The sequence below is a fragment of the Halichoerus grypus genome, chromosome 8 (genome assembly GCF_964656455.1).
Source record: "Halichoerus grypus chromosome 8, mHalGry1.hap1.1, whole genome shotgun sequence".
Classification (NCBI taxonomy): domain Eukaryota; kingdom Metazoa; phylum Chordata; class Mammalia; order Carnivora; family Phocidae; genus Halichoerus; species Halichoerus grypus.
The window spans coordinates 33,844,289-34,849,394 of NC_135719.1; the positions used below are offsets into that span (position 1 = coordinate 33,844,289).

General features: G+C 39.8%; 2 protein-coding genes, 1 long non-coding RNA gene, 1 other non-coding gene and 1 pseudogene across 10 annotated transcripts; all 5 read right to left on the reverse strand.

Annotated features, from left to right (window-relative positions):
* Positions 1-58,442: 58,442 nt before the first annotated feature.
* On the reverse strand, positions 58,443-58,584 carry LOC144378909 (U4 spliceosomal RNA). The gene has a single exon (XR_013440865.1). It is a non-coding gene; the product is annotated as a U4 spliceosomal RNA (small nuclear RNA).
* Positions 58,585-89,148: 30,564 nt separating this feature from the next.
* Positions 89,149-94,742, reverse strand: LOC118553006 (uncharacterized). Its single transcript, XR_004925774.2, has 3 exons — positions 94,482-94,742; positions 93,812-93,929; positions 89,149-89,416 (listed from the first exon to the last, which is right to left on the reverse strand). It is a non-coding gene; the product is annotated as an uncharacterized LOC118553006 (long non-coding RNA).
* Positions 94,743-205,556: 110,814 nt separating this feature from the next.
* Positions 205,557-721,685, reverse strand: OCA2 (OCA2 melanosomal transmembrane protein). The gene is made up of 24 exons (XM_078078703.1): positions 721,573-721,685; positions 687,835-688,103; positions 617,574-617,672; positions 613,899-614,087; positions 609,342-609,399; positions 607,413-607,485; positions 599,209-599,369; positions 597,370-597,452; positions 595,959-596,112; positions 543,750-543,821; positions 542,263-542,328; positions 539,409-539,465; positions 538,207-538,331; positions 535,035-535,173; positions 527,871-528,003; positions 503,594-503,741; positions 501,236-501,293; positions 497,984-498,092; positions 440,094-440,221; positions 406,268-406,327; positions 405,569-405,673; positions 388,462-388,555; positions 371,758-371,851; positions 205,557-206,100 (listed from the first exon to the last, which is right to left on the reverse strand). The coding sequence occupies exons 2-24, from the start codon at positions 688,080-688,082 to the stop codon at positions 206,016-206,018; spliced, it is 2,538 nt and encodes an 845-aa protein (XP_077934829.1). The 5' UTR covers positions 688,083-688,103; positions 721,573-721,685; the 3' UTR covers positions 205,557-206,015.
* Positions 227,096-228,082, reverse strand: LOC118529314 (RWD domain-containing protein 1 pseudogene; annotated as a pseudogene).
* A 7,656-nt stretch (positions 721,686-729,341) lies between the features above and the next one.
* On the reverse strand, positions 729,342-974,553 carry HERC2 (HECT and RLD domain containing E3 ubiquitin protein ligase 2). 7 transcript variants are annotated; one of them, XM_078079011.1, is made up of 93 exons: positions 974,427-974,553; positions 973,703-973,805; positions 961,973-962,087; positions 931,768-931,905; positions 919,512-919,731; positions 915,933-916,033; positions 915,298-915,454; positions 913,592-913,702; positions 912,732-912,903; positions 910,562-910,735; positions 908,915-909,103; positions 908,188-908,339; positions 905,950-906,107; positions 905,747-905,860; positions 896,618-896,869; positions 890,613-890,806; positions 885,104-885,304; positions 881,012-881,240; positions 880,781-880,905; positions 875,493-875,671; positions 869,109-869,293; positions 867,752-867,907; positions 866,873-867,058; positions 861,550-861,705; positions 861,061-861,164; positions 859,896-860,046; positions 857,150-857,364; positions 856,741-856,873; positions 856,513-856,640; positions 856,229-856,424; positions 853,814-853,947; positions 853,080-853,253; positions 852,865-853,001; positions 852,596-852,747; positions 851,658-851,849; positions 846,416-846,603; positions 845,036-845,228; positions 843,525-843,707; positions 841,449-841,630; positions 840,740-840,887; positions 840,465-840,661; positions 840,001-840,231; positions 838,971-839,109; positions 837,306-837,449; positions 834,164-834,306; positions 829,585-829,852; positions 829,304-829,440; positions 828,708-828,806; positions 826,832-827,000; positions 826,608-826,733; positions 824,880-824,988; positions 824,607-824,746; positions 817,542-817,732; positions 816,718-816,823; positions 816,541-816,632; positions 813,277-813,452; positions 809,388-809,499; positions 807,852-807,933; positions 807,600-807,743; positions 806,002-806,092; positions 805,535-805,712; positions 805,267-805,348; positions 805,011-805,182; positions 803,951-804,095; positions 802,871-803,096; positions 799,472-799,643; positions 797,808-797,997; positions 797,097-797,237; positions 793,981-794,172; positions 790,817-790,970; positions 774,470-774,577; positions 773,509-773,640; positions 772,702-772,860; positions 772,498-772,616; positions 771,775-771,900; positions 771,159-771,314; positions 770,629-770,744; positions 770,331-770,529; positions 766,124-766,338; positions 758,404-758,581; positions 757,181-757,342; positions 754,950-755,041; positions 754,542-754,681; positions 743,473-743,660; positions 742,748-742,945; positions 738,976-739,059; positions 735,032-735,173; positions 734,670-734,864; positions 733,918-734,030; positions 733,117-733,307; positions 732,082-732,187; positions 731,479-731,691; positions 729,342-730,369 (listed from the first exon to the last, which is right to left on the reverse strand). In XM_078079011.1, the coding sequence occupies exons 2-93, from the start codon at positions 973,772-973,774 to the stop codon at positions 730,097-730,099; spliced, it is 14,499 nt and encodes a 4,832-aa protein (XP_077935137.1). In that variant the 5' UTR covers positions 973,775-973,805; positions 974,427-974,553; the 3' UTR covers positions 729,342-730,096. The 7 variants fall into 7 exon arrangements, 6 of the variants coding, with proteins under 6 accessions (XP_077935137.1, XP_077935136.1, XP_035928776.2 ...); XM_078079010.1 differs by having other exon boundaries at positions 843,525-843,704; positions 861,550-861,720; XM_036072883.2 differs by having other exon boundaries at positions 861,550-861,720.
* Positions 974,554-1,005,106: the final 30,553 nt, after the last annotated feature.

Genomic DNA, 1,005,106 nt, shown 5'->3' on the forward strand with positions numbered 1-1,005,106 from the left:
TGTGTATTGTCTGTGTTCCTTTCTGGTCTATGTTGCTTTTAGGCTCTCTCTTTGCTTAGAGGACCCCTTTCAAGATTTCTTGTACTGCTGGTTTCGTGTTTGCAAATTTCTCTAGTTTTCGTTTGTCCTGGTAGCTTTTTATCTCTCCTTCTACTTTCAGTGACTGCCTATCTGGATATAGTATTCTTGGCTGCATATTTTTTCTCATTTAGTGCTCTGAATATATCCTGCCAGTCCTTTCTGGCCTGCCAGGTCTCTGTGGATAGGTCTGTTGCCAATCAAATGTTTCTACCATTATAGGTTACATATCTCTTCTCCCGAGCTGCTTTCAGTATTTCCTTTTTGTCTCTGAGACTCGTAAGTTTTACTATTAGATGTCGGGGTGTTGACCTATTTTTGTTGATTTTGAGGGGTGTTCTCTGTGCCTCCTGGATTTTGGTGCCTGTTTCCTTCCCCAAATTAGGGAAGTTCTCTGTTATAATTTGCTCCAATATACCTCTGCCCCTCTCTCTCTTTCTTCTTTTGGGATCCCAATTATTCTAATATTGTTTTGTCTTATGGTATCACTTATCTCTCAAATTCTGCCCTCATGATTCAGTAGTTGTTTATCTCTCTTTTCTCAGCTTCTTTATTCTCCATCATTTGGTCTTCTATATCACTGATTCTTTCTTCTGCCTCATTTATCCTAGCAGTTAGGCCTCCATTTTTTATTGCACCTCATTAATAGCCTTTTTGATTTTGACTTTGTCAGATTTTAGTTTTCTTATTTTCCAGAAAGGGATTCTCTATTATCTTCCATGCTTTTTCAAGCCCAGCTAGTACCTTTATAATCGTCTCTGGACTCTAGTTCTGACATCTTACTAATGTCTGTATTGATTTTGTCCCTGGCAGTCAGTACTGCCTCTTGTTCTTTTTTTGAGGTGAGTTTTTCTATCTTGTCATTTTGTCCAGAGGAGAATAGATGAATGAGAGAACAAAATGTTAAAAGTGTAACAATGACCCCAGAAAAATATACACTAAATAAATCAGAAGAGACTCAAAACTGAGGGGAAAAGAAAGAAAAAAAAAAAAAGAATATGAGCAGGTTGGTGAATAGAACAGAGCCACACACTAGATTTTGGGTGTATTTTGGTCTGTTGGAAGAAACTGCCTCCCAAAATTTTAAAGACAGAAAATATATATATATATACCAAAATAAGGTAAATATGATAAAGGGATGGAATATGACTGTAAGGATGAAAATTAAAAAAGATTTTTAAGGGCGCCTGGGTGGCTCAGTTGGTTAAGCAACTGCCTTTGGCTCAGGTCATGATCCTGGAGTCCCTGGATCCAGTCCCGCATCAGGCTCCCTGCTCAGCGAGGAGCCTGCTTCTCCCTCTAACCCTCCCCCCTCTCATGTACTCTCTCTCTCTCATTCTCGCTCTCTCAAGTGAGTAAATAAATCTTAAAAAAAAAAGATTTTTAAAAAAGCAATTGATAAGAAGTTGCTTGAAAAAAGAAAAAATAAAAATAAAAAATAAAAAGAAGGAGAGAATGTGATCTGGCGGGAGACTAGAACAAACCATACACTAGATTTAGGGTATATTTTGGTCTGTTAGAAGAAACTGTATCCCAAAATTTTAAAGAAAGAAATACTTTATATATACAAAACAAAACAAAGCAAAACAAAAACGTTAACTACAATGAAGGGATAGAATATGACTGTAAAAATGAGAATTAAAAAAGATTTTAAAAAAGGAATTGATAAGATGTTGGTTGAAGAAGGAAAGAAGAAAATTTCAACAAAAAAAATAGAAAAAGAAGAAAATAAAGAAAATTAAAAAAAATTAACTTTGAAAGACTAAAGAGTCCTGGGAAAAAAGCCATGAATTCTATTAGCTATGTTCCCCTAGCACTGGGGTTTTCCCATCCTCATTGATCAGTAAACTTGGTCTTGGTTGGCTGTTCTTGCTGATCTTCTGGGGGAGGCGACTGTTGCAGTGATTCTCAAATGTCTTTGCCCCGGGGGAATTGCAGGGGCCATGCTAATATAATCTGCTCAGATTTCCTCTCGGTAGCTTTTGCTCCCTGCAAGCTTTCCATACAGCTTTGGAGGATGAGAGTAAAAAATGGCCTCCCAATCTCTGGTCCTGAGGGAGCCAAGAGCTCGGGGACCCAATCCTCAGTGAGCCCTCATAGAAAAGCAGTCAATCACTCCTGTCTCCTTGGTCTCTGGCCGCATTCTGTGCTCACCCAGCCTGTGACAGCATTTCTATCTCTGGCACACGACCCCGTTTGGAGTCTCCAAACCCAACAAATTCTTGGGGCAGGCTCCCGCACCACTCCTCCTGGGGGAGGAAGGGGGTCTCCCCGGATCTGCTGCTTTTTGGGTCCCTGCTCAAAGAGTAGTGGCCCAACTGTGCCGTGGATCACATTATGGCAACCCCAAGGTGAGAGCCCACTCCTTGGCTCTGTCTTTGCAGCTGGCTTCCCTGCTCTGATACCTGGGAGCTCTGCCACACTCAGGCACCCCCAGTCTTTCTGTGACCCTGAGGGTCCTGAGACCACACTGTCCCAGTGAGGGTTCCATCCCCCGCTTAGCCACTAAAGTTCTGACTTTGTGCTCTGCTATTATAACTTGCCAGTAGCCAGCTGGCAGAGGCTCCCTCCCCCCATGGTTTATCTTCTAAATATCTCCTTGGATTCACTTTTCCACATGTCCTACCTTCCAGAAAGTGGTCGCTTTTCTGGTCATAGAATTGCTGCTATTCTTTTCTTGGATCTCCTGTTGAGTTTGTAGGTGTTCAGAATGGTTTGATAACTATCTAGCTGAATTCCTGGGACCAGATGAAATTTAGGTCCCTACTCCTCTGCCCTCTTGCTCCTCCTCTGAAAACTCAACTAATCTTTAATACTCAACCTTATTAAAATCTGGGCAAAAGAACTAAAACATCTTGTCCAAGGTGTACAGATGGCAAAAAAAGAAGATGAAAAGAAACTCAACATCATTTCTCAACTGCAAATTAAAACAGCAGTGGATTACCCATACACATCCATTATAATAGTTAAAAAAAAAAAAAAACTCATAGGGTATTTGTCTTTCTCTGATTGACTTATTTCACTTAGCATAATACTCTCTAGATCCATCCACATCATTGCAAACAGCAAGATTTCATTTTTTTTATGACTGAATAATATTCGATTATTATCTTCTTTATCCATTCATCAATCAATGGACATTTGGGCTCTTTCCATAATTTGGCTACTGTTGATAGTGCAGCTATAAACATTGGAGTGCATGTGCCCCTTCAAAGCAGTATTTTTTATCTTTTGGGTAAATACCTAGTAGTGCAACTGCTAATCATTGGGTAGTTCTATTTAAATTTAAGGAACTTCCATACTATTTTCCAGAATGGCTGCACCAGTTTGCATTCCCACCAAGAGTGTAAGAGGGTTCCCCTTTCTCCACATCCTTGCCAACCTCTCTGTTGTTTCCTGTGTTGTTAATTTTAGCCATTCTAACAGGTGTGAGATATTTCATTGTAGTTTTGATTTGTATTTCCCTGATGAGGAGTGATGTTGAGTATCTTTTAATCTGTCTGTTGGCTATCTGTATTTCTTCTTTGGAAAAATGTCTATTCCTGTCTTCTTCCCATTTTTTAACTGGATTATTTGGGTTTTGGGGGGGGTGTTGAGTTTGATAAGATCTTTATATGTTTTGGATACTAACCCTTTATCAGATATGTCATTTGCAAATATCTTCTCCTATTCTGTAGATGCCTTTGAGTTTTGTTGATTGTTTCCTTCACTGTGCAGAAGTTATTAATTCTCAGTAGTTCATTTTTGCTTTGTTTCCCTTTCCTCAGGAGACATATCTAGTAAGAAGTTACTATGGCTGATGTCAAAGAAGTTACTGCCTATTTTCTCCTCTAGGATTTTGATGGTTTTCTGTCTCATATTTAGATCTTTAATCCATTTTGAATTTATTTTGTGTATATGTGGAATTTAAGAGACAAAACAAATGATCATGGGGGTGGGGAAGAGAAAGGAAAACCAAGAAACAGACTCTTAACTATAGAGAACAAACTGATGGTTACCAGAGAGGAGGTCAGTGGGTAGGTGGGTTAAATAGGTGATGGAGATTAAGGAGTGCACTTGCTGTGATGAGCACCAGGTGTTGTATGGAAGTGTTGAATCACTAAATTGCACACCTAAAACTATAATATTGCATTCTATGTTAACTAACTGGAATTTAAATAAAAACTAAAAAAATTTCTTTAAATAACTAAGAAAATTATTTAAAAAGCTGACAATACCAATTGCTGGTGAGATTGTAGAGCAAGAGGCACCCTTATACACTGTTCATGGGAATACAAAATGTTACAGCTGCTTTTGAAGTACTTTAACAGTTTCTGATAAACAATGGTTTTACATATAATCTGGCAGCTGTACCGCTATGTATTTACCCAATCGATTTAAAAAGTTATGCCACACAAAATCTGCACACTAATGTTTATAGCAGCTTTATTTGCAATTGTCAAAACTGAAAACTCCCAAAATAACCTTCAATAGGTGAACAGATAAACTGTGGTAGATACATACAATGGAAAAATACTATTCAATTATTTTAAAAAGAGCTAGCAATCTTTGCAATAAAAAATACATGAATTTTAAATATTACTAAGTAAAAAGAGCCAGTCTGAAAATGCTACATACTATATGATTACATTTATATGACATTTTGGAAAAAGCAAACCTTTAGAGCAGAAAATAGATCAGTGGTTGCTAGAGCTTTGTGAAAGGGGGAAGACTGAATATGTAATGCACAAAAGATTTTTAGGATTGTGAAATTCTTGTATGGTGTTGTATTGTTGCATAGGTGACACTATCCATTTGCCAAAGCCCATAGAACTTTTTGGCATAAAGAGTAAACTTTTATGCATGTAAATTAAAGCAAACCCAACTAGATTGGCAGAGGATACCAGACAGAAATGCAGACTGTAATAAAAGAATTTAAATCTATTTAAAACATATGACATAATCTCACCAAGGACAGAGAGCTGAGGAGAAGAGCTGCTGAGCTAAGTAACTTGGGAAATAAGTAGAGATTGTAAGACTAAAGACAAAATAAACTACCATAAGCACTATACACTAGTTGGTAAAGTTGTTTCTCCACGATGCATGAGTTAATAATTCTAAAACTGTTGTATGTATATACTGAAAGTGAATAAGTGAATGGATGGTGGATGCTTGGGGCCAAGTTTCTCACTGGTGTTGTGGGAGGTTACAGAAAAGCAAAAAGAGTGCCCAGAATGGGCCACATGTGTGGGATTAGAGCTGGTGACAGCATTATGAATTTGCATGTTGTTTAATGTAGATATAAATGGGTATATATAGAAATACTAATAGATGTGCGTATAGATAGATTAACATGCCCACATATTCTTTCAAGCTCTGTCTGCTGAGCAAGCTCAGAAACAACCATGCCCCAGCCACAACAAGCTCACATAGCACCTAGGGCTTAGTTTCTGATACCGTTTGCAATGAAAGGAATCAGGACCCCTTGAGAAAGTGGTTCAATCTAGAGCTGGGGCAGGAAATATTCCAGACAACCCTAGAGCATCCTGTAGTTCCAGAAAATAAGGATATGCTGAAAAACAAAATGATGTGTTTTATTAGAAGGGTACTAGAGCCAACCTGCATGACCTCCCAATGGAGACAAAACCTAGAACAATTTGAGCAACCAAAATAATAATTAATAGTAATAATAATGTGGTGTTAGATCACAACCTAAAGTATAGTAAAATGAATATTCATGAGTGCTGATATAAATTATTAAATAAATAAGTTAATGAGGGAGAACAGACAAACCTCGTGTAGGAGGTGGAGCATGGGGTGGGAGGGAATAACTTCACAATGGAGAAACTTGATCAAAAATATCTCAGCCAGGGGGGCACCTAGGTGGCTCAGTCATTAAGTGTCTGCCTTTGCTCAGGTCATGATCCCAGGGTCCTGGGATCAAGCCCCACATCAGGCTCCTTGCTCAGCGGGGAGTCTGCTTCTCCCTCCCCCCCAAATGTGTTCCCTTTCTCACTGTGTTTCTCTCTGTCAAATAAATAAATAAAATCTTTAAAAAAAAAATATCTCAGCCAGGGATGTCTGGGTGGCTCAGTTGGTTAAGCATCTGCCTTCGGCTCAGGTCACGATCCCAGGGTCCAGGGATCAAGTCCCGCATGGGGCTCCTTGCTCGGCAGGGAGCCTGCTTCTCCCTCTGCTTGCTCTGCCTGCTGCTTCCCCTGCTGTGCTATCTCTCTCTCTCCTTCTCCAACAAATAAATAAATAAAATCGTTTTTTAAAAAAATCTCACCAGGTGATCAAGGTCAACATCATCAGTGATAAGTCATGTTGATAGTATGTACCCTTGATATGAGGTTATGAGAATGGCATTTTACCTTTGTGGGTCTTCCTACCTGAAACCCATATCCCCATTGTAATCCTGAAAAAGAAATCAGACAAAACCAAATTAAGAAGTATTATATAAATTACTTGTTGAACACTCCTCAAAACTGTCAGAGTCTTCAAAACAAGGAAGGTCTAAGAAAGTTTCACTCTAGCAGAGCCCAAAAAGACATGGTGGCTAAACACAATGTGTTATCCTGGATGGGATCTTAGGAAAGGAAAAGAACATTAGGTAAAAACTAAGGGGATCCATATAAAGTATGGACTCCAGTTAATAATAAAATATCAATATTGGTTCATTAGTTGTGATAAATGTATTAAACTAATATAACCTGCAATAAGAGTAACTAGGTATAGGGTATAAAAGAACTATCTGCATTAACATTGCAATTTTTCTATAAAACTTTTCTGGAAAAAAAAGTTTATTTAAAAAATAATTATTAGACAATGTAGTAAACACAATAATAGACATGTACAGTATTAGGGAAGTACAGAGGAGGGGCATTTATCCCAGGCTGTTTTTACATCTCAAATAATTTTGGAAATAAAATTTCAAACATTTATTTCCAATTTTAAAACATACATTTCCATAATAATTATTTATTAAATTGTTAATTATTAATTAAATTGTTAATTAAGAATTTTTAATCTTGGGTGCTTGGGTGGCTCAGGCAGTTAAGCGTCTGCCTTTGGCTCAGGTCATGATCCCAGGGTCCTGGGACTGAGTCCCACATCATGCTCCTTGCTCAGCAGGGAGCCTGCTTCTTCCTCTGCCTCTGTCTGCCACTCCCCCAGCTTGTGCTCTCTCTCTCGCTATCTCTCTCTGTGTCAAATAAATAAATAAATAAATACATAAATTTTTAAAAAAGAATTTTTAATCTTTTCTTTAAAGATATTAAGGGCATTTATAAGACAGTTCTTTGTAACATCACGGATTCCTCCATGTCATAAAAGGAGCCTCAAATGACATAATTCTTCAGTTTTCTAAGTATTTTCATTGTGAAATATAATATATACATGGAAAAATAACATAACAGGATGTACAGTTTAGCAATTTTATTTCAAAATAAGCCTCCCTCCTCCCTCCCTCCTCATGACATCTCTAGTCCCACTCTGAAATGCCCCTCCAAAACAGCTATGAATGCACAAACCACATACGCACAGATGTGACACTGGGAACTGAGCCATCTCCAGAGTTTCCCAGGGCCTGCCCCACCCAGCCTCCAAGACAAAGCACCCCTCTGCTCCTTGTTTTGTGTTTCATGTTTCCCTGTCCCCACCAGTGTTTCAAATTCTGTCCCTACATCTGATCTCCCCTTGGGTGAATTTGAGCCAAAATTTTGATATCCACCCCCAATTCCAACCCCCAAAACCCATTGCATTGGTGATTTGTTGAGTCCCCCAGCAGGGAGGAGCAGGGAGAGAAGGTGGCCATCTGTGTTCTGGGAACCATATTCTAAGGATTTTACTGTAATTTTTACTTTTTACATCTTTTTAAAAAATTTAATTTATTTAAATTCAATTGACATATAATGTATTACTAGTATCAGAGGTAGAGTTTAGTGATTCATCAGTTGCATTTAACACCCACTGCTCATTACATCAAGTGCCTCCTTAATTCCCATCACCCAGTTACCCCATCCCCTCACCCAAGACCCTCCAACAACCCTCAGTTTGTTCCCTATAGTTAAGAGTCTCTTGTGGTTTGTCTTCCTCTCTGGTTTCATCTTATTTTATTTTCCCTCCCTTCCCCTACGTTCTTCCGTTTTGTTTCTTAAATTCCACATTTGAGTGAAATTATATGCTTATTGTCTTTCTCTGACTGACTTATTTACTTAGCATAATACCCTCTAGTTCCATCCATGTCATTGCAAATGGTAAGATTTCATCTGTTTGATGGCTGAGTAATATTCCATTGTATATATCATGTCGTTATCCATTCATCTATGGATGGACATCTGGGCTCTTTCCATATTTTGGCTATTGTGGATATTGGTGCTATAAACATTGGGGTCAGGTGCCCCTTCATATCATTACATTTGTATCCTTTAGATAAATACATAGCAGCACAATTGCTGGGTCCTAGGGCTGCTCTATTTTTAACGTTTTGAGGAACCCCAAACTGTTTTCCAGAGTGGCTTGCATTCCCACCAACAGTGTAAGAGGGTTCCTCCACATCCACACCAACATCTGTCATTTCCTGACTTGTTAATATTAGCTATTTTGACCAGTGTGAGGTGGTATCTCATAGTGGTTTTGATTTGTATTTCCCTGATGCTCAGTGATGTTGAGCAGTTTTTCATGTGTCTGTTGGCCATTTGAATTTCTTATTTGGAAATGTGTCTGTTAATGTCTTCTGCCCATTTCTGGACTGGATTCTTTGTTTTTTGGGTGTTGAGTTTGATAAGTCCTTTACAGATCTTGGATATCTTCTCCCATTCCATTGGTTCTCTTTTACTTTTGTCAACTGTTTCCTTTGCTGTGCAAAATCTTTTTATCTTGATAAAGTCCCAAGTTCATTTTTGCTTTTCTTTCCCTTACCTTTGGAGACGTGTCTAGCAAGAACTTGCTGTGGTTGAGGCCAAAGAGGTTGCTGCTTGTGTTCTCCTGTCTCGCATTTAGGTCTTCCAACCATTTTGAATTTATCTTTGTGTGTGGTGTAAGAAAATGGTCATTTCATTCTTCTGCATGTGGCTGTCCAATTTTCCCAACACCATTTGTTGAAGAGACTGTCTTTTTTCCATTGGACATTCTTTCCTGCATTGTCAAAGATGAGTTGACCATAGAGCTGAGGGTCCACTTCTGGGTTCTCTATTCTGTTCCATTGATCTATGTGTCTGTTTTTGTGCCAGTACCATACTGTCTTGACAATGACAGCTTTGTAATAGAGCTTGAAGTCCGGAATTGTGATGCCACCAGCTTTGCTTTTCTTTTTCAACATTCCTCTGGCTATTGGGGGTGTTTTCTGGTTCCATATAAATTTTAGGATTATTTGTTCCAACTCTGTGAAAAATGTCAATGGTATTTTGATAGAGGTTGCATTGAACGTGTAGGTTGTTCTGGGTAACATAGACATTTTAACAATATTTGTTCTTCCAATCCATGAGCATGGAATATTTTTCAATTTCTTTGTGTCGTCCTCAATTTCTTTCAAAAGTTCTCTCTAGTTTTAGAGTACAGATCCTTTACCTCTTAGGTTAGATTTATTCCTAGGTATCTTATGGCTTTGGCTGCAATTGTAAATGAGATCAATTCCTTAATTGCATTTTTTTCTGTCTCACTGTTAGTGTATAGAAATGCAACTATTTTCTGTGCATTGATTTTATATCCTGCCACTTTGCTGAATTCCTTTATGAGTTCTAGCTATTTTGGGTTGGAGTCTTTTGGGTTTTCCACAAAAAGAAGTATCATGACATCTGAGAGTGAGAGTTTGACTTATTCTTTGCCAAATTGAATGCATTGTATTTCTTTTTGTGGTCTGATTGTTGAGGCTAGGACTTCTAGTACTATGTTAAACAACAGTGGTGATAGTGGACACCCCTGTTGTGTTCCTGACTTTGGGGAAAAGCTCTCAGGTTTTCCCTATTGAGAATGATATTCACTGTGGGCTTTTTGTACATAGCTTTTATGATATTGAGGTATGTTCCCTCTATCTGCACACTGTGAAGAGTTTTAATCAAGAAAGAATGCTGTATTTTGTCAAATGTTTTTAATGCATCTATAGAGGGAATGATATGGTTCTTGTCCTTTCTTTTATTAATGTAGTGTATCACATTGACTGATTTGTAGATATTGAACCACCCTTGCAGTCCGGGAATAAATCCCACTTCGTTGTGGTGAATAATCCTTTTAATGTACTGTTGGGTCCTATTGGCTAGTATCTCAGTGAAAATTTTTGCATCTATGTTCATAAGGGATATTGGTCTATAATTCTTTTTGGTGGAGTCTTTGCTTGGTTTTGGGACCAATGTAATACTGGCCTCATAAAAAGAGTTTGGAAGCTTTCCTTCCATTTCTGTTTTTTGGAACAGCTTCAGAAGAATAGGTATTAGTTCTTCTTTAAATATTTCATAGAATTCCCTTAGGAGGCCATCTGATCCTGGACTCTTGTTTTTTGGGGAGATTTGACTGCTGCTTCAATTTCCTTGTTGGTTATGGGTATGTTCAGGTTTTCTATTTCTTCCTGGTTCAGTTTTGGTAGTTTATATTTGTCTAGGAATGCATCCATTTCTTCCAGATTGCCTAATTTGTTGGCATATAGTTGCTCATAATATGTTTTTAATTGTTTGCCTTTCTTCAATGTTAGTTGTGCTCGCTCCCTTTCATTCATGATTTTATTTATTTGGGTCCTTTCTCTGTTCTTTTTGACAAGTCTGCTAGGGGTTTATCAATCTTATTAATTCTTTCAAAGAACCAGTTCCTAGTTTTGTTGATCTGTTCTACTGTTCTTTTGATTTCTATATCATTGATTTCTGCTCTCATCTTTATTAATTCTCTTCTGCTGAATTTAGGCTTTATTTGCTGTTCTTTCTCCAGCTCCTTTAGGTGTAAGTTTAGGTTATACGTTTGAGACTTTTCTGGTTTCTTGAGAAAGGCTTGTATGGCTATGTATTTCCCTGTTAAGAACACCTTTGCTGCATCCAAAAGGTTTTTAAAAGTTGTGTTTTCATTTTTATTTGTTTCCATGAAAATTTTTTTAAAATTCTTCTTTAATTTCCTGGTTGACCTATTCATTTTTTAGTAGGATGCTCTTTAATCTCTATGTATTTGTGTTCCTTCCAAATTTCCTCTTGTGATTGAGTTCATGTTTCAAAGGATTGTGGCCTTCCCAGGAAATAGAAGGATGGGACCATCTGTAGAAAATAATAAAATGAGTTAGAGTAAATGGTTAAGGCATGTTCCAGATTGAAGATGGCAGCATAAAGAAGTTTTCATTTCTTTTTTCTGGAAATTCCTCAAAAGAAATAAGGAGAACAAGAAACAGAATCACAAATGATAACTTCAAGGAAGGTACTAACCCTGCAAGCCACAAAATGTGATAGAGGACTACCAGAAGCAAAGGCAGTCAGACATAAGCATGTGTGGAGGGAAGCAGTAGGAAGAATGTATATTCAGTGCTTGTCTCAATAACGAGAGTCAAACAGCTAAGTTCGGGTGGTGTGCTCACTGGGATGGGAGCAGAGGCTGCCAGCAAAACCTCTCCTGGGCCTGGTTTGGTTCCAGAAAGCAGAAGAGAAGCTAAATGGTGAAACACAGAGAAAGCTCTTTGTCAATAGCATGGCTTTCCAGCAGGAAGGAAGAAAAGAGACCCTAATCTGATCAGTATTATTCTATTGGCTGGGAGGAAATAAAGACTATACAAACTCACAGAAAAAAAGAAGAAGAAGAAGAAAGGAAGAAAAGAAAGAAGAAAGAAGAAGAAGAAGAAGAAGAAGAAGAAGAAGAAGAAGAAGAAGAAAAGAAGAAGAAGAAGAAGAAGAAAAGAAGAAGAAGAAGAAAGAAAGAAAGGAAGGAAGAGAAAGAATGAAAGAAAGAAAGAAAGAAAGCCCTATGTTCCTATGTTATCAGGAAAATTCTTGCTAGACTGGAGCATGGTCTTGTTTCTTCCCCAACATGCTGTACCCTGGAAATAGCCTAGAAACATGGACTTCCTCAAATTTAGTCAAGTACAGAGGATCCAGAAAATAATCTCTACACAGAGAATCTACAAGAAAAAGAAAAGGAGGAAAAGAAGACCAGATCCATAAATGGCAGCTGAAAAACTTCACTAGAAAAATGTTTCCAGAAAGGTAATAAAAGTTATTTAAAATCACGTCTAAATTTTTAAATCAGACTGAATTAATCACCTCTATGTTTAAAGAGCAGAAAACAAAGATTTAAAAAAGAAAGTTCAGGGAAGGGCAAAAAAAATTAGGAGGTTATGAAATATAAGTTGGCAGAGCTCATTAAAGAAGGTTAAGAAAGAAACTGCACTTATTCTATAAAGGGAAATGAAACTGACAAATGCAAAAGAAAAAGAAAAGAGAAAGTCACTGCTGAAAACAAAGCATGGTCAGCACATATAGCCCACAGGAAATGAATGGTTTCAAATGGTTTATAAAACCGGGAATACCTGGGTGGCTCAGTCAGTTAAGGGTCTGCCTTCAGCTCAGGTCATGATCCCAGGGTCCTGGGATCAAGTCCCACTTCGGGCTCCTTGCTCAGCAGGGAGCTTGCTTCTCCCCCACTCCCCCTGCTTGTGCTCTCTCTTTCTCTGATAAATAAATAAACAGAATATTTTTAACAATGGTTTATAATAACAAACAAAAACAAAGCAGAATATGTAACAGAGAACAAATGTGCCCACAAAGTCTAAAATATTGATTATCTAGCCCTTTATAGAAAGCATAGAGATTAAAAGTGTGAAAAGAAGTTAATCCAGTATAAATGAATAAAGAATTTTAAAAGATTTAGAAATTAGGAATATGAGAGATTTAAGATTGAATACTCATAATTGGGGTTACCCTAGATGAAAATTAAATATGAAGCAGAACAAGCACTTAAAGGTATAATCCAAGAGAAATTAAACATGCATACATGCATCTACCAATTAAAGGGAGAATCTTGTCCAAGAAAAATAACCTAGATCAGTCAGCTCTAAAACAGAGATTATTAAAGCTGTAAGACTTCAAAGAGAATCCTCTGAAAAGAGAAGTGAAAGGGAAAGGAGATTCTTAAGGAGGGAAGACTTGATTAGCAGTCTCCAGTGCTAGGCACACAAAATTGGAGTTCAGAGTCTGTTGAGGAAGAGAAAGCCTTGTTAACTCCCAAGGGTTATAACTTAGATTAGAAGAAACTAAAATAATCAAGCTCTACAATGACAACACTCAATCTAGAATCAACCACACTATACTCTAGTTTTTCTTGAGGTCACATAAATCTTACCCCTAAGAATCAGCTAAACCATAAAAAGATTAAGGAAAATTGCCTGCCAAAAGCTAAAATAGATTTCCTGGGAGGATATTATTCTGAACATCTACAATTTTTCACACATAATTTCCAACATTCAATAAAAATTAACCAGGCACAGCAATAAATAGGGCTAAGAGGAAAATAGACAAAATAAACAAATCTACATACAATGCAGATATTAAAGTTTTGGGTTAAAACAGATGTTTTAAAAACCCTGGTAAATATATCTTTTTAAAAAGGGAGAGCAAGAGAGAACAAAATGGAGATCCTTTTTTACCAGAAGATAGAAATTGATGGAAAAGAATCAAATGGAAATTCTAGAACTGAAAAAAAATGAAATAAATAAATAAGAATTTCATCAAGACTTAATAGCTAACCAGATAAAACTGAAGAGAGAGTTGGTGAACCAAAAGAGAAGTCAGCAGGTATCATACATGTTGAAACAAAAAAAAAAAAAAAAAAAGAGGACAAAAGGACAGGAAGTACAGGGTGCCTGGATGGTTCAGTCAGTAAAGCATCTGACTCTTGGTTTTGGCTCAGGTCATGATCTAGCTCTACATCAGGCTCCCCACTCAGTGGGGAGTCTGCTTGTCCCTTCTTCCTCTGCCCCTCCTTTAGCTCACACTCTCTCTCTAAAATAAATATTTTTTTAAAAAGGAGAAGAAATAAATAAAAAAGAGAAAAGATATGATGTAAATTTCTAACATATATGTAATTGCCAGTCTACAAGAAGATGAAAGAGAGAGTGGGGCAAAAAGCAGTATTTTCAGAGGTAATGGTCATGGCTTCTACAGCCATATATAATGGAGTAACTTGTAGTAGATTTGTTCTACAGAAAACCAGAAAAAATATATGAAAGAGAGTGTGCTTTAGTTGGGAACCCATGATTGCCATTATTCTCTGCCTGCATTTTCCTGAATCTGGTTCAAAAACTGAAATCTGGTCATAGCATGATTGTAATGTTGAGAGAAGGATGTGTAGATCAGAATTCAGGACAAATGCCAGGCACAGCAGTGAAGGGGTACGCTATGTGTGTGGTAGGGGGAATCAGTGTGGGCATCTACCATGAGTCTTTGACTGAGAGCTGGGCCACACAAAATACTTTCAAACTTCCAGAGAGCAGTTACTCTGGTATTGAGAGAGAAGGAGTAATACCAGAGATTTAGTAGTGCAAGAAGATATTAGAGCCAGCCAATCAAATGTAAAACCGAGTAGTGACAAGACCACAAAGGAGACAATTTGGAGCAAGAGTCCCACCAAGAAAGGAGGATTTGGGAAATACCTTGGTTTTTACATAAGTTTTCCCTAACACAACACAAAACAAAGCCAATGAAAGTTCAGAGGAATGAGCCAATCATTAACTGCCTTCTAAGTTAACAATTAAGTTCTTGAGAGGATGCCATAAAAAAAAAAAATTAGAGTCTCTACATTTATCTTTCAAAATTCCCAAAATTACTAGAAATGTAACAAATTGAAAAATGTGGTCCATACTCAAGAAAAAAGAAAAGAGTCAGTAGAAATTATCCTAGAGATGGCCCCAATATTATATTTAGCAAAGACTTTAGAGCAGCTATATGAATACTATTTTAAAAAACTGGAGGGATGCCTGGGTGGCTCAGTTGATTAAGCATTTGACTTTGGCAGAAAGAAAGAAGGAAAGAAGGAACGAAAGAAAGAAAGAGAGAGAGAGGAAGAGAGAGGGAGGGAGGGAGGAAGGAAGGAAGGAAAGAAGGAAGGAAGGGAGGGAGGGAGAAACGAAAAGGAAAAAAGAGAGAGAAAGGAAGAGAAAGGAAGAAGAGACAATCTTGAAATCACAAGAAAAGACACATTATGTTGAGAGAGGGATGTTGCATATAATAGCTGCTAAAACTGAAAAAATGGAATCCAGAAGACAATAGAATGACTTCCTTAAAGTGCTTGAAAAAAAATAATCATCAACTCAGAATTTTGTACCCACTTAAAATATCCCTCAGAAACAAGAATTAAATAAATGCATTTTCAGATAAATGGCAGAATTCATCATCTGCAAGTCTGAAGGGCCAAAAATGTTGAGGGTTTTTCCAGAGAAAAGGGAAACTTGGATCTGTAAGAAGAAAGGAAGAGTGCTCAAATTTTTAAATAAGAAGTTAGATAAAAAATGACCATTTTTCCTTCCTGTAATTTTCTTAAAGACTAAAAACTAATCAATGAAATCATTAAAACAGGTTTATAATAAATTTTGAAGTAAAGAATATGAAAAAATAAAATAAGGAACAGAAGACGAAGAAGACAAATGGACTTAAAACTGTTTTATAGGTACAAACTGATGAAATGCGAGGAGTAAAGTGTGAAGTAGGCAGGAATGAAGTGGGAAGTGGAACATGAAGATTGATGTCTGTTGGGATAAAGTCAGAACAGAAACAAACTGCAAAATCCCGGGTGCAAAGTGATATATAGCACGATATTGACTCTAACTGTATACTTTGATAAGTTAAGGATAAAAATTGTTAGCCATACATGAATCATTATGGGAAAAAAAGTACGTGGATGTATAGCTAAGAAGACAAAAAAATGAAGAAAAAAGAAAGATTTGATTAACCAAAGGGAAGGTAAAAAAGGAGCGGTAGAGGAACAAAAAAATAGAAACGTAAATGCAAAACAATGGTAAGACAATAGATTTAAACTAAACTATGTCAATAATTACATTAAATGACAATGGAATGAAAAGCTAATTAGAAGGCAGGGATTGCCACACAGGGGAAAAAGAGCAAGATCAAATGACAGAATCTACAAACAAAAAATTTCACTTTAAATATAAGGACACGGAGGGGAGGAGCAAGATCAGGGAGGAGTAGGAGACCTAAATTTCATCTGGTCCCAGGAATTCAGCTAGATAGGAATAAAAACATTCTGAACACCTATAAACTCAACAGGAGGTCGAAAAAAAGAATAGCAGCAACTCTGAACAGAAAAGCGACCACTTTCTGGAAGGTAGGGCATGAGGAGAAGTGAATCCGAGGCGATATTCAGGAAGATAGACGGTGGAAAGAGGGAGCGTCCATCAGCCAGCTACCAGCAAGTGATAGAGCAGCGGAGCACAAAATCAGAACTTTTAGAAGTCTGCTCTGCTGAGGGATGTCGCTCCAGTGGCTAAGCAGGGGAGTGGAACCCTCGCTGGGACAGTGTGGTCTCAGGACCCTTGGGGTCACAGAAAGACTGGGGATGCCTGAGTGCAGCAGAGCTCCCAGGTTTGGGAGTGGGGAAATTGGCTGCAGAGACGGAGGCAAGGAGAGGGCTCTCAGCTTGGGGTTGCCATAAACCGTGATCCGAGGCACACTGCTCTTCCAGCAGGGACCCAACAAGCGGCAGATCCGGGGAGACTCCCCTTCCTCCCCCGGGAGGAGCAGCGCAGAAGTGCACCACAGGGATCTGCTGGGTTTGGAGACTACAAACGGGGTCATGTGCCAGAGATAGAAATGCTCTGTCACAGGCCAGGTCAGCACGGAGTGCGGCTGGAGACCAGGGAGACAGGAGTGATTGACTCCTGCCAATCAGTGATTGACTGAGGATTGGGGCCCCCGAGTTCTCGGCTCCTCTGGGCAGAGATTGGGAGGCCGCCATTTTAACTCTTGTCCTCCAAAGCTGTACGGAAAGCTTGCAGGGAACAAAAGCTACCAAGAGCAAACCCGAGCAGATTACTTAGCCCGGCCCCAGCAAGACTGGGGCAATTCCACCTCAGGCAAAGACATTTGAGAATCTCTGCAACAGGCCGCTGCCTCAGAAGATCAGCAAGAACAGCCAGCCAAGACCAAGTTTACCAATCAATGAGAATGGCAGAACGCCAGACTAGGGGAATACAGCACATAGAATTCATGGCTTTTTTCCAGCTGATTCTTTAGTCTTTCAAAGTTAATTTTTTTAATTTCCTTTTTTTCTTTTTCTTTTTTTTGAATTTTTCTTTTTCCCTTTTTCAATCAACATCTTATCAATCCCTTTTTTAAAAATCTTTTTTATTTTTCATTTTTAGAGTCATATTCTATTCCTTCATAGTAGCTAACCTTCTTTTTGGTATATGTATAAGTTGTTCCTCTCTTTAAAATTGGAGATACAGTTTCTTCCAACAGAACAAAATATACCCTAAATCTCTAGTGTATGGCTTTGTTCTAGTCTCCTGCCTGATCACATGCTCTCCTGTTTTGTTTTTTTTAATTCATCTTCTTTCTTTTTTCAACTAACTTCTTATCTTATCAATTCATTTTATAAAATCTTTTATAATTTTCATCTTTACAGTCATATTCCATCCCTTCACCATATTTACCCTTATTGTTGTACATATATAAGCTTTACTTTCTTTAAAATTTTGGGAGGCACTTTCTTCTAACAGACAAAAATACGTCTAAAATCTAGTGGGTAGCACTGATCTATGCACCAACCTGATCATATTTGATCATATTCTTTTTTTTTATCTTTTTCTTTTCCTTTTCTTTTTCTCTTTTCTTTCTTTCCCTTTCTTTTCCCCGGGTTTCTTGCCTATTCTGATTTGTTTAGTGTATATTTTTCTGGGGTTGTTGTTACCCTGTTAGCATTTTGTTCTCTCATTCATCTATTGTCCTCTGGACAAAATGACAAGACAGAAAAAAATCACCTCAAAAAAAAAAAAGAAGAGGCAGTACCGACTGCCAAGGACCTAATCAATACGGACATTAGTAAGATGTTGGAATTAGAGTTCAGAATGATGATTATAAAGTTACTAGCTGGGCTTGAATAAAGCATGGAAGATATTAGAGAAACCTTTTCAGGAGAAATAAAAGAAATAAAATCTAAATAAGTTGAAATCAAAAAGGCTATTAATGAGGTGCAATCAAAAATGGAGGTTCTACCTGTTAAAATAAATGAGGCAGAAGAGAGAACTAGTGATATAGAAGACCAAATGATGGAAAATAAAGAGGCTGAGAAAAAGAAAAACAACTACTGGATCACGAGGGCAAAATTCGAGAGATAAGCGATACTATAAGACGAAACGTTAGAATAATTGGTAACCTAGAAGAAGAAGAAGGAAGAAAGAGAGGGGCAGAAGGTATATTGGAGCAAATTATAGCAGAGAACTTCCCTAGTTTGGGGAAGGAAACAGGCATCAAAATCAAGGAGGCACAGAGAACCCCTCACAAAATCAATAAAAATAGGTCAATGCCCCAACACCTAAGAGTAAAACTTATGAGTCTCAGAGACAAAGAGAAAATCCTGAAAGCAGCTTGGGACAAGAAATCTGAAACCTACAATGGTAGAAACATTAGATTGGCAACACACATATCCACAGAGACCTGGAAGGCCAGAAAGGACTGGCAGGATATATTCAGAGCACTAAATGAGAAAAATAGGCAGCCAAGAATACTATATCCAGCTAGCTGTCCTTGAAAATTGACGGAGAAATAAAAAGCTTCCAGGACAAACAAAAAGTAAAAGAATTTGCAAACATGAAACCAGCCCTACAAGAAATATTGAAAGGGGTCCTCTAAGCAAAGAGAGAGCCTAAAAGCTCCTCCAGAAAGGAACACAGACAATATACAGTAACAGTCACCTTACAGGCAATACAATGGCACTAAATTCATATCTTTCAGTAGTTACCCTGAGTGTAAATGGGCTAAATGCCCCAATCAAAAGACACAGGCTATCAGATTGGATAAAAAAAACAAGACCCATTCATATGCTGTCTGCAAGAGGATCATTTTAAACCCAAAGACACCTCCAGATTGAAGGTGAGGGGGTGGAAAACCATTTACCATGTTAATGGACATCAAAAGAAAGCTGGGGTGGCAATCCTTATATCAGACAAATTAGATTTTAAACCAAAGACTATAATAAGAGATGAGGAAGGACACTATATCCTACTTAAAGTGTCTATCCAACAAGAAGATCTAACAATTGTAAATATCTATGCCCCTAACATGGGAGCAACCAATTCTATAAGCCAATTAATAACAAAAGCAAAGAAACACGTCGAAAACAATACAATAATAGTGGGGGACTTTAACACCCCCTCACTGAAATGGACAGATCGTCTAAGCAAAAGATCAACAAGGAAATAAAGACTTTAAATGACACACTGGACCAAATGGTCTTCACAGAAATATTCATCCCAAAGCAACAGAATACACATTCTTCTCTAGTGCCTATGGAACATTCTCCAGAACAGATCACATCCTAGGTCATAAATCAGGTCTCAACAAGTAACAGAAGATTGGGATCATTCCCTGCATATTTTCAGACCACAATGCTTTGAAACTAGAACTGAATCACAAGAGGAAAGTCGGAAAGAACTCAAATACATGGAGGCTAAAGAGCATCCTACTAAAGAACAAATGGGTCAACCAGGAAATTAAAGAAGAATTTAAAAAATTCATGGAAACCAATGAAAATGAAAACACAACTATTCAAAATCTTTGGGATGCAGGAAAGGCAGTCCTAAGAGGCAAGTATATAGCAATACAAGCCTTTCTCAAGAAACAAGAAAGGTCTCAAATACACAACCTAACCCTACACCTAAAGGAGCTGGAGAAAGAACAGCAAATAGAGCCTAAACCATGCAGGAGAAGAGAAATAATAAAGATCAGAGCAGAAATCAATGAACTAGAAACCAAAAGAACAGTAGAACAGATCAATGAAACTAGGAACTGGTTCTTCGAAAGAATTAACAAGATTGATTAACCCCTGGCCAGACTTATCAAAAAGAAGAGAGAACTGACCCAAATAAATAAAATCATGAATGAAAGAAGAGAGATCACAACCAACACCAAAGAAATACAAACAGTTACAAGAACATATTATGAGCAACTCTATGCCAGCAAATTAGATAATCTGGAAGAAATGGATGCATTCCTAGAGATGTATAAATTACCAAAACTAAACTAGGAAGAAATACAAAACCTGAACAGACCTATAACCACTAAGGAATTGAAGCAGTCATCAAAAATCTCCCAACAAACAAAAGCCCAGGGCCAGATGGATTTCCAGGGGAATTCTACCAAATATTTAAAGAAGAATTAATACCTATTCTTCTGAAACTGTTCCAAAAAATAGAAATGGAAGGAAAACTTCCAAACTCGTTTTATGAGGCCACCATTACCTTGATCCCAAAACCAGACAAAGACCCCATCAAAAAGGAGAATTACAGACTAATATCCCTGATGAACATGGATGCCAAATTCACACCAAAAATACTAGCCAATAGGATCCAACAGTACATTAAAAGGATAATTCACCACGACCATTGGGATTTATCTCTGGGCCGCAAGATGGTTCAACATCTGCAAATCAATCAACGTGACACAATTCATTAATAAAAGAAAGAACAAGAACCATATGATCCTCTCAATAGATGCAGAAAAAGCATTTGACAAAGTACAGCATCCTTTCTTGATCAAAACTTTTCAGAGTATAGGGATAGAGCGTACATACCTCAATATCATAAAAGCCATCTATGAAAATTCCAAAGTGCATATCATTCTCAATGGGGAAAAACTGAGAGCTTTCCCCCTAAGGTCAGGAATGGGGCAGGGATGTCTACTATCACCAGTGCTATTCAACATAGTATTAGAAGTGCTAGCCTCAACAGTCAGACAATAAAAAGAAATAAAATGCATCCGAATCGGCAAAGAAGAATTCAAACTCGAACATGTCTAAAGTAAGATATTTAATTTCCAAAAGGGTATTTCACTTTTAGTTCATATTTCAATTAATACCAATTTTACCTCTGATTATTCAGGCATTGGAGTTACTCTGGATTCTTCTCCTTCTCCTATATCCCACATACACTCTATTGGGAAGTTAACCACCTGCCAGTTCTATATCCAAAATACCAGTTGACCCTTGAATAACATAGGTTTGAACAGTGCAGGTCCACTTACATGCAGGTTTTTTTTTTTTTTTTTTTTTTTTTTTGATAAATAGAGTACTATAAATGTATTTTCTCTTTCTTGTGATTTTTAAATAACATTTTACTTTTTCTAGCATACTTTATTACAATAATACAGTATATAATACATATAACATACACAATATGTCTTAATCAACTGTTCATGTTATCCATAAGGCTTCCAGTCAACAGTAGGCTATTTGTAGTTAAGTTTTGGGAGTCAAAAGTTATATGTGGATTTTTGACTACAAAGGGTTTGGTGCCCCTAACTATGTATGGTTTAAGGGACAACTATACCTCTCAGTCAGAATATTTTTACCACTTTTCCTACTATTACCATAGTGTAATCCCCCACTAGGTATTACCTATATTACTGTAATGATCTTCTAACTGGTCTTCCTCTTTCACCTCTAGCCCCCTACACTTAATTCTCCATAGGACATTCAGAATAATTATTTATTTATTTATTTATTTATTTATTTATTTATTTATTTATTTATATATGAGAGAGAGCATGCACAAGCCAGGTGAGGGGCAGAGGGAGAAGCTGGCTCCCCACTGAGCAGGGAGCCTGATGCCAGCTGGATCCCAGGACTCTGGGATCATGACCTGAGCTGAAGGCAGACACTTAACCCACTGAACCACCCAGGCACCCCCAGAATAATGTTTTAATTATGTTAGTCAGACTATGTAATTCCTTATTATGTTGTACAAACCTCAACTCTGGGAGAGTTTAACACCCTTCCATCTATACTGGCTGATTTGCTATTCCTGCAACACACCAAACTTTCTCAGCTTTTTGGCACTTACTGTTCTCTTTGTCTGGAATGTTTTCTTCCCAAACTTTGTTATGACTTGCTAGTATTTCTTTCAGTTCCCTATTTATACATCACTGCTCTAAAGAGGCCTTCTGTGACCACTGATCTAAAACAGCCTCCAGTAACTTCTCATTAAACTCTATCCCTTACTTTGCTTTATTTGGTTTCCTGAAGTCTGTACTAGTACCTTATATTTATTCATTGACTTTTTATGTTGTGTCTCTTCAGTTAGAATGCCAAGGTCGCTAAACGTAAGTAGATCATTTGTCTTTATCACGGAATCCTCCATCCTTTTCAGCAGTACCTCAGCCATATAAATATCCAGTGAATGAATGAACAAATGAGGAGGGGGTCAGAGCCCCAGACAGGGGGAGTGGGGATTATAATAGGAAACAAAATGGTAATACGAAGTGAGGAACTCAGAATAGAGAGTAGTATATAAATATTTCTCAATACTTGTTACTTCTCATAATGCAATGAATATGTAGCACAAATCAAAAATTATTCAGGAAGTGAATAATTGTTGCAAGAGGCATAATATTTCTTTCATAGATATGTGCACATGCATAAATCTGCTGCTCAGTTTTTGATAAAAAGAATCAAATGTATGAATCTGAAGTCCTATCAATTAAAGTAAATAGCATGATCAAAATTCCCTACGCATTAAATAAAAGAAATAGTATGATATAGCGAGGCTAGAAACTAGCAAATAATTTTATATCTTATCAAGAGAGTAGAGCAAGCATTAATATTAAGCATTACATAAATGATATAAGATGAAGACTGAATGCCACTGGAATATTGCATAATATTATTTCTGTGTCTTTTCTGTAACATAGATAGTTAAGAATTTTCTCCAATATGGTACATTCATTTCTTTATCCATTAAAATTTCAATCCTAAACTTAAACATCAGCTCCAGAAAAAGCTTAAGCTCAGTGCTGGTTCATTCTTGGTTCAGTATCAGATGACTAGCTTCCTTTTTATTTAAAAATCAATAACTCAAAGTAGCCAAATAGGGTAAAGAATGTATGCAATTATGGGGGTTTGACCACAGGGCCTTCAATATGGCAAGTGGAACAAAAGTCATGTAGACAATCCATAGCAATGAGACTATTCACAAGAGTTTCTTGGTAGAGAACATGGATGTACTTGAGAGGGTCTTGAAGAACATAATCATCCAAGACAGGGTGAGTCTCTCCAAGCTATCCATATCAGTGGCCTTGGTTTTCACAACAGGATGATGACAATGTAGACTTTTGTACTCAAGTACATCTTGTCAGAGTATGATCATGAACCTGCTATGATTAGTAATTTTCAAACTCTTGAATATGAAAAAATCATATTTATAGAGGACTGCCTGAAAGGCAGTATACTATTCATTTCTCTAACCAATTAAAAGCTTAAAAGCTATCCTTAGGTTTGACTAGATCATAGGAGGGCCACACAGCTACTCTATATAGTTTTGAGCTCTCCAAACAACTACTTTTGCTCAATACACCCCAAGGTGATTTGATGAGAAAGAGCCCTGTACTTGCTATAAAAATGTTGCTAAGGGGACTGACCCCTACATTATACTACCTTCTCCCTATGCCTAATATTTGGAGGTGATTTGCTCTTGCCTCTAAACTAGAAATAGTTCTGTCAAGTGTGAATCTTGTAATTTATTTGGATTACAGGACTATTTTCTTATTTTTGACTGCCAGATAAATTTAAAGCAAATTCAAAGCTCATTTCCAGTAAGGACATAAAACTCTACAGTATTCAATTTATTGATTTCAATCAATATGGTCATCTTACTTTTCTTCTCATTTTTTATTTCTATTGAAAATTTTAGTAGGCAACATATAGTTTAAAAGTCAATATAAAATACATACAGAGAAAACATTTACTCTAAACTTTTCCTTAATAGTTACTTACAAGACTGGGGCACTTGGGTGGCTCAGTCGTTAAGTGTCTGCCTTTGGCTCAGGTCATGATCCCAGGGTCCTGGGATTGAGTCCCACATCATGCTCCTTGCTCAGTGGGGAGCTTGCTTCTCCCTCTCTCATTCCCCATGCTTGTGTTCCTTCTCTCACTGTGTCTCTCTCTGTCAAACTAAAAAAAAAAAAAGTTACTTACAAGACATCTGCAAAGAGAGAGAATTTGACTTCTTCTTTGCCAATTTGAATACATTTTATTTCTTTTTGTTGTCTGATTATTGATGCTAGGACTTCTAGTACTATGTTGAGCAATAGTGGCAAGAGTGGGCATCCTTGTCATGTTCCTGATCTTAAGGGAAAAGCTCTGAGCTTTTCCCCATTGAGAATAATATTCGCTGTGGACTTTTCATACATGGTTTTTATGAATTTGAGGAAAGTTCCCTCTATCTCTACACTCTGAAGAGTTTTAATCAGGAAAGGATGCTATATTTTGTCAAATACATTTTCTGCATCAATTGAGAGGGTCATGTGGTTCTTGTCTCTCCTCTTATTAATGTGTTCTATCACATTGATTGATTTGCAAATGTTGAACCACCCATGGATCCCAGGAATAAATCCCACCTGGTCATGATGGATAATCCTTTTAATGTACTGTTGAACACTATTGGCTAGGATCTTGTTGAGAATTTTGGCATCCATATTCATCAAGGATACTGGTCTGTAATTCTCCTTTTTTGATGGGCTCTTTCCCTGTTTTGGGGATCAAGGTAATGATGGCCTCATAGAACAAGTTTAGAAGTTTTCCTTCTTTTTCTATTTTTTGAAACAGCTTCAGGAGATAGGTATTATTTCTTCTTTAAATGTTTGGTAGAATTCCCCTAGGAATCCATCAGGCCCTGGACTCTTGTTTTTTGGGAGATTTTTTATTACTGCTTCAATTTTGTTACTGGTTATTGGTCTATTCAGATTGTCAATTTCTTCCTGTTTCGTCTTGGTAGTTTATAGGTTTCCAGGAAGGCATCCATTTCTCCCAGGTTGCTTAATTTATTGGCATATAGTTGCTGTAATCATTTCTAATAATTGTTTCTATATCCTTGGTGTTAGTCGTGATCTCTCCTCTTTCATTCATGCTTTTATTAATTTGAGTCCTTTCTCTTTTCTTTCGGATAAGTCTGGCCAGTGGTTTATCGATCTTATTAATTTACATTAGAACACTCATGAAAGAAATTGAGGAAGACACACAGAAATGGAAAAACATTCCATGCTCATGGATTGGGAGAATAAACATTGTTAAAATATCTATGCTGCCCAGAGCAATCTATATTTTCAATGCCATCCCAATCAAAATACTAATGGCATTTTTCAAAGAGCTGGAACAAACAATCCTAAAATTTGTATGGAACCAGAAAAGACCCCGAATCACCAAGGAAATGTTGAAGAAGAAAAACAAAGCTGGGGGCATCACATTGCCTGATTTCAAGCTATATTACAAAGCTGTGATCACCAAGACAGCAAGTTACTGGCACAAAAACAAACACATAGATCAATGGAACAAAATAGATAGCCCAGAAATGGACCCTCAACTCTATGGTCAAATAATCTTCAACAAAGCAGGAAAAAATATGCAATGGAAGAAAGACAGTCTCTTCAATAAATGGTGCTGGGAAAATTGGACAGCCATGTGCAGAAGAATGAAACTCAGCCATTCTCTTACACCATACACAAAGATAAACTCAAAATGGATGAAAGACCTCAATGTGAGACAGGAATCCATCAAAATCCTGGAGGAGAACATAGGCAATAACCTCTTTGACACAGGCCACAGCAACTTTTCTCAAGGCATGTCTCCAAAGGCAAGGGAAACAAAAGTGAAAATGAACTTTTGGGACTTCAGCAAAAGAAATAGTCAACAAAAGTAAGAGGCAACCCACGGAGTGGGAGAAGATATTTGCAAATGACATTACAGATAAAGGGCTGGCATCCAAGATCTACAAAGAACTTCTCAAACTCAACACCCAAAAGCAAATAATCAAGTCAAAAAATAGACAGAAGACATGAACAAACACTTCTCCAAAAAAGACATATGAATGGCTAACAGACACATGAAAAAATGTTCAACATCATTAGCCATCAGAGAAATTTAAATCAAAACCACACTGAGATACCACCTTACATCACTTAGAATGCCAAAAATTAACAAGGCAGGAAGCAACAAATGTCAGAGAGGATGTGGAGAAAGGGGAACCCTCTTACACTGTTGGTGGGAATGCAAGTTGGTACAGCCACTTTGCAAAGCAGTGTGGAGGTTACTGAAAAAGTTAAAAATAGAGCTACCCTATGACCCAGCAATTGCACTCCTGGGTATTTACCCCAAAGATACAGATGTGGTGAAAATAAGGGCCACATGCACCCCAATATTTATAGCAGCAATGTCCACAGTAACCAAACTGTGGAAGGAGCCAAGATATCCTTCAACAGATGAATGAACAAAGGAGATGTGTTCCACATACACAATGGAATATTACTCAGCCATCAGAAAGGATGAATACCCACCATTTGCATCGACATGGATGGAACTGGAGGGATTATGCTAAGTGAAATAAGTCAAGCAGAGAAAGACAATTATCATATGGTTTCACTCATATGTGGAACATAAGGAATAGCATGGACGACATTAGGAGAAGGAAGGGAAAAATGAAGGGGGAGAAATCAGAGGGGAGATGAACAATGAGAGACTATGGACTCTGGGAAATAAACTGAGGGTTTTGGAAGGGAGGGGGGTGAGGGAATGGGTTAGCCCAGTGATGGGTATTAAGGAGAGCACATATTGCAATGAGCACTGGGTGTTAAATGAATAAATGAATACAGAAAAAAAAAAAGTTACTTACAAGACAACTTCTCATTCTTTTTATATCAGAAGATCCTCAATTTCTTTCTAATGTGTTATATTTCATTTTATGACTGTTCTACAATTTACTTAATCAGTCCACTATTGAGGAACATTTGGGTTGTCAATAGTCATTTGCTTTTACAAACAATGCTGTAAGGCATAGTGTTGTATTTATGTCTTTACAAATATCTATTTGCACATCTCAGGATAAATTTTCAGAAGTAGGATTTTTGCCTCAAAGTATATATAAGCATGTTAATTTTTTATAGATATTACCAATTCTTTCCTTGCAAGTAATACATAAGAATGCTTACTTCTTTGTAGCTTGCTAAAAAGATTGTCATACATTAGGATTTTTAACAATTTATTGATAAAATGGTATTTTAGTAGTTTTGATTTATTGATTAACAGATATTCATATATGTATGCATCATTTGTATATCTTTAATTATCTCTCCTTTGATGAATTGTCTATTGGATTCTTAGTCATTGCTTTTAAGGGATCTTTATATATTAGAGATATGAGCACTTTGTGAGATGAATTGCAAATATTTTTTCTTGGTATGTTAGTGGTCTTTTTTAAGATTTTACTTATTTATTTGAGAGAGATCGAAAGCAAGAGAGATCACAGAGGGAGAGGGAGAGGGAGAAGCAGACTCCCAGCTGAGCAGATAGGCCCATGTGGGGCTCAATACCAGGCCCTGGGATCATGACCTCAGCCGAAGGCAGACACTCAACCAACTGAACTACCGAGGTGCACTGGTATGATAGTTTTTTTTAAAGGTGATTATCTTATTTTCTGCCTATGGTAGTTTTTGAGTTTTATGGTGTAAAAAAATATTTTTTATTTTATTTTACGGCTTCTGAACTAAGTTTTTTTTTTTTTTTTTTTAACAGAATAGAAGGCATTGCACACAGAATAAATATTGTTTCAGAGGCTAGGAATTGCATTTTAAATTTTAAATTTCACAGGTGACTTCGATTTTCTTTTCCCAATGCTATATATTTCTTGATTTCTTTCAGCATATCAAATGTATTAGTCCTCTCTCTAAACCTCAATTTTACAGGTTGCTGCTTATTTTTGTGTTTAATTATCATTCTTTTTCATTTTGACAGGCAACATGCTCAACATTACATATTGAATTAGTGTGACTTCTTTTGGCAACAGATTGACTTCCTGTTCTGCAATTACTTTCCATTTCCTCAATGCAACATCAAGTAATCTAAAAATGATGATTTGATGATCAATGCAAAATTTGAATGTATTTAATTTACTTTATTAAAATACTAAAGAACATTATATGAGAAGCATAGACACCCACATACGCTTTCATTTGATGATCTTTAGTGCAGTCCTGCACTGTGTCAGGACTGCCACAGGAGTGAGGATTTAGACAAAATCTTTGCCCTGGTAGAGTAAATAACCAATTGACAAAAATTTTTATGGTGTTTAACAGCTTGCATATTTTATTTTTATAAAACATTGCCAACATTGCAATCATAAGATCTTTATATATTTGACTTTGCATCCTGATGCAAATCTAAATATTCTATGGCAACCACATTCCCATCACCACATAATCTTTGTGTTGATTTTATAACATTTAGCCGCAAAATACTGTATCATACTGATTTGTTTATTTAAAATGAAGTTCTATTATAATATTGATATTAATATATTAATTAATTATATTTTAATTTATAGTGCTTAGGAAAATAATTTTTCCTATGATAACATTCAACTTAAGTTCACTCAAAAGTAACATAACACAATAGTCTTGAAATAATGATGGGTAGTTGAGGAAATTTTACATGAACATGGACACAAGCCTATTTTAAAGTTTAGAAGACAAAATAAGTAAATTTAATAACACCATATAAAACTTTTTAATTTTATTTTTCATTATCAAATTATCACTGCACTTACCTTTTAATTCTTTCTTACCTTTGTTTAGTCTTTCCCCTTTCCCTTCTGCCACCCCCCCAACCTACACACACACACACACACACACACACACACACACACACACACCCTTGATACTATGGGGCATGGGCTATTTTAAGTGACTAATTAGAGTATGAAGATGAGAAGAAGGAAGAGAAAGTCTGAGGGAGGGAGGGCATAGTGGTAGAGAAAGGCCAAACAGAAGATGGGCAGAGGAAAGAGAGCAAAGAGGTCTACAGAGAGTGCATAGATTATTTAGATTGCAATGTAATTCAAAACAATGCTGTTAAATTAATCATTTAATCGTTTTTCAACTTAATTCCTTTCCTTGATTAAACTTAACTTTAAAAATCTAATTCTTTGAAGTCAATTTTTATTTCTTCAACAATTATCTATACATGTTTTTGACAAAGGCTGTTTTAAGCAAAATTTCATCCTATAATCGAACTTATTTAAATTAAAAGATAAATGATACATTTTTGTTATACAATAACTTGTTGTATACCTTTGGAATGAAGCGATTTCATCTATATAGTCTAAACCTTTTCTTGGCTTTGACATAGACAGTACTGATGCATATATTTGCACATTGTTCTTAAATGCTAACAATTCATCTTGGAAGTTTCCATTGGAGCTACATGTGGGGAGAAGTAAAAGAAAACATGGATTCAACCTCTGTGAGGCCCAGGTTCCAAACTACAGAAAAGGATACCATCTCAAGAAAAAAAAAACACATTTCCAAATTTCAATATTTTCTTCATTATAAGAAAAATGAGGATGAATGCATATTAAAAACGTATTTGTTCTCTCTTACAAAACGTGTCAGGAAACACTTGGATGATGCCCCTCCTCTGTCATTATTACACCCACTGGTTAGGCTGCATTCCTCTTTGTTAATGATCACACAACTCTACAGCACCAACATTGGCCACTCCATCTAAATCAATCTCAAAAATTAATTGACCACAATAAACACACTACAATGAACATAAGTAAACAGAATTACCTAGCTATTGGCTCTTCAATTAATTAACATAGACACAACTTTAATTCAGGCACAGATAACATCTTTTAAAAATCAATGACTGAGCTTTTCTGACCTTCTACTCAATCCTACAGCTGAATGTAGACAGTGGTGAAGACACACACTCAGTTATTTATCCTGCAAGATGCTTTCCATCATTCATTTCTTGGTCGTTTTCATTATAGTTGAGTAGACACATATTAATACATTTATTTAATGCTCTGAAATAAAGTGTCTGTAAGAGTGATCAGGTTGTAAATGAGCCCTAACTCTGCTAATTAGGTTAATTGAATAAGAGAAAATGGGGGTTCTAAGGTTTAGGCAACAGTTTATGAAGTACATAAGATAAAATTACTTCATACATATTCACACACACACACAGAGTGAAGGGGAGAATAATGAAAAAAAAATGGGGCAAAATGGCAAGTCAGTCTGGTGGATATACAGAAGTTTTTCTACTCTAATGACAATGCTTTTCTAAATCTAAAATTATAACCAGATGAATATTTATAAGTAAAGAAACAATAAAGAAATATGCTAGGCATATAAAAAAGAAAATATATGTCAACAATTCTAAAAGTCAAGAGAAAGTAGAAAAATAGCTCAGGGATTCAGGCAATGGACCAGACATGGGCTTTAAAATGACCAAAATTATAATATTGAAAGAACTTGAAAATATTCAGATTTGAGGGGCGGAGCAAGATGGCGGAGGAGTAGGAGACCTGGATTTCCTCTGGTCTCAGGAATTCAGCTGGATAGGGATCAAACCATTCTGAACACCTACAAACTCAACAGGAGATCGAAGAAAAGAATAGCAACTGGTTAGGCTGCATTCCTCTCTGAACAGAAAAGCGACCACTTTCTGGAAGGTAGGACGTGCGGAGAAGTGAATCCAAGGCGATATTCGGGAGGATAGACGGCGGGGGAGGGGCCTCTGTCGGCCGCATCTGGCAAGTGATAGAACCATGGAGCACAAAATCGGAACTTTTAGAAGTCTGCTCTGCTGAGGGACGTCACTCCGGTGGCTAAGCGGGGGGTGGAACCCTTGTGGGAGAGTGTGGTCTCAGGACCCTCAGGGTCACAGAAAGACCGGGGGTGCCTGAGTGAGGCAGAGCTCCCAGGTTTCAGAGCGGGGAAGCCAGCTGCAGAGACGGAGCCGAGGCGCGGGCTCTCAGCTCGGGGTTGCCATAAACCGTGATCCGCGGCACAGTCGGGCCCCTGCTCCTCCAGCAGGGACCAAACAAGCGGCAGATCCGGGGAGACTCACCTTCTTCCCCCGGGAGGAGAGGTGTGGGAGCGCACCACGGGGATCCGCTGGGTTTGGAGACTCCACATGGGGTCGGTCACGTGCCAGAGATAGAAACCCGCGGTCACAGGCCGGGTAACACGGAGTGTGGCCGGAGACCGGGGAGACAGGAGTGACTGGCGGCTTTTGTCTGGGGGCTCACTGAGGACTGGGGCCTGAGTTCTCAGCTCCTCCGGGGCGGAGATTGGGAGGCCGCCATTTTCACTCTCGACCTCCAAAGCTGTACGGAAAGCTTGCAGGGAACAAAAGCTCCTGAGAGCAAACCCGAGCAGATTACTTAGCCGGGACGGGCAACGGCGGGGCAATTCCGCCTCCGGCAAAGACTTTTGGAAACCACGGCAACAGGCCCCTCCCCCAGAAGATCAGCAAGAACAGCCAGCCAAGACCAAGTTTACCGATCAATGAGAATGGCAGAACTCCAGCGCTAGGGGAATAATGGACATAGAATTCATGGCTTTTTTACCATGATTCTTTAGTATTTCAAAGTTAATTTTTTTTTTTAAACTGTCTTTTATTTTTTTTGAATTTTTCTTTTTCCCTTTTTCAAACAACATCTTATCAATCCCTTTTTTAAAAAAAACATTTTTAGTTTTCATTTTTATTTTTCATTTTTAGAGTCATATTCTATCCCTTCATCGTAGTTACCCATATTTTTGGCGTATATATATATAAGTTGTTCTCTCTATAAAATTTTGAGATAGTTTCTTCTAACAGATCAAAATATACCCTAAATCTCCATTGTATGTTTTTTTCTACTCCCCTGCCTGATCACATTCTCTCCCTTTTTTTTCCTCTCTTTTTTTTTAAATCTTCTTCTTTCTTTTATTAAACAACTTCTTATCAATTCCCTTTATAAAAATTTTTTATAATTTCCATCTTGACAGTCATATTCCATCCCTTCATCATATCAACCCTTATTTTTGTACACATATAAGTTTTTCTTTCTTTAAAATTTTGGGAGGCACTTTCTTCTAACAGACCAAATACACCCAAAATCTAGTGTGTGGCATTGATCTATATACCAGCCTGTTCATACTTGATCACATTCTGGGTTTTTCTGTTGTTTTTTTCTGTTTTTGTTTGTTTTTATCTTTATCTTTTTCTTTTCCTTTTTTTTTTTTTTTTTTTTCTTTTTCTCTTTTCTCTCTTTCCCTTTCCTTTCCCATTGCTTCAGGTCTTTTCTGATTTCTTTAGAGTATATTTTCTGGGAATGTTGTTACCCTGTTAGCATTTTGTTCTCTCATTAATCTATTCTCCTCTGGACAAAATGACAAGATGGAAAAAATCACCTCAACAAAAAGAACAAGAGGTAGTACCGACTGCCAGGGACCTACTCAATACGGACATTAGTACGATGTCAGATCTAGAGTTCAGAATCATCAATTGAAAGATACTAGCTGGGCTTGAAAAAAGCATGGAAGTTATTAGAGAAACCCTTTCTGGAGAAGTAAAACAACTAAAATCTAACCAAGTAAAAATCAAAACGGCTATTAATGAGGTGCAATCAAAAATGGGGGTGCTAACTGCTAGGATAAATGAGGCAGAAGAGGGAATCAGTGATATAGAAGACCAAATGATGGAAAATAAAGAAGCTGAGAAAAAGAGAGATAAACAACTACTGGATCACGAGGGCAGAATTCGAGAGATAAGTGATACCATAAGACGAAACAACATTAGAATAATTGGGATCCCAGAAGAAGAAGAAAGAGAGAGGGGCAGAAGGTATAATGGAGCAAATTATAGCAGAGAACTTCCCTAATTTGGGGAAGGAAACAGACATGAAAATCCAGGAAGCACAGAGAACCCCTCTCAAAATAAAAATAGGTCAACACCCCGACATCTAATAGTAAAACTTATGAGTCTCAGAGACAAAGAGAAAATCCTGAAAGCAGCTCGGGAGAAGAGATCTGTAACCTACAATGGTAGAAACATTAGAATGGCAACAGACCTATCCACAGAGACCTGGCAGGCAAGAAAAGACTGGCATGATATATTCAGAGCACTAAATGAGAAAAATATGCAGCCAAGAATACTATATCCAGCTAGGCTGTCCTTGAAAATTGAAGGAGAGATAAAAAGCTTTCAGGACAAACAAAAACTAATGGAATTTGCAAACACGAAACCAGCCCTACAAGAAATCTTGAAAGGGGTCCTCTAAGCAAAGAGAGAGCCTAAAAGCAGCATAGACCAGAAAGGAACACAGACAATATACAGTAACAGTCACCTTATAGGCAATACAATGGCACTAAATTCCTATCTTTCAATAGTTACCCTGAATGTAAACAGGCTAAATGCCCCAATCAAAAGGCACAGGCTATCAGATCGGATTAAAAAACAAGACCCATCAATATGCTGTCTGCAAGAGACTCATTTTAGACCCAGAGATACCCCCAGATTTAAAGTGAGGGGGTGGAAAACCATTTACCAAGCAAATGGACACCAAAAGAAAGCGGGGTGGCAATCCTTATATCAGACAAATTAGATTTTAAACCAAAGACTGTAATAAGAGATGAGGAAGGACACTATATCCCACTTAAAGGGTCTATCCAACAAGAAGATCTAACAATTGCAAATATCTATGCCCCTAACATGGGAGCAGCCAATTATATAAGGCAATTAATAACAAAAGCAAAGAAACACATCGACAACAATACAATAATAGTGGGGGACTTTAACACCCCCCTCACTGAAATGGACAGATCGTCTAAGCAAAAGATCAACAAGGAAATAAAGACTTTAAATGACACACTGGACCAAATGGACTTCACAGACATATTCAGAACATTCCATCCCAAAGCAACGGAATAAACATTCTTCTCTAGTGCCCATGGAACATTCTCCAGAATCTATCACATCCTACGTCATAAATCAGGTCTCAACCAGTACCAAAAGTTTGGGATCATTCCCTGCCTATTTTCAGACCACAATGCTTTGAAACTAGAACTGAATCACAAGAGGAAAGTCGGAAAGAACTCAAATACATGGAGGCTAAAGAGCATCCTACTGAAGAATGAATGGGTCAACCAGGAAATTAAAGAAGAATTAAAAAAATTCATGGAAACCAATGAAAATGAAAACACAACTGTTCAAAATCTTTGGGATGCAGCAAAGGCAGTCCTAAGAGGCAAGTATATAGCAATACAAGCCTTTCTCAAGAAACAAGAAAGGTCTCAAGTACACAACCTAACCCTACACCTAAAGGAGCTGGAGAAAGAACAGCAAATAGAGCCTAAACCGAGGAGGAGAAGAGAAATAATAAAGATCAGAGCAGAAATCAATGAACTAGAAACCAAAAGAACAGTAGAACAGATCAACGAAACTAGGAGCTGGTTCTTTGAAAGAATTAACAGGATCGATAAACCCCTGGCCAGACTTATCAAAAAGAAAAGAGAAATGACCCAAATCAACAAAATCATGAATGAAAGAGGAGAGATCACAACCAACACCAAAGAAATACAATCAATTATAAGAACATATTATGAGCAACTCTATGCCAGCAAATTAGATAATCTGGAAGAAATGGATGCATTCCTAGAGATGTATCAACTACCAAAACTGAACCAGGAAGAAATAGAAAACCTGAACAGACCTATAACCACTAAGGAAATTGAAGCAGTCATCAAAAATCTCCCAACAAACAAAAGCCCAGGGCCAGATGGCTTCCCAGGGGAATTCTACCAAACATTTCAAGAAGAATTAATACCTATTCTTCTGAAACTGTTCCAAAAAATAGAAATGGAAGGAAAACTTCCAAACTCATTTTATGAGGCCACCATTACCTTGATCCCCAAACCAGACAAAGACCCCATCAAAAAGGAGAACTACAGACCAATATCCCTGATGAACATGGATGCAAAAATTCTCACCAAAATACTAGCCAACAGGATCCAACAGTACATTAAAAGGATTATTCACCAGGACCAAGTGGGATTAAGCCCTGGGCTGCAAGGTTGGTTCACCATCCACAAATCAATCAACGTGATACAATACATTAACAAAAGAAAGAACAAGAATCATATGATCCTCTCAATAGATGCAGAAAAAGCATTTGACAAAGTACAGCATCCTTTCTTAATCAAAACTCTTCAGAGTACAGGCATAGAGGGTACATACCTCAATATCATAAAAGCCATCTATGAAAAACCTACAGCGAATATCATTCTAAATGGGGAAAAACTGAGAGCTTTCCCTCTAAGGTCAGGAATGCGGCAGGGATGTCCACTATCACCACTGCTATTCAACATAGTATTAGAAGTTCTAGCCACAGCAATCAGACAACAAAAAGAAATCAAAGGCATCCAAATTGGCAAAGAAGAAGTCAAACTCTCACTCTTTGCAGATGATATGATACTTTATGTGGAAAACCCAAAAGACTCCACCCCAAAACTGCTAGAACTCATACAGGAATTCAGTCAAGAGGCAGGATATAAAATCAATGCACAGAAGTCAGTGGCATTCCTATACACCAACAACAAGACAGAAGAAAGAGAACTGAAGGAGTCGATCCCATTTACAATTGCACCCAAAACCATAAGATACCTAGGCATAAATCTAACCAAAGAGGCAAAGGATCTGTACTCAGAAAACTATAAAATACTCATGAAAGAAATTGAGGAAGACACAAAGAAATGGAAAAACGTTCCATGCTCATGGATTGGAAGAATAAATATTGTGAAGATGTCAATGCTACCTAGAGCAATCTACACATTCAATGCAATCCCCATCAAAATACCATCCACTTTTTTCAAAGAAATGGAACAAATAATCCTAAAATTTGTATGGAACCAGAAAAGACCCCGAATAGCCAGAGGAATGTTGAAAAAGAAAAGCAAAGCTGGCGGCATCACAATTCCGGACTTCCAGCTCTACTACAAAACTGTCATCATCAAGACAGTATGGTACTGGCACAAAAACAGGCACATAGATCAATGGAACAGAATAGAGAGCCCAGAAATGGACCCTCAACTCTATGGTCAACTAATCTTTGACAAAGCAGGAAACAATGTCCAATGGAAAAAAGACAATCTCTTCAACAAATGGTGTTGGGAAAATTGGACAGCCACATGCAGAAGAATGAAACTGGACCATTTCCTTACACCACACACAAAAACAGACTCCAAATGGTTGAAAGACCTCAATGTGAGACAGGAGTCCATCCAAATCCTAAAGGAGAACACAGGCAGCAACCTCTTCGACCTCAGCCGCAGCAACTTCTTCCTAGAAACATCGTCAAAGGCAAGGGAAGCAAGGGCAAAAATGAACTATTGGGACCTCATCAAGATAAAAGCTTTTGCAAAGCAAAAGAAACAGTCAACAAAACCAAAAGACAACTGACAGAATGGGAGAAGATATTTGCAAATGACATATCAGATAAGGGGCTAGTATCCAAAATCTATAAAGAACTTATCAAACTCAACACCCAAAGAACAAAGAATCCAATCAAGAAATGGGCAGAAGACATGAACAGACATTTTTCCAAAGAAGACATCCAAATTGCCAGCAGACACATGAAAAAGAGTTCAATATCGCTCGGCATCAGGGAAATCCAAATCACAACCTCAATGAGATACCACCTCACACCAGTCAGAATGGCTATAATTAACAAGTCAGGAAATGACAGATGATGGCGGGGATGCGGAGAAAAGGGAACCCTCCTCCACTGTTGGTGGGAATGCAAGCTGGTGCAGCCACTCTGGAAAACAGTATGGAGGTTCCTCAAAAAGTTGAAAATAGAGCTACCATATGATCCAGCAATTGCACTACTGGGTATTTACCCCAAAGATACAAAAGTAGGGATCGAAAGGGTACGTGCACCCCGATGTTTATAGCAGCAATGTCCACAATAGCCAAACTGTGGAAAGAGCCAAGATGTCCATTGACAGATAAATGGATAAAGAAGAGGTGGTATATATATACAATGGAATATTATGCAGCCATCAAAAGGAATGAGATCTTGCCATTTGCAATGACGTGGATGGAACTGGAGGGTATTATGCTGAGCGAAATAAGTCAATCAGAGAAAGGCATGTATCATATGACCTCATTGATATGAGGAATTCTTAATCTCAGGAAACAAACTGAGGGTTGCTGGAGTGGGGGCTGGTGTGGGAGGGATGGGGTGTCTGGGTGATAGACACTGGGGAGGGTATATGCTCTGGTAAGTGCTGTGAATTGTGCAAGACTGTTGAATCTCAGATCTGTACCTCTGAAACAAATAATGCAATATATATTAAGAAAAAAAAAAGAAAGAAGAAGATAACAGGATGGGAAGAATGAAGGGGGGGAAATCAGAGGAGGAGAAGAACCATGAGAGACAATGGACTCTGAAAAACAAACTGAGGGTTCTAGAGGGGAGGGGGGTGGGAGGATGGGTTAGCCTGGTGATGGGTATTGAGGAGCGCACGTTCTGCATGGAGCACTGGGTGTTATGCACAAACAATGAATCATGGAACACTACATCTAAAACTAATGATGTAATGTATGGGGATTAACGTAACAATTAAAAAAATCTTTAAAAAAATTTCAGATTTGAGCATGGAACTTCAAGCTATAAAAAGAATGAAATATAAATTCTAAAAGTGAACAAGAGTCACTAAAATTAAGAACTAAACAGAATAGTCAGGAGGGCCATGGAAAAAAAATGTCAGGGTGCAGGAATTCCAGACTAAGGGGCAAGTGCACGGAGTTCTAGGCCCAGGGAGCCTGCTTCCTGCGGGTAGGGTGGCACATTAGTAAGGCTGTAGTGAATTGATCACTGGGCTGGAGCCCAGGATGTGATTGACTGAAGGACAGGATGTTCTGAGCACAGAAGGCTAGAGCACAGTGCTTCTTGCAGAGGTGCAACTTTGCAACTTTGAGGTGATGCTTTCTACATTCTTTGTCTTATTTTAAATTTTCATATTGGCTTGTAGGGGAATCTATCTCTCAACACCTCAGCAGGTAGTGGGGGTGGGGTCCTCCTGCCACATGAAGTGCAGCAGCAGGCATTGTCTGTGAGTGGGGGCCCTGTTCTATGGTGTGTGGCCACCCCTCAATCCACTCTCCTTCTTCAGAAGCACGGGGCCTGCCATGGGCACCAAGAGCTTTGAATCTCCTCCATAGAACCCCAAACTCTGTTAGCCTGAAGTAAATTTGTGCCCTGCTCCTCCATCACTGCCTTTGTTGATTTTTTTTTAATTTAAATTCAATTAGCTAACATATAGTACATCCTTAGTTTAAGATGCAGAATACAATAATTCATCAGTTGCATATAATACCCAGGGATCATCACATCACGTGCCCTTTTAAATGCCCATCAACCCTCCCTGATTACTTTCCATTCAGTTTCCCTTCCCTTATTATCCTCTGCACTGATTCTTATATTCCATGTATGAGTGAAACCATACGACAATTTTCTTTCTCTGACTTATTTTGCTCAGCATAATACCCTCCAGTTCCATGTGCATTGATGTAAATGGTAAGTATTCATCCTTTCTGATGGCTGAGTAATATTCCATTGTTTATGTATACCACATCTTCATCCATTCATCTGTAGATGGACAGTTTGGCTATTGTGGACATTGCTGCTATGAATATTGGGGTGCGGGTACCCCTTTGGATAACTACATTTGTATCTTTGGGGTAAATACCTACTAGTGCAACTGCTGGGTTGTGGGGTAGCTCTATTTTTAACTTCTTGAGAAACCTCCATACTGTTTTCCAGAGTGGCTGTACCAGCTTGCATTCCCACCAACAGTGTAAGAGGGTTCCCCTTCCTCTGCCAACATTTGCCTCTTCCTCACCAACATTTGCTGTTTCCTGACTTGTTAGTTTTAGCAATTCTGACTGGTGTGAGGTGGTATCTCATTGTGGTTTTGATTGGTATTTCCCTGATGCCGAGTGGTATTGAACTTTTTTTCATGTGTCTGTTGCCATTTGGATGTTTTCTTTGTAGAAATGTCTGTTCATGTGTTCTGCCCATTTCCTCACTGGATTATTTGGTTTTGGTGTGTTTGTAAAAATAATTCTTTATAGATCTTGGATATTAGCCTTTTATCTGCTATGTCATTTGCAAATACCTTGCAAAAACCCATGTTGCCTTTTAGTTTTGCTGACTATTTTCTTTGCTGTGCAGAAGCTTTTTATCTTGATGAAGTCCCAATAGTTCATTTTTGCTTTTCTTTCCCTTGCCTTTAAAGGGAGATGTGTCTAGCAAGAACTTGCTGTGACCTAGGCCAAAGAGGTTGCTGCCTGTGTTCTCCTCTAGGATTTTTTTTTTTTTTTCCCCTCTAGGATTTTGATGGATTCCTGTCTCACATTTAGGTCTTCCAACCATTTTGAATTTATCTTTGTGTATGGTGTAAGAAAATGGTCATTTCATTTTTCTGCATGTGGCTGCCTAATTTTCTCAACAGGATTTGTTGAAGAGACTGTCTTTTTTCCACCGGATATGCCTTCATGCATTGTCGAACATTAGTTGACCATAGAGTTGAGGGTCTATTTCTGGGTTCTCTATTCTGTTCCATTGATCTATGTGTCTGTTTTTGTGCCTTACCACACTGTCTTGATGATTACAGCTTTGTAATAGAGCTTGAAGTCTGGAATTGTGAAGTCTGGAAATACCAGCTTTGATATTTTTTTCAAAATTCCATACAAAAATTTAGGATTATTTGTTCCAACTCTGTGAAAAATGTCAATGGTATTTTGATAGGAATTGCATTGAATGTGTAGGTTGCTCTGGGTAGCACAAACATTTTAACAATATTTGTTCTTCTAATCCATGAGCATGGAATGTTTTTCTATTTCTGTGTGTCTTCCTCAATTTCTTTCATAAGTGCTCTCTAGTTTTCAGAGTACAGATCCTTTACCTCTTAGGTTAGATTTATTCCTAAGTATCTTACGGTTTTGGGTGCAATTGTTAAATGGGATTGACTCCTTAATTTCTCTTTCTTCTGTCTCATTGTTTGTGTATAGAAATGCAACTGATTTCTGTGCATTGATTTTATATCCTGCCACATTGCTGAATTCCTGTATGAGTTCTAGCAATTTTGGGGTGGAGTCTTTTGTGTTTTCCACCAAAAATATCATGACATCTGCAAAGAGTGAGAGTTTGACTTCTTTGCCAAATTGAATGCCCTTTATTTATTTTTGTGGTCTGATTGCTGAGACTAGGACTTGTCATGCTATGTTGAACAACAGTGCTGACAGTGGACATCCCTGTCCTGTTGCTGAGCTTTGGGGAAAAGCAGAAAATGATATTCATTGTGGGCTTTTTGTACATGGCTTTTGTGATATTGAGGTATGTTCTCTGTATCCCTACACTGTGGAGAGTTTTAATCAAGAAACGATGCAGTATTTTGTCAAATGCTTTTTCTGCATATGGCACTTGTCCTTTCTCTTTTTAATGTGATGTATTATGTTGATTGATTTGTGGATGTTGAACCACCCTTGCAGTCCAGGAACAAATCCCACTTGGTCGTGGTGAATAGTGCTTTTAATGTACTGTTGGATCCTATTGGCTAATATCTTGGTGAGAATTTTGGCATCCATGTTCATAAGGGATGTAAATGGTAAGTATTCAGTAAGTCTGTAATTCTCTTTTTGGTGGGGACTTTATGTGTTTTGAGACCAAGGTAATGTTGGCCTCATAGAACGAGTTTGGAAGTTTTCCTTCCATTTCTATTTTTTGAAACAGCTTCAGAAGAAGAGGTATTTGTTCTTCTTTAAATGTTTGGTAGAAGTCCCCTGGGAAACCATCCAGCCCTGGACTTTTGTTTGTTAGGAGATTTTTTTATTACTGCTTCACTTTCCTTACTGGTTATGGGTCTATTCACGTTATGGGTCTATTTCTTCCTGGTTCAGTTTTGGTAGTTTATAAGTTTCTAGGAATGCATCCATTTTTTCCAGATTGTCTAATTTGTCTAATTTGTTGGCATGTAGTTGCTCATAATATGTTCTTATAATTGTTTGTATTTCCTTCATGTTGGTCATGATCTCTCCTCTTGAATTCATAATTTTATTAATTTGAGTCCTTTCTCTATTCTTTTTGATAAGTCAGCTAGGGGTTTATCAATCTTATTAATTCTTTCAAAGAACCAGCACCTAGTCTCATTTATCTGTTTTACTGTTCTTTTAGTTTCTAGTTCATTAATTTCTGCTCTAATCTTTACTATTTCTCTTCTCCTGCTGGGTTTAGGCTCTATTTGCTGTTCTTTCTCCAGGTCCTTTAGGTGTAAGGTTAGGATGTGTGTTTGACACTTTTCTAGTTTCTTGAGAAAGGCTTATATTGCTATATACTTCCTCTTAGGACTGATTTTGCTGTATCCCAAAGATTTTGAACGGTTGTGTTTTCATTTTCATTTGTTTCCATGACTTTTTTAATTCTTCTTTAATTTCCTGGTTGACCCATTCATTCCTTAGTAGGATGTTCTTTAGCCTCCCTGTATTTAAGTTCTTTCTAAATTTCCTTTTGTGATTGAGTTCATGTTTCAAAGCTTTCAAAGCATTGTGGTCTGAAAATATGCAAGGAATAATCCCACTCTTTTAGTACCAGTTGAGATCCGATTCATGACCCAGAATGTGATGTATTCTGGAGAATGTTCCATGTGCAATTGACAAGAATGTGTATTCTGTTGCTCTGGGATGGAATGTTCTAAATATATCTGTGAAGTCCATCCAGTCCAGTGTGTTATTCAAAGCCCTTATTTCCTAGTTGATCTTCTGCTTAGATGATCTGTCCATTGCAGTTTGGGGGGGCAGTGTGTGTGTTAAAGTTCCCTACTATTATTGCATTATTATCAATGTGTTTCTTTGATCTTGTTATTAATTGGCTTATATAATTGTCTGATCCCATGTTAGGGGCATAAATATTTACAATTGTTAGATTTTGTTTGATAGACCCTTTAATTATGATATAGTGTCCTTCCTCATCTTTTATTACAGTTTTTGGTTTTAAATATAATTTGTCTGATAAAAGGAGTGCCACCCCAGCTTACTTTTGATACCCATTAGCATGATAAATGGTTTTCCACACCCTCACTTTAAATCTGGAGGTGTCTTTTGGTCTAAGATGAGTCTCTTGCAGACAGCATATCAATGGGTCTTGCTTTTTTTAACCAATCTTATACCCTGTGTCTTGATTGGATCATTTAACCCATTTACATTCAGAGAAACTATTGAAATATATGAATTTAGTGCCATTTTACTACTTGTAAAGTCACTGTTTCTGTAGATTGTCTCTGTTCCTTTCTGGTCTATGTTATGTTTGGGCTCTCTCTTTGCTTACAGGATCTCCTTTCATATTTCTTGCAGGGCTTTAGTGATCACAAATTCTTTTAATTTCTATTTGTCCTGGAAGCTTTTTATCTCTCCTTCCGTTATTGAATGATAGCCTTGCTGGATAAAGTATTCTTGGCTGCATGATTTTCTCATTTAGTACCCTGAATATATCATGCCAGCCCTTCCTGGCCTGCCAGGTCTCTGTGGATAGGTCTGCTGCCAGTAATGTTTCTATCCTTGTAGGTTAAGGAGCTCTTGTCTCAAGCTGCTTTTGGGATTTTCTCTTTATCTTTGAAATTTGCAATCTTCACTATTATATGTTTGGGGTTCATTCTATTTTTATTGCTTTTGAAGGGGGTTCTCTGTGCCCCCTGGACTTGAATGCCTGTTTCATTTCCCAGTTTAGGGAAATTCTCAGTTATGATATGCTCAAATATACCTTCTGTCCTTCTCTCTCTCTCTTTTTCTTCCTCTGGCACCCGAATAATTCTAATTTTGTTTCACCTATGGTATTGCTGATATCTAGAAATTTCCCTTCCTGGTCCATTAGTTGTTTTTCTCTCTTTTCCTCAACTTCTTCCTTTCTATCATTTTGTCCTCTATGTCACTGACTCTGTCTTCTGCCTCATTTATCCTAGCTTTTAAAGCATCCATTTTAGACTGAATCTCAGTTAAAGCATTTTTAATTTTGGTCTGATTAGATTTTATTTCTGCAGTAAGGGATTCTCTAGTGTCTTTTATGCTTTTTTTCAAACCCAGCTAGTAACTTTATAATTGTTATTCTGAATTCTACGTCTGACATTTTACTTACAACCATATCGATTAAATCTATGGCAGAGAGTATTACCTCTGGTTCTCTCTTTTGTTGTGAATTTCTCCTTCTAGTCATTTTTGCCGAGAGCAGAATAAATGAATGAGAGAACAAAATCAAAAATATCAACCACAATCCCAGTGAAGTATACACTAGACAAATCCGAAAAGATCAGAAGCCAAAAAAATGAAAAAAAAAAGGTGGGGAGGATATAATCTAACAGACACTTGATCCCAAAATTGTAAAGAAAGCAAAGCTTATGTATATATATATATATATATATATATACATATATGTATATACAGTTACAAAAATAAAATTGAATACAGTGAAAGGAAGCCAAATATGAATATATCCATAAAATGAAAATGTAAAAAGGAAAATTTTAAAAAAGACTTAAAGAAAGAGTTGATTAAATAAACTAGTTGAAAAAGGAAAAAAAAGGAAAAAGAAAATTTCAAACTGAAAGACTAAAGAATCATGAGAATAAAATCTCGAATTCTATATACTATTTTCCCCTAGCACAAGAGTTTTGTAGTTCTGTGTGATTCATAAATTTGGTATTCCTCTGATGTTCCTGCTGGTCTTCTGGAGGAGGGGCCTGTTGCACTGATTCTCAGGTGTCTTTGCCTGGATGGAGTTATACCACCCCTTACCAAGGGGCTGGGCTCAGTGTAAGCTGCTTGCATTTGCTCTATGTGGCTTTTGTTCCCTGAACACTTTCTGAGTAGCTTTAGAGGATGAAAAAAGTAAAAATAGCAGCACCCCAATCTCCAGCCCCAGAGCTGAGATGCCCACTCTCCAGTGCACCCTCAGGGAAAAACAATCAATCACTTTTGTTTGCACCAAATTCTGCAGACTTCTGTGGTTCACATCTGCACCAATCCTGGGTGGGGCGGTGTCTCACCGGGGCTCCACTGTTCACTGGGCCCCTGAGTGGTTGTTGGATCCTGCATGCACCTGCCTTGTTCCTCCCTGGGGAAGGAGGAGGGCCAGGCTTCTTGCTGGGCCCTTACTTTGAAAGCAATACCCCCATCTTCTGTGGTTTGTGGTTTATGGCAACACCTAGCTGGGAGCCCACTCCAGGGCTCACTATTGTATCTGGCTTACCTGCTCCAATACCTAGGAACTCTGTCACACTATGGCACCCCCATTCTTTCTGTGACCCTGGGGAATCCTGAGACCACATGGTCCCACCTAGGATTCTGTCCTGCTTTGCCACCTAAGCACCTTCCAGGCTGGGATGTCCCTCACAGGAGCAGATTTCTAAAAGTTACAATTTGGCACTCCATTGCTATATCACTTTCTGGCAGCCAGCCTCTGGAGACTCCCTCCCTGTGGTTTATCTTCTGATATATCCCCTCAGATTCACTTCTCCACACCTCCTACCTTGTAAAAAGTGATCACTTTTCAATTTGTAGACTTGCACCAATTCTTTTCTTAGATGCCAGGTTGAATTCACAGGTATTCAGAATGATTTGATAGATATCTAGCTGAATTCAAGGGACCAGATGAATCTAGGGTCCCCTATTCTTCCACCATCTTCCCTCCCTCCTCCAGATCTCCTTCACTGCCTTTTAACTTGGAGTAACCCCAATGCTATATCCAGCCTCTCAACCCCCACCTCTCTCTGGCTGGCATTTTGGCCTTTTAAAAATATTTTTCTCTTTGTTTGTCATTTACTGTAAAGCAGAACCTGAATTAAATAAATGCTCAATCTTCATTCTGATGCAACTTGTGTTTTCAACATCAAATCCATTTCAGTGACTCACTTGAGCTCTTAATAACCTTGACTGTAAGCCTCTCAAGTTCACCCTGTACCTTGAAGAAGCTAAACAGTATTTGCAGAACTTTTCAGCATTTTCCTCATAACTTGAAAGACCAGACTTCAGGCAACTGCTTACTTTTAGAGAGATGGGAAAATGTGGAATCAAAGATGCATGAGTGTTGAGGTTCAGGTATTGGGGGAACAGTGATGGTGTGCCACTAATGGAGAAAGGGGGTGTCAAGGGGAAAGGCAGCTCTGTCCTGGGAGCATTATAGACACATTCAGTTTGAGGCTCATTATTATGTAATCTGTCCCAAATGTGAATGAGATTTTTAATGTCATTTTTAATATTTCTTGAATTCTGGATAGTTTTGTTCCTAAAAACACAGCCAGAATTGGAGATTTCATTTGCCCTTTGTACATATATAAATTCAATTGGCTTTACCTTCTCACTAAGATTTTTGCTTTACTTAGGGTCCTCCCTTATTTTTAAATAGAGGCCAAGGCCACAATATGAATTTGCATAATGAATGCAAGCAATCGGAACTTGATCTCTGAAGATGGGTGGTATCTGTGCACAGGGGCCGGTTGAGCTCCCAGCTGGAGTTGGCAGGATTAATTTTCTGTGTTCAAGATGTATTATGGCTTGTGTGTGTCTCCCTGCAGGAGCTATTTTTATACCTTCACTGATTTCAAAAGCTTTTCTTTCTTTTCCTTTTAACCTTTAGATCAGTAGTTGGTTGCACAAAAATGTAATTCCACTGGGGGGAAAACTGTTAGAAGAAGGAAATGGTTTCCAACTCTAAGGATTAAAATGGGACAATAACCTGACTCCAGGGTGTTCTGGGCCACACTGAGCCCTGTGCAATGCTGAAAGCAGGAATCAGGTTCTTGTGATACACTTGGATGCTTAGCAAAAACAAGACTGGAATTGTCTCTCCAACCATTTCTGTCTTATTATCGCCTTAAAACTCCCAAATTCTTTTAAACATGATTACAAGGGTTGAGAACAAAAAACAGAAAAATTCAATCACAAATTGATCAAATGTGCTTATAGGACTATGTGTCAACAATGTATTATTTGCTTACAAACATTTCTAAACATTCTTAGCACCCTAAGAAATATCTTGGTGTATAAGGCTGCTTTCACAACACATTATATTTTCTCCTCCTCCTCCTCCTCCTCTTCCTCCTCCTTCCCCTCCCCCTCCTCCTCCTCCTTCTTCTTAGTGTTTTGAAGCTCTCTGTTAGTTTCTTTGCACCTGAAAAGTTCCTCATTTAAACTGAAGTGAGAGTTCTTGTGGCCCACTGATCTAAAGACTCCTTTGAAACATTGCATTGCATGGTGTGTGCTCCCCCAAGCAATCCCATTAAGAGAATATTAACTTTTTCTAATTTAGAACCAAGTACTTTATGTACAAATAAAATGGAAAAAAACTAATAAATACCTATTTTAAGATTGCACTGTGAGGCAAATCACAGATGCTGTAGATCTGCTTTTCATAAAACAATATCACTGTTCACTCAGCAACATGGTTCTAGTTTCCCTCTGATGATTCATTGAAAACAGAAGATCTTAACAAAATAGCCCCTTCTTTGTGGATTCCCCCCCTCAGCCATGGGCAAAGCTCCGGCTTCCTGCCTGCCTGGCTGAGATATACCTTCCCTCACAGAATGAGGACCAACAGCACAGCAAACTTTCCTCCTTATAGCACATTTTCCCAGCAGGTGGCATGGCAATGACTTATGGCCTTAATAATCTCTTACATTTATCTATAACACTTTATACTCCAAAGTGCTGCACTTGTTCATCTCTTTGAAACAGCAAAACCACTCTCCAGGGCCACATCTTCTTGCTTCAATAACAGACACAACCTCAGGAAGGCTTCTTGACTTATTTACAATCACGAAGATATATGTGGGAAACCTGGAGCTAACTGGAGCCAGAATCCAGGACTTCTTACCCTTAATATTTGTTCACTAAAATCTGCATCTATTTATTCTATTTATCTATTTATTTAGATTAGCTGTCTTTAAAAAGTTGTCCCTAACAGAAACAATAAAACACAGCTTGACAGATTTCCTGGGCCTTTCAGCCAAAAAAAAAAGGAGCATTTGGACATATTGACTTCCTCTTCTCCTTTAACTCTTACAAAACTAAACACACATATTAATCCAATGAAAAAGTATGTATTTTGCACCCAGTGTCCAGCTCTGTGTAAGGTGCTTTAAAACATGGCTTCCACTTTTCCTGAGGCAGCAGCTGGGGAAAGAGGGGGCATATGGTGTCCCAGGAAGATTCTACACTTATTGTGACATGGGTGCACTGTGGTTTGAGGGTTCCAAGCCACTGCTGGCACTTAACATCATATAAGTGAGTCAGGGCATGCACACTGTTATTGGGGAACCACCATGCAATAATAGTCAAAGACATGTTCATAGAAAGGGAGGTCTTGGGAAAAGAGGTGTCCAGCAGGGCTGGGGAGAGAGAAGGGTTAGCTGGCAAGAATGATATCTGGAAGGTAAGTCCTTGGGGTAAGACTACTGCCTGAAGACATCTAGTTTCAGTGAATATGGGGGGAAACCACTGAGCCCTCAATGGGGGAAAGCCTCCACCAACTCAAAGCGCCCTCACTGATCCCACTTTCAATGCTGTTAATGTTCCTGTTTTACTAACAGTAAAGCAGATGTAAATTGCTTGTATGACAGACTAGAGGGAAATTCAAATCTTAGTCTCAGACTTCTATCACAATGTGGTTTGGCATTTACCAGGATGACCAAAGATTGTGGGGACTCTGAAAGCCAGAGAAATTCACACCCAATTTTCATTTCTCTGGGGAAAATAATGTTCTATTTATTGGTGTAATTATTTCTCCTACTTTCTAAAATAAAGAGAAGAAACAAGCTCTAGTATCACCTCAGTGGTACCCATTACTTTATAATATTGAATACTCATACTACTATGAAAAATAGATTTTTTTATAGAAAACTAGAAGCTGTAATAAATACAAAGGAGTCTAAATCTGTAGCTCTCCAACCTGTCTACTGAGCAGGCATTATTCTTTAGGAGGGTGGGATGACTCAGGACTCACCACGAAGGGAGATTGACAGCTGAGAAGCTGGTAAGAACCTGCAGACTCAGAACATCTGTTGTCTTCCCAGTAATCAACATGACATTTTTGATTGCTGTTTCAAGAAAACAGAGTGTGTCAGCCACAGCATCTTTCTGTTTATTTTTGGTGCTTTTATTTTTTGAAATCATGAACCAGAATCAGTACATAGAATAAGAGATAAATACTCTTCATTGGTTCTGCCTTTAAAATAGTCTGCCCTTTGTTTTTGTTAATTTCCTGAATATAGACATAATAATCTATATAGCTCAAGTTATTATTGGCAAACCCAGTCAGTAATTCAAGATAAATCTTGAATTTAGGAATCTTCAGAATTACATATGCCATATTTTGATCAGATCTCTTTTTTTACTAATCTAGCTAATATAACATGAACCCTGAATTCAGGATTAAGAAGCACCTTTTGCAATATTCCAGTCGATTTAAAATGTATGGATTTATAAGCCAAATTGGTTTGAAATTTTTAATTATATTATAGTCCTTTCCTAGATCACAGTGAGCAATTAGTATGTTGTTTGTTTTTACTCTTAAAACAATAACAACAAACAAACAAACAAAAACAAGGTGGATCTCACACCTATGTGACCTCTTTGTGAAGTGGACTCCTCATTAACCCTCTGCTTACCCTGAAGCCCACTGCGGTCTGAGTTCCCTAGGCCAAGGACACTGAGAATAACTCCTGGAGTTTTAACATTACTTTAATTAACAATAGAAATCAAGTCCTGACTCAATAAAATAACTTCAAACTATTATTGAGAAATTAGCTTGTGATGTAACGACTTTATCAAATTATCTTCTTTAGTATTTCTAAGAGTGTTTTGTGCCTAAAATAAACTACAATGAGCTCCCACCTCACACTCATTAGGATGGCTACTATTAAAAAACAGAAAATAACAAGTGTTGGTGGGGATGTGGAGAAACTGGAGTGCTTGCATGTTGCTGGTGGGAATGTAAAATGATGTAGCCACTATGGAAAACAGTATAGTGGTTCCTAATAAAATTAAACATTGAGTTACCATATGGTAACACCATTAGGTTGTTTATTTGGGATCTTTCTCAAATGTGGGCATTTATTGCTATGAACTTCCCTGTTAGAACTGTTCTGTTACATCTCATAAGTTTTATTATGTTGTAGTTACTATTTCATTTGTCTCAAAACACTTTTTTATTTGTCCTTTAATTTTTTCTTTGATCCATTGGTTGTTCAGGAGAGTTTTAGTTTAATTTCCATGTATTTGTGAATTTCCTAGTTTTCCTCTTGTTATTGATTTCTCATTTTATACTATTGTGGTCATTTTAATCTTCTTGAAATTGCTAAGACTTGTTCTGTGGCCTAACATATGGTCTATCCTAGAAAGTGTTCCATGTGTGCTTGAAAATAATGTGTATTCTGATATTGTCAGATAGTATTTTCTGTACATGTGTTGCTCTGTGTTGTTCAAATCCACTGTTTATTGATTCTGTCTGGATGATCAATCCATTATTGAGAGAGGTGTACTAAATTTCCTAACTATAATTGTATTGTTTATTTCTCCTTTTAGATCTATTAGTTTTTGCTTTGCATTTTTAGGTGTTTCTATGTTGGGCACATAAATATTTACAATTTTTATATCTACTTGAGTATTTATTATTATATAATGACTTTCTTTGTCTCTCTTTTTTCTTTTTTCTTTTATTTTTTTATTTAAATTCAATTAGCCAACATACAGTACATCTCCAGTTTTTGATGTAGTGTTCAGTGATTCATCAGCTGCATACAATACCCAATGCTCATCACATCATGTGCTCTCCTTAATGCCCATCACCCAGTTACCCCATCCCCCCACCCACCTCCCTTTCTGCAACCGTCAGTTTGTTTCCCTAAGTCAAGAGTGTTTTGTGGCTTTGTCTCTTTTTTATCATTTTTAGTTTAAGGTCTGTTTTGTCTGACATAAACACAGCTATGCCTGTTTGTTGTTGTGGTGGTGGTGGTGGTGGTGGTGGTGGTTGTTGTTACCATTTGCTAGAAATAACTTTTCCCATTCATGCACTCTCAGGCTATGTATGTCTTTAAGGAATAAAGTGAGTCTCTTGTGGGCAGCATATTGTTGGATCTTGGTTTTATTAATAATCCAGTCAGCCATTCTCTGTCTTTATTAGAGGACTTAATCTCTTTATGTTTAAAGTAATTATTGATAAGTAAGGACTTACTGTTGCCATTTTGTTAATTGTTTTCTTGTTGTTTAGTAGGTCCATTGTTCCTTGTTTCTTATTCTGCTGTCTTTTTTCGTGTTTTAATGTCTTGTGGTATCAGTATGCTAGGACTTTGTCATTTTCTTTTTAATTACTTTCTTTTTAATTACTACAGATTTTCCTTTGTGGTTATGACAAAGCTTACATAAAACATCTTAAAATTATAACACCCTATTTTAAACTAATAATAATTTAACTTCAAAAGCATTTCTAAGCTTTAGACTTTTACTTCTCCCTCCCTTCACATGTTAGATTATTGATGTTATAATTTATGTATTTTTTTACATTGTGTAACTGATAGATTATTGCAGTTATGATTATACTTACTACATTTTTTAACTATGAAACCAGAGCTGTTATTACACACCACCATTTACCATAATACAGAATCCAAGTTTGCCTATGTACTAATCATTACCAGTGAGTTTTACATTGCCCTCTTTTTATGTTTTATGATGTTAATTAGTGCCCTTTTATTTCTACTCAAAGAACTCCTTTTAGCATTTCTTGTAAGACAGGTTTAGCGGTGATGAATTCCCTCAGCTTTTGTTTCTACAAGAAAACATTTATCTTTCCCTTATTTCTGAAAGAGATTTTTGCCAGAAATTGTATTCTCGATTAATAGTTTTTTTCTTTCAATATTTTTCATATATCACCCCATTCTCTTATGATCTGAAAGTTTCTGTTGAGAAATCTGCCTATAATCTTATGGGGGTTCACACAAATGTAAAGTCTCTCTTTCCTCTTGCTGCTTTTAAATTTCTTTGTCTTTGACTTTTGACAATTTATTTATAATTTGTCTCAGTGCATCTTTATTTAAGTTCAACCTATTTGGGATCCACTGGGCCTCTTGGGTCTGGATGATTATTTCTTTCCCAGGTTTGGAAAGTTTCCAGCCATTATTACTTTAAATATATTTTCTGTCCCTATCTCTTTCTCTTCTGGAATTCCCATAATAAAATTTCTTTTTTAAATTGTGTTCCATAATTCCTGTAGGCTTTCTTCACTCTTTTTTTTTTTTCTTTTTTTCTTTCTGCTCTTCTGACTGGATAGTTTCAAATGTCCTATCTTCTAGGTTGCTGATTCTTTCTTTTGCGTGGTCAAGTCTGCTTTTGAAGTGCTCTATTGAATTCTTCAGTTCAGTTATTATATTTTTTTAACTCTAGAATTTCTGGGGTTTTTTAAATATAGTTTCTGTTACTTTGTTGAATTTCTTGTTTTGTTTATACATTGTTTTCCTAATTTCATTTAGTTGTCTCTGTGTTGTGTTCTTAAAAGTTCACCAAAATTCTTTTTTTTTTAATCTTTTTTTTTTTTTAAAGATTTTATTTATTTATTTGAGAGAGAGAGAATGAGAGAGAGAGCACATGAGAGGGGGGAGGGTAAGAGGGAGAAGCAGACTCTCTGCTGAGCAGGGAGCCCGATGCGGGACTCGATCCAGGGACTCCAGGATCATGACCTGAGCCGAAAGCAGTCGCTTAACCAACTGAGCCACCCAGGCGCCCCAAGTTCACTAAAATTCTTTAAGAGGATTATTCTGAATTCTTTGTCTGACAATTCACAGATCTCCATTTCTTTGAGGTTAGTTAATACAGCTTTATGAGTTTCCTTCAGCAGTGTCATATTTACCTGGTTTTTCATGATTTTTGATCCCTTGCGTTGGTATCTGCACATTTGAGTAAGTGGTCTTTTTCAGACTTTGTATGTTTGCTTTGGCAGAGACAATTCTTTACCATTCAGCTCAGTTTGGGTTTCTAGACAAGTCTTCTGGAAACATCTCTGGGCAGATAAGGCCTGCTGTTAGGGTCAATTTTGGATGCAAGGTAACTGAGTTCTGAGGTTAGAGGTGGGGAGGGGAGTGTGCCACTGGCTGAGAAGAGCTTGATAGAACTGCCAGCTTGATTAAGCTGTAAGATGGACCTTCCAATTACCTGAAATCTCTCGTCAGGTGTAGTAGATGGTCAAGACTGGATACTATATTCAGCAGCAGATGAGGCTATGAATTAGTTTTCCTGTCCTGACTAGGGAACTGGACGAGACCCAAGGCCTGCACACCTCATTGTCTGGGGACCCAAATAAGGCAAAAGTATGCACTGAATATCCTGGTCAGGTGAGGCCACCAGTTTTGCTCTGCAGACAAATCCATGGGCTGTGCTCTCTGTTAAAATGCCACTGCAAGCAGGGCTGTTGGATGGGTGACTCAGCATCTGTGTGCTCTGGTAAAGTAGGTTAGGCAGTCTGAAGACTGTACTCAGCAATAAGTGGGGCTACAAATTAGTTTTCCTGTTTGGGTGCAGTGGGGGAAGCAGCTCCAAGGTCATTAATGCTCTTTGTTTGTGATCTTGACATGTCTCAAGTCCCTTTATTGAACAGGGCCACTGGCTTTGCTCTGAAGGTGATCAGCACTACCCACTTACCTCTTGGCTCGAGTTGCCAGATTATGCAGCTTCCAGCTCTTCTCACCAGCCCTCCCTTTCAAATGGGTCTGTGAACTTTTCTCTGCAGCAGGTAGGGTTATGACTCTGGCTTCTACTTCTGTGAAACTGGGAGGGTCCACTTCAGGCAAGTCTCAAATTTTCCCGAACAGGCTTTCTATTTGGGAGGAGCTGTGCCATGATCCATGTGGGTGGGGTTATGCCTGAGCTCTTATGTCTGGACATAGACAGACCACGTTCCAGGACCAAAGTACCTCTCATTTTGGGACCCAAATCAGGCAGACCTGTACCCTGCCAACTTCCCTGGTCAGATTGCACCCTTGGCTCAGTTCTGCAGATAAGCAAAACTGCTGGTTGGGATTATTACTTGGATTCTGCAGGTAAGAACTCAGTCTGCCAAGATTTGAGTTCTGGTTGTTGGAAGCCCCTCCCCAATTACTGGTCACAATTGGATTCCCAGTGGTTGAGCACCACAGATTCCCATGCAATTCCTATGCAGCAAAACCACAGTAGGAGCTACATGAAATAACCCACAAAACTGGGGATAGGGCTGAATATCACTCCTGGGTTCTCTTTTTCTACTCTAGTAACCACAGGCTCAGGGGAGACCTCTCACCATGCTGTTATGCTGGCCTGGGGGAGGAACAATTCAGTCTCTTACCTTTCTGATGTAGTCTCTCTTGGTCTCTGTTGTGCAGGAAGGATGCCCCAGCCTCATTCCTGTGTTCTAGGATTCTCTCAATAGTGTCTTATCCATAAATAGTTGTTAGTTGTTCTTGTGAGGGGGAGCAAAATCAGGAAAAACCTATGTCACCATCTTGGTGATGTCACTCCCTTTCATTCCTTCTTAAAAACCTCATTTATCTACATGAAATAGAAGTAGATTACATTCCTTTGACTTGGGCAACTATTTAAATTTGATCTCTTAAAGTCCACGGCCTTGGTGGTAGAGTGAAGAGGCTGGATTAGATCAGTACCTTAATCCCTTCCAGTTTTCACATTCTAAAATCCTGAACATAGTTTTATTTTGTATAAATTAAAAAGGACTTCTTGAGCATTTTATGTGTCCTTGTCTACACAATGGATTTCAGGGATTGAGGGAGCAAGTGTAGTTGCTAAGAGTCCAGAGGAGGGGGCAGTGTGCTCAGTGCAGAGGCTGACCTCACCATGTGCTGTCTTTGAAACCTTGACCAAGGAAGCCAGTCACTAATCCCCTTGAGCCTCAGGCACCTCATTTGCAAAGTGAAGATTATAAAGGTGCTTGCCTCCCAGGGTTGTTTTAAGACTTAAATTAGTTCATGATTATTTGAAAGCATTTAGAATAGTGTCTGGAAAAGAATGAGTGCTTTTAAGTTTATTAAGTAAATCTCACATATGGAACCAAATCTGGCAGAAGGATCCTACACATGGATTAAGGTAAGAAATTACATAGGAACCTTTTTTGGGAAAGGTTTAGCAAAGGCAACCGAGATTGTGAAAAAGATACAAATAACATGTTCTTATTAGATTCAGTGTGAATGGAAATTAGCAAGTGCAATACACCTACTTGGAAACAGCCTCAACATCAGGTTAGGAACGTTTTCTCTCTTAAATGGATCACTAGAATCTTTTCATAGGAAGATATTAGGTGAAACATTATAAATGACTAAGGTTTTTCACTTCTCAAGTTGAAGACAAACTGTCCTTCAAGAAATATCTACTAATCCATTGTGTTTGCTCTTCCCTTATTTAAATTACCAAAGCCAAGTATTCTGATGTATTTAGTTGTGTCCCTTGCAAATGAAAAGGTATTTTATTAATGAATTCTTTTTTTTAATTTTATTATGTTATGTTATACAGTACATCATTAGTTTTTGATATAGTGTTCCGTGATTCATTGTTTGCATATAACACCCACTGCTCCATGCAATACGTGTCCTTAATACCCACCACCAGGATAGCCCATCCCCCCCACCCCCCTCCCCTCTAAAACCATCTGTTTGTTTCTCGGAGTCCATAGTCCCTCATGGTTCATCTCCCCCTCTGATTTCCCCCCCTTCATATTTCCCTTCCTTCTCCTAATGTCTTCCATGCTATTCCTTACATTCCACAAATAAGTGAAACCATATGATAATTGACTTTCTCTGCTTGACTTATTTCACATAGCATAATCTCCTCCAGTCCCATCCTTGTGGATGCAAAAGTTGGGTAGTCATCCTTTCTGATGGCTGAGTAATAATCTATTGTATATATGGAACACATCTTCTTTATCCATTCAGCTGTTGTAGGGCATCTTGGCTCTTTCCACAGTTTGGCTATTGTGGGCATTGCTGCTATGGACATTGGGGTGCATATGGCCCTTGCTTTCACTACATCTCTGTCTGGGGTAAATACCCAGTAGTGCAATTGCTCGGTCATGGGGTAGCTCTATTTTTAATTTTTTGAGGAACCTCCACACTGTTTTCCAAAGTGGCTGTACCAACCTGCATTCCCACCAACAGTGTAAGAGTTTCCCCATTCTCCACAACCTCTCCAACATTTGTTGTTTCTTGCTTTGTCAATATTTGCCATTCTAACTGGTGTAAGGTGGTATCTCAATGTGGTTTTGATTTCAATTTCCCTGATGGCTAATGATGAACATTTTTTATGTGTCTGTTAGCCATTTGTATGTCTTCTTTGGAGAAGTGTTTGTTCATATCTTCTGCCCATTTTTTGACTTGATTATTTGTTTTTTGGGTGTCGAGTTTGAGAAGTTCTTTATAGATCATGGATATCAGCCCTTTGTAGTGTCATTTGCAAAAATCTTCTCCCATTCCGTGGGTTGCCTCTTTGTTTTGTTGACTGTTTCATTTGCTGTGCTTTTTATCTTGATGAAGTCCCAAAGGTTCATTTTCCCTTTGTGTCCTTTGCCTTTGGAGACGTGTCTTGAAAGAAGTTGCTGTGGCCAATGTCAAAGAGGCTACTGCCTGTGTTCTCCTGTAGGATTTTGATGGACTCCTGTCTCACATTGAGGTCTTTCATCCATTTTGAGTTTATCTTTGTGTATGGTGTGAGTTTCATTCTTCTGTATATGGCTGTCCAATTTTCCCAGCACCATTTATTGAAGAAACTCTCTTTTTTCCATTGTACGTTTTTTCCTGCTTTGTTGAAGATTATTTGACCATAGAGTTGAGGGTCCATATCTGGGCTCTCTATTCTGTTCCATTGGTCTATATGTCTGTTTTTGTGCCAGTACCATGCTGTCTTGGTGATCACAGCTTTGTAATAGAGCTTGAAATCAGGCAATGTGATGCCTCCAGCTTTGTTTTTCTTTTCCAACATTTCCTTGGTGATTTGAGGTCTTTTCTGGTTCCATAAAAATTTTAGGATTGTTTGTTCCAGCTCTTTGAAAAATGCCATTGGTATTTTGATCAGGATGGCATTGAAGGTATTGATTGCTCTGGGCAGCACAGACATTTTAACAATGTTTATTCTTGCAATCCATGAGCATGGAATGTTTTGCTATATTTTTGTGTGTTCTTCAATTTCTTTCATGAGTGTTCTGTATTTCCTTTACCTCTTTGGTTAGGTTTATTCCGAGGTATCTTATGGTTTTGGGTGCTATTGTAAATAGAATTGATTCTCTAATTTCTCTTTCTACAGTTACATTGTTAGTGTATAAGAAAGCAACTGATTTCTGTGCATTGATTTTGTATCCTGCCACATTACTGAATTGCTGAATGAGTTCTAGTAATTTGGGGGTGCAGTCTTTTGGGTTTTCCACATAAAGTATCATGTCCACTGTGAAGAAAGAGAGTTTGACTTCCTCTTTGCCAATTTGAATACATTTTATTTCTGTTCTGTTGTCTGATTGCTGTTGCTAGGACTTCTAGTACTATGTTGAACAATAGTGGCAAGAGTGGGCATCCTTGACATGTTCCTGATCTTAAGGGAAAGGCTCTCAGCTTTTCCCCATTGAGAATGATATTCGCTGTGGGTTTTTCATAGATGGATTTTATGAACTTGAGGAATGTTCCCTCTATCCCTATACTCTGAAGAGTTTTAATCAGGAAAGGATGCTGTATTTTGTCAAATGCTTTTTTTGCATCAAATGAGAGGACCATATGGTTTTTCTCTCTCCTCTTATTAATCTGTTCTATCACATTGATTGATTTGCAATGTTGAATGGCCCTTGCATCTCAAGGATAAATCCCACTTGGTCGTGGTGGATGATCCTTTTAATGTACTGTTGGATCTTATTAGCTAGGATTTTGTTGAGAATTTTGGACTCCATATTCATCAGGGATATTGGTCTGAAATTCTCCTTTTTGATGGGGTCTTTGCCTGGTTTGGGGATCAAGGTAATGCTGGCTTCATAGAATGAGTCTGGAAGCTTTCCCTTTGTTTCTATTATTTGAAACATCTTCAGGAGAATAGGTATTCTTTCTTCTTTGAATGTTTGGTAGAATTCCCCAAGGAATCCATCAGGCCCTGGACTCTTGTTTTTTGGGAGGTTTTTGATCACTGCTTCTTGTTGCTGGTTATTGGCCTATTCAGGTTGTCAATTTCTTCCTGTTTCAGTCTTGGTAGTTTATAGGTTTCCAGGAAGCCATCCATTTCTTTCAGGTTGCTCAATTTATTGGCATATAGTTGTTGATAATAATTTCTAATAATTGTTTCTATTTTCTTGGTGTTAGTCGTGATCTCTTCCCCTTCATTCATAACTTTATAAATTTGGGTCCTGTCTCTTTTAGATATGTCTGTCCAGTGGTTTATCGATCTTATTAATTCTTTCAAAGAACCAGCTTCTAGTTTCATTGATCTGCTCTACTGTATTTCTGGTTTCTAATTCATTGATCTCTGCTCTAATCTTAATTATTTCTCCTCTAATGTATGGCTTAGGCATCATTTGTTGCTTTTTCTCCAGTTCTTTAAAGTGTAAAGTTAGTTGGTGAATTTAGGATTTTTCTAATTTTTGAGTGAGGCTTCTATGGCTATGTATTTCCCCCTTAGGACCGCCTTTGCAGTATTCCATAGGTTTTGGACCAAAGTGTTTTCATTCTCATTGGTTTCCATGAATTGTTTAAGTTCTTCTTTGATTTCCTGGTTGACCCAAACATTCTTAAGCAAAGTGGTCTTTAGTTTCCAAGTATTTGAATTTAGTCCAAATTTTTTCTTGTGATTGAGTTCCAGTTTTAAATCATTATGGTCTGAGAATATGCAGGGAATAATCTCAGTCTTTTGGTATTGGTTGAGACATGATTTGTGACCCAGTATGTGGTCTATTCTGGAAAAAGTTCTGTGTGCACTGGAGAAGAATGAGTATTCTGTTGTTTTAGGGTGGAATGTTCTGTATATATCTCTGAGGTCCATCTGGTCTAGTGTGTCATTCAAAGCTCTTGTTTCTTTGTTGACTTTCTGCTTAGATGATCTGTCTATTGCTTCGTAAGCATTTGCCTTTCCTTCCTCCCAAGATGCCAATAAACTGATGCCAACAACTTTATGGAGAAAATAAAACTTTACTGAAAGACCTGTGTGAATAGCTAAGTGAATAGACCCAGAGATGATATTCATAGACATTCAAGAAGCAATGTGGGGGGGAAGATGTCATTTCTCCCCAAATGAATCTGCAGACTTAGTGCAATTCCAATTAGAAATCTACAGGGTCCTTAGCAGAAATTGATAAACTAAACCTAAAGCACGTGTTGATAGGTGTGTGGGTTAGTGGAGCTAAAACAATGTTGAAAATTAGCAATAATCACGCTCAGATAAACCTCATTTGCTACGATACTGCCACTGCGCAATGTTGAAATTAAAACAAAGATAGGAACTTAACTGTCTGAGACTTAAACCTATTAGAAATCCATGGAGATTAAACAATATAGTATTGACACAGAATTTGCAGGTTAGTGGAACAGGATAGCCCCCAAAGCTGTATGATTAATTCAGGAATTGAATGGTGGATGATAAAGATATCATTTAAAACCATGAAGAAAAAAGATTTTTCAGTAAATACAGGTACTAAAATTGAGTACCAATTTGTAAAGAAAATAGTGAGATAGATAATTCACATCATTTATAAGAGCAAGTCCCAGATTAATTTCAGAGTTAGTATGAAAATAAAGGCAACTTAGAGGGGCAGTCAGTTAAGAATCTGTCCTCAGCTCAGGTTGTGATCTCTGGGTCCTGGAATTGAGCACAACGTTGGGGTCCTAGCTCAGCAAGGAGTCTGCTTCTCCCTCTCCCTCTACTCCTTTCCCCTGCTCATGCTCTGTCTTTCTCTCTCAAATAAATAAATAAAATCTTAAAAGAAAAGAAAAGAAAGGCAACTTAGAAAAGATAGGCCATGTTTATGACTTTGGAGAAAGCAAGGCCGTCATATTCAATTAGTGATAGTCTTAGAGGAAGAGATTGAGATATCTTACTCCTTCAAAACTAAAAACTTATGTATGAATACAGATACCATAAATACATCATATTCAGATTATATAAAGAATACCTAACTACAAATAAGAAAAAAAAAAAAAAACCCAGTCAAAAATTTGGTTCAGTTGGTAGACTAGTGAAGGTTACTGAGTAATGCTAACAGCAAATCCAAAAATTTGCCAAAGGAGAACCATAGGCAGATTGCCGAAAAGAAAACACAAATGGCAAATAAGCATATAGATATGTTGAGACTCTGAGTTATCAATGAGCTACAAGAAAAGAAAAACTACCTGGTTGGATAGCAGCACATTGCCTCCTAACATCACAAAGGCCAAGCCACTGACCCACAGGGAAGGAAATGGAACTCAGGCCCGTGCCTTGGCTCTATATTTAACAGCCCTACCTAGTCATAATCATTTAAATGTTCTTAATGGTTTGCTTTGACAGACTCTAACAGACATAAGTATTTACCCAAGAGACTATACCAATATACATGTCATCAACATTCATATGGAGGCAAATATGAAAGGAAAATTGGAGGGAAAAATAAGGATATGAATATCCTTCTCTACATTAATGGGGTATGAGTAGAGAATGCTTTGTGTTGTTGGGATAAACATGAAGATTCATGCTAATGACTTAAGGGCACTAATGGCTCTCTACAACTAGAATGGTTAAGAGAGGTAGTGTTAGTGTGAAGGACACTAAAGTCTCTGATGTCATACTGAAGACTCAATATATATGACCTATGTAGATAAAGCACTGGCCTAAACATAATACCAGACTTGAGAAGATTACCAGCAGACATCTTCAAGCAGTTAGAAGTGCTTGCCTCTGGGAATAGACCCTGGAGTTGGGAGGACTCAGAAAGAGTCCTCATTACCTCTACCAGGAGACTTGGATATTCAGCTAAGCAAAATAAATTGATTTTTAGAAATAAAATGAAATAAAACAAAATGAAAAAATGGACTATAAGCCAACAATATGGTAAAATCTCCAAAAAGGCAATTTCCAAAAAGTTTTTACTTTAACAGTAAACTGTAAAATTCATGTGGGTTTACTTATATAATGAAATTTGTTAGGACTCTCACTTTATTTCCTTCCAAAGCAGAGTCAATTTTGACACTTATTACATCTATTTGTGGAAATAGTTTCTTTACCACTCTAAATTAAGACCCTAAATATATTCCAGTTGTTATCCCATTGACACTAATGGCCTCATCCAGTGGGGACTCATTTCTTCTCATTACCTTCCAGATGAGAGTGTGGGGGGCGTCCCAGAATCCCTCTCTCAAGTAATTTACCAAATCAAGTTGCCTTTGAGCGACACATGGCATCCCATTTATGTTTCTTTTTCTTATTTTGTGTGACTCTTAGAATTAAATATGAAGGAAAGAATTCATGAATTTGGAGAACATCATTCCTAAGGAAGTAAAGACACAATAATACTTCTCTATAGTTTAAAAGGGTTATCAAGTTATATGTGGAAGCAAGACAAAACAAGTGATCCTGGTCTGATAAGTCTTAGAGCCACCTGGGCAACAGAATTAGGGAGCAACATATAGTAGAGTGGCTTGAGACATTTTTACTGAAAATTTAGCACAATTATAATTTCTTACTTTGCAACAAAAACCAAGCTTTTAAAAAGTGGTGATAGTTTTGTTTGGTAACCAATAATGATTTCCACATAATAGAGACACAACTTTCTCTGGAGCTGTTAGATTCTACAAACTCAGTAACCTTAACTAGTCTACCAACTGATAACACTAAGTTCTCACATGCAACTAAAAGCCAAAAACCAAGAAACAAATGTAAAATAAAGATCAAAAGAGACTTCCACTTTTCTACTCCTCTTACCCATAATGCCATCCACTGTCTGAGACTCTCCTAAAAAAAAAAAAAAAAACTCAGCACCAAAAGTCCCAGCCAACCAGGAGTCTAACACCCCTTGTCTTGGCTGAGTCATCACAAATCTCCTTCTCTTTTCTTTTCAACCAGAATGTTACTTACCTTATCTGACTACCCATGCCTGCCCTAAATTTTCAAGTTCTCTTTCTACAGTGCCTATTCCCTTCAGTGCAGATTGGAGTCGTCTGTTTACCTACTGAAATCAGTTTTTACTTTTTTCTTATTCTTTTATCTTGAATTCTTTTGCTTTTCTCATGTGGAGAAAGAGAAGAAACTGTATTCACCAGGACTGCTTTAGGGGAATTGGCATTTGTTCAGAAGTAATTCCATGGTACTCAGTTTGTGATAGAAGTTAGGAGTTTAGGATGTCAGTTTAGGTGGGAACCACTCTGCATGGGACAAGAAAGTTGCATCCATTCCTCCACTGTGAAAGGAAGAAAAAAAAAGAGGGAGGAAGGAAGAGAGGGCACACATTCTCCCAAATATTCAGTAAAACTAATCAGATATTAGTCAGTTTATGTTTGAAACCAGTGAAGATGGTTTAAACCATGAAGATGACACATCATGTTAAGCATCATAGAGGTGAACAAAAAATATTTTTGAGGATGAGGGAGACAGAGGCAAAGGAAAATGTGGAGAAGGGACACAGCATATCTCAGAAACCCTGAGGTTGGCTCTAGAGTCTCTCTACATGGAATGAGTGAGGTGGGGGCCAACCCAGTGCCATAGGTCTTATTTCTGGTTTCACAATTATGATCTCACAAGTAAGAAGATTGGACAACACAGAAAACAGCTTTACTACCAAAACAGCAAGAAAAGAGAGAAAAGTCCAAGACAGTGAACAAGTAGGAGACCTTAATTTCGTTCAGCCAGTTAACTATCAAATCATTTTGAACACCTGCAAACTCAACTGGAGATCTAAGAAAAGAATAGCTGTAACTCTACCAATAGAAAAATGACCACTTTCTGCAAGTTAGGAGGTTCAGAGAAATGAATCTGAGGTGATATATGGGAAGATAGACCATGGGGGGGTGGGACCTTCCGTCAGCTAGCTACCAGCAAGTGATACAGCAGCAGAGCACAAAACCAGAACTTTTAGAAATCTGCTCTGGTGAGGGACATTGCTCAGGTGACTAAGCAGGGACAGAACCCGAGCTGGGACAGTGTGGTCTCAGGATTCTCAGGGTCACAGAAAGACTGGGGATGCCTGAGTGTGGCAGAGCTCCCAGGCATCAGAGTGGGGAAACTGGCTGCAATCAGTGAGCCCAGGAGTGGGCTCTCAGCTCGGGGTTGCCATAAACCACAAACCACGGCATGGCTGGGCCAGAGCTCTCTGAGCAGGGAGGGACCCAACAAGTGGCAGATCCAGTGACACGCCCTCTTCCCCCCCAGAAGGAGGGATAAGTGTGCCGCAGGAGTCTGCAGGGTTTGGAGACTTGAAATGGGGTCATGTGCCTGAGATAGAAACACTTGGTCACAGGCCGGGTGAGCACGGAGGGTGGCCAGAGACCAGGGAGAGAGGAATGATTTACTGCTTTTCTCTTAGGGCTCACTGAAACGTGGGGGCTCTGGGCTTTTGGCTCCAGGGCCAGAGATTGGGAGGCCGCCATTTTCATTCTCATCCTCTAAAGCTGTGCGGAAAGCCTCAGGGAACAAAAGCCACATTGAACAAACAGGAGCATATTATTTAGCCTGGCCCCCTGGCAAGGGCGGTACAATTCCGCCTGGGGCAAATACACTTGAGAATAAACACAACAGGCCCCTCCCACAGAATATCAGCAAGAACATTTAGCCAAGACCAAGTTTACCGATCAATGAGAACAGCAAAATTCCAGCGCTAGGGGAATACAGCACATAGAACACATGGCTTTTTTCTCCATGATTCTTTAGTCTTTCAACTTTATTTTTTTTTTAATTCTTTTCTTTCCTTTTTCAACCAATTTCTTATTTTATCAACTCCTTTTTAAAATTTTTTCAGTTTTATTTTTACAGTTACATTCTATCCCTTCATTGTATTTAATCTTACTTTTCTATATAAGTTTTTCTTTCTTTACAATTTGGGATGCAGTTTCTTCTAACAGACCAAAATGCACCCAAAATCTGGTGTATGACTCTGTTCTATTCACCTGCCTGATGACATTCTTTTTGTTGTTGTTATTGCTGTTGTTTTTCTTCTTCTTCCCTTTTTTGTTTTTTTGTTTTGTTTTGTTTTGTTAAAGCCTTTTTTTATTATTATGTTATGTTAGTCACCATACAGTACATCATTAGTTTTTGATGTAGTGTTCCATGATTCACTGTTTGCATATCGCATCCAGTGCTCCATGCAATATAGCTCTCCTTAATACCCATCACCGGGCTAACCCATCCCCCCACACCCCTCCCCTCTAAAACCATCAGTTTGTTTCTCGGAGTCCAGTCTGTCATGGTCATCTCTCCCTCCGATTTCCCCCCATTCATTTTTCCCTTCCTTCTCCTAATGTCCTCCATGCTGTTCCTTATGTTCCACAAATAAATGAAACCATGTGATAATTGACTTTCTCTGCTTGACTTATTTCACTTAACATAATCTCCTCCGGTCCCATCCATATTGATGCAAAAGTTGAGTATTCATTCTTTCTGATGGCTGAGTTATATTCCATTGTATATATGGACCACATCTTCTTTATCCAGATGTAGTGAAAAGAAGGGCCATATGCACCACAATGTGCATAGCAGCAATGTCCACAAAAGCCAAACTGTGGAAAGAGCAGAGATGTCCTTCAACAGATGAATGGATAAAGTCTTTTTTAATTTCCATTTTACAGTTACATTCTATCCTTTCATTGTATTTAATTTTATTTTTATATATATGTTTTTCTTCTTTACAATTTAGAGATGTAGTTTTTTCTAACAAACTGACCAAAATACACTCAAGAGATAGTGTATTGCTCTGTTCTGTTCACCTATCTGTTTATATCCATTCCTTTATTTTGTTGTCTTTTTTTTCTTTTGGTTTTTTCTTGTCTTTTAATTTTATTTTTACATTCTATCCTTTTATTGTATTTAATTTTATTTTTCTACATATAAATTTTTATTTTTCTTTACAATTTTGGGATCTAGTTTTCTAACAAACAGACCAAAATACACACAGAATCCAGTGTATTGCCCTATTCTGCTCATCTGTCTGATTATATTCTCTTTTATTTTTACTATTTTTCTCCTGGTTTTGGGTCTCTTCTGATTTGTTAGTGTATATTTCTCTGGGGTCATTGCTGCTGTTTTTAGTATTTTGTTCTCTCATTCAACTATCCTTCTCTGGACAGAATGACAAGACAGAAAAAAACTCATCTAAAGAAAAGAGGCAGAACTGACTGCCAGGGATCTAATCAATATTGACATAAGTAAGATGTTGGAACTAGAGTTCAGAATAATGATTTTAAAGATACTAGCTGGGCTTGAAAAAAAGCATAGAATATACTAGAGAATCCCTTTCCCAAGAAATAAAAGAACTAAATCTAACCAAGTTGAAATCAATTATTATTAATGAGATGCAATAAAAACTGGAGGCTCTACCTGCTATGATAAATGAGGCAGAGGAGAGACTTAGTTGATGGAGAAGACCAAATTATAAAGAATAAAGAAGCTGAGATAAACAACTACTGGATCATGAGGGGAGAATGTGAGACATAAATGATACCATAAAGTGAAACAATATTAGAATAATTGGGATCCCAGAAGAAGAAGAAAGAGAGAGAGGGGCAGAAGATATATTCTGATAAATTATAGTGGAGAACATCTATAATCTAGGGAAGGACACAGGCATCAAAATCTAGGAGGCACAGAGAGCCCATCTCAAAATCATTAAAAATAGGTCAACATCCTAACATATAATTGTGAAACTTACAAGTCTCATGGACAAACAGAAAATCCTGAAAGCAGCTCAGGACAAGAGGTCTGTGATGTACAAGGGTAAAAACATTAGATTGGCAGAAGACCTATCCACAGAGACCTGGCGGGCCAAAAAGGACTGGCATGATATATTCAGGGTGCTAAGTGAGAAAAATATGTAGCCAAGAATATTTTATCCAGTTGGATATCATTCAAAATAGAAGGAGTGATTAAAAACTTCCAGGATAAACAGAAACTAAAAGAATTTGTGATCACCAAACCAGCCTGACAAGAAATATTAAAAGGGATCCTCTAAGCAAAGATAGAGCCAAAAAGTAACATAGACCAGAAAGGAACAGAGACAAGATAATGTAACAGTCACTTTATAGGTAATACAATGGCACTAAATTCATATAATTAATAGTTACTCTGAATGTAAATGGGCTAAATGTGCCAATCAAAAGCACAGGGTATCAGTTTGGATAAAAAAGAAGACCCACTGATATGTTGTCCTCAAGAGACTCATTTTAGAACCAATAACACCTCCAGATTTAAAGTGAGGGTGTGGAAAATCATATATCACACTAATGGTTATCAAAAGTAAGCTGGGGTGGAAATCCTTATATCAGACAAATTAGATGTTAAACCAAATACTGTAATAAGAGATGAGGAAGGACACTATATCATAAATAAAGGGTCTATCCAACAAGATCTAACAATTGTAAATATTTATGCCCCTAACACGGGATCAGCCAATTATATAAGCCAATTAATAACAAAATCAAAGAAACACATTGATAATAATGCAATAATAGTAGGGGAATTTAACAACCTCCTCACTGAAATGGACAGATCATCTAAGCAGAAGATCAACAAGGAAATAAGGGCTTTGAATAACACACTGGACCAGATGGACTTCACAGATATATTCAGAACATTCCATCCCAAAGCAACAAAATACACATTCTTCTCTAGTGCAAATGGAACATTCTCCAGAACACATCACATTCTGGGTCACGAATCAGATGTTAACTGGTACCAAAAGACTGGGATTATTCACTGCATATATTCAGACCACAATGCTTTGAAACATGAACTAAATCACAAGAGGAAATTTAGCAAGAACTCAAATACACAGGGAGGGTAAAGAATATCCTACTAAAGAATGAATGAGTCAACCAGGAAATTAAAGAAGAATTAAAAACAATTTCATGGAAACCAACGAAAATGAAAACACAACTGTTCAAAAGCTTTGGGATGCAGCAAAGGCGGTCCTAAGAGGGAAGTATATAGCAAAACAAGCCTTTCAAAGAAACAAGAAAGGTCTCAAATACACACCCTAACCTTACACCTAACGGACCTGGAGAAAACAGCAAATAAAGCCTAAACTTGGCAGGAGAAGAGAAATAGTAACAATTAGAACAGAAATTAATGAAATCGAAAACAAAAGAACAGTAGAACAGATCAATGAAACTACCCACTTGTTCTTGGAAAGAATTAATAAGGTTATTAAACCCCTAGCAGACTTATCAAAAAGAAAAGGATCCAAATAAATAATATCATGAATGAAAGAGAGATCACAACCAACACCAAAAAATCACAAACAATTATAAGAACATATTAAGAGCACAAAACCAAAAGACAACCGACAGAATGGGAGAAGATATTTGCAAATGACATATCAGATAAAGGGCTAGTATCCAAAATCTATAAAGAACTTATCAAACTCAACACCCAAAGAACAACTAATCCAATGAAGAAATGGGCAGAGGACATGAACAGACATTTTTCCAAAGAAGACATCCAAATGGCCAACAGACACATGAAAAAGTGCTCAACATCGCTCGGCATCAGGGAAATCCAAATCAAAACCTCAATGAGATACCACCTCATACCAGTCAGAATGGCTAAAATTAACAAGTCAGGAAATGACCGATGTTGGTGGGGCTGCAGAGAAAGGGGAACCCTCCTCCACTGTTGGTGGGAATGCAAGCTGGTGCAGCCACTCTGGAAAACAGTATGGAGGTTCCTCAAAAAGTTGAAAATAGAGCTACCATATGACCCAGCAATTGCACTACTGGGTATTTACCCCAAAGATACAAATGTAGTGATCCGAAGGGGTATGTGCACCCTGATACGTATAGCAGCAATGTCCACAATAGCAAAACTGTGGAAAGAGCCAAGATGTCCATCAACAGATGAATGGATAAAGAAGAGGTGGTATATATATACAATGGAATATTATGCAGCCATCAAAAGGAACGAAATCTTGCCATTTGCAACAACGTGGATGGAACTGGAGGGTATTATGCTGAGCGAAATAAATCAATCATAGAAAGACATGTATCATATGACCTCACTGATATGGGGATTTCTTAATCTCAGGAAAAAAATTGTGGGTTGCTGGAGTGGTGGGGGTGGGAGGTATGGGGTGGCTACATGATAGACATTGGGGAAGGTATGTGCTATGTTGAGCACTGTGAAATGTGTAAGACTAATGAATCACAGACCTGTACCTCTGAAACAAATAATACATTACATGATAATAAAAAAAAAAAAGGTAGTAAGCAGGGAACAATGAAGGGGAAAATCGGAGGGGATGAAGAATCATGAGAGACAATGGACTCTGAGAAACAAACTGACGGTTTTAGGGGGGAGGTGGGTAGGGGTATGGTTTAGCCCGGTGATGGGTATTAAGGAGGGCACGTATTGAATGAAGCACTGGGTGTTATACGCAAACAATTAATCATGGAACAATACATGAAAAACTAATGATGTAATGAATGGTGACTAACATAACATAATAAAATAAAATTAAAAAAAAAAAAGACTATGCAGTAACTAAGCAGAAGAGCTAGAGTAATAACCTATGCCACTTGATGCCAAAGCCCAAGCTTGTGTCTCTCTATTATTCCAGTTGTCTGGATATTATGATGATTCATTTTATGGGTCATTTTGGCTAGGCCACCCAACTAGATGACACTGTGAAGGTAATTTTTTAATGAAATTCATATTTAAAACCCAGTGCCCTCTATGTGGGTGGGCCTTTAATAAGAAATAGAATGAAGTGTTCAAAAGAGAGTAAATTCTGCTTCCAGACTGCCTTTATTTTTTTTTAATTTTTTGTTATGTTAATCACCATACATTAAATTATTAGTTTTTGATGTAGTGTTCCATGATTCATTGTTTGAGCATAACACCCAGTGCTCCATGCAGAACGTGCCCTCTTTAATACCCATCACCAGGCTAACCCATCCTCTCTCCCCCCTCCCCTCTACAACCCTCAGTTTCTTTTTCAGAGTCCATCATCTCTCATGGTTCGTCTCCCCCTCCGATTTCCCCCCCTTCATTCTTCCCCTCCTGCTATCTTCTTATTTTTTTTTTCTTAACATATACTGTATTATTTGTTTCAAAGGTACAGATCTGTGATTCAACAGTCTTGCACAATTCACAGCACTCACCATAGCACATACCCTCCCCAATGTCTATCATCCAGCCACCCCAACCTTCCCACACCCCACAATCCAGCAATCCTCAGTTTGTATCCTAAGATTAAGAATTTATCAGTGAGGTCATATGATACAAGTCCTTCTCTGATTGACTTATTTCGCTCAGCATAATGGCAAGATCTCATTCCTTTTGATGGCTGCATAATATTCCATTGTATATATATACCACCTCTTCTTTATCCATTCATCTGTTGATGGACATCTTGGCTTTTTCCACAGTTTGGCTATTGTGGACTTTGCTGTTATAAACATAGGGGTGCACATACCCCCTCAGATCTCTACATTTGTATCTTTGGTGTAAATACCCAGTACTGCAATTGCTGGATTGTATGGTAGCTCTATTTTCAACTTTTTGAGGAACCTCCATACTGTTACCCAGAGTGGATGCACCAGCTTGCATTCCCACCAACAGTGGAGGAGGGTTCCCCTTTCTCTGCAGCCCCACCAACATCTTTTGTTTCCTGACTTGTTAATTTTAGCCATTCTGACTGGTGTGAGGTGGTATCTCATTGAGGTTGTGATTTGGATTTCCCTGATGCTGAGCGATGTTGAGCACTTTTTCTTGTGTCTGTTGGCCATTTGGATGTCTTCTTTGGAAAAATATCTGTTCATGTCCTCTGCCCATTTCTTCATTGGATTAGTTGTTCTTTGGGTGTTGAGTTTGATAAGTTCTTTATAGATTTTGGATACTAGCCCTTTATCTGATATGTCATTTGCAAATATCTTCTCCCATTCTGTCAGTTGTCTTTTGGTGCTATTGACTGTGTCCTTTGCTGTGCAAAAGCCTTTTATCTTGATGAAGTCCCAATAGTTCATTTTGACCCTTGCTTCCCTTGCCTTTGGCGATGTTTCTAGGAAGAAGTTGCTGTGGCTGAGGTAGAAGAGGTTGCTGCCTGTGTTCTCCTTTAGGATTTGGATGGACTCCTGTCTCACATTTAGGTCTTTCAACCATTTGGAGTCTATTTTTGTGTGTGGTGTAAGGAAATGGTCCAGTTTCATTCTTCTGCATGTGGCTGTCCAATTTTCCCAACACCATTTGTTGAAGACACTGTCTTTTTTCCATTGGACATTCTTTCCTGCTTTGTCAAAAATGAATTGACCATAGAATTGAGGGTCCATTTCTGGGCTCTCTATTCTGTTCCATTGATCTATGTGTCTGTTTTTGTGCCAGTACCATACTGTCCTGATGATGACAGCTTTGTAATACAGCTGGAAGTCCAGAATTGTGATGCCGCCAGCTTTGCTTTGCTTTTTTAACATTCCTCTGGCTATGCGGGGTCTTTTCTGGTTCCATACAAATTTTAGGATTATTTATTCCATTTCTTTGAAAAAAGTGGATGGTATTTTGATGGGGATTGCATTGAATGTGTAGATTGCTCTAGGTAGCATTGACATCTTCACAATATTTGTTCTTCCAATCCATGAGCATGGAACATTTTTCCATTTCTTTGTGTCTTCCTCAATTTCTTTCATGAGTATTTTATAGTTTTCTGAGTACATATTCTTTTCCTCTTTGGTAGATTTATTCCTAGGTATCTTATGGTTTTGGGTGCAATTGTAAATGGGATCAACTCCTTCAGTTCTCTTTCTTCTGTCTTGTTGCTGGTGTATAGGAATGCCACTGATTTCTGTGCACTGATTTTATATCCTGCCACTTTACTGAATTCCAGTATGAGTTCTAGCAGTTTTGGGGTGGAGTCTTTTGGGTTTTCCACATAAAGTGTCATATCGTCTGCAAACAGTGAGAGTTTGACTTCTTTGCCGATTCAGATGCCTTTTATTTCTTTTTGCTGTCTGATTGCTGTGGCTAGGACTTCTAATACTACGTTGAATAGCAGTGGTGATAGTGGACATCCCTGCTGTGTTCCTGACCTTAGGGGGAAAGCTCTCAGTTTTTCCCCATTGAGAATGATATTCGCTGTGGCTTTTTCTTAGATGGCTTTTATGATATTGAGGTATGTATCCTCTATCCCTATACCCTGAAGAGTTTTGATCCGAAAGGATGCTGTACTTTGTCAAATGCTTTTTCTGCATCTATTGAGAGGATCATATGATTCTTGTTCTTTCCTTTATTAATGTATTTTATCACGTTGATTGATTTGCAGATGTTGAACCACCCTTGCAGCCGAGGGCTTAATCCCACTTGGTCCTGGTGAAAAATCCTTTTAATGTACTGTTGGATCCTATTGGCTAGTATTTTGGTGAGAATTTTTGCATCCATGTTCATTAAGAATATTGGTCTATAATTCTCCTTTTGGGTGGGTTCTTTGTCTGGTTTGGGGATCAAGGTAATGGTGGACTCACAAAATGAGTTTGGAAGTTTTCCTTCCATTTCTATTTTTTGGAACAGTTTCAGAAGAATGGGTATTATTTTTTCTTCAAATGTTTGGTGGAATTCTTCTGGGAAGTCATCTGGCCCTGGGCTTTTGTTTGTTGGGAGATTTTTGATGACTGTGCCAATTTCCTTAGTGGTTATAGGTCTGTTCAGGTTTTCTATTTCGTCCTGGTTCAATTTTGGTAGTTGATACATCTCTAGGAATGCATCCATTTCTTCCATATTGTCTAATTTGCTTGCATAGAGTTGCTCATAATATGTACCTTTTTTTTTTTTAAGATTTTTTATTTATTTATTTGAGAGAGAGAGAATGAGAAAGAGCAAGCACATGAGAGGGGGGAGGGTCAGAGGGAGAAGCAGACTCCTTGCCGAGCAGGGAGCCCGATGCGGGACTCGATCCAGGGACTCCAGGATCATGACCTGAGCCGAAGGCAGTCGCTTAACCAACTGAGCCACCCAGGCGCCCTCATAATATGTTCTTATAATTGTTTTTATTTCCTTGGTGTTGGCTGTGATCTCTCCTCTTTCATTCATGATTTTTTTTTGATTTGGGTCCTTTCTCTTTTCTTTTTGATAAGTCTGGCCAGGAGTTTATCAATGTTATTATTTCTTTCAAAGAACCAGATCCTAGTTTCATTGATCTGTTCTACTGTTGTTATAGTTTCTATTTCATTGATTTCTGTTCTGATCTTTATTATTTCTCTTCTCCTGCTGGGTTTAGGCTTATTTGATGTTCTCTCTCCAGCTCCTTTAGGTGTAGGGTTAGGTTGTGTATTTGAGACCTTTCTTGTTTCTTGAGAAAGGCTTGTATTGCTATATACTTTCCTCTTTGAACTGCCTTTGCTGCATCCCAAAGATTTTGAACAGTTGTGTTTTCATTTTCATTGGTTTCAATGAATTTTTTAAATTCTTCTTTAATTTCCTGGTTGACCCATTCATTCTTTAGTAGGATGCTCTTTAGCCTCCATGTATTAGTTATTTCCGACTTTACTCTTGTGCTTGAGTTCTAGTTTCAAAGCATTATGGTCTGAAATTATGCAGGGAATAATCCCAATCTCTTGGTACCGGTTGAGACCTGATTTATGACCTAGGATGTGATCTATTCTGGAGAATGTTCCATGGGCACTAGAGAAGAATGTGTATTCTCTTGCTTTAGGATGGAAAGTTCTGAATATGTCTGTGAAGTCCATTTGGTCCAGTGTGTCATTTAAAGTCTTTATTTCCTTGTTGATCTTTTGCTTATATGATCTGTCCATTTCAGTGAGGGGGGTGTTAAAGTCCTTCTATTATTGTATTGTTGTCGATGTGTTTCTTTGCTTTTGTTATTAATTGGCTTATATAATTGGCTGCTCCCATGTTAGGGGCATAGATATTTACAATTGTTAGATCTTCTCATTGGATAGACCCTTTAAGTAGGATATAGTGTCCTTCCTCATCTCTTATTACAGTCTTTGGTTTAAAATCTAATTTGTCTGATATAAGGATTGCCACCCCAGTTTTCTTTTGGTGTCCATTAGCATGGTAAATGGTTTTCCACCCCCTCACTTTCAATCTGGGGGTGTCTTTGGGTCTAAAATGAGTCTCTTGCAGACAGCATATGGATGGGTCTTGTTTTTTAATCCAATCTGATAGCCTGTGTCTTTTGATTGGGGCATTTAGCCCATTCACATTCAGGGTAACTATGGAAAGATATGAATTTAGTGCCATTGTATTGCCTGTAAGGTGACTGTTACTGTATATTGTCTGTGTTCCTTTCTGGTCCTTGTTACTTTTAGGCTCTCTCTTTGCTTAGAGGACCCCTTTCAAGATTTCTTGTAGGGCTGGTTTCATGTATGCAAGTTCCTTTATTTTTTGTTTGTCCTGGAAGCTTTTTACCTCTCCTTCTATTTTCAATGACAGACTAGCTGGGTATATTATTCTTGGCTGCCTATTTTTCTCATTTAGTGCTCTGAATATATCATGCCAGTCTTTTCTGGCCTGCCAGGTCTCTGTGGATAGGTCTGTTGCCAATCAAATGTTTCTACCATTGTAGGTTACAGATCTCTTCTCCCGAGCTGCTTTCAGGATTTTCTCTTTGTCTCTGAGACTCGTATGTTTTACTATTAGATGTCGGGGTGTTGACCTATTTTTATTGATTTTGAGAGGGGTTCTCTCTGCTTCCTGGATTTTGATGTCTGTTTCCTTCCCCAAACTAGGGAAGTTCTGTGCTATAATTTGCTCCAATATACCTTCTGCCCCTCTCTCTCTTTCTTCTTCTTCTGGGATCCCAATTATTCTAATGTTGTTTTGTCTTATGGTATCGCTTATCTCTCGAATTCTGCCTTCATGATAACTTCCATGCTTTTTTCAAACCCAGCTAGTATCTTTAAAATCATGATTCTGAACTCTAGGTCCGACATCGTACTAATGTCCGTATTGAGTAGGTCCCTGGCAGTCGGTACTACCTCTTGTTCTTTTTGTTGAGGTGATTTTTCCCTCTTGTCATTTTGTCCAGAGGAGAATAGATGAATGAGAGAACAAATTGTTAACAGGGTAACAACGTCCCCAGACAATGTATTCTAAGCAAATCAGAAAAGACCTGAAACTGGGGGAAAAGTAAGGGAAAGAAAGCAAAAAGAAAACGGAAAAAAAAGGAAAAGATAAAGATAAAAACAAACAAAAACAGATCAAAAAAAAACCAGAATATGATCAAATATGATCAGGCTGGTGCATAGATCAGTGCCACATACTACATTTTGGGTGTATTTTGGTCTGTTAGAAGGAAGTGCCTCCCAAAATTTTAAAGAAAGAAGAACTTATACATGTACAAAAATAAGGGTTGATACGATGAAGGGATGGAATATGACTGTAAAGATGAAAATTATAAAAGATTTTATAAAAGGAATTGATAAGATAAGAAGCTGTTTGAAAAAAGAAAGAAGAGGATTTAAAAAAAAAAGGGGGAGAGAATGTGATCAAGCAGGAGACTAGAACAAATCCATACACTAGAGATTTAGGGTATATTTTGATCTGTTAGAAGAAACTGTATCTCAAAATTTTAAAGAGAGAACAACTTATATATATATGCCAAAAATAAGGGTAACTACTCTGAAGGGATAGAATATGACTCTAAAAATGAAAAATAAAAATGTTTTTTAAAAAAGGGACTGATTAGATGTTGGTTGAAAAAGGGAAAAAAGAAAAAAAAATAAAAGACAGTTAAAAGAAAATTAACTTTGAAAGACTAAAGAATCATGGAGTAGGGGCGGAGCAAGATGGTGGAGGAGTAGGAGACCTGGATTTCGTCTCCTCTCAGGAATTCAGCTGGATAGGGATCAAACCATTCTGAACACCTACAAACTCAACAGGAGATCGAAGAAAAGAATAGCAACAACTCTCTGAACAGAAAAGCGACCACTTTCTGGAAGGTAGGACGTGCGGAGAAGTGAATCCGAGGCGATATTCGGGAGGATAGACGGCGGGGGAGGGGCCTCCGTCGGCCGCTTCTGGCAAGTGATAGAACCACGGAGAGGCAAGGGTGGGGCAATTTTGCCTCCGGCAAAGACATTTGGGAACCACGGCAACAGGCCCCTCCCCCAGAAGATCAGCGAGAACAGCCCCCCAAGACCAAGTTTACCGATCAATGAGAACGGCAGAACTCCAGCGCTAGGGGAATACTGCACATAGAATTCATGGCTTTTTTACCATGATTCTTTAGTCTTTCAAAGTTAATTATTTTTTTTAACTGTCTTTTTTTCTTTTTTCCTTTTACTTTTTTTTTGAATTTTTTTTCCCTTTTTCAACCAACATCTTATCAATCCCTTTTTAAAAAAAAACATTTTTATTTTTCATTTTTAAAGTCATATTCTATCCCTTCATAGGTATTTTTGGCATATATATATAAGTTGTTCTCTCTTTAAAATCTTGAGATAGTTTCTTCTAACAGATCAAAATATACTCTAAATCTCTAGTGTATGGTTTTTTTCTACTCCCCTGCCTGATCACATTCTCTCCCTTTTTTCTTTCTTTTTTTTTTTTAATCCTCTTCTTTCTTTTTTCAAACAACTTATCAAATCCCTTTTTAAAATTTTTTATAATTTCCAACTTTACAGTCATATTCCATCCCTTCATCATATCAACCCTTATTTTTGTACATATATAAGTTTTTCTTTCTTTAAAATTTTGGGAGGGACTTTCTTTTAACAGACCAAAATACACCCAAAATCTAGTGTGTGGAATGATCTATAATCCAGCCTGATCATATTTGATCACATTCTGTTTTTGTTTTGTTTAGTTTTGTTCTGCTTTTGTTTGTTTTTATCTATCTTTTTCTTTTTTCTTTTTTTCTTTCCTTTTCTTTTTTCTCTCTTTCCCTTTCTTTTCCCACTGCTTCAGGTCTTTTCTGATTTGTTTAGAGTATATTTTCTGGGGACGTTGTTACCCTGCTAGCATTTTGTTCTCTCATTCATCTATTCTCCTCTGCACAAAATGACAAGATGGAAAAAATCACCTCAACAGAAAGAACAAGAGGTAGTGCCGACTGCCAGGGACCTACTCAATACGGACATTAGTACGATGTCAGATGTGGAGTTCAGAATCATCACTTGAAAGATACTAGCTGGGCTTGAAAAAAGCATGGAAGTTATTAGAGAAACCCTTTCTGGAGAAATAAAAGAACTAAAATCTAACCAAGTAGAAATCAAAACGGCTATTAATGAGGTGCAATCAAATATGGGGGCGCTAACTGCTAGGATAAATGAGGCAGAAGAAAGAATCAGTGAGATAGAAGACCAAATGATGGAAAATAAAGAAGCTGAGAAAAAGAGAGATAAACAACTACTGGATCACGAGGGCAGAATTCGAGAGATAAACGATACCATAAGACGAAACAACATTAGAATAATTGGGATCCCAGAAGAAGAAGAAAGAGAGAGAGGGGCAGAAGGTATAATGGAGCAAATTAGAGCAGAGAACTTCCCTAATTTGGGGAAGGAAACAGGCATCAAAATCCAGGAAGCACAGAGAACCCCTCTCAAAATCAATAAAAATAGGTCAACACCCCGACATCTAATAATAAAACTTACGAGTCTCAGAGACAAAGAGAAAATCCTGAAAGAAGCTCAGGAGAAGATATCTGTAACCTACAATGGTAGAAACATTAGATTGGCAACAGACTTATCCACAGAGACCTGGCAGGCCAGAAAGGACTGGCAGGACATATTCAGAGCACTAAATGAGAAAAATATGCAGCCAACAATACTATATCCAGCTAGGCTGTCATTGAAAATTGAAGGAGAGATAAAAAGCTTCCAGGACAAACAAAAACTAAAGGAATTTGCAAACACGAAACCAGCCCTACAAGAAATCTTGAAAGGGGTCCTCTAAGCAAAGAGAGAGCCTAAAAGCAACATAGACCAGAAAGGAACACAGACAATATACAGTAACAGTCACTTTACAGGCAATACAATGGCACTAAATTCCTATCTTTCAATAGTTACCCTGAATGTAAATGGGCTAAATGCCCCAATCAAAAGACACAGGCTATCAGATTGGATTAAAAAACAAGACCCATCCATATGCTGTCTGCAAGAGACTCATTTTAGACCCAAAGACACCCCCAGATTGAAAGTGAGGGGGTGGAAAACCATTTACCATGCTAATGGACACCAAAAGAAAGCTGGGGTGGCAATCCTTATATCAGACAAATTAGATTTTAAACCAAAGACTGTAATAAGAGATGAGGAAGGACACTATATCCTACTTAAAGGGTCTATCCAACGAGAAGATCTAACAATTGTAAATATCTATGCCCCTAACATGGGAGCAGGCAATTATATAAGGCAATTAATAACAAAAGCAAAGAAACACATTGACAACAATACAATAATAGTGGGGACTTTAACACCCCCCTCACTGAAATGGACAGATTGTCTAAGCAAAAGATCAACAAGGAAATAAAGACTTTAAATGACACACTGGACCAAATGGACTTCACAGACATATTCAGAACATTCCATCCCAAAGCAACGGAATACACATTCTTCTCTAGTGCCCATGGAACATTCTCCAGAATAGATCACATCCTAGTCATAATTCAGGTCTCAACTGGTACCAGAAGATTGGGATCATCCCCTGCATATTTTCAGACCACAATGCTTTGAAACTAGAACTCAATCACAAGAGGAAAGTTGGAAAGAACTCAAATACATGGAGGCTAAAGAGCATCCTACTGAAGAATGAATGGGTCAACCAGGAAATTAAAGAAGAATTAAAAAAATTCATGGAAACCAATGAAAATTAAAACAAACTGTTCAAAATCTTTGGGATACAGCAAAGGCAGTCCTAAGAGGAAAGTATATAGCAATACAAGCCTTTCTCAAGAAGCAAGAAAGGTCTCAAGTACACAACCTAACCCTACACCTAAAGGAGCTGGAGAAAGAACAGCAAATAAAGCCTAAACCCAGCAGGAGAAGAGAAATAATAAAGATCAGAGCAGAAATCAATGAAATAGAAGCCAAAAGAACAGTACAACAGATCAACGAAACTAGGAGCTGGTTCTTTGAAAGAATTAACAAGATTGATAAGCCCCTGGCCAGACTTATCAAAAAGAAAAGAGAAATGACCCAATCAACAAAATCGTGAATGAAAGAGGAGAAATCACAACCAACTCCAAAGAAATACAAACAATTATAAGAACATATTATGAGCAACTCTATGCCAGCAAATTAGATAACCTGGAAGTAATGGATGCATTCCTAGAGATGTATCAACTACCAAAACTGAACCAGGAAGAAATAGAAAACCTGAACAGACCTATAACCACTAAGGAAATAGAAGCAGTCATCAAAAATCTCCCAAAACACAAAAGCCCAGGGGCAGATGGCTTCCCAGGGGAATTCTACCAAACATTTCAAGAAGAGTTAATACCTATCCTTCTGAAACTGTTCCAAAAAATAGAAATGGAAGGAAAACTTCCAAACTCATTTTATGAGGCCAGCATTACCTTGATCCCAAAACCAGACAAAGACCCCATCAAAAAGGAGAACTACAGACCAATATCCCTGATGACCATGGATGCAAAAATTCTCACCAAAATACTAGCCAACAGGATCCAACAGTACATTAAAAGGATTATTCACCACGACCAAGTGGGATTTACCCCTGGGCTGCAAGGTTGGTTCACCATCCATAAATCAATCAACGTGATACAATACATTAACAAAAGAAAGAACAAGAATCATATGATCCTCTCAATAGATGCAGAAAAAGCATTTGACAAAGTACAGCATCCTTTCTTAATCAAAACTCTTCAGAGTACAGGCATAGAGGGTACATACCTCAATATCATAAAAGCCATCTATGAAAAACCTACAGCGAATATCATTCTCAATGGGGAAAAACAGAGAGCTTCCCCCCTAAGGTCAGGAACGCGGCAGGGATGTCCACTATCACCACTGCTATTCAACATAGTATTAGAAGTCCTAGCCACAGCAATCAGACAACAAAAAGAAATCAAAGGCATCCAAATTGGCAAAGAAGAAGTCAAACTCTCACTCTTTGCAGATGATATGATACTTTATGTGGAAAATCCCAAAGACTCCACCCCAAAACTGCTAGAACTCATACAGGAATTCAGTCAAGTGGCAGGATATAAAATCAATGCACAGAAGTCAGTGGCATTCCTATACACCAACAACAAGTCAGAAGAAAGAGAAATTAAGGAGTCGATCCCATTTACAATTGCATCCAAAACCATAAGATACCTAGGAATAAATCTAATCAAAGAGGCAAAGGATCTGTACTCAGAAAACTATAAAATACTCATGAAAGAAATTGAGGAAGACACAAAGAAATGGAAAAACGTTCCAGGCTCATGGATTGGAAGAACAAATATTGTGAAGATGTCAATGCTACCTAGAGCAATCTACACATTCAATGCAATCCCCATCAAAATACCATCCACTTTCTTCAAAGAAATGGAACAAATAATCCTAAAATTTGTATGGAACCAGAAAAGACCCTGCATAGCCAGAGGAATGTTGAAAAAGAAAAGCAAAGCTGGCGGCATCACAATTCCGGACTTCCAGCTCTACTACAAAGCTGTCATCATCAAGACAGTATGGTATTGGCACAAAAACAGACACATAGATCAATGGAACAGAATAGAGAGCCCAGAAAGGGACCCTCAACTCTATGGTCAACTCATCTTTGACAAAGCAGGAAAGAATGTCCAATGGAAAAAAGACAGTCTCTTCAACAAATGGTGTTGGGAAAATTGGACAGCCACATGCAGAAGAATGAAACTGGACCATTTCCTTACACCACACACAAAAATAGACTCCAAATGGTTGAAAGACCTCAATGTGAGACAGGAGTCCATCAAAATCCTAAAGGAGAACACAGGCAGCAACCTCTTCGACCTCAGCCGCAGCAGCTTCTTCCTAGAAACATCGCCAAAGGCAAGGGAAGCAAGGGCAAAAATGAACTATTGGGACTTGATCAAGATAAAAAGCTTTTGCAAGGCAAAGGAAACAGTCAACAAAACCAAAAGACAACTGACAGAATGGGAGAAGATATTTGCAAATGACATATCAGATAAGGGGCTAGTATCCAAAATCTATAAAGAACTCATCAAACTCAACACCAAAAGAACAAAGAATCCAATCAAGAAATGGGCAGAAGACATGAACAGACATTTTTCCAAAGAAGACATCCAAACGGCCAACAGACACATGAAAAAGTGTTCAATATCGCTCGGCATCAGGGAAATCCAAATCAAAACCTCAATGAGATACCACCTCACACCAGTCAGAATGGCTAAAATTAACAAGTCAGGAAATGACAGATGTTGGCGGGGATGCGGAGAAAGGGGATCCCTCCTCCACTGTTGGTGGGAATGCAAGCTGGTGCAGCCACTCTGGAAAACAGTATGGAGGTTCCTCAAAAAGTTGAAAATAGAGCTGCCATATGATCCAGCAATTGCACTCCTGGGTATTTACCCTAAAGATACAAAAGTAGGGACCCGAAAGGGTACGTGCACCCCGATGTTTATAGCAGCAATGTCCACAATAGCCAAACTGTGGATAGAGCCAAGATGTCCATCAACAGATGAATGGATAAAGAAGATGTGGCATATATATACAATGGAATATTATGCAGCCATCAAAAGGAATGAGATCTTGCCATTTGCAAGGACGTGGATGGAACTGGAGGGTATTATGCTGAGCGAAATAAGTCAAACAGAGAAAGACATGTATCATATGACCTCACTGATATGAGGAATTCTTAATCTCAGGAAACAAACTGAGGGCTGCTGGAGTGGGGGGTGGGGTGGGAGGGATGGGGTGACTGGGTGATGTACACTGGGGAGGGTATGTGCTCTGGTAAGCGCTGTGAATTGTGCAAGACTGTTGAATCTCAGATCTGTACCTCTGAAACAAATAATGCAATATATGTTAAGAAAGATAAAAGAAGAAGAAGAATGTAGCAGGAGGGGAAGAATGAAGGGGGAGAAATCGGAGGGGGAGAAGAACCATGAGAGACGATGGACTCTGAAAAACAAACTGAGGGTTCTAGAGGGGAGGGGGGTGGGAGGATGGGTTAGCCTGGTGATCGGTATTGAGGAGGGCACGTTCTGCATGGAGCACTGGGTGTTATGCAGAAACAATGAATCATGGAACACTATATCTAAAACTAATGATGTAATGTATGGGGATTAACAGAACAATAAAAAAATTAAAAAAAAATAAGTAAATAATATAGGACAATTTGTATAGCTGTGAGGTATGAGACATGAGAAAGAATTGATTAAGTATTATGAATGTTTCTATCTGAAAAATGAAACAAGTAGATAGTGATTAAATGAGGATAGCAAGCACATATTTATTAGATTAGATAATTTGGATTAGAATTTTATCTGACTTGAGCTTTTAATACTAGCATCTTTTCCCTGAATAGTATGGTAACTTAAGCATCAGGTAATCCATATAATTGTCTTAAGCATCAGGTAATCCATATAATTGTCAGTATTCATTGAAATTTTATGTCTGCTTGCACCCAGAACAACAAGGAATAAATAAGATACAATGAAATAATAACAACCCAAAGTTATTACTGCAGCTATGTATTTACTCCAGTTCAGCAGCACCAAGGAAGACCCATATTCATGGCTACGTTAACTGTCTGACCACATTTCTTTTGAGATAAATAGATCATAAGAATTAAACACAATTTGTATTTGGGTTATGTGATTTGATTGATTTTATGATTAAACATGTGTCCCTTCCTGGACTATAAACTCTATAAATATAGTCACGGATGCTGGGTATTTCCTTCCTGAGGGGCCAGCTCCTAGCACACCACAGGTGCAATAAATCGTTAAATACATGAGGAAGATTTTGTAAAATACATGCACACATGCATGTGTGTGTGTGTATATATATATGTGTGTGTGTATATATACATACATATATGGTAAATATAAATATATAAATATATAAATATAAAATAATTAAATATTTAAAAATGATTAAACAATTTCACAATACAATCCTATATACTTATGACCTAATTGCAAAGGCCAAGATTAGCAAAGCTAATGGGAATAGTTTGTAGAGAATTTGACCCAGTGATTCTTATGGAACAGATTTCCTGAAAAAATAATGGACCCAAACAAAACCTATCAGAATACTGTGTCTCTTGTCTCTTTTTGTTTCTATTGAGCTTCTTAGCTGCATTTTTCCCCCTAGGCATTGTGGCCTCCAATTTATGATATAAAAGGCAAAACACCTTTTCTCAATTTTCAATTTGAAAAACATTGTTAAGACTGACAGGGCTTAGGTCACCTGTTCTCACCTGAACCAATCCTATGGCAAGAGGGATGGGGCACGCTGACTGGCCTGACTCGGGTGAAAGCATGGCTCTGCAATGGGCAGCCCCAGCATAATCAAGGAAAGTGGAATTTGCCCAAAGGAGGAAGGTACGTGACAAGTTCCCAGAAAAACAGGTTCTACTATGTCCCACTCTGCAGCACCTGAGTGAGACAGAGTAACAACCCAGTGCACTGAAGTGCAAAATTCAAGAGAGTAAGGGGGTGTAAATGTTCACAGAGCAAGCTACAGTGAACATCTAACTGATCTACAATGAACACTGGACACACTGACTTGCACCTCCTGTCCAAATGAATGGCACCATGACCATTCTTAGCCCTCACCTCAGTCTTTCATCAAGTAAGCTAAAGAATATAATTACTCTCTTTATCAGCATTATCATTCCAGCCAGCCACACATCTGGGCAAGAGACCCATGTGGGAAAAGCTGTGGACACCCAGCATCTGTGTGTGTCCTGTACTGGGCAGACATGAAAAAACAAACCCATTTACTGTGTGTGTGTAAATAACCTGGTCACACCCAACACAGAAGGCTCAGGGTATGATCTGTATGATCTTTAAAATAACTGGGATGGATTCCCATATACACCTGTGTAAATAGATTTATTAACTTCATGTAATTTAAGAAAAGATAAAATTTGTAAGTAAACCGATTTATAAGTTTTAGAAATATGCTGCAGCCATCACCAATTTTCATTTGACTTAAGTAGGATGTGGTTTCCCTGAAGCTGCTCTTTTGACAGTGAGAAAATCTTGATCCCCAAAGATGGGATTTACACAAGCAGGTCTACACTGTCCTCTAATAGAGGCACAGAGACACATGCAGACTTGAGCACACAAGGGTGAAATAGTATAAGAAGTTCACACTCTTGATTGACTCCAGAATGGGAATTTCCACCAAGACAACTGTCTTATTATGAAAATGAATTTTAACAGGCTTATAATTTTGTTTTTAACAATTACATTTTACCAACTGTGAATTACAGACATACCCCAGAGATATTGTGGGTTCAGTTCTAAACCATTGCAATAAACTGAGTCAAATGAGTGTTTTGGTTTCCCAGTGTATACAAAAGTTATGTTTACACTATACTGTAGTCTATTAAGCATGCGATAGCATTATGTCTAAAAAAATGTACATACCTTAATTTAAAAATATTTTATTGCTAAAAAATGTAAACTATCATCTAAGCTCTCAGCAAATTGTAATCACTGATCACCATAACAAATATAATGATAATGAAAAGTTTGAAATATTGTGAGAATTACCAAAATGTGACAGAGCAAATACTGTTGGGAAAATGGTGCTGACACACTTGCTCAACTCAGGGTTGCCACAAACCTTCATTTTATGAAAAACACAGTATCTGCAAAGTGCAATAAAGGGAAGAGCAATAAAAAGAGGTATGCCTGTAATGAGCACATGCTTGTAAGGAAAGTGGAAATATGTACAGGACAATGTGTCAAAGGGAAGAAAGACATATCAGTGACAATTCTCTGTATACAGCAAATTAAACATGAATTTAGGGCTCAGGACACTCACAAACCCTGTCATTTGAGCAAATGACTCTTATTTCTGTCTTCTTTGTTTTGAATGGATCCTGTATGTTTTGGAACACTACTTCATTAGCTATTATGTCTCCACCAAATCACTGATTGATGCTGGTCATATAGGCTGGCATCCCTAGAAAGCAGCAAACCACTTGATGAAAACTTTCAGGAAAAAACAAAGTAGTGTCTGCTGAGAAAGCCCGTGAGTGCTCTAGGTTTTCATTGATGTATTTTTAATCTGGAAGATAGATGTGTTGATTCCAAACACCTTTCAAATTCTCTGCCAAGTTTTCACATTTGTCTGGCTGCCAAGGTCTGGGACACAGGAAGCAACAGAGCACAGAGGCACATGATCGTGGTGAAACAAGGGACAGACTTCTTTCTTGAAACAGAAACCACTCAGCCCTGCTGAGGCCCTCTTCCAGCCACATGCCCTAAAAGTTGGTGGGTAACTTAGGGTTCTTCACTTGACAGTCTGCATGACATCATGCTCTGCGCGAGCTATGGCTAGGACATGAGGAAGCCTGTTGTTGGCACTTATATCCCAGTCTCAGGCATCCTCAGTCTGCTCTTTGTAGATGAAAAGGAAAACGCTTTACACAGAATCTGAGTGGTCATTCAGCATCTGCCTGGTCAGGGCTTTGAGGACTGGTCTAATTCAACAAGATTGTCCCCTGATATACAGTATTTAATATAAAATCATGTTAGACAGTAAGAAAAAAATATCCTATGTAAAAAACATATTAAGTGAAAAATTATAGCATTAAATTTTATAATATTATTTATCCTATTTCATTTTGATTTAAGAGTCTAAAAGGTAGGTAGTTTGCAGGAAATGAGTGACAAGTAATCCATAATAAAGGATAATAGAAAACTAAAGAGGACTGAGAATTATTTTAAGATGTTCTCTTTTTGTGGAGAGGTGGCAGAGTTTATCCAGGATCATCTAAGAGAAAATATAGCTTTAGGAAAAAAAATGTAACTTCCAGCAATTAGTAGGTCTATTCAGGAAAGCAAGGCGTAATTGAAGAACCTGAATGTCAAAAGTTGTGATTTTGTAATTTATTTAAAAACATATATGTTTAAATTGTATAGTAGAAATGGTCCTCATTTAATGGATGTTGTGTCATTTGTAAATTTGGGTATCTATTATTTAGAATTTACAAGGAACAATTTTATTATAATTGGAAAAGTATAATGTACTTGCCACTAGGTGGCAATGTTCCTCATGTGTAACTGCCACCATGGGAGGCAGGCAATAGGTAAAGTGTTAATGGCGCAGCTCAATGAACCATTGAACAAATCAGCCTAGTTTTGTGATTTTTTTCTCGTGGGAGCATAAGTGGAGTGTGTTCTAGAGAAGGCCACCTAACATGAGGATCTTTGGTGGTATTGGTTAAGCTAGTGTGATGTAGATCAGATTTGATGGAAAGGATGGGCTAAAAGAGAAGTCTACATCTGACAGTTATCTCTGGATAATGGTCCAAGGAAGGAATGAAGGTGCAAAATCAAAATGATGGGGCCAGACTTGATGAAGATTATCAGTGCTGAGGCTCCTGTGCATGACATCACTGAGGGAGTTAGATAGACATGACTGTGAGTGGATAGAGGGTTATGGAATGCTAAAGACATTCTGGAATGTCATTATGGAATGGCAAGAAACATACTAAAAATGGGTGAAGGATGGTGAGAAAGATAACCAAAAAAGTCCAAATAAAAGAGGTTATTGGGAAGTAACAGAGGGCTAATGATCTGGAAGCAGGTGGAAGACAGTGTACCAACTTGCTTCTTGGGTTTGAGCAGAGGGTGATGAGGGAAAAGTAGCAATTCTAAGAAAGAGTGTCTTTTAAAAATGGCACAGTCAAAGGAAGATCCAGATCCCTTCTACTGAGAATAAGGAATGTAGGGGGGGAAAAAATCCATTCTAATAAATTAGAACTGTTTTCTCCCCCAAACTGTCCTATGAGATACTGGAGAAGTATTCCACGAGAAAAGAGATTCAATATTTAGAGTCACTCTGTAGTGGATCACCCAACCAAGATACTTTTGAAAGTGAAAGGAGAAGATGTTAATATGCCAGGCAACAGGACTCAAATGGGAAAAGAGATATACGACCATTATTCTTAGAGTCAAAAAGTTTGGGAAAATTGACCACTATACCCTTGGTATGAAGATTCCTAATGCACATAAGCATACTGAAGCATCTGATGCATTTCACAGCAAGGAATGTGCCTAATCTCGATAAATCTAACGTTGCAGATCTGTTTGATGATGAAAATTTCATTTCCATTTAGCAGATATTCACATGTCCAAGACCCAGTGCCCATGAGAACACAGTTTCAGAAACATGGCATGGTACTGCCTCCAGGAGAGTCAGACAGAAGCAAATGGAGCTGAGAGTATAGAAAGGACCAGTACTTAAATCAAAACACACTGTAGACCTAAATGTAAAATGTTGAAACTTTAAAACTTCTGGGAAAAAAAAAGGAGAAAATCTAGGAAAACCTTGGGCTTGGTCAACATCAAAAGCATGATCCATGAAAGAAAAATTATAAGTTGGACTTCATTAAAATTTAAAAATTTATTATTCAAAAGAATTTTTAAAAAATGAAAAGGCAAGCCACAGTTAGGTAGAAAATATTTGCAAAACACATATCTGATTTGTATCCAAAATATACAAAAAAAAAAAAAAAACTCTTAAAACCCAGTAATAAGAAACAATCCAATTTAAAAATAGGCCAAAAAATCTGAAAAGCCACATTACTGAAGATATACAAGTGGCAAATAACCTTAAGAAAGATGTTCAACCCTGACATTAGAGAATTTCAAATTAAAATGTAATGAGAAACCACTGCATCCTACAAGGGTGACCAAAATCCTCAAAACTGGCAATACCCATTGCTGAAAAGGATGCAAAACGCAACAGCCACACTGGAAGACAGTTAGGCAGTTTCATACAAAGCTAAATGTAGACTTACCATAAAATTCATCAGTTGTACTCCTAAGTATTTAACCAACTGACCTGAAAACTTATGCACACACAAAACATGCACATGAATGTTTATAGCAGCTTTATAGAGACTTTAAAAAGATCAGACTTTGTCAGGAATTTCAGGTGGGAAGTTGAATAGGCAAAGCATGGGGGATTTTTAGGGCAGTAAAACTATTCTGTACAATACTGTAATCATAGATACATGACGCTATCCATTTGCCAAAATGTCACAAACTTTAAAGCACAAAGAATGAATGTTAATTGTGCAAACTTAAAAAAAATAATTTAGGAGGTTGTGGAATCCCAGGATGGAATCTAGAATTTGCCAAGCAATCTAACTGTGCTACAAATATATGAAACAATCTCCCTGAAGGGGTGAGAGAAAGATGCTGACCTAAATAACTCTATAAATGTGTGATGTCTGTTAGACTAAAGGCAAAAGGAACTGCATGTAAGCACTGTTTGTATCCCAGGAGAGTATGGGTTCACAATTCTGATTCTGTAACACATGTATACCAGAGTTGAACAATGAATGAATGGCAGACAGTGGGAGCCAGTACTCTCACTGTTGGAGTGGGAGTTTACCAATAAGCAAGGGAAGGAGGGCTATAAGGATCCATGTAGTAATGGACCGGAGTTGTAGATATTAGTATAAACTCATGTTTAGCTTAATATAGATATGATTAATATGATTGTAGAAGTATTTATAGACGTGTATACACAGGCTAGTATATATACATACATCTCTTTGCTCTGTCTGCTGACAAGTCCTAGAATCAACCACCCTCCAGTATCAATGAGCACATTTAGCACCCAGATATTGATTTCTATTGCCATTCTGCAATAAAAGGAACAAGGACTCTGTGGAGAAATGGCTGGTGTGGGCATGGGGAAGCACACAAGATAAGCCTGGAATATCTTGTAGTGCCAGAAAGTAAGAAAGTGTTTTTTGTTTTTTGTTTTTTTAAAAAAATGATGGTGTATGCTGAAGGGACACAGGACACAGCAGCCAACTAAAAGAGCTCCCACCGCCCAAAGCTGGCAACATTTGAGCAACAAAATAAAGCAGTGTTGGATTATAACCCAAATTTAAATAAACACCCATGAGCCATAATGATATTAAGGACTGAATGAATCAATAAATAAATGGGGAAGAAAAGACAAATCCCCTTCGCAGAAAGATTTCTAATATTTATGTAGACACTCCACTGTCAAGCATGTGGAACATAGCTTCCCACCCCTTCAATATGGGCCACACGGAGTGCCTCCTTTGCAAAGACTGCAGTATGGAAATGAAGTGGGGAAGAGTAACTTTACAGTGGAGAACCCTGACAACCAGGACTTAAGGCAGACAGTCATGTCCACATCAACAATGGAGGGTCATCTGAAAGGCCCAAAGAGCAGACTCTGCCAGGGACTTGTTCCAAACCAATAAGCGTCTCCAACAAAAGAACAATTAGGAGCTATGGGGCTATAAGAAGTTCTAGTTAGTTTTCTTTCTTTAACCTTCTAAGAAGGTATATTGCCAATATACACAAACTATTAGGGAGGCTAGACCCCAGCAGAAGATGCAAAGATATTTAGTGACTTCCAGACTTTCTTAGCTCCCCATGGATATAAATAAGTGACCCCACTAACTACCAGCACTTTGTCTGCAGACAGTTATCTCATGCTTCTTGCCCCTAAGATGCATCTGCATCTCAGAGTCAGGGGGCAGGGGGATCCTGGGAGACCTGTTCAAGTTCCAGTATTACATCATTACCCCTATAACCCCCAAACATTCCAGAGGCTAATAATTACTGCCAAATATGCCCAAGGCATTTCTTGTTTTCAGCAAATTGTAAAACATCTTGATGTTATTGGTTCTGAGACCATGTTAAAAAATCCCAAAATTATAACTTACAGAAAATAAAAACAGAAAGACAAAGATCATTATTTCATGGTAAGACAGGCAAGTCATCCTTGTGGACATCATTTGTCCTCACTAATTATTTGTTCACAATATGGAGTGATAGTAATAGTAGCAGCATTTAACATTCCATATTGATATATCCATTTTGTGTTTTTCCAACACCACCAAACAATTAATTATCCACAGACACTGTCAGGGTGTCCCACAGATTCAACTTGATTCTGACACCATCTACCTGGAGACAGTATCAGATCCCACAGGTTAAGGGCTCAGCCCCCAAGACTGCCCCCACTTCAGGCACCAATCACAAGTCCAGGCTGTTACCTGTGCTTCTGACTAATTGGTGATAAATCAGAGGTTCCCATGTCCCCTTTCTTGAGTTTGACTAATTTTCTAGAGCATCTCACAGAACTGAGATTACCAGTTTATTACAAAGGATATTGAAGGATATGAATGATTACTAGATTACTAGTAAGATTACCAGTTTATTACAAAGGATATTGAAGGATATGAATGAATAGTCAGATGGAGGTATACATAAGAGCTGTTTCCATGAAGCTAGAGCTGTGCACAAGGATGTGTTCTGGTTCAGCAACCTGAAAGCTTTCCAAACCCCATCCTTTTGGGGATTTATGAAGACTTCATTACACAGACATTAAATCATTGGCTATTGGTGATTGGCTCAACTGCCAGCCCCTTTCCCGCCTCTGAGGTCAGGGGGTTGAGACTGAAAATGCCAACATTTAATCACATGGTTCATTTCCCCAGCAACAAGCTTCCATTCTATGGTTATCTAGGGGCTCTCCAAAAAAATCGCCTCATTAATATAAATTCAGGTGAGTTTGAAAAGGGTTTGTTATGAATATCAAGCACATTTATCACACTCATCATTTAGGAATTCCAATGATTTTAGGAGCTCTGGGCCAGAAATGGAGATTAAGACCAAATATGTACTTCTTGTTATAAATTACCATATCACAATATGTTGTGTTTTTTAATGTATTACTAACTGTACTTTTAGTCAGTTCTCACACACACACAAAAAAAACACACAAAGTAGACATACTCGATAAGCCCGTTTATAAATGATGAGACAGGCTCACACACCCGGTGAGTTTTGAGGCCAGGACTCAGGTCCAGGTATGTCTCCTTCCATAGAATCTCAGCCACTTCCTCTCCACTGCTATCCAACTGTCCCAGGTAGTCATCAGTGTTGGCAAGAGGATATTTCATCTTCTCAATGGTGGACACATCATCTTAGGTATATGTTTGGCTGATAATAATCAAAAATAAGAATAAAATTTTAATAAATGGATAAAAATAAAGATGTACATTGAAAACTTGCTCCATGTCGCACCCCAATTATCAAAAGTTGTATAACCAGTGAATGGAACTATTTATTTATCAGACAAATCATTTTCTACGATTTTTGTTAGCCAAATCTGGCACCAGATTTTCCAACCCAAAAGTATAAGAGAAGAGCAATAAAGGAGGAAAGTTATAGCTTTTTCAACCTCTCAGCTCCTGTGTGTTCCTCTGTTGGCAAGAGCAGGAGTCAGAGGTTCTCTGTGCGGAAATAAACAAAGGCCATCCAAATGAGAACAAGCAGAGGCTATTTATTCAGCACTTGCTAGAACAAGGAAGTCAGCCACCATCATTTGCACTTGGCTGAGACTCAAAGGCAGGGAGAGGAGAGGGAAAGCTTATAGGAAAAAAGGGAAAGTGTCATGATAAGAGGCTGTTGGCATGGGAGGCTGGGGGCAGGGGAACTAGAAGTGGGACATCCTGTGTGATTGGTTTGGCTTTTTCCAGTTGGTCCTGATTTGGGAGCAGGGGGCAAAACTCAGGGAAGCTAGCAGTCATTGACCAAGTCCTGACTACTCTTGGCTGATTCCTGCAGAGGTTGTGGTTTGGCTTTCCTGGCAGGTTGCTGCAGAGGTTGTACAGAGTTCTATTGGCATATGTGATCTGGCCCCACATGTATATTCAGTTTCTCATCCAGGTAACCTTAATTACAGATGACTATCTTTCACTTTGACAGTTGAGAGTGGGTGGGGTATGGGGGGTGCATAAAAAGGAAGTAGAAGACTGATCCTAGAAATTATGGAGTGAGACTAACACAAATATAGAAAAGAATAGGAACATGTGCATGCGAACACGTGCGTGTGCACACATACACACACACACACACAGATTGGCACTCCTGCCACTATGTTAGGGATAGCTGTCCTCTCATCACCAGAGGTCTCCTTAGAACATGTCTTAGACTTGCTTCCTACTTGATGACACACATAAAAGTAAGGTGACTGTCTGGAAGCCACGGACACTGCACAAAATTAGCTTTCTCTCCACCATTATTACCTTTTGCCAATAACTGTGTGGCATAGCAACTCATGTGATTTTCCCAGAGATATACCCATTTGCAAAAATGGGACATGAACCATATCCCTGTAATTAAAACTGGCTTCCATCTCAATCTTCTAGTGCATCTAATTGCAAATAATAATGATAAGGATCAGTCATCCCCAGGACCACACAGCTTCTTGGTAAATTTGCAGTCTTCAATTTAGTCAAATTCCAGATATTCTACCTTTCCTTCCTTCTAGGCATTGGGAGGCCTCAGCCTCAGTGAGAAAGGCCATTCAACTTTCTGCCACTGTCTTCTCTTGGTGATGTACAACTCTCTGTAGTGACCTGTGTCCATTTCCACTGTTGAACTTTCTGCACGAATGCTGCTTCTAAACCCTAAACATAAATAAGACACCATCTTATTTATATATATATATTATAACTCCATCTCCAGGGGCAGCAGAGGAGCCTTCCTGAACGAGAGTCTGAATTCTCTGTCCTTTCCCTGCTTGAGAGATCATATCTAGCTGTCCCCACCTGGAGGGGTAACTTTGTCAGCTAGTACACTTCCCAAATCTTTAGACCTAAACAGGTCAGCAAAATATGGCTCACAGCAACACCCCTTTTGTAAATAGAGCTTTGTTGGTACACAGTGCCCATTTGTGTGTGTATTGTCTGTGCTGCTTCCTGGGTACAAAAACCAACTAAGTAGTAGCAGTAGAACCTTAATGGCTAAATATTTGTTATCTGGCCCCTTAAGAAGAAGTTGCCAACCTCTAGTCTAAATATAGGTTTAAGCGTTGCAGTTTTGAACTGCTAAGTTACACTGATCCCTTTTCCCTTCACAGAGAGGAGACTGGCAGCAGCCCTGCTGATGGCCCCAGAGCTCTGGTGAATGAGTGCAATCCTGGGCACAGCCAGGCACACTCACAGGTAAAGCAAGATCCCTTCTCTCCCCGACAATGTGTGAACAGCTCACTCCACACACCCTAAGTCACCCTCACTTTGAGGAAGCCTGTTGCCCAGATGGATCGAGATCCCCTCTTCATGGCCTTCCTTGATTTGTCCTTCTTGGGCAGGCAGCATAGCCCCAGTCCAAACCATGGCTGAGCCATGGGACTCATTTTGGTTCCTGAGATGTTTGCAGGTAGGATGCAACAGAGGCTTGAACATGGGCCCTGTGGTGGCAAACTCACAATCCTATTGTGGCACTGGGACTGATGGAACCCACACCTCCTTCCTTCCGCATGACCCCTTTGCTTCTCACACTGCTTATGATGCCCTAAGGATCATCCTGTGCAGCCTTCACCAAAGAGCCAGTGCCCTCTTGGCACATCCACAGGAGCATGATGTGGATACAAAGAATTCTAACATCCAGAAATGTAAGAAGGGTTATGTTATAGAACAGGTCAAATATGAAAAGCAATTGCCTGGACTGTAGTCTGGACAAATGGATAGAAGTCTGTGTCCACAAATCAACTTTATCCCTTTGGGCAACAGAGACAAATCACGAATTGGCTTCAAATGGGTTTCTGCTCTAAGTTTAATCACCACAAGTTCCAGAAATGATCATAGAATGGTGAAGCTCTTAGGATGAAGAAGATAACTTTATTACCATTCAATAAAATAGAGGGTGATGTGTCATTACTGCTTCACTCCTAGGAAAGCAAGGTTGTTTGAAGCAGTTTCTGAGTCTCTAACAAAGGGTCTCCAGAGTGTGTTATTCAATGGCATTTACAAATGCCAAGTGTTTGCATGGCTCACGGGATCCCCAGAGCACTGCCTTCAAAACACTTCCCTGGATATGAGTGGGAAGGAAAGACAAGAAAATGGAAACCTGGCCAACTCTCCTGCATGCCTACTGGTGTGCTCATCCAAGAGCCAGGCCTTCCTCCACAAGGATGACTTCTAATTTTCCCTAGGGCCCTGCTCCAGAAGTTCCCTAGGACCTGAATAGGAACACTGGATCCCAAGCGTGGGCGCAAACATGCACACACACAAATATACACTTACACATGTACACCTTATAAGTACATGCATGTGCAGACACAGACACATATATACACACCCACATCCACCTACATACACACATGTATATGCACATTCACATGCTCATACTTTGTTGACTATGTGGACTTTTCCATTTTTTTGAAGGATGTTCACACTTAATTCTCCATTTCTATTCTGTCCCTTAGAAATAACTCATAAACCTGCTTTGGCAGCTCTGAAGCACATATTGTCGGCCACATCCCAGCAGCTTTAGAAATCATCTTAGGTGGAAATGCCATCTTAAAGGCGTATTTAATTGCTCATTGCACAAGCTAAGGGGATGTGAGGAAGAGTCATACAGAACCACAGGTGAACACGGAGATCTCTGAAGTGTTAGGAAGACCAGCCCTGGTGGACTGGGACCTTTCAAGCCAATTACTCTGAATTTTTTTTCCTTTTGTCCCAATATGTCTCTGGCAATCCTTTCATTTCTAATCTTTCAGTCTCTCTCTTTCTATCTCATATAAATACATAGATTTGAATTTTACTTTGTTAGCCAAACTGAAATTTTTTTTTTTTTGGTAAAAACTCAGTTAAGTCCATTTACATTATATATTTGATGTTAGTTCTGTCATAGTGTTTATCATATTTCATGGCATATTCATTATATCCTATTGTTTTATATTTCATATCTTTCAAGTCAAGCTAATACTTTTCACACAAAAGCATATTCTTGTGAAATTCAAAATTAAAGGGGAGAGGGGCACCTGGGTGGCTCAGTCGTTAAGCGTCTGCCCTCGGCTCAGGTCATGATCCCAGGGTCCTGGGAGCGAGTCCCACATCGGGCTCCTTGCTCAGCGGGGAGCCTGCTTCTCCCTCTGCCGTTCCCTGCCACTCTGCCTACTTGTGATTCCTCTCTCTCTCTCTCTCTCTGTGTCAAATAAATAAATTAAATCTTAAAAAAAAAAAATTAAAGGGCAGAATAGCCAACAAAAGAATAAATGAAACAATGAGCCATCGTGTCTCCATTGAGGTCTAATTTTTTTTAAATATTTTTTTATTAACATAGAACATATTATTTGTTTCAGGGGTACAGGTCTGTGACTCATCAGTCTTACACAATTCACAGCATAACACATACCCTCCCCAGTGTCTATCACCCAGCCACTCCATCCCTCCCACCCCCCCTTCCACTCCAGCAACCCTCAGTTTTTTTTTCTGAGATTAAGAGTCTCTTATGGTTTGTCTCCCTCTCTGTTTTCATCTGGTTTCATTTTTCCCTCTCTTCCCCTATTATCCTCTGTCTTGTTTCTCAAATTCCTGTGCATACCTTTGCTTAGTGAATTCTCCCAGAATGCTGAATGAGAAATTAGAGCCATGAGCCCACAACAAGGAATGGGTCAGAGAAGAGTGTGACTCTGACATGGGACCAAGTCCATGGCCCACACCTGAAAGACACAATAGTCAGGAGAGCATTCTGTAAAACATACAACATCACACAAACATAAGCAACAGTTATTATCATTGCCCTGAGCCCCAGGTGTGGAGTCCGTAACTTGATGAAAGTCATGGACTCCTTGGGAGTGTGACAAGAGCACCTCGGCTTGCCCACAGGTGAACCAGGCATCCCTCACCATGCGGTTAACCTTACAGCACTCCAGGGGTCATGTTCACAGCATAATATCAACTGGAACAATAATACTAGATTCCAGGGATGTTAGGAGGCCTGAAATTCTACACAGATTATCTGTGATACAATAGGATGCAAACCAGGAAAATTATACTCACCATTTTGGTTTGGTGTAAGGATAAGATATAATAAATGCAAGGTTTCTGTAACTGTCCTTGGCAATAATATACCCTCAGTAAACAGTAGTAGTTATTATTTTCCTTTTAGTTTGTTAAAGTAAAAAATTAATCTGTTATATACCCCTGCTCTGCATACATTATAGAGATGAAATACTGTAATAAGTCTCAAAATATTTAGAGAAGTTACTCACATTCAAAAAGTTCCTCTGATCCTTACTCAGTGTTCCTCTGATCTTTACTCAGACCTCGCCTCTGCCACATTCTTGGGGACATGACTATAGAACGAAGCTGTGTGGTTCTGAACAGCCAGGGTTGCAGCAGATGCATGGAGGGGTTATTACCCAACAGTTAAGGAGGTAATTACCCACTCCAACCTCATCCACAGAAGGAGAAGGATGGAATTTTTTTTGCTGAGGAGCTTCCAGAACTAACATTCTGTTATTCTACATCTCATAAACTGTTGAGTGAAGGAGTAGTGATGACAATGCTGATAGCAAGACTTCACAGTGCTCACTCATCACGTTCCCAGCAGAGGTGAGCTTACAGAACCAGGCTATGTTCTCAGTAGTCAGTACATGGGAAAGCACCGCTGCATGCCAGTCTCAGCCACCTCCCATGTCCCTCCCCCAAGCTGCTGAGATCTGGTAACAGATGGAGACTGAGGGTGGAATCCCAGCTGTTCCTAAAACCCTGGTTGCTAAGGCTGGACATGCTCACTGGGGAGGAAAGCTGGACAGGATTATTCCTCTCACTTGATGTCCCCACACAATTAAGGAGTAGTCCTTTATTCTTCTGGAATTCAGGCCAAATACCAAGGACATTTATGGCTCTGTCCAGCTTGAACTGCTTCTCGCATGGTTTCCTGATGTTCCTAAGCTGCCTTTTCTTGCTACTGTGGTCCCCGGGTGCACCATCACTTCAGGTCATTTTAACCCAATGAGGCCTTGGAACTGGCCTGCACTCTACTCTGACAAGTCCTGTTTGTTTATGGGGCAGCCCAAAAAGGATGTGTGAAAACACCTATTAAGGTAATCACACCTGGGCTATGAGAACTGCTCATGGCTCGAGGGCATTCTGCTCTCTCTCACCCCTGCCATTACTCCTACCTCCCCAGCTGTGATGCAGCTCACCTCTTACCTAGATGGAGAGGGTCTGAGATGGGCCTGTGCAGCTCAGCATTGCCTAACTACATGCCTGCTGATGTTCTCACCCTGCTTTTGCTTTATAGGCTCTGCAAACTGGGAAACCAGAGAGTCTGCACCAGCTTGCATGCCACCACTACAACCCAACTAAATAGCCCTGGAAGTGTGATGGACATTGCAACATTTCCCGAGAGTCTTCTTGTTTTTCTTCCTTCATTTTCCTTTAGCCCGATTTGTTCACTTCTTTTTTATTATTCCCCCATGTTCTATGCACTGATAAGAGTTCTTCCAAATGTGATTTTTGAATAAGGTCCTAAATTAACAAGTGGACATCTCACCATTGGACAATCAAATTGCTCCAGGCCCCAGAGGTTTCTACTACTCCGTCCAACCTCTTTGAAAACATGCTCGAAGCAATTTGATCTTCCTGCCTTCTATTGTTGAAAGACCCATGCTGGGCCTTATCTTCCTGCAAAGAGGAACCTACTAGGGTTCAGAACAGAGTCCAGGAGCCCTTACTTGTTTCCTTTTGTCTAGGACTCATTCATAGCCTGCTAGCTGCAGGCACCATGCAGGCACCATGCAGGCACCATGTATTCTTGACATTGCTTGCATAAGAGAGGAACAGCACCCCACCCTTAGGAGGAAAATACCAACTTTTAAGGTAGAAGGCTTGGTCAAAGGCTCAGGCTCTAAAACCCAGGAACCACCTTCCACTAACTGGAATGGTGAACCTGGGATCTTCCTCACAGGGGAGACCCAGGTCAAGGGGCATCTTGGCCAGGGAACAGGGAAGCCTGAGCCTTGTGGGCTTCATCACCATCCAACATGGCTTGGCTGGGGGTCCTGGGAAGCCATCCTCCTACTTTCCTGTGGCCTGCTAAGAAAACAAGATTCATTGAAACTCAACCAAAACTATGAGTCGTTTTTCCTCAATCTTATAAAAATCAATATAAGTTCCAGAACTGAGTGCTCGTCTAGTCACACAGACTCTAGTATTTGTGAAACTGGATTTATTTTAGCAGTTTGAATAATGTTTATTTTCTCAAGTTCTCACCCCCTCTTCTTCCTCTCTGTGCATTTAGTTGTGTACCCAAATATGGCAGTTGCTGAGATGCTGGAGATTAAAGCACTAATGACTCAGAATCAGTTTAGAGTTGACAAATAATGGGGCTTTATCCTGAATTCTTTATGGATCAATAAAAGGACAGATTCGAATAGACTTGTTCTATCAGGTCTACAAGGAGTACTAACACCCTAAGCTGGGCCACTAGGGCATTGTCAAACAAAGACCAAAATCATGATTCTCATACATTTATAAAATGAACATGTTAAAGAGTTTATTTAACTCATTATCAATGAGGGAACTAGTAAAATGTTACAGCCAGTTACAGTGAAGGAGAACTAAGAACAGACATATTAACAGATCAGGAATATTGACAGGAATGTATAAATGGAAGCAAAATGGCCTCTTCAACCATGGGGAGGAAGTTACTTGGACCTCCACAGCACTGCAGAGTTTACATGGCTACAGACAGGAAGTATTTTTCATTGCTGTGAGTTGTCTACAACTTACTGAGTTGTAAAATAGTTCCCTTAGAACCAGAATGGATACCCTGGAAAGGTGAGCTACAAACAGGGCCGTTTCCCCCAAAACACATCTTTTTGTATGGGAGTAGGCAGGCACCACATAGTTCCAGCACTGGGATCAATTGCTGGGGCCCCGGGTGTGCCTCTGCCAGAGGCCAGGCAGAGGCTGTGGCTGTGGATCTGTGTATTTCTATTTCTAAAAACAATTTCCCAGATGATGTGGTTGCACATTTAATTTGAGTGAAGAATTAATCTGCAATTTATATTCTCCACGGTCTCTCTTCCAATTAGCCTCTCTCTGAGACCACACTCAGGGCTCCTCAAAGCCACATGGACTACTAACAGGAGGGACATTTGGGATATGGCCAGCTGCTCAAAATCAAATCTGATCTAGGCACCATCATGCCTTCAGTTCCATCTGCAGAGTTTAATCAGCCATGTCTCTATAGTGGTCTATTTTTCAAATGAAATGTCCCTAAAATGCATTCATTTATTTGATGATGCTGATAATAATTTGAGTGACGAGTATTTAATGACCACATCATATTGTATGCTAAGCCCTTTCAGACATTATCTCATTAACGAATTACAACAATTTTAAGGAATGGTTATTATTATTATTCCCATTGTGTAGGTAATGAGGCCAAGATCCTGAGAGGTAAGACACAAGTGGGAGGTAAGACTGTGACTTCTATAGCCCTGGCCCCTGTAGAGTGCTCTGGATTTTCCTATTTTGAGGCACCAGTATTATAGGGGGGCCTCCAGAAGGTGCACTTGTGCTGAAGAGAAGAAAAGGAAAGAATGAGAAGTAGGAGGGAAGACACAGAAAGAAAGCAAGGATCCCCAAAGACAAGTCTTCTGTCTTACACCTTGGAACACAACTAACCTTTTGGGTGAGAAAGAGACTTTGTTCTCTTACTCTCTAATTGTTTATAAAAGGAAAATAACAGAGCAAATTGGCCATTAAACCAACCGAACATCAATTGAGCTACTCCATCCATGTGCAATCAGAGAAAGAGCAGCAGCTCCAGCAGCAGATCAAAGGCCCAAACAGCAAGTTGCTGAAACTCCACCTGCCTTTCAGGTCATTTGATCACCAAAGGCCAAAGGACTCATAGAAGCTGCAAGGTTTTAGCTGTGTCTATTTTCCAAAACAAATGTTCTTCTTAAACGTATGTTTTGAAATGACCTTTTCCTCAGTGATTCAGAAGAGAAGACAGACTAGACTGCCTCTCACACCCACCCCTGCCGCCCTGCCGCCACATACTAATTTATCCAAGCTAAGAGTATCCTTCTGAGAAACCAGGGAACACTGTTAGCAGAGGGTATTATGAGGCCCAGAAGCCTCAGTTCTCTAAGGAGCCACCAGGCCTCTGTTACAATGAAGCTGTCAAATATGGACTGTTCTGTGCTAAACACAGAACCAGATGGAAAAGGACACGTAAGAAGCTTTGGCCACAAAACAGGCACTCAACAAATATCTGTTGAAGTACTAGGAATTAATGACAATTGTGCCTACAGGCTAATCTTTACCCTACAGGAACAGAACAGATTACACTAATACCTTTTGTAGAAATGAATGGATAAAAGGCCTTTTCCTTTTTAATTCAAAATTCAGATTTTCTAAGTTCAAGGCTAAGAACTCAGAGTAGTATAACTCAAATAGAATCAGATCTCCTCTGCACACAGTATTTTCATGGTCTGTTCTTGAAGATTGATGTTAAATTCTAGGCATTCAGGCCATTATCTCTCCAAATGAAATGCTCTTAGAAGAAAACATAGTGGGTTTTCAGCAATTTCTCCTCCAATTTCAGCCAGAAATATATTTTTTAATGGACACAATGAATCCTTTAAATGAATTTTAATAATAAAAATGCTCTGCAGATACCCTCACTAAACTGCTGTTACCTGTCCCCCTGTGCACAGGGCAACCCACAAGATCGGGTCCGTGAAAAGAAATGGGGACACAGCAGCCAGCAAATTGCATTGGATTTGGTAATTTCCTAATATGCAGTGCTTGTCTAGCACAGTCCATTCAAGAAAGCATCTTTTTTCAGACTACTGTTAATCGTCTTATGACTATTATTATGATGACTCATCTTATAGCATCCCAGCACTGTCCCAGAGTTCCTTACCACAGCCCCACCATGCAGGAATCAATACCTCATGTTATGGCTGAGAAAGCTGAGACTTAGGGAAGCTTACTCTGCACTAAGGAGCAGACTTTTCAGACTCCAAAACCCAGGTATTTCAGCACCATTTATGCCATTGGCCACACTGAAGACTCCTTTCTGGCCTCCCTTTTGCCCTTCAGGGTAGGTAAGGCAGGACCTGGCATCTTCAAGATCTCATGGTCAGAGCATTCCCCCTATTGCAATAGCTCCTTCCCCTAAATGAAATAATACCCTAGAATAAAATCTGTCTTTACCTAAGTATAGATTCGTTATTTAACAGTACTATTATTTCCATTCATAAGTGAATAAACTGAGGCACAGGGAGGATGCAGAGCTCACTGAGGTATACAACTTAGATAGCAGTACCAGAGCCCTGTGCTCAACAGCTATGCTTTCTCCTGGTATGTGTTTCATACAGACTTTCCATCTATATGGAGGAAGAGCCTGCCCCAAAGAAAAGGGGATCTAAAAACGTTTCAAAGTAAAAAAAAAAAAAAGTTTCACAGTGTTAATAAAGGGAAATCTCACTAAGATGAAATTGGGAGGCCAGAAGGGGAACTGTAACACTCAGTGGCCAATTACAAACCCCACTGGGAGAATCCTCAATGGGAAAGAATCATCAGTTACAGGCCCCAACAGAGAAAGCTAGACATTGCATCTCCCACAAGAAATCAAACACCCCAGCAACATAGCCAATGAGAAACTATCATCAACCTGAACCCTTGCTTTTCTCCAATGGACTTTCCTTCAAAACAACCCCCCCAACTTCCTTCTTCTTCATAAAATAATGTTCCCTTGTTTGTTGGGCTTGCTTATGATTTTGCTTTCTTAAATCACAATTCTCTGTCAGTCTTGAATGGACTCATTTTTGCTGGTAAAGTAACTTTCATTTTTAAGGTTAGCAATAATCTGTCCTTCCTCACCTTCAAAGGAATTTCAAGGCTGATACATGAGAAATTATGAGAATTAAAACTATTCAAATTATGAGAATTACAATGGAATTTGGTTATGTGAAAAAGAGATGAAAATAACCCCTCCCCCCACCCCACTCTCATTCATAGCAAAATATGTCTCTGAGTTAAATATGTCACTTAGAGAATTTATTTTCTTAGAACTCTTTGGGGCCATCAGTTGTAAGTAATTGACATAATACAGTCGATCCTCATTATTTTTGGATTTCTTATTTGTGAATTCACCTGCTCACTAACAGTTATTTGTAACCTCAAATCAATACTCGCTGCCCTTTTCCAGTTATTCGGAGCATGGCAAAGAATTTGAATTGCTGATATATACATTCCCAGCTGAGGTATAATAAGGCAACACTCTGCCTTTTAATTTCAGCTTTCATGCTATAAACAAGTGTTCTTTTTGCAATCTATTTAGTATCATGTTTCTTTAATTTTTGTGATTTGTGTTGGTGATTTTACCATTTAGAATGACTCCCAAGCATAGTGGTGAAGTGCTGTCTAGTGTTCCTGTTACCAGATGGAAAAGGAAAGAAACCTCAGTTGAAACAAAAGTAAAACCGAGCAAAGTTTTATTAAAGTATGCTCCAAGGTAGGAGCAGGCCAGTCAAGAAAGAACAGCCCAGAAACTCTGGGTTGTGGACTTATGTCAGTTTTCATGTCAATAACATGGTGGATTTGTAAATATCATGAGAATATCCTATCTATATTTAGAACGAACAACAGGTGTTCTTATAAATATCATGAGAGCAAACAAGGTGTTCCCTTCTCTCTGGTTAATATCTCATCTATTTCTCCATATCTTGGATATCTGTGAGCTTTCCCAAGTGGCCCCTTACCGGTCTCTCCCTACCTAGCCTCACCTGTCCCTTACTCAGAACAACAAACACATCTAGAGATGTAGATCAAATAAGGACAAGTGCAACAAGCACAACAATCTTAACTCTTCCTCTGCTGGGATGTTGTAACCACAAACCTACTGCTAGATGGGTGGAATGCGGTGGTCTATGGGCTGTCGTTGGTTGGGGCTCTGTGACAGGACGTCTGAAGTCCATCCTCCTGTTGCTCATGCCTAGCCTCCTGCCTAACATTCCTAAGAGCCAAAGGTTGTGATGTGCCTTATGGAGAAAATATGTGTCAGATAAGCTTCATATTCAGGCATGAGTTTCAGTGCTATTGGGGATGGGTTCAATATAAATGATTCAACAATATATGTTTAAGTGTCTTTAAACAGAAATACACATCAAACAAGGTTCTATATTACTTGACAAACATGTGACCAGAGGTCACTGGGACCTAATATCCTGTATTTCACCTAGAAGCAAAGGTTCAGAATTCACTAATGCAGCATTCCAGGTGACTTCACACAACATTAATAACAACTGGGAAGAATAGCAAGAATCAGGATAGACTACATGCTGTGATAGCCTTTCTTTTGTAAACTGACTTCTCTGGTTTGCAAATTTCAAGGTAAGCAAGAGTTTACTTACCAGCTACTAAACCAGATTGTTTGTGTGGATGAGAGGGAGGCTTTAGAAAGAAGTGGCAGACACTTGGAAACTAGGAGGATTAGAAATGTGCAAACCACCCCCCAAATAATGCAACATTGTTCATTTTGATGCCTTAACATCTGTTCTGAGAAACAACAGGAGGTGGATCTCAGGGGAAGAGAAAAAATTTTCAGTGCTGGACCTTTCTGGGAATATTCTTTTGTAACCCCAGTTTTTACTCTAAATGTAATGCTGAGTATTCACAGAAGCCAAGTTTCTTGCAAGGAAGTCAGGCTCAGAATAAAAGCTGCATTTCCCACCTGCTGACTGTAATGCTCTAGCATAGGCACCAGCGCTGTAAGAAGCTCTCCAGCACCACCCCTGGCTTAAGATGCATTTGCAAAGTCCTCACTTGCACCTTCTGCCTGCCTGTCTTTTTATTAGTGCCTACTTACATCCATTTATCTCCCTTTTCACACTGTTCTGGAAATGTGGTTTTGGTCATGGTAGTGTTGCAGGGTTCTTGTCTCATGGAGTTGAAGAATGAATTTGAGGGACAAAAGGGTAAAGTGAAGTGAAAGGGTAAAGTGAAAAAGTTTAAGTGAAGGTGAGAATAGATAGGAAAGAAAAAAGCTCTCTGGAGTGAGGGGGATCCTGAATGTGTTGCCACTGAGGGCTTTTATGGTCAGTGTATATAGAAAACTGACCAGGGAACATGGTAAATTTCATGTCAATAACATGGTGGATTTGTAAATATCATGAGAATATCCTATCTATATTTAGAAGGAACAACAGGTGTTCTTATAAATACCATGAGAGCAAACAAGGTGTTCCCTTCTCTCTGGTTAATATCTCATCTATTTCTCCATATCTTGGATATCTGTGAGCTTTCTCAAGTGGCCCCCTACCTGTCTCTCCCTACCTAGCCTCACCTGTCCCTTACTCAGAACAACAAACACCAAACAACACCAATACCTATTCCCATCCCCACTCTGTGTCCTGCTGGTGTTTGCATCCTGGCCAGGCCACAGACCTCATATACACTGTAGATTTCATTGCATGTAATGTGATAAATAATGGTACGCTGCAGTAACAGGCATTGCTAAATCCTATCTGTGAGGTTTGATCCCACTTCCAACAAATAAAATTAGGTCCATCCATGTCAATTCCACCTAAACTTTGACAGCACATTTCTACCAAGAAGTTTTTAATTATTTGCCCTTAGGTCTGATCCTGTCATGCTTAACATTTGTTCCAGAGAAACCAGAGCCACTCGAGTTTTAAAAACTGTACATTCATGAGTGCTCTTGCTTGTAACAGGAAAAAATAGTATTCTTATAGACTAGAAAGACAAAGAAGAACTATAGATATTTATGTTTGCAGAAATAACAAAGGGAACAATATAGCAACATTTATAGAATATTAGAATGTTGAATAGATACCAATCTTACCCATTTCCTGGGCTCCTGACAGTGTTTACACTGCAGACTGTTTCAAGTGGAGTAATTCACACCAGAGGTTTATTTCTCAGACTGCATCATCCACATACACATCTTTCACAGTATTTTCAGATAATCTGCCATTAGTGGCATTCAATTTTATTTGAATATGAGAATCAGAAGGGAAAGTTTGTGTTGTTCCCCCCCCCCAGGCTGAAAAATGGACTCAATAAATGAGAATAGCAAATGGAATTTCAAAAAAAAAAAGATAAAATGACCAACTCTGAAATTCCAATTTGAAATGACCTAGCTGTCAAACTGGACAGATACCACATTACCTGTATCAGCTGTCTAAAAAAAAATCTTAGGCAGAGTGGGGGTGGGAAATAGCTGGAATCAGGCCACAAGGCTCTTAATTTCTTGTGCTTTTCTGCAAGGACCACCCCCTGCCGCCCCCAGGCTGGCACACAGCAGGGTATCTACTCCTAGGAGGCTTCTGGGGGCTCCCCTATGCAGTTTCAAAGTGTTTTCAGAGGCTACTCTTAAGCTAGATGGTTACAAACTGAGATGCAAAGTAGTTACTTAGAAGCAGAGCCAGGATATCTCCTGAGAAAATTAATAAAGGGAAACCTCACTGAAGTGGACTCTAGATGTTAGAAGGGGAAGCTGCAAGTGGCGAGCTATGCCACTCAACCTCAGTTAGAGGAAAAATTATCAATTACAGATCCCCACAGGAAAGATCAAGAGGAGAGAGTCATAAATTACAGGACCCCCACAGGGCAAGATGTATATTGCATCTCCTACAGGAAACTGACAACTCTTGCAACTCAGCCAATGAGAAACCCTCATCACCCTGAACTCTTACTTTCCTCCAACGAACTTTTGTTCAAAATAACCCCTCCCAACTTCCTTCTTCTTCTCCATAAAACAACTCCTCTCTTCTGTTTGTGGGACTTGCCTATGCCTTTGCCATAGCTTGCTTGTCCTGAATTGCAATTCCATTATTCATGAATACACATATTTTTGCTGGGGAAAAAAAATTTTTTTATTTTTAAAGTTAACACTTCCAAGATGGGTTTCCAGGACATAGAGTGGTGCCAACTTCTGTCTCCATGTGGAGGGCAGTGTGACCTGCCCAGGGATGGCCAGGCCTGCTGTCTGAGCCGTGTTGTCCTTGAACAAGCACCAGAGGTGGCCTTGGGCTTGTGTCTGAGTCTCCCACCCACAGCTGGAGGATGCCAAAGGCTTGGAGCTCACAATTAGTAAAACCAGAGTGATAAGCGTACATACCTTCTCCACACCGCTGACGAGGTTCCTTAAAATATGAGTATTCGGTTTGCTATGAATGATTAGAGAGGCTAGGTGATGACCCCAGGGCAGATGCAAGGGCTGGAGTAGTGGGTTCTGCACTGGGTTTAGTCATAGAGCCCTCAAATAAAAACAAGTGCACAAGCTGAACACATCAAAAAAAAAGCATGCTGTTTCAGTGGGAAGAAAATGGGAGAGCCACTGCCCACCTGTCTGCCCCTTAGCTCAATGGTGCCATAGGATTACTTGGTCCACAGTGAAACTGTCAAGCTCCCCCCCACCCCACCCCCGCCATATTCCCATCAGGATTGGAGAGTGGTTCTGAGCCTTGCCTATATCCCTACATTCTGAGTTTTGGCCATTACTGACCATTTGACTGTCCTTCCTTTCCTACCCAGCCCAGAAATTGCAGAGACAAATTCCAACTTCTTCCTCTTCTGGAGATGCATGCAGTCCCCTCTCCTTCCATCTATTCTGATAATGTTCCCGGGTCACCGGGTTCTTGTCTCATGGAGTCAAAGAATGAATCTCATGGACACAAAAGGGTAAAGTGAAGTAAAAGTTTATTAAGTGAAGGTGAGAACAGAAAAGAAAGAAAAAAAATCTCTCTAGAGTGAGAGGAGTCCCGAATGGGCTGCCACTGAGGGCTTTTATGGTGGGTCTTTTATAAAAAACTGACCAGGGAATTTGGTAAATATCTGGTGCATAACATTTAAGACAAACAAGGTGGATTTGTAACTATTGGGTAAATGTCTCATCTATATTTAGGATCATCAAGGTAGATTTGTTATGTTCCCTTCTCTCTGGTTAATATCTTGTCTATAACATTTTTCCACATCTGGAATTTCTGTGAGCCTGGTCATGTAGCCTCTGCATGAGCCTAGTCAGGGGAGTCAGGGGCCTCCTCTCTCTCTCTGACTATACCTTAACCCTTTCCTTACTCAATAGCATTGATTTGGGCAACACACCATTAGGGCAGCTTTCATCCAAGTAAGACCATCCCCCCAGCAGAAACTAGGAAGAAAACACTGGGACTTCCATGCTACATTTGATCTTACCAACATAGTAGCACATGTTTATAATTCAGATAATATATAAATAAGGATTCATGTTCAAAACCAGTTTACTGTTAGATGTCCTGAACCAAAAAAAAAATTTAGAATCCACTGAGTTCAACACACTTTAACTGGTTTTACCTAGTAACTTCCTTTAGAGTTTGAGCTTCATTCCAGTAGGCAAGTGGCTTGAAGAAATATAGTAAATATGCCCCCCACTTCTGCAAATGCATTCTTCATGTTCTGAAATCCAGGCAATCCTTGGCACTTCCCTTTTCCTAACCACCCTGTCCCCTCCATGTTCACCTACCTGTGGACCCCGCAGCCTGCTGCCCAGCCCATGCCTTCACCTTCTTCTCCCTAGACCTCTAAGCATTCCACACTATTTCCATCACCCTGTAGACATCTGTTGAGAGCCAGTTGTGTGCCAGCCATTCCTGTAGGCATGAAACAAAACGGCCCCACTCTCAAGGCTGGCACTCCATTGGAAACAGTCTCCTAACTGCCCCCAGCCCTTCCTGCACCCCGTCCTTAAAGTAGATTCCACACAACGCTTCCAGGGGTCCTCCTCAAAGTGAAAAAATAACCTTTCACACACCTCCATCCCTTTCTTACATCATGATCAGCTGCCATCACTCTTGAAATAGACTAAAACCCAAAGAGCCTGGGAGGAAGGCTGGGTAGTTAGTTGGTCCTGCCCACGCAGAGCCTTGCCTTTGGCATTCCAGCTACTCTTGAACACTCCTGGAAGCCACCCTGTTTCTCCATCCTCTCCTGCGACGGGGCCTGTGATGTACGGTTCTCTCCCCTGACACGCTCACATCATCGTGCAGCATACTTTCCCACTACCTGGCCCTTTTACCTCTTTCCTATGTTGATGAATTGCTCCCTTCCACATTTCTTGCAGCTGCAAAGTTGGCAGCTGTAGACTCTGCCTGCTGCAGCTTTCTGTGGCCACGTTGGCCATTGTCCCCAGCCTGTGACCTTTTAGCCTGATTCTCCTAACATCTTTTAACACATTTATTTTTTTCTTAAACTATCCAGAGGGGCCTCTACTATCTCAACAAAGAGGTCTCACAGATGTGCCATGCTTCCACAACATTCATCATGGTCATTATTTCTCATCTATCTCCTCCTCCAGGCTGTGAATTCCATGAGGCAAGGTCACTGATTTTGCTCACCATCTTGAGCCCATGACCAGGGCCTGGCATGTAGTGGCATCAGTATAAACCCTTAAGGAATAAGCAATTCATTCATGTGTGGAAAGCTTTACATGCTTATATTTGCTGTAAGCAATTACTGGTGTGGCGAGTGAGCTTCAAAGTTTCCCCATTAGAAAAATAGAAACCAGCTCTTTTTACTGTCACTGCTAGGCAGTATTAAAATAACTGGTTCACACTTGTGTCCATAAGAGAATGTGAAGCAGACTAGGCAGACACTGGTGCCCCCTAAGTTCCAGGCAGCCCTGTAGGTACTAACGACAAAGCTTATCCTCCAGGAGCTCACAACCTAAGATTCAAAAAGTATACTAATAAACTTCCATCATTGTTTTATGCTATTTTATTTATCCGTTTCCCAAATAGAAAAACAATTCAGTATTTTTCAATGTTAAGGTCTTTTCTCCTTCAGAATGTCCTTCTGGTTCCCCCTAGAAAATATTTGCAAATCATACCTCTGATAAGGGGTTAATATTTAGAACCAATAATATATAGAAAATTAATATAGAGAGAATTCCTACAACTCAACAACAAAACAACCAACATGATACAAAAATAAGCAAAGGGGGGGGCGGAGCAGGGTGGCAGAAGAGTAGGAGACCTGGATTTCAACTGGTCCCAGGAATTCAGCTGGATAGGGATCAAACCATTCTGAACACCTACAAACTCAATAGGAGATCGAAGAAAAGAATAGCAACAACTCTGAACAGAAAAGCGACCACTTTCTGGAAGGTAGGACGTGCAGAGAAGTGAATCTGAGGCGATATTCGGGAGGATAGATGGCGGGGAAGGGGGCCTCCGTTGGACGCTTCTGGCAAGTGATAGAGCAGCAGAGCACAAAATCGGAACTTTTAGAAGTCGGCTCAGCTGAGGGACATCACTCCAGTGGCTAAGCGGGGGTGGAACCCTCGCAGGACAGTGTGGTCTCAGGACGCTTGGGGTCAGAGAAAGACCAGGGGTGCCTGAGTGCGGCAGAGCTCCCAGGTATCGGAGTGGGGAAGCTGGCTGCAGAGACGGAGCCAAGGAGCAGGCTCTCAGCTCGGGGTTGCCATAAACCATGATCTGTGGTACAGTCAGGCCACTGCTCCTCCAGCAGGGACCCAACAAGCGGCAGATCCGGGGATACTCCCCATTCTCCCCCGGGAGGAGCAGCGCGGGAGCGCACCGCAGGGATCTGCTGGGTTTGGAGACTCCACACGGGGTCCAGCGCCAGAGATAGAAACGCTCAGTCACAGGCCAGGTGAGCATGGAGTGCGGCCAGAGACCGGGGAGATGGGAGTGATTGACTGCTTTTCTCTGGGGACGAACTGAGGAGTAGGGCCCCAAGTTCTCAGCTCCTCTGGGGCAGAGATTGGGAGACGCCATTTTCATTCTTGTCCTCCAAAGCCAAACGGAAAGCTTGCAGGGAAAAAAAGCTCCTGAGAGCAAACCCAGGCAGATTACTTAGCCCGGACCAGCAAGGGCGGGGCAATTCCGCCTCCAGCAAAGACATTTGGGAACCACAGCAACAGGCCCCTCCCCCAGAAGATCAGCAAGAACAGCCAACCAAGACCAAGTTTACCAATCAATAAGAATGGCAGAACTCCAGCGCTAGGGGAATACTGCACATGGAATCCATGGCTTTTTTACCATGGTTCTTCAGTCTTTCAGAGTTAATATTTTTTTAACTGTCTTTTTTTTTTTTTGAATTTTTCTTTTTCCCTTTTTCAACCAACATCTTATCAATCCTTTTTACAAAAACATTTTTATTTTTCATTTTTAGAGCCATATTCTATCCCTTCATAGTAGTTACCCTTATTTTAGGCATATATATATATAAGTTGTTCTCTCTTTAAAATTTTGAGATACAGTTTCTTCTAACAGATCAAAATATACCCTAAATCTCTAGTGTATGGATTTGTTCTAGTCTCCTGCCTGATCACATTCTCTCCCTTTTTTTTTCTTATTTTTTTTAATATCCTCTTCTTTTTTTTTCAAACAACTTCTTATCTTATCAATTCCTTTTATAAAATCTTTTACACTTTTAATCTTTACAGATGTATTCTATCCCTTCATCATATTAACCCTTATTTTTATACATATATAAGTTTTTCTTTCTTTAAAATTTTGGGAGACACTTTCTTCTAACAGACCAAAATACACCCAAAATCTAGTGTGTGGCACTGATCTATACACAGCCTGATCATATTTGATCATATTCTGGGTTATTTTGTTTTCTTCTGTTTTTATTTGTTTTTATCTTTTTATTTTTCTTTTCTTTTTTCTTTCTTTCCTTTTCTCTTCCCCCAGTTTCTGGTCTTTTCTGATTTGTTTAGAGTATATTTTCTGGGGACGTTGTTACCCTGTTAGCATTTTGTTCTCTCATTCATCTATTCTCCTCTGGACAAAATGACAAGAGGGAAAAAAATCACCTCAACAAAAAGAACAAGAGGCAGTACCGACTGCCAGGGACCTACTTAATATGGACATTAGTACGATTCAGAACTAGAGTTCAGAATGATGATTTTAAGGATACTAGCTGGGCTTGAAAAAAGCATGGAAGTTATTAGAGAAACCCTTTTTGGAGAAGTAAAAGAACTAAAATCTAACCAAGTCAAAATCAAAAGGCTATTAATGAGATGCAATCAAAAATGGGGGTGCTAACTGCTAGGATAAATGAGGCAGAAGAAAGAATCAGTGATATAGAAGACCAAATGATGGAAAATAAAAAAGCTGAGAAAAAGAGAGATAAACGACTACTGGAATACGAGGGCAGAATTCAAGAGCTGAGCGATACCATAAGATGAAACAACATTAGAATAATTGGGATCCCAGAAGAAGAAGAAAGAGAGAGGGGCAGAAGGTATATTGCAGCAAATTAGAGCAGAGAACTTCCCTAATTTGGGGAAGGAAACAGGAATCAAAATCCAGGAAGCACAGAGAACCCCTCTCAAAATCAACAAAAATAGGTCAACACCCCGACATCTAATAGTAAAACTTATGAGTCTCAGAGACAGAAAATCCTGAAAGCAGCTTGGGAGAAGAGATATGTAACCTACAATGGTAGAAACATTCGATTGGCAACAGACCTATCCACAGAGACCTGGAAGGCCAGAAAGGACTGGCAAGATATATCCAGAGCACTAAATGAGAAAAATATGCAGCCAAGAATACTATATCCAGCTAGGCTGTCCTTGAAAATAGAAAGAGAGATAAAAAGCTTCCAGGACAAACAAAAACTAAAGGAATTTGCAAACACGAAACCAGCCCTACAAGAAATCTTGAAAGGGGTCCTCTAAGCAAAGAGAGAGCTTAAAAGCAACATAGACCCGAAAGGAACACAGACAATATACAGTAACAGTCACCTTGCAGGCAATACAATGGCACTAAATTCATATCTTTCCATAGTTACCGTGAATGTAAATGGGCTAAGTGCCCCAATCAAAAGACACAGGCTATCAGATTGGATAAAAAAAACAAGACCGATTGATATGCTGTCTGCAAGAGACTCATTTTACAACCGAAGAAGCCCCCATATTGAAAGTGAGGGGTTGGAAAACCATTTACCATGCTAATGGACACCAAAAGAAAGCTGGGGTGGCAATCCTTATATCAGACAAATTAGATTTTAAACCAAAGACTGTAATAAGAGATGAGGAAGGACACTATATCCTACTTAAAGGGTCTATCCAACAAGAAGATCTAACTAGTGTAAATATCTATGCCCCTAACATGGGAGCACCAATTATATAAGGCAATTGATAATAAAAGCAAAGAAACACATCCACAACAATACAATAATAGTGGGGGACTTTAACACCCACCTCACTGAAATGGACAGATCATCTAAGCAAAACATCAACAAGGAAATAAAGACTTTAAATGACACACTGGACCAAATGGACTTCACAGATATATTAAGAACATTCCATCCCAAAGCAACGAAATACACATTCTTCTCTAGTGCCCATGGAACATTCTCCAGAACAGATCACATCCACGGTCACAAATCAGATCTCACCTGGTACCAAAAGATTGGGACCATTCCCTGCCTATTTTCAGACCACAGTGCTTTGAAACTAGAACTCAATCACAAGTGGAAAGTCAGAAAGGACTCAAATACACGGAGGTTTAAAGAGCATCCTACTAAAGAATGAATGGGTCAACCAGGAAATTAAGAATTAAAAAAATTCATGGAAACCAATGAAAATGAAAACACAACTATTCAAAATCTTTGGGATGCAGCAAAAGCAGTCCTAAGAGGCAAGTATATAGCAATACAAGCCTTTCTCAAGAAACAAGAAAGGTCTCAAGTACACAACCTAACCCTACACCTAAAGGAGCTAGAGAAAAAACAGCAAATAAAGCCTAAACCCAGCAGGAGAAGAGAAATAATAAAGACCAGAGCAGAAATCAATGAAATAGAAACCAAAAGAACAGTAGAACAGATCAACAAAACAGGGAGCTGGTTCTTTGAAAGAATTAACAAGATTGATAAACCCCTGGCCAGACTTATCAAAAAGAAAAGAGAAACGACCCAAATCAACAAAATCATGAATGAAAGAGGAGAGATCACAACCAACAGCAAAGAAATACAAACAATTATAAGAACATATTATGAGCAACTCTATGCCAGCAAATTAGATAACCTGGAAGAAATGGATGCATTCCTAGAGATGTATCAACTACCAAAACTGAACCAGGAAGAAATAGAAAACCTGAACAGACCTATAACCACTAAGGAAATTGAAGCAGTCATCAAAAATCTCCCAACAAACAAAAGCCCAGGGCCAGATGGCTTCCCAGGGGAAGTCTACCGAACATTTGAAGAAGAATTAATACCTATTCTTCTGAAACTGTTCCAAAAAATAGAAATAGAAGGAAAACTTCCAAACTCATTTTATGAGGCCACCATTACCTGGATCCGAAAACCAGACAAAGACCCCATCAAAAAGGAGAATTACAGACCAATATCCTTGATGAACATGGATGCAAAAATTCTCACCAAAATTCAGGCCAATAGGATCCAACAGTACATTAAAAGGATTATTCACCACGACCAAGTGGGATTTATCCCTGGGCTGCAAGGTTGGTTCAACATTTGCAAATCAGTCAATGTGATACAATACATTAATAAGAGAAAGAACAAGAACCATATGATCCTCTCAATAGATGCAGAAAAAGCATTTGACAAAGTACAACATCCTTTCTGGATCAAAACTTCAGAGTACAGGCATAGAGGGTGCATACCTCAATATCATAAAAGCCATCTATGAAAAACCCACAGCGAATATCATTCTCAATGGGAAAATACTGAGAGCTTTCCCCCTAAGGTCAGAAACACGGCAGGGATGTCCACTATCACCACTGCTATTCAACATAGTATTAGAAGTCCTAGCCACAGCAATCAGACAACAAAAAGAAATAAAAGACATCCAAGTCAGCAAAGAAGTCAAACTCTCACTGTTTGCAGATGATATGATATTTTATGTAGAAAACCCAAAAGACTCCACCCTAAGACTGCTAGAACTCATACAGGAATTCAGTCAAGTGGCAGGTTATAAAATCAATGCACAGAAATCAGTTGCATTCCTATACACCAACAACAAGACAGAAGAAACAGAAATGAAAGAGTCGATCCCATTTACAATTGCATCCAAAACCATAAGATACCTAGGAATAAATCTAACCAAAGAGGAAAAGAATCTGTACTCAGAAAACTATAAAATACTCATGAAAGAAATTGAGGAAGACAAAAAGAAATGGAAAAACGTTCCATGCTCATGGACTGGAATAACAACATTGTGAAGATGTCAATGCTACCTACAGCAATCTACACATTTAATGCAGTCCCCATCAAAATACCATCAACTTTTTTCAAAGAAATGGAACAAATAATCCTAAAATTTGTGTGGAACCAGAAAAGTCCCCGAATAGCCAGAGGAATATTGAAAAAGAAAAGCAAAGCTGGCGGCATCACAATTCTGGACTTCAAGCTCTATTACAAAGCTGTCATCATCAAGACAGTATGGTACTGGCATAAAAACAGACACATAGTTCAATGGAACAGAATAAAGAGCCCAGAAATGGACCCTCAACTCTATGGTCAACTCATCTTCGACAAAGCAGGAAAGAATGTCCAATGGAAAAAAGACAGTCTCTTCCACAGATGGTCTTGGGAAAATTGGACAGCCACATGCAGAAGAATGAAACTGGACCATTTCCTTACACCACACACAAAAACAGACTCCAAATGGCTGAAAGACCTAAATGTGAGACAGGAGTCCATCAAAATCCTAAAGGAGAATACAGGCAGCAACCTCTTCAACCTCAGCAGCAGCAACTTCTTCCTAGAAACATCGCCAAAGGCAAGGGAGGCAAGGGCAAAAATGAACTATTGGGAGTTCATCAACATAAAAAGCTTTTGCACAGCAAAAGAAACAGTCAACAAAACCAAAAGACAACTGACAGAATGGGAGAAGATATTTGCAAATGACATATCAGATAAAGGGCTAGTATCCAAAATCTATAAAGAACTTATCAAACTCAACACCCAAAGAACAAATGATCCAAACAAGAAATGGCCAAAGACATGAACAGACATTTTTCCAAAGAAGACATCCAAATGGCCAACAGACACATGAAAAAGTGCTCAACATCGCTCAGCATCAGGGAAATCCAAATCAAAACCTCAATGAGATACCACCTCACACCAGTCAGAATGGCTAAAATTAACAAGTCAGAAAACAACAGATGTTGGCAGGGATGCGGAGAAAGGGGAACCCTCCTCCACTGTTGGTGGGAATGCAAGCTGGTGCAGCCACTCTGCAAATCAGTATGGAGGTTCCTCAAGAAGTTGAAAATAGAGCTACCATACAATCCAGGAATTGCACTACTGGGTATTTACCCCAAAGATACAAATGTAGGGATCCAAAGGGGTACGTGCACCCTGATGTTTATAGCAGCAATGTCCACAATAGCCAAACTGTGGAAAGAGCCAAGATGTCCATTGACAGATGAATGGATAAAGAAGAAGTGGTATATATATACAATGGAATATTAAGCAGCCATCAAAAGGAATGAGATCTTGCCATTTGCAACGACGTGGATGGAACTGGAGGGTGTTATGCTGAGTGAAATAAGTCAATCAGAGAAAGACATGTATCATATGACCTCACTGATATGAGGAATTCTTAATCTCAGGAAACAATCTGAGGGTTGCTAGAGTGGTGGGGGCTGGGAGGGATGGGGTGACTGGGTGATAGACATTGGGGAAGGTGTGTGCTATGGTGAGCATTGTGAAGTGTGCAAGACTGTTGAATCACAGATCTGTACCTCTGAACTAAATAATACATTATATGTTAAAAAAAAGAAGAAGAAGAAGAAGAAGATAGCAGGAGGAGAAGAATAAAGGGGGGAAATCAGAAGGGGAGACCAACCATGAGAGACTATGGACTCTGAAAAACAAACTGAGGGTTCTAGAGGGGAGGGGGGTGGAAGGATGGGTTAGCCTGGTGATGGGTATTAAAGAGGGCACGTTCTGCATGGAGCACTGGTGTTATATGCAAACAATGAATCATGGAACACTACATCAAAAACTAATGATGTAATGTATGGGGATTAACATAACATAAAAAAATGACTGAAGAAAAATTTTTTAAAAAGCAAAGGATTAAATAAACATTTCTACAAAGAAAACCTGCAAATGGACTATTAATATATGAAAAGATGCTCAACATCACTAGTCATTGGGAAATGCAAAGCAAAAACACAGTGAGATATTACCAATTTAAGATGGTTACTATAGACGAAAACAAAATAAAATGAAACAAAACAAAAACCAAATAGAAATTCGTAGGTATTCGCAAGGATGTGGAGAAATATGAACTCATGTTCAGTGTTGCTGGGAACGTAAAGTGGTGCAATCATTGCGGAAAATAGAATGTTAGTTCCTCCCAAAATAAACACAGAATTACCATATGATCCAGCAACTCTACTTCTGGGTATATACCCCCAAGAATTGAAAGCAAAGACTCAAAGTGATATTTTGCACACTTCTGTTCTTAGAAGCACTGTTCACAACAGGTAGTGATAATCCAGGTGTCCATCAATGGATGAAAGAACAAACAAAATCTGTTATATATACACAATGAAATATTATTCAACATTAAAAAGGAAGTAAATCCTGACACATGCCACTACTTAGAACAATCTTGAGGACACTATGCTAAGTTGAACAAGCCAGTCACAAAAGGACAAATACTGTATGATTCCATGTCTATGAGGTACCCACAGTAGATATGTTCACAGAAAGAGAAAACAGAATGGAGGCTACCAGGGGCTGGGGGAGGGTGAATGAGGTGTTAGTGGTTAATGGACACAAAATTCCAGTTTGGGAAGATGAAAAAGTTCTAGAGCTTGATGGTGGTGATGGTTGCACAACAATGCAAAAGTACTTACCTCTGAAGTATACACTTAAAACTGGTTAGGATTGTAAACTTTATGCTATGTTTATTTTCTGCAATGAAAAATAAAATATAACAAAGGGAGATATGATATGATTCATGTTCTTATAACCTACCAGAAAGTATTAACTGCAACTGCCTATCCTCACTTTAAGCTGTCCAAAGATACATATTTTTTCAAGAATGTATATTTACTTATTACTATTTTATGATTCTTGAAAATGTTTCCAATCTGAAGGAATCGAGTCAGAGATGGGGAGGGAAAGGGACCAGCCACCACAGAGTACCACTGTGTGTGTCTGCCTCTGTGTTGAGCTCTAGACTTTTCCCCCAAGTCTTCTGTTCTGGTCATCTGCTCCCAAGGAAAGCCCAGTGTCACTGACAGCTCTGCCCTTGCAGAGTACTCTCAACTCTCGAAGATTTTTTGTATCAGTTATCTTAGGACATACTATGGCAAATATTCTTCCTTACTCTTCTTAAGGATCCTTATTAGACTGTCCTTTAGTGCTAATTACTTTTCCAGTCAGTCTGGGCCTTGCTCTTCTTGCCCTTGGATTTATTTGTTCTGTCCTACCTGTGGATTTTGAATAATAGGGACATTTTCATTCATGTTATACACTTTCAAATCATTGAAAATGGTTTTTCATATGCACCCCTGTTCTTCTTTCTCTAGCTAAGCTGAATTCTCCTTATCCAAGAGACTCCTTAAAACCTAGCTGACCTCAAAAGCTGAACATCAGTGTAACCGCTGCAAGAATTCTTACAGCACTGGGGAAGGCCTGACCCATCCCAGGCTGCTGGCTTTATGCCCATCTCCAGTGTCCTACAGAAACAGCTGCCCCTCCACCAGTCCTGGGTTTACCCTGGCCCAGATGCAAGATGGCAGCTGGGAGAACAGGTCCCAACAAGAAGGAGGTGGGCAAGGCAGGAGCCAGCAGTACCCAGCCCAGGGAACCAGCAACAGTGATTATGCCTGCTGTTGGGAGGGCAGCTTTAGACACCCCAGCCTGATTCACCACAAGGAGGGACAGGATGACATTTCCCATGTGATGGTGCCAGGAAAGTTTCTCAGAGTTCTCCTGCCATAGCCTGGCAAAGGTCTTCAGTAGCTTCAGGATGGGAGAGAGGTAGTGGGCTTCCTGTTCCACTCCTGTTTCAGGGGTCCATCTGTACCCCTGACACACCTGGGGATGAGTCCTAGCTCTACTGTGGTCCTTGACAAGCACTCAGACTCTGCACCTCTTTGCTCTCTTCCATTAAATGCCACACACAAACCCAGCTTGCAGGCTTCCTCTGCCTCCTCCCGCTGGATTAGCCACAGTAGAGTGCATGCTTCATGGCGTCACCCAGACATGGAACACTGTCCTTGTCTTTGATTTGAATTGATTTCACTTTTCCTTCACTATTGCAAGGAGGGGGGAAAAGCACCCAAACCCTTGATGTATATAGCAGATTTTTGCACTTTACAAAAGATCTGGAGAGATGGAGAAAATTAACAGTAATCTACCTAAAATTACATACTGGGTATACTGACTCTCATTGTCATTTCAACTATTCTCTTTCCTCTCCTCTCTCTTCCTCCCTCTCTTCCACTCTCCAATTTCTGATTTATTTTAGAGTAAATAAATTTTAGTCCCCCCCTTTTTTTTGTCTCCTCTGTCACTACCATGCCTATACATCTTATCTGCATCCCAGGCATTACTATGGTATTTTTCTAAGCCAAAACCATTCCCTCCATCAAAGGAATTGAGCTACATAAAAAGAAAAATCCTTAACAATTATTGGGAGTACAACTCATAAGCAAAAGCCTGACTCAGAAATGAACATAGAGTGATATATTGAACCAAATGCCTAAAATTGACCCTGGCCACATCTTGCCACAAGGGATCACTTGATGAATGAGTTTTGAAAGGCAGAGAGCTGGGTGCTCGTCTCATAGACTCGTCTCATAGACAGAATCACACCCACAAGGATGGGTGGGGTGTCATGGCATTGGGGTAGATGCTGCATATGTTCTTCAGTCAGTTTTCTCAAATAGAGTCCTAACAGTATTTGGAAACAAATAAGCATTGTGTGAAAATACTGTTTGGCTCATCTGAGTGTAAGAGTTTTGCCCACATGCAGACAATGCCTTTAACTGGAAGGACATTAACAGAGTGTTCATCAGGACATAGCTGAACACTGCACAAAAGACATCTGCCATGCTTGGTTTTTAGTGCTCCAACGGCCCTGGAGACAGGTTTGAATTATTTAATTCTTTTGCCAAATAGCCACTGTAAATCCATGCTCCCATGATGAAGCACAAGAATGTGCCATTTCTTGGCTATACAAGTGGAGATGGTCTATAATTAGCACATGGTTTTTCTTTGCTGTCAGCCAGTTGGTACATGAGCACTGAACCAGGTTTAGTAGTTAATAAAGCATAGCTGTCTGGAAGCTAAATCTTATTTTGTAAGGGAGGCTATCATGAAGTGTCCCTTCGTTAGCCTGGCCACTGGCTCTAGCTTGAAGGCCAGAAGACTTCTGTTAAAACAAAAATGTTACCTGGGTAGGTGTAATGGGTTCTGCAGCTCAGTTGAGGCAGGAGAAATTGTCACTTAATTGAAGTTGTCACTAAATGAGCAGCCTACCTAGTATACAGTGATCCCACATATCAGTCTGCAAGCCTGACAGTGTGCCCTCAGGGAAAGGTCTGGATAAAATAAGAATAAAAGAAGGGAGTTTGGTGGCAGTAAATTGCTCCCGGCTGGGAAAGACAAAACCAGAAGCACAGAGTCAGACAGGCTTTGATCACTGAATACTAACTGAGACCTACTGTGAGCCTGGAACCGGAAAGCAAGTGCACAGTGCAGGAAGGACCCAGAACTGCATGGGGAGCAGGGCTTGTGGGCATAGCAGCCCCAGCTTCCGTGATCTTTGCCAGACAAATCCAACCCACTGCCTGTTAGCATAGCCTCAAGCTAAGGATGATTTTCACACTTTCAGATGATTGAATAAATATCAAAAGAATAGTATTTCATGACACGGGAAAATTACATGAAATTCAAATTCCAGTGTCAAATAAAGTTTTATTGGAACACAGCCATATACATTCATTTACATCCATGATGCTCCTGCGTAACAGAATTGGGTAGTCGCGATGGAGACACAACTGGCCCACAGAGCCTAAAATACTTATTTTGTGGCCCTTCATACAAAGTGTGCTGATCCCTGTGCTAAGTTGCCTTCTGCAAACCAAGTTGTTACTTCTGTCCACAACTGGTAAATACTCCCAAGCTCTAAAGCAGCTCTGCTGCCTGTAAGCCAGCAACCGTGTAAGCAGCTTCACCACGGCTCTGCAGCAGCATCTGCGGGTTTGCATGTGGGCATGCACTTTTCCTCATTAGTTAATTCAAGTGACAGGGAGAAAAGGAAAAGGGAAGGACTGGTAGTGAAACAGAGTACTCAAACAAAATTAAATGATGAAAGAGACTGAAAGGTTTCAGCCGAATCCACCTGCAAAGATCCACAGACGGCAAATGCAGCCCAGTGACTCAGATGGCCCAAAGCTGAAGGGGCATGGGGAGGCCCAAGAGCTGCCCGCCCTGAACTGAGCAAATAGAGATATACTTGCTGAGTCTGTGGGAGAAATGTCATTTATTTGAATGGAAACCTGAGATTATTCTTTGTAAAACAGGAAAGGTTTCAATTACTGTAATTTCTCATTATTTGCTTTGCTACTCTGATTAATCCCAAATTCTCTCAGCCATTTAAAACCTCACATTTTATTTTTCTTCACCTTCTCTTGCTTCGTAGCTGCCTACAGTTTGGTTGGCTTTGAAATGGCTATTTTGGAAGAATATGCTGTCTTCCAATCCAAGAGAAAGAAAAAGAAAGTAAAATAATAGGCATTCACTTAAAATAATACAAGGATTTGATAGGAGAGCAAAATGAAATGCTTCAAAACCAATCTGTTCAAATGGAAATCTTTCTGCCCAATAACTGCTTTCAGAGTGCAGTTTTTCTTTTTTTAATCTCTTTAAATGTTGAAAGAGACCTAGTAAGTCACTGCTGCCATTTGGAAATGTCAGAATGTCTCTCACTTTGTTTCCCTGATCCTTGTAACTTGAAACACCACACCACACCACAAACCACAAATACACATACACCTCCCACATATATGCTACAAACACACATGTTGGGCAGGCACCCACACTCACACACTCACACACACACCCTCCACAGGTGGCATACCACACATACACAATTTGGGGTCCCATGAAATAAAAACAATCTTCTCTGAGGGCATTTGCTCTGCAGACATAGAAACAGACGGAGGATGACTTATCCACTGTGACACACAAGAGGATTTGCACAGTCTGTAAGAAATTATGCTTTTGGCTTGTCATTAAGGTTGGTGAGGGCATGTGTCTAAATCCTTTTCTAAAGACCCTCCTTTATTTTCTCACAGTATTAAATGCTTTTTTGTAGGCTTTTGAGAAGAACACTGCACAGAGGTGTTACAAAGAGAGGAGTAACATCAGTCTTAAGAAAGGGGAAAGGAAGGCCAGAGCCATATCTTAGGATGCCAGCCTCCAGAGAAGAGAGGGCACTTTTGAAAGCTGCCCTATCCCTTTTACCTGCCCTTGTTCATCCAACTACAGACTCACTGAGGTCTAAAAAGAGATGAGGTTTCTGCTCAGATATCGTGTCTTCTCAGAAGCTCCTGGTGACTAGCCATGCAGCATACTCCACCAAGCCTAGGTAGGAGCACCCCCTCTGGGCACGCATGCCCTTCCCATTCAGTGGTGGCAGGCACTGCCTTCCTGACCAGTAAAAGCTGATGGATGCATCTCCCTGACTGCTCTAAGTGACCTCCCACTTAAACTTCAAGTCCGTCTGAACAAAGGCTGAGTCTGCCCTATCTTTGAAATGCTGTGACCATCCTGCCCTCAACCCCAGCACCCAATGTGGGCAGTTGACCAGGGCTGGGCACTCAAGCTCAGTGGCTCCAGAGATGAGCCAAATGTGAGGGCACAGGGGCACAAGGCAAGGAGGATGAGCAGTTCCAGGTGCGAGCAGGATGCAGGGGGCACAAGGGCATGAGCATTCAGTGCAATGCAGGCGTCCAGCACTTGAAGAGGGGTGATGCCTGCACCTGGAAGAGCAACTTCCATATCCGAAATACAAAGAATGCAGTACAGGAAGGACTGCAAAATAAGGGAGAGTTCTTTGGAAACTATAAATCACGTGCAAACGTAGTCTTTCATGCCCTTACCCCTGCTGTTTTCTCCCATAACAAGTGTCCTTCGTAATCTCTCTTTTATTGAGAGCCTCCTCCTGCAGTGGAACGTAAGCCCCATGAAGACAGCATTTCTTCTTACTCAAACTGTGTCCTCAGTATGTATAACTATGCTTGGTACTTGGTAGGGGCTTAATAAGTACCTGTTGAGAGAAAGAAATGAGGGCATTATAATAAGAGAAAATTCCTCAGATGAAACGAACAGGCTCTGGGGAGGCTAAGCTTCCAGGCCCCCAAGCGAGCTCAGGGTGCCCTGGGAGGAACACATCTGACAGGCCCTGGAGGACCTGGGGATGCACTGGTTGCCAAGGTGACACCCCAGGCCACGATATACTTTGGGCAGCTGATATCTCCTGGGGACAGAACAGATGCACCATTTGCAAGAAAGTTTTCTTGAAAATCTCCTTACAAAAGAAACACAGAACTTCTTTGATTTTTTGGCCCCTTTGATATTGCAATGACTGCATGATTTTTCCTGGTGCTTTAGAGATCTGCACTATGCAGGCTGGGAATCCAGCAGTGTTTGCTAGACTGTTAAAAAGCCTCAGATTTGGCCATTTATAGGACACCCCCAACCTCCATTAGAATAAAGGCCTCCTTTCCATAAGCTGCCAGGTTTGCAATTCAGTGGGTTGTACACATAGCCTGGCCCTTGTGCTTAGATGGTTAAGGAAATTCATGTGTGGCAGGCAGGACCCTGCTCCGCTTGTATGGCCCTGGTGAAAACTAGCATTTGATGTCACACTAGAAACACAGGCTTTATCTGTAAGACCAGAGCAAGCAGGTCAATCACAGAGGAAAGTGCAGACAGGGAAGATATGTGCACTCCAACTCAAGGATGATTTCTTTCTATTCTGTTCTGTAAGTCCAGAAAGAGAACCAGGTAAGAATCTGGGGAGGTCTTCATGGAGAGAGGGGTAGATGCAGAATCAGGAGCCATCTTTGCTCCATTGGCTTTCTTCTCCAAACTGTTTAATGACACTTTTTAAAAAAATTTTTATTGTTATGTTAATCACCATACATTACATCATTAGTTTTTGATGTAGAGTTCCATGATTCATTGTTTGTGCATAACACCCAGTGCTCCATGCAGAACATGTCCTCTTTAATACCCATCACCAGGCTAACCCATCCTCCCACCCCCCTCCCCTCTAGAATCCTCAGTTTGTTTCTCAGAGCCCATAGTCTCTCATGGTTCATCTCCCCTTCTGATTTTCCCCCTTCATTCTTCCCCTCCTGCTATCTTCTTTTTTTTTTTTTCTTAACATATATTGCATTATTTGTTTCAGAGGTACAGATCTGTGATTCAACAGTCTTGTACAATTCACAGCGCTCACCATAGCACACACCCGCCCCAATGTCTATCACCCAGTCACCCCGTCCCTCCCACCCCATCCCCCATTCCAACAACCCTCAGTTTGTTTCCTGAGATCAAGAATTCCTCATATCAGTGAGGTCATATGATACAAGTGTTTCCCTGATTGACTTATTTCGCTCAGTATAACACCCTCCAGTTCCATCCACGTCGTTGCAAATGGCAAGATCTCATTCCTTTTGATGGCTGCATACTATTCCATTGTATATATATAGCACCTCTTCTTTATCCATTCATCAGTCGATGGACATCTTGGCTCTTTCCACAGTTTAGCTATTGTGGACATTGCTGCTATAAACATCAGGGTGCACATACCCCTTCGGATCCCTACATTTGTATCTTTAGGGTAAATACCCAGTAGTGCAATTGCTGGGTCATATGGTAGCTCTATTTTCAACTTTTTGAGGAACCTCCATACTGTTTTCCAGAGTGGTTGCACCAGCTTGCATTCCCACCAACAGTGTAGGAGGGTTCCCCTTTCCCTGCATCCTTGCCAACATCTGTCATTTCCTGACTTGTTAATTTCAGCCATTCTGACTGGTGTGAGGTGGTATCTCATTGAGGTTTTGATTTGGATTTCCCTGATGCCGAGCGATGTTGAGCACTTTTTCATGTGTCTGTTGGCCATCTGTATGTCTTCTTTGGAAAAATGTCTGTTCATGTCTTCTGCCTATTTCTTGATTGGATCATTAGTTCTTTGGGTGTTGAGTTTAAGAAGTTCTTTATAGATTTTGGATACTAGCCCTTTATCTGATATGTCATTTGCAAATATCTTCTACCATTCTATTGCTTGTCTTTGGTTTTGTTGACTGTTTCTTTTGCTGTGCAAAAGCTTTTTATGTTTGTGAAGTCCCAATAGCTCATTTTTGCCCTTGCTTCCCTTGCCTTTGGCGATGTTTCTAGGAAGAAGTTGCTGCGGCTGAGGTCGAAGAGGTTGCTGCCTGTATTCTCCTTTAGGATGTTGATGGACTCCTGTCTCACATTGAGGTCTTTCAACCATTTGGAGTCTGTTTTTGTGTGTGGTGTAAGGAAATGGTCCAGTTTCATTCTTCTGCATGTGGCTGTCCAATTTTCCCAAGACCATCTGTGGAAGAGACTGTCTTTTTTCCATTGGACATTCTTTCCTGCTTTGTCGAAGATGAGTTGACCATAGAGTTGAGGGTCCATTTCTGGGCTGTCGATTCTGTTCCATTGATCTATGTGTCTGTTTTTGTGCCAGTACCATACTGTCTTGATGATGACAGCTTTGTATTAGAGCTGGAAGTCCGGAATGGTGATGCCGCCAGCTTTGCTTTTCTTTTTCAACATTCCTCTGGCTATTTGGGGTCTTTTCTGGTTCCATACACATTTTAGGATTATTTGTTCCATTTCTTTGAAAAAAGTGGATGGTATTTTGATGGGGATTGCATTGAATGTGTAGATTGCTCTAGGTAGCATTGACATCTTCACAATATTTGTTCTTCCAATCCATGAGCATGAACGTTTTTCCATTTCTTTGCATCTTCCTCAATTTCTTTCATGAGTATTTTATAGTTTTCTGAGTACAGATCCTTTGCCTCTTTGGTTAGATTTATTCCTAGGTATCTTATGGTTTTGGATGCAATTGTAAATGGGATCGACTCCTTCATTTCTGTTTCTTCTGTCTTGTTGTTGGTGTATAGGAATGCCACTGATTTCTGTGCATTGATTTTATATCCTGCCATTTGACTGAATTCCTGTATGAGTTCTAGCTGTTTTCGGGTGGAGTCTTTTCGGTGTTCCACATAAAGTATCATATCATCTGCAAACAGTGAGAGTTTGACTTCTTTGCCTATTCAGATGCCTTTTATTTCTTTTTGTTGTCTGATTGCTGTGGCTAAGACTTCTAATACTATGTTGAATAGCAGTGGTGATAGTGGACATCCCTGCCGTGTTCCTGACCTTAGGGGGAAAGCTCTCAGTTTTCCCCACTGAGAATAATATTCGCTGTGGGTTTTTCATAGATGTCTTTTATGATATTGAGGTATGTACCCTCTATCCCTATACCCTGAAGAGTTTTGATCAAGAAAGTATGCTGTACTTTGTCAAATGCTTTTTCTGCATCTATTGAGAGGATCATATGATTCTTGTTCTTTCTTTTGTTAATGTATTGTATCACGTTGATTGATTTGCAGATGTTGAACCAACCTTGCAGCCCAGGGATAAATCCCACTTGGTCGTGGTGAATAATCCTTTTAATGTACTGTTGGATCCTATTGGCTAGTATTTTGGTGAGAAATTTTGCATCCACGTTCATCAAGGATATTGGTTTGTAATTCTCCTTTTGGATGGGGTATTTGTCTGGTTTGGGGATCAAGGTAATGGTGGCCTCATAAAACGAGTTTGGAAGTTTTCCTTCCATTTCTATTTTTTGGAACAGTTTCAGAAGAATAGGTATTAATTCTTCTTTAAATGTTCGGTAGAATTCCCCTGGGAAGCCATCTGGCCCTGGGCTTTTGTTTCTTGGGATTTTTGACGGCTGCTCAATTTCCCTAATGGTTATAGGTCTGTTCGGGTTTTCTATTTCTTCCTGGTTCAGTTTTGGTAGTTGATCATCTCTAGGAATGCATCCATTTCTTCCAGATTATCTAATTTGCTGGCGTAGAGTTGCTCATAATATGTTCTTATAATTGTTTTTATTTCTTTGGTGTTGGTTGTGATCTCTCCTCTTTCATTCACGATTTTGTTGATTTGGGTCATTTCTCTTTTCTTTTTGATAAGTCTGGCCAGGGGTTTATCAATCTTGTTAATTCTTTCAAAGAACTAGCTCCTAGTCTCATTGATCTGTTGTACTGTTCTTTTGGTTTCTAGTTCATTGATTTCTGCTCTGATCTTTATTATTTCTCTTCTCCTGCTGGGTTTAGGCTTTATTTGCTGTTTTTTCTCTAGTTCCTTTAGGTGTACGGTTAGGTTGTGTACTTGAGACCTTTCTTGTTTCTTGAGAAGGCTTGTACAGCCATATACTTTCCTCCTAGGACTGCCTTTGCTCCATCCCAAAGATTTTGAACAGTTGTGTTTTCATTTTCATTGGTTTCCATGAATTTTTTAAATTCATCTTTAATTTCCTGGTTGACCCATTCATTCTTTAGTAGGATGCTCTTTAGTCTCCATGTATTTGAGTTCTTTCTGACTTCCTCTTGTGATTCAGTTCTAGTTTCACAGCATTGTGGTCTGAAAATATGCAGGGAATGATCCCAATCTTTAGGTACCAGTTGAGATCTGATTTGTGACCTAGGATGTGATCTATTTTGGAGAATGTTCCATGGGAACTAGAGAAGAATGTGTATTCCGTTGTTTTGGGATGGAATGTTCTGAATATGTCTGTGAAGTCCATTTGGTCTAGTGTGTCACTTAAATTCTTTATTTCCTTGTTGATCTTTTGCTTAGATGATCTGTCCATTTCAGTGAGGGGGGTGTTAATGTCCCCCACTATTATTGTATTGTTGTCAATGTGTTTCTTTGCTTTTGTTATTAATTGCCTTATATAATTGGCTGCTCCCATGTTAGGGGCATAGATATTTACAATTGTTAGATCTTCTTGTTGGATAGACCCTTTAAGTAGGATATAGTGTCCTTCCTCATCTCTTATTACAGTCTTTGGTTTAAAATCTAATTTGTCTGATATAAGGATTGCCACCCCAGCTTTCTTTTGGTGTCCATTAGCATGGTAAATGGTTTACACCCCCTCACTTTCAATCTGGGGGTGTCTTTGGGTCTAAAATGAGTCTCTTGCAGACAGCATATCGATGGGTCTTGTTTTTTTATCCAATCTGATAGCCTGTGTCTTTTGACTGGGGCATTTAGCCCATTTACATTCAGGGTAACTATTGAAAGATATGAATTGAGTGCCATTGTATTGCCTGTAAGGGGACTGTTACTGTATATTGTCTGTGTTCCTTTCGGGTCTATGTTGCTTTTAGACTCTCTCTATGCTTAGAGGACCCCTTTCAAGATTTCTTGTAGGGCTGGTTTCGTGTTTGCAAATTCCTTTAGTTTTTGTTTGTCCTGGAAGCTTTTTATCTCTCTTTCTATTTTCAAGGACAGCCTAGCTGGATATAGTATTCTTGGCTGCATATTTTTCTCATTTAGTGCTCTGAATATATCATGCCAGTCCTTTCTGGCCTGCCAGGTCTCTGTGGATAGGTCTGTTGCCAGTCGAATGTTTCTACCATTGTAGGTTACATATCTCTTCTCCCGAGCTGCTTTCAGGATTTTCTCTTTGTCTCTGAGACCCATAAGTTTTACTATTAGAAGTCGGGGTCTTGACCTATTTTTGTTGATTTTGAGAGGGGTTCTCTGTGCTTCCTGGATTTTGATGCCTGTTTCCTTCCCCAAATTAGGGAAGTTCTCTGCTCTAATTTGCTCCATTATACCTTCTGCCCCTCTCTCTCTTTCTTCTTCTTCTGGGATCCCAATTATTCTAATGTTGTTTTGTCTTATGGTATCACTTAGCTCTTGAATTCTGCCCTCGTGATCCAGTAGTTGTTTATCTCTCTTTTTTCAGTTTCTTTATTTTCCATCATTTGGTCTTCTATATCACTGATTCTTTCTTCTGCCTCATTTATCCTAGCAGTTAGCACCCCCATTTTTGATTGCACCTCATTAATAGCCTTTTTGATTTCGACTTGGTTAGATTTTAGTTCTTTTATTTCTCCAGAAAGGGTTTCTCTAATATCTTCCATGCTTTTTTCAAGCCCAGCCAGTATCTTTAAAATCATCATTCTGAACTCTAGGTCTGACATTGTACTAATGTCCGTATTGAGTAGGTCCCTGGCAGTCGGTACTACCTCTTGTTCTTTTTGTTGAGGTGATTTTTTCCGTCTTGTCATTTTGTCCATAGGAGAATAGATGAGTGAGAGAACAAAATGCTAACAGGGTAATAACCCCCCACAAAATATACTCTAAACAATTCAGAAAAGACCTGAAACCGGGGGAAAAGAAAGGGAAAGAAAGAAAAAAGAAAAAGATAAAAAGAAACAAAAACAAAACAAAACAACAGAATATGATCAAATATTATCAGTCTGGTACATAGATCAGTGCCACTCACCAGATTTTGGGTGTATTTTGGTCTGTTAGAAGAAAGTGTCTCCCAAAATTTTAAAGAAAGAAAAGCTTATATATGTACAAAAATAAGGGTTGATACGATGAAGGGATGGAATATGACTGTAAAGATGAAAATTATAAAAGATTTTATAAAAGGAATTGATAAGAAGTTGTTTGAAAAAAGAAAGAAGAGGATATAAAAAAATAAGAAAAAAAAAAAGGGAGAGAATGTGATCAGGCAGGAGACTAGAACAAATCCATACACTAAAGATTTAAGGTATATTTTGATCTGTTAGAAGAAACTGTATCTCAAAATTTTAAAGAGAGAACAGCTTATATATATATGCCAAAAATAAGGGTAACTACTATGAAGGGATAGAATATGACTCTAAAAATGAAAAATAAAAATGTTTTTTAAAAAAGGAATTGATAAGATGTTGGTTGAAAAAGGGAAAAAGAAAAATTCAAAAAAAAAAAAAAAAGACAGTTAAAAAAAATTAACTTTGAAAGACTAAAGAATCATGGTAAAAAAGCCATGGACTCTATGTGTAGTATTCCCCTAGCTCTGGAGTTCTGTCATTCTGATTGATCGGTAAACTTGGTCTTGGCTGGCTGTTCTTGCTGATCTTCTGGGGGAGGGGCCTGTTGCCGTGGCTCCCAAATGTCTTTGCCAGAGGCGGAATTGCCCTGCCCTTGCCAGGTCCAGGCTACGTCATTTGCTCGTGTTTGCTCTAGGGAGCTTTTGTTCCCTGCAAGCTTTCCGTACAGCTTTGCAGGACGAGAGTGAAAATGGCGGCCTCCCAATCTCCGCCCCAGAGCAGTCGAGAACTCGGGCCTGCTCCTCAGTGAGCCCCCAGAGAAAAGCAGTCAATCACTCCCATCTCCCCGGTCTCCGGCCGCACTCCGTGCTCACCCGGCCTGTGACTGAGCGTTTCTATCTCTGGCACCCCACCCCATGTGGCATCTCCAAACCCAGCAGATCCCTGAGGTGCGCTCCCGCGCCGCTCCACCCGGGGGAGGAAGGGGAGTCTTCCTGGATCTGCCACTTGTTGAGTCCCTGCTGGAAGAGCAGTGGCCCGACTGTGCAGCGGATCACAGTTTATGGCAACCCCAAGCTGAGAGCCCGCGCCTCGGCTCCGTCTCTGCAGCCGGCTTCCCCGCTCCAATACCTGGGAGCTCTGCTGCACTCAGGCACCCCCGGTCTTTCTGTGACCCCAGGGGTCCTGAGACCACACTGTCCTGCGAGGGTTCCACCCCCCGCTTAGCCACTGGAATGACGTCCCTCAGCGGAGCTGACCTTTAACAGTTCTGATTTTGTGCTCCGTGGTTCTATCACTTGCCAGAAGCGGCCGATGGAGGCCCCCTCCCCCACCGTCTATCCTCCAGAATATTGCCTCGAATTCACTTCTCCGCACGTCCTACCTCCCAGAAAGTGGTCGCTTCTCTGTTCAGAGAGTTGTTGCTATTCTTTTCTTCGTTCTCCTATTGAGTTCGTAGGTGTTCAGAATGGTTTGATCCCTATCCAGCTGAATTCCCGAGGCCAGATGAAATCCAGGTCTCCTACTCCTCCGTCATCTTGCTCTGCCCCCTCCTAATGACCTTTTGTTTCTTTTTTCTTTTTCACCATTCATTCAGTATTGGTCACGTGACTGCTCAGAGTCAGGTGTTGACTCAAAGAAGAGCCACTGGTTCTCTGTTCATTCCACATGGCAGATGGGGGCAGCAGGAATGTGAGTCATTGCCAAGGATAGCATTGTGCTTGGTCACAGAGATCTGAGCAAAGGGCCCCTTGGAGGTTGGAACCTGCTCTTGAGAAGGGGAGGGGACCTCACTGGGCAACCCCAGCAGTAATACTTCAGACGTTCACAGCATGAGTCAAGGTGCAGCCAAATCTTCATCTTCCAGGCTGAGGACAGTTGCTGAGGACGGTTACTTGTGAGGAAGGGCTCTGCTATCATTGAAGGAGATCCAAAAAGGATCAAAAAGGTGCTTAACTGGCCGTCTGTCTAGAATAGTAGCAATAGAATTCCTATGCCTGGTGGTATGTCTACTGTGATAACTTAATGTTTATTTTAATGAGATATTTCTGCATGTGTTTCTACCCAAATTAAAACACGGGTTCATGGCAAAAAAAAAAAAAAAAAAAAAATTCAGATCTGTAGGATAACATATTCCAATGACTAGAGAAACAACTGTTAACATTTTGGGGTGAGTACATAATTTATTCTAAAAATGTTAAATTATACTCTATATTATTAAAACCCCTTTTTTAAAAAAACTACATTAAGAATTTTCTTTTCAATAAGCACTTATTTTAAGAGTTGCTTACGAGTTTATTGCATACATGCAATGCCATTTCTGTTGAATGTGTGGGTCATTTCCAGATTTCCCCTACCACCAACATAGTGGGCATCTTTGTTAACAATTCCTTGATCTCTACCTGATTGTTTCCTGGGAAAAGTTCTCAGAAGTGGTTTGCTGGATCAAGAGATTCATATTTCAATGTCTTTAATGTATTTTGCCAAGTTGTCCAAAAACGCATGCAATTATCTGCTCTCCAAACAGTGGAGAATACTATAATTCTTTGTAATCTCTGCCAATTTCACAAGATTTTTAAAAAGGCATTTCAGACTTGTTCTGTGAGATGTACAAGACTGATAACATTATCCTTTTCAGAGAGGAGAAAAACAAGAAGCCCAGAGAGGTTAAGTTACTTCATCAACATCACACAGCTCTGGAGCCTAAACCCATCCAAGCCTTATTCTTTCCACTTGAACTTGGGACAATCCCAAGGTTGGTTTTCTCGATTTGGATTTTGGCTGTTTTAACATTGACACATACCCCAAACCTTCCTTTGACTCTAAAGGGGTCACTATTCTTTTGTAACTCATTTCCTGCTTCTTTGGTCCTTCCCTTCTTCCCTTCATGTTCCCTTCTCTTAGAATATTCCAGCATGTTTCAATTGGAAGAAATAATAAGTGGAGCTGACATGTATTGAGTGCTTACTGTATGTCAGGCACGACACCATGCACTACACCTCTTTCCTATTTGGAGTGGATTCAAACATATTTTTTCACCTAATTATTAGATATTTATTTTTTTTATAAAAACAGTTCTTGCATCTTACCCATTTGATTTTTTTTTAATTTAATTTAATTTTATTATGTTATGTTAGTCACCGTACAATACATCATTAGTTTTTGATGTAGTGTTCCACGTTTCATTGTTTTCATATAACCCCCAGTGCTCCATGCAGTACATGCCCTCCTTAATACCCATCACTGGGCTAACCCATCTCCCAACCCCCTCCCCTCTAAAACCCTCAGTTTGTTTCCTGGAGTTCATAGTCTCTCATGGTTCATCTCCCCCTCCAATTTCCCCCCTTCATTTTTCCCTTCCTTCTCCTAGTGTCCTCCATACTATTCCTTATGTACCACAAATAAGTGAAACCATATGATAATTAACTTTCTCTGCTTGACTTATTTCATTTAGCATAATCTCCTCCAATCCCATCCATGTGGATGTAAAAGTTAGGTACTCATCCTTTCTGATGGCTGAGTAATATTCCATTGTATATATGGACCACATCTTCTTTATCCATTCAGCTGTTGAAGGACATCTTGGCTCTTTCCACAGTTTGGCTATTGCGGACATTGCTGCTATGAACATTGGGGTGCATATGGCCCTTCTTTTCACTACATCTGTGTCTTTGGGGTATATACCCAGAAGTGCAATTGCTGGGTCATAGGGTAGCTCTATTTTTAATTTATTGAGGAACCTCCACACTGTTTTCCATCATGGCTATACCAACTTGAATTCCCACCAACAGTGTAAGAGGGTTCCCCTCTCTAGACAACCTCTCCAACATTTGTTGTTTCTTGCCCTGTCCATTTTTGCCATTCTAACTGGTGTAAGGTGGTATCTCAATGTGGTTTTGATTTGAATTTCCCTGATGGCTAATGATGCTGAACATTTTTTCATGTGTCTGCTAGCCATTTGTATGTCTTCTTTGGAGAAGTGTCTTTTCATATCTTCTGCCCATTTTTTGACTTGATTATTTGTTTTTTGGGTGTTGAGTTTGAGAAGTTCTTTATAGATCTTGAATACCAGCCCTTTATCTGTACTGTCATTGCAAATATCTTCTCCCACTCTGTGGGTTGCCTATTTGTTTTGTTGACTGTTTCCTTTGCTGTGCAGAAGGTTTTTATCTTGATGAAGTCCCAAAAGTTCATTTTTGCTTTTGTTTCCCTTGCCTTTGGAGATGTATCTTGAAAGAAGTTGCTGTGGCCGATGTCAAAGCAGTTACTGCCTATGTTCTCCTGTAGGATTTTGATGGACTCCTGTCTCACATTGAGGTCTTTCATCCATTTTGAGTTTATCTTTGTGTATGGTGTTAGAGAATGGTCGAGTTTCATTCTTCTGTATATAGCTGTCCAATTTTCCCAGCACCATTTATTGAAGAGACTGTCTTTTCTCCATTTCATATTTTTTCCTGCTTTGTCGAAGATTATTTGACCATAGAGTTGAGGGTCCATATCTGGGTTCTCTATTCTGTTCCATTGGTCTATATGTCTGTTTTTGTGCCAGTACCATGCTGTCTTGGTGATCATTGCCTTGTAATATAGCTTGAAATCGGGCAACGTGATGTCCCCAGCTTTGTTTTCTTTTGCAACATTTCCTTGGTGATTCGGGGTCTTTTCTGATTCCATACAAATTTTAGGATTGTTTGTTCTAGCACTTTGAAAAATGTCATTGGAATTTTGATCGGGATGGCGTTGAAGGTATAGATTGTTCTGGGCAGCATAGACACTTTAACAAAGTTTATTCTTCCAATCCATGAGCATGGAATGTTTTTCTATCTTTTTGTGTCTTCTTCAATTTCTTTCATGAGTATTCTGTAGTTCCTAGAGTATAGATCCTTCACCTCTTTGATTAGGTTTATTCTGAGGTATCTTATGGGTTTTGGTGCTATATTAAATGGAATCCTTTCTCTAATTTCTCTTTCTACAGTTGCATTGTTAGTGTATAAGAAAGCAACTGATTTCTGTGCATTGATTTTGTATCCTGCCACATTACTGAATTGCTGAATGAGTTCTAGTAATTTGGGGGTGAAGTTTTTTTTTATTTTCCACATAAAGTATCATGTCTTCTGCAAAAAAAGAGAGTTTGACTTCTTCTTTGCCAATTTGAATACCTTTTATTTCTTTTTGTTGTCTGATTGCTGTTGCTAGGACTTCTAGTACTATGTTGAACAATAGTGGCAAGAGTGGGGATCTTTGACGTGTTCCTGATCTTAAGGGAAAGGCTCTCAGCTTTTCCCCATTGAGGATGTTATTCGCTGGGAGTTTTTCATAGATGGATTTTATGAACTTGAGGAATGTTCTCTCTATCCCTATACTCTGAAGAGTTTTAATCAGGAAAGGATGCTGTATTTTGTCAATGCTTTTTCTGCATCCATCGAGAGGACCATATCGTTCTTCTTTCTCCTCTTATTAGTGTGTTCTATCAGATTGATTGATTGCAAATGTTAAACGGCCCTTGCATCCTGGGTATAAATCCCACTTGGTCGTGGTGGATGATCCTTTTAATGTATTGTTGGATTCTATTAGCTAGGATTTTGTTGAGAATTTTGGAATCCATATTCATCAGGAATATTGGTCTGAAATTCTCCTTTTTGATGGGGTCTTTGCCTAGTTTGGGGACCAAGGTAATGCTGGCCTCATAGAATGAGTCTGGAAGCTTTCCCTTTGTTTCTATTATTTGAAACATCTTCAGGAGAATAGGCATTCTTTCTTCTTTGAATGTTTGGTAGAATTCCCCAGGGAATCCATCAAGCCCTGGACTCTTATTTTTTGGAAGATTTTTTGATCACTGCTTCAATCTCGTTACTGGTTATTGGCCTATTCAGGTTGTCAATTTCTTCCTGTTTCAGTTTTGGCAATTTATAGGTTTCCAGGAAGGCATCAATTTCTTCCAGGTTGCTTAATTTATTGGCATATAGTTGCTGATAATAATTTCTAATAATTGTTTCTATTTCCTTGGTGTTATTTGTGATCTCCCCCCTTTCTTTCATAACTTCATTAATTTGGGTCCTTTCTCTTTTCTTTCAGATAAGTCTGGCCAGTGGTTTATTGATCTTATTAATTATTTCAAGGAATGAGCTTCTAGTTTTGTTGATCTACTCTACTGTATTTCTGATTTCTAATTCATTGATCTGTGCTCTAATCTTAATTATTTCTCTTCTAATGCATGGCTTAGGCATCGTTTGTTGCTTTTTCTGTAGTTCTTTAAGGTATAAAATTAGTTGGTGAATTTGGGATTTTTCTATTTTTTTGAGTGAGGCCTGGATGGGTATGTTTTCCCCCTTAGGACTGCCTTTACAGTGTCCCATAGGTTTTGGACCAATGTGATTTCATTCTCATTGGTATCCATGCATTTTTTAAGTTCTTCTTTGATTTCCTGGTTGACCCACACATGCTTGAGCAGAGTAGTCTTTAGCTTCCAAGTGTTTGAATTTCTGCCAAATTTTTTCTTGTGATTGAGTTTCAGTTTTAGAGCATTGTGGCCTGAGAATATGCATGGAATAATCTCAGTCTTTTGGTATCAGTTGAGACCTGATTTGTGACCCAGTATGTAGTCTATTCTGGAGAAAGTTCCATGTGCACTCAAGAAGAATGAGTATTCTGTTGTTTTAGGGTGGAATGTTCTGTATATATCTATGAGGTCCATCTGGTCCAGTGTATCATTCAAAGCTCTTGTTTCCTTGTTGATTTTCTGCTTAGATGATCTGTCCATTGCTGAGAGTGGAGTATTGGGGTCTCCTACAATTAACGTACTGTTATCAATATGACTCTTTATTTTGGTTAACAATTGGCTTATGTAGATGGCTGCTCCCATGTTGGGGGTGTAGATATTTACAATTGTTCGATCTTCTTGTTGGATAGACCCTTTAAGAATGATATAGTGTCCTTCAGTGTCTCTTATTACAGACTTTAGTTTAAAATCTAATTTGCCTGATATAAGAATTGCTACTCTAGCTTTCTTTTGAGGTCCGCTGGCATGGAAGATTGATCTCCATCCTTTCACTTTCAGTCTGGGTGTATCTTTAGGTTCAAAATGAGTCTCTTGTAGACAGCATATGGATGGGTCCTGTCTTTTTATCCAATCTGCAACCCTGTGCCATTTTATGGGAGCATTTAGGCCGTTCACATTGAGAGTGATTATTGAAAGATATGAATTAATTGTCATCATGTTGCCTATGAGGACGTTGTTTCTATAGATTGTAAATTTCTGTTGTATATCACTCTTGGGGTCTTTCTCCTTTTATAGAACCCCCCTTAATATTTCTTGCAGGGCTGGCTTAGTGGTCACATATTCTTTCAGTTTCTGCCAGTCCTGGAAGCTCTGCATCTCTCCATCCTTTCTAAATGACAGCCTTGCCGGATAAAGTATTCTTGGCTGCATGTTCTTCTTGTTTAGTACCCTGAATATGTCTTGCCAGCCCTTTCTGGCTTGCCAGGTCTCTGTGGATAGGTCTGACGTTATTCTGATGATCCTCCCTTTGTATGTAAGGAATCTCTTCCCCCTAACTGCCCTTAAGATGGTTTCCTTTGTTAAGATTTGCGAGTTTTATTATTACATGCCAGGGCATTGGTCTGTTTTCCTTGATCTTGGGAGGGGTCCTCTCTGCCTCTAGGACACGAATGTTTGTTTCATTCCCCAGATTAGGGAAGTTCTCAGCTATGATTTGCTCAAATATATCTTCTAGTCCTCTCTCTCTCTCCACCCCCTCAGGGATCCCAATAATTCTGACATTGGAACATTTCATGGTGTCACTTATTTCTCTGATTCTATTTTCATGGACTTTGAGTTGTTTTTCCCTGGCCTCCTCTTTATCTTTTTTATCTATCAATTGGTCTTCTCGATCACTAATTCATTCTTCTGCCTCGTTTACCCTAACTGTTAGAGATTGGATCTCATTGATAGCATTTTTAAGTTCTGCCAGTTCAGCTTTCATTTCTGCCCTTAGAGACTCTATGTTGCCATTAATTGATTTCTCCATTCTAGCTATTGTCTTCACAATTGCTACCCTGTATTCCATCTCTGACATCTTGGTTATATATATATCCATTTGTAAATCTGTGGCAGAAGTCACAGTCTCTCTGAGTCTTTCCTGTTTTGGGGGTTCCTCCTCCTAGTCATTCTGTTGAGGGGGTGGTTGAGGGAATGTACAGAGTCTAAATTATTGACCACAACCCAAGCAAGATGCACCTGTTTTATAGAGACCTTACGGTTGCCGACCTCTTGTTCTCCCAGCCTGTCTTCTGGGGGAGGGGCCTGCTGCACTGTTACTCAGGCAACCCTATTTGGGCAGAGTTGCTCTGCCTCCTGTGGTGGGGGATGGGCTCATGAAAACTGATTTTTGGGGGCTTTTTTTCTCTGGCGGCTTTCTTGTCTCTTTGGAGAGTCAGAGCAGAAGAGACTGTTTCCAACCCTCTGCCTCAGAGCTGGGAGATCACAGTCTGTTCTTCAGTGAGCTCTCCAGGCCACACTATCTCCGTTTCTGTCTGTGCTGCTATAAACTGCAGCATCCTGGGTTGTGAGCCCCTCAGCAGCGCTCCCAGTCCTCGCCTCCAGGTCGGAGCAAGTCCCTGCCCTTTGTGCTTCTAAAACTGCCAGCCGCCTCCAGTTCACATGCACAGCCCCACCGCTCTGGTTTCAGTCCGGGGGCTGCCCTAAAGTCCTTTCCCTGCCACTACCAGACTGCAAGTCTGTGCCTCGTCCCCAGCGTGGGAGGTTTTTGGGCTCCTGTGTTATTTCACTTTCCCATCACCAGCGCTTATGGCAGCTCCCTCCCCCTTCAGTTTATCTTAGGATATGTGCCTGCGGAATCATGGCTCCCCGCTTCATACCTCGAAAACAACCGCCTGTGATACTCTGTTTGTAGAAATCCAGATCTATCTTCTTACATCTCAGGCTGATTTTGTGGGTGTTCAGAGTGGTCTGGTAGATATCCAGCTCAACCAGACTGGTTGGAATAGGGTCCCCTACTCCTCCACCATGTTTTCCTGAACCCCCTTGCCCATTTGATCTTTATCATAACTCTCTTGGAAGGTACTCTCAATACCCCCTGGGCTGTGGAGTGTGTGGGCTCCTGGGCTCCACCTTGCAGCCCTTTTGAGCTAGGGACAAGGGAGGAAACTCCATACTGCCCTCGTGTGTTTCTGGTTGTGGCCATAGGCATTTATGCTACATTTGGGGCCCAGTGAAAAACAGACTGTTTCTGCTCAAGGCCTGTCTGTGTCACTGGTACCCACTGAGAATCGGGTGTGCAAAATAAACATAAGATGTGACCCCGTCCTTAAAGATTTTCAGTCTTGTCCTGGAAGCAAGACTTCACTCCACCTAACCCTGGAGTAACAGTAGAGGCGTTACCTCATTAAGAACCCAAATGTAAGCATGCACAATAAATGTCCTACTTGGACCAGGTGAGGTGATGAAGCTGACCTCTGTCAGAGAAAGTTCTGGTGGATGCTCCCCCAGGGAGAGCAGAGAGCCTGGCCAGTGTAGAGGAGCAACCTTCTTGTATCCAGGTCTGGCCAGAGTGCAGGGAGGCAAGAGGGTGCAACAGCACAAACCAGGCAGCAGGGAAGGGATATTAGTTATTTTGTTAGACTGGAAGGACAGAAAGAGAAGGTGAGGTGCTAAAGGCAAATTCAGAGCAGGAGTGTGAGATTAAAATGCTGTTTTTGCTGCTTGCTGGGTGACTGGGGCATTTCTGGTATCTCTGAGCCTCAATGTCTTCATCTGTAGAATGACGTCAACCATGCCTGTAGAGGCTGTTTTTAGGCCACAGGCTTGAACAATGGAATGTCGAGCAAGGCAAAAGCGCTCACAGTGATGGCCTGGGTGAATACAAACATGAGGCAACCCACCTCAGAATAGGCCCTAACTAACCAGTGAGCTGCTTACAACCAGGCACGGTTACCAAAAAAGGGAAAATTCCATATATCCTCATACCTCCTCACCATCCCCCTTTAAATACAGCCTCCACCCACTGCCAGGTGGCAGACAGTCTCTCCTTTGCTGTCCTGTCCACTGCTCCCTTGTGGTGTATTCAATAAACTTCTACCTCCTTTGTCTACCTCAGATGAATTCTTTCACTGCTCATGCAACCCCGCATTTGGGGACCCCTATCCTGTCAGGGAGACACCACAATGCCCAGTTCACAGTGTTTGGGAAGAGTGTGAAGGGGAAGACATGAGCAGAAAGTATGCAGATGGCTGAGGGGTAGGGGATGTGCTCAGCCTATAATTGTTTTATTCCAACCTGTTAACCACACACAGGCCTAAGTTAGGCCTAAAGCAAATGTTTCAGAAACATGCACCTCCCCCCACTTCCAACAGGCCCAAGAAAGGTTTGGGTACCTCTGCATCTCTGTCACCTTTGTGCTTCCCTCTGTGGAAGCCCTTTCATGGCCTAGTTCCAGATGGGCCTAGGAGGCCTCTGGTGAATGGCTCAGCCTCTTACCAGGCAAGGGAAATACTGACACTAATCTCTGGGAATCCCAAAGTCCTGGCCATTCATAAGGCTTAACCAGCAAGGTCCATCCTGTCTGATATGGGATCTCACACATGCCTTCAGAGAATGATTAAGGCCAGAAGATAATCTAAAGCTAACTACTTTGTCGTCGGTGTTTTCCTTGCCAAATACTCCACGAGAAACCCTCACTCTTTGCAGCTGGTACAGGGAGGACAGAAATGCTGGCTGCCAGCAACAAAAAAAGCTGCCTTCTGCTTTATTATGCTGGAACAGGGAGGGGTTTCATGGAGGGGCACGTGGCTGTTAGTGCTGCCTGCTCCCATAGCAACCCAGCTTCTAGCTGGCCAGCCTGCAGGGTTTAGCTCTGTTCACTTTTGAAGAATTGAGAGACCTACCAGCCAGCATTAGCAATTATGAAAAAGCAGGTTATATTTTAAATACAGAGTGACAGCTAATTTGTGCAGACTGCCCACCACATGCTCCCCCCAGGACCCCACCCCTCCACACCTACCTCTGACCACCTGCTGAAGTTCATGAGTTACCTGTTTTCATGAGAGTTGTGTTATGAAAACTCTTATTCTTTTTTGGAATTATTTCTTTCTCTTGAGAGTTGTGTTATGAAAACTCATTCTTTTTTGGAATTATTTCTTTCTCTTGGATAAAATTTTAAAAATTAAAATTATGTCTAATGTTAGTGAAGTTTGTTGGAGTTTTCTTCTTCCTAAAAACTCCCCTGCACAGGTTTAAGTGGAACCTCAATGGCTATCTGGAAATTTTAATCAATGTTATCAGCTTTGATAATTAATTTAGAATATTTTTTAAGTTAAAACACACATATGGGCTATTTGTTAGTTGAATGATTTTGCTTAAACTATTCAGAACAACCTTGAAGTTAACTCTACCTACATGAACACTTACATAAATATTCATTATACCTGGAGTAAAAGAATGAACAGATATATGAATGAGTGCTTTCAACTGAACTACAAAGAGTCTTATCTTTAAGTATCTTCTGGCATATTGCTCAGATCCCTAGGGGGGATATTGCTGTAGAAAGGGAATTTCTTCAGAATTTCAGTTGGGGAAGATGAAAACTTTCTGGAGATGGATGGTGGTGATGGTTGTGTGATGATGTGAATGTACTTCATGCCACAGAAACTGTATACTTAAAAACGGTTAAGATGGCATATCTGTCAGGGTTCTCCAGAGAGACAAGACCAATAGGATGAATATAGAGATAGACAAAGATTTATGATAAGGAATTGGCCCATGTAATTTTGGAGGGTGACAAGTCCCAAGATCTGCAAGGGTGAGCCAGCAAGCTGGAGACCCAGGAGCACTGATGGTATAAGTTTTAGCCTGAAAGATGGCAGGCTCGAAACCTAAAAGAGCCTATGGTTCAGCTCAAGTTCAAAGATCAAAAAAGAACAATGTCCTAGCTCATTACAGTCAGACAAGAATTCTCTCTTACTCAGTCTTTTTGTTCTAGTCAGACTTTCAACTGACTGGGTGAGGCCCACCCACACTGGGGAGGGCCATCTGCTCTACTCAGTCCACCAGTTCAAATGTTATTCTTATCCAGAAACACCTGCACAGACACACCTAGAATAATGTTTGACTAAATATCTGGACACCCCTCTGGCCCAGTCAAGTTAACATTATGTATATTTTGTTATGTATATAACAAAATTTGTTTTATGTTATGTATATTATGTTATGTATATTTACCACAATAAAAAAAAAAGATGAAGAAGAAAAATGTATTTCTTTCAGAGCTCAAAGCACTGAAGCCTGGAAATTTTTCATTTACTCCTAAATATGAAAAGCAAGTTTTCTCAGTCTTCCCTACACTTGGCAGAAATTCTCCTGTCCCTGATTACCCTCAGTTGAACCCAATACAGGTTGTTGCTTTTCCACATGTAATGTTTCATTTGTGCAACATTAAACTTGGAAAGAACAGCCAAAACTCCCACCCTGTAATGTCGCCCCCATGTAGCATTTCTTGTGTCACGTTGGCTTTTCCCAGGGAAATCTAAGTTAAGTACCATGCATTTCAGCGTGGCCAACTGAGACAAGAGACTGAGGTCACAGGACAACTGATGCTGCTAGGCACTCACAACCCATGGGGACTATCATCCTAGTTTCTCAGAGGCACTCTGCTCCCCTCTACTTTCTGGTCTCCAAAGACACTCATGCTATAGAGCCAGGAGGCTGTACACAGCTTCCCTGTTAAGCAGACACACTTGCAGAAAGTGCGAGGTCAACACGGCTCCATGCAGGCTCATGGGCTCTGCCTGTCACTCTCCTGACTTGAATGGCCTGGGCCACTTTGCCTGTTTTTTGTACTTTACATAAATGGAATCATGCAGTAGGCGCTCTCTGTCTAGGGACTCGTCCACTTGGCATGTGTCTTTAGAGGTCATGTACTCTCATGGCTCTGTACTATTTCATTGTGTGACTATTTCACAATGTATTTACCCATTCTACTCTTGATGGACATTTGGGGAATTTCTAGCAGGGGCACATCTTGGAGAACATACACATGCAGTGCCATTTGCAATATTGGTAAACCTCCCTTGGTGGTGGTGGTGGTAGTATGGTTGTTATTTTTGTTTAAACAAGCTCAGTGTAGATTTTATTTGGATTTCTGTCCTTTTACTTGTGCTTTAGATAGTTGTGACCTGATTTTATCTTTCTTGGTTTCCTGCACTATTAAAAAGTAATGGTGTGCACTGAAACAACATTTTACAAAGTATATTTCTAGCAGTTCAATATTATATCTAAATATAAGTTTTTGAAACATGGAAATCAAGTACTAACTGAACAAATCCTAACAAACCATTTCCCCAGAGCATCTTGATCATGAACCTGTTCTCAGATACTTGATGAGGTCATCCAAGAGATGCTGTCCTCCAAATGGTGAATTAGTTGCAATGGTCAATCTGTGCTTCCCGCTGACTACCTCTGCTTAGCTGGCTTCAGTGGATGGCCAGGGAGACGCTAAGGGCTGCTGGAAACCTGTCTAAATGGGTATGGGTGATCGCCTAGTTACTTGGCTGGCTGTCAGGGAGGGAGGCTTCGGGCTGGGGGAAATGTTTCACCTTCCTCCTTGAACTTCATTATCCTCCACAGCAATGGAGGATTATGTGTCTGAGACTTTCATGTTTCTTGGCAGGGTACAGGCGTTCTCCCTGTGGTTTCAAAGAGCAGAGAAACCCTTTCTGCTGCCCCCTGCCTGGTCCTCTGCTTGAGCAGTCAATGCCAGCTTATCCCTGGGTACAGGGAGATGCTTTGGGTAGTCCCTGAGGTAGGGGGCTGTAAGGTTCTTAGCAGTGGCAGAGGGGCAGCACAAGACTAAGGAGTGCCCAGCTGCCTTCTGCCTGGGCCCTGCTTCTACACCAGCTAGTTCAGGCTCCTCAGCATGACCACAAACTCAGCGAGCTAATTTAGATGCACTCTCCCCCTCCCCAGCCCTTCACAACCCCTCCTCAACCTTAGCCAGCCTGACCCAGTGGGCAGACTGAACTGGCCACTACTGCTCCCTTTGTTACAAGACGTATTGCAGCCTGACCAGGACAGCCCTCAATGTGCTCAACACCACATTGATCTTGCTCCCCATAACATCCTCTAGCACTTTCTACTCACCCCAGCACTGCAAACCCCACTCCCCAAACCCCACCTTTTGTTTCAGCAAACTTGAGTTCAGTCTCTCTTTTCAGGCAAGAGCAGGAATAAAATCTTCTTGAGCAGTTCAACTTTGGTGCATTTTTTGCTTTGGCGGTGTCATAAGCTGTATCCCTTAAAGGAAATCCCCAAACACCTCTCTCTCCTGTCAGTTCATCAACAGGTCACCCCAGTTGGTCTGGAAGTTTCACAGTTTTGTACTGAATTTTATTAAATATAAGCCTTTGGCATCAATCGACCCATCTTTAACATCAGATAAAAACAGAAACACTTAGGAATAGTTCTGGATAGAGCACAGGGATGGAAGACAGCAAGAAAGTCCTTTGAGGGATAAACCAAGCTGCTGTGCAGCCTCCTGGTGGGCCTGGCATGCTCTGTGCACTCAGGCATGTGGATCAGAGCCGGGTCCCCCTGTTCCTGGGCAGGTCTTTAGCATTTCTGGGCCCTGGTGACTTCATCTGCAAATCAGACAGTGACTTAATGTAGACAGTTGCTGAAAAAACAATAAATTATGAAATCATAGAGAGTTGGACCTGTCCAAATACACACACACACACACACACACACACACACACATACACACACGTCTGCTCTCAATCATTTTGCATGCTGCCTGTTCTGCCTGTTCAGGAAATAGTGATCGTTGTCATCCACAGTGTGAGGGAGACAAGAAGTTTCATTTTAATACATGGCCACTGCATTAGGGAAGAAAGATACTGAATAGGAAAAGGGTTAAGGAATAGGCAGGGAGAGATAGGAGGCCCCTGACTAGGCTCCGGAACTACTGCTGACAGGCAGAGACTCTGAGACAGAGCCGAACAAGAGTGAAGGGAACAAATCAGACCACCTAGCCCTGGATGTTAGGGGATATATTTTTTTTTTTTATGGCACCTACATTGTAACCACAGAAAATGACCAGAACTCAAAGAAGAAGTAAGCTATTAAGGATGTTATCAATAGTCCTTGCTCAAACAAAGATGACACAAGAATCTCAGGCTACAAGCTTCCTAGTCAGTTTTCAATAAAAGACTGCCAATGAAAGCCCACAGTGGCAACCCATTCGGGACCCCTCTCACTCTAGAGAGCTTTCTTTCTTCTTTCTGTTCTCACCTTCACTTAATAAACTATCACTTCACCCCTCTGTGTCCACAAGATTCATTCTTCAACTCCACAAGAACCCTGTAACAATACTTTCCCTTCTTTGGGGAAGGATGACAGAATGCCTCTTACTTCTGGGGAGCATCTTGCCTCCCCACCCACCTATCTTTCTCTGAGCCCCAGTGGCCATACATACTTCCCATGTCATGACAAAGATGCCTGATACCCCATTGGACTCACAGATACCCGGTCACACTCTGCATCCCAAGGTTCCCTGATATGGTGAATGGCATTATCCCCCCAAAACTAAGGTCGTCTCTTGGTGCTCCTCAACACTTCTCTGCCCACTTCCAAACTTTTAGAAGGTCCTGTCAGTTCTGTTTCAGAATCTATCTGGTCCAACCTCCTTCTCACTACCAGCACTGCTCCGATCCACTGGGATTCCATCAACAACCTCTTAATCCATGTCACTCCTGCCCACAACAGGCACAATATCAGTCTGATTTATGAAGCCAGCATGCCTTCCCTAACTGGCGCTCTGGACTCGGTTCTCGCCCACTGGCCCACTGGGTACTGCTTCCCCAGGCCAGACAGCTGACCCCAGGTCTTCTTGTGGCTCCTTTTCCATCACATCTCTGGAATTATTTCTCACCATCAGTACTGAACCATATTCTGTCACTTCCTTTCCCTTGTATGCTCTACTTTCCTCAGCACACCTGTCCTGGTGACTGCACACGCCCAGCACCTGTGCACATTGTTTCCTCTTTACCTCCCAGTGACACAAAGCTCCATGAGGGCAGGAACATGGACTACCTGCTCCTCACAGGAGCCTCAGAATCTAGAATCATATCTGGCACAGAGTGGTCTCTGAATATCTTTTTAAATGATTTAACAGATTTCCATTCAATTAATGAGGAAACAAAGACTTAAGGAAGTGTTAATATCTACCCTATGGTGGAAAGAAACAAAGCTAGTCTGCTCTGAGATTCTCCTTTATCTCCATCCTAGATCAGCCCAACCTGGAATTCTTTTTCTCTTGGATCCCCTAGCACCATTCACGCCTTCAAAATGACTTACAAAGCACCTCTGTGGATCAAGAGATTTTCCTGACCCTGCAGACCCAAGATGAATAAGAAAAACTGCTCCTGGCTTCATGAATCTCACATCATCCCTAGAGCAGAAGCTAACAAAAGTAAACATAAAATGATATTAGGAAGAGGCAAACAGAGCCTAAGGGCTGGGTGAGCTGAGAAGGCTGCTCAGCCTGTAGGATGGGATTTTAAGGGTGGAAAGCGGGAGAAGGGGAGACCAGTGAGTAGTAACGCTAGTGTTTAGTTAGGGGTGACTGGGTCTGGGGCTGCCTTGGGAGCAGGGAAAGAGAGGGATCCCGGAGCATTAGATTTTACGAGGCACATGCAGGTAACTGTGAGGTATGTGGATATCCAGTTGTCCCAGCACCATTTTTGAATGGTATTGATATTTGTTGAAAATCAATAATTGTAGATATATGGGTTTATTTCTGATTCTCAGTTCTATCCCATTGGTCTGTATATCTATCCTATGCAAGTAACACACTCTTTTTTGATAAGTTTGTAATAAATTCTGAAGTCAGAAAATTTGAGTCCTCCTACTTTGTTCTTTTTCAAGATTATTTTGGTTATTCTTGGCCTCTTGCAATTTCATATGAATTTGAGGATTAGATTTTCCATTCCTGAAAAAGGTCTACTGAAATTTTGATCACTATCTTAAAAATATTGGGTCTTCAGATCTATGAAGACAGGTGGCTCAGATGGTTAAGTGTCTGCCTTCAGCTCAGGTCATGATCTCAGGGTCCTGGAACCGATCCCCACATCAGGCTCCCTGCTCAGCGGGAAGCCTGCTTCTCTCTCTCCCTCTACTACTCCTCCCTGCTTGTACTCTCTCACTCCCTCTGTCGAATAAATAAATAAAATCTTAAAAAAAAAAAAAAGACTTCTTTCTTTCAGGAATGTTTTGTCACTTTCAGGTATAACATTTTTATCTTGCTGATTAAATTTATTCCTAGATATTTTGTTCTTTTGGATGTTATTGTAAATGAAATTTTCTTTTTTTTTCTTTTTCAGATTCTTCATTGCTAGTGTATAAAAGCACAACTGATTGTTGTGTATTGATTTTGTATTCTGCAATTTTGCCAAATTTATTTATGACAGGTAATGTACTAGATGTCACAGCTTTTTTGTGGATTCTTTAGTATGTTCTTCATGTGAGTTCATCCCAGCTGCAAAGAGAGATAGTTTTACTTCTTCCTTTCCATTATGGATGCTCTGGCTAGCACTTCCAATACACAGTTGAATGTAAGTGGCAAAAGCAGGCGTCCTTATCATGTTACTGATTTTAGTAGGAAATATTTCAGTCTTTGAGCACTGAACATGATGTTAGCTGTGGGTTTTCATGATGGTCTTTATCAGGTTTAGGAAGCTCCCTCCTATTCTTTTTTTTTTTTTTTTTTTTGAAGTATAGTTGACACACAATGTTACATTAGTGTCAAGGGTATAACATACTACATTCAACAAGTCAATAAATTATGCTATGCTCACCACAAGTGTAGCTACTGGTTGTCACCACACCATTACAATACCGTTGACTATATTCCTTATGCTGCACCTTTCATCCCTGTGACTTACTCATTCCATAACTGGAAGCCTGTACTTCCCACCCCCCATCACTCATTTTGCCCATCCCCCATCCTCCTCCCCTCTGGCAACCATCAGTTTGTTCTCTGTATTTATGAGTCTGTTGTTGTTTTATGTTTGTTTTGTTTTTTGGTGTCTGTGTATAAGTGAAATCATATGGTATTTGTCTTTGACTCATTTCATTTAGCATAATACTCTCTAGCTCCATCCATGTTGTCGCAAATGGTAATCTCTCATCTTTTTTATTGTTATGTTAATCACCATACATTACATCATTGTTTTAGATGTAGTGTTCCATGATACATTGTTTGGGCATAACACCCAGTGCTCCATGCAGAACGTGCCCTCTTTAATACCTATCACCAGGCTAACACATCCGCCCACCCTCCTCCCCTCTAGAACCCTCAGTTTGTTTTTCAGAGTCCATCGTATCTCATGGTTCGTCTCCCCCTCCTATTCCCCCCTTCATTCTTCCCCTCCTGCTATCTTCTTCTTTTTTTTTTTCTTAACATATATTGCATTATTTGTTTCAGAGGTACAGATCTGAGATTCAACAGTCTTGCACAATTCACAGCTCTTACCAGAGCACATACCCTCCCCAGTCTCTATCACCCAGTCACCCCATCCCTCCCACCCCACACCCCACTCCAGCAACCCTCAGTTTGTTTCCTGAGATTAAGAATTCCTCATATCAGTGAGGTCATATGATACATGTCTTTCTCTGTTTGACTTATTTCGCTCAGCAAATACCCTCCAGTTCCATCCACGTCGTTGCAAATGGCAAGATCTCATTCCTTTTGATGGCTGCATAATATTCCATTGTATATATATATACCACTTCTTCTTTATCCATTCATCTGTCAATGGACATCTTGGCTCTTTCCACAGTTTGGCTATTGTGGACATTGCTGCTATAAACACTGGGGTGCACATACCCCTTCGGATCCCTACATTTGTATCTTTGGGGTAAATACCCAGAAGTGCAATTGCTGGATTGTATGGTAGCTCTATTTTCAACTTTTTGAGGAACCCTCCATACTGATTTCCAGAGTGGCTGCACCAGCTTGCATTCCCACCAACAGTGTAGGAGGGTTCCCCTTTCTCCGCATCCCTGCCAAGATCTGTCATTTCCTGACTTGTTAATTTTAGCCATTCTGACTGGTGTGAGGTGGTATCTCACTGAGGTTTTGATTTGGATTTCCCTGATGCCGAGCGATGTTGAGCACTTTTTCATGTGTCTGTTGGCCATCTGTATGTCTTCTTTGGAAAAATGTCTGTTCATGTCTTCTGCCCATTTCTTGATTGGATCATTTGTTCTTTGGGTGTTGAGTTTGATAAGTTCTTTATAGATTTTGGATACTAGCCCTTTATCTGATATGTCATTTGCAAATATCTTCTCCCATTCTGTCAATTGTCTTTTGGTTTTGTTGACTGTTTCTTTTGCTGTGCAAAAGCTTTTTATCTTGATCAAGTCCCAAGAGTTCATTTTTGCCCCTGCTTCCCTTGCCTTTGGCGATGTTTCTAGGAAGAAGTTGCTGCTGCTGAGGTCGAAGAGGCTGCTGCCTGTGTTCTCCTTTAGGATTTGGATGGACTCCTGTCTCACATTGAGGTCTTTCAACCATTTGGAGTCTATTTTTGTGTGTGGTGTAAGGAAATGGCCCAGTTTCATTCTTCTGCATGTGGCTGTCCAATTTTCCCAACACCATTTGTTGAAAAGATTGTCTTTTTTCCATTGGACATTCTTTCCTGCTTTGTCAAAGATGAGTTGACCATAGAGTTGAGGGTCCATTTCTGGGCTGTCGATTCTGTTCTATTGATCTATGTGTCTGTTTTTGTGCCAGTACCATACTGTCTTGATGATGACAGCTTTGTAATAGAGCTGGAAGTCCGGAATTGTGATGCCGCGAGCTTTGCTTTTGTTTTTCAACATTCCTCTGGCTATGCAGGGTCTTTTCTGGTTCCATACAAATTTTAGGATTATTTGTTCCATTTCTTTGAGAAAAGTGGATGTATTTTGATGGGGATTGCATTGAATGTGTAGATTGCTCTAGGTAGCATTGACATCTTCACAATATTTGTTCTTCCAATCCATGAGCATGGAAAGTTTTTCCATTTCTTTGTGTCTTCCTCAATTTCTTTCATGAGTATTTTATAGTTTTCTGAGTACAGATCCTTTGCCTCTTTGATTAGATTTATTCCTGGGTATCTTATGGTTTGGGGTGCAATTGTAAATGGGATCGACTCCTTCATTTCTGTTTCTTCTGTCTTGTTGTTGGTGTATAGGAATGCCACTGATTTCTGTGCATTGATTTTATATCCTGCCACTTTACTGAATTCCTGTATGAGTTCTAGCTGTTTTCGGGTGGAGTCTTTTGGGTTTTCCACATAAAGTATCATATCATCTGCAAAGAGTGAGAGTTTGACTTCTTTGCCAATTTGGATGCCTTTTATTTTTTTTTGCTGTCTGATTGCTGTGGCTAGGACTTTTAATACTATGTTGAATAGCAGGGGTGATAGTGGACATCCCTGCCGTGTTCCTGACCTTAGGGGGAAAGCTCTCAGTTTTTCCCCATTGAGAATGATATTCGCTGTGGGTTTTTCATAGATGGCTTTTATGATACTGAGGTATGTACCCTCTATCCCTATACTCTGAAGAGTTTTGATCAAGAAAGGATGCTGTACTTTGTCAAATGCTTTTTCTGCATCTATTGAGAGGATCATATGATTCTTGTTCTTTCTTTTGTTAATGTATTGTATCACGTTGATTGATTGCGGATGTTGAACCAGCCTTGCAGCCAAGGGATCAATCCCACTTGGTCGTGGTGAATAATCCTTTTAATGTACTGTTGGATCCTATTGGCTAGTATTTTGATGAGAAATTTTGGATCCATGTTCATCAAGAATATTGGTCTGTAATTCTCCTTTTTGATGGGGTCTTTGTCTGGTTCTGGCATCAAGGTAATGGTGGCCTCATAAAACGAGTTTGGAACTTTTCCATCCATTTCTATTTTTTGGAACAGTTTCAGAAGAATAGGTATTAATTCTTCTTGAAATGTTTGGTAGAATTCCCCTGGGAAGCCATCTGGCCCTGGGCTTTTGTTTGTTGGGAGATTTTTGATGACTGCTTCAATTTCCTTACTGGTTATAGGTCTGTTCAGGTTTTCTATTTCTTCCTGGTTCAGTTTTGGTAGTTGATACATCTCTAGGAATGCATCCATTTCTTCCAGGTTATCTAATTTGTTGGTATAGAGTTGCTTATAATATGTTCTTATCATTGTTTGTATTTCTTTGGTGTTGGTTGTGATTTCTCCTCTTTCATTCATGATTTTGTTGATTTGGGTCGTTTCTCTTTTCTTTTTCATAAGTCTGGCCAGGGGTTTATCAATCTTGTTAATTCTTTCAAGGAACCAGCTCCTAGTTTCGTTGATCTGTTCTACTGTTGCTTTAGTTTCTATTTCATTGATTTCTGTTCTTTTTTTAAAGATTTTTTTTTTTTTTTATTTGAGAGAGAGAGAATGAGAGACAGAGAGCATGAGAGGGAAGAGGGTCAGAGGGAGAAGCAGACTCCCTGCCGAGCAGTGAGCCCGATGCGGGACTCGATCCCGGGACTCCAGGATCATGACCTGAGCCGAAGGCAGTCGCTTAACCAACTGAGCCACCCAGGCGCCCCTCATTGATTTCTGTTCTGATCTTTATTATTTCTCTTCTCCTGCTGGGTTTAGGCTTTATTTGCTGCTCTCTCTCTAGCTCCTTTAGGTGTAGGGTTAGGTTGTGTACTTCAGACCTTTCTTGTTTCTTGAGAAAAGCTTGTATTGCTATATACTTTCCTCTTTGAACTGCCTTTGCTGCATCCCAAAGATTTTGAACAGTTGTGTTTTCATTTTCATTGGCTTCCATGAATTTTTTAAATTCTTCTTCAATTTCCTGGTTGACCCATTCATTCTTTAGTGGGATGCTCTTTAGCCTTCATGTATTTGAGTTCTTTCCGACTTTCCTCTTGTGATCGAGTTCTAGTTTCAAAGCACTGTGGTCTGAAAATAGGCAGAGAATGATCCCAATCTTTTGGTACTAGTTGAGACCTGATTTATGACCTAGGATGTGATCGATTCTGGAGAATGTTCCATGGGCACTAGAGAAGAATGTGTATTCCGTTGCTTTGGGATGGAATGTTCTGAATATGTCTGTGAAGTCCATTTGGTCCAGTGTGTCATTTAAAGTCTTTATTTCCTTGTTGATCTTTTGCTTAGATGATCTGTCCATTTCAGTGAGGGGGATGTTAAAGTCCCCCACTATTATTGTATTGTGGTCGATGTGTTTCTTTGCTTTTGTTATTATTTGCCTTATATAATTGGCTGCTCCCATGTTAGGGGCATAGATATTTACATTTGTTAGATCTTCTTGTTGGATAGACCCTTTAAGTAGGATATAGTGTCCTTCCTCATCTCTTATTACAGTCTTTGGTTTAAAATCTAATTTGTCTGATATAAGGATTGCCACCCCAGCTTTATTTTGGTGTCCATTAGCATGATAAATGGTTTTCCACCCCCTCACTTTCAATCTGGGTGTGTCTTTGGGTCTAAAATGAGTCTCTTGCAGACAGCATATCGATGGGTCTTGTTTTTTTAATCCAATCTGATAGCCTGTATCTTTTGATTGGGGCATTTAGCCCATTTACATTCAGGGTAACTATTGAAAGATATGTATTGAGTGCCATTGTATTGCCTGTAAGGGGACTGTTACTGTATATTGTCTGTGTTCCTTTCTGGTCTATGTTGCTTTTAGGCTCTCTCTTTGCTTAGAGGACCCCTTTCAAGATTTCTTGTAGGACTGGTTTCGTGTTTGCAAATTCCTTTAGTTTTTGTTTGTCCTGGAAGTTTTTTTCTCTCCTTCTATTTTCAATGACAGTGTAGCTGTATACAGTATTCTTGGCTGCATATTTTTCTCATTCAGTGCTCTGAATATATCATGCCAGTCTTTTCTGGCCTGCCAGGTCTCTGTGGATAAGTCTGTTGCCAATCGAATGTTTCTACCATTGTAGGTTACAGATCTCTTCTCCCAAGCTGCCTTCAGGATTTTCTCTTTGTCTTTGAGACTCGTAAGTTTTACTATTAGATGTCGGGGTGTTGACCTATTTTTATTGATTTTGAGAAGGGTTCTCTGTGCTTCCTGGATTTTGATGCCTGTTTCCTTCCCCAAATTAGGGGAGTTCTCTGCTATAATTTGCTCCAATATATCTTCTGCCCCTCTCTCTCTTTCTTCTTCTTCTGGGATCCCAATTATTCTTATGTTGTTTCATCCTATGGTATCACTTATCTCTTGAATTCTGCCCTCGTGATCCAGTAGTTGTTTATCTCTCTTTTTCTCAGCTTCTTTATTTTCCATCATTTGGTCTTCTATCTCACTGATTCTTTCTTCTGCCTCATTTATCCTAGCAGTTAGCACCCCCATTTTTTATTGCACGTCATTAATAGCCTTTTTGATTTCAACTTGGTTAGATTTTAGTTCTTTTATTTCTCCAGAAAGGGTTTCTCTAATAACTTCCATGCTTTTTTCAAGCCCAGCTAGTATCTTTAAAGTGATGATTCTGAACTCTAGATCCGACATCGTACTAATGTCCATATTGAGTAGGTCCCTGGCAGTTGGTACTACCTCTTGTTCTTTTTGTTGAGGTGATTTTTTCCGTCTTGTCATTTTGTCCAGAGGAGAATAGATTAATGAGAGCAAAATGTTAACAGGGTAACAATGTCCCAAGAAAATATACTCTGAACAAATCAGGAAAGACCTGAAGCAGGGGGAAAAGAAAGGGAAAGAGAGAAAAAAGAAAAAGAAAAAGATGAAGATAAAAACAAACAAAAACAGAACAAAACAAAAAAACCCAGAATATGATTAAATATGATCAGGCTAGTACATAGATCAGTGCCACACACTAGATTTTGGGTGTATTTTGGTCTGTTAAAAAAGAAGTGCCTCCCAAAATTTTAAAGAAAGAAAAACTTATATATGTACACAATAAGGGTGATATGATGAAGGGATGGAATATGACTGTAAAGATGAAAATTATAAAAAATTTTATAAAAGGAATTGATAAGAAGTTGTTTGAAAAAAGAAAGAAGAGGATTTAATAAAAAAAGAAAAAAATAAGAAAAAAAAGGGGGAGAATGTGATCAGGCAGGAGACTAGAACAAAACCATACACTAGAGATTTAGGGTATATTTTGATCTGTTAGAAGAAACTATCTCAAAATTTTAAAGAGAGAACAGCTTATATATATATGCCAAAAATAAGGGTAACTACTATGAAGGGATAGAATATGACTGTAAAAATGAAAAATAAAAATGTTTTTTAAAAAAGGGATTGATAAGATGTTGGTTGAAAAAGGGAAAAAGAAAAACTCAAAAAAAAAAGGCAGTTAAAAAAAAATTAAGTTTGAAAAACTAAAGCATCATGGTAAAAAATCCATGGATTCTATCTGCTGTATTCCCCTAGCGCTGGAGTTCTGCCCTTCTCATTGATCGGTAAACTTGGTCTTGGCTGGCTGTTCTTGCTGATCTTCTGGGGGAGGGGCCTGTTGCCGTGGCTCTCAAATGTCTTTGCTGGAGGCGGAATTGCCCTGCCCTTGCCCGCTCCGGGCTAAGTAATCTGCTCAGGTTTGCTCTTGGGAGCTTTTGTTCCTGCAAGCTTTCAGTACAGCTTTGGAGGCCAAGAGTGAAAGTGGCGGCCTCCCAATCTCCACTCCAGAGGAGCCAAGAACTCGGGCCCTGCTCCTTAGTGAGCCCCCAGAGAAAAGCAGTTAATCACTCCTCGCTCCCTGGTCTCCGGCCGCACTCTGCGCTCCCCTCGCCTGTGACCGAGCGTTTCTATCTCTGGCACCCGAACCCGTGTGGAGTCTCCAAATCCAGCAATCCCTGCGGTGCACTCCTGCGCCACTCCTCCCGGGGGAGGAAGGGGAGTCTCCCCGGATCTGCTACTTGTTGGGTCCCTGCTGGAGGAGCAGTATCCTGACTGTGCTGCGGTCACGGTTTATGGCAACCCCGAGCTGAGAGCCCACGCCTCAGCTCTGTCTCTGCAGCCGGCTTCCCTGCTCTGATACCTGGGAGCTCTGCCGCACTCAGGCACCCCTGGTCTTTCTGTGACCCTGAGGGTCCTGAGACCACACTGTCCCACGAGGGTTCCACCCCCCGCTTAGCCACCGGAGCGATGTCCCTCAGCAGAGCTGACTTCCAAAAGTTCCAATTTTGTGCTCCCCGGGTCTATCAGTTGCCAGAAGCGGCCAGCGGAGGCCCCTCCCCCGCCGTCTATCCTCCCGAATATCCCCTCGGATTCACTTCTCTGCACGTCCTACCTTCCAGAAAGTGGTCGCTTTCTGTTCAGAGAGTTGTTGCTATTCTTTTCTTCGATCTCCTGTTGAGTTCGTAGGTGTTCAGAATGGTTTGATCCCTATCCAGCTGAACTCCTGGGACCAGACGAAATCTAGGTCTCCTACTCTTCCTCCATCTTGCTCTGCCGCTTATTATCTCATCTTTTTTTATGACTGAGTAATCTTCCAATTGTGTGTATATATATCACATCTTCTTTATCCATTCATCTATTGATGGACACTTGGGCTGCTTCCATATGTTGATTATTATAAATAATGTTGCAGTAAACATAGGGGTGGCTCCCTTCTGTTCTCAGTTTATTTTTAATCATGAAAAAGGTATTGGCTTTATCAAACACACTGCTTAATTGAGATAATCATATAATTGTTTCCCTTCATTATATTAAGGTCATATATTATATTAATTTTCATAGATTAAATGGCCCTCACATTCTTAGGATAAATCCCATGTGGTCATAGTGTATAATCCTTCTAATATGCAGCTGGATTTGGTTTGCCAGTATTTTGTTAAGCATTTTTGCATCTATATCTATAAATGATACTGGTCTGCAGTTTCTTTTCTTATGATGTCCTTTTTGGCTTTGGTATTGGGTTGATGTTGGCCTCATACAAGGAGTTAGGAAGTACTCACTCCTAATTTTCAGGAGAGTTTGAGAAGTATCAGTATTAATTCATCTTTAAGCAATTGGCAGAATTAACAAGTTAAGACATCTGGTCCTATCCTGGGATTTTCAGTAAGTTATTTGCATCTTCTCTCTTTCTCCTTGTCCCTCTAGCTAGAGGTTCTCAATTTTTTGTCTTTTCAAAGAACAAACTTTTGATTTTATTAATTCTCTGTATGGTTATTCTATTCTCTATTTAGTGTATCTCCACTAATACTTATTATTACCTTCCTTTGGCCAGCTGGAGCTTAGTTTTCTCTTCCTTTTCTAGTTCCTTGAGATGTAAAGGTAGGTTACTGATTTGAGATCTTTTTTTCATGCATACATACATTTACTGCTATAAATTTCTGCCATAAATTTCTTTTTTTAAAATTTAATTTTATTTTATTATGTTATGTTAGTTTCTGCCATAAATTTCTGCTCTGTCACATCCAGTGCAGTTTGGTATGTTGTGTTTTAATTTTCACTCATTTCAAAATACTTTCTAACTTCCCTGTGATTTCCTCTTTGACCATTTGGATTTTTTAAAGTTTGTTGTTTAATTTGTACATATTTGTGAATTTTCCTATTTTCCTGATGTCATTGATTTCTAATTCATTCCATGGTGTTTTGAGAAGATGCTTTGTATGACACTACCCTTTTAGATTCATTAAGGCTTGCTTTATGGCTTAACATATTCTGGAGAATGTTCCATGTGTGCTGGAGGAGAATGTATATTCTCTTGTCATTGGTGGAGTGTTCTATACATGTCTTCTAGAAATAGCTAATTCATAGCACTCTTCAAGTCCTCTTTTTCTTATTGATCATTGATTTAGGGGTGGTATCCATTATTGATGCTGGGGAAGTCTCCCAACTGTTATTGTGGAATTGTTTATTTCTCCCTGCAGTTTGTCAGTGTTATCCTTCATATATTTTTTAGTCTCTGCCATTTGGTTCAAATTTGGGGTTAAACTTGTTATATCTTTTATATGAATTGATTCTTTTGTCAATTTATAATGACCTTCTCATGATCCCAGGGTCCTGGGATCGAGCCCCGCATCGGGCTCCCCACTCGGCGGGAGGCCTGCTTCTCCCTCTCCCACTCCCCCTGCTTGTGTTCCCTCTCTCGCTGTGTCTCTCTCTGTCAAATAAATAAATAAAATATTTTAAAAAAAAATTTATAATGACCTTCTTTGTCTCTTATAACAGTTCTTGACATAAAGTCTTTTTTGCCTGATGTTAGTATACTACTTCACCTGTCATTTGGTTACTATTTGCACAGAGTGTCTTTTTCCATCCTTAGAATTTCAACCTAATTTGTGTCTTTGGCTCTAAAGTGAATTACTTATAGACAGCATATAGTCAGATCATGTTTTTCTTTTTTTTATGTTGCATTCTTTCTATATCTTCTAATTGGAGAGTTTATTTCTTATTTGTTTGTTTGTTTATTTATTTTGAGAGAGAGAGAGAGCACGCACACAGGGTGCAAGGGCAGAGGGAAAGGGAGAGAAGGTCCCAAGCAGACTCTGCCTTGAGTGTGGAGCTTGATGTGGGGCTCAATCTCACAACCCTGAGATCACAACCTGAGCTGAAACCAAGAGTCAGACGCTTAACTGACCTCACCACCCAGGTGCCCCATGAGTTTATTTCATTTGCACTTAAAGTAATTACTAATAAGGGAAAACTTCTGCTATTTTTATTAACCTCCTGTCTTATCTTACTTTGTCCTCACTTCCTTCAATATTCTTCAATCAATTCAGAATTGATTGATATTTTTCTGGTCCAACATTTTGATTCCTTCCTCTTTCCTTTTCTGTATATTTTTTAGTTGTTTTCCTAGTGTTGCCATGAGGATAAATACCCTAAATTTATCACAATCTACTTTGACTTTGTCACCAATTTATCTTAAATAGCATTCGAAAACTGCTTCTATACAGACTCTCTCCCCAAACTCTCTCTTTGTTGCATTGTCACAGATTATACCTTTGCACATTGTGTGCCCATTAAAATAGGTTTATAATTATTACTTTATGAATTTGTCAAACCAAATGAATTTGGAAACCAAAATAGGAGTTACAAAACAGAAATACAATAATATTGGCTTTTATATTTGCTTATGTAGTTACTTTGACCATTGTTCTTGATTTGTTCTTATGACTTTGAGTTACTACCTATTGTCCCTTCATTTCGGCATGACAGACTCTTTTCGGCTTTTCTTATAGGTCTACTAGTGACAAACTCCTTCAGCTTCTCTTTATCTGAAAATTTCTTAATTTCTTCTTCATTTTGGAAGTATACTTTTGCTGGATATAGTATCCAGTTGACAGTTTTATTTTCTCAGCGCTTTAAATATGTCATTCCTCTGTCTTCTGGCCTCCATGGTTTCTATTGTGAAATCAGTTTTTAATCACATTGAGGATCCCTTGTGTGTGATGAGTCACTTCTCTCTTGCTACTTTCAAGATTCTCTTTTTGTCCTGGGCTTGTGACAGTTTGATTACTATATGTCCTATTATGGATCTCTTTATGTTTATCACTCTTAAAAATTCCCTGAGCTTCCAGGATATGCAAACTCATGTCTTTTATCAAATTTGGAAGGTTTGGACCATTATTTCTTCAAATATTCTTTCTGTCTCTTTCTCATTCTTTCTGGGACTTATTCTGTGTATGTAGGGAACTTTCATTTTAGCAGTTGTACTCCTCAGCTCCAGAATTTCTGGTTGGTTCCCTTGTACCCCTTTATCTCTTGACTAATATTCTCTACTTGATGAGACATTGTCCTCTGTTTCCTTTATCTCTTTGTCTAGGGTTTCCTTTAGGTCTTTGAGCATATTTAAAATAGTGAATTTAAAGGTGTTGTCTAGTAAATCCAATGTCTGTGCTTCCTCAGAGCACTTTCTTTTTTTTTTTTTTAAGATTTTATTTATTTATTTGACACAGAGAGAGAGAGACAGTGAGAGAGGGAACACAAGCAGGGGAAGTGGGAGAGGGAGAAGCAGGCTCTCTGCTGAGCAGGAAGCCCGATGTGGGGCTCGATCCCAGGACCCCGGGACCACGACCCGAGCCGAAGAGAGACGCTTAACGACTGAGCCACCCAGGTGCCCCCTCAGAGCACTTTCTGTTAACTTCTGTGATAAGCCATACTTTCTTGTTTCTCTGCATGCTTTCATGCTTATTTTCTCTGCTCACTCTGAGTTGTAGTTGTTTATTTATTGAGCTGTTTCTGAAATAACTGTATTTTTTTGTCATGCATGGTCTCTGACATCTCATTTCCTTAACTTGTGGTCATTGGGTGTTTTGATAGAGATTTCCTTGAATGTCTGGAGCCAAAAAACAACAACAACAAAACACTTCTCCTAGTTTTTATAGATTGGCTCTATGTTGAGACATGCCAACAATTAGCAGACCTTTTTAAACTCTGCCTTAGCCTTCACACTATCTGCTCAGGCTGAGGTGAAAACTCAGAGAGAGAGGTGAAAGGTTAGGGTCTTCTTGGGTCTGTTCTGAGCATGTGTCCTGCCTTGGGAAGGTATATGACTTTCTAGATTCCCTGGTACACACACTTTCTGGTAGTCTGATTCACCAAAGAATCTCTTTTCCTCCCAGACTTGGATATATCTGTTGTTTGCTTGCACTGTAATATTTTGCCCTGGTCAGCAGGGTTCATACGCCTTTCAATATTTTTGAAAAATGCCCTCTGCATAGCTAATTTTCCACCCTGGGAGAATTCTGAATTCTGCCTTGTGCCAGTCTTTTAGGTAGCCCCTGGACAGGTCAAAGATAGGTCTTCTCTGCTGTCTTTGGAGCCAACAACCAGGGCCCCAACATGGCAATGTGAGGTGCTGTCTTCGAGAGTGCTGCCCAGTTGGGAGAGAAGTGGGGCAAGGGAAAGTAGAAATTTAGCCAAGCTCTCCTATAACATTTATTGCCTCTTTCCTGATTCGGCCCTCACTTGACTGATAAACCTGTGACCATTTTCTAGGGGTCAAACAAAATTGATTCTGATCATTTTTCTCATTCTTTTAGTGTTTCTGTGGAGGGTTGAGCCCTTGTAGCTTCATACTCTGCCATTTTCACTGACATCATCCCAGCTGTTATTTTTGGTTGTGAATGCCTACTGCTTCCTCAGTACATTGTGGTAAGCAGACTAATGACCCTTTAAAGATGTCCATGCCTGATAACAAGAACCTATGAATATGTTACCTTATATGGCAAAAGGGATTTGAAGATCTGATTATGATTACAAATCGTGATATGGGGAGATTTTTAAGGATTCTCTTGTTGGACCCAATCTTTCCACATGAGAATGGCTTTCAGCTCACAGCCAGCAAGAAATAGATATCTCAGTCCTATAACTACAGGTAACTGAATATTGCCAAGAAACTAAATAAGCAAGGAAACCAGGCTTCCCTGGGAGCCTCCAGAAAGTAATGTGACCTTACCAACATCTTGATTTTAGCCTGGTAAAATTGATGTTGGACTTTTGACCTACAGAACTGAAAGACAATGCATCTGTGTTGTTTAAAGCCATTATGTTTATGGTAATTTGTTAGGGCAGCAATAGAAAATTAATGTATACATTTTCAGCATTACAAGCAAACAGCTTGGCAGTTACTTGTACTGTGTGTGTGCATAAAAGCTGGCCCCACCCAGTAAAATGAAAGCTTAATAAGCATAGTGTTTTCCTTTCTTATACTACAACTGCTTATAATTCATTGTTATACATGGCTGATTGTCTATCTGATAGAGACCCAAGATGTCCTTTTCTCTTCTCATATTCACTCATCTAACAGATTACTGTGTGCCTGCTGCAGGCCAGTGGTATGCTGAGTGCCACAGAGACTACAGTCAACCATATGGGAGTGGTTTTGCCACCTTTGGATGTCAGACATGAGAGGAAACAGACAACACAATTAAGCAATGATTTTTGCAATCATTCACATCCACTCTCTTTAAAATATCTTGACTTTATTACCTTCAGAATCACTTGTGAATTTCTGCGTTTTTAAATAATCCCACTACATAATCCCTATATGCCCAAATCTACATTTTCCTAATACTTTCCTCCACGATTCCTTTGTGATTTTAGTGGATCTCAAATTTTAGCATGCATTAGAATAATCTGAGGGCTTGGATGGTCCTTTCCCGTTTCTCATTCAGCAGGTCTGGGACAGGAGGCTAACAATGTGTTTTTCTAACAATTCCTAGGTGCTGCCAATGCTGAAAGTCTGGGAACCACATTCAGAGAACCACTGTTCTAATCACACACAACTGAACCAGACAGGCCACCATCTTACATATCCAAGTCAACTTGGTAGATACATCCCGATGGCAGCTTTCTCATTACTAAACATAGGATGAATCTAGCAAAACTGACACCTGTGAGTACTATGCATCCCATTTGCTGGGTGGCAGAGACTACCAGTTGGCCTCATTTGGCTTCCTCATTCATAGCAATAGGATTCCCTGTTTTTATCTGTTCCCCTCACCATTCACCATAATGACTCCTTTTCCTAATTCCTGCTGCTTGGTATGTCCATGTGACTCCATTCTGACCAATGATAAGAGTCATATCCTTTGGGCACCTACTGGCCCCCTTCTCTCTCTCTGCTGACTGGAATACGGGCATTGTAGAAATCCATTTTAAGGATGGCATAGACAGAAGCTAGATGGAGCTAGATCAGCCCTAGACCAGGCCACTACATAAGCGCAGGGTGGCCTTGCTGTGTACAGGCACACGAAAGATAAACCAACTTCTAATTTGTTTAACCTCTGAAATTTAGGGGCTCTGTTATAAGCAGATTAATCCAGTTTAATCTATCTATATTATAGAAACCAGTAAGTAAAAGAAACTTCACAATACACAGGGTCCAGTTTGAACTTGTTTTTTTTTAAGCTTACTGTTTGTTTGCTTTTTACATGAATATTCAGGAAAAGCAAACAACCTTTACTCTGATATTTAATGAAAAAGCACATTATAAAGGATTACTGAAGTTAACATTTTAGTAGTATCCACTGGGCCTTTGTGAGATTAATTTTTGTCCAGGGTGTGATGCAAGTATCAGATTTTCTTTTTTTTTTTAATTTTTTATTGTTATGTTAATCCCCATACATTACATCATTAGTTTTAGATGTAGTGTTCCATGATTCATTGTTTGTGCATAACACCCAGTGCTCCATGCAGAACGTGCCCTCCTCAATACCCATCACCAGGCTAACCCATCCTCCCACTCCCCTCCCCTCTAGAACCGTCAGTTTGTTTTTCAGAGTCCATCTCAGATTTTCTTTTAATTCTCAATGAGGAGCTAGCTGTCCCAGCACCATGTGCTGAACGTCAGTGTGTAATGGTAGCTCTTCCTTGTTGCTAGTTGGCATTATCCATAGGCCTGCTTTGGGCTTTCCATTGCACTCCTTTGGTCTGTCTTCCTATCTCCGTACTGATACTATACTGATTTAATATTCTGTAACTTTTCATTTTGAAATTATTATAGATTAACAGGAAGTTGCCAAAATAGTACAGACAGGTCTGGGTACCATTTACCCCATTTCTCCAGGGTAACGTCTTACATAATTATAGGACAGCCTCAAAACCAAGGCATTGACATTGGCACAATCCTCAGACCTTATTCAGATTTCATTAGTTTCATGTGCACTCATTTGTGTGCATGTGATTCTATGCACATTTAGTCACATGTGTAATTTGTGTAACTACCACATGGTTTCCCTGAGCTAGTTTTCTGTAGCCACACTTTCCCCTCCATCCTTAACCCCCAACAACCACTGATCTGTTCTCTATCTATATAATACAATGTCTCTTCCCTTATTTACATGATCTTTGATCTTTCATTATCATTTCACAATTTTTAATACACAGAATCCTGTCCATGTTTGCTAGATTTCATTTACTTTGGAGCAACTTCAAGCGGTAATGTGTTGTCAATTTTTCATTAGTATATAGAAATGCACTTAAATTTTTTTGTAGATCTTACATCCTGCAATATGTTAAACTCACTTATTTGTTCAAGGAGGGTTTTGGGGTTTTTTAGTTGTTTGTTTAGTTTTTGTAGATTATTTGGGGTTTTCTGCATAGACGGTCATGTCATTTGCAAACAGGTACAGTTTAACTTCTTCCTGTCCATTCTATATGAACTTTATACAGACTTTCTTTTCTTTTTCTTTTTCTTGACTTATGTCATTGCCTACACCTTTCAATACTATGTTGAATATGAGTAATAAAAGCAGACATTCTTGCTTTGTTCTTGTTTTTAAAATAAATTCATTCAGTCTTTCACCATTAAGTATGATGTTAACTATAAGATTTTTGTAGATGCTTTCTATGAAGTTAAGGAGGTTCCCCTCTGCTACTACTTTGTTGAGATATTTTATCATGCATAGTTGTGGTATATCATATGCTCTTTTGCACCTACTGATGTGATCATATTGCTTTTCTTTTTTAGACTGCTGTAGTGAACAATGTTGATTAATTTTGAATACTGAACCAGCTTTTTTATGCCTGGAATGAACTCCACTTGGTCATGGTATATAATTTTTTAAATAGCTACATTCCATTTGCTAATCTTTTTTTGAAGATTATTGTGTTTAAATTTCTATCAATCTATAGGGGTTTTTTTCTTGCATTATCTTTGTCTGGTTTTGGTATTTGCTAGTACTGGCCTTGTAACATGAGTTCGGAAGTATTCCTTTGTCTTCTGTTTTGTTTTTGTTTGTTTGTTTGTTTGTTTTTAGAGATTGTGTAAAGTTGGTGTTAATGCCTCAATAACTCTTTGGAAGAATTTTCCAGTGAAATCAGCTGGGCTTTGTTATCTCATTATGAAGAGCCTTTTAATTAAAATTTTAATTTATTTGATATTTTAGGACTATGAAATTACGTGATTCATGTTGGCTCAGTTCTGGCAGTTTTTGATTTTCAAGATACTTGTTTACTTCTTCACAGTTATCAGATTTATGAGTGCAAAGTTGTTCATGGTATTTCCTTATTATCCTTTGACTGGCTACAGGATCTGTTATGATAACTCTGTTTTCATTCCTGATAATTGTGATTTGTGTCTTCTTTTTATCTGTTTTAATCTTGCTAGAACTTCATCAGTTTTATTGAACTTTTTTGAAGATCAGCTTTTTGTTTCATTGATTTCCTCTTCTTTTTTTTTTTCTGTTTTCAACTTCATTGATTTTTGCTCCAATCTTTATTCTTTCCTTCTGCTTGCTTTCAATTTATTTTGCTCTTTTCTAGTTTCTTAAGGTTGGAATTTAGATTAAAGATTTGAGACCTTTTTTCTAATGTAAGCATTTAGTGTTATAAATTTCTGTCTAATTAATGCTATAGCTACATTCTATATATTTTTATATGTTCTATTTTCTCTTTTATTCAGTTGAAATATTATCTTTAAAACAAACATATAGCATTAACACATCAGCTCTGGGCATTTCAAAAACTTTCCGATTTTGAATATGTGGTCTGACCTAATGGGTTTTATCTCCTCATCTGTTTACTCAGACTGTCGGATGGTGCTATCATGATCACAACTCATTTCCAGACACCTGGGCCTCCTATCCAGGAAGCAGGGTGCCACTAAAATAAAGGGCTGGCCCTACATCAGTCAGTAACTACAACAGATGACCTTCACTAAGGAAGATGGGGTTAGAGGAGATCTTGTATCCTTCCACTCAACATAGAAGGTAAGACTTTTGTATTTTCTAGGAGTTGGCACAATGGCTAACAGTGACATTACAAATGTTTAGTAAACGTTGAGTGAACAAGGATTGAGTTATCACACAGAACGGTTAATCCCTGGTGAGCTGAACCTGTGAGCTGGGCAGAAATAGGATGGAAACAATTGAAAATAGCAGACTGTTATGGGGTATCATGTGAGCATGGCATGGGAATGCCAAGTTAGTGCTCTGTCACAGACAGAGGCTAACTGCTGTAGCAGGAGTTATGGTGTTGTCAGGACCTCCAAGTCCTCGAGGAACCACTGCTCTTCCCTGTGTCAGCATTACCCTTAGGCATCTCTGCAGGATCACTCCTCCAGTTTTGCCAGGACAAGGCCTCCTCTGGCCAACACTGGTATGAATGTACTGGGTCCACAGTATGAAATAACAACTGAAGAGCAAAGGGTGCATGTTTATTCTGTAGGAAAAGAGTTAAAACTCTCAATTACCAGAGGCTTATTACCTCATGAACCAAATAGAATAATGTATTCCTTAAGCAAATGGAATATCAGGCTTCTTACAAAAGCTGGCACTCATATTTGCTTCACTTCCTCCTTCTCCTGGAAGAAAGTCATTCCAGCCACAGACATCATTTCCACCCCCTGTCTGTGCCCCCAAACCTCAGTCATGGTCAGGTTCAGACCAGGTCCAAGTGGCAGTGAAGAAGTCTCATAGGGGACCTAGACATCAGAGAGCAAACGTTGATTATGAGTCATTAAGGGAAGTCATCATGGGAAATAATATAATCAAAGGGAATAGATTCTTTACCTTCCAACCATATTGTAAATGCATATGTATTGGTTTATCCCCCTTGTTAAAAAAATGCAGGTCATTAACATTTTATTGTATCCCAAGTGCCTAGGCCCAACATCTGACACAAAGCAGGGGCTCAAACATGTTTGGCATTAATTAAAGGTCTGCTCCTTATACACTTAGCCTTCTAATGCTCATGTAATGTAACATAATGTGTAGGGATTTATAGCATCCTTATACCTTGAGCCCTCTGTTTAAGCAGAAGCACAAATGACAGTGAGCACACTTCAGAGAAATTCCAGAGGAACTGGAGGGTATTATGCTAAGAGAAATAAGTCAGTCAGAGAAAGACAAATACCATATGATTTCACTCATATGTGGGATTTAAGAAACAAAACAGATGAACATAGGGGAAGGGAAGGAAAAATAAAATAAGACAAAATCAGAGAGGGAGACAAGCCATAAGAGACTCTCAACTATAGGAAACAAACTGAGGGTTGCTGGAGGGAACTTGGGTGGGGAGATGGGGTAATTGGGGGATGGACATTAAGGAGGACACTTAATGTAATGAGCATTGGGTGTTATATGCAACTGATGAATCACTAAATTCTACCCCTGAAACTAATAATACACTATATGTATTAATTTAATTTAAATTTAAAAATCTAAAAGAATAAATAAATTCCAGAGGATCAACGAAGCCCAGGTTTATTACCCAGTTCCCACTGTGCATATATATACATGCATGTATACATTCATGCATACACATATAAGTAGACATACATTCACACATGTGCTGCTGGGAATGGACACTGGTGTAACCACCTTGAAAAAATCCACCTATCATATAAGTCAGCCATTCTATTCCTAAGTACTTGTCCAAGATAAATGAAAAATATATCCACACAAATATGGATTTCATAGCATCTTTCTTTATAATAGCCCAAAGCTGTAAAAAATATCTAAATATCCACTGGTGGGTGAGTGAATAAACAAACTGTGATATATCCATTCAGTGGAGTAATACTCAGCAAAAAGAGAGAGAGGGAGCGAGAGCAAGAACAAGTTCTTAAGATATGTACACCCTACATGAGTCTTGAAATCTCTGGGCTGAGTTTTAAAAAAAAAAAGAGTACATGCTTTCTGATTTTACTATTATAAAACTCCAATAACAGAAATTCAGTCAGTGGTTGCCCTCAGAGAAGGGCAAAGGGAAGTAGGCAGCATTGGGGGCTGACAGACGTATTTGTTATCTTGATAGTGATGACATTTCACAGGTCTATGGACCTGCCAAGACTGATCAGATGGTACACTTTACATATGTGCAGTTCATTGTACATCACAAATACCTCAATAAGTTTGTAAAAAAAAAAAATGTACACTCTGTTTATCACAGCATCTCTGAGGGGAACTTGCCATGTGATGTATTTCCTTCCCAAAGAAAGACATAACCCGAATCCTGAGACTGAATCTCTGAACAAGCATGAAGAAGCTCCTCAGGACTTAGGTGCAGTGTTGGAATGAAAGCCCAGTTTCACATTATCTCAGCAACTGAAACTACTCAATGCATAGTTTTAATGTCACGATGAACTTTCTGGATCTTGTTTGATTTTAATAGCTTCTTTTTTGCAGCTTTATTGAGATGTAATTGACATATAACGTCGTGTTAGTTTAAGGTGTACAACCTATTGATTTGATACACGTAGCTAACACCTCCATCTTGTCACATAATTATCATTTTTTGTAGTGAAACATTTAAGTTCTACTCTCTAAGCAACTTTCAAGTATACAATACAGTATTATTAACTATAATCCCAATGTTGTACATTAGATCCCCAGAACTTACTCATCTTCTAACTGAAAGTTTGTAGCCTTTGACCAGCATCTATTTGTCTATGTTTTCTGTTAGTTGATCCTGGGAACTTTGAAGAGTGCTTTGTTTTGAGCTTAGTTTAGTTTGGCTTTTCTAAAGCTTAATCTGATTTCAAATCCATTTATTAAACAATTTGTAACATGCAATTTCAGTATGTCACATTGTATGTGACACTATGGAAAACTCTAGCAGAAAATAAATGAACCATATTATTTTAATGAGTAACACTAAAAATATAATTATTTCACTGGAAGAAAAATATTTTTATACACAATGGTTACACTTAATTTTAATGAATGTGAAATATTATTTCCATACTACCTTCAAATAATCAAATTCTCTGTGAAAACCTGGTGGAAATTAAAGTATAATCAGTATTTCCAAAGGACATTTACCACATTCATCAACTTTAAGTTCAAATTGCATTAAATCAAGTAAAAATGGCTCATGTCCAATGTAATGCCCTTTTGTCTTTTACACAAATCCATAAATGAGAGTGACAACAATTTTATTTGTAAAATGTGTGTCTCTATGGGTCATATGCTCAGCACATTATTTTTTTGTCATGCTTTAAAACCATAGAATCTTTTTTTTCTGATCAAAACATAATGTGTGTTCTTTACAGAAAATTTGGGAAATTAAAAAAAATGACAAAGACAAGAAAGAAAATCTGTCATTTAAACATCTATTTTTAAAAACCCAAGAGAGGACCTCTGTTAGCAAGCTGGTGCCTATGCAAACAGTGGTTTTCCTAAAATGAATTTACACATATTTGTATGTATTAAAATATCTGTACTAAAATTATTTCATCAGCTTCTTTCAACTTAATACTATATGGATATTTACCTTAATCATGAAATATACTTATCAGCATGAATGTACAATGTTTAATTCTGTAACTGAAATAATTTCTGAAGTGCTGCAGGGACCCAACAATGTGTGTTGTTCAGAGGATTTGCTTGCCATGTGCCTGCTGCACCAATCTCTAGGCTGGTCTCTGGAGTCACGTATCTATTTTTCAATGGTAAGTGACAGGAATGTGAAAACCTTAGCACATCAATCTTTGCCAATGTCTGTGGACATTCACTTAGAATAAATTCCTGGAATTGAATTGCTCAGGCAGAGATGGCATGTTTTCAGGGCCATGAGTCCAGGTTCCCACAAGCCATGTTCCATTTGCACACCTGGCAACATATGTCTGTGTGTCTCTCCTGAATGCAAGGTAGCTGTGGATGCTCTCATTAAATGTACTAGCTTCCATCTAATAGCTGCTCCAATTTCTTTTAGTATTCATGAGAAACCCACAAGACCCTAGAGGGCTACCTTCCCACCCCACCATCATTCTCTCTTACCTCCTTCACCTATTTTGTACCTCTTGGCCCTTCTCAACTTCTAAAATTTTATACCTATATTTGTTTTTCAAATTGTCTATCCACCAACCCCCCAATTTAAAAAAAAAGAGCAGAGATTTTGTTTTTTACTTGGTTTTCTCCACGTCCCCTTGTTTAGAATAATATCTGCCACATGGTAGGAGTGATTTTTTTTTTTTTCTTTAATGAATGGCTAACAAGCGAATGAATGCACATCCAAATATGCGTATGTTATGAATACGGCTGTGTGAGTCCATAGTTTCCCTTTCTAGAAATCTGGCCATATTCTCATAGACACTAAATGTGTCCCAAGTGCAGGGGAGGCCACACACACACACACCTGACCCAGAGACAGGGCACCCGCAGAGAGAAATCAGTGTGAAAAACAGAATTGAAGTAGGTCAAAAGTGGGGCCCTGAGGAAGACCAGGGGGAACCAGCTGACCTCCTGGATGGTTTCAATGGCTCATTCACATTTTCTTGTCCACCTCAGCCATCCTTGCATTTCATATTCCCATCCACCAAACTTGTCAGCCCAAGAATCTCTTGCAGGCCTCCCTGCTCCCTATCACATTGTCCAAACCCTTAGTCCAGTCTTCTCAACATTTCAGATGTAGAGGAATCTCCAGAGGTGCCTGTTACAAACCAGAATGTGAGTCACTTGGTTGGGAAGGGGCATTTCAGAGATGGGATATGGGAAATCACATGTTTAGAGGCACAGGTGGTTCACAGCTCCAAGCTGCACACAGAGCCTCCCATCTGTTTCAGCTCATATATGTCCATGTGGCTTCCTGGGCCTGCTGTAACAGAATACCATAAACCAGGCGGCTCAAACAAGCTCTTGGGGGATCTCCCAACTGAAACCCGCAGGAAAAGATGTCTGAAGGCTTTCTCAGAGCTATTGTCAGCTTCTGCAAGGATCATGTTTTAAATGTACATGCATTTGTCTCTAGGGCTGCTGTTAGCAAAGTACCACAGACTGGGTGCCTTAAGCAACAGAAGTTCATTGTCTCATAGTCCTGGAGACTGAAAGTCTAAAATCAAGATGTTGCCAGGGTTGGTTTCTTCTAGGAGCTATGAGGGAAGGGTCTGTTACAGGCCTCTGCCCTGGCTGCTGGTGTCCTCAGACATCTTTGGCTTAAAGATGGCATTCTCCCTGTATCTTCATGTTGTCTTCCCTCATTGTGTGGCTGTCTCTATGTCCAAATTCCCCCTTTTATAAAAGACACATAATACTGGATTAGGGCCCACCCTAATGATCTCATTTTAACTGGTCATCTCTGTAAAGACCTTATCTCCAAAAGGTCACATTCTGAGGTACTGGGAGTTAAAAGCTCCAATATATCAGGGCTCCTGGGTGGCTCAGTCATTAAGCATCTGCCTTCAGCTCAGGTCATGATCCCAGAGTCCTGGGATTGAGCCCACTTAGGGCTCCCTGCTCCGTGGGAAGCCTGCTTCTCCCTCTTCCACTCCCCCTGCTTGTGTTCCCTCTCTCACTGTCTCTCTCTCTGTGTCAAATAAATAAATAAAATCTTTAAAAAAAGTTCAACATATCTTTTTTGAGGGGATGCAATTCATCCCATGACAGGCCCCCAGGGGACTTTAATGGTACTGTGCATATTTCTATAATCCACTGTCCCTTGCTGGTTATCTAAGGTCCAGGACACCTGAGTCAGTCATAGGAATCCCGACTTCTTTAATGCCTAGTCTTACGAATAACTAAAAAGAACGGGAAGCTGTTTACTGTTTTTTTGTTTGTTTGTTTTCTTTGAGATACCTGATACCAAAAGCTCTGTGAGAAAGGCATTTTATCCCCAGTATACATATGAGAAAACTGAGGTCAAGTCAATCAGCAACTTGGTGTTATACTCAATTTCATACAGATTTCATCAACCTCAGTGTTCGAAACATTACCATCAATATCAGGTGTTGGTGAGGCTCTGAGTATAATCCGTCTTGGAGCAAAATTCCCCCCCATTTGTGGAGCTTTGAGACCAAAGGAACAAGTTGTCTGTTCCCAAAATACAGTGGGGGACAGGTACCAGTTAATAGTTGCAGACATTCCCATTCAAGGATAAAAGGTCCCAAGCCATTTGAAATCAAGGCAGGCAAATTCCATTAGGTCTGAAAGTCAGAACATAGTAGTAGGTGGTCTCAGCTTGGTGACTCTCCAAATTATCCTAACTTTTCCATGAAATACAGCACCTATGGGGGTGCCTGGGTGGTGCAGTCAGTTGAGTGTTGGACTCTTGGTTTCAGCTCAGGTCGTGATCTCAGGGTGGTGAGATCGAGCCCCACATCGGGCTCCACACTCAGCGTGGAGTCTGCTTCAGATTCTCTTTCTCCCTCTGCCCCTCCCACTACTGTGCTCTCTCTCTCTCCTTCTCTCTCTCAAATAAATAAATCTTCCAAAAAATGAAAGAAAGAAAGAAAGAGAAAAGAAGGAAGGAAGAAAGAAGATAGAAAGAAAGAAAAGAAATACAACACCTGTGTACAGCCAGTAGTTTTATCAGCCTGTTGCCTTCCAGTAGAATTGTGAGGGTCCAACAAATTTATTTTTATTCTTTCTATACTTTTAGTACAAGCTAGTACTGTTTCTGCTGATATAAAATTCTCAAGAAACTTGTGGGTCACACATGTATGTCATGGGGATTCACTCCATTGAATAAGAGACTTGACCACATATCACATCTCCATCTTTCCTTTGCTGAGATGATTGAGGGACAAGTCTTTAAGCTTCTTTGATGTGCTTTCTGGTTTGATTGAGGGCATCTGTGAATCACACTCAGTCTCTTCAAAAAGCCTTTTGTGTTACTCAATACTCTGAACTTTTGATCTTTCTAAGATATTTACAAAATGTTGAACAACCTTACATTCAGCCTTTTCTCCAGAGCACACTTTTCTGACAGTAAAGCTCTTAATTTTAGTGTCTTTTGCAACCTGGATAGGTTGAGGATTTCTCAAGCCATCAAGTCCTGGTTCCCTTTTGTTGGACAATTTTTCCTTTCGTTTATCTCTTTTCTTTTGTTTTTTTACTAAGCAAACAAGAAACCAGACAGCACTTTCAGCACTTGAAAGTCGCTTACAAGTTCTGTTTTCCACACCACAAGACATGCTAGCTTTCTGCCACTAGATCCCTCTTTTCCAATATCCAATAATACATTTCTGATTTTCTTCTAAGTCTTCGTCATCAGTGCCCATAATGTTCATATTTTTACTGATATTTTGCTCACAAACTTAGATACTCTCCAAGTTGCATACAGGTTACTCTACCATGCACCTCACTTCCTCCTGTTTCCTCCTCACTGGCAATGACATCTGTTGTTTGTTGTTTTTTTTTTTCTACTAATAGTTTGTTCAAGACAATTGAAGTTTTTCTACCATCTCAAAATTCTTCTAGTCTCTGCCTACTTTCCAACTTCAAAGCCCTTTCCACATTTTTAGTCATTTGTTATAGCAACACCCCTGGTTCCAAAAATATGTATTAGTTTTCTTTCTTTTTTTTAAAGATTTATTTATTTATTTGAGAGAGTGGTTGGGAAGAGACAGAAGCAGAGGGAGAAAATCTGAAGCAGACTGCTTGCCAGGTATGGAGCCTGACTCGGGGATCCATCCCAGGACCATGAGATCATGACCCAAGCCAAAATTAAGAGTTGGCTGCTTAACCAACTGAGCCACCCAGGCGCACCCAAAAATATGTATTAATTTTCTATTGCCACCATAACATATTACCACACTCTTACTGGCTTAAAACAACACAAATTCATTATCTTTTAGCTCTGTAGATCAGAAGTCCCATTCCAGTCTCACCAGCCTAAAATCAGGTTGTTGGAAGGGCCTTATTTCTTTGCAGAGACCCCAAAGGAGGACCTGTTTTCTTGTTTACTTGAACTGCTGGAAGAATTCCGTTCCTTACATGCAGAGCCTTCCATCTCAGAACCAGCTTTTGGAGGAGCAACTCCTCCTCACTGCCATCTTCCTCTCTGCCTACAGCCAAGAAAGGTTCTCTAGGGCTTCTGCTTTTAAAGACTTATATGTCTTCCAAATATTTAAGTTAACAGCCACTAAGACTGCAGATTTATAAAATGAAAAGTTCTCTATAAAGGAGATGCTTCCACACTCAGAAGTATTAGTTTAAAACAATCATATTTCAGAGTTCATATACATTACTGGTTTGCTAACTATGGACATGGGAGAGGGGTCGAATATAAAAAAAAAACAGTCCTTGAATCTCAAAAAAAAAAAAAAAGACTTACATGATTGGCATTAGGGTGATCTCTTAGTGGGGGGAGCATTATTGTGTCTACCACATGGACAAATGTAAAAATTCATTGAATTATAAACTTAAGAGTGTGGTGCTTTAGTGTTTTGTGATTTATTTTTCAATAAAAGTAAATTTTTAAAAATAGGTGGCATTAAGGCTTTGGGAATGGAACTGATGGATAACAACAAAAAAGACCCACACTCCCTCCACACAGCAGAAAACAGAGGCATGGAATGGAGAATAGAGTGAGTTTTAGGGTGTTTTTGAGCCATGGATCAACTAACTCAAAAGCCCACCTTTTCTCAAAAGCTCAGCATTTGCCCTAATATAAGTTAATAAATTTCCTTAGTTTTTAAATTAATTTGAATTAAATTTTCTATTGTTTCCAGGCAAAGTCATTGTAAGTGGAAGTGTATCCACTTCGTAAGTGGAAGGGCACTCCCAGCTCCTGTCACAACAATACCGTTACTATACCAGCTCTAAGGTGGCTTTACACACCGCCCATGCATATAACACTTTCTGGTTTTTTTAAAGGATTTTATTTATTTTTTTTCTCAGAGAGAGATTGAAAGCAAGCACAAGCAGGGGGAGCAGAAGGTAGAGGGAGAAGCAGGCTCCCTGCTGAGTAAGGAGCCTGATGCAGGACTGGATCCCAGGGCCCTGGGATCATGCCCTGAGCTGAAGGCAGACGCTTAACCGACTGAGCCACCCAGGCGTCCCAACACTTTCAACTGATTTTGCATTTGATTATAAAAACTACCTTAGAATTCAAAAAGCACTGATGGCTTTGTATGAAATGTCTTCAAAACTAGTCTCATAAACCTCATATACTTTGTCATTAAATTATAGTGGGTCTCTGAATTTACAGTACCTATTAGTTCTCGGTGGGGAGAAAATTATGTGTGTTAAATACTATTATGCAAGAATAGCTATTTTAGCTGTGACATGTGTATAACTTTCAAATTACATGTCTCTCTTTGAGAAGGAAATGTTGATGGTATTTTATTTTGTGGCAGATTCCTCTTATGTGGGATTTGGCCTCAGCCTGAATGTAGAAAGAAAAAAAGAACTCAAAGGAAATGAATACATTGTGATGTTAATGTTCAGCCATTTATAGATAGAAATGCTAAACTACATCTTTCTTTGATTTAATGAAGCATGAATAAGTTGCATAAACATACTTTCAATCCTCACTCCTTCAGACGTCCCTATCTGAGACCCTCAGAATCTCCTTAGGCTCTGATGGACCGACCATGGTCAGTCTGGGTAATAGGGCAGGAGGAAGGTAGCGGGTGCTATGCGCCCAGGGGAGAGAAAGAAAGGTTCTCCTTTAAAAAGATAGATTTCTGAGGGCAGACTCAAAAATGGCACATATGCTAACACTGCTTAACCTAACAGGATCCCCAGTGTGCTTTCTCCATTTCTGTCATATGTTTAGTCCACCTATAAAAATGTGTAATCTATTCCAGTACCGCTAAGAGGTTTAATCACTTTTCGCTCAACTTTGAGGCAAAAACCCTGGGTTATCACATATACAGTTGGGTGTCTGACAAGATATTGTCATGATGGATGTCCTGGAAATACAGTAAGGTGGACAGGCTAATAAGAACAAGCTTACTGACCAAAGATGATCTTATTTTAAATACCAATACATTGTACGCAATTATCATTTTCCATATCTGAATTAAAGAGTTTCTTCCAGAGGGGGCGGAGCAAGATGGCAGAGGAGTAGGAGACCTGGATTTCATTTCCTCTCAGGAATTCAGCTGGATAGGGATTAAACCATTCTGAACACCTACAAACTCAACAGGAGATCAAAGAAAAGAATAGCAACAACTCTCTGAACAGAAAAGCGACCACTTTCTGGAAGGTAGGACGTGCGGAGAAGTGAATCTGAGGCGATATTCGGGAGGATAGACGGCGGGGGAGGGGCCTCCGTCGGCGGCTTCTGGCAAGTGATAGAGCCACGGAGCACAAAATCGGAACTTTTAGAAGTCGGCTCCGCTGAGGGACGTCACTCTGGTAGCTAAGTAGGGGGTGGAACCCTCGCGGGACAGTGTGGTCTCAGGACCCTCGGGGTCACAGAAAGACCGGGGGTGCCTGAGTGCGGCAGAGCTCCCAGGTACCGGAGCAGGGAAGCCGGCTGCAGAGACGGAGCGGAGGCGCGGGCTCTCAGCTCGGGGTTGCCATAAACCGTGATCCGCGGCACAGTCGGGCCACTGCTCCTCCAGCAGGGACCCAACAAGCAGCAGATCCGGGGAGACTCACCTTCTTCCCCCGGGGAGGAGAGGTGCGGGAGTGCACCGCAGGGATCTGCTGGGTTTGGAGACTCCACCCAGGGTCGGGTGCCAGAGATAGAAACGCGTGGTCACAGGCCGGGTGAGCACGGAGTGTGGCCGGAGACCGGGGAGACGGGAGTGACTGACTGCTTTTCTCTGGGGGCTCACTGAGGAGCGGGGCCCTGAGTTCTCGGCTCCTCCGCGGCGGAGACTGGGAGGCCGCCATTTTCACTCTCCGCCTCCAAAGCTATACGGAAAGCTTGCAGGGAACAAAAGCTCCCGAGAGCAAACCCGAGCAGATTACTTAGCCCAACCGGGCAAGGGCGGGGCAATTCCGCCTCCGGCAAAGACATTTGGGAACCACGGCAACAGGCCCCTCTCCCAGAAGATCAGCGAGAACAGCCCGCCAAGATCAGGTTCACTGATCAGTGAGAACGGCAGAACTCCAGCGCTAGGGGAATACTGCACATAGAATTCATGGCTTTTTTACCATGATGCTTTAGTCTTTCAAAGTAAATTATTTTTTTTTAACTGTCTTTTTTTCTTTTTTTTTTTGAATTTTTCTTTTTCCCTTTTCAACCAACATCTTATCAATCCCTTTTTTAAAAAAACATTTTTATTTTTCATTTTTTAGAGTCATATTCTATCCCTTCATAGTAGTTACCCGTATTTTTGGCATATATATATAAGTTGTTCTTTCTTTAAAATTTTGAGATAGTTTCTTCTAACAGATCAAAATATACTCTAAATCTCTAGTGTATGGTTTTTTCCTACTCCCCTGCCTAATCACATTCTCCTCCTTTTTTCTTTTTTTTTTAAAGCCTCTTCTTTCTTTTTTCAAACAACTTATCAATTCCTTTTATAAAATTTTTTATAATTTCCATTTTTACAGTCATATTCCATCCCTTCATCATATCAACCCTTATTTTTGTACATATATAAGTTTTTCTTTCTTTAAAATTTTGGGAGGCACAGACCAAAATACACCCAAATCTAGTGTGTGGCACTGATCTATAAACCAGCCTGATCATATGTGATCACATTCTGTTTTTGTTTTGTTCTGTTTTTGTTTGTTTTTATCTTTATCTTTATCTTTTTCTCTTTTCTTTTTTTCTTTCTTTTTCTTTTTCTCTCTTTCCCTTTCTTTTCCCACTGCTTCAGGTCTTTTCTGATTTGTTTAGAGTATATTTTCTGGGGACGTTGTTACCCTGCTAGCATTTTGTTCTCTCATTAATCTATTCTCCTCTGCACAAAATGACAAGACGGAAAAAATCACCTCAACAAAAAGAACAAGAGGTAGTACCGACTGCCAGGGACCTACTCAATACGGACATTAGTACGATGTCAGATCTAGAGTTCAGAATCATCACTTTAAAGATACTAGCTGGGCTTGAAAAAACCATGGAAGTTATTAGAGAAACCCTTTCTGGAGAAGTAAAAGAACTAAAATCTAACCAAGTAGAAATCAAAAAGGCTATTAATGACGTGCAATCAAATATGGGGGCGCTAACTGCTAGGATAAATGAGGCAGAAGAAAGAATCAGTGAGATAGAAGACCAAATGATGGAAAATAAAGAAGCTGAGAAAAAGAGATATAAACAACTACTGGATCACGAGAGCAGAATTCGAGAGATAAACGATACCATAAGACGAAACAACATTAGAATAATTGGGATCCCAGAAGAAGAAAGAGAGAGAGGGGCAGAAGGTATAATGGAGCAAATTATAGCAGAGAACTTCCCTAATTTGGGGAAGGAAACAGACATCAAAATCCAGGAAGCACAGAGAACCCCTCTCAAAATCAATAAAAATAGGTCAACACCCCGACATCTAATAGTAAAACTCACGAGTCTCAGAGACAAAGAGAAAATCCTGAAAGCAGCTCGGGAGAGGAGATATGTAACCTACAATGGTAGAAACATTAGATTGGCAACGGACTTATCCACAGAGACCTGGCAGGCCAGAAAGGACTGGCAGGACATATTCAGAGCACTAAATGAGAAAAATATGCAGCCAAGAATACTATATCCAGCTAGGCTGTCATTGAAAATTGAAGGAGAGATAAAAAGCTTCCAGGACAAACAAAAACTAAAGGAATTTGCAAACACGAAACCAGCCCTACAAGAAATCTTGAAAGGGGTCCTCTAAGCAAAGAGAGAGCCTAAAAGCAACATAGACCAGAAAGGAACACAAACCGTATACAGTAACAGTCACTTTACAGGCAATACAATGGCACTAAATTCCTATCTTTCAATAGTTACCCTGAATGTAAATGGGCTAAATGCCCCAATCAAAAGACACAGGCTATCAGATTGGATTAAAAAACAAGACCCATCGATATGCTGTCTGCAAGAGACTCATTTTAGACCAAAAGACACCCCCAGATTGAAAGTGAGGGGGTGGAAAACCATTTACCATGCTAATGGACACCAAAAGAAAGCGGGGTGGCAATCCTTATATCAGACAAATTAGATTTTAAACCAAAGCCTGTAATAAGAGATGAGGAAGGACACTATATCATACTTAAAGGGTCTATCCAACAAGAAGATCTAACAATTGTAAATATCTATGCCCCTAACATGGGAGCAGCCAATTATATAAGGCAATTAATAACAAAAGCAAAGAAACACATCGACCACAATACAATAATAGTGGGGGACTTTAACACCCCCCTCACTGAAATGGACAGATCGTCTAAGCAAAAGATCAACAAGGAAATAAAGACTTTAAATGACACACTGGACCAAATGGACTTCACAGACACATTCAGAACATTCCATCCCAAAGCAATGGAATACACATTCTTCTCTAGTGCCCATGGAACATTCTCCAGAATAGATCACATCCTAGGTCATAAATCAGGTCTCAATCGGTACCCAAAGATTTGGATCATTCCCTGCATATTTTCAGACCACAATGCTTTGAAACTAGAACTCAATCACAAGAGGAAAGTCAGAAAGAACTCAAATACATGGAGGCTAAAGAGCATCCTACTGAAGAATGAATGGGTCAACCAGGAAATTAAAGAAGAATTAAAAAAAATCATGGAAACCAATGAAAATGAAAACACAACTATTCAAAATCTTTGGGATACAGCAAAGGCAGTCCTAAGAGGACAGTATAGAGCAATACAAGCCTTTCTCAAGAAACAAGAAAGGTCTCAAGTACACAACCTAACCCTACACCTAAAGGAGCTGGAGAAAGAACAGCAAATAAAGCCTAAACCTAGCAGGAGAAGAGAAATAATAAAGACCAGAGCAGAAATCAATGAAATAGAAACCAAAAGAACAGTACAACAGATCAACGAAACAAGGAGCTGGTTCTTTGAAAGAATTAACAAGATTGATAAACCCCTGGCCAGACTTATCAAAAAGAAAAGAGAAATGACCCAAATCAACAAAATCGTGAATGAAAGAGGAGAGATCACAACCAACACCAAAGAAATACAAACAATTATAAGAACATATTATGAGCAACTCTATGCCAGCAAATTAGATAACCTGGAAGAAATGGATGCATTCCTAGAGATGTATCAACTACCAAAACTGAACCAGGAAGAAATAGAAAACCTGAACAGACCTATAACCACTAAGGAAATTGAAGCAGTCATCAAAAATCTCCCCAAACACAAAAGCCCAGGGCCAGATGGCTTCCCAGGGGAATTTTACCAAACATTTCAAGAAGAATTAATACCTATTCTTCTGAAACTGTTCCAAAAAATAGAAATGGAAGGAAAACTTCCAAACTCATTTTATGAGGCCAGCATTACCTTGATCCCAAAACCAGACAAAGACCCCATCAAAAAGGAGAATTACAGACCAATATCCCTGATGAATGTGGATGCAAAAATTCTCACCAAAATACTAGCCAATAGGATCCAACAGTACATTAAAAGGATTATTCACCACGACCAAGTGGGATTTATCCCTGGGCTGCAAGGTTGGTTCAACATCTGCAAATCAATCAACGTGATACAATACATTAACAAAAGAAAGAACAAGAATCATATGATCCTCTCAATAGATGCAGAAAAAGCATTTGACAAAGTGCAGCATCCTTTCTTGATCAAAACTCTTCAGAGTATAGGGATAGAGGGTACATACCTCAATATCGTAAAAGCCATCTATGAAAATCCCAAAGCGAATATCATTCTCAATGGGGAAAAACTGAGAGCTTTCCCCCTAAGGTCAGGAACGCGGCAGGGATGTCCACTATCACCACTGCTATTCAACATAGTATTGGAAGTCCTAGCCACAGCAATCAGACAACAAAAAGAAATAAAAGGCATCCAAATCGGCAAAGAAGAAGTCAAACTCTCACTCTTTGCAGATGATATGATACTTTATGTGGAAAATCCCAAAGACTCCACCCCAAAACTGCTAGAACTCATACAGGAATTCAGTAAAGTGGCAGGATATAAAATCAATGCACAGAAGTCAGTGGCATTCCTATACACCAACAACAAGTCAGAAGAAAGAGAAATTAAGGAGTCGATCCCATTTACAATTGCACCCAAAACCATAAGATACCTAGGAATAAATCTAACCAAAGAGGCAAAGGATCTGTACTCAGAAAACTATAAAATACTCGTGAAAGAAATTGAGGAAGATACAAAGAAATGGAAAAATGTTCCATGCTCATGCATTGGAAGAACAAATATTGTGAAGATGTCAATGCTACCTAGAGCAATCTACACATTCAATGCAATCCCCATCAAAATACCATCCACTTTTTTCAAAGAAATGGAACAAATAATCCTAAAATTTGTATGGAACCAGAAAAGACCCCGCATAGCCAGAGGAATGTTGAAAAAGAAAAGCAAAGCTGGCGGCATCACAATTCCGGACTTCCAGCTCTACTACAAAGCTGTCATCATCAAGACAGTATGGTACTGGCACAAAAACAGACACATAGATCAATGGAACAGAATAGAGAGCCCAGAAATGGACCCTCAACTCTATGGTCAACTCATTTTTGACAAAGTAGGAAAGAATGTCCAATGGAAAAAAGACAGTCTCTTCAACAAATGGTGTTGGGAAAATTGGACAGCCACATGCAAAAGAATGAAACTTGACCATTTCCTTACACCACACACAAAAATAGACTCCAAATGGTTGAAAGACCTCAATGTGAGACAGGAGTCCATCAAAATCCTAAAGGAGAACACAGGCAGCAACCTCTTCGACCTCAGCCGCAGCAACTTCTTCCTAGAAACATCGCCAAAGGCAAGGGAAGCAAGGGCAAAAATGAACTATTGGGACTTCATCAACATAAAAAGCTTTTGCAAAGCAAAGGAAACAGTCAACAAAACCAAAAGACAACTGACAGAATGGGAGAAGATATTTGCAAATGACATATCAGATAAAGGGCTAGTATCCAAAATCTATAAAGAACTCATCAAACTCAACACCAAAAGAACAAAGAATCCAATCAAGAAATGGGCAGAAGACATGAACAGACATTTTTCTAAGGAAGACATCCAAATGGCCAACAGACTCAGGAAAAAGTGTTCAATATCGCTCGGCATCAGGGAAATCCAAATCAAAACCTCAATGAGATACCACCTCACACCAGTCAGAATGGCTAAAATTAACAAGTCAGGAAATGACAGATGTTGGCGGGGATGCGGAGAAAGGGGAACTCTCCTACACTGTTGGTGGGAATGCAAGCTGGTGCAGCCACTCTGGAAAACAGTATGGAGGTTCCTCAAAAAGTTGAAAATAGAGCTGCCATATGATCCAGCAATTGCACTCCTGGGTATTTACCCCAAAGATACAAAAGTAGGGACCCGAAAGGCTACGTGCACCCCGATGTTTATAGCAGCAATGTCCACAATAGCCAAACTGTGGAAAGAGCCAAGATGTCCATCAACAGATGAATGGATAAAGAAGAAGTGGTATATATATACAATGGAATATTATGCAGCCATCAAAAGGAATGAGATCTTGCCATTTGCAACGACGTGGATGGAACTGGAGGGTATTATGCTGAGCGAAATAAGTCAAACAGAGAAAGACATGTATCATATGACCTTACTGATATGAGGAATTCTTAATCTCAGGAAACAAACTGAGGGTTGCTGGAGTGGGGGGTGGGATTGGAGGGATGGGGTGACTGGGTGATGGACACTGGGGAGGGTATGTGTTCTGGTAAGCGCTGTGAATTGTGCAAGACTGTTGAATCTCAGATCTGTACCTCTGAAACAAATAATGCAATATATGTTAAGAAAGAAAAAAAGAAGAAGAAGAATGTAGCAGGAGGGGAAGAATGAAGGGGGGGAAATCGGAGGGGAAGAACCATGAGAGACGATGGACTCTGAAAAACAAACTGAGGGTTCTAGAGGGGAGGGGGGTGGGAGGATGGGTTAGCCTGGTGATGGGTATTGAGGAGGGCACGTTCTGCATGGAGCACTGGGTGTTATGCACAAACAATGAATCATGGAACACTATACCTAAAACTAATGATGTAATGTATGGGGATTAACATAACAATAAAAAAATTAAAAAAAAAAAAGAGTTTCTTCCAAAACTTAGACTTGAAAACAATGATATAAATCAGAAGCTGAAGACAGTGAGAATTCCATTGTGCATGAACATGGCAAGAGATGAGGATCTGTCTTTTCATAAACTGGGGGAAGAAGGAACAGAAACACTGTGTTCATGCATGGATGGTTTTCTACCTTCAACACCTGTCATGGGAATATACAAACACAGACGGGCACTGACACAAGGATAAGTGAGAGAGCCTCTCTGTCAGAGGAGACTCCAGTCTAAGGAGTCACCAGGGTGCATCCCAACACCACATTCACAATCATCCAAAGCCAAGTGGGAACCATGGAAAACAGAAGACCCAGGTAGGGAACCAGGATGACAGGAGCTCCCAACAAGATTTTGCAATTGATAGCAGAGGAAGGAGATAGGAAAATCCTGCATTTAAGAAACTGGCTAGAAGAGAAGGCAAATGTGGGGGGTGTGACCCTGGAGGCCAGACCCTCAGGATAATCTGTCCTTTCTGCTCACTGGGTGTAGGCCTGGTTCTCCCTAGACTGGTCAGTTCCCAGTGGACATTTCTGGCATTAGTCTACGATGAGATAACACTCTTCTCAGCTAGCACAGTGTCTGGGCTTTGGCGCCCCCCTCCACACACACTACATGAACAGGGATCTCTCCTTTTCTAACTATGTCCTCTCTCAGATGTTTCAGTGAACTAGAAGCTAATTTATGACTTTTGGAGATAATAATTTGTCAAATTAGGGTATGGGAAAATTGTCATTCATTGTTTTGGTTTTGTCCAACAGGAAGAAACAAATTTGATTACCATTTATATATTTTCTCAAATCAACCACATACAGCCTTCTTTGTCTGCCCATTACAGAAAATTGGGGCAAAGGATAATTACAACTATGTACCAAAAAGCAACACATGGATTAAAAAAGGATTCTTAGCATTAGGAATACTCATGACCCCAGAATCCATGAGTGTTCATCTCTGTTGAATGACTGCATTCTTTTAAACCAATCTGATTTGGTTAAAGTATAAACAGAATGCCTAAAAAGTTTTTGATTGATCTAGACTTTCAAAGGATAGAGGATATGGTCAAATTTAGAATAGGGTTTTTAAAAATTCTTCATATTTTCTTTCAGATGGAACTTTTTTTTCATTTGAAGATGTAAGTAAGATCCCATTATTCCTTCGATAGTGCAGAAGCTCCACATGTCACTGGCCCCGTGGTGCACACTCCTGTCCACCTCTGACCTGTGTCTTGTCTGCTGCTCTCATCCCAAGCCCTCTTGAGCATCAGGCCATCAGACTGGCAACCCACTGTCTGGAATGCTGTCTCCTCAACCAGCCTGGCTCAAATCCCCTTTCCAACGTCACCTTCCTTCCTGATGGTCCTAACCAGTCTGCTGGTTTAGAATTCCAGTAGGCTCTGCCCATCTGGCACTCCCAAGCCCTCCTTAGCCCTTCCCACAGGTTGACATAGTATGTTAATTTCTTGTGTCTGCTTCTGATAGAATATAAGCCCCTCCAGGGCAGAGATCTTTGTTCTGATGTGTCTCACTGAGCACTGAAAAGTTCCTAGCACATAGCAGGTGTTCAGTAAACATTTATTGAATGATTTTTAATTAATTAATAATGAGAACAATCCGTAAAACTGAATATCTCCATTTTAAATCATCATATTTTATGTATTTTAATTTAACTTAAAACATTAATATAGTAAAAATATTGTTCAAATATTACATTACTATTAAAATTATAAATTTTCATCTTATATTTATAAAACATTAAAATTATTATTTTAAAATTATATATCACATCTGCTAAATTTTGCATTTCCAGAACTTACTTCTGCTTATGGCAAATGTCAGATTCAGTTGTTTCTGACGAAATCTCTCCTGCAAAATAATGTAAAAGTTGGACATAATATTTTTGTTGAGAACCAGCAAGAATTCAAGGGGGCTACATCCCAAGAGAAAGGGGAGGCATAGAGAGGTGAGCCCAGGATTTCTTGGCACGTTTTATTCAAGTCATTCATAGGTTCTACAGAGACACCTGACAGGCTGACACAGAACAGAGGGAGTTGCCGAGACGCCAAGAAACCAAGTAGACTTTTCATTAGACTCATGGGGTTTGAAAGACAAAATTTGCAGGTGAGGGTCTCCAGAGAACAGGCCCAGTCTAGCCCGCTGAAAGCATTCTTAGGTAAGAACCTGTTACCTAACAGCCCCTAAAGGCCCCTGATTGTCTTCCAATTAGCAAATCCCATCAGTATATTTACAAGGAAGTCTGGTGGGAATAAAGAAATAATGGCCCAAGGGTCCCCACAAAAAATAGGCAATGAGTTCCCACCTGCTTTAAAAATCCTCCCCAGAAAAAAAAAAAAATCCTCCCCAGAGGGAATTTCCTTATCTGATAAAGATATAAAAATTCATAGCCAGCATTATATTTAACAGTGAATTATTGAAAGCTTTCTCTCTGAATTTGAGAATGAGATAAGGATGCCTGGTCCTGACCAGCACAACAATGCAAGAAATAGAATAAAAGAATAATGATTGGAAAGAAGGAAATGGAAAATGCCATTTTTGTGAATGGCTCAATTATTATGTAGAAAATACAGGAGTTTATTCAGATACATCATTGGAATTAATGAATTGACTTTAGCAAGGTTGCTAGGTAGAGGGACAAAATACAGAAACCAATTACTTCTCTTTATACCAGCAATAACTTAATAAGAAAGGAAAATTTAAACAGCTGTCATTTACAGTAGCCTCAAAAAGAATCACATTTTTAAGAATAAATCTAGTAAAAGACAGATAAGACCTTTCCACAAAAATACTTCAAAATCATGCCTCAGAGAAACTAAAAAAGAGCCTAAGTAAATGGAAGGATATATATAATACTCATTAGTTTGATTCTTCCCAAACTTATCTGTAGATTCAGTACAATCCCAATCAAAATCACAGCAGGTATTTTTGTGGAAATTAATGAGCAATGTATAAAATTTACATGAAAATGAAGAAGGCAAATAGCCAAGACAATCTTGAGAAAGGGACAAATTTAGAAGACTTAGACTTTAGCGCATCTAGACTTGTGACAACAAAGAATGCTGGTTCAAGGATAGCAAAATATATCAATGGCACAGAATGGTCCAGAAAAACAAAGAGAAATGTCTTTCTTCTTTTTAAGATTTTATTTATTCATTTGAGAGAGAGCACGCAGAGCGAGAGAGAGAGCAGAAGCAGGGGGAGGGGGAAGAGGAGGGGCAGAGGGATAGGAAGAAGCAGACTCCCTGCTGAGCAGGGAGCCTGACACTGGGCTCCATCCCAGGACCCTGAGATCATGACCTGAGCTGAAGGCAGATGCTTAACCGCTTAACCCACTGAGCCATCCAGGTGCCCTGAGAAGTGTCTTTCAATAAAGAGTGCTTTGTCAATTGAATACCCAGGCAGAACAACATGTCTCTTAAGTCCTACTCATACCATACATTAAAAAAAAAAAAAATCAATCCTAGATGACTTGTCAAGCAAAACTGGAAAGGTAAAGCAAAAAATTTCTAGCCAATACTATGAGAAAATATCATGTTTCAGAGATTGGCAAACATTACTTCTTTAGGGCACAAGAGATACTACTAACCATAAGGAAAATGAGTTGTCAATTGGACCGCATAGGAATCTGTGTTATATTCAAATATACCATTAAAAAAATACCAAGGCAGTCACAGAGGGGACAGAATAGTTCAATGCATATATCCAACACAGGATTCGAATCCAGAATATATAAGGAACTCCCATACAAAGAGACAGAAAGCGTAATAGGAGAAGGGACAAAGTAGGATATGTTCTACATTGTTAGTCATCAGAAAAATGCAAATTGCAACCATAGCGAAGTACCAGTACCATTAGAATGTCAGAATGCCTAATAACAAAACTTTCATAATATCACATACTGCTGAGGAGGGGAACAAAGGGAATCTGATCTTCCCCTGGTGAGAGTGTAAAGGAACATAATCACTTGGGAAAACTAATAATGTTGACCATATGTATACCCTAGGACTGAGAAATTTCATCACTAGGTATGTATCAGCTAGAAATATATATATATGTATACCAAAATAAAAACAGAAAACTATGCACAAGAGTATTCCTCGCATAATTATTAATAACTGCTAGAAATGGGAAACAGTCCAAACACCCGTCCATCAACAGCAGAGTAGGTACATAAACTATGGCACATTCACACAATAGAATATTCGCAGGAACAAAATGAGCAAACTCTGCTACTTGCAATTCCACAGATGGATCACACAAACATAATGTTGGGTGAGATAAGATAGACAGACAGACTCACAAAAATCACATGGTGTGCTTCCACTTAAGAAACCTTCAAAAGCAGACAAAACTAATCTATGATGTTAGATGTCAGTGGCTCCCTGAGGGCATGGAGGGAATTGGGCTTCTGGGGAGTGGGATTTTTGTGAAAATTCATCAAGCTGTGGATTTATGATTTATGATATAAGTGCATTATATGTCTATACAAATGTTTATTTTAAAATACAAAGTAGGGATGCCTGGGTGGCTCAGTCAGTTAAGCGTCTGCCTTCGGCTCAGGTCATGATCCCGGGGTCCTGGGATCGAGTCCCACATCGGGCTCCTTGCTTGGCAAGGAGTCTGCTTCTCCCTCTCCCTCTGCTGCTCCCCTTGCTTGTGCTTTCTCTCTCTCTGACAAATAAATAAAATCTAAAAAAAAAAAAAAAAATACAAAGTAGCCAGGGTTAAATATGTAATTGTAATATTTAGGATCTAAAAGAAAAGTTACAAAGCATCTTATTCAGTGGCTCTGTTCTGTGGGTCAAACACTGAGATGACCTGACTAAAGGGCACGTGTGTGGTTGAATCAGTGGAGGAACTGGAGTAGAATGGGGTCCCCGGTGCTTTCCAGGGCAGGAAGCCCTTTCCAGCTTTCCCTGTCAACATAAAACACTGGTGTTTTCTTCAGTTTAAGATGCCATGGCCATAAAACATGAGACATAAGAAGTCCTAGAAATAGAGTAGGGGGGCACCTGGGTGGCTCAGTCAGTTCAGCATCTGACTTTTGGTTTCGGCTCAGGTCATGATCTCGCAATCATGGGATTGAGCCCTGCACTGGGCTCTGTGCTCAGTGAGGATTCTGCTTCAGATTCTTTCTCCCTCTACCTCTAACCCTCCCTGCTCATGCACTCTCTCTCTCTCTCAAGTAAATAAATAAAATCTGTAAAAAAAAAAAAAAAATAGATGTAGGACAGTAATCCCTTAAAGAAACTTGCCAGACTGCACTGACACTTATGGGAAAGACTAAAATAAAACTCTCATTATGCATTCAACTCCAACACTCTGTAGTGTGAACCTCTGATACATATTCATCTTGCCTAGGTAAGGGATGACCAGGGTGGACATATTATTTCCAGATTTAAATTGTTCCTCAGAGAAGCAGTGGTGGTATGACTGCACGTTGATCATTATACTCGCTAATAATAACATTAATGTTTTCTCGACACATAAAACTCACAGCTCTTAACTGGAGACTTCCTCATGTCTAAATCCCACAACTTCCCATATCCCTCCATGCAGTGAGGATGAGTTCTTTTACTCAGCTAAGGAAGCTGCCTCTCCCAGAGAGTTGGCGAGTGCTCAGAAATCACTGTCCATGAAGGACATGATTCAGGAGAGCTAAGTTAAAGGGGAGATTTGCATTTCATGTAGTACTCCTTACAATGCTAATTTTAAGGCATATGCTTAATTATATGCTCATTGTTTTTATGGCCGAGTAATAAGAAAGTGAATTGGACAGTATCTTCTACTCGCCCATCTCAAGAACTGTTGTGTTCACAGATAGCATTTCTATTCACAGCTGCTTTTATGAACATGATTCATACCACCCAGTTTGCTGTGTCCACACATTTCTTTCAGCATATTATTTAGAATAAAAGGCCAATAAGGGTGGAATTTACTGAACTCTGTGCCCAGCCCTGTGCTTGGGTGTGATTCATGCCCGTTTCCAGCAAGGTTAACTTGGAGTGTTCTTGGGCACAGGACAGGAAAAGATAAGAAGCTCCAGCTCCTCACATTCCAGATTCCAGTCCCCAACCCCCATGCCCACTCTCCCAGTGCACAAGCAAGAGCCACCTTCCTCACCTTCACCACTGGTGGGAAGATAAAGAACATCCAGGTAGCTCTGGACCCACTCCTCCAGATAGTCCCCTCCTCTCACATTACATTACCAGGCTGCTATCTTGCTACCTTCTCCACCAGGAGAGAGGAAGGAGAGGTGAAGGGTAATTGAATCTAATTGAGTCAACAAAAACATATTCAGAACCAGCTATGGACTGTGTATTTTACCATGTGCAGGAGATGCAAAGTTGAGTCATGTGTGGTCCTTGTTTTCTAGGCCCACAGCTCATAGGACAAACAGGGCAATGAGTGCTTACCAAATATTTAATCATGATGAATGGAATCAACAGATTAATTCAGATCCTGCCTAAAGAAGCTCAAGCCTTCCTCCTGAGTATGGCTGATCTTGGTAGAGTAGAGGCTGGTACAAGACCTCAGTCAGCCATCTTTTTCCCAGGCTGGTGTGTACCTCTTGCTCTCTGCCCTCCACATCATGTTTTGATGCCAGACTGAAGACACCTCTGCAGTCAGCAGGCAGAAACAGCTCTTGCCCTCATCCCATGGGTCTCCAGCCTCCTGAAAAGGGCTATTTCTCTTCATCCATCCCCACTATCAATCTCAGAGCAGAGGATCTATGGGGACCTCCTGGAGCTCCCCAAGTCACATAATTTCAGCTGTGGGAGAAACAGGCCGCTGAAGGCCAAAGGACATTTCCAGGACAGTGATTACTAACAGACTAGGGGTGGGATGTGAAGGTTTCTGGTCCTGCATTATTTATACCATAGCTTTTATCTCATACGTATTTATGTCAGAGGCCTCTCATTGTCACCAAGACAAAATTTCTCTATTTTGAGTTATAGAAAATGTAATTACTCATCAGTTGGACCCTTCAAAATGGAGAATCCTTTATACAATATTTATGACTTCTACTGTCCCATAAAAAAGTAAACCCATGCCTAGGTGAGGAGAGACCTTATTCAATGGATTGTTGCAATTAGGGTGAGGCGACTTTGCAATAGAAGGAAGGGGCTAGTGCAATAGCAGAACACTGTGACCATCAGATCTGCAAGGCTCTCAAAGGTCAGGCAGAAAGAGACTTTCTGCTATAGAGAGGGGTGAGCAAGGCTAGAAGAACAGAGGGGGCAGGGAGAGGGTGACATGATCCCACAATTTAGCAGGAAATGGTCCCAGGCAGGCATTAAGGAGGGTTGTTCTGTGTTGCAATGCTCATGGGTGGGCCCAAGTTGAGGGGTCTGGGGAAAGGCATTTTGTCCAGATTGGTGAGTGGGGACAACCAGCTCAGCTAATCATTTATGAGGCAAGGAAGGGGAATTTGGAGTGTCTGGCCTTATTCTAGCTAAACAAGGGGGAGCATTTTTGTTTTACGTAAATCACATGGGACAGAGGTTTTTTTCTCAGCAAGTCACATCTAGGGACACAAAGGGTATGGTGTTTTTCTTAACTTACACTGTTTCTAGGAGCACAGACTCAGGAAGAGTTTAATATCATCCCTATAAATTGTGTCAAGTTACCTTTATTCAAATGTCTTATACAAATTGTTTTGAATAGCATATTTTTCATTATTACATGATAAACATTTATCATCATGTGGAGTAGCTCAGAGCCACTGCAGCAGCATCTTAACCAAAACGACTTTTCCAAGGGATGGGACATTTCAGCAATGATTTAACTTCTTCTTACTGAAAATTTATTTTGCCAAAAATGATGCTTTTAATAAATCCACACTGAATACTTATCTGGGCTGTTGAAGAAGGCCTTTGCCTGCAGGCAGGTGATGTTTCATAGTAGAGGATAGGTATGAGTGGGGCTTAGCAAGAGCAAAGAGGAGATGGAAAATGAAAGATGCTCGCCTTTCTGGCTGCAGATTGCTAGGTAAATGGCATTCTTAACTGTCCTAAAGCATGATGCTGACAAATGTGCAAAGCAGCTAGGAAGCTGTGCAGTAAACAACATACTGGGGAAGGGTCAGTCTCCAAAATTTTTGTCCCAAAGTCAGATTAGACCAGCCCTGACTGTGCATGTGCCAGATGAGGGGATGGGGTGGGGGTTAGGGACGTGGGAAATGGGGGCATTAGGGACATGTAAGATGAGGACAAGAGCCAGTCTCCTTCCACTCCAAAAGTTCTGGATAACACTTTCAAAGGCTGGACCCTGAGAGAAGGAAAGGAATGAGAGGGATGGTTGAGACCAGTAAGATTTACATGCAGTGGGAGATGCAGAACTGGACCACATAACCTACCTGTAAGGTTTGCCACTGTCTGCAAAAGAAAGCTGGGCAAAAACCGGGAGAGGACTGACTTCGGAATGCAGAGCAGGGAACACAGCTGGAACCTGGATTGCCACTAAAAGAGTTCTTCCAGACATCTAAGACTCTCCCTCTGCATGTAATAGGCTCTACAGTGATGTATTAATCCACAAACATGTTTATTGCTGTCTGGCTACATGCAAACCTCTCTGAGGAGTCTGTTTGGATTATAGGGCATGCTAGCACATGGTGGCAGCCTCAGGGAGAGATTGCTCTCACTGAGAAGAAAATTAGGAAATATGTAACATTTCGTGAAAGCTCTGGGAGGGCAGGGGCTGGCTGCCCCCTGTTTCTTCTGTACATACCTCATGAGGCTGTATTAGATTAGGCACTTAATTGGAAAGCTTGTTTTTAATTCACCCACAGTGTAAAATGTCATCAAGGTAGACATTCCAAAAGGGTCCTTTTGCCCCACTCAGTTCAGTTTCTTCCTGCTGCACGCCTGGGAAGGAAACGCCTTGGCACTGCCCATGGTGGCAAGAGGCAATTGAGAGGGCACATGTGCCCGGTCTAGATGGGCTGTGGGGGCTTGTGACAGGGGACTGAGCTGCTCCTTGCTGCAGAGACTAACCAGAAGAACCGACATTCTGCCATGCTTCCAAGAAGAGGGCAGGGACAGGCTTTATTCCAGTCAACTTCAGGCTGCCCTGAAGAACATCAGCTATACCCAATGAAACAACATGCTTTCAATCGTCCCTACTCCCTGTTTCTGAACACTAGGGCAGAGAGCCTCCTGACAGCCTTAGGTCAGACTTTCACCATTTGCCCTCCTCTGTCTTTTCATGAAGCTTATTCCAGAGAAGCAGCAATCAGTCCAGACACCCCAGATGCAAGTCTGAGCCTGTCACAGATGTCTGTTTGTGTTGGGTCTACAAGCACTTGGGGGTCCAGTGGGCTATAAGTTGGTGATTTGAGAAGCTAAGGTCTACTGTCCACAGGGCGAAGGCCAGGAGTCCCATCACCATACAGCAAGTGGATTCCATTAAAAAACCCTTGTTCTTCAGGCACAGATTAGGTCCTGATGGTGCCTGGTAAATGATTTCCATTGACCAAAGCAGGGGAAGGAGGCTGACTTCCCTTTGATCTCAGCAGGACTCCCTCCCCAAACCAGCAGCCCCTGCTCTCCTTCTAGACCCTTCAGCTTCTTTCTCCAGCCAGCCTGCTGAGTACACTACCTTCCCAACCTTCACACTGGTGCATGTCTCTCCTTTTGATCTTTCACCAGCTGCTTCCTTTTTCACAAATGCTTCCTCTAAAATCCATTTCACCCATGAAAGTTTTCATTGATTTTCTACCACTGTAGGATCCATAAAAGAGTGTGAGAAAGAGATTGAAGGTCAGTGAAAAGGCCAGTCCCCCTGCAGCTGGCCAAGCCCATTCACATAGCAACATCTGTGCTTCATTTTAGTCTCCCTTAGTGCTGAAAAAAGGCCTGTGTAACAGGGGCAAAAAATACTAAAAACAGTGATTAGTTCTAGCCTCTCCCCATCGAACCCTGGGCATCTAAGACTGTTTGGACTGTTTGCATTGCTGAGAGAGGGACCACCAGGGAGGGAGAAAGTGGTCTTTTAATAAGTTGATAAATCACTTAAAATAAGGTGTGAAAAAGAGCTGCAGGATTTAAAGAAAGCAAAGACAGGATTATGGAAATTGTACATTGAAAATGAAGACTGGCAAGGGGTTGAAGATGAATCTAGAGAGACTGGAAGTGAGTGGGAAGAGATGGGCTGGATGCAGAGCAAGTACTTTGGGCCCTGGGAGGAAGAGAGAGCCCAAGGGCCAGGCCGGTGCTGGTGACAGGGAAAGGGGCAGATAAAAAGGATTTGCTTCTCACGAGTTCTTCTGTGGATTTGCACTGTCTCTTTTTTGGTTTTCTTTTAAGATGCCTGTTGGGGAAGTAGCCATATTGTTCCTCCCCCTGGATGGGATCCATTGCTCCCTTCACTGCCCAGGGTCCAGAATATTTCCCTCAGATGGAAGCCAGGTATCAAGTTGTTGCTGATCTCGGATTCTCCTTCCTATTAGGAGAAATCATTGCCTGTTCTGGGGTGAATGCTGATCTTGCCGGGTCTGCTCTCCCTCTGTGAGTAAGGCATTGTTCCAACCAGCACTATGTGTGTCGATTTCTCCTTGGTGACGCCAAGCCAGTAAGTGTATGGATGAAGTTCTCAGTGAACTTCCTTGTTCTGCCTAAGTGTATATATCACGTGGTACCTGTTCAGCCCACTGGCATATCTGCCCCTGCAGGAAGGGAATGAGGTCCCTGCCTGCAGCAGGAGAGGGGAACATGCAGCCCATCATCCCAGATCAACTACCTGGAGACCCTGCTGACGTGAGAGACCAGCACACACTGCAGATGCTGATCTTGCCGGGTCTGCTCTCCCTCTGTGAGTAAGGCATTGTTCCAACCAGCACCTTCTGTCTGGTGACTCAGTTCCATGGGTGATGCGGTGATCTAAGGCTAGTGGTGGGCAGTTGTGCTCTTCACTGTCCTGCATGCAGTGGGGACCCTCACTGAGGGTTATTAGCTGGAATTTCTTGCTCCACAATGCAGGGAAAGATTTATATATATTTTGTATTGTTATTCTTAGCTACTTGAATGCTGCTGTATTGAGATAGGATGTCTTACAGCCCAACAATTATGTAATGGTAGCTGCCAAAGTCAAACACAGACCCTCCAACTTCCTGTTCTTCATTTCACGATTGATTAGTGAAGGTTAAAACTGTTTCTTGTGATTGATTGGCCAAGATGAGAACTATTTGTCCCCTGAAACTAGCTAAAGTTAAAATGAAAAACAGAGGCCAGTCTCAAAAATTCCCTGAGGAGACAAAACCAGTTCAGTCATACAAACAAAGCTTAAATTAGTTTTTTTATTCTTTTTTTTTTTTTTTTGCAAGACTAACTTGACCTAGGTTATTTCTTGGAAATATGTCTTTGGAATATCATAAGCAAAACTTAAACTGCTTCCCAATATTAGTATGAGATAACCAGTAACCAAATCCCTATCATTTAAGAAAATTTTACTGTAATAACCAATCACTGTGAAGACTAGACAGTCTCTGACTGCTCACTATATAAGTTCTTCTATGACAATATACCTCTGAGCCTCAGTCCATGTTTTAGTTTGAGTGTTCCAGGTTTGCAAACTTTTTGGTGTATGCACAGTAAACTTTTACTAATTACTACTTTTGACACTGACTACAAAGAAAAACATTCCCTTTCTGATAACTGAGTCTTGCCCTTTTTCAAACAGCCCCAACCTCAAATCATCCCATCTGCAGCTTGCTTACTCCCCACTAACTGTAGCATATCCATCCTTTTAAGACACTCTGATCTTTGGAGCTGGGTCATTCTCCCCATTGCAATAACCTAAATAAAATCAATCTCCTTACTTGCCCAGTTCTTATCTTTGACACAGAAATGGAGACAGCAACATGTTTCTAGGAAAGCTGGGATGTGACCCCCCTCCCTTCAACATTCCCCATTTATCCATCTAGTGTTTTTTTTTTTTTTTTTTTCAGTGAACAAATATCTAAAGTCTTACCCTTGGCCCACAGTCCTGCAGGGCCAGAACCTGGGTTCCTCTTCCCCCAGCTCACTCTGCTGGTACAATAACACCCAGCATATTCATGCCTTGGGGGTCTCATTTCTTGAGCACTTTATTGTGCTCCCTCTTTATCCAGACCCCTCTATGGCTGATCTCACTTTATGTCTCTGCTCAGATGTCCTATTTCCAACCAGCCTATCTAAAACCACTAGCTGCATTTTTCTTCCCAGAACTCACCACTGCCTGACATATTTACTTAATCTACTCTCTGCACCAGCTCAAGTAAGGCACAGTGGTGACAATGACACAGGGACCCAGGACCCCTGCTGGGGAGTAATGATACAAGAGAATTTCATTACATGAGGTGGAGCAAAAGTATCAAATCTATTTGTAGTTATCTCTAGTGAAGGGGGAGAAGGAGAGTGTTATCAGGAGTGGGGCAGAGAGGAGTTTTGGGTGATAGTATTTTTTTTCAAGTCAGCTGCTTAGTGCATACACAGATATTCATTATATATTTTTTTATTTCTGTATGCCTGACTTATTTATAGTAATAAAAAGAGAGTAAACTGAAGAAGAGAAAGTGTAAGTGGTACAGACAAAATTATTTCAGAAAGTTTTAGAAATGGGGTGGGAGCTGGAGGAAAATGATTTTTAAAACGGGCATTAAACATAAATTCCATGAAGCTAGAGTTATTCATTCATTCATTCATTCACTTGCTGTTCCATCTCTAGCATCTGGAAGTTGTCCAAAGCATATAAACATTAAGTTAATACAGGTTTTTCCAGCTATCCAAAAGCAGAGCATTCCTATGAAATTTTCATAAGCCAAAATGACATACCATTAATTTATATGGAAAATGTTTTGAGCATTCCCAGACCCAAAAAAATGCCCTCTCTCAGGCTTTCGTGGTACCTTAGGACACATCTTGCTAACAGACGCACAAAATGAATCCAGATAAAGCATAGATGCTCACAGACACAGTCCAAAGCTATGGCCACTTGATGCTGAGACGCTGGGTGCAAGTTCTGGGGAAGGATCTTGTGGGGCCACCTTCACTGCTCAGGCTGTGCACCACCTCTCTAGCAGCTCCCTGAAAAACCAACACTGAACATCATTTTTGCTTTTCACTCCTCCTCGTAAAAGCAAAAATCCTCTTCAGATTTCCTTTAGTTACCAAAAACAGGTACTAACGTAGGTCTTTTGTAAAAGTGAAGTGCCTAATGAGAACTTTTAAAAAGCAGGGCATACCTACACCTTCAAATGAATGAGTGAGTGAATGAGCGAACTCCACAAAATCATGTTTGTATGTGGGTGGGAATGATATGGTAGACGATGCAGAGAATCGTTTCTCATTGGAAACAGTGAAGCTTCTATGAGAAATGAGGGCTACAAGATTCAGAGCAAAAATGGAGAGACTGGCCTTTGATATGGTCACTGTTCTTATGTTATAAAGTAAAACAGAACTTTTGGGGCCAGATGCAAACAAACTTGTAAAGTTACTAATGACAGTGTTCTTCTCTGAGGGCTCTATGTTCTCAAAGAAGTAAAACTGGGGGTGGGGGAAAATGAGGTGTGAGGGCTTGGAGGAGAGGAAGGGTGAAAACTTCCCAGAGCAGAGGAAGGTGAACTTCCTTCTGACTTGCATCACCTCTCTCTAACCCACAGGCCTATCCGTCCTTTTCTATCCTGCTCCATGCTGGAAGCTGGCCCACACGGGCAGCATGGATGGTTTTCTATGCCCTATAATTCTCACTGGATTCAGACAATGGGAATCACTGGCAGGAGCTGGAGATGGGGAGATTGAGATCAGTATTTCTTTTCCTGATTCCCTCCTACAGGGACTAGTGGGCAGGCTGCAGCCCTGGGCCACAAGTCATAGGCCTCTTGGGAAGCTATCTTCACATAGCTGTAGGGATGATAATGCTATCTCCTTGTCATCAAACCCAGACACTTCTTTCCCCTTCATAGTTTCTTTTTTTTTTATGTTATGTTAGTCACCATACATTACATCATTAGTTTTTGATGTAGTGTTCCATGATTCATTGTTTGCGTATAACACCCAGTGCTCTGTTCAGTACGTGCCCTCTTTAATACCCATCACCGGGCTAACCCATCCCCCACCGTCTCCCCTCTAAAACCCTCATTTGTTTCTCATAGTCCATGGTCTCTCATGGTTCGTCTCCCCCTCCAACTTCCCCACCTTCATTCTTCCCCTCCTGCTATCTTTTTTTTTTTTAACATATAATGTATTATTTGTTTCAGAGGTACAGGTCTGTGATTCATCAGTCTTACACAATTCACAGCGCTCACCATAGCACATACCCTCCCCAATGTCTATCACCCAGCCACCCCATCCTGCCCAACCCTCACTACCCCAGCAACCCTCAATATGTTTCCTGAGATTAATAATTCCTCATATCAGTGAGATCATATGATACAGGTCTTTCTCTGATTGACTTATTTCGCTTAGCATAATACCCTCTAGTTCCATCCACATCATTGCAAATGGCAAGATTTCATTTTGTTTTGTTTTTTTATGGCTGCATAATATTCTATTGTATATATATACCACATTTTCTTTATCCATTCAGCTGTCGAAGGACATCTAGGCTCTTTCCATAGTTTGGCTATTGTGGACATTGCTACTATAAACATCGGGGTACACATACCCCTTCAGATCACTACATTTCTATCTTTGGGGTAAATACCCAGTAGTGCAATGGCTGGGCTGTATGGTAGCTCTATTTTCAATTTTTTGAGGAAACTCCATACAGTTTCCCAGAGTGGCTGCACCAGCTTGCATTCCACCAACAGTGGAGGAGGGTTCCCCTTTCTCTGCATCCCCGCCAACATCTGTCATTTCCTGACTTGTTAATTATAGCCATTCTGACTGGTGTGAGGTGGTATTTCATTGAGGTTTTGATTTGGATTTCCCTGATGCCGAGCGATGTTGAGCACTTTTTCATGTGTCTGTTGGCCATTTGGATGTCTTCTTTGGAAAAATGTCTGTTCATGTCTTCTGCCCATTTCTTAATTGGATTCTTTGTTCTTTGGGTGTTGAGTTTGATAAGTTCTTTATAAATTTTGGATACTAGCCCTTTATCTGATATGTCATTTGCAAATATCTTCTCCCATTCTGTCGGTTGTCTTTTGGTTTTGTTGACTGTTTCCTTTGCTGTGCAAAAGCTTATTATCTTGATGAAGTCCCAATAGTTCATTTTTGCCCTTGCTTCCCTTGCCTTTGGCAACGTGTCTAGGAAGAAGTTGCTGCAGCTGAGGTTGAAGAGGTTGCTGCCTGTGTTTAGGCAGCCAGTGTTTAGGATTTTGATGGACTCCTGTCTCATATTGAGGTCTTTCAACCATTTGGAGTCTATTTTTGTGTGTGGTGTAAGGAAATGGTCCAGTTTCATTCTTCTGCATGTGGCTGTCCAATTTTCCCAACACCATTTGTTGAAGAGACTGTCTTTTTTCCATTAGACATTCTTTCCTGCTTTGTCAAAGATTAGTTGACCATAGAGTTGAGGGTCCATTTCTGGGCTCTCTATTCTGTTCCATTGATCTATGTGTCTGTTTTTGTGCCAGTACCATACTGTCTTGATGATTACAGCTTTGTAATACAGCTGGAAGTCCGGAATTGTGATGCCGCCAGCTTTGCTTTGCTTTTTCAACATTCCTCTGGCTATTCGGGGTCTCTTCTGGTTCCATACAAATTTTAGGATTATTTGTTCCATTTCTTTGAAAAAAGTGGATGGTATTTTGATGGGGATTGCATTGAATGTGTAGATTGCTCTAGGTAGCGTTGACATCTTCACAATATTTGTTCTTCCAATCCATGAGCATGGAACGTTTTTCCATTTCTTTGTGTCTTCCTCAATTTCTTCCATGAGTATTTTATTGTTTTCTGAGTACAGATCCTTTGCCTCTTTGGTTAGATTTGTTCCTAGATATTTTATGGTTTTGGGTGCAATTGTAAATGGGAACCACTCCTTAATTTCTCTTTCTTCTGACTTGTTGTTGGTGTATAGGAATGCCACTGATTTCCGTGCATTGATTTTATATCCTGCCACTTTACTGGATTCCTGTACAAGTTCTAGCAGTTTTGGGGTGAGTCTTTTGGGTTTTCCACATAAAGTATCATATCATTGGCAAAGAGTGAGTTTTACTCCTTCTTTGCTGATTTGGATGCCTTTATTTCTTTTTGTTGTCTGATTGCAGTGGCTAGGACTTCTAGTACTATGTTGGATAGCAGTGGTGATAGTGGACATCCCTGCCATGTTCCTAACCTTAGGGTAAAGCTCTCAGTTTTTCCCCATTGAGAATAATATTCGCTGTGGGTTTTTCATACATGGCTTTTATGATATTGAGGTATGTAACCTCTATCCCTATACTCTGAAGAGTTTTAATCAAGAAAGAATGTTGTACTTTGTCAAATGCTTTTTCTGCATCTATTGAGAGGATCATATGGTTCTTGTTCTTTCTTTTATTAATGTATCACATTGATTGATTTGCAGATGTTAAACCAACCTTGCAGCCCAGGAATAAAACCCACTTGGTTGTCAGGAATAATCCTTTTAATGAACTTTTGGATCCTATTGGCTAGTATTTTGGAGAGAATTTTTGCATCCATGTTCATCAGGGATATTGGTCTGTAATTCTCCTTTTGAATGGCATCTTTGTCTGGTTTGGGGATCAAGGTAATGCTGCCCTCATAAAACGAATTTGGAAGTTTCCTTCCATTTCTATTATTTGGAACAGTTTCAGAAGAATAGGTATTATTTCTTCTTGAAATGTTTTCTACAATTCCCCTGGGAAGCCATCTGGCCCTGGGTTTTTGTTTGTTGGGAGATTTTTGATTACTGCTTCAATTTCCTTACTGGTTTTGGGTCTGATCAGGTTTTCTATTTCTTCCTGGTTCAGTTTTGGTATTTTATACATCTCTAGGAATGCACCCATTTCTTCCAGATTATCTAATTTGCTGGCATAGAGTTGCCCATAATATGTTCTTATAATTGTTTGTATTTCTTTGGTGTTGGTTGTGTTCTCTCCTCTTTCATTCATGATTTTGTTGATTTGGGTCTTTTTTTTTTTTTTTTTTTTTTTTAGATTTTATTTATTTATTTGACAGAGAGAGACACAGTGAGAGAGGGAACACAAGCAGGGGGAGTGGGAGAGGGAGAAGCAGGCTTCCCACTGAGCGGGGAGCCCGATGCGGGGCTCGATCCCAGGACCCTGGGATCATGACCTGAGCCGAAGGCATACGCTTAACGACTGAGCCACCCAGGCGCCCCTCTCTTTTCTTTTTGATAAGTCTGGCCAGTGGTTTTTCAATCTTATTAATTCTTTCAAAGAACCAGCTCCTAGTTTCATTGATCTGTTCTACTTTTCTTTTGATCTCTATTTCATTGATTTCTGCTCTGATCTTTATTATTTCTCTTCTCCTGCTGGGTTTAGGCTTTATTTGCTGTTCTTTCTCCAGCTCCTTTAGGTGTAGCGTTAGGTTGTGTATTTGAGACCTTTCTTGTTTCTTGAGAAAGGCTCGTATTGCTATATACTTTCCACTTAGGACAGCCTTTGCTGCATCCCAAAGATTTTGAACAGTTGTGTTTTCATTTTCATTTGTTTCCATGAATTTTTTAAATTCTTCTTTAATTTCCCAGTTGACCCATTCATTCTTTAGTAGGATGCTCTTTAGCCTCCATGTATTTGAGCTCTTTCTGACTTTCCTCTTGTGATTGAGTTCTAGTTTCAAAGCATTGTGGTCTGCAAATATGTAGGGAATAGTCCCAATCTTTTGGTACCGGTTGAGACCTGATTTGTGACCTAGAATGTGATCTATTCTGGAGAATGTTCCATGGGCACTAGAGAAGAATGTGTATTCTGTTGCTTTGGGATGGAATGTTCTGAATATATCTTTGAAGTCCATTGTCCATTTGGTCCAGTGTGTCATTTAGAGCCTTTATTTCCTTGTTGATCTTTTCCTTAGATGATCCGTCCTTTTCAGTGACGGGGGTGGGGGGGGTGTTAAAGTCACCTACTATTATTTTATTTTTGTTGATGTGTTTCTTTGACTTTGTTATTAATTGCCTTATATAATTGGCTGCTCCCATATTAGGGGCATAGATATTTGAAACTGTTAGATCTTTTTGTTGGATAGACCCTTTAAGTATGATGTAGTATCCTTCCTCATCTCTTATTATAGTCTTTGGTTTAAAATCTAATTTGTCTGATATAAGGATTGCCACCTCAGCTTTCTTTTGATGACCATTAGCATGGTAAATGTTTTCCACCCCCTCACTTTCAATCTGGGGGTGTCTTTTGGGTCTAAAATGAGTCTCTTGCACCCAGCATATCAATGGGTCTTATTTTTTTATCCAATCTGATAGCCTGTGTCTTTTGATTGGGGCATTAAGCCCATTTACATTCAGGGTAATTATTGAAAGATATGAATTTAGTGCCATTATATTGCCTGTAAGGTGACTGTTACTGTATATTGTCTGTGTTCCTTTCTGGTCTATGTTACTTTTAGGCTCTCTCTTAGCTTAGAGGACCTCTTTCAATATTTCTTGTAGGGCTGGTTTGACGTTTGCAAATTCTTTTAGTTTTTTTTTTTTTTTTTTTTTTTTTTTGTCCTAGAAGCTTTTTATCTCTCCTTCTATTTTCAATGACAGCCTAGCTGGATAGAGTATTCTTGGCTGCATATTTTTCTCATTTAGTGCTCTGAGTATATCATGCCAGTCCTCTCTGGCCTGCCAGGTCTCTGTGGCTAGGTCTGCTTCCAATCTAATGTTTCTACCATTGAAGGTTACAGACCTCTTGTCCCCAGCTGCTTTCAGGATTTTCTGTCTCTGAGACTGGTAAGTTTTACTATTAGATGTCTGAGTGTTGACCTATTTTTATTGATTTTTGAGGGGGGTTCTCTGCGCCTCCTGGATTTTGATGCTTGTTTCCTTCCCCAAATTAAGGACGTTCTCTGCTATAATTTGCTCCAATATGCCTTCTGCCCCTCTCTCTCTTTCTTCTTCTTCTGGAATCCCAATTATTCTAATATTGTTTCATCTTATGGTATCACTTATCTCTCAAATTCTGCCCTCATGATCCAGTAGTTGTTTATCTCTTTTTCTCAGCTTCTTTATTTTCCATCATTTGGTCTTCTATCTCACTGATTCTTTCTTCTGCCTCATTTGTCCTAGCAGTTAAAGCCTCCATTTTTTATTGCACCTCATTAATAGCCTTTTTGATTTCGACTTGGTTAGATTTTAGTTCTTATATCTCCAGAAATGGTTTCTCTAGTATCTCCATGCTTTTTTCAATCCCAACTAGTGTCTTTATAATCATCATTCTGAACTCTAGTCCAACATCTTATTAATGACTCTATCGATTAGGTCCCTGGCAGTTGGTACGGCCTCTTGCTCTCTTTTTTGGGGTGAGTTTTTCCATCTTGTCATTTTGTCCAGAGGAGAATAGATGAATGAGAAACAAAATGCTAACAGGGTAACAACGACCCCAGAAAAATATACACTAAACAAATCAGAAGAGACATGAAACTGGGGGGAAAAGAAAGGGAAAGAAAGAAGAAAACAAAGAATATGATCTCATATGATCAGGTTGGTGCATAGATCAGTGCTACACACTAGGTTTTGGGGCATATTTTGGTCTGTTAGAAGACACTGCTTCCCAAAATTTTAAAGAAAAAAAACTTGTATTTGTACAAAAATAAGGGTAAATACGATGAAGGGATGGAATATGACTGTGAAGATGAAAATTATAAAAGATTTTATAAAAGGAATTGATAGATAAGAAGTTGGTTGAAAAAAGAAAGAAGAGAAATTTTTTTAAAAATGGAGAGAATGTGATCAGGCAGGAGACTAGAACAAAGCCATACACTAGAGATTTAGGGTATATTTTGGTCCATTGGAAGAAACTGTATCCCAAAATTTTAAAGAGAGAACAACTTATATATATATATATATATACCAAAAATAAGATTAACTACAATGAAGGGATAGAATATGACTCTAAAAATGAAAAATAAAAAAATTTTTAAAAAGGGATTGATAAGATGTTGAAAGGGGAAACAGAAAACTTCAAAAAAAAAATAGAAAAAGAAAAAGAAAATTTAAAAAATTAACTTTGAAAGATTAAAGAATCATGGGGAAAAAAAGCCATGAATTCTATATGCTGTATTCCCCTAGTGCTGGAGTTCTGCTGTTCTTATTGATCAGTAAACTTGGTCTTGGCTGGCTGTTCTTGCTGATCTTCTGGGGGAGGGGCCTGTTGCAGTGATTATCAAATGTGTTTGCCCAAGGCTGAATTGCCCCGCCCTTGCCAGGGGCCGGGCTATTTAATCTGCTAGGGTTTGCTCTTGGGAGATTTTGTTCCCTGCAAGCTTTCTGTACAGCTTTGGAGGACGAGAGTGAAAATGGCGGCCTCCCAATTTCCACCCCGGAGGAGCCGAGATCTCAGGGCCCCACTCCTCAGTGAGCCCCCAGAGAAAAGCAGTCAATCACTCCTGTCTCCCGTCTCTGGCCACACTCCGTGCTCACCCAGCCTTTGACCATTTTTATCTCTGGCACACGACCCTGCTTGGAATCTCCAACCCCAGCAGATTCCTGCAGTGCACTCCTGTGCCACTCCTCTGAGGGGAGAAAGGGGAGTCTCCCTGGATCTGCCACTTGTTGCATCCCTGATGGAAGAGCAGTGGCCCAACTGTGCCACAGATCATGGTTTATGGCAACCCTGAGCTGAGAGCCCACCCCTTGGCTCCATCTTTGCAGCTGGCTTCCCTGCTCCGATAGCTGGGATCTCTGTCACACTCAGACACCCCCAGTCTTTCTGTGACCCCGAGGGTCCTGAGACCACACTGTCCCAGTGAAGGTTCCACCCCCCATTTAGCCACTGGAGTGACGACCCTCAGCGGAGCAGACTTCTAAAAGTTCTGATTTTGTGCTCTGCTGCTCTATCACTTGCTGGTAGCTGGCTGAGGAGGCTCCCTCCCCCGTGGTCCATCTTCCCATATATCACCTCGGATTCACTTCTCCGCATGTCCTATATGCCAGAAAGTGGTCACTTTTCTGTTCAAAGCATTGCTCTTATTCTTTTCTTTGAGCTCCTGTTGAGTTTGTAGGTGTTCAGAATGGTTTGATACCTATCTAGCTGAATTCCTGGGACCAGATGAAATTTAGGTCTCCTACTCTTCTGCCATCTTGCCCCTCCCCTCCTCCCCTTTGTAGTTTCTTAATATGCACCCATACTTTGCAGAGAGTCCCTTTATCAAGCTAGTCTCATATTTTGCAACTTGATCGTGCCCTCTGTTCCCTACCTAATCCATAACCTGAGTGACCCCAGGAAATAACCTCTCAAAATGAGAATTGGAATTATTTTCCTCATATCTCTGAGGAAGGCAGGAATAACTCTTGTTCCAGGGGAGAATGGGACCAAGGCTACTCATGACTGCAACAGCATCACTATCACTGAAGGTCACGGGGAAAACAAGACATCAGGCTCCAAGTGGCTATAGTGCTTAATCACCAAGGTGCGTGGGATCAGCTGGGGCTTTTCCTGATAGACCTAGAGACCATAAATTGTGGACAGGACACGAATTGAAAGCTGTGGATATTTATCCAGGTGAGAATATGAGTGGTTGATCAGAAAACTTTGAAGGCAGCTTGGAAGTAGTCCAGCAGATCTGGTTGAGGCCTGGGCCTAGGCCTGACTATGAAGATTGGTAAAGATGCTGGTGGAGAAAGAGCAGGACCATGAAAGTGCAGTGTGTGCCTCTGAGCAGACTCAGACATGACTGAGAAGTTTGAACCCCCACACTCTCCTGAGGATTCCCTCAGTAATAAACAGGAGAGCAGCTTTTCCTAACAGCCATTTCATGGCCACATCTGAGTCAGTTGCCTCCCAAGCTGAAGCGAATTTGCTTCAAGACCCATCCCCAATACCCTCAATTTTCTCCAGGAGTCTAACAAGATACCAGTATGTTTTGGATAGAGAAGTAGAAAGTCCACTTCAAGACAAACTATCCTGTTTATTGAAAATATCAAACTCCACTACTCTGTTTAGGGAGCATGTGAGGGATAGAAAGCTACAGATACCACACCAGGGAGGATGAGATATAAGGACCAAATTCTTGAGTCAGTGCACTCACGTGGAATTTGAGATTCCATGTGCTGGCTTGAACACTTGGAAGACACGTCAACTCTTTTTTTTTTTTTTTAAGATTTCAGTTATTTATTTGATAGAGAGAGACACAGCAAGAGAGGGAACACAAGCAGGGGGAGTGGGAGGAGAGGGAGAAGCAGGCCTCCCGCAGAGCAGGGAGCCTGATGTGGGGCTCAATCCCGGGACCCTGGGACCATGACCTGAGCCGAAGGCAGATGCTTAATGACTGAGTCACCCAGGCGCCCCCCCCTTTTTTTAGTGTTCAGTGATTCATTAGTTGCATATAACACCCAGTGCTCATCACAACACATCAATTCTATGCACAATTGGTTAATCCTTGGCATACAAACAAAAGAGTCCAAAGGCTCAGACTGATTATTCGTGACCTACCCACTAGCCCCAAGCACTCCCTGCAAGAGAACTCATTGGTCACTTCCTTCTTTGAGAGCAGGATGTGGAGAAGGACATCAGTGTGGCTGGAAACCCCTGGGATGGCTGTCCTCTGAAGACTGTTGATGATAGTAGGGGTCACAGTAATTGAATTGAGTCTTCTTTTTCCAATGGGAATAATGGGATCCCAAGACAGGAGAAGCCAAGGAAGTGCTTCATTGTTGCAGTCAGGTGGGTACAGTTTCCACAGTAAGCTTCAGAGACCTATACTAAAAGGCAAATTAATCATGGAGTTCATGGTAATGAATTATATGAGCAGCTTCCCATATAAAACTGGAAAAAAAATCTTCATCCCTAACTCAATTCAAGGATCATAAGAAGGATTAAAGTCCTCAGTTACTTCTCAGATCTAAATGTTTTCCTTGAAGGGAAGCTATGTTTCTTTGAGAAAGAACCCTGCAGCACAGGCAAGGATGTGTTTAGTGCTGTGCCCTCACACTTTCCTCAGAGGAATGCAGTGAAACAGCACAAGCCATTTTTGGCCATTTATCGGGGGAGTTGTGCATTGGTGAAAAGAATAACCTAGATTTTCATATGTAGGTGTTAATTTTCTGCAATCCTCAGTGACCCAGAATGCCCTCTGATTCACTAGACAAAGTAGAGGCCTATGGCCGGCAAGCAGTAGATGCATTCTTGAGCTAAGTCCATACAGTAGTTGATCCTGTAGAATATGGACCCATCCTGTGGTTGTTTCCCAGCTCCAGAATGAGTCCTGGGATAGATATGTCAAATAACTATTAGAGTCTCCAAGTGTGTTCCCTATTATGTTAGAAAGTTTACCCATTCACACCAAGATAGTAAAAAGAAAGAAATATAACATCCTGATGCAAATGGCAGAGGCTAGTGCCAATTGATTACTTAAAATTACTCTGCAAACTGAGAGACAAATTGTTGCACTAATCACACACACACAAAATACAAAATACAATTCTTCTTGGTCTACTTTTGATTTTATAGGCAACATAGATTGGAGAATCTACTCTAACCCTCATGAGGCTGCATGGTTTGAGGGGGACCAAAGCAAGCAAAAGCCCTTCAGCAGGGCCAGGTTGTAGTGCAAGCTGCCTTGCCACGTAGGCCTTCTGTAATGGCACAACACATTGAGGGGAGGTGTTGGCAAACCTCAATGGGAGAATCATAGTACAGACCCTGAGGATTTGGACAAAGTCCCTGCCTTCTTATTCTGACTACTTATCTCCACTAAAGGCAACTCTTAGCTGCCACTAGACCCTGGTACAGATTGAAGACCTGATTATGGGAAATAGTGTGACCAGGCAAATTGAGCTGTGTATCATGAACCAAGTGCCATCTGGCCAACCAATCCACAAAGTTGTTCTTCTGTAATGTGCCAGTTAGGAAACCGGACCCAAGCATGTCTAGAAGGCACACATAAATTGCAGGAGGAAGTTGCTCAGATTCCCATGGCAGCTGTGTCTGCTGTTTTGCCACCTCTTCCTCCACCCAAGCCTGCATGTGGCTTTGGGAGTATATGTAGGGCAAGGCACCTGTCAAAGGTAATACACAACTACCAATGCAAGTTCAGAATCCTCATATGCAGCAGAAGAGCAAATAGATTTTCATCTTGATTTTCATGGTGAATTCAGAATATAAAAGTATGTCCTCATGGTCCTTGTGGCCCTGAGGGGTTTATGCATGAGGTATCAGAACAACTCCAACAAGGATAACTGACCTATGGTGGTCCAACATTTATAGCAAAGCTACAGTTTGTCCCTTCAGTGTTGTCTTTTCCTATCATGGTGAAACAGGGTTTAAAGAGCATTGGATTATTTACCTATTAATTTTGGAGACAGTATCAGGAGGGAGTATAGACAAACTTGCATTGTCTCCTGATGACAAGAAAGCTGATGGCACTTTCAATGTTTCCTTTATTGCAGATGTGAACTTTTTATCTGCTGAAGAGCAAAACTGGTGGATGGAGTAGTGTATCTTTCACCTACTCCTTCAAACCCACTTTCCATGCTACTTGTCCTGCTCTGTGTCCACAGGAGCTCACTTATGTAAACAACGTCAACAGTTCCTCTTCCCTTCTGGCTTCTGGCTGGCTTCAGCCAATGGGAAGGACATTGGAAATCACAGGGAGGAAAGGGAGTGAAATCAAAAAAATTCCCATAGCCTCCTCCCAGCAAAGTGACTTTTGCTGGCTGCAACCAACTGCAGAAGATCACCTCTTCCATCAGGGGTCCCTTGCCATCCAGCTCCCTGCACCTCTAGGTTCTGCTAACTATTTCCCTCCTTCACCCTTTGACCAGTCTGAAGGACTGCACCATACTGGTTAAATTCCCTCTGAGTTACGCAATTTGATCAGCCATGTGTTTCTAGCCATGACTCTGACAGCTGCACTGGGAAAAGGCAAGAAATGAGTCAGGTAGCGTTGAGTGCCCGTTTGATGCTTGTGATCCCCAGTTTAAAGTAAAACCAGTCATCCAATCTCATGAATTACCTCAGCACTATTCAGGTGCTTAGACACAGGGCCAGAAAAGGGAGAGCAGTGGCAGTTCATTTAAGAGCGGTTTTGAATTTAGAGCAAAGGTAGAAACCTTAGCTAGGAAGGTACTGATGTGGGAGGTTAGCAAAGGGGAGCAGCTGATGAACTGGAGACATCAGTGGAGGAATGTGTTTGGGTGGTGATCTGGAGCAGATGATCAGACGTGTCAGAGAGAGATATGTGAGATGAAGAATTCAAGGGGCAGTTACTGAGGACCAAGTTCAGACATAATGAGGCCTGAATGTTGAATGGGGAATGCTGAGAAAGTGAGGGGGTAAAGAGGAGAGGACGAAATGAGTCAGGAGCCAAAGGTATTTAAGAATGAGAAGGAGTGACTGAGGACTGAGGATGACATCAATGAAGAGAGGTGGGAGGTGGAGAGACAGAGGCTGCAGCATCATGGGGGAGGAGATGTAGAGGAGGAAAGAAGAGCCGTGAATTAGAAGCAGCAGCTGGGCACAAGGAAGGAACCAACACCACCACCAGGCATGGAAATATGTGGGAGAAGAGAAGACAGTGCCTTTTAGTGAAAGACTTTGGGGAGATCTAGGCATCAGTAAGGCCATGTGAAAAGGGAACAGAGCTAGAACAGCTGTCAGGGCTCCTTCCCTGGGGTGGGGACTTCTCTGGAGCACTGAGTCAGGTGCACACAGCAGCTTCTGTGACCAAGACCAGATTTTAAAACAAATTGGGGCTTAGTGTCATCTTTGCTGTCAAAGAATTCAAAGATGGCTCATGAATCCAAAGGGCATATTCTCATAAACTCTCTCCCTACCTTTCAGGAAAGACACAGGTTGCCATTTAACAAATACAGATTCTAAACCATAGAAAGGACACATTCATCCTGAGAGTGCCAGGGACAGAAATGCAACTAGAAAGGTCTCCAATTTTCCAGTATTTAGTGCCCTGGGGATCTTAAACTTTTTGAAATCAAACACTTTATACAACTACCACTTCTGAGGAGAGTCCCCAGTAAACATTTTCATCTCAAGGAATCATACACAGTAGACCAAAAACTGAAGAAGAGGTCAGTTGTCTGGGGTATAACAATGCTACTGACCAAGCAAAGCAGATGAGACCCCAGACCCTCCTACTCTTTGCTCTCACTATCTTTGTCTCACATGTAACATTCCACAAAAGAACAGCATTTTTTCTTTATTTTATTTTATTTTATCATGTTATGTTAATCACCATACATTACATCTTTAGTTTTTGATGTAGTGTTCCATGATTCATTGTGTATAACACCCAGTGCTCCATTGAATACATGCCCTCTTTAATACCCATCACCAGGCTAACCCATCCCCCCACCCCCGTCCCTTCTAGAACCCTCAGTTTGTTTCTCAGAGTCCATAGTCTCACACTTTTGTATAATTGATGGAAATAGCATGTACCACCTTCTAAACTGAAGATTATTATTCTAGGCTGTTAAATATGTAAAATACTATTTAAAAAGCACTTATGACCTTCTTACAAGTCAAATTTCTGCCCTTGTAAGAAAATTAAAGATTTTCTTTATTTGAGAGAGAGAGCACAAGCGGAGGGAGGGGCAGAGGGAGAGGGAGAAGCAGACTCCCTCCTGAGCAGAGAGCCCAATGCAGGGCTAGATCCCAGGACCCTGAGATCATGACCTGAGCCGAAGGCAGACGCTTAACTGACTGAGCCACCTAGGCGCCCCCTGCACTTGTAATTGATGACTTAAAAACTCCAGAGAAAAACATAAATGGATAAAATGCAATTTTACACAATGTAAACTACTAAAAAATTAAGAGACTAACAAATTCTAAACCTTTTGTCAAGATACAGTTTATTTTTTTTTTAAGACATAAAATGTTTCCTTACAAATTGTCTTCCTTTTCCAAGGAAGAATATGTATTTGGAGATTATACAATTTGAATGCTGATTATTTTAACATGGAAAGTGATTACATGAAAAAACTCTAGAAGGCCTCAGGAAAGTGACAGTTAAATAGCACAAGCCATTTGGGTAGAATACTGCATTGTGTCTTTTCTTGCAGAGCATAGCAAGATGTGTTTGGAAATATACATATTTTCCTGTAGTGGAATCTTTAGTAAGTTATTTGTATTTCCCATGAGTTTCCAGCATTCACCTGAATGAGTATGGATGCCAAAATTCTCCATTCCAGAGCACCCCCATGATAAGCACCTTTTCTTGTCCCAAGAGTGGTCTTGGGGTAGTTTTCTACTGATGTTGGTGATGGGTCAAGTTTCCTTTAGTCTTCAAATGATGTATAACTATTAATTCCATCCCATCACGACATGAGCAACAAGGAGGTAACACATGCCAACTGTGCAGGAGACGACCATCATTGGGAAGCCCAATCTGAAACACAAAGAAAAGTGGATTGTGGTGTCTGGTATCTGGCAAGTACTATGAGATCTAGACTCATTATTACATTTGTCATTGCATCATTATATTTTTCATGACTTAGGAGCTTTCCGTATCTGCAAAGTCAATCACTTCTTATTTCTAGAAACTGAAGAGTTGGTTTTAGCCTAGATAATACAGATGCATGCCTTTATTAGATATCCCCCAATGTGTGACATTTTGAGATGTGCTTAAAATTTCTGCAAATTTTTAATTGACATTTTATAGCCTCAATTTGTTCATCTATAACACTGAAGTGTTGGTCTTGATAATGACACTTAAAACTGCCAATGTTATGTAACTGGACCATTATTTAAATCACTGCATCATCTTCCAATTGTCCTTCTGAGAAATCTGGTTTCCCAGAAAGGTCATATTTCCATAGACCCCTGAAGTTCCTAATGTTTAAAACTGAAGAGAGTTTCAGAAGTAGGATTGGGAAATAATATCTTGTCTTAGGAAGGGAAGAGGAAAGAACAGGAATTTCTTCTGTATTCAGTGAGATGAAATATATGAGTGAAAGTATGCACAAATACAAAAGAAGTCATGAGAAAATGAAAGTTTCCCTCACTATATGCCTTCCATAATGTACTTGTATTCCCACAAATCCCTATCCTGGCTAATAAATCCCAATTGATTCCCACTTTGCATTTGGAATTCATGCTTTGAAGACATTGCTTAGTGCTGAATTGTCACTGAGGGAAGTTACTGCAAAGATTAAAGGTTTTGTCCTGAAAAGACTTAAAAATTCACTGGCAAGAGCCTAGTGTGTGATAATAAGAATTATGACATTCTTCCTTTCCCTGGTCATGGGCATGGGGAGTGGCTACTCAGAAAGAGCCACAGCAAGGCTCTCTCCACAAAGCTGTAATTTAAACACAGAAACTGCATCCACAAGTGAAATAGTTCCTTAAATTCTAAACCAGAATTGGACATTTCAAGAAGGTGTTAGCTTCTATTCTGACCACATTTCTTTTATAAAACAGAAAAGCAAAACAACAGATTTCAGCAAAACTATCTAAATTTCTTGAGATTAGTAAACTTTGTTTTTTTAAGACAGCTGAACATGTTTGCAATAGGTCAACCCTGATTATTGAATTCTCGAAAAGTACACCCTAGGAACAGTGTCTGGTCAACTCCAGGCATCACAGATATCATCACAAGCTTTCATAGAAATGCAAACCCTTCCTTACACTGATTGTGTGAAATTGCATCAGTGTTGAGTAAGATGCTGAATACTTCAACCTGGGTGCTGGGACAGCTGGCTATGTTTCAGAAGCAAATCTGCCTTGCAAGGAATGGATCCCACAAAAAGAAGACATTACACTTGGGGAGTCCAAGGCCAGAGGAAGTTCCTTGTTGATGGTTCTGCTGTGCTTCCAACTAAGAGTTACTGGCGTCTCAGAGATGGCACCAATCCCAAGAAGGAGTATCATCTAGGGATTGGTGCAAGCATTCTGACACCATCAGAAAAATGATTGTTCACTTAGTGTCTAGACACAGTGGAAATCCTCACACAGATGACCGCATCAACTGCTCACATCACCTTTCAAGACTGGTATCATTGCACCACTGTACAGATGGGATTTGAAAAAGGAAGCAGACTTATCCAGGTGACTTGGCTAATCTGCTCTGGTGTAGACAATTCAAACCCCCTCAGTCTAACTCTGAAGTCCGTGCTCTTAATCACTATACATTCTGCTTCCCTGTAGGTATAAGTAAACCACACAATGACAATATACCACTCAAAGACAAGTGACTTACTGAACATCTGCTGTATGTTAAGGGTCTCATAGATGTAAGACATTGACATTTCCCAAACACAATAAGGTAGGTCATACATATTATCCCTATTTTATAGAAAAAGAAACTGAAGCTTAAATATATTAAGGAATTTTACAAAGTATGCCACCACTAATATGCAGACGATACTTTGGCATATTTTTCTGCCTTCAAAACCCGCATGCATTCCCACCACAACACATTAGTTAAGGGCCCTGCTCTTGTCCAGGTGCAGAGCTTGGGACAGCTCCATGACTCAATTTCTTCATTTTTGAAATGGGGGTAATAATAGTACCTATTTACTAAAGTTATTATGAAGATTATATGAGTTCATACCTATAAATGCCTTAGACCAGTGTCTGGTCACATAATGAGCCACCAGGAGAGACTGACAAGAGACCCCTTTGTGCCCATTTAACATGACAACGAGTCTCAGACAAGGTATCTTGGACTACAAAGGAGACATTTTAGTATTTGCTGAGCTTCAGGAGAATGGATCAACCTAAGCCTATCCTAATATCACCTACAATGCTCTAATTAAGGAACCCCACAGGTTACAAATTCTAGCCTAACCAGTGGGAAGAGAGAGATGGAGATAGAGACAAAAGCATAAACAGAGAGAAACAGACAGAGATAGAGACAGACAGGTGAGAGACACAGAAAGAGAGAGAGAAGGGGAAAAAGGAAAGGGAGAAGGGAGGGAGGTAAAGAATAAGGAAGGGAGAGATAGGGAGAAAGAGAGAGAAGGGAATTTACATCAGAAACCAGCTCTATTATTTTAGATTCCAGCTCCACCATTTGTTAGTTATGACATGCCAAAAAAAAAAAAAAAAAAGAAAGAAAGAAAAATACAAAGATATTTGCATGTACCATAAGATCTCTGAACCATAAACATGCATAGAGTAAGGATTCTATGAATGAAAAATGTGGTTTTCCAGTCCAAAGACTTTTTATAGATCAAGAAACAATAAACTACAGCCCCGAGGCTAATACTGGCCCACTGCCTGTTTCTGTAAATAGAGTTTTATTGGAACACATTCTCTCCCATTCATTTACTTATCATCAATGGCTGCTTTACCATCTGGGGTGGCTGAGTCTGCCACAGCACAGTACAGTTGAGTAGTTGCAACAGAGACCATGTGGTCCACAAAGCCTTAAAGACTTACCATCTGACCCTTTAAAAAATGTTTGCCACCCCTTATTATAGAAAAAGACACTCAGTCCTGGGAAGGTGAAGAAACTTGTCAAAATACAAGGTAGTCCCAGACCACCAACCAATAGAAAAGTACTGTGAGCCACCATGTAATTTCAAATTTCAAGTACCACATATTCAAAAAAAGTAAAAGGAAACAAATGAAATTAAATTTAATATTTTATTTATTCCAACATACCCAAATTATTATAACATATGATCAACATAACATTTCTAATGGAACATTTTACATTCATTTTTTATGCTTAATCTTCAAAATCCAGTGTAGATTTTCTATTCATAGAACACCTTACTTTGACTTGCCACATTTCAAGGTTCAAATGTGTCTAAGCAACTGGGGGCTGTGTGGTCCAATGCAGCTCTAGGAGGTCACAATTTCTGGCTGAAAACATTTATGAAAAGGCAGGTTTATGACCTTGAGTTGAGGCAGGGGATGCTGGCTCTGGATGGAACTTTCAGAGAGGATATGCTGAAGCGAGGCCTTTGCAGAGAAACCAGGTTGAGACAGGCTGGCAGGGGCTCTGCAACCCTCTACGCACATCTCCCCTAGGGGAGCAAGCTCATCAGGGTGGCCTTTTCCTTATACATTTTGGAAGTCACACGTACACACAAAGAATCCTATAATGTTAGGGTCAAGACAAATGATGAAGCTGTTTATTGGCAATCTGATGGTGGCACTGGCAACACTGGCTACACACCTGAGTATCTGATGGGTAAAGACAAGGATGAGGCAGCTTTTTTATAGAAACTGCTAGAGCTGGCATGTTCCTTCTTGGGGTGAGCCCCTGCTGCTTTTTCCTGTGGGAGTGCGGTTAGCTTGATTGGTGTTTCAATGCTTCACTCACTGCCCAGGCAGGAGTCTGACGGAAGGAGATTTATTTGAAGAGAGGGCAGTAATGACTTCCTGTCACTGCCAGCAGTTCTCTGAATATACACATTTATGCTCCACATTTACTAAGAGCAGTTCCATTTCCCAGAAGATCCATTTGTCTTGCTCCCCAAGCCTCTCAGAAAAGCAGTACCTTCACCAAAAGGCTTAGGAAAAGCATATTTACTCAAAATCCAGCATTGCATTATGCTTTCATTTCCCTCTGGGATTATTTTCAATCTATTCTGGCTCCAAATATCACATTCTGTTACAAAAGACAAAAACACTTGAATGTCAAAGCACAAATCAAGATGCAAAATGTCAGATGGATGCCCAGACAAATGCTGCATTCAGGTTTAGGTTAAAAACATAACTGTGATGACACACAGTACTCCAAGGAACTGAAGTTTCCAGATTGCTGGGAAACAAGCTGCCCCAGAACCATGCCATTTCCGAAGGAGGTCAGGCATTGCACTGAGAGCAGAGTTCCACACACTGAAGACAGACCTGGTTTTCAAAAGGAAATGTTTGCTAACGAAGTCTCCTACTTGAGTTTTAGACTGAAACCATTCTTCCTATTTATTTTTCCTTTCCAAAAGGCTTTATAACACACCATGACTATAGGTCTTAATCAAAAGCCATTTCATTGTTGCCTTCCTACAAAGGTAATGCATGTTTCTCAGGAGAACAACTTCTGCATCTACAGAACTGTGGGAGCTTATCACAAGGGTGTACAGCTTGCCCCACTTTCTGTAGACCATGGATACCTTGAGAGCCATACTCTTCAGCCCCTTACCTGTCCTCAGGTCATTCAAAACCCCAGGACAGGAATTGCTTTCTCATTCTCAGCCATCATTTGAAATTTGAACAGCCTCACACCTCATGTCCTGGATCTCTCCAGGTGACAATTAGCTAATCCTCTTCAGGAAGAAAGGCTGAATGAAGTTCCTGCATCTTGGAAATAAAGCCCCATCATTATATTTCCCACAGAGAGAGGAGTTCCTGGTAGGGTAGGATGTAGTGACCCAGAGGGAGAGCTACAGAAAAGAGAAGGCATATCTAAGTTAGGAGGGGTACTCGTGGTATCTTCAGAGCGTTCCCCATCACATTGTGTTGGTGACCAGCTGCAAGCAGCAGAGTTCACATGGCTAAAGACTAGAAAGGATGACAGAGGAACAGCATAGAAATCATGGTAAGGAGCAAAGCATCAAAGTGAAGAGGCAAAGCTTAGGGAAAAAAAGGGTTGTGATGATGAAATTACTGAAATTGTAATAATTTACTTTTTTCCCCATCAGAATAGACTCAAGTTTGGGTGGTTTCTTTTTCATGTGTTCAACCTTATGACATGTATGTACCATCTTTATAGCAAGCAAAAGAGAAAGAATTTGAGAAAATTATGTCTTGCTCTTTCTTCTTCTGAAAAAAGGCATTTTCTTTTTTTTTTTTTTTTTTTTTTTTTATTTTTAATTTTTTTATTGTTATGTTAATCCCCATACATTACATCATTAGTTTTAGATATAGTGTTCCATGATTCATTGTGCATAACACCCAGTGCTCCATGCAGAACGTGCCCTCCTCAATACCCATCACCAGGCTAACCCATTCTCCCTACCCCCTCCCCTCTAGAACCCTCAGTTTGTTTTTCAGAGTCCATTGTCTCTCATGGTTCTTCTCCCCCTCCGATTTCCCCCCCTTCATTCTTCCCCTCCTGCTACATTCTTCTTCTTCTTTTTTTCTTTCTTAACATATATTGCATTATTTGTTTCAGAGGTACAGATCTGAGATTCAACAGTCCTGCACAATTCACAGCACTTACCAGAACACATACCCTCCCCAGTGTCCATCACCCAGTCACCCCATCCCTCCCACCCCACCCCCCACTCCAACAACCCTCAGTTTGTTTCCTGAGATTAGGAATTCCTCATATCAGTGAGGTCATATGATACATGTCTTTCTCTGTTTGACTTATTTCGCTCAGCATAATACCCTCCAGTTCCATCCACGTCGTTGCAAATGGCAAGACCTTATTCCTTTTGATGGCTGCATAATATTCCATTGTATATATATACCACATCTTCTTTATCCATTCATCTGTTGATGGACATCTTGGCTCTTTCCACAGTTTGGCTATTGTGGACATTGCTGCTATAAACATCGGGGTGCACGTAGCCTTTCGGGTCCCTACTTTTGTATCTTTGGGGTAAATACCCAGGAGTGCAATTGCTGGATCATATGGTAGCTCTATTTTCAACTTTTTGAGGAACCTCCATACTGTTTTCCAGAGTGGCTGCACCAGCTTGCATTCCCACCAACAGTGTAGGAGGGTTCCCCTTTCTCCGCATCCCCGCCAACATCTGTCATTTCCTGACTTGTTAATTTTAGCCATTCTGACTGGTGTGAGGTGGTATCTCATTGAGGTTTTGATTTGGATTTCCCTGATGCCGAGCGATATTGAACACTTTTTCATGTGTCTGTTGGCCATTTGGATGTCTTCTTTGGAAAAATGTCTGTTCATGTCTTCTGCCCATTTCTTGATTGGATTCTTTGTTCTTTGGGTGTTGAGTTTGATGAGTTCTTTATAGATTTTGGATACTAGCCCTTTATCTGATATGTCATTTGCAAATATCTTCTCCCATTCTGTCAGTTGTCTTTTGGTTTTGTTGACTGTTTCCTTTGCTTTGCAAAAGCTTTTTATCTTGATGAAGTCCCAATAGTTCATTTTTGCCCTTGCTTCCCTTGCCTTTGGCGATGTTTCTAGGAAGAAGTTGCTGCGGCTGAGGTCAAAGAGGTTGCTGCCTGTGTTCTCCTTTAGGATTTTGATGGACTCCTGTCTCACATTGAGGTCTTTCAACCATTTGGAGTCTATTTTTGTGTGTGGTGTAAGGAAATGGTCCAGTTTCATTCTTCTGCATGTGGCTGTCCAATTTTCCCAACACCATTTGTTGAAGAGACTGTCTTTTTTCCATTGGACATTCTTTCCTGCTTTGTCAAAGATTAGTTGACCATAGAGTTGAGGGTCCATTTCTGGGCTCTCTATTCTGTTCCATTGATCTATGTGTCTGTTTTTGTGCCAGTACCATACTGTCTTGATGATGACAGCTTTGTAGTAGAGCTGGAAGTCTGGAATTGTGATGCCGCCAGCTTTGCTTTTCTTTTTCAACATTCCTCTGGCTATGCGGGGTCTTTTCTGGTTCCATACAAATTTTAGGATTATTTGTTCCATTTCTTTGAAGAAAGTGGATGGTATTTTGATGGGGATTGCATTGAATGTGTAGATTGCTCTAGGTAGGATTGACATCTTCACAATATTTGTTCTTCCAATCCATGAGCATGGAACGTTTTTCCATTTCTTTGTGTCTTCCTCAATTTCTTTCATGAGTATTCTATAGTTTTCTGAGTACAGATCCTTTGTCTCTTTGGTTAGATTTATTCCTAGGTATCTTATGGTTTTGGGTGCAATTGTAAATGGGATTGACTCCTTAATTTCTCTTTCTTCTGACTTGTTGTTGGTGTATAGGAATGCCACTGACTTCTGTGCATTGATTTTATATCCTGCCACTTTACTGAATTCCTGTATGAGTTCTAGCAGTTTTGGGGTGGAGTCTTTGGGATTTTCCACATAAAGTATCATATCATCTGCAAAGAGTGAGAGTTTGACTTCTTCTTTGCCGATTTGGATGCCTTTGATTTCTTTTTGTTGTCTGATTGCTGTGGCTAGGACTTCTAATACTATGTTGAATAGCAGTGGTGATAGTGGACATCCCTGCCGCGTTCCTGACCTTAGGGGGAAAGCTCTCAGTTTTTCCCCATTGAGAATGATATTCGCTGTAGGTTTTTCATAGATGGCTTTTATGATATTGAGGTATGTACCCTCTATCCCTATACTCTGAAGAGTTTTGATCAAGAAAGGATGCTGTACTTTGTCAAATGCTTTTTCTGCATCTATTGAGAGGATCATGTGATTCTTGTTTTTTCTTTTGTTAATGTATTGTATCACGTTGATTGATTTGCGGATGTTGAACCAACCTTGCAGCCCAGGGATAAATCCGACTTGGTCGTGGTGAATAATCCTTTTAATGTACTGTTGGATCCTATTGGCTAGTATTTTGGTGAGAATTTTTGCATCCATGTTCATCAGGGATATTGGTCTGTAATTCTCCTTTTTGATGGGGTCTTTGTCTGGTTTTGGGATCAAGGTAATGGTGGCCTCATAAAATGAGTTTGGAAGTTTTCCTTCCATTTCTATTTTTTGGAACAGTTTCAGAAGGATAGGTATTAATTCTTCTTGAAATGTTTGGTAGAATTCCCCTGGGAAGCCATCTGGCCCTGGGCTTTTGTGTTTTGGGAGATTTTTGATGACTGCTTCTATTTCCTTAGTGGTTATAGGTCTGTTCAGGTGTTCTATTTCTTCCTGGTTCAGTTTTGGTAGTTGATACATCTCTAGGAATGCATCCATTACTTCCAGGTTATTTAATTTGTTGGCATAGAGTTGCTCATAATATGTTCTTATAATTGTTTGTATTTCTTTGGTGTTGGTTGTGATTTCTCCTCTTTCATTCATGATTTTGTTGATTTGGGTCATTTCTCTTTTCTTTTTGATAAGTCTGGCCAGGGGTTTATCAATCTTGTTAATTCTTTCAAAGAACCAGCTCCTAGTTTCGTTGATCTGTTCTACTGTTCTTTTGGTTTCTATTTCATTGATTTCTGCTCTGATCTTTATTATTTCTCTTCTCCTGCTGGGTTTAGGCTTTATTTGCTGTTCTTTCTCCAGCTCTTTTAGATGTAGGGTTAGGTTGTGTACTTGAGACCTTTCTTGTTTCTTGAGAAAGGCTTGTATTGCTATATACTTTCCTCTTAGGACTGCCTTTGCTGTATCCCAAAGATTTTGAATAGTTGTGTTTTCATTTTCATTGGTTTCCATGAATTTTTTTAATTCTTCTTTAATTTCCTGGTTGACCCATTCATTCTTCAGTAGGATGCTCTTTAGCCTCCATGTATTTGAGTTCTTTCTGACTTTCCTCCTGTGATTGAATTCTAGTTTCAAAGCATTGTGGTCTGAAAATAGGCAGGGGATGATCCCAATCTTCTGGTACCGGTTGAGACCTGATTTATGACCTAGGATGTGATCTATTCTGGAGAATGTTCCATGGGCACTAGAGAAGAATGTGTATTCCGTTGCTTTTGGATGGAATGTTCTGAATATGTCTGTGAAGTCCATTTGGTCCAGTGTGTCATTTAAAGTCTTTATTTCCTTGTTGATCTTTTGCTTAGACGATCTGTCCATTTCAGTGAGGGGGGTGTTAAAGTCCCCCACTATTATTGTATTGTTGTCGATGTGTTTCTTTGCTTTTGTTATTAATTGCCTTATATAATTGGCTGCTCCCATGTTAGGGGCATAGATATTTACAATTGTTAGATCTTCTTGTTGGATAGACCCTTTAAGTAGGATATAGTGTCCTTCCTCATCTCTTATTACAGTCTTTGGTTTAAAATCTAATTTGTCTGATATAAGGATTGCCACCCCAGCTTTCTTTTGGTGTCCATTAGCATGGTAAATGGTTTTCCACCCCCTTACTTTCAATCTGGGGGTGTCTTTGGGTCTAAAATGAGTCTCTTGCAGACAACATATCGATGGGTCTTGTTTTTTAATCCAATCTGATAACCTGTGTCTTTTGATTGGGGCATTTAGCCCATTTACATTCAGGGTAACTATTGAAAGATAGGAGTTCAGTGCCATTGTATTGCCTGTAAAGTGACTGTTACTATATATTGTTTGTGTTCCTTTCTGGTCTATGTTGCTTTTAGGCTCTCTCTTTGCTTAGAGGACCCCTTTCAATATTTGTTGTAGGGCCGGTTTCGTGTTTGCAAATTCCTTTAGTTTTTGTTTGTCCTGGAAGCTTTTTATCTCTCCTTCAATTTTCAATGACAGCCTAGCTGGATATAGTATTCTTGGCTGCATATTTTTCTCATTTAGTGCTCTGAATATGTCCTGCCAGTCCTTTCTGGCCTGCCAGGTCTCTGTGGATAAGTCTGTTGCCAATCTAATGTTTCTACCATTGTAGGTTACATATCTCTTCTCCCGAGCTGCTTTCAGGATTTTCTCTTTGTCTCTGAGACTCGTAAGTTTTACTATTAGATGTCGGGGTGTTGACCTATTTTTATTGATTTTGAGAGGGGTTCTCTGTGCTTCCTGGATTTTGATGCCTGTTTCCTTCCCCAAATTAGGGAAGTTCTCTGCTATAATTTGCTCCATTATACCTTCTGCACCTCTCTCTCTTTCTTCTTCTTCTGGGATCCCAATTATTCTAATGTTGTTTCGTCTTATGGTATCGTTTATCTCTCGAATTCTGCCCTCGTGATCCAGTAGTTGTTTATCTCTCTTTTTCTCAGCTTCTTTATTTTCCATCATTTGGTCTTCTATCTCACTGATTCTTTCTTCTGCCTCATTTATCCTAGCAGTTAGCGCCCCCATATTTGATTGCACCTCATTGATAGCCTTTTTGATTTCTACTTGGTTCGATTTTAGTTCTTTTACTTCTCCAGAAAGGGTTTCTCTAATAACTTCCATGTTTTTTTCAAGCCCAGCTAGTATCTTTAAAGTGATGATTCTGAACTCTAGATCTGACATCGTACTAATGTCCGTATTGAGTAGGTCCCTGGCAGTCGGTACTACCTCTTGTTCTTTTTGTTGAGGTGATTTTTTCCGTCTTGTCATTTTGTGCAGAGGAGAATAGATTAATGAGAGAACAAAATGCTAGCAGGGTAACAACGTCCCCAGAAAATGTACTCTAAACAAATCAGAAAAGACCTGAAGCAGTGGGAAAAGAAAGGGAAAGAGAGAAAAAAGAAAAGGAAAGAAAAAAAGAAAAAAGAAAAAGATAAAGATAAAAACAAACAAAAGCAGAACAAAACAAAACAAAACAAAAACAGAATGTGATCAAATATGATCAGGCTGGATTATAGATCAGTGCCACACACTAGATTTTGGGTGTATTTTGGTCCGTTAAAAGAAAGTTCCTCCCAAAATTTTAAAGAAAGAAAAACTTATATATGTACAAAAATAAGGGTTGATATGATGAAGGGATGGAATATGACTGTAAAGATGGAAATTATAAAAAATTTTAAAAAAGGATTTGATAAGTTGTTTGAAAAAAGAAAGAAGAGGATTAAAAAAAAAAAAAAAAAGAAAGAAAAAAGGGAGAGAATGTGATCAGGTAGGGGAGTAGAAAAAAACCATACACTAGAGATTTAGAGTATATTTTGATCTGTTAGAAGAAACTATATCAAGATTTTAAAGAGAGAACAACTTATATATATATGCCAAAAATACGGGTAACTACTATGAAGGGATAGAATATGACTTTAAAAATGAAAAATAAAAATGTTTTTTTTTTAAAAAAGGGATTGATAAGATGTTGGTTGAAAAAGGGAAAAAGAAAAATTCAAAAAAAAAAAAGAAAAAAGGGAAAAAGAAAAAAAGACAGTTAAAAAAAATAATTAACTTTGAAAGACTAAAGAATCATGGTAAAAAAGCCATGAAGTCTATGTGCAGTGTTCCCCTAGCGCTGGAGTTCTGCCGTTCTCACTGATCGGTAAACTTGGTCTTGGCTGGCGGTTCTCGCTGATCTTCTGGGGGAGGGGCCTGTTGCCGTGGTTCCCAAATGTCTTTGCCGGAGGCAAAATTGCCCCGCCCTTGCCGGTCCGGGCTAAGTAACCTGCTCGGGTTTGCTCTCCGGAGCTTTTGTTCCCTGCAAGCTTTCCGTACAGCTTTGGAGGCGGAGAGTGAAAATGGCGGCCTCCCAGTCTCCGCCCCGGCGGAGCCGAGAACTCGGGGTCCCGCTCCTCAGCGAGCCCCCAGAGAAAAGCCGTCAGTCACTCCCGTCTCCCCGGTCTCCGGCCGCACTCCGCGCTCACACGGCCTGTGACCGCGGCTTTCTATCTGGCACCCGACCCCGGGTGGAGTCTCCAAACCCAGCAGATCCCCGCGGTGCACTCCCGCACCTCTCCTCCCGGGGGAAGAAGGTGAGTGTCCCCGGATCTGCCGCTTGTTGGGTCCCTGCTGGAGGAGCAGTGGCCCGACTGTGCCACGGATCACGGTTTATAGCAACCCCGAGCTGATAGCCCGCGCCTCCGCTCCGTCTCTGCAGCCGGCTTCCCTGCTCCGATACCTGGGAGCTCTGCCGCACTCAGGCACCCCCGGTCTTTCTGTGACCCCGAGGGTCCTGAGACCACACTGTCCCGCGAGGGTTCCACCCCCCACTTCACCACCAGAGTGACGTCCCTCAGCGGAGCAGACTTCTAAAAGTTCCGATTTTGTGCTCTGCTGCTCTATCACTTGCCAGAAGCGGCCGACGGAGGCCCCTCCCCCGCCGTCTATCCTCCCGAATATCGCCTCGGATTCACTTCTCCGCACGTCCTACCTTCCAGAAAGTGGTCGCTTTTCTGTTCAGAGAGTTGTTGCTCTTCTTTTCTTTGATCTCCTGTTGAGTTTGTAGGTGTTCAGAATGGTTTGATCCCTATCCAGCTGAATTCCTGAGAGGAGACGAAATCCAGGTCTCCTACTCCTCCGCCATCTTGCTCCGCCCCCCTGAAAAAAGGCATTTTCATTGCATACTTTGTGCCCACCTCTGCCAGCTCTCTCTGTCTTGACCAGCACCAGTGCTCTTGAGTCAGCTGTAGAGCTGGGACTCTTATCTTTCCCTCAATGATACCTGCAGCTAGCCAGCCTCTCCCTTCCATGCTGAGGAAGCCCCTTTACCCACTGAGGGTCTCTACTGAACAGAAATGGAAAGTCAGACAGCCCTGCAAACACTTGGCATCACGTGAAGACACCCTATAAATGTTCTGTTCAATTCCTTTGCTAAAACTTCCTGACTCCTCCCATATTCCCATATTTGGAATATGACCTTCCTTCTTTTTTTTATTTTTTATTTTTTTTAAAGATTTTATTTATTTATTTATTTGACAGAGAGAGAGATAGCGAGAGCAGGAACACAAGCAGGGGGAGTGGGAGAGGGAGAAGCAGGCCTCCCACTGAGCAGGGAGCCCGATGCGGTGCTCAATCCCAGGGCCCTGGGATCATGACCTGAGCCGAGGGCAGACACTTAACGACTGAGCCACCCAGGCGCCCCTACTTTTTTTTTTTTTTTAATTCCAGTGTAGTTGACATACAGTGTTATATTAGGTTCAGTTGTATAATATTGTGATTCAACAATTCTATACATTACTCAGTGCTCATCATGGTAAGTGTACTCTTAATCCCCATCACCTATTTCACCCATCCCCCCATACCCACCTCCCCTCTGGTAACCATCAGTTTGTTCTCTATAGTTAAGAGTCTGTTTTTTGGTCTGTCTCTCTCTTTTTTTTTCCTTTGCTCATTTGTTTTGTTTCTCAAATTCCACATGAGTGAAATCATATGGTATTTGTCTTTCTCTGCTTGACATATATCACTTAGCATTATACTCTCTGGCTCTACCCATGTTGTTACAAAAAAGAAGATTTCATTCTTTTTTATGGCTGAAAAATATTCCATTGTATGTATATACCTCATCTTCTTTATCCATTCAAGAAAAAAAATCAGAAAATGGGAATTTAACAGGCAAAAAAGAGGAGACTGGACATGAGAAATTTCAAAGAGAGCATCCATATGGATCCATTACTTAAAATAACCTTGATGATTTATATTTTTCCAGAAAAATATTAATTTTATAAAAATTCTTATTAGCAAATTTATATAATATCCTAATATAATTTTAATCTTTATCTCTGTAGTTTTTTTAAATCTTATTTTATTATGTTATGTTAATCACCATACATTACACCATTAATTTTTGATGTAGTGTTCAATGATTCATTGTTTGCATGTAACACCCAGTGCTCCATTCAATACATAACCTCCTTAATATGCATCACCAGGCTAACTCCTACCCCCACACCTGTCCCCTCTAGAACCCTCAGTTTGTTTCTCAGAGTTCATAGTCTCTCATGGTTCGTCTCCCCCTCTGATTCCCCCCCTTCATTTTTCCCTTCCTACTATCTTCTTCTTCTTTTTTTTTTTACATATAATGTATTATTTGTTTCAGAGGTACAGGTCTGTGATCCAACAGTCTTACACAATTCACAGCGCTCACCATAGCACATACCTTCCCCAATGTCTATCACCCAGCCAACCCATCCCTCCCACGCCCCACAACTCCAGCAACCCTCAGTTTGTTTCCTGAGATTAAGATTCCTCATATCAGTGAGATTGTATGATACATGTCTTCTCTGATTGACTTATTTCGCTCAGCATAATACCCTCCAGTTCCATCCACATCATTGCAAATGGCAAAATTTCGGAGTTTTTTGATGGCTGCATAATATTCCATTGTATATATATATCACATCTTCTTTATCCATTCAATTGTTGACGGACAGTTTGGCTCTTTCCATAGTTTGGCTATTGTGGACATTGCTACTATAAACATTGGGGTGCACGAACCCCTTCAGATCACTACATTTGTATCTTTGGGGTAAATACCCAGTAGTGCAATTTCTGGGTCGTATGGTAGCTCTATTTTCAACTTTTTGAGGAACCTCCATACTGTTTTCCAGAGTGGCTACACCAGCTTGCATTCCCACCAACAGTGTAGGAGGGTTCCCCTTTCTGTGCATCCTCGCGGACATCTGTCGTTTCCTGATTTGTTAATTTTATCCATCCTGACTGGTGTGAGATAGTAGGTTTTGATTTGGATTTCCCTGATGCCAAGCAATGTTGAGCAATTTTTCATGTGTCTATTGGCCATTTGGATGTCTTCTTTGGAAAAAATGTTCATGTCTTCTTCCCATTTCTTGATTGGATTATTTGTTCTTTGGGTGTTAAGTTTGATAAATTCTTTACAGATTTTGGATACTAGCCCTTTATCTGATATGTCATTTGCAAATATCTTCTCCCATTCTGTCCGTTGTCTTTTGGTTTTGTTGACTGTTTCCTCTGCTGTGCAAAAGCTTTTTATGTTGATGAAGTCCCAATAGTTCATTTTTGCCCTTGCTTCCCTTGCCTTTGGCGATGTTTCTAGGAAGAAGTTGCTGTGGCTGAGGTTGAAGAGGTTGCTGCCTGTGTTCTCCTCTAGGATTTTGATGGATTCCTGTCTCACATTTAGGTCTTTCAACCATTTGGAGTCTATTTTTGTGTGTGGTGTAAGGAAATGGTCCAGTTTCATTCTTCTGCATGTGGCTGTCCAATTTTCCCAACACCATTTGTGGAAGAGACTGTCTTTTTTCCACCGGACATTCTTTCCTGCTTTAGCGAAGATTAGTTGGCCATAGAGTTGAGGGCCCATTTGTCGATTCTGTTCCATTGATCTATGTGTCTGTTTTTGTGCCAGTACCATACTGTCTTGATGATGACAGCTTTGTAATAGAGGTTGAAGTCCATTGTGATGCCACCAGCTTTGCTTTTCTTTTTCAACATTCCTCTGGCTATTCAGGGACTTTTCTGGTTCCATACAAATTTACATACAGAGTAACTATTGAAAGATATGAATTAAGTGCCATTGTATTGCCTGTAGGGTTACTGTTACTTATATTGTCTGTGTTCCTTTCTGGTCTATGTTACTTTTAGGCTCTCTCTTTACTTAGAGGACCCCTTTCAATATTTCTTATAGGGCTGGTTTCATGTTTGCAAATTCCTTTAGTTTTTGTCCTGGAAGCTTTTTATCTCTCCTTCTATTTTAATGACAGCCTAGCTGGATATAGTATTCTTGGCTGCATATAAATTTTTCTCTTTTAGTGCTCTGAATATATCATGCTAGTCCTTTCTGGCCTGCCAGGTCTCTGTAGATAGGTCTGCCGCCAGTCTAATGTTTCTATCACTGTAGGTTACAGACCTCTTGTCCCAAGCTTCTTTCAGGATTTTCTCTTTGTCTCTGAGACTTGTAAGTTTTACTATTAAATGTCAGGGTGTTGACCTATTTTTATTGATTTTGAGGGGGCTTCTCTGTGCCTCTTGGATTTTGATGCCTGTTTCCTTCTCCAAATTAGGGAAGTTCTTTGCTATAATTTACTCCCATATACCTTCTGCCCCTTTCTCTCTTTCTTCTTCTGGGATCCCAATTATTCTAATATTGTTTCGTCTTATGGTATCACTTATCTCTCAAATTCTGCTCTCATGATCCAATAGTTTTTTCTCTCTCTTTTTCTCAGCTTCTTTATTTTCCATCATTTGGTATTCTATATCACTAATTCTCTCTTCTGCCTCATTTATCCTAGCAGTTAGAGGCTCCATTTTTGATTGCACCTCATTAATAGCCTTTTTGATTTTGACTTGTTTTGATTTTAGTTATTTTATTTCTCCAGAAAGGGTTTCTCTAGTATCTTCCATGCTTTTTTCAAGCCCAGCTAGTATCTTTATAATTGTCATTCTGAACTCTAGTTCTGACATCTTACTAATGTCCGTATTGATTAGGTCCCTGGCAGTCTGTACTGCCTCTTGTTCTTTTTTTTGAGGTGATTTTTTCCATCTTGTCATTTTGTCTAGAGGAGAATAGATGAATGAGAGAGCAAAATGCTAACTGGGTAACAACAACCCCAGAAAAATATACACTAAACAAATCAGAAGAGACCTGAAACTGGCAGAAAAGACAGGGAAAGAAAGAAAAAAGAAAAAAAGAAAAAGAAAAAGAAAAACATAAAAAAACAAAAGAATATGATCAAATATGATCAAGCTGTGTATAGATCAATGCCACACACTAGATTTTGGGTGTATTTTGGTCTGTTAGAAGAAAGTGCATCCCAAAATTTTAAAGAAAGAAGAACTTATATATGTATAAAAATAAGGGTAAATATACAATGAAATATACAATGAAGAATACATGGACCATGAAGATGAAGATTATAAAAGATTTTATAAAAGGAATTGATAAGATAAGAAGTTGGTTGAAAAAAGAAAGAAGTGGATTTTAAAAAAAAAGGAAAAAAAAAGGTAGAGAATGTGATCAGGCAGGAGACCAGAACAAAGCCATACACTAGAGATTTAGGGTATATTTTGGTCTGTTGGAAGAAACTGTATCCCAAAATTTTAAAGAGAGAACAACTTATATATATACCAAAAATAAGGTTAACTACTATGAAGGGGCAGAATATGACTCTAAAACTGAAAAATAAGATTTTTTAAAAAAAGGAATTGATAAGATGTTGGTTGAAAAAGGGAAAAAGAAAAATTCAAAAACAATACAAAAAGAAAAAAAAGAAAATTAAAAAAATTAACTTTGAAAGACTAAAGAATCAGGGGGAAAAAAGCCATGAATTCTGTGTGCTGTATTCCCCTAATGCTGGAGTTCTGCCGTTCTTATTGATCAGTAAACTTGGTCTTGGCTGGCTGTTCTTGCTGATCTTCTGGGGGAGGGGCCTGTTGCCCTGGTTCTCAAATGTCTTTGCCTGAGGTGGAATTGCCCCGCCCTTGCCCCAGGCTGGGCTAAGTAATCTGCTAGGGTTTGCTCTGGGGACCTTTTGTTCCCTGCAAGCTTTCCGTACAGCTTTGGAGGACAAGAGTGAAAATGGCAGCCTCCCAATCCCTGCCCCGGAGGAGCCGAGAACTTGGTGCCCCACTCCTCAGGGCGCCCCCAGAGAAAAGCAGTCAATCACTCCTGTCTCCCCAGTCTGCCGCACTCCGTGCTCACATGACCTGCGACTGAGCGTTTCTATCTCTGGCACATGCCCCCTTTTGGAGTCTACAAACCCAACAGATTCCTGCAGTGCGCCCCCGTGCTGCTCCTCCTGGGGGAGGAAGGGGAGTCTCCCTGGATCTGCCGCTTGTTGGGTCCCTGCTTGAAAAGTAGTGGCCCGACTCTGCTGCAGACCACGGTTTATGGCAACCCAGAGCTGAGAGCCCGCTCCTTGGCTCTATCTTTGCAGCTGGCTTCCCCACTCCAATACCTGGGAGCTCTGCTGCACTCAGGCACACCTGATCTCTCTGTGACCCCGAGGGTCCTGAGACCACACTGTCCCAGTGAGTGTTCCACACCTCCCCCCCACTCCCGCCCCACTCAGCTTCTCGAGTGATGTCCCTCAGTGGAGCAGACTTTTAAAAGTTCTGATTTTATGCTCTGCTGCTCTTATCACTTGCTGGTAGCCAGCTGATGGAGGCTCCCTCCCTCTGTGGTCTATCTTCCCAAATATCACCTCAGATTCACTTCTCCTCACATCCTACCTTCCAGAAAGTGGTTGCTTTTCTGTTCAGAGAGTTGCTGCTATTCTTTTCTTCGATCTCCTGTTGAGTTCATAACTGTTCAGAATGGTTTGATCCCTATCTAGCTGAATTCCTGGGACCAGACAAAATTTAGGTCTCCTACTCCTCCACCATCTTGATCCTCCCACCTATCTCTGTAGTTTTATTCCTTTTTTTAATACCTAATTTTTGCCTTCATTCTCTTTCTTCATTGATGCCAAAACTTTATCTATAATATCAAAAATGTTTATTTAAAAAATCACTTCTTGACTTATCAAATCTACTATTTATATTCTTCTTGTGTGTGTGTTGTGGGTTTTTTTGTTTGTTTGGTTTTTATTTAAATTCCAGTTAGTTAACATACAGTGTAATATTAGTTTCAGGTGTAGAATTTAGTGATTCAACACTTACATATAACACCTGGTGCTCATCCACAAGTGCACTCCTAAACCCCACCACCTATTTCACCCATCCCCCCACCCACCGTCCCTCCAGTGACCATCAATTTGTTCTCTATAGTTAAGAGTCTGTTTCTTGATTTGCTTCTCTCTTTTTTTCTCCCATGATCATTTGTTTTGTTTCTTAAACAATCAATCAATCAGCTGCCAGTAAGTCATAGCGTTGGGGGCCACGCAAAGCCTGGTGGTATGAATTGAATTTGCTGCATACCTTCAACAAGTAGCCAACCTCCCTGAGGTTAATCTTCCTATAAAATATTTTCTGCAAAGAAACTTAAAATATAGTACATAAAGCAATGATTTAGCTCTAGTACTTTATAAATGCTCTTGAAATAGTGAATACTAATTGTCATAGTTTTTGTTACTACTACCACAAATTCTATTAATACAATTACTATTACTTCTGTTATTATTAATTATTATTTTTATTATTACTTCTTTTGATTTATCTTTTATAAAGTGGATCACTTTTTTCCTCTTATTTTTAATTTACCATGCAATGCAAATCGTTCATGGTAGTCAGAAAGTGTGGCTTGTAAATATCCAGTTATTAAATCATGGAGATTGTCTTCACAGCTTAATATACAATGGATTTTTGTAGCTGTTTTGTGTACTCTTGAAAAGAAGGCATATTCTCCATAGAAAAGAGAATCATATATCTAATATTTCAATTCTCAGAAATGGATAGTGTCACATGAAAGTCTTCCACTACCAATGAAGTTTATATTAATTTCTCCTTTCATTTCAGACTGAACTTATTTTGATGCTATTATTTTTGGCAGTTAAAAAGTATTATATTGACTCTGTCCTATTGAATTTTAAAAAAAGACTTCTATATTTTACATTACACATGTTTCTACCTTTATTATCTTTTCAACAGACTTACTTTATTTACAGTTTTATTTTTAACCTTTCTATATTACCCTGATCTCTGTTTTTAAAGCAGAATCCAGCTAGAATTTGATTTTATTCTATTTATGATTCTCCACCTTTTTAAAAAGATTTATTTATTTATTTGAGAGAGGGGGAGGTGCATAGGAAGGAGAGAAAATCTTAAGCAGACTCCTTGCTGAGCACAGAGCCCAACATAGGGCTTGATCTCATGACCCTGAGATCAAGACTTGAGCCAAAACAAAGAGTCGGATTCTTAACCAACTGAGCCACCTAGGTGCCCTGATTCTTCACTTTTAATGCTATATTTGGCTCTCCTTATGTAATCTTGGTTTATGTTTCATGTTTTTAAATTTTTGTTTCCTTTTTTGTTGTTGTTTATTATACTTTTGGCTATATAAATTTTGTTGACTTGCCTTTATCAATACAGTGATTTAAAAATTAAATTCTACTAATAGATTCCACTAATAGTTACTTCTAAGTATTTAATAATAAAATGATAAATCCATATACCTCAAATACAAAAGACAAATAAACCAGTATCCTTTGACACTCTTATGAAAGACAAATAAAACAGGAAGTTTTAATTTCTATCCACAACACCTCAACACATTCCGTGGTCTTCATTAATTCAATATGAGATTGTAGACTCAAGTTACATTTCTTAAATTCTTACTATTTACAATATATATTTTCTGTTTAGGATAATTTTGGTTATTGATTCAGTTTGATTTAATAGTCTATTTATAAACATTATCTTATTTCTCTAAGTATGCATTGAATTGATTTTACTATTTATGATTAATCATTTTCTCACCACAAATTGCATAGCCTAAATGCTTCATTCTGGAATACATATTTCAATAATCACTTACAGGAAATTATAGCAGTGTTGTTGTTCCTGAATTGTGACTCACCTGTACACTGATGATGATGAAGAATAGGAGGACATTCTAATAATTACAACAACAGCAGATGACATCCATGAGTGATAACATATCAGACAACCAGATTTATATGCATTAGCTCAGCTAATCCTCACAAAATACTATGATAGGTAGTAGTATTCTCTACTTTTAAAGATAACAAGACTAAGGCCCAGAGAGGTTAAGTAACTACCCAAGATCACACAACTAGTTAGGAACAGAGACAGAAAGATTTCTGTAACTTTAGCAGATAGATGGAACTTGATCAGACTTGAAATTAGAACCCTGGGATCATAGCCATTTCCTATCCAAACTTTGTTATTGGGCACTTAATAATATTCAGGAGTTTGGGGTCCTCTTAGTTTTGTTTTCTATTTTTGTGCATAAGGTTCTTGGATTCTTATAGAAATATTATCTTTATCTTTGTTATTAAAAATACTGACAGTCTGTGTCATAGCATGAATATCATTCAGTTAATTTTATCTGTGCTATAGCATATTTTGGTGTACATTCCAAAATCAGTGTTTCTGTGTTTTTTTTAAATATTCAGGTATATTTCATTCAATTATGTTTTGATTATTGCTGCTGTTTCCTTCCTTTTTTTTTTTTTTTTTGAAACTTTAAGGTCAGTTTATTAAGTTCAATGACGAAAGCTATCAGAAGAATATTCTCCTGAAAATTATTTTTTCTTAGAAAAAAAGAAAGAAAAATCAACACGTCAGCACAGCCACAGATGCTGTGGCAGTCACACCTCTCTGCAGATGGGGATAGTCCACTAGTCAGTCAAATCACTCTCTGGGTCAGCAAGATTATAGTCGGGATCATCCTCATCATCCTCTAGCTCCAAGTCATCCATTTCTTGGAACAGAGATTCATCTACCTCCACATTGTTTCCAGCATCTTCCAAAAACTGGATATCAGATGTGTCAAGATTATGATCTGTTTCAAAGAGCTGTTTCCCACTTAATTTATTTTTTCCTGCTTGTTCTTCTTCTTTCATTCATTTCTTTTTAATTTCCAAGAGTTCTGCATCAAACTTGGCCTTCCAACTTAAGAAATTCTCAATTGTAACAGGAGTGCCATGAAATAATTGCTTTTCAGCTTCCTCTGCCTCTTTTTCTTTTTGTTTCTTTTCTTCTTCTCTTCTAGTTTTTATTTGATCTACTATTTCATTTAGTTTTTCTTGCACAGCTGTCACTAAAGTAAAGATCATCACCATACCAAGGTTTTCTTCTGCCTGTAATGCTAATAGTTTTAAGATGTCTGAGACATCATTATCTTCTAGATTTTCCTGGGAGAATATTTCATAAAGAGGAGCTTCATCTGGGTATTTTTCACTGTATGTAAACTTGAGGGTAGTCTGGACAGTTTCATCATTTTCTCCAGCCTCAGATGTCACAGTAATGGTGAAACTGGGTGGATTTTCTGATAATACTGTGAAGGAGTCGGGGTAAATGGACTCCAGAGCCTCCAGCTCGTTGCGCTGTTCCTCGCCGTAATCTGTCATCGTGGCCCTCGCTGCTGCCCATGGACCGCCCAGCCACCCAGGCGGCGCACTGCAGCTGGGACCGCGGCCGCGCCAGGGGAGCGGGCTCCTTCCTTTTTAATCACTTTATTTACAAAAAGTCCCCCAAGAGCTTGTTTTCAATGAACATTGTAGATTGTGATTTGCTATTCATATACATTGCAAAATGATCACCACAATAAGTCTGGCTACCATCTGTCAGTGTACAAAGTTGTAACAATATGATTGCCTATATTCCCAATGCTATACATTACATTCCTATGTCTTAATTTATTTTATAAGTAGGAGATTGTACATCTTAATTCACTTGACCTATTTTATTCATCCCCCCATCCCTCTGCTCTGGCAACCATCAGTTTGTTTTCTGTATCCATGAGTCTATTTCTGTTTTGGTTTTTTTATTCCTCATATAAGTGAAATAATATAGTTTTTGTCTTTGTCTGACTTATTTCATTTAGCATAATGACCTCTAGGTCCATCCATGTTGTTGCAAATGGCAAGATTTCATTCTTTTTTATGGCTCAGTTATATATATATACATATACATATATATATATATAACATATTCCATTGAATATGTTATATATATAGTATATATATAATATTTATATCTCACATCTTCTTTATCCATTCGTCTATCAATAGACATTTAGGCTGCTTCCATATATTGGATATTGTAAATAAGCTGTGATGAACGTAGGGGTGCATAGGTCTTTTTGAATTAATGTTTTCATTGTGTTCAGATAAATACCTAGAAGTGGAATTGCTAGATCATATGGTAGTTCTATTTATAATTTTTTGAGGAACCCTCATACTTTTCCACAGTGGCTGCAACAAATTACATTCCCGCCAACTGTACACAGTGGTTCCCATTTCTCCACATCCTCACCAACACTTACTGTTTCTTGTCTTTTTGATACCATTCTGACAGGTGTGAAGTGATATCTCACCTTGGTTTTGATTTGCATTTCCCTGATGATGAGTGACTCCATTTGTCTGTTGGCCATCTGTATGTCTTCACTGGAAAATGTCTATTCAGGTCCTCAGTCCATTTTTTTAATCAGATTTTTTTTATATTAAGTTGTATGAATTCTTTACATATTTTGAATGTTAAGCCCTTATTGGATACATCATTTGTGAATATCTTCTCCTATTCACTAGGTTGACTTTTCATTTTGTTGATGGTTCCTTCACTGTGCAAAAGCCTTTTGGTTTGATGTAGTCCCATTTTTTTATTTTTGTTTTTGTTATCCTTGGTTGAGGAGACAGATTCAAAAAAATATTGCTGAGATTGATGTCAGATGTCAAAGATCTTTGTCTATGTTTTCTTCTAGAAGTCTTAAGGCTTCAGGTCTTACATTTGAGTCTTTAATCCATTTTGAATTTATTTCAGTAAATGGTATAAAAAGGGGTCCAGTTTCATTCTTTTGCATGTAGTGGCCCAGTTTTCCCAGCACCATTTATTGAAGAGACTGTCTTTCCCCTATTGTATATCCTTGCCTCCTTTGCTTTAGATTAATTGACCATATAAGTGTGGTTTTATTCCTGGGCTCTCCACTTTGTTCCATTGATCTATGTGTCTGTTTTTGTGCCAGTACAATACCATTTGATTACTATAGTTTTGTAATATATTTTGAAATCCAGGAATATGATACCTCCAGCATTGTTCTTCTTTCTCAAAATTGCTTTATATATTTGGGGTCTTTTGTGGTTCCATTCAAATTTTAGTGTTATTTTTTCTAATACTGTGAAAAATACCATTGGTATTTTGATAAAGATTACACTGAATTTGTAGATTGCTTTGGGTAGGATGGACATTTTAATATTAGTTCTTCTACTCTATGATCACAGTATATCTTTCCATTTATCTGTGTCATATTCAATTTTTTTCATCAATGTCTTATACTTTTCAAAGTACAGGTCTTTTACCTACTTGGTTAATTTTATTCCAAGGTATTTTATTTCTTTGATGCAATTATTAATGGGGTTGTTCTCTTAATTTCTGATAGCTTATTTTTAGTATATAGAAATACAACAAATTTCTGTGTATTGATTTTGTATCCTACAAATTTATTGGTTTACTTACTAGTTCTAATAGTTCTTTGGTGGAAAGTTCAGGGTTTTCTATATATAACATCATATTATCTGCAAATAGTGATGGTTTTACTTCCTCGTTTTATTTTCTTTTTCTAATTGTTATGGCAAGGACTTTCAATACTATGTTGACTAAAGATTCCAAAGAGTGGACATCCTTGTCTTGTTCCTGATCTTAGAGGGAAAGTTTCAAGTTTTTCACTATTCAGTATGTTAGTTGTGGGTTTATCATATATGGCCTTTATTATCTGAGGTACATTCACTCTATCTCCACTTGGTTGACAGTTCTTATTATAAATGGATGTTGACTTTGGTCAAATGTTTTTCTGCATCTATTGAGATGATCATATGATTTTTATCTTTCATTTTCTTTATCCTTCATTTTGTTAATATGGTATATCATGTCAATTTGTGGATACTGAGCAATCTTTGCATCCCTGGAATAAATTCCACTTGATCATTGCGAATGATTCTTTAAATGTTGAATTTGGTTTCCTAATATTTTGTTGAGGATTTTTACAACACAGTTCATCAGGGATATTGGCCAGTAATTTCAATTTTTGGTAGTATCTTTGCCTGATTTAGGTATTAGGGTAATGCTTATATCATAGAATGAGTTTGGAAGAGTTCTTTCCTCTTTAATTTTTTTGAAATAGTTGGAGAAGAATCAGTATTAACTCTTCTTTAAATGTTTGGTAGGATTCACCTGTGAAGCAACCTTGGAACATTTTCCAGGATATATCACATGTTGGGCCACAGAACAAGTCTCTTTTAGTCTCTTTTAGTGGGGAGTGTTTGTTCCCATAAGTAGATATGGGAACCCCCTTTCTGGAGGGCATTTGTCTATTTACATTTAAAATAATTATTGAGGGTGGCTCAGAGAGTTCCTGTACTTTTGTTGAGAGATTTTTTTATTGATTCAATTTCATTACTAGTAATCTGTTCAGATATTCTATTTCTTTGTGATTCAGTCTTGGAAAGTTATGTTTCTAGGAATTTATCTATATCTTCTAGGTTGTCCAATTTGTTGATGTACAATTTTTCATAGTAGTCTCCTATAACCCTTTGTATTTATGTGGTATCAGTTGTAACTTCTCTTTCATTTCTAATTTTACTTATTTGGGTCCTCTCTCTTTTTTTTTGATGAGTCTTGCTAGAGATTTATCATTTGTTTATCTTTTCAAAGAACAAGCTCTTAGTTTCAATTATATTTTCTAGTGTTTTTGTTTTTGAGTCTCTATTTCATTTATTTCTGCTCTGGTCTTTATTATTTTCTTCCTTCTACTAATTTAGGGCTTTATTCATTCTTTCTTTAGTTCCTATAGATGTAAAGTTAGATTATTTATTTGGTGTTTTTCTTATGTCTTGTGGTAGGCTTCTATCATTATAAATTTCCCTCATAGAACTGTTTTTACTGCATCCCATAGACTGGAATGTTGTGTTTTCATTTTCATTTGTCTCCAGGAATTATTTGAATTCCTCTTTGATTTTTTCATTGACCCATTCATTGTTAGTAGCATGTTGCATAGTACACATGAGCTTGTGTTTTTTCCACTTTTCTTTTAACAATTGACTTCTAGTTTCATAGAAAAGGTGCTTAATATGATTTCACTCTTCTTAAAGTTATTGAGACTTGTTCTGTGGCCCAACATGTGATATATCCTGGAAAATGTTCCAAGTGCACTTGCAAAGAATGTGTATTCTGCTATTTGGGGATGGAATGTTCTATATATGTGTTAACTCCATCTGACACTGCTTCCTTACTGATTTTCTGCCTGGAGGATCCATCCATTGATATAAATGGAGTACTAAAGTCCCCTATTATTGTACTCCTATCAAATTCTCATTTTATGTCTATTAATATTTGCTTTATACACTTAGTTGTTCCTATGTTGGGTGCATAATTATTTATAAGTGTTACATCTTCTAGTTGGATTGAACCATTTATCATTATGTAATGCCCTTCTCTGTCTCTTGTACAGCCTTTGTTTTAAAGTCTATTTTGTCTGATATAAGTATTGCTACCTCAGCTTTCTTTTCATTTCTATTTGCATGGAATATCTTTTTTCTATCCCTTCATTTTCAGACTGTGTTTGTCTTATTTCTGAAGTGAGTCTTTTGTAGGTGGCATATATATGGGTCTTTTTTATTTTTTAATTCATTCAGACACCCTATGTATTGTGATTGGAGAATTGTCTATTTACATTTAAAATAATTATTGAGGGTGGCTCAGAGATGGTGAAATATTAGGGGGACACTGAAAGTGCCTCATCCTGGGAATACAACTAGATCAACCTTCAATGATTTTGAACAACTAGGAAAAGGATCGGAGTAGAACAGAAACCATCTGCACATTTGGAGTGAGTGAATTTGGCAGAAGCAAGGTTTGGAGCCCTGAACTGGGGGATTAGGGGGGCTACAGGGCCAGGAAGGGGAAGAAACCCAGAAGCCCAGTTCACAGAGCAAGGTCAGGAAGAGGTAGAAAGTTGGAAAGATTGCAGCAGATTGTGACCCCTCAATAAGCTGTGGCGAGTGGATCCTTGGGTTGCTCAGGGAAGGATTGCTCCCCTTTCTGGAGGGCATTTGAGGAGCATATTTGTCCTCTTCGGAGACAAAGAGACAGCCGGGGAGCCATTGAGAGGAGCCCGCAGCAGGCTCAGAGGGGCACAGAGAGTGGAGAAAAAACTCTTAACATTTTGGTGTGAGCCACAATAGGCTTGAACCTCTCTGTGTGCATCTTCATAGCCACTTTTCTGGGACTGGCTGCACACAGTGCAAAGGCTGGAGTGGATCGCAGATAACCTGGCCCCAGGTCTTTGCTCTGAGCCACAGTATCCTGGAACCTCTGTGCATACACCTTTACAGCTGCTTTTTGGGGACTGGCTGGGCACAATACAAAGACTGGAGTGGATCGCTAATAACATGGCCACCATTTTTCCTGTCTGCCGCAGTGCAGTCTAGCCTCTGTAATGGCTTTTCTGGGACAAAGGGGAGTAGGGGACTGAATCAAATGCAGATGGCTGATGGCCTGGCTCCAGCTTTTCACTGAGCATTACAATAAATTCTAGCCTCAGCACGTGCACTGTGTGAAGGCTTTTCAGGGACAGAACAATGCTGGGCATGCCCTGAGCCTCCCACCTGGGGAGAGGAATGGGTGCATATATTACCAGGCCCTTTAAAACTTGGAGTTTTGAATCCCAGCCACTGGCCAGAGATAAAATACAGGAGATCTGTGGATCTGGGCATGCTGGTTAGGCCAGGGAATTAACAAGAGCCTGGACCATAGGAGACTGCTTGTTTTTCTGGGAGGGCCTCCTGAGCAGTAGCTGCCAAGGGCAAGGGGATGAGGTGATGCCATAGTCTACCTCCTCAACCACCACCCCCTCCTCCTGCCCACCAGCACAGTCAGACTACAGAGAGAAACACAGTGCCTCTAGTGGAAGCTGGAATCCCTTACACTAAACCCCACCCCCTGACCTGGTAGGAGCATCTTTCTAAGAGTAAGTCAGTTTGTGACCCAGCACAGCAGGCCTCTCACTCAGAATACAAACACAAACCCCAGCATATACCAAGTCTACTGATTAAAGAAAAAAAAAAAGCTTCCACCTTAATGTCATAAACAAATCAAAGCATATCTACTTATGGGAACAAACACTCCCCACTAAAAGCAAGGTGGAACTCTGTAGAGGGAGGGGCAGTGGGAAAGAGCAGCCAATGTTGTTGTTCTTGATATTATTATTGCTGTTTTTGCTAGGATTTTTTTCCTTTTTTTTTTCTTTCTTTATTTTTCTTTCTCTTTCTTTCCTCCTTTGTTTTCTGGAAAAAATGACTAGGAGGAGAAGTTCACAAAAAAAGAAAGAGCCAGAGGCAATACTCTCTGCCTTAGATTTAATCGATATGGATATAAGTAAGATGTCCAAGCTAGAATTCAGAATAACGATTATAAACATACTAGCTGGGCTTGAAAAAAGCATAAAAGGCACCAGAGAATCCCTTAGTGCAGAAATAAAAGAAATAAAATCTAGTCAGGCTAAAACTAAAAATGCTATTACTGAGATGCAGTCTAAAATGGAGGCACTAACTGCTAGGGTAAATGAGGCAGAAGAGAGAGTCTGATATAAAAGACAAAATGATGGAAAGTAAGGAAGCTGAGAAAAATAGAGAAAAACAACTACTGGATCATAAGGGGAGGATTTGATATCAGTGATACCATAAAGTGAAACAATATTAGAATAATTGGTGTCCCAGAATATGGGGGGGGGGGGCAGAAGATTCATTTGAACAAATTATAGCTGATAACTTAAGGAAATAAACATTCAAGCCCAGGAGGCACAGAGAACCCTCCTCAAAATCAATAAAAATAGATCAACACCCCAACATATATTAGTGAAGTTTGCAAATTTCAGAGATAAAAGGAAATCCTAAAAGCAGCTGAGACAAGATGTCCTTAGCCTACAAGGTTAGAAACATTAGACTGGCAGCAGACCCATCCACAGAGACCTGACAGGCCAAAAAGGACTAGTATGATACATTCAGTGTGCTAAATGAAAAAAAAAATGCAGCCAAGAATAGTTTATCCAGCAAAGCTGTCATTCAGAATGGAAGGAGAAATAAAGAGCTTCCAGGACAAATAGAAAGTAAAAGAATTTGTGATCACTAAACCACCATACGACAAATAATAAAAGGAATTCTTTAAACAGAAAACCCAGAAGTAACATAGATCAGAAAAGAACACAGACAATCTACAGAAACAGTGACTTTACAGGTAATGGCACTAAATTCAATATCTTTCAATAGTTACTCTGAATGTAAAGGGGCTAAATGCTCCAATCAAAAGACAAAGAGAATGGCTAAAATTAACAAGTCAGGAAATGACAGATGTTGGCGAGGATGCAGAGAAAGGGGAACCCTCCTACACTGTTGGTGGGAATGCAAGCTGGTGCCACCACTCTGGAAAACAGTATGGAGGTTCCTCAAAAAGTTGAAAATAGAGCTGCCCTATGACCCAGCAATTGCACTACTGGGTATTTACCCCAAAGATACAAATGTAGGGATCCAAAGGGGTACGTGCAACCTGATGTTTATAGCAGCAATGTCCACAATAGCCAAACTGTGGAAAGAGCCAAGATGTCCAACGACAGATGAATGGATAAAGAAGAGGTGGTATATATATATAATGGAATATTACGCAGCCATCAAAAGGAATGAGATCTTGCCATTAGCAATGACGTGGATGGAACTGGAGGGTGTCATGCTGAGCGAAATAAGTCAGTCAGAGAAAGACATGTATCATATGACCTCACTGATATGAGGAATTCTTAATCTCAGGAAACAAACGGAGGGTTGCTGGAGTCGTGGGGGGTGGGAGGGATGGGGTGTCTGGGTGATAGACATTGGGGAGGGTATGTGCTATGGTGAGTGCTGTGAATTGTGTAATACTGTTGAATCACAGACCTGTACCTCTGAAACAAATAAGACAATATATGTTAAAAAAAAAAAAAAGAAGAAGAAGAAGAAGAAGATAGCAGAAGAGGAAGAATGAGAGGGGGGATTTGGAGGGGGAGACGAACCATGAGAGACAATGGGCTCTGAAAAACAAACTGAGGGTTCTAGAGGGGAGGGTGGTGGGGAGATGGGTTAGCCTGGTGATGGGTATTAAAGAGGGCACGGTCTGCATGGAGCATAGGGTGTTATACACAAACAATGAATCATGGAAAACTACATCAAAAACTAATGATGCAATGCATGGTGATTAACATAACATAATAATAAAAAAAAAAGAAGATGTGGTATATATATGCAATAGAATATTATGCAGTGGTATATATATGCAATGGAATATTATGCAGCCATCAAAAAAACCCCGAAATCTTGCCATTTGCAATGATGTGGATGGAACTGGAGGGTATTATGCCTAGTGAAATAAGTCAATCAGAGAAAAACATGTATCATATGATCTCACTGATATGAGGAATTCTTAATCTCAGGAAACAAACTGAGGGTTGCTGAAGTAGTGATGGGTGGGAGGGATGAGGTGGCTGAGTGATAGACATTGGGGAGGGTATGTGCTATGGTGAGCGCTGTGAATTGTGTAATACTGTTGAATCACAGACCTGTACCTCTGAAACAAATAATACATTGTATGTATGGGTATTAAAGAGGGCACATACTGAATGGAACACTGGGTGTTATACATAAACAATGAATCATGGAACACTACATCAAAAACTAATGATGTAATGTATGGTGATTATCATAACGTAATAAAATAAAAAGAAAAGAAAGAAAGAAAAAATGGTATTCACCACTTGGCATCAGGAAAATACAAATCAAAACCACAATGAGATACCACCTCACACGAGTTAGAATAGCTAAAATTAACAAGTCAGGAAACACCAAATGTTGTCGAGGACCACCATTTGGTCTCCATCTGGGACCCCTATAATAAGTGTTTCCTGACTTGTTAATTTTAGCTATTAAATATATCCTCTTAACATTGTTGGTGGGAATGCAAGCTGGTTCAGCCACTCTGGAAAACAGTATGGAGGTTTCTCAAAATGTTAAGAATAGAGCTACCCTATGACCCACTAATTGCACTACTAGATATTTACCCCAAAGATACAAATGTAGTGATCCAAAGGGGCACCTGTACCCCAATGTTTATAGCAGCAATGTCCACAATAGCCAAACTATGGAAGAGCCCAGATATACATCACCAGATGAATGGATAAAGAAGTGATATATATATTTATATATATATATGAGTATTACTCAGCCATCAAAAAGGATGAAATCTTACCATTTATATTGATGTGGATGGAACTGGAAGGTATTATACTGAGGGAAATAAGTCAATCAGAGAAAGACAATTATCGTATGGTTTCAGTCATATGTGGAATATAAGAAACAGTGCAGAGAATCATAGGGGAAGGGAGGGAAATCTGAATGGGAAGAAATGAGAGAAGGAGACAAACCATGAGAGACTCTTAACTATAGGAAACAAACTGAGAGTTGCTGGAATGCAGGTGGGTGGGGTGATATGGTTACTGGGTGATGGGCATTAAGGAAGGCACGTGATGTGATGAGCACTGGGTATTATACACAACTGATGATTAACTGAACCCTACATCTGAACTGATAATGTACTATACGTTGGCTAATTGAATTCAAATTTAAAAAAAGAAAAAATAATAATTATTGATAGTCATGTACTTATTGCCATTTTTAAAAATTGTTTTTTGGTGGCTTTGTGGCTTTTTTCTGCTCTTTTCTTCTCTCTCTCTCTCTCATCCCTATGATTTGATGACTTTCTTTAGTGTTAAGTTTGTATTCTTTTCTGTTTATTTCTTGTGTGTCTTACAGGTTTTTTCTTTGTGGTTATCACGAGTTCATATATTATAACCTATCTGCATAGCACTATATTTTTAGTTGCTGGTCACCTAAGTTCAAATCCATTCTAAAAGAACTATATTTTTACTTTCCCCCACATTTCATGTTTTTGATGTCATATTTCACATCTTTTTATTTTGTGTATCCCTTAATTATTATAGATATACTTGATTTTACTACTTTTGGTCTTTTAACAAAATACTAGTTTTTATTAAGTGTTTGATCTGTTGCCTCTACTATATGTTTGCCTTTACCAGTGAGATTTTTTCCCCATCACACATTTTCTTATTTCTATTTATGGCCTTTCTTTTTCTGCTTAAAGAAATCCCTTTAATATTTCTTATAAAGCTAGTTTAGTGGTGATGAACTCCTTTAGTTTTTGGTTGTCTGGGAAACTCTTTATATCCCCTTCAATTCTAATGATATCCTTGTTAGGTAGAGTATTTTGGTTGTATGTTTTTGTTATTTTTTTTTTTTCTCCTTTCAGCACTTAGAATATATCATGTCATGCCCTTCTGTCCTGTACAGTTTGTGCTGAAAAATTAGCTCATAGTCTATGGAGGTCCCCTTATATGTAACTAATTGCTTTTCTCTTGCTGCTTTTAACATTATTTCTTTATCTTTAATTTTTGCCATTTTAATAATAATGGGTTCTGGATCTCTTTGTGTTATCTTGTTTGGGACTCTGTACTTCCTTGATATGGGTGACTCTTTTCCTTCCCCAGATTAGGTAAGTTTTCAGCTATTATTCTTCAAATAAATTTTCTGTCCCTTTCTTTCTTCTCCATCTGGGACCCCTATAATAAGAATGTTAGTCCATGACTGTTTCAGGTGCACTGGTGGGTGGGGCTGGTTCTTGGCACAGGTGGTTGTAAGGCCCAGCAGCAGCACCTGTTATGGGCATGCTGGTGGGCGGAGTTATCTTCCTGTCAGCTGTGAGGCCCCACTGAGGCACAATGTTGTGTGGGGCTCCCATGAGATGTTCTTCCTGGCATTAGCAGTCTAGAGGCAGGATTCCAATACGTTGCCCTCCAGTGCTGGGATCAGCACAGCAGAACAAGTTAGGAAAAAATGGCTGCTATCAGTGTCACAGTCCCTGAGTTGAGGCCCAGTTGCCTCCTGCCTCTCTGGCAAGCGCTCCAAAATTAATAAGTGGATCTCCTTCACCTATGGTCTATGAACATTTCTATCTGGTGTTTTTGTGCTGATTTCTGGGACAAGTGTGTTTGCATGTAAACCCTTTAAGAGTGGGTTTTTCTTTCACCACAGCTCTATAGTTTTTTTCTGGATATACTTGTTGGTTTTCAAAGCCAGGTGTTTTGAGGGCTCATCTCTCCTGTGCAGGATCTAAGGGTCGGGGTGCCTGATGTGGAGCTCAAATCTCTTGCTGCTTGGGAAAAAAATTCATATCTTTGAGATCTCTCCTGACCATGGAGTGCTGTCCCTGGGGTGTAATTTCTTCCTTAGTAAGACCATATCTCTGCCTCTTCTACATGTTTAAGTGCTGTCCCTTGTTGTGGCTCTGTTCATCCAGTTTCTAGGTTCCCTTCACAGGGAATTAATTATTCCATAGGTAGTTGCAGGTTTGTTGTGCCCATCAGAGGAATTAAGCTCAGGATCTTCCTATGCCACTATCTTCCTTGCCATCACTTCTGTAAGTTATTTTTTTTCCTTTGCATTATTCATTAATAAGAAGTTGGGCCTCCTCATTAATAAGGTCAGGGTATTCTTAATGGTATTTATTTCTGTACCCAGGGATTGATAACCTTGATCTTATGCTAACCTGGATACTGATCTGCACTTGTTCTTTGGTTCACTGCAGCAGGATTAACTCCCTTCACATGTGTAATATGTCAGCTTGAATGTGGCCCCACAGTCAGAACTTTTTCTCTTCTTCACCTTCCATAGTTCCTTTGCTGAACCTCTCCTTTTATTACATGCTCTCCTTTCTTACAATTACAGGGACTCTGCTGTCCTGGCTGTCCTAGTCCTTGAATGACTTCTCTATGTCATTGATTTCTTTTTTTTTTTTTTTTTTTAAAGATTTTATTTATTTATTTGACAGAGAGAGAGATAGCGAGAGCAGGAACACAAGCAGGGGGAGTGGGAGAGGGAGAAGCAGGCTTCCCGCTGAGCAGGGAGCCCCATGTGGGGCTCGATCCCAGGACCCTGGGATCATGACCTGAGCCGAAGGCAGACGCTTAACGACTGAGCCACCCAGGCGCCCCAACTATGTCATTGATTTCTGCATTAAAATATATCTCACCATCTACTACAATACTAAAATGTATTAATATATTAAAGATGGAATAAATAAATTATTAAAGTAGATCCTCAATGTTTTATCTTCAGAACTTCTTTCCTCTTTCTCTGTTCCTCATCCTTTAGAAACCTATATGGTTTTAATCAGCTACCCCCTGCAGGTAGATTCTATTGAGGTCCACAGTCCTAAGGCTCCATCAACACACTGCCTAGCATCACCTCTGGATGGTCCTTTGAAGTCAGTATGTCTGTATTCATTTGCTAGGGCTGCCATAACACAGTCCCAAACTGGGTTGCTTAAACACCAAAAATTTATTCTCTCACAGTTCTAGAGGCTGGAAGTCCAAGATCAAGGTGTTGATAAAATTGGTTCTTCTCCCTCCCTGGCTTAACACTTAACCAACTGAGCCACCCAGGCATCCCAATATTCAATGTTATAAGTAAGTCTCATTTCTGATATTTTGAAGCCTAAGTCTTTGTTTCCATTTTGACATCTTAATACACTAGAATTCTATATTTAGTGAACTAATAATCCAAAATAAGGACAAAATAAATTAATTGTTCAAACACATAGAAAAAAGAACAGGATCTCAAGACCCTCTAGTCAAATCAATCTTGAAAAAAGAAAAGCAAAGCTGAGGTGACACAATTCTGACCTCAAGTTATATTACAAAACTGCAGTAATCAAAGCAGTTTGGTACTGGAACAAAAATAGACACATGGGTCAGTGGAACAGAATAGAAAACCCAGAAATAAACTCACAATTATATGGTCAATTAATGTTTGACAAAGCAGAAAAGAGTAACCACTGGGAAAAACATACTGTCTTCAACAAATGGTGTTGGGAAAACTGGTCAACTATATGCAAAAGAATGAAACTGACCACTTTCTTACACCATACACAAAGATAAACTCAAAATGGATGAAAGACTTCAATGTGAGACAGGAATCTGTCAAAATCCTAGAGGAGAACATAAGCAGTAACCTCTTCGACATCAGCCACAGCAACTTCTTTCAAGATACATCTCCAAAGGCAAGTGAAACAAAAGCAAAAATGAACTTTTGGGACTTCATCAAGATAAAAAGCTTCTGCACAGCAAAGGAAACAGTCAACAAAACTAAGTTGGCTTTTCAAACTTACTGAAATGAAGGTAAATTATTTAACCAATAAAGTGTTCAAAACAATGAATCATAAAGATGGTCACTGAGCTTGAGAGAAGAATGGATGAACAAAATGAGAATTTCAACAAAGAGCTAGAAAATATAAGAAAGTATTAAACAGAAGTCATAGAGCTGAAGAATAAAACAACCGCACTAAACAACACAGTAGAGGGTTGAAGAACAGACAAGATGGAGCAGAAGAAAAGATCAGTAACTTGAAAATAGGGCAATGGAACTCACCCAATCAGAATAGAAAAAGAGAAAGGAATGGGAAAAAGTGAAGATAGCTTAAAAAACTTATGAGAAAACATCAAGCAGACCAACATTCACATTACAAAGCACCCAGAAGGAGGAGAGAGATAAAAGGGCAGAAAACTTATTTGAAGAAATAATGGCTGAAACTTCCCTGCCCTGGGGAAGGAAACAGATATCTAGGTCCAGAAAGTACCGAATAAGATGAACTCAAAGAGAACCACATCAAGAAACATTATAAAGTGTCAAAAATTAAAGACAAGGACATAATCTTAAAAGTTGCAAGGGAAAAACAACTTGCTACATACAAGAAAACCACCATAAGACTATAAACATATTTTTCAGCAGAAAAGTTTCAGGCCAGAAAGCAGTGGCACAAAAGTGCTAAAAGAAAAAAAAACTTCTAACCAAGAATACTCCACCCAGCAAAGTTATCCCTCATAACTGAAGGAGATATAGTTTTCCAGGCAAACACAAGCTAAAGGAGTTCATTATCATTAGGTCAGTCTTAAAAGAAATGTTAAAGGTATTTTTCCAAGCTGTAATGAAAGCTGTAATGAAATGTTACTAATTTGGGGTTCCTGGGTAGCTCAGATGGTTAAGCGTCTGCCTTCAGCTCAGGTCATGATTTCTGGGTCCTGGGACTGAGCCCTGTGTCAGACTCCCAGCTCAGTGGGGAGTCTGCTTCTCTCTCTTCCTCTGCCTCTCCCCCTGCTCATGCTCTCTCTCTCTCTCTGTTATCTCTCTGCCTTAAATGAATAAATAAAATATTTAATTAAAAAAAAGAAATGTTACTAATTTGTAACAGGAAAACATATGAAAGTATAAATCGCACTGGTAAGGTAAGTATATAGTAAAATTCAGAATAATATAATGTAAAGGTGATGGGTTAATCCCTTTAAAGCTAGTATGAAGATTAGAAGACAAAAGCAGTAAAAATAATTGTAACAGATATATAGAATATTCTATCCAAAAGCAAGAGAATATATATTCTTCTTAAGCACACATGGAACATTACATGGGATCGATCACATATTAATAACTTTAAACAGACTGAAGTCATATCAAGCATCTCTTCTGACTACAATCATATGAAACTAGAAATCAATTACAAAAACAAAACTTTAAATTTCACACATATGTGGAGATTAAACAACATTAGTAAACTTGCAGGATACAAAAACCAATATATAAAAAATCTGTTTCATTTCTATACACTAATAATAATCAGAAAGAGAAATAAGGAAAATGTAGAAAAAATTACTAGAAGAAAATGACTCAATACATGCCCCATTTACATTTGCATCAAAAGGAATAAATGCCTAGGAATAAATTTAACCAAGGAGATGAAAGACCGGTACACTGAAAACTGTAAGACATTGATGAAAGAAATTGAAAAAGACACAAATAAAAGTAAGGATAGCCTGTGCTCATGGTTTAGAAGAACTAATATTATTAAAATATTCATACTCCCAAAGCAATCTACAGATTCAATGCAATCCCTATCAAAATTCCAATGTCATTTTTCACAGAAATAGAACTAACAATCCTAAAATTTGTATGCAACCACAAAGACCCCAAATATCCAAAAACAATCTTGAGAAAGAAGGACAAAACTGCAGTAATAACACTTCCTAATCAAACTATATTACAAAGCAATAGTAATCAAAAGAGTGTTGGCATAAAACAGACACACAGATTAATGGAACAGAATAGAGAGTCCAGAAATAAACCCATGTATATATGGCCAATTAGTTTACCACCAATGAGCTAAGCATACACATTGGGGAAAGGACAGTCTCCTCAATAAATGGTGTTGGAAAACTGGACAGCTGCATGCAAAAGAATTAAACTGGACCATTTTCTTACACCATGAACAAAAATTAATTCAAAATGGATTAAAGACTTGAACATAAGAACCACAAAACTTCTAGAGGAAAACAGACAATAAGCTCTTGACAGCAGCCTTGGGATGACTTTGTGGACTTGACAACAAAAGCAAAAAAATGAAAAATGAGACTATATCAAACTAAAAAGCTTCCACACAGGAGTACTTGGGTGGTTCAGTTGGTTAAGTATCTGCTTTTGGCTCAGGTCATGATCCCAGGGTCCTGGGATCGAGCCCCTCATGGGGCTCCCTGCTCAGTGGAGAGCCTGCTTCTCCCTCTGCTCCCTGCTCATGCTCTCTCTCTCTCTCTCAAATAAATAAATAAAATCTTTCAAAAAATTAAAAAAATTAAAAGCTTCTGCACAGCAAAGGAAACCATCAACAAAACGAAAAAGACAACTACCAAATGGGAGAAAATATTTGCAAATAATATATCTGATAAGGGGTTAATATAAAAAAATTAAAAATTTATATAACTCAAACAAACAAACAAACAACTAAAAAAGGCAGAGGATCTGAATAGACACTTTCCCAAACAAGACATACAGATGGCCAGAAGATAAATAAAAAGGTGGCTAACATCATTAATTACTAGGGAAATATGAATCAAAACCACAATGAGATATCACCTCATACCTATGAGAATGGCTATTATCAGAAGATAAGGAAATAAAGACTTCAAATGACACACTGGACCAAATGGACTTCACAGATACAGTCAAAACATTCCATCCCAAAGCAACAGAATAGACATTCTTCTCTAGTGCCCATGGAACATTCTCCAGAATCGATCACATCCTAGGTCACAAATCAGGTCTCAACCGGTACTAAAAGATTGGGATCATTCCCTACATATTTTCAGACCACAATGCTTTGAAACTAGAACTGAATCACAAGAGAAAAATTCGGAAAGAACTCAAACACATGGAGGCTAAAGAGCATCCTACTAAACAATAAATGGGTCAACCAGGAAAATAAGAAGAATTAAAAAAAATTCATGGAAACAAATGAAAATGAAAACACAACTGTTCAAAATCTTTGGGATGCAGCAAAGGTGGTTCTAAGAGGAAATGATATAGCAATACAAGCCTTTCTCAAGAAACAAGAAAGGTCTCAAATACACAACCTAACCCTACACCTAAAGAGCTGGAGAAAGAACAGCAAATAAAGCCTAAACTGAGGAGGAGAAGAGAAATAATAAAGATCAGAGCAGAAATCTATGAAATATAAACCAAAAGAACAGTAGAACAGATCGACAAGACTAGGAGCTGGTTCTTTGAAAGAATTAATAAGATTGATAAACCCCAGGCCAAACTTATCAAAAAGAAAAGAGAAACAACCCAAATCAACAAAATCATGAATGAAAGAAGAGAGATCACAACCAACACCAAAGAAATACAAACAATTATAAGAACATATTATGAGCACTCTATGCCAGCAAATTAGATAACCTGGAAGAAATGGATGCATTCCTAGAGATGTATCAACTACCAAAACTGAACCAGGAAGAAATAGAAAACCTGAACAGACCTATAACCACTAAGGAAATTGAAGCAGTCATCAAAAATCTCCCAACAAACAAAACCCCAGGGCCAGATGGCTTCCCAAGGGAATTCTACCAAACATTTAAAGAAGAATTAATACCTATTCTTCTGAAACTGTTCCAAAAAATAGAAATGGAAGCAAAACCTCCAAACTCGTTTTATGAGGCCACCATTACCTTGATCCCAAAACCAAAGACCCCATCAAAAAAGAGAATTACAGACCAATATGCTTGATGAACATGGATGCCAAAATTCTCACCAAAATACTAGCCAATAGGGTGCAACAGTACATTAAAAGGATTATTCACCAGGACCAAGTGGGATTGATCCCTGGGCTGCAAGGTTGGTTCAACATCCGCAAATCAATCAATGTGATACAATACATTAATAAAAGAAAGAACAAGAATCATATGATCCTCTCAATAGATGCAGAAAAAGCATTTGACAAAGTACAGCATCCTTTCTTGATCAAAACTCTTCAGAGTATAAGAATAGAGGGCACATACCTCAACATCATAAAAGCCATCTATGAAAAACCCACAGCAAATATCATTCTCAATGGGGAAAAACTGAGAGCTTTCCCACTAAGGTCAGGAATGCGGCAGGGATGTCTACTATCACCACTGCTATTCAACATAGTATTAGAAGTCCTAGCCACAACAATCAGACAACAAAAAGAAATCAAAGGCATCCGAATCGGCAAAGAAGAAGTCAAGCTCTCACTCTTTGCAGATGATATGATACCTTATGTGGAAAACCCAAAAGACTCCACCCCAAAACTGCTAGAACTCATACAGGAATTCAGTCAAGTGGCAGGATATAAAATCAATGAACAGAAATCAGTGGCACTCCTATACACCAACAACAAGATAGAAGAAAGAGAAATGAAGGAGTCGATCCCATTTACAACTGCACCCAAAACCATAAGATACCGAGGAATAAATCTAACCAAAGAGGCAAAGAATCTGTACTCAGAAAACTATAAAATACTCATGAAAGAATTTGAGGAAATCACAAAGAAATGGAAAAACGTTCCATGCTCATGGTTTGGAAGAACAAATATTCTGAAGATGTCAATGCTACCTAGAGCAATCTACACATTTAATGCAATCCCTATCAAAATACTGTCAACTTTTTTCATAGAAATGGAACAAATAATCCTAAAATTTGTATGGAACCAGAAAAGTGCCTGAATAGACAGAGGAATGTTGAAAAAGAAAACCAAAGCTGATGGCATCACAATTCCGGACTTCCAGCTGTCTTACAAAGCTGTCATCATCAAGACAGTATGGTACTGGCACAAAAAAACCCCACATAGGTCAATGGAACAGAATAGAGAGCCCAGAAATGGACCCTCAACTCTATGGTCAACTCATCTTCGACAAAGTAGGAAAGAATGTCCATGGGAAAAAAGACAGTCTCTTCAACAAATGGTGTTGGTAAAATTAGATAGTCACATGCAGAAGAATGAAACTAGACCATTTCCTTACACCACACACAAAAATAGACTCAAAATGGTTGAAAGATCTAAATGTGAGACAGGAGTCCATCAAAATCCTCAAGGAGAACACAGGCAGCAACCTCTTCAAACTCAGCTGCAGCAACTTCTTCCTAGACACATCACCAAAGGGAAGGGAAGCAAGGGCAAAAATGAACTATTGGGACTTCATCAAGATAATAAGCTTTTGCACAGCAAAAGAAACAGTCAACAAAACCAAAAGATAACTGACAGAATGGGAGAAGATATTTGCAAATGACGTATCAGATAAAGGGCTAGTATCAAAATCTATAAAGAACTTCTTAAACTCAACATACAAAGAACAATTAATCCAATCAAGAAATGGGCAGAAGACTTGAACAGACATTTTTCCAAAGAAGACATCCAAATGGCCCACAGACACATGAAAAAGTGCTCAACATCGCTCAGCATCAGGGAAATCCAAATCAAAACCTCAATGAGGTACCACCTCACACCAGTCAGAACGGCTAAAATTAACAAGTCAGGAAACAACAGATGTTGGCAGGGATGCAGAGAAAGGGGAACCCTCCTACACTGTTGGTGGGAATGCAAGCTGGTGCAGCCACTCTGGAAAACAGTATGGAAGTTCCTCAAAAAGTTGAAAATAGAGCTACCATACGACCCAGTCATTGCACTACTGGGTATTTACCCCAAAGATACAAATGTAGGGATCTGAAGGGGTACGTGCACCCCGATGTTTATAGCAGCAATGTCCACAATAGCCAAACTATGGAAAGAGCCAAGATGTCCATTGACAGATGAATGGATAAAGAAGATGTGGTGTATTTATACAATGGAATATATGTAGCCATCAAAAAACCCTGAAATCTTGCCATTTCCAACAACGTGGTTGGAACTGGAAGATATTATGCTGAGCAAAATAAATCAATCAGAGAAAGACATGTATCATATGATTTCACTAATATGAGTAATAATTAATCTCAGGAAACAAACTGAGGGTTTCTGGGGTTTTGGGGGCTGGAGGGATGGGGTGGCTGGGTGATAGACATTGGGGAGGGTATGTGGTATGGTGAGCGATGTGAATTGTGTAAGACTGATGAATCACAGACCTGTACCTCTGAAACAAGTAATACATTATATCTTTAAAAAAAAAAAAGAAGAAGATAGTAGGAAGGGAAAAATGAAGTGGGGGGGAAATTGGAGGGGGAACGAACCATGAGAGACTATGGAATCTGAGAAACAAACTGAGTGTTCTAGAGGGGAAGGGGGTGGGGGAATGGGTTAGCTGGGTGATGGGTATTAAAGAGGGCATGTACTGAAGGAAAAAAAAAAAAAAGAAATACCCAGATTGTGGCCATCAAACACATCATCATTTTATCAATGCTCTAATCTCAAACTAGACATGTACAGGATTCAAGAGTTAGCTGGCTGATAAAGCATTCCATCATGAGCTCTGATTGTCCTCCCTTTCATTGAGTTAAAAATCCCACTTGTACTTATAGGTCCCATTTCTATTCCTTGCAGCAATATGGAAATATTTCTCTCATCATGTACCAAGCCCCCTTCATATTCTCTTTTCCAGTATATCTAGTTCCTTCAACTCTTTCTCAGATTAAAGTATTCTTAAATCCTTGACCGTTTTCATTCTATGGAAGAGGGCTAGTTTTCAGTGTCCCTCCTACCTCAGATATTTAAAGCAGACTGTTCCTGTACCACCTATGTAGAGTACCCACCTCAGAGAGTTGGCTTCACTATTATTTTGTCACTCAAAGATTACAATATTTTTTTTACTTCCATTTTGCCATTACTTAGTATTGACTTCCTGAGATCTTCAAATCTCCAGAGATTTAACCTGTGATCCTTAAATCTATTTATTTCGTGTACTTTATCACCTTTAATAATGGCTCCATCCTTTCTTATATATCATATCAGAAAATAAGATAAATTTTAAAACCTAAAAAATAACTCATTGGACATTAAAATTATAATAAATTTCTAGACTTGTAAAGTTAAAAAATAACTTTGGAGGTAACCGTGTCTAAAACTTCATTTTACATGTGAAGAAACTAAAGCCTGAGTAGTAAAGGGATTTGCTATAGTCGATTCTTTTAATACATGTTTTTGAGCATTTACCTAATGTGCTCAACACTATTCCATGGCTAGAGATATTGCAGGGAAAAAAACCCAAAAGTCTCTGCTCTACTGTGACTTACATTCTATTTTGACAAAGAATTGAGAATTGAACCCAATTCTTTCTCTTGCTCAGTCTTTCTGTCTCTCTTATCCTTTTTAATATCAAGATAGCTCTATAAAATTTTCATATATATAATGTCCAAAACTGATGAAAGAACATTTATATTTAAATTAAAGCTGAATTATTTCCAACAGGTCCCAAACTCCAAAGTTTACCATTCCTTTTTCCCCCAGCCTTCCAAGGAACCCATTTTATGCCCATATAACCCTTTCCTTCAAGGTTTGTCAATTCATATCTAATTAGGAAATTATGCTTTGTCTGCAGTGAACCACCTTCCACAGACTGCAGACAAAAATACCACTCCCTGGGAGTTGGCTGTGCTCAGGTGAGTACACATTCCTCACAGGAGAGTGAGTTAGGGCCACACTTGGAAAGTCTGTATCCGGGGAACTGGGACTGATGGGGCAATCTCAATGAAATGAAATGGAAGAAAAGAAGGTAATTTGATCTTCCTGAGTACATGTTTCTGTAATAAAATACAGCTGTCTAAAGAAGAAAACATGTGTGGAAAGTATCCAAAAGAACATCACTAACATTTTCTAATGCAAGTTGAGGCAAGTTGAGAAGCACTCTATCGCAAATTTAGTTATCAGGGACATACTAGAACTTTTGTATTCTGTTATAAAAATTGAAAACCACAGCAAAATATCAACTCACATAGAAGTTGACATTTCTAAGAATAATCAATTCTTTATACATCTTTTGCTTATTGTATTGGTAACCAGCTATTCCATATAATATGCAAAGAAAACCTCCCACAGATTGATTTGCAGACACTGTGCTGAAGGGTCATGCCTTAGCAGAATAGGGACTGGAAAATGGTTGACCCTGGTAGTCTTTGTGGCACCTAATTCAGCATCCTTCCCCCTCTTCTCCACTTCATCATTTCCTTTTCTCCCTGCTTCCCCTAAAAGTGCCACTGAGTACCCATCTTTGAAGGCTTTTGTTTGTTCATTTAATAATATACATTGAAAGTCTACTATGCCCATAGGGACTGTAAAGTAAATAAGACAAATTTTGCCTTCAGTACCTCATAAATTTGTAAAGAAGATGGATCCATAAACAACCACTATAACACAATGTAATATGTTAAATTATTCTTAACTGGTCTGGCTAAGCCTTGTTCATTAAATCACTTATCAGAGTTTTAATTATGCTGGGGTCTAGGCTAGGTCTATGGGATTATAAGAAAATGCACACAGTGTTCTGGATAGTATGAGGCATAAGTAATCATGTCCTAAATGGGACCAGTTAGAAAACACACCCTGCTGTGATGTGCTATGAATATTTTATTAAGAAAGTGTTGTTCAAACTGGACTTTAAACAGTGAGTTGTTACTGGTACTCAGGGAGGATCTGGGTGAGCTTTCCAGGTGAGAAGCACCATGTGAACACAGGACCTAAAACATAAAAGTGAAGGTCATTCTGGAAAATATATGTGAACGTGAATTACTGGAATGTTATAAAGAAAGGATTTGGTCAGTTTTTGGAATTTGTTTCCCCACATTGTATACTTCGGTTTAATGAATATATCAGAGTGACTCCCATGCTGGTAAGTTAAATTTCCATGCCAGACTTCCAGTTAGAAGAAAGCAAAAAGAGCATCATTCTCAATCTTGTAGCAAAAAAAGATCCAGAAAAACTGCAAATCAAAAACTTCTCAAACCTCCCTAGAGCTGAGATGTTGGAGGAGCTAACTAACCTGAAGTCTAAGGAAAAGCATGCACCTGCAAGGAGAGATGGAGTGTGATCACTTGTAGACAGAGGCCAACCACTACTACAAACAACTCAGCCAACATCATTCAACAAATTGGCAAAAGCAGAAGGCAAAACAAGATAATACAGAGATCTTGTGGACTTCAGATAAAAGAGGAATCTGTACTCACTTGCAGCTTCTTCACCATGGACCTCATTGAGTGCTTACAGAAAAGACTGGCCAAGTCCTGAGAAAACATCCTTTGTGTGCTGGCCTGGCAGAGACTTCAGCACTTGCTGCTGGAAGGAATGACACCAAGCCCAGATCTTTCACCATGATCTCCTTAGGGACCAAAGCCTATAACTCCTGGGCAAAAGGCAACAAATACCATACCCCCATGGTACTGAGGAAAATCCATTTCAACCAGGGGAAAGGAACAGACATAAAGCCATAAGCCCAGGAGGTGAGGCAAGAACAGTGAATGGAATGAGAAGCACAGCTTGGGAGGGGCAGGAATCTAAAAGGCCACATAGTCAAAACTCAGAGACATAGTGCCTACTTGAGAAGAAAGTGTAATCCAAATAACAAAGACCCCCACCACACTCCCATCAGGTGAACAAGTGCTGAGCTACAAATAATAGTATTGTACTTAAAGAGCATGGAGAGAGATTCTCTGTAGCTCAGTACAAAGGAAAGACCTAAAAATGAGGATGGAAAAGGTATTGAAAAAAACTTTTTGACAAACCAGTTCCCTCCTTAAACACAAGATAACACTAAGGATTGAGAATTATGGAAGGTGATCAAGCAACAACAAGACACACACCAAGTCAACTAGTGACCAGACTGAATCAAATATCCACACGAAATGCCTAACAGAAGAAAAGGTGCATTCATGTCCAGGCATAAATGAATATTTGCCTTAGTTTCTATCATCCACCTTTCAACAAAAAATTTTAGACATATGAATAAGCAAGAATAAAACCAACATACTCAAGAGATAATGCAATTAATGAAGCCAGATTCAGGCATGACATTTTCAGATTAGAAATTTTAAATAACTGAGATTAACATGTTAAAGAGTCTAATGGAAAATGTGAACAACACAAAATCAATGGGTAATTTGAGAAGAGAGATGGAAATTATGAGAAAGAAACCAATGCAAATGCTCTATGAAAATCATATTAGCAAAAATGAAAAGTGCTTTTGACAGGCTCACCAGCAGACTTGACAAATCTGAGAAAGTAATTAGTGAATTTGAATACAGATCAATAAAAATCATCCACACTGAAACATGAAGAAAAAAGAAGAGAAAAAATAACAATGCATTCAAGTATTGTAGGACAATATCAAGTCATCTAATGTGTGTAACTAGAAAGAAAAAAAGAGAATGGGGCAGAAAAAATAATATCCAAGAATCTCAAACTAATGATACCAAATCACAAATCTAATGAGCATGGAAAACATCATGCTGAATATTGCTAAAAAACAAACCAACCAAAACCAAATCTTAGGTGTATCATATTCAAACCGCTGAAAACCAAAGACAGAGAAATTGTTAAGGTAGCCAGAGAAAACGACCACATTATATACAGAAAAACAAAGCAAAACAAAACAAAAACAAACAAACAAAAAAAGGTAGAATTCTTGACAGACTATGCAAACAAGAAGATGATGGGGAGGCATCTTTAGAGTGCTGGAAAGAAAAACATGTCCACATAAAATTCTATATCCAGCAAAAAAATATATTTTAAAAGTAAGGGAGACCCAGCAATTCTACAACTAGGAATATACACAAAAGAATTAAAAGCAGGTGGGGTGCCTGAGTGGCTCAGTTGGTTAAGCGTCTGCCTTCAGCTCAGGTCATGATGCCGGGGTCCTGGGATCGAACCCCACATCGGGCTCCCTGCTTCGTGGAGAGCCTGCTTCTCCCTCTCCCTCTGCCTGCCGCTCTGCCTGCTTGTGCTCTCTCTCTGTCAAATAAATAAATAAAATCTTAAAAAAAAAATTAAAAGCAGGGATTCAAACAAATCCCATGTATGTTCACACATGATCACAGCAGCACTATTTGCAATAGCAAGAATGTAGAAACAACACAAATGTCCATCAATGCATGAATGGATAAGTAAAAATTTGGTATATCTATACAATGGAATGTCATTCTACCATTACAAAAACAATGAAACAGAGCAAAATGGTGGACTAGGAAGCTCCCAGCCCTATTTCCCCCACAGAAACACTAAATAAACAACTAAGAACTAATCAAAGTAACTTTATAGGAGTTTTGGAAATCAAAGATCTACAGAAATAAAGTGAACAACCAATCAAAAAATGCCATATTCAAATAGTAAATAATTTCATGGTGTTTTTACTCACACTTGCCCCACACCCTCCCTGGTGTCATACATTTTGGGAGAAGCAGTGGACCAATGCCCAGATCCCTTCCATGAACCTGAGAGAGTAGAGAGGACAAAACTTGCAACATTTCTAGGAGTTGCTGAGGGATTGGTCTCCATGACACCTACCTTGAAATTCAAATGGTTAAAAGTGGCACAGCTCAGGTTCCAGGCTAGGGAAAACCACAGGAACTAGCAACTCAACTCCTGAAAGCCATAGGGGACTACAGACTCTAAGACACATGAGGTAAGAGATGACTGATAGAGGAATACAACTGAACAGCTAAGGATCCAAGAAAAAGCAGGGGTGAGACTCTTAGGGAATTAAAGCATTTAAGAGTGGTCATCTGTTTGGGGGAATTTTAAAAAAGTATACACACAGGCCCAGGGTAGATGCATGTCCAGAAAAAGCCTTAGAAGACAGTAAGCCTTCAAGTTAGGCTGATTAGTGAAAGTCTTCCCTTGCATGGAGCCAGTCAACAAACACTGGGAGAGGTGGCTGTCTTTTCAGATGCTCAGTTTTCAATTTTCAGATCACAAAGCATACAAAGAAATAGAACCCAGAAATAAACCCTCACATATATGGTCAAATGATTTCGGCAAAGGCACCAAGACCATTGAGTGAGAAAAGGAAAATCTTTCAACAACATGTTGAGAAAACTGGATATTGACATGCAAAAGAATAAGGTTAGACCCTTACCTCACACCATATACTAAAATAACTGAAAATGGATCAAAGACCTAAACATAAAAGCTAAAATATAAGACTATTAGAAGAAAACATTGGGAATACATTGGACTTGGCAATAATTTCTTAGATATGACAACAAAAGCACAGGCAACAAAGGAAAAATAGATAAATCAGACTTCATCAAAATTTAAAATGTGCATCAAATGATACAATAAATAGAATGAAAAGGCAATCTGTGGAATAAGAAAAAATATTTGTAAGTCATATATCTAATAAGAGGTTATTAACCAAAATATATTAAAAAATTCCTATAGCTCGACAAGGAAAAGATAAACATCCCTACTAAAGTACAGGCAAAGGACTTGAATGAACATTTGGTCCAAGAATACATACAAATGGCCAATAAGCACATGAAAAGATATTCATCACTCATATTAGGGAAGTGCAAATCAAAACAGTGAGATACCACTTCACACCCATCATCTTATATTTTAAAAAAGAAGTATTGGAGAGAATATAGAGAAATTGGAACCCTGTACACTGGTAGGAGGAATGTAATATTGTACAGCAACTATAAAAAACAATAGCAGATCTTCAAAAACTAAATATAGAATTACCAAATGATCCAGCAATTCTACTTCTGAGCATATACCCAAAAGAATTGAAAGCACAGACTTGAACAGATATTTGTACACTAATATTTACAGCAGCATTATTCACAATAGCAAAAATGTAGAAACAACCCAAGTGTCCATAGATAGATGAATGGATAGACAAATTGTGTACATACATACAATGGAATATCATTCTGTCATAAAAAGAAGTGAAGTACTGATACATGCTATAATATGGATGTCCCTCAAAAACATTACACTAAGTGAAAGAAGCCAGACATAAAAGGTCATATGTTGTATGATCCTGTTCATAGGAAATGTCTAGAATAGGTAAATCTATAGAAACAGAATGCAAATTAGTGGTTGTCAGGGGCTTGGAGAATAGGGAAATGAGGAGCAAATGCTTAAAGAGAATAGAGTTTTATTTTGGGATTATGAAAACATTTTGGAATTAGAGACAGGTAATGCTTGTACAATATCATCAATGTACTTAAAGCTACTCAGTTGTACACTTTATTTTTTTTTAAAAGATTTTATTTATTTATTTATTTGAGAGAATGAGATAAAGAGAGAGAGAGCATGAGGGGGGGAGGGTCAGAGGGAGAAGCAGACTCCCTGCTGAGCAGGAAGCCTGATGCGGGACTCAATCCCCGGACTCCAGAATCATGACCTGAGCCGAAGGCAGTCGCTTAACCACCTGAGCCACCCAGGTGCCCCAGTTGTACACTTTAAAGTGGCTAACTTTTTTTTAAAGATTTTATGTGTTTATTTGACAGAGAGAGAGATCTCGTAAGAGAGCACAAACAGGGGGAGCAGCAGAGGGAGAAAGAGAAGCAGTCTCTCCACTGAGCAGGGAGCCTGATGCAGGGCTTGATCCCAGGACCCCGGGATCATGACCTGAGCTGAAGGCAGACACTTAACTGACTGAGCCACCCAGGCACCCCTAAAATGGTTAACTTTTATTTCACTTCAATTTAAAAAATATTTTATGCTGAAAAACCGTCAAAACAAATAAGAACATTATATAATGCTAAAAAAGTCAACTAACCAGAAAAATATAACACTTATAAATATATAATGCACTTAACAGCAGAGCACCCTAATATATGAAACAAACACTGACAGAATTAAAGGGAGAAATAAAAAGTAACATAATAATGGTAGGATATTTCAATATCCCACTTTCAATAATAGATCAAACACACAGAAGAGCAATAAGGAAAACAGAAGACTTAACACTACTGACCAATTGTACCTAACAGACACAAACAAAACATTTTGCCCAGTAATAGGAGAATATACATCATTCTCAAGTGCACACGGAACATTCTCTAGGAGAGATCACATGTTAGGCCACAACACAAATCTTAATAATTTAAGTAGCCATTGTATTATACCAAAGATATTTTCTGACTACAATAGAATGAAACTAGACATCAACAGCAAAAATAAACTAGGAAGTTCACAAGTATGTGAAAATTAAACAACCTATTCTTGAACAACCAACAGGTCAAAGAAGAAATAACAGGGGAAATTAGAAAATATGCTGAGATTTTTTTTAATCCAATTATTTGTGGTTTTTTTGGTGTGGAATTATGTAAGTTCTTTATATATTTTCTATATTAACCCCTTATCAAATATTTGCAAATATCTTCTCCCATTCAGTAAATCATGATTTTGTTTTGTTGATTATTTCCTCCACTGTGTGAAAGCTTTTTATTTTGATGTAGTCCCAATAGAGTAATTTTACTTTTGTTTCCCTTGCCTGAGGAGACACATCTAGAAAAATGTTTCTATAGCCAATGTCAAAGAAATTACTGACTATGCTTTCCTCTAGAAATTTTATCATTTCAGATCTCATATTAGGTCTTTAATCCATTTGGGGTTTATTTTTATGTGTGGTATAAGAAAGTGGTCCAGTTTTGCATGTAACTATCCCGTTTGCCCAGCACCATTTGTTTAAAAAAATGGGCAGAGAACCTGAATAGACACTTTTCCAAAGAAAACATGCAGATGGACAACAGACACATGAAAAGATGCTCAACATCACAAATCATTAGGGAAATGCAAATTAAAAACCACAGTGAGATATCACTTTACACCTGTCAGAATGGCTAAAATAAAAAACACAAGAAATAACAAGTGTTGACTAAGATGTGGTGAAAAAGGAACACTTGTTCACTGTTGGTAGGAATGCAAATTGGTATGGCCACTGTAGAAAATAGTATGGAGGCTCCTCAAATAATTAAAAATAGAATTACCATATGATCCAGTAATACACTCCTGGGTATTCACCCAAAGAAAATGAAAACACTAATTCAAAAAGACATATGTACCCCTATGTTTACTGCAGCATTATTTACAATAGCCAAGATATGGAAGCAACACAAATGTCCATCCATAGATAAATGGATAAAGAAGGGTTGGTACATATATACAATGGAATATTATTCAGCCCTAAAAAGAATGAAATCTTGCCATTTACAACAACATGGGTGGACCTAGAGGATATATAATGCTAAGTGAAGTAAGTAGTCAAAGAAAGACAAATACCATATGATTTCAGTCATATGTGGAATTTAAGAAACAAAACAAACAAAGAAAGAAAAAAAGAGACAAAAGAAAAAATAGAGTCTTAAATATAGAGAAGAAATTGATAGTTGCCAGAGGGAATGTGGGTGGGAAGATGGGTAAAATAGATAAAGGGGATTAAGAGTACATTTATCTTGATGGGTACTGAGAAATGTATAGAATTGTTGAATCAGTATGTTGTATACCTGAAACTAACATAACACTGTATGTTAATTATACTTCAATTTTTAAAAATGTGACATATTGACCACACACACACACATACAAAATGTATTGAGACAATGAAAATGAAAATGCAATGTACCAAAATTTATGGGATGCAGTAAAAGAACTAAGAAGGCAGTTTATAGTAGCAAATGCCTACATTAAAATAGAAGAAAGAATTTAAATCAACAACTAATTTTTACACCTCAAGGAACTAGAAAAAAAGAAGAACAAACACAGAGTTAGCAGAAAGAAGAAAATAATAAAAATTAAAGCACAAGCAAATGAACAGAGAATAGAAAAACAATAGAAGAGCTGATTTTTTAAAAAGATTAATAAAACTGACAAACCCTTAGCTAGACTAAGATAAAAAAGAGAGAAGATTCAAATTTTAAAGATCATAAATGAAAGAAAAGACATTAAAACTGATGCTACAATAATTAAAAGGATCATAAGAAACTACTAAGAATACTTATAAACCAACAAATTAGAACCTAGAAAAAATTGATTAAATTTCTATAAATATACAATCTACCAAGACTGAATCATGAAGGAAAAAAATCTGGAGACCTTTAACTAGAAAGCAGATTGAATCAGTAATCAAAAACCTCCCAGCAAAGACCTTGGCCTGATGGTTTCACTGGTGAATTCTACTGAACATTTAAAGAAGAATTAACATCAATAATGCTCAATTCTTCCAAAAAAAAAAAAAAAAAAAACTGAAGAAGAGGGAACATTACCAAACCAACTTTAGGAGGCCCAGCATTAACCTGATACCAAAATCAAATGAAGACATTACAAGGAAAGAAAACAACAGACCAATTAGCCCTGGTAAATATTGATGCAAAAGTCCTCAATAAAATACTAGCAAACCAAATTCAGAAACACATTAATAGGATTTACACCATAACTAAGTGGAATTTATTCCTGGAATGTAAGGATGGTTTAGCATACAAAAATCATATTACAATCAATGTATTATATCACATTAACAGAATGAAAGGAAAAAAAAACACTATCATCTCAGTTGATGCAGAAAAAGCATTTGACAAAATTCAACACTCTTTGATGATGAAAACTTCCAGCAGACTAAGAATAGAAGAAAATTACCTCAGCATAATAAAGCCCATATATGAGAAGTCCACAGTTAACATCATAATCAATGCTGAAAAATTAAAGACTTTCCCTTTAAGATCAGGAACCAAACAAGGATGCTCTCTCTCACCACTTCTATTCAACATAGTACTAGAAGTCCTCCTAGACAGAGTAATTAGGCAAGAAAAAGAAATAAAAAGCATATAAGTTAGAAAGCAAGAAGTAGGGGGCGCCTGGGTGGCTCAGTTGTTAAGCGTCTGCCTTCTGCTCAGGTCATGATCCCAGGGTCCTGGGATCGAGTCCCGCATTGGGCTCCCTCCTCTGTGGGGAAGCCTGCTTCTCCCTCTCCTACTCCACCTGCTTGTGTTCCCTCTCTCGCTGTGTCTCTCTCTGTTGAATAAATAAATAAAATCTTAAGAAAAAAAAGCAAGGAGTAAAATTATCTCTGTTCAAGATGATGTCATGATTATCATGATGACATAATCATATACATAAAAACTCTAAAGTCACACACACACACAAACCGATTAAAATTAATAAATGAATTCAGCAAAGTTGCAGGATACAAAATCCACATGCAAAAATCACTTGCATTTCTAAACAGTAACAATGAACAATCTGGAAAGGAAATTATGAAACCAATTCCACTGACAATAGCATCAGAAAAAAATAAAATACTCAGAAATATACTTAACCAAGGAGGTGAAAGATTTGTACACAGAAAACCACATATGAGTGAAACCATATAATTGTCTTTCTAGCAGAGATTTCTTAAATATAACACAAAAAGCATGATCCACAGAAGATGAAATTCATAAGTTGGACTTTATCAGAATTTAAAACCTTTGCCTGAGAAAGATTTTATTACAAGAATGGGAAAACAAGAAAATTTTGCAAATCACGTATGTGACAAAGAACTTGTATCTTAAGAATATAAAAATCTCGGGGCACCTGAGTGGCTCAGTCATTAAGCGTCTGCCTTCGGCTCGGGTCATGGTCCCAGGGTCCTGGGATCGAGCCCCGCATCGGGCTCCCTGCTCCGCGGGAAGCCTGCTTCTCCCTCTCACCCTCCCCCTGCTTGTGTTCCTTCTCTTGCTGTGTCTCTGTCTGTCAAATAAATAAAAAATAAAAAATCTTAAAAAAAAAAAAAAAGAATATAAAAATCTCTCAAAACTTACTAAGAAAATAATCCAATTTTTAAAAGACAAGATCTTAATAGATACTTCACCAAAGGACATCAACAGATAAACACATGTTCAACATCATTAGTCATCAGTGAAATGTAAATTAAACCACCTACCACTACACACATGTTAGAATGAGTAAAAATCAAACCTGACTGGAACTTTCATACATTAATGGTGGAATTCAAAATGATACAGCAACTCCAAAAAGTTAAATGTACACAAACCACATGGCCATGCAATTCTATTGCTAAGTATCTTCCCAAGAGAAATGAAAACATATATGCACACGAAGACCTCTGGGCAAATTGTGGTACATCTATTCAGTGGTATACTACTCAGCAGTAAAAACAAAGACATTTAACTATTGATAAGTGCAAGAACATGACTGAATCTCAAAAGCATCATGTTAAGTCAAGGATCTATATTCCATTTTTATGAGATTCTGAAAAAAGTAAAACTATGGGGGCAACACCTCACCAAAGAAGATACACAGATGTCAAATAAGCATATAAAAAGATGCTCCACATTAGATGTCATTAGGGAAAAGCAAATTAAAACAACAATGACATACCACTACATACCTGTTAGACTAAAATCCCAAAACACTGACAACACAAATGCTGGTGAGGGTGTGGAGCAACAGAAACTCTCATTCATTGTTGGTGGGAATGCAAAATGGTGCAGCCACTTTGAAAGATAGTTTAGCAATATCTTACAAAGCCAAACATACTGTTACCATATGATTTAACCATTGCACTCCTTGGTTATTTACCCAAAGGAACAGAAAACTTACATCCACACAAAAATGTGCACATGGATGTTTATAGCAGCTTTATTCACACTTGCCAAAACTTGGCAGATGCCTCTCAGTAGGTGAATGGATAAATAAGCTGGTACATCCAGACAATGCAATATTATTCACTGCTAAAAAGAAATGAGCTATCAAGTCATGAAAAGACATGGAAGAACCTTAAATGCATATTACAAGTGAAAGAAGCCAAACTGAAAAGACTACATGCTGTGTGATTTCAGCTATAATACATTCTGGGAAAGGAAAAACCATGATGGCAGTAAAAAGATCAATGGTTGCCAGGGATTGGGGTGGGCAATGACAGAGGATTTTTAGGGCAGTAAAAATACTCTGTATGATACTATAATGATGGATACATGACATTTGTCTAAACTCATACAATGTACAATACCAAGAGTGACCCTTAAAGTAGACTATGGACTTTGGGTGATAATGATGTGTCAATGCAGGTTCATCAATTATAACAAATGCACCGCTCTGGTGGAGGGTTTTGATAATGGGGGAGGCTGTGCTTGAGTGGAGACAGGTGGCAAATCTCTACACCTTCCTCTCAATTTTGCTGTGAACCTAAAACCTCTATAAAAAATAAATTAAATATTTAAAATAATTTTTAAAAAAAAATCTCTAAGCTGAAAAAAACAAACAAAAAACCCAAAACCAAACAAACAAAAAAACAAAAACCTAAAACAAACTGAAACACTACATGGACAGAAATCAGATGAGTTCTTACCAGTAGGTAAGAGGTAGGTAGGAGAAGGAATTGAAGATAAAGGGGTACCAGGGAACCTTGGGGAGAAATATTATGTCTCAGTTGAGATGGTGGTTACATGACTATATATGTTTGTCCAAACTCATTGAACTATACATCTAAAAAGGGTCAAGTTTACTATATGAAATTATACCTCAATTACTCTCATTTTTTAAAAAATGAATTGAGATATGGGGTCTTTGTCACTAGACCCTTAAGTTGCATGCCACCTGTTCCCAGGCATGCTCAGTAGAAAATTTATGTTCACATGAAAACATGTACATGAGTGTTCGGAACAGCTCTATTCATATTTATCCAAAATTGAAAAAATAAAAATGACCTTCAACTGGTGAATAAACAAACTGCTGATCACTCATCAATGGAATAATCCACAGAAATACAAGGAACAAACTATTGATACATACAACAGCACTGATGAATCTCAAATGCATTTTGGTAAATTAAAGCAGCAGACCCAAAAGGCTTAACAAGGTACAGAGATTTCCCAACTACCTCTTGCTCCCATTCATGCTTAGCCTCCCCCATCATTCCACTTTTATGACATTCTGGTAAAGGCAAAACTATAGGATGGCAACTAAATCAGTGGTTGTCAGCGGTTACTGGTGGGGGAAGGGTTTATCTATAAAGGATCAGCATAAAGGAATTTTTTTTTCCAGGTGATAGAATTGATCTGTTTCTTGATCATGGTGCTAGATATGTAACAACAGATTCCTAAAAATTCATGGAACTCTACACCATAAGACTGAATTTTACGATACATATATTGAAATATAAATTATAAATTTAAATCTCTATGTAAAATTTGTGGAAAATGGATTCCTTGTATTTTGCATCAATTTCTTGGAATATGTATTTTGTTAAGTTCTCTGAATGCTATACCTTAAAATTTGTTTGCTCTTCTGTAGGTTTTCTTCTTATGAATTTCAATACTAAGAGAAAATTTGCCTAAGAAATATGCAAAATTTACATTCTAAAGTAAAGATTCTCCCATCCTTGGCAGAGCTCATTCAGGGCCTGGAGGATGTGCTGTTAGAGGTGGGTGGAAGTAGGGGTTCTTACATTGGCAACCCTAACCTCTAAAGTAATGGCTCCAAGAAGGTGAATGTGGGGCCTCTGCCTTATTCCCAGCCTGAGGGATAGACCAGGAGCATATCATCCCAGGCACATAAAAGGCAGAATGGTCGCCAAGTTTACACTACTGCATCTGAAATTCTCACTACATTCTATAGCTATAGTTAAATGACATTTTCACTATTCAATATTTTGGGTTAGCTAAATAGTTGGAACAGATTTCAAACTAGTTAATTTCTGATTTTTTCACTTAAATTTGTGACTCCTGAGATAGCCTTCTTTTTAAATATTTTTTATTTTTATTTATTTGAGAGAGAGAATGAGAGAGAGAGGACAGAGAGCGCATGAAGGGGGGAGGGTCAGAGGAAGCAGATTCCCCGCTGAGCAGGAAGCCCAGTGCAGGACTGGATCTCGATCCAGGAACTCCAGGATCATGACCTGAGCCGAAGGCAGTCGCTTAAGCAACTGAGCCACCCAGGCACCTGAGATAGCCTTCTTTTTAGAAACAAGTTCATTTTTTTGTTTGTTTTTTTGTTTTTGTTTTCCCAATGGTCATTTTCCTTTTTTATTATTATTTAAATTCAATTGGCCAACATATAGTACATCATTAGTTTCAGAAATAAGTTCGTTTTACTTTTTAAAAAAATTTTTTTAGAAATAAATTCATTTTGGGGCATCTGGGTGGCTCAGATGGTTAAGTGTCTGCCTTTGGCTCAGGTCATGATCTTGGGACCCAGCCCCACATGGTTGGGCTCCTGGCTCAGCAGAGAGTCTGCTTCTCCCTCTGCCTCTGCCTCTCCCCTGCTTGTGCTCTCTCTCTCTCTCTCTGTCTCAAATGAATAAATAAAATATTTTTTTAAAAAAAGAAATAAGTTCATTTTAAAAGCCTTCAAAAACAATGCTATAAATTTACTTTTGTGTTCTGCTTCCAGAGTGGCTCTACTCCATCCTGCACAACACTTTGTGGTAAACAACATAGCCACCATGTTGCAGAGGAGAAAACAGCATGTGGTGACTGCTGAAGCTGGAGACTGAGCCCAGAGGCCTTGACATCAGGGCTCTTTTCATCTTCAAGATGCTTTCAGTGCAATTATCTTCACGTCTTAGAGAAAACTGCCCCACTTTAATGTTTTGCACTTCTCTATATAGGAAATGGGTCATCAACATGGAGACTGTCTGGAACAGTTTTCTTTATCTGGGAACAAACTAAGTATTGAGGTCATGATAAAAATACTGAAAAAACAGAGAAACCTAAAAACATTTTCTGATACTTGCTACATCTGCAAATTAAAGTCTGTAAATAAATTTGAGCACAAAGAAAAGATGTCCACATTGAAGACAAGGAAAGATGTGAAAATCCAAGAGTGGGTAAATCCAACAGGTAAGAGACAGGTGGTCAATCAGGACATGGCCTCAGCAAAGGACTTTGAGCAGGGTATGAGGAATACCACAAGTTTGTTTTGGAGAACACAGAAAAGAGAAAGTGAAGAATTCCTTTACATCTCCATTTTTTTTTTTCCAAAAGGAGCAAACATCTGCAAATGTCCCATGGTGATGTGGAGCAAACTTTCTAATTTGAAGTTTCTTCGAGACCACTATGCCCCCTTTCCCTGTTGCTGCACTATGATTCATTTGAGGGGAGAGACGGTGACTAACATAAGCCCTGGGGTTGTACTGTGTCAGCTTCCTGTTGCCTCAACAGCTGAGGGTGAAAGTATTCAAGCTTAGTTCATGCATTTACTCATCATGCTCTGAGTGTTCATTATAGAAGCACAGAGCCAGGTGTCGATAAACAACCATGATAAACAGCCACAGCTTCCAAGGGCCTGAAGTATAGAAGAGTCTCATAGGAAATGTAAAAGGGGAATATTATTTCTCTCAGTCAAGTAATGCTTATCATGCACAAAAATGGTCCAAGCATTATGACATTTCAAAGAACCACAGAAAAAGCCTCACAGCTGGTCTCCTTGCCCAATCCACCTTTCCTTTTCCTACTTTATCTTTTATGTGGCAGTGGATATCTAATTGGGTTTTAGGGATGAAATCATCCAGTGGTTAATAAATGTAATTTCTCACCTGCAGTGAGGCTGTACAGTCCTGCCCGGCAGCCTGCCCACCACCCAGCCCCATCTCCCATGCAAGCCATATGTCTTCACTGCAACCATCCCTTCTTCTGTGTGGCTCTTCTGGAACTATCCATGCAATCTACACCTCCCCTAAACCTGCACCCACCACAGCTGAGTTAGGAGCTTTGGTTTTCCACAACTCTGCACATCTCTATCGTATACTGGGCTGCAATCACACTGGAGTCTGCCTGTCTTTCTTCATCAGAGTGCAAGTTCCTGTGCACCAAGGAAAGAAACTAATTTATTTCTGAGTCCCCAGTGGCCAATAAAACTTGGCTGGGTTCCCCTAAATTGGGAGGAGGAGTAGAATCTGCACTGAGGCCTAGAGGCTGGAGAGAAGGGCAGAGCAGAAGAGAGATGCCCTGTGCTGGCCCACGATCACACTGAGGTCCCAGGTGGGTCTGTGGCTGCGTGTGCTGGTGTCCAGCACAGCTCTCAGAGGAGGGGCATCCAGGGTGTTTGTCAGTCCTGGTATCTGCAGGTCTGACAACTCCCTGGGTTGTTTACAAAACTGGAAATCTCATTCTTATAATCACTGACAGTGCAGCTTTATTTCTTATCCAACCAGCTCTGAGTGAAGCAAAACCTGATGGAACTAATGGACTGACTAATAAGACACAGATCAGTGGGGCTCTGATACTCAAAGCTGGCATCTTATAATGTGGAATAGTTCTTCCAATTGGACCCAAAATTTATCACTTTGTGTAGCTCACCCGGGTTTTGAAAGTATAAAACTGATAGCAAATTAGCTATGTGACATCTTATGAGTGTTCCGTAAACTACTGCTAAAATCTGACAATGACAATGTTATCTATACTCTTCAGGGATGTTTACAATGCCCATCTAGTAAAAACAATGAGCTGGCCTAGCAAAAAATAATGTGAAAACAGCTTTTCACCTTTTTTTTTTTAAAGATTTTATTTATTTGACAGAGAGAGACATAGCGAGAGAGGGAACACAAGCAGGGGGAGTGGGAGAGAGAGAAGCAGGCTTCGCTCCGAGGAGAGAGCCTGATGTGGGACTCAATCCCAGGACCCTGGGACCATGACCTGAGCCGAAGGCAGACGCTTAACGACTGAGCCACCCAGGAGCCCCTGCTTTTCACCATTAAAAAAAAAAAAATAACTGCAGATGAATCTTAGCTGGAGATTTTCTCCTGTCAAGATGGTCAGGGTTTGGTTTTAAAAATAAAATACCGATTCTTCCTTCAGTTGCCGCTTTATTACTGAAAAAACTTCCGTGAGATTTTTATTTAGCTATGAAGCTTTGATAGGATTCCTTGCTTTACTTCTCCTGTGCATAGAGTCATAGAATTTGAGAAAAGGAAATCACCTCAAGCACTGTGTCATTCAGTCATTCATGCTCATTCACTCATTTGTTCATTCACTCAAAGAACTTTCATGGTTTACTCTAACCTGTCAGTCCTCCATGTGGTGGGAAAGAAGAACTACGTAATTTGGTGTGGAGGCCAGCTTCTGTGCCTCCATGGTGAAGAAGCTCTCCCCATGTTCCCATCTCGCTCCACAGCATCATTCCCTCAGATCTTCCTGTGCCTGTGAGTCTGACGCCAGCAGAGTCCCTCCACAGTGGACGCAATGGTTTCACTATACAGTACACCTTCAACTCCACCTCCAAGAAAGGAAGTCCCTGGAACACTCCGGAACAGACAAGAGTTCCACCGAAGCACAGCAGCCTGACGTCAGAGGTGGTAAGAACAGGGATGACAGAACCTCTAAGTTCCCACATCATGCCGCAGGATGCGTGGGCCTGCCTGCGAGGCAACCCCATGTAGCAGTACTCCTGGCTCATTCTAAGAGAGCCTCGTCCTTTGTGTATGCTTTCTTGTGGACTGTGTTGTTGAGAGGGCCTGAGACAGGCTCTCGTAGGCTGCACGAGGGGATGTGCCCTCCACAGCACTCAGGAAGGAGGACACACTGCCACGTTTAATCAGGGCCACACACTTGCTAGTTGGCCCTTCTGGCACCCCGTGCCACACATGGTGGGCTGTGGGATACACGGACTGCAGAGAGAGGGACCTGGCAGGGATGACGCCCCACCACCAAGGTGTGATTATACCCCCTTCCCACACACTGCTCTGAAGTTGCTTCTCTTAGGGCTGTCTGGTGAGTGCCTTGAGGGAGGTAGCAGGGAGCAAAATAAGCATGAGCTAAACCCTCAGTTCTGTTTCTGCCTCTTGTTTGATCTTGTGCAGATTATCTGACTATCTGACCTTTGATTCTCAGTGTTCCGGCTCAAATAATTACACATTTCTTGCATAGTGCCCACTCTGTGCCAGATGTGTCTTTATGAGTTCATATCATTATTTACCCTGTTTAGCCAATGTCTTTATTGAAAATGGTATCAAGGAAAAGCCTAGTCAGGGTCAAGCCCAGCACAGCACTATGCCTCCCAGCTCAGTGGATTATATGATTACATTATATCCATTCAGAAAAAGCAACAGAAAGCCTTGGCTTAAACTCCCAGAAATATATATAACATTGCACAATATACATCTGTTGTCCTTCTAAATACTAAGGAGGCAGGTGAAAGTATCAACCAGTGTGTGCTTATTACTTATCATGGAACCGGGTTTTCCAGCACAGTGGGCAAAGCCATGGGTGAGTGAGCCAGGGAGGCACCCTCAGTCTGGGCCTCTCACACACTTTCCATGCCCATTTTCTCTCACTGTTTTTGTGGAGCTGCTGAGTTCCTGGAAAAAGAACTCCGAAGTGGCCATGAAGGCTGGAGGTTAGTCAGATACAAGTATATCAGGTGGACCTGGGGGATTCATCAGGAGCCAAATAAAGGAAGAGCTTTCTGGGGGTCAGGACTCTGCTAGTTTCCTAGAGAAATTCCTCCCCAGGGAAGGAAGATCTTTGCTTAGTAGGTCAGACCTTCAAAGATCCTGCATCCAGGAGGAGGAACAAAAGTTATGTGTGCTGAAAGCTCAAAGACCTCATGCACCCCTGGACACAGCAGCTCTGCATTGGGACCCCTCCAAAAACCAGAAAGAAATCAGGTGGCTGGTCACCTTTTAGAGGCATGGCCAGCTGCCATCCTGAGTCCCAATGTGGACCACAGGCATCGTGTGGGGGCAGAGGCCACAGCTGTGATGACAGCCTGCCTGGGCTGTTCCCAAACCAGAGGGCCCCAGCGCAGGGGCTGAGGATCCTGTGGGAGGTCCACACCAGCTGATTCTCTCTGGGGCACATCCATCCTGCCCTTCTCCCCTTTTACTACCTTAAACTCCTACAGAAGCTTACACTTCTGTTATCTTCAATCTTGTGACATATGAACTATGACTTATTTTCTATTGGATAACAGGATCTCCAAACTAGATTCTTCCTATGGAAAACCATCCACTTTGGAGCATAGCTGGTTTAGAAACCATGTCTAGCGGTATCCAGATGCCACTCGCCATCCTGAAACTAGATAGCTCCACCCAGAACACACATGCGTGCATTGATGCTTCCGCACACGAATTAATAGGAGAGCTCCCTTTTCTTTTAGTATTGATGAAAGTAGAGGTAAACAGACAATACCTCCCATCCCTGCATGTGAGTGTCAGCAAGTGCTAGGGACACCTCCCTCGGCTCCCAGGAAACCACCCTTGCTCACGAAGCAGTCTCTGCTGGCCAGGGTTGGCCCACACTTGGGATGCTCTGAGTGTGCTGTGTTGGGACATCTGAAGCCCACACAGAATAGCCTAATGGCCACTTCTGCATCACACAGGAGCCACAGAAAGTACTGTAGTTACACCCTGCGCAGCCCCAAGTAGCCATCTGGTGTTGAGAGGGAATCCCATGTGGCTCGTGGTTGAGCGGCCATACTCTAGCAGCCATTCTTTATGCTCTAGGTGAGCTGGCAACACCCATCCTTTTGTAGGTTAAGAAAACAATTTAGAATTCCACACATTTCCCTCATCTCTGTGCTGATTCAAGAATGGGGCTACTGCTGCCATATTTAAATACCAGAAACACAGACAAAATGTGGGCAACTGTTTGAAGCATTGACTTAGTAGCTTTATCCACCTTGTTCTGGAGATGGTGGGGTCCACACCAACTTCAACACATGTGAAGGTCTCTCAAGGTCAGCTTCCCCTCGACCTTCACTGCTTGAGGCTGCATCTCCTGTCCTGCCACTCATTTCTAGGCTGTTTTCCATAAGGTCTCCTCCACTCTCCCCTGGAGGAACACAGCATGGTGTGACTGCAATGTCCCGCCCAAGCAGGTGCCGCAAGTCACAAGGTCAGCACCATTTCTGGACCTTTAGCTTTGTTGCATTTTAACATGCAGATTGAGGGTTAAGTCTAGAACAAACAGAGAACTAAAAGTTTTATAGCAAGTAAATGGATGGAAGGGATCTTTTATACCTAAATGAAGGGATCCAGGTTTCCATTCTAACAGGTAAAAAATGAGATGACACATGTCAGTGCCTGATACAGAGCCTGGAGCAAAGCAGGCACTGAACAAATGGTAGATGTTTTTAATATTAGAAGTTATATCTTCTAATAAATGACAAAGCATGATTTTTAGTGCATAAGAATTTATACACTAAGATTTTCGAGGGAGAAAATATTCTCCTTATACACTAAGAGTGCTGGTAAAAATAAGTGGTGCTAATACTCCCACCATGACTAATTACAAGCACAAATGTGACACCACTAAACATGGAGCTGGGGAGTGTTCACTGCAACACACTGTTATATAATATTTCTACCATACAGATCAAACAAATGCAAATAACCTCAAGGACATAGATAATAGCAAAATGTAGTAAACTAATTAGGAAGAGATGCATTTTGAATATTTATTACTTTGGTTTTAGTACACTTAATTGTAAGTTTACATAACTTAATTCTAATAACAACTATGTTTAACAACTGGGTGCCAAAAATTCTGAAAGTTTAGCAAGCAGCTCTCACAAGCCAGTTCTTGCACACACTTTAGTACCAGGGTATCCAAGTTTCTGTGATCCTCCAAGAAATTCCATGAACATGAGTGCAGCAGATTTGGGTAGTTCTGTCCCCTGGTGTGTTTGCACCCATCAGACATGTAAGTGTCAGATGAGAACCCTCTGTCCCACCATGTGGAAGGCACACAGCTCATTTGCCCAAGACGCATGTGAGGAAACCACACTCAGATTGGAGGAAGCCCTGGGGGACTAAATGCGAGTGTGAGTTCTAGAGCTGGAAATTTAGAGGTGAACTTTTACACATGGTTCTTCCTCATTCTGTTTAGGCAACACCTTCAAATGAGTTGGAGATATATCAATAAGTAGCAGAAGTATAGGCATGAACACCATTGACATTAATACTCCTGCTGGTCTAAAACCCAAGGAACCATGACTTAAGAAATTTCCAGTAAATAAATGTGTGCAAATGCTGGAAAGTGCATCCATCACCAGTCTCACCCTGAATGTTACATAAAAGGAAGTGTGCTACAGAGCCAGGAACTTAAAAGGAAAGTATACTCGGCACACATTTAAATATATATCCTCACTTCCAAGTGATGGTGTAGAAAATGCATTTATAAATAATATGGTCTTAAGACTCCATTCTTGTGGAAATGCCTACATCCTTCTTAAATGCCAATTTTTACCTTGAAGTTCCATATAGAAGGGCATATCTTGGAAGATCAATGAAAACAAAAATGCGTTCTTTGTCCTCAGCACAAATACCTTTACAATATTTTTGTCTTTTCAATTGCTAGTTCTTTTCAGATTATATAGCTTGAAAATAACTTTTTCAGGCAGTTTGTATATTGTATTGAGAAAAAGAACAGAGCAAACCATTTCTATGGCACTGGGAAGCAGATGGGAAATATTGCACAGGGAGTTGATTTCCAGCTTGTTAATCATTGAGGTGCTTCTTTTCATTTTATTCTGGGGGCGACTACACTTTAACCTAACGCAAGACAATGCCACCACCCATTGGGTTACTGGTGCCTAGGAAAAACTTCATTCTGGGTGAAATGAATTTAAATTAAGCACACTTCCATCATCTCAGACTGCTGTGCTCCACTTAGCTCAGAGCCCTTATCTGACGCGGGATTTTATGTAATTCACAGAGACATTGGCATTGTTCAGAGGGGACTGGCCTGTAACAATAACTGTCCTGGACAAATTCTTGTGTCTTTATTTTTGGCTGAATATTCAAGCCATTTAAAGTCATCCATCTAACATTAGAGCTCTCCTCTTTCAAGAAATGATACTGCTATTGACCCAGTCTCTCAGGCCACAAACTCAGAAGTCTCCTTGAATGTTCTCTTCTTCCCCCTCCCTTGTCCACACCACTAATTCCTCACAAGCTAGTTGGCTCCCGATCTCTCACGATCACTGTCCTCCAGCTAAGGCTCCACCCTAGACCAGTCTCATCTCTTCAACAACCATCTCTCTCCTTTCCCATGGCCTTCAAGGAGATCTTTTAAAAATTCGAACCAGGTCAAGTTTCCCAGATCTGAGAGAAGGGTGGTCACTGGAAGCAGAGCCGTGCCTGGAAGCACAACTTCACTGTTGGACCCTCCACAAGGCTCCAACGCTGCATTCTCTCATTGCTGCTCTTGGCAGCAGCATCTCCATACACATGCAGAACGTGACCTCTTTAATACCCATCACCAGGCTAACCCATCCTCCCACCCCCCTCCCCTCTAGAACCCTCAGTTTGTTTTTGAGTCCATCATCTCTCATAGTTCGTCTACCCCTCCGATTTCCCCCCCTTCATTCTTCCCCTCCTGCTATCTTCTTTTTTTTTTTCTTAACATATATTGCATTATTTGTTTCAGAGGTACAGATCTGTGATTCAACAGTCTTACACAATTCACAGCGCTCACCATAGCACATACCCTCCCCAGTGTCTATCACCCAGCCACCCCATCCCTCCCACCCCCCACCACTCCAGCAACCCTCAGTTTGTTTCCTGAGATTAAGAATTCCTCATATCAGTGAGGTCATATGATACATGTCTTTCTCTGATTGACTTATTTCGCTCAGCATAACACCCTCCAGTTCCATCCACGTCGTTGCAATGTATAACAATGACTTAAAAGAACATTGCAGGAGGTTATGATGGAGAAATGAACTCAGAAAACTGAGATGTCCTCAGTGAGGGAAGAAAGACTGTAAAGTGATCTCTCTACCTTCTTCAAGTTATGGAAGTCTTTCTGATTCTCTCTTACTGATTGGAAGAAAAAAATCTTTTGTCATCAAAATAAACATACAAAAAGCACCAGGCCCATTCAAGATGCCCCTTCATTTGTCACTACACAAACAGTGCATTTGGGTTTGGATGCTGATTCCAAAATTTATTTTTTTAAGATTTATTTATTTATTTGAGAAAGAGTGAGAGAGCACAAGTGGGGGGTGGGGACAGAGGGAAAGAGAGAGAGAATCTGAAGCAGACTCTGCACTGAGTGTACAGCCCAAAGCGGGGCTCAATCCCACGACCCTGAGATCTCCACCTGAGCTGAGAGACTGACCTGAGCCAAAGCCAAGAGTCAGATGCTTAACCAACTGCACCACCCAGGCACCCCCAATTCCAACATTTAAAATAACATTGATGGTTACAGGATTTTGTGTTCTTCTTTAAAATTATAAGCTTTTGGATTTACAAAGCATTTAACAAAGTTAGACCAGTAAGTACTGAGTCACAATGTAGCTATATAACAGCTTGATTTAAAAAAAAAAAAAAAAAAAAAAGAGGCTGCAGCTTTGAAGAATTCCATTTGGGATAAGGTTTTCTTAGAAGAACCCAGATGGGCTTTTTTTAGATAAAGAGACCAGCTGCATGCATTGTCAGATCTGCATTACAATTGGATCTTAAGAAAACCAAACAATGTTTTTCATTAAGCAAGAGAGCTCTTAATAAGCAGCTTTAAAAACCATGACTATTTCTCATTATTCTACAAAATGGAAGCCATTTTCTTTGCAGTTGTCAGGAAAACTCTATGGGTAAGGTAGAGGAGTGGATTTACAGAGAAGGACCAGGCTGAGCTAAACCTGGAGCAACCCCTCGGACTCAGTGGACAGGATTCATTCATTCACTCAATATGTATTAAACACCTACTATAAGTTGGTACCGTTCCCACCCTGGGCCCCTAACAGCAAGCACTTCAGGACCCCTGTTCTCAGTGGCCTTTTACTCCAGTTAGGAGAGAGAGACAGCAGAAAAATACATACGCACTGCACTCCATGAGATGGAAAGTGCTATGGATCAAAACATGGCAGGGAAGGTGTGGGGGCTCCTATTGTGGTTTGAGTGGTAGATGGCCTCTTTGCTAAAGTGACACTGAGCAGAACACTAAAAAAACTGAGGAGTCAGGCATGTGCCTGAATGCTGGACAAAAAACCCAGAGACAAAGACCTGGGGCAGCCATGGGCTTAGAATGTTCAAAACACAGTAAAAAGACTGGAGTGAAGAGGAGGAGAATGGTAGGAGATATGGTCAAACTGGAGGGGCCAGAACACATAAGACCTCACAGTTTCCTGTAAGAGAATACAAACTTTATTATCTGACCACATGAAATTAAATTAGGTATCAATGACAGGAAAATCCTTGGAAGATGCCCAAATATTTAATAACTAAACAATACATTTATAAATAACCTGTGTGTTAAAGAAGAAATAAAAAGAGAAATAGAAATTACTACAATTTGAACTGAATGAAAATGAAAACACAATATATCAGAATTTGTCAGACTATAAAGCAGTCGTAAGGAGGAAATGTATAGCACTAAAACACTTAAATTAGAAAAGTTTCAAATCAAAGACCTCAGCTTCTGCATTAAGAAACCAGAAGAAGGGCGCCTGGGTGGCTCAGTTGGTTAAGTGACTGCCTTTGGCTCAGGTCATGATCCTGGAGTCCCTGGATCGAGGCCCGCATCGGGCTCCCTGCTCGGCAGGGAGTCTGCTTCTCCCTCTGACCCTCCCCCCTCTCATGTACTCGCTCTTTCTCATTCTCTCTCTCTCAAATAAATAAATAAAATCTTTAAAAAAAAAAAAAAAAAAAAAGAAACCAGAAGAAGGGGTGCCTGGGTGGCTCAGTCATTAAGCATCCGCCTTCTGCTCAGGTCATGATCCCAGGGTCCTGGGATAGAGCCCAGCATCGGGCTCCCTGCTCAGCGGGAAGCCTGCTTCTCCCTCTCCCACTCCCCCTGCTTGTGTTCCCTCTCTCGCTGTCTTGCTCTCTGTCAAATAAATAAATAAAATCTTAAAAAAAAAGAAAGAAAGAAACCAGAAAAAGATGAAGAAAAAAAAGTAAGACAAACTTGGCAGAAGAAAGAAAATAATAAAGATTAGGGCAGAAATTAGTGAACTAGAAAACAGAAAAACAGTAAAGGAAATCAGTAAAATCAGAAGCAGGTTCTTGCAGAATATCAATAAAATTGTTAAACTCCTAGCCAAACTAATCAGGAAGAAAAGAGAGAAGACAGAAATGAGAGTGACAACACTACAGATTATATAGATATTAAAAGGATAATAAAATAATATAAACTATTTTATGTAAATAAATGTGACTATAGGTTAAATGAACAAATTCTTTGAAGATACAAATTGTCAAAATTCACTCAAGAAGAAAAAAGTAATACAAATAGCTCTGTATCTATTAAAGAAATTGAAATCATAGTAAAAATTATTCCCATAAGGAAAATCCCAGAACCAGATGGCTTTACTGGTGAGTTTTATCAAACATACAAGCATGGAATTAGAGTAATTCTACACAAACTCTTCCAAAAAATTGAATAAAAGACAATACTTCCCTACTTATGCAACGAGGCCAGAATTACACAGATACAAAAACCAGACAAAAAGATTAAAAGAAAACTACAAAACAATATACCTTATAAATACAGATGTAAAATTTCTTAACAAAACTTTTGCAAATCTAATGAAAAATATATTCAAAGGAAAATATATCATGACCAAGTAGAATTTATCCAGGATGCAAGAATAGTTTAATATTTGAAAATCAACCAATATAATTCACTACATTAACAAACTGAAAATATATATTGAATTATCTCAATAGACACAGAAGAAGCATCTGAAAAATCCAAAATTACTTCTTAATAAAAACTCTCAGGAAACCAGGAATAGAGGGTAAATTCCTCAAACCAACAAACAGCATCTAAACACACACACACACACACACACACACACACACACACAGCCAATGTCATACTTAATGGTGAAAGTCTAAGTGATTCCCCATTAAGATCAGGAACAAGACAAGATATTCTCTCCCACCACATCTATTCAACATTTTACTAGAGATTATGGTCAATGCAACCAGTCAAGGAAAAGAAGGAAAAGGAATACAAATTGGAAAGGAAGAAGTAAAATTGTGTTTATTTGATTATATACATCGTAAATTTGATGAAATCTACAAAAAGGCTACTAGAACTAATAAATAAGTTTAACAAGGCTGCAGGACCTGAGGCCAATATACATAACTCTACTATATTTCTATATAACAGTAATAAACAATCAGAAATTAAAATTTAAAGAAACATTTACAATAGCATCAAAAATATGAAATACTTTGCAATAAACCTGACAAAAGATACAAAACACTTGTACACTGAAAACTACACAATATTTCTGAGAGAAAAAAAAGACTAAATAAATGGAGAGATATACCTTGGCCAAGGTTGGAAGAATTCATAGTGTTAAGAAGTCAATTCTCTCCAAATTGTTCTATCAATTCAAAGCAATCCCAATAAAAGTTTCAGAAGGCTTTTTGTAGAGGTTGACAAACTGATTTTAAAATTCATATGGAAATGCAAATAACCTAGAATAGCCCAAACAATGCTGAAAAAGAAAAACAAAGAGGGAGAAATAACACTATCTTCTTTCAATAATCACTATAAATCTACAGTAATCAAGACAGTAGGGCATTGGTATAAAGATAGACAAATCAGAGTTTGGAGATAAACTCTCATAAATATGTACGACTGAATTTTGACAAAATCACAAAGGAAATGCAGTAGAAAAAGGATGCATTTTCAATAAATGCTGCTGGAATAATTGCATATCCATATGCAAAACAAAAATAAATAAACTTGGATCCATACCTCACAACATATTCAAAAATTAACTCAAGATGGATCGAAGACCTAAATGTAAAACATAAAACTGTAAAATGTGTAAAAGAAACAGAGTTAAGCAAATATTTCTTAGCTACAATACCAAAAGCATAATCCACAAAAAGTAGTTGATTAATTAAAATTTAAGACCTCAAAAATTTAAACCTCTCCTCTTCAAAAGACACTCTTAAAAGAATGAACAGAGAAGCCAGAAACAGGAGAAAATATTTGCAAAGTATGTATCTCATAAAGAACCTGTACCTAGACTATATAAAGAACTCCAAAAGTTCAATAATAAGAAGACATACAGCATACACAAAAATTTGCTAAATATCCGAACACTTTACCGAAGAGGAAATACAAACGGCAAATATGCACATAAAAAGAAGCTGAATGTGATCAGTCAATAGGATAGTGCAAGTTAAAACCACAATGAGACTGTACAATCTAGCAATTCCACTTCTGGGTATATACCCAAAAGAATTGAAAACAGGGACTAGAACAGATATTTGTATACCCATGTTCATAACAGCATCATTTACAATAGCCAAAAGGTGGAGACAACCCAAGTGTCCATTGATGGATGAGTGGATAAGCAAAATGTGATAGATAAATACAATGGAATATAATTCAACTTTAAAAAAGAAGGAAATTCTGACACGTGCTACAACACAGATAACTCCTGAGGACATTATATGTTAATGTCATAAAATGACAGTCACAAAATGACAAATGTATGATTCCACTTTTATGAGGTACCTAGAGTAGTCAAATTAATATAGAAAGTTCTGAGGTTGGGGGAGGGGAATGGGGAGCTAGTGTTTAATGGGTACAGAGTTTCAGTTTTGCAAGATGAAAAGAGTTCAGAAGATGGATAACAGTGATAGTTGCACAACAATGTGGATGTTAGTATCACTGAGCTATACACTTAAAAATGGTTAAGCTGGTAGATTTTATGCTATGTGTATTTTATTACAATTAAAAAAACACACAAGATAACATTTTATACCCACTCAATGACTGTAATAAATAAGACAGGCAATAACACATGTATGGTATGATATGTGGAGAAATGGGAATTCTTGTACATTGCTGGTGGGAATGTAAAATGATGCAACCATTTTGGGAAACAGTTTGGTGATTACTTAGAAACGTAACCACACACCTACCATATGATCCAATCGTTCCATTCTTAGGTATTTACTCAAAGAACAAATAAGTCCATACAAAAACTTGCGCTTGAATATCAGCAGCTTTATTTGTAATAGACAAATACAGGAAATAACCCTAATGTTCAAGAGAATGAATAAACGAACTGTGAAAAATCCTTAGAATGTAATACTACTCAGCAGTTAAAGGGAAGAATCATTGATCCACATGACAACATATGTGAATCTTAAAATAATTGTATTTAGTGTAAGAAACAAGGCAAACTAAGAATACATACTGGATAGTTCCACTTATACATAACTAGAAAGTGCAAACTAATCTTTAGTGACTAAAGGCAGATTAGTGGTTCTTTGGATATGGGAGGGGGAGGGGCAGGAGGAAATGTATATCTGGGGGAAATATGATGGGTACATTAACTATAACTACTGGATTGTGGGAAGTTTCACAGGTGTATATATATTAAAATTTAAATTTTATAATGTAAACATTTGCATTTTATTTTATATAAATTATACCTCAATAAAGCGATTTTTAAAAAGTAAAACGAGACTGGCAGAATATAGCAAAATGTTAAAAACAATTGCAGTAAAAACGTTTTGCTTTCTTAGTCTTTTTTTTTTTTCACAGATTTTATTTATTTGACAGAGAGAGACACAGTGAGAGAGGGAACACAACCAGGGGGAGTGGGAGAGGAAGAAGCAGGCTTCCCGCGGAGCAGGGAGCCTGATGCGGGGCTCGATCCCAGGACCCTGGGATCATGACCTGAGCTGAAAGCAGACGCTTAACGACTGAGCCACCCAGGTGCCCCTTGCTTTCTTAGTCTTTAAAAAGAAAGAATTCACTAACAAACTCACAGATATAATCTTCACCCAGAAATTGTTAGAAGAATGGTAAACTCTTACCCTTTATCTTTGTCCACTATAAAGAGTTTGGAAAACTAAACATTGATATTTTGCTCACTGATTGTGAATTTTAACCCAAACCACACTTAAGCAACATTTACACACAACGAATGAAAAATTAACCATATTAAAAATATTAGATTCCTTGTGCTTAAATTGTGAAACTTGAAACTTAAAAGAGAAAAGTCACCCAGATTGACTTTGTGAAGTAGAAAGCCAGAATGGCCCAATTTCATGTGGATGGAAATAGAATCATCTCTTAGGAATATAAAAAAGGAATTGCCTACAGCACTTTCAAATAGAATGTTCTTTTTTATTTTCATTATTTACACTGCAGTTTTATTTCCTGAGGGGTTTTGACAAAAATAGAATCATAAAATGCTAGCACCACAAAGGACTTCAGAAACCATATGGTTCAACCTCTTCTTTCTCAGGTGAGTAAACTGAAGCCCAGGGAAGATGGGAAGATGCTTGGGAAGACACCAGGGAGGAGGCCAGAAAGGCCCTGGGGTTGCACTCCTCCTTCCCTTGGCCAAGAAAGACAACAAAATCACCAGTACCCTTGGACTCACCAGTGTCCTGGAGCCTAATACTCCAGTCATCTTTGCTAGAACTAGGTTAGTTCCTTAAAAGAGTCGCTGCCTTCCTTCCTTCCCTTCTTTCCTTCCCTCCCTCCCTCCCTCCTTCCTTCCTTCCCTCCCTTTTTCCTTCCTTCCTTCCTTCCTTCCTTCCTTCCTTCCTTCCCTCCCTCCCTCCTTCCTTCCTTCCTTCCCTCCCTCCTTCCTTCCTTCCTTCTTTCTTTCCTTCCTTTTCTTCCTTCCTTCCATTTATCCATCTATATTTACTTAGTATCCAGGGTATATAAAGCCCTGTGTTAGGTTCTCTTTCAACCATGATCATGACCCAAAACCTCACTGAATTTGCATTCTAGCAAGACATACAGATATTAAACAACTCTCTGTACAATTATTTAACTGCAGTTTCCATCAGTGCCATGAAGAAGCACTTGTCCAGAAGCCTTGCCTTGGGAGCATGGTCAGGACTGAGAGGAGTTAGCAGAGCAGATGTGTGAGAGTGGGGAGGGATGGCCTGAGCTGAGGAGGTGCCTGAGCAAGGTGAGGGCAGGAGCTCTGCCTAGAATGTACCAGCACCAAGGCACAGGTGCATGAGGAGTGGTCATATCCACGCAGGGATAAAACAGGTTACCCACTTAGACATGATACTTAATACAATGCAAAGCTGTTTTTTAAATTGGCATTTTTACTGTTTGGTGACTAACATAACAATAAAATTTAAAAAATTAAAAATAAATAAATAAATTGGCATTTTGAAAATATTGTGTATACAGTGAGCACAGGGAGAAAAGAGTAGACTAGCAGTTACTTCCATCAACAGGGTAAAAACAGAGGAGCTTTGGGCCCAGCAGTAAGGAAGAGATAGGAGAAGTGGATGAGTGTTCCAGATTACTTCACAGGAAGACCCAGTAGGCAGCTGGCTATACAATGTGGGGACCCAGTACAAAATGAAAACTCAAGGCCCCTGGTTCAAAAATTACTAAGAACCTCAAGATGGCTAGTACAGAACACTGAACCCTGAGCAGAGCCCTGGGAGATCTGGGCCATGGACTACACTGGCAGCATGCCCAGAGAGTCACCCTGCCCAGAATTTGGCCATTGACTCGGCATGACGGAGGAAAGAAAGAAGGATGATGCCAATGTCCAGGGGTCTGCCTATGAATGGCAGAGCTGGGCTGGAGTGGGCTGCTCAGCAAATGCTCTGGACCAGCCTGGGAGCAGAGCCCAGGGCATCCATGTAGAGGTGTGGAGTAAGCAGGAAGGTTCCCAGTGACCACCTGGTCAGAGGGGACGCCTGTCTCCAGCATCCAGATGGAAACAGGAGGAGTGCACAGATGACCCAGGAACAACAGAGAAGCAGCCCAGGGAGGCTTTTGGGTGGCCAGATTCAAGGTTCACCAGAGGCAAGTGAGCTGGTGGTCACAGAGAACCAAGAAGTCAGGGGGGCTCCAGAGCCTTCATCATCATCTCTCCATGGCCACCTCTTAGACTGAATGGTTGAGCCTCATCCCCAAAGGGAAATTACAATGGAAGTTTTCTGAGGCTGTGGGAAAATGGTTAAAAAAAAAGACAGACTTTAGAAGATGCCCACTTTTGTGTGCTGCCTGGCTGAAGGGGCACAGTGGTGTTCTGACTATTCACAAAGCTGTAGGCTTTTCCACACCCTGATCTCCTGTTGGCTTTCCTCAGGGTGGGGAAAACACAGCTGAGAACTGAGAGCAGAGGGCTCATTTCTAGCTTTTGTCTCCAAATATAAGTTTTATACAATCCTAGACTTCCACAGAGAAAGGCTACAATTTTTGAGAGAAAAGACTGTTTTTATTGTGCTTTGTTTAAAGTTTCCAAAGTAGGAGCTCAAAAGAACATGATGCTTGTATCATGATTCACAGATGTGTAAAGAGTACACAAGTTGTAAAAACAGGTTTTCCCACCCAGAAGGATAAAATACTCTGAGGCAAGTTGGCAGAGTTTGGAGAGAAATCAGGGAATCAAATGTGAATGGCTCCACCTTCTTGGGCACACTCCCCATTGGAGAAGGGTCAGGATAGGATTCTCCTGGCAGTTTGGAAGTTCTGGGGTGTTAGAAGGCCATATTCTTTCCCCAACTCTCCTTGTCTCTTCCTGCTGACAAAAGCTGTGCCTCAGTAGGGCTCTATTCCTTAACTGACATAGCTCTACCCTGAGTGCGTAAGTACTGCTTTACCAAGACCTGTTTGTGTGTTCGTTCCTGTGTCATTAGATGGTCCTACTTGATCATGATGCTGTAACCAGCTGATTTTACCCACATAAAATCACTTTAACATAGTTCTCTGGATAGAAGAGGTATGAAAAAAGCTGTCCCCACCGTCTTACAATATTGGTGGGAATGCAAACTGGCACACCCACTCTGGAAAGCAGTATGGAAGTTCCTCAAAAAGTTAAAAATAGAGCTACCCTATAGCCCAGCAATTGCACAACTAGGTATTTATCCAAAGGATACAAACATAGTGATTTGAAGGGGCACATGCACCCCAATGTTTATGGCAGTGATGTCCACAGTGACCAAAATACGGAAAGAGCCCAGATGTCCAACAACAGATGAATAGATAAAGAAGTGGTGTATATTTATACATATAATGGTGTGTGTGTGTGTATGTGTGTGTGTGTAATGGAAAGTTATTCAGCCATCAAAAAGAATGAACTGTTGCCATCCAATGATGTGGATGGAACTTATGCTAAGTGAAATAAGTCATTCAGAGAAAGACAAACACGATATGATTTCACTTATATGTGGAATTTAAAAAACAAAACAGATGAACATAGTGGAAGGGAAGGGAAAATAAAATAAGATAAAAACAGAGAGGGAGGCAATCCATAAAAGACTCTTTAACCACAGGAAACAAACAGGGTTGCTGGAGGGGAGGTGGGTGGGGGATGGGGTAACTGGGTGATGGGCATTAAGGAGGGCACTTGGTGTAATGAGCACTGGGTGTTATAGGCAACTGATGAATCACTAAATTCTATCCCTAAAACTAATAATACACTATATGTTAACTAAATTGAATTTAAATACAATTTTTTAAAAAATAAAAATAAATAAAATAAAACCCTCCTCCCCTCCCCCACAAAAATAAGAAAGAAAGAAAAAGGCTGTCCCATAGGAAAGACAGTGTTTGCTAAAAAACAACAACAATAACAAAACAAACAAACAAACAAACAAACAAACAAAAAAACAGTATTCATTACAGTGGTGGCCCAGACTTTGGAGAGGACTTCTGGCTGCCTTAATAAAAGCTGACAGGTAGCAAACAAAATGTGTGTCACCAAGCCTGACTGGCTGTTTCACCAGCTTCTGCACACTTGTGCTTCAGTCTGTGTTCCTGCCCTCATCCACAATGGCCAAGGCCAAACCCGGAAATCATCCCTGATTGCTGTCCAGCCCTCAAACCCCACATCTGACACATTAGCGAATCCCCTCAGCCCTACCAGGAATATATGTCCCAGTTCACACCCAGCCCATGCCTTCCCCAGTCCAAACCACCAGCATTCCCAGTCTAGACAACTGGAATCACCCTAACTGGCTCTGGTTGCCACTCTGTCCATCTATACAGCAGCCAGAATGATACTGGCAAATGAGAATCTGATGAGACCACACCCTGCCCAAACCCTTCTGATGGCTTCCTGTAATACAGAAGCGATGCCCAAGTTCCTGACGGGGTCTGCAAGGCGATGTCTGGCCTGAGCTGCCCCTTAGCCCCCATGCTGCAGTGCCTTTCCACTGAGGGATCCTTTACCCAGTCCTTGCTCCCCACACATCTGCTGACTTACTCTCACTTCTTTCAGAACAAAGGGCATCTCAGAGAGTCTTTGCTGACCCACTCCTCAAAAGGAGCCCCAACCCAACCTGTACCAGGCACTTGCAAGCACTTCATTGTGACTTATTTTCCTCAGTATCACTTGTCACTACTTAGAAATGTAGATGAGTATGTACACACTTGTACACATATGTGCAAACACACATATGCACACACATGCATACACACACAATGCACACATGAATCCATGCAGTGATAAATGTTGTCAATGCACATGCAGTGAGGAATAAGAAAATAGAACCCTGCCCTCAGGGAACTCACAGACGTCCTCCTGTGGACAGCAAATACTTCCCTGTACTAGAAGAACCTTGCCTAACCTTATGTAACCAGATTAAAGGAACATTTGAAAAACTTCCCTCTAGAGAGTACTTCAGTAAGTTGGATGCCATGAGTGATTTTCTTTTCTGAAAATATCTTTTTTTTTTATATGAGAGAAAATTATTATTAAAGCCCATTTTCTTCAGGAGAGTGAAAAAGGCCAAGCAATAAATCCACAGCTCTGCCACTTATTTCAATGTAAGTCTCCAATCCATGCTTTGTTATACCCCTTCACTCAAAAGAGCAGATTTAGACCTCGTTTACCCAATAAAGGGAAGTGCAAGCAGTCTGGGGATGGGATGAAGGAGCCTCCCCTGATGATGGAAGTAATAAGAAAGCAAAGGCAATTGGTTTTCTTAACTCACTTAGGTAATTGCTTCACACCTGTCTGCACCAGCAGACATACTAGGCAAAGGAAATGGAATTCAGACACTGGCCCAATCCTTTGCACCAGCAGACATCCCTTTCTCCTCACTCTACATGGGGGTTAATGCAGAATCAGGCTTCATGAATGGAGGGATAGACTATAAAACAAGGAGGAAATGGTTCTTTTTCTGCTCTGGCAAGCCCACACTTTACAGAGGAAATGGAAGAACTCACACTGGCTCAGACAGGATGGACAAGGATGTGACCATCACCCAAGGATTTAGGTGGGAGAAGGGAAATCTTGGGAGGGGGGAGACTGGATATTTGCTATAGGCTAAATGTTTGTGTCTCCCCAAATTCATACATTAAGTCATAACCCCAATTTGAAGGTATTTGGAGGTGAGGCCTTTGGAAGCTGATTAGGTCATGAGGGTGGAACCTTCATGAATAGGATTAGTGCCCTTATAAAGGGGACCCCAGAGTGTTCTCTTGCTCTCTTTCCACTATGTGAGGACACATTGAGAAGTCAGTAGTGTGAGACCTGGAAGAGAACCTGACCATGCTGGAACCCTGATCTCAGACTTCCAGCCTCCAGAGCTGTGAGAAATAAATGTCTATTGTTTACAAGCCAACCAGTCTCTGGTACTTTGTTATAGTAGCCTGAACTGACCAAGTCACTGACCAGGGGAAGAAGTTAAAACCACTTTCCCTTTGGGCTGAGAATATTGCACTAGGACTTATGAGTAGAAAGCAAGGGAGAAGACCACTGGAGGCAGAATCCACTTCCTTATGAAGAAAAATTGTCCAACCGTAGAACTAAACCCAAAATGGGCATTCTTAGGAGCTGGAGGACATGTGAAATTGGGAAATGATGCATAGTTTTGAGTGAGGATTGGAGAATGATCTGAAAATTTCAGTACGGCATTGACATTCTATGACTCAGGTTTCTGGTCTGAATATTTATGAAATGTACCAGATTAACCAAAAAGGGGAGGACATGCCCTGAAGGAAGGGAAGGGGTAAGGTGTGTATTCAGGCAACAGGGCATCAGGGAGGATGGGCCTTAGAAAATTGGGTCTGGAGTCAAGTAGGAAACTGGAAGTGGGATTGGTGGGAAGTAGTGAGTGAGGAATCCAGATGGAGTGTTACTCCAAACCCAGAGTGGGTTTGCAGCTGTCATGTCCCAGGATAATAGATGTCCTGTTCCTGCCTCAGTATCTTCTAGACCTTCTCTCTCCTGGACTGAATGGACCCTCTTCACCTCAGTGCTCTTGTCTCTCCATCTAGCTCTAATTGTCACCTCTGGAAGAACAACCAGGTGTCCTCCACATCATTTGCTTGCTCCAGCCTCCTCCAGGATCCCCAACCTCCCAACCCCTTCCTCTTGGCCCTCTTTCTGCTTCACATGAACATGCCCATGCAGGCCTTTCTTCCTATCTTCCAATTTCCCAGATTTCTTTAATTTTTTATAAATTCCATTTTGGGTAATGCTGAATCTCACTGTTCTGGAGTGTTTCATTCACTGTGACAATGATCACATTTCCCCTCCCTCTTCTGTTGCTTCACATTTCAGTAGAACTATTCTAATTCAAAAAGTTATCAACTTTTGAAGTTTAGGAAACTCAGATCTATTGATTTTTTTTCAATTTATAAGTCAACCAAGAAAAGAAAATGGCTTAGTGCTGTTTCAAAGTCTTGAAACACCATGATAAAACCTCATCTTTTCTCTCTCTATATATAGGGAAATACGAAAACTGTGTGTCTGGGGTTGACAGCACCCACATCACCTGAGCAATAGGATGATGTAGCTTTGTCATCATGATCAAGTCACAGAAATCATGTCAGCCTCAGTTACCTACAAAATAAAACTAATAAGGCCTGGTTATCTAGATTACATGGTGACCAAATAAGAAAGGGCACCAAATGCCAAGCCCCACACCAGGTGCACAAGGCCTCCACAGATGTGAGCCCTTTGTCCCTGCACTGACCTTGTTGCCAGAGGGTTTGACAATGATTAAACAGGTTCAGGATCACTTCATTTTTACTTCAAACCACTTTATAAAAATGATCTCGAAGTTGGATTGGGGCATTCCATAAATAATTCCATAAATAATTTTCACAACATGTTGAGCATTTTTATTAAGTGATATTGCATGTATATGAAGTTGATGACTCAACCATGAGATAGATGTTGGAGTGAAGACCCACCATCAATCAGGCTAATTCCTGGATGAAAGTCTTCATTCATCAAAATCTCTACAACCTTCTACCCATAGAAATACCCAAATTCATTTTACCAACCACATATAGAATAACATACATCTAGACTTTAAGTATTCAATTTTTATTCAGTTATAAAATTATAAGAATTTTCCAAAAGAAAAATTCTTGAGAGAAAATATTTTCTTCTGTTGAGTTCCTAGCAAAAAGAGGAGAATTACATCTATTATGTAATGCGAAGGTAAGAAAATGCCCCTGTTTCCCTCATTAATCTCACTTAAACTGTTCACGATATAATGTAACAGAGTGGTGGCACTTAGGCTGGAAAGAATTTCATGACATGTTTTAGAACTGATAGGAAGAAGAATAGAACTTAAAAAAATCTTTCATTAAAAAAGATTAAAGACAATTATATGATAAACTACATTTTTGCCCGTGGAACTGCCATTTTAGTGAAGTTACTGTTCATTTCCCAGTTCAGGATCTAAAACTGTCAGCTTGCTTTTCCTTTTCTAAAGTGTCTAAACAATATCCAATTCCAATAAAAACAAAACAGAAAACCCTCTTTTACTTAGAGGAAGGAAGAAATGTGTGATGTAAAGAATTCTAGGTCCGCACCTCCCAACTAATAGCATCTGTCTCTCCTACTGTGACTTTCTAACTGTAACTGTCTAGTTAACTAGAGGTAAAACACGCAAGGCCATCCCTGCCTGTATTTTGCTTTGCCAAGGCCCTCATTAATACATGCCTGGTAGTCACCCCAGCCCGTCTACAACTGCTTCTGGTCATAAAAATACTTCTCTCCAAAACACGTTTTTCCCATACTCCCACTGCAGATGCTCAGGGGTTCCCTGGCATAAGAACTACTGTGTGTTCCGAGGTATCAGCAGGGGGCGCTGCAGAGAAGCAAATGTTTCTCTGAAGAGGGGAAAGAGAAGGGGCCGGCCTTGCCACAGGAATGTGAGAGCAAAGGTCAGAGTCCCTCGCCCAGCTCTCCCTACATCTGGATAAGAAGTGTGGGGCCAGGGGAACCTGGGTGGCTCAATCGGTTAAGCCTTCGACTTTGGCTCAAGTCATGATCTCAGGGTTGTGGGATGGAGCCCTACCCAGAGCCCCGCATCGAGCTCCGTGCTCCCTCTCAGGGAGGAGTCTGTTTCTCTCTCTTCCTCTCCCTCTGTCCCTCCCCCTGCTCATGCTCACTTTCTCTCTCTCTCTCAAATAAATAAACAAAATCTTAAAAAAAAAAGCGTGGGGCCAGCATCTCTTCAGGGTCCCAACCAAATGGGAAGGCCCTCTCCTCTCCTGCTCCCTCCTTACATCTTCTAAGCTCAGCAGGGGTTGAAGCCACTTCCAAGGACTTCTTTACCTACCTTCCCACACGCTATACACACACACTTACATGCACAACCTAAGAAGACAGCACGCTTAGTCAGGCTCAAGTAACACAGAAATTATAGAAAATGTCCTTAGTCTTCCAGGTCCCAACAAACCTTTATTTGAAAAATGGAAATAAGAGAATAGAAACCATCAGATATGCAAGATACTTGAGCTCATTAAAGGGGAATATTTCATCTTTTTTGTTCAAAGCTTTACCATGAGGATGATCTATCTATCAGATCACTAAGATTTGTAATTACAGTGGGGTGTAGTAGTACACTGAACTTCATGATGTAGAAGAAAGAGACTTCTCACACATATTTCATGCTCAAAAGTCTGGAAATAACAAATCCAGGGTATCATCAGAAAGCACTGATAAAAGATGATAAAGAAACCTCTTAAACCAGAGCTAAAGAAACAACAGTATGTTGCATCATTTAAAATCTATACATAAAAGATGAACATAGGGGAAAATCAGTTTACTTTGAAAAGACAAAAAAACAAAACAAAACAACTAAGCAAGAGGAACATAAGAAAGATCTTATCAGTGAAGAACGGGATATTAAATAAGCATGGAAAAGTGGTAAGACTGCAGAATATAAATATATAAAATGTACAGCAATACATAGAAAATGATTAAGAAATATTTAAGACATATGATGATGCCTGTGACAAAGACAGATGAAGCTGATGTAGAATATTTGACATATTTAGGATAGTAACACAATTACTAAAAAGTCTACATTCGTCCATTGACTATTCAAGGAAAAGCTGAAACATGAAAACAAATATAAATTTTAAAACATTAGTTAAGGGGTGCCTGGGTGGCTCAGTCATTAAGCATCTGCCTTTGGCTCAGGTCATGATCCCAGGGTCCTGGGATCGAGCCCCACATCGGGCTCCCTGCTCGGCAGGAAGCCTGCTTCTCCCTCTCCCACCTCCCCTGCTTGTGTTCCTGCTCTCCCTATCTCTCTCTCTGTCAAATCAATAAATAAAATCTTTATTTTAAAAAAAACAAACATTAGTTAAGTTTGGTTCAATTCATCTTTAAGATCATTGTGTTATTATACTAAGTACAGTTGTGCTCATATTAAAACAAAAATGTGGCTTTGCCCCACAGATAAATGAGGAAAGGATTATGGCCATCACAAAAGGAGTGTCCAGTATGCCCAGGGAAGCTCCACCCCCTGGGACAGGGCTCTTGCTGTGCCTTCTAGCTGCTGACATGGCAGGCAGAGATGGGAAAGACTGACCTCCAGCCAGCAATCCAAGTAAGGGACCACAGAATAAAATACTGAAATATTTGAGGAAACAATTTTAACTAAATGAATGGGGAGAGGTGGGAAACTCTTTCAATTTGCTCAAATGCCTCAGCCCATGGTGAAATCTGTGAGCACTGCAGCTAGGAGACTCACCCAACAGCTGGACTTTCCTGGCATGCATCAGGAGCAGGAGACATAGCTTGCAGGAAAGTCCTCATGTTGGCTGTGCCCAGACAATACACGTACAAAGGAAATAAACTCCCCCAAAGCAGTGCTTAAACTAAGGGATTATACAATGAGATAACATTTTTTATACATTAAATTGGCAAAGATAAAAAGATAGCATACAATATTGGTAAAGGTTTGAGAAATAAGCATTTCTCAATGCTTATTGGTAGAGAATAAGCATCCTCATACTTGTGGGATGAGGTAAATTAGTATAACTTATTGAGAGGGCAATTTGGCAAAACCCAGCAAATTATTAATAACCAAGAACACTTACCCTAGCATTCAACTTGTAAGACTGCATTCTAGAGACATGTACATGTCCCAAAGGCATCTATAACAGGCTAGCAAAATCTAGAAAAATATGTCCACCAACAGACAACATGTAAAGTAAATAATGATCCATCACATATTAATTCTGTCTTTTAAGCTTTATTGTTAAGTGGAAAAACAAACAAGTGCTACAGAATAGTGTATACAGTATGCTCTCATTTTTCATCTTTTAAAGGAATATATATATATGTAAAACATATGTATACACACATACATATGCAAATATGTATGTGTTTCTGTATGCATATATATATGTATACATACATGTGTACATAGTATGCATACTGGGAGCAAGGTCCCAGATATTTTGAGAAGTTTGTCAAGGAAGAGCACTCATTGGCAAGCTGTAATCTGCCTCCTTCCCCAAGTTCCCATAACTTATCTTTGCCTGTGCCTTCTGGCCCAAGGTCGGTGATGCCCTCCAGCTTACTAAATACTCCCATGTAAATATTTCTTGTAAAAAATTCTCCTCAGGGCAGCAGTTCTTTCTGAGCACAGGTCCTGTCCCCGTGCTTTCATAAAACCACCATTTTGCACCAAAGACATCTCAAGAATTCTTTCTTTTTTTTTTTTTTTAAGATTTTATTTATTTATTTAACTGACAGAGAGAGAGAGACAGCTAGAGAAAGAACACAAGCAGGGGGAGTGGGAGAGGGAGAAACAGGCTTCCCGCCAAGCAGGGAGCCCGATGCGGGGCTCGATCCCAGGACCCTGGGATCATGACCTGAGCTGAAGGCAGCCGCTTAACCAACTGAGCCACCCAGGTGCCCCTCAAGAATTCTTTCTTTTTTTTTTTTTTTTTTTAAAGATTTTTATTTATCTGACAGAGAGATAGAGAGAGAGCACAAGTAGGCAGAGAGGCAGGCAGAGGGAGAGGGAGAAGCAAACTCTCCACCGAGCAGGGAGCCCGACGTGGGGCTCGATCCCAGGACCCTGGGATCATGACCTGAGCCGAAGGCAGCCGCTTAACCGACTGAGCCACCCAGGTGCCCCTCAAGAATTCTTTCTTGATCATCGGCTCTGGACTTCACCCCACCAAATATCATCTGCATTCAAAAACTACATCATTTGGTGCTGGAATGTGGGGCTTCTGAGTCTTTACATCTGGACTTTGAGCTTCAGCGAAAAGTTGGCTAATCACTGCTTTAAAAAAAGAACAGGGGGGTGGAGCAAGATGGCGGAGGAGTAGGAGACATGGATTTCGTCTGGTCTCAGGAATTCAGCTGGGTAGGGATCAAACCATTCTGAACACCTACAAACTCAACAGGAGATCGAAGAAAAGAATAGCAACAACTCTCTGAACAGAAAAGCGACCACTTTCTGAAAGGTAGGACGTGGGGAGAAGTGAATCCAAGGCGATATTTGGGAGGATAGACGGCAGGGGAGGGAGCCTCCGGTGGCCACTTCTGGCAAGTGATAGAGCCTCCGAGCACAAAATCGGAACTTTTAGAAGTTGGCTCCACTGAGGGACGTCGCTCCGGTGGCTAAGTGGGGGGTGGAACTCTCGTGGGACAGTGTGGTCTCAGGACCCTCGGGGTCACAGAAAGACCAGGGGTGCCTGAGTGCGGCAGAGCTCCCAGGTATCGGAGCGGGGAAGCCGGCTGCAGAGACAGAGCCCAGGCGCGGGCTCTCAGCTCGGGGTTGCCATAAACCGTGATCCGCGGCACAGTCGGGCACTACTCATCCAGCAGGGACTCAACAAGTGGCAGATCCGGGGAGACTCTCCTTCCTCCCCCAGGAGGAGTGGCTCGGGAGCGCACCACAGGGATCTGCTGGGTTTGGAGACTCCACACCGAGTCGGGTGCCAGAGATAGAAACTCTTGGTCACAGGCCGGGGGAGCACGGAGTGCGGCCGGAGACCGGGGAGACAGGAGTGATTGACTGCTTTTCTCTGGGGGCTCACTGAGGAGTGGGGCCCCGAGTTCTCAGCTCCTCCAGGATGGAGACTGGGAGGCCACCATTTTCACTGTCCGCCTCCAAAGCTGCACAGAAAGCTTGCAGAGAACAAAAGCTCCTGAGAGCAAACCCGAGCAGATTACTTAGCCCTGACCGGCAAGGGTGGGGCAATTCCGCCTCCGGCAAAGACATTTGGGAACCGTGGCAACAGGCCCCTCCCCCAGAAGATCAGCAAGAACAGCCAGCCAAGACCAAGTTTACCGATCAATGAGAACGGCAGAACTCCAGTACTAGGGGAATACTGCACATAGAATCCATGGCTTTTTTTACAATGATTCTTTAGTCTTTGAAAGTTAATTTTTTTTAACTGCCTTTTTTTTTTTTTGAATTTTTCTTTTACCCTTTTTCTTTTTTTTTTAAATTTTTTTATTGTTCTGTTAATCCCCATACATTACATTATTAATTTTAGATGTAGTGTTCCATGATTCATTGTTTGGGCATAACACCCAGGGCTCCATGCAGAACATGCCCTCCTCAATACCCATCACCAGGATAACCCATCCTCCCACCCCCCTCCCCTCTAGAGCCCTCAGTTTGTTTTTCAGAGTCCATCGTCTCTCATGGTTCATCTAACCCTCCGATTTCCCCCCCTTCATTCTTCCCCTCCTGCTATCTTCTTCTTTTTTATTTTTTCTTAACATACACTGCATTATTTGTTTCGGAGGTACAGATCGGAGATTCAACAGTCTTGCACAATTCACAGCGCTTCCCAGAGCACATACCCTCCCCGGTGTCTATCACCCAGTCACCCCATCCCTCCCACCCCAGCCCCCACTCCAGCAACCCTCAGTTTGTTTCCTGAGATTAAGAATGCCTAATATCAGTGAGGTCATATGATACATGTCTTTCTCTGTTTGATTTATTTCGCTCAGCATAATACCCTCCAGTTCCATCCACGTTGTTGCAAATGACAAGATCTCATTCCTTTTGATGGCTGCATAATATTCCATTGTATATATATACCACTTCTTCTTTATCCATTCGTCTGTCGATAGACATCTTGGCTCTTTCCACAGCTTGGCTATTGTGGACATTGCTGCTATAAACATCGCGGTGCACGTACCCTTTCGGATCCCTACTTTTCTATCTTTGGGGTAAATACCCAGTAGTGCAATTGCTGGATCATATGGCAGCTCTATTTTCAACTTTTTGAGGAACCTCAATACTGTTTTCCAGAGTGGCTGCACCAGCTTGTATTCCCACCAACAGTGTAGGAGGGTTCCCCTTTCTCCGCATCCCCGCCAACATCTGTCATTTCCTGACTTGTTAATTTTAGCCCTTCTGACAGGTGTGAGGTGGTATCTCATTGAAGTTGTGATTTGGATTTCCCTGATGTCGAGCGATATTGAGCACTTTTTCATGTGTCTGATGGCCACTTGTATGTCCTCTTTGGAAAAATGTCTCTTCATGTCTTCTGCCCATTTCTTGATCGGATTCTTTGTTCTTTGGGTGTTGACTTTGATAAGTTCTTTATAAATTTTGGATACTAGCCCTTTATCTGATATGTCATTTGCAAATATCTTCTCCCATTCTGTCGGTTGTCTTTTGGTTTTGTTGACTGTTTCCTTTGCTGTGCAAAAGCTTATTATTTTGATGAAGTCCCAATCGTTCATTTTTGCCCTTGCTTCCCTTGCGTTTGGCGATGTGTCTAGGAAGAAGTTGCTGCAGCTGAGGTCGAAGAGGTTGCTGCCTGTGTTCTCCTTTAGGATTTGGATGGACTCCTGTCTCACATTGAGGTCTTTCAACCATTTGGAGTCTATTTTTGTATGTAGTATAAGGAAATGGTCCAGTTTCATTCTTCTGCATGTGGCTGTCCAATTTTCCCAACACCATTTGTTGAAGAGACTGTCTTTTTTCCATTGGACATTCTTTCCTGCTTTGTCAAAGATGAGTTGACCATAGAGTTGAGGGTCCATTTCTGGGCTTTCTATTCTGTTCCATTGATCCATGTGTCTGTTTTTGTGCCAGTACCATACTGTTGATGATGACAGCTTTGTAATAGAGCTTGGAGTCCAGAATGGTGATGCCGCCAGCTTTGCTTTTCTTTTTCAACATTCCTCTGGCTATTTGGGGTCTTTTCTGGTTACGTACAAATTTTAGGATTATTTGTTCCATTTCTTTGAAAAAAGTGGATGGCATTTTGATGCGGATTGCATTGAATGTGTAGATTGCTCTAGGTAGCACTGACATCTTCACAATATTTGTTCTTCCAATCCATGAGCATGGAACGTTTTTCCATTTCTTTGTGTCTTCCTCAATTTCTTTCATAAGAATTTTATAGTTTTCTGAGTACAGATCCTTTGCCTCTTTGGTTAGATTTATTCCTCGGTATCTTATGGTTTTGGGTGCAATTGTAAATGGGATCAACTCCTTAAATTCTCTTTCTTCTGACTTGTTGTTGGTGTATAGGAATGCCACTGACTTCTGTGCATTGGTTTTATATCCTGCCACTTTACTGAATTCCTCTATCAGTTCTAGCAGTTTTGAGGTGGTGTCTTTTGGGTTTTCCACATAAAGTATCATATCATCTGCAAAGAGTGAGAGTTTGACTTCTTCCTTGCCGATTCGGATGCGTTTTATTTCTTTTTGTTGTCTGATTGCTGAGGCTAGGACTTCTAAAACTATGTTGAATAGCAGTGGTGATAGTGGACATCCCTGCCACAGTCCTGACCTTAGGGGGGAAGCTCTCAGTTTTACCCTATTGAGAATGATATTCACTGTAGGTTTTTCATAGATGGCGTTTATGATATTGAGGTATGTACCCTCTATGCCTATACTCTGAAGAGTTTTGATCAAGAAAGGATGCTGTACTTTGTCAAACGCTTTTTCTGCATCTATTGATAGGATCATATGATTCTTGTTCTTTCGTTAATGTATTGTATCACATTGATTGATTTGCGGATGTTGAACCAACCTTGCAGCCCAGGGATAAATCCCACTTGGTGGTAGTGAATAATCCTTTTAATGTACTGTTGGATCCTGTTGGCTAATATTTTGGTGAGAATTTTTGCATCCATGTTCATCAAGGATATTGGTCTGTAATTCTCCTTTTTGATGGGGTCTTTGTCTGGTTTTGGGATCAAGATAATGGTGGCCTCAGAAAATGAGTTTAGAAGTTTTCCTTCCATTTCTATTTTTTGGAACAGTTTCAGAAGAATAGGTATTAATTCTTCTTTAAATGTTTGGTAGAATTCCCCTGGGAAGCCATCTGGCCCTGGGCTTTTGTGTTTTGGGAGATTTTTGATGACTGCTTCAATATCCTTAGTGGTTATAGGTGTGTTCAGGTTTTCTATTTCTTCCTGGTTCAGGTTTGGTAGTTGATACATCTCTAGGAATGCATCCATTTCTTTTTTGGCATATATATATAAGTTGTTCTCTCTTTAATATTTTGAGATACAGTTTCTTCTAACAGATCAAAATATACCCTAAATCTCTAGTGTATGGTTTTGTTCTACTCTCCTGCCTAATCACATTCTCTCCCTTTTTCGTTCTTTTTTTTTTTAAATCCACTTCTTTCTTTTTTCAACAACTTCTTATCAATTCCTTTTATAAAATTTTTTATAATTTTCATTTTTACATTCATATTCCATCCCTTCATCATATCAACCCTTATTTTTGTACATATATAAGCTTTTCTTTCTTTAAAATTTTGGGAGGCACTTTCTTCTAACAGACCAAAATACACCCAAAATCTAGTGTGGGGCACTGATCTATGCACCAGCCTGATCATATTTGATCATATTCTGTTTTTTTTGTTTTGTTCTGTTTTTGTTTGCTTTTATCTTTATCTTTTTCTTTATTTTTCTTTTTCTTTATTCTTTCTTTCCCTTTCTTTTCCCCAGGCTTCAGGTCTTTTCTGATTTGATTAGAGTATATTTTCTGGGGATGTTGTTACCCTTTTAGCATTTTGTTCTCTCATTAATCTATTCTCCTCTGGACAAAATGACAAGATGGAAAAAATCACCTCAACAAAAAGAACAAGAGATAGTACCGATTGCCAGGGACCTACTCAATATGGACATTAGTACAATGTCGGATCTAGAGTTCAGAATCATGACTTTGAAGATACTAGCTGGGTTGAAAAAAGCATGGAAGTTACTAGAGAAACCCTTTCTGGAGAAAGAAAGGAACTAAAATCTAACCAAGGTGAAATCAAAAAGGCTATTAATGAGGTGCAATAAAAAATGGGGGTGCTCACTGCTAGGATAAATGAGGCAGAAGAAAGAATCAGTGATATAGAAGACCAAATGATGGAAAACAAAGAAGCTGAGAAAAGAGAGATAAACAACTACTGGATCATGAGGGCAAAATTTGAGAGATAAGCGATACCATAAGATGAAACAACATTAGAATAATTGGGATCCCAGAAGAAGAAGAAAGAGAGAGAGGGACAGAAGGTATATTGGAGCAAATTATAGCAGAGAACTTCCCTAATTTGGGAAAGGAAACAGGCATCAAAATCCAGGAAGCACAGAGAACCCCTCTCAAAATCATAAAAATAGGTCAACATCCCGACATCTAATAGTAAAATTTACGAGTCTCAGAGACAAAGAGAATATCCTGAAAGCAGCTCGGGAGAAGAGATATGTAACCTACAATGGTAGAAACATTAGATTGGCAACAGACCTATCCACAGAGACCTGGCAGGCCAGAAAGGACTGGCATGATATACTCATAGCACTAAATGAGAAAAATATGCAGCCAAGAATACTCTATCCGGCTAGGCTGTCATTGAAAATAGAAGGAGAGATAAAAAGCTTCCAGGACAAACAAAAACTAAAGGAATTTGCAAACATGAAACCAGCCCTACAAGAAATCTTGAAAGGGGTTCTCTAAGCAAATAGAGAGCCTAAAAGCAACATAGACCAGAAAGGAACACAGACAATATACAGTAACAGTCACCTTACAGGCAATACAATGGCACTCAATTCATATCTTTCAATAGTTACCCTGAATGTAAGTGGGCTAAATGTCCCAATCAAAAGACACAGCCTATCAAATTGGATTTAAAAACAAGACCCATTGATATGCTGTCTGCAAGAGACTCATTTTAGACCCAAAGACACCCCCAGATTGAAAGTGAAGCGGTGGAAAACCATTTACCATGCTAATGGACACCAAAAGAAAGCTGGGTGGCAATCTTTATATCAGACAAATTAGATTTTAAACCAAAGACTGAAATAAGAGATGAGGAAGGACACTCTATCCTACTTAAAGGGTCTATCCAACGAGAAGATTTAACAACTGTAAATAACTATGCCCCTAACATGGGAGCGGCCAATTATATAAGGCAATTAAGAACATGAGCAAAGAAACACATTGACAACAACACAATAATAGTGGGGGACTTTAACACCCCCCTCACTGAAATGGACAGAGCATCTAAACAAAATTTCAACAAGGAAATAAAGACTTTAAATGACACAGTGGACCAAATGGACTTCACAGACATATTCAGAACATTCCATCTCAAAGCATGAGAATACACATTCTTCTCTAGTGCCCATGGAACATTCTCCAGAATAGATCACATCCTAGGTCATAAATCAGGTCTCAACCGGTACCAAAAGATTGGGATCATTCCCTGCCTATTTTCAGACCACAGTGTTTGAAACTAAAACTCAATGACAAGAGGAAAGTCAGAAAGAACTCAAATACATGGAGGCTAAAGAGCATCCTATTAAAGAATGAATGGGTCAACCAGGAAATTAAAGAAGAATTAAAAAAATTCATGGAAACTAATGAAAATGAAAACACAAGTGTTCAAAATCTTTGGGATGCAGCAAAGGCAGTCCTAAGAGGAAAGTATATAGCAATACAAGCCTTTCTCAAGTAACAAGAAAGGTCTCAAATACACAACCTAACCCTACACCTAAAGGAGCTGGAGAAAGAACAGCAAATAAAGCCTAAACCCAGCAGGGGAAGAGAAATAATAAAGATCAGAGCAGAAATCAATGAACTAGAAACCAAAAGAACAGTAGAACAGATCGACGAAACTAGGAGCTGGTTCTTTGAAAGAATTAACAAGATTGATAAACCCCTGGCCAGACTTATCAAAAAGAAAAGAGAAAGGACCCAATTCAACAAAATCATGAATGAAAGAGGAGAGATCACAACCAACACCAAAGAAATACAAACAATTATAAGAACATATTATGAGCAACTCTATGCCAGCAAATTAGAAAATCTGGAAGAAAGGGATGCATTCCTAGAGATGTATCAACTACCAAAACTGAACCAGGAAGAAATAGAAAACCTGGACAGACCTATAACCACTAAGGAAATTGAAGCAGTCATCAAAAGTCTCCCAACAAACAAAAGTCCAGGGCCAGATGGCTTCCCAGGAGAATTCTACCAAACATTTAAAGAAGAATTAATGCCTATTCTTCTGAATCTGTTCCAAATAATAGAAATGGAAGGAAAACTTCCAAACTCGTTTTATGAGGCCACCATTACCTTGATCCCCAAACCAGACAAAGACCCCATCAAAAAGGAGAATTACAGACCAATATCCTTGATGAACATGGATGCAAAAATTCGCACCAAAATACTAGCCAATAGGATCCAACAGTACATTAAAAGGATTATTCACCACGACCAAGTGGGATTTATCCTTGGGCTGCAAGGTGGTTCAACATCCACAAATCAATCAACGTGATACAATACGTTAACAAAAGAAAGAACAAAAATCATATGATCCTCTCAATAGATGCAGAAAAAGCATTTGACAAAGTGCAGCATCCTTTCTTGATCAAAACTCTTCAGAGTATAGGCATAGAGGGTACATACCTCAATATTATAAAAGCCATCTATGAAAAAACCCACAGCGAATATCATTGTCAATGGGGAAAAACTGAGAGCTTTCCCCCTAAGGTCAGGAACACGGCAGGGATGTCTACTATCACCACTGCTATTCAACATAGTTTTAGAAGTCCTAGCCACAGCAATTAGACAACAAAAAGAAATCAAAGGCATCGAAATTGGCAAAGAAGAAGTCAAACTCTCACTCTTTGCAGATGATATGATATTTTATGTGGAAAACCCAAAAGACACCGCCCCAAAACTGCTAGAACTGATAGAGGAATTCAGTAAAGTGGCAGGATATAAAATCAATGCACAGAAATCAGTGGCATTCCTATACACCAACAACAAGACAGAAGAAAGAGAAATTAGGGAGTCGATCCCACTTACAATTGCACCCAAAACCATAAGATACCTAGGAATAAATCTAACCAAAGAGGCAAAGGATCTGTACTCAGAAAACTATAAAATACTCATGAAAGAAATTGAGGAAGACACAAAGAAATGGAAAAACGTTCCATGCTCATAGATTAGAAGAACAAATGTTGTGAAGATGTCAATGCTACCTAGAGCAATCTACACATTTAATGCAATCCCCATCAAAATACCATCCACTTTTTTCAAAGAAATGGAACAAATAATCCTAAAATGTGTATGGAACCAGAAAAGACCCCGCATAGCCAGAGGAATGTTGAAAAAGAAAAGCAAAGCTGGTGGCATCACAATTCCGGACTTCAAGCTCTATTACAAAGCTGTCATCATCAACAGTATGGTATTGGCACAAAAACAGACACATAGATCAATGAAACAGAATAGAGAGCCCAGAAATGGACCCTCAACTCTATGGTCAACTCATCTTTGACAAAGCAGGAAAGAATGTCCAATGGAAAAAAGACAGTCTCTTCAACAAATGGTGTTGGGAAAATTGGACAGCCACATGCAGAAGAATGAAACTGGACCATTTCCTTACACCACACACAAAAATAGACTCCAAATGGTTGAAAGACCTCAATGTGAGACAGGAGTCCATCAAAATCCTGAAGGAGAACACAGGCAGCAACCTCTTCGACCTCAGCTGCAGCAACTTCTTCCTAGAAACATCACCAAAGGCAAGGGAAGCAAGGGCAAAAATGAACTATTGGGACTTCATCAAGATAAAAAACTTTTGCACGGGAAAAGAAGCAGTCAACAAAACCAAAAGACAACTGACAGAGTGGGAGAAGATATTTGCAAATGACATATCAGATAAAGGACTAGTATCCAAAATCTATAAAGAACTTCTTAAACTCAACACCCAAAGAACAAATTATCCAATCAAGAAATGGGCAGAAGACATGAACAGACATTTTTCCGAAGAAGACATCCAAATGGCCAACAGACACATGAAAAAGTGCTCAACATCGCTCAGCATCAGGGAAATCCAAATCAAAACCCCAATGAGATACCACCTCACACCAGTCAGAATGGCTAAAATTAACAAGTCAGGAAATGACAGATGTTGGTAGGGATGCAGAGAAAGGGGAACCCTCCTACACTGTTGGTGGGAAAGCAAGCTGGTGCAGCCACTCTGGAAAACCCTATGGAGGGTCCTCAAAAATTGAAAATAGAGCTACCATACAACCCAGCAATTCCACTACTGGATATTTACCCCAAAGATACAAATGTAGGGATCCGAAGGGGTACATTCGTCCCAATGTTTATAGCAGCAATGTCCACAGTAGCCAAAATGTGGAAAGAGCCAAGATGTCTATCGAAAGAGGAATGATTAAAGAAGAAGTGGTATATATATACAATGGAATATTACGCAGCCATCAAAAGGAATGAAATCTTGTCATTTGTAATGACGTGGATGGAACTGGAGGGTATTATGCTGAGCAAAATAAGTCAATCAGAGAAAGACATGTATCATATGACCTCACTGATACGAGGAATTCCTAATCTCAGGAAACAAACTGAGGTTTGCTGGAGTGGTGGGGGGTGGGAGGGATGGGGTGGCTGGGTGATAGACATTTGCGAGGGTATGTGCTATGGTGAGCACTGTGAAATGCGTAAGACTGTTGAATCACAGACTTGTACCTCTGAAACAAATAATACATTATATGTTAAAAAAAAAAAGAAGAAGATAGCAGGAAGGGAAGAATGAAGGGGGGATATCAGAGGGGGAGATGAACATGAGAGACTGTGGACTCTGAGAAACAAACTGAGTGTTCTAGAGGGGAGGTGGGTGGGGTTATGGGTTAGCCTGGTGATGGGTATTAAAGAGGGCAGGTACAGCATGGAGCACTGGGTGTTATACGCAAACAATGAATCATGGAACACTACATCAAAAACTAATGATGTAATGTATGGTGATTAACATAACATAATAAATATATATATATGTTCTCTCCTCCCAAGAAGTTCACTGTCTAATAGGAAAAAGGGCACATAAAAGAAGGCAAAATGTGATGAATGCCACGACAGAGTTGTCATTCTAAAGGAACTAACAAACCCCAGAGAACCTTAGATACTTCTGAACATAGCAGTGATGTAAGCAGATGTTTAAGTCTGATATAACCAGAGGGTGCTTTAGAAAGTTAGGTCAGGAATTAGTATTTAGCTAGACAAACTGAATGAAAGGCTGCTGAAGATCAGGAAGAAAGCTGTTGGGAAATGGCTCTCCACTGGGCACTTGCATTTCTGCATGTCTTATAAGCAGAAGAACTGACTGTCTTTGGTTCAGACTTACAGGTAAGGATCAATGAGGTTAAACGAGGTCATAAGTGTGAGACCCTAATCCAATATGGCTGGTTCCTTAAAAGAAGAAGGGACGCCCAGCACTCTCCCTTTGCCATGTGAGGACATGCAAGTAGGTGGCCATCTACCTGCAAGCCAAGAAGAGAGTCCTCACCAGGAAATAAATCAGCTGGCACCTTTGTCTTGGACTTCCCAGCCTCTAGAACTGTGAGAAACAAATTTCTGTTGTTTAAGCCACCTACTTTATGGTATTTTGTTACAGCAGCCCAAGCTAACTAATACAATTGGGGAAGAATATTTTTAAAAGTTTTTAATATTTAGGCCCTTTATCTCAGAAAGGCTTTAAATATTTAATGAAAATTTTCAAAATAATATTAACATTAACATTCCTGGCCATATATGAAAATTAATGTATGAAACTATGATCCTTTAAATTGATCATTCTCCCTAACATCAGGGTCTTAGGGAAATAATAGCAAAATTTTCCATTTATAACATTAATGTTACTGACATGCCTAAGATTCAAAGCCAAGAATGATATATTAATTATTGAATCATACTTCTCTTTAATTCTAAAATCTCACCGTTTAATCTAAACAACTTACACTTTATGCCTTGATCTCAGGTGATGACAAAACTTAGATTCCTGGGCACCTGGGTGGCTCAGTCGTTAAGCGTCTGCCTTCGGCTCAGGTCATGATCCCAGGGTCCTGGGATCGAGTCCCGCATCGGGCTCCCTGCTACATGGGAAGCCTGCTTCTCCCTCTCCCACTCCCCCTGCTTGTGTTCCTGCTCTCGCTATGTCTCTCTCTGTCAAATAAATAAATAAAATCTTAAAAAAAAAAAAAAACAACTTAGATTCCTGCCATATAAATGATAAAAGTTAAGCATATTTTTAAACCAACACTTGCAAAATTGTACAACCATTTTTGGAAGACAGTTTGGCAAGTTTTTACAAAGCTAAACATAGTCTCATGATACAACTCAGCAATCATGCTCCTAAGTATTTACTCAACTGATTTGAAAACTCATGCCCGCATAAAGAGCTGCATAATATAAACTTGTACATTTATAACAGTTTTATTCATAATTTATTCATAATTTCCAGTAACTGGAAGCCAACAAAATGCCCTTCAGTAGGTTAACGATAAACAAACTCTAGTATATCCATACAGTGAGATACTGTTCAGTGATAAAAAGCTATCCAATTAACTATCAAGCCAAGAAAAAACATTCATAAATCTTAAGTGCATACTGTTAAGTGAAAAAAAAAAAAAAAAGCCAGTCTTAAAAGGCTATAAACTATATGATTAGATTTATGGACATTCTAAAAAGGCAAAGCTATGGAGATAATAAAAAGATCAGTGATAGCCTGGGGCTGTGGGGAAGGGAAGGATAAACTAAATAGGTGAAGCACAGGGATTTTTTAAATTGGTGAATCAGCACAAAGAGTGAACCTTAATATATGCAAATCTCCAAAGATCATTTAAGAGGTAAGGGGATGCTAGACTGTGAAAAAATAATCTACTGCATTATAAATGTACAAAACAGCCCCACTGGCTGGTGGAAGGTTGCTGATCTAAATAACTGTAAATGAGTGTAGTTTGTAAGACTAAATGGAAAAGGAACTGTACAAAAGCTCTGGACCCTAGTAGATAAAGTTGTTGCCTTTGAGGGTACAATCTAAGAAATCTAATATTGTTATATATGTGTATTGGAATTGGACAATTAAGTGGATGGATGGCAGATGGTGAGAGTTACTCCTCACTGTTGGAAAGAGAGGTTACAGATAAGCAAGGGGTAGAGGCTAGGATTATCTATACGTTAATGGATTAGAGCTGGAGACATCAATATGAACTCCTGTTTAGCTTAGTATAGAAACAGATGGTCGCTTTAGAAATATATATAGATATCTGTGAGTATGTATATAGGTTAGTATACACACATATATTTCCATGTTCTATCTGCTGAGAGGATCTAAAATCAATGACATCCAGTATTGATGAGCACACTGAGGGCCTAGATCTTGTTATCTAATACCATTCTCCAATTTAAAAGATAATAAATTTTCTATTTCTTCCTGGTTCAGTTTTGGTGGTTTATACATCTCTAGGAATGCATCCATTTCATCCAGGTTATCTAATTTGCTGGCATATAGTTGCTCATAATATGTTCTCATAATTGTTTGTATTTCTCTGGTGTTGGTTGTGATCTCTCCTCTTTCATTCATGATTTTATTTATCTGGTTCATTTCTCTTTTCTTTTGGTAAGTCTGGCCAAAGGTTTTATAATCTTATTAATTCTTTCAAAGAACCAGCTCCTAGTTTCACTGATCTGTTCTACTGTTCTTTTGGTTGCTAGTTCATTGATTTCTGCTCTGATCTTTATTATTTCTCTTCTCTTGCTGGGTTTAGGCTTTATTTGCTGTTCTTTCTCCAGCTCCTTTAGGTGTAGGGTTAGGTTGTGTATTTGAGGCCTTTCTTGTTTCTTGAGAAAGGCTTGTATTGCTATATACTTTCCTCTTAGGACTGCCTTTGCTGCATCCCAAAGATTTTGAACACTTGTGTTTTCATTTTCATTAGTTTCCATGAAGTTTTTTAATTCTTCTTTAATTTCCTGGTTGACCCATTCATTCTTTAATAGGATGCTCTTTAGTCTCCATATATTTGAGTTCTTTCTGACTTTCCTCTTGTGATTGAGTTCTAGTTCCAAGCATTGTGGTCTGAAAATAGGCAGGGAATGATCCCAATCTTTTGGTACCAGTTGAGACCTGATTTGTGACCTAGGATGTGATCTATTCTGGAGAATGTTCCATGGGCACTAGAGAAGAATGTGTATTCTCATGCTTTGGGATGGAATGTTCTGAATATATCTATGAAGTCCATTTGGTCCAGTATGTCAGAAATACACATTCTTCTCTAGATACACGCTGGACCAAATCCAGAATCAGCAAAGAAGTCAAACTCTCACTCTTTGCAGGTGATATGATGCTTTATGTGGAAAACCCGAGAGACTCCACCCCAAAACTGCTAGAACTCATATAGGAATTCAGGAAAGTGGCAGGATATAAAATCAATGCACAGAAATCAGTGGCATTTCTATACACCAACAACAAGACAGAAGAAAGAGAAATTAAGGAGTCGACACCATTTACAATTGTACCCAAAGCCATAAGATACCTAGGAATAAATCTAACCTAAGAGGCAAAGAACTTGTACTCAAAAATACACATTCTTCTCTAGCTACAGCAATCAGACAGCAAAAAGAAATAAAAGTCTTTATTTCCTTGTTGATCTTTTGCTTAGATGATCTGTCCATTTCAGTGAGGGGGGTGTTAAAGTCCCCTACTATTATTGTATTGTTGTCGATGTGTTTCTTTTATTTTGTTATTAATTGGCTTATATAATTGGCTGCTCCCATGTTAGGGGCATAGATATTTACAATTGTTAGATCTTAAGGAAATTGAAGCAGTAATCAAAAATCTCCCAACAAACAAGAGCCTAAGCCACATGGCTTCCCAGGGGAATTCTACCAAACATTTAAAGAAGAATTAATACCCATTCTTCTGAAACTGTTCCAAATAATAGAAATGGAAGGAAAACTTCCAAACTCATTTGGTGAGGCCACAATTACCTTGATCCCCAAATCACACAAAGACCCCATCAGAAAGGAGAATTACAGACCAATATCCCTGGTGAATATGAATGCAAAAAATTCTTACCAAAATACTAGCCAATAAGATCCAACAGTACATTAAAAGGATTATTCACCACGACCAAGTGGGATTTACCTGGGCTACAAGGTTGGTTCAACATCCGCAAATAAATCAATGTGATACAATTCATTAATAAAAGAAAGAACAAGAACCATATAATCCTCTCAATAGATGCAGAAAAAGCATTTGACAAAGTACAGCATCCTTTCTTGATCAAAACTCTTCAGAGTGTAGGGATAGAGGGTACATACCTCAATACCATAAAAGCCATCTATGAAAAAACCCACAGCGAATATCATTGTCAATGGGGAAAAACTGAGAGCTTTCCCCCTAAGGTCAGGAACACAGAGGGGTGCCCACTATCACTACTGCTATTCAACATAGTACTAGAAGTCCTAGCTGCAGCAATCAGACAACAAAAAGAAATCAAAGGCATCTGATTCAGCAAAGAAGTCAAATTCTCACTCTTTGCAGATGATATGATACTTTATGTGGAAAACCCAAAAGACTCCCCCCCCAAAACTGCTAGAACTCATACAGGAATTCAGTAAAGTGGCAGGATATAAAATCAATGCACAGAAATCAGTGGCATTCCTATACACCAACAACAAGACAGGAGACAGAGAAATTAAGGAGTTGATCCCATTTACAATTGCACCCAAAACCATAAGATACCTAGGAATAAATCTAACCAAAGAGGCAAAGGATCTGTACTCAGAAAACTATAAAACACTCATGAAAGAAATTGAGGAAGACACAAAGAAATGGAAAAACGTTCCATGCTCATGGATTGGAAGAACAAATATTGTGAAGATGTCAATGCTACCTAGAGCAATCTACACATTCAATGCAATCCCCATCAAAATACCATCCACTTTTTTCAAAGAAATGGAACAAATAATCCTAAAATTTGTATGGAACCAGAAAAGACCCCGAATAGCCAGAGGAATGTTGAAAAAGAAAAGCAAGGCTGGTGGCATCACAATTCCAGACTTCCACTCTATTACAAAGCTGTCATCATCAACGCAGTATGGCTGGCACAAAAACAGACACATAGATCAATGGAACAGAACAGAGAGCCCAGAAATGGACCCTCAACTCTGTGGTCAACTAATGTTCGACAAAGCAGGAAAGAATGTCCAATGGAAAAAAGACATTCTCTTCAACAAATGTTGTTGGGTAAATTGGACAGCCACATGCAGAAGAATGATACTAGACCATTTCCTTACACCACACACAAAAATAGACTCCAAATGGTTGAAAGACCTCAATGTGAGACAGGAGTCCATCCAAATCCTAAAGGAGAACACAGGCAGCAACCTCTTCGACCTCAGCCACAGCAAGTTCTTCCTGGAAACATCACCAAAGGCAAGGGAAGCAAGGGCAAAAATGAACTATTGGGACTTGATCAAGATAAAAAGCTTTTGCACAGCAAGAGAAACAGTCAACAAAACCAAAAGACAACCGACAGAATGGGAGAAGATATTTGCAAATGACATATCAGATAAAGGGCTAGTATCCAAAATTTATAAAGAACTTATCAAACTCAACACCCAAAGAACAAATAATCCAATCAAGAAATGGGCAGAAGACATGAACAAACATTTTTCCAAAGAAGACATCCAAATGGCCAACAGACACATGAAAAATTGCTCAACATCACTTGGCATCAGGGAAATCCAAATCACAACCTCAATGAGATACCACCTCACACCAGTCAGAAGGGCTTAAATTAACAAGTCAGGAAACGACAGATGTTGGCAGGGATGCGGAGAAAGGGGAACCCTCCTACACTGTTGGTGGGAATGCAAGCTGGTGCAACCACTCTGGATAACAGTATGGAGGTTCCTCTAAAAGTTGAAAATATAGCTACCATACGATCCAGCAATTGCACTACTGGGTATTTACCCCAAAGATACAAATGTAGGGGGCGCCTGGGTGGCTCAGTTGGTTAAGCGACTGCCTTCGGCTCAGGTCATGATCCTGGAGTCCCTGGATTGAGTCCCGCATCGGGCTCCCTGCTCGGCAGGGAGCCTGCTTCTCCCTCTGACCCTCCCCCCTCTCATGTGCTCTCTCTCTCTCATTCTCTCTGTCTCAAATAAATAAATAAAAATCTTAAAAAGAAAAAAAAAGATACAAATGTAGGGATCCAAAGGGTACGTGCACCCCGATGTTTATAGCAGCAATGTCCACAATAGCCAAACTGTGGAAAGAGCCAAGATGTCCATCGACAGATGAATGGATAAAGAAGATCTTGTATATATACAATGGAATATTATGCAGCCATCAAAAGGAATGAGATCTTGTCATTTGCAATGACGTGGATGGAACTGGAGGGTGTTATGCTGAGCGAAATAAGTCAATCAGAGAAAGACATGTATCATATGACCTCACTGATATGAGGAATTCTTAATCTCAGGAAACAAACTGAGGGTTGCTGGAGTGGTGGGGGGTGGGAGGGATGGGGTGGCTGGGTGATAGACATTGGGGAGAGTATGTGCTATGATGAGGACTGTGAATTGTGCAAGACTGTTGAATCACAAATCTGTACCTCTGAAACAAATAATGCAATATATGTTAAAAAAATAAAAAAGAAGAAGATAGCAGGAGGGGAAGAATGAAGGTGGGGAAATCGGAGGGGGAGATGAACCATGAGAGACTATGAACTCTGAGAAACAAACTGAGTGTTCTAGAGGGGATGTGGGAGGGAGGATGGGTTAGCCTGGTGATGGGTATTAAAGAGGGCACGTCTGCATGGAGCACTGGGTGTTATGCACAAACAATGAATCATGGAACACTACATCAAAAACTAATGATGTAATGTATGGTGATTAACATAACAATAAAAAAATTTTAAAAAAAGATTTACATTCTCCCTTTCATGTTTAGATCTGAAATCCACATGGAAATGATTTTTGTGTATGATGTGAGGTAGTTAAGGTACATTTTCTTTCCCTATAGATAGCCAATTGACAGAGCATCATCTATTGTAAATAAAAATATTAATTACTAAGCTGCCATGTAAACTTTGTCATAAATCATAAATCATAAATTTGGGTTTGTCTCTGAGTTCTCCATTCCTTTCTATTTAATGCCACTGAACCGTTTTTCTAACGTTGCATCAATACCGCACTATTCTCTTTATTAGAGCTTAGTCCTTGATGTCTGCTAGTATTAGTCCTCAAGCATTGTTTTACTTACATGTTAATAAAAAAAGGAAGGAAGGAGGGGAGGGAAGGAAAACAGAAATAGAAACAAAAACAGAAGGGAGAGAGGAAGACAAATTTTAGACTTATTTGAATTAGTCATATACTGATAATAGTGATGATTTTATCTGCTATGGTAATGACAGTTATTTTCCCCAAAATAATAAATCTGTTATAAATAAAAATTATTTTAAGGCCACGTTTACCTAATGTTAAAACAATGAGTCAACCCAGGGAAAGTTTAACCATATAGCTAAAGATAAAAAAATATTTTAACTTGAATTTTTTCACTTTTTAATCAATTATCTTAGCATTTTCTGGATAACATCTCTATCATAAGCACAGTTAATTTTTAAAATGACTAATAAATGGTACTGAAAACCCTTTATTCAATTACAAAATGAATGAACTGAAAAACACCTTTATAATTATAGAATTAGCACTCTTTCTCCACAGATGTACACAAATCATCCCTAAATTCTATATTAGTTTATAATACTGCTAGTTATCTTTGAAACTTTTCATTAGTTCTAAAGCTACAACAATGAAAATAAAATGTATTGTTGACTTATTTCCTAATCAAGATGCTCATTTAAAAAGCATTTTGAAGCAATGAAATGATTTACAATGCAATATTAGACAGCCTGAAGTGTATATGAATTGAATTAGATAGGATAATGAAGCTCATCAATAGCTTTAGACTATAAATGGGAATCCAGGCATACTTCTTAAGCTCCATAAACTCATGGCCTAGAGCATAGGTTAGTACATAAAGATATGCTGAAATAAAGGGAGGGAATAATTTAAATAGAATGAATAAGTTATGTAAAATTAAATTGTCAAAACCTTAGGTTTTCTTGAATAAATAAAATTTCAATATAAAAAATTAGGTTGTTAAAAAATCAGTTCTTTTTTGGTTGGCAATTTCAGGTCTAAAAATTTAACAATGGAGTATCAAGTGTCTAACCAATTCTCTCTTTGTATGTAAAATAAGCTGTTGTCTGACTTCCCACTTGAAGTACTTTAATGTTTGAAGCAAAAGTGTTAGATTGAATGGTCCAAATAATTTCTCCTCTATAATTATCTGTACAACCAAATCTCACTAAAAATAACAGAACCACAATGAGATACCACTTCACACCCCTTAGGATGGCTATTATCAAGAACACAGAAAATAACAAGTGTTGGCGAGGATGTGGAGAAATTGAAACCCTTATACATTACCGGTAGGAAAATAAAATGGTGTGGCCACTGTAGAAAATGATATGGTGGGCGCTTGGGTGGTTCAGTCAGTTAGGCATCTGCCTTCAGCTCAGGTCATGATCCCAGGGTCCTGGCATCAATTCTTGCATCAGGCTCCCTGCTCAGCAGGGAGTCTTTTTCTCCCTCTGCTCCTCCCCCCACTTGTGCTCACTTACTTGCTCTTTCTTTCTCTCTCTTGCAAAAATAAATTAATTAAAAAAGAAAATAGTAAAAAAAAAAAAAAAAGAAAGAAAATAGTATGGCAATTTCTCAAAAAATTAAACATAGAATTACCATATGATGCAGTAATTCTACTTCTGGGTATATACCCAAAAGAAGGGAAAACAGAGACTATGTCACATATTCATACACCCATGTTCATAGCAGCATTATCCACAATAGCCAAAAAGTAGAAGCACCTAAAATGTCCATTGATGAATGAATGGATAAAACAAAATGTGATATCTTCATGCAATGGAGGAGTATTCAGCCTAAAAAAGAACTGAACCTTGAGGACATTATGCTAAGTGAAATAAGCCAGACACAAAAGAACAAATATGGCATGACTGCATTCATATGAGGTACCTAGAAGAGTCAAATTTATAGAGACATAAAGTAGAATAATGGTTGCCAGGGACAGGAGATAGGTCAGAAAGGGGAGTTATTATTTAATGAATACAGAGCTTAGTTTGATGTAATGAAGAGTTCTGAAGATAATGGTGGTAATGGTTGCACAACAATGTGGATATATTTAATGCCACTGAACTGCACACTTAAAATGTTTTTAAATGGTAAATTTTATATTATATATATTTTACCACAATAAAAAAGCAAATACATGCACCCACAAAGGCACACGCATACACACACACACACAGAGACACCCCAATTGGAGGGAATCTCTGAAAGTATTATTACTAACTTAAATATCTGAGACTCAAACTGTCTCAAGTAGTTATGTGTCAGGGGACCCCAAGACCACCTCCAGATTCAATGATTCGCTAGGGCAATTTAGCATGTAGTTATAGTCAGGGCTACATTTATTTTAGCAAAGCAAAATCAGCAATCAAAGGATGGAAGCAAAATCAGCAAGCTTCCAAGAGTCCTCTCTCAGTGGAGTCCCACGGAGTGTACTTAATTCCACCAGCAAAGAGTTGTGATAACACATGTGAAATGGTGTCTACCAGGGAAGCTCATTAGAGACTCAGTGCTCAGAGTTTTCATTGGCACAGGTCATATAGGCACCTTCACCTGGCATGTACCCAAGTTCCAGACCCTTGGAAGGAAGTAGGTGTCAACAGAGACTGCATTGCTCAGTTTAGGCACAGTAAGGTCTCTTGTCAGGGAATGATGGGAGCCCTCCTGACATGCAGGTTCCCAGAGGCCAGCCGATGGCAACCTTGCAAGCAGGCCTTTCTAAGCACAGCAGTCTCAGGGTGCTCTGTTAGCTCGTCTCTGCATGTAACACACTCACCTAAAAAGCTACACAATTTTTCTAAAGCCCACCTCACACACGAGTCAAGGTCTATCCCACAACTGAGCTCTATAAAAGGGTGATGCTCATAGCCTCTCTGTTGGAGGTGGGACCTCAATGGACTGTCAATAACATAACTGGTCAGCTCACCTACATGTGGCATTAATCACAGGTGACATGCACAAAAATCTCCATCTGTAAAGAAAACAATTATTCTCTACACTCATGAGTGGCCCTGTTGGGGACCAATTAGGAATTTAAGAATTTTAATTAAGACCTCATCTGTTTCTTAAATAATCAGCAATCATTACCTTGTCATTACATGACACAATCATTACATTAGACAACATTGAAAACTGACTCTAGATGATTCTCTTAATTGAGAAATGATTGCTTGGTGTCTTGATTCCTTGAGGAAGGCCAACATCCCTGCCCACATGGCCAGCACTAAAGAGGGCAGCCCCCGCATACCAGCTGTGGGCACCTTCTTCCTTCCCCATACTGGCTTGAGGCCCAGCTTATTGTGTACCCACGGTTGCCTGAGCACACATGTTAGGAGCCAAATGTAAATTCGATTTCCATGTTGAAGGGCCTCCTCCATCATGGGATGGGCCGGTTCTACTCTGTGTAACAAGAGACAACAGAAAGACTTGCCACTGCAAAGCACAGGAGTTGTCAGCTACCAGGGGCTTCTTGGGGGACACAAGCCTGCATCTGTTTCAAGGCTTACTAGCAGTGATGGAGGTGGGAAAGGAGCCAAGATCTGGCAGTGGATGGGGAAGGAACTCTAGGCAGACAGGTAGATGGGTATATGGGCACTGAGGTGTCCCCAGGGGGAGTGGAGGTGGAATGATGGAGTGGGCCACAGGTTGCTGTGGGCAGTGGCTGCAATGACAGAGCCCTGGGGCCCAAGGGAGTTCAGGCAGGAGAAGGGGAGCCACTGAGTCACTTCAGGGAGATGGCTTTGGCCAGGACAGCAGAAAATGAGAACCCATTTCTACTCCAGCCACAGAATGTGCCACCTGAATTTGTGTAATAGATTTGCCTTCTAAATTCTATTATATTTAAGGAAATAAAATTATTTTTTGTCTCTCTCTTTTTTTTCCTCTCTTTTTTAAAAGATATTATTTATTTATTTGACAGAGAGAGAGAGAGCACCAGCAGGGGGAGTGGCAGGCAGAGGCAGAGGGAGAAGCAGGCTCCCTACTGAGCAAGGAGCCTGATGCAGGACTTGATCCCAGGACCCTGGGATCATGACCTGAGCCAAAGGCAGACGCTTAACTGACTGAGCCACCCAGGCACCCCAATTTTCTGTCTCTCAATTCCAGACTACCAACTGGGTATGAGAGCTAAGATGATCACAGAGAAAGCCAGTCAGGACTGAGTGGACATACAATCTGCAAAAGACATCATCTAGACAAGGTTCTAGGCCTATAAAAATTTGTGCCAATTTTTGGGCAAAAATGGCAAGCAGTTACCTGCCCTTTACATGGCTTTTCCCAACTGGTGAGTCACAGTTATCTGGGAGAAAGTGGAAAGTGTCTCCCAGAAAAAGTATTCTTGTTTCATAAGGTGTGTTGTGGGACCAGGCAGTTTTCTGAGTGCTTTTCCCTAAACTAAAGAGTGATCATATTTCATGCTTGCCACAGCATGCTGAGACAGGAGTAGCTCCTAGGCCCATTTTGCAAATGAGGAGCTGTAGCACAGAGAAGTCGAGGAACCTCCTCACCCATACTCACTAGTAAATAGTAGGATGGGCGTTCAGGCCTGAAAAAGGGCCCTCAGCCACTAGACTGCACCACAGCCAACTGTGGTGCAGCCTAAGCATGAAGGGGTGTAGTGAAGAGGGTAAAAGAGGATCCCATGGGTCAGGGATACAGCTGGCACTCAGGGCAGACTGGAACTCAGACCTGAACTACCTCTGCCTCTCCTCTCAGTCCCTCTGTACACAACTCATTCCCCCTTTCTCAGCACATGAGAACACATGCATACCAAGCTCCTGCATTCATGCCTCCTTTGTGGCTCTCAGACTCAGGTCCAACATCACATTCCTAGGAAAGGAAATCAGAGGGGCCCAAATCTCCCTCACCAGTCAGTTGATGTCACCTGGCAAATGGGGGTGGTTTGGACAGTTCCCAAGGTTGTGGATGACAATTCTATCAAGATGTATCCTGAGTGGAGGGTGGGCGGAGCAAGATGGCGGAGGAGTAGGAGACCTGGATTTTGTCTGGTCTCAGGAATTCAGCTGGATGGGGATCAAACCATTCTGAACACCTACAAACTCAACAGGAGATCGAAGAAAAGAATAGCAACAACCCTCTGAACAGAAGAATGACACTTTCTGGAAGGTAGGACGGGCGGAGAGTTGAATCCGAGGTGATATTTGGGAGGATAGACGGCGGGGGGAGGGGGCCTCTGTCGGCTGCTTCTGGCAAGTGATAGAGCAGCAGAGCACAAAATCAGAACTTTCAGAAGTCTGCTCCGCTGAGGGACGTCGATCCAGTGGCTAAGCGGGGGTGGAACCCTCATGGGACGGTGTGGTCTCAGGACCCTCAGCATCACAGAAAGACCGGGGGTGCCTGAGTGTGGCAGAGCTCCCAGGTATCAGAGCAGGAAAGCCGGCTGCAGAGACGGAGCCAGGGCATGGGCTCTCAGCTCGGGGTGGCCATAAACCATGATCCACGGCACCAAAGACTGTAATAAGAGATGAGGAAGGACACTATATCCTACTTAAAGGGTCTATCCAATGAGAAGATCTAACAATTGTAAATATCTACGCCCCTAACATGGGAGCAGCCAATTATATAAGGCAATTAAGAACATGAGCAAAGAAACACACTGACAACAACACAATAATAGTGGGGGACTTGAACACCCCCCTCACTGAAATGGACAGAGCATCTAAACAAAAGATCAACAAGGAAATAAAGACTTTAAATGACACACTGGACAAAATGGACTTCACAGACATATTCAGAACATTCCATCCCAAAGCACGAGAATACACATTCTTCTCCAGTGCCCATGGAACATTCTCCAGAATAGATCACATCCTAGGTCACAAATCAGGTCTCAACCAGTACCAAGAGATTGGGATCACTCCCCGCCTATTTTCAGACCACAATGCTTTGAAACTAGAACTCAATCACAAGACGAAAGTCAGAAAGAACTCAAATACATGGAGACTAAAGAGCATCCTATTAAAGAATGAATGGGTCAACCAGGAAATTAAAGAAGAATTAAAAAAATTCATGGAAACCAATGAAAATGAAAACACAAGTGTTCAAAATCTTTGGGATGCAGCAAAGGCAGTCCTAAGAGGAAAATATATAGCAATACAAGTCCTTCTCAAGAAACAAGAAAGGCCTCAAATACACAACCTAACCCTACAGAAAAAGGAGTTAGAGAAAGAACAGCAAATAAAGCCTAAACCTAGCAGGAGAAGAGAAATAATAAAGATCAGAGCAGAAATCAATGAACTAGCAATGAAAAGAACAGTAGAACAGATCAACGAAACTAGGAGCTGGTTCTTTGAAAGAATTAACAAGATTGATAAACCCCTGGCCAGACTTATCAAAAAGAAAAGAGAAATGACCCAAATCAACAAAATCATGAATGAAAGAGGAGAGATCACAACCAACACCAAAGAAATACAAACAATTATAAGAACATATTATGAGCAACTCTATGCCAGCAAATTAGATAATCTGGAAGAAAGGGATGCATTCCTAGAGATGTATCAACTACCAAAACTGAACCAGGAAGAAATAGAAAACCTGAACAGACCTATAACCACTAAGGAAACTGAAGCACTCATCAAAAGTCTCCCAACAAAAAAAGCCCAGGGCCAGATGGCTTCCTAGGGGAATTCTACCAAACATCTAAAGAAGAATTAATGCCTATTCTTTTTTTTAAAATTTTTTTACTGTTATGTTAATCCCCATACATTACATCATTAGTTTTAGATATAGTGTTCCATGATTCATTGTTTGTGCATAACACCCAGTGCTCCATGCAGAATGTGCCCTCCGCAATATCCATCACCAGGCTAACCCATCCCCCCCCCCCTCCCCTCTAGAACCCTCAGTTTGTTTTTCAGAGTCCATGATCTCTCATGGTTCGTCTACCCCTCCGATTTCCCCCACTTCATTCTTCCCTCCTGCTACATTCTTCTTTTTTTTTTCTTTCTTAACGTATATTAAAGTAATGCCTATTTTTCTGAAACTGTTCCAAATAATAGAAATGGAAGGAAAACTTCCAAACTCGTTTTATGAGGCCACCATTACCTTGATCCCCAAACCAGACAAAGACCCCATCAAAAAGGAGAATTACAGACCAATATCCTTAATGAACATGGATGCAAAAATTCTCGCCAAAATACTAGCCAATAGGATCCAACAGTACATTAAAAGGATTATTCACCACGACCAAGTGGGATTTATCCCTGGGCTGCAAGGTTGGTTCAACATGGGCAAATCCATCAATGTGATACAATCCATTAATAAAGAACAAGAACCATATGATCCTCTCAATAGATGCAGAAAAAGCATTTGACAAAGTACAGCATCCTTTCTTGATCAAAACTCTACAGAGTATAGGCATAGAGGGTACATACCTCAATATCATAAAAGCCATCTATGAAAAACCTACAGCGAATATCATTCTCAATGAGGAAAAACTGAGCTTTCCTCCTAAGGTCAGGAACACGGCAGGGATGTCCACTATCACCACTGCTAGTCAACGTAGTATTAGAAGTCCTAGCCACAGCAATCAGACAACAAAAAGAAATCAAAGGCATCCAAATCGGCAAAGAAGAAGTCAAGCTCTCACTCTTTGCAGATGATATGATACTTTATGTGGAAAACCCAAGATACTCCACCCCAAAACTGCGAGAACTCATACAGGAATTCAGTCAAGTGGCAGGATATAAAATCAATGCACAGAAATCAGTGGCATTCCTATACACCAACAACAAGACAGAAGAAAGAGAAATGAAGGAGTCGATCCCATTTACAATTGCACCCAAAACCATAAGATACCTAGGAATAAATCTAACCAAAGAGGCAAAGGATCTGTACTCAGAAAACTATAAAATACTCATGAAAGAAATTGAGGAAGACACAAAGAAATGGAAAAACGTTCCATGCTCATGGATTGGAAGAACAAATATTGTGAAGATGTCAACGCTACCTAGAGCAATCTACACATTCAATGCAATCCCCATCAAAATACCATCCACTTTTTTCAAAGAAATGGAACAAATAATCCTAAAATGTGTATGGAACCAGAAAAGACCCCGCATAGCCAGAGGAATGTTGAAAAAGAAAAGCAAAGCTGGTGGCATCACAATTCCGGACTTCAAGCTCTATTACAAAGCTGTCATCATCAAGACAGTATGGTACTGGCACAAAAACAGACACATAGATCAATGGAACAGAATAGAGAGCCCAGAAATGGACCCTCAACTATATGGTCAACTCATCTTTGACAAAGCAGGAAAGAATGTCCAATGGGAAAAAGACAGTCTCTTCAACAAATGGTGTTGGGAAAATTGGACAGCCACATGCAGAAGAATGAAGCTGGGCCATTTCCTTACGCCACACACAAAAATAGACTCCAAATGGTTGAAAGACCTCAATGTGAGACAGGAGTCCATCCAAATCCTAAAAGAGAACACAGGCAGTAACCTCTTTGACCTCAGCTGCAGCAACTTCTTCCTAGAAACATCACCAAAGGAAAGGGAAGCAAGGGCAAAAATGAACTATTGGGACTTCATCAAGATAAAAAGCTTTTGCACAGGAAAAGAAAATGTCAACAAAACCAAAAGACAACTGACAGAATGGGAGAAGATATTTGCAAATGACATATCAGATAAAGGGCTAGTATCCAAAATCTATAAAGAACTTATCAAACTCAACACCCAAAGAACAAATAATCCAATCAAGAAATGGGCAGAAGACATGAACACACATTTTTCCAAAGAAGACATCCAAATGGCCAACAGACACATGAAAAATTGCTCAATAGCACTCAGCGTTGGGAAATCTATATCAAAACCTGAATGAGATACCACCTCACACCAGTCAGAAGGGCTTAAATTAACAAGTCAGGAAACGACAGATGTTGGCGGGGATATGGAGAAAGGGGAACCCTCCTACACTGTTGGTGGGAATGCAAGCTGGTGCAACCACTCTGGAAAACAGTATGGAGGTTCCTCAAAAAGTTGAAAATAGAGCTACCATACAATACAGCATTTGCACTACTGGGTATTTACCCCAAAAATACAAATGTAGGGATCCAAAGGGGTACGTGCACCCCGATGTTTATAGCAGCAATGTCCACAATAGCCAAACTGTGGAAAGAGCCAAGATGTCCATCAACAGATGAATTGATAAAGAAGAAGTTGCATATATATACAATGGAATATTATGCAGCCATCAAAAGGAATGAGATCTTGTCATTTGCAACGACATGGTTGGAACTGGAGGGTGTTATGCTGAGCGAAATAAGTCAAATAGAGAAAGACATGTATCATATGACCTCACTGATATGAAGAATTCTTAATCTCAGGAAACAAACTGAGGTTTGCTGGAGTGGGGGGTGGGGTGGGAGGGATGGGGTGGCTGGGTGATAGACATTGGGGAGGGTATGTGCTATGGTGAGCGCTGTGATTTGTGCAAGACTGTTGAATCTCAGATCTGTACCTCTGAAACAAATAATGCAATATATGTTAAGAAAAAAAAAAAAAGAAGATAGCAGGAGGGGAAGAATGAAGGGGGGGAAATCGGAAGGGGAGACAAACCATGAGAGACAGTGGACTCTGAAAAACAAACTGAGGGGACGGGGGTGGGAGGATGGGTTAGCCTGGTGATGGGTATTAAAGAGGGCATGTTCTGCATGGAGCACTGGGTGTTATGCACAAACAATGAATCATGGAACACTACATCAAAAACTAATGATGTAATGTATGGTGATTAATATAACAATAAAAAAATTTTTTTAAATGTACCCTGAGTGGTCTAATAGCTTGGGACATTCCGTATAGTTTAGTGTCCCCTTAAAGACTCACAAGCCATAATGCAATATATGTTAAGAAAGAAAAAAAGAAGAAGAATGTAGCAGGAGGGGAAGAATGAAGGGGGGAAATCGGAGGGGGAGAAGAACCATGAGAGACGATGGACTCTGAAAAACAAACTGAGGGTTCTAGAGGGGAGGGGGGTGGGAGGATGGGTTAGCCTGGTGATGGGTATTGGGAAGGGCACGTTCTGCATGGAGCACTGGGTGTTATGCACAAACAATGAATCATGGAACACTATATCTAAAACTAATGATGTAATGTATGGGGATTAACATAACAATAAAAAAAATTAAAAAAAAAAAGACTCACAAGCCATATTAGCATATTAAAAGCTGAGACACTTTGCAGTAAGAAAGTGTTTAGTTTTGTTTAACCAGATGTGTCCCAAACTTAAACATAAGACACTCACTTTGTGACTCTTCCATTAACATCTTACAGGAGAATTCAGCAGGACTCTCAGGAGCAAGCCCTGTGTGGCACGTCCTTCCCGGACAAGATTCCACGTTCTCAAGGAGGGAGGCTGCTGCATGTGGTTGGACAATCGTACAGAACCCAAACCAGCACAGGAGAGTAAGGGCCCTCTCAAGCATGGTTATCAGTATATTAGACCCAGCTCTATTCTATCTGGACGCTGAAACATATAAGACGACAAGAAGCCTGGCACATCTGATAATTACACAAACCTAGAAATTGAAAGTAGCTAGCTATGCAGAAATCACACAATGTTGAAGAAGCTGATGAATCAAGAACTGGAAAATCAAAGTCTGATTTAAATTTAAAAAAAAAGTTAAATGGCAAGAGATCTTGTAATTAATTCTCAAAGGTCGCTATTAAGCTGCATTTTGGAAGGAAGACCCTGATTCTCAAGTAAGTCTGAGTTTACTAGAATAAAAGCAAATTCAGGAAGATACCATCTTCCACAGAATGCAGACAGAGCTGGGGATTGTGATTAGCATACCACAAGTAGTTGTTCTACTGGGCACTTTGTTGATTCCTCGTAATTTTCATGAATCATTTAAGAAAAAAAATCAGTTGAGAAAAATACAAAGAAAACAATTAAGGTGCTGTGAATTTGTTCATAATACCCAGCTCACTGGAAGGTGCAAACAAAAACCATTTAAATTCTGAAAAGGGAGAATAGTTTATTTTAAACTTTGTGGAAAACTCACAAAATATTTAAAAACTGTGAAAGAGCTAAATATAGAGATATTTAAAATAAGCATAATTGTTTTGTTGTTGTTTTAATCAGGAGGAAAGTAAATCATCTTTTAAAAATGTAAATTCAGATTTCTGAAAGTTGTCCATTCACTTTTTTGCTTTTTACAAACTGATAGACTTTTCACAATCTTTTGTGAAACTAAGACACTTGAAAGTGTGGTTGGTCTCTGGGTAAGATGATCACCAGCACACGGCACTACTTTCATTGTCAATCCTCTAACTGTAAAGAGATTTTGCTGGGCTTGCCTTGTGACTTGAACTTGATTTTTTTTCTTAGGCCTTTCATATTGCTCTGTGTGAGTGGTAGAGTAGAAAATTAAGCTGCATGTAGGTAAAGTGAGGTTAGAGCAGTTGACAAATTCCAACTCTAGACTGGCATTAGGCCACTTCTGCCTCATCCCCTGTCTCACTCCATGTCCCACTCCCACTCCCTTCATGACCTTTCTCCACAGGCAAAGCACTGAAATCCATCCTCCTGTGAAGGATCCTCAGTGAGTGGTCTTTGCTAGGGACTTCCATACCAACATACCCAGTGGGTTCTCTTCACCGGTCCTGGGGCCCCTGCACACAGCCATGTTGGCTTGGCCCCTCCTAAAGCAGGCTCTCCTAGGGATAAGGGAATGCACACCCTGTGCATTTCTCACTTTTGTACTCCAAGCTTCACAGACCATCTCAGAAAGAGGCAGAGGGAGGAATTTACAGAGAAAAGCAATTTCTGCCCAAAACACTCAGCTATTCCTGGTAAGTTCTTGAAGTGCTGCCAAGTTTAGCTAGAGACTTGCATGGCCCAGATAATCACAATTTGGTAAAAATCACAGGCTTTGAAGTTGAATGTTATTTGACTCTTCTAGGTACCTCATATTTCCAGGTCTGGAAAGATGGTTGCTTAGAATAAACCCATTGTAAGCAAGAGAAGTTGGGAGTGCTTGGAAAGTCTGTCTGGAGTTGCATGCTTTAGGGAGAAGACATGCTTTAGGGTTCTCTGTAGCATCGGGTAATAGCAAAAGCCAAATGCTGGTGTTCTGCCACCCACTGAGGGTGCTGGAAGATCCCCCAAAATATATAAATTAGAGAAGGGCTACACTGGCCCACTTGCTGAGTGTTGTCTTGAAGACAAATCTGTCCTGCTGACAAGATTACTAATGGAACACAGAGATGGGCACTGCCCAAAAGAAATCGCAGCTCACATGTGAGGCAGTAACCTACGGAGAACAACCAACACAGCATGTGAATAGGCAGCTCCCACTGACTTAAAGTGAAGGAAGAATAAGATTTGCAACAAAGGAGACTTTAGAGAAGATAGATAAATAGACAAATCAGGACAAATGAAAGACAGTTTTTGGAATGCAAGTAATTGGAGCACATACCTGAGGACCCGGTCACTGTGAAAGATAGTTTTTGGAATGCAAGTAATTGGAGCACATACTTGAGGACCTGGTCACTGCCTCTCACCTAGAATTTGAAGTACCAGACACTCATTTCACAGACTTCCTTGCAGCTAAAACAAAGCACATGGCCTAAGCTTTGTTCATTAAATGCACCTGCCCAGAACTTTGAGCTCTAGATACACAGAGGCAGAGGCCAAAGAGGATCTATTCAGGGGGCTGGTCTCAGCATTTAGAGCAGTAGCAACATGAAGTGTCCAGAGGCAGATGGAAGATGTGAGCTATGGATAGGGCCAAACTTGCCTTTGTACCTGTACCTACATCCCCAGCATCATCCTTATTGAAATCAGTATTGATGATATTGATGATATTGATCAATGATATTGAATCAATATCAATGGTAGCATTTTCCATTAGCATTTCTTAGCTATAGATAATAGGTGCTAAAAGCACTTGCCTATCACATCCCCACTTAGCTCTCCATTTTGGTTTATGCAGAAGATGGATAGTTCCTGAAAACAGACAGTATATTATGAGTATCTTAATCAAAGGGTGAATCTAATTGAATTGCTCTTATATATGAGATTTTCTTACTGGAAAAAAAGTTGATAGTCTCTGGGATACAGCACACAGTATTTGAGCCTGCAAAGGTGTTTTTCTCTCATAAGCAGGGGAAATGCATAACTCTCACACCTTTAAGAAAAAAGTAAGCATCTCAGCCATGCCACAATTTAATCCTCAGAGAATTTGACCAACATGACTCCACAGGACCTCTGACTTTTAAAGACTTACAGAGCATAAAATAATAGGGGCTTTAGATGCTTTGATAAGACACAAGCATAACAGAGGGTGATGGGTAAGTGGATATTTGTGAATAAATCTCATAAATGTGCAGAAAATAAAGCTTCTATGGGTGGGGCAGTGAGCAAGGGCATGCACAGTACTAGAGACTGTACTTTACCTCCCGCATTCTAAGAAGGTGGCACAACATTTGGTATAGCATGCATGGTTTTGAAGGAAATATATACCATTTTGGGGTGGCTATTCTTACTTACTTGCCAGATGATTCAAAAGGCTATCTCTGAGTAGGATAATAGAGAATCAGTACTTTTTTAATCATACGAACCTAATTTGCACAACTATCTACAAATATATTTGAAAGCATGAAAGGAAATATAATTTAACAAAACTAAGGAAAAGATTGAAAATCTAAAGAAACTAATTTCCAAAGAAGGTATGGGAAAAGAAATTGTAAATAGATAACTTTTCCCCAAAAATAAAAGTGTCAGGTCCAAATAATTTCACAGGGAAAATTGTACCAAATCTTTGAAAAACAGATAAGTCCAATGCAATTCAAATTGTTCCAGAGAATAACTAACGAAAGAAATCTCTCAATTTTATGAAATATAACATTGGCTCCAAAATTTAACAAAGAGTATACAATAAAAACTACGTGTTAACTCAGTTATAAATATCAATATAAAAATCCTAAATGAATTATTAGCAGACTGAATCCAGATCACACTAAAAAGTATGCCATTACCAAATGACAAAGATATCCACTAACATCATTGCTATTTTAAACTTGTACTTTAGCTATTAACTAATTGAATTAGATGGAAGGGGAAAAAAAGCAAAATGTAAAAACTGGAAATAATAGGCAAAACTATCACCAAAAAATTAAATGGAAGAACAATAATTTAATAAAATATTAGCATATAAAATTAATAACCAAAAATCAAAAGCTTTAAAATATGAAATCACAAGCAGTTAGATGGTATAATGGAAAATATAATTCCATTTACCATTGATATTACATGAGCCAATATACTTTGTAATAAATTTACCATGACTGTGTAAATCAGACATGTGGAAAAATTTTAAATATAAATTATAATTGAACAACATGTTCTTTTATAGGAAGAACTTGATATTAAAAAGATGTTAACTTTCTTGAAGTTAATTTAAGATTTATTATAATCCTAATCAAAATAATAATTGTTTTTTTAAACTAATCTAAAGGAGTGGTTCTTTTTTTTTTTTAATTAACATATACTATATTATTTCAGGGGTACAGGTCTGTGATTCATCAGTTTTATATAATACCCAGTGCTCATTACAACACATACCTTCTATAATTCATCTGGAAAGATAAATAAATAAGAATAGCTAGAAAAACACTAAAAAGGAAAAGTATAAAGGGATATTTGCCCTACAACATAGTAAAACATTCCATAAAGTCTCAACAAAGTAAACCCATGGTATTGGCACAATGATCTCATAAAACACAATTGAATGTCCACTAACATATCCAAAACCCCACAGGAATTTTTTTCATTATAAAGGTGGTATATAAATCAGTGAGGTGAAGATAAACATTTTATTAAAGAATTTTGAGAGACCTGGATACCGATCTTGCAAAAGAGGAGTTGGATCCATTTCTTACACCATATAAAAGAATACATTCCAAATGGATCAATAATTTAAATGTGTAAAATGAAATCACAAAGGTTTTAGACGAAAAGAAGGGCAAAACACTTTATAACACTGGAGTAGACAGGCCTTTTCAACTATGATTTAAAACAAAACAAAAAAAAAAAACATGAATTTAACAGCATAAAGAAATGTAAGTACCTTTTGCATGACAAATTTAAAAAAGAGGTGGTGGTAGCAGGCAAAAGACAAAAGAAAACTATGAAAAATACTTGTAACTCAAATCACAGACAAAGGACTCACTTTCCTAATTTATAAAGAGCCTTTAAAACACAATTTAAAAAATAAAATAAAATAAATAAATAAATAAAACTCAATTTTAAGAGTCCAATACTGCCACAGAAAATGGAAAAAAAAAAAAAAAAAAAAACAGGAAGAGTTCAAAAGAAAAGAAATAAAATTGTACCCTAAGCTGTAAAACGGTATTCAACTTCATTAATTTTAATTAGAAAACATTCTCATATAATGCTAGTTAGAAAACAATGATAAGGGCGGAGCAAGATGGCGGAGGAGTAGGAGACCTGGATTTCGTCTCCTCTCAGGAATTCAGCTGGATAGGGATCAAACCATTCTGAACACCTACAAACTCAACAGGAGATCAAAGAAAAGAAGAGCAACAACTCTCTGAACAGAAAAGCGACCACTTTCTGGAAGGTAGGACGTGCGGAGAAGTGAATCCGAGGTGATATTCGGGAGGATAGACGGCAGGGGAGGGGGCCTCCATCAGCCGCTTCTGGCAAGTGATAGAGCCACGGAGCACAAAATCGGAACTTTTAAAAGTCTGCTCCGCTGAGGGACGTCACTCTGGTGGCGAAGTGGGGGGTGGAACCCTCGCGGGACAGTGTGGTCTCAGGACCCTCGGGATCACAGAAAGACCGGGGGTGCCTGAGTGCGGCAGAGCTCCCAGGTATCGGAGCAGGGAAGCCGGCTGCAGAGACGGAGCCCAGGCGCGGGCTCTCAGCTCGGGGTTGTCATAGACTGTGATCCGCAGCACAGTCGGGCCACTGCTCCTCCAGCAGGGACCCAACAAGCGGCAGATCCGGGGAGACTCACCTTCTTCCCCCAGGAGGAGAGGTGCGGGAACGCACCGCGGGGATCTGCTGGGTTTGGAGACTCCACCCGGGGTCGGGTGCCAGATAGAAAGGCGCGGTCACAGGCCGGGTGAGCACGGAGTGCGGCCGGAGACCGGGGAGATGGGAGTGACTGACTGCTTTTCTCTGGGGCTCGCTGAGGAGCGGGACCCTGAGTTCTCGGCTCCTCCGGGGCGGAGACTGGGAGGCCGCCATTTTCACTCTCCGCCTCCAAAGCTGTACGGAGAGCTTGCAGGGAACAAAAGCTCCGGAGAGCAAACCCGAGCAGATTACTTAGCCCGGACTGGCAAGGGCGGGGCAATTTTGCCTCCGGCAAAGACATTTGGGAACCACGGCAACAGGCCCCTCCCCCAGAAGATCAGCGAGAACAGCCGGCCAAGACCAAGTTTACCGATCAATGAGAACGGCAGAACTCCAGCGCTAGGGGAATACTGCACAGAGAATTCATGGCTTTTTTACCATGATTCTTTAGTCTTTCAAAGTTAATTATTTTTTTAACTGTCTTTTTTTCTTTTTTCCTTTTTTCTTTTTTTTTGAATTTTTCTTTTTCCCTTTTTCAACCAACATCTTATCAATCCCTTTTTTAAAAAAAAACATTTTTATTTTTCATTTTTAAAGTCATATTCTATCCCTTCATAGTAGTTACCCGTATTTTTGGCATATATATATAAGTTGTTCTCTCTTTAAAATCTTGAGATAGTTTCTTCTAACAGATCAAAATATACTCTAAATCTCTAGTGTATGGTTTTTTTCTACTCCCCTGCCTGATCACATTCTCTCCCTTTTTTCTTTCTTTTTTTTTTTTAATCCTCTTCTTTCTTTTTTCAAACAACTTATCAAATCCTTTTTTAAAATTTTTTATAATTTCCATCTTTACAGTCATATTCCATCCCTTCATCATATCAACCCTTATTTTTGTACATATATAAGTTTTTCTTTCTTTAAAATTTTGGGAGGGACTTTCTTTTAACAGACCAAAATACACCCAAAATCTAGTGTGTGGCACTGATCTATAATCCAGCCTGATCATATTTGATCACATTCTGTTTTTGTTTTGTTTTGTTTTGTTCTGCTTTTGTTTGTTTTTATCTTTATCTTTTTCTTTTTTCTTTTTTTCTTTCCTTTTCTTTTTTCTCTCTTTCCCTTTCTTTTCCCACTGCTTCAGGTCTTTTCTGATTTGTTTAGAGTATATTTTCTGGGGACGTTGTTACCCTGCTAGCATTTTGTTCTCTCATTAATCTATTCTCCTCTGCACAAAATGACAAGACGGAAAAAATCACCTCAACAAAAAGAACAAGAGGTAGTACCGACTGCCAGGGACCTACTCAATACGGATATTAGTACGATGTCAGATCTAGAGTTCAGAATCATCACTTTAAAGATACTAGCTGGGCTTGAAAAAAACATGGAAGTTATTAGAGAAACCCTTTCTGGAGAAGTAAAAGAACTAAAATCGAACCAAGTAGAAATCAAAAAGGCTATTAATGAGGTGCAATCAAATATGGGGGCACTAACTGCTAGGATAAATGAGGCAGAAGAAAGAATCAGTGAGATAGAAGACCAAATGATGGAAAATAAAGAAGCTGAGAAAAAGAGAGATAAACAACTACTGGATCACGAGGGCAGAATTCGAGAAATAAACGATACCATAAGACGAAACAACATTAGAATAATTGGGATCCCAGAAGAAGAAGAAAGAGACAGAGGTGCAGAAGGTATAATGGAGCAAATTATAGCAGAGAACTTCCCTAATTTGGGGAAGGAAACAGGCATCAAAATCCAGGAGGCACAGAGAACCCCTCTCAAAATCAATAAAAATAGGTCAACACCCCGACATCTAATAGTAAAACTTACGAGTCTCAGAGACAAAGAGAAAATCCTGAAAGCAGCTCGGGAGAAGAGATCTGTAACCTACAATGGTAGAAACATTAGATTGGCAACAGACTTATCCACAGAGACCTGGCAGGCCAGAAAGGACTGGCAGGACATATTCAGAGCACTAAATGAGAAAAATATGCAGCCAAGAATACTATATCCAGCTAGGCTGTCATTGAAAATTGAAGGAGAGATAAAAAGCTTCCAGGACAAACAAAAACTAAAGGAATTTGCAAACACGAAACCAGCCCTACAACAAATATTGAAAGGGGTCCTCTAAGCAAAGAGAGAGCCTAAAAGCAACATAGACCAGAAAGGAACACAAACAATATACAGTAACAGTCACTTTACAGGCAATACAATGGCACTGAACTCCTATCTTTCAATAGTTACCCTGAATGTAAATGGGCTAAATGCCCCAATCAAAAGACACAGGCTATCAGATTGGATTAAAAAACAAGACCCATCGATATGCTGTCTGCAAGAGACTCATTTTAGACCCAAAGACACCCCCAGATTGAAAGTGAGGGGGTGGAAAACCATTTACCATGCTAATGGACACCAAAAGAAAGCTGGGGTGGCAATCCTTATATCAGACAAATTAGATTTTAAACCAAAGACTGTAATAAGAGATGAGGAAGGACACTATATCCTACTTAAAGGGTCTATCCAACAAGAAGATCTAACAATTGTAAATATCTATGCCCCTAACATGGGAGCAGCCAATTATATAAGGCAATTAATAACAAAAGCAAAGAAACACATCGACAACAATACAATAATAGTGGGGGACTTTAACACCCCCCTCACTGAAATGGACAGATCATCTAAGCAAAAGATCAACAAGGAAATAAAGACTTTAAATGACACACTGGACCAAATGGACTTCACAGACATATTCAGAACATTCCATCCCAAAGCAACAGAATACACATTCTTCTCTAGTGCCCATGGAACATTCTCCAGAATAGATCACATCCTAGGTCATAAATCAGGTCTCAACCGGTACCAGAAGATTGGGATCATCCCCTGCCTATTTTCAGACCACAATGCTTTGAAACTAGAACTCAATCACAAGAGGAAAGTCAGAAAGAACTCAAATACATGGAGGCTAAAGAGCATCCTACTGAAGAACGAATGGGTCAACCAGGAAATTAAAGAAGAATTAAAAAAATTCATGGAAACCAATGAAAATGAAAACACAACTATTCAAAATCTTTGGGATACAGCAAAGGCAGTCCTAAGAGGAAAGTATAGAGCAATACAAGCCTTTCTCAAGAAACAAGAAAGGTCTCAAGTACACAACCTAACCCTACACCTAAAGGAGCTGGAGAAAGAACAGCAAATAAAGCCTAAACCCAGCAGGAGAAGAGAAATAATAAAGATCAGAGCAGAAATCAATGAAATAGAAACCAAAAGAACAGTAGAACAGATCAACGAAACTAGGAGCTGGTTCTTTGAAAGAATTAACAAGATTGATAAGCCCCTGGCCAGACTTATCAAAAAGAAAAGAGAAATGACCCAAATCAACAAAATCATGAATGAAAGAGGAGAAATCACAACCAACACCAAGGAAATACAAACAATTATAAGAACATATTATGAGCAACTCTATGCCAACAAATTAGATAACCTGGAAGTAATGGATGATTTCCTAGAGATGTATCAACTACCAAAACTGAACCAGGAAGAAATAGAACACCTGAACAGACCTATAACCACTAAGGAAATTGAAGCAGTCATCAAAAATCTCCCAAAACACAAAAGCCCAGGGCCAGATGGCTTCCCAGGGGAATTCTACCAAACATTTCAAGAAGAATTAATACCTATCCTTCTGAAACTGTTCCAAAAAATAGAAATGGAAGGAAAACTTCCAAACTCATTTTATGAGGCCAGCATTACCTTGATCCCAAAACCAGACAAAGACCCCATCAAAAAGGAGAATTACAGACCAATATCCCTGATGAACATGGATGCAAAAATTCTCACCAAAATACTAGCCAATAGGATCCAACAGTACATTAAAAGGATTATTCACCACGACCAAGTGGGATTTATCCCTGGGCTGCAAGGTTGGTTCAACATCCACAAATCAATCAACGTGATACAATACATTAACAAAAGAAAAAACAAGAATCACATGATCCTCTCAATAGATGCAGAAAAAGCATTTGACAAAGTACAGCATCCTTTCTTGATCAAAACTCTTCAGAGTATAGGGATAGAGGGTACATACCTCAATATCATAAAAGCCATCTATGAAAAACCTACAGCGAATATCATTCTCAATGGGGAAAAACTGAGAGCTTTCCCCCTAAGGTCAGGAACGCGGCAGGGATGTCCACTATCACCACTGCTATTCAACATAGTATTGGAAGTCCTAGCCACAGCAATCAGACAACAAAAAGAAATCAAAGGCATCCAAATTGGCAAAGAAGAAGTCAAACTCTCACTCTTTGCAGATGATATGATACTTTATGTGGAAAATCCCAAAGACTCCACCCCAAAACTGCTAGAACTCATACAGGAATTCAGTCAAGTGGCAGGATATAAAATCAATGCACAGAAGTCAGTGGCATTCCTATACACCAACAACAAGTCAGAAGAAAGAGAAATTAAGGAGTCGATCCCATTTACAATTGCACCCAAAACCATAAGATACCTAGGAATAAATCTAACCAAAGAGGCAAAGGATCTGTACTCAGAAAACTATAAAATACTCATGAAAGAAATTGAGGAAGACACAAAGAAATGGAAAAATGTTCCATGCTCATGGACTGGAAGAACAAATATTGTGAAGATGTCAATCCTACCTAGAGCAATCTACACATTCAATGCAATCCCCATCAAAATACCATCCACTTTCTTCAAAGAAATGGAACAAATAATCCTAAAATTTGTATGGAACCAGAAAAGACCCCGCATAGCCAGAGGAATGTTGAAAAAGAAAAGCAAAGCTGGCGGCATCACAATTCCAGACTTCCAGCTCTACTACAAAGCTGTCATCATCAAGACAGTATGGTACTGGCACAAAAACAGGCACATAGATCAGTGGAACAGAATAGAGAGCCCAGAAATGGACCCTCAACTCTATGGTCAACTAATCTTCGACAAAGCAGGAAAGAATGTCCAATGGAAAAAAGACAGTCTCTTCAACAAATGGTGTTGGGAAAATTGGACAGCCACATGCAGAAGAATGAAACTGGACCATTTCCTTACACCACACACAAAAATAGACTCCAAATGGTTGAAAGACCTCAATGTGAGACAGGAGTCCATCAAAATCCTAAAGGAGAACACAGGCAGCAACCTCTTCGACCTCAGCCGCAGCAACTTCTTCCTAGAAACATCGCCAAAGGCAAGGGAAGCAAGGGCAAAAATGAACTATTGGGACTTCATCAAGATAAAAAGCTTTTGCAAAGCAAAGGAAACAGTCAACAAAACCAAAAGACAACTGACAGAATGGGAGAAGATATTTGCAAATGACATATCAGATAAAGGGCTAGTATCCAAAATCTATAAAGAACTCATCAAACTCAACACCAAAAGAACAAAGAATCCAATCAAGAAATGGGCAGAAGACATGAACAGACATTTCTCCAAAGAAGACATCCAAATGGCCAACAGACACATGAAAAAGTGTTCAATATCGCTCGGCATCAGGGAAATCCAAATCAAAACCTCAATGAGATACCACCTCACACCAGTCAGAATGGCTAAAATTAACAAGTCAGGAAATGACAGATGTTGGCGGGGATGCGGAGAAAGGGGAACCCTCCTACACTGTTGGTGGGAATGCAAGCTGGTGCAGCCACTCTGGAAAACAGTATGGAGGTTCCTCAAAAAGTTGAAAATAGAGCTACCATATGATCCAGCAATTGCACTCCTGGGTATTTACCCCAAAGATACAAAAGTAGGGACCCGAAAGGCTACGTGCACCCCGATGTTTATAGCAGCAATGTCCACAATAGCCAAACTGTGTAAAGAGCCAAGATGTCCATCAACAGATGAATGGATAAAGAAGAGGTGGTATATATATACAATGGAATATTATGCAGCCATCAAAAGGAATAAGATCTTGCCATTTGCAACGACGTGGATGGAACTGGAGGGTATTATGCTGAGCGAAATAAGTCAAACAGAGAAAGACATGTATCATATGACCTCACTGATATGAGGAATTCTTAATCTCAGGAAACAAACTGAGGGTTGCTGGAGTGGGGGGTGGGGTGGGAGGGATGGGGTGACTGGGTGATGGACACTGGGGAGGGTATGTGTTCTGGTAAGCGCTGTGAATTGTGCAGGACTGTTGAATCTCAGATCTGTACCTCTGAAACAAATAATGCAATATATGTTAAGAAAGAAAAAAAGAAGAAGAAGAATGTAGCAGGAGGGGAAGAATGAAGGGGGGGAAATCGGAGGGGGAGAAGAACCATGAGAGACGATGGACTCTGAAAAACAAACTGAGGGTTCTAGAGGGGAGGGGGGTGGGAGGATGGGTTAGCCTGGTGATGGGTATTGAGGAGGGCACGTTCTGCATGGAGCACTGGGTGTTATGCACAAACAATGAATCATGGAACACTATATCTAAAACTAATGATGTAATGTATGGGGATTAACATAACAATAAAAAAAATTAAAAAAAAAAAAAATAAAGAAAACAATGATAAAACCATTATGCAGAACAATTTAACAATATTTATTAAATTATATACGTATTACCCTTTAATCCTGAAATTCCACTTCTGGGAATTGATATATGTGCAGAGTTACTCATTATAATGCTTTCTCCTTTTTTGCTTCTAAAGAGCAAAAGTTTGGAAATGACCTAAACACCTATCAATAGAAAATTATTTTTTTTACTTAAATTTTAGTTAGTGGACATACAGTGCAATATCGGTTTCTGGAGTAGAATTCAGTGATTCATCACTTACGTACAACACCCAGTGCTCATCACAACAAGTGCCCTCTCTAATATCCGTCACCCTTCTAGCATATCTCCCACCCACCTCCCTCCATCAAGCCTCAGTTTGTTCTCTATTGTTAAGAGTCTCTTATGGTTTGTTTCCCTCTCTCCTTTTTTTTTTCTTTTCCCCCTTCCCACATGTTCATCTGTTTTCTTTCTTAAATTCCACACGAGTGAGATCATATGGTATTTGTCTTTCTCTGACTGACTTATTTCACTTAATATACTCTAGTTCGTTCCACATCATTGCAAATGGCAAAATTTCATTCTTTTTGGTGGCTGAGTAGTATTTCATTATATATATATATATATATATATCACATCTTTGTTTTCAAGGATTTATTTATTTGAGAGAGAGAGTGGGGCAGAGGGAGAGGGAGAGGGAGAGAGAATCCCAAGCAAACTCCGCACTGAGCACAGAGCCCAACATGGGGCTTGATCCCATGACCCTGAGATCACAACCTGAGCCAAAACCAAGAGTCAGACACTCAACTGACTGTTCCATTAATCTGTGTCTGTTTTTGTGCCAGTATCATACTGTCTTGATGACTACATCTTCGTAATATAGCTTGAAATCTGGAATTGTGATGCCTCCAGGTTTGTTTTCCTTTTTCAGAATTGTTTTGGCTATCCAGGGTCTTTTGTGTTTCCATACAAATTTTAAGATTGTTTGGTCTAGCTCTGTGAAAAATGCTGGTGGTATTTTGATAGGGATTGCATTAAATGTGTAGGTTGCTTTGGGTGCTATAGACATTTTAACAATATTTGTTCTTCCAATCCATGAAAATTGAATGCTTTTCCATTTCTTTGTGTTCTCTTCAATTTCTTTCATAAGTGTTCTATAGTTTTCAGAGTACAGATCTTTTACCTGTTTAGTCAGGTTTATTCCTAGGTATCTTATGGGTTTTGGTGCAATTGCAAATTGGATCAATTCCTTGATTTCTTTTTCTGCTGCTTCGTTAGTACAACAGATTTCTGCACATTGATTTTATATCCTGCAACTTTGCTAAATTCATGTATGAGTTCTAACAATTTTTGGTGGAGTCCTTCAGGTTTTGTACATAAAGTATCATATTGTCTGCAAATAGTGGAAATTTGACTTCTTCCTTGTCAATCTGGATGCTTTTAATTTCCTCTTATTGTCTCATTGCTGAGGCTAAGACTTCCAATACTATGTTAAATAATAATGGTGAGAATAGAAATCCTTGTCATATATACAATGGAATATTACTCAGCCATCAGAAAGGATGAATACTTACCATTTGCATTGACATGGATGGAACTGGAGGGGTTTATGCTAAGTGAAATAAGTCAAGCAGAGAAAGGTAATTATCATATGGTTTCACTTATATGTGGAATATAAGAAATAATGCAAAGGATCATAGGGGAAGGGAAGAAAAACTGAATGGGAAGAAATCAGAGAAGGAGCCAAACCACAAGAGACTCTTGACTCCAGGAAACAAACTGAGGATTGAACAAAGGGAGGTAGGTGGGGGGATGGGATAACTGGGTGATGGGCATTAAGGAGGGCACATGATGTGATGAGCACTGGGTGTTATATGCAACAAATAAATCATTGAACACTATACCAAAAACTAATGATGTACTATATGTTGGCTAATTGAATTTAAATTAAAAAATTAAATTAAAAATTAAAAATATATACATATGGGACACTTAAAAAATAAAACTAATGATACACTATATGTTAACTAATTGAATTTAAAAAAAATAAGTTTAAAAAAGGGAAAGAAATCCTTTTCTTGTTCCTGACCATAGGGAAAAAGGCTCTCAGTTTTTCCCATTGAGGATGATAATAGCTGTGAGTCTTTAGCATATGGCCTTTATGATGTTGAGGTATGTTCCATCTATCCCTACTTTGTTGAGGGTTTTTATCAAGAAAGGTTGCTGTATTTTGTCAAATGCTTTTTCTGCATCTATTGACAAGATCATACAGTTCTTATTCTTTTTTTAATTAATGTGGTGTATCATGTTGTTTGATTTGCAGATATTGAACCACCCCTGCAGCCCAGGAATAAATTCCACTTGATCATGGTGAATAATTCTTTTAATGTACTGTTGAATTTGATTTGCTAGTATTTTGGTGAGAATTTTTGCATCCATGTTCATCAGGGATATTGGCCTGTAATTCTTTGTAGTGGGGTCTTTGTCTGGTTTCAGAATCAAGTAATGCTGGCTTTATAGAATGAATTTGGAAGTTTTCTTTCCATTTCTATTTTTGGGAACAGCTTCAGAAGGATAGGTATTAAGTCTTTAACTGTCTGGTAGAAATCCCCCAGGAAGCCATCTGGCCCAGGACTTTTGTTTGTTGGGAGACTTTTGATTACTGATTCAATTTCTTTGCCAGTTATGGGTCTGTTCAAATTTTCTATTTCTTCCTGTTTCAGTTTGTAGGTTTCTAGGAATTTTTCCATTTCTTCCAGGTTGCCCAGTTTGTTGGCATATAATTTTTCATAGCATTCTCTTGTAATTGTTTGTATTTCTTTAGTGTTGGTTGTGATCTCTCCTCTTTAATTTGTGATTTTATCTATTAGGGTCCTTTCCCTTTCTTTTTGATAAGTCTGGCTAGCAGTTTATCAATTTTATCAATTCTTTTTGAAGAACCAGCTCTTAGTTTTGTTAATCTGTTCTACTGTTGTTTTTTGTTTGTTTGTTTGTTTGGTTGGTTGTTTCTATATCATTTATTTTTGCTCTAATCTTTATTATTTCCCTTCTGCTGGCTTTATGCTTTAGTTGCTCTTCCTTTTCTAGCTCCTTTGGGTGTAAGGTTAGGTTGTGTATTTCAGATTTTCTTGCCTGTATTGCTATATACTTCCCTCTTAGGACTGCCTTTGCTGCATCCAAAAGGTTTTGGATTATTGTATTTTGATTATCATTTGCTTCCATGTATTTTTTTTTAATATCTTCTTTAATTTCCTGGTTAGCCCATTTAGTAGGATGTTCTTTAACTTCCATGTATTTGAGGTCTTTCCAAATTTTTTCCTCTGGTTGATGTCAAATTTTAAAGCACTGTGGTCTGAAAATATGCATGGTACAATCTCAATCCTTTTGTACTTTTTGAGGGCTGACTTGTGACCTAATATGTGATGTACTCTGGAGAATATTCCATGTATGCTTGAAAAGAATGTGTATACTGCTGCTTTAGGATGAAATGTTGTGAATATATCTATTAAGTCCATCTGGTCCAGTGTATCATTCAAAGCTCTTGTTTCCTTGTTGATATTCTGCTAAGATGATCTGTACATTTCTGTGAGTGGGGTGTTAAAGCCCCCTACTATTATTGTATTATTATCAATGAGTTTCTTTATGTTTATTATTAATTGATTTATATATTTGGGTGCTCCCAAGTTGGGGGCATAAATATTTATAATTGTTAGATCTTTTTGATAGATAGACCCCTTAATTATGATACAATGCCTTTCTTCATCTCTTGTTACAGTCTTTGATTTAAAATCTAGTTTGTCTAATGTAAGTATGGCTACTCTGGCTTTCTTTTGACATCTATCAGCATGAGAGATGGTTCTCCATCTCCTCACCTTCAATCTACAGGTCTCTTTTGGTCTACAGTGAGTTTCTTGTAGGCAGCATATAGGTGGATCTTGTTTTTTTTTTAATCCATTCTGATACCCTATGTCTTTTGATTGGAGCATTTAGTCCATTTACATTCAGAGTGATTATTGAAAGTTGTGAATTTAGTGCCATTGTGTTACCTGTAAAGTTGGTGTTTCTAGTGATGTTCTCTGGATCTTTCTAGTCTTTGTTGCTTTTGGTCTTTTTTTTTTCTCCACTCAAAGAGTCCCCCTTAAAATTTCTTGCAGGGCTGGTTTAGTGGTCACAAACTCCTTTAGTTTTTGTTTGTCTGGGAAATTCTTTATCTCTCCGTCTATTCTAAATGACAACTTTGTTGGATAAAGAATTCTTGGCTGCATATTTTTCTCATTCAGCACATTGAATATTTTCTGCCACTCTTCTCTGGCTTGCCACATTTCTGTGGATAGATCTGCTGTGAATCTGATCTGTTCTTTCCTTATAGGTTAAGGACTTTTTACCCCTTACTTCTTTCAGGATTCTTTCCCTGTCTGTGTATTTTGTGAATTTGAATATGATATTCCTTGGTGGTGGTAAGCTATTATTGAATTTAATGGGAGTTCCCTGTGCTTCTTGGATTTTCATGTCTGTGTTCTTTCCCAGATTAGGGAAGTTTTCAGCTATAATATGTTCAAATAAACTGTATGCCCCTTTTTATCTCTCTTGATTTTCTAGGACGCCTATGATATGAATGTTATTACATTATAATAAGTCACTGAGTTCCCTAGGTCTACCTTCATGGTCCATTACCTTTCTTTCCCTCTTCTTTTCAGCTTCAATTTTCCCCATAATTTTATATTCTCTATCACTGATTGACTCTTCTGTTTCATCCATCCCCATTTTACGGCCTCCATTTGGGATTGCATCCCAGTAATAGCATTTTTAATTTCAGCCTGACTAGATTTTAGTTCTTTTATCTCTGCAGTAAGGGATTCTTTAGTGTCTTCTATGCTTTCTTCAAGCCCAGCTAGTATCTTTATAACCATTACCTTAAATTCTAGTTCAGACATCTTACTTATATCTGTATTGATTAAATTCCTGGCCGTGAGTTCTACCTCTTGTTCTTTATTCTGGATGAATTTGTCCATCTCATCATTTTTTCCAGAAAAGAAAAGAAGAAAGAAGAAACAACAAACAAACAAAAACAATGAAACAAAACAAACAAACAAACAAAAACAAAGAAAAAAAACAGAAAAAATAGATACTGGGTGTGTTTTGGTCTGCTTATCAAAGGAATCTAGATCCCAAAATTAAAAAAAAAAAAGTTGCAACGAGCATTGGGTGTTATATGCAAATAATGAATCATGGAACACTACATCAAAAACTAATGATATACTGTATGGTGACTAACATAACATAATTTAAAAAAAGAAAAGAAAACTGAAAATAAAAAATTAAAAAATATATATAAAGTATATATAAAAATTAAAATTTAAAAAGTTAATAATAAAAAATTGAAAAATGAAATTGAAAAAATAAGAAAAATGAAAAAATAATAATAATAAATAAAGAATAAAAGTAAAGGAAGCTAGATCCTATTTCCCCTACAGCTAAAGCTTTGCAGAACTCCATGATCAGTAGACATCGTGGGCAAGTGAATTGTTTGTGCTGGTCTTCTGGGAGAAGGGCTTGCTGGGCTGATTCTCAGGCTGACTTGTTTCAGTGGAAATGTGCCTCCAGGGTGCAGGAGGGGTGAGACTTGGTGTAAGCGGCTAGAGCCTCCACTTGATGGTGCTATTTTGCTTCCTGAAGACTTTCAGTGCTGATGGGCAAGATGAATATGGTGGTCCCCACTCTCTAGCCACGAGCTGAAAGTTTGCACCCCCACTCTTTAGTGAGCCCTCACAGAAGAGCATTCAGTCACCCCACTTGTGTCTCCAGTTTCCCTCTGAACCCTGCATTCACCCTGCCTGTGTCAGAGCTTTTTTTTCTCAGGCATACCAGTGAGTTTAAAAACTCCAAATTTTAGGGACTCCCATGGCATGGACCTGTGCTGTTCCTCCATGGTAGGGTCCCACCAGGCTTTTGCTTTTTTCCAGCAGATCCCAGGAAAGTGGTCATATGGTTTGCAGTTTATGGCAAAACAGAACAGAAAACTGGCACCAAGACTCGCTTCTCTCAGCCAGCATCCCTGCTACTATCCCTGGGAAGAGCACAGCAGGTTGGTGCCACCCATTCTTCTTATGACACAGGGGATCCTCAGACCCAGCTGTGATTTCCAGGATTCTGCCCCACCTCACCACCCAAGCACCTTTAAGCCAGGAACATTCACCATGGTAGCAAACTTGTAAAATTTCAGATTTTGCACTCACTGCTTATAATACTTTGCAGTAGCCTCTGTAACCTGGCTCCCTCCCTGCCATGGTATCCACAGCTATATCTCCCCCAAGTCAACTCTGCGCACCTCCTACCTTCCAAAAGGTGGTTGCTTTTCTACTTGTAGACTTGCAGTTTTTCTTCTCTCAGACCTCCACTTGATTTGTTTGGTTTCAGAATAATTTGATAACTATCTAGCTGTGTTTGAGGGACAAAACAAGCTTAGGGGCCCCCTACTCCTCCACCATCTTAACTCCTCACTAGAAAATTATTTAAATAAATTATGTTCTATACACCATTCATTACTATACAGCTCTTAAAAACAAATACACAAAAAAGAATGAGGAAATTCTCTATTGAGAGGTCTTAGGATATAATAGTAAGAGGAAAAAGCAAAATGTAGAGGAGCACATGTAATGTGCTAACTTATGTGGAAGAAAGTTGGATGAAATAAGGATTTACATTTAGAGTTTCCTGTATCGGCAGAAAGGTAGACTGAAAAAAGTACATAAGAAAGTAATATAAGTAGACATAATGGGTGGAGAGAAAGTGAAGTAAGTGGTGATAGGCTGAGAATAAGACTTCTCAATATACTTTTTCTAATTTATTTAACAATCTAAATGTATTATCTATGAGACATAAAAAAGGAAAACAGCAATAAAATTGATTAAAATAACCTAGAATGAAATCTTGCCATTTGCAACGATGTGGATGGAACTGGAGGGTATTATGCTGAATGAAATAAGTCAATCAGAGAAAGACATGTATTATATGATCTCACTGATATGAAGAATTCTTAATCTCAGGAAATAAACTGAGGGTTGCTGGAGTGGTGGGGGGTGGGAGGGATGCGGTGGCTGGGTGATAGACATTGGAGAGGATATGTGCTATGGTTAGCGCTGTGAATTCTGTAAGACTGCTGAATCACAGACCTGTACCTCTGAAACAAATAATACATTATATGTTAAAAAAAAAAAAAAAAAAAAAAGAAGATAGCAGGAAGGGAAAAATGAAGGGGGGGAAATCAGAGGGGGAGACGAACCATGAGAGACTATGGACTCTGAGAAACAAACTGAGGGTTCTGGGGGGGGAGTGTATTAAAGAGAGCACGTACTGCATGGAGCACTGGGTGTTATATGCAAACAATGAATCATGGAACACTACATCAAAAATTAATGATGTAATGTATGGTGATTAACATAACATAATAAAAAATAAATAAATTTAAAAAAAATAAAACAACTTAGATAAAATTAAGAAATATTCTTCTAAATAACCCCTAAATAAAAAAAATCAAAATGAATGGCAAATAATATAGAAATGCTAAAATGAAAAACATTTAATATATTTCATGGGACATAGAAAAGTTGTACAAGGTGAAATATACAAACCTCTTCATTACTTTCTACCTGTAGAGAACTAAAAATAAATAAAATATTTAACATATAAGATAAAAAAAGAGCACAAAAAATATTGTTTAAACAAAAGTGGGGTCAATTAGGATAAAAAAACCTGAAAGTAATGTAGTACAGAAACAAACTAATTAGAGTAAAAGGCCAAAAGTCTATTTTCTGAAATCTCAAATATAAACTTCTGAGAAGTTTCAGTAAGGAAAAAAATAAAAAGAATACATGCATATATATATATTACATATATATGCATGTGTATACACATGCATATATATATAAAATGTCTTAGAATATTTTAAGATTATATGGGGTCAGTGGGTATGTGTGTTTCAGCAGAGAAGGGAGATATGACCATAGATATAAGGACTATGAAAAGTTTCAAGTTATTTCCTAGCAAGATATAAGACATCAGATCCAAATGGATTTACAATTCCACCATTCAAAGTTAAATACAGAAAGCTCCCTGATTCATTCAATGAAGCTAGTATAACTGTAAAACCTAATACAGCACACACACAAAAAAGCTGTGACCAAATTTACTTATGAATATAGGTACAACAACTCTGATTTAAAAAAAAAGAAACATTCTGAAGCAAAGGGAATGTACTAAATAGGACTTATTCCAGAAATACAAGAATTACCTCATATTAGAAAATCTAAAACATGATTCACTACATAAATGACATAAGGAGAAAAAAATCATAAAATTATATCAACGAATTCACTAATAGTGTGTAATAAAATGCAGTGATAACTGACAATAAAAGCATCACATGACTGGCTCGATCCCAGGACCCTGGGATCATGACCTGAGCCAAAGGCAGACACTTGACGACTGAGCCCCCCAGGCATGCAGGTTCTCTCAGTTTTTACTATGATGTATATTTTGGTGTGATAAATTACTTACTTATTACTAGTTACTGTATGCTTTTTAGAATATTTTTAAAAATAAAATTTATTCAGAAGGAAAAAAGATGGCGGAGGAGTAGGGGACCCTATTCCAACCAGTCCCTGGAATTGAGCTGGATATCTACCAGACCACTCTGAACATGCCCAAAATCAGCCTGAGATGTAAGAAGATAGATCTGGATCTCTACAAACAGAATATCACAGGTGGTTGGCTTCGAGGTACTAAGCTGGGAGCCGTGATTCCACGGGCAGATATCAGAAGATAAACGGAAGGGGGAGGGAGCCGTGGGGATCCTACACCGCCGGTGAGTGATAGCCTCCTGCGCTGGGGACAGGGCATAGACTTGCAGACTGGTAGCAATGGGGAAAGGACTTTAGCGCAAGCCCCAGACTGAAACCCAGAGCGGCAGGACCGCGCATGCAAATTGGGGCAGCTTGTGGTTTTAGAAGCACAAAGGGCAGAGACGTGCCCCGACCTGGAGGCGGGGACTGGGAGCACTGCTGAGGTGCACACAACACACGATGCTGCAGTTTATAGCAGAAACGGAGATAGTGTGGCCTGGAGAGCTCACTGAAGAACAGACTGTGATCTCTATCCTCTGAGGCAGAGGGTTGGAAATGATCTGTTTTGCTTTGACTCTCGGAAAAGACACAGAAAGCCGCCAGAGAACAAAAGCCCCAGAAAACCAGTTTTCACTGAACCCATTCCCCTGCCACAAGGGGCAGGGCAACTCTGCCCAAATAGGGTTGCCTGAGTAACAGTGCGGCAGGTCCCTTGCCCAGAAGACAAGCTGGGAGAACAAGAGGCCAGTAACCCTAAGGTCCCTAGAAAACAGGTGCACCTTGCTTGGGTTGTGGTCAATAATTTGGACTCTGTACATTCCCTCAACCACCCCTCAACAGAATGACTAGGAGGAGGAACACCCCAAAATAGAAAAGACTCAGAGACTGTGACTTATGCCATAGACTTACAAATGGATACAGATATAACCAAGATGTGAGAGATGGAATTCAGGGTAACAATTGTGAAGACAATAGCTAGAATGGAGAAATCGATTAATGGCAACATAGAGTCTCTAAGGGCAGAAATGAAGGCTGAATTGGCAGAACTTAAAAATGCTATCAATGAGATCCAATCTAATCCAGATACTCTAACAGCTAGGGTAAGCGAGGCAGAAAAACTAATTAGAGATCTAGAAGACCAACCAATAGACAAGAAGGAAAAAGAGAAGGCCAGGGAAAAACAACTCAGAATCCATGAAAATAGAATCAGAGAAATAAGTGACACCATGAAGCGATCCAATGTCAGAATTCTTGGAATCCCGGAGGGAGTGGAGAGAGAGAAAGGGGACTAGAAGATACATTTGAGCAAATCGTAGCTGAGAACTTCCCTAATCTGGGGGATGAAACAAACATTCATCCCCTAGATGCAGAGAGGACCCCTCCCAAGATCAAGAAAAACAGGCCAACACCCCAGCATGAAGTAGTAAAACTCGCAAATCTTAGAACCAAGGAAACCATCTTAAGGGCAGTTAGGGGGAAGAGATTCCTTACATACAGAGGGAGGAACATCAGAATAACGTCAGACCTATCCACAGAGACCTGGCAAGCCAGAAAGGGCTGGCAAGACATATTCAGGATACTAAACGAGAAGAACATGCAGCCAGGAATACTTTATCCAGCAGGCTGTCATTTAGAATGGATGGAGAGATGCAGAGCTTCCAAGACTGGCAGAAACTGAAAGAATATGTGACCACTAAGCCGGCCCTGCAGAAACATTAAGGGGGGGTTCTTTAAAAGGAGAAAGACCCCAAGAGTAATATAGAACAGAAATTTACAGGGACAATCTATAAAAACAAGGTCTTCACAGACAACATGATGACAATAAATTCTTATCTTTCAATAATCACCCTCAACATGAACGGCTTAAATGCTCCCATAAAATGGCACAAGGTTGCAGATTGGATAAAAAGATAGGACACACCCATATGCTGTCTTCAAGAGACTCATTTTGAACCTAAACTTCCATCCAGACTGAAAATGAAGGGATGGAGTTCCATCTTCCATGCCAACGGACCTCAAAAGAAAGCTGGAGTAGCAATTCTTATATAAGACAAATTAGATTTTAAGTTAGACTGTAGTTAGAGACACAAAGGACACTATATCATTCTTAAAGGGTCTATCCAACAAGAAGATCTAACAACTGTAAATATCTATGCACCCAACAAGGGAGTAGCCATCTACATAAGCCAACTGTTAACCAAAATAAAGAGTCATATTGATAATAATACGTTAATTGTAGGAGAACTCAATACTCCACTCTCAGCAATAGACAGATCATCTAGGCAGAAAATCAACAAAGAAACAAGAGCTTTGAATAAAACACTGGACCAGATGGACCTCACAGATATATACAGAACATTCCACCCTAAAACAACAGAATATTCATTCTTCTCGAGTGCACATGGAACTTTCTCCAGAATAGATCACATACTGGGTCACAAATCATGTCTCAACCGATACCAAAAGATTGAGATTATTCCCGCACATTCTCAGACCACAGTGCTTTAAAATTGGAACTCTATCACAAGAAAAAATTTGGAAGACATTCAAACACTTGGAAGCTAAAGACCACTCTGCTTAAGAATGTTTAGGTCAACCAGGAAATCAAAGAAGAACTTAAACATTTCATGGAAACCAATGAGAATGAAAACGCATTGGTCCAAAACCTACGGGATACTGTAAAAGTGGTCCTAAGGGGGAAATACATAGCCATCCAAGCCTCACTCAAAAAAATAGAAAAATCCCGAATTCATCAACTAACTCTACATCTTAAAGAGCTAGAGAAAAAGCAATAAATGATGTCTAAGCCATGCATTAGAAGAAAAATAATTAAGATTAGAGCAGAGATCAATGAATTAGAAACCAGAAACACAGTAGATCAGATCAACGAAACTAGAAGCTGGTTCTTTGAAAGAATTAATAAGATTGATAAACCACTGGCCAGACTTATCAAAAGAAAGGAGAAAGGAACCAAATTAATAAAATTATGAATGAAAGGGGAGAGATCACAACTAACACCAATGAAATAGTAACAATTATTAAAAATTATTATCAGGAACTATATGCCAATAAATTAAGCAACCTGGAAGAAATGGATGCCTTCCTGGGAAACCTATAAATTGCCAAGACTGAAACAGGAAGAAATTGAAAAACTGAATAGGCCAATAACCAGTAACAAAATGGAAGCAGTGATCAAAAACCTCCCAAAGTTAAAGAAGAATTAATACCTATTCTTCTGAAACTGTTCCAAAAAATAGAAATGGAAGGTAAACTTCCAAACTCATTTTTGAGGCCACCATTACCTTGATCCCCCAACCAGACAAATACCCCATCAAAAAGAATTTCAGACCAATATGACTGATGAACATGGATGCAAAAATTCTCACCAAAATACTAGCCAATAGGATCCAACAGTACATTAAAAGGATTATTCACCACGACCGTGGGATTTATCCCTGGGCTGCAAAGTTGGTTCAATATCCGCAAATCAATCAACGTGATACAATACATTAACAAAAGAAAGAACAAGAATCATATGATCCTCTCATTAGATGCAGAAAAAGCATTTGACAAAGTACAGCATCCTTTCTTGATCAAAACTCTTCAGAGTATAGGCATAGAGGGTACATACCTCAATAAAAAAGCCATCTATGAAAAACCCACAGCGAGTATCATTCTCAATGGGGAAAAACTGAGAGCTTTCCCCCTAAGGTCAGGAACGCAGCAACGATGTCCACTATCACCACTGCTAGTCAACATAGTATTAGAAGTCCTAGCCACAGCAATCAGACAACAAAAAGAAATCAAAGGCATCCAAATCGGCAAAGAAGAAGTCAAACTCTCACTCTTTGCAGATGATATGATACTTTATGTGGAAAACCTAAAAGACTCCACCCCAAAACTGCTAGAACTCATACAGGAATTCAGGAAAGTGGCAGGATATAAAATCAATGCACAGAAATCAGTGGCATTCCTATACATCAACAAGACAGAAGAAAGAGAAATGAAGGAGTCAATCCCATTTACAATTGCACCCGAAACCTTAAGATACCTAGGAAGAAATCTAACCAAAGAGGCAAAGGATCTGTACTCAGAAAACTATAAAATACTCATGAAAGAAATTAAGGAAGACACAAAGAAATGGAAAAACGTTCCATGCTCATGGATTGGAGGGACAAAGATTGTGAAGATGTCAATGCTACCTAGAGCAATCTACACATTCAATGCAATCCCCATCAAAATACCATCCACTTTTTTCAAAGAAATGGAACAAAGAATCCTAAAATTTGTATGGAACCAGAAAAGACCCCGAATAGCCAGAGGAATGTTGAAAAAGAAAAGCAAAGCTGGTGGCATCACAATTCCGACTTCAAACTCTATTACAAAGCTGTCATCATCAAGACAGTATGGTACTGGCACAAAAACAGACACATAGATCAATGGAACAGAATCAACAGCCCAGAAATGGACCCTCAACTCTATGACCAACTAATCTTCGACAAAGCAGGAAAGAATGTTCAATGGAAAAAAGACAGTCTCTTCAACAAATGGTGTTGGGAAAATTGGACAGCCACATGCAGAAGAATGAAACTGGACCATTTCCTTACACCACACACAAAAATAGACTCCAAATGGTTGAAAGACCTCAATGTGAGACAGGAGTCCATCAAAATCCTGAAGGAGAACACAGGCAGCAATCTCTTCAACCTCAGCCACAGCAACTTCTTCCTAGAAACATCGCCAAAGGCAAGGGAAGCAAGGGCAAAAATGAACTATTGGGACTTGATCAAGATAAAAAGCTTTTGAAAAGCCAAGGAAACAGTCAACAAAACCAAAAGACAACCGACAGATTGGGAGAAGATATTTGCAAATGACATATCAGATAAAGGGCTAGTATCCAAAATCTATAAAGAACTTATCAAACTCAACACCCAAAGAACAAAGAATCCAATCAAGAAATGGGTAGAAGACATGAACAGACATTTTTCCAAAGAAGACATCCACATGGCCAACAGACACATGAAAAAGTGCTCAACATCGCTCGGCACCAGGGAAATCCAAATCAAAACCTCAATGAGATACCACCTCACACCAGTCAGAATGGCTAAAATTAACAAGTCAGGAAAGGACAGATGTTGGTGGGGATGCGGAGAAAGGGGAACTCTCCTACACTGTTGGTGGGAATACAAGCTGGTGCAGCCACTCTGGAAAACAGTATGGAGGTTCCTCAAAAAGTTGAAAATAGAGCTACCGTATGATCCAGCAATTGCACTACTGGGTATTTACCCCAAAGATACAAATGTAGGGATCCGAAGGGGTACGTGCTCCCCGATGTTTATAGCAGCAATGTCCACAATAGCCAAACTGTGGAAAGAGCCAAGATGTTCATCAACAGATGAATGGATAAAGAAGAAGTGGTATATATATACAATGGAATATTATGCAGCCATCAAAAGGAATGAGATCTTGCCATTTGCAGTGATGTGGATGGAACTGGACGGTATTATGCTGAGCGAAATAAGTCAAACAGAGAAAGACATGTATCATATGACCTCACTGATATGAGGAATTCTTAATCTCAGGAAACAAACTGAGGGTTGCTGGAGTGGGGGGTGAGGTGGGAGGAATGGGGTGACTGGGCCTGATGGATTCCCTGGGGAATTCTACCAAACATTCAAAGAAGAAAAAATACCTATTCTACTGAAGCTGTTTCAAAAAATAGAAAAAGAAGGAAAACTTCCAAACTCATTCTATGAGGCCAGCATTACCTTAATCCCCAAACCAGGCAAAGACCCCATCAAAAAGGAGAATTTCAGACCGATATCCCTGATGAATATGGATTCCAAAATCCTCAACAAAATCCTAGCTAATAGGATCCAACAATACATCAAAAGGATCATCCACCACAACCAAGTGGGATTTATCCCCGCGATGCAAGGGTGGTTCAACATTCGCAAATCAACCAATGTGATAGAACACATTAATAAGAGGAGGGAGAAGAACCATATGGTCCTCTCAATGGATGCAGAAAAAGCATTTGACAAAATACAGCATCCTTTCCTGATGAAAACTCTTCAGAGTATAGGGACAGAGGGAACATTCCTCAAGTTCCTAAAATCCATCTGTGAATCACCCACAGCAAATATCATCCTCAATGGGGAAAAGCTGAGAGCCTTTCCCTTAAGATCAGGAACATGACAAGGATGCCCACTCTCGCCACTATTGTTCAACATAGTAGTAGAAGTCCTAGGAACAGCAATCAGACAACAAAAAGAAATAAAATGTATTCAAATTGGCAAAGAAGAAGTCAAAGTCTCTCTCTTCACAGATGACATGATACTTTATGTGGAAAATCCAAAAGACTCCACCCCCAAATTACTAGAACTCATCCAGCAATTCAGTAATGTGGCAGGATACAAAATCAATGCACAGAAATCAGTTGCTTTCCTCTACACTAATAATGCAACTGTAGAAAGAGAAATTAGAGAAAGGATTCCCTTTACAATAGCACCAAAAACCATAAGATACCTCGGAATAAACCTAACCAAAGAGGTAAAGGATCTATACTCTAGGAACTACAGAACACTCATGAAAGAAATTGAAGAAGACACAAAAAGATGGAAAAACATTCCATGCTCACGGATCAGAAGAATAAACATTGTTAAAATGTCTATGCTACCCAGAGTGATAAATACCTTCAACACCATCCCGATCAAAATCCCAATGACATTTTTCAAAGTGCTGGAACAAAGAATCCTAAAATTTGTATGGAATCAGAAAAGACCCCGAGTCACCAAGGAAATGTTGAAATAGAAAAACACAGCTGGGGGCATCACGTTGCCTGATTTCAAGCTATATTACAAAGCAGTGGTCACCAAGACAGCATGGTACTGGCACAAAAACAGACATATAGACCAATGGAATAGAATAGAGAGCCCAGATATGGACCCTGAACTCTATGGTCAAATAATCTTTGACAAAGCAGAAAAAAAATATGCAATGGAAAAAAGACAGTCTCTTCAATAAATGCTGCTGGGAAAATTGGGCAGCCACATGAAGAAGAATGAAACTCGACCATTCTCTAACACCATACACAAAGATAAACTCAAAATGGATGAAAGACCTCAATGTGAGACAGGAATCCATCAAAAGCCTAGAAGAGAACATAGGCAGTAACCTCTTTGACATCAGCCCCAGCAACTTCTTTCAAGATACAGCTCCAAAGGCTAGTGAAACAAAAGCAAAAATGGACTTTTGGGACTTCATCAAGATAAAAAGCCTCTGCACAGCAAAGGAAACAGTCAACAAAACAAATAGGCAACCCACAGAATGGGAGAAGATTTTGCAAATGACACTACGGATAAAGGGCTGGTATCCAAGATCTATAAAGAACTTCTCAAACTCAACACCCAAAAAACAAATAATCAAGTCAGAAAATGGGCAGAAGACATAAACACACACTTCTCCAAAGAAGACGTACAAATGGCTAACAGACACATGAAAAAAGTGTTCATCATCATTAGCCATCAGGGAAATTCAAATCAAAACCACATTGAGATACCACCTTACACCAGTTAGAGTGGCAAAAATGGACAAGGAAGAAACAACAAATGTTGGAGAGGTTGGGGAGAAAGGGGAACCCTCTTCCACTGTTGGTGGGAATGCAAGTTGGTACAGCCACTTTGGAAAACAGTGTGGAGGTGCCTCAAACAATTAAAAATAGAGCTACCCTGTGACCCAGCAATTGCACTTCTGGGTATTTACCCCAAAGACACAGATGTAGTGAAAAGAAGAGCCATATGCACCCCAATGTTCATAGCGGCAATGTCCACAATAGCCAAACTGTGGAAAGAGCTGAGATGTCCTTCAACAGCTGAATGGATAAAGAAGATGTGGTCCATATATACAATGGAATATTACTCAGCCATCAGAAAGGATGAATACCCAACTTTTACATCAACATGGATGGGACTGGAGGAGATTATGCTAAGTGAAATAAGTCAAGAAGAGAAAGTCAATTATCATATGATTTCACTTATTTGTGGAACATAATGAATAGCATGGAGGACATTAGGAAAAGGAAGGGGAAAATGAAGGGGGGGAATCAGAGGGAGAGACGAACCATGAGAGACTATGGACTCTGAGAAACAAACTGAAGGTTTTAGAGGGGAGGGGGTTGGGGGATGGGCTAGCCCAGTGATGGGTATTAAGGAGGGCACGTACTGCATGGAGCAACTGGTGTTATACGAAAACAATGAATCATGGATCACTACATCAAAAACTAATGATGTATTGTATGGTGACTAACATAACATAATAAAATTAAATTTAAAAAAAAGTATAACATGACTAAAAACTACCGACAAACCAGCAAAAACCAGCAGCAAATTAAACAGTAAAATGCACGGTCAATTTCCATTAAAAGCCGGAAAATAAGGATGTTTGCAATAACTGCTCTTTTTGCACACTGTTTTTGGAGATTCTGATAAAATATGAAAAGGATGTTTTTTTAAAGTATAGGTTTTGAAGAAGAAAGGAAAATCATATTTATAGATGATATGACTATGTTCCTAAGAAATACAAGAAAATTTAATTTTTAAAAAACATCAGAGAATCAAAAGTATCAGCCAGATTCAAGATAAACAGAAAAGCCACCAATCAGTTTTTCCAAGGCTGTGAATAAAGATTAAACAAAAGACATAATTAAAACAACCAAATTTACAAGAGCCAAACAAAAGGATAAAATATCTAGGAAAAAGTCATAAAAGTCCAAAACCTATATGAAGAAACAAAAAACCTTATTAAAGTAAGATAAAATATTTTATTAAAACAAGAGCTGAATAAACAGAAATAAATCAAGTTTTCCAAAGTAAGGATGTTTTATTAGTATAATGTCATTTTTAGTCAGAATCTCAATTTTTAATATAAGTAAAATGACAGAAGTTTCTTTGAAAAGTGAATGATTCAGAATGCACAATTATTTAAAAAAATAGTAAGTTGTCTTACAATATTTTTAAATTATTATAAAGCTAACTCTCTCTCTCTCTCTCTCTCTCTCAGTACTGGCTCTAGGAAGGTCAGTCAGTCCACCAAAATGGCAATGGATGGATCCAAATAGAGATTGGAACTTATCATATCAAAGGATGCATTGTGTCTCCATGGGGGAAAAAAGCTTATTTACTGTAAGGTGCTCAGGAAAGCAGGCTGGATCAAAGTGAGGGTCTGCCTTTCTGGTAAGGCTGGGAAACCCCAATAGAGAGCCGGGTTTCTGTAAGATTCTTCCAGGGAATATTGAGAGTAAAAGCATCAGCAATGTCAGTGCCTGGGGAGTCTGATGCTGAGGGGCAGATAGGGACTCCCCCAGTGCCCTGCTCACTTCCCATGCACATGGTGGATGCCTACTGTTTTGACTCCCCAACAGCATCCACTGCTCCCCCATGGTGAATGTGTTGCCACGGTGACTTGTAACAAGCACTAGATACACACTGAAAACAGCTAGGACTGGGTGCCACAACCCTTGGTCTAAGAGTCACACTTTACCTAAGTTAGACCATTTAGAGCCCTTCCCTGAGAATTTTGGAAAGGATGTTAAAGGGAGCCTATTTCAGTTCATCTCTGGAGCTGTGGATGGCCATTCCCTAGCATATGAAAGAAGCTACAGATGAAGCCCCAAACTGAATGAAGCAGTGATGAAAGTTGGGGAGAGCTGGCTCCTATTGCCTCTGAAGCCCCAGACACTGCTCATCCAGAATCGGTAGATTGCTGTTCCATTCTCCCCTTTGCCCAACATAATTTGATGAAGGCTTCTGTCACGCACAACCAAGAGTCCTGATTAGCAGTGCATCCTGCATTCTTTCTTCTTCTTCTCCCACAGCATCCATGGCTGATGTCAAATGCCCACTCCCAAGGTTTTTGCAAGCCCCCACCACCACCCCAGTTACATGTCTTCTCACCATCAAGCCCTGCTGATTCCATTTCCAAACTACCTCAAACCTGCTCCCTTTCCCCACCTTACAATCCTAAGGTAAACACCTTGCCCCCCACCTCAGCCTCTAACTAGTCTGCTGCTATTCTTGACTCCTCCAATCTGTTCATTTTACTGCTGTGAAAAGTGGTCTTTTCAAAATAAAAATCACATCACATTGCTTTCCTGTTTAAAGCCCTTCTGTGTGCTCCCACCACACCTGAAATAAACCCAGTCTCTCTCCATTGAGTCTATGTGTCAAGGTATGCAGCCTCTTTAAGGACTCTCCCTGTGCCAGAGTGATGGTAGTTGCTTGGTTTCCTCAGAGAAGATACTCAGTTTGCCTACTTGGGGCTATTTCTTATCTCAGAAAATTAGTATTTTTAGCATAGCAGCATTAGTTTACATTGTGGATAGTTCATGTAGTCTATGCCTATTTGTGTGTATTGGTCCTCACCTGACCAGACTCAAAGCTTACCAGGACCATGGCTGTCTGGTTTGCTTGTGCACCACTGGAGCCTACTACTTACAAATATGTGTTGACTGAACAGATGAACATAAATGAATGTTATTTATACAGTGAATATTCATGAAATATTGCCTGATTAAATATCTGATAAATTCTTTAGCTGTCCATAAATACATCACTTTATAAGTAAAGAATGTGAATATCTGTTAATATAAATGTCTAAATTCATAATTAAAAGTTTTTATTTTATTACTTTCTAAAATAGTATATTCTAGGGTGCCTGGGTGGCTCAGTTGGTTAAGCGACTGCCTTCGGCTCAGGTCATGATCCTGGAGTCCCTGGATCGAGTCCCGCATCGGGCTCCCTGCTCGGCAGGGAGTCTGTTTCTCCCTCTGACCCTCCCCCCTCTCATGTGCTGTCTCTCTCATTCTCTCTCTCTCAAATAAATAAATAAAATCTTTAAAAAAAAATAAAATAAAATAAAATAAAATAGCATATTCTAAGAGGAAAAGTTTAGACCAAGCTCCCTTTATTTCAAAAATTTAGCCAATAAGGGTGCCTGGGTAGCTCAGATGGTTGAGCATCTGCCTTTGGCTCAGGTCATGATCTCCAGGTCCTGGGATTGAGCCCCATGTCAGGCTCCCAGTTCAGCAGGAAGTCTGCTTCTCCCTCTCCCTCTGTTTCTCCCCTGCTTGTGTGCTCACTCTCTTTCTCTCTTTCAAATGAGTAAATAAAATCTTTAAAAAAATGTAGCCAATAAATGTGCTGTCATGAAAGGATACATAAGGAATGGACAGCATTTCTGCCATCCATAAGCACTGAACTGCATTCCGTTGTTTCCGGGAAGTTGCCAGATATGCATTTTGCTTGGAGGCTGTTTTAGAAAATGACAGGAGCTGTATTGGGACTAGTCCAGCCCCACCTCACCTTATCCCACTCCAAGACATTTACTTTTTCATACTTTTAAGTTTCTTATGCTTTTTTTAGTCATTTTAAATTATTTTAATTTGCACATTATTTCTGAATTCCATAATGGTTGGAAATAAGAATTCTCTGTCTTTCAATTAATAATATATTGAAAACAAGTTGCATAAATATAATCATTTAGGATACAAGTGGTCCCATTTGATTTCTTTTCAGCTGTAGGAAATTTGATCAATGCAAAGACAAATGGAAATTTTCCATTAGACAACTCATTTTCAATTTTATATTTTAGAGAAAAAGTTTTAATATATGAAGAAACACTGGCAGTGAATGGCTTTCTCAGCAAACATCTCATCCCTACTTTGGTGGACAGTCGATACAAAGCTGCACTGTCCTCTGTGAACACCCTCTTGATTACCATCACACAGAGCATGCCCTTTTCCTAGTGGTGAATAATTAGAAAGATATTTGGTCTCTGTTCCCAGTTCCTGGCACACAGGTCCTAAATTCCCTGGAATTTCATGAATGATAAAGGTGATAGGAGTGTCTTTGTTCTAATGAGGCATCTCTTGGTAGGCCTCTGGATAGCTTCAGGATGGGAGCTGGTCACCAGAAAGACTAAGACTTGATTAGAAACTTGAAAATTTCAGCCCCAACCTTTAGGGAGGGGAGAGAGGTTGGAGACTGAGTTAATCACCAATGGCCATAATTATGCCCACCTAATAAAACTCCCATAAGACCCCTTAGACAACAGGGTTCTGGGAACTACTGGGTTGGCAAACACATCCATGCACTAGGAGGATGGCATACCCCCACTCCACAGGAACAGAAGCACCAGTACTGGGGACTCCTCCAGACTTTGCCCTATGTACCTCTTCACCTGACTGTTCATTTGTATCCTTTAAAATAAAATGACAAATGTAATTAAAGTGCTTTCCTGAGTTCTGTGGGCTGTTGTAGAAAATTAGTGAACCCAAAAAGGGAGATTATAGAAACCTCCAACTTTGCAGAAGTTTGGGTAACCTGGGGACCTGATCCTTGCAACTGGTATCTGAAGGGGGGGCAGCCCTGTGGACTGAGCTCTTAACCTGTGAGTCTGTGCTAACTCCAGATAGTTAGAATTAAATTGAATTATAGAATACCCAGCTGGTGTCAGAGAGTTGGAGAACTGGTTGGTATGAGGACAAAAAAAAGAAACATTCACTGGTGGTGGCAGAATTTTGCTGAGTCAGCTTCTCCACTTGTCTTCCATAGTAACCAGTGGCTCCTGGCAAGGGTCAGGAGTATAGCCACAGTAGAGATACAGTACTGCACAGTACATTGTTCTGAGAAATACTAGTCCTACATGACTTGACAAGAACAAATTTGTGATCAAATCACTCACCTAATTAAGACAACTACACTAGTATGAGTTCTTGAAAATGAAAGTGGTGACATTTTGGGGGGCCTCTCTAATAGTTAGGACTCTTATAGTTACAAGTAACAGAAAATCCAACACAGAATGGCTAAAGTAAAAGGTGAGTTATGAGATGTTATGAGCTACAAGTCTGGGGATTGATAAAATGACATGGCACCTTGCATTTTCCAAATTTGGCTGCACCTGTATGGTCTATCCCATATGTTCTTACCATGTGACATGACTACTCCTCCATGAGGAGGTTCCTTTCTCCAAATTTGGGAGGGCCTGTGACATACAGTTACAGACTGATGCCTAGGACACCTCAGTCATTTCAGCCCCTCAGTCTTTGGATCTCCACAGCCCAGTCATCAGACATGTAAGTAAGCAAGTTTTACGTGATGATTCTAGTCTCCAGCCTTTGAGTAGCCCCTGATGATCCTGAGTGGAGCAGAAACAAGCTGGCTCTTTCAAGTTCTGCAAAGATGGTACAGCTAAAGGACAAAATAATTATTGCTGTTGCTTGAAGCCACTACATTTTGGGGTAACTTGTTATGCAGCCATAATGACAGGGACAGATGATGTTATCAAGATCCTTGTCCTGGATCTGGTTCCTCTAGGCTCAGAGCCCAGACTCAGGCTTCTAGTAATGGCATACAACATCTTTGGGGTTTCCATATTACCCTCATCTAGTGGACAGAATTTCCCTTCTCCAACAACTTAGCAGTTTTTGGCGCTGGTCATTCTGACTTGAGTTGTATGCCATCCTTCAATTATTCCTTAGTTGCTTTGTATCCTTCCCCCCATTCTGAGTCATGCCTTCCTGGGAAGTGCATTAGTGGGGGAAGGGTGGTTACTCCAAATCAAAACAGGGCCATTATTTCCATAAAAATGGAAAGCAAAATCAATAAATGCTTAGAACCCTTTTTGTACCACTCCTCATGGCATCCTCTGGCTGGATATCTTGGGCTCGTGTGGCTTCCTTGAACTTTTTGGAACTCTTTTATCTTTGAAGGTCTCAAATAGCCCTCCAATGCTCTGAACCTGCTCAACTCCTGTCCCCTTATAGTAGCCATACTCAGGACCATTGCTTAGAAGTGTTCAAGAATATGCTAATCTACTCAACTAGTTTCACTCTAAGACTGAAGATTCTCAGGGCAAAACCAACAGAAAATATTCCTTATGTTTGTACAAGGGTAGGAGAGTGAGGAGTGGGGGGCTTTGAGTAATCCTTTAGACACAAACAGGAACCACCTGCTCAGAGAAGCCTGAGGACCACTTCTGTTCTAAACACGAGAGAGCTACATGAAAATAACCCTTTTTTTCTTAGCAAACTTAATGTATGGATGAGACTGACTTGCAATTTACATTCAGAAAAATATTGATCTCATGTTCATGATTTTAACTCTCACAAGGAAATAAATTATTTGACTTCTGCTTCAGTGAGTTTACAGCATTATAATTAATATAGATATTAAACTAAAAAACATAATATTATGTTAGCATCAGTTTTGACCTTTGAGGAAATATAAATGTCTACATGTATATCCCTCAAAAAAAGATCTAGAATGAGCACTTCATAAAATATAGTGGCTAAAAAACTTTATCCTAATTTAATATTAATAATATTTGTGATCCTTCTGAATCACACTAAACAAAGGCAGGATATTTTCAAATGTTGCTTTTAGAATACTAATTTCTAAATAGTTTATTCTCTGGATATTTTTTCTCTTTCATTTAATTTGCCAACTTGTTCATTTTTTCCCCAACTTGTTCATTTTTTTAAAAAGCCTCACAATAGTTAGCTGTGTTCCAATAAACCTCAAAAGGAAACAAAAGAGAAAATGAAAAAAGTATGTGGACACTAATTTCCACAATAAAATTTATCTTATTGTGTCTCTAAATTTAAAGAAATAGTAAAAATCTGCATCATCAATTGATGAAACAACTTTTAGTTGATCCATGTGTATTGCCTAGTAGTGTTCAATGGAGGAATACCCTATGGAAGTGTGCCCTATGAAGGGGTGCTCCATGGAGGGGTGCCCCATAAAGAAGTGTCCCATGGAGGGTCGTCCCATGGAGGGGTGTCCCATGGAGACTATGTTCCTGCTCAGTGAGAGAATCCAACATGAGCATAATCATCATTCAGAAGATAATCCCCTCCAAAAAGAACAAGATAAAATTCTATTGTACCCCTGAAGTCATCACAGATCACAAGGGAGAAATGGGTGATACCACTATCTTCAGGAGAGCAGAGGATTTCTGGTGGCCAAGGTGACAACAGCCAGCAAAATCCAGAACTCTCCACACAGCTCACAATAAACTCTATAGATCAATAAGAAGTACAAATAAAACCACATAGATACCACGCCTTCAACATAACTAGAAGACAGAGAGCACCATAAACTTTATATTACTTGTCAGCAAAGAAATGAACACCAATTCCCAGCAGAGCTGGCTCTCAAGCCACTGCCCCAGGTCTTTACAAATTGCTGGAAGAATCAGAAAACTTCATGAAAAAAGAAAAGAAGCAATAAAATTCCTAGGGCTGAGTGAATAACAACAGCCATAAAAAGAAAGTCCAACCTAAGTGTTAAAATACTGAAAAATAATCCCACTCAATCAGAGAAGAGACAATGGATAAAGGATGCAAACATGCACAGGGTAATAGGTGACAACCTTGGCACTCATCCTTGCTAGAAGAGAAGACAGCAGAAAGGAAGGCAGGAGTGCTCATTAGAGTTTGGGAGGGGAAGGGGAAAGGCAGCAAGAGGAGGAAATACTCTTATAAGGTAAAAAAACAAAACAACAAAAATTGATAGACATCCCTTCACCTTCAAAAAAATAAATACAATAAAATCATCCTTTAAAAAAACTGTAGTCCATGGCACTGACCATAGAGGGTCCTCTTGAACTAGGAATCTTCAAACTGACCCCAATGGCCAAACCCATCCATGAAAGTGCATGGATGAAAGCAGATTTCACCTATACAAGGTTTTCATAAGAAAACAACAGAATATGAGAATCTAAATACTGAAATTGATGAAAATTTCTCCAAAAGGCTAAACATGAACTAGGGGGGGAAAAACCTGCATTACAATCTATACTGAATTATATATATTAAACAAGAACATGGAAATATGGAGGAAAAAACAGCAACAAAAAGAACACCTTAAATCAGAAACCCAAATGTTAAGAACAGAAATAGGAAAAACACTAAGAAATAAAATGATAAATCAAAGCAAAAGACCAAATCGTGTCAAAAATGAAGATTAAATTATAAAGCATTCCAGAAAAATACAATCAAATGAAAATTTAATAAGGGACATTGAAGAAAGAAGAAAAGCAAACAAAGGAGTAAAAATAAATTAAGTAATAACATCAGTCCAAGGGAAAGTGGTTGAACTGGAAGACAAACCACGAAGATCCAACATGAACAGATCCATGAAACAATGAATGTTAACACTTAAAACTGATCCAAGAAAACTTTCTGAAGCTTAAAAAAAAAAAAAAAAAGACTTGATTCTACATGCAAAAAGGGCCCATGAGATACCTGAGAAAATTGACATGAACAATCACTTCCAGGGCATATCTTAGTAAAACTATTACACTTCTTGATAATTTTTTTAAAGATTTTATTTATTTATTTGAGAGAGAGAGAATGAGAGAGAGAGCACATGAGAGGGGGGAGGGTCAGAGGGAGAAGCAGACTCCCTGCCAAGCAAGGAGCCCAATGCGGGACTCGATCCAGGGACTCCAGGATCATGACCTGAGCCGAAGGCAGTCGCTTAACCAGCTGAGCCACCCAGGCGCCCAAAACTATTACACTTCTAAGATAAATTAAAGGCACTCTGGCCTCAGCCCCTCACACGCTGCACTTGCAGCCCAGATCCCACGTGCGAGGAGTCCTGGTAGCAAGTGCTATCAGCAAGCCAGGCAACAGATAAAGGAGGAGGCATAGGCACTGAGATGCCAGGGCCATCTTTCATCCTGTTTTCCCAGAAGAGAAGGTGAAATCCCAGTGAAGGAAGCAACATGACCAACTTCCTACATTGATCAGTACAGAAGCAAAACTGGGAGGAGGAGCTCCTGACTGCCCACCTGGTGCTTTTCCTTCCAGCCACATTTCCTTTTCTCCAGTGGAGTAAAAATAAAAGTGCTTAGACTGAAAAATCTGTACTATATTGCATCAAATCAAAGATTGTGAAACACTTCATAATCTGCCATTTAGAAGGAAAAAATTCAAAGAGGCTGGGAAGAAAGTAGAGTAGGAGGACCCTAACCTCACCTCCTCCCAGGGATATAACCAGATAACACATCAGTCAGAAAACCACCCAAAGACTAGCAGAACAAAACCCTCTACAACTAAATGTAGAGAAGAGGCCACATCAAAGAGGGTCAGAAGGGCAAAGATGTGGTGGAGAGCTAAACAGACAGCAGGCTATCTGCCAGAGGGAGGAAACCCTGGGCACAGAATAGGAAGAGAAACAGACTATCACACTGGGGCTGCATGGAGAAGATGAATCCCCATAACACTTGGCTTTGAAAACCAGAAGGGTTGAATTTCGGGAGTTCTTACAACCAGTGGGACTTAAAACCTGGAATTTTAAAAACCAGTGAGCTGGGGTCCAGGAGAGCCTGGAGGGTGATAGGAAACTGAGTTCCTGCCCTTAAAGAGACAGCACAATAAACAGCCCACAGAGATACAGAAAAGAAGCAGCAGTTGAAAATGGGACATATGGGAGGTAAAATTAGTTACTCATCTCAGAGCATGTTCTGGAAGAACAGAGACCATTAAGAGAAAGGGAACCAGTAGGTGCTATTTCCCTACCCCATTCCCCAGCACAAACACAGGCCACCTGTGGGAACTAGTAGAGCACCAACATTTGCTAACTAACTTGATTATGTCCCTTCCCCATGCTTCAGCAGACCTGCCCCCACCAGCCAGGCCAGCATTAGTCCTGGCACTATAGGTCCCCTCCCCCAAAGGACCAGGCACACCTTGCTAAAACTGCATGCTTTGCCCCTGCACATGTGGATCTACCCCGTCCAACCTGGCTGGCCTTGGTCCTAGTCCTCTCACAGAGGACCAGCAGGAAAACCTTCCTAACACTGCATGCCGCACATGTACAGATCTCTCCCTTCTGATAAACTCTTTCCTGGAGCCCATCCAAAGCAGTGACACAAACCTAGCACATGCAAGCAGCCCCAAGGGCCAGAACCACTCCAAACTGACTTCTGCCCCAGGGAGAGGGAAAAATAAACACACATACAAGTCAGACTACAGCCCCAGCAGTGGGCTGGGGGCAGATAGCTGGTCTTATTGCAGGCCCTGCCCACCAACAAAAGCTTCTCAGGACAACACAGGGAAAGTAACAAGCAGTTTGGTGCTACTACATCTCTTGTGAACACCTGGGCTGACTCAACTCAAGCCCATGGTGGCTCCAGACTGGCCCATTAACACTGCAGGAACCATACACTGCCCACACCGGGCAAAAAGTGTCACTGCAGACAACATGACTGAAGGAAAAGCAGCTCAGCCACAATAGCAGGATGCATATAACACACATAGGACATACTCCTGAAGCACCAGGTTCCAGTAAACAGGGGATATTGCACTGCAGGGCACTACAGCACCTCTTTTTCATAAGGACAGCACTTTATCTTTTTTAATATTTATTTATTTACTTTAGAGAGAAAGAGAGAGCATGGGAGCAGAGAGAGGGACAGAGGGGAGAGTGAGAGAGAGACTCCACAAGCAGACTCCCCGCTGAGTGTGGAGCCCAATGTGGGACTCGATCCCAGGACCCCAAGATCATGACCTGAGCCAAAATCAAGAGCCAGCCGCCCAACCAAGTGAGCCACCCAGGCACCCCAGGACAGCACTTTCAAGAGCGGGAGACATAGTTGACTTTCCTAACACACAGAAACAGACAAAGAGAGTTAGACAAAATGAGGGGACAGAGAAAAATGTCCTGAATGAAAGAACACAACAAAATCACTGCAAGAGACCTAATAGAAATGGAAATAAGTAATATGCCTGATAGAGAATTAAAATACTGATCATAAAGATACACACTGGACTTGAGAAGAGAGTGGAAGACATCAGTGAGATCCTTAACAAAGAGATAAAAAGGAACCAGTCAGAGATGAAGAACACAATAAATGAAATTAAAAATACACTAAATGTAATAAATAGCAGACTAAAGGAAACAGAAGAACAAATCAGTGACCTTGAGGTCAGAGAATGGAAAGTAATCAAACTGAGCAGGTGAGAGGGAAAAAATTGTGTAAAATGAGAATAGACTTAAGGAACTTGGCAACTCCATCAAGAGTAATAACATTTGCATTATAGAGATCCCAGAAGGAGAAGAGAGAGAAAAGGGAAAAGATAATTTATTGGAAGAAATAATAACTGAAACACTTCCTAAACCTGGGAAAGGAAACAGAAATCCAGATCTAGGAGGCTCAGAGTGACCCCAACAAAATCAACCCAAGGAGGTCCACACCAAGACACAGAGTAATTTTAAAAAGTAGTGTTAAGAAAGAACTTTAAAAGCAGCAGGAGAAAATAAAAGTTAACTACAAGGAAACCCTGTAAGGCAATCAGCAGATTTCTCAGTAGAAACTTTGCAGGCCAGAAGATAGTGGCATGATATATTCAAAGTACTGAAAGGAAAAAATCTGCAGCCAAGAATACTCTGTCCAGCAAGGCTATCATTCCAAGTAGGAGAGATAAAGAATTTCCCAGACAAACAAAAGTTAAAGGAGTTCATGACCACTAAACCAGCCCTACAAGAAATGTTAAAGGGGACTCTTTTTTTTTTTTTTTAAGATTTTATTTATCCATTCAGTAGAGACAGAGAGAGAGAGAGAGAGGCAGAGGGAGAAGCAGGCTCCCAAGGAGCAGGGAGCCCGATGCGGGACTCGATCCCAGGACCCTGGGATCATGACCTGAGCCGAAGGCAGACGCTTAACCATCTGAGCCACCCAGGCACCCTAAAGGGGACTCTTTAAATGGAAAGGAAAGACCATAAGTAAGAGTAACAAAAGTAGAAAGCACAAAAGCAGAAAAATAAGTACATCTGTGAAAATCAGTGAAAGGACTCACAAAATATAACACCATATAACCTAAAATGTGCCAAGATGAGGAATTCAAAGGATGGGTTCAACTTAAGTGACCATCAACTTAATATAGACTTATATATGCAGAAGACTGCTATATACAAACCTAATGGTAACCACAAATCAAGAACCAGCAATAGATATGCAAAAATAAAGAGAAAGGAATCCAAGTATATCATGAAAGAAGGCCAGCTTATTGTGAGAGAAGAGGGCAAGAGAAGGAACAAAGAACTACAAAAACGACCATAAAACAAGTAACAAAATGTCAATAAATACATATCTTTCAATAATTACTCTGAATGTAAATGGACTAAAAACTCCAATCAAAGACATAGGGTGACGGAAAAAATAAGAAAGCAAGACCCATCTATATGCTGCCTATAAGAGACTCATTTTAGATGTAAAAAGAGCTGCAGATTGAAAGTGAGAAGATGGAGAAATATTTATCATGAAATGGAAGACAAAAGAAAAGCCAGAGTAGCAATACTTATATCAGAAAAAAATAGACTTTAAAACAAAGACTGTAACAAGAGCTAAAGAAGGACACTACATAATAATAAAGGGCACAATCCAACAAGAAGATACAACAATTGTAAATATTTATACACCCAACACAGGGCACCCAAATACACAAAGCAGTTAATAAAAAACATAAAGGAGGTAACTGATAGTAATACAATAAAAGTAAGGGACTGTAACACCTCATTTACATCAACAGACAGATCATCCACACAGAAAATCAATAAGGAAACAGTGGCTTTGAATGACACATTGGACCCATATGGATTTAACATATATATTTAGAACATTCCAACCTAAAACAGCAGAATACACATTCTTTTCAAGTGCACGTTGAACATTCTCCAGAATAGATCACATATTAGACCACAAAACAAGTCTCAACAAATTCAAAATGATCAAAGTCATACCAGGCATCTTTTCTGACCACAATGCTATGAAACTAGAAATCAGCCACAAGAAAAAACGTGGGAAGAGCACACATATATGGAGGTTAAACAACGTGCTACTAAACAATGAGTGTGTCAAATAAGAAATCAAAGAGGAAATTAAAAAATACATGGAGACAAATGAAAATGAAAATACAACAGTCCAAATCTTTGGGATGTAGCAAAAGCAGGGAGATTCTAAGAGGGTTCCATGATGGAAGTTTATCACCATATAGGCTTACCTCAAGAAGCAAGAAAATTTTCAAACAAACTAACCTTACACCTAAAGGAGCTAGAAAAAGAACAACAAACAAAACTCCAAAACAGTAGAAAGAAGGAAACAATAAATATCAGAGCAGAAATAAATGAAATAGAAACTAAAAATAAAATAGATCAATGACACCAGGAACCGATTGTGGAAAAGATCAACAAAATTGATAAGTCTTTAGCCAGATTCATAAAAAAAAAAAAAAAAAAAAAAGTGAGAGAGGGGGGCTCAAATAAACAAAATCAGAAATGAAAGAGGAGTAATAATAATCAACACCACAGAAATACAGAGGATTGTTAGAGAATATTATGAAAAATTATATACAAACAAATTGGACAACCTAGAAGAAATGGATAAATTCCTAGAAACATATGACTTCTCAAAACCAAACCAAGAAGAAATAGAAAATTTGAACAGACTGAGTACCAGCAATGAAATTGAGTCAGTAATCAAAAACCTCCCAAGAAAGAAACTCCAGGACCAGAGAGCTTCACAGGTGAATTCTACCAAACATGTAAAGGAGAGTTAATACTTATACTTTGCAAATTATTCCAAAAAAATAGAAGAGGAAGGCAAACTTCCAAATTCATTCTATGAAGCCAGCATTACTCTGATACCAAACCCAGATAAAGACACTAGAAAGAGAACTACAGGCCAATACCTCTGATGAACATACTTGCAAAAATCCTCAACAAAATACTAGCAAACTGAATCCAACAATACATTACAAAAACCAATCACCACAATCAAGTAGGATTTATCCCTGAGTTGCAAGGGTGGTTCAATATTCACAAATCAATCAATGTGCTACATCATAATGTGATCACATCAGTAAGAGAAAGCATTAAAAAATATCATTTCAGTAGACACAGAAAAAACATTTGACAAAGTAAAAAATCCATTCATGATAAAAGCCCTCAAAAGGTAGGTTCAGAGGAAAACAACCTCAACATAATAAAGGCCATACATGAAAAAAAAACCAGTGAAAATCATCCTCAATAGGGAAAAACCGAGAGCTTTCCTCCTAAGTTCAGGAGCAAGACAAGGATATCCACTCTTACCACTTTTATTCAACATAGTTCTGGAAGTCCTAGCCACAGCAGTCAGACAAAAATAAGAGCACCCAAATTGATAAGAAAGAAGTAAAACTTTCACTATTTGCAAATGACACAATACTCTTACATATAGAAAACCCTAAAAACACTCTACCAAAAAACCTAATAGAACTGATAAATGAATTCAGTGAAGTCACAGGATACAAAATCAATGTACAGAAATCTGTTGCATTTCTATACACTAATACTAAGGCCCCAGAAAGAGAAATTAAGAAAATAATCTCATTTATAATTGTACCAAAAAGTAAAAATACCTAGGAATAAACTTAACCAAGGAGGTGAAAGACATGTACTCTGAAAATTATAAAACACTGATAAAAGAAATTGAAGAGGACACAAACAATTAGAAAGACAGACATTCCATGCTCATGGATTGGAGAACACATAGATTGTTAAAATGCCCATACTTTCTTTTTTTATTATTATGTTATGTTAATCACCATACATTATATCATTAGTTTCTGATGTAGTGTTCCATGTTTCATTGTTTGCATATAAAACCCAGTGCTCCATGCAGTACATGCCCTCTTTAATACCCATCACCAGGCTAACCCATCCCCCTACCCCCCTCCCCTCTAGAAACCTCAGTTTGTTTCTCAGAGTCCATATTCTCTCATGGTTCATCTCTCCCTCCGATTTTGCCCCCTTCATTCTTTCCTTCCTGCTATCTTCTTCTTCTTTTTTAAAACATATAATGTATTATTTCTTTCAGAGATACAGGTCTGTGATTCAACAGTCTTACACAATTCACAGCAATCACCATAACAAATACCCTCCCCAATGTTTATCACCCAGCCACCCCATCCCTCCCACCCCCCACCACTCCAGCAACCCTCAGTTTGTTTCCTGAGATTAAGAATTCCTCATATCAGTGAGGTCATATGATACATGTCTTTCTCTGATTGACTTATTTTGCTCAGCATAATACCCTCCAGTTCCATCCACGTCATTGCAAATGGCAAGATCTCATTCCTTTTGATGGCTGCATAATATTCCATTGTATATATATACCACTTCTTCTTCATCCATTCATCTGTCAATGGACATCTTGGCTCTTTTCACAGTTTGGCTATTGTGGACATTGCTGCTATAAACATTGGGGTGCACGTACCCCTTTGGATCCCTACATTTGTATCTTTGGGGTAAATACCCAGTAGTGCAATGGCTGGGTCGTATGGTAGCTCTATTTTCAACTTTTTGAGGAACCTCCATACTGTTTTCCAGAGTGGCTGCACCAGCTTGTATTCCCACCAACAGTGTAGGAGGGTTCCCCTTTCTCCTCATCCCTGCCAACATCTGTCGTTTCCTGACTTGTTAATTTTAGCCATTCTGACTGGTGTAAGGTGGTATCTCATTCAGGTTTTGATATAGATTTCCCAACGCTGAGTGCTATTGAGCAATTTTTAATGTGTCTGTTGGCCATTTGGATGTCTTCTTTGGAAAAATGTCTGTTCATGTCTTAAGCCCATTTCTTGATTGGATCATTTGTTCTTTGGGTGTTGAGTTTGATAAGTTCTTTATAGATTTTGGATACTAGCCCTTTCTCTGATATGTCACTTGCAAATATCTTCTCCGGTTCCATCAGTTGTCTTTTGATTTTGTTGAGTGTTTCTTTTGCTGTGCAAAAGATTTTATCTTGATGAAGTCCCAATAGTTCACTTTTGCCCTTGCTTCCCATGCCTTTTGGGATTTTCTAGGAAGAAGTTGCTGCACCTGAGGTCGAAGAGGTTGCTGCCTGTGTTCTCCTTTAGGATTTGGATGGACTCCTGTCTCACATTGAGGTCTTTCAACCATTTGGAGTCTATTTTTGTGTGTGGTGTAAGGAAATAGTCCAGTTTCATTTTTGCATGTGGCTGTCCAATTTTCCCAACACCATTTGCTGAAGAGACTGTCTTTTTTCCATTGGACATTCTTTCCTGCTTTGTCAAAGATGAGTTGACCATAGAGTTGAGGGTCCATTTCTGGGCTCTCTGTTCCATTGATCTATGTGTCTGTTTTTGTGCCAGTATCATACTGTCTTGATGATGACAGCTTTGGAATAGAGCTGGAAGTCCGGAACTGTGATGCCACCAGCCTTGCTTTTCTTTTTCAACATTCCTCTGGCAAATTGGGGTCTTTTCTGGTTCCATACAAATTTTAGGATTATTTGTTCCATTTCTTTGAAAAAAGTTGACAGTATATTGATAGGGATTGCATTGAATGTCTAGAATTCTCTAGGTAGCATTGACATCTTCACAATATTTGTTCCTCCAATCCATGAGCATGGAACTTTCTTCCATTTCTGTGTGTCTTCCTCAATTTCTTTCATGAGTGTTTTATAGTTTTCTGAGTACAGATCCTTTGCTTCTTTGGTTAGATTTATTCCTAGGTATCTTATGGTTTTGGGTGCAATTGTAAATGGGATGAACTCCTTAATTTCTCTTTCTTCTGTCTTGTTGTTGGTGTATAGGAATGCCACTGATTTCTGTGCATTGATTTTATATCCTACCACTTTACTGAATTCCTGTATGAGTTCTAGCAGTTTTGGGGTAGAGTCTTTGGGTTTTCCACATAAAGTATCATATCATCTGCAAACAGTGAGAGTTTGACTTCTTTGCCGATTTGGATGCCTTTGATTTCTTTTTGTTGTCTGACTGCTGCACCTAGGACTTCTAATGCTATGTTGAATAGCAGTGGTGATAGTGGACATCCCTGCTGTGTTCCTGACCTTAGGGGGGAAAGCTCTGTTTCTCCCCATTGAGAATGATATTCGCTATGGGTTTTTCATAGATGGCTTTTATGATATTGAGGTATGTACCCTCTATCCCTATACTCTGAAGATTTTTGATCATGAAAGGATGGTGTACTTTGTCAAATGCCTTTTCTGCATCTATTGAGAGAATCATATGGTCTTGTTCTTTCTTTTATTAATGTACTGTATCACATTGATTGATTAGCGCATGTTGAACCAACCTTGCAGCCAAGGGATAAATCCCACTTGGTCGTGGTGAATAATCCTTTTAATGTACTCTTGGATCCTACTGGCTAGTGTTTTGGTGAGAATTTTTGCATCCATGGTCTTCAGGGATATTGCTCTGTAATTCTTTTTGATGTGGAATTTGTCTGCTTTTGGAATCAAGGTAATGGTGGCCTCTTAAAACGAGTTTGGAAGTTTTCCTTCCATTTCTATTTTTTTTGAACAGTTTCAGAAGAATCGGTATTAATTCTTCTTGAAATGTTTGGTAGAATTCCCCTGGGAAGCCATCTGGTCCTGGGCTTTTGTTTGTTGGGAGATTTTTGATGACTGCTTCAGTTTCCTTAGTGGTTATAGGACTGCTCAGGTTTTCTATTTCTTCCTGGTTCAGTTTTGGTAGTTGATACATCTCTAGGAATGCATCCATTTCTTCCAGGTTATCTAATTTGCTGGCATAGAGTTGCTCATAATATGTTCTTATAATTGATTGTATTTCTTGGTGTTTGTTGTGATCTTTCCTCTTTCATTCATGATTTTGTTGATTTGGGTCATTTCTCTTTTCTTTTTGATAAGTCTGGCCAGGGGTTTATCAATCTTGTTAATTCTTTCAAAGAACCAGCTCCTAGTTTCGTCAATCTGTTCTACTCTTCTTTTGGTTTCTATTTCATTGATTTCTGCTCTGATCTTTATTTCTCTTCTCCTGCTGGGTTTAGGCTTTATTTGCTGTTTTTTTTCCAGTTCCTTTAGGTGTAGGGTTAGGTTGTGTACTTGAGACCTTTCTTGTTTCTTGAGAAAGGCTTGCATTGCTATATAAATTCCTCTTAGGACTGCCTTTGCTGCATCCCAAAGATTTCGAACACTTGTGTTTTCATTTTCATTGGTTTCCATGAATTTTTTTAATTCTTTAATTTCCTGGTTGACCCATTCATTCTTTAATAGGATGCTCTTTAGCCTCCATGTATTTGAGTTCTTTCTGATTTTCCTCTTGTGATTGAGTTTTAGTTTCAAAGCATTATGGTCTGAAAATATGCAGGGAATGATCCCAATCTTTTGGTACCAGCTGAGACCTGATTTGTGACCTAGGATGTGATCTATTCTGGAGAATGTCCCATGGGCAGTAGAGAAGAATGTGTATTCCGTTGCTTTGGGATGGAATGTTCTGAATATGTCTGTGAAGTCCAATTGATCCAGTGTGTCATTTAAAGTCTTTATTTCCTTGTTGATCTTTTGCTCAGATGATCTGTCCATTTCAGTGAGGGGGGTGTTAAAGTCCCCCACTATTATTGTATTATTGTCGATGTGTTTCTTTGCTTTTGTTATTCATTGGCTATATAAGTGGCTGCTCCCTTGTTAGGGGCATAGATATTTACAATTGTTAGATCTTCTTGTTGGATAGACTCTTTAAGTAGGATATAGTGTCCTTCCTCATCTCTTATTATAGTCTTTGGTTTAAAATCTAATTTGTCTGATATAGGGATTGTCACCCCAGCTTTCTTTTGGTGTCCATTAGCATGGTAAATGGTTTTTTACCCCCTCACTTTCAATCTGGGGGTGTCTTTGGGTCTAAAATGAGTCTCTTGCAGACAGCATATTGTTGGGTCTTGTTTTTTAATACAATCTGATAGCCTGTGTCTTTTGATTGGGGCATTTAGCCCATTTACATTTAGAGTAACTATTGAAAGATATGAATTTAGTGCCATTGTATTGCCTGTAAGGTGACTGTTACTGTATATTGTCTGTGTTCCTTTCTGCTCCATGTTACATTTAGGCTTTCTCTTTGTTTAGAGGACCCTTTTCAATATTTCTTGGAGGGCTGGTTTCATGTTTGCAAATTCCTTTAGTTTTTGTTTGTCCTGGAAGCTTTTTATCTCTCCTTCTATTTTCAATGACAGCCTAGCTGGATATAGTATTCTTGGCTGCATACTTTTCTCATTTAGTGCTCTGAATATATCATGCCAGTCTTTTCTGTCCTGCCAGGTCTCTGTGGATAGGTCTGTTGCCAATCTAATGTTTCTACCATTGTAGGTTACAGATGTCTTCTCCCGAGCTGCTTTCAGGATTTTTCTCTTTGTCTCTGACACTTATAAGTTTTACTATTAGTTGTCAGGGTGTTGACCTATTTTTATTGATTTTGAGAGGTGTTCTCTCTGCCTCCTGGATTTTGATGCCTGTTTCCTTCCCCAAATTAGGGAAGTTCTCTGCTATAATTTGCTCCAATATACCTTCTGACCCTCTCTGTCTTTCTTCTTCCTCTGGGATATCAATTATTCTAATATTGTTTCATCTTATGGTATCACTTATCTCTCAAATTCTGCCCTCGTGATCCAGTAGTTGTTTATCTCTCTTTTTCTCAGCTTCTTTATTTTCCATCATTTGGTCTTCTATCTCACTGATTCTCTCTTCTGCCTCATTTATCCTAGCAGTTAGAGGCTCCATTTTTTATTGCACCTCATTAATAGCCTTTTTGATTTCGACTTGGTTAGATTTTAGTTCTTTTCTTTCTCCAGAAAGGGTTTTTCTAATATCGTCCATGCTTTTTTCAAGCCCAGCTAGTATCTTTCAAATCATCATTCTGAACTCTAGTTCCGACATCTTACTAATGTCCGTAGTGATTAGGTTGCTGGCAGTTGATATTGCCTATTGTTCTTTTTTTGAGGTGATTTTTTCCATCTTGTCATTTTGTCCAGAGGAGAACATATGAATGAGAGAACAAAATGCTAACAGGGTAACAATGACCCCAGAAAAATATGCACTAAACAAATCAGAAGAGACCTGAAATTGGGGGAAAAGAAAGGGAAAGAAAGAAGAAGGAAAAGAAAGACAAAGAATAAGAAAAACAATCAAACAGAAACAACAACAATAACAACAACAATAAAAAAAAAACAGAATATGATCAAATATGATCAGGCTGGTGCATAGATCAGGGCCACACACTAGATTTGGGGCGTATTTTGGTCTGTTAGTAGAAAGTGCCTCCCAAAATTTTAAAGAAAGATAAACTTATATATGTACAAAAACAAGGGTTAATACAATGAAGGGGTGGAATATGACTGTAAAGATGAAAAGTATAAAAGATTTTAAAAAAGGAATTGATAAGATAAGAAGTTGGTTGAAAAAAGAAAGAACAGGATTAAAAAAAAAAAGAGAGAGAATGTGATCAGGCAGGAGACTAGAACAAAGCCATACACTAGAGATTTAGGGTATATTTTGGTCTGTTAGAAGAAACTGTATCCCAAAATTTTAAAGAGGATATATATATCCTTATATATATACCAAAAATAAGGTTAACTACTATGAAGGGGCAGAATATGACTCTAAAACTGAAAAATAAAAAAGATTTTTTAAAAAAAGGGATTGATAAGATTTTGGTTGAAAAAGAGTAAAAGTAAAACTCAAAAAAAAAAAAAAGAAAGTTAAAAGAAAAAAATTATCTTTGAAGGTCCAAAGAATCATGGGGAAAAAAGCCATGAATTCTATGTGCAGTATTCCCCTAGCGCTGGAGTGCTACTGTTCTCATTGATCCGTAAACTTGGTCTTGGCTGGCTGTTCTTCCCGATCTTCTGGGGGAGGGGCCTGTTGCCGTGGGTCTCAAATGTCTTTGCCGGAGGCAGAATTGCCCCGCCCTTGCTGGGTCTGGGCTAAGTAATCTGCTCGGGTTTGCTCTCAGGAGCTTGTTCCCTGCAAGCTTTCCGTACAGCTTTGGAGGACGAGAGTGAAAATGGCAGCCTCCCAATCTCCGCCCCAGAGGAGCCGAGAACTTGGGGCCCCACTCCTCAGGGAGCCCCCAGAGAAAAGCAGTCAATCACTCCCGTCTCCCCAGTCTCCAGCCGCACTCTGTGCTCACCTGGCCTGTGACCGAGCATTTCTATCTCTGGCACACAACCCCATTTGGAGTCCCCAAACCCAGCAGGTTCCTGCTGTGCGCTCCCGGGCCGCTCCTCCTGGGGGAGGAAGGGGAGTCTCCCTGGATCTGCCACTTGTTGGGTCCCTGTTGGAAGAGCAGTGGCTCGACTGTGCTGCAGATCACGGTTTATGGCCACCCCAAGCTAAGAGCCCACTCCTTGGCTCCATCTTTTTAGCCAGCTTCCCTTTCCTGAAACCTGGGAACTCTGCTGCACTCAGGCACCCCTGGTCTTTCTGTGACCCCGAGGGTCCCGAGACCACACTGTTCCAGAGAGGGTTCCACCCCCGCTTAGCCACTGGAGCGAAGTCCCTCAGCAGAGCCAACTTCTAAAAGTTCCGATTTTGTGATCTGCTGCTCTATCACTTGCCAGTAGCGGCTGATGGAGGCCCCCTCCCCTGCCATCTATCTTCCCGAATATCGCCTCAGATTCACTCTTCCACACGTCCTACCTTCCAGAAAGTGGTTGCTTTTCTGTTCAGAGAGTTGCTGCTATTCTTTTCTTTGATCTCCTGTTGAGTTCGTAGGTGTTCAGAATGGTTTGATCCCTATGTAGCTGAATTCCTGAGACCAGATGAAATTTAGGTCTCCTACTCCTCCTCCATCTTCCTCCTCCCCCCTTAAAATGTCCATACTACCCAAATTTAATTCAATCCCTATCAAAATACCACCATCATTTTTCACAGAGCTAGAACAAACAATCCTAAAATTTATATGGAACCACAAAACACCCCAAATAGCCAAAGCATCCTCAAAAAAAAAAAAAAAAAAAAAGCTGGAGGTATCACAATTCCAAATTTCAAGTTATATTACAAAGCCGTAGTAACAAAAATAGTATGGCACTCAATGGAACATAGTAGAAAGCCCAGAAACTAACCTAAGATTATCCGGTCAATTACTCTTCAATGAAGGAAGCAAGAATATGGAATGGGAAAAAGATAAGTCTCTTCAACAATTGGTGTTGGGAAAACTGGACATCTACATGCAAAAGAATAAAACTGAACCACTTTTCTTACACCATCACAAAAATAAACTCAAAATGTGTTAAAGTCCTAAATGTGAGAACTGAAACCATAAAAATCCTAGAAGAAAACATAGGCAGTAATTTCTCTGACGTCAGCCATAACAACTTTTTCTACATATGTCTCCTAAGGCAAGGGAAGCAAAAGCAAAAATAAACTATTGGGGCTACATCAAAATAAAAAGTCTCTACACAGCAAAATCAACAAAATCAACAAAACTAGAAGACAACCTACTGAATGGCAAATGACATATCGGATAAAGCATTAGTATCCAAAATATAAAAAGAAATTATAAAACAACACCCAAAAACCAAACAATCCAATTAAAAATGGGCAGAAGACATGAACAGACATTTTTCCAAAGAAGACATACAGATGGCCAACAGACATGAAAAGATGCTCAACATCACTCATCGTCAGGGAAATGCAAATCAAAACCACAATGAGATATCACCTCACACCTACCAGAATGGCAAGAAACAAGAAACAAGTGTTGATGAGGTAGAGAAAAAGGAACACTCATGTACTTTTGGTGAGAATGCAAAGTGGTGCACTTCTGTGGAAGACAGTATGGAGGTTCCTCAAAAAATTAAAAATACAACAACCTTATGATCCACTAATCATACTCCTGAATATTTACCCAAAGAATGTAAGAACACTAAGTCAAAAGGATATGTGCACCTCTTTGTTTATTGCAGCATTATTTACAATAGCCATATATTGAAGTGGCATAAGTGCCCATTAATGATGGATGGATAAAAAAGATGTGGTATATATTCAGCCATAAAAAAAGAATGAAATCTTGTTATTTGCAATGATATGAATGGATCTAGGGAGTATAATGCTTAGTGAAATAAGTTAGTCAGAGAAAGACAAATATCATATGATTTCACTCTTATGTGGAATTTAAGAAAGAAAACAAATTAACATAGGGAAAAAAAGAGACAAACCAAGAAACTACAGAGAATAAACTGATGGTTACTGGAGGGGAGGTGAGTGGGGGTTATGAGTGAAATAGGTGTTTGGGATTAAAGAGTACACTTATCATGATGAGCATTGAGTAATGCATAAAATTGTTAAATCATTACATTATACACCTGAAACTAATAACACTGTATGTTAACTGTAATGGAATTAAAATGAAAAACTTAATTTAAAAAATTCACTTAACCCACAATTGTATGTTAGGAAATTTATCACTGATGAGCAAGAATAAAACAAAGTTTTATCTGTGAAGATATTCAAAACAGAATTGATTATGATAACAAAGAATAGGAAGCAACATACACGTCCAAAAAAGGTAAAATAGTGATATATCTACATGTTGTAGGTATAAATATATTCTATTTTGAAAGAATAACTAGTGGCCTGGTAAAATGTTCACAACATATTATGAAAAATGAAAGGTAAGACACAATGAGATTAAAATTTTTGTTAACAAGTATATATGTATCATGAGAGGAAGGGAAAATGTAAGAAAACACACCAAATTTTGATCAGTGGTTATTTCTGGGTAGCAAACTTACGAGTTACTTTTATATTTTATTCTTTTACTTTTATATTTCCCTTTGAATATATATTTATATAGTCAGAAAAATAGTAATTTTTAAAAAATAAAATGGGAAGTCAACATTTTGCACTGTGTATCACAGGAAGCCACCTTCTGTGAAAGAAATTTTGAAATGAGGTAGATTAAAGTCAATTTAGTGTATTTGCAACTGCAAACTAAGAATTTTATGCAAATAAGGGCTGAACATGTAGATGACCATTTTTTATTATGTTATGTTAATCACCGTACATTACATCATTAGTTTTTGATGTAGTGTTCCATGTTTCATTGTTTGCGTATAACACCCAGTGCTCCATTCAGTACGTGCCCTCTTTAATACCCATCACCAGGCTAACCCATCCCCCACCCCCTCCCCTCTAGAACCCTCAGTTTGTTTCTCAGAGTCCATAGTCTCTCATGGTTCATCTCCCCCTCCGATTTTCCCCCCTTCATTTTTCCCTTCCTACTATCTTCTTCTTCTTCTCTTAAGATATAATGTATTATTTGTTTCAGAGGTACAGTAGATGACCATTTTTTAAAAGATTTTATTTATTTGACAGAGAGAGAGAGCAAACACAAGCAGGGGGAGCAGCAGGGAGAGAGAGAAGCAGACTCCCCACTGAGCAGAGAGCCTGTCGTGGGGCTCAATCCCAGGACCCTTAACCGACTGAGCCACCCAGGTGCCCCTTGATGACCATTTGATGACCAAACTGCTCTGATTTCTGACATCAAGGACCTGACAAGAAGAATGATCAGAGGTGGAACCAGACAGAAATAAGATATGGCTCTTGAACACTACGAACCAGAGAGACATTTTTCCTTCATCTAAGAAGGTGGATGCAATTCTTAAGGCCACTAGCTAAAGAGGTTTTAGAAGAGATAACTGGCAGTCTTGCCCCAGTCTTTTTGAGGCCCCCAACTTACTGAATATTATCCTATCTTTCCCCACTGTAACTCTGCACACAAGGTGCACATATCAAATAGAAATACAAGGCCTACTTAATAAGTTCAGTGTGCACAATACATCACCCACTGGAGTTGAACCCTGAGCTCTGTGCATAATCTGAGTGGCTGCACACCAACCCTTTCAGTCAGGCAGATGTCCTGATGATGATGATTAGTTCCAGGGGTAGAATTTAGTGATTCATCAGTTGCATATATCACCCAGTACTCATCACATCACATGCCCTCCTTAATGCCCATCACCCAATTACCCCATCCCCCCACTCCTCTCCCCTCCAGCAAGCCTCAGTTTGTTTCCTAGAGTTAATAGTCTCTTATGTTTTGCCTCCCTCTCTATTTTCATCTAATTTTATTTTTCCTTCCCTTCCCCTATGTTCATCTGTTTTGTTTCTTAAATTCCACATATGAGTGAATTCATATGGTATTTGTTTCTCTCTGACTTATTTCACTTAGCATAATACCCTCTAGTTCCATCCACATCATTGCAAATGGCAAGATTTCATTCTTTTGGATGGCTGAGTAATACTCCATTGTGTATGTATATATATATATATATATATATACCACATCTTCTTTATCCATTCATCTGTTGATGGACATCTGGGCTTTTTCCATATTCCTGATTACTGTGTCAAAGTTACACTGGAGAAAATATCCAACCAGCATGTATTGTTGCCCTAAAAACCTTCTAATCTTTTATGATATTAATATCAGGCCTCTCAAGCCTACTTGTGAGACCAACCAGTGCTGTTAAATGGCCATGAGAGTCCCTGCTGTTGAGTCCAGCTAGGGCTGCCAACAGGTAGAGGGCCAGTGTATCATATGCTTGGCTAACCAAAGGAGGAGACCAGGGACAAGTGAATAACAGCCCTCCAGCTCTACAGAAATTGGCAATCCAGTCCAAATGAGGAAGCCCTGGAATTTGGGGGTGCAAGTCTATATCTCTTGTTGTTGCCCCTCTTAGGGCACTTGCCTCTGAACCCCCTTTCTTAGCTGTGCTCCAGGTATGAACCCTCACTGACTCTGCAGCAAAGATGAGATGATGAGGTGGGTATACTGCTGAGGCCACTGCTGAATTTGCTATAGTGAATGCTGTTCTCATTAAGAAAACTCTTGTTTAAGTGATAGGATTATTCCTTATATGTTTAGCAGAGGCTGATGATGTCTATCTAAACAGGCAGATAGTGGTCAATTGCTAAGTTTCAGATCCCGTCTCTTAGCTGTGGGGGAAGCAACGTGCCGGAGTCCTGCTGAGAGATGCACGTTCAGTGTCCCCACGGCTCACTGTCCAGTCTCATCCCTCCGTCCCATGCCCAAGTCTTCCAGGAGTATTTATTAATAAATGTTAGTGTCCCAAAAAAATTGTCAAGAATTATTAGCCACTCATGAACAACAGTAATGGTCAGCATAATAAGTCTTCCAAAATTCAGTGTTATATGTAGAGACTGATGTTGATTCTTACCTGGGTATGACAGCTGGGGTTTTCTCCCCTAGCCCAGCCCAGCCAAGTAGTACCCTGAAGAAGCCCGAGGTCACAGCCTCCACAGACTGCAGGTCACTCTGCCTCTCAGGCAGAGCTGCTGTTCCAAATCTTAAGCAGGGCTGGTTCTGAGAATCATCGCTATGTATACACGTGCTGTGAGTTTATAGTCCAAAAACTTTGACAGAAATCTTGTTCAACACCAAATGAATGTCAGTTCATTTTAGCAGCACCATTTTATGAGGATCACCAATGTCCATTCTGCCCATTCATCTGCTTCCAAAGTGCAATGGTGCCATATGAAAACAGGCAAGCTGGGAGTCAGGACCCCAGCAAGGGCCCTGCTCCCTTGGAGCAGGTTCTCCTTTGCAAGAGGAAGCACTGGCAGCTCTTCCCCATGCTGGGCCTCATCTCTGTACTGCCCTCCTGATAGGTGCCCACACATGAATGCCTGTTCCCTATCAGCAATATTCCTGGGTCCTTTCCAGTGCAGGCTTTTTCACTGGACAGCCTAGTAGGGGGTGTTCAGACTCTCATTAAGCACCCCAGTCATAGATAGTCAAAGCACAAATCACTGTTAGAATTTTCAAGAGAACAACATAAAACACCCAGCAAGCCCACAACAATTTCTTGACCCCTAGACTCAATCGGAATTATTCAGAATATCTGAATCATGCTCTGTGTTATGAAGCTAATCCCAGCAATAAATTTTTAATGTGTTTTTTTTTTAGCTAAGCTCACCGACACTAACGTCTAATTGCTAAAAATATGCTTATCCTAGTGCTTAACAGTTTGCATTGCTATTTTTTTTAATTAAGTGAGTTAAGGGATTAAACAAACAGAAATTTAAAATGAGTTTTAAAGTACCTGAAAAATTCCATGAAAGAGAATCCATATCCATGCTGCTCTGCAATTCCTGCACAAACAACATTTGCTGATGCTCCAATCAGTGTCCCATTGCCTGGAATCAAAATTTTAAAAGTAAAATAAAATCTCAGTTTATCTTGGTGGTAGGCTTCTGTTCTCTTTCGTTCTGTAATATTCGGATCATCTCACAGCCTTTTGATTTGATGATTACTTTACAGGTACTATCAAAGTGATTGCTTTGCAAATATCTACAGAAAACAAAACACTGACAACCAGAAAATAAATTTTCTGCTTGTAAGTACTGTAATTCACTTACAGATAAGACTATGACTGCTCTATGTGATAGAAAAGAGGAAATGCTAAGGAGAATTGGCAAATCACTGTGGCACATGATGGCATCTATCTTTTAGAGGAAAATGTAAGCCAGACAAACAACCATAGGAGAGAACAGGTGTTTTCAGAACAGGGGACTTGGGATCTCAGATAAGAACCACCTTCCTCAGGACTCCAGGCCTGGACACCCACCAGAAAACACTGTCTGTCTGTGGATGGAAGGATGGATGCAAACAAAGAGGATAATAAAATGCCTCTCTGTGTGAGCCTTTTTAACAGTGTATATGATCTGTGGGGAATCATAACCTGCACATGCATACATACTGTTGAGGCCTCATGGTAAGGGATGTGGCCCAAGGCCAGCCCCCAACATGGTGACTAATTCAGGGAAGGGTGAATTTGCTTGATGAAACCAATCAGCATCTGTTAACCCCCAACCACAGAGGTCAGGGTTCAGGAATAGGCACATGACCCAGGCTCAGCCAATTTTACTCAGCTCTGACATGTGTGCATAAACCACTAAGGAAAAGACTCTGTTTCCTAAGGACTGGTGAACTGTAAGACACAAATCTGGAGCTTCCTACTGCATGTTGACACAAGGGAGCAGCCTCCCTGAAATTGGACAATGAAAGTAACAGAGCAGGAGGAGGAGGACCCAGGGTGAAGTCCTGCGTGCATAAGCTGAGCCCCTAAGTGCTGCCTTTTCTGAGAACCCAGCACCATTTTATCTCTGGGTCTTCTGGAGCACTGAGCATGGAGAGAAGTGCAGAATAAATAATCTCAGAGCAACGTGGACTTCTGGATTTCTCCACTAGAGGAGGCACACAGCCTGGGGTCTATTCCTCAGGAGAGGCCCTTGCAGAGGAGATGTCAGTGCAAATAACACTCCACTGAACACATGCTCCTGCTCCCCTCCTTCTTCGTGGTCCTTACCTACTCCTTGAAACATGGCAGGAAACACAACCTCCTGACAGGTATGCAGCCCAGACTGCCTGTGCAAAGGCTCATGAAAGCAAGCTCAAGCCTCATCTTATTCTCTCTGCTTTTCATCCATAGAAGACTTAGACTGAGTTTTTTTTTCAGTGAAAACCTCTGAAATAGCATGCTGCATCCATTTATAAGCTTGCTCGAAGGATGAAATATAGTTGAGGAATCAAAATTATAAGACATTGGATCTTAAGAACTCAGTAAAAACCTCAGGGTCTCCCCAGCACCCTGCAGCCACTAAGCCCAAGCTTTGTGATGGCAATGCCTCCCTGAGGTTGGCCCACTCTGTTTGTGGTCACTGTGTTTCTGATGTCCCATTTTTTTGACAGTCCCACTGTTTCTCAGTGCACTTCAGAGTATATGGCCCTATCCAGAGAATCAGGAAGGGCAGTGGAGGATTTGCCCATTACCAAGGGGAAAGAAGAGCATGACAGGCTGACGCCAGGCTGTTGTGTGAAGGACAGATTTTAGGGTGGTGATAGAGGAAGCAGGGAGCCTAGCTGGGGGACACTTCAGGCTACAGGTGATACTAGCTTGCTCCAGGTGGTGTAGGAGGCAGATCAATGCTCCCTACACCAACTGCAAAGAAGTCCACGCCTTAATCCTTAGAACCTGTGGTTATGTCATTATGTTATGCTGTATGGCAAAGGAGACTTTGCAGAAGTAATTCAGGTTATGGACCCTGAGAGAGGGAGATTACCCTGGATTATCTGGGTGGACTACTGGATCACATGAACCCTTAAAAGCAGAAAACTTTCTCCGGCTGGAAGCAGAAGAGCAACCTTAAGGAGACAGTCAGAGAGATACCAAGGGGGTCAAAGAGAACCCAGTGAGGGTGAGGATAGTAGAAGAAATGGAGTGGGGAGAGTCAGAGAGATCACAGAGGGTCAGAGAGATGCTAGGAAATGAAATCTTGCCATTTGCAACAACACAGATGGAACTGGAGGGTATTATGCTGAGCGAAATAAGTCAATCAGAGAAAGACATATATCATATGACCTCACTGATATGAGGAATTCTTAATCTCAGGAAACAAACTGAGGGTTGCTAGACTGGTGGGGGGTGAGAGGGATGGGGTGGCTGGGTGATAGACATTGGGGAGGGTATGTACTATGGTGAGCACTGTAAATTGTGTAAGACTGTTGAATCACAGACCTGTACCTCTGAAACAAATAATACATTATATGTTAAAAAGAAGAAGAAGAAGAAGAAGATAGTAGGAAGGGAAGAATGAAGGGGAAAAAATCAGAGGGGGAGAGGAACCATGAGAGACTATGGACTCTGAGAAACAAACTGAGGGTTCTAGAGGGGAGGGGGGCGGGGGGATGGGTTAGCCTGGTGATGGATATTAAACAGGGCACAAACTCCATGGAGCACTGGGTGTTACACACACACAATGAATCATGGAACACGACATCAAAAACTAATGATGTGGGGAGGTGCAAGATGGCGGAGGAGTAGGAGACCTAAATTTCATCTGGTCTCAGGAATTCAGCTGGATAGGGATCAAACCATTCTGAACACCTACGAACTCAACAGGAGATCAAAGAAAAGAATAGCAACAACTCTCTGAACAGAAAAGCGACCACTTTCTGGAAGGTAGGACGTGCGGAGAAGTGAATCCAAGGTGATATTTGGGAAGATAGGCGGTGGGGGAGGAGGCCTCCGTCAGCCGCTACTGGCAAGTGATAGAGCAGCAGATCACAAAATCGGAACTTTTAGAAGTCGGCTCTGCTGAGGGACTTCGCTCCAGTGGCTAAGTGGGGGGTGGAGCCCTCTCTGGGACAGTGTGGTCTCAGGACCCTCAGGGTCACAGAAAGACCAGGGGTGCCTGAGTGCAGCAGAGATCCCAGGTATCGGAGCGGGTAAGCCGGCTGCAGAGACAGAGCCGAGGAGCGGGCTTTCAGCTCCGGGTTGCCATAAACCATGATCCGTGGCACAGTCGGGCCACTGCTCCTCCTGCAGGGACCCAACAAGTGGCAGATCCGGGGAGACTCACCTTCCTGCCCTGGGAGGAGCAGCATGGGAACGCACCACAGGGATCTGCTGGGTTCAGAGACTCCACACGGGTCATGTGCCAGAGATAGTCACAGACCGGGTGAGCACGGAGTGCGGTGGGAGACTGGAGAGACAGGAGTGACTGACTGCTTTTCTCTGGGGGCTCACTGAGGAGTGGGGCCCGGAGTTCTCAGCTTCTCCGGGGTGGAGATTGGGAGGCCGCCATTTTCACTCTCGTCCTCCAAAGCTGTACGGAAAACTTACACGAAACAAAGGCTCCCGAGAGCAAAACTGAGCAAATTACTTAGACCCAGCAAGGGTGGGGCAATTCTACCTCCAGCAAAGACATTTGGGAACCACGACAACAGACCCTTCCCCCAGAAGATCAGGAAGAAAAGCCAGCCAAGACCAAGTTTACCGATCAATGAGAACAGTAGAATTTCATCGCTAGGGGAATACTGCACATAGAATTCATGGCTTTTTTACCATGATTCCTTAGTCATTCAAAGTTAATTTTTTTTCAACTTTCTTTTTCTTTTCTTTTTTTTTTTGAATTTTTCTTTTTCCCTTTTCAACCAACATATTATCAATCCCTTTTGTAAAAAAATCTTTTTTATTTTTCATTTTTAGAGTCAACCTTATTTTTGGTATATATATATATACACATATATACCAAAGGTGACTGTAAGGTGACTGTTACTGTGTATTCTCTGTGTTCCTTTCTGGTCTATGTTGCTTTTAGGCTCTCTCTTTGCTTAGAGGACCCCTTTCAATATTTCTTGTAGGGCTGGTTTTGTGTTTGCAAATTCCTTTAGTTTTTGTTTGTCCTGGAAGCTTTTTATCTCTCCTTCTATTTTCAATGACAGCCTAGGTGGATATAGTATTCTTGGCTGCATACTTTTCTCATTTAGTGCTCTGAATATACCATGCCAGTCCTTTCTGGCCTGCCAGGTCTCTGTGGATAGGTCTGTTCCCAGTCTAATGTTTCAAATAAAGAAAAACTTATATATATATATATATATATATATATATATATATATATATATCTACATATATATATAATGTTGTTCTCTTTTTAAAATTTTGAGATACAGTTTCTTCTAACAGACCAAAATATACCCTAAATCTCTAGTGTATGGCTTTGTTCTAGTCTCCTGCCTGATCACATTCTCTCCATTTTTTTTTTTAAATCCTCTTCTTTCTTTTTTCAACCAACTTCTTATCTTATCAATTCCTTTTATAAAATCTTTTATACTTTTCATCTTTACAGTCAAATTCCATCCCTTCATTGTATTTACCCTTATTTTTGTACATATATAAGTTTTTCTTTATTTGAAATTTTGGGAAGCACTTTTTTCTAACAAACCAAAATACGCCAAAAATCTAGGGTGTGGCACGAATCTATGCACCAGCCTGATCATATTTGATCATATTCTGTTTTTTGTTTGTTTGCATCTTTTTTTTTTTCTTTTTTCTTTTCTTTTCTCTTTTTTCTTTCTTTCCCTTTCTTTTTCCCCAGTTTCAGGTCTCTTCTGATTTGTTTAGTGTATATTTTTCTGGGGTCATTGTTACCCTGTTAGCATTTTGTTCTCTCATTCATCTATTCTCCTCTGGACAAAATGACAAGACGGAAAATATCACCTCAACAAAAAGAATAAGAGGCAGTACTGACTGCCAGGGACCTACTCAATACGGACATTAGTATGATGTTGGAACTAGAGTTCGGAATGATGATTTTAAAGATACTAGATGGGCTTGAAAAAAGCATGGAAGATATTAGAGAAACCCTTTCTGGAGAAATAAAAGAACTAAAAACTAACCAAGTTGAAATAAAAAAGGCTATTAATGAGGACAATCAAAAATGGAGCCTCTAACTGCTAGGATAAATGAGGCAGAAGAGAGAATCAGTGAGATAGAAGACCAAATGATGGAAAATAAAGAAGCTGAGAAAAAGAGAGATAACTACTACTGGATCACGAGGGCAGAATTCAAGAGATAAGTGATATCATAACACAAAACAATATTAGAATAATTGGGTGCCAGTAGAAGAAAGAAAGAGGGGGCAGAAGGTATATTGGAGCAAATTATAGCAGAGAACTTCCCTAATTTGGGGAAGGAAACAGGCATCAAAATCCAAGAGGCAGAGAGAACCCCCCTCAAAATCAATAAAAATAGGTCAACAACCTGACATCTAATAGTAAAATTTAAAAGTCTCAGAGACAAAGAGAAAATCCTGAAAGAAGCTCGGGAGAAGAGATATGTAATCTACAATGTTAGAAACAATAGACTGGGAACAGACCTATCCACAGAGACCTGGCAGGCCAGAAAGGACTGGCATGGTATATTCAGAGCACTAAATGAGAAAAGTATGCAGCCAAGAATACTATATCCACCTAGGCTGTCATTGAAAATAGAAGGAGAGATAAAAAGCTTCCAGGACAAACAAAAACTAAAGGAATTTGCAAACACAAAACCAGCCCTACAAGAAATATTGAAAGGGGTCCTCTAAGCAAAGAGAGAGCCTAAAAGCAACATAGACCAGAAAGGAACACAGAGAATACACAGTAACAGTCACCTTACAGGCAATACAATGGCACTAAATTCATATCTTTCAACAGTTACCCTGAATGTAATGGGCTAAATGCCCCAATCAAAAGACACAAGCTATCAGATTGGATAAAAAAACAAGACCCATTGATATGCTGTCTGCAAGAGACTCATTTTAGACCCCAAGACACCCCCAATTGAAAGTGAGGGGGTGGAAAACCATTTACCATGCTAATGGACATCAAAAGAAAGCTGGGGTGGCAATCCTTATATCAGACAAATTAGATTTTAAACCAAAGACTATAATAAGAGATGAGGAAGGACACTATATTATACTTAAAGGGTCTATCCAACAAGAAGATCTAACAACTGTAAATATCTATGCCCCTAACAAGGGAGCAGCCACTTATATAAGCCAATTAATAATAAAAGCAAAGAAACACATCAACAACAACACAGTAATGGGGGATGTTAACACCCACCTCACTGAAATGGACAGATCATCTAAGCAAAAGATCAACAAGGAAATAAAGACTTTAAATGACACACTGGACCAAATGGACTTCACAGATGCATTCAGAACTTTCCATCCCAAAGCAACAGAATACACATTCTTCTCTACGGCCCATGGAACATTCTCCAGAATTGATCACATCCTAGGTCACATATCAGGTCTCAACTGGTACCAAAGATTGGGATCATTCCCTGCCTATTTTCAGACCACAATGCTTTGAAACGAGAACTCAATCACAAGAAGAAAGTCAGAAAGAACTCAGATACATGGAGGCTAAAGAGCATCCTATTAAAGAATGAATGGGTCAACCAGGAAATTAAAGAAGAATTTAAAAAATTCATGGAAACCAAAGAAAATGAAAACACAAGTGTTTGAAATCTTTGGGATGCAGCAAAGGCAGTCCTAAGAGGAACATATATAGCAATGCAAACCTTTCTCAAGAAACAAGAAAGGTCTCAAATACACAACCTAACCCTACACCTAAAGGAGCTGGAGAAAGAACAGCAAAAAAAGCCTAAACCAAGGAGGAGAAGAGAAATAATAAAGATCAGAGCAGAAATCAATGAAATAGAAACCAAAAGAACAGTAGAACAGATCAACAAAACCGGGAGCTGGTTCTTTGAAAGAATTAACAAGATTGATAAACCCCTGGCCAGACTTAACAAAAAGAAAAGAGAAACGACCCAAATCCACAAAATCATGAATGAAAGAGGAGAGATCACAACCAACACCAAAGAAATACAAACAATTATAAGAACATATTATGAGCAACTCTATGCCAGCAAATTAGATAACCTGGAAGAAATGGATGCATTCCTAGAGATGTATCAACTACCAAAACTGAACCAGGAAGAAATAGAAAACCTGAACAGACCTACAACCACTAAGGAAATAGAAGCAGTCATCAAAAATCTCCCAACAAACAAAAGCCCAGGGCCAGATGGCTTCCCAAGGGAATTCTACCAAACATTTAAAGAAGAATTAATACCTATTCTTCTGAAACTGTTCCAAAAAATAGAAATGGAAGGAAAACTTCCAAACTCATTTTATGAGGCCACCATTACCTTGATCCCAAAACCAGACAAAGACCCCATCAAAAAGGAGAATTACAGACCAATATCCTTGATGAACATGGATGCAAAAATTCTCACCAAAATACTAGCCAATAGGATCCAATAGTACATTAAAAAGATTTTTCACCACGACCAAGTGGGATTTATCGCTGGGCTGCAATGTTGGCTCAACATGTGCAAATCAATCAATATGAAACAATACATTAATAAAAGAAAGAACAAGAACCATATGATCCTCTCAATAGATGTAGAAAAAGCATTTGACAAAGTACAGCATCGTTTCTTGATTAAAACTCTTCAGAGTGTAGGGATAGAGGGTACATACCTCATTATCATAAAAGCCATCTATGAAAAACCCACAGTGAATATCATTCTCAATGGGAAAATACTGAGAGCTTTCCCCCTAAGGTCAGGAACACGGCAGGGATGTCCACTATCACCACTGCTATTCAACATAGTATTAGAAGTCCTAGCCACAGCAATCAGACAGCAAAAAGAAAGAAAAGGCATCTGAACTGGCAAAGAAGTCAAACTCTCACTGTTTGCAGATGATATGATAGTTTATGTGGAAAACTGGAAAGACTCCACCCGAAAACTGCTAGAACTCATACAGGAATTCAGTAAAGTGGTAGGATATAAAATCAATGCACAGAAATCAGTGGCATTCCTATACACCAACAACAAGACAGAAGAAAGAGAAATGAAGGAGTCGATCCCATCTACAATTGCACCCAAAACCATAAGATACCTAGGAATAAATCTAACCAAAGATGCAAAGAATCTGTACTCAGAAAACTATAAAATACTCATGGAAGAAATTGAGGAAGACACAAAGAAATGGAAAAATGTTCCACGCTCATGGATTGGAGGAAAACATATTGTGAAGATGTCAATGCTACCTAGAGCAATCTACACATTCAATGCAATCCCTATCAAAACACCATCAACTGTTTTCAAAGAAATGGAACAAATAATCCTAAAATTTGTTTGGAACCAGAAAAGACCCTGAATAGCCACAGGAATGTTGAAAAAGAAAAGCAAGGCTGGAGGCATCACAATTCCGGACTTCCAGCTCTATTACAAAGCTGTCATCATCAAGACAGTATGGTACTGGCACAAAAACAGACACATAGATCAATGGAACAGAATAGAGAGCCCAGAAATGGACCCTCAACTCTATGGTCAACTCATCTTCAACAAAGCAGGAAAGAATGTCCAGTGGAAAAGACAGTCTCTTCAACAAATGGTGTTGGGAAAATTGGACAGCCACATGCAGAAGAATGAAACTGGACCATTTCCTTACACCGCACACAAAAATAGACTCAAAATGGTTGAAAGACCTCAAAATCCTAGAGGAAACACAGGCAGCAACCTTTTCTACTCTAGCTGCAGCAACTTCTTCCTAGAAACATCGCCAAAGGCAAGGGAAGCAAAGACAAAAATGAACTATTGGGACCTCATCAACATAAAAAGCTTTTACACAGCAAAAGAAACAGTCAACAAAACCAAAAGACAACTGACAGAATGGGAGAACATTTTTGCAAATGACATATCAGATAAAGGGCTAGTATCTAAAATCTATAAAGAACTTATCAAACTCAACACCCAAAGAACAAATGATCCAATCAAGAAATGGGCTTAAGACATGAACAGACATTTTTCCAAAGAAGACATCCAAATGGCCAACAGACACATGAAAAAGTGTTCAACATCACTCGGCATTAGGGAAATCTAAATCAAAACCTCAATGAGATACCACCTCACACCAGTCAGAATGGCTAAAATTAACAAGTCAGGAAATGACAGATGTTGGCGGGGATGTGGAGAAAGGGGAATCCTCCTACACTGCTGGTGGGAACGTAAGCTGGTGCAGCCACTCTGGAAAACAGTATGGAGGTTCCTCAAAAAGTTGAAAATAGAGCTACCGTATGATCCAGCAATTGCACTTCTGGGTATTTACCCCAAAGATACAAATGGAGGGATCCGAAGGGGTACGTGCTCCCCGATGTTTAGAGCAGCAATGTCCACAATAGCCAAACTATGGAAAGAGCCAAGATGTCCATCAACAGATGAATGGATAAAGAAGAAGTGGTATATATATACAATGGAATATTATGCAGCCATCAAAAGGAATGAGATCTTGTCATTTGCAATGATGTGGATGGAACTGGAGCTATTCTGCTAAGTGAAATAAGTCAATCAGAGAAAGACATGTATCATATGACCTCACTGATATGAGGAATTCTTAATCTCAGGAAACAAACTGAGGGTTGCTGGAGTGGTGGGGGGTAGGAGGGATGGGGTGGCTGGTGATAGACATTGGGGAGCATATGTGCTATGGTGATTGCTGTGAATTGTGTAAGACTGTTGAATCACAGACCTGTACCTCTGAAACAAATAGTACATTATATGTTAAAAAAGAAGAAGAAGAAGATAGCAGGAAGGGAAAATTGAATCAGGGGAAATCGGAGGGGGAGACGAACCTTAGAGACTATGGACTCTGAGAAACAAACTGTGGGTTCTGGAGTGGATGGGAGTGGGGGTATGGGTTAGCCTGGTGATGGGTATTAAAGAAGGCATATACTGCATGGAGCACTGGGTGTAGTACGCAAACAATGAATCATGGAACACTACATCAAAAACTAATGATGTAATGTATGGTGATTAACATAATAAAAAGAAATAGCCAAGAAGAAAAAAAAAGAGAGAGAGAGAGAGAGAGATCCTAGGAGAGAACCCAAAGGGGAGTGGAGGTATCCCCACCATGAGCAGGATTCCACACTGTGTTGCTATCTCTGAGATTTGGGCCCAAGTGCCAGGACCAGAGAGTCCTTCGGAGCTAAAGGCAGCCCAGCTAACAGGCAGCAATGGATGGGGACCCACTCTTAGAGCTGCAAGGACCTAGATCCTAACAATAATCTGAGTGAGCTCAGAAGCAGACCCATCCCAGAGCTACCAGAAAGGAGCACAGCCTGGGGACACCTTGATCTTGGCCTCATGAGACTCTAAGTAGAGATGCAGCTGAGCCACCCTTACCTGGAAGACAAGAAACATGAGATAATAGATAAAGTTTGTCTATGTGTTATGGTAGTGATAGAAAGCTCATGCAGGTGTTCCCAGGATTCCAGGACCATTCTGAGACCTCTTGTCTCAGACACCCGCTAGAACTGAGTCTATATTTTCATCTCAATTCTGACATCTGTCTCTACCCCCCTCCCTGATATCCATTAGCTTCTTGCTAACTTCCCAACCCTAGGCAGCTCTCCTTTCCACCCCAGCAGGCTGCTCTCTGTGGACATATCAGCTCATGTCCTCTGGGGGCTCATGGGGAATCTATTCTTGGAGAGACAGGAGATGCATAGCAGGCATGAGGTCAGAGAGGCCAAGAGAAATGCTCAGAGGGCTGGGGTCACCAGGCCATGACCAGGTAGTAGGGTTTCCCCAAGGAAGAGGAGATTTAGGAGGCACCATGAGAATGAGAAGAAACAACCAGTTTCAACAAGGCATGGGGGCATATGCAGGCTGAGTGTGGGGTGATTTCTGCTGAAGGATTTGAGAAGGACAAGACCAGATGTCTGCTCAGTGTCTCCTTGGGGTCAGAGCACTGTGAATTGTGCAAGACTGTTGAATCACAGATCTGTACCTCTGAAACAAATAATACATTATATGTTAAAAAAAAAAAAAAAAGAAGAAGAAGAAGGGGTCAGAAGCATTCTAAAGGCTTGGCATCTCATCTTCACCATGACCCCTGAGATCCCCAGTGTCTCCATGAAGAAACTAAGGCACAGAAAGGCAACACACTGAAATGTCAGGGCTAGGAAGTGACAAGCCCAGGACTAGGATCAGCTGTTTTGACTCCAGAGGAGGATCAGAGAGGGCAAGATTCAATCTTTATGATATAGGCCCAAGGTCTTTCTATAGACAGTCATGCAGAGCATCTAAAGGTCTTGAGCAAGTGGTGATGTACAAATTCCACAGCAATGATGGCCCCAGACAGCCTCCTCTTGGTGCTGTCATACCAACATATCCATCCCTTGACCCTGCCAGCCAGCTGGCTCCTGCTCTGGGTGAGGAGACCTGCCAGTGAGGTTCTACACCTTGGTGAGCCATCATGCCGTGCAATTGTTTCCCAAAGTCTGCCAAGGCCCATGATCCTCAGATGGCCCTGCCCTGCCAGCCTCCATTGCAGAGCATGTCCCTCAGTGTCTGGGTGGTATCTGCCATGCCACCCACAAACAACGCTACTCCAGGACTTGACATGGAGAGCTCTGCTCCTGGACAGCACGGAGCTTAACACATGGCCCAGGGTCACATTCGGCAACCTGTGTGAGCTTTAAACTAAAAAGCAACACTTTACTTATCTCCTGTTAGGGATTAATGATTGAAAAATACCCCTTTCTTTCCAGTTGGTATGAATTCCTCAACTGCAATAGACCACTGGACAGAAAATGAAAGGCCCTTTCCATTTCCTGCCTCATGTTGCCAGGGTGCACTGGCTCATAGGTAAATTTGTTCCAGAGCACTTCTGGATTCAGGGAATGGAATGGGGAGATTTTCAAGGATCCAAGGGAAGGGGTAGCAGCTTGGTCTCCTGGCTTCATGACAACTCAGGCATTATGAGGAGGGGCTGGTGGGGAAAGAGGGGTAAAGTGAGGAGCCCCATTGCTCAAACTCTTTCCTTAGAGCGAAGACAAGGCAGAGAAATGAGCAAGGACTGGGCTGACTGCTCTCATGTAAGGCAGTTGTTCGGCTTTTGTACATCTGACTCCTAGCCACATTTTCAGGAATACAGCACAGATGGCATAATTGCTATTCCCCAAAAGCCTTTTCTACCCTGGGATATGTCCTCACAGCCTGACCGCCTTCCCCAAGACTTGCCTTTCAGTCACCCGTTTGCATGATGTCATTTGGCCTCCTGAACACCTCATAACCTGGGAAGTGGTGCATTAACTTATTAAGTTTCACTGAACACTGTTTCTTTTTTTTTTAATTCTTTATTTAAATTCAATTTAGGTAACATATAGTGTATTATTAATTTCAGGGGTAGAATTTAGTGATTCATCAGTTGCATATAACACCCAGTGCTCATTACATTAAATGCCCTCCTTAATGCCCATCATCCAATTACCCCATCTCCCCAGTCACCTCCACTCCAGCAACCCTGTTTGTTTCCTAGAGTTCAGCATCTCCTGTGGTTTGCCTCCCTCTCTATTTTCATCTTATTTTATTTTCCCTTCCTTTCCCCTATGTTCATCTGTTTTGTTTCTTAAATTCCACATATGAGTGAAATCATATGGTATGTGTCTTTCTCTGACTGATTTAGCTTAGTGTAATACCCTCTAGTTCCATCCACATCATTGCAAATGGCAAGATTTCATTCTTTTGAATGGCTGATTCTTTTAAAAATGTTTTTAGCTACAGGTAACAGAAAACCTGGATAACAGTGGTTTACACACAAAGGAAAATAATCTCCTCCCATGTAACAAGAAGTCTGGGGGTGGAGGGCTGCCAAGCATCAGGTCAGTGTCTTGTAAGTAATTTCAGAGGCGGATCTTCACAATTCTCTTGGCCTCTCCATCCCATCATAGATGGTTTCATGGTCACATCTAAGATAGGAAGCATGGAAAAGAACTGGTACCAATACATTTTCATCAGAAGGGCAAAATCTATGTCAAGAGGCTCCCAAACAGGTTTCCCTCATGTCTTATTAGTCAGCAAAATGAGACAAACAGTGTAGACCAGCCACCAGAGCAACTATTTTAGTTGAGGGACACGAAAGAGAAGAGAGTGTTGGTGTTGGGTTAGCCAGACAGCGGGTCCTGCACAAACACATTGGAAATAGAGTATATCAGCAGGTATAATGGAAAGAATGCTAGATTTGGATTCTGAAGACCTCCAAATGAAATAGAAAAGCTTGTCAAGGAAATTAACAACCATAGTATGTTTTACAAGTAGCTAAGACTTCCTGGGTTAGATATATGTTTGTTCCAACTGGGAAAACCAGTCAGCAACATTTACATCAACCAGACTATGTAAATGCCATCCCTGTAGGGCCAAGACATCCACCAGGACCAAGGTCCAATCAAGTCTCATTTCTTGTGTTCTATCATTTGCTTAAGATCATATCTCATTTTAATTTGCTTCAAATTTGAACACTAATATTTTTGTACCATTTTTTGCTGAACCTGGTATTTCTAATTACCTGTTTTCAACATAAAGAGAGCTTAGGAAAACAAACTCTGGAGCTGAACTGCTAGATACCCAGTTTTGAGATTTACTATTGTATGACAATTGGGCAAATTTCTAAGCCTCCATAGCGTTCTAAAATTTCACAAACATGGCATTAGGTATTAGGTATGTTGCTTCTATTCTGGAAAATTTGCTTCTATTATTTTTTTGGATAAATTCTTTCCTTCACTTCATTCTGTCCTTCCTGAGATTTTTCTTAGAAGTCAAATATTGGATTTCCCATAATGAACTTTTATGTATATTATTTTTCTTCTGTAATTTATTCTTTGACTTTTGCCTCTAGATTCTGGAGTATTTCCTTGACTTTATTTTTCAGTGAGGCAATCTATCCATATTTACTTAGTTTAGTAATTATGGATTTAATCAATAAGAACATTCTTCCCTCTGGCTTTTTGTTTTTCTATTATTGTAACTGAAGTTTTACTTTGAGGTAACTATACATTCACATGAAGTTGTAAGGAATAACATGAAGAGATTCCATGTACCATTTACCAGTTTCCCTCAAAGGTAATATAATTCAAAACCATAGTACTATGTCACAATCAGAATACTGACATTGATACAGTCAATATACAGAACATTTTCATCACCAAAATGATCCCTTCTATTGTCCTTTTACAGCCAGATACACTTCCTTCCACCTTGCCCTGTACTTAACCCCCCACTAACCACTAATCTATTCTGCATTTCTACAACTGCATCACTTCAAGAATATCATATAAATGGAATAATACAGTCTGTAACCTTTTGAGACTGACTTTTTTCACTCTACATAATTCCCTGGAGATTCATTAAGGTTGCCTTGTGTGTCAATACTTAATTTCTTTTTACTGTCAAGTAGCATTCCATGGTAGGGATGTATCACAGTTTGTTTAACTGTTTACTACTGAAGGACATCTGGTTTATTTCTACTTTTTGGCTATCACAAATAAAGCTTCCATCAACATTTGTATGTAGGTTTTGGGTGAACATAAGTTTTCATTTCTGTACAATAAATGCCCAGTTGTGCAATTGCTGGGTTTTATGGTAGTTGCAGGTTAAGTTTCTAAAGACAATGCCAAACTGTTTTCCAGAGCGATGGTACTCTTCTACAGCCCCAGTGATAATGTATAAGTGATCCAGTTTCCCCACATCCTTGTGAATATTTGGTGTTGTTACTATTTTTATTTTAGCCATTCTTATAGGTATGTGATGATATCTTACTGTACTTTTAATTTACATTTCTCTAATGGCTGCTAATGTTGTATAGCCTTAAAAGTGGTTAAAATTGTAAATTGTATGCCATGTACATTTTGCCACAATTTTTTTTTAATTTTACTATGTTTTGTTAATCACCATACATTACATCATTAGTTTTTGATGTAGTGTCCCATGATTCATTGTTTGCGTATAACACCCAGTGCTCCATGCAGAACGTGCCCTCTTTAATACCCATCACCAGGCTAACCCATCCCCCTACCCCCTCCCCTCTAGAACCCTCAGTTTGTTTCTCAGAGTCCATAGTCTCTCATGGCTTGTCTCCCCCTCCAATTGCCCCCCTTCATTTCTCCCTTCCTACTATCTTCTTTTTTTAAAACATATAATGTATTATTTGTTTCAGAGGTACAGGTCTGTGATTCAACAGCCTTGCCACAATTTTTAAAAAAGTAATTCCAAACTGAGTCAATGAAAGAGGGTCCCTGACAGAATAAGTGTAGAGTTAACACTCCGCACAACTGGGCATCTGCAATCCAGGAACAAGTGTCATTCAATGACCAGAGCTACTATTAAAAAGACCCCAAGGCTTAATACATTTATTATTCATTACAGCTGTATCCCTGCTTTCAAAAGGGCCTCAGTCAACAGGTGTTGATTTATATTTTAGGTTAGTAGCCATATATATGGTCCATGTTAACTTCTGTCTTTGATAACCCCATCCGTATTCATTCTACATGTTCTAGGGAATCAGCACTAGCCCAAGAGAAGCCTCTGAGACCCAGCTCAAAAGTTTCCTCTCTGGAGGACCTTCTCTGACTTTTCCTCTAGTCTCTCTCTGGTGCTCCTTAAGCACTCTGTGCATTCCACCATGAGAGGACATATCTGTTTAAGGTGTAACCTTAGCTTAGGTGACCATCTCCCCACTCAAAAGCACAATGTCAGGTTATAGCAGATGCTCAGAACTTGAGGTCTCAATTGCTGAATGAGGTGAATTAGCTGCCTCCAGAAATCACAGCAACTTCACTGAATAACATTAATCCCCCTTTATAAACAAAGAGATAAACTAAACAGAAAGTTATTGATTTAACAGAGATCAATCAAAGAACAAAGCAAGCTGGATTATCTAAGCATGCCTGGATTTAAGAATAAAAACTTAAAATGTATCTGGTATGTTTATCTAAGATTCTCCAAAACCTCTTGTGTTCCCAAAGGTGATTAGGCCTCCTAAATATGAGGACTCTAACTCTAACACACCTCCCTCAAAAGATTATCAAAGCCCTCTGTTTGCTCACCAGAGGTTAGTCTCTCCTGACACTTTCACTAATTCACTTCTCAAATTCTCTAAAGGACAATACCCCTCTCCAAAAAAGAAAAAAATTTAATCTTTCTTCTTACTCTTAGGTTAGGGTCTCTAGTTCTTTGTTTACCCATTCATCACTTCCCAACCCCTTATGGAGGGAATAAAAACTACAGCTGAGGATGGCTTCTGATTCGAAATCTGTTTCCAAACATAAGCCACATCTGTGGGTACAGTGTGGGTGTAGTGTGGGAGCACATTCACTTTGAGATGTCAGTAATGATCGTCCCCAGACTGTGGTCTTGGGATGTCAGGGGATGTTCTGCAGAGGGGGCAAGGGCCAGGCTTCACTTCTAGAATTGCTTCAGTCAAAGCTGAAGGTGGGTTTCTACTCAGGAAATCATCCAAACTCTCCTTAATTTACCTTCAATTAGGCATGTATAAACCATCAGTTTGGGGTCACTACAGTGTCAGTGGCCCCTTCCCTGCATGCATCAGCACCCCCTTACCTCCCAGGCAGGCACCAAGGGCCAGGGCATACATGAGTGGTGGTGCAGGCAGGCTGACCTCGGGGTCTTGGCTGAGGTTCAGGAGCACAGGAATCTGTAGAGGAAAAGAGCACTAAAATCACATCCATGGAAACCCAGAGGAGCTTCCCATACTGTAACTGATTTGCAAGATCCAAAGCACTTTTTCAGTAAAATCCTGTAGAACCTCCTGCAGTGGCTGGGACCATAACCATAACCATCTAGCCAGCATTTCTTAGCCCTGCAGTGCACCAAGTCCTATCCTAACTCCATGCACATACCATTTTATCTAATCCTCAAACATCCCTCAGGTGTATTTGTTATTCCTTCAATCAATAGATGAGGAAATCAAGGCATGGAGAGACACATATCTTATAAGTGACCAAACTGGAACCTGAACACAGTTCTCTGATTCCAAACTGCAAAATGGCAAACCTGTGCTAAACCACTTCTCACCACTGCCCTCTGTGCAGTCTTCCCGACCCTGCTGATGTTCTTATGATAACAGGTATCGATTCAATAACTAGAAAGTAGTGTTTTCTAGTAAGTCATGCTAGCATCCAGTGTATCTTTCTGACAGAGATGAATTTTACATTATTGTTATAAAAAAAATGTAGCAGTTGTGAAGCTTCTGTAAGAAATTTGTGTTCCAAAAGCATATCCCCTTGTGGCTCATGTTGCTAATGGAGGAGAATGTAGCCAGAGGGAGGATATAGCCATGAGGCCTGCTTCCAGCTGGCTTGGGGGGAATGTTGGTCTATATTGTCACTGCTGGGCACCTCAGGGCAGCCCACAAGATGTTAAGGAGGGACCCTTGAATCTGCTGCCTCAGGGAAGTTGCCTTGTGTGAACATCTCTAAAGAGCAGGGGGGGGGGGGCTCCAATGGTAATCCCTTCAGAAAGGATTTCCCAAAGTCACAAGAAGAAAGCTGAAACCAATGGGAAGATATGTGACATGTGATTTCATTTGCTGTAGAGAATCAGGGGACAGCAGAACAATGCTTTTCTGGAGAGCAGGTCACTTGATATCATAAAAAGTAATGCCTCGTTGTTTATCTAGGAAGATTGGATTACTCCCTAGTTCTTTATCCCTGCAGTAGGACTCTACATGCATGCCTCTGTGGTGGCCCCCAGTGGGGCAGAAAGATCCATTCCCCCACCCCACTGACATTGGGCTTAGCCAGTGACTTGCTTTGACCAATGAAAGGTAGGTGGACTAGAAAGAAGCATCCTATGTTACTGCAAGACTCTCTGGAGCTTCAGGTTCAGCCATAAGAAGGGTATGCCCTAGGAAATACTGCAGCCCTATGGGGTCCCCAGAGGGAGGACATGCTGAGGGGGCCCCAGCAGCCCCAGCAGAGACTGACCAGCAGGCTGCAGCCAACCTGCAGACCTATGCACCTACTGCACACACTCCTCTCTACCAGCCTACTGCACATGTTGCTCGGCCAGCCCTGCATACAGTCCTCCAGAGTTGCCTTGTAAGGTCTGACAAAGAGCCCTTACTATTTGTTGGGTCATAGGAGCATTTTAAAAAGCTCACTTTTTCATTTTTGGCAGCCCCAATTATTAACTGGAAGAAACAGAAACTCCTGGCACAGGAGCCCCTGAGCAGCCCTCATGGCTTATTTCAATCTTGGCTTTTGTTGTCTCATAATGAACCCAAATGTTGTCACAAAGGCAGTTTCAAACTTGAAGTTTTGGCTCTTTGGGGGAGCAAGAAAAGTGCAGCTTCACACAGCATTGGGCATCTGTCCTCTGGAACCTTCCCTGACTTTCCCAAAGTGGCTGATGTTTTATATCACATCATGCCCAGAACTTACTTCCATTGTTACATTTATTTTTTTAATTTTATTATGTTAATCACCATACATTATCACAATTCTGGACTTCAGCTCTATTACAAAGCTGTCATCATCAACACAGTATGGTACTGGCACAAAAAAAACCCACACAGGTCAATGGAACAGAATAGAGAGCCCAGAAATGGACACTCAACTCTATGGTCAACTAATCTTCAACAAAGCAGGAAAGAATGTCCAATGGAAAAGACAGTCTCTTCAACAAATGGTGTTGGGAAAATTGGACAGCCACATGCAGAAGAATGAAACTGGACCATTTCCTTACACCACACACAAAAATAGACTCCAAATGGTTGAAAGACCTCAATGTGAGACAGGAGTCCATCCAAATCCTAAAGGAGAACACAGGCAGCAACCTCTTCGACCTCAGCTGCAGCAACTTCTTCCTAGAAACATCACCATTGTTACATTTAATACACACCTTACTCCTCTACCAGGGTGGGACCTTATTACCTTGTCCATGTTCCTTTGTGTCTTAAAGCATTCAATAATTATTCATAAATGACCTATTGCTGCAGTACTTGTCTGTTAATGCTATGTGCACATAGCAGTTCCTATAAAAGACAAAATTCCCTGCCCTCACAGAGCTTACATTAGAGTAAGTGGAGAAAGAGAGAAAAAATTAAATAATAAATAAGGATGTCATAGAAGATAGCAGAATAGGAAGCTCCAGAAATCCACCCCTCCACCCAAACAATTATTAAAGACAACAACTATGAAGTAACTGTATAAATTTCCAAGGGCTGCCATAACAAAGTAGCTTGAAACAAGAGAAATACATTGTCTCACAGTTATGAAGTTTGAAATCCTGTTAGTAGGGCCATGTTTTCCCTGACAACTCTCGGGGAAGATCCTTCCTGCCTTTCCTAGCTTCTGGTGGTTGCCAACAATCCTTGCTTACAGGTGCCTTACTCCAGTGACATGGCCAACTTCTCTTTATGTGTCTTCATATGTTCTTCCTTCTTTGCATGCCTGCTTCTGCATCCAAACTCCCCCTTTTTATAAGAATACCAGTCATATTGGATTAGGGCCCATCCTAATGAACTAGTTTTAATTTCAAGATCTCTATAAAGACCCTATTTCCAAATAAGGTCACAATTTCAGGAACCTGGGATTAGGACTTTAACCTATCTTTTGGGGAGATACAATTCAAACCATAACAATACAGGTATACCTTCTTTATTGCACCTTCCTTTATGGTGCTTCACAAATACTGCATTGTTTACAAGTTGAAGGTCTGTGCAACCCTGCATGGAGCAAGTCAATTGGCACGCCATTTCTCCAACAGCATTTGCTCACTTTGGATCTCTGTGTCACATTTTGGTAATTTTCACAATATTTCAAGCTTTTTCATTATGATTACTTTTGTTATAGTGATGGTTTTTGAAAGAAATTAAAAGTGCTACTCCAGTGAACACATAAATGATAAGAAAGTAAAACAGCTTTATTGCTGATATGGAGAAAGTTTTAGTGATCTGGATAGAAGATCAAACCAGCCACAACATTCCCTTAAGCTAAAGTCTAATCCAGAGCAAGGCCCTGACTCTCTTCAATTCTATGAGGGCTGAGGGGTGAGGTAGCTGTAGAAGAAAAGTTTGAAGCTAGCAGAGGTTGGTTCATGAGATTTAAGGAAAGAAGCTGTCTCCATAAAATGAAAGTGCAAGGTGAAGCAGCAAGTGCTGATGTAGAAGCTGCAGCAAGTTATCCAGATCTGACTCAGATAATTAATGAAGGTGAGTACACTAAATAATAGATTTTTATGTAGACAAAACAGCCTTCTATTGGAAGAGGACGCCATCTAGGATTTTTATAGGTAAAGAGGAAAACTCAGTGCCTGGCTTCAAAGCTGCAAAGGATAGGCTGATTCTCTTCCTAGAGGGTAATGCAGCTGATGACTTTAAGTTGAAGCCAATGTTCATTTACTATTCTAAAAATCTGAGGGCCCTTAAGAATTATGTTAAATCTACTCTACCTGTGCTCTAAAAATGGAATAGCAAAGCCTAGGTGACAGCACATTTGTTTACAAAATGGTTTAGTGAATATTTTAAGCCCACTGTTAAGACTTACTGCTCAGAAAAAAAAAAAATTATTTCAAAATATTACTGTTCATGAACAATTCACCTGGTTATCCAAAAGCTCTGATGGAGATGTACAATGAGATTAATATTGTACTCGTGCCTGCTAACACAACATCCATTCTGTAGCCCATGGATCAAGAAATAATTTCAACTTGGGGGCGCCTGGGTGGCTCAGTCATTAAGCGTCTGCCTTCAGCTCAGGTCATGATCCCGGGGTCCTGAGATCAAGCCCAGCATCGGGCTCCTGCTCAGTGGGAAGCCTACTTCTCCCTCTCCAACTCCCCCTGCTCGTGTTCCCTCTCTTGCTATCTCTTTCTCTGTCAAATAAATAAATAAAATCTTTAAAAAAAAAAATTTAAAATTTAAAAAAATAATTTCAACTTTCAAGTCTTATTGTTTAGGAAAAAGTTTTTTTAATATTATAACTGCCATAGTGATTACTCTGATGGTTCTGGGCAAAGTCAATTGGAAACCTTCTGGAAAGGATTCACCATTCTAGATGCCATTAAGAACATTCATGATTCATGGGAAGATGTCCAAATATCAACATGAACAGGAGTTTGGAAGAAGCTGATTCCAGCCCTCATGGAGGACTTTGAGGGGTTCAAGATTTCAGTAGAGGAAGCAACTGCAGATGGGGTGGAAATAGCAAGAGAACTAGAATCAGAAGTGGAGCCTGAAGATGTGACTGAATTGCTGTCATCTCATGACGAAACTTTAACAGATGAGGAGTTGCTTCTTACAGATGAGCAAAGCAAGTGGTTTCCTGAGATGGAATCTACTCCTGGTGAAAAGGTTGTGAAGAGTGTTGAAATGACAACAAAGGACTTAGAATATTACATAAATTTAGCTGATAAAGAGCAGCAGATTTTGAGAGGACTGACTCCAATTTTGAAAGAAGTTCCACTGTGGGTAAAATGCTATCAAAGGGCATCACATGCTACAGGGAAATTGTTCATGAAAGGAAGAGTTCATAGATATGGAAAACTTCATTGTTTTCTTGTTTTAAGAAATTGCCACAGCCACCCCCACCTTCAGCAACTACCACCCTGATGAGTCAGCAACCATCAACATGAAGATAATTCCCTCCACCAGCAAAAAGATTATGGCTCGCTGAAAGCTCAGATGCTGGTTAGCATTTTTAGCAATAAAGTATTTTTAAATTAAATTAATGTATATTGTTTTTAGACATAATGCTATATTACACACTTAATAGGCTACAATATAGTGTAAACATAACTTTATATGCACTAAAAAACAAAAAAATGCATTTGACTCACTGAATTGCAATATTTGCTTTATTGTGTGGTCTAGAATCAAACCCACGATGTCTCGGAGGTATGCCTTTAACTATTCTGGAAACCTGGAGTGTGGACAAACACTTGCAGGAGCCAGGGAAGAGATTAAAAAAGAAGCTATTTAATTTTGGCCTTTCTTATACTGGTTACCATTCTCCATACTCCCAGCCCTGTGGCAGATAGCCACCTTTATGTGCAACTTGGTGCTAGCAAGGTGGACAAAAAGGATCTTGTCCTCCAAAAACTGGGTATGTGTGTTGATTACTGGCCACTGCTTTTGATCCCTGAGGGTCAGCCCAGATGCTGGCCATTGTTTTAATCCCTGAGGGATGAAACAGATCCCAGGAGACTTCATGAAACTATTTGTACCCACCCTTAAGAAATTTTTTTTCAAAATACTGCTTTACTATAGAAATAATAGAAGAGAAACACCAATGGCTGCACACAACAAAAAAAATGCACACTTTGCAAAAAAAAAAAAAATTTGGAAAAATCAGAAATGAATGGCTCTAGCCTTTCAGCAAGCAAGATTTAGCACTCCCTGAGGAATAGGGGAATTAAATCTCCAGGGTTATTACAACATAATACCGAAAATGCCCAGTTTTCAACAACAAAAAAAAATTACAAAACATACAAAGAGATAGGAATGTATGGCTCCTTTGCAGGTGAAAAAATTAAAAATAATTTGACATAAACCATCCCTGAAACCCAGACATTAGAATTATAAGTCAAATATGTTAAATCAACTGTCTTAAATGTGTTTAATGAGCAAAAGGAAACCAGAGACAAACCTTTAGCTAGACTAAGAAAAAAGGAAGACTCAAATAAATAGAAATGGAAAAGGAAACATCACAACTGATACCACAGAATTGCATAGGATCATAAGAGACTACTATAAACAGTTATATGACAACAAGTTAGACAACCGAGAAGGAATGGACGAATTCCTTGAAACACACAACCTGCCAAAACTGAATCACACAAAAAAAGACAATCTGAATAGACCCATTACTAGTAAGGAGATTGAATAAATAATGAAAAGTCTTAAAAAGAAAAAAAACAAAAAAAAGCCCAAGACCAGATAGTTTCACTGGTGAATTCTACTAAACATTTCAAGAATTAATGCCAATCCTTCTCAAAGTCTTCCAAAATATTTGTATTTCCCTGATGGCTAGTGATGCTGAACATTTTTTCATGTGTCTGTTAGCCATTTGTATGCACCAGTTAGAATGGTCAAAATTAACAATATAGGAAACAACAAATGTTGGCGAGGATGTGGAGAAAGGGGAACCCTCTTACACTGTTGGTGGGAATGCAAGATGGTACAGCCACTCTGGAAAACAGTAAGGAGGTTCCTCAAGACGTTAAAAATAGAGCTACCCTATGACCCAGTGATTGCACTCCTAGGTATTTACCCCAAAGATACAGATGTAGTAAAAAGAAGGGGCACATGCACCACAATGTTCATAGCAGCAATGTCCACAATAGCCAAACTGTGGAAGGAGCTGAGATGCCCTTCAACAAATGAATGGATAAAGAAGATGTGGTCCATATATACAATGAAATATTACTCAGCCATCAGAAACGATGAATACCCACCATTTGCACTGACATGGATGGAACTGGAGGGGATTATGCTAAGTGAAATAAGTCAAGCAAAGAAGGAAATTATCATATGGTTTCACTCATATGTTGAACATAAGGAATAGTGTGGAGGACCACAGGGGAAGAGAGGGAAAACTGAATGGGAAGAAATCAGAGAGGGAGACAAAGCATGAGAGACTCTGGACTCTGGAAACCAAACTGAGGGTTACAGAAGAGAGGGGGGTAGGGGGATAGGGTAACCAGGTGATGGGTATTAAGGAGGGCATGTGTGGTGATGAGCACTGAGTGCTATACGCAACTAATGAGTCAGTGAACACTAAACAAAAACTTATGATGTACTATATGCTGGCTAACTGAACATAATAAAAAAATATTGAAAAAATCTTCCAAAATATTGAAAAGGAGAGAACACTTCCAAACTGGTGAATTTTACAAAACATTTAAAACATTTAAGAAATGTTTTAACATTTTAAATTAAAAATATTTAAAGAAAAATTAACACCAATCCTTCTCAAACTATCCCCAAACCTAAAGAGGATGCAATACTTCCTTACTCATTCTATGAAGTCAGCATTACCTTGATACCAAAGCCAGGCAAAGACACTACAAGAAAACTATATACCAATATCCCTTATGAAATCTGGCACCAAAAGCCTGAACTTAAGGAAGTCATTGCCTCTCCAAACATGAGACAAATGGAAAGATGCTAGGACGCAGGCAAAAGAGGACAAGGCCACAGAAGGAGTAGAAACACAGATAACATCATTCAAGAAACAAAAAATAAAATTAAAAAGCAGCAAATGATGACAAAGTTTTCCACAAGAAAACGAGATGAGATGAAGGTTATATAAAAGTGTTATTTTTTAATAAGAATTCTAGATTGATTTAGCACTTTATATGAATGTGTAATTTGATTTAAAGGTAAACATTAAGCAACTAAACAGATCAAAACAAGTAAAATACACAATGTTAGGTGGAATTATGTGCTATGGAGAAAAAATAAGCACAAAGGAGATAAGGGGGGCATCACTTTAGCACTGGGCAATATTTTAAGAAAACTTAATATAAGATGAGGAGGCAAGACCAAGCTCCTAATGATCTGTGCAAAGAGTCTCAGGTAGAAAGAATAGAAAGTACAAAGACCTTAAGGCAGGAGCTTGTTGACATGTCCAAGGAAAGCTAAGAAGGCCAGTGTAGCTGGAGCTAAATGGACAAAGAGAAGAGTGATAGGAAGTGAAATCAGAGGTGATGGTTGCCAGATCGGTAAGGCATGTAGTCACTGCAAGACTCTGAGCTGTGCTGAGGGAAGTGGGATTCCTCAGTGGAGAATGGATGCTTGGGGGTGGAGCAAGAGTGGAAACAGAACAATTTGGAGGTGACTGCAATACACAGGTGGGGAATGTTGGCTAGGATTTAGGGGCAGTGGTAAAGACTATGGAAATTGGCCATATTTAAAAGTTTCAAAGGGCAGCTGGCTGTATGTTATAAGAAAGAGCAAGGGCTCAGGCTGGTTCTAAGATTTGGGGCCCTGAGAAACTGAGAAAATGAAATTTTTCTGGAAATGGGGAAGATTGGGGAAGGATGGAATCAGGATTTGGTTTGGGACATGTTAAGTTTGAGATGCCTCAATGGAGGCATCTCAGTGGAGAGGTGAGGGGGCAACTGGGATATCTGAGCCCCAAAGAAGCCCAGGAGTAGGTGGAATTTAGAGCATGAGCTTGGATGAGACCACTTGCAATGAGTCTAGGGAATGAAGTGGCCAGAACTGAGTCCAGTGTTTGGGAGCTGGAAGGTGAAGAGGGCCTATGGAAGGAGACCAAGGAGGAGTGGCTGCACAGATAAGAGAAGAATCTTGAGGAGCCAGACATGTAAAGGATCCCAAGGAGCAGAGAGGTTGCCTCCACCACGTGCTGCTGACAGGCCAGGTTAGAAGAGAACCAGGAGCATCACTGGATTTATCACAAGGGTGAATACCATGAGGTCTTGCAGTGGGGTCAAGAGGAAAATGAAGAGGGGTTACAGCAAGACAAGGATGGCAAGGATAGATAGTGCTTTCAAAGCGTTTGGTTGTTAAAGGAAGTAGAGGAAAGGGAAGGGAGTCACAGAGATGCATGGCTCACTGAGGGTCTTCATGAGAGAGAGATGGCAGCGTGTTTAGATCTTGATAAGAATGATGTAGTGGAGAGTGAAAAATAAATTATGCAGGAAAGAACTGTGGCTTTGGTGCCAGGTGGAGGGGCTGGCCTCCATTGAGAATAGGAATCCCCTCCCTATAACTGGAAGGAAGGTAGGATGCCCCAGGCAGCCACAATAGTCACTACTTATGTAACCTCCCACATGACTGCTTTTATCTTGTCACAAAGGGGAAGCAAGGTTATCAACTGCTAGGAAGGAAGGGAAGGGCACTGGAGGGTCAGAGATACGAGGTGTGCAGAAGTCGTCAAGAGTCTTGGGAGGATGAGGCCCAGGGAGAAGTTGTGTGGCAGGCAACAGTGACGGAAGTGCTATGGCTGGGGAGCAAGATGGCAAAAACACAGGTGCTTGCTGCTCGGCTCCTCTGTGCATGTGGGGTGGGGAGGCAGGGGACAGGCTCAACCTGGCAACGGGTGGTACTTAGCCAAAGGAAGACTGTGAAGCCAAACAGAGGCAAGGGAGTTGAGGATTAATACACAGAGATAATCTTAATAATAGCCATGACAGATAGGTGTTTAAGGAGGAAAGAGAGTGTAAAGGAGGGCTGGTCAGCTGGAAGGGCTGTTGACTTGGGTCACAAAGTTATCAGCAACAACAACCTCTAGAGCAGGGTCCAGAACTGGGTTAAATTTTCTTTGCGGGTACACAAAGACTTTAAGGGAGCTAAAGCACGTGGGTGGTATAAAGGAAATCAATTTCCAGATCTTCCATACATCATCAAAGTGAGCTGCTTTCAGTCCTAGACAATGGATGTCCTAGACAATGGAGGGCCCATGGAGAGAGACTAAGGAGGAGTGGATCCTGGATCATGGCCCGGTGGATGTTGAAAATCACACAGGTGTTGGGAAAGGCTCTGCTTGGACTGATCCCAGCTGAGCCCCAAGTGATCCCCAACACAGGGAGGAACACAGGTGAGGTTGGACTGCTGCCTACATCAAGGCCCATTGGGATGCCTGCCAGGGCTACACACACTGCCTGGTGTGCCGAACCCGGACACTCTGTGTTCCCCTGAGATTGCTGGTTTGGCTTTGGGTCTGCACAAAACAACTTCTTTTCTTGATATTGCTGAGGGTCATCCTAGGACAGCCATCACCTTACCCCATGAAACGTTACTTGCATCAGCCCAGCACACAGCACTGTACAAGAAGACCAGCTGAGTGCCCACCTCTGGGCTAGTCACTTCAGCTGTCCCCAAGGAATTCTGAAAAAAAAAAGTGGCTAGCTCATACATTTTAAGTTGATATGTAAAATTTGTCATCTTAATTTAAAATAGTTGCCAAGAATGTAATTGCTAGCATATATTGACATTATTAAACAAAAGCATTCCATCATTCTTTTAAATCTATACACTTATATTTAAATACTGTAGTATTAATTCATCTAAAAATACATATAAAGCTCTTTTTCAGATATCTGAGCAGGAGGACACATGTCTTGCTGCCTGACCTCTAACCCCTACAATGGGCATCTGATCCGGGACCCTGGGAAGGATGGCTCCTGACTGAGTGCAGGAGAATTAACAATTAAAGGGAGGCTGGCTAGGCTGTCCCTTATAGGAATGAAAGAGACACGAGGCAGGAGATGCACAGAGAGGGGCTGAGGTGGCCCAGGTAGGCAACAACAGGAAGCAGCAGTGATTCTCAGGGCAAGGGGCTGCTCTGGGGCACAGGGCAATGCCAAAGGGGCAGGCACAGCACTTTTCAGGTGGACAGCTGTCCTAGGACAACCCAGTGTAACCTCACAGTGAGTACCAAGAGGAGAGGCTGTTCTGTGAAAGAGAATGTAAAGTGCAGAAGCCAGCAGGGTCAGTTTTGAAATTTGAATTTATTATCAACATTTGAGAGTTGAGAATTTTTCATAGAAAAATAGTGATACCTGGTTTTTTTTTTTGGAAAAATCAAATAACTTCATACACCAAGCCTACTTCCCTGCAGGGAGAAGATGCATCGCAGCCAGACAGGTATTGCCCTCCCTCTGACCCAGTGCACCCTGCCCTCTCTCTATGCCCACAACCTGCCCTTCCTGCACCTACCACACCTGCTCTCCCTGGGCCCAGCACACCTGCTCTTCCTCTAATCCACCACACCTACCCTCCCTACCACCTGCCTTCCTTAAACCCACCACCACTGGGGTCAGTGTTCACTTATGCCCAACTAGCACTCTTGCTGGTTGTCATTTTGCTGCTGATGCCTGCCAACTGTCCCCAGGTGAGACATTAAATTTGGACACTCAACCTAGAGACTTGTCCCAGCCATCTCTGATAGATGGGAAAGTGCTTGGGCCTGTGAGGAATTACCCACTCCTGGTCAGATTCTTTTTATGTGAGATTTAATATGTGCCCCAGGCAAATACTAAGGACAGCTTGCATCTTCACAGGGGATCCTGAGAGTGGAGAGGGTGGGATTGTAGTTCTGCAGTGGCAGGCATATTGATAATGGTAGGGGAACACCCCTGGATGGAGACTTGGCCCAACCCAGCACATGTGCAGGTGGTCACCCAGCATCTTGTCCAGGTGCAGGTTCTGACTTGGCAGGTCTGGGTAGCCAAGGCATGCATTTGTACATGCCACCCAGACTCCACTCGAGATGGAGGGGCTGCTCATTGTCAATGCAATGCATTCCTTTTCTTCTTCCTGGAACTCCTATCATTGCTCCTATCATTCCATGCTTGGTCTCCTGGGTCTCACCAAATCTCTTATCTTTTTTCATGATTCTGTTCCTTTGTACTTTTGCTCTGTACTTTTAGTTAGCTCTTTCACTTGGCTTCAAACCCACTAACTCAGGCCTAACATTGACTTTTCTTCAATTCATTATTCAACATTTTTTAAAAGTTATGGGTTTTAGTTCCAGAAAGTATTTTTTGTTCAATGCTTAAAACCTCCCTGAGTGTTCTTACAATTTATTGTTTGTTTTCCTATGTCTCTCGGACATGCTGTGATCAACCTTCTCTGAGGCTATTGGTGCCCCAAATGTGTGACTTGTTTTTTTATGGAGTGCCATGGAGCTAGGATCTGGCAGTGTAGAGGTCAGTCCTTGGGTCATGGAAGGTGAAGGACCCTCAGCCTAGGCACTGCAGGGCCCCTCAGAGGCCATTCTCTTTGGGAAGGGGGAAGCCCCTCCCAAAGAAGTCGTGCACTGCCCCAAGGGGCTGACTTCCAACCTGATAGCCTGCCAGTACCACAGTGATCCAACTGCAGGAGCTCCGCCAATCCAATGGGGAAAACAGCATCTCTCTGCTGCTATCGTTTCTGTTTCTCTAACCCAGTGCATTCTCGGCTTGCACCAAGTCCAGACCCACCTTCTCCAGAACCTGAACTGTTAATTGCTACAAATGCTCATGTTATTAAACCCAACTGCAATCTGCTGGACCAGGTTCGACCCTCCACATTATTTTGATCCTGGATGTTTTAAGAAAAGATGAATGAAAACAAAATGAGATTATGTAAATAACAAAAGCAAATGTGAAATGCTTCTGACTTTTAATACCCTGCAAGAGCATTTTTCACTGTCAGGGGTTACAGCAGTCTGCCCTCTGCCCTAGCACCTCCTGCAGGGCAGCTAGCAGGGAGGATACTACAAAGACCTAAAGGAAAAAGGTACATGAGAACAAGCCATGAAAAACTGACTTTCATCAAGCCTGAATGATAATACAGATAATGATGAGGAGCCAAGAAGTCAGAGAAAACCCACAAAATTATGTGCATAAATTACCATCCTTTGAATTCAACATCCAGGACAAGAATAATCACATTTTAACTTGAAAATAGCCTGAGAATTCTTCCTGTTCAAGCAAAAGAGGCTGAAAAGATAAGGTTTAAAGGGAGAAAGGTTGTCAGGGACTTCTCAGTCATTAGCGATGTATTGCAGGTTTCCAATACAGTCTCTAGTACAGTGTACTGGGGAGACCTAAGAAGGTGCCTACAAAAGCAGGTCTGAGCTCATGTGTGGCTCCCACAGCTCCTTATCAACCATAGACAGGAAGGGGAAGGACGGTGAGGCACAGATGTTAATGGAATTACTGTGTATGGAAATATTTGTTAAGGTTGAGAAAGACAAATACCATATGATTTCACTCATAAATGGAATCTAAAACAACAACAACAAATGAATAAACAAACAAAAAGCAGAATCAGACTATAGGTCTGTATTTATAAAATTTATATAATACATTTATAAAATGTATTTATAAAATACAGAGAACAAACTGATGGTTGCCAGAGGGGAGGAGGGTAGGGGGTTGGGCAGAATGGGTGAAAGGGAGTGGGAGATACTGGCTTTCAGTTATGGAATGAATAAATCAAGGAAATAAAAGGCACAGCATAAAGGATACAGTTATGATATAATAATAGGAATGTATTGGGACAGATGGCAGTTACACTTGTGGTGAACACAGCATAATGTGTAAACTTGTCAAATCTCTATGTTTTACACCCGAAACTAATGTAACATTGTGTGTCAACTATACTAAAAAAAAAAAAAAAAAAAGAATACACTCAAAGCTATGAACATTGAGTAATGTATAGAATTGTTGAATCATTATATTGTATAAACTAACATAACACTGTATGTTAACTATACTTCAATTAAAAAAATAAAAATTAAAGGGGCTCCTGAGTGGCTCAGTCAGTTAAGTGTATGACTCTTGATCTAGGCTCAGGTCTTGCCTCTCATGGTCGTAAGTTCGAGCCCCATACTGGGCTCCATGCTGGGTGTGGAGCCTACTTAAAAATTAATTAATTAATTAATTAAAAATTAAAGACAAAACAAAAAGGAAATATTTCCAAACCAATTGATGGAGAACCACCATCCAAAACCCCCAGTGCCTCCCACGGCCTCAGCCCTTTGGGCCCCACTCTGCCCCAAGCAAGTGAGGAATTAACAATGACACACAGAGTTAAGAGGAGAGAGAGGGCTTCAAGCTTCCTGATTCAGAGGCTCCGTGTCTGTTCTGATTGCCCTAAACAATGATGGAATATCAATATTAAATTGACCTAATAATGTTTATAATTGTTTAATAGTATTATATATTATATATATATTATTATATATTATATATATAACAATTATATATATATAATTGTTTAATAGTATTACATTAAAGATTAGCAAAAGTCAAAGTGAAGGGGAGAGCCCAAGGAATAAGGAAAATTTAAAGGAGCAAATCTAATCCCAAAAACCCCTGGGGTGCTCTTCCAAAGCTTGGCTGTGCTCATGTTGTAATTTTCACTGAAGACCCATCCAGCCAAATTAGAGAGATAAGCCCATCTATGATCTAGTTCTTTTGACTCTGGATACTGTGAAATAAGCAAAAATTCAATAGCATGATCCTGCCAGTTAGAATTTAAGTCTTTTGCATTTCCTGAATTATTTGGTGTTCTTCTCTGACCATTGGAAGAAGAGAAATGCCATGAATAAATGTGAATAGTGCTTTCTACCTGCCGCTCTCAGCCCACGGTTAACAGTATGCCTACTGGAGGAATGCCCCCCCAACCTAAAGACACACTCCGGAGAGAAGACACCACCCAGGAAGAGATGGGCTTTGTTTTGTCTCTCCAACTCACTGCCTTGGAATGGAATCATGCTCATAATTTTCTAAAGAAACTGAGTAGATGCCTCACAACCTTGTCAGGCACAGCCTTGGTCTCCCTGCCAGCACGTCTGCCAGCATTCCTAGTCATTGGAAATGCTGAATGCATCGTCAGCTTTCTGACCCTTTTTAATGAAGTTTCCACACATGTTAAAATCTCCACAGACATGTGTCATGTTGACATGAAGGATGACTTTGGCCAGAGCGTGTTCTCACCGCAGAATGAGGCTGGGCTGAAACAGGGTGTCCTCTGCACACTGGGCAGCAGGGACCTGGCTTGCAGCTCCAGTGTGTTCACTGCGTATCTGATGGCCACAGGCAGGCAAACCTATCTCTACCCCTGTATTGACCCGACAGTATTTCCACAAAATTTTCTTGGGTCTTCTTGTTCAGCCCCCAGGAAAATAGCAAAGCTGAGAACATGGGAATGTCACCATCATAAAATTCCACCCACCAGCTAGACCTCTTAGGGTTCTCCAGACTAAGGTGGCTTCAGATCTGTTTGGGCCCTCCAGACTAAGGTGAAAACCTGGGTGGCTCTCCATGTTCTCCTCTGATGCAGCCACTGTGGACACCACCTGCGAACCTGCTGAGTCACAGAACGGATTTGGCAGTTTTAGAAAGCTGCCTGCCAATTTATGCAATAGCTGTATCCTTGGTCTCTCAGCATTTGGTGCTGTCCATGTTGACTCACAAAGCCAAGATCTTTCCCTTGGTCCCTTCCATAGTGGACCATCAAAGGAATGGATATGCCCCAGATTCATGGGGGTAGTCCTCTCAGTACAGGGAAGGATGGACATGATCCTGGAGGTTAAGGGATGGAACAGAGGGTGTCACGTTGATCTATGTTTTATTTCTTAAAAATAAAACAAACAAGAAAACCCGAGGCAAAAAGAATGAATGTTTGAATTTCCTCATTTTGGGTGGTTAGCATACAGATATTGGTTATACTATCCTCCGTGATTCTCTTGATTTTTTTAATTTAAATTTTAGGTAACAAAATTAATTGTTAAAATGAAAACATTGGAAGTGTCATATATTTAGAAAATGGAGGAGCTTAAATTTCTAACAATAGGTACCCTCTCATCCACTCCCAGAGAGGATCTGGGTCCTGAAACCTAGAAGCTTCCCCAGGAGGCAGGGTGTAGTAGCTTCATAACATGCAGAGCCCCAAGGGCAGATCAGGGTTTGGCAGTGGCCGCACTGTGTGGCCTCATGGGTTCACACACACTGGGTCTTCTGGAGACTACCTCATCTGAGAATGGAAGGCACATACAAGCTGACCTGGCATTTCAGAAGCCCAGGGCCCAGTTGCCTTAGTCCGCTCGAGAAATGCCGCTGCCCTTGGCCTTCTGTGGGTCCACAGCATCACAGCCACAGTTAATGATAGTGCCTGTTGAGCCCAAACCAGGACATTCTACAACATCGGTACAACTTCTCTAACTCAGGACTTCATGATAAAGTAATAACAGCCACAAAATCAGCTCAGAATTACCAAACCCAGACCATGGAAGAATAATAGCTAGGTAACTAGAGAGCCAACCTGCAGACAATCTCAGGCAATGAGTGAGTGACATCGACTGCCAGGTCAGCCTAAGGTCCTGTGGGAGAGAGAAGCACTGCCCTACTCCTCACTGCCAGGTTCTCTGCTCTACTCCCAAGGGTCCCAGGTGATTCCCAATGTGATACAAGGGGATGAATGTCATGGGAGCCCCCTTGCACAGGCTGTTGTGCAGGAGTATAGTTGGGCCCTCAACATCACAAGAACAGAGAAAATTCCCCTGTCCAGAATCCAGTCATGAGGAGTGTTCACACATGCCTAGCACACCTGGAACCTCAGGTGTTCGTGACAGGACCCCAGGTTCCTATATGCAAGCTCCCATTCCTGCCTTTACATTGTCACACCAGGGATTCACAATTCTGCCGTACACCTATCAGTGATGTCAGAAGACACAGCAGAAACGGGGCTCATCATCCTTGTATAAGTAAGGCTTTTAATGTGTATCCCAACCTCAGCTGCAGTCAGGACCACACAGAGAACTCAAAATCCTGCCCCAGCCAAGCACTCGAAGCCACACAGGCCAGTTAGAACAGCTTCTGTATTCATGGGGAATAAAGGATGAATGTCTTCAACCAGCCTGTCTTTGGTATCTTACAATTTTCTTTAAGAAAGAAAAAAATAAACAGATTGTCTTTTCCATGAGGTGTGGCAGCTCTCAGTTGGGCTAACCCTGAAACAACTAATTACTGATGCACTGCCCCCTGCAGCTGCAGGCCCATGGATTCCAGCCTGCAATGTGGACTCAGCACCCCTGGCCCAGCTGGCCCCAAGCTTTGCCATATCTCTCCTCTATAGCTATGAGCGCAGCAAAGGGACAAGGTTCATTCTCTGCTTCCTCTGGTGAGCCCAGATCATGTCCAGGCTGAAAGTCGGGTCCTTATCACATGGAGGAATGGTGCAACTCACCATTGTTGCGGTGAATGGGATGTTGTCAATCAAGGATGATGCAATGGCTGAAACCCAGACCACCAGGATGATGGCAGTTGTGAGGCGCTGATCCTCTGGGACCATCTGGAAAGGAGCAGATAATAGCAGTGCTATGTATCATAGCGGCACTGATAAATCACACACACTGAGGATGGTAGGACATGTGGGACTCACAGGGCTGTCAGTCCCTCCTTTCACATAGGAAAAAACCAAGGCAAACCCAGGTGTGCAAACAGAACCAGCCTGGGCTTTCCTGGCTAATATTGGGAGCCTCAGCTGGGTCTACAAGAAACTGAGGAGAGTGATTCACAGCCACCCCCAAGCCAACCAGCCTCTGGGGAGGGGAGAATGGTAGCCCCATTCTTGGTGGCAGCACACACTGGTTACACAGATCTTATCTCCCTGCAGAGCCCTCGGGCTGTGCATTCACTTACTAACACTGGTGTCTCTATTGCTCTCCTTAGATGGTTTTAACTGAAAGCTAATAGCAAAATTGCAGGCATCTGTAATTATTCTTTGGAAAAAGTCTCGCTTCATCTCTAGGCTACACAGGATAAAAAATATTCCCTGCTGTAATTTTTACATAATTTGTGACCTATTCTTACCAGATTTTTTTTTTTTTTTACAAAATCAAAGTAACAGTGGCTGAAGCACATTCTATTGCAGTATTTAATGTACCTTTATTAGCAACGCAGTCTGTTCTCCAACATATTCTATTAAGTGGAGATGTGCCAGTGCCTAGAAGAAATGGATATATGAAGAGAATCAGTTTAAAACTGAGACTACATGCAATTTTTTTCAAAGAAACATGTCTTTAAAATGAAAACAAGTGAACATAAGGCTGGTCCAGGCTCTCATGTCTTATAAAGGATCAGACTCAAATACACAGTCTATAAATAATTTACTATCAGATAGGCACAGATTCACTGAAAAGAAAGCACAATACCACAGGCAGGAATTTCTCATTGATTTGTGTTACTGTCCACATTAAATTTACATTCGAATGGAATACCATCTCCTTAGGATCGGTGTACAGGAGCACTGTTCAACTGTACATAATGAAATGTCACTCCACATAGAAGGTCTTTCAAGTAAATGCATTTCAAATTTCTTTTTGAAGTTCAACATCACAGTTAGAGTTTTAGAAGAATCAAAGAAAATGCATGGTTTTTAAAACTGTCAAAGAAAGAAAGAAAAGATCTCTTTAACTGCAGCATGTAACTATTTTCTCAGTACTACACAGATTGAGAAAATTGTGTCCAAGGAAAGGTAGGAAAGAAGATTAGATGAAGGAGATGTAAGTGCAAGAGCTATCCTGCTCAGGTGCCGCCTTGGTCCCAGCCAGGGAAGGGATGCTCTGCTGCCACGATGGATCCTGAAAGTAAGCACCAATACAGAACCAAACGTGGGCATGACACAGCTGCCTTGCACCTCTCAAATATGGCCTTTGCACTGTGATGTCACCATGCTGAATGACTATAAATATTGAAAACATCAGCTTGGCCATGTTTAAATATAAGTTTACAACTTCCCTATCCACATGTAGAGCCGTTGGTTAGCCTTCATTTAAAAGCTGTGAAACCCAAATGTTGGGTTTTTTTTTTTTAATCACAATTCTCAATCAAGTTTGCTATTATATCAAGAAAATCATTAGGATAAATCTATTTAGATAACTCTGTTCACAAATCTAGTCAGCAGTGTTGGCATTAGGAATTAAATCATTCTTTATTGTAGGGGCTGTCCTATACATTGTGGGATGTTTACCATCCCTGGCTTCCAGTCCCCAGTGTGACAACCAAAAATGTCTCCAAAAAGTTCCAATGGTGCCACAAAATCAGCCCTGACTGCCTGACAAGAATCACTGATTTATAATAATCCATAAATAAATAAAATTTTTAATTTGCAAAACACAATTAAATGTAGTCACACCTTTTATTTCACTCTATACTATTGATTGAAAGACATGTATCATATGATCTCACTGATATGAGGAATTCTCTTTTTTCTCCCCCTTTCTTTCCCTTCTTTTTTTATTGTTATGTTAATCACCATACATTACATCATTAGTTTTTGATGTAGTGTTCCATGATTCATTGTTTGTGCATAACACCCAGTGCTCCATGCAGAACGTGCCCTCTTTAATACCCATCACCAGGCTAACCCATCCTCCCAACCCCCTCCCCTCTAGAACCCTCAGTTTGTTTTTCAGAGTCCACCATCTCTCATGGTTCGTCTCCCCCTCCGATTTCCCCCCCTTCATTCTTCCCCTCCTACTATTGTCTTCTTCTTCTTTTTCTTTTTTTTCTTAACATATATTGCATTATTTGTTTCAGAGGTACAGATCTGTGATTCAACAGCCTTGCACAATTCACAGCGCTCACCATAGCACATACCCTCCCCAATGTCTATCACCCAGCCACCCCATCCCTCCCACCCCACCCCCCACTCCAGCAACCCTCAGGGAGGGATGGGGTGGCTGGGTGATAGACATTGGGGAGGGTATGTGCTATGGTGAGCGCTGTGAATTGTGTAAGACTGATGAATCACAGACCTGTACCTCTGAAAAAAATAATGCATTATATGTTAAAAAAAAAAAAAAGATAGCAGGAGGGGAAAAATGAAGGGGGGCGGGTAATCAGAGCAGGAGATGAACCATAAGAGACTATGAACTCTGAGAAACAAACTGAGGGTTCTAGAGGGGAGGGGGATGGGGGGATGGATTAGCCTGGTGATGGGCATTACAGAGGGCACGTACTGAATGGAGCACTGGGTGTTATATGCAAACAATGAATCATGGAACACTACATCAAAAACTAATGATGTGAAGTATGGTGATTAACATAACATAAAAAAAAAAAAAAGCCAGAGGTCTAAACCAGATTACAACTTCCTGCTAGATATCAGAGATGATTATATATGAGTATATACATACACATACATACATACACAGTATTATGTCCACACCTTGATGTGAACCTATAAACAACTATCTATTTATATATTAATATCATATAATTAACCCACATATCAACATTCATGGTATGCAGTGTAAGACAGCATAAAGGAAAATCTTCAAAATACTTGAACATTGTATCTACTAACTCGGTTCAAAGTAACTGATTTCTTAATTAAAAAAAGAAAGTCAAAATAGAACTATCTAATAAGAACTCTTTTATAAAATGGCAAATGAAATAAATATGTGACACTTAACCAACCCCTTCAGACTGGATGACATATATTGTTCTATTTTCAATTCACTGACCTTTCCTTCCTTTCCAATTCATTCTGTTATTGAACCCATAAAGTTTTTTTAATGAAAGTGTTATATTTTTTAAGCTCTGACCTTTGCATTTGCTTCTATTTTATAATTTCTGTTTCGTTGACTGTTTCTTTTGCTGTGCAAAAGCTTTTTACCTTGATCAAGTCCCAATAGTTCATTTTTACCCTTGCTTCCCTTGCCTTTGGTGATGTTTCTAGGAAGAAGTTGCTGCGGCTGAGGTAGATGAGGTTGCTGCCTGTGTTCTCCTTTAGGATTTGGATGGACTCCTGTCTCACATTTAGGTTTTTCAACCATTTGGAGTCTATTTTTGTGTGTGGTGTAAGGAAATGGTCCAGTTTCATTCTTCTGCATGTGGCTGTCCAATTTTCCCAACACCATTTGTTGAAGAGACTGTCTTTTTTCCATTGGACATTCTATAATTTCTGTTTCTCTCCTAAAGATTCCTATCTTTTCATTCATTTCAAATTCATTTTTCTTTACCTCATTGAGCATGTTATAATAGATACTTAAAATTCTTTGGTCATTTCAACATCTGGATCATGTTGGGATTAAGATCTATTTATTGTTTTTTTTCCTTTTAGAATTAATTACATATTCCTCATTCTTTGTATGTTGAGTTCTTTGGCATCGTCTCGTAGATATTGTCAATGTTAAGATATGTAGACTCCGGGTCCTGTTATAATCTTCTGGAGATTATTTTCTTTTTCAGTTAGAAATTAAGTTCAGACCACAATCTCTGTCTCACTTTCCATGGATAATGGTTCAAATTCATATTTCCCATGATAGTTTCAGTCTGTCTCACATATGCTGAGTTCAGCACTTGGAAACTTGTGCAGATGGTTCAAGTTTCTGTTGAGTTCTTTAAACCTTCCTATGTTGATTTGTGCCTGTCCAGCATACAGGAGTTAGAGACTTGTGTGAATGGTTCTAATCTCAAATAGTTCTCTAGGCCTTCACTAGGCTGGTTTGGGTCTGTACCACACATGCATTGTTCAGAATTGTACATTTTCATGCATGGAATTGGGGGTGTAGAACTCTCCTCTGAGATTCCCTCATTCTCTAGCCCACAGATGCTACTTTCCCTGGCTTCTCTGGGTGGAAAGGTGAGGATACTGTGGGAGTGCTAGGCATTTATGCCACCATGCTGTGCTATGACTGAAGCCTGCCTGTCCTGGAGGGAAATCCAGGAGAGAGAAAAAAAATCACCCCAAGAGGGTCACTTCTCCAAGTATGAATTCCCTTCCACAATCCACCTGGTTTTGTTTATTTCTCAGAGTCCATGGGTACTTGGTTTTTGTATTTTGTCCACAGTTTCAGTTGCAATCAGAGAGAGGAATAAACTTTAATAGGTTTATACCCCAAAGAACAGCTAGAATTCAATATTCTTTCTTATTATGTAACTCAGTTAAAATACTCTTCCTTCAGCTAACTTCTAGATTTAAAAAATAGATTAAATGTGCTATTTCTCCTCTGCCAGATCCTCTGCAATTGATCTGTGCGCCCATAATCACCACCCAGGGATCTGGACAGGGGCATAGCTAGACCTAGTGTCCATCCTAGAGCCCTCTGCGGGGTAACGGACGGAGGTCAGCATGAGTCACACAGCAACTCTGGATAAAGAGAGAAGGATGCTAGTCAACCCGAATCCTGTCAGAATTTGAAAGGAAATGCCTAAAAGTCCCATGACCATTAATTGAACCAAGGTGGAAGCACAAGTATGTCAGTATTCAAGAGGTCAAATAGAAAGTCATGTGCTCTTTGGGGTCCTTTTAACAGATAACCTCTGATCTACCTTTCCCTGCTGTCTTTTTTCCCCCCTTTTTCATGATATCTCATCTTATTTTAAAATCATCTCCATCAAAATCTGACCTGATCAAAACACACACACACACACACCCCACACACACACTCTGATTTTTAAAACCTCTAAAATATATTGAAAGTTCTGACATTTTAACAGCTGATACATTCAGCTATTTTCACAAACATCTGGAATACATTATAATTGAAATTATTCTAACAACTTAAATTACAGCACTATTTTTAGAGAATATCACAATTAGGTTAAAAACAGATTATTGAAATTGATAAAGAGCTCATTATAAATCCTTTTTGCTGCAAACATCCAAAAACGAAAATACCTATGTATCCATTTTTCCCCAGAATTATGCATGTTTCTTCCCAGTGAACTCACTAACAATATTGTTTGTAAATGACCCTCATGTTCAGGTGCCTGGCAGAAAAGCTAGACGACCACTCTCAATCTCTAAAAATAAACTTCTTATGTTGTTCACTTACACTGAATCAGAGATCCATTGAAGGCATTTATAATTTAAAAACTAATTCCAACTATTTTTATATTCCATGGAAGAGATACATTAGAAGAGACTTGAATACTTATTGAAAAACATTAAAGCAATAAAATTAAATAAAAAATTTTATTAACTGTTTTTGGTAGTAATAGTGCTGTGTTTTCCTCTGTTTTAATTTGCTATTTTTATTTTTTAAGGGGGTCATTTCTATATTTGTTATTTTTCCCCCAAAGGCAAGAAGAATGAGCCATTGGTATTTTTGAACTTGTAATCTGAATATATATTGGTGGTCAATCTCTGCCCCTCAGATGTAGGCAACTGTGCTCTCTGCCAGAACTCCTCAAAATTAATTTTTCCAGTGAATGAACACTCTTTCAGTCATTCACATTATGTTACTTCTCATTTGATCTTAACTTTTCTTAACACAGTTGAGAATATAAGAAACATATGACCTTTATGTTATAAACTTCAGGGCTTATGAATAAACGTAACTTATGCCAAAAAGTAACTTATATACAAGAAAATGATGGGTAGCCAAGGAGAACTCGGAATGTTGCAGTGAAGTTTGGTTTGGCATTTGGCATGAGTTATTAACCATTAACATGAAATCATTAAATGAAACCTACAAATTAGAGACTTTATCCCTCTTATTATTAGCACTATTACTATTTTCAGTGACAGACTCTTGGCATAGCTAAAGATGTCCCACTGACAAAGACACAAATAAATCTAGATGCACAGGAAGACTTTCCAAACATCCTGGACACCCAAAGAAGGAAATGGATACAAAGCATGAACATGCCTAAAAGGATAACTCATTGCTTAGGAACCAAGAAATCACCAAAGCTTCCAAGAAATCACCAAAGCCTAAAGATTACAATTTTTTTCTCTTTCTTCTCGGTTTAAGACTCTGATAAAACTATCCTCACAAGAAGCCTTCTTAGATGAATCCATCCAAGAACGACTCTCCATACAACACCGGTGATAATTATTGTGAATGACTATTATATCTCTGGACACACAGTTCCATTTATAAACATAAATATTTTATAAATGTAAAATCCTCATAAAGCAATATTCCAGATTGCTCAGTCCCATTCATTCCTTTATTCATTTGACAAATGTTTATTGAGTGCATATTATGTGCCAGGCACTGTTGGGCAGCCGGCAGCATGCTTAGGAGGAGCACCCAGGTAGAACTGACAAGTACAAATACACATTCACCTAGTAAGAAGGCCATTGGTCTGGATTCAGTGAACAAGTGAACATATGATGGAAAATAATGTATGAGTGGTAGCTGCAGCCAGATCATTCATGTTTAATAAGCTATGGTTGAGGTTTTGGGTTTCATTTCAAGTGCAACGAGGACAACACACTGCTGTGAAAACACCAAATGTTATTGTTCTTGCCAAACATTCTAAGAAAATGAATGGCATTTGCAGCGGTACAGAAGGATGTCTGCTGCTCAAATGTTTTTCCAGAAAGATTCAAGAAGTACTTGAAGGCTAACTTTTCAATATCACAGGGCAAAAGTGGAAACAGTGTCTCCTTCAAGATTTTCAAACAAAAGCCTACCACCTGAGAAGTCAATAAATCTACTTAATGTCTCTCAACTCCCTAAAACAGCTAATTCTTGTTTCATTCTTATGATTATGAAGATAGGTTTAGCTATTTTTTTAATGTTTAAGGTAATAAGAAAATACAAATATTATCTATAGCTTCAAAACACATGGGAAAATAGATATAAAGGCATTTTAACAATATACTTCATCAGTAGATGGGAAAAGGAAATACCAAGGAAATGCAACAATATATCAAATATAGGACATAACAGTGAATAGTTTAAAATTAGATCCAAATGTATGTTCTTTACTGGAAACCAACTAAAAACAAAATGACAGAGATTAAAAATAAGTGAATGAGCAATTTCAGGAGACTTCCAGTCCAAACAGAATGGTATAGACCCCCTTCTACTTGCTCATCTCTGCTAAGCACAACTATAAACCCTGGAAATAAACCAAGAGACAACTAAAGGAGAACTCTTAAAGGTGGTAATAGGAAAGTAAACTGGTTTGGTACCTCAGGATAGGAAGAATGATCAACAGGAGGACATCATCTGTCTCCCAGAACCAACATTTTCTGACCCCCCCCAACATAGCAAGAGAAGGCAGTCACATGGGCTTGTTCCTCCCCTGGGTGGAATGGGATCCTTCTGACAATACCAGGTGATTATGGCTCCCCTAACAAGGAATATCAGTAGAAGTCCTGCCAACAAAGGTGGCCAGGAAAGCTGTCCCTCCCCTGCTGAGAAATACCTGGTAGGCACTCAGATCCTACAGAGAGATGCCACCATAACACAAACCTGGGATCTCAGTCCTTTGGACACCGGGCCTGAAACCCCCTTCTCTGCCAAGAGATACCTAGGGCAGCTGTGGGACACTGGTTGGGGTATCCTATTAGAGTGCATGGCCCAAAAAATGTTCTGAGGCCCCCATGGAAAGGGGATCCCACTATAACAAACACCCACTCAGGAGGCCTCTTCATTCCTGCAGGCCTGAGACTCCTCTTCTCCAACATAGAAAAACCCAGGCAGCCCAACCTGGGGAAAACCCTTCTACCTCCTCTTTGAAAATTAAACCGTCATTAATACCATAGACCACAGGCCAGAACCTGAGGGCTAAACTTAAAACAGGATGACTGCCTGCTGATATAAAAGATTTCTGTATGATTCAAAGTCCCCTAAAATAATGGATAAAAAATTCAGGATGCAACCAAAAGTCACCTACTATATCAGAAACCAAAAAACAAAACAAAACAACAACAACAAAAAACAGCTTGAATGAAAAGGACAATCAAATTGACATAAACACTGAGATAAATCAGATGTTGGATTATCTAAACAGGATTTTAAAGCAGCCATCATAAAAGTGTCCCAATAATTAATTATAAATTCTCTTGAAAAAAGTTTAAAAAAATATAAAATCAGATGAAGAAATAGAGTTTATTTTTTTAAGGACCACATGGAAATTATAGAGCTAAAAAATAAAGTAACAAATCTTTAAAAAAAATTCTTAGTATGGGCTCATGGTAAGAGTGGATATAACAGAGGAAATAATCAGTGAATTTGAAGACAGATTAATAGAATTCACCCAATCTGAACAACAGAGAGAAACGTGTGTATACAACAAACTATTCTTTTCCTCATGGGTTTTATATATCATATTTTATAATTAAAACAAAAATTATAATATCTGATACTCAAGATAATGATATTTAAACACAGAGTAGGTTAAAGAAATCTCAACAGAAATGAGGTTTTCACACTTCACTCAAAGCAGTAAATGATAATACCAGTAAACTCTAATAAATCACAAATGTATATTGAACTCTCAGTGCAACCACTACAAAAACTATACAAAGAGATATACTCAAATATACTATAAATAAATCAAGATATAACCCAAAAAAGCTCAAGGAAGTCAAGGAAAGAGAAACATAAAAACTAGAAACCAAAGAAAGAAACAGAAAATAAATAAGTGGCAGATTTAAATCCTAATTTAAGTAAATTTTAAAAAATAACCTAACTACATGCTATTTGCAAAAAATTCATTTCTAAGTCAACAATATGGGAAGATTGAAAGTAGAATGGCAGGAAAAGATATATCACACACACAAAAACTAAGTGATTATATTAATATCAGCTAGATTTAAGAACAAAGAAAATTAGTAGAGACAAAGAAGATCCTTAAATAATGATAAATGTATCACTTCAGTGGGAAGACATAACAATCCTAAATGTGTACACAGGGAATAATAAAACAGCAAAAAACTGGTAGAGCTAAAAGAAAAAATAGACAAATCCATGCTTGTAGTAGGGGGCTTCGACAACCCCCTTTCAGCATCTAATAGAACTACTAGATATAAAAATTGTTGAAGATATAGAAAAACTGAACAACACTGGACCAAAAAGATTTTATTCACATATATGGAACATTCCAGCCAACAACAGAATACACTTCTTTTTCAAGTTCTCATAGAAGATTTGCCAAGAGACCATATTCTGGGTCATAAAACAAATCTCAACAAGTGTTAAAGAATGGAAATCATACAGACTGTGTTCTCCAACCATAATGATGGAATAAAAATAGAAATCAGTAATAGGAAGACAATAGAAAAACCTCTAAAACATATGAAAACTAAACAACATACTTCTAAATATTCCATGGGTCAATGAAGAAGGCTCAAAGTAAAATTTAAAATACAGATAACTGAATGGTAATAAAAATACAACATATCAAAATGCATAGGATGCAGTTGAAGCAGAACTGAAAGGAAATTTTATAGCACTAAATGTTAACATTAGAAAAGAGGAAAACTTTCAAATCAGTAATCTAAATTCCTACTTCATCCTGCAAGGCTTCAACCAGCCCCATCACTTATTAACTTACAGATTTCACTTTCCAATCCTTGCTTTCCTCCCCATTCCTTTGACAGGAATTCCTTCTGTTATTCCTGATGAAGGAAGTACATCATAACAGAATCCACTGGTCTTAACATGTGCTCCACTACCCAGAAGCACTGGACTTGATAGAATGGTGGCCTGCTGAAAGTTCAGCTGCGCTACCTGCTGCTGCAACCCCAAACTCTGAAAAGTTGGGGTGTCCTCCTACATTATGCAGTGTATGCTTTAAACAAATGAACAATATATGTATGTCACTATCTCCTGCATACCTACTGGAAAGCATGAGTGCAGGAACCAAGGGGTAGAGATGGGAGGGTTCCTCCTTGCTATTATACCCAGTAACCCAGTTAATGAATTTTTGCTCCCTGTCTCTACAGTCTTGAGCTCAGGGAATGCAGCTAACAGAGAACACAATGAAAGTGCTGTTATGTTGGAAGCTGAGAGCACTCTGTGGCCTTTTGGGATCCTCATATGCTGTAACCATCAAGCAGACAAGGAGTCCCTCTGCTATCCAGGATGACCAGTCCCAATTATCAGAGGGCGCTGGGCTGCTGTTCCCTCATAGGGGCAAGGAGCACTGTCCAGTGCATTCACGTAGGTGCATTCACGTAGGTGCTTCCTTGCATTGTCAGTCCTAATCCATGGACACCTGGGCACTCCAGTGAAGACATGACCACCAAGGACTCAGAACCTATAGGAATGAAGGTTTGGGTCACCTCCAACAGTGAATAAAATCCATGTACCTGAAGTGGTGGCAGGGTAAGGCAAAGATGGTATTAGAGAAGGAAGTTGATTAACAATCCAGGCTTCGTGTCAGCTATAGAAGCTGGGACCAAAGCAGATATGTGTTATGGTATTTCACTGCTTCTTCCCCCACCCCTGCCCTTTATTCTCCATTGCCATGTATGAAGAGCATATGACCTCACTGATATGAGGAATTCTTAATCTCAGGAAACAAACTGAGGGTTGCTGGAGTGGGGGGTGGGGTGGGAGGGATGGGGTGACTGGGTGATGGACACTGGGGAGGGTATGTGTTCTGGTAAGCGCTGTGAATTGTGCAAGACTGTTGAATCTCAGATCTGTACCTCTGAAACAAATAATGCAATATATGTTAAGAAAGAAAAAAAGAAGAAGAAGAATGTAGCAGGAGGGGAAGAATGAAGGGGGAGAAATCGGAGGGGGAGAAGAACCATGAGAGACAATGGACTCTGAAAAACAAACTGAGGGTTCTAGAGGGGAGGGGGTGGGAGGATGGGTTAGCCTGGTGATGGGTATTGAGGAGGGCACGTTCTGCATGGAGCACTGGGTGTTATGCACAAACAATGAATCATGGAACACTATATCTAAAACCAATGATGTAATGTATGGGGATTAACATAACAATAAAAAAATTAAAAAAAAAAAATGAAGAGCACTAGAGCAGCTAACACTTTAAGTTTACGGTATAACTGAATCAACATCACCCCACACCGCACAGTAGCTGATGGGATATTATGCAACTCTTGTACTGGGGACAGGTGGTTTTCTCCAGGACTAGGATAAAAATAGATCCTAACAGTCACAAGTGCAGGACTGAACTGGAACAGCCCACATTTGCCCCCAGCCCACTCTCTGCCTTCTCCTTGGCTCTGTGCACCTGGAAGCTGTGCTTCCTGCCCTACCTCAGTCAAGCTCTCCTATCTTCTGGTCTTGTCTGGATCTGGCCGATGGAACACACTGGCAAAACTCAAGAGTTGGGAGGAAGAGGGTCAGGGTATTTAGTCTTGTGGCTCCTTCCTGGCCAGGCTGCAGACTATTAGGCAGCATTCTGCTACAAACTAGGGCTGGGCAGCCCTCTCCAGAGCTGCAAATCCCAGCTCTCCCCTCACCCCTTTGGGCCATGCAGTCATGACTTCTGTTCCTATCCAGTGCAGAACTTCAACACACCATTCTTTCCCCAAACACTTGACCTTCAAGCACATAATCTCTTTCTTGCTGAGACCCTATGCAGCAAGAAGAGTCAGAAAGAGTCACCCAGTTTCAAACATGCTCTTTACAGAGCTGTTTCAGGTGGAAAATAAGTAGAAAATATCCAAAATGCCAGCTGAGCAGGGCACAGCCATATGATTATTTAAATGATATAGCAATACATTTACATGAAAAAAAAGACTTTACCAGCAAGTTATTAAAGAATCTGTATATTTGTGATGTGGAAAAATTTTAATTATATTTTTAATTATAAATTTATGCATGTGCATAAATGATCCTAATTTTTTTAAAAATTATTCTAATTTTGTTTTAATAAATATACATATAGAAAATAAAATAAAATAAAATAAAATATTGATTCTCAATGGTGCATAATGCATAGGTATTTTCTTCTTTTTATCTAAATTTTCTTTTATTTTTTATTTTTTTAATTTTATTATGTTATGTTAGTCACCATACAATACATCATTAGTTTTTGATGTAGTGATCCATGATCCATTGTTTTCGTATAACACCCAGTGCTCCATGCAACACGTGCCCCCCTTAATACCCATCACTGGGCTAACTCATCCCCCCACCACCCTCCCCTCTAAAACCCTGTTTGTTTCTCAGAGTCCATAGTCTCTCATGGTTCATCTCTCCCTCCGATTTCCCTCCCTTCATTTTTCCCTTCCTTCTCCTAATGTCCTCCATGCTATTCCTTATGTTCCACAAACAAGTGAAATCATATGATAATTGACTTTCTCTGCTTGACTTATTTCACTTAGCATAATCTCTTCCAGTCCCATCCATGTTGATGTAAAAGTTGGGTATTCATCCCTTCTGATGGCTGAGTAATATTCCATTGTATATATGGACCACATCTTCTTTATCCAATCAGCTGTTGAAGGGCATCTCGGCTCTTTCCACAGTTTGGTTATTGCAGACATTGCTGCTATGAACATTGGGGTGCATATGGCCCTTCTTTTCACTACATCTGTGTCTTTGGGGTAAATACCCAGGAGTGCAATTGCTGGGTCACAGGGTAGCTCTATTTTTAATTTTTTGAGGAACCTCCACACTGTTTTCCAAAGTGGCTGTACCAACTTGCATTCCCACCAACAGTGGAAGAGGGTTCCCCTTTCTCCACAACCTCTCCAACATTTGTTTCTTTCCCTGTCCATTTTTGCCATTCTAACTGGTGTAAGGCAGTATCTCAATGTGGTTTTGATTTGGATTTCCCTGATGGCTAATGATGATGAACATTTTTTCATGTGTCTGTTAGCCATTTGTACGTCTTCTTCAGAGAAGTGTCTGTTCATATCTTCTGCCCACTTTTTGACTGGATTATTTGTTTTTTGGGTGTTGAGTTTGAGTTCTTTATAGATCTTGGATACCAGCCCTTTATCTGTAGTGTCATTTGCAAATATCTTCTCCCATTCTGTGGGTTGCCTCTTTGTTTTGTTGACTGTTTCCTTTGCTGTGCAGAAGCTTTTTATCTTTATGAAGTCCCAAAAGTTCATGTTTGCTTTTGTTTCACTAGCTTTTGGAGATGTATCTTGAAAGAAGTTGCTGTGGCCAATGTCAAAGAGGTTACTACCTATGTTCTCCTCTACGATTTTGATAGATTCCTGTCTCACATTGAGGTCTTTCATCCATTTTGAGTTTATCTTTGTGTATGGTGTTAGAGAATGGTCGAGTTTCATTCTTCTGCAGGGAGCTGTCCAATTTTCCCAGCACCATTTATTGAAGAGACTGTCTTTTTTCCATTGCATGTTTTTTCCTGCTTTGTCAAAGATTATTTGACCATAGAGTTGAGGGTCCATATATGGGTTCTCTATTCTGTTCCATTGGTCTATATGTCTGTTTTTGTGCCACTACCATGCTGTCTTGATGATCACAGCTTTGTAATATAGCTTGAAATCGGGCAACGTGATGCCCCCAGCTTTGTTTTTCTTTTTCAACATTTCCTTGGCGATTCAGGGTCTTTTCTGATTCCATACAAATTTTAGGATTGTTTGTTCCAGCACTTTGAAAAATGTCAAAGTTTGATCGGGATGGCATTGAAGGTATAGATTGCTCTGGGTAGCATAGACATTTTAACAATGTTTATTCTTCCGATCCATGAGCATGGAATATTTTTCCGTCTTTTTGTGTCTTCTTCAATTTCTTTCATGAGTGTTCTGAGGTTCCTAGAGTATAGATCCTTTACCTCTTTGGTTAGGTTTATTCCGAGGTATCTTATGGTTTTTGGTGCTATTGTAAATGGAATTGTTTCTCTAATTTCTCTTTCTACAGTTGCATTGTTAGTGTATAAGAAAGCCACTGATTTCTATGCATTGATTTTGTATCCTGCCACATTACTGAATTGCTATATGAGTTCTAATAATTTGGGGGTGGAGTCTTTTGGGTTTTCCACATAAAGTATCATGTCATCTGTGAAAAGAGAGAGTTTGACTTCTTCTTTGCCAATTTGAATACCTTTTATTTCTTTTTGTTGTCTGATTGCTGTTGCTACGACTTCTAGTACTATGTTGCTGTTTCAAAAAATAGAAAGAGAAGGAAAACTTCCAAACTCATTCTATGAGGCCAGCATTACCTTAATCCCCAAACCAGGCAAAGACCCCATCAAAAAGGAGAATTTCAGACTGATATCCCTGATTCCAAAATCCTCAACAAAATCCTAGCTAATAGGATCCAACAATACATTAAAAGGATCATCCACCATGACCAAGTGGGATTTATCCCCGGGATGCAAGCATGGTTCAACATTCACAAATCAATCAATGTAATAGAACACATTAATAAGAGGAGGGAGAAGAACCATATGGTCCTCTCAATTGATGCGGAAAAAGCATTTGACAAAATACAGCATCCTTTCCTGATTAAAACTCTTCAGAGTATAGGGATAGAGGGAAAATTCCTCAAGTTCATAAAATCCATCTATGAAACACCCACAGCGAATATCATCCTCAATGGGGAAAAGCTGAAAACCTTTCCCTTAAGATCAGGAATACGTCAAGGATGCCCACTCTTGCCACTAAATTTTCTAACTTTAATAAGTGTGAGTAGTACCCTTTTTGTTAAAGTTAAAATTCTGAAATTTGAATTTTTTTCAAAGAAGCCACTAAGTTTTAAACACTTAAGGAAAACACTTCCACATTCATACTTTTTATTCTATATCTGGAAGATAAGGCCCTAGCAAAGATGATCTCAGAGAGAATCAAATGCAGCAGGTAGATGAGGCAATCAGGAAAGTTTTATCTTGCTTGGCTGGGATTTCAACATGTCACATGCATGCCACCGTGTGAACATGTACAACTGCATGTAAATAAATAATGAAACAAAAAATGAACAAGTAAACCTGGATATCCAATATCAGTAATCATCTCAGGAGGTTTAAAAAGTTGCATTTCTCATTTTGAAATCATTTTAATGGCAATAATCATAAAATTATGTAAAAATAGTTCCCTGTCCACACAAGAATATGTATCTCATAATTTAACAAGATGTAAGAAAAAATCATAGTTAGAGCATAAATTCACAATCTATGTTACTTAACTGTCAACAATGTCTAATATCAAATTTTAGTTACACTTAATTGCATTTGCAAATCCATAGTTGATAATATATAGAAATTATTATACAGTAAAGGAAATCAATTTAAGACTAAGTACTTAAATTTTAAAAATCCTATCACTTATTTGGCAGAGAAACTTGAATACAATGGATTAAATCTATGACACACATATCTTGCTAATGGCAAAAACTAATAACCACTGTCTTGTAGGATTTGGATCTTTCAAGATAAGGTCCTTTTGCAGAGTCACTGGAACTTAGCTCCAAGCTTTACATCCTAGGGTGATTGCAAATTCAAAAAAAAAAAAAAAAAATCCTCTACTGGCTGCACCATCAGAGGGAGAAGGAGGTTGAGGAGGAACCAGTCTGGCCCCACTTGACGCTGCAAAGGAAGCCTGCTACCTCAGCACCCTGTTTGTATAGAAGAATACAAGGCCGGCATTTGGCCAAGAGGAGGAATGAAGAGGAATGCTGACAGAAAGCGGGAGGGGGGGAGAAGAAACACTCACCTGGAGGTCAGCCAGGCATAGGGACAGCTTGGACGCTGCCTTCAGACCAAGGTCAGTGCCACAACTGCCAGACTAGACAGCACTTCAGAGTTGGTGGGGAGAGTGGAACAGAACACCAGGACATGTTTCCCCTGCCCACAGGGGACAGGGGCCTTGCTAAAGTTGACTTGGCTTCAGGACCAAGAAAGTTGTGCTCTGTAAATAGTCCCCTAAGAGAAGCTGCAGATGGTGGTGCAGGTCCCTCCCAAATGAACACACAAATCCTGGATATAAAACCCAGTGCAAGTATGAAAAAGTGTTCAATATCGCTCGGCATCAGGGAAATCCAAATCAAGACCTCAATGACATACCACCTCACACCAGTCAGAATGGCTAAAATTAACAAGTCAGGAAACGACAGATGTTGGCGGGGATGCGGAGAAAGGGGAACCCTCCTACACTGTTGGTGGGAATGCAAGCTGGTGCAGCCACTCTGGAAAACAGTATGGAGGTTCCTCAAAAAGTTGAAAATAGAGCTACCATATGATCCAGCAATTGCACTCCTGGGTATTTACCCCAAAGATACAAAAGTAGGGACCCAAAAGGGTACGTGCACCCCGATGTTTATAGCAGCAATGTCCACAATAGCCAAACTGTGGAAAGAGCCAAGATGTCCATCAACAGATGAATGGATAAAGAAGAAGTGGTATATATATACAATGGAATATTATGCAGCCATCAAAAGGAATGAGATCTTGCCATTTGCAACGACGTGGATGGAACTGGAGGGTATTATGCTGAGCGAAATAAGTCAAACAGAGAAAGACATGTATCATATGACCTCACTGATATGAGGAATTCTTAATCTCAGGAAACAAACTGAGGGTTGCTGGAGTGGGGGGTGGGGTGGGAGGGATGGGGTGACTGGGTGATGGACACTGGGGAGGGTATGTGTTCTGGTAAGCGCTGTGAATTGTGCAAGACTGTTGAATCTCAGATCTGTACCTCTGAAACAAATAATGCAATATATGTTAAGAAAGAAAAAAAGAAGAAGAAGAATGTAGCAGGAGGGGAAGAATGAAGGGGGGGAAATCGGAGGGGGAGAAGAACCATGAGAGACGATAGACTCTGAAAAACAAACTGAGGGTTCTAGAGGGGAGGGGGGTGGGAGGATGGGTTAGCCTGATGATGGGTATTGAGGAGGGCACGTTCTGCATGGAGCACTGGGTGTTATGCACAAACAATGAATCATGGAACACTATATCTAAAACTAATGATGTAATGTATGGGGATTAACATAACAATAAAAAAATTAAAAAAATAAAATAAAATAAAATAAAACCCAGTGCAAGCCTGGTGATGGGTTTTAAAGAGGGCGCGTTCTGCATGGAGCACTGGGTGTTATACGCAAATAATGAATTATGGAACACTACATCAAAAACTAATGATATAATGTATGGTGATTAACATAACATAAAAAAAAAAAACCCCAGTGCAGTAGCAGAATGTGGCTGTTTAGTCCACTCAGACCTGCCTACCAGGGGGTGGCACTCATGGGGTTGGGGGGCACAAGATTTACAATGAGTTCTCCCCAATGACTGAGGGGTATAGGAGGGGCAGGGAGCTGTCCAGAGCTGCCCAGTGAGAATCACTGTGCCCAGAAGTGTCCCAGGGAGTGCTATTTGATGTGTTTGATACCAGAGTTTTATTCATAAAATGAAAGGATTCAATTAAATAATCTCTAATATTTCCTGCAATGGAAATTCTATGATCTGTGAGATCCAGTGGACTCCTGGTGACACTGACTGCACACCTATGGAAAGCATGAGAACCCTTCTGAGTTCTACAAGCTATATAATATTGGCAAACTTTGAAATCATGAAAGAAAAACTGTTTTACTATTCTTTTGACAAATAGGGACTTCCAAGAAAAATTAAAATAGATGAAATGCTTTCTTTTTATGAAGCTTAGATGATTTCATAACTTTAGGAATATTAAAATGTATCTATGATTTGATTTATTCAACAAATCATCATACTTGACACATTACATTTAAATGGAACTTATTGAGGCCATAATTATAAATTGACTAATTATATTTACTTTTTTTTTTTTTAAGATTTTATTTATTTATGTATTAGAGAGCGAGCGAGAGAGAAACAGCATGAGAGGGGAGGTCAGAGGGAGAAGCAGGCTCGCCGCTGAGCTGGGAGCCCGATGTGGGACTCGATCCCAGGACTCCAGGATCATGACCTGAGCCGAAGGCAGTCGCTTAACCAACTGAGCCACCCAGGCGCCCTATATTTACTTTTTTAATGCTTTTCCCCCAAAATTGAAGTATAAACTGCTGAATTTTAAGAAATCTAGTTCTTAGTTTGCTTCAGTGAAATTATTTAAAAAATCCATGAAAAATCTATAAACAAAAGAAACTGTCAATCTTAAAGTAAATCTTTCACTCCTCAAATATTCCTAAGCATGTACTATGTCTGGGCTCCAAGAGCATATGGGCACACTCCCAACATTTACCATCCATCCCTGTGAAGTCAGACCTCACACAATAACTGGTTTAAAGACTCGCCAATAAAATAGACTATGAATTTGGTGACTGAGGGAGGACCTTAATCTGGGGAAGTGAGCTTAATCTGAAGGCCAGGAAGGGCATCCTGACTATGGGAAAAGCCAGCATACTGTGGATAAAGCCTCAACAGGGCATGTGGTGGAACCCCTGAGCAGGCACTGAGGCATCAAATCAAAATGTTTCTAGGTTGAGCATTTTTGCCAGGTCAAGCTGACAAACACACACATACACATTCATTTTCCAAAAACATCCGTTCCTCCCTTTGGAAGTCAGCCCTCCTCATTCCCTGTAAACTGTATACCTGGGGATACTTCCTCCCACCATTGTGGGCTCCTTCCTGGTGGATGGAGCATCAGAGCCCCTGGGAAGTAGATAAGATACTGGGAGAGGGTCTCTCTGAGATACTAGACTGTGGGCTGGGCTTCTCCACACCATCCTGGGAAGAGCCAGCTTGGAAATAAAGCTGAGCAGAGCCCAGATATTGGGGCGAGGTCAAGTGTCACAGTCCTGACAATATCCTTTGACCTCTTGATCCAATTGTACCTGGACTTAGCATCCATCCATTAGACTTCTCAAGAGTTTCTGCCATTTATTACCAACTGAGTCTACTCAACAAGTGCAATGATCACCTAGCCCTGAGACACTGCTGCTTCTTCATAAGTTTATTTAATTTAAATAACTTTTTCAAAGGACTTTATCAGTACTTCCTACCACCTTAATATTTTATCCCAACATCCTTTATTCTTGTTTCTTGAAGGAGGCAGAAATTATATGAGTGTCCACGGGCAAATATATATAGTTTGTCTCTTCTTCTACCCATAACAAAGACTACAGCCTAGACAAGGGTTTATGTCCTGAGGATGACATGAGCCCAAGATTACACCACCCCTAGTGCCAAGCACTTCAAATGCACTCAACCAGTACAGGTGAGACAGATGCCCTGAGCCCAGGAGGAGCTCTAGAATGGAGGGTGACCATGTTGGATGGCCAAAGAAAGAGAGCCTCTACCTCAGGACTGGCTGCTGCCCTATGCACAATAAACTTCTACTGATTACTACTTTGGTGATTACTGGTTTTATTTCTGCTATTTTTGAACTGTTGATAATTTTCCTCAGACTCTGAATCTTTGTGAAGATACCCTTCCTCTGGGAACCATAGCCAGTGACACCAGCTGGCAAGGGCACTGTACAAGTTCCCATGTTCATTCTTTCAATATCTTCCCACTTGAGCCCCAGGATGACCAAGCACAGGGCCCACTTCTAGGGAACAGGCAGGTGAGGCAGAAGCCCTGCCCTCCAGGCAGGGATGGTCTTTCAGGGAGACACTAGGAAGTCAGAGAATGAAAGCACTGCTTAGGATCAGAAAGGAGGGATCACTTGCCATCTTGGAACATAAAAGCTTGGGAAGTCTTCCCAAAAGAGATGCTTCAGATGTCTTTGAAAGATGGAAGAACTGCACAATGCAGAGTCTGGGATTCATCCAAGACCCAGAAACAGGGCGATTTCAGAGGACTCAGCTGGGGGTCAGTGGGAGTAAGGGCAAGCCAAGATTGGGGGTGCTAAGGTTGCCACAACCTCAACTCCCAGAGATGAGAAAGTGGAGCTCAGTCCTACAGGCAGATTGGGTGTGTGAGCTCAAGGTGGGGCATAGACAAGGGCATTAAGCATATGAAGCATGAAGGAAAGTGCCTCCCTGATCATCAGAGTGCAGTACATGTGAGTTTCAAGTCCTTCCAACTGCCAAGGACCCATCTCCCTATTCATGGGAACATCAAGTTGCTAAGTAAGAAGGACATGTCCAGGAGTCAAAACACTGACTCCTCATCCTCCCAGCCATTCCCCCAGTACACACTCCACCCTTCTATGTAGCCTGTTGGGGTAGGAACACTATGTAAAATCTCTGTACACCTGACCTGTGGCTGCCCCAGCATGGTGTTCATTGATTTACTTACAGTGGTTTCTTTTAGAAGTTGGATATATGATCTACAGTCAACTAACCTTCGACAAAGCAGGAAAGAATATCCAATGGAGAAAAGACAGTCGCTTCAACAAATGGTGTTGGGAAAATTGGACAGCCACATGTAGAATGAAAGTGGACCATTTCCTTACACCATACACAATGATAAACTCAAAATGGATGAAAGACCTAAATGTGAGACAGGAATCCATCAAAATCCTAGAGGAGAACACAAGCAACAACCCCTTCAACCTCAGCTGCAGCAACCTCTTGCTAGACACATCTCCAAAGACAAGGAAAATAAAAGCAAAAATGAACTATTGGGACTTCATCAAGATAAAAAGCTTTTGCACAGCAAAGGAAACAGTCAACAAAACCAAAAGACAACGTACAGAATGGGAAAAGATAACTGCAAATGTCTTATCAGATAAAGGGCTAGTATCCAAAATCTATAAAGAACTTATCAAACTCAACACCCCCAAAAAAAAATCCAGTCAAGAAATGAGCAGTAGACATGAACAGACATTGCTCCAAATGGCCAATAGACACATGAAAAAAAAATGCTCTATATCACTCAGGATCAGGGAAAAACAAATCAAGACCACAATGAGATACCACCTCACACCAGTCAGAATGGCTAAAATTAACAAGTCAGGAAACGACAGATGTTGGTGAGGATGTGGAGAAAGGAGAATCCTCTTAACACTGTTGGTGGGAATGCAAGGTGGTACAGCCAGTCTGGAAAACAGTATGGAGGTTCATCAAGAAGTTAAAAATAGAGCTATCCCACTGCCCACCAATTGCACTACTAGGTATTTACCCTAAAGATACAAATGTAATGTTCTGAAGGGGCACGTGCACCCCAATGTTTATAGCAGCAATGTCCACAGTAGTCAAACTATGCAAAGAGCCCAGATGTCTATCGACAGAGGAATGAATAAAGAAGATGTGGTATATATATACAATGGAATACTCCTCAGCCATCAAAAAGAATGAAATCTTGACATTTGCAATGACGTGGATGGAACTGGGGGTATTATGCTGAGCAAAATAAGTCAATCAGAGAAAGACAATTATCATATGGTTTCACTCATAGGTGGAATATAAGAAACAGTGCGAGGATCATAGGGGAAGTGAGAGAAAACTGAATGGGAAGTAATCAGAGAGGGGGACAAACCAAGAAAGACTCTAAACTATAGGAAACAAACTGAGGGTTGCTGGAAGGAAGGTGGGTGGGGGAATGGGGTAATTGGATGCTGGGCATTAAGTAGGGCATGAGATGTGATGAGCACTGGGTGTTACATGCAACTTATGAATTACTGAATTCTCCATCTGAAACTAATAATGTTGGCTAATTGAATTTAAATTTTTAAAAAAAGTTGGCAATGTGAATAGCTAAGGACAATAGGAGTGGTATAACTACCTATCTCACAAAATTTTCTCCTCAAAAGGTAAGATAAACAAGAAGAGAGAAGTAAAACTACAAAACCAGGACTTCCACATAACTTGAAGATAGAGAACACCAAATGTGCAAATTATCTATAAATAAAAAGAGAAAACAGCACCACTCTTACTATCGTCTTCCCTCCCTCCTGAGGCTTTACAAAGACAAACCAAAGGGGAGAAAGGGGGTTAGCAAAGGACCAGGGTGATGGTGCAGGGCCATGAGAAGCTACTATGGAGAAAGGGTTCCAGTGAGGCTCTGTGTAATGGGGCAGGAGCACTGATGGGGCCCTCCTGGGAATGCCTAACTTCTGGGGGAGAAAAGAGCACAGAGGACAGGAGAAGTTTCTTTTGGTAACTGAGTGGTCAAGGGAAAAAGAAGAAAACAAGGCAAAAATGGGGTCCCACAAATCACAAGTGCCCAAACTTTGCTCTGCCGACAGAAGAGGGCGCCATTAAATAGGAATCATTAAAACAAAACAAAACAACCAAACAAAAAGCACTGGGTATTACACGCAAACAATGAATCATGGAACACTCAAAAACTAATGATGTAATGTATGGTGATTAACATAACATAATAAAATAAAATTAAAAAAAAAACAAAGAAACAAGCAAATCCAATAGCATTAAATTTATAGGAGAAAAGTAAAGTCATACACAGAGCTAGCAAAAAAAAAAAATCAAGAGTTAAAATTTTACACATATCACTGGGGAAAATTCCTCTTTGAAAACATCTATGAAACAAAAGAAAACTGCATTAAACTGATTAAATATGCTCCAGCAGGCATTTAAAAATACAAACATCAGGGTGCCTGGGTGGTGCAGTTGGTTGAGGACTGACTGACTCTTGGTTTCAACTCATGTCTTGACCTCAGAGTTGTGAGATCAAGTCCCGCATCAGGCTCCTTGCTGAATGCAGAATTTACTTAAGACTCTCTCCCTCTCCTTTGCCCCCCCCCCGTTCCCTCTCTCTCTCTCTAAAATAATAAATAAGTCTTTTTAAAAAAATAAATAAATAAAAATACAAGCATCCATATTAAAATCCAGAAATTCAAAAACAGAACACATAAATAGACAAATAACAGGGAGAAACAGAGTTGAATGAACAAAGGAACAAAATAAAATACAAAGATTTCTCAGAAATTAGTAAAAATTACAAGATACCTAAGGGGCAGTAGACATAAATAAAAATGTAATATAGGGCAATGAAGAAAGACATCAAAACAACCAAGAGAATAAAAATTAAATAAATTAAATAATTAATTAATTAATAATAAATAAGTAAACCAAAAGGGTCACAGAGACAGTGATGGAAACAGAAAAAGGGAAACAAAGGAATATTTGTTTATTGGAGTCTCTGAAGAAGAAAAACAAAATAGTGAAATGGAACTGATATTTAAAACTAAAATCTCTGTGCCTTTTCATCAGCAGATCTTCAGGATTTCTACTAGTGACTGGGAGTTTAAAAGTGATATTGGGTTGTATAAAACAGAAAAAAAGAATAAGCTTGAAGGTGGAAAGTAGGAAATCTTATCAAATTACCTTTAACATTTGGTGTGGAGGGAGGACTTTAATGCCTGAAAGCTTTCTAATGGTATTCAAACTAGGGTTAATATTCCCACAGCACTTTCAAGAGGTAGTTTGTAATGGCCTCTCTAATGGAAAAATATTTTGTAGGAAACGATGAAATAAAAGGAAATATGCAACTCCAAAAAGTAATTATGCAAATATTGCCCTGAGAAACTTGTAAAAAATGCAGAAAAGTAGAAACAAAGCTAAAAGATGTTGCATCTGACATTTTTGGATCTTAGATTCTCTGCAGTTTTAAAATTAATGCCAAATGATTTCCCCCTTCTAATTCTCTGTTCCACTCATCTGCAATTTAAAATTCTGATATATCCAAAAACAGATTTTAAAAAAACTGTTAACTGCAATTTATTTTAGGAAAATGATGTGTGGAAAATACTACAACAAGTAAAATACAAATTGGTCTTAAGTACAATGACACAAAATAAGTACTGGTTCCTTCCCAAATAAGAAATCAAGTCTTCCAAGAAATGCTTTAAAGGATACAAGAATTAAAAAGCATTAACAAAGGCATACAGACAAAATACAGAAAATTAAATGTCAATATAAGACTACTTTGATATGACTGATGCTTTAGTTCTCTTTTTTTCATTTAAATGTAATGTTACTTTTGCCATATAATACATTCCTATAGTTTAAAACAAAACTGAATACAAACTGTATATTGAGAAATCTAACTTACACCTCTTCAGCATCTAACCCCCCCTCATAAATAATCATTTTTCTTGTCTCTAGTATATCCTTATCATATTTCTGCTAACAAATTGTAATGATGCTTTTTAAAAAGAATCAAAAACCACTATACCTCAGCTCATTCATCTTAGCTTTAAAAAAACTAAACTAAAAACTAAAAGCTGTAGTACATTCTAATAAAACTATTAGATTTCAAAGAATATAAAATCATCAAGGCCCATAGGCAAAAACAGAGTTTGGTTGACATTACACCTTTCAAAACCAACATACAAAACAAGGCAATAATGGAACATCTTCTTAAAAATCAGTGAGAGAAAGGGTAAACAAATGATGTAAATCCAGCCAAACTGTCTTTAAAATATCAAGACTATAGAAAAAAATTTTCAACATGTAAGAATTTAGGAATTTCAGCACACTTTTAGCCCTTTGTGTGGAATCATCTAGAGCAGGCATATGTTTTTTTGTAATAGGCCAGAAAGTAAATATTTTATGCTCTGTAGGCCAAAAGGTATCTATTGCAACTGTATAACTCTGCCAACATAGTACAAAATAGCCATAAAAAATAAATCAGTGAGTGTGACTTTGTTCCAATAAAGTTTTATTTGAAAAGCAGGCAGTATGCCAGATTTGGTCCACAGGCCATAGTTTACTGACCTTTGTGTTAGAGAATGAGTTTCATTTGACTCACTATTACTGGGAAAACTTCAGCAAAAGGACAAGTGGTTAGCATTTAACAATATATACATGTACATCTAAGGTTAAAGCAAATATATGGATTGAATGAAAGATGAAAATAGAGGGGTGCCTGGGTGGCTCAGTCGTTAAGCATCTGCCTTTGGCTTGGGTCATGATCCCAAGGTCCTGGGATCAAGTCCTGCATTGGGCTCCCTGCTCAGCAGGAAGCCTGCTTCTCCCTCTCCCACTCCCCCTGCTTGTGTTCCATCTCTTGCTGTCTCTCTCTGTCTGTCAAATAAATAAATAAAATCTTTAAAAAAAGAAAGATGAAAATAGAAAAAAAAATCTTACTACTGTATCAGCAATAGGTAGGCAATAAAAGATATTGGGGAAAAGACTGAAAAGCCAGATAGTAAAGGTTAAAAAGGAAACTGGGTATTAATGATATTTTAAAAGATTTAAACACAAAGGTAACCATTAGAATAAAAATACACACTTCTCAAGTACCAAAAAAAATTATCAATACGAGAACAAAGAACATACATCTTGAAGAGAAATGAACATAGCTAATACAACAAAATACACATACTTACAAATATGTCAGAATTAAGACTAAAATTGTCAGTCATATCAATAAATGTGAATGTACTTAACTCATCTATTAAAAGAAAGAGGCTTTCAATTTGGCAGAAAATGAGACCCCATTCCATGAGGTATACAAGAGACATGCCTAAAACAAGATGATTCTGAAAGACTAAAAATGAAAGAGTAGGTAAAGGTACACCAGGCAATACAAACACACAAACAAAAATGGAGGGATAGCTGACAAAGTAAATATAACAGAGAAGGAAATTTTTCATGCTCAAAGCCACAAATCACAATGCAGAGATAACACTTATGAATATTTAATGTACTAAATAACAGAGAAACAGACTTTATGAAGCAAAGCTACAGTATATGCAAAGATTCAAAACCCTAAACACAATAATTGAAGACACATACATCACATCTAGTATAGGCCAATCACATGGACAAAAAGTGAAGAGATAAAACATTTAAATAACATAATCTATAAAGAAATATTATGAACTTATATTTAACTCTATACCCTGAAATACAGAATACAAATTCTTCATCCAGGGATTCCCCAGCCTGCACCCACTTCAGCTTAGGTGTTGTGCCAGGGTACCCACTGCATTAGAGCCCAGGGGCCACACCAACCTGCACCCATGTCAGCTATACCTGCCCCTCCAAGGTGCCCACTGACAGCCACAGCTCCAGTCAGCCAGTGAAAGTCATCAAGCCCAACAGAGGGGATGACCATATACAAGACCATTCCTTCAAGTTTAGGAGAAGTAGATGTTCTGTCTAATCCATAGAAACAAACATAGAAGTCAAGCAAAATAAGGAGAAGCCAGAAGCCACACAGCACAAAAACTGGCTCCCTAACTTGCTTACACTAAGCCTCACACCCTGTACTTTCGTGGGACTGCCTTTCTCAGTCACTTTTGCCTCAGTCCCAGCATGATGAGTCCCTCCCCCAGAAGGTCAGCACAAACCCCTCCTGACACCATGTCTCCTGACCAGGGAGTTCTCCAGGGCCTCAGTTCTAATGGAGGTGGTGTCAGCTCTCATTTCACAAGCAGACCAGAGCACACCTAGTTCAAACTTGCCACATCAGGCCAGGGAACAAATACTGCCCACAGCAGGCAAGGAGATGATGACATACTACATATTGAAAACCTTAAATACACCACCAAAAAAATATTAGAAGTAATAAGTGAATTCAGTAAAGTTCAGAATAAAAAAATAACACCCAGAAAGTGGTAATGTTTTTATACACTAATAACAAAGCAGCACATGAGAAAGTAATAAAATAATTCCATTTATAATTGCACTAAAAAGAATGAAATACCTAGGAATAAACATAACCAAAGAGGTAAAAGACCCATGCCCTGAAAACTATAAAACACTGATGAAAGAAACTGAAGATGAAAATATTTCTTACATAATGCTGTCTTGAAGCTGTTAACCTGAATTGGAAGAGTCATCCCTGGACTACGGTTTGGTACCGAGACCCTACAATCCAGAAACTGCACTATTCGGTATTTACCCAAAGCATACCAAAATACAGATTTCAAGGGATACATGTACTTCAATGTTTAAAGCAGCATTATCAACAATAGCCAAACTGTGGAAAGAGCCCAAATCCATCAACTAATGAATGGATAAGAAAATGTGGTGTATATATACGATGGAATATTACTCACCATCAAAAAACAATAAAATCTTGAGAGGAGGAGAAAGATGGCATAGGAGTAGGAAACCTAAATTTTGTTTGGTCCCAGGAATTCACCTAGATAGGGATCAAATAAATAAATAAGGGTCTCTCTTTTTTCTGAACACCTATGAACTCAACAGGAGATCAAAGAAAAGAATAGCAACAACTCTCTGAACAGAAAAGCAAGCACTTTCTGGAAGGTAGGACATACGGAGAAGTGAATCCGAGGCTATATTCAGGAAGATAGACCACGGCGGGAGGAAGCCTCCGCCAGGCACTACCAGCAAGTGATAGAGCAGCGGAGCACAAAATTGGAACTTTTAGAAGTCGCTCCACTGAGGGACGTCACTCCAGTGGCTAAGCGAGGGGTGGAACCCTCGCTGGCACAGTGTGGTCTCAGGACCCTCAGGGTCACAGAGAGACCAGGGGTGCCTGAGTGTGGCAGAGCTCCCAGGTATCGGATCCGGGAAGCCGGCTGCAGAGACGGAGCTGAGGAGCAGGCTCTCAGTTCGGGCTTGCCATAAACTGTGATCTGTGGCACAGTCAGGCCACTGCTCTTCCAGCAGGGACCCAACAAGTGGCAGATCCGGGAAGACTCCCCTTCCTTCCCCAGGAGGAGAGGCATGGGAGCACACCACAGGAATCTGCTGGGTTTGGAGGGTCCACTCGGGGTCAGGTGCCAGAGATAGAAATGCTGGGTCACAGGCTGGGTGAGCACGGAGTGAGGACAGAGACAGGGGAGACAGGAGTGATTGACTGCTTTTCTCTGGGGGCGAATTGAGGAGTGGGGCCCTGAGTTCTCAGCTCCTCTGGGGCTGAGATTGGGAGGCTGCCATTTTCACTCTCCTCCTCCAAAGCTGTATGGAAAGTTTGCAGAGAACAAAAGCTACGGAGAGCAAAACTGAGCAGATTACTTAGCCTGCCCTGGCAAGGGCAGGGCAATTCCACATCAGGCAAAAACATTTGAGAATCACTGCAACAGACCCCTCCCCAAGAAGATCAGCAAGAACAGCTGTTTACCAATCAATGAGAAAGGCAGAACATGAGCACGAGGGAAATACAGCACATAGAATTCATGGCTTTTTTCCCCCCTGATTCTTTAGTCATTCAAAGTTAATTTTTTTAATTTTCTTTTTTTTTTTTTTAAATTTTTCTTTTTCCCTTTTTCAAACAACATCTTATCAACCCCGTATCAAAAATCTTTTTTATTTTTCATTTTTAGAGAAATATTCTATCCGTTCACCTTATTTTTGGTATATATATAACTTGTTCTCTCTTTAAAATTTTGGGATACAGTTTCTTCTAACAGACCAAATATATACACTAAATCTCTAGTGTATGGCTTTGTTCTACTCTCCTGCCTGATCACATTCTCTCTCCCTTTTTTTTTTTAATTTCTCTTCTTTCTTTTTTCAGCCAACTTCTTATCTTATCAATACCTTTTATAAAATCTTTTATAATTTTCATCTTTACACTCATATTCCATCCCTTCATCGTATTTACCTTATTTTTATACATATATAAGCTTTTCATTCTTGAAAATTTTCAGCGGCAGTTTCTTCTAACAGACAAAAATAAGCCCAAAATCTAGTGTGTGGCACTGATCTATTCACCAGCCTGATCAAATATGATCATATTCTTTTCCTTTTTTTTTTACCTTTTTCTTTTTCTTTCATTCTCTTTCCTTTCCCCTGGTTTCAGGTCTCTTCTGATTTGTTTAGTGTATTTTTTTGTGGGGTTGTTTTTACCCTGCTAGCATTTTGTTCTCTCATTCATCTATTCTCCTCTGGACAAAATGACAAGATGGAAAAAAATCACCTCAAAAAAAAGAACAAGAGGCAGTACAAACTACCAGGGACCTAATCAATACAGACATTAGTAAGATGTTGGGACTAGAGTTCAGAATAACGATTATAAAGATACAAGCTGGACTTGAAAAAAGCATGGAAGATACTAGAAAAACCCTTTCTAGAGAAATAAAAGAACTACAATCTAACCAAGTCGAAATCAAAAAGGCTATTAATGAGGTGCAATAAAAAATGGAGGCTCTAATTGCTAGCGTAAATGAGGCAGAAGACAAAATTAGTGATATAAAAGACTAAATGATGGAAAATAAAGAAGCTGAGAAAAAAAGAGACAAACGACTACTAGATCATGCGGGCAGAACACGAGAGGTAAGTGATACCATAAGACAAAACAATATTAGAATAATTGGGATCCCAGAAGAAGAAGAAAGAGAGAGAGGGGCAGAAGGTATATTGGAGCAAATTATACCAGAGAACTTCCCTAAATTGGGGAAGGAAACAGGCGTCAAAATCCAGGAGGCACAGAGAACCCCCCTCAAAATCAATAAAAATAGGTCAACACTCCAACATCTAATAGTAAAACTTACGAGTCTCAGAGACAAAGAGAAAATCCTGAAAACAGTTTGGGACAAGAGATCTGTAACTTACAGTGCTAGATTAGATTGCAACAGACCTATCCACAGAGACCTGCCAGGCCAGAAAGGACTGGCATGAATATTCAGAGCGCTAAATGAGAAAAATTTATATGCAGCCAAGAATACTATATCCAGCTAGTCTGTCATTGAAAATAGAAGGAGAGATAAAAAGCTTCGAGGACAAACAAAAACTAAAGGAATTTGCAAACACGAAACCAGCCCTACAAGAAATATTGAAAGGGGTCCTCTAAACAAAGAGAGAGCCTAAAAGCAACATAGACCAGAAAGGAACACAGACAATACACAGTAACAGTCCCCTTACAGGCAATACAATGGCACTAAATTCCTATCTTTCAATAGTTACCCTGAATGTAAATGGGCCAAATGCCCCAATCAAAAGACACAGGCTATCAGATTGATTAAAAAAACAAGACCCATCGATATGCTGCCTGCAAGAGACTCATTTTAGATGCAAAGACACCTCCAGATTGAAAATGAGGGGGTGGAAAACCATTTATCATGCTAATGGACACGAAAAGAAAGCTGGGTGGCAATCCTTATATCAGACAAATCAGATTTTAAACCAAAGATTATAATAAGAGATGAAGAAGGACACTATATCCTACTTAAAGGGTCTAACTAACATGAAGATCTAACAATTGTAAATATCTATGCCCCTAACATGGGAGCAGCCAATTATATAAGCCAATTAAACAGAAGAGCAAACAAACACATCAACAACAATACAATAATAGTAGGGGACTTTTATAAGCCCCTCACTGAAATGGACAGATCATCTAAGCAAAAGATCAACAAGGAAATAAAGACTTTAAATGACACAGATATATTCAGAACATTCCATCCCAAAGCAACAGAATACACATTCTTCTCTAGTGCCCATGGAACATTCTCCAGAAGAGATCACATTCTAGGTCACAAATCAGGTCTCAACTGGTACCAAAAGATTAGGATCATTCCCTGCGTATTTTCAGACCACAATGCTTTGAAACTAGAACTCAATCACAGGAGGAAAGTCAGAAAGGACTCAAATACATGGAGGCTAAAGAGCATCCTACTAAAGAACGAATGGGTCAACCAGGAAATTAAAGAAGAATTAACAATATTCATGGAAACAAATGAAAATGAAAACACAACTGTTCAAAATCTTTGGGATGCAGCAAAGGTGGTCCTAAGAGGAAAGTATATAGCAATACAAGCCTTCCTAAAGAAATAAGAAAGGTCTAAAATACACAACCTAACCCTACACCTAAAGGAGCTGGAGAAAGAACAGCAAATAAAGCCTAAACCCAGCAGGAGAAGAGAAATAATAAAGATCAGAGCAGAAATCAATGAAATAGAAACCAAAAGAACAGTAGAACAGACCAACGAAACTAGGAGCTGGTTCTCTGAAAGAATTAACAAGATTCATAAACCCCTGGCCAGACTTATCAAAAAGAAAAGAGAAATGACCCAAATCAACAAAATCATGAATGAAAGAGGAGAGATCACAACAAACACCAAAGAAATACAAACAATTATAAGAACATATTATGAGCAACTCTATGCCAGCAAATTAGATAACCTGGAAGAAATGGATACATTCCTAGAGATGTATCAACTACCAAAACTGAACCAGGAAGAAATAGAAAACCTGAACAGACCTATAACCACTAAGGAAATTGAAGCAGTCATCAAAAATCTCCCCCCACAAAAAAAAGCCCAGGGCGAGATGGCTTGCCAGGGGAAATCTACCAAACATTTAAAGAAGAATTAATACCTATTCTTCTGAATCTGTTCCAAAAAATAGAAATGGAAGAAAAACTTCCAAACTCATTTTATGAGGCCACCATTACCTTGATCCCAAAACCAGACAAAGACCCCATCAAAAAGGAGAACTACAGACCAATATCCCTGATGAACATGGATGCAAAAATTCTCACCAAATACTAGCCAATAGGATCCAACAGTACATTAAAAGGATTATTCACCACGACCAAGTGGGATTTATCTCTAGGCTGCAAGGTTGGTTCAACATCCGCAAATCAATCAACGTGATACAATATATTAACAAAAGAAAGAACAAGAATCATATGATCCTCTCAATAGATGCAGAAAAAGCATTTGACAAAGTACAGCATCCTTTCTTGATCAAAACTCTTCAGAGTATAGGCATAGAGGGTACATACCTCAATATCATAAACGCCATCTATGAAAAACATACAGCGAATATCATTCTCAATGGGGAAAAACTGAGAGTTTTCCCCCTAAGGTCAGGAACGCGCAGGGATGTCCACTATCACCACTGCTATTCAACATAGTATTAGAAGTCCTACCCACAGCAATCAGACAACAAAAAGAAATCAAAGGCATCCAAATTGGCAAAGAAGAAGTCAAACTCTCACTCTTTGCAGATGATACGATACTTTATGTGGAAAACCCAAAAGACTCCACCCCAAAACTGCTAGAACTCATACAGGAATTCAGTCAAGTGGCAGGATATAAAATCAATGCACAGAAGTCAGTGGCATTCCTATACACCAACAACAAGACAGAAGAAACAGAAATGAAGGAGTCGATCCCATTTACAATTGCACCCAAAACCATAAGATACCTAGGAATAAATCTAACCAAAGAGGCAAAGAATCTGCACTCAGAAAACTATAAAATACTCAGGAAAGAAATTGAGGAAGACACAAAGAAATGGAAAAACGTTCTGTGATCATGGATTGGAAGAACAAATATTGTGAAGATGTCAATTCTACCTAGAGCAATCTACACATTCAATGCAATCCCCATCAAAATACCATCCACTTTTTTCAAAGAAATGGAACAAATAATCCTAAAATTTGTATGGAACCAGAAAAGACCCCGAATAGCCAGAGGAATGTTGTAAAAGAAAAGCAAAGCTGGCGGCATCACAATTCCAGACTTCCAGCTCTATTACAAAGCTGTCATCATCAAGACAGTATGGTACTGGCACAAAAACAGACACATAGATCAATGGAACAGAATAGAGAGCCCAGAAATGGACCCTCAACTCTATGGTCAACTCATCTTTGACAAAGCAGGAAAGAATGTCCAATGGAAAAAAGACAGTCTCTTCAACAAATCATGTTAGGAAAATTGGACAGCCACATGCAGAAGAATGAAATTGGACCATTTCCTTACACCACACAAAAAAATAGACTCCAAATGGTTGAAAGACCTCAATGTGAGACAGGAGTTCATCAAAATCTTAAAGGAGAACACAGGCAGCAACCTCTTCGACCTCAGCCGCAGCAACTTCTTCTTAGAAACATTGCCAAAGGCAAGGGAAGCAAGGGCAAAAATGAACTATTGGGACTTCATCAAGATAAAAAGCTTTTGCACAGCAAAGGACACAGTCAACAAAACCAAAAGACGACTGACAGAATGGGAGAAGATATTTGCAAATGACATATCAGATAAAGGGCTAGTATCCAAAATCTATAAAGAACTTATCAAACTCAACACCCAAAGAACAAAGGATCCAATCAAGAAATGGGCAGAAGACATGAACAGACATTTCTGCAAAGACATCCAAATGGCCAAGAGACACATGAAAAAGAGCTCAATATCGCTTGGCATCAGGGAAATCCAAATCAAAACCTCAATGAGATACCACCTCACACTAGTCAGATGGCTAAAATTAACAAGTCAGGAAATGACAGATGTTGGCGGGGATGCATAGAAAGGGGAATCCTCCTACACTGTTGGTGGGAATGTAAGCTGGTGCAGCCACTCTGGAAAACAGTATGGAGGTTCCTCAAAAAGTTGAAAATAGAGCTACCATATGATCCAGCAATTGCACTACTGGGTATTTACCCCAAAGATACAAAAGTAGGGACCCGAAAGGGTATGTGCACCCCGATGTTTATAGCAGCAATGTCCACAATAGCCAAACTGTGGAAAGAGACAAGATGTCCATTGACAGATGAATGGATAAAGAAGAAGTGGTATATATATACAATGGAATTTTATGCAGCCATCAAAAGGAATGAGATCTTGCCATTTGCAACGACGTGGATGGAACTGGAGGGTATTATGCTGAGCGAAGTAAGTCAAACAGAGAAACACATGTATCATATGACCTCACTGATATGAGGAATTCTTAATCGCAGGAAACAAACTGAGGGTTGCTGGAGTGGGGGGTTGGGTGGGAGGGATGGGGTGACTGGGTGATAGACACTGGGGAGGGTATGTGCTCTGGTAAGCGCTGTGAATTGTGCAAGACTGTTGAATCTCAGATCTGTACCTCTGAAACAAATAATGCAATATATGTTAAGAAAAAAAAAAGAAGAAGAAGAAGATAGCAGGAGGGGAAGAATGAAGGGGGGGAAATCGGAGGGGGAGACAAACCATGAGAGATGATGGACTCTGAAAAACAAACTGAGGGTTCTAGAGGGGAGGGGGGTGGGAGGATGGGTTAGCCTGGTGATGGGTATTGAGGAGGGCACGTTCTGCATGGAGCACTGGGTGTTATGCACAAACAATGAATCATGGAACACTACATCTAAAACTAATGATGTAATGTATGGGGATTAACATAATAAAAAAAAGTAAAAAATAATTATCAGAAATATTTAGGTGGCTGAGATAAAAGCTGGTTTAACTTAAAATATTCTAATTACAAACTCCATCGTTTTCTCCTTGGTGAATATGTGGAAAGACTTATAGACTTGGGCTTTTTTCATTCACTCAGTAAAATATGAAATATAAAAGTCAGGTAAAAGATGACATTGCAAAAGTTCTAAAGTCTTACCTCCATCAGAACAAAGAGTGCTGCAAAGAATAGAAGAGTTGCCCATTCCACTCGGTGTAGAATTATCTCAAAATCATGAATATCAGCTAAAATTAGCAACCAGATGGCACCCAGAATAGCAATCCACCCTGAAAAACAAATAAGTGGACATATAGACATAGATGTAGTTCAATTGTTAACACACTGAGTTTTTATCTTATGATTGCTTTCTTTTTTGAAGAAAATTTATATTCTGCAAACTGAACATATTCAAAATGTACAATTTATATTTTGGCTAATGTATATACCCACAAAACGAATAATATAATCAAGACAATGAAAATAATCACTACCCCCAGCAATTTACTAATGTTTGCATTCTTGTATCCTCTCTATCTCCCCCTGTAACCCCACCCTACCCCCAGGAACTATTCATGTCTTTTTTTTTTTTTCACTATAGTTTATATTTTCTATATTTTCTATAAATGCAATCATACAGCATTCATTCTTTTGTCTGACAGCTTCCACTTCAACACAACTATTTTAAAATTCTGCAATATTGGTTTGTGGATCAATAGTTCATTACTTTTTATTGTTTAGTAATATGCCATAGTATGGCTATGGGATGATGTACATATCTATTCACTGTTGATGGGACATTTGGATTGCTTCCATTATTTGACTATTACAAACAAATGTGCTATCATATACAATTATCTATCTATGCATGTGTTTTCAGTTCCCTTGGATAAATACCTAGGAATGGAATAGTTGATCTTATGATAGGTTAATATTATAGAATATTTACGTTTTAAGAAACTGTGAAATTGTTTTCCAAAATGGTTGTAACATTATATAACACCACCAGCAGTATCAGAATTTTTTACCCCAGATTTTCAACACTGGGTCAGCCTTTTTTAATGTTTGACATTCCGATGAGTATGAAGGGTCTTTATTGTGGTTTCAAATTGCATTTCTCTAAAGGCTAATGATGTTGAGTGTTTTTCATGTACCTATTTGCCATCTACAGATATTCTTTTGTGAAGTTTTTGTTCAAACAGTCTGCTCATTTTTTTTAATGAGTAGGGCAAATAAGACCCAAAATAAGTACAAGAAAAGAAAGAGTAAGGATTGGAGCAGAAATCAGTGAAATAGGAAGTAGAAAAATAGTAGAGCAAAGCAATGGCACCAAAATTTGGTTCTTAGAGAAAATCAAGAAGGTTGATAAACCTTAGCCAATTTGAATAGGACAAAATATGAGAGGACAAAATTTAACAATATCAAGAAAAAGAACAGTGACATGACTATAAATTCTATAGACATAAAAAGAGTACTACTTTGGGGTGCCTGGGTGGCTCAGTCAGTTAAGTGTCCAACTCTTAATTTTGGCTCAGGTCATGATTTCAGGGTCATGCGATCAAGCCCCTCTTCAGGCTCCTCTTTCTCCCCCTGCCCTCCCCCCCACCAGCCCACCTGCTCTCTCTCTCTAAAATGAATACATAAATCTTCAAAAAAAAAAAAAGAGTACTGGAGCAAGATGGAGGAGGAGTAGGAGACCTGGATTTCGTCTGGTCCAAGGAATTCAGCTGGATAGGGATCAAACCATTCTGAACACCTACGAACTCAACAGGAGATTGAAGGAAAGAATAGCAACAACTCTCTGAACAGAAAAGCGACCACTTCCTGGAATGTAGGACTTGTGGAGAAGTGAATCCGAGGCGATATTCGGAAGGATAGACAGCGGGGGGAGGGGCCTCCATCAGCCGCTTCTGGCAAGTGATAGAGCAATGGCGGACCACAAAATCGGAACTTTTAGAAGTCGGCTCCGCTGAGGAACGTTGCTCCAGTGACTAAGCGGGGGGTGGAACCCTCGCTGGGACAGTGTGGTCTCAGGACCCTTGGGGTCACAGAAAGACCAGGGGTGCCTGAGTGCAGCAGAGCTCCCAGGTACAAGAGCGGGGAAGCCGGCTGCAGAGACAGAGACGAGGCGTGGGCTCTCAGCTCGGGGTTGCCATAAACCATGATCCAGGGCACAGTCGGGCCACTGCTACTCCAGCAGGAACCCAACAAGCGGCAGATCCGGGGAGACTCACCTTCCTCCCCCGGGAGGAGCGGCATGAGAGCGCACCACAGGGATCTGCTGGGTTTGGAGACTCCACACGAGTTGGGTGCCAGAGATAGAAATGCTGGGTCACAGGCCGGGTGAGCATGGAGGGCGGCCAGAGACCGGGGAGACAGGAGTGATTGATTGCTTTTCTCTGGGGGCTCACTGAGGAGCGGGGCCCCGAGTTCTCGGCTCCTCTGGGGCAGAGATTGGGAGGCCGCCATTTTCACTCTTCTCCTCCAAAGCTATACGGAAAGCTTGCAGGGAACAAAAGCTCCCGAGAGCAAACCCGAGCACATTACTTAGCCTGGACCCAGCAAGGGTGGGACAATTCCGCCTCTGGCAAAGACATCTGGGAACCATGGCAACAGGCCCCTCCCCCAGAAGATCAGCAAGAACAGCCAGCCAAGACCAAGTTTACCAATCAATGAGAATGGCAGAACTCCAGCGCTAGGGGAATACTGCGCAAAGAATCCATGGCTTTTTTACCATGATTCTTTAGTCTTTCAAAGTTAATTTTTTTTAACTGCCTTTTTTTTTTAATTTTTCTTTTTCCCTTTCTCAACCAACATCGTATCAATCCTTTTTTTAAAAAACATTTTTATTTTTCATTTTTAAAGTCATATTCTATCCCTTCATAGTAGTTACCCTTATTTTTGGCATATATAAATAAGTTGTTCTCTCTAAAATTTTGAGATACAGTTTCTTCTAACAGATCAAAATATACCCTAAATCTCTAGTGTACAGCTTTGTTCTAGTCTCCTGCCTGATCACATTCTCTCCATTTTTTTTTTAATCCTCTTCTTTCTTTTCTCAAACAACTTCTTATCAATTACTTTTATAAAATTTTTTTAATTTTCATATTTACAGTCATCTTCCATTCCTTCAGCCTATCAACCCTTCTTTTTGTACATATGTAAGTTTTTCTTTCTTTAAAATTTTGGGAGTCACTTTCTTCTAACAGACCAAAATACACCCAAGATCTAGTGTGTGGAACTGATCTATGTACCAGCCTGATCATATTTGATCATATTCTGGGTTTTTTTGTTTTGTTCTGTTTTTGTTTGTTTTTATCTTTTCCTTTTTCTTTTTTTTTTCTTTTTTCTTTCTTTCCCTTTCTTTTCCCCCGGCTTCAGGTCTTTTCTGATTTGTTTAGAGTATATTTTCTGGGGACGTTGTTACCGTTAGCATTTTGTTCTCTCATTCACCTATTCTCCTCTCGACAAAATGACAAGACGGAAAAAATCACCTCAACAAAAAGAACAAGAGGTAGTACCGACTGCCAGGGACCTACTCAATACGGACATTAGTACGATGTCGGATCTAGACTTCAGAATCATCACTTTAAAGATACTAGCTGGGCTTGAAAAAAGCATGGAACTTATTAGAGAAACCCTTTCTGGAGAAATAAAAGAACTAAAATCTAACCAAGTCGAAATAAAAAAGGCTATTAATGAGGTGCATTCAAAAATGGGGGCGCTAACTGCTAGGATAAACGAAGCAGAAGAGAGAATCAGTGATATGGAAGACCAAATGATGGAAAATAAAGGAGTTGAGAAAAAGAGAGATAAACAACTACTGGATCACGAGGGCAGAATTCAAGAGATAAGCGATACCATAAGGCAAAACAGCATTAGAATAATTGGGATCCCAGAAGAAGAAGAAAGAGAGAGAGGGGCAGAAGGTATATTGGAGCAAATTATAGCAGAGAACTTCCCTAATTTGGGGAAGGAAACAGACCACAAAATCCAGGAGGCACAGAGAACCCCTCTCAAATTCAATACAAATAAGTCAACACTCCAACATCTAATAGTAAAACTTATGAGGCTCAGAGACAAAGAGAAAATCCTGAAAGCAGCTCGGGAGAAGAGATCTGTAACCTACAATGGTAGAAACATTAGATTGGCAACAGACCTATCCACAGAGACCTGGCAGGCCAGAAAGGACTGGCATGGTATATTCAGAGCACTAAATGAGAAAAATATGCAGCCAAGAATACTATATCCAGCTAGGCTGTCATTGAAAATAGAAGGAGAGGGGCGCCTGGGTGGCTCAGATGGTTAAGCGTCTGCCTTTGGCTCAGGTCATGATCCCAGGATCCTGGGATCGAGCCCTACATTGGGCTGCCTGCTCAAGTGGGGAGCCTGCTTCTCCGTCTCCCTCTGCCATTCTCTCCACTTGTGCTCTCTGGCTCTATCTCTATGTCAAATAAATAAATAAAATCTTAAAAAAAAAAAAAGAAATAGAAGGAGAGATAAAAATATTCCAGGACAAACAAAAACTAAAGGAATTTGCAAACACGAAACTAGCCCTACAAGAAATCTTGAAAGGGGTCCGCTAAGCAAAGAGAGAGCCTAAAAACAACATAGACCACAAAGGAACACAGACAATATACAGTAACAGTCCCCTTACAGGCAATACAATGGCACTAAATTCATATCTTTCAATAGTTACCCTGAATACAAATGGGCTAAATGCCCCAATCAAAAGACACAGGCTATCAGATTGGAAAAATAAGAAGACCCATTGATATGCTGTCTGCAAGAGACTCATTTTAGACCCAAAGACACCCCCAGATTGAAAGTGAGGGGGTGGAAAACCATTTACCATGCTAATGGACATCAAAAGAAAGCTGGGGTGGCAATCCTTATATCAGACAAATTAGATTTTAAACCAAAGACTGTAATAAGAGATGAGGAAGGACACTATATCATACTTAAAGGGTCTATCCAACAAGAAGATCTAACACTTGTAAATATCTATGTCCCTAACATGGGAGCGGCCAATTATATGAGGCAATTAATAACAAAAGCAAAGAAACACATTGACAACATTACAATAATAGTGGGGGACTTTAATGGACAGATCATCTAAGCAAAAGATCAACAAGGAAATAAAGACTTAAAATGACACACTGGACCAAATGGACTTCAGAAACATATTCAGAACATTCCATCCCAAAGCAACGGAATACACATTCTTCTCTAGTGCCCATGGAACATTCTACAGAATAGATCACATCCTAGGTCACAAATCAGGTCTCAACCAGTACCAAAAGATTAGGATCATTCCCTGCCTATTTTCAGACCACAATGCTTTGAAACTAGAACTCAGTCACAAGAGGGAAGTCGGAAAGAACTCAAATACATGGAGGCTAAAGAGCATCCTACTAAAGAATGAATGGGTCAACCAGGAAATTAAAGAAGAATTAAAAAAAAATAATGGAAACAAATGAAAATGAAAACACAACTGTTCAAAATCTTTGGGATGCAGCAAAGGCAGTCCTAAGAGAAAAGTATATAGCAACATAAGCCTTCCTCAAGAAACAAGAAAGGTCTCAAATACACAACCTAACCCTATACCTAAAGGAGCTGGAGAAAGAACAGCAAATAAAGCCTAAACCCAGCAGAAGAAGAGAAATAATAAAGATCAGAGCAGAAATCAATGAAATAGAAACCAAAAGAACAGTAGAACAGATCAACAAAACCGGGAGCTGGTTCTTTGAAAGAATTAACAAGATTGATAAACTCTAGGCCAGACTTATCAAAAAGAAAAGAGAAAGGACCCAAATCAACAAAATCATGAATGAAAGAGGAGAGATCACAACCAACACCAAAGAAATACAAATAATTATAAGAACATATTATGAGCAACTCTATGCCAGCAAATTAGACAATCTGGAAGAAATGGATGCATTCCTAGAGATGTATCAACTACCAAAACTGAACCAGGAAGAAATAGAAAACCTGAACAGACCTATAACCACTAAGGAAATTGAAGCAGTCATCAAAAATCTCCCAACAAACAAAAGCCCAGGGCCAGATGGCTTCCCAGGGGAATTCTACCAAACATTTAGAGAAGAATTAATACCTATTCCTCTGAAAATGTTCCAAAAAATAGAAATGGAAGGAAAACTTCCAAACCCATTCTATGAGGCCACCATTACCTTGACCCCAAACCAGATAAATACCCCATCAAAAAGGAGAATTACAGAACAATATCCATGATGAACATGGATGCAAAAATTCTCACCAAAATACTAGCCAGTAGGATTCAACAGTAGCCAAAGGGATTATTTGGCTACAACAGTAGCCAAAAGGATTATTCACCACAACCAAGTGGGATTTATTCCTGCGCTGCAAGGTTGGTTCAACATGCGCAAGTCAATCAATGTGATACAATACATTAATAAAAGAAGAACAAGAACCATATGATCCTCTCAATAGATGCAGAAAAAGCATTTGACAAAGTACAGCATCCTTTCTTGATCAAAACTCTTCAGAGTATAGGGATAGAGGGTACATACCTCAATATCATAAAAGCCATCTGTGAAAAACCTACAGCGAACATCATTCTCAATGGGGAGAAACTGAGAGCTTTCCCCATAAGTTCAGGAACACAGCAGGGATGTCCACTATCACCACTGCTATTCAACACAGTGCAGGAATTCCTAGCCACAGCAATCAGACAGCAAAAAGAAATCAAAGGCATCCAAATCGGCAAAGAAGAAGTCAAAGTCTCACTCTTTGCAGATGATATGATACTTTATGTGGAAAACCCAAAAGACTCCACCCCAAAACTGCTAGAACTCATACAGGAATTCAGTCAAGTGGCAGGATATAAAACCAATGCACAGAAATCAGCGGTGTTCCTATACACCAACAACAAGACAGAAGACAGAGAAATTAAGGAGTCGATCCCATTTACAATTGCACCCCAAACCATAAGATACCTAGGAATAAATCTAACCAAAGAGGCAAAGAATCTGCACTCAGAAAACTATAAAATACTCAGGAAAGAAACTGAGGAAGACACAAAGAAATGGAAAAACGTTCTGTGATCATGGATTGGAAGAACAAATATTGTGAAGATGTTAATGCTACCTAGTGCAATCTACACATTCAGAGCAATCCCCAACAAAAGACCATCCACTATTTTCAAAAAAATGGAACAAATAATCCTAAAATTTGTATGGAACCAGGAAAGACCCCGAATAGCCAGAGGAATGTTGAAAAAGAAAAGCAAAGCTGGTGGCATCACAATTCCGGACTTCCAGCTCTATTACAAAGCTGTCATCATCAAGACAGTATGGTCCTGGCACAAAAACAGACACATAGATCAATGGAACAGAATAGAGAGCCCAGAAATGGACCCTCAACTCTATGGTCAACTCATCTTCGACAGAGCAGGAAAGAATGTCCAGTGGAAAAAAGACAGTCTCTTCAACAAATGGTGTTGGGAAAATTGGACAGCCACATGCAGAAGAATGAAACTGGACCATTTCCTTACACCACACACAAAAATAGACTCCAAATGGTTGAAAGACTTAAATGTGAGACAGGAGTCCATCAAAATCCTAAAGGAGAACACAAGCATCAACCTCTTCGACCTCAGCTGCAGCAACTTCTTCCTAGAAACATGGCCAAAGGCAAGGGAAGCAAGGGCAAAAATGAACTACTGGGACTTCATCAAGATAAAAAGCTTTTGCACAGCAAAAGAAACAGTCAACAACACCACAAGACAACTGACAGAATGGGAGAAGATATTTGCAAATGATATATCAGATAAAGAGCTAGTATCCAAAATCTATAAAGAACTTCTTAAACTCAACACCCAAAGAAAAAATGATCCAATCAAGAAATGGACAGACGACATGAAGAGACATTTCTGCAAAGAAGACATCCAAATGGCCAACAGACACAAGAAAAAGTGCTCAATGTCACCCGGCATTAGGGAAATCCAAATCAAAACCTCAATGAGATATCACCTCACACCAGTCAGAATGGCTAAAATTAACAAGTCAGGAAACGACAGATGTTGGCAGGGATGCGGAGAAAGGGGAACCCTCTTACACCGTTGGTGCGAATGCAAGCTGGTGCAGGCACTCTGGAAAACAGTATGGAGGTTACTCAAAAAGTTGAAAATAGAGCTACTGTACGATCCAGCAATTGCACCCCGATGTAGGGACCCGATGTGTACGTGCACCCCGATGTTTATAGCAGCAGTGTCCACAATAGCTAAACTGTGGAAAGAGCCAAGATATCTACCCACAGATGAATGGATAAAGAAGAAGTGGTATATATATACAATGGAATATTATGCAGCCATCAAAAGGAATGAGATCTTGTCATTTTCAACGACATTGATGGAACTGGAGGGTGTTATGCTGAGCGAAATAAGTCAATCAGAGAAAGACATGTATCATATGACCTCACTGATATGAGGAATTCTTAATCTCAGGAAACAAACTGAAAGTTGCTGGAGTGGTGGGGGGGTGGGAGGAATGGAGTGGCTGGGTGATAGACATTGGGGAGGGTATGTGCTATGGTGAGCGCTGGGAATTGTGCAAGACTGTTGAATCTCAGATCTGTACCCCTGAAACAAATAATACAATATATGTTTAAAAAAAGAAGAAGAAGAAGAAGATAGCAGGAGGGGAAGAATGAAGGGGGGAAATCGGAGGGGGAGATGAACCATGAGAGACGATGGACTCTGAAAAACAAACTGAGAGTTCTAGAGGGGAAGGGGGTAGGAGGATGGGTTAGCCTGGTGATGGGTATTAAAGAGGGCACGTTCTGCATGGAGCACTGGGTGTTATACACAAACAATGAATCATGGAACACTACATCAAAATCTAATGATGTAATGTATGGTGATTAACATAACAATTAAAACATTAAAGAAAAAAAAAGAGTACTATAATAATTTTCTATACCTGCCATAACAAATTACCACACATGTAGTGGCTTAAAATAAAACCTACTTCTTAAATCACAGTTTTCACAGGTCAGAAGTATGGTGGGCTCAGCTACATTTCTGACTAGAGCATCATTAAGGTAAAATCAATGTGGCGGCATTCCTGGTGCTGAATTCCTTTCTGGAGGCTCTAGGAAAGAATCTGCTTTCTTATTCATTCAAGTTGTTGACATAATTCAGTTCCTTGTAGCTGTAATCCTGAGGCCCCAATTTCCTCACTGGCTGTCACCCAGGAGTTTTTCTCTCTTCTAGAGGTCACCCCCATTCCCTGGGTCAAGACCCCCACCCTCATCTATCATCAAAGCCAGCCAATAGTAGGTCAAGTCCCTCTCATACTTCAAATCTCTTTTGCCTCTTCTTCTGTTTCATCTCTCTGACTGACTCTTCTGTCTTTCACTTCTACTTTTAGGGGCCCATGTGATTACACTGGGCACACCTAGATAATCAAGGAAAATCTTGTATTAAGGTTAATTCTATCTGCAAAGTCCCTTTGCCACACAACATAACACATACAAGCATTAACAACAGGAATTAGAGTATAGACACCTTTGAGGGGCCACATATGGATTAATTTGGAAAGAGCATTTTAACAATGTAGGGTCTTCTGATCTATGAACTTGTTATGTATCTCCATTTATTTAGGTCTTCTTTATAAAGGTTTTCCTAAGAATGTTCTGTGGAAATCCCAGCCATCTTTTGTGTTGAAATTAACAAACTGATTCTGAAATTCATATGGGAATGCAAAGGACCTAGAATAGCCAATACAACCTTGAAAAAGAAGAGAAAATTTGAAGAACACACATTATCTCACATTAAGACTTATTAGAAAGCTACAATAGTCAAAACAGTGTAGTATTGCATGAGTATAATCAATTTGATTAATGAAGAATCCAGAAATACACCTATACATTCCTGGCCAATTGATTTTCAACAAAGGTTCAGTGACAGTTCAGTGAAGAAATAGTAGTTTTTTATACAAATGTTGCTGGAGCAATTGGATATCCACATGCAAAAAAAAAAAAATTGTTTTACTTTGATTTGTTCATTGAATCACATACAAAAGTTAACTAAGTGGATCATATGCCTAATGGAAAATTTATAACTATAAAATGTTTAGAATAAAATATAGAAAAGTCTCTTTGACCCTGGGAAACTTTCTTGGATACAACACTAAAAGCATGATGTATAAAAGGAAATTTTCATTAATTGGACTCATGTTTCTCAAAAGTCACTGTTAAGTAAACACAAAGACAAGCCACAGACTAGGAGAAAAATTTGCAAATGATCTATCTCATAAAGGACTCAGCATACCTGAATATATTCCTCAAAATTCTCAAAACCCAACAATAACAAACAACTCCATTAAAATGGAGAATATTTTGAAAAGGCACTTCACCATAGAATATATAAGGATGGAATATAAGCACATGCAAATATGTTCAACATCACTGATCATCAGGAAAATGCAAAGCAAAACCATACCTTACTAAATACCTTAGAATGTGTAAAAATAAAAAGCCAGACCAAACTAAGTATGGACAAAGATATGGAGGAACTGGAAATCTCACATACTGCTAATGGATTTGTAAAATGTTACAACCACTTTGGAAAACAGCCTAGCAATCTTTAAAAACATTGCCCATAATCTACCAAATGATCCAACCATTCCACTTGTAGGTATTAACTCAAGAGAAATTAAAGCATACGATGAAAGAAGGAACTGAACACGAATGTTCATTGTAGTTTCAGTCATAATAGTAAAAAACTAGAAATGATCCAAATACACAACAGATGAATCGATATACGAATTGTGGCATATTCAACCCATAGTATACTATTCGGCCAATAAAAAGGAAGGAAATATTGATGTACACTACCACATGGATGAATCTCATAAGAATTATCCTGATAAAAGAAGTCAGACTTAAAAAATTACATATTATACAAACCTTTTACATAAAACTCTAGAAAATGCAAATAGCAGGGATTGATAAACTATAGCTCATGGGTCAAATCTGGCCCACTTCCTGTTTTTGTAAATAATTTTTTATTGGAACACATCCATAGTGATTCATGTATATATTTTCTGTGGCTGCTTTAGCACAACAGCAGCATTCAGTTTGTGGTAGTATTTGTGTATGGCCTGCATTGTTTCAAATATTTAATATCTCTGGCTCTTTTCAGAACAGTTTGCCAAACCCTGATCAATAGTGACAGAAAACAGATCAGATTGCCTGGGGAGAAACTGGTGAGGGGAAGATGGCAGCAAAGTAGGAGGACCCTACGCTTACATCATCCCACAAATACAACTAGATAACTATCAAATCATCCTAAATACCCCCAAAATCGACCTGAACACTGGCAGAACAAACTCCAAAACTAAAGATAGAGAAGAGGCCACATCAAAGAAGGTAGGAAGTGCAGAGACATGGCTTGGGAGAGAAGCGGATCACGGTGACTGAGATGGGAAGGGAGCCACAGTCATGGAAAAGGGCAAGAGACAGACTAGCACACAGGGGAACTCACATTGAGAAGAGGAATCCCCATAGCAATTGGCTTGAAAATGAGAGGGGCCGAGTTTTTTGAATTCTTGCAGACAGCGGGGCTTAAAGCCTGGAATTTTAAAAGTCAGTGGACTTGGTTGGGATTGAGCCTGGAGGGCACTGGGGCCACTCTTGGAAAGAAGGCCAGGCAAACATCCCACAGACATACAGTGTGGCAAAGACTATCTGAAGAGTGCCTGGGGCACAAAATGGAAAGGTTATTTGCTCAACTCAGAGCATGTCCCAAAGAGGCAGTGTTCATGGACAGACCCCTCTGGGAACAAAAAATTGGCAGGCCTCATTTTCCTTCCCCATCCCTCAGCATTAGTACAGAGCCATCTGCAGGAAGCAGAGCAGTACTGATACTCACCACCTCACTTGCTTACAACAAGCCCTGCCCCCAACTGTGCTGCAGTGGAACTGCCCTTCCCAGTCATGCTTGCCCCAGTCCCAGCACCGAGAGTCCCCTAACCCCAGAAGACTGGTACAAACCCCTGCATACACCATGTCTCCTGACCTGGGAATCTTGCAGGGCCTTGGTTCCAGCAGCAGTGGTAAGAGGTCCCATTTCACAAGCAGATCAGAGCACAACTAGTTAAAACTTGCCATATTCAGCTCAGGGACCAAACACTGCCCATAACAGAAAAAGACAGCTTCTGAATATGACTAGCCTAAAGGATAAAATAGCCAGGACACAAAAGCACAGTGCATGCAGCACACATTGGACACATTTACTGAAGCACCAAGCCCTGGGGAAGAGGGGACACTACAAGGTAGGGCAATACAGGACATCTTCTTCATAAGGCCATTACCCTCTAGAACAAGAGAAATATCTGACTTTTGCAGCACATAGAAACAGGCACAGAGACTTAGACAAAATGAGAAGATATAGAAAATTGTCCCAAATGAAAGAACAGGACAAGGCCATGGCCAGAGATCTAAGCAAAACAGATATAAGTAACATGCCTGATGGAGTATTTAAAGCAATGACCATAAGGATACTCACTGGACTTGATAAAAGAGTGGAAGACATCAGTGAGACTCTTAACACAGAGATAAAAAGGAATCAGAGATGAAGAGTGCAATACATTTATTGCACTTTTAGAATACATTTATTGCATATTTAGAAATATATTTGATACAATGAATAATAGGCTGGAAGAGGCAGAGGAATGAATTAATGACCTAGAAGACACAGTAATGGAAAGTAACCAAGCTGAACAAAAGACAGGAAAAAAGAATTATTCGAAGTGAGAATAGACTTAGAGAACTCAGTGACTCCATCAAATGTATTAACATTCATATTATAGGAGTCCCAGAAGAAGAAGAGAGAGAAGCAGGGAAGAAAATTTACTTAAAGAAATAATACCTGGGGGCACCTGGGTGGCTCAGTCATTAAGTGTCTGCCTTCGGCTCAGGTCATGATCCCAGGGTCCGGGGATTGAGCATCGCATCGGGCTCCTGCTCAGCGGGAAGCCTGCTTCTCCCTCTCCCACTCCCCCTGCTTGTGTTCCCTCTCTCACTGTCTCTCTCTCTCTCTCAAAAAATAAATAAAATCTTAAAAAAAAAAAAAAAAAGAAATAATAGCTGAAAACTCCCCTAATCTGGGGAAGGAAGCAGATATCCAAATCCGGGAGGCACAAAGAAACCCAACAAAAATCAATGGATAAATTCCTAGAAACATATAAACTACCAAAAGTGAAACAGGAAGAAATAGAAAACATGAGCAGACTGATAACCAGCAAACAATTGAATCAGTAATCAAAAAACTTCCCACAAACAAAAATCCAGGGCCAGATGGCTTCACAGGTGAATTCTACCAAACATTTAAAGAATAATTAATACCTATTCTTCTCAAACTATTCCAAAATAATAGAAAAGGAAGACTTCCAAATTCATTCATGAGGCCAGAATTACCCAGATACCAAACCAGATAAAGATTCCACTAAAAAAAGAGAAATACAGGCCAATATCCATTATTAACATGAATGCAAAATTTCTCAATTAAAATACCAGCAAACTGAACCTAACATTACATTAAAAAAATCATTCACCACGATCAAATGGGATTTATTCCTGGGTTTCAAGGGTGGTTCAATATTCACAAATCAATCAGTGTGATACACCACACAAATTAAAGAAATGATAAGAACCATACGATCATTTTGATAGATGCAGAAACAGCATTTGACAAAGTACATCCATTCATGATTAAAATAAAACAAAACAAAACAAAAAACCTTCAACAAAGAAGGTTTAGAGGGAATATACCTCAACATAATAAAGGCCATCCATGAAAAACCCACAGCTGAGATCATCCTAAATGGAGGAAAACTGAGATCTTTTCCACTCCAGTCAGTAACAAGACAAGGATGTCCACTCTCATTACTGTTATTTAACATAGTACTGGAAGTCTTAGCCACAGCAATCAGACAACAACAAGAAACAAAAGGCATCCAAATCAGCAAAGAAGAAGTAAAACTTTCACTATTTGCAGATGACAGCATGCTCTATGTAGAAAACTAAAAAGGCTCCAGCACAAAAATAGCTAGAACTGATACACAAATTCAGTAAACTCACAGGATAGAAAATCAATGTACAGAAACCTGTTACATTTCTTTACACCAATAATGAAGCAGCAGAAACAGAGGAATCAATCTCATTTACAATTGCACCAAAAACCGTAAGATACTTAGGAATAAACCTAACCAAAGAGGTGAAAGACCTGTACTGTGAGAACTATAAAACACTTATGAAAGAAATTGAAGATGACACAAAGAAATAGAAAGGCATTCCATGTTCATGGATTGGAAGAACAAACATTATTAAAATGTCTATATTCCAAAAGCAATCTACAGATTCAATACCAATAGCATTTTTCACAGAGCTAGAACAAACAACCCTAAAATTTGTGTGGAAACATAAAAACCCCAAATAGCCAAAGCCATCTTGAAAAAGCAAAGCAAAGCTGGAGGCACCACAATTCCGGACTTCAAGTTATATTACAAACCTACAGTAATTAATACAGTATGTGACACAATATATGTCATAAAAGTAGACACATAGATCAACAAAATAGAACAAAAACCCAAAAACAAACCCACAACTCTATGGTCATTTAACCTTCAACAAAGCAGGAAAGAATATGCAATGGAAAAAAGTCTCTTCAACAAATGGTGTTGGGAAAACTGGACAGCAACATGTAAAAGAATGAAACCAGACCACTTTCTTACACCATACACAAAAATAAATTCAAAATGGAGGAAAGCCCTAAATGTGAGACTTGAAACCATCAAAATCCAAGAGAACACAGGCTGTAAATTCTTTCCTATTGGCCATAGCAACTTTTTACTAGATATGTCTTCTGAGGCAAGGGAAACAAAAGTAAAAAGTAAACTATTGGGACTTCTTCAAAATAAAAAGCTTCTTCACCGTGAAGAAAACAATCAACAAAACTAAAAGGCAGCCTATGGAATGGGAGAAGATACTTGCAAATGACATATCTGATAAAGGGTTAGTAACCAAACCATATAAAGAACTTATAAAATTCAATACCCAAAAGTGAATAATCCAGTTAAAAAATGGGCATATATATGGTGGAATATTACTCAGTCATAAAAAGAATGAAATCTTGCCATTTACAATGACATGGATGGAGCTAGAGAACATTATGCTAAGCAAAATAAGTCAGCCAAAGAAAGACAAATACCATATGATTTCACTGATATGTGGAATTTAAGAAACAAAACAAGCAAAGGGAAATAAAAGAGAGAGGCAAATCAAGAAACGGACTCTTAACTATAGAGAACAAACCAATAGTTGTAGGAGAGGAGGGAGATGGTGGGGTGGGTTAAATGGGTGATGGGAATTAAGAAGTGTACTTGTGATGAGTACCAGGTAATATATGGAAGTGCTGAATCACTATTTTGTATATCTGAAACTATTATTACACTGTATGTTAACTGAGTTTTTAAATAAAAACTTTTTTTAAAGTTTATATGTGAATGTTGGAGAGGTTGTGGAGAAAGGGGAACCCTCTTCCACTGTTGGTGGGAATGCAAGTTGTTACAGCCACTTTGGAAAACAGTGTGGAGGTTCCTCAAAAATTTAAAAATAGAGCTATCCTATGACCCAGCAATTGCACTACTGGGTATTTACCCCAAAGACACAGATGTAGTGAAAAGAAGGGCCATATGCACCCCAATGTTCATAGCAGCACTGTCCACCATAGCCAAACTGTGGAAAGAGCTGAGATGCCCTTCAACAGCTGAATGGATAAAGAAGATGTGGTCCATATATACAATGGAATATTACTCAGCCATCAGAAAGGATGAATACCCAACTTTTACATCAACATGGATGGGACTGGAGGAGATTATGCTAAGTGAAATAAGTCAAGCAGAGAAAGTCAATTATCATATGGTTTTGCTTATTTGTGGAACATAAGGAATAGCATGGAGGACATTAGGAGAAGGAAGGGAAAAATGAGGTGGGGGGAATTGGAGGGAGAGATGAACCATGAGAGACTATGGACTCTGAGAAACAAACAGGGTTTTAGAGAGGAGGGGGGAGGGGGGATTGGTTAGCCCAGTGATGGGTATTAAGGAGGGCACGTACTGCATGGAGCACTGGGTGTTATACGAAAACAATGGATCGTGGATCACGACATCAAAAACTAATGATGTATTGTATGGTGACTAACATAACATAATAAAATAAAAAAAATAAAAAATAAAAAAAATAAAAGTTTATATGTGTTGATTGATTCCAATTCTTTCTATTACCCTTATCCTACCTTTGAGAGCTTTAGATAATTTTCTGGAAAATAACAATTATTGCATGTGACCTCTGGAATTTGAAGATATATCCTAACTACCTCTTGTGGTACCCTGTACCTATTATCCTTCCTTATATATGTCTTCCAAAATGTACCCACTTCTATAATCTTGCAAGATCAGTCTTCTCACAATGTCAGAGAAAAGTCCTATTCATCTGGTCCTGAGTGTCTTCTTAACCTGAACTCTTTTGTATGTCACTCTTGGATGCTTGCTCTATGCCAGGCTCTGAGCTTAAAGGTTATGGGTGGAAATGTAAGCAAGAAACCACTGTGAATTTTAAGGGATTCACCATCCTGCAGAGAACACACATAGTAAGCAAAGAGTTGTATATGATGTGTGTGTACATACAAATCATTAGGAAGCCCTCACAGTGAGGAACAAAATGTGGTGATTGAGAGATTTCACCAAAAAAAAGATGATATTCAGGCAAGATCTTAGAGGATGAGTAAGTTTTTCAGGTGAAGAGGGAAAGGGCATTCAAGGTAAAGGTAAAGCATATCTGAGGACAGAGCATCAAGAAGGAAGATGTCAAAGTGACATCAACAAAATGGTGGATGGGCAGCTCCAAGCTCTGGTCCTGTATCAAAAATCAAATAGAAATGGATGATGGATATTAAGGAGAGCACTTCTTAGGTTGAACACTGGGTGTTATATGTAAGTGATGAATCACTAAATTCTACTCCTGAAACCAATATTACACTATATGTTAATGAATTAGAATTTTTTTTTAATTTTTTTATTGTTATGTTAATCCCCATACATTACATCATTAGTTTTAGATATAGTGTTCCATGATTCATTGTTTGTGCATAACACCCAGTGCTCCATGCAGAACGTGCCCTCCTCAATACCCATCACCAGGCTAACCCATCCTCCCACCCCCTCCCCTCTAGAACCCTCAGTTTGTTTTTCAGAGTCCATCGTCTCTCATGGTTCTTCTCCCCCTCCGATTTCCCCCCCTTCATTCTTCCCCTCCTGCTACATTGTTCTTCTTTTTTTCTTTCTTAACATATATTGCATTATTTGTTTCAGAGGTACAGATCTGAGATTCAACAGTCTTGCACAATTCACAGCGCTTACCAGAGCACATACCCTCCCCAGTGTCCATCACCCAGTCACCCCATCCCTCCCATCCAACCCCCCACTCCAGCAACCCTCAGTTTGTTTCCTGAGATTAAGAATTCCTCATATCAGTGAGGTCATATGATACATGTCTTTCTCTGTTTGACTTACTTCGCTCAGCATAATACCCTCCAGTCCCGTCCACGTCGTTGCAAATGGCAAGATCTCATTCCTTTTGATGGCTGCATAATATTCCATTGTATATATATACCACTTCTTCTTTATCCATTCATCTGTTGATGGACATCTTGTCTCTTTCCACAGTTTGGCTATTGTGGACATTGCTGCTATAAACATCGGGGTGCACGTACCCTTTCGGGTCCCTACTTTTGTATCTTTGGGGTAAATACCCAGTAGTGCAATTGCTGTTATCAATCCCTTTTTTAAAAAACATTTTTATTTTTCATTTTTAGAGTCATATTCTATCCCTATATAGTAGTTACCCTCATTTTTGGCATATATATATAAGTTGTTCTCTCTTTAAAATTTTGAGATACAGTTTCTTCTAACAGATCAAAATATACCCTAAATCTCTAGTGTATGGCTTTGTTCCGGTCTCCTGCCTGATCACATTCTCTCCCTTTTTTTTTCTTTTTTTTTTTTTTAAATCCTATTCTTTCTTTTTTCAAACAACTCCTTATCTTATCAATTCCTTTTATAAAATCTTTTATAATTTTCATCTTTACAGTCATATTCCATCCCTTCATTGTATTAACCCTTATTTTTGTACATGTATAAGTTTTTCTTTCTTAAAATTTTGGGAGGCACTTTCTTCTAACAGACCAAACTGCAACCAAAATCAAGTGTGTGGCACCTATCTATGAATCAGCCTGATCATTTTGATCCTATGCTGTTTTTTTTTGTTTTGTTCTCATTTGTTTTTATCGTTTTCTCTCTTTTTTTTTTTCTTTTTCTTTTTTCTTTCTTTCCCTTTCTTTCCCCCCAGTTTCAGGTCTTTTCTGATTTCTTTAGAGTATATTTTCGGGGGACATTGGTACCCTGTTAGCATTTTGTTCTCTCATTCATCTATTCTCCTGTGGACAAAATGACAAGATGGAAAAAATCACCTCAAAAAAAAGAACAAGAGGCAGTACTGACTTCCAGGGACCTACTCAATATGGACATTACTACGATGTCGGATCTAGAGTTCAGAATGATGATTTGAAAGATACTAGCTGGGCTTGAAAAAAACATGGAAGTTATTAGAGAAATGCTTTCTGGAGAAATAAAAGAATTAAATCTAACCAAGTCGAAATCAAAAAGGCTATTAATGAGGTGCAATCAAAAATAGGGGCTCTAAGTGCTAGGATAAATGAGGCAGAAGAGAATCCGTGATATAGAAGACCAAATGATGGAAAATAAAGAAGCTGAGAAAAAGAGAGATAAACAACTACTGGATCAAGAGGGCAGAATTCGAGAGACAAGCAATACTATAAGACGAAACATTAGAATAATTGGAATCCCAGAAAAAAAGAAAGAGAGAGAGGGGCAGAAGGTATATTGGAGCAAATTATACCAGAGAAATTACCTAATTTGGGGAAGGAAAGAGGCATCAAAATCCAGGAGGCACAGAGAATCCCTCTCAAAATCAATAAAAATAGGTCAACACCCCGACATCTAATAGTAAAACATATGAGTCTCAGAGACAAAGAGAAAATCCTGAAAGCAGTTCAGGACAAGAGATCTATAACCTACACTGGTAGAAACATTAGATTGGCAACAGACCTATCCACAGAGACCTGGCAGGCCAGAAAGGACTGGCATGATATATTCAGAGCACTAAATGAGAAAAATATGCAGCCAAGAATACTATATCCAGCTAGTCTGTCATTGAAAATACAAGGAGAGATAAAAAGCTTCGAGGACAAACAAAAACTAAAGGAATTTGCAAACACGAAACCAGCCCTACAAGAAATACTGAAAGGGGTCCTCTAAGCAAAGAGAGAGCCTAAAAGTAACATAAACCAGAAAGGAACACAGACAATACATAGTAACAGTCCCCTTACAGGCAATACAATGGCACTAAATTCCTATCTTTCAATAGTTACCCTGAATGTAAATGGGCTAAATGCCCCAGTCAAAAGAAACAGGCTATCAGATTGGATAAAAAAACAAGACCCATCGATATGCTGTCTGCAAGAGACTCATTTTAGACCCAAAGACACCCCCAGATTGAAAGTGAGGGGGTGTAAACCATTTACCATGCTAATGGACACCAAAAGAAAGCTGGGATGGCAATCCTTAGACAAATTAGATTTTAAACCAAAGACTATAATAAGAGACGAGGAAGGACAGTACATCATATTTAAAGGGTCTATCCAACAAGAAGATCTAACAGTTTTAACTATCTATGCCCCTAACATGGGAGCACCCAATTATATAAGCCACTTAATAAGAAAATAAAAGAAACACATCGACATCAATTCAATAATAATGGGGGACTTTAACACCCCCCTGACTGGGGACAGATCACCTAAGCAAAAGATCAACAAGGAAATAAAGACTTTAAATGACACACTGGACAAAATGGACTTCACAGATACATTCAGAACATTCCATCCCAAAGCAACAGAATACACATTCTTCTCTAGTACCCAGGGAACATTCTCCAGAATAGATCACATCCTAGGTCACAAATCAGGTCTCAACCGATACCAAAAGATTGGGATCATTCCCTGCATATTTTAGACCACAGTGCTTTCAAACTAGAACTCAATCACAAGAGGAAAGTCGGAAAGGACTCAAATACATGGAGGCTAAAGAGCATCCTATTAAAGAATGAAGGGGTCAACCAGGAAATCAAAGAAGAATTTAAAAAATTCATGGAAACTAATGAAAATGAATACATAACTGTTCAAAATCTTTGGGATACAGCAAAGGCAGTCCTAAGAGGAAAGTATATAGCAATACAAGCCTTTTTCAAGAAACAAGAAAGGTCTCAAATACACAACCTAACCCTACACCTAAAGAGCTGGAGAAAAAACAGCAAATAAAGCCTAAACCCAGCAGGAGAAGAGAAATAATAAAGATCAGAGCAGAAATCAATGAAATAGAAACCAAAAGAACAGTAGAACAGATCAACAAAACTAGGAGCTGGTTCTTTGAAAGAATTAACAAGATTGATAAACCCCTGACCAGACTTACCAAAAAGATAAGAGAAAGGACCCAAATCAACAAAATCATGAATGAAAGAGGAGAGATCACAACCAACACCAAAGAAATAAAAACAATTATAAGAACATATTATGAGCAACTCTATGCCAGCAAATTAGATAACCTGGAAGTAATGGATGCATTCCTAGAGATGTATCAACTACCAAAACTGAACCAGGAAGAAATAGAAAACCTGAACAGTCCTATAACCACTAAGGAAATTGAAGCAGTCATCAAAAATCTCCCAAAAAACAAAAGCCCAGGACCAGATGGCTTCCCAGGGGAATTCTACCAAACATTTCAAGAAGAATTAATACCCATTCTTCTGAAACTGTTCAAAAAAAATAGAAATGGAAGGAAAACTTCCAAACTCGTTTTAAGAGGCCACCATTACCTTGATCCCAAAAGCAGACAAATTCCACATCAAAAAGGAGAATTACACAGCAATATCCCTGAAGACCATGGATGCAAAAATTCTCACCAAAATACTAGCCAATAGGATCCAAGAGTACATTAAAAGGATTATTCACCACGACCAAGTGGGATTTATCCCTGGTCTGCAAGGTTGGTTCAACATCCGCAAATCAATCAATCTGATACGATACATTAACAAAAGAAAGAACAAGAATCATATGATCCTCTCAATAGATGCAGAAAAAGCATTTGACAAAGTACAGCATCCTTTCTTGATCAAAACTCTTCAGAGTATAGGGATAGAGGGTACATACCTCAATATCATAAAAGCCATCTGTGAAAAACCTACAGCGAACATCATTCTCAATGGGGAAAAACAGAGCTTTCCCCCTAAGTCAGGAACATGGCAGGGATGTCCATTATCACCACTGCTTTTCAACATAGTATTAGAAGTCTTAGCCACAGCAATCAGACAACAAAAAGCAATAAAAGGCATCCAAATCGGCAAAGAAGAATTCAAACTCTCACTGTTTGCAGATGATATGATACTTTATGTGGAAAACCCCAAAGACTCCACCCCAAAACTGCTAGAACTCATACAGGAATTCAGGAAAGTGGCAGGATATAAAATCAATGCACAGAAGTCAGTGGCATTCCTATACACCAACAACAAGACAGAAGAAAGAAATTAAGGAGTCGATCTCATTTACAATTGCACCCAAAACCGTAAGATACCTAGGCATAAATCTAACCAAAGAGGAAAAGGATCTGCACTCAGAAAACTATAAAATACTCATGAAAGAAACTGAGGAAGACCCAAAGAAATGGAAAAACGTTCCATGCTCATGGATTGGAAGAACAAATATTGTGAAGGTGTCAATGCTACCTAGAGCATTCTACACATTCAATGCAATCCCCATCTAAATACCATCCACTTTTTTCAAAGAAATGGAACAAATAATCCTAAAATTTGTATGGAACCAGAAAAGACCCCGCATAGCCAGAGGAATGTTGAAAAAGAAAAGCAAAGCTGGCGGCATCACAATTCCAGACTTCAAGCTCTATTACAAAGCTGTCATCATCAAGACAGTATGGTACTGGCACAAAAACAGACACATAGATCAATGGAACAGAATACAGAGCCCAGAAATGGACCCTCAACTCTATGGTCAACTCATCTTTGACAAAGCAGAAAAGAATGTCCAATGGAAAAAAGACAGTCTCTTCAACAAATGGTGTTGGGAAAATTGGACAGCCACATGCAGAAGAATGAAACTGGACCATTTCCTTACACCACACACAAAAATAGACTCCAAAGGGTTGAAAGACCTCAATGTGAGACAGGAGTCCATCAAAATCCTAGAGGAGAACACAGGCAGAATCCTCTTCGACCTCAGCTGCAGCAACTTCTTCTTAGAAACATGGCCAAAGGCAAGGGAAGCAAGGGCAAAAATGAACTATTGGGACCTCAAGATAAAAAGCTTTTGCACAGCAAAAGAAACAGTCAACAAAACCAAAAGACAACTGACGGAACCGGAGAAGATATTGGCAAATGACATATTAGATAAAGGGCTAGTATCCAAAATCTGGTAAGAACTTCTTAAACTCAACACCCAAAGAACAAATGATCCAATCAAGAAATGGGCAGAAGACATGAACAGACATTTTTCCAAAGAAGACATACAAATGGCCAACAGATACATGAAAAAGTCCTCAACATCGCTCAGCTCAGGGAAATCCAAATCAAACCTCAATGAGATACCACCTCACACCAGTCAGGTGGCTAAAATTAACAAGTCAGGAAACGACAGATGTTGGCGGGGATGCGGAGAGAGGGGAATCCTCCTACACTGTTGGTGGTGCAGCCACTCTGGAAAACAGTATGGAGGTTCCTCAAAAAGTTGAGAATAGAGCTACCATATGACCTAGCAATTGCACTACTGGGTATTTACCCCAAAGATACAAATGGAGGGATCCAAAGGGGTACGTGCACCCCGATATTTATAGCAGCAATGTCCACAATAGCCAAACTGTGGAAAGAGCCAAGATGTCCATGGACAGATGAATGGATAAAGAAGATGTGGTGTATATATAAATGGAATATTATGCAGCCATCAAAAGGAATGAGATCTTGCCATGTGCAACGACGTGGATGGAACTGGAGAGTGTTATGCTTAGTGAAATGAGTCAATCAGAGAAAGACATGTATCATATGACCTCACTGATATGAGGAATTCTTAATCTCAGGAAACAAACTGAGGGTTGCTGGAGTGGGGGGGGGGTGGGAGGGATGGGGTGGCTGGGTGATAGACATTGGGGAGGGTATGTGCTATGGTGAGCGCTGTGAATTTTGCAAGACTGTTGAATCACAGATCTGTATCTCTGAAACAAATAATACATTATATGTTAAAAAAAAAAGATAGCAGGAGGGGAAGAATGAAGGAGGGGAAATCGGAGGGGGAGATGAACCATGAGAGACGATGGACTCTGGAAAACAAACTGAGGGTTCTAGAGGGGACGGGGGTGGGCGGATGGGTTAGCCTGGTGATGGGTATTAAAGAGGGCAGGTTCTGCATGGAGCACTGGGTGTTATACGCAAACAATGAATCATGGAACACTGCATCAAAACCTAATGATGTATGGTGATTAACATAACATAATAATAAAAAAAGAAGAAGAAGAAGAAAAAAAATTAGTAGGGGGACCCTGAGCTTGCCTCATCCCTCAAACACAGGTAGACCAACATCCAACTACTTTGAACAAGCAGGAATATGATCTGAGGATTAAGAAAACAATCTACACAGTTGGAGGGAGAGAACGTAGTAGATGTGAGGTTTGGAGCTGTGAACTGGGGGAGAGGTAAGTCCTGCAGCCTCGAAGGGGAGGGAATCCTTTTCATATAGCAAAGTCAGGGAGAGATCATAGTGGGTAGGGATCTCACAATAAGCCCTGGGTTGCACTGGGGGTGATCATTCCCCTTTCTGGAGTACATTTGGAAGAAGATATTTTGCCTCTCAAAGGACAAAAGGCCAGCTGGGAGCCATTGAGCAGTAAACAGCAGGGACAGAGGTGTGCACAGATGGCAGAAAACCTCTTAGCAGCTTTTCACTGAGCCACAATAAGCTTAAACCTCTGTGCACCAAGAAGCCTGCTTTTCTGGACAGAACTGAGCATAGAGCAGAGACATGGGCTGTCTGCTGATAACTTGGCTGCTTCTTTTTGCTGTCTGCCACAATAGATTCAAGCCTCTGGGAGATTGCTTTTCTGGGGCAGAAGGGAGTTAGGGACTGAGTTGCACACAGATGGCTCATAACCTGGTTGCAACTTTTCGCTGAGTGTTACAATAAACTCTAACCTATGAGTGAAAACTGTGCAACTGCTTTTCTGGAACAGGACAGTGCTGTGTGAACCACAAGGCTCTCCTCTGTGGGAGGTCCTTGCCAGATCCTTTAAAATTTGGAATTTTGAATCCCAACCACTGGCCAGAGATCTGTGGTACTGGGCACACCAATGGTCCAAGAACAGACAGGTTAAGGGCAGGAAACTGAGGAAAGCCTGGAACACAGGAGATTGTTTGCTTTTCTTTGAGGACCTCCTGAACAGCAGTGACCAGGGGTTCCTCTCCCCAGGGACAAGAGAGTGGGGTGACACCATATTCTTCCTCCTCCACCATCCCTCCTCCCACTGCCCACCAGCAAAGAAGGACTTCAGAGAGAAATACAGTGCCTCCAGTGGAGGCTGGAGTCCCCTACACTAAACCTCAACCCCTTGCACCTGGCAGGAGCATCTATACAAGGGCAAGTCAGCTTGTGAGCTAGCCCAATCAACCTCACCCTCAGAAGACCAACACAGGCCCCCCACATGTACCAAGTCCACTGATTAAAGAATTCTCCAAAACATCAGCTTCTGGTGGAAAAATGAGGCTTGCTCCTGTTTTTTCTTTTTCTTAATTTTTTGAATGTTTTAATTTTTTATATTTCTATTTCTTACTTTTTATTTTTTAGTCTTTTGTTTCTTTTTTCTTATTCTCTTTTCTCTATCTTTTTTTGGTATCAGGATTATAATTTTTTGTTCATTTGTTGATTTATTTGTTTCATTCTCTTATTTTTCAAATCAGACTGTTTATATTTTTTTTCTCTTTTCCTCTTTCCTTACTTTTTTTTCTTTCTTTCCTTCTTATTCTTTAGAAACAGGCTACAGTTGTTTGTTTGTTTGCATTTCTATTCCTTTTCCTTTTCTCTTGTTTTGGATCTTTTTCTTTCCTTTTCTCTTTTCCAGTCTTATCTTAACAAACAAAGCACACCAGTTAAATATCCAAACACCCCCCACTACAAGTGAGGAGCAACTCTGTAGAGGACAACCACTGGGAAAGAGCAGCCAAAATGCAACAACAGAGTGTACACAGTGTACACCAGAAATACTTCCTGAAGTAGTAGTTGTTGTTGTTGTTGTTGTTTTCTTTTTCTTTCTTCCTTTCTTTTCTGGACAATATAATGAGACAGAAAAATTCACCTCGCCCCCCCCCAAACAAAACAAAAACAGAAGGTAGTACTCACTGCCAGGGATTTAATAAATACAGATATAAGCAAGATGTCTGAACTAGAATTTAAAGTAATGATTATAAAGATACTACATGGACTTTTAAAAAAAGCATAGATGACACTAGAGAATCCCTCACTGTAGAGATAAAAGAACTAAAATCAATCTAGTCAGGCCAAAATAAAATGTGTTATTACCAAGATGCAGTCCAAAGTGGAAGTCATAAAAATGAGGATGAACGAATCAGAAGTGCAAATCAGTGATACAGAAGATAAAATTATTGAAAATAAGGAAGCTGAGAAGAAGAGGGAAAGAAAACTATTAGATCACAAAGTTAGGCTTAGGGAACTCAGTGATGCCATAAAGAGAAATGGCAACCATATTAAAGGAGTCCAAGAAGATGAGGAGTGAGGGGAAAGGGGACAGAAGGTTTATTTGAACAAATTATAGCTGAGAATTTCCCTAATCTGGAGAAGGAAACAAGCATTCAAGTCCAGGAGGCGTAGAGAACCCCCCTCAAAAAAAAAAAAAAATAAAGGTCAACACATCAACATATTATAGTGAAGCTTACAAATTACACAGATAAAGGGAAAATCCTGAAAGCAGCTCAGGAGAAGAGGTCCTTAATTTACAAGGGTAGATATATAAGGCTGGCAGCAGACCTGTCCACAGAGACCTGGCAGGCCAAAATGGACTGGCATGATATATTCAATGTGCTAAATGGGAAAAATATGCAGCCAAGAATACTTTACCCAGCAAGGCTGTCATTCAGAATACAAGGATAGATATAGAGTTTGCAGGACAAACAAAAACTAAAGGAATTCATGAACACTAACATCACACCTGCAAGAAATATTAATGGGGATCCTGTGATCAGAAAGAGAGCTCCAAAGTAATGAAGACCAAGGGGTGGAGCAAGATGGCGAAGGAGTAGGAGACCTGGATTTCATCTGGTCTCAGGAATTCAGCTGGATAGGGATCAAACCATTCTGAACACCTACAAACTCAACAGGAGATCGAAGAAAAGAATAGCAACAACTCTCTGAACAGAAAAGCGACCACTTTCTGGAAGGTAGGACGTGCGGAGAAGTGAATCCGAGGCGATATTCGGGAGGATAGACGGCGGGGGAGGGGCCTCCATCAGCCGCTTCTGGCAAGTGATAGAGCCACGGAGCACAAAATCGTAACTTTTAGAAGTCTGCTCCGCTGAGGGACGTCACTCTGGTGGCGAAGTGGGGGGTGGAACCCTCGCGGGACAGTGTGGTCTCAGGACCCTCGGGGTCACAGAAAGACCGGGGGTGCCTGAGTGCGGCAGAGCTCCCAGGTATTGGAGCAGGGAAGCCGGCTGCAGAGACGGAGCCCAGGCGCAGGCTCTCACATCGGGGTTGCTATAAACCGTGATCCGCGGCACAGTCAGGCCACTGCTCCTCCAGCAGGGACCCAACAAGCGGCAGATCCGGGGAGACTCACCTTCTTCCCCCGGGAGGAGAGGTGCGGGAGCGCACCGCGGGGATCTGCTGGGTTTGGAGACTCCACCCGGGGTCGGATGCCAGATAGAAAGGCGCGGTCACAGGCCGGGTGAGCGTGGAGTGCGGCCGGAGACCGGGGAGACGGGAGTGACTGACTGCTTTTCTCTGGGGGCTCGCTGAGGAGCGGGACCCCGAGTTCTCAGCTCCGCCGGGGCGGAGACTGGGAGGCCGCCATTTTCACTCTCCGCCTCCAAAGCTGTACGGAAAGCTTGCAGGGAACAAAAGCTCCGGAGAGCAAACCCGAGCAGATTACTTAGCCCGGACCGGCAAGGGTGGGGCAATTTTGCCTCCGGCAAAGACATTTGGGAACCACGGCAACAGGCCCCTCCCCCAGAAGATCAGCGAGAACAGCCAGCCAAGACCAAGTTTACCGATCAATGAGAACGACAGAACTCCAGCGCTAGGGGAATACTGCACATAGAATTCATGGCTTTTTTACCATGATTCTTTAGTCTTTCAAAGTTAATTATTTTTTTTAACTGTCTTTTTTTCTTTTTTCCTTTTTTCTTTTTTTTTGAATTTTTCTTTTTCCCTTTTTCAACCAACATCTTATCAATCCCTTTTTTAAAAAAAAACATTTTTATTTTTCATTTTTAAAGTCATATTCTATCCCTTCATAGTAGTTACCCATATTTTGGGCATATATATATAAGTTGTTCTCTCCTTAAAATCTTAAGATAGTTTCTTCTAACAGATCAAAATATACTCTAAATCTCTAGTGTATGGTTTTTTTCTACTCCCCTGCCTGATCACATTCTCTCCCTTTTTTTTCTTTCCTTTTTTTTTTTTTTAATCCTATTCTTTCTTTTTTCAAAAAACTTATCAAATCCTTTTTAAAAATTTTTTATAATTTCCATCTTTACAGTCATATTCCATCCCTTCATCATATCAACCCTTATTTTTGTACATATATAAGTTTTTCTTTCTTTAAAATTTTGGGAGGCACTTTCTTTTAACAGACCAAAATACACCCAAAATCTAGTGTGTGGCACTAATCTATAATCCAGCCTGATCATATTTCATCACATTCTGTTTTTGTTTTCTTTTGTTTTGTCCTGCTTTTGTTTGTTTTTATCTTTATCTTTTTCTTTTTTCTTTCTTTCTTTCTTTTTCTTTTTTCTCTCTTTCCCTTTCTTTTCCCACTGCTTCAGGTCTTTTCTGATTTGTTTAGAGTATATTTTCTGGGGACGTTGTTACCCTGCTAGCATTTTGTTCTCTCATTAATCTATTCTCCTCTGCACAAAATGACAAGACGGAAAAAATCACCTCAACAAAAAGAACAAGAGGTAGTACCGACTGCCAGGGACCTACTCAATACGGACATTAGTACGATGTCAGATCTAGAGTTCAGAATCATCACTTTAAAGATACTAGCTGGGCTTGAAAAAAACATGGAAGTTATTAGAGAAACCCTTTCTGGAGACGTAAAAGAACTAAAATCTAACGAAGTAGAAATCAAAAAGGCAATCAATGCGGTGCAATCAAATATGGGGGCACTAACTGCTAGGATAAATGAGGCAGAAGAAAGAATCAGTGAGATAGAAGACCAAATGATGGAAAATAAAGAAGCTGAGAAAAAGAGAGACAAACAACTACTGGATCACGAGGGCAGAATTCGAGAGATAAACGATACCATAAGACGAAACAACATTAGAATAATTGGGATCCCAGAAGAAGAAGAAAGAGAGAGAGGGGCAGAAGGTATATTGGAGCAAATTATAGCAGAGAACTTCCCTAATTTGGGGAAGGAAACAGGCATCAAAATCCAGGAAGCAGAGAGAACCCCTCTCAAAATCAATAAAAATAGGTCAACACCCCGACATCTAATAGTAAAACTTACGAGTCTCAGAGACAAAGAGAAACTCCTGAAAGCAGCTCGGGAGAAGAGATATGTAACCTACAATGGTAGAAACATTAGATTGGCAACAGACCTATCCACAGAGACCTGGCAGGCCAGAAAGGACTGGCAGGACATATTCAGAGCACTAAATGAGAAAAATATGCAGCCAAGAATACTATATCCAGCTAGGCTGTCATTGAAAATTGAAGGAGAGATAAAAAGCTTCCAGGACAAACAAAAACTAAAGGAATTTGCAAACACGAAACCAGCCCTACAACAAATATTAAAAGGGGTCCTCTAAGCAAAGAGAGAGCCTAAAAGCAACATAGACCAGAAAGGAACACAAACAATATACAGTAACAGTCACTTTACAGGCAATACAAGGCACTGAATTCCTATCTTTCAATAGTTACCCTGAATGTAAATGGGCTAAATGCCCCAATCAAAAGACACAGGCTATCAGATTGGATTAAAAAACAAGACCCATCAATATGCTGTCTGCAAGAGACTCATTTTAGACCCAAAGACACCCCCAGATTGAAAGTGAGGGGGTGGAAAACCATTTACCATGCTAATGGACACCAAAAGAAAGCTGGGGTGGCAATCCTTATATCAGACAAATTAGATTTTAAACCAAAGTCTGTAATAAGAGATGAGAAGGACACTATATCATACTTAAAGGGTCTATCCAACAAGAAGATCTAACAATTGTAAATATCTATGCCCCTAACATGGGAGCAGCCAATTATATAAGGCAATTAATAACAAAAGCAAAGAAACACATCAACAACAATACAATAATAGTGGGGGACTTTAACACCCCCCTCACTGAAATGGACAGATCGTCTAAGCAAAAGATCAACAAGGAAATAAAGACTTTAAATGACACACTGGACCAAATGGACTTCACAGACATATTCAGAACATTCCATCCCAAAGCAACGGAATACACATTCTTCTCTAGTGCCCATGGAACATTCTCCAGAATCGATCACATCCTAGGTCATAAATCAGGTCTCAACCGGTACCAGAAGATTGGGATCATCCCCTGCCTATTTTCAGACCACAATGCTTTGAAACTAGAACTCAATCACAAGAGCAAAGTCGGAAAGAACTCAAATACATGGAGGCTAAAGAGCATCCTACTGAAGAATGAATGGGTCAACCAGGAAATTAAAGAAGAATTAAAAAAATTCATGGAAACCAATGAAAATGAAAACACAACTATTCAAAATCTTTGGGATACAGCAAAGGCAGTCCTAAGAGGAAAGTATAGAGCAATACAAGCCTTTCTCAAGAAACAAGAAAGGTCTCAAGTACACAACCTAACCCTACACCTAAAGGAGCTGGAGAAAGAACAGCAAATAAAGCCTAAACCCAGCAGGAGAAGAGAAATAATAAAGATCAGAGCAGAAATCAATGAAATAGAAACCAAAAGAACAGTAGAACAGATCAACGAAACTAGGAGCTGGTTCTTTGAAAGAATTAACAAGATTGATAAGCCCCTGGCCAGACTTATCAAAAAGAAAAGAGAAATGACCCAAATCAACAAAATCATGAATGAAAGAGGAGAAATCACAACCAACACCAAAGAAATACAAACAATTATAAGAACATATTATGAGCAACTCTATGCCAGCAAATTAGATAACCTGGAAGTAATGGATGCATTCCTAGAGATGTATCAACTACCAAAACTGAACCAGGAAGAAATAGAAAACCTGAACACACCTATAACCACTAAGGAAATAGAAGCAGTCATCAAAAATCTCCCAAAACACAAAAGCCCAGGGCCAGATGGCTTCCCGGGGGAATTCTACCAAACATTTCAAGAATTAATACCTATTCTTCTGAAACTGTTCCAAAAAATAGAAATGGAAGGAAAACTTCCAAACTCATTTTATGAGGCCAGCATTACCTTGATCCCAAAACCAGACAAAGACCTCATCAAAAAGGAGAATTACAGACCAATATCCCTGATGAACATGGATGCAAAAATTCTCACCAAAATACTAGCCAATAGGATCCAACAGTACATTAAAAGGATTATTCACCACGACCAAGTGGGATTTATCCCTGGGCTGCAAGGTTGGTTCAACATCCACAAATCAATCAACGTGATACAATACATTAACAAAAGAAAGAACAAGAATCATATGATCCTCTCAATAGATGCAGAAAAAGCATTTGACAAAGTACAGCATCCTTTCTTGATCAAAACTCTTCAGAGTATAGGCATAGAGGGTACATACCTCACTATCATAAAAGCCATCTATGAAAAACCTACAGCGAATATCATTCTCAATGGGGAAAAACTGAGAGCGTTCCCCCTAAGGTCAGGAACGCGGCAGGGATGTCCACTATCACCACTGCTATTCAACATAGTATTGGAAATCCTAGCCACAGCAATCAGACAACAAAAAGAAATCAAAGGCATCCAAATCGGCAAAGAAGAAGTCAAACTCTCACTCTTTGCAGATGATATGATACTTTATGTGGAAAATCCCAAAGACTCCACCCCAAAACTGCTAGAACTCATACAGGAATTCAGGAAAGTGGCAGGATATAAAATCAATGCACAGAAGTCAGTGGCATTCCTATACACCAACAACAAGTCAGAAGAAAGAGAAATTAAGGAGTCGATCCCATTTACAATTGCACCCAAAACCATAAGATACCTAGGAATAAATCTAACCAAAGAGGCAAAGGATCTGTACTCAGAAAACTATAAAATACTCATGAAAGAAATTGAGGAAGACACAAAGAAATGGAAAAACGTTCCATGCTCATGGATTGGAAGAACAAATATTGTGAAGATGTCAATCCTACCTAGAGCAATCTACACATTCAATGCAATCCCCATCAAAATACCATCCACTTTCTTCAAAGAAATGGAACAAATAATCCTAAAATTTGTATGGAACCAGAAAAGACCCCGCATAGCCAGAGGAATGTTGAAAAAGAAAAGCAAAGCTGGCGGCATCACAATTCCGGACTTCCAGCTCTACTACAAAGCTGTCATCATCAAGACAGTATGGTACTGGCACAAAAACAGACACATAGATCAATGGAACAGAATACAGAGCCCAGAAATGGACCCTCAACTCTATGGTCAACTCATCTTCGACAAAGCAGGAAAGAATGTCCAATGGAAAAAAGACAGTCTCTTCAACAAATGGTGTTGGGAAAATTGGACAGCCACATGCAGAAGAATGAAACTGGACCATTTCCTTACGCCACACACAAAAATAGACTCCAAATGGTTGAACGACCTCAATGTGAGACAGGAGTCCATCAAAATCCTAAAGGAGAACACAGGCAGCAACCTCTTCGACCTCAGCCGCAGCAACTTCTTCCTAGAAACATCGCCAAAGGCAAGGGAAGCAAGGGCAAAAATGAACTATTGGGACTTCATCAAGATAAAAAGCTTTTGCACAGCAAAGGAAACAGTCAACAAAACCAAAAGACAACTGACAGAATGGGAGAAGATATTTGCAAATGACATATCAGATAAAGGGCTAGTATCCAAAATCTATAAAGAACTCATCAAACTCAACACCAAAAGAACAAAGAATCCAATCAAGAAATGGGCAGAAGACATGAACAGACATTTTTCCAAAGAAGACATCCAAATGGCCAACAGACACATGAAAAAGTGTTCAATATCGCTCGGCATTAGGGAAATCCAAATCAAAACCTCAATGAGATACCACCTCACACCAGTCAGAATGGCTAAAATTAACAAGTCAGGAAATGACAGATGTTGGCAGGGATGCGGAGAAAGGGGAACCCTCCTACACTGTTGGTGGGAATGCAAGCTGGTGCAGCCACTCTGGAAAACAGTATGGAGGTTCCTCAAAAAGTTGAAAATAGAGCTACCATACGATCCATCAATTGCACTACTGGGTATTTACCCCAAAGATGCAAAAGTAGGGACCCGAAAGGCTACGTGCACCCCGATGTTTATAGCAGCAATGTCCACAATAGCCAAACTGTGGAAAGAGCCAAGATGTCCAACAACAGATGAATGGATAAAGAAGAAGTGGTATATATATACAATGGAATATTATGCAGCCATCAAAAGGAATGAGATCTTGCCATTTGCAACGACGTGGATGGAACTGGAGGGTATTATGCTGAGCGAAATAAGTCAAACAGAGAAAGACATGTATCATATGACCTCACTGATATGAGGAATTCTTAATCTCAGGAAACAAACTGAGGGTTGCTGGAGTGGGGGTGGGTGGGAGGGATGGGGTGACTGGGTGATGGACACTGGGGAGGGTATGTGTTCTGGTAAGCGCTGTGAATTGTGCAAGACTGTTGAATCTCAGATCTGTACCTCTGAAACAAATAATGCAATATATGTTAAGAAAGAAAAAAAGAAGAAGAAGAATGTAGCAGGAGGGGAAGAATGAAGGGGGGGAATCGGAGGGGGAGAAGAACCATGAGAGACAATGGACTCTGAAAAACTAACTGAGGGTTCTAGAGGGGAGGGGGTTGGGAGGATGGGTTAGCCTGGTGATGGGTATTGAGGAGGGCACGTTCTGCATGGAGCATTGGGTGTTATGCACAAACAATGAATCATGGAACACTATATCTAAAACCAATGATGTAATGTATGGGGATTAACAATAAAAAAATTTAAATAAAAAAATTTTAAACAAAGTAATGAAGACCAAAAGGAACAGAGACAATCTAAATACAACTTTACGGCTAATACAATGGCACTAAAATAATAAATATCTTTCAATGATTACTCTGAATGTAAATGGACTAAACGCTCCACTCAAAAGACATAGAATATCAGAATGGATTAAAAAAAAAAAAGACCCATTGATGTGCTGCTTACAAGAGGCTCATTTTAGACCCAAAGAAACCTCCAGATTGAAATGAGGGGATGGAGAACCATTTATCATGCTAATGGACATGTAAAAAAATCTGGAGTGGCCATCTTTATATCAGACAAACCAGATTTTAAACCAGAGTGTGATAAGAGATAAAAAAGGACACTACATCATAATAAAAGGCTCTATCCAACAAGAAGTTCTAACAATTGCAAATATTTATGCCCCTAACTTGGGAGCAACCAAATATATAAACCAATTAATAAAATTAAAGAAAATCATTGATAATAATACAATAATAGTAGGGGACATTAATATCCCACCACAGCAACAGACAGGTCATCGAAGCAGAGAATTACCAAGGAAACAAGGGCTTTGAATGACACACTGGACCAGATAGACTTAACAGATATATTCAGAGCATTTCACCCTAAAGCAAAAGAATATACATTCTTCTCAATAGTACATGGAACATTCTCCAGAATAGATCACATACTGGGTCATAAACCAGGTTTCAACTGGTACAAAAAGACTGAGATCATACCATGTATATTTTCAGACCACAATGCTATGAATTTTGGAGTAAACCACAAGAAGAAATTTGGAAGGATCACAAATACATGGAGGTTAAAGAACAACCTACTAAAGAATGAATGGGTCAACCAAGAAATTAAGGAAGAATTTTAAAATTACATGGAAACAAATGAAAATGAAAATGAAAACACAACTGTTCAAAATCTTTGGGATGTAGCAAAGGTGGCCCTAAAAGGGAAGTATATAGCAATACAGGCCTTCCTCAAGAAACCTTATATCTAAAGGAGCTGGAAAAAGAACAGCAAATAAAGTCTAAATCCAGCAGAAGGGAAATGATAAAAGATTAGAGCAGAAATCAATGAAATAGAAAACAAAAGAGCAGAACAGATCAACAAAACTAGAAGCTGATTCTTTGAAAGAATTAATAAAATTGATAAACCCCTGGCCAGACTTATCAAAAAAAAAAGTGAAAGGACCCAAATAAATAAAATCATGAATGAAAGAGGAGAGATCACAACCAACAACGAAGAAATACAAACAATTTTAAGAACGTATTATGAGCAACTATATGCCAAAAATTGGGCCATCAGGAAGAAATAGATGCATTTCTAGAGTTGTATAAACCACCAAAACTGAAACAGGATGAAATAGAAAGCCTGAACAGACCCATAACTAGCAAGGAAAGTGAAGCAGTAATCAAAAATCTCCCAACAAACAAGAGCCCAGGGCCAGATGGTTTCCCAGGGGAATTCTACCAAACATTTCAAGAAGAATTAATACCTATTCTTCTGAGGCTGTTTCAAAAAGTAGAAATGTAAGGAAAATTTCCAAACTCTTCCTATGAGGCCAGCATTACCTTGATTCCAAAACCAAAGACCCCATCAAAAAGGAGAATTACAGACCAATATCCCTGATGAACATGGATGCAAAAATTCTCACCAAAATAGCCAACAGGATCCAACAGTACATTAAAAGGATTATTCACCATGACCAAGTGATATTTATTCCTGGGCTGCAAGGGTGGTTCAACATCTACAAATCAATCAGTGTGATACACAATATAAATAAAGGAAAGAACAAGAATCCTTTCATAGATGCAGCAAAAGCACTTCATAAAGTACAGCATGCTTTCTTGATTAAAACTTCACAGACTGCTTGGGAGGACCAGACACGGACTTGAGCCTGCAGAAAGGGGCCTGGAGGTGGCCGCCACCCACCACCTGCTGCTCAACACCAGAGAGGACCTGGCTTGGAACTGTGCCCATAGACCTGCAGGCCGACCACCACTCCTGCCACATCCCGGGCTGCCCAGTCCGGGATCACTCCCAGTTTTGGTGGCACAGGGGGCAGAGACAAGCAGGAGCCGGGGTCCACCACTGAGGTGATAGCTGGTGGCATGCACTGCCTGTGCGAGGCTGCGGTTTTCAGCGGGGCGTACTGAGGGGGAGACTGTGTGTCCTGGAGGATTCAGAGAGGAGCAGACTGTGGCTCCTCTCCTCTGGGACAGAGGTCTGGGTGCAGACATTTTCCTTTTTTCTGACCCTCCAAAAAGGCATGTAAGGCTGCCAGAGAACAAAAGCCCAAAAAAGGGTTTCCCCGGAGACCAGCCCCTAGATAGGGGGCAGGGCAACTCCGTCCAAGCAGGACTGACTGAAAAACAAGGCAGCAGGCCCCTCCTCCAGAAGACAAGCTGGAAGAACAAGAGGACAACAACTCCAGGGTCCCCATAAAACTATAAAACCCCAACATCAGGGGAAAATTAGTATATTAAGCTCCTGGTGTTGCCTCACAGCCTGTATATTTCTCAGATAACAACTATTCTCTCTCTTTTAATTCTTTCTCATGCTTCCTGTTTCTTTTCCTTTTTTTTTTTTACCTGCTTATCATTTCAACCAGATGTTTGATACAACATATTCCATAATAACTTTTTAACTTGAACTTTTTCACACATATACTTTTTTTCTTTTTCTTTTTTATACATATAGATATAAGCTTCAAAGTAGTCCTTTTTCGCTACTCAATACTGCCTTTATATATATATCAGTTTTAATTTCCTTGTATGTCTGGGAAGTACTGTTCTCTAACAAAGAGAACAAAATACACCCTGGAAGAGCTGAAACACTCTACCTTGCCCAGATAGAGGAATTATAGCCACCTTCCCTGCACCCCCCTTTTTTTGTTCTTGTTTTTTGGGGGTTTTTTGTCGGGTTTTTTTGGGGGGGTGAGGGTTTTGTTTATTTGTTTGTTTGCTTTTTGTACTTTATAAATCTTATTCTTGGGTTTCATTTTGGCTGGGTTTTTTGGTGGTAGTTTCCAATTGCTCCAAACTTTCCCAGGGTTCACCTTGCCTGGATTGTGGTTGATATTTTTGACTGTACATCCCCTCAACCACAATTCAACAGAGTGACTAGGAGGAGGAACTCCCAACAAAGAATAGACCCAGAGACAATGGCCTGTCCTGCAGACAGGATGGACATCGATATAAGCATGATGTCAGAAACAGACTTCAGGGTAACAGTTATGAAGACGATAGCTAGAATGGAGAAATCAATTAATGGCAACACAGAGTCTCTAAGGGCAAAATGAGAGCTGAACTGGCAGAACTTAAAAATGCTATCAATGAGAGCCAATCTAATCTAGATACTCTAACAGCTAGGGTAAACGAGAAAGAAGAATGAATTAGTGATCTAGAAGACAAACTGATAGAAAAGAAGGAAAATGAGGAGGCTTGGGAGAAACAGCTTAAAATCCATGAAAGCAGAATTAAATAAGGGACGCCAGGAAATGTTGCAATGTCAGAATTATTGGGATCCCAGAGGGGGTGGAGGGAGAGAGAGGACTAGAACATATATTTGAGCAAATCATAGCTGAGAACTTCCCTAATCTGGGGAATGAAACAAACATTCATGTCTTAGAGGCAGAGAGGACCATCCCCCCAGATCAAGGAGAACAGATCAACACCCCAGCATGTAGTAGTAAAACTCGCAAATCTTAGAACCAAGGAAACCATCTTAAGGGCAGTTAGGGGGAAGAGATTCCTTACGTACAGAGGGAGGAACATCAGAATAACGTCAGACCTATCCACAGAGATCTGGCAAGCCAGAAAGGCCTGGCAAGACATATTCAGGGTACTAAATGAGAAGAACATGCAGCCAAGAATACTTTATCTGGCAAGGCTGTCATTGAGAATGGATGGAGAGATGCAGAGCTTCCAAGACCCGCAGAAACTAAAAGAATATGTGACCACTAAGCCGGCCCTGCAAGAAATATTAAGAGGGGTTCTATAAAAGGAGAAATACCCCAAGAGTGATATACAACAGAAATTTACAGAGACAATCTATAAAAACAGAGTCTTCACAGGCAACATGATGACATTAAATTCACATCTTTCAATAATCACTCTCAACGTGAATGGCCTAAATGCTCCCATAAAATGGCACAGGGTTGCAGATTGGATAAAAAGACAGGACCCATCCATTTGCTGTCTTCAAGAGACTCATTTTGAACCTAAAGATACATCCAGACTGAAAGTGAAGAGATGGAGATCCATCTTCCATGCCAGCAGACCTCAAAAGAAAGCTGGGGTAGCAATTCTTATATCAGACAAATTAGATTTTAAACTAAAGACTATAGTTAGAGACACAGAAGGACATTATATCATTCTCAAAGGGTCTATCCAACAAGAATCTCTAACAATTTAAATATATATGCCGTGAACATGGGAGCAGCCATCTACATAAGTCAACTGTTAACCAAAATAAAGAGTCATATTGATAACAATATGTCAATTGTAGGAGACCTCAGTACTCCACTCTCAGCAACAGACAGATCATCTAAGCAGAAAATCAACAAAGAAACAAGAGCTTTGAATGACACACTGGACCAGATGGACCTCATAGATATATACAGAACATTCCACCTAAAACAACAGAATACTCATTCTTCTTAAGAGCACATGGAACTTTCTCCAGGAAGATACCACATACTGGGTCATGAATCAGGTCTCAACTGATACCAAAAGATTATTCCCTGCATATTCTCAGACTATAATGCTTTAAAACTGGAACTCAATCACAAGAAAAAATTTGGAAGAAATTCAAACACTTGGAAGCTAATGATCACTCACTTAAGAATGTCTGGGTCAACCAGGAAATCAAAGAACTTAAACAATTCATGGAAACCAATGGGAATGAAAACACATCAGTCCAAAACCTATGGGATACTGTAAAGGCAGTCCTAAGGGAGAAATACATAGCCATCCAAGCCTCACTCAAAAAAAAAAAAAAAAAAAAAAAAAGAAAAATCCTGAATTCACCAACTACCTTTACACCTTAAAGGACTGGAGAAAAAACAACAAACGATGCCTAAGCCACGCATTAGAAGAGAAATAATTAAGATTAGAGAAGAGATCAATGAATTAGAAACCAGAAACACAGTAGATCAGATCAAGGAAACTAGAAGTTGGTTCTTTGAAAGAATTAATAAGATCGATAAACCACTGGCCAGACTTATCCAAAAGAAAAGAGAAAGGACCCAAATTAATAAAATTATGAATGAAAGGGGAGAGATCATGACTAACACCAAGGAAATAGAAGCAATTATTAGAAATTGTTATCAACAATTATATGCCAATAAATTAAGCAACTTGGAAGAAATGAATGCCTCCTGGAAACCTATAAACTTCCAAGACTGAAACAGGAAGAAATTGACAACCTGAATAGACCAATAACCAGTAACGAGATTGAAGAGTGATCAAAAACAAAAAATAAGAGTCCAGTGCCTGATAGATTCCCTGGGGAATTCTACCAAACATTTAAAGAAGAAATAATACCTATTCTACTGAAGCTGTTTCAAAAAATAGAAACAGAAGGAAAGCTTCCAGACTCATTCTATGAAGCCAGCATTACCTTGATCCACAAACCAAAGATCCCATCAAAAAGGAGAATTTCATACCAATATCCCTAATGAATAGGGATTCCAAAATTCTCATCAAAATCCTAGCTAATAGGATCCAACAGTACATTAAAAGGATCATCCACCATGACCAAGTGGGATTTATCCCCGGGATGTAAGGGTGGTTCAATATTTGCAAATCAATGTGATAGAACACATTAATAAGAAGAGAGAGAAGAACCATATGGTCCTCTCAATTGATGCAGATAAAGCATCTGACAAAATACAGCATCCTTTCCTGATTAAAACTCTTCAGAGTATAGGGATAGAGGGAACATTGCTCAAGTTCATAAAATCTATCTATGAAAAACCCACAGTGAATATCATCCTCAATGGGGAAAAGCTGAGAGTCTTTCCCTTAAGATCAGGAACACAACAAGGATGCCCACTCTTGCCACTATTGTTCAACATAGTACTAGAAGTCCTAGCAACAGCAATCAGAAAACAAAAAGAAATAAAAGGTATTCAAATTGGCAAAGAAGAAGTCAAACTCTCTCTTTTCACAGATGACATGATACTTTATGTGGAAAACCCAAAAGACTCCACCCCCAAATTACTAGAACTCATACAGCAATTCAGTAATGTGGCAGGATACAAAATCAATGCACAGAAATCAGTTGCTTTCTTATACACTAACAATGTAACTATAGAAAGAGAAATTAGAGAATCGATTCCATTTACAATAGCACCAAAAACCATAAGATACCTCGGAATAAATCTAACCAAAGAGGTAAAGGATCTATACTCTAGGAACTACAAAACACTCATGAAAGAAATTGAAGAAGACACAAAAAGATGGAAAAATATTCGATGTTCATGGATTGGAAGAATAAACATTGTTAAAATGTCTATGCTACCCAGAGCAATCTATACCTTCAATGCCATCCCGATCAAAATTCCAATGATGGAATTGGAAGATGGAAATTGGAACAAACAATCTTAAAATTTGTATGGAATCATAAAAGACCCCAAATCGCCAAGGAAATGTTGAAAAAGAAAAACAAAGTTGGGGGCATCACATTGCCTGATTTCAAGCTATATTACAAAGCCGTGATCACCAAGACAGCATTGTACTGGCACAAAAACAGACACATAGACCAATGGAACAGAATAGAGAGCCCAGAAATGGATCCTCAACTCTGGTCAACTAATCTTCGACAAAGCAGGAAAGAATATCCAATGGAAAAAAAGACAGTCTCTTCAACAAATGGTGTTGGGAAAATTAGGCAGCCACATGCAGAAGAATGAAACTGGACCATTTCCTTGCACCATACACAATGATAAACTCAAAATGGATGGAAGACCTAAACGTGAGACAGGAATCTATCAAAATCCTAGAGAACACAGGCAGCAACCTCTGTGACCTCGGCCACAGCAACTTCTTGCTAGACACGTCTCCAAAGGCAAGGGAAACAAAGGCAAAAATGAACTATTGGGACTTCACCAAGATAAAAAGCTTTTGCAGAGCATAGGAAACAGTTGAATAAAATGAAGACAACTGACAGAATGGGAGAACATATTTGCAAATGACATATCAGATAAAGGGCTAGTATCTAAAATCTATAAAGAACTTATCAACTCAACACCCAAAGAATAATCCAATCAAGAAATGGGCAGAAGACATGAACAGACTTTTCTGCAAAGAAGACATACGAATGGGCAACAGACCCATGAAAAGTGCTCAATATCACCCAGCATCAGGGAAATACAAATCAAGACCACAATGAGATACCACCTCACACCAGTTAGAATGGCTAAAATTAACAACTCAGGAAACAACAGATGTTGGCGAGGGTGCATAAAAAGGGGAACCCTCCTACACTGTTGGTGGGAATGCAATCTGGTGCAGCCACTCTGGAAAACAGTATGGAGGTTCCTCAAAAAGTTGAAAATAGAGCTACCCTATGACCCAGCAATTACACTACTGGGTATTTATCCCAAAGATAAAAATGTAGTGATCCAAAGGGGCACCTGTACCTCAATGTTCATAGCAGCAATGTCCACATTATCCAAACTCGGGAAGAGCTCAGATGTCCATTGACAGATGAATGGATAAAGAAGATGTGGTATATATATATATGAAGATTACTCAGCCAACAGAAAGAATGAATACTTATCATTTACATAGAAGTGGTTGGAACTGGAGGGTATTATGCTGAGTGAAATAAGTCAATCAGAGAAAGACAATTATATGGTTTCACTCATATGTGGAATACAAGAAACAGCACAGAGAAATATAGGGGAAGGGAGGGGAAACTGAATGGGAAATCATCAGAGAGGGAAAAAACCATGAGAGACTTTTAATCATAGGAAACAAACTGAGGGTTTTTGGAGGGGAGGGAAGTGGCGGATAGGGTAAATGGGTGATAGACATTAAGGAGGGCACATGACGTAATGAGCACTGGGTATTATATAAGACTGATGAATCGTTGACCTCTACCTCTGAAACCAATAATACATTGTATTTTAAGTAATTGAATTTTAATAAAAAATGGGGGGAAAATATGAATGAAAAATTTCCCAAATGTAATGAAAAACATCCAAGAAGCTCAGTGAAACCCCAATAAAATAAATTCAAAGAAATCTACACCTAGACCTCTCTAAATCAAATAAAGCTGGATTGGCTATTAATAACCAGTAAAAACAGATTTTAAGACAAAAAAAATTCACTAGAGATATTTTATAATAATTAAAATTGTTGGTCAAGGAGACCTAACAATTTAAGTATATATGCACCTAAAAAGAGAGCCACAAAACACATGGAGGGTAACATGACCAAATTGAAAGGATACTAGACAATTCAATAAGAATAGTCAGAGAGTTCAGTACTTTACTTTCAATAATGGATAAACTAGAGCGAAGATCAACAAAGAAATGAAAGACTTGAACAACACCGTGAAACTAGACCAAATAGACATCTACAGAATGCTCCACCTAATAATAGCAAAGTACACATTTTTCTTAAAAGCACATATGGAGCAGTCTGTAGAGTAGACCATATGTTAGTCTATGAACAAGGCTAATTAAATGTAAAAGGAATGAAATCACACTAAATATCATCTCTGACCACAATTAAAAATCAATAACTAAAAAAATTGGAGAAATAACACAATATGTGGAAATTGAACAACACAGTCTTCGTATTTTTTAAAAGATTTTATTTATTTATTTGAGAGAATGAGAGCGAGAGAGCATGAGAGGGGGGAGGGCCAGAGGGAGAAGCAAACTCCCTGCTGAGCAGGGAGCCCGATGTGGGACTCAATCCTGGGACTCCATGATCATGAGCTGAGAAAAATATGTGTTATTCAAGAGGCCAGCAACCTGGAGAGAAGATGGGCTCTGGTCCAAAAGCCAATTCTGAGATTTCTGCTGGCCCAGAGATTTTTAAGTTTTTATTTTAATTCCAGTTAGTTAACATACAGTGTTAATCTCAGGTGTAGAATATAGTAATTCAACACTTCCATACATCACCCTGTGCCTATCACCACAAGTTCACTCCTCAATCCCAATCACCTATTTAGTCCATCCCCCCACCCACCACCCCTCTGGTAACCATCAGTTTGTCCTCTATAATTAAGAGTCTGTTTCTTGTTGTGCCTGGTGGCTCATTCAGATAAGCATCTGCCTTCAACCCGGGTCATGATCTCAGGGTCCTGGGATGGAGCCCAGGATCAGGCTCCCTCCTCAGCAGGGAGTCTGCTTCTCCTCTCCCTCTGCCCCCTCCGCTGCTCATGCTCTCTCTCTCTCTCAAATAAATAAATAAAATCTTAAATCTTTTTTTTTAAAGAGTCTGTTTCTTGATTTCCTTCTCTCTCATTTTTTTCCACTTGCTTGTTTGTTTTGTTTCTTAAATTCTACATATGAGTGAAGTCAGATGGTATTTGTCTTTCTCTGACTGACTTATTTCACTTAGTATAATACTCTCTAGCTCCATCCATGTTGTGGCAAAAGGCAAGATTTCATTCTTTTTTTATGGTTGAATGACATACCAGTGTGTGTGTGTGTGTGTGTATCACTTTTTCTTTATACATTCATCAATTGATGGACACAGGCTGCTTCCATATCCTGACTATAGTAAATAATGCTGCTATAAACATAGGGGTGAATGTATCCCTTTGAATTATTGTTCTTGTATTCTTTGGGTAAATATCCAGTAGTACAATTGCTGGATCATAAACTGGTTCTCTTTTTAACTTTCTGAGGAACCTCCATATGGTTTCCAGAGTGGCTGCACCAGTTTGCATTCCTACGAACAGTGAAAGAAGTTCCTTTTCCTCCACATTCTCACCAACACCTATTGTTTCTTGCATTGTTGTTTTTAACCATTCTGACAGGTGTGAGGTGATATCTCATTGTAGTTTTGATTTGCATTTCCCTGATGGTAAGTGATGATGTGCATCTTTTCATGTGTCTGTTGACCAGCTATATGTCTTTGGAATAATGTCTGTTCATGTCTTCTGCCCATATTTTATTTGGATTATTTATTTGGGGGGTATTAAATTTTATAAGTTCTTTATATATTTTATCAGATATGTCATTTGCAAATATCTTCTTCCATTCCAAAAGTTGTCTTTTAGCTTTGTTTATTGTTTCCTTTGTTATGCAGAGGCCTTTTATATTGATGTAGCCTGAATAGTTTATTTTTGCTTTTGTTTCCCTTGCCTCAGGAGACATATCTAGAAAGAAGTTTTTATGACCAATGCCAAAGAAGTTACTGCCTGTGTTCTTTTCTAGGATTTTGATGGTTTCAGGTATCACATTTAGGTCTTTATTCCATTGTGAATTTATTTGGGAGGATGGTGTAAGAAAGTGGTCTAGTTTCATTCTTCTGCGTGTTGTCCAGTTTCCCCAACCCATTTGTTGAAGAGACTGTCTTTTCCCCATTGGATATTCTTTCCTGCCTTCTTGAAGATTAATTGACTATGTAACTGTGGGTTTATTTCTGGGTTTTCTATTCTGTTCTGTTGATCTATGTGTCTATCTTTGTGCCAGTACCTTAATGTTTCAATTACTACAGCTTTGTAATATAACTTGAAATCTGGAATTGTGATGCCTCCAGCCTTACTCTCCTTTTTCAAGGTTGCTTTGGCTATTTTGTGTCTTTTGTGGTTCCATAAAAATTTTAGGATTCTTTGTTCTAGTTCTGTGAAAAATGCTGCTGGTATTTTGATAGGGATTGCATTAAATGTGTGGATTGCCTTGGGTAGTATAGAAATTGTAACAATGTTTGTTCTTCCAATCCATGAGCATGAAATATCTTTCTATTTGTGTCCTCTCCAATTCTTTCATCAGTGTTTTATAGTTTTCATAATACAAGTCTTTCACCTTTAGGTTAGGTTTATTCCTAGGTATCTTATGGTTTTTGGTGCAATTGTAAATGGGACTTATTCCTTGATTTCTCTTTCTGCTGCTTCATTATTGGTGTAAAAAAGTGCAACAGATTTCTGTACATTGATTTTTGTATCCTTCAAATTTACTGAATTTGTCAGTTCTAGTAGTTTTTTGGTGCAGTCTTTTTGGTTTTCTATATATAGAATTATGTCATCTGCACATAGTGAAAGTCTTACTTGTCCTTACTGATTTGGATGCCTTTTATTTATTTTTGTTGTCTGCTATAGTTAGGACTCATAATATTATATTGAATAAAAGTGGTCAGAGTGGACATCCTTATGTTGTTCCTGATCATAAAGGAAAAGCTCTCAGTTTTTCCCCATGAAGGATGATGTTGGCTGTGGATGTTTCATATATGGCCTTTATTGTGTTGGGTTATGCTCCCTCTAACCCTACTTTGTTGAGGGTTTTCTTTTTTTTTTATCATGAATGGATGCTGTACTTTTTCTGCATCTATTGAAATGATCATATGGTTATCATTTCTCTTATTGACAAGATGTATCACGTTGATTGATCTGCAAATAATCAATTACTCTTGCAACTCAGGAATAAATCTCACTTAATCCTGGTGAAACATTTTTTTTTTTTCATGTATTGTGAATTTGGTTTGCTAGTATTTTGTGGAGAGTTTTTGCATCTATGTTCATCATGGATATTGGCCAGTATTTCTCTTTTTTAGTGGTGTCTTTATGTTTTTGGTATCAGGATAATGCTGGCTTCAGAATAAATTTGGAAGTTTTCTTTTCTTTTGGAATAGGTATTAACTCTTCTTTAAATGTTTGGTAGAATTCATATATACAGCCATCTGGCCCTGGACTTTTGTTTGTCGGGAGTTTTGTTTTATTTTTTATTTATTTTTTTAATCACTGACTCAATTTCTTTGCTAGCTATTGGTCTGTTCAAATTTTCTATTTGTTCCTGTTCTGGGTTTGGTGGTTTGTATGTTTCTAGGAATTTATCCATTTCTTCAAGGTTGTCTAATTTGTTGGTATATAGTTTTTCATAATATTCACTTATGATTATTTACATTTCTATGGTGTTAGTTGATATTTCTTTTCTCTCATTTGTGATTTCATTTGAGTCCTTTATATTTTTTTCTTGATAAGTCTGGCTAGAGGTTTATAATTTTTATTGATTTTTCATAGAATCAGCTCTTTTTAGTTTCTATATAATTTATTTCTGCTCTAATCTTCATTATTTCCTTCCTTCTCCTGAATTTAGGTTTTGTTTGTCGTTCTTTTTCTAGCTCCTTTAAGGGCAAGGTTAGGTTGTTTGTTTGATATTTTTCTTGCTTATTGAGGTAGACCTGTATTGCTGTAAACTTCCCTCTTAGAACTGCTTTTGCTTCATCCCAGAAGTTTTGGACTGTTGTGTTTTCATTTTCATTTGTTTCCATGTACTTTTTTATTTCTTCTTTGATTTCCTGGTTGACCCATTCATTGTTTAGTAGTATGTTATTTAACTTCCATGTATTTGTGGTCTTTCCAGGTTTTCCTTATGGTTGATTCTAGTTTCATAGCATTACGGTCAGAAAAGATGCATGGTATGGTTTTGATCTTCTTGAATTTGTTGAGGATTGTTTTGTGGGCTAATATGTGATCTATTCTGGAGAATATTCCATGTGCCCTTGAAAGGAATGTGTATTCTACTGTTCTAGGATGGAATGTTCTGACTATGTCTGTTAAATCCATCTGGTCAAGTGTGTCATTCAAAGTAATTGTTCCTTGCTGATTTTCTCTTTAGATGATCTGCCCATTAATGTAAGTGAGTTGCTAAAGTCCCCTACTATTATTTTATTATTATCGATTAGTTCCTTCATCTTTGTTATTAAATGTTTTATGTATTTGGGTGCTCCCATGTTGGGTGCATAAATATTTACAATTGTTATATCTTCTTGTTAGGTTGTCCCCTTTATTATTATATAGTGTCCTTCTTTGTCTCTTGTTTTGTTTTTTTTTTTTTAAGATTTTATTTATTTATTTGACAGAGAGAGACACAGTGAGAGGGGGAACACAAGCAGAGGGAGTGGGAGAGGGAGAAGCAGGCTTCCCGCTGAGCAGGGAGCCCGATGCAGAGCTCAACCCAGGACCCTGAGATCATGAACTGAGCCGAAGGTGGATGCTTAACGACTGAGCCACCCAGGCGCCCCTTTTGTCTCTTGTTTTTGTTTTAAATTCTACTTTGCCTGATATATGTATTGCTACTCCAGCTTTCTTTTGATATCCATTTACACAATAAATGTTTCTCCATCCTCTCACTTTCAATCTGCAGGTTTCTTTAGATCTAAAATGGGTCTCTTGTAGGCAGTATGTAGATGGGTCTTGTTTTTTTTATCCATTCTCTCACCCTATGTCTTTTGATTGGAGCATTTAGTCCATTTACATTCAGAGTAATTACTAAAAGATATGCATTTAGTGCCATTTTGTTACTTGTATTGTGGTTATTTCTGAAGAGTTTCTCTTATTCTTTCTTGCCTTTCCCTTTTTCATGGTTTGTTGATTTTCTTTAGTGATATATTTGGATTTCCTTCCATATTTATTAGTGGTTTTTGATTTGTGGTTACCATTAGGTTTGTATATAACCTCTTCTACAAATAGCAGTCTATATTAAGTTGATGGTCATTTAAGTTTGAACCCACTGTTTACTCCTCTCCTCCCCACATTTTAGGTATATGTTATCATATTTTACATCCTTTCATCTTGTGAGTTCCTTGACTGATTTTTTACAGAAATACTCATTTTTATTATTTTTGTGCTTCCTACCTTTATATTCCTACTTTTGGTCTCTCCTTTCCACTCATAGTCCCCTTTAATATTTCTTGCAGGGCTGGTTTTATGGTCATGAACTCCTTTAGTTCTTGTTTGTCTGCGAGCCTATCTCTCCTTCTATTCTGAATGATAGCCTTGCTGGATAGAATAGTATTGACTAAAGACAACTGACAGAATGGGAGAAGATATTTGCAAATGACATATCAGATAAAGGACTAGTATCCAAAATCTATAAAGAACTTATCAAACTCAACAAACAAATAATCCAATCAAGAAATGGACAGAAAACATGCACAGACATTTTTCCAAAGAAGACATCCAAATGGCCAACAGACACATGAAAAAGTGCTCACATCGCTCAGCATCAGGGAAATCAAAATCAAAACCTCAATGAGATACCACCTCACACCAGTCAGAATGGCTATAATTAACAAGTCAGGAAACAACAGATGTTGGCAGGGATGCGGAGAAAGAGGAACCCTCCTACACTGTTGGTGGGAATGCAAGTGGTGCAACCACTCTGGAAAACAGTATGGAGGTTCCTCAAAAAGTTGAACACAGAGGTACCATACAACTCAGCAATTGCACTACTGGGTATTTACCCCAAAGATACAAATGTAGGGATCTGAAGGGGTACGTGTACCCCGATGTTTATAGCAGCAATGTCCACAATAGCCAAACTGTGGGAAGAGCCAAGATGTCCACGGACAGTTGAATGGATAAAGACGATGTGATATATATATATATATATATATATATATATATATATATATATATACAATGGAATATTATGCAGCCATCAAAAGGAATGAGATCATGCCATTTACAACAACGTGGATGGAACTGGAGGGTGTTATGCTGAGCGAAATAAGTCAATCAGAGAAAGACATGTATCATATGACCTCACTGATATGAGGAATTCTTAATCTCAGGAAACAAACTGAGGGTTGCTGGGGGGGGGGGTGGGAGGGATGGGGTGGCTGGGTGATAGACATTGGGGAGGGTATGTGCTATGGTGAGTGCTGTGAATTGTGCAAGACTGTTGAATCACAGATCTGTACCTCTGAAACAAATAATGCAATATATGTTAAGAAAGAAAAAAAAAGAAGATAGCAGGAGGGGAGGAATGAAGGGGGGGAATCAGAGGGGGAGACGAACCATGAGAGACGATGGACTCTGAAAACCAAACTGAGGGTTCTAGAGGGGAGGTGGGTGGGAGGATGTGTTAGCCTGGTGATGGGTATTAAAGAGGGCACATTCTGCATGGAGCACTGGGTGTTATGTACAAACAATGAATCATGGAACACTACATCAAAAAGTAATGATGTAATGTATGGTGATTAACATAACAATAAAAAATCAAAAAATAAAATAATAAAAAAATGGGTAAAATGCTGGGTATTATACACAAACAATGAATCATGGAACACTACATCAAAAACTAATGATATAATGTATGATGACTAACATAACATAATAAAATAACAATTTAATTAAATAAATAAATAAAAATGGGTAAAGTGTTTTAATAGACATTTCTCCAGAGAAGATACACAAATGGCCACAAGCACATGAAAAGATGCCCAACAATGTTAGCCATTAGCCATCTCATTAACGTAATGTGATACTCTTTTGCACCCCGAAGAAAGGAGATAATCAAAAATATAGACAATGACAAGTGTTGGTGAGGATGTGGAGAAATTGGAACCCTCATCCAATGCTGTTGGGAATGTAAAATTAAAGGTGCTATGGAGAACAATCTATCAGTTCCTCAAAAAGTTATGCAGAATTGCCATATGACCCAGCAATTCCATTCGTAGGCATATATCCAAGAGAACTGAAGACATATGTCCACACAAAAACTCATACACAAATGTTCAAAGTGGCATCATTCATAATAACCAAAAAGTGGAAAAAACAAAATGTCCATCAGTCAATTAATAGATAAACAAATTATGGCATAGCTTAGAAAATGGAATATTATTCAGCCATAAAAAGTAATGAAGTAGTAAACCATCCTGCAACATGGATGAATCTTGAAATCATTATGCTAAGATACAAAAGACCCCATGTGGAATAATTCAATTTATGTGGGATGTCCATAATAGGCAAGTCCATACAGGCAGAAAGTGGAATTATTGGAAGGAGGTGCAATGCAGGGTGTGAGGGGAAATGGTGACTGATAATAGGTGTGGGGTTATTTGAGGGTGAGGAAAATGTCCTGGAAGTGGCAATGGTTACACAACTTTGTGAATATACAAAAGAACACCGAACTATACACATTCAAAGGATGAAATTTATGGTATGTGAATTCTAGATCTCAATAAAAAAAATCAAATCCATTCTCTCTCTCTCTCTCTGTCTCTCCTTATCTCACCTGCTCCCTTTCTCTCTTCCTCTTCCTTCCTCTCCCTCACCTCTCTCTCTCTTGATTTCATTTCTTCGGTGTCATGGAGAATATGGTAATTTTACCCATGGTAAGATTAGTAAGGAAAACAGGCACTTTACTCTAATTGATTCTTAAAAGCCAAGACCTATTTGTTATATTTATTGTCATTCCAAAATAATCACGTGGATATTTACATTCATTTAAGATGAATACTTGATAAAAACTAGGAAGGAACTATCTAGGGATTTAAATGTTTCTATTATCAGGTTGACATTAACTTCATGTAACAATTGCCGTGTGTGTGTGTGTGTGTGTGTGTATCCTTACAACTCAGGTGACTGCCACCATTCCTTTAGGTCTACTTTGAGGCCATAGGAAAAAGCCTTTCTTTGAGGCAGCGGAGTCTTGAGAAGACCCTCAAAACTAGATCATCTCAGCCCTCACTGACAGGGTAGCCATGTGACTTAATTGAAGATTCAGTTCCTCATCTGTCATTCACAGGCACTCACAGCATGATGCTATGAAACACTCAAACCCTTTGACTAACCCCAAGATCCAAATATACTGTCCCCTCCACAGTTATAACACTTATTTCAAACTAATGCATTGGTCTCCTTGTTAAAATGTAACATTTCACAATATCAGTCTAAGTTTATGTTTTGATAACACAAGAGCTAGAAGACAACCTGGTCAAATCCTCTCAGCCATAAAAGAACAGATCCATTTTATGGGCTGGTGAGTGTCTGAGCTTACTTGGAATAACATTTCTGAACCACCTGCCCAGCATGAAGGGTGCTGCTGACCTACCTCTTGGGACACCATCATCCAGTTGCCAGGCATACACTATGGGTCACCATGGGCCAAATGTTTCTGGTTTTTTTACTGGAATTTCTACAAGGGTCACTTGCTGCCTTGTATTTGCTCAATTTCTTCCATCTGGGTGAAATCTTTAATCTCACCCCCAACCTTTGGAATCATATTCTTTTGTCAAAGTCCATGACAAATGCTGCCTCCTCCAAAAGGCATTTCCTTACCTTTTCAATTGGATGTGATCTCTTCCAACTCTTCCTCTTCCTGTTCCTCCCCTTCTCCTTCTTTTTCCTCCTCCTATTCCATTTCCTTCTCCCCTCCTATTTCTAACTCTTTAATTTTGACAGCAATAACAGTTCATCTGTCCCTTGATTATGGAAGTTATCATATTTGGCTTTATAACTTGGTACCCTTGTCCTGCCTCTACAATGAACTGTGAGAGTTCTGAAGATCTGTGTCTTAATTAGCTGTGTAGTTCTCATTGCACCTCATGTGAATCAATACAGACCTCCCCTCTATAATGGGAGACCAATGAGAGCACTGAAATAGTTTTTATGTTCACTACACTATACCCAGCCCCTACACCACCACTTGCATTTGTTGTACAAATGCATGAATGGATAACTGAATTAATAAATGAATGATGTAATTGTAATGAATTACTTACCAGAAATCAGAGTACCTGGGAAATATATTAGGAAGCTTTGGAGATGTCTGTCCAGCTCACAATGACCCTCTTCCTCTAAGAACTATACCTCCAGCCCCTCCATTATAAAACATGTGGCCCTTGTCCTGGTCATAATTTCTAGGTTAGAAAAGGAAGCTAATCCAATCTGGGCCAATCAGACTCTTCACCAGGGAATCTGGGATTCAAAATAACTTTTTCCCTCAAAATAAATAAATAAATAAATAACTTTTTCCCTCTGTGTTGCTGAAAGTGAGATTCTACAAATCAGGAAAGTAATGAGATCATCTCTGTTCTGCTGTGAACAGAAAAAAAGATGAGAAAATGGTGCATGGAGAAGCATGAGGCTATGAGAATAGAATGGAGAGTGTTTGGGAATCAGGAGCATGCTCTTTGTCTGGATGCCTTCCTTTTTCCTGAGTCTGCCCTCTGCCCAGGACCAATCATCCCTTGCAGTCTGCCAGTGAGCCAGGTATCCTTCAATAATCTTTATTTTGCTTAAGACTGATCAAGTAAGTTGCTTTATTTGTTCAACAACAGGACACAAAGGGACAGTAAAAACACTAGCAATTTTGAAACCATAATCAGGGAAATAATTACAGAAAAACCTCCAAAACTGAAATATAATCAAATATATTGTGAGAGAACTTAGGGGGACATTCTAAACTAATTATCAAAGAGGAGACCTAGAAAACTGCTGATCAAGGTTATAAATTGTAAGGCCAAAGACATTTTAAAGTTGGCTCACTGATTCTTACAGTTTCCTAATCAATTATCCACGATTCTGAAATCCTAAAGTTCAGATAAAGCAAAATTTTTATAAGTTTTATGTCAAAATTCAATAAAACCTGACTTGAACTAAAATGAGGCAATTTATGGTTTTAATTTATCCCACCTCGTGTAAGTATTCATGTTTCACTGCAGCAATATTAATGCTTAGATGACAAGGTGCTGGCTCTGAACCTCTTGGGGGTGTTACGTTATATACAATTCAGTACGTACATTGAATTCTCCTTGTAAAATACAAACAAAGATATCAGAATTTTGAAACATATCTGGTAGCAAGAGTTTCCTGTAGGCACTATGGACCTGTGTGTACCAACTGAGCAGACTAGAGTTAATTCTAACATATGTTGTGAGATAAAGATCCTTGCACACTGGGGAACTATCTCTTTGCCAGATGCACTTAAATTGTAACCAGGTCCCTTTTCTTTCTTCACTATTGTAGCACCTCTTGCACCTTTAGGTCCCTCAAAGTTCTCCTGTCTCTCACTTAAAGTCTGTGGCAGTAGCCAGCTCTATGTGGATGTGCCCTCATACAGATGTACCCTAACCGAATCTGTCCCTGAATCCACACACCTACTTCCCAACTGTAGCCTTTCTGCTGCTTGACCTTCATGCGTGTATCAGCTGTATACATGTGCAAGTTAGCGTTCCATAAAACTTGAACCAATGGCTAATGGAACCAATAGGTAAAGGCACCCTCTCCCATGCAACCCCATGGACAGACCTGAGACATATTCTATACTTCTTCTCAGACAATTCTATGGGATGGAGCCACCAGTGGCCCACATCAGAGGCCATATGGTGATGCTGTCTTGTTTTGGCTTGCTCTCTTCACTATTGTGCTTCCATGTTTCCACAGTGTAGTGGTTATCACATTCACCTGACACTACTCTGCCTCCTTATCCTTCACTTCTCTTCCCTGGAATCATACTTCCCAATGAAAAACCCACACACAAGCCTTCGCCCAGGCTTTGCTCTCTAGAGAACCTAGACTGAGTCAGCCACATCTAAAATTCTCATAATTAAGTTGGAATCTATAAGAATCAATAAGAAGACCTCACACCACTCAGAATGGCTAAAATCAACAAGTCAGGAAATGACAGATGTTGGCGAGGATGAGGAAAAGGGAAATCCTCCTACATTGTTGGTGGGAATGCAAGCTGGTGCAGCCACTCTGGAAAACAGTATGGAGGTTCCTCAAAAAGTTGAAAATAGAGCTACCCTATGACCCAGCAATTGCACTACTGGGTATTTACTCCAAAGATACAGATGTAGGGATCCGAAGGGGCACGTGCACAGCAATGTTTATAGCAGCAATGTCCACAATAGCCAAACTATGGAAAGAGCTTAGATGTCCATCGACAGATGAATGGATAAAGAATATGTGGTATTACATACAATGGAATATTATGCAGCCATCAAAAAAGCCCCAAATCTTGCCATTTGCAACAACGTGGATGGAACTAGAGGATATTATGCTAAGCCAAGTAAGTCAATCAGAGAAAGACAATTATCATATAATCTCACTGATATGCAGAATTTGAGAAACAAGACAGAGGATCATAGGGGAAGAGAGGAAAAAATGAAACAAGACGAGACCAGAAAGGGAGACAAACCATAAAAGACTCTTAATCTCAGGAAACAAACTGAGGGTTGCTGGAGTGGAGGGGGTGGGAGGGATGGGGTGGCTGGGTGATGGACATTGGGGAGGGTATGTGCTATGGTGAGCACTGTGAATTGTGTAAGACTGTTGAATCACAGACCTGTACCCCTGAAACAAATAATACATTATATGTTAATAAAAATAAATTAATTTTAGGGGCGCCTGGGTGGCTCAGTTGGTTAAGCGTCTGCCTTCAGCTCAGGTCATGATCCCTGGGTCCTGGGATCAAGCCCCACATTGGGATCACTGCTCAGCGTGGAGCCTGCTTCTCCCTCTCCCTCTGCCTGCTGCTCTCCTTGCTTGTGCTTGCTCTCTCTCTCTCTGTGTCATAAAACTTAATTAATTTTAAAAAATAAAGTATCACTAAAGCCTAAAAAAAAAGAAAAAGAAAAAAATGACAAACCAATAGAGAACATAGCAAAATATGTTAAAAATTCAAAGTACAGATGGTCAGTCACATGTGTACAAGGAAGTACATTGCAGTATCATGGTAATGGCATAAAAATTGAAAACAACTTAATTTTTAATAGGCGTCTCACTGAATTGTATATGGTGTATCCATACAATAGAGTACTGTGTAGTCATTAAAAGAGAATGAGGTAGGTCCCTACACTGATATGATCACATTTGTACAATACATAAATGGAAAAAAAGAGATGTAGTTCACTATAGACAATGTGACTATAGAAATCAGTGACATAGATACGTAGGTGACTGATAAATAATCTAGATACATAATGTAATATTACAAAATAGGGAAGAATATGGACAACACTGTGAACATTGTTTTTCTCTGAAAAGTAGACATAGTATTCTAATAGCAACTTTTATCTTTTTGATATTTTCTGCATTGTTTAAATTAAAAAAACCTATCGATAATTTAAAAAGAATCGTGCATCCTAGAACCCTATATCTTGTATCTATTAATGTGTGGGGCATTCATACAAGGCACTGGGGAGAGAAAAGTTTAGCAGACAAGGACCACGCCCTTGAGTCTAGCTAGGGCAAGGGGATATTAGGGGACAGAGACACAAACAAATGATTAGAATAACATGTGAGTTCTCGATCTAAGGTGCTTGGAACTCCAGGGGAGGGTATCTGACCATGTCAAATGTTGGCTCTACTCACAATCACCAAAAACTGGAACCAATCCAAATGTCCTTCAATGGGTGAATGGACAAACAAAATGTATCCATACCACGGAAGTCTACTGAGCAACAAAACAAATGAACTGTTGATACACACAGCAACTTGGATGAATCTGAAAGGTGTTATGCTGTGTAAGAAAAGCCAATCCCAAAGGTTGCAAAAAGTCTGATTACATGTGTTAGACATCGTCTAAAAGACAAAACTGTAGGGATAGAGAACAAATCAGGAGTTGCTGGGATTGAGGCAGGGGGTAACTACAAAGGGTAACACTGAAGTTTTTTGGGGCAATGGAATTGTTCTATATTCCAATTGTAGCGGTGGTTACATAAATTTACATCTTTGTTAAAATTCATAAAATTTTGTACCAAAAGGAAAAGTCAATTTTTCTCTATGATAACTTAAAAAAATAAAATAAGAAAGAAAAAGAGGATGAGAGTTAATGCTGTGTTTAGGTTATGATGTTTAAATGAAGGAATGTGTTAGGGGCGCCTGGGTGGCTCAGTCGTTAAGCGTCTGCCTTCAGCTCAGGTCATGGTCCCAGGGTCCTGGGATCGAGCCCCACATCAGGCTTCCTGCCGAAGGAAGGAAGGAAGGAAGGAAGCCTGCTTCTCCCTCTCCCACTCCCCCTGCTTGTGTTCCCTCTCTCGCTGTGTCTCGCTCTGTCAAATAAATAAATAAAATCTTTAAAAAGAAAAAAATGAAGGAATGTGTTATATGACGCTATGTTTTGTTACAAGGCATGATCTGATGTTATATGACACCACACTGTAATTATGTGATGTCACATTGTACACAGTGTTATATGACACGTTTATCATATGATATCATGCTGTTTTATATAATGTCATGTGTTTCATGATGTACATTGCGTGATGTGACATCGCCTCATGTTATATGACATCATATTGTATTATGCTCAATTTACACAGCACATTGCATTCAAAACAGCAATTCACCATAAATAAATGGTCACATCTACTGACTGAAGCCCTGGGGAGATCTTGTATCAGTTTTGTTCCTGTTCCCATCAGCAGGGTTACCGTAACTCTAAGGAAACTGTACTCCATTTTTTTTTTTTTTTTGTACTCCATTTCAAACATATGCTAATTGAACTTTTCTCCTAGTCAATCTAACTCTTCCATCGTGATGAGTGCAAATATCTGAGTTACGTATTCCAGGATCCCCAGATAAAATCATTTCTTCACAAACCCTAACTGAAAACATAAAATTTAGGGCAAAAAAGAAGCCCCTTGATCACACATGCAACAACCAAACAAAAAGAGAGGTAACATCTTAGTAAAAAGTGTCGACTTCTCAGGCTAAAATAACATGTTTTGCAGTAATCAAGATTTTTTAAAGTCCATATAGTTAAAGATATGACTAAATTTTTAAAGTATTGTTATTTATACAGTGATCACTTGCCAAATGCTAAAAAAATTGCATGCAAACTTCCATATATTTTTTAGTCTTTAAAATGCATGCTATGTTCATTTATAGTGTGATCCCAAATAAAATTAGAAACAAAATATCCCGTAAATACCCAAAAGAATTATCTAATGGAACCCTTCTGCCCACAAAACACCAGTTTTATTGTATTTGTTTAATTACCAATGGTGACCACCTCTTAAAGTTTTATAATGCTAAAATTACATTATGTCTGCAGTGTAATTCAAAATAATTACATTGCAACAATAATTTCTAGATGTAATACACCAAATAAAATTAAAATTCATGACATTTTTACCAGTCTAGCTTTGGCATTCTTTATTACATCAGGTTTCTATATGGATTGGCTCTCAGTTGTGGATAAAGAACACTTGTCAGCTTAGAACCCAGCCCAGGCTGCCTGGAAAATTGGATTTGAGATTATTTAAGGAAATAAATTATGAGAGGTTCTGAACACATGATATAAAGCTGGACACCCAGTCAAAAGCATGTACATCATGTACTATGTGTAAAGACTCTAGCAATGTGTCTTTCTACATATGATAGAAAAGGGAAATTAATCTACAATAAAGATTTCTGATGGTAGCCTAGATCCAAAGGAGCAATGCCATGGTGTGAATAACTGAAACTTGCTCATATTATCCATCATTTTACAAAGAGGCTTTGCTTTCTATAGAAGTTATATTCTTCAAATGTTGCAGTAAATCAAATTTTTATAAAAAGATTTTTAACATATCTTAATAGAGCTTCCTTTTGAAGGAAAACCATAAAGCTTTTTGGTTATAAAAAAAAATATTCCTTGAAAGGCCTTCAAATTTATCTTTCTCAAAGATCTATACATTCATGTGAGGTGCATTTTGGAAGTGGTTTGGGTTTTGTTTTGTTTTAAGTAATAACACCAATAGAGATAACTGCTAAATCAGTAAGAAAAACCTAAGGAATGTGGAAAATACTGATGAAGAGTGGAAGGATGTTGGGGTTAACAAGATATGTGGTGAGCCCAATCTGCAAGACAGCACATCTCAGGTGGGGACAGGCCCTGCAACCTTGACACAGGGCTTGAGAAAGTGGGAAGTGAGAGCCATAGCACCAGGAAAGCAAGAGAAGATAAACCTATGGGAGAGGGTTGGAGAAGGGGTTCTGCTCTGTGGGGAAAATGGATGCACCATGGGGGGCAGGGGGGTTTTGTAGACCTCTTGCACTCCTCTGGCCCTTTCAGTCCCTCATCTAATCCTCATGTCAAGTTGTACAAACTGCAAGACTATGACCTTGCTGATGGTACCTCCTGTCTCTTCTGGGGGTTCTTCTCAAGCAACAATTTACAGATCTGGTTATCAAGTATAATAGAGATGATAATATCTACTCTATATTTCTTCTAATGTTAAACCCTGGAGGGGCTGAGGACCCATGCACTGAGACACTAGGGGCTGGAGATGCATCTCCCTCTCTCTCTCTCTTTCCCTCTCCCTCTCTCCCAGAAAACAAAAAGAGAGGTAGTGGATAAAGGTTTCCTTCTTTCCATCAAAGGCTGGCCACACTCCACATCAGCCCTCCTCACCAATGTCTAGGAACAAGCTTTGAAATCTTCCCCTGCAGACTGTGATAGCAATTGCAAAGCCTATCAACAAAAGGTAACAAAAAATTAGACTCACCAAGATCAAGATGAACACCAGGGACAAACGAATTGAGAAAGAACATGAAGATAACAAATCCCAACACCATCAGGCATTTGGTGAGCAGAATCTTGTCTGATATCCTGTGCTGTGAGAGAAGAAAACACAACTCATTTACTGGGTACTATCTTCTGCTTCCTGCAATGTGTCCATCATCCTGCATGACTCGAATCACTACAAATTCTCCTTAAGATGAAAAATATAACATCTTGAACTTGAAAGAAGATTATAAGGTAATGCATTATAAAGAAGACTGTACAGACTTGGGATTACAGCATTCAAAAATCTTTATAAAAAATAAACTCAATAAATTTAAAATATAGTACATGGGGTGCCTGGATGGTTCAGTCTGTTAAGGTCTGCCTTCAGCTCAGGGTCCTGGGATCGAGCCCCACATTGGACCCCCTGCTCAGGGGGGAGTCTGCTTCTCCCTCTCCCTCTCCCCCTTCTCCCCACTCATGCTCTCTCTCTCTCTCTAAGTGAATAAAATCTTTAAATATATATATAGCACAATCCTTTTATAGAATGCCTGACTAAATAGCTTCTTAATGTGATGAAGAAAGTGCTCCCAGTCCCACCACAAGCATTAGGTGAGATGTTGGCAAAATCACTGGAGAAACAACACATAACTTCCAGGGCCCTGGTCATGAATTCCCACAGGTGCTACATGCTTTTACCCTTTCTTTTTTTTTTTTATGTCCAGTTAGCCACTGTGTAGTACATCATTAGTTTTTGATGTAGTGTTCAATGATTCATTAGTTACATATAACACCCAGTGCTCATTACAACATGTGCCCTCCTTAATACCCATCACCCTATTACCCCCTCCCCACTTAGCCCCCTCCCCTCTGAAACCCTCAGTTCATATCCTGGGGTCCATAGTCTCTCATGGTTCATCTTCCTCTCTGATTTCTCCCCCTTCAGATTTCCCTCCATTCCCCTATCCTTTTAATTCAACTTTCCTCCTATTACACAAATCCCTGCTCATAGTGGCGCTGAGGTTAACATGTCCTTGCAATAACATGACTCCTGCTGAGGTTCTTACTATACACTTTCATGATCACAGGGACCCTGGAAGGCACCTGACAGTGCCCTAATCACCAAGATGACACCTGTGGGAGCCTGACAAGTTGTTCAGGGGTGAGGGGAGGTGCCAGAAGGCTCTATAGTACCTTCATTAACCTCAGAGGTGCAGACCTTCTTCCAGTGGGCCTGAGCCACAGGGCAAGATGGGCAAGGTCCCCAGAGGGTGCTGTGCTCTGATGGCCATGGCTGTGTGGAGCTGGGGAAGGGAGCGAAGTCCCAGAAAACCTGTGCGGATGGGCACTGAGTTGTCTTGCCCCACCCAACCAGGCTCCTGTGTGAATCATGCTCCACCATGTGAACTGACAACTGTGTCATGTCCTTTCTTTTTTTTTTTTTTTTAAGATTTTATTTATTTATTCATGAGAGAGAGAGAGAGGCAGAGGGAGAAGCAGGCTCCCAAGGAGCAGGGAGCCCAATGCGGGACTTGATCCCAGGACCCTGAGATCATGACCTGAGCCGAAGGCAGACGCTTAACCATCTGAGCCACCCAGGCGCCCTGTCATGTCCTTTCTTAAGTGTGGTCCCACCAGCACATCTGTCTATCTGTCTATGTCTATATCTATCTAGAATTAGATAAAGTATAGATATGGGTATAAATATGGATATATAGAGAGAGACAGATACTTACGGGTATGTACATGGATAGAGATGGAGACAGAGGTAGAGATAGATGGTACAGGTACGGTACAGAGATAGAGAGACAGATCTGCATACAGGTATAGATTTTCTCTCTGGATTTCTCTGGTCATGCAGTTAGAGCTGTTGTCATAAAAACCACAAGCATATTCCTCCATGTTGCACTGGCTCTGGCTGCAGCCCTTGGCCCCCTGTTCACAGATCATGTGGGCCACCTCCCAAGCATCTGTCCTCCTTCCTCACCTACTGCCAAAGCCTGTGGCTGAGTTGGCCACAAGCCAACTCATCTTCCCCTTCCCACCTCCAAGGAAGGCCAGTTTTGCTGGATGAGTCTGTGATGGTGAATTAAGAGGAAAAGGGCATGGCACCCACCTGTTGTGAGGGGAGACACCACAAACCTTCTGTGCAGCCATGTTAACCATAGAAAGTAGGTATAACCGTGGGCATTTCCAGAATTGAAAATGGAGGGAGCAGGCAGGTCAAAGAACATTCCCAGCATCACTTGGCTGGTACATGTGGAGATGATCCAGAGTTTGTACTTATCTGTTATTTTTGGTGTCTATTAAATTTTCTTATTTTAGGTATCTGGAGATATCACAGTTGAGAACTCCTGGATTCAATACAAGCTCCTTGCTTGTCCCTTCCACCTCTCCTCAATCCTCATTCAACCAGGTACACAGAGAGGTACACAATCTCTTCCCTAACTCACAGCCAGCACTGCATGGTCTAGCAAAGCAGTCAGGGTCTGCATAAACCTGGGGCCTAGAAAAGTATCATAGCCACACCCTTCTTTCCTAACCCTAACCATCTCAGTGGGACAGAGACTGGGAAGAGAGACCCAAAGAACACATTACTCACCAGGACCCCCATGTCTAAATTTCCTTTAGAAAGAGATAAAATGTTCTGATCATAATAAGAAAGTGGGTACTCACCCGCCCCCCAGAAAAGAAACTACGGGGATTTGAAAGTTCACAAAGATACAGATGTCTCCAAGCAGGTCTGGAGAAGAGTTCTCTTGGCTAGGAGAGGGCACTAGGTGTGTCCACCAGAAGTGAGAGCCATATGACAGAAAGTACACACACACTCCATTTCTCTCCCTAACACTTCTCCATCTCACACAGCGCACCTCACCTGTCTCTACCTCCACCTCCTCATCCACACTATGGGAACCACGACACTTGCCTTTTAGGATCAAGAAGAGCCGCAAGAGCCAGAGGCACCCAGCCAACTTTCTCTGCAGCTACATTAACCATAGAAAGGGCCACAAAGGAAATATAAAAATTTTATATTTTTATCACAAAGGAAATATAAAAATTTTAACTTTTCAATTTCTGGACAAAATAATGATTTTGGAAAATGTCAGGAAAATGATTTTCCCCATTAACTCCTAGAAATAATTTATGTCTCTTGTGTACAGCTATAGGAATAAAAAGAGAAATCACTTTCAGTTTTAACTCTGTGTGAAGCAAGAGGTGAATCAGAAATCCCTGAGGGAAGAAACCACAATACCTTTTTTTGTAGTTCCTGGATATTGGTCTCCCAGTTTTTATCTTCCTGTGAGATTTGTCTAGAGGAGAAAAAGACAGACTCATTATTTTCCTGGTGACATTGAGCAGTGAGATCAGCAAGGCAGGAGTCAGCCGCACATTCAGCATGGACCTCTGGCCTGGATACCACCTACTGATACCTAATGTAGCCATGTAACGGCGCATACCTGGTCATGGAAGGTGACCGGTGGAGCTGGGTTTATGGATTGGGAAAAATGCTCCATCTATATTTCCAAAGAAAAGTAACATAGTGATAAGGAAACATCTGTGTCCTAAGATGGCTGACCAAAGCAGCAAGGGAGTCCCAGCCCCTGCCCCGGGGCTCCTCGGGGTTCTTCTCTCTGCTCTACTTCCCACGCGCGCGCCAAGAGTGCCCAGGATGCGGAAGTAGAAGTGCATAAATTACCCCCTCTGTTTGTGCTCGGGGCTCAGACCTTTGGAGACCACTCTCCTCTGAGCCTGCCGGCATTCCACCAACATTAAATAAACCTCTTATCCTCCAAGATCTCGGGGTGCCGCTGGGTTCTTCTGTCGGGCAGTCCAGTCCAGGTTCCGTAACAATAGGACATGAATGGAATGTTAATGAGGTGTGTGCAAGCATGTATACGTGTGAGTGTGAGCATAGGGAACGTCAGAAGAACACTGACCAAAACTTGAACAAGGGGAATGACAGTATAAATTTGTTTACCTCTTTTCACTTTCTACTTGTCTATACTTTTTCCACAATAAGGTTATGTTATATTTACAACTAAACTAACTAATGGCTTGCTTTGGTGGTGACTTTTATCAATCAGAACAGTGGAGAATTTAGTTTTAATGAGCACTCATGTCTCATAAGTATCAGAGGAGGCTGATCACGCAGCCAGAACATACCCTAAAGGAAATCAGAGCAGACCTAGGCAAATCCTGAGGACAATTTTTTTAAAGGCTATGTAAAAACAAGACCTGCAGAGCCAGGACTTGCCTTAGACCACCCTCATTCTAATCTGCTCCTCAGTGACTGTGTGGCCTTGCAAAGCCACTGCCCTCTCCAGGCCTCGGTTTTGCTATCTGTGAGCTGACAGAAACTTGGTGAACATCTGGGTCCATGTGGTTCTTCACATGTGTAACCCTGAGATACACTGAGTATATCTTTAACACCCCACAGTGTCAATGGATTAAATACATTTAGGGAAATTTACTCCTGCATCTTTAATTTACAAAGTTTCTCTTTTAAGATTTATGCCTGCTGTCGAAGCTGGGACCCAGCCTGCAATTCTGGGCCCTCCTGGAGCCGCAGGACCTGCTTCCCCAGCACCACCTCATGGAGGTGGGTCCTGGGCTGGGATGGAGCTGAGACAGTGCTTCACCCTGGGCTGCCTGTCTGAAGAGAGCGAGTCCCCACAGGCTCACATGTGGCCTTCCCCCCTCGCCCCTACTAATAGAACAGGCTGCAAGACAGCCACGCTGGATTACCCTCAAGGTTCGGTGTTGGTCCTCAGCCTGGGAACACAGGGCTGGTTTCAGCAAACTACAACATGCAAGATCATTTACACTACATTCACAAGGACTCACATTTCCCTTGCCTTGACAGATTTCTCATCTCCACCTAGTTCCCAGCTTGTGGCAGTAATGCTTCAATGTCCCTAAGGGATGGGCATGCTCCTGCTTTTCCCATCAGCACTCCCAAGGTGAAGACAGGTTGGAACTCAGCACCTCCAGAGTTGGGAGAAAATACTCACCACTCCATTGTTACCTTTTACATCTCAGCTTTGATTAGAAGCAAATGACAGGAAATGAATTGAGAAGGACTTAGGTATTCTTTGAGGTCCCTGGAAATCAACTACTGGGAGAGTATTTTGTTAGATTAATTTTTTATATTGTTTTTGATTCTTGCTATGCAACGTGTTATGTGTGGAAGTGTGACAGGAAGTGGTTGAGTGTGGATTCAATCCCTGGTGTAATTCTTTCCTTGCTGTAGAATCCTGGACAAATTGGTCAAATTCTCTGAACCTCAGTTTTTTCTTCCTTAAACTGGGGCTAGTACCAGCACACATTCCAAAGATCCAAGTAGGGGTTAGATAAAATAATGTTCCACAAGAGACTTATACGGTGTATGGTGCCCAAAACCTGCTCACTGGCATGAAGATAGAGTTACAAGTTTAGAGTACCATGAAGTATTCTGAAGACCCATCATTTTAACTTACTTGAATGGTACACTCTATGACATTTGGACACCATGGGGGTGGTAGTAAATAGGTTGTTGATACAATCCAACCACTGAGCACAACTTGTAAAGATGAAAACCAAGAGTAGCCTGAGCAGGGCCCTGGCTTGGTACCTGTGGAAGGTGTGCAGCCTTCGGGCCAGCAGATGCTCCAGTGCCCGCACCTTCCCCAGGAGCAGGCCCCGAACTGCTGTCTCCTCTCGGCTGGCTGGGCTGATGCGCTGCGCGGTCAGGCGCCAGACGTGGATCTCATGCTTCAGTTCTGCAGGAAAGGAAAGCTGAGCCCTGAGTCTCCCACAACCTCGGACACCAGCAGGCATTCCACTCCCCTCACCACTTTCCAAGACCAGGAAACACATACCTGGTGATGCACAGATAACCAAGGGCCAAATCAAAGCAGTGGCTTCTTGGCATCATGTCATCATGCCCATGTCAAAAAATTACCATGGATGTGAAATAATGTAATTTGGGTTAGGAATAAATTCTTGAATATACCTATCAGTGCTAGCCCCCAAGAAACTTTTCCCCTCCCAGGAAATTACTTCTTGCAGCCAGAAGTTTGGGTCTATTGGCAAAAATCCAGACATTGCCTAATCATTGAAATAGATCTAGTAAACATTGGAAATACAAGTGTAGTTCTCAGCAGGAGGGCATCTGGTAAGAGGCAGAGGTAGGGAATGTCTCCCCCTGACAAGGACTCCAAGCTGAGCTTGCGTCTATGAAAGAACACAGGTGAGAAAGATGTAGACAACCTTATGAAATGCTCTAATTAATAGAATGAGGCAAATTTCACCCATCAGTGAATTCAGACATCTTCTGGTATAGAATAGAGAGAAATGAATTGTCAATTCATTGGCTCTTTCAAAATCTTTTGTGAAAATTTACATTTAACCTCTATTTTACAGTTAAAGATACTACATAAATTTCTCAAAATATCCACCAAAAATATATAAGGAAGCATGTATTTTCATGAATCACCTCTTATGTGCAATGTACTATACCACATATCACAAGAATTCCAGATGAAATTAAAAGACAGAACCTTTCAAGCAGGACTAAAGCACTTGACAACTAGCTCAGAGCAGAGGCAAGGCAGGGCGATTATCCAAATACTGTGAAGCAGCCTGTACTTGTGGGTTTGATGACTAGGAAAATACCATCTTTTAAGACCCCTCGATTCAGTACACAAGTGTTGATCACCTACTAGGTGACAAACCTACTGCAAATGCTGAAAAAACAAGTATAAGCTAGGCATAGACACAGACTGTAAATAAAGTGTGTCAAGACTCAGAAAAGAGAATGGGTTGAGGACAGGGGCACTAACACCATTTCAGTTAACACATGGTTTTCTCCAAAGGCTCAGCCTTACAAAGAGGAAAACCCTTTAGAACTAAGATATGTAATGTGCTTTCATTCAGTACATATTGATACTTTGTAGCTTGCCAAAATGAAAAAAAAATTAAATACTTAGGTATAATTCAAAAGTCTCTTCAGAGAAACAATTTATAATTTCTTTTCAGAGAGCCTCACGCCTCATTAAACAACCTATGAAGTTACGATAGCATTAAAAGGAGGAGCAAGAGGAGGAGGAGAAAACTGAATAAACCAGCCTCCTGAAACACCGAGCACAAAAACGCCACGCAAGGATAGGAAAGGGGAGATGAGGCCATGCTGCCTCAGTGAAGGTCCACAGTGCCAGTGTTTCATCCAATGCTCTGAACCACATTACAGAGAAGACATCATTCAAAGCCCATCCATAAAGTACAGAGATTTTCCAGCAAGTCTTTCAAGGCATGCTGGTGATGGTCACTTTTTCTTTTCTTTTTTTTTTTTTTTAAGATTTTATTTATTTGACAGAGAGAGAGAGACAGTGAGAGAGGGAACACAAGCAGGGGGAGTGGGAAAGGGAGAAGCAGGCTTCCTGCCGAGCAGGGAGCCTGATGCGGGGCTCAATCCCAGGACCTTGGGATCACGACCCGAGCCGAAGGCAGACGCTTAATGACTGAGCCACCCAGGCGCCCTGATGGTCACTTTTTCAAGTGGTTGATCAACTTTAAAGAGCTAAACAAGAGCATGGTTAGTCTCTGGGGCTAGCCCATCGGGTGCAGGCTGGGAGTCCTCTCTCCATCTGTGTGTGGAGAAGCAGAGCCTGGGAGTCACTGTTGCATCTGTACAACTGCCCTTTCAGGTACCCCTGGCTCCTTTCTACAGGTGTCCTCTCCAGAGACAGCTTCAGCCCCCTCGTACATACCCAGAGCCTAGCTGCCTTCTAACCCATCAAATCAAACAGGTGGAGCTATTCTCCCCAGTTAAACCCATGCATTAATGCTCAGGTCATACACTTCTGTTCTCCTAATTTGGCAGCAGGTCACCAAAGTACTTAGAAGGAAATTTAGAGCACTGAACACCTGTATTAGAAAAGAAGGCATATATAAAATCAATAACCTCAACCTCTACTTTAAGAAACTAGCAAAAGAAGAATAAATCAGCCCAAAGTAAGCAGAAGAAAATAAATACCAGAGTAGAAATCATTAAAAGATTAAAAAATATAGAGAGAAAACATATATAATCAGAAGCTGGTTCCTTCATATCAATAAAATTAATAAAACTGTAACCAGACCAATCAGAAAAAAGCAAAGACACAAATTACCAATATCAGGAATGAGAGATTACATGATCAAAAAATCCATTCAAAGGATAATGAAAGAATATTATGAACAACTTCAGAATAATTATTTCAACAACTGAGATACAATAGATAAATTCCTTGAAAGATATAAAGTACCAGTAATCACTCAAGAAGAGATAACCAAAATTAACAAGTCAGGAAACGACAGATGTTGGCAGGGATGTGGAGAAAGGGGAACCCTCCTACACTGTTGGAGGGAATGCAAGCTGGTGCAACCACTCTGGAAAACAGTATGGAGGTTCCTCAAAAAGTTGAAAATACAGCTGCCCTATGACCCAGCAATTGCACTACTGGGTATTTACCCCAAAGATACAAATGTAGGGATCTGAAGGGGTACATGCAGCCCGATGTTTATAGCAGCACTGTCCACAACAGCCAAACTGTGGAAAGAGCCAAGATGTCCATCAACAGATGAATGGATAAAGAAGAAGTGGTATATATATACAATGGAATATTATGCAGCCATCAAAAGGAATGAGATCTTGCCATTTGCAACGACGTGGATGGAACTGGAGCGTGTTATGCTCAGCGAAATAAGTCAATCAGAGAAAGACATGTATCATATGACCTCACTGATACGAGGAATTCTTAATCTCAGGAAACAAACTGAGGGTTGCTGGAGTGGGGGGTGGGGTGGGAGGGATGGGGTGGCTGGGTGATAGACATTGGGGAGGGTATGTGCTATGGTGAGCACTGTGAATTGTGCAAGACTGTTGAATCTCAGATCTGTACCTCTGAAACAAATAATGCAATATATGTTAAGAAAAAAAAAATGAAGAAGAAGATAGCAGGAGGGGAAGAATGAAGGGGGGGAATCGGAGGGGGAGACGAACCGTGAGAGACGATGGACTCTGAAAAACAAACTGAGGGTTCTAGAGGGAAGGAGCATGGGAGGATGGGTTAGCCTGGTGATGGGTATTAAAGAGGGCACGTTCTGCATGGAGCACTGGGTGTTATGCACAAACAATGAATCATGGAACACTACATCAAAAACTAATGATGTAATGTATGGTGATTAACATAACAATAAAAAATTTTTTTAAAAAAAGAAGAAAGAGATAACCATAATAACCAGCCCTGTGTCTATGAAGGATTTTGAATTTGAATTTGTAGCGTAAACACACACACACACACACACACACACACACACACACACACACACATCCAAGCCTGTAAATGTCCTAGCAAACATTTAAGGGGACAGTACTAGCAATTCTACACCATCTCTTCCAAAAAAATTGAAGAGGAGAGTATGCTTCTGTACTTATTTTATGAGGATAGCAAAAAAGCCATTACAAGAAAGTAAACTCTACACCAATATCCCTAATGTACACAGACACAAAAATTCCATACAAAATATTAGCAAGAAGCAGCTTGAGCTGATATCTGATGATGAGGGCAGAACCTGGTGGTTATTTGTGCTTTTCACAAAGTAAGTCATTTTCTTTTCCATTCTGGGCACTTGCTAGGCTGACTCATCTTGTCCCCTGTGACCAGTGGGGCCTTGTGACAATCAGGATGACAAGCTATGAACAGAGGCATCCTATGTCAGTCAATAATGGGGTGGAACAAGGGGTTCTCTCTGCTTTGATGACCAAGAGCTGAAGGCTCTGAGAATTGAGGACAAGCAGGGTACTGCCAGTACACAGTGGGAATGAAGCCAAAGACAGGAAAAGAACAGAGCAGGGTTACTTTTTCACTGCAGCATAACCAAGCCTATTCGGACAGATGCTCTGGATGCCACTACAGACCTACTGAACCCAAATCTCTAGGATAGGGCTTGAGAATCTGTAGTTATAATAAGCATTCTAAAATTGGAGAGCCCTATAGCCCACAGTGGCCCAGAGCAATTGCCCTGACTCCACACAGCTCACTCTGTGCTGATTTATAGCTTGTCTTGGCATTGCCATAGGGTTTCAGAATCATCCAGGTCCCAGCCATCCCCTCCCTCTTCCCTCAGAGCTTTTTTCAGCTCCTTCCTCAGGAAGAGTGGAGGAGTTGATTATACAGATTTGTTTCATATCCTTCTAAATCTGTGTATCCTAAATTTATGTCAAGATATCATTCTCCAGAAGAGCTTATTAACAGCACAGAATTCCTGGGGGTGGGCCTGGTAACCTAAACATACAACAATTGTTCTCAGGTCATTCTGATCAACAGGGCGGTTAGGGAGAACCTGGCATAACTGGACAAGGCAACATTCTAACTCTCCACTGAGGTACAGCTACACCCACACAATCATCCATTGTGATCAGTTTCCTTAGCACTCCAATCTGGTGCAATTCTTTCCATCAGAAAGTTAAACCTAAATATTAAATTATCAAATTTTATGTATACTAGTTGATGATAAAACATTCTGAATATCTCGAACTGGTTGTTATGGGTTGAATTGTGTCCTCCCCCAACAAAATTCATGTGGTGAAGTCCTAATCCCCAGTACCTCAGAATGTGACCTAGTGTTGTTGGGGGAGGAGCAAGATGGCAGGAGTAAGAGATCTGGATTTTGTCTGGTCCCAGGAATTCAGCTAGATAAGGATCAAACCATTCTGAACACCTACAAACTCAACAGGAGGTCGAAGAAAAGAATAGCAGCAATGCTCTGAATAGAAAAGCGACCTCTTTCTGGAAGGTAGGACATGAGGAGAAGTGAATCTGAGGCGCTATTCGGGAAGATAGACGGCGGGGGAGGGGGCCTCCGTCAGCCGCTACTGGCAAGTGATAGAACAACGGAGCACAAAATCGGAACTTTTAGAAGTCGGCTCCGCTGAGGGACGTCGCTCCAGTGGCTAAGCGGGGGGTGGAGCCCTCTCTGGGACAGTGTGGTCTCAGGACCCTCGGGGTCACAGAAAGACCAGGGGTGCCTGAGTGCAGCAGAGTTCCCTGGTATCAGAGCAGGGAAGCCGGCTGCAGAGATGGAGCCAAGGAGTGGGCTCTCAGCTCAGGTTTGCCATAAACCGTGATCCATAGCACAGTCGGGTCACTGCTCTTCCAGCAGGAACCCAACAAGTGGCAGATCTGGGGAGACTCCCCTTCCTCCCCTGGGAGGAGCAGCGCAGGAGCACACTGCAGGGATCTGCTGGGTTTGGAGACTCCACATGGGGTCGTGCGTCAGAGACAGAAATGCTCGGTCACAGGCCGGGTGAGCACGGAGTGTGGCTGGAGACCGGGGAGACGGGAATGATTGACTGCTTTTCTCTGGGGGCTCACTAAAGAGTGGGACCCCGAGATCTCAGGTCCTCCGAGATGGAGATTGGGAGGCCGCCATTTTCACTCTCGGCCTCCAAAGCTGCACAGAAAGCTTGCAGGGAACAAAATCTCCCGAGAGCAAATCCGAGCAGATTACTTAGCCCAGCCCAGGCAAGGGCAGGGCAATTCCGCCTCCGGCAAAGACATTTGAGAACCACATCAACAGGCCCCTCCCCCAAAAAATCAGCAAGAACAGCCAGCCGAGACCAGGCTTACCGATCAACAAGAACAGCAGAACTCCAGCGCTAGGGGAATACTGCACATAGAATTCATGGTTTTTTCACCATGATTCTTTAGTCTTTCAAAATTAATTTTTTTAATTATCTTTTTTTTCTTTTTCTTTTGAGTTTTTCTTTTTCCCTTTTTCACCAACATCTTTATCAATCCATTTTTTAAAAAATCTTTTTTATTTTTCATTTTTAGAGTCATATTCTATCCCTTCATAGTACTTAACCTTATTTTGGTATATATATATATATAAGTTGTTCTATCTTTAAAATTTTGGGATACAGTTTTTTCTAACAGACCAAAATATACCCTAAATCTCTAGTGTATGGCTTTGTTCTAGTCTCCTGCCTGATCACATTCTCTCCCCCCACGTTTCTTTTTAAATCCTCTTCTTTCTTTTTTCAACCAACTTCTTATCAATTCCTTTTATAAAATCTTTCATAATTTTCATCTTCACAGTCATATTACATCACTTCATCATACTTACCCTTATTTTTGTACATATATAAGCTTTTCTTTCTTTAAAATTTTGGGAGGCACTTTCTTTTAAAAGACCAAAATACGCCCAAAATCTAGTGTGTGGCACTGATCTATGCACCAGCCTGATCATATCTGATCATATTCTGTTTTGTTCTGTTTTTTCTTTTTCTTTTTTTTTCTTTAATCTTTTTTCTTTCTTTCCCTTACTTTTCCCCCTGTTTCAGGTCTCTTCTGATTTTTTTAGTGTATATTTTTCTGGAGTCGTTGTTACCCTGTTACCATTTTGTTCTCTCAACATCTATTCTCCTCTGGACAAAATGACAAGAAGGAAAAAATCACCTCAAAAGAAAACAAAAACAAAAACAAGAGGCAGTACTGACTGCCAGGGACCTAATCAATACGGACATTAGTAAGATGTCAGAACTAGAGTTCAGAATGATGATTTTAAAGATACTACGTGGGCTTGAAAAAAGCATGGAAGATATTAGAGAAACCCTTTCTGGAGAAATAAAAGAACTAAAATCTAACCAAGTCGAAATCAAAAAGGCTATTAATGACATGCAATAAAAAATGGGGGCACTAACTGCTAGGATAAATGAGGCAGAAGAAAGAATCAGTGAGATAAAAGACCAAATGATGGAAAATAAAGAAGCTGAGAAAAAGAGAGATAAACAACTACTGGATCACGAGGGCAGAATTCAAGAGATAAACGATACCATAAGACGAAACAACATTAGAATAATTGGGATCCCAGAAGAAGAAAGAGAGAGAGGGGCAGAAGCTATATTGGAGCAAATTATAGCAGAGAACTTCCCTAGTTTGGGGAAGGAAACAGGCATCAAAATCCAGGAAGCACAGAGAACCCCCACCCTCAAAATCAATAAAAATAGGTCAACACCCCGACATCTAATAGTAAAACTTACGAATCTCAGAGACAAAGAGAAATTCCTGAAAGCAGCTCAGGAGAAGAGATATGTAACCTACAATGGTAGAAACATTAGATTGGCAACAGACCTATCCACAGAGACCTGGCAGGCCAGAAAGGACTGGCAGGACATATTCAGAGCACTAAATGAGAAAAATATGCAGCCAAGAATACTATATACAGCTAGGCTGTCATTGAAAATTGAAGGAGAGATAAAAAGCTTCCAGGACAAACAAAAACTAAAGGAATTTGCAAACACGAAACCAACCCTACAAGAAATCTTGAAAGGGGTCCTCTAAGCAAAGAGAGAGCCTAAAAGCAACATAGACCAGAAAGGAACACAAACAATATACAGTAACAGTCACTTTACAGGCAATACAATGGCACTAAATTCCTATCTTTCAATAGTTACCCTGAATGTAAATGGGCTAACTGCCCCAATCAAAAGACACAGGCTATCAGATTGGATTAAAAAACAAGACCCATCGATATGCTGTCTGCAAGAGACTCATTTTAGACCCAAAGACACCCCCAGATTGAAAGTGAGGGGGTGGAAAACCATTTACCATGCTAATGGACACCAAAAGAAAGCTGGGTGGCAATCCTTATATCAGACAAATTAGATTTTAAACCAAAGACTGAAATAAGAGATGAGGAAGGACACTATATCCTACTTAAAGGGTCTATCCAACAAGAAGATCTAACAATTGTAAATATCTATGCCCCTAACATGGGAGCAGCCAATTATATAAGCCAATTAATAACAAAAGCAAAGAAACACATTGACAACAATACAATAATAGTGGGGGACTTTAAAACCCCCCTCACGGAAATGGACAGATCGTCTAAGCAAAAGATCAACAAGGAAATAAAGACTTTAAATGACACACTGGACAAAATGGACTTCACAGACATATTCAGAACATTCCATCCCAAAGCAACGGAATACACATTCTTCTCTAGTGCCCATGGAACATTCTCCAGAATTGATCACATCCTAGGTCATAAATCAGGTCTCAACCGGTACCAGAAGATTGGGATCATCCCCTGCATATTTTCAGACCACAATGCTTTGAAACTAGAACTCAATCACAAGAGGAAAGTCGGAAAGAACTCAAATACATGGAGGCTAAAGAGCATCCTATTAAAGAATGAATGGGTCAACCAGGAAATTAAAGAAGAATTTAAAAAATTCATGAAAACCAATGAAAATGAAAACACAACTATTCAAAATCTTTGGGATACAGCACAGGCAGTCCTAAGAGGAAAGTATAGAGCAATACAAGCCTTTCTCAAGAAACAAGAAAGGTCTCAAGTACACAACCTTACCCTACACCTAAAGGAGCTGGAGAAAGAACAGCAAATAAAGCCTAAACCCAGCAGGAGAAGAGAAATAATAAAGATCAGAGCAGAAATCAATGAAATAGAAACCAAAAGAACAGTAGAACAGATCAACGAAACTAGGAGCTGGTTCTTTGAAAGAATTAACAAGATTGATAAGCCCCTGGCCAGACTTATCCAAAAGAAAAGAGAAATGACCCAAATCAACAAAATCATCAATGAAAGAGGAGAAATCACAACCAACACCAAAGAAATACAAACAATTATAAGAACATATTATGAGCAACTCTATGCCAGCAAATTAGATAACCTGGAAGTAATGGATGCATTCCTAGAGATGTATCAACTACCAAAACTGAACCAGGAAGAAATAGAAAACCTGAACAGACCTATAACCACTAAGGAAATTGAAGCAGTCATCAAAAATCTCCCAAAACACAAAAGCCCAGGGCCAGATGGCTTCCCAGGGGAATTCTACCAAACATTTCAAGAATTAATACCTATTCTTCTGAAACTGTTCCAAAAAATAGAAATGGAAGGAAAACTTCCAAACTCATTTTATGAGGCCAGCATTACCTTGATCCCAAAACCAGACAAAGACCTCATCAAAAAGGAGAATTACAGACCAATATCCCTGATGAACATGGATGCAAAAATTCTCACCAAAATACTAGCCAATAGGATCAAACAGTACATTAAAAGGATTATTCACCACGACCAAGTGGGATTTATCCCTGGGCTGCAAGGTTGGTTCAACATCCACAAATCAATCAACGTGATACAATACATTAACAAAAGAAAGAACAAGAATCATATGATCCTCTCAATAGATGCAGAAAAAGCATTTGACAAAGTACAGCATCCTTTCTTGATCAAAACTCTTCAGAGTATAGGGATAGAGCGTACATACCTCAATATCATAAAAGCCATCTATGAAAAACCTACAGCGAATATCATTCTCAATGGGGAAAAACTGAGAGCTTTCCCCCTAAGGTCAGGAACGCGGCAGGGATGTCCACTATCGCTACCGCTATTCAACATAGTATTGGAAATCCTAGCCACAGCAATCAGACAACAAAAAGAAATCAAAGGCATCCAAATTGGCAAAGAAGAAGTCAAACTCTCACTGTTTGCAGATGATATGATACTTTATGTGGAAAACCCCAAAGACTCCACCCCAAAACTGCTAGAACTCATACAGGAATTCAGTAAAGTGGCAGGATATAAAATCAATGCACAGAAATCAGTGGCATTCCTATACACCAACAACAAGTCAGAAGAAAGAGAAATTAAGGAGTCGATCCCATTTACAATTGCACCCAAAACCATAAGATACCTAGGAATAAATCTAACCAAAGAGGCAAAGGATCTGTACTCAGAAAACTATAAAATACTCATGAAAGAAATTGAGGAAGACACAAAGAAATGGAAAAACGTTCCATGCTCATGGATTGGAAGAACAAATATTGTGAAGATGTCAATCCTACCTAGAGCAATCTACACATTCAATGCAATCCCCATCAAAATGCCATCCACTTTCTTCAAAGAAATGGAACAAATAATCCTAAAATTTGTATGGAACCAGAAAAGACCCCGAATAGCCAGAGGAATGTTGAAAAAGAAAAGCAAAGCTGGCAGCATCACAATTCCGGACTTCCAGCTCTACTACAAAGCTGTCATCATCAAGACAGTATGGTACTGGCACAAAAACAGACACATAGATCAATGGAACAGAATAGAGAGCCCAGAAATGGACCCTCAACTCTATGGTCAACTCATCTTTGACAAAGCAGGAAAGAATGTCCAATGGAAAAAAGACAGTCTCTTCAACAAATGGTGTTGGGAAAATTGGACAGCCACATGCAGAAGAATGAAACTGGACCATTTCCTTACACCACACACAAAAATAGACTCCAAATGGTTGAAAGACCTCAATGTGAGACAGGAGTCCATCCAAATCCTAAAGGAGAACACAGGCAGCAACCTCTTCGACCTCAGCTGCAACAACTTCTTCCTGGAAACATCGCCAAAGGCAAAGGAAGCAAGGGCAAAAATGAACTATTGGGACTTCATCAAGATAAAAAGCTTTTGCAAAGCAAAGGAAACAGTCAACAAAACCAAAAGACAACTGACAGAATGGGAGAAGATATTTGCAAATGACATATCAGATAAAGGGCTAGTATCCAAAATCTATAAAGAACTCATCAAACTCAACACCAAAAGAACAAAGAATCCAATCAAGAAATGGGCAGAAGACATGAACAGACATTTTTCCAAAGAAGACATCCAAACGGCCAACAGACACATGAAAAAGTGTTCAATATCGCTTGGCATCAGGGAAATCCAAATCAAAACCTCAATGAGATACCACCTCACACCAGTCAGAATGGCTAAAATTAACAAGTCAGGAAATGACAGATGTTGGCGGGGATGCGGAGAAAGGGGAACCCTCCTCCACTGTTGGTGGGAATGCAAGCTGGTGCAGCCACTTTGCAAAACAGTATGGAGGTTCCTCAAAAAGTTGAAAATAGAGCTACCATATGATCCAGCAATTGCACTACTGGGTATTTACCCCAAAGATACAAAAGTAGGGACCCGAAAGGGTACGTGCAGCCCGATGTTTATAGCAGCAATGTCCACAATAGCCAAACTGTGGAAAGAGCCAAGATGTCCATCGACAGATGAATGGATAAAGAAGAAGTGGTATATATATACAATGGAATATTATGCAGCCATCAAAAGGAATGAGATCTTGCCATTTGCAACGACGTGGATGGAACTGGAGGGTATCATGCTGAGCGAAATAAGTCAAACAGAGAAAGACATGTATCATATGACCTCACTGATATGAGGAATTCTTAATCTCAGGAAACAAACTGAGGGTTGCTGGAGTGGGGGGTGGGGTGGGAGGGATGGGGCGACTGGGTGATGGACACTTGGAGGGTATGTGTTCTGGTAAGCGCTGTGAATTGTGCAAGACTGTTGAACCTCAGATCTGTACCTCTGAAACAAATAATGCAATATATGTTAAGAAAGAAAAAAAGAAGAAGAAGAATGTAGCAGGAGGGGAAGAATGAAGGGGGGGAATCAGAGGGGGAGAAGAACTATGAGAGACGATGGACTCTGAAAAACAAACTGAGGTTCTAGAGGGGAGGGGGGTGGGAGGATGGGTTAGCCTGGTGATGGGTATTGAGGAGGGCACGTTCTGCATGGAGCACTGGGTGTTATGCACAAACAATGAATCATGGAACACTATATCTAAAACTAATGATGTAATGTATGGGGATTAACATAACAATAAAAAAATTTTAAAAAATAAAAAAAAAGAAAAGAAATATTGAAAGGGGTCCTCTAAGCAAAGAGAGAGCCTAAAAGTAACATAGAAACATAGAAAGGAACACAGACAATACACAGTAACAGTCACCTTACAGGCAATACAATGGCACTAAATTCCTATCTTTCAATAGTTACCCTGAATGTAAATGGGCCAAATGCCCCAATCAAAAGACACAGGCTATCAGATTGGATAAAAAAACAAGACCCATCGATATGCTGTCTGCAAGAGACTCATTTTACACCTGAAGAAACCCCCAGATTGAAAGTGAGGGCGTATAAACAATTTACCATGCTAATGGACACCAAAAGAAAGCTGGGTGGCAATCCTTATATCAGACAAATCAGATTTTAAACCAAAGACTATAATAAGAGATGAGGAAGGACACTATATCCTACTTAAAGGGTCTATCCAACAAGAAGATCTAACAATTGTAAATATCTATGCCCCTAACATGGGAGCAGCCAATTATATAAGCCAATTAATAACAAAAGCAAAGAAACACATTGACAACAATATAATAATAGTGGGGGACTTTAACACTCCCCTCACTGAAATGGACAGATCTAAGCAAAAGATCAACAAGGAAATAAAGACTTTAAATGACACACTGGACCAAATGGACTTCACAGACATATTCAGAACATTCCATCCCAAAGCAACGGAATACACATTCTTCTCTAGTGCCCATGGAACATTCTCCAGAATAGATCACATCCTAGGTCACAAATCAGATCTCAACGGGTACCAAAAGATTGGAAACATGCCCTGCATATTTTCAGACCACAATGCGTTGAAACTAGAACTCAATCACAAGAGAAAAGTGGGAAAGAACTCAAATACATGGAGGCTAAAGAGCATCCTACTGAAGAATGAATGGGTCAACCAGGAAATTAAAGAAGAATAAAAAAAATTCATGGAAGGAAAACTTCCAAACTCGTTTTATGAGGGCACCATTACGTTGATCCCCAAACCAGACAAAGATCCCATCAAAAAGGAGAATTACAGACCAATATCCTTGATGAACATGGATGCAAAAATTCTCACCAAAATACTAGCCAACAGGATCCAACAGTACATTAACAGGATTATTCACCACGACCAAGTGGGATTTATCCCTGGGCTGCAAGTTTGGTTCAGCATGCACAAATCAATCAGTGCGATACAATACCTTAATAAAAGAAAGAAGAAGAACCATATGATCCTCTCAGTAGATGCAGAAAAAGCATTTGACAAAGTACAGCATCCTTTCTTGATCAAAACTCTTCAGAGTATAGGGATAGAGGGTACATACCCCAATATCATAAAAGCCATGTATGAAAAACCCACAGCGAATATCATTCTCAATGGGGAAAAACAGAGAGCTTTCCCCCTAAGGTCAGGAATGCAGCAGGGATGTCCACTATCACCACTGCTATTCAACATAGTAACTAGAAGTCCTAGACACAGCAATCAGACAACAAAAAGAAATAAAAGGCATTGAAATCAGCAAAGAAGAATGCAAACTCTCACTCTTTGCAGATGATATGATATTTTATGTGGAAAACCCAAAAGACTACCGCAAAACTGCTAGAACTCATATAGGAATTCAGTAAAGTGGCAGGATATAAAATCAATGCACAGAAATCAGTAGCATTCCTATACACCAACAACAAGACAGAAGAAAGAGAAATTAAGGAGTCAATCCCATTTATAATTGCAACCAAAGCCATAAGATACCTAGGAATAAATCTAACCAAAGAGGCAAAGAATCTGTACTTAGAAAACTTTAAAATACTCATGAAAGAAAGTGAGGAAGACACAAAGAAATGGAAAAACGTTCCATGCTCATGGATTGGAAGAACAAATATTGTGAAGGTGTCAGTGCTACCTAGAGCAATCTACACATTTAATGCAGTCCCTATCAAAATACCATCCACTTTTTTCAAAGAAATGGAACAAATAATCCTAAAATTTGTATGGAACCAGAAAAGACCCCGAATAGCCAGAGGAATGTTGAAAAAGAAAAGCAAAGCTGGCAGCATCACAATTCCGGACTTCCAGCTCTATTACAAAGCTGTCATCATCAAGACAGTATGGCACTGGCACAAAAACAGACACATAGATCAATGGAACAGAATAGAGAGCCCAGAAATGGACCCTCAACTATATGGTCAACTAATGCTCGACAAAGCAGGAAAGAATGTCCAATGGAAAAAAGACAGTCTCTTCAACAAATGGTGTTGGGAAAATTGGACAGCCACATGCAGAAGAATGAAATTGGACCATTTCCTCACACCACACACAAAAATTACTCCAAATGGTTGAAAGACCTAAATGTGAGACAGGAGTCCATCAAAATCCTAAAGGAGAACACAGGCAGCAACCTCTTCGACCTCAGCTGCAGCAACTTCTTCCTAGAAACATCGCCAAAGGCAAGGGAAGCAAGGGCAAAAATGAACTATTGGGACTTCATCAACATAAGACGCTTTTGCACAGCAAAAGATACAGTCAACAAAACCAAAAGACAACTGACAGAATGGGAGAAGATATTTGCAAATGGCATATCAGATAAAGGGCTAGTATGCAAAATCTATAAAGAACTTATCAGGGGAGCAGGGGAGGATGGCGGAGGAGTAGTGGACCCTATTTCAACTGGTCCTCAGAATTGAGCTGGATATCTACCAGACCACTGTGAGCACCCACGAAACCAGCCTGAGATGTAAGAAGATCTGGATCTCTACAAACAGAATATCGCAGACGGTTGGTTTTGAGGTATGAAGCAGGGAGCCATGATTCTGCGGGCAGATATCAGAGGATGAACGGCAGCAGGAGGGTGCCTGGCCGTGGGGATCCTACACTGCCGGTGAGGGACAGCCTCGCATGCTGCGGACAGGGCACAGACTCGCAGAGCGGTAGCGGCGGGGAAGGACTTTAGGGCAGCCCCCAGGGCGCAAACCCAGAGCGGCGGGGTCTCGCCTGAGAACTGCAATCCCCCCCTGCCCCAGGACGGAAACTGGGAGCGGCGGGGTCACGCGCACACGAACTGGGAGCGACTGGCAGTTTTAGAAGCACAAAGGGCAGAGACTTGCCCCGACCTGGAGGCAGGACTGGGAGCGCTGCAGAGGGGCACACAACCCAGGACGCTGCAGTTTATAGCAGCATGGACAGAAATGGAGACGGTGTGGCCTGGAGAGCTCACTGAAGAACAGACTGCAATCTCTCTGCTCTGAGGCAGAGGGGTGGAAACGGTCTCTTCTCTGACTCACAGAAGGGACGCGGAAAGCCAGCAGGGAAAGGTGCCAGAGAACAAAAGCCCCAAAAACTGATTCCCACTGAGCCCATCCCCCACCACAGGGGGGCAGGGCAACTCCTCCCGAACAGGGTTGCCTGAGTAACAGCGCAGCAGGCCCCTCCCGCAGAAGACAGGCTGGGAAAACAAGAGGCCAGCAACCCTAAGGTCCCAAGAAAACAGGTGCATCTTGCTTAGGTTCTGGTCAATAATTTGGACTCTATACATTCCCTCAAACACCCATCAACAGAATGACTAGGAAGAGGAGCCCCCAAAATAGAAAAGACTCAGAGATTATGACTTATGCTGCAGATTTACAAATGGATGCAGATATAACCAAGATGTCAGAGATGGAATTCAGGCTAGCAATTGTGAAGACAATGGCTAGAATGGAGAAATCAATTAATGGCAACATAGAGTCTCTAAGGGCAGAAATAAAAGGGGAATTGGCAGAACTTAAAAATGCTATCAATGAGAGCCAATCCAATCTAGATAATCTAACAGCTAGGGTAACTGAGGCAGAAGAGCGAATAAGCGACCTGGAAGACAATATAATAGATAAAAAGGGAAAAGAGGAGACCAGGGAAAAACAACTCAGAATCCATGAAAATAGAATCAGAGAAATAAGTGACACCATGAGGCGTTCCAAAGTCAGAATAATTGGAATTCCAGAGGGAGTGGAAAGAGAGAGAGGACTAGAAGATGTATTTGAGCAAATCGTACCTGAGAACTTCCCTAATCTGGGGAATGAAACAAACATTCGTGTCCTAGAGGCAGAGAGGACCCCTCCTAAGATCAAGGAAAACATGCGAACACCCCGGCATGTAATACTAAAACTTGCAAATCTTAGAACCAAGGAAACCATCTTAAGGGCAGTTAGGGGGAAGAGATTCCTTACGTACAGAGGGAGGAACATCAGAATAACGTCAGACCTATCCACAGAGACCTGGCAAGCCAGAAAGGGCTGGCAAGACATATTCAGGGTACTAAGTGAGAAGAACATGCAGCCAAGAATACTTTATCCGGCAAGCTTTCATTTAGAATGGATGGAGAGATGCAGAGCTTCCACGACTGGCAGAAGTGGAAAGAATATGTGACCACTAAGCCGGCCCTGCAAGAAATATTAAGGGGGATTCTATAAAAGGAGAAAGACCCCAAGAGTGATCTACGACAGAAATTTACAGAGACAATCTATAAAAACAACGTCTTCACAGGCAACATGATGACAATTAATTCATATCTTTCAATAATCACTCTCAATGTGAATGGCCTAAATGCTCCCATAAAACGGCACAGGGTTGCAGATTGGATAAAAAGACAGGACCCATCCATATGCTGCCTACAAGAGACTCATTTTGAACCTAAAGATACATCCAGACTGAAAGTGAAGGGATGGAGATCCATCTTCCATGCCAGCGGACCTCAAAAGAAAGCTGGGGTAGCAATTCTTATATCAGACAAATTAGATTTTTAAACTAAAGTCTGTAATAAGAGACACAGAAGGACACTATATCATTCTTAAAGGGTCTATCCAACAAGAAGATCTAACAATTGTAAATATCTATGCCCCCAACATGGAAGCAGCCATCTACATAAGCCAACTGTTAACCAAAATAAAGAGTCATATTGATAACAATACGTTAATTGTAGGAGACCTCAATACTCCACTCTCAGCAATGGACAGATCATCTAAGCAGAAAATCAACAAGGAAACAAGAGTTTTGAATGATACATTGGACCAGATGGACCTCATAGATATTTACAGAACATTCCACCCTAAAACAACAGAATACTCATTCTTCTCGAGCGCACATAGAACTTTCTCCAGAATAGACCATATACTGGGTCACAAATCAGGTCTCAACTGATACCAAAAGATTGAGATGATTCCCTGCATATTCTCAGACCACAATGCTCTAAAACTGGAACTCAATCACAAGAAAAAATTTGGCAGAAATTCAAACACTTGGAAGCTAAAGACCACTCCACTCAAGGAGGTTTGGGTCAACCAGGAAATCAAAGAAGAACTTAAACAATTCATGGAAATCAATGAGAACAAAAACACACCAGTGCAAAACCTATGGGATACTGCAAAGGCAGTTCTAAGGGGGAAATACATAGCCATCCAAGCCTCACTCAAAAAAATAGAAAAATTCCGAATTCACCAACTAACTCTACACCTTAAAGAACTAGAGAAAAAGCAACAAACGATGCCTAAGCCACACGTTAGAAGAGAAATAATTAAAATTAGAGCAGAAATCAATGAATTAGAAACCAGAAACACAGTAGATCAGATCAAGGAAACTAGAAGTTGGTCTTTGAAAGAATTAATATGATCAATAAACCACTGGCCAGACTTATCGAAAAGAAAAGAGAAAGGATCCAAATTAATAAAATTATGAATGAAAGGCGAGAGATCACGACTAACACCAAGGAAATAGAAACAATTATTAGAAATTATTATCAACAACTATATGCCAATAAACTGAGTAATCTGGATGAAAAGGAGACTTTCCTGGAAACCTATAAGCTGCCAAGACTGAAACAGGAAGAAATTGACAACCTGAAGAGGCCAAAAACCAGTAATGAGATTGAAGCAGTGATCAAAAACCTCCCAAAAAACAAGAGTCCAGGGCCTGATGCATTCCCTGGGGAATTCTACCAAACATTCAAAGAAGATATAATACCTATTCTACTGAAGCTGTTTCAAAAAATAGAAACAGAAGGAAAACTTCCAAACTCATTCTATGAGGCCAGCATTACCTTAATCCCCAAACCAGGCAAAGACCCCATCAAAAAGGAGAATTTCAGACTGATATCCCTGATGAATATGGATTCCAAAATCCTCAACAAAATCCTAGCTAATAGGATCCAACAATACATCAAAAGGATCATCCACCATGCCCAAGTGGGATTTATCCCCGGGATGCAAAGGGGGTTCAACATTCGCAAATCAATCAATGTGATAGAACACATTAATAAGAGGAGGGAGAAGAACCATATGGTCCTCTCAATTGATGCAGAAAAAGCATTCAACAAAATACAACATCCTTTCCTGATTAAAACTCTTCAGAGTATAGGGATAGAGGGAACATTCCTCAAGTTCATAAAATCCATCTATGAAAAACCCACAGTGAATATCATCCTCAATGGGGAAAAGCTGAGAGCCTTTCCCTTGAGATCAGGAACATGTCAAGGATGCCCACTCTCACCACTATTGTATAAACATAGTACTAGAAGTCCTAGCAACAGCAATCAGACAACAAAAAGAAATAAAACGTATTCAAATTGGCAAAGAAGAAGTCAAACTCTCTCTTTTCGCAGATGACATGATACTTTATGTGGAAAACCCAAAAGACTCCACCCCCAAATCACTAGAACTCATACAGCAATTCAGTAATGTGACAGGATACAAAATCAATGCACAGAAATCAGTTGCTTCCTTATACACTAACAACACAACTGTAGAAAGAGAAATTAGAGAAATGATTCCATTTACAATAGCACCAAAAACCATAAGATACCTTGGAATAAACCTAACCAAAGAGGTAAAGGATCTATACTCTAGGAACTACAAAACACTCATGAAAGAAATTGAAGAAGACACAAAAAGATGGAAAAATATTCCATGCTCATGGATCAGAAGAATAAACATTGTTAAAATGTCTATGCTACCCAGAGCAATCTATACCTTCAGTGCCATCCCGATCAAAATTCCAATGACATTTTTCAAAGTGCTGGAACAAACAATCCTAAAATTTGTATGGAATCAGAAAAGACCCCAAATCGCCAAGGAAAATTTTGAAAAAGAAAAACAAAGCTGGGGGCATCATGTTGCCCGATTTCAAGCTATATTACAAAGCTGTGATCACCAAGACAGCATGGTACTGGCACAAAAACAGACATATGGACCAATGGAACAGAATAGAGAACCCAGATATGGACCCTCAACTCTATGGTCAAATAATCTTTGACAAAGCAGGAAAAAACATGCAATGGAAAAAAGACAGTCTCTTCAATAAATGGTGCTGGGAAAATTGGACAGCTCCCTGCAGAAGAATGAAACTCGACCATTCTCTAACACCATTCACAAAGATAAACTCAAAGTGGATGAAAGACCTCAATGTGAGATAGGAATCCATCAAAATCCTAGAGGAGAACATAGGCAGTAACCTCTTTGACATCGGCCACAGCAACTTCTTTCAAGATACATCTCCAAAAGCTAGTGAAACAAAAGCAAACATGAACTTTTGGGACTTCATCAAGATAAAAAGCTTCTGCCCAGCAAAGGGAACAGTCAACAAAACAAAGAGGCAACCCACAGAATGGGAGAAGACATTTGCAAATGACACTACAGATAAAGGGCTGGTATCCAAGATCTATAAAGAACTTCTCAAACTCAACACCCAAAAAACAAATAATCAAGCCAAAAGTGGGCAGAAGAGATGAAAAGACACTTCTCTGAAGAAGACATACACATGGCTAACAGACACATGAAAAAATGTTCATCATCATTAGCCATCAGGGAAATCCAAATCAAAACCACATTGAAATACCACCTTACACCAGTTAGAATGGCAAAAATGGACAGGGAAAGAAACAACAAATGTTGGACAGGTTGTGGAGAAAGGGGAACCCTCTTACACTGTTGGTGGGAATGCAAGTTGGTACAGCCACTTTGGAAAACAGTGTGGAGGTGCCTCAAAAATTTAAAAATAGAACTACCCTATGACCCAGCAATTGCACTCCTGGGTATTTACCCCAAAGACACAGATGTAGTGAAAAGAAGGGCCATATGCACCCCAATGTTCATAGCAGCAATGTCCGCAATAGCCAAACTGTGGAAAGAGCCGAGATGCCCTTCAACAGATGAATGGATAAAGAAGATGTGGTCCATATATACAATGGAATATTACTCAGCCATCAGAAAAGATGTATACCCAACTTTTACATCAACATGGATGGGACTGGAAGAGATTATGCTAAGTGAAATAAGTCAAGCAGAGAAAATCAATTATCATATGGTTTCACTTATTTGTGGAATGTAAGGAATAGAATGGAGGACATTAGGGGAAGGAAGGGAAAAATTGGGGGGGGTGGGGAATTGGAAGGAGAGATGAACCATGAGAGACTATGGACTCTGAGAAACAAACAGGGTTTTAGAGGGGAGGGTGGTGGGGGGTTTGGTTAGCCTGGTGTTGGGTATTAAGGAGGACACGTACTGCATGGAGCACTGGGTGTTATACGAAAACAATGGAGCGTGGATCACCACATCAAAAACTAATGATGTATTGTATGGTGACTAACAACATAATAAAATTTTAAAAAAATAAAAATTAAATTAAAAAAATAAAAAAATAAAAATAAATTTAAAAAATAAAAAAAATAAAGTACTTATCAAACTCAACACCCAAAGAACAAATGATCCAATCAAGAAATGGGCAGAAGACATGAACAGACATTTTTCCAGAGAAGACATCCAAATGGCCAACAGATGCATGAAAAATTGCTCAACATCGCTTGGCATCAGGGAAATCCACATCAAAACCTCAATGAGATACCACCTCACACCAGTCAGAATGGCTAAAATTAACAAGTCAGGAAATGACAGATGTTGGCAGGGATGCGGAGAAAGGGGAATCCTCCTTCACTGTTGGTGGGAATGCAAGCTGGTGCAGCCACTCTGGAAAACAGTATGGAGGTTCCTCAAAAAGTTGAAAACAGAGCTACCGTATGATCCAGCAATTGCACTTCTGGGTATTTACCCCAAAGATACAAATGTAGGGATCCGAAGGGGTACGTGCACCCCAATGTTTATAGCAGCAATGTCCACAATAGCCAAACTATGGAAAAGGCCAAGATATCCATATATATATATATATATATATATATATATATATATATATATATATCCAATGGACTATTATACAGCCATCAAAAGGAATGAAATCTTGCCATTTGCAATGATGTGGATGGAACTGGAGGGTATTTTGCTGAGTGAAATAAGTCAATCAGAGAAAGACATGTATCATATGACCTCACTGATATGAGGAGTTCTTAATCTCAGGAAACAAACTGAGGGTTGCTGGAGTGGTGGGGGGCAGGAGGCATGGGGTGGCTGGGTGATAGACATTGGGGAGGGTATGTGCTATGGTGAACACTGTGAATTGTGTAAGACTGTTGAATCACAGACCTGTACCTCTGAAACAAATAATAAATTATATGTTAAAAAAAAGAAAAAGAAAGAAGAAGATAGCAGGAAGGGAAAAATGAAGCAGGGGAAATCAGAGGAGGAGACGAACCATGAGAGACTATGGACTCTGAGAAACGGACTGAGGGTTCTGGAGGGGAGAAGTGTGGGGGGATGGGTTGGCCTGGTGATGGGTATTAAAGAGGGCATGGTACTGAATGGAGTAGTGTGTGTTATACGCAAACAATGAATCATGGAACACTACATCAAAAACTAATGATGTAATGTATGGTGATTAACATAACATAATAAAATAAAATTTTAAAAAATGGGGTTGTTGTAGGTTTAATTAGTTAAGTTGAGGTCATTAGGGTGGCCCCAAATCCAAGATGACTGGTGTCCTTATAAATGGGGGAAATGTGGACACAGACACACACAAGGAGAAAGCCACATAAACACGAATATGGCCATCTAAAAGCCAAGGAGAGAGGCCTGGAACAGATCCTTCCTCAGAGCCAACCAACCTTGCAGGCAATTTGATTTTGGACTTCCAGCCTCCACAACTGTGAGGAAATAAGCCACCTGTTCTGGTTTATAAGTCCTCTTAGCATCTGTAGAAATAAGCCATCTGTTGTTTAAGCCACTCAGTACTTTGTTACTGCAGTCCTAGAAAACTAATATATTGGTCAGTGGCAAAAGTGGATCAAGGCATCTCACTGCCAGAAATATCGTTGTTTTTTTTTTTTTTAAAGCCAATATTGATTAAAGTTTTCTTCAAAACAGGGAAGTAATGGGATCATGTATAGTTGTTTCCCCCATTATAAAGCTGTAAGAGGACAGCAGGATCTGGGACTCTATTTTCTCAAGAAAGGCACATGGCCTGCTCTGTAGACTGCCAGAGATGAGGAATTATCAATGCTATCAAGAAAATACAGTCTTTCTCCAAAAGAAGTAAACTATGCTACATCAGCAGGAAGCTATCACAACCTTGCAGCCAAAAGGACTATTCTATTTGTCCCCCAACACCTGTGCCTGCACCCCCTCTTCCCTCCAGTCCCCCACCCTGGGCTTACCCCCCACATGCAGGTCCTGTTGGGTGGTACCCATGCCAATCCTACTGCCCCTTGAGCAGCTGAAGCACAGGGAATGTGCCCACTTGTCCTGCACTTACATCACCTTCACTTGGAGCTAGGTTGAGAGCACCCTTGAGCATGTTTAAAGTACCATTTCTATAGCCACAAGGACACTCCTGTGTTCTGTGCATGTGGTCAATAAGTATTTCCTAAAATAGAAATTTCTGCTTATCATTCCATTCCTCTGGGAGAGCTGGGTGGCTAAATTTTACTAAGAACAAGCTTATTTTACATAGATGACTCTTGAGAGGGTATATAAGACAATGTTTTCCAAACTAGAACAAAAATAGTCAAATTCTGAATACAAAAATCACTCATGAAAAAACGCCGATCTGCCTTGTACAGTCACCATCTGATGAGCAGGAGGACCGATAAGAATACACTTGGATCCTCAGCTTTTCATACAGAAATGGTATTTGTTTATCTTACTAAAAATAAAGAAAACCTGAAGTCCTGTACAACACAAGGACAGAGGAATAACAGGATGAGCTCTGTGAGGGCACCACGCCATCTGAAGCCACAAAGAAATGCACCTTTGTCACTCTGCTCCTGTCACCCAGATACGCTCTGTTACCCAGGCAACCTGCATGGTTCTGTCCTCTACAGGAGGACGGGCTGGCTGTTTCCCAAATAAATTATTGCTTCTGATATATCCTGATGGTAATGTTCTCAATAAACATTTACTAAAATTTTTAAGTAAGGAAAATGCAAAGTCATAAGATTGTCATGAGCCCTCTTTCTGCTGGCTGGTGCCTCATCAATACATTCTTGATTGACATAGTAGTGTCCTCTGTGCTGGATTATGTTGCTATTTTTGTAACCACATTTAATCTCAAAGTATGATTGAACACTACAGTCTCCATGCTATACTACTTGTGTTGTATACACGTGGTTTAATGATGTCATGACATGCAAACTATATACAGTGGCCACTGCTTCCCACATTTCACCCTAAAGAAAATTAAAGAGGAAAGGCCCATGAATTTAAAGCCCCTGAAAGCACAGAGCATACCAGGAGGCAGACGGGAACATACTGAGCATGCAGCATCCCAGTGACCGACACTTCCCTGATGTTTTGGGGTTTTTTAGACCAATATATTTTTTTAATTTAATTTTATTATGTTATGTTAATCACCATACATTACATCACTAGTTTTTGATGCAGTGTTCCATGATTCATTGTTTGCGCATAACACCCAGTGCTCCATGCAGAACGTGCCCTCTTTAATACCAATCACCAGGCTAACCCATCCTCCCACCCCCTCCCCTCTAGAACCCTCAGTTTGTTTTTCAGAGTCCACAGTCTCTCATGGTTTCTCCCCCCTCCAATTTCTGCCCCCCTTCATTTTTCCGTTTCTACTATCTTTTTTTTTAAACATATAATGTATTATTTGTTTCAGAGGTACAGGTCTGTGATTCATCAGTCTTACACAATTCACAGCGCTCTGATGTTCTACATGTAAGAAACCTCCTGCCTTTCTGTGGCAACTTCCTCTAGAAAATAATAATATGATAGTATACTCTGAGGCTACACGAGGAGGTGCTTATACTCACCAACAATCTCACTGGGTTCCTTGTTATAAAGCTTTTTGTTCCAGAAAAGGAGTCTGAAGAGTGGAAAGGAGAACAGGAGAATGAAGCAAATCCCAACGAACATGTGTGCAGTAAATCCTGCGAAGTCCAGGCCCTGGAAACAGGAAAGGGGAAATGAAATAACAGATGAGATTCTCCTCTGCATAGGCATAGGTCCCAATTTAGGACCCCCCCAAATGACAGATCCAGGGAGGGCTGAGCTCTGAGACCCAGCAGGGGCAGGCACGTCAGGGTGGTGGGTGTTAGCTCAAGGGTCACAGGGCCCCGCACAAAACCCACAGAACAGGTGCTCTTCTCTACAATTTTGAAAATGTTTAAGGTTTGTTTCTTTCATGTCAATAAACCAATCCCTACCGAATAACAAGCAACCTTAGGAGAAAACAAAAACAGTTATCACAGACAATCTCAACATTAACTGGGTCTACCTTCACCACTGGACTGACACATTCGTCCAGGGTGAAAAAAGACACAATGGGGGCAAAACATAAAACTATGTGGCAATATTTGTCCATTTCAAGGTAAGTTGGGTTTTTTAAATATTTCATTTAAGTCCCTGCTATCAATGTGAAAGAACTTCCTTGGCTGGAGAGCACAGCCCTCTGCAGGGCAGCCAATGGCCATCAGGACTGAGGTGGCCCAGAGCGTCCCTACTGGCCATTAGGGGCCCATGCAGGAGCTTCTCCCTCCCCTCACACTTCCTTTGCCTCTCTGCAGAACTATTTGCCATGGTCAGCTGCTGAGGATGTTTTGGGGTAAAATCCCCCACTAGGTTAATCTGTCAGGGAATAAGTTAGCAGCATCATTAGCTGGTTTTATCTGTCTTTTACTCTGTGCTTATACATTCAGCAGATATATACAGATGATCCCTGAAGGTAATTAATATTTTTTGAAGGAAGGTGCCCACTAAAGCAGAGGTACTTGTATCCTGAGTAATTCTGGATCCTCTTTTGCACATATTAACTATAAATTTTTGTCCTGTTAGAAATGATGGGACAATTGGAAAAAAAAGGTGAGGGGTAAATTAAAGAAAGAAAAGGACTAAGGAGTTCCTGGAAGGGGCTCCACAACAAAACAACACAGCTTTGAGTGGAAGTATTTGGTTGCTACTAGAGTTGTAATGGGTGGATTTATCAAGTGAGAACAAAGCAGAGCAGGAGAATCCCAGGTGAAAAATTTAAGAAATAATATAGGCAGATGCAATATATCATGGAATATAAATATTTTCACTAAGCTTATTAGGTGCATGTATCTGGGCTTCCTGCTGCTTTACACGCCTCTGTAATTTCCAACACTCTTCTCCTTAATGTCCTCAGTAACAAAACCACCCACTATTATACTTGCATCAATACAATGCTTAAATGCAGCCCTTTCTTATAGGGTGCTGGTTCTATTTTGCCCCTTTCAGTCTTGTTTTGTACTGTTTTGGTTTTGGCTCCACTCAGCTACTTTCTTCTTAGTTTTCCACAAAGTCTTCACTCAACAGTGGAAGTGGCCAAAATTTGAGGCATGTAAAACTATGAAAAAAGGATCCCCCCAGAATCAGATTAAGAACATCCACAGCCTCTTACACTACATATATTCAAGGAGGATCCAGCTGAGTAACTTTTGGCCCACCGGTATTTCTAGGACGCTTTCAGGCTAACTCTGGGACAAGTCGAAACAGTCAGTTGAGTTGTAAGGCTTAGCTGAATCTGCTGACTGTCTTAGTAAATATCGTGGTGTAATTTGAAGATAGAATCATGTCTGGAGACTCAACAAGAAGACTCCTAGTGCTATAGGAGAGGGTATGATGACAGGATCTGGTGTGGGACATCCTGCATGTGAGGGATACATTGAGTATGTAGAGAAGAAGTCATGACATACACATACATGGATCTGAGGGAGGTAAGAACCTTCCATGTTCTGCAGACATGTGGAAGTGGGTGATCCCAGTACATGGAAAACAGAGCAGGCCATGAGGGCATGAGCTCTGCTACAGAATGCTGACCCAAGAGGAAAGATGGTCAAAAAAGCAGAACCCCAAGGCCCACAGAAATTGAAGAGCCATGTGGAAGCAGAAAACCCGCAAAGGAGACAAAGAGGAAGTGACCAGAAAGGCAGAGCAGGAAGCAGCAGAGAGTGACACCATCTAAGCTATCAGTTGATGGAGTGGAAGAAATTGGTGGTGGAAGAGCAGCAAAAGAACACCCCAGCGGGCGCCTGGGTGGCTCAGTTGGTTAAGTGACTGCCTTCGGCTCAGGTCATGATCCTGGAGTCCCAGGATCGAGTCCCGCATCGGGCTCCCTGCTCAGCAGGGAGTCTGCTTCTCCCTCTGACCCTCCCCCCCTCTCATGCTCTCTCTCTATCTCATTCTCTCTCTCAAATAAATAAATAAAATCTTTAAAAAAAAAATTAAAAAAAAAAAGAAAAAGAACACCCCAGCATGCACAGCGCATGGTGGGAAAGCCCAGAGGAACATCCCAGTGTACACATCTCTGGGACACCATGAAGAAGGCCTTCTTCTGACCTGGGAGATGTCATTCAGAAGCACAGGGGACACAGCTCCTTTATACAGATTTTTCAACTGTTATTTAAAAGATAGTTAAGGGGCACCTGGGTGGCTCAGTCAGTTAAGTGTCCAACTCTTGATTTCAGCTCAGGTCATGATCTCAGGGTTGTAAGATCGAGCCCTATATGGGCTCCATGCTGGGCGTGGAGCCTGCTTAAGATTCTCTCTCCCTCTCCCTCTGCCCCTCCCCCCTCTTAAAAAAAAAATAGCCATGTTCACCACTGGTGAGTCTCCATAGAACAGGCATAAAGGAGTAAATGTAACCAGTGAAGGAGGATTATATCCCCATCAGCCTGTTGGGAGATAAAGGGACAACACACTGTTGCTCATGGAATCCCTACAGTGTAGGAGGACCCTGGAAGTCTTCCCTACCTAACTATTCAGCACTGGAAATCCCACCAACAGAGAGCCATCCCAAGAAATGGGGTAGGAGTGAACAATGTGTGGAAAGGGTATGGTAGAAGAACTTTCCTCATAACTTCCTGTAACTTCTTCCTAATGCTCAGAGAATGTGGAAGAATTTTCTCATGTGTTCCAAAGTCCAGTACTTTTTTTTTATTACTCCCCTAAGAGTTTTTTTATTACTCCCCTAAACTTCATATTGAGTATTAACTTTCTTCATGAGTATTTTAAAAATTAATTTCACAATTTTTATTTTATAAAAATAACTAAATAATGCAGAATAAATGTGCACACAAATGTATGGCTGTGCTGTCATTGATAATGAGTCTTTATAAATTAATCTCTGCTGAAGACACTATCCCTCAAACTATGAGTTCATTTGCATTCTCTATACAAATAAGTATTCCCTTATCTCTAAGCTTCTATAAAATAAATTGAAACCACTCTTGGTTATCCACAAAAGGACATTCGTTAGATACCTTTTCTGTGAAATACAGTTTAACCCCAAAATTCAAGTCATTAAGTGGAAGACAAGGAACTCCATCTTCAATAAAACAAGGAGAGCCCTAAGGCCATGTCTCCAGAGGATGTCACTTTGACACAAAGCTGTGTGAGGATCCTAGGCTGAGCCTCAGTGCAGAGAGGGAGCTCACCTCCAGGCCTGCTGTGTATTTTTGCAAAAACCTGACCTTTCTCCTTTACTGTTATATTTAAATTCTGGATATTTACAATAGCATGTCAGCATGTCATGGAGGAATGTGGGAATAGTCTGACAGACCACTCTTTCCATTTAGCTTTCTATATGACTTGGTAGAGGCCCAGCCTGTCTTGGGTCACATTCTACTGTTTAGTTCAGAGCATTCAGACCTAGGACTCTAAGGGAGGGCTTAAAATGTTGCAGAGTTAACTCAGTTTATGTCCAAGAAAGACATCATGCTCAGGATTTTACATTAATACTAATGTGATGCTGGCCAGGGGCAGCTAAGCTGTTGCGTTAACTCATTAATATGCTGTCTTAAGAAGAAGAAAAAAAGAAGAGACAAGTAACAGACACTGAAAGCCAAGTTCTAAAAAACAGTCTAATGAAATAAAGTAGCCATGTTCTCACTTGAACTATTTCTATACCCATTCTATTACAAATTGTTTTCTATTTGAACTTTTAAGGTTTTAGGGTTTACATTTGTGTATGTAAACTTTTTGTTTACATTTTGTGTATGTAACTTTTGAGTTAATTTTTGGGCAAAGTGGGAAGTGTGGATTGATGTTCATTTTTCCTACATATGGATATCCTTTTGTTCCAGGACCATTTGTGGGGGAAAAAAAAAAAAAACAATAATCCTTTCTTCACTGAATTGGTTTTCCTCCTTTGTTAAAAGCAATTATTCATTGATGTGGGGGTCTGTATCCAGACTCTCTACTTTTTACCTATTTACCTATTTACCGGTAATGATGCCAATACCATGATGTTTTGGTTATTGTGGTTTTATAGTAAGTCTTGGAGTTAGGTAGCATTAGCCCTCCCATTTTGTTCTTCCCATTAAGAGTTATTTTTGGCCATTCTGAACACTTTGAATTTCCATATAAATTTTGGAATCAGTTTATCAGTTTCTACCAAAAACAACAACGACCCTGCTATGGTTTTGACAGGGATTGCATAAATCTGTGGATCAATCTGTGAAGAATTGACATATTAACAATATTGGGTCTTCTGATCCATGAACAAAGTATCTCTCTCCATTTAATTAGATCTTCTTTAATTATTCTGCAATATTTTATAGTTTTCAGTATACAGGTCTTGCATATGTTTGGTCAGATTTACCCTAAAGTATTTTATATATTGATGCTAATTTCCAATTGTTTATTGCTAGAATATAGAAAACCACTAATTTTTCTATATTGATCTTATATTGCACACTTGTCAAATTTACTTATTATTTCTAGAATCTATGTTGCAGTCCTTCAGTCCTTCAGACTGCAACATAGATTCTAGAAATGTCCGTAACTAACAAGGACAGTTATGTCATATGCAGATAAAGACTTTTAATTCCTCCTTTCTGATATGGATGCCTTGTATTTCTTTTCTTGCCTTATTGTATCAGCTCGAGCCTCCAGTAAAATGATACACTGAAGTGGTGAGAACAGATATCTTTGTCTTACTTCTGATCTAAGAAAGAAGGCATTCAATTTTCACATTTAAGTAAGATGTGTTTTCATAGATGCTCCTTATTAGGCTGATGAAGTTCTCTTATTTTTCTAGTTATTGAGAGATTTTAATCAGTAATGAATGTTCTATTTTGCCAGTTATTTTTCCATTGAGATGATCATATGAATTTTCTCATTTAGTTTGTTAGTAAATTGCATTGATTGGCTTTTCAAATATTATAAATTCTACTTGGTTATGACATATTATCCATTTTATGTATTATTAAGTTGGATATGCTAATTTTTAAAAATTTACTTTTAAAAATTTACTTTTAAAAATTAAAAATCTATGTTCATAAGAAATACTTATTAATAGTTTTCTCATACTGGTTTTGTCCAGTTTAGGTATCAGGGCCTCATAGAATGAGTTGGAAAGTATTCTCTTTTCTTCAATTTGCTGTAAAGCTTTATGTAGAATTGGCATTATAGCATTATTTCTTCCTTAAATATATGTAGATTTCACCAAAGAAGCCATCTTAGCTTTGGTCTCTCCAGATTCTCAGTTCTATCCCCTCAACTCAGGGAGTCTGAAGGGCTCCACATGGGTTTTCCATCCCTGTACTACATCCTAGAAACTCTCTCAAGGCAGCAAACTGGGGCAATCACAGGGCTCACCTCATTTGTTTCCCCATTCTCAGGGATCACTGTCCTTTTTTTTTTTTTTTTTTTTTTTGCCTGATATCCAGTTTCTTGCTTATCACTGTCTGGTTTTGCTTTGTTTGGGGTTTTGTTTTTTGGATTTTCGTTAATTTTCTTTTGGGATATCTCAAGCAAGAGGGCAAATCCAGTCCCTGTTACTCTATCTTGGCCAGAGCAGAAGCTGTGTTATCTTTTTTTATCCACGTGTATCCACATACAAATGATCTGGGAGACTAGATTCACCAAAACATTAAGAGGATTTATCTCTGAGTGGGGAGATTATGGCAATTTTTAAATTTTGTATGTATGATTTATATTTTCTACAATAAAGGTATTACTGCAAAATAAAAATAAAACAGTATTTTTCTCTAAAAATAGTTCTCTCCAATGTGTATGAGGCCCATCCTGGATGATAGGTGCCCCTAGAACAGATTATAGGGCTCTGCCAACTTCTGATGTGCTCCAGGGTAACATGATAATGGGCATACTGCTCAGTTCATGAAGCAAGCCTGGTAAAGTGTTGCCAGCCAATTTCCCAGGGTAACTAGAGAGTATTACAGTTCAGACAAAGCATCTAAATTATACCCTGAATCTCTAGAATACGGTGGGTCTACAAAACGTCCATCAACATCTCAGAGCCATGCTCCCAAAAGCTTAAATATTTTTACAGAAGACAGCACGCATGCACAAACACACTGACACACTTCACAGACCCACACATAAACACATCATCTACAATAAATGATACCAATTTGGAAGCATTTTTGCTAATACTTCACAGAAGAAATATTGAGAAAATTCTAATGACCAAAGAATGTTAATTGGAAATTATATAATTTTAATTTTAATTCTTTTAATATAAATAAAATATCATTTTCACTCTCTAGTACTTTGTTTTTACTTTAGTGTACAAAGAAATTATATATTAATATTTATAAGAGCTTTCAAAAAACTCCTAAAGACCTTCATTTTATGATCCTTTTTAAAAAAAATCTTAAATTCTTCAGTAAATTCATCCACCACAGTTGAAAAATGCAAGGGGATAGATCATTTTATTCTTAATATTAGTTGGAAGAAACCTCAGTTCCCATTAATATAATACACTATGACTAAGTAGATAATGTTATCCATCATCAGACCACCTCACTCTACACTGCAGGATCAGTCACCTAACCTCCCCTCTCAAGATAACCAATAGCACTTAATATGAAGAAGTGATATGGAAGAGCTTAGTTTCTAATAAAAGCTTCCACATTGGGTAGAATGCTAAATGGGCAAGTAAGTTGGGATCTATATTTATTAAAAGCAACCCTGTTACACTGGTACATACATACCATCTTCCTCAACTCCTGGTTGGAAACAATAATGACATTTGGTGGGTCCCCAATGGCAGTGGCAGCTCCTCCAATATTTGTGAAGATCACTTCTGCAATCAGGACTTGTCTTGGATCAAGGTTGAGCACCTCACATAACCTGTCACAAATGGAGGAAAATAAAAGTAGCCATGCTATTCAATTGTGACAGGCCCATGTGCAACCTAAATATTTTCAAAGCACTTGCTTAATCAAGACAGGCGTGCACGTGCATGCGCACACACACACACCCCTATAAGAAATGCAATGCTGAGGAATAAACAAAGACAACAATATTTACAGAGCTACAGTTTACCCTCAGCATTGCATTTCTCTGAAAGTTAACTGACTACCCATCTGAACCATCAGTGTGAAAATGTACCCCCATCAGAACCCTCCCCCCCGCCCCTGTCTGGATCTGGAGGGAGCACAGTTCCCTGTGTGCAGGCCCTGGCACATGTAAATTGGTGCTGACCACCAGACTCCTCGGAGTCAAGGGTGGGGCAGCACACAAAGCACCAACAATCAGTAGCTCACATCAAGCCTACCAGCCTAATTCCTTACCCACCTTCCCTTTCTCAGATGCTGAGGCCCTAATGTGTCTCCTAGCCCCTTCCCTCTAACTACTACCTGTGGACCTCTTCCAGAGAGAAGGAGCACACACTCTACAGCTGTGGGTCCCTGCCTTGGCTGAACACTAGATTTGTCTGGGAACCTTTGAAAATCCTGCTGTCCGGCCCATGACAGACCAATCCCTGGGAGTGGGCTTGGGGAGCAGCATTCTACAGCTCCTTAGGTGGATCCAGTGAGCATGAAGTTGAAAAATGTTGCCTTAAAGAAAGTTTAGGAAACACATCACAGCCCACCGCACCTGTCCATCTGCAGCACCCACTTCCATATAGAAACCAGGCCTTGGGTCTCCAGGCTGCTGCAGTCAGGGGTCCTTCCCACCATCTCCCAGCTCAGAGCATAACCAATAGCACATCTGAGGGGGGTCAGCCTACAGAGCCATGCATGGAAGCTGAGGAGGGAATGGTATCCAGGGACCAGGGACAGGAACGAATCCAAAAAGAGGATCAGACCTCAAAGAGCAGCAGCAGCCGCAGCAGCAGCAGCTCTCAGCTGAGGGAGCTCCCAGGATCGGGCTCCAGCAAGAAAATAATTAGTGTACACTAATCAATAATGCTGGAGCAAGCATAGAGATGGCATCCTATGTAAATGGGTCTAACTCTTTAACTGTGAAGACTAATGCTACTCCAGACAAAGGCAGAAGAATGTGATTAAGCTCATAAAGTCATGAAGAATATGGTAATATAAACAGTGAATCTGAGCACACTAACGCTTGAATCTTGAAAGATGCAATTTTTATTCTAGTAAATGGAATTGCTACTCTCACAGAAAATTACAAACTTGGTTCCTGGAACAGTGAGGATATAAACAAATCCCAGCAAGGCTTGGGGATGCCAGGAATATGGATGCCCCCCTGGAAGCCCGCTCTCATTGGAGCTGCCATCAGAGAGTACAATGATACACTGGGACCTGGCACCTGTGGGTGATACTACTGTTTTCAAACCAGTGACAGCAGCAGAGTCGCCTTGGTAGGAGGGGGTGAGTATGGCCTGCCTCTTGCCCCCTGAGGTCTCCTCGAGGCAGAGTTTGGTATCTGCCATTAGTAGTACATGGTACAGTTTACAGCACCCTTGAAACACGTTCATTCCAGCCTTCATTTGCCCTCAGAAGAACCCCACATACAAGGAGGTGTTACACTCCCCTCACAGGAAGCCTGAGTCCAGTGTCCCTCACCCCAAATCCCTGCCTACATGCGGGGAGTGAAAGGGCAGCCAAGTTTGCAGGAGCTTGGCCAAGAGACCAACTCTCCACACTGTAGGCAGCACCCGTGGGGATGCTGCCTGCTCGCTGCTCCTCTCCCCAAACCCCTCCCCTCTGCTCCAATTCACTCCACCTCAGAGAGTCGCCATTCTTCAAATGCCAAAGGCATCACCTAGAATTAGTCCTGAGCCCTGGAAGTAGCCCCTTATTGATCACTTTGAACTTGCTATGTCTTATGTCTCGTGTCCAGGAGGGTCTCTTGTCCAGCAGAATCCTCAAAACACTAGCTTGGGTTAGTCCCTTTGATGGTACAACCCAGATCAGTGTAGCTAAAGTGACTTGTCTGGGGCCCTTCATTATGTAGCTTGGTCCCCTGAACCCCCAGGGGGTACCTGTTTCCCTAGGACCAGCCGAATACCAGGACATGAGAGGCCTAAGCAGGGAAGGACCACGATATGCTGGGGAACCATCTTCAAAATAAAGAACATCAAGTATGGATAAAAGGGGACACCTGGGTGGCTCATCGGTTGAGTGTCCAACTCTTGATTTCGGCTCAGGTCATGATCTCAGGGTTGTGAGATCGAGCCCCAAATCAGGCTCCATGCTCAGCATGGAGTCTGCTTGAGATTCTCTCTCTCCCTCTGCCCCTCTCCCCACTTGTGCTCTCTCTCAAATAAATAAATAAAATCTTTAAAAAAAAAAGTATGGATAAAAGTATAGGCCCATGGCCTTACAAGGAGCCTGCATGACTGGGTCTGAAGCTCAAGCTTCAGAAGATTCAGGGCAAATGGCGTCTGATGCTCAATAAATGTCTAATTAATGAAGTGGATGAAATTAAAAGGAATTAAATGGGGAATCAAAATGAATCTCTCTCTCCCAAAGTTACCCTGCAAAGCCTTGTCAGGCCAGGTCCTGCAACCCTCCAAGGAGCCTGGTGAGAGCAAGATGGCTGCCCCGCCTTCCCCAGCCCCTGGCTACATGCTCCTCCCCACGTGGCAGGAGCTCCCACACTGCTCTGTCACACCTGTGACCAGCCCAATGGACAAGAACTTCTGGCACCTAACAGTCTGTCCCCCACCCCTGGACAGCAAAGCCTGAGTCTTCTGACTCCCACAGGTGTTTCTGTGGCCACCACCGCTGCTGTCACAGCCACAGCCACAGCTGAAACCATAGCCTTAGCCAAGAGCACTGAGCACCACAGTCCCAAGGGATGCACAGGCTAGACCAGGGCACACCAGCAAAGGGAAAGTGGGGACTAGATTGAGCAGCAAGAATACACCACCATGAGCCTGGCCTAATGCCCATGCAGGGTCACTCTGCATACCTTATGGTCACAGGAGTAAAAAGCAGCAATGTGGTGACATTGTCCAGGAAGGCAGACAGGACAGCAGCAATGAGACACAACATGATGATCATGGCCCACACTCTTCCCCTAGACAGTCGGTACGTCTGAGATGCACGCACACAGAAAGGAACAAGCCAGGATCAGTGGGGTTGAAGAATAAATGTGACTTTTCATTAGGGATTCTAAGAACTAGGGGTCAAAAAAAAACACTGCATGGTGGATTAAAACTTAGGCCCACGAATTCCTAAATTTGCTAAGATGAGGAAGTGATATCTTGTACCTGAACATTCTGAACCCACATTGACCTACGTTCCTTCCTTCTGATTCTCCTTCTCACAGTGCCCTGTGATGGTTCACTGATTACAATGTTATAGCCCTCTATCCCTTTAACATTACCCAGTATTTTACAATCTCCTTTTGGTTAGACAGACTGGGCTGTGACCCTTAAGCCTGATGAGTGCTGGCAACTTAGATTTACGGACTTTTAGTACCAATATTGAGAGGAGACCAGATATTTGAAGGTGCAAGAGGGTACACAAAGCTGGCAAAAATCATAGCATAGTTCTATCATTCAGAGTTTGCAAAAGGGTTTGATGAGTAAATAATCTTTTAAAAGAACTTTCCAGTTCAAAAAAAAAAAAAAAAATCAAGCACAACATTAGCCTTTGCATTAGGAGAGTATGGCAAGATCTCCTCTCACCAACCCTGAGTGACAGCACCAGTGCAGAGTCTGGCTGTCAGAACTTGCTGGTGGATTCCTCAGGATTCCAGGTACAAAAGTGAATGTTTATATGTTCAATGATTAGAAAGTGATCATTGAAATTATTTCACCAAAAAGCAAGTAATCAGAAACTGATGACTTGAAATATTTAGATGGTCTAAAATGCAAAACAATATTTGATATGTAGCTTTCAACTTGCCAATTTAACTAATGTTACACAAACATTCAACTCAAATACTCTTTTCTTTGATCTCCTTCTTCAGTTTACTGAGAAGAAAGTGTTGCTCAGAGCCACCAACTCTGCACAGCAACTGTACCCAGGCTTACATCTGTGATTTTGAAAATGAGAATGAACTTTAAAATATTTGCTTTAAATGGTAGTTTTATTAACTGAATATGTCATGGCAAAAAATAAATTAATTAATTAATACATAAATATTAAATGTCACATCAAACCTACCTTTACAGCACAATAATCAAAAAATCCAGTTTCTGAAAATATGGCTACTAAGATCATCTGTGGGGAAAACAGAAAAAGGAGATAAGGAGAATCTTTTAGCAGTGCACCATCCTGAAAGGACATCAGAGTGATCAGTTACAGATCTCAGCTCTGGCCTCTGCATGACATCAAGCTTCTTGCTCTCTTGCTGAGTGTAATCCACTTATGAACTTCCTGAATGGAGCCTCTTGTTAACAGGTTTGTACCTCTATATTTTTGTCCAGGGATATACGTACCCAAGGTACATTATCATTCCACCTAATCTTCACAACAAACATCAGATATTATCATTACTCTCTGTTTTTTTTTTTAAAGGTTTTATTTATTTATGTTAAACAGAAAGAGAGAGCACGCACGAGCAGGGAGAGGGCCAGAGGGGAGGGACAAGCAGACTCTGTGCTGAGCTTGGAGCCTGACGGAGGCCCAATCCCATGATCCCGAGACCATGACCCAAGCTAAAACCAAGAGTTAGACGTTCAACCAACTGAGCCACCTGGGTGCCCGTCATTACTCTGTTATACCAGGAAACCAGGGGGCAGATTTGGGAGATGACTTGCTAACAGTCACAAAGCTAGAAGCAGGAAAGGAAATGAGCTAGAATATGGCCTTCTGTACCTACATGTCCACACAAGCAACAATTAAACATTTTAAGATTTTTAAACTGGGTTAAATTTTGTTTTCTAAAACAATGAAACAGATTTTCACCACCAATTTGATCAAGACATGCAAATAAGAGCAGTTACATTGGAATGATTATTCTCTGGGTTCTATATGAACCCAGAACTTGTGCTTCTTTCTAGTGATGACATAAGAGACAGTAACAAAAAGTAATGTCCCACTTACTCCAGATCTAATCAACCAGATATTTCAACCAGCCGGAACTTTCTGGATGATTCTGTATTATACCTCCTAAGATGGCAATATACCAATGCATTGAACTTGGAGCAAGAAGATGCAGGTTCAAGTACTAATTCTGCCACTTAGAAGTAGTTTAACCTTGTGCAAACAAAATTATTTAATCCTCTGTATTTCAGCTTTTTCCCCTCAACTTTAAATGTTTTATTCCTTGTAAGACTATTGTAGAAATTCAATAAAATTATGTAAATTAAAGTACTTAGAAAATAGTAGGCCCAATACTGTCTTTCAAATATACTGCATAAAATGAAAATTTCCAAAAATCAGTTTAGACTCAATAAAAATATCTATCTCATCTCTAGTGACCACTGATGTTTATCCTAACCCAAATGGCCACCTCCACCTGTTGCTGTCTGCAGAATGTGGTGCTTCACTCACCAGTAGATGCTTCACATGAACTGAATTGAATGGGTAGGTCCTGTGTGGTCTTCCATTGTTGTGGGGAAGCTGGCCCACACATTTGCTGCCAAAACTACCCAGAAGAGACTGAGACTCAGGGATTGGGGTAAGTAGCCCCATAGGTGGCTGACTGCCATGAAATAAAGAAGAAAAGGCAGGGGCCTGGATATATGAACTATCTTTCCACATCCAAAGTTTTAGAATCTTGCTGAACTGACATCAACTGAGAAAAAAACTAAACCATTTGTTATGGGCTCAATTGTGCTACTTTCCCCCACAAATTCCTATGGTGAAATCTTAACCCCAGTACCTCAGAATAAGTTAAAGTGAGGCCCTAATCCAGTATGACTGGTATCCTTATAAGAAGAGGAGATAGCACACAGACACACACAGAGGGAAGACCAGGTGACAATACAGGGGAAAGATGTCATCCACAAGTCAAGCAGAGGCCTCAGAAGGAACCAACCCTGCTGACACCTTGGTCTCAGAAATCCAGCCTCCAGAAGTGTGAGGAAATAAATTTATGCTTTTGAAGCCACCAATCTGTGGTACTTTATTATGGCAGCCCCAGCAAACTAATACACCATCCATTTAAGGTGTTTTTTTACAAACCATTTCAAATACTAACAAAATGATAAACACACACTTGCCTAAGGTTTTTTTTAAACTTATTTTATGAGACATCTGTTATGTCTTCTTTCTTCTTTCCAGATGTGCAGGCCCCACTATATATTTTTCAGGACCAACAGGATTATGAGTTTCTCTTTAAAGCCTAAGTTCAGAGAATTGCCCTGTCTCCTTACACTCTACTCAGAAAGGAGGCAGCTAGTTTGGATCACATTAAAGTCTAGAGTAGCATGGCCTTCTGTTATGACTACCCAGGAGGAATAAACATTACCAAGAAAAATGAGGAAATATAGTAACCTGCTTTATGCAAAGTAGGTCTTTTGTCCAGAAAGGGAAAACCCTCCTTCAGACCACGTAGCTGTTGTGGGTCTGTTCAAGAACACATGCAGCATTCCCACTGCCATCCAGGCCCTTATCAATTTTCACTTATTCTAGTTAAATCAGTTTATGACACATAAACTATTCCTTAGGGACAACTCCTTCCATTTTCCATGTAATCACAGGTGTTTTTCTAATCACCAAAACTTACATGGTTCACTTATTTAGAATATTCCATTTTATATTTTAAGAGCAGTAATTTTATACTTTAAAGCCATTTTAAAAATTTGCTAAATTTTTTAAATGGCAATATTATTTAACTATCAGACAGGCCTACGGCTGCAATTCTCTACCTAACTAACCAGAGCATCAATCATTCCATTCCTCCACAGGAGAAATTTTCTAGACCTGTACTAACACTTCTTAATCAAGCCCTAATTGTCAAGCAGTACAATGTCTTTAATATAATGAAAGATTATTAGCAGTAGCAACAAAAGAGAAGGTGCTGGGTTACAGCAGGCTGGGAGCCCTGTCCCACTGGGAGGACTGTAATTACCATGCCAAATAGCAGGGCCAAAGTCTCAAAATCAATCCACTCCACCACATGGGTCAGGCTGGGTCTCTGCAATCAAAGCACAAATTTCCCAATTAATCTTGTGCATCATCCTCTTGGTGACAAGCTGTAAAAAAAATGTGCTATTCTTTATGGCAAGCCCACTCATTGGGCCAGAGTCAAAAATCACACCATCCCCTTGCCTTTGAAATTAGAGTATATCATCAATGAAAACCACTTGTAACCCAAGGCATAATAATGTCAAGCCTATGCATTTAGTTATAAGAAAAGCAAATTTCTTAAATCCTGTCCTTGGCAACTCCATGAAGTCTATATCCTGAATTGCAGGATTGACCCTTGAGGTTGTGAGGTCCCCACATGCCTTCCTTGGTGTTGGAGCATGAGGCCAGGATGGCAATACTGAAGGACACACTTGTCCTACTCACCAGTTGTCCATCCACTCTCACTTCATCTTCTAACAACCCTGCAGATTAGGGAAGGCTGGAGTCATGGGGAAATGGGAACATGGAGTGTAAAGCGAGGGCACTTTGAGACTCTAGTTGTTGGGAAAGGACTGCACAGCGGCCCAGGATGCTAACCACAGCACTGGCTGTGTGCCACATTAACATTTTCTAAAACAAAATAACTACTACTATACTACTACTTAAGAGTTAATAAAAGTAACCGTGGCTTATGTATAAGTTTTAGGACTCTGGGACATTTTACCCTAGAGTTAGTATTTGTTTATACCAACTCTAGCCAAGAAAAATTAAATAAATAAATAAATAAATAAATAATAACTGAACATAGCTCCACATAGTTTTTTAAACCAGTTATTATTCTTTGGTTGACTGGATGGCCTATAGTAGTGCTTTGCAGAACGCTCCTCTGAATTCTATAGAGTTGTTTTCAAATCCACTTCTGTGTGCTGCCACCTTGTTGGGTTCCAGTACTGCTCCTCAAACAATGGCAGGCCTCCATCTTCAGTGGGTGCTTGGCCTCTCCTGCCTCCCTACATTCACTCCTTTGTTCCTGCCAGACAAGCCACACACAGACACTGATTATGTGCCATCAGCCCCCAGACACACATCTCTAGGGACCTCCTGGTGTCTGCAAGACAGCGCCAACCTCACCATTTATCACCTCTGCTCCAGGCAGGATGACCCCCTCTAGTTCCCAAAGGCTGACAGCACCAAGTCAACTCTAACACCACTCAGCTATATAGCCTGGGGCAAATGAGTGACCATGATGAGCCTTTCCTCAACCAAAATGGGGAATAAAAAATGTGTGTGTGATAAAGTCAAATGAAAAATACTCATCAATGTTGAAAGGTTTGTTAGTTCATGCTTCTAGCATGGTTCCTGAGGGAGAAATGTGGAAAGAGTATATGAAAGAATGAAAATCACCAGCTAACACCTAATTTCTAGACTGTCTTTAAATCTTATACCCTATGGAGTGGTAAGCCATTGATTCAAAATGTTACAACTTACATCTCCAATCACAGCCAGCGCTGCTAATGCCGCAAGGGAACCCAACATGGCTGCCAGGGTTCTGTGAACAATCTGGAAATGAACGTAGGAAATTATTTCATTCTGGTCCACAGGGGTTTAAAATGCACAAAAGCCTATATTGCTATTTGTATCCATTAATGTCAGCCATTCTGTACCATATCTATTAAGAAAATAAATAAATCATGGGTCTTGCTGTTTCAGTCACACACAAATAGCACCAGTCTGCCTTCTAAAGAAAGCTGATTTCATTTCCTGAATAATTAGATGACCCAGAAGTAGAAGCAGAAGGCTACAGTATGTTCTATAAAGAAGCCTGCAGTAAATTGTCATTAATTATTTACCATATGATTCCTAGGCAACTAGACCATTAGTTCCACAACATAAATCAATTCTGCCCCATTACTGAGACTGTTATTAAACCAAAGGTATATTGTCAAATACTTAATCTAATTGAGACTTCAGTGTTGTCACTGAATCATGAAAGTACTTTTTCTGTTTAATTATAATTCAAATGGACATGGAATTTCTGAGACAAAATATGAAGAAAGGCAAGGATGCAGAGAAATTGGAACCCTCCAACATTGCTGGTGGGAATGTAAAATGGTGCAGCCATCATGGAAAAGCTTGGCAGTTTCTCAGTAAATTAAATAATAAATTACCATATAATCAGAAATTCAACTCCTAGGAATTTACTCCAGAGAAATGAAAACATATGTCCTATTAAATTAATTAAATGAGGCCATTAAACTGAAGTGGCTCTAACACCTTAGCAGCCTACTAAGCAAACCAAAATCTAAGCCTATAATAAATGCCTCAAGGTTAAGAAATCAAAATCTAAGGACAACTCATCATAAACAGCCAACTAGACTTCCCAAATATGGCAAACACTTAGGCTATAGCTAAACAAATTATTTACTTGCTACGCTTTCCCCTTTTCCCTGTAAAAGTCTTTCCCATACCTCCTGTTGGTAGAGCACTCCTAAGCACTCCCAGTTTGGCACTGCCTAATTCAAACAAATTTTTGCTCAAATAAACTCTTAAAAATTTACTATGCCTTGATCTTTTAATAATTCACATAAAGCATAAATGTTCATAGCAACATTATTCAAAATAGACAAAAACTGGAAACATTCCAAATGTCTATCCATGGTAAGTGGATAAAGAAAAAGTAGTATATGTTACAACATGGAACTACTGATACATGCTATGTCATGAATGAACCCAAAATACCTTATGCAAAGTGAGAGAACTCAAACACAAAAGACTGCATATTGTGTCATTCCATTTATATGAACTGTCCAGAAAAGGTTAATTTAGAGAAACAGAAAGATCAGGGTTGCCTAAGGCTGGAGGTAACAATAGAGACTGATTGCAAATGGGCCCTAGGGGTCTTTATGGGGTGATGGAACATTCTAAAACTGTATCATGCTAATAGTTGCTGCTGTGGTCTGAATGTTTGTGTCCTCCCAAAATTCATATGTTGAAATTCTGATCCCTAAAATGATGGTATTAGAAGGTGGGCTTTTGGGAGATCATGAGGTCATGAGGGCGGATTCCTCATGAATGGGATTAGTGACCTTATAAAAGAGGATCCAGAGAGATCTCCTGCTTCTTCTACCACGTGAGGATACAATGGAAAGTCTGCAACCCATAAGAAGGCCCTCACCTAACGCCTCCAGAACTGTCATTTATAAGCCACTCAGTTTGTGGCATTTTGCTATAGCAGCCCTAAGAAACTAGTACTGAGAAGTGGAGACACTGCTATAATCCCTAAAAATGTGGAAGCAGCTTTGGAACTGGGTAATGGGTAGAAGGTGGAAGAGTCTGGAGGGGCACACCAAGAAAAGACTACATTGCTACTAACAGACCATTAAAAGCAATTCTGGTGAGGGCCCAGAAGGAGAGCTGTCTGAGGAGAAGCCTCAGTCTTCATAGAGAATACCTAAGTGGTTGTGAACACAAAATGTTGGTGAAATATCAATGGTAAAGGCCATTCTGAGGAGGTCTCAGACAGAATGAGGAACATGTTATTGAACAATGAGAATAGGTGATCCTTGTTATAAAGTGGCAAAGGACTTGGTTGAATTGTGTTTGTATCTTAGTTTGTGCAAGGTAGAACTTGTAAGGGATGAAATTGGCTAACTGGCTGAGGAGATTTTTAAGCAAAGAGATGAAAGTGCTGCCTGATTACTCCTCAGTGCTTGGAGTAAAATGAGAGAAGTGAGAAATTACTTAAAGATGGAATTGTTAATCAAAAAGGAAGCCAAACTTTAAAATTTGGAATTCTCAGCCTATCCAAACTGAAAGAAATGAGAAAGTTTATTTAGGAGAGAACACAAAGGGCATGGCCAAATTTGGTAAGGTTATCAGTTTGGATCTGACATCTCAACAGAAGCTAGGAGCTAGTCATCAAGACAATGGGGAGAATAGTCAGCTTCTAAACAGAAGCCAAGACCTGCCATCCAACACAGTGAAAGAATAGCCCAGAAGGTATTTCAGAGATCATCAGGGCTGCCTCTCCCATTCTAGGACCAGAGTGCAAAGGCCTACATGGCAGAAAGATTTCAAAGGGTGAGCCAATGCTGCTTGGCACTGCTTCACATTGTGGGCTCCAGTGGACCTAGGGCACCCAACAAAGCACAGGGGGCATGGCTTTCTCCACCTAGATTTTGAAGAATGGACCCCCTGGAGCCCTAGGCTTTGGACCCAGGCATAGGACCACCAAGAGCATAAGATCACAGCAGAAAGCCCCTACTAGGGCAATGCCCAGTACAGCAGTAGACCAGTAGAGCCATGGGCCTTTGATTCCAGCCTGCAGAATGGGGTGTGTCCAGCAAAGTCATGAGGGCAGGGCTACCTAAAGCAGTGAAGGCAGGACCCTCACTGGTTTTGAACTTGCCAGGGACCCATCAATCCTTTCATCTTTCCTATTTCTCCCTTCTGTAATGGGAATATCTATCCTATGCCTGTTCAACCATTGCATTTTGGAAGCACATCTGAGTTCACACATTCAACATCTTTGGTTCAGAGCTGGGAGAAATTTGTCTCCAGATATACATTCACTCTCATCCATATCTGATTTAGATGCTATTTAGATGAGACTGAGGACTTCAGACTTTTAAGTTAATGCTAGAATGAGTTAGGACTTCTAGGGTTATCGAAATGGAATGAATGTATTTTGCATTTAAGAAGGACATAAATTTTGGGAAGCCAGGGGTAGAATATTATAGTCTGAATGTTTCTGTGTCCCCAAAACTGTGAGAAATAAATTTGTTGTTGATGAGGCACCCAGTCAGTGGTATTGCATTACAGCAGCCAAAACAGACTGAGATAGGTGCTAAGGGTTGGTGAACACAGAATGGAGCCCCTCTGCCCTCAGCACAAGATGGACACTCCAGGCCCCAGGACATAGAAGGGAGCACCTCTGCCCAACAGTCAGGGACTCCTGAGATAAGAACCACCCCATCCCCTCACAGGACCCCTGGAGGAGTCTGGTGGTCCAAAATGAAATTCAAGTAAGGCTGCTTCCTATTCACATAACAGTCAAGGCACAATGTCCAGGCAGTGGCAGACAACTGTGCTCAGGGAATGGCCAGAACAAGCTGGAGGGAGAACAGTGGGACAGATGTTTCTCCCACAGAGTCCCGAAGGGGCTTTGGGGCTAGAAACAATGAGATTTCCCAGCACATCTAGGAGAATGGCTAAAATAAAAAGTAGAAACAACACCAAATGCAGGCGAGGATGCAGACTGGCTCACTCACATGTTCTTGTGGGAATGAAAATGGTCCAAAAAACTAAACAAGCAACTACCTTATAACCCATCAATTCCATCCCAGACATTTTATTCCAGAGAAATAAAAACCCATGTTCACAGAAAACCTGTACATGAATAATCATAGCAGCTTTATTTGTAACTGCCCCAAACTAGAAATAATCAGATGCTCTTCAAGAGGTGAGTGGTTAAACATCTATGTCATGGTGAAAAGGTACAAACCACTGATAGAAGCAACATTCTTGAAATGATAAAATTATAGAAATAGTGGGCAGATTAGTAATTGTCAGTGGGAAGGGGATTATAAGGAATGGAAGGAATTGGGTGTGGATACAAAAGGGTAACATGAGGGGTCCTTGTGGGAATGGAAATGTTCTATATCTTGAATGTGGTTACATTAATATGATGATTGTGATTTTCTACTATAGTTTTGTAAAGAGGAGCTGAATATGCCAGACCCAAAATACACCACTTTGGCATATTGATTTTTTTTTTTTGCATAGTTTTTTTTATTATGTTGTGTTAATCACCATACATTACATCATTAGTTTTTGATGCAGTGTTCCATGATTCACTGTTTGCGTATAACACCCAGTGCTCCATTCAATACGTGCCCTCTTTAATACCAATCACCAGGCTAACCCATCCTCCCACCCCCCTCCCCTCTAGAACCCTCAGTTTGTTTCTCAGAGTCCATAGTCTCTCATGGTTTGTCTCCCCCTCCAATTTCCCCCCCTTCATTTCTCCCTTCCTACTATCTTCTTCTTTTTTTCACATATATTATTTGTTTCAAAGGTACAGGTCTGTGATTCAACAGTCTTACACAATTCACAGTGCTCACCATAGCACATACCCTCCCCAATGTCTGTCACCCAGCCACCCCATGCCTCCTGCCCCCCACCACTCCAGCAACCCTCAGTTTGTTTCCTGAGATTAAGAATTGCTCATATCAGTGAGATCATATGAGACATGTCTTTCCCTGACTGACTTATTTCGCTCAGCATAATACCCTCCAGTTCTATCCACGTCGTTGCGAATGGCAAGATTTCATTCCTTTTGATGGATGCATAATATCCCATTATATATATATACCACATCTTCTTTATCCATTCATCTGTTGATGGGCATCTTGGCTCTTTCCATAGTTTGGCTATTGTGGACATTGCTGCTATAAACATCAGGGTGCATGTACCCCTTTGGATCCCTACATTTGTATCTTTGGGGTAAATACCCAGTAGTGCAATTGAAGGGTCATATGGTAGCTCTATATTCTACTTTTTGAGGAACCTCCCACTGTTTTCCAGAGTGGCTGCACCAGCTTGCATTCCCACCAACAGTGTAGGAGGGTTCCCCTTTCTCTGCATCCCCACCAAAATCTGTCGTTTCCTGACTTGTTAATTTTAGCCATTCTGACTGGTGTGAGGTGGTATCTCATTGAGGTTTTGATTTGGATTTCCCTGATGGCATATTGATTATTTTTAATTAAAGTTACTTGAGAGGGGCGCCTGGGTGGCTCAGTCATTAAGCATCTGCCTTCAGCTCAGGTCATGATCCCGGGGTCCTAGGATCGAACCCTGCACCAGGCTCCCTGCTCAGCAGGAATCCTGCTTCTCCCTCTCCCACTCCCCCTGCTTGTGTTCCCTCTCTCACTATGTCTCTCCCTGTCAAATAAATAAATAAAATATTTTTTAAAAATTTAAAAAATTAAAAAAATAAAGTTACTTGAGAAACAGCTGTTACAAAAAAGACACTCTAAACCTTTTATGTCCCCCTGAAAAGAAAAAATAAATAAATCTCCCATGTGAAATGTATTCTCCCTGGACTAATAGGGTAGATGCCATCCTCATCACCAGAAATAGGGCACTCAGGGCTGAGAAGGCTATATAAACAAGCCTTGTTACTTCACTAATTTACTACCCAAGCCCAAACCCCTTTGTCTTGTCAATTCTTCACAAATGTGTTGTTTTCTTATCTAGAAGATATAAAAGCTGCCTACTTTGGTCATTTCTTTGAGGCTCATATTTGGGGGGGGGGCTCCTATATGTACAAAATGAGTTTTTGTTTTCTCCTATTAATCTATCTTCTGCCAACTTAATTATCAAATCAACTGTGATATAATGATAAAAAATATATCTTTTGTCATTCAGATGACCAACATTTGTTTCTCAGATATACCTAATCTTCAACCACAGTTCCTGAAAACACTTCAGAGCTATAAAAGTGAAATGAGATTAAAGAGTACACTTGTGTTGATGAGCACCAGGTGTTGTATGGAAGTGTTGAATCACTAAATTGTACACCTGAAACTAATATGACACTATATGTTAACTAACTAGAATTTAAATAAAAACTTTAAGAAAAGGAGTGCACTTGTCATGATAAGCACCAGGTGTTGTATGGAAGTGTTGAATCACTATATGGTACACCTGAAACTAATATTACATTATATGTTAACTAACTGGAATTTAAATTAAAAATTTAAATAAGTAAGTAAATAAATATAAATAAATAAATAAATAAAATGGGTGTCTTGTCATTAATGAAGGTGACTTTTGGACCCCACTCAAGGGCAGTGGCTGGTTGCCAGGAGGACCAACCATGTGATTAGAGGATTAAAACTGTTAATTTCACTCCCCAACCTCCAGAGAGGGTAGAGGGGCTGCATCAACCAATAGCCAATGATTTATTTAATCATTACTATGTAATGAAGTCTCCATAAAAACAAACGAGGATAGCTTTTGGTCCTTATTTTCAGAGAGCTCCCATGCTTGAGGAACCAGAACACTTCCGCATGCCATCAAGCTGGGCCCCAAGCTCCATGACAACAGAAGCTCTTTTCTTGGGGACCTTGCCCTATGTATCTCTTCACATTCTTTAATAAACTGATAAACATAAGTAAGTGTTTCCCTGAGTTCCATGAGCCACTATAGCAAATTAATCAAACCTAAGGAGGAAGTTGTTGGAACCTCTAATCTGTTGCCAGTTGGTCAGAAGCCTGGGGCTTATGACTGGTTTCTGAAGTCAGGAGTGGGCACTGAATGCCTACCCTGTGGAATCTGATGCTATCACTGAGTAGTGTCATAATTGAGTTAAATTCTCAGGTGTCTGAGAATTGCTTGGTGTTGGTGGGGACTCCCATGCTGGAATTGACTCTGGGAACCCTAAAAGACCAGCCAAAGAATGTAGGCAAGAAAGAGGGAAATTTCTCCCATCCCCACAGTATTACCATTGGGGGAAAGTGGATAAAGAGTACAGGGAATCACTGTATGTCTTTCAACTACATGTGGATATGCAGCTATGTCAAAATTAAAACTTTAATTTAAAAAAAGGCATGCTTCTCTCCTCTAAGACATTGCTAAACTTAAATCAAGGACAGAATGTAGGATCCTATTCAGCATACAATTTACAATAAAAAAGCAAAACAAAATTTTTTTTAAAGAAAAAGAACATATGGGTTCAAATCAGATGACCCCAAGGATACTTTTCATTCCAGAATTCCATGGCAATATCTTCCTAAATTTGGAAAGCTGAAATTAATGCCATCAAAATATAAGCAGCTTTCACAACATGATGCTTACTTTAATTAAAAAATAGCAACAACAGTGCACTGGGCACTGCTCCCAGCATTGAGGACTCAGCAATAAAGAGACAGGAATGCCCTGGCTGTGTGGAGCCCAGTCCCTGTAAACAAGAAATGAGTGTTTGGTGAACAGAGTGAGGGATGTCATGGGACAGAGAGGCCTGAAAGTATGACACAGTCAGGACACAGGACACCCAGAGAAGGAGAGGAGACTCAGCTCCGAATAGGTGTCAGGGCCAAAAGGGGCTTCAGTGTCAGCGGCAGAAGGGAAGGAGAGGAGGGGCCAGCAGTCAGGGACAGGCAATTGGGCCACAGTCAGGAGAGGTTTGGGTTTAATTTCATCATTTCTCATTCAAAAACAAACCAAGTACTTGCCAAAAAAATTGCACGTCTTCCCTGCTTTGTATGTGTGTATATGAGAAAGAATGAAGAACAGTGAGAAAGAATTAAAGGAAAATGTTGCGGATCAACAAACTTCAAGAAAGCACGGAGCCTTGAGTGAATTCTAAGCAGTCTGAGTGTGTGTTAATTTCCCCTGCTTTTGTTTAATCCAATGAGGCAGGTTGCCAAGAAGCAAAGTTCTTTTCCTTCTCACCATGGTTCCAAGGCAGGTTACATTTGTCTTATTTTTTTCTATTTTTGAAAAGCATTACATAGAACATTTTTCTAATTGGTCAAAAGTGGTTTTTAACGCACTTGATATTAAAATCACTGAAAACTTCATGAAAGATTATAAATTAAAGCACTGTACATAATTTCATGAGTCTGCACATAAATGCATTCTGCTCAGAGGTTTCAAATCATTTTAGAAACAGCTTTCATGAACAACAATGTACCTCTATATTTTGCCTGCTATGTGTGATATACTACAGAAACCTAAAATTAAGTTCACAATCTACATTGAATTGCAACTTTTCTCAACAATGCTCACAGAGACCACTTTTATGTGATGCAATGCCCTTTTAACTATTATTTTTACAAATAACACAGGCAAAGCTGTTTCAAAATGTCAATAAATTATTCTGAGCAATGTAGGTTCCAACAACCTTGACAGGTGTCATACTAATTGCAGAGCCTCTGTTAATAAAGGCAACCACTTTCAAAGTATTATGCAGTAGATTGCAAAGGCGGTGATAAAGTTCCACTTTAACTGCATTCCTTATGATCTCATTAAGGGCTGAAATCAGTTATATTCAGTTATGTCAGTTATTCTATTACATAAAAAAATACTACATATTCTGCTATTATGACAATGTAGCCTTATACTAGTGCAAGAAGAAAGAAAAGAGGAAGGAGAAGAATGAGAAGAAGATAAGAGAGGGGGAGGGAAGAGGTGAAGGAGAGAGACAGAGAAAGTGACACTATCAAAGAACACCACAGTGATCCAGGTCTTCATTAGAACCAGTGCCTTGGAACCTAAACATTATCCTCATTTTGAATCAGTGTTCTTTGCCTTCTGCCTCACCCTGTCCTGAGACTAACCACATTGGGCTTGAATGATCCTTGGGCGCTTGGAACCAGCCATGACCTCTCACCCTGTACACCACTTGTCAGGCCCCCTTCTAACTAGCAGCACCTTCAGCCATTGCTCTGCTAAGTCTCACATAACAGAGAAGATGGATGGAACATTAAGTGCGTTCCAAAGATCTTCAGTTCCTTGAAGTGTTGATAATCTTAGCTCAACAGAAGACCCTGTGGGCCAACAGGCATGGGAGATGCTGGTTAAACATAGATTCACATATGCCTCTCTGCAATGTTTCCAAAACCATAATTGCTACTGGGATTCTCCTCTCAAGATGCATCCAGAAGGAAGAAATGAAAGAACATGCACCCTGGGAGGGGCCACAGGTTATCTGGGAGTCAATGCATAGCCCCACTAGTCCACTGAGGCCATATAAGCAGGCATGACAAATACCAGTCTGAGCAGAGCCTCAGAGGTGCTGTTCAGACAACAGTCCTGCCATCAAGTCCCAGCAGAGCAGAAAGCAGTGGGTTGTAAGTCACTGGGATATTTCGGTGAGCTGTGGACACAGAAAATGTTGACTAAGGAGGAGGAGCAAGATGGAGGCGGAGTAGGAGACCTAAATTTCGTCTAGTCCCAGGAATTCAGCTAGATAGGTATCAAACCATTCTGAACACCTACGAACTCAACAGGAGATCAAAGAAAAGAATGGCAGCAATACTCTACACAGAAAAGTGACCACTTTCTGGAAGGTAGGACGTGAGGAAAGGTGAATCCAAGGCGATATATGGGAAGATAGACCACAGGGGGAGGGAGCCTGTCAGCCAGCTACCAGCAGATAGAGCAGCAGAGCACAAAATCGGAACTTTTAGAAGTCGGCTCTGCTGAGGGATGTTGCTCCAGTGGCTAAGTGGGGGGTGGAACCCCTACTGGGACAGTGTGGTCTCAGGACCCTTGGGGTAACAGGAAGACCAGGGGTGCCTGAGTGCGGCAGAACTCCCAGGTATCAGAGCAGGGAAGCTGGCAGCAAAGAGGGAGCCAAGGAGTGGGCTCTCAGCTCGGGGTTGCCATAAACCATGATCCGCGGCACAGTTGGGCCACTGCTCTTCCAGCAGAGACCCAAAAAGCGGCAGATCCAGGGAGGCTCCCCTTCCTCTCCCGGGAGGAGCGGTGCGTTTGGGACTCCACACGGGGTTGTGTGCCAGAGATAGAAATGCTTGGTCACAGTCTGGGTGAGCATGGAGTGCAGCCGGAGACCGGGGAGACAGGAGTGACTGACTGCTTTTCTCTGGGGGCGCACTGAGGAGTGGGGCCCCGAGTTCTTGGCTCCTCTGGGGTGGAGATTGGGAGGCCGCCATTTCCAATCTCATCCTCCAAAGATGTACGGAAAGCTTGCAGGGAACAAAAGCTCCCAAGAACAAACCCGAGCAGATTACTTAGCCCAGACCCGGCAAGGGTGGGGCAATTCTGCCTCCGGCAAAGACATTTGGGAACCACGGGAATAGGCCCTTCCCCCAGAAGATCAGCAAGAACGGCCAGCCAAGACCAAGTTTACCAATCAATGAGAACGGCAGAACTCCAGCGCTAGGGGGATACAGCACATAGAATTCATGGGTTTTTTCCCCCTGATTCTTTAGTCTTTCAAAGTTAATTTTTTTTTCTTTTTCTATTTTTAAAAAATTTTTTCTTTTTCCCTTTTTCAACCAACATCTTATCAATCCCTTTTTTAAAAATCCTTTTTATTTTTCATTTTTTGAGTCATATTCTATCCCTTCATAGCAGTTAACCTTATTTTTGGTATATATATATATATATATATAATTATATATACTATATATATAATTTGTTCTCTCTTTAAAATTTTGGGATACAGTTTCTTCTAACAGACCAAAATATACCCTAAATCTCTAGTGTATGGCTTTGTTCTAATCTCCTGCCTGATCACATTCTCTCCCTTTCTTATTTTTTTTAATTTCTCATCTTTATTTCTTCAACCAACTTCTTACTTATTAATTCCTTTTATAAAATCTTTTATAATTTTAATCTTTACAGTCATATTCTATCACTTCATCATATTTACCCTTATTTTTGTACATATATAAGTTTTTCTTTGTTTAAAATTTTGGGAGGCACTTTCTTCTAACAGATCAAAATACACCCAAAATCTAGTGTGTGGCACTGATCTATTCACAAGCCTGATCATATTTGATCACATTCTTTTTTTTCTCTTTTTTCTTTCTTTCCCCCCCATTTCAGGTCTCTTCTGATTTGTTTAGTGTATATTTTTCTGGGGTCATTGTTACCCTGTTAGCATTTTGTTCTCTCATTCATCTATTCTCCTCTGTACAAAATGACAAGATGGAAAAAATCACCTCAACAAAAAGAACAAGAGGCAGTACCGACTGACAGGAACCTAATCAATACGGACATTAGTAAGATGTCGGAACTAGAGTTCAGAATGACAATTATAAAGATACAAGGTGGGCTTGAAAAAAGCATGGAAGTTATTACAAAAACCCTTTCTGGAGAAAAAAAGAACTAAAATATAACCAAGTCAAAATCAAAAAGGCTATTAATGAGGTGCAATAAAAAATGGAGGCTATAACTGCTAGGATAAACGAGGCAGAAGAGAGAATTAATGATATACAACAAAATGATGGAAAATAAAGAAGCTGAGAAAAAGAGAGCTAAACAACTACTGGATCACGAGGGCAGAATTCGAGAGATAAGTGATACCATAAGACAAAACAATATTAGAATAATTGGGATCCCAGAAGAAGAAGAAAGAGAGGGGCAGAAGGTATATTGGAGCAAATTATAGCAGAGACCTTCCCTAATTTGGGGAAGGAAACAGGCATCAAAATCCAGGAGGCAGAGAAACCCTCTCAAAATCAATAAAAATAGATTAATACCCAGATATCTAATAGTAAAACTTACAAGTCTCAGAGACAAACAGAAAATCCTGAAAGCAGCTTGGGACAAGAGGTCTGTAATGTACAATGGTAGAAATAGTAGATTGGCAACAGACCTATCCACAGAGACCTGGCAGGCCAGAAAGGACTGGCATGATATATTCAGAGCACTAAATGAGAAAAATAGGCAGCCAAGAATACTATATCCAGCTAGGCTGTCATTGAAAATAGAAGGAGAGATAAAAAGCTTCCAGGACAAACAAAAACTAAAGGAATTTGCAAACAGGAAACCAGCCCTACAAGAAATCTTGAAAGGGGTCCTCTAAGCAAAGAGAGAGCCTAAACGTAACATAGACCAGAAAGGAACACAGACAATACACAGTAACAGTCACCTTACAGGCAGTACAATGGCACTAAATTCATACCTTTCAATAGTTACCCTGAATGTAAATGGGCTAACTGCCCCAATCCAAAGACACAGGCTATCAGATTGGATTAAAAAACAAGACCCATCCATATACTGTCTGCAAGAGATTCATTTTAGACCCAAAGACACCCCCAGATTGAAAGTGAGGGGCTATAAACCATTTACCATGCTAATGGACACCAAAAGAAAGCTGGGGTGGCAATCCTTAGACAAATTAGATTTTAAACCAAAGACTATAATAAGAGATGAGGAAGGACACTATATCCTACTTAAAGGGTCTATCCAACAAGAAGATCTAACACTTGTAAATATCTATGCCCCTAACATGGGAGCAGCCAATCATATAAGCCAACTAATAACAAAAGCAAAGAAACACATTGACAACAATACAATATAATACAATACAATAATAGTGGGGGACTTTAACACCCCCCTCACTGAAATGGACAGATCATCTAAGCAAAAGATCAACAAGGAAATAAAGACTTCAAATGGCACACTGGACCAAATGGACTTCACAGATATATTCAGAACATTCCATCCCAAAGCAACAGAATACACATTCTTCTCTAGTGTCCATGGAACATTCTACAGAATAGATCACATCCTAGGTCACAAATCAGGTCTCAACTGGTACCAAAAGATTGGGATCATTCCCTGCCTATTTTCAGACCACAATGCCTTGAAATTAGAACTCAATCACAAGAGGAAAGTTGGAAAGGACTCAAATACTTGGAGGCTAAAGAACATCCTACTAAAGAATGAATGGGTCAACCAGGAAACTAAAGAAGAATTAACAATATTCATGGAAACAAATGAAAATGAAAACACAACTGTACAAAATCTTTTGGATGCCACAAAGGCTGTCCTAAGAGGAAAGTATATAGCAATACAAGCCTTTCTCAAGAAACAAGAAAGGTCTCAAATACACAACCTAACCCCACACCTAAAGGAGCTGGAGAAAGAACAGCAAATAAAGCCTAAACCCAGCAGGAGAAGAGAAATAATAAAGATCAGAGCAGAAATCAACGAAATAGAAACCAAAAGAACAGTAGAACAGACCAAAGAAACTAGGAGCTCGTTCTTTGAAAGAATTAACAAGATTGATAAACCCCTGGACAGACTTATCAAAAAGAAAAGAGAAAGGACCCAAATCAATAAAATCATGAATGAAAGAGGAGAGATCACAACAAACACCAAGAAATACAATCAATTATAAGAACATATTATGAGCAACTCTATGCCAGCAAATTAGATAATCTGGAAGAAATGGATGCATTCCTGAGATTTATAAACCACCAAAACTGAACCAGGAAGAAATAGAAAACCAGAACAGACCTATAACCACTAAGGAAATTGAAGCAGTAATCGAAAATCTCCCAACAAACAAGAGCCCAGGGCCAGATGGCTTGCCAGGGGAATTCTACCAAACATTTCAAGAAGAATTAATACCTATTTTTCTGAAACTGTTCCAAAAAATAGAAATAGAAGGAAAACTTCCAAACTCATTTTATGAGGCCAGCATTACCTTGATCCCAAAATCAGACAAAGACCCCATCAAGAAGGAGAATTACCAACCAATATCCCTGATGAACATGGATGCAAAAACTCTCACCAAAATATTAGCCAATAGGATCCAACAGTACATTAAAAGGATTATTCACCACGACCAAGTCGGATTTATCCCTGGGCTGCAAGGTTGGTTCAACATCCGCAAATCAATCAACGTGATACAATACATTAATAAAAGAGAACAAGAACCATATGATCCTGTCAATAGATGCAGAAGGGGGTGCAGCAAGATGGCGGAGGAGTAGGAGACCTGGATTTCGTCTCCTCTCAGGAATTCAGCTGGATAGGGATCAAACCATTCTGAACACCTACAAACTCAACAGGAGATCGAAGAAAAGAATAGCAACAACTCTCTGAACAGAAAAGCGACCACTTTCTGGAAGGTAGGACGTGTGGAGAAGTGAATCCGAGGCGATATTCAGGAGGATAGATGGCGGGGGAGGGGCCTCCATCAGCCGCTTCTGGCAAGTGATAGAGCCACGGAGCACAAAATCGGAACTTTTAGAAGTCTGCTCCGCTGAGGGACATCACTCTGGTGGCGAAGTGGGGGGTGGAACCCTCGCGGGACAGTGTGGTCTCAGGACCCTCGGGGTCACAGAAAGACCGGGGGTGCCTGAGTGCGGCAGAGCTCCCAGGTATCGGAGCAGGAAAGCCAGCTGCAGAGACGGAGCCCAGGTGCGGGCTCTCAGCTCGGGGTTGCTATAAACCGTGATCCGCGGCACAGTCGGGCCACTGCTCCTCCAGCAGGGACCCAACAAGGGGCAGATCCGGGGAGACTCACCTTCTTCCCCCGGGAGGAGAGGTGCGGGAGCGCACCGCGGGGATCTGCTGGGTTTGGAGACTCCACCCAGGGTCGGATGCCAGATAGAAAGGCGCGGTCACAGGCCGGGTGAGCGCGGAGTGCGGCCGGAGACCGGGGAGACGGGAGTGACTGACTGCTTTTCTCTGGGGGCTCGCTGAGGAGCGGGACCCTGAGTTCTCGGCTCCACCGGGGCGGAGACTGGGAGGCCGCCATTTTCACTCTCCGCCTCCAAAGCTGTACGGAAAGCTTGCAGGGAACAAAAGCTCCCGAGAGCAAACCCGAGCAGATTACTTAGCCCGGACCGGCAAGGGTGGGGCAATTTTGCCCCCGGCAAAGACATTTGGGAACCACGGCAACAGGCCCCTCCCCCAGAAGATCAGCGAGAACAGCCAGCCAAGACCAAGTTTACCGATCAATGAGAACGGCAGAATTCCAGCGCTAGGGGAATACTGCACATAGAATTCATGGCTTTTTTACCATGATTCTTTAGTCTTTCAAAGTTAATTATTTTTTTTTACTGTCTTTTTTTCTTTTTTCCTTTTTTCCTTTTTTTTGAATTTTTCTTTTTCCCTTTTTCAAACAACATCTTATCAATCCCTTTAAAAAAAAAAAAAACATTTTTATTTTTCATTTTTAAAGTTATATTCTATCCCTTCATAGTAGTTACCCATATTTTTGGCATATATATATAAGTTGTTCTCTCTTTAAAATCTTGAGATAGTTTCTTCTAACAGATCAAAATATACTCTAAATCTCTAGTGTATTGTTTTTTTCTACTCCCCTGCCTGATCACATTCTCTCCCTTTTTTCTTTCTTTCTTTTTTTTTTATCCTATTCTTTCTTTTTTCAAACAACTTATCAAATCCTTTTTAAAAATTTTTTATAATTTCCATATTTACAGTCATATTCCATCCCTTCATCATATCAACCCTTATTTTTGTACATATATAAGTTTTTCTTCCTTTAAAATTTTGGGAGGGACTTTCTTTTAACAGACCAAAATACACCCAAAATCTAGTGTGTGGCACTAATCTATAATCCAGCCTGATCATATTTGATCACATTCTGTTTTTGTTTTGTTTTGTTTTGTCCTGCTTTTGTTTGTTTTTATCTTTATCTTTTTCTTTTTTCTTTTTTTCTTTCTTTTTCTTTTTTCTCTCTTTCCCTTTCTTTTCCCACTGCTTCAGGTCTTTTCTGATTTGTTTAGAGTATATTTTCTGGGGACGTTGTTACCCTGCTAGCATTTTGTTCTCTCATTAATCTATTCTCCTCTGCACAAAATGACAAGACGGAAAAAATCACCTCAACAAAAAGAACAAGAGGTAGTACCGACTGCCAGGGACCTACTCAATACGGACATTAGTACGATGTCAGATCTAGAGTTCAGAATCATCACTTTAAAGATACTAGCTGGGCTTGAAAAAAACATGGAAGTTATTAGAGAAACCCTTTCTGGTGAAGTAAAAGAACTAAAATCTAACGAAGTAGAAATCAAAAAGGCTATCAATGAGGTGCAATCAAATATGGGGGCGCTAACTGCTAGGATAAATGAGGCAGAAGAAAGAATCAGTGAGATAGAAGACCAAATGATGGAAAATAAAGAAGCTGAGAAAAAGAGAGATAAACAACTACTGGATCACGAGGGCAGAATTCGAGAGATAAACGATACCATAAGATGAAACAACATTAGAATAATTGGGATCCCAGAAGAAGAAGAAAGAGAGAGAGGGGCAGAAGGTATATGGGAGCAAATTATAGCAGAGAAATTACCTAATTTGGGGAAGGAAACAGGCATCAAAATCCAGGAAGCACAGAGAACCCCTCTCAAAATCAATAAAAATAGGTCAACACCCCGACATCTAATAGTAAAACTTACGAGTCTCAGAGACAAAGAGAAAATCCTGAAAGCAGCTCGGGAGAAGAGATATGTAACCTACAATGGTAGAAACATTAGATTGGCAACAGACTTATCCACAGAGACCTGGCAGGCCAGAAAGGACTGGCAGGACATATTCAGAGCACTAAATGAGAAAAATATGCAGCCAAGAATACTATATCCAGCTAGGCTGTCATTGAAAATTGAAGGAGAGATAAAAAGCTTCCAGGACAAACAAAAACTAAAGGAATTTGCAAACACGAAACCAGCCCTACAACAAATATTGAAAGGGGTCCTCTAAGCAAAGAGAGAGCCTAAAAGCAACATAGACCAGAAAGGACCACAAACAACATACAGTAACAGTCACTTTACAGGCAATACAATGGCACTGAATCCTATCTTTCAATAGTTACCCTGAATGTAAATGGGCTAAATGCCCCAATCAAAAGACACAGGCTATCAGATTGGATTAAAAAACAAGACCCATCGATATGCTGTCTGCAAGAGACTCATTTTAGACCCAAAGACACCCCCAGATTGAAAGTGAGGGGGTGGAAAACCATTTACCATGCTAATGGACTCCAAAAGAAAGCTGGGGTGGCAATCCTTATATCAGACAAATTAGATTTTAAACCAAAGCCTGTAATAAGAGATGAGGAAGGACACTTAAAGGGTCTATCCAACAAGAAGATCTAACAATTGTAAATATCTATGCCCCTAACATGAGAGCAGCCAATTATATAAGGCAATTAATAACAAAAGCAAAGAAACACATCGACAACAATACAATAATAGTGGGGGACTTTAACACCCCCCTCACTGAAATGGACAGATCGTCTAAGCAAAAGATCAACAAGGAAATAAAGACTTTAAATGACACACTGGACCAAATGGACTTCACAGACATATTCAGAACATTCCATCCCAAAGCAACGGAATACACATTCTTCTCTAGTGCCCATGGAACATTCTCCAGAACAGATCACATCCTAGGTCATAAATCAGGTCTCAACCGGTACCAGAAGATTGAGATCATCCCCTGCATATTTTCAGACCACAATGCTTTGAAACTAGAACTCAATCACAAGAGGAAAGTCGGAAAGAACTCAAATACATGGAGGCTAAAGAGCATCCTACTGAAGAATGAATGCGTCAACCAGGAAATTAAAGAAGAATTAAAAAAATTCATGGAAACCAATGAAAATGAAAACACAACTATTCAAAATCTTTGGGATACAGCAAAGGCAGTCCTAAGAGGAAAGTATAGAGCAATACAAGCCTTTCTCAAGAAACAAGAAAGGTCTCAAGTACACAACCTAACCCTACACCTAAAGGAGCTGGAGAAAGAACAGCAAATAAAGCCTAAACCCAGCAGGAGAAGAGAAATAATAAAGATCAGAGCAGAAATCAATGAAATAGAAACCAAAAGAACAGTAGAACAGATCAATGAAACTAGGAGCTGGTTCTTTGAAAGAATTAACAAGATTGATAAGCCCCTGGCCAGACTTATCAAAAAGAAAAGAGAAATGACCCAAATCAACAAAATCATGAATGAAAGAGGAGAAATCACAACCAACACCAAAGAAATACAAACAATTATAAGAACATATTATGAGTAACTCTATGCCAGCAAATTAGATAACCTGGAAGTAATGGATGCATTCCTAGAGATGTATCAACTACCAAAACTGAACCAGGAAGAAATAGAACACCTGAACAGACCTATAACCACTAAGGAAATAGAAGCAGTCATCAAAAATCTCCCAAAACACAAAAGCCCAGGGCCAGATGGCTTCCCAGGGGAATTCTACCAAACATTTCAAGAAGAATTAATACCTATCCTTCTCAAACTGTTCCAAAAAATAGAAATGGAAGGAAAACTTCCAAACTCATTTCATGAGGCCAGCATTACCTTGATCCCAAAACCAGACAAAGACCCCATCAAAAAGGAGAATTACAGACCAATATCCCTGATGAACATGGATGCAAAAATACTCACCAAAATACTAGCCAATAGGATCCAACAGTACATTAAAAGGATCATTCACCACGACCAAGTCGGATTTATCCCTGGGCTGCAAGGTTGGTTCAACATCCGCAAATCAATCAATGTGATACAATACATTAACAAAAGAAAGAACAAGAATCATATGATCCTCTCAATAGATGCAGAAAAAGCATTTGACAAAGTACAGCATCCTTTCTTGATCAAAACTCTTCAGAGTATAGGGATAGAGCGTACATACCTCAATATCATAAAAGCCATCTATGAAAAACCTACAGCGAATATCATTCTCAATGGGGAAAAACTGAGAGCTTTCCCCCTAAGGTCAGGAACGCGGCAGGGATGTCCACTATCGCCACTGCTATTCAACATAGTATTGGAAGTCCTAGCCACAGCAATCAGACAACAAAAAGAAATCAAAGGCATCCAAATTGGCAAAGAAGAAGTCAAACTCTCACTCTTTGCAGATGATATGATACTTTATGTGGAAAATCCCAAAGACTCCACCCTAAAACTGCTAGAACTCATACAGGAATTCAGTAAAGTGGCAGGATATAAAATCAATGCACAGAAGTCAGTGGCATTCCTATACACCAACAACAAGTCAGAAGAAAGAGAAATTAAGGAGTCGATCCCATTTACAATTGCACCCAAAACCATAAGATACCTAGGAATAAATCTAACCAAAGAGGCAAAGGATCTGTACTCAGAAAACTATAAAATACTCATGAAAGAAATTGAGGAAGACACAAAGAAATGGAAAAACGTTCCATGCTCATGGATTGGAAGAACAAATATTGTGAAGATGTCAATCCTACCTAGAGCAATCTACACATTCAATGCAATCCCCATCAAAATACCATCCACTTTCTTCAAAGAAATGGAACAAATAATCCTAAAATTTGTATGGAACCAGAAAAGACCCCGAATAGCCAGAGGAATGTTGAAAAAGAAAAGCAAAGCTGGCAGCATCACAATTCCGGACTTCCAGCTCTACTACAAAGCTGTCATCATCAAGACAGTATGGTACTGGCACAAAAACAGACACATAGATCAATGGAACAGAATAGAGAGCCCAGAAATGGACCCTCAACTCTATGGTCAACTAATCTTTGACAAAGCAGGAAAGAATGTCCAATGGAAAAAAGACAGTCTCTTCAACAAATGGTGTTGGGAAAATTGGACAGCCACATGCAGAAGAATGAAACTGGACCATTTCCTTACACCACACACAAAAATAGACTCCAAATGGTTGAAAGACCTCAATGTGAGACAGGAGTCCATCAAAATCCTAAAGGAGAACACAGGCAGCAACCTCTTCGACCTCAGCCGCAGCAACTTCTTCCTAGAAACATCACCAAAGGCAAGGGAAGCAAGGGCAAAAATGAACTATTGGGACTTCATCAAGATAAAAAGCTTTTGCAAAGCAAAGGAAACAGTCAACAAAACCAAAAGACAACTGACAGAATGGGAGAAGATATTTGCAAATGACATATCAGATAAAGGGCTAGTATCCAAAATCTATAAAGAACTCATCAAACTCAACACCAAAAGAACAAAGAATCCAATCAAGAAATGGGCAGAAGACATGAACAGACATTTTTCCAAAGAAGACATCCAAATGGCCAACAGACACATGAAAAAATGTTCAATATCGCTCGGCATCAGGGAAATTCAAATCAAAACCTCAATGAGATACCACCTCACACCAGTCAGAATGGCTAAAATTAACAAGTCAGGAAATGACAGATGTTGGCGGGGATGCGGAGAAAGGGGAACCCTCCTACACTGTTGGTGGGAATGCAAGCTGGTGCAGCCACTCTGGAAAACAGTATGGAGGTTCCTCAAAAAGTTGAAAATAGAGCTACCATATGATCCATCAATTGCACTACTGGGTATTTACCCCAAAGATACAAAAGTAGGGACCCGAAAGGCTACGTGCACCCCAATGTTTATAGCAGCAATGTCCACAATAGCCAAACTGTGGAAAGAGTCAAGATGTCCATCAACAGATGAATGGATAAAGAAGAAGTGGTATATATATACAATGGAATATTATGCAGCCATCAAAAGGAATGAGATCTTGCCATTTGCAACGTCGTGGATGGAACTGGAGGGTATTATGCTGAGCGAAATAAGTCAAACAGAGAAAGACATGTATCATATGACCTCACTGATATGAGGAATTCTTAATCTCAGGAAACAAACTGAGGGTTGCTGGAGTGGGGGGTGGGGTGGGAGGGATGGGGTGACTGGGTGATGGACACTGGGGAGGGTATGTGTTCTGGTAAGCGCTGTGAATTGTGCAAGACTGTTGAATCTCAGATCTGTACCTCTGAAACAAATAATGCAATATATGTTAAGAAAGAAAAAAAGAAGAAGAAGAATGTAGCAGGAGGGGAAGAATGAAGGGGGGGAAATCGGAGGGGGAGAAGAACCATGAGAGACAATGGACTCTGAAAAACAAACTGAGGGTTCTAGAGGGGAGGGGGTTGGGAGGATGGGTTAGCCTGGTGATGGGTATTGAGGAGGGCACGTTCTGCATGGAGCACTGGGTGTTATGCACAAACAATGAATCATGGAACACTATATCTAAAACTAATGATGTAATGTATGGGGATTAACATAACAATAAAAAAATTTAAATAAAAAAATAGATGCAGAAAAAGCGTTTGACAAAGTACAGCATCCTTTCTTGATTAAAACTCTTCAGAGTGTAGGGGTAGAGGGTACATACCTCAATATCATAAAAGCCATCTATGAAAAACCCACAGCGAATATCATTCTCAATGGGGAAAAACTGAGAGCTTTCACCCTAAGATCAGGAACACGGCAGGGATGTCCACTATCACCACTGCTATTCAACATAGTACTAGAAGTCCTAGCCACAGCAATCAGACAACAAAAAGAAATCAAAGGCATCCAAATTGGCAAAGAAGAAGTCAAACTCTCACTCTTTGCAGATGATATGATACTTTATGTGGAAAACCCAAAAGACTCCACCCCAAAACTGCTAGAACTCATACAGGAATTCAGGAAAGTGGCAGGATATAAAATCAATGCACAGAAATCAGTGGCATTCCTATACACCAACAACATGACAGAAGAAAGAGAAATTAAGGAGTCGATCCCATTTACAATTGCACCCAGAATCATAAATACCTAGAAATAAATCTAACCAAAGAGGCAAAGAATCGGTACTCAGAAAACTATAAAATACTCAGGAAAGAAATTGAGGAAGACACAAAGAAATGGAAAAACGTTCCATGCTCATGGATTGGAAGAACAAATATTGTGAAGATGTCAATGCTACCTAGAGCAATCTACACATTTAATGCAATCCCCATCAAAATACCATCCACTTTTTTCAAAGAAATGGAACAAATAATCCTGAAATTTGTATGGAACCAGAAAAGACCCCAAATGTTGAAAAAGAAAAGCAAGTCTGGTGGCATCACAATTCTGGACTTCAAGCTCTATTACAAAGCTGTCATCATCAAGACAGTATGGTACTGGCACAAAAACAGACACATAGATCAATGGAACAGAATAGAGAGCCCAGAAATGGACCCTCAACTCTATGGTCAACTAATCTTCAACAAAGCAGGAGAGAATGTCCAATGGAAAAAAGACAGTCTCTTCAACAAATGGTGTTGGGAAAATTGGACAGCCACATGCAGAAGAATGATACTGGACCATTTCCTTACACCACACACAAAAATAAACTCAAAATGGATGAAAGACCTAAATGTGAGACAGGAAACCATCAAAATCCTAGAGGAGAACATGGGCAGCAACCTCTTCGACCTCAGCTGCAGCAACTTCTTCCTAGAAACCTGGCCAAAGGCAAGGAAAACAAGGGCAAAATGAACTATTGGGACTTCATCAAGATAAAAAGCTTTTGCACAGCAAAGGAAACAGTCAACAAAACCAAAAGACAACCAACAGAATGGGAGAAAATATTTGCAAATGACGTATCAGATAAAGGGCTAGTATCCAAAATCTGTAAAGAACTTATCAAACTCAACACCCAAAGAACAAATGATCCAATCAAGAAATGGACAGACGACATGAAGAGACATTTCTGCAAAGAAGACATCCAAGTGGCCAACAGACACATGAAAAAGTGCTCAGCATCGCTCAGCATCAGGGAAATCCAAATCAAAACCTCAATGAGATATCACCTCACACCAGTCAGAATGGCTAAAATTAAGAAGTCAGGAAACGACAGATGTTGGCGGGGATGCGGAGAAAGGGGAACCCTCCTACACTGTTGGTGGGAATGCAAGCTGGTGCAGCCACTCTGGAAAACAGTGTGGAGGTTCCTCAAAAAGTTGAAAATAGAGCTACCATACGATCCAGCAATTGCACTACTGGGTATTTACCCCAAAGATACAAATGTAGTGTTCTGAAGGGGTACATGCACCCCAATGTTTATAGCAGCAATGTCCACAATAGCCAAACTATGGAAAGAGCCAAGATATCCATCAACAGATGAATGGATAAAGAAGATGTGGTATATATATACACAATGGAATATTATGCAGCCATCAAAAAAAACCCCACAAAATCTTGCCATTTGCAACGATGTGGATGGAATTGGAGGGTATTATGCTAAGCGAAATAAGTCAGTCAGAGAAAGACACATATCATATGATCTCACTGATATGAGGAGTTCTTAATTTCAGGAAACAAACTGAGGGTTGCTGGAGTGGTGGGGTGGGACGGATGGAGTGGCTGTGTGATAGACATTGGGTAGGGTATGTGCTATGGTGAGTGCTGTGAATTGTGTAAGACTGATGAATCACAGACCTGTACCTCTGAAACAAATAATACATTATATGTTAAAAAAAAAAAAGAGAGAGAGAGAGAGAGAGAAGATAGTAGGAAGGGTAAAATGAAGGGGGGAAATCTGAGGGGTAGATGAACCATGAGAGTCTATGGACTCTGAAAAACAGAGGGTTCTAGAGGGGAGGGAGGTGGGGGGGATGAGTTAGTCTGGTGATGGGTATTAAAGAGGGCATGTATTGAATGGAGCACTGGGTGTTATATGCAAACAATGAATCATGGAACACTACATCAAAAACTAATGATGTAATGTATGGTGATTAACATAACATAATAAAATAAAATTTAAAAAAAAAGAAAAAAATAGAAGAACAGAAAATGTTGACTAATTTTGAAATAGGTCCAGAAGTAGGACACTACAGATACAAAAACCTAAAATACATAGCAAGGCTATCAAGGCTGGGAAGTAGTCCATAAAACACCTGACATAAAATTTGAGGGAAAATGGCAACTCAATTTATTTGGTAGAAAATATTCAATAAAAGGGTCACCTGTCATAAGATGCCAAAAATGTACCTGATGATTTTGGAGGTTTGGGCACATGCCTGAGGCAGATGCTAAAACACAGAAGCTGTGAGGTATGAGGTGAATGCTGGAACAAGGGGCTGTGTGGTGTGAGGTGGATGCTTGAAAGTGGGGCTGTGAGGTGAGAGGTAGATGCTGAAACATGGGGCTGTGAAGTGTGAGGTGGATGCTGGAACATGGGGCTGTGAGGTGTGATGGGAGTGTGAGGTGGATGCTGGAACACAGGGGTTTGTGAGGTGGATGCTAGAACATGGGGCTGTGAGGTGGATGCTGGAACATGGGGCTGTGAGGTGTGATGGGGGTGTGAGGTGGATGCTGGAACACAGGGGTTTGTGAGGTGGATGCTAGAACATGGGGCTGTGTGGTGGATGCTGGAACACAGGGCTGTGAGGTGTGAGGTGGATGCTGGAACATGGGGCTGTGAGGTGTGATGGGGGTGTGAGGTGTGAGGTGGATGCTGGAACACAGGGGTTTGTGAGGTGGATGCTAGAACATGGGGCTGTGAGGTGGATGCTGGAACACAGGGCTGTGAGGTGTGATGGGGGTGTGAGGTGGATGCTGAAACACAGGGCTGTGAGGTGTGGTGAGGTGGATGCTGCAACATGGGGTTGTGAGGTGTGATGGGGGTGTGAGGTGTGAGGTGGATGCTGGAACACAGGGGTTTGTGAGGTGGATGCTAGAACATGGGGCTGTGAGGTGGATGCTGAAACACAGGGCTGTGAGGTGTGGTGAGGTGGATGCTGCAACATGGGGCTGTGAGGTGTGATGGGGGTGTGAGGTGTGAGGTGGATGCTGGAACACAGGGGTTTGTGAGGTGGATGCTAGAACATGGGGCTGTGAGGTGGATGCTGGAATACAGGGCTGTGAGGTGTGATGGGGGTGTGAGGTGGATGCTGAAACACAGGGCTGTGAGGTGTGGTGAGGTGGATGCTGCAACATGGGGCTGTGAGGTGAGAGGTAGATGCTGGAACATGGGGCTGTGAAGTGTGAGGGAGACGCTGTGGAATGGGGGCTTTTAGGCAATGCCACCCTGCGTAGGTTCCCTGTAGGCCTGTGGGCTTCCTCACAGTGCCCTCCCAAGGTGAGAGGTGTTGTGTGTGGTCCCCATCTCACACTGGTTCACAATGTGAATGAGGGACAGAGAATTCCCACTCAAAGGTTGTAGCTCCTGGATTGGACCAGGAGGCTGAAAAGGGTGAGAACTTTAGGGCATCTTGGGAGAAGGTAGTATATTTGGGTGCAGAGGCAAACACTATGGCTGGTGGGTGAACTGGGGTGGATTGTGTTATATGTCCCCAGTCATCACCCCTGACCCCAGGCCCCCACCCTGCTTTGGCAGATAGCATGTGAGCAGATGGAAGCAATCTACTGCCTAGCACCCTGTCTCCAATACTTACTTTTTTCTGCCCTTATGTGTATGTTGTCAGTCCTGGCTGTTTGTTCTTGCTGATATTTTACCATTATTGTTATGTATATGATGTATTCCCTTTGCAAGGCCCATCATGCATTATGTGACCCAAGGAGAATGTATATGTACAAATCATATATTTTCTCTTTAGGTATTACCCAAATAGTACTGAGTTAATTTTCTGGCATGGCTTATGTTACACAAAATTATAGATCCTGGAGTTTAAAGGCACCTCAAGATGTCATCTGGCACAGTCTTCAAGCATATAAAACATACGGACTCTGATTTTAGAACTTAAACAAGGTCCCAGAGTTATGGGCTGTGAACATGTGGTCATGCCAAGGTCAGCCCAATCACCAATTGATCCTGTGTTGCCTAGGAAGACAGACTTTCTTCTCAAAAAGGAAAAAAAGAATAATTGTGTCACTGAATTTTCAGTGCTACGTTCATAAGGTACAAATTCCTATTGCATATTCCAAATATTTCTGCTAAGAAACTACAGAAGCTTGGCTACCACAGTGAAAGAAAATATGCCAGTTGTTAACTCTTCTACCTTTGGAGAATCACAATAGGTGGCCACAACTCCACAAATCCATTTAGAGAATTAGGATGTTACCAAAAACTTTTTTCATGTGACTATATCTTAAAGGTTGAAATAAAGATTAGAAAAATACATTCTGTTTGAAGTTTCCCACAACTTCCTTGCAACATTCTTCCAAAATGACTGCTCTTTGGCCACACATCATCAAATGGACATTACTCCCAGGGCAGGATGAAAATACCATGTTAGGTATGTCCATTTCCTTTTTCCCAACTCTAAAAGAAGCCAGGTGTACACAGGTGATCTCAATTGTTCACACCATCTTCCCATCCTGTCCCCTTGTCTTGGAGGACAGGCAGTGCTACAGAGTTGATCTGGAATCAGAAATGCCAACACAGCCCAGCTGGGGTGGGGCCTGCACCCTGTTCTGCCTCAGAGATGCATGAACACACCTGAGCTGGGGATTTTTATTTAGCAACATACAGCCACCTGCCAAATGAGACTAAGGTGGGAACACAACACTTGCTCTTGAAAAGAAAGTGGGTTTACTGAATCTTGTGTGAAGTATCCATGATGCTCAAACCTCAAAAGCAGTGATGGGACTGACTCCAGCGAGGTGGCAGCCCCCTGAACAAGGGGCAACAAAAAGTGTCTTGATGATTCCAGCCAGCCCCATGCTTCAGGCACAACTATCTGCCTCTTCTGTACACGGGAGACTCTGGAAAGGAGGAAAAGTCATGAGGGCATCAAGTAGCATGTGGGATGCGTGGGAAGAAGAGCAGACACCCTCATTGTCAGGCCCACCCAAGCCTATGAGGATGGTTCTGTCACCCTGAGAAGCTCTGAAATCACATGTCCTTCCTGGCTCACTCTGGCCCAGGAACACCAGGTAAGGCCCACAGGACCCAGGCCATCACCCCCTTCACCCCACACTGTCCAGCAAGCACACCCCCTTCCATTCTTTTCAGAATCTCTTAAGCAACCTTCTCCCCTTGACAAAAAGAAATGGTTCACATAGACATTTGCAGAACAGCATGCATGAGCTTGGAGAAAACTCTAGAACAGTGATGGATGCTGGAAATTCCCTCTGATGGCAGTGCCAATACATAAGAACTGGGAACAGCCAGTGTTTCCCCAAGGCAGGACCCCAGCTCAGCAAGAGTCATGAGATTCTCTCTAGTTATGAGAGAATCAGACTCAACAGGCTCTGGCACTGAGGGTAGATTGCACCACCCCTTCCAGTAGGGGCCTGACTGCTCTACATCTTCAGCTGGCCTCTTAATGCCTGCACAGCCACAATGCCAGCAGGCCTCTCCTCACTGTGGTTCCTCAATAACCCAGGCTTCTTCACACATGCCATCACTGAGGCAAGAAGGGGGTGTTGCTCTGCTGATAACCCAACCGCCAGGCACAAGGCAAGACCACACCTGACCACAGAGGGGAGGGTAGTCAGCCCACCATGCACGGAGTACCTTCACATCATGGGACAGAAGGATGCAGGCCCACCACCTATATAAAATGGCCACATCCTCTTCCTAAGAGACAAGGGAGGGTGGAAAGAAGACCCACCGGGCAGGCATTGCCACCGATAACAGTATCAGAACAAACATAGATGCAAGCCTGGCCCTGGCCTAGTAGGGGAGCTGTTATGACCTGAGTTACAAGGAAACACAGAAATATAATTCAGTGGAACCAGGAAAATAACACATGAACAAAATGAGAAATTTAACAAATGAATAAGAAATCATAAAAAAGAACCAAACAAATTCTGGAGCTGAAGAATTTAATGAATGAAATGAAAAATGCAACAAGAGAGCATCAGCAGCAAAGTAGATCAGGTGAAAGATAAAATAAGTGACCTAGTGAACAGAAACTTTGAAATGACCCAGTCAGAGAAGAACACAGAGAAAAGAATGAAAAAGAGCAAAGAAAGCCTACATGATCTATGAACCTCCCCCAAATGTTCATAACTGGGGGTTCCAGAAGAAGAAAGAGAAGGGAGGAAAAAGTTTATTTAAAGAAATAATAGCTGAGAGCATCCCAAACCTGGGGAGACATGGACATCTCAATGCAAAAGAACTCCAAGACACATTATAATGAAACTGTCAAAATTCAAAGATTTAAAGAGAATCCTAAAAGCTGTGAGAGAAAAAAAAGATTGTAACCTACAAAGGATCCCCCTTAGACTTTCAGAGGATCTCTCAGCAGAAACCCTGAAGGCCCGGAGAGAGTATAATGACATATTTAAAGTGTTAAAAAATATGAAAGAGAAACAAAAGCCAAAACAAAAGCTGAAGGAGTTCATCACTACTAGACCTGCCTTGCAAGAAATGCTGAAAACAGTTCTTCAATAACAACAAAAAACAACCTGATTTTATATGCAACTAAGGAATCATTGAACACTACATTCAAAACTAATGATGTACTACATATGTTGGCTAATTGAACATTTAAAAAAAAACTGATTTTAAAATGGGCAGAGGAGCTGAACAGACATTTCTCCAAAGAAGACATACAAATGGCCAAGAGGTACCTGGAAAAGTATGTTCAATATCACTAATCATCTGTGAAATGCAAATCAAAACCACCTTACACATTTTAGGGAACTCCTGTGCACTGTTGGTGGGAATGTAAATTGGTTCAGTCACTGTGGAAAAATAGTACGGAAGATCCACAAAAAATACAAATAGAACTATTACAGGATCCAGCAATTCCACTTCTGAGTATATATCTAAAAGAAATAAAAATAGGATCTCAAAAAGATATTTGCACCCCCATGTTTATTGCAGCATTATTCACAATGGCCAAAATATGGAAACAACCTAACCATCCATTAAAGGATAAAAGATAAAGAAGATGTGGTGTGTGTGTGTGTGTGTGTGTGTGATGGAATATTATCCAGCCATGATAAAAATGGAAATCCTGCCATTTATGACAACATGGATGGACCCTGAGGACATTATGCTAATGAGATAAGTCAGGCAGAGAAAGACAAATTACTGTATGATCTCACTTATACGTGGAATCTAAAAAAGCCAAACTTGTAGAAAAAGAGTAAAATGGTGGTTACCAAGGTCTGGGGGATGGGGAACTTGGGGAGATGTTTGAGGGTACAATCTTGGATCTAGAGGATAAATACATTTTGGAGACCTAATTAATGCATAGCATAGTGATTATAGTCAACAATAATGTATTATAAACTTCAAAGTTGCTAAGAGACTAGATCTTAATTGTTCTCACCACATAAAAGAATTGATAATTATGTAACTGTGATAGAGTTAAAGCTACAGTGGTAATCATATTACAATATATAAATGTATCAAGTCAACATGTTATACACTTTAAACTTACGCAATGATGAATGTCAATTAAATCTCAATTTAAAAAAAAATCTGTGCATTCTAGACCTTGGGTGCTCTAAAAATGGCAAAAATAAAAAAGAAAGAAAAAAGTATTCTGTAAAATACCAAAGCAGAATCTTTTACACATTGTCAGCAAATAAAATAACTTTCAAGAGAAACAACAAAAATGTACCATATTATCAAGAGACTTGCCCAAGCTAGACCATAAAAGCAGACCTGATGGGGGAGAGAAACACCCCACCATTCCCACCACTCTCTCTACCCCGGGCAGATCTGCCCTGATGCCACCTGCCCCTTGAGGCTCCCATCTCTCCCCAGGGTGGGATCAGGTCCCAAAGCACCAGGAGAAGGCCCAGGCCACTCCATATCCTCAGGTGGTAAAGGAAAGGAGATGAGCCAGTTCCTGTCCTCAGTGTGATGGCCTGGCATAGCAGTGCCTCCCGCACCCTGACTCTGGGCTCTTTCTCCTAGAGGAGGTCATGTGGGACAGGAATGGAACTCCAGCAAGGACTTGGGTGTGCACACTCCCTGTGTGGTCAGGATTCGTCTGCTCCCAATCCTGGGGGTACCTAGGCCTCTGGGGAACCAAATCTCCAAACTGTCAGACTCTCCAACCCCTGCCTCAGCACAGCCCAGTCATGGCACCAGAGGTGAGCCAGTGACATGAAGACGAAGTGGCACTGGGACCTATCTTGTGCATACACTCAACACACATTCAGTCTCACATTCATGTACCACACACACAATCACACACCCTCACTAACTCAAACACACACACACACACAGTCTTGTACACTCAAACACATCCACTCACAGTCTCACACTCACTTCTAGTCTCGCACACTCACACAGCATCAACAGTCTCACATACCCACACTTGTACACACAGACACACTCCACAGCCTCCTCACACTCTCACTCACACATAGTCTCACACATGCACACACACTCACCCCAAATGTCCTTCCAGTTGATCCCTCCAGCTCACAGCAGCCAGGTCTTTTGATTACAGACAAAGTCCTGACTGATCAAACTGGGTGATAAGGCAAGCCCCTGCCTATGAACTTCAGCTTTCTTCCCGTATATATACAAGGGCAGTCCACCCCCTGCATCACCCACATGTGCAAGACATTAGGGTCAAGAGGCAGCTGGGCTGGGGCACCTACTCTCAGCTGTGTACTAAAGCTCAGCAACCTCCACTCACCCTCCTCAGAGGAGGAGCTTGGCCATGGAAGAACATGGGTTCAGTCCTGCCTCTCCCACTTACCACAGCTGAGACCGGCATCAAGTTGTCCTCTCCATGGTTTCTCTAGCTATAAAACAGGAATGTTACACCTCCCTCATGGAGACCTACTATGTTAGTTTCCTAGGGCTGCTGTCACAATGTAGGTGGCTTAAAATAGCACAGATCTATTCTCTTATACTTTGATAGGTCAGAAACCCAACATAGTCAGCAGGGCAGTGTCCCTTCTAGTGCTCTATGGAAGAATCCATCTCCTCACCTATTCCAGCTTCTAAAGGCTGCCCATATTCCATTACCAGTGCCTGTCTTTTCCATTCTCAAACCCATCAACAGTGGGTCAAAAGTCCTCACATCACCTATTACCCTTATTCCATAGTTATGGCTCCCTCTAACCACAGCTGGGAAAGGTTCTCCACTTTCAGGCAATTGGGCCCACCTGGATAATCCAGGATAATCTCCCAAAGTCTAATTTAATCACATCTGCAAAGTTTCTTCTGCCTTACAAGGTCACATATTCACAGGTTCTAGAAATTAGGACATGAATGTCTGGAGTGGGGGTGGGGGAGCTATTCAACCTACCATATCTTTTTGCAATTAAATAATATAACATTTGCAAACACAAAACAGGACAATGATGGGTGCATAATATATATTCATTCACCCCTTATGTAGCTTTTCCTGCTCTGGCTGCAAATGTTTCCCTGCTCCTTGACAAGCAATGCAGCCTAGGGAGAAGCATGGATTCCAAAGACAGTCCCCTACTTCATCTTTACCAGCTCAGTGACTTTGAGCAAGCAATTTAACTTGAGCTTCAATTTCTTCACCTATAAAATGGGGATAATAATAAAGCCCACCTTGTGGGATTATGGTGGGAGTCCTATTAATACACACAAAATTTTCAGAACTGTGCCTGTCTCTCCACTATTGCTGAGTACCAAAAGCATAATTATTTTCTTTTAAGTCAAAACCCTCAGGTTATGCCCTGGCTTCCTTTGTCTCCACACCCGCCCCCCCCACCCCCCGCCCAGAACACTTCCAACACTAGATTACTAAATTACTAGATTTGTAGACAAATCTACATAATACTGGAATTTTTTGTAAGGAATTGCTCTAAGAAACCTTGAAATATCAAGTTTTGAGCTTGTCAGAAGAAATGTAGGCAGCATGGCCAAGTGTGTTTGGAAGAACTATGCCCCATCCCAACTCCTTCGATTATAAAAATGTCTTTGCAATTCAGCACTTTTGTCTGTTAAGTAAAGGGCTTGTATTACATAATCCACCAGCTCTCTTACAGTTCTGAAGTTTCTGATTTCAAAGAAGAAAAAGCACCTCTGTAACAAGGTAATGGAGCCTGCTAGACAAAGTCTGCCAGATGCTACTAAAAGCAATATGTTCTGTGAATCACAATACTAACTTCTCAGCAATAAGAAAAGACTTGCAGACAAAGGGAAATGAATTACAGGGCAGAGCAATTGGCCACAGCTATAATTTAAATTTCAGCCTTGCAAAATACAATAACCAAAATTAGGAAGGCTTGACTTGGAGGTTTCCATTGAAAATGGCACTGTGGTATGTACATTGCATTGTGAAATACAGCATCTTGCCTCTCTCCAAATGCACTTCCCATTTCTGGAAATTAGAGACCCCCTGGAAGAGTAAAGGTGTTCTCTATTCATCTGTTTTGAATTTCATTTCACAGTTAATTTTTAAACCAAATGCTTTATGAGCTCCTAGATTAAATATGAAAGGACCCAGGGCAATGACACATGATCTTACACAAAGGCTGCATCATTTTGTTTCAATTAGATAAAGTGAGTGAAAAGGAAAGAAAAGCCTGCTTGTTTCCAGAAGAAAGGAACCTGTGGTGGCAATCCTTCCTAAAACATAATTCCAGGCATTGAATGGAGGGCACATGGGGGAAAAGTGTTATTTCCTTTATATTGTGAAATATTTGTCATTAAGTTTGTGTCACACTGTTTTAATATGATTTTATACAGTATAAGGGCATAAAAGCCTTAGCTGTGATGATAGAATTTTTAGAATGCTGCTTTGGGAAATCTCCTAAAGCCCTATTAGAGATGCAAAGTTCAAGAATTAGGAAGATTGGTCCAATTTTGTTCTTTGGGGCTTTCAACAAGAGCTACTTTACAAGCATGAGAAATACAACTCCAAATCTTCAGGTAAGAAAGTGCCAATCAGGATTATCTGTAGGGAAAGAAGTTTAAATAACCTAAGAAATTTCCTGAAATGATTTCATCCCATCAAGCTATTAAAAAGCTGAAGAAAACCTTGGCCAATGCTTCATTCCCACACAGTCACTCAGGGGTCAAAGGTGGATGGTGCCCTGTTCCCAGGAGCCAGGTTAGACAAGACCCAGGTGGGACCTTGGTACCTAGTCATATACCTAAAGACACTCTGGAAACATTTTTGTTTAATAAATATTTATTGAGCACTTACTCTGTGCAAGGTGCTGTATGAGGCACCAGGAACCAACACAGAACAAAACTGCAGACAACATACAGCCCACATAATGAGTGAATTAGATGGCACAATAGAAAGTGATAAGTATGACACAGCTACAGCAGAGCAGGCCTAGAGGGATCAAGGAGGGTACAGCATGCAAGGAGAGTAGCTGGCAGCAGCAGAGAGAGGGCAGATGGGCAGATCTGCAGGCCACCCCAAGACTCACTGTCCCTGAATGAGGGTGCAGATGGCAGAAGCATGGCCTGAGCATGCCTGTCTACAGAGTCTAGAGACCTTAGGTTCTAGGAAAACAGCTCTACCCCAAGACTTAAGACAACTTCTGAGTCCTCACCTAAGGCAAACTCCACCCATAGAGTAGACTCCTACAGTAGATCCTAGAGTAGACTCCTAGTAGATCCTGGTGCCTACAATGTTGACTCTGCTTCCAGAAAGCCCACAGGGCTGGGTATGCATCCAGCTCTCTGCTCATACTGTGCAGATGCCCCAGTGGGATTCTGGAAGCACAAGAGTTTCAGAAACACAGGTCAAGCATACCATTTTCCTAACACCTCTGTAACATCCTCTACTTTCTTTTTTTCTTTTTTTAGTAGCACATGTTTTATTTTTTATTTAAGTTCAATTAGCCAAGATATAGTACATCATTGGTTTTATTTTTAAGATTTTATTTATTTATTTGAAAGAGAGAGAACAAGGCGGGGAGGGGTAGAGGGAGAGGAAGAAGGAGGCTCCACGCTGAGCAGGGGGTCCGATCCAGGGCTCAATCCCCGGACCCTGGGATTATGATCTGAGCTGAAGGCAGCCACCTAACCAACTAAGCCACCCAGGTGCCCCCCATTGGTTTTTTATGTGATGTTCAATGATTCATCAGTTCAGTATAACACCCAATGCTCATCACATCACATGATCCTCCACCTTCTATATCAAATTACAGACAGAACAAAACTGCAGTTTTGGAGTTTCACAAGTTATTGCTTGGCCTAAGAATATACAGTTTCTATTTACAAGTTACATTAGTGTTATAAAACAGGGGGGAAATCTTATTACTTCAAGCCCATGGAATATTCACCAAAATAGACCATAAACCTGGGGCATAAATCATTTTTTTTATAAGGAACTGAAGTCATATAGAGTAAGTTCTCTGACCATAAGTGAATCAAACTATAATTCAGTAACAGAAAAACAAGAAAATCTCCAAGCATTTGGAAATTAAAGAACACACTTCTAAATAATCTATGGGTCAAAGAGGGAGTTTCAAAGGGAGATATTTTAGAAATAAAATAAAAAATAGAACTAAGTGAAATTGAAAATACAACCTATCAGAATTTGTAGGATGCAGCCAAAGAAGTGCAGAGAGGGAAGGTTATACCAATAAATACTCACATTAGAAAAGAAAGATTTTTTTCTGGTATTCAAGGCTGTTCCAAAATTCTAAAATAAGTGAGTGTAATCTACCATATCAAACAGCTAAGGAAGAAAATCAATTAACACAAAAAAAGTCACTGCAAAAATTCAATACCCAATTATGGCAAAAACTCTCAGTATACCAGGAAAAGAAAGCAATTTTCTCAATCTCATAAACACCATCTACAAAACCTACAGCTAACATCATACTTAATGGTGAAAGACTGAATGCTTTCCCTTTAGCATCAGAAACAGACAAGGCTATCCACTCTCACTACTCTTGTTTCTGCTGCTGCAATAAAGCAAGAAAATTAAAGGCATACAGATTTGAAAAGAAAAAAAAAACTGTTCCTATTGCAAATGACATGATTATATACATAGAAGATACCACAGAATCTATAAAACACCTCCAAGAACTAATAAGTAAAAATATTATTAGTATTATTATTAACAATAAAGTAACGGACACAAGATCAACATACAAAAATCAATTGCATTTATATATGTTAACAATGAAAAAAATAAAAATTAAAATAAAAACACAATGCCATTTATAACTGCCCCCCAAAATAGAGGAAATACTTGGGTGTAAATTTAACAAAATATGTACACAATCTGTATGATGAAAAATTATAAAAGAAATCAGAGACCTAAATACATGAAGAAACACAGAATGTTCATGGACTAGAAGGCCTTTCTAAAATATATATGGAGAGAAAAAGGCCATAGAATAGTCAATACAATTTTGAAAATAAAAGTGAGAGGAATCATTAACCTCAGTGTCAGGACTTATGATATATCTGTAGTAATCAAGGTGCCATGGTATTGGTGGAAGAATACACACATAGATCAATGAAACAGAATAGAAAATTTAAAAATATATCCACAAAAATATGTCCAATTAATTTTTTTTTAAAGATTTTATTTATTTATTTGACAGAGAGAGAGATAGCGAGAGCAGGAACACAAGCAGGGGGAGTGGGAGAGGGGAAGCAGGCTTCCCGCCAAGCAGGGAGCCTGATGCGGGACTCGATCCCAGGACCCTAGGATCATGACCTGAGCCGAAGGCAGACGCTTAACGACTGAGCCACCCAGGCGCCCCATGTCCAATTAATTTTTAACAAAGGAGCAAAAGCAATTCAAAAAACAGTGCTGGAGGTCCATATGCTTAAAAAATGGTCCACAGATTAAAAAATTAATCTCCCCTAAACTTCTCACCTTAAACAGTGGCTAACTCAAAATGGATCATAGACTGAAATGTAAAAAGTAAGACAATATAAATTTTAGGAAAAGATCTTTGGGTCTAGGCAAAGAGTTCTTAAACTTGACATCAAAATCACAATCTATGAAAGAAAACATTTGTAAATTGAACTAAGAGAAACTATTTGAAAACTACATAACCAACAAAGCCCTTATATCTAGAATACATAAAGAATATTTAAAACTCAATATTAAAACATCACTAAAAGTTTTCAAAAAATATTTTTTAAAGTTCATAGCAGCTTTATTTATGATAGCCTAACACTGAAAAAAATTATTTTAGCCTTTCAAAAGATGAATGCTTAAACACACTATTCCATTCATATCACAGAATATTATTCAGTAATAAAAAGGAACAAGCTAGTGATATATGCAACACTTTGAATGAGCCTCAAGGAAATCATGCTGAGTGAAAAAAGCCTACCTCAAAAGGACACATGCTACATTATTCCATTATAAAGCATTGGTGAAATAACCAAATTATAGTTGCCAGGCCTTAGGGATGATGGGGAAGGGGATGACTGTGGCTACAGAGGGCTATCACAGGGACTCTGTGGTGATGGTACAGTTTGAGTATCTTTACTGCAGTGGTGGTTACACAAGGCTATACACATAAGATTGCATACAGCCATACATGCAAATACACACACACACACACACACACACTCACACACACAAACATGAAATCTAAATAAGCTCTATGGATTGTACCAATGCCAACTGCTTGGTCTTGATATTATTAAATCGTAGTTGTATAGCATGTTAATATTGAGGAAGGCTGGGGAAGTATGCACAGGACTTCCCTGTACATTTCTTTGCAACCCCCTGTGAATCTGTAATTATTTCAAAACAATAACCAAAAAAAAGGTTTTTAACAGATAATGTAGCCAGTACATTATAATATTAAGCAGCAGAGGAATAATGCCTTATGCTGAGGGGCACCAGTTCACCTGACTGACTTATACAGAGTCTGAGGGTGGAGGGTGGAGTTAAGATGGTGGAGGAGTAGGGGACCCTAAGTTTGGTCCCTTGAATATAGCTAGATAGTTATCAAATCATTCTGAACATCTGCAAAATCAATCAGAGATATGAGAAAAGAAAGCCTGCAATTCTACAAGTAGAAAAGGTACCACTTTTGGGGAGGTTGGAGGTGCAGAGACTTGAATCCAGGGTAATATATCTAAGGATACAGTGGAGGGGAGGGAGCCTGCTTAAGGAGGCTACTGCAAAGTAGTATTATAAGCAGCAGGATGCAAAATTGGAACTTTTAGAAGTCTGCTATAGTGGGGGACATCCCTTTTTTAAAGGTGCTCAGGTGGCAAAGTGGGATGGAATCCTGGGTGGGAAAACATGGTCTCAGGATCCCCAGGGGTCACAAAAAGAATAGGGGGTCATGAGTGCAGCAGAGTCCCCAGGCACAAGAGGGGAGAAGCCTGCTGAAAACAGTGAGCCTAGGTGCGGGCTTTCTGCTCTGTGTTGCCATAAACTGCGAAATCCTGCATGGTTGTGTAACTGCTTTCCTGGCAGGGGTCCACCAAAAGGCAGAAGCCTGGCAAGACCCCTGCCTCCCTCCTCTGGGAGGAACATCGTGGGGTCTGCGAGGCAGGAGTCCATAAAATTTGGAGTTTTGAAACTCAGTCGCCTGCCTGAGGTAAAAACACTAGGTCACAGGCTGGGTGCACAGAGTTTGGACATAACCACAGAGACAAGAGTAATTGACTGCCTTTCTGCCAAGGCTCATTGAAGAGTAGGGGGTGTGAACTTTTACCTCCCAGTCTAGAAAGTGGGGTGCCACCATATTCATCCCACCCATCGGTGCTGAGAGCCTTCAGGGAGCAAAACAGCACCACCTAGTGGAATCCAGAGCTGCTTACACTGAGCCCACCCTCCTGGCAAAGGAGGCACAATTACAATAGTTCAAGTGCACCTGAGAATCAGTGCAACAAGACCCTCCCCCAGAAGACCAGCACGAACAACTGGATAGCACCAAGTTTACAGATCATAGAGGGCTACAAAGCTTCAGTTCTTGGGGAAAACAGTATATAGCATATGTTGTTTTTTTTTTCTTTAGTCATTCAGTATTAAATATTCAGTTATTTTCTTATTTTTTCAACTCATTTTTATTCTTTTTTAATTTTATTTTTATATATATTACATATTTTTATATTTTGTTTTTTGTTTCCTTTCATTGTATTTTATTTTAATTCATTTTATTTTTGTGTATATATATAGATATGTTTTATACATATCTATGTATATATATAAGTTTTCTTTCTTTCCTATTTTGGGAATCTAGTTTATTTTAACAAGCACACCAAAACACACCCAGGATGTAGTTTTCTGTTTTGTTCTGTTTTGTTTCTTATTTACTTTTTCCTTCTTTGTTTTTGGTTTTTTTTTTTTTCTGATTTTGGTTTGTTTTGTTGTTGTGGTGGTGGTGGTGGTGGTGGTGGTTTTCTCTTTCTAGCTTCTATTCTTTTCTGGACAAAATGACAGGACAGAGAAAGTCACCCCAAAAGAAAGAACAGGAGGTAGTACTCACTGCCAGGGATTCAATCAATATGGATATAAGTAAGATGTCTAAACTAGAATTTAAAATGATTATAAAGATACTAGCTGGAATTGAAAAAAAAAAAAAAAACATGGAAGACACTAGAGAATCTCTTATTGTAGAAATAAAAGAACTAAAATCTAGTCAGGCTGAAATTAAAAATTATATTACCAAGTTACAGTCCCAAATAGAGGCTCTAAAAAGTGAGGGTGAATGAGGCAGAAGAGTCAGTGATATAGAAGATAAAATGATGGAAAATAAGGAAGCTGAAAAGAAAAGAGAAAGAAAACTATTGGATCACAAAGGAAGCCTTAGAAAACTCAGTGATTCCATAAAGTAAAATAATATCTGGATAATGGGGCCCCAGAATATGAGGAGAGGGAAAGAGGGACAGAGGTTTATTTGAATGAATTATAGCTGAGAATTTCCTTAATCTGGGGAAGGAAACAGGCATTCAAGTCCAGGAGGCACAGAGACCCCCCCTCAATTTCAATAAAAATAGGTCAACATCTCAACATATTACAGTGAAGCCTGCAAATTTCAAAGATAAAGAGAAAATCCTGAAAGCAGCTCAGGACAAGAGGTCCTTAACCTACAAGGGTAGAATCATAAGGCTGGCAGCAGACCTGTCCACAGAGACCTGGAAGGCCAGGAAGGGCTGATATGATATATTAAAGGTGCTAAATGGGAAAAATATGCAGCCAAGAATACTTTACCTAGCAAGGTTGTCATTCAAAATACAAGGAGATAATGATGTATTATATGGTGACTAACATAATGTAATAAAATAAAATTAAAAAAAAAATACAAGGAGAGATAAAGAGTTTCCAGAACAAACAAAAACAAGGAATTCGTGAACACTAACCCAGCCCTGCAAGAAATACTAATGGGGACCCTGTGAGCAGAGAAAGAACCCAAAAGTAACAAATACTGGAAAGGAACAGAGACAATCTAGAGGAACAGCAACTTTACAAGTAATAAAATGGCACTAGATGCATATATTTCAATAATTACTCTGAACGTAAATGGACTAAATGCTCCAATCAAAAGACATACAGTATTAGAATGGATTAAAAAAAAAAAAAAGACCCATCAATATGCTGCTTACAAGAGACTCATTTTAAACCCAAAGACACCTCCAGATTGAAAGTGAGGGGGTGGAGAAGCATTGATCATGTAAATGGACATCAAAAGAAAGCTGGAGTAGCCATCCTTCTATCACACAAACTAGATTTCAACCAAAGACTGTAATAAGAGATGAAGAAGGACACTACATCAAACTTAAAGAATCTATACAACAAGAAGATCTAACAATTGTAAATATGTATGCCCTCAATTTCGGAGCAGTCAAATATATAAACCAACTAATAAAAAAATTAAAGAAACTCATTGATAATTATACAATAATAGTAGGGGACTTTAACACCCCACTCACTGCAAGGGACAGATCATCTAAGCAGAATTCCAACAAGGAACAAGGGCTTTGAATGACACACTGGACCAGATGGACTTCACAGATATATTCAGAGCATTTCATCCTAAAGCAACAGAATACACATTCTTCTCAAGTGCACATGGAACATTCTCCAGAATAGATCACATGCTGGGTCATAAATCAGGCCTCAACCAGTACAAAAAGACTGACATGCATATTTTCAGACCACAGTACTTCAAAATTTGAAGTCAACCACAAGAAAAAATTTGAAAGGACTAAAAATACACAGAAGTTATAAGTTCCTATTAAAGAATGAAAGGGTCAACCAGGAAATCAAAGAAGAATTTTAAATGAGATACCACCTCACACCAGTCAGAATGGCTAAAATTAACAAGTCAGGAAATGACAGATGTTGGCGGGGATGCGGAGAAAGGGGAACCCTCCTACACTGTTGGTGGGAATGCAAGCTGGTGCAACCACTCTGGAAAACAGTATGGAGGTTCCTCAAAAAGTTGAAAATAGAGCTACCATATGATCCAGCAATTGCACTCCTGGGTATTTACCCCAAAGATACAAAAGTAGGGACCCGAAAGGGTACATGCACCCCGATGTTTATAGCAGCAATGTCCACAATAGCCAAACTGTGGAAAGAGCCAAGATGTCCATCAACAGATGAATGGATAAAGAAGAAGTGGTATATATATACAATGGAATATTATGCAGCCATCAAAAGGAATGAGATCTTGCCATTTGCAACGACGTAGATGGAACTGGAGGGTATTATGCTGAGCGAAATAAGTCAAACAGAGAAAGACATGTATCATATGACCTCACTGATATGAGGAATTCTTAATCTCAGGAAACAAACTGAGGGTTGCTGGAGTGCGGGGTGGGGTGGGAGGGATGGGGTGACTGGTGATGGACACTGGGGAGGGTATGTGTTCTGGTAAGCGCTGTGAATTGTGCAAGACTGTTGAATCTCAGATCTGTACCTCTGAAACAAATAATGCAATATATGTTAAGAAAAAAAAAAGAAGAAGAATGTAGCAGGAGGGGAAGAATGAAGGGGGGGAAATCGGAGGGGGAGAAGAACCATGAGGGACGAAGCACTCTGAAAAACAAACTGAGGGTTCTAGAGGGGAGGGGGGTGGGAGGATGGGTTAGCCTGGTGATGGGTATGGAGGAGGGCACGTTCTGCATGGAGCACTGGGTGTTATGCACAAACAATGAATCATGGAACACTATATCTAAAACTAATGATGTAATGTATGGGGATTAACATAACAATAAAAAAATTTTAAAAAAAAAGAAGAATTTTAAAAATACATAGAAACAAATGAAAATGAAAACACGACAGTTCAGAACCTTTGGGATGCAGCAAAGGCAGTCCTAAGAGGGAAGTAGCAACATAGGCCTTCCTCAAGAAACAAGAAAGTCTCATATACACAATGTAACCCTACACCTAAAGGAGCTGGAGAAAAAACAGCAAATAAAGCCTAAATCCAGCAGGAGAAAAGAAATAATAAAGATTAGAGGAAAAATCAATGATATAGAAATTAAAAAAAAAAAAAAACAGTAGAATAGATCAACGAAACTAGGAGCTGGTTCTTTGAAAGAATTAATAATATCAAAAAACCCCTAGCCAGACCTATCAAAAAGAAGAGAGAAAGGATCCAAATAAATAAAATCATGAATGAAAGAGGAGAGATCCACAACCAACACCAAGGAAATATAAACAATTATAAGAGAATATTATGAGCAATTATATGCCACCAAATTAGGCAATCTGGAAAAAATGGATACAGTCCTGGAACATAAAACCTACCAAAACTGAAACAGGAAGAAATAGAAACCCTGAACAGACCCATAACCAGCAAGGAAATTGAAGCAGTAATCAAAAATCTCCCAACAGGGTATTATGCTGAGCGAAATAAGTCAAACAGAGAAAGACATGTATCATATGACCTCACTGATATGAGGAATTCTTAATCTCAGGAAACAAACTGAGGGTTGCTGGAGTGGGGGGTGGGGTGGGAGGGATGGGGTGACTGGGTGATGGACACTGGGGAGGGTATGTGTTCTGGTAAGCGCTGTGAATTGTGCAAGACTGTTGAATCTCAGATCTGTACCTCTGAAACAAATAATGCAATATATGTTAAGAAAGAAAAAAAGAAGAAGAAGAATGTAGCAGGAGGGGAAGAATGAAGGGGGGGAAATCGGAGGGGGAGAAGAACCATGAGAGACAATGGACTCTGAAAAACAAACTGAGGGTTCTAGAGGGGAGGGGGGTGGGAGGATGGGTTAGCCTGGTGATGGGTATTGAGGAGGGCACGTTCTGCATGGAGCACTGGGTGTTATGCACAAACAATGAATCATGGAACACTATATCTAAAATTAATGATGTAATGTATGGGGATTAACATAACAATTAAAAAAAAAAAAAAATCTCCCAACAAACAGGAGTCCAGGGCCAGATGGCCTCCCAGCGGAATTCTACCAAATATTTAAAGAAGAATTAATACCTATTCTTCTGAAAAAGTTCCAAAAAATAGAAATGGAAAACTTCCAAACTCATTCTATGAGGCCAGCATTACCTTGATCCCAAAACCAGACAAAGACTCCACCAAAAAGGAGAATTACAGATCAATATCCCTGTTGAACATGGACGCAAAAATTCTCACCAAGATACTAGCTAATAGTATCCAACAGTACATTAAAAGCATCACTCACCATGCCCAAGTGGTATTTATTCCTGGGCTGCAAGGGCGGTTCAACATCCACAAATCAATCAATTTGATATACCACTTTAATAAAAGAATGGACAAGAACCATATGATTGTCTCAATAGATGGAGAAAAAGGCATTTGACAAAAAACAGCATCCTTTCTTGATAAAAACTCTCTGCAGTGTTGGGAAAGAGGGAAAATACCTCAATAACATAAAAGCCATATTTGAAAGACCCACAGCAAATATCATCCTCAATGAGGAAAAACCAAGAGCTTTTCCCCTAAGCTCAGGAAAATGATAGGGATGTCCACTCTCACCACTGTTGTTCAACATAGTACTGGAACTCCTAGGCTCAGCTGTCAGACAACAAAAAGAAACAAAAAGCATCCAAATTGGCAAAGAAGTCAAACTTTCACTCTTCACAGAAGACATGATACCCCATGTAGAAAAGCTGAATAACTCCACCCAAAAATTACTAGAACTGATACAGGAATTCAGCAAAGTTGAATGATATAAAATCAATGCACAGAAGTCACTTGCATTTCTATACACTGACAATGAAGCAAAAGAAAGGGAAATCAAGGAATTGATCCAATTTACAACTGCACCAAAAACCATAAGGTATCTAGGCATAAACATAACCAAAGAGGTAAAGGATCTGTACTCTGAAAACTATAAAAAACTTAAGAAAGAAATTGAAGAAGACATAAAAAGATGGAAGAACATTCCATGCTCATGAATTGGTAGAACAAATGTTCTTAAAATGTCTATGCTACCCAGAGCAATCTACACATTCAATGCAATTCCTATCAAAATACCATTGGCATTTTTCACAGAGCTGAAGAAAACAATCCTAAAATTTGTATGGATCTAAGGAAGAACCCCCCCCCCCCCCCGCAAATAGCCAAAGGAATGTTGAAAAAGAAAAGCAAAGCTGGCGGCATCACAAGTCTGGACTTCAAGCTCTATTACAAAGCTGTCATCATCAAGACAGTATGGTACCGGCACAAAAACAGACACATAGATCAATGGAACAGAATAGAGAACCCAGAAATGGAACCTCAACCCTATGACCAACTAATCTTCAACAAGGCAGGAAAGAATATCTGATGGAAAAAAGACAGCCTCTTCAACAAATGGTGTTGGGAAAATTGGACAACCACATGCAGAAGAATGAAAATAGACCACTTTCTTACACCATACACAAAAATAAACTCAAAATGGAGGAAAGACCTAAATGTGAGATAGAAATCATCAAAATCTTAGAGGAGAACACAGGGAGCAACGTCTTTGACCTCAGCCACAGCAACTTCTTTCTAGACACATCTCCAAAGAGAAGGGAAACAAAAGCAAAAATGAACTATTGGGACTTTATCAAGATAAAAAGCTTTTTTTTATGCTAAGTGAAATAAGTCAAGCAGAGAAAGTCAATTATCATATGGTTTCACTTACTTGTGGAATATAAGGAATAGCATGGAGGATATTAGGAGAAGGAAGGGAAAAATGAAGGGGGGGAAATCAGAGGGGGAGACGAACTATGAGAGACTATGGACTCCGGGAAACAAACTGAGGTTTTAGAGGGGAGGTGGGTGGGGGGGATCAGTTAGCCCAGTGATGGGTATTAAGTAGGGCACATATGGCATGGAGCACTGCGTGTTATACACAAACAACGAATCATGGAACACTACATCAAAAACTAAAGATGTAGTATGGTGACTAACATAACATAATAAAAAAAAAATTTTTTTTTTAAATTTTTTAAGATAAAAAGCTTTTGCACAGCAAGGGAAACAGTCAACAAAACTAAAAGGCAACCTATGGAATGGGAGAAGATATTTGCAAATGAATTATCAGATAAAAGACTAGTACCCAAAATCTATAAAGAACTTATCAAACTCAACACAGAAAAAACAAATAATCCAGTCAAGAAACAGACAGAAGACATGAACAGACATTTCTCCAAAGAAGACATACAAATGGCCAACAGAGTGATGACTGGGTGGCTCAGTTGGTTAAGTGTCTGCCTTAGACTCAGGTCATGATCCCAGGATCCTGGGATTGATCCCTGAGTCAGGCTCCCTGCTCAATGAGGAGTCTGCTTCTCTCGCTGCCCTTCCCCCTGCTCGTGTTCTCTCTCTCTCTCAAATAACTCTTACTCTCTCTCTCAAATAAATAAATAAAATCTAAAAAACAAACAAACAAACAAATGGCCAACAGACCCATGAAAAAATACTCCACATCACTTGGCATCAGGGAAATACAAATCAAAACCTCAGTGAGATACCACCTCACACCAGTCAGAATGGCTAAAATTAACAACTCAGGAAACAACAGATGTTGGTGAGGATGCAGAGAAAGGGGAACCCTCTTACACTGTTGGTGGGAATGCAAGCTGGTGCAGTCATTCTGTAAAACAGTAGGGAGGAGCCTCAAAAAGTTAAAAATAAAGCTACCCTACAACCCAGCAATTGCACTACTAGGTATTTATCCAAAGGGCACAAACATAGTGATTCAGAGGGGCACATGCACCCCAATGTTTATAGCAGCAATGTCCACAATTGCCAAACTATGGAAAGAGCCCAGATGTCCATCGACAGATGAATGGAGAAAGAAGTGGTATATATAGACAATGGAATATTATTCAGCTGTCAAAAAGAATGAAATCTTGCCATTTGCAATGATGTGGATGGAACTAGAGGGTATTATGCTAAGCAAAGTAACTCAGAGAAAGACAAGTATCAGATGATTTCACTCATATGTGGAATTTAAGAAACAAAACAGATGAACATATGGGAAGGGAAGGAAAAGTAAAATAAGATAAAAACAGAGAGGGAGACAGACCATAAGAGACTCTTAACTATAGGGAACAAACTGAGGGTTGCTGGAGGGGAGGTGGAAGGGGGGGAGGGATAACTGGGTGATGGGCATTAAGGAGGGCACTTGAAGTAATGAGCACTAGATGTTATATGCAACTGATGAATCACTAAATTCTACCTCTGAAACTAATAATATGCTATATTTAATTAATTGATTTTAAATTAAAAAAAAAAAAAGAAAAATCCCATTCTGGGGTTCTGTAGAATATCCTGTATCCTGTAACGGGCTAATGGGCTTTTCATGGGATTAATTTCTTATTCTAGTTCCTCTATTTCCTATGAACTACAATTTATATCTGAAGCCTTCAGGTTTTATTTTGGGACCCATGTACGTATGTCACAGGTATTCTGCAAGTTTGGATTGCAACAAGGAGGACTGTGATGTCTAGGTGTCCCCCTTTCAGGGATGCTGAGATTGCTTAGTGAGTTTAGGTGGTGGCAGTTTGGCCCAGTGATTATCAAGTTCCCTGTGACCTTTGCTCCTAATGGTTATAATATCCACCAGGAACCATTAGCATTTGCAATAAATTTTCTGATTCTGTCATTCTATCTGCATTTATAAATGATTCATTGTGTATTGAAGAACTTTCTCCCACCCAATTTCATTAATGTGAAACACACTTAATGCCAGAAACACAAGATAAATTATTTTTCTTTGATTATCAATTTTCATAGGAGTGAGTTGTTCCCTTAGCAACTTCCAGTGATGTCAACTGAGTTTATTTTGTGCCTGTCTCCCATTTTCTGAATATCATTTTGAACTTATGATTATGAACTTATGGGTTTAATAAAGTCAATGTACTTAAATCAGTTGCAGTCATTAGTAATTTAAAAAATTACAGTCCAATGCCAACTTATTTTTGAGGAGACTTCTCTATTATTCTAGAATCTGTCTTTTTTGTATAATTGTCCAAACTTTCAAAATTATATAATTTGTAAATATTTATTAATCTTTCATTAATTAATAGCAGTTATTAATAGCCATTCAGAAAAAACTTTTCCCTTCCTCTCAGCAGCTGTGGAGGTGATAAATTCCTGTAAAGAAGTTAATTCAACATGGCTTCTACACTGACAGAAACAAAAAGCGAACAATTGAGAAGAAACCAGAAAATTAGTTCATTGATATGGCTCATTGAGGGTACCCTCAGATTCTTTTTAAAAAATTTTTTTATTTAGCTGGGGGGAAAAGATGGCAGAGGAGTATGGGAACCTATTCCAACCGGTCCCTGGAATTGAGCTGGATATCTACCAGACCACTCTGAACACCCATGAAATCAGCATGAGATGTAAGAAGATAGATCTGGATCTCTACAAACAGAATATCGCAGGCAGTTTGTTTCAAGATATGAAGTAGGGAGCCGTAATTCCATGGACAGATATCGGAGGATAAATGGAAGGTGGAGGGAGCCTGGCTGTGGGGATCCTACACTGCCAGTGAGTGATAGCCTCCTGCGCTGGGGATGGGGCACAGACTCTCAGACCAGTAGTGGCAGGGAGAGGACATCAGGGCAGCCCCCTGTATATAGTGGCAGGGAGAGGACATCAGGGCAGCCCCCAGGGCCGCGCGAGTGAACTGGGGGCAGCTGGCAGTTTTAGAAGCACAAAGGGCAGAGACATGCCCTGACCTGGAGACGAGGACTGGGAGCACTGCTGAGGGGCACACAACATAGGACGCTGCAGTTTATAGCAGCACAGACAGAAATGGAGATAGTGTGGCCTGGAGAGCTCACTGAAGAACGACTGCAATCTCTCTGCTCTGAGGCAGAGGGTTGGAAACAGTCTCTTCTGCTGACTCTTGGAAGAGACACGGAAAGCCACCAGGGAAAGGTGCCAGAGAACAAAAGCCCCCAAAAACCGGTTTTCACTGAGCCCATCCCCTGCCACCGGAGGCAGGGAAACTGCCCAAACAGGGTTGCCCTGAGTAACAGCGTGGCAGGCCCCTCCCCCAGAAGATAGGCTGGGAAAACAAGAGGCCAGCAACCCTAAAGTCCCTAGATAACAGGTGCATCTTGCTTGGGTTGTGGTCAATAAGTTGGACTCTATACATTCCCTCAACCACTCCTCAACAGAATGACTAGGAAGAGGAACTCCCAAAATAGGAAAGACTCAGAGACTGTGACTTATGCCACAGATTTACAAATGGATTCAGATATAACCAAGATGTCAGAGATGGAATTCAGGCTAGCAATTGTGAAGACAATAGCTAGAATGGAGAAGTCAATCAATGGCAACATAGAGTCTCTAAGGGCAGAAATGAAAGCTGAACTGGCAGAACTTAAAAATGCTATCAATGAGAGCCAATCTAATCTAGATACTCTAACAGCTAGGGTACACGAGAAAGAAGAATGAATTAGTGATCTAGAAGACAAACTGATAGAAAAGAAGGAAAATGAGGAGGCTTGGGAGAAACAGCTTAAAATCCATGAAAACAGAATTAAATAAGGGATGCCATGAAATGTTGCAGTGTCAGAATTATTGGGATCCCGGAGGGGGTGGAGAGAGAGAGAGAGGACTAGAACATATATTTGAGCAAATCATAGCTGAGAACTTCCCTAATCTGGGGAATGAAACAAACATTCATGTCCTTGAGGCAGAGAGGACCACGCCCCCCAGATCAAGGAGAACAGATCAACACCCCAGCATGTAGTAGTAAAACTCGCAAATCTTAGAACCAAGGAAACCATCTTAAGGGCAGTTAGGGGGAAGAGATTCCTTACGTACAGAGGGAGGAACATCAGAATAATGTCAGACGTATTCACGGAGACTGGGCAAGCCAGAAAGGCCTGGCAAGACATATTCAGGGTACTAAATGAGAAGAACATGCAGCCAAGAATACTTTATCTGGCAAGGCTGTCATTGAGAATGGATGGAGAGATGCAGAGCTTCCAAGACCCAGAGAAACTGAAAGTATATGTGACTACTAAGCCAGCCCTGCAAGAAATATTAAGGGGGGGGGTCTATAAAAGAAGAAAGACCCCAAGAGTGATCTACAACAGAAGTTTACAGGGACAGTCTATAAAAACAAGTTCTTCACAGGCAACATGATGACAATTAATTCATATCTTTCAATAATCACACTCAACATGAATGGCCTAAACGCTCCCATAAAACGGCACAGGGTTGCAGATTGGATAAAAAGACAGGACCCATCCATATGCTATCTACAAGAGACTCATTTTGAACCTAAAGATACATCCAGACTGAAAGTGAAGGGATGGAGATTCATCTTCCATGCCAACGGACCTCAAAAAAAGCGGGGGTAGCAATTCTTACATCAGACAAATTAGATTTTAAACTAAAGACTGTAGTTAGAGACACAGAAGGACACTATATCATTCTTAAAGGGTCTATCCAACAAGAAGATCTAACAATTGTAAATATCTATGCCCCCAACATGGAAGCAGCCATCTACATAGGCCAACTGTTAACCCAAATAAAGAGTCATACTGATAGCAATACGTTAATTGTAGAAGACCTCAATACTCCACTCTCAGCAATAGACAAATCATCTAAGCAGAAAATCAACAAAGAAACAAGAGCTTTGAATGACACACTGAACCAGATGGACCTCATAGATATATACAGAACATTCCACCCTAAAACAACAGAATACTCATTCTTCTCGAGAGCACATGAACTTTCTCCAGAATAGACCACATATGGGGTCACAAATCAGGTCTCAGCTGATACCAAAAGATTGAGATTATTCCCTGCACATTCTCAGACCATAATGCTTTAAAACTGGAACTCAGTCACAAGAAAAAATTTGGCAGAAATTCAAACACTTGGAAGCTAAAGACCACTCTGCTCAAGAATGTTTGGGTCAACCGAGAAATCAAAGAAGAACTTAAACAATTCATGGAAACCAATGAGAACGAAAACACAGTGGTCCAAAACCTATGGGATACTGCAAAGGCGATCCTAAGGGGGAAATACATAGCCATTCAAGCCTCCCTCAAAAAAATAGAAAAATCCCAACTCTACACCTTAAAGAGCTAGAGAAAAAGCAACAAACAATGCCTAAGCCACGTATTAGAGGAGAAATAATTAAGATTAGAGCAGAGATCAATGAATTAGAAACCAGAAACAAGGTAGATCAGATCAAGAAAACTAGAAGCTGGTTCTTTGACAGAATTAATAAGAACAATAAACCACCAGCCAGACTTATCAGGAGAGATGAACCATGAGAGACTATGGACTCTGAGAAAGGAACTGAGGGTTCTGGAGGGGTTGGGGGTGGGGGATGGGTTAGCCCGGTGATGGATATTAAGGAGGGCACGTACTGCATGGAGCACTGGGTGTTATATGAAAATAATGAATCATGGATCACTACATCAAAAGCTAATGATATATTGTTTGGTGACTAACATAACATAATAAAATAAAATTAAAAAATTTATTTAAATTTATTTTTTTTATTTTTTATTTTTTTTTATTTTTTTTTTTTAAAGATTTTATTTATTTATTTGAGAGAGGATGAGAGGAGAGAGAGAGCACATGAGAGGGGGGAGGGTCAGAGGGAGAAGCAGACTCCCTGCCGAGCAGGGAGCCCGATGCGGAACTCGATCCCGGGACTCCAGGATCATGACCTGAGCCGAAGGCAGTCGCTTAACCAACTGAGCCACCCAGGCGCCCTAAAATTTATTTAAATTTAATTAACATTTACTGCATTATTAGTTTCAGAGGTAGAATTTAGTGATTCATCAGTTGCATATAACATCTAGTGCTCATTACTTCAAGTGCCCTCCTTAATGCCCATCACCCAGTTATCCCTCCCCCCCTTCCACCTCCCCTCCAGCAACCCTCAGTTTGTTCCCTATAGTTAAGAGTCTCTTATGGTCTGTCTCCCTCTCTGTTTTTATCTTATTTTACTTTTCCTTCCCTTCCCATATGTTCATCTGTTTTGTTTCTTAAATTCCACATATGAGTGAAATCATCTGATACTTGTCTTTCTCTGAGTTACTTTGCTTAGCATAATACCCTCTAGTTCCATCCACATCATTGCAAATGGCAAGATTTCATTCTTTTTGACAGCTGAATAATATTCCATTGTCTATATATACCACTTCTTTCTCCATTCATCTGTCGATGGACATCTGGGCTCTTTCCATAGTTTGGCAATTGTGGACATTGCTGCTATAAACATTGGGGTGCATGTGCCCCTCTGAATCACTATGTTTGTGCCCTTTGGATAAATACCTAGTAGTGCAATTGCTGGGTTGTAGGGTAGCTTTATTTTTAACTTTTTGAGGCTCCTCCCTACTGTTTTACAGAATGACTGCACCAGCTTGCATTCCCACCAACAGTGTAAGAGGGTTCCCCTTTCTCTGCATCCTCACCAACATCTGTTGTTTCCTGAGTTGTTAATTTTAGCCATTCTGACTGGTGTGAGGTGGTATCTCACTGAGGTTTTGATTTGTATTTCCCTGATGCCAAGTGATGTGGAGTATTTTTTCATGGGTCTGTTGGCTATTTGTATGTCTTCTTCGGAGAAATGTCTGTTCATGTCTTCTGTCCATTTCTTGACTGGATTATTTGTTTTTCTGTGTTGAGTTTGATAATTCTTTATAGATTTTGGATACTAGCCCTTTATCTGATAAGTCATTTGCAAATATCTTCTCCCAGAGAATGGGATTTTTCATCTAGATGGTGGTACAGTAAAGACTTAACCTGGCAGGCCTGAAATTGCCATCATTAGAAGGGCCTTTAGAAGATCCTGCTCTGGGGCTGGCCCTTGGCTGGCATCTGGGTACTTGGCTTTTGGAATGTTCCTTATGTTACAGAGTGATATGGTTGTTCTGTAGGCTTAGGGCATTGCATTAAGCTGTACTAACATGCGTAAACTCTTTGTATAAAAATGTGATTTGCTGTTAACACCTATTTTCTTTCTGGGAGGTTGGGACTTTGGTGGGCTGAGGGCACCTATATGACAAGCCCCCATCAAAAACCTTGGCTGAGTCTCAAGCAGGCTGCCATGGGCAGAAACACTACTATTGGAGGAAGAAGCATTTTCTATATGGCCCCCTTCTTGGAAAGGAGACCTTTCAGAACCCTGCTCCTGGACTCCTCCAGACTGCCTGATACGGCTTTCCCCACTGCTGGTCATGGTAATAAACCACAGCCCACACAGGGCACAGCTGCCTTTGAGTCTGTAAGTTCTTCTAGAAAATCACAGTGTGTAGGTAATCAAGGGAACCCTGAAACATGATAATATTGATTGAGAGGAAAACAGAAAAAGAACGGAGAGAATAGAGCTACTCTGGAATAAAGAAGACATAAGAGATATAACAACTAAACCAATGATTGGATCTTGTTGGAACTTGGGGCTCAACTTACTGGAGCAAACATTCCTCACCAGGTAGACTAGACAACCACGGGCAAACTTCTGGAACTTTCCTGGCCACTTCTGCTGCAGGCCATTTCCTTGACAACTCCAAGGTATTTCTCATACCTATCCTACACTCAAGAAGAAATACCTCTTCAGAGTCACATCCTCTACTGACATCCCATCAATGTGTTGCTGTATATCTGGTTTCATGATTAAATTAATAATGGACCAACCCATCCAGGCAGTGTCTGCACTTTGCTCCATGCTATTAAAGGTAGAGCCGAACTTAGTTTCCCAGAAACATGGAATTTATAAGACATGAGATCAATTGTGAAAAGGCTCATTAGCTGAGTTGATAAACATAACAGATAATAATCCCTCCCCCCACATAGCCCAAGGTCTCTCAAGTCCCTGTAATATACACAATCCTATGAAGCAAATGGGGGCATTCTAATATGCATCTCAGAGAGATTCAACACTTACTGCCTCAGCATCACACTTCAAGTGAACAGCAGAGTAAGGGTGAGAAACTCATGTACATATTCAGTTTTCTCAGGTAAACTTTTGCTGGGGCCTGCTAAAACTCATCTTGCATGTGTCAGTTGCCAAGATTCAGCAAATATTCCAGTACAGATCAATTTCTACCTAGAATGATGGCATCTTCCTTTTTAGGAAAGATGCCATTGCAGTTTGATTAAGATGCAGAACTGAGCCCAGCCAGAGCACCTTCATGTTGAAAGACACTTACTTGTGAGCACAGATAAATCTTAGAGAGCTGGCATGAAAGTTACCTCAAATATAATCAGCATGTAGACCCCAGCAAGGATGACCACAGCAATGGTCACTTGTGCTTCTATGCTTGCACGGAGGTATTGATGAGCCATCAAAAGAGGAACTGCCTGTGTCTGTTGGAGGGAGGCTCGAATGCTGATAGAAACAGTATCTCTGCAGAATGAAGCAAAAATATTACCACTAGTAAGGGAAACCACACTCTATGTCAACAATTAGTGCCTGCTTGCTTGGTGTCCTTCCCAACACAAGTCATCCATGGCCATAACCAGAGCCCAAACTGACCTCACAGTGATTTAGCCCAATGTCTGACCTGGCAGATGAGGCGCTCTGAGTGCATATGAGCAGTGTAAGATGCAGACACAGCCTCCCTATGGCCAGGTCCATCTGATGTAGGCCCCCTCATCTGGCAGTGTCTGCCTCGTGGCAGGTGCCACTCCAACAATTAACAGGGAGCAAGGACTTTCACATTGGTTCTAGCCATTTAATTTTCTCTCTCCTCATTACACACTGACTGCTTTACCTGCTAATAAATAGCAAAGCCAACCATTCTCACATGTGGGAGATTCAAAAAAGGGCCATGTGCAACCTGAGAACACGTAGACAGGTTGTCACAGATGGTGGGGAAAAGTACCTGGAACAAGAGGCATCCAAGTAATCAACAGTATGTGGCATGGTGAAATTAAAGCACTTTTCTAAAAGTTTAGTCAGTAACTATTCTGAGCTGAACTGTGTCCCCAAAATGTAGATGTTGACACCCTAACCCTCAAAACTTCAGAATGTGACTATATTTAGAGATAGAGTCTTTACAGAGGTGATTAAGTTAAAATGAGGTCACTGATGTGGTCCCTAATACAGTATGACTAGTGTCCTTACAAGAAGGGATTGGGACAAACACACACACACAGAAAAGTCCACAGAAAAACACAGGGAGACGAAGCCAAGGAGAGAGTACTCTGAAGAGACAAATCCTGCTGAACCCTTGAGGAAATAAATTTCTACTGTTTAAGTCATACACTCTGTGGTATTTGTTATGGCAGGCCTAGCAAACTCATATAGACATAATATGGAGTGGCATTAAAGAAAAAGAGAAATAATCCTAAAATTTCCTGGAATTCCCCATTGTGGAGCTTCATAATATTAATGAAATTAAAGCATCAACTATAAAATATCATTTGCTTCAAAATGGACCCTGCAATCAATCCTCATTTCCTGACACTCAGGGAGAGTGAGTGTTATGATGCCCTCCTACATCCTTCATGTTCCTAGTCTATACAGTTAGAGCATCCCATCCAAACCACATAACTGATCTGGCTATTTGTGCCAAAAATTGGAGTCCCACAGGTCAAACTTTTTAAGTGAAAATGTCCAGAGGAGACCTTCCCCCAAGATCCTTGATCACTTGAGACCCACCTGCTCAGTATCTCAAAGGTCCTGCTCACCACCAAGTGCTCACTTCTTCTTGGATTTAAAAATACTGTCCAATTCTGAGTGACCTGTAAAAGTTGAAATGTAATATCAGAGTAAGGCTTTGAACCTGAACCATCACCTGGGATTCAGTGCTATTCACTGTAGGTGTTAGTTTAGAATAAGAAAAGAAGAAAAAGAGGAACAGCAAGGACTTGTATACAGCTCCCACATCCCTGACACTAGAGCATATCCAAGCTGTGCAGAACTGGAAATTTCCACAACATAGAAGGCTTTAAGAAAAAAAAAAGAAAAAAAGAATACAGAAGTATAAATACAGAATTAGTATAAAGGGTACAAAGGTATAGAAGTAAATATGATTTATTATGAGAAAAAGAAATCACTGCACTTTATATGAGACTTGGGATCTTCTGAGCCCTCTGAGGCAATTCACAAGAAATGCTTGCTTAGAACTGCTTCCTGCTTGCAAATTGGAGGCAGAAAACCTTCACACCCATGTTACAGGAGTCCATGGGAGGTAGGACCCAAGGATGAAGCTTCCTTTGCTGCAGGCAAATCCACCCCATGTGTTCCTGTCCTAAGCAGGGCAGTGGAGAAACCAGCTGAGGGGGACCAGATGTGAGCAGAGAGGGAGGGGCTAGCTGGGGGAGCGAAAGGGCCAGGGAAACTTCAACAGGAGGACAGGAGCTTTGCTGCCCACAAATCACAAAGTAAATGAAAATAGGAACTCAGTATTTGGAAAGAGTATATCAGAAAAAATCCATTAGTAAAGATCTCGTGTTCTTCGTGTTTCTGAGCTGGATTTGTGTGTGACACTAGAGCAGAGTAGAGCCCCATGGGCAGGCAGCTGTGTCAGCAGGCTGCAAAAGGTCACATCTTCCCCCACACAAGGCCCACAGACAGAGCAGGCAGATGTGTGCCTACCCCGCCTTTAATGAGAAGGCCTTGCCAGCTGGTTGTACACCACACACGAGGAAGTGAAGTTTACATCCTAAGACCAAGGCCAAGGCAACCGGTTCAGAACACTGGTGCTGCACAGACCATCACCCATGAAACTGCAGCCTCATTCATTATGAGGCTTTTGCTCTGTGGACCCTGCTTTGCATGGCAGGAAAATGCGAGGGGTGCAGTAACCCATCAGATGCTCCATTTTGGATGACACAGCATTGTGCACCAGCAGGGTTTCCTCCTATTGATTATAATAGGGAAAACCCATGAACTTCATAGACAAGTCACCATGATAATCCCAGGGAGTCGTCAAGGCCAGGACTTGGGGTACAGGTCAGGATGCACAGAGAGGGGCCAGGCCTTGTCTGGGCTCTGGGCCATGGTGACAACACCACTGTTGGCTCTCCTTGCCTTCGAAGGACAGGAGCTAAAGGTTTTGTCTAGGAGACACTAAGCATAAGAGCCTATCACTTTAGAAGCAGAAGCTTTGGGAAACTATGCAAGTCTTAGGCAAGTGTCCCCAAACCCAAGAGAACTGTGGTGTTGAAATACCTTCTGTACCATGGGGTAAAGCCCAGGTTTAATTGTGCTTTAACAACAAAACTGCTTTCAAATATATAATGTTTCCCTGAATTGCCCAGTAAAATCATGTAAATTAAATAACTTGCAAGCCTCATTTTACTGAAATGGCAAGAGTTTTATAATTGTCTTAAACAAAAGGAAAAAAGAGTCAAAGACAAAGCAAAAGATAGGGTTTGCCTAATAATGGTGCCATTGCCTTATGACTTCCCATCAAATCCATTCAAAAGGAAACTCAATTTATAAAGAGATGAAATGAGTTTTTACAATTCCTTTCAAATAATTTATAAGTGTAACCTGCTGTGGCCGCCGCCGCCTGGAGCCTGGAACGTCAGCCTGGGTCACCTCCACCATGACATGTTCTTCTCTCCCGGTATGACTTGGGCCACCGGCCACCAGGGCCCCTGCCAGATCCACCTGGAGCAGTGTGGAGTCCATGTGGCTGGTGAGATTCGAAGCTGAGGCAAAGTCAAGGTGAACCACAAAGCAAGGAAGAGAGGCCTGAAGTCCCCTCACCACCCACCCAGTGAGCACCCTCCTTAGAAGGTGCACAGAGAAATACCTATCCAGGCTGTTTCTGCAACTGTACTGCAGACTTTGACCACTCCTTATCTCCTTAGCACTTCACTCCTGACATGCAGTTGGTTTTGCAATGTCTGATCGCATGTGTTTCAAATCCTCTGTTTTAACCTTTAAGTGGTATCTCCCCATTCTACCATGATCTCTGCTTCCACATTTTGCAGCCAGCATAAAACTCCTGCCCAAGTTCCTGGACCCACCATGAGCTAGTAGACAGGATGGCTGCATTAACGAACAGATAAACTGATCCACATCCATGTCCAAATCCTTAGGTGCCAGGTCTCTATTTTTAGAATGAGAAATCACAAAGAATTGAAAATAAGAATTCTGAAGCCAGCTAAATAAGTGACATGCACTGCAGTGAAAGGAGAGAAATTTCTTCAAAGCGTGTGAAGGACTCTTGATCAGGGAAAAATTATCAGGTAAAGAGGCTTTCCCCCCACAAAATATAATTCCCATGGCACTTAAGCCCCACTGTAGGCTTCCCCTTAGCACCAACATCCTGCATTTGGGTGTTGCACAAATGTAGGAGCCCGTGCTACTCAACCCTTCTCTCTCTGCTCTGGGCCAAGTCTTGCCTCTGCTGCAAGGTTCTGGGGGTCATGACATGGATTCTACACAGCGGCTAGCCTAGTTATTTTGATCCAGAGGAGAAAACTGTTGTAGGTGGAAAAATGAATCTCAAAATAGTCTAAGCTTTGTATGAGGTCTCAAAAGTCTTGGCAGCAGCTCACTGACTGTAGGAGGATTCAGTAGCCACTTCCCTTACTCTTCCTTAAAACCCTAGAAGAAACAGGCGGTTTATGGAACAGACTTAGGGAAAAGGCACAACGTCACTGTTGCCAGAGTGTACACAAGATTTACTGTGAGTATCAAGGGCCAGTGAATGGTTAATCTTTTTTCATTATCTATTTCCTCCAGCAAAATGCACTGGTTTAAAAAAACCAATTGTACAAAAAACATCCTGGTAAAGAAAGGGTTTTATCAGCACTGTTGCCCATATGAGAGCCCAGACTGAGCAGCAGTCCCCTGCACTTGGTTGGAAAGCCTCTCCACATACTTATGCTACTACTTGGGTTCCATCAAGGACAAATGGAAAACAGAAGTCACGCATGAGGCAGGATGTACCAAGAAAAGGCCCAAAGAGACACTGCTGCTTCTGCCAAAATTACTCGTGTCCTGGTCTTTCCCCAGGGCAAACACAAGATACACGGTGGGGAGAAATATTTCAGCTCAGAAAGGATTCCAAGAGACCTTGCAGAAACCCGGAAGGAACAGCACCACCTAGAGGCTAACATTAGAAAAGCAGTGCCTTCACCCTCAGATTTAATGAATGTTTGTGGAGCATTTATTGCGTTCCAAGAAATGAATGAATAAAACAAGACCTTTGTCCTGGGGGCCGGGGAGCATCTCATGCCCTGTTGGGGAGACAACCACGTAACAAAGCACCCTATTATTAACCAACCAAATTGAGTGCATACAAAATCACATAGACACAGGACCACGTGTACTTCCACCCTTCCTTTTCTCTGTCTTTCTAGATGCCCACCATGCACTTAGGATTCAAAGCCCACTGGGGTGCTCTGACTGTGTCAGAGTGACTGTGCTCAGACTGTGTCAGCTGTAACTTCCAGATCCCAGCAAACAGGAGCCTCTAATCGAGCCTCACCCCTGCAGGTAGCTTCAATCCTTGCCTCCCAGCCATGTTGAACTGTCCACCATGCTCCTAACACATAGTCCCCTGCCTTTGCCTCAAATGCCTCCCCAAATCTGCAGAACTTCTACCATCTTTCAAGTTCTCACTCAAGCTCTCCTCTCCTTAAATCTTTCCTTGTCATCCATGACTCCAGCAGATCCTCTGGCTTCCTCCAGTGTTCCTCTGTAGATTGGGCTCATGCCATACTGCAGTTTGCTTTAGACTTTTCTCCCCAACTGGTCTCACTCCTCAAGAGGAATAACTGCATCTTACTCATTTTGTTACTTCTTTAGAAACTAATGTGGTTCTCACCACATTAGATGCCCCAACAAATATACTTGTTTCACCAATAATATTTGTTTACAGCATCATCCTTGAGGTCCTCCAAACTTAGACCAAAGTCCCTGCCAGATGGGGCATGAAGAAGTCAGAGAGAAATCGCCTCCTTTTTCTAGCTGCATCAAAGTAGTCTCCTGCCTTTACCACTACCCCAGTCAAAGCCATCTTTCAAGAGCTAACTTGACATGCCTTCCATGAACCTTCTTCCCACTCTTTGAGCCCCCTAGACATCCCTCCTCTGAGTTCCTAGTTAATCATCTTCCTGTTGTACCTCTAATGAGTGTGACCATTGACTTTCTCTGGCTGTCCCAGTGTGGGCAGCTGTCTTGGCAGCCTATGCATGGTGGGGAGAAAGACACATGAACAAAGCACTTCTGAAGAGTGGGCAGTGTGCTGCCACAGGTCATGGAACAAATCCATGAGAGCCTGAAAGGGGCCTTCATTTCCACCTAAAATGTACAGTCCTCTTGGGCTTACCCTTCAGTTTGCTACAGAGCCTATCAAATGCCAGGTTCAGTTAACACTGGCCAGGAATCCCTCCTGGACCAAACTTAAGTCCTCTGAGCCCTCTTCTTGGTTAAGTTTCAATCTTGGCCTGGTGAGCCCAGTTTATTGAGAATCCCTTCACTCTTTTTCTTTTTCTTTCTTTCTTTTTTTTTTTAAGAATACCTTCACTTCACTCTTGATCCCCAGCCAAGTTCCCTTTGGTAATTTTCCATCCTCCCCCTCACCCTTCTGTAGATTCCCAGCTTAACCTGTTGTATTTGGAGTTGAGTTCAATCTCTTCCCTATTGCAATAGTCTTGGATAAAGTCTTCCTTACCTGTTTAACTGATACAATTTTTCTTTGACACAACTTTTGCTTAGTTGAATGGAGGTAAGAAAGTGGGGTTCCTTTAGACCCAACTTCTTGATAAAAATGGGAGCAATGTCATTTGATAAAGTATGAAACTTTTAAGACTGATCAATTCATAAAAATAATCTATCTAGTGCTAATGTATTTTCTCCAGCATTTGAGACCAAATGGATGAATGATTGTCCTTAATTTCTAGAGTGGTGCTGGCCAATAGAATTTTCTGTGGTGATAGAAGTGTTTTTATCTGTGCTGTCTGATATGGTAGCCACTAATCACATGTGGCTATTAAGCACTTGAAATGTGGCTGGTGTGAATGGGGAAGTGAAACTTTAATGTTATTTACTTCATTAATACAAATTTAAATGTCAAGAGCCACAAGTAACTAGTTGCTAGCATAATGGACATCACAATTATGAGGTTACTACCTAAGGAGCTTAGGATGTAAGAGAGGAAGAACAGGAGGGGACAAAATCTTTTAATATGTATAGTGTTTTCTTTATGTACTTTGAAAGCCCAGGACTACTATGAAGGGTGTGATGGAAAATGGACCATATGTCAAGAAACAAGGAAAAAAGATTGGAAGAGAGGGAGGGAGAGAAAGGGAAGGAGGGAAGGGAGGAAGGTCAGTGAGCAAGCCTAATTACCCTGCTTATATATAACCTGGCTTGCTGACCATTATTCACCTGTCTAATGACCTAGGAGCCTTGAACAGGTCTCCCCCATAATAAGCACAGAGAACAATTCAGGGACAAAGAACTTCACGTGCCTGCAATCACAGCCACTTCCTGTTTCACAAAGCTTCTAAAATAAGCCCTGCAATTACTGAGGTGACAAAGCCCGACTATTACAGAGAAAACATCATAGGGGAAAAGGTAGCTTTGTTATTCTCCAGTTAAAGGATAGTGAGGCTTTCTCCAAAAGCACTTCCCACCAAAACACACACCCTTGGGGTCTGGCCAGAAGTCAAGAAGGAATAACAGTGGGGCTCTTCACTCATGAGGACAACAACAAGAACACCACTACTGGCCTTTCAAAACCAGGCCTGCCTGAATCACTTCTTGCCCCAGACCGGCACAATAACACCCTTTTGCTGAGAATCACCTTCAAAGTTCCAAACTCTGCGGGCGCCTGGGTGGCTCAGTTGGTTAAGCGACTGCCTTCGGCTCAGGTCATGATCCTGGAGTCCCTGGATCGAGTCCCGCATCGGGCTCCCTGCTCGGCAGGGAGTCTGGTTCTCCCTCTGACCCTCCCCCCTCTCATGTACTCGCTCTCTCTCATTCTCTCTCTCTCAAATAAATAAATAAAATCTTTAAAAAAAAAAAAAAAAGTTCCAAACTCTGGTGCACAGTCTAGCCTGCCCTGACTCTGTCCCCATTTTTGTAGATACCAGCAGCAGTTGGCTCTCTGGGTGCATCTGAGGAGGACTTCTGACCTCTAATCTGTCCTTTCACAAACCACCACAGCAAGTTCTCAGCCTAAGGTCCTGGGAGAGGGTCTGTGAGCTTCCAGAAATGTATGGAAAATCTACTGAGAAAAATGTACATTTTCTAAGGAGCCCATGGGAAGCTTAAATCAGCCTTAATAATGGTTAATGATTGACAGAGTCTCTCTTTGGCCAAACCTTAGGTATGCTCCTTTGAACTCTCTTCTCTAAGACTAAGCCCTGACTTTGGGGCTTCTGTGTCCAGTTTTAGCAAGAATCCTGCTAGGTTAATTTAGGCAGAATCTTCATTCTCCATATCTAACCACACTCAATATCTGATCAGGTTCCTCATCCGCCTCCATCCCCCAGGTGATGTCTGGTCACTCTGGCCTGTCTTCAACAAGGATCCTGTGAAGTCAGTTTGGCCAGAATCTCCTCTTATCCATGATGTTTCCTCTTAGTAGTTTTTCATCCACTGCCCCCCACCCTGCTCCTTGGCCTTAAAGTCCCACTTTTCAAGTTCAATCTTTCTCCCCCACCGCAAGACCTCACTGCAGTGGTCTCTACAACTATCACTAAGTTCCCGAATAAAGTGTGACTTGCCATCTTTAACAAGTGTCACTGAAGACTTTTTTTTTCTTTAACAGATCCATAGACATGTAAGAACCATTCTGCAGCATTCCTATCATCCCACACAGCTCTCTTCATGTCTTCCACTTCTCTTTCTCTCTTCATCCAAGTACACACATGGCTCAGAGAACAGGAGAGAGACCTCCCGGTTACCCTTACTGCTGAGAAAAACCATTTGTCTGCCAGTCACTAGGATGGGTCTGGGTTCATTCAAGTCCCAGGAAAGGGCTACTGTACTTGAGCTGCTCTAGAAGGAAGACTGCACAATGCTGTGGAGCAAAAGTGACATGGTACAGTTCTCGGTGGGATGAACAGAAGACTCTTATTTGTCATTATCTGATTTTATCCTGTTATTATCCTTACTTATGATACTTACTTAGGATTTCTGCTGACTGATAAGGTTCACACAGGAGTTGCCACAGTACAGTAATCACTCAGCAACCTGCAAATATTTCCGCCTCCCTGTCTGGTTCTGGATAGGATCTCTCCAAGTTCTTGGCTCAGCCTGGGCAGTAGGTTATGATCATTTACAGTGAGGTCACATGAAGGGAAGGCAGGATCCCTCTCCTAGGGGCATCATGAAGTCAGGCCTCCACACTGACACTTGCTTTGAGAAGGCCCCAGGGGAAGCTGAGGAAAGCAGGAAGATGTCTTAGTGTTTTTAACCCATGGAGATGATACAGAGGTAAGGCATAAGAATGGGAAACAAAGCTCATTAAAATCACAGAGCTCTCCAGTTCTCTCACAGGGAGATACATCTTCACCTAAAACTGAGACACAATTTTAAAGTGGTGAAGCAAATACCAAGACTTTAGCAAGCTTTCAGATAGACTTCAGAGCTACCCTGTCCTGAGAGCAGGTACAGATGAGTGCTCTCATTCATTTAAGGGCAGGGATGCACCATGCACTGCCCACCAGAGCCATCTCATGAGCCCACCCGAAGACCTTGAGTGCCAGGTCTTTCTGGAATGTTGAGTGGCTCAGCTGAGTGAGAGGATGTTCTGGAAAGACACAGAGGGACTCCCCAAAAGAACCAGAGGAAATAAGAATATGCAAAAACTACTGGTGACTGCAAGGGAAACTACCCAATTTTCTAAAATTTCAGTTCACCCAAGCTTATCAGTTGAAGATACTGAAGAAAAAAAATCTGTGAATGATTTAACTCCTTTTTAAAAGGCAATGATCAGAAAAAAAGGTAATAATCAGAAATACTTGAGCTGGACACAGCTGCCTCCTTTTCTCCCTCCTCCTCCATTTGCTTCCTCTTCCTCCCCACTCCTTTCTCCTCCTTGCCCTCCTCTCCTCCCCGGCTTGCTTTCCAAGATGCTCCCTCTCCCAGGCCTGGGAGCTTTAGGGACTTTCATGCTTGATTATCCTCATCCAAATGTCTATTCAAGAGAGACTTTGGGCTCTGGACTTTCAGTTTCAGCTGGGATAAGTAGAGAGCTAGAAACACACCACTCCTACTCTCACAACCTGAAAAGCCTGGACAGATGTTAAGTTAATGACTTATTCTGTCAAGAATGAGGTTGCATCATAAACATCTAACTTGAAATCTAGAGTGAGACGGGTGACTGAGGGGAGGAATAGGGCCAAGCATTTGCTTCCCTGAGACAGGTGCTACCACCACACACAGAAGCAGGCAAGATTAAATCAGAAAATTTTTAAACTGCTCAAGGTCAAGTGTGGGCTAGCATGATAGTAGGGAGATCCTGGGAGCCACAGAATTGGGGTGTTCACATCTTCTAATAGGATTTTGCTTCAGGAACCCTAGCAGGTACTCACAAAGAAGATGGAGAAATTGAGGAGATTCATGAAAAAGCGTTAATTTGCTGGGGAAACATATCAAATCTGGCAGTCTAAGGGCACAGTGGAACCCCAGCAGCTGGGAGTGGTGGGTAAAAGGGGAAAGTAACTCTCCCCTGTGGAAGGAGTAGGAATAGTGCACAGCCTGGCAGACAGCAGGAGAGAAGCCAAGCAATTCCAAGTGTCTGGGATGCTAGAGGTTACATAGCAACCACACACTGCCACACAGCCAACCTCTGACTAGATTTACCCAGACCCCCAACTAAAACCCACAGTGCTATGGAATAAATGTTTATGTCCCCCACAAATTCATATGTTGAAGCCCGGCCGCCCAGTGTGGCTGTGTCTGGAGATGGGGCCTTTAAGGAAGTAACTGAGGTTACCTGAAGTCATAGGGTGGGGCCCTGATCTGAGAGGATTGTATCCTTATTAAGAACAGCCACCAGAGAATGCTCTCTCTCTCCACATACACACAGGCACACTGAGGAAAGGCCCTGTGAGGACATGGCAAGAAAGGCAGCCATCTGCAAGCCAGAAAGAGAGCTCTCACCAGATATCAAATTGGCAAGCACCTTGACTTTGGACGTCCAACCTCTAGCACTGTGAGTAATAAATATCTGTTAACCCCCAGGCTGTGGTATTTTGTTACAGCAGTCCGAGCTGACTAACACACTCAATATCTACTATCCTATACAACACATCTGGCTTTTACTGACAAACTATGAGGCCTACAAAAAGGCAAGAGAAAACACAGTATGAAGAAACCAAGCAATCATCATGCCCAGATGACACAGCCAAGGAAAAGAAGCAATGAACTTAAGAATAGGTCAGTAGAAACCACCCAGGCTGAAATGCAAAAGGAAGTGGGGATGGGGTACAAAACAGAGTATGCAAGAGCCCAGGGGAGCCAGGCCCTAACTGGAATGTGCCACCTGGTTGTCATCACCCCAGGGGGAACCTCACCACCAACCACCCATCATAGTTTCACTAGTGCTCCCCTCCCCTTCTGCTCTGGCCTCATCTTTCATCAAATGTCCTGAAGAAACAAAATAGGCATGGGAGGAACAGTGATCACCTACACTGCGGCCTTCAGCAACAGTTGTAATAGTTCTCTGGTGTCTTTTTGTGAATCTCAGCCATGGGCAACTATCCATCTCTGTATAGACTGGATACAGTAGCTTTGCAGGGGTGACACAGCCAACAACTGCCAGAACTTCCCTTGATCTGGATACAGGCTGAATAAAATCTGTAACAATCAGAAACATTGAATGATAGATTTGTGGCAGGAGAACAATAGGATTTAAATAATTTTGACAAAAGGTAAAAATATGGGTATAATAATGGTGTTGACTGATGTATCGAACATTCACCAGCTCACTCTAGTTTTTCTTAGATATTTAGAGATAAAATTCTGATTCATTATACTATTCTCCACTACAATGGGTCTTGATTACTGATATTTATTTGTTTTAAGGATTAACCACTCAGCTACAAAATTAAATCATCAGAGGAAGGTAAACATGGTTTTCCCATACTGGAGAAAAGGGGATACAACCCATGTGATGGTTAAAGTATGTGTTTGTGGAATTTGCACAATTTGCACCTTATACCTCATCAGAAAGTACATTGAAGTGGTTATAAGCGGTTATAAGATGACAGGTTATAGAAGTTCAAAACAAATTCCCCAAATCACCAAAACTTCAAATCCCAGAAGAAGGCTGAAGACTAGATACAGAGCTCAGGTCAGTCCTCAGGAGATCAGGTAAGCGCTGGCCCACCCTGACCTTCTGCTTGGAAATCCCAGTGTACCCACCTACCAGGCCCTGCGAAGCAGCCAGAGCTTCAGAGCCACACAGTTGTGAGAATAGGAGGTAGAGAAGCAAACTGGCAGCTAAAAAAGTAAAAGCATGAAGTTTTCAGAGTTCAATGTATTTGTCTCTTGTTTCATGCATAATTTCCTTTCTCTGGGCCACTGCTCCCCTCCCTTGTGGGCTTTCATAGAGTTGCAGGTATTCAATTCAATTCAGCCAGTATTGACTTCATGAACGACCCTCGCTGCTCAAGATGCAATAGTGCTCTCTATTCGCCACCCTGAGAAGAGGAGCCTCTTCTCACGCATAATCCCACGTGCACACACGCAGAGCCCCGAAACGCATGCCCACCTATGCAGATAATGAAAACCAAGTACTCACAGCCACATGTGGTCATGTGCAGTTTCCAGTCATGCAGGGTTCAGCCTGGCCGTAACCTCAGGATGCATAGAAGAGGCACAGCCACACATGTCCTGGAGTCCACACTGCCCAGGCATGAAAACACCACCCACACACCCCATCCTTGCTCACAATCTCACATGCAGTCACAGCAGCAGGCACCAGCCACCCACTGGAATCTCCCAACAATGGTGCAGACAAATTCTCTTATGCCAATGCTGAAAATTGGTACGCACCCAGAAACAAGACCCCAAGCACAGACACGACCTCAAAACGATCACAGACCACAAATGACCCACATGTCCCACACAGGCATGCAGACACACAAACACGCAGCAGGCACAGAGCACCTCACATCCACATGTGCACACACAGACACACACAGCCAGGCATGTACACACACATTTGTACACACACAGATATGCACACCTGAGCACAAAGAATCTCACACTCATTCATTTGGCAAAATACTGAGCACCTGCACTGTGATTCCAGCTAGGCTACATCAGGATACACACCACACAAATGCTGGCAGCAGGACACACTCTTGGGGCCACCCATGATGCTGAACATGCCCAAGACAAATAAAGAGTTTTATTGCGTGTGGTTGAAAACAGAATTGGTAAGCCACTTTCAGGTGGAAAGTCAGACCCAAGGATGAAGCTAACTGCCTTCTACAGAGCAAAGCCAAGTCCCCAAGGCTTCTGTTGTATCACAGCAGAGGAGCATTGCTAAGGGGAGGCCTCCCTCACCAACCTCAGCCCACAGTCCCACATGCCTTCAGCATCTCCTCCAAAGAAAGGTGTGAGCCCCATACCTTAGGTGCCTTGCTACCCAGCCCAAGGCACCCTGGGGCTCTGCTGACCCAACAGCAGAGCTCTGTGATACTCACAGAGCACACCACCACAAAGATAAACAGGCTTGCGACTTTCAGCCACCGTACACAGCGCCTGCAAGAGAAAAGGTAGGACCCAAGTCACACCAAAGCAGTCCTGTTTGCATGTGCCCAGACTGCCAAACCTCAGACACCTTTCTGAAGCTTTGGATAATACAATCACAAAGCACATGTTAGGAATTCTTTCCATAATATGGTATAAAGGAAGACACTGCTGACCTATAAATATATGGCCTCATGAAAAGCAGCTTGGTGAAGGTTACAGAGGAGAGCAAAGTTAACCTAGTGTTTGCACATGTTTCATGCTGGAGATGCTAAAATTCAAATTTGGAGGCTCTTCCCTAGCATTTTGAAGGCTGAATTTCCTGGAAACAGGCCTTATATGGGCTCTCAGATTCATATTTATCAATTATATTCCCCTAAGTTTTCTGGAAAGTGGGAATATGGATTTGATCATCAAATATAAAAACACTGAACTGAGATATAATCAAACAATTCAAAAAAGAAATTACAGTGCTGTCACTGGTTGTACTAGCAGAGTCTTTTAAGAATTGCTTCAGAGATAATTAACAATCAGGCCATGCTCTTGGCCCACTCTGCAGTCTCCTGATGGTGTCCTGACCCAGTCACCATTATACCTTTCTTAACTGTGGCTCTCAGGGCCCAGGTAAGTCTGAGTCTAGCCAACCCTTTGCAGTCTTTCCAGTCCCATCTCTGCTCCATCCCTGTATGTGAAGGGTGCTGGTCCATAGCCTGTGCTTGACATTTGTTTGTAGAATGCAGAAGGTCTATGTTAGGACATCTTTTTCAATACCTTTCTGATCTTTTCAAAATGGTAAAGTCTTATTTTGCATTCCCTTAGATTTAATGAATTTGATGGATAACCATTTCACACTTCCAAATTATGACTCAACAGCCCCTATTTAAATGGGAATCAAAGCTGGAGGTATCAGAATCCCAGATTTCAAGATATACTACAAAACTACAGTAATCAAAACAGTATGGTACTGGCACAAAAACAGACACATAGATTAATGGAACAGAATAGAGACTCCAGAAATAAACCCATGCTTATATGGTCAATTAATCTACAACAAAGGAGGCAAGAATACACAATAGGGAAAAGACAGTCTCTTCAATAAATGGTGCTGGGAAAACTGGACAGCTACAGGCAGAAGAATAAGCCTGGACTACTCTTCTGACACAATACATAAAGATAAGCTCAAAATGGATTAAAGACCTAAATGTGAGACTTGAAACCCTAAAACTCCTAGGCAGTAATTTCTTTGACATTGGCCATAGTATTTTTCTAGATATGTCTCCTAAGGCAAGTGAAACAGAAGCCAAAATAAACTACTGGGACTACATCAAACTAAAAAGCTTCTGCACAGTGAAGGAAACAATCAACAAAACAAAAGGCAACATATTGAAAGGGAAAAGACATTTGCAGACAATACATCTGATAAAGGGTTAATATCCAAAATATAGGAAGAGCTTACATAACACACACACACACACACACACACACAATTAGAAAATGGGCAGAAGACCTGAATAGATGTCCTCCAAAGAGGACATACAGATGGCCAACAGACACATGAAAAGATGCTCAACATCGTTCATCATCAGGGAAACACAAATCAAAACCACAATGAGATACTACCTATCAGAATGGCTAAAATCAAAAAGACAAGAAATAAGAAGTGTTGGTAAGGATGTGGAGAAAAATGAACCCTCATGCACTAATGGTAGAAAGTTAAATTGGTGCAGCCATTGTGGAAGACAGTATGGAGATCCCCCCAAAAAATTAAAAATAGAAATACCATATGATCCAATAATTCCACTACTGGGTATTTACCAAAAGAAAACAAAAGCATTAATTCAAAAAGATACATGCACCCTTTTGTTTACTGTAGCATTATTCACAATAGCCAAGATATGGAAGCAGCGCAAATGTCCATCAACAAAGGAATGGATAAAGAATGTGTGCATATGTGTGTGTGTGTGTGTGTGTGTGTGTGTGTGTGTGTTTATATTTACATTTACATATAATGGAATATTACTCAGCCAAAAAAAGGACAAGATCTTGCCATCTGTGACAACATGGATGGACCTAGAAGGTATTAGGCTAAGTGAAATAAGTCAAACAGAGAAAGACAAGTACCATATGATTTCACTCATATATGAAATCTAAAAAACAAAACAAATGAATAAACAAACAAAAATCAGACTCAGACCTATAAATACAGAGAATAAACTAATGGTTGCCAGAGGGGAGGGAGATAGAGGGATGGGCAAAATGGGTGAAGGGGAGTGGGAGATAGTCTTCTAGTTATTAAATGTACAAAACATAGGAATAAAAGGTACAGCATAGGGAATATAGTCAGTGGTATTTTAAGAGCATTGCATGGTGACAAATGGTAGCTACACTTGAAGATAGCATAACATATACATTTGTTGAAAAACTGTGTTGTATATCTGAAATTAATGTAACATTGTATGTCAACTATACTCAAATTAAAAAATAGTAATAAATAAATGGGAATCAAAATGATACTTCTTTTTTAAAGCATGAGGCATTGATTTAACTATTCCAAATACAAATTTTTTTCTACATAACAGACATATACAGCAGAGATGACAATCCAAAATACGTTTTACAAGTTTCCCAATGATCATACATGGTACATTTTAGACCTGTTAAAAAGAATGGCACTAAGTCTTTTAGTTCAGTGGCAAGCTCAATGCAACTATTCCATGAATCCTAGAAGATAAAGCAACTACAGAATGTAAAGTCTCAAATGTACTTGTTTAAATTTTTCTACGGTGTGGGACAGTTGAAGAACCTGGCATCCTCTCGAGCTGTGAACCAACCAGTTGAGGAAGGGTGTTAACAGTGTCAGAGCTCACCAACCTGGTGGTCTTTAGGGCCAGATCCCTATTCACACACTTTCACACAATTCACTTAATTTCATAGCAGATTCTGTGGCCAAATATTTGTCATATATATGCTGGCAGCTGAGACCAGTAATCACGAAAAAGCAACACAGGGCTGGGAAACATGTTGGGAAACATAATCCCCATGGTCAAGCACAGGTGGGGGATATGGAGGTCACATCCCTGCCGACCCCCCTCAGCTTACATGCTGCATGACCCCAGGCAAAATCCTTATCCTCCCTGAAGTCCCTTCCTTCATCTACCTCTCAAGATTCCTAGAAGGGTCAATAGAACAATGAGAGTGGGCCTCTCTGCACACAAACAGGTGCACTTTGGGCATGCAGATAGGTACATTTCTAATCAGGCCTTCAAACAGCTTCAGAAAAGACAGGTACCCTAATGTAGACAAACAATAATACAATTATTTTATAGCTACATAGTGTCTTCTCACCTATCCATGAGCTTTCCCACAGACCATCTTAGCAGGAGCCCTTGCAAGGCTGTGTAGTGAGGGAGATACAAGGTGACAAGGAAACAGCTTAACGGATGTGTCTGCCTCTGCTGGTCCCTCGGCTACCTCAGAGCATATCTGGAATGAGGACCTGGTGGTCCTGGTCCCCAAGCCTTATTCTGTACTTAGAGATGCCACTTCCAAACATGTCACTCTCAACAAAACCTTTCTTTTAAATAAATGTGCCTATGGAAGCACAGCAGACAAAGTAGGGAGAGCAAAAGTACTCCAGCTCTGGCTGGCCAGTTCGCATGGTCCAACATAATGCCCTCAGCTTTCCCACACACATGCATGCCTAAGTCCTCCTCTGCATGTGCAAGCATAGCTTTTCCACCACCACTACCACCAACCCCCTTCCTCACAGCCTTGGGGTCCCAGCTCACACCAGGCTGGACAACACAGCTTCCTGAAGGATGAGCCCTGGCGCAAGAGCCAACCCTTCTAATAACATGCTTCATCACCAACTACAAGGGATAATATCAGTATTAATATCAATAATAATATCATTTTAAAACACCACAGGGGGGACACCTGGGTGGCTCAGTCAGTTAAGCGTCTGCCTTCGGTTCAGGTCATGATCCCAGGGTCCTGGGATCGAGTCCCACATCCGGCTCCCTGCTCAGCAGGGAGTCTGCTTCTCCCTCTGCCTGCCACTTCCCCTGCTTGTGCTTTCTCTCTCTGTGTCAAATAAATAAATAAAATCTTGTCATAAATAAATAAATAAATAAAACACAACACTATACCACAGGGACTGCTGAAGTGAACTGATTCTATCTGCAAACTGAGGTCAAGCCATGAAGACCCCCACAACACAAACAAGGAGTGTAGGATGTCAGTCATTTGTTTGTAACTGGGCTTTCCTTACAGGCTCCACACTGATTAGCAGTGCCACCTTACATATATACCAGGGCCTGGAGAAAAGGTAGATAACCTTCCAGGAAAAGTGCAGCCTGGCCAAATGTGAAAACCCTTCTTCCTCACCTTCACTCTGTTGGTTGGGAAGGATGCAGTGAGGGTGAGAACCACCCCTAGCCTAGTCCCAGGCAAGTGGGATGCTCTGTGCAACCATCACCCTGTGCCAGTGCTAGCACTCCAAGTCCTCCTACCTCAGCTTCAAAAGACGGAACCTGATATGAGCGCTGTCCAGATGCTCCCCCTTCTCTTGGGAGGCAGATCCAGAGGAACCAGCCAAGTCTTTGCTCAACAGGGATCCTGCCTCCCACTCAGCTGAGCTCTTGCCCCAAGATTCTTCAGCAGTGATGAACTCTGGATGGCAAATAGGCATGCACCATGACCTGGAAAGCAAGGCTTTGTGGTTATTTTCACAGAAATAGTAGCATCTCCAAAATAAGATTTCATTTCAGTGGTAAGTATGAAATGTGGAATCAATTCTGGTTTTTAAAAGGACCACAGACATTTTAGTGCTGTCAAACTGGTGGGAATGGGTCTTTCTTGACATCACAGAACACTTAGCTTAAGGAAAATCATTTGGGGTCATGCATATGATTTGTGGACCTTCAAGAAACATCAGCTTGTTCTGAGTTTGGAACTTTCCAATAAAGCCGTTTCTGGCTCAGACTCACTCCAGTCCATTTCAGTATTTGCTTTCTCCTTGATTGTGCTGGAGTTCTCAATACCTAGTTGTTACACTTGTCCTGAAGCAGAATGAGGGGTGTAGGCCTACAATTATCTTTCTATAATAGAGCTATAGGGAAGATGGTCTACCTGGCTTTTTCACCCAGCCTATACATGAGCATGAGCAGGAGTGGAGAACATCAGTGCTGGACTAGATGGGCCCAAGAATGGAACCTCTATCTAGAAGGATGATTCAAAAGGAATCATAAACTTTTCTCAAAATTACATGTGGACTTCTTAATGAGGAATTCTTAATCTCAGGAAACAAACTGAGGGTGCTGGAGTGGTAGGGGGTGGGAGGGATGGAGTGGCTGGGTGATAGACATTGGGGAGGGTATGTGCTATGGTGACCGCTGTGAATTGTGCAAGACTGTTGAATCACAGATCTGTACCTCTGAAACAAATAATACAATGTATGTTTAAAAAAAGAAGAAGAAGAAGAAGATAGCAGGAAGGGAAGAATGAAGGGGGGGAAATTGGAGGGGGAGACGAACCATGAGAGACGATGGACTCTGAGAAACAAACCGAGGGTTCTAGAGGGGAGGGGGTGGGGGGATGGGTTAGCCCGGGATGGGTATTAAGGAGGGCACGTACTGCATGGAGCACTGGGTGTTATACACAAACAATGAATCATGGAACACTACATCAAAAACTAATGTATGGTGATTAACATAACATAATAATAATAAAAAAAGGGAAAAAACTAATGATGTATGGTGATTAACATAACATAATAAAATAAAATTTAAAAAAACAAAATTACATGTGGACACATCCATTTACTTTTGGTTGAATCTCTGGGCTTCTGAACAAACCCTCAGTTCAGATGCGTTTGACTCTAGTGAGGTTGCACCAAGCCCAGTATTTTCATGTATTGCTTGGAATATTCATGGGATCACCCTCTGACATAACGGGCCATGATCTTAGAGACCAATTTTGCCTCTCAAGCCCAACTAGCTCAACAGGGCATTGTGATTCACCTGAACACCTATAATTGCTTTCAAACTGGTTTACAACAAGAAAAAAAAAGTCTTATTCGTAAAGAGAAACCCAAAGATGCAAATTAGGCTGCATGGAACAAATATGTAACAATAGCAATCGATGCTGACAGTGCTGCAAACTAATCAATACTGAAAACAAAGAGTTCTGTGACTGGGAAATATTTATGTGTGAGGAATGATATCACGACCCCCTCCACTGGTGAACAAATACGACCGTAACAAAAACTGGAACTAAGGAAACTTCTTTTAGAAGTGGCAAGAAGAAAGCTAATGCCAGTATATCTAGAACAATGCTGTGCAATAGAATTCTCTGTGGTGATGGGCGTGTTCTCTCTCCTATCCAGTATGGTAGTCACACATGCTCATGGGCCACTTGCAGTGTGTAACTGAAGACTGAATTTTTAATTTTAATTAATTTTAATTAATTTAGCTTTGAATAATGCCTGTGACAAGTAGCTACTAGGCTGGTCAGTGCAGATGCACAGCATGCTCTGCTCCTAATACCATCAGCTGCATATTCCTGCCCTCAACACCTTGAAAAGAAGGAAAACGTTTTATAAGCAAACCTGACCCATGTTCTGCTCCTCTGTAGGTATGTAGTTTTTGACTTGAGGCACAGCTTGGCATCCCGGGGCATGTTTCTGTGCTCCATATGCCCAGGACAAATGCCCACACATTATGCTTTTCCAATGAAACATGAGTTCTAAAATAACCTTCATGATTTACCAAGTAATTCAAAGGAAAGCATTAAGGGAATTGATATTTGAAGTGTCTGTTTTCAAAGTTATTTATTAGGAGAAATGGAGAAAAATTAAGTTATCCTCCTGGCTGCAGGGACTGTGCTGGACACTAGGATGTGAGATGAAGAAGAGGCAGGCTGGCAGGCATAACCATGGAACATAAGGCATGTTCTAAAGTATGGGCATGAATGTGTATTTGAGAGCACAGAAGCATTGACTCTTGAGGGAGCTGTGGGGGACCAATGTTTCACAAAGGAGGTGACATTTGAGCCCCTTTGAAGTTGAGTGAGACCGTCCTGGAGAGCCAGAACAGGAGGAAGTTCGTCTAGTCAAAGGGCTCAGTGGGAACTTTTGCAGGAAGACACACCTTGTCATCAGAATCTCCTGGAGGGAGCCAGATTGTCCCTGCACCAGGAGGTGATTAAATCCACATTCTTACACCCTATCTAAATGGGGTGAGTCTTTGGCAAGTGAGGCTAGGAATCCACATGGCATACAAGTACCCCAAAGAATTCTGATACACTCTATAAAGTATGAAGTCCCATCCACATGGTTGCAGACAGGGCTGGAAAGAGGGTGGGCAGCTCCTCAGAGGATGGGAGGGAGGTAAGGGCAGGTAACACGGTAGCCTGCCTGCCAATGCAGGTGCGTGGGGTCAGAGGGTAGAAAAGGAAGAGTCCACGACAATGCCATCAAGTTTGTAATGTGCAGGGAGTCAGGGGATACTGAGCAGGTGGTTCAGGCTTCCGGAAGTTTGTCTGCAAAAAGAAGAAGAGATGAGCTTGGAAACCGGGGCAGGGCCCTTCATCCTAGGGGACAGAGTTATCCTCCAGATCAGCTCTGCTCAGAGATTCCAGAACCATCCTGTTTGTACCCAATAGGACCTCAAATTTGCAGGAAGTGGAGGTTCCTCTTAAATCATACATTTTTAAACCTTACCACTAATGACATCTGAGCCAGATAATTCTTTGTTGTGGGGAAGTGTCCCTTAACATCTGCAGGATGTTAAGCAGCATCCCTGGCCTTACCCTTAAATGCCAGTAGTACCCCTGCCCCAGCTATGACAACAAAAAAATCTCTCTGGATGATGCCTTCCTTACCCCTGGTTCAGAAGCCCTGGCCTGGTAAGACAGCCCATCAGAGCTGTGTATATGCATGAATGTGCACATGTGTTATTTAATCACTGCAGGGGTATGCTCAAGGTTATTTGGAAATTCATGAGCCACAGACTACAACTACTAGAATCATGAATATATCCTACACTGAACTGACAGGGATCTGGCAGAGACCAAACAACATGTCAGAGAAAAATTCACATCTCGGGAAGAAATTCTCCAGTATAAGTGCCAAGGGCAATGTTCAGAGCTTTCTTAATTTTATAAGAAGTGGGTGGGGGGAAACTCACCCTTTATCTTGTGAGGAATTTCTCAGCAAAGGAGTGTTTTCTGTAAAGCAGGGGTCTTTTGACCTGGAGTTGAAGAACTGAGGTAAAGAAGAGTGAGACCTGAAAGACACAATGAAGGAAAAAGGATCACCAACACAATGGTGGAGGTGTTCACTGGTAATTGGGGCTATATCCAAGAACACGCCTGAGATTCAGTGATAAATTTTACACTGAATTTTATATCTGAATTGTAAAAAGCTGGAGTTTTAGGAGAGACAATTAGAAACAGCTCTCCTCCCCAGCATAACCATGTTGGCAGTACAAAACAAAAACTCACATAAGGGACCAGATGCTGTAGGATTGATACTTTTAGGCTTTGCCATTCCATGCAGAACTTTTCATGGAGAAAACCATTCAGAGTCTGACGGGCCTTTCTATACTCAGAAAATTCTACTTCCTAAGATCACAGTATTTAAATATCACATATTGAAAATATCCTACTGGCTTCCCATCAAAGACCAAGCAGCAGAAGTCCAGGGCCCACGGGGTCAAAATGAAATGGTAAAATGGCAAGGAGGGGTCTCTCAGGGGGATGGGAGCCACAAGTGAAGCAAAGCAAAGGCTCACACTGTGTGGGAGCCCCTTCCACTGTGCTGGCCTGCACTAGAGGAAGGGCCACCATAAACTTATCCAAATCAGGAGCCTTTAAGATGGAAGTAATTGCACAGGCACAAGAGAACCCACAAGCATATATGGTCACCTCATTCAAGGACACATGACGTTTAAAAGCAACCAGCTCTTCATGGAAAGCTGCAGAAATCATTTTCATTCCTGTTGGGAATATGTCCTTTTATACACAAATACACTGCCTTTCCTTAAGGAGCCCAGGCCACACAGAGCTGCTGTGAATGCCATGAAACACTCACCTGGGCAATAATACTACTTCAAATCATAAACACAGAGAAAGGAAAGAAAAATATTCCCACCCCCTTTTCTCCTTCTCATTCCAACATGCACCTGTGACAACAGTCAATAAGACCCTGGTTTCATGGGTAAATGAAACCAGGGCCCTGAGCTGTGTCCAACAATACCCACCACTCCACACTGAAGCCAGGAAGAGAGTCTGTCTTGGGCCAGCAATGTGTCCTCTGAGTAGCACCTCTGGGCAGCCCTGTGCATTTTATAGGGGAACACAGATGTGAGAGGACTCTGTCCTCAGGAGCTTTAATAGCCAGGGAGACAAGCACAGCATAGAACAAGGTGTAGAACAGATGCCCTAACTAGCATGCATGAGAGCAGAGGTGGAAGATGAGTTCCACTTGAGGGATTTAATAGTTTCATGCACTTTAGCTGTTAGCTGTTCAAACTGGCTTAAACAATTAGTTGGGCTTTTAAATTTTTCATGTCTCATAACTGTAAATAAAGAAGGGCCTCGGGCACATTTAGATAAATGTCTCAATGAGTCAACTAATATCCAGTGTTTTCTGTTACTCCCTGGCGTGGTCTGTTACATAGTATTTCTGGGAAAGGTGACTGTTACCATGACCTCATTCACATTATTTAACCACTCTGAGCTTCCATTTTCTCATCTGTATAATGTGGATTTAAAGGAAAAACTCAGTAAAGTGAGTCACACTAAATTAGGAGATGTAAATGGTAAGCATAGTTCGGCTTCAATTCAATTCCATTATTTCTATTACACTGTGACCCTCTTATGAATGGCTGCCATGTTATTTCCATCTTGTTTTATCTGGTACCTTAACTGGTACCCAGTTAAATGTAGGTGCTTAAATACTTAATGAATTAGTTAAATCCCAGTAATCATAGCTTGTTTGCATGAGGTGTCTTTTTGACTCAATGGAACAGTTTTCTAAAGCATTATTAGATCAATAATGTGCTCAGAATCACCACTGACCCTCTGAAGAGCAGAAAATGTTCAAGAGAGTGGAGGTGCTGTTGCTCCTTAGAAAGCACTACCCACAGGTTCTCAGCACAGCTCACAGCAGCACCACATTGTGCAATGCTGAGAACTCACCTTATGGCCATGAAGGAGGAAAATTGGAAAGGGGGAAATGTCAAGAGTACATTTTATTTTCTCTGAGGTGTGCACATCTGGCTGATTTCATTATTTAACATTTCTAATTGCACTTTGTGTACACACAGTGTTTTATAATTGTAGATAAGTGTACAGGGAGCAGTTTCTAAGCTTTTTAATATTTAGTTGTGATTCTAAAGAGCCAAAAATAAAATTAAGTTTTGCTAGGAAATTACCCAGAGACTTCAGGCTATTCCAAATTTAAACTTAATCTGACACTGTCCAGACATTATTTTCCATCGTTCCAAGTCCATTTCTTTTTTGCAAAGAAGAGAAGCTCAGAGAGGGCTTTAGACCCTGTTACTTCACAGGATCCCTGATCTGCTGTCCTGGAAGATAGAAAACTCAGAAACTACATATAGAGAAGATCCAGGATTGCCCAAGAAACACATATTTCGGAGTCATTTTTCTTTCTGACTTAATTAAGGTAGAATATATTGATGAGATCTATATTATTCCTGACCTTTTCTCCTGAAAAAAGAAATCTCATTGACATTTCTCTGACTTCACATCTAAGCCCAGGTGTTTTCAAAATTCACGAAATTCAACAGTATCTATTTTCCCTAGTGTCTCAACAACTCTGTATACATGTGCAAATTTCATATATGCCTGTAAACTTATAAGCGGCAATACTTATTTGAATAATTTGGAAACTACAGAAGAGGATAACAGATAAAATGATTGTATATAATTCTGTATTTCAAAGATACCAGCTGTTAACATTTAAAGACTCTTAACTATAGAGAACAAACTGATGGTTACCAGAGGGGAGGTGGATGGGGGGATGGGTTAAATGGATGATGGGGATTAAGGAGTACACTTGTTGTGATGAGCACTGGGTGTTGTGTGGAAGTGTTGAATCACTATATTGTACACCTGAAACTAACATTACGCTGTATGTTAACTAACTGGAATTTAAATACTTTAAAAGAACTTCCTTTCGGGTTTTTTTTTTTCCTACATATAAACGAACAGTTTTAAAGTCAGCACTGGGTGTTATATGCAATGAATGAATCGTTGAACACTACATCAAAAACTAATGATGTACTATATGTTGGCTAATTGAACATAATAAAAAAATAATAATAAAGTCAGCTTCAAATATATACATGTCCAGACATACATTCAAACAAATAAATGGCTTCGTCCTCTAATTGTTTAACTTATCATTAGCATTTCTGTGTTATTAAATGTTCTTCTACAATGTGATTTACATGTTGGCATCATATTCCATTACATGGATCACCACATTAGGCTTAACCATCCATCTGTTGTTGGAAATTTAGGGAATTTCTAGTTCTTTACTAATATAAGTAACAAACATTATGAGAGTCCTAGTAGATAAGTCTTTGTGTGTGCCTCCAAAAGTTTCCTAGAACAGATTCCTAGAAGTGGAGTCACTGGGCAAAAAGTGTCTTGGTGTTTATAGTCCACAGAGAGCCTTACTATGCCTTTCAGTTATGGAAGGGAACAAATCCCTGTCCCCAAAGCCCTGCGTATTAGCCACATTTTAGATCCTTAAACAGTAATTTTAAACAGCTAGAATTGATTCAGATCCACCATTGTCAAGAAATCTTGCTGCTGTGATTGTAAATAAGCCAACCTGCAAGATGGTACAGTGTGTTGGCAATACCTCCCAGCCCTCCCCTGTCTATAGTTTTCTTAGCTCCAGACACCCTAGTTCTTTCTAGATCCAAACAGCAGTCTTATGGTGCTTATGTCATTTTATTAAGAAAAAAGTATCTTAAAAAAAAGAAAAAAGTATCTAAGAATGTTAAAAAATATTGAATACCTAATATATTAACACTTCTGAGAAGATTCACATTTCTAAAGGCCAGACAAGAGACAATGATTAGTGCAAAGGACACGCTGGAGAGGTAGTGGTTTGGTTATCAGTGGTAGAGGAAGAAGTTTGCTCTCATTCTTTCTCAAGCTCTGTATGATGTAGAGACCATCAATGCAGGACAGAAGCCAACTCTGCTTGGCAGGGAACCCAGAGCCAGTAACAAGGAGTGCAAAATGATTCCACTGCCTTCCTCCCTCTCTCCCTCTCTCTCTCTGACTCTTGTTTCTGGCATGTTTTCATACTGGATTCACTGGTCCAAGGTACCTTTCCAGAAGGAAAAAAGCAAACCAGCAGGCTGGGAAAAGCTGGGTTTGCCCCAAAAGTGATCACACAGAAAACAGTCAAGTGTGTCCATTGAGAGAAAGCAGATCTGAGGAAGGAAAGTGAGCAGGGAAGCTGCCACCCACTCATGTGCCATTTTTTAGAAGAGTTGGGAGGAGACTGTAATTCTTCACCCAAATATAGTCAGAACTTCAGAGTCTATCATTGTTCTGTCCAAGCATAGCCAGGCTTTTAAGTTTAATTAAGTGCAAAAAAGGGAGCCTATAGTCCAGGCTGCTCAGAGGCAATGTTTGTAATCAGTTGTGAGTGAAGAAGTAGAAAACATGATGGCAGTTTCCCACTTCTTCAACCTAACACCCCCACTAGTTATTTTCTGCAGGATTTAAAAAATAAATGCATAAAAATAATGATAAATCTATGCTAATAGGTACATAACATACAAAAATGTAATTTGTGATATCAATAACAAAGAGGGGCAAAACTATATAGAAATAGAGTTTTTGTATGCAGTTGAAGTTAAGTTGATATCAATTCAAATTTGGTTGTTATAACTTTAGAATGTCATATCTAATTGTCACTGTAAACACAAAGAAAATATAATAAAACATACACCAAAAAAATGAGAAGAGAATCAAAACATGTCACTACAAAAAGTCAACTAAACACAAAGGAAGGCAGTAAGGGAGGAAGGCAATAATGAAGGAAATGAGGGGCAAAAAGCCATAAAACATACAGAAAACATAAAACAAAATGCCAAAAGTAATTCTTTCTGTATGGATGATAACCTTAAATATCAATATACTAAACTCAATCAAAAGGCAGAGTTTGGGGGCACCTGGGTGGCTCAGTCATTAAGCATCTGCCTTTGGCTCAGGTCATGATCCCAGAGTCCTGGGATCGAGTCCTGCATTGGGCTCCCTGCTCAGCAGGAAGCCTGCTTCTCCCTCTTCCACTCTCCCTGCTTGTGTTCCTTCTCTCACTTTGTCTCTCTCTGTCAAATAAATAAATAAAATCTTTTTTTTTAAAAGGCAGAGTTTGGCAGAGGGATTAAAACAGAAACAAAACAAAACAAAAAACATGATTCAACTATATTCTACCAATAACAATTATAAATAATATGCACCAAACATCAGAGCTCCAAAAGATATGAGGCAGACACTGACATAATTGAAGGGATAGATAGTTCTACAATAATGGCTAGAGACTTCAATGCCGCACTCTCAATAATAGTTAGAAATCAAACAAAAGATACATATGGAACTAGAGGCCTTACACAACACTATAAACCAACTGGACTTAAAAGACCTACAGAGAACAATCTACCCAACAAGAGCAAAATTACACATTTCTCTCAAGTACACATGTAACGTTCTCCAGGATAGACCATATGTTATACCATAAAACAAGTTTTAATAAATTTTGAAAGCTTGAAATCATATAACATATCTTTTCCAATCACAATAGAATTAACTAGAAATCAATAACAAAAGGGAAATTGAAAAATTCACAAATATGTGGAAATTAAACAAAACACTCAACCAACCAATGGGTCAAAGAAGAAATCACAAGGGAAATTAGAAAATATCTTCTGTGAGCTGAATTGTGTACACCTCCAACCAAAAAAAACAAAAACAAAAACTCTCATCTGTTGAAGCCCTAACCCCCAGGACCTTATAATATGACTGTATTTGGAGATATCTTTAAAATAGGTGATTAAGTTAAATGAGGCCATTAGGGTGGGTTCTAGTCCAATTTGACTGGTATCCTTATAAGACGAGAAACACCAAAGATTCATGTACAATGACAGTGTAAAGGGGAAGTAGGAAGGTAGCCATCTAGGAAGGCAAGCATCTGCATGCCAAGGAGAGAGGCATTCGAGGTAACCAACCCTGCCAGCACCTTGATCTTGGACTTATAGCCTCCAAAACTATGAGGAAATAAATTTCTGTTGTTTAAAACACCCTGTCTGTGCTATTTTGTTATGGCAGCCCTAGCAAACTAATACAGTTTGAGACAAATGCCCTGAGAAAAATGACAATGAAAACACAACATACCAAAATTTATGGGATGAACCAAAAGCAGTACTAAGAGGGAAATCTATAGCTGTATTTACATTTAAACAGAAGAAAGATCTCAAATCAACAATCTAACTTTATACCTTAACAAACTAGATAAAGAAGAATAAACTAAACCCAAAAGCTAACAGAAGTAAGAAAATCAAGATTAGAGAGGTGACTAATAAAACAGAGATGAGAAAAACTATAGAGAAAATCAATGAAATCAAAAGTTGGTTCTTTGCAAAGATCAATAAAATTGATACATCTTTAGCTAGATTGACTAAGAAAAAAAGAGAAACTCAAATTACTAAAATCAGAAATGAAAACAGGAACATTACTATCAATTTTACAGAAATAAAAAGGATTATACAAGCATACTATGAATGATTATATGCTAATAAATTGGATAACCTATATAAAATGGGCAAATTCCTAACTATACACAACCTACCAACACTGATAATGAAGAAAAAGAAAATCTGAATAGACCTGCAACTATTAAGGAAATTGAATCAGTAATCAAAAACTTCCCAACAACAATAAAAAAAGCCCTGAACCAGATTGCTTAGCTGATGCACTCTACCAAATGTTTAAAGAACAATTAAAATCACCTCCTCAAACTCTCCTAAAAAACTGAAAAGGAGGGGACACTCATTCAATGAGATCAGCATTACCTTGATACCAAAACACTACAAGAGGAGAAAACCACAGACCAATATCCCTGATGAATACTGATGCAAAAAATCCTCAACAAAATACTAGCAAGTCAGTTCAGCAGCATATTAAAAGGATTATACACTATGACCAAGAGGAATTTATTCCTGGAATTCAAGGATGGTTCAAAATATGAAAATCAATCAATGAAACACCACATTAACAGAGCGAAGGAAAAAAACCACATGATCATCTATTGATGCAGAAAAGTATATGACAAAGTTCAAGACACTTTCATTATAAAAATATTCAGCAATTAGGAATAAAAGGAAACTACAACATAATAAAGGCCATATGAAAAACAGCTAACATCATACTCAAAGGTAAATAATGAAAGCTTTTCCTTTAAGATGAAGAACAATTTGAGGATACCTGTTTTGCTTCTAATCAATATAGTACTGGAAGCTCTAGCCAGATCAATTAGGCAAGAAAAAGAAATAAAATGCATTCAAATTGGAAAGAAACACAAAAATTATCCCTGTTCACAGATGACATGAGCTAATATGTGGAATATTCTGAAGATTACACACACACATGAATGCACACACACACTCACACACACACAATTGTTAGAACTAATAAAATCAAATTCAGTGAAGTTGAAAGATACAAAATCAACATGCACCAGGATATTCACACAAATAAAATTTTACACAGCAGTGAAACTGGAGGAACTACAGTTAAACAAAGCAATATGGGTAAGTGTTACAAACATAATGTTGAGTGAAGAAAGGAATTCATGGAAGAATACATACAAGATATAACTTTTATAAAGCTTAAAAACAAGCAACACTAAACAATACATTGTTTAGAATCCATTTACTTGGTTTCAGATAGAATAAATAGAGAGATGGGGAGAGAGAGAGAGAGAGAGAGAGAGAGATACACAAGCACACACAGGAATTATAAATACAAAATTCCAGAAAGTGGTCCCATATTAGAAAGCAAAGGGATAGGGCAAAACAGGTGCCAACTGGTTTATGAAAATTAAACTTCATAACTTACTGATATTCACTGATATGTGGAACATAAGAAATAGTGCAGAGGATCATAGGGGATTAAAAAAAAAACTTACCGGGAGGAGCAAGATTGGCAGAGGATAGGAGACCTAAATTTCGTCTGGTCCCAGCAATTCAGCTAGATATCAAACCATTCTGAACACCTACAAACTCAACAGGAGATCAAAGAAAAGAAGAGCAACAATTCTCTGAACAGAAAAGCGACCAATTTCTGGAAGGTAGGACGTGCGGAGAAGTGAATCTGAGGCGATATTTGGGAAGATAGACCGTGGGGGGAGGGAACCTCCATCAGCAAGCTACGAGCAAGTGATAGAGCAGCGGAGCACAAAATCGGAACATTTCTTCGAAGTCTGCTCTGCTGAGGGACGTCACTCCAGTGGCTAAGCAGTGGGTGGAACCCTCCCTGGGACGGTATGGTCTCAGGACCCTCAGGGTCACAGAAAGACCAGGGGTGACTGAGTGCGGCAAAGCTCCCAGGTATTGGAGTGGGGAAGCCAGCTGCAAAGACAAAGTCAAGGAGTGGGCTCTCAGCTCGGGCTTGCCATAAACTGTGATCTACAGCACAGTCGGGCCACTACTCTTCTTTGAGCAGGGGCCCAACAAGCAGCAGATACAGGGAGACTCCCCTTCCTCCCCCGGGGGGAGTGGCGCGGGACCGCACCACAGGGATCTGCTGGGTTTGGAAACTTCACGTGGGGTCGTGTGCCAGAGATAGAAACACTGGGTCACAGGCCAGGTGAGCACAGAGTGTGGCGGAGACCAGGGAGATGGGAGTGATTGATTGCTCTTCTCTGAGGGCTCACTGAGGAGTGGGGCCCTGAGATCTTGGCTCCTCGGCGGCCAGAGATTGGGAGGCTGCCATTTTCATTCTCGTCCTCCAAAGCTGTATGGAAAGCTTGCAGGGAACAAAAGCTACCTAGAGCAAACCCAAGCATATTACTCAGCCTGGCCCCTGGCAAGGGCGGTGCAATTCCGACTCAGGCAAAGACGTTTGAGAATCACTGCAACAGGCCCCTCCCCCAGAAGATCAGCAAGAACAGCCAGCCAAGACCAAGTTCACCATCAATGGGAACTGCAAAACTCCAGCGCTAGGGGAATACAGCACATAGAATTCATGGGGTTTTTTTCCCATGATTCTTTAGTCTTTCAAAGTTAATTTTTTTAATTTACTTTATTTTTTCTTTTTCTATTTCTTTTTTTTTAATTTTGCTTCTTTCCCTTTTCAACCAATATCTTACCAATTCCTTTTTAAAAATCTTTTTTAATTTTAATTTTTACAGTCATATTATATCCCTTCATTGTATTTAACCTTAATTTTTGTATATATATAAGTTTTTCTTTCTTTAAAATTTTGGATACAGTTTCTTCTAACAGACCAAAATATACCCTAAATCTAGTGTATGGCTTTGTTCTAGTCTCCTGCCTGATCACATTGTCTCCTTTTTTAAAAAACTTTTCTTCATTCTTTTTACAACCAAATTCTTATCAAATCCTTTTTTAAAATCTTTTTTAATTTTCATCTTTACATTCATATTCCATCCCTTCATTGTATTTACCCATATTTTTGTATATATACAAGTTATTCTTTCTTTAAAATTTTGGGAGGCAGTTTCTTCTAACAGACCAAAACACACCCAAAATCTAGTGTGTGGCTCTGTTCTATTCACCAGCCTGATCATATTTTTTTTTCTGCCTTTCTTTTCTCCCCGGGTTCAGGTTTCTTCCGATTTGCTTAGTGTACATTTTTCTGGGGTTATTGTTACCCTTTTAGCATTTTGTTCTCTCATTCATCTATTCTCCTCTGGACAAAATGACAAGATGGAAAAAATCACCTCAAAATAAAGAACAAGAAGCAGTACCGACTGCCAGAGACCTAATCAATATGAACATTAGTGAGATGTCGGAACTAGAGTTCAGAAAGACAATTATAAAGATACTAGCTGGGCTTGAAAAAAGCAAAGAAGATACCAGAGAATCCCTCTTTGTATAAATAAAAGAACTAAAATCTAACCAAGTTGAAATCGAAAAGGCTATTAATGAGGTACAATAAAAAATGGAGGCTCTAATTACTAGGACAAATGAGTCAGAAGAGAGAATTACTGATAAAGAAGACCAAATAATGGAGAATAAATAAACTGAGAAACAGGAAACAGAGGGTTGCTGGAGTGGGGGGTGAGGTGGAAGGGATGGGGTGGCTGGGTGATACACATTGGGGAGGGTATGTGCTATGGTGAGCACTGTGAATTGTGCAAGACTGTTGAAACAGATCTGTACCTCTAAAACAAATAATGCAATATATGTTAAGAAAAAAAAAGAAGAAAAAAATAGCAGGAGGGGAAGAATGAATGGGGGGAAATCAGAGAGGGGGAAGAACCATGAGAGACGATGGACTCTGAAAAACAAACTGAGGGTTCTAGAGGGAAGGGCGGTGGGAGGATGGGTTAGGCTAGTCATGGGTATTAAAGAGGGCACGTTCTGCATGGAGCACTGGGTGTTATGCACAAACAATGAAGCATGGAACACTACATCAAAAACTAAAGGTGTAATGTATGGTGATTAACATAACAATAAAAAATTAAAATTAAAATAAATGAATAAATCAAAACTTTAAAAAAAATAAAATAAAATAAACTGAGAAAAAGTGAGATAAACAACATTCACAAACAATGAATCATGGAACACTACATCAAGAACTAATGATGTAATGTATGGTGATTAACATAACAATAAAAATTAGAATTAAAATAAATAAATAAATAAAATCTTTTTAAAAAGTAAAATAAAATAAACTGAGAAAAAGTGAGATAAACAACTACTGGATCACGAGGGCAGAATTCGAGAGATAAGTGATACCATAAGATGAAACAAAATTAGAATAATTGGGATCCCAGAAGAAGAAGAAAGAGAGAGAGGGGCAGAAGGTATATTGGAGCAAATTATAGAAGAGAACTTCCCTAATTTGGGGAAGGAAACAGGCATCAAAATCCAGGAGGCACAGAGAACACCCCTCAAAATCAAGAAAAATAGGTCAACACCCTGACATCTAAGAGTAACACTTACAAGTATCAGAGACAAAGAGAAAATCCTGAAAGCAGCTTGGGACAAGAGGTCTGTAACCTACAATGGTAGAAACATTAGATTGGCAACAGACCTATCCATGGAGACCTGGCAGGCCAGAAAGGACTGGCATGACATATTCAGGACACTAAATGAGAAAAATATGTGGCCAAGAATACTATAACCAGCTAGTCTGTCATTGAAAATAGAAGGAGAGATAAAAAGCTTCCAGGACAAACAAAAACTAAAGGAATCTGCAAACACAAAACCAGCCCTACAGGAAATATTGAAAGGGGTCCTCTAAGCAAAGAGAGAGCCTAAAAGTAACATGGACAAGAAAGGAACACAGACAATATACAGTAACAGTCACCTTACAGGCAATACAATGGCACTAAATTCATATCTTTCAATAGTTACCCTGAATGTAAATGGGCTAAATGTCCCAATCAAAATACACAGGGTATCAGAATGGATAAAAAAACAAGACCCATCCATAGACTGTCTGGATATGGCTCCATCCATGTTAGACCCAAAGACACACCTAGATTGAAAGTTAGGGGGTGGAAAACCATTTACCAGGCTAATGGACACCAAAAGAAAGCTGGAGTGGCAATCCTTATAAGAGACAAATTAGGCGCACCTGGTGGCTCAGTCGTTAAGGATCTGACTTCGGCTCAGGTCATGATCCCAGGGTCCTGGGATTGAGCCCTGCACCAGGATCCCTGCTCCATGGGGAAGCCTGCTTCTCCCTCTCCTACTCCCCCTGCTTGTGTTCCCTCTCTTGTTGTGTCTCTCTGTCAAATAAATAAAATCTTTAAAAAAAAAAAAACAGACAAATTAGATTTTAAACCAAAGACTATAATAAGAGATGAGGAAGGACAGTACATCATACTTAAAGGGTCTATCCAACAAGAAGATCTAACAGTTTTAAATACCTATGCCCCTAACATGGGAGCACCCAATCATATAAGCCACTTAATAAGAAAATAAAAGAAACACATATACAACACTACAATAATAGTGGGGGACTTTAACACCCCCCTCACTGAAATGGACAGATCATCTAAGCAAAAGATCAACAAGGAAATAAAGACTTTAAATAACACACTGGACCAGATGGACGTCACAGATATATTCAGAACATTCAATCCAAAACCAACAGAATACACATTCTTCTCTAGTGCCCATGGAACATTCTCGAGAAGAGATCACATCCTGGGTCACATATCAGGTCTCAACTGATACAAAACGACTGGGATCATTCCCTGCCTATTTTCAGACCACAATGCTTTGAAACTAGAACTCAATCACAAGAGGAAAGTCAGAAAGAACTCAAATACATGGAGGCTAAAGAGCATCCTACTAAAGAATGAATGGATCAACCAGGAAATTAAAAAAGAATTTAAAAAATTAATGGAAACAAATGAAAACGAAAACACAACTGTTCAAAATCTCTGGGATGCAGCAAAGGCAGTCCTAAGAGGAAAGTATATAGTAATACAAGCCTTTCTCAAGAAACAAGAGAGATCTCAAATACACAACTTAACCCTACACCTAAAGGAACTGGAGAAAGAACAAGAAATAAAGCCTAAACCCAGGAGGAGAAGAGAAACAATAAAGATCAGAACAGAAATCAATGAAATAGAAAACAGAAGAACAGTAGAACACATCAATGAAACTAGGAGCTGGTTCTTTGAAAGAATTAATAAGATTGATAAACCCCTGGCCAGACTTAACAAAAAGAAAAGAGAAAGGACCCAAATAAATAAAATCATGAATGAAAGAAGAGAGATCACAACCAACACCAAAGAAATACAAACAATTATAAGAACATATTATGAGCAACTATATGCCAGCAAATTAGACAATCTGGAAGAAATGGATACATTCCTAGAGATGTATAAGCTACCAAAACTGAACCAAGAAGAAATAGGAAACCTGAGCAGACCCATAACCAGTAAGGAAATTGAAGCAGTAATCAAAAATCTCCTGAGAAATAAGAGCCCAGGGCCAGATGGCTTCCCAGGGGAATTCTACCAAACATTTCAAGAAGAATTAATACCTATTTTTCTGAAACTGTTCCAAAAAATAGAAATAGAAGGAAAACTTCCAAACTCATTTTATGAGGCCAGCATTACCTTGATCCCAAAACCAGACAAAGACCCCATCAAGAAGGAGAATTACAGACCCATATCCCTGATGAACATGGCTACAAAAATTCTCACCAAAATACTAGCCAATAGGATCCAACAGTACATTAAAAGGATTATTCACCACGACCAAGTGAGATTTATTCCTGGGCTGCAAGTGTGCTTCAACATCCACAAATCAATCAGTGTGATACAATACATTAATAAAAGAAAGAATGAGACCCATATGACCCTCTCAATAGATGCAGAAAAAGCATTTGAGAAAATACAGCATCCTTTCTTGATTAAAACTCTTCAGAGTGTACAGATAGAGGGTACCTACCTCAATATCATAAAAGCCATCTATGAAAAACCCACAGTGAATATTCTCAATGGGGAAAAACTGAGAGCTTTCACCCTAAGATCAGGAACACGGCAGGTATGTCCACTATCACCACTGCTATTTAACATAGTATTAGAAGTCCTAGCCTCAGCAATCAGACAACAAAAAGAAATAAAAGACATACAAATTGGCAAAGAAGAAGTCAAACTCTCACTCTTTGCAGATGATATGATACTTTATGTGGAAAACCCAAGAGACTCCACCCCAAAACTGCTAGAACTCATACAGGAATTCAGGAAAGTGGCAGGATATAAAATCAATGCACAGAAATCAGTGGCATTTCTATACACCAACAACATGATAGAAGAAAGAGAAATTAAGGAGTCAATCCCATTTACAATTGCACCCAAAACCATAACATACCTAGGAAGAAATCTAACCAAAGAAGCAAAGAATCTGTACTCAGAAAACTATAGAATACTCATGAAAGAAATTGAGGAGGACACAAAGAAATGGAAAAACTTTCCATGCTCATGGATTGGAAGAACAAATATTGTGAAGATGTCAATGCTACCTAGAGCAATCTACACATTCAATGCAATCCACATCAAAATACCATCCACTTTTGAGCCGGGAGCAAGATGGTGGAGGAGTAGGAGACCTGGATTTCGTCTGGTCTCAGGAATTCAGCTGGATAGGGATCAAACCATTCTGAACACCTACACACTCAACAGGAGATCAAAAAAAAGAATAGCAACAAATCTCTGAACACAAAAGCGACCACTTTCTGGAAGGTATGACATGCGGAGACGTGAATCCGAGGCGATATTCGGGAGGATAGATGGCAGGGGAGGGGCCTCTGTCGGCTGCCTCTGGCAAGTGATATAGCCGCGAAGCACAAAATCGGAACTTTTAGAAGTAGACTCCGCTGAGGGATGTCACTCCGATGGCTAAGCTGGGGGTGGAACCCTCGCAGGAGAGTGTGGTCTCAGGACCCTCGGGGTCAAAGAAAGACCGGGGGTGCCTGAGTGTGGCAGAGCTCCCAGGTATCAGAGCAGGGAAGCCGGCTGCAGAGACAGAGCTGAGGTGCGGGCTTTCAGCTCGGGGTTGTCATAAACCATGATCCGCGGCACAGTCGGGCCCCTGCTCCTACAGCAGGGACCCGACAAGCGGCAGATCCGGGGAGACCTACCTTCCTCCCCTGGGAGAAGTGGCACAGGAGCACACCGCAAGGATCTGCTGGGCTTGGAGACTCCACACGGGGTCGGGTGCCAGAGATAGAAAAACTCAGTCACAGGCCGGGTGAGCACGGAGTGCGGCCGGAGACCAGGGAGACGGGAGTGACTGACTGCTTTTCTCTGGGGGCTCACTGAGGAGCGGGGCCCGAGTTCTCGGCTCCTCCGGGGCAAAGACTGGGAGGCCGCCATTTTCACTCCCAGCCTCCAAAGCTGTAGGGAAAGCTTGCAGGGAACAAAAGCTCCGGAGAGCAAACCCCAGCAGATTACTTAGCCCGGACCGGCAAGGGCGGGGCAATTCCGCCTCCAGGCAAAGACATTTGGGAACCACGGCAACAGGCCCCTCCCCTAGAAGATCAGCGAGAACAGCCAGGCAAGACCAGGTTTACTCATCAATGAGAACGGCAGAAATCCAGCGCTAGGGGAATAATGCACATAGAATCCATGGCTTTTTTACGATGATTCTTTAGTCTTTCAAAGTTAATTTTTTTTTTAACTGTCTTTTTTTTTTCAATTTTTCTTTTTCCCTTTTCAACCAACATCTTATCAATCCCTTTTTTAAAAAAGATTTTTTTCATTTTTAGAGTCATATTCTATCCCTTCATAGTAGTTACCCGTATTTTTGGCATATATATATATATATATATATATATGTTGTTCTCTCTTTAAAATTTTGAGATAGTTTCTTCTAACAGATCAAAATATACCCTAAATCACTACTGTATGGTTTTGTTCTACTCTCCTGCCATATCACATTCTGTCCCTTTTTTTCTTTTTTTTTTAATCTTCTTCTTTCTTTTTTCAAACAACTTCTTATCAATTCCTTTTATAAAATTTTTGTAATTTTCATCTTTACAGTCATATTCCAAACTTTCATCATATCAACCCTTATTTTTGTACATATATGTTTTTCTTTCTTTAAAATTTTGGGAGGCACTTTCTTTTAACAGACCAAAATACACCCAAAATATAGTGTGTGGCACTGATCTATGTACCAGCCTAATCATATTTGATCATATTCTAGTTTTTTTTTGTTTTGTTCTGTTTTTGTTTGCTTTTATCTTTATCTTTTTCTTTTTCTTTTTTTTTTTCTTTTTTCTCTCTTTCCCTTTCTTTTCCCCCTGCTTCAGGTCTTTTCTGATTTGTTTAGAGTATATTTTCTGGGGACGTTGGTACCCTGTTAGCATTTTGTTCTCTCATTCACCTATTCTCCTCTGGACAAAATGACAAGATGGAAAAAATCACCTCAACAAAAAGAACAAGAGGTAGTACTGACTGCCAGGGACCTACTCAATACGGACATTAGTACGACGTTGGATCTAGAGTTCAGAATCATCACTTTAAAGGTACTAGCTGGGCTTGAAAAAAGCATGGAAGTGATTAGAGAAACCCTTTCTGGAGAAATAAAAGAACTAAAATCTAACCAAGTCGAAATCAAAAAGGCTATTAATGAGGTGCAATCAAATATGGGGGCGCTAACTGCTAGGATAAATGAGGCAGAAGAGAGAATCAGTGAGATAGAAGACCAAATGATGGAAAACAAAGAAGCTGAGAAAAAGAGAGATAAACAACTACTGGATAATGAGGGCAGAATTCGAGAGATAAGCGATACCATAAGACGAAACAAAATTAGAATAATTAGGATCCCAGAAGAAGAAGAGAGAGAGAGAGGGGCAGAAGGTATAATGGAGCAAATTATAGAAGAGAACTTCCCTAATTTGGGGAAGGAAACAGGCATCAAAATCCAGGAAGCACAGAGAATCCCTCTCAAAATCAATAAAAATAGGTCAACACCCTGACATCTAATAGTAAAACTTACGAGTCTCAGAGACAAAGAGAAAATCCTAAAAGCAGCTCGGGAGAAGAGATATGTAACCTACAATGGTAGAAACATTAGACTGGCAACAGACCTATCCACAGAGACCTGGCAGGCCAGAAAGGACTGGCATGATACATTCAGAGCACTGAATGAGAAAAATAGGCAGCCAAGAATACTCTATCCAGCTAGGCTGTCATTGAAAATAGAAGGAGAGATAAAAAGCTTCCAGGACAAACAAAAACTAAAGGAATTTGCAAACACGAAACCAGCCCTCCAAGAAATATTGAAAGGGGTCCTCTAAGCAAATAGAGAGCCTAAAAGCAACATAGACCAGAAAGGAACACAGACAATAAACAGTAATAGTCACCTTACAGGCAATACAATGGCACTAAATTCATATCTTTCAATAGTTACCCTGAATGTAAGTGGGCTAAATGCCCCAATCAAAAGACACAGGCTATCAAATTGGATTAAAAAACAAGACCCATCAATATGCTGTCTGCAAGAGACTCATTTTAGAACCAAAGACACCCCCAGATTGAAAGTGAGGGGGTGGAAAACCATTTACCATGCTAATGGACACCAAAAGAAAGCTGGGGTGGCAATCCTTATATCAGACAAATTAGATTTTAAACCAAAGACTGTAATAAGAGATGAGGAAGGACACTATATCCTACTTAAAGGGTCTATCCAACAAGAAGATCTAACAATTGTAAATATCTATGCCCCTAACATGGGAGCAGCCAATTATATAAGCCAATTAAACACAAGAGCAAAGAAACACATCAACAACAAAACAATAATAGTGGAGGCCTTTAACACCCCCTCACTGAAATGGACAGATCGTCTAAGCAAAAGATCAACAAGGAAATAAAGACTTTAAATGACACACTGGACCAAATGGACTTCACAGACATATTCAGAACATTCCATCCCAAAGCAACGGAATACACATTCTTCTCTAGTGCCCAGGGAACATTCTCCAGAATAGATCACATCCTAGGTCATAAATCAGGTCTCAACCAGTACCAAAAGACTGGGATCATTCCCTGCCTATGTTCAGACCACAATGCTTTGAAACTAGAACTCAATCACAAGACGACAGTCGGAAAGAACTCAAATACATGGAGGCTAAAGAGCATCCTACTGAAGAATGAAGGGGTCAACCAGGAAATTAAAGAAGAATTTAAAAAATTCATGGAAACCAATGAAAATGAAAACACAATTTTCAAAATCTTTGGGATGCAGCAAAGGCAGTCCTAAGAGGAAAGTATATAGCAATACAAGCCTTTTTCAAGAAACAAGAAAGGTCTCAAGTACACAACCTAACCCTACACCTAAAGGAGCTGGAGAAAGAACAGCAAATAAAGCCTAAACCCAGCAGGAGAAGAGAAATAATAAAGATCAGAGCAGAAATCAATGAAATAGAAACTAAAACAACAGTAGAACAGATCAATGAAACTAGGAGCTGGTTCTTTGAAAGAATTAAGAAGATTGATAAACCCCTGGCCAGACTTATCAAAAAGAAAAGAGAAATGACCCAAATCAACAAAATCATGAATGAAAGAGGAGAGATCATAACCAACACCAAAGAAATACAAACAATTATAAGAACATATTATGAGCAACCCTATGCCAGCAAATTAGATAATCTGGAAGAAATGGATGCATTCCTAGAGATGTATGAACTACCAAAACTGAACCAGGAAGAAATAGAACACCTGAACAGACCTATAACCACTAAGGAAATTGAAGCAGTAATCGAAAATCTCCCAACAAACAAGAGCCCAGGGCCAGATGGCTTCCCAGGGGAATTCTACCAAACATTTAAAGAAGAATTAATACCTATTCTTCTGAAACTGTTCCAAAAAATAGAAATGGAAGGAAAACTTCCAAACTCGTTTTATGAGGCCACACTTACCTTGATCCCCAAACAGACAAAGACCCCATCAAAAAGGAGAATGACAACTAATATCCCTGATGAACATGGATGCAAAAATTCTCACCAAAATACTAGCCAATAGGATCCAACAGTACATTAAAAGGATTATTCACCACGACCAAGTGGGATTTATCCCTGGGCTGCAGGGTTGATTCAACATCCGCAAATCAATCAACGTGATACAATACATTAACAAAAGAAAGAACAAGAATCATATGATCCTCTCAATAGATGCAGAAAAAGCATTTGACAAAGTACAGCATCCTTTCTTGATCAAAACTCTCAGAGTATAGGCATAGAGGGTACATACCTCAATATCATAAAAGCCATCTATGAAAAACCTACAGCGAATATCATTCTCAATGGGGAAAAACTGAGAGCTTTCCCACTAAGGTCAGGGACACGGCAGGGATGTCCACTATCACCACTGCTCTTCAACATAGTATTAGAAGTCCTAGCCTCAGCAATCAGACAACAAAAAGAAATCAAAGGCATCCAAATCGGCAAAGAAGAAGTCAAACTCTCACTGTTTGCAGATGATATGATACTTTATGTGGAAAACCCCAAAGACTCCACCCCAAAACTGCTAGAACTCATACAGGAATTCAGTAAAGTGGCAGGATATAAAATCAATGCACAGAAATCAGTGGCATTCCTATACACCAACAAGGAGACAGAAGAAAGAGAAATTAAGGAGTTGATCCCATTTACAATTGCACCCAAAACCATTAGAAACCTAGGAATAAATCTAACCAAAGAGGCAAAGTCTGTACTCAGAAAACTATAAAATACTCATGAAAGAAATTGAGGAAGACACAAAGAAATGGAAAAACGTTCCATGCTCATGGATTGGAAGAACAAAAATTGTGAAGATGTCAATGCTACTGAGAGCAATCTACACATTCAATGCAATCCCCATCAAAATACCATCCACTTCTTTCAAAGAAATGGAACAAAGAATCCTAAAATTTGTATGGAACCAGAAAAGACCCCGAATAGCCAGAGGAATATTGAAACAGAAAAGCAAAGCTGGTGGCATCACAATCCGGACTTCAAGCTCTATTACAAAGCTGTCATCATCAAGACAGTATAGTACTGGCACAAAAACAGACACATAGATCAATGGAACAGAATAGAGAGCCCAGAAATGGACCCTCAACTCTATGGTCAACTAATCTTTGACAAAGCAGGAAACCATGTCCAATGGAAAAAGACAGTCTCTTCAACAAATGATGTTGGGAACACTGGACAGCCACATGCAAAAGAATGATACTGGACCATTTCCTTACACCACACACAAAAATAGACTCCAAATGGTTGAAAGACCTCAATGTGAGACAGGAGTCCATCCAAATCCTAAAGGAGAACACAGGCAGCAACCTCTTTGACCTCAGCCACAGCAACTTCTTCCTAGAAACATCGCCAAAGGCAAGGGAAGCAAGGGCAAAAATGAACTATTGGGACTTCATCAAGATAAAAACTTTTGCACAGCGAAAGAAACCGTCAACAAAACCAAAAGACAACCAACAGAATGGGAGAAGATATTTGCAAATGACATATCAGATAAAGGGCTAGTATCCAAAATCTGTAAAGAACGTCTTAAACTCAACACCCAAAGAACAAATGATCCAATCAAGAAATGGACAGACGACATGAACAGACATTTTTCCAGGGAAGACATCCAAATGGCCAACAGACACATGAAAAAGTGCTCAGCATCACTCAGCATCAGGGAAATCCAAATCAAAACCTCAATGCGTTATCACCTCACACCAGTCAGAATGGCTAAAATTAACAAGTCAGGAAACGGCAGATGTTGGCAGGGATATGGAGAAAGGGGAACCCTCCTACACTGTTGGTGGGAATGCAAGCTGGTGCAGCCACTCTGGAAAACAGTATGAAGGTTCCTCAAAAAGTTGAAAATAGAGCTACCGTACAATCCAGCAATTGCACTCCTGGGTAATTACCCCAAAGATACAAATGTAGGGATCCAAAGGGGTACATGCACCCCAATGTTTATTGCAGCAATGTCCACAATAGCCAAACTGTGGAAAGAGCCAAGATGTCCATCGACAGATGAATGGATAAAGAAGATGTGGTATAGATATATACAATGGAATATTATGCAGCCATCAAAAGGAATGAAATCTTGTCATTTGCAACGACATGGATGGAACTGGAGGGTATTATGCTGAGTGAAATAAGTCAAACAGAGAAAGACATGTATCATATGACCTCACTGATATGAGGAATTCTTAATCTCAGGAAACAAACTAAGGGGTGCTGGAGTGGTGGGGGGTGGGAGGGGTGGCATGGCTGGGTGATAGACATTGGGGAGGGTATGTGCTATGGTGAGCACTGTGAATTGTGTAAGACTGTTGAATCACAGACCTGTACCTCTGAAGCAAATAATACATTATATGTTTTAAAAAGTAAATAAATAAGAAGATAGCAGGAGGGGAAGAATGAAGAGGGGAAATCGGAGGAGGAGATGAACCATGGGAGACTATGGACTCTGAAAAACAAACTGAGGGTTCTAGAGGGGAGGGGGGTGTGGGGATGGGTTAGCCTGGTGACGGGTATTAAAGAGGGCACATTCTGCATGGAGCGCTGAGTGTTATACGCAAACAGTGAATCATGGAACACTACATGAAAAACTAATGATGTAATGTATGGTGATTAAGATAACATAATAATAAAAAACGGAAAAAAATAAAACAATGAATCATGGTCACCACATCAAAAACTAATGATGTATTGTATGGTGACTAACATTACATAATAAAATAAAATTTAAAAAAATTTAAAAAATTAAAAAATATAAATAACTTACTTTATTTTACATATATTATTTTGTCTACATAAAATATTATATGCTGTTTTATTTTATTTTTTATTTAAATTCAATTAGCCAACATATAGTACATCATTAGTTTCAGATGTAGTGTTCAATAATTTCTCAGTTGCGTATAACTAATTTTTTAAAGTATTTTATTTATTTATTTATTTGACAGGGAGAGAGAGAGAGGAAGAAGCAGCAGAGGGAGAGGGAGAAGCAGACTCCCCACTGAGCAGGGAGCACGATATGGAACCAGATCCCAGGACCCCGGGTTCATGACCTGAGCTGAACGCAGATGCTTCACTGACTGAGCCGCCCAGTGCCCTTGTATAACCATTTTTTTTCCTTTCTTTTCTTTTTTTTAATTATTATGTTAATCACCATACATTACATCATTAGTTTTACATGTAGTGTTCCATGATTCATTGTTTGTGCATAACACCCAGTGCTCCATGCAGAACGTGCCCTCCTCAATACCCATCACCAGGCTAACCCATCCTCCCACCCCCCTCCCCTCTAGAACCCTCAGTTTGTTTTTCAGAGTCCATAGTCTCTCATGGTTCATCTCCCCCTCCGATTTCCCCCCCTTCATTCTTCCCCTCCTGCTATCTTCTTTTTTTTTTTCCTAACATATATTGCATGATTTGTTTCAGAGGTACAATTCTGCGATTCAACAGTCTTGCATAATTCACAGCGCTTACCAGAGCACATACCCTCCTTGTATAACTATTTTAAAGGAAGAATGAATTTATCATCTGTAACAGAAGGGAAGTTATACACAGAAAAGAAACAGCATAGAGATGATCAGATAGAAAACTGGAATTCAAAAAATGGTAAGATGGAAAGCTGTACTGAAATCCTGAAATAGAGGGTGAAAATAATATATTTTCATAATATATTTAAAATATGTATCTCATAATATTTTCAAATAACTGATTATTTCCACTTATCATTCCTAGTTAGTCTAGGAAATGAAGAAACATTTATTTTTAAAAGCCTCCTAAAATCAAGCAAGCAGAAGGGGAAAACAGGTATTACAGGACCACTTAAGTCTCAAATGAGGTACCAAACCAAGAGGTCCTGTGCATTATGCTGAAGTAGAAAAAAGGAATTTTAAAAATTCATTCTTTACAAATAAATAGTCCTTTGCCTCTCTGTTTGCCAACATAATAAAATCTTAATCACTTATATTCCACGAATCTTGGAAATAACCCCTGATTGAAAAAGATGTTGGGGTTCATGTTAACCTTTGTTTAAACAACTAGTTTTGTTACAGATGGTGTGACTCAATATTAAAACAAATTTCTAGATACTGTTTAAAATTTTTCCTGGAAGATGTGTAAGCACAGTTAACGCAAGAATTGTTCAATACGAATAGATATTACTAATCACACAAAAAAAGGCTAATAGTATACCCAAAGGCTTGGGGAAGTCTTTTTGACTGAGATTCACACAATTTTAGGATTTACTTGAATATAATAGCAATCAGATGTATTTAAGATCCAATTTGAATTATTTACCCCAAGGAAAATAGTTCAAATAGCTCGTTGGCCTAGTGGTGTTTACAGTTGAAGTTTACAGTTCAGGTTTATAATTCAAAAGGATGGGCTTGGAGCAGTCAGGTGGTGACTGGGCCCAGTGAGGCATATAAAGTAGACATATTGGTAATAAAGCCAAACATGCATGGTTGTCCTCAGCCAGCTTGCTGCAGAAGCTGGTGATTGTTCAGTATATGTCCCAAAAAATTCACAATAAAAAAGAGTGGTGCCCATTTTTTCCAGGGCTAACACAAAGGTAGTAAAAGTGTCGGCCTTAGGCTAAGCAATACTTTAGGCATAAAAGATGCAATCCCTTCTTTTCAAAGCAGATGACTGGAATGGGAAAGAGTCATGTTTGGAAAAATCACTGCACAGTAATAAACAAGTATTAAAATCTCAACCAAATAAGCAACAAAATCAGTATTGGAAAAGATTGTTTTTAATCAGAAAAAAAGCTGTGGGAGGAAATCCGACCAACATTCACTCCAGTTCGCTGGAAAACTCAGAAAATTAATCATTAACATTGGATAGGCTTATGACAGAGCTTGTTATTGAAAAGATAAATCATTTCTATTGCTCAAAAAACAAAAGTATACTCCTCCCAAAACAAACAAGATAGACTTATGTGTTTTCAAGGAAGATGATATAAGACTCTCCACATTAATGAAAGGTGTATGGCCCCTGAGCAAAAAGCTAGATTTTTTCCCTCATAGTCATCCTCTGCCAGACAGACTAATGAATGTGTGAGTCCAAGGATAAAAAATTCAGCATTGTTAATAGGAATACAGATGAACTGAAAGTGCCTTAATATATTACTGTATGAAACATAAGATCATTATTGTTTTGATGGGGTAGACAGCTCTCTGGAAGACCATTTTACACTTTTTGTTAATACTTTTCATATCATGTGTGCATGTATACCATATGCTCAGCAGTGATATTCCATATAAGAAAAAGGAAGTCTATTTTTAACAAACTTTTCTGACCTACTGCTAATTCAAAATCAGTAAGATGTTCAAGTGCACATGGCAGATTATCCCCTATTTCATGTTTCTAGATAGACTCTGCTGGCGACATATTTTGGTCTATTTCCTAAGCTCTTCTTGGAAACTGCCTGGATAGAGACGATACTCATCCTGGTGGCCTGGAGCAGACACATGGATTGGAGACACAAAGAATGATGGACTGTGCCAAATTTCTCTGTAAACCACAATTCTCTCCCCTGTGTGTTACATGCATTTGAATAAGTCCGGGCTTTGGGGGCTCCATCAACTGATGAGAGAAGGTCCTGAAATCTCCAACAATGATTTTGGGTTTGTCTATTTCTTCTTGTGTTCTATCACTTTTTGCTTCATATATTTTGTAGCTCTTCTTCTTAAGTCCATGAATATTAAGAATTATGCCCTTTTGGGGCACCTGGGTGGCTTTGTCGGTTAAGCATCTGTCTTCAACTCAGGTCGTGATCCCAGGGTCCTGGGATCGTGCCCTCATCGGGCTCCCTGCTCAGTGGGGAGCCTGTTTCTCCCTTTCCCTCTGCCCACTTGCTCTCTCTCTCTCTCTCAAATAAATAATAAAATCTATAAAAAATTACTATTTTTTATTTTTTTATTTATTTTAATTTTATTATGTTATGTTAGTCACCATACAGTACATCATTAGTTTTTGATGTAGTGTTCCATGATTCATTGTTAAAAAAGAATTATGCCTTTTTGATAAGATTGACCCCTTTATGACATGGCCATTTTATTCCTAGTAATATTCTTTGCTCTATAATCCACTTATTCTAATATTAATATAATCACTCCACTTTTCTTGTATCCATTTTAGCATTGTATGTCTTTTTCCATCTTTTTACTTTTAACCTATCTGTGCTTTTATATTTAAAGTGGGTTCCTTTAGGGGTGCCTGAGTGGCTCAGTTGGTTAAGCATCTGCCTTTGGCTCAGGTCATGATCTCAGGGTCCTGGGATGGAGCCCTGTGTTGGGCTCCTTGCTCAGTGGGGAATCTGCTTCTCCCTCTCCCTCTCCCTCTGTTCTCTCTCAAATAAATTAATTAATTAAATATTTAAAAAATAAAGTGAGTTCCTTTGTACATAAGGTATTCAGTCCATTCACATATAATGTGATTATTGTATTTAGGTTTAAATCTACCATCTTGCTACTTGTTTTCTATTTGCCCATCTATTCCTTGTTCCCCTTTTCCTCTTTTTCTGCCTTATTTTGCAGTAACAGAGTATTTTGAATGATCCATATTATCACCTTTGTAGCTAGTTTATTAGCTATAATTCTTTGTTAGTTTAGTTGTTGCTTAGGGTTTACAGTATACATCTTTAGCTTCTTACAATCTAACTTAAAATTATATTATACCTGTTCCTCTATAACATATAATAGTAATATATACATGCATATACATGCATATAACTCATACATCTATAGTGCACAAAGGTACACTTAATATAATGTGCTCCCGTTTCTCTCTTCCCAACCTTTGTGCTATGGTTGTCATACTTTAACAGGTGTTATAAAACACATACTGCAATTTTATTATTTTTTTAAATGATCAGTTATCTTTTAAATACAATAAGAAGAAATGTGTATATTGACTAAAAACATTTACATTCCTGGCACTCTTCGTTCCTTTGTGTAGATCCATTTTCCTCCAAGAGAGTTGGAGCTCACCCTCCCTCTGCCCTTGCTGTACCTTGCACTCACCTCTGTTGTGTCATTTATTGCACACTTTGCACACTTTATATATCTACCCCCTCAACTATATCATGAGACCAATACCCAGCATAGCACCAAGCAAAGGCAAGCTTAAGATGTAGGGATGAGATCAGCTATAACACCTCACATGATTAAACCTAGGAAAAGCCATCAAGTCCATGGGGTGAGAGAAGCTAGCATGTTTTTGCATCTCCCATGCACCAAGCACAATAGCTGGGATGCTGCCATAGCTGTCTCCCCACCCAGGATAGGCAACTATATAGCCTGGCCATGCTCGCACTTCAAATCAGCAAGCCTAAAAATGAATTCGTGTTCTCCTAAAATCTACGCACTGAAGATTTCCCTCTTGTCACCCTCTTTTTAAACTTTGGGGTCCTGGAATTATCAGGAAAATTCCAAGGGTGTTAGATTCCCGTTCTCAAGTCTACCAGCACATCCTCTGCCTGCCATTCTCATTTCATTCTCTCCTGCCATGGCAGTGGCTTCCAATTGTAAGCCTACAGTCAAATCCTCTGGGACCCTGCTTCAAGACAATTTCCCAGGACCCTATCCTATAGATCCTGATTCAGAAAAGTGTATAGCTCAGGGAGCTATATTTTTACAACACCCAGGAGATTTTGAAATAGTACCACACTGTGAGAAACACTGGCACAGAAGATGAATCTCAGACTCTCCAGCCTGGTATCAACATCTGCTCATGGTACCATCCTTGAATCTTTCCAACTACATCTCCTTTTAGCTTTAACAGTCTCTAGGGAACAACATGGTCTCAGCCACTGTCCTCCAGTGGTTATGTCTTCTTGTCATCTTCCATCTTAAGCACAAGTTCTCTGGGAAAAGGAAAAACACTCAGAAAACTAGGAATAGAGGGCATCTTCTCCAATATGATAAAGGGAATTTGTAAAAAAAAAAAAAAAAAACACAGCTAACATCATATTCAATGGTGTAAGACTGAAAGCTTCCCTGCTAAGATCAGGAATAAATCAAGAATGCCTGTTTTCACCACTGCTATTCAGCATTGTACTGGAAGTTCTAGCCAGAGCAGTTAGGCAAGAATTAAAAATATCCAAATTGGAAAGGAGAAAGTAAAACTATCTCCATTTGCAGATGACATGATCCCATGATCCTATATATAGAAAATCCCCCCAAAATTCATAAGAAATCTACTAGAGCTAACAAACGAATTTAGCAAGTTGCAGGTAAAAGAGCAACACAAAAATCTGTTGTATTTCCCTATACCAGCAATGAACAATCTGAAAAGCAAATTAAAATGATTCCATTTACAATAGTACCCAAAAGAATAAAATATCTTGAAATAAATTTAACCAAGGAAGTGAAAGATTTGTATACTGGAAACTTCAAAACATGGCTGAAAGAAATTAAAAAGACTTAAATAAGTGGAAAGACATCCCATGTTCATGGCTAGAAATACTTAATAATGCTAAAGTGTCAATACTACCTAAAGTTATCTACAGATTCAATGCAATCTCTATCAAAATTCCAATGGACATTTTTGCAGAAATGGAAAAGCCAATCCTCAAATTCATATTCAATTTTGAGGGGCCCCCAAAAACCCAAACCATCTTGAGAAAGAACAAGTTTTCAGCACTCACATTTCCTGATTTCAAAACTTACTACAAAGCTACAGTACTCTGAACAGTGTTGTACTGGCATAAGGATAGACATATAAACTTTATGGGATAAAATTAAGAATCCAGAAATAAACCCATACATTTTTTCTTTTTTTCCTGCTTTATTTGGTTTTTTTTTAATTTTTTATATTAACATATAATGTATTATTTGCTTCAAGGGTACAGGTCTGTGATTCATCAGTCTTACACAGTTCACAGCACTCACCATAGTACATACCCTCCCCAGTGTCCATCACCCAGCCACCCCATCCCTTCCACCCCCTCCACTCCAGCAACCCTCAGTTTGTTTCCTGAGATTAAGAGTCTCTTATGGTTTTTCTCCCTCTCTGGTTTCGTCTTGTTTCATTTTTCCTTCCCTTCCTCTATGATTCTCTGTCTTGTTTCTCAAATTTGTCATATCAGTGAGATCATATGATAATTGTCTTTCTCTGATTGACTTATTTCACTTAGCATAATACCCTCTAGTTCCATCCATGTCGTTGCAAATGGCATGATTTCATTTTTTTGATGGCTGCATAATATTCCATTGTATATATACACCACATCTTCTTTATCCTGGCCTTTTTATACCCATCTCCTAGATGAACAGATAATAGGTTAAGTAGCTTGCACAAGACTGAGTAGCTAAAAACGGGTGACGCTGAAAAATAAAGCAATGAGGCATTTCTGAGCTAAGGACTGAGATCCACGCCCATCACACAGATATGTTCAATGCAGATAAACATCTTGGGAGGTGCAGGAGAGGAGCAGTGCTGGAGACATAATGCAACTGATGCTGGCCCTGATCCCGGCCTTATCCAGCCCCATCCAGTTCCATCTCTCTCCCATCGCCACCCCCCCCCCCAATCCCTCTCCCATCCCGCCCCTAGCCCCGGGCCCATCCCCCATCCCGACAGGTCCTCGTTGGTGTCAATCCTGCAGAACCTGGCACAGCGGCTCCCAGCCCGGTGCAAGCTCAGCCCCGCACGTGGCGCGGTGACTTGAGCTCTGCCAAGCTCACGCCCAGAGGGGAGCGGACCTGCCCTGGAGGTAGCACAGCCGGCTGGGGCCTCTGCTAGAGGGGTTGAGGCGGGAGGGAGCCCGCTGTGGCCGCAGTGCGCCCACAGGAGGCACACATGACTTGAGGCAGGACAGTGTGGGGTCTATGGACTCGTGCAGAGTCTTCCCAGAAAGATGTGAGGTGATCAGGCAGGTCCTACACACAGAGAAAGTCATAGCAGTGTACTGACATCCGGAGGAAAGGGAGAACAGCTTAGACATCCTAACTCCCTGTCTGACAGCACGACCACTTTACAGTATGCTAAACTTTCTAGGCAAGTAACAAGTGTGGTTGAAAAATCTGCAAAGACATTTGCCCATCTCTCTCTCTCTATCTCTCTCTTTTTTTTTTTTTTTAATTTTTGATCTAGGAAGAAGGCTCCGCCTGGATCCTATCTTATTTTTAATTCAGATAAAGCAGATCTCAGAAGCAAATATCTTCCAGGACCTTCCTGGGAAGGAGGAGGCCAAGCTGGGTGGACAGAGAAGCTGGGTTTCTTTGGGCACGCACCAGCGGAGTGCATGCAGGGCCTGCTCATGTGAGGATTGCATGGTTTCCGTCAGCTCTGGTCCACGCATCCCCAGGTGTGACCCACGTTACCTTTCCCACAGCCCTGTACCCTCTGGTACACCGTTCTGCAGAATGTTCCAGAACGCATTTTGAGAATAAAAGCCAGAATTTTGTAGCTGTCTAACCCCTCTTACCTGATGGAGATGGAGAGAGACCTTTTATCTGATGCATGTCACTCCCCAGTGGCTCAACTGCGCTGGGACAGTTCTCAGGAACCGGATCTCAGATGCTGGCCCAGATGATGAATTGTCCTGACCATTCACACTCTCCTGCTCACCCTGAGTCCTGAGATTCTGCTTCCTGGAGCACAGTTACTACAAAGCAATCTCCTGCCCAGCTCAGCATCACCCTTCCTGCACTTCACTAAATTTCTTCTTTGAGCTCAGGCACCAAAACTCCCCTTGTGAATCCAGACTCCAAGTCTGCCACAGGCTTATAAAATCACAGGTATCAGGGATACTGTGGATTATACACCAGATGGACCCAATTAACTCCCCAACTAATGTGAGTGGGGAAGGAAATAGCTCATTAGACACTTGTAAACTACCAACTCTCACAGCTGTGTTCTAATTACAGTACATTCACTTAGAAAAATAATTAGGCCTTTGCTGATAGGCTGTTCATGACCCTTCTAAACTTGGAATCATACAGTGCCCAACTTCAGTCTAACTACCAGCACTGTTGGCCTTGGGGCTAATTGACCAAATGTAAATCTGCCAGTTAAAGATGGCAATCAGTAAGAGTTCATTGGAGAACATGAAAATAAATCCATAAACCCCCAAAATAATTCCACCCCATCATATACTTTATAAACTGTGGACAGATGCAAGGCAAATAATAATACTATAAAATGTTATAATACTATTTCTCCATTTTTCACAGATGTATATGCCTCAAATTAAGAAAGCTCACAAGCATAGACAAAATTCCAAACTAAGAAATGTTAAATTTTGGAATTCTATATTTCATAATAGCCTATAGTTCCTTTGTAAGTATTAACCCAGGCACTGTTCTGGGAAAGGGGATAATGAAAAGTGAGTTGGCTGTCCCATCCCCTAATCAAGCAGGTAAGGCTCCATCATAAACAAGCATAACACAAAGTAAAAGTTTTAAGAAAACAGACAGAGGGATAACAGAGGACTGCCCACAAGAACTGCTAGGTGAAGCTTCACACAAAGAATTCAAGGTTGGTCTTCAAAATAGAGTAAAATTTTAAGATATAGATAGGAATGAAAATTTTAAATGGAATTCCATTTTCAAAAATCAGGTCCAAAGGCAATTCTCATATAGCCTAAGTTAGCATGCATATGAAAGTATATTAACATCATAAAATCACCAAGGAGGGTTGGTTTGAGAGGCTTGTAGCCACAACTGCTTTGTTATCAGAATATCCCCTATCATCATTGGTACCGTTCATCCTCATAATGTGGAGTGTCCGCCTCTTGTGAGGAAGTATCACCAGGCAGTACCCACGCGGGTGAGCCAGGGAAAGCCCACCATGGCCACTAGCTCACCTTCACACTCCTGGGAAGGAGGATGCCTTGGGAGATATCAGAGGTCAGAAAGATAAGAAAGCACTGGCATTACTTCAGCAGCCTGACCTAGAGGAAGCCATGCTTCTTTCATCCCAAAGTAGTGTGACGCAACCCTCTCCCAGCCTGCGTGCCAGAAATTAGACCCTTTAAAGTAGCCTGGCTATTTCCAGATGTTTCTCATGGTATCTCCACACTGCCCAGAAGTGGTCACTGTGCTGGGCACAGTTGCTCTACTCAGAGCTGCTATAGCCACCTCCCTTCAACCTCCTGAAATAAGTCTGGGCTCTTTCTAGAAAGGTCTCCAGAGCCCAAACACACCACCTGCAGCCCATGAGGTTCTCCCCAAGAAAGAGAGGTCCCCCTCAGGACAAGATCATATTCATAACTCTTGCAATCAGCCAGGCCCATGCTGAGCACTTTGCTTGTGTCTCATAATGCTCATGGTAACCATCAGACAGGGATTACTGGTACATCGACCTTAAAATAAGGGTAAGGAGACTGAGACCTGGTGTAAGCAGCAGCCCCGGGTTTGATTCCAGGTTGCAGGGCACTGAGGACTGCTCTCAACCACCCCTCAGACAAGCAGACCATTTCTGGTCCACCCTCTTCTAAACTCGTAATTGTCCAGGCTAATAGAAACGACCATGCTCATGTGTGACATGTATAAATAAGTGTGTATGTATATATATGTGTGAATGTGTATGTGTGTAAATATGTGTATATATGTCTCTATTATATGTGTGTAAATGTGCATGTATATACTGCATACAAATGTGTATATATGTGAGCAATGTATGTATATGTGTATAAATATGTGCATATATGTGAATGTGTGTGCACATATGCATGTGTACGCAGGTATATGTCTAAGTGTATACATGTATATATAAATGTGTGCATGTGTATATATGTATCTACATGTATACAATGTATATGTGTATACATGTATAAATATATGTCTATATATGGATGCATGCAAGTGAGTGTGTATGTGTGTGTATATACATGTGTATACATGCAGGCATCCCCATATATATGGTGGCCCTCCAAAGGTGGCTGCAGCAGTCCCTGTGGGTTGAGCAGCATAGCTATGGCCAAGAGGGGGACATGCCCCTGTGTTTTTTGGGGGTTTTTTTGTTTTTAATTTTATTATGTTATGTTAGTCACCATACAATACATCATTAGTTTTTGATGTAGTGATCCACGATCCATTGTTTCCGTATAACACCCAGTGCTCCATGCAGTACATGCCCTCCTTAATACCCATCCCGGGCTAACCAATCCCCCCACCCCCCTCCCCTCTAAAACCCTGTTTGTTTCTCAGGTCCATAGTCTCTCATGGTTCATCTCTCCCTCCAATTCCCCCCGCCCATTTTTCCTTCCTTCTCCTAATGTCCTCCATGTTATTCCTTACATTCCACAAATAAGTGAAACCATATGATAATTGACTTTCTCTGCTTGACTTATTTTACTTAGCATAATCTCCTCCAGTCCCATCCATGTTGATGAAAAGTTCGGTATTCATCCTTTCTGATGGCTGAGTGATATTCCATTATATATATGGACCACATCTTCTTTATCCATTCATCTGTTGAAGGGCATCTCGGCTCCTTCCACAGTTTGGCTATTGCGGACATTGCTGCTATGAACATTGGGGTGCATATGGCCCTTCTTTTCACTACATCTGTGTCTTTGGGGTAAATACCCAGGACTGGACTGCAATTGCTGGGTCATAGGGTAGTTCTATTTTTAAATTTTTGAGGAACCTCCACACTGTTTTCCAAAGTGGCTGTACCAACTTGCATTCCCACCAACAGTAGAAGAGGGTTCCCCTTTCTCCACAACCTCTCCAACATTTGTTGTTTCTTTCCCTGTCCATTTTTGCCATTCTAACTGGAGTAAGGTGGTATCTCAGTGTGGTTTTGATTTGGATTTCCCTGATGGCTAATGATGATGAACATTTTTTCATGTGTCTGTTAGCCATTTGTATGTCTTCTTCAGAGGAGTGTCTTTTCATATCTTCTGCCCATTTTTTGACTGGATTATTTGTTTTTTGGGTGTTGAGTTTGAGAAGTTCTTTATAGATCTTGGATACCAGCCCTTTATCTGTAGTGTCATTTGCAAATATCTTCTCCCATTCTGTGGGTTGCCTCTTTGTTTTGTTGACTGTTTCCTTTGCTGTGCAGAAGCTTTTTATCTTTATGAAGTCCCAAAAGTTCATGTTTGCTTTTGTTTCACTAGCTTTTGGAGCTGTATCTTGAAAGAAGTTGCTGTGGCCGATGTCAAAGAGGTTACTGCCTATGTTCTCCTCTAGGATTTGGATGGATTCCTGTCTCACATTGAGGTCTTTCATCCACTTTGAGTTTATCTTTGTGAATGGTGTTAGAGAATGGTCCAGTTTCATTCTTCTGCATGTGGCTGTCCAATTTTCCCAGCACCATTTATTGAAGAGACTGTCTTTTTTCCATTGCATGTTTTTTCCTGCTTTGTCAAAGATTATTTGACCATAGAGTTGAGGGTCCATATCTGGGTTCTATTCTGTTCCATTGGTCCATATGTCTGTTTTTGTGCCAGTAACATGCTGTCTTGGTGATCACAGCTTTGTAATATAGCTTGAAATCGGGCAACGTGATGCCCCCAGCATTGTTTTCTTTTTCAACATCTCCTTGGCGATTCGGGGTCTTTTCTGATTCCATACAAATTTTAGGATTGTTTGTCCCAGCACTTTGAAAAATGTCATTGGAATTTTGATCGGGATGGCATTGAAGGTATAGATTGCTCTGGGTAGCATAGACATTTTAACAATGTTTATTCTTCCAATCCATGAGCATGGAATATTTTTCCATCTTTTTGTGTCTTCTTCAATTTCTTTCATGAGTGTTTTGTAGTTCCTAGAGTATAGATCCTTTACCTCTTTGGTTATGTTTATTCCGAGGTATCTTATGGTTTTTGGTGCTATTGTAAATGGAACTGTTTCTTTAATTTCTCTTTCTACAGTTGCGTTGTTACTGTATAAGAAAGCAACTGATTTCTGTGCATTGATTTTGTATCCTGCCACATTACTGAATTGCTGGATGAGTTCTAGTAATTTGGGGGTGGAGTCTTTTGGGTTTTCCACATAAAGTATCATGTCGTCTGCGAAAAGAGAGAGTTTGAATTCTTCTTTGCCAATTTGAATACCTTTTATTTCTTTTTGTTTTCTGATTGCTGTTGCTAGGACCTCTAGTACTATGGTGAACAACAGTGGTGAGAGTGGGCACCCTTGACGTGTTCCTGATCTTAAGGGAAAGGCTCTCAGTTTTTCCCCATTGAGGATGATATTCGCTGTGGGTTTTTCATAGATGGATTTTATGAGCTTGAGGAATGTTCCCTCTATCCCTATACTCTGGAGAGTTTTTATCAGGAAAGGATGCTGTATTTTGTCAAATGCTTTTTCTCCATCAATTGAGAGGACCATATGGTTCTTCTCCCTCCTCTTATTAATGTGTTCTATCACATTGATTGATGTGAATGTTGAACCACCCTTACATCCCGGGGATAAATCCCACTTGGTCGTGGTGGATGATCCTTTTAATGTATTGTTGGATCCTATTAGCTAGGATTTTGTTGAGGATTTTGGAATCCATGTTCATCAGGGATATCGGTCTGAAATTCTCCTTTTTGATGGGGTCTTTGCCTGGTTTGGGGATTAAGGTAATGCTGGACTCACAGAATGAGTTTGGAAGTTTTCCTTCTGTTTCTATTTTTTGAAACAGCTTCAGTAGAATAGGTATTATTTCTTCTTTGAATGTTTGGTAGAATTCCCCAGGGAATCCATCAGGCCCTGGACTCTTATTTTTTGGGAGGTTTTTGATCACTGCTTCAATCTCGTTACTGGTTATTGGCCTATTCAGGTTGTCAATTTCTTCCTGTTTCAGTCTTGGCAGCTTATAGGTTTCCAGGAAGGTCTCCATTTCATCCAGATTGCTCAGTTTATTGGCATATAGTTGTTGGTAATAATTTCTAATAATTGTTTCTATTTCCTTGGTGTTAGTCGTGATCTCTCCCCTTTCATTCATAATTTTATTAATTTGGGTCCTTTCTCATTTGTTTTGTAAGTCTGGCCAGTGGTTTATCAATCTTATTAATTCTTTCAAAAAACCAGCTTCTAGTTTCATTGATCTGATCTACTGTGTTTCTGGTTTCTAATTCATTGATTTCTGCTCTAATTTTAATTATTTCTCTCCTAATGCGTGGCTTAGGCGTCGTTTGTTGCTTTTTCTCTAGTTCTTTAAGGTGTAGAGTTAGTTGGTGAATTCGGGATTTTTCTATTTTTTTGAGTGAGGCTTGGATGGCTATGTATTTCCCCCTTAGGACCGCCTTTGCAGTATCCCATAGGTTTTGGACCGATGTGTTTTCGTTCTCATTGATTTCCATGAATTGTTTAAGTTCTTCTTTGATTTCTTGGTTGACCCAAATATTCTTGAGCAGAGTAGTCTTTAGCTTCCAAGTGTTTGAATTTCTGCCAAATTTTTTCTTGTGATTGAGTTCCAGTTTTAGAGCATTGTGGTCTGAGAATATGCAGGGAATAATCTCAATCTTTTGGTATCGGTTGAGACCTGATTTGTGACCCAGGATGTGGTCTATTCTGGAGAAAGTTCCATGTGCGCTCGAGAAGAATGAGTATTCTGTTGTTTTAGGGTGGAATGTTCTGTAAATATCTATGAGGTCCATCTGGTCCAATGTATCATTCAAAGCTCTTGTTTCCTTGTTGATTTTCTGCTTAGATGATCTGTCCATTGCTGAGAGTGGAGTATTGAGGTCTCCTACAATTAACGTATTGTTATCAATATGACTCTTTATTTTGGTTAACAGTTGGCTTATGTAGATGGCTGTTCCCATGTTGGGGGCATAGATATTTACAATTGTTAGATCTTCTTGTTGGATAGACCCTTTAAGAATGATATAGTGTCCTTCTGTGTCTCTAACTACAGACCTTAGTTTAAAATCTAATTTGTCTGATATAAGAATTGCTACCCCAGCTTTCTTTTGAGGTCCGCTGGCATGGAAGATGAATCTCCATCCCTTCACTTTCAGTCTGGATGTATCTTTAGGTTCAAAATGAGTCTCTTGTAGATAGCATATGGATGGGTCCTGTCTTTTTATCCAATCTGCAACCCTGTGCCGTTTTATGGGAGCGTTTAGGCCATTCATGTTGAGTGTGATTATTGAAAGATATGAATTAATTGTCATCATGTTGCCTGTGAAGACATTGTTTTTATAGATTGTTCCTGTAAATTTCTGTTGTAGATCACTCTTGGGGTCTTTCTCCTTTTATAGAACCCCCCTTAATATTTCTTGCAGGACCAGCTTAGTGGTCACATATTCTTTCAACTTCTGCTGGTCATAGAAGCTCTGCATCTCTCCACCCATTCTAAATGAAAGCCTTGCCGGATAAAGTATTCTTGGCTGCATGTTCTTCTCGTTTAGTACCCTGAATATGTCTTGCCAGGCCTTTCTGGCTTGCCAGGTCTCTGTGGATAGGTCTGACGTCATTCTGATGTTCCTCCCTCTGTACATAAGGAATCTCTTCCCCCTAACTGCCCTTAAGATGGTTTCCTTGGTTCTAAGATTTGCGAGTTTTACTATTACATGCCGGGGTGTTGGCCTGTTTTCCTTGATCTTAGGAGGGGTCCTCTCTGCCTCTAGGACTCGAATGTTTGTTTCATTCCCCAGATTAGGGAAGTTCTCAGCTACGATTTGCTCAAATACATCTTCTAGCCCCCCCCCTCTCTCCACTCCCTCCAGGATTCCAATTATTCTGACATTGGAACGCCTCATGGTGTCACTTATTTCTCTGATTCTATTTTCATGGATTCTGAGTTGTTTTTCCCTGTCCTCCTCTTTTCCCTTTTTATCTATTATATTGTCTTCCAGGTCGCTTATTCTCTCTTCTGTCTCAGTTACCCTAGCTGTTAGATTATCTAGATTGGATTGGATCTCATTGATAGCATTTTTAAGTTCTGCCAATTCCCCTTTTATTTCTGCCCTTAGAGACTCTATGTTGCCATTAATTGATTTCTCCATTCTAGCCATTGTCTTCACAATTGCTAGCCTGAATTCCATCTCTGACATCTTGGTTATATCTGCATCCATTTATAAATCTGCAGCATAAGTCATAATCTCTGAGTCTTTTCTGTTTTGGGGGCTCCTCCTCCTAGTCATTCTGTTGATGGGTGTTTGAGGGAATGTATAGAGTCCAAATTATTGACCAGAACCCAAGCAAGATGCACCTGTTTTCTTGGGACCTTAGGGTTGCTGGCCTCTTGTTTTCCCAGCCTGTCTTCTGCAGGAGGGCCCTGCCGCGCTGTTACTCAGGCAACCCTGTTTGGGCGGAGTTGCCCTGTGCCCCTGTGGTGGAGGATGGGCTTAGTGGGAATCAGTCTTTGGGGCTTTTGTTCTCTGGCGCCTTTCCCTGGTGGCTTTCCGCGTCTCTTCCGCGAGTCAGAGCAGAAGAGACTGTTTCCAACCCTCTGCCTCAAAGCAGAGAGATTGCAGTCTGCTCTTCAGTGAGCTCTCCAGGCCACATTTCTCCGTTTCTGTCCGTGCTGCTATAAACAGCAGTGTCCTGGGTTGTGCGCCCCTCCGCAGCGTTCCCAGTCCTGCCTCCAGGTTGGAGCACATCTCTGCCCTTTGTGCTTCTAAAACCACCAGCTGCCGCCGCTCCCAGTTCGCACACGTGACTCCGCCGCTCGGGGTTTCCACCCCGGGGGTTGCAGTTCACCGGCGCAACCCCGGCGCACTGGGTTTCCGTCTAGGAGGCTGCAGTTCGCGTGTGCGCGACCGTCCCTCCGGGTTTCTGTCTGGGGGGGCTGCAGTTGGCGTGCACGCGACCCCACCGGTCTGGTTTTCCACCCTGGGGGCTGCCCTAAAGTCCTTTCCTGATGCTACCGGTCTGCGAGTCTGTGCCCCCTCTGCAGCGCGCGAGGCTGTCAGTCACCGGCGGTGTAGGATCCCCACGGCCAGGCATCTTCCCGCTGCCGTTTATCCTCCGATATCTGCCCGCAGAATCACGGCTCTCCGCTTCGTACCTCAAAACCAACTGCCTGCGATATTCTGTTTGTAGAGATCCAGATCTTCTTACATCTCAGGCTGGTTTCGTGGGTGCTCAGAGTGGTCTGGTAGATATCCAGCTCAATTCCGGGGACCAGTTGAAATAGGGTCCTCTACTCCTCCTCCATCTTTCCCCCCATGCCCCTGTGTTTTTTGATGCCTATAGCACCTCCCACACCTATTTTGGTTGTTTTTTTTTAAGATTTCATTTATTTATTTATTTATTTATTTATTTATTTATTTATTTGAGAGAGAGAGAGAAACAGCATGAGAGGGGAGAGGGTCAGAGAGAGAAGCAGGCTCCCCGCTGAGCTGGGAGCCCGATGTGGGACTCGATCCCAGGATTCTGGGATCATGACCTGAGCCGAAGGCAGTCGTTCAACTAACTGAGCCACCCAGGCACCCTCCCACACCTATTTTGATTGACCCAATCCCTCATGACAGTGCTAAGGACATATGCTGACCCTTAGGGCAGATTCCTGCCCATATCCTGTCAATGGCCACCAATAGCCACTAATCCATGGCACACAGCCTGCCCATGTGCCTCCAAGGTACCACTGGCCCCACCTCTCATCCCAGGACTCCTGGGATGGCCTAAGGATGGGTGGAGCATCAGGGGCACCCGACTAGTGAGCACTGTATCACTGGGGCTTGTTCTCTACCTAAACTCATGTCCCTCCACAGACTTATACACTTGGGTCATGCTTGGTGGAAACTGAGCTGACCCCTGACTTATGAGATTGTCACCCTGCATGACATCTTCCTAAGAGGAGAATAACTTCTGCCACAAACAAAGCATGAATCCTGTCTTGAAAACATCTCTCATCAACACCCAATACAAACTCTCAGCAGAGTCAGGAGGACAGTGGCCTTCAGGTGGGCAACTGGAGAGAGGACATGCTCCATGCTCAAAATGAGTAGAGGATAGGGCAGAGGAAATGTGGCTGCCCCAGCGTGGCTGTCTGTCCCATGGTGGTGGGGAGCACCTCCCTCTCATCCCAATTCTTGGCTCTACCTCATGCCTTACTTCAACTAGACGGGGTGGAGGGTGTGAACACAGTCCAAGCCCTTCCTCCTTGAGTGAAACACCAGAAGGAAAAACAGCTCTTCCTGGGGGTTGGGGCAACTGGCCACCTGAACAGGACCATGATCTCAGACTTCCAGCCTCCAGAACTTTGAGAAATAAATGTCTATTGTTTGGGCCACCCAGTCTGTGGAATTTTGTTATAGCAGCCCAAGCTGACCAAAACAGAAGGTAAGATTGGGGTTATATGGTTCATTTGGGAGGTCACCCCAGGAGGCCAGCAAGGCAGTGAAGTTCTCATGAATCACAGTCATGCTGAACTGTGGCAGTGAAGCTCTGCTACCTGGAGGTTCTACAGTCCATCAGTGTCTGCCCTGGCTCCAGGCCCAGACATGGAGCCCTCAAGACACCCAGTTTCATGAAGTTAATCCTATGTTGCTGCCGTAGGTGTAGATACCTCAACCCAAAATTACGTATATATTTATTCATAGATACTTTTTCTAGTACTTTATGCTATTATTCTTTTTTTTTTTTTAAGATTTTATTCATTCATTTGAGAAAGAGAGTGAGCACACAAGCAGAGGGGAGAGGCAGAAGGAGAAGCAAACTCCCCACTGAGCTGGGAGCCCAATGTGGGGCTCAATGTGGGGCTCAATGTGGGGCTCAATCCCAGGACATGGAGATCACGACCCGAGCCAAAGGAAGACGCCTAACCATCTGAGCCACCCAGGCACCCCTTATGCTATTATTCTTTGCACTTAAATATGGAGTTTATTTTGGTGTAAGATTGAATTTAATTTTTTATTCCTCTTCAAATGTGTGTCCATTTTCATAACATGAATGATCCATACTTTATCCATTCACCTGAAATGTTAGGTCTGTCAAGTTAATTTTCACACATAATTTATGAGTTTAACTTTAATCTGTTGTTTCCTGTTATTCCTGCACTGGTACCAGATTACTGAAACTATGGTAGTTTACAAGACAAATTTCTCCTTGCTCTTTCTTATTTTTCATGTTTTTCCAGATGTCTTGCCTTGCACTTGGGGTTTTTTTCACATTTTCATCTGGAAAAAAAATTTTATCAGGTTGTAAAATGATTGTGTTGAGACTTTTCTTGGTATTGCTTTCATTTTTTTATTCATGTCAGTATGACTGACATCCTAACATCCATCTCAGTCTAACTGGAGAAGTTCAGGAGTTTCTAAAGCTTCCTAAAGTTTCTTAGAGTTTGCCTTTGGTGTAGGTCTTGAATATTCATAGGAAGTATATTTCTACATGGTTCATTTGGAGTGGTATTCTCAACAGGAAAATTCTTGTGTGTTTTCCAAGTGTGCATTGTGGAGAATCACTCCTCCAAAGACTTCCTCCACTCACAGTCAGAAGTCTATGCAAATCAGACGTCAGAGGCTGGGAGCCGGGATGGAGTGTGTGCCTGGAGTGTGTCCACTGCAGACACAACAGAAACCACAGTATGGGAAAGCCAGCACCACCAAGAAGTGCCAACCCAGATCACTGAGTTCTACACAGTCCTCCTCCCCTGAAATCCCATTTCAAATTTACCTCCCAAGTCTGGGTTCCTAAACTGTACCAAGAACACCAAGAAGGTGCTTGCCACTGTATGAAGACTAGGATACTTGGACCCTTAATAAATTCAAGATGCTGAATGCCTCACTCAGAGTCAGGGATGGGAAAGGGAAGGGGGACTGGAGCCTCCTGCCATCTGCATATCTCTGGTGCCCGTGTGTACTCGGCCAGCCCAGTGCCTTCTTGGACTCCCTTCTCTCCTGAGAAGCGACCAGCTCAGACAAGGAAGTCACTACACCTCTAGAAGAAAAGAGCCTGTGGAAATGCATGAGTTGGGGTTTTATTGCTTTTCTGAACACACTTCCTCTGTTGCAAGTGAATGACTAATGGTCCAAATGAAACACATGTTTCAGAAAGATAGAATTGGGCATAACAAGTCTGATTTCTAAGAGCTTCAAACAGGGAATGTATTTAGACTTTATATTTTACCAATACTTTGAAAAAGAAATCATTTTGAAACTTGAAACTCAAGTCTTTAGTGCTTTTGGTCCTCATTATTTTTAATCCACAGGAAAACCTACAGGAGATATGACCCAATGCTTGTAGAAACCATCTTTTATTTATTTATTTTTACTCTTTTTTTTTATTATTATGTTATGTTAATCACCATACATTACATCATTAGTTTTTGATGTAGTGTTCCATGATTCATTATTTGCATATAACACCCAGTGCTTCATGCAGAACGTGCCCTCTTTAACACCCATCACCAGGCTAACCCATCCCCCCCATGCCCCTCCCATCTAGAACCCTCAGTTTGTTTCTCAGAGTTCATAGTCTCTCATGGTTCGTCTCCCGCTCCGATTTCCCCCCTTCATTCTTCCCCTCCTGCTATCTTCTTCTTTTTCTTTTTTTTTTTAACATATAATGTATTATTTGTTTCAGAGGTACAGATCTGTGATTTAACAGTCTTACACAATTCACAGCACTCACCATAGCACATACCCTCCCCAATGCCTATCACCCAGCCACCCCATCCCTCCCACCCACCACCACTCCAGCAACCCTCAGTTTGTTTCCTGAGATTAAGAATTCCTCATATCAGTGAGGTCATATGATACATGTCTTTCTCTGTTTGACTTATTTCACTCAGCATAACACTCCCAGTTTCATCCACATCATTGCAAATGGCAAGATCTCATTCCTTTTGATGGCTACATAATATTCCATTGTATATATATATACCACTTCTTCTTTATCCATTCATCTGTCGATGGACATCTTGGCTCTTTCCACAGTTTGGCTATTGTGGACATTGTTGCTATAAACATCGGGGTGCACATACCCCTTCGGATCCCTACATTTGTATCTTTGGGGTAAATACCCAGTAGTGGAATTGCTGGATCGTATGGTAGCTCTATAGAAACCATATTTTAAAAGCAATGATTCAACTCCATGAAACTCAAAGACATTGCCCTGTGATGCTGCCTTGGCCCTCAATATCATAACAACAGCCCCTCTCTCTGGAATCCTCACCTCAAGAAGCTCCCTCCTGTCCTTGTCAGAACTCACTTGGCAGCTTGGCCCTCCTAAGACATTCTGGAGACCAGTGGGCCCCTCTTGCTGCCCAACTAGCATCACCACTGCAGTCTACTCTCGGCACATAAAAGGACCCCATGGATAATACTTCCTTCACTTTCAGAATACTTGCTTCCTGCCTGGAATTGCCCTGCTAGACACTCCCCAAAACAATTGGCTCAGAAATACATATACACATCTCTTCCATTCAAATATTTAACAAACATTTACTATGCCAGGTGAGTGGAGGGACAGACATGAATAAGACATGCTCCCTACTCCCAGAGAGAGGGAACCTTCCCTGGGGTATAAGTGATCTGAGAACAAGACAGAGGGTATAAATGGCCACTGCCACAAAAGCACAGGTCAGAAAGAAAACCATTATCCTGAAGAGGAGTGGGATTTTTTCTTGAGAAACTCAGAAGTAAAGTCAGAGGGAAAGTAGATTGTCCAACAAAATGACCCCTCCCCAGATAAATCTAACTGACATCTCCAGGGCAGGCCTTGAGACACAAATCTATAAATAGCTGCCATACATGGAGAGGCACTGTACCTCATCCTGGGGTGGAAGGGGATGAGGGTGTCACGTGGGGCCCCACCCAGAGCAGCAAAATGCCCTAACCCACAGAAGTCCCATCTGGCACCCCTTACTGGACCAACAGACATTTTCTTGGGGACCTACGAGGGCCTGAAGAACAAGGGAATCCTGATCTTCCAAGCCTGAGAGTCTGCCCAATGGTGAAAAAATGATCCTGGGAAAATGCTATTCACACACACACACACACATATATATATAGATATATATATATATATATATCCACTTATATGCCAAAGACAAACTCATGTGGTTAGGAGGGGGAGTACCCTGTCTCTCCATTAATCAGGGGCAGAGCTCCAGAGCTCATCCACCATGGCCCACCAAGAAGGAGTAGAAATCAGAAGCCAAACCTAGCCAGCTGCTGTCCTCACCTCTTTTGCACTTGTATTTCCTTTGAAAATCTTCCTTCTTCTGTGGTGAGGTCTTTATCCACTCTTTTCTGAGCTCACTCACTTTCATTTGCCTCTTACACAGAGAAGAAGAGGAGGAATGTTGCTGTGGGTTGCTGCCTCTGCATCTGCAGGCAGTGCATCTCCAAAGGCACAGGTAATATGGACTAAGGGCAAGCTGACCTCTAGAACCCCACTGGACCTGGCCATCCCCAGGTCCAGCACCCTTGTGCCTCTGCATTGCCACCCCTTGGACTCACATTCCAATCCCCCTTAAGAGCAAACTGGGACACTTGGTTCAGTGGAACAAGGCTAACCCCAGGGCTCTCCCCTGCATAAAAGGCCCACAGTGGTTGCCCTGGTTAAAAAATGCTATGCCACTTCTCTATTTTTTTAAAGATCAGTGCTTGTGATTTTAATTTTGTTGCTATTTTGGATATATAGTAATAGTCCTGGTGACCAAAATACTGTTGTCAAAAGCACATAGAAAAAAATGAAAATGTTGAGATTTAAAAACTGCTCCTCATCATGAAACTTGGAAGCCAAGTTTTTTTTATTGCTTTGTCTTACTCCAGAAAAGATTTAATGAAGCTTGCAAGACTATAGAAAGATATAATAAGATTGCAAATTTAAAATTGAATATTATTCAGCCCTAAAAAGGAAGGAAATTCTGCAATATGCTACGACATGAAGGTCAAGGACATCATACTAAGTGAAATAAGCCAATCACAAAGAGACAAATACCATATTATTCCACTTACATGCTGTACCGAGAGAAGTCAAAGTCATAGAGACAGAGCAGAATGGTGGTTGGCCAGAGATGAAGGAGGGACGGGAACTGGGAGTTGTTTAACGGGTACAGAGTCTATTTTACAAGATAAAAAGAGGTACGGGGATGGACAGTGGGGATAGCTGCACAACAATGTGAATGTATCTAATACTGTTAACCTGCACACTTAAAAATGGTTGAGATGGTAAATTTTCCGTTATGTGTGTTTGTAGTCTAAGTGCCTGAATTTAAGTTTTGATTGCTGAAGCATCTACTTCAAAGACACCTACCTCAAATAAATACACTGTCAGCTACAGAACTAGATAAAGAGCCAGGCAGCCTTATCCATCAAGTTCCCCTTTTAGAAAGCTATGGTTGATCTAGATAACTGATCATTTGACTAACCACTTGCTTTTCCCTTCCTTGCTTTCAGTCTTGCTCTTACATTTTAAATTTACCAATAAAGAGTGAACTTGTGTAACTCTAACACACCCGACTCTTGACTCTAATAAAGGCAGACCCCCAGGTCCACACTCCCTCCCTCTCTGTCTACATTCAACCTTGCTTTTTGGCTCCAGACATGCAGCACACCCTCCAGGACTTGTGAGTAATAAACCTTGCTCTTTCGATGGTTGTTGCTGAGGTGTATCTTGCAGTCCTAAGAACTACAAGGGCAGGTCCAGCCTCAACACTGCCTGCAATTAAGGAAATGTCTGTAGGGGCTGCCACAAGTAATAAGGAGCCAGGTGAGCGCCTCGAACATTGCTTGCTGATGCATCACTATCGATAAGCTGAGTCTGACACAAAACAGCATATTAACACAAGAAAAAAGAAGAAAAAAACTTTTAAAAAAATGGGACAAAAGGATAATATAAAAGTCGAGACAGAAAACAAGGACAGCTTAAAAACAAAGGTGAGAGATGTCAAAGCTCCACCTGCAGGTCACCTGCAGCTCTCCCACCCCCAGGATTCCCCCTAATCTTACTTGAGACTACAGGCCCTCTGGTGGTCCTGGTGGGCAAGTGCATCTCCAGCTTTGCACATCCAGTTTTCCAGCTATGCCCACTCAATCCACAGAAAATCCACATCTCTCCCAGACCTACCTCAAACCTGTGTTCCCAGCACAGCTCTTCCTCATTCCGCACAGCCTCCCACCCTGAAACTTTTCTGGCATAAGTCAGAAGTGTCCCTTCATTTCCCCAGAAGGTCACCCTTACACAGGACCCTCAGAGTCTCACCCCTGGCCCATCATTCACAGTGGCTTTGGCCCCTAGCAGGGTGAGGTAGGTGGGATTAGGTGCTGCGAACATCTCTCTATCCATGCCCTGCCCTAGGTGGCTGAGTTTTTCTCCTTGGGACCTCCAAAAAACTCCAAGATGAATGGATTTCAAAGCCTTTTATGACAATTAAATTACTATTCAAAGACATCAAGAGACAACAAACTTGCATATCTAGGAGGACCTTCAGGCATGCTCTCCAAACCCCCCTGCCAGTACCCCAAGCATCAGGGGCTGCTCACCAGGAAGGTGAGGAGCCAACAGCTCCCTCTCTTGTGAGGCCAGTGCAGTGTGTCTTTGGGAAGCTGAATAGGATCCAGATGGAGCCCAGGATAAAGGAGTCCACCCAACATGCAGGCCCACCCTCTGAAGCCCCCTAGAATCATAGCTGAGGAGCAGGCTATTCTACATGCCCTTACTGCTCAGTGTGGTTTAGCGGGGTCCTGAGGGTTGATGGCCAGGGACATGAACAATTGCACCAGCCCTTCCATAGAGTCCAGGCTCAGGCAGGTACATAGGAACTAGGAAGCTCCCAAGGGTGTCACCAAGCATCTGTATGAGGGGCTTGGTGAGGAAGAGTTGAATATCCAGCCAGAACACAGACACTCAAGACAGTGGGGAAGTGTGGTCACTCCCTAACAAGAATGAAAAGTCCTAGATTCACCCCTAGGAGTAATATCAAATACATAAGCCCAGGACAAGAAGGGCATAGTTCATTGACTGCCCAAGTGATGTGGACACAGAGCACTGGTTCCCACCAACCAGGGGACACAGGAAGAGCAGATAACATTTCAGAAGTGAATGAGGTTTAGAGATGGTCAAGACCCCAGAGGCAGGTGACACAGAGTGGCAAAGGTGAGGGAGGTGAAAGGTCCTAGTGCTGGAGCCTTGGCCAGCATGAGGACAGAAAGGACAGCAATGCCATTTTGCTGTGACCACTGCATATTGGACAGTGCTAGAACTCCTTCCTTGAATATAGGGGACTAATTCAGAGCCATACATTCTTAGAGAGAACAGAAAGGAGGACACAGACCTCCATGCCCCCAAAATGGCAATGAACAGCACCCCTCTTGCAGGCCAATGGGACTAGAAGAGGTAAGAAATGTAACATGCCAAAGCCCAGCCCAGCCTGGGCAGATGTTCATCAGAGTCCATGTAGTAGTTAAAGACTGTCCTGTGGTGACAAACCCCTGAGGAACTGATGTCTGAGGACAGCTCTGCTAGTACTGGATGAAAAGGCATGTTCCTATAGGATGCAGAGAAAGCATGGTGATGGCTGGCTGCCCTCCGTCAGGAAAGGGGAGCATGCGGGACATTAGAAGATCACATGTTTGTACAAAATGTACCTCCCTGTTTAGAAGTTGAAAAAATTGCAAGATTTCAGTTTTTTTGTGGCTGCATTTGCAACGACATGAATGGAACTAGAGGGTATTATGCTAAGCGAAATAAGTCAATCAGAGAAAGACATGTATTATATGATCTCACTGATATGAGGAATTCTTAATCTCAGGAAACAAACTGAGGGTTGCAGGAGTGGTGGGGGGTGGGAGGGATGGGGTGGCTGGGTGATAAACATGGGGGGGTATGTGCTATGGTGAGCACTGTGAATTGTGTAAGATTGATGAATCACAGATCTGTACCTCTGAAACAAATAATACATTATATGTTAATAAAAAAAAAGATGGTAGGAAGGGGAAAATGAAGGGGGGAAATTGGAGGGGGAGACGAACCATGGGAGACTATGGACTCTGAGAAACAAACTGAGGGTTTTAAAGGGGGGGGGATGGGGGGAAATGTTAGCCCAGTGACGGGTATTAAGGAGGGCACGTATTGCATGGGCTACTGGGTGTTATATGCAAACAATGAATCATGGAACACTACATCAAAAACTAATGATGTAATGTATGGTGATTAACATAACATAATAAAATTAAATTAAAAAAAAGAAGTTGAAAAAATTGACATCTCTGAAGATATTTGAAAGGAAGCATGGTCCATTTGAGCCCAGGTTCCTTCCTGTTCCCACAGATAGTGCAAAAGAGCAGAGGTGAAAGATTGGTCCCCAGGGCACCCTAAGGACACTGTTTTCAGAGTGATAGGGACCACACAGGGCTAGGGCAGCAGAGAGATGAAGCCAATCTGCATTTGGAGGACATTTAGGTAGCTCTAGGGAGGGTGGGGTCAGATCCAGCAGCCTTTTCTATAGGGCCAGGGGCCAAGCAACACCCTTCAGTGGAATTCCTCCTGACCCAGGACTGGGGACAGGGCAGTCAAAAACTTCCCCCCTGCTTCTACACCACCAGTAGAAATGATGCTGAAGCCACTGACTTGACTCATTAAGATAACAGAAAAGTACATATTGAATTGCCCAAATTTACACTGCCTTAATTTGCTGTGAGGAAAGACAGGAGCAAGCCCAAGGGCCAACTTCCATCCTCTACTGATGGCATTTCCCCTCACAAACCCCACCAAAGCCACTTGGCAAATCACAGGGAGGGAGCAGCAATCTTGCTGTGCTTGTTGCCATTACAGACATCCCTATGTACTTCACACCATAATCCTCACATGTGGAAAAGACAGGATCCAGTCCAGGTAGCAGCCCCCGGGGTGACAGGGCAGCCCTGCCACAGACAGGAGGGTAGGAGCTGTGGGTTGTGAGCTCAGAGTTGGAAGGATAACCCGAACTCTTCAGAGTCCAACCCCTCAGACTCACCAGCTTCATCCAGCATCAGCAGACAGTTTTGTGCACATAACTGAGACACAGAGTTGAGGGTGTTCAAGACTAGTGACCCAGATTTGCTCCCTGAAGTAGAAGATAGGGCTATTTGCTGGAAGACAGGAAGCATGGGAAAAGTGGGGAAGGTTTGGAATAGCTGTCATGGGTCATAAAATTGAGAGTACCGAATCAACTCACCCTGTGAGGCAGAAGTTTACAAGGTAAGGACTCTGTACTAGGCATCCTCTGCTAGTGCACTCAGCACACTGAGGGTCTGAGTGGGAGAGCCAATGCTGGGGTACAGCTGGGGGAGAAGGCACAGGTGGCAAGAGAAACAAAGTGACACAGCCCTGAGAACAGCCTGGAAGAGGAGGAAAACACACCCTGGGGCCAAAAGGAAAAAACAGCATGTGCATGAAAGAAGGCTGAGAAGCTTAAAGAGCTCAAGGAAATGTTGGACATAAGAGGATAAGAAGGCCAGAAGGGAAAAAAAATTAAAAAGAAAAAGAAAGGCAAAAGGGCAGGATGCCAAACAGCTCTGAGGCAGACACAAGCAAAGAGTCATGGGCATGAGCCAGTGACACTGAACATGGAGAAAAGGCACCAGGGGCAAGGAGGTTGAGGAAACTTCAGAGTTGGAATTGACCATGAGAGAGTGACTCATGAGAATGACCGCTAATGGAGAAACAAAGACTCAAGTGCCAAAATCCTCACAGAGATGCAGTGAATGACCAGAATACCGAAGATGCCAGCAAGGGAAAAGATGCTAATGAGCACTTAGATAATCTAGTACTACCATAAAAAAACAATTCAAACAAGAGGCATCAATAGATGCTAAAGCTATTGGGTGAAAAAAATCAGATGAAAACAAGACACTGATATTTCCACAAAGTATTAATTACAGAAGGGAAAAGAGCAACTTCACAGTGGGGAAGCCTGATGGACATCACCTCAATCAAGTGATCAAAGTGAAGAGCAAAAGTAATGGGACAAAGTGAAATCAAGCAACACCTAACAGGATGAAATGAGAAGGGCACAGCATTGATATTGCTGTGGGGGTTTTCCTGATGTGTCCTGATTGGATTCAGGTTACGCATTTTTGGCAGCAACATCAGAGATGTGTTATCAGGAAAATGAAAATGAGGAAAACTTTTATAAAATAACTAGACCCTAATCTTCAAAAGTTTCAACATCATGAAAGTCAAGAATAGATTGAAAAAATGTTCCAGACTGAAGGAGATAAAAGAAACATCACAACAAAATGCAGTATGTGCTTCTGAATTGGGTCCTTTGCTATAAAGGAGGGGCACTATTCAGACAGTTGACAAAACTTGACTGAAGTTTTTAGATGAAGGGTATACAGGAGTTTTTCATATTACTCTGTAACTTTTCTGTAAGATTAAAATTATTTCATAATAAAATAATAATTTGTGAAAATCTAGAACTAAGCCTAAAGTGAGCAAAAGAATAAGCTAAAACTCATGAATCTAAATAACTAATGAGATTAAATGATATTCTACATAAAATTATGTGAAAAAGAGACTAATTTTTAAAGACTTCCCCAATGTTTTTTGCTTCCCCGTAATAGTCTTTTGCAGATTTTCCATCATATTGACCCAAGGGAGGGAAGAGTAATACCATCTGAGAAGGAAGAATGTTTGAGCAGAGTTAGAATACCCACTATATCATTTCCATATGTTAAGTAATTAATTAACTCATGTTGTATAAGTGGGCCCCTCGTGCCTTTGATGAATGGGATGCCAGTTAGTAGTTGCTCAGCCTTCTATTTTAAACAGTCTATTTTTATGTGTACATTCATTCAATTGAAGGTTTAAACTCCTGATCAGGACAGTTGCTCCCCTTCAAAGAAATGCCACACACACACAATTGCACCCCATGATGGAAAGGTTATGAGAACAAGCACATACCCACATGCCCCTCATCCCAACTGTGCTGCTTCCACCACACCCTGGGGACACTGTGCAAACTTCTAGTGCTGTCTCTGTTATCTGTCCTACAAAGTCCTCATTTTTACCTTTCTGGTCCCTGTGAGACTCCTCAGGTATGCTGTCAAGGGGGAGTAGTAGGTCCTCAGCATGTCTGCCCAGATTGAAGACCAGGGTTCTATCTCAGACCACCCATGTGGGTGCTTTCTCAAGCAATGCTGACATAGCCTCTCAGTGGAGCATTGCAAGCAATGCTCAGCCAGACCAGCACTTCCCTGCCAGCCTTGCAAACCTATCACCCTGATGTTATGCATCTTTTTTTTAATTCTAGCTTGAAATACAAAAGTGAGCAATGACTTGTTTGTTCTAAGCCAAACCCAAACTACCTGTACCCTTCCAGGGACAGAAAAGTACTTCCACTTAGTATCTCAAAAATATTATCTTTATGAGATGAGATTTTCTTTCAAATAAAATCAACAGGAGGTAACAGTAGGAATGGCAGAGTAAGAACTGATAAAAATTTTCTTCTCCATAAAAGCAACAAAAATTCAGACAAAAATTGTCAAAATAATATTTTCAGAACTTTAGAAATTAACCAATCTGCAACAATCCAAAGAGCACTTATTGGGGGGAAAAAAGGCTGGATCTTTTTTCTCTTTTTTTAAGTATAGTTGACACACAATATTACATTAGTCTCAGGTGTACAACATTAGTGATTCAACAAGCTTATACATAATGCTATGCTTGTCACAAGTGTAGCTACCATCTGTTACCATGCAATGCTATTACAATGTCATTGACTCCATTCTTATGCTGTGCCTTTTATTCCCATGACTTATTCATTCCAGAACTAGAAGCCTGTAATTCCCACCCCCCTTCACCCATTTTGCCTTTCTTCAACCCCCCCTCCCCTCTGGCAACTATCAATTTGTTATAGGTCTGATTCTGCTTTTTGTTTGTTTATTCATTTGTTGTTTTTAGATTCCACATATGAGTGAAATCATATAGTATTTCTCTTTCTCAGTCTGACTTATTTTGCTTAGCACAATACCCTCTACGTCCATCCATGTTGTCACAAATGGCATAATCTCATCTTCTTCGGGGAAATATAATATATCCTCTGTCATATGTGGAATTTAAGAAAGAAAACAAATGAACATATGTGAAGGGGGAAAAGAAAAAAAAGGAGTAAAGAACTTCTGAAACTCAACACCCAAAAAACAAATAATGTAGTCAATAAATGTGCAGAAGACATGAACAGACACTTCTCCAAAGAAGACATACAAATGGCTAATAGACACATGTAAAAATCAACATCACTAGCCATCAGGAAAATACAAATCAAAACCACAATGAGATACCACCTTATACCAGTTAGAATGGCAAAAATTAACAAAACAGGAAACAACAAATATTGGTGAGGATGTGGAGAAAGGGGAACCTTCTTACACTACTGGTGGGAATGCAAGCTGGTACAGCCACCTGGGAAAACAGTATGGAGATTCCTCAAGATGTTAAAAATAGAGCTACCCTACAACCCAGCAATTACACTACTAGGTTTTTACCCCAAAGATACAGATGTAGTGAAAAGAAGGGTCACATGCACCCCAATGTTCAGAGCAGCAATGTCCACAATAGCCAAACTGTGGAAGGAGCCAAAATGCCTTTCAACAGATGAATGGATATAGAAGATGTGGTTCATATATACAATGGACTATTACTCAGCCATCAGAAAGGATGAATACCCATCATTTGCATCAACATGGATGGAACTGGAGGAGATTATGCTAAGTGAAACAAGCCAAGCAGAGAACGACAATTATCATATGGCTTCACTCATATGTGAAACATAAGGAATAGTGCAGAGGACCATAGGGGAAGGGAGGGAAAACTGAAGGGGGAGAAATCAGAGAGGGAGTCGAACCATGAGAGACTATGGACTCTGGGAAACAAACTGAGAGTTTCAGAGGGGAGAGGGGTGAAGGGATGGGGTTGCTGGGTGATGGGTATTAAGGAGGGCACGTATTGTGATGAGCACTGAGTGTTATACGAAACTAATGAATCATTGAACACTACATCAAAAATTAATGATGTACTATACAGTGGCTAACTTAACATAATTAAAAAAAAAAAGGATAGAAGTAAACAAACCATAAGTGACTCTTAAGAGCAGAGAATAAACTGAGGGTTGATGGAGGGAAGTGGGTGGGGGATGGGCTAGGTGGGTGATAGGTATTAAAGAAGGCATTTGCTGTGATGAGCACTGGGTGTTGTATGTAAGTGATGAATCACTGAATTCTACTCCAGAAACCTATATTGCACTATATGTTAACTAACAAAATTTAAATTAAAAAATTAAATTAATTAAATTAAATTTTTTAAAAAGGACATCTCTGTCAATTCACTAAGCTAACAGAACAGAGAATTCCATGGCAACGCACAATAAATAATACAGACTTAAAATTCATTCAGGAAAGTCACTAAACAACAGCAACAACAATAAACATTAGGAAGGGAGAAGAATATCCCCCTTAGGAAAGAACCTTAGGAAGAAACTCTGATTTCCAGAGTTTCCACATTATACCATTTAAAATGTCCAATTTCAACAAAAATTTATAAGACATGCAAAGGCATGTATGGCCCATATACAGGGGGAACATGGTTAATAGGCACCCTCCCTGAAGAAGGACAGACATTGGATTTCCTAGGCAAAAACTTTAAATCAGCAATTTTAAACATGTTCAAAGAACCAAAGGAAACCTTATTAATTTAGTTAGTTAGTGAGTTAGTTATTTTTAGAGAGAGAGAGGGAGTGTGTTGGGGGGGCAGAGGGAAAGGGAGAGAGAGAATCTTAAGCAGGCTTCACACCCAGTACAGAGCAGGACACAGGGCTTGACCTTGAGGTCTGGACCTGAGCCAAAATCAAGAATCAGACCCTAAACCAACTGAGCCACCCAGGCGCCCCAGGAAACCATATTTAACCATATTTAAAGAACTATATGAAAGTATGAGAAAGTATGTCTCGTAAAATAGAGAATATCAATAAAGAGAAAGTATTAAAAAGAACAAATAGAAATTCTATAATTTAAATTACAACAAATGAAATAATTCCAGTAGAGTGGCTCAACAGCATGTGCAGAAAGAAAGTCTATAAACTCATAATTCTACAGACAGTAAAGTGACTCTTCAGAATAAAGAAGAGAGAAAAATGGGAAGCTCTAAGCCTTCATTCCCCCCACAGAAACATAGAAAAGAGAGAGAGAGAGAGAGAAAGAGAAAGGAAGGAAGGAAGGAAGGAAGGAAGGAAGGAAGGAAGGAAGGAAGGAAGGAAGGAAGGAAGGAAGGAAGGAAGGAAGAAAGAAAGGAAGGAAAGAAGGAAGGAAGGAAGGAAGGAAGGAAGGAAGGAAGGAAGGAAGGAAGGAAGGAAGGAAGAACCAGAAGCTTTCTGAACCAAATTTGTAGGAGCTCTGGAAAACAGTCAAAGGTTTACAGCAATCAAGCAAAAGCCCAAACAGTAAAAAGCCATCTTCAAAAGGGTAGAAAAGTTTTGGGGCATTTTACTTGCCTTTGACCCACACCCTCCCTGGTGTGGAGGTGATCTGGGTCTTAAGCAGGTGGCAGTCTTGTTCTCAGTTCCCCCAACCCTACAAACTAAAGGGACAAGAAAGACTTCTTTTAAAATATATTGAGTATGTCCATTTTAAGTTGTCTGGGGGCTACTTGAAAGATTCATGCATGATGAAAAGTGCTCATCTCTGTTTCACATACCTCAGAGTGCAAGTGGGAAAAGCAGCAGGCACTGCTCATAAAACCTTCCGGGTGGACTACAAACCCACAAACACCTGGGGCAAGAGATTATAGGTAGAAATACACAATAGATCACCTAAGGCCAGAGAAGAAACTGGGGTAACTGTCTCTGAGAAATTAGGACATTCAAAAGTAGCCATGTATACAAGGGAATTTAGAAAGACACACACATACCCAGGCCAGACAAATGCTCAGAAAATTCCTGAGAAAAACTTAAACTTTTACCTCAAGCTGATCCATAACTCAGAGGAAGTCCAGCTCAGTGTAAAGAAAGAGGAGAAGGGCTGGAGATTGAATTCAATCACCAATGGCCAATGATTTAATCAATCATGCCTACATACTGGAACCTCTGTTTTAAAAACAAAACAAAACAAAACAAACAACAAAAAAAAAATGCTAAACTAAAAGACAGGAGAGCTTCCAAGTTGGTGAATGCTTCAAATTGCTGGGAAGGTGGTGCACCTGGAGAGTGCATAAAGCTCTGTGCCACTCCCATCCCCATATCTTGCCCTATGCATCCCTTCCATTTGGCTGTTCCTGAGTTGCATCCTTTACAATAAACCAGTAAGCATAAGTAAAGTCTATTCCTGAGTACTGTGAGTTATTCTAGCAAATTAGCAAACCTGAGGAGGGGGTCATGAGAACCTACAATTTACAGTCAATCAGATAGATGTACAGGAGGCCCAGTGAGGACAGTTCTGTGGGACTGAGCCCTTAACTTGTGGGATCTGACACTAACTCCAGATAGTGTCAGAATTGAACTGAATTGTTGGACATCCATTTGGTGTTTGCAAAGAATCAGAGAATTTGTTGGTGTCAAAAGGAAAAAAAACTTCATTTGGTGTCAGCAGTGTTATGAGTAAAATAGTGCACTTGACATCATTTCAAATCAGACTGTTATAACTTAAGGATGTTAGAGGTAATCCTGATGCAACCACAAAGAAAATGTCTATAAAAAATGGAAATGAAAAAGGAAATCAAAATGTGTCACTATAAAAAAAAAGAATTAAACACAGAAAAAGCAGTAATGGAGAAAATAAAGGACAGAAAATTACATAAGACATACAGAAAACAAATAGCAAATTGTCAGAAGCCCTTCCTTATCAGTAATTATTATAAATATACATGGATTAAATTCTCCAATAAAAAGACAAAGACTGGGGGAGGAGCAAGATGGCGGAGGAGTAGGAGACCTGCATTTCGTCTGGTCCCAGGATTTCAGCTGGATAGGGATCAAACCATTCTAAACACCTACAAACTCAACAGGAGATCGAAGAAAAGGATAGCAACAACTCTCTGAACAGAAAAGCAACCACTTTCTGGAAGGTAGGACGTGTGGAAAAGTGAATCCGAGGTGATATTGGGGAGGATAGACAGTGGGGAAGGGGGCCTCCGTTGACTGCTACCAGCAGGTAATAGAGCAGTGGAGCACAAAATCATAACTTTTAGAAGTCAGCGCTGCTGAGGGACGTCGCTCCAGTGGCTAAGCAGGGGGTGGAACCCTCGCTGGGACAGAGTGGTCTCAGGACCCTTGGGGTCACAGAAAGACTGGGGGTGCCTGAGTGCAGCACAGCTCCCAGGTATTGGAGTGGGGAAGCCAGCTGCAGACACAGAGCCAAGGAGTGGGCTCTCAGCTCGGGGTTGCCATAAACCGTGATCTGCGGCACAGTCGGGCCACTGCTCCTCCAGCAGGGACCCAACAAACAGCAGACCAGGGAGACTCCCCTTCCTCCCCTGGGAGGATCAGCACTGGAGCGCACCACAGGGATCTGCTGGGTTTGCAGACTCCACACAGGGTCGTGTGCCAGAGATAAAAATGCTCTGTCATAGTCCAGGTGAGCACGGAGTGCAGCCGGAGACCTGGAAGATGGGAGTGATTGACTGCTTTTCTCTGGGGCGCACTGAGGAGTGGGTGCCCAAGTTCTCAGCTCCTCCAGGGCGGAGATTGGGAGGCCACTATTTTCACTCTCCCCCTCCAAAGCTGTACGGAAAGCTTGCAGGGAACAAAAGTTCCTGAGAGCAAACCCAAGCACATTACTTAGCCCGGACCCAGCAAAGGCGGGGCAATTCTGCCTCCAGGAAAGACTTTTGGGAACCACAGCAACAGGCCCCTCCGCCAGAAGATCAGCAAGAACAGCCAGCCAAGACCAAGTTTGCCGATCAATGAGAACGGCAGAACTCCAGCACTAGGGGAATACTGCACATAGAATTCATGGCTTTTTTACCATGATTCTTTAGTTTTTCAAAGTTAATTTTTTTTACTTTCTTTTATTTTTTTTTAATTTTTTTAAATTTCTCTTTTTCCCCTTTTCAACCAACATCTTATCAATCCCTTTTTTAAATAATCTTTTTTATTTTTCATTTTTAGAGTCATATTCTATCCCTTCATAGTAGTTAACCTTATTTTTGGTATATATATATATATATATATATATAAGTTGTTCTATCATTAAAATTTTGGGATACAATTTCTTCTAACAGATCAAAATATACCCTAAATCTCTAGTGTATGGCTTTTTTCTAGGCTCCTGCCTGATCATATTCTCTCCTTTTTTTTTTTTAATCCTCTTCTTTCTTTTTTCAACCAACTTCTTATCAATTCCTTTTATAAAATCTTTTATAATTTTCATCTTTACAGTCATATTCTATCCCTTCATCGTATTACCTCTTATTTTTTGTACATACATAAGGTTTTCTTTCTTTAAAATTTTGGGAGGCACTTTCTACTAACAGACCAAAAACGCCCAAAATCTAGTGTGGCACTGATCTATGCACCAGCCTGATCATATTTGATCATATTCTGTTTTTTTTCTTTTTTTTGTTTTGTTTTTGTTTGTTTTTATCTTTTTCTTTTCTTTTTCTTTTTTCTTTCTTTCCCTTTCTTTTCCCCAAGTTTCAGGTCTTTTCTGATTGGTTTAGTGTATATTTTCTGGGGACATTGTTACCCTGTTAGCATTTTGTTCTCTCATTCATCTATTCTCCTCTGGACAAAATGACAAGACAGAAAAAATCACCTCAAAAAAAAGAACAAGAGGAAGTACCGACATGAACAGACATTTTTCCAAAGAAGACATCCAAATGGCCAACAGACACATGAAAAAGTGCTCAACATCGCTCGGCATCAGGAAAATCCAAATCAAAACCTCAATGAGATACCACCTCACGCCAGTCAGAATGGCTAAAATTAACAAGTCAGGAAACAACAGATGTTGGCAGGGATGCGGAGAAAGGGGAACCCTCCTACACTGTTGGTGGGAATGCAAGCTGGTGCAGCCACTCTGGAAAACAGCATGGAGGTTCCTCAAAAAGTTGAAAATAGAGCTGCCATACAATCCAGCAATTGCACTCCTAGGTGTTTACCCCAAAATACAAATGGAGGGATCCGAAGGGGTACATGCACCCCGATGTTTATAGCAGCAATGTCCACAATAGCCAAACTGTGGAAAGAGCCAAGATGTCCATCGACAGATGAATGGATAAAGAAGAAGTGGTATATATATACAATGGAATATTAAGCAGCCATTAAAAGGAATGAAATCTTGCCATTTGCAACGATGTGGATGGAACTGGAGGGTATTATGCTGAGCGAAATAAATCAATCAGAGAAAGACATGTATCATATGACCTCACTGATATGAGGAATTCTTAATCTCAGGAAACAAACTGAGGATTGCTGGAGTGGTGGGGGGTGGGAGGGATGGGTGGCTGGGTGATAGACATTGGGGAGGGTATGTGCTATGGTGAGCGCTGTGAATTGTGTAATACTGTTGAATCACAGACCTGTACCTCTAAAACAAATAATACATTATATGTAAAAAAAAAAAAAGAAGAAGAAGAAGAAGGGCGCCTGGGTGGCTCAGTTGGTTAAGCGACTGCCTTCGGCTCAGGTCATGATCCTGGAGTCCCAGGATTGAGTCCCACATCAGGCTCCCTCCTCAGCCCGGAGTCTGCTTCTCCCTCTGACCCTCCCCCCTCTCATGCTCTCTCTCTCTATCTCATTCTCTCTCTCAAAGAAATAAATAAAATCTTTAAAAAAAAAAGAAGAAGAAGAAGAAGGAGAAGAAGAAGATAGCAGGAGGGGAAGGGGAGGAAATAGGAGGGGGAGACAAACCATGAGAGACGATGGACTCTGAGAAACAAACTGAGGGTTCTAGAGGGGAGGGGGGTGGGGGATGGGTTAGCCTGGTGATGGGTACTAAAGAGGGCATGTTCTGCTTGGAGCACTGGGTGTTATACGCAAACAATGAATCATGGAACACTACATCAAAAACTAATGATGTATGGTGATTAACATAACATAATAAAAAATAATAATAATAACGCTGCAATAAACATAGGGGGACATATATCTTAAAAAAAAAAAGACAGAGACTTACAGGATAAATTAAAAAGCAAAATCCAAGTATATGCTGTATACAAGGTATTCACTTTAGACCTAAACACACAAATATGTTGAAAATAAAAAGGTAGAAAATAATATTCCATACAAATAATAGCTAAAAGAGAGCTGCAGACAAAATAATATTTAATTTAAAAATTGTTATAGGAGAAAAAAGAGGGCATTACATAGTAACGAAAGAGTCATTCTTCAGTAAGATATAAAAATTGTAAATAACTAATGCACCAAACATCACCCCCAAAATATATGAAGTAAATACTGACAGAATTAAAGGAAAAATAGTTCCAAAATAATAGTTGGGGATTTCAATATCCCACTTTCAAAAATGCTTAGAACATCTTCACAGAAAATCAGTAACAACATCATAAATATAGTGTACTCTACCAAACAATAGCAGAATACACACAGGAAAAAAAAAAACCAACAAGGAATCCAATTAAACAATGTACAAAGGACTTCAACAGACAGTTCTCAAAAAAGATATTCAAATGGCCAATAAGCCCATGAAAAGATATTCAACATCATTAGTCATTAAGAAAAGACAATTTGTAACAATTAATGTAATATGCAAAAACTATTAAATTGTATATTTTAAATGAGTGAATTGTTTGGTATGTAAATTATACCTCAATAAAGTTGGTCTTTTTAAAAACTTAGTACAAAGCTACAGTGATCAAGACAGTGTGGTACTGACATAAATACAGGCATATGGATCAATAGGACAGAATTGAGAGTACAGAAATAAATGCTTACATTTATGGTCAATTATCAAGAAACATGTCAAGGCAATTAAGTTGGGAAAGTCTTTTTTTTAATTCAAGTTAGTTCATGTATAGTGTAATGTTAGTTTTAGGGGTAGAATTTAGTGATTCAGTTGCATGTAACACCCAGTGCTCATTGCATTGAGTGCCCTCCTTAATGCACATCACCCCATTACCCCGTCCCCCCACCCAGCTCCCCTCCAGCAACCCTCGGTTTGTTTCCTAGAGTTCAGAGTCTATTATGGTTTGCCTCCCTCTTTGAAATATGTTTTCCTCTTATTTTATTTTTCCTTCCCTTCCCTTATATTCATCTGTTTTGTTTCTTAAATTTACATATGAGTGAAATCATATGGTGTCTTTCTCTGGCTGACTTACTTCACTTAGCATAATATCCTCTAGTTCCATCCACATCACTGGATGGCAAGATTTCATTCTTTTTGATGGCTGAGTAATATTCCATTATATACGTGTGTGTGTGTGTATATACACACACACACACACACACACACACACACATATACACACACCACATCTTCTTTACTCATTCACCTGTTGGTGGACATCTGGGCTCTTTCCATAGTTTGGCTATTGTGGACATTGCTGCTATAAATGCAGGGGAACATGTGCCCTTTTGAATCGCTATGTTTGTATCCTTTGGATAAATACCTAGTAGTGCAATTGCTGGGAAAGGGTCTTTTCAACAAATAATGTTGGGACAATTGGATATCCACAAACAAAATATTTCATTAGATCCTTACCTCATACCATACACAAAAATGGATCACAATCCTGTGTCCCACCCTATTCCCATTCTTTTTCTTAAGTGCCCATTGGAGGTTGATGGACAAGACCCTGAAAGTGTGTGCACACACTCCTGGCATCTGTGCTACCCAGGGGTTCTAAATTCTCATGCAAGCCCAGACTCGGGTTTTAGCAACTCATTAAGAAAATTAGTTTTTTTCTTACTATACCCCCATTGAAAACACACACACACAGACCCAAAATGGAGTCACTTATGCCAGGCCACATCACCAAACCAGGGCTTAATACCTAATTGCAGTTCCAACCTCCTCCAGAAATGCAGTCTTATCTGGCCAGTCAGGAATTTTCTGCTCAGTACAAATGAGGTAAACTGTCACATGGGCCCTCCATCCCCAAAGGAAGATTAGATAATCTACATGATAAGACCCCCTGCTCTGGGGTGCCTGGGTGGCTCAGTTGGTTAAGCCTCCGACTCTTGATTTCACTCAGGTGATGATCTCAGGGTTGTGGGATTGAGCCCTCTGTCGGGTTCTGTGCTCAGTATGGAGTCTTCTTGTCCTCCCTCTCTCTCTCTTTCCCAGTCTCTCTTTCTCTTTCTCAGATAAATAAATAAAATATTTTAAAAAAGACCCCCTGGGAAGAATGAAGGGGGGGAAATCAGAGGGGGAGTCGAACCATGAGAGACTATGGACTCTGAAAAACAAACTAAGGGTTTTAGAGAGGAGGCGGGGTGGGGGGATGGGTTAGCCTGGTGATGGGTATTAAGGAGGGCATGTTCTGCACGGAGCACTGGGTGTTATACGCAAACAATGAATCATGGAAACACTACATCAAAAACTAATGATGTAATGTACGGTGATTAACATAACATAAGAAAAAATAATAAAAAAAAAAGACCCCCTGCTTTTTCCCCTAAGGGAAAGTGACCTTGCCTGAAACAATCTTTTCTTTTACTAATAATTTCCTTCCCCACTCTCCTTCCTAGAAAAACCTTCCATTTTGTACAACTTCTATGAGCTCCCCTAATCACTTAGTAAATCCAATTAGATCTTCAAATTTATTCAGTTGAATTTTTCTTCCTTAATACCGTATTCCTCCTGTAGTCTGCCTAGGGTTAGAAAGTGCTAGTGCTCCATTTCTCATTGGAGGTACTGGTCTTTTCCTAGATTTTTGGCTAGTTAGTAGGCCTGTGACATTAGCTCTCTGATGTGTTCCAAAAAAGTGATTTCGAAGACCATCTGGTGTTTTCTCATTTTTATTTTCTTTTTCTCTTTTTTTAAGATTTTATTTATTTGAGAGAGAGAGAGAGCATGAGCAGGGGGAGGGGCAGAGGGAGAGGGAAAAGCAGTCTCCCCACTGAGCAGGGAGCCTGACGATGTGGGGCTCCATCCTGGGACTCCAGGATCATGACCCAAGCCAAAGGCAGACGCTTAACTTACTGAGCCAGCCAGGCGCCCCCTGTTTTCTCCACAAAGACTTACAGGATAAATTAAAAAGCAAAAACCAAGTATATGCTGTATACAAGGTATTCACTTTAGATCTAAACACACAAATATGTTGAAAATAAAAAGGTAGAAAATAATATTCCATGCAAATAGTAACTAAAAGAGAGCTGCAGACAAAATAATGAGTGTAAATGACAGTCTTGAAGCCAGATGTCAACATTGTTGTTTATAATGCCCATGGTATTTATTTTCATTAAATCTATAAATTACATTAATCTATACATTAATTTACAGAGAGGTTGTTTTTTTTTTTTACTTTGCCTTCTTATCTAAGTGTATAAACCTAACCTCCTATGCAACTCTTCTAATTTTATAATTTTATATTCTGATTAGTAAATGCCATATATCTTATTTAGTAAGAGCATTTCCAGACATGTTTATTTTGAATGAGATGCATTTTAAAAGAATACTTTCTTGCTCATTATTGCTGGTACATACTGTTACTTTACTGTATAGTTTCAGTATATTTTCAGTTAATTCCTGTGGACATTTTTGCAATAGTATTATAAATAATGATGACTGTATTGCCACTCTCTTAGTCAGTTCAGGACTGCTATAACAAAGTACCATAGACTGAGTTGTTCACAAACAACACAAATTTATTTCTCCCAGTTCTGAAGACTGGAAGTCTGAGATCAGGGTGCCGGCATGGTCTGGTTCTGGTAAGGAAGCTCCTCCAGGTTACAGACAGCCAACTTCTCATTGTGCCCTCACACAGCAGAAAGAAGGTCAGAGAACTTGCTGGGATCCTTTTTACAAAAGCATTAATCCCATTTGTGAGGGCAGAATCTCTTGTGATAGATTAATTTATAATAAATATATATTTTGTTCTTCATCCACAGTTCCAGGCTTACTATTCCTGAAACCCTTGGAATTTCCTAAGTGATAAGAGCATTGGGAGCATCTTGGTTTTTTGTTTTGTTTTGTTTTTGGTCTTTAGTCCTCAGTTCCTAAAATCATTTCAGAGCCATAAAAGTGAAATGAGTGTCTTATTATTCATAACAAGCCCCTTTCAACCACAAATAAACTTATGTTAATGAGATGACTTTTAGAAATCACCTAACGATCGGGGGGGTTGACTGCTAGGGGAAATAACCATGATTAGAGGGTTGCAACTTTCAGTCCCACTCCTTGACCTCTGGGGAGGGGAGAGGGACTAGAGTTTGAATTAGTCACCAATGGCCAATGATTTCATCCATCATGCCTTGAAGCCTCCATGAAAACCCAAAAGGACAGGGTTTGGAAAGACCCCAGGTTGGTGAACCATAATGCATCCCTGTTTGGGAGTCCCTAGACTCCATAGAGAAAGAAGCTCCTGCATTCAGGATCTTCTTCCTCATATGTCTTCATTCACATCCTTTAATAACCTTTGTAATTAGCAAGTAATCTGTAATTAATCTGGTTTCCTGTAAACTGGTCTAATCAAACCTGGGGCAGGGGAAGGATTGTGGAAACCTCCAATTTATAGCCAGTTGGTCAGAAGCACAGATAACCTGGACTTGTGACTGACATCTGAAGACTTTCAACAGTCTCATGGGACTGAGCCTTTAACCTGCGGGATCTGCTACTATCTCCACATAGTGTCAGAATTGAGTTAAATCTGTGGGATACCCAGTCAATGTCTGTAGAGTATTGGGGAATTGTTTGGTGTTGGGGGGAAAAAATATTCTAATTCCCAAAGACCCCATCTCCTAATACCATCACATTTAGGTTAAGAACACAAACATTCAGTTAATTGCAGCCACCAATTTAATATTCTTACTTATTGCTTTGGTTACAACAGCTGTGAATAATGTCAACCTACCCTAACTTCCTCCTGTTGTTTCAAATATGAGACATCACACACCTTGTACTTTTTTTTTTTTAGTGTACAATTCAGTGTCTTGTTGTCTATTCACAAAGTATTTCAACCATCGCCACTATCTAATTCTAGACTATCCTCAATCCCTCCAAAAGAAACCTCATACCCATTAGTGGTCACTCCTCATTCCTGCCTCCCCTCAGCCCTAGCAATTACTAATCTACTTTCTGTCTTTATGATACTGCATATATATGGGATCATAAAATGTATTGTCTTTAGTGACAATATATGTGCATATATGTTTATAATTGGTATAGCTTCTTGACAGATTGATCATTTAATAATCAGAAAATCTTCCTTGACTCTAGTAAAAATATTTTACTTAAAGACTATTTTGACTAATATTAGTATCACCTCTCCAATCTCTCTTTTGATTACTGTTTTGATGATATATCTTTTTCCATCCTTTTACTTTCAACCTATTTGTGTCTTTGATTTTAGTGTATCTCTTGTAGATAGGATATCCTTGCATCATTTATTATATCCTTTTCACCAATTTTGCCTTTTGATTGGAGTGTTTAATCCATTTACATTTAATGTTATTACTAAAATGTAGGATTTATCTGTCATGTTGGTATTTCTTGTCTATACATTTCATGCCTTTTTGTTCCTCAATTTCTCCATTACTGCATTCTTTTGAATCAAACAGATATTTTCTAGTGTACCCTCAGGATAATACTGGCTTCATGGAATGAATTTGGAAATTTTCCTTCCTCTTCTATTTTTTGGAATAGTTTGAGTAGAATAGGTGTTAATTCTTCTTTAAATGTTTGATAGAATTCACCTGTGAAGTCATCTGGTCCTCGACTTTTTTTGTTGGGAGTTTTTTCAATACTGATTCAATTTCATTGCTAGTAATCAGTCTGTTCAAATTTTACATTTTTCCCTGCTTCAGTTTTGGGAGGCTATATGTTTCCAGGGATTTATTCATCTCTTATAGATTGTCCAAGTTGTTACCATATAATTTTTCATAATATTATCATAATACTTTGTATTTCTATGGCATTGGTTATCGTCTCTCCTCCTTCATTTCTGATTTTATTTATTTGTGTCCTCTTTTTTGTTGATAAGTATGGCTAAAGTTTTATCTTTTCAGAGAACAGCTCATGGTTTCATTGACCTGTTCTATTGGTTTTTTAGTCTCTATTTCATTTATTTCTGCTCTAATTTTTATTATTTCCCTCTTTCTACTGGCTTTAGGTTTTGTTCTTCTTTTTCTAGCTCTTTTAGATGTAAGGTTAGGTTGTTTATTTGAGATTTTTCTTGCTTTTAAGGTAGGCCTGTCCTGCTATAAGCTTTCCTCTTAGAACTTCTTTTGTTGCATCCCAAAGATTTTGGACTGTTGTGTTTTCATTTTCATTTGTCTCCATGTATTTTCTTTAATTTCCTCTTTGATTTCTTGGTTAACCCATTCTTTGTTTAGTAGCATATTACTTATTCTCCATGTATTTATGTTCTTTCTAGATTCCAATATCATCTTAAAATAATCTAGTTAGAATTAGTATCAACTTAATTTCAATTATAAACAAAAATTTGTTCCTATATAAATGTTCCCTCAAGTATTTTATACTATTATGGGCTACATATTAGACTTTTATACATTGTATACCCTCCACCACAGATTTATAATTACTGCTTTATAAAATCATCATTTAAAGCTGATGAGAAAGAAATAAGTATTGGTGAGGACGTGGAGAAAAAGGAACACTTGTGCACTGCTGGTGGGAGTGCAAACTGGTGCAGCCACTGTGGACAACAGTATGGAGGTTCCTCAAAATAATTCAAATAGAACTACCATATGATCCAGTAATTCCACTACTGGATATTTACCCAAAGAATACAAAAACACTAATTTGAAAAGATACATGCAGCACTAGGTTTATTGCAGCATTATTTACAACAGCTAAATTATGAAAGCAGCCCAAGTGTCCACTGAGAGATTCGTAGATAAAGAAGTCCATCTATTACCCAGCCATAAAAAAAGAATGAAATCTTGCCATTTGCAACATGGATGTATATAGATAGCATAATGCTAAGTGAAATAATTCAGTCAGAGAAAGACAAATACTATATAATTTCACTCATATCTGGAATTTAAGAAACAAAACAACTGAAGGAAAAGACAAACCAAAAAAGATTTTTCCTGTAAACTGGTCTAAGATTTATTTATTTATTTGACAGAGAGGGGGAGAGCACAAGGGGAGCAGCAGAGTCTTTTTCCAAAGACTGTATTCCTACTTGTGCGTGATCACTAAAGTCTCTATTCCTTTAGCTCATGTTCAGTTAATGTTTTGACAGAGATTTCCTTGAATGCCAGGAACTTAAGTAAACAAACCAAAAAAGAAAAAGAAAGAAAAAATACACATACAAAAAACACTAACAGTTTTCTCAGTCTGCAGATTGGCTCTGTTCTGGGGTACTCCATCAACATTTAGCAAGTCTTCCACTGGAACTAGGGCTAAGCTTCAGATAAAAGTTCAGGGTCTTCTCTAGTCTTTTCTGGCATGCAACTTGCCCTGACTATGTGTGGCTTTCTAAATTCCCCCATATACATGTGTACTTTTGAATATCCTACTTTTCCAAAGACTCTCCCCAGGTTTTACACCTGGGGCATAGGCACTCTGTTGTACATCTCAACCAGTAAGCTTCTCCACCAGGCATCTGCAGTTTGTTAGATCCTCTTACAGTGTTTTCAAGCAATGCCCAACACTTTTACACACTGTTCCAGGTTAGGTAAAACGGATATGAGAAGCTCTGTCAGTCCTTCAGCTGGGCCCCAGATAGGTTGGAAGAGACACACACAATAATTTGCAATAAGGTCTGTTTTGCTCTATCTGGAACCAGGGACCAAGTTTTAAGATTGGTCTGCCATGGTTTTAAGACTGCCACCATGACTGAACTCTACCTTTGAAATTAACACACTATTTGTAAATTAATTTAATTTAATAAAAATTTTTAAAAATTAAAAAAAAAACCTGCCACCATGATGGGGAAGGAGTAGGGCAAGGTTAAGAAAAATGCCACAAAACTTTCTTACCATTTTCAAGTTGCCTTTTACTTGGTTTGGCATTTGCTTGGTTGCTATAATTTTTTTACTGATTTCTAGAGTTCTGACAATATCGGTTCTGAGTGTTTCTGCTTGTTTTTCAATGTTTCTGTGAGGGAACAAGAGCTAAGAACATCCTACTCTGCCATTTTACTGATATCATTCTTCTAAATCAAGTTCCGAAATTTAGAAGAAAAAGGTCTCTGAACTTCATTTTCTTTTTCAAGATTATTTTGCCTATTCTGGATTCTTTGCCTTTCCATATAAATTTTAGGATCAGCTCACTGATTTCTGCCCCTGAAAAAAAAAAAAGAAAAAAACCCTGCTGAGATTGTTTTAGGGATTGTGTTAAATCTATAGATCAATCTAGGAAAAATTATCATCTTAATAATATTGTTTTCCAATCAATGAACATTGAATGTCTCTCCATTTATCTAAATCTCCTTTAATTTCTCTCAGCAAAATCATTTGGTGTTCAGTTATAAGAATCTTGATAAATATAATCCTAAGAATTCTATTCTTTTTAATGCTTTTGTGAATGGAACTGTTTTCTTAATTTTATTTTCATTATTATTTTCATATTAATGAAAATTAATGAATTATTTCATTAATTTTATTTTCAGATTATTCATTACTGGTGAATAGAAAGACAATTGATTTTTATTGTTGATTTGTACAACTGTCTTTATTCACAGACATGATTATCTACTTAGAAAAGCCAAAAATTTGTAAACAAAAAATGTTACTAGAATAAATGAGTTTAGCAAAGATATAAGATCAATGCACAAAAATCAATTATATTTTATATATTAGCAATGAAGAAATATAAATTAATGTTTAAAAACACCATTTAAAAATATCAAAAATGTCCTATTTATAGATAAATCTAACAAAATATGTCCAGCACCTGTTCACTGAGAACTATAAAACATTGCTGAGATAAATAAGAACAAAATAAATGGAGAGATATACTATTTTCTTGGATCAGAAAACTCAATATTATTAAGATATCAATCCCCCCTAAACATCATATAGATTTAGTGCAGTTCCAATCAAAATGCCAGCAGAGTTTTTTGAATTGACCTGGTTATGATAGCATTTATATGGAAAGGCAAAGGGCATAGAATACCCAAAACAATATTGAGAAGAAACAAAGCTGGAGGACTCACACTATTTGATTTCAGAACTTTCTAAAAGCTACAGGATACAAAACAGGGTGGTATTAATGACATGATAGTCATGTTATCTATACCCTGCCTTGTTTCACAAAGATTTTAATAGTTTTAAGAAAACACTTACTAACCAGTTTGTACACAGGTGATGTAACTGATCTGAAAAACTGTCCCTAGACTTCCTGGAAGTCAAAGGACAAAAGGGGTGCAACAGCTACAAACCTCTGCCTGCTTCCCTTCTGTTCAGAATTAACAGCAAATGATCAGTTTGCAAGGGGACTGTTCTCGGAAAGTTAAAAAATATGAAATCCCAAATTACCTTTTCAGCACAATATTAAGCAGTGTATTTGTAGCATCTCATAGCATTCTTTAGTTTCATTCTCTTCATAAACAAACCTGTAATAGTTAGTAAGTTTTAAATCCTCTGAGGCTAAAGAGTTGGTTGTTTTTTGCATATCCCGTGATTTCCATCTTGCCTTACCTATATTAGGTTTAAAAGACCTCTATGTTTTATCACCAATATGAGCACGTCTCTTTTTATTTTATACTTATTTTCATGAAATAAGAAGTGCAAAATGTAGTGAAGCCCTCAAATAACCTTTAAAAAGATGCAATCTGGGGTGACCATACAACACCAGCACATGCCTGCTCAGGAGGAGCATGTTGGTTCAGGGCCTCATGTAAGTGCACATGTGTGGATAGCACTACACCCTCCATACTCACAGACACTCACACCAAGCTGGTCCTTCTCCTAAGGGCCCACATCATGGTAGGACTAGCCAAGAGCCATCCCCCTGGGTCTTTTGTGAGCTGTCCCTACAGGTTTCCTGGTTACTGTTGCTCCCTCTCCTGGAACAAGCTCAGCAGAAGTTGTGGCTCAAGAGTACTCATCTCTACTGGCCCTGGGACCTGTCTCCCCTATGGCCTTTGCCTCCTGGCTGCCATCTACTCTCAACCCCCTTGCTCCCAACCTGTGGACCTTCCCTGCACCACCCAGCCAGCAGGGCTGTCACAGGACATAACTATGGTCACCTTTGGCCCACAGGAGCTCTAGTTTCCAGAGAGGAGCATATCCTGAGCAACATGTGGTCAGATTTAGCAAATAAAAATAGAGTGCCCAGGCAAATTTGGTGTCAGATAAACTACAACTAATTTTTTAGTCTGAGAACTTCCCCCAAAATATTCATTTTTATCTGAAATTCACATTTGCAACCTACATTCTATCTGGTGACCCTCAGAGCACAAGATGTGACTCTGACCTTCAGTCTGCTGGTGAGATGTTAGCAAACATGAGGTGGCAGAAGCTTATGACCACCTCCGCTCCTGAGTGATGAAGCCTTTGGAAGGATGAGAGGCAGGTGGCCCATGGGGCCCCTAAGTCAGCTGGCAGCCACACCTGCACTGGCATAAGGGGTTAGACACCACCCTACAACCCATATGGTGTAGTTTGTATTTGGGGTCTGGCAAGAGATAGCTGATGTACCAGGTCAACACAGCTTCCAGAGAAGGTCTTCAGCCCCAGCTTCCCCACAGTCTGCCCTAATCCAATCCTACATAGAAATTCTGGAGGTATTCCTTCACCTTCCAAGGTGCCCTTAATTATTCATGCATTTCAGACCTAAAATTTTTATCAAAAGCAGTACTGGGTTTTGGGGTTTTTTTTTTTTTTTTTTTTGGTATGTATTATTATATTTTTAAGTACTAAAGAGGGAAAGATGAAAGAAGAGAGGGGAAGGAAAGGTGATTTAAAAATAAATTCCAGGTTGGTAAAAGAGCTAAATCTAAAGAGCAAAGTTTAAAACTTTTAGAAAACAGGAGACAATTTTTATGAAATCAGAGAGGAAATGGAGTTCTTAAAAATATCTGAGCTTAAAAATATTAACCCCAAAAAAGAGTACAAAACCATGAAAGATTTACAAATATAATCATATTGAATACTTTACTTAAAAAAAAAAAAACATAAATAGGGGCACCTGGGTGGCTCAGTGGGTTGAGCATCTGACTCTTGGTTTCGATTCAGGTTGTGATCTCAGGGTCGTGGGATCGAGTCCCACACTGGGCTCCATGCTCAGCATGGAGTCTGATTCAGATTCTCTCTCCCTCTGCCCCTCCCAACTGTGCTCTCTCTCTAAAATAATTAAATAAATCTTTTTTAAAAAATCATAACTAAAAAGAAAAGATGATCTTCTGGCTTGGAGAAGACCCTGCAACACAGGACCAAAGAGGGTTAATATGAAGAATTAAAAAAAAAAAAAAAAACCCACAACACAGAAAGAAAAATATTAACACCTCATTAGAAAATTGAGCAAAATGTATGAGGTTGTACATCATGAAAAACAAACCTAACTGTTTAGTAAACATGTGGGAAGAAGGTCTGCTTTCCTGGTCAACAAGGAAATGTAAATTTCCTTGCAAACCATGACATAGCACATCACATGTATCACATCTTCTCATGTTAAAGTCCCCCAGCACCAAATGTTGTAAAGGTGGGTGGGTAAATTGATACAATTATGAATCTGGTACATCTAGTAAATCCTAAGGTGCATACACTTTAGGAACCAACATTCGTTCTCAAGTAGAGAGATACTCTAGAGAATCCCCCCCACTTATACCCTAGAAAACCTATATGAGAAAATGTGTTGTAGGCAGTTTTTAATAGCAAAATACTAGGGAGTGGGGTAGACACTGAATAGCTACCTACAGGAGAAGACATATATTCATATACTGACATCTTATGTTAGCAATCCAAATGAATTAACAAAAACTACAGGCAGCCACACTGACAAATCCCAGAAACAAGTTGGACAAAAAGAGCAAAACAAGAGCATATACTATTTAGTGATACATAAACAAACAGTAAAAGTATGAACCTGCACATTGGTGAGATCAACAGTAAGCTGGAATAGGTCTTACCCTAGAGAAGAGGAGGGGACAGGATCATGGCAGGTGGTGGGGCTCTACACCACACTTGTATGCATTTCTGTGATGCTTTGCCTTTTTCAACATTAGACCACTGGTACTGTATGGGTCAGGTTCTGGCTGAGCAACTGCCCTGAGCAGGACTTAATGCCTGTGGGGACAAGGATACCCAGATCTGCAGGGTAAACAAGATGTCCCTACATGGGTATGAATAGACACTTATAGGATGCTTTTATATCTACTTATTGGCTTTACTTTGGTAAATATTTAAGGGTTTATCAAAAGTTCTTTTTTATGTAAATCTAGATTTTTCTAACATGAAAAACAATATTCAATTAATTCACTTGACATATTTGTAGGAATAAAGCATGTTCTAAGATATATATATGCATATTATATATATAAGCATGTAAATATATATCCTTTTTAAAGTCATGTAATAATTTTAATGCCTTAAAATAATCTAGTAAATGCAAATTTCATGCTAAAAATCTCTTTTTATTTTTATTACCTTTTGGAGTTATGTTAGCCACATTTTAGAAAGAGCATTCATTCAAAACAGGCCAGGAAAGTGCTAGAAAGATTCTTGCATTTCTTGCATAATACCTGAAAATTTTCTGACAAAAAATGGGGGAACTACTCACAGAAATCCAATATTTGTGAATTCCACATTTACAAGATAAAATTATTATAAACTCACCTCTGCTCTGTGAGGAATGAATCAAAATCTCGGTCCACAGAAGCCCAGCAGCTCTGCCCAGCTGCCCTGCTGGGGTAGGGGGTTGAGGGGTCTGCTTTGTTGACTCCCTGCTGTAGCCTGCAGTTGCTGGTGACAGGTCCTGCCAGTTCTGGCCTTCCCAGGCCAGCACACATGGGAGAAGATGTCTGATGTAGCTCCATCTCCAGCACACCAGAGGTCAGCCCACCATCTTTGTTCTCTAGATGCATGTTCCGTTCTCACTTTTCTCACTAGGTTAGCCAGAAAGAAACCACTGTTGATGAAAAGCAAATTGGGAATATTGTTTGCACCTTAGGGAACCCATATGGAATCCATTCAGTCTCTCTCTACCCTTGCTATTTTTTGGCCTCTTATAATGAGGCCTTTCCAGTGTTCCAGCATTCTAATATCATATGGGAAACAGTGTATGCTCATCTCCAAGGATGAACATTGTAGCACATTTCACACTAGCCATGACCTAAGTATTCAACAAGAAAGCATTAGTTAACTAAGTTGTAATATGTGCATAGTATGAAATACTATGCAACTAAAAATGATCTAAAGGGATACTGATTGGTAGTGGGAAATATTAAGGGTACAGAAAACAACATTGTTAGACTAGGATATTTTTCTTGAAATAAATATATACATAGCATATGCATAGAACAGAAGACCAAAAAGACCCAGCCTCCAAAATATTATTAACTCTGGGTGGTAAGGACTTTCTCCTTTGTTTCTGTCTTATGCTATGGTTTTATGGGTTTTTGCATCCCCCACTTTTTACATTTTTTTTAATTTTTTAATTTTATTCTTGTGTTTCATTTTGGCTTTGTTTTTTGGTTGTGGCTTCTGACCACTCCGGATTTTGCTAGGGTGCATCTTGCTTGGGTTGTGGTTGATATTTTGGCCTCTGCTCATTCACTCAACCATCCCTCAACAGAATTACTAGGAGGAGGAACTCTCAATAAGGAAAAGAAACAGAGACAATGTCCTCTGCCACAGAACAAATGGATATGGATATAAGCAAGATGTCAGAGATAGAATTCGGGATAGTAATCATAAAGTAAATAGCTAGGCTTGAAAAAAGCACTAGTGACAATATAGAATCTCTAAGAGCAGAAATGAGATCTAATCAGGCTGAACTAAAAAAATGCTATGAATGAGATACCATCTAAACTGGATACTCTAACAGCCAGGGCAAATGAGGCAGAAGAAAGAATTAGTGATCTAGAAGATAAGCTGGTGGAAAGGAAGTTGAGGAAAACAGAGATAGGCTGCTAGTAGCACAAGAGAAAAGGATTTGAGAGATTAATGATACCATTAAATGTTCCAATCTCAGAATTATTGGGACCCCCGAGGGGGTGGAGAAAGAAAGAGGGCTAGAAGGTATGTTTGAGCAAATCATAGCTGAGAACTTCCCTAATCTGGGGAAGGAAACAAGCATTAGAGTCCAAGAGGCAGAAAGGACCCCTCCCCAAATCAATAAAAATAGTCAACACACTGACACATAATAGTGAAGCTTGCTAATTTTACAGCCAAAGACACAATCCTGAGAATAGCCAGGGAGAGGAGGTTCCTGACATATGGAGGGAAGAATATCAGAATAACATCAGACCTGTCCACAGAAACCTGGCAAGCCAGAAAGGGCTGGCAAGACATATTCAGGGCACTAAATGAAAAGAACACGCAGCCAAGAACACTTTATCCAGCAAAGCTGTCATTCAGAATGGATGGAGAGATAAAGAGCTTTTAGGACAGGCAGAAACTGAAAGAATATGCAACCACCAAGCCAGCCCTGCAAGAAATATTAGGGAATTTTGGAAGGGAAGAGAGACTCCAAGAGTCACATAGACTAGAAAGAAACAGAGAAAATCTATAGAAACAGGGACGTTACAGGCAATACAATGGAACTACATTCATATCTTTCAGTAGTTACTCTGAATGTAAATGGGCTCAATGCTCCTATGAAAAGACACAGGGTTTCAGATTGGATTAAAAAAGCAGGACCCATCCATATGCTGTCTACAAGAGACCTGTTTTGAACCTAAAGATACCTCCAGATCAAAAGTGAGGGGATGGAGAACAATTTACCATGCTAATGGACCTCAAAAGAAAGCTGGGGTAGTAATCTTCATATCAGACAAATTAGATTTTAAACCAAAGACCATAATAAGAGAGGTAGAGGGACACTATATTATACTTAAAGGGTCTATCCAACAAGAAAATCTAACAGTTGTAAATATCTATGCCCCCAACATGGGAGCAGCCAATTATATAAACAAATTAATAACCAAAATAAACATATTGATAATAATACATTAATAGTAGGAGACCTCAAAACTCCACTCACAGCAATGGACAGATCATCTAAGCAGAGATCAACAAAGAAACAAGAGCTCTGAATCACACATTGGACCAGATGGACTTTGTAGATATATACAGAACATTCCATCCTAAAACAACAGAATACTCATTCTTCTCAAATGGACATGGAACTTTCTCTAGAACAGAGCACATACTGAATCACAAATCAGGTCTCAACTGATACCAAAAGATTGAGATTATTCCCTGCATATTTTCAGACCACAATGCTTTGAAACTGCAACTCAACCATAAGAAGAAATTTGCAAGGAACTCAAACACTTGGAAGTTAAAGAGCATCCTGCTAAAGAATGATTGGGTCAACCAGGAAATTCAAGAAGATTGTAAATAATTCATTGAAACTAATGAGAATGAAAACACATTGGTCCAAAACCTATGGGATACTGCAAAGGTGGTCCTAAGAGGGAAATACATAACCATCCAAGACTCTCTCAAAAAATTAGAAAAATCCCAAATGCACAAGCTAAACTTACATGTAAAGGACCTGGAGAAAGAACAGCAAATAAAGCCTAAACCAAGCAGGAGAAGAGAAATAATAAAGATTAGAACAGAAAACAAGGAAATATAAACCAGAACCAGTAGAACAGATCAATGAAACTAAAACCTGGTTCTTTGAAAGAATTAATAAGATCAATAAACCCCTGGCCAGACTTATCCAAAAGAAAAGAGAAAGGACCCAAATCAATAAAATCATGAATGAAAGGGGAGAGATCACGACCAATACCAAGGAAATAGAGACAATTATTAGAACTTATTACCAGCAGGCATATGCCAACAAACGAGGAAATGAGGAAGAAATGGATGCATTCTTGGACATTTATAAACTACCAAGACTGAAACAGGAAGAAATGGACAATCTGAATAGACCAATAACCAGTAAAGAAATTGAAGCAGTAATAAAAAACCTCCCAAAAAACAAGAGTCCAGGGCCAGATGGCTTCCCAGGGGAATTCTACCAATCATTTAAAGAAGAAATCATACCTATTCTACTGCAGCTGTTCCAAAAAATAGAAACGGAAGGGAAACATCCAAACGTGTTCCATGAGGCCAACATTACCCTGATCCCAAAACCAAAGACCCCATCAAAAAGGAGAATTACAGGCCACTATCCCTGATGAATATGGATGCCATAATACTTAACAAGATCCTAGCCAATAGGATCCAACAGTACATTAAAAGGATTATCCACCACTGACCAGATGGGATTTATTCCTGTGATGCAAGGGTGGTTCAACATTCGCAAATCAATCAACATGATAGAGCACATCAATAAAAGAAAAGACAAGAACCATATGATTCTCCCAATTGATGCAGAAAAAGCATTTGACAAAATACAGCATCTTTTCCTAATTAAAACTTTTCAGAGTGAGGGATAGAGGGAACATTCCTCAATTCATAAAAATATGAAAAGCCCACAGCAAATATCATTCTCAATGGGGAAAAGCTGAGGGCTTTTCCATTAAGGTCAGGAACATGACAGGATGCCCCCTCTCACCACTATTGTTCAACATAGTACTAGAGTTCTAGCCTCAGCAATCAGACAACAAAAAGAAATAAAAGGCATTCAAATTGGCAAGGAAGAAGTCAAACTCTCTCTCTTCCCAGATGATATGATACTTTGTGTGGAAAACCCAAAAGACTCCACCCCCAAATTACTAGAAGTCATACAGCAATTCAGCAACATGGCAAGATACAAAATCAATGCACAGAAATCAGTTGAATTTCTATACACTAACAATGTAACTGAAGATAGAGAAATTAAGGAATCAATTCCATTTACACTAGGACCAAAAACCATAAGGTACCTAGGAATAAACCTAACCAAAGAGATGAAGGATCTATACTCTAGAAACTACAGAACACTTATGAAAGAAATTGAGGAAGATGTAAAGAGATGGGAAAACATTCCATGCTCGTGGATTGGAAGAATAAACACTGTTATTTGTATGTAACAATCATATGTAACATATGGTTCACTCATATGCTACCCAGAGCAATCTACACTTTCAATGCCATCCCTATCAAATTACCATTGACATTTTTCACAGAGCTGGAACAAACAATCCTAAAATTTGTATGGGACCAGAAAAGACCCCGAATCGCCAAGGGAATGTTGAAAAAGAAAAACAAAGCTGGGGACATGGTGATGCCTGACTTCAAGTTATTACAAAGCTATGATCATCAAGACAGCCTGGTATTGGCACAAAAACAGACACATAGATCAATGGAACAGAATAGAGATCCAAGAAATGGACCCTCAACTCTATGGTCAACTAATCTTTGACAAATCTGGAAAGAATATCCAATGGAAAAAAAGTCTCTTCAGTAAATGGTGCTGGGAAAATTGGACAGCCACATGCAGAAGAATGAAACTGGACCATTCTCTTACACCATACACAAATATAAACTCAAAATGGATGAAAGACCTAAATGTGAGAGAGGAGTCCATCAAAATCCTAGAAGAGAACATAGGCAGTAACCTCTTTGACATGGGCCACAGCAACTTCTTTGAAGATACATCTCTAAAGGCAAGGGAAACAAAAGCAAAAATGAACTTTTGGGACTTATCAAGATAACAAGCTTCTGGGTGCCTGGGTGGCTCAGTTGGTTAAGCGTCTGCCTTTGCTCAGGTCATGATCCCGGGGTCCTGGGAGAAGTGGGGAGCCTGCTTCTCCCTCTCCCTCTGCCCTTCCCCCTGCTTGTGCTGTCTCTCTCTCTCTCTCAAATAAATAAATAAAATCTTTTTAAAAAGATAACAAGCTTCTTCACAGCAAAGGAAAGAGTCAACAAAACTAACAGGCAACCCACGGAATGGGAGAAGATATTTGCAAATGACATTACAGATAAAGGGATGATATCCAAGATATATAAAGAACTTCTGGAACTCAACATCCAAAAAAACAAATAATTCCATCAATAAATGGGTAGAAGACATGAACAGACACTTCTCCAAAGAAGACATACAAATGGCTAACAGACACATGTAAAAATGTTCATCATCACTAGCCATCAGGGAAATACAAATCAAAACCACAATGAGATACCACCTTATACCAGTTAGAGTGGCAAAAATTAACAAAACAGGAAACAACAAATGTTGGCGAGGATGTGGAGAAAGGGGAACCCTCTTATACTGTTGGTGGGAATGCAAGCTGGTACAGCCACTCTGGAAAACAGTATGGAGATTCCTCAAGATGTTAAAAATAGAGCTACACTACAACCCAGCAATTGCACTACTAGGTATTTACTCCAAAGATACAGATGTAGTGAAAAGAAGGGGCACATGCACCCCGATGTTCAGAGCAGCAATGTCCACAATAGCCAAACTGTGGAAGGAGACAAGATGCCCTTCAACAGATGAATGGATAAAGAAGATGTGGTACATATATACAATTGAATATTACTCAGCCATCAGAAAGTATGAATACCTACCATTTTCATCAATATGGATAGAACTGGAGGGGATTATGCTAAGTGAAATAAATCAAGCAAAGAAAGACAATTATCATATGGTTTCACTCATATGTAACATAAGGAATAATGCAGAGGACCATAGGGGAAGGGAGGGAAAACTGAATGGGAAGATCAGAGAAAGAGACAAACCATGAGAGACTCTGGACTCTGGGAAACAAACTGAGGGTTACAAAAGGGAGGGGGTTGGGGGAATGGGGTAACTGAGTGATGGGCATTAAGGAGGGCACGTGTTGTGATGAGTTCTGGGTGTTATATGTAACTAATGAATCATTGAACACTACATCAAAAAATAATGGTGTACTATATGTTGGCTAACTAACCATAATTTTTTTTAAAAAAGACAAATATCATATCAGACAAATGAGGTTTTAAACCAAAGACTATAACAAGATATGAGAAAGGGCATTATATCATAATTAAGGGGTCTATCCATGAAGAAGATCTAACAGTAGCACCTAAATGAATAAAATCAGTGAATAACAAACATAAACTCATTGAAAATAATACAATTATAGTAGAGGACTTTAACACCCCACTTACAGCAATGGACAGATCATCTAAGCAGAAAATCAACAAGAAAACAATGGCTTTGAATGATAATACACTGGACCACATGGACTTACAGACATATTCAGAACATTTCATCCTGAAGCAGCAGAATACAAATTCTTTCCCTTTTTTAAAGATTTATTTATTCATTTTAGAGAGAGAAAGAGAGAGCATGCATGGGGGAAGGGCAGAAGAGGAAGAGCGAGAATCTCAAGCAGACTCCCTGCTGACTGCAGAGCCCAACACTGGGCTCCATCCCACGATCCTGAGATCATGACCTAAGCCAAAATCAAGAGTCCAAGCCTAACAAATTTAGCCAACCACGTGCCCCTACACATTCTTTTCTAGTGCACATGGAACATTTTCCAGAATAGATTACATACTCAGTCAAAAATCAGCCCTCAACAAATACAAAAAGATCGAGATCATACTGTGCATATTATCAGACCACAGCATTATAAAACCTGAAGTCAACCACAAGAAAATATTTAGAAAGACCACAAATAAATGTAGGTTAAAGAACACCCTACTAAAGAATGAATGTGGGAAACGAGGTGTGGGCAGAAAGGGGGCCGCCCCCTCACCCGTCATGCAATGCATGTTCATGGGGAACCTGATGCTAAACCATTCGTAGACGACCTGCTTCTGGGTCGGGGTTTTGTACGTAGCAGGGCAGCTCCCTCAGTATGATCTATTGAAAGTCAGCCCTCCAAACAAGGGTTTATATCAGAAGAGGAAAAAAAAGGATGAATGGGTTAACCAGGAAATTAAAAAAGAAATGAAAAAATACATAGAAGAAAATAAAAACGAAAACACGACAGTCCAAACCGTTTGGAGGTAGCAAACACAGTCATAAAAGGGAAGAATATTGCAGTACTGGCCCACCTCAAGCAGCAATAAAAATCTCAAATACACAACTTAACCTCACAACTAAAGGAGCTAGACAAGGAACAAATAAAGTGTAAAGCCCTCAGAAGAAGGGAAATAATAAAGAGTAGAACAGATCAGTGATATAGAAATTAAAAACAAACAAACAAACAGTAGAACAGATCAGCAGGAGACGGTTCTTTGAAAGAATTAACAAAATTGACAAACCCCTAGCTAGACTTATGAAAAAGAAAAGAAGAAAGACCCAAATAGATAAAATCATGAAAGAAAGGGGAGAACCAACAGAAATAAAATTATTAGAGAATACTATGAAAAAGTATATGCCAAGAAACTGGGCAACAGGGAAGAAATGGAAAAATTCCTAGAGACCTACAAACTACCAAAACTGAAACAGGAAGAAATAGAAAATTTGAACAGACCTATAACCAGCAAAGAAATTGAATCAGTAATCAAAAATCTCCCAACAAACAAGAGTCCATGGCCAGATGGCTTTCTAGGAGAATTCTACCAAACCTTTAAAGAAGTAATATCTATTCTTCTAAAAAAGTTCCAAAAAAATAGAAAGGGAAGGAAAACTTCCAAACTCATTCTAAAAAGCCAGTATTGATTCCAAAACCAGGCAAAGACGCCACTACAAAGGAGAATTACAGGACAATATCTCTGATGAACATGGATGCAAAAATTCTCAATAAAATACTAGCAAATTGAATTCAACAGTACATTTTTTAAAAGATTTTATTTATTTATTTGAGTGAGAGAGAGAGAGCACAAGCAGGGGGAGGGACAGAGGGAAAAGCAGACACCAGACATGGGGCTCAATCGATCTCAGGACTCCAGGATCATGACCTGAGCTGAAGGCAGATGTTTAACCAACTGAGCCAACTAGGCACCCCAAGAATTCAACAGTACATTAAAAGAATTACTCATTGTGATCAAGTGGGATTTATTTCCGGGATCCTGAGGTGGTTCAACATTTGCAAATCAACCAATGTGATACACCACATTAATAAGAGAAAGAATAAGAACCATATGATCTTGTCAATAGATGCAGAAAAAGCATTTGACAAAATACAGCATCCTTTCTTGATTAAAACCCTCAACAAACTAGGGATAGATGGAATATACCTCAGTATCATAAAGGCCCTATACAAAAACCCACAGCTAATAATATTCTCAATGTGGAGAAACTGAGAGCCTCTCCCCAGCAGTCATGAACAAGACAAGGGTGTCCACTCTCACCATTACTATTTAACATAGTATTGGAAGTCAGCCTCAGCAATCAGATAACAAAAAGAAATCAAATTCATCCAAATTGGCAAGAAGTCAAACTTTCACTATTTGCAGATGATATGATACTCTATGTAGAAAACCCAAAAGACCCCACCAAAACAATCGCTAGAACTCATACATGAATTCAGCAAAATTGTAGGATATAAAATCAATGTGCAGAAATCTCTTGCATTTCTATACACCAATAATGAAACAGCAGAAAAAGAAATCAAGGAATTGCTCCCATTTGCAATTGCACCAAAAACCATAAGATACCTAGGAATAAACCTAACTAAAGAGGTAAAGGATCTGTACTCTGAAAACTACAGAACACTTATGAATGAAACTGAAGAGGACACAAAGAAACGAAAAGCATTCCGCGCTCATGGATTGGAAGAACAAACATTGCTAAAAATGTCTATACTACCCAAAACAATCTACAGATTTAAGGCAATCCCTATCAAAATACCATCAGCATTTTTCATAGAGCTAGAACAAACAATCTTAAAATTTGTACAGAACCACAAAAGACCCCAAATATGCAAAGCATTTCTGAAAAACAAAAACAAAACTGGATTTCACAATTCTGGATTTCAAGCTCTATTACAAAGCTGTAGTCATTAAGACAGTATGGTACTGGCACAAAAACAGACACATATATCAATGGAACAGAATACAGAACCCAGAAATGGACCCACAACTATATGGTCAACTAATCTTCAACAAAGCAGGAAAGAATATCCAATGGAAAAAGGGGTCTCTTCAACAAATGGTGTTGGGAAAACTGGTCAGCTACATGCAGAAGAATGAAACTGGACCACTTTCTTACACCATACACAAAAATAAACTCAAAATGGATGTAAAACCTAAATGATCATAAAGACCTAAATATGAATAGACATTTTTCCAAAGAAGATATTCAGAGGGCTGACAGACACATGAAAAGATGGTCAACACTCATCATTAGGGAAATGCAAATTAAAACCATGATGAGATACCACCTCACACCTGTCAGAATGGCTAAAATTAACAACACAAGAAACAACAGGTATTGGCAAGGATATGGAGAAAGACAATTATATGGTTTCACTCATATGTGGAATATGAGAAACAGCACGAAGGATCATAGGGGAAGGGAGGGAAAATGGAATGGAAAGAAATCAGAGAGGGAGACAAACCATGAGAGACTCTTAACTATAGGAAACAAACTGAGGGTTGCTGGAGGGGAGGTGGGGGGGATGGTGTAACTGGGTGAGGGGCATTAAGGAGGGCATGTGATGTGATGAGCACTGGGTGTTATATGCAACTGATGAATTGCTGAACTCTACATCCTAAACTAATAATGTACTATATGTTGGCTAATTGAATTTAAATAAAAAAATTTTTAAAAAAAATTTGTTATTTACCATACAGAGCAATATTGGTTTCTGGAGTAGAATTCAGTGATTCATTGCTTGCATACAACACCCAGTGCTCATCACAAGTGCCCTCTTTAATACCCATCACCCATCTAGCCCATCCATCAACCATCTCCCTCCATCAACCCTCAGTTTGTTCTCTATCATTAAGAGTCACTTATGGCTTGTTTACCTCTTTCCTTTTTTCTCTTCCCCCTTCCCATATGTTCATCTGTTTTGTTTCCTAAATTCCACATATGAGTGAGATTGTATGGTATTTGTCTTTCTCTGACTTATTACGCTTAGCATAAGACACTCTAGCTCTGTCCACATTGTTGCAAATGGCAAGGTTTCATTCTTTTTGATGGCTGAGTAATACTCCACTGTGTATATATGTGACATCTTCTTTATCTGTTCATTTGGACTCTCTCCAGTTTGGTTGTTGTTGACAATGCTGCTATAAACACCGGGTGCATGTACCCCTTCGAATCTATTTTTGTATTCTTTAAGCAAATAGCTAAGTAGTGCAATTAGTGGGTTGTAAGGTAGTTCTATTTTTAACTTTTTTTTAAAAGATTTTATTTATTTATTTGACAGAGAGAGAGACAGAGAGAGAGCGAATACAAGCAGGAGAAGTGGGTGAGGGAGAAGCAGGCTCCCCACTGAGCAGGGAGCCCAATGCGGGGCTTGATCCCAGAACTCTGGGATCATGACCTGAGCCGAAGGCAGCCGCTTAACCGACTGAGCCACACAGGCATCCCTATTTTTAACTTTTTGAGGAACCTCCAAACTGTTCTCCAGAGTGGCTGCACCAGTTTGCACTCCCACTTACAGTGCAAGAGGGTTTCCCTCTCTCGACACCCTTGCTAACATTTTAATTTAAAAAATTAAAAAGATAGGGGCTCCTTGTGTTGGGCTCCTTGCTCAGAGGGAAGGCTGCTTCTTCCTCTCCCTCTGCCCTGTTTGTGCTCTCTCTCACTCTCCTCTCTCAAATAAAATCTTTAAAAATAAATTAATTAATTAAAGTAATTTTTAAAAAGATGCATCTCAGGACTTTTGCTCCCAGGAAGACAGAGTAAACCTACTTTTCCCTCTTCCTCTTGCTAAATACAATGAAAAACCTGACATTTTGTATAAAACAACCATTAGAAGACTCTGAAAGGTAGAGAAGAAAGAAAACTGGTTAGGGACACAAGAAATGACACATCAGTGAAGCCCCTGAATTTTTATTTTGTCTCATATATCTCAGACAGGGTGCTGAAGAAGTTGGCAACCTGGAAACACCAACAAGCACAAACCAAGAAAAGCCTGCTTTTTCTAGCCAAAGGAGCAGTTAAGGCACAGCTTAGTAGAACAAAAAACTTGTAAGCAATAATTGCTTTACTGCAGCCAAATGCTGCAAATCCACATCCACCCAAGACAGCAAAGGCCAAGTGAGGTACCTAAACCTCTACCCTCCCCAGGCTAAAATAAGGGGCCCAGGCCTCCATCCCTACTGGTGTCAGAAAAGACTGATGAGGATCTGGGATGTTCATCTCTGCTGGGTGTTAGGGAGTCCCACCTCCTCCCTACACACCCCTCACCTCCCTGTGAGGGCAGAGATAACTTCCTGCAATAAAAGGAATCCTTCCCCCTTCTTGCTAAGGTGTCAGAGGAGGCCAAGTGGAAAGTCAGGACTTTAACCACTGCTTGGCAGTAATGAGGAAACCCCCAATGGTGTCATTAGAAGTAATAAGATGAACTACCCTCTTCCATGTGGGATGGTATAGCAGAGGCCCAGTGGGGAGCCAGAGTTCTCATCCTTGCCCAGCAATAATAGAGAATCCTTCCTCATCTTGACGCCAACTGAGGCCAAGTGAAAAACTTGGGCTTCTAACCCCACCTGGAAGCAATGAAGCAGTACCAGGCACTTCTGCTGGAGTGGTGTCAGAGGAAGCCAGTTAAACATGTACTAATAGGAATATAGAGTCTTATAATACCCAAAATGTGCAATGAAACTCATAAGGTTTCAATAAAAAAAAATCAGCTATCAACAGTGATAACCAGGAAAACCTCAACTTGACAGAAAATAGATAACAACACTGAGATGAGAGATGTTAGAATTATCTGACTGAGATTTTTAAGGCAATCAAAATAAAAACACATCAACAAAAAGTAACAGACACACTTGGAACATTGGGAAAAAATAGAAATTCTCAGCAAAGAAATAGTCTCAGAAAAGAAGAGCCAAATAGAAGTGAAAAACACAACAGCAAAATTAAAAATTCAATAGATGAGTTCAACAACAAGATGGGGGGGGTGAGAAAAGAACTCAGAACAACAGAAATCCAATCTGATAGAGTAAAAAAAAAAAAATTAACAGAACGTCAGAAACATGTGGGATAATAACAAGATTTAACATTCATGTAATCAGAATCCCAGAAGACAAAGATTATGAAAAAGTACTTGAAGGAGTTGAAAGTACTTGAAGTACCTGAAAGTACTTGAAAAAAGTACTTGAAAAATACTTGAAAAGTACTTGAAAAAGTACTTGAAATACTTGAATGGCTGAAAACTCCCCAAATTTGGCAAAACACATAAACCTACAGATCCAAGACACTTAACGATACTAAAAAAAGGATAAATCCAAAGAAACCCACATCAAGACATATCACAAACTTCTGAAAACTAAAGACAAAGAAAAAAATCTTGAAACCACTAACAGAAATGACAACATACTTATAAGGTAAAAATTATTCAAATGACAGAAACCATGGAGGCAGAAGAAGTGGCACCATATTTTTTCAAGAAATGAGACAAAAGAACTGTCAACATAGAATTATTTTGCATAGTGGGATGGATTAGCCTGGTGATGGGTATTAAAGAGGGCATGTATTGAATGGAGCACTGGTTGTTATACGCAAACAATGGATCATGGAACACTACATCAAAAACTAATGATATAATGTATGGTAATTAACATAACATAATAAAATAAAATTTTTAAAAATTTTTTAAAATTTGAAAAAATAAAATAGATAAGTTGGATAATCCTGTAACTATTAAGTAGACTGAATTTATATTTTTAAATTCCCAAAATACAAATCTCCAGACCCAGATGATTATTTGAAAAATGCTACCAAACATTTAAAGAAGAATTAACACCAATTCTACCCAATTTCTTCCAGAAAATAAAGATGAGGTACACTTCCGAGGTAATTTTATGAGGTTAGTGTTACCCTTATACCAAAATCAGACAGAGGCCTATAGGAAAGGGAAAGGGAAAGGCAAAAGGAAAGCAAGGGAAGGGAAGGGAGAAAGAGAAAAAGAAAAGAAGAAGGAAAGAAAGAAAGAAGAAAGAAAGAAAGAAAGAAAGAAAAGAAAGAAAGAAAGAAAGAAAGAAAGAAAGAAAGAAAGAAAGAAAGAAAGAAAGAAAGAAAGAAAGAAAAAGAAAGAAAGAAAGAAAGGAAGAAAGAAAGAAAGAAAGGGAAGAAAGAAAGAAAGAAAGGGAAGAAAGAGAAGGAAGGAAGGAAAGGGTGGAAGGAAGGAAAGGGTGGAAGGAAAAGAGAGACAGAGAGGGAGGGAGGGTGGGAAGGAGGAAGGAAGGGAGGGAGGGGAAGTGACGGAAGGAGGAAAAGAAAAATTACAACCCAAAAATCCTTAAAATATTAGCAAAGGAAATTCAGCAATATATAATATACACCATGACCAAGTATAGTTTATTCCAGAGATGCAAAACTAGTTCAGTATTCACAAATTGATCAATGTTAACTATACAGTTACTGTATGATTCAGTAATTCTACTTCTAGGTAGATAACCAAGAGAAATGGAACACCTGCCCACACAAAAACATGTACATTTTTTATAAAAGTATTATTCATAATACTCAAAAAGTAAAAACAACCCAAGTGTCCATCACTGATTAATGGATAAATAAAATGTGGTATATCCATATGATATAATACTATTCAACAATGAAAATAAATAGTGTAATGATACATACTATGACAGGGATGAACTTTAAAAACATTAAGTGAAAGAAGCCAGTCACAAAAGAGCACATGTTGCCTGATTCCATTTGTATATGAAATCTTCTGAATAGGCAAATCTATAGAGACAGAAAACAGATTAGTGTTTGTCATTAAGGGAGGAGAGAAAAATCCAAGGAAAATGAGTGACAATGCATATGGAGTTTCATTTTGGGTTAGTGAAAATGCTCTAAAATTGACTGTGGTGATGGTCATCCAATTGAGTAGATATAGTAAAAACCATTGAACTATACCTTTTAAATGGATGTATTATATGATGTTAATTATATATCAATAAAGCTAATAAAAACATCAATCAATATGATCTACCATATTAACAGGCAAAAGAGGAAAAATCATATGATCATATCAACTGATGCAGAAAAATATATGGCAAAATTCTACACCCACTCATGATAAAAACTTAAAGAAAATTGGGATAGAGGGGAAATTCCTCAACTTGAAAAATATATCTACAAAAAACAGTAAACAACATACTTAATGTAAAGAAACTTGAAGCTTTCCTTTATGATCAAGAATAAGGCAAGAGGGGAAAAGGAGCAAGATGGCAGAGGTAGGAGACCTAAATTTCGTCTCATTCCAGGAATTCAGCTAGATAGTTATCAAACCATTCTGAACACCTACAAACTCAAAAGGAGATCGAAGAAAAGAATAGCAGCAATCCTATGACCAGAAAAGCGACCAATTTCTGGAAGGTAGGATGTGCGGAGAAGTGAACCTGAGGCAATATTTGGGAAGTTAGACCAACTTCCCAAAGTTGGGAAGGAGGGAGGGAGGAGGGAGGGAGCCTCTGTCAGCCAGCTACCAGCAAGTGATAGAGCAGTGGAGCACAAAATCAGAACTTTTAGAAGTCTGTTCTGATGAGGGACGTTGCTCCAGTGGCTAAGTGGGGGTGGAACCCTCGCTGGGACAGTGTGGTCTCAGGACCCTCGGGGTCACAGAAAGACCGGGGGTTCCTGAGTGTGGCAGAGCTCCCAGGTATCAGAGTAGAGAAGCCAGTTGCAAAGACAGAGCCGAGGATTGGGCTCTCAGCTTGGGGTTGCCATAAACCATGATTCGCAGCACAGTCGGGCCACTACTCTTTGAGCAGGGACCCAACAAGCAGCAGATCTGGGGAGACTCCCCTTCCTCACCCAGGAGGAGCGGTGTGGTAGTGTACCACAGGAATCTGCTGGGTTTGGAGACCCCAAATGGGGTCATGTGCCAGAGAGAAACACTCGGTCACAGGCATCACAATTGCAGGCTTCAAGCTCTATTACAAAGCTGTCATCATCAAGACAGTATGGTACTGGCACAAAGACAGACATAGATCAATGGAACAGAATAGAGAGCCCAGAAATGGACCCTCAACTCTATGGTCAACTAATCTTTGACAAAGCAGGAAACAATGTCCAATGGAAAAAAGACAGTCTCTTCAACAAATGGCGTTGGGAAAAGTGGACAGCCACATGCAGAAGAATGAAACTGGACCATTTCCTTGCACCACACACAAAAATGGACTCAAAATGGATGAAAGACCTAAATGTGAGCCAGGAATCCATCAAAATCCTTGAGGAGAACACAGGCAGCAACCTCTTTGACCTCAGCTGCAGCAACTTCTTCCTGGAAACATCGCCAAAGGCAAGGGAAGCAAGGGTAAAAATGAACTATTGGGACTTCATCGAGGTAAAAACCTTTTGCACAGCAAAGGAAACAGTCAACAAAACCGAAAGACAACCGACAGAATGGGAGAAGATATTTGCAAATGACATATCAGATAAAGAGCTTGTATCCAAAATCTATAAAGAACTTATCAAACTCAACCAAAGAACAAATAATCCAATCAAGAAATGGGCAGAAGACATGAACAGACATTTCTCCAAAGAAGACATCCAAATGGCCAACAGACACATGAAAAAGTGCTCAACATCACTCGACATCAGGGAAATACAAATCAAAACCTCAGTGAGATACCATCTCACACCAGTCAGAATGGCTAAAATGAACAAGTCAGGAAACGACAGATGTTGGCAAGGATGCAGAGAAAGGGGAACCCTCCTACACTATTGGGAATGCAAGCTGGTGCAGCCACTCTGGAAAACAGTATGAAGGTTCCTCAAAAAGTTGAAAATAGAGCTACCCCATGACCCAGCAATTGCACTACAGGGTATTTACCCCAAAGATACCAATGTAGTGATCGGAAGGGGCACATGCACCCCAATGTTTATAGCAGCATTGTCCACAATAGCCAAACTATGGAAAGAGCTTAGATGTCCATCAACAGATGAATGGATAAAGAAGATGTGGTATATATATGATGGAATATTATGCAGCCATCAAAAAAAAGAAATCTTGCCATTTGCAATGACGTGGATGAACTAAAGATTATCATGCTAAGTGAATAAGTCAATTAGAGAAAGACAATTATCATATGATCTCACTGATATAAGGAATTTGAGAAACATGACAGAGGATCATAGGGTAAGGGAGGGAAAAAATGAAACAAGATGAAACCAGAGAGGGAGATAAACCATAAGAGACTCTTTTTTTTTTTTTTTTAAGATTTTATTTATTCATTTATTTGAGTGAGTGAGAGAGAGCACATGAGAGGGGGGAAGGTCAGAGGGAGAAGCAGACTCCCTGCCGAGCAGGGAGCCCGATGTGGGACTCAATCCCGGGACTCCAGGATCATGACCTGATCCGAAGGCAGTCGCTTAACCAACTGAGCCACCCAGGAGCCCACCATAAGAGACTCTTAATCTCAGGAAACAAACTGAGGTTTGCTGGAGTGGAAGGTGGTGAGAGGGATGGGGTGGCAAGGTGATGGACATTGGGGAGGGTATGTGCTATGGTGAGTGCTGTGAACTGTGTAAGACTGTTGAATCACAGACCTGTACCCCTGAAACAAAAAATACATACATACATACATACATAAAATTGCAAACTCCCCCCCCCAAAAAAAGAGAAAAAAGAATAAGGCAAGGGTGTCTACTCTCATCAATCCTATTCAACATGATACTGGAAGTTGTAGCCAGTGCAATAGGGCAAGAAAAGGGAAAAGGCATAGAGAGCAAAAAGGAAGAAATAAAACTGTCCCAATTTGCAGATGGTATGATTTTCTACATAATAAAATCCCAAGTAATCTATAAAAAAAAAAAAAAAAAAAAAAAAAAAACCTCATAGCCTGAGTTCATCAAAGTCACAGGATCCAAGATAAATATTTTAAAAATCTGTATTTCCATATACCATCAATGAACATGTTGACATCAAAATTAAAAATACAAAACAGGGGCGCCTGGGTGACTCAGTCATTAAGTGTCTGCCTTTGGCTCAGGTCATGATCCCAGGGTCCTGGGATTGAGCCCCACATCAGGCTCCCTGCTTGGCAGGAAGCCTGCTTCTCCCTCTCCCACTCTCCCTGCTTGTGTTCCCTCTCTCTGGGTCTCTCTCTCTCTCTCTGTCAAATAAATAAATAAAATCTTTTAAAAAAATAAAGTAAAACAAAACAAAACAATTTATAATTGCTAAAAAATTAAACATTTAAGTGTACATCTAATAAGACATGTACTGACCATATGCTGGAAACCATAAAACACTGATGAAAGCAATCAAATATCTAAATAAATGGAAGGATAAATCATGTTTATGGACTAGAAGACTCAACATAGTAAAGATGTCAATTCTCTCCAAATTTATATACAGATTGAATGCAATTCCTATCAAATGCCAGAATGATATTTTATAGATATAAATAAGATTATTCCATAATTTATATGGAAATGCAAATGATCTAGAATACCTAACACAATTTGAAAAAAGTGGGAGGACCAATCTACCAAATTGCAAGATTTACTCTATAGTTACAGTAACTAAGAGTGTGTGGTGTGAGCAGAGTCATACACACACAGATCAACAGAAGGGAGAACTCATAAATAGACTTATGCAAATATGCCCAGTGGATTTTGACAAAGGTGAAAAGGCAATTTAACATAAGAAAGACAACCTGTTCAACAAAGGGTGCTTGAGTAATTGGATATCCATAGGCAAAAGAAAAAGCACCTTTATCTATGTCTCATAACTTATATAAAAGTTAACTCAAAATGGATCACAGACTTAAATGTAAAATGTGAAACTATAGACTTTTTAAAAATAAACATAGGGAGAAATCTTCAGAATCTAGGGCTAGGCAAAAAGCCTTAAGCTTGACACCAAAAGTACAATCCATAAAAAGAAAAAAATGGTAAACTGGACTTAATCAACATTACAATTTTTTGCTCTGTAATAGACTGATAGGAGGATAAAAAGAACAAGCCATGAACTGTGAGAAAATACCTGCCAATCACATATCCAGAAAGGGACTGATATCCTGAATACATAAAGAACTGTCAGGGAAGGGAAGATGGCAACAGAGTAGGAAAACCTTAGGCTCAGCTTGTCCCACAAATACAACTAAATAACCATTAAATCATCCTAAAGACCACAGAAACCAACCTGAAGACTGGCAGAACAAACTCCACAACTAAAGGTAGAGAAGAGGCCACATCAAAGAAGGTAGGAAGTGCAGAGATCCAGTTTGGGAGAGAAATGGATCACGGTTGCTGCAGTGGGGATGGAACCATGGTCCTAGAGAAGGACACAAGACAGATTAATGCATAAGGGAGCCCACACAGGGAAGACAAATCCCCAAAGCAACTGGCTTGGAAAGCGAGAGGAGCCAAACTTCGTGAGTTTTTGCAAACAGTGGGACTTAAAGCCTGGAGTTTTAAAGGTCAGTAGCCTTGGCTCAGAGAGAGCCTGAAGAGCATTGGTCTGCTCTTAGAGAGAGGGCAGGGAAAATAGCATGTGGACATACAATGTGGAAAGAGCAATCTAAAAGTGCCTGGGGCCCACAGAAGGGAGGTTATTTGCTCATCTCAGAGCATGTCCCAGAGAGGCAGCACTCAAAGAGAGACCCCTCTAGGAACAAAGGAATTGGCAGGCACCATTTCCCTCCCCCTCCCCTCAGAATAAGCAGAGGGCCACCTGTGGGAACCAGTGCAGCACTGACACTTGCTACCTAACTTGCTTACACCAAGTCTTGTCCCCCAGGCTTTGGTGGAACCACCCTTCACAGTCATGTGTGCCTCAGTCCAGTGCAGCAGCCCCCTCTCCCAGAAGACCAACCAACCCCTGCTCACAACACATCTCCCAGCCCAGGAGTTTTGCAGGGTTTGGTTCTGGCAGTGGTGGCAATAGGTCTCAGTTCAAAAGTGGACTAGAGCACACCTAGTTAAAACTCAGCACATTCAGGCCAGGGACCAAACACTGCCCACAACAGACTGAGAGCCTCTGCGGATCACTGGCCTAAAGCATAAAGAGACCAGGACACAATAGCAGAGCACACAGCACACATTGGAGACACTCCCTGAAGAAACAGCTCTGGGGAACAAGGAACACTACACAGCAGGGCACTATAGGACCACTTCATAAAGCCATTACTCTCAAGAACAGGAGAGAGAGCTGACTTCCCTAACATAAAAACAGGCACAGAGACTTAAAATGAGAAGACAGAAGAATTTGAAAAAAATGAAAGAACAGGACAAGGCCATAACCAGAGATCTAAGCAAAACAGATATAAATAATAAGCCTGATAAAGAATTTAAAGTAATGATCATAAAGATACTCGTTGGACTTGAGAAAAGAGTGGAAATCATCCATAAAACCCTTAACACAGAGATAATGAATAGTATAGCAGAGATGAACAGTTCAATAAATGAAATGAGAGACATGTTTAATGGAATGAACAGCAGGCTGGAAGAAGCAGAAGAATAAATTAATGACCTAGAAGACAGAGTAATGGAAAGTAATCAAGCTGGACAGAAGAAAGACAAATGATGATAGACAGGGAACTCAGTGACTGCATGAAATGTAATAACATTCATATAATAAGAGTCCCAGAAGAAGAAGGGAGAGAAAGGGAGTAGGAAATTTATTTGAAAAAATAATAGCTGAAAACTTCCCTAATCTGGGGAAGGAAACAGATATCTAGATTCAGGAGGCACAGATAACTCCCAACAAAATCAACAAAAGCAGATCCACACATGACATATTATAATTAAAATGGCAAAATGTAGTTATAAAGAAAAAAAATTTTTAAGCAGCAAAACCAAAGAAGACAGTTACATACACAGAAAATCCTACATGGCAAAAGGCAGATTTTTCATAAGAAACTTTGCAAGCCAGAAGAGAGTGGCATGATATATTCAAAGTGCTGAATGGAAAAAGTATGCAGCCAATAGAAGGAGAGATAAAGAATTTCCCAAACAAAAACTAAAGGGGTTTATGACCACTAAATTTGCCCTGCAAGAAATATTAAAGGTGACTCTTTGAGTACAAAGGAAAAATCAGAAGTCAGAGTATGAAAGTAGCAAACACAAAAGCAGTAAAAAAAAAAAAAAAAAATCTGTAAAAAATCAGTCAAGGAACTCACAAAATAAAAGGATGTAAAATATATATATACCTAAAACATAGGAACTAAAGAAGTAAAGAAATGGGTTCAAACTTAAGTGAACATCAACTTAATATACACTGTTCTATGCAGAATGTGTTGTATACAAACCTAATGGTAACCACAATCAAAAAACACTAATAGAATAAAGAGAAAGAAATTCAAATATATCATTAATGAAAACCAGCAAACCATGAAAGAGAGAAAGAAGAGAGGATCAGAGAAAAACTTCAGAAACAACCACAAAATAAGTAATAAAATGGCAATAAATACATATCCAAGAATAATTACTTTGAAATATAAATGGGCTAAATGCTTCAATCAAAAAGACAGCATGGATAGAAAAAACCAGACCCATCTCTCTGCCACTACCTACAAGAGACTTACTTTAAGACACCTGCAGATTGAAAGTGAGGGGATAGAGAAACATTTATCATGCAAATGAATGTGACAAGAAAGCCAGTGTAGCAATACTTATATTGGACAAAATATATTTAAAACAAAGACTGTAACAACAAAGAAGGACACTACATAATTATAAATGGGACAATCCACCAAGAAGATCTAACAACTATAAGTACTTGTGCATGACACATGGGAGCACCCAAATACATGAAACAGTTAATAACAAACAAAAAGGAACTAACTGATAGTAATACAATAATAGTAGGGGACATTAACACCACACTTACATCAATGGACAGATCATCTAAAGAGAAAACAAACAAGGAAACAATGCTTTGAATGACACACTAGAACAGATGGATTTAACAGATATATTCAGAACATTCCATCCTAAAACAGCAGAATACACATTGTTTCCAGGTTCACATGGAATATTCTCTAGATACATCACATATTACAACACAAAACAGGCCGCAACAAATACAATAAGATTGAAGTCATACATGCACCTTTTCTGACCACAATGCTGTGAAACTAAAAGTCAACCACAAGAAAAAACCTGGAAAGACCACAAATACATGGATGTTAAATAACATGGGTTAACCAAGATATCAAAGAAGAAATCAAAAAGTACATAGAAACAAATGAAAATGAAAACACAACAGCCCAAAACCTTTGGGATGCAGCAAAATCAGTCTTAAGAGGGAAGTTCATAGCAATACAGGCCTATTTCAAGAAGCAAGAATAATCTCAAATAAACAGCCTAAACTTACACCTAAAGGAGCTAAAGAAAGAACAATAAATAAAACCCAAACCAGCAGAAAGAAGGAAATAATAAAGATTAGAGCAGAAATAAATGTATAGAAACTAAAAAATAGAACTGACATATGAAACCAGGAGCTGATTCTTTGAAAAGATAAAGAGAATTCATAAACCTCTAGCCAGACTTATCAAAAAAACAAAAGGAAACAAATAAATAAAATTACAAATGAAAGAGGAAAAACAAAAACCAATGCTGCAGCTATACAAACAATCATAAGAGAATATTATGAACAGGGGGGTGGAGCAAGATGGTGGAGGACTAGGAGACGTGGATTTCGTCTGGTCTCAGGAATTCAGCTGGATAGGGATCAAACTATTCTGAACACCTATAAACTCAACAGGAGATGGAAGAAAAGAATAGCAACAACTCTCTGAACAGAAAAGCAACCAGTTTCTGGAATGTAGGACGTGCGGAGAAGTGAATCCGAGGCGATATTTGGGAGGATAGATGGCGGGGGAGGGGCCTCCATCGGCCGCTTCTGGCAAGTGATAGAGCCCCGGAGCACAAAATCAGAACTTGTAGAAGTCGGCTCCGCTGAGGGACCTCACTCCAGTGGCTAAGCGGGGGGTGGAACCCTCGCAGGACAGTGTGGTCTCAGGACCCTCGGGGTCACAGAAAGACCGGGGGTGCCTGAGTGCGGCAGAGCTCCCAGGTATCGGAGCGGGGAAGCCGGCTGCAGAGGCAGATGCGGAGCCAGGGCGCGGGCTCTCAGCTCAGGGTTGCCATAAACCGTGACCGGGGCACAGACGGGCCACTGCTCCTCCAGCAGGGACCTAACAAGCGGCAGATCCGGGGATATTCCCCTTCCTCCCCCAGGAGGAGCGGCATGGGAGCGCACCGCAGGGATCAGCTGGGATTGGAGACTCCACACAGGGTCGAGTGCCAGAGGTAGAAATGCACCGTCACAGGCTGGGTGAGCACAAAGTGCCGCCAGAGACCAGAGAGACGGGAGTGATTGGCTGCTTTTCTCTGGGGGCTCACTGAGGAGTGGGCCCCGAGTTCTCAGCTCCTCCAGGGAGGAGACTGGGAGGCCGCCATTTTCACTCTCCGCCTCCAAAGCTGTACGGAAAGCTTGCAGGGAACAAAAGCTCCCGAGAGCAAACCTGAGCACATGACGTAGCCCGACCAGGCAAAGGCGGGGCAATTCCGCCTCCAGCAAAGACATTTGGGAACCACAGCAACAGGCCCCTCCTCCAGAAGATCAGCAAGAACAGCCAGCCAAGACCAAGTTTACCCATCAATGAGAACAGCAGAACTCCAGAGCTAGGGGAATACTGCACATAGAATTCATGGATTTTACCATGATTCTTTAGTCTTTCAAACTTAATTTTTTTTTAACTGTCCTTTTTTTTGAATTTTTCTTTTTCCCCTTTTCAACCAACATCTTATCAATCCCTTTTTTAAAAAAAATCTTTTTTATTTTTCAATTTTAGAGTCATATTCTATCCCTTCATAGTAGTTAACCTTATTTTTTGTATATATATATAAGTTGTTCTCTCTTTAAAATTTTGAGATACAGTTTCTTCTAACAGATCAAAATATACCCTAAATCTCTAGTGTATGGCTTTGTTCTAGTCTCCTGCCTGATCACATTCTCTCCTTTTATTTTTTTTAAATCCTCTTCCTTCTTTTTTCAAACAACTTATCTTATCAATTACTTTTATAAAATTTTTTATACTTTTCATCTTTACAGTCATATTCCAGCTTCATCTTATTAACCCCTATTTTTGTGCATATATAGGTATTTCTTTCTTTAAAATTTTGGGAGGCACTTTCTTCTAACAGAACAAAATACCCCCAAAATCTAGTGTGTGGCACTGATCTATGCACCAGCCTGATCATATTTGATCATATTCTGGTTTTTTTGTTTTGTTCTGTTTTTGTTTGTTTTTATCTTTTTCTTTTTCTTTTTTGTTTCCTTTTTTCTTTCTTTCCCTTTCTTTTCCCCCAGTTTCAGGTCTTTTCTGATTTGTTTAGTGTATATTTTCTGGCGACGTTGTTACTCTATTAGCATTTTGTTGCTCATTCATCTCTTCTCCTCTGGACAAAATGACAAGACAGAAAAAATCACCTCAACAAAAAGAACAAGAGGCAGTACCAGCTGCCAGGGACCTAATCAATATGGACATTAGTAAGATGTCAGAACTAGAGTTCAGAATGATGATTTTAAAGATACTAGCTGGGCTTGAAAAAAGCATGGAAAACATTAGAGAAACACTTTCTGGAGAAATAAAAGAACTAAAATCTAACCAAGTCGAAATCAAAAAGGCTATTAATGAGGTGCAATCAAAAATGGAGGCTCTACCTGCTAGGAAAAATGAGTCAGAAGAGAAAATTAGTGATATAGAAGACCAAATGATGGAAAATAAAGAAGCTGAGAAAAAGAGAGATAAACAACTACTGGATCACGAGGGCAGAATTCGAGAGATAAGATAAAACATTAGAATAATTGGGATCCAAGAAGAAGCAAGAGAGAGTGGGGCAGAGGGTATACTGGAGCAAATTATAGAAGAGAACTTCCCTAAATTGGGGAAGGAAACAGACATCAGAATCCAGGAGGCACAGAGAACCCCTCTCAAAATCAATAAAAATAGGTCAACAGCCCGACATCTAATAGTAAAACTTACGAGTTTCAGAGACAAAGAGAAAATCCTGAAAGCATCTCGGGAGAAGAGATCTGTAACCTACAGTGGTAGAAACATTAGATTGGCAACAGACCTATCCACAGAGACCTGGCAGGTCAGAAAGGACTGGCATGATATATTCAGAGCACTAAATGAGAAAAATACGCAGCCAAGAATACTATATCCAGCTAGGCTGTCACTGAAAATAGAAGGAGAGATAAAAAGCTTCCAGGACAAACAAAAACTAAAGGAATTTGCAAACACAAAACCAGCCCTACAAGAAATATTGAAAGGGGTCCTCTAAGCAAATAGAGAGCCTAAAAGCAACATAGACCAGAAAGGAACACAGACAATATACAGTAACAGTCACCTTACAGGCAATACAATGGCACTAAATTCATATCTTTCAATAGTTACCCTGAATGTAAATGGGCTAAATGTCCCAATCAAAAGACACAGGCTATCAGACTGGATAAAAAAACAAGACCCATCGATATGCTGTCTGCAAGAGACTCATTTTAGACCCAAAGACACCCCCAGATTGAAAGTGAAGGGGTGGAAAACCATTTACCATGCTAATGGACACCAAAAGAAAGCTGGGGTGGCAATCCTTATATCAGAAAAATTAGATTTTAAACCAAAGACTATAATAAGAGATGAGGAAGGACACTATATCCTACTTAAAGGGTCTATCCAACAAGTAGATCTAACAATTGTAAATATCTATGACCCTAACATGGAAGCAGCCACTTATATAAGCCAATTAATAACAAAAGCAAAGAAACACATCGACAACAATACAATAATAGTGGGGGACTTTATCACCCCCCTCACTGAAATGGACAGATCATCTAAGCAAAAGATCAACAAGGAAATAAAGACTTTAAATGACACACTGGACCAAATGGACTTCACAGATGTATTCAGAACATTCCATCCCAAAGCAACAGAATACACATTCTTCTCTAGTACCCAGGGAACATTCTCCAAAAGAGATCACATCCTGGGTCACAAATCAGGTCTCAACCGGTACCAAAAGATTGGGATCATTCCCTGTGTATATTCAGACCACAATGCTTTGAACTAGAACTCAATCACAAGAGGAAAGTCAGAAAGAACTCAAATACATGGAGGCTAAAGAGCATCCTACTAAAGAATGAATGGGTCAACCAGGAAATTAAAGAAGAATTAAAAAAATTCATGGAAACAAATGAAAATGAAAACACAACTATTCAAAATCTTTAGGATGCAGCAAAGGCAGTCCTAAGAGGAAAGTATATAGCAATACAAGCCTTTCTCAAGAAACAAGAAAGGTCTCAAATACACAATGTAACCCTACACCTAAAGGAGCTGGAGAGAGAACAGCAAAAAAAGCCTAAACCCAGCAGGAGAAGACAAATAATAAAGATCAGAGCAGAAATCAGCGAAATAGAAACCAAAAGAACAGTAGAAAAGATCAAAGAAACTAGGAGCTGGTTCTTTGAAAGAATTAACAAGATTGATAAGCCCCTGGCCAGACTTATCAAAAAGAAAAGAGAAAGGACCCAAATCAACAAAATCATGATTGAAAGAGGAGAGATTACAACCAACACCAAAGAAATACAAACAATTATAAGAACATATTATGAGCAACTCTATGCCAGCAAATTAGATAACCTGGAAGAAATGGATGCATTCCTAGAGATGTATCAACTACCAAAACTGAACCAGGAAGAAATAGAAAACCTGAACAGACCTATAACCACTAAGGAAATTGAAGCAGTCATCAAAAATCTCCCAAAAAACAAAAGCCCAGGGCCAGATGGCTTCCCAGAGGAATTCTACCAAACATTTCAAGAAGAATTAATACCTATCCTTCTGAAACTGTTCCAAAAAATAGAAATGGAAGGAAAACTTCCAAACTCGTTTTATGAGGCCAGCATTACCTTGATCCCCAAACCAGACAAAGACCCCATCAAAAAGGAGAATTACAGACCAATATCCTTGATGAACATGGATGCAAAAATTCTCACCAAAATACTAGCCAACAGGATCCAAGAGTACATTAAAAGGATTATTCACCACGACCAAGTTGGATTTATCCCTGGGCTGCAAGGTTGGTTCAGCATGCACAAATCAATCAGTGTGATACAATACATTAATATAAGAAAGAACAAGAACCATATGATCCTCTCAATAGATGCAGGAAAAGCATTTGACAAAGTACACCATACCTTCTTGATCAAAACTCTTCAGAGTATAGGGATAGAGGGTACATACCTCAATATCATAAAGCCATCTATGAAAAACCCACAGCGAGTATCATTCTCAATGGGCAAAAACTGAGAGCTTTCCCCCTAAGGTTAGGAACATGGCAGGGATGTCCACCATCACCACTGCTATTCAACATAGTATTAGAAGTCCTAGCCACAACAATCAGACAACAAAAAGAAATAAAAGGCATCCAAATTGGCAAAGAAGAAGTCAAAGTCTCACTCTTTGCAGATGATATGATACTTTATGTGGAAAACCCAAAAGACTCCACCCCCAAACCGCTAGAACTCATACAGGAATTCAGTAGAGTGGCAGGATATAAAATCAATGCACAGAAATCAGTGGCATTCCTATACACCAAAAACAAGACAGAAGAAAGAGAAATTAAGGAGTCAATCCCATTTACAATCGCACCCAAAGCCATAAGATACCTAGGAATAAATCTAACCAAAGAGGCAAAGTCTGTACTCAGAAAACTATAAAATACTCATGAAAGAAATTGAGGAAGACACAAAGAAATAGAAAAACGTTCGTGCTCATGGATTGGAAGAACAAATATTGTGAAGATGTCAATGCTACCTAGAGCAATCTACACATTTAATGCAATCTTCATTGAAATACCATCCACTTTTTTCAAAGAAATGGAACAAATAATCCTAAAATTTGTATGGAACCAGAAAAGACCCCGAATAGCCAGAGGAATGTTGAAGAAGAAAAGCAAATCTGGCGACATCACAATTCCAGACTTGAAACTCTATTACAAAGCTGTCATCATCAAGACAGTATGGTACTGGCACAAAAACAGGAACATAGGTCAATGGAACAGAATAGAGAGCCCAGAAATTGACCCTCAACTCTATGTCAACTAATCTTCAATAAAGTAGGAAAGAATGTCCAATGGAAAAAAGACAGTCTCTTCAACAAATGGTGTTGGGAAAATTGGACAGCCACATGCAGAAGAATGAAACTGGACCATTTCCTTACACCACACATAAAAATAGACTCCAAATGGTTGAAAGACCTAAATGTGATACAGGAGTCCATCAAAGTCCTAAAGGAGAACACAGACAGCAACCTCTTCGACCTCAGCCACAGCAACTTCTTCCTAGAAACATCGACAAAGGCAAGGGAAGCAAGGGCAAAAATGAACTATTGGGACTTCATCAAGATAAAAAGCTTTTGCACAGCAAAAGAAACCGTCAACAAAACCAAAAGACAACCGACAGAATGGGAGAAGATATTTGCAAATGACATATCAGATAAAGGGCTAGTATCCAAAACCTATAAAGAACTTCTTAAACTCAACACCCACAGAACAAATGATCCAAACAAGAAATGGGCAGAAGACATGAGCAGACATTTTTCCAAAGAAGACATCCAAATGGCCAACAGACACATGAAAAAGTGCTCAACATCGCTCAGCATCAGGGATGTCCAAATCAAACCCTCAATGAGATATCACCTCACACCAGTCAGAATGGCTAAAATTAACAAGTCAGGAAAAAGCAGATGTTGGTGGGGATGCGGAGAAAGGGGAACCCTCCTACACTGTTGGTGGGAATGCAAGCTGGTGCAGCCACTCCGGAAAATAGTACGGAGGTTCCTCAAAAAGTTGAAAATAGAGCTGCCATATGATCCAGCAATTGCATTACTGGGTATTTACCCCACAGATACAAATGGAGGGATCCGAAGGTGCATGTGCTCCCCGATGTTTATAGCAGCAATGTCCACAATAGCCAAACTGTGGAAAGAGCCCGTTGTCCATCGACAGATGAATGGATAAAGAAGAAGTGGTATATATATACAATGGAATATTATGCAGCCATCAAAAGGAATGAAATCTTGCCATTTGGAAAGACGTGGATGGCACTGGAGGGTGTTATGCTGAGCAAAATAAGTCAATCAGAGAAAGACATGTATCATGACCTCACTGATATGAGGAATTCTTAATCTCAGGAAACAAACTGAGGGTTGCTGGAATGGTGGGGGGTGGGAGGGATGGGGTGGCTGGGTGATAGACATTGGGCGGGTATGTGCTATGGTGAGTGCTGTGAATTGTGCAAGACTGTTGAATCACAGACCTGTACCTCTGAAACAAATAATACATTATATGTTAAAAAAGAAAGGAAGAAGAAGAAAAGAAGAAGAAGAAGAAGGAGAAGGAGAAGAAAAGGAGAAAAGGAGAAAAGGAGAAGAGAAGGAGAAGGAGAAGGAGAAGGAAGAAGAAGAAGAAGAAGAAGAAGAAGAAGAAGAAGAAGAAGAAGAAGAAGAAGAAGAAGAAGAAGAAGAAGAAAGAAGAAAGAAGAAAGAAGAAGAAAGAAGAAGAAAGAAGAAGATAGCAGGAGGGGAAGAATGAAGGGTGGGAAATCGGAGGGGGAGACGAACCATGAGAGACGATGGACTCTGAAAAACAAACTGAGGGTTCTAGAGGGGAGGGGTGTGGGAGGATGGGTTAGCCTTGTGATGGGTATTAAAGAGGGCACGTTCTGCATGGAGCACTGGGTGTTATAGGCAAACAATGAATCATGGAACACTGTATCAAAAACTAATGGTGTAATGTATGGTGATTAACATAACATTAAAAAAAAAAACTCTGGCCCTTTCTCAGGTTCTCAGCAGCCTTCCCCGCACTGCCTTCTCTTTTAGAACCCTGCCTTCTCAGGGTTCACTGAGGCTGTAGCTCTTCCTCATTCACCTTTGCTGGCTCCTTCCACTCTTCAGCCTCCACCTTAGGCCCACCATCCCTAGAAGATCTCAGGATTGGCTTTAAACACCAGCCACTCTCTGAAGATGTCTATATTTTGACCCAACTAGCTCTGAGCTGAGTCTCCCACTCACAGCGTCCTCTGCACCCTGGTTCAGCACTGCCCAGTGCCTCTGCTCTTGTTCAGCCCAGTTCCTGGCTACCTTCTCAAGGTCACAAAGGGCTCTGCTCACCCAGAGGTCTCTCTTTTTCTCTTACCTTTCTCATCCATTTCTTCTAAACATATCCCAAATCCTGCTGCTTGCACCTGGCCATTAATTTTCATGCAGGTGGCTGGAACACTCCAGTCCCACAGTCTGTCCTCTGGTGGGACCCCAACACCCCAGCCCATGGACCACTCTCTCGGAACACCTTCCAACACTCCAGCCCACAATCTGTCCTCTGAGGACCCCAATACCCCATGCCACTACCCTTCCTCTAGGAATGTCCCCCCAGTATCCCAGGCCACAGCCCATCCTCTGGGAGGACTCTCCCAACATCCTACCCACAGACTAACCTCTGGGAACACCTCCCAGCATCCCAGTCTGTGGCTGCACTTTTCTGGGGCCCACAGTCTCAGCCTGGCCTCTCCCCACTGAGCCCAATATGTCTGACCTGCAGAGAGATGCCTGGGGCTCACCCCTAAAGACTCCACAGAGGGGTGCCTGGGTGGCTTAGTCGTTAAGCGTCTGCCTTCAGCTCAGGTCATGACCCCAGGGTCCTGAGATTGAGCCCAGCATCGGGCTCCCCGCTCAGTAGGAAGTCTGCTTCTCCCTCTCCCACTCCCACTGCGTGTGTTCCCTCTCTCGCTGTGTCTCTCTCTGTCAAATAAATACAATCTTAAAAAAAAAAAAAGACTCCACAGAGCCTGCCCTGAGCATTGGGCTGAGCTCAGACTGGGACAGAACATCCGCAGTCAGCAGAAGAAGGGCTACACCCTTGAGACCCTGGGTGCAGTTGTGTCCTGAGCAGGGACAGAGGTGGGGTAGCCACTATGTGAGGTCTAAGTGGTAACAAAGGGGCAGTGCCCCTCTGCCAGCCCAGCCTCCACCATGGCTGAGCCCAGTCCTTTCCTTCTGAGCAAGATTCATACCAAAATGACCAAATTGCCACCAACTTTTAGAAAAATATAAATATTATGGCTGACATTTCAAACCCCATGGAATGCTCCTGTCTTCCCACCTGGTCCTGAATGTGTCCTCTGGCCCTGCTTCCTTCCCCAGTAGTCTTGTAGCAGTGCTTCCCCTCCAGGATCCCTCCAGGTCCTGCAAGAGCCCTGCTCACCTAGGCCCCTCCTGCTAAGGGCTTGGTCTGTCCTGCCACAGACTTGACCCCCTACCCATGCCTTGCCTAGAGGCAGAGCTGAAGCTCACCATCCCTGCTTCCGGTCATGCTGTTAGACCTTGCTGCTCCTCCTGCAAATGTGCCCACAGCCTGGGGAGGAACTCATTGGGAGGACAGGTCTGGATACAAGAGTGGCCAGAGGCCAGGGCTCAGGCACAGGGACAGGGCACCAGACACAGGCTCCGATACATGCCCCTACTGAGGAGGGAATGGAATTCTGCCTTTGGCCCCTTCTCAACGTGGTCCAGCAGTTGTTGTTAGTTGCTCTGACCTGAGGGGATGACCGGACAATTGAGGGGATGTAACAAAGGGGGGGATCTGTGAGTTGTCTTCTCAGATGCTAAAGCCAGGCCTGGGCACCCCCAGCCCCTTCTAATGGCTCTTGACAGCAGAACTTGGCTGGGGTTTTGTAGGCATAGTAGAGTTTGCTGGCATTATGGAGCAGAGCTCAGGTTTGGTGCAAATGGGTTGGCAGAGGCATGAGGGACAGGAAGCACGAGTACGACAGGGGTCCCAGGAACCTGTCCTCGGTGCCCCTCAGGCCAGCAAGCTGCACCTAAACAACTGTCTTTTTGGCGCACCGCGTTGCCTCCTGTCCTGGGGATTCGGTGCCGTCCCCTGCACAGGCATGCCAATTAAACAAACTGAATTACTGAATGAAGACCGACACGTTGGTTTTACAGTAGTGCATAAATCAGCAGCGACAATATACATCGTTTGGAATATAGTACCTTCGTAAATTTTAAGGACACTTTTCTTCAAGTTCTTTAATCAGTTGACATTATACAATAATGAAAAGAGAAAAAGAAAAATATATATTGGCTGCTGTGAAAATCTTATTAAAAAGAAATCGCTCCGCAGCTATTGCTTTCCTCCTGCGGACAGTCTAAGGTCCTAAGAAAACACTCCAGTCATCCAGTATTCCTTGCCACGTTAAGCACTACTCAGGCCCAAAGCTTCGCCGTCAGTTCAGAGCCGTCTAGGGGTGTGGCTGCCTGGGCAGGTAGGTAACGGCTCAGTTTGTAGGGGCGCGGCTGTAGTAGGGTCTGTGTCTGCAGGGGCGTGGCTGTCCGTGGGGGCGTGGCTGCGTCACAGGCGTCTGAGTCCACTGCACTTCTAGTTGATTAAGCCAGAAAAGGAACAGGCACAGCCCCTGGGGGGAGGGGGCCGGTACAGCCCAGGCCCGGGGGTCAGCCTCCTTCTCAGCTCGCCCCGCGAAGAGGTAGATGTGTCTCTGCAGTGAGTAGCCCAGCGCGGGCTATGCCTCTGCCCCACACCAGGCCAGTCTGACCGTGTATCCTTTCAGATGGGATTTGCAACATGTGAACTTGGGTAGAAGTTTCTAGAACGTGCAACCCAACAGCACTGTTTGCCCTTTTATGCTCTCGTTTTACGCAGTCTCCGATCCTGTGACGAGAGTTGCCCTTCCTGTGCTGTGCGCAGGGAAGGTAACGAGTGGGTTGTGCTCAGAAGCACGCCCAAGAGGCCTCCAGGGGCGGTGCCCCCCTGCTGCAGTCTGGAACTGGGCCGCCCTGGGCTGCCTCCTGCCCTCGGCAGGACCCACTCTTATGTCAGGCCCTGCCGCCAGCGCCCACGCGAGGAGAGGCCGTCTCTTCTACCTGCACTTCAAGCTGTTCCCCTTATTCCTGTGTTGCTATGTTGTTTTGGACTTTCGTCCATCCTGCAAACCAGTTTGAAACTGTCCTTTGCCCCTCAAAAAACAGACTTGCCCTGGGGCGAGTCCTCACTACCGTCTCCCGTGGAGCGTGCCTCCTGCTTCGCAGTGCATATCGGGTAGGGGGCACGGAAACCACAGCGGTGCGGCCAGAGCACCGACCTCACCACCGAGAGGCCAGAGAGGCCACCAAGCCGGGCCCCACCGCGCGTAGGACTGGGCCGCTCAGGTAGCACCAGTGCCCGGTGCATGGGCGACTGTATGAGAGAAGCCCGCTCTCTGAGGATGCGGCGGGGGCGCCCCAGGATGCACAAGAAAGGGCCTCCCCCAAGGTGGTGCAGCCGCCCACAGGAGCTAACCAGAGAGACCTGGTCTGTGGGGTGTCTTCCTCTATTTCCAGTATATAGGAAAGATTGGAAAACTCGCCGAGCTGCACAACGGCTCACGCCTCCTCTGCAGACCACCTCCTCTGAGCCTCTAAGCCTCTACCTTATCCTTCCCCTTTTCTGGCCTTACATGTCTCCACGGCAGGCCCAACTCCTCCTCTCCGCACCCCAACCCTCCGCCCAACCTCCCCCTCCCCCACACCCTGGAGTTAAAGGGCTCTACTCCTCTCCCCTTTCCCAAGAGGCTTAGATCTCTCTGATGGACAGGCGATGCCCCCAAGCTCCCCTCTGCAGCCTAGATCATGTGCAGCTGCCTCTTGTCTCCACTGACCTCTCAAAGGCTCACAAACCCAGAGTCTGAGGGCTGTCCTCACCCTGCAGACCCTTTACCTGTGCCGTGCCCCCAAGACCCTGGCTGTGCAGGACTTCACAAGCAGCCAGTCCTTTGTGGTGCAACGCCAGGCACCTGCTGAGCGCCTGGCCCAGGTCTGGGTCTGTAAACACAAAAATGTCCGCACACAGGGAAGCTTGCGCTTAATATCCATGTCCTTGGAAGGAGCTAGTGACATTAAATCCACTTATTCCGCTGTGTGTGGCCAGAGTGAAAAAAAAAAAAAAAAAAAAAAGAGGCTCTGGGGGATTTAATGTCCCCCCCCGGCGCATTCCATTGCACAGAAACGCCTGACTAGCGCTCACGTGTGTGAAGCCGGCCGTGGCAGCAGATGCCGCCCTGCAGTTCACGCAGAACGTTAGCTGTCTGACGCGTCCAAACTCCGCTCAATATCCCATGGCCCACCCCGGAATGAGGGACCCGGTTTGTCCTGGGAACCTGCCTCTTAGTGAGCTGCTCCCATCAAATCCAGAAAATGCTTGGTGTGGGAGTGAGCGCCCTATGCTCATGCCAACTACTCATTTTCCCACCGACGAACTTTCCCTGCTCCACAAAGGAACAACTGAACACAGGATTATTAAAACCCTACCTGCTTCCCAGAACAGACAGGTTAGTTCCTCACCTCCTTTCTCCCCACTGGCCTGAAGACGATCTTTCTCAACAAAAGTGAAGTTGTAAGGTCCAAACTGATAGCTCCGGAACGCTGAGTGGAGAGCAATACTCCGAGTAAAAAAACTGCAGGCGCAGGACGCGGGCCGGGGCAGCCCTCCTCCGCACCTCCCAGCCTGACCACGCCCACAGACGTCACCGCGGGCAACGCCCCCCGACCCAGGGCGGCCAGCAGGACTTGGCGAAGGGGGCTCCCTCACCCCAAGAGCTACAGGAGACTCAGGAAGTGGAGAAAAAAGGCTCTTGGTAAAAGGTCAGACCCTCTCTGAAAGCTGACAGGTCTGCTCGCTGTGCCCATTACAAGGTCTAGTTGATAGAAGGTAGCCCAGTATAGGTTTTTCCCTATGAACAAGAATTCGGAAAAAGTAAACTGAGGGACTATTTTGCCTCCTTTTTTTCTCTTCTGCATTTGAAGAGTTCTCAGCTATTGCTGATAAACCTGACCAGCATTCCTCTTATTTTCTCATTGCCTGTTCCCTCTCCAGCCTAGGGCTGTGGCCAATGTCATATTTGTGGAAAACTCACTCTTTCTCTCATACAACACACACAAAGAGACGTCAACACAGAGATACGCAAACACACGCACAGATGCATCAGACACAGACACACAAACTAAACACAGATACAGATAAGTACACACATAGACACACACACCACACAGAGACATAAATTGCATACACACACAAGGAAATACAGGCAGACATATAGACACACAAATACACACACAGAACAGAAACTACACCGAGACACACACATACCACAAGCATACACTATACACAGACATATTAACCTCCCACGGAAACAGGGACACACCGCAGTCCCAAGGCTGGCCACAACCACTAGGGAGCCCAAGTTGTCTGAGATAAGGTCCGGTACGGCATTTCAGACACCTCGTGTCCGATTACCGTGCACGTCATGCGTGGACACAGCTCACATGTGCTGTGCCTGGTGACTCCATCCACGTGGGGCAGGGCACTGTGGAGTCTGTGACCACAGCAGAAATGCTGACGTGTCTACGCTCATCCCTGAGCCTGAGCATCCTCCTCCAACACCTCAAGAAACAGCAATTCAGGAGAGTGTCACGGGGGCCCAGAGTATGAATGTGCAGGCACCCTCAATGGTTACTGCCATCCTTACAGAATAATATCCACACCTGGGGAGCCTTGGTGTGCAGGCCAACAGGTCCAAAGGAGGATCATGAAGCACAAGGAGGGCAACTATGGCCAAACACATAGTTTACTAATGCCTGTGTTACTAATGTTCACCTGTGGACTCAGCCGGATGCCTGTATTTCTAATGTTCACCTGCTGACCCAGCCTGGCCAGCAGGGCTGACTGCATGCTTCCTTCTTCCTCCTTCATCAAAAGCCCCTAATATTCTTTATGTAGCTGTTAAATATTTGTGGTAGGATCAACTATTCCTGCTCCAGGAGTGAGTGCACGTGGCCCAAATTATGGAAGAAATCCCACCCCTGCCAGGGATTGGCATCCACATGTCCCAACCCACATGGCAACAAAGCCCACACAGAGCAGGGTTCCATGCTGGACTAAGTTTCAAGCTCTCCATCTCTGGGCTCCTTAGTCATTGCTAACCCATCCTCTTGCTTGTTGAAGCCAGGTCCAATTAGGGATTCAGGCAGTTAAGAATGAGGATTGGGTGGAGATAATATTAGTGGAAACTACAGCATAATTCATGGTGTTGGTGCTGTACCATGGAGAAGTTCTGAATTTCTTCAGTCAGAAGTGATTGGGGACAGTCACAGAAATGATGTGGTGATCCTGAGCTGGGCAGGAAGACTTCACCAAAATCTAACCATAGAGTCACACTTTTCTTGGATGACTTGGGAAATTCCTGAGGGAAACTCTAAAATAGGAGCTTTCTAAATGGTCTTAGCAAAGAGGAGTATCATTGGAATCAGACATAAAGGCTAAATAAAGGTGGCTCTTTTCAAGTATACAGTGCTTGGATGTATAAATTCTGAAATACCTGTAATAAAATCCGTTTGCTTACATGATATAAGTAGTGGTGGGTTTTATATGGATGTGTGGATGTGCATATTTTATGTGTTTGTGGGTGATCCAGTGAAGTGCCCCTGGCTTCTCACCCTCAACAGACAGATGTGACTCAGAGCCATCTCCATCCCAGTCCTCCACCCCCACTTCACATGGAAGTCTGTCTACAGGTCTCCTTTGGATCCTACCTTCTCTCAGGGGTCCCTGTGACCACCCACTGTGCAGGCCTCTCTGGCCACCAGCCTTTGCCTGCTCTAACTGCATAGGCTACACATCCTGTTCACCCACTGCTGCCCACAGATGGTTCAACTCAGCCCAGCCTCACTGACCCCTAAGAAATGTAGGAGAGAGGGGACACTGGGCAGAGAGCCAGGGCAGCTTTCTTGTCTCTTAGTCCAGCCAAGAGAGTGACCTGAGAAAGAAAAATCAAATGCAGACTCACATGGGTGCCCTTTATCTACTGCTATGTAACTAACCACCCCAAGTTTAGTGGCAAAAATAACCATTTTATCATGCTCCCAGATGCCATGGGTCTGGAACTCAGGCACCATGGAAAGAGTTCATCTGAGCCCCAGTACAGTCAAGGTGGCACAAAGGGCAGGAAGCAACTTGAGACCGGGGACTGGAAGTATCGGGAGGTGCCCTCACTCATTTCTGTTGTGGGATCGCCTGCCCTCCCATGTGGCTTCTGCCCTGATTCTTGGACTTCCTCACAGCATGGTGGCAGGGGCCCAAGGGACAAGAATTGGAAGCTGCCAGTTCCTTCAGCCCTGTACCCAGGACTGGCACGTGTCACTTCCATCATACTCCATTGGTCAAGATATCACAGAGGCTAGGTTCAAAGGGAAGGACACAGTCTCCGGTTCTTGATGGGAAAAATGTCAAAGAACATTAGAGCCATATTTTAAATCACCACAGACTGCATCCTAGCCAAGGATGCAGCAAGGGAACAATGAAGGCATGATGCAAACGATGGGAGGAATTCTGGCCTTCAAGTCTGCACTTTAAAGGCAGTTTAAAATGTAATGAGCTGTGGAGCAATAGGAACTGCTCCTAATTGCTCTAAAAGTTTATTTTTTTAATGTAAGGAGCTAGAGGAAAATTCATTGCGTAGATGCAATTGTATATGGAAAAAAAATCTTTGAAAAGTGGCTGGGGTGAGGGGCGCCTGGGTGGCTCAGTTGGTTAAGTGGCTGCCTTTGGCTCAGGTCATGATCCCAGGGTCCTGATCGAGCCCCGCATCAGGCTCCTTGCTCAGCAGAGAGCCTGCTTCTCTCTCTCTCTCTGCCTTCCGCTTCCCCTGCTTGTGCTCTCTCTCTCTCTGTGTCAAATAAATAAATAAAAAATCTTAAAAAAAAAAAAAAAGTGGCTGGGGGGGGCCCACGAACCCAGGCTCCCTGTGGCTGGGAAGGGCCTGCTCCTCACACCTGCTCACCCATGAGAACAGTGTCCCTGAGGCTCCCCACCAGCAGTAGGTCTAGCCCACTCCAGCCCGGGTAAGTCAGGGGGCAATGCCCAGAGTCCTATACCTGTGCAGCTCCACTAGGACCAGTGTGTCAGCTTCAAGTTTCCCTGTGCCCTGTGCTGAGCCTGGGATGTTACTGCTTTGAGAAATTATGGTCCCTCCAAGGACCTCTTTCCATCCAAGCCAATTAAAGGAGGAGGGATAGCAAAGGGACCCGGGCACTGGTGCCTCCACTGGGCATGCACATGCACAGCAGAGTGTAAAGCTGGGGCTGGGGTCACAGCAATGCCACACAAGGAATTTCCCAGGGACAACAGTGACACCAAATGCCTGTGGCCACTATGACATGCCAGCAAGACCAAGCACAGGAGGCCAGGAACCACTCTTGGCCTGATGGCAGTTTACAGTATGTGGCCCATGTTGCACACAGCAGGGCTCACCTATCCACAGGCCAAAAGACCCCGCAGTGTAGCAGGGCTGGTGGAACCAGTTCTCAAACCTTCTTTGGTCTGCCCCCCCCTCAACCCCCATGTTCCTGCACTCAAGCAGACAGCTCACGGACCCACAGCATGCAGCCTGCAGCCTGCAGCCTGCAGCCAGGGAGTACTTGGACAGCATTTGGACATCTACCTGTGCCTTCTGAGCAGTGCCAGACTGCCCAGCCTGCAGGGTGGTGGGATAATTGGGTATCCCTGGGCGCTCCTGTGGCCACTTTATTCTCAGATGGACTCCCCATGAGTTAGAAGTCCCATGGTCGTGGACTCCCTTTCAGATTTGCAAAGGGGAAGAGGTTCACCGTGGGTAGCCCTGTGGTTGGAAGGACCTAGGGCTAATACCATGGGAGTGGGTAATCCTTCGTGGCCTATTCCTGAGGTCCTGAGTGACTGCACAAGCCCCGGCCAGCCTGCCTGGCACCCTGGAGGTCTGGCAGGGCAGAGCCTAGGCTCTCAGGGTGGAGGATCCGTGCCCCCAGCCCCTCCATGCCCAGGATTCATGTCCTTCTTACTGAGCCTATCGGGATTTCCAAGAGACATGTCCTAGCAGAGATCCTTGCTATAAAGTATTTACCTACAAAAAAGGGAGTGATTAATCAGCCTTGTCAGTGCTAAAGCCTGAGCTGTACTGAGATTAAGAGCTAGGATGGATCAGAAGACCCCAGTCCATGGAGCAGAATGAAACCCCAGAGGTCTCCCACTCCATGTTCCCTAGCTGCCCGGGCTAGCAGACCCAATGTGGAGGAAGCCCCAACCCCAGTGCCTGGCCCCACACTCGAATAGCCAGCATGTGGAAGCCCAGTTGCCCATACCTCAGACTTCTCTATTCTCTTCCACTGTCCCCAGATGAAAGTATCTTAGCTAGTTTTGCAAGTCAAGACAATTTACACGTACATGGACTTGAGAAGCTCTTTCTGATATACGTAGACTTCTAGTTAACCCAGATGTTTCTAGTTGACAACCTCAGAAGCCAGTGGTCACCTTGATGCTGGACAGTATGTCCTGCCTGATGAAAATGAATAACCCGCCTTAGCGTTCATTGTTGAACACCTGTCAGCCAGGTACTGCCTCTACATTCTCTCGTGCTCAAAAGGCCACTGGGGCAAGTGCTGCCATTTGTAGATGAGGTGTGTCTTCCGGAAGTGGACCTGTCAGAACTGGGCCCCGTGTCCAGCAACAACACAGAGGCAGCAGTCACTCCTGGTCATGAATCAAGTGGTGGAGCAGGGGCTACCTACTACACAACCACCCTGCACTGCTCTACAATCAGGCCTGGTCCCAGGGCTGGGACATGCTCAAGAAAACCAATCCCAGCCCCCGAAGTTTGTACCTGGGATCTGAAGGATGGAGTGTACCAAGTGAATAAACTGCAGAGCAAGGCAGATGGCCATGTGGTTGCATGGAGGGTGGACAAGTTCGAATAGAGGCACGAGAGGCTGGCAGCCCTGTAAGCAAACACTAGGGAAGGGCAGGCTATCAGACCCTGGGGGACAATATTGGAGGTGGTCTATGCTAAGAAAACCGAAAGAATTTGTCAGGGATTCTAAAGGTGAACACTAGTGTCAGGCACCATATTAAGTTTTTGTAAATCTAAACAGATGCAGTTTCATATGCATTATAAATGCACATCCACTACTTTTATTGGTAGAAAAACACACATGATGCATCACACCATCTAATTGCCTCAGAAGGGATTAATCCACAGTTTAAAATGTTCATGGAACCTGCTAATGAAATTAAGGAGTCTTCATCAGTGACTGAAGACTCCCACTCGTAGCACAGTTTGGGTCTGTCTTTCCTACGGTTTACCTTTCCATAGGTTCTGCTGCACTAATTTCAATCTGCCAAAATGAACTATAACTTCAGGCCTCATAAATCAGAGAAGATTAAAAAATCAAATTGAAGAGGACAAGTAACTGTTTTAGAGATTTGTCTTGGACAAAAATGAAGAAACAGTTACTATGAAAATCAAAGTCCCTATTTTTTTTTTTTTTTAGAGTGGAATAAATGTAGGAAAGAGATAATCCTCCAGCATTTCTGAAGTTAAAGAAAAAGAGCTCCTAACAAGTAGGTCTCAGGCAATTGCTTCTGAACAGTGCAAACACAGCAGAGACAAAGCCAGGTAGGTAGAAGGCATGGCTGTCCAAGCTGTTTGCAGTTCCCTGGACCACACTTCTGGTGATGACTTTGCAGTTCCCTCCTCTGCAGTAGTTTGACTCAGAATGCTTTTTCATTCAGTAATTTTTATCTAGGTTCTATCAATAATTACCATATTGGAAATTAAAATTAAAATGTTTTAAAATATTGATTCATTTTAAAATAAACCCATTACTTATTTTTGAGATTTGAGAGAGCGAGAAAGAGAGAGAGAGTGTGCACAAGCGGGAAGGGCAGATGAAGAGAAAGAGAATACCAAACAGACTCCATGCTGAGGGTTGAGCCCAGTGTGAGGCTCGATACCACAATCTGGGCTAAAACCAAGAGTCAGATGCCTAACCAACTGCACCATGCAAGTGTCCCCACAAACCCATTACTTATTAACATGAAAACTATTCTGAAAAACTATTTTCCAAAACTAAAAAATTTAGTGATTTAGTGAGAAGAGCACTAACATGTTTATTAATCTTTTTATCATCTGGCTTATGGGAAGATAGCTGGAATCTCATTTCTGTTTCTGCCATCCATATATTACAATACAGTTTTGGTTGCAGGATATGAAGAAAATTTAGCTTCATGTAGATATATAGTTGGAAAAGGAAGAACCCCATGGGACACCATGAAAGGGAAACCAAGGGGTCCTCGAACAAGATTTTGAGAACAGCTATTCTAGAGGCAAAAGACATTTGTCAGTCCACTTGGTTAGGGAGTTGGCCCTCAGAATGTGGGTGGAGGGACAGGTCAGTTCTGAGCATAGGCCTCACCTGTTTTCAACTGTTCTCTTGCCCTGGGTAGTCAGAAAGGCATGTGAAGCAGAGCCCTGCCTAACCCATTGTCTAGAGCCATTCAGCCAAGACTAGCCAATCCAGATACGTGAGAGAAACAAATGTTGCATCTTGTATGCCACCAAATTTAGGGGTAGTTTGTTATGCAGCAAAAGCTGACTGACAACAAAAGGGTTGGTGACTTAAAAAATACCTCACAGATTATGGAGATTTTGAGCCAAGGTAAAAATAAAAGACTAATCTGGGCATGCACAAATTTGGTCATGGATAAATTCCCAGAAACTTTCTCTCTTTGGATTTTCCAGTGCAAAACATTGTGTCCCTGAATAAAGAAACAGTCTCCCAACATAAAATATCTCCTTTTGCCTTCATCTAGTTTACCTCAAGTTTGAGCACACCAGGCCTGTTAGCCAACTTTCCTACCCTATTCTCAGTCCTTCCCTTTGCAGAGAACCTGCCATACACACAACTCCAGAACACACAGCTCTTAAATCCTACCCCATGGCCAAACGGACCAGAAACACATGCCTGACCTCAGGCCAATGGGATGGGAACCAGGACAGGCGGGGGTGGAGGACAGGGGAACTGATCCTGAAGGCTCCTGGTCCCCAGCTCCCAACACCAGCCACTCCCCTTGAAACTACCCATTCTTTTACCCATTCCTCCTTTGTCACTGGAGTGAGTTTGGTTTTTATAATCAAAAAAGTCTAAACTAGATTTGAATGGCTTTAACTAATGCTCTATCAAAGACTATTTTTTGGTTGTAGCACATCCACCAGTGCTAGTCTAACCAGATAAGAAAGTTCAGCTTACATTTTTATGACAGATGTTTTATTCATAGGGAATTAAAATTTAGGTATATACAGGACACAAACATTATATATAGTATACTTTCTATGATAGATACTGCTCACAGAAAGGCCTCAATTCAAGTTACATACTGCATATGCTAAAATGTGCACCTGGGGAGAAGAGGGAGACCAATGGCCTTTTTGTTTTGGTTTTGGTTTTGGTTTAAATAACCTCTAGATGCATTTAAGTAATACTAATCATTTAATGTTCAAAAAACTTTTAATAAACAAATTCAGGGTAATATTAATTGAAATATTTATAATACGATTTAATCATTACACAGTATTTCCAATGTACAATCAAGACAATGCACAACACTTGAAGAAAAAAGAAAAAAAAAAAACAATCTATTGCACCCACAAGTAAAAAGGCTTTTTATTCATTTTGGGGATGCTGCAATTCAGTATTTATATAAACATTTACACATTGTAGTAAACACAGAAGTCCTACATGTAATGCAGCATTATGGGTAAGACCCTCTTAAGTCTCAAAAATAAATGTTAGTGTCCACATAGTGCCCCACATGCAAGGCTGATTTTCCGATCATTATTCCATTCATTGTTCAATCATGAGTGATCAGTCTCCCTGCCCACCCCCATGCATTTTAGAGACCTAATATTTCTCATCAAACACACTACCTCCTGCACTCTAAATTGCAGCACTCTGCCTCCTTGCTTAGTCTCGTGGTGTCTTGCGATGGCATTTCTCCATCTCAGTGTCCTGTTAAATAATCCTGCGTAGAGTCTGAAGCAAATGAATCCACATCCTCATTCTCTGAGTCGTCACTGCTGTCATCGGCAGCTGGCTCTCCTGTAAGGGCTATGCGAGCATAATCATCTGTGTCTATCGATTTGCAAAAGTGGATGGCATATTTCAGTTTCTCCTCCAGCACCTGCTTACAGGAATATCTAGGCAACTTCAGCAAAAAGAAGCAAGTGTAGGACTCAGGAAGGAAGTGGTCAGGAGGGTTGTATTTATCCAATACCTATTGATGAAAAAATGTTAAGTAATCAGAGACTATATACAAGGACAGGTGGAACTGTTAATCTATTTTACTATGTTTACATTAGACTCTTGACTCTCACAAAAATCATAATATTTTTGGCTAAGAATAACCAAGTATAGAAAACAAATACTCTAGCCCATTTTAGAAATCAAAAGGAGCAACTCTATAATTCCTAGGACTTACAGTCAAAAATAGCAACTGGCTACTGTGGCAATTACTTTTGACAAATCAGTGCTGTGAACAGGGTCTGGCACAAGGCAGGCAGAGGACATAGGCTCAGCACACACCTACATGGGGAATTCTCCTTAAACCCATTAGCCCCTTTCAAATACTATAGATAAACACTATGAAGCCAGCAAGAACTGTGGACCCAGGAATTACATACTTTGGGAGAGAAAAACTACATGTTGCTCTCAAAGATCTCTCTGACAAATGACTACTATTTCACCCCCAGGCAGAGACTGGAGTCAGGCTGTGCTCAGGAAGGAGCCCATCCCCAAATCCTTTCAAACATGCAGGGAGAATGGACCCTCCACCCCAATCTGGCCCTCCAAGGAAGTCCGCCATCCCCCCAGTATTGCTACCTGGAAAGTCACACCTGTTGCCTCAGGGTAGAGGAGGGAGAGGAGGGTTAATTAACTTCACCCCATGACTCAGCAGATAAACAAAGCCTGTTTCTGACCACTGAACCACAGAGTTATAAATCAAAGAAAAACTCTTGTTCTCAATCTGATGGGTGCTCTTATTTTTCCCAGTAAGCAACATTACTTAATTTACCTAATTCAACAAGAGAATCAAATACATGCTTTAAATGACATGTGTGCTCAAAATCTCAAATATGCTGACATAATAGCAGTACCTTCTGGTGGTGGCCATATAAATTTTCCAGAAGTAGAAAGTGAGATTAAGACCTATAGTCATAAAATTTTGAGTGATCAAATCAAAGAAGTTGGGAGTGCTTTTTATTACTGTTTCCAGGAAGAAGGAAAAACCACAAACATGAGAGTCCCATTTTCTAATCTGCTGTAGGATCATGTGCAAGGAGCATGTCCCTACAGCTGACACCGTAAGATATGCAGGAACCGCACCTGGATGACGAAGTCTCTGCCCCGGAAGTCGGCGATGGTCCTGGGCAGTCTTGTCCGGCCCCACACAAAGCGAAGGAAGAGGGAACGCTCTGTGTTGGAGAAGGACTCCATCACCTCCCAGAACCACTGGATCAGGGATGCAGAAGGCTCGATTCCTTTGTATGTTGCCACTGACTTTAAGAGATGCAGAGGGATATCTGGGCTGCCACATACCTGCAGAGGGACATGCCATCAGGGCTGGCTGACACTTCTGACTTTTCACTTCAGTATAGAGTCAATCACTCTTTCTACCAAGGCTTGTTTCAGGCAGGACGTGTGTGAGAGCCAGAGTGGACAGTTGGGGGGACGGGTCCCATGTGTTCAGGTGGATGTGCACTTGACCCTGTGCTCCACCCTGGTGTGGGACAGGGGGCTGCAAGGGGAGGAAGGACGCAGGCAGGGAACACCCACTTTTCAAACATGTTTTCACTTCATCCACCAGGCATGAGCATAATTCAGATGTAAATTAAGTGCAAGATTTAACCAAGAAGTTAACTAGTGGCACTGATTTGGTGGCTCGATATGCAAAAGGCAGTTCTAGGGCAGCAGCACTCGGGGGCATACCATTGTCTCCAATTCATATCCAGTGAACAGAGAAAGAAGGGGGACAGGAACGACTCGGGCCATTCCCTCCCGAACGGCAGCCACCTGCTCATCAAATTCATGGAGTCTGAAAGAAAAAACTCACTTTGCATTTCTATCTTTGGTAACGTAGATCTTGTCCTGCTCATACCAAGCCTTACCACACAGATGACCAAGGCATGTACCTTATAAAAATGGCATCACAGAGCTTCTCACATACTGAGTTCACCTACACTGGCACATAGAAGATAACCTTAAAAACTACCTACAGCTTCCAAGACACAATCCCTAATATTTATTGCACACCCAGGAAGGAGCCAGAATTAGATGTGCATAATCAGAGAACCAGGCTCCACAGCACCCACAGTAAGAACCCTCTGGAAGCAAATACTGTGTTCAGGGCCTTCATGACTGGTGAGTTAGGGCATAAGGCAGAAATGAACACAAAGGGACAGCACAGCACACTTGCCGGGACCACCCACAACCAGAACTCAGCAAGCAAAGCCCACCCAATGTGCAATCTCACCAAGTACCTGGCCAGGTGTTTCTGGAGAACAAGGTCCACTGTGTGGACTTGTAATGTCAGGTGGAAGCAGCAAGGAGCAGCAGAAGCGAGATGGATGGCGTTGCTGACCTGCCGCACAGCAACCATGCGGAATGCTGGTGTGAGGGCCAGGCAGGGGTGGGACCACCCCTGACACCCTGCTGCCCAGGAGAGTTCACAGACCACAGAGGGGCACCCACAGGTCCTGTGACTTCTGCCGGGACAGCTCCCCAAACAGGACAATTCTATCCACCTTGGTTTTCTAGTCAGAGCCAGGAATCTCAGGCAAGAATGACGAATACTCGGACTTGGAGTACAAAATAAGCTTTGATGACTACAGATCAGCAATCGTTGGAACCAAGTCCACTAGCATTTTACTGTATGGTATTTCTGAAAAATGCAGCCATCCAAGCAAACTATTTCCTATTTTTGCTATTTACTGAATCAAAACAATGGAAGGCAGATGACCCCACCTGTAGTTTATTGCCAGCCGGACATACTCTGCACGGTTGTCCAGGGTGATGTGTGTGTACTTGGAGCTCAGCTGGATGTCCTGGCCACTTGCACTTGGCACAGTGAAGGGCAGGCTCATGGCCTCAAACTCCTCTGAGGTGGCTTCATTGTCACGGATGTACATGAGCCCAGGGATAAAATCTTTATCAACCTTTTAAGGGAAAAAACAGAGCCCACATGTCAAGTCAGGGTCTTTACCACACTTTTGACTGCAGTTCACACTTGAGGTGTTCAGCCACGAGGGGGTCTCAGTCTGCACCGGGCATACCTCAAGGCTGCTGGTGCATTATACATGCCAGGAAATAAGAGATCGGCAGTGAGAAAGTACTTCACACAGGGAGCTGAGGAAAGAGCTTGTAATTCCAGGAAGTCCTTAAAATTAACCACTAAGAGAGCAACAGCCACTGGTTGGAGATGGATCCTGCCCTACAGTCATGGTACCAAGGGAAGTATGGCCACAGGGAAGATGCTGGCTGTGGTTGGCCAGTCATGTCTCCCCACCTGAAAGCCAAAGCCACCACCCAGCCACTCTCAAGCTCTGCTCCTCCACAGGAAAATTGGTGAACTTTCTTACCTGACAAGATTTAAAGTTGCAAAGCATCACAAAACAGATGGGTCTATCAAGTTCTAGAAGCAAACTGGCCTAACATCCAGACCTTCTTTGCTACTAGAAGGTAGTCTGCAGCCAGGGGCGCCCCCTGCACTCTGTACCAGGTACGCTACGTGTCACATTTCCCCATCCCCGCCTTCCTGGTGGTTACCTCGCTGAGGTCTGCAATGGTGAGGCTCATCCCAGCCAGCTGCTTCCAGACAGGCTCGGCCAGGTTGAGGCTCAGGGGACTCCCAGTCCGGATAGCGATGCCCAGTAACACACCTGCTCATTCAAGGCAGAAGTAACAGGAGATACTTGAAATCAATGATAAAACATACAGTTCAATCAACACCACAGAATAGCTCTACACTGGACCTCAGTGCCTTCTAAACCAATGATACCCAAATTCATGGAGACAGGTCCATCCTTAAAACATTCTGTCCTATTCTAAATTCATTGTTTCCTTTTGTACCTATGGGCCTAGTTTCTAACTTTTCTCTTTCTACCAATAGGTATAAGCCACACAGAGGTCAATTTCCATTCCTTTGATGGCAAAACAAACAGATGGAGTTTCTCAAGGAAGGTGGGTGTAGTACCTGGAGAGGTACAGGCAGCAACAGGAGCACTCAGCACAGATACTTAATGGAATAGGAGGGAGGGACTGAACAACTACCAAAACCCCTCAGATCCGATCCCAAGTTTCAGATACATTTAAGCTATAGAAACATGGTATTTCAGATATTCTGTGTGCCAGACACTTTCTGGCCCTTAGCACCCAGCCACTCACTGATGGTTGGGCTCTGCATGTCCCTGCACCTGCACACTGAAAAAGCTAAAACCAAACACTCAAAGTATTTGTCATTCCCAAGACAGAGTAGACATTAAGTAACTGGGGCCTCATGCCCGTGCGAGAAGGCCCACCCAGAAAGCGGAACATGTTGGTGTGCACAGGCGCCCTGGCGGCAGGGCTGAACAGGTAGCAGTCACGGTTGGCCCCTGACTCGTCTCTCCCATTGGGCGTCACGATCAGAAGCGGGGTGAGTCCATTCTGCAGTTCTTCACAGATCTCGGCTATGGACTCACTGTAGCCTCCACCACAGTCATCCACAGATTCACCTTGAGGGAAAGGAGAGTCAGCAACTCATAGTCACACCAGCCAAGCCCTGCAAGGTGCAGCTAGATGGACTTCTCAGCTCTCCTTGTAATGCCCACTGCACTAGTGTCTGTACTCAGAACTGCCAACCCTCAGGACCATGGGCCTGCCAGTGCATGCAAGTTCTCACCCACAAACTTGACTTTCCAGACGCGGTGGGGGAGGAGGAGGCTGTCGGGACTAAACGAGCTCATCTTAGCACACATCTGCCCAAAGACAGACTTGGTCCCATCAGGGCCTGCTAGGCCGCCTTTACTCCTTGAACGTTTGACCTAGAGATGAGAAAAAGAAATAAGTATGAAGCAGCAACAGCAGCAGAAAGCACACAACTACTATCTTCCACAGCCCTGGGACATCTGTGGCAACAATGAGCCCTACAGCCATTTGCCCCCTTGTTACCCTTTATTCCTCTACCCTGGTCCCCAGGGTAGAAGTCCAGCCAGCACTCTGCTGCTGGACCTAAAGAGCTGTCACGAGTGGAGCCCACAGACAGCAGCATTCAGATGCTGCTGCAATCACCCAACAAAACAAAGCAAAACCCACAGAAAACATGTGTACGAGGCTGAAGAGCTTCTAGACTAAGCCTCATTTCTCTCTGACTGCTCCTCTTCCTCCCTCCTGCACACAAACCCTCTGAGCACCTCAAAGACTGGTCTCACACTCCTTTCCCCTCACTGGACACCACAGGTTTACTTGCTCAGGCCTCACACACAGGATGCCCGCTGGACGGCTGTGCTAATGGAAGCTCTGCTCTAATCATGGGAGGCATGGCCCCTGCTCCCCCGAGTGCATGCAGCATGTTGCCACAGCACATCACCCCTCAGGACTAGTGGTATCTGAGTAAACAGTCCCTGAAGAAATCACAGACCTCAGTTGGCCATTCACACAGGGTGGTGGCAGCCCATGTGGTCAGGAACTACAGTATGATTCATCCTCACACTTCATAATTTTAACCATGGCCAACCACTTTACCACAATGTCTCAGCCTCCATGAATAAGATGCCAGGAACTCCAAAAGCAGCCCTCCTTGGCAGACTATCAGGACTCTGAGCTTCAAATAAAATGGCTGAGAACAAACCTGGAGGCACCACAAGAATAGAACCTTCCTCCCCTCCCTTTACTCATCTGAATGTATCCTACTCCAACCCTTGGGGTCCCTGCATCTCCCCCAAGTACAATCACTTTTTCTACCTGTATTTCTAACCCTAAGCTAAGATTTTCAAACAGATCAGACCAAGAGCCCTCAAGGCCCTCACCTGGTGTGGACTCAGTAACCCTGCAGTTTTGTAGGCTACATAGTGCTTCAGAATCACCTGAGAAGCTCAGTCTAAAATAATGGCAAAATGAAAAGTTAAGGAAAAAAAATGTTCATGAAAATGCACTTTTCTGTTGCCTCCTCCAATTAAACTCTCACAATCCTTAACTTCTTAGTAAGTTCTAGGGTGAGTTTAAATAGCTAATTCTCACACACAAATAATCATAAACAAGACTTACAAATAATGACAATAATGATAATAGCTTCCTAAGGAACGAAATGTTCTTTGTGCCACACATTTGACTGTATGTTCACAAATGTGATTTCATTTAAATCTCACAGCAGTTCTTCAAGGTACCCAACATCCCTGGAGGAAACTGAGCTACAGAAAGAAGAGGGATGTATCCACCCATGAGAAACAAGATGCAGACCCAGCTTCCCACTCTCATGAATGTCACATCACCTCCATTTACAATACCAATTAACAGAGACTGATGCTCTTGGCTCCTCTGAAGGAACTGGCTATGAGAACACAGCTATGACTCTGCAAGGACAGGCACCTATGTACCTGTGGCTACTTCTGGACAGTAGGAATGTAAGTCATTTTAATTGCCTTTAATCTGAATTTTCCAAATTTTCAGAAATGAGCATGCTCATTAATTCTGCAATAAATTTTAAATTTAAAATGTTTATGTACACTGACTTTCAGATTCTGTTATAAAACTAAATTATATTCAAACAAACAAAGAAAAACCCTCCAGGAACATGCCTATGTTTTGGTGTCTCTAGAACACTTTGCAGACAGTATTAGAATATCTACAATGGCATTCCCATGGGAGAAGGCTGATGCCAACAGCAACCTGTAGCCACAGGAGAGCTGACACCACTTTTCTGGATCAACTGGTATGTTGAGCTCAACTCAAGATGAATGGAATACCTCCCACTCTCACCCCCTATTTGTACAATTCTATGTCCATCTTTGTGGAAGATCTTTCTAGCTTCAGGAGGGAAGTATGAAATCTGAACTGAAGAGGACCTAACTCTGGTACCAGAGGGCCACTAGGTATACTGGAGTATGAAATATGAACTGAGTACGAATACTCATATGAGTATGAAATAGTATGAAGTATGAAATCTGAGCTGAAGAGGACCTAACTCTGGTACCAGAGGGCCACTAGGTATACTGGAGGCAGCCATGGCATGCTGCACTGAACGTTGTTTATGTGCATTTATAAAATGCTAATATGAATTTGTCCTTTATCCATTCTATTTTTCAAACATGTACTGAACATTTTCATAACATAAGGCACTGTGCTGGAACATAAAGACAAGAAGGAAAGAGGTATTCAAACATGATGAACCCAAAATCTGAGATAAGAGAAAGACAGGAAAGACATGCCTAACCTGGGTTCCAGGTCACCGTGGCTCAATGATGCCAAAAGCCCCAGATTTGAATACCCGTATTAGGCCACTGGCCCTGACCAGGCACCTCTGTGTGTGGCTGGGGCAGGCATATGATCTAGGAATGCCCAACCATCTGTGTTAGTTGAGCTTTCCTCACTTACAAACTTCAGTGTTTAAGACCTAATAACGTAAAACAAACCAAAATGATCCTCCAAGGTGGGGAAATAAAACCTTTTTTTATGAACCTAATTAAACAGCCCATTTGTTTGTAGAGTGGGCTGACTGACCTCCAGCTTAGCATTAACAAGTCTGACGTCAGTGAAGGGACTACTTCCATCAGTGTGGTCACATGTATTCTCCAACAAATGACAAGAGTTTGTGTCTTAATTCAAAATGCCCCCAAGAACAACTCTGGAGAAACATCTAGTCATGCAACCAACATCAGGGTAAAAATCATGTGTTAATATAAAGGAACAAAGAATTTGTTCTTTGTAACTCTGTTTCTGTTCCAAGAAGCGGGACCATTTCATTTGCATGTTAAATGTCAAGTGCACACAATATCATAATCAGTGCTGGAGTTCTCTTGTTTTTATTTAATTTTTTAAACTGTAAGTTTATCTACACTTGGCAGCAGGATTAATTCAGAGATGGCCTACTTTTCATTTCTCCAATTATTATAGAACAGTATTAGTGATTCTGGTCTACTAAGAATGCAAAGAAAGCTTTCAGAGCCAGAAAGGGTGTGAGGCTGGTAAGAACAGGAATTGTCCCCACATACAATTTGATGTATGGAGGGCCTCTGACTGGCCCTGCTTCTCAGAAACTAACACAAGGAGGGCAACTGAAGACACATTTGTAGTTGGGGCTGTGCCGAGAAGCCCTGCTATATCCCAGAAAAGTGGGCACAGCTTTCTAGCCCCCTGCAGAGAAATCTGACAGAGAAAACGAAGAGAACATGGGGTAGGTGGTCAGCAAAAATAATCCCACAGTCTCACTGTAGGGCAAGGAGAGGTGCTTACAATGTAATAAGGGGAAAAAAACAGCAAGTTACAAAAGAGAGGCATCCAGTTTCAATTACGACAAACATACAAACACACCTCCAAATGTCAGTAGTAGTTATCACTATGTAGTGGAAGTATGGTCCTTTTTACTTTTCCCTCTTTGCTTATCTGTATGCATTCTTCTGGATTATCTGAAATAAATCTTTCTTACTTCTGTTACAAAGAAAACAATTTACATTCCCAACTCGAAGCCTCGGCACCACAGGACATCACAGACAGGTGGCACCTTACTCTCTAAAGCAAGGGCACATGAGAAAGTTTGCTCTTCCCCCAAGCTGTGGGGGGCCATGACTCCCAACCACGAAACCATCCCATCTGAGAAGTGTCAGACTAGGAACAATTTCCTCTTGTTACCTGAATCCGGTTCAGCTCTACCACAGGACCATGCTGGCGATCTCGCACCATAGTTGCTTGTACTACTTTTCGGAAAGCTGCCTCCTAAAACATGACACATGGACAAAATTAAGAATCTGCTATAGGAAATATTATAAATCATATATAAATCATGTCATAGTTTTGTTTTAAATATCCATGCTATTTTTCAAACATGTACTGAACATTTTTGTAACATAAGGCACTGTGCTAGAACATAAAGACAAGAAGGATAAATAATAGATAAATCATGTCATAGTTTTGTTTTAAATATCCTTTCCTAAAAGTCAAATTTTATTTTTTTCTTTTTATTAAGTTCAATTAGCCAACATTAGTTTTTGATATAGTGTTCAATGATTCATTAGTTGCATATGACACCCAGCGCTTATCACATCACGTGCCCTCCTTAATACCCATCACCCGGTTACCCCATCCCCCCACTCCCTCACTTCTGCAACCCTCAGTTTGTTTCCTGGAATCCAGAGTCTCTCATGGTTTGTCTCGCTCTCTGATTTCTTCCCATTCGGTTTTCCTTCCCTTCCCCCATGGTCCTCCATGCTATTCCTTATGTTCCACATATGAGTGAAACCATATAATTGTCTTTCACTGCTTGACTTATTTCACTTAGCATAATTCCCTCCAGTTCCATCCATGTCGATGCAAATGGTAGGTACTCATCCTTTCTGATGGCTGAGTAATATTCCAAAAAGTTAAATTTTCTTAACAGTAACTACAAACTCTTTTTGAACCGTGAGGTGGTATTGGGGGCACAGCCTGGAACCCACGCACAAACCTATGCAGAAGCCCACCATCTGGAGGCAAGAGGAGCCCACCACACTCTGGGAACAGAGTGGGGAGGGCCAGAGACTGGCACGTGTCTGCTCTGACTTAGGACAGAGGCCAGGCCCAGAGGATCGACTAGAAAATCAAGGGCTCCCAGACAAACCACAAGTCCACGAGTGGCAGGACTGACATTAAACACTATGCCTCAGTGTCATGGTCCTGACAAAACCACAAAACAGCAGGAGGGCCAGGGAGTCCTGTAGGTCAAGCAAGGCTTGGGGTGAGGATGGGGAGACCAATGAAGGAGGGAACATATAGACACCATACACTGAAAGAAACCTGGGATACCCAGGGCAAGACAGCAAGAAAAGAGAGTGGGGCCCAACGTCACCCAGGTAAAGGCAGGCCTGCCATGCTCATATGGACCAGGGCACAGGCAGCAGCAGTGGGGACAGGAGTAGGGAAGGAGACTCAAGAGACTTAAAGGAGGTAGAATCAGTGGGAGTCCCAGGTCTCTGCCAAATGGATGACCCTGCCCTTGTCCAGAGACGGGGTGGCTGGGGGAGCACAAGGTATCTGCAACAGGGTCTAGGTCCCTCTCCCAGGTCAGAACTCCAACCTCTGACAGCAGGAAGGGCAAGAGCCCTAAGCAGCCCAAGGAGGGACCTCAGACGTAAAAAAGATCAAGTGAGGGTGTCAGAGAGACAACCAGCCCACAGAGGCGAACCCATCACAGCACACAGGAGCTCACAGAGGTACACCCCTCACCACGCATGCACCCTTATATAACACCACCTACTTTTGCCCTCCACCCTGTCTAACCTCTGTTTTACTAACTGCTCAGCCCAGAACCAAGGGCAGTTCCTCCTCCACAGGAACATGCATTTCTCTTCTCTGAATGGCCCCACCCAGCCTTGCTCTCCTATGGTGCTCTCTCACTTTTGTGCTCTGAATTGCATCCTGGTAATAACTCTCCATGGTCACAAACAAACAACAACCACTCCCCAAATTTTCCAGCAGATATGATCCTTTCCTACCCAGGACCAGAACAGAGGCCGATTACACATTCCCTGCCACTGAGGGTACCTGCTGGACTCCCTCAGCACTCCTGCTGTCCCACCCCTGTGCTCACAGCCTTCAGAACACTCATGCAGTCCGTGTGGAGCACATCGTGCCTCTCACTTGGTTTTCTCCTATGAGGGAAGGTTTTTTTCCCCTAGCTGCCAATTATCACCTCTACTCTGACAGATAAAAAAAAAAATGGTAAAAGGGATCAAATTTCCTACTTTTTATTATTAGAAAATGGTTGAAGTTTCATATCTACGTTCGTATCAGGTAACACACTTTTTCTTGTTCCCCACCATCAGAGAGATGTTACCATTACCACAATCCTGATTATCAGTGTCCACTTGTCACTAAGCCACACATGAAAATAAAACGTGTGGAGATGCCTGGGGGGCTGAGTTAAGCATCTGCCTTGGGCTCAGGACATGATCCCAGGGTCCTAGGATCAAGTCCCGCATCAGACTCCCTGCTCGGCAGGGAGCCTGCTTCTCCCCCTGCCTGCCACTCCCCCTGCGCACTCTCACTCTCTCTCTGACAAATAAATAAACTCTTTAAAAAAAGAAAATGTGTGTACCAGTCCCCTTCAGCTAAGTGCAAACAAAGCCAATCCTAAGGAAAAAAAAATCTGCTTGGACAGGGCTCCAAAACATCTAGATTTTATTATCATTAAAAAAATATATATATGGGGCGCCTGGGTCTCAGTAGGTTGAGTGTCTAACTCTTGGTTTCGGCTCAGGTCATGATCTCATGGGATCAAGCCCTGCATCAGGCTCCATGCTCAGCAGGGAATCTGCTTGAGAGTCTCTCCCTCTGACTCCTCCCCCACTTGCATGCATGGGCGCTCTCTCTCTCTCTCTAATATATAAATAAATCTTAAAAAAAAATAAAATAAAAATTAGGGGCGCCTGGGTGGCTCAGTCAGTTAAGTGTCTGCCTTCGGGTCAGGTCATTATCCCAAGGTCCTGGGACTGAGTCCCGCATCGGGCTCCCTGCTGAGAAGCCTGTTTCTCCCTCTGCCTGCCACGCCCCCTGCTTATGCACTCTCTCTCTCTCTCTCTCTCTGTCAAATAAATAAATAAAAATCTTTTTTAAAAAATAAAAAAACAAGAAAATTAAATTAAATTAAAATTTAAAAAGACCATAATCTTTGATAACAAAATAGGCCACAATTAGGTCTCAGAATCAATAGACTCTTCAGAATTAGGAGCCCTCAAATCTGACCTCTATGCTTTTTTCGGCACAAATACTGCCCCTATCACACGTTGGTTCTTTTAGAAAATCCTGTCAACTTGCTTGCCAGAAACTTAACTCCTGAATCAGGCATCCTATTTCTAGAAAGTTCAAACTATTACAAACGTCGATGGGTCAAAATCTGTCTGGTGATTTTTATGTGCCCTCATTCATGATTCTATTCACAGCCTGTTAAATTATGCTTTGACAAGGAATCTCTACATATCCTGGTACAGAACTTTCATCTAAATCATCTAGACTATCTGGCACTCTCTGCTGGACATCCCTGGGGAAGAAATTAGCTCATTTTTTCTTCCTGCTACCAGTGGGGATTTGCTATAATGTCTCAAGGCTAGCCAAGCAGAGAACATTGCCAAGAAGGCTTAGTTTTGCAAACGACCCCACCCTTTTGGGGAGGTGGGAAGCAGAGATTACAATAGGAAAATGCCGCACCACACTATTAATTTTTAATGTAAGCTCTAAAAGAGAAGACATTTTTGTCTGTTTTTCATTGATGCATTCTGGGCACCCAGAACAAAGCCTGGCATATAGTAGGTGCTCAATGAACATCTGCTGAATAAGCTTTATTCTGTATATTTCCAGTTTGGGAATTTCTGTTGAATTAAAATTTAGTGAAAATACCAGTTTTGCTTACAACAAAGACTGTTAAGAGTACCTTTCCCTGGGATATCAGAATTCCTCGCAGAGTGTCAAACCCCACAGAAGGCCCAAGTCCAGTTTCATCAAGAGAGCCCTCCAGGTCGAACATGGGGATACAGGGGCAGAAGAGCTCTGAGATGTGATGTAGCAGAAGCAGCCGATTCCGCAGTGCTATTATGGGGATTTCCTGCAAGTGATTGTATTCCATGGGAACCTGAAACATTGAAACTGTATTAAGTCAACTTAGGTGTCAAATGCACAGATAACCCATAGTTTGTAGATGAATTCTGAAAATATTTTTTTCAAAAACAGAGAAGCACTGTTACTTCTGAGTCTGGCATAAATAATCTCATTGTTTTTAGAACCATATTCTGGCCAGCTTGACTGCTTGAGTCAAGTAATGTAAACCAAGGAAAATGCTAAAAAAATTAGTCTATAGAAATATATTTACTAAGGAATATGTGCAGCTTGTACTATCACAATGGATTTGTATAGTTTGTAAGATTTAGAATGAAGGTGACACACTGATATATATAGAATGTTGGTTAATGTGAATATTAAGGTTCTTAAAAGTACTGTTTTTCACATTATGAACCAGAAATATTTTCAACGGAACACCTCTGTAAATATACAGTGGAAAATGAAGTGTGAGTGTGGCTTACATGCATAATTCAATACACAGATAGTAACTTTGTCACTACTTGTACACCTCCTAGCCCCCCTGGCCCAATCAGTACTGACCTGTGCAGGAAGCTTCCCAGCGCTGGCAGGCTTGCTGGTTGACCAGGCAAGAGTATGTGCTGAGCCGCAGGCCACACGGTTGACCTTCTTACCCTGAAGGGCGGCTACCAACCGGGGCCTCTGGATGGCATTTGTAGTTCCATCTCCCAGTTGTCCCTCATCATTGTCGCCCCACGTATAAACTTCTCCTAAATGAAGTGAATTTAGAACAAGAACTTATATACTAGGGCTAATGAATGCACAACCACCAATATCTTCCCATCACAATCATACTCCCTTTAATGGGGTGTTGGTGGTCAACTGTCTGAATGTCAACTTCATGTGTGACCTACATGTCTCTAATCACAGCACCCAAAGAGGTAGCACGCTTCTCAGAACTCTTGACAGACCCTGCTGGCCAACATGCCTTTTCTAGTACTAAGCACATAACTGCAGTAGTTCTTAATCCAAATAAGTAACAGTAAAATAGATGGTAATATCCTTAATTGCCCAAGGTAATTTTTTATGTTAAATAGAGAGGAAAAAATCAGTTTTTTAAAAAACACAACCCGTTTTTAAGGGAAACACAGTTCTTCCTATAGTTGTTCATAACCTAAACATGAGATTCATCATTGATGAGAATATTTTTTAGTGTACCATGCTAAATCCCAACCATGAAACGCCACCAGAAAACTGTTCTAAGGGTAAGATCACTCGGTGACTAAAACAGAAATGAGGTTAGTTGCCATATCCACAAAGGCTCCTCAGGGAGCCACAAGCAGCACTCTGTAGAGTGTGACGCCTGCATGATCAAGGGCAATGTGCTTGTGTCCCGCCTCTTCCCATTATGGACAGTTTAGTCCTAAAGTCACTGTGTGGGTGTCACAGCACAACTAAGGAGAGGAGGACTTCTCAGCAGAGGGACAACTGGATGCAGAGACTGAGAGTCGACAAATGATAAACACTTCCATATAGGGGGTGTCCCAGTGTGGGGAACTGGCCCAAGCAGACAGACCAGTACCCCATGTGTGGGGGTGGCCCAGAGTGAGCAGTCACAGCCCGAGATGGGTGAGGATTCATTCAGGGGAGAGGGCAAAGGCAATGATGGGACACTGATCACATGCACGCAGAGTGACTGAATCACTGCATTAGGGATAATGAAATCCAGGATTCTCACCAAATCCTGGTGAGAAAGGAGTTAAAAGTATGGAAAGAAAGAAAACCAGAATGAACCCTGTGGTACAGAACCGGAATCTGGGGTCCAGGTGTGAATGTGTGGTATTCAATATACATATATAGATACAAAAATAACATAGATACAAATTTGTATATTATTTACATATGTATTCCCTGGCTCTATCCACTCAGAAGACCTGGGAGCAGTGACATCCCAAAAGCAATGAGCTCACCTATCGACCTGATCTGTCTTCTCAACACCATTCTCCTCTACAGACACCAGGACTCCTTGGGGAAATGGCCAATGCTAGGCTTGGGCCATGGGGAGTCAAGAAGATAGGGTGTCTTATTGTGCCAGAAAGCAAAGAAGTAGTCAGTGAATAATGGGCACACACCAGCAAATAAAGCTAGCCTAATAGGGCCAACTTGAGCATCAAAATTAGTAACAGTAACAGATTATATATAATCCATTGACAAAATTGGGAAACCATGAGTCCCACATAGATGTAAACGAAAAAAATAATTAAACATCTGATGAGAATAAAATATCCAAAGAGAAAAGGGATATTTTTTATTTTATTTTTTTTAAGATTTTATTTATTTATTTGAGAAAGAGAGAATGAGAGACAGAGAGCACGAGAGGGAAGAGGGTCAGAGGGAGAAGCAGACTCCCCGCTGAGCAGGGAGCCCGATGTGGGACTCGATCCCGGGACTCCAGGATCATGACCTGAGCCGAAGGCAGTCGCTTAACCAACTGAGCCACCCAGGCGCCCAGAGAAGGGATATTTAAATAGTTTCAAATATTCTCCCAAATACTTATTAGTTACAATGGATGTTCATAGTGGAAAAGTCTGGCAGCCACCACCTTAATCAAGTGATTGAAGTTAACACCACCAGTAATGGGACAAAGAGAAATTGCATGTCACCTGATGAATTAAGAATGAATTAAGAACACAGCAAGAATTAAGATCAAAGATGAGGGGCGCCTGGGTGGCTCAGTCGGTTAAACGGCTGCCTTCGGCTCAGGTCATGATCCCAGGGTCCTGGGATCGAGCCCCGTGTCGGGCTCCTGGCTCAGCGGGGAGCCTGCTTCTCCCTCTCCCTCTGCCTGCCTCTCTGCCCACTTGTGCTCTCTATCTCTCTGTCAAATAAATAAATAAAAATATTAAAAAAAACAAACAAAAAAAAAGATGAGCAACTTGAATCTACTGAGGAGATATGAGACAAATTCAAATTGAGGGATGTTCTACAAAAAAGTCTATAATCTTCAAAAGTGCCACAGTCCAAAAAACTCAGGGAGACTGAAGAAGTGTCAAAGAATCATGCTCACGGTCAACCGAGGATTGTCTCAGAGCAGAGGAGACAAGAAGAACATGTTTCAGCTAAATGTAGCCTGTGTTGTAGCATAAATGGGCGTGAAGATCAGGTGTAGTAATAACCAGGGTGAATTTCCCAAATGGACAGCCATGTTGGGATTGTTTAGTAGTGTCCCTGTTTGTAGGAAATAAACTCTCAAATGTTCAGGGTATGGGCAGTACCTGACTCTCACATGGATAAAAAAAAACGTCTTTGTACTACACTTCCAGCTGTTCACTAAGTGTGTGATTTGTTTCAAAAATTTAAAGAATGAAAACGAAGCAAATAAAAAATGTGTTCTAAGTTCTTAAGAACTACAATATCAGTCCACAATAGGCCATAAAAATTACTTATTCATATATGAAACTCTTCCATAAATGAAACAATTGAAGGGTACGGTACATGTTCATATAATTCACCAAAGGCTTTAAAAGGGAACAAAATGGGGAAATGGCCGTTTTAATGAAAGATGGTACACTAGTTTTCTATTATTACCATAACAAATTACCAGAACTTACTGGCTTAAACAGTTCTTTCAGTTCTGTAGGTCAGAAGTCCAACATGAGTGTGACTAGGCTAACGGCTAGATATCAGCAGGCTGCATCCTTTTTGGACCCTCTGGGGGAGAGAACCCATTTCCTTGCTCACCCAGGCTGTTCGAAGAATTAAGTTCTTTGGACGACCAAGGTCCTATTTCCTTGTGGGCTGTCAGCTGACAGCTGTTCCTACCTTCCAGAGGTCACCCACATTCCCTTTCCTCCATCTCTGTAGCCAACAATGGTGGATCAAGACCTTCTCACACTTCGAAAAATCTCTCCCACCTCTTCTCTGTCACATCTCTTTGACTGACTCTTCTGCCTCCTTTTCTGCTGTGAAGGGCCTGTGTAATTACATTAGCCCACCTAATAATCCAGAATAATTTCCATATTGTAATGTCAGTTGATTATCAACCTTAATTCCATCTGTACAGTCCCTTTTGCCATTGGGCTGGGGTCCCCAAGACCACCTTCAGGTTTGCTGATTCATTGGGTAAACTCCTAGGCCTCAGCATACAGTCATACGCAGCTATAATTACAGTGAAAGGACACGAAGAAAAATCAGCAAAGGGAAAAGGCACATGGGGTGAAGTCCAGAGGAAACCAGGTACAAGCTTCCAATGATCCCATGCCAATGGAGTTACACAGGACAAGCCTAATTCTTCTAGCAATGAGTTGTGACAACACATGTAAAGTGCTGTTTACTTCGGCGCCCGGGTTTTCACTAGGGTTGTCACATGGACAGTTCTGCCTGGCACATACCCACGTTTCAGGAAACAGGTTTCAGCAGAGACCACATTGTGCAGTTTAGGCACAGCAAGGCCTTTTGAAAGTAGGGAAGGGAGGGAGCCTTCCCAAAATCCAGGTTCCCAGGGGCCAGCTGAGGGCCACCTTGCAAGCAGCCCTTCCTAAGGACAGCAGTATCAGATGTGCTCTGTTAGCTCTTTCCAGCACAGCCGTGAAATATAACATATTCATAACTGTTAACACCAGGGAATGAAGATGACAAGAGCCAGAGCTCTTCAGCAAATTCTCAGCTATAATACAACTGCTCCCCACTCCTTACAGCTGCATATATTATTCCTGAGCAGACTTCTTAGTTTTCTCTTTTTTATGTTATGTTAATCACCACATATTACATCATTAGTTTTTGACGTAGTGTTCCATGATTCATTGTTTGCGTATAACACCCAGTGCTCCATGCAGTACGTGCCCTCTTTAATACCCATCACCAGGTTAACCCATCCCCCCAACACCCACCCCCTTCCCCTCTAGAACCCTCACTTTGTTTCTCAGAGTCCAAAGTCTCTCATTGTTCATCTCCCCATCTGATTCCCCCCCCCTTCATTCTTCCATTCCTGCTATCTTCTTCTTCCTTTTTTTTTTTTTTAAACATATAATGCATTATTTGTTTCAGAGGTACAGGTCTGTGATTCAACAGTATTACACAATTCACAGCGCTCACCATAGCACATACCCTCCCCAATGTCTATCACCCAGCCACCCCATCCCTCCCACCCCCCACCACTCCAGCAACCCTCAGTTTGTTTCCTGAGATTAAGAATTCCTCTTATCAGTGAGGTCATATGATACATGTCTTTCTCTGATTGACTTATTTCGCTCAGCATAACACCCTCCAGTTCCATCCACGTCTTTCCAAATGGCAAGATTTCATTCCTTTTGATGGCTGCATAATATTCCATTGTATATATATACCACTTCTTCTTTATCCATTCATCTGTCGATGGACAACGGGCTCGTTCCACAGTTTGGCTATTGTGGACATTGCTGCTATAAACATCGGGGTGCATGTACTCCTTTGGGTCCCTACATTTGTATCCTTGGGGTAAACACCCAGGAGTGCAATTGCTGGGTCATATGGTAGCCCTATTTTCAATTTTTTGAGGAACCTCCATACTGTTTTGAAGAGTGGTTGCACCAGCTTGCATTCCCACCAACAGTGTAGGAGGGCCCCCTTCTCCGCATCCCCGCCAACATCTGTCGTTTCCTGACTTATTAATTTTAGCCATTCTGACTGGTGTGAGGTGATATCTCATTGAGGTTTTGATTTGGACTTCCCTGATGCCGAGCGATGTTGAGAACTTTTTCATATGTCTGTTGGCCATTTGGATGCCTTCTTTGGAAAATGTCTGCTCATGTCTTCTGCCCATTTCTTGATTGGATCATTTGTTCTTTGGGTGTTGAGTTTAAGAAGTTCTTTATAGGTTTTGGATACTAGCCCTTTATCTGATATGTCATTTGCAAATACCTTCTCCCATTCTGTCAGCTGTCTTTTGGTTTTGTTGATGAAGTCCCAATAGTTCATTTTTGCCCTTGCTTCCCTTGCCTTTGGCGATGTTTCTAGGAAGAAGTTGCTGCAGCTGAGGTTGAAGAGGTTGCTGCCTGTGTTCTCCTTTAAGATTTTGATGGGACTCCTGTATCACATTTAGGTCTTTCAACCATTTTGAGTCTATTTTTGTGTGTGGTGTAAGGAAATGGTCCAGTTTCATTCTTCTGCATGTGGCTGTCCAATGGTCCCAACACCATTTGTTGAAGAGACTGTCTTTTTTCCATTGGACATTCTTTCCTGCTTTGTCGAAGATGAGTTGACCGTAGAGTTGAGGGTCCATTTCTGGGCTCTCTATTCTGTTTCATTGATCTATGTGTCTGTTTTTGTGCCACTACCATACTGCCTTGATGATGACAGCTTTGTAATAGAGCTTGAAGTCTGGAATTGTGATGCCGCCAGCTTTGCTTTTCTTTTTCAACAGTCCTCTGGCTGTTCGGGGTCTTTTCTGGTTCCATACAAATTTTAGGATTATTTATTCCATTTCTTTGAAAAAAGTGGATGGTATTTTGATGGGGACTGCATTAAATGTGTAGATTGCTGTAGGTAGCATTGACATCTTCACAATATTTGTTCTTCCAATCCATGAGCATGGAACGTTTTTCCATTTCTTTGTCTTCCTCAATTTCTTTCATGAGTATTTTATAGTTTTCTGAGTACAGATCCTTTGCCTCTTTGGTTAGATTTATTCCTAGGTACCTTACGGCTTAGGGTGCGATGGTAAATGGGATTGACTCCTTAATTTCTCTTTCTTCTGTCTTCTGTCTGTTGGTGTATAGGAATGCCACTGATTTCTGTGCATTGATTTTATATCCTGCCACTTGACTGAATTCCTGTATGAGTTCTAGCAGTTTTGGGGTGGAGTCTTCTGGGTTTTCCACATAAAGTATCATATCATCTGCAAACAGTGAGAGTTTGACTTCTTCTTTGCCGATTTGGATGCCTTTGATTTCTTTTTGTTGTCTGATTGCTGTGGCTAGGACTTCTAATACTATGTTGAATAGCAGTGGTGATAGTGGACATCCCTGCCGCATTCCTGACCTTAGGGGGAAAGCTCTCAGGTTTTCCCCATTGAGAATGATACTCGCTGTGGGTTTTCCATAGATGGCTTTTATGATACGAGGTATGTACCCTCTATCCCTATACTCTGAAGAGTTTTCATCAAGAAAGGATGCTGTACTTTGTCAAATGCTTTTTTTGCATCTACTGAGAGGATCATATGGTTCTTCTTCCTTTTATTAACGTATTGTATCACACTGATTGATTTGCGCATGCTGAACCAACCTTGAAGCCCAGGGATAAATCCCACTTGGTCGTGAATTATTCTGTTAATGTACTGTTGGATCCTGTTGGCTAGTATTTTGGCGAGAATTTTTGCATCCATGTTCATCAAGGATATTGGTCTGTAATTCTCCTTTTTAACGGGGTCTTTGTCTGGTTTTGGGATCAAGGTAATGGTGGCCTCATAAAACGAGTTTGGAAGTTCTCCTTCCATTTCTATTTTTTGGAACAGTTTCAGAAGAATAGGTATTAATTCTTCTTGAAATGTTTGGGAGAATTCTCCCGGGAAGCCATCTGGCCCTGGGCTTTTGTTTGTTGGGAGATTTTTGATGACTGCTTCAGTTTCCTTAGTGGTTATAGGTCTGTTCTGGTTTTCTATTTCTTCCTGGTTCAGTTTTGGTAGTTGATACATCCCTAGGAATGCATCCATTTCTTCCAGATTATCTAATTTGATGGCATAGAGTTGCTCATAATATGTTCTTATAATTGTATTTCTTTGATGTTGGTTGTGATCTCTCCTCGTTCATTCATGATTTTATTTATTTGGGACATTTCTCTTTTCTTTTTGATAAGTCTGGCCAGGGGTTTATCAATCTTGTTAATTCTTTCAAAGAACCAGCTCCTAGTTTCGTTGATCTGTTCTACTGTTCTTTTGGTTTTTAGTTCAGTGATCTTTATTATTTGTCTTCTCCTGCTGGGTTTAGACTTTATTTGCTGTTCTTTCTCCAGCTCCTTTAGGTATAGGGTTAGGTTGTGTATTTGAGACCTTTCCTGTTTCTTGAAGACGGCTTGAATTGCTATATACTCTCCTTTTAGGACTGCCTTTGCTGCATCCCAAAGATTTTGAATAGTTGTGTTTTCATTTTCATTGGTTTCCATGAATTTTTTAAGTTCTTCTTTAGTTTCCTGGTTGACCCCTTCATTCTTCAGTAGGATGCTCTTTAGCCTCCATGTATTTGAGTTCTTTCCGTTTTCCATCTTGTGATTGAGTTCTAGTTTCAAAGCATTGTGGTCTGAAAATAGGCAGGGAATGATCCCAATCTTTTGGTACCAGTTGAGACCTGATTTCTGACCTAGGATGTGATCAATTCTGGAGAATGTTCCATGGGCACTAGAGAAGAATGTGTATTCTGTTGCTTTGGGATGGAATGTTCTGAATATATCTGTGAAGTCCATTTGGTCCAGTGTGTCATTTAAAGTCTTTATTTCCTTGTTGATCTTTTGCTTAGATGATCTGTCCATTTCAGTGAGGGGGGTGATAAAGTCCCCCACTATTATTGTATTGTGGTCGATGTGTTTCTTTGCTTTTGTTATTAATTGGCTTATATAAGTGGCTGCTCCCATGTTAGGGACATAGATATTTACAATTGTTAGATCTTCTTATTGGATAGACCCTTTAAGTAGGATATAGTGTCCTTCCTCATCTCTTATTATAGTCTTTGGTTTAAAATCTAATTTGTCTGATATAAGGATTGCCACCCCAGCTTTCTTTTGATGTCCATTAGCATGGTAAATGGTTTTCCACCCCTTCACTTTCAATCTGGGGGTGTCTTTGGGTCTAAAATGAGTCTCTTGCAGACAGCATATCGATGGGTCTTGTTTTTTTATCCAGTCTGATAACCTGTGTCTTTTGATTGGGACATTTAGCCCATTTACATTCAGGGTAACTATTGAAAGATATGAATTTAGTGCCATTGTATTGCCTGTAAGGTGACTGTTACTGTATATTGTCTGTGTTCCTTTCTGGTCTATGTTGCTTTTAGGCTCTCTTTGCTTAGAGGACCCCTTTCAATATTTCTTGTAAGGCTGATTTTGTGTTTGCAAATTCCTTTAGTTTTTGTTTGTCCTGGAAGCTTTTTATCTCTCCTTCTATTTTCAATGACAGCCTAGGTGGATATAGTATTCTTGGCTGCGTATTTTTCTCATTTAGTGCTCTGAATATATCATGCCAGTCCTTTCTGGCCTGCCAGGTCCCTGGGGATAGGTCTGTTCCCAGTCTAATGTTTCTACCATTGTAGGTTACATATCTCTTCTCCCGAGCTGCTTTCAGGATTTTTCTTTGTCTCTGAAACTTGTAAGTTTTACTATTAGATGTCGGGGTGTTGACCTATTTTTATTGATTTTGAGAGGGGTTCTCTGTGCTTCCTGGATTTTGATGCCTGTTTCCTTCCCCAAATTAGGGAAGTTCTCTGCTATAATTTACTCCAATATACCTTCTGCCCCTCTCTCTCTTTCCTCTTCTTCTGGGATCCCAATTATTCTGATATTGTTTCGTCTTATGGTATCGCTTATCTCTCGAATTCTGCCCTCATGATCCAGTAGTTGTTTAGCTCTTTTTCTCAGCTTCTTTATTTTCCATCATTTGGTCTTCTATATCACTGATTCTCTCTTCCGCCTCATTTATCCTAGCAGTTAGAGCCTCCATTTTTTATTGCACCTCATTAATAGCCTTTTTGATTTCAACTGGGTTAGATTTTAGTTCTTTTATTTCTCCAGAAAGTGTTTCTCTAATGTCTTCCATGCTTTTTTCAAGCCCAGCTAGTATCTTTAAAATCATTATTCTGAACTCTGGTTCTGACATCTTACTAATGTCCGGATTGAGTAGGTCCCTGGGAGTCGGTACTGCCTCTTGTTCTTTTTGTTGAGGTGATTTTTTTCCGTCTTGTCATTTTGTCCAGAGGAGAACAGATGAATGAGAGAACAAAATGCTAACAAGGTAACAATGACCCCAGAAAAATATACACTAAACAAATCAGAAGAGACCTGAATGAAACCAGGGGAAAAGAAAGGGAAAGATTTTGGGCATATTTTGGTCTGTTAGAAGAAAGTGTCTCCCAAAATTTTAAAGAAAGGAAAACTTATATATGTACAAAAATAAGGGTAAATATGATGAAGGGATGGAATATGACTGTAAAGATGGAAATTATAAAAGATTTTATAAAAGGAATTGATAAGAAGTTGGTCGAAAAAAGAAAGAAGAGGATTTAAAAAAAAAGAAAAGGGAGAGAATGTAATCTGGCAGGAGACTAGAACAAAGCCATACACTAGAGATTTAGGGTGTATTTTGGTGTGTTAGAAGAAACTGTATCCCAAAATTTTAAAGGGAGAACAACTTATATACATATACAAAAATAAGGTTAACTACTATGAAGGGATAGAATATGAGTCTAAAAATGAGAAATAAAAAGGGATTAATAAGATGTTGGTTGAAAAAGGGAAAAAGAAAAATGCAAAAAAAAAAAAGACAGTTTAAAAAAAAATTAAGTTTGAAAGACTAAAGAATCATGGTAAAAAAGCCATGAATTCTATGTGCAGTATTCCCCTGGCGCTGGAGTTCTGCTGTTCTCATTGATCGGTAAACTTGGTCTTGGCTGGCTGTTCTCGCTGATCTTCTGGGGGAGGTGCCATCCTAGCGATTCTGAAATGTCTTTGCCTGAGGCGGAATTGCACTGTCCTTGCCAGTCCAGGCTAGGTAATCTGCTTGGGTTTGCTCTCGGGAGCTTTTGTTCCCTGCAAGCTTTCCGTACAGCTTTGGAGGACGAGAGTGAAAATGGCGGCCTCCCGATCTCCGCCCCAGAGAAGCCAAGAACTCGGGGCCCACTCCTCAGTGCGCCCCCAGAGAAAAGCAGTCAATCACTCCTGTCTCCCCGGTCTCCAGCCACACTCCATGCTCACCCAGCCTGTGACCAAGCGTTTCTACCTCTGGCACCCAACTCGGTGTGGAGTCTCCAAACCCAGCAGATCCCTGCGGTGCGCTCCTGCGCCACTCCTCCTGGGGGAGGAAGGGGCGTCTCCCTGGATCTGCCGCTTGTTGGGTCCCTGCTGGAGGAGCAGTGGCCCGACTGTGCCGCGGATCACGGTTTATGGCAACCCCAAGCTGAGAGCCCACTCCTCGGCTCCATCTCTGCAGCCGGCTTCCCCGCTCTGATACCTGGGAGCTCTGCCGCACTCAGGCACCCCCAGTCTACCTGTGACCCCGAGGGTCCTGAGACCACACTGTCCTGCGAGGGTTCCACCCCCCGTTTAGCCACTGGAGCGATGTCCCTCAGCGGAGCCGACTTCTAAAAGTTCTGATTTTGTGCTCCGCTGCTCTATCACTTGCCATAAGCGGCCGATGGAGGCCCCCTCCCCCGCCGTCTATCCTCCAGAATATCGCCTCAGATTCACTTCTCCGCACATCCTACCTTCCAGAAAGTGGTCACTTTTCTGTTCAGAGAGTTGATGCACTCTCTCTTGTTGAGTTTGTAGGTGTTCAGAATGGTTTGATCCCTATCTAGCTGAATTCCTGGGACCAGACGAAATTTAGATCTCCTACTCCTCTGCCATCTTGCTCCTCCCCCAGGCCTCTTAGATTTTAAAGGCCTCTGTGTTGTGACACTGGGCCTCCCACCTACCATCCTCAGTGCAGCACACACAGTGCAGGGAGCCAGTGGCAATAGCAATGACTTTCTTCCCCTGCAGCCCTTGGACCTGCCGAGGTCTTCTAACATGGTCATCGGATCCATGGCCCAGCCTGTGATAGTCACCTTTGCCCCTGCACAAAAGGAGATAGAGAAGCATGAGTGCAAGGCCCTATCATTTACCACCCTGCCCCACCCTCCTGGCTTAAGCACCATACTTCAGGACACATATCACAGCCTGCTATAGAAGTTACATGTCAATCTATGAGATGTCAGTTAATATAACTTCACATTAGTAAACCGGTTTTGGTGATAGTAAACAAACAGAATCTTACATACCAAGTATAAACAGCACGAGATTTGGGAAGGGCGATAGAAAACTGGGATCCACATTCTACATACCAAGTATAAACAGCACCAGATTTGGTAAGGGCGACAGAAAACTGGGATCCACATTCTACTTTAATCACTCCAAGGCCTGTAAGAGAATCAATCTAAAAGGGAAAAAGGTTCAATTAGACTGAATCAAGGTTTTTGCTGACTGCTGCAACCACACAGAGACTGAACTAAATCTAATAAGGAACTCTGAAAATCCTTACTCAGGTCAAATATTTCATACAACTTAAAATCCAACTCCACTTAACCAGGTAAGTGTTCTCAGGAGGAGCAGGAATGCCTGGCTTTGAAGGCACACGTGGTGACACTCAGCCATGGGCCCATGCTACTGCACAATGAGACCCAGCATGTGTCACTAAAAATGGACATGTCACAGTTGAAGGTCTCAGAATCCACTCTCCCAATTCCATTTCTCTTTGTGGTGTTCCGGCCCCACTCGCCAGTAAGCCCTGTACTTCTCCTCTGCCCTCCAGCCCTCTCAGATCCCACAGGCCCACAGGAGAGGAACAGCAAGCAATGGGGAGGAGGATTGGCCAAGAGGACCAGGGCTCTGGCCTTTAGACATGACCTAGCCATCTATCCAGGTTAATTAAATTAAATACGACCTTAGTCAGGCCAGTATTGGAACTCACCTCCACCCCTGAACACTTGGGGGGGGGTCCAGGCCCTTCACAGCCAATACCCAGAGGTCTCACTAGGGCTCACTAACCTAGTCATCACCTTTTCTCACCCAGCAAGCTATGCTCCTATTATCCGTGACTATTCTCAGACTTAAGTTCTCATATTTGATTTTAAATTTAAATTAATTAAAACAATCAATTCTCTCAGTTCTCCCCTCACCTTCACTTCTGTCATAATCACATCAGTAATGACCTCCATCCCCTCAATGTCCAACATCCTAATCCCTGAAGGTTCAAAGCCTGTGTCTAAGCTTTCCTAAGCATAATAAAGTTCAAAACAGACAGTTTTTTCATAAATCTGGAAACCCTAAGTAACCTGTAACATGGTTAAAATACCGTACACCTGCAAGAGAAAAGGAACAAGAGATGATAAGACTGAGGAGGAAGCCCTGAGCTTCTGGTTTTCCAGCAGTGCCCACCAGGGCACAGGGGTGCCTCCAGGCACATCTCCACCAGGCTTTGGCTGCAGGCAGCACCAGCCAAAACCACTCTCTGCAGTGATGGAAATGTGCTGTGTCCACAATGCCCAAATGGAAGCCACCAGACACATGCAGCTACTAAGCACATGAAATGCAGCCAGTGTGAGCGGGGAAGTGAATTTTAACTTTATCTACTCTTAATTGAGTTAAACTTAAACTTAAATAGCCATGTGTGGCCAACAGCTATTGTACCGGGCAGCACAGCTCTGGGAACAAAAGCTATGCAGTTCTAGCCTAGGCTCTTGTCCCATCTGAGGGGGCCTCTGGAAGAATGCTGCTGCCCAGGGCTGCCTGTGCCCCATGGGCGTCTCTATTCTGCACACACAGACCCAGATTCCTAATAAGACTGGACACCAGGCAGAGGACAGTTTCTAGTTTTCGTTCACAGCACACACACTCCCAAATCCACAGCAAAGCACCTCAACTAAACGGCCGGGTCGGGTTTATGCACACTGCAGGCAGCAGAGCACTCAGCACGTGGTCTGAACACATCGATGAGCTTAATCTCTGCCAACTGCCCATCCACAAGGGCAAGACAGTCTCACAAAGTTAAAAAGCTGCTCAGAATCATGCAGGTCACATGGAGAAAAGCAATCTGACCCCCAACCCAGGCCCGTAGCCTCTTAGCTTGTCACAGGATGCCCATTTAAAACAGCCTCTGGCTAAGCCAGATGCAACCCTTTCAGTACTATGACATTCATAGCTATAGAACTCTATAAATTGAAAAGACTGTGAACAATCTGTTATCCTTTTCCTCAAACAGGTCTACATACTACATAAAACCACAGGTCTTGCTAAATTACATAAATTTCCCAAGACAGCACAAATAGCACTTAAAATATCTCAATACCTTTGGGCCTTTCCCTCACTTTTTACTCAATTACCCATTATATTTTCTGCAAAGAAGGTAAGATGAGGTAAAATACTCCTGAAAAGCACACAGAGGGGGAGGTGGCAGCAAGCCTCTGTGCTCCTGGGAGGGCCCAGGGGGCTCTAAGAGCTCCAGAAAGACCTGGAACGTTCCCATCCCAGGATCGTTGGGAAAGGTGTTCTTCTCCCACTGCGCAGACACAAATACCTTCATGGGTACTTTACAGCCATCACTGCCTCCTCGGCCAAGCTTGCCGTAGTCCCCGTCCCCCCAGGACCAGACAGTATCATCATCAGTGAGGCAGAGGGTCTGGGCATCTCCACTGCCACAGGCGACATCAACCACGCGGTGGCCCTGCAGCGCCTCCACCTTCAGAGAAAAGGAACCAAGGTTATCTGACTGCAGTAGAAAGGAAGTCTACCTAAGGAAAGGCTTTATTTTTCTTAATTTTTTAAAAAGATTTATTTATGGGCACCTGGGTAGCTCAGCCAGTTAAGCATCTGCCTTCGGCTCAGGTCATGATCCTTCAGCCCCACATCGGGCTCCCTTCTCAGCGGGGAGCCTACTTTTCCCTCTCCCGTTGCCCCTGCTTGTGTGAGTGTGCTTGCTCTCTCTCTCTCTGTCAAATAAATAAATATTTTTTTAAAAAGATTTATTTATTTATTTGAATGAGAGAGACAGAGAAAGGAGGCGCCCGCTCAAGAGTGGGGGGAGGGGCAGAGGGAGAGAGAGAATCTCAAGCAGACTCCCCATTGAGTACGGAGCCTGATGCGGGGCTCAATCTCCCAACCCTGAGATCATGAACTGAACAGAAATCAAGAGTCAGACACTTAACCGAATGAGCCACCCAGGCACCCCAGGAAAGGCTTTAGAGTACTATGATGCTCCGTGTGTGTGGGGGGGGGGGGGGAGGGGGCTGTTTTAAGCCTTTGCAAAGAACGTGAAATTTTAATAATCCTGTAAGATAAGACAGAAACACCTTCATCTGTTTGAACCAAATAAATCTAAACTATAGGAGGCAGGAATCAGTGTCCCCAATGAGCCAGTCCTACCACACCAGGAAGTCTTATTTACTGCCTCACCCAAAATACAGTGGGCCTTCTAGAAGCCAAAGCATTTAGCTAGATGCCAAGTAATATTAATATATAAATATATATATAATATAAAGTATAAATAAAAGGGTATTTCAAATACTATCCTGTTTAAATGACCCACTGAATACAAACCTACTTGTAAATAATGAGGCTAAGGCCATCAACTCTAAAACAAAAGAAACTGGAAAAGGAAATACTTTTGGCTTTTAAAAATCATAATGGCATAATGACAATGGCATAATGACAATAGCAAGCTGCCTCCCCTACCACCTTCAACAGTGAGGGTCTGAAGAGCTGCCCCAGGCCTCTGAGCCCCTTTTCAAGGTGTCTTCTCACCAGCTTTGGCTTTAACTGGTCCTCACTGTCGCTGTGTCCCAGGCGGCCATACCGGCCTTTGCCCCAAGTGTAGAGATCCCCTGCTGCGGTGACGCAGGCACTGTGGGCTCCACCAGCAGCAACGTCAACCACTTCAATTCCTCTCAGAGACTCAATGACTCGAGGGCGGTCACATGGACTGCAAAAAGGTCACCAAAGATAACGGAAATAGTTTTATTCTTAAATATTTTAAAAGTATTAAATACTAGGCTTTTGGTTTGCTGTTCACTTGTTTAATGTATGCCTCTCAAATCAATTGTTAATTAAGAAGAATCATTCAGACCTGAACTCAAAATTTCACAATTTCCTAAATGTCTCCTTTTATAGCAGCTGCCCTAATGCCAGAGAGCAGGGACTTTCAGTCTAAATCAGAGGCCAGGAGACTAGTGCCCAAATGCAGGCCAATCTGGCCCATGGTCTGTTTTTGAAAGGCCAATTAGCCTAGAATGAATTTTATATTTTTAAAGGGCTGTTAAAAAAAAAAAAAAAACTGAAAAGAAGCAATATACAACAGACTGTCTGTGGCTGGCCTAAAATATTTATTACTACCTGGCTCTTTACCAAAACAAGTTGCCCACCCTTGCTATAAATCAACATTTCATTTAAGGATTTTTATCATTTGAATGTCAACTAACCTACAATGTGGCAAGCACTGATAGCAAACTTGTTTGTTTTCTTATTATTGAGTTTTGAAAGCTCTTTATAATAACCTTGAATATAAGACCTTAGCCAGATGTCTGATTACAAATGCTTTCTTGGTCTGTAGCATGTCTTTTCAATCTAACTTTCGAAAACCTGAAGTTCACATTTTTATGAAGTCCAATTTATCCTATTTTTCTTCACTGGATCATGTTTTTGGAGTTCTATCTAAAAATCCTCGTCTTACCTAAGTCACAAAGGTTTTCTCTCATGTTTTCTTCTAGAAGTTTTTGGATTTAGGTTTTACATTTATAACTACCAATCATTTTGAGTTAATTCTGGATATGGTGCAAGAAGTTCGCTGCTTGCTATATGGCAATCCAATTGTTCAAGACCATTTGTTGAAAAGGCTCTGTTCTCCAATTAAATGTCTGCATTTTTGTAAACTGTGCATTGGAAGTTCTAAGGGAGAAATCAAGCTTCATTTTTTTCACAGTCATTATTCAGTATTTGTGATACATTTTTAGACTCTATTCTGTTCCCCTGATATATTTCTCTCTTTTTACGACAATACTATACTGTCTTGATTACTATAGCTTTAAAGTGAGGCTTGAAGTATTGTCAGTCCTCCAACTTTGGTCCTTATTTTCAAAGTTGTTTTGATTATTCTAGGTACTCTGTATTTCCATATGAATTTTACAATCAGCTTGTCAATTTCTACAGACATTTTAATTGGGAAGGGGTAGAACCTATACATTAATTGGACAAAAACTGACAAAACAATATTGAGTCTTCTAATCCACAAACACAGAGCATACTCTCCTCCATGATTTTAGGTCTTTTAAAATTTCCCCCACCAATATTTTATAGTTTTCTGCCTATAAGTCGTCCAGGGTTTTTTTTTTCCCTTGGTCAAATTTGTCCCTTACTATTTCAATTCTGGGGGGAGGGTAATATAAATGGTATTTTTTAAACTTCAAATTCTGATTACATTTGCATATGTATAAAGACACACAATTGCCTTTTATTTACTGATCTATCCTGCAACCCTGCTAATCTCATTTATTAATTCTAGTAGCTTTTTTGTAGATACCACGGATTTTCTATATAAACAATTATACTACATGTAAATAGCTTTATTCTCTTTCCAATCTGAATGCCTTTTATTTCTTTACACTGCTATACTGTACTTGCTAATCTTGAAGTATAATACTGAATCTTGACAGCACATGTCCTTGTCTTGTTCCTGAAATTAGGGGAGGTTCAGTCTGTCACTAGTAAGTATTGTATTGGCTCTACGTGTAACAGAGATGCTCTTCATCAACTTACAGAAGTTCTCTTTTATTTCTAGATTGGTGAAAGTTGTTTGTCAGAAACAGATGTTGAAGTTTGTCAAATGCTTTTCCTTCCTTCATCTACAAGATGATCATATGGTTTTTCTTTTTTACTTGATTCATTTTCCAATGTTAAAAACCAATTCTGCAATTTCTGACCTAAAACTCACTTGGTCATGGTGTATTATCCTTTTATATTGTCAGATTTGATTTTCTAAAATGTTAAGAATTTTTACATCTACTTTCATGAAGGATATTGGTCTGTATTTCCCTATTAATTGTCTGAGTCTGGTTTTGGTATAAGACTAAAGCTGTACACAAAAGAGAGTTGGGGAGAATTCCCTCCTCAATTTTCTAAAATAGTTTGTTAAGAATTGGTATTATCTGTTACTTATACATGTGGCAGAAATCATATCACCTGTTTCTGGAGATTTCTTTGTGGGAAATTCAATTACTTAAATAGACACAAAGCTATCTGAGTCACCTATTTCTTCTTGAGTGAGCTTTCAAGAGTGTGTGTCCTTTGAGGAATTTGTCCATTTCATCTAAAAAGTTGCATTTGTTGGCATAAAGATGTTCATTATATTTCATTTTTTAATAGCTGTATATCCGCAGTGATGAAACTCCCTCATTCCTGATATTGCTATAATTTGTATAATCTTTTTTTTCTTGATCAGTCTAGAGGGAGGTTTTTATACTGACTTTCTCAAAAAACTTTTGTTTTCTTTGATTTTTCTCTCTTGTTCTATTTTCTATTTCATGGATTCTCACTCTGATCTTCCTTATTTCCTTTATTCTGTTTATTCTGTGTTGCATTTGTCCTTCTTATTCTAGTGTCTTAAGGTAGAAACCAAAGTCATTAAAAACCATGTTTCTTTTATAATTAAAAAAAAAGGCATTTCACGCTATAAATCTCCTAAGTACTGCCTTTGCTGGATCACATAAATTTTTATATTCTGTTTACATTTTCACTCAGGTCAAAGTCATTTCTAATTTCCTTCTGATTCCCTCTTTGACCAGTTATTTTAAAAGGTTTTATTTACCTTCCAGGTATTTGGAAGATTTCCCAGAGATTTTATTGTTATTGGTTTCTAATTAATTCCATTAGGGTCAGAGAATATACTTTATATGGCTTGAGTACTCTTGATGTATGTGATTTGTTTCTGGCCCAAATTATGGTCTATATTGGTAGTTGTTCCATATGTAGTTGAAAAGACAGTGCTTTTGCTAAATCGAGTGTTCATACTATAAATGGCTACTTGATGAAGCTGGTTGACTGAGTTAAGTCTTCTGACAGATTTTCTATCTACATGTTTTATCAGTTATTGAAGGAAGGGCATTAAAATCTCCAACTGTAACTGTGGATTTGTCTATTTCTCCCTGCAACTCTATCATTTTGTTTAATTTCATGTATTCAGAAGGTCTATCATTAGTTGTGTAAACATTTAGGATTATTATGTCCCCTTGATGACTGACCACTTCATCATTACTAATTGACCCTTTTTATCCCTCTCAATATTCTTTGCTGTGAAATCTACTTTGTATGATATTAATACAAGCATACCAACTTTGTTTTGATTAGTGTTAACATGGTATACATTTTTCCATCTTTTTACTTTTAATCTATTTGTCTAGTACTGAAAATTAGTTTTAAAAATATGTTTGATCTTGCTTTTATATCCATTCTGACAACCTCTGACTTTAACTGGAATGCTTAAACCATTTCTCTTTGATGTTATTGTTAATATATTTTGGCTTATATCTACATCTTGCTATCTTTTTCCTATTTGTCCCATCTGTTTACTCTATTTTTTCTTCTTTAGAGTATGTTTTACAATTTCACTTTAACTTCTTTGTTGGTTTATCAAGTAAAGCTTTTTGTTGCATTATATTAATGTTTGGTTTAGGGTGTGTAGAATACCTCTCCATTACAGTTTAATCTGAAGTCATATACTACATCATGTATAGTATAAGAACATCACAATGGCATACTTCTATTTCCTACCCCCAAGCCTCTGTGTTGCTGCTGCCTTCCCTTATATTACTGCTACATATTTTACTTCTATGTATCTCAATTCATCTTTATTATATCCTTGAAATATTCAATTATCTCTTGAAAATATTGATACAATAAGGAAAAAGTCATGATATTAATTAACCCATGTAGCAATTTCCTCATTCATTCGTATAGAATCCTAATTCCATCTGATATAACTTTCCTTCTATTTGCAGTAATTCCTTTAACATTTTTGTTGTGCAGGTCTGCAGGTGTTGAATTCTCTCAGCTTTTGTATGTCTGAATGAGTCGACTTCAATTTTATTCTTGAAAAAATATTTTCATAGAGTAAACAAATTCTAGGTTGACAGTTATTTTTACTTTCAGTACCTCTACTGTCTTCTAGCTTGCATTGTTTTCTGTAAGGAATTTGTTGTCATCCTTTATCTTTTTTCCTGTATATATATATTTTTCCCTCTAGCTGCTTTTATGATTTTTTTTTTCTCTTTATCAACAGTATTGAGCAATTTGATTATGATGTGCCTTGTTAAGTTTCCTTCATGTTCCTTTTGCTTGAAGTTCTTTGATCTTCTTGAATCTGTGAGTTTATAGTTTTCATCAAATTTGGACATTTTTCAGCCATTATGTCTCAAAATCCCCCCATCCTCCTCTGGTGACTCCAAATTATTCATATAATAGGCCACCTGAAGCTGTGTATCCACAATTCACTGATGCTATGTTAATTTTATGTATGTGTGTTTCATTTCTGTGTTTCAGTTTCTATTGTTAGGTCATCAAGTTCATTGATCTTTTCTTCTGCAATGTTTAATCTGTATTAAACACTGTATATAGGGACGCCTGGGTGGCTCAGTCGGTTAAAGCGGCTGCCTTCCACTCAGGTCATGATCCCAGGGTCCTGGGATCGAGTCCCACATTGGGCTCTCCGCTTGGCGGGGAGCCTGTTTCTCCCTCTGCCTGCCGTTCCCCTGCTTGTATGTTCCCTCTCTCTCTCTCTCTCAATCTGACAAATAAATAAATAAAATCTTTAAAAAAAAAAACCACTGTATATACATATACATTAATCTGTATTAAACAGATTATACATTAATCTGTATTAAACATGCACTGTACTTTCCATTTCAGACATATTTCTCATCATTAGGACTTTGATTAAACCATTTAAATATCTTTCAGTCTCTAACATGTTCAAGTTTTCCCTCAAGTTTCTTAAAGATCTAGGCATGTGGTTAAAATACTGTTTTAATATTCTTATCTAGTAATTCTATCACTGATATCATTTCTGGGTCAGTTTTAATTGATTTTTCTCCTTATATGGGCTGTATTTTCCTGCTCTTTTGTGTGTCTGATAATTTTTTTATAGCTTTGAGATATAACTGACATATAAAATTATATAAATTCAAGGTGTATGATGATTTGATACATGTATACATTACAAAATGATTACCACAGTAAGTTTAGTTAACAAATCCATTACCTAATAATTTTTTTGTGTGGTGAGAACATTTAAGATCTACTCTTTCTTAACAACTTTCAAGGATACAATAAAATGTATTGTTAACTATAGTCACTATGCTGTACATTAAATCCCCAGAACTTATTCACCTTGTAAGTGGAAGTTAGTACACTCTGTCAACATCTCCAAATCTCCAACCCTGAGCCCAGGGCAACTACCAATCTACTCTATTTCTATGAGTACAGCTTTTTTAGATTTCACATATAAGTGAGATCATAGTGTTTTGTCTTTCTCTGGTTCATTTCACTTAGGATAATGTCCTCAAGGTTCATCCAAGTTATCACAAATACCAGGATTTCTTTTTTTATGGCTGAATAATATTCACACACACACACACACACACACACACACACACACACACACCCCACCCCACATTTTTTTTTATTCATTCATGTACTGACGAACACTTAGGTTGTTTCCATGTCTTGGCTATTGTAAACAATGCCACACTGAACATGGGAGTGCAGATCCTTTTAAGACAATGATTTTATTTCCTTCAGATATATACCCAGAAGAGGGATTGCTGGATCAGATGGTAGTTCTTTTTTTTTTTTTTTTTACCTTTTTCTGTATTTTTCTATAGTGGCTGCAACGATTTATATTCCCACCAACAGTGTACAAAGTTTCCCTTTTCTCCACATCCTCACCAGCACTTCCTATTTCTTTTCTTTTTAATAACAGCCGTTCTAACAGATGTGAGGTAATATCTCATTGTGGGTTTGATTTGCATTTCCCTGATGATTAGTGATGTTGAGAAACTTTTCATGTACCTATGAGTCATATGTATGTATTCTTTGGAAAAAATGTCTTTTCAGGTCCTTTGCCCATTTGTTAATCAGGTTATTTTTTGCTATTGAGTTATATGAGTTCCTTACACATTTTCTCCATTAATTCCTTACCAGTTATAGGTTTGCAAATATTTTCTCTTATTCTACAGATTGCCTTTTCATTTTGTTGATTGTTTCTTTTGTTGTTTGATGCAGTCCTACTTGTTTATTTTTGCTTTGGGGGCTTACACTTTCAGTGTCATAGCCAAAAAATCATTGCAAACACCAATGTCAAGGAGCTTTTTACCTATGTTTTCTTCTAGGAGTTTTATAGCTTCGGGTCTTACATTTACATTTAAGTTTTTAATCCATTTTGAGTTCATTTTTGAAAGTGGTGTACACCAGGGATCCAATTTCATTCTTTTGCATTTGAATATACAATTTTCCCAACACTATTTATTAAAGAGACACATGCCTGATAATTTCTGATGGGATATAGAACACTGTAAAGTTAATCTTGCTGAATGCTTGATATGTTTGTATTCATAAAGATATTCTTGAGTTTATGGTTCCTTGTAAATACTATAATCCCTTCAGGTCTTGCTTTTAAGCTTTATTGGCAGGATCAGAGCAACACAATCTATGTTTAATTTTTTTCCCCACTTTTGTGCAACATCATTCTTAGTCCTCTAACCAATGCCCTGGGAATTATGAGGTTTTGGAAGCAAGGTCTATCATCTGCCCTCTGTGAGCTCTACGGACCATTCCTTCTAATCCTTTTGGGTGGTTTGTTCCTTGGCCTCTCAGTTATTCTCCTCATACGCAAGTGACTGTTTCAGTATTCACCTCTGCAGATCACTGTGTATATCTTTACTGCTTCTTATCCAATATCTTTAGGGCTGCGATTTTATATATTTAGTCTGGTGCTCTAAGTTATTTGTAATGAAGGTCCTTGTACTCCAACTGGGCAGGTAGTTCCCATCAATTTTTAAAAACTAGAGGGTCTGGTTGCTTTGTTTAAAAAATACTGTCATTTGTGTGTCCCCTTCCATTTCCTCTGTATTTACAGCTTTAGTATCACATATGTTACCAAAGTGCCTACTGTGATTCAGTGAATTACTCAGAATCAGAGGAAGGAAACTTGGGGAGAAGGGCAAAGAGAAGCTCAACATACTTAGTACTTAAAAGTCAAAAGTTCAGAATTGAATTTCCCCTCAAATAGGAGGTTCATGTAGGCAAGGCCACACATTGGAACACGAACTTATTTCTGCCAAATGAGTCATTAACATTTAACTTGAGTAGATTATTATAAACATTGTTCTGAAAAACAAAGTGCTAATACATTACACAAGAATTCAAACAAACAAGAAAAGGAAAGGATAACATCGAAAATGTTGTTTTCATATAATACCTTCTGTTGCCATGCCCCAACTTTCCATCTTCTGCCTCACCCCAAGAGTAAACTTCTCCTTCTGAAGAGAGGGCAAGACAGTGTTTTCCTCCTGAGTTCACAGCTACTTTCTTAATAAACACGTGCTGAATGGATTCAAGTAATGTTGGGGTAGATACCGACTCTGTCCCTCCAATTCCTAGTCTGCCACCTGCACCATATCCAGTGGCATACAGCTAAGACAAGAAAAATATAAATATCAGGTTTTTATCTAAATTTATCCCTATATTTTAGTAATCAACCAGCTCAATCAGTGCTCTAGACATTTTTACCACAGAGAAATGAAATTAAAAATTAAAAATCACAGGAATGTTTATAACATTTTTTGTGCTTTATTAAAACTCTAAAAATGAAAGAAATAATTATGACTATTAGAAATCCCAAATTTTTGAAAAGAAGATCTCTTCCCTGGAACAAATCCCTGATGATAACACTCATAGAAAAACTTAAATATATTTAGTATTTCAGCAAGGCAGCATATAAATCACACAGTAGAATACACTATTTTTCTTTCATTCTCGGTGGGAAATTATTTCAGGACACAAGGTTTATCTTTTTTTTTTTTTTTTTAAACAGACTGCCTTTTCCAAATGCATATCAAACATCCCTCCTATAAAAACTTAAATGTTGTTTCATACTGTTTCAAATGCATTGCTGCACTGACACAAGAGTAAGGAAACCTCAAGGACTAAAACAGGAAATGAAACCAAGAACTCGGGTTGATAGATGAGCCCTAAAGCCAGTGTCCCCTGGGAAGGTTTTGAGAATCTTTAGCACACAGGGTGTCAGGGGTAAAGTGCCAAAGCCTAAAAGGAGACTAGAAAGGTGAGGCTCCAGTGGGCCAACTGTGAACGAGAACTAAGAAGAAAACAACAAAGCAAGTTCCCTTTCTCAATCTTAGCACTGAATTAGATGGGGGAAATCTCTCCTGAGAATTCATCACCACAAAAGCTTGTCATTAGATTGGTTTTCAGCCTGAATTTATGCTACATTTGGCGTAAATTCCTTAAAGAATTTAATTTACAATGTCTTAGACTGGTAGTACCCCAGGGTTATAAATTCTCTTTTGACGAGTGATTTCAAACTAAGCCTTAAAGAATTTCTACATAAAATCTTCCAAGGAAAATGGTCAGCTCATAGTTGAAAGAAGATACCATCAGTGAGAGTCAGCAGAACCACAGTCCAATATTAAGTTTAGAGAAATAAAGCTGGAAGGTATCCCCCAAGGAATAAGAAAGTGCAAAATTACCCAAAGCAGGACTTCCAGGAATTAAAAAGATAGTAACTGAAATAAAAAACCCACATATATTTAACAGCAGATCATAAACAGGTGAAGAAGAGATTACAGAACGAGAAGATGGGTCTGAAGATATTCTCTAGCATACAGCACAGAAACACAAAGAAAAGAAGAAACATGAAAGAAGGTGTTAGAGATACAAAAGACAGACCCTTTGACTCAAACATCAATCAGAACTCACAGTTTCAGGTAGAGATCGCACAGAGAATATGAGAGAAGCAACACTGGGAAAAAAAAGTCTAAGAATTTACCAGAGTTACTGAAAATTCACTTCTCAAGAGCCAGAAAGCCCCCCTCTCCCATCCCTTATCACCTGGCAAAAACATAGTAAAATAAAAAAGGCAGAAAAAATAAAAATAAAAATATATCCTAGCAAAACTGTAGCTCACTAAAGAAAGATATTAAAAGCGGCCACAGAGAAAAGATTCATTACCTTCATTTGGGTAAAAATTAGTCTGACCGCTGACATCTCATTAGCAACAATGAAGGCCAAAAACCAGAAAAATTTAGCTTTTAACAGGAAGACTGAAAATAAGTCAACTGAAAATTTTATACTCTAGAACAGGGGTTAGCAAATTATGGCCCATGAGCCAAATCAGGTCCTACCATCTACTTTTGTAAATAAAGTTTTATTGGAACACAGACACATACATTCATTTACATATTGTTCACAGGCTGCTTATTGCAACAGAGACCATATGACCCATGTAGCTAAAAATACTACTGTGACCTTTACAGAAAATGTCTGCAACGCTTACTTTAGAAAAAGGACAAAATAAAGACATATTCAAGTAAACAAAAACAATCTGAGGATTAACCAACAAAAGACCCTCACTAAAGAAAACCGAAAATACATGCTTAAAGTAGAAGAAAAATGATTAAAGATGTAAGGTCTGAGACATAAGAAACAATGTGACAAAGATGTATACCACGTTGGGTAAATCTGGAAAAAAAACTTGGGTCTATATATAACAACAACAAAAATAATAACGCCTATCATTCCCTAATGGGTTTGCGCCAAAACACAGGATAACAAAAGATCAGTATTTGTATTATTTGGGAGGAGGACAGAAATACTAATTCACTTCAGATTTTACTAATGCATGTTAAAATAACCAGGAAACAACTAAAAGACACAGAATTCTCCAGAGAAGAGAAAGAGAAGGATATACTTCAACTCTTCTTAATGAGACTAGCACAATCTTGATACTCTTGGCAGGCAACTTCTGATGTGGTTCCCAGGGTCCCTGATTCCCACCCTGTGTAATCCCTTCTCCTTGAACATGGGCTACACCTAGTGACTCAATTCTAATGGACAGAACATGGCAACAGGAATGGACTGTCACTTTTGGATTAGGTCACATAAGACTGTGACTTGGAAAGAAAAAAAGAAGAAGAAGAATATAGCAGGAGGGGAAGAATGAAGGGGGGGAAATCGGAGGGGGAGAAGAACCATGAGAGACGATGGACTCTGAAAAACAAACTGAGGGTTCTAGAGGGGAGGGGGGTGGGAGGATGGGTTAGCCTGGTGATGGGTATTGAGGAGGGCACGTTCTGCATGGAGCACTGGGTGTTATGCACAAACAATGAATCATGGAACACTATATCTAAAACTAATGATGTAATGTATGGGGATTAACATAACAATAAAAAAATTAAAAAAAAAAAAAAGACTGTGACTTGGTCTTGCTATCACTCTCTCTTGCCCCATCCCCCTTGCTTGTTCTGATGAAGCCAGCTGCACACGTGAGGTGGCAAAGAACTGAAGACAGCCTCGACCAACCACTCATGAGGAACTGAATCCTCAGTACAGCCTTGAGGCAACTGCAGCCTGGTGAGAGATCCTGGGAGGGAGGATCAAGCTAAGTCACCTCCAGAGTCCTGCCCCAGAGAAACTGCAAGTTAATAAATGTGTATTTAAGTTAATTGTTGTAAGTTAAACAGATAAATAATAGAGTATCAAAACCAAACAAGGAGTGTATAAGACAGGAACATTATAATGATCGCATTCATGATCTTGGAGCTCCCAAAAATCCCAAACAAGATATTCACAAACACAAACCAAAAAATAAAACAAATCTTGACCAAGTTGGGTTTCTCCAAAGAATGCAAGGGGTTTACTATAAGAAAACCAATTAATCCAATTCACTACATGAATCCACTAAAGGAGAATACATAAATAGAAATGGTTTTTTAAATGTAGAAGGAGAAAGAAATTTCCTTAATCTCATACAAAGCATCCACCAAAATCTCATAGTAAGTGTGTGAAATATTCAATCAGCGTTTGCTTTGCAGCCTGGATTAAGACAAGAACAAGCCCACGACTACCAACCCTGCTCAATATTATACCACAACTCCTACCCAGCACAATGAGCTTCCTTTCCTCCACACAAAAGGAAAAAAAATAAAAGAGAAATGAACTGAAAAGGAACAAAATTTACAGATGACTCTCTATAAAGACGATACAAGAAATCCTGACATATAGGATATGAAAAAAGTAGAAGGTCACCAGACATAAAGTCAATATATAAATATCAACCATTTCATCATACTAACAGCAATTAATTTTTTAAAAGAGCATTACAATAGCTAACAAAAAAGGAGTACTCTAAGGTATTATTGATATGCAAACAGTACACTTTTTTATGTATGCTGTATTTCAAAATAAAAACTACGAAGTTATAGAACACATTGAAGATCATACAGAAATATTTAGAATGGTGACTGCCTCCAGCACACCATGAGTACTATTAACCTTGAGATAATGTTTCAATATAGAATCCTTATACATACCGTGGACCCAACGATGCACTCTAGCCATAGCAGTCTCTTAGTTTTAATGTCAGTATGACACAGAAAATGTACCCTTACCTTTCCATCAGCTGTCACTGCAAAGAGAGTCTGTTCTCCTCCAATTAGCTGCACAGGCCTGAGAGTTGCAAGGGCTTCACATGGAGTGGGAACTTTAACTTTTGCACCTTCGATGCCCCCAAGCTGTCCCCTGTGATTATGCCCCCATCCATAAATTGTTCCGCTGCCACCAGCAGAAAGAGTCCAGTCATCTGGTCGCCTACAACAAACATTAAGTGAACAACTGACGTGGGAAAGAAGTGCACATGAAACACCTTTCTCCAGTATACAACATTATTCTTGGTTCTGATATAATAACCTGTTCATCCACTGCACAAGTTGTTCATCTTGCTCTCTTTTAAAAATGTCGTGGCTCTCATGGAGAACATCCATGTGTTCGCTGTCTGCCATTAACTCACGAATTTTCTTAGCCACCTAGACAACATTATTATGAGATTATCAATCAAACACTCATCTCTCAAAAATAAAAGAAATAAGATAAAAAAACAGGAATAATCCCCATCTAACAATCTGAGAGAATGCCAACATCAACATTGTGATTTTTATAGTTAATAAGCAAAACTAATATGATTATATCAAGTCTAAGATATTTGAAAATATCTAACATATCTTTATAATACCATTATATCTTTAGTTTACTAAAAATAAACTTTAACTGAAATTCACAGTATCTGTTTATTCATTTTCACCTGTGTGCTTTTTTCTTTATGGTACTCCTTTGTAAGAGAATGTTGCTCTGTCTCATAATATTGGCATCTTTTTATACAACAGCTGAAAAAGGAAAATGTTTTTACATTCCAAAAGTGATTTAAAAATAACATGCAATACCTCATCAAGAAAAAGACGTGGCAATGGTGTTCTTTTGTCCAGGGCCACAGCAACACGGGAGGCCATGCAGTACCTTCGGAACCAAGCCCACTTGTGCGTCTCAGCACAGCAGGGGAGAGTGTCTAGTTCCAGGTCACAAGCAAGAGCGACCAGTACCTGCAGCAACCAAAAATTAGTAACACAAGGAAGCTCAGAAATGCAGCTAACATTCCACTTCTCCAGTACTGCATACTAAAGACAGACACCATTATAGGGTTTCTGTGAGTCCTCATTCAGGAACTCCTTATTCCAGGCTGACTGCCATGTGCAAAGCAAGTATTTCACCATCACCAGTGATGTGGATTATTCCTACCCAGCCCTTAGTGATGCACCTGACACACAGGACCTCAGATCTGACAACTGCTACAATACTTGCTGGCTAAGTCAAGCATCTCAAAGTACACTAATACTTGGTTAAAGTATTAAGGGCTTAAGTCACATAGTCATTTCTGGACATTTTTCATATTCAACTTCAGCAATACCTGTATCTGTCCTCAAGGGGGCCTGAAATGCAATGCACTACACAGGACCACTCTTGGTGGCTCTCCTCATCACTTGAAAGCAAGTCAAGCATTACCTTAAAGAATGGGCTGTGGAGCAGCTGCTTGCCACCTCTTACAATAGGATCTTCATATTCAAACTGCCTTTGCAAAGCTTCTGGAAGGCCTTTTACCAAAGCAGCAAGAGCACTACCTGTAAAACTCTAAAAAAAAAAAACAAAATTATTTCCTTTGGATAGCAAAGCAATCCAAAATGTAGGGGAAGTAGGTGTTTTGTTTCTATGAGCCAAATGTTTTGTTTTGTTGGTACTATTTGCCCTAAAAAAAGGTGTATTGGTATTTTTCAAATAGGTTTGATGAACACTAAAATTAAAAATAAAAGCTTGAAAATTCACCTCAGAATGCTTGGTCTCGATTTCAGTATAGCCACTTGCAGGAAACCAGTCCCTTTCCGGCTCACAAAGTCCCATCTCCTAAGATGGTTAAGATCAAGCATCCTTTCAACAGTAACTACCTCATACAGCAAAAACAAAGGGATGTTGTGAGCCAGACTTGTTGCAAAGTCTAACAGACACAATCCTATGCTCACAGCCATTGACACATCTCTGTCTCCAAAAATCACAAGCCAGTCTGCACTCAGTATATGGAGCAACATAAAGGGGTCTGGATGGGACAAAGGTGGCCTTATTCTTATGTAGAATTTCTCAACTCTTCTCAGTGATTTAAAAGTTTAAATTATTTAAGCAACATTATATTCCCAAAGGTCAAACATCTAGAAACTGTAATTTAATGTTCCATACCAAAGTTCTTGCTTCCCCATCGTTATCTCCAAGTAGCCTGTTTATGTTAATTGATTGCCCAAATTCAGTTGTGAGCAGTTTCCTCAGTCTTTGAAGGGCCCACATTCTGTGACTGGCAGCTAAAATGAGCAGACAGAACGTATCAGAAGCTTGGCCATTTTTCCCACCAAGTACAACAGACAAGATAATCAAGGTGCTATTTACCTAAGGCACTCAGCTGTGCACAGGCTGCCAGCGACGCTGCGAGGCGAGGGACAATGCTTCTGTTTGAGGTGAGGTTGAGGCGGAAGTCTAACAGACATGTCACCAAGTCCATGGATGGACAGGAGAGCACGCAGCGATCGGAAAGGAGGTCTTTAGGGCCTGAGAAATGAGCGCTGTAAATGTCCCTGTGTTGAACAGGATGAGGGCTATCCCACAAGGAGACCTACACAAATCTGAGCCAGTGGACGTTGTCTACCCGGACGCTGTGGTTACAGAGCTGCCATGGTCCTGCCACTGTCTGTGTCACAACTACACTCTGTACACTGACATTTTATCTGAAAATCAAACAGCTTAAGAAGTGCAACCAGCAGGGTGCCAGGGTGGCTCAGTCAGTTAAGTGTCTGCCTTCGGCTCAGGTCATGATCCCAGGCCTGGGTAGAGCCCTGTGTTGGGCTCTCTGCTAGCAGGGAGTCTATCTGTCCCTCTCCCACTGCCCCAGCCCCCACTCTTGCTCTCTTTCTCTCTCTCAAATAAACAAATGAAATCTTTAAAACAAACAAACAAACAAAAGAAGTGCAACCAGCAATAACTCCTTTCCCATTAGGTGATGGACTGCTAACACCCTAACCACTAGACTGCTGAGGTGGCTCTTTGGCAGTTCTGATCATCACTGCAGTGGGGCCTTGGGCAGGGCTGGCTCCCAACACATCAGGAGAAGGCAGACTATGAAGTACTAAATGAAAATGGTTTGTGTGTCCACCTTGCTTGAGTCATCAGGACTTGGATGCCGCCAGGCCCCCCCCTTACCTGCAGCTGGCATGATGGGATAGACTGTGAAGCGCCAGCCCCACCCATTCACAGACCCATCACTGATGAACTTCCACTTCAACTCATCCCCTGGGATGCGCAGCTCACTGGACCAGTCAGACCATTCTCGGCCTAGTAGAGAAAAGTAGGCCCTGGGGTTGGGTTCTCTCCATCATGTGATCAACACAAACTTCTTTAGATACAAAGCAAAATCATCTACACTGTATCTGAAGAACAGCTGGCTCCTCCAACCCAAGTTCTCCCAAATTTGAGTTCATACTACTCCTAGTGAGTAACATTTAATACATACTGTCCTTCCATACACCCTATACCAAATACTAGGGAAACTGCGGACAGGTAGGCACTGCCTGATGGAAACACACATACATAACTACAATATAGTGTGAGAGGACAGCAAAGTCAGCCAGCACACACACCAGGTCAAGGGCTTATAGGGAAGTTTCCAGGGGAAGGTCTTATATGATGGCAGTTCCCCAGGAAACAGGATAAAGAGCCCCAGCTTTCCCCAGAGAGGGTACAATTTTACAAAAAACCTGAGCCCAGCCCTCACTGAATCAATTATCAACTGAGTCCCTGTAGGCAGCTTTCTCATACATCAACCTCTACCTTGCACAAGCCTGGTACTCCCACATGTCTTACAGCACCATCTCTAACTATCTGGGTGAAACTGGGCTTCCCAGACTGCCTGTGTCCCAAGGACCCAACAGGAAACCTGTAATCCCACCCATCACTGGTGAGGTGCAGAAACAACTAGTGTAATTATCTTACTGAAAGTATCAGAAAGAGGCAGATAAAACCTACTGTATTTTGCAGCAAAATAGCTTATTGTCCCATCCTTAAGTGTCACATAAGAATGAAGCAGTAGCATTCTGTTTAGTAAGTTAACAGTTCTATTTTATGAAGGCAAGCAGACAGCGTCCTGCTCAACCCTCCTTCACACCTGACCGCACGGAGACAATCCTGTTGACACCGTCCATGACTGTGAGAGGGTCGTGGCGCCTCTCTGTAGAGCACTGCCGGTCAAACTCCACCCTGAGTCCTTCCGCCCCTGGAGGTCAAATGAGCACAAAACAGTGTTTACTCCCAACTGACGTACCACAGCCAAGGCCATAAGCCACAACACACCACACAGAAACAATGAGACTAAAATGATGTTTAACAGCTAATGAAAAGCAGAAAGGCAGAAAGAACTGACCTCAAAGACAAGAATCTAAGACTAACTGCCCCTTTCCCCTCACCCTGTCTCCCACAGAAGACTTCAACAGTGATGGAAAGGCCAAGAAGAAACTTCTGCTTGGCTAATTCATTTTATGCTCTCACTTCTGGGCAAATTTTCATTGGCAGACCAAGCTTTATTATTTCCCCCCACACACACACATTTAAAATGCCATTTGAAATATTCATCAAACGTTTAAGCTTCGATCTAGAGTCTTCTTTGGACAAATTAGCTTACAAAAGAATTAATGAAGGGCAGGACCTAGGTTATGGTAGAAAGAAGAGGTTAGCAAATCCTTCTTTCAAAGCAGCTATAAAAAACCACACAAAATTATAAAAGACAATGATCCCAGGGCTCTGAAAATAAAGGCAAACAACTAATTGAGAAGTGTTTATGAAAAAAACTGCCAAACATGGGTAGGGACAGTGAGTGTCTATGGTGTTCTTGCCTGGGTATGTTTTGTTTTTTAATTTTTTATTGTTATGTTAATCACCATACATTACATCATTAGTTTTTGATATAGTGTTCCATGATTCATTGTTTGTGCATAACACCCAGTGCTCCATGCAGAACGTGCCCTCCTCAATACCTATCACCAGGCTAACCCATCCTCCCACCCCCCTCCCCTCTAGAACCCTCAGTTCGTTTTTCAGAGTCCATCATCTCTCATGGTTCGTCTCCCCCTCCGATTTCCCCCCTTCATTCTTCCCCTCCTGCTATCTTCTTCTTTTTTTTAACATATAATGTATTATTTGTTTCAGAGGTACAGGTCTGTGATTCAACAGTCTTGCACAATTCACAGCGCTCACCATAGCACATACCCTCCCCAATGTCTATCACCCAGCCACCCCATCCCTCCCACCCCCCACCACTCCAGCAACCCTCAGTTTCTTTCCTGAGATTAAGAATTCCTCATATCAGTGAGATCATATGATACATGTCTTTCTCTGATTGACTTATTTCGCTCAGCGTAACACCCTCCAGTTCCATCCCCATCATTGCAAATGGCAAGATTTCATTCCTTTTGATGGCTGCATAATATTCCATTGGATATATATGGGTATGTTTTTATCCAAGCTGGAAGACAGTTCTACCAGGATGAGACTGCCTCCAGCAGAAGCTGACTGGTATAGAGTAGGAAGGAGAAAATGCATGCCAAGATCATTGCCAGTAAAAGGACCAACAAGAAAGCCTCCATCTCCACTGGCCTGAGAACAGTTTCACTAGATGTCAGATCTGAGAACTAGCTGGAAATTTAACAGGGAATGATAAAATACAGAGACCACAGAAGGGCTACTGAGGGCATCAGGGAGGCCTGGAAAAACTGGGATGCACACACACAGGAAAACTGCCAAGACACTGAATTCTATGCCCTCCCTGCTTCCATCCACATGTAGACCCATCAGCAGAAGGGGAGATCAGTAGGCTTGAGCATAAGCCAAGAAGATATAGAATAAACCCTATAAGTCAGGCTAGAAAACAGAAGAGTGAAGCCAAGACATCAGAGGCTGCATGCTATGGGGTAAACAGATTTCAGAGAGAATTCCAGGCATGATATAAAACAAGTACACAAAACAATCAAAATAACTATTATAAATCTTAAAAAAAAAAATCAGAAACCAGATGATACAATATATTATCTAGAATGTCTGTTTTTCAACAAAAATTATGAGACATGCAAAAACACTGAAAAGTGTGAGCCATACTCAGGAATAAAATCAGTCAATAAAAGTGGACTCTGATGGGCCAGATGCTAGATTTAGCAGACAACTTTTAAGAAATAAGTATGTTCAAAAATTAAAAAAACAAAACAAAACAGAAAAGATAACATAGGAAAACAAGATAACAATGATTTAACAAATATAGACTCTCACTAAAGAGAAACTATGAGGAAAGTACTAAAAAGAAATTTCTGAGTTGGCAAGTATAATAACCCCAAAATGAAAAATTCACTAGATGGGCAAAATGGCAGATTTAAAATGGCAGAGAAAAAGAATCAGTCAAATTGAAGACTGTATAATTTCCATCTTACTCTAACTGGAAAATAAGAGAAAAAAGATTGAGGAAAAATAAGCAAAGTCTCAAACACCTAGGAGACAACATCAAGGAATACAAACATATGAATAATGGCAATTTCCTCCCAAAAAAGAGGGAAGAGAAAAAAAAGGGACAGAAAAAGTAGTTAAACACATACAGCCAAACCCCCCAATTTGATGAAAAACAATCTACAGTTCCCAAAATTAATAAATCCCAAGTAAGATAAACAAAGAGATCCACACCCAGACACATTATACTGAAACTGTTGAAAACCAAAGACAAAGAGAAAATTATGAAAGCAGCAAGAGAGGAAAAAAAAAAAGACACATGACATCTAGGAGTACAAAATATCATTAATGGCTGACTTCTCCTGAGAAACAATGGAGGACAGAAACCAGTGAGATGACATGTTTAAAATAATATAAGAGAAAAAATCCTATCAACTAAGAATTCTATATCTAGCAAAACTATCCTTCAAAAAGTAAAGGCAAAATTAAAACATTCCCAGATAAACACATACTGATATGACATCAAATAGAAACATGAATCCATGGGAGGAAATAAAGAGCACTGGGAATGGGAAATACGTGTTTTAAAAGATAGGATAAGTTTTTTTTTTTCTTTCCTAAATATTTCTGAAAGACAAAAGATTACATAAAGCAAAGCTTAGGAAGCTATATTCCATGGGCCACATTTGTCCCACCCCTGTTTTTACATAGCCTGTGAGCTAAAAATGGTTTGTATATTTTCAAATGGTTGGGAAAAAAATTCAAAATAATATTTTGTGACATATGGAAGTTTGCCAATCCCTGGCATAATGCAATAATTATTATACCATATACATCACATGTAACACATATAGTTACGGATCTGTTGCACAGCTCTGTCACATGTAAATGTAGTATGTATGACAATAATAGCAAGAAGGAGGGAAGAGGAAATAGAACCATGTTGGAGCAAAGTTGCTATATTTTACCAGAATTAAGGTATTAGCATGAAGTAGATTATGATAAATTCAAATACATATTTTAATCCCTAGAGCAAACACTAAAAAAAGTGGCTGAAAATCAACAGAATTAAAATGGTACATTAAAAAAATTTTAATACAAAAGAAACCACTAAAAGAAGAAGCAAAAAAGAGACAAGGCATAGGGAAAACACAGCAAGATGGCAGATGTAAATCCAACCAAAGCCATAATTACACTAGATATGGATGGCTTAAGCATCTCAATCAAAAGGCAGAGACTGCTGGATTTAAAAAAAAAGAAAAAAAAGCAGGATCCAACTAAAAGGTGCATAACCAGAGACAAACCCTGGCTCAAAGTAAAAAGATGGAAAAAGGTCTAGCATGCAAAGAATAACCATAGGAGAAATGGACTGGCTATACTAATATTACACAAAATAGATTTTAAGGCAAGAAACGTTAATAGAGACAAAGAGGGATATTTCACATTGAAAAAAGAGTCAAACATCAGGAATATATAACAATTACAAAGGTATGCATATCTAACAACAAAGCTCCAAAACACATGAATGAAAAGCTGATAGAAATTAAAGAAGTAGACAAATCCACAATTAACAGCTAGAGATTTCAATACCGAATCTCAATAATTGATAGAATATGATAGAACAAGTGAACAGAAAATCAGTAAGACTACAGATTACAACAGGACTACCAACCATCTTAACCTTAGAGACAATTGCAAAACATTCCCCCTAACAAAGGAAGAATGCACATTCCTATTAAGCAAACATAAAACATTCTCTAGGATAGACCACATTCTATAAAACAAGTCTCAGCAAATTTAAAAGATCTGAAATCATTCAATATATGACTAACTACAATCATAACTGTATAACTAAAATGGAATTAAATCAGAAATCACAAACAGAAAGAAATTTGGGAAATCCCCAAATACTTAACACTTCTAAATAATCCATGGTTCAAAGAGATCTCAAAAATGAAACCAGAAAGTATTTTAGGCTGAACAAAAAATGAAAACACAGCACTATCATAATTTATGTGGTACAGCCAAAGCAGTGGTTGGAAGGAAATCTGTTACTTCAAACGCTATTAAGAAAGGAGGTCTCTTCTGGTAAGCGCTGTGAATTGTGCAAGACTGTTGAATCTCAGATCTGTACCTCTGAAACAAATAATGCAATATATGTTAAGAAAGAAAAAAAGAAGAAGAAGAATGTAGCAGGAGGGGAAGAATGAAGGGGGGGAAATCGGAGGGGGAGAAGAACCATGAGAGACGATGGACTCTGAAAAACAAACTGAGGTTTCTAGAGGGGAGGGGGGTGGGAGGATGGGTTAGCCTGGTGATGGGTATTGAAGAGGGCACGTTCTGCATGGAGCACTGGGTGTTATGCACAAACAATGAATCATGGAACACTATATCTAAAACTAATGATGTAATGTATGGTGATTAACATAACAATAAAAAATTAAAAAAAAAAAAAAAAAACCACTGATGAAGGAAACTGAAGACACCAAGAAATGTAAAGACATTCCATGCTTGGGGTGCCTGGATGGCTCAGTCGGTTAAGCAGCCGCCTTCGGCTCAGGGCATGATCCCAGGGACCTGGGATCGAGCCCCAGGTCGGGCTCCCTGCTCACCGGGGAGTCTGCTTCTCCCTCTTCCTCTGCTCCTCCCCCTGCTCCTGCTCTCTCTCTCAAATAAATAAATAATCTTAAAAAAAAAAAAAAAAAAGACCTAAACGTGAGACCTTAAACCATAAAAATCCTAGAAGGGAGCACAGGCTGTAATGTCTCTGACATCAGAAAAGCAAAATTTTTCAAGATGTCTCCTGAGGCAAGGGAAATAAAAGCAAAAATAAACTATTGGGACTTCACCAAGATAAAAAGCTCTGCACAGCGAAGGAAACAAAACTAAAAGGCAACCTACAGAATGGAGTAAGATATTTGCAAATGACATATCTGATAAAGGGTTAGTACCCAAAATATAAAGAACTTATAAAACTCAACATCCAAAAAACAAATAATCCAATTAAAAAATGGGCAAAAGACATAAAGACATTTCTCCAAAGAAGACATACAGATGGCCAACAGACACATGAAAGGATACTCATCATCAGGGAAAGACAAATCAAAACTATAGTGATATATCACCTCACACCTGTCAAAATGGCTAACATCAAAAACACAAGAAACAGCAAGTATTGGTGAGGATGTGGACAAAAAGGAACCTTCTTACACTACTGGTGGAAATGTAAACTGGTGCAGCCACTCTGGAAAACAGAATGGAGGTTCCTCAAAAGTTAAAAATTGGGGCACCTGGGTGGCTCAGTCGGTTAAGCATCTGCCTTCAGCTCAGGTCATGATTCCAAGGTCCTGGAATCGAGCCCCACGTCAGGCTCCCTGCTCGGTGGGGGTGGGGCACTGGCTGCTTCTCCGGCTCCCCCGCTTGTGTTCCCTCTCTCGCTATTTCTCTCTCTCTCAAATAAATAAATAAAATCTTAAAAAAAAAAAGTTAAAAACAGAGTTACCCTATGATCCAGTAATTGCACTATTGGGTATTTACCCCCAAAATATAAAAACACTAATTCAAAGGGATACATGCAGCCTGATGTTTATAACAGCATTATTTATAATAGCCAGGATATGGAAGCAGCCCAAGTATCCACTGATAGATGAATGGATGAAAATGTAGTATATATACACAATGGAATATTACTCAGCCATAAAAAAGAATGAAATCTTGCCATTGCAATAATGATGTGGATAGAGCTATAGAGTATAATGCTAAGTGAAACGAGTCAGTCGGAGAAAGACAAATACCATGACTGTACTCGTATGTGGCATTTAAGAAATAAAACAAATGAGCAAAGGGAAAAGAGAGAGAGAGAGAAACCAAGAAACAGACTCTTAACTATAGAAAACAAACTGATGGTTACCAGAGGGGAGGTGGGTGTGAGAGTAGGTGAAATAGGTGATGGGGATTAATGAGAGCACTTCTGATGAGCACCAGGTGATGTACGGAATTGCTGAATCACTATATTGTACACCTAAAACTAATATAACACTGTATGTTAACTATACTGGAATTAAAATTTTTTTAAAAATCAGAAATGATAGGATATGCTGGTGGAGTGGGTATGAAGTAAGAAACAAAAAAGATAAAGAAGGCCACCAGATTTCTGTGGTAGGCAAATGCTCAGTAGAAATACCTTTTGTTTTTTAATTTCTATCATGAAAGAGTAATAGCTTAAAGTTAAGAAAGCTTTTCTAAAAGCTATAAAAAAAATTTCACATAAAAATGAGCAAGATAAAAGTATCAAGGTCAAATCCAATACAAAGTTGTTCTTAGAAAAGAGAAAATAAAGGGGTGCCTGGGTGGCTCAGTCATTAAGCATCTGCCTTCGGCTCAGGTCATGATCCCAGGGTCCTGGGATCAAGCCCCGCATCGGGCTCCCTGCTCAGTGGGGAGCCTGCTTCTCCCTCTCCCTCTGCCCCTGCTTGTATTCCCTCTCTCGCTGTTTCTCTCTCTAATAAATAAATAAAATCTTAAAAAAAAGAAGAAAAAATAAGAAACAGAATAATATCCCTTCAATAAACACAGACTAGAAAGATATGCCTACAAAAAAGATCAAAACTATAATCTACTACTTCTAAAGAAGTTTTTAAAAATTAACAAAATTATCAAAATATGAAAGAAACAACATAAGTTAGAATTAGGACAACAAAAGTATTAAATAATAAAATTCAGTAAAAAATTACCAAAAAAATTACAAAATTCAGACTAAACTATAAAGAATATAGGAGTAAATGAACATAATAGATGGTGCTTTAAGACAAACAGTAGGAGGAAAGGAAGAAAAAGAAAGAGGTAGAAAGTATTTGAGAGATGAAGTAGTCAGCACTGACTCTAAAAGGTATCCAACACACAACGATGACCACGTACGTGTCCATGAAAGAGAGCTAAAGGATGCAAACAGCACAAACTGTAATACAGAGAAAAGACCTGAAACTACATTTTAAAGAAGCACACCCCTTATTGGTGAATATCACCTAGAGTAACCAACATGAAAACATATTCTAGTAAAATTACTGAAACAAAGCACAGCATATAAGGGGAAAAATAGGTTATCACCATCACACTTTCACAGAGGAAGAATATGTGATCCAAAGATTTACTACCAAGAAAAGCTAACTTTCAGGTTTGGGCACAAACTGTCATGGATAAGCTGATCCCAGGGCTGCCATCGTCTGAGCCCTGCAGAATAACCGACTAGAGAGTGAGCTTCAGACAACCATAATGAAAAAAGAGACAAAGGACTAGAAGTGAGCATTAAACAGAGTAAAACTAAGACTAAATGAAGACTGGAAGAAGTATGGTATGTAATAGCTATTATGCTTTGGTAGACATAGTATAATCATTTTAATAAAGTTGTGAGAAAGAAGATAGCATAAGCCAAAAAAAAAATTTTTTTAGCTATTTTCAGGAACTATATTCATGTTTGTATTAGAATTGAATCCTGAGTCCACTGCTTATGCAACGTGAGATAAAGCAAATGAATAATTATGAGATATTCTAATTCTGTCATCCCTGTCTAACCAGGATTTTCAGTATAGAAGAAAACAGATGCAACAGAAGAGGTTAAGTAGAAACCTTGCAGTTCTGAATTTGACTCTAATGTATCAGTATGGACTCAAAAGAAAGTCAGTCAGTGGACTGCCCAAACATTCATCCTATCTCTGTCTACTGAAAAGGTCTAGAAACAATGACAGCCCATTAATCTGAAATGCCATCTCCACTAAAAGACACCAAGGAAGATTCCAGGTGGAGAGCAGAAATTACATGACAAGCCTAAAGCATCTTGTCATATCATACTGCATGGAGGTTATCAATAGACCACCAAAGTGATTTCCAGAGACAAACTGAAGAGAATCCAGATATCTAGAGATGATATAATTTGAGCTTCAATAGGATCATAATCACAATTATTAAAGCCCATCATATATGTTTAAATTGATGAGTTCACAATGATATAAAAGAAAAAAAAAACTCTAACTGATCACCTTCAAAGAATGATAGGGAACCCATTCATTCTCTTAAAAATATAAATAGGAGGTGGGGAGGGGCAATATGGCGGAGGAGTAGGAGACCTAAATTTCGTCTGGTCCCAGGAATGAAGCTAGATAGGGATCAAACCATTCTGAACACCTACAAACTCAATAGGAGATCGAAGAAAAGAATAGCAGCCAACTCTCTGAACAGAAAAGCGACCACTTTCTGGAAGGAAGGACGTGTGGAGAAGTGAATCCGAGGCGATATTTGGGAAGATAGATGGTGGGGGAGGGGGCCTCTGTCAGCCACTACCGGCAAGTGATAGAGCAGCGGAGCACAATATTGGAACTTCTAGAAGTCGGCTCTGCTGAGGGACGTCACTCTGGAGGCAAAGTGGTGGGGAGGGGTGTGGAACCCTCGCTGGGACAGTGTGGACTCAGGACACTCAGGGTCACAGAAAGACCAGGGCTGCCTGAGTGCGGGAGAGCTTCCAGGTATCAGAGCGGGGAAGCCGGCTGCAGAGACAGAGCCGAGGTGCGGGCTCTCAGCTTGGGGTTGCCATAAACCGTAATCCGCGGCACAGTCGGGCCACTGCTTCTCCAGCAGGGATCCAACAAGCGGCAGATCCAGGGAGAGTCCCCTCCTCCCCCGGGAGGAGCGACGCGGGAGCACACCGCAGGGATCTGCTGGGTTTGGAGACTCCACACGGGGTCAGGTGCCAGAGACAGAAATGCTCCGTCATAGGCCGGGTGAGCATAGAGTGTGACCAGAGACCGGGGAGACGGGAGTGACTGACTGCTTTTCTCTGGGGGCTCACTGAGGAGTGGGGCCCCGGGTTCTCAGCTCCACCGAAGCGGAGATCAGAGGCCGCCATTTTCACTCTCATCCTTAAAAGCTGTATGGAAAGCTTGCAGGGAACAAAAGCTCCCGAGAGCAAACCCGAGCAGATTACTTAGCCCGGACCTGACAAGGGCAGGGCAATTCCGCCTCTGGCAAAGACATTTGGGAACCACAGCAACAGGCCCCTCCCCCAGGAGATCAGCAAGAACAGCCAGCCAAGACCAAGTTTACCGATCAATGAGAACAGCAGAACTCCAGCGCTAGGGGAATACTGCACATAGAATTCATGGATTTTTTACCATGATTCTTTAGTCTTTCAACGTTAATTGTTTTTTTAACTTTCTTTTTTTTTTGAATTTTTCTTTTTCCCTTTTTCAACCAACATCTTATCAATTCCTTTTTTAAAACATCTTTTTTATGTTTCATTTTTAGAGTCATATTCTACCCCTTCATAGTAGTTAACCTTATTTTTGGTATATGTATATAAGTTGTTCTCTCCTGAAAATTCTGGGATACAGCTTCTTCTAACAGACCAAAATATACCATAAATCTAGTCTATGGCTTTGTTCTAATCTCCGGTCTGATCACATTCTCTCCCTTTTTTTTTTTCTTAAATCCTCTTCTTTCTTTTCTCAACCAACTTCTTATCTTATCAATTCCTTTTATAATTTCCATCTTTACAGTGATATTCCATCCCTTCATCGTATTAACCCTTATTTTTATACATATATAAGTTTTTCTTTCTTTAAAATTTTGGGAGGCACTCTTCCTTCTAACAGACCAAAATACGCCCAAAATCTAGTGTGTGGCACTGATCTATTCACAAGCCTGATCATATTTGATCATACTCTGTTTTTCTTTTATGCTGTTGTTCTTTCCTTGTTTTTACCTCTTTTTCTTTTTTTCTTTCTCTTTTCTTTCTCTCCCTTTCTTTTACCCTGGTTTCAGGTCTCTTCTGATTTGTTTAGTGTATATTTTCTGGGGACGTTGTTACCCTATTAGCATTTTGTTCTCTCATTAATCTATTCTCCTCTGGACAAAATGACAAGATGGAAAACATCACCTCAAAAAAAAAACAAGAGGCAGTACCGACTGCCAGGGACCTACTCAATACGGATATTAGTACGATGTTGGAGCTAGAGTTCAGAATGATGATTTTAAAGATACTAGCTGGGCTTGAAAAAAGCATGGAAGACATTAGAGAAACGCTTTCTGGAGAAATAAAAGAACTAAAATCTAACCCAGTCGAAATCAAAAAGGCTATTAATGAGGTGCAATAAAAAATGGAGGCTCTAACTGCTAGGATAAATGAGGAGGAAGAGAAAATCAGTGATATAGAAGACCAAATGATGGAAAATAAAGAAGCTGAGAAAAAGAGAGATAAACAACTACTGGATCACAAGGGCAGAATTCAAGAGATAAGTGATACCATAAGACGAAACAATATCAGAATAATTGGGATCCCAGAAGAAGAGGAAAGAGAGAGAGGGGCAGAAGGTATATTGGAGCAAATTATAGCAGAGAACTTCCCTAATCTGGGGAAGGAAACAGGCATCAAAATCCAGGAAGCACAGAGAACCCCTCTCAAAATCAATAAAAATAGGTCAACACCCCGACATCTAATAGTAAAACTTATGAGTTTCAGAGACAAAGAAAAAAATCCTGAAAGCAGCTCGGGACAAGAGATATGTAAGCTACAATGGTAGAAACATTAGATTGGCAACAGACCTATCCACAGACACCTGGCAGGCCAGAAAGGACTGGCAGGATATATTCAGAGCACTAAATGAGAAAAATATGCAGCCAAGAATACTATATCCAGCTAGGCTGTCACTGAAAATACAAGGAGAGATAAAAAGCTTCCAGGACAAACAAAAACTAAAGGAATCTGCAAACACAAAACCAGCCCTACAAGAAATCTTGAAAGGGGTCCTCTAAGCAAAGAGAGAGCCAAAAAGCAACATAGACCAGAAAGGAACACAGACAATATACAGTAACAGTCACCTTACAGGCAATACAATGGCACTAAATTCATATCTTTCAATAGTTACCCTGAATGTAAATGGGCTAAATGCCCCAATCAAAAGACACAGGCTATCAGATTGGATAAAAAAACAAGACCCATCAATATGCTGTCTGCAAGAGACTCATTTTGGACCCAAAGACACCCCCAGATTGAAAGTGAGGGGGTGGAAAACCATTTACCATGCTAATGGACACCAAAAGAAAGCTGGGGTGGCAATCCTTATATCAGACAAATTAGATTTTAAACCAAAGACTATAATAAGAGATGAGGAAGGACACTATATCCTACTTAAAGGGTCTATCCAACAAGAAGATCTAACAATTGTAAATATCTATGTCCCTAACATGGGAGCACCCAGTCATATAAGCCAATTAATAACAAAAGCAAGGAAACACATCGACAACAATATAATAATAGTGGGGGACTTTAACACCCCCTCACTGAAATGGACAGATCATCTAAGCAAAAGATCAACAAGGAAATAAAGACTTTAAATGACACACTGGACCAAATGGACTTCACAGATATATTCAGAACATTTCATCCCAAAGCAACAGAATACACATTCTTCTCTAGTGCCCATGGAACATTCTCCAGAATATATCACATCCTAATTCACAAATCAGTCCTGAACAGGTACCAAAAGACTGGGATCATTCCCTGAATATTTTCGGGCCACAATGCATTGAAACTAGAACTCTATCACAAGAGGAAAATTGGACAGAACTCAAATACATGGAGGCTAAAGAGCATCCTATTAAAGAATGAATGGGTCAACCAAGAAATTAAAGAAGAATTTTAAAAATTCATGGAAACCAATGAAAATGAAAACACAACTGTTCAGAATCTTTGGGATGCAGCAAAGGCAGTCCTAAGAAAGTATATAGCAATACAAGCCTTTCTCAAGAAACAAGAAAGGTCTCAAATACATAACCTAACCCTACACCTAAAGGAGCTGGAGAAAGAACAGCAAATAAAGCCTTAACCAAGCAGGAGAAGAGAAATAATAAAGATCAGAGCGGAAATCAATGAAATAGAAACCAAAAGTACGATAGAACAGATCAACGAAACTAGGAGCTGGTTCTTTGAAAGAATTAACAAGATTGATAAACCCCTGGCCAGACTTATCAAAAAGAAAAGAGAAATGACCCAAATAAATAAAATCATGAAAGAGGAGAGATCACAACCAACACCAAAGAAATACAAACAATTATAAGAACATATTATGAGTAACTATATGCCAGCAAATTAGACAATCTGGAAGAAATGGATGCATTCCTAGAGATGTATCAACTACCAAAACTGAACCAGGAAGAAATAGAAAACCTGAACAGACCTATAACCACTAAGGAAATTGAAGCAGTCATCAAAAATCTCCCAACAAACAAAAGCCCAGGGCCAGATGGCTTCCCAGGGAAATTCTCCCAAACATTTAAAGAAGAATTAATACCTATTCTTCTGAAACTGTTCCAAAAAATAGAAATGGAAGGAAAACTTCCAAACTCGTTTTATGAGGCCACCATTACCTTGATCCCAAAACCAGACAAAGACCCCATCAAAAAGGAGAATTACAGACCAATATCCTTGATGAACATGGATGCAAAAATTCTCACCAAAATACTAGCCAACAGGATCCAAGAGTACATTAAAAGGATTATTCACCACGACCAAGTGGGATTTATCCCTGGACTGCAAGGTTGGTTCAGCATGCGCAAATCAATCAGTGTGATACAATACATTAATAAAAGAAAGAACAAGAACCATATGATCCTCTCAGTAGATGCAAAAAAAGCATGTGACAAAGGACAGCATCCTTTCTTGATGAAAACTCTTCAGAGTATAGGGATAGAGGGTACATACCTCAATATCATAAAAGCCATCTATGAAAAACCCACAGCGAATATCATTCTCAATGGGCAAAAACTGAGAGCTTTCCCCCTAAGGTCAGGAACGCGGCAGGGATGTCCACTATCACCACTGCTATTCAACATAGTATTAGAAGTCCTAGCCACAGCAATCAGACAACAAAAAGAAATCAAAGGCATCCAAAATCGGCAAAGAAGAAGTCAAACTCTCACTGTTTGCAGATGATATGATACTTTATGTGGAAAACCCAGAAGACTCCACCCCAAAACTGCTAGAACTCATACAGGAATTCAGTAAAGTGGCAGGATATAAAATCAATGCACAGAAGTCAGTGGCATTCCTATACACCAACAACAAGACAGAAGAATGAGAAATGAAGGAGTCAATCCCATTTACAATCACACCCAAAGCCATAAGATACCTAGGAATAAATCTAACCAGAGGCAAAGGTTCTGTACTCAGAAAACTATAAAATACTCATGAAAGAAATTGAGGAACACACAAAGAAATGGAAAAACGTTCCATGCTCATGGACTGGAAGAACAACATTGTGAAGATGTCAATGCTACCTACAGCAATCTACACATTTAATGCAGTCCCCATCAAAATACCATCAACTTTTTTCAAAGAAATGGAACAAATAATCCTAAAATTTGTATGGAACCAGAAAAGACCCCGAACAGCCAGAGGACTGTTGAAAAAGAAAAGCAAAGCTGGCGGCATCACAATTCCAGACTTCAAGCTCTATTACAAAGCTGTCATCATCAAGACAGTATGGTACTGGCACAAAAACAGACACATAGATCAATGGAACAGAATAGAGAGCCCAGAAATGGACCCTCAACTCTATGGTCAACTCATCTTCGACAAAGCAGGAAAGAATGTCCAATGGAAAAAAGACAGTCTCTTCAACAAATGGTGTTGGGAAAATTGGACAGCCACATGCAGAAGAATGAAACTGGACCATTTCCTTACACCACACACAAAAATAGACTCAAAATGGTGGAAAGACCTAAATGTGAGACAGGAATCCATCAAAATCCTAAAGGAGAACAAAGGCAGCAACCTCTTCGACCTCAGATGCAGGAATTTCTTCCTAGAAACATCGCCAAAGGCAAGGGAAGCAAGGGTCAAAAATGAACTATTGGGACTTCATCAACAAAACCAAAAGACAACCGACAGAATGGGAGAAGATATTTGCAAATGACATATCAAGATAAAGGGCTAGGATCCAAAATCTATAAAGAACTTCTTAAACTCAACACCCAAAGAACAAATGATCCAAACAAGAAATGGGCAGAAGACATGAACAGACATTTTTCCAAAGAAGACATCCAAATGGCCAACAGACACATGAAAACGACTCAACATCGCTCGGCATTAGAGAAATCCAAATCAAAACCTTATATTGAGATACCACCTCACACCAGTCAGAATGGCTAAAATTAACAAGTCAGGAAACAACAGATGTTGGCGGGGATGCGGAGAAAGGGGAACCCTCCTACACTGTTGGGGGGAATGCAAGCTGGTGCAGCCACTCTGGAAAACAGTATGGAGGTTCCTCAAAAAGTTGAAAATAGAGCTACCATACAACCCAGTAATTGCACTACTGGGTATTTACCCCAAAGATACAAATGTAGGGATCCGAAGGGGTACGTGTACCCCAATGTTTATAGCAGCAATGTCCACAATAGCCAAACTGTGGAAAGAGCCTAGATTTCCATCGACAGATGAATGGATAAAGAAGAAGTGGTATATATATACAATGGAATATTATGCAGCCATGAAAAGGAATGAAATCTTGCCTTTTGCAACGATGTGGATGGAACTGGAGGGTATTATGCTGAGCGAAATAAGTCAATCAGAGAAAGGCATGTATCATATGACCTCACTGATATGAGGAATTCTTAATCTCAGGAAACAAACTGAGGGTTGTTGGAGTGGTGGGGGGGTGGCAGGGATGGGGTGGCTGGGTGATAGACATTGGGGAGCGTATGTGCTATGGTGAGCACTGTGAATTGTGTAACACTGTTGAATCACAGACCTGTACCTCTGAAACAAATAATACATTATATGTTTAAAAAAAAAAAAAGGCATAAAGGGAAGAATGAACGGGGGGAAATCGGATGGGAAGACGAACCATGAGAGACTATGGACTCTGAGAAACAAACTGAGGGTTCTTGAGGGGCGGGGGGTGGGGGGATGGGTTAGCCTGGTGAGGGTTATTAAAGAAGGCATGTACTGCATGGAGTACTGGGTTCTATACGCAAACAATGAATCATGGAACACTACGTCAAGAACTTATGATGTTATGTATGTTGATTAACATAACACAATAAAAAAAAAATATATATATATATATATAAATAGGAGAAAGAAAAAAACACTCAAGCTTTTAATCCCTTGCTTATGCAAACAGCACCCCTGGGTAACCAATTAAAGGATGAGGGAAAATATCTCTTTATAAAGTATTCCAGCTAATAAGAAAGAAATGAGACAATTAGAATAGCATCATTTTGCAACCCCAGTGGATTAATGGCCTCAGGCTCTGAGCATTGGTAGCTGCTAACATCACATAAGGAAAGACAAGCAGGCACCAGGTACTTTCAGATGCTAGGACACAACCACCAATGGTCTTGCCAAAGGGGCTGAACTACTTGGAACTCTGAATCAAGGCAAATTTGCAGAAAGACAAGGTTGAAGACTAGGCTGAAGTACAGCAGGGGTATGCAAATCCAAGTTGCAGGGAAGCCCAAAGATTCAAAGGCCCAGGTTCCTCAGTAGGTACATTGTTGAAACAAATGGAAAAAGAAAATAAAGGAAGAAACTCAAGTTACAATAAGAAACTAAAAGATAAAAACTATTAATTAAAAAGAGACTTAAGAAGTGGAAGCACACTTGGGTAATAAAAACTGTCCAGAAATACAAGAACCCTTATCTCCAAATGAGGACAGCAATCAGTTTAGTGGGGACACACGAAGGGCTTCTAGAAACTGGCACAGGACCTCTTCTAGGTCTGAGTTTTGGTGACTAAGGCATCCACCTAACGATCATTAAGCTAAACATTCACTTTGTGTGGTTTTCTGTATCATATTTTGAAAAAAAAAAAGGTTTTTATTAGAAAAGTGGGAGAAATAATTCTAAAGCAATTCTGTAGCTTCTTTTCTATAAAATGGTGATGGTTACTTCTACTGATGCAATTACAGAAACGAAGCCATTCTATGGGCAGAGATTCCCCCCACCTCCTCCCCCTGGGCCAGCACTGAATACCTGGTATCTTGACTGTGCCACTGGAGGAAGTGTCGTCCGTGTAGGGATGGCTACTCTCTACCACCACCGGCTGAGAGGACAAGCGGCCGCTCTGCGAGTCCGTGGCTACGTCCTCCAGTTCGGTGACACAGAGCTCCAGCAACATATCTGCCACCTGGTGGAGGAAGCAGGGGCACAGATCAAGTCTTCAAGATACTACCCTGCCAGCCCTGCTCCAGGTCTTTCCGCAGGGACAGGGTGGCAGAGCGGAGCACTTGGGAATTTGAGAAATCTAGTTTAAAGAGCTCACAGAGGTGCCTATATATGTATGTATGAAGCTGGGAGGTGCCTGACATATATAAGACACTCAATACATCCCAAATGATGAAATTGTGATCACAACAGTTTCTTTTTACATCAAGACAAGATTACTTCCTAGGTAGGAAAAATCTTCCTCAGGAACAAAATATCAAGGGAAGGAGCAGAAAGGTGATAAAAATGACCAAAATCCAAGAAGACACCAGGGATCAAGCAGGAGTGGGCAGGAATAAAGAAGAATGATCAAGCCATCCAGGCCAAACAGCAGCAGAGTATCTGCAATGAGAGGCTATAAACACAAACATAAGTGGGAATTTCTCTTGACCCAGGACATTAAGAGGCAGCCCCCAGACCATATTCCTTCAACAATCCATAATGTCATTATTTCATTTTAAAATTTTAGTGATTCACACCACTGAAGTGGTCAACTCTGGTGATTATAAACTTCTTGCCTTCTATTTTTAGAAACAAATAAGAAAGGGCGCCTGGGTGGCTCAGTCGGTTAAGCATCTGCCTTCAGCTCAGGTCATGATCTCAGAGTCCTGGGATCAAGCCACGCTTCAGGCTCCCTGCTTGTGCTCTCTCTCGCTCTCTCTTGCCATCTCTCTCTCTCAAAGAAATAAATAAAATCTTTAAAAAAAAATATGTTATTATAGCAATAATGACCTGTAAATTTTCTACATTCAGAAAAAAAAACTATTCTCTATTCCATACTTTTCAGGAATGATTTTTTTCTCTATTTTTCCTCATATTTAGATAACAAACCGATTAACTTAGTAAACAGTTTTTTACTAATGACAAACTACTATCACTGCCATCTAGGTATTAGAACTATTAATTCACACATCTCTCTTTCAAGAGTTCCAGATAGTAGGTCAGGGTAGGACAAAGGACTAGCATCTTGCCACTGGTCAGGACAGTTTGAAGACAATCCTATCTCTGCTTCTGCATCTCCTTGAACCTGCTGTGGGTTTGTGTCACTGAGACACAGATGTTGGTGTCATCAAACACCTACTGCACAGCCCACCAGGGGTCTTCTGGGCTGCACAATCTTCCTCTGAAAAACCCATCATTCCCTCAGGAGGGTCCAATAAGCTTCTCAGGACACGATGACATAAGGGTCATAGATGTGGCTCTGCCCTCAGGGCAGCCAGGGTCCAACACCATTTCTCCCACCCACCAGCAACCTGAGTGTCCATGAGCCAGAAACAACCCCTCAGAGCCTCAGTTTCCTTATCTGTAAACAGAGAATACCAACACCTACCCTCGTACCAAGAGCGCACCAGAACTGGACCCGGCAGGGCTATGTGCAACAAATGCTGGGCATTATTACTTTAAATCCATGTCCTCGTTCATATCCTTTCCTCTCACAAATGCAATAAACTTATAAAAAAAAAATTAAGCTTTTGCTTGTGGCAATTCATCTTGATTCAATCTCTCAGAATTATGCCAAGTAACTTGCCTCAAAAAACTAGAAAGTAGGAAACCTACTTTCTGTTCTTCCTGAATACAATTAAGAAATAACAAGGCCCCAAACCATTTACTATCTACCAAACCATTTACTATGCTTTCAAGACCACTCAACCATACCTAAGTACCTTCTCGTTTGGGTGGTAGTGATATGGGGCCCAGAGAAACACAGATTACATATCTGTACAGAGCACATGGCATCAGACTTCCTGATGTGGCCAGCTGTAAAAAAAGGCAGAGCAAGGCCACTGATAAATAAGAGTCTTTAAGGAAGCCAAAAAACTTTAGGACTCATCAATCCAATTTCTAAGATATACTGATACACGATGCTGGCTTTATATCCTAAACTAGCCACATGTGGCTATGCAAATTTAAATTTATTAAAGTTAAATAAAATGAAAACTTCAGTTCCTCAGGTGCACTAGTCATTTTTGAAGTGGTCAACAGCTACACATGACTAGAGGCTATCACACTGAATGGCTTCAGCTACAGAACACTGCCACCATAGCAAAAAATCCTATTGGATCCAGTGTGACCAAATATTAAAACCTATTTAAAGCCATAATAGTTAAAACACTGTAGTATGAGACCATAAAGAGTTAGGTTAATGGAACAAGAGTCCATAAATAGACCCAAATATATACAGGAATTTAAAATATGATTAAAATAGTTTCTAAATCATTGAGAAAAGGATAGATTATTCAATAAACGGTGTTGGGCAACATGCTTGCCATCTAGGAAAAAATAAAGTTGGATCCCTACCTTATCCCTTACATTAAGATAAATCCCAGATGGGGCGCCTGGATGGCTCAGTCGGCTAAGTTTCCGACTCTTGGCTTCGGCTCAGGTCATGATCTCATGGGTTGTGAGATGGAGCCTCATGTTGTGCTTAGTGAGGAGTCTGCTTGAAGACTCTCTCCCTCTGGCCCTCTCCCCCACTCGCTCACACTCTCCCTTTCTCTCTCTCCAAAGAAATAAATAAATCTTAAAAAAAAAAAAAAAAAAAGATAAATCCCAGATGGCTAAAAGATGTAAATATAATAACTGAAATCATAAAAATAATTAGAAGAAACTTGAGAAAATTTCTTCAAATATGACTGTCATGTAGTAAGCATTTTTTCAGCATAATACAAAATCCAGAAGCCATCAATGAAAAAAACTGGTAGATCTGACTTCATAAAAATTAGAAATTTCTAAATGGCAAAAAGTACCAAAATGATGTCAAAAGGCACACTGAGAGGACAACTGCAGCACATATGACAGAGAAAGGACTTACTTACAAAGAGTCCTTCTAAACTGCTATCTACTAGAATAAAATCAAGCACAAGATAAGGTGTGATGTCAACAGTAGCATATTCCCTGGAGGGGAGGCCCACAGCACCCACTGTGTGGCTCACCTGTGGGTAGGCGGTACCCATGCCAGAGAGCACAGCTGAAAGCACGTCCCTGCCCTTGTCCCCTGCCCGGCTACACACGGACAGCTTGAGCAAGTCCACCATGACTCGGGTGTCATCCGCAACCAGCAGACTGGTGAATTCATCCAAGGACTGAGGTTCTGGGCCTGATGCTTTATTTTGGCTTTCAACATCCTAAAAAGTCCAACAATTAAAATGAGGAATGATACATTAAGAAATAGTCACCAGTTTACCTTATAAACTCAAAGGATACGCAACTACTACTGATGAATAAGGGGCTTTAGAAGGTCTTTAACACCATGAAATGCCAGATTAAGAAACGACAGACCCATAAAATTTCCATCACCATGTACACTATGCTTTCAAGACCAATTAACCATTTTTATTTATGAATCAAACCAAAACTGAAATGATAAGAATTTAGGGGTATAATAATCTGGATAATGCCTATGTCTCATAAATAAACTGGTAGGAAAGCAATGCCTCTTCTACCTAAAAGCAAAAATTTTGCATAATTCAGGATAATTTCTGCATTAAATCCTCACCCTAGGAGATCGCCAAGTATTAGAAGTTGAGTCTAGACACCTTATTTATAAATAGTAATTTTTTTATTACCAAAGACGGTTATGAGTAATTTCTATAGAACATATTTTTGTCAGCAGTAATAGCATAATAAACCAAGAGTTCCAAGTATAATTGAAAATAATGCATATTAAATAGATGATGGGGACTAAGGAGTGTACTTGTTATGATAAGCACCAGGTGTTGTATGGAAGTGCTAAATCACTATATTGTACACCTGAAACTAATATTACACTGTATGTTAACTGGAATTTAAATAAAAACTTAAAAAAAAAAAAGAATGCATATTTGTCCCCAAGGGGAATATGCTGGCAAGGGAGAGAGTGTTAGAAGGGTACAATGGTCTGGCATAGGGAGCACCTAAGTAGGCTGGGGAGGGTGTCCACATGTGGGGGTGGCCAGTGTGACAGAGCCATGCAAAGTAGAAGGTGTCCCTGCTTTGGCTGGACAGCATGGGAGGTGAGGGGGAGGTCACAAATCAAGCAGGTAAAAGGTCATCCCTGCAAAAGTTAGACTGGTTTTGAGCATCAGAAGCTGTGCAGAGAAAGGAGGGTACCCATGTGGGAAAGGAGTGGCAACCAGATGGGAGGCTGGCTACCTAAGGGGAACTAAATAAACTGCCAATAACAAGGGTCAGGTTTCTCACTTTCAGAGAAGAGTTATAAATACAGAGGGGGAGAAAAGAAGAATGAATCCTGCGCAATTAGAATTGATTGTATTGTTGTGAACCAGTGGTTTTCAAAATATGCACATTTATAATGAAATAAATACAAGTGTACTTCTCTATTGTGTGTATATATACACATACACATTTATTCCCTAGTTCTGTCCACTAAGAATGTTTGGGAACAGCAACATCCCAATAGCAATGAGCACTTGAAGATCTTGCCTTCTAAATACGATTCTCCACTAAAAAGAACCAAGACCTCCTAGAGAAACATCTGATTTCTAGGCTGGAGGATAAAATATTTTGTTGAGCTTAGCTAGAACTGTGTGTTGTGTCAGAAAGCAAGGAAACACTCAAAGAATGATGAGAACATGTTAAAGGGACAGATAAAATTCTATAAAATATTTAAAGAATTAACACTAATCCTTCAAACTCTTCTAAAAAAAACAGATGAAGGAACACTGCCCATTTTATTCTATGAGGACAGTATTACTCTGATACCCAAACCAGGCAAAGACATCACAAGAAAACTACAGATCAGTATCCCTTATGAACACTGGTATAAAAACCCTCAACAAAACAACAAATCAACCCAGCAACGTATAAAAGGATTATACACTCCAAACACAGAAAGGGACAGAGCAAGCATAAATTCTGTGGTGTTGGACTGAAACTGAAAATAGTGGTTTGAACTATTCATGGTTTTTATTATAAAGATAAGATGCTGAAGAAGAAAAAAATACACATATGTGTGCATGGTTGCTGAGAAGGTGTAAACCAAGGACATCTGGGAGCAATTAACTTACCAAGTTTCCAGATCTTGTTTCTAAATTCTATGATCCACTAAAAGGAACCAGGACTCCTTGGAGAAATGGATGATTCCAGAGCAGGGACAAGATAAGTGAAAGATAAGTCTGGAACACGTTGTTGTGCCAAAAAGTAAAGAAGTGCTCAAAGAATTATGGGGACATGTCAGAAGGACAAATGAACCAGCCAAAAAGGGATTCCAGTGCCCATGTCTGGGACATTTTAGGTGCCAAATGCTAACAGTAATGGATGTCATTATTTGAGTAAAGTAGGATCCCATGAATCTATACCAACATAGACGGATAGATGAAGACGAGAAGGGAAAGTTCTCACAGAAGAACAGCAACAATTATATTCAAAAAGGAATGATGAAATTTGAAAAATCACCATGTGACAACTACCACAGTAATAATGAATTCAGCTAGAATCATCAATAGATAGTAAAAACTGCTGGGTAAAAATATGAGGAGGAACAAGGTTCTTACAGGTATTTACAGTCTCGAAGTATCTCCCCATGAATACTTACTATCTCACTTTTATTAACTTCTGGTGGAGAAACCTGACAGATACTCTTAACCAAGCAATAAGAATTAATATCACCAGTAATGCAGCAAATCAACAATGCAAATACCCCAATGGGATGCACTGAAAAGAACTCCACATCCTTCCTGTGGTATCCATCAAAAGGAAGAATTAAAGAATGTTCCATATTAAATACTAAAGAGACAACACACAACCCTGAGTTGGGTTCTAGACCTATAAAGGATGCTATTAGGACAACGAGCAAAATCTGATTAGATCTGTGGATTAGAAAGTAATCCTGGATCACTGTTAATGCCCTGACACACTGAAGCCCTGAGGATGAATGGGGATTGTGCCCTGCAGCTCCCCACCAATGGTTCAGAAAGGCTAACAACTGGAGAACCTAGGTGAATAGTATATGAAAGTACAATGTGCTATATTTCTATGTACTACTTCTCCAACTTTTGTATGCATTTAAGATTATTTCAAAATAAAATGTTAAAGAAGAAAGCTCCTTGACCTCTTTGGTTTTTGTCATAGTTTCTGCAATGATGCTGGCAGCTCCTGGGTCATCCGTCACTGGGATAAATGGTCGAGAAGAAGCTGAGGAAGCAGATGGGGTCACTGCAGAGGGGGTCACAGCATCGTCAGAAGAGATCATCTAGTTTAAAAGTATACAGGAAGAGGAAAAACTCAGCAATGTGGCACACTTCCCACACAACTCCAAAAAGCCTTATCTCAAACCCCTTAGGCCATCTGGAATGTCCCAGACTTTATAGAGGTTAACAAGGTGCTTACACTACCAGCTCCAGTGGGGTACAGGGCAACCCTGCAAATCACACACATTCATATTCCCATGAAAACCTATTAATATTCACAAAGGATCACATGAAGAAGATTAAAATGAGTTCACATCTCTTCAAGTTGGGTTTTTCCCCAAAATAAGTTACAAAAACTCTTGGCTTTCAGAGCTTTAATGTTTCAGAATTGCAGATAAAGGACAGTGGACTTGCATTTCACAACTTTTTAAAAGAATAAATCTATTTCTATTTAAGCACTCAAAAGATCCTTTTTAAATTGAATATTTTTAATTCAAGCCAAAAATCAAAGCAGTAGGAACAAAAGCAGTCTGAATTAAGTGAAAGAAGGCCCTATACTTTCCTAAACACAAAGTAGCTACTTTTTCCTTTTTGATCTAATGTTGCTTTATTGCCGTACTATTTATTTTTACCTCTCCTCTCTTTTCTTGCCATGGATTTGGACTCAGTCTGTCTTCAATATCAACAGCTAGCACACATTCTTCTCCATTCACAGGACTGGCCAGAGCAGACACATCGGAAGGAGGTGCCGAGGAGGAGAATGAAGGACACTCCACCGGGGCAATCATGCCAGCTGGCATGAGCGCCCCAACCACCGCATCTCTGTCAGGAGAGAAAGCCAGGCCTGTGGTGAAATGCCCTTCACCATCGCAGGACACAAGAGTCAGGAGGAGGGACAAACACTTACTGAATGACTCCCTCATTTTTATAGGATACACATAAAGCAGTTCTGGGAAAATACTGAACTAATATTCCTCAGCTAAAAGCTACAATGTGTACTTATGATCTTATGACCTCAGTAATGACAGGTGAAAAAATACCAAATATAAGAATCAGACCAGAATAAACCCCCAGACTCCCCTGAAGAATCTTCTAGGATCGTTGTTAGAGCCTGAGGATAATTTTTTGTTTACTGAAAGCTGTGGACCAAGGGTGCCTCACACAAGGCAGCAAAGACTAAATGTCCTCTCAGTGACAGAGTTGGCCTTTGGTATGAAACTAATGTTCCTGTGTAATTTTCATCAGGTCCATAACCATGATAGATGGGCAACTAACTCAGACTGAGAAAAGAGCAGCAAAATGTTGGAAAAGATAGCGTTATCAAAACTCTGTTTATCAGGCACCTGGGTGGCTCAGATGGTTAAGCGTCTGCCTTAGGCTCAGGTCGTGATCCCAGGGTCCTGGGATCAAGTCCTGCATCGGGCTCCCTGCTCCTTGGGAACCTGCTTCTCCCTCTGCCTCTCTCTCTCTCTCTATCTCTCTGTCTCTGTCTCTCATGAATAAATAAATAAAATCTTTAAAAAAAAAACAAACAAAACTCTGTTTATCAAGTGTTTGAGTGAAGGAGATGACAAGTAGTCTTAAACATCACTGTATATTTGTATCAGTTAATTCTTCATCTCATTCCTCAAATAGTAATGCTTAGAGCTTACTGGCCATAAAAAAAAATTTTTAATTTGGATTTCTTTTTTGAGAGAGAGAGAGAAAGAGAGAGAGCAGGGGTGGAGGAGGGGTAGTGGGAGAGGGAGAGAGAATCTTAAGCAAGCTCCATGCCCAGCACGGAGCCCGATGCAGAGCTCAATCTCATGACCCTGAGATTATGACCTGAGCCTAAATCAAGAGTCGGACACCTAATCTACTGAGCCACCGAGGCACCCCAATTTGGACTTTTGATTCTTATTTCAACCCCCATTAAAAAAAGCACAGGGGCACCTGGGTGGCTTAGTCGGTTAAGTATCTGACTCTTGATTTCGGCTCAGGCCGTGATCTCAGGGTCATGAGATCAAGCCCCGTGTTCTCAGGCTCCATGATCAGCAGGGAGTCTGCTGGAGATTCTCTCTCTCTTCCCCTCCCTCTGGCCCTCTCCCGCCTCGTGTGCGCACGTACTCTCTCGCTCTCTAAAATAAATAGATCTTTAAAAAAAAAAATCACCATTCACTATCTAAGGGTATATGACCTAAAACTCACAGTATTTAAAGACAATAACACAACATTCTCGAGACATTTGATTAACCAAAAATACAAAACCCAAAATTTAAATACCTGCAGGATTTCAAAAGCTAGCCAACAAGCCTACCTGGCATACATGATTTGCAGTGCTGTAAGTATATGAGATAAGGCCTGCTGTTTGGCCAGATTTCCATCCAATGACAGGAGAATCTTGGCAAGAGAAGGGCGATTTGGCTTAGAATTATTTGCACCACTGATTTTATTGCTGGCAGCAGAAGAATCAGCATCTGAAGGCACACCTGAAAAAGGAAAATAAAATTTAGGATCAATTTTAAAGATCAGAGTTTGCTCTATTCCTATTTGACCTCTTCAGTTTATTTCTAAAACACACTGCAATCTGCATTTTACTATTTCACAGATTAAGTATTAGGTTAATGGTCTTCCAGAGTAAAAACAAAAACAACAATAAGCAACCTATTTATTTATACTTCTATGAAGAAGTTATTTTCATCAAAGCTTTGCTGTTTGACTACAAAAAAAAAAAAAAGTTATGAAAATATGGTAACTACCTGTATTTACTTACCATTGAAATGCAAGACAAAAAATAATACAAAACAATGGAGACAAGACAAAACAATGGTTCACCAATACACAGTCTTACTGGACACATGACCCAGCTCATCACTGCCCTAAGAGTTCGAAGGCTTCAGCCAAGGGAAGTGGTCTACATGAGTAAAGGAGGCACAGCTCTGGGGCAGGAGGGAGGTCAGTGTGGTCAGAGTTCACAAAACAGAAGCGGAGAAGAGACAGTTGCCCAGATAAGTGCCAGGGCATTGTGCAAGTACCCTCACTCACCCCAGTTGATGATGCAGCAAAAGGTGATGGGTGCCTACATGAGAAGGAACTTCCCAAAGCCAAAGAAAGAACTACATGAAAGTACTACAAGCCCAGCACATATGCTGGAAGAATGCAGAGGAACCAGCATATCACTTGCTCCCATCAGCCAGACATGAAGACCTCATTATTCACTGGGCGCTAAGTACTCAGGAGAGTCTTGTCTGAGTGGTGGGGAATAATTAGCCCCAGACTAACATCAGGTCTGAAGCCACTAAACAAATCCAAAACCAAGACCCAAAAGGAACAAAACGTTTCAGAGTAACTTAACTGTATCTAAGCTAAAGATTTACAGACATACAAAAATCTCCAGCAGGGGCACCTGGGTGGCTCAGTCATTAAGCGTCTGCCTTCGGCTCAGGTCATGATCCCAGGGTCCTGGGATTAAGCCCCGCATCGGGCTCCCTGCTCGGCGGGAAGCCTGCTTCTCTCCCTCCACTCCCCCTGCTTGTGTTCCCTCTCTCACTGTGTCTCTCTCTGTCAAATAAATAAAATCTTTAAAAAAAAAAAAAAATCTCCAGCAGGCTATTTTATAAAAATTGACAAGCTGATTCTAATACTCAAAACAGCATTTGAAAAAGAACAAAGTTAAAGAATTACCACAGCCTGAATTTGGGTCTTTTATAAAGTTATAGTAATCAAAACAATGTGGTATCAGCATCAAAATACAAAAATAAGGCAACAAAACAAAACTGAGCATCCAGAAATAGATCCACAACATACACTGACAAGTGATTTTTGACAAAGGTGCAAAAAGCAATTCAACAGAGAAAGGATAGTTTTCTTCAATAAATGCAACTGAAACAACTGGATATCCACACACACGCCCCCCAAAAGAATTTCAGTACACAATATATAAAATTTAAATCCAGATCAAGCATAGACTTAAATATCTAAAACTACAGGGACGCCTGGGTGTCTCAGTCAGTTAAGCATTTGCCTTTGGCTCAGGTCATGATCCCAGTGTCCTGGGATCGAGCCTGCTTCTCCCTCTCCCTCTGGCCTGCCTGCCTACTTGTGATCTCTCTCTCTCTCTATCAAATAAGTAAATAAAATCTTTAAAAAGAAAATCTAAAGCTACAGAACTTATATAAGAAAACACCGGAAATGAATCTTCGTGATCTTGAGTACACAAAGCCTTTTTAGATATAACCCCCAAAGTACGATCCATTAAAAAAATGGACTTTATCAAAATTAAAAATCTCTGCTCTTTAAAATTCACTTGTGAAGAGAATGAGAAGACAAGCAACACTGGGAGGAAATATGTACAAGTCACATATCTGACAAAAGACTTGTACCCAGAATATACAAAGAACACTCAAGGGGCGCCTGGGTGGCTCAGTCGTTAAGCGTCTGCCTTCGGCTCAGGTCATGATCCCAGGGTCCTGGGATCGAGCCCCACATTGGGCTCCCTGCTCTGTGGGAAGCCTGCTTCTCCCTCTGCCCCTCCCCCTGCTTGTGTTCCTGCTCTTGCTGTCTCTCTCTCTGTCAAATAAATCTTTAAAAAATTAAAAAATAAAAAATAACACTCAAAACTCAGTAAGAAAACAACCTAGTTTTAAATATAGGCAAAAGATAGGAATAGACACTACAACAAAAAACACATTTGGATGGTAAATACACATGATGCTCAACATCATTAGTCATCAGGGAAATGCAAAGTAAAACCACAATGAGATACCACTACATATCCACACAAATCTAGGTTCAAATTATAAAGACTGACCAAACCAAGTGTAGACAAAAGTATGGAGTGAGCTGAAGCTCTGGAACAACAATGCAAAAACAGTCAGTAGGATTCTTAAGAAGATAAACATACACCTACCAAGTGATTCAACCATTCCTCTCCTAGGTATTTACCCTAGAGAAATGCAAGTGTAGGTCCATATAAAGACTTGAACATGAATGTTCATAGCAATTGTATTTGTAGAGCCAAAAACTGGAAACAACCTGAAAGTCCACCCACAGGCGACTCATAACAAATTGCAGTATATGCGTAAGTGAAATACTACTCAAGAATGAAAAAGAATGAATTATTGGTACATGCAACATAGATGAATCTCAAAATAATGATGCTGAATGGAAAAAGTGAGATTTAAAAAGTACCTACTGTATGATTCCATTTATATAAAACTCAAAATGCAAACTGATATACAGTGTCAGAAAGCAAGTCAAGTGGTTGTAGGAGGAAGGAAGCTGAGAAGGGGCACAAAGAATATGTATATTTTCACTTATCTTGACTGCAGTGATGCTTTCACAGGTGCACACATGTCAAAGCTCATGGAAATTACACTTTAAATATGTATGGTTTGTTGTATGTCAATTATATCTGAGTTAAGCTGTTAAAAATACCAAGCAGCCCAGCCCAGCACAGTGCTTATATATGTCAAGTAGTTATTATACAGCATTGCCAGAACTGATCTGATCATAATAGAATCAGCATCATACTTCCTTTTAAAATTTTCATTCCAGCATGCAAAAATCAAAGTACCATGATTAATTTGTGGCCTTGGTTCAGAATGCAGTTAACACAGTGCTAAAACCTTTAATCTGGTGGTCTTATCAAATATTCTATCTATGATGTTGCTCTACCATACAGAAGTATCTCATACTAAATACAAAGCTGTGTTACCTAAATAGGAAGCACCTAAAGGGTCTCTTGCAGTCTGAAAGAGGACGGGCTCATGGACAGAGGGTGTTGCCACATCAACGGTAGTCCATGCCACACTGTGTGAAGACCCACAAGCCACTCGCGTGATCTTCTGGCCTTCTAAGCCTTGTACAAGCGTAGGCTTTCTATTAACTGTGGTTGTGCCATTGCCCTGTTGGCCGTGGTCATTATCCCCCCACGCATAAACCTGTTATAGGGAACAAAAACAGAATTTTTCAACATTTGAGAACATTTTCTTTAAATTCACTTCAAACTTCTTTCCAATAACTATAAATAAGTATTTACTTAATATCAATCCAATGAATTCATCTGTTCTGTTTTGTTTTAGGAAGCAGGGAGATTCTCCTCTTCAACTAAGTTCAATACTTATTTTTTCCTTTATTTTGCAAAGAAAAATGATCAAAAACAATATGCTCACTTTTCATGTAATTCACTTCTTGGCTTTACAGAATTAGAAGGAATAATTCATTTTTAATTCATTTTGATTAAAAAACAGTGTGCTCTTGTTACGATGAGCACTGGGTGTCATATGTAAATGATGAATCACTAAATTCTACTCCTGAAACCAATATTACACTATATGTTAACTAACTAGAACTTAAATAAAAATTTGAAAAAAAAAGTGTGCTAATTTGTTGTCATAAATGAATTTGTAAAATATAACATGAGCCTGTCATGATATGGATTCTCAAAACAGAAGAATGACTTCATTTCTAAAATGACGTACATGTATCTCCCCATCGGTTATCCATTTCTAAAGTAAAACACTGCTAATACCTTAGCAGTAGGAGCACCTTCAATGACAATAATCTTTTCACCATTCCAGGTGGACTTTAGAGCAGGAAAGCCTACCACTTTACAACATCTGTCAGTCAGCAACTCTTTAATTTACCAGGTGTCCCTGCCTACGCTGACAACTGGGCAGATACACACAAGAACAAAATGGGCACAGCCCATCCTCCTGGTTCTTTAAGTACTAAGACTCATTTCATTTCATCATGAATTATACTTTTGACGCAAGGACTTGTCACCTCAGCTTACCTGCCCTGCATCTGTGACTGCCAGGCAATGCAGGGCCCCGACGGCCACATGCACAATCTTCTTCCCTCTCAGCCCTTCCACCACCTGTGGCTTCCGCACATGCACATCAGAGCCGTGGCCCAATCTGAAGTAATCCCCCTTCCCCCTGCAAGGAGATCAACAGTGTGCATTTTCATATATGGTTATCGTCTGGCAATGTTCCATCAGGAAAACACTCATTGTTTACAGCACTAGAGCCAGCTCACTAACATCACACACGGTGCCCAGGGTCTCTGAAATTATGTTATAAAACAGTATATCATTAATTCAAATTAATTCATTAATTCTATAGCAAGATCCTTAATGTGTGTTGTATACACTTAAGTTACTGATATAGGTTAATTCTTCCTCAAGCTGTCTCTGAGTCACAATACTCAAGCTAAGGCCCATCACATTGTCACAAGGTCAGCTGGATGCCCCACTCCTTTTAAATTTAATAAAATAAGCTTTCACAAGAGAGACATGAACTTTTTCAGGATCAAAGAAATCAGAAGTCTGCTTTCTGCCAGTTGATCACTAGGCTTCTGGCATGATAAGAAAGAAGAAACCGGGGCGCCTGGGTGGCTCAGTCGTTAAGCGTCTGCCTTTGGCTCAGGTCATGATCCCAGAGTCCTGGGATCGAGCCCCGCATCGGGCTCCCTGCTCCGCGGGAAGCCTGCTTCTCCCTCTCCCACTCCCCCTGCTTGTGTTCCCTCTCTCACTGTGTCTCTCTCTGTCAAATAAATAAATAAAATCTTAAAAAAAAAAGAAGAAACCTTCTACGTAAACCTCACCTAAACAGGGAAGACAAGCTGGGCTAAAATTTCTCTAGTCTTCTTTTCCAAATGACCCACTTACAAGAAAAATTTCTTATTATAATATTGTCACTAATCCCAACTCGAAATAAATAAAAGAAAAAAGATGTCTGGATATAAGAAAATGAAGGTTAACCATTCCTCCAGGGTGGGCATGGATTATAGGGCAGAGGCCCACCACTGTCTCACATGGACAGACACACTGATGGGTGACAGAGTTTACATACCATGTCCACACCACTCCTGACTTGGTGAGAGCCAAGGAGAACTGAGCTCCGCATTCAATCTGGCACACTCCCTGTCCATTCAGTCTCTCAATGTTCTGGGGAATGTTACAGCCTTCACTTCCTCCCCGGCCCAGTTTTCCAAAGTCACCATCACCCCAGGAAAATACCAAACCTAGGTTTAAAAAATGCATACTTCAGGGCAGTGCTTCATGATGTTCCTACCCACCCAGAAACACAGAGTCAGGCAGGAGCTCACCTTCATCAGTCAGAGCCAGGGTCTGTGCATCTCTACTTCCACATGCAACCTGGATTACTCTGTGACCAAGAAGGACTTTCACCTACTCAATTACAAATTTAAAAACAGAATCAAGCACAGGCACTGAGAAAACAAGGGAAATTTTTTCCATAGACTGAAAGCCAATAAAGCACACGTCTTTATGAACTTTCCTAGACTCGAAGCTTATCTTCTCTTGAAATCAGCAGATGGTAAGCTTTCTGTAAGCAACAAAAATGTGTATAATCACCATTTTGGGCTTCAGTTGTGTTGTATTATCCCCATGTCCCAACCGGCCGTACTCTCCAAGGCCCCAGGTGTATAGCTCCCCACTGGACGTGAGGGCTGCACTGTGTGAGCTCCCACAGGCAATATCCCGGATACGCTTGGTTTTCAGGGCCTCTATAAGCCGTGGCTTGTCACAGTTCCTAAAACAAGATTAAATAATATTCCCTATAATCAATCCAGTCTTTTTTAAAGAAGAAAAAAAGGACATCTACACTGGTCCACATCTGTAGATCAACTTAACTATCAAACATTAAAACAGATCATGAGGCCGAATCACATTCATAGATATTTTTAACAAATATATTTTTAGGTTCCATTTTCAAGAATGACCTATCTTATTTAATTTTCTACAAAATAACTACCAAAGGATATTCACTATTATCATCAGTAACGTTTCTTATTAGCAAGTAATGAAGAAAATATTCTTACATTCTGCTGAAGTGTCCAAGTTTGCCATCATCACCTTCACCCCAGGAAAACACTTTCCCATCAACAGTTAAAGCCGTAGCATGTCGGCCACCTGTAATATTCACACAGATACGGGCTGCCAAATTTGGTTTACAAAAAGTTCACAGCATTATTACTTTACTCTGCCTGGCATGCAGCATTTGTTCAATGAATACGCATTCAATAAATGAGTAGATAGGATCAGCATTTCAGGGTGAAAATATATAAAGTCAGTGAACTTTTATTAAATTACAAAGTTTAAATCCTAGAATGAATTTTACTTGCAAAGAAGAAGCAAAATAGTGCCATGTTTAATAATGAGGTTCCTGTTATGTTAAATATATAAAAGATCAAAATTCAGGTGGAAAAAAAGTAAAAATAAGTACATTTATGATTAGGGAAATTATCAAATGCACTGGCAATTAAGCTTTAGAGAAATGTACACCAACTGTGGAGTTATTTAAGCAAAAGCACCATCATTCACAATTAATGCATTATACCTATTCTTTCATGGTCATGCTCTTCCCCAGTGGGGACCATTCTCCCAGCCCATCTACTCTGCCCCAAGACTGAAGAGCACTATCTTTACTGGCTTTTTCTCTCTGTCACCTGTGTCCTGCCAACTCCTGGGCTCCCAGTCCCCCAAACCATTCATTCTGCCCTATTCTTTACCAAGAGAACCCACACTAATGAGAGTAACAATGTGCTCAGCTAAAAACTATACTTCCCAGAGTCCCTTACCCAGAGAAGATGGTGACAGAGATCCAACAGAAGTGAGAGAGGCTTCCTGAAAAGCGCTTTATTTAGAGGGGCTAAGTGGGCTGGAGGACACATCTGTCTGTGCTCACCTAGACAGAGCTGCATGGTCATCTGTCAACGAAGGTGGAAAGAAGAGCAAGCCTGTGCTTGTGCTCCTCATGGGCACAGAGCTACCATACTAGCCCTGGACCCCATCCCCAGACTTTTACAGAGAAGAAAAGTAAAATTCTATCTTGCTCAAGCCACTACTGTTTGGACTTGCTTTTATATGGGGTTAAACCTAAACCTATTCAGTGCAGGCATGAACTGAGTTTTGTAACTAATTTATTAGTTCCATTCCTGAAAGGCCTAGCATAGTGCTTCGAAATAATTCTCAGTAAAGGTTTCCTAAATTGAGAGAATGTGATTTGTTTTCAAAGAACCTTTCTTATCACTGGGGTTCACAGACACTTTGGAAATCTGATGAAAGCTACAGCCTCTTTCACCAGAAAAATAACACGTATTTAAGCACAGAACATGATGATTTCAAAGATGCCATGAACCAAAGACCATAGCTCCGAGACTGAAAACCCACACCTTGGAGAGGGGTAGTCCCTACACACCTGGAATGCCAACAACTGCTGATCTCTAAAAAGCCTCGTGTAGCAAAATAATTAAATTCTAGACCACCTGGAGATTTACATTATCCAACTTTTATTCTTAATAATTAAGTAAACTTGAAAAAGAATACACCCTAGGGAAAATTATTTAAAGGCCATAATTATTTGCAGAGCACGAGCAACAGGTTTATCTGCGTATGAGTGCCAACTCTGGCCTGGTACCTGAATGAACGGCCACCTTCTTGACCACATAACTGCTAAGAGCTGTAATCTGCCGAGGGATGGGCACAGTCCCGCTAGAGATGCCTAGCCCCAGTCGGCCATTTGTGGCTTCTCCACAGGCATATACCTTCCCTTCCACAGTCACTGCAAAGAACAAGAGCAAGGACAAGACTCACTTTTCACAACATAACAACTATGTTTTTGGTGGTAAGCATAATTTATAAAAAATTTTGGGTATAAGAATAATCATACCTGCAAACAAACTTTTAGAACCACCAGCCACCTGTACCACATTCAAAGCAGACAGTGTCTCAGAGAATGAAGGAACCTTTATCTAGAACAGGATTTTTTTGTTAAGCAAAAGAAGGAAAAAGATCATTTTATTTATGCTTTTAAAATTACAAGTATCCTTATTAGATGATATAAGAAATTACTGTTTACCAATGAAGTTCTTTTCTCTTAGAGAGATACACTAAAGTATTCTAAGGATGAAAGAATATATTGAGATATACCTTAAATGGGGGGCGGGGGGTGTAAGATAAATAAATAAAATAAAGACAAAAAATGTGACCTTCTACTGTTAACTGTTGAAGCTGGTACAGGAACATGAGGGCTCAGGTCCCTATTCTTTCTACCTGCTATGTTTGAACAGCTCCATAATAAAAGGTGAAAAATAAAATATACATAATGTAAAGATATAACCAAGTATCTGGTAAACTACATCTTATTTCAGGTCTTGTCCTACTCATTCTTATTGATTCTGACATCTCTAAGAAATTATACACTTCAATTTCCCATTGTAGATGGGTGTGACCTAATTTAAAATTCTTTAAGCCCTTGTCTAAGAAACCCTTTATGATTCCTAGAAATTATCAGATAGTCACTACTACAGTGCAAGAAATCTACCCTTCATGTACAAACTCCAACAAAGGGCCATGTGCCTCAGGATCACCTAGACAGCCCTGCACTATCACAACTGAGACTCCCAGATCTTACTGCCCCCTACCCACCTCCAAATGGAGTCTACGGGCCTTAAAACACAAATGCATTCAAGGCTGTTCAAATAAAGATGAAAATTTGTTGTACTTGAAAGGAGAGACTTAAAATGAGTTCTAACTTTCCTTCTCAGCTTCTCAACAATGCAGGTAATAAGGGATTTCATGATGGGTGAAGTTTCACAGAATACTAAAAGGAAGCAGAGACACTCACTGAAGAGAAACTGTTTCCAGGCACTAAAACTTGGAGGTGTTTGTTTTGTGGCTCCTCAGTTAAGAGACACTAAGTAACATAAATAGATACTGAATTCAACTCTAGTTCAAATGCATCATTTGTTGTATCTACTCTTTAAATGATATCTTGCTCATCTTCACACCACTACAGCATTTTTTACACATTATTTTGTTCATGGTAAGCAAAAATGCTTATTGTATTGATGGCAAAATAAATATAATTACAGTCTATAATTTTCATCTATATGCTTGTTGAATCTTTTCAAAAGTGTATTTTCTAGTTTATAGAACAGCAATAATACAACTACATCTAACATGCACTATTTTCCAAGGACAGAGGCTTTAACAGAAACTAAATTTGATAATAATGACAAGTTCACATCGAGAATTTCTTCAGAAAAGTCAATTTAAAAAACAACTTATAGAAGGTAAATAATCATAAAAACCTTAGAAGAGGTCTAATTATTACTGAGCCTCTCTAGGGCAAAGGCACCAGCAAAGCTCCTCCTCAATCATGGGATGACAGGTAACATAGGAACTTCAGGAAGAGGGGGAATACCTTAGAGCCCTTCAGGCCGCCCAGCTGGTCCTTGTCATTCAGTCCCCACACAAACACCTTGGTTCTTATTGTAGCTGCCGATTCCAGCCCTGCAGTCTTCTTTCTAATAAGGCTAACCAAACAAAAAAGACAGAAATAGAGGTCATTCAACATAAAAATATTTTTTTTAACAAAAAGGAAAGCAACCTCAAGCAAGTAAAGTTTGCTGATTACTATCAGAAACTCTTAAAGTTTTGTTTTAATACAATGAAACCTCAAGTAAATACACAAGTTAGTGTACCAGAGGGTCAAAATTTCTAGATACCAGCATGCTACCTTTTAATACTATTATTTAATTCTAGCCTTGTTTTTGGTGGAGACTTTTCTATGACACACTGTGCAGCTCTTTTCTTCTTATACACCAACTTGAACACAACAGCTGTTTTACTGATTCACAGATATTCCCACCCAATGTGTCAACACATATTTACTACAGATGTTAAATGCAGAAAACACTGATTAAATGGTCCTAGGAGTCACCACTGGGCCTGGCATTTTGGCAAAGTCCTTAAACCTAAACATCTGGTAATTTTTTTCCCTCAAAGAACTAATAAAATAGATAAAATCATACAACTTTTGAGGTACTCTAACACAGTTACAAGTCCCAAAGCAAAATGCAATTTTCTTCCTTCACACCTTCTGCCCACCATATAGGCCAGCTGGACTAGAGGTCCCCTACCTCCTTTCTCTCCTGAGAGGCCTGCCCCGTACCCCAAGGCTTCTGAAGCATAACTCTGGCAGCTGGCTCCCACCACCTTGTTCATTCTATCTCCTGACCTGCCCTCAATGGGTTGGAAGTTTAAATGCTTATTGCTAAATTCTTGAACTTGAGACCACCAAGTACATGGGACAGTGCTAGATTTTCTTGGTTGTTAGTTGATACCAGGTACTAAGGAACCTGTGTTTGAGGTTTTTGGCTTTTTATTTGCTTTTGTTCTATTTTTATTAACAAGGATGGACAACCAACGGCTCCAGAGACTAGGTTCTAGATAGGTAAGATTTTTGAACATATATATACTAATGAATATTTATATTAAGGGATCAAAATTTTATGGTCTGGGGATTAAAATGTAGGAAAATCCTTTCATCTGATACCAGGCACAAAAGAGCAAGTATATGTACACTGTAATTACAGATCTTCCTCTACCTACAATAGTATTTTACCTCAATAAACTCATCATAAATTGAAAATATTGTTAAGTTGAAAAGTATTTTAAAAATGCACCTAACCTACTCAACATCATAGCTTAGCCTTGCCTACCTTGAACATGCTGAGAACATTTACATTAGTCTACAGTTGGACAAAATCATCTAACACAAAGCCTATTTTATAATGAAGTGTTGAATATCTCATGTAATTTCTTGAATACTATACTGAAAGTGAAAGTATGGTACGGGTACAGAATGGCTATAATAAGTATATTGGTTATTTACCCCTGTGATTACATGGCTGAGAGCTATATAGCTCGCTGCTGCTGCCCAGTGTTAAAAGAGAGGATTGTACCACATATTACTAACTCAGGAAAAGATCAAAATTCTAAGTTCGGTTTCTATGGAATGTGTGTCACTTTTGCACTATTGTAAAGTCAAAAACTTGCAAGTCAAATAAATCACAGACTATCTATACTTGATATACCCTGTAACACGTTTTTAGTCAAAAATATGTATTGGACACCAAGAGTGATATTCAAGATATGTAATGACTGGTACCACGTAATTATCAACCAGTCAGAATGGAGGCCAGCAGGTCATCAGTGTGGGCATACACCAGTTGTGTGTGTGCTCTGTGGGAGACTGCTGGGACCACTTATTCACCCTGAAATTATTAGCTAATTAAGATCTGACTGGAAAAGAAAAACATTACATTCAAATACCTAGAAATCTTTTGTTAATGTATTCAATTATGTAAAAATTTAATCAATGAGTAAAAGCTCAAACTTTTTTCATTATCTCATATATACATGTATTTATGTATTTGTCCAATTCATTTTCGTAGTTACTGAATAAGTATATACAAACCTATAATACTTTCTCTTGAAAATCTCAATGATTCATTTAAGTGAACTGGTATTTTCCTTCCTTACCATCAGTTTGAATCATAACATATAGTACAACATATATTCTAGATGAGGTAATGTTATATATATTATTTTCTTTTCAGTTTCAATGCAAAGTTTCCAAAATAAAACAGGACAGAATCCAAACCCAAGATCACAGAACCCTAGAATAACCTGATTTATTATCACAGTTGCCACCCATTCATGATTAAGAGAATGTGCTTTAATAGCAGTAAGAGGCAGTCTTTCTAAAAGACTACTTACATCACACTCTAGAAAGCACAAAGGGCAGTGGTCAGAAGAACTCAGCTAGCATGGTACCTGCCTCCTTCGTGTATCTGCAAGGATCAGACTACACCAGTAGGACAACAGTAACACACATAAACTGATTTTGCATAACCTTTGACTTAGCCATTTACTTTTAGCAATTTATCTAGGAAAATACAACTTCTCTGAGGAAAGTGATTATCTACACTGTTTTCTCCTGGGCCATGAACAAGGCTCAGAACAATCCCCTGCATGTAACAGTCCTCCATAAACATCTTAGAATAAAAGAAGCAAATGTGCAGAAACCTGGCAGGTATCTTTCTTCATCCTTGGTATACGCTATTGCCCTGCCAAAAACACCTTTTCTGCCCACCTGGCTTTGAAAACTCTGACTTTTCCTGAAAGTATGCCTTTAGAGGGAGTTTTCCTTGTCCTCCTGACAAATAAATGCTCTTTTGCAGATTATCAAAGGATGGTGCACTTCTCCTTCATGCACTTCCCACAGTCATAAAGCCACTCTGATGTGTATGAGTTTGTCTTATTTTATTGTGCATATTCACCACAGCATTCAAAGGACGTAGAACAGGGTTTAGCCCACAACAGGTGTTCAGTAGATGGACGGTGAAGGAATAAATATGGTAATAGTCATCACTACAGTACTCTTGCAAAATATCAAATTGAGTAAGTAAACGAGAACGTAGTCATAAGATGAAATACTGCCCTCAAGAAAATTACATAACAAAAGACTAATGATATGGGTATTTTGGGGATGAATATTGCTCACAATTGCACAATAACGTGAATGTACTTAATGCCACAGAACTAGACATTTAAAAATAGTTAAGAGGATACATTTTATGTTATGTATATTTTATCATAATAAATTTTAATTTAAAAGCTGACAATAAAATATTTAGCACAGCAAAGAAGACTATAAAATATATACCATATCATGCCATTTCATAGAAAAACACAATTAGAGACAGATAAAAAGAAAACTACAGGGATATATACCAAAATATTAGCTGTGATATTTCAGGTAGAAAAATTAAACATTTTTCTTTTTAATGGTATTTATCTAAATATAATGTTTCTACGTTAAACATTCTCTTAAATTAAATTTTTGAAAACAATTAAAATTTACTACATTCCTGGGTGCATAAAACTACTCTCATTATGAAATATACTCTATTTACTTTTATTTTTATTTTTTTGTTATTATGTTATGTTAATCACCATATATTACACCATTAGTCTTCGATGCAGTGCTCCACGATTCACTGCCTGCACACAACACCCAGTGCTCCATGCAGAACGTGCCCTCTCCAATACCCATCACCAGGCTAACCCATCCTACCACCCCCCTCCCCTCTAGAACCCTCAGAAGAAGATAGCAGGAGGGGAAGAATGAAGGGGGGGAAATCGGAGGGGGAGATGAACCATGAGAGACGATGGACTCTGAAAAATATTTACTTTTAAAAGTGAGAATTTTGGAATGAGCACCACCAATAACAAATGGCTCTCACCTCCCACTGTTGCCTTTTTCGTCTTCTTCCTCTTCATTATCTGAGGCTAAGAAAGGAACTGCAGCCAAATCTTCCTCCTCTGCACGGATGCGTCCCAGCAGGATAAGACCATGGATTTTACAATCAATTCCTGAGCTCCTGCACTGCTTTATAGCAATTTCAATATACCTGTGATACTAGACACAAAAACAGTAAACTACAGACTTTTTAGAATCAAATACATGAGATACTTAAACTGGAGAGCAGCATATTTGAGACATGGAATGTGTGGAAAGTTAGAGCTCTTTTACTTAAATTCTGGAAATATCAAGCAAGTTAGGCAAAATTAACAGTCACTATTGAGTACAGATTAAAAGAAGTCATTGATCACCAAGTATTTCTATCCAAGGCATGGGACTCACATTGATTTTCTTACTAAAATGAAACAGTATGATAGCTTTACTGAATGATGCAAACTTTTCTGTCTTAAAGCTTTCTTGAGGGGCACCTGGGTGGCTCAGTCCATTAAGCATTGCACTCTTGATTTCAGCTCAGGTCATGATCTCAGGATCCTGAGACTGAGCCCCACATCGGGCTCCGCACTGGGCATGGAGCCTGCTTGGGATTCTCTCTCTCCCTTTCCCTCTGCCCTTGCCTGGCTCCCCACTTGCATGTGCACGCACATGGGCTCTCTCTCTCTTTCTGTTTCTCTCTCGGGGGAAAAAAAAAAAGCTTTCTTGAATCAAAATGTATTAGGAAAGAGATTAAATGTCAGGTGGTTCAGAACCTTCATAATTTTTAAAACTAATAAAAATATTTGAATATATGTAAATTAGAGAAAATCATACAAATAGCCCTGTAACACTATCACCTAATTCTAAGTTATCAACATATGAGCAATTTTGTTCATATATGGATTATATTAAGAAAATTCCAGGCAGCATGTTGTTTCAAAACTTCAGTATGTATCACTGAAGTACAGGCATTTAAAAAAAAAAATCCACATTACTATTATCATACCTAAAAGAGTAATTCCTTATATCATCTACTATGCTACCAGTGATTAACTTTTATGATCATCTCATAAACATTTTTCTATTGTTGGCTTGTTCAAATCAGAATGCAACCTCTCCCTGTTATGCCTTTGACACTCATTTGTTAAAGTTGGCTCTTTGTCCTGCAGAATGCCCCACATCCTGTATTTGGCATTTACAGTATTCCTCTATTCCTGCATTTCCTGTGAACAAAGAGTAATTCAGCACGAAGCACACATACTTCCAGCGACTTCTTATTGCCTCAACTGGACCTGATCAAACCTCAAGACCTACTACCTATGATCTCACAGGAAGCACAGGTGGAAGAAAACCATTGGGATAAAAGAGACAAACTAAAAAATGAGTTATTCTACAGGAAAAGAAGACCCAGTTTCCTTCTTTAGCAAGGAAAAACCAAGAGAATTAAGACTTACATGAAGTACAAAGTGCAGGCACATAAACCAACTACAAAAAGATATTTATGTTATAACTGGGAAAATGTAAACACTGGCTGGATATTATATGATATTAAAGCGTAACTGTTAGGTGTGATAATGGCATTGTGGTTACATTTTTTAAGTCCTTGTTACAGATTAATACTGAAGTACACAATATGGATAAGGTCGTATCTCGGACTTGCTTTTCAACATTCTAGGAATTAAAAAAATGGAGAACATATGGAAGGAGAAAATGAAACACAATTGACAAAAATGTTGATAATTGTTGAAGACGGGTCAAAGGTTTGTGGGGGAGTCAGTATACTTTCTATTTTTGGTTATGTTAGAAAATTACCACAATGAGCCATTTTTATAGGAAAGACAATGCTAGAATGTCCACTGGCTTCCCAAGAATGATTAATATTCTAGTTCTTAAATTGGTTGGAGCGATGGAGAGTGGGTCATGAGTTTTCCAATTACTCACAACGCTTCATATTTCTCACATGCATCCTGTATACTACTCCATACTTATCAAATATTATGTAATAAACTGTTCTGAATTGAAAATTTATTGGACTACAATTAATACACCTTTTATGAATGATAATCTCAGCTAGTTACTGATTTCATTAACTCTAGTTAATGATTTAAAGTATAAAAATATTCAGGAGTATAATTAAGACATTAGACAAGCTGCTTTCAGTTGCCTAGCAATGAGTTACCAATAAAATGCACTAAAATTCAATATTATCTTTTTTCAGAAAAACTCAATATTGTCTTTCATTTTAATAATTTACCAGTTTATTCATTTATTAACACCACTGGTATTAATTGGTATATCACAAAATAGTTCAATGACATTTAAGAATGAATGGTGTCCCACAATTCTACTTATTGAAGATTGGAAATAAAGGCCAGATCATCAATTCTTGGACCTGGGAAAAGGAGCTGGTAAATTCCCATAGACTGGACACAAGTTACAAACCTTTCATCCATGAACAAATTAACCTAATGGCTATGTATCAGCTTCTTTTAAGTAACATACTGGCACCACCTTGAACTTGTCTGCCCTTATGTGGGCAGACTAATGATGATGATAATTATAATAATAATAATGAATGGTGAACTACGTTTAATAATTTAAAAATAAACTCACTTATAAAAAACTTTAGATGAATAAAAGTCAATCATTTAATATCCTTATCCACTATCATTGCACCAATTAAATAAGTCCTCATGAGACAATAGTATGGGTGGTATTATTTCAAGTATGTTGAATTTATTAAAATAGTGTTGACAGCTGTGTAGAAAGATTATGGAAAGATCTGAGAAACAGTCTCACTGCTCTGTAATATAGAGGTACTACATAAAAGAACTTTCATTGATTCTCTCAGATAGCATTTTCAAGATTTATAAAAAAACCTGTATTCATTTTGAAAATTACCTTATAACCCATCAAAACAGCTCAGCACTTGATGCCAACAGGTATGAAAACAAAAAAGCAATTTCAGTGTCATATGTGCAGTTAGAAAAAAACCATCACACATTAATAGATACATAATGAAAACAATCCTGTGCTGGATATAAAGAGCAATCTGAAGTGCCTAGTAACAACTTTTGCTAGGAGCTTTACCCTCACTTCTCACTTAAGATAGTGAGAATGAAACTTATTTTGTTTCCTTTCTAAGCTGATCTGATAAATAGCAAATTCAAGTTGTATACCTGTCAAATTTTAAAATACAATTACTTAATTCAGGGGGAAAAATAGGCTCAATGTTAATATAGAGACAGCCAAAAGAGTCATCTCCACTTACCTCTGTGCAGTCATTCAGAAGGGACACTGTGGTGTCAGTGGGGTTAATATTGATTGTCTTTAGTTCAATTAGATTATTTAGGGAATTTCCACCTAGGGGGAAGAAGGGAGATAAAGGAATCAGACAAAGGAGTTTTTATCATATGAGAGAAGATACTAAGTAAACTAATTCAATTACCTGACACCACTACCAGGGAAGGCATGTAGCTACTGTCAGCGGGATCAACTATCATTTTTAATCTATGAACAAGAACATCTGGGAAAATCTCCAAACGAATCCAATGCTTAAAAAAAAAAAAAAAAAAAGTATTCTCAGTTAATAAAATTCAGCCATATTTTAGCTATTAAAACAGTGTCACTAAAGCTTGGATCTACATGAGATTATCCAAATATATGATACGGCCTGAGAGAGAGGAGTATTCTATTCCACTACTTACTTGTTTATTAAAAGAAAGTCTCACTCTAAACCCCAGAAATGATTTGTTTACAGACTCCTGACCTAGGGTGGCCCCTTTATACCCATCAAGGAGTGGGTAATAGAAAATACTGGAGTCAAGATGGAAAAAATAGCCCCTCTCTCCAAGTCTGACCACGAGTTCAGATGATGGGCACCCACACTTGAGTGCAATTATGATAACATTCCAAAGAGCAATACCTATTTGTTCAGATATATTAGAAAAACTGCTCACCAGAAGCAGAATCTGAACTCATACATTTTATGTGGGAGAGTAACAAAAATAACAGCACCCTATTACACTCTCTATCAATTGGTCAGTTAGATAAAATCTATTACATACATCATTTAAAATCTCTAACAATAAAAACTGGATGGTTTATTACTCAGTAGCTTTATAAAAATAATTATGAACTAAAATGTAAAATCAGTACTGACAGGTGCTATCCCAGTATAACTTAGTAGGTTTTTCAAAGTTCATTTTGAAGCTTAAAAGGTAAAGCCATCTAAATAAAAGCATTTCTGGAAGTGTCCCCATGGCACACTACCTTTCCTTGTGAACCAGATGACTGCCAGCAGGGCTCACTGCCATCAATAAGACGAGAAGCCTGGTTCACAGAAGATGACACATTTAGGCTCTTTACCATCCGGGACCAGCTATCCAGAAGCATGCCTGGCTGAGTGCTGTGACAACGCTTCAGCTGTTTTCCAGAACGGCCACAAAATATTGCAGACTGTCCTATTTAATGGTGGTGGAACAGTGTTAATACATGTAGGGCAAAACCTTCCCAACCAAGAAATAAAGAATACTATCTAGTGATGAGCTTCCTGCTTCAAGAAAATAGTAAGTTTTCAAATTAAAAGAAACTAATAGCCTGGGTGGCTCACTCGGTAAAGTATCTGAGTCTTGATTTCGGCTCAGGTTGTGGTCTCAGGATCGTGAGATCAAGCCCCACATCAGGCTCCATGCTGGGTGTGGGGCCTGCTTAAGATTCCCTCTCCCCCTCTCCTTCTATCCCTCCTCCAACCCCCCTTACCCAGGGCTGGCTTGCTCACTCTCAAATAAATAAATAAATAAATAAATAAATAAATAAATGGAACTAATAAATACCTAAAACATCTTCAAAAATCCCAATGTATTTTATACCAATTTATGAAATGAAGTTCATATAATGTTATGATTTATTCTACTTGACTCTCAAGTAACAACAGAGTGACGTATTTCCAGATGGAAGGGTACACAGAAACCGAGGTGGGGGAGATGTAGAGTTCAATAACAGTCCTAACAAAAAACATTCTTATTAAAAATGCTGTTACAGCGGCGCCTGGGTGGCTTAGTCCGTGAAGCATCCGACTCTTGGTTTCTGCTCAGGTCATGATCTCAGAGTTGTGGGATTGAGCCCCATGCTCAGCATGGAGTCTGCTTGGGATTCTCTCTCTTTCTCCCTCTCCCTCCCCCCTTACTTGCACACACACATGCGCCCTTTCTCTCTCTCTCTCTCAAATAAATAAATAGAATCTTTTTTTTTTTTTAATGCCGTTACCAATGCAAAGCAAAAACAAATCTGTAAAGAGTTTCTACTTCCATGAATGGCAAATCTGGAAATTCATCTAGCCCTCCCATTTAGGACAACTAAAAGAAGCAGATAAAACATTTAAAGATGAATAAATCTTAAAAGTATCAGAAATAACATGATGGTAAAGAATTATGCGGCCAGAATCTGAGGAAGGCTAAGTGAATAGAGATGTCCAGATGAGCAATGCTATGTATCCGAAGCTATTCTTCCCTGATGATAACTGTCAGTAAAGAAAGCCTCCAAAAAAACAAAAAAAGAAAAAATGCTACTTTTCAAAGTCTTGGGTAGGGGAGAGGGGGGACCCGGACCTGGAGTCCAGAGCCCACCAGAAGAGAAGGGGATAGCCATAAAACCCCCACACTTTGGGTTAGGATCCCAACAGGAAAAATCCCAAGAGGAAGATTAACTATGCAGTGCTGTTTATTTTTACAGATTATAGCTTAGCATGAAATATCTCAGTCAATGAAACTGGACTGAGATGAGCCCAGATAGTTACTTACCCCAATTACCTAGAAGACCAACCCTCCCTCCTCTAATCTCTGGAGAATAATATCTTAGGCCTCAAATGGATTCAAGAAATAATTTTTTAAATATAATGTCCAGTACATAATGGCATATGAGACTAGATAACATGACTAAAAAAACTACCAGAAATAACAGACAACAGAAAGAGATCCACAGAGTCTCCAGATATTAGAGTTATAAGACACAGGTTTTAAAATAACCATACTTGTTATACGAAAACAATGAATTGTAGATCACTACATCAAAAACTAATGATGTATTGTATGGTGACTAACATAACATAATAAAATAAAATTAAAAAAAAATAAATAAAATAAAATTTCATCTTCCTGCCCTTAAAAAAAAATAAAATAAATAAAATAAAATAAAATAACCATACTTACTTATGTTTGAAAAGATAAGACACTGAGTATTTCAGCAGAGAATTGAAAACTACTTTTAAAAACAAAGATTAGAACTGTTAAATATAGTAATTAAAATTATAAGAATTCAGTGAATAGGTTTACTAGCAGACTAGACTCAGATGAAAAAAGAATTACTAAACAATATCTAGAATGAAAAACCGAGGAGCAAAAGCTTAGAAAACATAAATGAGAAGGTGAAAAGACTTACAGGATAGAGAGAAGGTCTGACACAGGTGGAAGGAGTCCCAAAAATAGAAGAGATAATAGGACACAGACAATATTTGAAGAAATACTGACTGACTGAAAAATTTCCAGAACTGACAAAAGATATCAAGCCACAGATTTTTTAAAAAGTCCTGCTTTGAAAGTTGCTGAGAGTAGATCTTAAATGTTCTTACCTACCCAACACACACACACACACACACACACACACACACACACAGATAATTATATGAGATGATGGATTTGTTAACTAACCAACTAACCTCACTGTGGTAATTATTTTGCAATATATACATGTACCAAATCATCATACTGTATATCTTAAGCTTACACAATGTTATATGTCAATTATAGCTAAATAAAGCTAGAAAAAATAAATAAAAATACAGAGTCCTGCTAACCCCAAGGAAGATAAATAAAAAGAAACACATTTCTATGCACTTGTAAAATTTGTGTAAGATAAAAACAAAAAAGTATCTCAAAAACAAACTAAGAGGAAATACAAAAATTGATTAGCTTTAATGGAACAATAACTATACTTCCAGCTGACTTCAACAGAAATAATATAAGCTGAATTACAATGGAATAATATTTTTAAAGAAAATTCCTCCCGAAAGTATTTTTCTAAAATGGAGAAGAAATAAGACATTTTCAGACACACAAAAATGTAATTCATAACCACAGAGATGCATTAAGGAAAATATTAAGGGCTATTCTTCAGGCAGGAGAAAAATGATGATAGATAAAAAATGAAAGACATAGAAAAAAATGAAATATTAAGTATGTGAAAAAATCTAAATACTGGCTATATATAATAACAATGCTATGTCTTGTATGTTAAAAATGTGTATGTGTAAAACTGTAAAACACAATAAAAACATGGTAATTTTAAATCAAAAGAGGCTAAATAAAGTTAAAGGGATCTAAGGTCCTTGCATTGCTTAGGAGAGAATAAAAATACTAAATAATATTAGATTTTGGTAAGTCAAAAATGGATGTTTTAATATTCTAACTACTATTAAAAATGTGTATAACATATACACTACTTATATAGATTAAATATATACTAAAAATGTGTGTAACTTCTAAGCCAAAAAGTGGGGAGGGGCTGGGGTGTTAAATAATAAAAACGTATCAGCCCAAATAAAGATGGAATGTAGAAGAACAGAGAACAGGCCGAACAAATAAAAAACACTGAGAAGTGGTCAATTTAAATAAAAATACATCAGCAATTGCCTTAAATACCTAAATGATCCATATGAAAGACATACATCATCATATTGGAACTTAAAAAAACTATTTACAACTTGTAAGAAATATATCAAAAATACAGGAATACAGAATGATTGAGGGTAAAAGGCTAAAAAATGATACACTAAGGGACTCCTGGGTGGCTCAGTCGTTTAAGTGTCCAACTCTTGATTTGGGCTCAGGTAATGATCTCAGGGTCCTGGAATCAAGCCCGGTGTCAGGCTCTGTGCTCAGCAGGGAGTCTGCTTGAGATTCTAACTCTCCCTCTGCCCCTCCCCCCTCACGTGCACTCTCTTCTCTTTCTCTCTCTCTAAAATAAATAAATCTTTAAAAATAGTAAATAAATAAAGATACACTAAGCAAATACTAACTTTGCCACAGAACTGCAGGAGACATTTTTTTAGGCACACATAAAGCATTTATAAAATCCCATCATATACTAAGATATATAATCATACACAAGTTTCAAAAAAAGTGTCAAAGGTCAATTAGGACATATATTCTGAATGCAATGCAGAAACCAGTAAAAATGCTGATGTGTTTGGAAATTTAAAAACCAATGAAAACAAAAAAATAATTCTCAGGGAATTTTAAAAATACTTTGAAATAAGTAATGAACTATCACTATATGGCAGCAGTGCAGGATACAGCTTAAGCCTTGCTTAAAGACAAATTTAAAAATCTTTTTAAGCTCATATATTAGAAAAGACAGAGTGAGAAAATGAGATAAGCATTAACCTCAAGATTGGGCGGGGGGGGGGGGGGGGGGGCGGGGAATCAACCTAAACCCAATTCCATAGGAAAAAGAAAGAAATAATAAAGATATGAGAAATAGCAAAAAAGCCAAAATTTCTCTCTCTGAAAAGACTAATTAAACTGATAAACCCATGGCAGGCCGATCAAGAAAAAAAAAGAAATTATTCTAAGTTAGCCTTGAAAAGAAGCTAACACTAGATTCTATAAGTCCCCCACATAAGAGAATAATACAAATTAGAACTAGATAGGAACTTCCTCAACATGAGAAAGGCTATTTATGAAAAACCCACAGCTAACATTATACTCAATAGTGAAAGACTAAAGCTTTCCCCCTAAATTCAGGAGCAAGACAAGAATGCCCACCTTTTCTACTTCTATTGAACTTAGTACTGGAAGAACTAGCTAAAGCAGGAAAAAGGAATATAAGGCATCCAAATCGGAAAGGAAGAAGTAAAATCATCTTGGTTCATAGATAACATGATCTAATATGTAGAAAACCCAAAAGAAACCACACCAAAAAAAACTACAGGAGACAAATAAAATTCTGCCAAGCTGCTGGATATTAATTCAACACACAAAATGTATTAAAAGTGTAGTGTACATTTCTCTATACTAGCAACAAATTTCTAACAATTTCCAAAAGGGAAATTAAGAATTCCGTTTAATATGGCATAAAAAATACTTAGAAATAAATTTAATCAAGAAGGCACAAGACTTGTACACTGAAAAATCACAAAACATTGCTGAAAGAAAAACTGCAGAAAGAAGGTCTAAGTAAATGGAAAAGATATCCTTTGCTCATGGACTGGAAAACTTAATATTATTAAAATGACAATTCTGCCCAAATCAACATACAAATTCAATGCAATTCCTATAAAACTATTGCTTACCAAAGTAGAAAAATCCATCCCCAAATTTATACTGAATTTCAAAGGATACCAAATTGTCAAATCAATCTTGAAAAACAAGAACAGATTTGGAGGATTCACACTTCCCAATATCAAAACTTACTACAAAGCTAACATAATCACAATGTATGGTTTGCTACTGTCATGAGGATAGGCAAATAGACCAACAGAACAGAATTGGGACCCTAAAAATAAACTCTCACATCAATGGTCAGCTGATTTTCAAAAAGGGTACCAAGACCATTCAATGGTGAAAGGACAGTCTTTTCAGTAAGTAGTGTTGGGAAACTGGATGCACACATGTAGAAGAATGAAATTGAACTCTTAGTACAAAAATTAACTCAAAATGGATCAAAACCTAAGTTTAAGGGCTAAAACTATAACCCCTTAGAAAGAAAAACAGGTGCTAATCTTCATGACTTTGGATGTAGCAATGGTCTCTTAAATGGACACAGAAAGCAAATATGACACCAAATGCACAGGCAACAAAAGAAAAAATAGATAAAATGGACTTCATTAAAATTAAAAACTTATGCATCACTGAATCCTATCAAGAAAGTGAAAAGATAACCCAAAGAATGGGATGACATATTTGCAAATCACCTGATACGGTTCAATGTGCAGAATATTTAAAGAATTCCTTTTTCTTTTTTTTTTAAGATTTTATTCAATCGAGAGCGCAAGTGAGAAAGCACAAGCCTGGGGAGCAGCAGAGGGAGAAGCAGACTCCCCACAGCAGGGAGCCTGATATAGGGCTCGATCCCAGGACCCTGAGATCATGAACTGAGCCGAAGGCAGACGCTTAACCAACTGAGCCACCCAAGCGTCCCTTAAAGAATTCCTAAAACTCAACATCAAGAGTTTAAAAGTGGGCAAAGGACTTAAATAGACATATCCCCCAAAAAGATATACAAATGGTCAAAATGACATGAAAAGAGGCTCAATGTCATTTGTCATTAGGGAAACTGAAATGAAAATCACAAGATAATACTTCTCACCCATTAGGATGGCTGTAATTTAAAAAAACATGAAAAATAACAAGTGTTGGTGAGGACATGGAGAAATTGGAACCCTTATCTACTGCTGGTGGGAATATAAAATGGTACAGCCACTCTGGAAAACATTTTGGAGTTTCCTCAAAGAACTACCATATGACCCTGCAATTCCACTCCCAATTTTAAAAACAAGAACTCAAACAGATCTGTACACCAATGTTCACAGTAACATTATTCATAATAGCTGAAAGGTAGAAACAATCCAAATGTTTGTTAATAGATGAATAGATAAACAATATGTGGCATGTATGAAAGATTATTCAGCCATAAAAAGAAATGAAGTTCTGACACATGTTACAACATGGAAAAAACCCTGGAAACATAATCCTTAGTAAAATAAGCCAGACACAAAAAGGCAAATTTTGGTTCCACCTATATGTGGTACCTGGTGTCATCAAGCTAATTCCCAGGGACTGGGGGAGGGGAAAATGGGGAATTACCGCTTAATGGTACAGAGTTTCTGTTTGGAGTGGTGAAAAAGTTTTGGAAATAGATAGTGGAGATGTTGTGCAACATTCTCTGAATTGTACACTTCAAAGTGATTAAAATGGCGAATTTTGTGTTGTACATATTCTGCCACAATAAAAAAAGATATAATAAAAGACATGTATCTATCCAATTCCACACCCCATGCAACAAAACATTTTTTAGTTTCTTGAGACCCTTTTAACGTTATTTATGGAAATACAAGCAAACAAACCCTGTTATTCTAATGCCCGTAGTCCCTCATTGCTTGAAAAAAAAAAGACAGCAAGTTTTCAAGTGTGTGCATTTTTCTTTTTTACTGTGCACACTGTGCAGTGCTCACTATATAAACAATGAACTTTAAAGAGCAAACTAAATAACATACATGTGCACAATAATGATTTCATTAATAATATTTTAATGAAAAAGAGCATAACCATTCTACCATACCTGGTTCATTTATTCTGCCAAACGTATGCCTAGTGTTGTGTTTTCTGGTCTTGAAACATGTTTCACAAAAATCAAAGTCATCACAGTTCCTGCATTTGAATCTAGATCCATTGATGGGAAACATCTGACAGCCATCACACCTATTTTTAAAACAACCATTGCGTTGATAAGAAAAAGATAACGTCATTTATTAAATTAAGGCAATTTATTAAATTTAATTCCAAAGAAAACGATTCCTCCCAAACAAATCTAGCAATATAAAAATTAACTCACGTAACCCCAGGATGAACACTAGGCACCAACTCCATTTCTGACAACAGCCCAGTCCAGTGAGACTGCTGAGGAAAGTCGACAATGACATCTTTTCCATTTGCACTGAAAGCTAGGACACAATAGAAACTGCTGAAACATCTTAGTCACCAATAAAAGCCTAATGTTAAAATTTAAACTATACCTAATCATATGATAATTATACTGTAGTTATTTACGTTTTACAAAGAGTAGTTCTCTTTTAGAGAGACATACTAAGATACTTATGGATGAACTAACACATGACCTCAATTAGGGATTAGCTTCAAAATAATCAAGGGAGGGAAACATGGATGAAACAACTTTGGCCAGGCGTTGACAACTATTAAAGCCAAGTGATGGGCACAAGGAGGTTCTTTATGCTATATTCTCTACTTTTGTATATGTCTGAAATTTTCCACAATAAGTTTGTTTCTTTGTTTTTAATTACAACAAGTCAAAAACTCCATTTAGTATCTTAGGAAATAAAAATCACAATAATAATGTTAAGAGATCTCTTGTCCTTTGGTAAGAACACTCTGCTACTCAAACATTAACTTCTGAACCAAGTTCTTATTTTTAAAACTTATCTGTGTTTTGACTTATAAAGCTTTTAAGAACCACTTAAGTAAAGAAAAATGTTAAAGTAAAATGTTAAATAAGCCATTTGTTCTTATGTAACTTGAGACATTCTAACACTCCCACACATTGGGGAAGCACCACCATTATGGCCATTTCTAATCTAAGCTATTCAACCATAAGAGTTTTGTACAAGGTTCAAACAAAACAAAACAGGATCTCTCTGTGGCCTTAAAAGAGTTTAAAGATAAAATAAAACCGGATGCATTTTTAATTACTTCTCATGCGATTGTTAAAATGGACATAGGAGACCTTTTAAAGTATATACCATGTGTTTGATTTGAAATCTCAATAATATCACATTAAATATAAACTGAAAAGAATTTTGTGTTTCCAGTTCTTAACTCACATCATTTGCACATTTCCATTTCTTAAATTTAGTCCTAAATTTTATTATAGCAGAGAGGAGAGAGAGACAGAAATAGTCCCCAACTGAGGGAGGTGGCCAGACACTCACACATAGGCCATTTGGCAGAATGACAGAACAAGTTTACAGAACACCAACATCAAACAAGGTTACCCTGTGACTGTGACAGATCAAGACAAAAGCAAAACCACTCTTTAGTCAGTCTGATCAAGTTCAAATCTAATCCAAACCACAAACACAATCAGATACCCTCCCTAACCCCCCACTTCCCCCATCCTGGTTAGTATGAACTGCTTCCTTGCCAATCATTAACTCCACCCTAGCTCCATTTTTTTCCTGCCTTATAGATTAATATTTATTAAGATACCCATTCTTAGAATTACCCCACTCCTTTGAAGCCTTCCCAAAATATCCAACACAAACCCCATTAGTCCTTTGTTATACCCACTTACGGAGACACCCCATTTTCCAGGGTATGCATCCTCCCGAGTGGTAATGAGTTAATAAACCTGACTCTGTTCAACTATAGGTGTGTTCCTGGACTAGAGAGCACTGACAAGCAAAAAAAAAAAAAAAAAAATGCTATTTATATATCATAGACCTTCTTCATACTTGTTTTTCTTGCCCTTGAATGAAAAAAAAGTGAGTTTATTACATTAGCTGATGAAAAGCTAACATCTGGAATTTTGTTGCCTGGATAATATTACCTTTCACAACCCCCACACTTTGATGAGTCACAGATCCCCACTTGTATTTTGGTGTGGTGACTGAGGCTTTGACGCGAACTTTATCACCAATCTTTATGTGAGATGGAGAACTTGGTGGAGGATAGCCTAGAGATTACAATAATAAGTAAACTATAATTAGTATTTATTCCTGAGAACTCTGTCTCTACTTAAGAAAAAGCAAAAGAACTTAAGAATGGGCTTACCAATAAGTTCCACATGAATATACCTAACCCAGTAAGTGCCTCCTTTCTGCTGCCAATCACACTGAACATTGAGGTCATGTAGTCCATCTCTATCCAATTTGATAACTTTGCCCACGTCTCCTTCACACACTTCTTCATATGTTCGACAGCATCTAACCATCATTCCCACCTAAGATTAAAATTAAAATAAAAATCCAATCCAGGGTATAGATGAAATGAATAATTATAAGTAGCATTATTCTATTTCTAAGAAAGGATTTCCTCTAGCACCCAGAGTGTACTCTCAAAATCATTTTACACTAAAAGGAACCAGGGATCTTTAGAAAACTGGCTGGCTCAAGGTCTGGGGCAGGAAATACATAAATGAACATGGATCAACTTGTGCCATAAAGCAAGGGAGCTCTCAAAGATCAGAGTGTTCATTCAAAAGAACAACTTGATCAACAGGACTAATGGTTGAAACACATCAAATACTTATCAGCCAATAAATTCATCACAATGATAATAAGCAAAATTTCTTGGTCACCTTTGTAAGTTCCATGGCACCAATTCACCATTCTGAAAATTGATAAAGCAAAACTAAAACAAAACAAGCATTTATTCTGCCTTTCTTATATAAAATGTATAATAAAGAGTAACTAGAGTTGATTTAAAAAGAGTTCTTCAAAGAATAAACTCCAGCTAATAAATCTGGAAGGCATGACAAAGTTAGAAAACCACTATTGTGCAAGCCCTCATGATGAATCTAGGTGATGACATGAACGGCTATCAAAGCACAAAAATGAACAATAGAGAACTCCTTAACAGATGGAAGTAGACGAAAAAGACCTAACCAACAACACTGCCTGCTGGTCCATATGATGCATTCATGCCTAAGGCACTGCCTGAGTCCAAGAGCTCCCCTCAACCCCACTAGACCTCATTCTGACTTTATAGGAAATGCAGAGGAGGGAGGAAGACGTGATCGAACAAAGTTTAGCCACAAATAAATGACATGAAAAGGAGAAAAAAAAGGGGAAAACTGTTCTAGGTTAAAAGGCATTTCAGAAAGACATCACCCAAATGTAAGGTGTATGACCTTGTTTGATCCAAATTCAAAAATTACTGTTTTAAAAAGTAGTTTCTGAGAAAACTGGGGAAATCTGAGCAAGCAATGGGTATAAGATGATATTATGGAATTACTGTTTATTTTGTTACCTAATATTAGGTAACAGTAATGTTGTTATGTTAAATCCTTTATCAGGGTGCCTGGCTGGCACACCCAGTAGAGCATGGGACTCTTGATCTTGGGGTCGTGAGTTGAAGCCCCACACTGGGCATACAGCTTACTTTAAAAAAAAAAAAAAGACAAATCCTTTATCTATTAGGACTACATACTGACATATTTACAGATGAAATGAGATGATTTCTGGGATTTTCTCTGAAGTATACTAACCAGAAAAGAATTAAAACAAGAAAAGAAAGGATTTAAGATGCATAAAGGACTACATAAAGAGCCTAACTAGATTTTAAAAATTAGTTGGCAATAAGAATGATGTAAGAAATGATGTAATGTATGGGGATTAACATAACAATAAAAAAATTAAAAAAAAAAAAGAATGATGTAAGAAAAACAAGCAAAAATAGATTTTTTAAGTGTCCAAATGGGGATAATTGAGAAGCACATATGTCTGTGCCATGTCGTTACGGACAAACCACCTTTTGCTCTCTAGCTCTGGTACCCCTTGTTCATCTTCTGTTCCTCTGTCCTCTGCTCCAGTGACAGTGGCCTCCTTGCTGGGGGCTATGCCCTCCCCCACCAGGCTTCTGACTTTCTAAGATGCTCGAACACTGACTGGAAACCTGAGTAAAGCTCCAGGCTAAGACATTTACTCACCTGAATATTCTCTCTCACATACACAGCATAATCATCATTACTCAAGAAATCAGCTCGTTTTTTGTATGTCTGGCTCTCTGTTACAACAGCACCAGTAGACTACAAGAGATAAATATATTTTTTTAAAACTTGTGAGCAAGATAAACCTACTTAAAAAGAAGTATGTGAAATCTTTAATATTAAAAAATAAAGTATGAAATATTATGCTGTATTTTCACTATAAAATTCTTCATTTAAAAAATATTAAACAATATAGTAAACAGAACAAATATGAAAAGCTAAAAGTATGGAAAATTTGAGTTATTTCCAAATTAATCCCATGAAATGATTTACTTAAATCAGAAGTCACTGTGTCATATAAAACATGCTTTTTAAATAAAGCACAGTCTAATGGCTACCCAACATCACTAGATGTTGGAACAAGGGTCTGCTTTAAAGCTAAAGTAATTAAGGCACAGAAAACCCAGTCAGCACTTAGCAGCTTCATTATGTGTGCGGAAGAACCGCAGAGAGGCCCCATGGAAGAGCATGCAGGAAACCCAGAGCACAGATCAGGTTGACACAAGAGGTGGGGCAACCACACAGGAGGCACTGACCACAGCGTAGGCCGAGTCGTCCACATCCTCCACCACCTCCTCATCTGAACACTCCTCAGACCCTGTGTCTGCATCCGAGAGATCTGTGACCTGCACATCAGCATGGTCCAGCAGCCACCCAACCAAGGCCTCCACGCCTACAAGCAAGCACACAGTGCACCCACCGTGAGGATCCACAGCACCAGCCTGCCTGCAGGCTGCTGATCTTAGCATTTTAAGGTAAACCTACAAACAAATGTGTGGGCACAGTAAGTGAAGCACCCACAAGGAAAACAATATACCTGGCAAGCCAGCAGCATTCCCAGAGGCACCAGTGAGTGACTTCAGCGCAAACTCTATGTTCCTTCTAGGAAATCCCATTTCCATGAGCTGAACCACAATAGGCAGAGCAGGGGCAGGTGACTGTTTGCGCTTCTTTGCTCTGACAGGGCGAACATGCTGCACAGGGACAGGTGTTGTGGCCTCACTGGAGCTGCAGTCTTCAAACACTGGGCTCGACGGGTGAGTGGACTCCACAGCCAAACACTGACATACAGCCAGAGCTGCAGCCTGGACAAATGAGAGTGGAGCTGGGAGGTTTATAAAAGTCAAGAGACTGGGGTGCCTGGCTGGCTCAATTGGTAGAGCATGCGGCTCTGGATCATGGGGTCGTGAGTTCAAGCCCCACCTTGGGTGCAGAGCCTACTTTAAGAAAATAAATAAAAAATATTTTTTAAGAAAAGTCAAGAGTCTTAAGCAGTCTAAGCAAATGGAAATTACGAGCTTCTACTATGAAATGCAGTACAAAAGTACAGGAAACTCAGACTTACATGTGTTATTTTTAAATGAATGGATAAAATATGTTAACAAACAACAAAGACAACTTTCATAGTTTAATGCAGCGGAAAGATGTGATGGTCAAGTAACTCCTGCTTCATCATGCACAGTACCCAGTAAATTAGCCAATTATCAATGTAATTAAAGAAAACTTCACAGCCTCTCTGAGTAGGAAACAAGCTGAGCAAGTTAAATGCAGAGTGAGTGGAGCTGGATGGGAAGGTAGGGGTCCCTGACCCCCTCCCCATGACCAGGCAGTGTCCACAGTCTCTTGCTCTTTTCCTCTGTAAGATAAGCCAGAGATGACATGGGATTCTTTCATGTACCATCAAGTCAGCCCTCAACGATTCACAGGTAAAAGAACCACTCTGAGTTAAAGATGGTATAAAAAATAAGGGAAATAAAAAATACTGGGAAACAAATTACAATCAATCAATGAACGTATGCATTGCTGGGGTCTATAGTTGGGACTCCCCACCTCCAGTACACACAACCCTTTCCCTGAACTACTTGAAACTCTCTGCTCCTCATCTCCAGTTATTCTCATAGGGCCTAAGACTTGCTATTTTTTTTTAAACTGAGCATGTGAGGAAGAAATTAAGAAGAAACCAAGGACTCCCTTAAGCCTTTCAGTGCTTAGGAAGTGTCAAAAACCAAAGGTTTGCTGTGAGGTGTGAATAACTCGGAAGTGACAGGCTTCATCCTAAAAGCTTACAATTCTGAACTAGACTGAGTTAGAAGTTCTGGTAATGGGGACTTAGAGTGCACTGGACTAAGTCTCTACTAATAATAACTATGAACCCTGAACAAAATATTTTCAAAAACTGTTTGAAGGTCCTGGAGAACAGCCAAAGCAATCAAAACTGGAATAGGTACAACCCTTGACCACAAGGGAAACCAGCATGCAAGCTGACAGGGCAGTGTTTATTAGACTACAATCAGAGGCTGGAATTCAGTCCTGCCAGAGCAATGAGAAGTGAGGGAGAAATCATAAAATATGCATACAGACTATCCCAAATTACTGACTGATTCCAAAACTGAGCATTTGTGAGACCCTGAAGAACCCAGCATAAAGGAAATGCAGGAAGGCTAGAGGGATTCTATGGCTTCCCAGTGCTAGGGAGACAGTCTGAGGTCCCAGTCCAACCAAGTTAGATGGAGTTGGTCAAGGTGCAGAGGTTCCCACTGAAACCTCAGAAAAGATTCTAAATCCTGTAGAATGAGAATACAGAAACCAGGTCTAGGTGCAAAACAAAAAAAACCACAACAAAAAAAGTCTAGAACCAAGTCTCCAAAGGACTGGGGAGAACTGTCAGGTAATGAACCATCTATGAGAATAAAATTCCACATTCTCCAGAAAACGTTGACCGAACACAGAGGCAATACAATGTAACATCTGAAACTTCTGGAATACATTAACAACTATAGATATGTGAAGAAGCAGAACCAATAGCTGATTATAATCAAGAGAAAAAAACTGCCAATAGTAGCAGACTGACAGCTGGCCCAGGTGGTAAAATAACCAAACAAGAAATTTAACATAACTATCAGGAACATGTTTTTTAAATATACATACAGTAAAAAATACAGAGTGAAGAGATAAGAACTGCCAGGAGAGCTTTACAGAACTATAAAATAAGGATCCAAATGGAAATATGAGATCTGAAAATACAAAACAAAGAATTTCTTAGATGGCTTACAGCAGATTTAGACCCAACAAAGCAGAACAGCCTGACCCTGAAAACAGATCAATACAGTTAGCCAAGCTGATTAACCAAAAGAAAGGCCTACAAAACAAACAGAAATGCATTAATAATCTTTCTTAGCAAAGAACAAAATGAGAACAGAACAGGAAAAAATGGTTAACAAATTTCCAAATTTGGTGGGGGGAAAAATATCAAGCCAGAGATGCACATAACTTAAATGTACCCCAAGAAGATGGAGCAAAAAAATACATACACATCTTAGTCAAATTGCAGAAAAATAAAACAAAAAAAATCATGAAATATTAAATGCAGCCAAAGGGGGAGAAAAAGGCATTTCATACAGAACAATAAGAATGATGGTTGAGGGGCTTGTGTGTGGCTCAGTCAGTTAAGTGTTTGCCTTCCACTCAGGTCATGATCTCAGGGTCCTGGGATGAGCCCCACATCGGGCTCCCCGCTCACCAGGGAGTCTGCTTCTCCCTCTCCCTCTGCCCTTTCCCTCTACTTGTGCTTGCTCCCTCTCTCTCTGTCTCAAATAAATCAATAAAATCTTTAAAAAATAATAAAAATTTAAAAAAAAGAATGATGGTTGAATTTCCATCAGAATCAATAGAGACAGTCAAAACAATGAAAGATCTCTCTTTATGGGGTGCCTGGGTGGCTCAGTTGGTTAAACGGCTGCCTTCAGCTCAGGTCATGATCTCAGGGTCCTGGGATGGAGCCCCATATTGGGCTCCCTACTCCGTGGGCAGTCTGCTTCTCCCTCTCCCTCTGCTGCTCTCTCGCTCGCACTCTCTCTCTCAAATAAATGAATAAAATCTTAAAAAAAAAAAAAAAAAGATTTCTCTTTGCTACAACAGTCCTTCTCAATTCTTAAAGGCTAACTCTCCATTTCCTTCTACATCTTTCCTCTTAACACTGGGCACCTCCCAGTGTGATTCCAGGTTGCATTCTGTCCAATTCACTCTTCAATTGCTCTCAGTGTCCTCTTTTTATCTCTACAGGTGACTAGAAGCGCTGCCACACTGTAGCCACTTTAACCTGAACTCTCATCTTAGTGGTTTTCAGACCTAACAAATAGTTGGCATTCAGACCGCACTGCTCCCTATCCTCATGCCCAACATTTCTTGCCTTCTCCCTTTGCATTCCACCTTCCTCCCACCTGATTGCTGTCAGCCCTCCCAACAACCTGATGCAGCTGCTTCCTCACTCCCTTAACTCCCTGCAGTCTTGGTCTCTGAGGATTTCTATTAGGGTATGTTCCGCCTGCCAAATTGAGCACTCAAGGTTTTGTTTTTATCCAGAGTTTTTTACATATTACATAGAAAGAAGGATTTTTATTTTTTTTTAAAGATTTTATTTATTTATTTGAGAGAGAGCATGAGCAGGGGGAGAAGCAAAGGCAGAGGGAGAAGCAGATGCCCTGCTCAGCAGGGAGCCTGATGCAGGCTCAATCCAGGACCCCCGAGATCATGACCTGAGCCAAAGACAGACGCTTAACTGACTAAAGCTACCCAGGTGCCCCAAAAGAAGGATTTTTAGAAACATCTAATCCTTCATGCTGCAGGCCATGAAAATCCACATCACTCTCAGAGCTGGTCACATGTCATATTTCTATGGGAACTTGCCCACAGCCCCAGCCCCAGCCCCAAGTTACACTGTGCAGCACATGTGCTCTGCAACAGGGCAAGGACTGCAAGCCTGGCAGCAACAGGGCATGCCCAAGAAAGCCTTTGGAGTGAGTGGAAAAAACCTGCCAGTGTAATATTCCTAGGCCTAATGGGGCTCCTTCAATAACAATATTTCCTAGAAAAAGATTACACCATAACTATTTGAGCATCTGACCCATGTTGAATCTCACTAACTTTTTCAAATAATTCACACATATTCAAAATAAAGTTAAACTTCAGCATGCCTGGGTGACTCGAATGGTTAAGTGTCTCTTGATTGCAGCTCAGTCATGATCTGAGGGTCGTGAGATCGAGCCCTGCATCAGGCTCCGTACTCAGTGCAGAGTCTGTTGTCCCTCTACCTCCCCTGGCTTGCTCTAGACTCTCTCATAAATGAATGAATGAATGAATGAATGAATGAATGAATGAATGAATAAATAAATAAAAAAAATCTTTAAAAAATAATAAGATTAAACTTCAACTCACCCATCCTCTAACTAGTATTATAATGCTCTATGACAAACATGGTTAAAGCCTAACTAGTCATAAGAATTATTTTGGCGTATCGTTTAAAATTCAGAATATATCCTTAAGAAAACATACATCTAGGAAAAATATTGTTCCCGATTTAATGTAACAGATTAAAATTGCCAAGGCTGTTACTGTACCTCTAGCTCCTGTTTGTCAAATATGGCCTTCACTGGAGATGGCTGGGTGGCCGAGGCCAGTAACTGCTGCAAGAGGATCATTGGAGGCTGCGGCCCTTCAGGAGACATGTCCCCAAGGTCAGGGGATGCAGCTGCTCCATCATCTGAATTTAAAAAACAAAATATGAGTAAATTATATTTCAACTCCTAACATCTCTTCACTATTAAAGATAATGCATTAAACATGTTAAACCGAGTATGATCTCTACATCTTCAAGCATTGGACCATCAAAATCTTCAAGGCTCAGATATCAAAAACTAGTCTAAAGAATTTTCCACTCCCTGCTTTTTGGCATCTATCCTTTGTTAGTTCATGTGTCTCTTTAGAGCCAAAAAAAAAAAAAAAGGGCTACCTCTCAGATTTCTGCCTTTGGTCCAATTCTTATACCTTCTCTTTCTTGGTGCACACTCATTGCTTCAGAAACCGCCCCCTTCTATGGACGCTCCCAAGTTTGTATTTTTAGCACTGGCTTTTCCCGCTAACCCTGTTCAGGCCATAAATTGACACCAATTCCAAATATGTTGTGTGGTCAGGGTAACATCTTTTTGTCTGTTTTAATCTGAGTAGCTTTGGGTGAAGCATTTAGCACTTCCTGTTTGCCCCAGGCCCACTGAGTCCCACTGCCTCGAGCCCACTGACCATTTGAGTTTGCTGGCTGGTTGGTGACAACTTCAACTAATCCTCTAGATCAGGGGTTGGAAAATCTTTCTCTTGAAGGGAGAGTAAACAGTTCAAACTTACCAGCCACATGTCTATCACAGCTACTCAACTCTGCCACTGCAGAGTGAAAGCCACCTAAGATGACATGTAAACAAGTAGGCATGGCTGTGTTCCCATAAACTTTATAAAAACTAGTGGCCATGGTAATTTGTCAAGCCCTGCTCTACACAGCTCTGTCTGGAGCCCCTACTCTGTCCCATACATGGGATAGTAACCCTGATTCAGTGTCTCCAGAGCTACTCATCAGGGTGACCAGAGAACAGCCAATCTAATTCCCTGGGCTCTGGTTTCCTGATCTTCTACAATTGTGGATTATCTTTAAGGTCCCTACTATCTAATACAGACTAAATCTGCACTTTGATTAGATTTATCTTATACTCAGCACATTAAAATTAAATTCACAATACCCTCTTAAGATTAAGAAACAAAACAAAACACCCCAAACTCCACTGTATTTCCTAATTTTTGTGAAAGGCACGCCCCTCTGCCCTCCCTGTAACTCAAGCTTGAAACATCAGCCATCTTTGACTTTTCACTGGTTTACCATGCAGTTATTATCGAAAAGACTACACTGGTACAGTGTCTACTGGAACCTTCTTTCCATTTTTCATGCCTTCCCCCAGAAGACACCTTATCACTTGACACAAAAGCAATTCTCTCATTTCCATGGCCTTCGTTTTTCAAATACTCCTATACCTCACTAGAAGATTTATCATCCTGAATATCAGTCCTTACCATGTGGGTCCTCACTGCAGCTCTAAGTCAGCCTTAAGTTTCACCCTGGTATTCAAGGCATTCTATCACATGAATTCAGCTGACCTCTCCAGCTTTTGGCCCATGTTCATCAATAAACCCTGAGCTCCTTGCAAAGCGAAGCTCTTCAATACTCACCCATATACTCACTGCTATGTTTGTGCCCCTACCATCTCTTCCACCAGGACAGAGCTTCCTCATCACGCTGTACCTAGGGTTTGCCACACCCTTCAAAAGCTGCCCTCCCCAGCCCTCAGCCACCAATGTCCCCAAGACACCTGTGGAACTGCAATTACACACTTCACAGGGCACTGGCATCATACACTGCACAGAGCCATCTACATTCATTTTCTCTTCTCACTCTGACCCCAGAGAGTTTGGAATCATAAATAAGGACCATCTTGCTCCCCATAATACTTTAGCACATGTCTTTTAATAGTAGATGATCAAAAAAATATTTTATAACGTTGGGGGTTTTTCCTATTCTAAGTGATGTAAGACTATTCTAGAAAACTGAATATAGGAAAGTATAAAGAAAATAAAGGCAGCTGAAATTCCACTGTCAAAGTATAGTAAGCAGATGAATCTATGGCATATCTACAAAGAGATATACATAGCAATGTGCTTTTTTATTTATTTTATCATTTTCACGTTCCCATGGCTATGAACATATATATGTATCATCATTGTGAATGATGCCGTGGTATTCCACTGTGTAGATACACCACCCAATAATGGGCATTTAGGTGTCTCCAGTTTTCAACCTAAAAACAGTACCATCAAAGAAGCCATAACAAGCCTCTGTAAACACTTATCTTCATGCCTTTTCATGTGATAAATTCCCACAAGATGACTCAGAGGTCAATGGAGAGATATAGAGAACAGAGAGATACAGATAATAGCTGTGTATGTGTGTGTGTGTATATGCATTTTAAAGGGTAACATTTCGGGGTGCCTGGGTGGCTCAGTCGTTAAGCGTCTGCCTTCGGCTCAGGTCATGATCCCGGGGTCCTGGGATCGAGCCCCGCATCGGGCTCCCTGCTCTGCGGGAAGCCTGCTTCTCCCTCTCCCACTGCCCCTGCTTGTGTTCCCTCTCTCTCTGTGTCTCTCTCTGGCAAATAAATAAATAAAATCTAAAAAAAATAAATAAATAAATAAAGGGTAACATTTCCTCAAATGCCCATTAGGTGGTTGTACCAACTTAAATTCCCACTAGCAATGTGTTAAAGCAGTACTATTTTATATGTTTTATTTATAAACCCCCTGAGGGCCTTATTAAAATGCAAACTATGATTTCTTAGGTCTGGGGTGCAGCCTGAGAGTCTGTGTGTCTAACATGGTCCTATATGCCATCAATGCTGCTGGTCCATGGGCCACACTTTAAATAACAAAACAGGAGAGCACTGTTTTTCCTCCCTTCCCACCAGATCCCCTCAATCTTTTGTCTTATAAGACAACGACACTCTCATTTGCACTTCATCAATTACTGGCCAGATTGCACATCTCTCTCATATATTTAGAAGCCATCTGTTTCCCCTTTTAAGGACTATTTATTCATGTCTTTTGCCTGTTTTCTATGGGAGCACCTGCACTCCTTACAGATCTATAAGAGCTTCCTTAAAAAGGTACCTGTATGAGCAGCTGTGACTTCCTGAACAGCTGGCTGAGACAAGATCTGCCTGAGCTGGTCCTGGTGGGAAAGCAGTGCACGGCCTGCCTTCAAGATGTACAGTTTTAACTGCTGGCACCTCAGCAGATCCAGGTCTACTTGTCCTGTGGGAGAAAAGGACTCAGCGGGAATGACACACCCTGCTTGGGCTCTTCTCACCAGCTGTATGGCCTTGGGGAAGGTGTTCTGCTTCCCAAACCAAAGTGCCATGGCTGCAAAGTGGCATAAACAATGCCCTGCCCTGTGGGAATTAGCTGGCCATGCCAAATACTGTCAGTAAGGAAGGACTTGTCTTTCCCAGTGTTTTGGCTAGTGCTTCTGGATAAGCATCCTCTATCTCCCCCAGGTCTTCCCCATTTCCTGCTCCCCTTGTAGCTACTTTCATGGGTTAGGGTGAGAATTAAATGGTTTAACACAGTTAGATCCATGTTAGTTATTATTAGTATAATCAAATGTTTCCCACATTGCTGAAATTTCAACTAGATACCTACGTCACAAACAAAATAGTTTCACCTTTTCTTGCCAAGACTCCTCCAAGACAGTTTTGTTGGATACTCACAACATACAGTTCTCTAACTCAACAAGATCATGGCACTCCCTGGAGTCTTATCTAAACAAATGACTGCAGTGGGGCCTGACAGCCGACTGAGGAGGAAACGAAGATAGCTGCCACAAAGATGCAGGCAGACCACAAGAACAGCTGGACTATAGTGGTGGCAACAGTGTTCCAAGGCAGGACACGCTGGAGGCCATGGAAGGCAGCATAGCAATGTGGGATGGAACAGGATGGAGGAGCATCAAGCCTGACTGCCTGGCAAACAGGTTTATTCACTGTGATGGAAATGGGGACCAAAGGACAAGGTTAGTGGAATTCTGAACATGCTGTGGTGTACATGCACGTGGCCCTCCAGCCAGAGATGTGAGCTGGATATCCAGAGTTAAAGGTGCTCACTATCATAAATGCTGCAGCAGCAATCACAGAATAGGGAGAAATGGGTGAGAAAACTCAGTAAGAGTGGGCACAATGAGCCAGAAGTTACGGAGAAAACCGTAAGAATTTCCAATGTGCAAAGAATAGTCAGGAAGAAAAACTCTCAAAGAACATGCAAGGGGCAGTGTAAGGAAAATTAAGGGAGCACTATTTCAGACCAAAGGAAGGAAGGCACAGGTGACCTTGGTCTTAGCCCAACATCCACAGATATGAAGTAAGGCAGGTCCAAACATGCAGACCTTACTGGGTCTGGTGATGATGAGACCAAGAGCAAAGCTCCTAAAGGGCAATTGGGCCACAGGGCCATGGCTGGGGGGTTAACAGGGAGGGAGAGAGAATACAGATTCCTCTTCAAAAAGCTTGTTCAGAATACATGCTGGCACTGGAAAACAGGCTTGGGGGGAAGCCTGGGGCTCTTTGGGGGCTGCTCCCACCATGCTGTCATTCTTTGTATTACACACTCTTATCACCACATTCAAGGTTTCATGCCCACGGTAACTTAACAAATGGTCAATCCACTGGAACCCAAAGACTTTGGCAGTGGCAGGAACTTGCTCTGACAAAATGACAAACATTGTCCTAACAATGCCAGTTAAGACTGTAGCTGTTCCATCAAGAAGCACCATGTACTGACCTGCAAAACCCTGTTTAGGTGATTTCTTTACTTTATGCTTTTCCAATTTGCTTCCAGCGAGGTTTACCAACTGAGCCCAGACAGACAGCATCGGCTCTGTGAAGGGCAGGTTGGTGACACTGAATGCCACGGCAGGGAGCTAAAGCAAGAACACAGAAACCTTCAAAGTCTGTCCAATGAAATGAGCAAATGAAATGTTCTGAAAATGATCATAACCATGAATCTTAATTCTGAAATTATCACATATATCCGTAAGTCTTCTTATATCTAAAAATAATCACTTTAACAGATGACATTAAAGGCAAAATAGAGATTTCTATGTAAGTAAACATAATCTAAACTGATTTTTTCTTTTACAACTTGTCAACAATAATTACATCAGGGTGGCGATTATTATATTCTTAGGCATTTTCTATCTGTTTCAAATTTTCTACAACATGCATACCTTCATTTCTGTAATAATCAAAAACAGTATTTTACAGGAAGATAGTCTGATTACACTTAGGTCACACTGAAGTAATATACATCACTCACTTTCCCTGTACATCCCTAATTCACAGATTTAAGATGAAAGTAGCTGCTAGTACATAAGTTATGTCACTCAACACAATTAAGAAGCATTTTCTACATGAAGAAAGGTTATTTTTTAAGGAATCATCTTTAGGTTTCTTTAAAAGTTGAGTTGTTCAATAAAAAATAAACTTCAAAATTTGCATTTTAAGATGATTAAAACTAACAAACATAGTTACAAGTACCTTCTGTGTTGCTAATGCCCTTTTATGTCTTTTGCAGCTAAAATAAGACATGAACTACTAATCCATGTAACAGCATGAGATAGGCCTTATTTATCACAGGGGCACAAAGCGAACAAGAGAAGATAGATAGATGGCTTTCCACAAGTTGCACAGCTTCCTAGATGGCAGACATGAACTATGAAAATCAAGTTCATTCCAGCACTGATGTTAGAACCCAGTTCTAGTATAAAACTCCTCTGCCTTATTACCAAGTAACTGAACACAAGTTCACCTACTGGTTTCAGCTGATTCAACGGGCAAACACGACACATCCTCATGTCTGAGAACTGTACAGTGATTCTGCCCTTCGGGGTGATGCGAGTCACCGTGCCTTCTCCAAACTCATCGTGCATGACTTGTCCCCCGAGGCGCAGGCGACCATCGATGCCTCCGATCACAGCCAGGACTGCCATGAGGCCCCCCACCTCAGGGTTTTCAGAATCAGGAAAGTAGTCCTCTAACAGGGCCTAATGCAGACAAATAGCCAGCTTGAAGAAGAGAGCCCAGGGTGCTGCCTGTTTCTTACACATTTACAGCTAAGCCAAGTTCATTTTTATACTAGTTTCTTCAATAGTTATTTCTAGTAAAATATATTTTAAAATATCTTTAAACAAAATACATGTCACTTAAAAAGATAACTTAAAATTTAAACCGACATTTTACAGAAAAAAATGATCAGATCTGAAAACACAGCACCCACCCCCTCTGACGGCTTTCCTGTGCAGCTGCGGGTGACGGAATGGAGCTGAGAGTTGATGTACTTGTTTATGAGCCCATTCCACTGACCCAAGGAGTGAAGTGTGCGGAGCAGCGCCACCACCTCTTCTGCCAGGGTGCTGCTATGGGTGGCGGTCAGGGAGGCCTGCGGGCGTGCCCTCCGCCGCCTCAGAGTAGATTCTGAAATAGACGTATGAGAGAGGAGCTACATAGTGCCCTGCTCACTTAACCAGGACACAAATAAGGAGAGCTGCCCACCTCTGAGGAATGGGATATCTGAAGAACAGGTGGTGAGCAAGCTGCCCAGGAAACCAAACAGCTTTTCCACAAGGCATTTCATATCCCTTGCCCTTTCGGTCTTGTCCCAGGATGGAAGCACTGCTTGTAGTAAATGCACAGCTAAGATCTGATAAAAGACAATTTAAAATGGCAAACATTAAAGAAAACCACTGTGATTTTAGCTTAAGAAATAACAGATTTTTACTTTTTTTTTTGTTCCTATAATGCAATTAATTATGTAAAAATTCAGATATTCATTGTTTTACAACCAGATAATTACACCCAAGTTAATTAAAGATATAGATTATCAGGGGTTATAAAAAGGTACATTACAGATGCGGGTATTTATTTCATTAAAAAATAATTCTTTTCAGCTTAGTTCTTCTAAAGAGAATTATACTACAACTCCTATGAAGCCCATAAGAGCAGATGGTAGGATTTATCACTTCAAAAACAAGCAAGTCAACTACAGTTTAGCAATTTAATCAATTTAAAATAATCAAAAACTTCGGCCCCTTGCACTAGAAAATCTACTTTGGGTTGGTTCCAGTTCTTTTCTGCACTCATTATTGAGTACAGGCACCTAATTATAATGACTAGGAGCACTGGTATCTTGATGCCACCTCTTAAGGGGGTCATACAGTCCCAAAACTCACACTGAGCAGGATCAGCCCAGCAGCACAATTACCTGCCGCTGCAGGGAGGCGGCGGTGAAAGGTGCATGTCCCTCCACGACCTTCATGAGCAGGGCAATCCACTGTGGGGAGCTGAGGGCAGCACACATGTGTGGCGTGAGCGCAATGCTCCGCACGAAGCCCAGCGTGCACCAGCTCCGGTGCTGCTCCCGGCACACCAGCCTGTTTGGGGAAGCTGCCAGAGTGAAACAAACTAGCTTGGCACCAAATTTCTAGAAATAAATACTCAGTACAATCTACACTTTTAATTTACCTACCATATTATTTTCAAAAATAACCCACTTTACAAATATATTACAATTTCACTCATTCAAAGTGAGAGCAGTGGGAGAAGACCCTACAGTTAGCTCAAGAAACACTTTACAACTCTTAAAACCTTTCAAGTACATGAGTAACTCAAACCAGTTAAGAAGTTTCATGTACTTACTATTTCTAGACAGTAAGAAAATGACTCACTTTTCAAATAGCAGTTACTAGTAAGAGTGCATCTTGTATATTTTTTATAACCTCATGTGTTTTAAATATCTCCCATGATCTTGTTTACATTTAATCTGTACCACAAATTTCCAATCCAAGTTTAAGAAGTCTGCATTAATAGAACAAGACTAGGAGGCTTTCGTGAGGTTTATCCAATTTGACTGACGCAACTGACCCTGTCTGCTCCTCCTGGCTTCCAGGTCTCCGCTCATGGGCACCCCGGGGCTTCCACTCTTTCCTGGCAGAGGACCGCCTGCCAGGGCCCAGCTCTCCTGCTCTCCAGGCTCCCAGGGGCACAGCCTTCAGACACATGTTAATGCCTGCACTCAATCACACTCACACTCACAAACACATTGACTTTCGCACAGTCACACCCTACCACAATCACACATGCTCATTCTCATAGTCACTGATATATTCACACACAATCACTCATAATTACTCATAAACACACCCAGCTACTCACACACATTCACACTTACTTCCACTTTACGCTCACACCCGTAGTCTCAGCGACAAACTTCACACACACCCAGACTCATTCACATACTCACAAACACTCTCACACTTACACACACACTCACTCCTCCCACTTCATCAACTCATTCTCTCCACACTTAAACACATCCACATTCACATACAAACATTTCAATGGGTTGAACTGTATCCCCCAGAATTCGTGTTCACCCAAAAACCTCAGAATGTGACCTTATTTGGAAATAAATTCTTTGCAGATGTATTTAAGGTAAGGACTGAGATGACACTGTACTGAGTCAGGGTGGACCTTGAATCCAATGAAAGTCTTTATAAGAGGCAGAAAAGGACACAAAGAGACACATGGCAGTCCTTTGTGTGAAAATGAGGCAGAGCCTGGAGTGCTGTGGCCTCAAGCCAAGACAGCCTGGAGCTACCAGAAGCTGGAATAGACAAGAAAGGATCCTCTCCTGAAGTCTCTGCAGGGAACGCAGCCCTGCCAAAACCTTGATTTTGGACTTCTGGTCTCCAAAAATGTGAGGTTCCATAACTGTTATGGGCTGAACTATGTCCTCCCCCTCCCAAAAGCAGTATGTTGAAGTCCTAACCCCTTGCATCTCAGAATGTGACTTATTTGGAAATGAGGCCATGGAAGATGTAATCTGTTTAGAAGAGGTTAAACTAGATAAGGGTGGGTCCCTAATCCAATTATGACTAGTGTCCTTATAAAAAGGTGAGATTTGGAGACACACAGGTGAAGATGAGGGCAATAATCTACAACAAAAGAATGGCAAAGACTGCCAGCAAACTACCCCAAGTTAGGGGAGAGGCCTGGAACAGATCCTTCCCTCACAGCTCTCAGAAGGAACCAGACCTGCTGACACCTTGATCCTGAACTGCTAGCCTCCAGAACAGGGAGGAAAAAAACTTAGGCCACCCAGGTGTATGGTAGTTTCGTGTGGCAGCCCAGGCAAACCAACCAAATTTGCAGTAAGTTGTTCTGGCTGCCCTAGGACACTAATACACATGCAGACTCATACACATACACACACCCAGACACACACACACCAAATTCATAGCCCCAGTACTCTGTAGGCCCACAACTATTCATTGCATACATGTCTTGTCCGTCGTTCCACTTTCCACTAACATTCGCAGCAGTCCACACAGGGTCTTGGTGGCTTCACTCTGCATGATTTCAGCGTGGACTCCAGCAGAGAGACAAAGAGTTTGCAATAAATTAACAGTACTGGTAAGCATCATTGCAGTGGGATGAATGTTCCTTTCAATTTGTTCAGCTTCTGGAAAAAAGCATCAAAATAAGAACCTATACTTCCAAATAGAAGTGGAAAATGTCCCTGCATGTAATTTAAGGGATTTAATAACGCAGTCTTTTAAGGAATTTCATATTACAATTTTTACTGTGGAAAGGAAAATAGCTCTTTATAAGAAAAGATGGAATTCAGACTGCACTAAACATCCTAATCACCTCTGTCCCCACTTTCCTCAAAGAAAATAAGCCTTCTAAATTACAGTTTACTTTTTTAAAACAATCTCTGCACATAGCTCAGAAGCACTAAAACAATCTCAAGGATTTACTCTTTTAGAAAGACAACTTTCCAAATGTCAAGAGCTGCTTGCTGACAAGCTAACTATGCCTTGGATGAAGATGGAAGTGCCTGTGCCATGAAGGGGAACCAGAGGCTCGTGTGTCCAAGGCACTGACTTTCTGACAAGGAGGCATGTTAACAGCAGAGCCACAGTTCTTGCCCTGACTTCCCTGAGTGAAAACAAAACCAGCCCTGACCATCTATGTGCGAATCCAGGTTTCACATATGGTACTCCCAACAGCCCCAAAAGGCAGGCATCATCTGTTCACATCTGAGGGGGCCTGGACCCTCACAAGTGACATGGATGGAACACAACCTTTTCCACTCTCCATACCACCCATTCTCTACTGAGCTCAGCCTCTCAGGTTTCCTCGCCTGACCATACAAACCACTTCCAAAGCCTGACCATGCAGTGCATACAGCCATCACCTGAGCCCCAAGAATCAGCCCTGGCCTCCTGGACAGTCTCACCGAGACCAGCTGTGGGAAGCTTCACTCATACATCCCAATGTCTGCTGGACACATCTAAAAATGTCATGAAGTCCTCCTCCCACAACCTTGGATCTCCTTAGATAGGATTTAACTTTCTGGGTTCACTCCAAATTCTCACGTCTGGTTTCTTTAAGGCAATACAGCAGTGACTAATCCACATTATTCCTAGTCCACCAGGCACTGGCTCACTACCTCACACACAGGCTCAGAGCCAACCAAGAAGGTCCACCAGAGGTAAAGACAGAGCAAGCACTGCACTGCCAAACCCTACTGCACTGTCCCCAAAGGGAGCAAGAGAGTCAAATCCAGCGAGGTTGCCAGTTACCAGAGCCATGCTTTTAATTCCTGCATAAGAATCTCCTGGAGCTTATTTACACTGAACCTTCAGGGGCAAGTCCAAAACTACAGACCACAGTCCACAGCTGAGTCCTGACACTATTCTCATTCCCAGCTGAAAAGGATGGCCAGCTGCCATTAGCACACAGCTTGCCAGGTTGCCCCAGACTAAACAGCCCCAAGGCACCGACCAGAGTCATCCTCTGTGTCCGAGTCCTCTGCTGAGGGCTGTGTGGAGGCCGGCAGCTCTGCCAACTTGAGGTCATACTTCCCCTCCTTCCCCATCCTGTAGGAGTTGGTGCTGCCCGTGTCCCACTGGACCCTGATCCATCCGTCCTCTCCCAGTTCACCAATCACACGGCCAAGACCAGGAGGAGGTCCATCCTGAGGAAGCCAAAACAAAGATTAGTTAAGAGGGTGTATGCCTGTTCTGTCACACAGATGAAGCCTGCAAGGACTGCTATGTTACTCTGCACAGACTTTGTGCCCACAGACTGCTCCAAACCCACCTGCGACATGCACAGCTCACACATCATTACCTTAAATCAAACATCAGGAAATAACTTGCTTATGCTCCTTTACCAAAGAGTTAAGTGGGAAAAGCATCATCTCAAGCAGCATCCTCCCTAAACCAATGCAGAGATGAGGCTTTCCCCAGTCTAGTCCTGGTGCCCTGTTCCTTGGCTCCTTTAATCTCCCACAGGGCTTCAAAAGACCTGAAACTTGAAACAAGCACCTGCATCTCCTCATTTCCTCTTATTCCTCTTATTCTTCAGTTTTCCCATAGAACCTAAAGTGGACACCCCGTCTCTCATTTCTATGAGTGAAAGCTGTTTTTGGATGCTGCTTTCTATTCCAGGACACTATGAGTGAAAGCTGTTTTCAGGATGCTGCTACCTGTTTCAGGACACTTCTGAGATGATTCTGATGAGGCCCATGCTTAAAAATGAGGTTGAGAAAACCTAGAGATGACAAGAATACTACCGCACTGCAGGAAGGTGAGCACTGTCCTTCGCTAGTGACTACAGTAATGACACAGATACCAGCCCCCACGATCTCTACCTCGTGAGCCCTGACAGAAGCTTGGGAGTGATGTGCTACAAGGAGAAACAGAAATGGCCACTGCCCAACTGGCACACCTAAAACTGCAAGGTTGGGGCACTTAATGGGCACATGGCCATCAGCTCCTAGAGGCAGCACCTGGGTTTTCCTGCCTCACAGCGTTCAGAACACTATTACTAAGATGCGGTTTGCTTGCTCCTGTTTACTCTTGCTCCTACTCTGGGCTGCCCCTCAAATTGAGCCCATGCCAAGGAGTTTTCTGAAAACAGCTGTCACCCTTTGAAGACCTGATCCTACTTGAGATGTCCCTACACCCACTGTTTCTCTCTACTTGTTTTGACTCCATTCACCTGCCCAGGAACTAACTACATCACCAACTACATCATCTGTCAATTGCATAGGCCCTAAGTTAAGGTAGTTATTTATTCCAATTTCCACCCACTAATAACATGCAAGTAAGGATGGTAACTAATGTGTGGCTAATGTGTTTCAAAATCAAATCTAAGTACCTGATCACCCCATTTCCAATCAACACCTCTCATGACCCTGGTTCCAATCTTCATCATGGCAGCCAGTTCTGGCCCTGAAACTGGAAGCTGCACCGGAGCCGTTTCCTTCCTTGTCTCTTCCAAAACTGTAGCAGAAGCTCCTCGGGCAGAAGCATTCATATCCTCTTCAACATTATCACAACTAGGACCTATGAGGGCATCAAACGCAGCAGCTGAACTAATAAGTAGTTACAACTTCCTAATCTTAATACACTTTTTCAAAACTTATTAAGTACTGATGAAGATAATTTTGAAGATTCTATAGTGTATACTGTATTATTTTTTCAATACAATAAATACCATGAAAGATTTATTGATGAAAATTTAAAATGGCAAACGGAGAACCAAGTATAGAAATATGTACCAGAAGATATAAAAGATATAAAACGAGCAACAGAGACATTTACTCTACTTCTAGGAATTATGCCCCTCTCCAAAAAAAAGCAAAATGATTAAGTTAGAAAAACACTCATCACATATTCTTATTAGAATAGAAAAACAAAAGATAACCAAATAAATGTCTAACAATGAGAAACTAACCAACTTTAATTATGGTACCATGCAGAAAAGAGATAAGAACAGCAGGCCTGATACTGCTGTCCTTACGAAGGGCTACTTGCAAGGCAGCCCTCAGCTGGTGTCTGGGAACCTGGATTTCAGGAGGGCTCCCACCCTTCCCTAACTGGTAAGAGGCCTCTCTGTGCCTGAACTGTTTGCACAATGTGGTCTCTGCTGAAACCTGCTTCCTTCTGGGGGTCTAGAACTTGTATATGTGCCAGGCCCCAGTGCAAACTCTCTGAACTTTCCAGGTAGACAACATTTCACACATGTAGTCACAACTCTTTGCTGAGAGAATTAAGTTCATCCTGTGTGACTCCACCAGGAGAGGACTCATGTCAGTTTCTCCCAGACATTTCCCATGTGCCCTTCCCTTCAGTGATTTTGCTTTCTCGTCTTTCACTGTAGTGAAAGCCCTCAGTGTGACTATATACCAAGTCTGGTGAGGCCTCCTCACAAATTACTGAATCTGGGAGTGGTCTTAGGGACCCTGGCACAGGAATGGCAGCAGTGGGATTCTCTAGAACAACCCTAACTTGCTGAAATATTGCAAAAGGACTGTTTGGTAAAAGGAAGAATGAAGGGGTGGAGCACGATGAATATTTGGTCCCCAATTGCTGCCAAATCATCCATAGTATAAAACAGAAGTTGAGCTATCAGCTACAAGAAGTAAAATTTAGGGCGCCTGGGTGGCTCAGTTCGTTAAGCGACTGCCTTCGGCTCAGGTCATGATCCTGGAGTCCCGGGACCGAGTCCCGCATTGGGCTCCCTGCTCAATGGGGAGTCTGCTTCACCCTCTGACCGTCTCCCCTCTCATGCTCTTTCTCACTCTCTCTCTCTCTCTAAGATAAATAAATAAAAACTTTAAAAAAAAAAAAGAAGTAAAATTTAGAAACGGATTTTAAAATAGTAAATTTAACCCTATGAGTCAGCATGCTGGATCCCTTTGGCTGCTTTTGGCCTTGCTGGCTAATGTGAGGGGGAAAAAAGCACAGCCCTAGTAACTCCTTCAGTCTTTGTTTGCTCTTCCAAGGGGGAGGAAAAGGTGCCCAAACATTCCCAAAGGTAGACCTGGGTGGGTCAAAAATGTACAAAGTTCAGGATCCTCTCTCCTCGACGGAGAAAAAAAAGGTTATTCAATTCCCAGGGCTGGAGCAAAGCTTTAGATAAAGTAAAGCTCTTCCCCAGTTTTACTGGGGCAAAAAATATTCTTTTCTTCAGCCTAACCCAGTGGTGCCTCAGTGAGGCCCTAAGAAGGGCAGGGGTTGCATTCCAGCTAGGATCTCCCCTGGCAGCTATAATGTTAACCCTGCAAATGCCAAATTTACTCCAAAGGGTTTGAATACATTTGCAATAAGAAAAAAGGAGATATTTTTTTCAAGTGGCTTTGTATTTTGTGGCTCTTGTAGCTGGATGCATACATAAAATTAATATAAAATATTATATGCTTATGATTTCTTATATGAAAGAAAAATAACCCTGATCAAGGAAAGCGGTAAATACAGATATGTATTCATGTGACACAATTCCATTGCTTTCTGCAACCAGTAGGCAGGTTCAAATTTAAACTCTAAACAAAAGCCCCCATAATTAATGATTTGTGCTATGACTTTTACCTACTGGATTCTCTGGGAAAAAGAGGGAGATGACATAAAAAGAGAGGCAATTTCTAGATGGAAACACATTTTTGAGGTTTTTTTTTTTTAAGCATTTTTTAATTGTTAATGAGGTCTTAAGAAATCAGATGTCTGACTCACAGAGGCTGATTGTTTTCTAGCCTGATGCATATTTTTGAATGGGTCATGTGGACACAAAGATTGACAAGATCAAAGAGCTTAGGAAAGCCTTGCTTTTTTGCTTGGACTTGAACACTAGCCTTGCAGTATCTCAAGATTTCAGGCAAAGAACATCATAAACCAATCAGATCTAACAGACATATATACATAGAACTCAAAAAGAGGAAGATACACAATCTTCTCAAGGGTACATGGAACATTCTCCAGGATAGATCACATGCTAGACCATAAAACAAGTCTCAATAAATTGAAATAGAGTATAATCATACAAATTATGTTCTCTGACAACAGAATGAAACTAGAAATTAATAACAGAAGGAAAACTAGAAATTTCACAAGTATATGGAAATTAAATTACATACACTTAATTACCCAAAGGGAAAAAAAAAAATCACAAGAGAAATTTTTAAATACTCTGAGACAAATGAAAACAAAAGCACAACATACCAAAACTTATGGGATGCAAAAAAGGCAGTGCTAAGGTGGAAACTTATATCTATAAATGCATACATTAAAAAAAGAAGAAAAATCTCAAATCAGTAACTTAACTCTATACCTGGAGGAACTAGAAAAATAAGACTACAATAAACCCAAAGTTAGTAGGAAGAAAGAAATAATAAAGACTAGAGCAGAGATAGAGAATTAAAAACAACAACAACAGAATCAACAAAACCAAAAGTTGGTTTTTGGAAAATATCAACAAAATTGACAAACTTTAAGTAGATTAACTAAGAAAAAAAGAGATGATGCCAATAACTGAAACCAGAAATGAAACTGGGGACATTACTACTGATTCTACAGAGATAAAAAGAACTATAACAAAGTACTATGAACAACTATACACTAACACATTAGCTAACCTAGATGAAGTGGATAAATTCTTAGAAACACAAATTATCTGAACTGACTCAAGAAGAAACAGAAAATGTGCATAGACCTATAAGAAGTAAAGATATTGAATCAGTAATCAAACCTCCCAACAAAGAAAAATCCAGAACCAAATGGCTTAACTGGTGAATTCTACCAAACATTTAAAGAAAAATTAATACCAATTCTCTAACTCTTCCAAAAATAGAATAGAAGGCAACACTTTCTCACTCTATGAGGCCAGCATTACCCTGATTAACAAAAAAACTATAAAATACTGCTCAAAGAAATGAAAGAAGACCTAAATAAATATAAAGCCATCACACATTCATGGAAAGAAAGACTTAATATCTGTTAAGATAGCAATACTCCCCAACACAATCTACAGAGTCAATACAACCTCTAGGAAATCCCAACAGCTATTTTTTGCAGACATGGAAAATCCAGCCCTGAAATTCATATAGAAATCCTAAGGACCCAAAATGGCCAAAATAATCTTGAGGAAAAAAACAAAGTTGGAAAACTCACTTTTTGATTTTAAAACTTACCACAAAGCTAGTGTTCACAACAATGTGGTACTAGCATAATGACAGACCAACAAAATAGAAAGTCTAGAAATAAATCAAAAAATTTATAGTCAAATGATTTTTGACAAAGGGCCAAGACCTTGGGAAAAGAAGAGTCTTTTCAACAAATGGTACTAGGACAACTGGATAATCAAAAGAAATAAAAGGAGTCCTTACCTCACACCATATTAAAAATTGCCTAGAAATGGACTAAAGACTACAAGAACTAAGACTATAAACTTAAAAAAAGAAAACGCAGTGAGCAATCCTTGTGACCTGGGTTTGGCAATGATTTCTTGAACATGACATCAAAAGCACAAGCAACAAAAGAAAAATAGATAAATTGGACTTCACCAAAATTTAAAACTTCTGTGCATCAAAGTAAAACACAACCCATAGAATGGGAGGAAATATCTTCAAATCAGGTAATTGATAATGGTCTAGTATCCAGAATATGTAAAGGACTCCTACAACTCAACAACACGAAGACAAATAACCTAATTTAAAAATGGGCAAAGGTTTTGAAGAAATTTCTCTGAAAGATATACAGATGGCCAACAAGCACGTGTCAAGATGTTCAATGTCCTTACATCAGCAAAATGTACATTAAACCACAATGAGAAACCACTTCACACCAACTGGGATGACCACAATCTACCCCCCCTCCACCCCCGCCCACCATCCCCGAAAAGGAAAATAACTGGTATTGGTGAGGAGGAGAGAAACTGGAACCCTTTTCCATTGCTGGGGGAAATGGAAAATGTTGCAGTGCTATGGAAAAGATTGGTGGTCCTTAGCATGCTAAACATAGGATTACCATATGACTCTGCACTTCCACTCCTAGATATATAACAAAAGAATTAGAAACAGGTGTTCAAACAAAAACTTGTACACAAATGTTCCTAGCAGCACTACTCACAATGACCAAAAGATAGAAACAAGCCAAATGCCCAACTATGGGTGAAAGGTTAAATGAAATGTAGTATATGCATACAATATAATGTTTTTTAGCCATAAAAAGGAATGAAGTACTGATACATGCTAAGTGAAATAAGCCAGATACAAAAGGCTAAAAATTGTATTTCATTTATATGAAATATCCAGAATAGGAAAATCCAGAGATAAAAAGCAGATGTGTTGTTGCCAAAAGCTGGGGGAGTGGGAAATCAGGAATCACCACTAAATGGGTACGGCTTTCCATTTGGAGTGACAAAAAAGTTAGGGAACTAGATAGTAGTAATGTTTGTACAACATTATGGATGTGCTTATTGCTACTGAATGATAAAGTTGTTAAAAGGGTAAATTTTATGTTATTTTTATTTTACAATTAAAAAAAAGTTCACAAAGAGAGAGAAAGAAGACATGAAGGCAAAATCCTGACATTTTCATGAATGACTTAAGGCAGTGCCAACCTACCAATAAGCCGAAGTGCTGTCTGTGTGAGGGCGAGTGTGCCGGAGTTCAGCAGGAGGTTCAGGTTGTTTGCACCATGCTGCAGGGTAAGCATACTGAGCATGACCAGGAGAAAGCGAGCTTGTGGGGTCGTCCCCAGGCTTGGTCCTGAAGGATTCTCATTGGTAATGGTTTGTAGGGGGACAGGCTGGATACCTAAAAAGCATTGGCACCCACATAAATTTCTTGTGTGTGGATATAAAAACATACATGATGCAAAAAGCAGTAGCAATTTTTAAAAATTTCTGTTTTTCAGTGGGTTTCCAAAGTGTATGGACATCAGGCAGCTGTGCATTACTTCGCAATAATCCTACCACCATCAATCCACATATAGCCATTTCCAATTGTCTGCAAAACTTATCACACTGCTCCTCTAAATGTCCCTGATGGCTTACTCATTTCATTTCAAATACAGCAGTCATATTTCACTTCTCTTCCACAAGACCAATCCTAGCATTTCTCTGCAGGTACTCAAACTATCCAAGAAATTAAGTATTAATATAGGATATATAATTTAGGGCATATGGTATCAATGATACACATGAAAATGTTAAAATGTAAAAGCTTAATATCACAATACTACAAAATTGTGTCTTCTGCTGAATTTTGAAAGTTTTGTTTAAAATTTGAGAAAGCTTAAAGCGGCTTAGAATATTATTCTAATGTACCCCTGAAACGAATATACTATATATTAACTAAATTGAATTTAAATAAAAAAATTTTTTAAAGATTATTCTAATGTACAAAGTTATTAAAGTCTTCTCAAAGAGCAAAAATCAGCATTTGCAAGTTTCTACAACATATAATTAAGAGCCAAACTATAAAATAATGCTAATGTGATCATTGACATTACTTCAACAGCGATCTTAATACAGCCTTTTAAACATTTTTTTTTAACTCACCAAGCTCTTTAAATTTGGCATTTGCATCCATCAAAACATTTCGAATATTCTGAACAGCCCAAGCATACAGCTTGCCAAAAGTTACTTCCAGTAGCATCCGATTAAAAGGTGGGATCAAATCAACATCCTTTAAACAATCTGTAAGAGGTTCCCTTTCAAACAAAGTTGAAGAATATTACTTAGAATACTGCCAGACTTTCAACCTCAATAGAATAATGCTTTGTTGCCACAGTTTCCCTAATTAAGAAACAAATGTTATGAAGTTTTACCCTTTATCAATCCCCTCAGGAATAAGTCTTTGCCATCCACAGAACATAGCATACTGTACAGATGGAAGTAAGAAATTTTTGGTTGCCAGTTTTAAAATTGTATCTATCCCTTCCAGACGAACCTCTGCTCTCTCCAACTGCAAAATATGAATGCATACAGTTAAGTGTTGTGTATATTATCCTATGCAGAGAAGAACGTTCTTAGCAAATTTTACCTGTTTTAATAGGCACTTTCTCATTTTTTCCACATCCACTGGCTCTTCCTTAAGGGCAAATTCAGCAATGGTGCTGAGGAGTGCAGACTGTGGATAAAGACCCTGAACATTCTGCTTCAACCATTTGTATTTGTGAACACCTGTAACCGTACTCAACAGTGGCTGCCATTTATCCTGACAAAGGAAAACCATTTTCACCATTAGTTTACCTTATTGATATTAATATGCACTCTAAAACACTTATTCAAATAAAATATAAATAAATGCAAATATGTTGAAATTGGTACAATACTTTAAGTTTAGTGAGTAATTTATGGCAAAAATAGCTATGCCATAAATAGGCTTATAAATGAATTTATAATCTCTTATACTTATGTACTTTGGAACAGACAAACATGGCATACAAAGTTAAATTATCATCCATATTAATAGCCTAAGACACCAGGACAGTTTCTGGAGCAAAGTATACATATATTCAATGAATGAATGGTAAATGAATAATGATACAATGTACCACTAAACATAAAAGGGAACACTTTTCCAGCTATCAATCTGACCAGGACACCATAAATCAAGTGCGTTAAGTGTGACTTGGAATGTCACCCATACTTTCAGTAACCCACTACACTCTCTATCCTATAGATAATCAAGGACAAAGTGACAATACTATGGGTTCCTTTGCTGTGTGCTTTGTTTCTATTCAGCCAGCCTCAAAATCACAGAAAATACTTCACCTTAGGTGATTTAATTGTAATGGGTCTTTTGTCCACATTTATAGGACTGTGAGGCAAAATGCATGCTTCTTCTAAATCACTCTCTTCATTTCCAATTTTTTCTTCATCATCAGTAGATTCTGGCTTCTTAGGAACTATGATTAAAATTATCATTCATTATAAAAATCATTTACTTAAACATAATTTTAAATTAAGATATATTAAATATGCATGAAGGCAAAGGACCTGAATATTTTATTCAAATATGTAAATATCACTGTCAACTGAAATGCTTAAACTACAAAAAGTAAAAACCATCATGATTATTTTCACATGACATTCAATAATAACACTCTGCCACTTCACATCATGACAGAAAGGCAGTGAGAGTGCTATGATGCAGCAGATCCTACAGAAAGGGAAGCCCAGGAGTCAGCAAACATTTTCTTAAAGGGCCAGATGGTGACTATTTTAGTCTTTGCCGGCTATTCATTGCAGAATGAAAAGCAGCTAACTTTATTTATGGTTGCTGGAATTTAAACTTCATATAATTTCCATGTGTCCAACATATTATTCTTTTGATTTTTTAAAAAACAGTCTTAAAATGCAAAACTGGTCTTAGCAGTAGACAGCAGACAGTGGCAGAAGACAGCAAGCAGCAGGCTGCATTTGTCCCCAGACCACAGCTTGCCCACTCTGGACCAGTTCAATTAATCTGTCACCATTGTGCAAGTGAATTAACTGGATGCCTTTTACTATGTTAGTCTCTTTAATTAGGGAAATTTCTATTGAATTTGCAATGTGATATGCACTGTTGCTTCCATATTTTTGCTCCCTCTCAAGATTTTTAGTCTATTTCTTCTCAGCATATAATATAATAAGCAACATAATTAATAACACCTGGGCAGTAAAACACTAACACAGCAGGTCTGGGTTGCCCAAACCCTGCAAATTCCCAAGAAAGACTGTTCCTTCAGCACTTGGCCAACTCCTGTGAACTGAGCTCTGAGTCCCTGGCATGTTCTGCCTGAGAAGAGTGTTTCTGTATGCCTGAGGTCTGGGGCCATGTTTCCCAGTTTGACCAGATAATTTATGCCCACAATGGGACTTATGGTTCTCACCTGTTTCCACTGTGGAGGCTAGAGTCTTGAGTAACTGAGAGCAACCATGCAGGTGAGCATCCCTGGCTGACAGCCCTTCACACATGTTGTCTCTCACTGCTAAGAGGACTAAGCATGGCTCTGTGCAGCTCCACTGGAAGCTTAGGCCCAGTTTCCTTTGGATTTCCCTCAATGCACCTTTCCTTTTACTAATTCTAACTTGTATCCTTTCATAATAATAAACTGTAACTCTGAGTATAACAGCTCTTCTGAGTCCTATGGAGCCATACCAGTGAATCATCAGGTGCTCTTGGTGACCTTAACACAGCACCAGTAATATTAATCGTTTGTAAGTTGCTTAATTTTCTTTAAAAAAAAAAAAAAAAAGCTTCAAACTTCACACAACTAAATATTTAAACCCCAAACAAGAAACTTTAAGAGGTGACAGTGTGGGCTCAGATTCCGTGGAGGTGATGGCTGGGTGGTGAGGACATCATTCTCCCTCAAGCTGAGATGGCGGTCTCCCAAGCCTGTGCCTCTGCTGCGAGGATCTCAGAAGCATTCCTACCATGATTTCCTGACCTAGAACATCTCTAGGATTTAGGCAAATTGTTGTTGCTTAAGAGTTTGCTTAAGAACAATCAATTCAGGAGAGCTTCTAACACAACTTAATCTTTCCTTACATCATTGTTCATAATGTCCATCCAAAATTCAGTAATTAAAAAAAAATCAGTAATTAATATTGTTTAATAAGCTGATCTGTGAATAAATCAGTATAATTCATAAGAATATAATCAGAAATTTCTGTAAACATGTTTATAATCACAATTAACCAAATTCCAAAGTCTTTTATGTACTTATACTCAAATTCTGGTTATTTAATGCAAAAAGTCTTTTCCGTAATATCCCAGCAACTGTTTAGCTGCTTCCTAAAAATATTAGTAACTCTTCTAGCTACTTTTATAACAATTCCTCATGTATCAGAATACTCAATATTTCCAAAGAAAAACATTTCTTTACAAGAATGGCAAGATTAACTGCAAAATTAAATGTTTCCATACATCTCATTTACCAGGACAAGTGATAAAAAAAATACTTCCTTTTCCCCATCAATTTAATAAAGAGTATAGTGTTTACCTTTTTCAGTATCCACTTACTAGTTACCAAATCATAACACCCTCAATCTCAAAGTTGCATCATTATCTGATCTCTTGGAAAAATAAGCAGGATCTGTATATTTAATCGTAAGTGAACAGCTTCACTCAAATCACAGACTCAATTATATGGGGGCAAAGCACATACTCTGACAGCACTTTCCTACCTTTTACGTTCTTACCTCTCTTTTTCCTTCGTTCTCGAATTATCTTCTGAACTATCCTCCTCCAACGGGGCAAAGAACTTAACAGTTTAAACTTGGACATTATAGAGAGATCATTACAAACTGCAGGTCTTAGTTCATTAAAGAGGAATCTCAAACGTTCGATGACTGGAGCACAGACTTCCTTGTAAGAACGACCCTGTTCTTGATGTGTCTACAAAGTTAAATATGAAAAGACAATTAACAAATATTTTACCAACTGTCTGCAAAGCACATAAGAAAAAGTATAAAAATGTACTTACCTTAATGAGTGAGCATTTTGCCTGGTAGACAACTCTACAAACATCCACTACTGATTTAGGCAATGTTCTGTGCTTTACTTGCTCAATACCAAGTGTTCCTGCATGAACTAAAGATAATGCCACGTGACCTGTAAAAGACATTTTAAAAAGGGGGCAGGGTAAGAATGAATGCATATTGCATGTCAGTCAAAAAATGTAATAGTATAGCTAAAATATCAAGTTTCCTACCTAAATCTTCATGCTTTAAAAGGCAACATAACAGTAAGCGGCCAACCTCTTCCACAGGATGTTCAGGAGGAAATGTGATTGGTGTGGTCAAGTGGCACTGCCTACAGTACCTTTCTATTTGACACAGAAAGTCCTGTAACAGAAACAGCTGGAGGTAAATTCAGAGCCACACGAAATGCCACCATGAATTCCAAACTACATGCCACAATTTCTAATGCACTTGCAATCACCAATGCCTCTAAAACATCACTGGCATATTGCACCAAACCAGTCTCTTACCTCAAAACCAGCCCCACAAATAATATGTAAATAAAGTCTGTGCTAAGCCAATCAAAGAACATGAAGGTGTTCACACATCAAAGTCCTAAGGTAAACCAAAGGACACTAAGTGTGGGAAGGCCTCACTCACCTTCACATTGTGATCCTGGATGTTATTATCAGCAATAGCTTGCAGGAATGCCTGGGAATGGTCGCCCAGGGCCCGTCTGTGGGAGCAGAGTCGGGACTTGCTGGCAGGAGTGCCCCCAGGAGAGCTACAATGGTCCTCATCTTTCTCCTCATTGTAGCTATAGTGGATCTGGCTGGTCTGCAGGCCTCCAGAGAAGATGGATGACTGAAGCCACTCTAGAAAGTGCATATGCAAATATTAAGAAGAAACTTGAGTGCACTGAATATTTATTCAGAAATAAATATTGAAATAAAAGATAAAGAACCGAATAGCTAATTTACAAGGAGAAATTTAGCATCATTCATATTAAAGAGTCACATCTAACATATTTACAGAGGCTGGCTTATAATTCCTACATCTACAGGAAAACAGGTAACACTTCTGGTTCTTTTTTTTTTAAAGATTTTTATTTATTTATTTGACAGAGAGACAGTGAGAGAGGGAACACAAACAGGGGGAGTGGGAGAGGGAGAAGCAGGCTTCCTGCTGAGCAGGGAGCCCGATGCGGGGCTCCATCCCAGGACCCTGGGGTCATGACCTGAGCCGAAGGCAGACGCTTAACGACTGAGCCACCCAGGCGCCCCTACACTTCTGGTTCTTTCCTACATCTTAAGCATGGTGTCAGAACGCAAGATAATAGTTTCAGTCCAACACTTACTTAGGTACCTGGTCAAGCATGGAGCTGACAGATTCCACAGATACTGTGTGAAGACTGGGGTTTTGCATTCTGACAGGGAGAGCATCATCTGGGCAACATTTACACAAGTAATCATTCAACTTGAATTGGGATAACTGTATGCTACAAAGTACTACAGTGGGTATAGCAGCAAGACCCCCACTATTTGAAGATTCAGTAAAGGATTTGCTGTGGAAGTGACAATTGAACTGAGATCTAGATAAAGACAAAAACACTGAACATCCAGGTAGGAAAACAGCACATGAGAAGGGATCTACAAAGAAAAATTCCCTAGAGCGTTAATCCAGTAATAAAAATGAGCGACTACTAGACATATAACATGGGATCTTAGTAAGAGACAGATCCTTGGGAGACTGGATATCCAGTGGACTATAAAGGAGACCTGTGTGAGGCATGGCCAGACCCTCGAGAACATGCAATTCCTCAGTGCAAATGTAAATGCTCATTCTAACTGCTATGATAACTAGAGTAAAGGTTCACCAAAAAAATGAAGAGTCAGTTTGTACATTGCTACAAATTTTTTTCAATGACTTGTGTTACCAATATAGTCCTCTGAAACCCAAGCAATCAAATCTGGGATGTACTCAACATTCTTTTACTGGAAATTTAGATGTTAGAGCATTCAGGAGCATTCTCTAAAGTGTCACATTAATTCTAGAACACAAATCTGATCATGACCTTCCCTGATTCTCTACATTTAGAACTCTCTCTAATCTCTCAAAGATACTGCTCTAAAGGTGGCTTTTGATGCCCTAGAGTAGATTAGGCCCCCTCCACTAGGGCCCATAGCACCTTCTGCTCTCCTCTGCTCTGACTCTTCTAATTTCCCACCCTCCTTGCTGATTTAGAAGAAGCCTATCTTCCCCACTCCCCTTTGAGGGAGAGGATGAGTCCAACTCCCATCCTCTCCCACTTAGAGACTCTGTAGACAGCAAAATGCCCAGCATGCACACCAAGGGCTTGCTCCAGAAGGCTGGGCTGACCACGTACCATGGCCATCCTTGCCCACCAGCCTTCTCCCGACAGTGCACATACATGAGCAACTGGAAACCCTACTTTTTTCAAGAATGCCCCTTACACACATGTTTCACACACCCAGCCTCCCCATCAGAACCACTTACAAATGTCTCCATTTTATCCTCTATCACCCTGCATACTGATCTATCATAACGTCTGGCTCATCATCACACAAAAAGCACCTAAAGGCAGAGATGTGTCTAATTCCACACCTAATGCATTGAGCACCCAGCAAGGTAACTCATAAGTACTTACTCAATAGATCCTTGCTGGATGGTTGGTAGACAGATGGATAGAGAAATATACAAATACACAAACAGAACTTTAATCCATCTTATATGGAGAAATTTTATAACTTTCGGTGATTAAAAAGGTTGAAATCCCAAAATGTATTTGAGTCTAGTAAAAACACAATCCTCAAACAAAATGCTATTCCCAACAGAAACCCAATCCATGTCACATAGACGACAGCCAGGTTGAGTCCATCTGTCACAGGAGGCAAAAGTAATAGCACGCACAGGATTGATCTTCCTATGCACTTGTTAGCTTCCTCTGCTGCCACAGGTCATGAGAGCAAGTAAAAGCCACTACACATCTATTTCTATTTAATTGGCTTAGTCTCTTAGTCTCACTATCCTTATTTTTACTCACCAACAACTGCGTTGATTCTTCTCCCATTCTAAATGGCACTTATGTCTCAGCTAAAATAACTTGCTAGGGGCGCAATCAGTCATTAAGCATCTGCCTTCAGCTCGGGTCACGATCCAGGGGTCCTGGGATCGAGCCCCGCACTGGGCCCCCTGCTCCGTGGGAAACCTGCTTCTGCTTCTCCCTTTCCCACTCCCCCTGCTTGTGTTCCCTCTCTCACCGTCTCTCTCTCTGTCAAATAAATAAATAAAATCTTTAAGATAAGATAAAATAAAATAAAGTAAAATAAAATAAAATAAAATAAAAACTTGCTAATCTGTTAGCAGAAAGCAAAACTTTTCTTACTGGCACATTCGATCTCAACCGGAGACAGCGGTGTGCTCATAGCTAAATAGGAAGCATGTAATCCGAGAAGCAGGCCCAGATTCCTCTCTGTATCTATCAGAGGCGAAGAGAGACTTCCCAGATCTGGTATGGTAACAACTTCTTGGTCAGGCTTGGAAAGATAAATTTCATCATCAGTCTGAGAAAACAGGGTTAATTAAAAACATAAAACCAAAAAGAGCAACAGCTTATATCCCTAAACACGACAAAGTTCCATCAGGAAGAGAAGCAGGTGCTCTGGACACCCTCTTTCTACATCCTATTATAGTGAGCTCATGCTGCTACCAAAATAACCATGCACACCCTACAAAGCAGACAGGAAACACACAGGTCTACTGGTGGTAAAACCAAAGCTCAATAAACAAGTCAGCTAGAGAATTCCTTACAAAATCAAACAGAAGTTTCCAGAGTGACTGTATAACAATACTTCAGAAAATATACTGAATTGTTACATGCATAAATAACCCCAAAAAAGACAAAAATACGACAAGGATTGCTGTGAGTAGTGAACTGTGACCACATAAGTGGAAAGTAGATTATGCTAACAAAAAGGAAATCCAATTAGAAAAGAGCTCAAATGAAAATAAACTTTGCCAGTCGTATTAGATGATAATTTACAAGCAAAGTCAATCTTCCCCCTTCATGAATGCTTTAAGTACTACCCATATGGCACTTCATAAATTTTATTCCTTCTGGATCCATACCTGGAAAACCAATCCCAATATATAAATTCCAAAGCTCATGCATATGTAGGACATATTTCTATTCTAAAGTTCTTCCTAAAAAATATATCTCAAGCCATTTCAAATTTCTACATAAGCTTACAACGAAAATATAAAGACCAAAGGTTAACCTCTTTTTTATGTGTGGAAAAGTGTCCACATTTCTTACAAATAACAATTTTTGAAATAATTTTTCAAGATCAGTCCTTCATAAATCTTAACATGAATAACTAAATTCATTTATAAAAAAATCTCTAAAGGATCTTCACATGTGTCACTTAATGACATCCACCCCTACCAAAAAGCCCAGCTATCAGTACTTCAGGACAAAAACCACCTATCACAAATATACAGGGAGGGTCTCCCCTGATGTCCACCATGATGCCTACTGCACACAGCCTCACCTCCAGATACTGGCCAACACAGAAGGCATGCATTGATTCCCGAGTGTCTTCAAACTGCAAAGCAGCTTCCAAAGCTACCACTGGGTCTTCCCCTGCAAACTGAGCTAAAACAAAAAAGAAAAAAGCAACATTACTTCAGTGCAATTTGCCTAGACACCTATAGTAGAAATGTCAAGTAGGAAATAGATCAGGCGTGAGGGTTACCAAAGTATAATGATCTTTCACCCTCTCCCAGAGCTGCCTGGGCCAACTCAGACTTGAAACAAGTTCCACCAACAAGTGCTGAAACAAACACACACACAAAATGCATAATGATGAGAAATTCTTCAAATGTGCTTGAACACTGATAGGACAGACATCAGAGTTAGCAGCAGATTAAAATGTGTGGGGGCTGGAACAATACTCAACTAATCACTTAAAAGCCAAATGCTCTGCTCAAAATGGGACATGCCACAACTTTTAACCATGAAGTAGAAAGTGAGGCCTTACCAAGAATACTATTTCCTGTTAATGACTGTGTCTGGAAGTCCTTTATATCATACACTTTCCCATCAATCACTGTCCAGAAGCCTCCATCTTTATTGTGGTTCTCCAAATCAGCTTTGCGTATCTGTGTCACCTCCTCATTATTTCTACAGTTCTGACCTGTAAAAAATGACTCTGTATATACAGAAACCAAAATCAATGAATCAATAGATCAACAGATGAAACAACTACAACAAATCGTGCAAAAGAACTACAAAGGGAAATAGACAAATCCATAATCATAATGGGAGATTAACATACCTCTCGCTATAACTAATATCACAAACAAAAATTCAATAAAGATATGGAATGAGTTATAAAACAAAAACAAAAAAAATCACCTGAGTAGCATGAATAGCAAATCTGATCAGGCAATAAAGCAAATCTTAAAAATTTTAAAGAAATAAAGCTACAGAGCATATACACTGACTATAATGCAGTTAAATTACAAATAGGTAACAAAAACAAAATAAAAATTCTCTACATATTTGAAAACTATGAAATATAAGTCATCTAAAATTCCCAGAAGAAAATAACTATGGAAAAAAAATACAATGGAAAACAATGAAAATACTATAGATCAAAATTTACATAGTTAAATATATGTTTGAGGGCATTTATACTTTTAAATATATACAATAGGAAAAAGGAAAAGCTAAAAAGTTAGTAAATATCAAATCAATAAAATTTTATGAGTTCATAATGATATGAAGGAAAGGAAAGGAATGGAAAGGCAAAAGGCAAAAAAAGCAAAAGGCAAGGCAAGGAAAGAGAAAAGATGAAGGGAGGGAAGGAGGCAGGAGGGAGGGAGGAAATCTCATTGGTCACCTTTAGAAGTACTAAGACACCAACTCAATATTTGAAAAATGATAAATGAAAGTGATTGAGGAGGGGAATCAAGCTAGGATCATGTCCTAGCTGTGCAAATTGTATCTCATGCTAACCAAACAGCTGAGGGCAAGGTTACTAGGGGATATTATAGAGGACAGACTGTATATGAACTCCCTGATCCATGTGAACAGAACTGAAGGTGGGGTCACCCTGAATCACAGGCCTCAGAAGCAATGAAACAAGAAGCACACAGCATGACCTCAGACACACTCTAACCAAAACTGAATCCAAATCTGCATCCAAATCTCATTAACCCTATATATATATATATAACCAGCTGGAGAGAGCAATCAACCAAATTCAGAAAATGTGAAATTCTCCAGAACAAATGCCCTGCTTTTTTGACAAATAAATAGTATGACCAAAGAGGAGAGAAGGGCCTAGAGATATACTGTTAAAGGAAAAAGAGACTGGAAGCATATCATCCAACTGTAACATGCAAAACATGTTTAGATCCTGATTCTAAAAAAAAACAAAAAAAACAAAAAAACACCAATAAAAAGGCATTTTTAGATAATCCAAGAAAATTTAACATGGACTACATGTTACATTAAGGAATCATTGTTAATTTTGGACAGAAAAATGACATTATGGTTTCATTACCAAAAAAGTTCTGATCATTAACAGGTAATATCTGTCAAAATGTTTTAAAGAGATATGCTTTAAAATGATTCATTCATTCATTCATTCAATCAGTAAGATAAGTGTAGGAGAGGCTGGTAATGTGAATATTTGTAAATCCAGGTTCATTATCCTATTCTCCCTACTTTTATCTGTGTTTTCATAATAAACACTACAAAAACATCACTATGCTAATAAACATTTCTCTAAAAGTTAGAAAAATATCAGATTAAACCCTAAAAAAGAAGAAATAATAAAGACCAGTGTGGCTCCAGCATAAAGACAGACATTTAGATCAATGGAATAGAATACAGAGCTCAGACATAAATCCTCACATATATGGTCAAATGATTTCAGACAAGAGTGCCACAACCATTCAATGGGGAAAGGAGGACAGTCTTTTTCACAAATGGTGCTAGGAAAACTGAATATCCAACTGCAAACAAATCAAGTTGGACCCTTACCTTACACTATATACAAAAATTAACTCAAAATAGATCAAAGAGTTAAATGAAGAGCTAAAACTATAAAATATCGAACGCTTAGAAAAAAAAAACAGGAGAAAACTTTCATTACATAGGATTTGGCAATGATGTCTTGGACAAAACACTGAAAGCATAGGCAACAAAAGAAAAAAATAGGTAAATTGGACTTCATCAAAATTAAACATCACAGGACACTATCGACAAAATGAAAAGGCAATCCACACATAGGAGAAAATAGGTGCAAATCATATATATCCAAAATATACAACAAACTATAACAAACTCCTACAACTCAACAATAACAACAACAAAACCTGATTCAAAAATAGGAAAAACACTCGAATAGACATTTCTCCAAAGATATACAAATGGCCAATCACTAACCATTAAGGAAAATCACAACAAAACTACAGTGTAACACCACTTCATCACATTAGGATGGCTATTACCAACAAAACCAAAAAAAGTATTGGCAAGGACGTGAAAAATTAGAACCCTTCCTTGTACCTTGCTCATGGGAATGTAAAATGGAACAGCCACTACGGAAAACATTATGGTGGGGTTCCTCAAAAAGTTAAAGATAGAATTACCATATGACTCGGCAATTCCACTTTTGGCTACATACCCAAAAGAAGTGAAAGCAGGGATTCAGACAGACATTGGCACACCCATGTTCATAGGAGCATTAGTCACAGCAGCCAAAAGGTGGAAACAACCCAAGTGTCCATCAACAAATGACTGGATAAACCATTTCATTTGAAATATTATGAAATATTATTCAGCTTTAAGAAGGAAGGAAATTCTAACATATGCTACAACATGGATGAACCTTGAAGACATGCTGAGTAAAATAAACCCATTACCAAAGAACAAATACGGTATGACTGCACCTATATGACTTACCTAGAGTAATCAAATTCATAGAAACAGAACGCTGAATGGTGGTTGTCAAGGGCTGAGGGGGAGTGGAGAATGGGAGTTAATGTTTAATGGGTACAGAGTTTCAGTTGAGGGAAGATGAAAACATTTTGAAGCTGGATGGTGGTGATGGTTGCACAATAATATGAATGTACCTCATGCCATAGAACTGAAAACTTAAAAATGGTTAAAATGATAAATTTTATGTTATGTATATTCTCCCATAGGTAAAAAAAAAAAAAAAAAAGTTGGGTTTCCACTCTACCTTACAACCCCCAAATCAAAAGAAATTTTTCACAAAGAACACTACAGATCAAGATGATTATCTGGCAAATTCCACCAATCTTACACATACATTTCTCAAAAAAGAAGAGCGAAGAACATTCTCTAACTCTAAGAGAGTAACACAACCTGCCTTATCAAAACTTTGAATGTTATATTTTTGTACTATTGAATCCATCAGACAGTTTCTCCCAACTAGCTAACATTCTCAATTGACAGATCAAAACAGAAATTAAAAGAGGTTGCATGGGAAGCTGCCATGTTCATAAACAACAGCTTCTTTGTTAGTGGAGGGGCGGTGATTATCAGCAACCTACAGGGCATTAAAAGAAAAGAAAATTACAATTCACAAACACAGATGCAAACTGTTGGGAAAAAAAAAAAAAACAAGGCCTGCAATGTATATTAATATGAACAATAAATATAACCTAGGTAGTTTTATTCCAGAAATGGAAGGCTGATTTAACTTTTGAAAATCAATAATTCACACATTAATAGAAAAAAGAGGAAAAATTATATGATCAGTGAAATGCAAAAAACCATTTGATGAAATCTAATATCCGTTCACAATTAAAACCTCTATGCAAAGCAGAATAAAAGAGAACATCCTTAATATTTAAAGGTTTCTACAAAGAAAACCCTTAAGAAACTTCATACTTCATATGCGAAATTTGGAAAGCTTTTCTTCTGCTACTAAGAACAAGACAAGACTGCCCACGATCACCATTTCCATTCAACAATGCACTCGAGGGTGCTACCAAGTGCAGAAGTCACAGGGGGAGGCTGCAAGATCAGAAACAGACACAGGCAGAGACAGTCAACTTATTTAGACAGAAGCTGTACTCCCAAAGAGTGACCAAGGACAGTCCTTTCACCCAAAAGTGCTGGTACGACGACCCTATGGACAAATCGCCTATGGAAAAAATGACATCTGACTTCTTGGCACAGAGATGAACAGTGAGAACTCTCATACTTAATAGAGATGAAAATCAGCACAATCACTATGGAAACCTATGGCATTCCATACTAAAGCATACCCTACAAATCACCAAGAAACAGACATAAGAATGTTTAAACAACTAAACTGTTAAGGGGTACATGCCTGCCTGATAAAATGATCCAGAGAAGCAGAGGAGCAGCAACCACACAAGACCAGAGAGGGGAATCTTTCCGGAGACAAGAGGCAGTGTTTAGGATGGTCCTGCCAACATTCCATTTCTTCATCTGGATGGTTGATAAATGATTTTCTCTATGATCAATCACAGAGCTATTTTCTGTACTTCTGAGTATGTGTTATATTTCACAATTTAAAAAAAAAGGTTTTTAAATGAGTTTGAACTGCTAATCAGATTAAATGCCCTCAACCATACTGAAAACAGAGACAAAAGTTAACATTTAAATTCACAAAAGTAGAAGAATGGTGCTAAAAATATTAGTGATATAAAAAATTAAAAACTATGCTCGATATCCTAATGTTATTTTCTTCAGCACAGTTGTTACTTCTTATTTGAAGCTCCTATGGTACAAGATGACAGTTTACAATGGGAGAAGAAAAAGCCCACCTTGCTTGAGCTTTCCTATAAAATAAAAGTTGAACCCCAACTTCAATTTAATTCTATGAGTCCAGGAAGTCAGAAACCTATATAACATGGTAATGTAGACTTAGATTCAAAAATGTCAAAGCTAGATACTTTGAGAAGACAGGTTCCACTCCAATTTAGTAAGCACTATAGACCGTACCTATAGGGAAGTGCTCAGCTGACTATGGGAATTCCATAACTCAGTAATGTCAGATAGAAATAGGTTTAGAAAGTCATCCCATATTGATGTCTGCCTCCAAAGCTGGACCATATCTAATCATTTCAACACTAACTTCTGGAGACACCAGAAAGAAAGGGAATCTTTCTTACATATAATTTAAATCTCTTCTGATTTGGATTATCTTCATTTTCTACTTATACTACCATCAGTGAAAATGGCAAATAATTGGTCTCTCTTTGTGAAGTATTCTTTCAAATAAAAAGGCAAGAATAGGTTAGATTAAGATAAAACTTTCCTGAATGGAAGTTCTATAAGTTAAGATGCCATACCCATGATGCCAGGCCAGGCTAACTCTTCATGGTCATCCCTTTCCTTTCCCGGTGCCAGGTGGTTGAACCGATCCAGATGTTCTAACAATCCACCCAGCAGAGGGACAGCTCCAGCCTCCTGCATGAGACCAGCATTTTTACTGAGCAGAAGCACTATAGAAACTACTAGTTCTGGAAGAAGAACACCTACATTTTAAAAGAAAGGAAAAAAAGCATTAAGATTTAAATAAAAGCATATATCCTATTAAACCACTTTGTAAGCTCATTCTATGTTTAAATTTCGATAAATCACAAAATAAAGAATGCCTGTCTTAGCATATTTCTACAGGATTATTTTATCTTTCATCTTGAAAGAACAGATAAAGGTATCAAACAAAACCCTCTGAGTTACAAGAATGCTTTTCAAAAACATTGTATTTCAATATAAGTATTAACTAGAGTCTTTTATTCAGAAAACTGTTTCCAGAAAACTAAGTTTACTATCAGAAAAAAAGCACTCAATAATAATGCTCTACTGTCACAGAATTAACTTGAAAACATATTAAGCAACAAAGGAATTTTATTAAGGTCCTGAAAGGAGCAACTAATTTTTATGCTGCTGAAATAAAATTAGACAATTACTAATGACCTCATTATTGAAATGTTAATAATGGTGGTATGACTCTAAATCACCAATTACATTTATAGTGACACAACTCCTGCACCAGGTTGCTCAACAACAGAATTGTCAGCAAGTGAAAAAACAAAAAGAGAAAGGCCAACAGGACTAGAAAATGTATGGGGCAAAGGCCTGCAGGTTTATCAGGAAAGGACAAATTTTAAGTCTCATCAATCTCCAAATATAAATACATGTCTGAAGGTAGGATATAAAAAAGGTACCAGTGAAGTCCCCTTCCACAATGCAGGCCACCTCTGCAAAGTGCCGCCAGCTGGTGGAAGCGATGCTGGCTGCCACAGGCAGTATGTCGCCAATGTGTGTGCACAAAAGGGCTGTGTACTTCTTCAGTAAGGAACCGACACCCATAAGCTCAGGACCTCGAAGAAAGATTTAAAAATGTTCATTTTTACCATTAAAATTTACTTTGTAAATAAACTGCATTGATTCACTATTCCACTCTCATCTATACATCTTTTACCTATAGTAATTATGTCAAACAGAAGCTATTAACCCTTAATCCCTGGCTCTTTTTATATCACATAGTCTGAGAAAACAGTGAATTTAGTTGTCAATTTTTATACACTGTACTACATAATACCCAGAAACTTTGGGTGTATAAATACTAAAGTCATAATTTATAGAGTTTTAAAATCTTATATCCAATACACACAAATGTTACCAAATTTCAAGTCTTAACACTTGTAAATTACTCCTAATGAACAAAGTTAGGCATTTTTCAATCTCATAAAATCTTTAACTTTTCTTCCTACGTGGTTCTTAATGACTTTTCAGTTCTTGGGACTTTATGTCTTTGAGATGGGCACCTCTTTCAGACTCTAAGTTCACCTATTTCATCCTGAAATTTTCTATCATCCACAAATGCCTAAGTCTTTCAGGAACTAAGATATTTTAGAATATACGATCTATAAAAATATTAACAAAAGCAGCAGACCTTTCCATCCTCGACAGAGAAAGCCAACTTATGGAGAGCCACCCACTACCTTTGAAGCTTATGGAAAGTACTCTACTCTGTCATGCACAGAGCTGAACGCTTACATATCATCCTATTTTAATCCTCAAAGGCACCCTGAGATGTTATTCCAGTTCATAGATGAGCAACCTATAGCCCCCAGGAAACTCAGTCCCATGTCCAGCAGCTAATAAACCAGTGCTGTAACTTCCTCCAATGATGATTCATTCCACACATTACACCTACCTAGCTTTCCAGTGTGACATACAAATACTATGTCACTACTTGGTTCCCACATCATGTCAGTATCTAACACTCCATTAGAGATACGTACAATAAGTCTGATAAATCTTCTATAAAACTAACCTGAACATAAAGAATATTATTTTTGATGCCCAAATAACTTAAATATTAAGCCAATGGAAAAAAAATACTGGTAAGTCTAATATTCATAAAAAAAAAAGTGGATGCAAAATGAAGTCCCCCCAAATTGGTATAAGATTTAATAGTAAAAAAACTACACATCTGGGAATGTAGAATAGGCATGTCAAAAAGCCTAAATTAGAAAGCCAAATACACACAAGGCATTTTAATTTTAATCAACTTACTAGAAATATCTGAGGTCTGACCAATACTTTCTCCTGGATAAAGTTTACTGATAAGTAGGCGCTGAAAGCGCAGCAACAAATCCAATGAAGCAGTTCTTTCACGACTATGTTGCTCAAAGTCTAGACATGATGAGATCCGACGGGCAACATCTTTCAATCTGGCTACTGTCTGAGAAGCAATGTTTCTATGCAGGGGAAAGAGGATTGCAAAATTAAAGAAGTTATGTCTGTTTAAAAAAAGGTATTAAGAAATCACAACATAAACTAAAATCAGAAATATAGATCATACACCCAGGTGACCTGCAGCTGGCTTCCTTCCCCAAATATGTGTCACGTGTGTCTGCAATAAATACAACCTCAGTCAAAACAGAGTAGAGAAGCACAGAATTTACAAAAGATATAATGATGCCCTTTGTTTTACAAATGTGCTCCTAAGAGCTGTGTGGAATGGTCCAAAATGATAGAAAACTCCTGTACAGACCTTTGAGGAAAAAAACAACTGTGTCATTATTTTTGTCCAAAGCTGCATTTCACACATATATGTGACACTCTTCTTAAAAACAAGATTCACTCATCATTTCTGCATCTGCCTCACAAATCTGCCTTGAGACCTATTCAGTTAAGTACCTAGGTGGGCAAGGTAGGGGGTACCCAGGACTCTGAAAGTACAGGAAGGAAGACCAAGGTGGGTACAAACAGACCAGGTCAGGGTAACAGATGCTTGAAGAATATGGCAGCAAGGAAAGGAACAAAGGCTCCAATTCCAACTGTGGGATCTGACTCGAGACACAAACCTATCAGTTAATAGGGCGAAAAAGGAAGAAATGTGAGTTCCAGAAGGTACAATTAGAACAGTAGTAAAATGTTCTGGTTCCATGAGCAGCTTGCAAAGGAACAAGGGCAGAGAGTCAAGACAAGAGAAGGAAGGAGAATGGACACTCCAGGTGATAGAGTACCAGGCTGCTGAGACTAGATCCCACAATGCTGAGGCACTAAAGCTTCCAAAGGGGAATACATCCTATTTGTGTTTGAGGAAGGTAAGTTTGGTATGAGTGTGAAGGCAGATTAGAGGGGACATGGAACACCAGATAACACCCTGCCACCCAGAGACAGTCCCAGCACCAGCTGAACCAGGCCTGATCCCTGGTACTAAGAACAGAAGAAAGTGGGTTAGTGGAGGAGAGGAGCCAAAGCACAGCCTCCTTCTGGGCTGCTGTCAAAGTAGCTCCATCACACCAACCCCATCCCAGCCAGGAGGGTGAGGACTTGCTGGCTGACACCTGGCACTGCCACTGAGCAGGTGAGTCTGGGATCTCTGCATAACACCACACCACAGACAGGTGTCCTGTCCCACTCCTTTGATTTCTAATGTGACAGCCAGTTTGTGGAAAACCTCTGTCAACTGCACCTGCCCCCATGATAAATTCCTGGAACTAACAGCACGGTGAGGAAGGACAGGAACAAAAAACGTTAGGAGTCCCAAGAGAACTCCAATATACATCCAAAGAGTCACTAAGAGGAGCAAGAAGACCTTGGCTGGTGCACAGGCCCACTCCCTGGCCACACAAAAGAAGGTAGGTGCTCACTGGGTCTTGCCTCTAGTCAACCTCATCTTTCTTCTACCACCTGATACCCTGCCTTGATAACCACAGTAGAAAAAATAGGTCTAGAGGGGCGCCTGGGTGGCTCAGTCGCTAAGCGTCTGCCTTCGGCTCAGGTCCTGATCCCAGGGTCCTGGGATCGAGCCCCGCATTGGGCTCCCTGCTCCGCGGGAAGTCTGCTTCTCCCTCTCCCACTCCCCCTGCTTGTGTTCCCTCTCTCGCTGTCTCTCTCTGTCAAATAAATCAATAAAAAAAAATCTAAAAAAAAAAAAAAAAAAAAAGAAAAAATAGGTCTAGAATCTGGGTTTTATCCTATACAAGAAGCAGCAAAAGAGACTAATATAATAAAAATTTTAACTTATTTCCTTAATAAAAAAATTCAGAACCATAATCATAATGTGTAATTCTGATAGAGTTCACTAATTAAAAAATCTTAATAGCTCTCAATTTTCAAATATAAATGTTTTTCTGTGGCTCCTTGTCAGCATAAGACTAAAGAGTTACTCTGAAATCTGTTTCATGGCTTATTCTTGGCAAGCTGCAATTTCCTCAACCTGCTTTCCAAGGAATAAAGTACACAAAATGTCTCTATAATCTCTTCCATCTTTAGACTACTTTTCAACAACTGCATCAGCTAAGTCAACACACTGAGCTACCTTCAGTCACACTTAAGGTAAGAAAATTAAATTAAATGTCGGGGTGCCTGGGTGGCTCAGTCTTTAAGCGTCTGCCTTCGGCTCAGGTCATGATCCCAGGGTCCTGGGATTGAGCCCCACATCTGGCTCCCTGCTCAGTGGGAAGCCTGCTTCTCCCTCTCCCACTCCCCCTGCCTGTGTTCCTGCTCTCGCTATCTCTCTCTCTGTCAAATAAATAAAATCTTAAAAAAAAAAAAAAAAAAAAGAAAATTAAATGTCAAAGTCTCCCTCTACGGTGGGAGAGGCACATTATCTACACTTATGAAAGAAAAGAGCCTGGATTATAGGCACTGTGTTAGTAAGAAAGGTGTTGATGCATCTTCCTGTCTCTATTTTCCAAAACTTTTCTAAGGTGTTGTTTATTTCCATGCTCAGTTTTTGTTTTGTGTTTTTTAACCAGGTACATCTTTATTATAAAACTGCTGGGGAGCCAACTCCTCCTTGCATGCCAAAGGTTCGGAAGACAAACTATAAGGATGGTCTACAGAGTGCTGCCCAATAGCAACATAATGCCAGGGAGCCACATATGTTATTTAAAAGGTTCTGCCAGGGGCACCTGGGTGGCTCGGTCAGTTAAGCATCTGACTCTGGATCTCAGCTCAGGTATTGATCTCAGGGTCATGAATTCAAGCCCTGTGTTGGGCTCCACGTTGGGCGTGGAACCCAGTTAAAAAAATAATAATAAAAAATAAAATAAATAAATAAATAAAAAGTTCTACCATTCACATTAATAAAGATAAAAAGATACCAAAAACCAGTATTAATAATGTATTTATCCCAATATATTGAAAATATTATTTCAACATAAAATCTGAACTCCAAAAAAAAACTATTGCAATTTTTTTTTTTTTTAAGATTTTATTTATTTATTCGACAGAGAGAGACACAAAGAGAGAGGGAACACAAGCAGGGGGAGTGGGAGAGGGAGAAGCAGGCTTCCCGCGAAGCACGGAGCCCGATGCGGGGCTCGACCCCAGGACCCTGGGATCATGTCCTGAGCCGAAGGCAGACGCTTAATGACTGAGCCACCCAGGCACCCCTGAAATATTTTTTATTAGGTTTCTCACAGCCAGTCTTCAAAAGCCATTGTGTACTTTATACATTCAGCACATCTCAATTCATATAACTAAATTTTCATTGAAAATACCTGATCTGAACTTGACTCATAAAATGCACAGCTGAAAAATTAAATTCATTGGCCAAGTTATTTCAAACATACTTAAAAGTTTTCACACAGCTGAATCGGGTCTAAGTTTTTTAATTTGAATTTTAATAAATAAATAATAATTAAGAATTCAATTAAAATAACTGAATTTTAATTAATAACAAATAAAAATTCAGTGTTGCAGCATTAGCACATTTCAAGTGCTAATCAGCAAATGTGGCAAGTGACCATCAGTCTGTACAGCAACAGGCATAGGTGGGTAAAACAGACAGGTCTCTCCACACCAAGGGAAAAAACAGTCTGAGCAACCTACATGGGCTGAGGTCAGCGAACCCAGCACTCACTCTCTGCCAGAGATACCAGGGGACCGGACACAGCCTCCTCAGCCAAGGGTGGGACATTCAAGAACTCAAAAAAGTGCTTCTCAAAATACATGCTTTATGCTTTAAAACTTCTGCACAGAACTTAACCTTTTAATTACATAGCACTCAACATTCATTTTCTCATTTGATCCTTAATTAACTCTGTAAACACTGCTATTATTACTCTCCCACACCAAAGACAGTTTCACTTGCCAATTTTACACAAGCAGTCACAACTGAAATTTTCTAGGAACAAATCCCAAGCTCTTTCCACTACCACCAACTACACTGAGTTAATTCATTTTCAATTTGTTGTACTCAAGATCAGAATGTAGGAGATATTGATCAAAGGAAACAATAATCAGCTTAAATTAAAAAAACGGGAAAAAGTTTTTTTAATTAGCCGTTACTACAATCTATGTAAAGAACTAGCTCTAAAACTTCCTCTTAAAACTTCACTGTGCATCCATATGGAAAGCAGGCTGCCCCCACACCAGCAGCATACCACCCGCCACTCTCCTAGACATGCCATTCTTCTAGACATGCATGCAGAGCCCCCTCCTCTCTGGACTTAGCTGCCTGAGCCAACACTCCAGGGCTCTACTTTCTCTATGTGTAGAAAATGAAACAAACCAGGAGCCAAGTTTACATAAAACAGTTTTGTTAAATAGAAGGACAACAATTTTCCATTGTCTAACAGCTGCCTTTCAGAAATCACCTTGCTTTTTTGGTCTTTTTTATTTGAATGACACTGAAACACTGGTTGACATGTTTCACCAAACAGTGTATGATCACTTCAGCCCAAGGTTTCTATGTTTATATTCTGATTCTGATTAATTCTTATTTACTCCCGATAGGGCCTTCAGAAATAATGCTCACCATTTATTTCAGCTTTTAAATTAAAAGTTGTCTTAGAAAGTAATACACATTAATCCATGATATACACAATGAGGCAATGATATGAGTTTTAAAAGAAATAACTCTACCACAATGATTTTCTTTTCTATCTACTGCTTACTAATGAGAATAAGAATCTTTTCCTGTTTATCTCATACACTCCAATTTTCTCTTGTGTGAAAACCTTTAGATTCTCTAGTTCTACCTCACACACTCCAACCTCTCATCTGTTAAAAGTCTGCTCTTAAATATGACCTCACTAATATGAGGAATTCTTAATCTCAGGAAACAAACTGAGGGTTGCTGGAGTGCGGGGTGGGGTGGGAGGGATGGGGTGACTGGGTGATAGATACTGGGGAGGGTATGTGCTCTGGTAAGCGCTGTGAATTGTGCAAGACTGTTGAATCTCAGATCTGTACCTCTGAAACAAATAATGCAATATATGTTAAGAAAAAAAAAAAAAGAAGAAGAAGAAGATAGCAGGAGGGGAAGAATGAAGGGGGGAATCGGAGGGGTAGACGAACCATGAGAGATGATGGGACTCTGAAAAACAAACTGAGGGTTCTAGAGGGGAGGGGGGTGGGAGGATGGGTTAGCCTGGTGATGGGTATTGAGGAGGGCACGTTCTGCATGGAGCACTGGGTGTTATGCACAAACAATGAATCATGGAACACTACATCTAAAACTAATGATGTAATGTATGGGGATTAACATAGCAATAAAAAAAAAAATTAAAAAATAAAAAAAAATTTAAATTAAATTTCAATGTAAACGCATATTTATGTGGTAGAGAAGTATGATAGGATGATCAATAAAGACTTTTTTTCCCCATTGTAAAAAAAAAAAAAAAGTCTGCTCTTAAAACAGTATGGAGGTTCCTCAAAAAGTTAAAAATAGAACTACCTTATGATCTAGCAATCATACAACTGGGTATTTACCCAAAGAATACAAAAACACTAATTCAAAGGGATATAGGCACCACTATGTTTACAGCAGTATTATTTACAATAGCCAAATTATGGAAGCAGCTCAAGTGTCCATCAATGATGAAAAGATAAAGAAGATGTGGTGTGTGTGTGTGTGTGTGTATATATATATACACGCACACAATGCAATATTGATTCAGCCATAAAAAAAAAATGAAATCTTGCCATTTGCAATGACATGAATGGAGCTAGAGAGTACAACGCAAAGGAAAATAAGTCAGAGAGAAAAAGACAAATACCATATGATCTCACTCATACGCAGAATTTAAGAAACAAGACAAATGAGCAGAACGGGGAGGAAAAAAAAGAGAGACAAATCAAGGAACAGACTCTTAATTAGAGAACAAACTGATGGTTACCAGAGGGAACGGGGGTGGGGTGGGCGGGTGGGGGGGGGGGTTGGGTTAAACAGGTGATGGAAATTAAGGAGTGTACTTGTGATGAGCACAGAGTAGTTTACAAAGCTGTTGAATTACTACATTGTACACCTGGAACTAATATAACACTGTAAACTAACTGGAATTAAAATAAAAACTAAAAAAAAAAAAAAAGTCTGCTCTTTACCCCAAAACTTATTCAAGGTAACTTTCAGAGTATTTCCTCAATACCGGAACACATTTTTCAGACCTTAGTGAAAACCAATAATCCTCCTATTAAAATATATCTAATACTATTTACCTAAGAAGCTGTTGTATGAGCTGAACCAAAGGCAAACACTGTTTTCCAGAAGATTCATAGATCCCTGTATTAATAAGATCTTTATCCAATGGAGTCCTACTTCTGTGAAATGTTGAGGCATTGGCTTCTTGTTCATCAATTTCTTTTTCCTTCTGTGCTTCTTTTTTGGCTTCTATATCCTGTAATTCATAAAACAGAAACTGGTTACCAGTTATCTTAGGAGCAAGTGTGAAGGCACCCTGGGCTGAGCCCTGATCCCACAGCCTAGGTGTCCCAGCCTCTTTGCACTAACTCATAAACCACCTGATGACACTGGCCCACGCCCACCTGTCTGAAATCCCATTACTCAGGTGCTCAGTTTCTAAACAGACTACTTGTCTTAAAAATCCAATGTCCAGGCTGCCATTGCTGATGGTCTCCAGCTTCCTTCTGGGAAGTCCCTAAAATCTTTACTCCTGATCTCAAAAATACCCAATGCGATCTGCCCCATACATGCACAGTCTGTTTTGCAAACATGAAGCAAGAACCCAAGAATGAGAAGATATATTCCCAATGACACATGTGTTCAGAATACAGAAAGAATTCTTACAACTCAACAATTAAAAGATAAATAAACCAATTTAAAATAAGCAAAGGATTTGAACAGACGTATCTTCAAAGAAGATATATAAATGGCTACTAAGCACATGAAAAGATGCTCCACATCATTAGTCATCAAGGAAATTCACACCTGTTAGGATGGCTATAATAGAAAAGTTGGGAGAGTAGCAAGCATTGTCAAGGATGTGAAAAACTAGAACCCTCATACATTCCTACTGGGGATGTAAAATGGCACAGCCACTTAAGAAAAAAAAATGTGGCCATTCTTCGAAACACTAAACATAGAGTTACCATAAAACTCAACACCTCCATTCCTAGGCATACACCTACAAGAAAAAAAAAATATGTCCACACAAAAACCTATACACAAATGTTTATAACAGCATTTTCATAATAACTTAAAAGTAGAGACAACTAAATGTCCATCAGCTGATGAATGTATAAACAAAATGTGCTACACCCATACAATGGAATATTATGTAGCAATTTTAAAAAATGAAGTACAACATAAATAAACTTTGAAAACACTAGACTAAGTAAAAAGAAGCCAGACATAAAAGGTCACATATTGTATAAATCAATTTATATGAAAAGTCCAGAGCCAGAAAATCTTTCAGAGACAGAAAGTACATTAGTAGCTGTCAATGGCTAGGAGGAGTAGGGAATAGGGGGTGACTGTTAAGGGGCACAGAGTTTCTTTTTGGAGTAATGAAAATGTTCTGAAATTAGATAGTGGTGATGATGGTTGCACAACTCTGTGAATATACAAAAAAACCACTGAATTATACGCTTTTTAAAAGAGTGAATTTTACAGTATGTGAATTAGATCTCAATAAAGCTATTATTTAAAAAAAGGAAACAAAAAAGCAAAAAACAAAAATAGGTGGTATCTTTGCCAGTCAAATACAACCAATATTCATGAGGACTTACTATGTACCAAGCATTGCTCTAGTGACCAAATTTACTGTGAAAAAGCCAAAAAGTTCTTTCTTTCTGGGCTTTATTTTCTAACGACAAAAGCCAGAACAGTCTAAACACCAATAGTCCTTCCCAGTCCTGAGTAGTGTGGGGAGGAAGACCCAATCTTAGTGGTGGGATTGGAACTGGGCTACCCACCCTTAAGGATAAGAAGGCAACACGAATCAGAAAGGTCAAAAATGTGCATGCTTGGGGTGCCTGGGTGACTCAGTCAGTTAAGCATCTGCCTTTGGCTCAGGTCATAATCCCAGGGTCCTGGGATCAAGCCCCACATCAGGCTCCCTGCTCAGTGGGGAACCTGCTTCTCTCTCTCCCTCTGCCTGCCACTCCCTTGCTTGTGCTCTGTCAAATAAATAAATAAAATCTTAAAAAAAAAAAAAGTGCATGCTTTTGACCCAGCACAATTTCATTTCTAGAACCTTTTCCTAATTATAATTCTTATACTCAATGACTTATAATCTATAAAAATATATTTATAGTAGTAAAAATATCTAGAACTTAAATTGTCAATAATGGGCTGTTAAAAAAAAAAAAAACGAATAAGAAGGAATTCCCTTTCCATATGACAGACTTCCCCAAAGCAACAGAACAAATGGACATAATAAAATATTCAACACAGAAGACATGGCAACTTGATAAATAAAAAAGACACAAATTGATATATCATTGAGACTAATTCTAGCACCATAAGCAGTATCATTAGTAAACAACTGCATCTTTAAAAATCTGGAAGACTGGGCGCCTAAGTGGCTCAGTCGGTTAAGCGTCTGCCTTCAGCTCAGGTCATGATCCCAGGGTCCTGGGATCGAGCCCTGCATCGGGCTCCCTGCTCAGCCGGGGGCCTGCTTCTCCCTCTCCCTCTGCTGTTCCCTCTGCTTGTGCTCTCTCTATCAAATAAATAAATAAATCTTTTAAAAAAATAAAAAAATAAAAATAAATAAAAATCTGGAAGACTATACACCAAAACTATTAACAATGGATACTGGTATATTAACAATTCCTAAATGATGAGATTTTTGTTTATGCCTTTTTGTAGCTTCATAACAATTTTAAAATAAATGGCCATTAGTTATCTTGTTTTATGCACCTTAATTATATAGATCACAATCTATATATCTCTGTAGCCTGTCTACTCCCTGTAACACTTTCCCTCCAACACCCCCCCAAAGGTCCCTCCCTCTCTCCAACAGGAAATGAAGAATAAACATTTGCTAAATAAATTAATAGGTTCTAGAGTTCAGCGTCACTTCTGATTTGCCTCCCTCTCAATTTTCATCTTATTTTTCCTTCCCTTCCCCTATGTTCATTTGTTTTGTTTCTTAAATTCCGCATACGAGTGAAATCATATAGTATTTGTCCCTCTCTGGTGACTTATTTCGCTTAGCAAAATACCCTCTAGTTCCATCCACATCATTGCAAGTAGTAAGATTTCATTCTTTTTGATGGCTGAGTAATATTCCATTGTATATATACACCACATCTTCTTTATCCATTCATCTGTCGATGGACATCTTGGCTCTTTTCATAGTTTGGCTATTGTGGACATTGCTGCTATAAACATTGGAGTGCATGTGCCCCTTCAAGTCACTATGTTTGTATCCTTTGGATAAATACCTAGTAGTGTAATTGCTAGGTTGTAGGGTAGCTCTATTTTTTAACTTTTTGAGGAACCACCATCCTGTTTTCCAGAGAGGCTGCACCAGTTTGCATTCCTAGCAACAGTGTAAGAGGGTTCCCCTTTCTCCACATCTTCACCAACATCTCTTGTTTCCTAAGTTGTTAATTTTAGCCATTCTGACTGGTGTGAGGTGGTGTCTCATTGTGGTTGATTTGTATTTTACTGATGCTGAATGATGTTGAGCATTTTTTCATGTGTCTGGTGGTCATCAGTATGTCTTCTTGGAGAAACATCTTGAGGGGCAATGGGTGAGAGGAAGGGATAATTGGGTGATGGGCATTAAGGAGGGCATTTAATGTAATGAGCAGTGGGTGTTATATGCAACTGATGAAATCACTGAACTTTACCTCTGAAACTAATAAATAAATAATAGGTTCTAAAAATACTGCTTGGGTCATGTCAAGGTTACTGTCTGACCCACATGTGGACTGCCTCTGCCTGTTCACTATCACTGCTCCCATCAGGCAAGCTGTCACATGGAGCTTTGTGGAGAAGAGGAAGAAAAGGAAGAGGCTTGGAGTCAGCAAACCTGCCATTCACTAGTCTTGACACCTTAGCAAATCACTATACTTCTGTGGTACTTATGTTCACAACTATAAAATGAAAATTTAAACCACTTTTTCTACTCAACAAAGTTGACAAAGTTAAAAGAGAAAATGAAAGTAAAGTACACAGCACAGTACCTGGAAAATAACAGCTACACAAAGAACTGTCATTGTTCCTAACATTATATATACGATTTCTTCTATTTTTTTCAATTTAATCAAAGTATTTAGGTATGTTTTCAAAGATATTTTTTTATTTAAATTCAATTAATTAACATATAATGTATTATCGGTTTCAGAGGTAGAGGTCAGTGATTCATCAGTCTTATATAATACCCAGTGTTCATTACATCCTGTGCCCTCCTTGATGTCCGTCACCCAGTTACCCCACCCCTCAACCCCCCGCTCCAGCAACCCTCAGTTTATGTCCTATGATTAAGAGTCTCTTATGGTTTGTCTCCCTCTCTGATTTCGTCTTGTTTTATTTTTTCCTCTCTTCCCCTATGATCCTCTGTTTTGTTTCTTAAATTCCACATATGAGTGAAATCATATGATAATTGTCTTTTTCTGATTGGCTTATTTTGCTTTTAATATACTTAACTTCATCTAATTTCATCAGTGTGAGTTTTTAAATAAAAAACTACTGCAACTATGAAAGCAACAAAAGAAGCTATGAATGATCATTAAGTACATGCAAATTAAAAACCACACTCCCCCACCCAGAATAGCTAAATTTATGAAGAATGACATGACTCATGTTGGTGAGGTCAAGAAAGAGCTAGAACTCTCACATAGGCTGGTTCAAATTAAATGGCATAGCCACTTCGGGAAACTATAAAAACACTCACCATAAGACCTAGCAAATTACAATTCAAAGTATTTACCCAAGAGAAAAACACGTGTTCACTAAAGAACTATACACAGCATGATCAAAGCAGCTTTAGACAATCAAAAATAATCAAATGTCTATTAACAGGAGAATGGATAAACAAATAGTGCCATAATCATACAATGAAATACTCAGTGGTAAAAGCAATGTAGATGAGTTTGAAAATTATCAAGGCAAAATAAAGCAGACACAAAATAGTACATGATTCCACATATATGACATTCAGAACTGGCAAAACTAATTTAATCTGAGGGAGGCAGGGGAGCCCCAACTTTAAGTGCAAAGAGGCACAATGGCACTTTCTAGGGTGATGGAATTGATTCATAATATGATTAGGGTATCTGTCACATTCATTTAAATAGACAAAAGTGGATATATTTTATCATACTTAATATCGCAATAAATTTTTTTAACTAGTAAGATAAAAAAAGCTTTAATTATAGAAAATATTTGGATGTTACTAAAAGTTTTATGTTTCAGTTTTTCAATTCTGGCAATAGGCTACTATTTCTTCACATGAGTACAGTGTTTCAATCTCAGCTCACTGCCAGGTAAAAATTGCCTCTGTCAGTTCACATACACACTCCTGGAAACATACCTGGATTTCTGCAGTAATGGCTGCATTTAAGGCCGACTCTAAGCCTCCATCAGCCATCAAGCTGCCCACCAGAAGATCAATCATGAATCGACGACCTGGACTTATGTTAACTTCATTGCCTGAAACTGGAAAGGGAAAGCACTTTTGCCAATGTGAGGTAAGCACCAACGCCTCTTGGCACCCTCTCGTGCGCCCAACCCATCTCCAGCCCTGCTCCTCACCCAAGCCCACCTGCACAGGGCAGGAGAGCAGAGAGTGCCCGGGCCCTCTCCTCAGCGGTGGGCAGAAGCACGGACCACCCGCTCTGCAGCACAGCCTGGGCAGCTGCCTGCACAGTGCTCAGGACACCCGCACTGCTGGCCAGGGCCACCACGGTCTGTTTCAGGCTGTTGAGGAGGACGCTGCCCAGACCTAAACCAAGGAATTCTGGGTCAACTTGGTGACTAATGGCAGCATGTAACTGAAAGGAGAAAAACAATTTTAATTTAGAAGCCCTAAAAACAAGTGGATTTCAAAACTTATTAAAGATTAAATAATACCTCAAATTGCATTTTATTTAAATAAGAAAGGAAAAGTTCTGATACATGAATTTTTTTAACCAGACTAAAAAATTTTACCCATACCAGATGAGAACTGAAGGTAAGGTATTTTTAAGAGGAATTTTTTAGGAGTGCCTGGGTGGCTCAGTTGGTTAAGTATCTGCCTTCGGCTCAGGTCATTATCCCAGGATGAGCCCCGCATCGGGCTCCCGCTTCTCCCTCTCTCTCTGCCTGCCACTCTGCCTACTTGTGCTCTCTATCTCTATGTCAAATAAATACATAAAATCTTTAAAAAAAAAAAAAAGAGGAATTTTTTAAACCCACTTTAAATACATATATGGAAGACCTCAAGATCAACAGAGAGGTTAAACAGTAACCTCTACCCCACCCCCAACCATCTGTACCAAACACAGAGAAAGAGTGAATATAATACAACCAAAAAACTGTTAAAGATTATATAGTCAAGCTGAGAGTACACAAGGAAACTCCTCGAGAGCCAAACCAGAACTCAGAGAGACACAGATAGCAGGAGCTAACAGGTTCTGGGCTCTGAGGGCAGATCAAGGCCTTCAGGCATGAGATCCAAACTGCTCATGGCAGCCCACTGAGCCATTGAAGATCACCCGTCTATCACCAGCCAGCACTTGAAGGCAACAATACCCACGAAGGCTTTTGGTAGAAAGAGACCCCACAAGAAATCAGAGACCTGGCCTGGCCTGGGAGCAGATGTAAAATCAAATTCATACCAACCAACTAGGTATAGATATCACGAATCAAGAATTCAACACCAAAACATCTAAAGCCTGAGAAACACATGACACTTCAGAGACACAAACATAAAACTGCCCTCTAGGGACATCACCATAGCCAAAGGCAAAGAGATACCCCTAGCAAGATCTCCCCTGAAAGTGGTGTTACAGTCAGAAAGGACAAGCTACACTAGGTCACAAGGGAGTATCAAAGACAAAGCTCTTATAAGAGGCAGAACTCATGCCCCTAGAGTAGGCAGCAATATAAACATTGGAATGAGTCCATAAAAAGAGTAAATGTTCTGGGGTACCTGGGTGGTGCAGTCAGTTAAGCATCCAACTTTTGGTTTCAGCTCAGGTCCTGATCTTGGGGTTGTGGGATCGAGCCCTGTGCCAGGCTCTGCACTTAGCATGGAGTCTGCTTGGGAATCTCTCTATCCCTCCCCCACCCTCTCAAATAAATAAATAAAATCTTTAAAAAAAAAAAAAAAAAAGGTAAATGTTCTTAGAGATCAAGGAAGGCACAAAACCCAGAAGGTAAGACTATAATGAACAAAATGAAAGCCTTGAAAAAGACCCAAATATAAATTCTAAAAATGAGAAAAAAAGCTACAAGAATTTCAAAACTTATTAAAGATTATGAAAGATTAAATAATAGCTCAAATTGCACTTTATTTATTCAGAGAGGTCCTACCTCTCTGATGGGTGGCACATGGATTTAATGAATTATATATATAATGCTGCGATCATACAAGTATTTATTAAATAAATGGATAACTCAAAAATATGGAACATTCAGCTAAAAGATTTGGAAACTAAAAGAGAGCACTGAATGAAAAACCAGAAGGCAGAATGTAAAGACAGAAAGTGAACATTATAAAAGATAAAAAGATTTAAAAATATCAAAGAAGTTGCGATACTTGGGAAGACAAGAAAAGTTCTGCATAGAGAAAGAGTTCTCCAAGGGAAAAGTAGATAAAAAAGAGAGCAATTTCAATGGTAAATACTGAATATTTTTCAAAACTTAACAAAAATATGTAATCTCAAATTTAATGAGAATCATAACCTCAAGTTATACATACAAAAATAAATCCTCACCTAGACATAATATGTTAAAATTATAAAACAAAAAAAAAATCTGAAAGGCTACCAAAAAGAAAGGCAAATTAGTTACAAAGAAAACAATTGTACCAATGTAACAATTCTCATCAGCAACAATAAAAATCAGAAGAACATCTTCAAACTGCTGATAAAATAACCTAAAAAGCTAAACCCTGTTAAATTATCTTAAAAAGCATTCAAGCAGAGTTTTCAGACTTTGTAACTCACAGACCTTGATGAAGAAACTTATGCAGGAGATACCCAGGCAGGAGAGGATGTAAGCAACAAAGACAAAACAAATTGGTTTAAAAAAAGAAAAGACCATATCAAAGTAAGTATGGTCTCTTAAAAAATGATGATTATGATGATAATAATCAATTGAAGGAAAATTTCTTTTCATGTCTTAAATCAGAAATGTATCTTACATATCACAATTGGGAGCATTTTTTTTTTAGGGGCACACACACACACACACACACCACAAATCAGTGTGTCTTAGATCCAGTGTAATAATAAACTGCCTGACAATTTAAACACACAAAGTGGAAAGGGGAGTACAGGTTTAATGCATCCTATAACCCCTATGTTTTTCAGGAAGAGAAGTACTGGTTAAGTTAATTAACACTTTGTGGAATTAAGAAATATTTAATTTTTCTGTAACATGATTAATGTCCAGAAATCAAATTGAAAAGCTTAGGAACAATTAAAGGTATTTGAAAAGAAACAACTGTTTTGGAAATTTTATCAAGAAATAAGAAAATTAAGAATAAACTTACACAAAACTAATCAGAAAACCTAAATTCAAATACATTAGCAATCACAATAACCGTAAAAAAATTAAATTCACCTAATGAATAAAGATTCTCAAATTGGATGCTTTTTAAGAATCAAGCTTTGTAAGTGAATTTTTAAAATGATACAACTAAAGCATAAGGACCGAAAGATGGAATAAAGCAACAGAAAAACTATGGCACCAGGCAAATATGGGCCAAAAGGTCAGTCCATAGCACTGACCAGACAGCAACATTGCTACAAACCAGGGAAGCAACAAACAACTGGGTAGATTCATGAAAGGGACCACAGTGGGCCTAATAAATGAGCTCCTACAGAAGACTTTAGGGAAGAGAAGTACTCTCCAAACTTCTGTTAATTTGATTAATGTAACTAAACATTACATTCATCTATGTGCTTTTTAGAAACCAAGGCAAAAATGGGGAGAGAGCAGAGGGGGACATGACTGGTTACATAGAAATCCTTGTATTATAAAGGGAAAAATTACTTTGTTAAGAAAAAACAATCTCTTGACATTCAGTCATAGGATTTTATTACCAAGAGAAATAGGATGACCAAAGATTTCAGCTATAGTTTTACAGAAAGAAGAAAGAAGAATGAATGAATGAAATGAATGAATGCAAGAAAGGAAGAAATGAAAAATATTTTTTTAGCTTTTCTTATTTTGACTTTTAACCTTAACCTTCCCTGTGACAAAGTGGAGGTACTACTCGAGGGAGCCCACGCTTACTGAGTTGAACTTTCACACTCCAGAGGAGAGATTGGCTAGCACATCCAGCTGGTCTCTCAATTAGCTATTGCCTCACCCAGTTGTTTCTCCACACAGAAGAACAGTAAATTCAAGATTGACTCCATGATGAATACAAACAAGCTGACTATCGTAAAAATAACACAATCCATACACACACTTACCTGCATGCAAAGACTGACTTCCAGGATAAATTTAAGATAACTAGACTGATTTTTTTAAACCTCATACAAATTATACTCCATCATAACCTAAATAACCTAATCTAAGTAATCTAAATACTTTAAACACTTTAAAATTTTCATTAGCAGTTCATTTAACAATATACATAAACATTATTACAAATACCTAAGACACTTACAAAGGGAGGGAGAGGAAAGGAAATCATTAATACCTGAAGTCGTAGAAGATTCAGCGTTGCCACAGCCATGCACTCTTTCTCTTGAGGTGGGGGCCAGTCCGCAGTGCCATCCATCCCCTCACTTACTTGCCGCAATAGGAGGTCCAGCTGCTCAAAAGTCATTGAGCAGATGTCTACCACAAATGGGACACGGAGGCCAATGGACCACTCAGAACAAGACGACCAAGCGAAACTCTATGGACGAATCATAAGAACCTAAAATGAATCTACACATTCAGCTCTTGGACTGTTTCACAGGAGAGATTCACCATTATGAATTACAAAGATGCCTTAAATTATTACTTATTCATCCCTCTAACTGTCCCAAATGCACATATACTTTCATGGTTGTCTAGTTCATACACTATCAGTTTCCAATTTTCTTTCTCATTTTAGGACCCAATCTCATTGTACCACAAATAAAAAAATAAGAAGTTTAAAATCTTTTCACTCTCAAAATTATTGATACACATTAATCAGGCAGTGAGGATCATAATCCACTTGAACAGCTACAAGTAACTGTAAGTAAATAATAAAAGATTAGGTATATTTATCTGTAGAGCAACAACTAAAAAACTACACAAAGAGACAGTAAGTTAAAATGGAATACTAAAAATTATTCAAATAACCCAAAAGAAGTCAGGAAAAGATAAAGGAATAAAAGAGAGCAAGCAAAAAACAATGTTAGAAATAAATCCAACTTATAAATAATTACGTTATATTTAAATGGTCTAACCATACAAACAAAAAGTAGAAGTTGTCAGGATATATGAAAATCAAAACCTAACTATATGGTATCAACAAGAAATCTACCTTAAATAGAAAGATTAAAAAAGGCTAAGTAAAGGGATAGAAAACGGCTATATTAATATCAGACAAAGCAAACTTCAGAGGAAGGAAATTACTAGGGCTAAAGAGAGACACTATATATGATAAATGGGTCAATTCACCAAGACGATAGAACAATGTTGAACAATATGCATCTAACTATAAAACACATGGCAGTAAAAACTGATAGAAATAAAAGAAGAAATAGATAAATCCAAAAACATAGTTGAAGATAGCAAAACTACCCTCCTAATAACACAGACCAGAGACAGAAAATCAGTAAAAACTAAAAGAAATGAACAAAACCATCAATGAACTAGAACAAATTGACATTTATAGAACACTCGGCAATAACAGAATACAGTCATATTTAGAATATTTAATCATAAAATAATTATCTAAAAGAATTGAAATCATATTTTCTCTGAACATAATAAAATTAAGCTAGAAATCAACAACAGAAAGTAGACATCAATAAAAACTAGATGAAAATAACTAGAAAAATCTCCAAGCACTTGAAAATTAAACAGGTTTCTACATTCCAATTAAAATGGTAAAATATTGATTCTAAGTAGACTGCAAAGAGTTAAGTATGTATATGATAAATCCTACAGCAACCACTAAAAAAACTATATAAAAAAATAAAGTCAAATTCAAAATAAGTGGAATACTAAAAAAAGTTCATATACTCCAAAAGAGGCAGGAAAAACACAATAGAGGAACAAATAATAGAAAACAAACAAAAGCCAAACAACAAAATAGAAGACCTAAATCTATATATGTCAAAAATTACAGTAAGTATACCAATTAAAAGACAGATTGGCTCAAGAATTTTTTTTAAAAAATGCACCTATACATGTACCCAAGAAATTCACTCTATACATAATGAGATAGGCAGGTTAAAAGTAAAAGATGTAAATCTAAAAAAAGAACATGTATAGGACTTATACACTGAAAATGCTGATAAATGAAATCAAAGAAGATGTAAGTAAATGCTTAGACATACCATTTTCACTGACTGGAAGACTATATATAGCAAAACTGCCAATTCTCCACAAACTGATAAGAGGTTGAACACAATTCCTATTAAAGTCCAAGCAAGATATTTTTGCCAATATAGACAAGACTACTCTAAACATTATATGGTAAGGCAAAGGAACTAGAATATAAACTTCTTATATAGCTACAGTAAACAAGACCTATGATATTGGCAAATTCCCATGAATATATCTTATTTCAATTTAAAAATAATTTTCAAGTAAAAGGATGGAAAAATTACAGTATGCAAACACTAATTAAACGAAAAGTAAAGTACCTACATTAAAATCAGAGAAAAGAGACTTCAGTGCAAAGAACAACAAGGATAAGGGGGAAAACTGCATAATGATAGGTCAATTCACCAAGATGACAAACCTAAAGGCAAACCTAAATCTGTACACATCTTTAAAAAAAAAAAAAAAAAAAAGAGCTTCAAAATATATAAAAAACTGACAGACCCATCCTAAAATTTATATGGAATCTCAAGTGACCCCAAATAAACAAAATAATCTTGAAACAGAGAACAAAATTAGAAGACTCAAAATTCCTAATTCTAAACTTACTACAAAGCTACAGTAATCAAAACAGTATGGTACTAGCATAAAGTACCAATAAAATACTGGCATACAGACCAATTAAACAGAATGGAGAGCCCAGAAATAAGCTCTTGCCTGTATAGTAAAATGATTTTTGACAAGTACCAAGACCATTCAATGGGGAAAGAACAAGCTCTTCTACAAATGGTGCTGGGAAAACTGCAAAACAATCAAATTGGATCCTTACCTTACACCATATACAAAAAGTAACTCAGAATGGATCAAAGACCAAAACATAAAAGCTAAAACTAAAGCTATTAGAAGAAAACATTGGATAAAATCTACATGACAATGGATTTCTTGGATATATATAACACCAGAAGCATAGGCAACATATGAAAAAATAAAGTGGACTTACTCAAAATTAAAACTTGTGTGCATCAAAGGACACTATCAACAGAATGAAAAGACAAGCACAGAATGGGGAAAAAATAGTTGTAAATCATATTACCTGCCACGGGCTTAATATCCACAATATATCAAGAACTCCTCAGTAAGGAAAGGAAAAAAAAACACAATTCAAAAGGGGCAAAGGACTTAACAGACATTTCTCCAAAGAAGATATACAAATGGTCAATAAGCACATGAAAAGATGCTCAACAGCTTTTCTATGGGAAGTGCAAATGAAAACCACAGTCCAATACCACTTTGTACCCACTAGAATGGCTTCAAACAAACAAACAAAAGCAGAAAATAACCAGTATGAACAAAAATGTGGAGAAATCGAAACCCTTGTGTCTATCTGGTGGGAATGTAAAAATCATGCAGCTGCTGTGAAAACCGTTTGACAGTTTTTCAAATTCCCCATAATTACCATATGATCCAGTGATTCTACTTCTAGATATATACTCAAAAACACTGAAAGTAGGGACTCAAATAGACATTTGTACACTAATATTCATAGCAGTATTATTCACAACAGCCAAAAGGTACAAATAACTCATTTGTCCATCGAAGGAGGAATAAATGAACAAAATGTGGGATATACATATAAATGGAATATTATTAATTCTTTAGAAAGAATAAAATCCTGAAACATGCTACAAATGGATCAACCTTGAAAACCTTATGTTAAATGAAACAAGCCAGACACAAAAGGTCAAATATTATATGATTCCATTTATAAGAGGTATCTTGAATAGGCAAATTCACAGAAAGTAAATTTGAGGTTACTAGGGACCATGGGGAGGAGAAATGGAGAGTAATTGTTTAATGGATACAGTTTCTGTTTAGGATGATGAAAAAGGTCTGGAGACTGATAGCAGTGATAGTTATACAATCTCATGAACATACTTAATGCCACTGTTGAGTCAACCATAATTTTTTAATGACCAAAAGCATTGGTAACTGAAAAAAGACATGGAGAAATACATAATTATACTTGGATATACCAACACCCTCCCAGAAAGAAACAGAACAAGTAGACAGAAAATCAGCAAGGATGTAGAAAAGAATAATACCATCAACAAACTGGATTTAATTGACATTTATAGAACACTTCACCCAACAACAGCAAAATACATCAACAATAAAATACACAACTCTTTTCAAACACACTGAACATTCACTTAATAAGAGAATATATCCTGAGACCTAAAATAAATCTGAACAAATCTAGAAGAACTGAAATCATATAGTCTGTTCTCTAACCACAATAAAATTAAACTAGAAATCAGTAACAGAATGGTAACAGAACAATCTTCAAACACTTTGAAATTAAATGACACAATAATCCATAGGTCACAAAGCAATTCTCGAGAGAAATTAGAGAGTATTTTGAACTGAACAAAAATGAAAATACATCAAAATGTGTGGGTGCAATTAAAGCACTGCTTAGAGGGAAATTTATAGCAGCAAGTGCTTAAATATTACAAAAGAAGAAGGGTCTAAAATTAACCTAAGCTTCCTCCTGAAGAAACTAAAAAAAGAGCAAAATGAACCCAAAGCAAGCTGAAGGGGGGAAAAAATAACAAAGACAAGAGAATAAACCAATGAAATAGAAAGCAAAAAACAAGGGGAAAATTAATGAAATTAAAATCTAGTTCTTTAAAAAGATCAATAAAATGGATAAACCTCTAGGTGAAACTGGCAAAAGAAAAAAAGAAGAAAATTACCAATATTACTGCAGATCCCAAAGACTTTGAAAGATTAGTAAATGAATACTAAGGAAAACTTTATACACAAAAATCAGACAACTTAGATGAAATCGAACAACTCCTTGAGTGTTACAAACCAGGAAAATCCACTCAAGAAGAAAAAACTCTAAATAGTTCTGCTATCTCTTAAAGAAATAATTTTTTATTTGAGAAAGAAACCTCCTGGCTTAGATGGATTCACAAAAAAAACATTTAAAAAAGAAATAACACTAATTCTACACAATCCCTTCTAGAAAACAAAAGAGAAAGGAACACTTGTCAACACTTTTTATGAGGCCAGTTTTATCCTGATAAAAGATAGACATACAGTATAAAACCACAAAAAAAAAAAAACCCCACAAACCAATTATCTCTGATGACCATCAGCAGAAAAATCCTCAACAATGTAATTAGCAAATCAAATAAAGCAATATATAAGGAAGAATAATACACCATAACCAAGTGGGGTTTATTCAGTAATGCAAGGTCTGGTCAATATTTGAAAAATAATTAACATATTCTACCATATAAACAGATTAAAGAACGAAAACTACATGATCATATCATTTGAGAAGAAAAAAAGCATTTGACAAAATTTAGCATCTATTCAGTATTAGAAAAAACTTTCAAAAAAGTAGGAGTTAAAGGAAACTTCCTTAATCTGATAAAGCATCTACTAAAAAAAATCCTACAGTTAACATCCTAGCTAATGGTGAAAGACTAGAAAAATGCTTTCCCGCTACGATCAGGAACAAGGATGTGCCCTCTCACCACTCTTCAACATACTGACTACAACTACAGGATATAAGGACCACAAACACAAGTCAATGGTATTTCTACATACTAGCAATGAAGACAGGAAGCCAAAATTCCACAAAATACCTAACCAAACTATCTACTCAGTACCTGAGCAGGTCCACAGGCAATTCCAACTATGTGTTTGGTATCCAGTCCTGGCAGTGCAGAGGGTTCTGGCTTGGTCACACGCAAGGTGTCAAAGTGCTGGCACTGGTCGTTGCTCCCCCAGCTATGGACCTCGCTGTCCTCAGTCAGAGCCAGGCAGTGGGTGGAGCCTGCAGCCACATCAATTACCTTCTTCCCTAGGAGGAAAGAATGATACAATACAGCTTCACACCTGACTTCTGCTTAGGTCATTCAGGTCAGGAGGTATTTAATGTCAACTTCTAAAGGATAATTCATTGCTTTAATATTATGCATAATTCCTCTGCTTCATGTATGTTATTAAAACCCATTTTACTAGCTATAATTTATTAAGACCTATAGCCTGAAAATTAAATAATACCAAGGTATGAAAAGGATCTTTTCCTTACCTTAGTATGAAAAAAGTTACTTTTTTCTCCTTATTCATATTTTCATTCAGAAAGAGACAAGTGTATTTTAATTAATTAAATCATATTCTCCTGTCCCAAGTATAATCACGCAAAGTATATTCTTTTTGCCTCAATGAGACTTTCTATTTTTAGAATATTTTTAGGTTCACAGCAAAATTGAGGAAAAGGCACAAAGATTTCCCATATACTCCCCACCCCAACACATGCATAGCCTCACCCATTATCAATTATTCACTTTTTTTTTTTTTTGCATGTGAATGTCTACTTGTTCCAAAACCATTTGTTGAAAAAGCTACCTTTGCTTCATTGTACTGCCTTGGCTCCCTTGTCAAAGATCAATTAACTATACTTATGTGGGTCTATTTCTCAGCTATTTTGTTCCAATGATCTGTCTATACTTTAGTCAATGTCATACTTTCTTGATTACTGTAGCTTTATATTAAGTCTTGAAGTTGGGTAGTGTCAGTCTTCAACCTGCCCTTTTCCTTCAATACTGTGTTAGCTATTCTAGGTCTTTTGCCTCTCCACATAAAATTTAGAATCAGTTTGTCTTGCATTAAGTGTATAGATCAAGATAGAAAGAAATGACAGTATTCATTCTTCCTACCCATGAACACAGAATATCTCTCAATTTATTAGTTCTCCTTTGATTTCATTCATCACTTTTGGAATTTTACTCACATAGGTCTTGTACTTATTTTGTTAGAGTTATACCTATGTATTTCACTTTTTTAATACTATTGTAAATGGTATTTTGTTTTTATTTCAAATTCCACTTCTTAGTTGCTGGTATATAGGAACGAAGGTATATACCAAGTGACTTTGGTATTTTAACTTTGTATCCTGCAACTTTGCTATAATCATTTATTACTTACAGCTTTTTTGTTGATCCTTTCAGATTTTCTACATAAACATTCATGTCATCTGTGAACAAAGATAGTTTTATTTCTTCCTTCTCAATCCGTACACCTTTAATATCCTTTTGCTGTTTTGTTGCATTAGCTAGAACTTCCAGTATGATTTTGAAAAGAAATGGTGAGATGAGACATCTTTTCCTTGCACTTTATCTTAGTGGGAAAGCTTCAAGTTTCTCACCATTAAGTATGATGTTAAGCTGTAGGACTTTTATAGATTTTCTTTATCAAGTTAATGAAGTTCTCTCCATTCCTAGTTTGCTGAAAGTTTTTATCATGAACGGATATTGGATTTTATCAAATGCTTTTTCTGCATCGATTAATATGATCATGTGATTTTTCTTGTTACTCTCTTGATTTGATGGATTACATTAATTGGTTTTTTGAATGGTGAACTAGCCAACATTGCATATGTAGAATAAATTCAACTTGGTGGTGATGTTTAATTCTTTCTATATATTGTTGAATTTGATTTGCTGATATTTTGTTGAGGATTTTTGCATCTATATTCATGAGAGATGTTGGTCTGTAATTTTCTTTTCTAATAATATTTTTGTCTGGCTTTGGTATTAGGGTAATGCTGGCCTCGCAGAATGAATTAAGAAGTATGACCTTTGCTTCCATCCTCTGAAAGAGATTATAGAGAATTGGTATAATTTCTTCCTTAAATGTTTGGTAGAATTCACCAGTAAACCCATCTGGGCCTCATGTTTTCTGTTCTGGAAAGTTATTAATTACTGACTTAATTTCTTTAAGAGATATAAGCCTATTCAGTTTGTCTATTTCTTCTTGTATAAATTTTGACAAATTGTGTCTTTTAAAGAAATGGTTCATTTCATCGAAGTTACCAAATTTGCAGGCACAGACTTGTTCTTAGTATTCCTTTATCATCTTTACAATGTTAATAGGATCTGTAGTGATGTCTTCTCTTTCATTTCTGATATTAGTAATTTGTGTCCTGTTTTCCTTTTTTCTTAGCCTAGTTAAAGTATATTGATTTTTTTAATCTTTTCAAAGAACCAGCTTTTGGTTTCCTTGATCTTCTCTACTGATTTTCTGTTTTCAATTTCATTGGTTTCTTCTCTAATTCTCATTATTTCTTTCCTTCTTCTTATTTTGGATTCAATATGCTCTCCTATATCTAGTTTCCTAAGGTAGAAACTTAGACTATGGATATTTTTTTAACATCCATAACCACACATAATTACAAATTTTTTTTTCTTGTGATGAGAGCTTTTAAGATCTGTTCTCTTGGCAACTTTCAAATACACAATAAAGTGTTAACAGCTACAGTCACCATGCTGTATATTATAACCGCAGGACTTATTTCACAACTAGAAATTTGTGCTTTTTGACCACCTTCACCCACTTTACCCATCCCCCGCAACCCCCACCTCTGGCAACCACCAATCTATTCTCTGCATCTGAGTTTGGTGGGGGTTTTGGGAGAGTTTTGGGGTGGTTTTTTTTTTTTTTTTAGATTCCACAAATAAGTAGGATTATACAGTGTTTGTCTGTCTCTATCTGACCTATTTATTTAGCATAATGCCCTCAAGGTCCATCCATGTTAACACAAACGGAAGAATTACCTTCTTTTTTATGGCTGAATAATATTCTATCATATGTATATACTACATTTTCTTTATCTACTCATCTACCAATGGGACACATAGGTTGTTTCCATATCTTGGTTATTGTGAATAATGCTGCAATGAACATGAGGATGCAGATACCTTTTTAAGTTCACATATTTACTTCCTTCAGATAAACACCCAGAAGTGGAATTGCGGGTTCATATGGTAGTTCTTTCTTGTGAAGCCTCCTTACTGTTTTCCACAGTGGCTGTACCAATTCACATTCCCATCAACACTGCACAAGGGTTTCTTTTTCTCCACATCCTCACCAACACTTGTATTTCTTGTCTTTTTGATAACAGCCATTCAAACAGGTATGAAGTGTTCTCTCACCTGTGGTTTTGATTTGCATTTCCCTGATGATTAATGATATTGAGCACACACCTTTTTCATGTACCTGTTGGCCATCTATAACTCATCTTTGGAAAAATGTCTACTCAGATAGCCTGCCTAATTTTTAATCAAATTGGTTATGGGGTACACTTTTTGTTTGTTTTGCTACTAAATTTTAAGAATCCTTTCTATATTTTGGATATTAACCCCTTATCAGATATATGATTTACAAATATTTTCTCCCATTCTATATTCTATAGGTTGCCTTTACATTTTAGTGGAGTTTTTTTGTTGTTTTTTTTTTTTTTTTTGAGAGAGAGTGAGTGAGTGTGCCAGGGGGTGGGGGAGGAGGCAGAGGGAGAGAGGGAGGGAGAGAGAGAATCTTAATGAGGCTCCATGCCCTGCACAGAGCCCAATGTGGGGCTCAATCTCACAACTTTAAGATCATGACCTGAGCCAATATCAAGAGTCAGACGCTTAACCAACTGAGCCACCCAGGCACCCCATCTTTACATTTTATTAATGGTTTTCTTTCCTGTACACAAAGATTACTTACTTTAGATTTTTCTTCTTTTCTAACATATGCCTTCTAATTTCCTTCTAAGCACTGCTTTCACTGCATCCCACAAATTTTGGTAAGCTGTTCTCATATTCATTCAGTTCAAAATATTTTAAAATTTCTCTTAAGATTTTTTATTTGACCATGTGTTATTTGGAAGTTTGTTGTTTAATCTCCATGCATTTGGGGATTTCCCAACTATCTTTCTGTTACAATTTTTAGTTTAATTCCCTTGCAGTCTGAGAACAGACATAGTTTGATCTCTCTTCTTTTAAATATGTTAACGTGTGCTTTATAGCCCAGATTGTGGGCTATCTTCATTAGGGAAGTTTTCTAAAGCAAAATCTTTTTCTCCAAAGTGAAATGATACAAATACATTTTTCCTATTTAAATAGTATTAAAGTATTGTATTTTTGCTTAATAGTAAATCTAACATGACCAACACAAGGGATATTTTCAGTAACGTCAACGTAAAAAATAATTCGGCTACAAAATTCTACCCGAGTAAGGAGAACAATTCTATCTTGAGCCTATCATACGTTGACATAGTGATGGCCAAAATGACTGTACCATCAATCATTTAAATGCTTTCACAGTAAGCTATCTCTGTATCTAATAAATGTAGCTGATTTCCTTTACTAAGTGAAAAAAATATATAAACAAGAAGGCTAACAAAATTCAAACACAGCTCCATAACATACAACCAACTGTATTACCCTACAACTTACCTCAGAAACTTAGAAAATAATAAATACCATAATACCTTCTTGTCATCAAGGTATTAATATGTTTTAAAGATCTTATTGATTTATTTATTTTTAGAGAGAGAGGGAGAAAGCACATGCATGCATGAGCAGGGAGAGGAGGAGAGGGAAAGAGAGAATCTCAAGCAGACTCCATGCCAAGCACAGAGCTTAATGCAGGGCTCCATCTCATGACCCTGAGATCACGTCCTGAGCCAAAACCAAGAGTCAGACGCTTAACCAACTGAGCCACCCAGGCACCTCAAGGTATTAATATGTTTTAAAATAATAATGATGGGGAAAGAAACAAGCAAGTCCCATGTAAAAGTCTCAATTCCAAACTCCCTTGACAAAAAAGCAAAAACATAAAAGTAGAATCTAGCTCAGGGATTCAACAAACTTCATCCCTCATGCAAACACAGGCCAAGGACTGTTTTTGTGAATAAAGCTGTACTATCACACAGCCAGGCCCATTTATTTACATATTGTCTATGGCTCCTTTTGGACTACAACAGCAGAAAAGAGTACTTGAGACATACAATGTATGGTACTCAAACCTAAAATACTTACAGTCTACTTTAAAAAACAGCCTGCCCACCCCCTTTAGCACTACAGGCCACCTGATACACCTATCATCAACCTCTCCCATACTTCAGAAGGCATCTGCAAAGCACACCTACATGCCTTGGCTCCCATTCTATCTAGAATGCATGCTGGATGCCCTTGAAATCAAACAAGCAGGATTTACCCATCAAGGATAAGTTCAAGTGAGAACACTCCCAAAGGACCCAATCCTATCTCCCACTACATTCCCACAGCACCATGCATATCTGTCATCTTAGCAATGTCTACACTATAAGTATCGGTAACCTCACCAATAGAAGTTCATCTCACTAAAGTCAGCTTACTTAATGATGAATAGATGCCTGCCACAAAAAGGACTTACCAATATTAGTAAAATTGAATGAGTTTCAAATGAAATCTGGTGAGAATAGTTCTACACCATTTTTTTTTAAAGATTTTATTTATTTATTCAGGAGAGACAGAGAGAGAGAGGCAGAGGAGGCGGGGAGAAGCAGGCTCTCCTCAGAGCAGGGAGCCCAATGTGAGACTTGATCCCAGGACCCCAGGATCATGACCTGAACCGAAGGCAGACGATTAACCAACTGAGCCACCCAGGTGCCCTACACCGTTTTTTAATAAAGGCAACCTACTTTCCATTATTATCTATACCTATGAAAATGTGAGTAAAAGCCTTCTAATGATAAGTCATTCATGAAATATTAGGTTAAAAAAAAAAAAAAACCCTGCAATCTTTAAAAGATTACTGAAGAAAAAGCTTCAAAGAGTTTTAAAAGTTTACATTTTGCACTCACCTTGCAAGCCTTCCAAGAGTTTGGGATAACGAACATGTTCTTCTGTTCCATGCCCAAGTCTCTGGTTGTCACCTTTTCCCCATGAATAAACTTGGCCATCTTTCGTCAAAGCAATAGAAAACTGACTTCCACATCGAACCTTCACGACATCCAAATCTTGAAGCTTCTCAATAAGCTTTGGTGTTTTGCAGCCATCACTACCACCTCTGCCCAATTTCCCATAGTCACCATCTCCCCAAGACCACACCTGACCTAAAAAAACACAAATATATTTAAGTAAAAATAACTGTACATCTTAATGCAACTTTTAAATGGCTCAAATACTCAATATAACCCATAACAAACCTACACCATTAATATATTTAGTTAACACTACACAGGTGACTACTGGCCAAATGAAATCTAGTTTATACTTCAGGTTGATACAGAAACAATTAAAAAAAAAGGATAGCCGGGTTTTCTTTTTGTTTTAGCTAAAAGAATAATAAAGTCCTGATGCGTACTAGTTTGGGCTCAACGACTGGGTTCAGTTCAACCAAGTAGTGAACACAGAACAAAAACTCCACTGCCTCCATAAAATACCGTAACTTGGCCCACCACAAGAAGTTGCAGCTCCCTGACCACTGTCTCTCAGGTCTGTCTGCACACTGTTCCTGTCATGCTCACCACAAATTAACTGCATGACAACATCTATTTCCAATAATATTTGTTAGTATAATCTAGTTAAATATTACATAAAGGGATAAAACAAATTACAAAAATGTGGTTGGATTCTTTTTACTCTGATAACTAAGCTAAAAACTTTGCAAAAATGCAATAAATGTGAATTACTGAAAAAAAAATACCTGGTAAAACCTATAGAGGATGAGAAAAGAAATGAGAAGAAATGTAAAAGAAGAAATGAGATTGCTCCATAAGTGACTAAGTTCCCATTCTATTTTAAGTAATCTGAACTAGAGATCAACAAACTTTCTGTTAAAGTCCAGATGGTAAGTATTTTTAGGCTTTGTGGGCAATGCGGTCTCTGTCACAACTACCCAAGTATTCCCCTGTCACTGGAAAGCAGCCACAGACAATACGTAAGCAAGGTGGCATTCCAATATATCTATTTGTGAAAACAGCCAATCCCTGATCGAAAATTGTAGATGATACACTAGTGGGTGGTCAATGACATAAACACACCAATGCTCAATGCAGCAAACCCATACACAAACATCAGAGAATGTGTATAAAGAATGTGTATACACTTATATGCCTTGCCAAATGCCTGTTGTTCACCTAGCCCAGCTGGCAATTCCCACTTTCTCCAATGTTTTCAGTGACCCTGTTACCCCAGAACCAGACCTTACAGGTCAGGATGCTTCTACCATACCAATCGTCTCAAAAAACACAGTTATGTAGCAGGGACATTTCCCTATATGACCAAATACCAATGTGAGGTAAATAGCATGCATAGTTTCCAATCACAGCAATTTAGTCAAAACTTCAAACAGCTTTACCTTCGTAGCAGTTTCACACAAAGAATTCAAGAACAAACCCTAATAAGACTTATTCAAGAAAAGACTTTCTGGCTAAGAGGTTTATAAAATCTATTAATCACTCAACAATGGACACTTAAAAACAACAAGATGTCAAACTGAAAGCTTTATGCCAGAAGAAGAGAACTTTAAGATGACTGATGAGACCCATCTTTTCTCCAAGACTTACAGTAGCAGAAGTAAGATGCCTCTATGTCTATCCCTTCAGGGGAGGGGGGGCCTATGTGGACATGAAGATGCCTAAAATATTCTTTCTCCTCTCACTAAAGAAATCCCCAGGGAGGGGAGTTAAGATGACAGAGGAGTAGGGGACCCTAAGTTTGTCTGGTCCCTGGAATTCAGCTAGATTGTTATCAAATCATTCTGAACACCTGTGAAAAGAGGCGATCTGAGAAAAGAAATGCTGCAATTCTAAAATAGAAAAGCAATCACTTTTTGGATAGGAGGTGCCGAGACTTGGTATCCAGGGTGATGTATCTGAGGAAACTGCAGAGAGAACCGCCTGTTTAAGGAGGCTACTGCAAAGTATTATAAGCAGCAGGACGCAAAATTGGAACTTTTATGAGTCTGCTACAGTGGGGGACATCACTGGATTAAAAGTGCTCAGGTGGCAAAGCAGGGTGGAATCCCAGGTGGGACAGCATGGTCTCAGGATCCCGGGGGCCACAAGAAGAATGGGAGTGGCTGAGTGCGGCAGAGTTCCCAGGCATTGGAGTGGGGAAGCCGAATGAAAACAGCAAGTCTAGGTGCCAGCCTTCGGCTCTGTGTTGCTGTAAGCTGTAAACTGAGAACTGCTGCACAGTTGTACAACCACTCTACAGGCAGGGTCTAGGCAAAAGGCAGAAGCTCAGCGAGATGCCCCACAAACTCCCAGGAGGAACAGCATGGATCCACGTCTCAGGAGTCCATAAAAGTTTGCAGAGACCCGAAACTCCAGCGCATGCCTGAGATAAAAACAGTCAGTCACAGGCTAAGTGAACACAGAGTTCGGACAAAAAACAGGGAGACAGAGTGATTGACTGCTTTTCTGTGAGGACTCACTGAAGAGTGAGGGACACCAACTTTCAGCTCCAGGGATAAAGATCCGGGCACCACTATTTTCATCCCGCCATCAGTGCTGAAAGCCTTCAAGGAGCAAATCAGCGCCACACAGTGCAATCCAGAGCCACATACACTGAGCCCAGCACCCTGGCAAGGGAAGCACAGATCCACCAGGGCAAGGGCACCTGAGAATTGATCAACAGACCCCTCCACCAAAAGACTAGCAGGAACAACTGGAGAGCACCAAGTTTACAGATGATAGAGAACTGCAAAACTTCAGCTCTTGGGGAATACAGTATATAGCATTCGTGGGGTTTTTTCTATTCTTTAGTCTTCCAGTTTTATTTTCATTCACCTAATTTTCTTATTTTTTCAATTCTTTTATTCTTTAATTTTTTTTCTTTATTATGTTAGTCACCATACAGTGTATCATTAGTTTTTGATGTACTGTTCCATGATTCATTATTTGTGTATAACACCCAGTGCTCATTACAGCACGTGCCCTCCTTAATACCTATCACCAGGCTACCCCAACCATCCCTGCCCCTCTGCAACCCTCAGATTGTTTCCTGGAGTCCACAGTCTCTCATGGTTCATCTCCCTCTCTGATTTCCCACCCTTCAGTTTTCCCCTCCTTCCCCTAATGTCTTCCATGCTATTCCTTATGTTCCACATATGAGTGGAACCATATGATAATTGTCTTTCTCTGCGCTTGACTTATTTCACTTAGCATAATCTCCTCCAGGCCCATCCATGTTGATGCAAATGGTGGGTATTCATCCTTTCTGATGGCTGAGTAATATTCCATTGTATATATGGACCACATCTTCTTTATCCATCACCCTTCAACAGATGAATGGGTAATTTTTATTTTTATACATGTTTTACATATATATATAAATATTTGTATATATATAATTTTTGGTTTACTTTCATTGTATTTTATTTTATTTTTCTATATATATATATAAAATTATCTTTCTTTGCTATTTTGGGATATAGTTTCTCTTAACAAACAGACCAAAATACACCCAGGATCTAGTTTATTGTTTCGTTCTGTTTTACTTCTTGTTTGATTTTTTCTTATTTTGTTTTGTTTTTGTTTTCTTCTGGTTTGTTTTGTTTTGTTTTTTTCTGTTGTTATTTTTGTCTATTCTCTCATTTTCTTCTATTCTTTTCTCAACATAATGACGAAATGGAGACACTCACCCCAAAAGAAAGAAGAGGAGGTAATAATCCCTACCAGGGATTTAATCAATAACAGATATAAGTAAGATGTCTGAACTAGAATTTAAAACGATTATAAAGATACTGGCTAGGCCTGAAAAAAGCATAGAAGACAGTAGAGAATCCCTGTATAAATAAAAAATTAAAATCTAATGAGGCCGAAATTAAAAATGCTATTACTGAGATACAGTCACAAACGGAGGCTCCACAGTGAGGATAAAGAAGGCAGAAGAGCGAGTCAGTGAGACAGAAGAAAAAATGATGCAAAATAAGGAACCTGAGAAGGGGGGAGAAAAACAACTATGGGACCATGAAGGGAAATTTCAAGAACTCAAACACTATAAAGCAAAATAATATCCAGATAACAGGGGGCCCCAGAAGATGGGGGCAGGGGGGAAGAACGTTCATTTGGACAAATTATAGCTGAGTACTTCCATAATTTGGGGAAGGAAACAGGCACTCAAGTCCAGGAGGCCCAGAAAACCCCCTCAAGATCAATAAAAATAGGTCAATACCTCAACATATAATAGTGAAGCTAGCAAATTTCAAAGACAAAGAGAAAATTATAGAAGCAGCTCAGGACAAGAGATCCTGAACCTACAAAGGTAGACACATCAGGCTGGCAGCAGACCTGTCCACAGAGACCTGGCAGGCCAGAAAGGACTGACATGATATATTCAATGTGCATGCTAAATGGGAAAAATATGCAGCCAAGAATACTTTATCCAGCAAGGCTGTCATTCAGAATACAAGGACAGATGAAGAGTTTCCAGGACAAACAGAAACAAAAGGAATTTGTGAAAACTAAACCAGACCTACAAGAAATATTAAAGGGGATCCTTTGAGCGAAGAGAGAACCCAAAAGTAACAAAGGCCAGAAAGGAACAGAGACAATATACAGAAACAGCAACTTTACAGGTAATACAATGGCACTAAATTCATATCCTTCAGTAATTACTCTGAATGTAAACAGAGTAATTGCTCCAATCAAAAGACATAAGGTATCAGAATGGATTAAAAAAACAAGACCCATCGATATGCTGTCTATAAAAGACTCATTTTAAACCCAAAGACACATCCAAATTGAAAGTAAGGGGGTGTAAAATCATTTACCATGCTAATGAACATCAAAAGAAAGCTGGAATAGCCATCCTTATATCATACAAACTAGATTTTAAACCAAAGACTGTAATAAGAGATGAGAAAGGACACTGATTCATAATAAAAGGGTCTATGCAACAAGAAGACTTAACAATTGTAAATATTTATACCCCTAATTTGGGAGCAGGCAAATATATAAACCAAGTAATAACAAAATTAAAGAAACACTTTGATAATAATACAATAATAGTAAGGGACTTAACGCCCCACTCACAGAGATGGAAAGATCATCTAAGCAAAAGATCAACAAGGAAACAAGGGCTTTGAATGACACACTGGACCGGATGGACTTAACAGAAATACTCAGAACATTTCATCCTAAAGCAACAGAATACACATTCCTCTAGAGTGCACATGGAACATTCTCCAGAAGAGATCACATACTGTATCACAAATCAGGTCTCAACTGGAACCAGAAGACTGAGATTATACCATGCATATTTTCAGACCACATGCTTTTAAAACTTGAACTCAATCACAAGAGGAAATTTGGAAGGAACACAGATACATGGAGGTTAAAGAGCATCCTACTAAAGAATGAATGGGACAACCAGGAAATTAAAAAACGATTAAAAAAATACATGGAAGCAAATGAAAATGAAAACACAACAGTTCACATACTTTGGGATGCAACAAAGGCAGTCCTAAGAGGGAAGTATATAGCAATACAGACCTTTTTCAAGAAAAGTCTCATACACACAATCTAACGTTACCCTAAAGGAGCTGGAAAAAGAACAGCAAATAAAGCCCAAATCCAGCAGGAGAAGAAAAATAATAAGATTAGAGCAGAAATCAATGAAATATAAATCAAAAACAGTAGAAGAAATCAATGAAACTAGGAGCTGGTTCTTTGAAAGAACTAGTAAGATCGATAAACCCCTAGCCAGATATGTCAATAAGAGAAAGGACCCAAATAATAAAATCATAAATGAAAAAGGAGAGATCACAACCAACACCAAAGAAATATAATTGTAAGAGCATATCAAGAGCAACTATATGCCAACAAATTTGGCAATCTGGAAGAAATGGATGCACTCCTAAACATAAATACCAAAACTGAAACAGGAAGAAATAGAAAACCTGAACACATCTGTAACCAGGAAAGAAACTGAAGGAGTAATCAAAAATCTCCCAACAAACAGGAGTCCAGGTCCAGGTGGCCTCACAACAGAATTCTACCAATCATTTAAAGAAGAATTAATACCTATTCTTCTGAAGCTGATTAAAAAATAGAAATGGAAAGAAAACTTCTAAACTCATTATATGAGGCCAGCATTACCTTGATCCCAAAACCAAAGACCCCACCAAAAAGGAGAATTATGGACCAATATCCCTGATGAACATGGATGCAAAAATTTTCAAGATACTAGCTAATAGGATCCAACAATACATCAAAAGGCTATTCTCACCACTCCTGTTCAACATAGTACTGGAAGTCCTAGCCACAGCAATCAGACAACAAAAAGAAATAAAAGGCATCCAAATCAGCAAAGAAATCAAACTCTCACTCTTCACAGATGACATGATACTCTATGTAGAAAACACAAAAGACTCCACCCAAAAACTGCTAGAACTGATAAAGAAATTCAGCAAAGTGGCAGGATATAAAATCAATGCACAGAAGTCAGTTGCATTTCTATACACTAACAATGAAGCAGAAGAAAGAGAAATCAAGGACTCAATCCCATTTACAATTGCACCAAAAACCGTAAGATACCTAGGAATAAGCCTAACCAAAGAGGTAAAGGATCTGTACTCTGAAAACTATAGAACACTCATGAAAGAAACTGAGGAAGACGCAAAGAAATGGAGAAACAGTCCATGCTCATGGATTGGAAGAACAAATATGGTTAAAATGTCCATGCTATCTAAAAGCAATCTACACATTTAATGCCGTCCTTATCAAAACACTATCATCAGCATATTTCACAGAGCTGGAACAAATAATCCTAAACCTTGTATGGAACCAGAAAAGACCCCAAATAGCCAAAGGAATGTTGAAAAAGAAAACCAAAGTTGGAGGCATTACAAATCCAGACTTCAAGCTGTATTACAAAGCTGTAATCATCAAAACAGTATTGTACTGACACAAAAACAGACACATAAATCAGTGGAACAGAATAGAAAACCCAGAATTGGACCCTCAACTCTATGGTCAACTAATCTCTGACAAAGCAGGAAAGAATATCCAATGGAAAAAGTCAATCTCTTCAACAAATGGTGTTGGGAAAATTAGCCACATGCAGAAGATTGAAACTAGACCACTGTCCAGTTTCAAAAATAAGCTCAAAATGGATGAAAGACCTAAATGTGAGACAGGAATCTATCAAAATCCTAGAGAACACAGGCAGCAACGCCTTTGACATTGGCCTCAGCAAGTTTTTGTTAGACACGTGTTCAAAGGCAAGACAAACAAAAGCAAAAATGAACTATTGAGACTTCATCAGGATAAAAAGCTTTTGCACAGCAAAGGAAACAGCGGACAAAACTAAAAGGCAACCTACAGAATCGGAGAAGATATTTGCAAATGTCTTATCAGATAAAGGACTAGTATCCAAAATCTGTAACTTATCAAACTCAACACCCAAAGAACAAATAATCCAACCAAGAAATGGGCAGAAGACATGAACAAACATTTCTCCAAAGAAGACATACAAATGGCCAACAGACACATGAAAAAACACTTAATATCACTTGGCATCAGGGAAATACAGATCAAAACCATAATGAGATACCACCTCACACCAGTCAGAATGGCTAAAATTAACAACTCAGGAAACAACAGATGTTGTTGAGGATACAGAAAAAGGGGAACCCTTTTACGCTGCCTGTGGGAATGCAACCTGGTACAGCCACTCTGGAAAACAGTATGGAGGTTCCTCAAAAAGTTAAAAATAGAGCTACCCTACAATCCAGCAATCACACTACTAGGTATTTATCCAGAGGATACAAACATAGTCATTGCAAGGGGCACATGCACCCCAATGTTTATAGCAGCAACATCCACAATAGTCAAACTATGGAAAGAGCCCATATGTCCATCGAGAAATGAATAGATAAAGAAGATGTGGTATATATATGCAATGGAATATTACTCCGCCATCAAAAAGAATAAAATCTTGCCATTTGCAATGTATGGGGATTAACATAACAATAATAAAAAATTTAAAAAAAAAAAAAAAAATCTTGCCATTTGCAATGATGTGGATGCAACTTGAGGGTATTATGCTATGCAAAATCAGTCAGTCAGAGAAGGATAAATATCAGATTATTTCCCTCATATGCGGAATTTAAGAAACGAAACAGATGAATACAAGAAAAAATAAGAGGAAATCAGAGATGGAGACAAACCATAAAAGACTCTTAACTAGAGGAAACAAACAGGGTTGCTGGCGGCGGGGGGAAGAAGTAACTGGGTGATGGGCATTAAGGAGGGCACTTGATGTAATGAGCTCTGCATGTTATATGCAACTGATGAATCACTAAGTTCTACCTCTGAAACTAATAAATAAATAATTTTTTAAAAAAAGAAAGTAATCCCCAGAATTAAGTCAGTTCCCAATGTGCCATTCAACTTCTGCAGGAGGGGAGACAGAGAGGTTCCCCAGCTGATTCTGACAGATCCCCACAATTTTGAAGACAGACCCTCACAATATTAACAAATAGTTTTTAAAAATCAGTAAGATTCTAACCATAAAACCTGCTAAATGTACCCTCAAAGGAAAAGCAAAATGAGTACAATCTCAGTAATGAACACAAATACAAAAGTACAATTAAAAACAAGCCAACAATGTAGCATTATACTAGAATCCACATAGACTAAGCAGTGTTCTAAGTTACCACAGAGAATCAAAGGTAGCTGAACATGAGGAAATATATAGTAACTAGAAACAATTCAAAATGTCAATTATTCCACTGTAACTCATTTTTTTATTAAAAAATGAAATGCCCAAATAGGGAGGATATAGCTGTTAACTAGCTCTCTGGATGTGGGTAAAAGATGTTAGAAGTCCTGTAACTTCTTAACCTCTGCCACGGACCCTAAGGTGCACACCACTTAAAGATGGACAAAGGGGCAGCCACATGAGGTGCACTCACTCCCTCAAGGAAAGCGGCACTCCTCATCCTGAGGACCTGCTCGGGCAGCATAAGCACTGCGTACCATTCTCTGTCACGGCCAGGGTTTGAGCATCCCCGCTCCCGCATGCCACATCAATGACCTTCAATCCTTTAAGCCCAGCTACCAGCATTGGGATGGCCTCATCTTCACTGGAGCCTTCAAACAGATAGGACAATCGTTATTGTAAGATCCTCAAAAGAGGCAACCTCCCACTGCATGCTCGAGCTGGCTCAGAGCAAATGTACCGTGGCCTAGTCGGCCGTAGTTCCCTCGGCCCCAGGTATATAGCTCCCCCTCGGCAGTGATGGCCGCACTATATGTGCTTCCACACGCGATGTGCACCACATGCTTCCCAGCCTGTTTTCCAGAGAAAGCAGATATCACCTTAGGCTCTTCCAAAGGCCTGTGGAGAGAAAGGAAACAAATGTGAATGTCCTTCAACGCATGTCCTATTAGTGTTAGCAAAGAAAATAACTATCTGAATCAACTATCAGAGTGCCAAGACAGTTTGGCCTTTCAGGCGCCTTATGAAATAATAAAGGAACATAGAATTCAAACTCCCAACACTTCCATGATTGATCGTTTATTGGGCACCTGATGCCAAGCATGGCATCCAGCAGGAATATCAAAACAGGTTTGTTAAAGACTGGTACAATCAAGTCTAGAGCAGCTTTGTTCATAGTGGTCCAAAACAGTGACCCATCCACAGACAGACCACTCAGCAACAGGGACAAAGCAACTACTGACACACGCATCAACTTGGCTGAAGCTCAGGAACTCTGCTAAGTGAAAGAGCCAGGAACAAAATACCACATAGTGATAGAGGGCAGATCAGAACTGGAGTAGAGAGCAGGGTTTGATTACAAAGGGGTCCAAAGAAAGTAGCAGGGGCATCAGAAATGTTCTCTCAGTTGTGGTGGTTCCCCAACTGCATGCATTTGCTGGAACTCATCAAATTGTACTCTTAAAACAAATGGATTTGTAAACCTCATACCAGTGGTTAAAATTTACACATTTGTTAAATAAATGAGGAAGGAATGAAGGAGCAAGGTTTACTAATCACACTCCAAACCATATTTTACAAATGAAAATAGAAGGCAGTAAGGATTAATTAGGGAGAAATCTTAGTAGATGGCTCTTCACTTTCAAAACTAGCAAAACACCCTATGCTTATAATCCAGAATATGTATACTATGATTGGTAACACCCAACTCTACCCTCTCCAAAGACATGGTTTACTGACTTTGTGACCCACTATTCTGCAAAATAAATAAATGCACACAAAAGCATGGGCACACATAGGCACAGGGAGAGCTGAACAACCCTACCCTGATACCACTTATCCCTCCTCTTCAGCTCAAGTTTCAACCCCCAAGTTTCCCTCCAACTCCTACCATCTTCACTGATCTCTTTTCCTTCCCTCAATTTCTCAAGCAATGGACAAGTTATTTAATCTAGCATCTAGCACTTAATCTCAACTGAGTATATATTTAGTACAAATTAGTACAAATTACAAATAACATAAAAGAAGCAAAAAACTAATGTGCCCAGCCTGTATCTCCATCCTTTCAAGTCCTATGTGCCCCACCCACCTCACCTCCTTTAGTCTGAGAATAACAATTCTAAATTCTATAATTAGCAATCCTTTGTTTCTCACAATCATTTTACCACATTTGTCTGAATCCCTTACAGTACTGTCAAGTTTGGAATATTTCTGCTGAATGCTAACACACAATACACATTGCTCAGCTTTTTTCACGGTTTGAGATTCTACCCAGGGATGTCCATCTCCATCCCACCACAGTGAGAAGGGGCCAGACTCCTCTCAACTCTGTTCATGCCTCTAACCCTCTTGAAGTGGGGGTGCATCTTCAATTTTAATCTAGGGCCAAGTTTTTCTCTACCAGGCTCCCCACTCAGGCCAGCAACATATAAAAGGGTTCCTTCCACTCTGTGGCAGCTGTGGGAACTCTCCATTTTTACAACCTTGCATTTAGAACAACCATTTTGTTTTATTCCTGGTCTCTCACAATAATCAAAAGCTTCCACAAAATAGGACATTAAATTATTGAATTTTGTACCTATGAAAATGGAATGGCTTAAGGAAAGGAGGATCTTATCTCTTAGAGACATGTTGAAGTGTTTGTGTATGAAGAAACAAGGGATTGTTTCAATGGGATTTGCTTTAGGAAACTCCACAGTGTGGGGTATTGGTATATGTAGTTAAAATAGGAACAGCAAAAGCTGGAAGCTTTGAATCTGGGAGAGAAGAACAGGAAGGGCAACTGACATCATCCTCTGTGCTATGGGCAGAACTCCCATAGCATTACCCAGGGGCTGACATATCTTGAGAGCCTTCTCCACCCCAGCCCTACATGTCAGAGTAGCTAGAAAATAACCAGCCACACTTTTCTTTTCATCCTATTTTGGATACAGCAACTCAAAGGGAAAGCATGTCAATTTTAAGAATCGACCATACGTACACAGTATCCCCGTGGCCCAGTCGACCACCATCCCCACAACCCCAGGAGTACACCTCTCCCGTGGCTGCCAGAGCCAGGTAGTGGTGACCATCAGAATGGGCAGCAATCTTCACAATGTTTCTGGAGGCAAGACCCTGGACCAGCTGTGGGGCCTAAAAGGGTAAAAATAGGAAGAAAATTAGTAAGCAGTCCAAGGACAATGAAAACAGCATGACTCTTCTCAATTATGCATCTCATTTTAACAAACTCTCCTTGAACTGAAAGAACATGAGCTTCTGGAGGCTACCATCCAATCGTCCAGATGCCCTGCCCACTACCAACAGAAGAGTGGGCAGCCTCCAAGTGCTCTGTGATGTGACCAGGCCACTTCCACACAATGGAAATTCACAACTCAAGGTCAAAAACACCCCACAAGGCCCAATCCCCTTATCTGTTACTATCTGGCCCCCAAAATATACTGAGTTTACACGTGGAAAATTAGTTTACAAATGGGAATCATGATGGGCAATGCATGTTACTGTAAGGAGCTCCCGATCTTAACAACTAAGAAATTCTGCCCCCAAATTTTGACAATAATGATCTTAATTATTTAAGATTATTAAGTAAGACTAATAAAATACAATGAACAGATGCTTCTAAATCTTCAGAAATAAAGACTAGAATTCTGTAGCACCTGTAGTAGAAAAGTGCCCACCAAGGGAAGTGATCTGGGCCCTAAAACACCCACCAGCGTGTCACTGTTGTAGGCCTGCGTATACACGCGGCCATTCCTTGACAAGATCAGGAAGCGCTTTTCTGCACAGGCGATCTGCGTGACCCCCAGGTTGGCAAGTCCTTCACACTGAATTGGACCAATCACATTGGCATAGTATTTCCATCCTATTAACCCCCATCCTATGACTTCTTGCAATGATCCCTGTAAGATAACAAGGTAAGTAAACATCTTTACGGTGGCAAGAATATTTCTTTCTTACTCAAAAGAAAGAAAAATTTATGCTAAGAGTAACACTGAGATACCATAGGATAAAAACAAAGCATGTAAAGAAAGGAGCTGATCTAAAACATCAAAATAAGTCATAACATTCCATATTACCTCAGTTAACAGGTAAGATGAAGTAACTGAACAGGTTATTATTCTTCCACAGCATTTCATTTTAACAGAAACCATTAAAAAGTAATATAAGTAGACATTAAACATATTTTAAAATGCTCAGATTGTATCAGGTTACCATTTTTGTCATAACAGGAAGAAACTTGAAAGCCTAAGCAAGAGGCTGGGAGACAAGTATCCTACTGTTGGTATGGGTGAGAAGGATCAAGTTGTATGTGAGCAATTTTGTGATAATCAGCTAATGTGTCCACCTGTATCAGGTCAATCACTGGCGCATGCATACGTGCAAACAGAACAAACGTACAAGGCTAGTCACTGCAGTAGTACTTGAGTAGCAAACTTCTGGCAACACAGTGTCCATCAAAAAAATCATGATAGATCCATATATGGAATACTGAGTTGCTTTAAAATAAAGAAAGAAGTTCTGTTTATTAATAGAGAAAGCTCCTCAGTACATACTGTGTAGTGAAAAAAACAAGCTACGACATGCTACCACTAATGCTAATACTAGAGATATTGAAAGGATATGTAAGAGACTAGAAAAGTGAAAAGCAGCAGGTGCAAAACCAGGCAGATGAGGGGACAGGGAGGAGAAAGTAACGGTGTCTTTGCACTTAATTTTGACTTTTGAACCATGTGAATATACTTATTTGGAAAAAAAAAAAAGATGGTAAAATGAAATAAATATAAATCATGTTAAAAATAAAAAGTTAGAAAAACCTGGATTCAAATCCAGGATTATTCTGTGTGACCCTGGCAAAATTCACTGCCACTCCAAATGGCAATCTTCTCATCAATACAGTGGGACAGTGTTGTGATGCCAGATGCAACTGTGTGTGTGAAGTCCTCAGGGGGCCTGCACTGGCAGGCTCTTCACACATGTAGATTAGTGTTATCACTGCTCTGAGCAGCATCAAGACAGCCCATGGCCTAAGCTCCTATTATACAAAAAAAGTGCTGGAACCTCCCTGAGGAAGGCAGGACAGCATGTGGTTGTTCGGATAAAGGAGAGCTCTCTGGGGACACATCTCCTGAATCTGGAACCTGGGATGCTGGATTGGGTCCTAAAGTCCTGTGCACTTCAGCTTGCTCATCACTCGCTCTGACCACTGACAACACTTTAAAGTGTATACATGTTTAAAAGCTGTAACCAGCTCCACCCCCAATACCAGAGAAAGTGTCTCCATATTGGCACAGAGTGAGAATCTAGGAGTGCAACTAACTGTAGAACATACAAAGAACAAACACTGCTATCTCACATACCTTATGAGACGTTGGTGAGCTACACAGAGGTGGCATACAGGGAGTAGCCAGGCGGTCTAAATGGGCCATGACAACAACCGCAGTTTGTCTTAAGTCAATGGCAAGTTCATTGTCTTGTGGAAGAGTAAGGTACCTCAGGAAACTCTCATTGGGGCTCAAAGGACCAGACAAAAGCTACAGAAGAAAAGTAAACAGGCTTCTTGAGAACAGAGGAAAAATTAAAGTAACATAATTAGCCCTTAACCACTCTTTATATTTTGGTAGTCACAGTTAAGCATTATCTGTAAACCTACTCCTTTTGGCCATCAAATGAGAAGTGCTGCTGATCCAGTGACACTACACATCCACATGTTTACACACTTGCTGTAAAACTACACACACCGGTGCCTGCACATTTCCATGTGCGTACTCCACACAGGTCAATGACATGGCCCAGCCACCCTGCAGGCTCACCCCTCCAGCAGCCCTCAGAATACAGAGCAAGCTTCCTAGGAACACAGCACTGCACCTCAAACTGGCTTTGTAAACTGAAAACCAAAACCACTTATTTTAACCTAAACACCACCCATCCTGGAGAAAACCTAGTATTACCTGCACATTAAGAAACAAATTTCATTCTTTTCTAAAGGCAGAATAGCCTTATTCCCATTAAAGACTGCCAAGTGATAGAAAAATTAACTTTATAATGGAATAGCTGCCTTTCCAGAAAAGACCTACAAGAAGCAGTCCCACAAGTTCACACCCAGGACCCAGGCAGGCCCTCCTCTGCCACCAGCCTCGCTGTTCTAGGACTAAACACAGTGATGACTTAGGTGACATGCTCCACACAATGCCCTGCACATAGGAAGGGCCAAGAAAGTAAGCCACTATTTTCAATGCTCTTTTTCTAATATGTATTTAAAAGTGTGCATGTCAGGGGCACCTGAGTAGCTCAGTCAGTTAAGGGTCCAAATATTGATTTCAGCTCAGGTCATGATCTCGGCGTTGTGAGATTGAGCCCCCTCGTTGGGCTCCGTGCTCAGTGGGAAGTCTGCTTGAGACTCTCTCCCTCCCTCTCCCTCTGCCCCTCCCACCCGGCACACGCACTCTCTCTCTCACAAATAAATAAATCTTAAAAAAAATAAAGGGTGCATGTCAGACTTAGCTCTGTGCTGCAATGCAGCTGGCACTCACCGATCTGAGGTCTTCTCCATAAATGGCATATGGAGGAACATGGAGGAGAAAGATTTACCTGACTTCTCTAGGCAGGGTCAAAACAAATGAACGTTAACCACTAGGCAACTACACGACCTCATGGTAAAGCACATCCTCTGAACCAGACACACACTCCATCCCACACCAACTGAGCCTCAAACCCTTGCGCTGCCTCTCCACATTATCATTGCAAGTGCCCATAAGGACCTGCTTGACTCTCACATTTTGTTCCTGAAATTTCAATTGTCAGAATTTTTACCCATCTTCATGCCTCTTACTAACTCCTTCATGGAGATGAGCACGCCTTCTTTATATCTTCCACAGCATCTTAAACTCACTCCCCATCACAGCCAAAGCACAGCCAAAGCAAGTTTCTAGGCTGCTAGAAACACACAAGCACTAAACCCACAAACATGAAGGGCTCAATGGCTCCAGTTCAGCAGAAAGAAAACTGCATGGTCAAAGAGCAGCAGAGGAATCTCTCTAAAAGTACAAGTTGATACATGTCAAGAAATACATTCTTCCTACTAAGTACACACAATCCAGAACACACACACACAGGTCTCGTGCTCCCGTGATATTCTACCACATCAACTGAAACTCAGTCCATGACATCCCTACACCTGTCCCACATCTGACTCACTCTCTCCCCTAGAGACAACTACTGTCACAGATATGCACTCTGGGCTTGTTTATAAAAGTCTAACACTTTTTTTTTTTAAGATTTTATTTATTTATTTGATAGAGACACAGCAAGAGAGAGAACACAAGCAGGCGGAGTGGGAGAGGGAGAAGCAGGCTTCCCGCTGAGCAGGAAGCCCGACACGGGGCTCGATCCCAGAACCCTGGGATCATGACCTGAGCTGAAGGCAGACGCTTAACGACTGAGCCACCCAGGCACCCCAAAAGTCTAATTCTTTTAGGATAACTGAATCAAGACAGCTACTTAAATGCAAAATCTTGTTATGATACTTACGTGAGTGTCACCCTCTGTATGAGGGGCATCTTTACTGCAGATGATACTCTGGAATCTTTGCAACAAAGGGAGAAGGGGGGCGCTGGTGCCCTGGGCGGACCGCTCATTGTCAGTTTCCTGGGTCCCACTGTCCCACAGTTGAAGCAACAACAGGATGGCAGACAACATTTGGCTGAAAGAGAAAATATCTTTATTCTCTAGCAAAAACAGATTAGCTTTTATTGCCATGGTCTGCCAAAAATAAAAGCATGTTAGCTAATTAAATAGAAGAAATACTTTATATTCAAAAGGATACCATTAAAATAATACCATGAAAATAATTCTTGGCAGTAAAATCACTGAATCAATGCCAAGATTTTAGCACAAGATATCCACATATAAAACCAGTTAAGAAACTCAAACAGCACTTTTCTTTTTTTAAAGTAGGCTCCACACCCAGCATGGAGCCCAACCCAGGGCTTGAACTCACAACCCTGAGATCAAGACCTAAGCCAAAATTAAGAGTCAGACGCTTAGCCAACTAAACCACCCAGGCACCCCTCAAACAGCACTTTCTAAAGGGAACTTCTAGGACCTTAATTAATGGAATAAAAATCATTATTTGAGGAAAATTAAAAGAAAAAAAAAAAGAACAGCTCCTAGACTACTAGAAAGTTGAACATAAAAAAAAGGAAGTGAAGAAACCTAAGTGTACCCAGTTTTAAAAGAAGAGAAAGTCCTGGGATATGGTTCTTGATTATAGAAGAACACCACATGTTTTCTACAATCACAAATGATTCAATGAAATGCCGTAAAATGAAACAGATGTTCAGATACAGAGACATTTCCCTGAAATGCTCCCAGCCTGAGACACCCCTCACCTCAGCGTGCCTCTCTGCACAGCCAGCTCTAACAGGATGGCCAGGGCCAGGTGCTGGTCCTGCAGGGGAATGCTTCCCGGCCCTTTGGTACCAGGCGTTCCATGAACATCCCTGAAATGAAAGCAGAACAAAGTAACATTAGAGCTTAAAGACAGCATGTATATTTTTAATATTTAGAATCAAGTTTCTGAGACTTACTACTCAAATTTAATGAGATTTTAAAGCATACAATTAATTTGTAAAGATATTTTCTTATTGAAAGAATTAATTCAGATACTATAAGATGACTACATTAGAAAACATATTCCAGTTTCCATAGCATAAAATTATTTTTATCATTATTCAAATCATGAGTAGAAAAATGTTTAGGTATGTTTCCACTTTCAATGACATGTGGAATATCCACATCCCTTTATGGAAGTGGAGAAACATCAACTTCTAAAACCACCTGGCAAATATATGCAAAATGTTATGCTTATTTTTATCTCTGACCAAAGAAATATTTTAACTTTTCCCCAATAATAAATAACAAGTCTTCTTAACCCAAGATGGGGAAGGGAGGACCTTCTGACATCACCATTACAGTTGAATTTTGAAATTACAGTTGACCCCTGAACGAGTTTGAACTGCACAGGTTCACTTATACACAGATTTTTTTCAACATATATATATATATATATATTGAAAAATTTTTTGGAGACTTGCAATAATTTGAAAAAACTCACAGATGAACCATGTAGCCTAGAAATACAAAAATTTTAAGAAAAAGGTAGGTAGTATAATAAGAATACAGTAAATAAAAGATATAAAATATGTGTTAATCTACTATTCAGGTTACCAGTCAGGCTTCCAATCCACAGTATGCTATTAATTTGGGGGGAGTCAAATGTTATATGTGGATTTTCACCTGTGTGGGGACTGGCACCCCCAACCCCCTAATATTGTTCAAGGATCAACTGTAATTCCAAGCCTATTTTCAGGGCTCCCAGTCCTAAACCTTGTTGCAATGCCTTCATCAGCATTCTAGGGAGCTGAACTCACAGCCTGTTAGCATAGAGACCACAGGTATCCCTGCATACTGGAAGGGGCACAGCAGTGACCTCTGGCGAAAGGAATAAGAAAACACTCACTTTTCCTTTAATTATGTCCTTGCTGCTGAATTGTCTTGAATACATACATTTTCTTTAAATTTAAAAACTCTTTAAAAAATACATAGCACCCAAGATCAGAGTTCATGGCTTTCCTTACCAAAAAATGATTCACATTTAAAAATTTTTTTACACTAACATGAATACACACAGGTTTAAACATTTTGATCTTGAGTAGTTGTTTAATCCCACATTGTCTATTAAGACAACACCACTCACTCAGAATGGTAGCATCCACATTCTCACTGAGAGGCCCACAACAGGTGCTCAAACACTTTATGAATGACTAATTCCCAAATCATAAAATATCTAAAAAAAATACATTACAAAAGCATCTTTCATTTTCTACCTGATTCAATATGATAGCTTCCTGGGTCTAATCAGAGTATCAAAAGCAAATATTTGAAAACCTAAAAACCAAGATCTAGAATCACATAGCTGAGGATGGGCTGGAAACACATATGACAAACCTTCTGCTCTAAAGAGAAGAAGATGAGACGAGACTTTGAAGCATGTTAGAACCATTCATGTATTAAGATGTGAAAAGAAAGAACTCACCCTGTCACGACAGACCTGAGGAACCTGGTTGCTCTCTCTACCACCTCCAGCCACACAGAGGACACCGTGCTCTCATCAAAGAGTGAAGCCTCAGGCAGGGCTCTCAAGGCATCCAGGGACTCCTGTAACAGCTCGCTGCAGAGATCCGCATCCTCCCCTGCGCACACACATGCATCAGAGGAGGCCACCCAATCCTCAGGCAGCACTGACAAGTAAAGCCCTCCCCACTTTCCCAGAGGGACCTCCTACCCCACCATATGAGAGGATGCCACTGTCACATTTTTAATCCCTCACTTTCCTCTCAACGAGATACTCCAAGAACTCAAAGTCAGTTCTTTATTTTATGACTCTCCCATGTGCAATTCTAACTTCTTGTTCTAGAAAATAAATCAGCATTGATGCACACTGCAGTGGTTTACCTGGAATATATGCACATATACACTTTTTTTTCCCTTTCTTTTTTTTTTAAGAGAACAGTCCTGAAAAATCAAACAGACTGAAGCCTCTCATTCTACAAACAAGAAAAATGAGGCACAGAGAGCAAATGGGATCGGCCAAGGGCATGTGGTGGCAGAACTAAGAAGACAATCCAAGTCTTCTGATGTGGGGAAAGGGAACACTCTGGGCCCACATACCTGACCGCCAGGCCCTGCGTAAGAAGGCAAAGGCAAAGGAGAGAGCTGCTCGGGATCCAACTCTCGCAAGTCCTTCCACTCCTTTGCCTGTGGGCCGGGAACTGTGGACAACACACATGGGAGTTGTGATAACTGCTCAGTCAGAGAAATGTGCAAATACTAAAATAAAGTAAGTAACATGGAAGGATTTGTACAAAAAAATATGATCAATAGATTTCTTTAAATAGCAGGATGACTATGTGTGACTTTTAGTTTCATATATAAAAACTTTTATCAAATGTCCTTTGTAAAGAAGTTTCCTCTTTAAGAAAAAGACATTTAGAAAGAATTTTAAATGACCTGCAGATATGTTCACAAAATAATCTCTGGGAGCTGATCTTATGAGTCAGGGAGAGACACACGGTAAACAGAAAATAAACAGGTAAATACATAAATGGGAGGTTAAAGGTCATGTAGTAAAGAAAAGGCAGGTGAGGGGGTTGAGGAACACACAGAGAACAATACGACAAATGCCTGAGACTGCACCCATCCTGCTGAGCTTATCCTCTCCTGAATTTAGTACTTATCATTCTCATGTGTCTTTTAAGGTTTTTACTACTTATATTGTAAAGTTAACAAATATGCATGTTTAAAGAAGTTATACAAGTGGCATACCATAAATATCATTCTAAAAAAAAAACCTAGAATATAGAAAGTGTACAATACAAACTCCATCATGACTAGCAAGTAATTTTATTTTCAACTTTACACTGTTGAGTATTTCTACTATATACCGTATTCTTCAAACTTACTAAAGTTTGCTTTCACAATCAGGGGGAAATGCTATTAAAAATGGGTAATGATATGGAATGATTGTCCCAAGATACAACATCAAGTAAAATTAGCAGTAAAGAACATGGGGACCCCACAGAGGTAGCTAGTATGCATATATCTATGAATCTTGAGCTTTAGGAGGGGAGCTCATGAGGAGACACAAAAAACCTTAATTAGTGACTGCCTCTAATAAGGGGACTGAGTGCCTAGGAGACAGGAATAAGGAAATTTAAACTTTATTTCTGAATGAGAAATATAGTGGTCTTTAAGACAGAAAGCACACGTGCTGAGTCTATTCAGATGAGGTAGGAGGAGCCCTCACCAGAAAAATGCTTCAGGAGAAACATGAAACTGGGGTTCCCCTCAGGCAGTCATAACCTTGGTCCTAGAGAAAGAGCCCAACAGTTCTAAATCTGTACAGTGTAAGAATTGCTAAATCTTCAGTAAGTCACTCTCTATTTTACAGATACTCAAGAAAAAAAAAAAAAAAACAAATAGCTTGGACCCACACCCATCCACACCAGTCAACGATCCAACCCCATTGCTAGTTGGTAAAACCCACCACTATCCAGTAAGTTGAGAAATGAGGAAAAGAAATCTACAAAAATTTAGAAGATATTGCCACCTTTAACAGAATAGCTAAAACAAAGAAGTAACAACACCAAATGCTAACAAGGATGTGGAGAAACTAAACCACTGATACATAGCTGATGAGACTGTAAAATTGTACAGCTATTCTGGAAAGAGTATAGCAATGTCCTACAAACCTAAACATAAGACATAAGAACTGAACTCCAGGGCATTTATTCCAGAGAAATGAAACAGGTTCACACAAAAACCTGTCCACAAATATTCATAGCAGCTTTATTCATAATACTCAAAAATTGTAAATAACTGAGATGACCTTCAATTGATGAATGGTCAAACAAAATGAGGTTCATCCATGTCACAGAATTCTACTATGCAAGTACTTGGAAAAGTAGTTGCATGTATCATCTGATTGAAAAAAGCCAAGGTTACATAATAGACATGAAGAACAGATTAGGGGCTGCCAGAGGATAAGGCAGAGGGGAGGGGAAAGGAGGTGAGTGTGGTATAAAAAGACTCCTTGTCTTGTACTCTAACTGTGGCAGTGGTAATAAAAATCCACACCTCTGATAAAATCGTATGGAAACACATGCATACATGCATGCACACACAGAGTTGAGAACGTGTAAAACTAAGGAAATCTGACTGAGAGAGGTAATCTGTATCAAAGTTGATATCCTCATTGTGATAGTATACCACAGTTTTGCAAGTGGCTACCACTGAGGGAAAGTAAGTGAAGGGTATAAGGAATCTGTACTATTTCTTACAACTACATGTGAACCCACAATTATCTCAAAATACATATTTTTTTAATTTTAGGAACTTGTTTGATTTAGTGAAAGGCAGATTCCAATTAACCCATTAACACTTATGTCACCACAAAGGAAAAAGCACAGAGAAAAATCAGTTGGGGTCTCATCCACTTCTGCATCTTAGAGAATTCAGTCTCATTCAACAAACACACAGGAGTGCTTAGAGAGGCTTAGAATCTACCACCCCCATATGCAGAACCCCTCTCTGATCAATAATCACCACAAAGGACCACTCACTTTCCAGTCAAGAAGGAAAGAAAGGACCGTGCTGCTTGCTATCACCACATGGGTAGAAATCCTCTGTCACTTCGTTTACTCTATCTTAAAACTACTATCAAATATAGGACATGTAATATGATTTCAACTAGATTTAAAAAGAAAGAAAAAAAAACATGAAATATGCTAAATTTAGCACTTCTTATCTCCAAGTAGCAAAATAATAAGGTTTTTTGCCCCCCTGCTTCTTTCTGCCCCTGGACATTCCATGCTCTATAGAGAATAAAAGTCAGTATTATATTCAAATAAAACCAACTCTTCTTGGGGTGCCTGGGTGGCTCAGTCGTTAAGCGTCTGCCTTCGGCCCAGGTCATGATCCCAGGGTCCTGGGATCGAGCCCCGCATTGGGCTCCCTGCTCAGCGGGAAGTCTGCTTCTCCCTCTCCCACTCCCCCTGCTTGTGTTCCCTCTCTCGCTATGTCTCTCTCTGTCAAATAAATAAATAAAATCTTAAAAAAAAAAAAAAAAACTCTTCTTCCTACATAAAATATGAGTTATACCTAGAAATCTTTTAGTCAAGTCTTCTGAGAATAAAACTGTGGTAGACAGCTACTAAAACTCTATACAAGCCTTAAGCATTCTAGTTAATGTTTCAGAAAATCTGCTGATGTATACCAATACATTAAAAATGATATGCCTGAAAGAATCTCTTATAATAAAAGAATAAGAAAATCACATTAGGAAGAAAAAATAAGCATCTAAACTAGCTAGGCACTAGGCACTAAATATCATGATCTGACTATTCCCTATCCAGTAGCAAAATAAAACAAAACGAAAAGAACATAATATTCAGACCCCATTTTCAAAAATCTAGACATGCTTATCTACACCTTCACTGGCTTCCACAGCTACTGACAGAAAAGGGTTTTAAAATAATGGCACAGATTACGAAGCATAGTCTGTTAATCTGAGAAAATTAGCAAAGCCATTCTCCAGATTATATGAAACATACAAAAAGGGAAAGCAAGAACAAAATATCGTAAGATAAAAAAAGGGACTATATTGCAAGTTGTACTTAAACTTTCTAAAACAAAACAGCCTGCATTTTATATTTAGCTGGTATCAGGATTCCTTCTTCATTATATTATTACCTCTTTTTGTCCACAGGAGGCAAAGAAACACTGCTGGTTTTCCACTTAACTTTGACATTCTCCTGGAAAACAGTTCTATTCAAGGCAATGAAGTACCGTTCCAAGATGACCAGCCTCTGCTTGAGTCTCAAGGCTGAAAGGGTAGTAGTGGCTGACTGCATGGCCAGAGCTTGCTGCTCTTTAACCAACACAGAAAGACATTCCTTCAGTTCATTCGCATCTACAAAACAAGAGAAGAGAACACCCAAACTCTCCATATCTTGCCTATAGTTTGTTACAATGTTGATAAAACGGATAATAGCAATAATATGTAACACCTGAGTACTTAATATGAGCCAATAAATGGTTTTAAGCACCTTACACATATTGGGTAATTCTCATAGTCACCATCAAGAGGTAATATTGTACATGGATTTTAAGAAGCAGGAAACTGAGGCATACAGAATTTGCTCAAGGTGACCCAGAGGATTACGGCACATGAGACAGACCACTCTTAGCCACCACGGTGTACTGCCTCTCTAAAACACTGTATTAAAGCTTTTAACACAAAACTATAAAGTCAATACCTTTCAGCAGCACATTTCCTACACACAGAAAAACTCTATCCATTATATTCATGTTATATAACCAAACTCAAAATAAAAATGTTTCAATAAAATTGTCCAGCATACATGATTCATGAAAGGTAATACATTTACTGGAATATTTTCGAGGAAGATAATTACAGCTGACCCTTAAACAATACAGTCAAGCTACACAGGTCCACTTATACACACAAATTTTTCAATAAATATACTGGAAAATTTTGGGGGGATTTGCAACAATTTGAAAAAACTCACAAGAAAATCACAAAGCCTAGAAATATAAAAAAAAAATTAAAAGTTAGGTATGTTATGAATGCACAAAATATATGTAACTGCTACTCTATCATTTACTACCATAAAATATACACAAACCTATTATAAATTTAAAATTTATCAACACTTACACCCAAAAATACTTACAGCCCCTAAAAGGTTGAAAAAATGTAAACAAACCTAAAGATGCAGTATTAAATCATAACAGCATAAAATTAACCACAGTACATACTTAATGTAATGTACTACTCTTAAAATTTCATAACCACTCCTGTTGCTATTGCAGTGAGCTCAAGTGTTGCAAGTATCCGCTTAAAACACCACTAGATGCTAATCATCTCCACATGAGCAGTTGTCTCCAAAAAACTGTGTACTGCAGTAAAAAGTGACCTCTAGTAGTTCTCATAACCTTGAATAACACCATGGGAGCCATACATAGTGCCACTAATGATGCCAGACATGTTCCCAACAAGCAGAGAAAAGTCATGACATTACAAGAAAAGGTTGAATTGTTTGATAAATACTATAGATGGAGGTCTGCAGCTGTGGTTGCCTGCCATTTTAAGATAAATGAATCCAGTATAAGAACCAATGTTAAAAAAAGAAGAGGAAATTCATGAAGCTGACACAGCAGTCACACCAGCAGACACAAAAACACTGTACTTTCTGCGAAATACCTTTTTATATAGTATTGAAAATGCAGCTTTTATGCGGGTGCAGGATTGCTATGAGAAAGGAATACCTATAGAGACTCTAATGTGATTTGAGAAAAAGCAAAGTCATTATATGATGACAACCTAAAGCAAAAGGAAAATGAAGATCAAAAGCTGGAGAATTTAATGCCAGTAAGTTGGTTTGGTAATTTCAGAAAGAGATTTGGCTTAAAAAAAGTCAACAGGAAAAGCAGCTTCTGCCAATCGAGAGGAAGTAGACAAGATCCCAGATGCCATTCAGAAAGTCACTGAGGAAAAAGAATACATGCCTGCACAGGTTTTTAATGCAGATGAAAGTGTCCTATTCTGGGGGGGGGGAAATGCCACAAACAGCATTTATTACTAAGGAAGAGAAGTGAGCACTAGGACTTCAAGCAGGCAGGGATAGACAAACTGCACTGTTTTGTGCAAACGCAGTAGGTTTACGATCAGGACTGCCCTTATCTATATAGCTGCTAATCCCTGAGCCTTGAGGGGCAAAGATAAACACCAACTGCCAGTTTTTTGGTTGTCCATCAAGAAGGCCTGGATGAGAACCTTTTTCTGGAAAAGAAAGGGAAATAGTAACATGAAAACATATGAAAGTACAAATCTCACTGGAAAGATAAATATAGAGTAAAGGTAAGTGATTAATCACTTACAAAACTAGCATAAAGGTTAAAAGACAAGATTAGTAAAAATAACTACAACTACAATAACTAAGAGATACACAAGACAAAAAGGTGTAAATTATGACATCAAAACATAAAGCACGGGGATGAGGGTAAATATTTAGAGCTTTAGAATGCTTTTCAAACTTATGTTGTTATCAACTTAAAATAGACTTATAAATATGTAAGCCTCATGCTAACCATAAAACAAAAACCTATAGCATAAAAGATAATTCTGTACAAAAGCCAAAGAAGGGGCGCCTGGGTGGCTCAGTCGTTAAGCATCTGCCTTCGGCTCAGGTCATGAACCCAGGGTCCTGGGATCAAGCCCCACATCGGGCTCCCTGCTCAGCGTGAAGCCTGCTTCTCCCTCTCCCACTCCCCCTGCTTGTGTTCCCTCTCTCGCTGTGTCTCTGTCAAATAAATAAATAAAATCTTTAAAAAAAAAAAAGCATTACATAATGATAAAAAATGATAAAAAAAAAAAAGTCCACCCAACAGAAGATATAATATTTATAAATATTTATGCACCCAACATAGGAACAAATAAATATATAAAGCACATCTCAACAAACCTGAAGGGAGAAAAAAACATCAGTAGAGTAACAGCAGGGGACTTTAATATTCTACTTTCATCAAATCAATAAGGAAATATCACCTTAAACTATGTATCAGACCAGATGGACTTAACAGATATATACAGCAAAAACAACAGAATATACTTTCTTCTCATGTCAACATGGAAATTCTCCAGGATAGATCATATTTTATACCACAGGAAAAGTCTTAGTAAATTTAAGAAGACTGAAATCACATCAAGCACCTTTTCTAACCACAATGGTATGAAACTAGAAATCAATGACAAGAAAACTTGAAAATTCACAAATACTTTGGAAATTAAACAACATGCTACTTGGCAACCAATGGGTCAACCAAGAAATCAAGAGAAATCAGAAAATACCTTGAGACAAATGAGAAGAAAAATACAGTATACCAAAACTTATGGGATACAGCAAAAGCAGTTCTAAAACAGAAGGTCATTGTGATAAATGCCTATATCAAGAAACAAGATACATCTCAAATACTCTAACTTTATACCTCAAAGAACTATAAAAAGAACAAATGAAGGATAAAGTTAGTAGAAGGAAGAAAAAAAAAAGATCAGAGAATAATGAAATAGGTAATAAAAAGACAATAGAAAATATCAACGAAACCAAGAGCTGGTTCTTTGAAAAGATAAACAAAATTGACAAACAGGTAGCTAAAGTCACCAAGGAAAAAAAGAGAGAACTCAAATAAAATCAGAAATGAAAGAAAATATGTTACAACTGATACTACAGAAATACAAAAGATCATAAGAAACTACTATGAATAATTATACACCAACAAACTGCACAACCCAGAAGAAATGGACAAATTCCTAGAAACATACAACTTTCCAAGACTGAGAAAGAAACAAAATTTGAAAAGAAGATTTAATCAGTGATGATAACCTCCCCGCCTGGGCGGTTCAGTCGATTAAGCATCTGCCTTTGGCTCAGGTCATGATCCCAGGGTCCTGGGATCGAGTCCCACATAGGGCTCCCTGCTCAGCAGGGAGCCTACTTCTCCCTCTGCCTGCTGCTCCCTGTTTGTGCTCTCTCTCTCTCTCTCTCTGTCAAATAAATAAATAAAATCTAAAAAAAAATCCAGAAACAGATGGCTTCACTGGTGAATTCTGCCAAAGACTCAAAGAAGAATACCAACCCTTCTCAGACTCTTCCAAAGAATTGAGGAGGAGAGAACACTTCCTAATTCATTTTATGAGACCAGAATTACTGATATCAAAGCAAAATAAGGACACTGCAAGAAAAAAAATAGTTAAAGGCCAATTTCTCTAATGAACATACACACCAAAATCCTCAGCAAAATATTAGCAAACTGATTTTGTCAATACATTAAAAGGATGCTACACTATGATCAACTGGGATTTATTCCCAGGGATGCAAGGACAGTTCAATACCCACAAATCAATCAACATAATATACATTAACAAAATGAAAAATAAAAATCATATGATAATTTCAATAAATGCAGAAAAAGCATCTGACAAAATTCAACATCCATTTAAGATAAAAGCTCTCAACAAAGCAGGTATAGACAGAATGTACTTCAAAATAATAAAGGCCATATATGACAAGCCCACAACTAACAATGACTTAACACTGAAGAGCCGGAAGCTTTCCTTCGAAAATTAGGAACAAGACAAGGATGCCCACTCTCACCACTTTTATTCAACATAGTATTAGAAATCCTAACCAGAACATTTAGGCAAGAAAAAATAAATAAATAAATAAAGGTATCCAAGCTAGAAAGGAAAAAATATAACTGTCACTATTTGCAGATGACATGATATATAGAAAACCCTAAAGATCACCAAAAAAAAAAAAAAAAAAAGAAAACTGTTAGAGCTAATAAACAAATTCGGTAAAGAAGCAGAATACACATTAAGAAGGGCACTTGATGTAATGAGCACTGGGTGTTAAACGCAACCAATGTACCACTAAACTCTACCTCTGAAACTAATAATATATGTTAATTAATTGATTTTAAATTTAAAAAATAAATTTTAAAAAAGCAGCAAAATACAAAAATCAGTACACAAAAATCTGATGCATTCCTATAAACTAATAATGAACAATAACAGAAATCAACAATCTCATTTATAACAGCATCAAAAAGATTAAAATACCTAGGAATAAATTTAACGAAGGAGGTCAAAGACCTGTAAAAGGTATAAGACACTGATGGAAAAAATTGATGATGATGCAAATACATGGAAAGATAATCCATGCTCATGGACTGGAAGAATTAATATTGTTAATATGTCCACACTACTCAAAGCAATCTACGGATTCAAAATCCCTATCAAAATTTCAGTGGCATTTTTCACAGAAATAGAATGATCCTAATATTTATATGGAGCCACAAAAGACCAAATAGCCAAAGCAATCTTGAGAAAAAAAAGAACAAAGCTAGAGGCATCACACTCCCTAATTTCAAACTATATTACTATGTTATGGTAATCAAAACAGTATGGCACTGGCATAAAAACAAACACATAGCTCAATGGAACAGAATGGAGACTCCAGAAATAAACCCACACACATATGGTCAATTAATTTACAACAAAGGAGCCAAGAATATACAGTGGGGAAAGGATAGTCTCTTCAGTAAATCGTATTAGGAAAACTGGACAGGCACATGCAAAAGAATGAAACTGGACAACTATCTTACACCACACACAAAAATTAACTCAAATGGATTAAAAACTTGAACGTAAGACCTGAAACCATAAAAATCCTAGAATTCGACATTGGTGGTAAGCTTCCTGACATAGATCTTGGCAATGATTTTTTCAATCTGACACCAAAAGCAAAAATAAACAAGTGGGACTCAACAAACTAAAAAGCTTCTGCATAGCAAAAGAAACCATCAGTAAAATGAAAGGCAACCTACCAAATGGGAGAAAATATTTGCAAATGATATATCTGATAAGGGATAAGGGGTTAATATCCAAAATACATTAAAAAAAATTCCTACAACTCAATAGCAAAAAAAAATCCAATTAAAAATGAGAAGAGGATCTAAATATACAGTTTTCAAAGAAGACATACAGATGGACAACAGGTACATGAAAAGGTACTCAACAACATTTATTAAGTAAATGCAAGTCAAAACAATAATTAGATATAACCTCACCTCTTTAGAATGGCTAGTATCAAAAAGACAAGAAATAACAAGTGCTGGTCAAGATGTAGAAAAAAGGGAACACTTGTGCACTGTTGGGAATTTAATTGGTACAGCCACTATGGAAAACAGTAAGAAAGCTTCTCAAAAAATTTGAAATAGAATTACCATATGATTTAGAAATTCTACTTCTGGGTATTTATCTGAAGAAAACAAAAGCACTAATTTGAAAATATATATGCACCCCCATTTTCAGCATTATTTACGATAGCCAAGAAATAGAAACAACCTAAATGTCCACTGACGGATGGATGGGTAAGGAAAATATGGTATATATACACAATGTAGTATTATTCAGACATTAAAAAAAAAAGAAATTCTGCCATTTGTAACAAGTTAGATATGAACTTTGAGGGCATTATGCTAACTGTAATAAGTCAGACATAAAAAGATAAATACTATAGGGGTGCCTGGGTGGCTCAGTCAGTTAAGTGTCTGGGTTAAGCAACTGACTTTGGCTCAGGTCATGATCTCAGGGTCCTGGGATCAAGTCCCGAGTTTGCTTGTCCCTCTGCCCCTTCCCCTGCTCATGCTCACTCTTTTCTCTCTCAAATAAATAAATAAAATCTTTTTTAAAAAAAGATAAATACTATATGATCTCACTTGTATGTGGACTCTAAAAAACAAAATAAAACCAACAAATAGAACCAAGCTCATGGATACAGAGAATAGATTGGTGGTTGCCTGAAGCAAGGGGCGGGGTGGTTGAGGGAGTAGGCAAAATGGATGAGGGGATCAAAGGGTACAAATTTTCAGTTATAACATGACTAAGCCATAGAGGTATAATGTTCAACATAGTGACTATAGTTAATAATACTGTACTGCATATTTGAAAGTTGCTAGAAGAGTGGATCTTAAAGGTTCTCATCAGAAAATGAAATTTTTTTAACTATATATGGTGACTGATTGTAACTGGACTACTGTGGTGATCATTCTGCTATATATATAAATATCAAATCAATATATTGCACACCTGAAACTAAGATGTTATATATCTATTATACCTCATTTTAAAAAAAGGAAAAATGAGCAGTCACAGGTACCTGTGGGAATGTAACAAAAGATCTAACATTCTTCTCATTGAACTTTGGGTTGTTAAAGAAGGGGGTGGGGTTGAAAAAGTATTCTAAGAAGGCTGAAAATTTCCCAAATTCAGTAAGATGTAAATCTACAAATCCAAGAAGGTGAGCAAATCCAAACAGGATGAACCCAAAGAAATCCACACGAAGACACATCATAATTAAACTAAAGACAAAGAAAATATCTTAAAAGCAGCCAGAGAAAAACACTTTAACTATGGTAGAATAACAATTCATGTAACAGCAAATTTTTCATCAGACACCATGGAGGACAGCTGAAAGGAACAAAATATTTTTGAAGTGATGAAAAAAAGAATCATCAACCTAGAACCCTAAATCTAGCAAAAATGTCCTTTAATTAAAGGAAAATCAAACATTCTCAAATGAAGGAAAACTAAAAAGGAATTAAAGGAAAATCAAACTTTCTCAAATGAAGGAAAACTAAAAAAATACGTCATCAGCAGACCTACACTAAAGAATGGCTAAAGGAAGTTCTCTACACAGAACAGCAACAATAAAAGGAAAACCGTGGAGCTCAGGAAGGAAGAACACTGTAAATAACACAGGGGTAAATACAATAGGCTTTTCTTCATCTCTTGACTTTTCTAAATTATGTCTGAAGCTTTAACCAAAGATTATAATATTGCTAAATGTAGTTATAAATACATGCAACAAAAATATTTAAGGCAATCATATAAGCAGAAAAGGATAAAGGGACATAGAGGGAAGTAAGTTTTCTATATGTCAACCAAACTGGTTAAGTAACACAACCAGGAAACTGTGCTTAGTTATGTATATATAATGTATTAGACAAATCACTAAAAAGGCTACACCAAAAAATAAACTCAAAAACACTATAGATAAATCAAAATGGAATTCTAAAAAATGGTCAAGTAAACCACAGGGAGGTAGTATAAACAAAACAAAACAAAAATGAAAAACCAGAGCAAACAGAAAACATAAAACAGCAGTCTTAAACTCTAATTTATCAATACTTACATGAAATTCAATGCAAAAAATCTAAATATACCAATTAAAAGACAGACATTGGTAGAATGGACTAAAACATATGACCCAACTATATGCTATCTACGAGAAAGTGACTTCAAATAGGCAAATTAAAAGTAAATGCATAGAGGGGTGCCTGGGTGGCTCAGTCAGTTAAGCATCTGACTCTTGATCTCAGGATCATGAGATCAAGGTCATGCTTTGTGTTGGGCTCCATGCTGGGTGTGGAGCCTACTTAAAAACAAAAAAAGTAGGGCACCTGGGTGGCTCAGTTGGTTAAGCGGCTGCCTTCGGCTCAGGTCATGATCCTGGAGTCCCGGGATCGAGTCCCGCATTGGGCTCCCTGCTCAGCAGGGAGTCTGCTTCTCCCTCTGACCCTCCCCCCTCTCATGCTCTCTCTCTCTATCTCATTCTCTCTTTCAAATAAATAAATTAAAAAAATCTAAAAAATAAAAAAAAGTAAATGGACAGAAAAAACAAAAAGCATGAAAACAGTAATCAAAAGAAAGCAAGAATGGGTATATTAATGTCAAATAAAGTAGATGTCAGAGCAAAGATAATTACCAGGAATATAGAGCAACATTAAAAAATAAGAAAATGGTCAATCCACCAATAAGACATAACAATTCTAAATGTGCACGCACCAAACTGCAAAAGATGTAACCAAAAAAAAACTATTTATATAGTCTTAGAGTTGGAGACCTCAACATTTCTCTCAACAGCTGACAGAACAAGGAGACAGAAAGTCAGCAAGGATATAAAAGAACACAACAACACCATAACCAACAGGATCTAATCAATATTTAGAACACTCCAGCCAACAGCAGAATACACAATCATTCTGTAATAAGTCTGTAATAAGTCACAAATATCAAAACAAATATCAAAACAGTTCATATCCTGGGCACAAAAGAAACCTCAACAAATTTAAAAGAACTGAAATCACACACAGTATGTTCTCCGAAACAATGGAAAGAAACTAGAAATCAGTAACAGAAAAATACTGGGAAAATGGCCAAACTTGGGAACTAAACAACACACTCTTAAATAATCCATGGGTCAAAGAGGGAGGGAAATAAAAAATATACTGACCTGAATTAAAATACAAATAGAATACATCACAATGTGTGAGGAAAAAACCTAAACCAATCATGAGAGAAATGCATAGTACTAAATGGGTAATTTGAAAAGTGGAAAACTTTCAAATCAATAAATATAAGTTCCAATCTCAGCAACCTAGGAAAAAACTAGCAAAATAAACCAAAAAGCAAGCAGAAAGATGGAAATAATTAAGAGCAGAAACAATGAGAATGAAAATGGAAAAAACAATAGAGAAAAATCAATAAGACAAAGAACTGGTTCTTTCAAAAGATCAATAGAACTATCATGCCTCTAAGCAGGACTGACAAAACACAAAAAGACAATAAACATAAATTACCAATATCAAGAAAGAAACAGGATCTACATATAATTAGAAGCAACTAGGGAACAACTCTACACATATAAATTAGACACCTTAGACAAAATGGACTGATTTCTAAAAAAATACAAACTACCCCAACTCAGCAAATATGAAACAGATCATGTAAATTGCCATACAACTATTAAGAAAACTGAATTCATAATTTTAAGAATCCCAAAAAGGAAATCACAAGGTCCAGATTGCTTCACTGGAGAATATTACCAAGTATTAGAACAGAATTAACATAGATTCTAAACAATCTCTTCTGGAAAATAGAAAAGGAAATACCTCACAATTAATTTTAAGAGACTAGTATTAGCATGGTATCAAAACCAAACAAAGAAAATACAAAAAACAAAAAAAAAATTACAGAATATTGTTCTCATGAATACAGGCACAAAATCCTTATCAAAATATTAGTAAGTAGAATTAAGCAATATTTAAAAAGAATTATACATCACCACCAAGTGGTGTTTATTCCAGGATTGCAAAGCTGGTTTAACAGTCAAAAATCAGATCCTTCATACTAATAAACTAAATGGAAAAAAAAAAAAAATCACATGACAAATCAAGTGATGCAGAAAAAGCATTTGACAAAGTTCAACACTCATTCGTGATAAAACCTCTCAGGAAACTGGAATAGATAGGAACTTCCTCACCGTTATAAAAAGCATCTACAAAAACTTACGCTAACATTATACTTAACAATGAAAAGACTGAATGTTTTCCCCCTAAGATCAGGAATAAAGTAAGGTTATTCTCACCACTCTTATAAAACATAGTAAAGAAGTTTTAGCCAGAACAATAAGGCAAAAAAATGTAATAGAAGGCACATAGATTGAAAAGGGAGAAATAAACTGATTGTCTATGTAGAAAATCCAAAAAAATTTCCTAGTCAATTCAGCAAGGTTGCAGGACAAAGATAAACATATAGAAATAAATTGTATTTCTATATACTAGCAATGAACACATGGGTATTAAATTAACCAAAAGTTATTTTATAATTTTTTTAATTTAACAATTTATATGGAAAGGCAAAGGACCTAGAATTGCTAGAACAATATGAAAAAAGTAGAAGAAAGTGCGAAGAACCAGTCTATCTGATTTCAAGACTTACTCTTAGCTACAGTAATAAACAGTGTGGTGTGGGCAGAGAGATACACACATGGATTAGTAGAACAGAAAAGACAAACAAGAAATAGACCACACAAGTATACCCAACTTATTCTTGACAAAGGTGCAGAAGCAATTCAATGGTAGAAAGTTAGCCTTTTCAAAAAAATGGTGCTGGAGCAATTACTTATCATAAGCAAAAAAAAAAAAAAAAAAAAAAAGCTTGACCTAAACCTCACATTGCACACAAAATTTAACTCAAATGGAACAGGAACATATACCTAAAACATAAAACTACAAAACTTTTAGGAAAAAACATAGGGAAAAATCTTCAGGCTTGTAGGCTAGGCAAAGAGGAGGAGGAGGAGGAAGCAGAGGAAGGGGAGGACGAAGAAGAAAAAGGAGGAGGAGGAAGAAGCAAAATCCACACTGAACTTTATCAAAATTTTAAAACTTTTGCTGCACTTAAGACACTGTTGAGAGGATAAAAAGATAAGCTATGAACTGAGAGAAATTATTTGCAAACCGTATATAAGACAAAGGACTAGTATCTGGAATATATGCAGAACTCCAAAAACACAACAGTATAAAGAAAAAGAAAAATCTAACTAGAAAATGGGCAAAAGACATGAACAGGTATTCCGCTGAAGAGTCAAAGATAGTAAAAAGCCACAGGATACTCCAAATTAAAACCACAATGAGGTATCACCACACACCTAACAAAATGGCTAAAATTTTTTAAAAAGTGACACCACCAAATGATGATGAGGACACAAAGAAACAGAATCACTCATACGTTGCTGGTAGGGATATAAAATGGTGTAGCCACTATGGAAAAGTTTGCCAGGTCCTCAAAAAATTAAACAGAGAACTACCATATGATCCAGCAGTTCTATTCCTTGGTACATACACAAATAGTTGAAAGCAGAACTTGGGTATATACACAAATTACTGAAAGCAGAATTTATGTATACTTACACTCATAGCAGCATTATTCAAAATAGCTAAAAGGTGGAAGCAACATAAATGCCCTTCCATGGATGAATGCATAAACAAAATGCAATATATACATATAATGGAATACTAGTCAGCCTTTAAAAGGAAGGAAATTCTGACACATACTATAACATGGATGAGCCTTGAAGACATGATGCTAAATAATGAAATAAGCCAGACATAAAAGGACAAATACTATATGACTGCACTTATACCAGGTAACTAGACTAGTCTAAATCCTAAAGACAGAAAGTAAAATTATAGTCTCCAGGGGTTAAGAGTAGAGAAGAAAAAGGAGTTACCGTTTAATAAGTACAGAGTTTCAGTTTGGGAAGATGAAAAGGTTCTGGAAATGGATGGTGGTGGTGATTACAAAACAATGTGAACACGTTTAATGTCCCTGAACTGTATACATAAAAATGGTTGAAACGGTAAATTGTATGTTATGCAGAGTTTACCATAATAGGAAAAAATTTTAAGTTATATTTTTAAGAATTCCATAACAACAACAACAAAATCCATCTATGGTACCTAGAAAAGAAGTGCCAGATCAAGTTTTCCAAAGTACTAGAATCTCAGTTCGTAATACCTGGTTGCTTGCCCCATACCCAGCTCTCTAGGATTGATTTGGCCCTACATGCAGGTGCAGGAGTTTCTTCTTCATCTTTTTTCTCTTTGTCATTCAGATCTTCTTTCTTTGTTCCACTTTGAGTATCAACACCATCATCTGGAAAATCAAAATTAAAAAAAAAAATTCTATAAATTCCTTTTCAAAATGTAACATCCACTTGTCAGTCTCTTTGCAAAGTCCCTCCCAGAAATGGAAAGGTTAAGTTACAATATACATCATTAGTTGAATATTTGATGATTAAAAGAAAATTAATAAGAATCATCACCACAAAAGGTACACTGTGATTTATGAAGTAATGAATGGTCTAGTAACCCTTTTAATAAAGAAATCAATATATCATTCAAATTCTTCTTTGAAGCAGGTCTCCTAAAGTATTTCATCAATTTCCTACTACATTTCACAACTAATAAACTTAGTCTTTGATACTACCTAGTTGAATTTCATGTGAACTGCTTTTATCCAGTGATTCCCAATTGCTGTGTCCAAAAGAAGGGAGGATGTGAAATGGTAGCATGATTCAAAAACCACTTTTAACTCTATATATTGCCATACTCCGCCAACTGAGAACCACTGCTACACAGGACCACTACCACGGACAAAATATAATTCAGGAGCTTTGGGACACACAAAAAAAGCTGAAAACCATGACTTTGGGCCACTGACAATTTAAAGTTTCAGTCAAGAACAAATGTCATGAAACTCCTTACACACAGCAAATAAAACCTAATCTTCAAGTATAAATGTGTCCTATCCTAGAAGGCCCTTACTAAATGAATTATTTTCTAAATGATAAATAAATAGAAATATACATCTAAATCTGTGAAAGATTATATCATATTACAAACAGTAAGAAGTATCTAAAAATAACTGAAACCAACAAGTAACAATATCAAGAAACTCCTGCAATTTATAAGAGAAATATCAGATATCAAACAGAAGGACTCCCAAATGACTAATGCTATGAAGAGATACTCAAATTCTGTTTAGAAAAATATAAATTAAAATAATGAAATATTACTCTACATTCACCAAATTGGCAATTGTTAAAAAGCTAAAATATAAGCTCCAAGACAGGATTTTTTTTTCCCATTTCATCTGGTTTTGTTCACTGATAAATCCCAAGTGCCTAGAACAACACATGCCAGAAAATAAGCTTTCGATGATCTGTTTGATAATTAATGTCAAGTGTCAGTGAAAATGTGGAGCTGGGGACATAAACCTTCAGGCACAGCTGGCCAAAGGGGTAGACCCCACACAACCAGACTGGAGAGTTATCAAGTGCCTCTGAGTTACATGCAAGGTCCTCTAATCCCTTCCAGGGGCTATGTTCACAGAACTCCCATAGAGGCCCACAATTAGGAGGATGCAGAGGACAGAAACCCACAGCAGTCCAATGCACTATGAATACGACTTAAAAATACAGTACTAAATGGCAAAGGGAACAAACTCAGGCTAAGGAACCACACATTCCATTTACACAAACTAAAAATGCATGCACATTAACACTAAAATGTTTCATGATGATACAAACACATTAGAAAGGAAAACATTTTAAAAGATGGGATTTGAAAATGGTGTGCCAGGAACCATGAAGCATAATTAACTCAACCCTCAGTTCCTGAAGCTGAAGAAAGGACCTTTGCCACTGATAACACTTCATGTGTCCCATTCTTTCAACCTCCTGCCAAAGCTATGACTAAGAGTACCTCTCTTATTTACAGAAATATCCAACTGGGCTTTAAATACAGATTTTTTTTTTTGTAACATGTTCAAGTCCTAACCTCCAGTACCTATGAGTGTGACCTTATTTGCTAATAGGGTCTTTTTGGATGATCTAATTAAGAAGTCATTAGGGTGGGCCCTAATCCAATATGACTGGTGTCCTTACAAAAAGAGGAAATGTGAACACAGATATACACAGAGGAAAGACAATGTGAAGACATGGGGAGAAGGCAGCCATCTAGAAGCCAAGGAGAGAGGCTTGGAACACAGCCTTTTCTCATAACTCTCAAAAGGATACAACCCTGCTGACACCTTGATTTCAGACCTGTAGCCTACAGAACTGTGAGACAATATGTTTCTGTTGTTTAAGCTTCCCAGCCTGTAGTACTCTGTTACAGCAGCCCTAGGAAACTAATACAAATACTCCTCCTTAGCACCCTCAGAGATGTCTTCACCAAAGAGGCTTTAGGAACTTCCTCTCATGCCCCCTGGAGTCTCTGGACCACCTATGATGACATGTTGCCTACAGGCTTCAGATGCAAGAAAATGCCCTTCCCAGTCCTGCACTATACATCATTAGAGTGGAAAATTCTAGCCATATACTGAGCTTTCCTGAAAACAGAGGCTCCCAAAGACCCTGAGCCTGTAACCCTCCACACCCAGCTCCCCACTATGCTTTGGGTCATGGAAGCAGCATCCCACAAGCTTGATTAAAAAAAAAAAAATGACCCAATCATATGCCATCTTTAAAAAACTCATTTAATATATAATGATACAAAGCAATTAAAAGTAAATGGGTGGGGAAAATATATACCAAGAAACACTAATCAAAGAAAGTTGAAATGGCTATATTAATGAGACAAACTCCACAGCAAAGAAAATTACCAGAGATAAACAGGAAAAACACATAATAATAAAGGGGTAAATTCACCAAGAAAACATAACAATCTTACATGTGTATGAAGTCAACAATAAGGCCTCAAAACACAAAATGAGAACTGAAAAGAAAGACAGACAAATCCACAATTATATTAGAGATATCAACACTACCCTCTCAGTAACAGAACAAGTAGAAAGAAAACCAGCAAGAATAAAGAACTGAACTTCATGATCATCAACCAAAAGGATGCAATCAACATTTTACACACTGAGCCACCCAACTACAGCAGAATATCATTTTTTTTTAAGATTTTATTTATTTATTTGACAGAGAGATCGCGAGAGAGGGAACACAAGCAGCGGGAGAGGGAGAAGCAGGCTCCCCGCTGCTGAGCAGGGAGCCCGACGCGAGGCTCAATCCCAGGACCCTGGGATCATGACCTGAGCCGAAGGCAGACACTTAACAACTGAGCCACCCAGGCGCCCCCAGAATATCATTCTAAAAAAAATGACACCTTGATTTCAGACCTGTAGCCTATAGAACTGTGAAGTAGATACTGACTATTCACCGAGTCAGACCACATCTTATGTCATAAACCAAATCTTAACAAATTTAAATGAGCTGAAATCAAGCACATTAAGCATGTGTCCTCTCCATATGCCATTAAACCAGAAATCAATAATAACAGAAAGATGACTAGACAATGTCAAAAGACTTGGAAATTAAACAACACATTTCAAAGTAATGCACAGGTCTCAACGGAAATGTAATTAAATATTAAATAAATAAATAAATATTTTTAATTAAATGAAAATACATCACAATTTGTGGGGTGCAGTTAAAATAGTGTTACAGGGAGATCTGTATTATTAAAAGCTTATGTTAGCAAAGAAAAAAAGGTCTGAAGTCAACAATCTAAACTTCTACCTTAAGAAACTAGAAAGAGAAAAGCAAAATAAACCAAAAGCAAGCAGAAAGGGGAATAATGAAGAGCAGAAATCAATAAAATTGAAAACAGAAAAACAGAAATCAAATCAATGAAACTAAGAGCTGATTTGTTGAAAAGATCAATAAAATTGATAAACCTTGCACAAGACTACTGGGGGGGGGAAAAAGACAGTAATTAACAAATATCAGGAATGAAAGAGGGCTATCTCTACAACCTGTGCAGATCTTAAAAGGATAAGAGAATACTACATCAACTCTAAACCCATAAATTCAACAAGTTAGTTGATACAGACCAATTCCTCAAAAACCACAAACTACCAAAACTCACCCAAGAACTGGGTAAGCTAAATAGTATGATAACTATTCAAGAAATTTACTTCAGAATTTAAAACCTTTCAAAATAGAAACCTCAAGACCTAGAAGGTTTCAATGGAGAATTCTACTAAATATTTACAGAAGAAATTTATACCAATTCTACACAATCTCTTCCAGAAAATGGGAAGAGGAACATTTCCCAACTTATTTTAAAAAACCAGTATTACTCTAACACCAAAACTAGACAGACAAAAGTACAGCTGATCCCTGAACAACAAGGGGGTTGGGGTGCCCACTCCCTGCCTGTTGAAAATCCACATATAACTTTGAACTCCCCAAAAACTTAATTACAAATATAGCCTACTGTTGACCAGAAGCCTTACTGATAACATAAACAGCCAATAAACACACGTTTTGTATATGTATTATATATTGTATCCTTACAATAAAGTAAGCTACAGAAAAGAAAATGTTAGGAAAACCATAAGGAAGAGAAAATACATTTACAGTACTATAAATTATCTGCATAGAAGCAGACAGGCACAGTTCAAACTCATGCTGTTCAAGGTCAATCATACTAAAATACAGCTATAAATAAGTATCCCTCATGAACATACATGCAAAATTCTCAACAGAATATTAGTAAATTGAATCCAGCAATAAAGAATAATACACTATAACCAAGAGGAGTTTATCCCAGGAATACAATGCTGGTTCAGTATTTGTAAATCAATCAGTGTAATCCCCCACAGAAATAAGAATCACTTAATTTGAGAAACACAACAGAGGATCATAGGGGAAGGGAGGGAAAAATGAAACAAGACGAAACCAGAGAGGGAGACAAACCATAAGAGACTCTTAATCTCAGGAAACAAACTTAGGGTTGTTGGAGTGGAGGGGGCTGGGAGGGATAGGGTGGCTGGGTGATAAGACATTGGGGAGGGTATGTGCTATGGTAAGTGCTGTGAATTGTGTAAGACTGATGAATCACAGACCTGTACCCCTGAAACAAATAATACATTATATGTTAATTTAAAAAATTTTTAAAAAAAGAATCACTTGATACTACTGATGTAGATAAGGAATAAGGTAAAGATGTCCATTTCTCTTCACCCCTATTTGATACTATACTGGAAGTCCTAGTTAAGGCAGTAAGACAAGAAAAGATAAAAACTGTTCCTCTTCACAAACTACATGATTGTCTTCAAGAAAAATCCCAAGAAATCTACAAAAAAAAAAACAAAAAACAAAAAAAACACTGCCTAGTGAGTTTAGCAAGATCATAGGAGACAAAGTCAATACACAAAAATGTAATAAATAGTATCATCTACATACTGTTTTCTACATAACAGATATAATGTAGAAGTTATACCATGTAATATCAATGCACAGTTGGAAACCAAAAAAATTTTTAAACATTTATAATAGCTCCAAAAGAAGTAAATACTTAGGTATACACTAACAAAAATATAGCACACTTAGGAAATGTATGTTGTAAAGTACAAAATCCTGATGAAAGAAATAAAATACTACCTAAATAAATGGAAATATACTATGTTTATGAAATGAAAAACAAAACATAGTAATGATGTTAACTCCCCCCAAAGTGATCTATAGATTTAGCACAATACCAATCAAAAACCCAGCAAGGGGCGCCTGGGTGGCTCAGTTGTTAAGCGTCTGCCTTCGGCTCAGGTCATGATCCTAGAGTCCTGGGATCCAGTCCTGCATCAGCTCCTGCTCAGCGGGAAGCCTGCTTCTCCCTCTCCCACTCCCCCTGCTTGTGTTCCCTCTCTGGCTGTCTCTGTCAAATAAATAAAAAATCTTAAAAAAAGAAAACCAGAAAGATTTTCTGCAGATATGAGATAAGCTGACTTTTTTTTTTTTTGGTGCCATTAATAAAGGAATAGACACATATCAATGAAACAGACTGGAAAGTCCAGGAATAATCACATACAAAATGAGTCAATTCATTTTGACAAAATACAAAACCAATTCAATGGGAAAAGGATAGTATTAGAAAAACTGGATGTCCATATGCAAAAATAAAAAATAGCTTCAACCCCAACCTTACACTTTATACAAAAGTGAACTCAAAATGGACCAAAGATCTAATAGTAAAATGAAAACTATAAAACTCTTAGAAGAAATTATAGAAGAAAATCTTTGTTACCCGACACTAGGCAAAAAAATTCTTAGACATGAGATGAAAAGCACAATTCATAAAAAGAAAAAAATTATAAAATACACATTAAGAGAATAAAAAATGAGGTACTAGACTGAGAGAAAATATTTATAAATCATGTATCCAAGAAAGGACCTGCAATGAAAATACAAACCATAAAAAGTTCTCAAAACTGAACAAAAAGAAAACAAACAATCTAATTCACCAATTAATAAAAAGATGTAAACAGAAACTTCACCAAACAGGATATAAGGATGAAAAATAAGCACATGAAAGGGTATTCAACGTCATTTGCCATTAAGGAAATGCAAACTAAAACCATGATGAGCTCACACTACATAATTATAAGAATAGCTAAAATTAAAAGTACTGATAATACCAAGTGCTGACAAGGATACAGAGCAACAGGCACTAACACACAGTGCTGGAGGGAAGGCAAAATGATAAAGCCACTTTGGAAAACAATTTGGCAGTTCTGTATGAAATGAAACCTGCATCTACTTGGTCCAACAATCACACTACTAGGTATTTATCCTAGAGAAATGGAAACTATATTCATGAAAAATTTGTACAGAAATGTTCATAGCACCATTATTATAATTACCAAAGAAATGGTAACAACCAAAATGTCCTTTAGTAGGTGAATGGATAAATACACCGTGATACATTGAAATTATGGGATAGTACTCAGTAACAAAAAGAACTGTTGATTTTAGAGGGGAGGGGGAGGGGGGATTGGTTAGCCCGGTGATGGGTATTAAGGAGGGCACGTACTGCATGGAGCACTGGGTGTTATACGAAAACAATGGACCGTGGATCACCACATCAAAAACCAATGATGTACTGTATGGTGACTAACATAATAAAATTAAAAAAAAAAAAGAACTGTTGATACACACAACAATATGGATGAATCTTAAAGATACAACTAGTGAGTAAATGAAGCCAACTTTAAAATGTTATATCATAGGGATTCAGAGGAAGATGCTGGAGGAGTAGGGGACCTTAGTTTCGTCTGAACCCTGGAATTCAGCTAGATAGCTATCATTCTGAACACCTGTGAACTCAACTGGACATCTAAGAAAACAACTGCTGTAATTCTACAAATAGGAAAGTGACCACTTTTTACAAGGCAGCAGGTGCAGAGAAGTCAATCTGATGCAATAAATCAGAAGATAAACCACGTGGGGAGGGAGCCTCTGCAAGCCAGCTACAGAAAGTGATATAGCAGTGGAGCGCAAAACCAGAATTTACAGAAGTTGGATTAGGAGACATCCCTGCCTGAAAGGTGCTCAGGTAGCAAAGCACAATATCCTAGGACAGTGTGGTCTCAGGATCCCCAGGGTCACAGAAAGAACGGGGGACCTGAGTGTGGCAGAGTTCCCAAGCAGAGTAGGGAAGCTAGCTGTAATCAGAGAGCCCAGGAGTGGGCTTTCAGCTCACTGTTGCCATAAACCCCAAACTGCAGCACGGTTGGGCGACCACTCTCTGAGCAGGGGCCCAGCAAGTAGCAGAACCAAGGTAAGACCCTCCTCATTCCCCTGGGAGGAGCGGGGAGGTGCGTGCCAAAAGAATCTGCAAAGTTTGGAGACTCAAACCAGAGGCCAGTACCTGTGATAAAAACACTGTCACAAACTGGGTGAACACAGAGTGAGAAGGGAAACCATGGAGACAAAAGTGATTGACTGCTTTTCCCTGAGGGCGCATTGAAGAGTGGGGGCTGAAATCTTTCAGCTCCTGGAGATGGGGTGCTGCCATTTTTATTTTCATCCTTTAAAGTGGTGGGAAAAGCCTTCAGGGAACAAAAGCCACATGGAGCAATCTGGAGCCACTTATACTGAGCCGGGCCCCCTGACAAGAGGGGTGCAATTCTGCCCCAGCAAAGACACCTGAGAATCAGCACAATAGGTCCCTCCCCCAGAAGATCAGCAAGAAAATCTGGCTAAGACCAAGTTTACCAATTACACACAGAACTGCAAAACTCCAGTTCTACGAAAAAAGAGTATGTAGAATTCACGGTTTTTTCTGATGATACCTTATTCTTTCAATTTTTCTTCTTTTTTAATCTTTTCAACTGATTTCTTATCAACTCTTCCAAAACTTTTTTAATTTTCATTTTTACAGTAACATTCTATCCTTTCATTGTATTTAATTTTACTCCTGTATATATATATTTTTTTCTTTACAATTTAGGGATGTAGTTTTTTCTAACAGACTAAAATATACCTAGAAGCTAGTGTAATTGCTCTGTTCTGTTCACGTGTCTGACTACATTCCATCTTTTTAAGTCTTTTTTAATTTTTGTTTTACAGTTACATTCTATCCTTTCACTGTATTTAATAAGTTATTCTTTCTTTACAATTCTGGGATCGAGTTTTCCAACAAACAGACCAAAATACACACAAGATCTAGTGTATTGCTCTATTTTGTTCAGCTGTCTGATTATATTCCCTTTTATTATTTTTTTGTGTTGATTTCTGGTCTCTTACGATTTATTTAGTGTATAATTCTCTGGGGTCGTTGTTGCTATTTCAGTATTTTGATATCTCTTTCATCTATTCTTCTCTGAACAGAATGACAAGACAGAAAAAAATCACCTCAAAAAAAGAGAACAAGAGGCCATACTGACTGCCAGGGACCTAATCAGAATGGATAGAAGTAAGATGACAGAACTAGGGTTCAGAATACCAATTATAAAGATACTAGCTGGACATGAAAAAAGGACATAAGACACTAGAGGATCCCTTCCTGGAAAAATAAAAGAACTAAAATCTAATCAGGTTGAAATCAAAAAGGCTATTAATGAGATGCAATCAAAAATGGAGGCTCTAACTGCTAGGATAAATGAGGCAGAAGAGAGAATTAGGGATACAGAAGACAAAATGGTGGAGAATAAAACAGTTCAGAGAGAGAAACAACTAGTGGATCATGAGGGGATAACTCAAGAGATAAGTGAATCATAAAGCGAAACAATATTAGAATAATTTGGGTCCCAGAAAAAGAGAAAAGAAAGAGAGAGGAGCAGCAGGTATATTTGAGCAAATTACACATGAGAACTTCCTGAATCTGGGGAAGGAAACAGGCATTCAAGTCCAGGAGGCAGAGAGAACCACCCTCAAAATCAATAAAAATAGGTCAACAACTCAACATATAATAGTGAAGCTTGCAAATTTCAGAGACAAAGAGAAAATCATGAAAGCAGCTTGGGACAAGAGGCCCTTAACCTAATAGGGTAGAATCATAAGACTGGCAGCAGACCTATCCACAGAAACCTGACAGGCCAGAAAGGGCTGGCATGATACATTCAATGTGTAAATGGGGAAAATACGCACCAAAAATACTTTATCCAGCAAGGCCGTCATTCATAATACAAGGAGAGATAAAGAGCTTTCAGGACAAACAGAAACTAAAGGAATCTGTGAACACTAAGCCAGCCCTGCAAGAAATATTAAAGGAGATCCATTAATCCAAGAGCGAGCTCAAAAGTAGCATAGACCAGAAAGGAACAGAGACAATATATAGAAACAGCGACTTTATATATAATACAATGGCACTAAATTCATACCCTTCAACTGTTACTCTGAATGTAAATGTTTTAAATGCCCCAATCAAAAGACAAAGGGTAACAGATTGGATAAAAAAGCAAGACCCATCGATATGCAGTCTATAAGAGATTCATTTTAGGCCCAAAGACACATCTAAATTGAAAGTGAGGGGGATGTAAAATCATTTATCATGCTAACGGACATCAGAAGAAAGCTGGAGTAGCAATCCTTATATCAGACAAAGTAGATTTTAAACCAAAGACTGTAAGAGGAGATGAGGAAGGACACTTTATCATTATTAAAGGGTCCATCCAACAAGATCTAACAATTGTAAATATTTATAGCCCTAATTTGGGAACAGCCAATTATATAAACTAATTAATAACAAAACTGAAGAAACACATTGATAATAATACAAGAACAGTAAGGGACTTTAACACCCCACTCACAGAGATGGAAAGATGATCTAAGCAGATCAACAAGGAAACAAGGGCTTTGAATGACACACTGGACCAGATGGATTTCACTGATATATGCAGAGGATTTCATCCTAAAGCAACAGAAGACACATTCCTCTTCAGTGCATGTGGAACATTCTCCAGAATAGATCACATATTGGGTCACAAATCAGGTCTCAACCGTTACCAAAATACTGTGATTATTCCTTGCATATTTTCAGATGACAATACTTTGAAATCTGACTCAGTCACAAGAGGAAATTTGGAAGGAACACAGAAACATGGAGGTTAAAGAGCATCCTAATAAAGAATGAAGGGGTCAACCAAGAAATTAAAGAAGAATTTTAAAAATTCATGGAAACAAATGAAAATGAAAACACAAATGTTCAAAACCTTTGGGATACAGCAAAGGCAGTCTTAGAAGTATATAGCAATACAAGCCTTTTTCAAAAAACAAGAAAGGTCTCAGTTACAAGAGAAAAGATGGTGGAGGAGTACGGGACCCTATTCCAACCGGGCCCAGGAATTGAGCTGGATATCTACCAGACCACTCTGAACACCCACGAAATCAGCCTGAGATGTAAGAAGATAGATCTGGATCTCTAAGAAGAGAATATCGCAGGCGGTTGGTTTCGAGGTACTAAGCGGGGAGCCGTGATTCCACGGGCAGATATAGGAAGATAAACGGAAGAGGGAGGGAGCCATAGGGATCCTGCACTGCCAGTGCGGGAAAGCCTCCGGGGCTAGGGACAGGGCACAGACTCACAGACCGGTAGAGATGGGGAGAGGACGTTAGGGCAGCCCCCCACCCCCAATGGAATCTGGACCGGCGGGGCCACATGTGTGAACTGGGGACGGCTGGCAATTTTAGAAGCACAAAAGGCAGAGATGTGTCCCAACCTGGAGGCGAGGACTGGGAGCGCTGCTGAAGGGTGCACAACCCAAGACGCTCCAGTTTATACCAGCAGAGACAGAAACGGTGATACTATGGCCTGGAGAGCTCACTGAAGAACAGACTGCGATCTCTCTACTCTGAAGCAGAGGGTTGGAAAGTCTCTTCTGCTCTGATTCCCGGAAAAGATGCGGAAAGCCACCAGGGGAAGCCGCCAGAGAACAAAAGCCCCAAAAAACCGGTGTTCACTGAGCCCATCCCCCACCACAGGGGGCAGGGCAACTCTGCCCAAACAGGGTTGGCTTAGTAACAGCACAGCAGGCCCCTTCCCCAGAAGACAGACTGGGAAAACAAGGGACCTAAAACCCTAAGGTTCCTATAAAACAGGTGAATCTTACTTGGGTTGTGGTCAATAATTTAGACTCTGTACATTCCCTCAACCACCCCTCAACAGAATGACTAGGAGGAGGAACACCCAAAACAGGAAAGACTCAGAGACTGTGATTTCTGCCACAGATTTACAAATGGATATAGATATAACCAAGATGTCGGAAACGAAATTCAGGGATGCAATTGTGAAGACAATAGCTAGAATGGAGAAATCGATTGATGGCAACATAGTCTTTAAGGGCAGAAATGAAAGCTGAATTGGCAGAACTTAAAAATGCTATCAATGAGATCCAATCTAATCTAGATACTCTAACAGCTACGGTAAAAGAGAAAGAAAAACGAATTAGTGATCTAGAAGACCAATTGATAGGAAAAAGAGGAGGCCTGGGAAAAACAGCTTATAATCCATGAAAACAGAATTAGAGAAATAAGTGACGCAAAAAAGCATTCCAATGTCAGAATTACCGGGACCCCTGAGGGGGTGGAGAGAGAGAAAGGACTAGAAGATATACTTAAGCAAATCATAGCTGAGAACTTCCCTAATCTGGGGAATGAAACAAACATTCGTGTCCTAAAGGCAAAGAGGACGCCTCCCAAGATCAAGGAAGACAGACCAATGCCCCAGCATGTAATAGTAAAACTCGCAAATCTTAGAACCAAGGAAACCATCTTAAGGGCAGTTATGAGAAAGAGATTCCTTACGTACAGAGGGAGGAACATCAGAATAACGTCAGACCTATCCACAGAGACCTGGAAAGCCAGAAAGGCCTGGCAAGACATATTCAGGGTACTAAATGAGAAGAACATGCAGCCAAGAATACTTTATCCGGTAACCTGTCATTTAGAATGGATGGAGAGATACAGAGCTTCCAAGACCTGCAGAAACTGAAAGAATATGTGAACACTAAGAAGGCCCTGCAAGAAATATTAAGGGGGGGTTCTATAGAAGGAGAAACACCTTAAGAGTGATATAGAACAGAAATTTACAGAGAGAATCTATAGAAACAAGGTCTTCACAGGCAACATGATGACAATAAATTCATATCTTTCAATAATCACTCTCAACGTGAATGGCCTAAATGCTCCCGTAAAAAGGCACAGGGTAGCAGATTGGATAAAAAGATAGGACCCATACATATGCTTTCTACAAGATATTCATTTTGAACCTAAAGATACATCCAGACTGAAAGTGAAGGGATGGAGATCCATCTTCCATGCCAACGGACTTCAAAAGAGCTGGGGTAACAATTCTTATATCAGACAAATTAGATTTTAAACTAAAGACTGTAGTTAGAGACACAGAAGGACACTATATCATTCTTAAATGGTCTATCCAACAAGAAGATTTAACAATTGTAAATATCAACGCCCCCAACATGGGAGCAGCCATCTACATAAGCCAACTGTTAACCAAAATAAAGAGTCATACTGATAATACGTTAATTGTAGAAGACATCAATAACTCCACTCCCAGCAACAGACAGATCATCTAAGAGAAAATCAACAAAGAAACAAGAGCTTTGAATGACACAATGAACCAGATGGACCTCACAGATATATACAGAACATTCAACCCCAAAACAACAGAATACTCATTCTTCTTGAGCGCACACAGAACTTTCTCCAGAATAGACCACATACTGGTCACATATCAGGTCTCAATCGATACCAAAAGATTGAGATTATTCCATGCATGTTCTCAGACCATAATGTTTTATTTTTTCTTAAAGATTTTATTATTTATTTGACAGAGAAAGACACAGCAAGAGAGGGAACACAAGCAGGAGGAGTGGGAGAGGGAGAAGCAGGCTTCCTGTTGAGCAGGGAGCCGGATGCAGGGCTCGATCCCAGGACCCTGAGGTCATGACCTGAGCCGAAGGCAGACACGTAACGACTGAGCCCCCCAGGCGCCCCTCAGACCATAATGCTTTAAAACTGGAACTCAATCACAGGAAAAAAATTGGAAGAAATTCAAACACTTGGAAGCTAAAGACCACTCTGCTCAAGAATGTTTGGGTCAACCAAGAAATCAAAGAACTTAAACAATTCATGGAAACCAATGAGAACAAAAACATATCGGTCCAAAACCTGTGGGATACTGCAAAGGTGGTCCTAAGAGGGAAATACATAGCCATCCAAGCCTCACTCAAAAAAACAGAAAAATCCCGAATTCACCAACTAACTTTACACCTTAAAGAACTAGAGGAAAACCAATAAACGATGCCTAAGCCACATATTAGAAGAGAAATAATTAAAATTAGAGCAGAGATCAATGAATTAGAAACCAGAAACACAGTAGATCAGATCAATGAAACTAGAAGCTGGTTCTCTGAAAGAATTAATAAGATCGAAAAACCACTGGCCAGACTTATCCAAAAGAAAAGAGAAAGGACCCAAATTAATAAAATTATGAATGAAAGGGGAGAGATCATGACTAACACCAAGGAAATAGAAACAATTATTAGAAAATATTATCAGCAACTATAAGCCAATAAATTAAGCAACCTGGAAGAAATGGATGCATTCCTGGAAACCTGGAAACTCCCAAGACTGAAACAGGAGAATAGACCAATAACCAGTAACGAGATGGAAGCAGTGTTCAAAAACCTCCCAAAAAACAAGAGTCCTGGGCCTGATGGATTCTCTGGGGAATGCTACCAAACATTCAGAGAAGAAATACCTATTCTCCTGAAGCTGTTTCAAAAAATAGAAACAGAAGGAAAGCTTGCAGACTCATTCTATGAGGCCAGCATTACCTTGATCCCCAAACCAGGAAAAGACCCCATCAAAAAGGAGAATTACAGACCAATATCCCTGATGAATATGGATTCCAAAATCCTCAACAAAATCCTAGCTAATAGGATCCAACAATACATTAAAAGGATCATCCACCATGACCAAGCAGGATTTATCCCCGGGATGCAAGGGTGGTTCAACATTTGCAAATCAATAATGTGAAAGAACACATTAAGAGGAGAGAGAAGAACCATATGGTCCTCTCAATTGATGCAGAAAAAGCATTTGACAAAATACAACATCCTTTCCTGATTAAAACGCTTCAGAGTATAGGGATAGAGGGAACATTCCTCTATTTCATAAAATCCTTCTATGAAAAACCCACAGCAAATATCATCCTCAATGGGGAAAAGCTGAGAGCCTTTCTCCTAAGATCAGGAACATGACAAGGATGCCCACTCTCACCACTATTGTTCAACATAGTACTAGAAGTCCTAGCAACAGCAACCAGACAACAAAAAGAAATAAAAGGTATTCAAACTGGCAAAGAAGAAGTCAAACTCTCACTCTTCACAGGTGACATGATACTCTATGTGGAAAACACAAAAGACTCCAACCAAAAATTCTTAGATCCCATACAGGAATTCAGCAAAGTGGCAGGATATAATATCAATGCACACAAATCAGTTGCATTTCTATACACTAACAATGAGACAGAAGAGAGAAATTAAGGAATCGATCCCATTTATAATTGCACCAAAAATAAACCTAACCAAAGAGGTAAAGGATCTGCACTCTGAAAACTATAGAACGCTCATGAAAGAAATTAAGGAAGACACAAAGAAATGGAAAAACATTTCATGCTCATGGATTGGAAGAACAAATATGGTTAAAATATATATGCTACCTAGAGCAATCTACACACTCAATGCAATTCCTATCAAAATACCATCAACATTTTTCAGAACTGGAACAAGGAATCCTAAAATCTGTATGTTACCAGAAAAGACCCCAAATAGCCAAAAGAAAGTTTAAAAAGAAAACCAAAGCTGGTGGCATCACAATTCCAGACTTCAAGCTCTATTACACAACTGTCATCATCAAGACAGTATGGTACTGGCACAAAAACAGACACATAGAACAGAATAGAAAACCCAGAAATGGACCCTCAACTCTATGGTCAACTAATCTCCCTGACAAAGCAGGAAAGAATATCCAATGGAAAAAAGACAGTCTCTTCAACAAATGGTGTTGGGAAAATAGAACAGCCAAAAGTGAAGAATGAAAGTGGACCATTTCCTTTCACCATTCACAAAAATAGACTCAAAATGGATCAAAGACCTAAATGTAAGACAGGAATCCTTCAAAATCCTAGAGGAGAGCACAGGCAACAACCTCTGTGACCTCAGCCACAGCAACTTCTTGCTAGACATGTCTTCAATGGCAAGGGAAATAAAGGCAAAAATGAACTATTGGGACTTAATCAAGATAAAAAGCTTCTGCACAGCAAAGAAAACAGTCGACAAAACCAAAAGACATCGACAGAATGGGAGAAGATATTTGCAAATATCAGATAAAGGGCTAGTATCCAAGATCTATAAAGAACTTATCAAACTCAACACCCAAAGAACAAATCAATCAAGAAATGGGCAGAAGACATGAACAGACATTTCTCTAAAGAAGACATACAAATGGCCAACAGATACACGAAAAAAATGATCATCACTCAGCATCAGGGAAATCCAAATCAAAACCTCAATGAGATACCACCTCACACCAGTCAAAATGGCTAAAATTAACAACTCAGGAAACAACAAATGTTGGGGAGGATGCGGAGAAAGGGGAACCCTCTTACAATGGTGGGAATGGAAGCTGGTAAAGCCACTCTGAAAAACAGTATGGAGATTCCTCAAAAAGTTAAAAATGGAGCTACCCTAGGACCCAGCAATTGCAATACTAGATATTTACCCAAAGATACAAATGCAGTGATCCGAAGGGGCCCCTGCACCCCAATGTTCATAGCAGCAATGTCCACAATAGCCAAACTATGGAAAGAGCCAAGATGTCCATCAATAGATGAATGGATAAAAAGATATGGTATATATATGCAATGGAATATTACTCAGCCATGAAAAAAAAAAAGGAATCTTGCCACTTCGCAATGATGTGGATGGAACTAGAGGGTATTATGCTAAGCAAATAAGTCAATCAGAGAAAGACAATTATCATATGATTTCATTCATATGTGGAATTTAAGAAACAAAACAGAGCATCATAGGGGAAGGGAGGGAAAAATAAAACAAGACAAAATCAGAGAGGGGGGAAAACCATAAGAGACTTTTTTTTTTAATATTTTTTTTTTAAGATTTTATTTATTTATTTGAGATAGAGCCAGAGCGAGAGCGAGCGAGTACAAGCAGGGGGAGCTGCAGAGGAAGAGGGAGAAACAGGTTCTCCACTGAGCAGGAAGCCCAATGCGGGGCTCGACCCCAGGACCTTGGGATCATGACCTGAGCCAAAGGCAGACACTTAACCAACTGAGCCACCCAGGCACCCCAACCAAAAGAGACTCTTAACTATAGGAAACAAACTGAGGGTTGCTGGACGGGAGGAGAGAGGGAAATGTTATGGGTAACCGAGTGAGGAACAATAAGGAGGGCCCGGGATGTAATGACCACTAGGTATGATATAAGACTGATCCTCACTAAACTCTACTTCTGAAACTAAAAATAAACTATATGTTACTTAGTTGAATTTAAATTAAAAAAAATAAAATTTGAAAAAAATTAAAAATAAAAAAATAAAATGTTATATATGTATCATTCCATTTATATGACAGTTCTCAAAATGGCAAAACCACAGTGATGGACAACAGATGAGTGGTTGCCAAGGATCAGGTGTTGGGGGAATATGTGACACAAGGAGCAATAGAAGAGTGTTTTCTAAGGATGATGAAACTGTTCTGAATCATGATCACAGTGATGGTTACCTGAATCTATATATGTGTTAAAATTCATTGAACTGAACACCTAAAAGGAATAAATTGTACCATATTAATTTTAAAAAATAAAAGCTCTTTAAATGGTTTTCCCTAAAATTACAGTAAAATTTCAATTAAGTTAAATAAACATGTTATTTACCACACAGCACACCAAAGCACCATGGTAAACACTTTTATACAAAAGAAAAAAAATACCTTCTATAGCCCTAAAGAACCTCTGGAAAAGACATATCACATACATAACTAATCAGTACAAATCTGGGTTTGGCAAGGGTCCTGAGTCAAGTATCAAGGAGCAGGGAGGACAGCTGGAAGAGAGACTGGAAGCAGCATTTTCAGGCAAAGAGCTAGGTCCTGAAAGCTGGAGCAGGATATGGCCTTGGGCCAGTAAGACATGAGGAAATGGATCAAGAGTGAGGGGAGAACGAGTTTGCATCTGCAGTAGATAATTGTCTACCTTGACCAGAGAAACTAAACACAAATTTAAGTAAGTCTGATTTATTTAGCCCCTTATTTTAACCTCATAACATAGAAAGTGTGACAACAAAGTAGAATCTTAAGAAACAAGACATATGGGCACCTGGGCGGCTTAGTCAATTAAGCGTCTGCCTTCGGCTCAGGTCACAATCCCAGGGTCCTGGGATCGCTTCCTGCATCGGGCTCCCTGCTCAGCGGGGAGTCTGTTTCTTCCTCTGCCCCTGCTCCTCCCCCCTGCTCATGCACCCGCACTCTCTCTCTCTCAAATAAAAAATTACATTAAATTAAAACAAGATATATTTAATTCAAAAATCATATCCCAAAGTAGGACATTAAGGGGGGAGCAGCTAATGGAAAATGAAAATAAGCTGATGTGAACTAGATAAGACTACATAAGAGTACCTAGCCAAACAACATTATACTTTTTAATCTTTACAAACAACCTTTCAAGGAAGCAGGCTTTGCTGCCTCTCGTTCACAGATGTAGAAACTGTGCTTCACAGAGAAGGTCCTAGCCAGAGAAACAGAGCTGGGGTAGAACACATTGCTGGCTCTAACTGCTAGGCCCTATTCTACCGGGGGAATAGAGCCAGGGGCCAACTCCAACTCAAGGCTGGTTTGTGTTTGACCCAAAAGCAAAGATTTTATGTTTTTAAATGATTGAAAAATAATCAAAAGAATAATAATAGTTTGTACTATGAACATTATATGAACTTCACATTTTAGTGTCTGTTAATAAAGTTTTATTGGCACACTGCCACATCCATTTGCTTAGTTTTATCTATGGATGCTTGTGGCATAACTGTAGGGTCCCATGTTACCACATAGTTATGGTCCACAAGGCTTAAAATATTTGCTACCTGACCCTTTACAGAAACTTTGCCAACCCCTGCTCTACACCATTCTACAAATTTTACAAATAAGAATAAAAATTCTCATTTTAAAGTTGATATACTGGTCATGTAATCTCTTGTCCAGGTTGAAAAGCTTTGTTTGACAGTCACCAGGAAACTGATAGGAAGCATCATTAAGCGCACATAACATTTTATTCTCAGGAGCATAAATGAGAACATTTACAACAGCAAAGGCAGGATGACATCACTGGAGGTTAAGAAAACAACAGAGAATAATCATGAAAAATAATTAAAGTAAGAAGAAGAATTAGCATGACCAGTTCAGAGACAACATCAATTAGTTTCAGTATTTGCTCTCCTTTTTATGGATGCAGGGTTCAAAGTTTACAGAGAGAATAAACAGAACACAAACTGCCCAAACAAATCATGGAAAGCTGGGGAGAAGGGGAAAGTGGGGAAGTTGACCTTCCTAAGAACCAACTGAGCCACCCAGGCACTCCAACCAACTGAGCAATATACCCTGAGGGGCCACTGATGGGAGAGAGCTCTGCCACCTGGACCCTGAAAATGGAAGTAGGACTAGATGACCTCAGGACTTTAAGACATTCCTGTCCAGTTACAGTGAGGAGGTTTTTACAAACCATCCAAAGTGATTTCCATTCAAATCACTGTGTCTAGGACCTACAGAAGGAGTGCCAAGGGGCGAAGGCTTGGGGCCCAGGGGCAGCAGCAGCCTAGAGGTAGGAGACACCTCTTCTGTGTGGCTCCCCCAGGGCAGGCAGAAGAGGCATACCTCTAACAACCCTGGGCCACAATCAGGAACACCAGCATTTCAATGTTCAAGAAGGTTCACTTATGTTTTGTTTTTACCTTAATCACTATCTTTAAGAAAGCTTGTTCACTATTATTTGCTTCTCAAAACTGGACTGTAGGAGAAAACTATGGGTAACTAAGCATATTAGTCAGTGTTCTCCACAGAAAGAGAACCAAAAGAATGTGTAAGGAGAGAGAGAGAAAGGGAGAGATGGAGAGAGAAGGCATTTATTTTAAGGAATTGGCTCAAACAATTATAAAAGTCCAAGTCCAAAATCCGCAGGGCAGACTGGCAGGCTCATGACCCAGGCAACAGTTATGTTACAGTTTGAATCCAAAGGCAATCTGGAGGCAGAATTCCTTCTTGTTGGAGGAGGTCAGTCTTTTTTCTATTCAGGCTCTTCAACTGACTGGATAAAGCCCACCCACATTATGGAGAGTAATCTGCTTTACTCCAAGTCCATGGATTTAAATGTGAATCTCATCTAAAACACACCTTCACAGAAATATCCAGAATAATATTTGACCAAATATCTGGGCACCATGGCCCAGCGAAGCTGATACATAACTATCGCACTAAGAGTCCCAATTAATCAAATACTAGTTAAAAAAGAGATATTGTATATGTTTTTGTATGACACTGAAATTTTTTTCTTTTTATAAAGAAGTACAATTTTAAGAGATTTTAGCTATGAAAACTTTCTAACAGAACACCAACACAGAAGTGGCCATTCAAATTTCCCTTGATACTCTATTGCATTATAAAGATACAGTACAATATTTATTATGTCTATCTCATTATTAGTAACGTAATACATGTAACGTAATACAGTAACAAACAATTTAAAGGTTTTAGCAGCAGATTAAATACAAAGATGCGTGTGTTCAATTGACAGGAAAACTTAATTCTCAAGTGAAAGAGAAAAAGTGATCCATCAAATCAATAATGGGATTTTTAAAGACAGAGAAATAAAATTAAGGAAGAATACTCAGTAGGATGGATAAAAGAGTAAAAAAGGCTTAAAGTATCCACCTGAATGACACATAAAAGGGCACTTATCCTCGGCGTCCCATCCTCCTCCAGGGAACTGGTACGCCCCTAGTTGGCCTGAAGCTGAGAGTACACACTAACTCACAACACAAATTACTTATTGGATCCCTCCTGGGTGCCAGTACTCTGCTTGGTGCTGGGGCTACCATGGTGAAAAAAACAAAGCCTGTCCTCACAGGTTATGGCCATTACAAAGTTGTTACAGGCAGGGTGAGACATCAATGTCAAGGCACAGCAGGGTGAGGGGATGTGAACAAGACACAGGGCCTTGGTATGTGATCTAAGGGACCTTCCCTGGAAGCTTCTTGAATCTCCCTGTTCTGTTTTCTTCATATCTCTTTTCTTTCTGCTGACACTGTTTTATTGGTTGTCCCACTTAGAATGTAAGCTCCAGGAAAGGAAAGCAAGGGCCATACCTGACTCATTCACCACCACATCCTAGCACCTACAATCACCCTCACTGACAGAGGAGGACCCCGACAAGTTGGATGAGGCTGTGAATCAATGAGCAAATGAATGAATGACCCACATGCTGCACAATTCACCGCATCTCCCAGAAGGAGAGTGCTTTTCAAAGAAGTTCCAAAGACTGCGGTGTGGAGAAGGATCTGAATGGCTGACATGGGGAACAAAGAAGAAGGTACAATTACACAGCACTGCCCAGGATGATCCATGGCCCCAGGCAGCCCACCCACAGTCCACGAGGCCACTGCAGTCTGGATTGTGCTTCTCACCCACTCACTCATCTCTCCTTGACTCAATGCAGATGGACTCAGGAGGAGTAAATCTACTGACTTCAAAGAAAGATAAACTAAAGTCAAGACAGAGACTGAGGGTTAAACTCTATGATACATTTTTGTACATTTCTCCTAAATTCTGGTATACCTCATATCCTGGAAGACTTTAATTTTTACTTAAAATGAAGTGTATGTTTCATATATGTACTTATATGTCCATATATCATCTCTGGAAATATTCTAAAACTAGTAATAATATTGCTAAGAAGGGAAAAAAAAGCTCAGGTGTCTGGAGAACAAGATTGGGAAGGAACTCACTCTTTACTGAAAATTCTGTCTAAGCTTTTGAATGCTATAATCTGGGCATCAGTGTCAATATTTTTAATAAGATAAAAATCTAACACTGAACTTAGAAATAAATATGTGATATAAAAGATTTGAATTCATTCTTGCTGCACCTCCTCTAATCAAAAACAGGAGTTTCAGTCTCTCAGGCAGACATGTCCCTTCACAAGTTGACTTATTTAACACGGGAATATGGACATCATTCACCCTAGACTCAGCACAGGGGACTCACAGGGACAAGAGAACTGATGAACAGACAGGACACTGACACTTCTGCCTGCACTTAAACACCACTATGAGAATCACAAACTATTAAGTAGCACCGACTGGGAGCCAGGTACTGTTCTATGCACACCATAAATCAACTCAATAATCAACTTCAACCCCATGAAGTAGGTGTGTGTTTCACCAATCCCGAGATGCACCTTTCCCAAAAGTCAGCATGCCAAATGGGATACATCAGATTCATAGGCAGTGAATTCTCTCCTGGTGATAAATAATAGCACATCTTACTGTTGAGGCATCTTAAGCTTGTTGAAATGCATTTCTTACCACCCAGACAGTGCACAGAGCATATATCTCACCCAGAGCCCTCGGCTGGTAAGGGCAGCATCACCCCACTGCAGGCCCCAGGGTCTGTGTACCTCACCACCTCACAGCCAACTGCAAGGCCAGACACCAATAAGCTGACCAGATTTGTATGGGGTGGATGAGACTATGGTGGAACTTTGGACAATTAAAAATATTTCAGATTCATTCAATGGAAAACCCTATATAGCCAAACAGACCGTTGATATCAAATACCACTGTAAGTACCCTTCACTGTGTATGTATATTTTCTTACCTCTGCAAGTAATTATTAACCATGAAGTGTTTTTTAAATCTAGTGGTACTCCTATTCTGATTCATTTAAAAGAAATAATAAAGGCTTATATAATCTAATAAAATGGAAATCAAGAATCCCCAGAAAACAAAGAAAGAAACTTCTGATACTTTAAATAGTAGCCAGCATTTTAAGGAGGAAAAAAAATATATATCTCTCAGAAATGAAAACATTGTGCACCGTTGGTGGGAATGTAAATTGGTACAGCCACTGTGGAAAACAGCATCGAAGTTCCTCAAAAAAACTAAAAACAGAACTACCATATGATCCAGCAATCCCACTCCTGGGTGTATATCTGAAGGACATGAACTAATTTAAACAGATATCTCTACCCCCATATTTCATTGCAGCATTATTCACAATAGCCAAGAAATGGAAACAACCTAAGAGTGTGTCAACAGATGAATGGATAAAGATGTGGTGTGTGTGTGTGCATGTGTGTGTGCGCGCGCGCGCACAAATGCGTGCGCACACACACACACACACACAATGGAATATTATCTCAGCCATAAAAAAGGAAATCCTGCCATTTACAACAGTGGATGATTAGAACATTATGCTAAGTGAAATAAGTCAGAGAAAGACAAGCACTGTATGATCCACTTATATGTAGAATCTAGAAAATCCGAACTCATAGGGAATACATTGGTGGTGGCCAGGGGCTGCAGGAATGGGGTAAATGAGGAGATGTTGTTAGTCAAAGGGTACAAACTTGCAGTTACAATAGGAATCAGTTCTGGGGATCTAATGTATACCATAGTGACAATGGTTAACAAAAAAGTTTTGTATACTTGAAAGTTGCCAAGAGAATAAAGCTTAAATGTCCTCACCACACAAAAATACAGTAATTATGTGATTGAGGTGTTAAGCAACCTTTATTGGGGTAATCCTTTCACGATGTATGTGGGCATTCAAATCATAACACTGTACACCTTAAACTTACACAATTTATCAATTATATTTCAATAAAGCTGAGGAAAAGAAAAAAATCTCTTAGAAACTGCTAAATTAGAAGCACCTTTACACATAGAATTCAAATTCACATCATCAAGGTGAACCCCTGCAGAAATCAGACTGACTGAACAATTCTGCCCAAAAACCGCTCTAATTCCATCCCCTCATGTGCTACCACAGTGGCATACAACAGAGCATATAAGTTTCCTAAACCTTGGGTTTGTTTTCTTAAGGAGGGTCTAGTTAATCTGACTTTTTCTAAATCTCCTATGCAAGTTTTACTCATCAGGTAACCTGACATGACTTCCACATTTTTAAGATTGTGAAAATGTAAGATTATAGACTCACTCTAATTGAATTAATATAAAATTCTGACAAACTTTTTTATATCAACAAAAATTATGTTGTTCTGTAGTGTATTAGCTTAAACACAATATTCAAGTCTTTCATTAACTTAAAGACACTTGTCCCAATATTAAATTGATTTAATCAATAGCTAATCTGTGAACCCCTGAACAAATGCCAAGAAAGAATTCTAGGTCATCCACCACCAGGCACAGGTTAATAAATACAAGCACACATATTTTTCTCTCAGATTGCTACTACAATGGCAGGATGCAAAAACAACTTTGCAACTTTTTTTTTTAAAAGATTTATTTATTTATTTGAAAGAGTGAAAGAGAGCACACGAGCAGGAAAAGGGGGAGAGGGAGACAGAATCCTCAAGCAGACTCCCGGCCTGGCACTGAGCCTGATGCGGGGTTCGATCCCAGGACCCTGAGATCATGACCTGAGCCAAAATCAAGAGACAGCCACTTAACCGACTGAGTCACCCAAGCACCCCCAACTCTGCAACTCTTAATGAGCATGTTCTTTTTGCTCATTAGATATGCAAAATTGGGGGGAGTCTTATAAGGTGGACTCCAGAGCTCTGCTAAAATGCTCTAACACCTACTTCCCACTTTTTTTATCTGTGGTATAATAAAAATATATATTTGGTCTCAGAGCTCCTAAAACCCTTGGAATTTACCGAGGATAGGCATGTCTTTTGTTATTCTTAACAAACCCCTTTCCACCACACCAGAGTTTATACTAATGAGCTGGCTCGGGGTAGGGCCACAAGATAACCTCAGTGTGGGCTGGTCACCCAAAAGGACCAGTGATTAGACAGTAAGAGCTGTCAGCCCTACCTCCTGACCTCCAAGAGGGGAGGCAGGCTGGAGATTAAATTATAGAAACTCTTAAACTATAAGACTGGGGAGTTTCCAGGTTGGTGGACACTCAGATGTGCTGAGGGAGTAGGGGGACCAAGAGAGGGCAGAGAAGCTCTAAGCCCCTTCCCCTATTCCTTGCTCTATGCATCTTTTCCATTTGCCTGTTCCTGAGTTGTATCCTTTATAATAGCCCAATAAACATAAGTAAAGTGCATTCTGTGACTAGTTCTAGAGAATTATTGAACCTGAAGGGAGTCGCAGAACCCCTGAATTTGTAGTCAGCCAGGCAAAAGTGTGAGAAGTCTGGAAATCCCATTTGGCATCTAAAGTGAAGGCAGTCTTATAGGACTGAGACCTTAATTCATAGGGCCTGTGCTAACTCTAATAATTGTCAGAATTGAACTGAATTGCTAGACACACAGTTGGTGTAAGAGAATTACAGAACTGGTGTGGAAACATGTATTTGATGACAGAAAAAAACACTATCTGAATTAGAAGTTACTTAATTTGGATAAAAGTTGTAAGTAATATGGATGATTGAGATTAAACCAGAAAGAATGTGGCAGAGAAATATAAATATATATGCAAAATGATGAATGTTTCTATCAAGGAAAAGAGATAGCATTTTTGTCTCAAAGAAAAATACCTAGTTATACCAGAACATGAAAGAAGATGGTAAGGGCCAAGTGAGCAGATACAGTAAAATGTACAAGATTCCAGGGAAAGTGAACTTTATCTGCCTTGGTTTACAAAACCTGCAAAAATGTGTCAGAATTCACAAAGTTGATCAATAAACAAAACTGTGAGCCTTTTACTACCAGACTGGGCTTCCTCTCTGTAACCACTTTTCCATGCCAGCCTGGAAAAGTCACAGTATAGCCACCCTCTTTCAAGCCCAGGTCAGCCTCCCCTGGAAGCTGTTTGATACCATCTTCCCAGGATCAGACTCTAAATTTTGAACTAAAAAATTATCAAGGTGTTTTTACATCCAAATGGTCTTTGGCACTTTCCAGATCACCAGAATAACAAACATGGGCTCCCACATCACGGAACTCATGATGAAATGCTCACAAGCAAGAGGAAGGCTGATCATAAAATTAGGTAGAGTTGGGATGTTCCTTATTTCTTTATTAGCTCACCACTACCATTAAAGTTTCCCTATGCTCTAGGCCTATAATATGGGAAGAGCTAGCAAATCAAAAAGAGAAAAGTAAGGTGCCTAGATTAATTTCATACAAGTAGAATGTTATGTAAACATACACTCTACAGTTCCCAGGACAGTGAGAGGCCCTAGAGACGCAACCATGCCTCACTGCCCTCGCTATGTTCTAACCCCCAAGGTGGACAATAACCAAATCCTCACACACAGCCATGAAGACCACCCTGTCAAGAATTTGAGTTCTGTCCATTCTGATACTGTTGCTAAGTATAATTAATTAACCAGAGCTTTATGTCTTACCTGCTTCCTTCCAAAGTTGAAGGCCAAAAATGGGTCTTTAACAAACAAGAACAAACACAGGGCCTCAGCAGAACTACCAACCCTGTAGGGAACAGACTCCAGCAGAAGCTGACATCACCCCTTCCAATACACACCAGGCAGACTCCCAGAGGTGGGTTAAGCCTTCCATCAAGGACTCAAGATCCAAAGCAACAAGAATTAATTATGGAGGACAGAATAAAATTATGAGGGAAATCTAATTTGCTTTGGAATATGGTTGGGTTTTTTTAATAGTCTTATTTCCTAAAATAAGGAAAGCCTCATGAGGAGGCTTTTTTCCTTTCCTCTACATCTCTAACTCCCAATGCAATAGACGGTGCCTGTATAAACAACATGACACAGTCTTTGAAAAGGAAGCCTCATCAGCAGGACTTGGAAATGTGTTAGAAATGCAAATTCCCAGGCCCCATCACAACTCTAAGGAATCAGAGACTCTGCAGGTGGCGACAGCATGGGTGTCTAACCAAGCCCTCCAGGTGATTCTAATGAACAACAAAGGTTGAGAACCCTTGGGCTAGGGATTCAAGATTTAATTCTTTGAGTTCCCACTGCAGGAGAGAGTCTTGATTAATTTTCCTAATATTCGTGGCCCTCCGTGCAGTGGCTTTCAAACTTCAGGGTATAAACATGTCACCTGGGGAATGTGTCCACTGCAAGAAGAGACATACTTCCCAGGATTTAGATGCCATAGGGCACGTGAAAGAGTACATTTCACTCCAGTCTGGCACAACCCATTCTGCTGCTTCCTGCTCCCTGCTCACTGTTCACTGCTCCCTGTCACCCCTGCACACCCACTCCCAGTTCTTCTTTCCACAGTTCTCCACTTGGAGGCCAGTGCCCACTTCTCTTGTATGACCCCAAACCCCACTGTCCCTCAAGCCCAGACCAGGTCTCTGTAACTATTGTTCAAACTTCTACCAACACTCCATGCCTAAAATGCTCCCACCCTGCATGTGGGTGACATCACAGGGTCTTTGTCCTCTGTTACACACCCTGGTATATGGATGCCTTTTTTTGCCCAAATAATCATGACTTATTGTGGGAGAAAGTCCACATTTAATGCTTTTTTACAACCTCCAAAGAAAAGCTATAAAACCAACAGGAAAGCTGCCAATCAGCACAGAATATAATGGAAACATTCATGTTCCAGAAAGAAAAAAAAAAAAAAAAATCAAAAACTTATCTCTAAACTCTTAAAATTAAAACACATAAAGAGTACAGACTAGACACCACACACATAAAAAACTTCAAAACAATTACCACACTTTTATACGATATGAAGTCATAAGCTCCACAGAACTATAAAACGTTGATCCTGATGTCAGTAAATTACATTTGTAGTACAATAGAAATAGCAACGAAACTTTCTCAAGAGGCCTGGCTTCAATTTCCAGCTCTGCTCCTGTTATTTGTGCAAACTGTGGCTTCTGTCTCTTGGTAGAGTTGAGGATTAAAGGAAATAATGAGAAAATACTTTCAAGAAAAGATGTAACAGCTAAGCAAAGTACTGGGTAATATTATTTCTACTATCTGCATAGACTGAAAAGGTTTATAATAAATGAAACAGCTCATGCTTAAATTCTTCATACAAGGTCAGCCCTAGGCAAAAATAAAAAATAAGCTTAGCATATCTTTTAGTACCTTCTTTGGCTTTCCTTTTTTATATACTATATTCCCTCCTGTACCTTCCCTGAAAATAATAAATACAAACAACCTTAAATGGGGTGTTTTTTTTTAAAAAAAGATTTTATTTATTTGAGAGAGAGAGAAAGATAGCAAGAGATAGAGCCCGAGCAGGGGAGAGAGCGAGAAGCAGGCTTCCCACTGAGCAGGGAGCCCGATGGCAGGGCTCGATCCCAGGACCCTGGGATCATGACCTGAGCCGAAGGCAGATGCTTAACCAACTGAGCCACCCAGGCGCCCCTAAATGGGGTGTTAATAGAAACATTCACTTGAAAAAGTATATGACTATAATCCTGTTTTTTTGTGCGGCAGGCCCCCAAAAATAAACACAAAACCATACTACTGTACTACTAAAAAAGAAAGGCAGCTTTCTTTCCTCATCAGCAGGGCCAGTAAACTCTACATGCGATTACAAAAGAAAATAAGAAAGCTTATCTCAGGGGAAGCAGAAATTATTAGAAGCCACTATTTCCCAGAAATAAGCCACTAAAGGATCGAGCTTAACAACAATAAAAACCCATCCTAGGATGGTTGTTTGTGGAAGAAAGAAACCAATCCTTTCCCAAAGAAAGTAATCTCTGAAAATACAGCAAAGAAAACTATGTATCTAAGGAACTTCTACTCTCATCTGTACTTTCCTCACAATTAACTACAATACCACCAACATATAATGTACATAGTCTTCTAAATGGAATTTGGTATATAAAAACCCACCTATGAAAAAAGTATTTTCTAACAATAAAAAGCACACATCATGCCACACCAAAAATAGAAACTTATTGAATGCCCAAAAAATGACCCCAAAAAACTATTCAGATGGGACCTACATAAAAAGAAATTATGCTTTGCAGGTGCCTGGGTGGCTCAGTTGGTTAAGCGACTGCCTTCAGCTCAGGTCATGATCCTGGAGTCCCAGGATCGAGTCCCGCATCAGGCTCCCTGCTCAGTGGGGAGTCTGCTTCTCCCTCTGACCCTCCCCTGTCTCGTGCTCTCTCTCTAAGTAAATAAACAAAAATCTTTAAAAAAAAAAAAAAAATTATGCTTTGCTTTCTAACCACATGTGATTTTCAAAAGAAGAAAAAATACTCATCAAATATAGTAAGAAATACACTTTGAATTTTTCCATTTAAATAGTTTTTCTCAGAGCATCTTTCAGAACTAGTGTTTCATGAAAAACATTTTGGGAAACATTGTTTAATTCATTAACAAATACTGGATAACTGGGAAGAAGTGATGGAAAACTTTTTAAAACATACATAATGAACCACTGAAACTACTAAAACATTACCGAGTGAAAAAGGCCAGACACGAAAGAGGACACTACTACATGATTCCATTTACATGAAGTTCTAGAACAGGCAAAACTAATCAACAGTAAAGAAAGATCAGACCAGTGGTTGCCTCTGGAAAATGGGGTCAGGGATGGGCCAGGAAGGGGCCCAAGGGAACTTTCTGAGTGAGATGTAATGTTGAGAGAAGTTTAGGTTATACAGGTTACATTTATCAAAACTTGTGGAACAGTAAACTTAAAATATATGCATTTCATTATGCATACATATTACTTAAAGACAAAAAACTAAACTGAACTCAATCAAGTAAATGATATGTCTGAGGGAGCTGGGTAAGATGCACCAATGGACAGAAGAGATCCAGGAAGCCCTGAGATAAACAAGTGAAAAGAAACACTTGTGGTAGGATCTGGGGGGTGGGTCTGCAACTGCTCACTATGTAGATATTTCAGTTGTTCTGGGTGTATGGAAATTTTACCAATGAAGTATCAGGGAAAAAAGAGGAAACTCTACTAGATGTTATAACCAAAAAAATATACTAATGTTTTCCAGTGTATTTTCAAATGGATACTATCTCCATTCTACAAGGAGAAAAAGAACCACTTTCTAAAGTAATTTTTTATCCACCTTGATGACTTTCAAATAGCGGGACCAACAAACTTCGACAGATCTCAAGAGGGGCTTTTCAGATTCTACAGGTCTGGAGTGGATACAGGCATCCATTTCTTTTCAAAGGCTCAACAGTTTCTGATTCATGGCCAAAATCAAGAGCAACTGAATTGTCACTGAAAGTCTTGTTGACTTTTCATAACAACAGGCCTAAACAAGAGTATTTACTGGTATTTCCCTGTGAAAAATACAAGATTAAATAAAATAAGGGGCCAAGTCCAGTCCACAGGCCAAAGGCTTCCAAAAAGTGTTTTATATGTTGCCACAGGAGAGTGATATAGGAAAAATTTCAGGAATAATTGTTTCACTCAATCTTACAATAATCACTATTTATAGTTATCCAAGGCAAGATATATTATAAAACTTAAAAGAAGAAATGTCAACTGGGAAGGACACCACAGCAAGATAGCTTTGCAATGAAAAGACCTTCATTCACAAAGAGCAATGAAATCCAGGTAGCTCATAATGTTAACTACAATGCAGACAACAATCTCCAAAGTGAAAACAAAATTTCAAAGAGTTACGCTTAAACACTCCTATTCCTATTGCACATTCCAAAATTTCTATAAAATACGATTTATAAAGGTCCTTACAAAATGAAAACTACTAGTAAGAGGTCCTTACCTTTTCTAGGAGGAAGCTCTCCATTCTGGTTTAATTCTGTCCCCGTATATACAATTTCTCCATCTTTAACCATTTCATTCCACAAGCCACAGAGCCCATCTCTTGTGAATGCAAGCTGGTAATGATAAATAACATAAACTTACAGAATGATCATACAATGCAATTCTTAAAGAATGATTATGATTAAAAAAAACCCACTTCCTCTCATTTATTCAATCATCAACATTTAATAAAAATCATCCCAAAAAATACAGTTAAGTGAAAAAGGCACAGTGCATAACAGTATATAAACAATGCTAACTTCTGCATAAGATACAAGAAAAAAGACATGCACATGTGCTCTGGAAAGATAAACCAAAAACGAATAATAATGATTACCTATGGAGAGACACCTGTGACAAGGGAACATGGCAGTGCAGATGAATGAAAGCAAGATTTTGAGTAAACTTTATATATTTTTACTTCTAAACATATAAATGATTTTCATCTTCAAAACTTAAAATTAAATCATAAAAAAGAAAAATCTACAACTGGTAACAAGCAAATTAACCTATGTTTATCACAAAGAAAAGTATTTCAGGGGCCTTTTCAATTATACATCTTTAGTCAAATATACTCTAAAGGAAAAATATCTTAAACTTTACTCATTGGTCTTACTGATAATCATAGTATTGATATTAAAATCTTAAAACTATCTCATATATATTGTATGATACAGCAATGTTAATAAATTAAAACATGTTTACAACAGTTATGTTAGTGTTACTAGCAACAAAGGTTTTAAGTGTAAAAGAGATAAATAGCAAGGATATTTTTAAGAACAAATTGAATTGGAAATCTCAATACAAATTTCTATTTGAATACATCTGCTTGGGAAGGAGCTAGAATGAATGACAGACATTCTGAGAGCAATGAGTACTCCCAGCACCCAGACATCAATTTTTAAGTCTCACTTCCCATAAACAAAACCTGGGCTCTTGGAGAAAAAAGGCTGATTCCAGGGTCAGGACCAATAAAATGAGCCTGGAATATTTTGTGTTTGTACCCCAAAAAAGCTGTGTAAGGCCTTATGGGGACTCTACTGGCCAAATTTAAAACAATTTTGAGCATCAAAATACATAACTACAGTGGACTGCAAAAGTAAATAAAAACACAAGTCCACAGTGATATTCAAAGAAAAAAAAACAAAAATGCTCTCACTTGTCAGTACTTAGGAGACAAAAAAGGCTTCCCAGAGCAAGAAGCCAATGAGGGCAGGGGCACAGTAGATACCCAGAGAAGGCATCCATTCTGAAACTGCAGGGACAACAGAAGCCCTCTTATCAGAAACACAAAACACTTTACACTAAAATGGGCACATCTGTTTGGCCATCTTTTAACGAAAGGCCAGCACCTTTTCTTTATTTACAAGTCCACTAACTTGTTACTTGTCATCATTCAAGCAGGCACCACCCTTATGAGGCATCCACTATTTCCAGTCTCCATTTCTTTACTTTTTTTAAAAAAGATTTTATTTATTTATTTGAGAGAGAAAGAAAGAGCATGAGAGCATGAGCTGGGGGAGAGGGAGAGGGAGAAGCAGACTCCCTGCTAAGTAGGAAGCCTGACGCTTCACTCAATCCCAAGACCCCAGAATCATGACCTGAGCCGAAGGCAGACATTTAACCTACTGAGCCACCCAGGCGCCCCTCCATTTCTTTAAATGTAGCAAGAATTAGGGCGCCTGGTGGCTCAGTTGGTTAAGCTACTGCCTTCGGCTCAGGTCATGATCCTAGGGTCCCTGGATCAAGTCCCGCATCGGGCTCCCTGCTCGGCGAGGAGCCTGCTTCTCCCTCTAACCCTCCCCCCTCTCATGTACTCTCTCTCTCTCTGATTCTCGCTCTCTCAAATAAATAAATAAATCTTAAATAAATAAATAAATAAATGTAGCAAGAATTAAAGGGCACTCTGTGAGCAATCTCAGTATAGAATTCTTCTAGACTTTCAAGACATTTTCCCTAATCCTTTATAGTTCTCTTTTACCTAACCTGTTCAAGTATTTTTTAGCATCTCACTTTTTTTTTTTTTTAAGATTTTATTTATTTATTTGACACAGAGAGAGAGAGTGAGAGCAGGAACACAAGCAGGGGGAGTGGGAGAGGGAGAAGCAGGCTTCCTGCCGAACAGGGAGCCCGATGTGGGACTCGATCCCAGGATCCTGGGATCATGACCTGAGCCGAAGGCAGAGGCTTAACGACTGAGCCACCCAGGCGCCCTAGCATCTCACTTTTATCCAAAGCATGTGTAGCAAGCAAAACTCTAAGACAGTCTTCAAATCCTCATCCCCTGCTGCACACATATCCTGTGTAATGCCCTCTGAGTGTGGGTAGGACCCATGAATAAGATAGGACATCACACCTGTGACCAGGTTTTGTTTCCATCTATGGCAAAGGTGAAGGAACTTCTCATATATAATTAATGTCCCACAACTGTTGATTTCTAGTTATCATAAGGAAGATTATCCTCGGGCCCTACTTAATCAGGTGAAAGCCCTTCAGAGTATGGGGCCATCCAGAAGAGACATTCTCTACAGTCACGGAGAGGGCAGCTGCCATGAGCCACCTATGCAGAGGGACAGCATCAAGGAGCCCATGACTCAGTTCCCCAACTGCAAGGAACTAAATTCTGCCAAAGAGCACCCCAATGAGATCCCAGATGAGAGCACAGCATGGCCAACACCCTGACTGCATGCAGCCTGTTAGACCCAAAGCAGAGGACCCAGCTAAGCACTGGCCAGACTCCTGACCCACAGAAACTGGGAAAGAGAATAAACATGAATCGTTTTAAGCTGCTAAATTTACAGCTAGTAACTTGCAACATAGCAACAGAAAACCATTTCAGCATCCAACTTAGTTTTCATAGAAGCAACAGCTTTCTTTCAGCACTCATATTTTATTTGTTGACCTCACTAACAAGATAACTGCCATAAACATACTTAAAACTAAAACATGATTCTTGATAAAAGTATCAACCGGCGGGGGAAAAATAAAGAGCGAGCCACAAACATTCAGCACCCCTTACGTTTTAATGAGGGAATGGAAAAGCTTGGCTCATTTGCTCAGCCAGGTAAGAGGAGGGCTAATACTGCTAGGGTTCAGTCCAGCTCCCACACAACCACATAAGCATGGGAGGCAAACAGGAGCCAGACTAAACAGTCCCATGTGTGCTGTGCTCCAGCAGTTACATGCCATCTTTAGGTGGTCCAGGGAATAAATGATCATAACTTAAGGCATAACTCAGTATCAGTGCAACGGATGGAGACAGAGGAAGAAACTAGAAACAGAAAATAATTCAGGAGCCTCTGTCAAGAGTCTCCCCAAAAAACAGTGACAGCCTAAGCCAAGATGAGGAAAGTACTTAAGACATTTCAGATCAAATGAGATCAGATGTGAAAAGTGAAAAGGAGGTAGGGAACAGAATCAGATGAAAGAGAACTAGCTCGGTATTAACCACTGAGATTTGCACTAACTATGAACATGAGCATGGAGATCCTATCCCCACACACACATGCGTACACTCATATGCACAGCCACATATGTACATACATACATACACACACACATACACAGTGCAAATACAAATCCAGATCTTAACAGAGTGTCAGGACTAGAGATTCAAATCTGGGAGTCATCAGTAAATGAAATATAGACCACAACCTGGAGGAAATGCCAACGCCCAAAGAGAGTAACAACATCCTCAACCCTGACAGCACATTGGGATTACCCACAAGGTGACTGCATCAGTGTTTCTGGATGCAGTCCAGGTTGAATAACATTGGTGTTTAGAGCTATAAAAAAGGAAAACAAACATGAATTAAAGAATAAGCCAAGGAAGAAGCCCAGTTTATGTGGAAACAAGAATTGTTACTACCATGTCAGGAGGTAGAAAAGCAGGGCGGAAGCTGTGTGGAAGGTGGAGACTGGGTATCTGGACGACTGAGGACACAAAGATGTAAATGAACCATGGACCCAAGTAACCACCATTTAAAGCACAATGGTCTGGGCATCTTAAAGGATTTGAGGAAAGAGGAACATTACTAAGGCAACAAAGCAAGCTTCCCTGGAGGAGGACATGAAAGAGCTAGGCTATGGAAGGCAAAGAGGAAGCCTAGAGGGAAGCATTCCAGGGCAATGGAAGGAAAGCACAGAATCCCAAAGAGAAAGCCAGGAAATCAAAAATAATCACAGCATTGTAAGAACAGCCTGTACAGGAAATAAGAACTACCAATCTGTCATTTTAAGAGTATCTGTACAACTGTCTATTAGCTTGTCTTCATAAATAGCTAACTTCCATTAAAAAGTACCCAATGGGTGATGATACAAGTTTTAAATTTTAACTGTTTTTAGACAGAATCCAGATGCTTCTAATTAGTTTACTTGGTCTTAGGTTCCTTTTCCAATTTGTTCTCACACTCTTACTTTATACCTCTAAAATGACATAGCAGGTAAAGTCATTTTCACCCTGAAAAGCAGACAGTAAGAGGGGTATTAACAGGCTCAGTTCTAAGGAACAGTAAACTAAAACTCAATTATTGACCAGGATCACACAACCCTGAGGCTATGAGAAGTGGGATTTGGGAAAAGGCCTAACTCCCAAGCTTGTTCTCCTCTCAGCAACACCACAACATGCACCCACACATGCAGGGAAGAGGCCTGGGAGAACCACTGAGTCCCCCACATTGATGCTACTGACACTTGAACACTAAAGAGGATTGGGCAAGCCAACCCTTAAAGTATCTATTAAAATGACTACTTCAGGGGATGCCTGGCTGGCTCAGTCAGTAGAATGTGCAACACTTGATCTTGGGGTTATAGTTGAGTTCAAGCCCCATGTTGGATATAGAAATTACTTCAAAATAAAATCTCTTAAAAAAATAAATAAAATGACTAATTCAGAATGCTTAAATGACATTTTGATTAACTTATAGGTTAGAAAATGTTTATTTTACTTATCTTTAAAACACACCTGTTATGTAATCTGTTCAAATACTTGCAGATACTAAAGTAAAGGTATCTGGCTTTTTTTCCTAGCCTTGCAGAAAAATACTTACTAAGCACCTGTTAAACACAGGACAACATATCGACTCCAAAAAAATTTTAAGAAAAGGTTTCTTAAGCAACTGGGGAAGTGAGACAGAAACATAAAGTACCTCTGTTTTAAGACATCGGGCAGTTAGGAATAACAAGCCTGAGACCCAAGAGAGGAGTACAGCCCAAAGAACCTAAGGCTGCTTTCCTGAGAGGCACCTGCCAATTCTGTGAGCGGGGCTAAGACCAAGAACTGAGCAGAGATGCTGAGAGACAGGCTTGAGCCAGGGTCCTCATGGGGGGAAGGCCTGTTAAACACACCATGCTTTGAATGAAACTTCAAAGGGCCACACACACCAGAAGTACGTAGTGGTGAGGAAGAAGCAGATGGCCTTCTTAGGGAAGGAGCCCAATTTTGAATCATTTCAGCCCCCAACTGCGCTGCAGTGACCTGGGACTGCTAGTGCTGTGTGATTGGCAGATCCTCTCCAGAGGGGAAATCGTCACCCAGAGCCTCAAATGATCACAATAATTTTTCAAATACAGTATCTGAAACTCAAACAAAAATAATAATGGATAAAGCAAGATGATGTGACAGAAAAATGAAAAAAATATATAGAAAACAACAGAAACAAATCAAGAGTGGATGCAGAAAACAGAAATATAGACACAGACTCTGTCCTAAAAGGGAGAGCCTGAGCAATGGATTTATTTGGCAGATGCCAGCCCAGGGCAGTAGGAGGCAGGGGAAGGGGGACAAGGGAACACATGAAGCACAAGACACAACATGTTACCACATGGGTAAGCAAACTAAAGCCTAGCCCACAGGCCAAATCTGGCCCACCACCTGATTTAATATGGCCCCTGAGCTAAGAATGGTTGTTGCGTTTTTCAATGGTTGAAAAATAATCAAGGAAAATACTTTGTGACACATGAAAATGATGACATTCAAACTTCAGTATCTATAAAGCTTTATTGGAACCCAGACACAGTTGTTTATGTATTGTCTGTGGCATGACAATGGCAGAGTTAAGTAGTTGTTACAAAGAACATATGGCTCACAGAAATATTTACTATCTTGCTCTTTACAGAAAAAGTTTGCTGACTCCTATGTTACTGCACTGGCCCATACTCCACAGTGAACAGGAGATACAGCAGGTCGTCCACTAGGCACATTCACTAGGCATGTGGGACTCTTCTACAAGTTTTGTAAGAAGAAATCATGGAACAGTCCAAGGAGGGAATAAAAAGAAAAGGAATTAAAATACCAGTTCCCTTATCTGTCCTTGCCAAGAGGTGGATGTTCAGTCTATGGGGAGCTAACTCCTGCTCTCCCAGCACCTTATAGACTGTATCATTGGCTCCATGGTAGACAGCTGGGAAGCCATAACGCACAGCCTGTTCTGTGACATGACATCCAAGACTGAAGTGGAAGGGTCATCCATGGGCATGCTGGATGAGCATGGGGAAGGGAGACACAGTCAAGGAAACTAGAACATAGTAGGTAAACAAAATACCAAAGCACTTGAAACGAAACATTTAAAATAGGTGCATCTTACTAAGTATAACTATACCTCAATAAAATTCATTTAAACAAAACCATGGAAATTTTAGAACCAAAAAATACATTATCTATAATTAAGAATGCTGAATGAGATTAAAAGCAGATTAAGAAGGCCTGTGCTGCTTCTGCCTATGAAAGATTAACTTCTTTAGGAATTACCTCTCCACTATAATCAACTAGAAAATCAAACAAAATATATCAAACAGCCAAGAGCTATGATCCCTAAGAAGGGCAACAAATGAAGCCCTACAATTGCCCAAGCTTACTGCCTAGAAGCAGCTTCCAGGATGCAGCACGGGAAAGGGGAACCCAAATAGAGCCCAGAGGTCTTGCTGAGTTGAGGAGACAGATCAGCTATAAGAGGTTAAAATGACAAGAATACAGGTGAATGGGGATCTGCAGAGAAAGAGTGAACTCTAAAGATGGGCAGAGGGGACCCCTTGAGTCTTGGGCTGAATACTGAATTGGGCATGGGTTGAGGAAACTACAAAGGCTGGGGAAAGAAGCACTAGAAAGAAAAAGGCAGAATCCCCATGATTCCCAGTCTGAGAAAAGCTTGTGTTTCCACCAACCAAAATGAAAAAGACCTCCTACCACACCAAACACTTGGAAGAGTCCTAAGAAGGATACTGCCTTAGTAAGGCAGATAAATTAGTACATGACCAGAGGTTGTGCTAGATCAGCCTGAACAAACCTGAGGATCAACCTTTGAAAAAATTAAATTGATCCCAACAAACTTACATGAATGCCAGACAAAACGAATGCTCTTTAAAGAAATAAAACAAAATCCAACACAGAACAACATAATATTGTCCAGCATTCAATAAAAAATTACCTGACATGCAAACACACCCCATGACCAAAGCAATCAATCAATGGAAATGACAGAAGCAATCAACAGAAATAAATCCAGATGGGATAGAGATGATGGAATTAGCAGACAAGAACACTAAAAACTCTATTATAGATACGTCCAGATGCTCACAAATAGGAAAATATGAAACTGATGACAAGTGAAACAGAAGATATGAAAAGGACCCACATGGAACACCTAGAGATGAAAAATACAACATCTAAAGTGAAAACTTCAATGCGTAGGATTAATAAATTAGACAATGTGTAACAGTTATACTATGACGTACCATGTCTAAGCAGATAGCTATTATATAGTATGTTCTCTCCCTTTTAAAACTCGTTTACTCTAGGTTCCACACATAACTGTAGGTGCAATGACCACCATCACTCTTCATGTCAATCTACAGTCATTCGGTCATCTAAAGATCCTTCTCTGCTCACTTCCTCAAGAAGAGCTCATGGGAACAGTATTTGTTCATTGATAAAGTTGTGTCCTTTTGCCTGAAAAGTCAGTTTTGGTAGAACATAACATCCTTGCCTCCCATTTTCTTTTCTTGGGAGCCATAAATATGTTACTGAATTTTCTTCTGCAAAAAAGTCTTATCAAATCTGATGGTAACCTCATATTTATCTTTCCCTTATAAATATTATTAGTCTTTTCTAAGAACCAGAAGTTAGTTTTTAAAAAAGACTAACAAAATGTTTAAAGCCCTGACAAGATTAATCCAAAATAGAGAAAATACAAATAACCAAAATCATGAATAAAAAAGTGAGCTATGCTACCTATCCTACAGACAAAAAAGTAATCAGAAGATGTCATTATGAATATTAAGTTACCTGTATTACAAAATTCTTTTATTTCTACATCTCATCTGTCAATTGGAAAACCTGAGAATAGAATTTACCAAGATGATCACGTTTATGTTCTTTAATCTACTGATATTCTAAGCATAAAGTAACAATATATACATTTAATAATTTTAAGTTTAATTTTAAATTTTAACTTTTATCTTTACTCATTCTAAATTGATTAGAAGAAGAGACAAACAAATTATTTGAGTTTAATTATTAATATACTCAACAACTTTGATGGACCTCAAGGGCATTATACTGTGAACAAAACCAGTCTTAAAAGATCACATATCATATGACATTCTCAAAATGACAAAATTAAAGAGATGGAAAACAGATTAGTGATTGCCAGGGGTCAGAGATGGTGGGGGAAGGATGGTGTGACCTATAGAGGGGCAAGAGGAAGGAGATCTTTGTGGTGTGATTACACAATCGGCACAGAACTATGCACACATTGTTCCAATGTCAATTTCCTGGTTTTGATAGTATCCTATAGTTACATAAGATGTAACCAATGGGGGAATCTGGGTGAAGAGTATACCATGACCTCTCTACTTTCTTTGCAACTTCCTGTGAGTCTATAAATTATTTCAAAATAAAAAGTTAAAAAAAATTGCATCATACATATCTAATTTCATGCTCCACTTCAAAGAATCCAAAAATAGAAACTGTAGGAGATTCATCTGAGTACAGATTATGCAAGAAAAAGATAACACCATTCTTGGAGCCATGCTCAAAGACACACCCTTAGCCTTACATCAAAACTAGCAAATAAATGTGCATATATGATTTAAGAATAAAAAGCTTTTAAGGTATCATTTTTTTATAGGTCCTTTGCTTAACTGACTTTTTGGTTCATTGAGAAACAACCTATCATATCAGACAGGACTTTTACTTTAAATATAAGAATGGTACTGATTATGTAGCTAACATCTCTTAGCTCTATATTTTATTGCCTCTTCAAGAGAGTTGCAAAGGAAATGGCAATTCAAGGTACTCCACACAACAATCAGAAAAGAGTGTTGAAAAAGTAAAAAGCAGGGCGCCTGGGTCGCTCAGTCGTTAAGTGTCTGCCTTCAGCTCAGGTCATGATCCCAGGGTCCTGGGATCAAGCCCCGCATCGCATCGGGCTCCCTGCTCAGCGGGGAGCCTGCTTCTTCCTCTCCCACTCCCCCTGCTTGTGTTCCCTCTTTTGCTGTCTCTGTCAGATAAATAAATAAAATCTTTAAAAAAAAAAGAAAGAAAAAAAAAGTAAAAAGCATTATATATGTAAAAACCACATATATACCTGCCATATAACTGGTACTCTATTAAAGGGAGATTGTTGCAACATCATAGGCCTGACACATCGTAGGCCTAAACATCTATGAACAAGAAAGTCTAGGATTAGTGCCTGTGTTCTTTATAATATACACATATTAAAAGTTTTCACTGCCTCCAAAAATATTTCCGTTCTAAAGTCACTAAAACCTTCATAGGCATTTCAAACAAAAATAGCCACAGAAAATAGATTTGCTAAATCCTATGGCTAAGAAACATGTTTCTACCCCACATAATATTAATTAACGAGGTATCAATTCTGTTCCCAATACAAAAGCCCTACCTAAGGAATGGCACTTCCCACTCCAGTTGGGAGAGACATCCCAATAGGTTAAGGGTAAAAGCTGTCAGTATAAGGCTTGCATCTGCAATGTGTGTCTATAGGAAGGATTCCAAAGAGTGAAACTAAGTCTAAGTCATTTGTTAGGGTAAAACGACATTTGCTCCTCACATTTAATAAGCAATGCTGGATAAACTATATAAAACCAAGGTCAGCGATCACTTTTTTCATGATATTAAGTAGCTTCAATACCCACAACACATTTTCCCTCTGGGGCACTCTCCAAAACCTAGGTCTTTTCATGTATTCCTAGGATGAGTTTGGAGGACTTCTGACTAATATTTGAAATGTCTAAGAAGGGCTAAGCACTATATATTACACTAAATAAATCAAAGGTAAAATAACTCTAAGGCATAAGTGGTGTTTCTTTTTATGTACATCTGCCTGACTCATCATAGGCACTCAACTCAGCATTAAACTGGTTTTAGATCAAAATGCTAAAACTCATATTATGCAGTTATTCAATTATGATTAAAAAGAAAAACTTCATAAAGTTCTTTACTTCAACAAGTTCTAATAAAACAAACACTAATAAAAAAATGAAGTCTTAAAATCAGTTTGCCTAAATCTCAAGATTTCAGAAATAAGAAATTACTCATCTCACCTCCCCCCACCACGCTTTAAAAAAAAAAAAAATGACAAAGGAAAACAAACAGTAATTGCTAAATAAAAAGCAATGTTTAAACAAAAAACAAACCAAAAGAGTCACTACTATGCCAATTCTTGGCCCAATTCTTTGTGCTTTAATCTAACATTACCCCATTAATAACTGTCCCAAAATCCACAACACAGTTCTAAGCACTTGGCTCTCACACCTACTGGGATAAACTTTAAATAAATAAATAAATAAATAAATAAATAAATAAAGACAGGTTATAATACTTCACTACAAGTATCTATGATCAAGTGCTTATAGAATATATGACTCTTGATAAACTGTGATGCACTATGTAAGATTGTATTGAAAAACGGAGATTACTTGAGAAATACTTAAAATGGTTAACCTCAGGAAAGAGAAAAAAAGCCATATATACTACAAAATATTTCAGACACTTCTTTTTGCTGTTAATATGGAGTTACAAAAGTAGTTTTTCCAAACGATTTGCAAAGAAAACTAACTTGGGGTAAAAAAAAAAAAAAAGTCTATAGAAACATTACTGCTATTATTTATTTGATAATTTCTGGACAAGCTTATAATTACATTATTAAAACATTAGAGAGTCTAAGGCCAACATTTTGTTTCCACGCATTCTTTATGTGAAAACCTGAGCACTCCTCTTAAAAGACCAGTCACAAAAACAAACAGCTCAACTGAACTCTTGTCTCCCCAGAAACAAAAACACAGGGTCCCATAAAATGAGTGAGTTTCTGCAGGACATAATAAATTACTACATGTCACTTCTTCCCCTCATTAACTGAACATCTCAAAACTATCAGGAAACAGTCAACAAGGTTAAGAATACTACAGACCTCTTAAAAATAATAATAGAAAAAAGGTTTGCATAAACAGATCTCAAGTTTCTTGCACTTACACATAACTGCAACTAAAATGTAGCCACAATCTATAAAAACTGATACAATAAAGGTGCATTTTAAATTATAGGAAATAAACCTGCTTCTCTAATAGGCAAGATCCGATCTGCATCCTCGTACTTATCCTATATAAAGCCGTAACCAGAAATTTAAATATGGAGGCAGGAACACACCAAGAAAAAAGCATGTCAAAACCCCACCTGTATATCTGTTTTCAACCATTTGGAGTCAAGTCGAGTCTGGGCAGCCAAGCAGAAAGAATCAGAGGGCATCTTTCCTCCAGTTTCCTCCCAGTTGTCAGTCCTGCAAGTAGAACATAAATGTTGGAAGACCTAAAGCTTTTCAGAATTGTACCAAGACCCTCCCGCAAGGTTTAATGCGGCAAAAAGAACAGAAAGATGGGAGAGGAGAACAGGTGGGGGAGGGGAGGGAGAGGAGGAGAAACGAAGAGAAAGATGGAGAGAGACAGGGAGCAGGATGGAAGAAAAAGCCTACTTCCAATACAGGTTAAGAGCCACACACAGGATTCGCCTGGTTTCTGTACTACGTCTGCGAGACCTTGAGAATGGACGGTCACAAGAGACCAAATCACAATGTCATCCTTAAATCCAAAAGGTAAACACACAGACGACAGGAAGCCCACATTTCAACGACAAATGACAGTAGCATGCATCTACCGCTTTATCCCATACCAGTACTGGTGCGTGAAACAAATTAATCAAAAGTCACGTCTGCGGAAAAATCCAAAACAATAATCACTTTGAAATGGAAAGACAGTCCCAGACGCGCGCCGCGGGCGGTCCGCGCAGGCCCAGGTCCGGCGGCCGCGCCAACGCCCGCCGCGCCCCAGCCCGACCGTGCCCTGGGTTCCGACCCGCCCTGCCCTAGCGGCTGGCCGCCCTCGCCGCCCCCGGGGATGAGGACCTGACGCGCAAAGGCCCCGCCGCCTCACTCCGGCGGCGTGCAGACACAGCCTCCAAGCCACCGCTGGCTCCGCCGGCGCTGGTGATCCCGGTATCTCTCGCGACCGGAGAGGCGGGCCGACTCGGGACTACCGCCCCCACGGGCCAGCCAATCACAGCGAGGCTGCTCGCTGGACCAGCCAATGGGGAAGAAGAGCCCTCTCGCCCTTCCTCCCTACTCCCTTGCTACGTTCAATCCTGCTCATCTTCCTCCTTGGGGTTCACCCCTTGCGGTCAGGGCCAACCGCAGGCGCCGGGAGGCGGGATTTCCGCCTCATGCAGGCACTCCAGTCCCGGGTTCCGCACAGCGCTGGCGAAAAACCTGCGGGCAGGGTGGAACATGAGGTGACTGAGGTGCTTCAGCACGGAGTGGCTCGGGTGTGTGCCAGGGGCACACGTACAGGGGAGAAGAGACTCGAGGTTGGCTCCAGTCGGCTAGAGCCTCCTGTCTGCCGCACTGAAAGCAGCTGCAATCCTAGGCTGAATTCATGGAGCGGCTGGTAGCAGGGGACTTGGAGAAGGAAATCAGAACTTTTAGTACCATCATAAAACAAATCTTAAGAAATTTTAAACAACTGAAGTCATACAAAGTATATTCTCTGACCATAATGGAATTAAACTACAAATCAGTAAAAGATAACAGGGGGCGCCTGGGTGGCTCAGTGGATGAAGCCTCTTGATCTTGGCTCAGGTCTTGAACTCAGGGTGGTGAGTTCAAACCCCGCCTTGGGCTCCACGCTCAAAAGTAAAAAAAAAAAAAAAAAAAAAATAGCAGGACTATTTCCAAACACTTGGAAATTAAGCAGTACACTTCTAGTTAATCCACAGGTCAAAGAAGAAATCTCAAGGGAAATAGAACTATTTGAACTGAATAAAAATATAACGATTTATGGGATGCAACTAAAACAGTGATGAACGTGAAATTTTACAACATTAACTGCTTTTCTTAGAAAAGAAAGGTCTAAAATCAAGGATGTAAGCTTCCATTTCAAGAAACTAGAAAAAGAAAAGTAATAAATCTAAAGCAAGAAGAGGGAGGAAATAAGACAGGAACAGAAATAAAGAGAAATGGAAAAACAACAGAGAAAAACATTGAAACTAAAAGCTGGTGCTTTGAAAAGATAAAAGGGAGAGGGCGCCTGGGTAGCTCAGTAGTTAAACATCCCACTATTGATTTTGGCTCAGGTCAAGATTTCAGGGTCCAGAGATAGAACCCCCGCATCAGGCTCCCCACTCAGCAGGGCTTAAGATTCTCTCTCTCTCTCTTCCTCTGTGCCTCGCCCTGCTCTCTCTCTCTCTAAATTAATACATCCTTTTAAAAAAAAAGATAAAAGGTATCTGATAAGCCTGCCAAAAAAAAAAAAGAGAGAGAGAGAAAACACACAGTTTACCAATATCTGGAATACCAGAGAAGATATCACTAAAGACCCCACAGACTTCAAAAAGAGAGTAAGGGAGGGGCACCTGGCTGGCTAGGTCAGTAGAGCATGTGATTCTTCATCTCAGGGTTGTAAGTTTCATCCCTAGCTGGATGTAGAGATTACTTAAAAATAAAATCTTCAAAAGGAGAGTAAGATAATACTAGGAAAATTCTGCACATGCAAATTTGATAATTTCTATGAAATGGACTAATTCCACAAAAGTCGTACACTACCAAATAAAATACATAACCTGAACAGGACTATACCTACTTTAAAATTTGAATTCACAGTTAAAACCTTCCAAAAAAGAAACCTCCAGGCCCAGATTGTTTCCGTGGTAGATTCTGGTTCTACCAGATATTTAATAAGAAAGAGCACCAATTCTATATAAAGTCTCCCAGAAAATTGAAGAGGAGTGAAAATTTTCATTATATAACCACAGCATTACCATGATAACAAAACCAGAAAAAGACATTGCAAGAAAACTTAAGACCAATATCTTTCATGAACATTATATATAAAAATTCTTAGCCAAGTTTCTGCAAATGGATTCCAGCAACATTAGAAAGGATAATACATCATAACTGGGGTTTATCCCAAGAATTCAAGATTGGTTTAACATTCAAAGCTAAACGTAATTCACCATGAGATCATCTCAACAGACGCAGAAAATGCTTTTGACAAAAATCAACATCTCATAAAAACTCTGAGCAAACTAGTAAGAGAAGGGAACTCCTCAACCTGCTAATGAACATCTATAAAAACCTACATACAAGCCAAAACAGTCTTGAAAAAGAACAAAGTTGGAGGACTCACACTTTCTGATAATAAAACTTACTACAAAACTATGGTAAACAAAATAGTGTGGTACTTCCATAAGGATAGGCATGTAGATCAATGGAATAAAACCCAGAACCCAGAAATAAACACTCATATATCCTGTCAATTGATTTCTTCCAAGGGTGCCAACACCATACAATGGTGAAAGGGTGGTCTTTTCAATAAATGGTGCTTGGAAAGCTGAATTTCCACATGCAAAATGAAGTTGGACGCTTACCTTTCACCATATATAAAAATTAACTCAAAATGGATCAAACTTAAACGTAAGACCTACAAGTATAAAACTCTTAGAAGAATACATGGAGGGCAAGTTTTATGACATTGGATTTAGCAATGATTTCTTAAATATGGCACCAAAAGCACTGGCAACAACAACCCAGAAAGCATGAGTAAATTTAGTTTTGTATATTCCTAATCTTATTTCTTATCCCCACTCTTATCTTTATCTTTAGGTCCCTATTTCTCATCTATTCCTTAACACCCACCCCTGAACCCTGTGGAACTTACAGGCATATTCTTTTTTTTAATTTTTTATTTAAATTCAATTAACCAACATATAGTACATCATTAGTTTCAGATGTAGTGTTCAATAATTTATCAGTTACATATAACACCGAGTGCTCATCACATCACGTGCCCTCCTTAATGCCCATCACCCAATTATCCCATCCCCCCCACCCACCTCTCCTCTAGCAATCCTCAGTTTGTTTCCTATAGTTAAGAGTCTCTCATGGGGGCGCCTGGGTGGCTCAGTCATTAGGCGCCTGCCTTCGGCTCAGGTCATGATCTCAGGGTCCTGGGATCGAGCCCCGCATTGGGCTCCCTGCTCAGTGGGAAGTCTGCTTCTCCCTCTCTCTCTTTCTCCCTCTGCCCCTCCCCCTGCTGCGTGCACTCTCTCTCAAATAAATAAAATCTTTAAAAAAAAAAAAAAAGAGTCTCTCATGGTTTGTCTCCCTCTCTGATGACTTCCCATTTAGTTTTCCTTCCCTGCCCCTATGATCCTCTGTGCTGTTTCTTATATTACACCTATGAGTGAAACCATATGATAATTGTCTTTCTCTGTTTGACTTATTTCACTCCGCATAATACCCTCCAGTTCCATCCATGTTATGTATTGTTAAATGGTTAAGTATTCATCCTTTCTGATGGCTGAGTAATATTCCATTGTGTGTATGTATATATATATAGCACATCTTTACCCATTCATCTGTCGATGGACATCTGGGCTCTTTCCATAGTTTGGCTATTGTGGACACTGCTGCTATAAACATTGGTGTGCAGGTGCCCCTTCGGATCACTACATTTGTATCTTTGGGGTAAATACCTAGTAGTCCAATTGCTGGGTCCTAAGGTAGCTCTATTTTTAACTTTTTGAGGAACCACATACTGTTTTCCAGAGTGGCTGTACCAGCTTGCATTACCACCAACTGTGTAAGAGATTTCCCCTTTCTCCACGTGCTCACCAACATTTGTTGTTTCCCATCTTGTTAATTTTAGCCATTCTGACTGGTGTGAGGTGTTATCTCATTACAGTTTTGATTTGTATTTCCCTGATGCCAAAGGATGTGGAGCATTTTTTCATGTGTCTGTTGGCCATTTGTAAGTCTTCTTTAGAGAAATGTCTGTTCGTGTCTTCTGCCCGTTTCTTGACTGGATTCTTTGTTTTTTGGGTGTTGAGTTTGATAAATTCTTTATAGATCTTGGATACTAGCCCTTTATCTGTAATGTCATTTGCAAATATCTTCTCCAATTTGGTAAGTTGCATTTTAGTTTTGTTGACTGTTTACAGGCATATTCTTATCATGTTACTGTTCTAATGAAAAATCTGTAGTCTCCTGTGGAAAGCAGTGGCTTTTTATTCTTCCACATGCATACATCTTAGGACATGAAGTGGATCCCTGCCACTTTTAGACCATTATTCCTCCCATTTCACTTAAAAACAAAACTGAACTTCTTTGAAACACTTGACATCAGATTATACCACTCTCTGATCCTGATTGCAATAACCCATGGTACTATCCATCACTTTCCATGTCCACTGAAGATTTAAGCACTCCACTGATGACCTTTTTACCACTGTTACCACTGGCCCATTCTCAGGACCTTTGCTACCACAGGAGTCACCCGGTCAGTGCCCCTGCCTCTCAGTTCTTCATGGCCTTACTTTTAACCATCCTGCTTCCTGCTCCACCTGAACCACTCACCACCATGGTCTGTTCCATTCATGAAATCATCTTGAAGATCACAACTGTGAGCCTCTGACTCTTTGATCACTGCATCTTATCTTTCTAGTTCACTTCCTCTAGTAATTATGCAAACAAACTTCAACTCCTCTAGAAGTCTTGTCTCACATCCTCACTTTCCTTTTTTGCCAAGTTTGGTTTTGCAGCCCAGCATATGGCCTGCCCATAATCTCTAATCACTTATTCCTCTTTCTCTCCATTGTACTATCCTGGCAAACCTCAATGCTGGGTGAATCCACTCCACTCACTTAATATGTGGCTGAACCCCTGAGACACACAACTGCATATCTACTCCATATCTACTTTCCCTTCCCCTGGTGCCACACAGCCATCTGGTACCAAGGATACAACAGGCCTAAGAAAAAAAAGCCAGCCAGCTGGGGGTAGGGGGGCAACAAAGTGGAAGGATGGAAGGAGGTCCTGGAAATTATACATGCACCATTGACCCAGTCTTGTGTCCATCCACCCCCAGACTTATTGAGGTTAGAAGTAATTAACAAGCAGATATTATCACAGCCAGGAATACCCTAACTGATGAAAGTGTTCTCACCATGAAAATTGCCACCATAACTGTCTGCAGTTTTCCCCTTCCCTTCTGTTACTGTGGATAAAGCTTCCCATATCTTATGGGTAGACAATCTCCCTACTAGTGCTCTGGATCCACCCACTCACATATCAATGATGCCACTCAGGTATTAGTCCAGTCCTTGCTTCACCTCCCCTCCGCCCTTCTATGAATGACTCCTTCTCTGCTGCATCTGTTCTATCAACTTACAAATATGCCCAGGATCCTAGTTTTAAACGCGTTCCTTTGAACTCCACATATCCTTCCAGAAGTCATCCCACTTCTCTGATTTTTTTAAATAGCAAAATTCCTTTTCAAATGGTCTCACTTTCTACCTCTACTTCACCTTACTCTTACTTAAAGCACAACAGTCAGGCTTTGTTCCTACCACTTCACTGGAATTCTCTTGCAGAGGTTACTAATGACCATCAGTTGGCCAAATTTCATGTAAGTCATCAGTTCTCACCATATGTACACTCCCAGTAGTATGTTCACAGCTGCTCACAACTTCATAATTGAAACATATTCTTCACATTTTCCCAGTTTCCTCCTATGTGATGGAAATCCCTCATCAGGCTTCTTATTTTCCTGACCTTGCTATATTGGAATGACCCAAGCTTATTCCTCAGCTCTCTTCTTTATCAACACTCCCCAGGTAATGTCATCTAATCGATGGCTTTCAATATGCTAATAACTCCAGAGTTTGACATCTTTCATTAAATCCAAGATGCATTGATGCCATTATTTTCTTTATCTTACTAAATGGTGTCAAAAGAAAATATCATAACTAAGTCACAACTGCCACTTGTCTGACAACCAATGATAATGGGATGTATCCTGATTTCAGAAATAATGATATACAGAAAATGTGTATCTCAGAATTGAGGACATAAGATATATAGATCTCCAGTTCTAAATTCCATAGTCCTACATCCAATGACCCACTTGGAAGAATAATATGTATCTCAAATTTTATAGGTCCAAAGCCGAATGTAGAATCTCCCCTTCACATGCCCTATTCCTCTCAGTAAATAGACCACCAAAAACTTTGTAATCACCCTTGACTCCTTTCTTTCTTTCACCTCCAAGATCCAATCCAAGAATAAACCCTATTGGCTCTATCTTGAATTAGACCACTTCCCATCACCTCTACAATAATCTGAACCAAAACACCTTCATTTCTCAACTGGACCTATGCAAGAGCCTTCTAACTGCACCCTCTGCTTCCATAACTGTGCTTTATCATCCATTCTCCACCCAGCAACCAATATGATACTTTTCAAATATGTTTCAGATTATCTCTCTTACTGACCAAAACCCTCCACTGACTTCTCATCATACTTTAAATTATATCCAAGGTGAGGCCCTACCTGATCTACTCCTGGCTCCTTCTCTGTTCTTACTTACTTCTACTTTCCTCTTCACCCAATTCACTTCAAATACATTGGTCTTCTTCCTACTTCTCCAACATGCCAAACATGTTCCTGTCTCAGGGCCTTTGCATTTGCTATTCTCTCTACTTGGAATGATATTTCCTTAGAAATTTTTCTGGCTGTCATCTGTTTGTACATGGCTCAAAGGCCCACCACTATCTGCCTGACCCCATACCCCAACTCCTGATTCCCAAGAGAGGAAATCTCTTTGGCTATTCCCAGGGCTATTCCCTCTCTCTCGAGGAAGTGTCCACCTTTGGGTCAGTCACCAGAGCCAGGAAGAGAGTCATGTGTTACAAAACACTTACTTGGACCCAGTCCTTCAGCAGAAGCTATAGGTTTGAATAAAATGTATGAGCTGGGTAAGCACTTATAACATATCTGTTAAAATTTCTTTATCTCTCTTATTAAAGGCTAAGGCAAAGCCAGACCTGAGTGATCAGGTTTGCAATGATTAAGAGGAAAATCCTTGCAATCAGACTGCCTATGTAAAATCTTATTTCTGCACTTACTAGCTATGTGAGTTTTGGCAAGTTATTTAGTCTCAGAAGAAGATATTTTCATCCCACTATCCCACCAAAAGTTTCCTCCGTGAGCTGTAGAGTCACAAAGACCTGGATTTGAATTCTGAGTTTGATATATCCTATGTGACCTCGTAGAAATCTTTTAACCTCACTTTCTTTGTCTATGGAGTAGGGATATCACTACTTACCTCCTGGTATGTTCAGCCAGTTGGAGACAATGTATGGCAGGTGGCAGGCAAAAAGTAATTTATTCAATAATCAGTCAGTAGTAGTACCAATGATAGCTCCCCTTCCTTTCCAGGCACACGAGAAGATTGTATTTCCCCTTGAAGTGAGGTAGTATCAGTGGTTGTGGCTAGAAGTGATGTGTGTCATTTCCAAGCTGGAACAGTAAGTTGCTAATGTGAAACCTTCTAGCATTCTCTTCTTCATGACAGTCATGGGAGTAGGTGTTGAATTTGAGCCTCCATCATCCTAAGTCCCTCAGTGTTGGTGAGAGCTGAAATCTCACCTCCAACCCATATTTAACATAAAGCTTGACCAAGAACTAAACTTTATTTTTAGTCATCAGGATTCAAGAGTTGTTTGTTATTGCAGCATATCCCTACCTATTCTGATGATATGCTTTCCAGAACAAGCCAGATAGTAAATATAGACATAATGACATACTTAAGGAATCATTCATTGTTTGGTAAATTCTAATAACATTGACTCAGTCAGGCAACTCCTGCTAAAGCATTAGGTAAACGGTTAAAGAGGAACTGGGCATTCCTACAGCAACACCACCCAGATGGTTTCCTTGTCACAAGGGGAAAACCTTAATTGTCCTGACTGACATCATCCTAATTCAGTGGCCATTCTTAGTACCACTTATGAAGAGTTAACTAGATATTTTGAGTCTTCTGACACAATATTAAATGTACAATATCACCATGATACATTCTAGTTTTTAAAAAAGTGTTTTCATTAAGCCAAATCTTTAGGCTCTTATTACCTTTGAGTTATTAGAAACATTGGAAATAGGGGCGCCTGGGTGGCTCAAGTCGTTAAGCGTCTGCCTTTGGCTCAGGTCATGGTCCCAGGGTCCTGGGATCGAGCCCCGCATTAGGCTCCCTGCTCAGCGGGAAGCCTGCTTCTCTCTCTCCCACTCCCCCTGCTTGTGTTCTTGTTGTCTCTCTCTGTCATATAAATAAATAAAATCTTTAAAAAAATAGGAAAAGTAGAGGAACATGTTAAATTCAACAGAAGAAAAGAATCTGACCTAGTCTCATCTACAAGTCAATGGTATAAATAAAAGTTCTCAGATAAAAAGAGAATTAAGAGATAGTTAAGCAATTTAAGAGACCAAATATAAATGCAGAATCCTGGCTTGGATACTTTTGACAATTTGTATGTCAAGGCTGTTTGGAGGACGATGGGAGAAATCTGAATAAAATCTGGATTTTAAATTATGTGAATATATACTGATATTGAATACGTAGATATCACTGATGGGGAAAAAACAAGTTGCAAAACAGAACATATAGGATGGAAACATCTTAACAAAGAGTATATGTATGTGTGTGCATGCATAGAAAAAGCTCTGGAAATGTATATTCTAAGGGATTAATAATGATAAACTTTGGGCAGTGGGAAATGATGTTATTATTCTCTTAGTTATGCTTGTCTGTGTTTTCTAATTCTCTAAACATACAAAGATAAAATTATATTCTTAAAAATAAATAAAACTTCAGAACAAAAAATTGGAGTGTAAACATTTATTTTAGTTACTTAGCAAAATTTGATTGCTGGAAATATGATGGAATAGCTTTTCTGAGGAAAAGAAAACCCTACCACTAAAAACACCTAGACATAATGGAAATGATATTACATGCTAAATATAGCCAAGTTCAAAAATCTCAAGAATATTTCTAGGATCAAATGCAAATAGAAATGAGAGCTAAAGCAATGATAGAGTGAGAAAGTGTTTGTGACATAAAAGTAGTTGCCTATATTTGAAATATAGATACCTGGGAACCCAGATCTGATAAGATTTGGAGCACAGAGAATAATTGCATATGCTGGGAGCCTAAGTCTAGGACCAACAAGCCAAGGAGACAAGGCTGTGTACCCTGGAGAAGTTAGCCATACTCAGAACATAGATGTCTGAAATCTACCAAGGAGAGGAAACATGGCCTTGTTGCCCATGGAGTAGGAGCTCATTCCCAGAACTTAGAGGCCAGGGATGCAACAAGCAGAAGAGACAGGACCTTAAAACCCTAGGGGTAGGTAACCCTATATGGAACCTAGACATATAGGATCCTTATAATCTGAACCTGAATAACTTAATTCAAACAAGCAGTAGAAACAGCTACAATGCCCTGATAACAGTTATCCATAGTTGGAACAAGGACCTGAGACCTAACCAACAGATGGCCTTTGTGCCTGGGGGTATTAGACCATATCAGAACCTGGGGACTGGTGTCTATCAAGCAGAGGAGACAAAGCCTTAAGTCCCTGGGCAGAAAGACTTTGATCCAATAACCAGAGGAGACAAGGTCTCAATGCCCTGAAAATAGGTGCCCATACTTGGAACCTCAGCTCATAAAATCAAACAAGCAATGGAGACAAAGATTCAGAGCCCTACAAATAGTGGTCAACCCCTAGAATGTATACTAGGAATCCAAAAGGCAGGGGGGTCAATGCCTTAGTGCTGGGATATTTTCCCATAATCAGAACCTGAGATCTAACAAGCAGAGAAGAAAACTTTGTGTCCTAGGTGTCCTTGCCAACTCTCAGATTCTAGAGACCTGAGACCCACAAAACAGAATATGTGAGACTTTCTTGCCTGGGGAGGAGTTGCCATTATTGAAAACATATGGACCTAGAATCCAACAAGGAGAGGACACAAGGCCTTGGTACCCTGGGAGTAACTGTCCGTACTCAGCTCAGAGATCCAGAGTGTGACAAACAAAGGAGATAGCTTGATGCCCTTAAAAGAGTTGTCTGAATCATAGAAATGAGATCCATCAAGAAGAAGAGACAAGGCTTTGATGTCTTAGGAGTAGGTTCTCATACGTAGGAAGAAGAAATTAGAGAACACATAGAGGATATAGTTTTTGGAGCCCTGGGAATAGTTGCTCATAATCCGAACCTGGAGGGCACTGGGTGGTTCAGTCAGTTGAGCATCTGCCCTCAGCTCAGGTCGTGATCTCAAGGTCCTGGGATCGAGTCCCGCATCAGGGTCCCTGCTCAGCGGGGAGTCTGTGTCTCCCTCTATCCTTCTCCCACCCCCTGCTCGTGCTCACTCTCTCTCTTGCTCTCTCTCTCTCATATGCTCTCTCTCTCTCTCTCTCAAATAAAAATAAATAAATAAATAAATAAATAAATAAATAAATAAAATCTTTAAAAAATAATAATAATCTGAACCTAGAGTCCTGAATTCCTTCAAGCAGAGGAGCCAGAGGCTTTGTGCCTTGGGAACAGTTGCTTATGCTCAGATCATTGAGATCTAAAGTCTGTTAAGGAGAAAAGACAAAGTCATGGGTGCCCTTGGTGTTGTTGCTCATTCTAGGATCCTAGATATTTAGACTCCAACAAACAGAGGAACCTATGCCTCTGTGTCTAGAGATTATTTGCTCGTAATCAGAATTTAAAGATATGGTATCCGACAAGCAGAGGAAAATAGATCTAGTGCCCTAAGAGCATGTAACAATTTTTGCACTCTAAAGACCTGGAGTCCAAGAAGAAAAACATGTGAGACTTTGTTCCCAGGAAAGAAGTTGCCCCAACAAAACACAGATACCTGGAATCCAACAATTGGGGGAACACAAGAATTTTGTGCCTTGGGAATAGTTCTGCTGCTTCCTAGAAAACTGGAACCATAAAGCAAGGAGACAAGATTCTGTGCCTTAGAAGATATATGTACTCAAGACTTAGAGACCTGGAAAACAAATAGCAAAGGAGGCAACTTTCTGCTGTTGTGGGAATAGTTTCTCATAATCTGAACTTAGAGACCAGGATTCCAACAAGCAGAGGAAATGTGGCCTTGGCACCCTGAGAATATGTGTCCATACTCAGAACATAAATATCCAGAATCTATCAAGCAAAGGAGGTAAGGTCCTGATGCCCTGAGTGTAGTTGCCCATGTTCAGGACATAGTTACCTAGAATCCCATAAACGGAGGAGAAAAGGCATGATGTCCTTAAAGTCACTGCCTGTACCCAGAACTTAGAGACCTAGGATCCAAATAAGGAAAAGAAAACATACTTTCATGCCTTGGACAGGTTTCTCTTACTAATCTAATAAGCAGATTTTTTTTTAAAAGTTTTAATGTTGGAGATTAGTGGCTCATACTTAGAAACTAGAAGCTTATTTTTAACAAAGAGATTTGACCATGTCTTGGTGTCCTGGGAGTATTTTCCCAAACTTGAATAGAGACCTGGGATGCTACACAAAAGACACAGGCCTTATTGCTCAGAATGGTTCCCAGACACCAGAGATCCAACAAACAGAATAGAATAGGGCTTGTTAAGCTAGAAGTAATAACCCCTATTAGGAACCTAAAACCCTGCTATACAAAAACACACAAGACCTTAGTCTCAAATTATGGCCAATATTTTTAACCCACAGGCCTAAGATCCAACAAGCAGAAGAGACCAGGTCTTCGCATACTGGGGTTTGTACCTCTGCTGTGAACCTAGACTTTGGTACCAACAAGAGAGGAGGTCAGCCTGTGAGTAGCTGTCTATACTTGGTATAGACACAATAGCTACCCTGTAAGTACTTGTCTATACTTTGAACCTAGAGACTTTGGATCCAACAAGTATATAGTATAAGGTCTGGGTGCCTAGGAAGTATGTTCTCATACTTGAATCCTAGACATTTTGTTTTGTGTTGGTCTCAGCTATAATAAAGTGATACTGTCAGCTAGGAATGCTTGGGGCACTCACATGGGCCCATACTACTTGTGGTAGCCCCCACAGACATGTCTCCAACTGTAGCCAATGTTGTGGCTGGACAGACCCTTGTGGTTTTTATTATGATTGCAAAACACTTCAGCAACAACAATCAGGGAAATTCGTAAAAACAAGGTTTATTACTCCTAGGTCCTGGAGGGTACACTGCATGCCCAGGATTTTATAGAGAGGTCACAAGTAGAGACAGAGAGAGAAAGCAGACCTGGGGTACTGATTTTATTGGGATTGAAGGTGGGGTGCCTAGGGTTTCACAAGTTCACTATTTAAAATATAAGAGCAGGAACTAAAGCATGGGAAAAGAAAAGCAGGGTCACTTAATCATTCAGTTATCTAGGTCACTATGAACTTTCTAAAAGGGGAACTTCATGAGTAGGGCATCCTGGCTCTTTATCTAGTTGTGTAGCTAGTAATGTGTCACATAGCTGGCAATATGCTTATTTAAGATGTAGATCTTCGAAATGGATGCCTTAGTAGTTGAAGGCTTAATGTCAGTCATTTTCAATAAAAAAAAAAAAAAAAGCTAATTGTCAGGCACTTACACTACACATCTGGGACTTAACAAGCAGTGGAAACAAGCTTTAAAGCCCTGGAAGTAGGTATACATATTGGAAAACTAGAGGTGTTTAATCCAACAAGCAGTGGCCTTGCTGACCTGGAAGCCGTTTCCCATATTCAGAACCAAGACATGGGATCCAACAAGCAGAGGAGACAGGGAGTTAGTCATACTTGGAAGAGAAAGAACTGTTATATAACAAGTAGAAGGGACAAGGCCTTGGTGCCCTGAAACTAGTTAGCCTTCCTTGTGTCTAACAGTTAGAGGAAATGAGGTCTTAGTACCCTGAGATGTTAGTATCCATAATTGAATCCTACCAATTTGAGATCTAACAAACTGTGGAGAGATGTTTTGGAACTCTTGAGAGGTGCACATATTCAGAAACTAGAGATGTATAAACCAACAAAGAGGGAACAAGTTCAATTGCAGTGGGAGTTGTTGCCCGTACTTGGAACCTAGAGATCTGAGATGTAAAAAAAATAAAAAGGGCAAGGTCTGTTGCTCCCAGGAGTTGTTCCACTTATTCATATTCTAGGGACCTTTGAATGATGAAGCAGTGAGGGAAAGGCCAGAGCAATTAGAAATAGTTGCCCATTCTCACAACATATATATTAGTTTTCTACCAAACAGAAGATTTAATGTCTTGATGTCCTGAGTATAGCTGCCCATCCTCAGAACCTACACATTCTGGATCTAACACAAAGAGAAGATAAGGCTTTCTTGCCAAAGGAATACTTGTCCAGAATTGGATCCTAGACACAGAAATTTGCAAGAAGAGTAAAAGAGTTAAAAAAAAGGGGGGGGGCAAAAAGAAAACCCTCCATGTTTTCTATAAGACTAAATATTGATGTCTCCCCAAAATTCATATGTTGAAATTAATTCAATCTCTAGGTTTTTAGTAAGAGCAATTACTCTCAAAGCATAAAGGCCTTCTTTTCTCTGTGTGCTGAATCCCAAGTTACAGGTTCTGAGTATGAGCAAGTATTCCCATTACCCAATGTGATGGTATAAGGAGATGGAGCATTTGGGAGATGCTTAGGTTGTGAGGTTGGAGCCCTCATGAATGAGATTAGTACTCTAATAAAAGATACCCCACAGAGCTCCCTTGCCTCTTCCACCATGTGATGGTACAGTGAAAAGACAGCCAACTATGAGGAAATGGGCCCTCACCAGACATTGAATCTGCCAGTACCTTGGTCTTCAACTTCTAGCCTCTAGAACTATGAGGAATAAATTTCTGTCATCTATAAGCCATCCAGTTTATACAAGCAGAGGATGTTTTTTGTTACAGCAGCCCATACTAAGACACAGTTGTTGCTCATATTCAAAACTTACAGAACTTGCAAAGGGGTACATGTACCTCAATGTTTATAGTAGCATTATCAACAATAGCCAAACTATGGAAAGAGCCCAGGTGTCCATCGACTGATGAATGGGTAAAGATGGAACATTAATCATCAAAGAGAATGAAATCTTGCCATTTACAACGACATGGATGGACCTGGAGTATATTATGCTAAGTGAAATAAGTCAGTCAGAGAAAGACAAATACCATATGATATCACTCATGTGTGGAATTTAGGAAACAAAACAGATGAACATATGGGAAGGGAAAGAAAAAAAGAAAGAGAGAGAGAGAGGAAAGCAAACCATAAGAGACTCTTAATGATAGAGAACAAACTGAGGATTGATGGAGGGAAGTGGGTGCGGGATGGGCTAAATGGGTGGTGGTTATCAAGGAGGGCACTTGTTATGATGAGCACTGAGTGTTACATGTAAGTGATGAATCACTAAATTCTACTCCTGAAACCAATATTACACTATTTGCTTTTTTTTTTCAGTATTACAGTATTTGTTAACTAACTAGAATTTAAATAAAAATTTGGAAGAAAAAAAAAAAAAACCTATAGAACTTGGATCTAAGAAGCAAAGGCACAAGCCCATGGTGTTGTGACAGAAATTGCTTTTCCTTAGAACCTGGAAAAATTGGTTCTAACAAAAAAGTAGATAAGGCCTTGTTGTCCAGTGAAGAGTTGCCAATAATGAGACCCCAGAAACAAGAAATAGCAAGAAAAGGAGATAAGATTTGGTACCCTAGGAATACTTGCTCATACTCAGAACCTATAACTTGGCATTCAACAAATAGAGGAAACAAGGCCTTTATGTCATGGGAATAATTGCCCTTACTGAAACCTAAGGGATTGAAATAGCAAAAGCTAACTGTGACGCCCAAGGTATCAACTAAAAAAATAACTGAAAATTATATGGTAAAAGAAATAACAAGGGAATTATAACAGCACACTAGAAAATATTTAACACAAAATGGCAATAACTGAGGAATAGAATAACAAAAAGGACATAAGACATATCAAAAAATAGCAAAATTAAAGACATAACTCCTACCTTATCAGTAATTACACTAAATATAAACAGATTAAACTCTTCAATCTAAAGGCAGACACTAGCTGAATGGATTTAAAAAGGAAAAAACCCAGCCCACATGATCCAGCGATATATTATCACTAAAAGACACACTTTAGATTCGAAGACAAAAATGGGTTGCAAGTAAAAGGATGCAAAAAGATATACCATGCAAATAGTAACCAAAGAGCTGAAGTGACCATACTAATATCAGACAAAATAAACTTTAAATCAAAAAAGCTTTCAAGAGATAAAGAAGGACTTTACATACTAATAAAATGTTCACCATGGTAAAAAGATATAGTAGTTATAAACATTATGTAATAAGAGACCATCAAAATATATAAAGCAGAAATGAATAGAATTGAAAGAAAAAATAGATAATTCAAATTAATTGTTGGAGACGTCAATACACCACTTTCAATAATGGATAGAACAACTAGGCAGAGAATCAACAAGGAAATAGAAGACTTGAACAACACTATAACCAAATAGACTTAACAGACATCTACTGAACATTCCATCCAACAACAATAGCAGAACAGATATTCCTCCTTGGTGTACATGGCACATTCCCCTGGACAGACCATATGTTAGGTCATTAAACAAGCACTAATAAAGTGAAAAGGATTGAAATTAAACAAAATAATTTCAATTCTATTGAAATCATAAATTAATAGAAAGAAATTTGGTAAGTCAAAAATATGTGGAAATTTAAAAATATACTTGTAAAAAATGAGTCAAAGAAGAAACCAGAAGGGAAATTATAAAATACATTTGAGATGAATGAAAATGAAAACACAAAATACCAAAATTTATGGCATTCAGAAAAAGGAATGCTTACAGGGAAATTTATAGCTGTGAATGCCTACATTTAAAAAAGAAGAAAGACTTCAAATAAATAATCTAAGCTTTTAACTTAAAAACTGGAAGAGCAAACTGAAGAAGACCAAACTAAACCCAAGGCAAGCAGAAGGAATGAATAATAAAGATTAGAGTGGAAATAAGTTAGAGAATAGAAAATCAATAGAAAAAGTCACAAAACCAAAAATTTGGTCTTTGAAAGAATCAACAAAATTGGCAAGCCTTTTGTCAGACCAACAAAAAAAGGGAGATGACTCAACTTACTAAAATCAGGAAAATATCTGGGGATATTATTTGCCAACTTTACAGAAATAAAAGAGATGATAAAGGAATACTATGAACAATTATCTATCAACAAATTAGATAACCTAGATGGAATGGAGAAATTCCTAGAAAGACAAAAACACCAAAACTGACTTGAGAAGATATAGAAAAGCTGAATAGACCTATAAAAAGTAAAGATATGGGGGGACAAGGAAAGATGGCGGAGGAGTAGGGGACCCTATTTCAACTGGTCCCCGGAATTGAGCTGGATATCTACCAGACCACTCTGAGCACCCACAAAACCAGCCTGAGATGTAAGAAGATCTGGATGTCTACAAACAGAAAACCCAGGCCTTCCTGGAAACCTATAAACTCCCAAGACTGAAACAGGAAGAAACTGACAACCTGAAGAGGCCAATAACCAGTAACGAGATTGAAGCAGTGATCAAAAACCTCCCAAAAACAAGAGTCCAGGGCCTGATGGATTCCCTGGGGAATTCTACCAAACATTCAAAGAAGAAAGAATACCTATTCCACTGAAGCTGGTTCAAAAAGTAGAAACAGAAGGAAAACTTCCAAACTCATTCCATGAGGCCAGCATTACCTTAATCCCCAAACCAGGCAAAGACCCCATCAAAAAGGAGAATTTCAGACCGATATCCCTGATGCATATGGATTCCAAAATCCTCAACAAAATCCTAGCTAATAGGATCCAACAATACATTAAAAGGATCATCCACCACGACCAAGTGGGATTTATCCCCGAGATGCAAGGGTGGTTCAACATTCGCAAATCAATCAGTGTGATAGAACACATTAATAAGAGGAGAGACAAGAACCATATGGTCCTCTCAATGGATGCAGAAAAAGCATTTGACAAAATACAGCATCCTTTCTGATTAAAACTCTTCAGAGTATAGGGATAGAGGGAACATTCCTCAAGTTCATAAAATCCATCTATGAAAAACCCACAGCAAATATCATCCTCAATGGGGAAAAGCTGAGAGCCTTTCCCTTAAGATCAGGAACACGTCAAGGATGCCCACTCTCGCCACTATTGTTCAACATAGTACTAGAAGTCCGAGCAACAGCAATCAGACAACAAAAAGAAATAAAAGGTATTCAAATTGGCAAAGAAGAAGTCAAACTCTCTCTTTTCGCAGACGACATGATACTTTACGTGGAAAACCCAAAAGACTCCACCCCAAAATCACTAGAACTCATACAGCAATTCAGTAATGTGGCAGGATACAAAATCAATGCACAGAAATCAGCTGCTTTCTTATACACTAACAACGCAACTGTAGAAAGAGAAATTAGAGAAATGATTCCATTCACAATAGCACCAAAAACCATAAGATACCTTGGAATAAACCTAACCAAAGAGGTAAAGGATCTATACTCTAGGAACTACAGAACACTCATGAAAGAAATTGAAGAAGACAGAAAAAGATGGAAAAATATTCCATGCTCATGGATCGGAAGAATAAACATTGTTAAAATGTCTATGCTACCCAGAGCAATCTATACCTTCAATGCCATCCCGATCAAAATTCCAATGACTTTTTTCCCTCAAAGTGCTGGAACAAACAATCCTAAAATTTGTATGGAATCAGAAAAGACCCCGAATTGCCAAGGAAATGTTGAAAAAAAAAACAAAGCTGGGGGCATCACGTTGCCCGATTTCAAGCTATATTACAAAGCTGTGATCACCAAGACAGCATGATACTGGCACAAAAACAGGTATATAGACCAATGGAACAGAATAGAGAACCCAGATATGGACCCTCAACTCTATGGTCAAATAATCTTTGACAAAGCAGGAAAAAACATGCAATGGAAAAAAGACAGTCTCTTCAATAAATGGTGCTGGGAAAATTGGACAGCCACATGCAGAAGAATGAAACTCGACCATTCTCTAACACCATTCACAAAGATAAACTCAAAGTGGATGAAAGACCTCAATGTGAGACAGGAATCCATCAGAATCCTAGAGGAGAACATAGGCAGTAACCTCTTTGACATCAGCCACAGCAACTTCTTTCAAGATACATCTCCAAAAGCTAGTGAAACAAAAGCAAACATGAACTTTTGGGACTTCATCAAGATAAAAAGCTTCTGCACAGCAAAGGAAACAGTCAACAAAACTAAGAGGCAACCCACAGAATGGGAGAAGATATTTGCAAATGACACTACAGATAAAGGGCTGGTATCCAAGATCTATAAAGAACTTCTCAAACTCAACACCCAAAAAACAAATAATCAAGTCAAAAAGTGGGCAGAAGATATGAACAGACACTTCTCTGAAGAAGACATGCAAATGGCTAACAGACACATGAAAAAATGTTCATCATCATTAGCCATCAGGGAAATTCAAATCAAAAGCACATTGAGATACCACCTTACACCAGTTAGAATGGCAAAAATGGACAAGGAAAGAAACAACAAATGTTGGAGAGGTTGTGGAGAAAGGGGAACCCTCTTACACTGTTGGTGGGAATGCAAGTTGGTACAGCCACTTTGGAAAACAGTGTGGAGGTGCCTCAAAAATTTAAAAATAGAGCTACCCTATGACCCAGCAATTGCACTCCTGGGTATTTACCCCAAAGACACAGATGTAGTGAAAAGAAGGGCCATATGCACCCCAATGTTCATAGCGGCAATGTCCGCAATAGCCAAACTGTGGAAAGAGCTGAGATGCCCTTCAACAGATGAATGGCTAAAGAAGATGTGGTCCATATCTACAATGGAATATTACTCAGCCATCAGAAAGGATGAATACCCAACTTTTACATCCACATGGATGGGACTGGAGGAGATTATGCTAAGTGAAATAAGTCAAGCAGAGAAAGTCAATTATCATATGGTTTCACTTATTTGTGGAACATGAGGAATAGCATGGAGGACACTAGGAGAAGGAAGGGAAAAATGAGGGAGGTGGGAATTGGAGGGAGAGATGAACCATGAGAGACTATGGACTCTGAGAAACAAACAGGGCTTTAGAGTGGAGGGGGGAGGGGGGATTGGTTAGCCCGATGACGGGTATTAAGGAGGGCACGTACTGCATGGAGCACTGGGTATTATACGAAAACAATGGATCGTGGATCACCACATCAAAAACTAATGATGTATTGTATGGTGACTAACATAACATAATAAAATTAAAAAAAAAAAGTAAAGATATGGATTAACATTCAAAAAACTTCCCACAGAGATAAGCTCAGAACCAGATGGCTTCATTGGTGAATTCTACCAAACATTTGAAAAATTAACACCAACTCTTCACAAATCTTTCAAAAAATAGAAGAAGGACATTTCCCAACTCATTCTATGAGTTCAGTATAATCCCAGTACCAAAATCAGACAAAGACATCACAAAAAACTACAAACCAGTATTCCTTATAAATGTAGATGCAAAAATTCTCAACAACATACCAGCAAACCAAATCCAGATAAAGCACATTGTGAGTAAGTGGGATTTGGTTGTTTCAACATATGATAACCAATCTATGTAAAGCATCATATTACTAGGAAAAGAAGGAAACACATAATCATCTCAATAGACTCAGAAAAAAGAATTTGACAAAATCTAACATCCATTCATGATTTTTTTAAAAATCCCTCAAGTTAGAAATATAAGGGAACTTCCTCAATCTGACAAAGGGCATCTACAAAAAATTTGCCAACATCATAGTTTAACACTGAAAGACTGAAAGATTTCCCCCTGAGATCAAGAATAAGATAAGGATGTCTGCTCTTGCTACAACTATTCAACAAATCTAGCATGAGGTTCTAGGTAGCATAATTAGACATAAAAGAGAATGAAAGTCAACTTGATGGAAGAGGAAGAAGTAAAAATTTTTTGCAGATGACATGAGCTCTATATAGAAAACCTTAAGGAGTCTACTAAAAATTTATTAGAGGTAAGGAGTAAGAAAAAATTTCAGCAAGGTTGCAGGATATAAGACTGATATTTAATAATCAATTGCATTTCTATACATTAGCTATAAACCATTTAAAAATGAAATTAAAAGACAATTACATTTATAATAGCATCAGTTGACTGAGGGTTGCACCAAGAGATTCTGTCGCCGGGTTTTCCCCCACTGAACTGCCAGAGAAGTGGGCAACAGTGAATTCCAGGCAGCCAATCCTCTCAGCAGCGGGGGGAAATTGGTAGAGCACTCACTACACCAGGGGGCAGCAAACTGCAAGTTTGGTAGATCACAACGTACACCTGAGAGCCCCATTTTTTTTCTGAAGAGTCAGATAAGAAATATTTTAGGCTTAGCCAGCCATCTGGGTCTCTGCAGCAGCTCCTCAACTCTGCTCTTGTAGCCGGAAAGTAGTTATAAACAGCACAGTGCATAAAAGAATGGGTGTGATTATATTCCATCAAAACTTAATTTAAAAACAGACTGGGTTCCAGATTTGGCAGGCCATAGTTTTCCAACCCTTGAACTACCCTTGGGATATAAAGCTCTAAAGAAAAGCAAGAGAGTCATTCCCTCTAGTATGGGAGGAGGTGGCTGTGAGACAGGAGCAGTAAGGTTCTTCTGGGCTGCTGCCAACCACGTAAGTCTTTGCCTGGTTGGTGGTTACCTGGGAATTGACTTTATAATACTTTGTTCCACTGTGCATTTGTTTTATGTACTTTTCCAAATATGTTATATTTTATAATAAACAAAATATAAAGACAAAAATAAGTGATAACTATGCATGGTCATTCCTCACAAAGAATTCTTTTTTCTCCTCGCCTAGATAGTTACCTCTGCAGAAATGCTGAGAGAGTTTTGGAGGTGAGAGATTTTTCCCAAAAAAATTTTTTAATGGTTCTACCTCAAAACCTTATTTTCAGTTTACCCATATCACTCTAAAATATATTCATCTTTCTGTTCCTAAAACCTTAAAGCCCACACCCCATGACTCCCATTGCCCTTAAAATCTAATGTACTTGCCACGACCTCCAAACAGGCTGCTGCTAGCCCCTAGGAGCCTCCAGGTTGTATATAATGCATAATGCATGTGTTGATTTAGAACAGATCTTCCCAAGGCCTTTTTTAGCTCTAGAAATCTATTACTCACTAGCTGGTTTATGGGCCGGTATTTCTGGGTATTGTTAGAAATTATGGAGTAGGTACCCAAGGCTCACCTAAGCCAGCACCTGGGAGGGCTTTGTTTCTTTCAAGGTCAGAGCTGCTGGACCTCCCTCTGCTCCATTCAGCCCTGCTCATATCTAGCTGACTCAGCTCAGAATGGCACAACCCCAAGCCCTCCTTTCAAACTTGTATGAGTGTTCTTTAGGATGGGGACAAACACTGCCTTCTCAAGGCCACTTGCCTCCACCACATGCCCAGAAAGCTTTTTTGGGGGAGCATTATAAGACCTGGAGGCCCAAAGACTCTGACCAGAGGGCTGCTTCCTTCAAGAAAGGACCCCTTGTTGGTCCTGGCTCCCCTCATGGGGACCCATCCAACAGAGCTGGGAGACTTTACTTTAAACCATGTTTAATAAATGAACATACCAAGGACCTACAGATTTCAGAATTCCTGAAGCAGGAGCCAAAGGACCGGCCCCTCACACAGGGTGAGGCAGGAGACACTACTCTCTGACCACTGGGTGTCAGAGCTTTCTCTCTCTCTCCACCCTCTCTCTCTCTCATTCTCTCTCTCTCCCTCTTTCTGTCTCAGAGGCCCAAGGGTGAAAAAGACCAGAGGAAATAGCATGCCCAGAAGGAAACTTCTTTTTTTTTATTATAGCATTTTTAAAAAAGATTTTATTCATTTATTTGTCAGAGAGAGAGAGCACAAAGCAGGGGGAGCGGCAGGCAGAGGGAGAAGCAGGTTCCCTGCTGAGCAGGGAGCCCGATGTGGGACTGGATCCCAGGACCCTGGGATCATGACCTGAGCCGAAGGCAGACGCTTAACTGACTGAGCCACTCAGGCATCCCCCCAGAAGGAAACTTCTCAATCCCTTCTCATCCTCCTGGGACTTGAGGGTATGGGGCATATAGCTCACCGAAGCAACGGGCACTTCGTTGGGAGGGTTCTGCCAGGCTTCTTTCCCCATTCTGGCCACATTATGGTTTTCAGTATCAGAATTAGGTGAACGAAATCAATGCTTTACTGAGTGTTCCTCAAGAATATGCATACTATTCTGGATCTTTCCATTATTTTATCTCTGCTGAAAGTTAAGAGATTAAATGTGAGTATCAGAAAGGTGTGATGGTACCAGAATGGTCAAACAATGCTGATGGGAGTATAGAGTGGTATAATCACATTGGAAAACTTTTTGGTGTTTTCTATTAAGGCTAAACATATGCCTACCTTCTGAAATTCCACTCTTAGGTATGCACACAAGAGAAATGAGTGCATATGTTCTTATACAAGAATGTGCATAGCCATTTTCATTCATAATAATCCCCAAATGGATACAACCTAAATGTCCATCAACAAGAGAAAGGATAAATTGTGGGGTTTTTTAATATTTTATTTATTTATTTGAGAGAGAGAGAGCACAAGCAGGGGGAGCGGCAGGCAGAGGGACCAATGGATGGAAATATATAGTAATATATAATGCCTGATATTTGCATAATGAGACTTAACCAAGCTTCTTTCTTGTTTTATTTTCCTGTCATACTGGGAATAGTTAAATCAAGTATTATCACTATACTCACTTTTCTAGTGAGAAATTGGCACTCAGATGGGTTGGGTGGCCATCCTGGATGTATACAGGTAAAGAGGTCCAAACCCACTTTTTCCTTCTCAAAATCAGATAGATTTCAGAAACTTTCCCCTACACATCTATATATATAGAATACATGAGGGAGAGGGAGAAGCAGGCTCCCCGCTGAGCTTGATTTGACATGGGGCTGCGGGGCTCCATGCGGGGCTCAGTCCCAGGACCCTGGGATCATGACCTGAGACGAAGGCAGACGCTTAGCTGACTGAGCCATCCAGGTGCCCAGATAAATTGTGTTATATTCACCTAATGGAATACGACCCACACACACAAAAAGAATAAAGTACTGGAACATTCAACAACATGGATGGATCTCACATATTAGGTTGAGTGAAAGAAACCAGCTAAAGAGAGAATGTACTATATTTCACTTATGAAGTTCAAGAAGGCAAAACTAAATAATAATTATTGAAGTCAGAGTAGTGATTTTCTTGAGGAAGGGTATAGATCAGGAAGGAACTTCTTTTATTTTCTTTTTTAAAATTTTATTTTATTTAAATTCAATTAATTAACATATAGTGTTAATAGTTAATAGTGTTAATACACATAGTGTATTATTAGTTTCAGAGGTAGAATTCAGTGATTCATCAGTCGCATATAAGATCCAGTGATCATTACATCACATGCCCTCCTTAATGCCCATCACCCAATTACCCCATCCCACCCTACCTTCCCTCCAGCAACCCTCAGTCTGTTTCCTATAGTCAAGAGTCTTTTATGATTTGTCTCCCTCTGATTTCGTCTTATTTTTCCCTCCCTTTGCCTATGATCCTCTGTTTTGTTTTTTAAATTCCACATAGGAGTGAAATCGAGTAATTGTCTTTCTCTGATTGACTTATTTCGATTACCATTCTACCCTCTAGTATGTTCCATCCATATCATTGCAAATGGTAAGATTTCATTTTTTGATGACAGAGTAATATTCCATTGTATATATATATACCACATCTTCTTTATCCATCCATCTGTCGATGGATGTCTGGGCTCTTTCCATAGTTTGGCTATTGTGGACATTGCCGCTATAAACATCGGGGTGCAGGTGCCCCTTCGGATCACTACATTTGTATCTTTGGGGTAAATACCTACTAGTGCAATTCCTGGGTCCTAGGGTAGCTCTATTTTTAATTTTGTGAGGAACTTCCATACTGTTTTCCAGAGTGGCTCCACCAGTTTGCATTCCCACCAGCAGTTTATGAGGGTTCCCTTTTCTCCACATCCTCTCCAACATTTGTTGTTTCCTGACTTGTTAATTTTTGCCATTCTGACTGACGTGAGGTGGTATCTCATTATGGTTTTGATCTGTATTTCCCTGATTCCAAGGGATGTGAAGTACTTTTTCATGTGTCTATTGGCCATTTGTAGGTCTTCTTTGGAGAAATGTCTGTTCATGTCTTCTGCCCATTTCTTGACTGGATTCTTTGTTTTTTGGGTGTGAGTTTTTGTTTTTGTTTTTTTTTAAAGATTTTATTTATTTATTTGACACAGAGAGACACAGCAAGAGAGGGAACACAAGCAGGGGGAGTGGGAGAGGGAGAAGCAGGCTTCCCGCTGAGCAGGGAGCCTGATGCGGGGCTCGATCCCAGGACCCCGGGATCATGACCTGAGCAGAAGGCAGCTGCTTAACAACTGAGCCACCCAGGTGCCCCCTGGGTGTTGAGTTTGATAAGTTCTTTATAAATCTTGGATACTAGCCCTTTATCTGATAAGACATTTGCAAATACCTTCTCCCATTCTGTAGTTTGTCCTTTGGTTTTGTGGACTGTTTCCTTTGCTGTGCAAAAGCTTTTTATCTTGATGAAGTCCCAATAGTTCATTTTTGCCCTTGCTTCCCTTGCCTTTGGAGACGTGTCTAGCAAGAAGTTGCTGTGGCCGAGGTCAAAGAGATTGTTGCCTGTGTTCTCCTCAAGGATTTTTGATGGATTCCTGTCTCACATTTAGGTCTTTCATCCATTTTCAGTTTATTTTTGTGTATGCTGTAAGACAGTGGTCCAGTTTCATTCTTCTGCCTGTGGCTGTCCAATTTTCCCAACACCATTTGTTGAAGAGACTGTCTTTTTTTCCATCGGATATTCTTTCCTGCTTTGTCGAAGATTAGTTGACCATAGAGTGGAGGGCCCATTTCTGGGTTTTCTATTCAGTTCCATTGATCTATGTGCCAGTACCACACTGTCTTGATGATTACAGCTTTGTAATAGAGCTTGAAGTCTGAAACTGTGACGCCACCAGCTTTGGTTTTCTTTTTCAACATTCCTCTGGCTATTTGGGGGCTTTTCTGGTTCCATACAAATTTTAGGATTGTTTGTTCTAGCCCTGTAAAAAATGTTGATGGTATTTCAATAGAGAGTGGATTGAATAGACATTTTAACAATATTTGTTCTTCCAATCCATGAGCATGAAATGTTTCTCCATTTCTTTGTGTCTTCCTCAATTTCTGTCATAAGCGTTCTATAGTTTTCAGAGTACAGATCCTTTACCTCTTTGGTTAAGTTTATTCCTAGCTATCTTATGGTTTTGGTACACTTGCAAATGGGATCGATTCCTTAATTTCTCTTCTTCTGTCTCATTGTTAGTGTATAGAAATGCAACTTATTTCTGTGCATTGATTTTATATTCTGCCACTTAGCTGAATTCCTATATGAGTTCTAGCAATTTTGGGGTGGAGTCTTTTGTGTTTTCCACATAGAGTATCATGTCATCTGTGAAGAGTGAGAGTTTGACCTCTTTGCTAATTTGGATGCCTTTTATTTCTTTTTGTTGTCTGATTGCTGGGACTAGGACTTCCAGTACTATGTTGAACAGGAGTGGTGAGAGTGAACATCCCTGTCATATTCCTGACCTTAGGAAGGCTGTCAGTTTTTCCCCATTGACAATGATATTCGCTGTGGGCTCTTTGTAATATGGCTTTTATGATATTGAGATATGTTCCTTCTATCCCTACACTGCAAAGTTTTAATCAAGAAAGGATGCTGTATTTTTGTCAAATGCTTTTTCTGCATCAATTGAGAGGATCATATGGTTCTTGTCCCTTCTTTTGTTAATGTGATGTATCACATTGATTGATTTGCAGATGTCTAACCACCCTTGCAGCCCAGGAGTAAATCCCACTTTGTGTTGGTGAAGAATCCTTTGAATGTACTGTTCATGCTATTGACTAGTATCTTGGTGAGAATTTTGGCATCCATGTTCATCAGAGATATTGGTCTGTAATTTTCCAATTATAATGGTGGGGTCTTTGTCTGGTTTTGTGATCAAGGTAATGCTGGCCTCATAGAATGAGTTTGGAAGTTTTCAAGAAGGAAATTCTGGGGTCCTAGATATCCGCTATATTTTGATCTGGGTAGGGGAGATGATAGATATAGATATAGATATATAGATATGGGTAGACCAAGCTGTACACAACAACAGATTCGGTGAAAAATAAAATTTCAGAGCTAATGAAACAAATAGAATATCACCATTATTTTATTAGTGGTTGTAGACATAGAGGATAAATATCAAGATAGTTAAGAAGAAAACAAATGTAACAAAAGACTATCCAACATAAGGATAACTAGTGTTCTTAAAATAGAGAACTCACCTTACAGAACATAGGAAGGGGAGGGGTATCTTGGGGATATTTAAAAACACAGTGGTAGAAAATTGCTGGGGCCCCCTGGGTAGCTCAGTCTGTTAGCATCCGCCTTCAGCTCAGGGCATGATCTCGGGGTCCTGGGATCAAGCCCCACCTTGGGCTCCCTGCTCAATGGGGAGCCTGCTTCTCCCTCCTCCTCTGCCCCTCCCCCCACTCGTGCTTGCTCTCTCTCTCTCTCTCTCTGCCCCTCAAATAAATAGATAAAATATTTTTTAAAAAAAGAAAATTGCTGAAAGAAGGAAAAACAATCTACAAAAGAAAGGATACACTTTGTCCTAGGAGAAATGGTACAGATTGGTCAATACTGTGATATATCTTAAATGAGTTATTGAGCTTCAAGGATAATAACTAATTCTGCAGATGCCAGGCAGAAGAAAGAGAGATGGAATAAAAGAGAGCCTTTGCTATTATATATTTCCTTTAAAAATTTGAGCCAAATACATTAAAATATTAGGATTAGATTGATTTGAAGGGATGAGTACATGGCTTTTTTAAAGTGTTATTCTCTGCACTTTGATATGCATTTGAAATATTTTATAATGAAGAAAAAAACAGATTATTCAATCTTTCCTGACTCCTTATTTGTATTTAAACTCTTCTCAAACACAGAAATAAAAAAATATTTTTGAAAATCAGTCTGACTTCAGAGTTTAAAAAAAAAAACCCACAAATACTTCTATTAAGAATATTTGCAGGGATGCCTGGGTGGCTCAGTCAGTTGAGCATCTGACTCTTGATCTAAGCTCAGGTTTTGATCTCAGGGTTGTGAGTTCAGGCCCCACATTAGCCTCCATGCTGGGCATGGAACCTACTTAAAAAGAAAAAAAGAATGTTTACAAACACATAAAGAGAGAATAGCATGCAATTCTCATATACTTTTACTTGTCACCCAACTTAATTAGCAACTTTCTAGTGTTTTTACTCTTTTAATCTTGATGGGAAAGGCAATCACATGTGTGCAGTCTTCTGACCCCTGCTTGGCTGCATGAGAATGGATGTAGGGCCTAGAATACTTCTTTTTCAAGACATATAGAGCCTTGGCAGTTTATGCTGGGTTTATCACCTTGTGTGGCAATAACTTTCCCTGCTTCAGATTCTGTGTACTCCTTTGTTCTGCTTAAGCTTGTGCATCATACGGCACTTGACCAACCCCACTACTATATCCATTCCCAGCAGGGAGGGAATGGGGTCCTTAGCTTGTAGCAAAAGAGGAGTGAATACAGACCATTGCCCTGCATTGGCCACAGGCTGGGACCTGTTGACCATGACAGACTAAAACCCGTTGTTGAAGCTGATCTTGCTCTGGTTCTTCTGTGTGAGAGTTAAGTGTTGGTCTATCCAGTGCCTATGTGAATCATGTCTCTCTTGGTGACCCCGGCATTTATAAACCATGGAGTGAGTAGACATCTTGTGACTACTGCTCTTGGTGGCAGGTATCCATACCCTATTTTGCTATCCTCCATGCAGCAGGACTCGTCCTTGCCTGGAGGTGGTAACAGGTGTCATTTGCTTGATAAATCCATTTACACATACGCTACACACTCATTTTATTTCCTTATGAAATTTTAAAAAGCAAATCCCCAACATAATCATTTCACATATAAATACTTCAGTAGTTGTCTGTAATAAAGATATTAATACAACCACAATTTCATTAGCACACCCAACAAAATTAACCATCATTTTTTAACATTAACATTCTTTAACATTAACCCCATTTGTGTTCAATGTGACTTCAGACTCTTAACATAACATTTAATGCCAGAAGATGAGACAATGCCTACAATGTTTTAGGGAAAGAAAGTACAGTTTGAAAATATTATATTTGTCCATTTTGTGGTTCAGGCAAACATTCCATAACAAAAGAACTCAAAGATTATAGCATCCATGGTTGTTTATTTTTAATATATGTTCAGTGAAAATTTTCTAGTGAATTGAAAGATAGAAAAAATTGGTTAAAGGATGATGTGAATAATGAACCCAGTTAAATATATATTTAAGATTGTACAAATATAGAATTATTAACACAGGGTAGTCTCTAAATGTTATATACCTTGACAAAGTAAAAAAAAAAAAAAATCACAAGGAGCTGGTAAGTGAGCTGATTTCCTCATTTGTCATTGCAAGGAGTCAAGTGATACTGTTTTAAAAGTTAAGAGTTAAGAGAAACATAATAACTCCCATCTCATAATGTTTTTCACTGACCTCAATTTTAGAGGCATCTTTTAGGAACTAGAGTCTATTGTGGTAGAATAGTATTTATCTCAGCTTCATTTTTATTCCAGCTTTTTAAATGTTAAATCCAAGTAATATATAGTTTTCTCTTTCAAATTAAAATACCATATGTGCCTGCCCATTTGATAACATCGATCCTTTTACTCATATACTTATCTGGAAAAATGTTTGGAGTGGAGTTCTTAATGGTAATAATAGTTATTTTAGGGTGATGGAATTTGGGGTGAGGTTTTATATTCTCTGGCACTTACTGAATTCACTGAGTTGTTTTTTTAATGAGCATGACTTTTTTTGCCAAAAGCTCTGAAGGCATTATTTAAAATATACATAAATACATATACATATATTAAATAATACTGACATTATTAGAAAAGTAAATAATTATGATTATGTTGGCAATGCTGTTGCCGCTGCTTTCATTGGCTTGCTTCTGCTGAGATTTATGATAGAAGTTATTGCTTATTTCAGGAAATACCACTTATGCTCACAGGTATATTTAAAAAGAAAAAGCAACCCCTTTACACCTACTAGGATAGCTATTAAAAAAAAGACAACTGGAAAATGACAAGTATTGGTGAGAATGTGGAGAAATTGGAACCCTTGTATATTGCTGGTAGGAATGTAAAATGGTGCAGAGACTATGATGAAGTTTGGCAGTTCCTCAAAAACCTAAACATAGAATTACCATATGACTCAGCAATTCCACTCTTAGGTACACTATACCCAAAATATTTTAAGTCAGGTACTCAAACAGATACTTTCATGCCCATGGTCTTTGCAATATCATTCACAGAAGTTGAAAGGTGGGAACAACCCAAGCGTCCATCAACAAATAACAGATAAACAAAATGTTGTATATACATACAATGGAATAATACTCAGCTATAAAAAGGAATCAAGTTCTGACACATGCTACAATATGGATGAACCTTAGAACCAAGTGAAAACCAAGCTAAGTGAAATAAGCCAGCCACAGAAGGACAAATATTGTATAATTCCATTTAAACAAAAGATCTAAAATGTGCAAATTCATAGAGACTGAAAGTAGATTATAAATTACCAAGGAGTAGGGGGAAGGAGAAATGGGGATGACTGCTTAATGGCTACAGAGTTTCCGTTTCAGATGATGGAAAAGTTTTAGAAATAGACAGTGGTGAGGGTTGCACAACATTGTCAACATAATTAATGCCAGTGAATTGTACGTTAAAAAATGGTTAAAATGGCAAGTTTTATGTTATATACAACTGACCCTTGAACAATGTGGGGGTTAAGGGCACCGACTCTTTCCCTGCACAGGAAAATCCGTGTATACCTTTTGATTCCCTAAAAACTTAAGTACTACTAATAACCTATTGTTGACCAGAAGCCTTACCAATAACATAAACAGAAGATTAACACATATTTTATATGTTATATGTATTATATACTGTAGTCTTACAATAAAGTAAGTTACAGAAAACATCAAGAAAATCATAAGGAAGGAAAAATACATTTATAGTACCATATTGTAAAAAACATGAGTATAAGTGGACCCAAGCAGTTCAAACCGGGGTTGTTCAAGAGTCAACTGTATGTTACAAGAAAAAAGAATAAACAATGGGCTAGATTCATTCAGCATGAAAGTTTTCATACAGAATAGTATAAGATTTCATATTGCTCCACAAACTAATAATGCTGTAGATAGGGCGCCTGGGTGGCTCAGTCGTTAAGCGTCTGCCTTCGGCTCAGCTCATGATCCCAGGGTCCTGGGATCGAGCCCTGCATCGGGCTCCACTCCCTCTGCTTGTGTTCCCTCTCTCACTGTGTCTCTGTCAAATAAATAAATAAAATCTTTAAAAAAAAATGCTGTAGATATAGATTTATACACTTTAACCTAGTTTCAAAATTTATGAAGATGTTTATTACAGCATCATTTATAATAGAAAAAAACCTGGTAGCCAAACAACCAA

Bases quoted from the DNA above. Each gene is read 5' to 3' on its own strand.
- OCA2 (XM_078078703.1), bottom strand. From the start codon at position 688,082: ATGCATCTAGAGAACAAAGATGGTGGGCTGACCTCTGGTGTGCTGGAG. The intron at 539,466-542,262 runs GTAATTACAGTC...TTTTCCCCACAG, and splicing joins TGGCCCTGCTATTTGGCATG to ATGATCTTAGTAGCCATATT. The intron at 538,332-539,408 runs GTAGGTTTGATG...CGTGCATCTCAG, and splicing joins TTGATTATTGTGCTGTAAAG to ACGTACCGACTGTCTAGGGG.
- HERC2 (XM_036072883.2), bottom strand. From the start codon at position 973,774: ATGCCCTCTGATTCTTTCTGCTTGGCTGCCCAGACTCGACTTGACTCC. The intron at 840,662-840,739 runs GTGGGCAGCTCT...CGTCTATTTCAG, and splicing joins AGATATCCCATTCCTCAGAG to AATCTACTCTGAGGCGGCGG. The intron at 840,232-840,464 runs GTGGGTGCTGTG...TGTCTGCATTAG, and splicing joins CAGGAAAGCCGTCAGAGGGG to GCCCTGTTAGAGGACTACTT.